General features: G+C 43.9%; 1 protein-coding gene across 1 annotated transcript in view; it reads left to right on the forward strand.

Annotated features, from left to right (window-relative positions):
* Window positions 1–1,046,367: 1,046,367 nt before the first annotated feature.
* SEMA3A (semaphorin 3A) overlaps window positions 1,046,368–1,153,433 on the forward strand; it is a 535,542-nt gene continuing 428,476 nt past the window's right edge. Inside the window, exon 1 of the mRNA XM_086919769.1 lies at window positions 1,046,368–1,046,815. Within this exon, the coding sequence (XP_086775895.1) occupies window positions 1,046,698–1,046,815 (118 nt within the window). The 5' untranslated portion in view covers window positions 1,046,368–1,046,697. The remainder of the gene's footprint in view (window positions 1,046,816–1,153,433) is intronic.

The raw sequence follows: 1,153,433 nt of genomic DNA on the forward strand, positions 1-1,153,433 counted from the left end.
GTTCATGTTCCTTTTTAAAAACAAAAAATATTGCATATTTCTACAAAGAATTACATATGTTGTGATGTTTGTCATTGCTTTTGTCCTGTACTAACCTTTTATTTGCCTATTTTCATAATGTATTATACACTGTACAGTGTGTAGTTACATTGCCTACATATACTCCTTCTTTCTGTGTTTGCAAGTGTCGCCCCCAAAACATGTCTGGGGTGGGAGACAGCTTGTCTTTGCGTATTCTCTCTAGACAGCTATGCACTAAGGAAGGTAAGGTGTATCTGAGTGCCCATCTGAATCCTGATGGCTCATTCTGGGCAGGATGGGAGCGAGGAACTGACACTTACACCTGAATAGGCAGTTTCCTCTCCCTACAAAATGTGTTTATTGCCCCTTGTTGTGAGTCTAGACCCAGGGCTAAGAAGAAAGGACCTCTATGCACTTCAGAGAATCTTTTTTGAAGGGTACCTCTCTTCAAAGGCACAAGTGGGTATAATTACTGGGTCTCTGACCCCATCAAATCAAAACTCTTGTTATTGTTATTTAAATGTTATAAGGCACAGAGCTATCCAAGGCGTTCCCGGCGTCACCTATTAGGAACAGAAACGAAAAAAGGAAAAAGTTCTACATATTAATCAGCCAGGTTTTTAAGCACTTACGAAAATTCTCATATATAGTTACGATCCGAAGTGACATAGGAAGGGAGTTTCCACAAGGAGGGACCTAGACAGAAAAATGACGAACCGCCAATTTGTGACAGTCTGGTCATAGGCACCGTAAATTTAGAGTGGCAGAACGTAAAGATCATTAAGGAAGGTAGGGGTGAACTAAGGCATTAAAGTATTGGGGTGCCTTACCAAATTGGATTTTAAACATATAGCTCAGGGCTTTGAACTTAATACGATTCTCAACCCTGAGCCAATGAAGATCTCAAAGAGAGCCTGAGATGGAGACTGTTTTTGGAACCTTGCAAAGTAACCTAGCCGCCGCATTCTGCACCAACTGTAGTTTATTTAACACATCCTGGTTGACTCCTAGATACATAATGTTGCCGTAGTCCAGTCTTGAGGTAACAAGAGCTTAGACCACAGTTCATTGCGTAGACAAAGGCAACATCCAAAGGATTGTCCTGAGCCATTTGAGAATAGTAAAGCAGGTCGAAGACACTTTCACCGCTTGTTGCCTCATTGATAGCTGGTCATCGATTATAGGTCTGAATCTGATGATTAGGCTGGGGCAAGGCACCTATTTCAGGCGGCCAGTGTTGAGGTCCCCGCAGGTCTTTATTCTTGCCCAGTATCATCACCTCTGTCTTTTCACTGTTGAGTTTAAGCAGGTTGGCTTGCATCCAGCCTGCTATATTCTATTCCTCAGCTCAGACTGAACTCTTCTGTGTCTGTAAAGAAAAACTGCTGTTCTGGTACAAGGATCGCCACTCTGCTGGAAGAACTGCTTTTCTGCTGTGTTGCCCTGCTGCCCTCTGACCCTGCTGAGGAAGAGCTAGACTCTGTATTAAACCCAGAGTGATCTCCAAAGGCTTGTTGACTTGCCTCCTGTTTTTGAGTCAGGGATATCAACGTTTCACCACCTGCTACTGTGATTGGTCCATTGGAAGCAGACCCAGGTGCTTCTTCCAGGTCAGCCAATGCAGCTCCTGTCTGTGAGAAGCAGGACCACTATATTGTCACTGTTGCGGGAGCAGAATCGGCACTATGGAACCAGCATATTGGTTTAAAGACCCACTTATCAGAACCAACGCATCGCTGCTGCTTAAGTGTTAGAAGAATGACGCATCCCCTCGACTGCATGGAGAAACATTGCACATTGTCTACAGAACCAACGCCTCTTGGGTCAGTGCATCACCTTTGCAACCAATGCATACCCACCACTGCATGAAGAAAATTGATGCATCACCCCAAATGCGGGATCGACACAGACACATTGCTCAGCTGCACCCTGAATCTCACTGTTGCAACCAGGAACAAGGTACTCAGCTCAGCTCAGCGGTCCTCGTGTGGTTCCTGTGTTCGGCCCCTGCTCCATCACTCTCAGCCTAAACTCAGCCTAAACTCTTGGCTATGCCCTGGTCCAGTGCGACCAGATAAACCCCTAGGGGCTTCTCGCTCATAAACACTTTTTTACTTCTAATCTTATCTGAACTTCTACTCATTTGTTTTTGGCCATTTTGGTCTTTTTTTATTTATTTAAATCATAATCTATTTTTCTAATTTGGTATTGAGTCTTTTTTGTGGTGTTTTCATTGTGTTACTGTGTGTTGAGTTGCACTTTACACATTGCCTCTTAAGTTAAGCCTGCCTGCTCTGTGCCAAGCTACCAGAGGGTGAGCACAGAGTTATTTAAAGTGTGTTTCTGACTTACCCTGACGAGGATTGGGGTGCCTGCTTAAATAGGGTGTATACCTCTGCCAAACAGAAACCCAATTTCTAACACGCTTCTTTTAGGATTTGCATACTAAGTAATTCAGACACATATACTTCCAGCATACAGTAGTCCAGTGACAATAGGATCTAATGTATTAGTAAGTATTTGGTATCATTACCAGGGGTTTTCTTATGCAGCTAAGCCTTTGTATTTACCTTCAGTAATGATGCAGAGATATAGCAAATGTATTATTTGAATTAGAATTATCTGCTCCTTGTCTCAGGAAGTAGAATAAATCGCTTTCTATGAATTCAACACTGGAATCTTTATTAGAGTTAATAGTTTTTTAACTTGAAGTCTGTGGTTAAAACTTGACTGCTTTTTCAGCTTGGATTTCTCCTAAACGTCTCAGAACAAGGATAACCTAAATCAGCTTTATCGCTGGCATTCCAAGAATGCGCCCTTTGCCGTGGTTTTCAATACCAGGCCAACAGCTGCACAACCACTGCCAAGAACTCCCTAGAGTACACTGCATAGAGGCAGGGTATGACCGTATTTATACCAACACCACCCAAGATGCCCACTATGTTTCAACTTCTCACAAGTTCTTGTCATCCTTGGGAGAGTCAAGTTGATACAATGTCATGTTTACCTAGCGTCTGCTTACTTTTATTTTTTGCAAAGCCAGTAGGCACTCACTAAATCTTGTGCCCTTTTAAAAAATAAACATGTGTGTGGATAATAACCTTTCTCCATTATTTATTGTTTAAACGGGGTGGAAGGAGGGCCCAGTTTAGGGGGAGGGTTTCCTGATATGCACAACAAGGGTGGAGATGGTCCATTAGGCAGGCCATCACTTTACACAGGAGCTTTATCAACTTCTTTATTCTCATTCTCGTCTGAGGTCATCAGTGCTTGACGGGATTCTTTTGATGCTCTGAAGGCTTTCACGTAGTCTTTCCTCTTGAATGGATGACACTGCTACTTGCAGATGGCCTTCATTTCTACCAAACTTAGGGCCCGATTAGGATCGCGGGCGGACTTGAGTCCGTCCGCGACCCCTGAGGGAGGGAACGTCTGCAGGGACTGCGGCGTTCCCTCCGAGCAGATTAGGATGTGACCGCCAGGGTGGCGGTCACATCCACTATCTTCAACATTGCGGCGGGTGCAGCTTCAAGCTGCACCCGCCGCAAGGTTAAAAATGCTTGCATCGCATTAGCATGCACAAAGCAGCAGGCACTGCGCGGTGCCTGCTGCTTTGTGCACTCAAATGCCGGGGGGTACCATAGGTACCCCCCATGTGCACCCCCACCCCCCTTCACCCAGGGGGCCCGCAACGGGCCCCCGAAGTGAAAGTCTGTATGCTTTTCCACGGCAGGGAAGCCGCCGCGGAAAAGCATGTCTTTCCCACCATCCTAATATGGCTGGCGGTGTCTGATAGACACCGCCACCATATTAGAGCTTTTCCGCTGCGGTCGGAAGGCGACCGCGGCGGAAAAGTGGCGGACGGACTTCTCGTCCCCCCCAGCCATCCTAATCTGGCAGGGGGACATTGAAGGCTCCGCTGCGGAGAATCCTCATCCTCCGGGCCTTTGGTGGCTTTCGCCGGCCCGGAGGATGCGGATTCTCCACGATCCTAATGAAGGCCTAAGTTCTGCCAGGGCTTGTTCACAAACTGAGGCTTTCTATTGCACTTTAGTTTTACTCAGTGATGTTTTGCCTTAAAATTATTTTAAAAATCCTTATCTGAGTTTAATAATTTTGCTTTTATTTTGCTCATTACATATTTCTCTAATGTTCTAAATTGGTTTGGGCATTTTAGTAGGTTCTTTTTTTCACTTTAAAATAATTGCTACTACTTGAACTTCAAAGGCATTTCTCGCTAGGAAGTGCTGCTGCTTGTGTCATGGCAATAATGGGCTGAGCTAGATTCTCTGAAGACTATGTGTAGTACAATACAATGCAACAGCATTTGTATAGCGCGCTACATACCCGTGAGGGTCTCAAGGCGCTAGGGGAGGGGGGGTGTAGCAGGGATTTCTGCTCATGTACAGAACTCTGCATAGAGTCTTGGAACCTCAGTGAATTAGGGTGTGCCAAAGTTCACCTCAGCCTCCAAAATCCCCTACCAGACTAGCTATCAGTGTCTCATTGGTACTTACAAAACCTGAATGATTTAGACAACCCAGAACATGGACTTAGAACACCTCAGGTAACGTGGAACACATGAACACTCTTTCGGTATACTAACATATCAATCCAGAACGAGGAGTCAATGAGGACACGTGCGAGTTTGAAATGTTCATTTCTAATGCAGTGTTCTCAAACGCAGTATCTTAGCTAATACCAGCAAACATATTATAAAGATCAAGGTTAACAGCATAGTTACTATTACATAAAATACAAAGGGTGAAAGCATGTTAAAATGCTAAAGGAAAGAGGTCTAAATAGAACCTCGGTTTACCCTTCCTAGCTACTATATTATATTATATCTACAGAAGGTCTCTTTGGGTGTAGAAGGGCGGGCCCATACCTTTGGGTTCAGTGGAAATGGATCACATCATCTCCTGCACCAACCCTCTGCATACGGATATTCATCAAGTGTGACTCCTGGCTTGTGCAGTGCATTTTTATTTGTGCCTAAAACCAAAGTTGGCCACAGCTGCATCCATATTATGTCTACTCTGTGCACTAATCCAAACAATAAGCGCTGTGTTGAAATAACCTTGAAGGCCTCAGCACTCACTGTACAGACATAGATTACCAAGCAAGACTGATATTATAAGCAAACATGTTATTCTCGTGTAAAGCAAAATACTAACTAGGCGAAAAGCATTAATATAAAAATGTGTCGTGTGCAGAGGCATCAAGAAAGGAAAAATGGCATTTAACTTCTAACCAGCACATGCTAACTTAACACAGTGCAAAGGTGAAACCAGTACACAAGACACCCTCCTTTTGATCCGAGCACTGATAGGACAAGAATGAAGGGACAAATTTAGGAACGCAGAGTTCAAGTTCGATAGTTCAAACCCAAGTCTTTAATTTGGCACTTAAAAAATCTAAGAGGAAAAAAAATGAAATAGACGTGAAAAAACACAGCATTGGACTTTGATAAAGTCAATAGGCAAGCCTTTCAAAAACAGTCTGAGAGGCCAAAACAATTAAATCCAACGAGATATTTTAGGTTAAAAAACCGAGACTGCAAACACAATTCATCATAATAATGAATATGCAAAATATGCAGCAACAGCCTCCAACAGGAAGTCACTATTATCATCCGAAAATAGATCATCCATCAAATTTAACAAAGGGAAAGAACATACATGCTCTTCGATGACCGGAGCCTCTTGCACCATCAGAGGACAACTCAGTGGAATCTCGAGGAAACTACGAGCCAAGAAATCTTGCGCCGCTGCGAACACATTCCAACGACCCAATATACCATGCATCGCTGCAAAGGCCATAATCCCTCTATCAGAACAAAGCAATTCATGAGTAACTAAGGGACTCATAAGTTGATTATAATCCGCATTGGGCGACACCTTATTGCAGAGACACAAATCAAGGGCCCATTCGAAGTCGCAACTCAGGCAATGGAAAACAGGCTGAACGCATGTAGAAGGAAAGTCGAAATGATAATCCATAAGCTGCACTCAGTGTAGCAAGAAGCAGCGCACCATAGTACTCAAGCATCCGGGTGGGAAGGTGCCCTAGCCGAGACAGCCCGTCTTGCAACACAGGATGTGCATCCATTTTGAAATAGACAGAACAGCAATAGCACTCCAGCAGCAAGAGCCAGTAGCAAGGGAAATCCACCAAACAGGCTGGAGAAAATAGAATGGAAGAAAGCTGGAAGGACTCCGAAAATCTTTTGGAAGGTAGTCACTAAGCCACTGCTTACAACTTTAAAAAAGTGAGCTAGCCCCAAAGTGGAGGACGCATTGAAGATAGTATGAATTAATTCACCGAAGTGCAAGGGCAAATCAGTATTTAACAAGGCATGCACTTCTGTGCTGGTGTTTGCCATGTGAAGGACACATGTTTCATGAGCAGATGTGAGGGCAACTTCTTTCTGGGACAATAAAGCTCTTAGGTGACTCATATTGTTGAACTCTGCTTTCAAGTTCGGAATCTTAGGCCAGATGGAAACATCAAGTTTCCCATGCAGAGGTGGAGACATTACATTCTTGCAACAAACTACACGTTCACTGACTGTAACGACATAAGCAATCCCTTTTATTAACCCACAACAATCCTCATTGTTCAAAAGTAAATAACTCCCGTTAGCCAGCAACGTGAATGTGGGAACTATTGCAGGCACGGGTGTACCTTTCAAAACACAGGCTAAATTAGGCTCGTTTTGGTTGCAAGAGCCATGTAATTGGATATGTCGACACATTAAGGAACGATCCAGTGTTTCAGTGCATTCTTAACAATTCAAATAAACTTCTCTTCGCTCCCTAAGACATTTATATGTAAAAGGAAGAGTCCAGGCTTTTTGGAGATAAGAACTTCGCAGAGGCTCGTATCTGCCAATGGCAAAGTACTTCACACAATTTGTAAATGCAAATAAAGGAAAGGGGAGAGTTATTAAACCATGAATAAGCCACGTAGCAGCATTGGGTTCCGCCACATAAAACGGTAAAGGCTATAACTTCTCAATGTGTAACATGGAAAAAGAAGCATCCTTCATTGATAGTAAGCATTGCTTGTCAGTCAAATTAAAAGGGGCAAATAAGGATGACGTATTCATGTAATGCCACGGCACTTTTCCCGCCTTAAAGGTCTGCAATGTCCATGCAAATTGCATAATGGAACGCAACTGAATCTGACCGTGGTACAAAGCGGACACTTCATCCTGCACAATATCTACAACAGATGACACAATACTATCTAATGTGTAAATGCGAGAAAAGAGCGTGTTAATGCTGTTATCTACAACTGCTAGCATTTTTTCTAAATGAGCTTGAACTATAGCCCTAAGGCGAATAGCCACCTCAACCTGGGATGCCTTCCAGATTTCGTTGTAAACAGCATATATCCATCTTTTGGATCTACCTTTAGCCGGGCCTTTAATAAATTCATTCAAATCAACATCATCAGTCTGTTTAGACAAATGCAGTTTAACTGACGCCAAGGTAGAATATCTGAGCCAGTTCTGACACAATTTTCCTACAGAATAGGTAGTCACAGAATGGCTACTTTCAAAACGGGGATCTACCCTGACCTGTGTAAAGCCTTGAGCTAAACCCAGAAAACGATGCTGGCATGAATCAGCACTTCTGTGCCAGAGCAACTAGCCTTCGGGATCCAAACTGGATATGTTAAAGAAGGAATTCAACAATAGAGTTTGTAACTCTCTCATGCGAAATTTAGTAAAATTACCCCAATCGGAATATTCCTCTAAATCAGGCAAAGAAGGAGCATTTAATCTTTTAGAAGTAGCCAATCCAAAGCATGTCGTTTGTGAAATAGTAGAATTCAAAAACAACATATGGTTCGGGATGAGGCATGCACACTGCAAAGCCTCAGTGCCTTGCACTTGCCAGCTTTTAGACCCCCAAAATTATTTAAGGTCAATTGTATCCTTCCACAACTCGTAGCCCCTAACGGCCAACTGGTCTAGAAAGGACTTCGAATACAATAATTTAGTATCAGTAAGTCTAACTTTGGAAATGGACTTTTCAGCTTTTTTAAAATAAAAGGCATTAGGATTAGATTGATTAAAATCTGTAAAGTAAGTGAACCTTTTCAAAAAGGTAGCAGAACTGCCTTGTATAGGAGCTGGACAGTGTTCACACTGGGTGTAAATTACAGTCAGCCTCCTGGTATTAGCTTTATGTAGGTAGTGATTGCCAAAATGTTGATAACAATACAAATCACCGTAATTAGCAGACTCCAGGTACAAATCTTCAGCATCAAAGGCAGCATAATATTTCAAATCAGAAAACAATGATACAACGGCCTGAACATCCCAATCATCAGATTGTATATTTTGTTTAACTACATCCCCCATAGACACTCTAAGCACATTAGGCACATTTATAACCTCAGTGGGCCCATGAATTTGAAATCGAACAGCATCCCATACATTCCCATCTAAGACAGGCCAGGCAGTGATGTTAACAAAAGTCAGGTCTCTCTGCACTCTGTATGATGAAGAATGGGGAGCCAAAGTTCCATTGATATGTCTAATGCAAGTTCTCTCCTCGACATAGTGTCCATTTATGAGATGGAAAAAATAAAACACAAAACCAATTGTCATAAAAAGATAAATCAAAAAAAGCACCATCCAAATATAAGTCCAAGGGGGAATCAAAAAATGTTTTACAAACAGTCTTGCCAAAACTGAAATCTTCGAGGGCTTTTTAGATGTGTGGGAAACAGTGTCAAATGAAAATCAGGATTTTGTAGCCAAGCGAGTTTGCAAATCAGGCATCGATAAGTCAGTTGGGTAGGTATAGTTAGTTTCATTATGTTGAGTACCAGGCAATATACTTAATAAAGGACTGGAAATTGCAGGCAACTCGAGAGCAACTTCAGGCACAGGCTTGGAAACCGGGGCCAAAACAAAATTTCTCAAAATTGAATTGAAGGACATGAGACTGCCGGTGTCATACTAAGAAGAATCGGCCACTCTGTGTATCTTGACATTGTCAATGGAGATATGCCTGTTCTCCTTTCGACCTGGAAGTGGTGGTAAAATGACTGTTCTTGTGCCCTTCACACCAAGCACTGTAACCGGAGCTCGATAATAGGGACCAAATTGTTTCTTGGTCTCGATCTTCTCACGAACCAGTTTTCCAACTTGGGGTAGCCAGCCAACTACCGGGATCTGCAACGCATCATCGGAGGTGGAGGGCAAATGTTCCTTTGCAAGACTGTTTCTTGTCTTTTGTAGATCCTGTAAAACATTGCATTGTTTATCTATGTCAAAGGAGGCAGCTTGAGCCACCGAGTCTAGACCGTCAAGGTCCGGTACATACATCTTGTTAGAAAAATGCATTTTGCATAGGGTCCGCCCACCCAGAGACCTTCTAGGGAGATTATTAAGAGCACACTGCACGCCATTGCGATGGGCCAGCCAGTTCCTGCCAGTGCCTATAACTCGAGCCGTCAAAGACTGCTTTAAATCTCGGTTCATCAGTTCCACAGCACTATTATCCTCAGGTCTGTATGGAGACGAAAACTTGACTTGGACCCCCAACGAAGTCATGGCATCCTTATACGCCTTAGAAGCGAAAGCCGGACCCTGATCCGAATGGAAGGTACCACAGGCAAAAATCCTACAAAGATAAGCAAGTCTCTTATGACAGTCCATGAATCAGTGCTGCGGTGAGGCCAGACCCACACAAAGCGTGTGCAGGAATCAACTGCTACTAAGATGTACTTATACGCAGTATCAAAAGAAAAGGGAACGCAGTGATCTAAATAAACACATCCAAGGGGTTTATTAGAAATGGTCAACTGTGTCTGGGGTGGACGTGCAGCAGTTGAAGGTTTAATCTGCTGGCAAATGTCACATTGAAGGACATAATCACGTGTCTGTTTGTACAGCCCCCGCCACCAGAAACGTTGTTGTAACTGAGGTACAGTAGCCGAAGCGCTCGCATGCACAGACGCAACACCTGCATGGGCTGCGGTAATCAGAGTAGGCCTGCGGTCCGCGTTGGGAAGTAACCTCTCACCAACGTCAGGAATTTTCACATAAGGAACTTTATCAGGACTTAAGTGGTATGAATACTTCGAAGGGAATCCTTTTGGATATTTACCTCCTTTCTCAGTTGCAGAAACAGCTGCCAAGATATCATCATCAATCTTAATTTTGGAATGTGTAACTGCTGCAACCAAATATGTTGATACCGCTGATTTTGCTGCCTCATTTGTAGGCGAATTGCCAACAGCGTGGACTCACACGTGCTGATGACCGAGAGTATGAATCACAAACACGAGGAGCAACTGCTCTTTAAGCTCAGCCACTCGGACCAAGATCATTTTATGTTTTATTGTGCTACCCTTGAAATCACGAAAATCATTCTGAATCCAAAAGAACAGGTTTTCATTGTAAGACTGGACACAGTAGTAAGAATCACTCACAATAAGAGTTGTCACACCAGGATCAGCGTACTCCAATGCAAGCATCAGAGCACAAAGCTCTGCCAATTTGTGCGGTGCAGTCCCCAAGAGTCTGCGTGTGCACGACTATGGACTTGAACTCATCATTCACCATGACACCCACCACAATAGTGCAAGTGGAAACGTATGCGTGTTTAGACCCATGCGCAACCTGCGCAGAGCCATTAGTGTATATGATGCAATGAAAGTCCTCCAAAGGCCGCATAGCCAAAGGGGCAGGATGAAGAAATTCATACTGCAAAAACTCCTGTGACTGTAAGGAGGCATCAAAAATAAACGTGACATCCGGAGACGTCAATGATGCAGCCCATTGTATCCACCGAGGGTGCAAAGCCTTAGAATTTGGTACACTGGCTTTCGTCACTGCCTCTGAAGCAGGAAACGGAGTTATAACCAACATGCGTTTTCCCTGGGACAGCGCACGTTCCTTGAGAATCGCCATTTGCACTGCTGTCAAAACTTTTTCCACAGAGGAAAACTGCATTTCAGCCGAAGTGTACAAGTGTGACTTGTAAGCAATAGGTACTGTGTCTCCTTCGTTAAAAGTAAGGTACGTGAAACCCACCACCCAAGGGATGATTCTAATCACCAGGTTGGTGTGGTTTTCAAGGGTCAATAAGAATTTAGATTCTAGAAGATCAGCCTGCAAAGATTGCAAAATAGCTAAATGTTCCGGCAGCCAGCAAGATTTGGTAAAAGTTGGTTGTATCAAAGCATACAAAGGCTTGATACGCTGGGCATATTCGGGAATATAAGTACGCCCGAAATTCAAAAATCCAAGCAAGGACTGTAATTTCTTCAGAGTTGTAGGAGCGCGCAGTTCTGCGCATTTCTCCAAGAAGTGAGGAGCCAATCCTCTATCTTCATTGTTGAGCTCGTAGCCCAGGAACAACACTGTGTACTCTTCAATTTGGGACTTTGCAGAGTTGAATTTGTAACCGAAGTCCGCAAAGTTACAAATGATGCGGTCAACGCGACACAGATGCGCCCAAAGGTCGTCGTCTGTAAGATATATGTCATCCACATACGAACACGCATCAGTGTCTGTCCGCTCTAAAAGAGAGACTATACGGGCAGCAAACATGCCAGGACTATTCTTATAGCCCAAAGGTAAACGAGTCGAGTGGCGTTGTTTGCCGCCACAGGTAAAACTGGTCCAATGGAAACTCAGTCCGTCCAAATTGTGGGCAAAAAAAACTTTGGATATGTCAAGTGTAGTTTTAAAACGTTTACGCACCAGACCATCCACAAGAGCAGAGCCATGGGTAATCTGTACTGCAAAGGTACGGCAATGCAAGTTCAAATGCCGGTAATGCAATACCAAACGGTACAAACCGTCAGGCTTGGTCACAGTAAAAAGAGGGTTATTCATCGGTGACACACAAGTTTCAATCATACCTTGATATTCCAATTGTTCAAGGACTTCCCCGACGGAAGCCTTAGCTTCTTGTCAGATGGGATATTGAGGTTGAGGCTGTGGCATAGACCGTAAAGGAATCTCGTGGTGCGGAGAAAATTTATCTCAACCACACTGTGTACGGTACAAAGCCGGCACAAGAGCCTTAGCCCACTCTTCTGCCAAATTCAGCGCATGCTCTTTCGAGACCATGCGCGAGAAACTAGGGAGGATCACCTCCTCCCCTCTCGGAGCTGCGAGCACAAAAGGTGGGGCCCAGTCAGCCTCCGCTAGCAAAATGTCATATGTAGTCATAAGATTTTCCCAAAATAGCCCCTTGATTGTACGTTGTATGTCACCTTCAATTAAAATGACTATTTCATAAAGTCTATCAGGGGGAGCTACACTAGTATCAGCTGTCTCCACAACAACATATCGATCAGTCGCTGTCATCTTCAGTAGCGGACACAGGGCCTCTCGCACTATGGTAGTCTCCGCCGCGCTGTCCAGCAAGGTCAGAGCCCATGTCTGATTCCGAAGCTGCGTTCTCACTATCTGTGGCATATCTTGCTGTTAAAGCGGCAACTTTCTTTTTCTGTAACTGGGGTCTCTTCAGTGTTGAATCGTCTTGCTTACCTTTACCGTCTTTCGGGCGGGGCTGGTCGCATCCCTGCTGGTCACCCCGACCTCTGCCGCCACCTCCACCACCGGTCGATGAGGCCGATGAGTCCTGAAAAGAACGAGGAGAGCGTTGTTCAGACACAGAAAACGATCAGGTGATTTTATCGTCCCGCGATCAGGAAAGTCATAAGTACGTTCTGTAGGTGCAGGCACTGGTGATGCAGGACGAGACTCCTGTTTCTGTTGTTGTTGTTTACCCTGTTTTTGTTATTTCAGCCAATTTTGTTTTTTGGTCTTGTGCTGTTCATCATTCTCTGACTTCGGCCCTTGGGGTTGCTTTTTCTCCTTAGTGGAAAATGGCTTGACACCCAAGTTACTGCGGCCCACGGTCTTATAAGCCGCCACAATAATCCTCTGTAACTGTCGGGGTTTGTCGGCATCGGGAACTGCTTGCAATGCATTGGACACCTGAAAGTTCACCGCATCCCCCTTGACATTCGCAAGTATGAGATCGGAAACTACATCAAAGGAGCCGCATAGGCACATACCCAATCCAACCGCTGCCTCAGGTCCGTGCTCATCCTGAACACGTTGAATGACCGTCGGAAGGACAGTCATGGACGGAGTGCCGAAGCACCTCGCATAAACTGCCGCAAAGATCTTCCCCCACGACCCACAGTCACCAATTTTAGGGGTCAAGTCATTAGGTATGCTAATTGTCAGAATCCTGTGTTTTTCACCAGGAGTCGTGTTAGGAAATACCGCTTCCAGCTGGTCAAACTTCTCAGCAAGCCAGAAAGGAAATTCATCCTTATACTGGGGGCGCTTGCCCATCACAGCGTTGACCATTACAGAACTAAGCTTCATTCCACCCTATCCAGCAGGCAGCGCCGCACCACCCGGGGCCCTGCCCGGGAGATTGTGAGTAATGTATTGCACTAACAACCTAATCACGCTAATCTCAACTACATGTAGTCATCCTAAATCAGCAACGGAACACGCTCCGTGCTCAGGATGAGGTGTAAATCCAGCCAAAACAGGCAAAGTCGCACCTGGAATAGACAAGGGTCCTAACCTCAGAGCTGTTAAAGAGTGGGGTAGGACACCATTAAACCAAACAGTTTCGGTGCTGCCAAGCATCAATCGGAACTTCATGTGTCCTATATAGAGCATAATATCAAACAAAAAGGAGGGAAGAGGATAGAGAGTCCATTCGTTTCCCCTTAACTAGTAACTGATAATCAAAAGAGAACGGACACTGGTATCTGCAAAAAACCATTAGTTTTTATCGAAAACCCTCATAGACATCCTGGAGTTGTTATAGCGGTATATCTTTTCATCCGCCCCATCAGGAGTCTTGGCATCGTCATAGGGTCAACGATTGACGTGCAGTATGCCTGCCTCACCCGAGGCTACTTCTGGTGAATGCAGAAGTGTCCAGAAATGAAAAAAGGATATCTAAAAAATAATGACTCAGCCCGAGGAACTTGGTTCTAAAAAATAATGACTCAGCCCGAGGAACTTGGATCTAAAAAATAATGACTCAGCCAGAGGAACTATATATATATATATATAGAGCATAGTCATGCGGCACAGCAGTGGGAGTGTACGTGTCGAACACATTGGTATTTGCGTTCACAGCAGGGAAGGTCACCCACGAGTAACAAATCTCGTATAGGTAAGCCACCTCTGCACTCACCACCAAAATCACGGCCATCCCATCCACGGGGACAGCATAATTCTGCAAGTGATTGGGCACCGCAATGTGACTATGTTGCGGAATGTCCACCGCGGCCATAGTGACACAGAAAGAAAAAGGTACAATGAAAAGTACGTAGCACAACTGGGTAGTAATTCAAGGAAACCGTTTTGAAAGAATCAATCTTGAAAATACCTATATTAATATAAGCAGGTTTGTCCAACACCACTGTTTTCCGGAAACAATAGCGAAGGGTGTTAAGGACCGATATAAGCACTACTCAAGTGTCATGTAATAAGACCACCAACGATCGGGCGCCATGTAGCAGGGATTTCTGCTCATATACAGAACTGTGCATAGAGACTTGGAACCTCAGTGAATTAGGGTGTGCCAAAACTCACCTCAGCATCCAAAATCACCTACCAGACTAGTTATCAGTGTCTCATTGGTACTTACAAAACCCCAATGATTTAGACAACCGAGAACATGGACTTAGAACACCTCAGGCAACGTGGAACACATACACACTCTTTCGGTATACTAACATATCAATCCAGAACAAGGAGTCAATGAGGACTCGTGCAAGTTTGAAATGTTCATTTCTAATGCAGTGTTCTCAAACGAAGTATCTTAGCTAATACAAGCAAACATATTATAAAGATCAAGGTTAACAGCATAGTTACTATTCCATAAAATACAAAGGGTGAAAGCATGTTAAAATGCTAAAGGAAACAGGTCTAAATAGAACCTCTCTCTTTGGGTTTAGAAGTGAGGCCCATAGATTTGGGTTCAGTGGAAATGGATCACATCATCTCCTGAACCAACACTCTGCATACGGATATTCATCAAGTGTGTCTCCTGCCTTGTGCAGTATATTATTACTCATGCCTAAAACCAAAGTTGGCCACAGCTGCATCCATATTATGTCTACTCTGTGCGCTGATCAATCCAAACAATAAGCGCTGTGTTGAAATAACCTTTAAGGCCTCGGCACTCACTGTACAGACATAGCTTACCAAGCAAGACTGATATTATAAGCAAACATGTTATTCTTGTGTAAAGCAAAATACCTAACTAGGCGAAAAGCATTAATAACAAAATGTGTCGCGTGCAGAGGCAGCAGGAAAGGAAACATGGTGTTTAACTTCTAACCAGCACATGCTAACTTAACACAGTGCAAAGGTGAAACCAATACACAAGACAGGGGGTCTGCTACTGATCGAAGAGCCAGGTCTTGAGAAGTCTTGTGAAGGCCAGCGGGTCCTGGGTCTGTCGTAGGTCGGTAAGGAGAGTGTTCCAGGTATTGGCGGCGAGGTAGGAGAAGGATCTGCCACCGGCGGTGGTTTTCCGGATGCGAGGAACTGTGGCGAGGACGAGGCTGGCCGAGCGGAGCCTGCGGGTGGGGGTGTAGAAGCGGAGTCGGTCGCTGGGGTATGCTGGTCCGGCGTTGTGGAGGGCCTTTTATGCATGGGTGAGGAGTTTGAAGGTGATCGTCTTGTTAACGGGGAGCCAGTGCAAATCTCTCAGGTGGGGGGTGATGTGGCTGTGTCGTGGGATGTTGAGGATCAGTCGAGCCGCGTTGTTCTGGATGCGTTGGAGCCGTCTCAGGAGCTTGGTTGTTGTTCCTGCGTAGAGGGCGTTCCCGTAGTCAGTCTGCTGGTGACGAGGGCGTGGGTGACGGTCTTTCTCGTGTCGGAGGGGATCCATTTGAAGATTCTGCTGAGCATTCGGAGGGTGTTGAAGCAGGACGAGGAGACTGCGTTGACTTGCTTGGTCATGGCAAGGGCGGAGTTGAGGATGATCCCTAGGTTGTGTGCATGGTCGGTGGGTTCTGGGGCTGTTCCCAGTGATGTAGGCCACCAGAAGTCGTCCCAGGCTGAGGGGGTGGAGCCGAGGATGAGGACCTCCGTCTTGTCTGAGTTCAGCTTCAGTCTGTTGTGCTTCATCCATTCGGCGACGGCCCTCATTCCTTTGTGGAGGTTGGCTTTGGCGGTGTGGGGGTCTTCGGTGAGGGATATAATCAGCTGAGTGTTGGCGTGTAGGAGATGATGTTGAGGTTATTTTGTCGTGCGACTGGGGCGAGTAGTGCTATGTATCTGTTGAACAGTGTCGGGCTGAGTCCCTTGAGTAAATCTCTCAAGACAGCAGGAGTCCGCAGGTGAGTTTTTTCACTACATACAGAGCTGCAAACACTCAGGAGTTCCCCTACCACCAGCACCAGTTTAAATGACAAATCTCATATTATTACATTCTTAACCCCACATCATCGCTTTCTACCAAAGGAATCTTAATTGCACTATATTCTAATGTAAGCTAAACTGTACAAGCTAATCAGCAAGATATAACACATCTTCCCTTCTCTCAACAATAGCCAAAACCAATACTCAAAGACACCAGACTAGGGGAAATGAGAAGTACCATGCCAAAGAATCTTACCAAACAAAGACAAACCAAACAGATAATACAAAAGCTGCTCTCTAATACTACCAAAATAAACATAAAACGTTAAGCCTACCAATATGCATTAAAGTGAAAAAATATGCATTCAAGTGAGTGCATTTCTTGTACTTCTACGTAGCACAGCTCTCTGGGAGACTATTCCAGAAACATATTGATCACCTACTTAGCTGATGACTATCCTGAACACAATCAAGAGTGTCAGTGGGCACAGATCTGTCAGCGGGGACACATCAATTTTGACGATCATGTTCAAAATTGCTCTCTCGCCCCTTTCCCACCTTAACAATTTGTGCTAGATTCCACCAGAGTCTACCATTTACTTTAATCCCATTTCCACAGATTTTAACCACTCTCATCAGATTACTGAACTTACTTCTCTTTTTTTGCACAAGAACAACAGACTTGATTCAAACCAAATCACCGACTTTCACCTTGACAAGTTAAACACATTTCTTTTTGTCATATTCATCTTTCTGCTTCTCTTGTGTACGACTAACATTCTTTTTAACCATACCCATCAATTGCTCCGCATCTGACTCATTTTTAAGCCATTTAGTCATCTAGACTAGTTGAAAACTAGTGTTGGCTTTTCTGCCCCTCAAAAGTTCAAGAATAGAAACCTTTGAGTAGAGTGGGGTGTTGTTCTGTAGAACCATAACATACTTCACAACATCGTGGTTCCGACTTTTTGCCCACTTGATACTCACCTACCACTCAATTCATCCTCTACACACATCCATTTGTATGCAGGTGATATAAGCAGCTTTTCAGGTGTTAATCCCCCCATAACTCAAAGAAAACCTGAAGCTCTTTTCTAATAAATTTGGTACCATTGTCAAAGAGGAGAAATTCAGGAAACCATCCCTCACGTAGATTTATTTAAGAAATTCTACAAAAGCACCTGCATTCAGCTCTTTAGCCATCTTGAGTTCAAGCCATTTTGAACAATAATTCACAAGGAGATATTTGGCACCACACAGCAAGGGGCCATGGAGAAGACATCTTCAAGGTTTTGTCAGCCGATTTACACACATAACAATTTTCTACCACCTCATCCACTTCAATGTCCATTCTTGCGTATCTCTTGTACTCCTCCCACTACCTTTGGCTTCCAATTTTGTTTAAAGGTCATTAGCCCTCTCAGAACCCACTTAACCCTCACATCCTCACTTTCACCAATAACTGTATTGTGGGATGGCCAGTTTTATAAGGATTTATAAGCATTCATATAACCTGAACATGTGTGTGCATGTGCAGCAGCCAACTTGGAATACGTTTTCTTGTGTTTAAAAAAACAATTGTTTAAAGACAGCCAATGCGCATGCTGAGTGGCCATCATTTCAGGATGGCCACCAAGCTTGTGTGCACATATATAGCAGCTAGCTGAGTGCACAAAAAACCAAGCATTAGCAAAGCCAATACATTTACAGCTGTGATGACATTTTGATTTTTGATTTCCAGCATACATTATTTCTATAGTAATGAATAGTCATGGATATAGGATTATTGGTAGCCATTCAGAATATTGTTGTTGCATCCTGTTCTTCCTTCAAGTGCATTCTTAAACAATATTCCCATTCTATCTGACAGCTGCCCCTACCTTTCAGCTGCAGCAACTCTTAGCCACCTTTTTGCCTGCTGAGTATCCAACATATAAACATATCTCGAGAACTCTATCAACTAATGAACCACTTAAAAAATGCAAATGAAAACAAATGTTCATTAATGTTACACATCAAGGTGAATACTCACTGTAAGAAATGTGGTTATTGGTTGAGAGGGGTGAAATTACTACTCAAATAATAATTACAGTCCTTGCCAGGGTGAACCACAAAAGTCATACATTAAACCTGTGCTTACCCCTTTCATAGCTTGCACAAAAGCAGACAAGCTTAATTAATACTAACAGTAATGAAGTGAAAACACAACATAAGAAAAATAGAGTAAACATTAATAAATAAAATGCCACCAAAACAACAAAATTCCAATAAGTAGAAACAGAGTTATGAATTTTTAAAGATTCTGGTAAAAATAGCCCCAAGAAGCACAAAGTACCCCCATGGTTAACTGGTCATGTTTTACCAGGTCAAATTCAGAAGTTCAGGTTGACCACGATAGAACACGGGTTACATTCCTGGACTAGGTTCAACCCAGTGAATATTTTACCGTTTCACATAATAAGTTTAATAATGTAACCCAGTATTAGTCAGTGAACATTATTTTAGGAGTGTTATTACTGTCATGACATGTAAAACATAAGTACACATGTCCTACTTTTTAATGCCAAGCCCCCTGCCCTTTGAGCTGTTTAGGGCCTACCTTAGAGGTAACTTATCTGTATTAAAATGGACGGTTTTGCCTGGGCTAGAGGATTATATTGCCAGGTGAAAATGACAGTTCAAAACCGCATTACAGACTGCAGTAGCAGGCCTCAAACAAGCTTTACAGTGCTACTCTAGTGGGTGGCACAATGAGTGCTGCAATTCACTTGTATCATTTAATATGATACATGTAGTTTCATATACATAGGTCTTAGAGCCTGATTTGGATCTTGGTGGATAGGACAGTTATCCTATCAGCCAAAATCTAAATCCCATTATGTCCTATGGGATTTAGATTTCGGCGGATGAACTATCCTTCACCGTTGTAATGGAGTAACCCATTCGCCGAGATATAAATCAGGCCCTCTGTCTCTTTAAATTAAATCCAATTCAATCAGGTGTGTGCCAGTTTTACCATGTTTGGAAGGGAGAGCCCAAGAGCTTTACCACTTGTTGGCAGGAATAAAGTGCACTGAGTCCTAATGCCAACAGCAAAATAAAAGTTGTGAAGGAAAAAATCTGGGGATTTCCACACTAATGAGGCCAGATCTAACACACACCCTACTGGAGCAACGCCGGTCTTTTGCACACTTCCATCAGCCAATAACTCAATGGAACCTTGCCTGACAGCATTTCATATCTCACACTGATAGTACTACAGCATTTCTCCATTGTGCTTGCGCAAAACACATCTACAAAACAGTTTCTCTTGGCAATCCTTCCTTTCAAGTAGCTCTCACATCATAATTTCTTAAACTTTATTTGTCTCCATAATTGCTGTTGATAGAGTGGAGGAGGGGAAACATTTAAATATTATGGTTTAACCTTTTCTTAGTAATAATTTCAGGGTTAAACCCCATTTCCGCGCTGACTTCAAAGTAAAACTCAGTTCAGGTGATGGATCTTTGCCACTGTGTTTTTAATTAGGAGCTATTTCATCATAATACGTTAAGTAACATTAACAGTTCATCATGAATGAGAGTTTAAATTAGTTTTAAAAGTGTATTTCTTATTAAGACTTAGTAAGATTCTTTGTATTCTTATTATCAGATTAGTCAATAAATTCAAGCAAGTTTGCAGAAATCTCTTACAAATATTGTTAGAACAAATCATCAAATAGCACATCAAGTGCATTCCATAAAGGAAAAATGTCCATATTCTAAAGAGCAGGACCAGAATTTAGAGTTAGTAGAGCTCATGAGGACTTCATATTCATAGGAAAAGAATAAGATACCAAGAGCATAAGGCTCAGAATCCAATTAAAGCAGCTTCACTTCCCATTAAGGGTAAGTCATGAAACTCAGCCAAAACTCAATAATTTGAGCAAAGACATACTGTTGCAGTAGCAATCTGTCAAAATCAAGCATCAAATAATAAGCCAAGGAAGAAAAGAAGCAGCAGTTCCCTCGCCAACCTTGGACTGAGACAACTCCTTACAACGCCCACCCACTCCGCCGGCCACACGCTCGACCCCATCTTCTCCTCAAGACCGCACGTCTCCGTCAGCCACACCACTGAACTCCTCTGGACCGACCACCGCTGCATCCACTTGAGCTTCCAGAAACCCACCGCATCCAACAGATCCCCCGCCGCTGCTGGAGCAAAATCACCGAAGACCATTTACAAGCAAACCTTGCTCTCAGCCCACCCAACATCGCTGCCCACAACCTCAGACACTGGATCGAGGACTGCGCCAACACCCTCGCCCTGCTGAAGAAACCACCCCACAGAGACACCAGCAAGAGGGCCAGCTGGTTCACCCCAGAACTCCTAGATTCCAAGCAAGCCTGCCAGAAACTAGAGAAGAAATGGCACAGTGAACGTACTCTGGACAGCCACGCAGCACACAAGGACACCATCCGCAACCACCACCACCTCATCAGGGCTGCCAAGAAGACCTCCTTCACAGACCGCCTCGAAAACAACACACACAACAGCAAGGAGCTCTTCAACATCGTGAAGGAACTCTCCAACCCCAGCTCCAACACCAACGACATCCCGCCGTTGCAAGCCCTGTGCGACTCCCTCGCCACCTTCTTCCACCGTAGGATAGCAGACATCCACGACATCTTCAACACCCCAACAGACAGCAACACAACAGACCCTCCGTACACCATCGACCACATCCCCTTATAAGCCTGGACCAGCGTGAGCGTCGATGACACCATCAAGGCCATGAGCACAATCCACTCCGGCTTACAGTCAGACCCATTCCCGCACCACATCTTCAACAAAGCAAGCAGCTCCATCGCACCCCACCTACGCAACATCATCAATCTCTCCCTTGAGACCGCGACCTTCCCAGAGAGCTGGAAACACGCCAAGATCAATGCCCTACTCAAAAAACCCAAGGCAGACCCAAGAGACCTCAAGAACTTCCGACCCATCTCTCTGCTCCCCTTCCCGGCTAAGGTCATTGAGAAAATCATTAACAGACAGCTAACCCGATACCTCGAAGAGAACAGAATCCTGGACCCTTCCCAGTCAGGGTTCTGCAGCAACCACAGCACCAAGACCGCCCTCATCGCCACCACCGACAACATCAGGACCCTGCTAGACAACGGGGAGACTGCAGTACTGATCCTCCTACACCTCTCCGCCGCCTTCGACACCGTCTGCCACCGCACACTAGGAACATGCTTCCACGCCTCAGGGATCCGAGACAAGGCTCTGGAATGGACCACCTCCTTCCTCTCAGGCAGAACCCGGAGCGTCTGCCTCCCCCCGTTCCGTTCCGAAGCCTCCGAGATCATCAGCGACGTACCTCAAGGATCCTCCTTCAGCCCGACACTGTTCAACATTTACATGGCTCCCCTCGCACACGTCGCCCGACAGCACGACCTCAACATAATCTCCTACGCCGACGACACTCAACTGATCTTCTTCCTCACCAAGGATCCATTCACCTCCAAAGACAACCTCCATGAAGGAATGAAGGCCGTTGAATGAAGATCAGCCGTCTGAAGCTGAACTCGGACAAGACGGAGGTCCTCAACCTCGGCTCCAACCCGTCAGCCTGGGACGACTCCTGGTGGCCAATGGCACTGGGGGCAGCCCCCACTATGCACGCAACCTGGGAATCATCCTTGACTCAACGCTCTCAATGACCAAGCAAGTCAATGCCGTCTTTTCCTCCTGCTTCAACACCCTCCGCATGCTCCGGAAGATCTACAGATGGATCCCGTCAGATACAAGAAAGACATTCACCCTGGCCCTCGTCAGCAGCAGACTCGACTATAGAAACGCCCTCTACGCGGGAGCCCCAACCAAGCTCATAAATCGACTACAACGCATCCAAAACACCTCGGCATGACTGATCCTCAATGTACCACGCCACGGCCACATCACCCCTCACCTGAGAAACCTACACTGGCTCCCCATCAACAAGAGGATATCCTTCAAGCTCCTCATCGACGCACACAAGGCACTCCACAAGACCGCACAGCATAACAGACAGCTCTCCTTCTACACCCCCAACCGCCAGCTACGTTCCACGACCTCTCACTCGCCACCTTCCCACGCATCCGAAGAACAACCACCGCAGGAGATCGTTCTCCCACCTCGCCGCCAAGACATGGAACACCCTCCCACTGAGCCTACGACAGGCCCAAGACCAGCTGCCCTCCAGGAGGATACTAAAGACCTGGCTGTTCGATCAGTAGTGACCCCCACCTCCCCTCACCTCGCGGGTATGTAGTGCACTTAACAAATGAATGATTGATTGATTGATTGAGCAGTTACCAAAACTGTCAAAAAGGACAAGGGCATGAGTCTCTGGAAATTGCTGTGTGGGAGAAGTATGCAGAATAAAGTCTGCAAATATTGGCTCTGACTCTTACTAGGAACATGCATTAATATAAAAGGCAAAAATAATGTTCTAAAATGTGTAGCAGGTCTCTCCTCTTTATATCCAATCAGGCAACAGCATTAATTTAAGAGTGAGTTCAGCTCTTCCTTTCCCATGAAACAGTATGCAGCTTGCAAAGTTGAAACACAAAGTTTCTTACATACATCTTACGTACATACCTTATTAATTCACAGACTTGAATTCCCATGGGCATTGAACACAGTTTATACAGTACTGTTTAATAATGCATTTCATATAACAAGTACAAGGAGCAGAGTTTTAAAATGTGCAACTAGTACACTCAAGTATTATGTGAAATATGGGGAACATAGGAAGTTTAATTATCACAATCAGATGTTTCTTAGCAAAATTTTATACATTTGCTAACGCAGAACATTTTGCAATTGTGACAATATTTCTAAGCATGACACCTTAAGGCCGGGTCTCTAAACTCCTTTGTGCATATTTCATTTCTAGTTAAAAGAAAACTCACATTTAAGCATTTCTGAGGCCTATACAAATAACTATCTCTTGGACATTTAAAATGTGTGTCATTTTTTTTTAGGTCGAGCCTAGCGCAGCCTGCTAGCGCTGCTTAGGAGATTACCTCTTGGAATTGGTCTTTACTTTTTCAAAAACTTGTGCATGTACTGCATTGTTTCCAATGAGCACTCATGCATGTACACCATCCACCTTAAGGGAGCGAACGGAGGCGCCATCTGTTTCGAATTATCGCGCCCACACTTGTTTATATTTGCCTGCCTCGTGGTCGTGTTAATTGGAAAGAAATGTTGGTCGCGTTCACTTTTGCGGCCACGCGTTTACTCTGCTTTGATAGTTTGTTTGTTGTTTTTGAGATGCAGTTGGGTGGTTACTGCTTAGCTCCACATTGCTAGTTAGGGGTGTGGATTTGAACCCAATGATAATCTTCCTCACCCCCACTATGTTAAATCCAAGAATAAGAGTGCCCACACCTTTAGACACTCTATAATAAAGTTTACGTCTTGTATTGTAGTGTGTAAAATAAAAATCGTGATAGCCTTATTACTCAAGGATTCCACACGTGTACCACGTTCTTTGTTTCTAAATTGCTGTTTATACCTAGCTGTCATTTTGTGGGGTAGGTGCATGTTGTAATTCAGATCCGTCCCCCTCCCACAAACCAAATGTGTTACTTTATGTTTGAATCTCCAAACGGCTGCCGACTCAGGCGTTGATGCTTTCAATGACTTTGATTGAGGAAGACAGCATAAGATTGCTTTGCCGAATTTTTGGCGTTTTTAAACTACCCGATTTGTATATTTCATTTTGTATGATTTTGCATTTCCCCTGTTTTTAAAATTCTTGACCACATACCCGCATGATAATATAGCTGCTCTGAAGCTAAAACGCACCGCTATTTTGCGGGTTACACTTCACTCCAGTTACACTCTGAAGCCAGGTGGCGGCCATCTTACTACAGGCGAGGCACGCCGGAAGGCGATCCGGACGCTCTAGGAGTCACAAGGACTCCGCCCGCCCATTTAAAGGAGGGCAAATCCAGTGTTCTGGTTACTTTGATTGAGGAAGACAGCATAAGATTGCTTTGCCGAATTTTAGGCGTTTTTAAACTACCCGATTTGTATATTTCATTTTGTATGATTTTGCATTTCCCCTGTTTTTAAAATTCTTGACCACATACCCGCACGATAATATAGCTGCTCTGAAGCTAAAACGCACCGCTATTTTGCGGGTTACACTTCACTCCAGTTACACTCTGAAGCTAGGCGACGGCCATCTTACTACAGGCGAGGCATGCCGGAAGGCGATCCGGACGCTCTAGGCGTCACAAGGGCTCCGCCCGCGCATTTAAAAGAGGCCATGGTGACGCGCAGCGGTCACGCGCAGCGGGATCGCCGGGCCAACGCCAGAGTTCAGCCCGTCTGCGCCCGTCCGCACGGGCTGCAGGGCGGGCTGAGTAAGGGGAATCTAGAGCTTTCCTCTAAGGTAACTCACTCATATACCATCCAAGATTTCCTTGCTATGAAACCTAGCTCGCTCTCCTGCCATCATAGACATACCCCAGAAGCTCTTCGGGAAGGATATTTATGTGGTACATGCAGGTTTAACTTATCCACTATCCCCGAATTTAATAACAATGTTCAGTCTCCTCGCCAACTGCTTAATGAGGCCACTGCTGAGAAAGGCTATTTGATCAACGCCCGTTCCATCATCAAAATAACATCTACTTTCACGATTTCGTGACAGCTAGGAATCCAGCATGGGTTTTTATAACGGAGACTTGGGCCACAGACACATCGGGACATGACCTCCTCCTAGCCATCCCAGAGAACTATGCCCTACAGCGATTAGACAGAGTTAAACGTAGAGGTGGTGGCTTAGCTATCCTTCACCGGTCTCATCTCACTTGTAGAACTAATGCTTTGTCAAAACTATCAGACCCCTTTGAGGCCCTTCATTTCTGTATTTCATCATCACCATCCTCGTCATTCTCAGGGATTCTGATGTATAGGCCCCCTGGGCTGAGATCACAGTTCAGCAGTGACCTGTTTAGATTATTAGAGCCTTACGCAGGCAAACCGCACTTCACCACACTAGCGGACCTTAACTTTCATCTAGAGGACATCACATCTAAATATACTATACCCTTGATTGATCCTCTAGATGCTTGCGGTTTCACACAGCTGGTCAGGGAACCCACACAAAGAGCAGGCCATACGCTGGACGCAAATATTTCTAATGACTCCCGGATCATGACAGGCCCACCGGAACAGCTAGTTTGGACTGACCACTTAGCAGTACCTATCGTACTTACCACCTCTAGTATAGATTTTCCCATGAAGGAGTATTCTTCAAGAGAATGTAAGCGAAATTACAAAAATATCTCTAATGACTCCCTGGCCTCGTTTTTCGGAACCCTTTCCCTGACTTCAGACCCAGAGAAGGCAGCCTCGGAACTAGCCAACTGCATTTCTGGGGCTGTGGATATTTTAGCTCCTGCCACCCCTAGGTATGCTGCGAGGCGTAAACCCTCTGCCCCGTGGTTTGGGGAGCAACTTAGGCTGATGAGACAAGGATGTAGAAGACAGGAAAGACAGTGGAGGAGGACATGGGACACTAAGGATAGAGAGCTGTACAAAAGTTCCCTAAAGATATATAAGGCCTCAGTTATCAAAACCAAACAAGACCACTTCTCCAACATTACTACATCCTTGACATCATCTAGGGAACTTTTCAAAATCGTAGATTCCCTCTGCTCATTACAGACACCTGATCCTATATTAGGCTCTCAGGAGCTCTGTGACAACATCTCAAGCTTCTTTCACACGAAAATTGTAGACATTTCCATGCAATTGGAAATACAGAGGAAGCGTCTGGGAACACATATAGCCATGGATTTGTCAATTTTAGAAACATGGTCAAAGGATCCTGACAAGACCCTTACCAAATTCCCTCCTGTCACTCTGGAAAATCTTAACCTCCTGCTGAATAGGACGAAGTCCTCCTCTCCCCTGGATCCATGTCCGCTTAAAACTCTGAAGGAATGCAGGGACACCTTCCTTCCCTACATCTTGGAGGTTATGAATAGTGCTTTAGAGCACGGTGTATTTCCCTCGGCTTGGAAGAGGGCCATCGTCAGTCCATTTCTGAAGAAACCCTCTTTGGATCCTGCAGTGCTAAAAAACTTTAGACCTATTTCTCTACTACCTGCCCCAGCCAAAATGCTTGAGATGCACCTGAACCATCATCTGTCTGCCTTCCTGGACTCCTCTGGATTCCTTGATCAGACTCAACATGGTTTCAGAAAACTACACAGCACAGAGTCTGCACTCACTGTTGTGACCAACAACATCAGGATGAATGTAGACCAAGGACAGACCACGATGTTGGTCTTATTGGATCTGACCGCTGCATTTGACACCCTTTCTCTCTCAGTCTTAACATCTCGACTGAGGGAGTTGGGGGTGGAGGGGCCCGCCCTTAACCTTCTATCCTCCTTGCTAGAGCTTAGGGAGCAGAGGGTCCAAATGGGCAAATACCTCTCCCCTGTAAAGTCCTTGCAATGTGGGGTGCCACAAGGGTCGGCTCTAAGTCTGACCCTATTCAACATCTATGTGGCCCCACTTGCTAGACTAGTCAGATCTCGTGGGATGGAGGTAGTGTCGTATGCAGACGACACTCAGATCATGGTGTCCCTGTCACGGTCTGTCAGCACCACAGCGTTCAGCTTCAGGAGTTGCATGCAATCGGTTGCCGATTGAATGGCGACAAGACCGAGGTGCTGATATTCGGAAAGGACAGGGACGCCTGGTCGAGTGAATGGTGGCCGCCATCACTGGGAACCTGTCCGACCCCTTCACAATCGGCAAGAAACCTGGGGGTCATCTTTGACATTGAGTTGGCCATGAACCTACAGATCAATAGAACTGTAGCTACCTGCTGGGGAGTTCTAAAAATCCTTCGCAGAATAGCTCACTACTTATCCCCGAAGGCAAGAAAACAAACAGTGGTAGCATTGGTTGGATCTCGCATAGATTATTGCAATGCGCTATACACTGAGATTAACAAGGGATTGGTACATCGCCTGCAAGTAACACAGAATGCAGCAGCGAGATTTGTTCTGGACCTTCCTTGCTCCGCCTCCGCCACATTAGCCAGGAAGAATCTTCATTGGCTACCCATTGAGCAACGCATCTCTTTTAAAATTACTTGCCTAGTCCATAAGGCTCTTACAGCAGGACCGGCCGACGGACTGGGATCTCTGCTTTTTAACTATGTACCCAGCAGATGTCTCAGATCTTCTCAACAGAACCTCCTTGTTATCCCCCGCACTAAAAAGACAAGATGGGGGGTAGAGCCTTTGCATCAGTGGCCCCTCGACTATGGAATGCTCTCCCCTGCGAGCTCAAGGCCCTTTCATCCTTGCCCCTCTTTAAGAGAGCTCTCAAGACCTGGTATTTTGGGAAAGCCTATTATTAAGCATTGCATGGTTATTCAATATATTATGTTAGGCGCCTTGATGCCCATTGGGCTGAGTTCTGCGCGTTATAAATTTATTTTCATTTCATTTCATTTCAATCAAATGGAAGGAGGGTAGAAGCACTCCAGTTGTCGGTGGGAAACTCCTCTCTCTTGGGCATGCTGCATACATTGTTAGCATCACCAGTAAAAGTGCCGTTTGAAATGCACACTTTGTAAAGACATGTTTGGCCCGCCTAGTCTCCAAGCTTCTACTGAGCGAGCTAGGTCAGCTGACGTCACTCAGCTGTGATGAAGCTTGCACGTCCGACGCCTGAATACAGACCAAAGGCATTAACCACACGCCTGACCCCGGCACGTCACGTTTCGCAGTAGATGGAGCCCAATATACCCTCCGTCAAAAATTAGGGATATTGCGAAAGTAGGACCAGAAGTGTTTATTTAATTGGTGTTAAAATTGAGAATAGGGATGCTGAGGTACTAACTGGTCCCAGTTCATGGGTCACGCTTGCAACCTGTCCTGCCCTTGGAGCTAACAATGGCATGCTGAATCTTTCAAGTACGGGATCAAAGATCCCAGCAGGCAAAACATTGGTGATGTAATAACCAGGACTGCCTGATGGTGTCTCACATACTCCCAGGCCACTTCACATTTGGTGGTACCTAATTGCTACCCAAACGAATGGTATGTAATATTCCATCCTGCTGAGAGAGCATAAACGTAATCTGGTTCCCGTTCGTGTTCAGCCCCAAACATTTTAATTCAAAATCTGCAAATAAGGCCTCAAACTTTAACCTATTTTATTTTTTTGTAGAAAAAAATCTGTTTATTAGGTTTTATGCAACAGAGAAGTAGCAAATCCATAACTGAGAACCAGGTGGTACCCCACCATTACGTTATCATAGTCAGTTATCATAGTCAGTCACTGACTGACAGACTGACTTTCTCTCACTCTCTCACTGACTGACTAATTGACTGACTCTCACTGACTTTGACAGACTGTCTCACTCTCTCTCTCACTGACTGACTCTCTCTCCCACTGACTAACTCTCTCTCTCTATCTGACTGACTGGCTGACTCTCTCATAGACTCACTGACTGACTCTCTCACTCTCTAACTGACTGACTGACTCTCAATACCTCTCACTGACTGACTGACTCTCTCACTCTCTCACTGACTGACTGACAGACTGACTGACTCTCACTGACTCTCTGACTGACTCTCCCACTTTCTCTCTCACTGACTCTCTCTCTCTCTCATTGACTCTCTCTCTCACTGACTGACTCTCTCTCTCTCTCTCTCACTAACCAACTCTCTCTCACTGACTGACTGACTCTATCATTGACTGACTTGTAGTATCGGGTTCCCAAGGCCTACATGCTCCGAAGATAACCCACTTACATTGAAAGAACTGTTGGCACGGAAACTCAAAAATTCAAAGAACAAGTTTATTGAGACCCCATGGGGTGGTGGTACATTCCTACAGCACCCTTCTGTAATGCAAGAAGTATCACACCGAACATCGGTGTGACTCGCTTTTTATACAATTTGCAGGTAATAAAACAATAGGCGGTACAAAGTTACAGAGCGTTATGTACATATATGGTCATTTTTGGAACACAGCCAGCTCATTGGAGGGGTTACAACTCCGCTGGTCAGTTTGGCGGCACATTCCTGAGGGGTGAATGGTCAGTGGTGACTGCGCATGTACAGGCTTGACCAGTACTAAAAATAGCCTGTTGCTGGGCAAACTCGAGTGGTCAGTGGCACGGACTAAAGGGCACGCTGGCCACGAGGCCGCTTATGATCTAAGATGGCCGCCGTAACACACAAAATGGCGTTTCCAAGTATAGCCAAGTTAAGCGGGAAAATGTGTAGCACAGCTAAGCGCTAACTCAGCCATCGTCAAATTACGACAGACGACCCTTTTAGCGTTTAGCTGAAGCTACCTCATAGTGAACATAATCAGGGTGTTCATCTTCAATATCAATTAGCATTATTTGAGTTACTTCTTTATGAAGCATCATTTTGTCATGAGCAAGAGCTCGTCTTGATGGTATGCAAGCCGATAAGCACATAGAACATAAAGCGGGGCCACATTGAATACATAAGCATACACAAAACAGTATCCCCACAATGATGCATAAAATCGTTAGCAGTTTCCAACCCCAAGTGGTAAGCATTGACCAGAACCACCCTGAAAGAGTCCAAGTTCCATTGTCCGGGTGTATTTCAGCAGCTATCTTATGCAATTTTGAAATGGCATCATAAACAGATGGTGAATTGTCAGGTACATATACACAGCAGCTGCTTCCGATAATTCTACATGCCCCCCCACGGTCAGCTAGAACCACATCTAGAACCATTCGGTTCTGGAGCGTAGCAATCCTAGAAATCTGAAGTTCTTCGGTAATATTCCCTAATGCAATAGCAGTATCATTTGCTACAGCCTCAACAACACGGGTCAGTCGTCGTATCTTTTGACTATTCAAAGCAGCCCCAACAAAGGAAAACAGTCCCAAATTGAAGTCCACATACTGTTGCAAAGCAGTGTCCGTCTGGTCGATGTCGTCCAGAACAACAGCACGTTTAACACGATTCAACACGAAGTCATGATAAAGAATATAGTCATTATGATACATTGGTGGGGCAATGAATACAGGGGGCAATGCAAAAGATACATAGCAAGTGCCTAACCATCCCAACGGGAGCTGATGATAACCCTTCGTTCCACAAATAAAATACGTATTACGAGATGCTACAAACGATATGCCATTTGGGCTGTCAAACGTGAGTGTAGTATTGCATTCGCTTTTCCCAACCGAGATTGTACCTTTATTGCGTATACACAAATCAGCTTTAGTGGCAATAACATTAATAACATGTGAGCTAGAGACATTAATGTTACGTTGGTTGCTGTAAACACGTGGGGCAGACACGTTATCGGGGCGGTACTCCTCCCATTCAAATCAAGTACCCTCAGCTCGTGGGTACCCATCCCGGTCATGGTAACACATTTTATTCAAACAGAAAAGCACCCCCCCTTTTGTTGGCCATCTCAAAGTGAAGAGGAGAGTATACCAGGCATTGCAAGATCCATTGTGTGAAAACGGGAGTGGAATGAGTGGAGTGCCCCCTTTCTTCTGGTGCCCGGGCAACATCCCACACACCCAGCAATTAGACGTGTTTGTCATGTTATGTGTATGATGCAGGATCTGAATAAAGCTATTGTTCAAATAAGTCTGTCGGTGCCGTTCTTCATGGTAAGGCAAAGTGAAGTGAAAATGTTCAGATGGAGCCGGGGTAGTCTGCAGCAAATGTACACGTGCAGGCACCACAAGTTCAACTACCCAAGCTATCACTGCTATTACCACAATCGTCAAGACGAAAAGGATGGCACCAAGTATTCTTTTGTCCCGTGATGCAGAAGACGCCATAGTTCAATTATTTTTCAAAGTCTTAAGTAGTTCGAAAAGTTCACAAAGTCTCAAATGTACATGTGTGTGTATTACATCTAAAAAAGAAAAATACGGTGCTGAGCTCCGAGGTAGCCGTTGTTTTCTTCTCCGGGGTCAAGACGGGTGTCGCTACTCTTGGCAGAACTGATCCCCCCCCTTGAGATTCCCGGCTTCCATTTCACAAACCCCAGAGCGGTAACCAACCAGTCTCGAAAACCAAAAAATCTTCTTATCGTGGCCGCATATTATAGCGCTCTCGTCCAGAAACAGTGTGGTCCGGGAAGGCTCCCTCAACTTCGGCCGATGTCACAGCTGGGCTCTTTTCTTTCTCCAGAATCTCTTGGAAGTCGGTCAACACAGCAGGATTCACCAGATCAGGAGAGACACGACGGCAGTGTGTTGAATGTATACACCGCTTCCTATTGGTCACTCGTACAGCTGTTCGAGTTGCCAGGAGGACCTGCTCGGGGCCTCGCCACCTCGGTTCCAAGCTGTTCGCCCTCTCAAACAATTTAATCATAACGTGGTCTCCAGGGCGAAGATCATGGCCCTCTCCAGTAGAGTTGTCAGGGAGCGCTTCTCGAACCTGTTGATGAATAGAAAGCAAATCATTTGTTAATCGTGCCAAATAATCGTTCATCATTATACAAGGCACATCATGTATCAATCGCGGCTTAGGCACCCTCCAAATATTCATAGGCCTTCCAAACACCACTTCATATGGTGTGAGGCCTGTTCGAGAGTGGGGCACTGATCTGAGAGAAAGCAATGCTAGCGGTAAGGCATCCGGCCATTTCAATGACGTGGACGCCACAATCTTAGCCAGTTTTAGTTTCAACGTGGCATTATACCGCTCAACAAGACCTGCTGACTGAGGGTGGAACACAGCATGAAACTTCTGCTGAATCCCCAAGCCTTTCAACACATACTCCACGATTTTCCCGACAAAATGAGGCCCATTATCGCTCCACAAAAATTTGCAAACTCCAAATCGAGGGAAGTACTCCTTGAGCAAAACCTTAGCTGTTGTCAAAGCTGTATTATCTTTCGTGGGGAAGGCCTCAACCCATTTGCTAAAAGCACACACCACCACTAAGACATACTTAAGGTTATTGCAGTGCTCAAGCTGGATGTAATCCATTTGAAGTACCTCGAATGGTGCAGAAGGTGGAACGAACCCTCCTTTCGGAGTATGGGTCCCCTTTCCAGGATTGTGCTGCAAACATATCAGGCAGGTCTGAACTACTCTCTTGGCGGTATTAGCAATCTCGGGATGCTCCCAAACTCGTGTTAATAGTCGAGTGATTGCAAGAGCCCCCACGTGCGCCAACCCATGTGTCATCTGGACCATCGCTTGCAAGTAAGCTGCAGGCAATTTCCATTTCTCCATGTCCTTGCTTCTCCAACACCCTTCATCATCTAGCACCCCATCTGCTGCCCATGCCGCAAGTTCTGATTCAGTAGCTGATTTCTGAATATCTAATATCTCCGCTCTAGCATCATTCCATCGCTCAGCTTGGGATTGTGTCACGTACATGGGGGAGTCAGCTCGGGACATAGCCGTTTGTCTCGCTATACGGCCGCAAAGGCATTTCCCTGACCCACTTTATCGATGATCTTTTTATGGGCACTACATTTTATTATCGCTACTTTCTTTGGACAAAGCAACGCGTTTAGGAGGTCACGCACTAGTTCTCCGTGCATAATGTGTACTCCATGAGAAGTGAAAAACCCACGTTCTCTCCAGAGTAGCCCAAAGTCATGTGCTACTCCGAAGGCGTACCGGTTGTCTGTGTATATGTTCACACATAGGCCAGCACTCAGTTCGCAGGCTCTTGTCAAAGCTATCAGCTCTGCTGCTTGAGCCGATTTCTGTGGTATTCTAGCTGTTTCCACCACTGTCTTAAGTGTCGTGATCGCATAGGCTGCGGAGGTCGTGCCATCTGGCAGCCTCAAACACGATCCATCAACCCACAGTTCCCCATCCACATCTGGAAGTGGCATATCCTGTAAGTCGACACGACCCTTTGTCTGTTCCTCGGTCAGGAAAACACAGTCATGATGTTTTTCTTCCTGACCCTCCTCAACCGGATAGGGCAATAAAGTGGCAGGGTTCAGAGTAGCACATCTTTTCAGTGTGATATGTGGCGCCAACAGTGTAAGCTCATATCCTGTTAACCGTGCACTCGTGAGATATTGGGTCTTTGTTTGGTTTAGCAGGGCATCAACTGCGTGGGGAACTAGCACCAACAATTTGTGCGATAACACTATTCCCTCACTCTGCCTTATAGCTACTGCTGTTGCTGCCACTGCTCGAAAACACCCAGGTAACCCTCGTGCTACAGGATCAAGAATGGCTGAAAAATACGCACATGGCCTCTGCTTGTCCCCGTGTGTCTGCACTAACACTGATAAAGCGCACCCATCTTTCTCGTGTACGTACAATGTGAAAATCTTCGTGTAATCTGGTGTACCTAATACGGGGGCAGAGCAAAGAGCCTGTCTCAATTGTTCAAAAGCATTTTGACATTCATCTGTCCATTCAAGGGGCATTGGCGTAGCTTTGGACAGTAACGCTAGCAAGGGTTTTATAATGTGCGAAAACCCCATGATCCACTGCCTACAAAAGGACGTTAACCCTATGAAGGCGCGTACATCTCTCTGTGTGCGGGGGACTGGTGTATCTAAAATCACCTGAATTCGATCTGATGTTAATGCACGCCCCTCCTTAGACAAAAGATGACCGAGGTAGGTCACCTTGGGTCTACAGTATTGAAGCTTTTTCTTAGAAACCTTGTGATTATTCTGTGCCAGAAAAGAAAGCAGCGCAATCGTACTCTCCTCACATTGTGCATAAGAATCTGCAGCAAGCAGAAGGTCATCCACATATTGGATAAGGACAACCCCCGACTGTAACTCAAAGGAATCAAGCTGTCTTTTTAAAGCCTGGCTGTAGATACTCGGGCTCTCAGTGTAGCCTTGAGGAACACGACAAAATCTATACGATTTATTATTTAACGTGAAGCCAAACAGATATCTGCTATCAGGATGGACAGGGATGGAAAAGAACGCATTTTTCAAGTCAATTACACTAAAGGTCGTTGCCGTTGGTGGTACCAGTGTAAGCAAGGTCGTAATGTCGGACACCACCGGGTATTGGGGAATGACAATTTTGTTAATTTCTCTCAAGTCAATAATAAACCGATAGACCTTGTCGTCAGTATCTCTCTTAAGGATCGGAAGAATAGGGCTGTTACAAACATTATAAGGAACCTCTTCCACCACTCCTGCAGTTATCAAATCTTGAACAATATGAGTCAGGGCAATTTCACCTTCCCTTGAAATCTTATACTGTGGCACCCGTGGCAGAGAGGCCCCCTCCTTAACAGTGATATGAATAGGTGGAATACGCATCTCCCCCACATCCGTGTCTGAGGTCGCCCATAACGTGTGCGGGAGAGAGGCCAAAGCTGGAATGTCTAGTATAGTATAAAACCTATTTGGGTCAGGATAATTGTCATTCAGGATAACCCGCACTCCCTCAGGAGCGCACCGTATCGTTGCTCGAAAATATTTAAGCAAATCAATGCCCAGGATATTATCTGGTGTATAGGGCGATAGCAAAAATTGACCAAAACTAAAAAATTTGTCAAGACAAAGTGCAAGGGGTTTTGACAATGGGCTAGGGGAGGGTGTGCCATCGAACCCTACACATGTTATCATTTCGCCAGACAGGGGAGCCCTCGGAACCAATTTTTTTGACAAAGCGCTACGAGTAGCTCCGGTGTCGACTAGAAATTGATCAGTAGAACCCAAAATGCCCGCTGTTACATATGGACCCTCCTGATCTACCGGCACTTCAATTGGTTCCGTACCCCATCCTACGCAGTCCTATGCATGCACATAATCCTGGTGCTCCACATTCTCACCCTCCGATATCTGATATTGGTTTCGTCTATCAAAAGTATTTCGTTCATCCTGGCCACGGCCCCTCTCCTCAGCCTTTCCACGATCACCTCCACCACCTCTCGCCCCCGTATAACTGCCCCGCGACCTACCGCCTCCTCGACCACGCTGGCTACGTTGTTCACGAAGTACCGGACAATTTTCAGCCCAATGCCCAAACTCTTTACAATAAGCACATTGATCCTCCGCTATATCCGTACGACCATACGACGTATTGCCTCCACCTCGTCTACCTCTATCATTCCCTCTACCCTGTGTTCCACGAACCTGTGCCAACATCACCTTCGTTTTCAATTCTTTCGCTTTTTTATCAACACTTTCTTTAGCCTCCAACTCCTGCCGCTCATAATACTGAGCCATAGTCAACAAAGACGCAGGGGTCGCCGTGGCCCAGGAATTTTCACTCGATTTCAATCGCTTTGCAATCTCCGGTAGGAGATTAGCCACATACTTATCTACAAACAAATGCCGACCTGTATCATCTGTTAAAGATTGACCACTGTAATCATGAAACGCCTCTTCGAAGCGTGTAAAGAAATCTGAAACCGTTTCATCTGGTTTTTGTTTGCATGAAGCTAACATGGTCCAATCGATCTTTTTAGAAGGTACAAGCGTTTTTAATTTATTTAAAATAGCCGCCGGGAGGTCTAAAATCAACTGGCAAGGCTTACATGCCGGTTCCCTATCTAAATCAGCTGCATTTATTTCTTTCCATGTTCCCCCAAGTATTGTTTCATCATTATTTTTACGAATTTGTCTCCACATGTCAAGCGGAAGTATTAACCCAAAAAACAGATCTATGTCGACAAGAGTCATCACACAAGACGAAATAGCCCCTTCCACCCCTTCATAGAACGCTGCCGGATTTTTACGAAGGTCAGGTAAAGAATTTTTCAACGCCATAACATCCGCTCTATTCCAAGGCGTATACACCCAGTTATATATAAAGTACCCCTTCGCATCCTTTGACATTTTATCATCATCTGTACCTTCCCCTTTTGGTGGAACATACAAAGGTGTGGCTTCACGCATAGGCATAACATGCATCGCAGAACTCTTATCTGAACCCCGGAGAGAACACTCCTTAGATTGCCCATTAGACTCCGGCCCGGACTCCTTATTCTTTTTCCGCTCGTCCCGCAATCTGGTAGTCTCATCTCGCAGCTGGATCAGTTGCTTGTAAAGGGCATCGACATCTGCAAGATCAAATAAACCTTTATCCAGATTCTCACGATGAACTGACACAGCCTTAGGTTCTAACGTATCTAAAAATTGACGATATGCGGTAACAACTTCATCTGCCAAAGTAGCCAAAAAATACAGTAATTATTGGTCTGTCCAATTACCCCTTTCAGTAACAACTTCAGACTGAGAAACAAAATTCGTATTCACTCTACGAGCCCAACTACGTAAATGTGCAGATCTCTCCGCAGAAAACCTGACACCAGATACACCCTTCTTTCCTGGCTTATCCTGTCCTTCGTCATCCGATTCTGTAGTTGGAGCCGTAGGCGAAACGTACGGAGGCGGTGATCGATCTAGCAATGAAAAATCATCAATTTCATTATTAAGGGCAGGATAAAGCGGTCGTCGAATAGGGAATTGACCAGTTGTTTGCAATTTACGTTCCCGTTCCTCCCTCTCTTTCTTTTCCTGGGCCTCCTTTTCCTCAAGCTGTAAAGCCTTATCTCGAGCAGCCTTGCGCTGCTCTTTGTCCGCCAAGGCAACTTCACGTTTCATTCGCTCACGCACCGCTTCCTCCCACATTCGTACACAATCAAACATATTTTGTCTAGACCTTTGTTGAAACAAACATTGCTCCACAAACTGTACTTTACGCAAATCGAACGACCCATGTAGAGGCCATTGCAATTCAGGATCCGATTTAGTGTACTTATTCCATAATTTACTGTACATTATAGGGGGAAGGCCAAATTTGATATACATTTCCCGATTTGGTGTTCCTTCTGGGGGAGCCGGTTGTGCTTCCGCTAACCTAATTGTGGTACCATTTCCAAGACAGTACATCCCTCGGAGTGTGCTTAAAACAGGCATGTTCAAAAAGTATCACGAAAGCGCGATACCGTATAAAATGGCACTTACAGTACTTCACACAAATGTGCCGCTCAAAGGGAAAAAACAAAATTAGAGAAACATTTCTACATGCCTGCCTATGTGAAGTGCACTACACATATAGATTCAAAGTTCACAAATTCACAAATGTTAGCTAACTCAAATCAAAGTCATAGGTCATAGAACTTCGGCAAGCGTCCGAGGACTACCTTACCGATCACAAATCATAGAACTTCAGTAAGCGTCCGCAGACTACCTTACCGATCACAAATCTTACCCAAAGCCTCAAAGGTCCAGATTCCAACTGCCAAGGTCTTTTAATCGAATCAGCCAAACGGCACTTTATCCAGCAACGCAGACGATCGAAAACTCAGTCGGAGACCGGCGCCACCTGGAAGGTCAGATCAGAAGGAAAGGAAAAAACACCGCGGGTGCCAAGACTCGGGTCACTCGGTGGCAGCGTACGCGTCCATGGCGAGTTTCCAAACCTTCGTCACGACCTCTCCTTCGGGCATCCGAGTCGCCAATGAGTCCCTTCGTGGTCGCCAATTTGTAGTATCGGGTTCCCAAGGCCTACATGCTCCGAAGATAACCCACTTACATTGAAAGAACTGTTGGCACGGAAACTGAAAAATTCAAAGAACAAGTTTATTAAGACCCCATGGGGTGGTGGTACATTCCTACAGCACCCTTCGGTAATGCAAGAAGTATCACACCGAACATCGGTGTGACTTGCTTTTTATACAATTTGCAGGTAATAAAACAATAGGCGGTACAAAGTTACAGAGCGTTATGTACATATATGGTCATTTTTGGAACACAGCCAGCTCATTGGAGGGGTTACAACTCCGCTGGTCAGTTTGGCGGCACATTCCTGAGGGGTGACTGGTCAGTGGGGACTGCGCATGTACAGGCTTGACCAGTACTAAAAATAGCCTGTTGCTGGGCAAACTCGAGTGGTCAGTGGCACGGACAACGGACTAAAGGGCACGCTGGCCACGAGGCCGCTTATGATCTAAGATGGCCGCCGTAACACACAAAATGGCGTTTCCAAGTATAGCCAAGTTAAGCGGGAAAACGTGTAGCACAGCTAAGCGCTAACTCAGCCATCGTCAAATTACGACAGACTGACTGACTCTCTCACTGACTCTCTGACTGACTGACTCTCTCTCTCTCTCTCACACTAACTGACTAACTAACTGACTCTCTTACTGATTGACTGACTCTCTCACTGACTGTTGTACAGGTACTATTTCCCAACCTTCCTTCTTCTGTTATTGATGCCCCCTCCCCAAAAACAGAAAAATACTATCGCTAGCAACCATTGGGACAGGCAGATAGAAGTTGCCAGCTTTGAAAGGGCAAAAAAACCTCTACACATTATTTATTAATAATAAGTTTTTTAATAATGTTGTTTAGTTGTACATAATTCTTTCTTGTTCATATATAAGGTAATAAAAATGCTTGTGACACTTCTTTATTATAACTTTTCAGCATTCTGCAGACTTCTGTACAGCACAGCTTAAAGACATAGGCAAAGTCAATATCTCCGGCTAAACACTTATAAGGTCCCAAAGGCCTATTGGCTATGCCAATGCTTGATAAACTTTATGTTAATCATTACACATATGATGGTATTCTAAATAATTTGCATCTTAATTAATTAGCTTCTTCACTGTCTGTGAAAATGTCCTGTGGACCCAACGCACAGTATTAGAGTATTTGGAGCCTCGGAATAGGGAAATCGGAAAAAGAATCAAGAGAAAATATATGTGGTTAATTTATGAAATTCTTCTTGAGCTGAATAATTTTGCTAAATATCAGCTACAGAGCTTCCCTTATTCACCTCACACACGTCAGCATTATTCATTACCCATGAAAACTTTAAAGCCAACAAAGCTTGCATACATGTACATATTTATAACAGATTGTATATTAATGCCTGCATTTACATTTAAATTTCATCACACAAAACACTAAGGTTACGTTTTGGATCGCTTACCCTTAAATTTACTTTCCATATCTGCAGAGTGAGTGTGAGCTTTTAAACATCTCCCAACGCCACGGAGAACTGAGGAACAGAATACCCCAAATACCAATGTGTTCTTTGCTATTCAAATGTTTACAGAAGTACCTCAGCAAAATATTAACAATTGTGTCGTGAACAAGCTTATCTACAATGGTATTAAAGCGTTACTTCCTGCTCCTCCCTCACCTGCGCAGTCTCTCTCATCCTCTAGGACATTCTACTCTTTTCTGACCTCTCAACCTTTTCAGTTACGATTGAAAGGTTCCTGTTGATACAAGTACGAGTTTATTCTCGGGTTTTTACCTGTTCTTCCCTCTAGGTGAAGCCTTTATACATATATTTGTGACCGTGTCACTTCTCTCTCTTCATATTTGCTTCATTCTATGCAGATAATTCTGTAGCGTGCTGTATGTTGTTCAAAGCTTAAATCACAGGATTAAGTGAGAAAAGATGATACAGCTGAAGTTGCAAAGCATCTTCCCTTCTAAAAAATGTGTGCAAACTACAGGTCACTTTGAATCCTGAAAATGTTAAGTCAGGTGTTAACCAAGGCATCAAAGCTAGGTGTAGTTGGGAATTATCTGATACGCTAAATTTTCACACTTCAATGAGGAATACGTAATTTTGGCCACCAGATTTCCTTTCTCCAAAGTCCTGTTGGTGGGATATCCTAACCAGGAAATATTTAGAACAACTACAACAACCCTTCTGTATGCACTTAACAGTGCATGGGTTGAGATAAGCAGGGTGGGTGTGGTTGGAAAGAGGAGGAAGAGTTCCTCTTCAGCAGCTGGAGGACAACGCTTTGGAAAGCATCATAGAGTTTGTGAGATGCTCTCTGCTCATAGGTGGGCGAGTCTTACACAGCTGATGCATTTATAAAAATAGCAAAGATGCAGGTTGCAAGTTGACGGACTTATATACCCAACATCTATTTGCATTCTATAAAACGTGCACCTTTCAGTTTTTTAGTGGCAATAATTTACATTTACAACTCTTGCTACATCACAGAAATAGCCACACAGGCATATACCAGCAATCTGGTACAAAACTAAAAATCTCTGGAGACAATTTGAAAAAATACATTCTTACAATGTGAAGCATTCCTTGCAACTGTTTGTATTTGTATTTTTACTGATACATCTTCTGATGAGACAAGTAATTTAATCAAGTGTCAAAGGGAAACATCTTTTAGAGCTTTAGAAACTAGGGGGCAGATGTAGGAAATTTTAAAATCTGAATTACCGAATCTGTAAAATTCGGTATTTTCCGATACTGTAAATACTGAATAGCTATTTCCCATTGATTCCTATGGGCTTTGAAGCCCATAGGAATCAATGGAAAATACCGATTCTGTATTTACAGAATCGGTAAATACTGAATCCTGCAAGGGTGCAAGGGGTGTAACTTTGACACCCTCTACCACCCAAAGTACAGCCTTGTGTGCAATGTTCACACATACATGCCCTAAGGGCATGTCTGTGTGTCACAATGCACAGGTGTGCATGCACAGATGTGCATGCATACCTGAATTCGGTATTTTACCACACAATAGGATTGTGTGGTAAAATACTGACTCGTAAGGGCCTGTGACACTGTAAACTGTGCTACCTACATTTGTAATTACAGAATAGGTATATTTACCGATTCGGTAATTTACCGAATCGGTAATTTTACCGATTCGGTAAATATACAGATTCTGTATTTTTCAGCCCCCTACATCTGTAAACCCTAATACCGGTCGGAAACGGCCGAAATCGGCCGTTTCCGACCGGTATTAGGGCTCCTATATCTGGCCCCTTATCATCAGTTGAATTGCAATTATCACTAGATCACCCTTATCATGGACCCCCAACTTTGTAGCCATTGCACAAGTCTAGTCGAAATATGACCCTTATAAGGATGATAGTGATGATAGTGATGAGAGGAGCAAAATAATTCCAGTCAGTAAGTGTTGGAACTGGCCCTTCTTGCAGGGTCATCCCCAAACTTTTTGCTTCTTCCTCCCTTATTTTTCCTGACCCGTGGCTGTTGGCAATAGGACTCTGCGCACTTTACCACTGCTGATCAGTGTTAAAGTGCATATGCTCTCTGTGTAAATTGTTATTATGATTGGATAAACATGATTGGCATATTTGTATCACCATGAAGTCACTAGTAAAGTGCACTGGGTGTGCCAGGGCTGGTGATGACAAATGCTACTAGTGGGCCTGCAGCACTGATTGTGCCACCCACATGAGTAACCCTAAAATGGTGTCTCAGGCCTGCCACTGCGGTGCCTGCGTGCAGTTTAGAACTGCCATGTCCTCCTGGTCAGTGTCCCCACTGACCGGGCCTAACCCTTCCCTTTTTGTGCACATCAGTCACCCCTATGGAAGGCCCAAGGTACCCCTCTGGGCAGGGTGCAGTGTATGTGAAAGGTAGAGCATGTACTGGTGCAGGTAACATGCTCTGGTAGTGAATTACAACCATTTTCGTTTTTCACTATTGTAAGGCTATCTTGCTCCATAGGTTAACATGGGGGATGCTGGCTACAGTGGTTAACAGCATTTCTTCCCATAGGAACAAGATAGGACATTAGTATCTAGTATCCCTGAACTCAGAATTTAATAACACATCTTTTAGGAAAGGTGGTTTTTAAATCCTGTATTTGAGAACAGCACTTTTAAAAAGTTGCTGTTCTCTTGTCTGACCCTTCTGTGTGCCTGGGCCTGGTTGTGTATTGACTGTCTGGTTTGTGAGTGACAGGGGCTGGGGAATTCCCCAGAGGGCTGGATGAGTCAGCACTAGGCTGAATGAATGCAATTGCAACCTGAGTGGTGGGAGGAGTTAGCACCTGGGCTGAATAGGGCTGTGCCTGCCTGCCACAGTGCTGGCTCCACCTCCTGCTGGGCGGCTGAGGACCCTGCCCCTCACTCTGAAAGGAAAGATGCAGCCAGCAAAACAAAGTACTCAGGATCCACCCAGAACTGGTTCAGACCAGGCTCAGGGCCCACATGCACAGAGAGAACGAAGACTTTAGGGGTATAAGTACAGGACCCCTGACAACAGAAAATTAGATCATCCTGGAATCAAGAAAGAACCTCTGCCAAGGAGAAAGCTGACTCTGAAGAAGGAAGACTGTCCTGCTGTTGCTCTGCTGGACTGACCTGCTGTTGCTTTGCTACCAAGGAGAGGGGAAGGACTTTGCTGTGACCTGTGTCCCCTGTCTTGAAGGAATCTCCAAGGGCCTGAGAAGAGCTGGTTCCCTGTTTTTGAAGTCCCAGGAACAAAAGGACTTCACCCCCAGTTTCCCTGAACTCTGCTGAGAGAGTTCTGTCCTTCCTAGAGTGCTTGATCCAGTTGTGGGGCCTCTGGAAGTTGTACCTGAGCTGGGAAGCTTGAAACTAAGCTTGAGAGACTTTTGAATCTGAAAAGTGTTGCATCGCTCGCTTGCGGAGAGCATCCCCGACAGTGCGAGAAGTTTCCCGCTGCTACGAAGGTCGAGACCGGCGCAGCGCCTGACGCCGCTGCCAGAGCCGTCGCATCCTTCGTTTGCGGGACGCACCAGACCGGTGCGGGAGAATCGAACATCGCTGCGAGTGTCGCCGCAGAGCCTGTCGTCGCTGGGTGAGATCACCGCACCGCTAACTTGCGGACCGCATCACGTCGCTGCGAGCATCGTTGCAGAACCATCGCATCTAGGAGCTGCGAGAGAGAGGATCACCGCTGGACCGCGCATCGTCGCCCCGAGATCGTCGCCGCCCCTACGAGATCATCGCATCGTGCCTTTGCGAGAACAGACTTCCTACGGAACCTACGCACCGGAATCCACGCAAGCGGCCTTCCTCCCCATACAGACCGATTTGTCGCAACACGCCCGCTGCTGCAGCGGGGCTGTCGCATCGCCTCCCCAGGGTCTCAGGAGTAACGCATCGCTTGTTTTCCACCGCACCAGCTTCCTGCTTGTGGAACTTTGTTGCATCTAAAAGGTACTGTGAGTAAACGTGACGCAACTGTGAACTTTTCACGCATCTGTGGATTATTTTAACGCAACTCAAAGAACTTTGATTACAACCTGAAGAACTCTTTTGAAACCATATTCTTGAACTGTGTATGTTGGATTTTTGTCGTTTTGGTCTTGTGTAGTTTAGAATAAATACCTTTATTTTCCTAAACTGTTGTGGAATCAGTTTGTGGTGTTTTCACTGTGTTACTGTGAGTGTTGGTACAAATACTTTACGCATTGCCTCTGGTTAGCCTAGACTGCTCAGGCCAAGCTACCTAGAGGGCGAGCAGGGGTTATCTAAGAGGGTTATCTCCTTGCCCTGACTAGAAGCAAGGGTCCCTATTTGGACAGTGGTACCTACCTCTGCCAACTAGAGACCCCCAGTTCTAACGGTAAGGATGGAAAACTCAGCCATATTTCAAGACACTCTTATTTACAGACTTATTTCAGAATTATATAAATAGTTAACGCAAAGAAGAGATCTATATGGATTGATACTTTGCAGGTGGTGGAGGTATGCACGGAACGCCAGTCAAATGTGCATGTGAGTGGTTAGATGAGTGCAATATTAGATAAAGTAAATCATGCTAAGTTGTTACCTTTTCTGAACCCAGGCCAGAGAGCTTGCGAATAACCAGTGACCCACAAACTTCTGCATTTGGTGCATATTTAGATATCATTCTGTGTGACAACAACAAGAGATTTGACAGCCCAAAATGCTACAGCTTCATAGTACTACAACTAGTATTGAAGCTCACTCTATCCAACAACTCACCTCGGGACATTCCCATGTAACAGGCCATTCACAAGTTGTGATCTCCCTTAACCTAGTGTCAGTCAGCATTAAAGGTTTTACCTTGTAGCAATCCTTTCTTTAACCCCTTTGATGCGGATGACTAAGCCAGCTCGTCATGGGCATTACCTGTGCTGCGCGCATGACGAGCCGGCTTTGTCACGAAAGCCGCGATTTTTAAATTTCAGCGCGCAGCGGGAAAACCCGCTAGCGCGCATGCGGTTAATCTAAAATATCTCAACAAGATCTTTAAACAACTCCCGTTTGTACTCAATTGCAAATACATAGTATAGTATTTATTTAATCGATCAAAAACATGATCATACACAAAGCATAAAAACACAACACATATTATTAAATCACAGTACATAATTATATACAAATAGTAGGAAGAAAATTAAACAACAAGCATCAGACAGTGTCTAGAGGATAATATATCAAAATATGTCACTCATTCAAGGATTAAAAAGAGAAAAAAAGAATGAATTAAAATGGGTAAGATCAAATATAGATTGCAAAGAGCTAACATTTTGGGCGTCCGTCTGAGGATGGTAGCTTGTGGACATGGCGGATGTGACGTGTAATGAGCAGCACCATGTTTTCCAGAATCTTGCAGTGAACTGCGATCCCCTATCTGACACTATCACACTTGACAGACCGTGTAAAAGCACCACCTCCTTCAGTAACACACAGGCCAGCCTCCCTGCCGATGGCACTCCCTTACAGGCTATGAAGTGTCCCATCTTGGTGAGGTTTTCAACCACCAACAGTATAGCCGTTTTTCCTTGATCCACAGGCAGCCCCACTATGAAATGCAAGGAAATGTTCTCCCATGGCCTCGTGGGCATTGGAAGGGGCTGTAGCATCCCCTGCGGATTACATTGATCGGTTTTCATGGTGGCGCACACATCGCAGGAAGCGACCAATCCAATCACGTCTTTTCGTAAACCAGGCCACCAGAACTGTCTCAAGAGGTAAGCGCCTGTTTTCTCTGACTCGAGATGGCCCGCACTCGGCGACTCGTGGCACCAATGGAATGCCTGTTTCCGAGGTTGGGGGGTGGGCAGCAGTATGCAGTTCCCTTTCATAGGGATGCCATCCTTTACTTGCCACTCCGGGTGGTGTCGTAGCCATGTTTTCCAGTCCTGCGTGAGAACACCCTTCTGTACCATCCTCAAGAAGTTGCTGGGCTGCATCGCCCCTACTGCTCTCCCAGGTTGGATGATTGAGGCCACCGGTGCAGGGAGCGACGTTGGGCCTGATGACTGGCAGGAAAGAGCATCCGATTTGCGGTTCTCCGCACCAGGTCTATAGGTAATGACGAAGTCGATCCCGAGAAGAAAAGCATCCACCTCATCTGCCTTGGGGAGAGGTGTCTGGCCACAGTCATGAATTGGAAGTTCCTGTGGTGCGTGAAAACAGAAACTTAGCCCCCATCAAGAGATGTCTCCACTCCGAGAATGCGTCCTTGATCGCCAGCAGCTCCTTCTCGGCGTTATGGTAATTCCTTTCAGCCTCGTTTAGCTTCCTGGACATGAAGGCCACCGGATGGAGCACACCAGATTCCGGGTGCCGTTGTGACAGCGCCACTTCTGAAGCATCCGCTTTGACTATAAACGGAAGATCTGTATTCGGGTGAGCCAACACAGGAGCTGTTCCAAAAGCCTTTTTCAGGGCAGAAAAGGCGTCCCCCGCCTCAGGGGTTCATACAAATGCCTGTGACTTCTTCAGGAGGTGCTTAATAGGGGCCACCAGTCCCGAAAACCCATCAATAAAATGCCTGTAAAAATTCACAAAGCCGATTAAGCTTTGCACCTCCTTGACGTTCCGAGGTGGCTGCCAGTCTGTTATCACCTTGACCTTTCTGTCCGCCATCGTCTGACCATTAGGGCTCAACATGACTCCCAGAAACTCCACGGTCGTGACATGAAAGTCACACTTGCTGAGCTTGCAGAACAGCTGGTTCTCTCGTAGGATCTGTAACACTGTAGAAACATGGTGTATGTGCTCTTCCTCGTCACTGGAATACACCAGGATATCGTCTATATTGACTCAGCATAGATATCCAGGAGCTCGTGCAGCACATCGTTCAAAAAGAACTGGCACGCCGCAGGGGCGTTACAGAGCCCGAATGGCATCACCATGTATTCGTACAACCCAAACCTTGTCTTAAACGCCGTCTTCCACTCGTCCCCAGACCTCATGCGCACTAGGTAGTATGCCCCCTTTAAGTTGAGTTTGGTGTAAATCCTGGCCATTTTCACCTGCTCCAACAACATGTTGATGAGGGGCAGTGGGTATCGGCTTTTTACTGTTATGGCATTGAGGGTCCTAAAGTCCACACAAGCGTGGAGTTCCCCATTGGCCTTGAGGATGAAGAACAGGGGAGAGGCGGCCGGGGGCTTGAAAGGGCGTATGAATCCAAGAATCAGCATCTTGTCTAGATATGAATGCAAATGCAGGTTCTCAGGTTCCGATAATGCATACAGTCGTCCGCTTGGCACACTCACGCCCAGAACAAGGTCGATCTGGCAGTCGTATACCCAATGTGGGGGCAGCACTTCGGCCTGTGTGTTGTCGAACACATCAGCGTATGCCTGGTATGCTTCGGGTAGGTGTACGTTTTTCTCTGCCGCAGTGCCGATAGCATGTGGCCTGTCGCATGCCGACCCTAGCTGTGTAGCCGACACCCCACAATGGCATAGGCAGTAAGCAGAGTCCATGTTTACTTCGTGAGACGCCCAATTGATCGAGGGATTGTGTTGCTGGAGCCAGGGTAACCCCAATATGAATCCATACTGGGGGGCTATGATGATGTTGAAGTCTATGGCCTCCTGGTGCTCCTTTCCGTACCTTGCCTGTACCTCCCCAGTGTGTTGTTTAATGGGCCCTGAGGCCAACCTTCGCCCATCCACAGCAAAGACGTCTTCGGAAACTTCCTTGGTAGTAAGGCCAATGTGCAGGCTCCGCGCTTTCTCATCATCCATAAAGAGTCCTGTGGCTCCAGAGTCCATCATGGCTTCCACCGGAACCCATGCATCCCTTACTTTAAGGAATATGGTTATGAACAAATGTCTCTGGTTTGGAGGCATCATCAACTGTAAGGAAGGGATAAAACAAATACTCCAAGAATCCCCTTCTTTCTTCCTGGAGTCCATCAGTTTTCTGCAAGGCCATCGACGGCTGCAGTCGTCATCTTTGGGTTCCGAAAACGTCACATCTTCGGCTTGACTGGACACTACCTTACAAAGTGGCCCTTCTTGCCACAATATAGGCAAAGACCCTGTTTGCGGCGTGATTCTCTTTCCTCCGTACGTGTGGTAGTCGGGGTATCCATGGTCTCTGATGGCCCGTGTACCGGTAGGGGTTTGTTCTTTTTCTTGTGATCCCCCCGGCATTCACCCAGTCTGTGGTCTAGGCGAAGGACCAAGCTGATGAGGTCCTCACAGGTGGCCGGTTGAGGGTCGATTTGGGCTATCACATCTTTCAATTCCTCACTGAGGCCTTGATGGAAGAGTGCTGCCCTCTTTGCTGTGGGCCACTATGTCTCTGACACCAGTCGTCGAAACAAATTTATGTACTGTACAAGCCCAGAGTTGCCTTGACGTAACTCCAACAGCTCTCTGTCTGCCGTGTAAGAATCTGCCCTCCTGTCAAACACCTTTATGAACTCTTCTTGGAAAGAATCCCAATCGTGTATGAGAGGGTCGTCTCTGCCCACTAACGGCACTGCCCATTGAGCTGCATTTCCTGCCAGATAGGAAATCAGAACGGCGACTCTCACCTGGTTGGTGGGGAATGATCTGGGTTTGCATGAAAAGTGCAGGGCTACTTGGGTTAAGAACACTTGAACGGTGCTTGGATCACCGCTGTATCTTTCAGGCATAGCAAGTGGTATAGATACCGGCATCTCAACCACCACAGCAGCCAGCTGCACCACCGCGGGTGTTCCTGCATCAAACGGGTTCCTCTGTAAGTTCTCCATCCTAGCCCGTATGTCCCCGATTTCCAACCTGGAGGCCGCTGGTTCGGTCTGGACAGCAAGCAGGGTTGCTAATACATCGTCCATGTTGGCCATGGAGTCCAATCCAACCGGGAGGCTGATTAAGAAAGAACAATGTTGAATATTTTGTAACCCCTGACTGCCCTCGGGATTGGATTGTGGTTGTATCACAAGACCTCAGATCCGTAACACCGAAAATAAGGCAACACCAGACCATATGTATTTACACTGTTTTATGGAATACCACAGTGCGATCCAAGTACAGTGCGGTAATGTCCAGTACAAACTAGAAAGGGTTATCACCACCCAAGATCTCGCTTATACGTTCACACCGTCCTCCGCATGAGCGCCGTTCCAGACACTCCCCAATGGAGGGCACTGTGCTAAGTAGTGGCCGACAGTGCCACTCGAAGGAACTACGATGAACACCGTTACACCGTCCCCCGCAAGAATGCCGGTCCCGGCACTTGCCAATGGGGGGCACGGAGATACCTTGGGTACCTTCACCAATTGGTACCTTAATCCGATTCCTGTTGAGGAACCAATTGCGGTGTCTCACAAATGAGCTTAAAGTCTTATGGATGGTTTCCGGGAAATCAGGCAAAGACACACACTGAAAAAAGGTGTCCCTCGTTAGTACCCCTTTATGGTAAAGTTCTCAAGCACACCCCTGGAAGACGTGGTGTGACAAGAAGTCGCGTAGGAGCAGCCGCTCGACTCACGTAAGGGTTCCCGTGATTCCCGGCAAGGCAATGAACTAGAGCCACAATTACACTCCCCAGGGAGTGCACACACCTGGCAGGTCGGTAAGAAGCTGCAACTCTAGCCGCTCAGAGACCCGGTCTCGGCACGATAATCAGGAATGCAGAAAGGAACGCTGTTCCTTACCTCACAGTGTCTCCCCAGTCTTCGGCACAGCTCGTAATTATACGACGTTTGTTTCTGGCGCCGCCATGGCTTCATACGCCTCTGGGGTTAGCGCATGCGCCGCGCACGGCCTCACGGGATTTGGAGTTCTTCCCGGGCCCGTTACTGGGAGTTGCGGTTCCGTTTGTCTTCTTTTACGGTACGTGTGTTTTCCTGCTGCTTGCTGCCCAGTAACACGTATCGGAACATGACACAAAGCAATGCCGGCTCTCGAAGGACGCGGGGAGCCGTCTGGGATCGTGGGGGCATTGGGGCTAATACAAAAACTGTTCTTTTTGAGAACTAACTTTACTAGTGAAAAAAAGAGCTACGTTTCTATGATAGTATGTGAAACTTTCCGGTATTTTTTGGGACCAGTTGTACTCTCTGTGCATGCGCAGCCTCGTTTTCAAGCCCATGTTTCTTTCTTTTTCTTCAAGTTCGCAAGCAAAGGTGTCCTCATTTCAGGTATTACATTTGCCGCTTTCTTTTCATGGGCCATGTGTGTCATTCGCTGCTATACTTTTGTCATATATTAATAATTATTTTCTATCTATATTTATTTGAAACGTATTACAGAGGCGCCAAACGTTGATTACATACTCCGTGCACCGCCATTTTAGTAGTTGTCCTCCATTATTTTTATTATACCTGTTACTTTAATTTTACCCTCTGCCTATCTTCCTTGTGATCGATGAGATTTCCTGCCACAACCATCCTCATTGTTTGTCCTTGGCCTCCGATGTTATCCAACTTGGTCACACGCATACCTAAAATCTAATTTGAAGCACGTAAGGTACAGCCATTACAACGCGTGTCCATCACCACAAAACCATTATCATGCTTATGCCTTTATCATGCATGGTAAATGATTACTAGTTGTAAAAGCATGCGTGGTAAAGCCATGTGCGTGCTAATGAATTTGTGGTGACGATCACGCTTGGTTATGACCGTGTTGTAATGGCTGTTTTCCCCCAGGACACTGCAGGAACCGGGTCTGGGTGTCCAGGGCATCAGGTGGTGGGCCATGCAGCCTCCATCACACTATGTAGAATTCTCCGGGGGGGTGGTTGTTTACGTGGTTTGAGGGGCATCATTGAGGCCCACACAGTTAATTTTGTAGGGGGGTAGGTTTGCACGCGAAAATATCGCAAGAGGTTTGTAAATGTGGTACACATTGTATTACTTTGATTTCCTTTTTATGTTGTAGTCCTTTCAGAAAAAATATAATTTATTGTACAGCCAGTACTTTTCAACTCTACTGTCAAACATCCTACTAAAGTATTTCAAAATATAAATATTATTTTTGTTGTGGACCGCCCCCCCCCAAAAAAAACAAGTATATAGTTTTTTTTATTAACAACAATAACTGTAAACGTAACTTAAGGATAATGTAATAAGCAACTAGAAAAATAACTTTAATAAAACAGTATTATAAACAAATTGTGATGTGGACTCCAAAAGACGTTGGGTAGGTAATCTGCAAAACAAAAAAGAAAAAAAGAGTTTAAAGTTATGTAGATGTGACTTACTTAGGTGAAGCATTACAAATGAAGGTAACACTACGATTTTATGTTTACAGTGTGCCTAGTACATTTCACTTCTGTTATAGTCCAGCGTTCAAGTGGTGTCTATATGGAAGTGCCTACTGCGTTACTGACACAAAAGTGGCACAACTGGATTTTAAATACGCCAACTTATTTCTAATGCATTGCAAAGGAGGCATTGTATATCTAGGCCGCTGTGCTTACCTTGTATAAACATTGCGGACAACAGATTTCACAACTTCAATTGAACTCTGCTTCTACACATCAAAGTAGACAGCAGTGTCTTTAACTTTAAAAGAGAAAGAGAAATGATGTCACAGAGTGAGAGAGAGACAGAGAGAAAAAGTCAGACGCAGATTTACAAGCTCCTTGCGCCACTTTTCCCATGGAAAATATGACACAAACGTGGCGCAATAAGCTTGTAGATCTGTTTCTCAGACTGTTGTAACCTTCATGTTGTCACTGCTCGGTGGTAATTATACATTTCTACACAGTCAAGCTGCTTCACACTATTGACTCTCTCCTTTTACAGATAATTTGTTGATGTTTCGGAAACAAGTTTGTTTGCTCACCTAGTGCCATAGACATGATTAAAAGAGGGTTGAAGCAAGCTTCAATGTAGTCAAAAGAGTTCACCACTTTAACTCGGGTATGGTTTTATACGGCACAGTGGAGACAGCAGCGTCCATAACTGTAAAAAAAAAAACGATATGAGAGACAGTAAGAAAGAGAGAGATAAAAGGATGTTAAAACGTGGAAGAGACACAGACGATGGGTGGGGGGCTGAAGCCCCGTTAGCCTAATGGGTATTGCGCGCCTGCTGCATATTACATATTCTCTCCTTTGACAGATAACTTGTCATTGTTTCAGAAACAAGCTTTACGTTCAACCATATACGATCAATTAGAATAGAGGCCTGGGAAGGCCATGTGAGGCAGTAATAAATATTAAAAGTCACGGGAGGATTAGGAGGGAGCAAATACGAAGAAGCACAAAGCACGTTGCGCACAAAAATAAAGTAAAACAGAGCTGGGAGGGGCATGTGACTTAGTAAAAAAATATTACTATTATGAACGCACAATTTATAACAATACAGGCTAAATCACGTGACACACAGTTCAAAAATACGACACAGAAATTCATGCATGCACAATTTATTTAAAAAAAGGCCTACGTGGGCCTTGTGACACCGTTGGAAATATTACGATCAGCATTGTACGATCAATAAGAATAGAGGCCTGGGAAGGACACGTGAGGCAGCAATAAATATTAAAAGTCATGGGAGGATTAGGAGGGAGAAAATACGAAGAAGCACAAAGCATGTTGCACACAAAAATAAGTAAAACAAAGCTGGGAGGGGCACGTGACGCAGTAAAAAAATAATACTATTATGAACGCACAATTTATAATAATACAGGCTAAATCACGTGACACAGTTCAAAAATACGACACAGAAAGTCATGTACGCAGAATTTATTTAAAAAAGGCCTACAAGGGCTCCGTGACGCAGTTGGAAATATTCCGATCAGCAATATACGATCAATAAGAATAGAGGCCTGGGAAGAGGTAGCAATAAATATTAAAAGTCACAGAAGGATTAGGAGGGAACAAATACTATGAAGCGCACAAAGCATGTTGGGCATAAAAATTAAGCAAAACAGAGCTGAAAGGGCCACGTGTTGCACTAAAAAAAATACTATCATGCAGGTACAATTTACAGCGGAGGCTGATGTTGTGACGGCTTTTCTTACCTTTGCTTTTGTCGCCTCTTGTCTTGTCTTCAAAGGCTGGAGCTTTGGCTGTCCTGGGGTGGGTTGGGCGCCGGCGCCATCGCGCCTATGGTGGCCTGGCTGGGCGGCAGCAGCAGTGACACCACGTCGAGTGTCACGAGTCCTCCTCCGCTCGAGCAAACAATTCGTAGTACAATCGCCGACAACAGTCTGTCTGTCACCGCAGCACAGGCAGGCAAAGTAGACCGTGCTCACGTCAGTGCCCGCATTATATGGGAACCGCGGGGCAGACCAATCGAAGCCCAGGGGCGTCATTTGTAACGTTTTCGTGCTCTACAAGAATGACGGACCTCGGGGACCTCTCATTGGCTAATGTAGTGGCTTCCAGGCTTAGTAATAGCAAAAAAGCTAGGTGGTGACCTCTGGGGAGTGTGGGCGGGCGTGTACCGCGCATGTGCAAGTGTGAGTGTGTGCACCAACAATTAATAGCAGAGAGAGAGAGGGTGGGGTTGTCATGTGCGCGGAGGCTGGCCCAGAATCGTATCTCCAATGAGTGACCACTTGTACTCATTCTCGTAGCGCACCCTGTGCTATGATTTGACACTGAAAGGGTATTCGACCATACTTTCTATTGCTAATCATACTCAGGGCATATCCGTGCATACGCTACGAATACGCTCTGACATTACGCATCGCATCAAAGCTTCCATGTGACATCATGTACGGCATCCTGTATGCGAAAGGCACCAATGTTTCTAGTTGTTTAAAAACATATATTTAGGTATTTAATGTACATACTAAGGGAAGACATTATCTGGGGTAATTATGAAAATAGTTTTTTTAAACTTATAACAATCGTATATTACTTTAAAAAACAATTACACAAATCGCGGTAGAACGTCATGCGTACTCGTATTATAAGAGCACCGTAAGCACGACATAAGCGTACGCAAAGCTATGTGACTGTAAAAGAAGAGATTTGAGATTTGATTGGTTCATAACACTTCCTATTGCATAGGTGTATCAGTACATATGAGGAGTGAGTACATGTGTGAGTGACTATATAGAACTGTTGGTGAATGAGTGGATGTGTATGTAGATATTGGAATTACTGAATAGGTTGTTCTAACTGGTATTGGTATCTCCATTTTTTTGAAAATTTTTGTTTCTGTTTTTGAATGTGTGTATCAAAGGTTATATGACACTGAGAGGCGGTCTGCTACTCTTTCACAAGGATGATGTCATCAGTGATGTCATCTGTGATGTCATTTGAGGTGTCATCAGTGATGTCATGAGTGATGTCACTGACCATGTCATGAGTGATGTGATATGTGACATCATCAGCAGTGCATTGCGGGCGGGCGAGTTATAGTTAGCTGAACTAACTATAACGGGGGGATTTCATAGGTTTTGTATGAGTGAAATGTCCAGCTAACTATAACATGTGTGAAACCTATGTTTTTTTAATGAATTTGCAAGGTTTTTTAAATGCTAATTCCTAACTATAACGTGTGTGAAACCTATGGTTTTATCAGTGAATATATATATATATCAATGAAAAAATCACCCAGATCATTCGCCTGCTCGCAGCGCCAATTCACACCGCTTCAGCTACAAAGGAGTCACATACCACTGGAACTGCAGGCAAATCAAAATGTTATTTTTGCTTCCTAGTTATGCGTTTTGGGCACCACTTGCCCTTGGTCACACAATCAGAAAGCTAGAAACGCCATTTTTTTATGTGCAATGCTAACACCACTTGATGGGACACCATACATAGAAATAGAAAAAATATACATATACATGTGTGAGTATGCATCCACATTGAACACAAAGTCTTTCTTTTTTATCAAGCAACTTCACTTGCTTATTTTCTTTACATGTTGTTTTTTAATTCTCTTTTTCAAGCTACTATTCTTTCATTTTTTATTTATTTTAGTTGCTGCTGTGTCCATTTAAGGGACTAGTGCTGTCGTCCTCATTGATTTCATAATCCATTTTATGGTAATAGATCCAGGATATATTCACTCTTCCCGTATTAGTACATCAGTGATTTAATTTTCTTATAAAGTGCCAGAAGTTCAAAATACAGTATACATATATAATTAAACATATAAATATATAAATATATTAAAATGTCATATTTAATTCATACATAAATGTGCAAAATAATGCTATTGCACTATTGATTCAGAACTTCCTCTGGCTAAATAAATCCTGCTTAAATGCATTATTCCATACAGTCTCTCCTGGCTTCTGCTCCACCATTCTTTTTTTATAAATGTATGGGAGGACCCCACAGCATCATACTATAGAAAAATGCTCACAATAATACCAAAGTGCCCAATGCATAATAAACTGCAATGCCTGCTAATGCCAAAGTGGTTTATCTTTCACCAAATAAAAAAAAAATGTTGTTAAAAGACGTTTACATTATATAGGTCATCAGTAATAGAGTATACACAAGCATGAATACAATCCAAACCTGACTGTACCTCCATACTAAAAGCCACTGCTCAACAACATTTCTTATTTTCATACAGGCACATAAATATAGCACCAGGGGTCCATCATATCTATCTTATCTTAGCAACGGAAGAGATGGATCAACTATAAAAAATTATGCAAATCTTCTGTATTGTTCATCCCATGCGGATGCTTAGTGTCAAGTTCTGAAATCATTCTGGATTCCAACTGCCTAAGGGCATTTTCACAATCCCCTCCATGTCTAGATTTGGGAATGGCAGCTGCCATAAAATAACTTAAACAACTTAAGTCATTGTTATGTGTGTGTTTGAAATGGCGACCTACCGGATACGTAGGGTCGCTGTTAACAATGGCACGCAAATGTTGCAATATCCTGACATGCACCTGCAGCTTGGTCCTACCACATATTGGAGTTTGCAGGTGCATGTCAGGATATATACTGCAAATTCTGTTCTACAGGAGAAGTTGCCCCTGATAGCTATTTTCTATGGACAAAATGGTGATGTGCAATGTCTGGTATTACACTTCATAAAGCCATTCTTAGGCTGCAACCACATTTTGGATGCTGGTAATTCTGGGCAAGCCTTCCCTATTTGCGTGTGCATTGAAATGCCCTTCCTATAAGTGACCATAAGTTGAGGTGGGAATCTGGTGGACAGGACACCATCAATTGGCCAATGACGTTTGACGATGGCACGCACTTTTCTCTCTTGTTTACTGAAGGCAGTATTCAGTCTCGGGGCAGAATCATCGCTACTAATCTTATCTGGGTTGTTACTGAGCAATGATTCCCTAGATCTGTCATTGGTCTTATTCATGGCAGCCTTAAGGATCTTTTCGCTATCGCCTCTTTGTCTGAATCTATGATATGCCTCCTCAGTGCATCTGTTCAGATCCTCATTAATATTACATATCCTTTTCAGACGTAAGAATTCTCCATTTGGAATGTTGTCAATCATATGTTTAGAATGAGCACTGCCGGCATGCAAAGTTAAATTGCCCGCAGTGTACTTTCTATATAAGGTGGTACACAATTTTCCTTCCTTTTGATAGACCTTAACGTCCAAAAAATCAATACAGCTTTTAATGATGTTAGAAGTAATTTTGAGATTAGCAGTATTGATGTTGATCTGTTTGATAAATTCAGATGCCCTTGATTGGTTGCCTTGCCACACAATAAAAACGTCATAAATATATCTTATCCAATATAAAACATGTTCATTAAAAGCAGTAGCATGTATCACCTTGAGGACCTTCTTCTCCCACCAGCCAACATGCGAGCATGCATAGCTGGGGAAGAAGCAAGCCCCCAAAGCAACACCACGTTTCTGCATATAGATATCATTGCCAAATAAAAAATAGTTGTTATGCAGACACCATGAAATTAAACTTAAAAGCATTTTATTGTGCTGATAAAATTCAATAGGTCTAAAATCCAAGAAGTACTGTATGGCCTTTAAGCCCTTGGAATGTTCTATACTGGTGTATAAGGATTCAATGTCTAATGTAATAAAAAGTAAATTATCCGATCATTCAAACCCTTGAACCTTTCTTAAAAAGTCACCAGTGTCCTTTACATAACTAGGCAATCCGTTGACAAAATCTTGAAGAAAGAAGTCCACATATTGTGTGATAGTTTCACTTACACTGTTTATGGCCGATATAATGGGCCTCCCTGGAGCCGGTGTGGTCTTTTTATGAACTTTGGGGATGAAATATAATTTGGCTACTACCGGATTCTCTATGTTCATAAATTTAAATTCCCCCATTGAAATCACCCCTTCTCTCTTCCAGACCATCAACTCTTTTTTTTAGATTCTGTCTAGCCATATTGTATTTAGTATGTGTGGACTTCTCGTAGCATTCAATATCTTGCAAATGTCTATTGGCTTCCACAATATAATCCTTTTGGGGCCAATTGACCATGTTTCCACATTTATCTGATTTTGTTACAATATTCTCATGTTTGCTGCCTAGCTTTTTGATCAACTTGGCATATTCAATCTCTTTCTTGCTTTTATACCGCTTTTTATGCCTAGTACAGTGATACAGTTTTTTAATGTCTTCAATGACAACCTCATGATAAATATCTATTGCGTCTTTTGGCATAATGGATATGAATTTGGATTTGGATCTGAAAGGACTAATGCCAGCTCCCAGCTGGGTAATATTTTCGGTCAGCAGACCTTCCTGCAAGGAGCAAAGCTCTCCTGCCGAATCAGTCCCCATAGTAGTTTCCTTATTCATGTGTTGCAAATCACGCAATAGTATTGCAACTGAAGCGTCCAATTGGATGGTAGTCCCTCTTCCCCTGATTCCTCTTTCCTCATTAGTCATTTCCATCTCTTTCAGCCCCTCTTTGACACCAAAAAATGTTTTTAATTTCAGCTTTCTAATAAAACAAAAGACGTCCACCCTAGTTTGAGAATGATTAAAATCGCTTACCAGGCAAAATGAAAGTCCCAAGCTGAGTAGTTGTACCTCCGCTTGTGATAATGTGAAATTGTAAAGGATGATAATAGTATTGTCTGTATTCTTTACTTTTTCTGCCAGTATGTCTTTTTCAATAACAGTCTTTCGTTTCTTGCGCCGCTCCCCTCTTCTTGCGTTTTTCCTTGCTCTGCTTTGTTGTGTGGATTTCGCGGTCTCAGGGTTTGGCGTCGGTCGAATGCAAAAAAATCAATCTCCCCTCCTAAACTCAAGGCTTTATTTTTCTGACCGGGGATTCCCATGCTGGCTATGCTCTTGCAATCAGATGACATCTCACTGGTTAGGGAGTCAATATCTGCTGCCAGGTTTCCTCTCATAGTTCCCCTGGACATTTGTGGTAGACTTGTGCCCTGGGAGCCCTGAGAACTCTTCTCAAACATAGCTTTTTTCGCTGTTTCATATTTGCGAGTGAAAGTAAAAATGCGACCTTCATCATAGTCGCATTTGTCCCTTGAAAATGTCTGCGCTTTTCAAATTTAGATTTTTTCTTCTTGTTTAGCCAGTCTATCTTGAATAACTTGTTCAGTTTTAGTAATAAAATCACTCTGTTCCAGTTTGCTTAAGGATTCATTAATATCCGCAATCTCTTCAAGCAAGGCTTGCCGATTTATCTCAGCATATTTCACCAAAAATGCACTAAATTCATCGATGCGGCCAAATTGCTCTCTCCCCATTCTTGCAACATGCTCAGATTAGGGCTCTCAAAACTTGGGGCTAAAAGGATTCGTAAACCCCTCGGAATGCGGCCCACTTCAATGTATTTTGACAGCGCCTTATGGTCCCACCATTTCAAGGTTTCCGACTTCATACATTTTTCTATCCTCTTTAGTAAGTTTCTTGCATCCATTTCACTATTGGTGTCTGTGCTCCTTGCACCTTCCCGTTCCGCTGTTTTCACTGGCAAATCATTAAATAATGCCAGAACCAATCCAACCATGGGTACCTTTCCCATATTCCGTTCAGCAATTTCCGGTTTTCCTGCTGCACAGGGGGTTGCCATCAAACTTACAGTTCTCGAAAACACACCACGCTGGGTGAGGGCGGCAGCTGCTTGTCAGGGAGTGGGTTTGTTGAGGAAGCAACCACCTTTGGTCAATTGATGAAAAAATCACCCAGATCCTTTGTCCGCTCGCAGCGCCAATTCACACCGCTCCTGCTACAAAGGAATCACGAACCACTGGAACTGCAGGCAAATCAAAATTTTATTTTTGCTTCCTAGTTACGCGTTCGGGCACCACTTGCCCTTGGACACACAATCAGAAAGCTAGAAACACCATTTTTTATGTGCAATGCTAACACCCCTTGATGGGACACCATACATAGAAATAGAAAAAATATACATATACATGAACACAAAGTCTTTCTTTTTTATCAAGCAACTTCACTTCCCTATTTTCTTTACATGTTGTTTAATTCTCTTTTTCAAGCTACTATCCTTTCTTTTTTTATTTATTTTAGTTGCTGCTGTGTCCATTTAAGGGATTAATGCTGTGGTCCTCATTTATTTCATATTCCATTTAATGGTGATAGATCCAGGATATATTCCACATATATATATATAGTTTCCCCTACAGAAGAGCCTGCACACAGGTTAGTCGATCTGTCAGGATTTAATGAAGGCTGCCACATGAACAGATGAAACACACAGAGCAAGTGTCTTCAGCCTCAAGCCGACACATTTCAGGCTTGCACCCTTTGTCATCGGCTTGCTGTTCATAGGATATGCACGGCAGTTAGTGCACTTGTTGACTTTTAAATACCTGGCCCCAGTGGGTGTAACCGTTTGCACAGCATCATGGTATTCGTAGTGTCAATTTAATAAAACTCCAGTGAGTTGCTTTGCATTCCCTTTTTAAAAACAAAATCCATCCCCAGTGGTTGAGGTGTCATTCCTCCGTTTCATGCTGACAGCTCAATGCCTACATTCCCGATCACGTGCTGAATGCTAGTGGTTGTCAACATTCACAACCAGGAACTGTTGGCAGCCGTTTTGTGCCTCGCTAGAAGCAAGGCTGAAGAAGTCAGTGGAACAAGTGTGTAAAACGTAGAAAGGGGGTAGGGTAGAAATAGTTTGTCCCTCTAGACCTGCTTAGGCACCCAGGGACATTGCTGGAGCCGGTCCTGGGGGGTGGCGGTCCCCACGTCCCTCGAGGGCTCCAGGCGGAGGGTCATGCAGCCTCCCTTCCACAATATACAAAGCCCTGGGGGTGGTGGTTCCCTGGGCTTGAGGGGGGCCGTTGAGGCCCCACCATTTCTAATTTTTCAGGGTGGGCCTTGGAGCCCCCAACCATTTATTTTATAGCCCCGGGGTGGCTCTCACACTTGCATAGTGTTGTACATTGATTCTTCATGTAATGTGGTTGTCTGTAGTCTTAGTCCTTTCTTAGTGTTCTCTCATTCTCTGTCTACCACAATGCCTATGTATGTTCTTTCTTCCAAGGTTGTGTACTCAGTTGTGTCCTCCAATAAATCTACATGTAATCAACTAGAAGTATCCTGTCATCTATAACCATCCTATTTACAGCACATAGCAAATAGCAATGTTGAGAAAATCTTCCGGTAAGATAACAAAGGATTTTGAAGTCCATTTTTGGCATTTTTGTTGTAGTTTGCACCCATTAAAGTGGCGACAATTTTAACTTCGTCTTTGTAAATATGCCACTCAGTTTTCTAATGTCGACATTCGCGTCTCCCATTTAAAAAGGCACAAAGTATTTATTAAAGTGCTTTGTGAATTGTGAAGCAAGACTGTCTATTTGTGATTGTTAAAGAATTGAATGAGTAGTGTACTTCTTTTGCTCGTAATGTACATATTTACAAGTTCATTGCGTTAATATTGCATCACTTTTAAAGTGGGAAAAGTGAGGCGAAAGTGGTGCATGGGGGATGTAAATCTGGAACACAGTGTTCTGTAGAGGATCCTGGGTAAATATAACTGTTTCTATACAGCCAGTTCCTTTCAACCGCACCCCCAAACTGGTTACTGCCTGTTACCATAGTAACAGTTCATGGAACACTTAAGTGAGCACAGAGGTTAGAAGTTCACCACACTATGTTGCTAATCGAAACAGTTACTGTGCTGGAGTTTTAAACGTTTTCCATAGGAACCGCTAGTCGTAGCTATAGACTCTGGTAAAGAGCTGGAAGAGTTAGCCTCAGTATTATACTTGTAGTTATAAATATCATTTTTATTTTTAAATGTTTTCTAACTGTATTATTATCACACTAAATAATAGTGAAATGTTGTCAGAAAAAGAATACGTATATACTTTTTTAATTAACTTTAATTGAAACAGCAATAAATAAGTGGAAACGTAACTTCACGTTGAAGATAACAATATAATGAATAACTAGAAAGATAACTTTAACAAAACAATTCAACAAACAAAATGTGATATGGACTCCAATAGAAGTAGTGTAGGTAATCTGCAAAAGGAAAATGAAAATAAGTGTTCAAAATAAGATCCATGTGACTAAATGAGGTCAAACATTACAAGTTAAGGTAATACTTGGCAATATTTTTATATTTACACGTCTGCAGTGTGCTTGATACATTCCACCTCTCTTATAGGCCCGCGCTCAAGAGGTGTCTGTACGGAAGTACCTACTGCTTCAGATTTACAGTATGGACCAACAGGTCTTTAAAATGATTCAGAGATGAGCTAGAATTAGGTGAGAGATCAAGTCATTATGCATTCTTTGGGGCTCATTAACAAGCTGCTTGCGTCACCTTTGCATTACTTTTCTCATGTTAAAAGTGATGGAAAAGTGGCGCAAGGGGCTTGTAAATAAGCCCCTTTATTACTAACACATTTAATCAAAGGCATTGTGTATCTAGGACGCTCTGTTTACCTTGTGTAAACACTGTGACCAACAGAGTTCACAACTTGAACTCAGCTTTGGTTCTACACTGGAGAGTAATAAATTCAGCCTTGATTTTTTATATCGGCAGAGTGGACAGCACCATTCATAACTTTAAAAGAGAAACAATGTGAGAGAGATTGAGAGAGAAAAAGAGAGAAAGAACGGCATTAAAACGTAAGAGATAGAAAGTTATAGATGGATCAGCTAACACATGAGAAAATATTCATAGCTCATCTTTTGCCATTTTGCCATCGTTGAGTGTCCAAGCATGTGGTGGTTCATAGTGCACCCTCCTGTCTAGTGATCTGAAAGATAGTATATAGAGTTAGCAATAGCATAGTACATACAACTGCACAAGTATATGTTTGCTTTGTTTATTTGTACACTAAGGATAATGTATTTCATGAGCTTTCACTGTAAGGAGGTGTCTGTGCACTGTTTTTCTTCCAAAGTCCTATATCCCATGCACTCCAGTGCATAGCAGTGAGTTCTCAATATTGCGTACCTATACGTTTGCATCCCATTTACTCGCAGAGTCCGGAGGTGAATGCTTTTTCTTGCAAACTCAGAGGCAGGTTTACAAGCTTCTTGAGCCACTTTTCCCATGGTGCAAGGGGCTTATAAGTCTGCCCCTCAGACTGTTGTAACCTATATATTCTCACAGCTCGGAGGTAATTGTGCATTCCTACGCAGTGAAGCTGCTGCACATTACCCATTCTCTCCGTCCACAGATGACTTGTCGTTGTTTTGAAAACAAGCCTCTTTGCTCACCTTGTGGCATTGGCGTGATTCAAAGAGGGTGCACCACGTGTCGAAGCAGCCTTCTCAGACATTGCTACAATGGTCACGCATCATCGCAAAATGCACGAACGTAGAGCTTTTGAGGTGTTTAGGGGGATGACGCCAATTTGTGAAACACAACCTGTAAGATAAAAAGGAAGTTAACATTGCGTGAGAGAGTGATTGCAAAGAATATTCGCAGCTCACCTTTTTGTCACCAGTGTTTTTTTCACCACGTGCCAGGACATAATACACCCTGAAGCTCTATATCTAAAAGATAGTAAAAGAAAGAAGTTATGATTGGTATTTGTTACTATCTTAGGGGCTTATTAGGATAGCGGATTTCCCGCATCCTCTGGGTCGGCGGAATCCACTGCCAGCCCGGAGGATGCAGAAAAACCGCTGTGAACCCACCAAAGACCCACCGCCACATTAGAATGGCTGGTGGGTCCTGGTTTCAGTCCGCTGCTTTTCCGCCGCGGTTGGCTTACAACCGCGGCGGAAAAGCTCTAATAGGGAGGCTTTGTCTCTTAGACACCGCCAGCCATATTAGGATGGGTTTCAAAACATGCTCTTCCGCGGCGGGTTTTCCGCCGTGGAAAAGCATGGGGAACTTCTCTGCAGGGGCCTGTTGCTGGGCCCCTGGGTGAAGAGGGCTTGGGGGGTGCACATGGGGGGTACCTATGGTATGCACGGTGCCTGCCGCTTTCTGCATACAAATGCAATGTATGCATTTTTACCATTGCGGCGGGTGCAACTTGAAGCTGCACCCGCCGCAATGGTAAAAATAGAGGATGTGACTGCCAGGGTGGTGGTCACATCCTAATTGCACAGGAGGGATCTCTGCAGGCCATGTGGAGGTTCCCTCCTACTCTGGGGTCGCGGACGGACGCAAGTCCGTCCGCGATCCTAATGGGCCCCTAAATGTGGAGTTGAATTACATCGCCTTTTCAGAAACCTTCCCTCCCGCATTTAAAAAGAACTATTTGTACAGGTCTAACTTGTTTAATAGGCTTAGATTTTTTTTAAATGACTATAGTAGCAATGTTTTTATGTTGTAGTGAAAGCATGTGGTGCGAAGTGAAGCACGTGGTTTCGATCATCACGAGCGTCAGACATTTGACGGATTATAAAAACGTTCCTGCTATTAGAAAAAAATATAAATGCAATAAGATACGGTATATAGGACTGCGTACGCCTAAATCGCTGCATCGCCTTTTTGTATCCAGTCTGCTGCACCCCATCAACTTCCTTCGCTGCGCACCTGGGCCTCACTGATCACCTTTTAGTGGACAAGATACCCTCTACATCATGCAGTCCCGCTCTGCCAAGAAAAAGTAAGACATATGGTGCCGAGTCCTGATATCGCTATGGGTATGGACATACTCATTCTCCCATCATCATCGCAGGTTCCTCACCCCCTCAGTCCTTGCGGTACTACTAACTCAGTGACAAAAGAGGCCCCACACGTAGTAGTGGGCCCTTGTAGTCGGTGGTTCGGGCCTACATGAGGCACCTGAACCACTAGGACAGGCCATCACAGCGCTTGGGATGGGAGCAACTCTAAAATAGCGTAGAGCACATGCGCCCCGTCTTTTTTAATGGTAGGGTCACGTGTGTAGTGACGCATGTGCTGGATGGGTATGGTGTGGGTGTATACCAGCTATGAGGGAGTGTGTGTGTCGTTCTGACAACTAGACCTGGAAGTAAGAAATCACTACAATGGAAATCTGGGTCAAGTGGCATTTGTATTTTTTCCTGGAAGCGTAAGCGGAGTGGGCTGGATAGATGTATGGCAGTGCTGCGCGAGGCTCTGAACCATGATTATGTAGTTATGGGCGTGGTTCCGTTGTTATATTAATAACAAATCAAGTCATTCGGGTGTCCGTTTTGTAGTGCTGACGTCACTCGGGTCTTAAACGCAAATGTATCATTATGTCTGTAAATTTCCCACATGGCCAATATGAAAGGTACGGGGTATCACTGACTCTATATTCATTCATAGTTGCACACATAAGAGATGGTGGACATGACAAATTTCTGTGATTATGAATGTTTGTTGTACATTCAGTAGAGTGTTGTAGCTGTAGTAATACAGGGCTGTAAAAGGTTTAAGTTGCAGTTTTTGGCACATGAAGGCAGCTAATATATATACGTATGTGGTCATTCAGGTATACTGTCGAACTTGGTGCTGGAAATCAGTGTTCGAGGCTTGGAATTGCGTCTACATCCTGTTATTGTAGACTAATGCCGTAATCTATGCGTGCATGAAAATGTACTGTAAATACGGTGCTCATTTATATTGCTGATATAGTTTTGGGTTGATTTTGCGCTATATAAATATGTTAAAAAAAAAAGGAATAGTCCACACTTACTATCACAGGGAAGATGGTTGCATACGCTATGTATAGCACAATATAATGTAGTAGAGCATAGAAGCAGCATTTTAGAAACATAATAAATATGCAGACACAGAAGATAGTTGAAGTGGGTACGGGCACATGCGCGCGACTCCATTTTATTACGTTGCTGTTGGTAACAAGTAGAATAGCAATCATCATATTATACACAGATATTCAATCATAAACGGTTTATGACCTTTGCTGTACTAAGGTAGGAGCCCTGTATGTGAAATAACCCACAGAAGATTCTATCGTAAAGTGTTCATGAGTACTGGTACACTGAGGTTGGGGCGGTTTATGTAGAGCCTGCGATGATGCGTGGTTCAAGCAGAACGAACTGATAAGAATGTCTTTTGGCAAGTGAATTTTGCCTTAATAAGGCTACCTGACGATTATTTATGGTATACTGAGCTAGTGGTACGTGTGGTGCTCAGTGTGTGCTCACCCTGTGATGATGCACGGTTCGAGTGGTCTGTACTCAAAATATTGAGTGTTGCATACTGGTCTGCATGAATTTTGAGGTTAAAAAAAACTATCATCAATGGTTATCAATTGCTCTGCAAACTATGTCTACTGATTGCTCTCCATAGGAAATTAAATGATTGCATTTCACGCAGTGCATTCTAACTTTCTCAAAATGAGGACGTATGTCTGGTTGCGATGTTGAAGGTGATATCCCAGAGGTACTTGGTATTGCTGGTGGTGCAGGTATATTTTGGCGCTGTGTTCTACTTTCTTTGTAAACATTGTTCACAGGATGTAGGGATTAGAGGTGCTTGTGCATACTAGTAGTGCCACAGGAATATTTTTTGTCTGTGTTTTAAATAAATCAAGGCTAAATTCCTTACTGTCTGTAGTGTAGATATAAAACTGAATTCGAGTTGTGAATCCTACTGTTTGCAGTGTACATCAAAGCTACTATTCAGCACAGTTATATAAAAATACTTTGTTTTCACTTATTTTAACAAAATCTGAATACATACAGTATAATTGACTCTGCATTAAATACATCAAGGCTGAATTTCATACTGTCTATAGTGTAGATGAAAAGCTGAATTAAAGTTGTAAACCCTGTTGTCCCCAGTGTAGACCTTAGGGTGAACTGCATTATCTGTAATCATGATTGAAGTGGAAGATATATGCAGCGTAAATTTTATTATTCAACTAAATCTAAAAGTGATATAAAATAATTTTTTAAGGAAGCATACTAAAGGGATATTGTGTAGGATTTGATAGGTGTTATACTTAGTTTGGTTTGCACTGAGTTAGTGGTATCTGAAACAACAAGGTTCTTTGAAGTCTGCGATGATGCGCGGTCCGGGCTGATACTAATGTTTTTTGTCTTGTAAATTCTGCCTTAGTAAGGGAACGTGATAATGATTTTTGGTGCGCTGAGTTACTAGTACCTTTGGTGCTTAGCGTATACATATCCTGCAATGATGCGTGGTTGGGTGGTAAGTAATTGGACTAATGTGTTTTCTCGATTGAATTTTGCATCAATTCCATTTAAAAGGGACAGTATGTCTCACTGTGACATAAAACCGTTCACTCTTTTTTGCAATTGTTTATAGTGCAGTGAGTTAGTAGTATCTTTGGTACTGATCTTGTACATATCCTGTGATAATCAATCAATCAATCAATCAATCAATCAAAGCATTTATATAGCCCAGTACTCACCCGGAGGGTCTCAAGGCGCTAGGGGGGGGGGGTCCGCTACTGCTCGAACAGCCAGGTCTTGAGCTGCTTCCTGAAGGAGAGGTGGTCCTGGGTCAGGCGGAGGTGGGTCGGGAGGGAGTTCCAAGTCTTGGCGGACAGGTAGGAGAAGGACCTTCCTCCTATGGTGGTGGCTCTTCGGATGCGGGGGACGGCGGCGAGGGCGTGGCCGGTCGATCGAAGCTGGCGTGTGGGAGCGTAGAAGTTGAGGCGGCTGTTGAGGTATCCTGGGCCTTGGTTGTGTAGGGCTTTGTGTGCGTGGGTGAGGAGACGGAAGGTGATTCTCTTGTTGACCGGGAGCCAGTGCAGATCTCTCAGGTGACCGGAGATGTGGTTGCGACGCGGGATGTCCAGGATGAGTCGTGCTGAGGTGTTCTGAATCCGCTGGAGAATCTCTTCTGGAGTTTGGCGGTGGTTCCGGCTTAGAGGGAGTTGCCGTAGTCCAGACGGCTGGTGACGAGGGCCTGGGTGACCATCTTCCTGGTCTCGTTGGGGATCCATCGGAAGATCTTACGTAGCATGCGCAGGATGTTGAAGCACGACGAGGAGACGGCGTTGACTTGTCTGGTCATAGAGAGGGAGGAGTCCAGGATGAAGCCCAGGTTGCGTGCGTGGTCTGTTGGTTTGGGTGCGCTGCCCAGGGCGGGGGGCCACCAGGAGTCGTCCCAGGCGGAGGGTGCAGGTCCCAAGATGAGGACTTCCGTCTTGTCCGAGTTCAGTTTCAGGCGGCTGTTCATCATCCACTTGGCTACTTCTGTCATCCCTTCGTGTAGGTTGGCTCTGGCGGTGGTGGGGTCGTTGGTGAGGGAGAGGATCAGCTGGGTGTTGTCAGCGTAGGAGAGGATGTTGAGGTTGTGTTGGCGTGCGATGGCTTCGAGGGGGCTCATGTAGACGTTGAAGAGGGTTGGGCTGAGCAAGGAGCCTTGAGGAACGCCGCAGATGACTTCGGTGGCTTCTGATCTGAACGGGGGGAGGCGGACTCGCTGTGTCCTTCCGGCGAGGAATGAAATGATCCATTCCAGTGCCTTCTCCTGGATTCCGACGTTGCTGAGGCGCTGCACTAGGGTGGGTGGTAGACAGTGTCGAAGGCTGCGGAGAGGTCTAGGAGGATGAGGGCCGCTGTTTCTCCGTTGTCGAGCAGGGCTCGGATGTCATCGGTGGCTGCGATCAGGGCAGTCTCGGTGCTGTGGTTGGCCCAGAAGCCGGATTGCGAAGGGTCGAGGGATCCGTTTGACTCGAGGAAGGCGGCCATCTGCTTGTTGACGGTCTTCTCGATGACTTTTGCAGGAAACGGGAGCAGCGAGATGGGGCGGTAGTTCTTGAGGTCGGTGGGGTCGGCTGATGGCTTCTTTAGTAGAGCGCTGAGTTCGGCGTGCTTCCAGCTCTCTGGGAAGGTAGCAGTGTCGAAGGAGGTGTTGATGATGTCCCGCAGGTGGGGTGCGATGACAGCGTCGGCCTTGTTGAAGACGTTGTGAGGGCAGGGGTCGGTCGGAGATCCGGAGTGGATGGAGTTCATCGTGCGGATGGTGTCTTCGGTGCTGATCGGGATCCAGGCGCGGAGGGTGGTGGTGGGGGGCGGTGGTTCGGTCGTGGCATGCATTGGTTGAGTGCTGAAGCTGTTGTGTATGTCCGCGATCTTGTTGTGGAAGTAGGAGGCGAGGGAGTTGCAGAGGTCTTGCAAAGGGGTGATGTCGTTGGGTCCTGCGTTGGGGTTGGAGAGCTCTTTAACGATGTTGAAGAATTCCTTGCTGTTGTGTGCGTTGTTGTCCAGTCGTTCCTTGAATGCAGTTTTCTTGGTGGCGCGGATCAGTTGGTGGTGTTTTCGGGTGGCGAGCTTGAGGGCAGTCATGTTGTTCGGTGTTGGGTCTCTGCGCCAGGCTTTCTCGAGTGCTCGGCAGTTCTTCTTGGAGCTCTTGAGTTCGTCGGTGAACCATGGGGCTTTCTTGCTGCCGGGTCTTCTAGGCGGGGTCTTCAGAGGGGCGAGGTCGTCGGCGCAGTTGCTGATCCACTTCGCGAGGTTGGTGGCCGCCTGGCTTGGGTTTGTTGCGCTGGTGGGAGGGTTCATGCTCAGGGAGGTCGCGAGCTGGTCGGCTGTGATCTTGTTCCAGCTTCTGTGTGCAACCGGTAGCTGGTGGTGGTGGATCGTGGTCCTTCTGAAGCTGAAGTGGACGCAGCTGTGGTCCGTCCAGTGGAGTCCGCTGGCGTGGCTGAAGGTGAGGTCCTTGCTGGATGAGAACACGTGGTCGAGTGTGTGTCCGGCGTAGTGGGTGGGGGTGGTCACCAGCTGCTTGAGACTGAGGTTGGTGAGGTTGTCCAGCAGAGTGGTGGTGTTGCGGTCGTTGTTGTTCTCCAGGTGGAAGTTGAGGTCCCCGAGGAGGATGTAGTCAGCGGAGAGGAGGGCGTGCGGGCTGATGAAGTCGGCGATGTCTTCGCTGAATTGTGTGCGTGGTCCTGGGGGTCTGTAGATGAGGGTGCCTCTGAGGGTGGTCTTAGGGTTGATGTGGATCTGGAAGTGCAGGTGTTTGGCGGGTGCGAGGGTGTCGTCGGTGTTGGTCGTGATGCGGATGGTGTTCCTGTGGATGATGGCGATGCCTCCTCCTGTCTGGCTGACGCGGTCCTTCCGGATGATCTTGTAGCCGTCCGGGATGGCGATGGCAATGTCGGGCGCTGAGGAGGCGTTCATCCAGGTTTCCGTGAGGAAGGCGACGTCTGGGGCTGTGGTGTCGAGCAGGTTCCAGATCTCGACGGCGTGTCTGTGGATGGAGCGGGTGTTGAGCAGGATGCACTTGAGGTGGTTGCTGCTGGTGCTCGGCTTGGTCGGAGCTGGTGTAGTGCAGGTCTGGATGCAGGTGAACTTGCAGGAGTGGCAGCAGAAGGGTCCGTGGGTGCGTCTCGGGGTGGCTTGGTAGCAGCCCAGGATTCGATCGGCGTTGAGTGCGTAGAGTTTGGCGGCGTCGTAGGTCTGGCGGGTGGGCTGGGGTCTGCTAGAGCCAGGGGTCCTGGCACTGGGCGCGGTCCAGGCGCAGACGGGCGCAGACGGGCTTACCGTTGGCGCGCCTTTGGCGCACAAACGGCGCGCCCGCTGCGCGTACGCGCGGTCCCCATATATGGCGAAGTGGGAGGGAGGGAGGAGCAGCTGGGAGGCGGGGAGGGCACAGAAGGGAAAGGGGGCGTGGCCGCAAGCACGGCGGCGGGAAGCGGGGTGGGCAAATGCAGAATGACACGACACTGGGGGTACAGAAGGTAAATGGGAAACAAGAAGGGGATGAGAGGTTAAACAATAGACAGGGGAAAATAAACTGTTAAAAATACGGCACAAATGATGAGAGAGACAGCACAATGATGAAATACGGCACCAGTGGGGAAAGTAAACAAAACAGCACAACCAGTTAAAAATACGGCACAAATGATGAGAGAGACAGCACAGTGATGAAATACGGCACCAGTGGGGAAAGTAAACAAAACAGCACAACCACTTGAGGCGAGGGTCGGGAACAGCGAGGCAGAGAGGCGGGTGAGCGAGGACAGCGAGGTTGGCTCTGCGAGCAGCAGAGGGGCAGGGAGCACACACGCAGCAGCTGGTGGCTGTGTGGCGCGGGGGTGTCCTGAGACAGGTCACACTCACCTGCGCTGCGCGGTCGCCATATATGGCCAAGTGGGAGGGAGGGAGGGAGGAGCAGCTGGGAGGCGGGAGCGGGGAGGGCACAGAATAATGTGTAATACAGAGGGGCCAAACTGGGAGCAATGATTTTTGCCTCGTGAATTCTGCCTTAATAAGGCTACAGAGAGATGACTTGTGGTGCAGTGAGTTAGTGGTACCGAAAGAACTCAGCGTGTGCGTACCCTGTGATGATTTGAGGTTCGGGGGGGTCGCAGTGGTATAATATCTCTTTTTTTTTTTTTTTTTACTAGTATTTTTAACCCCGAAGGACTAGCTGTAGGGGGTGATAGGGAAACCCTGGCTTTTATCCCCATACCTCTTAATATCACAGTCTCTGAGGTGGATGCTGCCATCCGGGTCAGTAAGGGGGGAAAGGCGCCGGGCCCTGATGGGGTACCCGTTGACCTTTATAAAGCCGAGGTTTCCATATGGAGCCCATTGTTAACAAAGGTTTTTAATGCTGCTGCAATGATTGCGGCCCCACAGACTTGGGGGGAATCAATCATTATCCCGGTGTATAAAAAAGGGGAGAGGGGTGAGGCAAAAAACCACCGCCCGATTTCTCTCCTCACTGCTTCCCTAAAAATTATGAGTAGGGTATTACTGAGTCGCCTGGAGGAATGGGTAGAAGATAAAGGGATCCTTGCGGATTCTCAGTACGGATTCCGCAAGGGGTTAGGCACCATAGAACAGTGCATTAATTTAGACCTTATTATATGCAAATATACACGGGCTAAACAAGGCTCGTTGTTCCTTTGCTTTGCCGACCTGACCAGTGCCTTTGACTTGGTTGACCATGGCCTTCTGTGGTCAACCTTGTTGGACATGGGTGCTCCACAGGATATTATCTATTTCTTGGCCCAACTTTATAGGAATCTGACGGCTAAGATACGATACGGGCAATCGGGGGAGTGTACATCCAGTATTAAAGTAGGTTCTGGAATTAGGCAGGGATGCGTCCTTGCACCTCTTCTTTTCTCCCTTTTTATTAATGCAATCGAGTCGGAACTACGGCCCATCAGTGCAGATGCACCGACTGCTGGCGGCTTTTCCATCCCAATATTGCTTTACGCGGATGACGCGGTTCTGCTCTCACAAACCCCTCTAGGGTTGCAAAAACTTATGAATAAATTTGCAGATTTTATTAATGGGAGAAAACTAAAAATTAATAATTCAAAAACTTTTATAATGCCCTGTGGGAAGAAAATTAAAAACTTAAGGCCCTTCACAGTTATGGACCAAACTATAAAAGTGGTGGACAAATTCTGTTATCTGGGTATCACTTTTAACAGTGGGGGGATGTGGACACCTGAAATGATTAATGTAAGAGCCAAAATGGCCAAGTGTTCTTTTGGCATATTTAGGTTTGCATCCAAGTTAGGCTCAAGACGGATACCAGACATGTTGTACCTATATCGCCATAAATGTGTTGCTCTGGCCCTATATGGCTCAGGAGTGTGGGGCCATTGTAATAACAACATGCTCCAGGTTGAGGAAAACAAATTTGTCAAAAAACTCCTGTGTTTACCATCTTCTGCCTCAACAAAGCTGATCCATCAGGAGGTTGGTCTAGAACATCTATCTGACTTGATCAGATTAAGACCCCTGTTAGTATGGAGATCTATATGGGCTAAGGAACAGACTGGTTTTACAAGAAAGATTATTTTAGATTGTCTTCACATGGACAAATGTTCCCGCATCCCCTGGCTTAACTATATTATCCGAACATTTAATGATGTTTTTAATCTCACGGTGCGTGATAACCCTTCTTGTGTTTTAGATATCCCGAAGAGTGAGATTAAACATGAATTTCTGAGGGTTAGCATGGTGAAGCGTAACGCAGCTACTGCTCAGTTCTCCTCACATGTTTTTTACGACAGATACACTAAGGAAGAAATGGGGCTTTCAGGATACCTTAAATTGGTTACTATCCGATCCCACCAATATGTATTGACAAGATTACGGATGGGGATTGTTCATTTGCTTGTTGCGTATCCTGTAATGAAGACCTATACTACTGCCCCCTGTCCGTGTGATGGGACCACAAAGCAAAGTACGGAGCATTTTTTATTGTTATGCCCTCTTTATCTCCACCTTCGAAAAGTATATCTGAAACCGCTTTTCAAAAAATATAATGTATCCACTATTGTATCGGCCATGGGGCTTTTATTTGGACTTAATTCACAGGACATCTGTTTTTTTACTGCTGTATATATTTTAAAATCGATAAGCTTGAGGAAAAGCACCCTTTTTTGATATGTGATTAACTTAAAACCTGCTGTACCCTCATGTTTTATTACTTATGTATGTATGTACTTTTATGATTATTAATCAATGATCGAATAAAGTTTTTGAATTGAATATCTCTTGTCTACTGGAATGCGTCATGTACAATCATCTTTCTACCGGAATGGTGAGCCTTCACAATGTAGATCGAAGGCAATAGTTATCACTGACATCAAGACATTCTTTATGCCGTATCTTTTAACAAAATCTGAGGACATAAAGTACAATTAACTCTACCTTAAAAAACAAGGATAAATTTCATGCTGTTTGTAGTATAGATTGAAAGCTGAATTCAAAATGTGAACCCTGCTGTCCATACTGTAGATCCAAGGCAGAAATATCGGCAAATGATTTTTGTCACTTATTTTAACAAAATCAGAACACATACAGTACAATTGTCTCTGCATTAAATAAATCAAGGTTTAATTCCCTACTGTCCGTAGTATACATGCAAAGTTGACTTCAAGTTGTGAACCCTGTTGCCTGCAGTGTAGATCGAAGGCAGTAGTCGACACAAATATAAATGAATGCTATTTTGTCACAGTTAACAGAATCTGGGGACACAGTACAATTGTCTCTGCCTTAAAGAAATCAAGACTGAATTCAATGTTGTCTCTTGTGCTGATGAGCCACTGGTATCAATTCGTAAACTCTGTTGAACGCAGTGTACATTTGAAAATAGTACTCAGTACAATCATTGAGGAATGTTTTTTGTGGCATCCTTTAACAAAATTGTCTCTGCGTTACATATATCAATGATAACTTGACTGCTGTCCGTAGTGTAGATGAAAAGCTTAATTCAAGATTTGAACCCTGCAGTTCGCAATGTAGATCTTAGGTTGCACTGCATTCGCTGTAATGTACTCTATACATTGACTGTTGCATACAAGACTTATGAAATGTTATCAAGTGGTGAACTCTATTGATCGTACTGTACATTTGAAAGCAGTACTCATTACAGTCATTGAGGAATATTTTTTGTCGCATCATTTAACAAAATTGTCTCTGCCTTATATAAATCAAGGCTAACTTAAATGCTGTCCGTAGAGTAGATGGAAATCTAAATTCAAGTTGTGAACCGTGTTGTACGCAGTGTGGATTAAAGGCAGTAGTTTACACAGACATCGAGGAATGTTTTTTGTCACTTAATTAAACAAAATCTGAACACGTATAGTAAAATTGTCTCTGCATTAAATAAACCAAGGCTGAATTTCTTACTGTTGATAGTTTAACAAAATATGAGGTTGAGGCTGAATTCAATGTTGTCTGTAGTGCTTCTGCAGCACTGGTATCAATTTGTAAACTCTACTGACCGCACTGTAGATCAAAAGCAGAAGTCTTTTAGTCTCCTAATTTCCTCTCTTGCGAAGTTTGCCGGATGTTTTGTCTGAACATAGCTATTCATAATTTCTGTTCCACAAGAGTATTTTTTGTAGGGTCACCCCTGCACAGGATCGCCTTGCAGATTTTGAAAGTGACTTTAGTGGCATTAACCTTCTTCTGCATCTGAGGAAAAGTAAAAAAGTTCCAGACAATTGATGTATAGTTCTCTGGTTGGGGAGGTGCAGGCACAGATTCTTCATTTCCAGATTATTCTGAATTAGAAGATGCTTCATTAGTAGCTATTTCTCCAACTTTGTTGAGAAACAGGTGTGCAAAATTGAGAAAGAGCAGATCTTGCTAGTAGATGTCTTCTCCTCAGAAAGTTCTAACAAGAGTGATTGAAATGGGTGGGGTACTTCATTACCTACAATAGGAAGTGTAATGAACCAATCAAATCTATTTTTTTCTTGTCACATTGTGTCTGCGAATGATACACACACGCAGGTGGCACCTAACTAAGCATGGGCGAATTTTGCGAATTTGCGATCCGCAAATTTGCGGATTTGCGAATTCGCGATCCGCAAAATTCGCGAATTTGTGGATTTTTGGTTTTTTTGCGTGTTCGCGGGGTTTTTTGCATGTTCGCAGGGTTTTTTGCGTGTTCGCGGGGATTTTTGCATCTTCGCGAGCCGCTTGCATAGCGAAATTACCCATGCAGTCGTTTATGGGAGAGGGAGAGAGAGATAGATAGATAGATAGACAGATAGATAGAAAGAGAGAGAAAGAGAGGGAAAGAGAGAGGGAGAGAGAGAATGAGAGAAAGAAAGAGAGGCCGGATCTCTGAAGGGCCAGATTCCTGAGTTGCCCCTACAGAACATACAGCTTTTTATTTTTAGCAAAATGCACATGAAAATTGTGCTGTAAAGGTCTCTTTTAGTTTAACCCCTCCTGACAACTCAAAATGGGTGTATTTGCCATCCTCTCCCTTCTTCCTGTTTTTTTTTATATCTGTAACTGCTTCCTGATGAGGTGTAATTCCTTGGACAGGTGCCTCGTTGCCTACTTGTAACTATTCTCTGACCCTGCTTCAAGGATCAGAGCAGGGTCAGAGAATAGTTGCAAGTAGGCAACGAGGCGCCAGGAAGCAATTAGCAGCAGCTGTCCAAGTTGAAGTTAATTTGTTTGTAACCCTTTTGTAAAAGGTTACAAAGAAATTAGGTTCAACTTTTGCACCTGCTGCTGTAACCCTTGCTTGGCTGAAAATTCGTCCCCGCTGATTCGCGGATTTTACCGCGATTTTGCGAGATTCGCGGATCGCGAAATTGAGGAAAATCCGCAAATTCGCCCGCAAAATGGATTTTACGCCCACCCTTACACCTAACTCGCACAAGGCGCGACTTCGCAAAATTGCATTTAAAAGAAATGTAACTTTATTGAAGGTTAAAGAATATTATTTTTATAATTAGCTCAGCTAATGTCTTGCCTTAATATTTATATTAAATACATATATATAGGTTTTTTAACATTAAAAAATTCGGCGGGAGTCCCGCACCTACGTCGTCCCTCGCATATGACATCACGCGCAGCTGCGCAACCGTCACGTCAAGTAATACGTACATCTCGCATATGCACCACGAGTCATGTAACAGTCGCATAGCGTCCGCCTTCGGAAAGTTGTACACGGCGCACAACATACTTGGACCCTACACTTAGATCCTAAAATGGCGAATATGTTCCACGCAGTGTAAGAGAAGGGTACGCTTTGGGTGCGCAACTGTCAAAAAAAAGAAAAATATAAGTATATTTAAAATATAAAATATTTTTAAAAATATGTATATATTTTTTTTAATATTTTTAAAAAATATGTCTAGAGTAATTTAAAAAAATCTAAAAATAAGTAGATTAAAAAAGTGTACTTAAAGAATATAAAAAAATAGAACAAGGAATATATTTAAAAATGATCATTTAAAAAACCTTAGAAATTCACTGAAAAAAACATTGTTTTCAGACATGTTTTTATTAGGAATTAACATTTAAAAAACCTTTGAAATTCACAGAAAAAACCAAAGGTTTGAGGCTTGTTATAGTTAGGGATTATCATTTCAAAAACCATAGAAATTCACTGAAAAAACCATAGGTTTCAGGGGTGTTATAGTTAGCTGGACGTTTCACTCATAGTGTATATATGTGTTTGTTAGTGAGTGAAAGACTGTCTCACTAGTGTCTTTATGAGTAACGACATATGTTTTAATCTAGTATATGTGAATATTGATGTATATAAGTGAGTATATGTGAGAGTAAGAGATTGTAAGAGTTCCTGTTTAAATAAGTATGTGTTTCTATAAGTGATTGTTTAAGAGAATAAATATGTGTAATTTTCAATAGAAGTAAGGTGGAAGTGTGTGTATAACTCTATATTCAAATAAATGGATGTTCAATAGTTTATTTGCACGTGTGAGTATGTGTGTGAGTAACTTTTGGATGACTGTCGGTGTGTAACAGGATGTATAGGTGTATCACTTCATATGATGAGTGAGTATATGTATGAGTGACTATATAGAACTGTTGGTGAATGAATGGATGTGTATATAGATGGTAGCATTACTGAATTACTTGTTGTAACTGATATGGGTATCTCCATTTTTTTTTAAATTTCAGTTTCTATTTTTGAATATGTGTTTCAAGGGTTACATTACAGTGAAAGGAGGTCTGTCACTATGTCACAAGGATGGTGTCATCAGTGATGTCATGAGTGATGTCACTGACCATGTCATGAGTGATGTAATATATGACGTCATCAGCAGTGCATTGCACGCGCAAGTTATAGTGAGTCCAACTAACTATAACGTGGAATTTCATTGGTTTTATATCAGTAAAATTTCCAGCTAACTATAACATGTGTCAAACCTATGGTTTTTTCAGTGAATTTCATAGGTTTTTTAAATGCTACTTCCTAACTATAACGTGTGTAAAACCTATGGTTTTTTCTGTGAATTTCATTGGTTTTTAAAATGCTAATTCAGAAAAATGTCGTGTATGCAACCTATACTTTTGTCAATAAAGTTCTGGCAATATTTTTTTCGAAAACAAGCCGTTTTCTTCACTGTTCAAGTTGCATAGAGACTCCTTGTAAAGCGATACAGAATTCGAAAGTCTGTACCTTGCCTTTTTTTTAAACACATTAAAATTTGTCTGTAAATAAAAATAGCCTTACTAAACTTTCGTGCGCAACCCGGTGTGCGCACTCTCGGCAACAGTTGTCAATAAAATGGATATCGCATTTCCAGGCTTTCGTGCGCGACCGAGTGCGTGCACCTGCCTATATATTTTGTGAAAACTTTGCAATTTGAACTTATTGAATTTCTTCATACACCCCTCAAAGAACTTATAGTACGTCAAAGAGACTGTACCTAGACTTCTTTTTTATTCTTATGAAACTTTTCAGTAAATGGAGCCGAATGTCTTTTTAAACTTTCGTGCGTTACCGGATGTACACACCTTGGTATTTTTTTTAGAAATATAAAACGTTTCATACTTTAACAATTGTGTGCTTAAATCCAGCTCAGAAGATATACAAAATCAGGATGGTAGTTGGTTCAACCCGGACCGTTTATTAGAGATAGATCGTCCGACTCCACCGGAGGACACCCCTAATAAAAAGGACATATATATAAAATGCGGACTAGCCGCTGTATCGTGCTAGCAAACTATAACATATAAATAGTTAGAAAAAACAAAAGGAATCGAGCAAAATCAGTAGGCCACTGATGGGATCTTTTTTTGACCTCGCTAAAATAGAAAAATTAGGAACAACCCCTCATGAGAAATATGAAACTACTGAGAGGAACCGAGCTCGACGCCATGATGGCTGCAAGACAGCTCGGCTCCGCCGCCCACCCCACCCAAAATAACGACAAATATTATAAAGATATACAACACACCAGCAAAGTAACAGGGTAAAACGTTTTATTAAATAACTATTTACATGGCAGCCTGCTGCAACATGAAAACAACACTTTCAATTGGTTCTTAATAGTTTCAATTCTGGAATTTACACGCAGCACTCCACCCACTTCCCTCACTATCTTTTCTACTCTCAAGAGAGAACAACGTCCTACATCTTTCGGAAGACTTTGGTGAAATGGCTACCGTATCTCATTCATCTTCCGAATCTGACCAAAATGATCGACTACCTTTAATAAGAAAAAATAAATCTGGCAATTTTTCACTTATCCTGAAGATCAAAAGAAAGTGAATGCACCAAAAGTAACCTGCACGATATGTGACTTGGTTCTCTCAAGAAGAAATCCAGCAAAAAAATATTCCTTTTCCATACATACCATGGTGCGGCATGTCAAACAAGTGCACCCTCTGCAATTTGCAGAGGCAACGACAAGAGCCCTGGCCACGCTATTACCATTAGAGGTGGCCAGCACATCTTCTGATCGACGACCTGTATCTCCATCGAGTGCAGAGATGGACTTCAGATATTTAACTATATATGGTCTATAACCTATGGTTTTTCAGTGATTTTCTTTGGTTTTTTAATAGCAAATATCAAAAGCTTTTTTGTGGAAAATGACTAAAATTAGGTATACATAAGCGGCGTTCATTTATGTTCACCACAGCCATTGTTAAAAGTAAAGTGAAAGTCGCGAAACAGTGGCCACGCCATCTAGTCCCTTTTAGGCCCCATCATGCACGTAAGTAACAGCCATTTTCTGTGTCATGGCCTCTCTGCCCACTGCCAATAGCCTATGATTGTTCGAAATTGGTTTTCTTTGGGTCATTCTCTGTTCACAAATAAGCACTACTCTGTTTAGTTTTTGCAGATAGTGAAGGATAGGTAGTGCACACTTTTGTCCCCTTTGTAACCCGTCATGCCTATCTCTGCCCCGTTTGTTGGTAGTTGGTTCAACCCGGACCGTTTATTACAGGTAGATCGTCCGACTCCACCGGAGGACCCCCCTAATAAAAAGGACATATATATAAAATGCGGACTATCCGCTGTATCGTGCTAGCAAACTATAACATATAAATCGTTAGAAAAAACATGAAACTAGTGAGAGGAACCGAGCTCGACGCCATGATGGCTGCAAGACAGCTCGGCTCCGCCGCCCACCCCGCCCAAAATAACGACAAACACTATGCAAATATTATAAATATATACAACACACCAGCAAAGTAACAGGATAAAACGTTTTATTGAATAACTATTTACATGGCAGCCTGCTGCAACATGAAAACAACACTTCTAATTGCTTCTTAGTAGTTTCAATTCTGAAATTGAACACCCAGTACATCCAGAGGTGATGTCCGACAAGTTGTGTGGGGGGATGCCTTGCTAATGCCGCCACCCCCACCACCTTCTGTAGGAAGGACTCTGGATATGCTTGGTCCCTGAGAGGCTTCGATGTCCCTGCCTTGCACAAATGTCATAGGTTCTGGATGTTGAGTGCCATACTTCAGGGTCTGACAAGTTGTGTGGGGGGATGCCTTGCTAATGCCGCCACCCCCACCACCTTCTGTAGGAAGGACTCTGGATATGCTTGGTCCCTGAGAGGCTTCGATGTCCCTGCCTTGCACAAATGTCATAAGTTCTGGATGTTGAGTGCCATACTTCAGGGTCCAAGAAACGCAGACTCGGAGGGGGCGCTTGGCTCCTGCCCCCTCCCCAAGTCTTGTTCCCCTGGTATGGCCTGAGATCGCCCCCGACATAGGCGGCCGGCTTCCGGGGTCAGGCGGAACTTCTTGCCTTTTGATGCCTCTTCCATTCTGGACCTTGTCCCACAATCCGTTTGACCTGAAGACACGTCCTGCGGTGCCCTGGTCCGACCATCACATATACCTGCGCCAGGAGACGGCGTGGGGTGCACTGGAAGGGAGAGGCGGCGCGAACGAGCCTCTTCCACCTCACCAGGTGGAGGTTTCTTAGCTACACCCCAGCGCTTCACTCGGCCAGCTGAGTTGCGCCTGCTCCTGCGGCACAGTGCCTCGCTCGGCCAGCTGAATTACGCCTGCTCTTGCTATTACACCGTCTCACCCGCCATCCGGCTGAATTGCACCCACTCTTCCGATACAGCGACAGGCGGCTGCCACAGAGCTCAGGAAATGGCGGTCGGCTCCACAGACTTGGGCCTGGCCTGCAAGGATGGCTCTGGGCAACCCTGGAACTCGGACGCTTGACTGCTAGGGCATGAGCCCCATTCCCAAAAGCGTCCCCTCAGCCTTGAAGATTCTACAAGAGTCACCGAGGCCCCAGACTCCTGCAGACTTCCGGTGGGGAGCGACTGCCATGATTGCTCGCGGAATGGCCACGACGTAGCCACGGGGTGCTCTCAAGCTGACGCCAGCTTCAGTCTGAAACATCCAGAAACACTGTAGACTACCAATTCGATCAGTTCCGGTGGAGCCCCAACGACGTATCGTGTTGTTGCGTAATCCGTCATATGACGCGCCGCGTTAGCGCACCCGGAAGTGCTCCGGTGCGCGAGGCGCGAAGCACAGCTTCCCGGAAGCAATCCGGGGCGGGGCGCGGAGCGCATAACGTAAGCATTTACATTTCAATTGGTTCTCCCTCACAATATTTTCAATGTCACATAAAAGTCACCCATCACCCACTGCCATCTCTGGCTGTTTCCATGGTAACACCTCATTCTGCACCTGGCTGAAGGCACAGGTCAAAAGTTCATATCTCAACGTTCTACAGCAAAGTAACAACACTGTTTTCCCTCCAGAAACACCTGCCAATCCACAGCTCTGTTACATGTCTTTTTTTTTCACACCCAATAGTACTTTTCGTTTAACATAAACATTAACATGCAACGTACTGTTCAATCTCCACTTCTTACAATCAACCAATCATTTTTATTTTTTAAACCACACCCAGCCTCTTCCTTTTTCTTTATTTAGAATTTCAACTTCTAACTACCATTCCACTTCCAGAACCGATCGGAGGACGACTACAAATCCCTTGAAAATGAAGGTCTGGCTAATAGGACACAGTTATATTCACTGGAGTGAAAAATATGCAGTAAGCAGACGAATTTGCAACCTCGGCTTACCAAATGTACACATAACATGGATTGCCAAAAGAGGATTGAAATGTCACCAATTGATTCCATTGGTGAAAACTTTTATGCATCTCCCAGAACCAGACCTTATAATTGTGCACTGTGGTGGGAACGATCTAGGCACAATCACTGGGGTAGGTCTGGAAATGCTTTTAAAAGACACCTTTCGACAATTGATGACACTTTTTCCTCGATCTGCCTTAGTATATTCCAATATATGCCAAAGACAGAAATGGAATTGGTCCAATCAACATTGTGCACAATTTGAGAAAGCAAGGAGACATGTAAATAAATCTATTTCTGCATTCCTCAGAGATTATAGCATGGGTTCTATTTACCACAACAACTTGCGATACCACATGCAAGACGTCTATAGGAGAGACGGTGTTCATTTCACGAATGAGGGAAACAGAATCTTCCTCTGCAACATCAGGCTCTGCATCGGTACTTACTTATAAATGCAGAAAACACTCAATTAACACAATGGCTCTTTTCAGAGCCACCTTATATCTAAGCACTCAAACTTCTGATTTATCTCCATTTTCACACTCTTGTAAAAAGGTGTGCGCGACCGAGTGCGCGCACCACGCAACTTTAAAAAAAAATATATATATATATTTTCGCCTTTAAGGGCCTTACTGCACACCCTGAGAAAACCTACGCAGCAAAACAATCTCTACCTTCTCCCCTTTCCATGTTCCAACGCTTTGAAATCAACAATATATTTACTCGCAATGACAAAATGGCGGTCAACACTTCCTGATTTCCTTCGAATCGAACGTTAACAGACGTCACGCAGCAAAATTCCGCTCGCGCGCACAGCCGCTTGAGTGCGCGCACCCGTACGCGCGTATAGATATATAATTGACTTTAACTTTAATTTCCTCAGCAACTACTGAACGGATTTACACCATTCCAAAAAAAGCGTAATCTGCGAGCCGGACTGTACAGTTTTGCCAAATTTCTTATAAATCCATTCACCCGTTCGTCCTGTAGCCGAGTCTAAAGGTCCTATGGAAAATAACATGGAGAAAACACGTTTTGGGACCCCCCTTTTATCTCAGCCCCCACTTGACCAATCCCCCCCAAACTTTTAGGGAAGGAGCGCAGCGGACCGAGCCATCTTCTTTGAGAAATTCGCTAAGATTCTTCAACCAGGGCCAAAGTTATTCCAAATCGAATGTTGAGGATTTCCTATGGAAACTAGGTCCTAACTATAACTACCTACTGGCGACCGCCAGTAGGTACTATATATATATATATATATATATATATATATATATATATATATATATATTATTCCGAGTTTGCTTCAAAGACGAGTTCCGCACTCCGAAGCAGGGTAGGTAACAGCCTTTATTAATGAGCAAGCAGCTTTTCTCCTCTCGTTACAGAAGTCCTTTAGCCTGACGCGTTTCGGGGAATTCGTTCCCCTTCCTCTGAGGCTTGCGTGAGTAGCTTCAATGTATGGGTATCTGCCAAGTCCCCTGCGCGCTCTTTATATATATATATATATATAGTACCTACTGGACACTAAGTCCATAGGAAATCCGCAACATTCTATTGGGAATAACTTTGTCACCGGTTGTTGAATCTTCGCGAATTTCTAAAAGAAGGTGGCCCGCTCCGCTCCGCTACTTCCCTGAAAGTTTTGGGGGGATTGGTCAAGTGGGGGCTGAGAAAAAAGGGGGGTCCCAAAATGTGTTTTCCCCATGTTATTTTCCATAGGACGATTAGACACGGCTACAGCTCGAATCGCTGAACGGAATTACAAGAAATTTGGCAAAATGGTAGAGTCTGATTCGCAGATCACACTTTTGCTGAAATGGTGTAAATCCTTCCAGTAGTTCCTGAGAAAATCAGAAGGAAATAAATATATATATCTATAAGCGTGCACCGTGCGCGCACGGTGCGCGAATCGGGAGTGCGCGAGCTGAATTCTGATTTGTTGTTAGATGTCTGTCAACATTCTAATCGGTGGAAACCGTAAAGTGATGGCCGCCATTTTGTGTCCGAGGCATAAGAGAGCCAACATAAAAGTGGAAAACGTGAAAAGGGGGCAGGGTAGAGACTTCCTGGCCCCCTAGGCCTTCTCAGGGGGTCCCTGTAGGACCCCAAAGGGCAAAAACAACGTGAATTTAAATTGCGAGGTGCGCGCACGATGCATGCACCCTCGAAGCAGAAGAGAGCTCAAAACAAAAGTTGAGAACGTGAAAAGGGGGCAGGATAGAGACTCCCTGACCCCCTAGGACTTCTCAGGGGGTCCCTGAAGGAATCCGAAGGGCAAAAAAACCTTTTTTTTTTTAAATCACGGGTTGCGCGCACGGTGATTGCACCCTTTTGCCGCCATTTTGTCACTCCGAGGTAGAAGAGAGCCAAAAAAATAAAAGTGGAGAATGTGAAAAGGAGGCAGGGTAGAGACTCCCTGACCCCCTATGCCTTCTCAGGGGGTCCACGAAGGACCCCGAAGGGCAAAAAAAACATTGAAAAAAAAAATTTGCGAGGTGCGTGCACGTTAGAAAAAAAAAGTTAAATAACAAATTTGAGTGCTTATATGTTGATTGAAGATGTAGACTATACTGTTCAACTTTAACCAAATCATAAAAAGTAGCTGTGCCGTTGCATTTTACAGAATACAGTCAATGTATTATAACATATAAAGGTAGTTTGTTGAAAAATAAATAAATAGAAAATAAAAAAATTGATACAGAAATTAGCATTTTAAAAACATTTGAAATTCACTTAAAAAAACCATAGGTTTCACACATGTCATAGTTAGGAATTAGCATTTAAAAAACCGTGCAAATTCACTGAAAAAACCATAGGTTTCACACACGTCAAAGGTAGAAATTAGCATTTAAAAAACCTTGCAAATTCACTGAAAAAACATAGGTTTCACACACGTTATAGTTAGGAATTAGCAATTAAAATCCCAGCCCTCCTCAGTGATCTGTGAGAGTACTGCTCCCACACCATGCTCTGAAGCGTCTGTCTGCACTATGAACTCACTGGAGAAATCAGGTGCCTTGAGCACCGGTGCTGTGCACATGGCAGTCTTCAGGGTATCAAAAGCAGTCTGGCAGGTTTCGGTCCAGTTCACTTTTCTGGGCTGCTTCTTTGAAGTCAGCTCTGTCAAGGTGGCAATGATGGTGCCATATCCCTTGACAAACAGTCTTTAATACCCTGTGAGACCTAAAAAGGCTCTCACCTCTGTTTGGGTCTTGGGGGGCTCCCAAGCCAGAAGGGTATCAATCTTTGCCTGTAGAGGCGTTACCTGGCCGCTCCCCAACTGGTGTCCCAAATACACCACAGATCCCTGCCCTATCTGGCACTTGCTGGCCACAGAGGTGTTGCAAATGTTCCTCCCACATGGAGCTGAACACAGCAATGTCATCCAGGTATGCGGCACTGAATTCCTCCAGCCCGGTCAGTACCTGGTTAACCAGTATCTGGAAGTGATAGGGGCATTCTTCAACCCAAAGGGCATGACTTGAAACTGGAAGTGCTCCTCTGGTGTGAGAATGCTGACCTCTCCTTGGCCCCATCAGTTAAGGCAATCTGCCAGTACCCAGATGTTAAATCAAACGTACTGAGGTACTGGGCAATTCCCAACCGATCCACGAGCTCATCAGCTCTGGGGATGGGGTGTGCGCCAGTCTCCGTGACCGCATTGAGCCCACGGTAGTCCACGCAAAACTTGTGATATGGAGTGGCACTGGGCGCAGCCGCTTTTGGCACTAAGACCACTGGGCTAGCCCAGGGGCTGCTGGAGGGCTCAATCACCCCTAGCGCCAACATCTTGGAAACCTCTTCCATAATGCTGGCCCTGACCTTGTCAGCTACCCTGTAAAATTTCTGTTTCACAGGCAAACTATCTCCAGTGTCCACATCATGGACGCACCAATTGGTGATACCTGGGGTCAGGAAGATCAGGGAGGCAAACTGACCCAGCACTTGGCGACAGTCCCTCTGCTGTACTGGGGTCCGGGTGGGTGAGAGGACCACACCATCAACTGACCCGTCTTGCTCCTTAGCTGCCAGGAGGTCAGGAAGAGGATCACTATCCTCCTCCCCTCCAACATCTGTAGTCATGAGCATTGTCACTTCAGACCTCTCAAAGTAGAGTTTGAGGTGGTTCACATGCAAGACTCTCAGGGGTTGCCTGGGGGTCTTCAAGTAAACCAGGTAGGTTACTTCACTCTTTCGCTCCACCACCTCATATGGCCCAGTCCACTTGTCTTTGAGCGCACAAGGCTCCACTGGCGCCATCACCCACACTTTCTGCCCAGGTTGAAATTCGACCAGAGTGGTATTTTGGTCGTACCATCTTTTCATTTCTTCCTGGCTAGCTTCCAGGTTCTCCTGAGCGAGCTTCCTGCAGCGTTGTGTCTGGTTGCAAATGGCCAACACATAGCTGAACACATCCTGGGGGGTTTTCCCACAGGATTTCTCCCACCCCTTCTTCACCAGTGTGAGAGGTCCTCTAACAGGGTTGCCATATAGGAGTTCAAAGGGACTGAACCCTAAGGACTTCTGAGGCACCTCCCTGTAGGCAAACAACAGGCATGGTAACAAAACATCCCACTTCCATCTCATGGGCTCTGCTAGGCCCATAATCATACCTTTCAGGGTGCGGTTGAACCTTTCAACTAACCCATTTCCTTGAGGGTGGGAGTAGTGAACTTATAAGTTACCCCACACTCCTCCCACAGAGACTTCATGTACCTAGAGAGGAAGTTGGTACCCCGGTCGGAGACCACCTCTCTGGGGAACCCCACACAGGAAAAGATCCCAACCAATGCACGGCCCACCACTGGTGCTGTAATTGTCCTGAGAGGGACTGCTTCCGGGTATCGGGTGGCATGGTCCACCAAGACCAGTATAAACCTGGTTCCTAAGGCTGTCTTGGGGTCCAGGGGCCCCACGATGTCGATGCCCACCCGCTCGAAAGGGGTGCTCACCACAGGAAAGGGTTGGAGGGGTGCCTTGCACTTCACTCCAGTCTTGCTACTGGCCTGACATGTTTGGCAAGACCTACAAAAGGAACCAACGTGCTTCCTCATCTGGGGCCAGTGGAAGTGGGTGACAAGCCGGTTTTGGGTCTTGGCTTGCCCCAGATATCCTGCGAGAGGCACGTCATGAGACACAACCATTAGGGAGTTCCTGAAGCGCGTGGGTGCCACCAGCACACAGGCTGCACCGGGCTCAGCAAACTTAGGCTCTCTATATAACAAGTCATCTTCCCAGTAGATAAAGTGATCTCTGGCCGCTCCACCTGCTGCCTGGTCTACAGCCTGTTGCCGCATACCCACGAGAGAAGGGCACTCTTTCTGCTCCTTGCAGAATTCCTCCCTGGAGGGCCCACCTTCTTGCTGCCAATGGGTCAGCTCAGGTAGGTCGCCCAGTTTGGCCACCTGTTCCCCTGGTCCCAGTGCATCCCCCTCAGGGTCTGCTTCCTCCTGGACCGTGGGAACGGCTGGGGTTGGTTTCCCACGCCCTCTTTCCTTTCCTCTCCAGGCAGGTCTATGGGCCACTGTTTCAGGCTCCAGTTCTGCTGAATCACCCCTACTCGCTGCCATAGCACGAGTGGTCACACAGATCCACGCAGGCAACCCCAACATTTCCAAATGAGTTCTGTGTTCTACATCCTTCCATGGAGAACTCTCCAGGTCATTACCTAGCAGACAATCTACAGGCAAGGCATCACTGTCAACAACTTCCAAAAGACCAGAGACTCCCCCCCATTCAAAGGGAATACGTGACACTTTGCAGAGGCGCACTGAACTGTCAGCTGCAACTACGGGGCAGAGTACATTGGGAATACACTGCTCTTCAGACACCCACTGACACCTCACAGATGTCATGCTGGCTCCTGTGTCTCTTAGAGCCTCTATCTCCCTCCCATTGACGGTCACCTTCTGCCCATATTTCTTAGTGTTCAGGGGCAGTAAGGTTACCGAAACCATGTCTTGGTCTCCTAAAGAGACAAGGGACATAACTGCTAGCCCCTCCTCCCCACTAGAAATCAATCCCCCCCCAAAGCTACACTTGCAAACCCTGGGGCTGGAGCACCAGTGGGTGCTAGGGGTCTCTTGGGGCAATGGTTGACAACATGTCCCACCTCATTGAGGTGAAAGCAGGTAGGGAGACCTCTGTTATCCCTGGGGTGTCTGTTGTCCCGCCTGCCCCTAGGGGGCCATGGCTGTCTAGGTCTGGGGGGTTGGGATTCCTTCGCCTAGAACTATTTTGGGGCCCTTGCGAGTACTCCTTTTGGTTACCCTTGTCCCCCCCACTCTTCTGCTGGGAACCCTGCCCACCTTTGGCTATGGTACCCACAATTCCTCTGTGGACCCTGGTACTGGTCCAGTGGTCCGCCTCCTTAGCAAGCTTAATGGGGTCAGTCTAAAAGATGTTGGTGCAGCTCTGGAACACAAAGACTATTCAAGTGCTCCCACCTAATTAAATGCAGTAACCCCTTGTAATCAGTTACTTTTCTGCCCTTCATCCAACCTTCCAGTGCATGCGAGTACAAATTCACACACTCCATCCAAGTCTCAGATTCCCTCTTCTTAGAGTTTCTAAACTGCAGTCTGTACTGCTCTGGAGTATGTTCATACCTGAGACATAGGGCCTCCTTCATATTGGGGTAGGCCATGGCACCTGCCAATTCTAAGGGCTCTAGAGCACTCCTCCCAGAAGCCTCAAAATGTTTCCACTGGCCCGCCCCCCAATGCTGTTCAGGCACACCATTCATTCTCAACGCAATCTCATAAGAAGTAAACCAGGCATAAATATCCTCACTCCTATTGTAATTCTGTACCAGATCCTTGGGAATATATACCTTATCCCCATGCACCGGCTGTGCGCTGCCACCATTTGAACTGGCATTCACCTCCTTGGCTTTAAGATCCAGTTCTCTCATGCTCAACTCATGAGCCAAACACAATTTCTTTTCCTCCAGGTCACGGGCATTTTTATTTTCCTCCGCCGCCCTTTCTTTCTCCATTTCTAATTGCTTCATGTTCAACTTCAGGACTTTCATGTCATGTTCTCTCACTCTTTAGTTCTCCTCTAACTCTTCCTGGGTGAAACACCTACTGGAATGGATATTGCCAGCCCTTGAGCCTACTCTGCTCACAGACAGATCTGTGATTTGAAAACCATTCCCTGTATTCGCATCATTTCCCTCTTGTGCCTCCCAATTGGCCTCCAAGATTTTCTGCAACTCATCTTTTCTGGCGTAGCTCTTTATGGGGCACTCAAACTTTTTGCAGAAGTACTTAAGCTGTGAAGCCTTGTATGAGTACAAATCCTCAATGACAAACTCCAATTCTACTTCTGCTTCCTCACTTTCCATTCACAGACATGATGCTTTGAAGAATAACTCAAAAATAGAACCAAAAATTAAAAAAAACAGTAGTATGCAGTGGCGTAGTGGTCTGCACTCACAAGTGATGTACACCAATCACTGTGGGTCTAGTGCAAATACAATTTCAAATCCCCACCGCTGACTAACAATGTTAGAACTGGGGGTCTCTAGTTGGCAGAGGTAGGTACCACTGTCCAAATAGGGACCTTGCTTCTAGTCAGGGTAAGGAGGAAACCCTCTGCGATAACCCCTGCTCACCCTCTAGGTAGCTTGGCACGATCAGTCAAGGCTAATCAGAAGGCAATATGTAAAGTATTTGAACCAACACTCACAGTAACACAGTGAAAACACCACAAACTGACTCCACAACAGTTGTAGAAAAATAAAGGTATTTAATATAAACTACACAAGACCAAAACAACAAAAATCCAACATACACAGTTCAGGAATATGGTTGCAAAAGAGTTCTCTAGGTTGCGATAAAATAATCCACAGTTGCTTGAAAAGTTCACAGTTGCAACACGTTTAGCCAACAGTACCTTTAGTTGCGACAAAGTTCCAAAAGCAGAAGCTGGTGCGGTGGAAAACAAGCAATGCGTTGCTCCTGAGACCTTGGGGAAGTGATGTGACAACCCCGCTGCGGCAGCAGGTGTGTTGCGATGAATCCCGTCCGTATGGGGAGGAAGGCCACTTGTATGGATTCCGGTGCATAGGTTCTGTAGGAAGTTTGTTCTCGTAAAGGCACGATGCGACGATGCGCGATACAGCGGCGATCTCTCTCTTGCATCTCCTCGATGCGATGGCTCTGCTATGATGTTCGCAGCGATGTGATGTGGTCCGCAAGCAAGCGGTGCGGCGATCTCACCCAGCGACATCAGGCTCTGCGACGACACTCGCAGCGATGATAGTCTTCCCGCACCGGTCTGGTGCGTACCGCAAACGAAGGATGCGACGGCTCTGGCAGCGGCAACAGGCGCTGCAACGATATCGGCCTTCGTACCGGTGGGAATTTCCTCGCACTGTCGGGGATGCACTCCGCAGCGAGCAATGCGATAACTTTTCTGTAGCAAAGTCTTTAAAGCATGATTTCCAGCTTCCCAACACAGGTACAACTTCCAGAGGCACCACACATGGGCCACGCACTCCTGGAAGGACACAACTCTCTCAATAGAGCTCAGGGAAAGCTGGGAGTGAGGTCCTTTTGTTCCTGGGACTTCAAAAACAGGGAGTCAGCTCTTCTCAGGCCCTTGGAGATTCCTTCAAGCAAGGGGACACAGCACAAAGCAAAGACCTTCCCCTCTCCTTGGCAGCAAAGCAACAGCAGGGCAATCCAGCATAGCAACAGCATGACAATCTTCCTTCTTCAGTTTCAGCTTTCTCATTGGCAGAGGTTCCTTCTTGATTCCAGGAAGATCTAATTTTCAGTAGTCAGGGGTCCTATACTTATACCCCTAAAAGTTTTTGTTCCCTTTGTGCACGAGGGCTCTGAGCCAGTTCTGGGTGTTTTTTGAGCACCTTGCTTTCCTGGCTTCTCCTTTCCTCTCAGAGTGAGAGACAGGGTCGTCAGCCGCCCAGCAGGAGGTGGAGCCAGCATTGTGGAAGGCAGGCACAGCCCTATTCAGGCCCAGGTGCTATCTCCACCCATCACTCAAGTTGCAAATGCAGTCATTCATCCTAGGGCTGACTCAGCCAGCCTCCTGGGGAATCCCCAGGCCCTGTCACTCTAAAACCAGATAGTCAATACACAAACAGGCCAAGGCACATAGAAAAGGCAGACAAGAGAACAGCAACTTTCTAAAAGTACTGTTCTCAAACACAGGATTTAAAAACAACCTTTCCTAAAAGGTGTGTTATTAAATTCTGAGTTCAGGGATACTAGACGTGTATGTCCTTTCTTGTTCATATGGGAAGATATGCTGGTAGCCACTGTAGCCAGCATCCCCATGATAGCCTATGGAGCAAGATATCCTTGCCACAGTGAAAAAGGAAAATGGCTGTAATTCACTACTAGAGCATGTTACCTGCACAAGTACATGCTCTACCTTTCACATACACTGCACCCTGCCCAAGGGGGTACCTTGGGCCTTCCATAGGGGTGACAAATGTGCACAAAAAGGGAAGGGTTAGGCCTGGTCAGTGGGGACACTGACCAGGAGGACATGGCAGTTCACAGACTGCACACAGGCCCTGTGGTGGCAGGCCTGAGACACCATTTTGGGGCTACTCCTGTGGGTGGCACAGTCAGTGCTGCAGGCCCACTAGTAGCATTTGTCATCACCAGCCCTGGCACACCCAGTGCACTTTCCTTGGGACTTCTTGGTGATACAAATATGCCAATCATGTATATCCAATCATAATAACAATTTACACAGGGAGCACTTACACTCTGACACTGATCAGTAGTGGCAGAGTGTCCAAAGCATCTAAACCAGAAAAAATGAAATACAGCACAGCATCTAAAATACAGGAGGTATAGGCCAAAAAGACAGGGAAAACCACGGCAAAGATGCCAGGTCTAACACGATCCATGAAGAAAATAATCAGGGCACATTGCATAAATAGCTGCTGAATTTTGAGACAGGGGAAGAGAGGCATGTTTTGGGACTATTACAAAGTAGGGCACCTTGAAGGCAGAACCCACTGCACATTCTATAGCAGATATTCACTGAAGGAAACCTAACAGGAAATCAAAGGCAGAAACTAAAGAAAATCGCATTTCAAGAACATGGAATCTGAATCAATTGCAATGGTTTTCGGTGAGCTTTTACACTGTTTCACGACTGAACATGAACCAGGCACTGCAACACAGGAATTACATTGAAACCTAAATTCTCATAGCCATTTAAATTAACAATTGAATATTATTCACGTATCAATCATCAATTATATAAATTTTAAAAGACTTACAGCCTGATTCATCATAGTGCCGTTTTGCGAGTTTGAAATAGCGAATCATAAGGAATCGCTATTCCAGACTCGCAAAATGGCATTCATGTAGGAATCGCAAAAACAAAAGCGATTCCTACATATTCCTTATTTGCGATTAGCAAATTGCTAATCGCAAATAAGGAATAACTCCCCATTCATTCCTATGGGCCAAAAGGCCCGTAGGAATGAATGGGGAGTATTCCTTATTTGCGATTAGCAATTTGCTAATCGCAAATAAGATAGCGATTTAAAGGGTGCCAGGGTTGTCCAAAGGACACCCTGTAGCACCCCTTAAAAGTAAATACGAACAGTCCAAAGGACATGTGTGTTTGGAACATGCAACTTAGAAAAATGCTTTTAAAAGTATTTTTCTAAGTTTTCGCTATTAACCACGAGGTTTGACCTCGCGGTAAATAGCGGGCCGAAATTGCGAATTCGCAATTTAAAAATGGATGATGAATTGCATTTAAGGAATCTCAAATAGAGATTCCTTAAATGTAATTCCTCGCAATTTTGCGAATTCGCTATTACCGATTTTCGCATTTGGGATGATGAATCCCAAATGCAAAAATCGCGCTCGCAATGGGCCAGATTCTGAGAATCTGGCCCTTTGCGAGCGCAAATCAGCTTGATGAATCAGGCTGTTACTCCTTTCTTCCTTGATTAGCTTCACTGAGTCTGTCTTGGGCACAGGTGGCAAGTAAATAAATACCACTTTAAAATGCATGCTCTAAGGTAATCATCAAAAAGATTTATGAGGTGGTTCCTCCCGGGCTGCTATTCAAAGTCATGAAGGATCACCTCTAGGCACTTTGGGCCTCATTTACTTTATTTTGGCGCTCGGCAGAGCAGCAAGCCTTTCTACTGTGTTGCCATCCGTAAAAAAAAGAGCAGGAATGCGCCATATCTACGAGATATTGCGCATTCCTGTCCTTCTCCCCTATGCAAAAACAGCAGCAGTGCGCCAACACAGTCACTTTTGCGTCATATTGCAATGTTGCGTGGATGATTGTCGTTGTGCAGGAAGGGACACCTTACCTGCACGTAAACAATCATTAATGGTATGTTCCTCTTTCTCTATTTTCTACAGAAGGCAATGCAGAGACAAAGAGGAAAAAATTCGAAAAGTATTTCTCCTTGTTGTGCCACTTCTGTGCCTCCCCTTGGGAGGATTAGCATACTAACGCATTCCCAACTTTACAAATGGTAGTAAATTTGGGAATGTATCACGTTCCATGGATGTTGTGTGGGGACATCCACAGCAACACCAATGAACACCCCTTTCAGAGTAATGCTTGAAAGAGGCCCATATTTACAAGGTCATGAAATGTCACGCAGGGTGACTTTGCGTGGCCTTGTAAATATGGCCAAGCCCATTGCACGGCTGGTGAGTCAAAAAATGTGACGCACTGGTGGCGCAGTGGGCTTCTAAATGAGACTCATTGGGTGCAGTGCCCAGTTACATTACCTTGAGTGGGATAGTTCACCACAGCACTAATAGTAAATCAGTCTGCATCCTTATCGGAAAGTGTGTGTCCTTCGAGCACAGACTATTCCAGTGCTCCAAGCACATGCTTTAAAAGCTGTCCAGTTTCCTTTCTTCTTCCATTTTATGACAGGGGGAGCAAACATGTAAGTCAATAGAGGAAGTGCCAAGTTCACAGTGCCATAGTGCTCGACTGCTTCACGTGGCATGATGGAAGCCAAGCATGGCACATTTTTCAAGAAGGATGTGACCTTCTTAAAGTTTTTTAGATCAATACTAGGACTCCAGCACTGCCCAATAAAAGCTACTAGGAAATTAACACAGGGCCGGCTTTAGCGCTGGTCGCGCCAGGTGGGAGAATCATTTTTGGCGCCCGACATCCCATGACCGCCTTGTCAATGTTCTCACTACTACCAGGCATAAGTGCCCCTCATCTCTCCAATCCTAAGTTATTGCTAAACAAGTGCACCCTTCCGATGAGTTAGCCGCTCTATCCACAGGTCAGTGCCCAGTGCTGCCGCACCAGTCGCACTACCCTGTATTAACCCCTCACTTTCAAATAATGCCTAGTGCGGCTAGTCAGGTTTTCAAGGGTCCTTTTGTGGCCCTTTTACATTGTATAAGAGACTGTGAAGTACTCACTGCGCCATGTCAAGAAATCTCCACCGTCCTTTGCCAGAGACACACCGATAGACTTGAGGGACAGTCACCTGTGCTTCAAGTCATTTTTAGAAATCTGCTGATTACGAAAGGTATCCAATGTGAACAAAGCTGACAACTAAAGCACATCTCGGAGACAGGCTCCACCACACTGCAGTACAATACAGCAAGTGGCGAGAGAATGTCATCTTTATAATCAGATATCGTGGTCAGAAGCATGTGGCAACTCTCGTTTCAAAACGTGCCGAGCGACTGCAGAGAGTAAAAGTTTACCGAAGGCAATGTCAGTCAGTTTGGGTATAAAAAGCAAGGATCAAACGTGTTTGCATTACAGAAAACTGGGAGGGACACTTTTACAGGCTGATGTAGACTTGCATAGATGTGTTTGGCAAATGTTTAGTTAGAGAATGTCTGGCATGGGAATTTGTAGCAATAAATATTATTCCATCTGGCAGGGAAGTGTTGCTGTCACAAGAGCAGATGGTAAAACGCCCTCAAAAATTGATAATTTCATGTTGACAATCTTGATACTCGATTAATCACTTTTGATTTTTATTAACTCTAACTGTGCTAATGATCATCGGCAGCATAAATGAACTACCGGTTAAAAGACATGACATCTCAGACTATTTTTCAGAAAAAGAAAAAACAATGGTAAAATGCGGATGCTAAAACGATTATTGTGGAAATGATTATTAAAATATTACAGGAAGCCTGAGGATTATTGGGTAATCCTGCACCCGCCTGTAATGACATGACCGTCCCCTATTACACTTTTTAGACATCGCACTTAGGCATCAGTTTGACACTAAATAGTGTAGAGGTATTTGTAACTTGAAGGTTACTGTTTTAGACTCTCGCTGGTGGCTGCACAGGGCCGATGAGACATCTTTGGTGAGCTTGCACCATGCCTGATTTAGCTGTTCTTCTTCTTGGGTCCTAATCCTAAATCTCACCTCTTGGAAGGAACTAACATAATTTTAAGGTCCAGTGGATTTCCCCATTTCCTGCTACAGGAAAAATGATTGGAAACACTTTTCAGGATACCGGCCACTAAAGTGGTTCAATTTGAAGTGTATGCTTCTGGACACTAGCTATCAGACTCCTGATGGATGCAGATCGCTAGATGTCTAAACTGGAACGCACCGAACGTGGCACCCGAGAGTTCCATCTTGAATTTGAGAGGAACCCTTTTTGTGGTGTTTTCTTGCCTAAGATTTTTGGACTGTTTTGCCTCTACACTCAGTAGCAGGGACTAAAATCCTGTATACAGTCACAGTATCTAGAGCAGATGGCATAAAAATCATGTCCATACTCTGCACTTTGCATCTTTTCTTCTGACACATGGCCACATGGCACAATTGACTGAGAATAGTTTACAAACATTGTAGCAGACCAGGTGAATGTTAAAGGCTTAAGAGAATACCTCAACATGGCACAAAGGATTACATTGACTCTAGGGCTCGAGGTTATTCCAACAAGCAGTGACTGGTGAGTGGTAGGGGAAAACTACAAACACATGTATTGTACTGTGCATTACTTATGGTGCCATGCTGTATCTGAATTTCGAAACCTTCTCCTACAGCAAGCCTCAGCTGACCGATTGTGCTATCCCTTTAGGATCAGGGTCCAAAGAGAAGGATTTTGTAACCAGCAGCAAAGCACAAGTATTTAACACCAGTGTTACATAACATTGTTCAACTCGGATACTGTCTGGTAACCAATGATAGGGTTGGGACGGGACCCCAGAAAAAGGATCTTAAAGGCACCACAAAAAGCAATAAAGCAAATGAGGATGAAAACCTTTTGGAAGCAATCTGCAGTCTCGTTTTACGTTTGTCTGGGGCCTACAAGTAGAGCACATGTCAGAATATGATAGAGGTATGTATTTACACATGTTGTCTGGAAGTGGGCTTTTTTCCTTCAACAATCATTGATGATCTATTCGTGCTCGTACTTGTATGATCAGTGTCTCCCTATATGGTCAATTCATGTATGTGAGGCAGGCAAAGGAGCAATCAAGCTATGTCCATTCATCCTGAGAACCATCCCACTTTTTCACTTTTTACATGAAACATACCAATCTGTGGTTTTACTCTATGCTTACGATAACCTTTGCCACCTACAGATTAAAATCAGAATTATATTTGGTATATGCCGAACATCTCTTTGAGCGCTGTTTGTCTGGTGAGCCTGAGTAAACGTTTGGAAAGGCTTACTTGACTTCTGAGGACCAAAGTAATAGAGTAGATAGCTGCTATTTTCCTGAGGCGGAAGCCGGGAAAAGTCAGGAGCTGATTTTTAAATCCTATTTTAACATTGTGTTATTTTGCATGTGCTTACCCACCGCATTGCCGCATCTCTCCCCCGCAGCTGACTAGGCGCTGTCGCGGGGTACACGCAGGTAAAGCCGCCATCTTGGGGAAAGTCTCCGAGCGCCGGTCCAGTTGCTTGGCCCCTCCCGCCCTCACCAGCACATAAGTCGCGCCAGGACACACGCTCGCTGAGTAGATGGCTGCTATTTTCCTGAGGCGGAAGCCGGGAAAAGTCAGGAGCTGATTTTTAAATCCTATTTTAACATTGTGTTATTTTGCATGTGCTTACCCACCGCATTGCCGCATCTCTCCCCCCGCAGCAAACTAGGCGCTGTCGCGGGGTACACGCAGGTAAAGCCGCCATCTTGTGGGAAGTCACCGAGTGCCAGTCCAGTTGCTTGGCCCCTCTCGCCCTCACCAGCATATAATGGCTATCCTTATCCGGCCACGCAGCCAAAGGAAAGCCCGTCTGCTCCTGTCCACGACCATCACCCGCCCGGGGCCAGAGATGCTGCCCGACTTAACACCACTTGTAGGATCACATATAGCCAGATGGAGATATTCGCCCTTAGACCTGCTTGGTGCCCGCACACATTGCTCCATACATCTGAAAATTTGAGTATGGATTCCTTATGCAAGTTCTGTGTGGTTTCTCCTGGGATAAAAACATCAGGAGGGATAGACACCCTCCATCATACATCCCTCCTCTATCCCTTGGCCCTGGGGTGACTATATCCCTAAAAGCCGGATTAATAAACTGCAGGTCATTGGCAAAAGACTCATTAGACATCTTCCAGTCCCTTAAGGACAATGATTGGGACCTCCTATTCCTGACAGAAACTTGGCTTAGTGAGGGGACAAACTCCATTCCAGAAGGCTAGAGTATATTGTGTGCCAATCGACAAAACAGCAAACATGGGGGAGGGGTGGCCATTATTTATAAAACTAAATGGACAATTACTTCGCCCCATTATGAACAAATTAATTTTATCGAGTGCCTCCCTTTCTGCATCAAACTATCTGCGTCTATTTCGTGTGCTGGCCTTTTGATTTATCGCCCCCCTAACTCCAGCCCCTCCTATTTACCAGTCCTTACGGATTACATCATCCAAGCATGCACGCGGTATGCTAATTTCACGATTTTAGAGGATTTGAATCTTCATGTGGATGATGTCACTTGCTCCCTAAGCTCGAATTTTATATCCACATTAGCAGGCTGTGATTTTATCCAACTAGTAGCTCTCCCCAAACACAAAGCCGGTCACACGCTAGACCTTATCTGCTCTAACCTTTCCGACATTTTGGTCAAGTTTCCCATACCAGTAATATGGTCTGATCACTAATTTATTCCCTTTGTTGTTCACATGATCCATCATGATAGACCCTTTTTAACCCCTAAGGAATTTGGCAGAAATTGGAGTAAAATCTCCCCGGAATCCCTACACAATTATCTAAAAGATTCCAATCCGCCCTTGGCCTCTGACCTTGACTCAAGTATCTCCAACCTTAACAAGTGGGTGAGCAAAGCTATTGACTCATTAGCCCCTCTTAGACCGATTAAAACCTTCAGGTCCTCTCCCGCAGCCCCCTGGTATTCGGAGGAGCTGAGACAAAAAAAGTCCGCCTGTAAAATACTGGAAGGCTGCTGGAGACTGACTTTTTCGGCAGAAAGTAAATTTAAGTACCGGACAGCTATTAAAGAATACCGTAAACTGATTATAAAACACAAAAGAAGCTTCTATCAGATAGAATTGACAAAGCTGGTAATTCCTCCGAGAGATATTCAATATTGTTAAATCTTTTACTGATCCGCAGGCTTTGAATCGGAGTCAGCCTGTGTCTCAGTCCCTCTGCACCCAACTCTCCGAGTTCTTTGAAGAGAAAATTGCTCTTATCTATGCCTCCTTCCCCAAAATGGACTGCTCTGATATTGGGGAAGAACTGTTAACTAATCATACCTCTCCATCAGTTCTCGCGGAATTCTCAGAAATATCAGAAGATCTCTCCCTTCAGGAATTACTTAAATGCAAATCCGGTTCTCCCAGTGACCCTTGGTCAGCAAAACAATATAAAGCACTAGCAGCACTCCCCAATCTCCATCTCAATTCCATATGGAACGCCTCCCAGAGATCGGGTGTTAGACCTGGCACCTTGGCGTGAGCTTCCCTTCCACTTTTTTCTGGTGTGCCTCCGATGTTTTGCTGGTTTTCCGATACTCAGGGCACTGCGCCACGGCTGACCCGTGCCGCAGTGCAAGTGCTCCCTACTGTAAATTGTACATGTGATTGATGTCCATGATTGGTGCATTGGATTTACTGTTAGTCCCTAGTAAAGCGCACTAGGAGTGCCAGGGCTTGTGAATGCCAATACTGCTAGTGGGCCTGCAGCGCTGGTTGCGCCACCCACAGAAGCAGCCTTAAGATGTGTCTAGGGTCTGCCATTGCAGAACCTGCGTGCAGTCTCGTACTGTCATGCCGGCTGGGCAAGTGCACCCACCTGCCCGGCCCTGAACCTTCCCTTGACTTCATATTAGTCACCCCTATGGTAGGCCTGAGGGCAGGGTGCATTGTAAGTGTAAGGTAGGACAAGCCCTGATGTGTGTGGCATGTCCTAGTAGTGAATTACAACTAAACTCGTATTTCACTATTGAAGGCTACCTGCTTCCGTTAGGCCAGAATGGGCTGCTGGAATTGTTACACTCTATAATCCCAGCAGGCTCAGGGAGCATGGTAGAGAGTCGTGTTTAGTATGCCTGAACTCAGAATAATAAAGTATTTCTTTTAGTAAAGTTTATTTTAATATCCTGTGTTTGCAAATGCTACTTTTAGAAAGTTAGCATTTGCTTGCCTAACCATTTCAGCCCGCCTCTGCTGGTATGTGTATCGGACTGTCTGGGATGTGTGAGTGACAGGGCTGGGGGATGACAGGTGGTGAATGCGTAGATTGCACCTTAGTGGGAGGTAGGAGTGGCTCTTGACTATGAATCTTGCTGTGCTCTGCCACCACAATGCTGGCTCCACCCTCCTGGGGAGCGACTGATGACTCAGCCGACACCTGGCCCAGGAAGGGCGAAGCCCCATCAACAAGGTACTCTGGCTGCCCCTGTCCGCACAATGCTGGCTCCACCTCCTGTGGGGCGTCTGATGCGCCTGCCCCTCACACTGAAAGCAGAAGCCGGATTACACCCACCAGAGTATTCAAGGACTGAAAGTGGCTATGCAAAGGCCCCCCTGGCCTGCGAGAACAAAAGAAATGCAGTATAAAAGACGGAGCCTTGCTCCTTGTAAATTAGATCCTGTTTGGGCTACAGAAGGAACTCTACCCGACGAGAAGGGCCGGGAATAACAAGGAAGAGTTCTGTCTCTTGCCTGTGTCTGGTGCCTTGCTGCAGAAGGAGAGGAAAAGAAAAGACTACAAGAAGACTTTTGCTTTATGAAACTTTGTGCCAAACTCTGCTGAAAGATCTCCAAGGGCTTGCTGCTGAACTTGCCCCCTGACCAGCGCCCCAGGACCAGTGGGCGCTACATCCTGAAGAACGCGACTGTGTGTGCTGCTTATCGCTGCAGTACTGACAGAGGGGTTTGGGAGCGCTGGGCAAGCCTGCCACGCTCCCCGTAATCCAAGGCATTGACATCCCCCCGAGCACCGTGACCGGGGCCCAAAGCAACAGCGAGAGCAACGTGAGGTCCAGCCGCCGCTGGCCCGAACACCGTGACCGCACCTGCACTGGGAGCCCGAGATCAAAGTGAAGGAGGACCCGTCCGGTCCAAGCTCCCGAATTGACTGCGCTTCTAGCCATCAATCCACCTGCGGAAACGGACAGCCGCCCTGTGATAACCCCCCCTCTGGCCGGTATCCTGCCCGACAGCTCAGCTGTGAGCGCACAGCTGCAACCGGCACTTTGGCTGGGTACGTCCTGCACTTGGGGACCGTACTGCCACTTGCCGCCACCACACAGCCACCGCCTCCAGGGTCGGAGCGAACGACGAAGGAAGGACCCTGCCGCCACTGAACACCGCCGCCCCGGATGACCCGTGACGTGCCCGGCTGAGAGCCGCAGTGAACAGCGACCCCGGAAAAGCAACGCGACGTGGGACAGCTCCCTTGGAAGCCGCCCGCTCCACAAGAATTTGAAAGGTACTGTGTTGTGTCCTCACGGTGCGAGCGTCCTGCAACTCGAGCTCGCACCGCGCCATCTGCTCCCAACACGAGCCGCCTCTGGAACCGAGGCTCGCACAGCTCCTGGTCCTCGAGGCCCGATCTCCCCTCGGAAGCGAGCGGAGACAGCGGAAAGCGCATTGAGGCGCTACGAGACACTGAACCTTGTCGAACCTGGGCAGAAGGCCCAAAAGATTACTTATTGCTAGAAAGAACTGTGGCAACCTGAACTTGATTAAACTGGAACCGCTATTGAAAGTTTGATAACTGTATTTACAAGCCTGCTTGAAATTTATATAAAGATATATATTTTTACAAATACAGTTTGGTGTCATTGTGTGGTGGGTTGGTTGTGATGGTGTGATGTTGCAAATGTTTAACCCGATGTGCCCCAAAGATTAGCCTAAGACTGCTTAAGCCACACTACCTAGAGGGTAAGCAGAGGTTGTCTGGAAGGTAACCCTCAGCCCTGACAAGGAAGAGAGAGTCCCTGCTTGTCGCTAGTGCTACACTGCGCCAACTAGAGCCTCCCCCTTCCTACATTGGACGCAGCGGTGAGGATTTTTCGAATTTACATTTGCAGTGTCTATACCTTAACTTCTGACCATTGCACAGTGATCTCAGTCCAGTTACTTGGCCACAGGTTTGGTTGTAATTTTGCCGAGAAACAATCCCTAGCGAAGAAACCATGCCGGGCACGAAGAGCCTGGATGGAGCGGAGTCCACGACCTCGGAGATGTTGGAGGTGGAATGGGATGCAGCAAAGCTGGACAAATACTCAAAGAATGAGCTGAAGTTTTTTTGCAAAAAACTCAAGGTTCCGCACGCCGGTTGCAAGAACAAGCCAGAGCTCTACAAGGCCCTGAAAGCCTGGATAGAGTCCAGAAAGGTCCCGGAGGATCAAGATGCCCTCCCGGAGCAAGATGCAACTGAGGAGAAGAATGCACCTGTGGATCTGGTGGATCTCGAAAGGCAAGACAGCGTGCACAGCTTTGGTAAAGGCCTGTCGCCAGAGGAGCTGGCAGACAGGAAGGAAACGAGGGATCATGAAAGGAAGCTGGCAGAATTAAAAATCCAACTGGAGCTTGAAACCAAAAGAATGGCGCTGGAAGAGCGAAAGCACCAAATGGATTACGAATTGAAAATGAGGGAGATGAGTCTAAAGGAGAGAAACTTGGATCATCCTCCCTCTGGTGGCAGCACAACGCCGGTGCAGGTAGAGTCAAGAGTGCACATCCCCAAAGATGTAGTTAAAGAGTTCTTTAAGGGGGATGACATAGGACAGTGGTTTAGGGCATACGAGGTAGCCATGTCCTCCCACCGGGTCCCTGACAAGGATTGGGGAGCGGGGTTGTGGGGAAGGTTTCTTAGCGAAGGGCGAGATACCCTGCTAGATTTGCCCGTTGAAAACCAGAGATCCTATTCCCACATGAAAGAAGCTTTAATGAACAGGTACGGGCTTACCCCTGAAATGTATAGACAGAAGTTTAGGGGATGTACTAAGCGGCCTGGGAATACGTATGTGGAGTATGTGACTTACTTTTGCAGAGCACTGGATGGTTGGGTGAAGGGTAGCAAAGTGAATGATTTTCAAGGTCTCTTTGATTTAATTGCATGGGAGCACTTGTCTGATCACTGTTTTCCTGAGTTACGCCAACACCTGATCGATAGCAAGCCGTCCAACCCGAGGAAGCTTGCTGAGGAGGCGGACCGCTGGCTCAGCACCAGGGTCCACAAGGGTCCAGTGGGAGACTCCACCAAGAGTGGGCAGGGTCCCCAGCAGAAGAGTGGGGGGGACAAGGGAAAACAGAAAGGGTTCCAAAAAGGCCCCCAAAGTAATCCCCAAGGGGACCAGCAGAAAGGTTCTCAGCCTCCCCCACCCCCAAAGCAGAATGGGGCCCCGACAGGTAAACCTGTTCCAAAGGGGCCCTTCAATTGTTTCAAATGTGGTGAGCCGGGGCACATATCCAGTGACCCCAAGTGTCGCCTGTTTGGAAAACCTGCACCCACTGGTGCTCCGCCCCGTCAAGTGACTAGCGTTCACTTAGGAGAAGAAGTGATGGTCCCGGGGGGTGGAGATCCCGTTCAGATGACCCTAGTCTCACTAGGAGACAGTGAGATGATCCCTACGAACTACCTGCCCTCTAACACTAAGAAATATGGGCAGGTGGTGATCATCAATGGTAAGGAAGCTGAGGCTCTTAGAGATACAGGAGCCAGCGTGACTGCAGTGAGGCAGCACCTGGTGTCTCAAGAGCAGGTTGTACCCCATGCCTACTGTAGGGTTATCAATGCTGATAATTCAGAGAGTCAGTGTCCGATGGCTCAAGTTCCCTTCGAGTGGGGGGGGTCTCTGGTACTCTGCAGGTCTGTGTGAGGAAAACCATGCCTGTTGACTGTTTGCTAGGGAATGACTTGGAGCACTCCCCTTGGGAAAAGGTGGAGAAGACGACTCACCTGCTGATGGTGGGTCTGCCTGACTGGGCGTGCGTGACCACCCGGTCGATGGCAGCCAGTAAGGGTGATCAAGAGGTCCTGGGGCCTGAAGGAGAGGCCCAGGAACCGGCCTTAGGGAGAAGGCGCAGGGGGCACGGGAAACCGGCCCCTGAAGTTCCCACGGTCCAGGAGGAAGCAGACCCTGAGGGGGATGCCCTGGAGCCTACAGGGGAACAGATTGCTGAACTGGGGGACCTGCCTGAGCTGACCCATTGGCAGCAAGAAGGAGGACCCTCCAGGGAGGAATTCTGCAGGGAGCAGAAAGAATGCCTTCTCTCGTGGGTATGCGGCAGCAGGCTGCAGACCAGGCCAATGGTGTTCAGGCCAAAACACATTATGTGTACTGGGAGAACAACCTCCTGTATTCAGAGCCTAAGGCTGCTGAACCTGGGTCAGCCCGTGTGCTGGTGGTACCCCAGAAGTTCAGAGCCTTCCTACTGGGTCTGGCTCACGATGTGCCTTTAGCAGGACATTTGGGGATGGACAAGACCTATGACAGGCTTGTCACCCACTTTTACTGGCCCCAAATGCAGAAGAGCTCAGACGCTCATTGTAGGACCTGTCCAACTTGCCAGGCAAGTGGGAAGAGCGGAGGGAAGAACAAGGCTCCCCTCCAACCCTTCCCTGTGGTCGGTACGCCATTCCAGCGAGTGGGTATTGACATTGTTGGGCCTCTGGACCCCAAGACAGCCATGGGCAACAGGTTCATCCTGGTCTTGGTGGATCATGCCACCCGGTACCCTGAAGCCATCCCTCTGAGGACAGTGACGGCCCCCGTGGTGGGGCGTGCACTGATGGGAATTTTCTCACGAGTAGGATTCCCTCTAGAGGTGGTGAGCGACCGGGGGACCAACTTCATATCCAAGTATATGAAGTCCCTTTGGCAAGAGTGTGGTGTTACGTACAAGTTCACCACGCCTTACCACCCCCAAGGAAACGGGTTGGTTGAAAGATTCAACCGAACCCTGAAAGGCATGATCATGGGCCTGGAAGGTCCAATGAGGCGTAAGTGGGACGTCCTCTTACCATGCCTGCTCTTTGCATATCGCGAGGTACCACAGAAGTCCCTTGGGTTCAGCCCCTTTGAACTGCTGTACGGTCACCCCGTGAGAGGACCACTGAGTTTGGTAAAGGAAGGCTGGGAGCAATCTCCCAGGAAACCTCCCCAGAATGTATATAGCTACATGCTGGCCTTCAGAAACCAAACCAGGCGCTTCAGACAACTTGCCGAGGCAAATCTGGAAGCAAGCCAGGAGGAGATGAAGCGGTGGTACGACCAGAATGCCACTCTGGTCGAGCTTCAGCCTGGATAAGAGGTGTATGTCCTGGCCCCAGTGGAACCCTGTGCCCTTCAGGATAAGTGGACAGGTCCATTTGAGGTTGTGGAGCGCAAGAGCCCAGTGACATACTTGGTGGACATGAAGACGCCCAGGAACCCGTTGAGGGTCCTACATGTCAACCGCCTCAAGCCCCACTTGAGAAGGTCCGAAGTGGGCATGTTGTTGGCAACTGATGATGGAATGGAGGAGGAGTCGGAGCCTCTTCCTGACCTCTTAGTGGCCTGTGAGAAAGATGGGTCAGTGGATGGAGTTAACCTCTCACCCACCCTGACCCCCGAACAACAGGAAGACTGCCGCCAGTTGCTGGTGCAGTTTCCAGATCTGTTCTCCCTGGTTCCGAGTGTCACAGATTGGTGCGTCCATGATGTGGACACTGGAGACAGCTTACCTGTGAAGCATAAGGCTTACAGAGTGACTGACAGGGTCAGGGCCTGCATTAAGGAGGAGGTCTCCAAGATGCTTGCCCTTGGGGTGGTTGAGTCTTCCAGCAGTCCTTGGTCCAGCCCCGTGGTCTTGGTCCCAAAGGCTGTTGTGCCGGGATCCACGCCCGAACTCCGGTTCTGTGTGGACTACAGAGGACTCAATTCAGTCACGAAGACTGACGCGCACCCCATCCCCAGAGCTGATGAGCTCATTGATTGGCTAGGGGCTGCCCGGTTCCTCAGCACGTTTGATTTAACGTCTGGGTACTGGCAGATCGCCTTGACCGATGGGGCAAAGGAGAGGTCAGCATTCTCTACACCAGATGGGCATTTCCAGTTCCGGGTTATGCCATTTGGAATGAAGAATGCCCCCGCCACCTTTCAGAGATTGGTTAATCAGGTGTTGGCTGGGCTGGATGAGTTCAGTGCAGCCTACCTGGATGACATCGCAGTGTTCAGTGGCACCTGGCCAGAACACCTGCGACACCTCTGGGAAGTGTTGATGGCCCTGCGCAGAGCAGGCCTCACAATCAAGGCAAGCAAGTGCCAGATTGGGCAGGGTTCAGTGGTGTACTTGGGACACCAAGTGGGGAGTGGCAAGGTGGCACCATTGCAACCCAAAATCGAGACCATCCTGGCTTGGGAACTAGGGGTGGGCGGCCAGCTACGCTCCGTGCACGGAGTGTGCGTAGTGCCGCCTACTCCGCATTTTGCGGAGCTGGCGGAGCCAGGCGGCACTACGCACGCTCCGCAGACGGAGCGTAGCTGGCCGCCACCCGCCTCCCTCCCGCCCTCCCTAAATACTTTAAAATAAAGGAATGCAATAATTTTAAAAGCACTTACCTTGCCGCCGCTGGCCGCCGCGTTCCCCGGGGCTCGTTATCTTCCGTCTTCCGTCTTTTTTCAGTAATGCGCATGCGCGGGCGGCCGCGCATGCGCATTTTCACGAGAAAATGCGCATGCGCGGCCGCCCGCGCATGCGCATTACTGAAGAAGACGGAAGATAGCGAGCCCCGGGGACGCGGCGGGCAGCGGCGGCAAGGTAAGTGCTTTTTAAATTATTGCATTCCTTTATTTTAAAGTATTTAGGGAGGGCGGGAGGGAGGCGGGTGGCGGGGCTGGCGGCCAGTGGTTTTGCGGAGTGGGGCTACGCGGAGTGCGGAGGTGGGCGTAGTTTCTCGCCCACTTCGCGTAGCTCCGTGAAGCCCCACTCCGCCAACTCCGCCCAGGGCTATTGGGAACCCCCCAAGACCCAGACTGCAGTGAGAGCCTTCCTGGGGCTCACTGGGTATTACAGGAGGTTTGTCAAGGGCTATGGCACGATTGTGACCCCCTTGACAGAGCTGACTTCGAAGAAGCAGCCCAGGAATGCGATTTGGACTGACACCTGTCAGAAGGCTTTTGACACCCTGAAGACTGCCATGTGCACGGCGCCCGTGCTCCTTTCTCCTGATTTCTCCAAGGAATTCATAGTGCAAACAGACGCTTCAGAGCATGGTGTAGGGGCTGTTCTTTCACAGATGACTGAGGAGGGCTTTGACCAACCCGTAGCCTTCATCAGTAGGAGGTTACTTCCACGGGAAAGTAGTTGGAGTGCAATAGAGCGTGAAGCATTTGCTGTGGTCTGGGCGCTGAAGAAGCTCAGACCCTACTTGTTTGGGTCTCACTTCCGAGTTCAGACGGACCACAGGCCCCTCAGATGGTTGATGCAGATGAGGGGTGAGAACCCGAAACTGTTGAGGTGGTCCATTTCTCTACAGAGTATGGACTTTACGGTGGAACACCGCCCTGGCACCGATCACGCCAACGCTGACGGTCTGTCCAGATTTTTCCACCTTAGTGATGTGGAACTCCATGGGGAAGGGTAGTTCCCCCCACATTTCAGCTGGAGGGGACACATGTTAGACCTGGCACCTTGGCGTGAGCTTCCCTTCCACTTTTTTCTGGTGTGCCTCCGATGTTTTGCTGGTTTTCCGATACTCAGGGCACTGCGCCACGGCTGACCCGTGCCGCAGTGCAAGTGCTCCCTACTGTAAATTGTACATGTGATTGATGTCCATGATTGGTGCATTGGATTTACTGTTAGTCCCTAGTAAAGCGCACTAGGAGTGCCAGGGCTTGTGAATGCCAATACTGCTAGTGGGCCTGCAGAGCTGGTTGCGCCACCCACAGAAGCAGCCTTAAGATGTGTCTAGGGTCTGCCATTGCAGAACCTGCGTGCAGTCTCGTACTGTCATGCCGGCTGGGCAAGTGCACCCACCTGCCCGCCCCTGAACCTTCCCTTGACTTCATATTAGTCACCCCTATGGTAGGCCTGAGGGCAGGGTGCATTGTAAGTGTAAGGTAGGACAAACCCTGATGTGTGTGGCATGTCCTAGTAGTGAATTACAACTAAACTCGTATTTCACTATTGAAGGCTACCTGCTTCCGTTAGGCCAGAATGGGCTGCTGGAATTGTTACACTCTATAATCCCAGCAGGCTCAGGGAGCATGGTAGAGAGTCGTGTTTAGTATGCCTGAACTCAGAATAACAAAGTATTTCTTTTAGTAAAGTTTATTTTAATATCCTGTGTTTGCAAATGCTACTTTTAGAAAGTTAGCATTTGCTTGCCTAATCATTTCAGCCCGCCTCTGCTGGTATGTGTATCGGACTGTCTGGGATGTGTGAGTGACAGGGCTGGGGGATGACAGGTGGTGAATGCGTAGATTGCACCTTAGTGGGAGGTAGGAGTGGCTCTTGACTCTGAATCTTGCTGTGCTCTGCCACCACAATGCTGGCTCCACCCTCCTGGGGAGCGACTGATGACTCAGCCGACACCTGGCCCAGGAAGGGCGAAGCCCCATCAACAAGGTACTCTGGCTGCCCCTGTCCGCACAATGCTGGCTCCACCTCCTGTGGGGCGTCTGATGCGCCTGCCCCTCACACTGAAAGCAGAAGCCGGATTACACCCACCGGAGTACTCAAGGACTGAAAGTGGCTATGCAAAGGCCCCCCTGGCCTGCGAGAACAAAATAAATGCAGTATAAAAGACGGAGCCTTGCTCCTTGTAAATTAGATCCTGTTTGGGCTACAGAAGGAACTCTACCTGACGAGAAGGACCGGGAAGGACAAGGAAGAGTGCTGTCTCTTGCCTGTGTCTGGTGCCTTGCTGCAGAAGGAGAGGAAAAGAAAAGACTACAAGAAGACTTTTGCTTTATGAAACTTTGTGCCAAACTCTGCTGAAAGATCTCCAAGGGCTTGCTGCTGAACTTGCCCCCTGACCAGCGCCCCAGGACCAGTGGGCGCTACATCCTGAAGAACCCGACTGTGTGTGCTGCTTTTCGCTGCAGTACTGACAGAGGGGTTTGGGAGCGCTGGGCAAGCCTGCCACGCTCCCCGTAATCCAAGGCATTGACATCCCCCCGAGCACCGTGACCGGGGCCCAAAGCAACAGCGAGAGCAACGTGAGGTCCAGCCGCCGCTGGCCCGAACACCGTGACCGCACCTGCACCGGGAGCCCGAGAGCAAAGTGAAGGAGGACCCGTCCGGTCCAAGCTCCCGAATTGACTGCGCTTCTAGCCGTCAATCCACCTGCGAAGACGGACAGCCGCCCTGTGATAACCCCCCCTCTGGCCGGTATCCTGCCTGACAGCTCAGCTGTGAGCGCACAGCTGCAACCGGCACTTTGGCTGGGTACGTCCTGCACTTGGGGACCGTACTGCCACTTGCCGCCACCACACAGCCACCGCCTCCAGGGTCAGAGCGAACGACGAAGGAAGGACCCTGCCGCCACTGAACACCGCCGCCCCGGATGACCCGTGACCTGCCCGGCTGAGAGCCGCAGTGAACAGCGACCCCGGAAAAGCAACGCAACGTGGGACAGCTCCCCTGGAAGCCGCCCGCTCCACAAGAATTTGAAAGGTACTGTGTTGTGTCCTCACGGTGCGAGCGTCCTGCAACTCGAGCTCGCACCGCGCCATCTGCTCCCAACACGAGCCGCCTCTGGAACCGAGGCTCGCACAGCTCCTGGTCCTCGAGGCCCGATCTCCCCTCGGAAGCGAGCGGAGACAGCGGAAAGCGCATTGAGGCGCTACGAGACACTGAACCTTGTCGAACCTGGGCAGAAGACCCAAAAGATTGCTTATTGCTAGAAAGAACTGTGGCAACCTGAACTTGAGTAAACTGGAACCGCTATTGAAGGTTTGATAACTGTATTTACAAGCCTGCTTGAAATTTATATAAAGATATATATTTTTACAAATACAGTTTGGTGTCATTGTGTGGTGGGTTGGTTGTGATGGTGTGATGTTGCAAATGTTTAACCCGATGTGCCCCAAAGATTAGCTTAAGACTGCTTAAGCCACACTACCTAGAGGGTAAGCAGAGGTTGTCTGGAAGGTAACCCTCAACCCTGACAAGGAAGAGAGAGTCCCTGCTTGTCGCTAGTGCTACACTGCGCCAACTAGAGCCTCCCCCTTCCTACATCGGGCATTTATCCAGAGGCTTGGAAACACGCATTTCTAGTCCCTATACTCAAAAAAGCTAATGGGGATCCAGAGACCCCAGGAAATTATAGGTCGATCTCCCTTCTTCCCGCTCCGGCCAAGATCTTGGAAAAGCTGGCCCACCAACAACTTGCCAGCTTTATAGAGTCCAAGGGTCTTCTTCACGATTCTCAGCATGGATTTCGCTCTGGCTACAGTACAGAGTCGGCCCTGATTGAAATGGCCGATTCAGTGCGGTGGACACTGGACCGGGGATCGAGGGCGGTGTTAGTGCTGCTGGATCTTTTGGCAGCATTTGACACCGTCTCTCACACGATCCTCCTGAAACGGCTGAGATCCATTGGAATTCAGGGTACGGTCCGCAATTGGATTGCTTCATTTCTCTCTGACCGTAAACAACAGGTTCACACTCCTCCTTACACCTCTTCAATTGGGCCACTCAAATGGGGTGTCTCTCAAGGCTCCTCGTTGAGCCCACTTCTTTTCAATGTTTATTTTACCCCTTTGGCCGAAATGAGATCTCAGTCGGGCAATAAAATCACATCATATGCTGACGATATCCAGCTTCTTTTCTCCTACAATGAGCTATCACCCACCACTTTTGATCCCTTAAAAACATGCCTTAGAAATATTGCGAAGTGAATGGATCGCAATTTTCTCAGACTCAACGCTGGAAAAACCAAGGTCCTCCTTTTCAACCAACCTTCTCCTCTAGCCCCTAATCTCTGGTGGCCGGAAGACTTGAGCCTTGCCCCTCTCCCCAAGGACTCGGTTAGAAACCTGGGAGTCATTTGGGACAACCGCTTGTCCTTTGCTAATCAAGTTCAATCAGTCTCCGCTGCTTGCTTTTGCAAAATTAAAATGATAAAAAAGTTTATCAACTACCTGCCCAGCAATACCCGCAAAACCATAGTCCAAGCGCTCATAACATCGCATTTAAACTATGCAAATGGACTCTACCTGGGTCTGACAGCAGGACTGTGCCACAGACTCCAGATAGTTCAAAATGCCGCTGCCGTCTGGTCGGTGGCATTTCACTTAGACAACACATTTCTCCATACCTGCGGAAACTGCACTGGCTCCCCATTTCTAAAAGGATCGAGTTCAAAGCCATGGCCCTGGCCTTTCGTACTACTAAGTGCTTAGGACCAGCCTATCTCATTTCCAGTCTTCGCCCATATGGTCATTCCAGAGCTCTCCGCTCTAACACCAAACTGTTACTAGTTACTCCTAAATTTAAAAAAGCGCGATCTGGAGGTAAAACTTTTGAAGTGTGTGCCACCCATCGCTGGAACAACCTTCCGCTTCACCTCCGCATGATTCAGTCAGAACTTTAATTTCGCAGATCCCTCAAAACCTTTCTTTTCTGCTGGGAAGCTCTTGCTCTGGAACTACAGCTGTCTGCTCATTAGCGCCGGGACACTCCGTTGGGGTAGTTGCACGCTTTATAAAATACACAAATAAATAAATAAATAACGTAACTGGTCTAATTTGGTAAATATCCTGTTGCTTGCAGGAGACACTATTACAAGCACATATTCTGGACAGTTTTTATAGTTTGGATAATGGTGAAGCACAGGTACTGCGATTTAGATTGCAGCACAGCTGTTGATATTGCATGATAGCAAGTAAAATAATTGACAGCATCATTATTGGCACAGAGATACAGTAGGAGAATGAAGACAGACTAAGAATTCAAAATGTCTTTCCTTCTACAAATGCATTCCATGCCATGCCTTTAGTATTGATGTCACAACAATTGTTAAAGCTGATATCATTGGCATGGTTTCCCACCCAATTTCTTGTCTTCCAACCTCCTGTTTTGCTGACTTCATTTTGCTAACTTTAGCACTCAGCACAGTTTAGGACTCAGCACACTTTACCACTGCTAAACAGTGCTACAGTGCTTGTGTTTTTTGTTTGCCTTAAGCATGGTAGAATTAACTTATACCAAACAGGCATGTTTATTTTACTTGTAAGTCCCTAGTACAGTGGTACTACCTTTACCCAGGGCCTGTAAATGAAATGCTACTAGTGGCCTGCATAACTGATAGTGCCACCCATTTAAGTAGCCCTTTAAACATGTCTGAGGTCTGACACTGCAGCTTCTGTGTACAGTTTTGAACTACGATTTCAACCTGGTAACATAAACCTTCTGTCAGGCCCAACCCTTATTTTTTAATACAAATAAGTCACCACCTGAACAGCCCAGAGTGCAGGCTGTAGTACATTTTAAATGTTGGATATGTACTTTTAAGCTTTGCATGTCCTGAAATTGAAATACTTCTTCATTTGTTTTTCACTACTGCAAAACCTACCTGTCTCATAGAAAAACAGTGGGTTTCCTTATTACATTTAATGAGAGATAGCTTTCAATTGGGAGCAGGTAGAGGGATTGAGTTTGTTGTCCAAATAATTCTTATTGAAAGCCCTTCTTTAATGTTACAGTCAAATTTTTAATCACGATTCTGAAAATGCCACTTTTAGAAAGTTGTTTGCTGCAGACTGTTCTGAGGTCACATGACTAGGTGCCGCTGGCAGTTGGTCTTTGTGCATTCCACACAGACTGTGAGATAAAGGGAAGCAAGGTTTTAGCAGGATGGGCCACTTTGAGTTGATGAGGGGAAGGAACTGTCACTTACCATCCTTGTCTATCCCACATTAATGTACAAGGATGGTAACTATGAAAATAGAGTGCGACAAAAAGAAGAAAAGGTGAAACCATAGCAGTGCTGTGTTAAGACGAGAACCCTCACTTACCCTAGGATAAAATGCTTCATCATAGGGTCCCCTCTTTACCCTGGGACCGCTAGGTACCCAGTCTGTGCTACAACTCTCCCGTAGGAGAGGAGCAGGAGTTTGTTTTGTCATCCAAACTATGAGTTTCCTCTATCATATAGGGGAGAAAGTGGCAGAGTGCAAAATAACATACTAATGTGTGAGTTTAAAACTATCTCTTGGTGTGTGAGGACAATGTTTATTCTGGTACCCTATTTGAATACACTTAAAAACAAGCTAAGTGAGACAGGGATATGGATATCCTATAATCTGGTCAACATATTTCTGCCTATATAGACAAAGAGGTTCATGGCATTCTTCAGGGCCAAAACTATAAGTCACTCTGCTTAAAAGGAAATTGAAAAAATGAAATCCATATTTTCATTAGTATGGGTCACAATTATGGTACTGACATCTAGTAAGGTCCAGAAGATGCTCTGAATATACAAACAAAAACAAATCAAAACACAATATACAATCACAGTACGCCCTTTTCTTTACCATCACCAAAACTGCAAACAGAATGTGACGCAGTTGTTTGTCAATAACCAACTACATCAATCCTTACCATTTGCAAACTATGGGCCAGATGAAGGTAACTTCCATTTAGTGAGGCCTTAATAGCGATTATTACTGAATCGCTATTAAGGACTCGCTAAATGGAATGTAGTTAGGAATTGCTAAAATATTGGCGATTCCTTAACATTCCTTAATAACGAATCGGTAATTTTGATTTGTTATTAAGGAATACCTAGCCATTCATCCCTATGGGCAAGGAGGCCCATAGGAATGAATGGGAAGAGATTCACTATTAGCGATTCTGTATTATGAATCGTTAATAGCGGGAGGTATTTCAAGGGTGCCAGGGTGTCAAAAGGACACCCTGTTGCACCCTTGAAATGTGAATGTGCACATGTGGCGCACATAAGTGCCCAAAGGGCATGGATGTGTGCCACATGGCACATTAAAGAAAGCAAAACAGTGCTATTTTTAAGGATATCGCTACTTACCACCAACTTCAAGTTGGTGGTAAATAGCGATTCCTTAAGGCTCAGGTGCACTGTTTTTAGTGCTACTTACATTGCATTTAAAGAATCGGTATTTCTGATTCCTTAAATGCAAGAGCAAAATAAGGAATCTATATTTTGCAATTCCTTATTTTGCATGTAGGTTTAAAGTCACCTACATCGCACATGGCTAAATACCAGTCGGTAATGCAGAAATGTAATGAATTTCGGCGTTACCGACCGGTATTTAGCCACCTACATCTGGCCCTATATGATATGCAACACCTTCATTAGTCCCTTCATGGCTGGTTTGAGCTATATGGGTATACAAAAGATGGTGGCAAGATTGATTTAGATACAACTAAACAGTTCATTATTTATTTTTAATACACCAATTGCTTAACTCACACAGAACCACTAATGAATAGCGAACGGGGGCCATATCTTATCCAAGCATGTAAACACATGTTGAGGAAAACATATGTAACTGTCAAACTCCTGAGATAACATGCCGTTAGCTGGTAATATATGTAATGGGAAAGTGAGTGAAAAATATGCTGGTACTTTCTTCAAACTATCTCTGAGAGCATATCGTGGTATCCACTAGATCGTATTCCGACACACAACATTCATTAAATTATGTTCATAGAGATAAGACTGACATAAATACTACTTCTGGCAATGTACTGAAAGAGGAGGTGTCTATAGGGTCGGCCAACAGGAGACACAGTGTGTCTCCGAAGACTGCTTATAATCATTTCAGAGTCAATGTAGTTTAAAACCAGGTGGTAATGAACCTTTTTGTCTCAGCATCAGCCCAGCTTAAAAAGAAGACTACACATGCATCAGGAGAGCTTTTTGCCTCTCCGATCTCGACTGCGGTGTCTATGAAGGGTCGGCCAGGAAGAACTTGCAGAAGACGCTCCACTATAGGCACATTGGGGCGATAGTGAACTGCGCATCACCACCTCAACCCCGAAGCGGGAATTCTGGGAACTGTAGTACTGAAGTCACAGAGACGATTTTATTCAATTTTGTGGGGAGCGAGCTCAGATATAAAAGGCACACTTATATTTGAGTAGTGGCGGAACTTGTGGTGAAAGAATAATTCCTCAAACTGTTTTCTATAAATGGAGAACCTTTATTGATATAAAATCACAATTGCTTAATTGTGTAACATATCTAAAAAATGTGTCTCTCATCTCTCAGGAACACCTTTCATAGGGTCACTGCCCCTATTTTTATAGTACATTTACTTTTGTCTGCAGTACAGGGCTTTAGGGGAACCAGATGCAACTGGTTCAGGGGGATTTGGAGCACTCTGTTGACAGGGCTCCTCTTCTCTGTTAGGTGGGGGCTCGTTATAAGACACACCACAGGGGAGCGGAGCCAGCATTCACTAGGGCAGGCACCATCCTATTCAGGAACCAGGGACTTCTCCTACCACCACTCCAAATGCAGACGTCCCATTCAGCCTAGCTCACCCTGCTCCTCCTGGAGCCACACACGCCTCATCAGCCCCTGTCACGCAAAAGCCAGACATGCAATTCACATCAGGCAGGCAGACACATAGCACACAGAAATGCCAACTTCTAATAGTGGCATTTCTAAAATAGCTATAATAAATATGCGCACACCATTGAGTAGCATTTATTATTACTATTTCAAACATACCAAACTTGACCACACTGCTCCTCTCATATCAGGAATTTCCACTGAAACACTTATCAGGGAATCCCCAATGCATTCCTATGGGAGGGCAGCCCCACAGTAGTGAGAAACCAAAATGGCTGATTGTCACTACCAGGGCATATCACACACTTAAGGTACATGTCCTATCTTTTACCTACAATACACCTTGCCCATAGAGCTAGCTAGGGCCTACCTTAGGGGTGACTGACATTCAGTAAAAGGGTGGTCACGGACATGGTGCGCACTTTAGGTGACACCTCACAGAGGCAGTAACACTACGTGCACAGGCCTTGCAATGGCAGAGGCCTGAAATAGGTTTGCAAGGCTACTTTGGTGGGTTTTGCAATCAGCGCTGCAAGCCCACCAGTAACATTTAATTTACCAGCCCTGGGTATATGAGATACCTCTTTACAAGGGACTGACAAGTAAATTAAATAGGCCAAACAGATGTAGACCAATCTTACCATATTTAACACAGAGAGCATACCCAGTTTACACTGAACAGCAGTGCTAAAATGCCCAGAGTCCTAAAACAACCAACACCATGTCCGAAAAAAAGGTTAGGAGAAGGCAAAACGTTTAGGGATGACCCTGCAAACAGGGCCAAGTCCAACAGTCTGTATCAAAAAAGTTAAAAGACATACATTATGTTCATAATGTTTTTAATTATTCATTTTTTACATAAATGTTGTACATTTCATTAATAGAGAGAATGTCTTTATAAACATTTTTATCCACATGAAAATGTATTTTATATATCCCCTTAAATTAAACCACATACACATACTAGCCTCTCACATACACATGCATACTCACTCACATCACACAATGCATCATACTCCCCCTAGAATGCATACACACAGTGGTCACACAGAGGACAAAGATGTTTCGGTCTTTGTGACCGTGTAATGGGCTGGGTATTTCACAGACAGGTCAACGTACGCTTCAGTGGTATTTGTAAATTCGTCACCACCTTCTTCACGACCGCCAATGTTACAGAATAAAGGCAAGTGGTTGGGGGTATGTCATCTAAGCAAGACAGTGGGTTGGCCAACCACTACAAGATTAATTACTCAGTGTGGCGAAGTGACGCAAATCTTATTCGGACCTCTCTCCCAGGTATAGCGCGCAAGTCTTTACTCTGCACTGGTATATATGGTGTCACACTGCATCCATTTGCGTCTGAACCAGTTTGATATTTAAAAGGTTTATTGGGACACTGACAGGTTGTGTACTACATCACCAAGACCTGTATACTTTATTCTACTATCTTGTACTGTGTGGAATTATGCTGAAGTAGTCTGTGATGGAGAATGATGATATATGCGTAGTTGCCTGAATATCCAATCCGCCTCCATTGAGGTTCAGCGTGTCAACAGGTGGGGACTGCTCTCTACGCCTTACAAACAAAGGGGTGTGTATTATTTAAGGGAGGTCATGTGTTAACGTAATGAACTTGAGGACAAAGATGTATTCCAGGATCAAAATCGTCCATGTCGAGAATGGATAGTAGCTGATTGGTATCTTGTAGATACGAAGGCATCTCTGCTACAAGAGGTCAGAGAAAGCAGTCTACAAACTAAGAGAGAGGTTCAAGTATTGAACCTATCCCAGAGATGATAGGTCTCACCAGTGGTGGGCTATGGGTTTTGTAGCTTTTGGGGAGAATATAGAGCGCTGGTATTCTTGGATGGTTTTGAAGAAAAAACTCAGCCTCCCCCTTCGTAATACAACCTGATTTCTCTCTGTAGTCTCATTGCCAGATCTCATTGACTGGTTCAATAATATTTGGTATTATTCAATTGTCTCAGACATTCTCTGTAGTAAACTTCTGTGTCTAAGATAACGGTTACCCCTCCTTTTTCCGATGGTTTTATAGTAGCTGCTTTCTCCTACCTCTCATAGAAGAGATGGCGTTATATCTACAGGATACAAGCAGGTACTATCCTTTCTCAACACAGTCATTATTGATCCTGGAATAAAACGTTTGGTGACATACGACGTGGAATTGCTATACACTAATATTCCAAGAGAAGATTCATTACACACAATAAATCATCTACTAGGACAACACCCTCAACAGGATCAGACACCAACCACGTTCATCATGAAATGTGATACCTTAGCAGTGAAAGAAACTGTCTTTACATTTGAAGGCCAGCTATACTGACAAGTGACTGGTACATCTATGGGCAGCACCTGTACTCCCAGCATGGCAGACCTGTACATGCATGGGTTTGAGACTACAAGCATGTATTCTGCAACCAATCCTTTCCAGATGAACCTGAGATTATGGAAAAGATATATTGATGATATATTTGGCATCTGGAGGAGTGATCGCATGTCTCTAGACACTCTCTCGACATGACTGAACAACCAGGATCCTGATCTACACAGAGCTTTATCAGAAACCAATGGCATGCAACTCTCTATTAAGCTACTCAAGCTTCCCCCCATGGGCTTTACTTAACAATCTTTTGGTGGGTCAGTTCCCCAGGTTGACAAGAAATTGCACAGAAATGGAGAAATATAAATAACCTGCTGCAAACCTGAATAAATATTTGCGGATATGCCAGTTCACTATAGATTTGATTAACCAATCCTCCAAAAGGGTACGTAATAATAAAAGAGACGCCCTTTTGTAGACATACCCCAAAGCCAAAACATTAAAGATGGTTTGTGGAAGCACATATAGTCAGTGGGCAGGCACTGTAAAGAGGGCTGCAAATAGAAACTGGCACATCCTTAGTAAAGGAGACAAGGTTTTGGAGAAACCTTTGTTTGCTTCGAAACAGAGCAGTAACCTAAAGGAAATTTTAGTCCATACAAGACCTCGTTGTGGGATAGTACAGGCGGCCCAACATTCACTTTGGGGAGGACCCCCGATCACAGGACACTTCCCTTGCAGGTCTTGTTCCGTGTGTACTTTCACATATTAGACAAAAAGTTTGATCTGGGGCTTAAAACACCATGGCTCTTAACACAGGACACAAACTGTAATTCGTGGGGTGTCATCTACCTGAGTAAATGCCCCTGTGCACTCATGTATGTGGGCATGACCACACGCAAAGTGACAAATAGGATTGCTGAACATTACAGTACTATTAGGTGTAAAAAAATCAAACACCAAACTAACCAGACACTTTCTTGAGGTAGGCCACTTTGAGAATCATCTGACCTGGGTGATACTGGATAAACCTAACTATGATAAGCAAATGGGCCTTCTAGATAATATCCTTTTACGGAGATAACAACGTTGGCTACTCCGAAAAGGTATCACAAGACGGTGCTGAATGATGAGATTCCTTGCTGTTCACTATGAGCTGATCATGAAATAAGACCCCTTATGGTGACATCTGTTTCCGCAGACACAAGACCTCTGAATAATTTTATTTCCATATACCTACATGTAAAATTGAACTGACAGGTACCCATATGAGAAAATCTATATGGGATACATCATGATATGACATAAGCCATATTCTGTCTTTTTGTCCATTCCTGAATGTTGAGTCCAGCGTATTAGGCATCTATATCTGACAGTAGAGACTGGATTGTAAGTAGGTCACAAAAAAGACAAATATCTGACATATCTGTTTTTTAAGAATGCAAACGCTGAGTACTATTTTCTTCTCTAAATACCTATTTATAACATTGTCCTGACATCTTAATGGGATATACAATGATGAAACACATGCAATACTCTTTCTCCCCCGTCAGGCAGACTCTGGTCCTGTTATCTGTGAGATGATGTGTAAGAATTATTTTGTCTGTCTTTCATGTTTCTGTCTTTCATCAATTCTTAAACGTTGACTTTAAAATGCACTGAGCTCTGATACAAGTGAATCAATTTTAAGAGGGTCACCTAAAAGACACATCAGGTCCTCATTATGAGAGACACTTTTTTGAGATATGTTACACAACTAAGCATTTATGATTTTTTACCGATAAAGGTTCACGGTTTTAATCAAACGCTCCTCTGAGGCGTGTGTAGTCTTCTTTTTAAGGTGGGTTGATGCTGAGACAAATTGTTGCCACATGGTTTTTAACTACATTGACTTTGAAACGATTTTGAGCAGTCTTCAGAGCCACACTGTGTCTTGTGTTGACCAACCCTATAGACCCGCCCATTTCTTCACGGTTAGGTGAACATATACCCATACCTCCTCTTTCAGTACATTGCCAGAAGTATCATTTATGTCGATCTTATCTCTATTAACATAATTTAATTAATGTTGTGTGGCGGAATACTATCTAGTGGATACCACAATAAGAGATAGTTTGAAGAAAGTACCAGCTTATTTTTCACTCACTTTCCCATTACATATATTGCCAGCTAACAGCAAGTACTCTCGGGAGTTCAACAGTTGCATATGTTTTCCTAAACATACATTTACATGCTTGCATAAGATACGTTCTGCGTTCTCTATTCATTAGAGGTTTTGTGTGAGTTAACCAATTGGTGTATTAGAAAAAAATAAGGAACTCTTTAGTTGCCTAGGTTGTTTTTTGTCAAATGCCTTGTTTTCCCTGACCTAGGAACTATCGTATCTATGTTTTCAGGGGGTCCTTGCTAAATACACGCCATCTAAATGACTCTTGCCAACACCTTTTGCATACCCCCATAGCTCGAACCTGCCATGAAGGGAGTGATGAAGGTGTTGCATATCTTATAGTTTGCAAATGATAAGCATTGATGCAGTTAGTTATTTACAAACAACTGCATCACATTCTGTTTGCAGTGTTGGCGATGGACACTGGTGTGGTGAAGAAAAGGGAGTACTGTGAGTGTATACTGTGTTTTGATTTGTTTTTGTTTGTACCTTCACAGAATCTTAGTTTGGATGACAAAAAAAACCTACCGCTCCTCTCCTACAGGAGAGTTGTAGCCCACACTGGGTACCTTGTGGTCCCAGTGTGAAGAGGGGACCCTATGTTGAAGCATGTCACCCTAGGGTGAGTGAGGGTTCTCATCTTAACACAGCAGTGCTTTTGGTTTCACCTTTTCTTCTTTTTGCTGCACTCTCTTTTCATAGTTACCATCCTTGTACATTAATGTGAGATAGATTGTGTGAGGTAGTACATTGGGTGGTGATAAATACTCGAATAAGACCCTTCTTTGTGAGATACCTACCATCCTTACACATCACAAAAGCTCTGCCTAAGCTGTCTCACAAAGTGTTTGACACTGGTCTTTTGTGAACATGACAAGCAGGAACATGTGCCGCGAGGAAGAGAATGCCTAACACCACAAGGGAGTGGAAACCTTCAGAAGCTTCTCCACTTCAATGTGAGCATGAGGTATAAATATTGGACCCTTAGACCCAGCTAATTATTACACATTTGGACCTGTATGGAAACTAAAAATAAGGACTGCTGTGCTGCTCTGCAAAAAGGATCACCACTTTGCTTTTTAATGCTGCCTGCTGCCTTAATGAAGGACTGGACCTGCACCTTGAACCCAGCACCACCAGAGTTACGCCTAGGACTAGGTGGTGAGCCTCCTGAACAGAGCCTCAGGGACATAAACCTCCAACCACTTTGAACCTAGCACCTGGACTCTGCCTGCTGTGAGTCCTGCACTTCCAGTAGATCCAACACAGAGTGACACATTGCCAGCTTAAAAACTGCATCGGAATGACTTTTATAATGCTATGCCCCACAGAAGCTCCGCATCAGAACCGATGTGCAAGGCATACTCCACGCAGGACTTTGCATCGCAGCCTACAGCTTTATCTGAACCTCAAGACAGACCTTTGTAGTGCAAGTCTCTTGCTGACGGAACCCTCGACAACATATGTGGACTTCTCATTGCAAGACCTGCAGCTTGCTCACAATCAGCTGCTGTGTGAACCCTCGTCGATGCAGGACTTCCCTTCACAAGCCCATCATCAACGGCATCTTCGATGATGATGCAGAACCTTACATCACATCCTCGCAGCTTCCCAGAACTGCTGCTGCATGACGCATCTCCACAACAGAACCTGGCATTACCTCGACTGAGTGATGCACCCTCGACGTGGAACTTTGCAATGGTCCGCAACAAGGATTTGAGGTACTTTGTTCAGCAGTCCTAATGTGGTTCCTTGCAACTTGGTCTGCTCCAACACAGTCAGCCATGACTTGTGACTCTGTCTTGTTCAGGCACAGCCAGCTATCCACAGCTGGTGCTTTGAGCTTTTTGGTGATATATTCACAGAAATATTTAAAATTGCATATCTCCGGTTTCAGTCTGATTGGATTTTGTCATTTTAGTCCTAAATTATTTATTAAACTTAACTGTATTTTTCTAACCTGGGGTAGAATTTTTATTATGTTGTGTTTCACTTTATTACTCGTTGAAGTGCTGCATAAATAACTTACACATTGTCTTTAAGTTAAGCCTGACTGCTCTGTGCCAATCTACAAGAGGGTTGAGCACAAGCTTCACCCTGACAAGGATTGTGGTTTCTGCTTGAGTAGAGTTTCACCTCCCTCAACTAGCAACCCCAATTTCTTACAGTGGGTACTGTTTCTAGCATCTGTCGTCAGATGGGCTCCGTTGTTAAGCCAACAGTTCTGCTCTGATCCCAGGCCCTACAGTGGGCAAAAAAATACAAAGATTCTCCCAGCAATTAATGAATATATATTGTTTGGTTAAAATAGTATGTAAAAAGCATACTTTATAAAACTATCGAAAGGTAATACAATGGTTTTTAATTTCAGAAAATCTCCAAGACAACTCTACTTAAAAAAATATTGAAGAAATAGAAATACATTTGTTATTTTTGCATTAAACATATGTGCTGTATTCCATCTTTACCCAAACTAGAATTTTTGTTTCAAATAGCAGAATTGGTTTGAGAAGGGTAGTGTTTGTCATATTTGTTATGAACAAAATCCTCTAGCAAACAGAAACCTACATCCTACAAAGAATGATTCTTAAACATTCTATATCACAATAATGCTGGCCACATTTGAAATTCTACACCAAAAAAGGGTGCTACATCTAGGTCAATGTTTAAAAAGAGCATTATCTTAGTGTATGAAGCTGAGTTATTGTGTGGGTGGGCCACTTCCCACTTCAACAATTAATCACAACTCTTGTCAGGGAGAATCCCTTAAAGTCATTAAATTAACCTGTGGTCAACCCCTTGGTAGCTATTGCACAGAGTGCAAAAACTTAACTTAGGTCAATGTGTAAAACATTTATGTAGTGCAGTACCAAAACAGTGATAAAGTCAAAATGCAAAACAATAAAAAAAACATATTGAAGTAGAATAATTTAGTAAATAGAATGACATCCGAATACCCAATATTCAGAAATATTGACTTGGAATTATGATTTATGTTAATTTTTAGTAGGATTAATGACAAAAACTGTTAGGTTTTAATGATAGTCTATGGTGGCGGTTTACCAGGATCTATGCACAATTTCAGACTGACTGCGATGGAGTGTGGAAAACATCAATGAGGTCCATCCAGTTCATAGATTATACTTTCTGGCTTGGTTTTTTAAATCCCAATAACACACAGGAGCACTCTTCTAAAGATGCCCAGGATCACAGGAGAGACACTCAGAGACTCACAGGGTATCAAGCAGAGGACAGCAGCAGGGTCCAGTCTAGGTCTAGTTGCTAGTGGTCAGATGGTTACTTTTAGGAAAAGGCTATGTGTCGCCTCTCTGTATCCACGGTAACAAGACATAATATCGAAGTAAACATATAGAATGGACATAATATCGAATAAAAAATATAGAATGGACAAAATATCAAACGGACACAATATAGTGGTTAATAATATCAAATTGAAGGTAAGGAATATCGATCGTCAAAATATCGAAGTCAAAATATCAAAGTATATAATAGAGGCATTAAAATATATCGAATTTTTAATAATATCGAATTTTTTAAAGTGTTTTGTATGATAGTGTATATGTGAAAAGTGTATATTATTTTTGTAATGATGTTTATTTTTTTTAAAGTAATGAATTTTATGTTATTTAATTTTAGAGTAATTTAATTCTGTAGTGCCTTGTGAGTTTATAGGGGAATAGGGTGGGAAGCAATTTAATTGTATTAAATTAAATATTAATTTCTAGCAATTATTAATGTTTTTTAATTTAATTTTGCTTTTTAGCTCTGTAGCTGTTTGTGGGTTTATAGGGGAATAGGGTGGGAAGTAATTTAATTGTAATTAATTAAACATTTTTATTTATTCATTGTATTAATTTTGAATTATTGTTAAATATTTTTTAATTGGTAATTAATTTTTATTAATTGGTAATCCATTTGTATTAATTGATTCATTGATAATTATGTTAATTGTATGAATTTATTTTCCGAAGGGGGTTGTGGGTTTATAGGGGAATAGGGTGGGAAGTAATTCAATTGTAATTAAGTAAATATTTTGTATTTATTTATTGGTATTGATTTTTTGTTCGTTGTTAATACATTTTTAATTGGTAATTAATTTTTATTAATTGGTAGTTCATTTTTATTCATTAATTATTTGATAATTATGACAATTTTATTAATTTATTTTCCGTAGCAGGTTGTGGGTTTATAGAGGAATAGGCTAAGAAGTAATGTAATTGTAATTAATTACATATTAAAAATATTTTTTATGTATTGATAATTAATTTACTGTTAACTAATTATTAGTTGGTATTAATTTTTAATAATAATTCGTTTTTGTTATTAAAAAATAATTTGTTTTTAATTAATTATGAATAGGTAATTGATTTTTAATAACTAATATGTATTTGTATTTCTAATTAACTAATTATTACATACTATTAAATTGGTAATTCATTTTAAGTAATGCAATGCTTTATAGGTATTGATATTTCATTTTTTTTTATAATATATTAAATCATTACTTTCCCTACTGTTAAACTCACTGGAGTGGGAATAGTAATTTTTACTCCTACGCTATCCAACACTTTCCCTACTGTTGCACTCTCTGGAGTGGGAGTAGTAATTTTTACTCCTACGCTATCCAGCGCTTTCCCTACTTTTGCACTCACTGGAGTGGCAATAGTAATTTTTACCCCTATGCTATCCAATGCTTTCCCTACTGTTGCACTCACTGGAGTGGGAATAGTAATTTTTACCCCTCCGCTATCCAACGCTTTCCCTACTGTTGCACTCACTGGAGTGGGAATAGTAATTTTTACCCTTACACTATCCAATGCTTTCCCTACTGTGTCACTCACTGGAGTGGGAATAGTAATTTTTACCCCTACGCTATCCAACGCTTTCCCTACTGTTGCACTCTATGGAGTGGGAATAGTAATTTTTACCCTTACGCTATCCAACGCTTTCCCTACTGTTGTACTCCTTGGAGTGGGAATAGTAATTCTTACCCTCCCCCTATCTAACGCTTTCCCTACTGTTGCACTCACTGGAGTGGGAATAGTAATTTTTACCATCCCACTATCCAACGCTTTCCCTACTGTTGCACTCTCTGGAGTGGGAATAGTAATTTTTACCCAGACGCTATTCAACGCTTTCCCTACTGTTGCACTCACTGGGGAGGGAATAGTAATTTTTACCCCTATGCTATCCAACGCTTTCCCTACTGTTGCACTCTCTGGAGTGGGAATAGTAATTTTTACCGTCCCGCAAAAAATTGTGCATTCCCTACTGTTGCACTCACTGGAGTGGGAATAGTAATTTTTACCCCTACACTATCCAAAGCTTTCTCTACTGTTGCACTCACTGGAGTGGTAATAGTAAATGTTACCCTCCCGCTATCCTACGGTAAAAATATTGTATATTTTTTATGAATATTACATTCATATAAATATATGTATTAAAAAATCTAATTGTATGTTTTTTTTACTTACATTAATTAGTTATTAATTTTTAGGTTATTTCAGTATTTTAAGTATGTTTAAGTTAATTATATTTATTATTTCATTAATTTTCAATTACTTTGAAGACATTAAAAAAATCGATATTTTGACTAACTATATTTTTTACAACGATATTTTTATTTAATATTTTTGTACTTACCTGTTTAGAGATAGGAATTCGATATTTTTGCATTCTATATTTTTTCCTCGATATTTTGGTAATTCTATATTTGTGTAATTGATATTATGTCAGTGATCCGTATCCACACAGGTGGTCAACCAACGGACCCTTGGAGTCCACTTTCTTGTCCTAGGGTACAAGCAAGAGCAATTTCAGTTCTTCAGGGCTCCTCTGAGGTCACAGATGGCAGGTCCAGTTCTCTTCTGATTTTCTACAGGTCCAGAAAGTGTTCTGAAGTGGATCCTTGAAGGATGTCACATGTATCCCAATAGTCAGCTATGGGTTGTGGAGGACATATGGGCACACCCTAACCAGTGGAGTAAAAGTTATTGGGACAACCCTCCCTATTTGTTCAGTAGTTCTTGTTTGCCTTGCTGCAAACAGGTCCAAAATGCTATTTGTCAGGACAAATCCAAAATGATTAAATTCTTCAACCACACTCAACTTTGGCTCTGAGGACCGGGTGTGTGTTGTGAGTGGATTATAGAAATTCCAGTTTCCACCCACACAAAACAATGAAATCCAGTTTGAGACAGGCACTCTACCCACAACAAACCCAGAGACAGACGTCTGGTAGGACAGAAGCAGGGATAACACAAGATTTGTCTAGGGATCCTAATCGCTCCATTTTAAGTATGCCACACATGATACATGAGGCTCAATAGACCTGTCAAGCACTATTTGGCACTGTAGTGCCAACAGGATGCCCACAGCACCCATTCTGCATTTTCTGTGGTGTTCAGAGGAGTCATCGCTGCTCATTCAGGTCAGCCTATTTTTAGCTCCTGGGAGTCATTTCACACCTTTTTCATACCAATTTAAGATTGAGCACAGTTGAGAGCTGGCAGAGACTAATGTTAAATAGACATCTGACAGTTCAGGCATCTAAAGGATAACTTTCTAAAAGTTACTTTTAATTAATATTTATTAAAAATCCAACTTAAGTGTTATATTGAATATTTAATAGCTATTAAAATATTGGTTTAATTATTTTTCTAGCTGGTCCCATTCCCAAGACACAACATTAGTATTTTAATCTGTACTCTGGGATAGGTAAGTGCATAGGTAGCCCACCCTCTTCAACTTGTTCATGGAGTCATTAACAGTAATTCTGAGCTCTTCCAACATCCACTATCACATGTATGCCAAAGACATCCAATTTTACCTGTGAGTCTCCTCCCCTGAAGATATCAAAGCCCTCAATGTAACCCTACAAAAAACGAAACATTGACTGACATGCAAACACCACAAAAAAAGAAACACTCTCAAAACAGAATCCCTCCTAATCCCCTCACCCAAACAGTCACCTGTCATTAACAAATGGATGAAGCAACTAACAGCCTTTAACTGCCTGACGCAGGTCATTAACTCAGCGAGATCATTGGAAATAACTCTTGACAAGAACCTTAACATGCAGAAGCACATTAGTGCTGGCACCAAAGGAACAAACCACCAAATTAACATCCTAAGACAATTAATACCTTTCTTACCTCCAAGGACTTTAACTCTACTTATTCAAAAGATTGACTATGGAAGTCCTACCCTACCTGGCTTGCCCAAATCCAAAACAGCCCCCTTAAGGGCCTTCCTCAACTCCGCTGCAAGGCTAATCACTGGATCGAAAAGAAACAACCACATCACTCCTGACTTAAAAGTACTCAACTGGCTTCCCTACGAAGCATGAATTCAACTAAAAATTGCATGTATGACCCACAAAGTCCTACACTTCAACACGCCTAGCTACCTTGCTCAGAAGCTTGAGCTCTTGGGTGGCTCCAGATCTTCTGGAAGTGACAGCACTTTACTGCTAAAAGTACAGAGAATTGCTAAAAAGAAAACCTACAAAGGTTCTTTTCTGGAATCGCCCGAGAGTTTGGAACTCTCTTCCCCCAGAAACCAGACTGAATCTCTCAAAGGCATCTTCAAGGAAGAAGTTCAACTACTACTCATGAACAAATGTATACCTTAGTTCATGGAACACATGTGTCTGAGCTTTTCAGGACTAAAGATTACTGCTCCCCTATCATACTATAGCCCTTGATCTATCCGTCTCATCACTGAGGAGATCCCACCGTCATCTGGGATCTGCCATATCTTGCACTGGATCTCAACTATTTAATATTGATATTATGTTCTCTGCTCATTAACATGTGTAAAGCGCTCCGATACCCATGAGAGACTTGTTTGCGCTATATAAAACCTTCAAATAAATACATGAAGTACCAATCAGGAGCATGCCAATACGACCATGTTCAAGGCGAGCACAGGCACCTTACCACTGGTTAGGAGGGGTAAAGTGCACATAGTTCGTAAGCCAGTGAAATAAAAGGGGAAAACACTGGGGCAACATAAAGTCAAAGATCGTCATTCCCTACACTTATTTAAAATATTTTCAATAATTCTATACATGCTTTAATAAAACAATCAGATCACACGCATATCAATATGGGAAATTAGAGTACTGGGCATTAAAATGATGGTACATTGTGTTAGATATGCTATATGATATTTAAACATTAGAATGATAGAGTTCCATACTTTTCTGAATTTTCAGCTGCAAGTGTAAATACCTTTACATATTTTTTTCAAATGTAAGTAACTAGAATACATTGTTGCAACATAGTGTATTAAAGATTGTATCATTCTTATATAAGAAAAGGTTTACATGTGTCATGTGTTTATTTCTCCGGAACATCCTGAATGTTCACATGGCATACAAATTAACTAAATGTTAAATTCTCCATTTCACACGTACATTTTACTATACACTTTCACAAGGGCTGTTACACCCACACCTAGGATCTAGGAGCGCCCAAGGTTTAACTACTTGATTGCTTTGACCGGCAACATTCATTTATTGGCTGACTGAAGACTGGAGACACATGGTTCCAGAACCCTTCTCGAGACCGCATCCGCTGCTTGGTTTATATTACTAAATATACATTCTGAATCTTCCCTAACCGCACTGGCGCAAGAATCTAACTCACACAAGTGGCTTGTCCAACATGAACTATCATCATCTTGGAGTCCTGCTACCCGGTCTCAGCCCTCCGGTATGTCATCCCTCATACCTGCACCCAGACCTTTATTTAAATGGTCCCACGCCGATCATTTTCTATCTTGCCTCCATAAGCAGCTTGGCCATTAACCAAGACAATTAAGTCATATGTAAACAGAAATGCTTATTAAAATGTCCTGAAGAGGATTCCAGTATTTTCTTAAGGGATCGAGAAGCCGTTGATACCTTGCACACCATATACACATGTTTCAAATGTTCTAATTTTTGTGTAATGGTGTCTACTGTGTATTCTGTTTGTTCTCTGAGAAATGTACTCAAAACACATTTTCCCTTGCCTGAACCCTTCACTTTATTTTGTACGTCTTTCTTGCTAAAGGTGGATACAGGCTTGTGTCCCACTGAAAACTGCTTCTTGTTTACTCTTTGTATATATTGAATTGATTGCACATTAAATATCTGTCCGGCTGGACAGATTTCTATAATATAGTTATGATTGGGTCTATATGTATTGTCTTTCAACAATTTTTTGTTTAGGGACCGCTGTCTTTAGAAAAAAAATAATGCAAGGCTTAACAACAGCAAAAATCATGTTTCATCCATATGGTTAGAGCAAAAGTTATCCAGCATCATCACTCAATACAAATATAACTTAGGTGCTTCAGATTTCAACTACCATTAATGCAGACCAGGGCTGAAGGTTGAATTTGAAACAAAACAAGTTGGACATAGTGGTAAGCAAGGATAGCTGTCAGACGTTCATGCATTAACTCAAACAATTTTGAGTTTTATGCTTGAACTAAAAACATCAACTGTTGTTTTTGCATTTGTCACACCGAGTGGGGTGGGTATGCTCAGACGTGAGTCCCATGCTCTCCACACCTCTGGAGTCAAGCTATCCTGGCTGATGACGGCTGATAGCCAGAAACCAGTACTAGGATGCCTGATTCCGGTCCAGGAAAGACATGGCTTGGCAGTTCGGACTGGACTGTTCCCATGAGGCACAGGGTCAAGGCTGATTTGCTTAGGGCCATGTCTGAACTAGGGTTGTGTGTAGTGAAAAAAAGCGATGGATTTAGGCCCAGATCTCTGTACTGGGGTGAATGTATGACATTGTTCTGCATTCTGTCCATCAACTGTTGTTTTTGCATTTGTCACCCCGAGTGGGATGGGTATGCTCAGACGTGAGTCTTATGCTCTCCACACCACTGAAGTCAAGCAATCCTGGCTGATGACTGCTGATAGCCAGAAACCGGTCATAGGATGCCTGATTCTGGTCCAGGAAAGACATGGCTTGGCAGTTCGGGCTGGACTATTCCCATGAGGCACAGGGTCTAGGCTGATTTGCACATGGCCATGTCTGAACTGGGGTGGTGTTTAGTGCAAAAAAATGATGGCTTTAGGCCCAGATCTCTGTACCGGGGTGAATGTATGATATTGTTCTGCATTCTGTCCATCAACTGTTGTTTTTGCATTTGTCACCCCGAGTGGGATGGGTATGCTCAGACGTGAGTCTCATGCTCTCCACACCACTGGAGCCAAGCTATCCTGGCTGATGACGGCTGATAGCCAGAAACCGGTCCTAGGATGCCTGATTCCGGTCCAGGAAAGACATGGCTTGGCAGTTCGGAGTGGACTGTTCCCATGAGGCACAGGGTCAAGGCTGATTTGCATATGGCCATGTCTGAACTGGGGTGGTGTGGAGTGCAAACAAACGATGGATTTAGCCCCAGATCTCTGTACTGGGGTGAATGTATGACATTGTTCTGCATTCTGTCAATCAACTGTTGCTTTTGCATTTGTCACCCCGAGTGGGATAGGTATGTTCAGACGTGAGTCCCATGCTCTCCACACCACTGGAGTCAAGCTATCCTGGAGATCTGGTCCTAAATCCATCGTTTTTTTGCAATCCACACCACCCCAGCTCAGACATCGCCATATGCAAATCAGTCTGACCCTGTGCCTTATGGGAACAGTCCAGCCTGAACTGCCAAGCCATGCCTTCCCTGGACCGGAAACAAGCATCCTGGGACCGGTTTCTGGCTGATCAGCCGTCATCAGCCAGGCTAGCTTGAATCCAGTGGCAAAGTGAGAAAGGGACCCACGTCTGGGCATACCCTACCAACTTAGGGTGAACAAAGCAAAACCAAATGGGATGATGGAGGGAGTGTTAAACATTGCAAGCACTCACTGCAGCACACATATAAACTGCAAAACACTATGAGTGATCATTTATGTGCAAGAAGGTGTCCTTTCATGCACATAAACAATCATCAAAGAAATGATGATTTCAAACTTCTATGTGTGCTGCACAATGCAGCACATATAGTAGTTACAAATCTCCATTTGTATGTTGAAGTGCAGGAAGGGACACCTTCCCGTACATAAACAAACTTTCCCTCCATCGCAGGTTCCCTTGCACTATGGTTTAAGGATGCCTGTGTTGGCGCTAGGCAGCCTAATTTAGCTCCAGAACATGGAGAAAGTCAGTGGTGCACCTTATATTTGTAAATACAGTGCAGCCCTGCGTGTTCAGAATTGTGGAGGGTGGAGTTAGCAGGTTTTGCTTAATAACATGCTCCGTCACTCTTATTTACATATCCCCCTAACTGTCCTAGAAAGGGTGTAACAACTAAGTGCTCATGTAGGCTCATACCTTTCTGACTGTGAGATAATTATATTTCACATATGCTTTTGGCCCACCTATGAACTATTTGCAGCAGATCGAAGGATGTGCATCTGTAATATCAGTGCCACTGTGACCAGTGCCTTTTGTAATTTTCATTTTTTTTAAATTTTACATGCCTTCTGATTTGCCCTGAACATCCAATTCTACTCCTTATGATTTAATCTAGCCATTCAAAGAAAGTGACAGAGATGAAAAAATGGATTCCATGCTTAGGGGTTTAATTACAGTTTCTGAGAGTCCTCTTAAAATTCCCAGTTCATACGCTCTATTTAGAGCCGCTGATGACAACTTTAGACCAATGGCACCATGAACTTTGGTTATTGGTCTACCTCAGACTGTCTGTCCAATATTGGGCTGATGTTCCCATATGCTGTTTTTTCTGTTCAGGGATAGGAGGAAAAATCTGGCAGTCAAAAACTGAAAAACACAACATGATCCCCACATGCAGGTAGAAAACTGCCACCAGGTCAGGAGCATTTGTTTTTTATTTTCCAAAAACAAATTACACATGAAGAGAAAGGAAGCCTATGGTGGCTGACCAAAAGACAGCAAACATGGAAGTGCCAATGAAGCCAAGCCAGCATTGGGCTGACTTAAGTCTACTGATAGAAAACAAAATGTCTCGAAGAGACAGTGCATGAGTTGTCTAGGGAAGAACTAAAAAAAAGAGCCATGAGCTGGAATGTACTCTGCGGGTGTGTTATCAAAGGGGTTACTCAACCCCTCTTTAAAAAATTTATGATTTATATCTTATAAATTGTGGCTAATCTCTAGTTAATTCATATTCCAACAAATTCATTAAAACCATTTATATTGAGTGCTATTTGTCGACGTTTGTCAGCAATAAGATTTATTTATGAAATATGCCTTGGCACACACACTTTTAAAGTGCCTCTAAAGAGCTGAAATGATGATTTTATCAGTAAAGATCTTTCAAGACTAGTGACTAATTTCTTATTGTAGGAAATATGCTATTAGCTAAACCATTGAACACAAGCTAAGGAGCCGTTCTGCAGAGTTGTTTATTTCAATAATGCGTCATTAGAATCTTTACTTATTCGATGACAGCATGCAGGAAAGCGAGGGGTGGTGCCTTTGCATCAAAGTGAAGGAACGTGTTCTGGAAATTAAATCCACATTTAAAGTTGTTTATGGAAAACCTAAGACCATATCAGGCTCAATGCATTCTGTCAAAACACAGTTTGAAGTAGGCCTGCAAATGGATTGCGCACTTTCAACAGCTTCATTTTCATTGGTATGTGGAAAAACTTCACATTAAATATAACTGGTCATAAGTGATATAAGAGAATTTCTTATAAAAGAAACAGAGCATTATTCTAAACATCTACTCCACACACAAAGTACATACCGAATTGTAATTAAAAACAATGAAACAATGACAATGTGTCAGTACAGATATAGTCAGAAATGTCGATGTTATAAATAACAAAGTGCAAGATTTCCTTCAGAAGATTCCCTTTTGTTTCCTGGAATTTGATAGAATGAGTCACCTAAGACATATTTGTGAAATTCTTAACTGTGGTTCTGCCCTCGAATATTCTCTGCCTGAATACACAATCAAAGTGTATCATTTGTGTACCTCGAGTAGACAGCTCCCAATGGGAAGTCAACAGTCTTTAATTTGTTTAAAGTTAGGCTTCTTCGCTCACAACAGAGCGGAGATCAAACCAATGTCCTCTGGTTCAGTACTCCACATATATTACCTGTCTCCAGCATCAGTCTTGTCGACACAAGATAATGAGGGGACCTGTGTGACATGGATGTCAATTAGGGGTAGCAAGGTGTAGCAACTGCTTCTCCTAGCATGCTTTGTTGCTCATTGTGATTGCCTTTGCTACACCTTGACTTCAGGGCCACAAAAGTAAGCATCAGTAACAGAAGATAAACAGAGCTCTATTAGCCATTTTTCGGTATCGATGAGCCAGCGCATGCGCTGCATTGCGAGACATTTAGTTGGAGCTTTTAAAAGTCCTACCACAGCTCTTTGTGTGGCATTCTGCGTGCATTTACGCGCACAGGCACGAGCAGAGACGCCATATGGCTTTCCTCTTGCTCAACCAAGCGCGGCCAATGCTTGTTTTCTTACTGATTGTGAATAGCTTCATCAATAAATTAGATCATCCAAAGTATTATTAAACAAAATAAAGTATTACTAATGATAGCAACGGTGCTATCTTTAATCAGTGTATTTTATCAAACGGCTTTTAACAAACCAGGTAGGACAAGCGCTGTTTACTATGTGATTTCCATACGCATCTCCTTATACTTTGTTTAAAAAGCATCTTACACGTGGGAACGGCTAATTAGCAGAAGGCTAACAGCTTGTCGATTCATCCCCAGTCGCTTCCATCACAATACCCAACATGCTTTGCTAACATTTAGCTTGCATGTGTGAGTCCTTGGACTGTACCACAATTCCTAAACTCCGGGGAGGTCACGTCAATTTCAAACATCGCTTGTTTCTCTTGCTTCGAACCATCACAGCTTGTAAAACAAAAAAACGTGATTAAGAGCATTCTTCCATTTCAAAGCCAATTAGATAATGTGTTCTCATTCCACACAAAGTCGAGATTCTTTCAATTGCCCAGCCCGAATCCCTAGCAACCAGAAACAAAACTTTTTGAGTGACATCAGAGCGTCAGGGTAACTAAAGGAGAGGGGGTGGCTGCACCAAGTGAGCTCCCGGAATAGATCACATATCCCTTTATAGGTATCGCACTCGTCTTTATATTTGATTTTCAAAGTGAGTTATTTTTCTATTTACAGTGCTATAAATTACACTTTTTCAGTGTCTGACATGAGATAAAGTGTTCACAAATGATCGAATGGTGACAAATGAAGTTTTCAGCTCCCAGCCCACAACTAACCGCCCCCTCCTCTCCCAGTACTGGGTCCTATGATTTCAATGCCTGTTGATTGCAGCGCCTATTATCTTCAGTTTCAGTGGTGACTAGTGTCTTTATGGTATTCTTTGGTGTCCTTGGTTTATAGCCCTTTGGTTTCCAGTAGCTGTAGTTTTTTGGCTGTGGTTGTCAGTTTGTAGTTTTCAGTGTCTGAACCCTCATGTATATTTCCCTTCCTTTGGCGGTAGGTTGTGGTGTCTTTGCTTTTCAATGGTTTCTAGGGGTTTGCGATGTTCATACTTTTTTTTCCAACTAATGGGAGATGATGTGGCGTAATGTCCAGAGTTGCCGACCTTGGAGCTGGGGATTCAAGTTCGAGTCTCAACATTCTGCAATTCTGCCTCAACTCAGGAGATATGCTTCCTTCTTTTGACGCCTCAAACGCGGCGCTTACGCTCCTCCGGTATATGTGTAACCTGGTCATGTGATCTTGAAGAGCTTCTGGGAGATAGTCATGTATCGAATGCACTCGTATATCTGAGGATTTACCATTACTTTATACCAATATTTTAGTTCATATGTTGCTATAACATTCCATGGTACAATTTTCTTTTTTTCCAAGTTGGAATATTTGGTACAGCCGTGATGTTTTGCCAATCACTATGATTTCTGGGAACAATGATCATGTGCTGTGTTACACAGTTGTGACACTTTTAAAAAGAGCTTGGTCTTTATTGTACTTGTTTTTTTCAGTTTGGGATTCCATCTCATTGGTCATCTTTGTCTATTCTAGTTTTGTGCAGAGGGATATTTGCGACATATGGACTATGGACTGATAGATCCTAGCCTAAATTAAATGTTGGTGAGAATTTGGTCACTTCCTCATATGTTATTTTTTACCGACATATCAGTGTCATTATGTTCCTTACAGTGTTGCATCAAGATGGCATTCAGAATCTTTTTGCAAATAGTGCTCTGGGACTCATACAATAAATAGCACTCCCTTTCCCTACCACCCCGCCCTCTTCGTTGATGTCATCCATCTCGCCCCCCACACCAATCAACATTACTACAACAAGCATTGGCATAGCCAACAGGTCTCGCCTTTGGAACCTTATAAGCATTTAGCCATGCAACAGTTGATGTTGTTGCACCAAGGATATTGTGTTGGATAACCAAACACTTATACGGTCTCAAAGGCGAAACCTATTGGCTATGCCAATGCTTGTTATCTTTTGGAATTATGTACTTCCCTTAGGTCACTGGCAAAAAATAAAAAGTTGCGGAGAGGCTAATTAATGGTTGGGAAAAGTGTTTTCCCCTTAATATCATCAGAGGTCAAACATTGCCTTATGTTACTGCCGCTATCCCTGTTATTTTGATGACTCAACGCTCATAATGTGTGTGAGACCTACAATGTGCCCTTCTTTGAAGGATTTGTTAAATTATTCTCAATTCTCAAAGATTCTTTATTTCGGCTTTGTTGCCATAAAAGAAACGATCCATATACATTACAATAAAAGAGAACGAGGTAAGACAATACAGCATGGAACTTAAAAAACCATTGGCTAAAAACAATTCATTTCATATTAGAGACAATCAATACACAAACAACAATAAAATTCCGAAGTGGGCCCCTCACTGGTAGCTAAAATATTTGTCAATTCTATCTCTGGAGTTGATCCCGTTTACAGTTGATATCCCAGTTTTTTCCTTTGGAAAAAAATACAATGTAAAAATCTACTAACACTAAATATTATAGGTTGAGTTGTGTTAGTTGAAAGAATTCTCAAAGCCTGTGTACATGATCTCACGCCTAACACTAGGCATATTGGTTTTATCCATCTTTTCCTGGCCTGTGCATATACTGGACAGAAAAAGAGGATATGTTGCTCATTTTCTTTCTGGTGGCTTCCACACATGGGGCAAAGTTCATCTGTCACTGAGGTTGAAATATTTGGGCCACTGGCCCAACGAGCCAAAGTTGACCTTATTTGGAGATTACCATATCTAAATTTTAAAAATAAGGTTTTGGCGAGTGGGGGCTCTATTTCATCCAAAAAAGTCTCCAAAAATGGTTCATCCTTAAAAGTGAGGAACTTTGTTACTAAGGTCCCACCAGTTGGAGCACTTTTGATCATGTTAACAATAAAGGTCCAGAAGGCCCTTTTTTAATATTTGTTTCGAGTTGGATGGTAATTGGTCCGGGTTCTCCCAGAAATGTTTCAGACCTAATTTAATAAACCAAGTTTTAACATGTTTGAACCACGGGATAACTTTAAGGTTATCAAGCTCCATAATTTCTTTTAGCCCGTCCCTATAATCTTGTAATTCGGGTACCCGCCATAGCCTAACCCACAGCAGCAATGGGCGTATTATGATGTGGTGGTCCGTCCTTTTGAGGTTTAGGTCAAGTTGAAGGGGCACTAGAGGAGTGTCCAGAGTTGCCGACCTTGGAGCTGGGGATTCAAGTTCGAGTCTCAACATTCTGCAATTCTGCCTCAACTCAGGAGATATGCTTCCTTCTTTTGACGCCTCAAACGCGGCGCTTAAGCTCCTCCGGTATATGTGTAACCTGGTCATGTGATCTTGAAGAGCTTCTGGGAGATAGTCATGTATCGAATGCACTCGTATATCTGAGGATTTACCATTACTTTATACCAATATTTTAGTTCATATGTTGCTATAACATTCCATGGTACAATTTTCTTTTTTTCCAAGTTAGAATATTTGGTACAGCCGTGATGTTTTGCCAATCACTATGATTTCTGGGAACAATGATCATGTGCTGTGTTACACAGTTGTGACACTTTTAAAAAGAGCTTGGTCTTTATTGTACTTGTTTTTTTCAGTTTGGGATTCCATCTCATTGGTCATCTTTGTCTATTCTAGTTTTGTGCAGAGGGATATTTGCGACATATGGACTATGGACTGATAGATCCTAGCCTAAATTAAATGTTGGTGAGAATTTGGTCACTTCCTCATATGTTATTTTTTACCGACATTTCAGTGTCATTATGTTCCTTACAGTGTTGCATCAAGATGGCATTCAGAATCTTTTTGCAAATAGTGCTCTGGGACTCATACAATAAATAGCACTCCCTATCCCTACCACCCCGCCCTCTTCGTTGATGTCATCCATCTCGCCCCCCACACCAATCAACATTACTACAACAAGCATTGGCATAGCCAACAGGTCTCGCCTTTGGAACCTTATAAGCATTTAGCCATGCAACAGTTGATGTTGTTGCACCAAGGATATTGTGTTGGATAACCAAACACTTATAAGGTCTCAAAGGCGAAACCTATTGGCTATGCCAATGCTTGTTATCTTTTGGAATTATGTACTTCCCTTAGGTCACTGGCAAAAAATAAAAAGTTGCGGAGAGGCTAATTAATGGTTGGGAAAAGTGTTTTCCCCTTAATATCATCAGAGGTCAAACATTGCCTTATGTTACTGCCGCTATCCCTGTTATTTTGATGACTCAACGCTCATAATGTGTGTGAGACCTACAATGTGCCCTTCTTTGAAGGATTTGTTAAATTATTCTCAATTCTCAAAGATTCTTTATTTCGGCTTTGTTGCCATAAAAGAAACGATCCATATACATTACAATAAAAGAGAACGAGGTAAGACAATACAGCATGGAACTTAAAAAACCATTGGCTAAAAACAATTCATTTCATATTAGAGACAATCAATACACAAACAACAATAAAATTCCGAAGTGGGCCCCTCACTGGTAGCTAAAATATTTGTCAATTCTATCTCTGGAGTTGATCCCGTTTACAGTTGATATCCCAGTTTTTTCCTTTGGAAAAAAATACAATGTAAAAATCTACTAACACTAAATATTATAGGTTGAGTTGTGTTAGTTGAAAGAATTCTCAAAGCCTGTGTACATGATCTCACGCCTAACACTAGGCATATTGGTTTTATCCATCTTTTCCTGGCCTGTGCATATACTGGACAGAAAAAGAGGATATGTTGCTCATTTTCTTTCTGGTGGCTTCCACACATGGGGCAAAGTTCATCTGTCACTGAGGTTGAAATATTTGGGCCACTGGCCCAACGAGCCAAAGTTGACCTTATTTGGAGATTACCATATCTAAATTTTAAAAATAAGGTTTTGGCGAGTGGGGGCTCTATTTCATCCAAAAAAGTCTCAAAAAATGGTTCATCCTTAAAAGTGAGGAACTTTGTTACTAAGGTCCCACCAGTTGGAGCACTTTTGATCATGTTAACAATAAAGGTCCAGAAGGCCCTTTTTTAATATTTGTTTCGAGTTTGATGGTAATTGGTCCGGGTTCTCCCAGAAATGTTTCAAACCTAATTTAATAAACCAAGTTTTAACATGTTTGAACCACGGGATAACTTTAAGGTTATCAAGCTCCATAATTTCTTTTAGCCCGTCCCTATAATCTTGTAATTCGGGTGCCCGCCATAGCCTAACCCACAGCAGCAATGGGCGTATTATGATGTGGTGGTCCGTCCTTTTGAGGTTTAGGTCAAGTTGAAGGGGCACTAGAGTAGTGTCCAGAGTTGCCGACCTTGGAGCTGGGGATTCAAGTTCGAGTCTCAACATTCTGCAATTCTGCCTCAACTCAGGAGATATGCTTCCTTCTTTTGACGCCTCAAACGCGGCGCTTACGCTCCTCCGGTATATGTGTAACCTGGTCATGTGATCTTGAAGAGCTTCTGGGAGATAGTCATGTATCGAATGCACTCGTATATCTGAGGATTTACCATTACTTTATACCAATATTTTAGTTCATATGTTGCTATAACATTCCATGGTACAATTTTCTTTTTTTCCAAGTTGGAATATTTGGTACAGCCGTGATGTTTTGCCAATCACTATGATTTCTGGGAACAATGATCATGTGCTGTGTTACACAGTTGTGACACTTTTAAAAAGAGCTTGGTCTTAATTGTACTTGTTTTTTTCAGTTTTTGGATTCCATCTCATTGGTCATCTTTGTCTATTCTAGTTTTGTGCAGAGGGAGATTTGCGACATATGGACTATGGACTGATAGATCCTAGCCTAAATTAAATGTTGGTGAGAATTTGGTCACTTCCTCATATGTTATTTTTTACCAACATTTCAGTGTCATTATGTTCCTTACAGTGTTGCATCAAGATGGCATTCAGAATCTTTTTGCAAATAGTGCTCTGGGACTCATACAATAAATAGCACTCCCTATCTCTACCACCCCTCCCTCTTCGTTGATGTCATCCATCTCGCCCCCCACACCAATCAACATTACTACAACAAGCATTGGCATAGCCAACAGGTCTCGCCTGTGGAACCTTATAAGCATTTAGCCATGCAACAGTTGATGTTGTTGCACCAAGGATATTGTGTTGAATAACCAAACACTTATAAGGTCTCAAAGGAGAGACCTATTGGCTATGCCAATGCTTGTTATTTTTTGGAATTATGTACTTCCCTTAGGTCACTGGCAAAAAATAAAAAGTTGCGGAGAAGCTAATTAATGGTTGGGGAAAGTGTTTTCCCCTTAATATCATCAGAGGTCAAACATTGCCTTATGTTACTGCCGCTATCCCTGTTATTTTGACGACTCAATGCTCATAATGTGTGTGAGACCTACAATGTGCCCTTCTTTGAAGGATTTGTTAAATTATTCTCAATTCTCAAAGATTCTTTATTTCGGCTTTGTTGCCATAAAAGAAACGATCCACATACATTACAATAAAAGAGAACGAGGTAAGACAATACAGCATGGAACTTAAAAAACCATTGGCTAAAAACAATTCATTTCATATTAGAGACAATCAATACACAAACAAAAATAAAATTCTGAAGTGGGCCCCCCACTGGTAGCTAAAAAATGTGTCAATTCTATCTCTGGAGTTGATCCCGTTTACAGTTGATATCCCAGTTTTTTCCTTTGGAAAAAAATACAATGTAAAAATCTACTAACACTAAATATTATAGGTTGAGTTGTGTTAGTTGAAAGAATTCTCAAAGCCTGTGTACATGATCTCACGCCTAACACTAGGCATATTGGTTTTATCCATCTTTTCCTGGCCTGTGCATATACTGGACAGAAAAAGAGGATATGTTGCTCATTTTCTTTCTGGTGGCTTCCACACATGGGGCAAAGTTCATCTGTCACTGAGGTTGAAATATTTGGGCCACTGGCCCAACGAGCCAAAGTTGACCTTCTTTGGAGATTACCATATCTACATTTTAAAAATAAGGTTTTGACGAGTGGGGGCTCTATTTCATCCAAAAAAGTCTCAAAAAATGGTTCATCCTTAAAAGTGAGGAACTTTGTTACTAAGGTCCCACCAGTTGGAGCACTTTTGATCATGTTAACAATAAAGGTCCAGAAGGCCCTTTTTTTAATATTTGTTTCGAGTTGGATGGTAATTGGTCCGGGTTCTCCCAGAAATGTTTCAGACCTAAGTTAATAAACTAAGTTTTAACATGTTTGAACCACGGGATAACTTTAAGGTTATCAAGCTCCATAATTTCTTTTAGCCCGTCCCTATAATCTTGTAATTCGGGTACCCGCCATAGCCTAACCCACAGCAGCAATGGGCGTATTATGATGTGGTGGTCCGTCCTTTTGAGGTTTAGGTCAAGTTGAAGGGGCACTAGAGGAGTGCCTCTCGGGACCCTTACCAAACTTCTCATAAAATTATTGTCCAGGACACTGAAAGTGCTCTTGGACCCAGGGCCCCAAATTTCTGCACCATAAAGCACTGCTGGCTGTACTTTGAATTTGTAGAGTTCAACCGCCGAAGACACGGCTTTGCTAGTGCTCAAGCTTTGTTCCCTAAGGATGGGTTTTACATTCTGGGAAAATGTCATCTTACTTTTCTCCATTTGAGCTTTCCAGGAAAATTTGGAGTCCAGTGTTACCCCTAAATATGCAAAATGGGGGACCGATTTTAATTTTACTCCTTTTAAGGTTAAGCAGCCTTTGTCTGATTTAGTGGAATTTAGGGCCATACATTTGGTCTTTTTCCCGTTTATCTCTAGTCCCTTCTTGCTACAATATTCGCTGAAGGAATTCAATAGTGCCTGGAGACCTCTTTTAGTTTGGGAAATCAAGATAGTGTCATCAGCAAATAATAGGGAGGTTACCTTTTCGCCGTTCAGTTTAGGGGAATCATTTTCGCATCCCTCGAGGTATGAGGGGATGTCATTCACAAAAAGAGAAAAGAGTGTAGTGGCCAATACGCACCCTTGGTGAACACCACGCTCAATGGGAATTTTTGGGGTTAGTTCTCCGTTTTGGCCCCAACGAATTCTCGCAAAATTACCTCTATGAAGCTCTTTAATCTGAACTATTAAATTGTTGGGCATCCCTACTGCACTCAATACTTCCCATAGTAACTTGCGAGGCACTAAATCGAATGCTGCCCTTAAATCGACAAAGGCGACATATAATTGGCCCTTTTTGATCTTTACGTATTTCCAGTAAAGGCAGCAAAATCTGAAGATCTGGTCTATTGTGCTGACTTTGGATCTAAATCCAGCTTGATATCTGGTTAAAATTGCATTTTCATCCAGCCAATCACTGACACAAAATAAAATGTGTCGTGCATAAATTTTCTGGAATATATCCATTAAGCTGATTGGCCGATAATTAGAGGGGTCCATCCTGTCTCCTTTTTTGAAAATTAAAACAATTTCGGCTGCCTTCCAACTTTCTGGAAAGTCTGGGTTATGGGATAGCTTATTGCACAGGTAGTTAATATAAGGTACCCATACTTTTAGATCGTGTTTGTATAAGTCTCCCAGAATCTTGTCTAACCCTGGGGCTTTACCAGATTTTATTTGGCTTATTGCCAACTCTGTTTCACCTAAAGTAAAATCCAGATAATCTGTTGGAAGTACGTTGCTTGGGGCATTCGTATCAATGTGGAGATCTTCGTATTTTTTATACAGGCTAGTGAAGTGGTTAACCCAGGTTTGTTCGTCCAAATAGACGTACTTAACCACTCTCCCTACATGATTTCCATTGGCTACTAGCCTCCAAAAGGCTATGTTGTCACGTGATTTGGCGGCCAGCAGCATATCGGCCCATTTTTCTTCTTCCCAAGCTATTTTTGAAGCCTTTTGTACCGATTTATAATTGTTCCTAGCTGTTTTAATATCTAAGGGTGCCTTAGATTTGATCGCTAATAAAAGTGCCCTTTTGGACTCCCTATAGGCTCTGTCGTACCAGGGTTTGCTGTGGGACAGATTGTGTATCTTTTGCTGACTTTTCTTAGGCATTTTGGTAACTAGAAGTTTAAGAGCATCAAAAAATTTTTGGTGTAATGTCTTAAAATGAGTGTTATTTTCCTCGTCTGATAGCCAGTCTAAATATGGACCAAATGTACATGCGAAAAGTGTGTATATTTCTGCAACAATTTCGCCATGGTCCATTATAAATGGCCATTTAATTGATCGCCTATTATTGCTAATATGGATCTCATTGTTGTCGCCATTATTTTCTTCTAAGGGCGTAGAAGAAGCTATAACCTCTAACAGTGAGGCTTCCATTTTGAGATCTAAAGGAAAATGGTCACTTTCTAGCCTCTCTATTACCTCAATGTCAAGAAGATATGGCCAAGTTGATATGGAAGCAATAACAAAATCTATATTACTTTTGCAATTCCTCCTACAAAAGGTAGGCTTCTTCAAACTATCAGACGGTAACCGTCCATTACAGGCCCTAAGGCAGTGTTCTGTACATATTTTGGTCATTTGGAGGGCCAGAGTTGAGCATTTAACTGATTTGACATTATCCATAGCAGGGATTCTGTTAGCCTGGTCTTCCTCTTCGAAAATATTGCTAAGGCCCATGACTGGCTCATAATTACAATTTAAATCGCCGGCCACAATAATAAAATTCTCCCTGGTATCCAAGTGACTTAGAAAGGAATCTAGTTTGGATAGTGTTGGTGATTCTCTTGATGTGGGTGATGGCCTATTATAAATATTTATTAAAAATAGGTTTTTCCCTTCTCGTGCAGTAATTTTTAATGCTAATATGTCTAGGGAATTTGCATCCACCACCTCAATGTTCACCCTTAGATATACTTTCACCCAGTTTAATAAACCACCCGAGGGCCTTCCACTCCTAGATGGAATCGCACCAATTCCATAGGTTTTATACCCTAATCTATGTGGTGTATCCACTGCCCAGGTCTCCTGTAACATGCAGAAGTCGAAGGAATCGATATAGTTAGCCCATTCTGGGTCCCTCAAATTTTTTGTGACTCCAGCTATGTTCCAGGAGACCAATTTAAATGACTGCCTTGTTACAGCTGCCATTTCCAGAAGTACCTTTTGTGCCTCCCTGCAACTAGGGAGAACCACAAGTTGTACAGCCGAAGAGCCTTCTGAACTACTCAGATTGTCCTGAGATGGCACCAAGACATTTGGGTGTATATCACTCTCATCTAAGATAAATCTATCCCTGGTTGTTAATACAGCCACAGGTGAGGACCCTATGTTCCCCAAAACTTCAATTTCATTGACAGTGCCCCCAACACTCAGAAATCTTGTTCCACTTTCCACCCCCCCCACCCCACCCAACACTGGAAGTTCTTAATCCACTTCCCTCACCCCCCAGTGTCTTATGGCATCAATCACAATCATCTAGACCACTAAATATATCAAATCTATTGGTGGTCTCTAGAGGTGTGAATGGGGTAAGTAATGCGAGTCCCTTGCATTCTGTCTGATTGGCGGGTACAGTGTGTGTTGAGTGTTCCCAGCACTCTGTATGATCGAAGGATAGCAACTAGGGTGGGTTTGTGATGCTATATGCTGGGGTGGTTGGTGCTGAGGGGGAAATACCACTGACCTAGGATAGAAATACGTCGGTGGTCTAGGGATTATGCAGTTGTTAGTAATGCCTGGCGGCCAATTTAATATACATTGGACAGCATTAGGATCCCTGAAATTCACAACCACCACATCACCCTCGATGTCTTTGGGTCTAGCCCCCAGCCATTGAAGACGGCGAACATGAACCATTTCGCCACTAATATGATTTGCAATTGGCCTGTATAGACTTAGCCAGTGCATAATCTTATTCTTCAATTGGGCAAAACCCTCCCGCTTATTTGGTTGCAACACAGGGACCCCTGTTAGGACTACCACAAAGGGCACTGCCTCTGGTGGTAGTTCAGGTAATGGAGTCCGTTTGGGTCTCCCCCAGATGGACTTGGGACCCCCGCCTCTATTATTGGTCTCTCCTGGGATGTGTTTGCCATAGCATTGGAAGATTTACTAACTAAGGTAACTGGTATCTGATCTGGTTTATTTTGTGGTTGTTTGGGTGGTGGGATAAATTGGGAAGTCGTTTTGTTCCCTATATGCTTTGAAGTGGAGGGATTCGTTAATGGGGTAGAAATTGGGGCAGAGACTGGTACAGCTGGAATAGATTCAGGTAGTAGCGTGGTGTTATGCAGTACGTTGCTAGGGGCTACAATGGTATCAGCATCCTTACTTCCCAGTGCCCGCTCAATTTTGCTCAATCTAAGTTCCACTTCGATCAGCCTCTATAAAATTGACGCAGAATAGGTTTCAATTAGGCTTTCTAGAGTATCTAATGTAACAAGATCTAGGTTTACTTGGGGCACTTTGTCAGCCATAGTAGTATCCGAACTGACCTCTTTGTCTATAAACATATTAGGTAAAAGCGATGATGTAGTGTTTGAACCTTCTATAGCTACTGATGGGTTGTCAGGGTTGTTAGCAAAAGTCTTCGTCTTTTTCCCAAAATCTGAGTGACTTAACTTTGGTTGTTGCGAATCCCCCCTTTTTCGCCGTTTCTTACAAGGAGGAGGGCCATGTATCCTGGATACAGGCATGTTTTTTTTACCCTATTTTGCGTTGTTTTGGCTAATATATGGACTGGTGCCTTCGTTAAATTAGGAGTACTCATATGACTTATTGGGAGGGGCTATTCATAGCCAACTCGGGGGAAGTGGTTAGTATAGGCGTAATGTCGTTCGCTCCTGGAGGCTGGGTATCCAGTATATGTACAGTTACATTGGCTATCTGGGTATTCTCATTGATGGAAGAAGTAGGTAGAAGTAATGGTGACGCTGCCTGATTTTTCATGCTTTCCACAGAGCGACGGCGTTCGGCTCGACTCTCTGCCAAAGCAATTTCCATGGGGATGTCAGGGATGGCTTTAGTGAAATAGTTAACGAGCGTTTTGTTTAACAAACCTCCCTGTTTGTCAGACATGGTCAACTCAAGCCAAACAATGTATGGAAATACAAAACAACAGTTCAAGATTGTCCAAACAGGCCTATCTATTATCATATACAAAAGTGGGGAAATAACAAAGTACCAGGGGGCTGGTCCGGTCCGGTCTCCTCGGTTCTCTGAGGGCCTCAGAGGGCCCGCCCTTTGCCCGGGCTTCGCTCCGCGCTTTGCCCCGCGCGCGTCCCGCTAGCGCGTCAATGTCTATCTCTAAATAGCGGGAGGGACGGGAAGAGGACCAGCTGCGGCGAGTTAGGTAACGCAGCGCCCGCTGGTCCTCGCAGTCCCTGATGCAGTGGAAGTCCCTTGGCGGTCACCTCTTGGGTCAGGCAATCCAGCACAGTGAATGCCTCAAGCGGCGCCCGCGAAGCGGGGGCCGCGAGGCGTGGGGCGTGAGGCAGCAAAATGCTAATAAAAGCACCCGGTGGCGATCGGTAGAGTCTCTGTGAGCAGGCACACGGAGTACGCCCAGCCCTCCACTCTTCAAATCCAGGCGGGAGGGGGCGGGAAGAGGACCAGCTGCGGCGAGTTAGGTAACGCAGCGCCCGCTGGTCCTCGCAGTCCCTGATGCAGTGGAAGTCCCGCGGCAGTCACCTCTTGGGTCAGGCAATCCGGAAATCCAGCACAGTGAATGCCTCGAGCGGCTCCTGCGAAGTGGGGGCCGCGAGGCGTGGGGCGTGAGGCAGCAAAATGCTAATAAAAGCACCCGGTGGCTATCGGTAGAGTCTCTGTGAGTTTTTCAAGGAATGTGCCATTCTAGCATACATATACTTGTGCGCCAGACTGTTTATTTTAAAATAATGCATTTGTCTGATTAGATCAGCTAAAGCCTTTATTGAGAAGAGAAAGTACCTTGTAATATGTGGCCTCATTAATACTATGGTGGACAGTCTGCCGTTCTGCCTTTGAGACAAAGTAAAAACCTCCATCCTCCATGTCAGAGGGACTGCCCACCAAATGTATAAATGACCGCCAAGCAGACGGTCATTTATAAATCATTGACAGGAACCACTACCACAGCAGTTCCTGTGAATGCAATCTGCTGTTTGGTGCATGATGCAACCCTGTACCAAGTAATATTCTTTCTTTACTTTCAAAAAGAGAATTCTAAAATGAAATTTCCTTTTTTAAAATAAAAAGGCAATGCTCCCCTTGTCATGTTTGAGAGCATTATTTGTTTTTTACTGTCCGTTTCTGCCAGGGTTTGCCTAGTGGTGACGGACAGTACAGAAATGGCTATATGTCCGCCCATTCTGATTAGGTGGGTGGACATGTGCCATTTCTCCGACGGCCCATACCCCCTCAGGCGGTCAGAGAAGTTTGGCTTATGGCAGTGAGGCAATAGTCACCATCATAGCCAAACTCGAGGGAGTGGACCTCACATACTGCCAACATATAAATGAGGCCCTTCTTCTGGTTTGAATTCTCCCAAGAATACTTAAATATTTGTAGAGAAGGATTGGTTATCGGAATATTGAGTGAAAAATACTGTGCAATAAAAGTATTGTAGTCAAGTATCGACAACTGCAGTACTGTGAATGTAAGTATAGTTTTACTATTCCTAACTCCACATCTACATACCTTGAAGATATGCACATTATCAAGGTACATATAAATGGAGCTAAGTATAATAAATGTACATTAATCTAAACACTTGCTATCATGATATTGTGGTAGTCTATATTTTAGCTATCAAATTTGTTTAGCATAGTGCGTTTGATGTTTTTTTCTAAATTGTATCAAAACACAAACATTTATATATTCAAATCATGGCTTGGTTTACAGAGTGCAACGAATATGAAAGATAATTCCAAACCTAGGAAAGAGGGGAGACTTTTGAAAAAGATCATGGTGTGTAAATGCTTCCTAAGCATGTGATGCAGTCCATGTGATTTTGTTTCTACACTGCAACAATTGTTAGTAACATGTTTTATTGTGACATCCCATTGAATTCTCCCAAAATCACAGTACTCTTTTTAGAATGTATCAGGAAGGGAAACTGTAATTTAAAACGTTGTGTCAAAAATTCAGATCAGAACAGCTCAGGGCAGATAAGGCTTAAGTGTATTTAGTGGCTTTTTTGACAAGTATCACTATTTAGCGCTTGACTCCTAGGGCAACAAAGCACAGCAGTCCAAGGCTTTACGCAGGGAGGTGCTGTAGGCTAGCGTCTTCAACATAAACAACACTTAATAAATCATTATACTTTCAGTGCAAAAAAAATTACACACACTACTAAATACTACACATAAATGTATGAATATATTTAGGATAGCAAGTGGAAAAGCCTCGAGTAACACCTTATAAAAGGCAACACAATCATAAGAAGGCACACACTAAAGAGCTACCCCAGATCATGTAACCTCCTTCAGTGTAGCCCCTTGGGATGACCAGTCTTTTCTATTACTGCCTGTTGGCCCAACTCCTGGTAAATTGGTAATCAATGACTGGTTCTCAGGGGGTGGACAGCTCACAACCCTGAGGTTCTCCAGGATCATGGCGATGCTATATGGCTCCCTGATCCCTAATGCCATTCCAGTAGTGACCCTAATGGTTTTCCTAGTGTTGAGGTCCACACTCCAACAAACACACTCGGGTGATAACTTTACACTCCTTGTGGCATGGTATCTGGTTAACACAATTGGGCGATATTTGAACAGGAGCTTACATACACATTTTTCAAGAGTTTCTATTAACTCCACACAATTTTATAGATATTTACAACTTATGCATGGACTTACTTCCCATATCCACAATGATACTTCCATCCTAGAGTTCAGCCACTTTTAAACCAAACTCCTGATGGGTGCATTAGGAAGGAAGAGGAGTCGTGACTCAGATCTTTCTTAGTCTTATTATAAATTAACCTAACACACTAGATCACCCTAGGATGTTGTGGCTGTGCCCTTTAAAGATGATGATTGGTGCAATGCCATTGTGGCCCTTAGGGTCATAAACATCCCATCCAGATTGAGATTAAGTCAAAGGTACTACCTATGTTGTCCTTACCTTACCCCAGCCAGACTGTGCTGCGCTGGTTTCCTCCTGATCACTGATTTCCCAGCGGACTTTTACCATATGGTGTGGTCTTGTACAGCAATACACAAATACTGGACAGACATAGTGACTAAGCTTAGTGTTGTGCTCAGTTGGGAGGTCCCACACACATCTTTGGTTCTCCTCCTTGGGGTTGTGGAGGGCTCTGGGGGTACCCGAAATGATAGAGTATTTTTAGGCACAGCTACTATTGTAGCAAAAAAAGATACAGCAGCTAAATGGAAAAGTACCACACCTACCACCATGGACCAGTGGTGTAAACAACTGGATTGGTGTGCGATGCAGCAGAAACCTGAATATGAGGCAAAAGGTTGCCCGACCAAACAAAAACGAGTATTGGGAAAATTGGCTGGATCAACCGGGTTGATAGGAGTGACACAGTGACTGTTATGTCTCCTAATTGTCATCTGTAACTTTCCCAAAATTATAAATGATGCTGTTTGCTTGTCACATGCCCTATCTGATTTTGTAGTGTACCCTGTCAAACATCTGAGAGCTGTACTACTGTTAATAAAATCATTAAAGTTGGTTATCAAAAAAAGTGTACTCCCTTTGCTGGAGAAACCTCTAACAGTCTGCTCACCAGTAAACTTTAAGCCCTAATACCCTGCCTAGGTGCTTAACATTATCCAAATTGGGCATACTGGCTTTGTCTTGAAGTCACCACAGTAATAAAGGTCAATTTATAAGATTAAAACCCAATGCCAACAATGCTAACCCATTTCAGGATGGTGTAATTATTCAGCAACATTTAATATGTGCATTATCAATATTCATACTGTTATCATCAATAAAGATTACAGAGTTCAATAATGCGTGGAGTATTGTTTTCCTCTCATTTTAAACCAGATTTTATTTTAGCTAAAAATCAGCTACAAAGCAACCTGAGTTCCCTGGAACAAGACTACCTACATGCTAGCGTCCTAGAACTAACCATCAAATGCCAGGAAACTGTCTCACAGGGTCATGGTGTTCCCTATCCTTGTTCAGTTTGTGAGCACCAGCTGTTTTCCTTACAGTGCCCAAAGTTATCTTATCATGTTGGAGATACCCATATTGTCCAGAGGGACTATTTCTCAAATTAAGCAAATATTTATACAGTCCCTGAGCCGTAAGAAGATATGATTTCTGATGAGCTTAGGTGCAGCAACACTATCAAGTGGCTGTGAAGGTTTTCTCTTTTTCTTCGAAACACATGAGCAACATTGGCCATCTTCATGTCCAGCGACAAAGTCAAGTGTAACCACATCTAACAGCTCACCATGACTGACTACTACAGTGTCCTCTTCACCAACTCAGGACCTACTAACACTGGCACCATGCCCACTGGCTCCATGAGCAAAGACTGCAAAAAGATATCAAAATACCAGTGAAACAATGCTCTCAACTCCCACCTCCCACAAAATCCAACCCGGAGCAGGCTGTGAAGAATGTCTCACAGTGGATCACAGAATGCTCTGACACTCCCTTTGCTGGAGAAACCTCTAACAGTCTGCTCACCAGTACACTTTAAGCCCTAATAGCCTGCCTAGGTGCTTAACATTATCCAAATTGGGCATACTGGCTTTGTCTTGAAGTCACCACAGTAATAAAGGTCAATTTATAAGATTAAAACCCAATGCCAACAATGCTAACCCATTTCAGGTTGGTGTAATTATTCAGCAACATTTAATATGTGCATTATCAATATTCATACTGTTATCATTAATAAAGATTTCAGAGTTCAATAATGCGTGGAGTATTGTTTTCCTCTCATTTTAAACCAGATTTTATTTTAGCTAAAAATCAGCTACAAAGCAACCTGAGCTCCCTGGAACAAGACTACCTACATGCTTGAGTCCTAGAACTAAACATGAAATGCCAGGAAACTGTCTCACAGGGTCATGGTGTTCCCTATTCTTGTTCAGTTTGTGAGCACCAGCTGTTTTTGTGACAGTGCCCAAAGTCATCTTATCATGTTGGGGATACTCATATTGTCCAGAGGGACTACTTCTCAAATTAAGCAAATATTTATACAGTCCCTGGGCCATAAGAAGATATGATTTCTGATCAGCTTAGGTGTAGCAGCACTATCAAGTGGCTGTGAAGGTTTTCTCTTTTTCTTCGAAACACATGAGCAACATTGGCCATCTTCATGTCCAGCGACAAAGTCAAGTGTAACCACGTCTAACAGCTCACCAGGACTGACTACTACAGTGTCCTCTTCACCATCTCAGGACCTACTAACACTGGCACCATGCCCACTGGCTCCACGTGCAAAGACTGCAAAAAGATTTCAAAATACCAGTGAAACAATGCTCTCAACTCCCACCTCCCACAAAATCCAACCCAGAGCAGGCTGTGAAGAATGTCTCACAGTGGATCACAGAATGCTCTGACACAATCGCCCCCGCCCAGTCAGCCAAATCCAAAGTCTGCCAGAAGAGCCTGCTGGTTCCCCGCAGAGCTGAAATCCACCAAATGCAACTGCAGTCATCTAGAAAGAAATAGAGACCATTATACCTTCAAGACGGCACTCAACTAATACCACCACCTCTTGAAAGAAACAAAGAAGAACGCCCTATCAGACTGCGTAGAAGGCACCAAAAATTGCATTAAGGAGGTCTTAAGCCATCGTGAAGTCGTCAACCCCACAGCCACCAAGAATTGCATTCATCCCTCCCAAGGGCTGTAAAACACACTGGTGGACTTCCTCCATGACAAGATCTCATTCATCTATGAAAACCTCAAACCCCCACCACTCACATCATTAGCCTTCTCACACCAACGAACATAAACCCTGAACTCCTTCTCACCCAGTGGGACCATCTCGCAAATCAAGCCACAGTCTTCAACATCAATCCGTGCACGCAGGAGCATCCACAAAACCCTGTTCCCACCACATCTTCAGCCTCAGGAGAAAGGCGATTGGTGACAGGCACATGAAAGCCCTGAAAACCTTCATCACCTCAGCCTCTTTTCCTGATGACTGGAAACACTCTGAAGTGAGGCATCTCCTGAAGAAACCATCCGCCGACCCAGCAGAACTGAAGAACTACCAGCCCATGTCCCTGCTCCAATTTCTAATGAAGGTTCTCGAAAAGGCAATCAACCAGCAACTCACCGAACACCTGGAACACAACAAAATCCTTGTCCCATCTCAATCCGGATTCCGAGCTATCCACACCACGAGACAGCTCTGATTAGAGTCACCGATGACATCAGGGCCCTCCTGGACCACATTATTAACAGCAGCCTTCATCCTCCAGGACCTGTCAGCTGCCTTCAACAGCGTCTCCCATCACATCTTTGGCAACAGACTCTACGAAATTGGAATCCACTGAGACACCCTCAAATGGATCGCCTAATATGTCACCAGAAATACACGAGAAGATGTCTCCTACCATTCACCTCGGAACCCAAGAAGATCATCTGCGGTATCCCCCAAGGATCGTCCTCCAGCCCCACCCCTTTTCAACATGTACAATATCCCCCCGGCCAACACTGTCAGATCACATTCAACATCATCTAATATGCCAATAACACCCAGCTCATCCTCTCGCTATCAGAAGACCCCTCCACCACTAGAGCCAACGCTCATAGATGTATGATGAATGTTGCCGATTGGATGAAGAACAACTGTCTCTGGCTCAACACGGATAAGACGGTAGCCTTCATCTTTGGAAAATCTGTGGTAACAACATCTCGCGATGGAACGATGCATGATGGTCTGTTAAACTCAGCCTATCCCCTGCTCCAACAGACCATGCATGCAACCTCGACTTCGTCTTGGACAGCAAACTTTCTATGAAGAAATAGGCAAACACAGTCTCACCCACCTGCTTTCACATGCTATGCATGCCCCAAGATTTTCAGGTAGCTCCCAGTCAACACCAGAAGGCCCATCCTGCAGGCCCTTGTCACCTGCAGGCTGTACTACAGGAGCACACTCTACACAGGAATAACCGCACACCTCCTGCAGAGACTACGGACAATACAAAACTCTGCAGCAAAACTTATCCTGAGCCTCTCCAGAAGGACACACATAACACCACACCTCAAGAAGCTACACGGGCTATGGATGCAGAAGCAATGACAGTTCAAGGTGTTGACCCACACATACAAAGCCCCGCACAATGAAGGACCAGCAGACATCAAACTCATGACCTTCCACCAACCATCCAGACACCTATAATCCACCTCCTTCTTCCTCACAGACACCTCCCAGATCTACTGAAACAACAGCAGAGGATACTCCTTCTCACAGCTGGTACATTATACATCCTTGATAGTTTGATTGAATAATTGCACAATCAAGCACCTGGCATTTTAATAGTGGGTTTGGGGATAGCCACAAGAAAGTGCAATGTGCAAAGACGGAATCTAGTCATAAGGAAACGCGCTTGAACATGCATAGTAAAAGACAAATAAAATTGCTGTTGACTTTGAAACACACGATCTGGTATTCCACAATCCTGATTATACATACCTAATTTATTGCGATATGCATTTTTTATAACCAATTTCATGTTGGATTGGATACTATAGGTATTATCATAGTATTTTTCTAAGGCTATTTTATAAAAAGTATCTTTAACATAACGAAGCCGGGGAGTGATATTGCGTTATCAAGATTCATACAATCTCTAAGGATACCCCTCGAAAATATTAAGTCCTCTGAAGTCTAGATTTTCCCCCATAAAATCAATAGAGCAACATTTATGATTTATCCTATTTTTTTCATAATCCAAATCCACTTCAGAGTGACAGAAAAGTGTTGAAGAACTACTAGGAATCATCAGTTATCTTAATGTGTTTTCTAAAATCTGAATCCGCCCCAAAGGTAGCTACTGGCAGGCATTTTAATTTGTGTAAAGTTATCATTTCTGCATCCAGCTTATGTCCGCACTTGCAAGCAAAGCAAAAAAGCCCCTCTATTATTCTACTGGTATGTTGAACCCTAGCCACAATTAGATGGTTCTAATTTCATTTATTATTTAAAAAATCCCCAGATAGGTAAAATTTGGCACCTTATCAATGATTTCTTCCTTCACTATAAATGTTCTTGTTTTTCTTTGATTGGGAACGCATACCATGATAAATGATTTGCTAAAATTTACATTTAGGTCCAATGCCATCATACATTCAGTAAAAGCATTCAAACATTTTTAAGCCTATTGGCAGTCAAGGTCATCAAAACTGTATTGTCAGCATATGACGGCAATGGAACCTGTTTGCCTTCTATGCTCGGGAAGTCCATTTGCTGTTCTGACATTATTAAATCCATTTGTATATATTATGAATAAAAAAGGGGCCAACATGCAACCCTGGTGTACCCCCTCAGTAGAAACGATGGACCTAATCTCTCTTCCAGGACCAAAACGAATAGCTAAAGAGGTAGACGCGTGTAGCCCATGCAACAGGGTAATGAGGGGTTCTTCGAAACCCATATATTCCATAAGTATCCACAACTTCTCCCGGCTCACTGTATCGAAAGCACTGGACAAGTCCATGAAGGCCAGGTGTATCGACCCCCCCCCCACGGCCCTCATGTACTTGCCCATGATCGTAGACAAGTTGAGGCACTGTTCATTTGTTCCCAACCCCTCCTGAAGCCATATTGAGTATTCAATAGGAGTCCAGAGGCATTGGCCCATCACTCCAGACGTGCAAGGATTACCCTCCCATAACCGATCACTTAGCGAAATTGGCCTATAGCATGTGGGATCGTCCTGTAACCTTTTTTAAAGACCGGGACCACTACTGCATTTTTCCATGAATATGGAATACGACCCACTATTACTGCTTTAAAAACATTAAGCATCAGGGGGCAGCAGAGATGAGGCCTGCTTTTAAAATAAATCCAGGGGCACGCCATCTGGTCCTGGGGCTTTCTAGGAAATACCCTTTGCTAGGTCATCCTCAACCTTGCTTAAAGACAGAGATGAACTAAGATGTTATGAGGTTTGTGAGTTAATGACTCTCTCATCCCTTTGCTCTTGTATTGAGACAACATTTAGGTTAAATATACTCAGAAAAGGAGACTCGCAAGCTTCCCCCATTATAATTGAGTCCATGTTCCTTGTGTCATTAGAAAAAAGAGGACGATTTATGACTTCGCAGAAACTCTTGGCGTCTTTAAGAGTGCTCGCTCTTTCAAAGTCTTCCCAGGCCAGTCTTCTTGGTTCATCCTTCCTACGTTTAATCACGCTTTTATAGGTCTGCCTAAGAGTCTTGATCAAAACCCTTTCACGGGGACTGCATGCAGATCTTTCTTCAGATTTTTTTGCGCTGTGGAACATTCAGCATTAAACCATTTTATTTCCGTTGAATCCTGTCTCCTCACTGATTTAGTCAGGTTTTAACCACATCTTCACAAATTGATTCAAAACATTGTATTATAGCATTTGGATGGGAGTCCTAAGCTAAGCATGTCATGATTTGACTTAAATTTGCTTTGATGATGACCTCCTCGAATTTGGTAGGATTTATTGTGCTCAACTTTAACCTTACCCCCTGAATGGGATCATACTTTAAAGGGTGATCATCACCCCTACCCTTCTGTGCAATAACATGCATGGAAGCAGTAAGGGGATTATGATCGCTAGCAGGGTTCAGTTCGACCACAAAACTATCTACAAGACATGGATACTTACTGGATATCAACATAAAATCGATTGTGCTGGCTCTACTACCACCCTGAAAGGTTGGAAACTGGGCAGAAGAAATACTCACCAAGGTATCAATCATACATAAATCATTTACTACAATGATGGAATTCAGTGCTTCGCCCTGTGGGGTGTGCTTAATGTGAGACAAAGGTTGATCTGCATTGTCTACAATCCCATATATTTTGTGCATTCTGTGCTGACATAGTGTACAGTTAAAATCACCTACCCAAATTATGCACAATGGGAAAAATCTCGCCAAAACTTTATCAATTACAACTTTAAGGGTGTTACTAACCCTGCAATTTTGTGGGTAAAAACTATTGTAGCACCAGTGAACCAATAAAAGTGTGGTGTCAATCAGATTAGAGATCAGAATAAGCTGGTACCAGGGAGAGTCTGTTATATTCTCTATCTTTAGTGAATCATATTAGACAGAAATCAAGGTAACTAATCCTCCATTTGCCCTGCCTGTGGGTGATTATTTTGTCTGGACATTAAATGAACAATATCCTTCTATAGTGACATCATCCCTGCTCCAGGTTTCCTGGGCACAGATAATTTCAAACGTCTTCAGGTATTGTACCCAAGCCTCATCTGATAGTTTTGGGGAAATGCCCACAATGTTCCATGAGAAGATGAGCCTGAGTGGGCGGGTATTGGGATTCTAAACCATTGAGACTTCTCCATCAGCATTACTAGTGACTTGCTCTGTGGGCATAATATCTAAATCCAGTCCTACATTTCCTGCACTATCATTATGTGGGTGAAGAAGCGAATATAAGCTGTTTCTATGATCTGGTATAAAAGGAGAGACAACTATACTATCTATCTTATTAGGGACAATCCCCGGGGCATTGTTTCAAATAACCTTTTTCCCTGATTTTATTAAATTTTGAGTTAGTTAATATATGTCTGCAAGACTCCTTAAAAGCTAAAAATGATTTGGGTGGAACCAAGGAGGAGGCTGGGGGTGCGGGTTCGCCCATGCACATGTATTATCCTCCGCTGTGTGCCATGAGGGTCTAGGTGGCTGATTGAAAAACCCCAAGGGTAAAATGGAAATCCCCCTCTCAGTTACAAAGTAATCATCCATCTTATCTAATATTGTCCTGACCAAGTCTGGGGATCTAAAAAATAATGCAATACAATCTCCAGAGAATGTCTTGATAGATTTCCCCACCCACCCACCCACCCAGTCCAGCACGCCATCTTAAATTCACAAAATAGACGTTTGTTATTAAAACCTGTCCTTGCACTCAAAAAATTTAGAGATTTGTTTCTCAATCAATCAATCAATCAATCACAGCATTTATATAGCGCACTACACACCCAAAGGGTCTCAAGGCGCTAGGGAGGGGGGGTCCGCTACTGCTCGAACAGCTAGGTCTTGAGTTGCTTCCTGAAGGCGAGGTGGTCCTGGGTCCGGCGGAGGTGGGTCGGGAGGGAGTTCCATGTCTTGGCGGCGAGGTAGGAAAAGGACCGTCCTCCTGTGGTGGCTCTTCGGATGCGGGGGACGGCGGCGAGGGCGTGGCCGGTCGATCGAAGCTGGCGTTTGGGAGCGTAGAAGTTGAGGCAGCTGTTGAGGTATCCCGGGACTTGGTTGTGTAGGGCTTTGTGTGCGTGGGTGAGGAGTCGGAAGGTGATTCTCTTGTTGACCGGGAGCCAGTGCAGGTCTCTCAGGTGTCCGGAGATGTGGCTGCGCCGGGGGATGTCCAGGATGAGACGTGCTGAGGCGTTCTGGATCCGCTGAAGTCTCTTCTGGAGCTTGGCGGTGGTTCCGGCGTAGAGGGAGTTGCCGTAGTCCGGTTGCTGGTGACGAGGGCCTGGGTGACCGTCTTCCTGGTCTCGGTGGGGATCCACCGGAAGATCTTACGTAGCACACGCAGGATGTTGAAGCACGACGAGGAGACGGTGTTGACTTGTCTGGTCATGGAGAGGGAGGAGTCCAGGATGAAGCCCAGGTTGCGTGCGTGGTCTGTAGGTTGGGGTGCGCTGCCCAGGGCGGGGGGCCACCAGGAGTCGTCCCAGGCGGAGGGTGTGGATCCCAGGATGAGGACTTCCGTCTTGTCCGAGTTCAGTTTCAGGCGGCTGTTCTTCATCCATTCGGCTACCTCTTTCATCCCTTCGTGTAGGTTGTCTCTGGCGGTGGCGGGGTCGTTGGTGAGGGAGAGGATCAGCTGGGTGTCGTCGGCGTAGGAGATGATGTTGAGGTTGTGCTGGCGTGCGATGTCTGCGAGGGGGTCCATGTAGACGTTGAAGAGGGTTGGACTGAGCGAGGAGCCCTGAGGGACGCCGCAGATGACTTCGGTGGCTTCCGATCTGAACGGAGGGAGGCGGACTCTCTGTGTTCTCCCGGCGAGGAAGGAGATGATCCACTCCAGTGCCTTCTCCTGGACTCCGACGTTGCTGAGGCGCTGTACTAGGGTACGGTAGCAGACAGTGTCGAAGGCTGCGGAGAGGTCTAGGAGGATGAGGGCCGCTGTTTCTCCGTTGTCGAGCAGGGCACGGATGTCATCGGTGGCTGCGATCAGGGCGGTCTCGGTGCTGTGGTTTGCCCGGAAGCCAGACTGCGAGGGGTCGAGGGATCCGTTCGTCTCGAGGAAGGCGGCCAGCTGCTTGTTGACGGTCTTCTCGATGACTTTTGCAGGAAACGGGAGCAGCGAGATGGGGCGGTAGTTCTTAAGGTCGGTGGGGTCGGCTGATGGCTTCTTGAGTAGGGCGCTGAGTTCGGCGTGCTTCCAGCTCTCCGGGAAGATAGCGGTGTCGAAGGAGGTGTTGATGATGTCCCGCAGGTGGGGTGCGATGACAGCGTCGGCCTTGTTGAAGACGTGGTGAGGGCAGGAGTCGGTCGGAGATCCGGAGTGGATGGAGTTCATCGTGCGGATGGTGTTTTCGGTGGTGATCGGAGTCCAGGCGCGGAGGGTGGTGGTGGGGGGTGGGGGTTCGGTCGTGGCGTGCGTCGATTGAGTGCTGAAGCTGTTGTGTATGTCTGCGATCTTGTTGTGGAAGTAGGAGGCGAGGGAGTTGCAGAGGTCTTGCGAAGGGGTGATGTCGTTGTTTCCGGCGTTGGGGTTGGAGAGCTCTTTGATGATGTTGAAGAGTTCCTTGCTGTTGTGTGCGTTGTTGTCCAGTCGTTCCTTGAATGCGGTTTGTTTGGTGGCGCGGATGAGTGCTTTCGGGGTGGCGAGCTTGAGGGCAGCCATGTTGTCCGGAGTTGGGTCTCTGCGCCAGGTTCTCTCGAGGGCTCGGCAGTTCTTCTTGGAGTTCTTGAGTTCGTCGGTGAACCATGGGGCTTTCTTGCTGCCGGGTCTGCTAGGCGGGGTCCTCAGGGGGGTGAGGTCGTCAGCGCAGTCGCTGATCCACTTGGTGAGGTTGGTGGCCTCCTGGTTAGGGTTCGGTGTGCTGGTGGGAGGGTTCTTGCTCAGGGAGGTCGTGAGTTGGTCGGCTGTGATCTTGTTCCAGCTTCTGCGTGCAACCTGTTGCTGGTGGTGATGGACCGTGGTCCTTCTGAAGCTGAAGTGGACGCAGCTGTGATCCGTCCAGTGGAGTCCGGTGGCGTGGCTGAAGGCGATGTCCTTGCTGGATGAGAAGACGGGGTCGAGTATGTGTCCGGCGTAATGGGTGGGGGTGGTGACCAGCTGCTTGAGTCCCAGGTTTGCGAGGTTGTCCAGCAGGGTGGTGGTGTTGCGGTCGTTGTTGTTCTCCAGGTGGAAGTTGAGGTCCCCGAGGAGGATGTAGTCAGCAGAGCAGAGGGCGTGCGGGCTGATGACGTCGACGATGTCTTCGCTGAATTGTGTGCGTGGTCCCGGGGGTCTGTAGATGAGGGTGCCTCTGAGGGTGGTCTTGGGGTTGATGTGGACCTGGAAGTGAAGGTGCTCGGCGGGTGCGAGGGTGTCGTCGGTGTTGGTCGAGATGCGGATGGTGTTCCTGTGGATGATGGCGATGCCTCCTCCTGTGTTGTTGATGCGGTCCCTTCAGATGATCTTGTAGCCGTCTGGGATGGTGATGGCGATGTCGGGCGCTGAAGAGGCGTTCATCCAGGTTTCGGTGAGGAAGGCGACGTCCGGTGAAGTGGTGTCGAGCAGGTTCCAGAGCTCGATGGCGTGTCTGTGGACGGTCGGGTGTTGATCAGGATGCATTTCAGGTGGCTGTGGCTGTTGCTCGTCTTGGTCTTGGTCGGTTCTGGTGTAGTGGAGGTCTGGATGCAGGTGAACTTGCAGGAGTTGCAGCAGAAGGGTCCGTGGGTGCGTCTCGGGGTGGCTCGGTAGCACCCCGGGATTCTTCCGGCGTTGAGTGCGTGGAGTTCGGTGGCGTTGTAGGTCCGGCGGGTGGGCTGGTTTCTGCCGGGGCCAGGGGTCCTGGTGCTGGGCGCGGTCCAGGCGCGGACGGGCGCAGACGGGCTTGCCTTTGGCGCACCTTCGGCGCTCAATCGGTGCTCCCGCTGCGCGCGTCCGCTGCGCGGTCGCTGAGGGGGCGATATAAGAGGGGGACGGGAGGGGGGGTCAGCTGGGCTGGGCTAGCGTCTGGGCCAATGGGCCGGTGGTGGGCGGGGCACAGGGGGCTAGCAGCGGGAAAAGTGGCGAGCGGCCGGCTCAGTAGTGGCTGGGCCGCTGGGGGGGCGACGGCATCAAGGAGGCTGGCAAGGAGGCAAGGAGGCTGGCGATCAGCAGGCGTGGGGAGCAAGGGGGTGACCCGGCCTTGAGAAAGGCACAGCGGTCACTCCCGCAGTCAACCAGGCTCTCCCCTTAAGAGGGGGACGGGAGGGCGGGTCAGCTGGGCTGGGCTAGCGTCTGGGCCAATGGGCCGGTGGTGGGCGGGGCCACAGGGGGCTAGTGGCGGGAAAAGTGGCGAGCGGCCGGCTCAGCAGTGGCTGGGCCGCTCGGGGGGCTGGGGGGGCGACGGCGTCAAGGAGGCTGGCAAGGATCAAGGAGGCTGGCGATCAGCAGGCGTGGGGAGCAAGGGGGTGACCCGGCCTTGAGAAAGGCACAGCGGTCACTCAGTGTTGACCAGTGCTGCATGTCACCGGACAGCAATGACGGAACATTAACCAGCACTACAATATATGGTGTTGCTTCTGGAGGTAGGTGCAGGTTGGAATGTGGGCCACTGGGTGGTCATTGATTAAAAAACTAACCTTCTTAAAATGCCTGTATTTTGGAGTCCCTCATCATGGTCATTACTTGCATTATCAGTTCAAGCACTTCTTGGGGCATGTGCGGTCTGGGCATTCCTGTGAGACAGACCTTCTGTCTGCTGTGGAGTCTCAATGCCATTCGAAGGTGGGCATGCTACCCTTAGGAGAGGCAGACCATCCTGAATTGCAGGTCTTACAAACTGTTCAGGGACCTGCACATCCCCTTTCACAGCTGCCCTATTTTGCCCAGGATCTACAGAGGTTAAGTAAGCTCTAGGTGCTGGTTATTCTAGATACTCTAGCCTGGTCTCGATTTCTGTTAACTATTGCAGTATCAGGACTAGATAAACTGAGATCACAAGTTCCAGTTTTTTCAACAAAGCTTCCCTCTACTGACTTGGTAACGCCACCAATGATATCCCATCATCTGGTCTAGTGCTTGAATAGCCCCTTGATTAAGCTCTTTGTCAGCAGTTTTACTCCTACGACGCGAAGGTTTAGAAAGAAGATAACTTTGTTTCTTTTGTTTGTTTGGCACCTGCCCCTTCCTTCCGGTGCAAAACTACTCCCATGATTAATCTTCGCTTTATGACCCTGTGTAACAACATTTGGCCTAACTAAAGTATCAGATTGTTCAGTTATATCAGAGGCATTAATGATTTCAAGGCCTGGGGAATGCAACTCACTAATTTATGACAAGCTAACTTCCAGACCCGTTTGTGAAGCAACGATGATAACAGCAGTTCGGTTATGAGGGCTTTGTGGCTCCAGGGGCAATCTGCGCTCAGTGAGTTCAAATTCATAAATGAGAGCTGATTCAGCCATCCGTAAAAAGGCGTCCAATGTCCCCACAATCCCTTGTCCAGTTCCAGATTTTGGCCTGTTCTTTATGTCCCCCTTCCTCAATACAGAGTCAGTACCAGCAATAATAATGTCACTGTACCTTCTTGAGTCTGGACTGATTGAGACCAGAGCGAAGTTAATAACGTGGCCCAGGCAGGCCTCCTTCGGCCTCTGACGGGCACGAGCTGGCCTGCCCTTGGACCAGGCACGGCCCGGGCATGGCCTATGCACCGGGAGCCCTTGTCCTCTCTTAAGCGCCTCCTGGCAGGAGAAACGGCTTGCGCGGTGTGGGCACTGCCAGGACTGCTGGGGGATGTAGTCCCAAGGTCTTGCCTGCAATTTTTCTCAGTTTAGGAGTCCTAAAGTTAGGAGTCCTAACTTTACTACTCCTAAACTGAGAAAAATCCTAACTTTAAGACTTTCGTTATTCACAAAATGCATTTAGGAGTCCTAAAGTTAGGACTCCTAACTTCTGTGAATACCGAAGTGAGTAAAAGCCTTCTGTGAATACCAAAATGGTAGTAAGTTTAGGATTTTGTCTTAAGTTAGTTCTGTGAATCGGGCCCACAGAGTCTACACAACACTGCAAGCTTCAGCAAGGCACAAGTGGCAGTAGCGGCAGTTGTACAGTCTATCGGGGTGCCATGCTGCGGGAACCCTTGCCCCCTCTTAAGCGCCTCCTGGCGCGAGTAATGGCATGCGTGCCGCTAGTGCTGCTGGGAGATGTAGTCCCAAGGTCTTGCCTGCAATGGTGGTAGAGTGCACGCAACCCCGCAAGCTTCAGAAGGGTACAAGTGGCAGGAATCAGGTAGGTGGTGGCCGTTGTACAGTCTATCAGGCTCCCTGCAGCCTGTGTCCTGCCTTCACACAAAGGACTGCATACCCCCTGTAGTTAGGCGAGTAACTGCGTGCGCGGCATGTGCTTTGCTAGTACTGCTGGGGGATGTAGTCCCAAGGTATTGCCTGCAACGGTGGCAGAGTCCACACAACCCCACAAGCTTCAGTCTATCAGGCTCCCTGCAGCCTGTGTCCTGCCTTCCCACAAAGGACTGCATACCCCCTGTAGTTAGGCAGAAGTCAGGACAGGGGAGGCAGGAAACCTGGGCACTCCCAAAGGGTTCTCTAGAAGCTTCTCTCACTTCACAGAAGGCACCAGACAAACATATTGGACCTCAGACACTAACTCTTCAGTACACTTCTGGATCTGTGAAAGACTCTGCCATGAAGAACTGCTGTGCTGCTGAAAGGACCGCCACTCTGCCCTAACGTCCTGCTTGATTACTACCTTGCTGACTTCCTGCCTTGCTGCCATCCTGCCTGAGTGAGAGTAACTAAATCTGCAACTCTGAACCCAGGACCAACAGAGTAACTCCAAGGGCTAGTTGGCTGGTCTCCTGATCAGAGCCACAGGGACAGAACAGGCCTGAACAGGCCTGAACAGCCTTAAACCCTGCTGCTGGACTCTGCCAGCTGCAAGCCCTGTCCTCCCAAGTGCTGCCACCCCAGTTCTGGGCCCTTGGAATTGGGCCTGAAGGTGTCCTGTCAGCCCACCTGTTGTCCCAACAGAACAAGCTTATCTCCTCCACTACGAAGTGCATCTCCTGCAGAACCAGCATGTCACCTGTGCTGCCCGATGAGTCACCATCTTCGAATGCAGGACTTCGCAGTGCAGCCCATCGGAAATGCCGCTGTGCGGCACATCTCCATGCAGGGACCTGTATCATCCATCGCAGCTCCTCGGGTCTGCCGCTGCACGACACATCTGCATGCAAAGACTTTCCATCACCTACTGAAGCTCATCTGAATGGGCACTGTGCAACCCTTCTGCTCTCCCGGACCTCCCATTGCATTTACTTAAAGACCCATACTAAATGCAGAACTCCACATCGCTTTGCAAACAGGATTAAAGTACTTTGTTTAACTTGCCTAACTGGGTCCCTGTATCTTGCTTGCGCACCATCACAGCTGGGCTGAGCTTGTGACTTTGTCCAGGTCTAGCACAACCATATAACCATAGTGGGTGATTTGTGTTGGTTGGTGCTAGTTTACCTACATCCTTTTAAACTGCATATCTCTGGTTCAACTAATTGGATGTTGTCATTTTGGTATTAATTTCTTGATTAATTGTTACACTATTTTTAGGTTTTGCCTAATCTCTTGTATTTAATATATAGGGGGTTCTTATCATTTCCTATGGCCAAATTACTGTGTTCATTTTCTTTTGTGTGGAACTTTTTTTGAAACTTTCTCTCACTGCACGCATTCACGATACTTCTACTAAAGCAGTTCACACTGGTTTAGCCTCATTCACTGTCAAGATAAGATCTCTTCCCACGGAAAAGGAAGACACCATCCAACTGTATGCTGGAATGCTTGCTTTTTATCACTTAGTTGTGTAAATCAGGAGCTTTATACAACAAACGTTTTCCTATTCATGCCTCAGTACCTTTCTTTTCCTATTCATTCCTCTGTACTTTTTTTGCACTTTTTAGGCATAATCAGATTGATTTTTTTCACCATACTCTATTTGGTCATTATGATCAAATTCTAAATGTTCTAATAAACATTGAACGTTAAAAATAAAGTTAATATACAAGATCTATGCTATATTTTACTAGTAAATAGGCAGCTACAAGTGTGGTTACCTTGCAGACAACAGGGTCATGATTTGAATGGTGCAACAGGTGCAATAGCAGCGGGCCCAAAAGTTGTCAGAATTCCTCTAAAGCCATAATATTGCTATATTTGACTACTAAGCAGGCAGTCACAATTACTTTGCAGTTAAAAGGGACTTGATTTGAATGGTGCAGCAGGTGCATTGGCACTGGGGCCAAAAGCTCCATGGAACCCACTAATTATTGCTAGAATTTTAAACTAAACAGGCAGTTACAAGTGCAGTTACCTTGCAGACAACAGGGTCATGATTTTAATGGTGCAGCAGGTGCAGTGATACCAGGACAAAAAGCTCTAGGCACCCCACTAGAAACCTAAAATTGTTATATTCTACTACTAAATAGGCACTCACAAGAGCAGTTACACTATGGTCATGATTTGAATGGTGCAGCATGTGCAGTTGCATCTGGCCCAAAAGTTGTCAGAGCTCCTCTTAACAGATAATATTCCTGTTACATCAAATAATTCTATTTCCCTCTTTCATTTCATTTTTCTAAGTTTTGATATTACTTACCTGCACTTTACCACTAGTAACTGCACAATATATTGCCTTTTTGTAGATAAACAAGTCATAACACTTTAACAGACTTTCTGTAACTTATATTGTACAATTACTCAACAAGCTACAATTTACAACACAAAACGTCTTATTATTAATCAAAAAGGAGAAACCTAATTCATTTACCAATGCTTACTCTTAATTGATGTGGGATTGTGCTTGTGTTGTGTTTCACTTTATTACTGTTTGAAGTGATGCCTAAATAGTTTACACATTGCCACTAAGTTTAGTCTGACTGCACTGTGCCAAGCTACCAGATGAACTCAGGTTAATTTGGGGTTTGCTTGTAACTTCACTCTGACAAGGACTGTTCTTTTTGCTTGAGTAGGGTTTCAATTGCCTCAACCAGTAACACATTTTCTTACACATCGCATCTCTCATTCATTAGTAGAAATTAAAGAAATTGTCACAAAGCAGACACATATAAAAACACAACATGTTACTATTATAGAGGCCGCTTTTTTCTATGATCTGCACAAAATGAAGCAATCTGTAAAACAAAAGCAACATGTACTGTATATAATAGTAAAAAGCAACCTACAAAAAAGGCAAAATATCATAGACTCTATTTATCCTCCTCATCTATATTATCATCACCAGCACAGAAACTAGGCACCTCCATTCCATATTCTAATTCCAATAGCTGTCATTAGTGGCTCCGGCGCCCATATTCGGGCTGTGTGCCAGGTACTTTCTGTTAATTCAGGTTAATGAAGTCGTTTTCTCCATGAATGACAAGAACAAGCATGCCTTACAGTCATTTTAGTTGGCACCAGCTGCTGAGAAAAGTCGCTCAAACTACACCATTGTTTGCCGGCAAAGGACATCTTGTACTACATTGCATACAACAGAGGTATTCAAACTTTTTTGATCTGAGTCTTCATACCTAAAATGTTTTGAAGTAGGGCCTCCCTCTAAAACTTTATGGAAAGACTTGGGGGAGCAGTAGGGGCAGGGCTGAGCACAGGGGATGGCGTTTATAAGATCATTTTAGGTTGTAGCTCCTCCTCCACTCTAAATATGAGACCTATAAAAGAGCAAATAAAAAAAAGAAATAGAGAAAAACACACTACTACCATTCATTGGGGTCTTGTGAGCCCATCACACTCCTGGGTTCCAATGCAACTGGTTCTTCAGCACTAACCATAACTGTGGCCCTGAGTAGCAGTCTATTCCCTCTGCCTCTTTCACCCCTTCTGCACCAAGACAAGCCATCACTCTAATCTTGGAACAGACTCTCTGTCCGTTTACGAAAAATGTCCTCCCACGTGCCGCCCGCTATGGTGGGCAGGACTTGCAGAGTTTCACTCCATGGAATTGTGCACAGTTACATGAAAACTCTGTTAGATTACACAGAGATCTGAGAACTGGTTGACACTGGCACGTTGCACTGCTCGTGCTGATTTTTACTGCTGGGAGCATGTTCCATGCTGGAAAATCAGTTTGATCAACACCAGGGGGCCACCAGAGAGCACTGCTTCCTTGGGACCGCTCAAGTAGATTTTCTACTCCAACTGCAGCTTTCTCACCCTCAATGGTCGCGGCCACCACGTTTAAAAAATCTTGTCTGTACCCATCTAGCACCCGAAAATTGCTCTAGGGAACACCAATTCTTGCTTCCCGTGTTACCATTGGTGAACTGTGCGGGAGAAAATCTCTGCCACATGTCGGTTGGCCATAACTCCTCATTACAAGCGTGGAGTGGCCAAAAGTCTGCGAACTCCGCCAGCGGAGAGGAATTTATCACTCACCACTATTGCCTGCCTTTTTGCAGCAAGGGTGTCCTCCGCTCTAATTTTCCTCCTTGCCTGTGTTGTAAAATGAAACAGTCATAATTTTGATGCAGTGGGCCTTTCCCATTTGAGAGCCTCAGTGCCACTGCACACCTTGATCACTTGCAGCACGACTGATACATACTCTTATGTCCACACCACTGTGTCATCACTCCTATATTTGAGGGCTCTATAACCCTTTGTGTGAAAAAAGGAGAAAAATACCTATTGACTACACATTAAGGGTAATCTGGGTATCATGCTAACAAGGAAAATGGCTCCCCCCTTTGTGCACATCAATAATTGGAGTCATAATCATCATCACAATTCTTTATTGGGCTTTATAAGAAAAAGCCATAAAAGTTAAACAACATCATAACACAATTTTTAAAATACACTTAATATCATTAAAAATATTAATTAATCCAATAGAATACAGTAAGGTTAGAATATCTATATCTGACACATGATTATAGAGAGTAAATAGGGCACAAAACACAATTCATATCATCCAAAAGTAATAAATTGATGAACTAGAATACAGTAGAGTTAAAATATCTACATCTGACACAAAATTTTGGAGGATAAATTGGGCACTAGCAGACATTATACAAAATATAAAGACAAGAAATAGAGATATCAGGCCATAAAATGACTATCAGTTCGCCATACAGATTCTGGATTGCAAGGCAGACTTTAAAAAGCCTACTACAAATGGTATACAATCTGGTTTCAACAATTGTAGATAAAATAGGGCAGGGGGTAAGTGAATACAATTCAGCCTCTTTAAAAGTGGAATTAAAAAGTATCCACAAGGAACAATATAAAAATTACAAAAAAACATAAAGTGCAGCAAATCCTGTGGAGACACTCTGTCGCAGCCACAGGGTGCTAGCACCTGTCCCCTACAGCTCCCCTTTGGAACAGCTAAAAGCAAATGAAAGTAATCCAAACGAAACCTGACAAATAAAAAACGTTCGTGTGTAGATAAAGGCCACAAAAGATACGGTTCCATAGAGGGAATGGTTTTGAGCATCTCATATTTACGAACACTATGTTTCCCCAGTTCAATGGGATCTCTATCCAGCTTTTTAAGTGTCATAAAGGTCTTCTTGACATAACCCACATCCTCTTGGGTAATAAGAATTGGTTTTAAAAATTAAACAGGCTGCCCCAACTCATCAAAACAGCCCTTAGTATATTTTAGCCACTGAATTCATAGCATGACATCCCGACTTAGAACATCCTTTAGAATCTGATGGTTAGGAGCTAGACCATCCTTCAACCAGCATTTGAGCCAGAGCAACAGGGGGTGCATAGCCAGATTATCACTGATATAAGGCAACCCCACTTCTTCGTAGACCACCAGGTTGGATGTGCCCCTTGACACTCCAAGGAGGCGTTTAAAAAAATTGTTCTCCACCACCTGCATGGCATCCGTCGCAGCATAGCCACATAGTCCACTCCCATAGCTCGCAATGGCAATACCTTTTGACTGGTATAACTTCAACATTGCCCCCATTGGGCGCTTACCCATTTTGGTGGCAAAGTTGAAAATTGCTGTATTGCCCCTTGTAACCTCCCCCTTAGTCCGATGGATAAGCGGCCCCCAATTCAATTTATCATCCAGCAAGACACCCAAATAAGAAAATGCCGTTGTCAGGGGCACCTTTTCTTTACCCACTTTAAATGGATACTCCTTCTTCGGGCACATCCCCACCTGCATGATGTAAGATTTAGAGTTATTCATTTCTAGGTCGCAGTCCACCATAAAGCTCTGAAAGGTGTCAAGAAGGGTCTGCAAGCCCTTTGCTGTTCTAGCAATAAGGACAGCGTCATCCGCGTAAAGAAAGACGGGCAAACCCCGACGACCCATACAAGGAAAGTCAACCCCTGTTTTTACCAGCGTCTTGTGCAAGTCATTTATATATAAATTAAATAAAAACGAGGCCAAAATGCAGCCCTGCCACACACCCCTCTCGATGTTAAAATCCCTGGAGAAACGGAGGCATATCTGATGTTAGCCTTACTAACCCTATGCAGATCCTCGAGGAATACAACCAAGCTATCCTCCACCCCCAAGGCCCTCATGGATTGCCACAATTTACCCAGATTGACACAGTCAAAAGCGGAGGATAAATCCATGAAGGCCATATAGAGCATACCCTGACGGGCGATTGTGTACTTCCCCAGGATCAAGTATAGATTAAGGCATTGGGCTACAGTGGAATGCCCCGAGCGGAACCTGTATTGAATATCTGCGAGCATCGCGTTTTCCCCCGTCCAGGAGGTTAATCTTTTCAAGATTACCCCACCAATGACCTTTACCACAGAATCAAGGAGGGAGATCGGTCTATAGCACAAAGTGCTATTACGGTCTCCCTTCCTGAAGACCGGTACAATTGTTACTACTTGCTAGAGTACTAGGCTCCAGTAGTTCTCGCCAGGTTTCCTCCTTCAATTCTCTCTTCCAAGAAGCAAGTGCCTGCTTATATACGAGACGTTGGGCACTAATCAGCGGTTGGTCACTCGTTATGGTTTTTAAGGCTTCCTTTAAAAATCTTGCAGCCTTAGAATATGAGGCGTCAAACCATCTAGGTTCAGAAGGCAACGATTTATGGGAAGGGGCACTTGACAAAATCCCTACCTTAGAAATATTACCATCAAAAGCGTTAATGACTCCCCCTAGACAAGTGTTGGGAGACACACAAGATGCAATCTCAACTGCGTATTTAGATTTCACCTCACTGTAAAATAAATCTGGGGCAACCTTTGAGCACTTTAATCTACGCCTACCATCTGTGGAACTCATCCTACCCGTCACCGGAACCCTGTCTTGGCTCAAAAACAGCCCCCCTCCCAGAAATGCAAAGGTGGGATTATGGTCACTGAATGCACTGTCTAAAATTGCAAACCTCTGTAAGTTATTCTGTAGACCAGCTGAAATCAAAAGATGGTCAATAAAAGAGCCCTTATATCTACCTTTGAACGAGGGTACCAGCTGTTTACTAAGCAGAGCAGAAAATTCCATTGAGGGAAGCAGGTCAAAATTATTAAGCAAAGTGCTAAGGGCATCCCCCTGTGCAGAGTGCTCAAAATGAAAGCCCCTCATCCTTGCACACCCCAGCTCTTTCATGCGGATGATTGCCGGGTCACCACAAGGGTGGATGTTAAAATCTCCCATTACCATAAGGCTGTTTGTGGCTGGACCACACATCTGGGCATTTTTACACTCCCCCTGTAGGGCCGTGGTATTATAGAAAGTAATAATTCCCAGGCTATTCTTTACTCTCTTCAGGATGATTGCTTGGATATCTTTGTTATAAAAAGGGAATTGCTGGATCTTGCAGGTCTCTGCCAATGCTATAAATATGGCCAAGCCACCACTAGCTCTACCGTGCACTGATGGTAATGCAGGGACAAAAAAGGCTTTATAACCTTCCAACGATAGGTTGCAGTCAACCAGCCAAGTCTCCTGTAGCCAAACCACAGAAAACTGCCTGATTAACTGCAACCACATAGGGTCCTGAATTTTCCCTGCTAGGCCTGTGATATTCCACAACAGAATATTATATGTTTCCAGATTAGGCTGCTTTGCGGGGGGCTCCCACCAATAGTGAGACCTGCTGCCTAGTTCTATACCTCCCTAGCTCCTCCATACCACCAGGCACAGAATTTTGTGTGGTTGGACAAAGGTCCTCCTGCCGTTGGGATAATTCTCCTGCTGCCTCAGGCCTCAAATGTAGTCAGTCACACTCTTCTAACCTAGAGAGGGCTGAAAATCTATTTGAGAGCTCCAGCCCGGGTACCGACTGGTGCCCATCAGGTCGCCCTACACCTCCAATTTGTAAAGAAGGCCCTGCCCCCCACACCACTGAAGATCGTTGAGCCGGTCCATTAAAAGGCAAATTTGTATTCAACCGACTTCTGGGGTCCACTTTATAGAAGAAACCCAGAGGGAGAGCCTTTATACCATAATCTCTATGGGTGGAGTTAAGGTAAATTCCTGTAGGATTCTATCCAAAAGGTGACTGCTATTATAATTCACAATGATACAGTTTCCCCCTTAGTTTTTCCTTGATGTCCCTATCCACCCCACTCGTCGCACCATAATGATGTTACATATCACCATTGGTTCCATTGAGGTATTACTTGATATCCATTGGGTTACCTTGTTTCTAAGCTGAGTAAAATGTTCCTGTGATCCGTGAGGAAGTGGCGGGACATTTGTCAGAATCCCTACCAGGGGCGTAGATTAAGGTGGAAGGTCGACAACTGCTAAGTTCTGAATGTCAGAAATGAGGGATCCCTAGTGATCAGCCAGGGCTCTACCTGTCCTCTGAAGATCCTGACCCTGCCAAGTAATTGGTTGATCCCCAATGGTATCTAATCTAGCACTTACACGGTCAGCTAACCTACGTAAATCATCTGCAACCACATTGACGCTACAGTGTTGAGTACTATTGGGGGGTGGCAGACTGCTGCTTCTACAGGTGGAGGAATAGGACATGGCGTCATAGAGACTAAATTCAGATTTGAAGGCACTGGATTGGGGATATGTGAGGACTCTAAATGCTTATATTGTTCTGCCAAGATCTTCTCGATGCGATTCAGTTTGTCTACAATGGGACCCAGTCTATCATCCAACATACAGCTTATGGTAGATTTAAAGGCTGTCCTGATTAACTGTAATACCCTTTAAATAAGCACCTGCCTTATTTATGAGGACCGATTTAGAGGGTACATTTAATTTGATTTTTTTGGCCTGCCAATCCAATGGCTTAGACTTCCTTTTAGCACTCCCGTTAGACCTGAGGGCCCCCTTAATATTTCCTAAGGGGCCCGCATTACCGGGTGCTTCGAGAGGCACGTCAAAGTGCCATCAGGGCCCTCAGAACCCAGCGGGGGAGGTGATGCACCACTCGCTTTGTTTGCAATAATTACAGTGGGAAAAGGTACTCTACGAGGACAACCCTGCATATGTGATTGAACTTCAATTATCTGGGTGTTATCACTCAACCCAGGGGATGATAGGGTACTCAGGGAATCAATCTCATTCTCCCTTAATGAAGTAACGGCCCCCCCATAAGAGACAGTGCATGTTTAGAAGGCAATCTAGACAAATGCCTATTTACTAGTTCAATTTCCCTATCGATGACAGAAGCAGCTCTTATCACAAAGTCATCCATAGTTGTAACATTAGCCCTAGTGACAACCCTCGCCCCCTCTTGGCATTCTTAAGTCTTCCTTCTCCCCATAATGCACCCGCGGGGTATACCTCCTTTCACCTGCTGAAGATGAAAGCCCAAACAATAATACACTCAACACTAATACAATGCCAGACTACCTAAAATGTAAGCCTAAATCCACTAAATGGGCTGCAATACACCTCTGCAGACAATCCACTCAACAGATCAGCAAATCAAGAGTCCAGACCACTAAAAGTCTCACTATAAGATGTTACAAGAGGGAATCAAGAGGGGGGGCCCAGCCCAACCTTGACGGGCAAGGACGGGCCCGCCCTTGGCCCGGGCTTCACCCGGGCACCGCCCACCCCGCGGGAGCCCTGGCCCCCTTTTCTGCACCTCCTGGCTCTGCAGACGGCGGTACGCGGCTTGTGCGCCAAAAATGCTGCCGGTAAGTAAAGTCCTCCCCGGCTTATAGCGGAAATAACAGGGATCGGGCGACTTCACGGCCCTCGCAGCAGTGTCCCCGGGCGGTAAGGCTGACAGCAGACCGGTAAAGAATACAGGCTCCCCAATAATAATTGGAGTCAATTTAAGTGATCCCCAACACCTTTGCCCCAGTGCCAACGCACCTGCTGCATTAATTGCAGTGATAGCCCTTTAAAAAAAACTCACCCATTTCTTTGGGGCATCTCTTTGCTGAAGTGGGGAAGCTGTCTGTCTATTTGTAAACATCACAAAATTAGACCCCACATAGCGCCCCCTTCTCTGGGCCATCTCCTTGAAGCTAGCCACGAATCTTGCCACTTTTTGCTTTCTCCAGGCCCAATATTCTCAGTGCCGTGTGTCAGGATGACCAGGGCTCTGAATTTGACCATTTTGCCCTCCTCTCTGCTACCCCCACAACTCATCTGAAAGGAACACTTTATGTCAACAAAGGTCGAAGTTGGCTTGGTGTATAGGACAAAGGTGCCTTTGTGTTTTTATTAGTACAAAAGCAGCTCCAATAGTTTTCGTTAAAGAACAACCATCCCTGAGTTGTTAATGGGGAGCTGGAGAGTGAAAGGGGTTGGCCTAAAGTGATTTAGTTTATAGAGTCACTTGAAGCATGACAATGACAAATATGCATTATTTTTTAAAGGTAATGTGAGGGTGCTGGATTTTGGAAACTGTCCTTTCAATTGAGCTATAAACATGTCTGCACTGGGTAAAGTGTGATTAGATATTGCTAATATGCATTCTTCGAAAGCACCTGTTTTATCATATACACTAAATCATTGTGTGGCAGCCTATCTTATACTGTTTGTAATACATTACACAATAAATACACTAGTCACTATCAGTGCTTAATTTGTAAAATATGAAGTGCAGGTGCTCAAATGTTTGTTGGCGACCACACCTACTTTTCTCCAGCTCCACCCATTTTCGCCACTGGCTCCGCCCACTTTATTAGCTCCCCACATCCTCAACTGGCACTGCTAAAAGTCAGATGTAATATGAGGTACAAACACCTGTAAGTAACAATTCAGGGAAAGGGTGGAAACACTAACAGGACTATTGCACCGACGAGAGGGTAAAATAAAAACTTGTGTGCACTAGAGTAAGTAGTGATGCCGAGGCATATACATGTATTAAGTAGAAGGGCGGGGGGCTGCTGTAGTAAATACATAATATTACACTAAGAGACATCAGGTGAAGTACAACAAAAGGGAAATAAGGACATGCTAAAAAACTGTGGACCAACAGCACCATTGAAACGTACCAGAACATTAAGCATACTGTCTCAAGAGTGCAGTAACCATTACTTCCCCATCCCAGGTTTCACAGCAGACCTGTCCCTCACCACCCAGACAAATGAGTAACTTACTAATGTGTTAATGATCGGCAAATTGCTGCTCCGAATGTACAATGTGGCCGGTGTCTTCCTCCAACCCCCACCCCCAGCACACACTGTGTCCCGGGACTGTCCTCTAAAAGCAATTGTACTTCACTGTACTCTGCTAAAGAGGGCTGAGCGGGTTCTGACACAGCTGCGGCTTGCCCCCGTGCTGCATAATGGAATGCAGATAGCCAGGAATGAGGTGCATCGGCAGAGCTATCATTTGGACTTAAGACAGGAATATCCAGGGCAAGACACCAGGAAGACATGGTTAAGGCGACTAGGCAGAGCGCTGCACGTGCAATTTATACACTATGAGAGTTATAGAGCACATGGTAGAAAGTTTGTTTTCATGGGTCTTTGTATTGGACTTTTGAGCATGTAGTTGTATGGCTTTTCATGGGGCACAATTTTAGGTATGCTGTGTATGTTTTTGATTCATTTGGCAGCATGGAGTTCTTTGCACAGTAATCAATGATTTTGCATGGAGCACATTAGGTTTTCACTAATCACGAGTTTGTCATTTTATTCATTTTTAACTTTGGCGAAGGTCTGTAAGTGATTACGTTTGGGATTGCACATTATCCACGGGGTGATTTAGGGCCTAATTGCGCATTAGCGGAAGACACAGGTTATCTGGGTACTGATATGCTTTTTTTTATACATTACAGTTACCTCTGACTTTAGTAATGGAATAAACCGAGGGCCTCTGGGGCAGGGTGGAGGTACATTGGTGGGTCTAAGCTTGGACACTAAAATAACGCGGCAGAGCAGACAAGAAGTGGGGGGCACAGGCAGCTCTGTGTGTAGTTTCCTGATTAGAAAAGGGTGCCTGGGGGCAAAGATTGAGGTGCATTGGAGCAAATTGGTCGCAAGTGGCAATTTAACGGTGACCGTGAAAGGAGCCTGTGAGCACTGTGTGTACGGCCAGCACTGCGTTAGAGGGGGTGGGGAAGAGGGTCGTTGTAAAGGTGCATTATTACCCACGCTGAGTGTAGTCTCCAGTGCGCTGGTAGGAAGGATCCCTGTGATCGGTGATTGGTAGAGCTGTGTATGGATAGAAACCTCTGCACTCACCATCAGTAGTTGCCCCCAATGGCCTCCATCGTCCAGCGTGAAGCTGATTCTCATACCACTGCCGCAGAGTAGGGAAGCAGCACCCTCGGGATGTTAAGCCTGGAGGCCCAACATTGCCAGGAAGAGCAGCGGGAGCAGTAACATTGGAAAACAGCGATGTGGAGTGCTGCGTGGCGGGCCATACTGCTCTCAGTGACGGAGACACACAGAGAGAGCCCAGGAGCCCCTCAGCCACCCAGAGAAGCAGCAAACTGTTCAACCTCAAACCCACGATCTTGTGGAGCTGTGTGATCTGTGCAGCCGAGTCTTGAAAAGGCACAGGAAACAGGATATAGAAGGTGCTGCACCTTGCACTTGCCCTGCTTCTTACAGTGGTTGCTCCCGGGGCTTGCAAGGGCAGTCCGGTGGCACCGTGGCAGACAGGGTTCAGGATTAGAGGTGCAGGCCGGGGGCCACGGTATAATTTATTTTCAAATGTTCCCTCTAGAAATAAAAATGCCCGCCTATTTCGGCTATCGGATTGACGCCAGGATCACTGTAGGGGCAGGAAGCAGAAGTGGAGAGGCGGGCGGGCGGAAGTTAGAGAATGGGGGAGGTGCCTTTTCCAGAACGCTGACCTGCTCCGGGGGCTGCGCAGCTTTTCAAGCAGGAGGGAAAGGGACGTGATTAGAGCCAGCAGCCAGGGAGAACAATGTATATTCCATAATTAGCCTTAGGCAGGAGCATTGATATGCACTGCTCAGCTGTGTGCTCCCGGGTAGTCCCAGTGGCGGAATGTGCCTCATAATAAAGCATGCACAGATGCCGCATCCAAATTGAATTTTTTTACGCCGTTTTCCCGTGTGAACATAAAGAGGTCAAAATGGAGTGTAGACCCGGCCCTAAGAAATAAGTGCCGGTGCTAAGCACCGGAAAGCCCCGGCACAAATTAAGCACTGGTCACTATCGTGCCCTGCACCAACCAGGATCTGCTGTGCTCACATTAACCAACACGTGTTTCATAATGTAAACAAGAGCCTCTCCGGCCAATTAGTTAAAATTGCGTTGAAGTTGTGTGCATTATTTTATATTTAGTTGCAATAAATGTTTAAAACAACAAAATATTTATTATATATATGTATATTTTATTATTTTCATTTCAAAGAGTTTTATTGAGCTTTGCTTAAAACAACAATAAACTAAAGAAAGGCTAGAACAAAGATAATACAGAGGGGACGTACTTCATATGAATTGTCTGATAAGATGCACAAATACAAGTACACCAAAAAGAAAAATACACAGGGAAAAAGTGAAGGCTGCAGCGAGGCAGTGGGGAAGGAATATAGTAGAACATAGTCAGTATCAGTGATTTTGATATGACATAGTACTGAGACAATGTCCCCGTCGTTAAAAGTATAAATGCTATATTTGGTTATGTTGAGAGTTCCGCGAGTCTATTTATTTTCCCCATTGAGGCACAATGTTATGCATCTATTTGAACCAATGATATGCAGCAAATACCTTTATGATGTACACTATAAAGTTAAATTATTTATTATAATTGAAACCGCACATTTAGGGGTCGATTCCGATTCGGGTAAAAACTGTCAGTACGATTTGTATCCGGAGCCCTTTCCGTACCAATCGAACACATCCGTCCGAGACGTGTAGTACGATCTGTATTCCGTAAATCCGTCCAAATCGTCGCGATCCGCATGTATTGCAAGGCTAAAGCCGTGAACCGTACGACTCGTACACATGCCGTACGACTCGTACACATGCCGTACGACCCGACAAGTACGATCCTGACTGGGGTATGAGGACGCGATTCGTAAGGTCCACGTCAGGTAAGGGAGAGTCGTACGGAAAAGTACACAAACACATACACACCGTACGGTCCGTACACCCCATGATCGCAGGGGTACGGTGAGTACCCCTGCAATCATGGGGTGTACGTACCATACCCCATGTACGATGGGTGTACGCACCGTACCCCATGTACGATGGGTGTACCCATCGTTCATGGGGTACGGTGCGTACACCCAATGTACATGGGGTTCAGTGCATACACCCCAGGATCGCAGGGGTACGCACCGAATCCCTGCGATCAAGGGGGGTACGCACCGTACCCAGGGGGGCCATTCCGTACCTGTTTCGGCGCGAACTCTGCTTTTACGGCTGTTTTCAGCTCCCGTAGAAAAAGGGTTGTACAGTGCGTACCAGACACATATCCTATTTGCTGTGTCGTAAAAAACAGCCACGAACTGTACAGATGTTGCGTACAGCGGGTTCCGAGGGAGAATCGTATGGAGATTAGAGTTGTACTGTCTCTGTACGACTCGTACGGAGTACGGCTCCTGGTACGAATCGTACTTTGTCGTACGTACGTGAGACGTTGCAGGGTACGATTCGTACAGGAAAAACACTCCGAACGGCTATTCGTAGCGGTTTTTCCTGAATCGGAATCGCCCCCAAAGTGCAACAGTAAAGTGATAAACTGTAAAAATGCCCATAGCTGAAATGATAACGTACTAAAATGCATGTACAAACTGTTATGTGACATTTAAAAGCAAATGAGTTGTCTATTACTTGTGCTAAATGAAAATCAAATAAAAAGAATTTACAAAAAATGTTTGAGAATGTACAACAATTACATAGGAAAGCAGTTACAGGCATTGTATAAAAACAACATATACAGACAATCGCTCATAAATTGAGGTGGCGCAAGATCGCAGAGGCACAGAGGGTAAGAACGCACAGTTTTGAGGCCATTAAGGAGACGTTAGTGAGCATGTGATTGACAAGTGAACGTGGCAGTAGGCAGTATATTAGGGATGAGGATTCATGGTGTTTTATTGGTAGAGAAGAAAGTGCTGAGTTTCCCCCATCGGACTCGGTGCTGTGACTTCCAGGGGGAGTGCTATGAGGTGATATTGCTAGCGCCTCTAATATGGCCAATCCAGTTCAGCCAGCATTTGAATGCGGTAGCTGCAGTATTTTTCCAATTGGTAAGGATGGATCTGCAAGCTGTCACCAATAAAATAACCCCAAAATAATAGTTTGGAATTCACGTTTAATCAAAAGCAAACAGTGATGAGAGAAACCTGAACACTCTGTCAGAAAATGTCTTGATAGAGCTGCAGGAAAAGTATGAGTATTTTTGTTATATTCTCAGTATTACATTTACATGTAATCAGCCTAGGTCCTCCTAGATGCTCAGTCAGAGTGAGAGATGGTAACGGAATGTTTGTGTGACTGTGATGAATGGAATGCCTGGGTGCCTGTGTGGATGAGTGGTAACAGTAGGAGATGGGCTGAGAAGCTAGGCAGGCTGCTCCTGGTGGGGCTGGTACATGGCTAGTACCTAACTAGAGTTGGCTGAACTATGATTTATACTACCCTGACATAGAACCAAAAAAAGAAGAGTTCAAATATACAACATTGCTACCAGTGTCTCTATGTGCAGGGTACAACATTATGTTGGCGATGAGCGGACCTGGATTCAATCAATCAATCAATCAATCAATCAAAGACACTTATAGAGCGCAATACTTACCCGTAGGGTCTCAAGGCGCTGGGGGGAGGGGGGTGCCGTTACTGCTCGAACAGCCAGGTCTTCAACTTCTTCCTGAAGGAGAGGTGGTCTTGGGTCAGGCGCAGGTCGGTCGGGAGGGAGTTCCAGGTCTTGGCGGCGAGGTAGGAGAAGGACCTTCCTCCTGTTGTCGCTCTTCGGATACGGGGGACGGCGGCGAGGGCGTGGTTGGCTGATCGAGGTGGCGTTTGGGAGCGTAGAAGTTGATTCGGTTGTTGAGGTAGCTCGGGCCTTGGTCGTATAGGGCTTTGTGTGCGTGGGTGAGGAGGCGGAAGGTGATTCTTTTGTTGACGGGGAGCCAATGCAGGTCTCTCAGATGTCCGGAGATGTGGCTGGTTCGTGGGATGTCGAGGATGAGTCTGGGTGAGGCGTTCTGGGTCCGCTGGAGTCTCTTCTGGAGCTTGGCGGTGGTACCGGCGTAGAGGGCGTTGCCGTAGTCCAGTCGACTGGTGACGAGGGCCTGGGTGACGGTCTTCCTGGTCTCGATTCAAGCGTCTTTAAGGATGTAACAGAAACTAAGGACTACAGAGACCAAAAGAAACTTGAGAACCGTGACAGAAGAAATTATCCGTAACAAAGAAAAGAGCGTCTTGTTTGGAGCAACAGGCAAGCCAGCCCCACCAGTGTCCATGTCATCGGACAGCCCCACCAGCGTATGTGTCCAGCCTGAACTTGCTCCATAGATTTGATCACAGGTATGGTCTGCTATGTTAGTGTATGTCTGGACAAAGTTTCACCCTACCATATCCTTTTGTATATGCTGCATGGATGTTTCTATAGCGTGAAGGAATTGTGGCTGCACAGTTGTGGGATATGGACTAACTCAGTGAAGGTAATTCACAGGTGTCAAACAGGAGCAGTGTGGTTCTGCAAACATTGGTGCTTTGGTGGCGCATAGGAAGTACAAGTATGGTCAATGAACACTGTGGAAGTCCACAACCAAATGGATTTACACGTCTGGTGCTTGTGCTATGCTAATTCTACATTTATGTGCTCGGAGCGTGAGGAATGCTTTGGTCTGCATTTCGTGACTAGCGATGGTGGTTCCTGTCAACTCTGCACCTGCTGTGCACGTCTGCTTGATTTTATGGTGAGACACTGCACTCCTAGATGCACAATTAAGTACTCTATTTACATGATGCCGGTGGGAGTCCCTATGCATATGATATGTCTCTTCTACGTGCTGTGCTGCTGGATACCGGAGTGAATGCCCTCATGCTTATTTTGAACTTGTGAGGTGAGCCTTTCTATTGTTGTTACTCTTCTCAGGTAGCATTTTACAATTACAATTCAACCGCCTCTTAGTGGTTTGAAAATGAAGGCGCGTGCCATTCCCAGCTCACGTGCAGCCTTACCTGCACCCTCTGTCTCCTGGTATCTTCGTGACGTTCCACCATGTTTACTTTGTTCTGCTGCCTCAAGAAGCCAGATGCACAGATGTGCCATGAGCCATCCGGCAAAAGGTCTGTAAATGTGCTGCCATCTTGTGGTTGGCGGCGGCTATGTTCTTTCCACTTTGCTGGTTCCGGATCGAGTTCCGACGAGTTACCAACCATGCTGCTTCGCTCTGCCAACCATGCTGTTTTGTGAAATGGAATTAAGTTTGACTGAAAGAAGAAGCTTGGAGCTGAGGCGAGTTGCGGTGAGTTGCGGCGCAGGAGTTCTCACCTCTGTCAGCTGTGTAGCAGATTCTGCGTAGGAGCGTGTCCACGCATCGTCATGTTGTGAAATCTTTTGGTATTGCTGTTCTTTTTGAGCAAGCATCACTGCCTGTTATTCATGTCAGGGTCCCCTGACATTGTCATCTTAGCCTGGACTATTTCCCTGCATTTCGCTTTTTTTTTTAACAGTTTATACAAGTGAACACTACACCTGTTAATCGATGGTTGTGTACATTTCATCCTTGTCATGTCAGTTTCGGCTTCTTGATCTCATAACCATTGGACTTTACATATGCCGCTTTTATTGCCATGGCATACCTTACGATCAATTTTGTTTTGTTTCTTTTTGCCATTAGTACTCACTTTTAGGAGTGTAATTTTGCTAATGTATCTCCTGCTTTCGAATTGCTTATTATGTTATTGGGGTTTATAGCAGGTCATGGGTGGGTAGCACAAATTATTGGTCGCATGTGGGTTAGGGTTTTGCCATTTTACAGCAAGCAGTAAGAGTATATATTCTTGTGAAAGGATATTACGATGTGTTATTTTGTTCAGTTAGTACACTCCATATCCATTGTGTGGATGTGAAACTATTGTAGGGTGCACTGGATCAGTTTGTGCATAGAGTAACATAGCTGGTGAGTGACCGCTCACCGGCGTGGGGCACAGTTCACTAGTTATGGGAATAGTAATTGTATCAACCATGCAATGTTATTGTATGTCTTTATGCCATAGTTTTATGCTTATCATAGGATGGGTCATCTATGTGTTTTAGTTGGTGGTCATTGAAGGACTGGGTTTTTCTAAGACCCAGCGGTGCCAGGGATAACACCTAAAACCTTTGTGGGTAACCTGTTCCGGCGTACAAATGACAGAGACACGGGACACTTCCTTCGGCGTCAAAGATTCGAGGTTTATTACTGCAGGGAACACAGAAGTCACAAGAAGTACAACACGTGTAGGTTCTAGGAGACTGCTTCAAATTGTATCTGTGGATCGCTCTTTTTATACAGTTTTTCGTCATAGGATAACCTGATGGACAAAAGATTACAACCTGTTCCCACAGTAAATGTCATAGGGGGTCGTTTTCATGTATTCAGGGCCCGGAACATAATTACAGTAGCATTTGGCAGTTCCCAACTGTAAAAGTACATCTTCCCACCATTAGTACATTCCGTTCAGCTATAAACGAATCAAGGAAGAGACAGAAACAGGTGCAGAGGAAGACGAGGATAGCGAACAGATCGAAGAGAGTGTAAAAGGGGTGGTATCAGGAAACACGATTGCAGGGATCAAAGGAGACGTGCCTAATGAATGCACAACTGAGACAATAGACCGGCACGGCAAGATGAGCCTCGAGCGAGGCCATCTGCCTTATAGTGTCATCTCCCTCATCATAAAGACACCCTCAAAGGAACACGTGTCTTCCGCAAGAGTTTGGGAATTCCAGGGTCACGAAGCGGACAGCGTCCGTTCGCTGGCTACTTGAGGGCAAGAAACAAAAATGGATGCCGTATCTAAAATGGAACCCGTGGGTTCAGATGAAGAAACCCACGAAACAAACGAGCGGTTTAGGCTAGCACAGCGAAAACGCGTACACCCACTAAACTCGTCATTTGCGGTTCATAGATACCAGACTCGACCATATTCGGGCGAGTCGAAAACACCACTTACAATTGCCACGGAACCTCAGACGCTCCTTTTGCCCTCATGTAGGGAAGCACTAGTCGGAATCAGAATCGATTTCGATATTCATCAAACCATTCAGATGCTGCTGCAACATAATTCTATCCATCAGCGTTCCTTTGGTAACAGGCGGCCGTCTTACACACGTCGTAGCACAAAGGCCACATAAGGCAGGACCACACTGCACACAAAGACAACACGTGAACAGGAATGCTACAACAACCCCAATGATCATCAGAATCTTCCAACCCCAAGTCGACATTAGGCCCCAAAACCACCCTAGTAGCGTCCAATCCCCTACGTCCACGTGTATGGACTCGGAGATCTTATGCAACTTCGAGATGGCTTGATATACAGTCGGAGCGTTGTCAGGAATGAAAATACAACAGCTCGAATGGATCACCTTACATACTCCACCTCTGTCTGCTAAGACGACGTCTAAAACCATACGATTTTGTAACGTCATAAGCCTGTCCGCCTGAAGCTCTGCTGTGATATTGCCGAGGGCACTCGCAGTGATATTAGCGGTCGATTCCACCACTCGAGTCAATTGTCTCAGGTTCCTACTATTGATCATAGGTCCCCAAAACGGCAAGAAACCCTTGAAGAAGTCTCCTGCTTCTTGACCGGCAGTGTCCTCTTTGCTAATCACGCCTCTCACAACTCTGGTCTTGTGATAATCTGAGGCAACAGTAAAAGTCGGTGCCAACAAATTTGCAATATAACAGGTGCCCGAGAAGTCAAGGGGCAACCATGTATATGCACGGTCGTAACAGACAAAGTACGTACCCTTGGCAGTCAGGAGAACAGGGGAAGAGAGCATTGGTAAAACATACGTTTCAGTGCAAGCACTCTCCCCAAGGTGAGCTCTCGGGCTTCGGCCACGACCTTTCAAACAAAAATTACCAAGGTGGGGTACGATCCATATTGGAGATGAACTTTTGAGCTGTCTATCACCCACTAGCACACTATACTCAGCCTCACTCAGATCCCTATAGGCTTGCACCTCTTCCTCTGGGATAAGCGATGAATCATAGATATCCCTATCTAAATCAGCAATCGCTATTCCCAAAGACTTATGGTACGGGCCGGGACCAAAGTGTGGAGAACGTGGCTCTCGATTGGGGTAAGAATCTAGTGCGCTTCGAAACATTGTTTGGAATGCTCGAGCTGAACCCTGGGAACTGTAAGGAAGGACCAAGTACGGAATTCCCTTATCGGTGGTATGTGGCATTAACCCACACACCCAACAATTGGTAGTGTTCATCACCAACTGATGCTGATGAAGGAGCTGAACGAAAGAATTGTTCATAAATTCCGCACGTCTAACCTGCTCGTGTTGGGGTAGAATGTGGAAGGAGTGAGGAGAAACAGTGGAGATAGGTTTAGGTTCAGAAGAAGGGGTAGGTGAGGCAGAAGGCAACAATGACTGTATCATGTAATACACCCCACCCACCAATAACGAAGAAACAGTTAGGAATAGAAGGAACACCTGAAACATGAAGCATTTGGTACGGGCAATTCTATGCAGTTCAAATCTTTGAGCTTGAGCCTTTTCCACTTCCGACAGCTTCGAGAAAGCCATCCTCTAAAACCGTCCGCAACGTTCTTGACACACTTCGTTCTGTGTAGCAATAGTCAATCCCCAGGAGTTCCTAGGAATCGACGGTCTCCAACCTAGTGTCAGGACCTACTAACCAGAAGGAAGTACCCGCACGGCCCTACGGTCCACCCGGATGTAAGGTACTTTAATTAAACAGTATATACAAAATCTCCTAGCTGTGGAAACAAATACATATATTCAGAAAAAGACTCAAAATGTACGAAAATTACAATTAATCAAAAAATGTTCGGAGTGAAAGGTGATAATGGGGTAACGTGAATGTCAGGGGAGAAAGCAAAAATATTTTATATTTGTCTCTGGTGTTGGAACGGAGAAAATATCTGCTTCTCCCAGGACGAGTCTGATCTTCAAACAGTTGGTCAGATGATGAAACAAAATCCTGTCGAGCAGACAATTGTTCAGATCTTGAGTCCTCCGATGACAAATGTTCAACAATATCGTCCGGCTGCACTGAGGTATCTCCGACAGGCTGAGCGTCGCTGAATGGGACAAAGTTCGGTACAACCTCAGCTTCAGACGAGGCGATGCCCTTCCTCACCCACGAGTCCGCTGGCAAAGGTATAGGTACCTTCTTGATGTGGGTGGCGTGCACCCAGTGCTTGCGACCCTCCAAACGAACAGCCTGAATCTTCGCGAGTTTTAATTTGAGAGTGCCATTGTACCCCTCAACCAAACCTGCTGACTGGGGATGATTGGCGCTGTGGAATTTTTGTGTAATTCCAAGGCCCTTACACACACTCTTCATCACACTCCCCACAAACTCACTTCCGTTATCAGACCATACAATCCGTGGCATTCCATACCGAGGAAAGTATTCCTTCAGCAGGACTTTCGGAGTGGACAGGGCAGTATTGTCTTTAAGAGGGTAGGCTTCGATCCATCGGGAAAATGCGCAAACCACAACTAAAATGTATTTTAGGTTATTGCATCGCTCCATATGGATGAAGTCTAATTGGATCACCTCAAAGGGACATGAAGGAGGAGCAAAATGGCCAGGGGGTGTAGGAGTTCCCTTACCAGGATTGTACATCATACATATCATGCAATTCTTAACCAATCTCTCAGCACATTTAGCAATACCATCATTCTTCCATGCAGGGGACAACAACTTACAAATACCTTTCGCACTAATATGTGACAAGCCGTGTGCCATCGTCACAACAGCTAGCACATACGCATCTGGCAACATCCACCTCTTATTCTCGGACAAATTAATCCAACAGCCATTCGCATCCAGCTTTCCCGTACTCTCTTTCCACTTGGTCTTTTCAGTCTCGGTGGCCTCATTCTGAATCGCTTTCACACTCTCAATAGTGTCTTCGCACATACCAGCTTCTGCAGGCCACCTTACCGAACTCGCCACATACATTCTAGTTGTAAGGTTCCTTGCAGTCTCCATAGCAATCTCATCAGCGAACGCATTGCCACGACCAACATCATCCGTCACCTTACGGTGTGCACTACATTTAACGATTGCCACCTGCTTGGGCAATGTAAGTGCATCCGAATGATCATTCACAAGCTGTCCATGCTGAATCTTCGTACCATCCGATGTCATTAAACCTCTCTCTCGCCACAAATGTCCAAAACTGTGCGCAACACCAAACGCATACTGGCTGTCTGTAAACACATTCACCCGTTTCCCTTTCGAGAAAACACACGCTCTGGTCAAGGCAATCAGCTCTGCCGCCTGTGCAGAATTCTGATTTAATCTCGCAGTCTCCACAACCGTACTCAACGTCACCACAGCATACGCAGTCGTCACATCACCATTCGGCAACTTAAAACATGAACCATCCGCATACAAAGTACCATCGGGGTCTTCCAAAGGAGTGTTCTTTAGGTCAACACGACCTTTTGTTTCCTCCTCAGTTCGTAAGTAACAGTCATGCGGTGCTACCTCGTCTGATTCCATATTGATTGGCAACAAAGTCGCCGGGTTTAGGACATTGCAGCGCTTTATTTGAATGTGACTTGCCAGAAGCGTCAACTCATAACCAGACAACATTGCACTCGTCAGATGTTGAGTTTTCGTACGATTCAAGAGAGTGTCAACTGCATGCGGAACCATCACCGTAAGCATATTATCCATGACCAATCCTGCAGATTGTCGGATGGACACCGCAGCTGCCGCTGTTGCTCTCAAACAACTCGGCAATGCTCTAGCTACTGGGTCCAAGGTCGAGGAAAAATATGCACATGGACGCTGCTTACCACCGAATTGTTGCGTCAAGACACTCAACGCACAACCTTCCCTCTCGTGAACGTATAGTGTAAACGGCTTACTGTAATCAGGAGTACCTAGCACAGGAGCCGAACACAACGCATCACGCAGTTCAGAAAAACTTTTCTGACATTCTTCCGTCGATGGTAAAGGAGTTGGAACATCCTTGCACGTAAGAGCCACCAATGGTTTCGCTAGCAATGAAAAATTTGGAATCCATTGCCTGCAGTATGACGTGATACCTAAAAAGGCACGCACATCTCTCTGAGTTGTTGGCACAGTCATTCGAGCAATCGCCGCAATTCTCTCTGGGGTCAACCTTCTTCCCTCCTTTGACAATAAGTGACCTAGATAGGTTACTTCTTGGCAACAATATTGCAGTTTAGAAGGTGCCACCTTGTGATGTAAGTCACAGAGATGCTGCAACAACGACACCGTAGCAATTTTGCAAATGTCCTGTGTGTCCGCAGCCACCAATAAGTCATCTACATATTGGATCAAGGCCGCACCAGCCGGCAACACAAACGCGTCAAGTTGGCTCTTCAAGGCTTGGCTATATATCGATGGACTCTCACAGTAGCCCTGAGGAGCGCGTTTGAACCTAAAGCTGCAGCCACCTAGAGAGAAACCGAAAAGGTCACTACTCTCTTCAGCAATCGGAATGCTAAAGAAAGCATTCTTCAGATCGATCACCGAGAACCAGGATGCAGATGTTGGAATCAGAGTCAGTAAAGCCGTAATGTTGGGCACCACAGGGAACCGAGGAATCACAATTTTATTCACCTCCCGTAAATCGATGACAAAACGATAAACAGGAGGCTTAGATGGATCAGTGCACTTCAGAATGGGCAGCACAGGGCTATTACACACGTTTCCCCGAGTCTCCTCAATAACATCTTTTTCGATCAAATCGTAGATGATTGCTAACAGCGCTCGCTCACCATCAAGGGAGATACGATACTGGGGAATACGTGGTAAACGCACATTGGATTTCAGGTGAACAACATAAGGGGAGATGTCAAGCAGGCCCACGTCATTGGGACCTGTTGCCCACAAAGATGCAGGAAGAGAACTCAATTCCGGTGGGAGCTTATCGATGGACAAGTACATAGGAGAGATAACTCTCTCACCCAATGTAAGCTTTACTCCCGCAGGAGAACAATACAGAGTCGCATACAGACGTTTCAGCAAATCCAGGCCCAAAAGATTTTCACCACAACCAGTAGTCAAAATTAAAGGAGCTTGCAGCTCACGAGGCCCAATTGTAAGGGGCAAAGGGCGTGAAACCGGATTGCTAACAGGGGCGCCAGAGAATCCAACGGAAACATTTGTTAAGCCAGACAAAGCTGCGCCAGGGAGTTTCGAATGCATGATGGAACTTTTCGCTGCACCAGTGTCCAACAGAAAAGGCTCAACTACGCCCGAGGTGGCAACTGCGACGTAAGGCCCTCTCTGATCAACCGGAACTGATACTACTCCCTCTCCTTGTCTATGGCTGTCCTAGTAATTACCGTCGTCAGTACCCTGATCGACGTAATAATCATCCACATTGTACTGTGCGGATCTACCTGATGATGATCCACGCTGATCGAAACAATTATTAGAATCAGAGGAGTTATTAGAACGATCATTTTGATTTTGCGTGACACCACGACCTCTACCTCGTGAAACCTGCTGAGGACCACTACGACCTCCTCTAGATGAATTACCATTATTTCGATCACGCAAAACTGGACAATCGAATTTCAAATGACCCTCGTTTCTACAGTAGGCACACTGATTGTACCCAAGCATAGATCTCTGCGAAGAGGAGTCATTCCGCGATTGTGACCTATTTGACTGAGACTGCGATCGATTCCGCTGCTGCGAATCATTCTGATTCGAACACGGAGGATACGCTTGTTGCAACAATACTTTCGTTTTCAGCTCTTTCGTCTTTTTGTCCGCACAATCATTTTCCTCTTTCTCTCTATTCTCATAATATTGGGCCTTAGCCAATATCTGAGCAGAGGTGGAAACAGCCCACGCACTCTCTGAATTCTTTAATTTGTTGCTTAGGTCCGGCAACAAATTCGACACAAATTTGTCCACGAACAACCTCTGACCTCCCTCAGTGCCCATATCTTGACCACTGTGATCGATAAATGCCTCCTCAAATCTTGTAAAGAAATCGGAGACACTTTCGTCCTTCTTTTGCTTGCAAGCGGACAATTTGTCCCAGTTAACTTTCATAGCTGGCATAAGCGTTTTCATAAGGGTGATTATTCTCTGAGGAAGATCGGTAATGAGCTGTTCAGGCTTAGCCCCACCAACTTGCAAGGCATCCGCGACTCCAAGTGCAGCCCAGTCACCACCTAATTCTGCTGCATGATCTTGCTGACGAATCTTTGCCCATACCGGTTGCGGTACAACATTGCCGAACAGCATATCAATGTCGGCAAGATTCATTATCGTAGCATCCACTAGCTGCGACAATTCTTTATAGTACCCTGCAGGATTTTTGCGAGGGTCAGGCAAAGATTGCTTCACCTGTAAGACTTCCGATCGTTTCCACGGAAGATGTATCCACACTCTCTGGAAATGTGGCAAGACAGCAGGATTACCACCAGGATTACCTGGCATCCACACTGGTGGAACTTCGCGCATGGGATACTGACCAGGCGCTGCTATCAATTCCTCAGTTTCGTCCTTAAACAATGCACGAGGCGTCATAGTGGGACGAAAAGACAGTAGCTGTTCGACTGCACGTCGAACATTGCTACCCACAAGTATTCCGCTCGCAAACTGAAGCTGAAGGTCAGTCAGAGCAGCCAATACATCGTCAGGTGCATCAACCGATATCACATCGCGTAAGGACTTGCACATTTCTTCAAACACAAACCTCTGAGTTGGCTCATTGAATTGAGAAAACGTATCAACCACCACACGTGGAGGGTTACTAAGGGGATATCTAATCCAATTTGTCACCATGTTATATAGCGTATCACGTTCCCTACCACCAGGAAGCTGACTTCGTCTTTGAGGAGCATCAGAACCCACGGACCCAAGTACTGGTCCAAGAGAAGAGAAAAAGTTGGCAGCAATATGAGGAATACGCCGCCCAACAGACGAGGAAGAAGAGAGAAGCAAGGGGGTAACAATAGAAGAGTCAGAAACAGAAGGAACAGCAGGAGTAACCACAAGAGTATAAGTAGCGGGAACAAAAGTATGAGAAGGTATAGACGGAGGAGCAGTAGGAACAGGAGCAGGTAGAGGAACAGGAGCAGGCTCAGGAACAGGAGCAGGTTGAGGAACAGGAGGGACCACAGGAACTGTGGTATCCTGTGCATACGGGGGTGGCGACTTCAGTAGATAAGACAACAAAGGGTCCTCTACTGCATCCTCTCCCTTCTTATCCGTACCGTCGGTAAAATGGGGTAACATTTATCCACTGTCATACGCTGCAATCTATCAAAAACTTCCTTTTCCTTCTCCTCCTTATCTCGCTGAAACTGCTCTGCATTTCTCATTGTTGCAACGATACCTTCTCTCTTATTACGTTTAAGCTGCTTGATTTCTTTCTGCTTGGCTTCTTTACGCCACAACCGAAAGGAATCAAACATGGCCGGCCTCGCTTTTCTTTGGAAGAATTTAGCTTCAAGATTATCTAAAATCGGGGCCTCGAAACTACCATGAGGTGGCCAACTAAGGACACCGTCTTTTTTGGTGTAACGAACCCAACACTCATTGAATGTGATTGGACCCAAACCATGTCGACTATATAATTCGTAAGTTGGAGTTCCAACCGGAGGTATCGGACACGAGTCCTCCAGTCGGGAATCCGTACCACAACCTCTAAAGCAACTGAACAAAGTACTACGGCCAGGCATCGTGCACACTAACCGAGTTTCACAAACGTCAAGGGTTATAGAATTACAATGTCCCTGCAAAAGATCAAAAAACCTCGGTTTTTGGCGACTGCAGACGTCAAATAGCACAACAAAGAACAAAATTCCAAGAACCACAAATGCAATGGAACCATGCAACAACTAAGCACCCACAACAACAAAGGACTCTGGGAGCAACCCACAAATACTTAACTCAAAGATCAATGGCGTCACCAGGAAGGCCCGTCAATCGTCACGCTGTACCAAGGTCTACGCCAGGCGCCAAAACAGGTCTACAGTCTGGGCAGCAGTCCGTCGCAGCCATCAGGAGGCGGGGATCTTCGCTGGAAAAGTCGTCGGGCCACTTGTTTCGACAACAGGATCGATGAAGCGGGGTGCACCTTCCCTCGGAGATTTCACACGAAGTTCCTCACGATCGTCGGGCTTTGGACCGGTACCGCTGATGCAGCCCCACGTGGGGCGCCAACTGAAGGACTGGGTTTTTCTAAGACCCAGCGGTGCTATGGATAACACCTAAAACCTTTGTGGGTAACCTGTTCCGGTGTACAAATGACAGAGACACGGGACACTTCCTTCGGCGTCAAAGATTCGAGGTTTATTACTGCAGGGAACACAGAAGTCACAAGAAGTACAACACGTGTAGGTTCTAGGAGACTGCTTCAAATTGTATCTGTGGATCGCTCTTTTTATACAGTTTTTCGTCATAGGATAACCTGATGGACAAAAGATTACAACCCGTTCCCACAGTAAATGTCATAGGGAGTCGCTTTCATGTATTCAGGGCCCGGAACATAATTACAGTAGCATTTGGCAGTTCCCAACTGTAAAAGTACATCTTCCCACCATTAGTACATTCCGTTCAGCTATAAACGAATCAAGGAAGAGACAGAAACAGGTGCAGAGGAAGACGAGGATAGCGAACAGATCGAAGAGAGTGCAAAAGGGGTGGTATCAGGAAACACGATTGCAGGGATCAAAGGAGACGTGCCTAATGAATGCACAACTGAGACAATAGACCGGCATGGCAAGATGAGCCTCGAGCGAGGCCATCTGCCTTATAGTGTCATCTCCCTCATCATAAAGACACCCTCAAAGGAACATGTGTCTTCCGCAAGAGTTTGGGAATTTCAGGGTCACCAAGCGAACAGCGTCCGTTCGCTGGCTACTTGAGGGCAAGAAACAAAAATGGATGCCGTATCTAAAATGGAACCCGTGGGTTCAGATGAAGAAACCCACGAAACAAACGAGCGGTTTAGGCTAGCACAGCGAAAATGCGTACACCCACTAAACTCGTCATTTGCGGTTCATAGATACCAGACTCGACAATATTCGGGCGAGTCGAAAACACCACTTACAATTGCCACGGAACCTCAGAAGTGATCCCTTAAAGGAGGGATGGTTTTGGGGCTATGGAATTAGTCCTATCACAGTTTTATCACTATTTACAGGGACTGGGCTGGGTTTGAGTCCCACTTAGTAATATTTACATGAGGTTGGGCATAGGTTAGTTCCCATACTTTATTGCTATTTAGTTTTACCCTTACACAGGGTTAAGAAATGGGTTTAGACCCCATTCATGTTGTGCGCAGTACTAATGTACAACCCACCATAGGGTGTGTGTTTTGGGTGCAAGCCCCTCACACAGTTTCATGGGTCGTTGACCCATATCTTGTTAGTTCCCTTGCAGTTGAGGAATGGCGTTGCGGGGTGTGTTACCCTTTGTGTCACTCCACATATCTTTTTTGGGATTGGTTGTGGGGTGTGTTATTCTATCTTACAAAGTATTACAATTTGTACTTGAATATCTACAAGTTTACGGTTCATAATGTTTTAATTTTTCATGGGGGAGGATGGGGGATCATGTTTCGCGCAGTACTAATGTACAACCCACCATAGGGTGTGTGTTTTGGGTGCTAGCCCCTCACACAGTTTCATGGGTCGTTGACCCATATCTTGTTAGTTCCCTTGCAGTTGGGGAATGGCGTTGCGGGGTGTGTTACCCTTTGTGTCACTCCACATATCTTTTTTGGGATTGGTTGTGGGGTGTGTTATTCTATCTTACAAAGTATTACAATTTGTACTTGAATATCTACAAGTTTACGGTTAATAATGTTTTAAGTTTTCATGGGGGAGGATGGGGGATTTTGATGCTCATATTTTTGATGCCTTATTTTGCCCATCTTTTCTTGATTTGTACTGTTCACTCTCTTGTGATGTTTTGCTTTAAGTGTTGCATCCCTGAGTTCCGAACATTATCGCTTTATTGTGCATAGTTCTCTCTTTTAGTATTGTTGTTTGTTTTTTATTTAAAGGAAATGGATAATGTTATATCCTCCGTATTACATTTACATGTAATCAGCCTAGGTCCTCCTAGCTGCTAAACCAGAGTGAGAAATGGTAGCGGAATGTTGGTGTGACTGTGATGAATGGAATGCCTGGGTGCCTGTGTGGATGGGTGGTGACAGTTGGAGATGGGCTGAGAATCTAAGCAGGCTGCTCCTGGTGTGGCTGGTAGATGGCTTGTACCTGACCAGAGCTGGCTGGACTATGATTGATACTACCCTGACATGGAACCAATAAAGAAGGCTTGAAATATATAACATGGCTACTAGTGTCTCTATGTGCAGAGTACAACAATTCTGTTGCTTTTAACCATGTTTTTGACCTTGCTACTACAGGGCACAGGAACAGATTTGTCATACATTTGTTAAGCACTTCAACCACTTCATACAAATCAAGATGGCCTGGAAACAAAAAAATAAACAAAGTCTAACTTTCAGGCCATCTTCATATACAAGTACTTATAGAGGCATGTGTGCTCCCCTGGGAACGCAGCCACAAGCATGCAGGAGGGTGTGACCCCCCCATATTTGAAGACCTCTGGCATTCAAGCTGAAAAACAAATTATTTTATTTTGTTTGCTAATAAACAAAGTTGTTGTGTTTTTTATCCAGTGTCCTATGTCTATGTTTTACACTTGCAGCATGAAAGTTTCTCAAAAGTTGCAAATTCTGAATGGTTGAAGGAACTAAAAACCCCATATCAATCCTGAAATGATGTGCATTGGATTCACTAGATGATTCAGAAAAGGGGGTGGTGATGAACAGAGTGTCTGAATTAAGCAGACCACTCTTACCCAGTCCAAAGATCAGGGCTTGATCCATCACCGTTATTTAGCTCACTGCACCATCCCAGCTCAGAACCTGGCTATATGCAAATCAGTCTGTCCCTGGCCCAGTGCATCATGGGAACAGGGCAGACTAAACTACCAAGCCAATTCTTCCCCAGAAAGGAGACAAGCTACCGGGGACCGGTTTCTGGCATTTCAGCCGTCGTCGGCCCGGCTTGCTTGAATCCTGGTGGTGCAGTGAGCAAGGGACTCATGTCTGAATATACCCTGCCACACCTATAGTGGCCAAAAACGATTCAGAAAAGGGGGTGGTGATGAACAGAGTTTCTGAATTAAGCAGACCACTCTTACCCAGTCCAAAGATCAGGGCTTGATCCATCACCGTTATTTAGCTCACTGCACAATCCCAGCTCAGAACCTGGCTATATGCAAATCAGTCTGTCCCTGGCCCAGTGCATCATGGGAACAGGGCAGACTAAACTACCAAGCCAATTTTTCACCAGAAAGGAGACAAGCTACCGGGGACAGGTTTCTGGCATTTCAGCCGTCATCGGCCCGGCTTGCTTGAATCCTGATGGTGCAGTGAGCAAGGGACTCATGTCTGAGTATACCCTGCCACACCTATAGTGGCCAAAACGATTCAGAAAAGGGGGTGGTGATGAACAGAGTGTCTGAATTAAGCAGACCACTCTTACCCAGTCCAAAGATCAGGGCTTGATCCATCACCATTATTTAGCTCACTGCACCATCCCAGCTCAGAACCTGGCTATATGCAAATCAGTCTGTTCCTGGCCCAGTGCATCATGGGAACAGGGCAGACTAAACTACTAAGCCAATTCTTCACCAGAAAGGAGACAAGCTACCGGGGACCGGTTTCTGGCATTTCAGCCATCGTCGGCCCGGCTTGCTTGAATCCTGATTGTGCAGTGAGCAAGGGACTCATGTCTGAGTATACCCTGCCACACCTATAGTGGCCAAAAACGATTCAGAAAAGGGGGTGGTGATGAACAGAGTGTCTGAATTAAGCAGACCACTCTTACCCAGTCCAAAGATCAGGGCTTGATCCATTAGAGACATGTATGTCCAGCCATGACATTGTACTTCCCACAAAGGCCATTTCCCTGTTACAAACCACAAAATAGAGAAGTGGAATGGAAAGATTGTTGTGCAATTACCTGGTAGGTGGTGCTTTCATTTCTGTGTGTGCAAGTTCACTGAAAGCATTCATATGTAGTGAGCAGTGATATGCTTTGTTGATAAATTATTTCAGATTCAGGCTCAAACCTAATTTAAAATCCATTCTTTCCATGTCAGGGTAAGCTGTCTCATTTAGCCCATACTTACTTGTGGATAAAGATGATGTCAATTCAAGAAGTTTTAAAGCAATCGAGATTCAATAGCTCGCAGCAGCACGGATCTTGTCATTAGAGTTTGGAAATATTGCATTATCTTTGGAAGTAGATGAAAGACAGAACTATGTATAGAAAAGTATTCTAGAACCATGCTAGTGTTTAAGGATTGAACATCGATTCCTCCACAATGAGGGAGGTGCTTCGCCTCACTGGCTCAGCCTGCAACTGAAAAATAATATTTTTCAGCTGCTGGCTGAGCCAGCGTGTGTGGGGAAAGGTTGGGCCAGGCCATGGAAGTGGGGTGGAGTAGTAGAAGCTCTGCTAACTGTCCGTGTCTGTTTTGTCAGCCTTCTTAGGCCGGTCAAACAGACATGCGCAGTTAGAGTTCTCCAACGCAGCTGTATTACACAGCCAGGTTGGAGAAATAGCCCAGACTCCCTGTACCTGAGCGAGCATTAAACAAGCCCACTCAGGCGAATCTTTGCACTGCTCTCATGCAGCATGGGGATTGCACAGGGAGTCTCTGATGCTGTCCAAGGGGTTGCTGGGACCAGGAAGCAGAGAAGCTCCGAGGCGCAATGTGGCAGATGCATCATCAGGTAAGCTTTTTTTTCATGTTTTATTGTTCCACCGCTTGCACTCCCAAACTCCCCCCTGCTCACCCCTCCATGCTCACCCCCTCCATAGACCTCCATCTGCCGCACCACTGTTTAAATGTGTCAGCCGCCACTGGGATTTAAATTATATTTGAACACTAATTTCAGTAGGTATCCATTGGGGATTTTCAAGCTTTTATATTTGCTCTTGTTTTCATGAGGGGAGCGAAATAGGGTCTCATTTTTGCACAGAATTTGATAAGCATTCTTGATGGGACACGCAGAGTATTAACTTCAGCGGGGAAGTGATTGCTTGTTGTAAGATGATCTCCATAATTCTAATATGCATTTCTTATGTTACAGTTTATGAACTTGCCATATAGAAAGTAATTAAAACCTCCCAACATATTTCTATAATACTGAAGCTAATTTTGTACATTAAAGAATGCATCATAGTTAAAAATAATGCACGCAAATGTTACAACCTTTTAAATTGTGTTTCATTCCTAGGAAGACATCGAGTTTCACCAGACCACAGAATGTAATAAGAATTGCTCACATCTTTAGATATCAAAACCAACGCGCACTGCAACCCATGTCCAGATTTGCTAACAGCCAGAGTGGCGATATCTGTGTTATATGTTTTTCTCTTTAATCGAATTCCTCTTTTTACAGCCCTACTTCTAATCAACATATCTTCAGTGTATGTTGTGCAGTGGGCTTAGGGACGTATGGAAGCACATACCACTGCTTTTGAAACTGGGTTGCAAGGTTAGTGCACTTTGTCAGAAAGATGACACCCCTGAACACTCCTCTTTTTAATCTGTATTGCAATCACTCATTTCCTATTGTTATATTGTGCTTTAAAGTTTAAATCAGCCTGGTGAACTGGGCTGGAAAATTCATAGTTTTTAATGCAGAGATCAAGTATTCCCAGTTCCCCAGGTGGAAGGCTTTTCTGGCATGCAGAAGTAACACAGCTAGTGTGGCCTTGGTGCACTCCCAATAATTTAATCCTTCAAAAAGGTAATTAGCAATCAAAGACCTGTGAAAGCCCTGTCAAATCCGAGTGAACAATGTTGTACATCATTTGGTTATAATAGCAAAGGTGCACCACAACATTTGACATATGATTAGATAATTTCAAGACGTCACAAAAACATGAAGTTCCTCAGATTGTTTTCCTTTATTTCAAAAGAATCAGGTGAAGCACCATACAGCCGACGCGTTTCGTCCCAACTAGGGACTTCTTCAGGGCTTCTGCTAGTAGTGAAAGCTTCTAGAAGACATGGAAGATGAAGTTCTAAAGTGTAAACATCGCAATCTAACTAGTGTCCATGATAGCCATTAATGCAAGTTGTAACGTAATCTTATAATTCTGAGGGAGGTTTTGAGCCTCCTTCAAATATATGAAAACATGATTCCCTTCTTTCCAGAATATGCAGCTTTGCTTGTTGCAGAATTTTAGCTTGATCACTTGCAGTTCTAGAATTAATTAATGTTATTCCCTCTAAAAACAGTCTCAAAAGACAAATCCAGAGACATATAATTGGCAAGTGGCAACATGGTTCATATAGCTTGGATTTTTACCTCAACTTGATCCATGAATCTGGAATATTAAAATAAGGCAATAATTGTACATGGGGTCTTTGTGTCGGGCTTCTCAAAAGGCACTTGGTATGCCCTGTTCATTGTCAATTCCCATCCACGTTCACAATAATCAGAAAGCACTGATTGATTTACTAAAGTATATTTATATACTAAGACTCAACTTGGCTCCCTCCAGTACACCCATGAACCTGAAATTTAAAAAAGTATTTCTTTTTATCTGGAGCTTGTTCACTTGTTTATCCAAGGCATTCTGCCTTGTCTGTGAGTGTACTGTGGTTTGGGCAACCAAATCTTTTTCTACACTTCATAAGTTCTTTTGAAGTCTAACTAACCTTACTTCAGTCTCTCTGAAATGGCATCCGACCTTGTAAAGCTCATTTTCGTAGGCTCTTTTTCTGTCTAATATCCAAATCTAAATGATCATCATCATTATTTATCATTATGAATTTGTTAAGTGCGGCTAATCAACCATCAGGGTATCCTGGCGCTGAGAGTACTGCTGCTGAGGCTCAGTTAAACATCCAAGTCTTGAGTCCTTTTCTGAATTCCAGTAGAGAGGATGAGGTCCTGAGGGTAAGAGGGTAAGAGAAAGGGCATTCCAGGACTTGGCCATGGGCTAGGAAAAGGAGCGTCCTCCATTGTTGCTGCAGTGGGTGTTGTCGAGGCAGAGGGAGGCAGAACGCTGGCTTCTGGAGGAATGGTGAAAGCTCAGTTGTAGGTTGATGTACTCTGGTCCTTGGTTGTGAAGGTCTTTGAAGGCATGGGTCAGCATCTTGAACTCGCATCTCTTCTGAAAGGTGGAGTTAGTGGAGCTTCTTGAAGCGGGTGTGATGTGGGTCCGCTTTGGAAGTTCGAGGAGGAGTTTGGCTGCTGTGTTCTGCAGTCTCTTGAGGTGTGAGGTCATTGCTGCATACAGTGCATTGCTGTACACCAGTTGGCTGGTGACCAGGGCCTGTGTGATGGTGCACCTGGTGTCACTGGGGAACCATCTAAAAATCTTGTAGAGCATGTGGAGGGTAAGGAAGCAGGTGGCTTAGACAACACTGATTTGTTTTTTCATAGTGAGCTTGCTGTCCAGATTGATGCAGATGTTGGGGGCATGATCAGTGGGTGTTGTTGCCGGTCCGCATTTGCGGGGCCACCAGATATCATTCGATGGAAAGGCTTTTACAAAGATCAGCACTTCCGTCTTGTCTGTGTTGAGTTGTAAGCTGAGTTCCTCATCCATTTATCAATGTTTGTCATGCAGCTGCAGACGTTTTTAATTGTTGTGGATGGGTCTTCTGATAGGGCGATAATGAGCTGTGTATCATCAACATAGGAGATGCTGTTGAGGTGTTGAACTGGATCAGGCTGAGGGATGAGCCATGAGGGTCGCCGAAGATGTTCTTACGTTCTGATGTAAAGAGTGAAAGGCGTACTCTCTGTGTTCTGCCTCTGAGGAAGGAGGTGATCCATTTCAGGGCATTGCCTTGGATTCCGAAGTTGTGGAGCCTTGGTATCCCGGTGTGTGCTGTGATACAGTGCTGAATGCTGCTTTGAGGTCGAGGAGCATCAGGACTCTGTTTTACCTTGGTTGAGGATGGACCTGATGTCATCTGTGGCTGCAATCAGGGCAGTTTCAGTGCTGTTGTTGGGAAGGTGGCTGCGGTGATAGATGTGTTGAGGATGGAGGTGAGCTCATTGCTGATCATCTGGCTCCAGAGGTTGAAAATGTGGTGGGGGCAAAGGTCTGTGAGTGGTCTTGAGTGAATAGAGGTCATGATGACAGGGGTGTCTTGCGTGTGGAACTGGTCCCAGGTGGTAAGCATATGGCCGTTGTTGGACTTGGCCCTTTTTGTAGGGACATCCCTAAACTTTGTGCCTTTCTCAGAGCTTTTTTCTGACATAGTGTTGGTGGTTTTAGGACTCTGGGCACTTTAACACTGCTGTCCAGTGTAAAGTGCATGTGCTTTGATGCGGTCGGGCCAGGGCAATTCTTTTCATCTTTTGTAGGTGTTGGTGATATTGTTTGAGGGCTACTTTGAAGGCTGTTCAGTCTGTTGTATAAATGCTAGTGCACCATTTCCATTTGAGTCATTTGTAGGTGGGTTTCATGGTTCTTACTCCCATTGTTCACCAATTTGTTTTGAGTATCTTTTGGGATTCAGGGGGTGACTCTGTTGTTGCAGTCCAAGATCCAGGTGGAGAAGGTCTTGACTGCCTGTTCGAGGCTTACTGCGATGTGAGGGTGAGAAGTTTTGAGGGCATCAGTACATTGGCTTTCTGAGATCTTCTTCCAGCTGAAGTGCGGCATGCTGGATTGCGTGAGGGCGGTGCTAAACGGTCTCGAGATTTTGAAGTGACCGATCGTATGCTCAGTTCAGTTGAGCTTGGTGAAATGGCTATATTTGGTTCTGTCGATGGCCATGAAGATCCGGTCCAGTGTGTGTCCGATGATGTAGGTGAGGCTTATGTTGCTCCTAAAGTCACTGAGGAGAATGTAGTTTTCTGAGCCAATGGCAAGTGGGGAATGAATTCTGGAAGAAAGTTGCAGAAGCCGGGGCATGGTCCTCAGAGTCTGTAGGCAAGGTTGCCTCTGATGGTGGTTTTGCTGTCAGTTTGGATCTGGAAGTGAGGTATCTCATGATCGGGATGACGGCATCTGGGGTGGTGACGCAGTGGATGAACTATTTGTGATTGAGGTGATTCAAACTCTGTGCTTGTTGGTGCGGTCTTGGTGGCTCTCTTGTAGCCATTGGGCATGGCTCCAGAGATGTCAGAAGACGCAGCCATGTTGAGTAGTGTTGAGGTATATCTCGGTAAGGAAAATGATGTGAGGTAGCTGATGGTATCCCAAATTTCAGTGGTGTGCTTCCAGAGGGATTGTGTGTTGAGCAGGAGGCAGTGGAGATAGTTTGGGGTTGGTTGAGGTGGGTGTAGTGGTTGTCCCCAATCATTCAGAAGACTTGGTGGTGCAAGAGAGGAGACAGTGCCGGCAGGAGTAAGGTCCCATCATGGATCAGTGAGAGTTGCAGCCAACAGTTGTTGTTTTGTGGAGTGCTGGGTTCAGGGCTTCGAGCTTGGTGATGGTGTATCTCGGGTGACAGTAGGGCCAGGGGTCCTGGCGATGATGGGCATGGTCCAGGAACAGACAGGCGCAGATGGGCTTGTCTTTGGCATGACAGTGGCACGTCCGCGGTGTGTCCATGCAATGACATTCCTAAATAGTCCTGGGTGGGAGGGGCGAGCAAGAGGTGGTAACCAGAGGATGGGAACGAGAAACGGCATGAGCAGCAAAACAATGGCTGTTTCAGGTCCAGCTTTCAGTCATCAAAGCTTTCAGTCTCTCAACATTTTTTCATTTCAGCTAATATAACCTTTACAAAACCTAACAATAATGCATACCATTTTATTAAATTATGTAGCATAACATATTTAGATTATTTTTAAATCACAGACTATATACAGTCCAATAATTATAATTAAAAGTGAAAGATTGCAAAGATTTTAAATCAAAAGACATAAATACTGCCCTTTAATAAATGGCAGCAGCTCTTAAATTAATCCAAACTGAAACCAGACTAGAAAATGTATTTCCGTTAGACTATGAATCATGGTTCTGTTTCCTGAGACATCTTAGGGCTCTATTACATGCCTCGTGGTCTATGTACTGCCAGACTCTCAGGGACACAGAGGTGGCAGTCTTCTGACTGCCCCATTATGCCCAGGCTGGTCAGAGATCCCTGGTGGTTGTGAGGTAGTATTGAGGCAGCATTATGCTTGGCGGGGCCTCTGTGGCCACACCAAGCATATTACGAGTTTCCTCACCGGCACACTTGGGAACGCCAAAGAATCGCAGACCAGACAGGAGATAACTCTTGATCTGGCGGGCAGTTCCTACATGGGTTTGGTGGTGCGGGAGCGGGCTGCCCCGATCCAGCATCACCAAACTCTTAATAAGGCCCTTAATCACAGTCCGAGCCTTCAGTTTTGGCTTTGTTAATTCCATAGCATCGCTTTCCTGCATGATCAAATTATGGAATACAAAAATATACATTATTTTTGCACATAGGATGGAATCCTTTTATTAAAATTTTCATTACATCCAACATTCCCTAGTCCAGCCTGCCTAAATTCATCAGAATTTTCGCAGCCGGTATGCTCATTACCAAGATGTCTTGCACAACCGCCCTAGTCAGATCTGCCACACAATTACCCGAATCTGAAGATCTTGTGTTATCTTATCCCCTAAAAAAAAAAAATCCAATTACTGGTGTAGAGAGAGCACAGGCATCGACTGAGTGAGGCAAACAACAAGTAAAGGTTAGATGTCCCAGTCAGTTTAAATTAGAACCGCTGGCAAACAACAAGTGATGTAACCGACACAACCGCGATGCGTCTTCTCTTGCTGCAGAAGGCTCATCGGAGTCATGTCGGTAACAAGTGAGGCTTAGAACCCTAAAAAGAAATTATTTTTTTCCCCTTCAAAGAAGTAGATTTAGCATACCTCTAAGCACTTGTTCCATATGTAGCCTATAAACACTGATATACTTTAAATGCACTCAGCCACAAGTTCTTATAAAACTTAACAAGGCCCACTTATTTTATCTTTTTATTAATTTTTTTGTTCAACACTTTTATTGGATATTGAGTCCAACAGTACAGCCGCATAAAGGGTATAGTGGGTAAAACTTGACCACTGTCCCACCAAGAACAGAACAAAACAAAACAAAACAAAGGACCACTGCAGCAAGTGTAACAGTGGTCCAGTCTGTACATATTTTAAGAAAAACAGGCATCTCAGCAGTGAAGCTTATCAAGGGTTCTGGGCATTACAGCATTTTATAGCACAGATGACGGACTGTGGAAAAATTGAAAGATCAGATAGATAGTCTGGGCATAGCAAGGGGAGGGGGACAGAGGTTTAGGTTTCTGGTGGTGAGGGGGAGGGAGAGAAAGAGAGGAAGTGCCTAGTCATCCTCATGGCCTGCTGTATGATATAGATTTGAGGAGAGGCAGCAGGTGGGAAGGGGAGTAGTAAAATAGCAAGGGGCTTGGAGAGGTCTTACACAGAGTAGGGGTGGGGCCCATTAAATGTAGCCAAATTAGTTGATATTGTTCATCTCAAGGGCCTCTAGTTTAAGATAACGTCAGATTTTACTCCAAGATATGACAAATAACGAAGCCTCTTTTATGTCACAGCTTTCATCTTAAATGATCTCAATTTAATTTTCCTTGGACCAACTGACATTATTTTCTATTTATGAATATTTAGTTTTCAGTTCTAGATGCTTGGTCACCACATGTTGATAGTCCAATCACACTCCAAGATATTAGGACAGCATTGCCAGCATAAAAACAAAAGGTGAGGCTGTCATCATTAATTGTATGTGCATCAGCTTGTACAAAAAGAAGTAGTCCCTCCCGACCACTAATCTAAAAAGTAGAAAAGGATCAAGAACACGTTCTTGACAGATATCTTTAACAGTTTCAAAAGTAGGTGTGCATTCCCCCTATAAGTCAAATATGTACAGCCAACCCTAATGAACCATGCAATTGTCGTAGAAAAGTTAGAAGCCTTCCATCAACCAAATTCATAGACATTTTCAGCCATAGTTTTTGGTTGTCAGCCTGACTGAAAGTAGTTGACGGTCCATAAATGCTAGGTGAGGCTAATTTATTCATCTAGGCACATTTGCCAATTAAGAGGTAAAAGGGAGGTACTCTTCTTTTGTTCCAAAACATTCAGAGAAGCCCACTTGTACCCTTTACAGCACAGTTCTGCCCCAGATGACCAGTCTTTTAATCTTGCCAGTAGTAGTCCTCCAAAAACTTTAGGAAAGGTATTTACATTGGCACCCTTCTAGTATATAGGTAGGTTTATGGAAATTCTCAAAATGTTGGCCCAAGGGCTACAGAAAGCATTTAGGAATCTGGTCAAAGTTGGACCTAGAGAGAACTTTCTAAAACCAAATTTACCCCAGTATTATCTGGTCCAGCATTATCATCGGGAAACCCTCTCTGTCACTAAATAATGGAAAGGAGTTATTTTGTAAGGCCAAAAGTAGAAGCAGAGTTCTGCAGTACAATTATTCTCTTTTCCTCACAGTTTTTTTCCTTGAATGGCTCTTTCTCTGCCTTCTGAGCTTTGCTCTCCTTTCACACATTTTTAAACTAACTCTATATCCTCTGTCACTGTTTAATGAATGGTCCCTCGTCTTCTTTTCCCCTGATTCTCCACTGTCTTATTTTATGTATCTTGACATTTAGCCATGTAACTTGGGTGGAGGAAGAGATAACCAAATTAATCCAATTCTTTAGTACTGTATTTGTATTCTGATTCCTGAGATATAGATTGACGAAGGAAGGACTGGACCCTCACTGCTATTGTTATGATAGTGCTCCACCTATAATGTTAAAAGGGGGACCCGAGCGTGTGGCCAATGTGGAGGAAAAATAGGACGTGTTGTCCTTCTACATCGTATCAAATATGTGATGGCAGTGCCTTTATGGGCAGTGCTGAAGGCCATGAGAGCCAGAGAAGACACAGGATCCTCCTTGGGATCTCATGGGGCGTGAATGTCAGCCGAGCTGTTTCACAGCATGACAGAAAATATCTGTGATGAAAATAGAGGATGAATGCAGCAAGATAGAAGCAGGAATGCACAGAAGTCGTGACCCAGCACCCATCTGTAAATTCAGCCTGGCCCCAAGATGGCAAGGTAGTATGGAGAACTGACCCAAGACGTGGGCAAAGATGCATTCCCAGTGGACACTTGGGGTCACTGACCACGGGGAGGTCACTAGGTCTTTTATCTTCCCATGAACTGACAGTGAGATAGTTCAGTGCTCCTGTATAAGCCTGACCCAGAGTATAATGACATGGAGCTTTGACAGTTCTATGTAGAAAATAATATTTTTACCATAAATACTGGGCAAGATACCTTGTTAAAAATGGTAATGAGAGATCTTGTGTGATCTCTCATGGGAGGGGTAATACTGGTAGGTAACATATACATTTGACGTGAGTCTCCCAGATAGACAGGAGTGAGATAGGCAAAGCCACCACTGGCACAATGTGTAAGAGCTTGAAAGGTAATAAGGGAGAAATGGAGAGCCCTTCTTTCAGAAGCTAGGGACTACACATTTTACTCACTTGAGCACTTGTATTACTCACAGATAGCAATGCGAGGTTCTCTTCTCCTTCTTTGTTGAGAAGGTGGAAAACATCTATAAGACCTTCCCACAAGCTACTACGTGTCCTGACTTCAAGTCCAAATCTCTTTCGCCGCGCATTTTGGCTGCTCTCCCGCCGATCTCTCAGGATGAGTTGTATGTGCTCTGTAGCAAGGTCAAGTCCGGCACTCCGGCTGAGCAACTTGTAAAATCACTCTGTGCTCCTTTGGCCTGTGGGCCAGCTGATTAATCTGTCCTTATCCATGGCAGTTGTCCCCAGGACTTGGAAGCAAGCTAGAGTGATCCCATCGTTAAAAAAAAAACCAACCTTGACATAGTTAAGCCAAAAAAACTTTCGTCCCATCTCTCTTCTGCCTTAGGTCTCCAAGATCTCTGAGGCCTATATTAACTCCATTCTATCTGATCAAAAATCAAATCAAATTGATTCATTTGGTTTAGCTCTCTACTGAGATCAACAAAAAGAATGATCAAAGAATAAGATTATATTTTATAGTCAGCAGAATTGTGAACAGTTCTCCTAATACAATTTTAAAAATGTTTTTAGAAATGTAAACAGATTATGGCATACAAATTCATTGGGAGGTGATTTTAAAATGGAAATCAAACTCTGTACACTTGTAGAGTTACACTTTGTTGGAACTGCTTTTAAAAATCGCTTTCTGGCGGAGACTACAGTAGGGTTAGGACAAACAGACAAAATATGTATCAAATATTGAACTCCTCCTTTACAGAGGTCACATAAGCTACTGGCATTATTGTTAATTGTCCATTTACAGATAAAAAATTTGTGAGGAAGGATCCCAAACCGAGGGTAAAATCATACAACGCCAGGCACCGTGTCTCAGAGCAGAGGAAAGATATTGTTGCTTTAGTTTGAATTCCATTGACTCAGCATACAACTTATAACATTGCAGTTTTGTACAATTCTGGAGATCGAGATCGTACCTGATCCTTGGAGTCAAATGTTTTAAAAAGAGTTTCAAATGTGCCGGGGTCAAGGTTTTCAGTAGAGTAACTGTACATTCTGACAACTTCAGTGCAAATATGAAATTTCAATAGAAGACGTATTTAAAAGAATCTTCATCAAAAAAGTCCAGTTTTAGTAAATCTCTTAAGGAGCCTTGTTCAGCATGTAAGATGTTATATGCCCATCGAATGATAATAGTGATTCCTCTAGCGAATGTACTAGTTAGGGAAAACTCAAGGCACAGGGCTTGCACGGGTACAGCTTGAGACATTTTGGTTAATTTCCGAAGAATCTTGCTTTCTTTGAGTTGTATTGGGTGCCATTGATTTATAGGAATATGCTCGAGAGGAGGGAGGGATCTTGATACTAAAAACCTGTAAAAGGGTTGAAAAGTGCCTATGCCCGGTAGAAGAGTATAATCTTTGAAGCGCCCCAGCATGAACATCAGCTATGTAGGCCAGGTGCTGGAGATGGGAATTAAACTTTAGGGTTTGAGTAAAAATACGATCTAAATAAATTTATTCATGTACTATTTCTAACGATTGTTCTCCTATAGTCCAGTTATAGTTTACGTATCTCTCACTTTCTCGGAAAGGAACTATTATTGTTTTTATTGTATTAGGGACCAAAAATGTTGTTCTGTATATGATTTGAGTGCTTGCAAGTTCCTTTGGAGGCCAAACGGAGTAAGATCGAGGATAATCACGTCATCTGCATACATCAGAGTATGAATTTTATGTAGTGATATTTTCGGAGGGAAATTAGGTATCTGCATAAAACAATCTGGGAGGTCACTAAGGTAGAGGGAAAATAATAGAGGAGCTAAAAGACACCTTTGTCTTAGGCCATTCAATGTTTTATTTGAGATGTGAGGCCCGTTCTCATTCCCCAATAATACTTGGCACCAAGTTTTGGAGTGGAGTGACCCAATTTTTTTAGCTTGTACCACAGTGTTGGTCTGTCCACTCTATCGAATGCTGTTGAAAAATCAACAAAGACAGAGTAGACTACCTGTGATTTCGAGACCACATATTTATCAATTATTGATTGTAACTTGGTGATGTTATCAGTTACAGAATGATTTTTTGCTAAACCCAGCTTGGTTAAATGGAATTGATCCAGTTGATTAGGGCCAATCCTTTAGATGCTCCAATACACTGGCCGTGAAGATATTTCCTGTCGCATTGAGCAGAGCGATCTGATGGTAGTTGCCGGGGGACAGTCGGGAGCCCTTCTTGATGATTTGGGAATTTCACCAGTGGTGAAGCTATGGGAAAAGAGGGGAGATAAAAACAAAATCCACTCTGTTGGGTTCTTATGGAGCACCTTTATTGACATGTGATCTGGGCCCATTGCTGCAGATGTTCTTGCATTTCTTATATGAAGAGCAATTTGAAATGGTGAAGGTGCAGGGATCATCAAGAGTAGTAACCTGTATCTTACCCGATGGTCGTATCATGATTTCTTTCCTCTCGTTTATTTTGTATAAATTTACTAAATACACTTCCCTTTCCCTTGGGGGGACTGGTGTGGCTTGCAAAGGTTTTTTTGTGGCAGTTTCTCTTGCAATAAGGGTCCAGTATTCACGTATATTTTTTGTTTAGCCACTATCTGAATGTCCATCCATGTTTTATCCTGTTGTACTTTTCTTTGTTTATCTTTCACCCTCCATTTGCAACTTGTGAGTATTTTAATTTCCTGTTGTCTACTATCGGAGAAACATAAGAATTGTGCCCGAATTAATTTGTTAAGTAATATTACATTTTTGTCAGGATTTTTCTTTTTGGGATTTCTTGATTGGGAACCTCAGGGATTAAAGGATTCTTGCAGGTATTTCACTAGTTTCTTCAAAGCAACTTCAAAATGTGTTATTGGGTCTGCGAAATGCATACTCCCAAATATTTGCGTAAGTGCCTTTGTTATATTGTTATTGTCGAGTGCTCTCATATTCCAAGTAATTCGTCCTTGGACTTGATTCACGAGTGCAGGATTTTGTGGATACATGTTAAAACCCGCAGAGCTAGACCTCACAATTAGGCCAGTTGTAAGATTAAGAATTGTGTGATTGCTTCATTGATTGACGTTGATGCTTAGGTGTTCTATCTTCCTAAACAAGTCCTGGCTACATATCATGTAGTCTAATATTGAGGAATTAAATATACCTGTTCTTGTACTTGTTGCCGGTATGTCTCCTTCTACATTACTGTTTAAGATAACTCAACTGAAAGCTGGTAGCTAGGAAAGTATTAGTTTACCCCGTTTATCTGCTTTGATCCCTGGAGGAAAAACTGGTGTTGAGATTAACTGGGCCTCATTGGGTAGTCCACATTCCCATTTCTCCAGCAAGTCATTGGAGATTTTCCGGTTAAAGTCTTCCATTAGGAAGACTGACGAGAATCCTAAGGATTCTACCACTTCTTCCAATTCCTCAAATATTTAGAACAAAAGGAAAACAAACTTGGAGCTGGGGGGATATATACGTTGTAAATGAGTAGGTCATTTGGAGTATCTGCTAGCTCCTTCCGGCACTTAACCTTTATTCATTGGCTGTTTGGTGTTTTCGTAAGGATGATTTCCTTTTCCCATAAGAAATCTTCGCTTAGAAGTACTGCTAATCCGCCCTTAGCATGTCCCCGGCTGACTGGTTCTGCTGGAATATCATATACAATATAATTGTCTAAATGAAAAGTTGTAGTTGACCATGTTTCCTGAAGTGCCACAATCCCTGGGTCATCTTCTATAATCTTTGGAAATTTCTCCTGGGTTTTCCCCGCAATGTACCAGGAGATAATGCTCAGGCCTTGGTTAAAAAGGGAGTATTTGTGCCCTTCCCTGTGTTTTACCAATTAATTTCTCTGCAATCCAAGACCTTTGCTGTCCATCTGGTATTATCTCCTCTTTAGGGATAGGTTTGTTCCAGATCCTTCTTTCACCATTCCTGATTGATATTGTTAGATTTTCATTTGTGGTGTTAATCAAGTAAGTGTGGCTTGTGGAAGTGGCTAGTTTTTCTTATCAGTCCTTTCTTTGGGATTATTTCGATTGTGGTATCCCTTTTGGTCAGCTACTATAACATCATATCCATTTCTAAACAGAATTTCTCTTTCCTTTAGAATAATACCCGGAATCACCGGAGACCAAAACTCCACAACGGCTACCGTTAGTTTGGGTTTTAAAGGAAAGACTACTAGTTTCATCTCTGCACTTGAAAAGGAGTGAATCTTTTGTATAAGGTTTGTAATTCTTTCCCGGTTAAGTGTATCATTCCTTGATGGGAATTGATCAGTGAACTCCAGGGTACGTGGGAGAATCTACTCTTCGTAAGGGGTCCATAGCTTTTCTATTGGTTGGGTGGATGCTGGTTGGGATTTTTTTTTTACAGCTTAAGGTAGTTGAGAAAGTAACAGCCAAAGGATTTAGAGCGTTATCGGTCTCTTTTAATTGTGTGTCAATGCGCTCCGTAATATGCTGATTTGAATTATTTTCCAAAAATGTATCCTGTTCAGATGATTGGAGTTCGGGAGATGAAGGTTTTGGAAACTTTAGCACTCAAAATTTTTGTTTCATGAATCTCCTTGTTATTCTTTTCTTCTGTCTTTTCTTTTTGTATTTAGTAATTCTCCTTTCCTTTTTGGATGAAAGGGTATCCGAGAGGAGTAAGGCTGGAGATTCTGATAATTTTCTTCTGTTTTTAGTTTCAGTTGTCAAGGATTTATTAGTTTGATCGACTGTGAATTTGGAATTGATCTGATTAAACATTGGAAAATATGCTATGATCGGGTTTTGAGACTTTATCCTTATCTGGTTCCTTGAAAAGTTTGTTAAGTGAAAACGTTTGAGTGTTCTCCAACATTTCTGTGTTACTTTATGTTTGTTCCTCCCCATTTGGGTTGATGTATGCTTCATCTTTGATAGTCTTTCTTCGTTTAAAAGAATATCTTTGTGATTAGGAAGATGGTCCTCAGTTTTCCCATTCCTTTTTGGGGTGGTGACTGGCAGATACATTGCTGTTTCCTTTTTTTGTCAACAAGATATTGCAACATACCTATTTGTGTCTCCAGCATCTGATCGGAGTTATCCATCATGTTCCCCAGAAGGTTGAGAATCTATTCCAAAATGTTTTGCAGGGAAAATAAAGAATGTGATACCGGTGTATGACCATTTGAAGATTGTAAATGCATTGTGGAGAGAAATTCTGGTGATGGGGAAAAATTCCCTAGTGGAATTAAATTTGCATTTTTCCGTGGGTACTATTTGTAATTGTCAAGTGATCCTTCACCTCTCTAGGCATTTGGGTCAAGAGAGGGACATTGATGTCAGGTAAAGTAAAGTCTGTAGCAGGAACTTGTTGTGAATTGTGTTCTAAGGGAGGTGATGATGTTTTTCCCTGGTCCTGCAATACTTCTAAAGTTACCGGACCTTGAGCGGTGGAGTTACTGTATTTACTGTCTTTATGCCCCTTGCGTTTTTTTTTTATCTTCACCAAGGTCAGTCAGGGTCGCTTTATTGAAGTTTCCGACTTTCAGAGCACTTCCTTGGTTGTTGGGCTCGATCCTTTGTACTTTGTGATTTATTTTTGGGAGGAATTCAGGGGCATATTATCAAGGGGGTTTATCTCTGCTTTATTGGCTTTAAAAGCCAAGAAAGCAGAGATAAAATGATCTCCCTATTACCTAGCTGTCTCTAACACCAGTTAGTGACAGCTAGTAGGAGATAGCGACCATCTTGGGTCCCACTTTGCATGTCAGTGATATTTATCACTAATGACATGCAAAGTGGGCGTGCCAAGATGTTAGCGACTGGAAACAGTCGCTAACATCGTTATCTCCTATTACCAACATTTGGAGATATTCGCGCTAAGCGCGAATATCTCCAAAAGCTAACACCTGCCCTGAGCAGTTTTTAGCCATGTTATCCAATGGGAGGTGGATAACATGGCTAAGAGCATTAGCTCGCTAATGCATGAATATCTCTGACTTTTCAGCGATATTCATTCATTGCGGCCAATTTTTATCACATTTGCGATAAACCTTGGTAATACCATTTTTTATTTGCGATAAAAATCGCTGCAGCTTAGCGGTACATTTTTGTCTCTAACCAAGCAATAGCGATAATTATTGCTATTGCTTGGTAATATGCCCCTCAGTTATTTCAGAAGTCCCCGCCATGTGTCCCTCATGGACCTTCTTGCTTGCATTTTTGCGTATGTCTGGCTGTGTTCCGATTCTTTTCATAAAGATCGTATGAGAGCTTAATTTTTTATAGGCCAGTGTAGGGTAGATGATTACAATAATTACTTGTGGGGGGCTTTAGATATTTAGCAATATTTTTGGGAGGTCTTTATGATAATAGTGAGTGGTGTGGTTAAGATGAAGGTTGGACTTGGCCGTGAAAACCCAGGGGAAGGTAATTAGCGGGTGGTAGCAACAAAATGGTCTGGGATAGCAAACAACTTCACTGCTTGCTCACCTGGCTCTCAAGCAATAGGGTGTGCTTATTTGCTACTTCTGGCCGTCCAAAACCTTCCAGAATCAGGCCACCACAGCAGTACTAGCACAGCTTTCTCGCTTCCTCGCCGACCGAACCTGTGGTGAGCAAGGATGATACCACGAAGAGATAACAGGAGCTGGGATCCAATCAGTGCTCCCCGCTGCACAGTAAATCAGGAGGCCTCACCGTACAGCCTGCTGTATCCTGCACACCACCCCCTTGCACCTCCTCAGCTGCCCTCGGGACCCTGGCATTCCAGTCCCAGTCCCTGGCCCAGGGTCGCCTCTTCCTTCCCAGGTGTCCCACAATGAGTGACCCCAGGAGACCTGCAAAGAATGGCCCCAGTCCCCGGGAGGTTCCTGACGTCTTTCAAATGTCCTCAGATGTCCTCGGTAGATTAGTAGAGTATAATGTGCGGTAACAGCTCCTGCCACATTAAGGAAGCATTCAGGCTCCCAAACTGGCTCCCAAACTGGCTCCCAAACTGCACCAGGTGATGGCCTCACAGCTCGTGCCAAACTGGAGGCCAAGCCGCAGGTTCGAGCGTACTCAGCTGGCTCGCCGCACTAGAGTCACTCGCGGCCCCTGCCGCGGTACAGAGAGACACAGGGAGGCCGGTAGCCTCAGAGAGTTGTGGTCCGATTGAGGGGGGGTCAAGTGGGGGCCAGGCCTGTCCGCTCCAGCTGCAGCTCGGTGCTAGATGCCCAAAACGCCAACGGGGCCCAAGACACCGACGGGCTCTCGCAGCTCACTCTCTGCTCACCTTCTCTGCTCTCTGCTCCGCTTCAGTCCTCTCCTCGCAAAACATGGCACTGGAATTGTAAAGCGCGCCAATCTCCATTCTATCTAGATTTATGGAGGATAATACTATACTAGACACCCATCCAGAATGGTTTTTGTTCTCACCCCAGCACTGAGACTGCTCTCCTAGCTGTGACCGAACACCTGAGCAGGGCTCTAGATGAGAGCCTCACTTCGCCACTGATCTTATTAGATCTCAGTGCCATGTTTGACATGGTCTCTCACAAGATCCTGTTACAGCCATTGGAGGAAGGGGGCATTGTGGATTCTGTCCTGGAATGGTTTGCCTCTTTTCTTGCTGAGAGGACCTTCCAGGTAACAGCTCCCCCATTTGCTTCCATGTTCCATACTTCAAATCATCTGGTGCCACAGGGCTCAGCTTTGAGCCGTACGCTTTTCAATCTTTATGTTTCACCTTTGGCAGCGGTGGCCAAGAGCAGAGGGCTCACAGTGATATCATACGCAGATGACACTCAGTTGGAAGTTGCACTCACGGATGACTACACACAGGACTCTTGTAAGTTCCGGAGCGATCACGAGGCTGTCGCTGAGTGGATGACTGTCAAATGTCTCCAGCTCAATGCCAGCAAGTCGGAGGTCTTGCTGGTAGGGAGAGATCCTAAGCTGTGGAGTGAACGATGGTGGCCGGCCACCCTGGGATGTGCACCCAGGTGGTAAAAGGTCACAGTGTCTGGGTGGACTCTGCCCTTGCCTTTCAGACTCAAACCAAGAAAGTGGCAGGGTCCTGCTTTGGCATATTGCATGGGCTTAAACCGCTGCTGGGGTTTTTCGACCCCTCCATTAGGCAGGTTATTGTGCAGGCTTCCATCCTGTTGCAATTGGACTACGCTAGGTCACTTTATCTGGGGACTAATAAAACTGAAACTCAGAGACTGCAGAGGGTTCAAAATGCTGCAGCCAGAACTCTTCTTGGCTTGCCTAGAATGTGTTCTATGATGAACGCCATCTGTCAGCTAAACTGGCTGCTTGTGGCCAAACATGTAGAGTTTAAGTCCCTCTGCATTGCTTTTAAAATTTTAAAGCTCTCTTCACCAGGCAACCCGGCTAATTTACTTGCACCTTACATTCGTGCCTGCCAACTTCGGTCTATAAGGCAGCATCTGGTGGTTGCTCTTCTGATGAGGAGGGTGTGCGCAGGTGGATGTTCCTTTTGTACTTTGGCAGCCAAACTCTGGAACACGCTACCTTTGCATATTCATGGCATGGATAATTATTTGTCATTCCGTAAGGCAATCAAAACGTACCTCATTCCTCTGCCCTAGGCTTTCCTTTTGGTAGCTTTGCAGTTTTCTGCTGTCAGTGCTGGGATGCCCCTTTGCTGGGGCAGCTGTGCGCTTTAGAAAATGATGTAACATAACATAACATAGCATAGATTATATATTTATGACGTAGAGTTACTGCACAGAGTGGAAGTGGCTTCAATAGCAGAAATTTCACTCTAAGACCACGCGCTTAGCAAAACACAGTGGTCGGGGGGGCCACCAATGGGTATTGTAAACCTGGAAAATGCACATGGGAATATCTACAGAACCTGAGGTTAGAAATGAAATGGGTAAGGAAATAGAGGATTTCTTTAAGCATCACAAAGAGGGTGACACCTCCCTAGCAACTGGTGAGTTACTTTTAAGGTGATAGTAAGGGTATTATAATAGCTGTAATGACGAGATATGTTAAAGGAAAATGACTAGTGGAGACTAGACTCAGACTAGACTGCACTCAGAGATGAGATCATGATCCTAGAAAAGGCTAACAAAGCTAATCAGAGCAATCTCAATGACCTGGTCAGTGAAGTGCTTCACTTCCCACGCATCTCTGCCAAAGTAGCTGCTGCCCATGACTCTTGCTGGTCAGAGTTCGAGGCCCTCCTACACCTGCAGGCACTATCCTACGCCTCACCCCTAGTTGTCCAGTGGGGAGCTTCTATGCTCTGCCCTCTATCTCTCTGCCTTCTGATCTTTTTTTCTTTTTCCTTCTCTTGACTTTTTTCCTGTTTTACTGTTTTATTTCTTCTCTGTTGCCTCTCTTGCCTCTCTTGTGCCTTTTTCCCCATGCCCCTGCTGCTGCTCAACCCTGTGGCCCTACTGATTCCTGCTTTTCACTTTCCCCCTCCCAGATGTATAGCCCTCCCCCTCAAACTACCTATGGTGGCCACTCTGCAAGGAAAGGAGCAATCTCACTGACCTTGTCAGTGAAGTGCTTCACTTCCAAGACAGCTCAGCCGTAGTAGCTGCTGCCCCTGACCCTTGCTGGTCAGAGTTCGAGGCCCTCCTCCAGCATCAGGCCCTAGCCTGTGCTTTATCACTGAATGTCCAGTGGGGAGATCCCTTGCTCTGCCTCTGCTCTGTCCTCTGCCTTCTGATCTCTTTTTGAACTTTTTCCTTATCTGTTTCACTTTTTATTTTTTTCACATTTCCTGCACTTTTTCTGCTCTCTTGCCTCTTGTGCACCTTTTCCAGTGCCTCGGCTCATCCTAGTGGCCCTGTCCCCCCTCCAGTGCCACTTCTTGCATCACTGTCTCCCAGCTCTCCAGACCTTCCCCTCACACTACTTATGGTGGCCGCTACATAGGGAAAGAAGCAATTTCACTGACCTTGTCAGTGAAGTGCTTCACTTCCCATGCAGCTTCACCGACGTAGCTGCTGGCTCTGACCCTTGCTTTTGGTCCTATTTTCCCCATGCCCCTGCCGCTGCTCACACCCATATCCCACCCTCTTCAGTGCTGGCTCCTGCTTCCTGATTTCCAGCATATCAGCTGTCTAGCTATCCCCCACACACTACTTATATTGGCCACTGCGTGGCTCCGCAGCAGGCATGCTGCTGGCACTCCAAAGGGATGCCAAAGGAAACCTAAACCTGTTTGCACCTGTCCATGCATGGACCATCCCAGCACCATGGACCTCCATTCTTGGACCATTCACCACACCAGACACCAGCACTCTCCATGTTCTCTACACTGGAGCCCACACTGCATGCTGCTGGGCATGGTTGATGGACACCCAAAGCCCTCTTTCATTCCGGAATTGCAGCCACACATTCAAATGCCACTGCACACCAGCTCCCCACCTCATGGCCGACAGAAGCCAGACTTGCTTGCCTCAACTGCATCCTGCCGGAGACACAATACCTCCACAAACCCACAGTGGAGATCCGGGACCTGCTTGGATCCATCAAACCCAACATCGCTTTCCTCACGGAAAACTGGATGAACTGCACATCCACCCAGGATATCGCCAACACCATCCCGGACGACTACAAGATCATCCACAAAGACTGTGACAAAAAACCGGGGGGAAGCATCACCATCGTATACAAAAGCACCCTCTGCCTCACCACCTGTGTGGATGACCTCTCAGCCAAGATGGAGCACCTCCACTTCGGGACCAACCTGAACACCACACTCTGCAGCACCCTCATCGAAAGATGCCGTCAACCCCGCCCACCCTTCAGCAATTCGATCATCGACTTCCCCGCACCCCACACTCTTACCTCCACAGATTACACCCTCCTCAGTGACCTCAACTTTCCCCTGGAGAACCCTGATGTCAAAAACACCTTGTCCCTGTTGGAGAACCTCACCACCATCAGACTCAATCTATTGGTAACCTTAACAACCCACTCAGCAGGACACATGTTGGACCCCTCTACTTCTCAAGTGACAATAACACATTCAGCCACACCAAAAAGCTCCATTGGACCCACCACCGCTGTGCCCACTTTGCCTTCACCCAGGCCACATCACACCACCACACCCACCGCCACCCTGGTAGAAGTTGGAACAAGGTCACTGAAGAACTGTTCACCGCCACCCTCAGCGAAATCCCTTCACTGACACCCACAGATGCCAACACCACAGCACTCAACCTCCACCATTGGATCTCCAACTGTGATGACTTTCTGCCCCCCATGAAAAGAGCCCCAAGCAAACGACACTCCAAGAAAGCCAGCTGATTCTCTCCTGCCCTTCATGAGTCCAGATGTACCTGTAAATGTAAATGGAAATGTATTGGCATTTATATAGCGCACTACTTACCCTTAGGGTCCCAAGGCGCTTCGACCGCTGCGAAACCCTTCCTGGCTTCCCTGAGAGATGGTCCCTTAATGGGTATCTCCAGGGGGAGACCAGGCATCCCCGGCGGTCTGGTGGGGCCGTTAGTGAAGATGAGGCAAGCTAATGCCCAGAGTTGCCGAGTGTGATCGCTGATCGGAGTGGGCACCGAGGCGAGAGAATTATCGAGTCCGCTGACCCTGGTCCAGAAACCTGCCGCGCCGGGAATCGAACCCTGGTCCCGGGCCGTCCTCTGCTCTCGGGTCTGCCGCCTCTAACCAGTGAGCCACACTACTTCACTACCTGTAGACATCTATAGAAGAAATGGAGGAGCAGCAAGACCCTGGAAGACCACTAAGCCTTCAAGTTCAATGTCACTGCAACACCACACCAGAACAACGAAGAACGCAGCCCTACAAGAAAGGATCAACACCAATGCACTCAACGCGAATAACTTTTCATCATTGTCACCAGACACAGCACAGAGATAGCAGACATCCCCCTTCCAAGACCTCTGCAACAACCTCAGCATCTACTTCCACTACAAGATCAGGGAGATATACTACAGCTTTGACAGTCTGGATACCCAAGACCCTCCCACTCTACCTGCAACCACCACACCCAATGACACCTGACCCCAACAGACCCTACTCAGTTGGACCCCCTCACATAGGATGACTATCTCAAGATCATGAAGAGCCTCCACTATGGAGCACTCTTGAACCCCTTCCCACATCACATCTTTAACAGAGCAGGCATCACCATTACCCCCAAGCTTTGGTGCACCATCAACTGCTCCATGAACTCCTCCACCTTTCCGGAAGACTGGAAACATGCAGAGATGAACCCCTTGCTGAAGAAACCCTCTGCCGACCCGACAGGCCTAAAAAACGTCAGACCTTGCTTCTCCCCTTCCCAGCCAAGGTCATTGAGAAGATCATTAAAGTCCAACTTTCCAAGTTCATAAAAGCAAACTACTTCTTGGACCTCTCTCAATCAGCTTCCAAAGCAACCATAACGCCGAGATCACCCTCTTCAATGCCACAGATGACACCTATGCTCTCCTCGACTGAGGTAAAATGGCAGCCCTCATCCTCCTGGACCTCTTGCCTGCCTTCAATACGTCTCTCACGGCACCCTATGCACAAGACTCCACAATGCCAGCATTCGTGACAAAGCCCTGGAATGGATCCGCTCCTTTCTCACTGGCTGAACACAGAAAGTCAAATTACCTCCATTCCTCTTAAAAACCCACAGAAATCAGCTTCAGAGTGCCTCAGGGCTCCTCCCTGAGCCCGCTGCTTTTCAACATCTACATGGCCCCGTTTGCAGCCATTGCAGGAACCATGGACTCAACATCTTCTCCTACGCTGATTCTCTCCCTCACGAATGAACCAACAGTTGCCAAGAACAACTTCCACAATGGGATGTAGGATGTCGCTGCCTGGATGAAGAACAGCTGCCTCAAGCTCAACTCAGAGAAGACCGATGTCCTCATCATAGGCTCCACCACCTCCACGTCCACCTAGGACAACCCCAGGTGGCTTTGTTTCTTTCTGCACATCTCTTGCTTCTTTCACTATCCCACGTGACTCTTTCTATACCCCTCTTCCCTCTTTTGTATCCCTCTTGCCTCTTTCTGCACCTCTCTTCCTTCTTTCTGCACTTTTCTTTCTTTCTGCACCTCTTGCTTCTTTGTGCATCCCTGATGCCTCTTTCTGCATCCCTCTTCCCTCTTTTTGCACCCCTCTTTCCTCTTTCTGCACCTCTGTTGCTTCTTTCTGCACGTCTCTTGCTTCTTTCTATACCTCTCTTGCTTCTTGCTGCACCCCTATTCCCTCATTCTGCACCCCTCTTGTCTCTTTCTGCACCCCTGTTGCTTCTTTCTGTACTCCTCTTGCTTCTTTCTGCACCCCTCTTGCCTCTTTCTGCACCTCTGTTCCTTCTTGCTGCACTTCTTTTGTTTCTTTCTGTACCCCTATGCCTCTTTCTTCACCCCTCTTTCTGCACCCCTGTTGCCTCTTTCTGCACCTCTGTTTGCTCTTTCGCATTATTTAGCTTCTTTCTGCATGTCTCTTGCTTCTTTCCACATCCCTTGTGCCTCTAACTGTACCACTCTTCCCTCTTTTTGTACCCCTCTTGCCTCTTTCAGCACCTCTGTTGCTTCTTTCTGCACCACTTGTGCTTTTTTCTGCACTCATCTTCCTTCTTTCTGCACCTCTAATCCTTCTTTCTGTATTTATCTTGCCTGCTTCTGTACCCCTCTTCCCCATTTCTATATCTATTCTGTACTTCTCTTGTCTCTTTCCCTATCCTTCTTCCCATTTTCTGTACCTCTGTTGCTTCTTTCAGCGCCTCTCTTGCTACTTTCTCCACCCCTCATGACTCTTTCAAACCCCTCTTCCTGCAGCCCTCTTGCCTCTTTCGGCACCTTTGTTCCTTCTCTCTGCACTTCCTCTCTTTCTTTCTGTACCTCTCACTTCTTTCTGCACCACTTTTGGCTCTTTCTGCACCCCTCTTTCTTCTTTCTGCAGCTCTTTTGCTTCTTTCTGCACCCCTTCACTCTTTTTCCAGCCATATACCCCCTTTCTTCACCCTTGTTGCCTCTTTCTGTTGCACTTCAGTTCTTTCTTTCTGCACTTCATTTGTTTCTTACTTCGCATCGCTTGCTTCTTTCTGCACCACATGTGCATCTTTCTGCACCCCTTTTCCCTAATTTTCTACCCCTCTGGCCTCTTTCTGTATCTCTGTTGCTTCTTTCTGTACTCCACCTGCTTCTTTCTGCACCCCTCTTGCCTCTTTCTGCACCTGTTCCTTCTTACTGCACTTCTTTTGTTTCTTTCTGCAGCTCTCATGCTTCTTTCTGCACCCCCTTGCCTCTTTCTCCACCCCTCTTCTCTCTAACTCCACCCCTGTTGCCTCTTTCTGCACCTATGTTCCTTCTTTCTTTACTTCTTTTGTTTCTTTCTGCATGTTCCTTGCTTTTCTCCACACCCCTCTTCCCTCTTTTTGCACCCCTCTTGCCTCTTTTTGAACCTCTGTTGCTTCTTTATGTACTCCTCTTGCTTCTTTCTATATCTCTCTTGCTTCTTTCTGCACCGCTGGCTCTTCTTTCTGCACCTCTCTTCCCTCTTTCTGCACTCCTCTTGCTTCTTTCTGCAATCCTCTTGCCTCTTTCACACCCCTCTTCCATCTTTCTGCTTCCTTGTTGTCTCTTCTGCACCTCTGTACCTTCTTTCAGCACTTCTTTTCTTTCTTTGTATACCTCTCGCTTCTTTCTACACCCCTCTTGCTTCTTTCTGCACATCTGTTCCTTCTTTCTGCACTTCGTTTGTTTCTTTCTGCACATCTCTTGCTTCCTGCTGCACCCCTATTGCCACTTTCTCCACCCCTGTTCCCCGTTTTTGCATCTCCGTTGCTTCTTTCTGCACGTTCCTGGCCCCTTTATATACCCCCTTGCTGATTTCTCCACCCCTCTTCCCCCCTTCTTCACCCACGTTGCCTCTTTCTGCACCACTGTTCCTTCTTTCTGCACTTATTTGTTTCTTTCTGCACATCACTTGCTTCTTTCTGCAGCTCTCTTGCTTCTCTCTGTACCCCCTTGCCTCTTTCTCTACCGTTTTTCTTCACCCCTGTTGCCTCTTTTTGCACCTCTGTTCCTTTTTTCTGATCTTCTTTTTCTTGCTGCATTTCTCTTGCTTCTTTCTGCACCCTTTGTGCCTCTTTCTACACCCCTCTTCCTTCACTCTTTATGCATGCCTCTTACCTCTTCCTGCACCTCTGGAGCTTATTTCTATACCACGTGTGCTTCTTTCTGCACCCCTCTTCCCTATTTCTGCACCCCTCCTCCCACTTTCTGCACCTCTCTTGATTCTTTCTACACCCTTCTTAACACTTTCTCTGCCCCTTTTCTCCCTTTTGCATCACTATTGCTTCGTTATGCACTTCTCTTGCCTCTTTCTCCATCCCTCATCCCTCTGTCTGTACCTTCATTGCTTCTTTCTCTACTTCTCTTGCTTTTCTCTGAACCTCTGGCCCTTCTTTCTGTACACTAGTGCCTCTTTTTGCACCCCTATTCCCTCTTTCTTCACCCCTGTTGCCTCTTTCTGCTCCTCTGTTCCTTCTTTCTTGCTTCTTTTTGCACCTCTCTTGCTTCTTTCTGCACCATTTGTGCTTCTTTCTGTACCCCTCTTCCCTCTTTTTGCACCCCTCTTGCCTCTTTCTGTACCTCTGTGCCATCTTTCTGCACTTATTTTGTTTCTTTCTACACCTATCTTGCTTCTTGCTGCACCCCTCTTGCCACTTTCTCTACCCCTGTTCCCCGTTTGTGCCTGTTTCTGCACCCACTTGCTGCTTTCTTTACCCCTCTTCCCTCCTTCTTCACCCACGGTGCCTCTTTCTGCACCTCTGTTCCTTCTTTCTGCACTTCTTTTGTTTCTTTCTGCACATCTCTTGCTTCCTGCTGCACCCCTATTGCCACTTTCTCCACCCCTGTTCCCCGTTTTGCATCTCCGTTGCTTCTTTCTGCACGTTCCTTGCCCCTTTATATACCCCCTTGCTGATTTCTCCACCCCTCTTCCCCCCTTCTTCACCCACGTTGCCTCTTTCTGCACCTCTGTTCCTTCTTTCTGCACTTTTTTTGTTTCTTTCTGCACACCTCTTGCTTCTTTCTGCACCCCTCGAGCCTCTTTATGCACCCTCTTCCCTCTTTTTTTATACCCCTCTTGCCTCTTTCTGCACCTCTGTTGCTTCTTTCTACACTTCTCCTGCTTCATTCTGAACTTCTGTCCCTTCTTCCTGCAACCATTGTGCCTCTTTCTGTACCCCTTTTCCTTCTTTCTGCTCTGCTCTTGCCTCTTTTTGCACCTCGGTTCCTTCTTTCTGCACTTCTTTTGTTACTTTCCCCAACTCTCTTGCTTCTTTCTGTATCCCTCTTGCCTCTTTCTCTATCCCACTTACCCCTTTCTGCATCTCTGTTGCTTCTTTCTGTACTTCTTGTGTTTCCTTCGTCACAATACTTGCTTCTTTCTGCACCCCTTGCGCCTCTTTCTGCAACCCTCGTCCCTCTTTTTTCACTCCTCTGCCTCTTTCTGCACCTCTCTTGCGTCTTTCTGTACTTCTTTTGTTTCTTTCTATACCTCTTTTGCCTCTTTCTCCACCCCTCTTGCCTCTTTGTCTAGCCCTCTTCCCCCTTTTTTCATCTCTGTTGCTTGTTTCTGCACTTCGCTTGCCTCTTCCTCCACCCCTCATCCGTCTTTCTGCACCTCTGTTGCATCTTTCTAAACTTCTGTTGCTTATTTCTGCACCTGTCTGCTTCTTTCTGCACCCCTTTTCTCTCTTTCAACACCCCTCTTGCCTCTTTCTACATCTCTGTTCCTTCTTTCTGGACTTCTTTTGTTTCTTTCTGCATATCTCTTACTTCTTTCTGTACTTCTCTTGCCTCTTTCTGTACTCAAATGGGAAGTGCAAGCTGTCAAGTGTAAAGGTCTGCGTGCTCTTGTGAGTGAAGGTATATGCCTACTTGTATATGTCTTTTCACATGTGTTATGCATCTGAAGATGGTAGCTTAAAAGGTAGGTAGCTTCTTCTCTAGGTGGTTAAATGTTCTCAGTTCTGCTCTGTCATTCAGTTGCACTGGCAGACGTGTTATGTATATAGGTGTTATAGAGCCTCTCAAATATACTATTGAATTCCCATGTGCCCTGTATTATGAGCAGAAAGAAATACATACACCTTTTTGTACACATATTTACAGAGTATGCTTTTGGAAACACAGGTATTCAAGTATTTCTATGTTTAACGTCACTCTGTAAAAGCAGAGACATGCATGCATACCTTCACAATCTTGGTCAGACTTACAACAATGATATGCTTAGGAATGCTGTTTTATATTTGGTAGGTATGCCTAACATTCTGAGCAGTCGATTAATAGTCAACCTCCAAGAGAAAAGTGATGTTTAAGACATCTTTTGAGAAGGATAAGTGATTAGGCTACTTTGTATGAGTCTGTTATAAGGTACAGTCAAATTAGGCCTCTTTCTGCACCTCTTTTGGTTCTTTCTGCACTTCTCTTGCTTCTTTCTGCGCCTTTCTTCATCTTTCTGCACATGTCCTACCTATGTAGGCACATTTGTAAATTAACATTTAAAAAACCGTAGAAATTCACAGAAAAGAGTTAGTCCTTCTAAGTCAGACACAGCTACATGCTGCAAGCTTAAATGGGACTACTTCGCTGCCAGTCAGATCTATGAGGATGATGATGAGGCACAAGTCTTAGCCCAAGGGGGGCCTGCTAACCTTGTGAGCTCTGCTAACAAACCTACCGTTCCATCATCACTTGATCTAGTGTATTCCACCTTGAAACAGATGCCGGGTGAGGCCAGGCAGGAGAGCCGCAGGGCTCATCAAGCCACTAGGAAATTGCAGGGGTCCCTTCGGAAGGTAAACAAACTATGCACTGACATCGCAGAAAGGGTAACGAACATGAAAGAGAGAACTGCATCTTTGGAAGAGGAGGTGGGAAAGTTGCAACTACACAGGGAGACACGGGACAAGCAAGCAAAGGATGTGCTTTGGAAATTGGAAGTCGTTGAGAACCGGCAGCAGAGGAACAACATGAGACTGCTGGGCCTTAAGGAAAACATTGAAGGGGATAACATAATGTCTTTCGTCGTGAGTCTCTTGAAAGGAGCATTCCCTGATCTCACCCATTGGAATTGAAATTGGGATATGGAGGTCCAATGGGAACATCAATTTCCAATGACACAGAGAAAGAGCAATGCAATGGATCAATCGACACTTCCCAGGGCAGTCCTAGTTTTTATAGGCAACTTTCTTCTACGACAGGCCATAATGGACAGAGCAAGGCCGGATGCAAAGCGCACATTTGAGGGGCACACATTCTTTGCTAGGCCTGACTTTTGCCATATCACAGTAGAAAGAAGATAGAGGCTCCAATAAATGATAACTCCCGTTCAGGAGATTGGCTGCAAAGCATTCCTGCTATACCATGCTCAGCTTAAAGTCATCTTGAATGGGAAGGTGCTAATGTTTACCTCTGAAACTAAAGCACAGGAGTATTTACAGGAGATGAGAGAAGCTAAAGGAAGGTCTGGACCTGGGTCTGCATGGCCTCCTCACGGGGAACTACTCTTGCCTGAGACTTTTTTGCAAACAAGAGCGGCTTAACTTTCCAGAACAGCCTGTACCTTAAATATGCATCAGTACTACTTCATAACTGGTGTATCTATGGGATTGGGCGACCTCTATGACATCTCTAGTGGTGAAAATCTGCCGCTACACATAGGTGATAGCTGACCTATTTGCTCGTAAGGGGGGTGGGGGTGGGAGGGTATGGAGGGGGCAGGGGGTGGAAGCGGGACGGTGAGAACAGGGAGGGGCGAGAGGGGAAGCACAGCACTTGAGGAATATCTTGATAAATGGGCAAACTAAAAGTAGCAATTTGATTTAAAAAAAATAATTGGTGTCTTACCTCAAGAATCTATTAAAGTTAGGATAATGAATGGCAAAATGCGCTCATGTACGTAATAAGTATTCAAATTCTTTCAATGAATGTCTGTGGCTTAAATGACCAGGGCAAGAGAAAAAGAGCTGCAATAGTCTTGAAAACTTTTAGGGCTGATATTATATGTCTCCAGGAGACGCACATAGAGGGCACCAGAGGGTGTATTATGGAACAGCTGGGTTAGAAGCTCATTTTTAATACTAAGCAGGGGCCAGAACAAGAGGGGTTGCCATTCTTTCAAGGCATGGGGACATATTTTTCAAGAGAAGCAAATCTGACTGGTGGGGCTGCTGGGTTTTGATTGAATGCACATTTCAAGGTGGTGCACCTTTGTTGCAAGGATATCTGTGTCATGTGGAGTTTGGTTTTGTGCAGGAAGACACACCTTCCTGCACAAAAAGAATCAGTGAAGGCATTTTTCTCCTTCAATGTATGATGTGCAATGCAGTATATATTGAACAAAAATGAGGAGAAATGAAAACAATTCTCCTTGTTGAGCCTTGCTACTCCAATTGGAGAATGGTGCAGCATTCACACACATGTCCAGATGTATGGTTTCTGATATATCTGGAGATGTGTGTTGTTTTATGAGTGGTCTGTGCAAACACACACAGCAACACCTATAGAACGCCCCTTCAACGCAAAGTGGTGTGTATGAAGAGGTTGTATTTACGTAGAGAAGAAAAGGTACACAGAGTGCCTTTTCCTCTTTTTGTAAATATGAAAGAGTGTGTTGCGCTATCACTATGCTACAAGAAGTGACATATTGTTGGCACAGGATGCTTCTAAATTTGCCCCATAAGTGCTTCGGTATTGGCAGACTGTTCAATAAGAACATATTGCTAGTTCATTGTTTGAGAGTGACAGGAGGTAAGTACAGATTTATCTCTCCAAAGATGCTCAAAGAAGAATGATTGAAATGATTGCGGTCCTTTAATAGGTACAGTGGGAAATATTATGAACCAATCAAACCTTTTTTTATCAGGTCACATGATATCCTATGACAGGGAATTTCCAAAACTACATAGGTATAAACTGGGTGTTTTGAAGACTGTAATAATACTTGCAGATGCGCTTGTATAGTATATAAGGAAATTAACTTATACTAGGGTTAATGGCTAGGCCAATCCTTAACTATATGACTAATAAGTAAAGTAATTTCAGTACAGCAAAGAGAGAACAAGATACATTTATAAGTACTTAGGTTTTGGCAAAGTGATAGGACATTTTTATAGAGTGGTGAAGAGAAGGGATGGGGCCTGATGTGACATGTGCAAACACACTCTGTAACGTGTTTTAAGTTGAGGAATTTAGTCTCTTTTAATTCTGAAAGTCCCTGAGTCGTACTAGCCCACAATGTCTCTCCATTGAACACCATACAGCTAGTTTGCAGAGAGGTGCTCCGAAGTTATGTCCTATTTTATACCTCTCTGGAATGCAACTCTATGGCACTTTTTGCTCATATCTGGTGGGTTAGTTGGCCCCCAGGGACACTCAGTATTCAAGGTAACTTTATCCCATAACTTAAAACGCCCAGAAAGCATCTTTCAACACATATCTACTCCGTCCATCCCCCCTTTCTTCACCAGTGTTGAAACATAGCCCATTGTGCATATTAATATTTAGTTAATCTTACCTTCACAGTAATAGAAATAAAATAATGCTACTCATTTTTTTCAGTTGTTTTTTATAATTAAAATTTCTGAAAATTTCATATTTTAGAATTAGGATCTGTGAAAGAGAAGAAAAATACAGTTATAATATATAATATTATATTTTTTACAACACAACATAATTTTAACATTTTATGAATAATTTGCTTAGCCTTTTTTGCTGTTCTCATAATATATTGAATTTCACATCAAACAGTGATTTCAATCTTACTCATGATTGTTTAAAAAAAAAACCTATGTGTAACATATTTATAATATACCCAACTATTTCTGAACATTCCACAAAAACTACATCCTCAACAACAAACCATATAATACAAATCACACATATATAAAATGCTTTCTTCTAAGAGAAATTTCTAACTTGTATATGAAAGAACTCAAATAATAATACGATGAACAATTATTTGTAATTGTCATACACTGTAAATAATGTTCTTTAAAAATATATGCTGACAATGTGCAAGAAAAAGTCCTTTATTTAAATATTTGATTTTCCTTTAGGCCAAAAAGTATTCTTGAAATCCTTTATATTGAAATTGTCCAATAGTACTCATATTAATACATATTAATAAATTCCTCAGAGGGCGAATTATGTTCCTAAAACTTTGGCTTTAAAATATTAGGTAGGATTTTGGTAATTCGCTGGGCAAACTTTGTTTAAAAGCCAATTGAGCATCATTACAATCTGTCCATCCTTTATCGCATAGGCAGTATAATGTCCACATGTTGTAGAAGGACCATAATGGAAAATTATTGCTACTGCTACAAACGTTCTTCCTGATATTGATAGTTGACTTGGTACAAAATGTTTTATTAAAGTTTCCAATTTTCTTCCATCAGCTGTACAACGTTGCATCATTAAAATTATATATTGTCCGTATCTTTGTATAAATAATGTTGATACGATTTCTGATTTGCATTGGCTACTCTCCATGTTTTGATTTGCAGCTTTAACTAGTTTGTTGAAAGACACTGATTTACAGTCTGATAATGTCAAATATATAAATCTTTCAGTGTCTATGTTTGTGCTACATGTATATATACACAATTTTCACATTGATGTTCCCATTTAAAACAAGGCCAAAAAGATTTTCAATTTCTATGCCTTTATTTTCCAATATGGTAAGCATATACATTAGAAACTTGTGTCCATCTTGTTGGATATTCTGCGTAAATTTTGTAGAACTAGAACATATATCCAAAAGATTATGAATATCAGAAACGCTTTGCATTTTACTTTTATCAGTTGTCAATTTTTCATAAACAGAACGCAACAAGGAACAAAACCTTTTTTCCTGATTCTCCATAATTTACTGTTGCAAACGTTCAAGAAAAAAAACAACATTGACCACTACATCAGCATAGCAGTTGATACCTGAACTATTTTCAAACTGATAACCAATAATCTCTTCAACATTGTCCTTTTTCTTTTTGCTTGCAATCACAACATTATCTTGTTTTTTTTCCTTCTATATAACTTCACTATAGATATTCTCATATCTTCTTTTTAGACCTACTATACGCTTTTCAAATACAGGATGTTTACCTAAATTAGGAGCATATGCTCTTCTTAACCAATTATGCTCTTTTACACAGTTTGCATCTGCAGTAACCTTTGTTTCATCAAAATCAATCAAAAACAAACCAGATAAAGTTCTGATTGTGACAAAGCAACATATGCCATACCCTCTTTAAACACGGTACTTCCAATGTTCACCAAAGCACTGTCAACACTTAAACCTTGAGATTTATGAATAGTCACTGCATATGCCAGAGAAAAGTGGAAACTGTTTTCTACGGACATATAAATCTTTAACAAGCAAAAAACGGACTGAACAACGACCAATTTGTTTTACTTCTTCAATCTGATCAAATTACACTTTTTAAATTCCATTCCATCTTTATTCTGATAATTAACAAAATCCACAACTTTACTCATTGCCTTATTACCTAAACCTTTTTCTACATCCAAATTACGCCCTAAAATTACCTGACAGTTTATACATACAAACCAGCAGTTTTAGATAACGTTTTTTCTAAAGAATCCAATTTTTTTTAAATATTTCTGTCAAAATAATAGTGATTCCTTCATGCTCTATTTTATCAATGGCTTCTATTTTTATTATTTCTTCATTTTCTAGCATCAAAAGTTGATCATTGAATATAGAACGCGCACGTAGTGTTTACATTAAGCAGATTATAGATTTATTTTCGGCAATTTTCATATATATTTTCACAGGAACTATATTTTCATTTGGAATCAAATTGGAAAGTAATCGACTTTGCAAAGCTTGTTTGCCATGTTCTGTCAGTGCTCCAATTCTCATATCTTGAAGAATAGTTCCATAATCAACATCATTTGCCTGTTGCATATTTGTAATGAGTTCTTTGTATTCAAAATATGACCAAATATTAACGTTTCCAACACTACCCAAAGACTTTCTGGTGTCTTCATGCGCAAGTGTTTTAAATGACGGTTGTCCTTTTATGGAAGTAAGTTGCAGTAGATCTCCAAAAACTATGACATGCTTTCCTCTAAATACCACGTCTTACTCTGATTTAAGAATTTGCTGCATTCTTAAATGCACAAAAGCAAGCATTAAGTTTGAGACCATGCTTACCTCATCAGTAATCAGAAGTTTCATTGTCTTTAGCACTCTTGAAACTTCATAACAAGCTATTGATATTCCAATTTGTTTAAATGATCCACATGTAGCATAAGCAAACAATGCAATGTAATTCCTTTAATGTTGTGTGCTGCCAACCCAGTTGGAGCAGTTACAACACAAGACAAATGTGAGTCAGTTGTTTTCCGTAGATAACTGGTGATTACTTAAATTAAGAAATATTTCATGTTCCAGCTTGACCACTCACATACATTCGGATAGGTTGAAATGATGTGCATGTGCGTTCTTTCTTTTCATGAAGAAATCCATGGTCAATCTGTTGTCTCACTTGCTGTTATATTTCTTTCTGTTCAACATTTAGTTTTTTTTCCAAGTTTTCTAAGTCCATAATATCTTCTTGAGCTTGATCCATTGCTGTTTCCACCTCATTCATGGTGATTGCTGCCTCATTTTCAACAATTGATTGTCCTAGTGGATCTTGACTCAGTGGAGCAAAACTTTGATTGTCTTGAGTATTGTCTCTATCAATCTCAGTTGCAATAGTAGCTTCTTGATCAATTTCATTGTTCAACATTTTCACATAATTTGCAAGAACATTCTATGGTATTTACAAGCTTTGAAGGATCCTTCATAGCTCTGAAAATCCCCAAGTAATTCCAATTCTGGACGCCACGGTTTAAACAGTTGTAAAAGTGCTAAATAGTAAAATTCCCTTTTATCAGGAGTGTCGCAATTCAGTTTTCTGTGATTAATCAAATGTCCTTTCCTTTTTTTAACCAAACATCCTTCTGAACCAGTCACTGAATATTTTCCATCATTGATGCTTTCTGTAGAATTCCATTTAAAAGTGTAGTTTTGCAGCACTTCATAGAGACATATGTTCTCAAGATGATGAATTCTATTTGGAAAATATGTGTCCTACATGCTTGTTTTCACAATATCTGTACTTTCCGGATCTTTTTCAGCTAAGTATTCGATTTCTTGAACAGATTGAAGAACTCGATTTCGCATTGCAGCAAGACCTAGACTCACCCAAATGATTCTTCTAGATTTTGAGTATAAACTTGTAGATGATAACAGATCTGAGCATTCATATGCTCCAATTTCCTCATGGGATAACATCTTCAAACTGAAACTGTATCATTTCTTACTTAGACTCTTCTTGTGAGAAATCTCTTCCCACATTTCTTTCAATTCCATCTTTTCAGATTTTGTAATGTAGGATGTTACATACCGAGCAACAGCAATATAATTATCCGCAACATTCTGAATATCCATGTAAGCATTCCACATTGAGAGAATACCCAGATTATAATCATTTATGTATTTTGATTCTTCACTTCTTCTCAAATTGTATGTATTTTTGGAGACTTTCTAGTGATGGTATGTCTCATAGCTGACATAAAACTCTTTACTCTTCCTTTGGATATTATAGGACGTGGAAATCCAAAACGACATTTGGTATAAAACTTTTCCTTAGACTTGTACTTTTGTCTATCGTATTTTCTACATCAATGGCTTTGGAATCATAAGACTTTTTGTCTTAAGTTGTTTTCTTCTGTTCTTTTGGGTATAGCACATGTGGCATAGTCTTCAATAAAAGACAAAACAGTATCATCGGTATCAGTTTCGAATTTTGGGGCATCCTTGATCCATATCAGCATATTTATATGAGAAGTACCTCTAGCTTGATACTCCTTTCTCTAAAATAAATCCACAACTTCTCCAAGAGGAGGATTCTTTTTATTGCAGATAAAAGACATCATAGCTTCAATCTATGATTGAAATACCTGCATACATTAACAGGATCCAAAGAGCACCATTCTCCAGGTGTCTTGTATTCAATATTTTTTATATTCAAATTTGCCTCTCGAAGAAATTCAAGTAAATCATTAGGCCTGGGTGGTAAATTCATTTCCGCTCGCAGAATTTGGGTAATTTTGCGTACCACAGAGAACGCGAAATTGCCCAAAATTATTCGCAACATTTTTTGCTTGTTTGCGTTCTCAAAATGCGTGTTTGCAAGATATTTCCCCCCGAGCATGCAAACAGCAATTGCGAACAGGAAAAAAGCATTGTGAACAAGCAGTTCCGCATGTTCGCGGAATTTCTGCGTGTTCGCTGAGATTTTTTACAGTTTCGCGGAGATTTGCGTAACGCAGTTACGCAAATTCTCCCCACCCATATCAATCATCCCAAGCGTACTCAGCACAGCTTAGGGTATGGAACCACGTAGGAGTTCCTAAGTTCCTTAGCATAAATTTAAGTTCTCCATGATGATGGTACCAATACTCATTAGTGCCACGCTGACATGCCATCAGATTAATCAGCTGCGATTCTAAATTATCATCTCTCTGATGTACTTGATCCATAAATTCCTTTGCAGAAACATTTTGAAGATGTACTACTGTTTTCAATATGTGATTGACTGCATATGAAAGTGCAGACAAGTCACTCTCAAACAAAGGTGAAATATATATGGGATACATTGTCGAAATATTGGATCTTCTGCATTCAATCATGTTGTCCGATATTCAGATGCAGGAATATTCACAGTTGTTCATCATATCGCCCACCTTTTCCAGTTGGAAACAGCTGCAGAAAACAACAAGCTTCCAAGCTTTTTTCCCATATAATCATGGGACTTCCCTTTGCTTTTTTCATTTGGAATAACTCAATAGTATTCCCCATCACTTCTTTTGAATGAAGTGGATGTACACTATAATGTTCATAGATTTCTTCACTTTTAGACATGTCCACTTTTTCAATTTGTCCACTTGACGTTTCAGTATCTTCTGCTAAAAGTATTTCTTCTTCTCCCACATACACATTTTTATAGTACTCATTGTTTTTTATCAGTTACAATGTTGCCGTTTGCACTTTCCTAACATCCACTAATTCTTGCCAGATTTTCTTACTCTTAGTAGGAACGCCATTAACTAGAATAACTAGTGGTTCATTTTCTATACTCTCTACACCAATAGTTTCAATATTTTTCTCTAAATCTAGAGGTAAATATACAACTCTTCCTTTTAATCCTCTCTGTAAATCTGAAGGAGGCAATTTACCTGTTTAAGGCTCCATATAAACAATAGCTTGAAATGGGTGCACACATTGAATGAGAATAGACTCGAAGGTATTTAAAGCTATCAGTTCTGGAGGAATAGTTACCAACTCTAGATTATTATGGACAGCTCTAGTGGGTATTTTATTCTCATCTAATTTATTATAACAATATTTACAAATACGCTGATCAGAACCCAAATCGAAACAATTCTCTACCAACAAATAAGTTACAAATTCCTTCCACTTATCATTATTTTCTCTTTCACTTTTTAAATACAGATCAAAAGTCCTAGTATGATTTTTATAGTGAGTTTGCCAACAACAAATACAAGAACAATTTGGCCTTTCACCTGAAGCACCTTAAACTTTGTAATTTGTTCCTCAAAATTTTTTGTAGTACTATGTTGCAACATTTTCTTCAACATTTTCTTCTATTAATGTGTAAGTTTTTGCACTCTCTTGTTCAGGACCAAAGTAACAAAACTCAGTTTCATCACAAACCTTCTTCACATCTGATATTGACCCACGCATAAGAGCACTGTTCAACTCATTTAATTTTAGTACTGGACTATTTGCATAATACAATCTTCTGACTAACTTCCGCATTTGAGAATGATGTACTGCTAAAATCCTGAAATGATGAAAAACACTTTGACATACTTTCCTAGAAAGACCAGCCAGAGAATGACCTTGTAAACAAGTATTTTTTCTTACTCTGCAAGGGTCTAGTCCTTGCAACATCTTAATCTTTTGTTTAACACTTTTTTTAGTATACTCTCGTAAGAAATTGCGTAAAATATCAATAGATTCCTGTCGTACACTACAAATACTAATGCAATCCCAAGTATACACTAGGGGGCAGATTTACATGCCCCTTGCTCCTCTTTTGCGTCGCTGTTGCATCACTTTTGTGATGCAGCAGCGGTGCAAAATATGCGCCATGGTGTGGGGTATTAACATTGTGACGCATCTCCCAGATGCGTCACGTTGTAAAGCCCTGTGCCATAAGGAGGTGTTCCTGCACAGGGGGGGGGGGGGGGGGGCAGGGACGCCTCCTAAAAGAAGCTGAGTGAAATCTAAAAAATTTCACTCAGTCACTTTTAGGCCAATGCTGCGATAAAACCCTGTGCCTTTTTGAAGCAGGCATGAGGCGTGAGGCAGCATTGAAAGAATAGCCCCCCCCCACCAGAGCATTACTGGAGCTGCGTTGTGCTTGCGATGCAACTTCAGCAATGCGCCGCTTTTACGGCACAGATGCGTGACGCATCTGTGCCATTTTGGCCCCATGGTGCGCCGCATTGTAAATGCGGAGCATCATGGGTGGCGGAACTGCAGCGGAACTGCAGCGCACAATTACTGGCGCATCCCTGCTAATTTGCAGGGATGCGCCAGTAATTGTAAATCTGCCGCTGGGCCTTTAGGACGTCTCCCTAGAACTTCATCAGCTATCACTTCTTCTGCATTTCTGGGAACCCTCTTCTCTTTCTCAATTGGAGAACCATTTCTGACCTCATAAGCTCGACCACTGGTTTCAACTGCATGCAATAAATTATTGGTCTGAAAATAACTCTCTTCATTAAAAAAGGCTCTGTACTTGAACTGTTTTTCCATCCACCCAAAAAAAATCAAAAAAATTGTTTCTGTTAATTACTCTTTTCTTTTTACTTTTGGCCTTCATAAAATGGATTGGTTTATCTAGTGCTGGAATTCTGTTTAAAACTACAATGAATAATTTCCTTTTAATTCAAAAGCTTTTTGAACAATGGATTCAATATGCCTCTTTTTTTTATAAAATAGTGCTTTTTTATATTTTTTCACATCTTTTAACAAGAAATGCGACTCTATGATAAAAAATCATTTTCCTGATTTCTTTATACTGATTTTGCCTTCTTTTACCATTCATTGTATCTTTTGAATGTAATTTTCCATTTACTCCTTTCTGTTTACTCATATTCTTTGTTCTGGTCGAAGCATTGTTTGTACTTTGTACAATCTGCACACTATTTCTAGGCTTTGAATTTTTTTTACGGAATTCTTTTGTTGTCTTACTGGAAGTCTTTTTCTCTTTACCCACATGATGTTGGTCATCCAATACTTGTTCTGCTGTTTTGTTCAAATAAATGTCCTTTTGCTGTCATTTTCTCTTTCTTGATTTTTCAGGCATGATAACTTTATTTTAATGATGATAAACAATATCTGTAAAAAATAATTATAATTAAATTAATTTTAATAAATTCATAAATTATACCTTTCTATTACTATACAAACACATTGCTCGTGTTAAGGCTTAACTCACTGTATAAGTAGTTGGGTAGCAAAACAATCATTAGAGTACTGCAGGGAGAGTGCCTGGGTGAATTTATAAGTGTTTCACTTTTGGCGCAGTTAATGGATTACTACATAGATGTGAATGGGTCACTACAACAGTGCCAGGACAGTTACAGGATGTTTATTGGAGTGTATGAATACTGCCTGGGGAAATGAAGGTGTGCAAGATAAGTGTGTAGGTGATTAAAGTACTGCATGCATATTTGATAAATATTTGGAGCAGTCCATGTGCTAAAGCCTGAATCACTGCATGAGTTAAATGATTAGAGTACTGCAAGGAGAATGCCTGGGTGAATTTATAAGCAATTGGGGTTTGGCAGAGTGAATGCATTAATACATGGTGCTAAATGGGTCAATACAGGATTGCAAGGGGAGTGACAGGGTGTTTCCTGGAGTGTAAGGAGACTGACTGTGGAATTAAAGGCCTCAAACACAAGTACGTAGATGGTTAGAGGACTACATGCATAATGGCTAGTTTGAAGCACTCTATGTGGTACTAACTGAATGATTAGAGTACTGTAAGGAGAGTGCCTAGGTGAACTTATAAGTGATTGGGTTTTGGCGCAGTGAATGGATCAGTACATGGTGCTGAATGGGTTACTAGAGGAGTGCAAATGGAGTAACAGGGTGTTTGCAGGAGTGTATGGATACTGACTGGGTAATTGAAGGTGTGAAAGACAAGTGTGTAGGTGTTTAGAGGATTGTATGCATAGTTGATAGGCTTTTGAAGCAGTCCATGTTGTAAGGCATGGGTCTCTCACATGGGTTGGCCAACTTGACAACATGACAGGTTTTAAAGCAGGAAATGCTTCTCTCACAATGGTTGCCCAAATGCACACAGACTCACAGTGTGATTCTAGACAAGCAACACAGTTCCTTGGACTTTCCCAACACACATTTACTAGTCTGGAAGGGGTACGATGACTCCATACAATATACATATTTCAGACCTGGACTCTAGTGTGAAAACCTGACTCATTTTGGGAATGCATAAGCAAAGACTGGCTTCTAATACTACTAAAACTCTACAACATAACAGGTTTTAAAGCAGTTATCTGTCAGCAAAGACATGAAGTTACCAAAAGCTTCTCTCACAATGGTTGCCCAAATGCAATGTGATTCTAGACAAGCAACACTACTGCCTGGACTTTAGCAAGAGAAACACATTAGTCATATTAAAAACAAAGGCACCACATACAACCCCTCACAAATTAATAACTCACCTTTCAAACTGATTTGTAGATTAAGAAGTATGTCAGTCACATAGCAGATTTTCTTATACAGAATGTCTGCACTCCACTGCTCTTAGCAAAACCAAAAATGGCAAACTTTCCCTCTCATTCTGCACACATATACAAGTAAAAAGCAAATCACATTGCTTCCCACATTTATTCAAAAGCTAACACACATTTCTATTGGTTACACGTTTCAAACCTTTCCAATTGACATAACTTTGAACCCTACCCCCAATCTGCTTACTGCCTGTTACCACAGAATTATGCACCCTACTTTTCAGTCTATAATGTTCTCAAACAGCCAATCATTTCTCTTCTTTCTTCAAAACTGCATCTTATCCACCATTTTAGAAAAATCTTAGGGGCGATAATTATTGCTATGCATGGTTAGCGGCTAAAATTATATCGCCGCGCTCCGAAGATTTTTACTGCTGAGATACCTTGATATTATCAAGGTTTATCTCAAAAGCGGTAAAAATCCTGCGAAATGCATGAATATCGCTGAAAAATCAGCGATATTCATGCATTATCGTGACAATGCTTTTAGCCATGTTATCCACCTTCCATTGGATAACATGGCTAAGAACTGCTCTGGCCAGGTGTTAACTTTTGGAGATATTCGCGCTTAGCGCGAATATTTCCAAAAGTAACATCTTGGCACGCCCACTTTGCGATAAATATTGCTGACATGCAAAGTGGGCCCCAAGATTATCGCTATCTCCTACCAGCTGTCGCTAACTGGTGTTAGCGACAGCTAGGTAATAGGGCGATAAAATTATCGCCGCTTTAGCGGGAAAAAGTCCCGCTAAGGCGGCAATAATGGCCCTTGGAAATATGCCCCTTAGTTTTTAAACTGCCATTTCACATACAGACACCTTCTGAGTGCATCCAGACCTCCCTTCAAGATGCTTAGAGAGTAGATTGTGGGACACATCTATATTTTCTGGAGCCAAAGGTATGCAGAAAACAGAGGTATTGACAAAGACCTAACTTTGTCAAATGTAGACATTAAATGGATTGGCCAGGGAGGATTAAAGTGGCACCAATTGATGCCATTGGCTAAATCCTTTTTACATCTCTAACACATTGACCTCCTATTTGTGCACTGTGGTGGCAACGACCTAGGCACTTTGACTGGGGTAGGGCTGGAAATGCTTATGAAGGAAACCTTTGGAGAATTGATGTCCTTTTTCCCTCAAACTGCCTTTGTCTTTTCTAACATAGGTCAGAGACAGAAATGGAACTGGTCCATCAATGTTGTCCACAGATTGAGAAAGCTAGAAAACATGTCAATAAAGCTGTGTCTGCTCATCTCAGAGATTATTGAATGGGATCCATTTACAACAACAATCTGCGTTTCAATATGGACGGCATCTATAGGAGAGATGGTATACATTTTACTGATGAGGTTAACAGAGTCTTCCTCAACAACTTTAGACTCTGCATTGGTACTTACTTGTAGGTACCAAAATCTCCCAATAAACACACACAACAGCTCTTTTTAGAGCCACCCAAGATCTAAACACATAAGCTTGATATATATCTAAAAAATATAACTTTTTTTTGCATGGAGTCGCACACCCAACGCGTTAGGAGTCGCACACCCAACGCGTTAGGAGTCGCACACCCAACGCGTAAGGAGTCGTGCACCCAACGCGTTAGGAATCATGCTCCCAATGTGTGCACACCAGGGGGCTGTGCTGAGCGCCGCGCTGGTTGCGCAACTCCTAATTTTACCGTAGAAAAAACGTAGCACCTACCACTAATTTTTATTCTCCCCAGGGACCCCATCCCCTGGGAGAATAAATACAATAAATACATAATAATAAATACATATATACAACATTGGGGACCGTGGAGAGAGCCCCAATGCCCCCACTGTCCCAGCCGGCTCTCCGCCTCCTTCAGGAGCTGCCATTGCTTTTCCACATGGGGAGCTGCTAACATGCAGCTCCCCTTCTGGAAAAGCAATCGGGTTTGCATTTTGAAAGAGAGAGCAGGTTTCCCATCAACATCCAAACCAAGTTTGCTATGACAGGGCGGCAGCCTCGGCTCCCACCTTGCCATAGCAAACAGCAGTGTCCCGGGGGTGGGCCCCCCTGGGACACTGCAGGAGATGGCCCTAGGGGCTGGTGGTCCCCATATCCATGACAGGCTTCAGGAGGGGGGCAGCGCGCCACCCCTCCCTTCACTTACAAAGCCCCAGGGGTGGTGGCAGTCCCAGGGGCATGTGGAGAGGCTCAAGACCCCCACACAGCTTTATTTTATTATTTTTAAAAGCCCCGGGGTGGTGGTACCCGCGACTGGGTGGGCCCCTCTGAACAGCCTAATGCAAGGGATGACACAGAAGCAGATGATAATAATAAAATAAGTGTACATAATAATGAATGTCAAATGCAAGAAAAAATCACTGAATAAGCACTGCCAAATTCAAGAAATAAGCACTGTCAAATGCAAGAATAAAATATAAAGAGCATGTACACACTGCATTAAAACATACAAAATATATACAGAAAGCAATAAAACTCATGAAATATATATAGTGAAAAAAGGTAATACATCACCGAACAAGAATCTTTCAATATTCTGCCCAGCACAACCGGGTAGCCCTTGATGGTAAAGCAGAAGTCTCAATCAGGAACCACCCAAAGATTTCCCTGTGACAATGCGTCCACTCTACAGGCAACCAACTGTCTCAGAGCCAAAATTCTCTATTCATCAATACCTTTACTAACATGGAGAACGACTTTTAGAAACTCCCCCTCCCTTTATCTATTGCAAAACCAAGGCTGATCGTACCCAGCTGTGTCTAGTCCCATCACTAAAGCTGGCGAGGCTCCAGAGCTTGGCCTGAGACAGAGAAGTACATTCCTCTCTAATGCTTTCAAGTGCACATCCCAAACATTCTGTTCCAAGCATGGCTGTTATGACAACATCCCACTCAGAAGCTGCGAGAAGGCACAAAATAAAACCATGCAAAAGCACAAACTGATTGTTGTACATTCAACAGGCAATACTCAATCTCACATTGCATAATTGCATGTAGCACTACCATTACACAGCACTCCTCTCTTCTCTATTTCAATGCAACACACAACAGCACTGCTTTCATCTATCCAATAATCCAACATGCATCAAACCACATCACGCCATTTGACAATATTTAATAATTATTAGACCAATTACAGTAACAAAACACACCACATCATCTTGTACAAAGTTAAAAAAAAATATTATTTTTTTGTTTATATAAATAGAGCTTTCATATGCTATGTAACCCCATGCATTTCTGTCCTAAGGCTCCACATTGGTCTAACTGTCTTTCATGTCAGAATACATGTCAATAATTAGGTGTCACTCCCAAAGCCTTGCTCCATTATCAACTAAACTATTCCTTTTCAAATGCCTTCTAGCTTTCTCTACCAATACCATTCCTGTGATCCCCCTGTGTGCCCTATTCATGGAGATGATGTAAGTATGTTTTGGGTGATGCCATTTTGAGAATCACCATGGGCCAGGTTGTTGCTGATATGGGGAAGTCTGCGTCATTTGTTGCTGGTAATTGGTTGCAAATGGATGGGTTACTACTATTTGTGAGGGAAAGACTTGGCTGGCTCTTGCAAGGATCGTAGCAGGCCACATCTGAACTGGTGCAGTAATTGCAACATGCTACTCTGAAGGCTAGGAAAAGCAATGTGTCATGTCTGAAACTTAATAGCAGCTAACCTAGGAGCAAGAGGAAGGGTATTGTTGAGGCCAAAAGTTCAGCTGAGCCTAGTCATGGGGTGCAAGGATTGATACTGGGGAAGGCATAACACATCCTCTGATTGGGTGCTATTTGTAGCTGCTGTGGATAGGGCAATGTGTCCAAGCGCTTTGTTCAGCTTCACCTGTGAGGGCTGTGTTTGGAACTGCTGGTGCCCATAAAGTGATAGTGATCAGGACCTGCACTAATGCAAATCAGACCATTTCTGGTTCTCAGGTTTCACATGACTGTCAAGTATGTGTTTTAAAACCCATATGCTACCCACAGCACCCTACCACAACATGTAAAACCAATACCACAGCATTACACACCCAAATACGGTTATAGTCTGTATATTGTTGCTCCCTTTCATAGTAGTGCAATGTCATATATCAAATGTTAAAACTAATGGTGGGAATTAGCGTTTTTAGTGCAAGCTTCAAGTAGTTATATTTGCACAATTTTAGAAAAACAAGTGACATTTCTAATGTGGCTAGTGCTTCATTCAAATAATTTATAAAAACTCTTAAATAGTTACTATTCATTATTCATCAAGGTATACAATTTGTCTTAAAGGCCCTGTTCTTGAATGCAAAAAATTAAACTCCCACTGACTTACTACACCACAAAATGAGGTGAAATGCTCAGGATCCCAAGTTCTAACCGTAACACTTGACCTGGTATATTAGATGAAACATTACAAAAACTTGAACTGAGCTATATTCCCTCCATTATCTGCACTAAGTGCCAATATTTGTATGGAACATATTCTATCCCGTAGGACAGAGTTGTTGGAATTTTGGCCATGTAAGTTGATATCTGATGTTTGAAATGTCTGTGTTAGATCATTTATTCATGGCAAATTCCCGTTGGAGCAATGGTGTCATTTCAGTGCGAGCGAATGAGAATTCTAACAGTGTTTGTTGGGAGCTGCAACACAGTCTGAGTAGAGCAACGCTGCATCTCCTGAGGCTCTATCTTATTACTCTGTCCAATCTAATTTAATTGAAGAAAACTTGTTGAACTGTCTCCCTAGCATTGACATTGTGATATCATAGTTTTGACAAAAAGCTTATGTAAAACAGAACACAGACAGGGCTGTTAGGAGGTGAATATGGTAGCTTACAAGGATCAGTGAAATGTCAACAGACTTCATGTAAGACAATGACAGAAGGGAATCAGAAACAGAGCACTCCATCAGTTCTACAATGTTATCTGGAAAGCCAATAGATGAACTCACTACAAATCAAGCTGTTAAAACACTGAAATAGACTTCAGCTTAGTGAGAATGTGGGAAGACCCAATGAGAGAAGGGATTCAAAGAAAACTCTAAGAGGAAGGTACAATTAGCAGTGTGGCTACCTTACTTTTGTGCCCAGTCGAACAAAACCGTGCCTCTTGTTCAGGTGTTTTAGGGTTTAATATAAAGGTGTTTAGGGACCTTGACCTTCCACAGCTTGTGAGATTTTAATGGATATGTGATTAAAATATTACCTCTGCTTTTGACCTCTGGACTTTTATTGATAAACTGATAAGCTTCTAAATCGCACAGTTATAACAAGGTACCTTGGCACTGAACCAGCTACAGAAATCAGAGACAAACATATAATGATAGTAATATGGAAAATCTATTAGTTTTTAATTGCTTATGAAAGCTTCGTTGATTAAGGTTTGGCCAGAGCTTAAATAGAAGGCTGGTCCAAAGTAAGACTTTTATTTTAGTGAGAGAGATCAGCCAACCAGTCAAGAATGCTTATAACGAGAGATGATCAACCTACCGAAGTCAGCAGACTAGATGGAACCTACTGCGAGAATCTGCAGGAAAGATGTATGGACCCACTACCATACACAGTTCTGTCAGTCACGCATATGGTTTGCACAGAATTCTTTTGACCACTGTCAGACTGTGCAGTGTACAAAGTCATCAGTCATGCATTCTCCTCCCGTTTGTTAAAGATGAAGTAGAGCAGTAGAATTCTAAACAATCTGAATGCAGCCAATAAGATGTTTCTGAAGAGCAAGGTGTAAGGTATTCCCTTAATCGAAGCAGGAAGATATTACTACCTGGATTACCAGTTTGTGTCCGGGGGGAGGTCACCAAGCCAAGTGACAAGTAGATGGAAGGCCTGCGAAAACCAGAACCTGTTTTATGTGAGATAAGTCCAAGTGCACTAGACGACATCTACTCTGCCATCATACAGGATCTATAAGCGGCAGAATATACGGCCTTTAGACCTGCTAGTCATAGTTGGGCTTCATTGGAGTAGGCAGGGAAAACAAAAATCTAGAGATGGTTTAAACTGTCAATGGGTATGACATTGGAGTTAAAATTCTGTGGCCGAGAACACCTTCAATCAACTTAACTCTGATATAAAGATACATAGGGATATGTAAAAAGGTGTTCATTCAGTCTACTACTTGCCAAGTGGTGCAAAGACTGTACAGCCTTTGCACTAAAGTGGAATAAGTAATGATGTCAAATTCCTCTATCAAATCCAAAAGGATAGGGGGCATGGCCCAGTCCTCTTGCAGAATGAATCAGATGTCATCAAGTGTAGCTCCCACAAAATGAAAATAAGTGAGCATTTTATTAATACTTCTGTGAACTTTGATGGTGGAGGTAGAAGAACAATAGGCCTATAAATTGTAACTACAGAGGGCTGCTATCTTTTTTTTCAGAAAAGTTAAGGCAATGGCTTGTATCAGTGGTAAAAGAACCATTGCATCTTTGAGAAAGCAGTTGTGGTAGTGATAAAAAAACAATATCCACTGTCTAACTCACATTCTTGAACTGAGTGACACCTTTTCAATGTAAAGAAGAGAAAACTACTTTAAACAGTTGAGGTAGTATCTCTTGAGAAAGTATAACTCATAGAACTGGCTGAAAATGAATCACCAAGGTCAGTCATTCATCAACCTCATTTGGTTAAATACCATAAATGTTACAATACAAAAAATCTGAGGAATTCATATACTTAATTGTTTAAATACAGACAAGAATAAAAATTGAAACAGTCAAATAAATTCATATGTTCATCTGACTGTTAGTGGTGTACAGATTAAATTCAATACTGAAGAGCTAATTTCTTGCGCATCAATACGCTGTAGGCATAGCGTGCTTATCTTGTGAGATCTAATGGCAGAGGTCAGCAGGATAGGCAATATAAATTGTTTTCGTTGGGTACAATATAAAGTGCAGAACAGTGTAGAGTCAATTTTGTTTGCTGAGACGGATTGTCACAAGGGCACTTAGGCAAATTGGCAGTCCAACCCTCTTGAAAAGGAAACGCTACCAAGAAGAAAAAAATCGGCAAAATCACGAAAGATAATTATATTGAGGATTACTTAGAAAAGGTAAATATGGTTCAATGGAGGGGTATTAAATAGGCTGGCATATTTGACTGTGGAAGACAAGTAATATGATTGGTTAATTCTTCTTAGTACAATAATTTGAAAACAGAGTTTGAATTCTGGGTTTACTATGCTTATCAATGATCTCTGTCTTTGAATAATATTATGGAACCTTCAACTCTGACATTGTCTTCTTGATGTAAGTTAACAATGGAATATCTCAGGAATTTTTTTGTTTTAGACAATCCTTCGAAACTTGTCAAAAAAAGGATGCCTCTTGGGAAAGACAAATCTTGATCCATAAAAACAATCGGTCTTCTCACATAATGTCTGATAAATATTTTACCTGTAGCTCAGTTTGGCAAAGGTATGTGGTGGTGCTCTTTGGAACAGAACAGAGTTGTTGTAGTAAAGCATTTTCTACTTTTTGGACAGCTTCTATATTAGCATATCCCCACACACACCTTATAGAATTCATCCGGTAAACATTAAGGGCCATATTATCAAGGGCTGGCAATAGAATTATCGCCACTTTAGCGTCCGTTTTCAGGCAAAAAAACTCAATAATTGTATCCCATTATTAACAAGGACACGTTAACAGCGCGTGTTTCCTTGATTTAGCTCCCGTATTTGTCACGTCTCGCATCGCATCGATAATGAGATGCAAAGTAGGCGTGGGTGTCAAAACAACACAGGAAAATATCGCTAAGGCAGCTTTACTATATTAACAACGATGCGTAGTGATAATTATAATCACGCTAACTCTACCTTAACGCAGGAATTTAACGTCTGCTAAATTCCTGACTAAGGCATACCTAACATGGGAGGTGGATTATGAGGCTAAGGCCACAGAACCTTGTCACCAAGCTTATCACCGTTTTAAATGGGACATTGCTGGTTTTTCAGGGATGTTTGGCCACTTTCCCACTATCGCTGGAATATTTATAGCCATAGCGCTAAGCGTTGATAATAAAGCACCAATTTGGCGATATCTTCCAGCGTTCGCTGGCGATAATAAGAAGTGGGCTAGGCGCGTTCAGCGATATTTTTCACTGGGGCTTGATACTATGCCCCTTACTCTTTTACATTTGTAACATCTCATTCAGTGGCCAATGTCCAAGCTTGCTAGCCAAGGGAAAGATAGCTTCTGTCACACTTGAAAATTGCTGAAATCTTGTGGTTATCAGATGGCCCCAGTACAATGAGCTGTTTAATGTAATATCCAGGTAATTAAAAGTCATAAGCTTAGCAACCTCCTCGCTATTAACAACATTTCATTCGGATTTCACATTACATGGTGCACACATTGTGAACAATTTACTAAAATTAACTTTTAAATCTAAATTACTAAATAATAAAAGCATCTAAAATGATCTGGAGAGTATTTACAGGCATCAATAAAACCACATCATTGGCATAAAGGCAGGATGAAATAGGATGTATCGCCACCTGGAGAACGTCCACTCTGTGTTCCAAAAGAAAGGACTACATTCTATTTATACACAGCAAAAATAAAAAGGGAGCTAAAATGCAGCCCTGCCATACATCACACCTTGTACTCATTGAAGATTTGCCTTCTCTGTTTGGGCCATGTCTTATTCTGAGTGAAGTAACAATATGAAGTTTTTTAAGAAAGCTGACCAAAGGTTGCTCAATCCCCAAAACTTCTAGAATTCCCCATAATTTAGATCGGTTAAAGTTGTCGAAAGCACAGATGAGGTCCATAAAAGCCATATGTATGGCTCCTCCACTGGCATTGACGTACTTCCCTATTATTAATGAGAGGTTTAACCTGTTGACCGCAGCGCGAATTCAGACGATGTGTGGGTGAAATAATGGGTGGGCGTGGTTCGGACGGCCCTGGCCGTCCTCCACATACGGCCACTGTGACGTCGGACGGCCGGGAGACGTCCAGCTTACCAAAAGGGTTAAAGACTGTTCTATGGTCCCAATAATTAGATTTTTTAGAGTAAAGGAGTTAGGTCCTTAGAGTGTGGGAATGGCTGAATCTTATATATACGTTTCTTTAAAAAAATGCCAACCCACTTTGTTTGGTTTGCTCTGAATTATAAGCAACAGATCAATATTAATTTTGATGTGTAAGGTATATTTATTTTTACCTTCTCTTTAGATTCTCTTTTTTGAAAAAATCATTGGTTTCTATGTCAGAAAAACAACACAACATATATAACAAAATTATAAATCAACTTATACACAACATTTACCCAAAAACATTATTACATACATATATACATTCACTATACACAACATAACTTATGCAAATCTATTTTTGACTGTTCCAAAGGCAAATATCAGCTCCTCGCCTTATTAACCATCAGTGATTTACAATGAAAGGAACAGTAGTGAACAAAGTCACGATCAACCGGAGATAGCACACAACATTAATTCTGTGAGTCAATGGTTATAAATATTTTTAAATTTTATCTCCGTTCTGCCGACGCGTTTCGAACACCATACAACAGTTATGGGTTCTCCTCAGGGCCTTGTCACTTCTATCTGCATGTGTGTAGAAAAAAGAAAAACACCAAACAATGTTTCAGTGTCAGTTCCTCTAGCCTCATATTTTTGCAGTGCTTACATTATACTGCATATAGGGTCCATGTTACCTTTCATGTAGCTGTAGTTGTCCTATGTCAGATTCTAAGTCTTTAGAGCTGCAATCTAAAGGCTATTAATGAATCCTATTAGAGCCAGACTCAATTTTAACCTTTAGGTTACTTAACAAAAACACTGCAAGACATACCTTTTTGTATCTTTTTGTGTCCGTGTCTGGGCGTCTCCCTATGGCTCGGAAACAATTGTCACCTACGGGCAATGCAGGGTTGGTTTACTAATTGTGGGCTTGTGTTACCTCTCAAACGTGTAAAACAACTTTTAGCTATCTTCATACCTTATTGGGTCCACCGATAACTTTGGGAGCGTCTCACTCCATGTTCGCTTTATTTTGTATGCGCGGGCAATCTGTCAAAAAATGACATTGAACAGATTCTAAGTTTACTTGTTTATATTAAGGGAGGGCTATGTCAGGTTCACCGCACGTCCGTACTGACCTTGTTTACAACGGTCCTCTGGACTCTCGTTATGCGCGCCGCGTTGTTCCTTTCGGATTACTCTCCAGTGGATACACTGTTGCGAATACAAAGCGGAGCGCGGGTTAGGTTCCCATTGAATGCTCAAATCCCTTCGCGTGCAGCCCATTTCTCAATCAGGCTCTCCTTACCTCTTTACACCTTGCTGTAGCTCTTCCTCACTTCGCTATGGAAGGCGGCGGCCATGTAACCTGGTTACTTATGGCGTTCATGTGACCTTTGTAATTCTGGGATTTGTAGTTTTACGTTTATGGTCGCTGTGGCGACATATGTGCAATGTTATTTCGATTTAAGTTGCATGGATTAGAAAATAATTGTATTTATTGTATTGCCCGAGGGTTAAGAAGTTTGTATATACACATTGCCTCACTATTCGTTTGCCATTCCTACTTTTAGGACTACCAGTCTCTCGTGGAGCCCTATGAAAATTCTCACATTTTATATTACAATCTTGATACCTCAGAAAGAGTGTTCAATCCGTTTTGCGTGCTGTTAAATTTGAGAATCAGGTATGCCTCTTTTCTAAGCAATGTATCTTCAATATCAATGGGACCTTTACTTCCTGATGGCACTATGGTACACAGTACAGTCCATTTGAAATCCATTTCGCTGTGATTTGAATCCAAGAAGTGTTGGACCATTGGTGCACTCAGCACCTTCTTTTTAAGTCTTGACCTGTGTTGGGTGATCCTGCTGTTAACCTGCTGTGTAGTTTTGCCTATGTAAATTTTTTGGCAGGCACAGACTACTGCATAGACTACATTACGTGTCCTGCAGTTTGAGAATCCATTGTTTCTCCACTTTACGCCCCTATGTTCAAATTCAGTCCCCTCTATTGTTGAATCGCATGAAATGCAATTACCACATTTGTTGTGACCCTTGATTGGTTTAAGACCCCATCTCGAGAGTAAGTCACTTTTTGGTTTAGGGGTTAGTACATCCGCTCTAATTACACATTGGCCAATGCTCCTATTTTTCTTATAAGCGAATATAGGCCGTGGGAACGCACATTCTAGTTCCTCCAACAAATGCCAATTCTTAAGGACCATTTGTCGTACTCTGTGTGTGTCAGGTCCAAACGTGGTTACACATACCAACCTATCCAGGTCGCGTTTTACCTTTCGTTCAAGTAAACACTCCCGTGGGGTGTAGTGTGCCCTCTTCTTAGAATAACTTAACAGTTTTTTAGGGTACCCTCGATTCTTCATCTCCTCGCAAAACCTTGTTGCATGTTTTTCATATTCAGTCACCTCAGAGCAGTTCCTTCGAATCCGAAGTAGCTGCCCATACGGTAAATTGTCCTTTAAACTTCTGGGATGTGCACTGTCTTGCAGTGTTTTTGTTAAGTAACCTAAAGGTTAAAATTGAGTCTGGCTCTAATAGGATTCATTAATATCCTTTAGATTGCAGCTCTAAAGACTTAGAATCTGACATAGGACAACTACAGCTACATGAAAGGTAACATGGACCCTATATGCAGTATAATGTAAGCACTGCAAAAATATGAGGCTAGAGGAACTGACACTGAAACATTGTTTGGTGTTTTTCTTTTTTCTACACACATGCAGATAGAAGTGACAAGGCCCTGAGGAGAACCCATAACTGTTGTATGGTGTTCGAAACGCGTCGGCAGAACGGAGATAAAATTTAAAAATATTTATAACCATTGACTCACAGAATTAATGTTGTGTGCTATCGCCGGTTGATCGTGACTTTGTTCACTACTGTTCCTTTCATTGTAAATCACTGATGGTTAATAAGGCGAGGAGCTGATATTTGCCTTTGGAACAGTCAAAAATAGATTTGCATAAGTTATGTTGTGTATAGTGAATGTATATATGTATGTGATAATGTTTTTTGGTAAATGTTGTGTATAAGTTGATTTATAATTTTGTTATATATGTTGTGTTGTTTTTCTGACATAGAAACCAATGATTTTTTCAAAAAAGAGAATCTAAAGAGAAGGTCAAAATAAATATACCTAACACATCAAAATTAATATTGATCTGTTCCCAATAATTTGATGGCATCCATATTGAACATCAGACGAGATGGATATTTTTTCAGCCCAATCCTCTAATCTAGTTAAAAGAATTCCTCCCAATATTTTTGAAGTTGAGTCAAGGAAAGAGAGATTGGAAGGTAGCATTTTGATTTGGTCCTAATATCTTTCTTATAAATAGGAACTATAACTGCCTATCTTCATGACCCAATGGGATTACCTTGGATCACAGTTCTTGCTAAATTTGTGGAGAAGTGTGGCTCACTGGTTAGAGCAGGCAGACCCTGAAGCAGAGGTCAGACCCGGGACCAGGGTTCAATTCTCGACGCGGCAGGGTCTTGAGCTCAAATGTCCATGGACTCGATAATTCTCGCTTCGGTGCCTGACCTAATCATGGGTTCACACTCTGCAACTCTGGGCATTAGGCTTGCTTAATCTCCACAACGGCCCCCCGTGGCGGGATGCCTGGCTTTCACCTTGGGGATGCCCTGTAGGGGCTATCTCACAGGGAAAAGCCAGGACGGGTTCCCAAGGCAAGCGCGGAGATACCCCTTCGGGGGTCGATTCAGGCGCTATATAAGAAACATAATAATAATAATATTAACTGGCGTCCTTAAAGAGACATTCAACTTAAATATGTCCACCGGTACCCCATCAGGCCTTGGGGATTTTCTTGGGGAGATGTCATATTTGCTCAGGTAATTTCAGTGACTTTAATAGAACTACTGTAATTGTAAATAACCTGGGAATTAATATTCAAACCATCTTCAACTAGATGGTCCTCCTTGCAATCCGGGTGAAAAAGCTCAGCAAATATGATTCTCCTAGAATATTATTCACAACTTTAGAGTTGGTGTAGCCCGCAAAATAAGGGTGTTTTATTATAACCCAGAATCTCCTGGGGCCCTTGAATGCTTCTAGATCAGCCCATACAGATTCCTAATCTCATGTTTGCAAGATTCTATGATGTTTTGGAAGCTAGGTAGAGTTTCCTAATAAGAGTGATATCATACAGAGTCTGTTTATGCGCCACTAATAGTTGTTTATGGGTGGTCAAGCATGTTGCATTAAACCAGCTATGTTCAGGTGTCTACTTAATACATTTCAGATCAGTAAGGATATCTCTACAAATCGCTATAGTAGAATCTAATAATGGAGCTAATATCGGCTTCTGTTGACAAACAGGTGATAATGGTAACAGAGGGGGCATTTGTTTTCTCCCATTTGATCCTCATGTCCTTATTTTCCCTATGATCCAGCTTACTCAATGCAATCACACTCAGAATAAAATGGAAATCCAGATACACATAGAATGCATTATGGATACTCAAATAATTAACAATAATGTTAAAGTCATTAAATAAAACTCGCTGATCCAAGTAGAGTCACTAGCTAACACTAAATTATTTTTTCAAATAGCCGGTTTAGGGCTTTCCCAGAAGAGCAGTGTATGAAATGGGACTTATTTTCTCTCTATGCATCCATAACACCACATACTGTGTTTCTATTACCATTGCAAAGAACAAGGTTAAAGTCTCCTGCCCATACCATTGATAACTGCTTTTGGTGTTGACTGGTAACCTTGATTAAGGTGTTTCCTAGCAAATATGTAATATCTGTTGACTGATTATCAAAAAAGTTATTAAAAATAATAAGCCATACATCAAACATTCTAGGAACAGGAAAGAGTAAAACTTGAAAACCAAGCAGAACAGGAGATAATTATGAACACTAAAGCATGCCCGCCTTTATGCCTGCCTGGTGTCAAAATGTGCTAAAACCTATAACATAGAAGTAATCTAAGGATCATGTCTCTTGACAGCAAATTATTTCATAATTTATTATAAAGTCCAGCCATTCTAGGATAGACAATTTGAAAAAAATGCCAGTTATATTCTAAGAGAAAACATGTCCTTTTTACCATGATTGATATCTGCTTCTTTGAGTTGGTCTACCTACCATCTGTAACTGGTGTAAGGGCGCGGTTCACACTAGAAATATCAGTCTGTAAGAAGTTTAAAGTAATAGAAGAGACGTGACTTCCCAGTCAAACAAAGTCATTTATGGGTTCCAAAGGAGTGATCTTATTTTATATATTCAGATTGAAACCCAAAGGTTATAGGGGCCCATCCAATTGACTTCTGATTATATCACAATCAGTGATATGGAGATGAGGTGGTGGTCTGTAAAAAAAGCCAAGTGGGTGAGCAGAAACTCTGTTAGATACGTCAGTCATTGCAACAATGTTTTGGCAACTGTTGGCCTTCTGAAATTAATGACCACACAATCCCACGAAGATTTTTTGGGCTCCTGATCCACCCAACATACTCTTCTGGTAGAAAATATTTCAATATGTAAATCACTATGCCAGCCCATATTTGTCCCTAGCCAATGAGCGTTCTCGAGGATAAGGTCTAGACCATCTTCTATCTGTATAGATTTTAAAGGGGGACTAATTCAAGTGTAATTACATAGGGAGTATATTCTGGTGGGAGTTCTAGATGAATGCCTCCTTTCCCTTGGGTTGCCTGTTTTATTTGTTAGCTGAGGGGTAAATTGCTACTTTTTCTATTTCCTTCTCAGGTAGAATAGCAGTTGAGTATGTAGGCCTCCAATAATCTGCTGGTCATGAGAATCCAAAAAGAACAATTGATTGACAGATTGCAGAACAATGTCATACATTCACCCCAGTACAGAGATCTGGGCTTAAATCCATCATTTTAATGCTCACCATGCCATTCCAGTTTGGACCCAGCCATATTCAAATCAGTATTGACCCTGCGCCCAATGGCAACAGCCCAGCCCGAACTGCCAGGCCAGGTCCTCCCTTGACTGGAAACAAGCATCCTAGGACCGGTTTCGGGCTTTCAGCCCTCATCAGCCAAGATAGCTTGATTTCAAGAAACCCAAGCGTTTGTAGCACAGCTCAGTTGAAGTTGAGGTATCAGTAGAAAGATATCACAGGTTGAAAATGTCCCTTACTTCCACAAAAGTAGGTTTAGTGATATCAGAGGCTACTTAGAGGACTGCGTTAAACTATTTTTGCTTACAAATGTGAGTCGTGTGAGGCCACCACTTGTGTGTGCCCCCACAGTGTAAAATCATGATCCACTACATCTGAGACTGTGTGGCATAACTAGCACAAATGTTTGAATATTGGCAAGGCCTTTGGTCAATTATTGAATATGTAGGTACTGCTGAATCTTTTGCTTAGGTGGTATTTCCCATCTGTACATCTGCAGTCACTTTCTTTTGCTTCTATTTTGACTTGTGCTGTTGTCAGAGATTCCTAATTCATATTCTACAAGACCTTCCATACTCAGAACCTGAAAGGGTCTACAGTGACAGAACAGTGCCCAGCAAGGTAGTTTTGAGACAAAATGCTTCCCATTGTGAAAGCTAAAGATGCACTTTATTATAGTGTGCTTCCATTACTCCTTCTGATCTTCATCTGTTTTTCTCTCTTTCTCTTCCCCTTTTTCATTATCTTCCCTTGTCTGTTTTGGTCCCATCTTCCTACTGTCACACATTTAGCTCTTTCATTGTCTACTCAGCCCACCTCCACACACTTTTTTCAACTCCCTTACCTTCCTTCCTTACACTTACTCTGTGAAACACTTCTCTCATTTTCCCGCTCATTTCTTGCAGGCGCTGCCCATCCCCAGCCAAAGTGACAGGGCAGGCTTGAGGAGGGAGCTGGGGGAGCAGGTGAGGGGGGGGGGGGAGGCAGCGCAAACAAAATAAAAAAATATAAACCTACCTGATTGCTGCTGCAGTCTCCGCAGTCTGCTGCATCCCACACTTCCTGATTCTGACACAGGCTCCTAGACTGCACTGCAGCCAATCATGATGCTGCAGGAAAGCAGCATCATGACTGGTCAGAGCGCTACAACTTTGCACTCCCAGTCAGACTGGGAGCCTCTGCCTGCTTTCTCAAGCCCCAGCTGCCTTGCTTAACCGCTCATGAAGTGTCTAGCAGGCCTGAAATGGCCGCCCAAAAACCTCATTGGCAGCGCACTTCCACACCACAGTATTATCCCCCTGGACCCTCCCCAAGACTTGTCAGAGTCCTGGGGGCGAATCCAGGGGGGTTCAAAATATGAAAATAAAATGGGTTACAACTGTCTTATTATCGTTTTATTTGCGGCTGGTGGCGGGTGTGGCGCTCCTCCGCCCTTATGAAGGGGCCACAGATGCTTTCTCATTTACTTCTATTTCTCAAACACCTCCTTTCTTACTTACTAGAAACTGGAGGCTCTCCACTGTTTCTGCCTATCCAATTAATTTGTGTTAATGTGAAAAAAACAAAAACTATGATATTTGGGGGAAAAACTTTCCAATTTCTCATCGTACAAAACAGAAATTACAGTTGAAAGAGTAAATTCCTATAAATACTTAGGTTTAACTTTTTTGTTAATCTTATTGGTGTGATAAGCTAGCTGGCCTTGAGATTAGTCCCAATTAGTTTTTTATGGAGTGTTAATAAAATCCAGTCTTGCCTATTGAGGATACTTAATGGTCCAACTTCTCAATGCTTATAAAGTAAAAATACCTTCAGTTGCATTGTACAAGACAATAGTCCCAAAACTGCACCCCACAGCTTCCTGTTCCAAAGTAGAAAGTTGATACCTAAAATGTCTTTAAAAGGCCACACATAGGGGGCATATTATCAAGCAGAACGTTAAAATTATCGCCGTATTAGCGGCAGAAAACTGCTGCTAATGTGGCGATAATGGGCTTGATAATATGGCCTTGTGAATTCCAATAGAAACCCATTTGCTGGTGTGAACATGGGCTTCTTTTGGAATTCTCCAGGGCATATTATCAAGCCTGTTATTACCGCTTTAGCAGCAGTTTTCTGCTGTTTCTAATTTTAACGCCCTGCTTGATAATATGCCCCATAGTTCCATGCTAACCATCTGTAGACCTTTATCTATATACCTTTTTTATACATCTTCAAGTTTTTGCTGTTATCATTTCCCGCACACTCCTCCCACTAACCCACTGTCTCACACATACTCCCCTCACACCTACCTCTTAATAAACAGACACACCCTTTCATCTCTAACATTTATCTTTCTCTCATAACTGTTCTCATGAACTCTGTTCTTCCCCATGTCTCACAGCCCTTAGCCCCACTCACACACTGCCTTCACCCTTCCATTACTCTTAATTTTCGCATTTCATCTTTCTCAAATGCAGTATCACTCTTACTGTATCATTTACTTAAACATCCACATTCCAAGGATGATTACGATGGCTGTTTCATATTTTGCATATCACCAGAGCAAGTGTTGAATGCTAATTTTACATCCTTGCACTGAAGAAAACAAATATCCAATCCACAATTAGAAAATATCAACCTGGTGGCCTACCTGATGCTGTCTGTGGAGAAAATCCTGCATAAGACTGTATATTTCAATCAATGTACTGTTGATTTCAAGATCACTGGCTATTTAGCTGTAGCATACCCCAAAAAACAACATAAGATTTGAAGCATTTAGAAACTTATGGACCCTGTGTTGGTTCTTTAATTTTCCAGTTGCAGAAGGGTTTTCCTCATATGGCTGTAACAAATTAGGTTGGTATGATTTTGGAGAAGATCAGCCACCTCCAATAAACTATCCTAGAGTCAAGCATTCACCTAACAACTGCTACAGAAAGGTTTTGAATGGCAGTACACCACACAACTCCAGCCTGTTAGTCCTTCAGAACCATCACAGTATTTGCCTTGATGAACCTTGGATGGCTGCTATGAATGGAAATGTACTCATTCACTTTAAAGGGAAGGCTTAGATAGGACTGTTGCACTCTATGTGATGCCATCATGCATTGCTAGGCTAATTAGTTCCCCCACTCTTTTTAATTCTCGGCTAGGCAGCACATGCGCTATCTTAAAGAGACTGTTGTATTCAATAACCCTGGGCATAGTTTGCTTAGTAGCACTACACGTAGCTGCACATAGTATACTTTGAACTACACGTAGTACTGGGTAGCGTAGCTGACAACACTGTGTACTTGTCTGCACTGTGAAATATTTGCAAATGGCATCTTGCACAGTGTCAGTTATTATAAAATAAATATCTCTGGGGCATATTACCAAGAAGCTCATTAAAATTATCGCAGTTTTAGCGGAAGGAAACTGCCGCTAAAACGGCGATAATGGGCTTGCTAATATGCATTATAGAATTCCAATAGAAACCCTGGTTAGATGTCCTGCACATCTAACCTGGGCTTCCATTGGAATTCTATAACGCAGCCCTTTATCGCTGTTTTAGCAGCCGTTTCCTGCCGCTAAAACGGCGATAATTTTAACAAGCTTCTTGCTAATATGCCTCTCTATCTTTATATACTAATTGGCATATGGTACTTTCAAAAAAGTGAAACTGAAAAATCAGCAAGCAGTGAGAGAGGTGATGATTTTGGGATCCTCCCTAACCTAGGGAGAGAAGCAAGCAGATGCCTTAAAAACTAAAAGCACATCTTATTGAATGATTCGGTGGTGGCCCCATCCTCTTAGGACCACCCCAAGCACAGTTATTGGCAAAAAACAATCCCAACCAAAGGCCCCGTAAAGCAGTATGGGATGAGATTAGTAGTGGACTGTAAATATAGTAGTGTCCAATATCAAAATAATTCTATAAAGAATGGCAGTTCAACTAGTCGTTACTAGATGTTCCTCACGAGTCAAATGCAAATGCTTGATGAAAGGATTTCAATGTTTTGGCATTTGACTTGTGAGGGACATCTAGTAACGACTAGTAGAAATGCAGCTTGATCTAAGAATAATTTCAATGCTTTCACATTTGACTCATGAGGGACATCTAGTAACGACTAGTTGAACTGCCGCTCTTTATAGAATTATTTTGATATTGGATACTATAAAAATTCACTGCCCACTGCTAATCTCATCACATAATGCTTTGCAGGGCCTTTGGTTGGGATTGTTTTTTTGCCAATAACTGTGCTTGGGGTGGTCCTAAGAGGATGGGACCACCACCGAAGTTCAACACAATGTGCTTTTTGTTTATGCTCTTTGTGCTTCAAGGCATCTGCTTGGTCCTCCCCCTAGGTTAGGGGGACCCCAAAATCATCACCTCTTTCATTGCCTAATGTTTTCAATGAAAAACTTCACTTTTGTGAATTGGTTATATGCTCTTTAGCATGTAAAATTGCTTTATCAAAGCATCTGAGGATGTTGTTGATTTAGCTGCTACGCTACGTGATTAAGCATAGTTTTTGTACTGTGCTACGCACAATTTGCAGAGCGAGAATTTGTACAAACTATGTATGCTCCATTAGCGTAGCATAGTGTTATGTCCAGGGTTAGCATTCAGTATGTGTTCTTCAGCCCACGCCGCCAAGCGGCTTCCCGTTTGCTGGCTACATCGTGACTCTCAAATTCTTCCTCCCATTTGTCCTTGGCATTTATTCATCATGCCTCTTCCTGTGTTTAGACCACCCCGAGAGCATGAACCAATTACTACTATCAATCCACAGCTCCCATTTTAGAAACTGTTTTGGAAAAGGTTTTTCTTTGCTTTTGTGCACTTCACACAAGTGCTCATGTTTTCACTTACTCCAAGCTCCGTTTCTGTAAATATCCCTGTAAATCTTGCGCTTATTTCGTCACATTTGATGTGCATTCAAAGACCAATATCAAATGGCAGATGCTGTTTTCTAAGGGAGTCTGTTTACTTTTCTTCATCTAACTTCAAAGCAAGAGGTATTTAAAACAAGCATTTACAATGCAATGGTCTCGGCATTGTTAAAGTTAGAGCTATTGGCATTGCTCATGACATTTTTATTTATGTCTTAGTTTTTAAAACATATTAATAAATGGCATTGTCAATTACAATGCCAATAGCTTAATCTCTTGCAAATGTGAGACCTATTGCATTTGCAACCACACACAGAGCCACACGCACAAAGCCACCCACACACACATACAGAGACACACACACAAAGCCACCCACATACACACAGAGCCACCCACACAGTGCCCCCTACACACACAGAGCCACCCACAAAGAGAGCCACTTACAAAAAAAGCTACCCACACAGAGCCCCCCACACACACACAGAGCCCCCCCCACACACACACACAGAGCCCCCCCCCCACACACACACAGAGCCCCCCACACACACAGAGAGCCCCCCACACACACAGAGAGCCCCCCCACACACACACAGAGCCCCCCCACAGACACACACAGCCACACACACACGCACAGCCCCACACACACACACACAGAGAGCCACACATAGAGAGCCCCACACACATACACACACACAGAGCCACACAGACAGCGCCACACACACAGAGCCACACACACACACACAGAGCCACACACACACAGAGCCACACACACACACACACAGAGCCACACACACACACACACACAGAGCCACACACACACACAGAGAGCCCCACACACACACTCTCACACAGAGAGCCCCACACACACTCTCTCACACAGAGAGCCACACACACACACGCAGAGCCACACACACACACAGAACCACACACTCACACAGAACCACACACACACTCACACAGAGAGCCACACTCACACAGAGAGCCACACACACACACTCACACAGAGAGCCACACACACACTCACACAGGGAGCCACACACACACTCACACAGAGAGCCACACACACACTCACAGAGAGCCACACACCACCTGACTTCTTAGTTATTCCTGTGTGTGCCATGGCTCAAAATGTGTGCCAATCTGTCCAGAACGGCCCCATCCTGCGTGCCATTTTCTAAGCATAGAACGATGTCTCCTGTTATTCCTAATATAGAGATTGTGTTAAATACCTCCATAATCCCCCTGTCCCCCTCTGTCCTGGTTCTTGGTGGTAAGGATGCTGTCAGGCAGGCCTTGTTTCCCTGCCCAGGCCAGGTCTGGCATTATGGGGTTTTGATCCCTAAAAGGATTCCAGGCTAGTCTTAGATTTGACTGAAGAGGCAGAGGTGGGGGTGGGGGTGGGGGGAGGGTGATAGAAGGGTCAGATCAATGGACAAGTGACAGGCCTTATCGATAAAGGAGAGATAGGCGTCAACCCCTCCCCCCTCTGTTCTATTCACCAGTCATGCACAACAGACGGCACACGCACATACAACAATTTCAGTACCACAGCTGCACATAGACACACCCATGCACTCATGGGCAAACTGCCACAGACACACATGTACATACATTCAGAGATGCATACACAGGCACGCAAAGAAAACACGCAGAGACACACTGTGACGCAAACAGACACACACATACATTAGCTGGCTTATACTCACAACTACATGGCCAAATGCACTCACAAGCATGTACAGAGGCATGCAGGCACATGACCATAGGCGCACACAGAAACACATACATAGACACGTCATTACATACACAGACACGTGACCACATACACACAGAAACACATATAGAAATACACACAGATGTACACACACTTGAATAGGCACTGCCACCTACACAAGAGTGCAGGCACGCAGACATACTTCCATACGTAGATAGACGCAAACAGACACAGGTTTTAGACACAAAAGCAGACAAGCAACTCGGAGCACAACAGACACAGGCACAAAAGTGCACATGGAATGGAAGCCCACAAATACAGTAAATGACAACAAGCACACATACACACACACACATACACCCACACACATACACATTACTGTTGTCAAATCAGATTTACAGCCACACACGCACATCATTTTACACAATTTACACGAAGTTGTACCAAGAGACAGGCACATCCCTAAACACATACGCAATACACATTGACAGAGCCACGCACACACAGACAGAGCCACAGAAAAACCAGGATGACAAGCAGGGAACAGAGGCACAGAAAAACCGGGATGACAAGCAGGGGAACAGAGGCACAGAAAAACCGGGATGACAAGCAGGAACAGAGGCACATAAAAACCGGGTGAACAGAGGCACATAAAAACCGGGATGACAATCAGGGAACAGAGGCACAGAAAAACCGGGATGACAAGCAGGAACAGAGGCACAGAAAAACCGGGGGAACAGAGGCACATAAAAACCAGGAGGACAAGCAGGGAACAGAGGCACAGAAAAACTGGGATGACAAGCAGGGAACAGAGGCACAGAAAAACCGGGGGAACAGAGGCACAAAAACCGGGTTGACAAGCAGTGGCACTATTGTGTGCGAGGGTGAACACCTGTACAGAGCAACACAGCAAAGTGAGTGGCCTCTAGGCGCTTATGAACGGGGCAAATACAGTCCGGTCTATTTTTATGCTTACAACACTTTCAGTCTGTGCTGTGCGATCAGCTGTTTGCAGATCCTAGTGATCTGCTCAGGATCACACAATTCTGTCAAGAAGATAGGGCAGTTAGGATCATAACTCCGCTCTGATCAGTTTTAAAGGGACAAACTTAGCCACTAGCCTGTCCAGTACTGCTTCTCCGTTGATGCGATGGGGTAGTTGTTGGCAAGCAGCATAGATTCGAGCCAGGTCATCCAGGTGAGATGCTACCTGTAATTACACGGTCTCTTCGCAACCGGATGGGATCTTTACAGAAGCACCCATGGGGCTAGGGGGTCCTCTCTCTTGCCCTGACACGTACCCCCGGAGTAGGCGGCACTCTGCACATGGAGGATGAGAGGCAGAGCCTGCCAGGGTTCAGATTTCACCAGCCCCTGGCTCACTCCTGAGACCTCTGAACCCCTTGGCTCCTCCCACCACGGGGGTGGCCGCTGGAGGGTCTCTGGTTACTGTCTGCTGAGGTGGCAGGGAGTGATGTGGAAGAGGGACTATATGCAGGGCGGAGCCTTCTGTTTCAAGCCTGGCAGGGCCAACTCAGCCTGCATTGGAGAAAGTCTGCACCGAGTCACAACTATTTCTTTGTGGCGTTTGGGTACGTGGGAGCAGGGGCGGAGATAATACAATTTGTAACCTGTAATTGTATCCTCTTGTAACGCTACTGTTCCCATTGCGAAGCGCTCTGACACCTTTGGGTAAAGTCCGCGCTATATAAAAACGCATAAAATAAAAAAAATAAAAAAAATGCAAGTACTGGAAACCCCAATTAACAACAATTTGCACGTCTCCATTCTTCGCTTCCAAGACGGCTCCCTGAAGAGGAAGGGAAAAGATTGCTGTGGCAGCCCCACCACCGCCTGAACTCTATTAACCACGAGAGGAATAATACACCAGCATAAACTGAGCCTCAAACCCCACTGAAGGGGCAAAAATGCATTAGCATTTCAATGAACAGGGGTGCACAGGGAGAGCGCAACCCCACCCACTGGATTTCCCACCAGCATCATTTCATTGTACTGTTAATGACGTGTTTCAGTTAGTGACCCATGTAACAGAGCACCTAGACTTTGCTGTTAATAAAATACTTTCTTGTAGCTGCTGACCCTGATCTCAGTTCCCCTTTAAAGAAAGAATGACGCCACAGATGGTTTGAGACCCCACCAGCCAGCATCGAAAATAGCGCACTTATGGATCCTCGCTGTGATGTATTTCGGTTGATTGGACGGTTAAAGGTACAATCTAGTTAATAAAGTTAGACAAGACGTCAACACGCACCTGTGGATCAGACACAGGGGACATTTGGGGATCCTGGCTGCTGACGTGGCAGAGCTAAGGGAGCAGGGCTGGGACTCCTATTTATGGACTGCCCCTAAAGGTACGATCTAGTGGTCAATAATGTTAAAGCTCGTAGTGCAGCCGTACATCAAACAAGGGGATATTTGCAGATCTTCATTCCTGGTGAAGCATAATTTGAGAGGGGGGGAGGGATGCACTCACATTTACTTGATGGCCCTTTTAAAGGTGCAATCTAGGGCATGAACACAGATCTTTAGGTCTCCAGACGCAATCAGAAGTCGAACAAAAGGACATTCTAAGGACCCTTGCTGCAAGGCAGGGATAAGAGGGCACCACTTTCGTCTCGCTGATTTAAATGCCCTGTTCCTCCTCCTTCATAACGAGACAGCGGGCAGTTTTAGACTGCCAAGCTCACAAAGGCATATTTTACATTACCCAAATCATCAAGCTGAACTAGAGAATAAGTGAAGGGACAGGGATGAACTTGGCGTCTGGGATCTGACTAATCATCTGCCCCCCCCATGCTGGTCAGCAGGATCCTTTTCACCCTGTGGGCACATCCCCGAGCCCCGCCATGTAAACATTCTGCTCAGAGCCTCTCCCCAGCATGTGTGCACCCTGACCCTTGCCCCCACCCCGCGTAAACATCCCGCCATGCACCCATCCTCACTCAGTACTTCTCCACAACTGTTCCCCCTGGCCTGCCAGCTTTTGTCTTTACGAAGGATCCCTCAGTATTTCACACGGTCCCACTTGGCGCAGAGCACAAGCCCGAGCCTTCCCCTCCTGCCTATGTCTCCGCTGGTCTCGGATCTGCACAGAAGCCGTAGAACCGGTTCCGAGACTCTCCCAGAGCACGTCTGAATCTGTAGCTCTTGGGCAAGGAAAGGGAGCCAGCCCCACAGGCGTACAAAGAAAGCTCGGATACGGCTTCACCGCAGCTGGAACAACCCCAAAAGGCAGAGAGAAAGCACAGACTCCATGGCCACGAGATGCAAGCGGGCAAAAAGCAGGCACAGAAGAAAATCAGCAGATACAGCAAGCAGCTGAGGTCGGAAGAGCCTCAGCAGGCAGAGAAAGAATACAGCAGGCGCAGGCGCGATCAGGCATAAATATTACGCAGCAGACAGACGTGCTCCGGACCTCTCAGAGAAGGGTGGCGGCCTGAAACGGCTGCTGCAAAGCTCCTCCGGGTCCTGGAGGGAAGCACTTCCGGGTGGCCGCGGGCAGAGCGGCGGCCCCTTCAGGTCACTGCAGGTGGTGCGTCAGAGCGCTTCACAATAGGAACAGGAATTATCCATGAGAAGATTAGGATACGAGTGAACACGTTACAAAAGCAGACGACAAGTTCCATGAGGCAAAAGTGACAATTGTGAGCAAACAAAATACAAGAGGTAGCAAAAGGTACATTACAGGAGGAAAAGACTCGGACCTCGGCGAGAGGGAGGGTGTAACGTCCACCACTAGAAAAGGGGCGGGGCTTAAAAAAGAGAGAAAAACGCCCCCGAATCGCGTCAAGGCGGGGCCTGAACTGAGTGATGCCCCTCTCCTCCAATGGCTGGCCAGCATTTACGAGGCCAGCCAATGGAAAAGAGGGGCGAGTTCAAGCCCCCATACTGCAGACATAAAATCTCGGACTCCGCCCACTGCGTGGGACGCTAGTCCGAGACCTAAAAAATAGTATTTCCCGGTGTTGCTTGCACATTCAACGGCATCTGGTTGGGGACAAGAGATGTCAGAGCGCAAAGGGGAGTGGGACACCTTCCTGTACATAAACAAACATTTTCTTTAAATGTCATTTTGTAACTTACATGTGTCCTCCACAAAGCAGCACACATGTAAGGTACAAGCAGGAATTTTAGGTTTGTTTATGTGCAGGAAGGGACACCTTCCTGTACATAAACAAACATCACTGCTTGCAGGCACCCTTGCATTCTGGTGCAAGGCCCTTGCACTCTGGTGCAAGGGTGCCTGTTTTTTTGCTAAGTTGTGAAACATAGCGTCATCGCAGGGTGTAACGCGAGGCTGCGCCATATCCTTGAATATAGGATGCAGCCTCGCGTTTCCAAAGTGGCGGAGAGAGGCGTTAAGCCAAGAAGTCTAACGCCTCTCTCTGCCACTTCCTATGAATCTTCTAGCACCTGTTAAAAACAATATCTTTTTTTTAATGAATTCCAAACAAGGTGTAGAAACCTTCTAAATGCTTGATTGGCGCCCAGTATAACCAGGGCTGACTGTTGTAGCTTCCAGAGTTAAATGTAATACTTCTGAGCTGTTCACGTTATTTTTTTATTTTCGTTGGTATTTATTGTCTTGTACACAAAATTCAGGATTACATTTCCAAATCATGCAGCTTTTTGAAAATAACATTCAGAAGGTTATAACTGTGTACTCAAGCGTTACCATTTTTCAAGCACCTTGTATGGGTAGATTATAAGATTGAAGATGCCTGACTGAGGTAAACGTGGATTTATTATTACTTCTGCTGTTTTCATATTTACCATACAAAATAGTCAATGTCAGGTGTGCTAAAGTGTTATGTTGCTTGCCTCGCCTCCATGCTGTCTTGATTGTCCCACCCCTGCTACCAGATAAAAATGCGTTTTGACACGGCCAGTGGCGGCCAAATCATTGAGCTTTTTTCAAGGACTTTCAGCCATGCTGAACAGCATCCGTGCTTCTATACAATACGGCTAAAAGACATTGACAACGCAAATAACTCATGCATTGTCGAGACCTACAGGCTTTGCCAATGCTTGATTAAGGATTGTTCCTTGGGTGGCATGTCCAGCGGGATCTGCAATGTGGCATTTGTTGGTAGGCCAACTGCAAGCCGAGGCAGGGGTGTAGTGAAGGGGCGCGGTGGGTGTGGGCCGCCCCGGTTGTTATCACTGAGGGGGGTGACAAAGTGGCAAAAATATGTGTTTTAAAAATATATGTTTGCCATTTTGTCACCCCCCTCAGTGATGGCACTTGTCAACCCTGCCTTGGCAAAATGGCAAAAATATGTTTTAAACACATATTTTTACCATTTTGTCAAGATAGGGGTGAAAAGAAATTTCCCACACCGGATACCACGTGACCTTGCTACCCACGAGGCTGAGGAGGGGTCTCGGTGAATTTCAGAGGTAATCACTTTACTATAATACAAACATGAGCATTTCTGGAATTGTCCATGAGAAAGAGAGGACCAACTGGAGAAACAGATCGGCAGTGTCTTTTCGGATGGATAGTGTTTCTGTGATTGTAAAAACAAAATAAAATTATAATTAGATAAACAGGCATTCTGAAATAAATATTGTGTCTTCGTTTACTATTTATGCTAAAAAAGAGGTTCCAAAACCTTAGTCCGAAAACAGACAAACAATAAAAATGTGTAAAATAGTTTCACATACTCTTTTCCCATTCACAGAGAAAAAGGTATGTTTTCGATGAAAAAAACGTGCAAGTGCTGCTATCGCTGGGCGCTTGAAGTAGGAGAAATGCATAAACATCTGAAATGCGACCTCCGGGAACACAGTTTCCAAATACAGGATATGAGGACTCGAATCCAGCGGCATAATTCTTTTTTCCACGTAAGTGCATAAATATAGGGCATAGATTATAGTTGACTAGAGGGACAATTATGTCCAGTTTTGCTACTCAATCTTCAGCTGGTAATTTCATCAACCTATTCCTTGTCGACAGCGGACAAAATGTGTTTTTTAGTTTAAATGGAAAAACGTAGCACACAAGAAAAGACGAGGAAAGTTCCTGAAAGTGTCACATGCTGGAGCCTAATTGAGGTAATAAATCGTGCAATTAGAGGTGTGTGGCAGAGACAATCATTCCCATGCTTCCTGACCCCTGGATATGACCTGTCAGATTGGACCACATTTCTCAATTTTCCTTACCACATATGTTAAACCAATAGCGTTAAACCACCTAGAAACCAAACCAAACTCCTGCCGTTCAGTTTCGCCATCCCATTATGTCTACAGGATAAATGAGAAGCTGATGCTTAGAAATCTCTTTAGCAAGAAAGTTACATTTTTGGTGTGAAGCTGCTGCCATTAAGCCGCCTTTAAAGTGAAAACTGTGAAAACTGTGAAATCCCCAAATATGTCAAATGCAAAAAAGTAATGCATGTAAGGTTTGCAAATGCAATAAATTGTCGATGTGATAAAATAATTGTGCTGTTGGTCTTTAACTTAAAAACGATCCCAATTGCTGTAAACATCTGCTGTTAGTGTGCCATAACAACTCATACCCTCACTGCCACTTCAGAAACCTGGAGGTGTTATGTGGTCACACTAGGCAGGAGAGAGAACTCCACAATGTTACATGCTCACCTTTTAAGTTGACATCTTTTCATGAACACTGACATTTGATACACATTTTCTTGTGTGCTTATATGGGATTAGGTTCCATGATATATTGTTGCTTACATTTACACATATTCCTAAACATATTATCCTTGAACATTCTGTACGAAAGTTTAAGTTCACTACATAAAATGTTGTTGTTTGTTATTATTCGCTCTTCAACAGCTTTGTCAGGATAGAATCAATAATGTTAGCCTGATTGGGACTTAGGCTTGGCAACATGGCTGAAAAAAAATCACTCCTTTGTTTAGCTAGAGGAGCATTTCTCTGACACTTCGGAGCTAGCTTACTATCAATCATATCAATCATGTAGTCTGCTGCTAAGGATATTGTTTTAATGTTTTGCAAAATTGCCTGAGAAAAGTATCAAAAACATTATTGAATTGACTTTTTAGAATATTTTTTGTTAACTGAAATCTTAGCAATTTCAAAGTCAATTACCTTTTCTCAGGTATTTTGTAATTGTGTGTTACCTTTACACCTGTTACAAATCTGTGTAGGTAGAAGACTGCTTATTTGGTAGGAAAAGTGCACAGTAATAGCATGGTGAATGGTTTGGTTTAGAGTGAATAGTGCAATTTGAGTAAATGGACAAAGTGTTGTTTTAAATAGCCCATCCATCATTCAAAATGTACTACTTTCTAATGTGATTATATTATGGAGATTTCCAAATATTAGTAATCTTTTGAGGGTTGTGGATAGGATAAAGTATAAGTCGTTCAGGACTGAAAAATCGAGTTGGATATCCATGTATGTCTATGTCACTATGCTTTTTGGTTTGGGGAGGATGAACTTTATTTTCTGAATACTATTTTTTTTCAATTAGAGTTGGCAGGCATGTTTCTGGCAATATATATATGGATGTTTCTTCATACTTCCACATGCACCATAGGGCCCATTGAATGTAGTAATAAGTGGAGTTTTATTTTTGAACACTTTAACTGCAACTTGAGTAGCAGAGGCAGACTGGTAATGCCCTGAGGTTCTTTCAGTATAGTTCTCCAAAGTAATCACTCTACCCTTGCAGTAGGTAGAGAAACAGTTCACACATCTCCAAGAGCCCTGGGTTCAGTATGTCTCTCATTATAATAAAGAGACCCCCATGCTTGAGTAAGTATTTCCCCCTCTTGGGATGCACAAAATAGACCCGAGGAACTTTATTGTTTTTTTAATTCTGTATATGAAATATATGAAAGCATTTTATATTGCACAATTAATAATAATGTGTTGTATTCTGACTGTTTACTGCTATAGCTTACTGTCTTTTGGATTTGAACGTTTTTTTAAATTATTTTTTTTTCTTGGGTTTGATGGAATCTGTTAAAAATGAGTTTGTAAATAAAAAAAAACCGAAAACTAGGAATTTTCATCTTTGATTTCCTTCTTTTTTTGTTGTATTTTGAAATTTTGAAAATTGAGAATTGTTATTAACATACATGTGAGAGAGATTAAAGGAGTTATCAATTTGGTGAATTAGTTGTTATGGTCTTAGTTATCAGTTCAGTTTTTTACAAATATTTATTTTATTTTAATTCTTTTCAAGTTATCAATTCTCATGGGGTTTAAAGTGGTCTACTTATGGTGTAGTTGTTCTTCAAAGGAAGTAATCTTACTCAGAACTTCTTTTTCAATCTGCAAAAATATATTAAAAAAAATTAGAGAAAATATTTGTACATTATAAATTGGGTTTCCTAATCTCATTCCCCTCAAAATGTTTACTTTTTATTAGATTTTTTTCTAGAGGAAAATAAAAATGTTAATTTTCCTAATTGTTGGTTTTCAGATGTATTTATTTACGTAGGGTTTGTAGAATGTTTTGAGAAGTTTACTTTCGTTAGAAGTTACAGAACAATTTCCCCTATAGATTTGAGAGAAAATAGAAGAGAACCAAAAAGATAAATTATTTGTGACTAATGTGTGTTGGGAATTATGTTATCTACATATACATCGCTTATTATGTGTTTTCATTTATTTATACTTGTATCTATGTGAGTGGTTGGGTAGATGACATTATTTAATTTCAAGCTCCCATTACTCTGTCACCTGTGCTATCACCTCAGAGTTTGCCTAGCAAGTGACCACCACCTGAAGGATGCTTTCCTATATGTTTCTATCATGTGTAACCATTATTATTTTAAAATATGATTCATATTATGTATTTTTATTCTATCAATACACGGCTATGGCTTTTTTTATTAATTGTTATAATTGATATTTTGACCATAATTTCTGTGAGTATGCTGGCGCTTTTTTTGACAACGTTTTCACATTGTTTAAATACATTGTTAATATACTTTTCTTATATTCTGTTGCATTCTTTTATTCACAAAAATACAATTTTATATAAATTGTAAAACATATATTGTAAAAGCATATGTTGTAGGGGTAGATTCATTATGGTTATCAGAGCACATTAACACATTATAAAGGCATGTATGATAGTATATATATATATATATAATTTCTAAAATACCACAATGTAATGTCATGCGTGGTAATGAGCAATATTCAATATCAGGCAAATTAGAAGGTAACTTTGAAGAACTCATGTAAGAGGTAGGCCTGGCTGTGAAGTTCTGCTCTTCTCACTGAGTTTCTCCCACTCCACACTCAGTGTAGCACAAGGAGTTCTGGAAAACTCAGAAGAGCAGAGTTTTTTTCGAGCTCCCGCTCCCCAACATTAAGTTGGTGAGCTAGGAAATTCTTACTCCAAACCACCTCCTGGTGAGAATTCTCAACACGGGCGGTCGTGGATGTTTGCTACAGCTCACATTAAGAAACCTTCCATTTGCAGTGAAGAAGCTGCTGCTCGAGTAGAACATCTTATAACATCTACTCGAGCAGCAGAAATAAGCCGCACCCTATCGCGCTGCATGTGGTGCAGTTCGTGCTGATTTTACAGATGGGGACAAACACCTGTGCTAAAAATCAGAGTGAATGGCACAAAGTAATGCACTCTGCCATTTTCAGAACTCCGGGTAGCGCAGCAAAGTTTTTTGGTCACTAGAGGCAAGAGGCAGTGAAGGGTACCATGACTTCATAACCAAACAAAGCTGTAAACCACCCACTCTCCCACCCGCTATAGGCACACAACATCCATAACATTCACCACTGATTACCCTTTCCATCTCCACCAGTAAAGTGTTTATTTATGGAAGAAAAGTCAAATAAATCCACCATTCATATGAGATTAACTTTATGGCAAGAATAATAAATGTTTATCATATATCTTAAGAACTTAACCTCATTGTTTTATATTTGTTTTAAATTACGTTCTTTTCGTGCACTGCGCCGCAGGTCTTAACACTCACAGCTCTGTAACTACCTTGTGTGCCAAATAATTGTAAGGGCAACTGTTCTTGGTTAAACTGTGCATTTTGCGTTTCTTGAAGGGTGACACAGGGGGTATTCAGGACGCTTACCTTGTTCCTTAGTTTGGGGCCTCAGCATCTCTTGCGTCTTCTCCCCGGTCCACCACATCTTTTGCTGATTGTGGGGAGGGAGCGCTGACGCAATATTTTCCCCCCACTTCTGGTGGGACAATAACGGCCGCCATTTTGTTAAAGAGACGGTCTAGTCTCTCGCCACATCACCCAATAGCATTGCATAAATGGAGGGAACAGCGCTAACGTGCAGCGGGCATGCCAGCGGCACGCCGAAGGCGCCCCAAAGGCAAGCCCGTCTGCGCCCGTCAGTTTCCGACACTCCACCAGTGCCAGTCATGCTGCCAGTTTTCAACCAGGTATAACATTTTCAGCAAATTCTTTGCATGAATTATATACCAATAAACATTGTGAACACTATACAGAAGTACAACAAAATCAGAGGATTGATAACATGCCGGGAATGTCAGTTACGTGTACTAGGGGGGCCAATGAATTCACGATCTTTAGGTAGACATGCCTTTGATATTAAAGAACTGATCATGGATAACGGTTTAGACTTCTTATGCGTTACTGAATCCTGGCTAAAAGAAGGCTCAAACCCGGATATTGTGGTTGCTCTGCCGCCCAACTTCACAATATGTAGCTAAGACAGCGAGGACAATAGGGGAGGGGGAGTAGCCATCTTACATAGAGAGAAGAGACCCTACAATGGAACACTTACACAGGCTTAGAGGAGCAGAAAACATGGGCTTTTGCTGTGCTATTAATAAGTCCTTCTCCTTCTCTGGGGCCTTAATATATCGCCCTCCAGGCAACAGTAATTCCTTCTTGGACTCGTTAGGGGATGCTCTCCGTAAAGCATTGCTTAGATACTCAAATTTCCAGCTGCTTGGACATGTTAATCTGCATCTGGAATGCAGTGACACTCCAGGGGTTACATCCTTCCTAGAAATGGTCACTTTGCTGGGCATGAAACAAGTGGTTCAGGGACCAACACATAGAGCAGGACATACGTTGGATGCTGTCTGTACCAACCTCCTCTCACTCCAGACTGGACATCCAATCCCACAGGTCTGCTCTGACCACTATTTTATTCCATTAGCCTTTCCAATCCTTAACAAAGATTGTGTGGCTACGAAGATTAACATAGGGGCACCAAGGCGGAAATGGCATCTATTAGCCACTATTAGCCACTAATCCTTCCTTACCATAAATCGCCCAAGACACTGTTACAATACTAACGGGGGAACCAGGAGAGGACTCTCGCCGGTTCCATAGTTGGATCAAGTATATAAGCGATGAATTAGCTCCAACTGAGAGCACGGTAAGAATGAATAAAAGAAAATTCATAACGATCCATGGTTTTCAAAAGAACTTGAGGGACTTCATTTGCATTGTAAACAGCTAGAACACAGATGGAGAAAGGGATATGAAGTATCCAACTTACAGGCCTTTAAAACCTTCAGGAAACGATACCATTCAGCTACTAAATTAGCAAAAAAAGAATACTTCCATAGTAATATAGCTCTGGCAGAGCATAATCAAAAGAATTCTTCAAAATTGTAAAATCCTTCAAAATCCTTCACAGATCCCAAAGATTTACATGTAGAAATCCCCCTCTCAGAAGTTAGGCAACAAAATCGCATTATAATTTGAAGACAAGATCAAGGCCATTCAAATGAATCTTGAGACCCATAGACCCCATTAGGATGGCGGGTGGACTTTGCCCGCCCACCATCCCATCGTGGAAAGGGACCGCCTACCAAAAGGGCGGGGTTCCCATGGGGGAAATTAGGATGGGCTCGCCACAGTGGCGGGCGCATCCTGTATTTTTAAAATTGTGGCGGGTGGTGCTAAAAGCACCGCCCGCCGCAATGATAAAAATACCTGCCATGTTGTTCTTTGAAATGCTGGGGGGTACAATAGGTACCCCCCTTTGTGCACCCCCTAACCCCCGGGAGTCCCTGGGGGCCTGCAACGGGCCCCCAAAGCAGACTCCGCATGCATTTCCACGGCGGCAATGCCGCCAGGGAAAGGCATTTTGAAAATGCCCATTGTAATATGGCTGGCGGTGTCTGATAGACACGCCACCATAGAGAACCCTTTTCTGCCCAGTCGCAAGGCGACCAGGGCGGAAAAGCAGAGGACGGTCTTTCCGTCCACAGTGGACCCCCAGCCATACTAATATGGCGGGGGGTCATTCCGGCAAGGATGGTGGGCGGATTGCGCCCGCCAGGCTGGCAGTGGCTACCGCCGGCCTGGCGGGGGCAATCCGCCCGCCATCATAATGGGAGCCATAGTCTCTTGGAGCACATTGAGGGACAGGTGCCAGAATATAGAGAGGGCAGGCCTGGCCTCCAAGCCTTTCAAAATGCCATGCTTTCCGAGACCAACGAGTGGATATTGGCCTGTAAATCGGGCTCCACATTGGATACTTGCTCCCCGATCCTCCTACATCATATCATCAATATTGTGATTCCGGTGATTAAAAATATTGTAAATTCTTCACTATCCACCGGCATTGTACCAGATGAATGGAAATTTGCCAGAGTGAAGCCACTGAAGAAAAAATCGAATGTAGATTCCTCTAATCTCTCTAATTATAGGCCTATATCCCTGTTACCAATCTTAGGTAAGATCACATAGAGAACAGTGTATAAAGAACTCTCTAGTTTCTCGGAGTCAACATGGATTTTCCATCCACACCAATCAGGCTTCCGACCAAAACACTCGACTGAATCGGCGTTACTCGAGTTATCGGACACCCGGAAATTTATAACGGACAACGGCAAGAAGGCAGTCTTGATCCTTTTGGACCTGTCTGCCGCATTTGATTTAATCTCGCATCACATCCTGCTAGCCAGATTGAGATCTTGTGTCATTTTTGATTCGGCATTGCCATGGATTACATCCTTCCCGTCAAATAGGAAGCAGGTCATCTTGTTGGGATCTTTTCTCTCACCAGCATGTACCGTTTCTACGGGGGTCCCACAGGGGGCTTCGCTTAGTCCACTTTTATTTAACATTTATTTGGCGCCACTTATCTTGTTGATTTCGTCTTACAGGATTGAAATTACATTTTATGCTGATGACACTCAGCTGATCCTGACATTAGATAATAATTCTACCGATGCTGAAGAACATTTTAAAGCTTGTTTTACAACAGTCATCAAATGGATGAAAAAGTAATCATCTTTGCTGTAACACTGACAAGACAGAAATGCTACCTATTGGAAAAAACAATGTCTTTCCATCCAAAGGATTGGTGGCCAGATAACACTACAGCCCCCGCATCAAAGGTGGAGGTTGCAAAAAATCTGGGTGTTTGGTTCGACTCTTCCCTCTCTTTTAAACCCCATGTCCTGAAGGTGACTGGAACTTGTTTTGGTCTTATAAAAACCCTGAAAAAGTTTTTCAATCTGATCCCACTCACCGTTCGGAAAACAGTCGTAGTGGCTCTCATATTATCACGGCTGGACTACTGTAATAGTCTTCTCGCTGGTATTAATAAAACTACCATGAGGAGACCACAGAATGCAGCAGCCAGATTGGTCCTAGGGCTTACTCGTAGAGCGTCGGCCTCGGACGCCCTGAAGACCCTTCACTGGCTCCCAGTTCATAAAAGAATTCTGTTTAAACTACTGTTGAAGACTTTCAGAGCATACCTCCACCTGGGTCCGGTACATCTTTCAGCAAGATTCAAACCATACACTACTGCAAGAACATTAGGATGAGGTGCTGCAAGATTGCTCAAAGTGCCAGGCTTCAAATTAACAACCAGAGGTGGGAAATCAACTACGGTACTGGGAGCAAAGTCTTAGAATTGCATGCCAAAGGAACTCAGAGTAATCAAACAGGAGGGGCAGTTTAGAAAGGCTTTAAAGACATGGATCTTTTGAACATCTGATGCCTGCTGCCTGGACCTAATTTAGGTCCTAATCTATACAACTGATCCTTGTCATTTACAGCACCAGGAGACTCCGTTAGGAGTGACAGTTGCGGTATATAAGCATCACTTTTCATTTCATTTCATTATCTTTAATAAAAATTTAAAGAAACCTGGGTTCAGTCCATAGTATATGACAAAGCTTTTGTGAATTCCGTTAAGGATAAACCAAATGGCTTTATTTATTTTTCTGACAAATGAACAATGAAAACTAGGACATGATGATGCTGAAGTTGAACATTTGCTAACGTTAAGATAGTTGGTAATTCATATTGATTGTCCTGCCACCCAATATCCAATTTCTAAACACATTCTTTGTCATAGCATTTTGCTGGAAGTGTAACTGCTTTCAGAAATTTTCTGCAATAGACTGCATCACGCAGCAGAATTATACTAGTTGACACCAGTGATGACCTCAGTTCTTTTCTCCTACCGTCAGTCACAAGGGCACAAAGCATAGGCTCCCCACTCAATATAGACACAGCTCTCATGCTATGCCAAGCATGAAAGCAGTTTGGGGTTTGGCCTAAGTTGGCTGGTCTGACTATCGCTCAGGCACAGGAACCCTGAGGCTTTTCTCCAAACTGGCTGTCAAGACAGCTGTGTTGGAGAAAACTAAGATGGCCAGACGAACCGACATGCACAATTTAGTAAACAGCGTTTTATTTGCATGCTGAACAACGACTGGGTTGTTATTTTGCACATTGTTACAAAGCAAGTCGGAAGAACGACTTGCATTGGGGGAAGAAGGTGTTGGATTTAAAATCCAACACCTTCCCTAGTGTCCGCACAGACTGCAGTTGGAATAGTAAATTATACTATTCCAACATTCAGCACCCCCTAAAAGCAAGTCGTTGTTCTGACTTGCGTAATAATGGTATGTAAAATAACAATGCGGTCATTGTAACAAATGCGTTGCTATGGCATGCTTTGTAAACGCATGCAAAAAAGGCCTTTATTTGTGCACTTTACAGTGCACATCACGCCTTTTAACTGCCATGGCCTGGCGCCGGCCAACCGAAGACTCCCTGGCTTAGTCAGTCAGTGGAAAATAAAATGATATTGTTGTTTTATTATCATTTAATTTTTCACTGACTGACTCTCACAGAGGAGAAGCCACTGGTTACACATCTACTCTCAGAATAATAGGTCTGTTCACCCTCCAGACACATGTAGACATTTAACACTATTTTCTTTCGGCTTAATTATTACAACTTTGAGTTAATTATGCAAAACGCGTCATCTGTAAGCACAAATGAAAGAGCCTATAAAGGTGAAAGTAAATAATAAAGAACATTGTAGATTCCACTATTTGGGAAGGAGAGTCCTGATTTTATAAAAGTCAAAGGAGGGATGAATTATGCAGTCTCTTTTTTTACTATTGAATTTAAACAGCATATAAGCACGACTGCAAATCATAAACAAAGAAATACACTATAAATAGTGTCATTGCACAAATCACTTTCTTATTTCTTGATGTCCGAACATTTTTTCATATTCCATGTGTAAATCTAAATAATGAGAACGACAACAGAAATCTGAGAAGCAACCACATAAGTTCCTCCTTCCTTCTGACGGTTTTTAAACGTTTGCTCCATAGGCCTAGCATTGTCTATCCAAAGAGAATGTGCCACCTCAGCTCTTCATCAGATTAGCTTTGGTTTGTGGTAGAAAGAAGGAATACAATATATGCATTACCAACAAACCCATGGGTGTGTAAATAATGGTGGAATAGTTCTCAACTCACTTGTAAGAAAATCAGGACTGTACTTCCCAATTCACTTAGAGGATCTGCAATTCATTACAAGACTGGAGGCTTATGTTATGCATTTTCAGAACATATTCCCAACTCTTTCTGCAGCATGCTCAATTCACAGAAGAATGTTTTACATGTTGACACCCAAAACAAATTGACTGCTTTCAGGAGGTCCTCTAGACTTGCCCCAGCCCAAAGGCTTTTCAAGCCAATGCCCCTCCAATTGAGTTTGCTCCAAAATGACATGTATCTGCTCCCACCAAAGTCATCACACTCTGAACCCATCCAGAAACAGCCTTTAACGGCTTCTGCACAGATATTACTAACTTTGTGGAGGAGGTTCTCAAGGTTTTAGTTACCTTCAAATATCGTTAGAGACACTATACGACACACAATGTAGACTGAACCCATAAGGCAGGAAACAAAACTAAAGTGGTAGCATTCTTAGTATGCCTCCTGATGTCAAACTGAACCCCACCTGGAGAAAATTGTGTTGTAAAGATATCCAAAGCCCTGAAAAATGAACCCCTCTTTAAGGACACTAAACATGATAGATTCTAAATTGGCTGATGGAAATTTCACTGACAATTATCCATTATCTTCCTATGTCTGTAGACTTCCCATCAACTTTTTCATGACTAGGAGACACCCACTGTCCTATATGACCTCTGCACAGTTGCTAGGAATGCCAACAAGTTCAAAACCTCCATGATAGCTACTAAAAATAGGAACCGGACTGCAATCCACATACCAGCCATTGCACACTATTCATGCTGATTAGTAAGCTTTAACTGTGCCCCTAGCCAAGAATGCCTGAATATACCCAGAAGCAGACTCTGAAAGTCCTGGCTAGTCCATTGCCACCCTGAAAGGCACCATGCTACCAACATCAACTTACCCTGAACCAGAAGGCTGTAACTCCCACTACAAGGGCTCATCAATAACTAGCTGCCTGCCTGCAAACTTGGACCAGACATCAGGAGATCAAGGCAAATGAAAGAAAAGCATTGTGATTTCCCTCAGACCAATGTTAGAGAAAAGCATCTGTCATTAAAGCCTCTGGATCCAGTCTCCAACTAGGAAACCTTTCGCCTTGAGTTGTTAGTCTGGAAGTAAAGTGAGTAATATCTAGCAGTCCCCAGAGTCTGTTCATAACTTTGAACACATGTCCGTCATACTTCCATTTGCTTCTGTTACCCAAGTTTCTGAAACAACAGACTTTTACTTTGGTGGCTTACCACCAAAGTAAGATACTACCAAAGGTGCCTCTTACTTAAGACAGAACTCTATAGGACGACTCTACCAGATATTTTAACCTCATTCCTCCCAATACTACTTTATGTACACTACCCTGGTTAAGCACAACTCACCATGCTCTGCTCTTTAAAAAGGTCTGGATTTCAAAGTACCCTGCAAGGAACTGTAAACAATGTATGTGCAATTGCTTCTCTCTTGCTGACCATTCCACCCCAGTTGAGAAGATGCCACACCTTGCCTCCCATCAGTAGAGACGTGCATGTCGCTCAAAGACAAGGTTTGGGAATGTGTGGAAGATGGCTCTTCCATTCCCGGCCTCAAAATGGTTTAACCACCAAACTACCTCCACTCTTACATCCTGGACTAAAGGAGCCATCTCTGAATAACTCAGGCCATTCTCATCATGTCTCATTTTTAATCTCTGTAGTAAGAAGATTTTAAAATATCTCCTCAGTAGATGCAGACAGGAGACCCAATCGCCTAGGCAGTTGCTTGAGGAATAGCTGCATCCTAGTAAATGCCACTCTTAGCTCCTTCTTGATCATTTTTTACTTTGCCTCTACAAGTAAAATAACAGGGAAAAAACTATTGTTTTAGTCCAATCAAACCCCTAAAATCCATTCTTCATGAGGCATCTAAGTCTGATTTTTCAACATCTATTTTAACTCCAGTGTTTGCCACCTCTTCTTGTACCTGGCTCACTAACAGTTGTGTTGGCCCAGAAATATCATAGATCTTATATAACACTATTCTTACCTCTTGAGATCAGAAAGCGGTCACCACGGCTTTGGGAGTTTGGTGAAACATTATAGGGCAGAAGACAGGCTTAATGAGAAGGACCTGAACCAGCACATTTTCCCTAGCCAATAAAACTGAAAAAAGTGTCTGAGTTCCACACAGATTGGGATTATCAAATAAACATCTTTCAGGTCTAAGTGCATCATCCAATCTCCTGGAACTATGATCTCCTAAAGACTGATGTTTGTTTCCATACTGACATGCCTGTCACACAAAAAATATTCAGGTCTTTCAGATTTATAACTGGTCTGAACATTTTTTGTTTTTGTTTTGAACAAGAATAATATTTTACCTCATTTGCCAACAAGTCCTGGATGTTTTGAGACCTTTCAAGAATTGGATTTGGGAGCTTGCATCAAACAGGAATTGCATAAAAAATCTATTCTAAACCCCCACATTGTTTGCAGGTTTCATTGATTTTTTTACATGGATTCCGAGTAGAAACATGGCTAGCCTGCCCTCTACCTTCTCAGAGGGTAGGAAAAGAACTCATACTGCAGGTGCCCCATCCCTGTGTTTGTCCCACATGGATACAAAATTGACCACCCCTTCTTCTATGAGGGAAGAACATTGGTCTTGTGAATCTGTGCTAACTGCTGAAGTAGTAGAAGGGCCTGAGGTGTCCTGCACAGCCAGCAAAGTGGCTGCTGTACCCGCTGTACCTGCTGGCCTTGCAGGAAACCTGCCGGAAGAAAGACCTGTACATGAACTCATCTCTGAATGATGACCTCACACATTTCATCCAACATCATAACTTGCCAGTTCCCCCTGTTTAGGGTCTATTCTAAACAACACCTCTTTCCTTCTCTCATAAGACACACCAGAATGCATGTTGCCCAGAATGAAAATTGCCCTCCAAGCCCACCTAGATGCCCCCTATTGGTGCCCAACCAAGCATAATAATGTTTTCAGCGGTCCTGAAGTGTCCAAACGCTTGTCCTTGCAAAATGTCCAGGCCCTGTCAACTCCCCTCCTAGGATCCTTGCTAAAACTGGAAACAAAGTTACAACTTTTAGGTCAATACCAGGGATAGCAGCTGCCTTATCTGAGATAAAGGGCCTAGAACACTCTGCGTTCATTGTGGCTCTGGTTGCCTACTCCATGGTAGTTCTAATTCTTGTCTTAACAGACTGATCTAAAATGGAGGTGTAAACCACCACAAAGAATTTGGGTGCTGTCGCAGGCCAGGGGCAAACATAGGAGCGACCTCGGAATGCTAAAAGCACAGTTTACTGCTTTGCTGCTTGCTATATTTTCGTCATCCTGGTCATCATAATTAGTATCATAGTATAAATCATCCTCTAAATATATCAGAAATGTCCTTGAATTGTCTCATATTACAACCAACCATATATTAATCCCAATCATACCAAAGGTATATATATATCAATATCATTATGTCTAAATTATCCCCGGTCATAGCAGATTCACTTTCAGAGGTATGTAATATCTCATTAGCGAGTGCGACTTTCCCACGCAAATAGAAGAATGCAGGCATTAAGTCTCTGCTTAAAAAGACCTAAGCAGATCCTCCAGACTCACAGAATTACAGGCCAATCTCTCTTCTCCCCTGTTGCTCCAAAATCATGGAGACAATCATTAACTGACATCTATCTAATTATTAAGAATACAACAAAGTATTAGATCTATCCCAGTCCGGGTTCTGTTCATCCTATACCACTGAGGCCGCTCTACTAGAGGTTACGGACACGCTTAGAATGTCACTGGACAAGGACTCTTCAGTCATGTTACTACTGCTTGACCTGTCGGCAGTCTTTGACATCATCTCTCATCATATCCCGTAGAACAGGCTTCAACAGATTGGTGTCAGAGGCCTGGCCTTTGACTGGATTCAGAGTTACTTGTCCGACAGAACACAATGCGATCAGTTGGACACATTTGTTTCACAGATAACTGTAGTGGACATGGGGGTTCCACGAGGCTCTATATTAAGCCCTATGCTGTTTAATCTTTATGTTACCCCCTTGGAATCTATAATCGGAAATTACGGGTTTGAAACTATATCCTACGCTGATGATGCGCAGCTGATAGTACACATAGAGAACAACCCAAACCAAAGCTAAGTTTATTACTTGTATGACGAGCATTGCCAGCTGGATGTGGAAGAACTTCCTGCAACTTAACTCCTCTAAAACGGAGATTTTGTTGTTTGGCAAGGCAGAAGAGCTGTGAAACACTGATTAGTGGCTGTCAGAATCAGGAGAAGCTCCGGCCCCTAAAGGGTGGGCTTAAAACCTAGGGGTCAGAATAGACCATAAGCTTTCAATGGAAGAACAGGTGAAAACTCTTGCAGGTACCTGTTATGGGACCATGCAGCTACTCAGTAAGATCTTTCCCTAGATTCCTTTGAACGTCTTTGCATCTGAACATCAGATCAAGCTGCAAATGAAGAATTAATCTGTAATCTTGAACGAGGGATTAGCGAACATTGAAAAATCCATGGAGATCCTTCAATTCGAATTGTCTGAAAACAAAAATAAAGTAAATCAAGAAAGGAGCACAGTATCCTTCAAAAGGAAGCACAATAAGATATGGATAACATAAGATAATAAAAGGCATAAAAAGCATTGTAAACCAAATTAATCCTCATTTTCCCTCCAGGGAGGGACGGTTGGGATAATGTTAGCCTCCGTGTCTTTAATAAAATCCAGATTCGCTGGTCATGTTAATAGGAGAATCGCAATTCCTGAGAAGATGGATCCCTTCCATCTTGAAGTGACGATAAACAAGGTATTTGTTCACCTCCCAAAGGTTTATCACTGGTCGCCAACCTTTGTCCTTCTTCTCGACTAAGAAGAGGGTACTAACAAATTTTCTTTGCGACAAAGGTACCTCGATAATGGCACCCTTCTTGAGCATAGAGGAAACCTCCTCCTTGACAATTGCTAGATATTCTAAAGGAAGGTGTAGAGGTCTGGGTGTAATGGTCCGGCAAGGAGTATCTACAAAGTCTATCTTGAAGCCCCGGACTGTCTCTAGAACCCATGGGTCCTGTGTAAATTTCTTCCAAACGTGAAAAAAATAGTTTGAGTCTCCCCCCGACCCTCGGAGGGGAAAGAGAAGTAAAGGCACTTACTTTGAGAGTTGTTGTTTGATGCTCCACGGGAGGAGAAGCCTCTGCCACGCGAACCTCGTCCTCTCTGAGGGTAAAATTGTTTGTTGGAGGGGTAGAAGCCTCTACCAGTGGCACCTCTTCCTCTACCAGATGAGAAGGGCCGAAAGTTTCCACGGCCGGAAGAGCGGCCCCTTCTTCCGGCCTGGCCAAAAATATTTGTTGGGAAGACTCTTCTCATGTTGTTCTGGGCCTTATCTAGAGCGGTGAAGGATGCAACATATTTACCGTTTGTTTTGATCATGTCTCCTCCAAAGAGGAGACCTTTAGGCTTATTGGAGGGCTCTTTCTCTGCGAGGTCACCAAGTTTGGGGTTGATCCTGTTGAGCATAGTTTTTCTTCTTTCCATATTAAGCCCAGAATTAGCATTGCCTAGGAGTACAATCGCCCTCTGGCTCCATCCTCTTATTAGATCAATGTCAAGGGGAGTATTTGAAATATGTGATTCCTCTGCTAGGTCGAGGATTCTGGTAAGTGGGCCGAGGATATCCAGAAGGCTATCTTGACATGCCTTAAGGGCCCTTTCGAGACCTTTCCTGGGATCTTTACCCAGTTTAAATAAGAACTTAATGAGGTCTGGATCTAGATTAGGGGTCTGGCAGACCTTATCATCAATACATGGTCTAGGGCATTCGGACCGCATGGTATTGCGTGTATCTCTCCCGAGAGAGTTCCTTAGCCATTTGGTAACAGACTTCGCGACATGGTCGTGAGGGAACCATCTAGAGCTGTTAGGATGGGAAATGTTGTTGGGGAGAACATCTCGCCGCCTAGAGGATCAAGAATTGCGTCTTTTGTGGAAGGGGAAGAATCAGCCTCAGAAAGTGCATTTAGGTCCATTTCGTCTAAGTCGTTATCGCTAAGGTCAAATACAAACTCGTCGTAAGGCTCATCATAAACTTCTTCTACGTCAGAGTTAGAGTCTGAGTCAACACAAGCACTGTCACCAATTGTGCCGCTGTGGTCACCCGCCAAAACTGTGCCGTCAGAGACACCCATCCTGATTGTGCCGCGAGGGGCACCATCACCTTTTGAGGCGCTATGGCCTCCCAAACTGCGTGAGGTGCTAGGACCTCCCATGTCAACTGGGTTAGTAATACCACCAGTAGTTCTTACATTGTGCTTGACTTTCTTGTGAGCTTTGGAGAAAGAGGGTTAATGAGGGGTGTTGCCATCATTAATCAGCGCTCTTTTGTGGGACATGACCTCTTTGAGAGTATCTATCAAGCATGACCTCATCTCTTTTTTTAGAAATTTTTTAAAAGAGTCACTAGTGTGGCTAGGGGAGCTAGCAACTGCGTCGTCGGACTCCGTGTCAGACATAATGTCAATATATGTCTTTTAAATATAGGGAGGAATTAATAATTGATTTTATAAATGTTGAAAGGGTATAACTGATTTTTTGTTATATAATGTCTCAAATAGTTATTAAATGTATTCTAAAATGATATTCATCAAATATATCATCTCATGCTAATATATCATCTTGTGCTAATTATAATTCTATAATTAAATCTTGTCCCCTTTTTAAAAAAAATATTTTTTATCTAAATAAGAATGCTAAGGTTTGAAAAATCTATTATACCAGTTATGCCTCCGTTTTGCCCTTATGTGCTGTTTTTGCCAAGGCTATAGAGGGAGTCGAAAGAAACAGCTGATTATCGTGTCGGAAATGCTCTCCTGAGCAACCGACACGCTCGTGCCACAGAAAACCTCGAGGGAAAGAGGAATGACCCTTAGAAGGCAGGGCGTGCTGCGCCGCCGCCGCCGAGGGTCATTCCTCTAAATGCGCGCGATAGTTATGCGCTCGTGGTTGAGGGCGAGTGCTTCAAGCGCGAGTAAGTTAGAAAACATAAAAATACAGTCAATCCTAAAGGAAAATGCCCGAGCGCCTCGATTTCGAAGTATGCGTGATACTGGCATTTACATGGAACGCGCATTTACATGGACCGCGGGAGGTGAAAAACATGATAAAAGGAGAGTCCTTGAAATCGGACATGGGTGAAGAAAGGTGAGGGGAAGACAACCATAAATTGGAAGTCTTAAGGGAAGGGGTTACGGCGAGGGTAACGAAAAGGCATGAAATGGAAGGGTTAAGCCAAACAGCAGAGGGTCGTAAGCATGGCATTTACATGGCATTAACAAGATAGTAAACAACCTCTTAAAACGTCTATAAATATCTAAATCATATCTAGCTTAACATCAATATTCTAGCTTATCAAGATATATGTTCTAAACAATATCAGTAAATCAAACTCAAAGAGGAGTAAGCAAGACAACTTATCTGTTTGAGAACCGCATTTAAAAGAGGCAGATCTTCTATGGCACATGCCTTTTATTGATACTATGATGTCACTTTGTTCTTGTTCTTAGTCTTTGTGATGTAAGCGTCTGTTTGTGAGCTGCATTAAAGGATTAATGCATAATGTTAGCTTCCATGTCTTGTAATGAAATCCAGTTACAAAGTAACTCTCCCAACAAATGTGTTTTCCCCAAATGCTAAGATTCAGCATATACAGAAGCAATCCGCACAGAAGCAACTAACCTCAATAGTACGAACAGAGGAAAAGTCTCATGACATGGCCCTATTTATAGTGTATTGTTGTATGTTTTTAATGTTTACACCTCATGTCTAAGGAGAGCAGGATTGAGGTGTTTGTAGTTGTTTTTAAATGCTGAATAAAATAAGCAGTTAAAAAAAAGCCTTCATAATATGAGCTTCCTGTTTTGTAATAAAATCCACTTGTATGTCACATTTTCCAGAGACTTAAATTCAGAGTTAAGGTTGAGAACATACCTTTCCCTATAGGAGGAGTGAGGTTGCTTATTGGGAAAAAATTAAACACCTACAAAATAGAGCGTTTGTGATAATATCAGACAACTACATTGGTTTCTTATACAAACAAATGCTGGAGTACATGTATACATTAGGGACCAATGCTTATGAAGGGCTGTGTCTCTTTTCCACCATGCAATGGGGTGCAAAACTGATGAAACCCTTGAGAATGGATTTATCAAGCCATGCGAGGCCAGCCAGGCTGGATCTGACTGACTTGATAAATCCAGAGAAGAACAATGCAGCACAAATCACTGCATTACATTGCTCTGCCCCAGGGAGGAATTCAATGGGCGGTGCGTGGGTGTTCCCATGCAAAATCCATGGATTGACACATTCCCAGTAGCAGACCTGGGGAAATGCCAAAATTGTGACTGCTCCCTAGTGAGGTGTAACAAGGAGAAATATGTTTGTTTCTCCCTCTCCTGCATCCTGCAGCACACACAGAAAAAAGAAAATGCCTCAGGGAAATAGTTTTGTGCATGAAGGGGCCCCTTCCTGTACAAAGATAACCCTGCTAACAATGCAGGTACCCTTTCACCATGGTGTACCAGAGCTGGGAGAAGTCAGAAATGCATTGTATAATGTCAATTAAGGTGAATTCATGCCTTTTCCCTATCATGCAGCTCAGCAATGTGACTTCCTGCATTGCGTGATATGATGATAAATATGCCCCCTGCATGGGGAAAACTCCAAACCCTGGAAGATTTTTTACAAAGGCACAATGTTTCCCTAGTGCAGAAAATAGAAAATGTTAAGATGCATTTTTACTGTTAACTCATGAGTAGTCTACCAGTGAACAATCTAGAGGCTTTCACTTTAGTATAATGATAATAATCTATAATTTCATAGAATTCTGGATAGCCTTGGGGATTTCTTTTACGAAATCCCCTGATAAAGTAACTTTCTGAAAGCGTGGGCATAAGCCTTTAAGACTATTCAGTGGCTGATGTGGCCAGTGATGGGGGATACCTAGTAGAATGTCTTTGAAAACAAACAAAAGCAGCCAGAACACACATATTTGAAAGGCTCCTTATTGTTGAATGCCCTTTCAAACTAGTTCAAGTTTTCAGGGGTTGCTGCACCATCTCCTGCACCCTTAGTTCCAAGTACCACTGAGTCTGGGAGCTGTTGTGGTTCCGCAGGTGCAACCGATGTGGTAATAGAAATAACTTTGGCGGCTTGCTCTACATCCTCTTGGCATGATATTAAGCTTCACTAAAAATGAATTTCCAAATCTTTCAGGTAATCTGTAGTATGTGTTACATTTCAGCAAATATATAGTCAATCAATTTGAGGCACTCTTTTGAGAAGATAATTGAATCCGATGGTTTTATGGAGTCCAACATGCACACTAGTGAGATGCACAGAGGAATTGATATACTCACCAGTCAGCAGATAAAGTATGTTGTAATTTAAGCGTTGTGGTTATAAAGGAAAATGTGCACAGCAATGTTAGATGATAAGATCAGAGAAGCTAAAACAGCACCATTGTTTAACCCCCCCAATCTTTTAAGGAGCCTGCCAAACCTTACAACCATTCTTTCACTGTTTGCAAATTTACTGCCCGCTATAACGTGTCACTATATTCCTTCAGGCTTTATTGCATTATTTTTTGACAATATGGAACTGTTCGGACTGACACATTTTGGTCTCGTCCTCTTTCACCAGTGTGCCTTGACTTTAGTACATCATTTATATCACCTGCCTCACTATGTACAAATGGATGTATGACGTTACAACGCATACTTTTACCACGCATACCATTACATCGCGGTATTTACAACGAATACCGTTACAACGCATAGCGCTTAGAGGTGCTGGATAGTGGTAAGTATAATTTTATATTCCAACTCCAGTCCCCGTGGACACTAGGGAAGGTGTTGGATATAAAATTATACTTATTCCCTATCCTAGAGCGCCCCCCAGCGCAATGCGTTGTAATGGTATGCGTGGTAATGCCTGCGTTGTAATGGTAGTGCGTTGTAAAAACTTCGTTGTAACAGTTGTATACCTGTACAAATAGTTATCTAGGGGGCAGCAAAATAAAGGATTTTAACAGAATCCAATATTATCAAATTAAATATAACCAGCAAATTAAAATAAGGGCGTCTTGTTCCTGTCGAGTTGGACGTGCACTTTGGGGCAGATTTACAAGCCCCTTGCGCCTCATTTACGCCGCCGTTGTGTCACGTTTGTAACACAACAGCGGCGCAAATCCTGCTCCATGGTGTGGGGGTACTTACAACGTGACGCATCTGGGAGATGCGTCACGTTGTAAAGCCCTGCGCCACATGTAGGTGTTCCTGTGCGGGGGGGGCGTTCCGGCGCAGGAACGCCTCCTAAAAGTGGCTGAGTGAAATCTACAAGATTTCATTCAGTCACTTTTCGGTCCATGCTGCATCAAAACCCTGCGCCTGCCTGAAGCAGGCGTAAGGATTGACGCAGCATTAACTAGATAGGGCCCCTAGAGCATTGCTGGAGCTGCGTCGCGCTTGCGACGCAACTCCAGCAATGCGTCACTTTTACGGCACAGATGCGTCACGCATCTTTTCCGTTTTTGCACCATGGTGTGCCACATTGTAAATGTGGCGCATCCATGATGGCGGAGTTGTGGCGCACAATAACTGGCGCATCCCTGCTGATTTGCAGGGATGCGCCAGTTATTGTAAATATGCCCCTTTGTGTTTAGGGCATGCAGTAGTGTTTGCCTATCAGCCATGTCAAACAAGTATATCTCTGAGTGGTCATTCTTTAGATAATGCTTGCCAGCATTGCTGGAAGCCTTGTAAGTGTTGGTGGTAGCTGAATCTGCAGCATGACTTGGAACACGTACTCATGTTTAGTGCACTGTTACCAAACATGAGGCTTGAACAGGTTTCTCTGAAGCTAGCACTAAGATTTGTCAATATTCTTCTAAGAGCTAGATGTGACATAGTTAGTAGAACTCAATTAGCCTCCATTTATTATCTGGACAAAATCAACTAAAGTACATTTAATGTACCATGAAACTGTGTCGCTGCCATCACTATTAGATTAGAGCACATGTATTATACAGAAAAATATAACATTTTGCAGCTGAAGTTGTCGGGGACCCTTTGACAGGTCACCTTCCCGAAGTACCATTATCTTGTGTATAAAGTACAGGCAGACACGATGAGCTCATTAGGTCACTTCCGCAATGTATTTTCAAACAGCAACTTCAGTGATGCAAATTGCACAAGCGCAACGTGCTGCCCTTTTATAAGTGACATGTCTATATCTAATTCAGGGTTTCAGTTGTCTTCCAAGTAGACACAACTGCTGCTTGGTTGCTGGTGCTAATCACCAATTGCAATATATATATATATATATATATATATATATATATATATATATATATATATATATATATATATATATATATATATATATATATATGTGTGTGTTTGTATATATATATACACAGATATAGATAGATATTTTGATATGTATATATATAAATATTTTTTCTGTGTGCGTATTTTTTTACATATTTACATATTTCTGTGTGTGTGGATATATATACAAATAAATCGAGAAGAATGCTCTTCCAGATTTTATTTTTTTTACATTTTCCACAAAGTCCATTAATACATTTTGGAATACTCAGGGGTATATTTTAGACCCTTTCACTGAGAAAGTCATGTTTATTTTTGGAGAATGTGTACATAACTAATACAAGTTAAAAATATGTATTCAACAACATAGGTATACTGTGTGCATTACTTTTATTTGCACATACATATATGCCTCTTGCATGCATACCGCGGAAAATCTCTGCTAATGTTTAGACATCGAAATGTATACCTTAAAGGGATTATGCAAAAAGTAGCAGATACATTACTCACACGAGTTTATCTCAATGTCTAAATTAAGGAAACAACATGCTTTTCAATGGATCGTGTGATAAAGTTAATTTCCACAGCCAGGGGACAAAAGTTAAGCCTAAGACTTCAATTGTTCCCTAAGTATTGTAATTCGGATCTGGCCTGTGGTGGTTTTCGAGAAAAGCCAAAACGCTGCCTAATGCGGGCTGCATTATCAGCAGAAAAATGCTGGATTAGTGTTTCCATCGTTCTTTCTTCCTTCTTATTGCTTTTTGGGTCAATTTAGAGAGAAACAATGCCTTTGCGGCTGAAGCAATGAAGCATCTGATTAGTGGAAATCAAAGCATTAGCATTTAAATCCTACTAGGATGCTCAAGATCATCTCCTGGAGGGATTAGCGCTGTAAATCAGGTACGCATTCCTTTACTAAACCCTCTGAAAGCTAATGCGTTCTATTTCCCTCTCGTCTACTTGTGTCCTAACATCTGAATCCTTCTCTGCCCCTGTTTACTGATGGTAGTGGAGCTCCATGCAGAACACGGCTTACTTTTAAGCAAGGGACTTAAATGTTTTTTTGTTGTTCTCTGTTGTTTACTTTTTATTTGTTTGTAAAACATATAACTTGTTAAATTATATTGCATAATTTCAAGACATTTTGGAAAGTTTATATGACACAAAATTAAGGAATTTCTTGATTTTACTGCTGTACTTCAAATTTTTCCCAGGTTCAATTGTAATGGGCTCTTAAAATGCTTAAGTATAGATTCAGAATAAATTGTAAAAGTAAGGGTTCACTAACTACTGAACTTTAAAGTTACCAAGAAAAAGCTTGGTTACCCACATGTCCCAGAATATTTGGGGGTGGGGGTGGATCATGGTGAAATCGCAGATCATAGTCATCTGGAATAAAATACAGATAAATGAACAGGCTAGTGCGGAACCTTCGAATGCCCAATTTCCAAATATATTTGCCCCTATCCATGACACAAGTTCACAAAGCTATTTTGACAAATTGCCGGCTTTGTGACTGCAAAGTGAACGTTATCATTCATAAAATGTATATCTGCACTTGTAAATAGATTTGCTCATATGTAAAATTACAATAGTATGGTATAATTATACACAAGAGTAAGTTATCTCATAAGGATGGGTTGAGAATGTTCCAGGTTAGGGGCACCTGCAAAAGTTGGGCATTGACATGTTTGTGCGTATTCACACAAATTTAACAGGTAGCTTTCAACCCTGCAAAGGGGGCGAGATCTATTCCAGCTAGAGTAAATCTGGTATCACCATGGGAAAGATGAAGCACCTAATTATTGGGAAATTCCACCTACAAAAACTCCAGGAATAAATTGAAAATGCAAGTCTAGCCCAACCTTGCGAGGCGTCATAAAAAAGAAGGCATTCCCATCATCTTCGGACAAACTCAAGCCCGAAACGAAGCTCAGACAGCTGAGAGAGGGCAGATGGACTTAAGGGCACATGCATCAGGCATTTTACCAGTCGCAAATCGGCCGATTTCCGATGCATGTACCTTTTTGCATTCACAATATAGGCAATCGCAATTTTTTTGCAATTACCTACATTTCAAATGCATTTAGGGAATCGCAATTTGCGGGTCCCTATTTGAGATGCATGTAGCATTTCCTAAATGCGACTGTGCATTTAGGAAATGCTAATTACCATCTACTTCAAGTTGATGGTAATTTGTTCATGCATTGAAAATGCACAAAAATTCATTTTTCAATGCGCTATGTAGAGGACAGATGCCCTTACCTTTTTTGGGGGTGCTTCATGGGGACCATAGGCCCCCAGCCACCCTTGGATTTACATTCACAAATTGCGATTACCAGTTTGGTAATCGCAAATTGCTAATGCATTTCCACTCATTCCTATGGGCCTCTAGGCCCATAAGACTGAATGGGAATGCATTCCCTAATAGCGATTCACAATTTGCGAATAGCTATTAGGGAATGTTAAGGATTTGTAAGATTATTTTTTAATCCTTCAATCATAGGCATTTGCAATTACCAAATAGTGAATACTTAAAATTCGCTATTTGGACACCGCAAATGATTACCTTGAATTCATGTGCTCTAAGAGTAATGAAGATTCTAGGTAAGCAATCAGGCATTCCCTCTAGTTCCCTCATTTCAGTTATTACCTGTTAGAAATACCAAATCCTTAAACCGAAGGGACAGAAATGGAAATTCACCATAAGTCATGAACACAGCAACCTAAGAGACTTGAAGTGTAAAACAGAAAAGACGTCTGAATAGAAGGCACTTACATAAAGGTCAACCATCAACCTTGAAGTTTATCCTGAAATAGGGCAGGGAAGGAAGCCTCAAATGATTGCAATACTGTTCTCAGTGTGAGTAACCCTCTAGTGTAGTCCATACACAAAACAAACCATCAGAAACTGCCTCTAAACATGCTCTAATAGAAGGACTTCAGCCAAGAACAAATTAGGGCAATGGAGAAACAAGCAACCAAAGGTAGTAGATAATCAATGATCACCAAATGCCTTCATAAAAAAAGGATAAAAAAGGAAGACTGGTCAAGGCCCTGAATGCCTAAATGCTGTTATAGACCAGCACAGCTCTTATAAGGTGATACAACATTCAGAGGTAATGTAGGCAAGAGACAATGGATCAGAATAATAACAACTTGGATCGCAGGGATCCTACGACCAATAGGTAGAGCAGCAGTGTCATTAAAAGTGAAAAATCTGAAATGATGTACCAGTAGCAGAAAGCAACTAGCCGTCACAATAGAAAGCCAGTGAAAAATTATGTCAAACCAAGAGAATATTTGTTCCTGCATCGAGAGGACTATCAGCAACCCCTGTGTTCAACAATGTCAATCTTCATCTTGAGACCCTACAGTCAGAGGCTAGGGCTCTTCCTGAGTATCGGTTCATCAAAACACTAATCAAAACCATCATCCTGGTCATGGATACACCTGAAAATATCGGGAGACATAGACAGTAAATCAGGACCCAGCCAACTATATATGCTTAGTAGATAACCTGGTAACATGGTCTCAAAGAATCAAGAGCCCTGATTCTCATAGATTGCTAATGAATAGAGACCTGAGAAATCACAAATACAGTTAAGACCGGAAGAATCCCAAAATGAAAGTAGAACACACTCAAGCCAGAGAAAGAGGAAAATAAATGACTGCACCTGCAATAGAAGAGCAACCTACATGTCCGTAACAGTGAACAATTTAGTCCTACTAAGTCAAAGATCAAATCAGTAGGCAACAGAAAAGATTCCACTAATCTTCCAAGCCTAGGCCAGAGATGACCTAGGACAAACTGTCAGGTAAGGAAAGTGACCAACCATGCCAGTTGATGAGAGCCCAAAAACAGACCCCGTGTAGCTTCAAAGAGCCTCACTGAGCAGAATGCACCACTTGTGAACAAGGATAGAAAACAAGCAGAAGCAACAGTCCAACGGTAGGAGAAGAGAGTTGCCCACAAGATTGATGAGTCTTATTCTCACTTATATTTGCTGTTGTAGTAGTGATGAAACAACATGAACTTCGAGCAAATTGACTGCAAACAGCCCCCTACAATAAGAAAATTATTCATAAGACCCCACTGGAACTAGAGGAACAATAAACAGAAAGTGGTTCACTCAGTGTTCTGCTTCCCCTGATGAAGAAAAATAAAGCCACTACATGTACAAAAATCTGAAGGCCAGAAACAAAGCTGCCCTCAGGCAAATATAGCGAGTGAGAACTTGAAGGTGGCTGACAACTCAGAAAGATATAAACATCCATGACAGAGGTCATAACAGTAATTACAAAACTACCCTCCAGCCAGACTGAAGGGCCATGCTCAGAAAGACAAGGACAAAAGCCACCACCTGTAAGAGTCATGGTGCATGGTATTAAAGAGTAGGCTGAACCACAGGCACTAATAACAATGGTACAGATTAAGCTTCTGCCAATGGGAAGACAGTGAAGTATAAGAGCCTTCAGATGAAAAAAGAAGAATTCATTTTCTGAAGATAAAGGAACAATGCATCCTAACACAGTAGCTTACCCCTAGAAATAACGAACAAGGGCCCTATTATGCACCCAATTGATTACTGATAATCAGAAGGAAGGGCAAGGACTGAGACAGCCTCACTAGATTGATTGTACCATTCTGCCATCCAAAACTCAAGGCTAAGGTTGATCTAATCAAGAAGGAAAGAGCAGAAGGATTTTGTTGAGTTACTCTCTTTACCCACTGAGATATAAACACTCTGCCGGACGGTCACCACTAGCAACACTGAAAAATATAGTGTGCAGCTTATATTTCTGGGAATGCATCCAAGAGTCAATGAACTCCTCCATAAATGAAGAAGTAACAGACACTGCTACAATTAACAAGGCTAGCCCTACAAGAAAGAGACCCACAGGGCATAGACCCAATCTTGAAAGAGACTGTAGAAGTAGGCAAGTCAGGACACAATTGGATCCCAAGAAACAATGGAAATGGAAATCTAGCAGATATATTCTTCAAATATCATGCGATTCAAAACTTGTCAAGAGAACCGCATAACCTTGGGTAGAGAGTCAGAGACCTTATCAAATAGGCTATGAGTGATGATCCAGAAACCGTTGAAAAGAATGCACAAAGTTGTAGCAGGTAAAACAAGGACTAGCCCTCTATACATGTAAACCAGTGATATTCAAAGTACGGCCCAGGGGCCACTTGCGACCCTCCTAAGTTTTACATGCATCCCCCTGGTCAATAGCAGCACGGGGCTGCTGTTTACTGAACTCAGCACTTCAATAAATAGGCAATCCTTTATTGAAACATACATTGAAGTTAAAGAAAGGAAGTAACTAGGTTGTTTTGCACTGCTTATCTTCAGAAACACCTTTATATTTAGGTCTCGTCTAGCGTTGCAGCGCAGGCACAGCTCGCTTTGCGAGGCATGCTGTATTAGGATATTTTTTTGAAGTGGTGTGGAAGCCCCGCCCATATTTTTCATTGGCTGGCGTCATCGTCCATGGGAAATGTTGGTTTCTGATTGATGATGAGGTTTCTTAGTACCTCCTTGTTACTGCCCTGTCTCCTTTTGGGAACACCCAACAGGACTGGATCGTTTACTTTCGGTGTTATACTGTCTCCTTCAATTAGTGAGTAAGCCCTTTTTTTTTTCATTCCCGCAATGGCAACAGTTTGTTATTTATTGAGATTAACCTGCTGCAAGCACGACGACGTGCTTTGCTTACATGCTGCTCTATGGAATCTCCCCGCCCGGTGACAGGGCCGCGATGAGTGACACTGGCAGCTGCATGCTACACACAGGCCAGATATCAACAGAACTTGCAGAATTTTTCTCATGTCAAAGAAGGCATGGTACCATTTGCAACCGCCCGACCTCACATCCGCGTTGACAGTTTACCCACGGTCGGCTTCAGGCGTGCGTCATGACACTTAAAGTCAGGCCGACTACATGTGCCTTCAGTGGTACACCACACACGTGATCTACAGAGGGGAGGTAATAATAAATTTTTTTATAAGATACATTTTTATAGCCAGGTATTCCTCCATGTTATTAAAATAGTCACATGGACTGCTCCCCAATAAACTGACCCCACAAGTGGAAAATCCCTGCTGATTTTAGGAAAGCAGGCCGCCGTCACATACCGAGCAGAAGGAGCAACTGATATATACTCTAGCTCCAAGAATAAATGACGAGGACGGATAGGCACTAGACAACTGGAGTCTGAAAAGGAAGCACAGCAACACAGGGTTGTAGGACGGCTTGGTGGGTTATGTCGCTGCTGATGAGATGCACACAGCGTCTGCAGGTCCACTCCCTTGTTTCTTCCTTATGTGGCAGATGAAATGAGTACCGCTCATCATACTCTGATAGAGTCACTGGAAGAATCCTGTCTGAAAATGTGAGCACAGGGATACAGAATCGTAGGATAGATCGATAGATTAAAAGTCCCTGCTGGGAAGATGTGCACAACATCTGTAGGTCCATTCTTTGTTTCATCCATATGTGGTAGACAAAATGATTACTACTGAACAGAAGAGTCGTGTGAATAACCGTTTAGTATATCAAAGCAGCACACCAGTGACAGTACTTGCTGTCTAATCACACATTAAGCTGCCTTTTAAAATGAGGATTCCAATACATTGGTGAAAAGGGTCATAATGAAGAGAAGAACTTCAAATGCCGAGGCTAGATTTGTGCTAGATGGTACAATGCAGACAGCATCTGATGTGTCACTGGTTGCCAGAAAACACACTAGACTTCTTTCATGCCACTTTAGTAAGGAGGGAATTCTAGTCTGTGCTTTTAGCATTACCAAGCTTTTCCTACGAATTTCCAGCCAAACATCAAGTTTAAGTTTAAAAAAATCTTTAATAATGAGTCAATTTTGAAAATAACCTATTTTCTAGTATGTAAGAAACAGATCACACCAATCACATCCCAGAACATACCACAGACTATGTCACAGAGAATTAAACATGGAAAGAGACCTTTACACAAAGAGCTCGTTTAAAAGAACAGATCTGCAGCATTAGTAAGCAAATATAAAGTAACAAAGTAATTATGACTGTCAACACTATTGTCATGCTTACCTTCACAACCAGCATGGGAGACAACCCTTCCCAACAAATTGATACATGTTAACATTACTTTAAAACAGGCTTTTTTCACTGTCAATGTTGAGTAAGTATGGGCAAAATTTGCGAATTTGCGTTCCGCGAATTCGTGCGAAATCGAATTCGCAATCCGTAAAATCTGCGAATTTGTGCGAATTTGCAGATTTTTGTTTTTTGCGTGTTCGCAGGGGTTTTTGCATGTTCGCTGGGTTTTTTGCGTGTTTGCGGGGCTTTTTGCAGGTTCAGGTGCCGCTTGCATGGCGAAGTTACCCATGCGGTTGTGTATGGGCACAGCACCCTCTGGTTCACCACTGCCACCCTCTAGTTCACCACTGCCACCCTCTGGTTCACCCCTGCCACCCTCTGGCTCACCCCTGCCACCCTCTGGTTCACCACCGCCACCCTCTGGTTTAGCACTGCCACTCTCTGGTTCACCCCTGCCAACCTCTAGTTCAGCACTGCCACCCTCTGGTTCACCACTGCCACCCTCTGGTTCACCACTGTCACCCTCTGGTTCAGCACTGCCACCCTCTGGTTCACCACTGACACCCTCTGGTTCACCCCTGCCACCCTCTGGCTCACCACTGCCACCCTCTGGTTCATCACAGCACCCTCTGGTTCACCCCTGCCACCCTCTGGTTCAGCACTGTCACCCTCTGGTTCACCACTACCACCCTCTGGTTCACGACTGCCACCCTCTGGTTCATCACAGCACCTCTGGTTCACCACTGCCACCCTATGGTTAACCACTGTCACCCTCTGGTTCAGCACTGCCACCCTCTGGTTCACCACAGCCACTCTCTGGTTCACCACTGCCACCCTCTGGTTCACCCATGCCACCCTCTGGTTCATCACTGCCACCCTCTGGTTCACCCCTGCCACCATCTGGTTCATCACTGCCACCCTCTGGTTCAACCCTGCCACCCTCTGGTTCACCCCTGCCACCCTCAGGTTCAGCACTGCCACCCTCTGGTTCAGCACTGTCACCCTCTGGTTCACCCCTGCCACCCTCTGGTTCATCACTGTCACCCTCTGGTTCATCACTGCCACCCTCTGGTTCACCACTGCCACCCTCTACCGAGATCTTTTGTGACGCAGCGGCAGCACAAAAGATGCGCCATGGTGCTGGGTATTAACAACGTGATGATTCTGAGAGATGCGTCACGTTGTAAAGCCCTGTGCCATCAGGAGGCGTTCCAGCGCAGGGGAGGGTGTTGCTGCACAGGAACGCCTCCTAAAAGTGGCTGAGTGAAATCTACAAGATTTCACTCAGTCACTTTTAGGCCAATGCTTTGTCAAAACCCTGCACCTGCTTGAAGCAGGTGCAAGGCTTGATGCAGCTTTGGGGAGATAGGGCCCCCCTGAGCAATTGAGACGCAGCTCCAGCAATGTGCTGCTTTTACGGCACAGATGCGTGACGCATCTGTGCTGTTTTTGCCACATGGTGCGCCGCATTGCAAATGCGGCGCACCATGTGTGGCGGAGCTGCGGCGCACAATAACTGGCGCATCCCTGGGGATGCACCAGTTATTGTAAATCTGCCCCTATACATTTAGCCAATGAGGGAGCACTTACTGATTAGACAGTAGAAAGTACTCCAGTTGAGTAGAGGTATTGCACAAAAAGGTGGCATCTTCGTGGACAAACACACAGGGCGGGATTCATGTTAGACTCGTTTTTTGTGCCCTTCTGCCCTCTGTTAGACTCGTTTTTCCCTTGTTTTTCTGCCCTTCTGCCCTTTGTTAGACTCGTTTTTCCCTTGTTTTTCTGCCCTTCTGCCCCTGTTAGACTCGTTTTTTGTGCCCTTCTGCCCTCTGTTAGACTCGTTTTTGTGCCTTTCTGCCCCATTAGACTCGTTTTTTGTGCCCTTCTGCCCTCTGTTAGACTTGTTTTTCCCATGTTTTTCTGCCCTTCTGTCCTCTGTTAGACTGTTTTTTTTGTGCCCTTCTGCCCTCTGTTAGACTAGTTTTTCCCTTGTTTTTCTGCTCTTCTGCCCTTTGTTAGACTGCTTTTTGTGCCTTTCTGCCCTCTGCATCACCACATCATCACTCAGCGCTACCCCAACATCACTCAGCACCACCACATTATCACTCAGCACCACCAAATTATCACTCAGCACCGCCACAGCACCACTCAGCACCACCACAGCATCACTCAGCACCACCTCAGCACCACCACAGCATCACTCAGCACCACCACAGCACCACTCAACACCACCACAGCACCACTCAGTGCCACCACAGCATCACTCAGCACCACCACAGCATCACTTAGCACTGCCATATTATCACTCAGCACCACCACAGCACCACTCAGCTCCACCACAGCATCATTCAGCACCACCACAGCACCACTCAGCACCACCACAGCATCACTCAGCACCACCACAGCACCACTCAGCACTGCCACATTATCACTCAGCACCACCACAGCACCACTCAGCACCACCACAGCATCACTCAGCACCACCACAGCACCACTCAGTGCCACCACAGCATCACTCAGCACCACCACAGCATCACTCAGCACTGCCATATTATCACTCAGCACCACCACAGCACCACTCAGCACTACCACAGCACCACTGAGCAACACCACAGCACCCCTCAGTGCCAGCACAGCATCACTCAGCGCCACCACAGCATCACTCGGCGCCACCACATTATCCCTCAGCACCACTTCGCACCACCACAGCATCACTCAGCAACACCAGAGCATCACTCAGCACCACCACAGCACCAATCAGCACCACCACAGCACCACTCAGCGCCACCACAGCATCACTCAGCACCACCACAGCATCACTCAGCACCACCACATTATCACTCAGCACCACCACAGCACCACTCAGCATCACCACAGCATCACTCAGCACCACCACAGCACCACTCAGCACCACCCCAGCATCACTCAGCACCATGCCAGTATCACTCAGCACCACCACAGCACCACTCAGCATCACCACAGCACCACTCAGCACCACCACAGCACCACTCAGCACCACCCCAGCATCAATCTGCACAACCATTCAACAACAACTGGTTCAAATATGTTCTCTCAATGTTTCAAACTTTATTACAAATGTCACAAAAAGATGTTAATATTTCACTTCTGTTCTTGGATTTTCGTCACAATAAAATACACTGAACATAATCTTCACAAAAGTTATTTACAAAAGTTTAAGCTATTGCCATTATAAATTAAAATCACTTTTATTTAAGTATTAATTATATAAAAAAATTTAAAGCCATTGTAATTTGTAATATCAAAACAGCTAAGTCACGTAAATACAAAACATGTTGCATTACAAATGCTATAGATGTCACATTTGCGAAAGTTATAACTATTGTAAATGACAAAGCTATTAATTTAGCTATTTTCAAAACCAACACAAAATATTGTCATTTACAAGACCAATAGCTCAAACTTTTCTAATGCGAGACCTATTTCATTGCAAATGCTTGTTTTTATATCTGTCTCTGCTTCCTGTTCAGGTTTAATTTTCGTGACAGGCGCCTCATTGCCTACTAGTAACTATTCTCTGACCCTGCTTCAAGGGTCAGAGCAGGGCCAGAGAATAGTTGCAAGTAGGCAACGAGGCGCCAGGAAGCACTTACAGGCTTACAGCAGCTTGTGCTCAAGTTGAAGTTAATTTCTTTGTAACCCTTTTGTAAAAGGTTACAAAAAATTAGCTTCAACTTTTGCACCTGCTGCTGTTACCCTGTAAGTGCTTGCTGAAAATTCATCCCCGCTGATTCGCAGATTTTACCGCGATTTCGCGAGATACGCGGATCGCGAAATCGCGGACAATCCACAAATTCCGAGGGCGGAACGAATTTTCAGCCCATGCTTAATTTTGAGTGGCTTTCCACAGCTAGTTCTGGCCACTCTTACCTAATCACTTTTTTGGCTCAGTGCTTCGTGATTAGCAGGCTCTAATGTAAGAACAAGATGGAGCACATCTAAAAACCTGGTCTTGTGGTGGGGAGACATCAAAGTCAAGCACAAGGAAGAAGAGATAAGCAAGGAGTTTTAATAGATGAACAGAGCCATAAGTCACCGTCCATGTTTCAATGGGAAGAAAAAAGCCACTAATAACAGCCAATGTCCATTTGTGCATGGGGCCTTAGCTCGACTACAGAACCATGGCCTTTAATAGTCACGAGTAGCAATGGGATGAAAGGTCATTGCCTTATACGAAGACAGGATTCTACTCAGGATCTGTTTCAAGGCCCTTAAGACAGACACTTGTTTCCATGAAACATTGGTTTATTCTGTGGTTCATCACTGAAGAGGCAGCACTCAACCCAGTCCTGACCAGTGGTGGCTCCTCCACTAAGGCGGAGGAGCGCCGTCTCACTACTTTTCGCAGTGAATGCGCACTTTGCTTGTTTTTCACCCTGGCAGAATTACAGCCTGAGTGGAAAACATGACCAGGCTCTTTTTTCCCTGGCTGAGCGCTGAACCATGGCACTCAGACCCCTCAGAATGCTACAGTGCAACGTTGTGATTAGTTAGGGGGAGCCTGAGAACCCGGGTCCTTCCTGCTTCCTGTTTCAAGAAAAGAAGCCAGGGAGAGGGCAGAGGACCTAGTAAAAGTGACGCTGTTTAACCTCTCTCCCTCTTCCCTCCTCCATGCTCCACTGCTGTTTCCCCGGACCAGGGACCACTGGTTCTCACAGAAAAAGCACACAGAACAAGCATTTGCAATGCAATAGGGCTCACATGTACGCGAGTTTAAGCTATTGGCATGGTAAATGACAATGCCTTTTATTTATGTTTTAAAAACGAAAACAAAAATAAAAGGTATTGTTATTTACAATGTCAATGGCTCAGTCTTGCATAAATGTGGGACCTATTGCATTGCAATTGCTTGTTAAAGACAATTTGCAGAAAGTGCAAAAGTACTATAAGGTCTCTTAACAAAATAAGAAAAGTGAATTTTACTAACGTGCTGAACCATTTCACCTTAGTAAATCAGATTATATCAGTGCATTGAGAAGTATTTTTTTAAGTGATAGATTTTAAACATAAATTCAGAAAAATGTATTCTTTCCCACACTGTGGCAACAATTCCAGTAGTGACCTAAAAGGCAAGTCAGTAGTTATGTGCACTCGGGTTTCCTGTAATACATACTGGCCTCAAAGAACAAGGTGGAATTCAAAGTAAAGGCAGGCACATTAAAGCCTTTCCTTTATTGTCACTCTTGTTTTTAAATATACCAACTAAAGGTCAGAAAAAATAGTGGTTCATCTACTTTTCTACTCCTATCATTTTCCATCTCCTTTATCATTTACATACACCCAAAGTGTTCCTGTGTATCTTGTAGGTCGTAGCATGCCTCGTTCCGCAACGCAACGGGAACGGGATGAACCTGATGATGAGGCATGCCACCAAGGGATAGCCCTGGTGGGTGAGGCTTGTATAAGAAAACCTATTTTCTTTAGGAGGTTTAGTCATTTTGAAACAATTGGACTCTCTGTTTTTTTCATTTACGCACCAACCATAACAAAGCATTGTATATTATTATGTTTGATTCCTGTACGTAATGCCTCAGGCCTGGGCTCTTTTATGCCTGCCAGTTCAAGGTAAATGAGAGCAAAAGAGCATAACTCGTTTTGTTGTGCCCTGTTAAGCATATAGGCTTTACCCATGATAGAGTGCAGGTTCACCAGCCCAGAAATTTACCATACTCACTTGGGCCCATAAAACATACACACTTTGACAGGTAAACCTACGCTATACCAGTGATTTAATTTTAACTTTTTTAGGACCTATACCATTGACTTACCAACTCTTGTCAACGGTACCTAGAGTCCTTAAGGATCAAGGGAGTTAGAATAATAGGTAGAAAACAAACATTTGCACTCATAAATAACCACAGACTTGGGAAAAGTATAAACACTTTATCTATATAAATTCTTTAAATGTCAAGGTCCATACCAAATTAATCATAGCTTGAACAATTAGAAAGAAAAATATCAAAGCAAAATGATATGAAATTATCATGAAACGTTCTTTAAGCATTGAATTATAGGAAGGGTAGGAAGAGGGAAACATCACAATGACATACCCATGCAACCTTATATTTACCTAGAATGATGTGAACACCAACCCTGGCCACTCGCTTGGATAAAGGACAGGAAACCTGGTAATGTAGATGCCAACAGGAAAGAACAGGTGCAGACCAGAATCAGGATAAGTACGGATCAAGTTGAATCAGGACAGGACCACCGTAGGTCAGGACCGGCACCCACAGCTGAAGTGCAACACCAGCGTCACACCCCTTTCTGCAGCTAACTGTCGGACCCCGATTTGGTTTGCAAATATTCTCCCTCAGGAGCCGCAATTGGGTTATAGAATTCATTCCCAGAACCCCGATTGGGTTATCGAATCTTCTGACAGAGTGCTCCGCCAGAACCTCTGCTCCCGAATCTTCTGACAGAGTGCTCCACCAGCAATTCTGCTCTTGATCGCCTATTGAGTGCGTTGAGTCAGTGACAGGTCAGCTATTCGGACAAGTCGGACAAACTAACTAGCTAAATCAACCTTAGATATACCATTTTCCAGGGCAATGTACCACCCTCCATGTTGCAAATGTGTGAATTCCCTCAAGTTGATATGTCAAAAGACGAGGAGAGGTCATCACACCATGCCAGTTATGAGGTCACCTGCTTCAATATTGAAATTAGCGTTCCCGCCCATAATTTTATTTTCCCATGCACTTTTATTCCACTTGACAATGAATGTATCAATATCAATAACAGTGTATTAAAGTTAGTACAATCCAGCTACCTCTTGTGGGGTTGAGAGTTCATGCTCCCAGGCGCATCTTCTAGTGAGTCAAGACTTGGCCGGGTTTCAATGTCAATGATTCAGAGATTGAGTTTCTCTGCACAGGTGCAGTTCCTACAAATATGGAGTTCAGAAGTACATGTCAGGCTCAATAGTACATGCAAAGAAGAAACGAAACAGTTTTTAGAACAAGAAATAAATGAATGCACTGCATACCACTTATCTCTACTCTATTCCCTTTATTTTATTTTAACTATGGCATTAGTCATTAAGTAGAATGAACAACTTTGTAAAAGTAATAGTTCAATAGTTAGCACGCTAACATACAGAGTAGCCATCTTAGTTCTAGCGCACAGAAGCAAGAATTTCCCAACAAGCAGAGAGAATACGTCATGTCACGTTAGTGTGACAGACGCATGCGCAGAAAAGTTCCCGCGTGGCTGCGGCCATTTTAATGCTTTCAAGTTACGGTTTGTAAAAGCACATATGAGAGCTTCCCCAGCTTACTAGAAATGTTCTGTTTTGCATTGTTAATAGGACGAAACATATTGATTAGTATATTACACATTATTTTGAGAGGGCTGAGTACAAGCAAGGCGCTTTACCTGCAGAACCTTGCTCCATTACCCAATAGCTGAAGATTTATTGCCAGCAGTTCATCCAGCCATCCTGCTAGGCAGGCACTCAGACACTGATCCATTCTTACATTTAGCCAACCCCACAACTACTAAAACAAGTTTGTCAATCATTGAAGAAATACTTTCAGATATAAAGTTTCAGACATGTATCAACTTTGTCAAGACTTATTATTGTAGAATTTAGGCAAATTTCCTATTCATTAGGAGCTATCATAATTGTGTACTCTCGTACAATTTGATACCAGATGATTGTAAAAATAGATTGCTTTTAACAAAAGTGTTTTTTTGTTTTAAGTGACTCAACAGAAATACAGATTCACCTCTCTTAATTTTTCCCTCACGGACAAGCACAGCTTTATTGGCAATCACATTGATTACAAATAATTATATTTTGAAATAAAAGTAATTCAGTACATTAGCAATCTGTAACCATACAATCCATGCACATTACAATGATATAAAATGTCTTTTCAATTATAATATAACAAAACTAGCACAAAAGCATTTTAGATCTTGCCTACAGATAGCTATAGCTGTTAGCCAAATACCTTGCATTATATGTACACATAGATATATACCAACATACGCATGTATACATACATACATAGAGAACAAAGGGTAATCTTTAAGTCAGCTCCATTGAGCTATTAGCAGGTGGAATTTAAAAAAAAGCTTCCACTGGCTGTGTGCGCTTTCCTAAAAGCCAGGGCATTACAGAGACTTTACATGGGGGTGTTCAGTAGCCACTAACAGTATCCTCTCCTCTGTGATTCTGAGCCTCTGTTGTTGTCTATTTGCCCAACCCTCCAGTGCAGAAAGTGAACCCCTCCATTATCTGGCAGAGCCTCACTCCTATTTTGGCTGTGCATATGAATGCTTCATGGCTAGTATCTTGTAATGGAATTTCAAAAAATACCACAACTCCATTACAAGACCACTGTGCATTTACATGCATAAACAATGGCCATCTCGAAATGGAGGTTCAAAAAAATCATTTAAAAACTCCATTACAAAATGGCAGCAGTGAATGCGCTCACATTCATGGAAGCCATCTTACAATGGAGTTTCTTAAAGTTTTTACCATTCAATTATAAGATGGCTTCCATGTATACATGTGCATTCAAAGCAGCATCTGTCAGAAGGGGGAAACTATTGGCAAAGCCAATAGGATGATGCCCAGTAGCAAAGGTGAGTGCTTTTGACTTTTGCCAGGTTTAGGGCCCTATTTTGAGTTTGGCTGTTCCATTAACCGCGGTGTCGGCGGAGAAGGTCCGAGCACGATGAGCTTGGCAGTGTGACCGCCGGATTACGAGTTGAGAGGATCTACCTTGTGAAGATCACCACTGGACCGAGAATACCGCAGGCAGACCGCATACGGGGAAAGGCAGCCGCCATAGGGAAGTACAGTTCCACGAACAGACTATGCTGGTTTGATTATCAGCTTCAAGGTGGCACCCACCACTCATCAGAACCATTAATGCACTTTATAACAAACTATTTGCCTCATACATCACTGCATCTCTCTGTAAATTGCTGCTATTATTTCACCTGAGGCTTGAGCCGGGTGCTTGAAACTCCTACTGGTTTTAAAAATTCGGTTTTATTTTATCCTCTGTGTCCTTTCCCTCCCCCTGGCATCAGCGCGCTACGCTTCACCTTCCGAGGCGCTAGAATCACGCACCGATTTTGGGGTGCGGATTCCTCGCCCTCAAGTATTTTTTAAATTCTAATTTGCATTTGGCAGATTACTTGCCTCTGCACGCACTTACTGGCCGAGTTAGGGCCGGCATTACTGAGGGACTGGGACGAGTACTCAGTGGCGGCCATCTTTGTGAGGGCTTTCCTCCTTTGCCCCTCAGGCGCCATATAAAAACATACAGCGATGGCTCCGCGCAGCGGACGCGTACAGCGGGCGCGCCGGTTGCGCGCTGGAGTCAAGCCAGAGTCCTGCCTGTCTGCGCCCGTCCGCGAACGGACGGGGCAAGGGGCAGGACTCCCTGATCCAGCCAACAGTGAGTCACTGCAAAATAAGTCTAATCATCAACTATGTTATACTAAATCAGAGTTGCTGTCACTCAATCAGAAATCGGCCCTCAGCTGTTCCCAAACATTCCCGGCTAATTCACTACCCCCTACTGTAAAACGTGTAATTCTACACTATCACTGTTCAGAGGAGAGACTAAGGAAATAGCTAAATTAAAGCTGCTATTACTGAATTGTAGGTCCATGAGGAAGCATAAAGTCGAGATTTACGACTTACTGCAAAATAGGCAAACGGACGCCCTGTTTCTCACCGAAACATGGTTGGATGAAACATCCTCCCCGGAGGTTCTTGAAGCTATCCCCCCGGGGTACAGTCTACTAAGATTAGACAGACAAAAGCAACGTGGTGGGGGATTAGCTATAATCTACAAACAAGAACTAGACTGTGCACTTACTAAAGCTACCATACCTAATACAGAGTGCGGTATGTTCACCCTTAAAATACACCCCAAAAACACGGTTAACGGTCTACTGATATATCGCCCCCCAGGCAGTGCAGCTAACTTCGCAAACCAACTCCTGGACCTAGTACATCAACCTGTTATCAGACACAAAAAATTCCTGGTCTTGGGAGATCTTAATCTCCATTGTGAAGACAAAAAGTGTAAAGAGGCACAAATCGTGATAACAGCACTAAACTCTGTCGGGCTTAGGCTACTATCTACTGCTTCCACACATCAGATGGGCCATACATTGGACCCCATTTTTTCTAATTGGGAAGGTGTTGTGGTCCTACTCCCGGTCCAGTTGGTCTGGTCAGACCACTGCATCGTCCCGTTCGAAATAGAAGACACCCCCCCCGCCAACTAAATCTAATAGAGCCTTACCTATTAAGCGCAGGGTCTGGAAGAAATTCTCCCATGAACTATTCGAACGCGCCTTACTTAACCATTCCATGCCCCAATGTAACACACTTCAGGAAACATGGAACAGTTATGAGAATTGGATGGCCAATGCTCTGGATGAAGTAGCACCATGGGTGTCTAAACCCCCGACCAGGCAATCCAAAACAGCTTCGTGGTTCTCTGAAAAACTTAGATTGGCTAAAGCCAAATGTAAAACGCTAGAGTGGAGGTGGAGGCTGAATTATGCCCCTGAACTCAAAGAAGATTATAAAATAGAGATAAAAAAATACCACAGACTATTAAGGTCAGAAAAGGGCATCTATTTTAAAAATAGAATCGAATCAGCAGACAACCCCACCAAAGAACTTTTTGGTATCTACAGAGAACTCACGACCCCATCCAGGCTTGAGGCTCAAGACGTCTACTCTAATGAGTTATGCGATCTTGTAGCCGATTATTTTGTGGATAAGGTGGACAAAATTCATGACACATTTACAGCTAGTAACAACCTGCTAACCAGTCCTGGGACTAATGTAGCTGTTTCCACACAAAAATCGCAGCTATCATGCTTTACAACGCCAGAAAGAAATGAACTTCTAGGTATTGTCAAAAGCATACAATCCGGATCTCCATCTGACACATGCCCAGTGGCGCGGTGTAAAGGTGTTATGGAGAGCATGCTAATCGACCATATTAGCCACATGATCACTCTGTCCTTTCAAGAGTGTCATGTACTGGAAGCATGGAAGACTGCCCAGGTCATTCCCCTAAAGAAAAAACCCAACATCCCCATCTCACAACTGCAAAACCTTCGCCCCATCTCCCTTCTTCCCTTCTGTGCAAAGATTGTGGAGAAAATTACTAATAAACAGCTTATGGAACATCTAGAAGAAGAAACCCATCTCCACTCATCCCAATCTGGATTCAGAACTGGCTACTCGACGGAGTCAGCCGTTCTATATTCCACTGAGCGCATAAGGCAGATAGCGGAGGAAGGCGAGACAGCAGCATTAGTTTTATTAGATCTGAGTGCAGCGTTTGACACCGTGCTGCACTCCACGCTGATGTCTCGCCTGACGGAGATAGGGGTGACGGGGTCAGCGCTAGCCTGGCTGAAGTCTTATCTAGCCGATAGAAGCTTTCAGCTACATTGTCCTCCCTTCAGATCGTCCCCACGCAAGGTAAGCCATGGGGTTCCTCAGGGCTCAAGTTTGAGCCCCACCTTGTTTAACATCTACATGGAACCCCTGGCTCGCGTGGTGGAGGCGTTTGAGGTGGACATTGTTAGCTACGCTGACGACACCCAGTTGGTGTTTAAACTCACACCCGACCGTAGTCAAGATGCCATCAACTTCTCGAACTGTATGTCAGCAGTGGCAGTTTGGATGAATGACAACTGCCTACGCCTTAATGGCGAAAAGACAGAGTTGTTGGTGGTCGGGAGAGAAAACATCTTCATGGTCAAGGCTATGGTGGCCCAGTGAACTTGGGGACCCCCCCATTCCGAGGGAGTCGGTACGTAACCTTGGTGTTATGTTGGACACTGACCTCTCGTACAAGATCCACGTTAATAAAGTCACAGGGAGATGCTTTGGCCTACTCAAGGTTCTTCGTAAGGTCTTAGACCTCCTACCTGCAGTAACCAGAAAAACCATTGTTCACACCTTAGTGACTCCACACCTTGATTACGACAACGCCATGCTGTTAGGGCTAAGCCAAAAAGCACTTCATCAACTTCAATGCGTGCAGAATGCTGCCGCACGTTTAGTGCTTGGCCTCCCGCGCAGAGCATCAGGAAAGTCTGCCTTGGCTAAACTCCACTGGCTTCCCGTCAGGGAGCGTATTAAATTTAAAGCCCTCTGCTACGCGCATCGCATAGCCCAGAACAAAGGTCCGGATTACCTCAAGAACCTCCTGGCCATACATCGCCCTACTCGCAATCTAAGATCTTCTGGTGCGATGCTGTTTAAAACACCTCGTATTCTTAGGGCCAGAATGGGCGGACGCTCATTTAGGCACTTAGCCCCCAAATACTGGAATGCTCTACCACTGAATATGAGGATGGAGCCATCCGAAATAGGATTCCGGAGGAAATTAAAAACACTCCTCTTCCCCATTTCATAATCCCGTTCTCTCAGGTCCTCTGTTGAATTTATCAGTGATTAGCGCGGGGACACACTGTTCTATGTGTAGCCAGGCGCTCTATAAATGTTGCATTATTATTATTATTATTAATGGTAGGGAAAGTCACAGGGGAGCACCCTGTCAAGTCAGAGTAATAGGTGATATGTTAGGCTGCCTGGATGCTTCAGGCAGCTGTTTCAATCACTCATAGCGGTAACTGCATGATTATCATTCAGGGAATTAATGTGTAAATCAAGAATACCACCCCCTCGGATTCCCGGCCGCATCACTCTCAACTGCTGGAATCAGTTTGCACTACTTTCCTGGAAGAATGTGAGCAGCCAATGCGCGGGCAGGAGGGACATGCTGGGCATACACACAGAAAGACCCATTCCAGCATGGCAACGCGCTTCACTCTTGATTTACACATTGACTTACTGACCGAAAATCATTGCGGCTACCACTTAGAGCATTCAGGCAGCCCTCCCTTATCAAAATTATAAGATTGCTGCCATTTAGGGGTGGACGAGTGGAGCAACTCCACCCGCTCATGGAATTCCAAGAAATTCCAGTGAGGTTTTAGGCAACTCCACGGAATTCCATGTAGTTCAACTCTGCAAGCTCCACCCACCCCTGATTACAAGACCACTGTGCATTTACATGCATAAACAATGGCCATCTCGAAATGGAGGTTCAAAAAAATCATTTAAAAACTCCATTACAAAATGGCAGCAGTGAATGCGCTCACATTCATGGAAGCCATCTTACAATGGAGTTTCTTAAAGTTTTTACCATTCAATTATAAGATGGCTTCCATGTATACATGTGCATTCAAAGCAGCATCTGTCAGAAGGGGGAAACTATTGGCAAAGCCAATAGGATGATGCCCAGTAGCAAAGGTGAGTGCTTTTGACTTTTGCCAGGTTTAGGGCCCTATTTTGAGTTTGGCTGTTCCATTAACCGCGGTGTCGGCGGAGAAGGCGGAGAAGATCCCTTTCTCCATGTCCCCTTCACAGCAGGATCTTCACTCTGAGGATTACCACCCTGTGTGCAGCGATTAACAGGTGAGTCCTTTTGGAACCATATACCCATTGCCAGGACTGCACATATTTGGGCTGAACCCCGGTAATGGGTATATGCTATTGTTTCACATATATTATGCTTATGTGTGCATCGGACACATATGCAAACGAAATGCACACACAGGTATCAATATATTCATTAATAGCACTCACCATTCCTGCAAGATCCCCGCCTCCACAATGCCGGCCCCATGGTCGACTCGTAATACGGCAGTCTTTGGACCGCCAGCGCCGTGGGCTTCTGGCTGGGGCTGATGCAGTCCTACGGCGGTCAGACTGCCAGACTCATAATGAGGACCTTAGTCTATTTGCAAAGACTAAGTAGTATGGAACTGTGTGTGACTGTGGTAGATTTTGTGTGCTATGCCCTGTGGATAAGAAATAGATATGGAACAATGTAACTGATTCTGTTTTTTGATTTTTAGATACTCTATTTTATTTCATTGTCTAATTTATAAGATTTATTTTTTAGATATTTTGCGGATTGAAAAGCTTTTTGATCCATGTCTATGTGATTATTTTAACAAACTGAATAAAGTTTACTGGCTGATTGACTGGCTTTACCAGTACTTGGAGTATTAGTTCTCCACTGGGAATATTTCTTCTTGTTCCAGGTACAACCTTCTTATTGCTATACTAAAAACAGTGGCGCCTCTCCATTCTCTGGTTTTCATTTGCATGCTTTTTAAAACCCAGTTTTAAACCATGTCCAAGAATGCATATTCTTCAATTTTGGCTTCAAATAATTATGCTGACACACTGATCTGAATGCAATGTAACACCACTGCTATCTTGAGCAATGGACACCACACACTTGTGTGAATTAACTACTTTCACAATCTCTCATCAAAAGAACAACGTGTATGTTCTTTTTTGTATGCAGCAATAAACTTAAGGATAGTTGTGATATACATATATCAGAAGCCCAGACAATCTTTTCAGCGTTTTAGTTACTTAGTTTCATACACTGGCAAAATAAAATATGATACGCCCTATTTAAAACAGGATTTGACTTTCTTGCTCATCAAATGAACTTTTTGGACAATAAATCTCAATCATTTTCTTAATGTGATTGTAAGTGTGTCACCTTCATATTTGTGTTACCACCTCTTCACCATGTTAATTCCTTCTACCCCTACAACCTTAATCTATGGGCAAACATAAGAATAGACCTGGGTGTAAACCTTCTGCGGTTTCAAGCTTAACTCAGTTCACAGGTTATCTTCTCAGTCCTGTGGTTTTCATAATTACTATTTCATTCAGGTTGGATTTGGAAAAAAGCTTTGTGTACAAAGCAGTGAAATTAACCTGAATTCCACGAAGATCAAGCATTGGCAAAGTCAATGGGTCTAGCCTTTGACACCAGGCCACAGAACTACTGATTTTGCCAATGGTTTGATTATTTAGCCATCCTTTTGGCAGTCTCTATCTGCACACATGACGGTCATCTTGGAATCGTTTTGCTAAATGCTAAATGAACAATATTCCAAAACTGCCTCTGTGAAAGTGCATGCATGCACGTGTGTGCAAACACACCAAACATCCTGGAATGTTTTTTCTTATGCCTTAATAAATTCTAATAAGGCTGTGCAATAAGGCATGTCTACATACCAGTGGCTGTAGTGCCCTGTGGAACACCATCTAGTGTTTGCAAATATGGTGCTTCCATCAGCCAATCCTTGAGGGCTGGCTTGCACACTCACCCCACACTCCTCCATCACAGGTGTCACCAGTCCGGTGACCCTGCTAATAAAAGAGACGGGGTGACGTGCCCAGGACCACATTCAGACAGTGTGACTATGTGTCTGTGTGGTTATTAGCGCTGCATGAGTGCCTAGGACCCTAACTATTACAGTGGACATCTTGGAATAAAGTGTTTAAGGCAACAGATGAAGCCTTCTGAATTATCAATCATGGAAATATGCATACACGTGTATGCAAATACATGGTTGACCATTGTGGAATGCAATGAAAACAGTCAGAGATGGCTGCCCATCAACACAGCAGTCGTCGGAACTCAGAGCACACTGGGGGCAAGTGGGTGGTGAAAGCACAACTATTTAAATAAAGAAAGTAAGGGGCATAAAATGGGAGGTTAGAACAAGGTCAGTAAGGTGAGAATGGGGGAGAGAAAATAGTTCCTCGTTCAATCAAAATACAGTGAGTCCGAAATGCTCTTGGATCAAGACAAATACAAGAGTAGAGACAAAAGCCATTGAATCAGGGGCAGGAATCTGAAATATACCAGAAAGTCGTTGAATGAAGAAAAAGGGGCAGATACAAAGCCCACTCTAAGGGGCAGATTTTCAAAAAATACATGCAATGCAGCGCAGCACCCAAAGAGGCTGGGCTGCATTGCATGACAGGGAGGGAGCTATATCTAAAGAGAAATTGCTCTCTCGTGCCCTCTCTCTAGCAGAGGCACTGATTTCTGCGGCCGAGCGCCAAACACATACCTAAGCGCCATAGCGCTAGTGTGTGTGCATGAGTCTAGCATATGTTTTGTACAGAAAAGCTACTTTTTTCCCAGAGTTTTATATAGTGGGAACTTGACCCAAGTAGGGTATTAGAGCGCTTTACATAGCACCAGTTGCATTACATGAGGACACATTCATTTTGTTAGGCACGGGGAGATTAAGTGATTTGCCCAGAAACACAGGACGTTCAGCATCATTGCAGAGACTCGAACCCAGGTCCCCAGATTCGAGGTCGACTGCCCTAGCCGGTAGAGCAACTCCTACCCTTCCTGTTCAAAATACCAGGCTTATAAACACTTTAAAACTTTTCCCACTTTGCGTGTGTGCTGCACACTAAAATTATTTTTCCTGTTAGCTCCTCCTTTGAAGTGGCATTATATTTTTGCGCTAAACCCGTCTACAATTGTTTGTTGACAGGTTTTTGTGTCAAAAGCCAAGGTTGATTGCATGGGAACGCCCATGTACCACCCATGTCACGCCTCCTTGGCACTAGGTTATGCAAACCAGTGCTTTGCACTACTTTTAGAGTACTGTCCAGCACAAAACAAGTTTTTCTCATGCAAGTCAATTCCTGCAAAAACATTTTGTGCTGGTTAGCGTCACTTTTGTTTGAAAATCTACCCCTATGTTTTTTTTGGGTATTATAGGTCTGTCTTTAGACAAGACCAAATACCACCCAACAATCGTTGTGGCACCGTTTTTTCCATAGAAACTTGCAACGTTTTGATGTGGACATATAAACTGACCTGCTTTGAAGTGCGAATGGTATTATCCATCTCTTTCTGAGTGCTTGATTCTAACATGCAAATTGTAATGTGGCAATAATAATGTGCTCATGATCCATTATTGATGGTTGAAGCAGAACTATCGAGGTGACTTGTTGACTAAAAGTTGTTGTAATTGAAAAACACCTTTTTAGGTCTCGTCCTTTCCTATTCCGCAGGAATAGGAAAAGAGCCCTAATGCATTCAAATCATTTCTTAAGGCCAAGGGCTCTCAGAGGATTTTGGGAAGTGCACGCCGCCTCGTGCACGAGCTTGCCTGAGCCTTCTGCCTTTCAGCCTGCCAGTTCTCCTCCCCTAATTATTCACTTCACGAGGTTGCCTGATCGTCCCCCTGCCACAGGCCGTGCCTCCCTTCAGCATTTCTCCATGGCCGCAAGGCCACATCAAAGGCTTCCGCTGCCCCTCGATTAATTGGATTCACGCCCGCCATACAACATACAACCAAACATACAACCACATCAGTGCACACTTTCACCAGTCACACACACACCACCAGCCGTCGGTGCACGCTTTCACCAGGCACACACCACCAGCGCCAGTGCACACTTTCACCAGGCACACACACCACCAGCCGTCACTGCATGCATCCGCCAGGCACACACACCACCAGTCGGAAGTGCACACTTCCAACCCAGCACCACTCAGCACCACCACAGCACCACTCAGCACCACTACAGCATCACTACAGCATCACTCAGAGGCACCACAACATCAATATGCGCTACCAGAGCATCACTGAACGCCACAGCATCACTCGGCACACCCACAACATCATTCTGAGCCAACAAAGCATCAATATGTGCAACAATTCAACAACAACTGATTCAAATATGTTCTCTCAATTTTTCAAAATTTATTAAAAATGTCACCAAAAAAATGTAATCTTTCACTTCTGTTCTTGTATTTTAATCACTATAAAAAGAATAAACATAATCTTCCACAAAATTATTTGCAAAAGTTTAAGCTATTGCCATTATATATTACAATATCTTTAATTTAACTAATAAATATTGGAAAAAAAAACATTGCTAATTTGAATATTAATACATCTAAGTCATGTAAAGACAACACATTGCATTACAAATGCTATAGGTGTCACATTTCCACAAGTTAACACTATTAGCATTGTAAACGACAAAGTTATTAATTTCCAAATTTTCAAAACAAAAACATAAATAATAAATTTGTCATTTACATTACTAATCCCTCAAACTTTACTAATGCGAGCCCTATTGCATTGCAAATGCTTGTTTCATCCTGGCACTGTGTTTTGTTAGGCCATACTAACTAGGATGCTACGAGGCAGTTGAATAGGATGCTGCTGCTGCTGCTGCTTGCTGATCCGTTCGCGGAGGCTCCTTGCTTTGCAATCACTGTTACATGCCATACATCATGAGTGAGTGAGCACGAAGCATTGCAGCTACTCCGGTCCAGTAGCAATTGTCTAGTTTGCAGCAGAGCTCAGTTTCGGTCTGCGAGCCAGCTGTGTTTGATTTTACAGAGGCTAAAGGAAAGCATACTATTTTGTGTGCTGCCCTGCTTTCTGTACACGAGGGATGTAAACAATCAATTCATACTTAGGCTGAGCGCAGCACTGAGTCACACTAGCTCGCTGGCCCTTTGATTTTATAAGATTACTCTTTACAAGATGTTTTTGTGACATTTATAGCCTTGTTATGTGCAAGTGATGGGGCATCACTCAAGTTTAGCCCACACTCTCGAATTGATTCAGCATAAGAAGAATTACAGAACTGCAGACTCAAATTGAAGCTACTTCTTATCCAATACGTTATCAAATTAATAGGATGTCTTCCTTGAAATGTATTTTTGTAAAAAGAGACTGACATATTTTTTCTTTTTTCGGCCTGTAAATCTGACAGTTTGCATAATAATTGTTTCCTTAAACTCCAATCATGACAAGGAAGCAAACCGAATCACTGGTGTTTTTTTAACGTTTCACTTTTTTGTTTATTAGATAATCATATCCAGACTGGAAAAGTGAACCCTTACAGCTGTCCCTTGGAAATAATAGCATTTCGGCCAAACGTGACACTGGGAGGGATTGTCCCTGCCAGAGTTAGATCCCACTGCTGCCATAAAAAGCAAAAGAACTGTCCCAGGGTTGTTTTATCACCTGAATCAGTGGTAAATGGTGCTTTACCAATAGAACTTAAGAGGAATGTATTGCTTTTCTCTGGATATATTGCATTTTTTCCAAGCACAACACAATAACATAAAACCAGGAGCCAAAACAACAAACCAATCAAAAATAGAACGCTTCTAAACAAACACAGATTAACACAGTATTTATACAATGCACAAAAGCTGCACAAAATAATAAATATCTCGAACAACACAACAAAGATCACCACAATAAATGCAGTATAGCAAATATTACCAAATATTCTTGAAACACATCACCATGATAGATCTGCTTTCATGCAATGGTGATAAAAGTGTTTTTGCACCAAGCATTGCTTTACTTAGAACTAAGGCAATGTAATAGCGACAGTTAAAAAGTTTTATGACCCGGCTACCCTTTTGACCCACCCTTCGCCGACCCCGGAGAACGGAAATGTATTTTCACGAAGTAGAATCAGCCAATAACGTCGAAATTGAAGCTTGGCAAGTGCCTTGCTTTGTTTGCTCCCATGATTGGTTTACATGGCCCCATACTCTTGTAATATTAGACTCAAATAAGATTAGAAGGTAAGAAGTTCCAAGACATACTTGTATTGCAATTAATAAGTTGATTTAAATGGAGACAGAAAACTCAACAGAAGCCCCTTTCTTTTCAACTTCGGCTCAAATCGTTCTGCGCTCCATCCTTAAAAATGACAAATGGGAAACCCTCAGGATTCAAGGGGGCTTTGGGCGGTGTGGCCTTCGTCCAATATAATACATCAAATAAAATGTTAATGAAATGTTAGATGGAGTGTTTTCCTAGGGCTACTTTAGTCTTGGGTGAGCGTTTCTCGACTGTCAGCTATGAATAACTGGTAGTTAAAAGCTCAGTGTGGAAATCTGACCAATCTCTTTCCTGCTGCTTTAGGAGGGCACCTAGTGTTAGCATAAACTAACTTCCTTCAAGTGACCTTGGGAGAATGTATCGATTCGCCAACTGTGGTTGTTTGATGGTGCTTTGCTTTGTCTTTCTGACTGATGCACACATACAAAGACCTATCAAAAGTCCGCTGAGAAATGGCAAAAATATAAAAGTCCACAAATATAAGCACGCACAGGGAGGAAACGCATACTACATGTACACTTCATTATTAATTTTAAAAAAAAATGAAATAGGATAAAAGAACATTTTTTGCAATTTATAGGGATAATAAGGAAAGCAGCAAACATGTAAATCCAAAAGGAGCTCCCCACCAAATACAATATTTCTACTCATTGCTCAAAGTCAAACTACATTGTATGTCCCTACAAAGAACAGTAAGGATTAAAATATATACGGGAATAATTCCAAAAGACAATCTGAGAGAGGCTTGTTTCTGCATGAGAAGAAACAGGTATTTTGGCCACAGAAATACCAACGAGTTGATACCGGTAAAAGGAAGTGTTCACCTGTTAACAAGCACAGTTTTGAAAAAAACAAGTTACAGGCAAGCACTGGCATACCAAAAGATAAATAACACATACAACTACCGCAAATCAGTAAACCAAACGCTGCATCAAGTGCCAATGGCATGTTTAAACAATATATAAACCCTGAAGATTAATGCCTAAAAAATGGCAGGTTCAAGAATAATAATAGCAGAGAGCAACAATGCTCTGAGAATCTACTGCTGGGTGTAGTACCCTAAACATTGACTCAAAAATATCCAGTGACCATATTTCGTGGTGAAAATACCGTGACTAAAAAAGAACTATTGTGAATAAAAATATGAACGGTATCAATATATATTTTTTCTTTTTTATAATAATATACATTTATACAATATGGTTTATTATAATATTGTTGTAATGCTGTTTTACTGTATTATATTTTATTCCAATATTAATATTCATATGAAATCTATTTGTAATTATTTTTAAATGTTTGGGGGTTGTCAGATTTTTGGGGGATTGATTGGGAAGTTTGTTTTATTATTTTACTTTTTTAGTACAGTTTATTTTGGGTTTTGGTGTTTTATTGTGGCTTAGTGCAGAGAATTTTAAAATTATATATTAATTCATGCTAATTGATTTATATGTAAATGTTTTAATTGTTGTTTATTTTGTCTAGCTGTTAAGATGCGTTTGTGATTGTTTATATTATTTATTAATTGTAATATTGCGCCGGGTTTTTTTGGGGGGGATTGGGTCTGTGGTGTTTAAATAAAATATATGTACATTGATTGTTATCAATGTATTATTAATCATGTTTTATTTGTAATTTTATTTATATATGTTTAATTTATAAATATATGTTTGTATAGAGGTATTTGAGAATTATTATTTTTACAGTGTATATTCATTATTGAAAATAATGTAATATTTTCAATTTGAAATGGCTGTTTTGTTTTTTTGTTTACATGTTTTATTATTTTATAATTATTTACATTAATTTTTGGATGCAGGGCTTATTGGGGATGGATGTGTAGGGCTTTATTTTAAATAGGCAAATTCTATGTATATAATAATAATACTTGTTTTTCTACTGTAAGAGATTTACATTTTTTTATGTTTCTGTGCTTTTTGGGAGAAATTTGAGAAATACAGTTTATTTAAAATGAATTCATTTAAAGAATCGAAATATTTTTTGTGCAGTTCTGGTATATTTGTTTTTTAAATTAAATGTTTCATATGTTTATGATTTGTAAAGGGTTTATTTAAATGTATGACCTATTTTCAATGTGCATCTCTATTTCTAGTATAGTGAATTTGAACCTCACTCCTTCCTAATCTATGCTCTTTCCCCAATTTTTGTTAGACTTGATTTACAATATGAAATGTGGTCCTCTTACCCAATTGATGCTCTTTCCCCAGTGTTAGAGTGTAGTTAGAAATCTAAATCAGACCCCCTACAGCTTATGCACTTTCCCAGTGTTTGTCGGACCGGAACTATAATAAATACATTTAGTCCTATGTTTATTAGAGTGGTTTTAAACCGTAAACCCACCCCCCTCTTAGGGGTATATTCACAAGAATGTGTGTTAAACAACACCAAAAAATGCTAACGCAACTTTACATATCACAGCCTATTGCGGGAAAATAACCAAGTGTCAAAGTGGAATTCACAACACGGCGGTACCATGTGATAGTCCGCCGAAAACGCGCCAATGTCCACGATACAACCACCGCGATGGAGATAAAAATACAAACTTCAACGTGAAAAGAAATGCGATGGGCCAAAGCGCGATGAGGAAATCAGCGATAAACAGCACCAGGCCTGCAATACACACAAGGCAGGTGGGAAAAATCACAATAAAATTAGAAAAAACACTCAAACGCAAACTGAGCAACACCCAAGAACCATGGATTCAGCTGGACCAGGCGCAGAGGACGAGCGCAACCCCACAAGCACCCCGACAACTAGCCTGGGACCTCGGGGACAGGGAAGGGCAAGGACAAGAAGAAGAAAAAGACGAAGTTCAGTCCAAAGGAAAACAGGATCCTGGCCACGGAGGTGATGGAACACCATCAAAAACTGTTTGACACTAGCAACGTGTCAATGGGCACCAAAAATGGGATATGGTGGAACATCGTGGACAAGGTGAATGCCTTCGGATGGCAAAAGAGGTCAATGGATGAGGTCAAAAGGTGATGAATTGACATCAAGCGCAAGACCAAGGAGAAAATCGCAGCTAACCAGAAGGCAGCAATGCAGACTGGAGGTGAGATCCCAGCGCCACAGCTTGTGCTGGAAGACATGGAGTAGCTGGTGTTGACAGTCATCAGTGTGGAGACTGTGGCCGGAATCGGGGGACCGGACACTGCTCGACAGGACACAACACAACGGCAACATGGTGAGTGACCACCAGGTACTATGGACACAAGTGGAGATGGCCACAATGGCACACATGCACAATCAAACAGAGCACAGTGCACACCCACAATGACTCTGGGTCATGGCCCTGATCTAAGGACTGTCACACTGTTCAATGCCATGCTGTCTGAATGTCAACATGTACCATGTGACTTCATACATGTGGACACATTATAATACACCATCTCCCCTTCCCATTGCAAAGGCACAATCAACACCTCCTGCACAGCAGTCCCAGCCACTCTTCACTGATGATGAGAAGGACATCATCCACAACTCACCTCCAGGATCAGGGCAGCCCAGCTGCATCGTGGAGACCTGACCCACTACCCAAACCACCCAGCAGGAGGCATCCACAGCCCGGCAGTCTCCTAAGACCCCCGGGAACAACACATGGCCTTCCAACACTGTGTGCTGGAGGGCCAGAGGGAGACGTCTGAGAAGGTGCGGGTGGGGTTCGATCTTATGCTACCAAACTGGACGTCATCCATGGGTGTCTAGGTCCCATCAGGGACCAGCGTCAGTCCCTAACGGACACCCATGGCCCACTCTATGGTCTCCAACGAGCCCTGACTGACAATGCTGGAGTCATGATGCAGAGAGAAGAACAATTGTCCACTCAGACTGGCTCCAGCGAACCCAGCCATGAGCTAGCTCACATGCGGAGGCTCATGGAGGACATGGTGCTCAGGGAGGACATGGTGCAGATGGAGGTGGAAAGGATGGCAGCCACCGCTGAACATTAGCGAAATGTAGCTGGGATCTTCCTTGCCCTACAGATCCTCATCATGGCATTGCTGCCACAAGGCGTGGCACTGATGAATGCTGATGCCCCCACACTGTCCACATCTCCTCCCCCTGGTGCGTGAGTGAGTCACATTGCGGCAGGCATATCCACTCCGGCCCCTGATGTGTTACTGCCACACAGTGTGGCCGACAATGCTCCGCTGGCCCCTGATGTGTCAGTGGCACACAGTGCCGCAGTCAGTACTGCAACACCCACAGGATGAGGAAGTGGATGGGATTGTGCCAGAAGGAGGCCCTAGCATTCATTTCTGCCACCTGGCCTAATTCTGCTTGGTGCCTCACAATTCCCCATGACCTTCCACTGACACCTGATACACTCCGCTGCACTCACCTTGGACCATGACATGGACTGCCATATCCTGTAGATGACCAATGACATGGCGACCAGACTGCGGACTGTACCCTTCCTCTTCTGCAGCACTTGTCATCCCTGGATGGACTCTGGCTGGCCCTCCACGAGCCCATATTGTGTACTGTGCTTGGCATGGCCCTGTACCGCTCCAGCTGCAATAAAAATTGAGTAACGCACTTCTGTGTCAAGTCTTTCATCATTCATTTTTGAATGTGTGAATGAATGTAAATGTAAATGTAAATGTACATGTATTTATATAGCGCAAATCACTGACCGTGGTCGGTATCTAAGCGCTTGCTTAGGGAACCCGTCCTGGTATTCCCCTGTGAGATAACCCGGGCAGGGTATCCACAAGGTGAAAGCCAGGCATCCCGCCGCGAGGGGCCGCTGTGGAGATTAAGCAAGCTATTGCCCAGAGTCGCAGAGTAGGGACAGTGATTTCCCTTACGTCAATGATGCTCATCTAGTGGGATGCCAGTCACAGTGTGCTACATTGCCTATTGTGTGCCGTGGACACTACAAAAGGGACACACGCATCAGTCACTTCCTTTTCTGGATATGGACTGAACCACGCCCAGAGCCCCCGTGTCATTGTTGCAAGCCCTGCGCTGGTACGCCAGTCCATTCTGCTTACACTCCGAGTGAGGGCCCACATAGCTACCTGTCACAGGCGTGGTCGCTGGTGGTCTGCAGGTCACTGGTCTAGTTGTCAGCATTTAATGGCCACCCCCTGAGGGCAGGTATGCACACACACCATACCACACCCATGTAGTAACTGAGTCCAGATGTGTAGAGGATCTTCAGATATTTATTTGTAGGTAGTTACAGCTAATGAAGTTAAGTCGAGGCAAAACCCCACCTGGAGCAGCCAGCATGCAGCTCAGCCCTTTTCAACTGACATCTCTGGTTCCCAACATTCTATAACACATCATCCAATAAAGCATTCCAATGGCAGGACAAGAGTTTAAATGAATACAATCAAGGCCAGGATACTACAACCCATCCGGCACAGGCATCACAGGCCATGTGACCCCGCAAATATAAGGGACCGACAACGTCACATTCCCCTCTGCCAGTGGTGACTGGATGATATACGCTCCATGGTTCTCAATCATAAAGGGCCCATGAGTTGTTGCGCACAGGGTTAGTGGGCCCGAAGCATTGCGGCTGTCACGGGCCTACCACCACGTGGCACTGACTGGTGTTGCACAGGGTTAGTGGCACCCAAAGCCTTGTGGCCATCACAGGCCTACCACCACGTGGCGCTGACTGGTGTTACACAGGGTTAGTGGCACTCAAAGCCTTGCAGCAATTTGCGGGCCTACCACCACAGAGTGCTGACTGGCGTTGCACAGGGTTAGTGGCACCGAAATAGCTGAGCGGGTGCGCAGCCTGCGTTGAAGATGTGTGCACTGATTTGGTCTTTGCCATTGATGACTCGGGACTCATCGTTATGTGCGGGACCTGCTGGGCCGCGGAGCAGGCCCGCATGATGTGGACCATGCCATGGTGGTGGAACCAGGACCTGGTGCTTGCACAGGCATGTGGTATGCCTACTTGTGGACACACCGGTTGCAGCAGGTGTACAAGGGGGCCTGTGTGCAGGGGCGGCGGTGTGTCTATCTCTCTCTCCCTTTCTTTCCTTTCCTTCTCTCTCTATCTCTCCCTTCCTTGCCTTCTCTCTATTTCACTCTCTCTCCCATCCCTCTCTCTCGCTCTCTCTCTCCCTTCCTTTCCTTCTCTCTCTCTCACTCTCTCTCCCATCCCTCTCTCTCGCTCTCTCTCTCCCTTCCTTTCCTTCTCTCTCTCTCACTCTCTCTCCCTTCTCTCTCTCTTTCTCTCTCTCTCTCTCTCTCCCTTCTTTTCCTTCTGTCTCTTTCTCTCTCTGGCTTACTTTCCTTCTCTGTTTCACTGTGTCTCGCTCCTTCGATGTGCACATAACACACGTCCTAATTTTGTCCTTTATTTTCCAGTCTGTGATGTCGAGATTGTCCTTGACGGACCTGACAGGAGTCTTCCACATTGGCGTTTCGTGTTGTATTTTAATAAAGTTTTTGGTTGTTACTTCAGTGCTGTGTGACTGTTTCTAGTTCTTCTGGCCACAGATGTGTGTATTTATTTTGGCAATGTGCGGCATCATGGTTTTTTTTGGGACTCTTGTTTCGTGCATGATATGTGTATGTCTGGGAGGGCGGGGCTGGGGTGGTGGCGGGGGATGTTATGGGTATCGGAGCTGCATGATCATTGTCTCCATGCCATCTGTTGGTCTTTAGGTGTGGCTCTTGGCAGGGGTGCCATTAAAGTAATGGGGTAACCCAGTAACCCTCAGAACAAGGGTGGGTAATTAAACAACAACAATGGTTCTGTTGGGGACACAATTACATTGAAAAATGTATTGAATAAATAAAAGGAAACAATATATCCAATGAAGGATATATCAGAAAAATCGACACTGACCACTGACCGCTGATTATGTGAATCTATGGTGGGTCTTCATCAGGACTGGAATGTAATAGGACAGCCTCGATCAATATAGGTGTGTCATTCATCAGTTCTTTAACTTGAGGAGGAGATTGTCAGCCGATTCCGTCTGATCAATTTCAAGAATTCCTGGCTAGTAATGTGCATGCGTGGTCTCCGGCGCATGTGCAGTTCCCAGAAGAAGGGGCGATGGACATGGATGCGCTCCAGATAAGGTAAGTTTTATTTTAAATGTTATTTTAAGGCTTTTAATGTTATTTATTACTGCGGGCGGGAGGCGGACAGGAGGTGGGAGGGGGGCGGCGGGCGGACATCACGTAACAGAACTATGCTGAGAGTGCAGAGATTGGTTCAATCTCTGTGCCTCTCAGCATAAGTCCCTCACGCGACTTCCGCCCACCCCTGGCTCTTGGCTGGGCTCCCTTTCATGCTGCGTGTAGTCGTCCTGCTTAGAACCAGCAAAAGGCAGGTGTTAAATCCCTGGTGCTATCGCAGCTTATCGCCTGTTTTTGTTGCGCTTGGCAGATCTGGCAGTTCATTGTTAAAGTGGTGGTGTGTTTTTTTTGTATGTTTTTGCAAGGGAATGCCTACTCTGCATTTCATTAGGGGTTAGTTGGTGGTGTCCACTGTGGGGATACATTTTGGGGCAGTTATCTCGGGAATACTGGCAATGTCTGCAGTTTGCACCAGCTGTGAATGGGGTGTTAAATCTATCTCCACATTTGTTGCGTTACGGTGGGGATAAATCAGAGATAAGTCCTTGTGAATATTCCCCTAAGTGTATGCACTTTTCAAAATATTTTTGAACATGAGTTAGAAAAGTAAATCTGATGTTGCCCAATATGTGTTTTTTACCCAGTGTTTGTTAGACTGATATACGAATAGTAAATCTGACCCCATAATGTATACATTTCCCAAAAGTTTTTTTTAACATGGAATAGTAATCCGAGCAACCAATGTATGCATTTTCCTCATTATTTGTTAGACTGGATTTATATTAGTAAATCAACCCCTTTAAGGTACACCTTTTCCCTGATGTTTGTTAGACCGAAGTTAGAATAGTATATTGACATTTATGTATTTTCACCAATGTTAAACATATATATGTATGTATATACTAATTCTATATTGCAAACATCACCAAAAGGCATACAGAGTGCTGTACATTGTCATGGATTGTAGTTAGAACAGTGTGTATCAGCTATTTGTTTTTTGTTTATATTTTAATGAATTTAGATTGGAGTTAGGTTACCACATGGCACTGTATTCTGGATGTGTTTCAAGATGTTTTGAGAATCTGTAAATTAAAAGTATATATTTTTTGTAATTATCTTTTTTTTATTATTTTCTATTATGTTTTGTATTTTATATTTATTTATTAGCTTTTTTACCTTTTATAGTATTTTTAAAGATATACATTTTTATTACATGTCCATATTGTTTAATATTAAAATTACATTAACATAAAATACGTTTAAAAATGTTTACATTAATAATGATATATGCTTATGTTTTAAGGTATTCTTCATATAAATCAGTAATAATATTTTTCAAGAATGATTTTATTTGTATAATAAACATATTTTAATTTACAATTTGATAATAAAATGCATTTATTATTTATTGATTTTTTAAATTTATTTTTAAAATATTTTTGTAACTTTATATATCAGTGTTCATGTTTTGATGCTACATAGGTATTTTTTAATACAGTATTTACAAAAAATATTTTCACTTTTTATTAACTAAATGCTTACTATTATGAAGTCAATATTTTGATTTTCGATTTTGCGGTCAATAATTTTGTACTTTACAATATATGAATTTAAAGTAGGTGTTTTGTGGTTTATATTTTGACCATTACATGTTTGTACTTCAGTATTTTTGTGTGGGATATTTTGTCATGAAGCATTTACTTTGAACATCTGTAGTTTTGAGCCAAGAACGTGGGAAGGCTAAATTATGAAGGTAGTACACCATATGACTAAGCATAGTCTCTTTGAATCTGTATTGAGGTTTAGATTCATGTAATATGTACTGCAACTGAGGCAGTTGCATGGAGGCAGTATGCACCTGGATGAATCAGTCTTACCTAAAGCTTAACGGCGATAAGACTGAGCTAATGGTGCTAGGAAACTCCCCCCAAAAATCTATTGACTCTCTGTGGCCACCAGCACTAGGCCCAGCCCCCCCAGCCAGGGATACCATCAAGAGCCTGGGCATCTGGCTGGATAGTGCATTAACTTTCGGCCACCAGGCAACCAAACTAGCAGCCACCTGCATGAGCATTATGAGGCTCATTCGAAAGATCTTACCACTTCTCCCCTTCAAAGCCAGACAGATCATGGTCCAGGGTCTTATCCTCTCCCGACTGGATTTTGGTAATGCCCTATACCTGGGTTCTCCCGCATCCACCTTGAAAAAACTGCAGGTTATCCAAAACTGTGCTGCCCGCACTCTCCTGCGCATTCCCCGCCGGCAATCAGTGAAAAATGAATTAAGAACACTCCACTGGCTGCCAGTAAAAGATAGAGTCAACTTTAAAAGCCTATGCATCGCTCACCGTGCCTACTGGAGGAAAGGAGCAATCCTCAACCACACACTGATCACACCCTACCATCCCAATAGACAGCTGAGATCGACCCTTGCTTTCCAAGTCGTTATGCCTAGATACAAAAAAGAAAGAAGTGGAGGCAGAATGTTCTCTACTAACGCGGCAAGGCTGTGGAATTCTCTTCCACTTTCGATCCGTTCAGAACCAAACATCCTGCCCTTTCGAAGAAAATTAAAGACCTTTTTCTTCAGCAGATAACCCCGACCTGCCCCACCCACCTGTACTCGGTTACTTAGCGCTAGGACGCCTGCGGGTAGCTATCGCGCTTTACAAAAACCTACTCCATTCCATTCCAACTACTGAGCATACTTGAGTGTGTTATTCAGATCGAGAGCACTAACTGCTAAATGCAAGCTTATATGTGTTACTTGATGCTGACAAATAATCCCAAACTCAGAGGCAATGCCTCCTTTCTCCACCACTCTGCAAACGCACCTCCTGGTTCACTGCTGCTTGTGGGATAAAGTACACTTTAGTCCTGAAGCCCTCAGGAGGCATGGGGACCTCATCAACCCACCAGCAGTGCGCCGAGAGGCGTGTTTGCAGAGTGGTGGAAAAATGGGCGTGGTCTCTGACCACCTGTCAGCAATCCCACTGTGTGGGGCTTACTAGAGGTAACAGGTGGGCTAGTTGGCCCCTAAGAACCATCAGCAGCGAAGGGGATTTCATCCCTCACTCAAAAGCGTGCCTGGGGTGAGTTTGCTGAGTAGTGGAGCAGGGGGCGGGCCTCTGTCGAACTGCTGGCTTCATTTTTAAAAAACAAATTATTTTAGGAAGTGGGGCTGTGCGGCCCCCGCTTCCCTTGATCCTTTTTGGGTCCCAGGGACACATCCCCGGGGTCCTGGCCCATTTGTTTTTTATAAAATAAATAGAGAGGGGGTGTGCGTTCCTCTTCCCTAGGATGCCAACCACTGGGGCCCTGCCTTTTTTAATGTATTTCTTTTAAAGTGAAGCGGCGCCCCTCCCGGGCCAATTTTGGCCCAGTGGACCCTATCCCCCAGGGCATGGCCATCTCCTTAGGACCATGGCTGTGCCAGAAGGCCCACACTGTCCCGGTTGACTCCCGCCTCCTGCAGGAGTCAGCATTGATTTTTTCCCCCAGGGAGCTTCTAAGATGCAGCAGGGTATTATGAAAGCAGTGCACATTCAACCTGATGAGTGAACAGGGCAATTGTTCAGTGTAACTTAACTGGAGAGACTGTTACATTGAAGGTCTATGAAATGTGTCAGCAGTTATGGGTGCTGAAAAAAATGCCTGAATATGAATCTCTATAGGTGTTTTCAGAGGAATCAGAATCCACATTGAGGTTACATAGACATGTGGGCAAATATGGCATGGACCATTGACCCAGTGTATTTTTTTAGGATTGAGCCATGTTATTGGGCTATTGTATGACCACTGAAGCACCCACTATGAATTCACCGGATATAGTTGAAGGGATACTATGGGCCAATATAATTAATAAAACGAATTTCGTAGCATGCCCTGCATCGCAAAATGTGATGCAGGGCGCGCTACAAAATTTGTTTTATTATTTAAATTGTTTACTTACCTTCAATTATCCATACTCCAGTTTTTAGCACCACCCACCCTGCCCCTCCCCCACCCCGCCTCTCCGCCCCACCGAAACTCCTTTCACAGCCCATGGCTGCCAGATAGTTCAAGCTTTTTGGCCAGGTAAACAGTTGTAATATATGGCTTTATGTGTCAAACAAGCTAACTTGAGAGGTATACTAGCTTCAATAGACAGCCAATTTAGTTGCAGAAGGTCAGGGGTGATGTGGTCATGCTTTCTGGACCCTGTGATGAGCCTTGATGATGCGTTAATAATGGCTCTCGGTGGGGCCAAACTAGCTTTAGGGAGCCCAGCAAGGGTCACCAAACTATATTTGAGAGATAACCAGGGATTGTACTGCAGGCTGGATGTCCTCAGGCGGAAGGAAAGGCTTGATTTTCTTACGGGTGTTGAGTTGAAAATTGGCTACCCTAATAGTTGCACTGATGTGAGTTTGCAAATGTAGGTATTTGTCCAAGGTAATGCCTAACGATTTAGGGGAGTCAACAGCATGAGGGAAGCAGTTAAGAGCAGTGAGTTGTTTAAGGCAGTCCAGGGTAGGTGCAGAGTGGTTGCGGGGAGAATCAGAAGTAATTCTATTTTTGAGAGTAACTAACAAAAGATGTCTCTGCTCTAGCCATTGTTGAGTTTATGAGAGTGCATCATTTGAAGTTTTTATGTCCTCTGGAGAGGAGATCTTCAAGTGCAGTTGCATGTCATCTGCATACATGTGGTAATGATTGTTAGAACGGTTCATAATGTCGGTAAGTGGTTCCAAAAAATGGTTGAAGAGAGTGGGCGAGAGTGCGGATCCTCAAGGAACTCCAATCATGACAGGGGTACTGGTTGCAAGGGAATGGTTAACTTTCATTCTTTGTGTGCAGTCATGTAAAAAAGAGGTAAACCAATTGAAGACCGGGCCTGAGAGACCCATCCTATGTTGAATAAGAGCAATCAAGTTTTCATGGTTGATGGTGTCAAATGCTGAGGACAGGTCAAAAAGGATCAGAAGACAAGGGACATTTTGATCAAGGGATCTCAGGGTGTCATCCACAATGTGAGTTAGTGCTGTTTCAGTACTGTGCCCCAGTTTGAAACCCGACAGGTAGAGGTCAAGGAGTTTACATTTCTCTATGTTGTTCCAGAGCTGCTTATGGTCGCATTGCTCGAGCAATTTAGCTAGAGTCATGATGCTGGTGATAGGCCAAAATTGTTTGGGATCAGATAAATCAGTGTTGGGCTTCTTAGGGATAGGAGTGACTTGACCAATATGCAGGAGAGATTCATGAATGAACCGGGACCAAAGAGGGAATATGGCCAAATTGAGATCTTTAAAAAAAAAACTTTGGACTCAAAAGGGATAAAAGAACAGTATTCTGCAAAACTATTTCATTCTAAGGAAACCGTGACATGTGAATGTAGTGCAATTTAAAAAGCCTGATTGTAAATGTTTCAATATTATAGCACAAAAGACATTTGAAGGTATCTGAAAATATTTCAACTCCAGAGACAAATGTGACAATATTTTTTGAACAGCAATAGAAGCATACACAAATGTTATAACTCACTGGGTGGAGGGATAACTATTTTCAAACCCTGGAGCAAATCGAATTTATACTTTAGGCTTACAGAGCAGCATATATTTTCATCAGTAGCAGCCTCCCAAGCCAGGCGCAGATGACCACATTGGAAGGTAGGTGTGACCTACAGGCCAGTTTTCAGCAGTGGGCACAGTTCATCATTGTAGCATCAGGGCCGATTAGTGCTTTTGTCTCAGCAGCAGCAACACAAGTCTATTGGTCACACAGGAGGATGACAATTAAACAAAAATGCTTGGCAATTCAATTACTTATGTAGTTCATAGCAAGAACTGCTTAGGAAGAGCAGGGAACCACCATTATTACGGGTCAGAGTTGACTTTGCCTCCCTTTAGTTGTCTGCTTCCTCTAGTTATTCCTCATATCTGCAACTCATTAGGTGTCTCCAGGATAGTCTCTCCTTCTGCAGGGCCAGGTACACTTCTTCCACCCCTCAACATAAAGACAGGCTTCAAGGCTCTAAATAGACCCCAGGTTCCTCCAGAATTAAACTCAGATTCAGTTGATGTTCCCTCCCCCCTTGGAGACTGGCTGTTATGCAGTCACATCTATATGGCTTCTAGTCCTGTCCATTTAGCTTCAATTAACTACTTATAGCTGAAGCCTGCGAAAACCTTTAGAGATGGATTTTATGATTGGTGAATTATGTGATGGATTGTAGGGGGGCATTGGGGAATATATAACTACATTCACAGAAAAAAACATAGGTTTTATGGAACTTATCGTTGGACATTTCACTTCATAGAATTCGGCCGTTACAGTTAGTTGAGCTAACTATAACTTGTTTACCCACAATGACACCACATATTACATCATTCATGACATGGTCAGTGACTTCCCTGATGACATCTCAAATGACATCACTGATGACATCACTGATTACATCATCCACGTGAAAATCGGATGCACCTCCTCACACTCTAATATAACCTTTGATACACCCACTATAAAATACAAACTACCATTATCGAAACCATCGACACACCAATACCAGTTACTACATACACACTCACTGATTCCTGGGTCTACATACACATCCACTAATTCTCCCATATAATCACTCATATATGCAGTCACTCATCAATACAACACTATCATATGCACTTATACACCTCTACAGACACTTACACACCACTACTCATCCAGAGTTACTCACACACCTAGTCAGTCATGCAAAGAATAAATCACTGATACAAGTGCACACGCATCCCTACAACCACTATCACAATCACTGACTCTCACATATAGTCATCTATATTCACCAGCTCTCACATACACTGCCTTTTACATATGTAGTTACTTGGACATGTACCACTGAGACATTCATTCACTCACCAACACACCCATACATACACTCACCCACCCATACAGCCCTTCACAGATGCACTCTTGAACCCATAAACCCAGTGACTCAACCACTCAAACATCTATGCATAGAGTCACACACCTCCCACCCACTCACATACACACTCAGGCACCCATACAAATACTCATGCAACCAATCGATAACGCATATAGACACTCATTAAGCTACTGACCAACCCATGAAGCAGCCTATACAACAACAGACAGACTGATACAGGTATTCACACAGTTTAGCTACTAACCCATGAATACAGTAAGACACATGTAATCACTCACTTAAACAGTCAGCCACACACCTTCTAAATCCTCCATCCAGAGACTTATACACCCACTTATTCTTCAATACACCTTGGCATATATATAATACATATTTAAACATTATAGGAACACACAGTCACTGGATGATTTCATCAGTGATTTCATTTGAGATCTCATCAGTGATGTCACTGACCATGTCATGAATGATGTAATATGTGACGTCATCAGTGCATTGCAGAGGCGCGAGTTATAGTTAGCTGAACTAACTATAACAGCAGAATTTCTATGGTTTTGTAAGAGAGAAAGGTCCAGCAATAGATAACGTCCCTGAAACCTATGGTTTTTTTCAGTGAATTTCTAAGGTTTTTTAAATGCTAATTTCTAACTATAGTGTACCTGAAAGCTATGTTTTTTTAGTGAATATATATATATATATATATTTACGCACTGATGATGATTGTGTATTTGTCCAGCTTTATGATAATTCCCCCATTGTCTTCCTTTTTACTGTGTATGTACTTATATTTCTTTCAACTCATGCGCAATAAAGTTTGACTTGACCTGCAGTCACACAACATTCCATTGAGTACTCTGCAGAGCACTTCTTTTCTTGGTCATTAAGAAGTTTTAGCTTGAACATAGGTGGGTGGGATCCTAGTTTTATTCTGATTTTCAAAAGAGGTGGTGTGGATTTACTGTCTAAGACTTCTGAGACAGTTTTAGTTCTCTCTCAAATGTATTTTGACTCTGTTCCTCAGACAGAGCCTTTGTGAAAATTGATAGCTAGCACCAAAGAATATCCAAAACAAGGGAACAATGCAGTGTGAGATCTCTGCACCAGGCTGTCATTAGCCTTATAGACTTAAGGACAGAAAAAAGGGCGCAAGCTGCCCTTCCTCACTTTGAGAAACAGAAACTGCAGTCCCACCTCTGATCCATTCCATCTACCAAATGGCAGTACACAGGAAGTAATAGTAAGCAGCCCTTTGCTGACAAGACCCCCATTGAACTTCTGTGGGCAGCCCTGTCTCTATCCCCTCCCACCTAAATGCCTGGAACTCCACTTTCCACCAACAGAAATGCAGTAAATACACTTCTAATCTCTGCTAAAGCAGCATCCACCAGCCATCTTGAACCATGCGCAACCAGAGCTATCTGAAATGAATCCCACTGGTCCCAGCACTCAGTCACTCACTACACTCTGAGTCCTACTATTATTCATGTGCTAAATACACATTACAGATATAAACACTTGACATGAACATGGAATCTCAGTACAGACATCTGGGGTTCACATAACACTGAACATTTACACAAGGGTGGTCTTTAAACAGCACTTTGCTTGACAAAGTGAATTAGGCCCTACAAATGGTTAGATGGACTCATCTGTTTTCCATGCAGTAGACATTTTTATCCAAACACTTGCTAATTAACATTCTGAATCCTCTGTTCAAGATAGACACAGCCAGGCCTGCCTAACTGTATGAAAATAACAACCTCATTAAGCATTGTTTGGAAACAATATTGAAACAACTAATTAGGGATGTATTCAAGTTACTTAAAATTTCCAGTATGTTTCAACTGGGAAAGCTAATTTATGATTTAATTACTTATCAATATCTGATAGATTCCCTGGTCTTTAGGATATTGTCTGTCCAGCACGGCCCCACTGGTGCTGGCAGCACTCAGTACCAAGACAGGCAAATGATGTATTGGAAAAGTTATTTTACTTTTTAAGTCTTCCTCAAAGGTAGCAGAAAAAAAGGCATTCTGGTTTATTTAGTTTTTTCACATTCACACAGCTGTCTTGTGACAGAGACTGTTATCACAACACAACTGATACATACACACCAATGCTTATATCAGTCTGTAGGGTTTAGCTGTATGAGTCATCTAAGAGGGTTGTCCATAAACATTTCAACCTTGAAAAGTAGTTCCTCAAACACATACTGTTTTCCTAAAGGGCCCAATAAGTACTCTCTCTATTTGTTCAATCCAATCTCTGATTTGTTCATTGCTTTCTGGGATGCTCCTGTCCATCCCTATCGTGCTCACTACTTTTTCAATTTTTTTTATTTTTAAGAACTGGCACCCACACAGTGCTCTTGGGCACCTCTCTACCTTTTTCCTGCTTCTGTGAACCTATTTTTTTGAAAATGTTTAATTCCCTGTGCTAAAATGGCCATCAGCATCACAATACCTCCATGTGTCATGATGCATGCAAGCGCAAGGCATGATTCCATGAATTGTTGAAAATCATCCAGTATGGCCACAATATGTAGCCATGCGCAACCATGCATCCAAACTGTAAAAAATGTGTTATTAATTTCAAAGTATATGCATCATTCACAAGTAATAAGTCTGCAACTTACTTTTTACTAGGAACCTCCTTGGAGAACTTAACTCTCTCAGGGAATCAAACCTGAGTGGTCCAAGGCCTAATCGAGGAGGTGGTGGTGGCTAGTAAACCATTTCATTTGTACGTAATAACAAATTATTGTCCAGTCAGTGACATTTCTTACAAAATAGAAAAGTACTTTTATTAAACATACATTAATAAATAGTGCACATTAATTTCAAATACATACAATCTGGTAGATGGAAATATCTTGGTAACTCCCGTATAACATGTTACACCCCTAGTGGGACCTGCACCCTATCACCAAAATATCTCCAACTATTCTAGATACAATATCACAATATAAGATATGTCATTATCAATATGGCAGGCCTACTTGCTTTGTCAGGATATCATGACATTAGTAAAAGCAACCTTATGTTATAATTCACCATTGCAACACTAACAAATTTGATACTGTTTCTGGTCATTTTCATTTTTCTACATTGTCAATAAAATATTATACTGTAAAACATGTGCCCTAGATTCTTTATATAGAACTGCTATTTTTACGGTGCTCCTACTGCAGCTTTAGGCTCAAACAACATGGGTACCCATACTCAGGACCTTATGAGCAAATACTCCAAGAGTTCATGATATACATAGCAAGCCTCTCCCGGGGTCATAGATTCAATTCCCCTGGGAGACTTAGGGCAAGTTTTCAGAAAACATTTCTGGGTGGCTGGTGCACTTCCTGAAGCCACCACAAAACACACAACATCAATCATTGGTGGTTCCCCTGCGCTTTCTGAGACACTTCCAGCAGAGATATGAAAATGTAAAGGCCCTTTCCAGGCTTTTGGGCCTGTATCATGATTATGGACTTTGCAGCTTTCTGCCAGAGAACAGAGAGGCTTTTAGTTGGGAATCAGCTTTGCGCAGCATTTTTCAATTTTTTGTGCTCCGATCCTACTGAGGCACCCACATGCCTCTTTTTATTATTTTTCGCTGAGGCAGTGTGGGAAACACATTCATGCACCGCACGGCCAGCTCCCCATTTGGTCGACACTGTTGTATTGCCAGGATGGCAACTTGCAAGATTCTCTTCCTCCACCCATATAGAAGGCGGGCAGGAATGCCTCGAGGGTACGCCTGTCCACCTTTAGGCATGGAGACAAAGGGGGCATGGGGTCTCTTGGGACACTGTGAATTTCATTGGACCCTGGGAAATTGAGACCCAGGGGCCAGCAAACACACAACACTCCTCAGGTCCAATTGTCACCTGGCTACTTGAAAGAAACCTGTGTGTCACAATAGTCAAACGTCAGTCTGCAGAAGTGCCAAGGGAACCATCCAGGGCCCCTTGGCCAGGTCCATTATCCAAGCTGTTTTGCTGCAGGGGGCACAGTAGGCTAGTGCCATTAGTCCCGGAGAGACCCAACCTTTCCTGAGGGCTAGGCAGAGTTAATCCTTTAGTTCAACTTTTCAGTGGCATCAAGTGAAGCCTCCTTCCGTTTGGACATTCTGTCAACATCATCACTATGAGGTCCAGTGAATTATTTCTTGTGCAGGAGTTTTTAAGTGGGGATGGAAAGCTCTAGAAGCAAGGAACCCTTGGCCAATCCTAGGGTTCCAAACCAGCATCCGTCCCGCTCCAGCCCTCCTGAACAGTATTCTGTAACATTTCATGATGGTAACTTAAAAATGGCTATAAAAAGATCTTCCCTGGTAGCATAACAGCCTCAGCTCTCTTTCCAGTTGGCTACGGAGGTCTGTTATTCCTCCTTTGTTTATGTGGGATCAAGCGTGTCCCTGTCAGGTGCAGTGTGAAGAGTTAATTAGCAGAATGAGAATTTCTTCCCCATCCCTTACTTTCCGAGGAACTGGGTCAAGCACTATTATTGGCTCTATTGTGTCTGGAGGCCTTTGAACCTCATGAGGCCAGCATAGTAATTAAATTGGCCCAATATGGGGGACGTAGGCCTGGAATCTCATTATAGCCCAGCCAGTGAAATATGGCAATTCTAAAAGTGTCTTAACCAGTGTAGTTATAATGGAAGTGACTGTAGATCGGCACTCAAATGCATTTTTACATTCAATGGTGCGTCAATGACCATATGCACATTATATAGTAATATTAGTGATGACCCAGAAGTATTGAACTATATATCTAATGAGCTTGTTCATTGGTCTCTCCCAGTGATAATTTAAGGTGATTTTAACTTGAATTTACCAAGTGATTGGTCAGCAGACTCAGGGTTTCAATATAAAGGCAGGAAGCCAAGAGTCTTTCAGGCTTTTACAAATCTATGTCAAACCCATGGTTTGATTGATTGTTGGCAAGCAGAGCATAAAAATGATCCAGGCTTTACCCACTATTCCTATCCACATGCCAGACATGCAAGATTAGACTACATCTTGATCTCTAATATGTTAAAAGCTAAAAGTACAATAGAAAAGCTACCAAGAATACTCTCTGATCACAACCCTTTTGTCTTAACTATTGAATCTGGATTAATGAAACCTCAGGTGAAAACTTGGACATTTGAAAGGGCCTTATTGGTCAATGAGAAATACTGTGATTATATGCGGGTTTGGATCCCTAGATTTTGGATGATAAAATAGGTAGTGCGCCAATTGACATGGTCTGGGATGCCGTAAAAGCCGGGATCAGAGGGGACACTTTACGATTCTCATTAAATGCCAATAAAAAAGCCAAACAAGAGATGCAGGCACTCCTGAATAATATAGTTACAGCAGAGGAAAGACTTATAAAAGCTGTTCAGGAGGTAAGGGAAAGCGAAAATGAATTCAGGCAGGTTGCAATAGCCAAAAATAGTATTATTGATATTTTAACAACAAGTGCTATAGACAGAGCCACCATGCACAAAGAAAATTTTTACGAACTGAGCGAACATGTGGGACATCAGCTTGAGGTATGAACTGGAGAAGAAAGGACATCTAATTTTGTCAAGGCAATGCGTGATCCAGAACTCGGGGTAAGGACAGATCCCGAAGCAATAAGAATTGCATTTCAAAAATACTATCAGGATTTGTATAGGGGTATAGATATACAGCAAAGCTCAATCGATGGATATATAGATCAAGACAATTTTTGTAGATTAGAGACTGAAGATCAAGAATGTATGGATAGCATCCCGCACTGGGAATAAATCTCTCTCTCAATTAATAGCCTTGTCCCAGGTAAAGTGGTGGGTATGGATGGAATTCCCCCAGAGTTTTTTGTTAAATTCTCCCCTCAGCTAAAAAATGTACTTACAGATTTGATCACACATGTATTTCATGGTGGACGTCCTCCGGGATCATGGTCCATGGCCAAATCGTTATTTTCCTAAAAAAAACACCCTATGGAACTTGGATCTTGTAGCCCTATAACATTAATTACCGGGGATTATAAAATTTATGCTAAGATATTAGCTGCCCGTTTGGCTTCAAGGATACATAAAATTGTATCTGAGTGACAGCAAGGGTTTATCACAGAAAAAGCTACAACGGATCACATTCAAAGGGTGATCTCATTGTTTGATTGGTCCGAGGTTGCAGGAGACCCTATGGCAGTTATATTATTAGATGCTGAAAAGGCTTTCAATAGGGTCTCCTGGAAATATCTCTGGATAGTTATGGCAAGGAGTGGTATTGGGGAGCAATTTATCAAAGCAGCACAAATGTTATATCGGGATCCATCTGCTGTGGTAATGGTCAATGGGTCAGTATCCAAACCACTGGGTATAATGCGAGGGACAAGACAGGGGTGCCCATGTTATTCACGGTATATATTGATCCCTTCATTAGGAGACTAGACAATAATATACTAATTCCACCCTTATGGATGAGGGACCAAGCTACAAAAACATTGGCGTACGCGGATAACATCGCGCTGGTAACTAGTGACACTATGGGTGCAATTGGTATAATCAAAGAAATGGCAAAAAACTTTGGTGAGGCATCTGGATACAAATTAAATCAAGACAAAACTCAGATTATCCCCAATAGTTAAGTTGAGATAAGAGACGTACGGGTAACAGAGAACGCAACATATCTAGGTGTTAATATAACGGCCAAATTGGAGAATTTAATTGACAACAATATCGTACCATTAATACAACGCACAATAAAGGATATGATACGATCAAATAATCTACATCTATTAGGGGAAGATGTAATCTGATTCAAATGCTCTTCTTACCTAGATTTTTATATTTTTTTAGGTCAATTTGTTTGGAATTCCCGCCCCAATTGTTTAAAGATATAGATAGTATGTTTTCTAGATTTATATAGGGATACAAGAGGTCACGAAGAGCATTACGATTTATAACATTGCCTAAGGACAGAGGGAGAATGGCATTGCCAAACACCAAATTATATTATTGGTCTACCATAATGAAATTTTGTGTCCATTTATTATTTAAGACAGATGTTAGCAATGGAGATATTATTCCAGCGCCACAAGAATTACTATTAGGTGATGAATCCAGAGGGTGTCTATGACGACATCTAAATGATAGCTACTTTAAGAAGGTAAAATTCAAATCCATGTTTGGTATTTATAAAGCTTGGAATAATACACGCAAATTATTGGGGTTTGGACGTTTATCTTATTATACCCTAATTCTTAAAAACAATAATCTCCCAGGGATTTTTACCGATACCTGTATTGAGAGATGGGTACAGGGAGGGATTACACATTTAGGTTGCTTTTTTTCTATTGCAGGATTGAAATCTTTCGAAGAACTTTGCTCTGAATATAAACTGGATCATCTGGATTTTTTAAAATATTTACAAATACTGGATTTTCTTTTAAAGAAAGGAGGTGGGGGAACAATATATTCAAGCAGTTCAGGTAATGGAGAACCTGTCTGACAAAACAAATATAAAAATTGGAGAAATCTATGAATTACTAAATGTAAGGTACCCAGACGATCTTGATAAATAGACCATAAAATGGCAGGTCAAACTTGGGGTTACAGCTGAAACAGCATTCCTTTGAATTATATCAATCCTACCTCATGTCCACAAAATTGCAAGCTCAATATTACAAAACCTTTTTTTATTATATTACACTCCATATAAAATTGCCAAATGGGGGACAGCAAAAGGAACATCATGTCCCAGATGTGATTTATTCGAAGCTGACAGCGTACATATTTTTGCCTTATGTGATGTATTAACGAAATTAGTGAAGGATATTTCAGCATTTTTATCTGAAGTATTAGAGACAAGAGTAGAAATCTCTGCCGATGAAATAATGCTAGGTGTTGCTCATACAAATCGACCTAAATACATGCAAGGGTTGTGGACATGGCGGTTTTTAGACTATGTATAGCATCAGCGTGATTGGATCCAAATCCACCGGTGTTTCAACAATGGCGATCTCGACTGCTGGCTACTTGTAGTTTAGAAGTAGCCATATACAAAAGAAAGGGCCGTAATAAATGAAAAAAAGGGACTTGCAATCTGGGACTCTTTAATACAATGGATACAAATTCATACAGAAACTGGTTAATGTGTATTAAGTGTCCATTATGATCTGGATTGTGATTTTGTTTTAGTCCCCTTTTTTTACAATGTATGGCATGAATTCTTCTCTATCTTTGAGATTGCTGTTATACTAAAACTGCTAAAATGTAATTATTGTATATACAGGGCAGGTCTGAGGAAGGGGTGGGGGAGTGGGGTTATCAAGTGGGGGGTGTATTTGTGCAAAAATATAAAACCTAATAAAGATTTTTTTTTAAAGAAATTAATTTCATGTAATACATTTTTGGGAGAAAATTACACATATTGCACAAGGAAACAATTTTGCACATTGAAATGCTACAGTCCATTTTCTTTACGGTGAGAAATTGGATTGTTTTTTGAGTGGGGTTTTTAACCTTGCTCAAGCAACAGTCACAGTCCCGGTCAGGGTGAAAAACAAAAGTCACTGAATCAACTTGTGCTTAACCCTCTGGTAGCTTAGCACAAATCAGACAGGGTCAACCTAAAGGCAATTGTTAAAATATTTATGTCGGACACAAACAACAATAAAGTAAAAACACATCATAACAAAAATCCCACGCCAATTTAGAAGAATAAAGTAAATTATTATAAAATATTTGACAAGAAAACAACAAAAGTCCAGTTAGTAGAACCAGAGTCATGGATTTTTAAAGTTTAATGAATAAAAGCTCTTAAAAGATGAAAGCACCAACCGCAGACATCTAGTTGCGCGAGAAGAGGTCAAAGTCGAAAAATACGGCTGACTGGGATGAAGCACGACTCATATACAAAAACTGTATTGGGACCAGTCGGTGCTAACCGTTGGACTTGGAAGAAATTTCAAATAAAAATATTCTGAGAAGGTAAAGTTCATCAGGACAAGGGACCAGGCCTTGTCCAATGAGTTTTACAGTTTGTCTTAGACACTTTTTTGGAAGTTTTTGGGAAGTTTAAAATCTCCAGCAGAATGAGGCTGAAGGCAGTAGCTGAATAGAATGCCATGAGGCAGGATACCCCTTTGTTGAAGGACCACGGAACAGGATTTGCTACTGCAGAGAAAAAAGTAGCGGGAGCTGCAGCAAAGTCAGTCTGACCTTGGAGGCACCTTGGGCCGATACACAAGGAAGTTGGTCCATGTCTCCTCTTGGTTCGCAGAGCAATTTGGCAAAAACATATTGGTTGTAAGATGGCACCTTTAGCACCACCACCAAGTATTCAGGGCTGACGGGGCACCACTTGGAGTGTTAGGACTCACTCTGGCTGAGCCCTGGTGTGGGTTGAAGATAGTTGGAGCCTTTCATGTCCCTGAAGCTCTGATAAGGAAGTCAGCCAACTAATTCTTGGAGTCACTCTGGCAGTCCTGTGTTCAAGTGATGAAACAGGGCTGAAGAAGCAGGACAGGGCTCTGTAGGCTTAAGGCAGGCTCAAGGCAGCAAAGCAGTCCTTTCAGGTGCTGCAAAGCATCCTTGTGGGGTACACAGCATGCCACAGCAGCCGGTAGACCTCTGAGAGTCCTTCTACCGGTAGCAAAAGTGAACTGAAGAGTGGGTCTGAGGGTCCTAATCTAATACCTGGTGCCCTCTTGAAATTAGATGTTTCTAGAGAATTCTCTTTGAAGTGCTTGAAGTTTCCAGACTCCTCTGTTTCAGCTCCAAGCTGGCTGCATGATCAGTGCAGGGGTGACAAGTTCCTTGTATAAAGGCTGAGCACAGCCTATTCAGTTGCAAGTGGGGCTGTGCCCAGCTCCATCCACCATCCCTTCAGTTGAAGGCCCATACAGGCACAGCTAATCCCTCTATTGTGCGGTTGTGTGGGAGGAATAAACAAAGTCCAACTGCCAACTACACCCAGTCATGTGACCCAGGAACAGGCTGCAGGTACCAAATAGTTAGGGTAGGAAAAGATCAACTTTCTAAAAGTGGCATTTTCAAAGTTGTAACTTAAAATCCAACTTTCCCAATAAAGAGGATTTTGAATTACAATTTCCCAGACACCAAACATGAAATGCTCACATGTTCCCAATCAAATGTTAGCACGTATTCAATGTAACAAGGTAAATTATCCTATGGGAGAGGTAGGCATTAAAGTAGTGATAAACAAATTCAGGAGCTTTCTTACATGTCATACCTTTAAATTACAATGCACCCTGCCCTATGGGCTACCTAGGGCCTATATTAAGGGAGATCCATGCAATATAAGGGGAGTTTAATGCTTGATAGGGGCTTACATCGCAAGTTAAATAGGCAGTTTAATACCTGCATTCAGGCAGCAGTGGCAGACCTGGGATATGTATAAAGGACTACTTAAGTATGTAGCACAATAAGTGCTGCAGGCCCTCTTGTAGCATTTAAATACAGGCCTTGTAACATACCACTCTATAAGGGACTTATAAGTAAATTAAATATGCCAATCAATGTTAAACCAATGTTACCATGTTTAAAGGAGATAGCACAAGCACTTTAGCAGTGGTTAGCAGTGGTAAGTGGCACCGCGTCGTAAGGCCAACAAAAACGAAATCAGCAAAAATAGGAAGGGTGAAGGCAAAAGGTTTGGGGGTGACCCTGAAGAGAGGACACGTCCAATACTTATGCCTTACGCCATATCAGTTGGAGAAATGACAGGGCAGATTACATCAGAAGGTGAAACACATAGCAAATCATGTTTGAGGTGAGAAGCACTGATAAAAATCCATAATCAGTACTACTGGGAGATTAAGCAGGACTACTTGCATATGAGAATTTACAATTAAATCCAGACTCAATGACTGAGGAGCACTGACCACCTTATGTAAAGTCAGGGATACATTGGGAAACAACTTTAAGCATTACCAAGGCTGCCGCTTTATACACATTGACTTCATCAATCAGTCAGGACAAATGCTGATGAAAATGTACACTGTACCAGTAGAAAATATATGAAGCCTGGAACAACATACTTGGTGGCCCCAATGTATATGTAAAGAAGCATTAGCAAATGTGCATGCCCATTTGGCTTTGCCCTGTTCGTTTTTAAAGCTTTGCCACAATAAAAAATCATATTCCATCAACATGGCATTTATTGTTGAAAAGAAAAGGGCAGTGTTGTCCTCAGTAATACCAGACAAATGCAGATGGACCAACCAATACTAACGTAGTATTTTTAGAAAAAAATCGAGAACTAACACAAACTTCTCAGGGAAAATAAAGCAGTTAATGCTATTTAAATAATATTAAAGCGATTGCCGCAACTCCTTCCGAAATATGTGTTTTCAGAGTTTAAAACCACTTCCCAGCAGTATGACCAAGATTAACCAATCACGGGGTACAGTAGCATGTCGAAAGCCGGAGAATCAGCTGGAGAGCAAATGCTCTAACTTGGGCCTTCTTTTAGAGTCATACAAGGCTAGATGGATCGGCCAAAAAGAAATGTGACCAACCCTATTGTCTCCATTACCTCATAGCAAAGTGAAGGCCTTGTGAACACTGTTCTCGCCTGGGTTGAAGAGGCGGAGGTTTCCAGAGACCTTGGCCAAACCCTGACCCCCATGCAGTCACAACATTCATCCTTTCACCGTGCATAGCAGGGTCACACTGAGACTATTTGAATTTTGACCAGGTGGAGAATTGCATTTATAAATGCAGGACGCAACACGGTTGCAAATGCTCTATATGACTCTGACACTAATTGGCTCCGCTTTGCTTGGTACTAGCCTGCTCTGATTGTAACAAAACAGGATGAGGCCTAGCTCAGGTCCTATTCTGGCAGTGGTTCTGGATAACCTTTATCTTCGATCAGTGTACATTCTCAACAGCTTATAATTCCTTCTTTTACTTGTGCCAATGCATTTCTGTGCCCAGAATTCAGATTTTAAATATAAACTAAATAAATCTGAATTAAAATTATAAGCAATAAATATGATGTAATTCACTTCTCAGTTCATACTGCAATAGGACATAAAATCGGGTTAAAACTGCAACAGTGATGCGGAATGACAGCAGAATCTGATGATCGCAATCGGAACACCCTGGATTGTCGTTATATGATTTATACAGAGTAAATCAAAAGAACACAAGTTCATTGTAGTGCGAAAAAATGAATTTTGTGCACAATAGGTTTAATAAATAGTGGACCTTTACTTTTCATAATATTAGATTTAAAACTGTTTTAGAGAGTTAACTGAAACCATTCCTTTTCGGGGCTGCCGCTTATTTAAAACCACAAAAGAGGGAAAGAAGGGGGAAGAGAAAGGCGGAAAACCGCGCCAGATGGAGAACGCTTGGGTGAAAAAGAATCTTCAAGAGTTTACATACGGTCGCAGGGAGTGTCTGGTGGTGGGTTGAAGAGTCATGAGTGAGAATCTAGACTCATCAGCCTTGGCCACGGGCTTCAGGACACAAATGCGGCCCACACCACTTATTCTTTTGCAAATTAAAATCTGGCAATAGGAAATCGCATTTCAAAGTGCTTTTTTTACATGTTGGTAGGCTTGTGATGAAAGGTGACTTCCATCTAGGAAGTAAACCTCTAGTGAGTGGGAAAAGGCCCTGGCATTCTTTAAGTTACAAGAAGCAAGTGTCTGAAAGGAATTGCATTCCATTGCTCATACTGTACATGAACTGCAGCTGACCTTCCCATCACACAAGGGTGCCTGATGGCTGCTAGTACCAACGCATTCTGCCAGAGTTGTTAGCTACGGGTCATTTACAAAGAAAGCAGTGGTCTAATGTCGATGAGTGTCTGCTCTGGCATTTATTTCTTTAGTTTGAATAATGATAAGATAATTTGTACCGGACATACTGTATACGTGTAACAGTTCCAACCGAAAAAACAATAGATAGCGTATAAGGTCCTGTAGAGTTACAGAGACAGGGAACCTGCTGGCTCACTGTTTGTAAGTTCTAGCTTTAGCCGAGGCATTTTTCTAATATGTTAAAAAAAATGTATACATGTGAATACATACATAGAGAGCCTTTCAAGCAGCCTTCTTCATTCGCCTATCTTATGCGTATGTCATTCACATTTTGTTTCTGCCACAAAAACATACTGCATAGAGCAATGGTTCAGCCTACTTTAGCCTTTAGGTCCCCTCTTTTTGATCGATAGAATTTCGCCTGCACACAATGAGCAAATCTGTCTTAAAAGAGTACTCATTCATCTTTTGCCAGGTCCCGGCTAGAATGTAAAAAATTTCAGTCCTAAATCTAAAATCTAACGAAAGCAAGGCACAATCTTAACTGTCCCTGTGATCCGTACTTAAATATGGAAAGTGCTAACAGCGGGACCTGGACCCCTACTGAGTTATTGCACTATTTCACAAAATAATGCTGATGCCCAACAATAGTTATGTTTCAAGAAAAAAGCTGCAATGTTTTTTCTCAAATTCCTCTATTTCCTAACACTAAGGGGCATATTATCAAGCCTGTGCGCTAAAATTATCGCCGCTTTATCGGCCGAAAACGGCCGATAAAGCGGCGATAATGGGCTTGATAATATGCTCTATGGAATTCCAATCGAAGCACATGTTAGATGTGAAGACATCTAACATGGGCTTCGATTGGAATTCCACAGAGCATATTATCAAGCCCATTATCGCCGCTTTATCGGCCGTTTTCGGCCGATAAAGCGGCGATAATTTTAGCGCACAGGCTTGATAATATGCCCCTAAGGTCCTTATTTCAGTGGCGGTTGGACAAGCTGTAGCCCGCTGGACAAGCTGTAGCCCGCCGTTCAACTCGGGGAGGTGTACGACCGACTGTCGGAGGTCCCACTTTCCCGATTACAATGGTCGGAAACCTGCTCTTTTCCATTGCGACTTGTGCTGCTGCCCTAGAAAAGGACTGCAACACAACCCACAGTGTTAAATAGCAGTTCTCAAACATCCATGCACCATGCCAGGCACCATGTAATATGGTGCCCCACTGTAACAGGTTTCGGCGAAATGTTGGGAAGCCATTGATTGGTGAACAATTAATGAAAATCAGCATCTATACATCTGTATGTTTAACGTAGTGCAATTTACTGATCTAACATGGGTTTCTAAATCCTTATACTTAGAGCATCCAAATGGATTGCTTAATTACTAGCAACATAGATATCCATGAATACACATTTTCAAATGAGACTGTTATTTTTCGTTTCCAGGTAATTAATTGTTTCATGGTTCCTGTAGAATACATTTGGCACCATTAAAAATGCATTTTAAACAGTTATTCTTTGTGATGATCCATTATATTTGTAACAAATGTAGTGCCACTGTGTAGTCAGACATATACTTTGTAGAATAAAATTAACTGGAGTGAATATTTGTAAAGTGACTCATAAGGTAAGAGATAGCTAATTTGGCAGACCTGTGTTGGGACATATCCGCCTGGAATTTTCTTGTTAATAAGTACAATTATGCCCTTTCATTTAATCTAAAAATTGAAAGAGCTATGGAAATCAAAATAATCCTGATGTAGATATGGATTTTTATTTTGATTTTTTTTAACACAATTTTTTATTGAGTTCCATTTTGTGAATATGCATACACACTCAGTAAGAGAACGAGTACATGGCATTGTAACATCTCGGTATAGCTTGAAAAACAAGTATAGCTGTCTCTGTCCGCACAGGGCGATCAGAACAAGAGGCGAAACTCAGGTTTTCTTCATAAGTGAACCACAGAACATAATAGAGGCAAAAAAAAGAAATCCCACACAGAAACACCACCCCTCCCCACCCTGGTCAATTAGTCCACACATTACAATAAGGTTTAGGAAAAGGAAAAGCTGGGGTGGATGTGTACACCGTCGCAATTATAAAAGGAGTTTAAAGTGAGAATCAAGTTCCAACAGGTGGAGCAGGCAATAACATACAATCCTGGGCATCAGCAACAAATCATAATAAATTACTACACTGTGTCAACCGATTCAGATACAGGGGAGGGGGGTGCAGATGATGCTATGGGCTCAGGGGGCGACATCGGGGGGTGAGTTTAACAAAGGGCCTTAAGCGCCTCTATCATTTGGTCCCAATCCATAGCAATGGGGGTTTTGCGATGGCCTCCATATTCTTCCTGTCTAATGACAGAGCTTTCTGCTGCGCCCCACCTGATCAACTCCGCCTGCCAAACCGCTGCTGTAGGGGGGTGGGCAGATTTCCACCTCATGGTGATGGCCCGTTTCGCAAGCAGCATGGCTAGGTCCTCAAATTTATATAAATATATTTATATTACACTTTCAATGTCTTGGGGCGTTTATGCAGACCTAGCAGACAGCTATCCACAGACGTCCAGTCGGCTGTGCCCGTAGCCTCATTGACCCTGTAAGCTATTGTTTGGCAATAAGTTTGCAAGTGTGGACAAGACCACAGCATGTGGATGAGATCAGCATCTGCCTCTTGACATCTAGGGCAGGAAAGTTGGGCATCTGGGTAGAAACAGTTCAGTTGATGTGGGGTCAGATAAGCCCTGTGTAAGATCATGTGTTGTATATATTTAAGTTTTAGCCTTCCGGGAGACTTTCTTGAGGAACTCCAATATAGTCGCCCAGTCCCTGTCCATGAGGTCTTATCCAAGTCCTGCCTCCCATTTCGCCCGGAGCGGGGCCAGTGACGTCCCTTAGTGAGCGCGTATCCCCCTATAAAGCCACCGGGTAAGATGTCGACCAGCACCCATCAAGTATGTAGCGTACACAAGTTCATTTTTCGGGGTTCAACCCCATCAGGGGACTAGTGGCGCTTGATGTAGTGAGTAATGGTGGTGTGAAGGAGGAACAGTGTCGAAGGGACCCCCTGTGCACGAGTAAAATTGTAATGGTCCGCCAAAGTGCCGTCTACAAACGTGCTCCTACTGTGGATATCCCTTCCTGCTCCCAAGAGGACACAGTCCGCTTCATTAATAAGTCATGTGCGCCAGGGATCCCAAGGAAGGGAATGTTTGGAGAGTAAGGGAGGGTTCGTCGTGTGTAGTTAAGGGACTTTTTCCAGTATGCCAGCACGGTTCTAAGCAAGGGGGGGGCGTTGATGGGTATTCAGCCCACGGCAGAAGTAAAGCATTTAATGTGCCCTGAGCAAGGAGGCGACCGGTCTATCCAATCTCATGAGTGCTCTTTCCAGCAAGCCAATAGGACAACCACTGTAGTTGACCGGCCATACAGTATGCCCAAAAGTCTGGCGCTCCCAGGCCTTCCTCAGCAGGTCTAAGCTGCAACTTCGCCAGTCCCACTCTTCTACGTCCCTTCCTCCAAATAAGGTCTAACATTAGGGAGTCCAATGTCTTAAATATGTTGGGTGGGATAATAAGTGGTATGTTAGTAAAAAAATATAAAAGGCGAGGGAGCATCACCATTTTGGAGATGGCTATCCTGCCCATCAGAAAACAGTGGCAATGAAGTCCAGGAGGAGATCTGGCTCTGGAGAGACTGTATTGTCTTCTGTAGATTACCCTCAATCAGGTCCTGGGGAGTTCGATAAATTTGAATACCTAGGTATTTGAAAGTGTCTGGGGCAGTCGTCAACAGGAGATTGCTAAAGGGTATCGGGTCAGGGGCCTCCCTATGTCGCATAAAGAAAGCATGGGATTTCTGGGCATTAATCGTCAAACCCGATATCAGTCCAAAATTCTTAAGGAGAGTCGGCACGGGTTCCAGACTGGATGTGAGGTCTTTAAAATAGAGGATAATGTCATCTGCATGTGCCGACAAAATATGTGTTGTGTTAGACACGGGTATCCCCAGTCCCACGGCCTCCTTTCGGATCTTGAGAAGAAAGGGTTCCATCGCCAGGACAAATAATGTTGGTGACAGGGGCAGCCCTGTCGCCCGCCCCAGGCTACAGGGTAAGCAGCCGAGATGGATGTGCCTGTCCGAGCCCTGGCCGTGTTTGATAGAGGAGTACAGTAGTTTGACCCATCGTCGGTACCCCAGTAGTTTGCCAAATCTCTTAAGTGAGGACAACATATACGTCCAGTCCAGGGTGTCAAATGCTTGTCGCATATCTAGAGAGATGCATCCAGCTGTGTCGGTTTGAGTGGCAGTGGGTTCCATTAGGTAGTGGAGGCGCCTTATATTGAGAGAAGTGCTACTGCCCGGGACGAAACCGCACTGGTCCATGTGAATAAGTTTGGGGAGATAAGGAAGCAGACGCTGTGCTTGTATTTTACTGAATATTTTATACTCTGTAGCTAACATGGAGAGAGGGCGATATCCCGATATGTCTTGAGTGTCTCTGTTGGGCTTCAGGAGGGAAACAACCAGTGCTTGCATAGTTGTTACAGGAAGTGTGCGTTTTTCTAGTGCTGTCTTGTAAAGAGTCAACAGTCGTCAAGTGAGTTGTTCAGCATCAGTCAAATAAAACTCCACTGGGAGTCCGTCCAGCCCTGGTTGCTTATTCTTGGGGAGGCTCTTAAGGGTTCCCATTATTTCTGCTCTAGTGATAGGGGCCTCCAAGTCCGATTGTGCATCTTTCGTCAGTTCGGGGAAGGTGAGATCGTCCAGGAAATTAGTCAAGAGATCCTGGGGCATAGCGGGCGGGGCAGAGTAGAGGGACATATAATAGGTGCAGAACGCCATGTTAATATCAGCCTGAGTATTAACCACAGAGCCATCTGGGAGGAATACCCCCAATATAGGGTGTGAGGGTGGGGTATCGCGGATGAGACGGGCCAGATGAGTCCTTATCTTGTCAGCCTCTTTATGACTACATTGGGTGTACGTACTGTAATCTATTAGACAGAGTCGTTCAAGGAGCTCTGCATATTGAATCCAAGGGTCCTGCAGTGGTACCTGCCGGGTAGTGTCAGCAAGAGCCTTAGTTTCCAGTGTGTTCAGGGAGTCCTCGACGGAGACGAGCCTCTGATGTAGCTTGTGCCGGGCCCCAACAGTAGTCCCTATGGCCACCCCCTTAATAACTGACTTAAACGCATCCAATTCAACTAGACAGGAGGATGCCGAACCTGTATTTTCTGTGAAGTAATTGGCAATAGCGGAACCCAGAGTGTCCCTGAACACCCCATCTTCTAGTGTGAGCGGCCATAGTCTCCAAGTCGGGACTGGGGAGGAGGGCCCTCCTCCATTCGAGCAGTACCTCCAGTGGATTGTGGTCAGATAACGTTTTCCCGAGGGTCGTGGATTCAAGCACCTGGGATGATAGGGGCAGGGAGCAGAAAACCCTGTCTATTCACGTATGCAGTAGGTGCGGGGGGGGGAGTAAAATGAATATTCGCGGTCAGACGGGTTTTGTGTGCGCCATATGTCAGTGATCCCCAAACCCACCGCCCAGGCATGTAGGAACTCCTCTGTCCTAGTAGGAACTGCGCCCTGCACTGGGAGGGGGGGGGGGGGGGGGTGAGAGCGGTCTAATTGCTTGCCTAGAACAAAATTAAAATCCCTCCCAGGAACCCAGGGGCACTGTACCCAGTCTATTGAAACCGCATTGAGGCCAGTCAGATAAGCAGTCTGTTCATAGTTTGGGGCATACAGGCTGCCTAAAATAATTGGGGTTCTGTCCAGCCTGCCCCGCAGGAGAACGTAGCACCCTGCAGTGTCCACCCTCCGTTCCAGCAGCTCAAATGGCACCCCATTCCTCACCCAAATAAGCGACCCATGTGCAAAGGCAGAATAGGATGTATTATATATTAGTGCTTTCCATTTCCACTGCAGTTTAGCAACCTCCGAGTCAGTCATGTGCATTTCCTGGAGAAAGGCTATGTGGGCCTTGTGCCTGTTCAGTTGAGCATAGATGCGATGTCGCTTATGTACAGAGCCCATTCCCCGCACATTCCATGTCAGTATTTTATACTTAGCAAGAACAGCCATGCATCAACATTTCTAGAAAGAAGAGCGACCCAGGATGACATTGTGTACACCACCTAATAAAGAATAGTGTGTGGACCAGGAACCAAAATAGGCAACCCCTGAAGAAACAATCCCCAATATTAGGGCCAGCCATTGAACTGTGCTGGTCCAAACTCTGATTAACAAACATTGAATCCAAACGGTTATACCATGCAGTGAATGCAACTGAAGGGGGTGTGGACCCAGCACCAAACACTCGCCCCATGAACACTCCCAAGAGCATCTTCCCGCTGGGACCGTGTAGGATGATGAACTGTGAGGTATATCGAACCTGGGAGGAAAAAGGTTAATTACGTGGAAAACTGTTTCCACACCACACAAGTAATATCAAAATCTCGCTGAGTCCAAGTCATAGTTACGAGGGTGTCGCAGAGGACATGCGTCCACCTCAGCCAAACAGGTCCTTGACCACCTGGGGAGTGATCGTGGGGAACAAAGGGTCGTTGGTGCCAGAGTCCGAAGGCGTCACGTCATCCTCTGATTGATCCAGAGAGGAAGAGATCTGTATAGGGTCCCGCATGGCAGCGGCCACTTCCCGCGCCGAGTCCTGCTCTATCATGGCCTGTTCCAGGCAGATGGGAGAGATTGCAGGGTACTGTCAAGACGGGGTCCGAGACAGTTGGACTGCGCCTACGCCCCACGCACCACCCGGTCGATGCCATCCAGAGACTGAGTGGGCATTGTGTGCTCAAGCCAGTCGTTTGCCGCTTCGGGGCAAACAAAGAAATGGGTCTTCTGATTGTAGATGATTTTTAACCATGCGGGGAACAGCAGTACGTATTTCAAATTGAGGGCTTGGAGCCTCTTCTAGATGGGCTGGTAGGATGCCCTCTGGTGCTGCACCTGCACAGTGTAATCTGGATACAGTGAAATTCTGGCATTTTCAAACAGTATCAGGCATTATCTTGTGATTTCTGCAAGAGGAAATCGCTGTCTCTGTAATTGAGGATGTGGGCAATAACTGGTCTGGGTGGCCGGCCGGCAGTCGGCTTCCCCATAGGAATACGGTGCGCCCGCTCCATGCAGAAGAAGACAGAAAGACCCTTCAGTGGCCACCTTCTCTCGGAGCCACTGCTCAACAAAGTGCGTCGCATCAGCACCTATGGAGCGCTCTGTCCCTGTCCAGCAGGATGGTCATTTGTTTATTCAAGTGCTCAAGCTGAGCGGCATGATCTTTTTGTTGAGGCACCAGGTCAGACAGTGTGCGGGTGTGATCCTTAACAGTAGCTGCAAGGTTGCCATGATTTGCTCGCTGGAGGTTAAGGCCCATTGTTAGGTGCACATCTGGTGCTCAATGGCTTGGCGCGAGTCCCGTATCTCCTGCAGAAGCAGGTCCAATTTATTAGGGGGGGGGCGACAGAGCAGTCGGCGAGACACAGCTGATCGAAGAGGTCTGGGAGGCCGACTCCGCCGTTCCCCGAGATGGGTCATCCGCGCTGTGCCCCTCCAGTTGTTTCCCCCTCCGGGGCCCCATGGCAATGTGCACAGTGACGAGAAATGGGATTGGAAGGGCCACTAGTCACCCACAGCAGTCATCGCCCCCAACACACCGCCAGGGCCACACACCACCGGGCAGAAGTGGCTCACATGGAAGCACTCCGTAGACCACAGGCAGGGGGGGAGGATATTCCCACCAGGGGCAGGAGCAAATGCCTGAGAGAGCGCGGGCGGTACTCACTGCGATCAGTTCCACTCTAGAAGTCAAAGCCCCCTCCACGGGACAAGCAGGGGGCACAAATCCCAGTCAGGGCCGCAGAACCACAGAGCCAGTCCACTGCACCCCAGTTCCGCCTCCAGTCGGAGGGCCTCCTCGTCACTCAGGGTCACAGGGGCGCTCCAGCGCACCCTGAAGCAGCTCCAGCAACTCAATCACGGGGGCAGCAGCAGGGCATCAGCCGAGACATCCCAAACAGCGCCGCCAATTTCAGCACTGCAGATGCACACTCAGCCAGCAGCCAACTAGGAACCCAGGACATGGCATCCCATGAAGGGCAGGCATGGGGCCTCACAGCAAGGCAGGCCGCGCCGCCGCCCCCCCCTCTCGGAAAGTTTGCCTTGGGGCAGGCAGCACTCTACAGGGTGGTAGGCTGCTGCATGAAAGTCAGTCTAGGGGCCGGGGCTCTCCTCCCCCGAGCTCACGGTCCAGCGGTGGTCCGCCTCCCTCACCTTGGTAATGCGGCGCTGGTCACGGGCCAACTTGCGCCATCTCCAGCCGCACAGCAGCAGCCGGTCCCCGGGTGCGGGCTTTCAGCGGCCCTCCCCTCTGATGACTCAGAGCCACAGAGCGCCGGGGACGCTCAAGGACGAAGATTCCAGCAGTCCCGGGGTTCCACAGCCCTGTCGACACAGGCACGCAGTCCCGGTGAATTCCACAGACAGGCGGACAGTTTTCTATGCAGAATGGTGCCCAGGGTCAGCAGAAAGGCAGGGTGAGCAAAGTCCCGGCAGGGAGCCCCACTACAATGCGGCCGCCATGCTCGGCACCTAGCCACGCCCCCCTGATGATGTAGATATGGATAACAAAATTAACCAAACTAAATCATAAAAGGCATTCTTCTGGTAGATGGGTCGAAAGTTTTATGACTGAAAAGTGCTTACAATTGGTGGCTTGGGAAGAAAAAGCTTTATTGCATATTCATTGCTGCTATCAATTACGTGACCACATTTTTTTTAGCACATACAATATGAAGCATATTTCAGTTAAACATTTGTAACCAGAGAACAGAGCGAATAATCCTGATGTTTATTCCCAGATAGAGAGCTTGTACTTGTTTGTTACACTGTAGTTTTTTAGTGTGTTTCAAGTGATCCATTGAAACATGGATCTTAAGTATAAAGAGGTCAAACATTGAATGGCGACTGTTGACTAAACACAGGCAATGAAATACCACATATAAGCGTGGCAACCACAAATTACATCTAGTTTCCATCCTTGAGAAAAAATTTGATTTTCAGGAGCAATTTGCTTCTGGCAGGTTAGATTTTATCATGAGAAAGAGGAGATTTGATTGGCAAGTAGACTGCCTCTTAATCTTGCATTCAGAGACGTGGAGCTTGACTTTAAGGAGTGGTTTGATATGGACAGGTTATTTCTGGCATAAAAAGTAGCTATAGTGGTACACAGGATCTCTTAGGAGGATTGTGGAAGTGCCTTTTGAAGTCATATTCATGGTGATTGGAAGGACAACAAACTGGCTTTAGAGAAGGGGAAGAGGTTGAGGTATCTCACTATGAATGAAATGAAATGAAATGAAAATGGGTTTTCTAAAGTGCGAATAGCTGCCCGGAGGCGTCCGAGCGCTATGACTGAAAGGTGTTCTTACAGTTGGGCGGATGGCACAGAGATTGTGAGGACCTACTTATTGAACAAAAAAGTTTTCAAATGTTTCTTGAAGGAAGTTAGGTCTGAATTGGACCTTAGGTGGAGGGGTAGAGTGTTCCACAGCTTGGCAACATTGAAGGTACAAGAACGGCCTCCCGATCTGGTCCTTTTAACCTTAGGCACGACAGCAAGAAACGCGTTGGCGGAACGTAGCTGTCTGTTGGGGAGGTAGGGGGTAATCAAGGGACGATTGATTGCTGGACCAGTTTCCCAGAATGATTAATGGGCAATGCAGAGGGACTTCAATCAATCAATCAATGACATTTATAGAGCGCGCTACATACCCGTAGGGTCTCAAGGCGCTGGGGGTGGGGGGGGTGCCGCTACTGCTCGAACAGCCAGGTCTTCAGCTTCTTCCTGAAGGAGAGGTGGTCTTGGGTCAGGCGCAGGTCGGTCGGGAGGGAGTTCCAGGTCTTGGCGGCCAGGTAGGATAAGGACCTTCCTCCTGTAGTCGCTCTTCGGATGCGGGGGACGGCGGCGAGGGCGTGGTTGGCTGATCGGAGGTGGCGTTTGGGAGCGTAGAAGTTGACTCGGCTGTTGAGGTAGCTCAGGCCTTGGTCGTGTAGGGCTTTGTGTGCGTGGGTGAGGAGGCGGAAGGTGATTCTTTTGTTGACGGGGAGCCAGTGAAGGTCTCTCAGATGTCCGGAGATGTGGCTGGTTCGTGGGATGTCGAGGATGAGTCTGGCTGAGGCGTTCTGGATCCGCTGGAGTCTCTTCTGGATCTTGGCGGTGGTACCGGCGTAGAGGGCGTTGCCGTAGTCCAGTCGGCTGGTGACGAGGGCCTGGGTGACGGTCTTCCTGGTCTCGGTGGGGATCCACCAGAAGATCTTCCGTAGCATGCGTAGGATGTTGAAGCACGCAGAGGAGACGTTGTTGACTTGCCTGGTCATGGAGAGGGAGGAGTCCAGGATGAAGCCCAGGTTGCGTGCATGGTCTGTCAGTTTGGGTGCGGTGCCCAGGGCGGGAGGCCACCAGGAGTCGTCCCAGGCGGAGGGTGAGGAGCCCAGGATGAGGACCTCCGTCTTGTCCGAGTTCAGTTTCAGGCGGCTGGTCGTCATCCACTCGGCTACCTCTTTCATCCCTTCGTGCAGGTTGGCTCTGGCGGCGGCGGGGTCGTTGGTCAGGGAGAGGATCAGCTGGGTGTCGTCGGCGTAGGAGATTATGTTGAGGTTGTGCTGGCGTGCGATGGCCGCGAGGGGGCTCATGTAGACGTTGAAGAGGGTGGGGCTCAGAGAGGATCCTTGAGGGACGCCGCAGATGACTTCGGTGGCCTCTGACTTGTATGGTGGTAGGCAGACTCTCTGTGTTCTTCCGTCGAGGAAGGAGATGATCCATTCCACCGCCTTGTCCTGGATTCCGACGTTGCTGAGGCGCTGTACTAGGGTGCGGTGGCAGACAGTGTCGAATGCCGCGGAGAGGTCTAGGAGGATGAGGGCCGCTGTTTCTCCGTTGTCCATCAGGGCTCGGATGTCATCGGTGGCGGCGATGAGGGCGGTCGCGGTGCTGTGATTGGCTCGGAAGCCGGACTGTGAGGGGTCGAGGGATCCATTCGTCTCGAGGAAGGCGGCCATCTGCTTGTTGACAGTCTTCTCGATGACTTTGGCTGGAAACGGGAGGAGCGAGATGGGGCGGTAATTCTTGAGTTCGGTGGGGTCCGCTGTGGGTTTCTTGAGTAGAGCGCTGAGTTCGGCGTGCTTCCAGCTCTCAGGGAAGGTGGCGGTGTCGAAGGATGTGTTGATGATGTCTCGCAGGTGGGGTGCGATGACAGCGTCAGCCTTGTTGAAGACGTGGTGAGGGCAGGGGTCGGTCGGTGATCCGGAGTGGATGGAGTTCATCGTGCGGATGGTGTCTTCGGTGCTGATCGGGGTCCAGGCGTGGAGGGTGGTGGTGGGGGGTGGTTGTTCGGTCTTGGTGTGCGTTGGTTGGTTGTTGAAGCTGTTGTGTATGTCCGCGATCTTGTTGTGGAAGTATGAAGTGAGGGAGTTGCAGAGGTCTTGCGATGGGGTGATGTCGTTGTTTCCTGCGCTGGGGTTGGATAGCTCTTTCACGATGTTGAAGAGTTCCTTGCAGTTGTGTGCGTTGTTGTCCAGCCGGTTCTTGAATGCAGTTTTCTTGGCGGCGCGGATCAGCTGGTGGTGCTTCCGGGTGGCAAGCTTGAAGGAGGTCCTGTTGTCCGGTGTAGGTTCCCTTCTCCAGACTTTCTCGAGGGCTCGGCAGTTCTTCTTGGAGCTCTTGAGTTCGTCGGTGAACCATGGGGCTTTCTTGCTGCCGGGTCTGCTGGGCGGGGTCCTCAGTGGGGCGAGCTCGTCCGCGCAGTTGCTGATCCACTTCGTGAGGTTGTCGGCGGCCTGGCTGGGGTTCGCTGAGCTGGCAGGAGGGTGCTGGCTCAGGGAGGTGGCGAGCTGGTCTGCTGTGATCTTGTTCCAGCTTCTGCGGGCAGCCTGTTGCTGGTGGTGGTGGGTCGTCGTTCTCTTGAAGGTGAAGTGGACGCAGCTGTGGTCCGTCCATTGAAGCTCTGTGGCGTGGCTGAAGTCGATGTCTGTGCTGGAAGAGAAGACAGGGAGCCAGTGCAGTGTTATTAGTCCAGGTTTTGCAGAGAGCCTACGGGGAATTTGAAGTAGGGTCCGGGACGCACAATTTTGAATCACTTGTAATTTCCGCAGTGTGAAGTCAAGGGCTCCCAGATAGAGTGCGTTTCCGAAGTCCAGCCTAGAATGGATCAATCCCTGTACGACAATTTGTTTGGCTTTGAATGGTAACAGGGAGAGAATCCTCCTTAACATTCTAAGAAGGCCAAAACAGGTGGCAGATAGCTTGACAGCCTGGTAGTCTAACGTTAAGGACCTATCCAGCCAAATGCCCAGGCTCCTAATGGCATTCTTGGGAGCTGGAGGGGGGCCCAGACAGGCTGGCCAAAATGGGCCCACCGAGGATGGAGCCGAGCGTCCCAACAGCATGACCTCTGTCTTGTCCCCTTTAAGTTTGAGACAAGACAGGGTCATCCAGCTGTTCACTTCACTCAGGCAACCCGCCAGATCCACCATGGCCGCAGAGCCCTCAGTCCGCGTCAGAGAGACCACCAGCTGGGTATCGTCGGCATAGGTAATGATCTTAATCCTGTATGGACGGACGATCCCCGCCAGCGGCCTCATATAGACTTTAAACAAAGTCGGGCTAAGCGAGGAGCCCTGCGGGACTCCACAGCCCAAAGGTCTGCTAGTGGAGATGGTGTTACCCTCAAAGACCTGAAAAGTTCTATCGCTCAGGAATGACCTGAGCCATTTCAACGCTCCTCCCTGAATCCCGATGTCATAGAGACGCTGCAATAGGATTTAATGATTTAGAGTGTCAAAAGCGGCACTCAGATTTAGGAGGATGACTGCCACCGATCCTCCCTGATCTAAGATACCCCTTGTTTCCTCCAGAACTGCCAACAAGGCAGATTCCGTCCCATGTTTGGGGCGGAAACCCGTTTGTGAAGGGTGAAGCAACTGATTATTTTCTAGAAAATCAGTCAGGGGACTGTTAATGTATTTCTCCAGTATCTTGCTGACCCAAGGGAGCAGGGAAATGAGACGGTAATTACTGAAGTTGTTAATGTCCATGTTGGGTTTCTTCACAAGTGCCCTCACCCTAGCCTCTTTCCAAGCTGGTGGGACCATTTTAATGGAGATTGAGGCATTAAGTACCTCCAACAAAACAGGAAGGATAGTGTGGCTAACAGCCTTTAAAGAGCTCGGAGGAGCAGGATCACTAGGGGAGCCTGACTTAACCTGCGCCATTAAAGTGGCCAGTAGGTCCGAATGTAGCAAAGGGAATTCCTTCAGCACATGAGATAGATTGCCTGTTGTGTCCTGCTTGGGATACACCAAGATGTCTACTGAGACGTTTGGAATGATGGCTGAGAAGGATGAGTAGATGAGATCCACTTTGTTATGAAAATAGTCCGCTAGATCATTACATCGGGCTTGTAAGTCATCACTATTTACAGGGGGCTGGGAAAGTTTGGTGAGGCTTTTTACAATCCGATAGATCTCCTTAGATTTGGAACTGATTTCGGAAATCTTTTGTGTATAGTACAAGGCTTGTGCTTTCTTTATTTCCTTCTTGTAATCCCTGATGGATTTTCTATACAGGGTTTTATCTAGGTCAGTATAACCCAGACGCCATTTCCTCTCTAGCCTTTTGCACTTGCGTTTAATATCCCTAAGCTCCTCAGAATACCAGGGGGCCGAGGTCCTAGTTCTCTTTGCCAGGGTTGTCTCAGCTGGGAGTATGATGTTCAATGCTTTTGTTATCCAGTTAATAAATTCATCATTAGCTATCAAGGGGTCTACGTTAATAGATGGTGTTGTGGCTTGTAGCTCGTAGCCCACTTGTCTAATGAGAGTTTGGACCAGTTTTGTGCGTCCCGTAACCCAGGCATCAGAGCAGGGGGTTTATGAGTGTTCCAAGTTAGAGGGACTAACCAATGGTCCGTCCGCGGGAGCGCAATGGGGAGTTCTGCCTTCAGATCGGGGCAGTTACTAAATTCAGGATCCAGCAAATGCCCTTTAATATGTGTGGGTAGTAGGACAAGCTGAGCTAACTGTACTGCGGACAAATCGCAATTAGCTCTTGGGCCGTATAGTCCCCAATATCAGTTTCAGTTTTTAACGTCTTTATTTTGAAGTTTTTCTTCATAAAAGACAAGCATATAAAATACATACACAAAACACACAACTAATATGTACAGATTTATACAAACAATTAAAAATTTTTCTTCAAGAATCTTGTTTAAAAAACAATTAAATAGCATAGAAAGACGTTTATGTCAATGTTAATACAGATATAAAGAGTCAATTCAGGAATGATTCCCAAGAAAAATAGGTTAACAAGTTTGACACTCAGCTATTGGCTCTTCATAATTACATATAATACAATTTAAAAGAGACATATGCCCAATCTATAGGAGCCTTTTCCTCGCTTAAGAACATACTACGAAAAACCACATTACTGACTGGGTTAAAATGTAAACTTGACCCTTAATAACAGCTATTCAAACATTGCAGTATTTATAAAATAAGTCATATCTATGGAGGGCTGGTGAGCTAATACCACCCCTTTCTAGCAAATAATTGTATGCTGCTGTAGATCTTGGTAAGGGGATGTGTGGGGTACACGGATAAAAATCATACAAATCCCAAATGGAGATGGGGCCGTCACCTTCGTGGGGCTGGGAGGATCGTAAGTAGGGGACGATGTTCCTATTCCTAAATTTAACAAGGATTAGGTCCCCAGGAATGTCCTTAGGTAGTGACCCTAACCAGCCCACCCTTCTAACACTCAGGATACCACCATCCATATTGGGTGGCAGAGGTCTATTTTTAGCTAACCAGAAAATGACCTTGTATAATAGGTCCTGATATCTCTCTGGTTTCCTGTGAGCGGGAGCTGGTACTCCTGAAAGAACAAGCACAAAGGGGGCGGCTTCCGGAGGTAGGTCTATACATGCTGTTCTGTTTGGCTCTGCTCTAATAGCAGAGTAATTTGTTAACAAAGGGTTAGGGGCAATTTTAGTGACCAGTGGGGGTTGACTCTTAGGAGGCTGTGTTTCAATCGGGACATTTTTTGTATTAAACAAAGGTTTGTGCGCGGTTTTAGTAGCAGTTGGAGGTAACATGCTGGGAGCTGAAACAGTTTTTGTTGTGTCAGTTAACATAGGCACTTCAGGTGCGGTTAGTGGAATGGAGCAATTGGGTGTTGCCATCTTTATAACAGGTGAAGAGTTGGCTTTAATAGCAGACTCTATACTTGTCAGCCTATCCCTTAAAGCGGTAATTCGTTCTAGCAAGGGTGCTATTACAGAATTTAACAACAGTTCGAGCTGGGGCAGTAATTGCAATTGAGGCGATGATACTTTATCATCCAAACATTCACCGACCCCCCTGGGTGTGATGGAGTTTATAACAGGCGATGGGGATCGATACAGCGTTTTTGTATTTTGGGTTGGAGTTCGTAATCATTTGCCCCTTCATGTTTCCTTTTCACACTTTGGCCCAGCGACAGAGCAGTAGCCTGGATGTTATCCTCATTGGGTGGTAGGGAAAGTTCACAAGGTCTGTTAGGGGGAGTGTTAATGCTAAGGCCTTTTACGGGGGAAGGGGATATTACTGGAATAAACTTAGTCCCGCACAGAGCATTTAGTTCCTCCCAGTAGGACAAGTTTGGCAAACTAACGGGGGTATGTGACGGGGATAGCATTTGGCGACGATCATCAATATCTATTTTGCAGAAAGTGGTAGGTGATGCATAGCTCAGAATAAGCTTTTCCATTCTCTGGCTGTAGTATAGAAAGTTAGTATGCCCCTTATGTATCACTAACAGTAGAGTATGTTCAAAAATAGTGACAGTGAAGGGGAAGCCAAGAAGTCCATGAATAGTCTTGTGAATGGTATACAGTACTATACCTTCTTTAGCTGTGAAGCCAAGAGAGGTGGCCCGTCCCGGCCACCTCGTGCCTCTGAGGGCCACAGAGGGCCCGCCCTTTGCCCGGGCTTAGCCCGGCTCACGCCCGCGCGCGTCCCGCGACGCGGAGGGAGCGTCCCTTGATGTAGCGCCTCCGGGCGCGCTCTGGCCGGATGCAGGAAGTGGCAGGAAGTTGCCGCTATGCTCCCTGGGAGCTTTAGTCTCTAGCCGCGTGTAGGACAGCGGTGGCGGCGAGACGCAGCGTTAGGGCCCCAGGAGCTAGCTGGCGAGTGTCAGGTAGGTTTAGTCCCTCTGAGCCCTGTGCCCCGGCGTTTCGGTCCCCCGCTCCACCGAGGGAGCGTCCCTTGATGTAGCGCCTCCGGGCGCGCTCTGGCCGGATGCAGAAAGTGGCAGGAAGTTGCCGCTATGCTCCCTAAGAGCTGTAGTCTCTAGCCGCGTGTAGGAAAGCGGTGGCGGCGAGACGCAGCGTTAGGGCCCCAGGAGCTAGCTGGCGAGTGTCAGGTAGGTTTAGTCCCTCTGAGCCCTGTGCCCCGGCGTTTCGGTCCCCGGCTCCACCGAGGGAGCGTCCCGTGATGTAGCGCCTCCGGGCGCGCTCTAGCCGGATGCAGGAAGTGGCAGGAAGTTGCCGCTATGCTCCCTGGGAGCTGTAGTCTCTAGCCGCGTGTAGGACAGCGGTGGCGGCGAGACGCAGCGTTAGGGCCCCAGGAGCTAGCTGGCGAGTGTCAGGTAGGTTTAGTCCCTCTGAGCCCTGTGCCCCGGCGTTTCGGTCCCCCGCTCCACAGAGGGAGCGTCCCTTGATGTAGCGCCTCCGGGCGCGCTCTGGCCGGATGCAGAAAGTGGCAGGAAGTTGCCGCTATGCTCCCTGGGAGCTGTAGTCTCTATCCGCATGTAGGACAGCGGTGGCAGCGAGACGCAGCGTTAGGGCCCCTGGAGCTAGCTGTCGATTGTCAGGTAGGTTTAGTCCCTCTGAGCCCTGTGCCCCGGCGTTTCCGTCCCCAATATCATCAAAATGCATGTTTAAGTCACCCAGCAGTGTGAAATTAGCAGAGGTGGCAGCAAGGTCTGCGACTACTGAGGGCAAGGAATATAAGAACCATCTAACCGATCCTGGGGGGCGGTAGATCAATGCTCCAGAGAAACTAATGTTTGGCGAAAGCTCCAAACTGAAGGACATACTTTCACAGTCCAAAAAAGGGTTTGGAGAGCGGCGGCAGGAATAACAATCTTTTAATATTATTGCTAATCCGCCGCCTTTCCCAGATGAGCGGTCTGTCCTTGCTATTTGATATCCCTGTGGCAGTGCTTGTATTATATCGGGCTCCGAGGACGGGGTTAACCATGTCTCAGTGAGAAAGAATATATCCGGGTTAAGCTCATCAAATAGCAGGGATAATTCTGTTTGGTGCTTAGGTAAGGACCTACAATTGAGAAGAAACATCCTAAAGGTATGCTGGGTCTTAGTGGTGGAAATGACTGTGAGGTAGGTGTTACAGTGCTGACATTGGGGGGGCAGGTTTAGAGGGTAATAAGAATGGTTGAAGAACGTCCTTGGCAGTAAGTGTGAAATAACTTCAGCAGAGTGCTTGTTGAAATACAGTGCACAGATTCAGATGTCATCAGTGATGCCATCAGTAATGTCATTTGGGATGTCACAAGTGATGTTTAACAGAACAACAAGCGGTCCTGAGCATACAAGAATGAGAGAAAACAATTGGTATTTATAGATCACAATGGAATTCTATAAAGTTCAGTATTCCTAGACCAGCCGGCCAGGGAATGTTTAATAGTTTAATGAGTTTAAGATCTCCAGAGTACAACAATTAACCCGAAAGTAAGGGTTAAATTGGGACACAATCCTGTGCCAAACAGAGAGGAGAAAGTGAGAGAATAGAGATAAGAGAAGGGAAAAGTTATCAGGCAAACAAAGTGAGCTTGCAGGTCACTGATATTAGTTATACATTAGCAGTGTATCCTGGAGTAAATCATACAAACAATAATATAAGGGAAGTACACGTATGAATTACTCTATGGTCGACGTTTCGATCCCCAGCTCGGGTATCACGGGATCATCATCAGGACAAGAAAATTAATTTTGCCTGAACACAGTTTTTTATAACACCCGGTTGGCTGTGTGAAGAGAGATAAACTTCAAGGGGAAGGCCTTTCTGGATGCCACACGCAATTCGTTCTTTGCGTGTGTGCCGCTCCTTTGGGTGTGGTCGGGTTGAGAATTCAATTTGGGCGCTGATTTTGAATTAAGAGTGAAGCCCAGCCTTTTGGGTTGCGAGATAATGCAGCACAAAGGAGGCGAAGATTTTTGGGGGTTACTGAAGCCCGAAATCAGCGATTCTTGCAGATGGTCAGTAGAGGGCATCTGATCTATTGCGCGTTTCTAGCATCAAGGTGAGGAGGGTTTCTAGAAGTCCGTTTCAGTTACTATGACTGCAATGTACTCGGAGCCCAAGTTCCCGAGCGTTCCAGTGTGAGCAGCTCCAACGACCGGCGCTTGCGGAGACTTGGCAGATCCTAAACGCGGACCAGTTATTCGTCTGGCCGCAACCCTCCCACACGGCGATCTTTCAAGACGCTGGAGGACGGCGATCTTGCCCCACAAGTTACCGAGATTAGCGGGAACTTGGGCTCCGAGTACATTGCAGTCATAGTAACTGAAACGGACTTCTAGAAACCCTCCTCACCTTGATGCTAGAAACGCGCAATAGATCAGATGCCCTCTACTGACCATCTGCAAGAATCGCTGATTTCGGGCTTCAGTAACCCCCAAAAATCTTCGCCTCCTTTGTGCTGCATTATCTCGCAACCCAAAAGGCTGGGCTTCACTCTTAATTCAAAATCAGCGCCCAAATTGAATTCTCAACCCGACCACACCCAAAGGAGCGGCACACACGCAAAGAACGAATTGCGTGTGGCATCCAGAAAGGCCTTCCCCTTGAAGTTTATCTCTCTTCACACAGCCAACCGGGTGTTATAAAAAACTGTGTTCAGGCAAAATTAATTTTCTTGTCCTGATGATGATCCCGTGATACCCGAGCTGGGGATCGAAACGTCGACCATAGAGTAATTCATACGTGTACTTCCCTTATATTATTGTTTGTATGATTTACTCCAGGATACACTGCTAATGTATAACTAATATCAGTGACCTGCAAGCTCACTTTGTTTGCCTGATAACTTTTCCCTTCTCTTATCTCTATTCTCTCACTTTCTCCTCTCTGTTTGGCACAGGATTGTGTCCCAATTTAACCCTTACTTTCGGGTTAATTGTTGTACTCTGGAGATCTTAAACTCATTAAACTATTAAACATTCCCTGGCCGGCTGGTCTAGGAATACTGAACCTTACAGAATTCCATTGTGATCTATAAATACCAATTGTTTTCTCTCATTCTTGTATGCTCAGGACCGCTTGTTGTTCTGTTAAATACTTGCCACCCATGGTCCCGAGCTATCTAATGGGTTCCCCTTGTCCTTTCTTGATGTCACAAGTGATGTTATCAGTGATGTCACTGAACATGCCCTGAGTGATGTAATATGCCAGGTTATAAGCAGTGCGGTGCAAGGGCGTGAGTTATATTTAACTCAGGTAACTATAACTTCTGAATTTCTCTGCTTTTGAACGAGTGAAATATCAGTCTAACTATAACGTCATTGTAACCTTTGTTTTTTTCAGTTAATATATATATATATATATATATATAGATATATATATATGGAGAGAGAGAGAGAGAGAGAGAGAGAGAGAGAGAGATAGGGCTACGGGTTCTGCAAAGTATAACAGCACCTTATGGGCAGATATAAAAGTGAAAGCAGACATTCAATTGGCTACAATTGGCTACACTACTAAAACAAACTGCTAAAAACAAGGCCACATTCTTTAGAAACAGCCTCAAATGCTTTGTCTAACAACTGAATTATTAATGGCTAACAGTCAGATTGCAGGAAATGCCATCCAAAGCATTATAGCCTAATATAACACTGGAGACTAGCAGACAACAATCACTTCAGCAGCACCACAATAAGCAAAGCCAACCAAAGGAACCACTGGTGTGGCAGTTTTTCAAAATTCCAGTTGTTGAAATAAAAATCAGTGTTCAGGAGGTGATGTGCACTTTGTGCGTCAAGCGCCACAAAGGAAAGACTGGACAGTATTCTATGGGACCACTGGAATGTGGAAGTACGTGTGGAATATGCACTCAGACAGCTTAGCGTATTCAGAGATAAATAAGTGAGCAAAAGATAGAGAGCCAGCATCTCCAGAGGATGTGCTGCAACAGGAAGAGCAAGTAACAAATGAGAACATGCACCATTTCAGTATATTCTGCAAACACAGGCATAACGCTGTGGCCTGAGGTGAAGTGAGTAAAAGAATTTATAGATGGGCCGTGGCAGTTCATCTGCAAATAGAACACAAAGGCTTATGTTAAAATTAAAATAAAAGGAATAATATAAAAGCATAAAAGAAAGTTTAAATACTCAAAAAGTTGTAAAAAAAATGCACAAAGCACAAAAAAATTAAAACAATATCAAAACATTTACCAAAGCAGTAGCTGAAAACTGTAAAAAATTATAAAATGTAAAACAATTTAAAAACAATACAAAGTAGTTCATGGTAACAGTTCGTTATGTTTAACATTCAACGAACACATGACCTATATCTACATTATGAAACATACACAACATAGATATGTTGTACTTACTTATCTTTCCAGAAGCAACACGTCACTCTGTCAGGACTCCGCTGCCAAAAGACTGCCATTCCATCGTGGAGATCACAATATGACAGGTGGGAGACCGCCAACTCGGAGGTATGGGGGTATAGCGGTTAGGCTGCCAAACTCGCCATCAGGCCCTTACCTTATGTTTAAAGAAAACCCTAGAAATTCACTAAAACTCTAAGGTTAAAGTGGCGTTATAGCCAGATATAGTAATACGTTCTTACACTTAAGGTAACAAGAAATTCACTGAAAAATCAACGTTGAAAGTGAGTTAGTTTGGTAATTTGATTTTAGCTCAAATTAAAAGAAATCCCTTGAAATTCACTGAAAAAAATCGAAGGTTAAAGCTTTTTTTATAATTCTGTGTTGGGATATGGTAGGTGAAAACCCCCAAAAAACTGCAATTTATCAGTTATATTTTACTGAGCTGAATATAACTCAGGCTTCCACCATGCCTTGCTTATGTCCTCAGATATTAAATCACTTGTGCATGTAAAATGACATCCTTGATGGCATCTCGAATAGTAACACTGCCCAATAACCAGTGATGGCCCTAAAGCGTAGAGAGGAGGCAGCACACATCCGGATGAGTGCAGTTACGTACTGCGCAAAGTCACAAGACATCCTTTATCAGCTCAATTGAATGGTTGGGCCAATTTGCGAAGTGGGTGAGTCTGGTGTCTTATGAAAGAGCATGGAATGTTGTACTGTGTAATAAAGGGTGTCTGTGCAGCAACCTATGGCTACCTTACTGTAATATAGTGACCAAGGCTAATACACAGCGCCGCTGCATGGCAATCTCTCCACAAACACGACCATTAGAAACAGGTTCCATATGGCTATTTTCTCCTGATCTGTCACCGTTTTCTGATTTCAACTGATGGATTGAAATTTCCAATGCTAAACACTGATCACAAGATCACTGTTATTTTCTAAACTTTCGTTGCTGCATATATTACAGCTAATGAAGTTCTTTCACTCCGTGTCTTGGATGACAACACTTGCATGGTATCACAATGTTGCCAAAGCTCTTTATGTTTTGGCCTATTTACACATATAAAACGATGTAATACAAATGCCACGCAGTTAAAACTTTTTTAATCTGTTAAAAGAACGTGATAAACCAATAGTTTACAGTGTTCCTGTTTATGATAGCATTTTATTTTAAGATGAAACGGACTTCTTGAAGCTATGTTGTCTGTAAAAACCGCACGCACATTTTATTCAAAAAATAATTTTCATGTCAGACAACATTCTTCTCCCATTCAATTTGAACACATAGTTTATATTCTTATTCAGACATTTTTTAGGAATGTGTTTTGGTAGATTCTCTTCTCACAAATGAAGAAACACTTTCTTCGTTCATGATTAGATTTCTCATTTAAAAAAGTGTAAAATAATTACAGGAACTGAATAGCGGGAGTCTCGTGACGAAAGCCGCAGTGCAGTGCTGAATTAAAAAAAAAACCTAGCCGATTCCTAATATTTTGCAGGGACTCACACAGTAGTCTTTGCGCCTAAATGGAGGTTAATTGGACAAGCCAAAATGGAAACAATTACACACTTGCTCAATTATGTTTAGATTACCTCCCAGTCTTCAACGTAAAAAAAAACGTCGCTAGGGACTTCATAATCATGACATGACAGTGTTTGTCTGATCAGCACTCACTGAGCTGCAGTTGATTACCTCCGGGACAGACTTGCTCCAGAACCAACTGCTCTCCAGCTGCAAGCGGGAAATTGCGTTTAGAGCGGCAAAGTCTTCTTGTGCAAGAAAAGAGCAAGGGATGTATTGGGTTGGTTTTTCCTCTGTGAAATCTCCTCCTAGAATATTCCCATTGGATGTCATCATAAGATGATCACTGTTTTTTTCTGTTTTGCTTCTGAATTTATCAAAAACCACTTTGCATGAGTGAAAACGTGGTCATCCATTTTCCATAATATTATTTGAAGTGCATGTACATTGAGCATTTTTGTACAGTTTATTGATGTTGCTTATCACTATGCTTTAAGCACTGGAGATGCATTTAACTGCAAGGAAAGTATACTTCTTCCTGACTCAGTTTAATGGAAATGTGACATAAATTGATTAAGACTGTTTGCTTAATGAGATGACTGGTTAACAAAGTTAGGATTAAGAATCACAGAGTAGAACTGTCAAAAGCTTTGGAACTGGTGCCTATGGATTACTATAGTATAATTTAAACATCCCCGCACCCCAAGAACCTCATTGCTCCGGCTATACGGACAATTAAAGCATGCCTTTACAAGTGCAACCACATGAGACCCTCCTTAAAAGTACTCCATTCGCTCCCAGTTGATCAGATGATGAAATTCAAGATCCTTTACACCCTCCTTTAAGTCTACTGGGGCAAAGACCCTTACAATTTACAGAAATGGGTATCTCAATATGCTCCACCTAGGAGCCTTCACTCTGCATCCGCTCATGTGATCAGCCAATTTTCTGTTAAGAGGATGAAACATGGCAGAAAATCACATTTGCTCAAACCTGATTTTAGAACTGTACAATACAACAAACAGATGATTAGGACATTCTTAAAAACTGGACTATTTAATATTGCCTTCATGTGAACTTTTTATAGACTTGTTTAAGGGGGCCACAAGTGAAGAACATAAGACTCTGGTTACAACCCAACCAATGAAACTCCTAATACATTCTTAGGGCTCTGATTTAAACAGGTTTTACTTGTAGCTCTGAACTTTCTATCTATCTCAATATTTATAGAGTACAGCTATTAAATATACTGTCTAAGAACACCTACATAAAAGAGAAATACAACAGTTTGTAAGAAGACTCTATGAGAAATTCAGAGAGCCGTTGCTTTCATTTGGGAGCCAGTGAAGCCCTGTGGGTAGATAGGAAACAGAGGATTGTCAAAGAAGGCTGGCAAGAAGGAGAGTGGTCTGTGAGGAAAATGAGTAGTCTCACAAACAAGGAATTGCTATAACCAAGGTGAGGCATAATGATCAATCAATCAATCAAACAGGATTTTGTAAAGTACAACACTTTCACACCCAGGCGTATCTGGGTGCTGTGTCGCAGACGAAGAGCGAGGTCTTGAGTCTCTTTCTGAATCTGTCTATAAGGGGGCTGTACAGAGAAGGAGGGGAAGGTCATTCTGGGTCCTGGCAGCCATGTAGGAGAAGGACGGCCACCACTGTGGCTGTGACAGATGCAGGGGGTGTACGAGTGAAGAGGAGTGCAGTTGTCTAGAAGGTTGATGGAAAATCAGTTGATGGAAAATCAGTTGATGGTTGATGAAGGCAGGTAATTGGTCGTGGAGGGCTTTGTAGGCATGAGTGAGGATCTATAACTGGCATCTCTACTGAACGTGGAGCTAGTGGAGATCTCTCAGGTGGGAGGCAATGTGGGTTCATTTGGGGAGGTCCACGATGAGTCTGGCTATAGTGTTCTCTATGATCTGGAGTCTTCTGAGGAGCTGGGCGAATATGCCTGCATAGAGGGTGTTGCTGTAATCAAGGGGGCTGATGACGAGGGACAGAATGACGGTGTTTCTGGTGTTGGTTGGGATCCATCTGAAGATTCTGCAGAGCATGTTAAGTGTGTGGAAGCAGGAGGAGGTGACTGGGATGACTTGTCATTTCATGGTCAGTTAGCTGTCGAGGATGATTGCGAGGTTAGGTGCATGGTCGGCCTGTGTTGGTGTAGGTCCGATTTCTGCATGCCACCAGCTGTGATCCCATGCGGAGGCTTTCTTCCCAATGAACAGTACTTCAGTTTTGTCAGAGTTGAGCTAGAGGCAGTTGTCTCTCATCGATTTGGCTACATTGGTCATGGCATCGCTGAAGTTGGTGTTTGCGTTGGAGGGGTCCTCAGTGAGCGAGAAAATCAGTTGAGTGTCATCTGCATAGATTAAATGGTGTACAGGGTGGGCAGAGGGATGATCCTTGGTGTATGCCTCATATGATTTCTTTGAGTGTGGAGGTAAAGGAGGAAATTAGGTGCTCTGTGTGGAAGGAGGATAACCACTTAAGGCCATCTTGCTCAATGCCTATGTTTTAGAGTCTGTTGATGAGGGTGTTATGGGAGACAATGTCGTCACTGCAAAGAGGGTGAGGATGATCAAGGCCACAGTTTCTCCAAGGTCAAGGAGTGTTCTGATTTCATCTATGGCTGTGATCAGCGTGATCTCAGTGCTGCGGTTGGCATGAAATACTGAATGTGAGGCATCCAGTAGGTGATTTTTTCCCAGGAATTTGGTGAACTGCTTTTTGATGGTTTTCACTAGTACTTAGGCCTAGTAGGGGAGCAGGGAGATCAGACAATACATTTTTAGATCGCTGGGGTTGGTGGAGGTGTCCTTTAGAATGGGGTCTGACGTCTGCATATTTCCATCTGTCTGGGAAGGTTGTTATGGAAATGGAGGTGTTGAGGATGCTGGTGAATTGCATGCTCATTGGGTTTGTTGCAAGGTTGTAGAGGTGGTAGGGGCAGGGGTAGATGGGTGCCCTGGAGTGGATGGAAGACATGAAGGCTGAGGTGGGTAGGGCAGTGAGCTTAGACCAGATGGTTAACTGATGATGGCTTGGTGGTTAAGATCGTTGGGGTTGAGGTTGGAGGGTTGAAGTTCGAAAATGTTGTAGATGTTGGCGATCTCGTTCTGAAAGTCATTCGAGAGGGTATCGCAGAGTTCTTGGGAGGGGGGATGGTGTTCTTTATAGCTGTCAGGTGGACACATTCTTTGACTATTTTAAAGAGTTCCTTTGTGTAGTTGGCTGCAAAGTCGATGCAGGTAGTGATGGATGTTTTTTTGTTTTTTTTGATGTGCCTGTGATAGTTGCTGAGGGTTGTATTGTGAGCTGCTCTGTCAATGGGGTTACTCGTGGTGTGCAATTGTTTCTCCTGTTGCTGGCAGTTGCTCTCAGTAGTGAGGTGACTCAGGAGGTGCTGTTGATGATCCAGGTGGAGAAGGTCTGTACGGCGTGGTTGAGGTCTGTTGAGGCCTTGGGTTGGGAGGAGGTGAGGGCCTTTGACCACTGAGTTTCTGTGACCATGCTCCAGCTGCCGTGGGAGGAGATCTGATGCCTGGTGATGGTGTGCTGGGCATCAGTGATGGTGAAAGGAATGATGATGTGGTCTGTTCAGGTGAGTTCTGTGGTGTGGCTATATTTGATTCTGTCACTGGAGTTGAAGATGGGGTCGAGAGTGTGTCCTGCTTCATGCGTGGGTTGGGTGACCAGCTGTGTGAGGCCGATGTTGTTCAGGTACTCCAGGAGGGTGATGGAGTTGCCATTGGTGGGTAGTAAATTTGGATGTTCAGGTCACCGAGTAGGACGCAGTGGTGAGAGTCGTTTGCTTTTGCGTGGTCACTCCTATTTTTTCTGAATTTCATTCTGTTATTCACTAGACTCTAGACACGGGGGACTCACTTCTGTCCAGTGCCCAGTGCATCTGATCTGACCCCTGAATCATGTAAATTAACAAATGTCTGATTGGAATGAATAGCATTTCTAAAAGGACAAAGTATATGCTGAAGACATATATCCATGACAAGTAGAGGAAAGTTAAGAATGTGAGAAACCCCTCTCACTACATATCATCATACATAGTAATTTGTGCCAAGACAAAGTAGGGTAGGAGCTGAAGGATATTTGTTTCTAATGTCTTTTTTTCTTAATTTTACATAATTGATTTGTATTTATCTTATCATATCTAAGTTGTTTTATATCATTAAATAACAGTATGATTCTTATGACATTTTGGAAGTTTATCTCATCATCATTCTCTAAATATTGGTCTCCATTTCTTTCCTTTTAACTGATGCAGGAGTACCTCTCTTTTTGCAAATGGAGAGTAATTAATAGAAAGAGAATTATTTATTCAGGTGAATGGCAGTTCACCACATGTAATCAAGTCACTAATCTGTTAGGTCCAGTCAAACGTATTAGGAATTTAAAACTGACCACAACGCTAGGTATGGCACAGAATGGACAGGCTTAACTTAAGAGAATGTGGGAAGAATTAGAAGTACTAAAACAGTTACAAAGTCAAAGAGACAACACAATAATAATAATCCCTCTTCAATTTGCAAATGCAGATGCAAAATTAATGAGGAAAATGAAACCAAAACCAGATAAATCCAATGAGAGATATGAATTTGTAAATCTTTAAATAAAAATTGGATCCGAAAGGCACTAAGTGCCAATGACAGTGTATGGAAGCGGTATACCGGGATCTAGAAGTGATTTCACAATGTTCACGATGGAGCCCTCCTCGGATACACCGAGTGGTTTGGTCCTGGTGAAAGTCTTATAATTAAAAGGTTTTCAAGTTCCACTTCTGAGAGGGACTTTTTTACTTTTTGGAAGAAAAGGGTTGACATTTCTGCTAATTCCCAATGCGGAATGGGACTTTATTAATTTTATATAAGAAAAATTATACCTGCTTTGCCTGCTGCTCAAATTGTAGCCATGTAATTGAAGGCCAAATAGCTGAAGCAAACTAGTCCCACCGAAGCTTTTTATCTTTGTAGATTTCTCACTGAAAATTTTAAAAAATCCCAACGCAGTATGGAACTTAGTATTTTTTTTGGAGGTGCAGGGACCTTTTATTGTGGCAAAGCTGAAATTAAATCCGAAGCTGTGGAACTGCCTGTTGAATACTTTTCCTCATGGGTCCGGCTAAAGTTCTGAAGGATAATGTATCAAAAGTTTCCAAACTTTTTTCTGCTACCCAACCAACCACAAGACCTCAGGGAAGCACTTAGACACTCTCCGGGTTTTAGGCAGAGCATAACCGCAGGGCCCACACCAGGTAGAGCTGCTAATGGTCAGCAGAGTACTTCAGTAAAAAGGCCTCTTACAGGTTATTGTGCTCTGTAGTTTAACAGGAGGCCAACCAACTGGTACGTTCTCCTAGGTATAAGTGGAAGCATGTCCAGCCCTTCAGGTAAGCTCAGAGGCCTAAAAAACAGATGCTGTCATTCTGTTCTTTAACAGGTCCAGACAGTATTCTACGGATGGTGCCTTACGGAGGTACATTTATGCCCGGCACCAGCTAGTGGGTTGAGATGGCTCATCCTTATCCAATGTGGCAAAAGTTCCCAGGGGCAACCCAATTCACCGCCTGCCACAATGCTAAAAATGCACGTATGCATTTGCATAAACAAAGCGGCAGGCACTGCGCAGTGCCTGCCGCTTAGTTTATGCAAATGCAGGGGGGTCCAAAAGTGAAGACCGCATGCCTTAGGCATCTGGAACAGCCCATGTTAATATGGCTGGCGGTGTCTATTAGACACCGCCACCATATTGGACTTTTTCCGCCCCGGTCGCCTTAAGCGGCGGACAATCTTTTCGTCCACCGGCATCCCCCGCCGCCATCCTAATATGGCGGGGGTCCTTAAGGTGTGGATGGCGGGCGGATTGCCCCCGCCATGTCGGCGGTGGCTACCGCCAACCTGGCGTTTGGCAATCTGCCTGCCATCCTAATGGGCCCCTAAGTGTCTGATCGCGATGTCGGGTGGAAATCCCCCTCCTAACAGTCAGAATCTCCGTGCGGTTTTTCTGAATCGGTCCGAACAGGCTCTCGGAGTATTTCTGTCGGTCTGAACCGCATTGTGCACCTCTATGGGCAGCGTTTCTGACTGACGAATTACGATATTAGTTTCCAACAACCTTTCCGAATCGGACTTCCAGACACAAAAAGGCTGTCAGAAAATGACTTTTGGAGCCCTTGGCAGGGCCCGCTAGGCCCGCAGCCTCCGGGTGATGGCCAAGGAGACACCCAAGGGACCCCCCTGTAATACACTGGACTGTGGGGCAGTTACTGTGAGGTGCCTGCAAAAAGGTGCAGGGTTTTTCACAAACACCCCATTTCCTGTAGAAGTCTGTTTAAGGGCTGGTTGTCGGGCAGAACACAGGCTCCCATAAGGAACAATGGGACTGAACAGTATACGTTCCCATCATAATCAGTCAGTCAAAATCGTCCACCGCAAGTCAGTCGGTTCCGATTTCCGAGACGGTGTGTGGAGAGGCTTTCTGAGCGACATCGTAATGAGGCCCTGAGTGTGGTCGGTTACTTACACCACTTGGCTTAAGATTGAAGGGGCTTTAGATTCATTGTGCAGCCATGACATAACTATGTAGCTTTATCTTCTTTATTTAGTAGAAATTGGTAACCTATAAACAACCAGCAGTGCTGTGACACTATACTGCCATCTATCTGCTTGGATCCAAAATCTCAGAGCTATATACACTTAACGCTGTTGTTCGGATATGTATAGGTGTAACCTTAAGGGTTCACAAGGAGGGAAGGAGCCAACACTGAAGTGCGGTATATCTATTTATTGTGTGGTTTCAACAAAGGCAAAGAAAGTCCAAGTTACAAATAGTATCGAAAGTCCTCGTGGAAGGGGGATTCGGCTTCCTTTCTCGAGCTGGTGTAGTCCTTCTCTTCGGCCCGTCTTGCCCGAACCCAAAAACAAAAGGAAAGGAAACGAAGCCGTTAGTTCACAGCTCGATATTTTTTTTAAGGCTTGGGAAAGGGGGTGAGGGTAACACTTGTGAGGAAGGCAAAGACCGTCACCAGATGCTTGAGGTCGAGTTCACCTGAAAGGTGCAGTGTGCTGTGCTCAATAGATCGCAGTGCCCATCCAAGTCCCTCCCTCCTCCCTCGGTTACCCGGTCCCTGCACTTTTAAAAGTCAGTAGAGTACGCAATTGTTCCCATACCTGGTGTAGCCACGCGTCTTCCTGCGCATGGCTGGGCAATGAGTGGGGACGGTGGCCTCCTGGCTTCTCCTAGGATAATGCCTCTGGATTGTTCTCTCGGTCCAGATGTCGGATACCGGTTTCCCCGCCTTCCGCTTCTTCTTCGGTCGTTGATTCACTTGTGGATCTCCTTCCTCCAGCGTCCTTAAAAAATGCGGTTCCCCTGTTGCCTTTTGGTCCTCCGTCGTCCTCCACGTCCTCGTCTCCAGGGTGGTTGGCTTCCCGTCGGCTTCGGCTTCTCTGCTCCAACTCGCGCTGCGCCATCCACATCTCCGCGTCTTCCGTCTCCGCCTTTGTGCTCCCTGGGCCCAAATCTGATAGGCTTGCGGACTCCGTCATCATAGGGGCGGAGTTCCAAACCGGGAAGTCCAGGCTGTCCTTAAAGGGCCTGGACCAGTCCTGCAAGGGAGATTGAGAGTCTGTTACGGGGCAGGTTTCGACCCCGTGACACTAGTGTACACAGTTGACTAATGTATGTATTGACAATTTGCTTCCCCTTTTGGTAGCCTTCTGTGAACAATATTTTAGAAGCTGGTTAATGAAGCATTTTCTGTGCTAAACAAGAAATACGGTTTTTACAAGAAAGTTCCTACATCCAGCACGCCACTATTTCCCAGCTAGGATTGCATTATATAACTATTTTGCTGCTACATACATATACACATCAATGATTACTCACGTTATTAAAGGTAAGACCCTGCACCCAGAGTATACTAGGAACATCTAAGGTCTAAGCCCTGTGGGCTCTGGAAGGACAAAACCTCTGTGCATGATGCGGCCAATGCTCTGGCTTTGTAGCAATAGTCCACTCAGCACGACCTCAATGATAACGGAGTTACTGGCAATTAAGGTTGTTTAAACAATTCTGATAAAACATTCATTAATGGAAATTGTGGATATGTTCTATGATTTGCAATTACTATGGTTCAGGATCCTAATTACCAGTGAGTGCAATTCCTGCACTATTTGTCTGTATCTATTACTTACAAGGATGTGTATTTACTGACAGTGAGCTTTATTCTTAGAGCTAAATGTTGATCTCCTACATAAGGTAAAAAACAAAGTCATATGTAATATCATTAGGAATGTCATCTATGGTGTAATTTTTACTACCCTTTCTCATTTCAATCAAAGTCCTTCTGCTCCTTTATCTAGAGTTTTTAAATCTAATTTTGGCTAATTAATGACCTTAGCAGAGGGTTATACTCCACAAGTGGAAACTCCAACACAAAGCTAAAATAATTATTGGATGTCCTCTTCTATCTGGATATGGCCATAACTCAACCACAAACTATAAACATTCCTCAACTAAGACTGATGAAGCACAGTTTATAGTTGGAGGTACGGTCAAAAATCAAGCAAGCTGTAGTGCAATATATACCCTCAAAATCATATATTCACCAGAGCTGGCCCAAATCAAGATAGACTGACGATCTCTCTGTCTCAAAGAAAAGGGAAATTTACAGTAAACTGATCAAAATGGAAGGAAATCTTTCTAGGCAAAATCAAAGGCGAGTGAAAAGTTTAAAATAAAACTTAAGTCACACACCACATGATAGAAGAAAATGGAAATAGCAGTCACTGTTTTCATTTAAAGCGTAGCAGAAAAAGATTTTAGCTAACACTAGAAGAGCGAACCTCTTCTTAGTAGAACAACTTAAAAATACAACAAATAGGCACTAGCCAAGAAATTGAAAGGATGAACATGAAATGGAGTATGGCAAAAGAACTGTAATCATTGTTGTAGTGTCTTGCAAACTAAAGATGAAAGACTCGTTTTGACTCCAGATGGACTCCATAAAACTGTGATGTAAGTGTTAAAGCAGAAGGAAGTGAAGGCTAGTTTCGAATGTTGAGTTTACAGTTACACAAAGAAGAATAAAGATGTATATTATTTAGGGCCTGATTATGAGTCTGGCGGTCTTGTAACTGCAAGACTCATAGTGGGGCAAGAGAAGCAGTCCACTGTTTTGCCGATGACAACTTTGTAATTCGTATTGGCAGTGGTGCAGGAGCACAACAACGCATTATGCTGAGCAGTGTCTGGCTCAGTCCTGCCAGCATATTTAGAGTGCTTGGACTGCCAGCCTTTTCATGGGGGAGCCCTCCATGAAAAGGCTGAAGGTGCAGAAACAAAGGGGGCCCTGTACGCCCCCCATGTCCCCCCTGCCATGGGGATCCATTCAGGGGGCACAACATGTGCCCCCCTGTCTGTATTTCCCCCAGTTCCAGTGCTGCATGGAGTTAACGTCCATGCCGTGCTGGAAATGTTTTGACATTTCCATTGCCGTACCTGTTTTCAAGGCACCACCAAGGCCAAAGGACAACCGACTATATTACCAGTGGTGCTTTTACAACTTTAAATACCCTAGTGGCCCATGAGTGAGTTTGGCAGAGCAGAGTCAGCGTTGAGCCAGCGCTGTTGCGCCAAACTCGTAATTAATCAGGCCCTAATTTCCTTGTGTGGCATTGTCCTTTGTGGGCAACCAGGGTGGGAAGGATACTACATCTTGCAACGAGTTAGGTGATAAGTAACCCGAAGATCGACAGTGCTCTCCCAGAGAGATTGCCATGGTCCAAGCAAACTGTTTGTGCGTGCCACATGTGTTACAATTCAAGTAAGGAACTAAAGCTTAGCACATGTGTAGTCAAAGCCCAACTCTACAAATCATTGCAAAGAAATCTTTATATAGATGACCGAGAATCTGCATGGAATCTTATCTTCAGGAGGCCAAAAGTCCACTCAATGACTCGCCAGCTCCTACAAGTGCAGGGATGACTGGGTTACAAATTGGTGTCAGTAACAAAAGCTGGTTGGGGTACCCAGAGTCTCCTTCATTGAACACAGAAAAAAGAATTAGTTGTTGGTTCACAGAGCATTATCTGACATACAATCAACACACAACACAACAAACACATGCCATATCATCTACCAATAAGCCAGGCACAGTCAGGTTGTAGCTGAGACATCAAAAAGGGATGACGCTGTTCCTCATGATATATGCATCATATACCGATCCAGGAAAATGTGCATAGATATGGGAGATGGACATGTCAGCCAAACATACCACCTGGACATTGATGGAGTGGTAATGTTTGTGGTTGTGATACACCAGCTCATTTGCCTGTGGTGGTACCAATGCAACGTCGGTGCCATCAATAGAGCCGTTGATATGGGGTATTCGTCCCAATGCCTTGAATTCAACCTTGATTTCTGACAACTCTCCAAGTGTTGGGAACTTAATGTAGTGGTCCAGGTAACAGAGCAATACCACCAAAATATCACAAAGAACACGGCTGAATATGGTTTGTGACATTCCACCAGAAGTTGCCACTGTGTATTGAAATGAACCAGTGGGAAAGAAATGTAAAGCTGCCATAACCTTCAGTTGGGCGTCAGTGCAGTCGGATATGTACGACCAGCCTGCAGATGAAGTGACAACTGCGCTGACAAATGTTCAATTATTGGCCTGGTGAATCAGTTCTTCCTGATGGTGTCACATTCTTCCATGGTCTGTAGGTCTGGAATGGGCCTGTACACTGGAAGTCGTCTGCGATACCTATGTGTAGAGTGTAAACACAGTTGGTGTCAGGTCACAATGTATAAAGCAACATGCATTGAGACAAACAGAACATGAAATGTGAAAATAAATAAAGCTACAGAACATTTGAATTACAGATTTCAATTAAAAAGGATGGCCTTAGATACATATCACAGCATTAGTACCCTTCTCAGACATGGTACCAAGGTATGGTGACACAACTATTAGAGTGGTGCAGTTTACAAATCACTAGTGTCTGACATCACATACTCAACAGTTTCACAGAAAAACATTACATATGTATGTTTTTGTGAACAATTACAAGTTTATAGGAAGACAGAATAGGGATTTGTAATGCAAGAGATGTGTGGCCCCTGATTTACAAAACATGTCACATACTCAATCATGACACACAAGATGATGGACAGAATATTGCACAGTGGCAACACATTCACCCCCAGTCACAGATCTGGGTTTAATCCATCGTTACTTTGCTTACTAAGCCACCCCAGTTCAGACATGGCCATATGCAAATCAGTCTTGATCCTGTGCCTCATGGGAACAGTCCAGCCCAAACTGCCAAGCCATGTCTTCCCTGGACCGGAATCAAGCATCCTAGGACTGGTTTCTGGCTTTCAGCTGTCTTCAGCCAGGATAGCTTGACTCCAGTGGCTTAGTGAGCACTAGACCCACGTCTGGGCATACCCTTCCCACATAGGGTGAACAGCAAAACACACAAGATGATGGACAGAATGTTGCACAATGGCAAAACATTCGCCCCCAGTCACAGATCAGGGTTTAATCCATCGTTATTTTGCTCAACAAGCCACCCCAGTTCAGACATGGCCATATGCAAATTAGTCTTGACCCTGTGCGTAATGGGAACAGTCCAGCCCAAACTGCCCAACCATGTCTTCCCTGGACTGGAATCAAGCATCCTAGGACCGGTTTCTGGCTATAAGCCATCTTCAGCAAGGATAGCTTGACTCCAGTGGCTTAGGGAGTACGGTACCCACGTCTGGGCATACCCTTCCCACATGGGGTGAAAAGCAAAACACACAAGATGATGGACATAATGTTGCACAATGGCAAAACATTCACCCCCAGTCACAGATCTGAGTTTAATCCATCGTTATTTTGCTCACCAGGCCACCCCAGTTCATAAATGGCCATATGCAAATCAGTCTTGACCCTGTGCCTCATGGGAACAGTCCAGCCCGAACTGCCAAGCCATGTCTTCCCTGGACCGGAATCAAGCATCCCACCACGTCAAAGGGTGGACATTGTCATTTAGTTATGTCTACATTAAACATACTATCACATACTATGCTCAATTTTGATGATGCAAATATATCTAACAACACCATACACTAAAGTCTTGGGCACACAGATAGACTTGCAATTCACATTATATAAACAATCTGAAGATGCAGAATAATGTCACTGTCTACTCATCCAAAGGTAAAAGCTTTACCCATTACTTACACAACAGACATCTACAGCCTGAAATGACAACAATTGCATAATGGGTCATACAATCCACAAATGGGGTGACATGGCAAGAATGCACATGTACATCCACACAAAATGAATAGCCTCTGTGACCAATACCATGCGGATACGTGGATTTCTCTTCTAACATGCTTGTATTTGCCCATAAAACAATGTGTCATGTGTCCTTCAAAGTTAGCTCCTCAGGGGAGTGTGCCTTATCCATTTAAAGGTCACTTTTATTATTTAAAAAGTGCATCCAAACATGTACTGGACAAAAATACAACAATCACAGAAGTGATTATTCAAAGGATGCAGTTATCGCATCAGAACTGATTTGGTCACAGTCATTGGCTGTTGGTTGTTGTGTTGAGCTAAGCAGTTGAGTATTCAAAGAATGCGGTATCCACATCGGAACTGATTTGGTCACAGCCATTGGCTGTTGGTTGTTGTGTTGAGCGATGAGGTTGAGTATTCCAAGGATGCAGTATCCACAGCATGCCCCAATTTGGTCACAAACATTGGCTTTTGGTTGTTATGTTGAGCAACGCACATTTGGCCTCGTGTCTTCATCACGTGGAAACCGACTCTGTTACCTCCCATCACCAATGTATTAAAGCGATGATGAGTTTTTGAATGTCGCTATCGGTGTGTTGTTTGCAAACAATGTGATGCATTGGAATGATTTGGAAAATGCGAACAACACTGACCTATCACTTTTGATGCATGTGTGTTGTGCTCAATAGATCGCAGTGCCCATCCAAGTCCCTCCCTCCTTCCTCGGTTACCCGGTCCCTGCACTTTTAAAAGTCAGTAGAGTACGCAATCGTTCCCATACCTGGTGTAGCCATGCGTCTTCCTGCGCATGGCTGGGCAATGAGTGGGGATGGTGGCCTCCTGGCTTCTCCTGGGCTAATGCCTCTGGAATGTTCTCTCGGTCCAGATGTCGGATACCGGTTTCCACGCCTTCCGCTTCTTCTTGGGTCGTTGTGTTCACTTGCGGATCTCCCTCCACCGGCGTCCTCAAAAAATGCGGTTCCCCTGTTGCCTCTCGGTCCTCCGTCGTCCTCCACGTCTACGTCTCCAGGGTGGTTGGCTTCCCGTCGGCTTTGGCTTCTCTGCTCCAACTCGCGCCGCGCCATCCACATCTCCGCGTCTTCCGTCTCCGCCTTTGTGCTCCCTGGGCCCGAATCTGATAGGCTTGCGGACTCCGACATCATAGGGGCGGAGTTCCAAACCGGGAAGTCCAGGCTGTCCTTAAAGGGCCCGGACCAGTCCTGCAAGGGAGATTGAGAGTCCGTTACGGGGCAGGTTTCGACCCCGTGACACTAGGGTACACAGTTGACTAATGTATGTATTGACAATTTGCTTCCCCTTTTGGTAGCCTACTGTGAACAATATTTTAGAAACTGGTTAATGAAGCATTTTCTGTGCTAAACAAGAAATAAGGTTTTTACAAGAAAGTTCCTACATCCAGCACGCCACTACTTCCCTGCTAGGATTGCATTATATAACTGTTTTGCTGCTACATACATATATACATCAATGATTACTCACGTTATTAAAGGTAAGACCCTGCACCCAGAGTATACTAGGAACATCTAAGGTCTAAGCCCTGTGGGCTCTGGAAGGACAAAACCTCTGTGCATGATGCGGCCAATGCTCTGGCTTTGTAGCAATAGTCCACTCAGCACGACCTCAATGATAACGGAGTTACTGGCAATAAAGGTTGTTTAAACAATTCTGATAAAACATTCATTAATGGAAATTGTGGATATGTTCTATGATTTGCAATTACTATGGTTCAGGATCCTAATTACCAGTGAGTGCAATTCCTGCACTATTTGTCTGTATCTATTACTTACAAGGATGTGTATTTACTGACAGTGAGCTTTATTCTTAGAGCTAAATGTTGATCTCCTACATAAGGTAAAAAACAAAGTCATATGTAATATCATTAGGAATGTCATCTATGGTGTCATTTTTGCTACCCTTTCTCATTTCAATCAAAGTCCTTCTGCTCCTTTATCTAGAGTTTTTAAATCTAATGTTGGCTAATTAATGACCTAAGCAGAGGGTTATACCCCACAAGTGGAAACTCCAACACAAAGCCAAAATAATTATTGGATGTCCTCTTCTATCTGGATATGGCCATAACTCAACCACAAACTATAAACATTCCTCAACTAAGACTGATGAAGCACAGTTCATAGTTGGAGGTACTGTCAAAAATCAAGCAAGCTGTAGTGCAATATATACCCTCAAAATCATATATTCACCAGAGCTGGCCCAAATCAAGATAGACTGACGATCTCTCTGTCTCAAGGAACAGGGAAATTTACAGTAAACTGATCAAAATGAAAGGAAATCTTTCTAGCCAAAATCAAAGGCGAGTGAAAAGTTGGAAAATAAAACTTAAGTCACAAACCACATGATAGAAGAAAATGGAAATAGCAGTCACTGTTTTCATTTAAAGCATAGCAGAAAAAGATGTTAGCTAACACTAGAAGAGCAAACCTCTTCTTAGTAGAACAACTTAAAAATACAACAAATAGGCAATAGCCAAGAAATTGAAAGGATGAATATGAAATGGAGTATGGCAAAAGAACTGTAATCATTGTTGTAGTGTCTTGCAAACTAAAGATGAAAGACTTGTTTTGACTCCAGATGGACTCCGTAAAACTGTGATGTAAGTGTTAAAGCGGAATGAAGTGAAGGCTAGTTTCGAATGTTGAGTTTACAGTTACACAAAGAAGAAAAAAGACGTATATTATTTAGGGCCTGATTATGAGTCTGGCGGTGTTGTAACTGCAAGACTCATAGTGGGGCAAGAGGGGCAGTCCATTGTTTTGCCGATTACAACTTTGTAATTCGTAATGGCAGTGGTGCAGGAGCACAACAACGCATTATGCTGAGCAGTGTCTGGCTCAGTCCTGCCAGCATATTTTGAGTTCTTGGACTGCCAGCCTTTTCATGGGGGAGCCCCTCCATGAAAAGGCTGAAGGAGCAGAAACAAAGGGGGCCCTGTACGTCCCCCATGTCCCCCCTGCCATGGGGATACATTCAGGGGGCACAAGATGTGCCCCCCAGTTCCAGTGCTGCATGGAGTTAATGTCCATGCCGTGCTGGAAATGTTTTGACATTTCCATCGCCGTACCTGTTTTCAAGGCACCACCATGGGAAAGGTCAAAGGACCAGCGACTATATTACCAGTGGTGCTTTTACAACTTTAAATACCCTAGTGGCCCATGAGTGAGTTTGGCAGAGCAGAGTCAGCGTTGAGCCAGCGCTGTTGCGCCAAACTCGTAATTAATCAGGCCCTAATTTCCTTGTGTGGCATTGTCCTTTGTGGGCAACCAGGCTGGGAAGGATACTACATCTTGCAACGAGTTAGGTCATAAGTAACCCGAAAATCGACAGTGCTCTCTCAGAGAGATTGCCATGGTCCAAGCAAACTGTTTGTGTGTGCCACATGTGTTACAATTCAAGTAAGGAACTAACGCTTAGCACGTGTGTAGTGAAAGCCCAACTCTACAAATCATTGCAAAGAAATCTTTATATAGATGACCGAGAATCTGCGTGGAATCTTATCTTCAGGAGGCCAAAAGTCCACTAAATGACTCGCCAGCTCCTACAAGTGCAGGGATGACTGGGCTACAAATTGGTGTCAGTAACAAAAGCTGGTTGGGGTACCCAAAGTATCCTTCATTGAACACAGAAAAAAGAATTAGTTGTTGGTTCACAGAGCATTATCTGACATACAATCAACACACAACACAACAAACAAATGCCATATCATCTACCAATAAGCCAGGCACAGTCAGGTTGTAGCTGAGACATCAAAAAGGGATGACACTGTTCCTCATGATATATGCATCATATACCGACCCAGGAAAATGTGCATAGACATGGGAGATGGACATGTCAGCCAAACATACCACCTGGACATTGATGGAGTGGTAATGTTTGTGGTTGTGATACACCACCTGTTTGCCTGTGGTGGTTCCAATGCAACGTCGATGCCATCAATAGAGCCGTTGATATGGGGTATTCGTCCCAATGCCTTGAATTCCCACTTGATTTCTGACAACTCTCCAAGTGTTGGGAACTTAATGTAGTGGTCCAGGTAACAGAGCAATACCACCAAAATATCACAAAGAACACGGCTGAATATGGTTTGTGATTCAGAAAAGGGGGTGGTGATGAACAGAGTGTCTGAATTAAGCAGACCACTCTTACCCAGTCCAAAGATCAGGGCTTGATCCATCACCATTATTTATCTCACTGCCCCATCCCAGCTCAGAACTTGGCTATATGCAAATTAGTCTGACCCTGGCCCAGTGCATCATGGGAACAGGGCAGACCAAACTACCAAGCCAATTCTTATACTGGGAAGGAAACAAGCTACCGGGGACCGGTTTCTGGCATTTCAGCCGTCTTCGGCCCTGCTTGCTTGAATCCTGATGGAGCAGTGAGAAAGGGACTCATGTCTGAGTATACCCTGCCACAACTATAGTGGCCAAAAACGATTCAGAAAAGGGGGTGGTGATGAACAGAGTGTCTGAATTAAGCAGACCACTCTTACCCAGTCCAAAGATCAGGGCTTGATCCATCACCATTATTTATCTCACTGCCCCATCCCAGCTCAGAACTTGGCTATATGCAAATTAGTCTGACCCTGGCCCAGTGCATCATGGGAACAGGGCAGACCAAACTACCAAGCCAATTCTTATACTGGGAAGGAAACAAGCTACCGGGGACCGGTTTCTGGCATTTCAGCCGTCTTCGGCCCGGCTTGCTTGAATCCTGATGGAGCAGTGAGAAAGGGACTCATGTCTGAGTATACCCTGCCACAACTATAGTGGCCAAAAACGATTCAGAAAAGGGGGTGGTGATGAACAGAGTGTCTGAATTAAGCAGACCACTCTTACCCAGTCCAAAGATCAGGGCTTGATCCATCACCATTATTTATCTCACTGCCCCATCCCAGCTCAGAACTTGGCTATATGCAAATTAGTCTGACCCTGGCCCAGTGCATCATGGGAACAGGGCAGACCAAACTACCAAGCCACTTCTTGTACTGGGAAGGAAACAAGCTACCAGGGACCGGTTTCTGGCATTTCAGCCGTCTTCGGCCCGGCTTGCTTGAATCCTGATGGAGCAGTGAGAAAGGGACTCATGTCTGAGTACACCCTGCCACAACTATAGTGGCCAAAAACGATTCAGAAAAGGGGGTGGTGATGAACAGAGTGTCTGAATTAAGCAGACCACTCTTACCCAGTCCAAAGATCAGGGCTTGATCCATCACCATTATTTATCTCACTGCCCCATCCCAGCTCAGAACTTGGCTATATGCAAATTAGTCTGACCCTGGCCCAGTGCATCATGGGAACAGGGCAGACCAAACTACCAAGCCAATTCTTATACTGGGAAGGAAACAAGCTACCGGGGACCGGTTTCTGGCATTTCAGCCGTCTTCGGCCCGGCTTGCTTGAATCCTGATGGAGCAGTGAGAAAGGGACTCATGTCTGAGTATACCCTGCCACAACTATAGTGGCCAAAACGATTCAGAAAAGGGGGTGGTGATGAACAGAGTGTCTGAATTAAGCAGACCACTCTTACCCAGTCCAAAGATCAGGGCTTGATCCATCACCAATTTTTATCTCACTGCCCCATCCCAGCTCAGAACTTGGCTATATGCAAATTAGTCTGACCCTGGCCCAGTGCATCATGGGAACAGGGCAGACCAAACTACCAAGCCAATTCTTATACTGGGAAGAAAACAAGCTACCGGGGACCTTTCTGAATCATTTTTGTCCACCACAAGCGTGGAAGGGTATACTCAGATGTGAGTCCCTAGCTCATTGCACCATCAGGATTCAAGCAAGCCGGGCCGAAGACGGCTGAAATGCCAGAAACCGGTCCCCGGTAGCTTGTTTCCTTCCCAGTATAAGAATTGGCTTGGTAGTTTGGTCTGCTCTGTTCCCATGATGCACTGGGCCAGGGTCAGATTAATTTGCATATAGCCAAGTTCTGAGCTGGGATGGTGCAGTGAGCTGAAAAACAGTGATGGATCAAACCCTGATCTTTGGACTGGGTAAGAGTGGTCTGCTTAATTCAGACACTCTGTTCATCACCACCCCCTTTTCTGAATCATTTTTGTCCACCATAAGCGTGGAAGGGTATACTCAGATGTGAGTCCCTAGCTCATTGCACCATCAGGATTCAAGCAAGCCGGGCCGAAGACGGCTGAAATGCCAGAAACCGGTCCCCGGTAGCTTGTTTCCTTCCCAGTATAAGAATTGGCTTGGTAGTTTGGTCTGCCCTGTTCCCATGATGCACTGGGCCAGGGTCAGATTAATTTGCATATAGCCAAGTTCTGAGCTGGGATGGTGCAGTGAGCTGAAAAACGGTGATGGATCAAGCCCTGATCTTTGGACTGGGTAAGAGTGGTCTGCTTAATTCAGACACTCTGTTCATCACCACCCCCTTTTCTGAATCATTTTTGTCCACCATAAGCGTGGAAGGGTATACTCAGATGTGAGTCCCTAGCTCATTGCACCATCAGGATTCAAGCAAGCCGGGCCGAAGACGGCTGAAATGCCAGAAACCGGTCCCCGGTAGCTTGTTTCCTTCCCAGTATAAGAATTGGCTTGGTAGTTTGGTCTGCCCTGTTCCCATGATGCACTGGGCCAGGGTCAGATTAATTTGCATATAGCCAAGTTCTGAGCTGGGATGGTGCAGTGAGCTGAAAAACGGTGATGGATCAAGCCCTGATCTTTGGACTGGGTAAGAGTGGTCTGCTTAATTCAGACACTCTGTTCATCACCACCCCCTTTTCTGAATCATTTTTGTCCACCATAAGCGTGGAAGGGTATACTCAGATGTGAGTCCCTAGCTCATTGCACCATCAGGATTCAAGCAAGCCGGGCCGAAGACGGCTGAAATGCCAGAAACCGGTCCCCGGTAGCTTGTTTCCTTCCCAGTATAAGAATTGGCTTGGTAGTTTGGTCTGCCCTGTTCCCATGATGCACTGGGCCAGGGTCAGATTAATTTGCATATAGCCAAGTTCTGAGCTGGGATGGTGCAGTGAGCTGAAAAACGGTGATAGATCAAGTCCTGATCTTTGGACTGGGTAAGAGTGGTCTGCTTAATTCAGACACTCTGTTCATCACCACCCCTTTTTCTGAATGAATATGGTTTGTGACATTCCACCAGAGGTTGCCACTGTGTATTGAAATGAACCAGTGGGAAAGAAATGTAAAGCTGCTATAACCTTCAGTTGGGCGTCAGTGCAGTCAGATATGTACGAACAACCTGCAGATGAAGTGACAACTGCGCTGACAAATGTTCAATTATTGGCCTGATGAATCAGTTCTTCCTGATGGTGTCACATTCTTCCATGGTCTGTAGGTCTGGAAGGGGCCTGTACACTGGAAGTCGTCTGCGATACCTATGTGTAGAGTGTAAACACAGTTGGTGTCAGGTCACAATGTATAAAGCAACATGCATTGAGACAAACAGAACATGAAATGTGAAAACAAATAAAGCTTCAGAACATTTGAATTACAGATTTCAATTAAAAAGGATGGCCTTAGATACATATCACAGCATTAGTACCCTTCTCAGACATGGTACCAAGGTATGGTGACACAACTATTAGAGTGGTGCAGTTTACAAATCACTAGTGTCTGACATCACATACTCAACAGTTTCACAGAAAAACATTACATATGTATGTTTTTGTGAACAATTACAAGTTTATAGGAAGACAGAATAGGGATTTGTAATGCAAGAGATGTGTGGCTCCTGATTTACAAAGCATGTCACATACTCAATCATGACACACAAGAAGATGGACAGAATATTGCACAGTGGCAACACATTCACCCCCAGTCACAGATCTGGGTTTAATCCATTGTTACTTTGCTTACCAAGCCACCCCAGTTCAGACATGGCCATATGCAAATCAGTCTTGACCCTGTGCCTCATGGGAACAGTCCAGCCCAAACTGCCAAGCCATGTCTTCCCTGGACCGGAATCAAGCATCCTAGGACTGGTTTCTGGCTATCAGCTGTCTTCAGCCAGGATAGCTTGACTCCAGTGGCTTAGTGAGCACTAGACCCACGTCTGGGCATACCCTTCCCACATAGGAAGAACAGCAAAGCACACAAGATGATGGACAGAATGTTGCACAACGGCAAAACATTCACCCCCAGTCACAGATCTGGGTTTAATCCATCGTTATTTTGCTCAACAAGCCACCCCAGTTCAGACATGGCCATATGCAAATTAGTCTTGACCCTGTGCGTAATGGGAACAGTCCAGCCCAAACTGCCCAACCATGTCTTCCCTGGACTGGAATCAAGCATCCTAGGACTGGTTCCTGGCTATAAGCCATCTTCAGCAAGGATAGCTTGACTCCAGTGGCTTAGGGAGCATGGGACCCACGTCTGGGCATACCCTTCCCACATAGGAAGAACAGCAAAGCACACAAGATGATGGACATAATGTTGCACAATGGCAAAACATTCACCCCCAGTCACAGATCTGAGTTTAATCCATCGTTATTTTGCTCACCAGGCCACCCCAGTTCATACATGGCCATATGCAAATCAGTCTTGACCCTGTGCCTCATGGGAACAGCCCAGCCCGAACTGCCAAGCCATGTCTTCCCTGGACCGGAATCAAGCATCCCACCACGTCAAAGGGTGGACATTGTCATTTAGTTATGTCTACATTACACATACTATCACATAATATGCTCAATTTTGATGATGCAAATATATCTAACAACACCATACACTAAAGTCTTGGGCACACAGATAGACTTGTAATTCACATTATACAAACAATCTGAAGTAGCAGAATAATGTCATTGTCTACTCATCCAAAGGTAAAAGCTTTACCCATTACTTACACAACAGACATCTACAGCCTGAAATGACAACAATTGCACAATCGGTCATACAATCCACAAATGCGGTGACATGGCAAGAATGCACATGTACATCCACACAAAATGAATAGCCTCTGTGACCAATACCATGCGGATACGTGGATTTCTCTTCTAACATGCTTCTATTTGCCCATAAAACAGTGTGTCATGTGTCCTTCAAAGTTATCTCCTCAGGGGAGTGTGCCTTATCCATTTAAAGTTTTTCGTATGACGGAGTTAGGTCCTTAGGTAATGGGAAAGGCTGGACCTTAATTACAATTTAAACAGGAAAAGAGTGCCCCCCCACTTCTTTTTTAGAAAAAGCTCTTAGTTATAAGCAACACATCCACTTTAGTTAGATATGTTAGGTATATTTATTTGTACCTTGATTTCACCAATTATTTGGAAAGTTCTTAAATTTACATGTCAGAAAAAGAACACCACAAATATGACATATACATGTACCAACTTAAACATAACATTTAGCACAAAAAAGAACAAATCAACAAGTACATACACTGTACACAACAAAGCATTTACGTCTGTGTTCAGACTGTTCCACGAGAAGAATCACAGTTACTAGTCTCAATAACCATCAATGAAAATTATGGAAACAGTAGTGGACAAAATCACAAATGAAAGGAGATATCACGACACATTGGTTGTACCAGTCACTACACAAAGAAAGTTGTTGGTCGTGTTAATTGTTGTTATTGGTGCTGCTAATTTTTATCCCCTTTCTTGCCGACGCGTTTCGAACTTCATACATCAATTATGAGTTCTCTTCAGGGCCTTGTCATTACTATCTGCATGTGTGTGAAGGAAAAGAAAAACACTATTTAAGTGTCAAATCCTATAGCCTCATCTTATAAGACCACTTTGGATCTTCTGCATTTAAAATAATGTTACCTGAATGGTAGCCGTGTTTATCCTATGTCTTGTTCTGGATAATGGGAGCTGCAGTCTACAAGACGTTAAAAATTCAATTTAGAGTCAAGTTCAGTAATGGCCCTACAGTCACTTCAGTCAAAAACATTGCAGGACATACCTTTAGTTTTCTTTGGGGGTACGGAAGGGCGTCTCCCTATGGCGCGGTGAAGCTTCAGTGACCTGGGGGAGGGCGAGGAGGAAATCAATACCGGTGGGTTTGAATCCTTTCAGACCCCATACAATAGGTTAATGTGCCGCCCCTACCTTGTAAGGTGCCCCGCGGGCTTCGGGAGTGGCTCACTCCATGACACACAATTTTTCCGGTTCTTCGTTGCTAATTAGAAGTACCGCTTAGCCACTCTCATTCAACCCTCCGATCTCCTGTGCTGTTAAAAAATAGACCGGTTTGTGTTTTAGTTTCTCAGTTCATCAACCCGTTTTCGTATGTACACTTAGACCCTCCGCTCACCTTGCTCAATGCGGCTCGCTTCCCAAATGATTCACTGTCGAGGGCGGCGGTCGGGTTGCCTGGATACTAAATGCGGTCACATGACCGTGGGTTTTCTGGGATTTGTAGTTGGAAACACGCGCGTACCTGTCTAATGGCCCACACGTGTCAGGAGCTTTGGTGTTCCGCTCCCTTCTCCCCATGTTGCACCCTTCAGTCAAGGGGGACTGTCAAGCCCTCGTGGAGTCCCATACAACCTTTACTCATAGTCTAGACACCTCGGAGAGGGTGTTCAATCCGTTTTGTGCACTATTGAATTTAAGAATCAGGTATGCTTCTTTTCTGAGCAGAGTATCCTCAATATCAATCAGGCCCTTGTTTTCTGTTGGCACTATTGTACACAGTACAGTCCACTTGAAATCCATTTCACTATGATCTGAATCAAGAAAGTGTTGGACCATAGGAGCGCTCACCACCTTCTTTTTAATTCGTGACCTGTGTTGGGTGATCCGACTATTGACCTGTTGTGTCGTTTTCCCTATATATAGTTTTTGGCAGGCACAAGTGATTGCATATACCACATTTCGTGTCTTGCAATTAGAGAATCCATTGTTTTTACATTTGACTCCCCTGTGTTCAAATTCAGACCCTTCGATTGTGGATTCACATGATATACAATTTCCACATCTGTGGTGCCCTACTATTGGCTTAAGGCCCCATATCGAGATAAGATCACTTTTAGGCTTGGGGGTTAATACATCTGCCCTAATTACATTTTGGCCAATGCTCTTGTTTTTCTTATAGGCGAACAACGGTCGCGGGAAAGGACATTCAAGTTCCTCTAACAAATGCCAATTTTTCAGTACCATTTGCCTTACTCTGTGTGTGTCTGGCCCGAAGGTTGTCACACATACCAGCCGGTCCAGTTCTGGTTTCACTGTTCGCTCAAGTAAGCACTCTCTGGGAGTATGGTGTGCCCTCTTCTTTGAATTACTCAGCAATTTTTTAGGGTACCCTCGATTCTTCATCTCTTCGCAAAACCTGGTTGCATGTTTCTCATACTCTGCCACTTCCGAGCAATTTCTTCGAATCCGAAGTAATTGCCCGTAGGGCAAGTTGTCCCTCAGGCTTCTTGGATGAGCACTTCGGTGGTGAAGGATGGTGTTTTTATCCGTCTTTTTTCGGAAAAGGGTAGATTTCAGATGCCCATCTGTGCATATTATTTCAAGGTCTAGAAATGTCATCATTTGGTTGCTGGACTCCAATGAAAACTTAATATCACGGTGTCTCTCATTGATCCACAAGTGGAAGGCAGTCAACTCGGTGCGGCTCCCCTGCCACAGGAGCCACACGTCGTCGATGTATCTCCACCATTGTTTGATATGTTTGTTGAAGGGATTGTCGGAGTAGATGAATCTATTCTCGTACTCCGCCATGTAGAGTATGGCCATCTCCGGCGCATATGGACAGCCCATGGCCGTACCTTTTACCTGCATAAAGAATTGGTCATTAAACCTGAAATAGTTCTTTTTAAGCGTGATTTCTGCTAATTTCAAAATGAACGAGGTTGGGACCTGGTGGGGCCTATCTCTCTTTTCGAGATATAGTTCCAATACTTCTAGTGCCTCATCTTGGGGAATTTGGTTGTACAAGGACGTGACGTCCATTGTCACCATCAGTTCTGTTAGTGGGTCGAATTGCATTCCAACAATTTTCACCAAGAAGTCAGTGGTGTCCTTCAAGTATGATTTGACACCACTAACAAAGGGCTTCAAAAAGAAATCAATGTATTTTGAGAGTGATTCCAAACAAGATTCACACCCGGAAACGAATGGTCGTCCTGGGGGCTCTTCCGGGTTCTTGTGGATTTTGGGCAAAAAGTAAAGAATGGGAGTTCTTGGAAATTTCTTTATCAAGAACTCACTCTCTTTTTGTCCCACGAATCCCTCATCCACACCACTCTTTATTATTTCACAGATTTGTCCCTGAATGGCCGGAACCGGGTCTTCGGGGAGTTCTCTGTACCATTCTGTGTTATTAACCTGTGTCAACCCTTCTTTCAGGTAGTTATCCTTAGAACAGATCACCACTGCTCCGCCTTTATCCGCGGGTTTAATCACGACCGACGGGTCATTTGTAAGATTTTTGATTGCTAACCGTTGGCCTTTGGTGATGTTTGGTTTAACATATTTTTTGCTCTTTTCTAATTTATTGATTGATGATAACATGATCTGTTCAAACGCCACAACCTGCTTCGGGATATTTTGATACGGGATAAAAGTTGATTTGTTCCTTAACCCTGTTACTTCCGTGTCGCGAGCAGGTGGTTTGTTTGCAAAAAAGGCTCGTAGGCGAATTTTTCTGCAGAACGCAATGGTTTCCATTTTAAGTCTAGTGAAATCCGTTCGCTGACTTGGGACAAATTTTAAACCTAGGTTGAGGACAGATTCCTCATCCCTGGTTAATATTTTGGTGGAAAGATTCACTATTGTCGACGGTGTGGGCTCTAGGATTTCTAGAAGTTTCTGCGCGTGCGCATTTCCCATTGGGGTTTGAACCGGGTTTTTGCCTGTTGGCCTTTCTCTAAAAAAGGCCCCTTCTTGTTTGGATTGTTCCCTCTGTCCTCGGGACCAGATGAGTTTGAGGAGGACGATGTGTCAGAAAAAGTTTTGAATCGATTTCTGGATCGTCCCTGAAAGTTGTATAGGGCTCCACGTGACTCTGTCTGAGTATAATAGTCCTCCTTGAGGAATGGGTAGGCCCTCTCTAGTGTAAAAGATTTGGAGTCCCTCTCGTATTGGGCAGATTTGGAATTAATGGTGATGTCTCTGAAAGTTTGGATATCTTTTTCAATCTTTTCGAGCAATGTCTTTGCGTCAGTGACCGCCGGGCTTTCCTGAAGACTCTTTGTTAGAACTTCAATTTCTTCCAGCTCCTTCACGCATAGTCGTTGGGCTGTTTCGATAGTGTGGACCATCAGGTCCCGGCTACATTTAGTGTTTATGCAGCTAAAGCCTTTTTTGTACTCACTATCCTCCGTAAATATCACAGGGACATGTTTAACCTGAAGCCCCCATGGGATGGTGCCACCCCTGAGGTGCTTCAGGAGGAAATGTCCGTGGAGTTCTGTTCGAATGTGTTTTTTCTTGAGTCTAATAAGTTTATCCGACTCGTTCTGCTGTTGTGCGGAGTTGCTTAGAGTGATGTTGTCAAAAGCGGATGAAGCACATAAGTTCTGAATATGTGCTTCTGAAAAGGATAAAGTTTCTTTCTCTGCCATTAGCTCGGGAGGATCTGGAGACCCCCCCGCGATTATAATGATTAGTAGTTAGGGCTCAACTTGCAATGCCCGTGTTCTACTCTCGCGAGTGCGCACCCGCCCTCAACTTTTTCGTATGAAGGAGTTAGGTCCTTAGGTAATGGGAAAGGCTGGACCTTAATTACAATTTAAACATGAAAAGAGTGCCCCCCCACTTCTTTTTTAGAAAAAGCTCTTAGTTATAAGCAACACATCCACTTTAGTTAGATATGTTAGGTATATTTATTTGTACCTTGATTTCACCAATTATTTGGAAAGTTCTTAAATTTACATGTCAGAAAAAGAACACCACAAATATGACATATACATGTACCAACTTAAACATAACATTTAGCACAAAAAAGAACAAATCAACAAGTACATACACTGTACACAACAAAGCATTTACGTCTGTGTTCAGACTGTTCCACGAGAAGAATCACAGTTACTAGTCTCAATAACCATCAATGAAAATTATGGAAACAGTAGTGGACAAAATCATAAATGAAAGGAGATATCACGACACATTGGTTGTACCAGTCACTACACAAAGAAAGTTGTTGGTCGTGTTAATTGTTGTTATTGGTGCTGCTAATTTTTATCCCCTTTCTTGCCGACGCGTTTCGAACTTCATACATCAATTATGAGTTCTCTTCAGGGCCTTGTCATTACTATCTGCATGTGTGTGAAGGAAAAGAAAAACACTATTTAAGTGTCAAATCCTATAGCCTCATCTTATAAGACCACTTTGGATCTTCTGCATTTAAAATCATGTTACCTGAATGGTAGCCGTGTTTATCCTATGTCTTGTTCTGGATAATGGGAGCTGCAGTCTACAAGACGTTAAAAATTCAATTTAGAGTCAAGTTCAGTAATGGCCCTACAGTCACTTCAGTCAAAAACATTGCAGGACATACCTTTAGTTTTCTTTGGGGGTACGGAAGGGCGTCTCCCTATGGCGCGGTGAAGCTTCAGTGACCTGGGGGAGGGCGAGGAGGAAATCAATACCGGCGGGTTTGAATCCTTTTAGACCCCATACAATAGGTTAATGTGCCGCCCCTACCTTGTAAGGTGCCCCGCGGGCTTCGGGAGCGGCTCACTCCATGACACACAATTTTTCCGGTTCTTCGTTGCTAATTAGAAGTACCGCGTAGTCGTATTCGTTTCCGGGTGCGAATCTTGTTTGGAATCACTCTCAAAATACATTGATTTCTTTTTGAAGCCCTTTGTTAGTGGTGTCAAATCATAATTGAAGGACACCACTGACTTCTTGGTAAAAATTGAGGGAATGCAATTCGACCCACTAACAGAACTGATGGTGACAATGGACGTCACGTCCTTGTACACCCAAATTCCCCAAGATGAGGCACTAGAAGTATTGGAACTATATCTCGAAAAGAGAGATAGGCCCCACCAGGTCCCAACCTCGTTCATTTTGAAATTAGCAGAAATCACGCTTAAAAAGAACTATTTCAGGTTAAATGACCAATTCTTTATGCAGGTCAAAGGTACGGCCATGGGCTGTCCATATGCGCCGGAGATGGCCATACTCTACATGGCGGAGTACGAGAATAGATTCATCTACTCCGACAATCCCTTCAACAAACATATCAAACAATGTTGGAGATACATCGACGACGTGTGGCTCCTGTGGCAGGGGAGCCGCACCGAGTTGACTGCCTTCCACTTGTGGATCAATGAGAGACACCGTGATATTAAGTTTTCATTGGAGTCTAGCAACCAAAAGATGACATTTCTAGACCTTGAAATAATATGCACAGATGGGCATCTGAAATCTACCCTTTTCCAAAAAAAGACGGATAAAAACACCATCCTTCACCACCGAAGTGCTCATCCAAGAAGCCTGAGGGACAACTTGCCCTACGGTCAATTACTTCGGATTCGAAGAAATTGCTCGGAAGTGGCAGAGTATGAGAAACATGCAACCAGGTTTTGCGAAGAGATGAAGAATCGAGGGTACCCCAAAAAATTGCTGAGTAATTCAAAGAAGAGGGCACACCATACTCCCAGAGAGTGCTTACTTGAGCGAACAGTGAAACCAGAACTGGACCGGCTGGTATGTGTGACAACCTTCGGGCCAGACACACACAGAGTAAGGCAAATGGTACGGAAAAATTGGCATTTGTTAGAGGAACTTGAATGTCCTTTCCCGCGACCGTTGTTCGCCTGTAAGAAAAACAAGAGCATTGGCCAAAATGTAATTAGGGCAGATGTATTAACCCCCAAGCCTAAAAGTGATCTTATCTCGATATGGGGCCTTAAGCCAATAGTAGGGCACCACAGATGTGGAAATTGTATATCATGTGAATCCACAATCGAAGGGTCTGAATTTGAACACACTAAACAATGGATTCTCTAATTGCAAGACACGAAATGTGGTATATGCAATCACTTGTGCCTGCCAAAAACTATATATAGGGAAAACGACACAACAGGTCAATAGTCGGATCACCCAACACAGGTCACAAATTAAAAAGAAGGTGGTGAGCGCTCCTATGGTCCAACACTTTCTTGATTCAGATCATAGTGAAATGGATTTCAAGTGGACTGTACTGTGTACAATAGTGCCAACAGGAAACAAGGGCCTGATTGATATTGAGGATACTCTGCTCAGAAAAGAGGCATACCTGATTCTTAAATTCAATAGTGCACAAAACGGATTGAACACCCTCTCCGAGGTGTCTAGACTATGAGTAAAGGTTGTATGGGACTCCACGGGGGCTTGACAGTCCCCCTTGGCTGAAGGGTGCAACATGGGGAGAAGCGAGTGGAACACCAAAGCTCCTGACACGTGTGGGCCATTAGACAGGTACGCGCGTATTTCCAACTACAAATCCCAGAAAACCCACGGTCATGTGACCGCATTTAGTATCCAGGCAACCCGACCGCCGCCCTCGACAGTGAATCATTTGGGAAGCGAGCCGCATTGAGCAAGGTGAGCGGAGGGTCTAAGTGTACATACGAAAATGGGTTGATGAACTGAGAAACTAAAACACAAACCGGTCTATTTTTTAACAGCGCAGGAGATCGGAGGGTTGAATGAGAGTGACTACGCGGTACTTCTAATTAGCAACGAAGAACCGGAAAAATTGTGTGTCATGGAGTGAGCCGCTCCCGAAGCCCGCGGGGCACCTTACAAGGTAGGGGCGGCACATTAACCTATTGTATGGGGTCTGAAAGGATTCAAACCCACCGGTATTGATTTCCTCCTCGCCCTCCCCCAGGTCACTGAAGCTTCACCGCGCCATAGGGAGATGCCCTTCCGTACCCCCAAAGAAAACTAAAGGTATGTCCTGCAATGTTTTTGACTGAAGTGACTGTAGGGCCATTACTGAACTTGACTCTAAATTGAATTTTTAACGTCTTGTAGACTGCAGCTCCCATTATCCAGAACAAGACATAGGATAAACACGGCTACCATTCAGGTAACATGATTTTAAATGCAGAAGATCCAAAGTGGTCTTATAAGATGAGGCTATAGGATTTGACACTTAAATAGTGTTTTTCTTTTCCTTCACACACATGCAGATAGTAATGACAAGGCCCTGAAGAGAACTCATAATTGATGTATGAAGTTCGAAACGCGTCGGCAAGAAAGGGGATAAAAATTAGCAGCACCAATAACAACAATTAACACGACCAACAACTTTCTTTGTGTAGTGACTGGTACAACCAATGTGTCGTGATATCTCCTTTCATTTGTGATTTTGTCCACTCCTGTTTCCATAATTTTCATTGATGGTTATTGAGACTAGTAACTGTGATTCTTCTCGTGGAACAGTCTGAACACAGACATAAATGCTTTGTTGTGTACAGTGTATGTACTTGTTGATTTGTTCTTTTTTGTGCTAAATGTTATGTTTAAGTTGGTACATGTATATGTCATATTTGTGGTGGTCTTTTTCTGACATCTAAATTTAAGAACTTTTCAAATAATTGGTGAAATCAAGGTACAAATAAATATACCTAACATATCTAACTAAAGTGGATGTGTTGCTTATAACTAAGAGCTTTTTCTAAAAAAGAAGTTGGGGGGGCACTCTTTTCATGTTTAAATTATCCATTTAAAGGTCACTTTTATTATTTAAAAAGTGCATCCAAACATGTACTGGACAAAAATACAACAATCACAGAAGTGATTATTCAAAGGATGCAGTTATCGCATCAGAACCGATTCGGTCACAGTCATTGGCTGTTGGTTGTTGTGTTGAGCGACGCAGTTGAGTATTCAAAGAATGCGGTATCCACATCGGAACTGATTTGGTCACAGCCATTGGCTGTTGGTTGTTGTGTTGAGCGATGAGGTTGAGTATTCCAAGGATGCAGTGTCCACAACATGCACCAATTCGGTCACAAACATTGGCTTTTGGTTGTTATGTTGAGCAACGCACATTTGGCCTCATGTCTTCATCACGTGGAAACCGACTCTGTTACCTCCCATCACCAATGTATTAAAGCGATGATGAGTTTTTGAATGTCGCTGTAGGTGTGTTGTTTGCAAACAATGTGATGCATTTGAACGATTCGGAAAATGCGAACAACACTGACCTATCACTTTTGATGCATGGATTTGAGACTGCTGCTGCTGTTTAGATATAAGGCTGCCTGTTTCCTAATGACTTTACTTGGGTGCACTGCCTGCATCATTCCTGCACATCCCCATCTCTCTGCTACGGTTACCACATCCAGTGGTAGCTACTATGGCACAAACACAGGTAAGGGCCACAGCTTTCTCAGAGGAGGGGGAGAACCAGACCCTGCTGGACATACTCCTGCCACAGCACAGCCAGCTGTAAGGCAAACTGGAGGAGCAGAGGAGTCATGATTACATTGCATTGCCATTGGACATGTGCAATGATCATGCTTTACTGGCATTAGGATTCTTGTTTGCTCAAATTTAATTTGGGTTTTTGAAAGCTTAATTGTGTGTAGGGAACTGTTGTGGGCAGGTACACTGCTAAAGAAGTGCGTGTACTAGGGCAAACATGTCATCACTGTTCTCATGGGACAGAGTTAACATTGAACAGAAGACTACTGCAAATGATGCCATATGCCTACCCCCTTGACATGTTTGCCAATCTGACCTAGACCTACTCAGAAACATGTTGCATGTGAACTAAGGGACTGTCCCCAAGTCAAATGTACAGGTCAACCCCAATGTAGAAGTAGGCCTCGGCAAGGCCTACCGGTGCTAGGGGTTTGCCCTTCTCTGCACACAAGTCCTCAAACCAATAAATAGAAGTTGGCACAGAAGCTGAAATATCAAGAAAATAGTTTAATAAACCTCATGAGGTGGAACTACATTCACACAACACCCTTCGGCAGTGTATGAAGTAGCACAAGGAGTCGAAGAACCATGGGTCTTTTATACCCACACAGGAGCTCAAAAGGAGGCTGTAAAAGTTCACATAGCAAGAGTTATACACATAAATGGTCATACAGAGAATGCACAGTCAACAAACAAGGAGGGGCAATGAATTGCTGACTTCAGTTAAAACTGCCTGAGAGTAACAGACTAGAGCGTGTGCATGGGCAGCTACAGACTCTTCTGAGCATGTGCAGAGTAGCAGGGGCTAAGTACAGCCAGTTCTTGAGCAAAGCACAAGGGCAAGCAACAGTGAAGAAGGAAGGAGCACATGGCGAACACATGGTCAGACAAGATGGCTGTCGGAAACAAGATGGCTTCAGCCAAATGCTAACAGCGATCTCTGCCAAATTTCCACACCATGAGGAGGTGAAGATGTGGAGTACCATCGCCAAGAAGGTGCCTGACGTGGGAGTTGCATATCGGTGCGTCTGTCATTGCCACAAGAGGTGGCAGGACATTCGTGGCAGGGCCAAAAAGATAGCCGAGGTCCAGCTGGGCCTCTCCCATCCTGGTAAGAGGGGCGAGTGCCGAACACTGATGCCTCATGTACTCCACATCCTAGCCGTGATCTTCCCTGACCTGGATGGGTGGTTGAAGGCCAAGCAGCAGCAAGGAGGGGGTGAGTGTGTGCCTTGTCACACTTCTATATTTAAGCATGCATGTTGTAATATCTTAGCCTGATAACACTTTTACGGGTTGTAAGTAAGCCAAACCCACTGTTACTTTCAAAATATGCTTATACAGAAGGATCTTTAGATGGCTGGTTATGCCCATTTCCTGAGGGACATGTGGGTAAGTTATGTTCAGGGTAGCGACAGTAGAGCCATGCACATGTGTTCACCAAAAATTCAGAAAACATGTGCATGTGGATGAGCTTCAGCAGTAACGCCATAGCTTGACATGTGTCTTCACATTGACTGATGGGTGAGCCTGATCTCAGTTTGGTTTTAACAATCATTGAAGTATTATGGAAAGGCCATGCTATACATTCTGGCAGAATGTGTTGTCTATGTTCAGGCCTAGATGAGTTTGGATTGGTGGGTGTGACAATGTGTAGTGATGAAGTCCATAGCCAAGTTGTAGTTTCATGTAGATTTATTAGTTACAGTTACAAGTAGTTGAGTTGTAGAGATGCAGCCCCACCAGGAGCTGATGCGGATCGGTTAGCAACTCGGACGCTGATGCGGATCGGTTAGCAACAGCGGTGCTCCCCTCACGCCATTGAGTGACGTGATTGTTCCTGACAAACGCCCGAATTTTTCTTCTGGTGCACAAAACGACACTATTGGAGATATTTACATCATCTGTAGACATTAGGTTATTGCAGTGCAAAACCTTATGACTTCCGGCTGGAGGTCCTGGATTAATATGTGCAGCGCATGGTCCTGAAGATGGTCCTATGGATTGTTATAACCAACTAAGGACCGAAACGTCGACGCTTGGCAACGGTTTGCTCATTTTTGTATCAACATTTGATTGCTAAATGACTGTATTGTGATAAGTACCGTTCTGGTCATGGTATCTATTTTTCCATGTGTATAGCAAAAGTTGCCTTATACTACTGAGAATCATTCCTGTCAACATAGTAGTATTTCTGTTGCCATATTTTAGACTTGTGTATGAAAAAAGAAAAAAAGAAGAAAAAAGACAAAAAGAATATTTAGAATAATAAAAAACTGTTTAAATCTGTTTTCCTTGCTTCTGTTTAATGATTGACCACTTTTGTGGCAACATTGAAATTTATTGAATATTGTTTAAACAATTCCTACAGGGACATTTGTGTAGATTGTTACTGATAATACCCAGTCCCTTTGGGAATATTGGGTGGCTCTGTTTTGTGTGAACAGCCCCACCAGGAGCAGCCTGCCTGCTGCTCAGCCCATCTTCGAAATTGTCAACACTCACACCAGGCACCCAAGCATTCCACTCATGTCCATCACACCAACATTCCATATAGAACACTCAAACTGGCTAAGCAGCTAGGAACCAGGCAACAGGGAACATAATAACCACGACAGGAAGATACAACATTATCTTCTCCTCTTAAAATTGAAATTAATTAAACCCTACTAAAATGAAAAGAACTATACACAACAATGTACAAATTAAGTTAATAGTCCATAACCCAGGAATGAATGGTAAAACCCACATCAGGAGAGGGAACAAGACTAGAAATGAAGGAAAGGAGAATGAGAAAATGCACATGAAATATCACACATCCTCCTCCTTTAATATTAAAACATAAGAAACATGTTTGATAACGTTAAGCTCACTAACACAAAGTGAGATAACACCACATGAAAAGACACATGAAACACTGTGAAAAGAAACACAGTAGAAACACACTCCGAGAACTCTAACACTTTGAAGAGAAAAAAATGTGTAACACACCCCCAGGACTCTAACACTATGGGTGGACTACACCCATGAATAATTTCCTTATAAAAGTAACAAAATTACACCAACTGTGAAGAAGGGACTGCAACTCATGTGACAATCCCTCATGTAAGGGACCATGCATACAAAAATGGGACTATGACCCATAACGCGAACTGTAAAGATTGGACTGACACCCATTAAGACAACAAACACTAGTGCAGCACAAGGTGAATTACACACATGACCAGCAAACAGCACAAGGTTACTTACACACACTATATGACAAATGTGAAGCACAGGGTGACTTACACACATTATGGACATGCCTACAATGTGTTAAATGGGACTATCCCCCATAAACTGTCATTTGTTATTGGGTGCAAAGTGGATACGTGTATGTAAAGGGTATGCATCATTTGGGTAATTTAGGGTGCTGAACAGTGACATATAAGGTGTACTATAGTTGATGCATGTTTTTTTCCAATATGTGGCAGCATCTATTTCAGAAATGAGAATCTGAAGAACTTAAACAGAGTATGGTGGTTGTCTGTTCATATGCAAATGACTGAGGACATATACATTGAGCAATGTAAGTAAAGTGTTGTGAGATATGTTGATATGTTAAGTGAGCATGTTGGGGTGAACTATGATGCTGCACGTTGTTAAATGAGTGCATTCTAAGACCTTATTGAGTCTGCAACTGGGTATGAAAGTGGTCCATTTGATATGTAAAATTTGACATTTTCTGATGAGGTGATGAGTACAGTACATTTTGTGCATGTCATGTATGTGAGAGGTGCTGTGTACATAGTGATAAAGAGTGTTGCTGTGAATGTAGATGTGGATGTAAGAAGGGCAGCGCCAGTGAGAGATATTGAGATGTATTTTTTAAGTGTTTGAGTACAAGGTAGGAGCTTGTGGGGCAGCCATGCTTTTTCACAAAAATGCACCAGATGGGGCCTATGTTGCGCTTGTGTATGTATGACAGTTTTGAGAGATGAGCATGTACTATGAGCTACCCTTTGTAGAGGTTGTTACTGATTCCTCATTCTTCATCTTCGATGCTGTGTTTGAGCATCATTATTCGATTTACTGAATCATCAAAGAAAAAGTAAAACAAAACATTACTTTTTTAAAACAAAGAACAAATAGAAAATATATATCAGAACAAACAGATTTCTTCTTCCAGCTTGAAAACAGTATCTAAAAACTCACTTTTTTTAGCAGCAAAGGGAAACATTTTAAAGTGCACAGTGCCTAGCAAGGGATACCTAAAGTGCAATGTTATAATTTAGCAACACAAGATAAATGTTAGCATTAAAAAGAACCTTGAATCTTATCTCATTTACAACAATAAAGCCCAATTTTTAGGCTTACAATTTCAGTTTCCTTAAAAAGTAAATGATTGTTAAAAAGTCATCTAAAAAAATATATTTACTACTTTTGTATACAAATTCAAGGATATAAAATTACATTCCTTATAAAAAACCTGTGCATCACAGTTTGACAAATACGATGCTTATCAAAACCTTAAACATCGTTTTATTCTAAAAAAGTTGGCAGCCAATAGAAACCTACTTATTCCACATACGACCAGTCTCGAGGTATCCGTTGTGAGAATGTGCAGCATCTCAATATATTTCCTGATACAGAGGCTCCTACCCAAGGGTTTAATCCATTTCTTTCTGGGAATTTCATATAATTTACAAAAAAACAAAATAGCAATATCCTCATCTCTTCCCAGGGAACACTCTGTGCATATAGAGTCTTCTACCTCGGCACTGTTTGGCAACCACCTGGATGTAAATGTCTTGATTTAGAGTGTGTCGTATCTAAATTTTATATACAGCATTTTAGCAAGCAAAGGCTCCACCTCATCTAAAAAAGGTTTGAAGGAAGGGCTAATTTTAAGGCTCAGGTACTGAGTTGTGAGTGATCCATGACTAGAGTTTGCTGTAGCACTCAGCTCTATTAAGTTCCAAAAGATGCTTTTACATTCCATTTTGGAATCAGGGGTGAGCAAGTCCGGATATTTCCAGTACCTGCTCAGACCCAAGTCTAACAACCATCTACGAATATGGACCAACAAGGAAACGTACCAAAAGTGTCCAGGCTAATCAGTTCTCGTAAAGCATGCCTGTAGACGTGCAATTCCTCTGTGGTCCACATTCTGATCCAATATGAAAGGGTCATCCAAATAGCCCTATGCTCTATGCGTTTGATGCCTAAATCCAACATAAGGGGGATCACCAGTGTATTTTGCGAGAGTGCAGTAAACCTTCTCATAATGTTATTTTCTCCTATGGTTATTGGTGATAAATCCCCCCTCCCCATAACTCTGAACCATATAATGCACCTGCCTGTGCTTTAGATTAATATACTTGAAGTGCAGGTGTAATCGCCTTTGACGTGGTAGAAAAGAGTTTCTTTATAATTGGGGACGCGTTTTGAGTAAGAATCAATTTAGATTTCATAATCTGGAGATTCCAAGAAAGTTTGGAGTCACCAGTAATCCCAAGATATATGAAATTTGGTACACGCTCCAAAATTATGCCATTTAGCTGCAGTTTATTTGTAAAAGAATTATGGGGTCTAATGGTCATATATTTTGTTTTTATCGGATTGATTTCTATCTTGGATACTGCCCTGGGATGAAGGTGGAGATCGCTTATATTGTACTGACTTGATGCAGAAACTTTGGATGACAGTCCACTGCTTAGAGGGCTATTGCCTCCCAAGTGATATGTCAAGGATGTGTGTTGTTGGGTCACCTGGGTTTAGACTACTCCTGAAACGCATCCCCACACTTCCCAGGAGACTACACACACATGTGTACTGATGCCACTCAGACTTGGAATGTCTTAGGTAGGGGGACACCACGGGAGATGGACTCATTGTAATGATCATTATCACAAAACACACATGTGACACGGGAACATTATACCCAGTTCCATAAGTGTTTTCCATGTCAATGTGTTTTACCACCTGAAACCTGGTTTGTCAAGTGTAGCCCTTGTGTGGGTCCATATGATGTTCCATTTACCACATTGAAAGCTGACACAGAGTCAGAGGGCAATAGATCTTTGTAGAGTTTTGCTTTGATGTTTTTCAATAGAAAAAGTCCAGTGTTTCATGACCAAATATGGACAGAGCAAGATACATTCTGCACATATCCCTCATCATCACAAGGTATACCCATATCATTTGGCTTGAGGATGTCAATTGTGACCAAGAGCCACAGGTTAAGCCCCCCCCCCCCCCCTGGCATCCTCAACAATGGTGGCAGCTTAGCTAGGCTTACACAATGTGCTGTGCACTGGTCCTTCAACACTGTCAGTGGAGCCTATGTCCTGAGACTCATGTGTACTCCTACTACTCTGCAGTACACAATCTGCACATTTATAATTGGAACTATTTTTTAGCAGCACACACTACAGCCTGAGTAGGTAGATGCTGAATTGGTGTGAATGACATTCTCGGGAGATGACGCTAGACACATACAGATTAGGTGTTGTGTGCTGTGAACCCAGGTGAAAGTAGCCTATATTGTTGTCGGCCCATGCATATTTCGCATTCCTGCTGAATTTTGCCTCAAAATAATTCACTGATGACAGTGACACAATAACTTCTATATTGTTTGAGTGGCAATCACTGAAATCATTACTGTGTGGCTGTGGCTGTTGACTTGTATGTTGTCTGGGTATATTTCCTCAGGGCTTTGTTGTAGACAGAGGCATCACTATGTCATCAATAGACTGTGGTAGAGTTGCAGGCTGCGATTTTAGTCATACTGACAGATGCTCATACACCACACCAATCTGATTGAGCAACTGGGTTACTTTTACTTTGCCACATGACAAGCTGTGATGAACACAGAGTGGGATAAGGCAGGACAACTTGCATCCTGCTATCTCTGTTGCCTGCCAGCAGATGTTGCTGATTATGGATCACCTTCCACAGATGCACAGTTATGAGGCAAACATCCAAGAATTGTTCACATTGTATTGTTTTGGCCTATACATTCTCTCCTACTCTGAACACATGGTCGAAGTTTCCTGATTCATGACTGGATTGAAGCAAACTGAATTTGATCAGGAAGCGCGGTGGCAGTGATCAACACCCCGTTGAGATACTCAGAGTGATTCTGCACACAGCCATGTTGGCCACTCATGCCTTGAACGGGCCACCCGCCCAATCTCGATGATGTCTATGAACTTTTACTTTGACACAGGTGACTATATCACTTTGGGCCACCTTGGGTGATTGGAGATACTCACAATCCATGTGGCAATTTCTAAAACAGTGCTCTGATGGATGGCCTCAGTGAACAGTGGTGTGTGAATGGCCCGTTTCCGCAAGGGGTGTGTTGACCTGGCCTGGAAAAGCATAGTGTGCCCCAAGATAGTTGTGTCCTTTATGTATTTGAGTGCGGTGTGTGTGTGCTATCTGACCTGTGTGCTTGTTTGTGATTGAATGGAAGTGCATGCAGTGATCAACACCACGTTGACTGGTACAAGAGATGCTCAGAGTGATTCTGCACACTGCCATGTTGACCACTCAATCGTTGGACAGCCACCCGCCCAATCTTGATTATGCCTATGAGCTTTTACTTGGAAACAGGTAACTGTATCTCTTTGTGCCACCTTGAGTGATTAGAGAGACTCAAAATCCATGTGGCAATTTCTTCACTGTACATTGCTAAAATAGTACCCTTATGGGTGGCCTCAGTGAACAGTGGTGTTTGAATGGCCCGTGTCCACAAGGCGCATGTTGACCTGGCCGGCAAAGCATAGTGTGCCCCAAGATAACTGTGTCCTAATAATATCAACACTTGATTATGCGGCTCATATAAAACCTTTGACTATTCTTAGGAAGAAGAATGTATCCTTCAAATGGAACTCCAGTAGTCATTTGAATGGATTGCAAAACAGTCGCCTAGTTCTAAGATTTTGAGACCATTTAATCCAGAGCTCAAGTGCAGTGTTACTGTTGACATACGCAATCAGGGTCTGGGGGGCAGTACAAACCCAAATAGATTGTGAGGTAGAGAATACTATTTGTTATGCGTCAAGAGTTCTGATGGAGTCTGAAACTCATTACTCAACAATTTAGAAATAACTGCTTGCATTCTGGTGGGTGATACAAAGATTCAATCCACATATTTGGGGAACCAAATGTTTGATTGGTACCAATCATAATCCACTTGTTGCAATCTTGGCTGGTGAAAAAATCAAAGAGCAAACCCCCTAGAATTGCGAGATTGATCACAAAACTATGTCAATATCAGTTTGAGATATTACACATTCAGGGGGCCAGAAACATCCGAGCAGATTTTTTGTCTAGCTTGCCTCTACTGATGATATTTCGAATAAGGGGGACAACGGGTTAGATGAAGATTGTTTGAAAGTCACGATGAATTTAGAAGAGCTGTGTGCATTGTCTGAAGAGGAGTGGAAATCAGAAATTAGTCAAGATGAAGTGATAAAAGTGGTTATATCTTATGTGAGCACAGGTTGACCCGCAGAGAAGTCTCTAGAGAATCAGTGTCAACCTTACTGGAAAATTCATGATGAGCTCGCCATTGAAAATGTCCTTTTAATGAGAGGTGATAAGTTAGTATCACAGGAGGGTGTCAGACATGAGCTAATTTTGACAGTCCATGAAGGGCACTTGCGGAAGATAGTCACCAAACGCAGGATTGGACAGACATTGTAGTTAAGCATGGGCGGAAAATCCGTTCCGCTCGCGGATTTTGCGGATTTTCGGTAAATCCGCGAACGCTCGCAAATTTACCGAAAATCCGCAAATTCGCACACAGCGGATATTTTTTCTTGGTGATACAATTTTGCGGCGTGCGGTGTAAGTTCGCAATTGCGAACATGTAGGTGCGGCGGGCAGCAACAATCTCGCACTCGCGAAAATACACATATTGCAATTCTGCACAAGAAATCTACTAGCAAGCAGCATAGACCTTCTGAAAATGATGATTTTTATCAGAATAACTCCTCAGGTTGACATTTGCCTGCACTTTTTTGGATTTGAGGCCTTTTGATTTTCTTTGGATAACTTTTGAATTAGAAATCAACTTTCTCATATAAGCTTGTTTGGGGCATTACAGTTGCTGTAATGCTGTTCTGCAGAAAAACTAGTTTTGCAAAAGTGAAAGCATTCAGCAGGTTCAAAAGTTCAAACTCATCATTAGTAACCATTCCCTGTAGTGCTTCCTGACAAGGGCCCCTCCAGAGTTCAGTTGCTAGTTGCAACAATTGTATGTCCCTGCTCTGACCCTCACAGCAGGCTCATAGAATAGCTACAAGTAGGCCACAAAGGTCCTGGAAAAAAAAATTGCACTGCAACAGAAAGCAAATTACAGATAAGGAAGCAGGTGCCAGACTGGAATTTTAAAACAGTGACACATTAATAAATCAACCCCAAATTAATTCATGTCAGTTGAAGCAGGCAGGTGTGCTTGCTTTTTCCCCCCATAATCTACAGTGATGATGAACCAGAGGGTGGCATTGATGTACCAGAGGGTGGCATGGGTGAAACAGAGGGTGGCAGGGGTGAAACAGAGGGTGCTGGGAACCTGTGATGATGAACCAGACGTAGAAACAACATAATCGCGACCGTTGCGAGCCGAGATGTAAGTTCGCAATTGCGAACTGGTACAAAACCCTCGCGAACTGGCAGAAATCCTTGCGAACTGGCAGGAATCCTTGCGAACACAAAAAAAAATCTGCAAATTCGCGACAATTCGCGGATTTTGCGGATTGCGAGTTCGCAAATTCGCAAAATTCCCGAATGCCAGATTCGCAAAATTCACCCATGCTTAATTGTAGTGTCCATCCATGTGCTGGTATTGAAGAAAGCATAGTCGTGAGAAAGCCTACTCTTCAGCAAATTGATTGCCCCTCTAGAATTTGGTACAGATTTTGTTGGCATGTTTTATTGTTTGCCTAATCTGTTATGCTATGCGATGGTGGTGCTTGACCTCTACGACAAATGGCCAGAAGTAAAGTTTGTGACAGAACCCAATGCTGAAGCTATTATAGAAATCCTAAAATAAATCTTTCTCAGAGAAGTTTTTCCCAAATCCCTGATATCAGATAATGGATTCCAATTTGTAAATGGAGAGGTGGATGCTTTTCTAAAATTTGGTGATGTTAAGCATCTAATAACATCAATTTATCGTCCCCAAACTAATGGACAGGAGGAATTAAAAAATAAGGTGTTGCCTCAGTGTGTCCAATGGGCTATTGACAACAACTGTGTTGTTTTGAATGCTGTTCTCTCTATGCTTTGGTTTAATTTCACAAATCCACACTCAACTACTCAGGTCTCCTCTTTTGAGCATTTGAGACGGTGGAAGCCAGTCACCAAGGTTTGGCCCAAACGTGATGAGCAGATGGGACAAATTCTGTGTTCAGCTGGATGAACATGATGCTAGGGTCAAGAGATATTTTGCTGAAGCTGAAGCCAAGTTTAAACAAAAGAAATCTTTTGGAACGCAACCATGTCAGCAAGGTGGAAGTAGAGGCTGGAGATATAATGTTGATCAAAAAGGGAGTCTATATCAAAAAACGTTGTAAGATGTTTAGTGATCCTGTGGTAGTGGTGGATAAAGTGTTTGGCAATGCAGTCAGAGTCAACGGTTCCAACTGGTGGTACTTAGGAAGAGTCCTCAAGTATGGTAGTAGGGTTGACCAAGAGGGTTGTTTGGTCTCCAAGGAGCGGTGAGCTGAATCAGTCGTATAGGGTGAAGGTTCCATAGGAAGCAGCCACGCTAGGCGGGTTCCTCTTAGATTCAGAAAGCAACCTGTAGTTTATCATCATGAATGATCCTGTTATAGCAGGGAAAGTGTGTCACCTGTCCTGTAATACTTTCACCTTTGAACTTTTGACGTTTATGGACATTTCACAGAAGTATATTTTTATTTGAATACATTTTATTCTTTTATTGTATGTGACTTTATGTTGTTTTTTGTAAGTGGAAAAGTAATGTAATATTCAGTGAAATTAAAGTGATGCAATATCAATGTGTAAAGTATCATAATGGTTGGTACATGGATTGTGGGCAGAATGTGGGGGTTTGCAATAATTGATTTCAATATGAAGGTCTTCACGTTCCAGCGCTGACTGAACCTTTCTGTAGTAACTCCTGTAGTCTTATTAAATGTACCTTTTATAATAGTCCTCTTTTTCTCACCTCTTTATAGTGGACCACTACACTGAGGCAAAAAATCGGGGTTTGAAATACACTCCTTAACATTTTTAGCAAACATTGCCCCACCCTAAGTCCACAAATACAAAACTGTTGAATGGCGAAGGTTGGGACAAGTGGTTGTCCCTGTTGTAAAGCAGCCTCTTGTTTAAGGATAAGGTTATCATTATGTGCAGCCCAGTTAAAAGAGACATGCAGTAACTCCTGTTAGCGCACATATCACAATTATGAGTTTTGTGATAATATGGGCAAGATGAACCTACCCATATTTATCAAGAAACCATGCCCTGTCCTTCCAAGTACATGCATATTGTGATTTGTTAAGATCAGCATGTTATCACCCCAAAACTTGCTTTTATAGCACCCAATAAATTCTGACTCAGTGGAGTTGGATTTTTTCAGTCTGATAAATATCTCACCAATTACCAATCCACTCCTAATGAAGGCCTAAGTGTTTTAGAGAAGAGTCCTAAATTACCTTTTCTCCCTCTGACACATTCGAGAGAGGAAAAAGACAAAACGGCTCACAGTTTATTATGACGGAAAGAAACCCAGGAAGAAGCAGCAAGTATGGGAGCCCTACACCAGCGGGTCAAAACAGCCTTATTTTTTAATGCAGCAGCAAGCTGAACTTGTAGCAGAGAATGGTTAGTCATAAGCATTTATATTAGTTTTTAGGATGCGAAAATGTTTGCATTGCATTTTTAATCAGCTGTCTTATTTGCGACCATGCTATTACAGTGACTGTAATAAAAGTAGTGTAATTGAATGTGCTATATACTGTACTACATAAGGTACAGTACGTTACAAACACAAAAACATAATACATTTTGGTCACTATTTTTCTGTTTCCAAACAAGGAAAGTTATGTTTGAGGATAACTAGAGCTCTATTTGAAATAGATGATGCCGGGCCTGATTTTTGTGTGACCCACACATCCAGGGGCATAAGCTATGGCTGTAAATAGAGTACCACTTTTTTCAAGTACCTTAGCCTATGTTCCAAATGCTATCTACCCATTTATTTAACAAGCACTACGAATATCATTTTACAACTGGGGAATTGTCATGTACGCGGACTCATATTTCTGAAATCTAAATACAAAAATAGATAAGAAAAAGATAAAATAATATACCTGCAAATAGCACGTTCTTTCAATAACCATTTCAGCTTAAAAGTGATCAGGGTTTCTCTGCTAGGATATATTCGTGCCCTTATTTGAAAAACATGGAAGGCCCAAGATGTCCTTCTTGTCTTCTGAAACGTCCTATGCTCAAATTCTACAATCAAGGAGAAATAGAGAGAGACATGGATGGTAATTCCAAGGATGTTTATGGAAAGGAATGCTGGACTTATTTTGTAATATTTTATGGAAAGTCTGTTCATAGGAAAGCAGAGTTACCGTTCAGTTGATTCACCGGTACCGAGATAAGACCTGGTTGTTTGAATAATCAACGTCCACGCAGTAGCGAACAGCGCGAGAGCCTCGAGACCCTCAGTGGTAATATGTCGTGCTCTATAAATGTTTGATTTATTGAATGATTGATTGATTGATTGGTATGACTGCACTGTGAAAGTATATCATCCCTATGTTTGGGAAGGATGCACAAAACATTTTATTATATATTTCTACAAGCCAAGGACTCATTCATCATTTTAGTTCATACCTCCTTATGAGCTTGTTGAACTGATCATTTAAGTGTTCATGTGGTCGCAGCAACAGTTTGATTCTACATATGGTGATGATGCCTGGTAGATGCATAAGGATGTTCTGTCTGGGCAGATTAGTATGTAGAAGGTGATAGATGGTCACCCATGGGCTTTTGGGGCTGTAAACGGCACTTAAGGCTGCACCGTGGCCTTTGTAGATTTGGTGATGTGACACGTCTTTGTTATTGTATGTTGGGAATTTGAAGTTCTTCCTCGATGTATGCTGATCGTGCCTAGCTTTTAGATACTATGTTTGGCTATTATGGGCTATGTTTATAGATTTGTTGATATAATCGTGAATTTGATACGTAATTAAGCATTTGAGTTTGCAATTGGGCTTTTTGGGCTGAAAATGACTATGCAGGACTGTAAATGGGCTTTTGCAGCTATGCCTAGAACATAGTTGCTTTAACTATGTGTTTGAGGCTGTTATTAGGCAAATGATGACTGTTTATTATCGTGGCAGAAGGGGGGCTTGGGGGAGGGCAGCCGACCCCTGGGAGGTCTCCTCCCCCGGGCGGTTTGGGAGATCTGGGTGGGGCCCTCTTTCTAGCAGATTCCATTTGGGCTTCTTTTGGGCTATTTTTGGTTGGATTAGGAGCCCAGCCTATAAATGGGCGGGGCTCCTTTTTCCGGGCACCATTTTGGGCTTAGGTGACCTGGTGGCCGGTTTATTCCTAGCTAGTTTTTGTCAGAGTTTTTTGGTAGTTCTTCTCTTCCCTCTTGTAGTGATCTCTTTTGATTATTATGGCTGGAGAGGATTATCGTGTACTTGAAGCTATCCGTCTTCTCAGCGAGGCGGGTCGTTTGGACCTGGTGATAGGTGACCGGGTACAGGCTGAGCCTCCGCGTCCCCAGCGGGAGGCTTCAGCGAGGGTGTCGGCTGCGGTGGCAGCGTGTTTCTCCCCAAAACGTCGGAGACAGGACGGGGTAAGTGAACGGGGTCGCTCTAGGACTAGGAGGGCGGGTGTGAGGTCTCGCCGTGGGAGTGACTCAGGGTCTTCGGATCCGTCTAGTAATTGGACCACTCGTTGGGAGGTGTGGTTTTGGAGGGTGAATTTCACACTGTGCCAGCGGAGGTTTCAACGGTCGGTATTCGCGATAGGGCGGCCTCTGCTCCTGTTTTGCGAGGCCGTCGTGCTTCTAGACAGCGTGGTTGCACGCGTCGCTCTGCTTCGGCCTCCGCGGTGGCGGTTACTGACGTTACTGGTGGGGGGGGGGGGGCGGAGACCATTTTGGATTTTGAAAATGTGGGGCCGCGACCGTTACAGGGCGGTCAGGTGCAGGTTGTGTCCGAGGTTGTCGCTCCCCAGAGCGTTATTCGTCAGCACGTAGTTACGGCTCCTGTGGCGGTTGACTCGGGTACAGTGGGTGCTTCTATTGCACAGCCTTTATCGTTGCAGCCTGGTATTGTTATTTCGGAGAGTTCTGGTTTGGTTGTGAGTAGTGCGACGGTTAGGGACCAAAGTAGTCCTTTATTGTTTTCTCCTTCGGTTTCTAACAGGGGGGAAGCGGTTTCTGTTTGTAGTGGTTCTCTGGGCAAGGGGGAATGGGCACAGATGGGGATGGTGGAGGGAGCTGGGCGTGAAGATGGGTCGTTTCATGGAGGGGATCCTTTTGGCGTGGGTCTTCCTGCTGTGAGTTTCCATCCGTTAGGGGTTTTGGAAGGTTTCCCTTCTGGGGGGAGGGGTGTGGTGATGCCTCTTTTCAGCAGGGTTCTGGTGAGGGTGGTTCTTTTCATGGGCTGTCTGGGGATTTTCAGTTTCCTGGACTCAATGTGGATAGGAGGGTTGCAGCAAGGGGTTCCTTGGAGGAAGCGAGGGTTCAAGATTCGTCAGTTCCGAGCCCTGCGTCGCAGATTATACAAGCATTGTTGGATGTTAGTTCGGATGAAGAAGTGTGCGAGCCATCTCCTAGGCTAAGTGATGCTTTAAAAAGAAAAGGCGCAGGTGGTTCTGTGGTTTTTACAGAAGCTGGTCAGGGTTTTGGTGGTCGAGTTGGTGGTTTGACTTCTGTTCCTAGAGTTGTGTTTAGTAAGGGACCCGGCACACCAGTCCGGCCTTTTTCGTTGCAGGTTGGAGTTCGCCCGGGAGCAGCAGACTTGGCAGGGCGGCAGGCAACCCAATCACGCCGAGGAGAAGTGTGGGTGGAGCCTGGCGCGGCACGTCCCATACCAACGAGGGATCCCGTCGCGGCCATCCCACGCAGGTTCAGCACGACCTCGATGGCCCCAAAGAGGGATTTCGACATAGGCGGTGTAAGCAGGTCAAGCGCGACCTTACCAGCCTCAACGATGGAGCACAGCGCTTTTCATGGGAGCGGGTCATGCACGACCTCTCTTGTGCCCCGTGGTGGTCGTAATTCTGCATTAATTTTTCCAGGAAATCAGCAGGTTGTAAGTGGTAATAGCGGAGGAGCGTACCGATGGGTACAGTCAGCCTCCCCGCCAAGGTCAAGTGTGAGGGCTGGTAAGGCCCATGGTCGGTCTAAAATGGTTGAGACAGTTCAGAAATCAGTGGTTGTATCTACCCCTTCCCAGTTGGAAGAATCATTCATTTTGGATTATGACGAGGACAGCCCTGAGGAGGGCGAGGTACGGGAAGTGGTGTCTGGGGGGGGGCATTCTAATGTCTCTCACAGTGTGTTGCAGGCACCAGTGGTGCGGAGTCGTACAGAGTCGTCAAGGCCACGAGTGCTCGGCCCCTCGGTGAGGGCTCCTCGGAGGGCGGACGACGGTTCCCATACAGAGTGGAGGACGGAATCCAGTCAGCCTCCTTTATTACACCCAGGTGAGACTGTGGTACATTCTGTGCGGCCAAACATGGTCTCTATTGGCATTGTTGTGGACTTGGTCTCTAGTGAAAGTGATGGTAAACTATATAAAGGTCGTGTGGTTAGAGACCAAGGTGTGGGCACAAACGGTGATGATATAAGTACAAGCTCTAAAGTGGATAGTGGCACTTCCACTGTTGGTTTGGGCACTTCTAAAAATGTGTTACACAGTAAAGAGCTAAAAATTAAAAAGTTGCCGTATATGGGGGTTACTAAGCCCCTGGGGGCTCATTTGATGCTCAGCACAAAAGAACGTATTTGGAACGGTGAGTATGTGGAACTGCTAAAATTGTTACACAGGGAGGTTCGAGCCAAGGAAGGCTCTAAGGAGGAAGAGTATGAATTGGCTAAGCGCCCTAAAGTACCGTTAAATATTGAGAATTGGACGGCGGCCTTTTTAATATATGCCAGCGTCTATTGTGAGAAGTTTCCTGAGCGCTGCGTATCATTATTTAAGTATATGGATGTCATTCGAAAGGCTCAAATTACAAGAAATGATTTCGCATGGGCTCAGTATGATGAGGAGTTTAGGGCGCGCATGGCTTGGGACCCCGAGGCGAAATGGGGTGAGTTGGACACTGACCTTTGGCAGCATACCATGGGTTCGTCTGCTAGTGGTAGAACTATTTTCACAGCTAGTGGTCTTCCTTTAGTTTATCGCCCCTTTCAGGCTCGTCCCACCCGGGGAGGGGTGGGAGCCAGTTCTACCACGCAGTCAACTACAGGCACGTGCTGGGATTTTAACAAAGGGGTGTGTAACAGAGAATTCTGTAAGTTTCGGCACGAATGTTCCCAATGTGGCAGAAAAAATCATCCTTTGTCCAGATGTTGGGGTCCCAGGCCTTCCTGAGGTCCCCAAGTTTCACAGCAGAGTACAGGGGCTTTTGTCGCGCCACAGCAACCCCCAGCTCCCAGGGGAGGGAAGTCATCAGCCGGTGCTGGGCCCAAAGGCTCGTACACCGGTTAATGTCGTTAATTTGGCTGCCGCTTTACGGGACTACGAGCCCGCGGAGCTGCGGTCGTTTTTGTTATCTGGCTTTCAAGTTGGTTTTCGGTTAGGTTATGAGGGACCTCGTTTGAGACGTTGGTCGAAAAATTTGAAGTCGGCAAGCGAACATCCTGCTATTGTGCAGGCAAAGTTGGACAAGGAAGTGAGCGAGGGTAGAATGGCAGGTCCCTTTGATGATTGGCCTTTGGTGAATTTGATTGTGTCCCCTATTGGAGTGGTCCCCAAGAAGGAGCCTGGGCAGTTTCGGCTCATCCAGCATTTGTCCTGGCCGGAGGGTGAGTCTGTGAATGATTTTATTGACAATGACGCTGCCTCTGTGTCTTACTCTTCTGTTGATGTGGCTATGCAACTTGTTGTAACGGCAGGCCCTGATGCTTTAATGGCAAAATGTGATATTAAATCTGCATTTCGACTGCTTCCAGTCCATCCTGAAGACTGGTGTCTTCTGGGCATCCATTTCCTTGGTAAATGGTACGTGGACAAAGCACTGCCAATGGGTTGCTCTATGTCCTGCGCGTTGTTTGAAAACTTTAGTACGTTTCTGCAATGGTTTTTTACTCAACGAAGTGGACATGAGTTGGTCACGCACTACTTGGATGACTTCTTCTTTGTGGGTGCAGCAAATTCACTGGTCTGCCATAATGCTCTCACAACGTTTCAGTCCTTGATGAGTCATTTGGGTGTACCATTGGTTCCCGAAAAGACCATGGGTCCTTGCGCGACCATGTCTTTTTTGGGAATTGAACTTGACTCGCATTTGATGCAAGCTCGTCTTCCCATTGACAAGAGACAGAAAATGCTGGATTTGGTGGGAGCAATGTTGGGCAAAGAAAAAGTGTTGGTGAAGGAGATTCAGGTTCTGCTGGGGCACCTTAACTTTGCTTGCAGGGTGGTCAGGGCGGGCAGGACTTTCTCTAGGAGGTTGGGTAGAGCTCTGTCTGGTCATTCACTACCTCATCATCGAGTGAGGCTGTCAGCGGGGGTCAAGGAGGACTTACATTCTTTCAACGGTGTGCCTTTATGTCGGGAGGTGGACTGGTGTTGGGATGTGCAAATATTCTCTGATGCTGCAGGCAGTGAGGGTTTTGGACTTTACTGGCAGGGAAAATGGTGTGCCCAGCAGTGGCCGGAACACTGGAAGAACAGAGGCAGGAGTATTGCCTTTTTGGAATTGTTCCCTGTCGTGGTGGCTGTTACTTTGTGGGGTCAGGCTTTGGCCCACAAAAGGGTGCTTTTTCGCATTGACAATATGGCTGTGGTTCAAGTGATTAATAAACAGTCGGCCAGGGATCCTCAAATCCTAAAACTCCTTAGAGTGTTTGTGTTGGGATGTCTGAAGTATGATATTTGCTTTCGAGCCCTGCATGTTCCTGGCGTGGACAATGACATTGCGGATGCTTTGTCTCGTTCACAGTGGGAGAGATTCCGTGGGCTTGCTTTGGAGGCAGACGAGGAGCCGACTCCCATGCCGGACCATCTGTGGACGGTAGGCAACACCGGGTTATTCAATTGGTTTTAGGTTACCTGGCTCCTTCCACAAAATTGGCGTATGAGTTGGCCTGGAACGAGTTTTTGGCGTCGGGTGCCTGTAAGAGAGAGATGGCTTGGCAAAGGTCTGAAGATGTGGTTCAGTTTATTTTGCGTCTTATGGACAGGGATTTATCCAGAGTTACCATTACTGGCAAGCTGGCAGGTGTTTCATTTATGGGGAAGCTGTTGTGGGGATATGCTCCGTCGGCTGGGGAGTTGGGTAGGAGAATGTTGGAAGGGTGGTCACAGGAGCGGGGATCTGTTCGAACCCTTCGGTCCCCTTTATCGTGGCAAAAACTGTTTCAGGTGATTTCTGTACTGCCAGTTGTATGTACTGATAGAGTCGAAGCTTGTTTGTTTGCCACTTTGATGGTGTGGATGTTTTTTGGTGCGTTTCGGGTGTCTGAGCTGCTGGGAAATAAATCTGCTCGAAGTCTACTGTGGGGGGACGTGCAGCTGTCGGTCAGGGGAGTCCATGTTTGGCTCTCTCATTCGAAAACGGATCAGAGAAGTACTGGCAAGGGGGTTTGGTTGGAGGCGGTTTCCCCTCCGGAGACGTGCCCTTTACGTTGGGCCCACTGCTGGAAGGAGCTGTCGGGTGGGGTTTTGGATCACCCGGTTTTTTGTCATATGAATGGTTCCTTGGTGTCTAACTATCAATTGCGCATGGTACTGCGTAAAGCGCTGCGTCATATTGGCTTGGACGATACGCTGTATGGAACACACTCATTCAGGATTGGGGCGGCCACAGAAGCTTTTAATAGGGGTTGGTAGAGGGAAGATATCATGGGACTGGGGCGCTGGACTTCTAACTGCTTTCAGCGCTATGTCAGGAGCGAATCTAGTGGAGCGCATGCGTCCTCTTCTGTTTTGCCTGTCTGATACTGTTTTCTATTTCAGGTTCCGTGGCTGGTCCTCGCGCTGCTTTTCTAACGGTGTGGATCGTGGGCCATTCGTTCGTTAAACGGGCCCAAGTTCAAGCTCGACAAAGTTATTTTGGAACATCGGTAGGTTTTAATGAACGTTTGTTTAACATTGTGTGGAAAGGTAAAGGGGGCATGTTGTGGAAATAATTAATTCCTGCTCTCAATTCTTGGTTGGTAGGTGGGGTTTGTCCTGATGTGCTGGTTCTCCACCTGGGTGAAAATGATTTGGGTTCAGTGAAGGGTGTCGTTCTTCTCCGGGCAATGAAGAAAGATCTGTCTTTGGTGCATAAGCAGTGGTTGGGGTGTCATGTTTTATGGACGGAGTTGGTCCCCAGGAGGGTTTGGAGGAACGCTGTGAAGCCGAAGGCGGTTGTCAAATCCCGTAGAAAGCTTAACTTAGAAGTTTCTAGGTTCTGTAGAGACCTGGGTTTTGGGCGTATCGTCCACAGCGATATTAAGTATGATGCGGTTGAATTTTTTAGGGGTGATGGTGTTCATTTGTCCCGGATGGGGATGGATTTGTACCTCCTGGAGCTGCGCGAGGTCTTGTCTCGCTGTTTGGCGGTTCAGCACTTTGTAGGTGAATAGTGCGTTTCTTCGTTGTTTTGCTGTTTTTTCCTTTCCCCCCCTCCCCTTGGTTCCCCCCCCGTTTCGTGTTTGTGGTTGGGGGCAGAAAGGTGGGGCTCTTTCCCTACTCGGTCTTTCTCCCCACTGCTTTCTGGGTGGCGGTTTATTCTGTAATTGTCAGTTTTGGGCCAGGTTTAGACCCGTTAGTTGTGAAGTGGGACTTTGTTGGGGGAAGTTTTATACAGATTGAGGTTGTGTTCAGAGAATATGGGTCGGGGTATATGGTTCAGTTGGTTTATAATTGGGATTTGGTAATTAGGATTTTGGTAATGTGATGTTATAATGTTATTGGGGTTTTGTATGGTTTATTATGTGTTTGGGTATATACGTGTGGGGGCGGGTGTGATGGAGGGTGAGGGGTGGGGGCGGGGTTTTGGGGATTTGAAATAAAACGAACAAACTTGGTTATGGTTTTAGATTGTTAGGCGGTTGCCGAGGTTTGTGGTATTTGTAAATGTGCACCTGTTCCAATAAAGCGGCCTTTTTTACACTTCATTGTTTGTCTTGGTCTGCTCACTCTCCCCCACCCCTCTCTCCCAAGGGGGGCTTGGGGGAGGGCAGCCGACCCCTGGGAGTTCTCCTCCCCCGGGCGGTTTGGGAGATCTGGGTGGGGCCCTCTTTCTAGCAGATTCCATTTGGGCTTCTTTTGGGCTATTTTTGGTTGGATTAGGAGCCCAGCCTATAAATGGGCGGGGCTCCTTTTTCCGGGCACCATTTTGGGCTTAGGTGACCTGGTGGCCGGTTTATTCCTAGCTAGTTTTTGTCCCTCCCTCCCTCCCCTTTTTTCTGGGCTCTTTTCTGCCTTTCTCTTCATTTAATTATTTATTTGGCGGCTGATTGTAACAGGTGGGCATAGGGTTTTAGCTTTGTTTCTTTGTCGCTTGGGACAGGTGCATGGCGGTTTATTCTGTAATTGTCAGTTTTGGGCCAAGTTTGGACCCGTTACTTGTGAAGTGGGATTTTGTTGGGGGAAGTTTTATACAGATTGAGGTTGTGTTCAGAGAATATGGGTCGGGGGATATGGTTCAGTTGGTTTATAATTGGGATTTGGTAATTAGGATTTTGGTAATGTGATGTTATAATGTTATTGGGGTTTTGTATGGTTTATTATGTGTTTGGGTATGTACGGGTGGGGGCGGGTGTGATGGAGGGTGAGGGGTGTTGGCGGGGTTTTGGGGATTTGAAATAAAACAAACAAACTTGGTTATGGTTTTAGATTGTTAGGCGGTTGCCGAGGTTTGTGGTATTTGTAAATGTGCACCTGTTCCAATAAAGCGGCCTTTTTCACACTTCATTGGTTGTCTTGGTCTGCTCACTCTCCCCCACCCCTCTCTCCCAATCTTCATACATTTTTGCTGAGTTGTCAATGTATTCAGGGTCAAAGTAAAAATAACACTTTCTGCACTGTCATCAAGATCAAAGGTTAAATGATATAATTTGAAAGGATATCACTGTTTGTCATGTGTGTGTAAAGGTATTCAAACGTGGAAGAGTAACTTTACTTGTAGTAAATTTACATATATAGATTTACCTTTGTGATTAGGCCCCAAGAATGAAGAAATAAAAATGGGGACTCTGATCCCTAAGGCAATTTAGTGATCCAAGGGCAATCCACAATGGGCAGTAACAGTTAATTCTATTTCCCTCTTCAGTGTGATCACCCAGAAAGTACTCAAAACAGACCAAAGGGGCCCACAGAGCAACACAAACCCACGGTCCGGAGTCCCTGCTTAGTCTCATCAGTAGTTGTGCTCCCAGCCTGCACACCATGTTGTGCTCATGTCAGCATCGGAAGTCCTCATCAGGATGATGGAAGTTATTCCAATGTGTCTCAGTAGTATGAACCATAAGGTGGCATATGACTGGCTTTAGCAGGTGTGATACTGCTCACTAGCATTGGTGTGTTACACAGCACGGTCCTTGTTTAGAGTACCAGATCTGACCAGGTCACTCTGATGCTTCTTTCGGTGTGGCGATTCTCACCCCCTTATGTGCATCATAGTGTCTTTTGAAGTTGGTTGATGAGTTCAGGAGGGATAGCGCAGTATGGCAGGTAGGAGGGGTCAGTAGCGATCGAGTGGCATCAATGCCACTGCAGCTTATTGAGAGAGCAGTGTTTCTTATCATACTCTTTCATTGGGTTGCCAGTCTATGCAGGGAGTTCTTTTTTCTTTTTTTGGTCGAGCATTTGAGACCTCTTTTATATACTTTATTAGAAACGTATATGTGTATGTACTTTATGGGCTTAGGAGATTAGCCCTTGGACTTGTCTACTTCTGCTTAGGCGCTTTTTCTTCAGTTCAGCTGCCTATATTTAACTGTCTTGATAAAAAATTACCCGTAGAGGTCAGTAAAATACCAGCATTTATTTCTGCTTGTTCAACTAGAAAACGACCGGTAGAGGTCAGTAAAATACCAGCATTTATTTCTGCTTGTTCAACTAGAAAACGACCAGCAGAGGACAGTAACATACCAGAATCACTTTAGCATTCTCTAGATTCCAGTCTATAGAAATTGTCTTCCACGAGCACCTGTAGATAATAATATTTTTTTCAAATCTTGTATTTTCAGAGATATGACCAGTGAAGGCCCTGATTTTATATTAATACAGAGCTTTGGACTATACCATTTCCTGCTGAAAGGCAATATTTCTCTTCATGTGTTCCCATACCTGGCGTGTCACGCAGTTTGGTGCTTACTTTCCCTCCACGTTAAAGAACAGTAGATGTTTCAGCACCCAGGCTAATGTGCCGCTAAATACATATAGGTCCCAAATGCAAGACTGATTGCATTGCAAATGTTGGTTTTGTTTGCTCGTGACTATTCTGAAAATGCATGAAACATTTTATGTTGAGTACATTATTGGTAAGGCAATTAATTACTTGACAACCATTATGTACTTTCTCACACAAATGCAGCATGTATACCTGGTGGAGCTGTAGAAAAATACATTAATTTGCATTTATTATTTTATTTTAATGGAAAGTAAACATTACCATCTTGGACTTGTTTCCATCAAGTCCTTTATCAAAGAACCAAACATCTGCTCGAGCATTCATAATGTTCTTGAAACTTACTGATATTTAGCATTTCAATTTTGTAATGTTACATTTTTATTTATCTACATGTATTATGATGTTAAATAATTGGTTTTATGTAAAAAGTGACTCAAGATTTAAGTCAGCATCATACCAATAGTATAACATACAGTGAAAAATATAACTGACCATTCTGTCATTGAATATAATGACGTCAGAAAATTACAAGTAGATGCTGCTTAATGAATCTAAGTAACTCTAAAGACAGAGGGGAATTTTTCATGTTTGACTCAGGATCCTTAACTCAAAAAACATTTCAAGTTTGACAATTATACTCAGTGGAAATAGTGAACTTTTTGATTCTATTAAAGTGCTCTCTGCTTCTCCTTATCGAAGTGGAATCTAACATGTTATTTGGATAATACAATATACGAATGTCTAAAGTTTCCACTGCGTGGTAGATATATGATATAGCCCTAAGAGAAAAGATGTACACAAGAGCCATGCTGAGATTCTTTCAGGGACACTTCTGAGGTTTTTTATTTAAAGTGTATAGTGTTTTGCATAATATACACGCTTGTCGTTCCTGGTAACTTGATTTTATCAGCGGAAAAAAATGCATATTCTTTGTCTCCACACGGATATGCAGTTTTAGTTTATTATACCAAGTACTATAAAACGTAGTACTTTAGTACTGTAGAAATACGTCTGGTACCTAAAATGCAAGCAGAACTGAGATTTGCCATTAGACGTCCTGTTAATCTGTTGGTATATTTTGGCACTTTTTCTCCGTTTGTCATAAACAAATTGGCACCAAGTTTATTGGCACTGGCGCATATGCTCAGGCTGTGGTTACTTCAGATATGCTGTATTAACATTTCATTGTAACAATTAAGCTACAATTCTGCAGACTGGCTCCACTGTAACCTAAATATCTGTCCTTTCAGCATTTTCTTTACAAATGTTGAGTTCACATAAAGTTAAGCTCTTAGGTTTTCGTGGGATATCAGACTAATATTTACAACCTGAATTGCAAAGGGTTTCTCAAGTTTGTTCTATGTGGATTCAGAGAGCATGGGTAATGAGGCATGTTAAAGAAGCATCTTGTTGACATGTTTCAAGGCAATTTAGGGCATATTGTTTCAATGCATTGACTGAAACACATGAATATGAGGTAGAAGGATGGGAAAGAAGTCGGCAAAATATGAGCTCCCTTTCTAAGTAAAATTATATTTTGCAGTGTAAAAAGCACCACGTGCAAACCACTGCACTGGAATGACTGCACACGCACACTCTCAGTCCTGATGTCGGCACAGGCCCTGAGAGACCTTAAATCCATTTATTTACCTCCTCCAGCCACGATCAGCCTTGGGAGGGACATGAGTGGATACTTTATAATGTAGAGGATGGGTGGCTCTCAACAGCCCCCCCATTCTTTATTAAATCCCAACACTTAGCAACTCACTCGGGCTGTATCTTACATACAAAGTCTCTAAGCCTTTGAATGCGTGCAGGGTTCAGCCAGAGGCCATACTTCTGGCTACGGGAGAAGTTTCAGGGTCCCTGCCCGGTGAGCCGTCGTTTGTTGCACCTCCCTCCAGGGATTCTCTGGTACCTTATATTGACCACTTTCCAGGTCTCAGGTTTGTATAGGGTTCTGAACGACCATCCAGGAGCATGTCTTTGATGACCAATGCAACTCCCACCTGCAGCGAGAGGTGTTGTGCTCTCCTGCATGCACTCGCCTTTTTATTGGTGGTTTCTCGTCTGGTTTGGGTGGCTTCGCTATCTAGATCTGCTGGGTGCCACTCTGGAATAGCTGGGATGCCGTCCCTTGTGGCCTCCGGAAATAGTAGTTGGGCAGGTGCACAGTTGGTGGTGCTGTGGGAGGCCTCAGCATCCCCCCTGTCCAACTCCTATCCTTAGAGTGCAGTTCAAGGTCCACATGAACCTCTCCACTTCTCCATTTGCCAGGGTCCACTGTGGGGTGATGGCAAGTGGAGTGAGTTACTCTTGAAACTCATGCCCTCGGAAGGTCGGTCCATTGTCCGAATTCACTTCCTCCAGGAGGCCCAGCATTGCAAATGCCTTGTCTAAAACCACCTTAACATGAGAAAAAGCAGGAGATGGCACAACCTCCACCATGGGAAACTTAGTATTTGAGTCCCTCATCACCACTGTGACCAGGTCATCAGCAAAACTCATGAAATCAATGCTGATTTTTGTCCCAGGCTCAAGGCTCAGATCTTTTGCCAGTACTGGCACTGACAGCAGGTCCCCACCCATTATGGCCCAGAAGTGGCAGCTATGCACAACCTCATCTACAAGGGTATCAATGCCTGGGAAACATACCTTACTGCAGAGCCGGACCTTTGTCTTCACAGTTCCTTGATGCCCTTGTTGAGCCAAGTGATCACCCTGCTCCACAGGGGTCTTGAGAACTACAATGATCTGACCACGTAACAGGAGTCCGTACTGGCCTTCACATAGTTCATGCTGGACTCTCCACAGCTTTTGTCATACTAGTTGATCTTCCGAGGTTAGTGATCAGGATTCATCAGGAAACATTGCCATTTCCTCTGAGCCAATGCCTCTTTGGCTCGTTCTAGATTTTCGACATGTCTTATCATTTTGCTGTGTTCCTCTAATGTCAGTGCCTTGGGACAGGTATTCTGAAAGATCATCTGGATAAATTCCTCACTCCACTTGTCTTACTTGAGCGACTTTGGGGTTCCCTCTAGCTCGGGGTGGTGTGAAAGGTAGTTGGGCTGGTTCTTGGCCCCTGGACAATAGATGATTTCAAACATGTATGCTTGCAATTGTATCAGCCATCTCTCAAACCTGGGGGTAGCCAGCCGAGTTGTGCCAGTGAACAGCGGGAGAAAAGGCTTGTGATACCTAACTATCTTGAATTTCTTGGCCACAGAGGTAGAGGTGGAAATGTTGGCAGGCCTATTTTATAGCCAAATCTTCTCGCTTGATTTGCACATACCTCATTTCCATTTCAGCGAGGGCTCTGCTGGCATATTCTACTGGTGCCCACTTTTTGTTGATGACTTCCTGTATGAGCACCGTCCCCATGAAGCTCGTTTCGACAATCAGCACTGTCCTCCTCTGCGGCTGGAAGTACGTCATGGTGACTTTGTCCATGAGGGCATTCTATATCGCTTTCAACACCTTGTTAGCTTCGTGACTTCAGTCCCAGGATGCACTTTCCTGTGTGAGGGCATGTAGTGGTTCAGACAGAGTGGCAAAATTAGGGATAAAGCCTCCACAATAGGTGGCTATCACAAGGAAGCTACAGACTTCTGTCGGGTTCCTGGGAACAGGCCCATTCTGGATGGCCCGGCCTTCTTTGGATCCACACGTAGACCATCCCTGGAGAATGTATATCCCAAAAAACTTGATGGAGTCCTGATAGAAGGAGCATTTGTTTTTGTTGAGTGTCAAACCACTGTCCACCAGGCATTGCAGTGTGTCCCTCAGACGATAAAGGTGCTCCTCGAGGCTGTTTGAGAAAATTAGGATGTCATTAATTAGGTTGATGATTCTGAACACCTAGCCTAGCCTGAGCCACGCCACGCCACGCCCACGCCAGACCGAAGCAGTCGAGCAGGAAGCAGAAGCCGAGCGGGAGAGCTAGCTACGGAGCTACGGAGAGAGCGCTGAGTCTGTGTCCGCTGGACATCCACCGCAGTACAACCACCGCAGGACGACCGCTTTCATCCACCAGCGGTAAGCGGCAAGCGGGAAGCGGGAAAAGAGCGTACCGCCACAAATCCCGTCCCCCGCCTGGGTACACAGTGGAGCCCGCGGGGGGGAGGAGACGCGAGCCCGTGAGCCGCCAAGAGTCACGAAAGGCACAAGAGGGGCATAAGTGAAGTAGCAGCGGAGGAGACCATCGTCCGCGAGACCTACTCAGCCAGCTACCATTTAGCGCAAGCTACCTTTTAGCGCTAACGTCCAGTCAGCGCCAGCACTCCTTAGTACCCTTTAGACCCTAAGCAGACTTGGACATTTAGCTGGAGCAGCAACCAGCAGAGTCTGCAGGGGCAACAGGGAAATAGGAGTCCACAATATTGCAAGGGAGGCGCCTAAAGGCATCAAGGCATCAAGGAAAAGCATAATAATTTAAAGCATAGGTCCAAAGAAGCCTGGAGCTACTGTGAAGCAGGAGATCTACTAAAATACGATAGAAAGGGCAATTGTGGCAAGGACAGCGGAAGGAAAGCTGGCGGAAGGCACCTAAGGCAGAACAGAGGTAAGTGATTAACTTGTAACAAAGAAAATTAATAATTAAGTGTTACACCTTCATCTGCACAACAGCCCTTGTACCTAGCAATGGTCCCCAAAAGAGGGACAAACTCACGTACAGGGGACGAACAAGGGAGGAGTAAATTAATGGAGGGCTCAAAATCTCTGGAAGAGAGCCAAGAAAGTCAAGTATCATCCTTGGACAATAGTAAGGGTAAAAGAAAGAAAAGAAAAGTTAAAAAAGCAGCGAAGAATGCACAGAAGGCAAAAAGAGGTGGCAATCAAACGAATAATAAACAGAAAGAGAACACGGGAGTGGCAAAGTCCATAAAGGAGTTTGTGGGTAAACATTATAAATCATTGAACCCAGCGATAACATCGGAAATAGATGAAGAAATAGTGGAAATTGTCGGAGAAATCGATGGAAACCCTGGCAAACCGGACGAAAGTCGAAGACAGCTAGAAACAGGAGGAAACCACGAAGAAGTGAGCCAGGATAGCAAAGAGGAGGGGGAGAACCACAATACTATAAATCTAACTCTTCAAAGCTTAAATCACCAAATCCCGGCGCCTCGACTATCATCATCTCCCAAACTATTCTCTCAGCTGTCACCAGGAAACGAAGATCTTAGAGGAAATGAAGATCAGAACCAGAGTGTTATCTGGGGAGGCGCGCCAGATCAACTCCAGCAGCTCTATCAATTGCAAAAATCATCAATGCATCAAGAGAGCAAAAGGTCTAGCAACCCAGTAAACCCTGTCAGAAACACAATACAGGATTCAGTGATCTCGGAAACGCCTACATCTTCACTGATAGAGGTGATCTTGTTACTCCAGAAGGCATTACAAGGAATCCTGGAAGTGAGCCTCTCAAATAATGGACTGATGAAAGCTCAGAAACAACATCTAAAGAAAATAGAAGAAGAACTAGGAGAAATAAAGAGCAAAATGCCAATCAAGGAAATGACAATGGATCTGACCCTCTCAAGGGAGAAAAGTGACATGGTAATAATAGAAGAAGAAAGTAGAGTATCTCTGGGAAGAGACCCCCAACCCACAAAACAAACAACAAAGGAGGCAGAAGAGTCTGCAGATAATGTATATATATCAAGAAGACCTATGTTGATAAAAAGGCGCGGGGGTATGTCACACGTGGGGCCACGATCAGGACTGGAAAAAACAGGCAATTGAATCAAGTAGGGAAGAGAAAAGGGAAGGAAACAGAGACGGGGGTGATACAGTCAGGCTTGAATGCATCAGCACCAACCTTTACAACAATTAGACCCACGCAAGTAGAGGCAAAAGCCCCAAAGACCCCAAGGACCCCGAGAGTACCAAGGAAAATGCAGAGATGCAAGGAGGCAATCGAGACCCTCCCTTCGACCCGTACGACGAAACAGAAAGTAAGGCAAAGGGACGAACGAGTTACAGAACAAAGGACAGTAAGACCTCAGATACATGAAGAACCCAATACGAGAAGGAACGGACGGCAAACAGGGAGACCAACAGCCTATCAACAGGCGTTGGTAACAATCACGAATCTTTCTGAGAGAGATAAGAACAATTGGTTATTTCTGGACCCAATACCACCTGGGAGGAAAGAGAAGCCGACAGGAAATCCAAGACCCCTAAATAGGGCACGGATTCTGTCCGCATTTGAAAAATGCGACAGCCTGAGAGGGATTGGTACTAAAGATCTACAGCATGTTGGCTTTGTAGAAAACAGGTATGGAAAGGAGATAACAAAAATTACCCTACATTCAGGCCTGGTAAAAAGGGCAATCCAGAAAGCCTCAATTGAGATAACTCAACAGGGAATAAGGATTATCCCAGAGAGGGAAATAAAAACCTCCAAAGATAATAACTTCTTAAATCACCATGCCGGGCTTCAGAAGAGACAAGTGATTCTCGGTAGAGGAACGGAAACGGATTTAAGCCGCCTGAACGTCGTAATAGATAACACAAGGAACGACTCTTCATGGGGCAACTGGTCGTCACATAGTAATCCAATGGGAGAAGGTAACTCAAGTAATTTGCTGGATATGGAGGAAGTAGGCACTTTGAGTGACGTTGAATAGGATGGAGGGGGGTCGCAAGATTTAGGTCTCTTAACCTGGAATATAAATGGGTTAGGCAATGAGCAAAAACGCGAGTATATAAAGGAAGTCATAAATAAAGTAGACATTGCCTGCCTGCAAGAGACCTGGTTATGCGACAATACCCCTACATTTGACGGATACGCCCAGATACAGCAGTCAGCCATAAAGAAAAACCATGGACGGCCCTCGGGGGGGCTGCTGACTTTGATATCAACAAAAGTTATGAGAGATTTTGAAATGTTGAATACAAAATGCAAATGGGTACAAGCATGCAGAATTGAACTTATGAAGGTGGATCAGAAATATAAAATGTTGATTTTAATGAATGTATACATGCAGTGGGATAACGGGGAGGAATATGAAAGGGAAATGAAGTGTTTTAAAGAGGATGTAGACAGTACTCTAGAAAAATATCCCGCAGAGACAATAATGATAATGGGGGATTTTAACCATAAACTAAATCCAAAAAAAGCAGATCTATGGAATAGGGAACAGTTAGAGGTGTATGGAATAAACCCGGCTAAGTTCCCAGTTGGGGAAATCTCGAAACAAGATGTTGGTCTTGTATACACCCTAGGAGGTAGGGGCTTTCATTGCGTAAATGGGAGAATGGAGACAGACTCCCCAGCAGGAAAGACATTCATCCAAGGGCAACAGAAATGCCCAATTGATTATATATTCTTGCAGGCCCGGAATTTCACCCAGATCAGGAATTTTAGTTTAGAACAAAAAGATGTGAGTGATCACAAACTCCTGTATATAACAATGGCAGGGGGAAGTGAACTACAGAGAGAAAGGGTGATCACCCAGGAGGTCGAGTATCCCAAATGGGTGACGACACACCTAACTGAGGAATATATGGAAAAATTGAAGGCTATGCAAATAAAAATAGTACCGGAAAATTGTGAGAATAAGAAATTGGAATGGTTCATAGGGAAATTAGAAGAGGTGGTTCAATGCCTAAAGATAAAGCTAAAAGGGAACCATCCCACAATGGTTAAACAAATAAATCGATGTAAAGGGTTTTCTGTGGTGTGCCAAAATAAGAAAAAGGAGATACGCGCAATACAAAGAAGACAAAAAAAGAACTTTACATCAGAGAGACAGGACCAGCTAGCCAAGCTGAAAAAAGAATTTAAGATAATGGTAACCAATGCAAAAAGGGTATATAAAGAAAAGTGCTGGCTAGAATTACTAGAAGCCATAGAGAATAAAAATCTAAGGCAATTTTGGAGATTAGTAAAGTCGGTAGCGGGAACACCAGATGGAGAATTGAACTGTGTGGTGAGTGAGGCCGCATGGGAAGGGTACATAGGGGAACTATATGGGGTAAGGACTTCTAGAGAGGAGGTGGAGCCTAAAGTATGGCAAGAAATCTCAGATGACCTATTACTACAATTTAATGAAGACTATGTTGAGCGCACAATAAGAGAACTCAAGTTAACTTAGGCAGCAGGTCCGGACAATCTTCCTGCTATAATTTTGAAATCCGAGGTAAAATGGTGGGCAAGATTTCTTGCCAAGATGTTCCAGGTAGTCCTAAAAGAAGGGGTAATGCCGCCAACCTGGAAGGGGGCAATAATTAGGCCAATTCACAAGAAAGGGAGCAAAGAAGAGCCACAAAACTATCGGCTAATCAATCTGCTAGATATAGGCGAGAAAGTGTTCTCTAAAATTTTGCTGAAACAATTGAATGCATGGGTAGATGAGTTTCAAATAATACCCACAGAACAGGGGGGATTTAGAGCAGGCCACTCTACAATAGACCACGGATTTGCACTATGGGCGATGGCGATGAAGTCGACGGAACAGAATGGCAAATTATGCTGCTGTTTTGTCGACTTCAGAGCAGCCTTTGATTCGGTGGACCGGGCCTGCCTATGGGAGTTATTAGAGAGGCTGAAGATTCCCAATGATCTACTCTCTATAATAAAAGAACTCCACAGGGAAAACTGGGGGCAAGTAATTAAGGATAAGGTGGGTTCCTTAACACCAAAAATACCCATAGCGAATGGATTAAGACAAGGCTGTGTGTTGGCCCCACAGCTCTTTTCGATCTTCCTGTCAGATCTCCCGGCACATCTAGAGGTAGAGGGCAGTGCCAGCCCTAAAATGGATGGCAATAAAATACCCTGCCTATTGTACGCAGACGATCTGGTGATAGTAGACCAGACCGAGAGGGGCCTACAAAGGAAGCTTAACGCCTTCAAAACCTACTGTGCCAGTAAATTCCTAACAATCAATTTAGATAAAACTAAAACCCTATGCTTTGGGAAAAAGATAAGCAAATTTACTTGGTATATAGGTGATCTCAAACTGGAGACTGTTAATGAATATCGATATCTGGGTTTGTGGTTCGATAGAGCTTTAAATTGGAACTCTCATCTGGATACCCAAAAAGCTAAGGCACTCTCCTCCATATGTGGTCTAAAAAGGTTTAATGGGGTATATGGAGAGATGTCACACCGACCTATGCTGAGAGCTTTCGAAGCAATGATACCTTCTCAAATTTTATATGGCGTAGAGATCCTTTATTTGAGCGGTAAGGGGTCCTGGGACGTGATAGAGGGGAATTGCTTAAAAAGACTCTTATCCCTTCCTCAATCTTCGATGATACAAGCCATCAGGTTAGAAATAGCCTCAAAATCCTGGAAAATACAAACCCAGATGGCTGTGATTAGATTCTGGAAGAGATTGGAAGACCCCAAAAGCCAAAAAGTAGCATATTGGTGTCGCAATGAAATACTGAGAAGCGAGCTAAAATGGGCAAAAGTCTGTAGGGACAAATTGAAAGGAATCTGCAACTCACTTGAGATCGATTGGGACCAGGAAATGCTGCAGGTCCTAAGTACCAAAGGGGAGCTGAAGGAAAGGGGGAAGGAAGTCTCTAAAGCGATTGATATAGGCTATCTAACAAACAAAAAATCAGTGGCGCATATGCTAAATGCCTGGCCCAACGAAAATTGGTTCCCCTACCTTGATAGACTTCCTAACCGCGGGTTCAGGCAAGAGATCCTGAGGTGTCGAATTGGGATTAACCCGTGGATAATAAATAAAGAGCTCAAAGTCAAAATACTAGACCAAGAAGGCCGTTGCAAGTGTAAGTTGAGAACAAAGGGAGACTGGCCGCATATTATGTTGGACTGCCTGTTTCTCCTAGAGCAGAGAAAATTATGGCTGCGCCCAGTTTTCCTAAAATATGGAATTAAAACAAGGACGCAGGCAGCCAGCCTCCTAACAGAAATACCCTTCATTGATATCGCAATTGCCCTAGGGAAATTTTTAAAGGTGAACCAGAGTGTACTGAGAACCATGGGAAAAATGTAGTACTGTAGGAAGTTTTACTGACTGAAACTGTTACGATGGTAAGAAAAGTGAATAGGTTTTTAATTTTTATAACATGTTTTAAGGCATTTGTAATTTTTACTGGTGATTAGTATTTTATAGTTGGATTTTGTATTTTTGAAAATGAAATGTAGAATTGTTTTAAAGAATAACTTTTTAAAAAATAACTATAGGTATTTAATGTATACACCCCCCTTATTGCGTTATGCTCACTGCTTGTTTGTTTAAAGACTACGGTCATAATAAACATATTTTTGACTTGATTCTGAACAGTTCCTTAATGGCATTCTGGAAAACCTCAGCTGCGGAGGATATGGCAAAACTCTGTCTCTTGTAGCATCTGAGCCCGATGTGCGTGGAGAATTTTGTGATGTATTGACTTTCAGGGGGAAGATGCAGATGGTGATAACTAGTGTTAAGTTTGAGTTTTAAGAACCACATGGCCCTGTTTAAATGGGCTATGATATCATCGATCGTAAGCATTGTATGGTGCTACCGCCTGATTGCATGGTTTGGGAATCGTATGTCCACACTTAGCCGTATTGAGCCAGGTTGCTTCAGCTTGGATGCAATGACCAGTGGCAACACCTAAGGGGTAGGGCCAGTCACCTTTTCAATAACTGCAAGGTCTTTGAGTGCTTGCTTTTCTCTTTCTAATTGAGGCCTCAGATGGAATGGGACCCTTCGATGTCTCATGGCGGTGAGCTTGATGGATGTGTTGATGTGCAGCTTGCCCTGTTTGTGTTTCAGTTTGCAAAATCCCATGAACAGGTGACAGAATTCCACGAGTAGAGAGTCAGCGTGGGGCTTGTATACCTGGTTTGCGAAGAATACCAACTCAAGGTCTTCGGCTGTATGGCAGCTCAACAGTGTGCCTTTTCTTCCTTCCTTGAAGTAGAACCTTGCTCTTCTGTCCTGCTTGTCACTCTTGACTTCCACTTGTATTATCCCATGAAGTGGTAATGCCTCTGTGCCCCCATTTGTGACTATCTTTGGTCTTGTGCGGGAGAGTTGAGTGCATGGCCAAGCTTCTCGTACTGTTCAGAGTCAATCACATTTACAGATGCTCCGATGTCAATGAGTGCTCTCACTGTCATGTCTGCGATCTTTATTGAGCATATTGGGGGTGGCCGCAGGTTGTGGTATGCCTACTCCGCAAATCACACTATGAAAACCTCCTCATCGTCTTTGATTTCATTTGGGACAAGCTTATAACTGCTTGCTGCTTCCTGGTTTTGTCGGTCATCCAGGCACAGTTGTCGGAGTGCTGCAGCTGCATTCCTGGGCTTGTTAGTGAGAGGACGAGACCTCACACTGCAGCATACTTTCGTGAAGTGATTCAGCTTACTGCACTTGGAGCACATCGTTCCCTTGCAAAGCATAGGTTAGGCATGGAGTGCTCTAGTCCAGTTGCCACAAGTTCCTCCTTGTTTCAAAGAGCCTGTGTGTTGCATGGGCCCTGGTCGAAGCTGAATGGCATCAATCCTTTCTGTTTTAACACCAAACGCTTTCTATGGACTGGGTGTTGCAGGAGGTTTGTTGAGGGCTGCCTCCATCTCCTCAGGCCGTGAGTTTGACAGTTCGTGAGATTGTGCCAAGATGGGGATCTCATCAAGTGAAATCCCTGGCTGTCTCAGGATGAGCTGATGGAGTAACATGGACCAGCACCCCTAAATTATCTGTGCCCTGATCTCTTCCTGCTGTTTGTGGAAGGTGCACATGCTCGCCAGCTTCCTCAACCATGCAAAGAACATGTCTATGGATTCAGTGTCTGCCTGCATGGTCTGCCATGGTTTAAAGCCCTCAAAATCGGGGTTGATTTGAGGGTCAAAATGCCTGTTTAGCACCTTACTGCTGCATTCCAAAGAGTTTGTTCTGCTTAGCCCCACTGTAGTGCATAGATAGAGATCTTTTGACTGTGCCATCTGCTTCTCTCATGCCACGGAAGTAGTGTATTACCCGCACTGGTCATGAACACGATCTAGGCACTGCTGCGGCCAAATCACTGGAAGGTGGTAGTGGCATCACAGATGTGAAGGCACAGTAACTTGGGATTGAGTGAACAGCCACCGTCTGTGTCTCAGGGTCGCTCATGTCTGCTATTTAGAGCTTCTGCTGCCACAAATGACGTGTTGGTTGTCCTCCCGCAGTGGATATTGGTATACTCTCTCTCTCTGACTGTGGAGGGCTTATGGGAGGCACGATGTAGCCGATGATCCTTCAGTGAAGGAGTGTATAGTTCTGAATATTAACTTTGTCTGCCTTTCATTTTCCTTAGTTATTTAGCTTATGCTTCTTCTTGACATTTTTTGTTTTATTGCTTCCTGTAAATTTCCACTTCTCGACACCCACGCAGGGAGGTGTGGGTCAGGAACTGACAAGCCTCATTCTTCACATTGTTAATGTGAGGCCATGTTCGTAGGCACACTGTAATTTATTTTTTCTTGAGGCCCTGCAGGACTGGAGCTAGAGTCACATCTCCTTCTCTGCCCACCACTTTTTAGACCTATTCCATGGGCCGCAACCTCTAGGCATTCCTCCAGCAGATCACTGGGGCTAACATGATAAGGTCCATTGTACACCTGCGAGACCATGGAGGGCACCATTGAAGGTGCAGTAGGGCCCCCGCTTGTAGGGCGTTGCTAGGGATGTGACGGAAGACAGGTGAAGTCATCCACTGAGGGGAGCAGGGCAGACACTCACCCAATGTCACTACTCCGTTGCTGCCATGGAGGTCGGTGCCTCCGATTAATGGGCTACAACCAGATCACCACATGCCCAGCAGGGGACGCAGGTCCGTACAGGTGTTGTCCCCAGTGTACCCGGCAGTTAGGCCTCTCTGCCTCGTGAGGGCCAGCAAGCCGCTAAGCTGGAATGACTGCAAATGCACACCCAGTCTTGTTGTTGGCGAAAGCCCGAGTGACCTTAGCCCATTTGTTTAACTCCTCTGGCCGCACCCAGCCCTGGGAGTGACGTGAGTGGATACTTTGTAATGTAGAGGCTGGATGGCTCTCTACAGTCACCATTTAGCTACTTCTCTGAAATTTCAGACTCTCATGTGATAAAAGAATTCAGGAAATTCAGGCAGCAGTAGCAGGCTGCTCATTAAGTAGGTGCAGTATTGAGCTAATGGACTATGTTATGTTATGTTAATTCGATTTTTTGAGCTCAGCGATTACTCTAGGGTGTCCTGGCGCTATGTCTGCCAAACCGTAACGGAGAGAGCGTCATTGGGAAAACAACCAGGTCTTCAGTCCCTTCCTAAAATATAGGAAATACGTAGCATTCCTCAGGTGGAATGGCAGATCATTCTTAGATGTACATGTAATACAACTCCTACCTTCCCAACTGGTCTTTTTAAAAGTGGGGGTTTGGTCCTTTTTTGCTCCAGTAGACCAAAGGGTCCTACCGGGAACATACCACTTGAACTTATTCTTCAAGTGGTCAGGGCTTGTACTATTAAGGGGCTTAAAAGCTGTAAATAAGGTCTTAAAGCGTATCCTTTGCTTCATTGGAAGCCAGTGTAGCCTGGTTAGTTCTTTTTTTGCTGAGACAAATTTGGGGGGGGGGTGAGAGTAGCCTGGCTGCTGCATTTTGAGCTATCTGAAGCCTGTTGATGAGTTGTTTTTGGGCATTCAGATAGATACCATTGCAATAGTCCAGTCATGACATTACAAGTACCGTGACCACTGTCTTGAAATTTCCTTCTGAAAGGTAAGGTTTAATTTTCCTTAGCATTCGTAATATCAGGAAGCAAGCAGCACTTGTGTGATCACTAAATGTCAGTCTGCTGTCAAATGTTACCCCCAAATTATTGGCTTTCAAAGTCGGGGAAGGGCAGTTGCCCAGATCTGCTGGCCACCGGTCAGGTGTCCAAACATGGGGATTATTTCCAAAAACCATGATCTCGGTTTTGGTGGAATTTAATTTTATTTACAAACAACAAGAGAGAGAGGGAGAGTCACGAACACTCTTAGTCCCCAAATTATAATATGTAACAACAACAAAAGAGTGTTCCTGTTCTGGTTAAGGTGGAAAAAGGCACAGAGCACAAGGAAACAACAAAGCCCAATAGGTTTGTTAGGAAAGCCCTCACTCACCGACCTGGTCGGTGACTTGCTTCATCATCGGGCCCCACCGGGTGTGACCGAATGCCACCCCGGTGTGCTTCGACGCCAGAATTACTGCGGAGCTGGTTTTTGTGATGGGAGGGCTATGTGAAGAAGTACGTGAATAGTGTCAAGTGGTGAGGTTAAAATTGCCTTGTATGTGTCAAAAATTTAATTTTAATCAAAGACCATCAAGGACAAGGTTAAAAAATGTGTAGGTGAGTAGGGCCAACTAATTGGATGGTCTTACTCCCACTAGCATTACGTGAAGATGTGAATGGTCAACATGGACATGTTTCAGCCGGTGTGGTATCATTAACCTGGCATTCGTCAGGACCTATGGTGTTAAACCTCGGCGGTATGGGCACTCTAAGGCCCACCCTACCAGAGGACTTGAAAGTTAAAAGTCTGTGAAGTGCAAAAAACAGGGGGCGGGCTTCACCACCCGAAGGTAGGACGCACACACCTCCAGCCTCTAAAGTTTAGAGACTAAAAATAAAAGGCACTTCACCAGGGATGAAAATCCACCCCATAGACCGCGGGAGGGAGGGGACGGCGCATTTGGCACATCGCCCACGGCGTCCGTCTCCTGCAGATCAGCCTAATCGCCCTCAGGACCGGGTCTCGTCGAATTTAATTTTAAACAATTCAATACAATTCTTCCTTCTATCTCCTTCATGCAGTCATGAAAGCGCTCTTCCGTTTCTTTTTCATCACCGTTGTTAAATGATAACACTATTTGGGTGTCATCTGCATACGAGGTTAACTGTAAGCCATAAGATTTTATTAGGACTGCCAACGATGTCATATAAATGTTGAAAAGCGTTCAACTAGTGAGGACCCCTGGGGGACCCCGCAAGGAAGGCAGAATGGATGGGATTTATTATTGTCCAAGTCGACAGTCTGTGATCTATCGGAAAGAAAGGATTGCAGTAGTTTCCATGCCACACCTAGTACTCCTACCTCCGACAATCGGCCCATCAAAACCATGTGATAAACCGTGTTGATGGCTGCTGATAGATCTAACAAGATCAGTACAGCCTTCCCTCCACCATCCAAAGCCTATCTTACTTCGTCTAAAGATTTAATTAGGGCCAGTACCATGTTCAGCTCCGAAACCATATGGTGTTGGATCAAGTAAATGATTGGTTTGGAGATAAGAGTTAAGCTGGATATTCATTGCCTTCTCAATGATTTTTGCTGGCAGTTGCATCCGCAAAATTAGCCTATAACTGCTGGGGTCTGTGGGGTCCATTGTTGTTTTTTTCAGTAGAGGAAGAATAGAAGCCCTCTTCCACTCCTTTGGGATACATCCGGAAGCAAAGCTATTATTGATCAGGGGTGTGAGGCGGATCCTATAATTTCCGGAGTGGTGTCAGAAAAATATCAGGCGATAAGGCTTTACTGCTACTGGAGTCAACGCATGATACAGTTTCACTAGGCTGAATTACTGCCTGGTAAATTTGGGTATGGTATTTGAACATCCAGGAAATCCAAATGCTGGAAAACCGACCTGCTCATGACCAGGCAGAGTGGAATTCCATTCTGTAATTCTGCTCTGCTTGACGTATAGTCAGGGCCCTAGTCTGCCCAGTTTCTACTTACAAATACAGCAAGCATAGCATAATCATCATCTTTGCTGTGGTTTAAATAATATGGTTCTGTTTTGCTTTGCTGTAAGAAAATGCACTAATGTGCTTTTCACCTATATGCTTTTGCTGAAATGAATTACTTGGGGCAATTGAATGCGCGAGATGCAGCTTGTATATTTAAATTTTTGCTTCCCGAAATTATTGTTTCCTGTTCTTTGCTTCTCCTGGTCTCTTTTTACTTCCCAGGTTTTATAATATTTTTGTCTTATTTTACTTTCTGTTTTTCTTTTTCTCACTACTTTTTTTTAGTTGTTTCTCTTTTCTATTCCCTCTTTTGATTTGATTCTCTGTACCCCTCTTTACTGCTACCTTCCACATAGTTGATTTTGCCTGCTATTTTCTTTTGTATTTGTAACTATTTACATTGTTTTTACCAAGTATTATCTCAGGAATAAAAAAATCTGGAATTTTGAAAGTATTACTGCATTTGGATGCCTCTTTTCTTGCTGATGGCAAACGAGTAGCATTGTCAAAGACTGGCTAAATCAAGCTTTCTATTGCTGCCTTAGTAATTGCTTAAAGGAAAGTGTGACTTCTGCGAGTTGCCTCAGTGTCACTCTTCACTTAAAATACACATGAAAGAGTCACATTTCTCCTTAAATTGGGGTGGGTACAACTTGCATAATTTGCTGTAGTGTAATTATGTGAAGGTATGGCAAAATACACGAGATTACACAGACTTCCACAAGGAGTGTAACTGCTAGTGCGAGAAATCCAAAGATGCAGTTTGTACTAAGAAAACAATGCTAAATGCAATAGAAAATGAAGAGAAGCACCTAATTCTCTCAAGCTTACTAAGGTCATTATTCCTGCATTCTAGCGGTAGGATTGTTGCACTAAATTACTCATATTTATATATCAATGAGAGAGATAGGGCTCGAATAAACACTCCTGTACCCCATAAAGTATATCAGAAACAACAAAGGAGTGCTTATGTGTAACTTAACATCAAAAACAAAAACAAAATAAAGTGACAGATTGTTCCCAGACCCCTACCTGGATCAGGCAGAACTGTGATTTAGCATGTCCAGTCCTAATAGTCAGGAGGCAACAACCCTGTGGACAAGAATGACTGAATCCAACAAGGCAAGGCAAGTAACCTTTTGTTTAGAAGGACCCTCACTCACCACTAGTTGGTGACATGCTTCATCATTGGGTCCCCGCTGGGGTGGCCGAATGCCACCCCAGCGTGCTACAACGCCTGAGTTACAGCGGAGCGGGTTGATGGTTAGTGTACTAGTGATTTAACTCAAATGAATGTGCAAAATATGTGAGTGCAAGGCTAAAAAATACAAGGTTAGAACCCAAACAAAATATTTAATGCGGGCCAACCCGTATTAGGGTTAAAAACGTGAAAGTCGGACAACCAATGGTTCTATATTAGGAGACCTGTGTCCTTAATTGCAATATCTGGTCAACATGTTTCTGCTGTCAAAAAGCGGGATCGCACAGCATTCGTCAGGACCACACCTAAATGGCACTCCGGTGGTATGTACTCGCTAAGGTACACCCTCCCGTGAGGCACTTAATGTCAAAAGTATAAAAATCTAATAGTGAAAAGGTAGTTACTCACGGACATTACCCGTGCCGGCGCACTGTGGAGTACAGTAGCAAAGATACCTGTAGGGGGAAGAAAAAGAACAAACTGACACTTAAAACACAAACAACAATAAATCATGTAATCCATATGAGTCACATGTCATGCGACAACAGTAAGGCTCGACAATGCCTCTGTGTCATTGACCCCATCGTGTAGTTACAAGGTCATGGTACCCTTTAAGTGAGGAAATAAATTGTGCCTTGTTTAGATTAGTTATCAATCAAGGACTGTTAAAACATGCGTTCCCCGAGATGCAGCAAATGTGATTATATCTGCATGTACAGATTTCCACCGATTGAGTGGTTGGGAACTCCTTGCTGGTACCTAGCCTGAATTAGAGCTGGGTAAGGCAAGGAAACCGTTATATCAATTTGGAAGACTTACGAGAAGTTAATAAGGACCTCAGGGCATGTATGAGCACCAAATGGCACCTTTACAAATGCCAAAAAGTGCATTTGTAAAAGAATTCACAAATTACCACCAACTACAAGTTGGTGGTAATTTGCGATTTCTTAGTGTGAAATCACAAAACATTATTGTTTCTTACATAGCATTTAAGGAATCGCTTTTTGCGATTCCTTAAATGCTTGCGCAAAATTAAGGAATCGCAAATTTTGCGATTCCTTAATTTTGCGATGCGATTTTTTCATACATAGCATTTACCGATTTTTTCGTCGCAAGCGCTGTTTTTTTTTCAAATCGCAGCGTTTGCGACAAAAAAACGGATGATACATCTGCCCCTGCATGACCAGAAATGTGCATGCACTTTTGTCAGCAAAATCTTACAGGTGTACAATATTCTCACACTTATATATATATATTGTTTTTATTTATTTATTTATGTATTTATTTATAAAGTTTTATATAGCGCTAGCTTGACCTGTGGGTATCAGAGCGCTCTACATACACAAAGGAAAAGAACAATTGCATAACACCCAAGACATAAAGATGCCTGAAGGTAAAAATAAAGACAAAATACTTAAGTATACAATGAGGGGAGAAAGACACAGGTGGTTGGTGTCTGTCTGCATGAAGACACTAAGATATACTTCTCAGACAGCTTTGTTTAATGTCTTTGACATGTGAATATTATTTTTTATGGGTGTATGGGCTTGCAATGTTGTTATATATTTATGCGGCACATGGGTGTTTTAGTGCAGCTAATTTTCTGGAAACTACCTATCTTCACCAATATTTTGTGACATCATTATGCCCTCACATTAAGCTTCTCACTTACAATAGGCTTGTTTTCGAATCTTATCGTTTTTTGCAATTATGCATCCAATTCTGCTGTGATTCTGTATGCCCTATTTTACTCATATGACCCACTGTCTAAATAATAGAGTAATTTCCGTTATTGAAGAACCACAGAGTTCCAATAAGTACGCAAACTCAAGCTAATGTTTGATTTATAGCAAACATTTATATAACATGTTTTGCTAATAAACAGGTATTAAGACTATGGCTAAAATAGCAGAGAATATACGTTATTACTTAAGGAATAACAATGAGCTCGCAGAGATTTGTAAAAGTTATCTATTTATCTCCCTGATTGTCCTAATGACATATAAAATTATGAACACAGGATAATGTTCAAGATTTGTGCAGCCAATGGAGACTGGCAGTGGAGGTGTGGGGACCAGAATAGTCAATACATTTACTGAGATTAAGAAGGCAAAAAATATATTCAAAGCATAAATGCATTTTATCACCTGAAATAGCCTATAGAAAATACAAGCAGAGTGGCATTTTATAGGTATAAGCAGAAGAATGCAGAGCAACAACAAAACAAAAACTGTACAGCAGAGACATGAGCCACTGCATTGCTAATGAGTCTTCTTAAAGAGGGAAATCTAAGAGGCCGCATTCAATGTCCGACAGACCTGAGTCTTCCCAACTTCGACCTGGAACAGGGACCGACCAACCTCCTGTCGGCGGTCTGAAACCAGCAATTAATATGCGACATGACACTGTTCTGTCGCAATCCTATACTTTAAAATAGGAGCATGCATTCTGACCTGAATGCATGCTCTCATTGTAAAGAGCTGAGGTGCAGTTCATCCTAGCATCCCAGGGCAGGCACCTGCCACCGGATGCAGGGATCAATAGGGGTGCACCATAGGTGCCTCCCTAGGCCACCATTACAATCCACTTTCTTAATGGCAGACCGGCTCTCCGAGCCCATCGTAAGCCATTCGGAAATTCTGTTTGGATTAATTTTCAACCGACTCCATCAAAATGGGTCGCTCAGAAATTAATTCAAACAGGAGATTACAATGCCATAGGAACGGATCCAAGCGAGGGGCGGAGCTGTTTCCTATGGCACCGTCATTGGCCCTTAAGAGTTAAAGACCTAGGACCTAATGGGTAATAGTTGCATTTGTTTATTGAATGCTCCTTATTACAGTACATAGAGTAGTAATAAAAGAGTTACCTCAAAACGGACAGAAAAACACCTCTATTGCTCAGAATTTAATTGGAAGAGATATTTGCTAAATTCTCTCAGTGCCATCAACAATACAATGAAAACCACTGACCTTGTTACCAGAAGAGTCATCCTTCCCCTTTCTCTTTCAATAGGCTCAAAAGATGTATGTCAGTCAACACTGGTGAATGAAACACTGTTTCCTGTACAACAGACATATTTCACAGTTTTCTTTAACACCATCCCTGCTGATGGAATTCTCCTCCTGTGCTGGGCCCCTATGAAAACGGGCGTGGCCGTGACGGAACCATTCCGTCGTCAGCACAGCCCAACCGTGACTGATAATGGAATGGTTCCGTCACAAGCATCGAAGGGGTTAACAGGCAGATCAGTACCCATATAACCTCTTTCCTTTTGTTTCCCATGTCTATTGCCGCTCATGTATCACCTCCTACCTTATCTGCACTCAGCTACTCAACTCGAACATCTGATGCATGTGAAGTTTGCTGAGCGGCGTCATGTTTAAAGTGTCCACTTAGCAAATCCTTAGTTGCACATAGAGCCCTCAAAGCTGGAGTTAGTTTTTTGTGTGTACAAAAAGTAAAGCTTTTTCCATGTACATGGGGCTTATTTAACATTTTCAGTGTTTCTGGTGGCATCAGAGCGTTTTATTTTATACACTAAGGCATGTTGGACAGCAGCTCGCGCTGCTGTGCAACATTTCTTAAATAACATTGACAAAGCCCATAGATCTCATATGGGAAACACCTACTGGGTTTACCAATACCTGTTGTTTTTGTGTCATTCTTTACTTTTTCTAGCAAAAGCTATACGAGGCATTGGTTTGACAAATGGAGCTGCTAAGGTCACTATTCTTTTGGGCACTTTTGTTGCTTTGTCCTGGTGCGAACAGATCCCGAAGCACAGCAGTGCGCACTATTGAATGAACTATTGCTTTGTCCTGGTCTAAAGTTTTATTTTCAGACAGTAAACAGTGGCATGCCCGCACCACCAAATATGCATTTGCTTTGCTGTATTTAGAGTCGAGCTAGTTCTGGGTTTCCGAAGTCCCAGCAAACACAAGGAGATGATGGACGGAGCGCTGAAAGTTTTCAGACACTCACCCCCAGTCACAGATCTGGGTTGAATCCATCATCGTTCCTTAGCTCACTTCTCCACCCCACTTCAGACACAGCTGTATGCTAATCAGTCTTGACCTTGTGCCTCATGGGAACCGTGCAGCCCGAACTGCCAAGCTTTGTCATACCCTGGACAGGAAACAAGCATCCTGGGACCGGTTTCGGGCTAACAGACCTCATCAGCCAGGCCAGCTTGAATCCAGTGGTAAAGTGAGCAAAGGACCCACGTCTGGGCATACCCTGCCAACTTAGGGCGAACAAAGCAAACACAAGGAGATGATGGACTGAGCGCTGAAAGTTTTCAGACACTCACCCTCAGTCACAGATCTGGGTTGAATCCATCATCGTTCTTTAGCTCACTTCGCCACCCCACTTCAGACACAGCTATATGCAAATCAGTTTTGACCCTGTGCCTCATGGGAACAGTCCAGCCTGAACTGCCAAGCCATGTCTTCCCTCGACCGGAAACAAGCATCCTGGGACCGGTTTCGGGCTAACAGCCTTCATCAGCCCGGCTTGCTTGAATCCAGTGGCAAAGTGAGCAAGGAGCCCAAGTCTGGGCATACCCTGCAAACTTAGGGCGAACAAAGCAAACACAACGAGATGATGGATGGAGTGCTGAAACTTTTCAGACACTCACCCACAGTTACAGATCTGGGTTGAATCTATCATCATTCTTTAGCTCACTTCTCCACCCCAGTTCAGACACATCTATATGCAAATCAGTCTTGATCCGGTGCCTCATGGGAACAGTCCAGCCTGAACTGCCAAGCACGTCTTCCGTGGACCGGAAACAAGCATCCTGGGACCGTTTTCTTGATAACAGCCCTCATCAGCCAGGCTAGCTTGAAACCAGTGGCAAAGTGAACAAGGGACCCACGTCTGGGCATACCCTGTCAACTTAGGGCGAACAAAGCAAAAACAAGGAGATGATGGAATGAGCGCTAAACATGTTCAGACACTCCCCACCAGTCACATATCTGTTCTGGGGTGAATGTATGACATTGTTCTGCATTCTGTCCATCAACTTTTGTTTTTGCATTCATCACCCTGAGCTGGACGGGTATGCTCAGACGTGAGTCCTGTGCTCTCCATACCACTGGAATCAAGCTATCCTGGCTGATGAGGGCTGAAAGCCCGAAACCAGTCCTAGGATGCTTGTTTCTAGTTCAGAGAGAACCTGGCATGGCAGTTCGGGCCGGACTGTTCCCATGGGGCACTGGGTCAAGACTGATTTACATATGGCTGGGTTCAAACTGGAATGGCATGGTGAGCAAATAAACAATGGATTCAGACCCAGATCTCTGTACTGGGGTAAATGTATGACATTGTTCTGCATTCTGTCCATCAACTGTTGTTTTTGCATTTGTCACCCCGAGTTGGACGAGTATTCTCAGGCGTGAGTCCTGTGCTCTCCACGCCACTGGAATCAAGCTATCCTGGCTGATGAGGGATGAAAGCCCGAAACCGGTCCTAGGATGCTTATTTTCAGTCCAGGGAGGACCTGGCTTGGAAGTTCGGGATGGACTGTTCCCATGGGGCACAGGGCCAAGACTGATTTGCATATGCCTGGGTTCAAACTGGAATGGTGAGCATGAAAACGATGGATTTAGGCCCAAATCTCTGTACTGTGGTGAATGTATGACATTGTTCAGCATTCTGGCCATCAACTAATGTTTTTGTATTTCCGATGTCCCAGCCAGTCTATTTAATGTCAGCTCATTTTGTTTTCTGCTGAGCAGGTGGTCAGAAGTATTTTTTATAATGGAACTCTAGGTCCACTTCTAAAAAAATTAGAAATGTCAAAGCCTTTTTTTTCAGTAAGCCATGTTCTTTGTTGTTAAGAATCTGACAGTGTTTCAAAGAGGCAGAGACCAAATTTCAGGGGTTCGGAATGTCCGTACAGGCACTTCTCCATTCCAATTGGCTCTGTCACTAACATTTTACTGTTCCTCTTCATACCCTATCCTACATCCCAAGATAAGTAGCTGTACATTATCATTCGCAAATTGCACCCAACAAGCCCTGTCCTATTCTCTTTTCCCAGGAGGAGATATTTGCACCTTGACAAAAAGCCACCTTCTACCACAGAAGGGAGAGAGAGATGAGGTGTACTGAATTAATTAATGTACAGGATCTTTGTCAGAGACATACTATTCATTGTTAAATCTATATTCACCACTGAATTAGATTTGTGCTAAATATTATAACAGTGCATGATTTCAGTAGCTGTTTCTTAAACATAAATCTTCATAAATAGGTTTTACAAGCAGGATTTAACTAGGGGTGGGCGGATCTCACACAGTTTCACTATGCGGAATTCTGTTTAGTTGCGTGAAAACTAGTCAAGATTCCTTGAACTGGCAAAAATCCGCACCTCATGTTCTTTTTTAGCACCAGAAGCTTGTTCCACGTAGACAAGTCCCACGAGGTATACCAGAGGGCATTGCATCTCGAGTTGGTTATGCTTCTGATCGAGTAGACTTTCTACTCGAGCCCCAGCTTTCCCACAGTGAATGGTCACGACCACCTGCATTGGAAAAATATCACCAGGTGCCCCTCTAGCGCCCTAAAATCAAGCTGAGGATGGCAATGGTCACTCACACTCTACACATGAGAAAAAGTCTGTCACATGGCTTTTGGCGTAATTGGGCTGGAACTCCAAACTTAATACGTAACGCCAGAAGAGCAGATTATATCACTCATGCCTACCTTTACCACAGAGAAATGGCTACCAGGTACGATTCAGTGTACGATTCAGTGAAAAGAGAGCTTTTGAAATATTTCATTGCATGGGCATTCCAATCTAAATTTTAGGTTTCTCCTACCTTTGGACACTTTTTACCCTGACCTTATGGACTTCAAAGTAATATCCATCTAGATAACTTAGATAAATGTCAAAATCCTGATCATGTCCTTTGTAACCGTACTCACAACTATGCAGGCAATAAAAGCAGTCCTGAAAACATACACTTATAGTCATTCATGTGATGTGGTTGGTTTAATTTTATACTGCAGTCCAAATGTGAGAAGCTAGCGCAAACATGAGACAAGTCAGTTTGGTTGAATTATTCTAGTACTATTTTTGGGTGGGGGAGCAGAGCACAGACACTGGGTATTAATTAAATTTCTCATTGTCTAGAGCCAAAAAATGTCAGCACATTTCGTCTGATAAACATTAAAAATCTGGTGAGACCACTCAAAAAGATGCTCTTTCTTGCAAATATGTATGTGCTATTTTATTACAGTTGGAGTAGACAAGGTCAACACACTAAGGGGCCGATTATGATGGCGGACGGACCTGAGTCCGTCCGCCACCATAGAGTAGGAGGGACCGTCCGCAGGGGCTGCGGAGGTCCCTCCGTGCAGATTAGGATGTGACCGCCAGGGTGGCGGTCACATCCTCAATCTTTAACATTGCGGCGGGTGCAGCTTGAAGCTGCACCTGCCGCAATGTTAAAAAAGCATGCACAGCATTTGCGTGCACAAAGCGGCAGGCACCGTGCAGTGCCTGCTGCTTTGTGCACGCAAATGCAGGGGGGTACCATAGGTACCCCCCATGTGCACCCCCCAAACCCCCTTCACCTAGGGGGCCCGCAACGGGCCCCCGCAGTGAAGTTCCGTATACTTTTCCACGGCGGAAAACCCGCCGCGGAAAAGCATATTGTACTGCCCATCCTAATAGGTGGACGGTGTCTGGAAGACACCGTCACCATATTAAAGCTTTTCCGCCGCGGTTGTAAGCCGACCGCGGCGGAAAAGCTGCGGACGGAAAGAAGGACCCACCAGCCATCCTAATGTGGCGGTGGGTCCTTGGTCAGTCCGCTGCGGTTTTTCCGCATCCTCGGGGCCGGCGGTGGCTCCCGCCGGCCCCGAGGATGTGGAAAAACCGCAATCCTAATGACCCCCATAGTATGGATTGCAACAGTAACTAGTGATGGATAAAGGTCCCGAAAATGTACCTATATTTTAGCTTTGTCCTGTTCCAGACTTCATTCTAGTATGTCAAAATCATGAGTCTGAAGTTGGGTGGCTCTTGCTGGCCAGCTTCCCATATTTTTATTAAATATTTCAAGCATGTTGGCTCTCTAGCAGGACTGCGTCTAAGTGTTTATAATATTTTAGAAATATTTCATGATTTGCTTTTATGCCTCTGCTTTTCACTGCATCTGCATCAGTAATTGTGCATTGCATTAAAAAGATGTAATGAGCTTTTGGGGGCCTACATCCTGCAAATAGACTCAAAAATGTTAGTTAAATTATCACTCCCCACCACCTGACCCCAAAACACAGGCAGGTTCAGACACACCAGTTTCACTTAAAAACGTGAGCAATTGCTGTTGGTTTTTATCTGGATGGTTAACTTGAGCTCAATTGAGCAGTGGAAAAGGGGGAAGGAGAGAATGGATACAGTGGGCCTATGAAACTGCCACATTATGCGGCATAAACTGGATGTCAGTAACTGCTAAGTGCCTTTATCTTTAGCTAAGTATCCTTGGCTTTGCAGTTTGCCACAAAGGAAGATAACAATGATCACTACCCTCAGCTGAAAGTTGAATCATTTTAATAACACTGCTGCAACTCCATTGGAATGTTGGCGCTCCAGGCTTCTACCGACCATTAGAAGCCCGGAGCACTACATTCTTTTCAAAGGAGCTCCCAACAAGCCTATATTCTAATACTACTTCTTTTACTACTACTACTACTACTACATTTGATACTCTACTAAAAAAAGGTGCTAATTTTTATTAGTAATAATAATATTTACACAAGCAACTGTCATACCAATACTGGTAACAATAATCTATAACATTTATAACTTTGAAATGATGCACACAAATACATTGATTTTGCGTTTATAAAATGCCTGTGAGCAATATTTTAACATAATGGATGATATGCTTTTAATGTGATCATTCATGTTGCTGTCTCACTTCCACTGCACCACTCAGGAAAGGTGCTAATGTAGAATAAACTTTATAATTCTATAAACTCACCAGTGTGCACAGCGATATAGTTGTTCGCAATCATTAATGTTTGTACAGCTGCCTGTAGCCTGAACTCAAATTCTGCATTAGCGGTTTGCCCTTCCCTGGCTAACCAAGAAGATACTAAAAAATGTCTTTTGCCATTTGGTACACCCACATTTAGTCTCTACTCTTTTAAAGAATACTATCCACAAACTCTTTAAACCATCTATCTAGCATCTGTTTTTACATACCCCATAATTTACTTCCCTTCCACATATTTATTCCAGTCCTTTCATATAGACTCATCCTTTATTTTCACTTGTTTCTTTCCTTCAAATCACGGTTTTAAATCACATTTCAATTATATTGTATTTGCAATAGGTTCATTTCCTAAAGCTTTTGCAAGTCGCAACACACATAATTATGTAAAAATGTCCATCACATTCACAAAAGTACATGGCAAGCAGGAATAGTCTTTGAAGTGTTATGGTGTGCATAGTGTAAATAAGTCGGGCATGAAGAGAAGTAAAAGTGTTTCAGAATAGTGACTAGAAACAACAAGCATTTGCAATGCAATAGGTCTCGCATTAGGAAAGTTTGAGCTATTGGTATTGTAAATGACATTTTTTTTATTTATGTGTTGGTTTTGAAAATAGCGAAATTAATAGCTTTGTCATTTACAATGCCAATAGTTTTAACTTGCAAATGTGACACCTATAGCATTTGTAATGCAATATGTGTTGTATTTACGTGACTTAGATGTATTGATATTACAAATAACAATGGCTTTTAATTTTTTTTATAATTAATACTTAAAAGTTATTGTAATTTATAATGGCAATAGCTTAAACTTTTGTAAATAACTTTTGTGAAGATTATGTTCAGTGTATTTTATTGTGCCAAAAATCCAAGAACAGAAGTGAAATATGAACATATTTTTGTGACATTTGTAATAAAACTTGAAACATTGAGAGAACATATTTGTTTTTTTAAACACATTTTATTTGTCAAAACGCTCATATATTGCATAGCTCCGGAATCCGGAGTCAGCTGCAAACATTAATGGAACGACAAAAGCATCTTAGACTTTTACAGAAAAAACAAACGCCAACCCCCCCAACCCCTCCCCCCGTTTGCGCTACTGCCGCCACTGATTTACAATAGAATATCTGAAAAAGACATGCCAAGTCTATCGAAACACTCCGCAGTCATTGCCAATGATCCATCTGTCAAATTGTCGGGAGGGCGGCCCTCTCATGTGTAGGGTCCAAGTCCAGCCCACGGTAGTCGGCTCACCTCTTCCAGATCAAAAAAAAAAATTGTGGGGGCACCCACTGGCCATGAATATAGGTTGCTCAAGACCCATGCAAAAGTCCAGGCGGTCAATGGTGGAGCTTGAGGTGCCTTCCAAGCTTTGGCAATGTCTTGTTTGGCCAAACACTACCTCTTTAGCACTAATTTAAGACATTTTGACTCTACCCTACTTTCTAATGTAGCGCATTTGCCTATGCATCACTTGCTTAGCTAAGCACTTGATTGTCAGGAGCAAAAATGCCTCTCTCTTCTATTGGCATGTGTGTCAAATTGATTACTTCAAGAACAATGAAGTCTTATGCTATCTATTTTCCCATAGTATGGAAAGCAGTTGTGCAAGTGATCAAAGCTTGGGGGACAGATATGTACTATTGGTCATGACCACTCTTTGTAGTGCTGTCCAATGCATGGGGTTGCTCCTATGCAAGACCCTCCATTGTTTGGTACCACCTCAGGTATAGTGCTATGGGCAATCTTTTTGATCCAAGTAGGCAGAGATCAGAATCCTGCTCTAATGTGAGTGGGATGATTCACCACTGGCAAACCCATCCTGAGTCAAACATGCCTATGCCTTGGTTTCTCCAGAAGCATAAGATTGATGCGTAGTACCAACTAATGTTTGCTTCTTTCTCTGCCATATGCTGATAGCAAAGTTTAGTTATGCCCACTAGTGAGATAAAACTATCTCAGACAGCTGTGCTAAAAATTGTGATAAATATAAAGCCTATGTGCAGTTAACACAATCAAGTTATATAAGTCTACACACTAACCTTTGAGAGTAAAAAAGGAATACATGTTGATTGAGCACTGGAGGCATACATGAACTGGAAGAAATGTACACACACATATCTGGTCAATTGAGGTCATTGCTGGAAGTTGGGCCAGTTGTTCAGATAAGGGCATGAGTTGCGTTCAAGCCAAAATGGAATTAGTTAGCAAGTGAGAGGGGTATCCTGCCTTAATTGCACGAAAGGTACGTCTCTATACCCTGGACGTGCTCGACAAAAATGCCAGAGGTAGGTGTTCTGTAATGGGCGTCACATAATTTGACCCCAATGACAAAACAGAAGGTGCCTCAAATGTCAAAAGTGTCAAAAAGTGAATACTAATTCTACCACAGAAATTGCACACAAGATGATGCTTACTTGACACATAATTTAGCAAATCACATCGCATAATTTGGGCCTCCATTGCCTCATAATGTCAATGGCCTGCATAGAGGGCATTAAAACCTCATGTAAGCAAACAGAAAATATCACACATAAGCAAAGCGAATGTATGGCACTATAAGGGAACACTATTGCAAATGAAACTAATAAATAAAATAAAGCGGCCCTCCCGAAGTACGTGCTAAAGTGCCAGGTCACCCAAAATTAATGCAGCCCAGGAGATCGGGTCACACCAATTAAACAATACTGCACAAATCGCAAAGCTCTTACTCGTGAAAGCCTTTCAAGTGGCCATCGAACTGTCATTTTATTTTGAAAAATGAATGTAGGTTTGGCGTTTTTGTGTACGTTTACCCAAAATTACAATATTACTGGAGATGGGCAAGGTGTTGACCTAACGGCTAGGGCGCACGACCTCGGACCTGGGGATCGGGGTTCGAGTCTCTGTAACGACGCCAAACATGCTGTGATTCAGAGCAAATCACTTATGTCCCTGTGCCTAACAAATACAAGTCAATGTTAACTAGAAATAAAAACTTTCCTTCAATAAAAAAAGCTATCCACCCTGAGCTAAATAGGTTCAGTTCGGGTTTAAGTACATTAATATTAGCCTTTAATGTGGGGACTGAATACATAGAGGAGAAATGAGTAACCCAACCTCTAGCGAAAGTAGCGTTTTAATAATGCGATCACTAGACTAAACCAGGGAGGTGTTGTTTTTGCACTGAGCATCCGAATACAGAATTAATGAGTAAAAGGCTTTGTGAATCGGGCTCAGAGAAATTAGAGAAAGTTCTTCTGTTTACAAGCAAAGTATGCAGAGGCAATTGTTAGTGTACACTGATGTGTTTTAAGCCAGGCCCTTAATTACACTGGCCACGCCCCTTTGAGAGGTCCCCCTATTTTTTTCATCCCACTTAAAGCCCTACTCCTGAGGGTATTCATACTTAAGGTATGATTTGGTGAACTTGGATTGCCCCAGAGATAGGGAAAATCAGTGCTTAGTCAGTTAGTATAGTGTATGGTAGAGTCACCGTCATTCTGTTACAGACTATGTGGGTTGACAAAAAGTGCCATGGGAAAAACAATCAAAACTGTGTTGCTGTAAGGGCGGACGTAACTTACCCAAGCGTGTTGTAGTCTGCTGAAGGAACGGACGCAAAACAGAGAGTAAAAAGTCTAATATGGTCCTTACCCTATAATTAACAGTAAGGGATTGTACAGGTAGGTGTACAGTGAATTGTGGCGATCTAACCTGAAGGTGCAGAGAACACGCACAAAAAGTGCTGCGAGATAGAGAAGAAAGGTAGGGAGTGCAAAACGAAACTTGAAAATCTAATGTTGTCAGAGAGATTGTAACTCCTAATGCATCCTGTCTGCGTGAGTGCTTTCTTTACAGAAGTGCTTCCGAATGTCGTGAAAATGAAATTGTTTCAAACAGTAGATATTAAAATTAAAACTGGGAAATAGTGGTGGCAGGGCGGCCTTCATGTAAGGATGGTTGGTGTAGTGCATCCTTGAGATTTTGGTGTGCGATGAAGTTAGCCTAGACTGGGCCCGAGAAAAACTTCCTGTTGTGGTTTGTATCTATCCAAGATACGGGAACGGTCTCTGCGGTTGTATTTATAAAGTAGTGAACACGTCTCATGGTGCATATAAATAATAATGTCTACGATCAAACCCAGAAACGAGGGGCCTGGCATGGTATGAAAGAAGTCATATTTGAGACAAAGGGAGTTGCTGTGTGTGAAAGTCGTGTTGGAGACGGGGGATTGGGTGAGACCGAGTGGTTGTATGGGTGTAGCATGAATCATGACACAGGAGTTGGCCAGGTGCGTCATCGGTCATGAGTGAAGGGCTGGCTGTGACAGGAGTCGTGGCACAGGAGCTGGCTGAGTGTGGCAAAAGTCACGACAGAGGGGCTATTTGGTATTGGAAGACGTGATGAGGGGTGGGGTGTGGCACAAGGCATGAGAGGGGCTGTGGTGTGGCAGGTGCAATGAAACAGAGGGGCTATCTGTGCATGGCAAAAGTCATGAGAGGGCAGGCATGGTGTAGTTGGAGTCATGACAAAGACGGGCTGCGCATGTCTTGGGTGAGGAGGATAGTATGCAGGCTCGTGGGGTGGATGAGCTGGTGGGGGGGTGGATGAGCTTGCGCGCGGGGGGGGTGGATGAGCTGGCGTGCGGGGGGGTGGATGAGCTGGCGCGCGGGGGGGGTGGATGAGCTGGCGCGGGGGAGGGGGTGGATGAGCTGGCGCGGGGAGGTGGATGAGCTGGCAGGGGGGGTGGATGAGCTGGCGGGGGGGTGGTGGATGAGCTGGCACGGGGGGTTGGAGGTGGATGAGCAGGCGCGGGGAGGCATTCACAACTTTCAAAAAATACTTATAAGGTCCCAAAAGCGAGACCTATTGGCTATGCCAATACGTGTTCTTTATGCTCCTGAGTGTAAGCATAACACCCTGTTAAACACAATAAACAACAAACAAAAAAATTGCACATCCTGGCAACTAGAAGCATGACCTCAAGTTGCTTCTCCAGCTGTTAAAACTAAGCTCTGCACTTCGGTGCAACATGCATCATGCATGTTAAATGCCCCATCCCGGCACATATTCACACACCCACTTCCCTTCCTGAAACACTGAGCCAAGTGATGCATATTCTGACCAATGACTGAAGGGTTTATGTAAGGGCACCAATAATTGGATAGAGCTTACTATCCAAGAGTAGGAAAGTTGCCATAAAGGTAACATTTATCCTAGCCCTCACCTTGTCTGAATTAGTGTGTAGATTCCATGGAAAATGAAAATAAGAAAGAAAGATAGCTCTGGACAGCCAAGATGTATCTTGCATCACAGCATCGAGTGTGTATGTAGTGCTGGCAGAAAGCTTGTGTGTACAGTCCATGCAAGTGCTGTTATGTGCCTCCGACAGGTAAATACCTGGTTTTGATTTGGAACTCCCGCTGCAGTGGAGGAACAGAGTGGTGAGATTTATGGGTATGAATGATGAGGCATCCTGTGATTCTAGGAAAATCACTTAATCTCTCGGCCTTAAAAATGTGAAATGCTGTTCGGTGCTGGGATGAAAGGGCTCCGTGTCCGGTGTCAATGCTCCCCCCCCATCGGGGGCTCCCGGAAGCAGAGGCATGCAGGTATCACAGGCAGAGCTCAGGTTGTGCGTGCTGCGGACAGTGCACGTGCTGCCAGAGAAACGGCATTCATGGAAGCACTGCACAGGAGACTGTATTCAATATAATGCTAGTGAGGGAGGCAGCAGAAGGGTGCCATACTTCTAAAACAAAAGGCGCATGGCCACCGCGCTGGAACAAGAAGTGTGGCGGCCATGCCGCTTTCTTTTAGCAACAGGGCGCCCGCTTCACGGATACAGAGCAATGGAGAACAAACGGAACAGAGGCCCGGCGAAACAAACAGGCATGCAGGGGCAGCTGAGGGGGAGGGGGAGGGGGCGGCAACATGTGAGGAGGTGGCAGCTACGGGCACCGAAGGGCAAACCGTATCACACGCTGAGCCAGGGACACAATGTTCAGGAACTTAAAAAAACAAGCCGTGAGCGTGCACTCTCCCGAACTTCCGGTCTCGGGATGTGCACGCTCACGGCAGTCGTGGGGCGGGACTTCCGTCTTTTGGAGAAGCCCGCGCCCACTCTCACAAAGTGGATGGTAGCAGAAGTCAAGAGAGGCGGCTCAGGCGGTAAGTGGGGCTTGGGGAGCTTGGCACCTGTGTGTCAGCGTGTGTGTATGCAGTGTGTGTGTGTGCGCATGCGTGTATGCAGTGTGTGTGCGCGTGTGACTGGAGAGGCATGGCTGACCCTGGCAATCGGCTTCTGGAGATGTGCACGGCTCGGGGGGGCGGGGCATGCGCGTCCACGCTGTGAAATCGCCGCGCGTGCCCCTGCCAACGTCCCTTGAGAGCCGACTTAATCACAATAGGTCTCCAGCGAGACCTAATCAACGTATATGTGGCCGCGTCCAAAAAACACAACTTTAAAGATTTGTTAAGAAAGCCCTTTCCCTAATTGTCAGTGCGCCGAATTTACACTAGAATAGACTCTCTCTAAGAAGGGCAAAAATATTGCAGACTGCACCAATGATTCTTGTGTTTACAGAATATATATAGGATGGTGCAGCACGTACTGGAAACTGTTGCTTTCAAAGAATTAATTTTAAAGCTGTTAGATTTCAACATGAATGTAATGTATTTAAATATAAAATACCAAATAAAATCATCTCATTATTTCTACATATGTGAGTGTCTAGAAATGTTTCTTACAATATTACTTTTGCCACACCCTTGAAAATCTGTCACGTTTTCAACTTTCAGTCATGATACTATGGTACATACCCACAAAGAGCACATTCTGCAATCTTTTCCTAAATTCGGCCTGCGTAAAGCAAAAGTTTGCTATGTTTAAAATGATCTCTCACTTTAACTGAAAGATATAATAAACATGATTACACTTTACTGTTCACCTAAGAGAACTGTACTGGTAATTCATCTGGCATTAGTGCTCTTTATAAAAGAACTAGCTTACCTGTCTCGCGTTGCTGCGATCTCAGAAGAAAGGAAATTCAAGGAAACTCGTTATGATAACATTAAATGTACATTGTGTCATTGTTATTGAAACTTATTCATTTTATTTTTAAAAACATTTCTAAGTGTGGCTTGAGCAGTGCGTCCCCGATTTGCTTCCAATCTTGATTCTGGTTACTTGTTTGTTTGAGAAGAACGGGCTTGAGCAGTGCGTACTCGATCGGCTTCCAATCTTGATTCGCGTTGCTAGTTCATTTGAGAATTACGGGTTTGAGCAGTTTGTATTCGAACAGCTTGTAATCTTGCTTCCCGTTGCTCGTCTGTTTCTGAAGCTCGAAATGCCTTTTTCTTTTGTGCTTTGATGTAGAATGACCAATCGATTTCCATTTGGGGGTCATAACTGTCGACGATGCTCGCAAATTCGAAAGATTATGAGGGCCCTGGGGGGCGATTTTTTAAAAAACTATTTGACAGTAGCCTTCGCGGGAGTGTACTCAACAACTTTCCAAAGTTTAATGGTGATTGGATGAATGGTGTAGTAATGCATAAAGGACAAACAGCCAGACAGACATACTTTCGTTTTTATATATATAGACTATTTGTACGTAATATGTAATCCAGTCCTTAATTTGTAAAAGACATTTTAAAATTAAGGTCCGATTACAATGAGGCCTGAGTCTCCAGGGCTGCATCATAATGGACTGCATGGATTTCGTTCCACCCGCCTCATTATGATGGAGGCTGTTGAAAAGTAAACCGGTTGGTCATTCCAGCTGGCTTACGACTGGCTCAGAGAGCCCGTCAGCCAGTCAGAAGACGGTCAGTAATCTCAAGGGCTGGTCTTTCCACCCATGAGATTACGAAGCATGGTTTTCATGCTTTCCTGTCCAACATGGAAACCATGTCAGAAAGCATGTTTGGGGCCCCCCAGTAAGGCCTCCTTTGGTGCTCGTCCTCCAGTTGGAGGCAGTGAAGGCACCTATGGTGCACCCCTGATGATCCCTGCACCTTGTGGCAGGCACCATGAAGTGCCTGGCATGCTGTGCAGGGATGTACTGCACCTCCCTTTTCTCAATGGGAGCCTTTGTTGCAGCCGGTTTATGGCTGTAATACGAGCTCCCATTGAGAAAAGGGAGCATGTGACTGTGAGAAGTTGGCCTGGTATGTGATGCTCACTAATTCCAGTGATCACCTTGTACCATGCCAAGCAACCCTTATGATGATCGGTTGTAAGTCAACCTTATAGACCAGTTATCCTAGTGGTAACATGGACAAAGCAGTCTTAGGCTAAACTCTGAAAGGCATGTGAAGCCAGCTGTATTACCATACACAACCCCCTTGAATATCAAATGAAAGGACGCCACACAGATATATATTGAAAATATATATATATATTTATTAACTACAAATATCCCCTGAACTCTTTATGAGCACAGAAGCACAAGCGTTAAACAAAACACAGTTTGAAATACACAAAAGTTGCACAATATGGATGAGCCCTAGGGGCCACCTAAACCAGATACTAAGAAAGTGGTATAAGAGATACCAGTTGAAAAGGAAACAGGCCTAGGGCCTTGGGAATCGCTGGAGCTGTTTGGGACTAGCAGTGACTAAGTCAGGAAAGGCCCGCGGGACTCGGGTGCAGTGTTTAAAGTGCACGCACTCACCAATACAAAGTCTATGGTGAGTAAAAGTTACAAAGTTAGATAGTTAGCAACCTTCCGAGTGACCTAGAAAGCTGGAACTTGAGACACAGGCCCTAGAGGTGTGTACCAAGGTGGGAACACTGGCGTTGCTGAGTTACCTCACCCACAGGAAGCGGGTGCATAGGGTCGAATTAGTGTCGGGTTTCGTCACGCTGGTCGATGGTGCTTGGAGATGAAGATGCTGCAGGCGGCTCGATGTGAAGAGTTCCGGTGGATCCAAGGGTGGATCTGAAGTTGTGAAGACCTGAAAGCAGAGGGGACAATGTTCAAAGTCACTAGCCAGTGACTACCGTGGAACCAGGTTGGAACCAGGCGATGTCGGGAGCAAACAGGCGTTGAGGTGTAGCTTCTCTCTGCAGCCACGTGGACAACAGGGGTTGAGGACGTCCAGGAGTCGATCACGAGCTGTCCCACACAGGGTTCTCGCTGTTGGCGGTGTCGGCAACTTGATTGGAGCAAACAGGCCTTGGCTAATTCAAGCCACGCAGGAATAAAAAAAGGCTCATCACTCGGACCAGCAAGGTCAGAGCGGGTGCTCCCTTTTACAGGAGCGAGGACAAGTCTGAAGCAACCAGACCCGCAGTGTAGTTTGTCGGTTTCGTCGCCAAGATGGCCGCTGACCACGTGGCTAGTGGCCGGGATGGCGCATCGAGAGGCACAATGCAAAAGGGCCCCACACAGATCGTGGAGATGCTGGGGGGCTGATCTTCGGTAAAAGGGCTGCTCGGTGGTGGGGGTTCTCAGTCCCCAAAGCACAACGTCGAGGGTGCTTCTGTTGCTGCGCAGTCAGCTCTTCGGCTGTCTTCTAAGAGGTCCGGTCCCACGTCTCTCGGTGCCTCCATGGGTCCCTTCTTTGCAGGGACTGTGGATCGGGCTGCGAGAAGCTCGGGAGTCTGGGTCTTGTCAGGCTCTGGGCTCGGGCTCCGGCAGGAGGCGGCGGCAAAGCAGACGTCGAGTTGCTGGTTGGTACCTGTGTTCACAGGGTGGCCACTCCTAGGCCACAAGGGAGATGCTCTTCAGTCATCTGTGCAGCAGAATGTCGTAGTCCAGCCATCTTCTTCGTTTAAATTTGATTCAGGATGATCTGAGGTGCTATGGCACTGCTCCCACTCTTATTCCCAATCTGAGGGGTGGATCACCTGCTAGGTCCCTCCTCTGGGTGGGACCAGGAAGGGGGGCGGTTGCACCCCCTTTCCTTTGTCCAGCTCCTCACCAGGCCTGGGTCTGGAAAGTCCCAGGACCGGTTTGGACTGGCTTATGCACGGGGACACCTTGTGTTCACCGGGCATGTCTCAATCTATTCAGCCCTGTCCTACCCAATACACAAAATCCTGTCTGGGGTGGTGCTCGCACCTCCCAAGGCAGGAAACCCTTTGTCCAAGCCTCCCTCGCTGGAAGGACTCCCAGCAGCAGGAGGTCAGACTTGTGTCTGTGGTGGCAGCGTCCATTTTGTGACGCTGAGGCTCTGGTTAACTTTAACCGGGGTTAAGGCTACACACATGTCGTGTCCCTCTAGAAGGGTGGAATGCTATCCCCGTCGACAGAACTGTCGAGGGGATAGTATTCCAAATCGTATGACACCTTACTCGACATGTTTTGATAAAGCCAAACCAAAGTTAGCATATAACCGCGAGGATTATAATGCACTTAAGAGTATATGGTATGGCAATATCCCGGAACAGCTAAGGGAGTGGTTCCCGACAGCTGCAGACAGGCTCAGCTCATGCTAGAGCACCATATCACATATTTCCAAGCACTCTGCCTCCAGGATTCATGAGGCCTTCCATAGGAGTGGCTGATAGGAACATATGTGTCCAGTTAAGGTTAGATATAGGGGTACTATATCTAAGTAAGAGGTGATTACACTAACTTACCCCAGCAGAGTGATCAGCCAGTTGTGTCAAATATGGAGGCCAGGCCAGGGGTGGCACAATACCTGCTGCAGCCCCTGGTAGGCCTTGGAAACACCTATGCCCTGGGTACCTAGGGTACACTGTTACAGGGGCCAATAAGGTGAACCAGTTCTAATTCGTAATGCACCTAGGGTGCATTGGCAGTAATTCAGAGAGAGAACAGCAGGCTGTGGGTCTGATTAGCAGGCCCACAGCCACATTAAGTCATAAACCAGTGAAGCAAAATGCAAAACTTTGGGGTGACCATAGGATAGCAGACCCTACTCTCCTACGCAACCCCCCCAAACGCAGGGACATTAGACTAACCTTGACCAGTTGTGTCTTCATGTTCTAAGTGGAAGTACCTGGAGAGACCATCTGCGTTGCCATGGTCAGTCCCTGGGCGGTGCTCCTCTGTAAAGTCCATCCCCTGTAGGGAAATGGACCCCCTGAGTAGTTTGGGGTTTTCACCCTTCATCTGATTAAGCCATAAGACGGGCTTATGGTCGGTCTGAATCTTGAAGTGAGTGCCAAACAAGTATGGTCTCAACTTCTTCAGGGCCCACACCACAGCAAAGGCCTCCCTCTCAATAGCTGACCAACCTTTTTCTCTGGGGGTCAGCCTTCTGCCAATAAAAACAATGGGCTGGTCTTGACCATCTACATTAAGCTGTGAAAGCACTGCTCCCACTCCCAACTCAGAAGCATCTGTTTGGACAATGAACTCTCTTGAGTAGTCAGGACTCTTCAGGATAGGTGCAGAGCACATGGCCTTCTTCAGGTCGTCAAATGCCTTTTGACAGTTTACTGTCCACTGAACCTTTTTGGGCATCTTCTTGGATGTCAGATCATTAGGAGGAGTCATAATGGACCCATAGTTCTTAACAAACTTCCTGTCGTACCCAGTCAGGCCCAAGAAAGCTCTGACCTGAGTCTGGGTAGTTAGAGGGGACCAGTCCTTGATGGTCTGGATCTTACTCTCCAGTGGTTGAACTTGGCCTCCACCTACAAGGTGGCCCAGGTATACAACCTTACTCTGCCCTATCTGGCACTTTGTTGCCTTGATAGTGAGGCCTGCCTTTTGCAGAGCCTCAAGCACTTCCTTCAGGTGGACCAGGTGATCCTCCCAGGTGGAGCTAAAGACAGCAATATCATCCAGATATGCTGCGCAAAAGTCATCCAACCCAGTAAGGACTTGATTCACCAACCTTTGGAAGGTGGCAGGTGCATTTTTCAAACTAAAAAGGGCATCACCACAAATTGATAATGCCCACTAGGAGTTGAAAATGCAGTCTTGGCTTTAGACTCCTCAGCTAACCTGATTTGCCATTAGCCAGCTGTCAAGTCAAATGTGCTCAAATATTTGGCAGAAGCCAACTTGTCAATGAGCTCATCTGCCCTTGGAATAGGGTGTGCATCTGTCCTGGTGACAGCATTGAGTCCTCTGTAATCCACACAGAACCTCATCTCTCTCTTGCCATCTTTGGTGTGAGGTTTGGGGACCAGAACCACTGGGCTAGCCCAGGGGCTCTCTGAAGGCTCAATGACACCTAATTCCAGCATCTTTTGCATCTCAGTCTTTATACAGTCCCTGACATGGTCAGGTTGCCTGTAAATTTTGCTTTTTACAGGAAGACTGTCACCAGTGTCCACCACATGGGTACACCAGTTAGTCTGACTGGGTATCAAGGAGAACATATGCCTGTATGCCTGCAGAACTTGTCTACAGTCATTTTGCTGAAGTTCAGTGAGGCTGCCATCTAAGGCCACACCATCAACTGAGCCATCCTCAGGGTTCTGAGTGAGCAGGTCTGGGAGAGGGTCACTCTCTTCCTCCTGTCCCTCATCTGTAGCCATGAGCAAGCCCATGTCTTCCCTGTTGACATATGCCTTTAGTCTGTTGACATGGAGCACCCTGTGGGGGCTCCTGGGAGTTCCTAGGTCCACCAAGTAGGTAACCTCTCCCTTTTTCTCCAGAATTGTATGGGGTCCAGACCATTTATCTTGGAGTGCTGCTGGGGCCACTGGCTCCAACACCCATACCTTCTGTCCTGGCTGAAACTCAACCAAGACAGCCTTTTGGTTATGCCAAGCTTTCTGTAATGCTTGGCTAGCCTCAAGGTTTTTGGATGCCTTTTCCATGTACTCAGCCATCCTGGAGCGGAGACCAAGTACATAGTCCACTATGTCCTGCTTAGGCTTTTTGAGAGGTAACTCCCATCCTTCCTTCACTAGACATAGGGGTCCTCTTACAGGGTGCCCAAACAACAATTCAAAGGGGCTGAAGCCAACCCCCTTTTGAGGGACCTCTCTGTAAGCAAACAAAAGGCAGGGTAGAAGGATGTCCCATCTTCGCCTGAGCTTCTCAGGTAATCCTTTGATCATACCCTTTAGGGTCTTGTTAAACCTTTCAACAAGCCTATTACACTGTGGATGGTAAGGAGTAGTGAACTTGTAGTTGACACCACATTCCTTCCACATAGCTGTCAAATATCCTGACATGAAGTTGGCACCTCTGTCAGATATTACCTCCTTAGGGAACCCCACTCTGGAGAAGATTCCAAGTAAGGCCCTGGCCACAACAGGAGCTGTTGTGGTCCTAAGTGGAATTGCCTCTGGGTACCTGGTGACATGGTCCACCACCACCAGTATGAATCTGTGCCCAGATGCTGTAGGGGTATCCATTGGACCTACAATATCAATCCCCACTCTTTCAAAGGGAACCCCCACCACAGGTTGTGGTATCAGGGAGTTCTTTGTGGTGCTACCTGTTTTACCACTGGCTTGGCAGGTTACACAGGAGCGACAACACTCCTTGGTGTCTTCAGACATGTGAGGCCAGTGAAAGTGAGGGACAAGCCTGCCCCAAGTCTTATTCTGGCCTAGGTGTCCTGCTAAAGGAATATCATGGGCCAAGGTAAGTAGGAAGCCCCTAAATTGCAGAGGTATAACCAACCTCCTGGTTGCACCAGGCTTGAGGTCTCTACCCTCTGAATAAAGGAGTCCATCATCCCAATATACTTTATGGGCACCTTGAGCATTCCCAGCAGCCTCAGCAGCAGCCTGCTGACTGAGGGGTTCAAGAGAAGGACAGGTTAACTGAGCCTGCCCCAAGTCTGCCTAGAAGGTCCCCCTGTCCCCAGAAACTCAACCTGGTCAGGTTCAAGTTCTTTAGAGACAGTTCCTTCAGGGGTCTCAAGACCAGCTTCCTGTGAAGCCTGATCCTCACTTGTAGGCAGTTGGGAAGGCACAGCCTTTTACCCTCCTGTTCTTCTTCTTGGAAGGTGCTTGGTCCATTGTTCCAGGATCCAAGACCTGAGGTTCAGAGAGGCACTTTTTGGCCCGTGACCTGGTCACAGCAAGGACATGTGATGATATCCCTAACCTCTCTGCATGAGTCCTGTACTCAACTTCTGACCATAGAGAGCTCTCCAGGTCATTACCCAACAAACATTCAACTGGGAGATCAGCACTAACCACAACTCTTTTTAGGCCAGTTACCCCTCCCCAGGAAAAGTTAACAATTGCCACACTATGGGTAGTGGTGACATTGCTGGCATTGGTCACCAGGTAATTATCACCTGGCATGTATTGTCCAGGGTCCACAAAGTTAGTCACCATAGTGACACTGGCACATGTGTCCCTGTATGCTTGAGCCACTTTGTCATTAATCAAAGGTGTCTGTCTGTATTTGCCCAGATTACTGGGACTTATGGTAGGGGCCAAATCTATGTCCCCCTCACAAATCAGAACAGCCTGTGTAAGGGTTCTGACTAGGTCAGAATCTCCTTCAGTTCCCAAGGTGATACCCACTACCCCTTTGGTTTGTGGACCAACACCGCCAGCTGTACTAGTGGGTGCAGGTGCCTTAGGGGCTGCAGTGTTGGGGGCTCCACCCTTTTTACACTCACTTGTCCAGTGAGAGGTGTTTTTACAAGTTATACACCAGGGTTTTCTTTGACCTTCTTTCTTCTTCTTTTTAGAAGTTTGGGACCCACCCTCTGCATTAGTTTGAGGCCCTGTTGAAGACTTATGGTCTTTAGCTTTCTGCTCCCCACCCTTCTGGTCTGTTTTCTTCTGGTCACCACCCTGGTTCTGGTTCTTTTGATTAACTCGGGTTCTAACCCATTTATCTACCCTCTTTCCCAATTCTTGGGGAGAGGTCAAAACTGAGTCAACCAAATGTTGATGCAACTGCTGGTTCTGACAATTATTTAAAATGTGTTCTCTCATAAGCAAATTGTACAATCCTTCATAGTCTGTAACCTTGCTTCCCAGCAACCATCCCTCCAGAGCCTTAGTGTCACAGTCAACAAATTCAGACCAGTCCTGAGTCTGTGTCTTCTGGGTGTCTCTGAACATTAACCTGTACTGTTCAGTGGTTAAGCCTAACCCATCAATCAGAGCACTCTTCAGGAACAGGTAGTTTCTAGAATCCCCATCACTAACTGTGAGGAGTCTGTCTCTGCCTCTACCTTCAAAGGAGAGCCACAAGATTGCTGCCCACTGCTCCTGAGGGATCAGCTGTACCTTGCAGGCTCTCTCAAGTGCAGTCATCCATTGTCGATATCATCCCCAGCTTTGTAGGGGGGCACAATCTTACTCAGGTTTCTGTTATCAAAAGACCTGTCTTTATCCTTGTGGATAATGCTGCCACCAGTGGGTTCTATTACCCCACTCTCACTAGGCTGTCTTGCTCTAGCAAGTTTCTCTTGGGCCAGGGCAACTTCTAATTCTTGTCTCTGGATCCTAAGTTCAGCCTCTCTCATTTTGGCCTCATGTTCCCTTCTCTGAGGGCTAATCATCTCCCTTCTGGAGTGACCATGAGAACCTCTAGAAGCCTGAGAGGTATTGGAGTCACCTCAGTTATTCCTCCTCCTACGCTCCCGGTTAAGTCCACTTGGGTGTCTGGGCAAGGTCAGCCTTGCTTCAGTCCCAAATACACTTAAGTTAGCCTGGTTAAGCCTATTTATTTATTTATTTATTTTATTTTATTCGATTTATATAGCGCGTTATAACCCAGGGGTCTCTAAGCGCTTGTCAGGTAAGCACAGCAGAAATTCCTAAAGAGAGCCCAACCAGGAATTATAGCCCAACCCAGGCCTTCTGGAAAAGAACCGTTTTCAGCTTCTTCCGGAAGGACATCAAATTTGATTCCTTCCGCAGATCCGCCGATAGATTATTCCAGACTGCTGGGAGAGTATTGGAGATGGCGTGGCCACCCACTGTAGCCAATCTGAAGCGTGGTTGGGTAAGAAAAGTTGCTTCAGCAGATCTTAACAACCTACCCGGTTTGTATGGAGTCAGGCGGGTTGTGGTGGGTCTTAATATATCTTGGCGCCTTTCCATAGAGCGATTTATGTGCGATGCAGAGCCCTACTGACTAGCACCTGGCTATTTCTGCCATCATCAGAATCACTGCTCCCCCCTTCTGTCTCCTCTTCTTCTTCCTCCTCTACATCTACCTGAGGAGCTCCAGTGACATGGTCATCCTCATCTATCTGGACTATAGGGACAAGGGCATCAGAATTGTCATCTTCAGAAGGAGAGCCTCCTTCAGCATTCCCTGTGGGGTCTGCTTTAGAAGTCTTTAGAGTCTCAGACTGGTCTAATATCTCTCTAAGGTGGTCTGTAGTAGGGGATGGTCCTGTCTTCAGACCCCTTAAGGCACAAAGCTGCCTTAGTTCCTTAAAAGAAAAGATAGCAAATTTGGATGGTGCCCTTGGAGGGTCACTCTCAACAGGAGTAAGTCCACTGGACCCCTCTGCTCCAGACATTGCTCTAGTGTGGTGGATATGTTGCAATCTACCTACACTGGTGTTTACCTACTAAACCTATCTAGTAGTTGTAGTCAGGGTGTGCTACTCCCTATCCTCTACAACAACTAAGTTCAGTAGAACTTAAGTATACTAGTCTTGTTTTATATGTACCTAACAGGTACCTGTATGATCTTTCAAATGATAATCTCAAAGATTGTAATGGTAAAACAACAGCAAGCTCAGATCCCAATCCGCTGCTCACCAATGTGAGAAGTTGGACTGGTATGTGATGCTCACTAATTATAGTGATCACCTTGTACCATGCCAAGCAACCCGAATGATGATCAGTTGTAAGTCAACCTTATAGACCAGTTATCCTAGTGGTAACATGGACAAAGCAGTCTTAGGCTAAACTCTGAAAGGCATGTGAAGCCAGCTGTATTACCATACACAACCCCCTTGAATACCAAATGAAAGGACACCACATGTAAATGTAAATGTAAATGTACAGGAATTTATATAGCACAAATTACCGAGCGGTTTCTAAGCGCTTGCTTAGGGAACCCGTCCTGGTATTCCCCTGTGAGATGTAAATGTAAATGTAAATGTGTTTCGATTTATATAGCGCACTTTAACCCAGGGGTCCCAAGGCGCTTGCTTAGGGAACCCGTCCTGGTATTTCCCTGTGAGATATCCCGGCCGGGTATCCACAAGGTGAAAGCCAGGCATCCCGCCGCGAGGGGCCGTAGTGGAGATTAAGCAAGCTATTGCCCAGAGTCACAGAGTGTGACCCCGTGAGTCGAGTAGGCACCGGAGCGAGAATTGTCGACTCCGTGGAATTTTTGAGCCCAAGACCCGCCGAGACGGGGAATCAAACCCTGGTCCACAGCCGATCTCAGCTTCCGGGTCTGCCGCCTCTAACCACTGAGCCACCGCTTCTCCTCCCCGGCAGGGTATCCGCAAGGTGAAAGCCAGGCATCCCGCCATGAGGGGCCGTTGTGGAGATTAAGCAAGCTATTTCCCAGAGTCACAGAGTGTGAACCCATGAATTGAGTAAGCACCGGAGCGAGAATTGTCAAGTCCATGGACATTTTAGGACTCAAGACCCCGCCAAGCCGGGAATTGAACCCTGGTCCCGGGCTAACCTCTGCTTCCAGGTTTGCCTCCTCTAATCAGTGAGCCACACTTCTCCACAACACACAGATATATATTGAAAATATATATATATATTTATTAACTACAAATATCCCCTGAACTCTTTATGAGCACAGAAGCACAAGCGTTAAACAAAACACAGTTTAAAATACACAAAAGTTGCACAATATGGATGAGCCCTAGGGGCCACCTAAACCATATACTAAGAAAGTGGTATAAGAGATACCAATCGAAAAGGAAACAGGCCTAGGGCTTTGGGAATCGCTGGAGCTGTTCGGGACTAGCAGTGACTAAGTCGGGAAAGGCCCGCGGGATTCATTTGCAGTGTTTAAAGTGCACGCACTCACCAATACAAAGTCTATGGTGCATAAAAGTTACAAAGTTAGATAGTTAGGAACCTTCCGAGTGAGCTAGAAAGCTGAAACTTGAGACCCAAGGCAGGAAACCCTTTGTCCAAGCCTCCCTCTCTGGAAGGACTCCCAGCAGCAGGAGGTCAGACTTGTGTCTGTGGTGGCAGCGTCCATTTTGTGACGCTGAGGCTCTGGTTAACTTTAACCGGGGTTAAGGCTACACACATGTCGTGTCCCTGGGTGGAATGCTATCCCTGTCAACAGAACTGTCGAGAGGATAGTATTCCAAATCGTATGACACCTTTCTCCACATGTTTTGATAAAGCCAAACCAAAGTTAGCATATAACTGCGAGGATTATAATGCACTTAAGAGTATATGGTATGGCAATATCCCGGAACAGCTAAGGGAGTGGTTCCCGACAGCTGCAGACAGGAGCAGCTCATGCTAGATCACCATCTCACATATTTCCAAGCACTCTGCCTCCAGGATTGATGAGGCCTTCCATAGGAGTGGCTGATAGGAACATATGTGTCCAGTTAAGGTTAGATATAGGGGTACTATATCTAAGTAAGAGGTGATTACACCAACTTACCCCAGCTGAGTGATCAGCCAGTTGTGTCAAATATGGAGGCCAGGCCAGGGGTGGCACAATACATGCTGCAGCCCCTGGTAGGCCTTGGAAACACCTATGCCCTGGGTACCAAGGGTACACTGTTACAGGGGCCAATAAGGTGAACCAGTTCCAATTCGTATTGCACCTAGGGTGCATTGGCAGTAATTTAGAGAGAGAACAGCAGGCTGTGGGTCTGATTAGCAGGCCCACAGCCACATTAAGTCATAAACCAGTGAAGCAAAAAGCAAAAATTTGGGGTGACCCTAGGATAGCAGACCCTACTCTCCTACAGTGACCAGTTGCATTGTAATGGGTCAGTCATGGCTGCCAACTGAGTGTCGGTCAGTCCCAGGACAGAGTCTGTATCGGGCAGAGGCAATTCCGCCCAACATTGAAATCAGCCCCTAAGTGTTGGGGCCCAAGTATTTCTCAGGAGTTCTCTGCACTTGGCACCACCCCAGCTCCTGGCACTTCTGCCAAATACCAGTGACAGCAGTACCTATGTATTTTAAAACACAAATAGATACTAGGCGCCAACATGTAGTGCATGTATTCTTGTTGTTGTTTCCAAAACTGTGCCAGTGCTAAGCACCAGCAAACACCAGGACACATTAAGCACCTGGGGAGCTCAGAAATAAAGTTCATTTAACGGTTTGACTGTCCTGGTCACCTCTGCCAGTGTTCCACAAAAGTGCTTGGCGGTAATGTCTTGACTGGTGAAGGCTGCTAATGCAACCCTCTTACTAAAGAAACAATGGGTCCCCTGATTTCACTGAAAACACAGAAAATTCTCAAAGACACCTGCTGGTGCTGCTTACATGCAATGAATATATAAAGCATGGTGGGAGAATAAGTCTAACCACTGACAATCGCTTAGGGTAGCATTTCAACCCATGGTTTTTTTTCCCATCATCCCAGTTTCGGCTCAGTCATGTGTAAATCAGTTCTAACCCTGAACAGATAGGAACAGCCTAGCCCAACTACCAGGCCAGGTCCTCTGTGAATGGGAGCACAAGCAGGCCAAAACCAGCTTTGCCTTGATTGGGGCTCACCAGTGGCATAGTGAGCACAGGACTTGTGTCTGGGCATTCCCTTGCCATATAAGGCATTACATCAAAGACACAAAAGGTGATTGGAGGAATGTTTGCGGTAAGTCTAACCACTCTGAGTTTGACTTACAGGCAATGAGCATAGTACTAGCAAACTACTGGTATCTTCTTTGGTGATGTGCACCCTGTTATCCCAGCAACGTAATGTTTCTAAAATACATGTAGTTTGCAATCCCTATATAAAACATAGCTCCATTTTTCTTATTGCAGTTTTAACATCACTAATCTCTTGCATTACGAATTTGATTAAGGTAGTTAGCTGTAATACTATATGAAATTAGAGATAAAATTCCACAATACCTGCTGACAGCAACATTACAAGTGCTGTTGAAACAATGGAAAAGATAAATATTATTTCGCATCTTCTGATGTGTTTCCCTGAAAGGAACAGTCATGAAAAGAAAGGAGCTATTTATACCAGCATTCTTATGACTGGTGTGGCTACAATGGTTGTGTACGCATTGCAGCAGTCTCTCTGCATGGTACCACAAACTTCAGCTGTTTTTTAAATTGACATGTTAAATCTTGTTAAAATGACATAAAATGTTTTCGCAATAAATTGCAAGCTGCATACTAGTGTGTTTAGCAGAGGGATGTGCATTCATTCTACTTTTTCAGGGTTATACTTTTTCATAAGAAAGCGCAACTCGGGGACATAGGGTTTGAAGGGGTGGGTTATAGATGTACATGTTGTGCATTAAAAGGAAAGAGCCCCTCTCTTGGAAATTTCAATTACCTAATAAATAAACGAATTTATGACTTACAAGATCGTTATAAGGTAGCAGAGGTTACCTTATCCCACATGAAATATAATGCAATGTTTAAAACCTGTATTTCATAAACATCACATTCTGTAGAAAGCACAAGTCCATTAGTCACCAGGTTATGTTTTGGGCTTTAGAGATAAGCACACAGATTTTTTTGGCAAAAGACAATAAAACATTAAAATGTCTAAATTTACGCAGCAGCCGTCAAGGTTTTTCCCTACTGGCCGGACTAAAATGTATAATTATATAATTATTCTCTTGCTTTAAATCCACACGCATATTATTGTGAATAAATTAGAAACAGAGGTCCTCTTACAATTAAAGTGCTGGGTTACCCATAATTTAAGAGGTTATAAAGGATGTAAATCAAAAGACGGGTTAGTGAAATCTTAAAACTCCTCCTCTCTCACTGGGTGGCACCCTAAAAAAAACATAAGTTCCCAGAACCACATGAAGTGCGCGTTCAAATAATCATTATGGTTGAAGAATATGCCATGCTTTAAAATAGAGAGAAGTACATCTACATTGAGCATTGACTGCAAGTCAAGTACAATATACATACACAAAACTGCAGTCCTGCTAAATATTTTAAAGCTTGTGAGTGGGTCTGTGTTTTTATATTTTAATTAAGGTTTACAGAGATAACTGATTTAAAACTTTGCTTTTTAAATAGTGACTTTAGCAATCGGAAGGATGTTTCATCTATTTTATTGGATCTCCAAGTATAGTTCTCAGGCTACACACTGGCTGCTCCACGCTGCTGATAGAAGGGCCACCAGAGCCAGGCGAGAGATCGGAACTCTGGGACCACAATTAGAGAGCGAGAAAAGCACAAAATATATTTGGCAAGTCTCGATTATTTTGGTAAACTATAACAATAAATAGAAACTACAAAACTAAATAAAAAATATATTTACTGGATGATCTTTCACTTGTAAAAGAATACTTGTAATTGCAAGGATGCTTGTGTTGGATGACATCACAATATTGTAACTGAAATGTTGTGTAAATTATGCAGAATTCCAACTGGTATCTCAGTTCAAAAGTTGCAGACAAGGGCAAGTCTCTGCTTCCGAAGAGAGGTATCAGGAGGAGGCTGGCTCAATGTTTGTCCACTGTATAGCTTTTAACCATCACCTTTCACACTCACCAACACTGAACACTCAGCAAGTATACCAGCTTCTCAGTAATCTGGAGTCGAAGCACACCCGGGACACATTCGGTGTCACTGTGGTGGGCTCGATGATGAAGCATGCCACCAACTAGGTTGGTGGGTGAGGGCTTCATGACCAAACGAAATGGTTTACCTACATTTGTACCCATTGAGTCTCCTTTCACAACCTAGCGAGTCCTCCTTGATAATCTACAGAGAATAGCCATTGGCATTTTCAGTCCACTTGACAATGAACATCACCTACTTGTAATTATGGATGAGTATTCACAATTAGTATAAATTGAAGATATTTCTAGTAGACAAGAACGAGCCACTGAAAGGCTAGATGGCATCTTTGTGACATGAGATGTTTCATCCATAGTGAAGTCAGAAAAATGGCCCGCCATTCCATATTCGAGAGATTAAAGATTTCATGGAGCATTTGAATATAAAGCATCAAAAGATAACACCACTGTGGCCCAGGCCAGCAAACTTGTCGAGCAGTTTATGAGTACACTAAAGAAATTATTTCAGAGTGCCAGTCTTGAGAAGCCCGATTTGAAAACTGTGTTGAATTCTGCCTTGAGAGCTTATCATTCGACACCCCATTCGATCACAGGTAAAAGTCCTGAGACATTGATGTATGGGACAGCAATGAACACCAAGTTGCCTCAATGGACCAATCAGAGAAAGCAAGATGATAAAGCAACTCACGAGAAAGACATGGTGAATAAACAAAAGATTAAAATATTTGCTGTCCAAAAATACATGTGAAGAACATCCTCTTTAGGAGATTAAGTGCTTGTACAACAGATGCAGAGAAAAAAATCTAATGCTCCATTCGATGCAGAACCATTTCAAGTGGTGTCTGCCAAGGGACACAAGGTGAATGCCCAGTATACAGGAAAGTCCATTACCAGAGAATGCTCTTACTTTAGTCCTTTAACTAATTGCTCATCAGGTCTAATTGTTGTAGGGTAGACTGGGTCTAAATCATCAGTGAGTGCTGTTACTTCTACACTGCTGATCAAGATAATGGACATTGGTGATGACAGTTCCAAGTTTCCGAGAGCAAGTTCAGGTCAAACAAATAAAGCACCAAAAACCTTGATTGAAGAGATTTAATTGTACATGTATGTTTATCAATTTATGTTTAAAAAAATAATTATATATATATATATCACACAGCTCCAAAACACCAACCAATTGCACACGCGAGTGGGTGCACACAAAAACGGGGGTGTACCCGTGTTTAAATATGCGCTCCAAGTATCCCAGGAAAATCACTCCAAAAAGGAAAGTAGCACACGCAGGGGAGGTTTCCACAGATATTTAATGGAAAAACCAACAGCAACGACGCGTTTCGCCTTGGGGCTTCGTCAAGTTGTGCAGAGAGCCGAGACGTGCGTCAAATTTAAAAGGACACCATGCGAACTCATAGAAATCAAGGTAGGACTAAGCAGTGTTGTTGTGGTCGCCATATTGGAATGGTGTAAAACACAATGCTATACTGGCAATTCAAATGCATTTCAACATAAATACACTTGTGGAAATAAATGCCTTTCTGGAAATCAACAATTGCAAATACAATAACCATAAATTACGTTAATCGAAGTGCATAGTCACAACTTGTAGAAACAAATATTGCCCTGGATGGGCATGGGGTTAAACTCTACGAGCCTTAACGCGCTGAATAGCAATTATACAAAAAGGGAATAGCTGGCGCGGCAGAATGTCAACAGATCACATGCGCCTTGCTCCTCAATGATGGAGTGGATAACTAGACTATATATATAATATAAAATGTTAATGTGGAGTTACACCTCACTATTATCACGCCCTGTATGGGCATACATGTAGATATATAGAGTTAACGCATGGATACCAAATTCTATACAAATATGTAAATATAAAACCATTAAAAGAATATGCAAATTCATCATAATACACATATCCTAATAAGGAAAGGCACAGTCAGGAGAAATATGAGGAAAAGTTGAAAAATATGTTGGTAATACAGAAAATCAGTACCCATCCAGTTAACCTAAATGGACTGATAATTCCTCATGCATGTTGAGGCCATACGGGTGCTTACTCTGTAGATCTATAATGTACCTAGATTCGAGTCGTCTAAGTTTAAGCAAGCGATCCCCGCCTCTGATACTCAATGGCACACTATCAATACATGTAAATGCTAACAGGTCCCTGTTGCTTTTATGCATTTTGGCAAAATGCCTGGCCACCGGGTAGGTGTCATCCTTCTTAGCAATCGCACGCATATGTTCTAATATGCGTAGTTTTACTGCATTAGTCGTGCTGCCAATATAATTTAGGCCGCATGGGCATGTTAAGCAGTAAATGGCATAAGGCGTAGAACAGGTTAAAAATTCTTTTAGGAGTGGTGACACCCGGTATCTTGTAGGTGAGCGTCCGCTTACTATATTTACAAGCCTTGCAGCGGCCACAAGGATAGAAGCCATTGAGAGCTGGCAATTTGGGGGTTATTTCAGGGGCAGAATAGTGACTAGAAACCAGATGATCCCGCAATGATCTTGCTTTTCTAAATGTAACAAGGGGGTTCGTTGGTAAGTCTGATTTGATAGTATTGTCAGACAGTAAAATATTCCAATTTTTTCTAAGGATTTGCTTTATCTGGCCAGCATTATTAGAGAAAGTTGTAATGAGTCGAAAGCTACCATTGTTAGATCTGTTTTTCTTTTTAGACTTTAGTAGTTCTTTACGCTTCATTTTCTTAACTCTCTCATAGGCCTTCAGAAGCACATTGTCACCATAATGGACATTGGTGATGACAGTTCCCAGTTTCCGAGAGCAAGTTCAGGTCGAACAAATAAAGCACCAAAAACCTTGATTGAAGAGATTTAATTGTACATGTATGTTTATCAATTTATGTTTCAAAAAATAATTATATATATATATATATATATATATATATATATATATATATATATATATATATATATATATATATATATATATATATATATATATATATATTACCTACTGGCAGTCGCCAGTAGGTATATATAGTTAGGATTTTTTTCCTATGGGATTTCTGAAAATTCTATGTCGAATAACTTTAGCGTTTGTGGACGGAATTGGCTGCAATTTTCAGTAAAATGGCACATTTTGTTTCTGAGCAGCCCTTGAAAATTTGGGGGGGTTTCGTCAAGGGGAGGCCGAGAAAAAAGGGGGGTCCCAAAACACATTTTTCCCATTCATTTTTCCATAGGGCGGTTGGAATCACTTTTAGCTCGAACGGCTGAATGGATTTACACGAAACTTGGCAAAATTGTAGATATGGTTTGCCCGACGTGCCTTTGCTATGTCTTAAAATATGTGCTCCAGTGGATTTTGAGAAATTAACATTTAAAAAAACAGATATATCTGTGACAGCGTCCCGGTTAGCGCCCCGGGTCGCGTACCTGAAGCGTAACAGAACTTCGCGAGGAGAAGCGGATTGGCTCCCGGGTGACTGTCAAAATTCTAAACAGTCCGGAGCGGCCGCCATCTTGTGTCTCGGTAGGATCGAGACACAAGATGTGGCAAAAACAAAGGGGGAAATGAGCATAAGGGGGCAGAGTACCTCCTCCCTGACCCCCTAGGTTTGATGAGGGGGCTTTAAAAGGGCCCCGCGGGGAAAAAATAAATAATTTTTATTATCGTTTTTTTGCGGGGGGAGCGCTCAGTATGCGCACCGGGAAGCGGTCTGGGGAGCGTAATATTGGGAAAATAGAATGAAAGAATGTTCAAATAATGTATGTATATTGATTGTTCTTTTTGTTGTATTTTAAAAAAAAAAAATTTTAAGTACCAACATGTAGGTACCAATCCAGAGTCTAAAAATAAAAATACACTGTTTCCTTTGTAGATATCTTGCATGTTGTTTCAGAAGTTATTGTGGTATATGGAATTCATAGCATAGTCTGTCAGGAAAGCTGAAACACCATGGAGGCAGGAGATGATAAAGAGATGTTAAATACACATTGGAGATAATATAGTGGGAGAAAAGAAGTAACTATGAGCAAACTTACTATGTTACACAAAAAAGTTGCACAGTATATTTAAAGTCTGATTTTACATTATAATCAATTTGGTACTAGTTTAAAAAATACATATAAAAATGAATAATGTCTCAAACAATTTTTGAATTATTAAATATAAATGTATTTCTCTGATTCATTTTCAAAATTTAAAAGAACTTCTAATATTTGATTGTCAGAAATGTCCTCATTTTCAATCAGGAAATCTACTGATTCTACACATTGAAGAAGTTCATAGTCCCGTGATTCATCAAAGAATTCAGAGTCATTGGGTTCAATATCTGTATCTTTGTTGCTTTCCAGAACAATTTCGATGGTATTTTTTTGCTCTCCTTCCATTTTTGTGCTGTAATTTGAATTTAAAAAAAATATATCAGTACAGATAGGGCACTGTTGGGTTTAAGTTCAGACAGGTTGTTTGGTTTTTTTAACAGTGATTTTATCTTTGGGCAGTGTATGGTATCAGACTGGAAGTAGAAATATAAAAAAATGTTTCTGATAAAGCCTAAGTAAATTCATAATTATACAAGACAAGCCTAACTCCATCCATAACTAAAACAGAGAAGACTATCTTATTCTATAACTATTACAGAGGGATAGTATATAACTATCAGAAAATGTTTTCCTAATTAACATAAAGTGCACAACATACTTCAGTTTTTAAAATAACATCTTACCTTTCAAAAAGAAGTTTAAGTTCTCAGTTGAAATGCACTTGAAATGTACTTCAGGAAGTAGTAGTCAAAATGGCTGTGTTTCGCTCTCTTTCTTTATATATATTCAGGTACATAACCAATCAAATGTCATGAAATAATAGAAGATAATGAAAGTAGCATTTTAATTTGTTGTCAATTCTAACACTTCATAAGTGTTTTTGTTAGGTAATTTACCTCAGGATATTTAGTCAGGCTTACAGCATAATTTTCTCAATGGAATTCCATCAAATTTGGGTAAATGGTAGAGACTGCTATGTAGTAGGGCCTATTCTATTTTTGATGAAAGTGTCTCTAGCGTTTTTTTTTTGAAAATTACTTTCCCACCTTTTTTTATCGAGCGCTCATCGGTGCGCTGCCCGGTACGCGAACCGGCAGCGTTACGGGAGTCCTCCATTTTGTGTATCGGTAGAATTGAGACACAAGATGGAGGACAATGTTCGGAATGGGTAGAAGGGGGCACAGTAGACACTCTGTGACCCTCTAGGTTTTCTGAGGGGGGCTTAGGACGCTGATATATGCAAAAATAAAAAAATAAAAATTGAAAAATTTTGCGGGGGAAGCGCCCAGTACGCGCACCGGTATGCGAACCGGGGAGCGTATTTTGGTGAAAAAAAAAAAGTTAGAAAAAGATAAACGTTTTGAATGATCAGAGGTAGGGTAGCTCTGAAAAGAGCTATTGGGTTCTGTGGCTAATTTAGGTACCTACAAGTAGGTTCCAATGCACAGTTTTAAATTCAGGAGGAATATTCTATGCATGTTGTAACGCAAGTTATTGTTGTATATTAAACCCATTCTAAAGTCTCTCATGTAAGCAGAAACAGATTTATTCACATGTTTCCGTGCTTTCTCAAATTGTGGAAAAAATTGGTTGGACCACTTCCATTTCTGTCTTTGGCATATATTGGAATTTACCAAGGCAGTTTGGGGAAAAAGTGTCATCAATTGAAGAAAGGTGTCCTTTAAAAGCATTTCCGGACCAACCCCAGTCATAGTCCCAAAATCATTTCCACCACAGTGCACTATTAAGAGGTCAGGGTTTGGCAGATGCATAAAAAATATATATTTAAAACATATAAAATATATTTTTCCTTTAAAAGAATAATACATTTTACAGCTTTTTATATTTGCTATAAAAAAACATTGAAATTCACTGAAAAAACCATAGGTTATAGACCATATATAGTTAGAAATGTCACTGACCATGTCATGAATGATGTAATATGTGACATCATCAGCAGTGGATTGCGGGTGCACGATATATAGTTAGTGCAACTAACTATATATGCGAATTTCAATGGTTTTGTGTGAGTAAAATAAGGTTTTGTAAATGCTAATCCCTAACTATATATGGTCTATAACCTATGGTTTTTTTCAGTGAATATATATATATATATATTCAATGAAAAAACCATTGGTTTTAGGCCATATATAGTTAGGGATTTGCATTTACAAAACCTTATTTTACTCGCATAAAACCATTGAAATTCCATATATAGTTATAAGCGCTAACTATATATCGCGCACCCGCAATCCACTGCTGATGATGTCACATATTACATCATTCATGACATGGTTAGTGACATCACTGATGACATCACTGATGACATCTCAAATGACATCACTGATGACATCACTGATGACAACATCCAGTGACTGTATGTTTCTGTAAAGTTAAAATATCTCTTACATATTGAAGAATGAGTGGATATATAAGTGTCTGGATTAAGGATTTAGTAGGTGCATGACTGACTGTATGAGTGAGTGATTAAATGTGTCTCACTGAGTGCATGGGTTAGTGACTAAACTGTCTTAATTTGTGCATCATTATGTCTGTTGTTCTGTAAACTGTTGCATGTGTTGATAAGTAGCTATATGAGTAACTATATGGGTTATTGATTGGTTGCCCAAGTATTTGTATGGGATACTGAGTGTGTGTGTGGGTGGCTGGGAGGTGTGTGACTCTGTGCATAGATGTGTGAGCAGTTGATTTACTAGATGTATGGTTTCAAAAGTGCATGTGGAAACAGCTGTATGGGCGGTTGACTGTGTGCATGAGTGTATTGGTGAGTGAATGGATATCTCAGTGCTACATGTCAAAGTAAGTACATATGTAAAACACAGTACATGTGAGAGTTGACATATATAAATAACTGTGCATAAGAGCCAGTGAATGTGTGAGTGGCTGTATGGATCATTGTGAACTTGTATCAGGGATTGTATAATAGAGTAAATATGTGTTAGTATATGTTTGAATAAGTAAAGTTTGTATAACTGTATAGTTGAGGAAATGGAGGTGTGATTGATTCTTTGCATGACTGACTAGGTGTGTGAGTAACTCCATGGATGAGTGACAGTCTGTGAGTGTCTGTTTACACTGATTGTATCTAAGGTTATATTAGAGTCTGAAGAGGTTCATCGTATTATCACATGAATGATATCATCAGTGATGTTATCAGTCATGTCAAATGAGATGTTTTCAGTGATGTCATCAGTGATGTCATTTGAGATGTCATCAGTGATGTCATCAGTGATGTCACTAACCATGTCATGAATGATGTAATATGTGACATCATCAGCAGTGGATTGCGGGTGCGCGATATATAGTTAGCGCTTATAACTATATATGGAATTTCAATGGTTTTATGCGAGTAAAATAAGGTTTTGTAAATGCAAATCCCTAACTATATATGGCCTAAAAGCAATGGTTTTTTCATTGAATTTTCAAGGTTTTGTAAATGCAAATTCCTAACTTTATATCCACCATAACCTATGGTTTTTTCTGTGAATTTCATTGGTTTTTTAATAGCAAATATGAAAAGCTTTAAAATGTCAAGTACGTGATAGATAAAAACATTTTCGTATTTATGCACGCTGATGTGCTTTGAACGCTGCACCCCCCCCCCCTCCCCTCTTTTGTCTTAGTAGTACTCTCTCTTTGCAGATACTGAAGGGTAGTTAACGCAGGCCTTTACCCCCGTTGTAATCCGTCGTGCCTGCTTGTCTCTCCATTTGATTGATTGTTGTCCAAGCATTTACTGTTTTAGAATTGGTTCTCTTTGGATCATTCTCTATTTACAAACAAGCACAAAGTCGCAATACTCTGTTTAGTCTTTGCAGATAGTGAAAAATCGTGTAAAAAAATAAAAGTAATCGAGCAAAATCAGTAGGCCACTAATTGGATCTCTTTTTGACCTCGCTAAAATAGAAATATTAGGAACAACCCTTCATGAGAAATACGAAAATAGTGAGATGAACTGAGCTCCACACCATGAGGGCTGCAAGACAGCTCGGCTCCATCACCCATCCCGCACAAAATAACGACAAACCCTATGCAAATATTAAAAATATAGACAACACACCAGCAAAGAAACAGGGTAAAACATTTTATTAAAAAACTATTTACATAACGTTGGTTTATAAGATGATGTCAGTAGTGGACCGATGTGTGAATAGGTCGAAAGCAGCACAAGGCTCCAAGATCCGGATGGCAACCTCCTGGATGTTGGGTGCCATAGTTCAGAGTTCTGAGTTTGAGCCTTTTTCAATGCCTGTGCTTTGTTGAATCAAAATGGCGGCTTGACACAAAGCTGACTCAAGCGTTGCTACTGATGCTATGCAGACCAAAACTGGTTTTCAGTTTGTACATTTTTCTAGATTTTTCAATCCAAGTTTGGTTGACTTTGTAGAACGATGGCTTCAAATTTTCAACATACGGTGTGGTGGCGCTGACTGGGAGGGGGCGCTTCGCTCCTGCCCCCTCCCCAAGTAAGATTTTCATACGTGAAAGTACGTTAATGGTTTTGGTCCCTGAGTTGCTTCGATGTCACTGCCATTCTCAAATGGCATAAGTTCTGGATGTTGGGTGCCATAGTTAAGAGTTCTGAGCAGTGCTTGTAACACTGTCTGAAGCTTATTTCCACCTACTGCAGCTTCACTATTCTCAAAGTAAGTGAGTGTCATTTGTGGACCTGACTGCATTAGAAAACAATGTGATATGTTACCTTCCTAAACAGCTTGACGGAGGCCCCTTAGGGGCGGTGTGATGGCCATGGACTCGGAGAAGACGCTTGGCTCCGACACCCTCCCCAAGTCTTATAGCACTGGTGTAGCCTGAGATCGCCCCCGACATAGGCAGCCGGCTCCCGGGGTCCGACAGAACTTTTTGCCTTTTGATGACTCTTCAATTCTGAACCTTGTCCCACAATCCGTTTGACCTGAAGACACGCTGTAGTGGGGCGCCCCTTTACCGTTTCAGTTGCCATTCCGCCCGCTTTTGCTACACTGTGCCTCTTCCGCCATTCAGCTGTTTACCGCCCGCTCTTGCGACTACAGCGTCTCGCTCATCATGTAGTTGAGTTGCTCCCACTCTTGCGGTGCAGCGATAGGCGGCTGCCACAGGACTCTCAAAATGGCGGCCGGCTCTTCGGTTTTGGGCCTGGTCCACTAAAATGGCCCTGGGACACCTTTGAACTCGGACGCTTCCCTGATAGGGCTTGGGTCCCATTCTCGAAAAGCGTCCCCTCAGCCGTGAAGATTCTACAAAAGTCTTGGGGGCCTCCGACTCCCGCAGGCTTCTGGTGGGGAGCGGCTGCCATGATTGCTCGTGGAATGGCCACGACGGAGCTACGAGATGGTAGTGGTCTCATGCTGACGCCAGCTTTAGTCTGAAACATCCAGAAACACTGTAGACTACCAATTCGATCAGTTCCGGTAGCGCCCCAACATGACCCGGAAGAGAAGAACTTGCCCTCCCCTCTTTGACTGATGGTTCTTGTTGCCTGTCCCCTCTGTTGTCATTTAACAGAACTTTTTGGACTGCTGAAAGGGGTTGTGTTCCGAACGCTGGTTGGTGGAGACATTTTGACTATATTCTTGACCTACGTTGTCGCGTAATGCGTTATATGACACGCCGCGTTAGCGCACCCGGAAGTGATCCGAGGCGCAGCGCGTAACGTAAGCATAACAGGTCATGTGACTTGTTAATAAAACTTTTCATTGGTTCATTTTACTTTTGTTAATTTAATGGTGAAAAACTTGATCATATGACCTAAAAATTACGCTTTTTATTGTTTTCGAACAATATTTTTTTTTCAAACATATGTTATAATATTCCAGGCTAATGTACTTTCCCGGAAAATTTACAACTGTCTTGCAAGTAAAATATATTTCTTTTTCGAGAAAAAGGGCGTTTCTTCCTTCCATGACGGAGCCGTTGAGTAAAAGAGATTCGGCCTGCTGTCTTAGTCGCCGATACGCCTGATTATCAGATTCTTATCGATCACTTTATGTTGCAGACATGAAAAACACAACTGCCCTTGACCATTTATCTTTACTGCGTTCCTACATATTATACCTTTTATCCGTCATGTAATTGGACTGCTTTATTTCACTTGCCTTTTACTGATTCGAAAACAGTGACTAAAAGTAAAAACTTTACCAATGTAAATACCACTACCGTGTTTTGTTTTAAAAACCTTTATTGTGAAAATGTCAGTATACAAATACGGGCCTATAACCACGTGGGCCGGCCACGGAGCAAACTGAAATCGTATATGATGAGGAGACATTTACACTGTAGAAGAACGTAACGAGCGGGCCATTAGGTTGCAAGAACAAAGGTGTCTAACAGTTGCGGAATCGGTGGACGTACATTTTGTAATTAAAATACAACAGGGCATGAGGAGGAGCTTTGCGGGCAACCAAGATGGCCGCGTAAGCTCGGAGCTCCGCGGACCTTCCGATCCTCCGCAACTATCCTGCCCGAAATCCTGATCCACGAGGGTGGATACTCGTTGCTGAGGGCCCACTGAGGCGAGCACCGTTTTCAGAATCCAAATCGGTGTCTCCTACGCGGAGCTACGTCGAGTGGGACTCCGTGCCAGCTCAGTGCCATTGTCTCTACGGACTCCGCCGCTACGCTTTGCCGATCTGCGGAGTGCCTGCCTGCCTTCGCCAGCGGAGAAGTGTGCTGGACAGCGGTGCTATTTGGACTGCGGAGCTAACCTGGGACGGTATTCCATTGTCCCCCCGGACAAATCTCCGACTCTCTGGGCTTGGACTTGCCTGGCATAGCCCTTTGTTCTCTTGGACCTAACATGGCGGGCAGGGGGGACCTCAACAAGCCGTCTAACAGAGGAGTGCGCAGTAAGTCGCAACAGCAGCAGAATCGGATTGAGCGCTATACTCAGCCGAAGACACCGCCTGTTACTGGACCCTCTGCCAAAGGCATCCCACATTCGGGCTCGCCGGACGGCTCTGAGCCCACTTTGAGCGACATTCTGGGAGCCATTACGAACTTCCGGGCGGACATGCAGCAACAGCATGAAGTCCTCACGCACAAGGTGGATGGCATGGCCGTTGATCTGTCCCTTATCAGAGCCGACTTGGGCAAAACCAATGATCGGGTTAAGAATCTGGACATCAAGACAACCAGTCTTACGGGAGACGTCTCGGACTTGCAAACTGAAGTCCGGAACCTGCAGAGGACAGCGGAGCAATTCGCGAGGCGGCTGGATGACTTTGAAAGCCGGGCCAGGCGGCAGAACATCCGCATTGTCGGTGTACCGGAGGGTTCGGAGGAGGCGGCGACGGACCTCCTCGTTGAAGACCTGATCAGGACTCATCTTGCCCCGCCTGGCCTCAGCAACTTTTTCTCGGTGGAGCGTGCCCACCGAGTACCGGGTGGCCCGCCGAAGACGGGCGTGGCACCTAGACCCATCGTGGCCCGGCTGCTTAATATCCGCGACAGGGATGCTGTCCTGCAGGCCTCCAGGCGACATGGACCACTTAAATTTCAAAATGCTGATGTCCATTTCTATCCAGATTTCACCAGGACGGTTCAGCGACAGCGCCAAAGCTATGCTGGGGTGAAGCGACGACTACGGGACCTAGGCTTCAAGTACTCTATGATGTTCCCTGCTAAGCTCCGGATCGAACACGAAGGTCGTGCCCTGTTCTTTGACTTCGCTGAGAACGTTAGTGAATGGCTGGACACTCTATCACCGCACCGAGAAGCACAGGAGGACCATGAGGGTGGCGCTGCTGGCGGCTCGGACCTATGAGACTTGGTTCTGTAGTGGGTGACTAATTGGCTATCTTGCTTGCCTCAGTGTCCTATCAAATGTAGCTTTGAGATGCCGTACTATCTTTCCTGTCAGTACATGGAGGGTGGCGGGAGGTGTTCGCGGAGATTCCTCACTCCTCTGGGTGTCTTTTTGTAGAGTAGTTATGGGGCGACAGGCACACTGCTGGTTGGGGGGGCTTTTTAGTCACATGCAGGGGTGCAGGGTGGGGGGTACAACTTTGCGAGTTTTATTGTTTGTTTGTTCTATCTCTTTCTCTTCCTTGAGGCAATGGACTGTATGTTTTAATGTGCAATTGACGTTTGAGTTGGATGGAGTCGGATGGGGCGGGTTGTTCGGGGATGGGGGGTAGGAAATTGAAAGTGCTTAGCTGGAATGTCAATGGATTAGGTGATCGGGTTAAGAGAGGGGTGGTGATTCAGCTGATAAAAAGGAACATGCCTGATGTTGTACTATTACAAGAAACGCACTTAGTGGGGAACTCTTGTAGGGCCCTGAATCGTAAGGGTTACAAGATGGTTGCCCACTCTGGGTTCTCCTCGGGCTCCCGGGGGCGGGCATCCTTGTACGTGCGTCCCTTCCTCTTGAAATAGACGTCACGCTCCTAGATGATAGGGGACGCTACGCAGCTGTGGCGGGGAGATGGGAGGGGCGTTCCTTGGCCCTGCTTTCGGTTTATGTTCCCCCTGGCCTCCAATCTAGCACCTTCCAGGACCTTGGTGGCGCCATTTTGTCCCTGCCTTCGGGCCTGTTGATCCTGGGGGGTGATTTCAATTCAGTCTGCTCTGGCACTCTAGGTCGCCAGCCGCCGAGAGACCTCCTGGGTTCCCAAACGTGGCTGCCGACCTTCCTTGACTCTATGGGTCTGGTGGATTGTTGGCGGTTATTGCATCCTGCGCTTCGCCAGTTTTCATTCCTTTCCGGTGCCCATGGAAGTCTGTCCCGCCTGGATTATGTCTTCACCCTGGCCGCGCAGTCGCCTGCCGTCTCTGAGGCGCGTTTTCTGGCAAGGGGCGTCTCCGATCACTCGCCGCTGTGGATCTCCTTTGATTTCGGTGTCATTCTGTCCAGCCGCCCGGCAGCGGTAAATCCCTGGTATTTCCACAACCATAACACGCGAGCACTCCTGGCCAAGGCCATTGGCCTATATTTTACTGAAAATACTGGATCCGTGGGCTCTGCGGTCACCCTGTGGGAGGCCTTCAAAACGGTGTTGCGGGGTGAAGCCCTGGCTCTCATCGCGGCGGCTACACGAACTCGCGATGCTGATCTTATGCATGTGGAGGAGGAGGTCTTGGATCTCGAGTCCCGTTTGGGGCCCGAGCCCGACCCTTCTCTCCTGCACGAACTCTCTCTGAAACAATCGGAGTACCACGATCTCGCCACGAACGCAGCCCTGATCTTGGCGAAGGAGCAGCAAGGCCGCATCTATGGCCGGACGTGATCTCCCCTCATTTGAGAGATATGTTCCTCCGTGCCCGCGAGGATGGTGTCTTTCCCTTGGACCAGCGACTGGCCACTATAGTGGTTATCCATAAGGACGGCAAGCCGCGAGATGTTTGTAGGTCCTATCGCCCCATCTCTCTCCTCAACGCCGAACCCAAGATCCTGGCCAAACTGCTGGCTAATCGGTTGGTCGGGGTTATAAGCGACCTGGTGCACCCGGACCAGTCTGGTTTTATTCCCCGCCGCAATACTGCCCTTAACCTGAGACGCCTGCACGGGGTTATGGCCAGGGTTCACGCCATTACGGAACCAGCGGTACTGGCCTCCCTTGATGCCACGATGGCCTTTGATTCCCTGGAATGGAACTATTTGTGGGCGGTGCTGACAAAACTTGGGTTTGGACCGGGTTTCCTGTGCTGGGTGCAACTTCTTTATGCTAGCCCTCTGGCTGCTGTCACGGGTAACGGTCGCATGTCTGCTCCCTTTGCGCTCCAACGCGGCACCAGACAGGGCTGCCCCTTGTCTCCGCTCCTGTTTGCGCTGGCTCTAGAGCCTCTTGCGGCTATGTTACGCTCGCACCCTGACTTGCATGGGATCTCCTGGTCCCCGGACTTTGAGGACAGGGTCTCCCTGTACGCAGACGACATCCTGCTCTACCTCACCTCCCCCTGCAAGTCGCTTATTGTGGCGTGTGATGTGCTCAGGTTGTTTGGGCGCTACTCCGGCCTGATCATTAACTGGGCCAAATCCTCCCTCTACATCCTCAAGGGTGACACGCCGCGCCTCCCCAGAGGTTGCAACATACAACTGGCCGGACAAGGCTTTAAGTACTTGGGGATTTACATCTCGCACAACCCTAAGGCAAGGTACGACCACAACTTACTCCCCCCGCTCCACCGACTGCGGAGGGATGTGGAGAGTTGGCGTAAACTTCCTCTCTCTCTACTGGGCCGGGCGGCGTTATTTAAAATGATGTCCCTGCCCAGGTTCCTGTATGCCTTGCAGAATACCCAGGACCTTGTTCCGGCCCGCTACTTCAGGGAGGTTGAGAGCCTGCAGCGTGCCCTCCTTTGGGATGGTCGACCTCGTGTCGCTGTCCAGAAGCTTACCATGCCATGGTACGACGGGGGCATTGCGTTACCAGACGTGCGGAGGTACTACTGGGCCTCTCAACTTACCGCTATCAACCATGGTTTTTACGGTCCCGTGGACAGCCCCGGCTATGCCATGGACCGATGGCTCTTGCACGGGGGCAATTACTACCGCGCCCTCTATTCTAGATCCTTTGATCGGAACCTCACGGGTCCGACCAAGGCGGCGGTCCACACGTGGCGAACGGTTAATAAGATACAGGGCTGGCAGGGCAGACTGACAAAATTCACCCCTCTCTTCGATTCCGACATTTTGGGCAAGCTCTGGCACACCAAGGGCTTTGACAGGTGGGACCTCATAGGGATCTCGAGGGTTGAAGACATGCTTTCCAGGGGGGAGGTCAAGACTTTCCCGCAGCTGCAGGCGGAATACCAATTGAATGGAACGGAGTTCTTCCGCTACGCCCAGCTGCAACACGCAATAGCCGCCGCCAGGCCGGAGGAGGGTGACATCCCCGAGAGCTCTCCTTTGGAGGACAGAGTGCTGGACGGGCATATGCCGGATAGCGCCATCTCTCTGTCCTACAAAAAGCTGATAAACGTTCAGGTGGACCTCCTCCAGCGCTTGCGAGAGCAGTGGGTGGCCGATTGGCTGGAACTGGACGACGAGGACTGGCAGAGTGCTGTGTCCTCCCCCAAGGAGGTCGCCATTTCCTCACGTCTGCGGCTGGTCCAGTTCAAAATCCTTCACCGGGTGTACGTCACCGGCCCCAGGCTTGTGCGCATGGGCTTCTCGCCAGATGGCCTTTGTCGTCGTGGCTGCGGAGCCCTTGCCACTTATCTGCATATATTGTGGGAGTGTCCCGTTATTGCCTCTTACTGGGAGAGGGTACATAGAGTGATGCGGGAGGTGACTGGAGTGGAGTTGGCTGCGGAGGCGCGTAGGTGCCTCCTCAATGTCTGGGAGCCAAATGACTATAACATGGCGCAGACCCGGTGGGCTACACTGGGCAATATGGTTGCTAAACGGGACATAGCGCAGAAATGGGGATCCAACGTGGCCCCCCTGGTGGTACAATGGAAGGCCAACATGGATTGGTGCATGTTGCGTGAAAAGACTGTGTACACTGCCAGGGGGCGACCTCAGACATGGAATAAGGTGTGGGGGGCTTGGAACGCTTACAGAGGTGATTTGTGTCTGCCACCTGAACCGATGCCCCGTGATGAACGCTTATCGCCGTAGAAGTTGACAACAACTATGCTACTCTTGTTCTGATTCTCCTGTTCTTCCTCCCCCCCCCCCTCTTTTTCTACATTCTGCTTCAGTTCTTTTCTACAACTTCTCTAGCCTCTGCCGCCTCCTACTAACTCATAGTCATTTTTCCTTCCATTGCCTTTTCTGCGCCCTCGGGCGCTTCTGTTCACGTTTCTGTGTGTAAATAAAACAAAAAACAACCTGCATTGTTCTGACATGAATCGCTTGGCACTTTGACCGTTCCGATACTTTGCTGCCTTGCCTCCGGGATGTTAGGCTGAATAGCTGTGTGCTTTGTTACAATAAAAGTTTTAAAAATTTAAAAAAAATAAATAAAAATACAACAGGGCCACTTACAATAACATTTTCTAGATATACATTTGCGGGCAAGGAGTTACGAGTCCCATTTATACCGGCGCCATTTTGGGCGAGGCCGGGCAGGTCCAAGATATAGTCAAAATGTCTCCACCAACCATCGGCCAGACCAGAACCCCTTTCGGCCCTTTATGCTACAAGATGGTGTCTTCCATTCAGAAAATATTGTTGGCAGCATTTTGAAAGGAAACAGAAACAGCCGTTCTCCTAGTGAGTTTCACATTGTTACATTTAGGAAGAATGTTGAAGAGTAGTATGTGGAAAATCTGAAGCCATTTTTCTACAAACTCTCAATCAGACTTGGATGGAAAAAAAAAACATGAAGAATGTACAAACTGAAAACCAATTTTTGTCTGTATAGCATCAACAGTAACGCTTGAGTCAGCTTTGTGTCAAGCCGCCATTTTCATTCAATCAATAGCGTCCCCCTGCACACATTCAGGGACCTGGTCGTGTCTTCAGATGAAACGGATTGTAGGAAAAGAAGCAGAAAGGAAAAGGAAAAATGTTCCGCCGGACCTCGGGAGCCGGCCGCCTATGTCATGTGCGACCTTTGGCCACACCAGGGCAATAGTGAAGCTGCAGCAGGTGCAAATAAGCTTCAGACAGTCTTACAAGCACTGCTCAGAACTCTCAACTGAGGCACTCAACATCCAGGACTTGCCATTCGGATCTTGGCGCCTTGTGCTGGTTCCGACCTATTCACACATCGGTCCACTACTGACATCACCTCATAAGCCAACGGGGCACCCTACACTGACTTTCGGCGCAGCATTGTAGGATGGCCACACCAGTGCGGCAACTTGCTGGACACGACCTCGGTGCCATCCGGATCTCGGCGCGTTCGAGTCACTGTACCGCAAGAGTGACCGGAACTCAGCTGAACACGCCGTCTTTCGGCGCAGCATTGTAGGATGGCCACACCAGTGCAGCAATTTGCTGGACACCACCTTGGGCAATAGTGAAGCTGCAAAAGGTGCAAATAAGCTTCAGACAGTCTTCAACTTACTCTGATTCTTATAATAAACTTCAGATAGTCTTACAGGCACTGCTCAGAACTCTCAACTATGGCACTCAACATCCAGAACTTGCCATTCGGATCTTGGCGCCTTGTGCTGGTTCCAACCTATTCACACATCGGTCCACTACTGACATCACCTCATAAGCCAACGGGGCACCCCACGCCGACTTTCGGCGCAGCATTGTAGGATGGCCACACCAGTGCGGCAACTTGCTGGACACAACATCGGGGCCATCCAGATCTCGGCGCGTTCGACTCACTGTACCGCAAGAGTGACCGCAACTCAGCTGGACACGCCATCTTTCAGCGCAGCATTGTAGGATGGCCACACCAGTGCGGCAATTTGCTGGACACCACCTCGGTGCCATCCGGATCTCGGCGCGTTCGAGTCACTGTACCGCAACAGTGACCGCAACTCAGCTGGACACGCCGTCTTTCGGCGCAGCATTGTAGGATGGCCACACCAGTGCGGCAATTTGCTGGACACCACCTCGGTGCCATCCGGATCTCGGCGCGTTCGAGTCACTGTACCGCAACAGTGACCGCAACTCAGCTGGACACGCCGTCTTTCGGCGCAGCATTGTAGGATGGCCACACCAGTGCGGCAATTTGCTGGACACCACCTCGGTGCCATCCGGATCTCGGCGCGTTGTGCTGCCTTTGGCCTATTCGCACATCGGTCTGCTACTGACGCCGCCTCACGTGCCAACGGATTTTCTACGCTTTTTGTAGCCCTATGCCGCATAACAGGTCATGTGACTTGTTTATAAAACTTTTCATTGGTTCATTTTACTTTTGGTTTCCTAAAGATGGAAGTCTTGGTCATATGACCTAAAAATAACACTTTTCATTGGTTTAGAACATTTTTTTTTCCCAAACGATGAAAGCCCCACCTTGTTTCTGGATCATTCAGACTGAAGCTGGCGTCAGCATGAGAGCACCACCATCTCGTGGCTCCGTCGTGGTCATTCCGCGAGCAATCATGGCAGCCGCTCCCCACCGGAAGCCTGCGGGAGTCGGGGGCCCCCAAGACTTTTGTAGAATCTTCACGGCTGAGGGGACGCTTTTCGAGAATGGAGCCCAAGCCCTAACAGGCAAGCGTCCGAGTTCCAAGGTGTCCCAGGGCCATTTCAGTGGACCAGGCCCAAAACCGAGGAGCCGTCCGCCATTTTAAGAGCCATGTGGCAGCCGCCTATCGCTGCACTGCAAGAGTGGGAGCAACTCAACAACATGGTGAGCGAGACGCTGTAGCCGCAAGAGCGGGCGCAACTCAGCTAGATGGCCGCCACCTGGGGAGGCCCGTTCACGCCGCCTCCCCCACGCCCCCCCCCCCCCCCCCGGGCCGCCGCACGCCAATTTTCGGAGCAGCATTGTAGGATACCAAAACCAGTGCGGCAGTTTACTGGACATCACCTGGGTGCCTGTCGTACATGTTGTGTCAGCCATGGGACACTGGACACAGTCCCATCAACATCTCAACGCGTTCTGCTGCCTTGGGACTATTCGCACAACAGACCGCTACTGACGAGGCCTCCCCCCGCACCACCCGGGACGCCCCACGCTGTTTTTCTGTGCTGCATTGTAGGATCCCAAAACCAGTGCGGCACCCAGGCGACATCACCTGGGTGCCGTCCAGAACTCTGCACGTTGTGCTGCCTTGGGACTATTCGCACAAAAGACAGCTTCTAACCATTGTTGCTTTTTGAGTTGAAAAATGTTTAAATGTTTTTAGTTTTTGTTCCGTTCATTATAGTTAAAAGTTAATAAAGTTTTATAATCTTACTTTGTTGGAGTGTTATCTATTTTTTTTAAAACAGGTGAATAGGGCCTTGAATCGGGTTATTGTCATGTGTGGGCTTTGGAAGTGTGCTGCTGCAGGATCGGACATTTCAAACTCAAATGCACGTTCTTTTTCTTACCTTTCCGAAGCATGGAGCGCAATAGCAGGCAGAGAAAGGGTTATGCAAGTGTTGAACACTACCTGACCTGGCAAGTTGCTGGCAGTGCCCCCCGCCCACTCCTGAAAGAGGGCACACACACACCGCCGCCCCGAGTACTTCACAAATCTTTAAAAGACCATGCGCTTGTTCATGAGGCTTAAATGGTTTATCACCTCTTCTAGAACCCCTGCATCGACCCTCTGACGTTTCCTGGAAAAATTACCATGTAACACAATACCAAGCCCTGTCAGCTGAAACCCCCAAGGAATCGTGGGGCATATTATCAAGGGGGTTTATCTCCGCTTTTTTGGCTTTAAAAGCCATGAAAGCGGAGATAAAATTATCTCCCTATTACCAAGCTGTCGCTAACACCAGTTAGTGACAGCTAAAAGGAGATAGCGACCATCTTGGGCCCCGCTTTGCATGTCAGTGATACTTATCACTAATAACATGCAAAGTGGCGTGCCAACATGTTAGCAACTGGAAACAGTCCCTAACATCGCTTTCTCCTATTACCAACTTTTGAAGATATTCGCGCTAAGCGCGAATATCTCCAAAATCTGACACCTGCCCTGAGCAGTTCTTAGCCATGTTATCCAATGGGAGGTGGATAACATGGCTAAGAGCATTTGCTCGATAATACATGAATATCGCTGACTTTTCTGCGATAATAGCAAGGTTTATCTGCGATAAAAATCGCCGATGTGCGGCGATAATTTTTGTCTCTAAACAAGTTAGAGACAAAAATTATCGCTAGTTGTTCGTAATATGCCCCCGGGTTTTTGCTTGCAGAAATCGGGAGGCGGGAGACTAGCACTGAAATCAGTAGTCACACGCCTGAATCGGGAGGGTTGGCATGTCTGAATTCTCTACAGCTGGGGCCATAAACTACATCCGCAGGGGTAGGTGATAGCCTGGGACCAGCCTGGCATCTAAAATGGCTGCCGTGCACGACAAAATTGTGGCATTGGAAAAAAGGCAAGATGGCGCAGCCGCTGGAAGAGATGTATCAACATATATCAGCCTCCTCAGCCACCCTCAGGAAACATAGGGGATTAGGATACGTCTCCCGCACCCCCTTATACCTAGTAATTTAATTAACGAAGCACAAAATGGCGAATTCCCGTTTCGCTACCAGTTTGCGGCCCAGTTTGCGGCCCGTGAAGCGCTTCTACCGTGAAAAATCATTTTTTTTTTCTTTTCCCCACGGGACCCTTTAATAACCCCAACAACATTCCTAGGGGGTCAAGAGGGGGATACCTTGCCCCCTTTCATTAAATTCCCCCTTCGTTTTTCACCTCTTCTTCTCTCTCGATCCTACCGAGAGACAAGATGGCGGCCGCTCCGGACTGTCACGCAGCACAAAAAAAAAAAGCTCACGCACAGCCGCTGGAAGAGATGTATCAACATATATCAGCCTCCTCAGCCACCCTCAGGAAACATAGGGGATTAGGATACGTCTCCCGCACCCCCTTATACCTAGTAATTTAATTAACGAAGCAAAAAATGGCGAATTCCCGTTTCGCTACCAGTTTGCGGCCCAGTTCGCGGCCCGTGAAGCGCTTCTACCGTGAAAAATCATTTTTTTTTTCTTTTCCCCACGGGACCCTTTAATAACCCCAACAACATTCCTAGGGGGTCAAGAGGGGGATACCTTGCCCCCTTTCATTAAATTCCCCCTTCGTTTTTCACCTCTTCTTCTCTCTCGATCCTACCGAGAGACAAGATGGCGGCCGCTCCGGACTGTCACGCAGCAAAAAAAAAAAAAGCTCACGCACAGCCGCTGGAAGAGATGTATCAACATATATCAGCCTCCTCAGCCACCCTCAGGAAACATAGGGGATTAGGATACGTCTCCCGCACCCCCTTATACCTAGTAATTTAATTAACGAAGCACAAAATGGCGAATTCCCGTTTCGCTACCAGTTTGCGGCCCAGTTCGCGGCCCGTGAAGCGCTTCTACCGTGAAAAATCATTTTTTTTTTCTTTTCCCCACGGGACCCTTTAATAACCCCAACAACATTCCTAGGGGGTCAAGAGGGGGATACCTTGCCCCCTTTCATTAAATTCCCCCTTCGTTTTTCACCTCTTCTTCTCTCTCGATCCTACCGAGAGACAAGATGGCGGCGGCTCCGGACTGTTTAGAATGTTGACAGACACCGGAGAGCCAATCAGCTTTCTGCGCGCAAAGTTCCGAAACGCGAAAAGTAAGCGGACCGGATCGCTGCCCGGAGCGCTGTTACAGATATATATCTTGATTTAAACGTTAATTTCTCAAAATCCACTGAAGCACATATATTGAGACCTAGCAAAGGCACATCGGGCTAACAGTCCCTACAATTTTGCCAAGTTTCGTGCAAATCCATTCAGCCGTTCGAGCTAAAAGTGAGTCCAACCGCCCTATGGAAAACTCAATGTAAAAAACGCGTTTTGGGACCCCCCTTTTTTCTCAGCCCCCCTTGACGAAACCCCACCAAATTTTCAGGGGCTGCTCAGAAACAAAAATAGGGAATTAATCCTAACTATATATACCTACTGGCGATAGTAGGATTAATTCCCTATGGGATTTTTGAAAATTCTATGTCTAATAACTTTGGCGTTTGTGGACGGAATCGGCTGAAATTTTCAGGAAAATGGCGCTCCGGGCACTCCGGGCAGCGATCCGCTCCGGTTACTTTTCGCGTTTCGGAACTTTGCGCGCAGAAAGCTGATTGGCTCTCCGGTGTCTGTCAACATTCTAAACAGTCCGGAGCGGCCGCCATCTTGTCTCTCGGTAGGATCGAGAGAGAAGAAGAGGTGGAAAACGAAGGGGGAATTTAATGAAAGGGGGCAAGGTATCCCCCTCTTGACCCCCTAGGAATGTTGTTGGGGTTATTAAAGGGTCCCGTGGGGAAAAGAAAAAAAAATGATTTTTCACGGTAGAAGCGCTTCACGGGCCGCGAACTGGGCCGCAAACTGGTAGCGAAACGGGAATTCGCCATTTTGTGCTTCGTTAATTAAATTACTAGGTATAAGGGGGTGCGGGAGACGTATCCTAATCCCCTATGTTTCCTGAGGGTGGCTGAGGAGGCTGATATATGTTGATACATCTCTTCCAGCGGCTGTGCGTGAGCTTTTTTTTTTTTTGCTGCGTGACAGTCCGGAGCGGCCACCATCTTGTCTCTCGGTAGGATCGAGAGAGAAGAAGAGGTGAAAAACGAAGGGGGAATTTAATGAAAGGGGGCAAGGTATCCCCCTCTTGACCCCCTAGGAATGTTGTTGGGGTTATTAAAGGGTCCCGTGGGGAAAAGAAAAAAAAAATGATTTTTCACGGTAGAAGCGCTTCACGGGCCGCGAACTGGGCCGCAAACTGGTAGCGAAACGGGAATTCGCCATTTTGTGCTTCGTTAATTAAATTACTAGGTATAAGGGGGTGCGGGAGACGTATCCTAATCCCCTATGTTTCCTGAGGGTGGCTGAGGAGGCTGATATATGTTGATACATCTCTTCCAGCGGCTGCGCCATCTTGCCTTTTTTCCAATGCCACAATTTTGTCGTGCACGGCAGCCATTTTAGATGCCAGGCTGGTCCCAGGCTATCACCTACCCCTGCGGATGTAGTTTATGGCCCCAGCTGTAGAGAATTCAGACATGCCAACCCTCCCGATTCAGGCGTGTGACTACTGATTTCAGTGCTAGTCTCCCGCCTCCCGATTTCTGCAAGCAAAAACCCGGGGGCATATTACGAACAACTAGCGATAATTTTTGTCTCTAACTTGTTTAGAGACAAAAATTATCGCCGCACATCGGCGATTTTTATCGCAGATAAACCTTGCTATTATCGCAGAAAAGTCAGCGATATTCATGTATTATCGAGCAAATGCTCTTAGCCATGTTATCCACCTCCCATTGGATAACATGGCTAAGAACTGCTCAGGGCAGGTGTTAGATTTTGGAGATATTTGCGCTTAGCGCGAATATCTCCAAAAGTTGGTAATAGGAGAAAGCGATGTTAGGGACTGTTTCCAGTTGCTAACATGTTGGCACGCCACTTTGCATGTTATTAGTGATAAGTATCACTGACATGCAAAGCGGGGCCCAAGATGGTCGCTATCTCCTTTTAGCTGTCACTAACTGGTGTTAGCGACAGCTTGGTAATAGGGAGATAATTTTATCTCCGCTTTCATGGCTTTTAAAGCCAAAAAAGCGGAGATAAACCCCCTTGATAATATGCCCCACGATTCCTTGGGGGTTTCAGCTGACAGGGCTTGGTATTGTGTTACATGGTAATTTTTCCAGGAAACGTCAGAGGGTCGATGCAGGGGTTCTAGAAGAGGTGATAAACCATTTAAGCCTCATGAACAAGCGCATGGTCTTTTAAAGATTTGTGAAGTACTCGGGGCGGCGGTGTGTGTGTGCCCTCTTTCAGGAGCGGGCGGGGGGGCACTGCCAGCAACTTGCCAGGTCAGGTAGTGTTCAACACGTGCATAACCCTTTCTCTGCCTGCTATTGCGCTCCATGCTTCGGAAAGGTAAGAAAAAGAACGTGCATTTGAGTTTGAAATGTCCGATCCTGCAGCAGCACACTTCCAAAGCCCACACATGACAATAACCCGATTCAAGGCCCTATTCACCCGTTTTTAAAAAAATAGATAACACTCCAACAAAGTAAGATTATAAAACTTTATTAACTTTTAACTATAATGAACGGAACAAAAACTAAAAAACATTTAAACATTTTTCAACTCAAAAAGCAACAATGGTTAGAAGCTGTCTTTTGTGCGAATAGTCCCAAGGCAGCACAACGTGCAGAGTTCTGGACGGCACCCAGGTGATGTCGCCTGGGTGCCGCACTGGTTTTGGGATCCTACAATGCAGCACAGAAAAACAGCGTGGGGCGTCCCGGGTGGTGCGGGGGGAGGCCTCGTCAGTAGCGGTCTGTTGTGCGAATAGTCCCAAGGCAGCAGAACGCGTTGAGATGTTGATGGGACTGTGTCCAGTGTCCCATGGCTGACACAACATGTACGACAGGCACCCAGGTGATGTCCAGTAAACTGCCGCACTGGTTTTGGTATCCTACAATGCTGCTCCGAAAATTGGCGTGCGGCGGCCCGGGGGGGGGGGCGTGGGGGAGGCGGCGTGAACGGGCCTCCCCAGGTGGCGGCCATCTAGCTGAGTTGCGCCCGCTCTTGCGGCTACAGCGTCTCGCTCACCATGTTGTTGAGTTGCTCCCACTCTTGCAGTGCAGCGATAGGCGGCTGCCACATGGCTCTTAAAATGGCGGACGGCTCCTCGGTTTTGGGCCTGGTCCACTGAAATGGCCCTGGGACACCTTGGAACTCGGACGCTTGCCTGTTAGGGCTTGGGCTCCATTCTCGAAAAGCGTCCCCTCAGCCGTGAAGATTCTACAAAAGTCTTGGGGGCCCCCGACTCCCGCAGGCTTCCGGTGGGGAGCGGCTGCCATGATTGCTCGCGGAATGACCACGACGGAGCCACGAGATGGTGGTGCTCTCATGCTGACACCAGCTTCAGTCTGAATGATCCAGAAACAAGGTGGGGCTTTCATCGTTTGGGAAAAAAAAATGTTCTAAACCAATGAAAAGTGTTATTTTTAGGTCATATGACCAAGACTTCCATCTTTAGGAAACCAAAAGTAAAATGAACCAATGAAAAGTTTTATAAACAAGTCACATGACCTGTTATGCGGCATAGGGCTACAAAAAGCGTAGAAAATCCGTTGGCACGTGAGGCGGCGTCAGTAGCGGACCGATGTGCGAATAGGCCGAAGGCAGCACAACGCGCCGAGATCCGGATGGCACCGAGGTGGTGTCCAGCAAATTTCCGCACTGGTGTGGCCATCCTACAATGCTGCGCCGAAAGACGGCATGTCCAGCTGAGTTGCGGTCACTGTTGCGGTACAGTGACTCGAACGCGCCGAGATCCGGATGGCACCGAGGTGGTGTCCAGCAAATTGCCGCACTGGTGTGGCCATCCTACAATGCTGCGCCGAAAGACGGCGTGTCCAGCTGAGTTGCGGTCACTGTTGCGGTACAGTGACTCGAACGCGCCGAGATCCGGATGGCACCGAGGTGGTGTCCAGCAAATTGCCGCACTGGTGTGGCCATCCTACAATGCTGCGCCGAAAGTCGGCGTGGGGTGCCCCGTTGGCTTATGAGGTGATGTCAGTAGTGGACCGATGTGTGAATAGTTTGGAACCAGCACAAGGCGCCAAGATCCAAATGGCAAGTTCTGGATGTTGAGTGCCATAGTTGAGAGTTCTGAGCAGTGCTTGTAAGACTATCTGAAGTTTATTATAAGAATCAGAGTAAGTTGAAGACTGTCTGAAGCTTATTTGCACCTTTTGCAGCTTCACTATTGCCCAAGGTGGTGTCCAGCAAATTGCTGCACTGGTGTGGCCATCCTACAATGCTGCGCCGAAAGACGGCGTGTTCAGCTGAGTTCCGGTCACTCTTGCGGTACAGTGACTCGAACGCGCCGAGATCCGGATGGCACCGAGGTCGTGTCCAGCAAGTTGCCGCACTGGTGTGGCCATCCTACAATGCTGCGCCGAAAGTCAGTGTAGGGTGCCCCGTTGGCTTATGAGGTGATGTCAGTAGTGGACCGATGTGTGAATAGGTCGGAACCAGCAAAAGGCGCCAAGATCCGAATGGCAAGTCCTGGATGTTGAGTGCCTCAGTTGAGAGTTCTGAGCAGTGCTTGTAAGACTGTCTGAAGCTTATTTGCACCTGCTGCAGCTTCACTATTGCCCTGGTGTGGCCAAAGGTCGCACATGACATAGGCGGCCGGCTCCCGAGGTCCGGCGGAACTTTTTTCCTTTTCCTTTCTGCTTCTTTTCCTACAATCCGTTTCATCTGAAGACACGACCAGGTCCCTGAATGTGTGCAGGGGGACGCTATTGATTGAATGAAAATGGCGGCTTGACACAAAGCTGACTCAAGCGTTACTGTTAATGCTATACAGACAAAAATTGGTTTTCAGTTTGTACATTCTTCATGTTTTTTTTTTCCATCCAAGTCTGATTGAGAGTTTGTAGAAAAATGGCTTCAGATTTTCCACATACTACTCTTCAACATTCTTCCTAAATGTAACAATGTGAAACTCACTAGGAGAACGGCTGTTTCTGTTTCTTTTCAAAATGCTGCCAACAATATTTTCTGAATGGAAGACACCATCTTGTAGCATAAAGGGCCGAAAGGGGTTCTGGTCTGGCCGATGGTTGGTGGAGACATTTTGACTATATCTTGGACCTGCCCGGCCTCGCCCAAAATGGCGCCGGTATAAATGGGACTCGTAACTCCTTGCCCGCAAATGTATATCTAGAAAATGTTATTGTAAGTGGCCCTGTCGTATTTTAATTACAAAATGTACGTCCGCAACTGTTAGACACCTTTGTTCTTGCAACCTAATGGCCCGCTCGTTACGTTCTTCTACAGTGTAAATGTCTCCTCATCATATACGATTTCAGTTTGCTCCGTGGCCGGCCCACGTGGTTATAGGCCCGTATTTGTATACTGACATTTTCACAATAAAGGTTTTTAAAACAAAACACGGTAGTAGTATTTACATTGGTAAAGTTTTTACTTTTAGTCACTGTTTTCGAATCAGTAAAAGGCAAGTGAAATAAAGCAGTCCAATTACATGACGGATAAAAGGTATAATATGTAGGAACGCAGTAAAGATAAATGGTCAAGGGCAGTTGTGTTTTTCATGTCTGCAACATAAAGTGATCGATAAGAATCTGATAATCAGGCGTATCGGCGACTAAGACAGCAGGCCGAATCTCTTTTACTCAACGGCTCCGTCATGGAAGGAAGAAACGCCCTTTTTCTCGAAAAAGAAATATATTTTACTTGCAAGACAGTTGTAAATTTTCCGGGAAAGTACATTAGCCTGGAATATTATAACATATGTTTGAAAAAAATATTGTTCGAAAACAATAAAAAGCGTAATTTTTAGGTCATATGATCAAGCTTTTCATCATTAAATTAACAAAAGTAAAATGAACCAATGAAAAGTTTTATTAACAAGTCACATGACCTGTTATGCTTACGTTACGCGCTGCGCGCCGCGCCTCGGATCACTTCCGGGTGCGCTAACGCGGCGTGTCATATAACGCATTACGCGACAACGTAGGTCAAGAATATAGTCAAAATGTCTCCACCAACCAGCGTTCGGAACACAACCCCCTTTCAGCAGTCCAAAAAGTTCTGTTAAATGACAACAGAGGGGACAGGCAACAAGAACCATCAGTCAAAGAGGGGAGGGCAAGTTCTTCTCTTCCGGGTCATGTTGGGGCGCTACCGGAACTGATCGAATTGGTAGTCTACAGTGTTTCTGGATGTTTCAGACTAAAGCTGGCGTCAGCATGAGACCACTACCATCTCGTAGCTCCGTCGTGGCCATTCCACGAGCAATCATGGCAGCCGCTCCCCACCAGAAGCCTGCGGGAGTCGGAGGCCCCCAAGACTTTTGTAGAATCTTCACGGCTGAGGGGACGCTTTTCGAGAATGGGACCCAAGCCCTATCAGGGAAGCGTCCGAGTTCAAAGGTGTCCCAGGGCCATTTTAGTGGACCAGGCCCAAAACCGAAGAGCCAGCCGCCATTTTGAGAGTCCTGTGGCAGCCGCCTATCGCTGCACCGCAAGAGCGGGAGCAACTCAACTACATGATGAGCGAGACGCTGTAGTCGCAAGAGCGGGCGGTAAACAGCTGAATGGCGGAAGAGGCACAGTGTAGCAAAAGCGGGCGGAATGGCAACTGAAACGGTAAAGGGGCGCCCCACTACAGCGTGTCTTCAGGTCAAACGGATTGTGGGACAAGGTTCAGAATTGAAGAGTCATCAAAAGGCAAAAAGTTCTGCCGGACCCCGGGAGCCGGCCGCCTATGTCGGGGGCGATCTCAGGCTACACCAGTGCTATAAGACTTGGGGAGGGTGTCGGAGCCAAGCGTCTTCTCCGAGTCCATGGCCATCACACCGCCCCTAAGGGGCCTCCGTCAAGCTGTTTAGGAAGGTAACATATCACATTGTTTTCTAATGCAGTCAGGTCCACAAACGACACTCACTTACTTTGAGAATAGTGAAGCTGCAGTAGGTGGAAATAAGCTTCAGACAGTGTTACAAGCACTGCTCAGAACTCTTAACTATGGCACCCAACATCCAGAACTTATGCCATTTGAGAATGGCAGTGACATCGAAGCAACTCAGGGACCAAAACCATTAACGTACTTTCACGTATGAAAATCTTACTTGGGGAGGGGGCAGGAGCGAAGCGCCCCCTCCCAGTCAGCGCCACCACACCGTATGTTGAAAATTTGAAGCCATCGTTCTACAAAGTCAACCAAACTTGGATTGAAAAATCTAGAAAAATGTACAAACTGAAAACCAGTTTTGGTCTGCATAGCATCAGTAGCAACGCTTGAGTCAGCTTTGTGTCAAGCCGCCATTTTGATTCAACAAAGCACAGGCATTGAAAAAGGCTCAAACTCAGAACTCTGAACTATGGCACCCAACATCCAGGAGGTTGCCATCCGGATCTTGGAGCCTTGTGCTGCTTTCGACCTATTCACACATCGGTCCACTACTGACATCATCTTATAAACCAACGTTATGTAAATAGTTTTTTAATAAAATGTTTTACCCTGTTTCTTTGCTGGTGTGTTGTCTATATTTTTAATATTTGCATAGGGTTTGTCGTTATTTTGTGCGGGATGGGTGATGGAGCCGAGCTGTCTTGCAGCCCTCATGGTGTGGAGCTCAGTTCATCTCACTATTTTCGTATTTCTCATGAAGGGTTGTTCCTAATATTTCTATTTTAGCGAGGTCAAAAAGAGATCCAATTAGTGGCCTACTGATTTTGCTCGATTACTTTTATTTTTTTACACGATTTTTCACTATCTGCAAAGACTAAACAGAGTATTGCGACTTTGTGCTTGTTTGTAAATAGAGAATTATCCAAAGAGAACCAATTCTAAAACAGTAAATGCTTGGACAGCAATCAATCAAATGGAGAGACAAGCAGGCACGACGGATTACAACGGGGGTAAAGGCCTGCGTTAACTACCCTTCAGTATCTGCAAAGAGAGAGTACTACTAAGACAAAAGAGGGGAGGGGGGGGGGTGCAGCGTTCAAAGCACATCAGCGTGCATAAATACGAAAATGTTTTTATCTATCACGTACTTGACATTTTAAAGCTTTGCATATTTGCTATTAAAAAACCAATGAAATTCACAGAAAAAACCATAGGTTATAGTGGATATATAGTTAGGAATTTGCATTTACAAAACCTTGAAAATTCAATGAAAAAACCATTGGTTTTAGGCCATATATAGTTAGGGATTTGCATTTACAAAACCTTATTTTACTCGCATAAAACCATTGAAATTCCATATATAGTTATAAGCGCTAACTATATATCGCGCACCCGCAATCCACTGCTGATGATGTCACATATTACATCATTCATGACATGGTTAGTGACATCACTGATGACATCACTGATGACATCTCAAATGACATCACTGATGACATCACTGAAAACATCTCATTTGACATGACTGATAACATCACTGATGATATCATTCATGTGATAATACGATGAACCTCTTCAGACTCTAATATAACCTTAGATACAATCAGTGTAAACAGACACTCACAGACTGTCACTCATCCATGGAGTTACTCACACACCTAGTCAGTCATGCAAAGAATCAATCACACCTCCATTTCCTCAACTATACAGTTATACAAACTTTACTTATTCAAACATATACTAACACATATTTACTCTATTATACAATCCCTGATACAAGCTCACAATGATCCATACAGCCACTCACACATTCACTGGCTCTTATGCACAGTTATTTATATATGTCAACTCTCACATGTACTGTGTTTTACATATGTACTTACTTTGACATGTAGCACTGAGATATCCATTCACTCACCAATACACTCATGCACACAGTCAACCGCCCATACAGCTGTTTCCACATGCACTTTTGAAACCATACATCTAGTGAATCAACTGCTCACACATCTATGCACAGAGTCACACACCTCCCAGCCACCCACACACACACTCAGTATCCCATACAAATACTTGGGCAACCAATCAATAACCCATATAGTTACTCATATAGCTACTTATCAACACATGCAACAGTTTACAGAACAACAGACATAATGATGCACAAATTAAGACAGTTTAGTCACTAACCCATGCACTCAGTGAGACACATTTAATCACTCACTCATACAGTCAGTCATGCACCTACTAAATCCTTCATCCAGACACTTATATATCCACTCATTCTTCAATATGTAAGAGATATTTTAACTTTACAGAAACATACAGTCACTGGATGTTGTCATCAGTGATGTCATCAGTGATGTCATTTGAGATGTCATCAGTGATGTCATCAGTGATGTCACTAACCATGTCATGAATGATGTAATATGTGACATCATCAGCAGTGGATTGCGGGTGCGCGATATATAGTTAGCGCTTATAACTATATATGGAATTTCAATGGTTTTATGCGAGTAAAATAAGGTTTTGTAAATGCAAATCCCTAACTATATATGGCCTAAAACCAATGGTTTTTTCATTGAATATATATATATATATATATATATATATATATATATATATATATATATATATATATATATATATATATAACAGGGAGGGAGTGAGGCGTCTTGCTAGTTTGGAATGATGGAACTCTTTTGGCTCCTGAGAGACTCCATAGAACTGTGATGTAAATGTTAGACCAGATGCATTGAATCCTGGTCTAGAATGTGAGGTTCACAGTTACACGCAGATGAATAAAGACGTGTAAAACTAAGCTGCATGTGTGATGTAGTTCTTGACTGGTATGCGTCTGGAAGGACGCTACACCTCCTAGGTCCTGGACCCTTGGTGTGACATCAGTTGAGGTCCTCCTGGCAGGAAAAGGAAGAATACCTCAAATCTTGCCCACTATGCCGACCACCAATGTGAAACTCTGGTGAATCTGACTCTTTTTGCTACAGCTACTGCCAGCAATGACCAGCAATGCAAAATCTGCACTTCGCGGTGTCATGGCTCTACAACAATGACCATGCATGAGGCTCCACCTGTTCCTTAAGACCTCCTCCACCACAACTTCCACTCTTATCGTGTGTTTTCACTTTATAACTGTTTGTGTGTTGCATAAATACTAACACATTGCTTCTAAGTTAAGTTTGACTGCTTTTGTGCCAAGCTACCAGAGGGTTAAGCACAGGTTAATTTAGTGACTTTGTAGTTCATCCTGACAAGGATTTTGGCTATTGCTTGAGAAGGGATCACATCCTTCTTAGCCCACAGCCCAGTTTCTCACAAGGATGTTTCGCTTTTTTCTCATCTTCCAAGGCAACTGTGCTTTGATGTCATTACTACTCCATAATCTACAGGGCATCTCTCATCTGTTCTCCTTATTTGATGTGATGGAGAACAGTGCCACTCAGAAGGAATAGTGACACTCACAACAGGTCACACACTCAAGAAAGTTCCATCTATGAATCGTCATTGATACAGGAACTGGATCTATGAAGCGAGCATATGTTCCCTCATTCAGTTCCCACGATGACTCCTGTGCAGCAGCTTATTCTCTGGAATACAATGTTTCACCTTTGAAGCACGGTCATGCCAAACACTATCTTTTTGATTTATCCACACCACTGTTCTGTGCACAATCCATCATTCACCACACGGCTAGGTAGACATTGTGCAAAATACTCCTTCATTAAAAAGAAAACCTCACCATTATGTGCAGATGTTTCATTTTATGTATGTGGAACATTAGACCTGGTGGCAAAATAAATGCTCAAGCTTGTTGGGTCCAACAATGAAACCCTTCATCCTTGAATATGTAACAGCTTTTGAAGCTTTAATTTCCAGTGGAAAGTCTGATCAAAAGCCATTCATGGCCAGGTGCTTTATTGTACCTCATTTGGCAGCAGGATTGATCAAAATGAGCAAAGATCTATGAAATGATAAGATGTTTCATAAGGTTTTTGTCCTCTAAGGCATGTGGAGATCATGGGACTCCCATGGTTACTCTGTAAAAATGTTTGCGATCTCACAACTCCTAGATTTAAAGAAGTGGTCCATGGTCGTGCTTCAGTTATTGTCATGTGAGCCAACTTGTATGTGTGACCCTTCAGTGCCATCATCCTCTTTGAATGAATGATCTGTGTCATAGCATTACTTCTTCAATTTGTTCAAAGTTGTTGCAGTGTAAAAGAACTTGATTACAAATAATCGTGTGGGCTTGATTCTCTTATACTATTTGCTATCCCAACTGAAGTTTGGAATCAACCTGATGATAACATATGCTCTTGAAGTGTTCAGGTGCTGCATGACCCTTCTTGAATTTTGATCTAGGAATGGGATCAATCTAAGCAAAAGGACTCCCCTCACTGATGAATCTTGCTGTCTCTGCAAGGGAAAGGAAGGGATTTGCTCCTATATTCGCCGATACTATATACTGATAGCTATGTTAAACTTTCAATTCATAATGGTTTAGCAACCCGTTGCTCACATTTCGAAGTTTACTGCATTTAAGTATAGCGTTTTCTAATGTTTTCATTCTGCTGTATGATAAGGCTCCATTGGAAGTGAAAAATGCGTGTTACAATTTTATAATCAGTGCCGATGCATTAGCGTATTTAATTTCCCTTCTCACACGCAGTATGGTGGTTATCCTCTCTTAAAAACTCACTCGCTTTCCTTGCTTCTGGACTAACAACTGATTTTTGTTTTTCAAAAATCTTAATGTGCATTTATTTTAATATAAACCATATCATACACAGAAGAGTTAGAGTTCTACAAACATCCTGGCAGTCTTCAAGCATTTGATGTATACATTAGTATATTATACAAAATGGTCAGCTCAGGCTGAGTTGACCGGTTAAGGGAAATCATTGTTACAATATTAATATGCAGTAGTTCTCTTGGGGTTTATGTGAGCAGCAGATGTAAGTACATTAGAATGACTGCATATGGGTCTAATCCTGCCAAAGAGTAGTAGTTTGTCCATATGCCCATCTGGCTTTTCCTCTTACTTTCAAGCCTCATTGTCCATGCCATGAATGCAGCTTCAGGCAAATGTAACACAATAGTCAACCAAACAACAAAAGAAACAACATCAGTCCGTCACGCCTAGTTAATTTTAAGCAAGTGATGTAAGCTGCTCACTGTGTGGTGGCTAACGGCTTATCTCCCATCCCTTCCTCGCGGTGCCGGGGAGGATGTGTCGCTGGGCCCCTCCCTATGGACCTACAACTGATGAATAGAAATTATTCTACTGCTATGTTTCATAAATGGTTTACTTTAAAATTCATTGTAATGGAAATGTAATCAGATGTACTTCTTACCTAAATTAAATTCACTGACTGTAGTGATTAACATATTCATTTGAAACTCATTAATAAGTATTCTTTGTCTATTGGATTTCCAGTTTCAGTCTTTCTTCTTACAAGTTAAATTTTATTGTGTGGTCATTAAAGAAGATCAAGTATTTCCTTCATTGAAACAACATTAGTAAATCTAATTGGTGTCTCCTTTTAAAAACAAGCGGAATGCTATTGGCTTTGCCAGAGCTTATCTACCCTTGCATTTTGGTGATGCTCTTTAACATTGGCAAAAAGAAAAAAAATATCATTGATATTGCTGATGCTGTTAAGTATGGGCCAAAAAAATGATGTATTAGGAGGCATGGATCTTCACACATTTAAGGATGTGTCATAAAGCTACAACTGCACTGTGAGATTACATTGACATGCACGTGCATCAGTATGAATACATATGAATACTATATGATGCAGTGGATATTTTTTTTAATTTATCATTCCAAGATTGTGAACACTGATCTTTGAGACTCTGAAGCTGGTGGTCCTGTGGCCGGCAGTTACTGATGGAAAGGTTGTCATGCCGGAGTCAGCTGATATGCCATCAACATGTAAGTTTACTTTTGGGGTTTTGATGAAGGCAGTGTATTAGTTAGGGGCTTGTTTTTTTCAACTATGTGAGAAAATCAACATTGAGTAAAATTCCCAAATTCAAGTGTTCATTTTGTCCCTCTGATTGATACATATATTGTGTGAAACATAGTGTAGACGGTATAAAATACCTATAGCTGAGGTCCTGTGAAGCCTTGGTTACATTCAAGGGTTAGCTTACAGCAGGGTCAGGCTGGCCTGCAAAGTTAGGGCGAACAAAGAAAACACAAGGAGATGATAGACAGAGCTCTGAAACTTTTCAGATACTCATCCCCAGTCACAGATATGGTTTGAATCCATCACTGTTCTTTAGCTCACTGCACCACCCCAGTTCAGACACAGTTTGTTGGCAGGGTATGCCCAGACTTGGGACCTTGCTCACTTTGCCACTAGATTCAAGAGAGCCTGGCTGATGAGGGTTATTAGCCCGAAACTGGTCCCAGGATGCTTGTTTCCAGGTCAGGGAAGACATGGCTTGGCAGTTCGGGCTGGGCTGTTCCCATGAGGCAACGGATCAAGACTGCTTTGCATATAGCTGTGTCTGAACTGGGGTGGTGAAGTGAGTTAAAGAACGAAGATGGATTCAACCCAGATCTGTGACTGGGGGTGAGTGTCTGAAAAGTTACTGTGCTCTGTCCATCATATCCTTGTGTTTGCTTTGTTCGACCTAAGTTGGCAGGGTATGCCCAGACGTGACTCCCTTGCTCACTTTGTCACTGGCTTCAAGAGAGCCTGGCTGATGAGGACTGTTAGCCGGAATCGGTCCCAGGATGCTTTTTCCGGTCCAGGGAAGACATGGCTTGGCAGTTCGGGCTTGACTGTTCCTATGAGGCACAGGATCAAGACTGATCTGAATATAGCTGTGTCTGAACTGGGATGGCGAAGTGAGCTAAAGAACAATGATGGATTCAACCCAGATCTGTGGCTGGAGGTGAGTGTCAGCACTCCATCCATCCTCTCCTTGTGTTTGCTTTCAGCAGAAGAGCTCACGCACCAGGAGGTGAAGTATTTATTTGCCCTGAGGCTCTTAACAGGAGGCAAGAATGCACATGCCCCTGAAAAACATTGTAAGCAGGATACAGAAAGCAAGGTCCAGTCCTTTCACACCCAGGACAAACGCAGCAAGCAGCAGGTCCGGACAGCAAAGCAGAGTGGTAGTCCCTCCTACAGCATCTAATTCCTCTTCCTGGCAGAATGTCCTTAATTCAGAAGTGTTCTGAAGTTGGGGTGTTAGAGTCCAATACTTATACCCCTTTCTGTCTTTGAAGAAGGCAAACTTCAAAGGAAAGTCTTTGTAGTGCACAAGACCCTGACTTTCCAGACGCACTACAGTGGTGTATAGACAGCTTTTGGTGAGGACAGAAACAGCCCTAATCAGGTGACATTGACAACTCCTCCGATCAGTCTATCTCAAGAAGGCTCATCAGCCTGGTGATAGCCCATCAGGATATACTGTAGTGACGGTCTAGTCTTCCTTGTGAGGGCCGAAACCGGAAGGGAGTTGGCAGGAACCGGAAGGCGGCCATTTTGGTTAGGCGCCGAGCCGAATCGAAGGAAAGCGCACCGCCCCGACGCTCCGGGTTAATGAACGTATTAAACTCACCTGTGGCTCTGTTCTTAGTTGATATTGAAGGACCCTCCTACAATGGCGACGAGGCGGGACACGGCAAGGCGATAAGAGAATTACAAAAAATAAATAAAAAATGAATATACGCCGATTAGAGCCCAAAACACACGAGAATACATAGGAAGGGGAGCAAGCCACCACAGAGAAGTCAGGCGCAACCTTGGAGCGCAGCAGAGGGCGGAAAAAGCGGCACATAAGGCCAGAGTGCAGCAGAGCTGACACGCCTCACACCAGCGGGGTAGGCACAGGAATGGACCACCAGCAGTAACAAGGTTGGCCACGCCGGGAGAAAGGCAGCACCAAGGAAAAGCACGTGACATGCGCAAAGGCACCGGTGGGACAGTGACTAAGCCCAACCCAGAATACAAGGAGGGAAGGAGGTGCAGACGCACAGGAACATCTGCCACCGACATACCGTCACAAAAAGCTGGCGGATCGGCTAGCATACGGTGAGGAGCCGAGCAGAAGGGACAGGGCCGATCAGCGAGCAATCCTGGACGCCAGGGGTGCAGCGGGAGGTGTAAATAGCGGACAAGACCAAGGGGAAGACATGGACGCCAGGCAAGCACCAGGCAGCCCACCCAACCACAACGTTCCCGCCCAGGAGGTCCCGAGTGGAAATGAGAAAATGGCGACACCGTCCACTTCCCTCGCAAATATGATGCCTTTCCTCCCAAAGAGAGGAGAACCCACGATGCCGTGGGAGGACTGGAAGAGATACTTCCTGAATTACTTGGAGGCTTTGGAGGAAGAGAGCGATGCGGAATACTCGAGCCCGAGGAGGAAAAAAATTCTCCTACACAATCTAGGACCAGAGGGCTTGAGGGTGTTTGACAACTTGGTAAAAGCTACAAGAGATCCAACAGACACAAATGTGTTCCGGCATGCTATAGAGGACTTGGACACGCACTACAGGTCAGTGGTATGTGTGGCCATAGACCAATCCAATTTCTTCCAGAGAAAGCAGAAAAGTGGAGAGACCATAGATGAATATGTCGCGGCTTTACAAAAACTGGCCCTAACCTGCAAATTTGGCAACCTGCATGACGAACTGGTAAGGGATCAAATTATCATGCATACGTCCAACACGACGATACAAGAGAAGCTATGGGTGAATGTCGATGCCCCATCAAAGAAGTGTGGGCTTTGGTCAAGAAAGCAGAAATGTCTAAAAGATGTGCGCAAGCAGCCAGAAAAGAGGCCGGGAGCACTCAAACGGTGTGCAGAGTGATAGTGCAGAACAAGGGAGTCAAAGCCAAGCAACAAGGGCCACCTAGGTACCAATACACCAAGCGAGGCCAGCACAACACGGGTGCATCGCAGAAGACGAATGGAGAGAGATGGACAAGTTGCTACAGATGCGGTAGCACCTCACACCTAGGCAATGACAAAGTGTGCCCAGCATTTAGAGCAAAATGTGCGTTCTGCAGCGTGTTTGGACATTATGAAAAAGTGTGCAGGCGGAAGCCCAAAGGGGCGGCAGTCAGATATATCGACCAGGGCAGCCTCGAAGAGGAAGAGGCTCATGCTGAAGAAGAATACCTGGAAGAGGTCTTATTTATTTATTTATTTATTTAAGAAGCTTATAAAGCACGCAGTGAAATACATGTCATTCATGAGGTGGAACTACCAGGTGCAAGTCCATCATAACCCGGAAATATAGAGAGCCTCAAAGGATAAATAATCTTAAAGATTAGTAAACAGCCAGGTCTTGAGTTTCCGTCGGAATACTTGCTCTGACTCAATGAACCTGAGGTCCAGAGGGAGGCTATTCCAATACTTGGCCGCGGCCACTCCGAACGTTGTGCCCCCACTCCTGGCGCGACGAAATCTGGGTGCCACCAAAAGACGAAGGCTGTTTGATCTCAAGGATCTGATGGATACAGAAAGTTTGAATCTTTTACTCATGTAAGCCGGGCAAATTCCATTAATAGCACGAAAGGCAAGGATCAGAATTTTAAATTGAATGCGACGGGAGATGGGGAGCCAATGTAATTCTTTCCGGTAGGCTGCTACAGAGTTACGAACAGGGATATTTTCAATGAGTCTAGCCGCCGCATTCTGAACAACTTGCAGCCTTTCAATAAGGTAGAGGGGGGCGCCGGCATACAAGCTGTTGGCATAGTCTAGATGTGCCGTGATAAGAGCATGGACAATCGTTTTTTGGGACACCAAAGGGAGATAGGGAAAGATCTTCCTAATCATGCGCAGTTCCTCCAACTAAATACTGGAGGAATAGAGAAGGTGATGTTGATGGACTCGGAACGAGAACAAGAAGGAGAGGCATGGAAGAGGGAATACCCCCACATTGTTCAGCGGGAGGATTGGTGATCTGGCCAAATTCAAGCATATGATACGACTGAAGGAAGGAGCCACGCCTGTGAGCCACAAGGTTCGAAACATTCCGTTTTGCTGCAGAGAGGCTGTACAAGAGGAGCTGGACAGATTGGAGAAAGGAGGCGTGATCGAAGCAATGGAAAGTGCAGAGTGGTTGTCGCCCTTAGTGGTAGCGCAGAAGCCCAATGGCAAGGTGAGGCTGCGCGTGGACCTCAGAACATTCTTGTCGACAAATTCCCGCTTCCATGAATAAACGAGACAAAAGGCATAAAATGGTTCTCAGCGGTGGACCGGTCCTCGGCATACCATCAAGTAGCACTCCATCCCAAGTGCAATCACCTTACATCCTTCATAACACCTTTTGGGTGTTATAAATTTCTGAGAATGCTGTTCGGATTGGCAGCGGCGGTGTTTCAAAAACTAATGCACCAGCTGTTTAAGAATGTGGAAGGGGTTCAATACTTCCAATATGACATTCTCATAATGGGAAAATCGAAGCCAGAACACAATGAGAAACTACATGCGGTACTAAGGGTGTTACAAAACAACGGTCTCACCGCGGAGTGGGCGAAGTGCAAATTTGGGATGCCGTCAGTGACGTACCTGGGGCATGAAATAATCGAGAAAGGGATTGAACCTAAGAGAGAAAACATGGAGGCGATAAGGAAAGCGCTGGCCCCTGGGAAGAAAGAAGATGTCAGGTCATTCCTTGGTATGGCGGAATTCTATAGTAAGTTCATCCCGAATTTTGCCACCAAGACACACCACATGCGTCAGCTACTGAAGGAGAGAAACGGATTCAAGTGGGGCAGAGAGGAACAAGAAGAATTTGAGGCCCTGAAGAAGGAAATAAGCGAGGCTATACCACTCAAGGGCTTTGACCAAGAAGCAAAATCCATACTCACCACGGATGCCAGCGACCGTGGCCTAGGAGAGGTATTGATGTAAAGGTCAGACAGTGGGGAAGTATCCACAATCTGTTTCGCATCCAGAACTTTGGCACCGAATGAAGAAAGCTTCAGTGTTATCGAGAAAGAAATGCTGGCGGTGGTATGGGCGATGGAACGTTTCCGACAGTTCCTATGGGGAGCGATGTTCTTGGTTTGCACAGACCATAAGCCTTTGATAAAAGTGCTGACATCAAGCGGTCATGCGCATGCCACCCCGAGGATAGCGAAGATGACATTGAGACTCCTGGATTACGTGTATGAGGTGGAGTACCTGCCAGGACCCAGGAACAAAGTCGCAGACTTTTTGAGCAGAGCAGCCGCCAAAGAGAAGGCAAAAGAACAAGAAACCCCGGGATGGGAGGGGTACATGGTGGCGACCATGCAAGATGTGGAGCAGGCGATCAGTGAACAGGAGTGGGCCGAAGCGTACAGGCAAGATGAGGACATGGAGGCAATAAAGGGATACGTGACACATGGGTGGCCAGAGAAAAGGCACTTAGACGAGAAATTAAAGAAGTACTGGGAGGTGAGAGAAGAACTGTCCCTAGGAGAGAACTCCATGTTCCTACTGAGAGGAGACAAAATCATTCCTCCCCAAGGACTGGTAGGACACCTGTTGGCGATATTACTTGAAGGACACCAAGGGATAACGAGGACAAAGGCCTTGACAAGACAAGCGTATTGATGGCCTGCTATTGATGCCCAAGTGGGGAGCTATGTGATAGATTACGATTCGTGCTCCAAAGCAGACAAAACACAAACCCTCGTGAGACCACAACTGAGCAAATTTCCCGTACCCAGCAGCCAGTGCGAAATGGTGCCCATAGACATAATAGGACCCATTTTGAACATTGAGGGAGTACAGAAATATGCCATAGTGTTGGTGGACAGGTACTCTAAGTGGCCTGAGGTGGGAGTGAGAGAAACAGTGGACACTGAAATGGCACTGGCGTTCCTGAACGTGATCTTCGTGAAGGAAGGAATCCCCAAGATCATTACATGTGATAACGGGCGACAGTTCATCTCAGCCAAATGGGAAGCATTCATGTCTAGAAATGGGATTGAAGTCAAACACACGCCCATATACCATCCGGCAGGCAATGGACTGGCCGAACGATTCAACCGTGTCATAATGGGAACTATTCCAGTGGCCATAAGCGATGGGCAGGATTGGGAAAAGGAGCTACCCAGGATGCTGTGGGCATACCGCATCACACCTGGAAGTACAGGCTACAGTCCATTCAAAATTTTGAGGGGAAGAGAGCCGTTCACTAAGGACAACATTGCGTGGAGACAAATGGTAGTGCAAAGCAAATGGTCTCCTGCGAATGTAAAAAGGAATCTGGAAAGAGCACAAGAGACATATACAGAGCACTACAACAAGCGACGAAATGTGCATGCAGTGTCTCTGGAAAAAGGAGACTGGGTGAAAGTGAAAGTAGCCACATTAAGAAGGTAAAGAGAAAGCAAATTCACGCCACCCCTTCAAGTCCTGGAGCCGTATGCCAGGTCTGCGTTGTTGAGCGACGGCAAAGTATTGTCACAAGACAGGATGGCGAAGTGCAACAAAATCCTGAGATGGGAAACAGAAAGTGAGACAGGATTGGAAGGGGAAGCACTGAGAAGTGAAGTCAGTGGAAGGATACAAGAGCAAGTCGGAAGAAAGGAAGAGCAAGTAGAGGATACAGGGAACGGGGAAGGTGGAATCAGTGAGGAAGGAGCAACTGGAGGTGATACAACAGCGAAGGGACAAGAGGAAGGAAGGAACAAAGAGAGACAGGATGGTACAGGAAGTGAGATGAGTGACAGGCGAGAGCAGCACACATCCGAGAGTATCCCAGGAGGCAGAAAGGAAGCAGAGGGAGTGAGAACGCGAGCAGGACGTGTTGTGAGAATACCCAAGAAGTTCGAGAACTTTACCATGAACATCCACTAAGACTTTATTGTGCCAGTTAAAGTAGTTTGTTTATGTTTAAAAAGGGGGAGATATGTAGTGATGGTCTAGTCTTCCTTGTGAGGGCCAGAACCGGAAGGGTGTTGGCAGGAACCGGAAGACGGCCATTTTGGTTAGGCGCCGAGCCGGATCGAAGGAAAGCGCGCTGCCCCGGCGCTCCGGGTTAATAAACGTATTAAACTCACCTGTGGCACACTTCATCTCCCTTTGTGTGACTGTCTAGAGTGAATTCACAAGAGCAAAACGGTCATCCCAACTCCAACGTGGATCCGACAGATAGGCAGAGGCACAGAATGGTTAAGCAAGAAAATGTCCACTTTCTAAGTGTCAGTTTCAATATGCAATTTAAAAACTAACTACACCAAATGTACATTTAAATTGTGATTTTAGAGACCCCAAAGTCCAAATCTATATTATCTTCCAATGGAAAATTATTCTTAAAAGATATTTTGAGTCAATACCCATGTTACCCTAGGGGAGAGATAGTCCTTGCAATAGTGAAAAACGAAATTAGCAATATTTCACAATTAAGACATGTAAAACACACAAACACATGTCCTACCTTTTAAATTCACTCCACCCCGACCATGGGGTAGCCTTGGGCCTACCTTAGAGGTGCCTTACATGTAATCAAAGGGAATGTTTAAAACTGCACAAACAGACACTGCAGTGGCAGGTCTGAGACATGCTTACAAGGCTACTCATGTGGGTGGGACAATTAGAGCTGCAGACCCACCAGTAGCATCTGATTTACAGGACCTGGGCACACCTGGAGCACTTTACTAGGGACTTACTAGTATATTGAAATTACCAATCTAATTTAACCAATCACCAATACAATTTACACAGGGAGTATATGCACTGTAACACTGGTTAGCAGTGGTAAAGTGCCCAGAGTCCGAAACGAAACCAGTAAAAACAGGTCAGCTAAAATAGTAGAAAGAGGATTAAAAGTTCAGGAATGACCCTGTTAAAAGGGCCTGGTCCAACAGCTGGCATGTTTAATCACCCCAAGCACGATAAAGCGAGTGACTTCTCTGCGGGTCAAATGTTAGCATATATGCCTTTCTGTTCATATATATTTTGATTCCAGGTCCCAAAAAAATGAATTGTCATTGCATTCTGTTGTGTGACTAATTGGGGTGAACGTCTCTTGATTAATAACTCATAAACCAGCTTTTACTGATACATAAATTCTTTAATCCATATTCATCTTCGTGTTTCAAGATAATAGCTCTTTTTTGCACAAATATCCATTCAACCACATATTTATCCAATGGTATTATACTCCTCAGTGCATTTCAATGTAATCACCTCTTCCCGAGGAGAATCAAAGCCAACTAATTGTATGCATTTTCGGAAAACAGAACAGAGTTCAGCAATTATCATTTGAGAAGCTTAATCAAAAATAAAAAAATATACAATTGCCATACCGGTCCATCACTTTTGCCCCCCAAATCTATGTTAATGTAGATTACTGTGGAGAGCAATTTATTTATTTATTTGAGAAATTTATATAGCGCTAGCAAGACCTGAAGGTATCAGAGAGCTTTACAACAGTAAATGTTCATAACATAGATAACAAGTATAGTATTATTATTTTCATTATTATTAATATTCGTATGAGTTCTACACAGCGCCAGCCAGACCCGAAGTCACCAAAGCACCCCACATGCCGTGTGACAACGTCCACGAGAGGCACAGTTGAACAGCACAGCATTAATTTTAAATGGCTGCACTTTCTATGCTACACCCAAGTTTTATAATAGATATTACCGTGTTTCATTGCAATTGTGCATGCTGGAACAAGTGATTTTGAGCCATCAACCAATGCTGTTTAACTTTATTTGTCACTCAATTGAATTTTCGTAATTTCTCCTATTCATAGCAAAACAATCACCTTGTTTGAAGCACTGCTTGAATGCTTGAATGCTTGTATATCAGAGGAGGGCTTATTTTAGAATATTGCTTCCCAGAATAAAGTTTTGTATATGAATACCTAGACAATATAGGGGTGAAATTGGAGTTCGGGGAATGGGAGAGAAATTTGGCGAATACCAAAACTCTGGCTAGCAATATTCGGCTTATAGTTTATCCATTTTACCTTCCTCTATCTGTCTGTAGGGTCCATCCACGTGGTTTGGACTCGCTCCGCAGTTGATGCTTATTGGGAGCAGGTTACCAGTCACTTAGGTGGGACCTTAGCCTGGAAGTTGGTATGCAAGCCAGAGGTATGTCTGTTAGGAAGGGACCCTAAATCTAAACCTAAAAAAGCGAGCAGCAGATTTTTTTTGCCCTGGCATTGACCCTGGCTAAAAGACTAAGGGGCAGATTTATGTCGGACTTGCGCCACGTTTACGCCGCCGTTGTGTCACGCAATGGCGCTGAAATGTGGCGCATTCATGCGACCTATTTACAACGTGACGCATCTAGGCAGATGCGTCACGTTGTAAAGCCCTGCGCCACATGAAACCTGTGTCAGGTTTCATGTGAGCGTTCTGTCGCAGGGTGGGCGTTCCCACGTATGAAAGCCCCGTAAAACTGACGCAGTGAAATCTACAAGATTTCACTGAGTCAGTTTTACGACACTGCTGGGTCAAATCCTTACGCCTGCTTGAAGCACCACGTTATGTATGGGTGGCCTCTGTACATTGCAGGAGTTGTGTCGCACTTGCGACGCTACTCCAGCAATGCGCCGCCCGTACACCACAAGATGCGTCACGCATCTGCCCTTCCTTACACCATGGTGCGCATCTGTGGTGCCGCAAGTAGGGAATTGCGTGACGCATCAGTTCTGGCACATCCCTGCAGATTTGCAGAGATGCGCCAGAACTCATAAATCTGCCCCTAATTGCTACAGCTTGGGAGGCTGTTGGAGATCCTGGGGCAGATTTATGAGGCCGTTGCGCCTCTTTGCGCCGCAATTGCGTCACTTTATTTGACGCAACTGTGGCGCAAACAATGCGTCCTATTTACAACGTGACGCATCTAGGAGATGCGTCACGTTGTAAAGCACTGCGTCATAAGGAGCCGTTCCTGCGCACGGGGGGCGCTCCTGTGCAGGAACGCCTCCTGAAAGTGGCTGAGTGAAATCTATGAGATTTCACTCAGTCACTTTCAGGGCAATGCTGCGTCAAAACCCTGCGCCTGCTTGAAGCAGGCGTAGATCTTGACGCAGCATTGTGCACATGGTGTACCCCCGAGTCTTGCTGGAGCTGCGTCGCGCTTGTGACGCAACTCCAGCAATGCGCCACATTTCCGGCACAGATGCGTCACGCATCTGTGCCGTTTTTGCACCATGGTGCGCCGCATTATAAATGCGGCGCACCATGGGTGGCGGAGCTGTGGCGCACTGTGGCGCATGTTAACTGGCGCCTCCCTGGGGATGCGCCAGTTAACATAAATCTGCCCCCCTGTGTATATCCAGTGGAGGAAAGATATAATTCACTGGCCTAGGTCTGAGGAGGATGCAGTGTGAGGAAGAATGTGGATTGTGTTGGTCATCTATGGCCGCTTTATGGGGGTGGCCCAGACTATTGAGGACTATGGTGTATCAGATGGAATACTGCAATGGAGTTTGAACGCAGGATCGGATCTCAACCAAAGTTAAGAGGTTTCAGTGCTTAATTGATGCTGGTGGTTTTTGGTGCTTGTCAACACTGGCACTTAGGACAGTCTTCCACGTTATGGAGCTGTCTGCCTAATGTATAGATGCCAACTGTTGTTTATTGAATGAATATACATAAAAATGGCAAATGCTTGCTGCCCAAGTAAATCTTATAGTTTTTGGGGCAAAGAATTGTCTGAATTGTCACACTTGTAGAATTGTGAGGGTCAGTAGTTGTGTTGGTATGACACTGACAGCGCCTGCAGGTGCAATGGGAGGTGCATGATGCACTGGCCTTCTGAAGAGGCCCTGACATTTTTGTTTTGTACAAATAAGGCATTCCATATATTAGAATTGATTGAAGTTAGAACCTGGAGTTAGGTTGTGGTAACTGCTGTGTGTCTGCATCAGACGGCGACCTCCTTGGCCATTCCAAGGTGTGCATCTCCTGTCTGACTGATATTACCTTCAGAATGCCCTGTTTTGAAAGATGGGTGCTCCTCGCAGCTGTGGTTTCCTGCTGTCATTTGCCTCGTGTGGATTCTTTTAACCAGGAGCTAAACGGGACTTCGCTCTGATTTATGGTGTCTTCTGACTCCTGACTTGTGTTTTTGCTGATTTGGGGCCAACACCTGCAGCAACTTTCTATCTGCCAGAGAAGTGGGACTGTGAGGACCAGCAGTCTGTGTGCATTTTCATCCAGCGCACCTGGGTCCTCTTCCTGCCCCCTTGACCTGTGGCTCTTAACGGCTCACGGCCCCCACTTCGCGGGAGCCGCTCGCAGCCATGGTTTCCTGCTGTCATTTGTCTTGTGTGGATTCTTTTAACGAGGAGCTAAACGGGACTTTGCTCTGATTTATGGTGTCTTCTGACTCCTGACTTGTGTTTTTGCCGATTTGGGGCCAACACCTGCAGCAACTTTCTATCTGCCAGAGGAGTGGGACTGCGAGGACCAGCAGTCTGTGCGCATTTTCATCCAGCGCACCTGGGCCATCTTCCCGTCCCCTTACTTCCTATATAACATTGGACATTCCCGCGTAGGGCAAGTCGCGCGTGGGACGACGACCGGGGTGAAGCCCGGGCAAAGGGCGGTCCGTCTGTGGCCGTCCGAGGACGGTAGAGGCCGGGCCGGGCCCCGTTTGTTTAAAGTTTGGGTAGGCATTGTGTTTTGTAGTTAAATGTATATTGTGTTATTGTTTATTCCCGGTATTATGGTTCTCCGCTCAGGAAAGGGTAGAAAGGTGACACTTATGACCGCTGACGAGGCAGTCACTGGGACGATGGACTAATTTTTAACGCATGCAACAGCAATCCTAGAGAAAGAAATAGCCCTTACAGAAAAAAGACTTTCCTTAGATTTAGGAACAGGAAAGCGTTTGTCATTGGGCGTCATAGGGGCTGTTGCTTCTCCTGACTCAGATTTACCTGATTTAACAGCTGCCCAATGTCCCGGATCTGGCTCTATATTGGTAGAGCCAGACACAGTAGATATAGTAGAGGCTACCATAAATTCCACTACGATTAGTGGACTCTCTGGGTCCCCTTCTTTACATAGCATCTCCTTACCTTTCCCTCCAACACTTAGTCCCCTTGTAAAAACCCCGAATTTGGTTTGAAAAGATAATAACAAATCTAGGCCCAAAACAAACAATAATAATGGCAAAAGGAAAAGAGGGGTCGGTCCCCAGAAGGGGGACATGGCCAAAATCCCTAAATCAATTCGCCCAGTACTAGTACTGAACACCCAGTATGATAGCCCACCTACGGGGCTTCCCATACAAATCAATCCCGCCCCAGATTTTAGTGCAAATGGTGAGCTTCTGGGTAAAATGGAAATCTTATTGAAATCTTTAATGCTACCCCTATTAGAACGAACTAGAATGATTAACAACAAATTAGACCAGTTGGAAAATTTGGTGAAAGCAAACTCTAGTACTCTGGATAAGTTAGTGGCAGTTAGGAAGCCCAATAAGGTACCGTCGATTGTCAGTCAGACCCAGAGGACTCGCAGTGATGCACATGTAGCCCTACCTGTTCCAGTTGATAAACCTGTACATATAATCCCAGCTGCCGCTGTGCCCCAGCTTTGTAGTGATACAGCTGCTGGGCTTCCAGCAGCAGCTCAGGTTAATTCTACGAAGTCAGATGACTCACATAAAGAAAAGGTGCAAGCAGATAACAACATGAAGGGGAGACTATTAACACCGGATCTGCCCCCAGAAGCTAACTCCTTAGTGGTCATCCTAGCGGGAGTCCCAGTCTTGAGAGAGCATGCGAAGGAACCTTTTACTGCTCTTAAAAATAAGGTAACTAGCTGGCTTAACCTAAATAGACCTCTGCCCCCTCAAAGTTCAAGTGAGATTGTAATGGTAAGGAGGGTCCCTTATATAGGTAGAACGACTAATAGTATAAGAGGGGATTGTATAGTGGTCACCTTTAGAGACCCTAGAACTGTCTCCCATATATGTGCATGGCCCAACCAAGTGTTGGATGCAACTATCCAGACATTACCATTCACTTACATTTATCCACCATACTGTGTAGGGTAAGTCAAGGGGAGGTCTAATGAATGGACAAGAGTAGAAAGGAGGGGCAGGAATAGGGGGACATGGGGTATATCCTGGATACTTTTTTCAATTATAACCGTTTCAACTGCCTAGAGGCAGTAGATTGACTGTACCATCCTATTTATGAAATAGGAAATTCCAAGGACCAGGAGGGAGCAGAAGCAGTACCCCTGGACCCTTTAGAGTTGCTAGACTGTGTGCAACCTAATACCTTTGAGGATTGCGGCCCTGTCGGTGATAAGGGCATAGGGTTGCACGAAAATGTGGACCAGGGAGAGACAAATAGACATGCCATTCCCATATGCAGGGATGTAGTAGTCTGACCCCCAATTTAGTATATATAGGGGTCGTAGATGTTATATCCAGGGATAGGGGTGCTATCCCTGAGTTAGGGACAGAAAAAGGTAGACGAGGGTACAATGTAGATAGCTGGAATATTGCGGGCTGGAACAGCAAACTGGGCGCTCTGGGATGGATAGAATTTGTGGAAAAATATGACATTTTATGCCTCCAAGAGACGTGGAGTGTGGACGATATCAGTTATGAGGGATATGTCTCCTTTAACCTACCAGCACAGGGTTCGAATATGGGTAGAGCCAAAGGTGGTCTATTCATTTTGCTTTCTGTTAATTTCCCAGTGCAAGTTATAAGATATGTAATGGTTGGAAGTCATTCCCAATTGTTATGGTTGTGACATAAGAATGGCCGTAACGTTTTGCTGATTAACTACTATAATAATCTGCCTGATTGTTTGCGATTGACTGCAATTACCAAAGTAGAGAAGGCCCTGGATAGGATCTGTCGGGTTAATCGTGTTAATTTTGTATTTATTTGGGGTGGGGATTTTAATATTTCTTTGTGTCCCTTATCACTAACTAAGGTGTGCGGGATAAAGGATGATAGAGAAGAGGGTTGTACCCATTTTATACATAGTACCTATGGAGAGTCACTGAACTCTGCCCTGGCAAAATACGACTTGGTTGTGTTACAAACTGCAAGGGATAGAGATGGAAACCCCATCCCTACCTTTACAGGGAGGAATGCTGCCACGGTCATTGACCACTTGCTGGTCTCAGATGATATTTGCAAGTATTGTGACACTCCGGTCGTATTGGATCTTGCGATCAGCGACCATAATTGTGTCACAGTAATATTACTTATCTGGGGTAATAAAGTACTAGCAGCTAAAACTGTCGTTACTGATGTTGTCCCATGTTGACCAAATGGCCAAAGGATAAAGTGGAAGGGAGATAACTCGGAAAAGCTGCTGGTTAAAATTGTGGTGGCTTGTTTGCCCGAATTGCATCTCTGTTTGGATGGGATTACCGATCCTTGGGGCATATTGACTAGCTTTAATAGGGTTAATGCTATAATTGAAAACTCTATGACCACCTCTAAGCATACTAATTGGAAACCAAGGATAGGTTGGCTTGACTCCCTGTGTACAGAGTAAATGTAAATGTAATGTAAATTGATACTTGTATAGCACACTACTCACCGGCAAGGGTCTCAAGGCGCTTGTACGCATACTGCTGTGGAACCCATCCTGACTTTCCCTGTGAGGCATCCAGTCCTGGGCACCCCCAGGGTGAAGGCCAGGCATCCTTAGCATTGTGGGGGCTGTTGTGGAGATTAAGCAAGCTATTGCCCAGAGTTGCAGAGTGGGACTCTATGATTAGAATAGGCACCGAGGCGAGAATTATCAGGTCCGTGGAATTTTTGAGCCCAAGACCCGCCGAGGAGGGGAATTGAACCCTAGTTCCGGGCTAGACCTCTGCATCAAGGTCTGCCGCTCTAACCATTGAGCCACACTTCTCCACCACTGCAGAAGCTCAAGAAGGCTCTATCTAGTAGGCCCAGGGATAGGTCGATTATTATAAACATTAGGGCCGCTTATAAGGGGCAGTTAAAACGTCGGAAGCTGGAATTGCAGGAGGAAGCATTGGATAATTTGACCAGGGCTGTTGAACTATCGGACAGCAAACTTTTCTGGGATATGGTTAATTGCCCTTTCCTTAAGAGTGATAACACCGCAGTCCTCACTGCTCAAGTTACTGAGGATTGCTGGGTTTCACACTTTGCTAGCATTTTTGACCCAGAGAGGGTGGTGGATTCGCCAATGGGAGAGGCAGACCCATGGCCAATTGTCCCCCTAAGCATTACTGTACCAGAGGTAGATCTTGCCATCAGGTGTAGTAAGGGAGCGAAAGCTCCCGGCCCTGATGGGGTGCCCATCGACCTGTACAAGGCAGACACCACATTGTGGGGCCCTGTCCTGACTAAGGTTTTTAAAACGGCAGTTATGGAAAGCACCCTGCATACTTGGGGTGAATCTGTAATTATTCCGATATATAAAAAGGGGGATAGGTAGGATGCAAAAAACTACCGCCCTATCTCCCTTTTAGATTCATCACTCAAAACTATGAGTCGGGTGCTGTTGGCCAGGTTAGAAGAGTGGGCCGAGGGTAGTGGTATCCTTGCGCGGTCCCAATTTGGATTCCGAAAGGGTTTGGGAACCGTAGAACAATTTATAAATGTAGATCTTCTATTAGGGAACATTACTCGTGCTAAGCAGGGCTCGCTCTGTCTCTGCTTCGCAGACCTAAGCAGCGCGTTTGATCTTGTTGATCACGCGCTGCTATGGTCAACCCTATTAGAACAAGGTGCTCCTGCAGGGATCATTTATTTCCTGGCCAGATTATATTCTAAACTATCTGAGTTAAGATATAAGATATGGCCAAGGCGGGGAATGCACTGATTGTATTAGTGTTAACTTAGGTATAAGACAAGGCTGTGTCCTTGCGCCCCTTCTTTTCTCCCTTTTTATCAATGCAATAGACACTGAGCTTAAGCAGGCTAATTCCGATGCCCCTCTAGTAGTTGGTCAGGCTGTTCCCGTTTTGCTCTATGCCGATGATTCAGTGCTTCTATTTAGAACCCCTCGCGGCTTGCAGAGATTGATGGATAAGTTTGCGGGTTTCATCAAGGAAAGAAAATTAAAAATTAATAATACTAAAACATTCATCATGCCATGTGGAAAGAAAATGAGGAAGTTGAAACCTTTCCATATAGAGGGACAAAAAATAGAAATTGTAAACAAATGTTGTTATCTGGGTATAACATTTAGTAGTAATGGTATGTGGTCTCAGGAGATATCCAATGTAAAAGCTAAGATGTCTATAAGTGGCTATGGAGTTTTTAAATTTGCAAATAAGCTTGGGGACCATCTTATTTATGATATGCTACACATATATCGCTGTAGATGTGTTGCAATTGCGCTCTACGGATCTGGTGTTTGGGGGTACTGTCGCCATGGGGATTTGCAAATGGAAGAAAACTGCTTTATAAAAAAATTGTTATGTTTGCCTATGTCAGCTTCCACTTTGATAACACACCAGGAATTGGGCCTGGAGTTTTTATCAGATTTAATTGGTCTAAGACCATTGATGGTGTGGAGAGCAATCTGGAAGAAGAAAGAAACTAGTTTCACAAGGAGTATTATTAGTGATTGTCTTCACCTAGATAAAAGCTCACTGATCCCATGGATTATTTACGTTGTGACAACTGCCAGGGATTTATTTTACTTAAACCTCCTGGATGACCCTGAGAGTTTTTCTGACATCCCAAAGAAATACCCTAAGTGTCTTTATTTGCATAAGAAAGCCCAAGCGCGTAGAGACGCTACTATGCTGTTAACTACCCCTCAGTACTACTACTACTACAACAGGGGCACATCTGGCTTTTCCAAATATTTAAAGGTAGTCACCAGACCATCTCACCGATTTGTTCTTATTAGACTAAGACTTGGAATCATTCACCATTTGGTGGTGTTTCCCCATATGAAAAATCGTCCCTCTATACCTTGTCCATGTGACAGGGTCACTAAACAGAGTACTGTTCACTTTTTACTTTTGTGTGATCTTTATAATCACCTTCGTATTGCCTATTTAAAACCTTTATTTATAAAAAAGGCAATAAGAATGGTAAAATCGGCAATGAGGTTGCTGTTCTCTTTAGATGATCCTGATATTTGTTTTTATACAGCTATGTATATCCTGAAATCTATGGCTGCAAGGAAAATTATGGTTTTTTAATCATTCTGTTCTATTTAGCTATCGAGATGCATCAAGTCCGTTACCATCTTAACTTTTTAACAATTTATTCTGTCAATTTTTATGTGGTAATTGTATCAGAGCTTAATAATATGAATGTATATGTATATATCTTGTACGCTTTTATAATTGTTCTTTTTAAATAATCGAATAAAGCTTTGAAACTGAACTGAATGATGAGTTTGTAAATGTTATGTATCTTGCCTAAAATGACTCATAGGTGCGGATATTCTGTAAAATCTGTATCACTATGTCGATAATGGTTACTGATGTATCCTGTAAATGTGTAAATGGCTTCGGTTCATACTTACTTTATTAAACAGTTTATAAAAAACTTAAGTAATACATCAATATTGGTTGTAGCACCTCATATTTGCAAAGCTTGACATAGGAGCTCATTTAAAGTGTGGCGGTGGTACCCCATGGCGCCTGCCCCTCTGTACGAAGAACAGCAATTCATACTTAAAGATCCTTGCAATGTCGGTGGGTATGAGGTGGCAGAAGCCCTTTGCTAAACTGGAATGCTGTCTGTCCGTCATGTCACGAGGCCTGTTAGCACTATTTTTTTGTTTTATGGAAACTTTCCCCCATAGGGAGAGGTTAATCTGTGGTTGGAGAAATCAACGGCGATGGGTAGCAGGAATGTGTCTCTCTGTGCTTCAGGGTCCTTTGTTTGCTATCCCTGTATGCACCCTTGGTGCCTCTTAAGGTAGTCACAAACAGGAACAAGAGGCTCAGAAGGCCCACCCTTACTAGGTCTAGAGTTCCGATACTTTGAAGCTAGTGGCCCTATGGCATACTGGTTACAGACAGAGGTACATCATGTCGGTGTGGGCTGAAGTGCCATTGCGGAAAGCGTGGGCACTAAAAATGTACACTTTTACATTTTGTAAAATGTTATAGTAATAAAGCGTTTAGAGTGAAATATTACACTTTTAGAGAGAAAAATGGGTTACCAGAATCACATGCAACATATTTTTACATGGATTCACACTTCTTCTAAAAACTTTTTTGAGATGACGCCAGGACAATGGATCAAGTAGAAAATGTCTGTATTCAGAATACTTTTGAGTGAATACATCACACATGCAAACATTACACAGAATGCAATACTGAAAAATGCATTCCCCATAAAGAAAATACTGTAAATACATGAATTTCAGTGGTGTAATTAAAATTCTGCCCAGACCTACTGCCATAGTTTATAATTTGTAACATGATGGAGCAGGGTTTTCATGAAATAAAACCTGCTCAGATTGAACTCCTCATTGTGTGAATTATTAATAAAACTGAGTGAAAATGAACTGCTTAAAACAAAAAAGGGGTAAAAGTGAAATCTGCACCAGCACATGCTGGGGAAAGTTAGTGTAGGCTACAAATGTACATGATTAATGCACAAAAATAACAGTCAAAAGTCAAGGATTTCTTTTCACTGACTGAAAATAATGTGCACACCGTTAGAAAAGCAAAACAAAAATGTTCCTAGAGCATTTTAATAGTGGAGGTTTATAAAATAATGATAATCACACTTTTAGTTGTTTGTCCTAGAGCGCATTTTACTGCTCTGCAGAGAAGGCCTAAGAGTCTTTTTAGGTTTAATTTGCTTATTAGAATGTAGAAAGGAAAAATATGTAATTTGTCCTTTGTGAGTTCCTAATGGTGGCCAACGTTGTGTAGAGGAAACAAATTAAAACTATGAATGGAACTTCCTTGCTGAGTGGAGTATGTGGACACATCTGTGAGAAGGAGCAATGTACAAGCCGTGGAAGAGTGATAACTGTATTTCCTATGCTGAAAAGCTGATAACGTGAGCTGACAAATACAAAGGAACTGTTGAAAAGTTAGGCACATCAAGAGTGGAGTGACTAGACACCCCCTGTTTTTAACCAATGAAAATGAGGTTTCCATGTGTGATGATACATGAGGGGTTGGATCATTAGGGAATTTAGGGTATAACTATTAGTAAAAAGAGGGTGGGGGCTAGAGCGCGTTTGCCTACTTTGTGAGAGGAGAGAGCTGTGTTGCTGTTTCCTAAATTAATTGGCTGGTTGTTGTTCTGCTGATCCTGACTCTTTGATCTTTGCACCTCAATTCTTCTTGGGGAAGGTCAGCTTGCACTCATCTCCAGAGGGTGGCTTCCCTGATTTCTAAATTTTTGCGTGATTGGTTAGTATGATATTCTGAATTTGCATAAATTATTTTTGCAAATGTCTTTAACCTTTTGTCTCCGTGCCTATCCACTCACTCATTGTGATGATATTTGGGATGTACAATTGAGTTTTGTTATCATTGTTGTTTCCTTGTGTGATAATCTATGATTCAAGCTGTATTGTACTTGATGAGCAATTCACATATTTAGATAAAGCATTTTGACTTCTAAAGAGTGTCTGTCTTCATTAGTTTCATTTAGTTATTGTGAATGATTATTTGTTTATGATGATACTCCTTTAGAATTCTGAATAATATTTGCCAATCCCTAACCACTACCAAAGGTTCATTCCAGAAAGGAAGAGGATAAAATAAGTAACGAGCAAATTGGTAAGATAGGTTTAAGCTCACCCAGCATGAAAGGGACTGGTAGGTATTTAAAAAATTGGGTCCAGATGATAGAAATCTGTTTGTCTCTAATCGCAACATGGTTTTTCCATTGCTGTCATGCATATGTTTCAACCGTGGCCAGAGCATTACATATGACTTTGTAGTAGCTTATGCCTTGGCTGCTTGGAATGTTACTTGGTTAATGACCTCACTTCGTGAGTGTTCCATACTGAGCGTTGCGGCTGATGTTAGTTGGTGGTTGTCGACGCCCCTGCTACTCCGCCTGTGATGGTCCAGCAAGAATAAATCTACAAAAAATCACTTACTAGCCTCCAATGTCTTCATTACAACATCTCTTTTTTGTTGACAAGTGCTGGGCCATCAACAAGGACGAACTGCGTGCCTGTGACCTGTGAGACTCCCGTTCCCAAGCCGGGTGGGATTCCGGTTCAGGATTGTCTCCAAGAGGGGGCATGTTTGTTGGTGTATCTCTCTGAACCTGTGTGGAGCAACAGCAGAAATTCTCAATCCGCACTGTGGGCAGAGTGAAATTGCAAAGTTGGTGTGCGACATGAAACGCTTGAAGGGCATTGCGTTTCACCATCAATGAAGCGGAGGCGTATTTGATGACTTTGCTTTGACGTGCTGATGGAATGCACACAGTTTCCAAGTTGTAACGCAAGCTTAGCGTTTCAAAGCGTCAGTATCCTGCGTGCTTCAGGAAGTACGAAACACTACTTATTTCTATTGTTTAGGTGCAACAAGAAACCTATGTCACAAACCCTTTTCTTTCTTCAGGTGAAGTCAGGTCAGCGGGGAGCAGCGTCACAAAGTCCGCTTTTCAGATCGAAAGTGGGGTTGTGTTACAGATTTTCCGCCCAATTCATCAAACAAAATTGCGCTCGCAAAGGGCCAGATTCTGAGAATCTGGCACTTTGCGAGTGCGATTTTTGCATTTGGGATTCAGCATCCCAAATGCAAAAATCGCTAATTGCGATCTCGCAATTTTGCGAGGAATTACATTTAAGGAATCTCTATTTGAGATTCCTTAAATGCAATTCATCATCCAATTTTTTTTTTGCGAATTCGCAATTTCTGGCCGGAATTTACCGCGAGGTCAGACCTCGTGGTAAATTGCGAAAACTCAAACAAATGCATTTAAATGCATTTTTCTGAGTTGCATGTTACACACACACATGTCCTTTGGACATGTGTGTGTGCAACACCTGTGTAAAATTTCATTTGAGGGGTGCTACAGGGTGTCCTTTGGACCCCTGGCACCCTTCAAATCGCTATCTTATTTGCGATTAGCAAATTGCAAATCGCAAATAAGGAATACTCCCCATTCATTCCTATGGGCCTTTTGGCCCATAGGAATGAATGGCGAGTTATTCCTTATTTGCGATTAGCAATTTGCTAATCGCAAATAAGGAATATGTAGGAATCGCATTTCTTTATGCAATTTCTACATGAATGCCGTTTTGTGAGTCCTTAATAGCGATTCGATATGAATCGCTATTAGGGGCTCGCAAAACGGGAGAATGATGAATCAGGCTGTTTGTTCTTTGAGGGAGTTGTCATTACAGTGTTTTTTGTTGATCATCCTCACATTGATCATCTGTTATGGGGTAGAGAGGACTCATTCTCACAACAGTAAGAACGGCATCTTCTCCAATCAACTTGCTTATTTTGGCAGTGCAATCTTGAGCTGGGAATTTCTTTTTATGACAGCGTTCACAACATTTTTGTTGTATTTTGTTTTTGTTATTTCCTCTAACTACGCTCAATGTGCTGCTCACAGTTAACCCTGTACAGACTTAAAATTCGAGTCTTTATCACATCTTTTTTGTAATTGTTGAAGTATGCAGGCTGAATCACTCCCTCCACCATTTTTGGAAACACCTGGTGATCCACCCATCAAATGGAAACAATGGCTTGATGAGTTAGAGACATATTTAGGTGCAATTTGGAGCAAATCGATTCAGATCTGGGCGAAGAAAATATCTTTTATTTTATTCCTTAGGTTTTGAAGGAAGGGCAATTTTGAAACATCTGCCCCCACCTGTCACTGAAGGAGAAGATGTTCTTGATGAGTACCAAGACACTGTGAAAAGACTTCAAACCAGTTTTGATGTCCAGCCTACCTTAGGTGTATTGTGACACAAGTTTTTTTTTGTTGCATGTTCAGAATACTGGTGAAGATGTTGACACTCATATATCTGCTCTGAAGAGGATAGTCTCTGAGTGTCAATTCTAAAATTTTGCAGATCAGTTGCTGCATGACCAATTTATTCGTCATTGCACAGATAACATGATCAAACTAAAACTTCTTTTGATGGGTAATCCAACTTTGGAGGAAACTATTAAGTTGGCCAAAAGCATTGAAACGTCTCAGTTGTCAGCAAAGGAACTAGAGACCAAAAATGGTGAAGCAGTTTCAGCTGTCAAGGTTAAGAATTATAAGGATACTAAAGACAGTAAGCACTTCAACAGGTCACCTTCTGATTTTGGTGAAAATCAAAATGTATTCTTTTCTCAACAAAACATCTCTTTTAGGTGTGGGTACAGGTCACACATGAAAGGTAACAAATGCCCGGCTAAGTTTGTGACTTGAAGAATTTGTAACAAACCGGGTCACTTCGCAAAGGTTTGTCAAGCTGGTAGAAGCAAGCAATCTTTGTCTGTCAAATGTGTTGTGGATGAAAATATGTATTGTGACAGTGATGAGTCCATCACTAAAGATGTTAGAGTCATGGGCTTGGTGGTACAAGGTCACAAAATCAAGTTGGGAAATCCTGAACTATGGGTGGACCCCTATGTCGAGGTCCAGGTTGAGGATAAGGTTTTGAAACTTTTAGCAGACTCTGGTGCTCGCATTTCAATGATCACACATGAGCATTTTGACAAAACTTAGCCCACTAGATTTCTCTTATCTCCTGATTGTAAAGCAGTTTCTTATGACAGACAGGAGATAAATTTGACCAGATACATCGAGGACATTATGGAGTTTAGGGGAAGGAAAATTGCAGGGAAGGTGTATGTTGCACATAAGGGATTAAACATCCTGGCCTGGTTTCACCAATGGTTATTCAGCATGGTTCTTAGGCCTGGGACCAGTGAGCAAGATCTTTTTGTAACAGCCAATTTGGATCTTGAAGAAATTATTAATCAATTATTAATCAATTTCCTCATGTATTTTCTGGTGAATTTGGAAAGGTTAGAGACTACCAGCATAAAATGATCGTGAAAGATAGTGCAAGACCCATTAGGCATAAGCTTAGGAATGATCCTTTTAGTACTAGGTAAGATTTGGAGAAGGATCTTAAGGACATATTTATCAATATCCCATTTTGTGAATCTCAAATTGCGAAAATTTGCGATTCGCAGTCTCAGAATTTTTTTAAAAAATCGCTAAAGTTTTGCAATTTCATAAACTTCGCAAAAAATTCTCAGAATATTGATTTGCGATTCCTTAATAGCCAAATTCGCAAATTGAGAAATCGCAAAACCGGGAATCTGCAATACAGGTGCAGCTTGATGACATCACAACCAGGAAGTGGGAGTGATTAGCTGCACCTGTTTTCCTGAGCCACAGTTAGAGGCAGTTTGGAGTGTGTTTGGAGGCTGCACAGCACATCAAGAACCCCAATGGAGTCTCAGAGGCCACAGGAGGGCAATCAGGGTGAGAAGAGGGAAAGGAAACATAAATTCTCAGAGAAAGAGCAGGAGGTCCTCATAGAGGAGATGGTCTGCAGCCATAAGCTCCTTTTTGGTAAGAAAGCCCTGAAAGTACCAGAAGCAAGAAAAAGGAAGATGTGGCTGCAAATGCAGGAGCAAGTGAATGCTGTGGGTGTGACCAATCGTACCATCGAAGAACTGCGCAAGAGTTGGTACGATATGTGCCAAAGGTTTAAGGAGAGGGTGGCAGCCAGACTAAAGGAGTCACAGAAGACCGGGGGAGGAACATCCACAGCAGTACAGTCAACACCCCATGAAGACTTGGTGGAGTCCACTCTCCTGCCTGAGAGTGTAAGTGGTGTGGCTGACATTGACAGCTCCGACCCTGCATCAAGCAGTCAAGGTAAGATGCATGGCAAATAATTTTTGCACACCTCCCCATAGAATGCACACTGTGTAGAATGTGTAAAATAAAGACAACACTTGTTACTCCGGTCCACTCCTTACAACACACACAGCAATGCATCATGGGAGTTGTAGTTGGATGTAGGATAGTTTTGAGACATAGGAAATCATGCCTAAAATGTGGGTTACAGTTAAGGCAAAAAGACAGTGTCAGGAGTCAGACAACTTAAAAGTTTTAAACTTTATTGAGTCCAAAATGCAGACAAAACACAAACTCATGTGTCCCCCTTTACCTCCACAGCACAATCCAGGGCACTTGAGGACAATGCAGAGGGAGAAGACATACCGATTCATTTGGAGCACTCCGATGTTGGGGACTCAAGTGACGACTCACATCAGACAACCATTATGCACAAGAAGCGCAGATATGTGCCCCCACTGGCTCCATTGGAGGACGACTTAGATGCCACAGGGGAAGCAAGTGAGGATAGAGTGGCAAGGCAGGGAGTGTCTGACAGTCGTGGACATAAAAGACCACAAAACAGTGTGGCAGCAATTGAGGCTCTGAGGTTAAGTCCCAGGTTGCCATATTAGTTAAATTGCCTGAACATACAAATGCACAGGTACGTTGGGACAAACCAGGCGAGGTTACTGAAAAATTCGAGGTAAACAAAGGGGTCCGACAGGGGTGTGTGCTGGCCCCCACCCTGTTTTCTATATTTATTAACTGGGTTGTCCAGTACTTTACCAACTACCCATCGGATGCGCCAATATTGGCCGGCATGAAGGTGCCCCTCTTCATGTTTGCGGACGACACCTTAATAATATCAAAAACAAGACAGGGATTACAACTGGCCCTGTCACGGTTTGAGGTGTTCTGCCGCGAGCATGAGTTGGTTGTCAATGTAGGGAAAACCAAGTTCATGGTGCTCCACGGGGCTAAGCCAGTAAAAGCATGTGTCCTTATGTATGGTGAACCCCTGGAGCAGACCGATGTTTTCACCTACCTGGGTGTCACCTTTAATGATAAACTGAGCTGGAAGCCCCAAATAGATATCTTGGCATTAAAACATGCTCAGTTAGCTGGTGCCTTTCTTAAGGAATATAGGGGCATATTACCAACAACTAGCGATAATTTTTGTCTCTAACTTGTTTAGAGACAAAAATTATCGCCGCACATCGGCGATTTGTATCGCAGATAAACCTTGCTATTAGCAAGGTTTATCGCAAATGCGATAAGAAACGGCCGCAATGCATGAATATCGCTGAAAAGTCAGCGATATTCATGCATTTTCGAGCAAATGCTCTTAGCCATGTTATCCACCTCCCATTGGATAACATGGCTAAGAACTGCTCAGGGCAGGTGTTAGCTTTTGGAGATATTCGCTCTTAGCGCGAATATCTCCAAAAGTTGGTAATAGGAGATAGCGATGTTAGGGACTGTTTCCAGTCGCTAACATCTTGGCACGCCCACTTTGCATGTCATTAGTGATAAATATCACTGACATGCAAAGCGGGGCCCAAGATGGTCGCTATCTCCTATTAGCTGTCACTAACTGGTGTTAGCGACAGCTTGGTAATAGGGAGATAATTTTATCTCCGCTTTCTTGGCTTTTAAAGCCAAAAAAGCAGAGATAAACGCCCTTGATAATATGCCCCCTAGTTTGTCCCTCTCTAGGCCTATTGCTCCGATTGTCAATATTTACACGTCTAAAATCTGTCCAGCAATTCTTTATGGAGCCGAACTCTGGGGTTTCACTAACCTATCCCCCCTCTCCACAGCCCAGAATAAATTCATGAGATCCATAGTGGGTCTACCCCAATCTACTCCTAGAATCCCACTGCTCTACGATATTGGCTGTCATGCATTGGAAGATGTTGCCCGCTACAGACCATTGGCAATCTGGAGACGGCTCTGGACAACTCCAGAGCTCCATTTATATGCCAGGGCCATGCTGGCAGTTAGGGGGCTAAGCCGCTCTCATGAGATCCCATGGTTTTCTGGTATCAAATCTCTGCTAATTGACATGGGGATGAAGAATCTTTGGGATCATCCCGAAACTGCAGAATTTCCATCTAAAAAGTTGTTTAAAGCAGCATACTGGGAGTTGATCAAAGTGAAGCAATTGTCCAGCCATGTTATCCCATCATTGTCAAGAGATTACCTTGATATTAGGGATGAATCCCCATTTGCAGGCCTATTGGGATCTAGTAATGAAACGTTTAGATCGTAAATTATACCATCAGTTCAGGGTTGGTACCTTGCCGTTGCGGTGTCTTACTAGCAAGTGGGATACTGCCACTAGTAATAAGTGCCAGTACTGTAAAGATCAGATAGAAGATATAGACCACTTCTTATTTGTTTGCCCGGTTTACCACAAGCCGAGAAGTACATGGCTGAAACCCGTGTGTAAGCTTATGGGTACTAGTTCAGCTATGGTGGCAAAGAGATTATTAAAAACCGACCCCACACATTATGTAGTCATAGGAATTGCTAAGTTCCTGAGTTGGGCAAAAACGGGAGGGCAAAGTAACCATGTAAGGTCCCCGATTCCACACCTACATTTCATTTTATAATGTGGTCTTTTAAATAGCTTTCAGCTATGACATTAATGTATTTTCTAAGTCTTTTTGCTGGGATAAAAACATTTATTACATTTTTAATTGATTTTAATAATGTTAAATGTTACTGTATATGTATGTATTTATTAATAAGATGGAGTAGTAAGTGTTAATTTATATTTTTACAACTTTGGTTTACAATTAATGGATGACACATGTAATAATGTATTTTTTGTATTTTTTGATAATCATGTCTTTAATGATGAAGAATCGCAATAAAAGACTTATGCGAGCGGTCTCCCATCTTAAATATTGGTGAAATCTCTGCTCCGGACCAGGATGGAGGCATCAGGGCACCTTGGGCAATGGCATTGGCTAAGAACTTAATGTATTGGACCCATAACTCTAAATCCTGCTTGAATAAATCTGCAGGAATGCAGTCAGGGCCTAGGCGCTTTTCCACTCGGAATTGTTTTCAGGGCAGATTCCACCTCTCCATTTGTAAACACCAGTGGACTGTCAATTCGGATAGGCAGGGCAACTTCTGTGATGCAATGCGGTGCCCTAAACCTTGCCTCGAAAAAGGAAACCCAATGCTGCGGCTCAACGTGATTTCCCAGGATTTTAGCCCGCGGGCTGTTCTCCCACTTAAGTAGTTCCCAGAATTTAACCATGTTTCTCCCCTGGCAAGCATTTAGAAAAACCTTCCAATGGTCCTCGTCCCATTCTCTCTTGTCTTACCACTGATTTATAATTGGATCTACACTGCTTGATTGAGTCTTGAGACCTTGATTTTATTGCTTCAACCAGACCCTTATGGGCAGTTCTGCACATATTATTGTACCATGATCTTGGTTTCGGCAAATTGATCTTTTTACGCAGATTATTTTGAACAAAAAACCCTTTCAGCCCACTAAATAAAATAGTATGGACTACCAGTATGGTGACCTTAAGCACTTCCTGGGAGTCGAAGGCCACAAGTTTGTCCAAGTACTTTGAGACCATGTCCCTAATCTGTTTCACATCTCTATCATTAGCAGCTATCCGCGGCCAACGGACCCTTCTTAAATCATTAGAAGTAGTTAGAAAATTGGGACAACCAGCATCTTCCAAAGTGGGAGAACAGTAAAAGCTTTTATCATCTAATTTACAAACCAAGGGATTTGGTCACTTTCTGGTCTACTCTGTACTACCATATCCAAGACTAGCGTCCAAAGGTCCACACTGACAAAAATATAGTCAATTCGGCTTTTTGACCTACCATTGTCAAAGGTCACTACACCATGTAGTGGACTTTGTCCTGCCATTAACCACCCTCAGGCCCTGTTCCTAGCACAGCCCCTTTAATTGGAGGGCAGCGTCAGACCATTTCCTTATGGGAATGAGGTCCAAGGGGGGAATCCCCCATACTGCATCTACATCTTCGCTAATCCTTCCGTCTTCTGGGCCCAGGTGCTCGAAGGTTATATTGAAATCACCAGCAATGATCTGTCTACTTGTGCTAGCATCCTGAATCAGGTGGTTTTCTAGGGTTGCAATGACACTCTTACCCTGCCACCAGGTTGTCCCCTCGAGTACACATTATAAATGTTTATGTCAAGGCCTTTTTTAGAACTAACACTTAAGGCCAAGATATCTGGGATATCAATACAAACCTCATCAATCCTTACACCCTCAGATTGGCGAACCCAATAAGTCAAACCTCCTATGGGTCTTCCTCTTTCGCCACTTATAGCTGCTTTAGAGAAGTTTAAGTAGCCTACATGAAAGACTCCTTCTACAGACCATGTCTCCTGGAATGCCCAAACGTCCGTGCCCTCTATAAACTTGCACCATTCCGGTAACACAGATTTCGCTTCAAGGCCTGCAATATTTCAGGAAGATAATGTCAGGGCCTGGTTCGAGAGGACTGGGCCACTATTCCCAACAGAGGTCTGTATCTTATTTGTGTTAGGTTCCCTAGTTAGCAGGTTGTCTGGGGTGCATGTAATTGTATGAGATTGAGTATCAAGGTTAATAGGATCAGCCCACTGTACACTTCCTGTGCTTGAACACCCTAAACCACTTATCAATGTTTCCTTGGAGGAGAGACACCAACTTTCCTGTCTACTAGTGATATTGCTTAGAGGATTCTCTAGTACCATCATATTGATCTGTATATCTATTGTCAGCTTATCAGTGACACTCCCTCCCAGTCAGTCTATATCTTGAAGGGTTGACAACAATTCAAAACGGTTGCTAGTCTGGATAAGAAAGTCTAGCCTATTAAAGGGCCCTTGTTGGGCCCGTACAATCCTATTATTGGGTATGGTCCAGCGATTATAGAAAAACCCGAGTGGGAGTAATCTGATTTCCTCTGCAGCAGGTGGAAACTGCCCAGGCAACTCAAGAATATGGCGAACTAAGAGGGGGGACCTAAGGCTTAGAACCACACAGTCACCAACCAGCGATTTGTGCGGCGAATGGCATACCCAGTTAATACGGCGGACCATTTTAAATTTGTCAAAGAGTTCATGGCGAATCCTAGTCTTCTTACTTAAAAAATGTAAGGTCTTGTTTTTGAGTGTTGACCAATGCTCGTGTGTACCTGGCGGGAGTGGAGGTACGTTCGCTAGGATGACCGTGTAGGGGGTGGCTTCTGGCGGGAGGGGAAGGCTTGGTAACATTCCCTTCTAGATCTCGCTCAGCTTGTCGTCTATTGTCAATAAACATAACCCCAGACTGCTGGGTCGAGGGAGGTACATTACCCTTTTTAGCGCTGGTATGGGAAGGGAAGACTGAGCTCGTCAATGATGCTACCCGCTCAGCACTAAATTGAGCATTTTGGAAGCCTACTCCCTGAGTATCATGTACTACCCCATGAGGACTATGTTGTGCCCCCACGATTGCGTGCACGGAAGGTTGCTCCCTATCCTTTTGGGCACTATAAGCTAAGCATTGTTCGATCTTGTTTAGCCTGAGTCGAGTCGCTTAAGTATAGGGTCAATAAGAACAGCCAACTGTTTCCCCAATAAGGAGCATAATTAATCCTGGTTGAGCACAATTTTTGGTTGCCCTACAAAATTAGGACCCGAAGTATTTTACCCCGAGTTTCCAAACACATACACTCCACTAGATTACGTAATGGCAGACTGAGTGGATTGTTTGGTTGTACCCCGGCCTTTCCTTTTTTTGTAGGTGGTTACATTCCTGTCCCCCCTGGACCTTTCCTTCCCCTAGTTGTTACCATAGCGAGCTATTTGAACTGTCGTTGATTAGCAAGGGACTCAGGGTGTGGGCGTGGGCATAACACTTGTTAAGTTGGGTGGGGTTGTGTCACTAGATGTTCCTAGCTCTTCAGTCGTCTGTACCAGAGGTAACTGGGCACTAGGCAAAGAGCCACACCTCGAGGGTAAGGGTTCAAGGGAGAGCCTACACTCCGTTGCCTGTATTTCATGAATTAGAACAGACTCAGCCCTGTTAAGAAAAGCCTCTAAGGAGCCCACCACCCTGTCCCCCACCTTCCTTTTACGCATAGTGGTAACCTATGTGCCTCAGCCCAATTCCAGCAAACTCCCCGTTCAACTACAAGCCCCAAGTACACCAGTCCACAACTTACAGTTCGGGGTAGATGGAGGAAATTGAATAAAAGTCAGGGGTGTGGCCAAGTCCAGCCTCCTCCGGGCTCTGATGGGCGTGGACGGGCCTGCCCTTGGCCCATGCACGTCCCGTGCCGCGGGAGCCCAAGCGTCCCTTTAAGCGCCTCCTTGCGCGCTGGTCTGCGTGCGCGGCGTGTGCGGCGCAGGGGACACTGGGAGGTGTAGTTTGACTCGCCTCCGGCGTCAACTTCTGCGAAAATGGCCCCCAGTGACTCTCGGTGGTGGCGGCTAGGTCGTGGGCTTGTCTGTTATGCCCCAACAGGTAAGGACCATCTGTTGACTCTTGGCAGTGGCGGCAAAGCAGCAGTGAGCTCCCGCATTGCAGGAGCCCAAGCGCCCCTTTAAGCTCCTCCTGGCGCACTGGTCTGCGTGCGCGGCGTGTGCGTGCAGCGGATGCTGGGAGGTGTAGTTTGCCTCCCCTCCGGCATCAACCTGTGCGAAAATGGCCCCCAGTGACTCTCGGTGGTGGCAGCTAGGTTGTGAGCTTGTCCTTTATGCCCCAACAGGTAAGGATCGTCTGTTGACTCTTGGCAGTGGCGGCAAAGCAGCAGTGAGCTCCCCTTGTTACATTTCATTGCGATTTCTCATTTTGCGATATCCTGTTTGCGACTTTCGCTCACTAAGAAATCGCAGGGATATTCACAGATTTCATGTTATTGCAACGTAATAAATCGCTATTTCTGCGATTTCTTATTTTGCCATCCGATTGTGCCACATACATCTGAAAAAGCGCATTTTTAATCGCAAGCGCTATTTTATTAGATTCCCAGCGTTTGCAACTAAAATTTGATTGATACATATGCCCTTTAATTTCCTGTGTGCAAAGGGAATAATAGAACCTGTTGACGCCGCCCGGTGGCTTTCTCCTTTAGTTGCTGCCCGTAAACAGAATGGAGAGTTGAGAGTATGTGTCGATCTCTGCTACTTAAACAAGGATTCCCATCCCCTCCCTAACATCAACAAACTTCTGGCAGGTTTGAAGAACGCTAGGATTTTTTCAAAACTAGACTTGGCATCTGCTTACCACCAGGTAGATTTAGCTCCTAAATCCAGACATCTCACTGCGTTTGTCTCCCCTTTTAGGACTTACCAATATGTTTGAATGTGATTTGGTCTTTTGGTTTTTGCACCCAACAGAGCTGCCCATGTTGCAATTCTTCAAGAGGTGCTGTCTAGGTTTTAATCCAATGGTGTGATGCTGCATAGGGACAAGTGTGTCCTTATTACGAGGGAAGTTGAGTACTTTAGGCACCTAGTCAATCAATGAACAGGGCATTCTGCTGAAGTCTAGTCTCGTAGATTCTATTATCAAGTCCAAAGCACCTTCTGATAAGGTTAGCCTCAAGTCATTTCTAGGGTTTTGTGAATTTTATTCGGGTTTTGTTCAAACTTTTGCAAGCAAGATGAGGCGTATGAGTGGAGTGATGAGTTCCAGAATGTGTTTGATTGGGTCAAACAGAAGCTGATTTTGCCTAAAGTCTTAAAGCACAGTGATCCAGAACTTCTTTGCAACTTGACTTTAGATGCTAGTAATGTAGGTGTAGGCGCTGTTTTGAGCCAAACCAAAGGTGAAGAGGTCAGAACCATTGGTTTTGCTTGAGAGTGATTTCTCCTGCTGACAAGAAGTATTCAGTCATCGAGACGTTGATTTTGCCTAAAGTCTTAAAGCACAATGATCCAGAACTTCTTTGCAACTTCATAAGTCGAGACGTTGTTGTTGGCTTGTTGGTAGGTGGTGATGAAATGTCAAAATGTTATTTGAGGAAAAGGTTTGGTCTCCAAACAGACCACAAGCCTTTAATATTTATATTGAGTGGGAAAAATGTCAAGGGTTTTACTCCTTATATTGCTCGCTTGTCATCTAAACTTCTCAAGGTTGATTTTTTGGGTGAGTACATTCCTGGGAGTAAGAATGGTTGTGCGGACTACCTTTCACGTTCCTCTGATATTGTGGAAGATAAGTCTGTTATGGGTGAGGAGGACAAGAAAGAGTTCATTGTTGTGGCTGTTGATATCTCACTGTTGTGTGGGATTTCAGAGAGTGAATGGCAACAGGCTCTCAGTACTGATGTCTCATTGTTGACGGTCTTGAAGTATGTGGAGACGGGATGGCCAAGGGAGAGGAATCTGAGTTTTGAACTGAAAACCTATGTTCAGGTGGCAGATGAATTATCCATTGAGGATAGTTTGTTGTTGTGAGCTGAAAAGTTGGTTCCTCCTGTGTGTTTGAGAACTGGTATCATTGTGCATGCTCATGAGGGTCATTTTGGAGCCACCATGACAAAGAAGAGGGTGAGACTTTCTTTTTGGTGGCCCTCCATGGACAGAGATGTGGATGAAGTGGTCAAGTCATGGGTGATTTGTTCCAGTTGTGACAAGACTGCTAAGTTGCCCACTCTTCTCCTTTCTCCCATTGAATTGCCATTCGCACCTTGGGTTAAGTTGGGCTTGGACATTGTTGGTCCTTTTTATTGCGCTTGATCCTTCTTCAAGGTGTGAGATGGTCATGATAGACTATTACTCCAAGTGGCCAGAGATCAGGTTTGTGCAGGAGGTAACTTCACGGACTGTTGTTGAGTTTTTAAAGGATGTCTTTTTGAAGGAGGGTTTTCCAGAGACTCCTGTGACTGACAATAGCACTCAGTTTGTCACGAGTGAGGTTGAGGATTTTCTACACTCCAATGGAATCAAGCATCTCAAGAGTTCCCTGTATCACCCCCGAACCAATGGCTTAGTTGAACGTATGAACAGAGTGCTGGGGGAATGCATACAGAGGGCTATTGCTAATAAGTATGGGGTTGCTAACTTTGTCAAGAGCATGCTTTCTATCGCATCACCCCTCATTCGACCACTGGAGTTTCACCCTTTGAGTTGTTTCAAAGTTGTAGAGCTTCTACAACCTTTTATCCAAGTTGGATGAGTTAATGGGTCAAAGGTGGGCAGTGGTCTGATGTCTGTGTAAGGAGTCATGTTAGTCTGAACCAAGAGAAACAAAACAAATACTTTAATTCAAAGAAGAATGTCAAAGAGTTTGAGGTGATTGTAGGTGATCATGTTCGTGTGAAGAAACCTGTCCATGCGAGGAAGGATTGTTCCAAGTTTGGTCCTTCTATTAAGATGGTGCAGGTTACGGGAGATTCTGTGAAACTTGTGAATGGCTAGTTGTGGAATAAGTGCTTGTTGGTGAAGTCCAGTGTTCTCAATGAAGGATCTTGTGGGTTTGGTGAAAGGAGTTCCTCATGTGTGAGTCAGTTTGAATCGAGACATAGTTCTAGGGTCAGAAGAATTCCTTCACGTTATAGGGACTGATTTATTTCGTTTGGATCACTGAAAAAATATCGAGGGTCAAAATATCGACTTGCAAAAATATCGTGGACAAAATATCGACAGTCAAAATATCGAGTTTGTATCTACAAACAGGTAAGTACAAAAATATCGAGTACAAAATATTGTTTACAATAATATAGTTATAAAAAATATCGACTTTGTTAAAAACAGTGTTTAATTAAATTAATATTAAAATGTAATTACTAAAATATACTTAAAAATACTTAAATTAAATTATAATAATTAAATAATAAATGAACTTAATAAAAATAATTTTTTACAATCTTATTTGTAAAAACATATATATATAATAACATACTATAATTAAATAGGATACTATTATATTACCGTACAATACCAGAAGTGTAAAAATACTATTCCCACTCCAAAGAGTATCGACGGTCACATTATCGACTTGCAAAAATATCGTTTAAAAACTGAAAACTGACCCTGAACCCTAAAAATACCCCTTTACCCAAAAACCCAAAACTGACCCTGAACCCTAAAAATACCCCTTTACCCAAAAACTGAAAACTGACCCTGAACCCTAAAAATGCCCCTTTACCCAAAAACTGAAAACTGTCCCTGAACCCTAAAAATACCCCTTTACCCAAGAACTGAAAACTGACCCTGAACCCTAAAAATACCCCTTTACCCATGAACTGAAAACTGACCCTGAACCCTAAAAATACCCCTTTACCCTAAAACTGAAAACTGACCCTGAACCCTAAAAATGCCCCTTTACCCAAAAACTGAAAACTGACCCTGAACCCTAAAAATACCCCTTTACCCTAAAACTGAAAACTGACCCAAAACCCTTAAAATGCCCCTTTACCCAAAAACTGAAAACTGACCCTGAACCCTAAAAATACCCCATTACCCTAAAACTGAAAACTGACCCTGAACCCTAAAAATGCTCCTTTACCCAAAATGTATCAATATTATTTAATTACCAATTAATTATTAATTAACAATAACAATAAAGTAAATATATTAGCACATTAGCTGTAATTATTTTAATAATTAATATTATTTTTTCCCAATTAATTACTTAACAATAACACAAAATTATATATTAAAAATGTACTCTAATTAATGTAATTAACTAATTACAATTAATTAATTACCAATTCATTACTAACACAAAATATGTACAAAATTATATTAATTAATTAACTAATTAATATTAATTAATTATCAATTAATTATTAATTAAAAATATTAAAAAACATATATTAAATAATTAATTATTATTAAATTACTTCCCACCCTATTCCCCTATAAACCCACAACCCGCTACAGAATTACATTACGCAATTATTATAAAAACAAAATTCATTTAATAAAATATTTTATAACATTAATACACACTTTTCACACATATTATTACATAAAAATACACTATAAAATATTATATATTATAAAAAATTCGATATTTTTGCTATCTATATTTTATACAGTCGATATTACTTCACTTACCTGAAAAACGATATTTTTGTAGTCGATATTATGTCCAGTCGATATTTTGTCCAGTCTATATTTAAAACTCGATATTATGTCCAGTCGATATTTTGGAGTCGATATTTTGTCTGTACACCATTGCATTTGAATCCAAAAGATTCAAATTGAAGTAGCCAAAACCTAGGAATTGCTAAATTACCATTTAGTGTGCTATTTACTCCCAGAGACTCGTTTTCTGATATGATAGAAGCATGATATCAATTTCTTTTAAGTTATCGCTCCAAACAACTCACATTTTCAGTATGTGGCAAACCAGTTTGTATTATTATTAGACAAAAAGTCTTTGCTCGTGATGGGTTTTAATGTTTATGATGAGGTGATGAAATAGTGGGATTAGTATTCCTGTGTGCACACAGGAATACTGAGACATATTTTCTGAGACACATACACTGCTGATTGAGTTGAGGGAGAATTTGTGAAGCGCTACTTTGCCCAGGGGCGTCAAGGCGCTAGAAATGGAATGAAGAGCTGTATGGTGGAAAGGCGGAAGGGAAGGTCAGTGGTAGGCCTGCCTGAAGAGCCAAATCTTCAGAGACTTTCGGAAGAGGGGGTGGGAGGTGAGTTCCTTAATCTCAGCCGGAAGAGTATTCCAAATTTTAGGAGCACAGGAGCTGAAAGCTCTGTCGCCCCATCTGGCTTTGCTGGTTTTAGGAACAGACAAAAGATGTTTATTGGCTGAACGAAGTGCCCTGCCGGGGACATACGGGGTTACCAGGGGTTTAATGTCTTCAGAGCCAAGCCCCTGCAAAGCACGATGGGTGAGACATAAAACCTTGAACTCTATTCTGGCCTGGATAGGAAGCCAGTAAAGGTCCTTCCTAATAAGAGTGGCTGATGGCAACAATATTTGTTTAGACTAGCCATGCTTTTAGAAAAGAAGATTTTATTTATTAAGTCTTGGCATGAGAGATCATGCAGTCATGTCATGGGAAGATTATTTGAAGAACAGTTCACGAAGTCTGTCGTAATCAAGACATCGGAGGCAGGTAAATCGTTTTTGTAGATGTATTCTTGCTGGACCATCACAAACAGAGCAGCAAGGGGGGCGTCAACCACCAACTGACATCAGACCCAATGCACGGTATGGAACACTCACGCAGTGAGGTTCCGAACCGAGGAACTTTCCAACCAGCCAAGGCATAAGCTACTACATGGGACCTCCTTTTAAATACAAAGGAAAAAGAAAAAAGGTAGACCCTCGAAGAAAGATAACAAAATAACAAATATAGGAAATATAGCCCCAACAGGAGAAAAACAAGTGAAATATACAATACAAATCAGATAAGAAAATACCTGTAAAAACGCAAGAGAATTAAATGCAAAAATTCCACCGAACACATTGCAAGGTGAAACAACAGCACCTGTAAAAAGATAGAGCATAAAAACGAAATGGTGCACAGACAAAATATCGACTCCAAAATATCGACTGGACATAATATCGAGTTTTAAATATAGACTGGACAAAATATCGACTGGACATAATATCGACTACAAAAATATCGTTTTTCAGGTAAGTGAAGTAATATCGACTGTATAAAATATAGATAGCAAAAATATCGAATTTTTAATAATATATAATATTTTATAGTGTATTTTTATGTAATAATATGTGTGAAAAGTGTGTATTAATGTTATAAAATATTTTATTAAATGAATTTTGTTTTTATAATAATTGCGTAATGTAATTCTCTAGCGGGTTGTGGGTTTATAGGGGAATAGGGTGGGAAGTAATTTAATAATAATTAATTAATTAATATATGTTTGTTAATATTTTTAATTAATAATTAATTGATAATTAATTAATATTAATTAGTTAATTAATTAATATAATTGTGTACATATTTTGTATTAGTAATTAATTGGTAATTAATTAATTGTAATTAGTTAATTACATTAATTAGAGTACATTTTTAATATATATAATTTTGTGTTATTGTTAAGTAATTAAATGGGAAAAAATAATATTAATTATTAAAATAATTACAGCTAATGTGCTAATATATTTACTTTATTGTTATTGTTAATTAATAATTAATTGGTAATTAAATAATATTGATACATTTTGGGTAAAGGAGCATTTTTAGGGTTCAGGGTCAGTTTTCAGTTTTAGGGTAATGGGGTATTTTTAGGGTTCAGGGTCAGTTTTCAGTTTTTGGGTAAAGGGGCATTTTTAGGGTTTTGGGTCAGTTTTCAGTTTTAGGGTAAAGGCGTATTTTTAGGGTTCAGGGCCAGTTTTCCGTTTTTGGGTAAAGCGGCATTTTTAGGGTTCAGGGTCAGTTTTCAGTTTTAGGGTAAAGGGGTATTTTTAGGGTTCAGGGTCAGTTTTCAGTTCATGGGTAAAGGGGTATTTTTAGGGTTCAGGGTCAGTTTTCAGTTCTTGGGTAAAGGGGTATTTTTAGGGTTCAGGGTCAGTTTTCAGTTTTTGGGTAAAGGTGCATTTTTAGGGTTCAGGGTCAGTTTTCAGTTTTTGGGTAAAGGGGTATTTTTAGGGTTCTGGGTCAGTTTTGGGTTTTTGGGTAAAGTGGTATTTTTAGGGTTCAGGGTCAGTTTTCAGTTTTTAAACGATATTTTTGCAAGTCGATAATGTGACCGTCGATACTCTTTGGAGTGGGAATAGTATTTTTTACACTTCTGGTATTGTACGGTAATATAATAGTATCCTATTTAATTATAGTATGTTATTATATATATATGTTTTTACAAATATGATTGTAAAAAATTATTTTTATTAAGTTCATTTATTATTTAATTATTATAATTTAATTTAAGTATTTTTAAGTATATTTTAGTAATTAAATGTTAATAATAATTTAATTAAACACTGTTTTTAACAAAGTCGATATTTTTTATAACTATATTATTGTAAACGATATTTTGTACTCGATATTTTTGTACTTACCTGTTTGTAGATACAAACTCGATATTTTGACTGTCGATATTTTGTCCACGATATTTTTGCAAGTCGATATTTTGACCCTCGATATTTTTTCAGTGATCCAAATGGAATATCATCTTCAAGTGGGGCAGCAGGTCAACATCCTGGATAAATAATTCACAATCGCAGGCCTCCAAAAAGATTGAGAAGTCAGGATATATCAATGTATTGTCCTTTTTTCTATAGCCTGTTTATTTGCAAACAGCGTGGGCCCCAGAATATTGTTTCCAAAATATTATTGGACAAAAACATTGTGTCTTGAATAATATTTATTAAAATAGTGTACCATTGGAGTTAGTAATAATACATGTACACTCAATGAGTACTTTTGTAAACAATATTTTGGGCACACTAATTATGTCAAAGATTATTATTAATGATACTCTGACTTAAAACCCGAAACAAACACACAGTAAAGTACTACCATGAAATCACTGCTTACAATGTCAAAATCTCCAACTTTCTTGTACATTTACATACTTCTAAGTTGATTATGAAATAACATGAGGAGATTTGCAAACTTTTATTGTTTTGACTTATACTGGGTGCTCCCTTGTGTCTGGACCAAGCAATATTTATCTGATGGGCTCTAACTAGAATGAAACAAGTGTCAGGCGTAGCTTTTATTCATTCCAGGTTGGCTTGTATGGTATTTTACCACCCCAAAGCTGTGTTATAAGCCTGAAAAATGTTTCTTGATGTATTGATCCATATGCCGATGACATCATCCAATGAGTGTGACTGTTTGCTATACACTTATCATACTGCAAGGTATTCAATAAGGTACATCTGGAATTTTCCATAGCCTGTTTAGTGATGAGTGTAAACCTATGCAACCTTCTTTACCTCCTTATGTGTCTCAATTATTTTACGTTCTGAGTTCATCAAACAGGAAATAATAATCCTTTCTGGGGGATTAAACTTGAAAAGACATATCTCAATAGCTACCAGAAAATCTATTAGATCTTACTGGATTGGTGGTGTTGATGGGCTTCCAGGAATCCAGAAAGACCAAGAAAGTAGGTTATTATAATGCAGAGCTTAGATACAGTATTTTTAGCATAAAAAGAGCAACCCATGCCCTATACCCTTCATGGGGAGAGGAGTTGGCCTAACGGCTAGGGCGGTCGACCTTGAATCTGGAGAACTGGGTTTGAGTCTCGGCAATGACGCTGAACATCCTGTGATTCTGGGCAAATCACTTAATCTCCCCAAGCCTAACAAAAATTAAAGTGACCTCATGTAATGCAACTGGTGCTATGTAAAACATTCTGATACCCAAATCGGTTCATGTTCGAGCTATATAAAATTCTGGAAAAAAAAAAAAGAAAACAGATAATGTTTATGATTATGTGAACTTGCACTGGAATAGTCTGACTTCATTGGCGATAATCCTTTCCATTACTTTGCTGAATAAGGGAAATTAGATATGAACCTCACGTTAGAGAGACCTGCAGGAGACAGGGTCCCTTTTGTGATCATGATGATTAATTTAGAATATACATTAATATAATTAATATAAATAAATATTTCTTTACCTAGCAGATCGGTAAACCAACAAAACCTAGTTTGAAGTTTAATGTGGTAGGTAAGAGGTACCATGGTAAAAATAAAGCCTCCTATCATTCATATCAAACCAGAGCAGACAATTCTAACGACAGTTATTTATGTTACTGTCAGCTGGTTGAACTCAGAATCAATGTACCTTGTGTGATTTTACAAAAACAGAGTGATTTAGTTAGGCTGATTATGGAGAGGTCATTGTGGGCTTATTGGGAACAGCGTTGGGTTTTGCGCTCCCGAAAATGAGGAAATTTACCTGACTGGGCCTAATATTGCTAATCAGGGCTGAGATTGGCACCCCACTTGACACGACTGCTACTTCTTCTATACCTATGAAGACTATTCCAGCTTACTATTTTACCTTACATGTTCACTTTTAATGCAGGGAGGACAGACGAAAATTCAGGTAAGAGTGGAAGTGACCAGTTACAGATAACATGGAGGTGCACATTTAGCTGCAGGACATAAAATGAGACTACCTGCAATAGAATTTTTTGTATTGTGTTGTGGAAAAAATGGGAGAATCTGCGAGAGAGAGTCCAAGAAATAAGGCAGAGTAAGTAAACCATAGCAGTAGCTCTAAGAGTCAGCGTAGTTCTTGAATCAGTGAAATTCCTGACCGCAGATACAAGCCACTAACATTAGGAGGCAAACATATCAGCAGGGGTGTAGTGAACTGAACAAATACCGATAGGTTCTTGTATCAATAAAAAAAATACATAATGATGCTTTGAGACTTTAGATAAATATGTGCTCACAAGCTTTAAAAGACATAACAGAACGTTAAAAGTATATTTTTCTTATAAATGCATCACAGGAGAGCTCTTTGTGATGCTTATTGTAACTTAATAATGTGTCCTCCATATTGTTAAGTTTACTTGTAATTTGCAGAAGCTCCATTAATTCTCTTCCCATTTGGAATTCCATGGATCTCTGAGCAGATAGTGAGCAATCTCTGTTCTCACCGTGCAAAATGTGGCCTATATTAGAACACCATTAGAACTATTTGTACTGTTCATTTGCTTTCCCTGACGTTTGTTGATAAGCAATGCATGCCAACGACTTAGATAAAGAGGAATTCATTTTACAAACATACTGATCATACTGTGTGTTTTTAAGAAGGTACAACTTCAAAGTAAAAAACTAAAATAATGAGTGACCACAAATCACTTAACATTGATATAACCTCTGATGCAATTAACATTGTAACTTTTTTTAATATAAAAAAACATAATCCTAGAAGAAAGAATTGTCTCTTTTATATGAAAAGCCATAAAACTGTTAGTTATGTGCCTGATCGATTTTTATTGACATCATTCATTGTGCTTGGCATTCTTAAGCCACTTTGGGCCTTTGATATATGTATTGTGCACATATTTTCATTGCTTCCCATATTTCCCATCAATTTAATAAAATATTTTTTTTGGGGGGGGAGAAGCATTTGAATGGGTGTTTGTGGTTTCATTTGGGGAATTAAATACTATGAGTTAACTTTCAGTTTGTTGTGGACTTTCTCATAAATCATTCAATATTTCCCTATAGAGTATGGAAAGGCGGGATTTTTTCTCTAGAATCCCATCACAGGTCGACTAGACCTTTTTACCTGTCATAGAGTGTAGAAGGCAATCTATCTAAACAGTCAACAATAAATTTCAACAATTCCCATTGTTTTCCCCAAAGAACCACTGACTAAGGATCAAGTTCAAAGTTTTATTACAGAGCCAAAGACAATTGGATGTATAAACATCTCAGCAAAAGGTTCAGAAGATAAACTGGCACTAATACAAACATAATCCTACAGAAGAATCTTAGTCGGCTCAGAAACAATACCAAAATTAATTCCAGAATCATCAGGCTAACAAGAATTGCTATGACCTGAGTTTTAGTATGCATTTGAAAAAGGAATAAATTCAGATTAATCTGTCCCTACACTATACTAAGTGACATCCCTACTCAACAAGGTTCCCTCCTAACAAAGGTGTCGGCCGTGGTGACTTCCAAAGAAGTACAGTCACTTTGTTCGGACTTAGTCTCAGAACTGCTCCCTCATAGCAAAGCTCTCTGCCTGATCAACTGCTTCCTCTCGCCCTCATGCGCATCTCCCCTCTCTTACCCTCGGGGTGCTGTCCCTAATACAAAACCCCACAATACAGACGACACGCCCTAAGGTACGCCCCTCTCGAAGGTGTTGATTTTCAGAAGTTTCCACTATGGCATCTCTCCATCCTTGTCAGTTGAAACGTCCTTGGGTCCCAGACTCTTCTTCTCTTGAAGTTGCTTCCCTAAATTCCTCAGTCACTCCTCCATGTCTGGGTATACCATCCTAACACTCATACACAATGGGCCCTTCTTCTACAATCTCTACTTAGTCTTGCACCTGCAAAGGAACGCATGTGAATCGGCTCACAATTTCATAATGTTGCAATTGACTTTAACTAAAAGCAGCTTTCTCAAAAACATTTCTATAGTTTATTGTCAAGCAAAGCATTTTCAATCAGGCCTACACGATTTTCGTGACTAGGGCTCTGCACGTTTATGTGTATCACATCCTAACACAAGCAATACATTTCGTTCTTTAGGCCTTCATCCTTAAAGCAAAAATACATTTTCTAACTTAAGCCATTCTATCACGTTATAAGGATACAATAGTGAATTTTAATAAGGCAGCTAATACAATGATGATCTATTGAACATCTCTTAATCAGAATAATACTTCACTGCAAACGACATTACTAGGTTAATATGGATTAATGCTTTTCAAAACACTTTACGTTGCTCTATGCGTTTTCTAACAAGTTAATTCTTAGCCCTACGTTACATTTAAACACGATAAATCCTCTATATATATGTGGGTTCTGACTACTGGTGAATATGATGCACCCCGACAACTTTTTCTCCATCTTAGCGCTCTCTCAGTTACTATTGGCTTCTATAACAATAATGGACCACAGTTAAATACCACTGACTGCATTTTGTGCCATGATCATGAACAAACGTAATTGCATAGAGGCAAAAGATCCTAGAACAGTGTGATCTGTTGATCACATATATTTATATTATATTCCATGGGAAATTGATGGATGTTATACTGATGCTGCTGGTCGAAGTGTCAATATAACAATCCTGTGTAATATTTAATTAAGTAAAATGTCTTCAAACCGAGGGTTACAGATATGAGGCAGACTTACATCAATCTATTTTCATAAACACGAAAAGCACAACATGAAAACTCTGGTGTCCCAAACTGCTCAGAGATGTTATATCGGCTTAATCCAATTAGATGGTACTTGTGGGTGTTAGCAAATATTATGGAACATCCAGGTTTTTAGATTTGTTTATGTATGTAGTCTGAAATTGGTTTTTGTGAAAAATAGAGTGGTTGCTTTAAAGCTGCTCCAGGTTTTCACTGGGCAGGCGGCACCCACCTGCACATTCAAAGGGGATTAGAGATCCCCTTGCAGGGGGGTTCAGTCAGTGACTGCACCTGCCTGAAACAGGATGTCTGGGGGGCACCATAGAACTCGCTTTCCTCCTCCAGAGCGTTGCTCTCAGGGGGCGCACTGGGAGTGTGTCACCTTTTAGTTGGAGCACTGTCAGTGCGCCTCCCGACTGGAATGGAATGGAATGGAAAGAGGATTTATATAGCGCGATGGCTCCCCAGGGGCGTCCCAGCGCTGCATGCGCTGCATAGGAAAGAGACCTAAAGCCATCAATTCCCTTTTTGAGGCAAACTCGTGCATGCGTTCCATTGCCATCAGGCAGCGTGTGCACGTGGGGCGATTGCCTCGGGCACACGTGCCATAATACTATATGGCGCTGCGGGCGGCAGTGCCATATGGTATTGATTGTCGCTGCTGGCTCCCGCGAGGCAATCGGCAGGCCCCCTCCCCCTGCTGTTGCTGTGGTTAGGGTACGTGTGGTTTTGTTCTGCTCATGCGTTGTGTGTGTACCTGAAGTCCTTCCCTCTACTGTGTGTGTGACAAGTGCTATTTTTGTGCATCTTCGGTTGTGTACGGCGAATTAGATGTTGCTGTGGGAATGTGTGGTTATTGTGCTGTGCATAGAGCTTGGAATGCCAGATGGAAAGGCCCAGATTCTACCTATTTTGTGCCATGTGATGAGCATGTGCGATGAGAGGACTCCCGGAATTGGTGACATCAGTCCCATGAACCACCGCCCTGGCACTGCTCCTGCTACAGTGAGGAGGGCTGTGTGCTAGTGCTTTACGCCCTGCCACCCTGGCACTGTCTCTCTTCTCAGGGAGGGAGCTGTGCATGCTCCCTCTGAGCCTCTGTACCCTGACACTGCTCCTGGGCCTCTCTACCCTGGCACTGCTCCCTCTGAGCCTATCTACTCTGGCACTGCTCCCTCTGGGTCTCTCTACCCTGGTACTGCTCCCTCTGGGCCTCGCTACCCTGGCACTGCTACCTCTGGGCTTCTCTTCTCTGGAACTGCTCCTACTGGGTCGCTCTACCCTGGCACTGCTCCCTCTACGCTTTTCTACCCTGTCACTGCTCCTACTGGGCCTCCCCACCCTGGCACTGCTCTTCCTACACGAGGCAGGGGTAGGGCTGGCTCTGCTGCCATCACCACGCTCCTGCCACAGAGAAGGGAGGTGGGCGGGTGTAGTGTGCACATGCTCCCCTGCCTCCCTGGCAGTGTTCATACCACAGTGAGTAGCTAGAGGTGTTAGCTGCGCAACTCACCCCTCACGTCCATTAAGAGGAGGAGCGATGGTGGTCTCTACACAGGCTGTGCCGCCCTGGCACTGGTCCTATTAAAGGGAAAGGGGGTCCCTATGAGCACAGGCCCCCCAAACGCTGGCACTGCCACCGCTACATGGAGAAGGGCGAAGTAATGGGTGGAAGTAATAGGTGGTGCTGAGGGATGCACAGGCTCTGCCTACCTAGATCACCGGGATGCTCCAAATAAGTGTTCAATTTGTTCATTCATACTTGTCACTGCTCCAGCCACAGGGAGGTGAGAGGAGGGTGAGTGCAGGCTGGGCAGACTGCTGCCCTGGCACTGCTCGGGCTACACGGAGGAGGGGTGGGGACTAGTGCCACTCCTACACTTCCTCGGCTATGGAGAGCAGGGATGCGTGCTCTGTATCTGTTACTCTGGCGCTAAGTTTTCCTACTACAGGAAAGAGGGGGAGTGCTAACTGTACAGGCTGTGCAACCCTGGCATTGCTCCTGCTACAGGGACGGGGCTGGGCAGGTTCTGCAGCGAGGAGAAGGGATGAGTGCTAACTGCAAAGGCCCCTTGGCCCTGGCACTGCTCATGCTACCTGAAAGAGGGCGAGGATTGGTTACTGGCACCACAGGCGCTGCGATGCTGGCACTTTTTTTCTTCAGAGGGAAGGGAAGATTTTTTCAGTACGACTCCTGTAACAAGGATGATGGCTTTGCCAGCTTAGCACTTCTCCTACTACAGGGAGGCCTACTAGCTGCACAGGAGTCTACCACTGTGGCATCACTGGTACAGGAAGGAGGCAGCGTGGTATACAGCGGAGGCTTGCTCGCCTCCTGGCACTGTTGCCATCTCATGAAGGAGGCTTGGGAGCAGTCTTCATGTGACTTTTCTGCCCTGGCACTGCTCCTGGCTTGTGGAGTCGCAATGGATTGTGGAGGCATTTGTCCCGCTACCCTCACGCTATCCTTGCCACATCGAAGAGGGGAAAGAGGGCTGCCAGCTGCACTGCTGCTGGGGGACAGGTGGTAGCTGTACTGGGTCTACAACAAGGAGGAGTGAGTGGGTGCTTGTTCAGCTGCAGTCCTAACCCCAGCCTCGAATTGCTACTGCCACAGGGAGAAGAGAAGGACTCTACACATAATAAATACCAGAGACCCAACTCTGTTTCAGATGTCTTCATTCTTCCTACTTGGTGCATTTGAGCCCTCCTCGGGTAGGCTCTCACCCAACCATCTGCCTTTCATCACAGCCTCTATCTTCAGATTCCACCCTGAGGAACCAGCTCTTTGGAGAAGAACCATGGCTACTTCTAATGGGGTTTGCTGCTAGCCTGGTTTGGAATTTATATTTGCGATAGGCTTGAGCTAAGGTTCTCACCTTTCTCAGAAAGAAATAACTGCCATTGGTTCGAGTTTTAAGGTTCTAGATGGGACGGAAATGTACAATAAATCCACTACATTTTTTTAGCAGTGCAATGCGGCCTCTATTTACTGCAAAAAGTATTTAGGAATAATTTAGACAAATCCATAAACCTTTGATGTGGGTTTCTCTTATATTTGTTTCCTTCAATCAAGCTCATAATGCAAAGGGGAATACCTGATTCTGGAAATGTTCTCATTTTTGTTTTTACTTGTTTTGGCATGAAATTATCGATTGGGCCAGTATGGCCGGTTATGTGTCAAACCTAGCCAGGGCAAACATTGGAGAGGAGTTGGCCTAACGGCTAGGGCGGTCGACCTCGGATCTGGGGTACCGGGTTCAAGTCTCTGCAATGATGCTGAATATCCGGTGATTCTGGGCAAATCACTTAATCTCTACTGCCTAACTAAACAAGCATTGGCATAGCCCATAGGTCTCGCTTTTGGGACCTTATAAGTATTTATTTATGCTGTACAATATCATTGGTGCAACAACATCACCTGTTGCATGCCTAAACACTTATAAGATCCCAAAAGCGAGACCTATTGGCTATGCCAATGCTTGTTTGCATTTGTTACCACGTTGTAATAGGGCACGGTGCAACGGCAAAGAGATTCCCTTATTTTCATGTGGCATGCCCCCATGCAAATGAGTTGACACCCCCTGCAGATAGCCATGGAGCTTTATGTACACCAGAGATATCGATATTACAGAAGGAGCCGCATAAGCGTCTGTGGCCCATATTGTAATACCAACGTTCCCTGGGGGCGTGCAATGCGGGCGCAAACGCCCTTTGTGCCCCTGGGGCACCTATATAATACAGCCCCCAGTGTGCACATTAAAGCGTCACAAATGGAATAACTTAAATTAACTTGTGTTGGAAAATATTGTTAAACTTCAAGATGTATACTATTTACCCAGTGAGGATACAGAATTTTTGTGGATTTTCTTTTAACAAAAGTGCCTTTTCCTTTCAAGATCTCCTGAAATCACCCAACCAGCTAAAACCCAAATATGAAAAATGTTATGTAACTTCATCTTATGGCCTATGGGCCATATGTATCATTCCAAATTGTGATCGCAAATGCCGAAATTCGAAGAATTTTGGTGTTTGCGATCGCAATTGGGCTTAATGGTATGTATTAAAGAAAAACTGCCTCGCAAAATAAGGAATCATATTTTGCAATTGCATTTAAGGAATCACACGTTGCGATTCCTTAAATGCAATGTACGAGGCACAGAAAAAGTGCAATTTGGCCTTAAGGAAAAGCAAATTAACACCAACTTCAAGTTGGTTGTAATTCGCGATTTGCAATTTGCGTTTCGCAATTAAGGAATATGTAGGATTCGCAAAATTATTTGCAAATCCTACATATATAGGGTTTTGCGATTCTTAAATAGCGATTCACAAAAAATTGCAAAAGAACATTGTGATACATATGGCCCTATATCTCTTTGCCTCACAGGTGATAGTGCCGTTCACAAGTACACATAACATAACTGTGAGAAATTAGGTTACTGAGCGTGGGGGGTGAAACCCTACTCAAACAGCAACCACAATTCTTGTGAAGGTGAAACACAAGCAAGCACCAAATTAACCTGTGTATAACCCTCTGGTAGCTTGGCACAAAAGCTACCTTAAAGGCAAGTGTAAAGTAATTATGCAGTACACATACAGTAATAAAGTGAAAACACAAGACAAGAAAAATTCTACACCAGTTTAAAAAATAGGGTAACATTTCATAAATTATTTGAGACCAAAACAGCAAAAATCCAATCAGTAGAATCGGAGATATGTAATTTTAAATATTTAGATATAAATAGCACAAAGCGCCATCTATGGTTGTCTGGTCGTGCCCGACCTTGACAAATTCAAAAGTTAAGACCAATGATGATGGAGTACAGGCCGTGTACAGGGACCAGCTTAGGCCCGCTGAGCAACCTATGTTTTGGTGCACGGTCTGCACAGTGTTGCTTAGCGAGGCTTTGTGTCGCCTGGTGTGGGATCCAATGAAGCTGTGAGGTTTTGCGTGGTTCTACATTGCTCTACATCAGTTCTGGTGAAGCTGGCAGCTGTGTGGAAAGGTTTTGTGTCACTCTGCGTAGTTTCTGATGAGGCTGGCAGCTGTGTGGCAAGGCTTTGCAGGGCTTTGCATTGTATAATGTCACATCAGAGTTTGTGGGGACCACAGCTTTGCTGGCAAGGCACCACTAAACCCATTTACAAGGGTCTCGGACAGGAGGGACATCATTTGGGGGTCAGGACTCACAGTAGGCAGGGTCTGGTGCATTAGTCAAGATGAAGGAATGAATGAATGTAGAGATTTGCAAAGCGTACGTCTACTCCCAGAAGTGGGAGTGGGAAAAAATGCTACAGTACACCCCAACAGGCACATCTTACTGTCACACTGGGTAAAGCCAGGAATTCAGGGCCATATTATCAAGACTGGGCGATAAAATTACTGCTGCTTTATCGGCAGGAAACTGACGCTAAAGTGGTGATAATGGGCTTGATAATATGCCCTTGTGAATTCCCATAGAAACCCAGGTTAGACATCTAACCTGGGCTTCTATGGGAATTCTCTCATCAGTCCTCATCAGCCAGGATAGCTTGACTCCAGTGGCGTAAAGTGCACGAGACCCACGTCTAGGCCTACCCGTCCCATTTGGGGTGGTGAATGCAAAAAGAACAATTGATGGACAGAATGCAGAATAATGTCATACATTCACCCCAGTACAGAGATCTGGGCCCAAATCCATTGTTTTTTCTTGCTCACCATGCCATTCCCGTTTGTACCTAGCAATAGGCAAATCAGTCTTGACCCTGCGCCCAATGGGAACAGCCCTTCACGACCCTTCCAGGCCAGGTCCTCCCTGGACTGGAAACAAGCATCATAGGACCTATTTCTGGCTTTCTTCCCTCATCAGCCAGGATCGCTTGACTCCAGTGGCATGGAGAGCACGGGACCCACGTCTGGGCATACCTGTCCCACTCGGGGTGACAAATGCAAAAAGAACAATTGATGAACAGAATGCAGAACAACATCATATAGTCACTCCAGTACAGAGATCTGGGCCCAAATCCATCATTTTTTTGATCATCGTGCCATTCTAGTTTGGACTCAGCCATATGCAAATCAGTTGTGACCCTGCGCCCAATGGGAACAGTCCAGCCCAAACTGCCAGGTCAGGTACTCCCTGGACTGGAAACAAGCATCCTAGGACCGGTTTAAGGCTTTCAGCCCTCATCAGCCAGGATAGATTGAATCCAGTGGCTTGGAGAGCACAGGACCCACGTCCGGGCATACCCGTCTCACTCGGGGTGACAAATGCAAAAAGAACAATTGATGGACAGAATGCAGAACAATGTCATACATTCACCCCAGTGCAGAGATCTGGGTCCAAATCCATTGGTGTTTTTGCTCACCATGCCATTACAATTTGGACCCAGCCATATGCAAATCAGTCTTGACCCTGCACCCAATGGGAACAGTCCAACCCGAACATCCAGGCCAGGTCCTCCCTGGACTGGAAACAAGCATCCTAAGACCATTTTCTGGCTTTCAGCCCTCATCAGCCAGGATAGCTTGACTGCATTCTGTCCTTCAATTGTGTGTCTTTAACTTTCTTAAAGTGGCATTTCAAAATTCTGACTTAAAAATTAATTTTACCATCAAAGGTTTTAAATTCTTCAGACACCAACCACTAAAGGTTTTAAATTCTTTAGACACCAATCTTGACCCTCCTACCTGCTTCCAATTGAAAGTTATCACATTAAATGTAATAAGAATTTATCCTGTGGAAGTGTTATGCCACTTGTTCAGCTCACACCTTGCCCAATTGCCTTGGACGAATGGGATGTGTTACCTCCCTGCAGCAGCAGCCTTCTAGAGCCACCTGCGGGCCAGCACGTCTCTTCCCTTACCTTGCACTTGGTCTACCTGTGCGTCCTTGGTGGGGGGAAGCCTGAAAAATGCAACTTCCCTTGCCTCAAAGTTGAATATCTAGGGTTTGAACTGAATAGCGAAGGAATATCAGTAGAACCCAAAAAGGAAACAGCAATATAGACTAGCCATTACCTTCGAACATCAAGGATACTAAGCAGTTCCTCACTTTTGCCAACTTTTACCACCATTTAATTGACAATTTCGCCCTCCTCATAAGACAAATACTATTAAGGGAGATGCTGCATCAAGGATTTCATTGGGATTTGCAGGCTGACAACACCTTTAGGAAATTAAAAGAAACCTGTAACCAAGCTCCCACTCTTAGGAATTGTGACCCAACACAGATTTTTATCATTGAAACTGATACTCTGATACTCTACTGCAGCTTCAACAAGATGATGGATTACAACATCCAATCTGCTATCTCTCCAAGAACCTTATCAGACTCTGAAAGGAACTTCTCAGTTATGGAAAGAGAACTTCTCGCCATGAAATTAGACTGCTCTGAATGGAGGCATCTGTTAATGGGGACTCGAGAACCGTTTGAAATTCAAACAGACCACAGGAACTTACAGTGTCTCTTAAATATGCAGTGTGAAACAGCTGGCAAGCCTAAATCCTTAATTTTTAGTCAGGATACACCAGAAACAGTGCCAGTACTGATTGCTATTCAAAACCTTTTTGTCCAAAATGTATAGACCATGCACATTTGGAAGCTCATTAGTAGCTTTTTTATTTTTTCAAAAATGGTATATTTTATTTTCATAGAGGATTTAATACAAATTTTAACTTTATAAAAAGACAACAACAACAAATTAAATACATTGGGGACAAGGGGACTGCTAGAAAATCACACAATCACTCATACATTCAATCACAATTCCTGTTACACCACATACCACTCACATCCAACCTACAAGGTACACACACAACAAAGGTAATTTAAATAAACCAATGGAAGAGCGCATGGTCTGCCAAAACTGTCAAATTAACAACAACCTTCCATCATATGTATAACACATGTAAATCAGTACAACTAAACAATTCTGAACACAAAGTTCTCTACTAAATTCTGTGCGGAAATGTCACAACTCATTAGAAAGCAAACTAGTTTGGCAGAACTGATGGTCTACGCGTTTCGAATCCCTAAAGTCTTGGGATTCTCTTCAGGCCCACACAAATCTGCAAAGACAAAGAACAAAATCCACTTCAGTGCAGAGTACAGAGCAAAAACATTTTCACATTTGACTACCCTTGTTCTTTGAAGTTTGTGCTAACTTTCACTTTAGGCAAACATTGGTACAATATCACAGTATTTATTACATACACTGATCCATATAAAAATGTTACTACACTTCAAAAATTCAAATGTAAATCACAATATACAACATATTTCACCTCAATGCATTTTTGCATTTGCCTAATGAGTCATCAGCTGGGCCTGATTTGGAGTTTCCCTGATGAGATGCTTCAATATATATGTAATGGAACATTCCATCTGCCAAATCCCTTTCAGTATCTCATTTTTAGCCATCATTCATTTATCATCTGACATACCAAAGGACGTTGAGAAATGGTTTGGGGTGTGTGTTATTTTGTCACCAGTGTGTACACATTCCTGTCTGTGTTCCAACTAAAATTGTATGCTTATCAGAATTATTTGCCCAAAGACATACTGGCATACACATACATTTGTGAAGGAGTAAGACATCATGCAAATCTGTCTCTTTTAACATGTATGAAACAGGATTTAAGATGCAAGACTCTATTGGGATATGCTGTAATTAAAAATGCAGCCACTAATTCTGATGTGACATCTCATTTTGACTCACATGCTCACTCTTGCTTGTGCAGAATCCCAACTTACCAATGTGACTTTTGGTGCATCCACTGTAACATTGGTGCATATTATGCTTTGTTACATGTAATAGTGCTACCATTACATCAGTAACAACAGTGAAGGAGCATCACACATGACACAATAAACTCTATTGGCCTGTTTAGTACAATTGTCCCACATGACATTGTATAACCTGATGCATATGTCTAGTTTAGGCATCCATGTGTCTGCTCACAGCAGTCTTTTGGTAGTGAAGATCCTTCCCAACAAATTCATAGACAAAGCACATCATCATACACATTGTGTAAAACGTACACCTTCAATCAGTCTTCTTATGCATTGGACATGGGTCACCCTTAATGTTGATGTTAAAAAGTATGGCTGTGACAAAAAAATAACCATTTAACATGTGAAGCTCAAATAAGAACTGGGCCATTATTCTAACTGAGCACTGCTCATTGTCATGCCCTGCTATCAACAGCCTGATGATTATGATGTCAAATAAACACAGCGTTCCCTTAACTTTTATGTGGAAAAAGGATTTGGTGCTCACCTAATAACTGACCTGAAGGCTGTGTGCTTCTCTGAAGGGGCCTGAGAGTTACTCGTAGCTCCCAATCAACTATTTGAAGCCCCTAATCTAGGGTGAGTGATTAGTGGGACGATACACATAGATAACATATTTTTCATTTGGTTTGTGAAGCAAACATATATGTACAGTTGCAAAGACTATATAACATGTTTTCTAATTTACATAATGTGAAATTTCTACATTTCACATGTAATTAAAACATATACGTAGATATTGCTCTACATACACAACAAAAAGAATCGAGGGCTTTAAATACACAAAACATACTAATGTTGGTATTGTTTAACATTGCAAAGTGCTTACAAATCCCCAACATCATTGTCCGATGTATGGAACATAATATATAACACTTCACATCAATCACTACACTTCACTCGGGAACTCAAAGGGACATTGTACCCTGTGTTAATGGAAAAAATCACAGTTAGACATATTCACATAAATATTTCAAGCATGTACCTGTTCCTCTGGTGAGTCATAGAGCTGGCCATAGAGGAAGAGGACCTCCTTTGCCAGCAACATAAGCTTCTCTGGTGATACGTGATCTTCAGCGGAGACGGACACAGCCGTTGGCCTTTGCACATTGCTTTCACACTTGTTAGCCTATGGCTGTGGCCGTCATTCAGTTGAACACCCACTACATAGTCAACTTCCGCCGTGGAAATCTGATTAAAAATATCCTGATGGCAAGGTCAGATGGCCACCATTTTAGAAGGTCAAATAGTGTACTTGTGATTGTGACTGTAAGTGCATCACCACCACTCCAAATGGTGCCTACTTTGTTTACATAGTCAAAGTTTGAAGGACACCCATGTTATTTTAAAAAAATGTATATGTAGTGTGTTATTGTGGTTAAATGCCATATTTGCACGGTGATGTGTGCCCCTCCGTTGACAGAATTTAGGCTGATTTTTTTTTTAAAGGATGTGTAAACAATCCATCTGTAGTGTATTATTTACACATTCCTTCACATTTAAAATATTTACAGCTTCAAAATCAAAATTTGCGAAGTAAAAATGACTCCAAAAAAAGTTAGCTTAAAAGATGTTGTGAAACCATATATTTTTTTGCACATTACATGTGTGTTAATTATTTTTGAAAAATCCGTGGACAATTTTTTTAAAATGTTCACAAGTCTCCCAATGGAGACATTTGAACCCTAGGAGAGTGAGGAGACAACATACTCAAGTAGGGCAGCTTGGTTTGAAGGAGGAAATGCTGGTGAGGCCAAGAAGAGGGCAGTGAGCCACCATGGGAGGTCAAGCACTCACTAGGGCCTGGTAGACCAAGGACTCAAATAGGTCTCTCCTGATGTCTACTAGACCCCACCGCGCTCCACCCGCAGTCATGGGGATTCAATGGATTCTCACCTTGGCAGGCCCAAAATGCCATAAAGGGTCCACGCCAGTCCACTTGTAGGCCAGTCGACCCATGCCGCTTCAAGTAGATGCTGCGAGGGCCATGGCCAGGCTATCCCTACACTTCAGGCTCATTCAATGATGGTGGGGACCCAGCAAGTAAGCAGGATGGGCGTGGATGGGGAGGTCAGGCTGTTGCCCTCATTCCCCCATTATCCAGCGATGGGCCGACGGGCCAAGTCCCAGCTCTGCAGCGCCCTCTGACATGGCCACACCCTCAGCAAGGTCAGGCTGGGCTCGCTAATTACCAGCACCGCCCCTCACACAGAGCTGGCTACCATAAGTGGTGATGTGGCCAACCAGTCGGGCCGGGGATGGGTGTGTCAACAGTTCCCTTACCCTTTAGTCAGGACTGAGACACTTATGCTTGAGGTGCATGATGATGCCCTCCCCATCTTTGACTGTGAAAACTCGTATGGGCTCATTTTATTTGAACTCTCATTGTTATTTGCCATAATTGTTCAGGGATCCTGGGCTCTTTTGAATGTTTTTTCAACATACATGGGAATAAGTGATAAGGTATTTGGTTTAGTTTTTGGTCTTCTAGATTGCTTTCTTACGATCTCCCCTATTTCCTATGCTTTACAGAGTCCACCAGGGTTAAATTAGTTTTACCTCTCCCGTTAACACTGACATGAGACTCCATGTATGTCACAGTGGAGTTCACTCCCTTTTCTGACTCTCCACCACTTTGGTATTCTGTCAAACTACTCAATTTATTTTTTGACATATGACTTAGTATCAGAACTTTAATTAAACTACAGAACGAAAACCGCTCACTTACAAACTTTCCATCTCAAAATAACGTTTTCTCTGCACCACTAAGATTGTGGCGCTTTCTTCTACAGATGCTGGCTGCCTCTGAGTCTTCTTTAATCCACACCTCTGCTAAAACATGCCTCTTTGTTTCATTCTGATTACCCCCAAGTAATTATTGTGTCCTCTTCCTACGACCCTTCTTACATCATATTACCAGATCTGTAGGTCTCGCCAAGACCAATTTCTTCCAATACTTATGCATACACATGAACATATGCATATACTAATACCTATACATAAACATAGATTGGGCTTTGGATTTGTCCTTTTCTTATGATGTTGAATAGATGTGTTGTCTTTCTCAGTCTTTCCATCGTTGTGCCTATTCTTGTGTTTATACTGTACATTAGCATTTGATTCTCACAGCGTTTGGATTAGATCTTTTGTATCCTTCCACTGCCTATTCAAGTTCATTAATTTTTGTGTTTTACTTTACCTTCAGCACTCTATCAAAATTCCTGTTCTTTCTTGCTGTCTCCCCCAATTTTATCTTCTCACTGTGTTCTGTTAAGTCCATCCACCATCGCCGTGCTCGACAATTTTACCCAGGCTGCTCTCCGTCTAGCTTCCCATAATGAATATATTTATTTATGAGGGCCCAGAGCTGTAAAGGAATGCCAGCTGCTTGTATCCTTATTAGCGCTCAGGGCGCACTTTCTCTTTTTAATTAATATTTTAATTAACCGTTCTAACATGGCTCTTTTCCATGTTTGAATGGCAAGTTAAAAATTGAAGTTTGTGTAATGATGCTTGTCCGCATCATAATTATACATGCGAGTGCATGAGTGGCCATCTTGGAATGGGTTTTGTTTAAAAATCTATTTCAAAATTGCAAACCAACTGTGTGCGTTCCTCTTGACACATGCGTGTAATCAACAAAAAGCAGTGGCAAAACCAATAGCTTGGCTGATCTGCTATCTATTGGCTTTGCATATGCTTGTTATAAATCGATGTTCATGTCCTTTTTTTTACTAGCACAAAAGCGGTTCTCTTGTTCTCTTCTTTATTATTAAGCAAAGTGATCCATAAAACTTTCAATACTGAAAATAAAAAATGATGTCCTTTTATTACTTCAAACTTGCCTGTAGGTGGTCTCAGAAAAATGCATACTGCGTCTTGGGGAAATCCCTCCTGTTAATGTATGCTTCACTGCGGCTCAAAGCAAAAATAACTACTTGCGTGCTTGGCATCAAAGAAGGGGTCATTTAAAAAAAATATGGTTCAGCTCTTACTCCATCACCCCTTCATGATCCTATGGGAATGTTCAATTTGTTTTTCTTTACTTCCTGCGCCTAAAATAAATGTATCCTTTCCACTGCATTGCATAGATATCACCGAACCAAAGGTTAAATGCAGGTGTTTCTAAAAATGTGAATGCACTTGTAAACTGTGTTTTTGGCACTGCATTTTCTTTCGAGTTGAAAAAACACAGACCACACCAAGGAAAATTTAAGAATGTGGATGACCACCGTTTTTGTTGGGCCACAAGCTCACCGCATGGCACATTCTCATCCGAGTCCAATGTAAGTGCAGAGAGGCATAATATGGCTATTTCCTGGCCCTCGCCCCACCAACCATTCGGTACTACAGGAATGAGTCAGCTCTCTTGCAATCACGCTTTTTCTTATTTCTTAAGTGGATAATGCTCCAGTGGGTTTTCTCTAATACCACTTCAGAGAGGCGTCCTGAGGCAATCGGCTCGTGTGTGAATTCTCCACAGCATTCATCAGCGAGAGAGCTGGTTCATGGCCAAGATCTTTTCAAATAGTAACCTGTGAAGTTAATTCTATAAACGCTCATTTATCATTCACAAATTAACCTTTAAACCGGATGGCAGCTGCTATTGCCATTGTCTTTTTCCTGTGTCTCTCTCAGTAATCTCCAACCTTAGGCAAACATTGGGAATCTGGCTGAGGGAATTCAGATGCACTGCGAATATTTCTAAAATGAATAAATGCACAAGAGAATGTACTTACTTTGCTTACCTAATACGTGAGCTTAATTCTTAGCAGAGCAATGCTGTTATAGTAATTGTGTTGCAATATATTAATTTGCTGAAATTAGCAACGGCCCGATTTTTTATCCTTTAAACCATGTGCTGCGTGCTTTATTTCTCCTCGGTTTTTTATTGATTTATGTTTTTATTAAGAGCAGACTTTCTGTCGCAGCACTAATGTGGTTAAGTGATAGAGAAGATGGCGAGCTGTACTTTTTGTACTGTATCCGGATTTAGTAGATAGGTGCTGCTTTGCAGTATTATAAACAGTTCGTTTTACTTTAAAAGATTGCTTCCTGCAAATGATCGACCTTGCGTAGGCTGCTTCTTAAACGTTGGCTATATCGTGTAAAGTATTTTCCTCACTAAGGGGCCCATTAGGATGACGGAGCATCCTGTCATGTGGAGGGGCCACCCGCCCTAAGGGTGGGGGTCCCGTTGGGGGTATTAAGATGCGCCCGCCACAGTGGCAGGCGCATCCTGTATCTTTAGCATTGCGGCTGGCGGTGCTGAATGCACCGCCCGCCGCAATGCTAAAGATACATGTAGTGCATTACAAAGCACAAATTGACAGGCACCACGCGGTGCCTGCCACGTTGTACTTTGCAATGCTGGGGTTACCATAGGTACCCCCATGTGCACCCCCCATCCCCCCGGAGTCCCTGGGGGCCCGCAACGGGCCCCCGCAGGTGTCTCCGCATGCCTTTCCATGGCGGCATTGCCGCCATGGAAAGGCATTTGAAAATGCCCATGCTAATATGGCTGGCGGTGTCTCAAAGACACCGCCACCATATGAAACCTTTTCCACCCCGGCCGCAAGGCGACTGGGACAGAAAAGTGGCAGACGGTCTATCCTTCCGCCGCGGTCACCCTGCCATGCTAATATGGGGGGGGGGGTGTTTTCGGGTAGCATGGCGGGCGGATCTCCCCCGCCAGGCTGTCGGTGGCTACCACCAGCCTGGCGGGGGCAATCCTCCCGCCATCCTAATGGTCCCCTTAGTATGAGCAAACAGCATCTTTATAGTCGTATCTCCCTCAGAACAGCATTTCTTAACTTTTTTAATTCTGTGGACCCCCCATTGATTTTCTATTGAAAGCTGGGGACCGTGGTCTAAGCCATATCTACACAAAACTACAGGAACAAGCATATAACAGACTCGCATGTCCTCCACTCAAATTAAGTTGTACCTCCCTAATGTAATACTATACTCATATTTCCCCATACTAATGCACCACTGATCACATGGTGTTCCAATGTAGCATGCTACTTGCCAAAAACTGATTTGACGCCTTGTCAGGGATAGTCAGCGCTATATAAATACAACTACAATTACAATACATTAAACAAATATTTATATGATGTTAATTTTCTTTCATTCACAAACAGAAAAATAAAAAATTTGATTTCTTATTTTTTGGAACGAAAGGATAGAGTTTTCAAAATGTGGTTTTATGTTTTTTAAAAACTGCAAGCAGATTCCAGACCCTGTTCAACAGTTTGGCGCAGACCCATTGTGAAGCCAGGAGCAGCGTCGTCAACACCGCAATTCAACCATATAACACAATGCGTGAATGCATCTTGATCACCTTCTTCCAGGCCGTGGTCCAGATTGCGAAAGCCTGCTGGGAGTTGTATTGTCTTTAGCATGGAATCCAGCCCGATGGCCAGAAGCCCAGCGATAAAACCATCGGCAGGGATAATGATTCCTTCAACCAGGTACTCTTAAGAAAGCTCTACCTTAAGACTGTCTTGAATTCTACTCCTCGAGCCCTGCAACCTTGCTGTTCAAGAGAGCCATGACGACCAAGTTACATCAATGGACCAACAGAAGATCAAGCACTGACAGTAAAACGTATTTAAGACTTGGATTGTAAAATGAAAATGAAGGCCTATGGTGACAAGCGCTGTCATCCAAAAGACATTTCTTTCCCTAGAGGAGATTGAGTGCTTGTCCTTCCGTTTGGAAGACAAAAATCTGATGCTCCTTTCGATGCTGAGTCATTTCATGCTGTGATCAGCGAAGGACACAAGGTAACTGACCTGGGAAGTCCACCACACGAGATTCCTCGCCTTTCTGGCATGTGGCTTCTCGCCAGTCAGGCACTGATGTCAATGTACAGAAAAATGAAACACCATGACTACTGTTGTTCCTACATCACCAAAGCAGATCTCGGGCGCTTCTACTGCCTGTCCCCAGTTTCCAAACACATGGACGGTACGTACGTGTGATCAGAGCGCCTCTAGACTGTGATTGTGCATACATTTGTAAAATTTTAAAAAGTTTTATTTAACAGAGGGGGAGATGTAGTGTTTTGTGAGTTAGCAATCACAGAACACTTTTGGCTCCTGATGAACAGGCATGGGAGAGGATATGGTGCAGCGGCAAGATCAGACAACTCAGGAGCTGGGGAGGGTTTGTGGCTCGGCTTCGGCTCAACGTCCTGTGATTCTGGGCAAATCAGTTAATTTCCCCATGCCCATGGACAGCACTAAGATACCCTCACAGGTGATAAGCCAGCTATATAAATCTACAAAATCTACAAATCTTAAAAATCATGGACTCCTTGGAACTGTGATGTAAGTGTTAGAGTGTAATGAAGTGAATGTAGGTACAGAATGCCCAGTTTGTGGTTACACACTGATGAATAAAGACATGTAATACTAAGCTACATGCGTGACATAGTCATTGGCAAGTACCCAGGCTGAGGAGAACACTACAGACGGCTGCAGTTGTGTTTTTGAATCTGTAAGGGAAGAAGATTACTTCTACCTAGTAGGAAGGAATTTGTAGCTATTTACTTTAATACATTTTAGAATACAGATTATTGCAGATAACTAGACATCAAACGCCAGACTGGTTATGAAATTTGTGCTGCATACATAAGTCAATATTGATCAAATTTCTCTTTGAATAGTCAGTGTATTGCTCCAGTTATTTTATCAGGATATTCAAAATAATTGGTATATCCTCCATTTACATTCCTATCAAAGTGAGAGGGTTATCCTGTCTTTTTTCATCCCTTGAACATGGTGGGTGATGGATAGTGGACACCTGGAATTCATTAGATTTGTTAAAAGGATTCTCACACACAGGTACCACCGATGTAATGCTTCATCATTGGATCCTTACCCACCGCACAAAGGGTGAGTGGGTGGGTGGGCTCAACGCAATTTGTAAGCAGAGCAAATACCATAAGAGGATCGCTAATTAAAGTTTCCTACAGGGTTATCAAATCTATTGTTTATTATAAGAACCTTTATCAAGGTTTAAAAACAGGTTTACAAATGGATGTCTTTAGGGTATGTTATGACACAGACATCAGATGTCAACATGTTGTAGCTCTATCTATTGCCCCTCAGGGTCATTGGGCCAAAATATCTTATAATCCTTTTTCTCAGACTTTTTACCAATGTACAATATAGTATAGTGTTGCAAAATTATCAGATACATGCATACATATATATGCAAACTATCATATGGGAATTGTCCCTATGTATGTACTGCCCAAGCCTAATTCATGGCTCCATAAGGTCTCAGGGGAGGGTGGACTTTGTAGTCACACTTTCGTCAAGAGTTCACGCCCTGCACAATACCTATTTTGTGTCCGCCAAGCCTTGTCTCTTGAGATATGGAGCCATGAATTAGACTTGGGCAGTACATAAATAACATGAGCTTGCTCATAAACCTTTTCTTTAAATGGTAAGTCTTTCAGACTAATATGGCTTACCTTCAAACAATGTGAGATCAATGCTATTTTTGGCGTACACACCATCTTAGGTAAAACCGCGCTTATATCGATAATGCTGCCTGTAACCATTTGAGCAACTTCTGAGACCCCCCTCAAAACCTTGTTGCATGCCTCTTGCAAAGACGTATTTGACTCACTTTCTAGGACCCTCACCTGAAAGTCCAGTCCTAACAACCTATTTCTGTCAATATATAATACAAGCACTAAGACTCTGAATTTGACAGTTTGCTATCCTTTTTAAAAAAAAATCTCCCATGAAAATCATGGAGTGGTATATAAGCACGAATTGTAGTACTTGTTGCTCAAATGTGAATTTACCTTGAAAAAACCAAAGACTAGAGGTGTTTGGCAAAACACAGGAACATTTGGTTTAATCAAACTCTTTGGCCAGGAGAACAGTTACAGAGTTGGGTTCTGAGTACTGTCTCAAGGGTACAATGGATCTGAGGTCCATTTTATACATTTCTTGAAGCATCATAAAACAATCAGAAATACTTTTTAGGAAGAGGAATGCAGGCCTAGTCCTGGAGTCATAAATGACTTCTACCTGATAACAAATGCTGGTGGGTCTGGGCCTTGGATGGACACAATGAGGGACAATGGTTAACAAGTCTAGATGTCCAGCATGGGGATGGCATGATCACTGCATGTGCGATGTGTGCTGTTGCCTCAGTCCTCGGCCACAAGGCTTGCCTGACCATGTATGTCTGACTTGTAGTTGATGGAGAGGTCATAGGAGGTGATTTTGACAACAGTGATGCAATCTCATTTTTATATTCACCTGTATCATTGTGTATATTGAGATCTACTTTTTTCTATATCAAAACATAAAACAAGGATGCATATGCTACATATTAATTATTATGCTTGATTTTCTTCATTTTTTGCTTTTCATTTTGACTTGTATTTAATGTTCACCTGCTTTTAACTTTTGCGTCTATTTTGATATTATTCTTTATGTGACATACATATGTACATGAATGTTATTCCTTTCATTCTATGAATAGTTATACTAATAATATTGAGGGGCGAAATACGTGTCGTCTGTTTTAAAATCTTTGCTGCCTGGCAATTAAATAGAATTTCATTTGTGTTCAAATGCGTTAATATAAACATATGTGACTATTAGAATGCAATCTCTGACCACTATTTTACTCAAGGAATATCAAACCGAATGTTTATTATTATTATTGAGAATTGTATACTCTACCTTCATTAAATATGTCTTGGTAATTGTCTGCTTGCTATCCAAACGGGTGGAATTACTTCCTGTAATGAGAGCAGATAGCCTTACAGTTGCTACTAAGGTTGTTGAGTGAAAACTCAGACTCCCAACTTCTATTGTAGCCAATCATGGTGCACACTTCAAGAATGAAGTATTACAAATAATCTGTATATCTTTTGAGATCATGCAGCGATTTCATTGTAATTGTTCTACCACAATCTTCAGGTTTAGTGGAACTTACCAACGGCACACTCAAGAATAAACTGGTCAAGGTTTGTGCCTCAACTGGTCTGCCGGGACCTGATGCTCTTCCTTTTGTTTTGATGAATATGAGAAGTACTCCAGACCGAAAGACGGGTTTGACTCCCCATAAAATTCTGATGGGCAGTGCAAGAAACATGCAGCACTAGTGTCAATAACTGATGGCATCACTCTGGATTTTTGCTAAGGCCCGGCTGATATGGTAAAATCCGTCTCCCATCAAATTAATGTATCAACTAAAGACTACAGAGATACACCCTGCCTGCATGCAGGAGATTAGGTTGTTGTACAAAAACACATTTGTAAGGGCTGTCTGGACTAAAGATGGGGAGGCCCTTTCCAGGTCGTATTACCACAAATAATGCTGTCAAGGGTGCAAGTGTGTCTCAGTGGATCCATGCTGTTCACACAACAAGAGTAAAGGTAGCTGAAGCAGTGGATGAGGTGAATGATCGCCAACCTCGAACTGAAGCAACTCGAGACCGCGACCTTCCCAGAGATCTGGAAACACGCCAAGATCAACACCCTACTCAAAAAACCTAAGGGCAGACCCAAGAGACCTCAAGAACTTCCGACCGATCTCTCTGCTCCCCTTCCCGGCCAAGGTCACAGAGAAAACCGTCAACTGACAGCTAACCCAATACCTCAAAGAAAACAGAATCCTGGACCCTTCCCAGTCTGGGTTACGCAGCAACCACAGCACCGAGACTGCTCTCAGCGCCGCCGCCGATGACATCAGGACCCTGCTGCACAACAGCGAGACTGCAGCACTCATCCTCCTAGACCTCTCTGCCGCCTTTGACACCGTCTGCCACTGCACACTACATGCATGCCTCCATGCCGTAGGGATCCAAGACAAGGCTCTGGATTGGATCACCTCCTTCCCCTCCGGCAGAACCCAGAGCGTCCGCCTCTATCATTCTGTTCCAAAGCCTCCAAGATCATCTGCAGTGTACCCCAGGGATCCTCCCTCAGCCCGACGCTGTTCAACATTTACATGGCCCGCTCGCACACGTAGCCTGACAGCACGACCTCAACATAATCTCCTAGGCCGACGACACTCAGCTGATCCTCTCCCTCACCAAGAATCCCATCACAGCCAAAGCGACACCTGGTGGCCCACCGCCCTCGGAAACCCGCCAACCCCCACAGACCACGTACGCAACCTGGGAATCATCCTGGACTCCAAGCTCAAAATGGACCGCCAGATCAACTCTGTCTCATCTTCCTGCTTCCTCACCCGCCGCCTCCATCGTAAGACCTTCAAATGGATCCCCGTCGAACACCGAAAGACAGTCACTCACGCCCTGGTCACCAGCAGACTTGACTACGGCAACGCACTCTACGCCGGAATAAACAAAAACCTCATCGGCAAGCTACAGAACATCCAGAACGCTGCCGCAAGACTGGTCCTCAACCTGCCAAAACACTGCCACATCTCCCAGCACCTGCGCACACTCCACTGGCTCCCCGTCGAGGCGAGAATCACCTTTAAGATGCTCACCCACGCACACAAGGCCCTCCACGGCACCGGACCAGCATACCTGAACAGCCGGCTCAAATTCCACGCACCCCAAAGGACCCTACGATCAGCCCAGCTCTCCTGCGCCGAGGTCCCCCACACCAGAAAGACCAGATCGGGAGGCCGCTCCTTCTCCTTCCTCGCGGCCAAAGCATGGAACGTCCGTCCGCTCCACCTCAGACAGATAACATCGCTCCCCATCTTCGCAAGAAAACTCAAAACCTGGCTCTTCGACAGACCCCCTCCTTGATGGAATGGAACCTGCACCCCCCTCACCCCTAGCGCCTTGAGACCCTTACGGGTGAGTAGTTGCGCTTTAACAAACTCCTGATTGATTGATTGAAAGCCAACCTCCACGAAGGAATGAAGGCCGTCGCAGACTGGATGAAGACAAGCCGTCTGAAGCTGAACTCGGACAATACGGAGGTCCTCATCCTCTGCTCCAACCCTTCAGCCTGGGACAACTCCTGGGGGCCGATGGCACTGGCAGCAGCCCCAACACCCACCGACCACGCACGCAACCTGGGAAGCATCCTCGACTCAACGCTCTCAATGACCAAGCAAGTCAATGACGTTTCCTCCTTCTGCTTCAACACCCTCTGCATGCTCCGCAAGATCTATAGATGGATCCCAACATATACAAGGAAGAAGGTCACCCAGGCCCTTGTCAGCAGCGGACATGACTACGGAAACGCTCTCTGCGCAGGAGCCCCAGCCAAGCTCATCAAACGACTACAATGCATCCAAAATGCCTAGGCACGACTGACCCTCAACGTACCACGCCCCAGCCACATCACCCCCACCTGAGAAACCTGCAGTGGCTCCCCATCAACAAGTGGATATCCTTCAAGCTCCTCTCCCACACACACTAGACACTCCGCAAGACTGGCCCAGCCTACCTCAACAGACAGCTCTCCTTCTACATCCCCAGCAGCCAGCTACGCTCCGCCGACCTCTCACTCGCCACCGTCCCGCGCATTCGAAGAACAACCACTGGTGGGAGATCCTTCTCCCACCTCGCCGCGAAGAGATGGAACACCCTCCCACTGTGCCTACGACAGACCCAAGACCTACTAACCTTCAGGAGGATACTCAAGACCTGGCTGTTCGTTGCACAAACTCTCTCCTGAGGCGGAAGCCGGGAGATTTTACGCTCATTTAAATTTGTTATTCATTGTGATACTTGTGATTTTTAAAACTTGTACTACCTGCCGCTACGTGCACTCTACCGCCCAGCTGACTGATAGCTGACGCGGACCAGGGTTGCCATAGCAACGCCGCTCTTGGACAACTGCCACGCCCACTTGCGCTGGCCACGCCCCTAGCCACTCAGCTTAAAAGCGCGCGCTGAAAACAATCGCGTGTTGCACAAACTCTCTCCTGAGGCGGAAGCCGGGAGATTTTACGCTCATTTAAATTTGTTATTCATTGTGATACTTGTGATTTTTAAAACTTGTACTACCTGCCGCTACGTGCACTCTACCGCCCAGCTGACTGATGGCTGACGCGGACCAGGGTTGCCATAGCAACGCCGCTCTTGGACAACTGCCACGCCCACTTGCACTGGCCACGCCCCTAGCCACTCAGCTTAAAAGCGCGCGCTGAAAACAATCGCGTGTTGCACAAACTCTCTCCTGAGGCGGAAGCCGGGAGATTTTACGCTCATTTAAACTTGTTATTCATTGTGATACTTGTGATTTTTAAAACTTGTACTACCTGCCGCTACGTGCACTCTACCGCCCAGCTGACTGATAGCTGACGCGGACCAGGGTTGCCATAGCAACGCCGCTCTTGGACAACTGCCACGCCCACTTGCGCTGGCCACGCCCCTAGCCACTCAGCTTAAAAGCGCGCGCTGAAAGCAATTGCGTGTTGCACAAACTCTCTCCTGAGGCGGAAGCCGGGAGATTTTACGCTCATTTAAATTTGTTATTCATTGTGATACTTGTGATTTTTAAAACCTGTACTACCTGCCGCTACGTGCACTCTACCGCCCAGCTGACTGATAGCTGACGCGGACCAGGGTTGCCATAGCAACGCCGCTCTTGGACAACTGCCACGCCCACTTGCGTTGGCCACGCCCCAGACCTCCCCTATGTACAATGCACCGGATCCGGAAGCGCAGCGGGCGCGACGAATGCGCGCCGAAGGCGCGCATAAGGCAAGCTCGTCTGCGCTCGTCCGCGCCGAGACCGGGCACAGGGCCACCTCCCCTGACCCACCACTCCCCCATCCCGCCATCAGCTCCGTACCAATAACTTACACCTCGGACCAACTGCTCAGCATCAAGCAAACAATCAGGTTCCCTCACTCCTTACCTAAATTCAACTATAACAATCCTAGGATCGGACCTCTTAAGTGTCCCACCTGTACTGAGACTCCATCTACTCCTCTCCCTACACCTCCCTCACTAGTGACAGCAGCACTTATAAATGTAAGATCCCTGCCGAAACACAAATTTGAAATCGCTGATTTCATAGAATCGCAACAGATAGATATTTTATTCATCACCGAGACGTGGGGAGACGAGGCCTCTGGTCCGGACTTCAGAGACGCCACACCTAACAATTATTGTGTGTGTAAGTTAGACAGACCGATAAGGAAGGGTGGAGGAGTCGCGATCATCTACAAAAACCACCTCAAAATAACCACAGTAGACACAACCTACCCTGAATGCAAGGCCCTTCTCTTTTCGATAGGCTTATCCAGTAAAGCCACATTCAAAGGTATGTTGATCTACCGCCCGTCAGGATCCAGAGCCAAATTCCTAGCACGCTTGGATCACATAATCGAGACATCAATTGGAACACCACAGTTCACCATCTTAGGTGATCTCAATTTTCATCTTGAAGTTTTAGAAGACCCAGACACTATAACGCTACTGGGAGATTTAGAGACAGCCGGTCTCACACAAATTGTTAAAAAACCCACGCACAAAGCAGGACATACGTTGGATGGATTATTCACCAACAACCCTGAAATCTCCATCACCGAGGTCATTCCTTTAATCTGGACAGATCACTCAGCAATATGCTTCTCTATTCCCACAAAACCCACTTCCCCTCACTTGTCTCTTCCCCCTCCCACCAAATTCAGAGACTGGAAAAACTTAAATCTCGAACGTCTCACTCAGATGATACAGGACAGCCCATTACCTAACGAGCATAATCCCATAGCAGCCTCAGATACTTACATGGAGAATCTGATCGAAGCCTGCAATAAATTAGCACCGTCCAAAACTTCCCATCGGAGTAGAAAACTTCCTTCAGCCCCTTGGTTTTCTGGGCCGCTTAGACTCCAGCGCCAGCACTGCAGAAACCTTGAACGGCAGTGGCGCCGTAACTTTAATACGCCCGACAAGATTATTTACAAAAGCGCCCTCTCTAACTACAAAAAACTCATAAAAACAGAGAAAACCACGTATTACACAAACCAAATTAATCAGGCTAAAAATTCCTCAGGGAAACTTTTCCAAGTAGTAACATACCTGTCTAACCCACCTGCTCCCCAGTCAGAAGGATCTCAAGCCCTCTCTGATTCATTGGCAAATTTCTTCGAGGACAAGTTCAGAGCCATTTTCAACACATTCACACCTGATGTAGTGCGCACTCCCCCTCACTCGATCGCTGATACTGGCCCCATATTCGCAGCTTTCGAACCTACCACCTGCGAATTCACCCTACCCCTGATCGCTCGAACCAAATCCGGTTCTCCTCTAGACCCTTGCCCTCCAAGCATCCTCAACCTCATTCCGGAAGTTATTGCTCCACCTCTAACCACCATCTGCAATGCAATGTTTGCATATGGTGTCTACCCCCCGGTATGGAAAAAAGCAATAATTAAACCGCTACTCAAAAAACCCAGCCTAGACCCTCTCCTGCCTGCTAGCTACAGGCCCATCGCCTGCCTCCCATTCCCTGCAAAGATCTTTGAAAAGATCATGAACACCCAGCTGTCAAATTACATTCACCACAACAATCTACTGGATGACACCCAATTTGGGTTTCGACAAGGACACGGAACGGAGACGGCACTGCTAAAAGCAGCAGATGAGATTAGGTCCACGATGGATAACGGAGGAGCCGCAGTACTGATACTCCTCGATCTATCTGCGGCCTTCGACACGGTCGACCATGCCACCTTGATCGATCGTGTCGAGGCCATAGGAATCACAGACAAAGCTAAAAACCTCCTGGCCTCATTTCTGTCAAACCGTCCGCAAACTGTAAAACTAGGCAATTTCACATCCCAGACCTTCTCCCTGCCATGTGGAGTACCGCAGGGATCCTCGCTAAGTCCGACACTATTCAACATCTATGTGTCGGACCTGGCGAGGGTCATAAAATCCTGAGGAATCTCCCTCACTACCTATGCCGACGACACCCAATTGGTGCTGTCGATATACAACGATGGAATCTTGGTGGCAGCCAATTTCCAAACGGGAATGAAGGCAATAAGCTCCTGGATGTCATCCAACTGTCTTAAACTCAATTCTGATAAGACAGAAGTGATGACATTTGGGAGGCTACAACCTACCTGGTCCCCACAATGGTGGCCCCACCAGATGGGACAACCCCCAGAACCTGTAACGAAGGTACGCAACCTGGGCGTTATCTTCGATAACAAGCTGTCATTTCAGCAACATGCCAACGCAGTGGTTTCTTCTTCCTTCCACATACTAAAAAGGATAAAAAAAATAATTCCATACCTTCCTCCACATGCAGGCAAAACCCTAGTCAGTACTTTAGTATTCTCTAAAACTGACTACTGCAACGCATTGCTTCTCAATGCACAACAAAAGGTCCTCAATAAACTGCAAACAGTGCATAATGCAGCAGCCAGGACACTGCTATCCATCCCTAAATTTGCATCGGTCTCCCCCTACATCCGACAGCTACACTGGCTACCGGTGAGGAGCAGTATCAAATTTAAAGCATTATGCATAGCATATAAGGCTATCCACGATCACGGACCTCTATTCCTAAGAAGAGCCTTCCGACCGCTTGAACACACAAGAGCCCTGCGGTCATCCTCAGCGCACTTACTCATGGTTCCCCGTACAAGAAGGGCCAACTGGGGCGACAAACGCTTTTCCGTGGCAACCGCCATACTGTGGAACACACTTCCTCTACACATCAAGTGTGCTCCGACCCTTCTCAACTTCAGAAAAAACTAAAGACATGGTTGTTCCCTGCCTAAACCTCCCTTCCCCCCCCCTGAGAGTTCTGCAACTACAGCGCTGAGACACCCATGGGTATTTGCGCGCTCTAAAAATCGCCAAAATAAATAAATAAATAAATAAATAGTAGCAGCTCCCCGGCGCCTTGAGACCCTTGTGGGTATGTAGTGTGCTTTACAAATGATTGATTGATTGATTGAATGATCAAAGTATGTAGTCTGCTCTTCAAGCTTAGAGACAAGTTCAAGTCCACAGCCTGAATTTTGTGGAGGTGAAGATACCACAGGAACTAATGAAATTAAAGTGAGGAGCAAACGTGAACACATATTGCAGGTGAGCAAAGGTTCAGATGAAGAACATGAAATTCCTGAAGACCAGTACCAGAGTGATCAGAAGAAGAGCTACCATCATTCAAAAAAGCATAGCAAGAGTGGCTGGAAGACAAAATAGTCTCAGATCAAGGCAGTGACACGTTGCAGTCGGAAATTAGAGTAAAAACGACTCTTTTCAGAAGAAAACTGTGGAAAAAGCATCACAGAGACAAGTTTGATTAAAGAGCAAGCTCAAGTACAAGTCATAGCTCAGGAAGGGGCTCAAGCCATAGCCAAGAAGAAAACAAACATTGTTAATCTCCAATCAGAAAAAGAGAAAGCTGATGGCATTCCAAGAAAGAGAACATGTAAACAAAAGCCCCATGAGCCATAAAGAGACTTAAAAGACTTTGAGAGACACTTAAATATAGAAATGACTAGGAGTGAACCACCAGATGCTAAAAGATCAAGTAAAAGGTGAGTTCCAATTCGAAAATATGCCTTGCTTGAGTAGGTGTATTTAGCTACAATATCAGAAAAAGCAGACAAAATTGACGAGGGTTATTTCAGAATAAGTAAAAGTCAATATCGTTTTGAGAGTGGTTCAGACACAGAGACTAAACCTGAAGAAGAGCCACACTGAAAAGTTAAAATATAGACTTTATTTATTGAGTACTAGTAAAGAAGATCCATTAAAGAATCTAAATAAAAATACTTTTGTCAGAAACTGGTATAGCAACTTTACGACAGATTTGTTCTGAATTTTTGAGATATGAACATTTATAAATAAAACACAAATGCTGATTATTGTTTACTTCCTTGTTGTTATTATTGTTTTACTGAAATGATAAGACAATAAGAGTATATTATTGGTTTAAAGCAAATTTTGCTTACATTTTGATTTTTTTGCCACTATCATTTTTTTCTTTGGATCTCAAACGAGAATATGGAAAACAGCAGGTGTAAAATTGTAGGGATGATGGTTCTAATTACAAACTTATTAGTATTTTGTGACCTGTTGGTGAGGTTGTTGATTCCTGTGGGAAGTGTTTCAAGTTATATGAACAGCTATGTAGAAGAACAAACTAATCATGAAAAGTAAAACAAATTTATTCCAGTACATGAATAATATTTAGCTAATGGTTTTAAGGATAATGTAAATTCTAAAAGAGAATGTAGCTATCATGAAGATTACCAGGTGCTACATATGCACTTACCTTCCCACCTCAGCTAGGGAGGGTTCAACATACTTTTGAGATTTGATACTCATTTCCTATACAATATTTGTAGCTATTTTTAATCATGAGGAATTTCTTTCGCCTCTTTTTTTTTTAAATAATTTTTATTGAGAGAATAAAGACACAATTAAGCAGTACATAAACAGGAAAGAGATGTAAGTAATAACAAAGGCAACAAAGAATAATACAATCCTTTGGAACAGAATAATACATAATAATATTGGCAAATATATCAGAAAAAGGGATATTTTAAGGGGAGAAGAATAATAGGGGTAAAGAGTTACATCAACATAATAGAAGAATGTGTTCCATAAGAATAAAAAATGTTTTGTTTGTGTGTTTTGTTATATAGAAAGAGAGTAGAAAGAAAGGAGCAAAAGAAAGGAAGAAAGAGGGGGGAAAGAGAGGAAAAAGAGAGAGGGGATAAATGAATAGAGTAAATATGAGTGTTATAAGAGGAATGAGTGTGAGGATATAAATGTAGTAAAAGGTAACCATAATAAATCAGATTTAATCTTTAGAGAAATAGAGGAATGGGAGACAGAGGCAATTCTGTGCTCATCACAAATCAAATTCCACCAGAGCAAAAAGGATAGTTTAAAGTTATCTTTCCAACATGTTAATATAACTTTAAAGGCGCTAGCAATAAAATGGTTTTGGAGGGGAGGTGGTAGAAATCAGCAGATATGGTATCAAGAAAATTATTGTGAATAGCAAATGGATCATCACAAGAAAAAATCAATGGACATTTCGTCCATGTAGCTTTCCAAAAGTCATATACCTTGGGACAATAGTAAAGTAAATGCATTAACAAAACTTCAGAAGAAAGACAGGACCAACATAAGGGAGAAATAGAATGGTCAATTTTTGTGTAGAAAGAGGGGAGTAATTACAACTCTGTTATAAATAAAATATAGGGATTGTGTAATATTGGCAGCTTTAGAAGTTTTGGAAATCTTTTGCCACATTCTGTCCCATTGAGAAACAGCAAGTGATTGAGATTTACTCAGAGTACTGATAGGTGAGGATAACGTTTTGCATATTAAAGAAGCACTGGGAATGGGGTCAACAGGAACTTGAAATAAGAGTGTAATAGGAGTAAATGAAGTAGGAGTTGGTTTGGAGTTAACATTTTGTAAAAAGGTTTGGAGAACAGGAGATAGTGTATTATATTGATGAATACAGGAGTCAGGAATGTTACATTTCTCTTGTAATTGGGGAAAGGGTACAATCGACTGATGTAAGAAATGTCCTTCTCCTTCCAGTGCTTGTAGTAGAAAGATTTGTGGCAAAATGTAATATATTTATTAAACCATATAGAAGAGTATAGAAAGAATTGATAAGAATCAAAACCTTGGAAAAAAAGGTATGTAATAGATGGTGAGAATATTTTAAGATGGAATATTTGGAAATGAAAGTACAATTGGTCATAAACACAATATCCTAAACAGAAAAATATTTTTTAACACTGACATTCAACAGCAACCCATGCTGGCATAGAGGAATCTTGATAATCTTTAGACATAGCACACAATTGACGAATTAAAAATGCAGTGTGATATAATCTGAAGTCAGGAAAGCAGACACCAACCTCTGATTTTGGATGAATTAGCTTAGATAGAGCAATATTAGTGCGCTTGTTATGCCACAAAAATTTGGTACAATTAGAAATAATCTGAGAAAAATAGTAATTAGGAATCTTAAAGGGTAACATTGAGAGTGTGAAAAGAACCTGGGGAACAATTATCATTTTAATCATATCCAGCCTGCTCCACCAAGACAGCAATTTGGTGAGCTGGAGTTTTACGGCAGAAAAATATCAGGACTATTCGAAGAAAACCATGTTCCTAAATTCTAATTTGTTGGGGACACCAAGTGAAGTTGGTTGAATCAAACATGTAACGATAAAATGATGAATTTAAAGGTAATATTTCAGTTTTGGAAAAATTTATTTCATAACCAGAAACAGTTGAAAATAAAGCAATTTCTTGTATAAAATGGGGAAGGGAATTGCAGGGATTGGACAAGTAAATAAGGATATCATCTACATAAGCAGAAAGTTTAATTTAATGAGAGTTAAGGTTAAAACCAGTAATGTCAGGGTTGTGTCTGATACGTTCAAGAAAGGGTTCTAAACAGAGGCGAAAAAGTAATGGGGAAAAGGGGCAACCTTGACAGGTAGCTCTTTGTAATTGGAAATATGAAGAAAAAAGACCATTGGCAAACACACAAGCATGCGGGCAGTATATAATAATTTGATATAAGAAATAAACTTTTGATCAAGACCAAACCATTTAGGAGTACAAATCATATATTGCCAATTAATGCGCTCACAAGCTTTTTCAGCATCAAGTGAGAGGGCAGCTAAAGGGGAAGAGTACTTCTTTCCAAGGGCAAGACTATTTGAAAACATTCTACCATTATTAGAGGCAAGTTGGCCTTTAATAAAGCCAGCTTGATCTGTTTTAATGAGACATGGGATAATGTTCTCTAAGCGGGAAGCTAAAATCTTTGCAAACATTTTACAATCATAATTAATCAGTGAGATGGGTGGAAAATTTTACAGAAAGAGGAGTCTTTGTCTGGTTTGGGATTAACTACAATCAGACCTTCTAAAAAAGAACTGCATGCTTTGGAATTGGAAAGGTATGAGTTAAAAAGGTCCAATAGTTTTGGGACAAACATTTTTGAAAAAGTTGAGTGTAGTTCAACAGAGAAACCATTAGGTCCTGGGGCCTTGAACTTTTTTAAAGATTTAAGAACATTGATTATCTCTTGAAGTGAGATATCATTTTCAAGAGGTAAAAAAGTATCAGAAAGGGAGGAGGTTTAGAATTACTTTGGGAGAAAGTCTCAAAATCTTTTTCAGGTGGAATTGTATTTTCTGTATTTAAAAGTCCATTGTAGGATTGAAATGTATCTACAATGTCAGAAGTTTGTTGGTTGTTTCTGAATGTATAGGTCCAATATGTTTCCTTATTGATTTGATTTTTAATAGTTGGCTAGCATTTTACCCGCCTTATTTTGGCCTCCATGATATTTAGATTTAATCTTAAGGAGAATGACACAAGCATCAACAGTGGCAATTTAATTAACGTTAGATTGGCCTTAATCAATTCATACAAAGTGGAAGAGGATTTAGAGGAAAAGTAAGTGTGATCTATGGTTTTAATCTTTTCAAGTGTTTCATGGAAGTTACATTTTCATTTAGATTTTCTATCAGAGAAAGGATCTAACCAATTATTAAAATCGCCACCAATGATTATATTGGGGTTAGAGATAGAGGATAATTTCAATTTAATACATAGCCAAAATTGTGGATCGTGTTGAGTGCACAGCAGGGAGCACAAGATCTGATTGGCCAGAAAAGAACAAACAGCAAGCATTCAACCTAACCAGCAACTGGAACAATATTACACGGCTCCATAGGCTGCCCAAAAATGAATAGTCCATCACTCATGTAGGAGGGGGCAACTGCTCCTGATTGACTAAGGGGAGCAGTATTAGAGATTGGTCCTGGCTCCTACTGGCCTTTAATTCTAGCTCCTAATACCAGGCCCTTAACAAGTAATCAGTCAATGCCACTAAAGGTTAGATCCTCTATAAACATTGGCCTCATCCAGCCCAGAAGCCCCTCAAAGAAGAACCAAATGATCAACATCCTGACTTGGAATGTAGCAGGGATTAACAAGATTCTGCAAAGTCCATCTGCACCTACATTCCTTACAGGCGCAGATTTAATGTGTGCCAAGAAACATGGGCACCTTCAGCCACACCAATACGGGTCTATGCTGATTACTTCAAACCTGCATTAAAACGTAATATTTTTGGGAGACCCTCGGGATATCTCTATATACCTCAAACATGCTCTAAAAGTACTCTTCACAGTGATAAAGAACCCCTCAGACACATTTTTGGCTGGCACTCTGAAAGGTTTGAATACGTATGATGACCCATTATCAATAATTTTAATCAATGTTTATTATAACCCCCACAGGCTGGATTCGAAGGACAAACTTATTCGGTTAATAAACAAGATTGAAACCCTGCTATTGCAGTTTGCAGGCATGGACTCCATCATCCTTGGGGACTTTAACATGCATGACATAGGGCATAACATTCCAGACATTCAACCCAGGTGGAGTAACAGAAGTTTTAACGCCCTCATGCAGGCATATAACCTGGCAACGTCCCACTCCCTAATCACAAAACTCATCTCAGGGGCACTCATAGCACCCACTTATAATAATCGGACCACAATAGACTACATCTTACTGAGTGAGAGACAACAAAGACATATGTCAAATTACGCAGTTCAACCATGGAATGAAAGTAACCACGCCGTATTAACCCTACAATTATCCATCACAGCGAAAACCCGCCACACTCTTCGATGTGTAGGGGCGACAAAGGGGGAAGACATTTAAAGAGTCCTTAGAAGAATCAAACATGGAAAGGCTAGCAGACCGGTCTCAATAACAAGGGCCTCTTAGGTGAAATGGGCACACATGCCTATGATTTAGCATCTCTGCTTCGGGGGTGCATTACACACAGAATCAACGTAAACCCCGCACACACAATGGGATTTCAACCAGCAATTAAGGAATGCACCAAAAACGAAACTCCAAACATAGGGCCTATCATGCTACCTGCCAAAAAGGAACTTACATTAGCGGCCGAAAGCCACTCACTACTGGTTTGACAGGCAAAACGTGAACTTACAGAGGCGAAATGGCTAGAGATATTTGAGTTGCTGGCACCAAGTAAATCCCAAAAATGTTGGCAATATCTAAATAAGCTAATTCATGATACCTCTAATAGAGAGAACTCACTAGGTGCAAGCACCTGGATAGCCCTTGTTAAAATCCTTTACACAGATGTCCCGAACGTAAATCCATCATGCAGGGCCATAATATTAGGGGAGAAATATGGCAACATCACAACAAAATTTATGGAATCTCTGGTCAAATTTACCTCTCCAGACAAACAAGCATTTCAAACCCACTTGAAAACAATACGCCATAATGGCGCATCTGGCCCTAACAGCCTGCCTGGCTCCCCCTTTATGGAGGACATCGACTTTTGGGCTGACAATTTGGCTCACCTGTATGCTGAATCAGGTTTTAGGAGGCCGTCCCAGACTCCTGGAGGGGGTCACTGCTGAATCCAATATACAAAAAAGGGCCAAGTACTGACCCCAGAAATTATTGTATAATTACATTTTTGGACATTGAGGGCAAGGCTTATGCAACCACTTTTTTGGCCGAACTAGCGGATTGGGTCAGCAAAGAAAATCTCCTCCCCTTCTACCAGATGGGGTTCCGAACAGGAGGCTCTACCATAGATAACATCATTGCCCTATCATACCTAGTACACCAAGCAGTGGCTCACCGCACCCTGCCGCTTTTTGCTTGTTTCATTTATTACACCGTAGCAGTCGACGGGGTAGACCACAACATCCTACATTGCCAAAATTGTAGATCGGGTTTGACAGGGCCAAAAATGTTGAAGAAAGTGACTTGTTTTTTAAAACTAATAGCATCAACCAAAGCCCATCGTTCATTGAAATCACATTCAGTTGAAAGTATTTGTGCATTAATGGATTTATTAAATAAAATGGCAACGCCACCATGGCAGTCCACAACGAGGGAGAAAACAATTTGGTTAACCCATTGATTTTTGAGCTCAAGAGACTCCACATCATTACAATGAGTCTCCTGTAGAAAGGCAAGTTAAGTTTGGATAAATGAGACAATACCTTGTGACGTTTGACAGGATGACTTAGACCACGTACATTCCACGAGACAGCATTAAACACGTTGAAGGGTGAGGGGGAACATATGAAAACAGGGACAGTAAGCTTCATGACTGAGGTGCCGGGTTTTTTGGAACCCGGTGGTGCCAGGGGATAACACCCGAAGACCTCTGAGTTCTCCCTGTTCCGGACCACAGAAACCAAGAGTCTTCTAGGTGAAGTCAGAGATCGAGTTTTATTGGTTGCAACCAAGTAACATGTGTCCTAGAAGCACAACAGCACGGGTCGTAAGTTCTCAGGAGACTGTTCGTTTTTACAGAACCAGCCTTCCCTCTTTATACAGAAATAACAGCTGCAGGCAAGAATTCTTGAGTTTATGATATGGTTATACACATATTTCTAAAATAATACAAAGAGCGAAGTCATCCTGGTCAACACATATTTTAGATGTCCAGATCGTGATGGATGACCCAGCTCAGCCCAGAACTACCATCAGATATCGACAAAACCCCAATAAAACAGGGCACCTCCTCGTCGTAAAACTGGCCATAAACAAGGAACGTGGACAGGTGTATGTGTGTAGAAAACATGGTCTGTATGTAGTGAATGGTTTATGGCATGTTATGCATTGATGCTATCTTATTCGGCCACTGGGCGAGGAGCTGCCCAAACAGGTTTGGCTGGAGGCAGTGGAGTCAGTTTGGCCAGGTCATGGGGAAGTCAGCTAAGGTGGACGTGTCCTTTTAGATCAAGCTCTGCCTTAATCAATTGACTTATATGAGGGCAAGTCATAAGATGGATGCCGTTCACAAAATGGAGTCCGAGGGTTCGGAACGGAAACCATGATTTAAGGGTGTTAGCATCGCTCAATCATGACGCAAATGCACAGGGATAATGTCCTAATCATTACCGGTCTGCCGATACCAAATTCGTCATGGTACGACGATATTTTGTGACACGAGTGTTGGACCTTGGTACCGGTATTACAGCAGGGTCCAGAATTTCAGAACCACACACCCTCCTTTTGCCCTCATATTTAGGCAATAACTCATGCTAATCTGAGTCCAAATCTGTATTAATGAATTCATGGAGATGCTGCTGTAGCATCATTCTGTTGCTTAATTCGTCCCTTGACACAGGCTTCCTTACACATGAAGTAGCACAGAGGCCACATATTGCAGGAGCGCACTGCACAAACAGGCAGAACATAAACAGAATGGCTAAGATCATCCCAATGAAGATCAGAGTTTTCCATCCCCAGCCAGATAACAGTTCCCAGAACCACCCTAGCAGGGACCAATCCCCTTTATCCACATGAAGGGAATCAGAGATTTTGTGCAGTTTGGAGAGGGCCTGGTACACTGTCGGAGCGTTATCAGGGATGAAAATGCAGCAACTGGATTGGATCACCCTACATACACCACCACGGTCTGCAAGTATGACATCTAGGGCAACCCGGTTCTGAAGAGTCCTAAGCCGGTCCGACTGGAGCTCAGCTGTCAAATTACTGAGGGCACCGGCCGTTTCGGTCACGGCGGATTCGACTACCCTTGTTAACTGGCGAATGTTCCTGCTGTTCACCATAGGCCCCCAAAAGGGCAGAAAACCCTTTGCGAAGTCCCCAAACTCTTGACCCGCAGTGTCGTCTTGACTCACGACACCCCTAACTGTCCTTGTCCGATGGTAATCTGCCCCGGCCGTATAGGTGGGTGGCAGCAGAAACAAGATAAAGCATGCGCCCGAGAAGTCAGGGGGCAACCAAGTGTATGCTTTGTCATGGCAGATGAAATACGTACCCTTAGCTGCCAAGAATGGAGGGGAAGTTCGGGATGCAAACACGTACATTTCTGTGCATACGCTCTTCCCCAACTATGCTTTGGGATCCCTGCCAATACCTTGCAGACATAGGTGACCTCGGTGGGGTACTACCCAAACCGGGGAGGATCTCTTTGTTTTCTGGCTCTCACTTAAGGAAATCCCATACTTAGTGAGGTTCCACCTACTGTACGGGGTAAACTCATCTTTGGGAGTTGCTCTAACCGTGTCAATATCTCTACTCATATTTCTGAATCCTGCCACTAGTGCCTTATTGTTTGAATGTTTCCCTGGAACGTACGGTTCACGGGAAAACAGGAACATGGTCTAGAAAGCCCACAGAGAACTGAAATAACTAAACGGCAGGACAAAATACGGGATACCCTTTTCTGTAGTGTGTGGCATGATTCCGCATATCCAACAGTTCGTAGTGTTCATGACAGATTGGTGCTGGTGTAGTAGTTGGACAAATGAATTATTTACAAATTCTAGTCTTCTGGCGGACTCGTGTTCAGGTAGGGGATGAATGGAGTGTGTAGGAACAGTAGGAGGAGGTGTGAGCTGAGTGTTGTGTATGAATGGCACTCGAAAAATGAACAGAGCATAGCCAGTTAAAAACATTATTATACTACACAACATTGAGATGCTTAATACTAGAGATCGTCTTCTTGCCATTACAGTGTATATTTTCTTTTCAAAGTTCATGGGTCTAGCAGGTCTCTCCACCCTCGGAAACTCCATCCTCTAGTTGCTGCCCGCGGTGGGAGTTTGATTCTGCCAGGGAGTGCGTTCTGTTCAGTCCGGGGTAATTCCCTCAGACCAACCAGAACCGTTGACCTAAACGTCTCCAGCTGCACTCTCCAGACTTCAACCGCGGCCCTAGCAGCAGAACCGGATGGCGGTTCGAAAATCAAAAATGAGCAAGTTCCCTGGGCGAGAGAGCTGTAAAATCAAAAATAGTTCTTAGGGGAAAGAAAGTCGCATAAATTCGCTTTTATTAGTCCCTTTTTCTCGACCTCAGATTATATCGTTGTTTCCCAGGTACGGTGTGGTCTTCGAACAATGTTTCAGGTTCTGTAGTGTCCAACTGCATTGACGGAGGCACAAATCCTTGCAAAATACGATCACTCTCCTTTTCTGTACCAGTTCCTTTCAGTCGTGCATCGCTGAAGAGTGCAAAGCGAGGTACAGCTTCGGTCTCAGAGTCAGCGATTCTGTCCTGGACCCACCGGTCATATGGAAGAGGCAGAGGGACCCGTTTACAGTGGGTCCCGTGGATCCAGTTTTTCCTTCCTTCCACCCGAACTGCTGATCTTGTGGAAAGAAGGACGAGGTACGGTCCGGTCCACCTGGGCTGTTCGTTGTTCGTGCGCTGAAAATTCCGCACTAGCACCCAGGTGCCGGGTTCAATGGAGTGACCTGGATCGTCAGAGGCTGGCGGAGAGGAACTGTGAACCTGTTGGTGTAAAACACGCAATTTAGTTGTCAATTCGTGTAAATAGTCAAGTAGTACAGGATGCTCTACTTCGCTTAGCCTTTTTGGTCTTGGCACACCCCAGATGTTAGCTGGGCGGCCAAACACTATTTCGTGAGGGCTGAGTCCTAATCTAGAATGGACAATCATTCTGGTAGACAGGAGTGCTAAAGGTAGGGCGTCAGGCCATTTAAGGCCTGTGCTGGCTTGGATCTTGGCTAATTTCAGTTTTAACGTGCCGTTGTAGCATTCTACTAATCCTGCTGATTGGGGGTAATTTGCAGCGTGGAACTTCTGGTGGATGCCTAGACATTCGCACACTCTCCTCATCACCCGTCCCACGAATTCACTTCCATTATCCCTCCAGACCATTCTAGGCATTCCAAACCTAGGGAAGAATTCCTTGACGAGGGCTTTGGTAGTTGACAAGGCAGTGTTGTCCTTAAGGGGATACGCTTCCACCCACCTGGAGAAGGCGCAAACAACAACAAGCACGTATTTCAGATTGTTGCACCTCTCCATGTAAATGAAATCGAGCTGCAAAACCTCAAACGGGTACGTTGGAGGCGCAAAATGACCAACTGGAGTCGGGGTTCCCCTACCAGGATTGTACTTCAAACACACCATGCAATTCCTGACCAAATTCTCCGCACATTTTGGGATACCACTATTCTGCCATACTGGGGTCAACAGTTTGCAGATTCCCTTTGCACTAATGTGAGCCATTCCATGGGCCATTGTCACCACTGCAAGTACATATGCATCGGGTAACAACCATCGCTGATGTTCTGACAATTCGACCCAACAACCATTCGCGTCTCAACCTACCCTTGCTTTCTCTCCATTCATTCACCTCTTTTTCAGTGGCATCAGCTTGTATGGACTTCACACTTTCAATAGTGTCCTCACACATACCTACATCGGTAATCCATCTTGCCGGACCTACAACATACATTCGACTCATTGTGTTCCTTGCAGTCTCTTTCGCAACTTCGTCTGCAAATGCATTCCCGCGACCAACATCATCTTGAATCTTTCTGTGTGCACTGCATTTCACAATCGCAACCTGTAGGGGCAAGGTCAGTGACTCGAGGAGGTCGTTCACCAGCTGACCATGTTGGATTTTTGCACCGTGTGATGTCAGGAACCCATGTTCACTCCACAATCTTCCAAAACTGTGAGCCACGCCGAAGGCGTATTGGCTATCAGTATACACATTCACTCGCTTTCCTTTTGCCAACACACATGCTCTTGTAAGTGCCACTAACTCTGCTGCTTGTGCAGAATTATGGGGGATGCGAGCTGTCTCTACAATCGTGTGCAATGTTGTCACAGCATATGCTGCAGTTGTATCACCATTTGGCAACTTGAAACATGAACCATCAACCCATAAAGTGTCATTACATTCAGGAAGGGGAGTGTCCTGCAAATCTTCTCTCCCTTTTGTCTCTTCTTCTGTCCTAAAACAGCAATCATGCATTTCGACCTTATCTGTCTCTGTTGGAATGGGCAATAGCGTGGCGGGGTTGAGTGTATCGCACCTTTTTATGTGAACGTGACTCGCTAATAGTGTCAGTTCATAGCTTGACAGTCGAGCACTAGTTAAGTGCTGCGTCTTCGTTCTGTTTAGTAAAATGTCTACCGCATGTGGGACCATAACAGTCAGAGCATTATTCATTAGTAACCCAGCAGGCTGTAGAATACAGACAGCTGCTGCAGCAGTGGCCCTCAAGCAACTTGGTAATGCCCTAGCTACAGGATCTAGAGTCGCTGAGAAATACGCACATGGGCGCTGTTTGTCCCCAAAGTGTTGCGTCAGGACTGATAATGCGCAACCGTCCTTCTCATGGACATATAATGTAAAGGGCTTACTGTAGTCGGGGTTGCCCAACACAGGAGCCGAACATAATGCATCACGCAACTCGTGGAAACTTGTCTGACAATCTTCAGACCAAGGCATAGGAATGGGTGTGTCTTTACGGATTAGTGTCAGCAAAGGTTTGGCCAATAGTGAGAAGTTCGGTATCCATTGTCTACAGTACGATGTAATGCCCAAGAAAGCCCGAACTTCTCTTTGTGTCCTTGGGGCACTTAATCTTGCGATTGCCTGTATTCTTTCTGGGGTCAGTCTCCTTCCCTCCTTCGATAAGATGTGACCTAGGTAGGTCACTTCTTGTCGGCAAAATTGTAATTTTGAAAGAGAGACTTTATGCTTCATGTCACATAAATGACGCAACAACGACAGTGTGGCTTGCTTGCAAATCTCTTCAGTATCTGCAGCGATCAGCAAATCGTCTACATACTGAATCAGAGTCGCACCATCAGGTAGAACAATCATATCAAGTTGTGTTTTCAGAGCCTGACTGAATATGGATGGACTCTCACAGTAGCCCTGAGGAGCGTGTTTGAAGCGGAAGCTTCGTCCTCCTAAATTGAAGCCAAAAATGTCACTGCTCTCCTCGGCAATCGGGATGCTGAAGAAGGCGTTCTTCAGGTCAATCACCGAAAACCAAGTGGCTGAAGCTGGAACCATTGTCAATAAGGCAGTAATGTCGGGGACGACTGGAAACTGCGGTACAACTATCTTATTCACTTCTCTGAGATCAATCTCAAATCTGTACACAGAGGGCTGTGAAGGATCAGCACGCTTTAAGACAGGAAAAATAGGACTGTTACAAATGTTGCCTGTTGTCTCCTCAATGACATCTTTCTCGATCAGATCGTAAACGATCGCTAACAACGCCTTTTCACATTCGCTAGAGATCTTGTATTGGGGGATACATGGCAACCTAACATTGGCTTTCAATGTTATGACATACGGTGCTATCTCCAAACGACCTACATCATTGGAACCGGTAGCCCAAAGTATATCTGGAAGAGATGACAATTCCGTTGGAATATCTTCCTTTGACAAATACATTGGGGAAATCACTTTCTTACCAAGGGTAAGTTGTACTCCCGAAGGAGAACAGTACAAAGTCGCATATAATCTTTTTAACAAATCCAAACCTAACAAATTTTCGCCACAACCTGTTGTAAGGATGAGGGGTGCTTCTAATTCGCATGGGCCAACAGAAAGGGGCATAGGACTAGAGATCGGGTTCATAACGGGGGTGCCAGAAAAACCCACTGAAACATTCATTTCGCCAGACAAAGGTGCGCCAGGAAGTTTTGAGGGCATAATAGAACTTTTTGTAGCACCAGTATCCAGCAGAAATGGCTCTGACACTCCGGATGTAATCACCTCGACATAAGGTCCATTCTGATCTACTGGAACTGAAACAACTCCCTCTCGTTGTCCATGGCTGTCCTAGCAATTATTACCCTCATTCTCGTTTTCTGCGTAATAGTCATCAGCATAGTACTGAGCTGACCTAGAGGACGCATTATTCTGCTGGTCAAAGCTATTCATAGAAGTCTGAGGTGGAAAAGAAGTGTTATTCTGGGGGAAATTTCCACGGCCCCTACCCCTAGGAGCCTGTTGAACACCTCTACCTCTTGCACCGGAAACACCATTTAAACGTCGCGCCAGACTGGACAATTATTTTTGAAATGACCCTCTTCTTTGCAATAGGCACACTGATTCGGGCCGTACGGCAAACGCTGATGGGAAAATTCGTTGCCCTGCGGATTTCTCGAATACTGCTGTGGTTGCTGATAATTGGGCTGACTCGGAGTGCGAGGCGGATAGGCTTGCTGGAGAAGAACTTTAGTTTTTAAATCTTTAGTCTTTTTGTCTGCCTTATCTAGCTCGTCTTTGCGCCTATTTTCGTAGTACTGGGCTGTGGCTAAAATCTGCGCTGACGTGGAAACAGCCCAAGCACTCTCTGAATCTTTCAATTTATTGCACAGTTCAGGAAGCAAATTATGCACAAATTTGTCTACGAACAATCTTTGGCCACCTTCGGTAGCCATATCCTGACCGCTATGATCGACGAAAGTCTCTTCAAATCTCGTGAAAAAGTCAGACACATTCTCATCTCTCTTTTGCTTGCACGCAGACAACTTATCCCAATTCACTCGCAATTCGGGCATTAAAGTTTTCATGTACGCGATAATTCTACCAGGAAGTTCGGCTACTAAAGGCTCAGGTTTAGAACCACCAACTTGTCTAGCATCTGTAGCAGTAATATTAGCCCATGTGTCACCTAGTTCTTGATCATGATCTGTATGACGAATTTTACTCCATAAAGGCTGTGGGACGACGTTCCCAAACAACATGTCTATATCCGCTAAAATCATTATACATGAGCTGGCAGTCTGTGATAACTCCTTATAATACCCTGCGGGATTTTTACGTGGATCAGGTAATGTCTGCTTGAGTGCTAAAACTTCAGATCTTTTCCAGGGGACATGTACCCATACACGCTGGAAATGCGGTGGAACGGGTGGATGTGCATTCGCATCACCTTCCCTCCAAACTGGAGGAACCTCTCTCATTGGGTACTGTCGCGCCTTTTTTCTACCTGACACGTCATCTTCATACAATGATCTAGAGACATTTCCCTTACTCCTATAGGATAATAACAGATCTATTGCTTTTTCAACATCGGCACCTACAATCATGCCTTTATAGAACTTAAAGCGCATACGAAATAATTTCTGCATTTTGCGCTTTGGATCGTTTGTCTCCAAATCTTCACAAAGATATACACACATCTCTTCGAATACATATCTCTGAGTCGGTGCATCCCATTGTCGGAAAACTTCCATAACAGACTGAACATCATATCTAACAGTGTCAGTAATCCATTTGCGTGCTAACTCATTCAGCACTCCTCGTTCCTCGTAATCAGGCAGTTGACTACGCAACTGTCTACGGCCTATTTTAGGGGTCGTTTTAGGCGACCCAAAGAAAGGTGAGAACAGACCAGTGACAGTACTTGCTACTCTCTGTCGGACAGAAGGAGAAGCTTTCGGAGAGGCAGATGTGCCAGAAAAGACAGGCTGATGTAAAGAGGAATTCGAAGCAGTAGCAGAAGTAGTATCAGGATGAACAGTTGGAGCAGTAGGCAAAGTCGTAAAAGAAGTAGATGGAGTATGTAGTAAAGGCGGCGGCCCTTGAGAAGGCTGCGCCGGAGAAGTAGGAACCAGCTGAAGAGGAGCTGGCGCTTGTGCAAGAGCTGCATTTCGTGCGCCGGGGCGCGGTATAACAATACGCTTCGGGAGTCCAACAATACTCGATGTATATGGGGGTGGTGAATTCAATAAATGGGACATTAATGGATCTTTCTCGGATGTTCCCTTTGAATCTTGTCCTTCATGGGGCAACATTGGGTAGCATTTATCCGCTGCTAGTCTCTTGCTTCTGAGTATTTGTTCACTTTCCTGCTCTTCCTCATTATCCCTGTATGCAATGGCAGCTTGCACCATTAACATACCTCTTTTATTCTTCTTTGCTAGTTTCATTTCTTTCTGTTTGGCTTCTTTGCGCCATAAGCGAAAAGAGTCAAACATCGCCGGCCGGGCTTTCTTCCTGAACAATTTGACCTCGAGGTTGTCTAAAACTTCGGAGTCAAAACTACCATATTGGGGCCATTTTAAAACACCATCCTTGCGAGTGTATCTTATCCATACCTCATTATATGTGATAGGGCCTACTCCGTGCTTGATAAATAACTCATATGTTGGAGTTCCAATCGGAGGAATCTGACACGAGTCCTCTAATCGGGGGTCCAAGACAAAACAAGTTTCCAAGTCTGCTGAGACCAGGCATCTTCGCTCACTAGTCTAGCTTCAAAGTTCAAGGGATTATCTAACTATGATATTTTCGTGAATACACAAATCCCTCGGTTTTGGCACTTGCAAGTTCCAAACAAGGTGTACCTCAAGGATACCAAAGACTAAGAACCAAACTAAGGACTGGGAGACGCTCCACTTATACTTAACTGAAGTATTGAAGATCGGTGACGTCACTAGAAGACTCGTCTATCGTTTCGCTCTACCAAGGATCACTGGGTCCAAAACAGGGCGATAGTCAGGGCAGCAGTCCTTCGTAGCCGTCGGGACACAGGGAACCTCGCAGCAAAGACCTTCGGAACCACGTCGACATACAGGGGTCGCTGAAGTGGCTGGCCGTCCTCTGGAATTTTCACACGAAGCTCCTTACGAACATCTGGCTTGGACCGTCACCGCTTGATACCGCCCCGAGTTGGGCGCCAACTGAGGTACCGGGTTTTCTGGAACCCGGTGGTGCCAGGGGATAACACCCGAAGACCTCTGAGTTCTCCCTGTTCCGGACCACAGAAACCAAGAGTCTTCTAGGTGAAGTCAGAGATCAAGTTTTATTGGTTGCAACCAAGTAAAATGTGTCCTAGAAGCACGACAGCACGGGTCGTAAGTTCTCAGGAGACTGTTCGTTTTTACAGAACCAGCCTTCCCTCTTTATACAGAAATAACAGCTGCAGGCAAGAATTCTTGAGTTTATGACATGGTTATACACATATTTCTACAATAATACAAAGAGCGAAGTCATGCTGGTCAACACATATTTTAGATGTCCGGATCGTGATGGATGACCCAGCTCGGCCCAGAACTACCATCAGATATCGACAAAACCCCAATAAAACAGGGCACCTCCTCGTCGTAAAACTGGCCATAAACAAGGAACGTGGACAGGTGTATGTGTGTAGAAAACATGGTCTGTATGTAGTGAATGGTTTATGGCATGTTATGCATTGATGCTATCTTATTCGGCCACTGGGCGAGGAGCTGCCCAAACAGGTTTGGCTGGAGGCAGTGGAGTCAGTTTGGCCAGGTCATGGGGAAGTCAGCTAAGGTGGACGTGTCCTTTTAGATCAAGCTCGGCCTTAATCAATTGACTTATATGAGGGCAAGTCATAAGATGGATACCGTTCACAAAATGGAGTCCGAGGGTTCGGAACGGAAACCATGATTTAAGGGTGTTAGCATCGCTCAATCATGACGCAAATGCACAGGGATAATGTCCAAATCATTACCGGTCTGCCGATACCAAATTCGTCATGGTACGACGATATTTTGTGACACGAGTGTTGGACCTTGGTACCGGTATTACAGCAGGGTCCAGAATTTCAGAACCACAATGACCAATACAAAAGAAAGAGAAACAACATTTATCAAATGTTAATGAAACAATACAAACAAAAAATATCAAAATTGGAGAAAAAATAGAAGTCAAGATAAACACTCATATAGGTAGAAAGATAATAATAAGAAAAAAACATGATGAGAAATAGCCCAGATATAAAAAGAGAGGTGAAGGGATAGGGAGGAGAAGTAGGGAAAGATAGAGAAACAGAATAAGTAAACAGATCAAAGAAAATAATACAGATCTGAAGCGAGATAAGCAACAGGTATGAGAGGAGCATGGTAACACCGAAAACAAGGACAGCAGTAGGAATGAAAAGGCAATAAAAAGCATCTTAAAAAGTAAAGAAAATAACAAAAATGAGAAAATAAGGAATGAAGAAAAAGAGCAAAGAAATAAGATTAATTTAAGTAATATAAGACATACAGAGAATAAAGGATAAATGAGTACTAGAGGAATATAAAAAAGAAGACAAGAGTGAGAAATAGAGAAACAAGATCAATATATATTTAGAAGAGCAATATCAACCAATTAACTGAGAAAAAATTAAGCGCTAGTTTCCATGTTACGAGAAGAAATGCTGTTCAGAAAGAGTCTCAGTTTCTCAGGATCATCAAAAGAGCGTGACCTTCCTTCATGAGTAATTTTGCAAAGACAAGGATGAAGAATGCCACATTGAAGGTTCAAATTTCTCGTTTGGGGGCGAAGAGCCAGGAATGTTTTACAAAGAGCATTTGTTGCCTTGGAGACATCCCGTGAAATGAAAGTATTATGTCCTGACCAAGTGAGACGTTGTTTGAGTTTAACAGCCTTCAGAGCATGCAAGAGTTCAGTAAATTCCAGGAAGAGCATTATAATGCCATGTGGCTTATTTGAGTTAGGGTGAAGAGGACCCAAGCGATGCGCACGTTGTATGTTGAGTGGTGAAGATGATTGAAGGTCTAAGAGAACAGAGAGCAACTTCGGTGTGAAGTTTAGGCTTGTAGATCTCTTGCTCTAGTAGAGGATTTTTTGTAGAAATATCTTGAAAGTCTCCAACACGGTTCTCAAGCTCCAACACTTTTCCCTCCATGACAATCCAGCGGTCTTCAATTTGCTTTAATTTTTCATTGGTAGCGGACATAAAAGTCTGAAGACCGCTTACTTCCTCAAGAATAGAGTCAAGAACAGGAATTTGTGAGAAGAGAATGGTAGAAGGTGGATCATTCTTGTGTCTTTTGGGCTTGGCACCTGAAGATGATGGTTTAGAAGAGGTGTGAGGATCACATGCCATCTTGAATTGTTGAAGAGAGCTGTGTGTAGTAATAAGATAAGGGCAAATCCTGCCCATACATCAAAAGAGAAAAGGGCAGGAACTGTCTCCTTGGTTTGTATAGGAGATGCCACCAGAGAGAATGAATAAATGCCTGCAAAAAGTGGTCACATGGAAGGCCTCTTCCTTGGATATTTAGTGACCCTTCTCCGGTATACGGCTAAAAAGTACCTCACCAACTGTTTTCTCCTTATGATGTGGAGATCCCGTCATAACTGTGTTCCCTTCCACTTGCTCCGAAGACTCTTCCCGATCATGTTTCTCCTCATGCCCCCTTCAGATGCACCTCAAAGGTGAATGTGTAGCATTACTTTCTACTGGCACGCTGACGGCTCAAACTTCTTGAAAAGGCTCTGATGGAAAGGGTTTTAAATGCCCCCTCTGAGGTACTTCGCACATGCATCACCCTACTTCCTGTTGGGTCATTGATGGTCCGGACTTCCCTATTGCATGCTGCCCCTGCTATCTATTCAATGGAAAAGGCACAGCTGACAGGTAAAAAAAAGAAAAAAGAAACGGAACGCGAGCGCCATGATTCAAAATGGTAGTCACTCGCGATTCAATGTGGAAAAAATCACCGCCGCAGCTCCCGGGCTCCAGAATAGTGTTGAAGTAAAAACAAAGTGTCATAAACACTCACCGTCTCTTTATAAATTCAAGGCTGTAGACTTAAATAAATGAAAGGCTCCGCATCCGGACAGAGCTCCCATTATGGCCGCCATCTTGTCTCAGCATCAAAGCCACGCCCCCAAATTTCTTACTCCTTATCTAACTGATTTTAATATATCTTTGGAGCATTTGTTTACTGATGAGACTGATAAAGTATGGCGAGTATCTGAGGGTGGTTGCACAAAACAAACATAATACTTATTTGAATAAAGAATTTCTATGTTTATTGAGCAATGAAGAACAAGATTTTATTAGAGAATATAATTAGAGAGGAGAAAAAATTGTGAGATAATTAGAAGAACAAAAGATTACTTTAATAGAAATAAAAGCAGAGGAATTTAGATTCTCAGGTATACATCCCAGGTTGAAAAGAAAGAAAAGGTAAGATGTGAATAGTAAGGCATAATCCTAGGGAAGAACAGAAAGTAGAATTTGCAGGTGAAAGCATGTGTGATATGAGGTTAGTGGAGATCTTTTTTCCGGAGAACCTATTATAAGGGGAATCTAATATGTTTGTGGAAGGACTGCTTATTTTAACCTACCAAGAAATTGGGTTGGTTCATGTACTCTTGCTATAGTTTTCTCTAGAATGTGTCTTAGATCAGTTACATGAAGATAATGGCATGAAAAAAGTAAAACACAGTTTTGGACAGGTGATTTTCAATATTTTAGGAGCAATAGTTCCTTCAATATGTGTTGCCAAAAATGATGTGATAATTAGACAAGTGTCTACATTATTAGATAGACTTTCCATAGATACAGCAGGAACTTTTAATTTAATGAATGAGATATTGTAGCAAATATAGCAATGGTTATACCGAACCATCATGCCATGGAAATTCTTTTAGCAAAAGAAGGCAGAGTTTGTGTAAGGCAAGGTGTATTACTTACATTCCTGGTTATAGTGGAGTGATTGATTTTTTTATTATTAACATAACTAACATAACTAATTTGACTCGTAAGATGAGAACATTGACAGAACCACGAGTATGAGAGAGAGTACAATCCTCGGTAAGAGTAGCTTTGGTAAAATAGGCAAATGGTTACGTAATATCAGTGGTGTGTTCATAATAATAATAATAAGGATGATTTGTGCAATTACTATATTGCTCTTAGTAAAATTGTTAGTGTGTAATCAGTAGATATAATATTAGTACTAAGAGCTACAATACATCAAGAAAAAGAAAAAGGTCCATGGGTGTGGAAATAGAAGACTACAAGCATCGAACGTATCAAAAATTTAGGCCATTGGAGGAGAATGCAAGATTATCTAAGAAGATGAGGGTTTCAACAAACTAATGGCTAATTAATATATTAAAAAATAATCAGAGGGGGAAGCTGCTGAAGGTTTTTCCGATGTGCAGTTTTTCGGTGCCAAATTATTTGCGTATGTTAGTAATTTTAATGATGCATGTGACCCTAACCGATTAACCTAATGATCTTGCACTGAAAGAACAGGTTTGCTTTGGTTGTAACAATGAAAATGATAAGTTTAAAATGCTGCCGCAGTTCACTACACTTATACTTCACTTTCCAAAGGAAAGAACAAAACTAATTTTTGTAAAAAGAATGGTATAATCAGACAGAGAGATTTAATAGGCAGTTGAGAGGATTCAGTTGGTGAGTCCATAGATTTTTTTTTATATACCTCCAATAGAAATGGTTGAAATATTACGGAAAAAAATGTGTACATTATTTAGTATTGTACAACACTTCTAAATTATTCTTTCAATCAAATTTGAACAAAAGGTACTTTAATATATGATGCTCATTGCATTTGATTACTTCTTGGATATAAAATATTTCTGTAAAGGCTAAATAGCTAATTATATTGTTTCATGCTAATTTATGATGATCTCTAAGAATGTAGGGTAAAAATCTATTATCATCGTTACCAATGTAGTTTAATATGAAAGAGCTAGATTTTTTTTCGACAGACACTTTACAATTTACATGCTGAGCTCTTGGTATAAATCCTTTTTTAAATTAAGGAAAAGTTGCTAGCTTTTACTTTATGTAGCTTTATAAAGTGTGCTGTCAACTTGGATAATTCAAGTCATTTACTTGATGGCACTCCTCATAAGTATATTAAAAAAAAATGGCAGGATGCTCTGGTCTTTTCAGACACAGCAGCATGCTTTTCCGTTTGATGTTGAGACGTGAAAGATTTCCTTATGAATTCATTCCATCAAAGCTCAGAAAAAGTTGTCAGTTGTCAGTTGTAGTCAGTTAACCTCTTGAGATAGATTACACGCTGTGTACAAAAGCATTGTCAAAAAATGCAACTGTATCTGCAGCTCTTTTTTGGTCTCTGCTTTGAATATAGTTGAAATGGGCTGTGGCTCAGCCTCTTCCTCATGACTGGATGGTTTTGATGTCCATTGCAGTTGTGTGCATCTGATTTTATGGTTGTCCTCCCTTTTGGCCCATTTTTAGCATTCTGGCAAAATTACTGTCATGGACGATGTGGTGCCCAATTTGATTATTTAGGTATCAGATATTTTTTGAATAGTGGATTTTTAGAGTGCAGTAGTTAATTCTAGCAAATTGTTGTACAGCTATTTGTGAGGGCGCTTAAACCTGCAAGATTGTGGTCCTTTGTAGGAAGGTACAGCGATGTGTAATTCAGGACCAGGACGAGGCGTCTTAAGATGGCACTGATGTTGGGAGTTGTGAGGCTCTTTCATGTGTACTTGCCTAATCATGTATTCCGGGATTGATGTGAATATCTCTATACGTTAAATGTTTGCGTCTGGGGGGGCATATAGTCTAAATATCTACATTTTTAGAAATCAGCGATAATTGCTGGTTTATCATGTCAATTTCCTCGGTAGGACCATGGTTAAGTATATCAATTACACACTGTGCAGGAGATTAACTACTAGGATGAGCATCTTCAAAATGGTTCCTATATTTGTAGGAAGAAGGATCCTTGTTGGGTATGTCATTAGTCACATGCTGAAGATCTAGGGTGAGCCTCCACAGGTGTTAGAAATTGATGGTATTCAGTATACCCAATGTATATAGCCAACACTTTGCCTGTGTGGACCATTTTACTTTGAGCCATATTGAGGAGAAATCTATCATCTTTTGCTGAGCTGATTTTTTTTTCCCCTTTTGGACATTTAATTATAGCATGATGAATGGATGGCATGCATTCTTTGGTCGAGATGCTTGGTGTGTTGGTAATTTTATACGAGTACCATGGAGGTTGAACGATGCATGAGGTTTTAAGGCGATGACTGTTTTATATTATTTTTGTTGTTTTACATGGTTGGTATTAAATATGTTAGATTGTCCTTTTCCATACATGATTTTTGCAAACAGTGGGAGATAGAACCATTTGCATTGTCCTGAAGAAGGTGGTATTTAACCAATATTTCTAATTTAAATTCCTTTACGTGTGTATATATGTATATATATATATATATATATATATATATATATATATATATATATATATTCACAGAAAAAACCATAGGTTATAGTGGATATATAGTTAGAAATTTGCATTTAGAAAACCTTGAAAATTCAATGAAAAAACCATTGGTTTTAGGCCATATATAGTTAGGAATTAGCATTTACAAAACCTTATTTTACTCGCATAAAACCATTGAAATTCCATATATAGTTAGAAGCGCTAACTATATATCGCGCACCCGCAATCCACTGCTGATGATGTCACATATTACATCATTCATGACATGGTCAGTGACATCACTGATGACATCACTGATGACATCTCAAATGACATCACTGATGACATCACTGATGACAACACCCAGTGACTGTATGTTTCTGTAAAGTTAAAATATGTTTCACATATTGAAGAATGAGTGGATGTATAAGTGTCTGGATGAAGAATTTAGTAGGTGCATGACTGACTGTATGAGTGAGTGATTAAATGTGTCTCACTGAGTGCATGGGTTAGTGACTAAACTGTCTTAATTTGTGCATCAGTATGTTTGTTGTTGTGTAAGCTGCTGCATGTGTTGATCAGTAGCTATAAGAGTGGCCATATGGGTTATTGATTGGTTGCCCAAGTATTTGAATGGGAGGCTGAGTGTGTGTGTGGGTGGCTGGGAGGTGCGTGACTCTGTGCATAGATGTGTAAGCAGTTGATTCACTAGGAGTATGAGTTCAAGAGTGCATGTGGAAACAGCTATATGGGCGGTTGACTATGCATGGGTGTGTTGGTGAGTGAATGGATTTCTCATTGCTACATGAGCAAGTAAGTACGTATGTAAAACACAATACATGTGAGAGTTGAGATATATAAATAACTGAACATAAGAGCCAGTGAATGTGTGAGTGGCTGTATCGATCACTGTGAGCTTGTATCAGGGATTATATAAGAGAATAAATATGTGTTATTATATGTTTGAATAAGTAAGATGTGTATAACTTTATAGTTGAGGAAATGGAGGTGTGATTGATTCTTTGCATGACTGAGTAGGTGTGTGAGTAACTCCATGGATGAGTGACAGTCTGTGAGTGTCTGTTTATACTGAGTGTATGTAAGGTTATATTAGAGTCTGAAGAGGTTCATTGTATTATCACATAAGTGATGTGATCAGTGATGACAAATGAGATGTCATCAGTGATGTCATTTGAGTTGTCATCAGTGATGTCATCAGTGATGTCATTTGAGATGTCATCAGTGATGTCATTTGAGTTGTCATCAGTGATGTCATTTGAGATGTCATCAGTGATGTCATCAGTGATGTCACTGACCATGTCATGAATGATGTAATATGTGACATCATCAGCAGTGGATTGCGGGTGCGCGATATATAGTTAGCGCTTCTAACTATATATGGAATTTCAATGGTTTTATGCGAGTAAAATAAGGTTTTGTAAATGCTAATTCCTAACTATATATGGCCTAAAACCAATGGTTTTTTCATTGAATTTTCAAGGTTTTCTAAATGCAAATTTCTAACTATATATCCACTATAACCTATGGTTTTTTCTGTGAATTTCATTGGTTTTTTAATAGCAAATATGAAAAGCTTTAAAATGTCAAGTACGTGATAGATAAAAACATTTTCGTATTTATGCACGCTGATGTGCTTTGAACGCTGCACCCCCCCCCCCTCCCCTCTTTTGTCTTAGTAGTACTCTCTCTTTGCAGATACTGAAGGGTAGTTAACGCAGGCCTTTACCCCCGTTGTAATCCGTCGTGCCTCCTTGTCTCTCCATTTGATTGATTGTTGTCCAAGCATTTACTGTTTTAGAATTGGTTCTCTTTGGATCATTCTCTATTTACAAACAAGCACAAAGTCGCAATACTCTGTTTAGTCTTTGCAGATAGTGAAAAATCGTGTAAAATAATAAAAGTAATCGAGCAAAATCAGTAGGCCACTAATTAGATCTCTTTTTGACCTCGCTAAAATAGAAATATTAGGAACAACCCTTCATGAGAAATACGAAAATAGTGAGATGAACTGAGCTCCACACCATGAGGACTGCAAGACAGCTCGGCTCCATCACCCATACCGCACAAAATAACGACAAACCCTATGCAAATATTAAAAATATAGACAACACACCAGCAAAGAAACAGGGTAAAACATTTTATTAAAAAACTATTTACATAACGTTGTTTTATAAGATGATGTCAGTAGTGGACCGATGTGTGAATAGATCGAAAACAGCACAAGGCTCCAAGATCCAGATGGCAAGCTCCTGGATGTTGGGTGCCATAGTTTAGAGTTCTGAATTTCAGCCTTTTTCAATGCCTGTGCTTTGTTGAATCAAAATGGCGGCTTGACACAAAGCTGACTCAAGCGTTGCTACTGATGCTATGCAGACCAAAACTGGTTTTCAGTTTGTACATTTTTCTAGATTTTTCAATCCAAGTTTGGTTGACTTTGTAGAACGATGGCTTCAGATTTTCAACATACGGTGTGGTGGCGCTGACTGGGAGGGGGCGCTTCGCTCCTGCCCCCTCCCCAAGTAAGATTTTCATACGTGAAAGTACGTTAATGGTTTTGGTCCCTGAGATGCTTCGATGTCACTACCATTCTCAAATAGCATAAGTTCTGGATGTTGGGTGCCATAGTTAAGAGTTCTGAGCACTGCTTGTAACACTGTCTGAAGCTTATTTCCACCTACTGCAGCTTCACTATTCTCAAAGTAAGTGAGTGTCGTTTGTGGACCTGACTGCATTAGAAAACAATGTGATATGTTACCTTCCTAAACAGCTTGACGGAGGCCCCTGAGGGGCGGTGTGATGGCCATGGACTCGGAGAAGACGCTTGGCTCCGACACCCTCCCCAAGTCTTATAGCACTGGTGTAGCCTGAGATCGCCCCCGACATAGGCGGCCGGCTCCCGGGGTCCGGCTGAACTTTTTGCCTTTTGATGACTCTTCAATTCTGGACCTTGTCCCACAATCCGTTTGACCTGAAGACAAGCTGTAGTGGGGCGCCCCTTTATCGTTTTAGTTGCCATTCCGCCCGCTTTTGCTACACTGTGCCTCTTCCGCCATTCAGCTGTTTACCGCCCGCTCTTGCGACTACAGCGTCTCGCTCACCATGTAGTTTAGATGCGCCCGCTCTTGCGGTGCAGCGATAGGCGGCTGCCACAGGACTCTCAAAATGGCGGCCGGCTCTTCGGTTTTGGGCCTGGTCCACTAAAATGGCCCTGGGACACCTTGGAACTCGGACGCTTGTCTGCTAGGGCTTGGGTCCCATTCTCGAAAAGCGTCCCCTCAGCCGTGAAGATTCTACAAAAGTCTTGGGGGCCTCCGACTCCCGCAGGCTTCTGGTGGGGAGCGGCTGCCATGATTGCTCGTGGAATGGCCACGACGGAGCTACGAGATGGTAGTGGTCTCATGCTGACGCCAGCTTTAGTCTGAAACATCCAGAAACACTATAGACTACCAATTCGATCAGTTCCGGTAGCGCCCCAACATGACCCGGAAGAGAAGAACTTGCCCTCCCCTCTTTGACTGATGGTTCTTGTTGCCTGTCCCCTCTGTTGTCATTTAACAGAACTTTTTGGACTGCTGAAAGGGGTTGTGTTGTGAACGCTGGTTGGTGGAGACATTTTGACTATATTCTTGACCTACGTTGTCGCGTAATGCGTTTTATGACACGCCGCGTTAGCGCACCCGGAAGTGATCCGAGGCGCGACACGCAGCGCGTAACGTAAGCATAACAGGTCATGTGACTTGTTAATAAAACTTTTCATTGGTTCATTTTACTTTTGTTAATTTAATGATGAAAAGCTTGGTCATATGACCTAAAAATTACGCTTTTTATTATTTTCGAACAATATTTTTTTTTCAAGCATATGTTATAATATTCCAGGCTAATGTACTCTTCCGGAAAATTTACAACTGTCTTGCAAGTAAAATATATTCCTTTTTCGAGAAAAAGGGCGTTTCTTCCTTCCATGACGGAGCCGTTGAGTAAAAGAGATTCGGCCTGCTGTCTTAGTCGCCGATACGCCTGATTATCAGATTCTTATCGATCACTTTATGTTGCAGGAGTGGAAAACACAACTGCCCTTGACCATTTATCTTTACTGCGTTCCTACATATTATACCTTTTTTCCGTCATGTAATTGGACTGCTTTATTTCACTTGCCTTTTACTGATTCGAAAACAGTCACTAAAAGTAAAAACTTTACAAATGTAAATACTACTACCGAGTTTTGTTTTAAAAACCTTTATTGTGAAAATGTCAGTATACAAATACGGGCCTATAACCACGTGGGCCGGCCACGGAGCAAACTGAAATCGTATATGATGAGGAGACATTTACACTGTAGAAGAACGTAACGAGCGGGCCATTATTTGACAAGAACAAAGGTGTCTAACAGTTGCGGAATCGGTGGACGTACATTTTGTAATTAAAATACGACAGGGCCACTTACAATAACATTTTCTAGATATACATTTGCGGGCAAGGAGTTACGAGTCCCATTTATACCGGCGCCATTTTGGGCGAGGCCGGGCAGGTCCAAGATATAGTCAAAATGTCTCCACCAACCATCGGCCAGACCAGAACCCCTTTCGGCCCTTTATGCTACAAGATGGTGTCTTCCATTCAGAAAATATTGGTGGCAGCATTTTGAAAGGAAACAGAAACAGCCGTTCTCGAGTTTCACATTGTTACATTTAGGAAGAATGTTGAAGAGTAGTATGTGGTAAATCTGAAGCCATTTTTCTACAAACTCTCAATCAGACTTGAATGGAAAAAAAAAACCTGAAGAATGTACAAACTGAAAACCAATTTTTGTCTGTATAGCACCAACAGTAACGCTTGAGTCAGCTTTGTGTCAAGCCGCCATTTTCATTCAATCAATAGCGTCCGCCTTCACACATTCAGGGACCTGGTCGTGTCTTCAGATGAAACGCATTGTAGGAAAAGAAGCAGAAAAGAAAAGGCAAAAAGTTCCGCCGGACCTAGTGAAGCTGCAGCAGGTGCAAATAAGCTTCAGACAGTCTTACAAGCACTGCTCAGAACTCTCAACTGAGGCACTCAACATCCAGGACTTGCCATTCGGATCTTAGCGCCTTGTATTTTTGTTTTGTTCTTGATGGAGGGGAAACAACAAAAAACAGGCATTGAAAACGGCTCAACTGGAGCAAAAAAAAAATTACTTCTTGGGTGCATTAGGGCATTTATGATTTTCGAATGCCGTATTCATCAGGTTGATGCTCATGTTGCCATAGGACAGCATAGCATTCACCTTCTTTGATCCAGGAGGGATGGAGAAAAACTGCCAGAAGAAACTTGAAACTTGGCCATCCAGATCTCGGCGCGTTCGACTCACTGTACCGCAACAGTGACCGCAACTCAGCTGGACACGCCGTCTTTCGGCGCAGCATTATAGGATGGCCACACCAGTGCGGCAATTTGCTAGACACCACCTCGGTGCCATCCGGATCTCGGCGCGTTCGAGTCACTGTACCGCAACAGTGACCGCAATTCAGCTGGACACGCCGTCTTTCGGCGCAGCATTGTAGGATGGCCACACCAGTGCGGCAATTTGCTGGACACCACCTCGGTGCCATCCGGATCTCGGCGCGTTCGAGTCACTGTACCGCAACAGTGACCGCAACTCAGGTGGACACGCCGTCTTTCGGCGCAGCATTGTAGGATGGCCACACCAGTGCGGCAATTTGCTGGACACCACCTCGGTGCCATCCGGATCTCGGCGCGTTCGAGTCACTGTACCGCAACAGTGACCGCAACTCAGCTGGACACGCCGTCTTTCGGCGCAGCATTGTAGGATGGCCACACCAGTGCGGCAATTTGCTGGACACCACCTCGGTGCCATCCGGATCTCGACGCGTTGTGCTGCCTTCGGCCTATTCGCACATCGGTCCGCTACTGACGCCGCCTCACGTGCCAACGGATTTTCTACGCTTTTTGTAGCCCTATGCCGCAGAACAGGTCATGTGACTTGTTTATAAAACTTTTCATTGGTTCATTTTACTTTTGGTTTCCTAAAGATGGAAGGCTTGGTCATATGACGTAAAAATAACACTTTTCATTGGTTTAGAACATTTTTTTTTCCAAACGATGAAAGCCCCACCTTGTTTCTGGATCATTCAGACTGAAGCTGGCGTCAGCATGAGAGCACCACCATCTCGTGGCTCCGTCGTGGTCATTCCGCGAGCAATCATGGCAGCCGCTCCCCACCGGAAGACTGCGGGAGTCGGGGGCCCCCAAGACTTTTATACAATCTTCACGGCTGAGGGGACGCTTTTCGAGAATGGAGCCCAAGCCCTAGCAGGCAAGCGTCCGAGTTCCAAGGTGTCCCAGGGCCATTTCAGTGGACCAGGCCCAAAACCGAGGAGCCGTCCGCCATTTTGACAGCCATGTGGCAGCCGCCTATCGCTGCACTGCAAGAGTGGGAGCAACTCCACAACATGGTGAGCGAGACGCTGTGGCCGCAAGAGCGAGCGCAACTCAGCTAGATGGCCGCCACCTGGGGAGGCCCGTTCATGCCGCCTCCCCCCCCGCCGCACGCCAATTTTCGGAGCAGCATTGTAGGATACCAAAACCAGTGCGGCAGTTTACTGGACATCACCTGGGTGCCTGTGGTACATGTTGTGTCAGCCATGTGACACTGGACACAGACCGCTACTGACGAGGCCTCCCCCCGCACCACCCGGGACGCCCCACGCTGTTTTTCTGTGCTGCATTGTAGGATCCCTAAACCAGTGCGGCACCCAGGCGACATCACCTGGGTGCCGTCCAGAACTCTGCACGTTGTGCTGCCTTGGGACTATTCGCACAACAGACCGCTACTGACGAGGCCTCCCCCCGCCCCACCCGGGACGCCCCACGCCAATTTTCGGAGCAGCATTGTAGGATCCCTAAACCAGTGCGGCACCCAGGCGACATCACCTGGGTGCCGTCCAGAACTCTGCACGTTGTGCTGCCTTGGGACTATTCGCACAAAAGACAGCTTCTAACCATTGTTGCTTTTTGTGTTAAGAAATGTTTAAATGTTTTTAGTTTTTGTTCTGTTCATTATCGTTAAAAGTTAATAAAGTTTTATAACCTTAATTTGTTGGAGTGTTATCTATTTTTTGAAAAACGGGTGAATGGGGCCTTGAATCGGGTTATTGTCATGTGTGGGCTTTGGAAGTGTGCTGCTGCAGGATCGGACATTTCAAACTCAAATGCACGTTCTTTTTCTTACCTTTCCGAAGCATGGAGCGCAATAGCAGGCAGAGAAAGGGTGATGCACGTGTTGAACACTACCTGACCTGGCAAGTTGCTGGCAGTGCCCCCCCGCCCGCTCCTGAAAGAGGGCACACACACACCGCCGCCCCGAGTACTTCACAAATCTTTAAAAGACCATGCGCTTGTTCATGAGGCTTAAATGGTTTATCACCTCTTCTAGAACCCCTGCATCGACCCTCTGACGTTTCATGGAAAAATTACCATGTAACACAATAGCAAGCCCTGTCGGCTGAAACCCCCAAGGAATCGTGGGGCATATTATCAAGGGGGTTTATCTCCGCTTTTTTGGCTTTAAAAGCCATGAAAGCGGAGATAAAATTATCTCCCTATTACCAAGCTGTCGCTAACACCAGTTAGTGACAGCTAAAAGGAGATAGCGACCATCTTGGGCCCCGCTTTGCATGTCAGTGATATTTATCACTAATGACATGCAAAGTGGCGTGCCAAGATGTTAGCGACTGGAAACAGTCCCTAACATCGCTACCTTCTATTACCAACTTTTGGAGATATTCGCGCTAAGCGCGAATATCTCCAAAATCTAACACCTGCCCTGAGCAGTTCTTAGCCATGTTATCCAATGGGAGGTGGATAACATGGCTAAGAGCATTAGGTCAATAATACATGAATATCGCTGACTTTTCTGCGATAATAGCAAGGTTTATCTGCGATAAAAATCGCCGATGTGCGGCGATAATTTTTGTCTCTAAACAAGTTAGAGACAAAAATTATCGCTAGTTGTTCGTAATATGCCCCCGGGTTTTTGCTTGCAGAAATCGGGAGGCGGGAGACTAGCACTGAAATCAGTAGTCACACGCCTAAATCAGGAGGATTGGCATGTCTGAATTCTCTACAGCTGGGGCCATAAACTACATCCGCAGGGTTAGGTGATATCCTGGGACCAGCCTGGCATCTAAAATGGCTGCCGTGCACGACAAAATTGTGCCATTCGAAAAAAAGGCAAGATGGCGCAGCCGCTGGAAGAGATGTATCAACATATATCAGCCTCCTCAGCCACCCTCAGGAAACATAGGGGATTAGGATACGTCTCCCGCACCCCCTTATACCTAGTAATTTAATTAACGAAGCACAAAATGGCGAATTCCCGTTTCGCTACCAGTTTGCGGCCCAGTTCGCGGCCCGTAAAGCGCTTCTACCGTGAAAAATCATTTTTTTTTTTATTTTCCCCACGGGACCCTTTAATAACCCCAACAACATTCCTAGGGGGTGAAGAGGGGGATACCTTGCCCCCTTTCATTAAATTCCCCCTTAGTTTTTCACCTTTTCTTCTCTCTCGATCCTACCGAGAGACAAGATGGCGGCCGCTCCGGACTGTCACGCAGCAAAAAAAAAAAAAAGCTCACGCACAGCCGCTGGAAGAGATGTATCAACATATATCAGCCTCCTCAGCCACCCTCAGGAAACATAGGGGATTAGGATACGTCTCCCGCACCCACTTATAACTAATAATTTAATTAACGAAGCTCAAAATGGCGAATTCCCGTTTCGCTACCAGTTCGCGGCCGCGCTTCTACCGTGAAAAATCATTTTTTTTTTATTTTCCCCACGGGACCCTTTAATAACCCCAACAACATTCCTAGGGGGTCAAGAGGGGGATACCTTGCCCCCTTTCATTAAATTCCCCTTTCGTTTTCCACCTCTTCTTCTCTCTCAATCCTACCGAGAGACAAGATGGCGTCCGCTCCGGACTGTTTAGAATGTTGACAGACACCGGAGAGCCAATCAGCTTTCTGCGCGCAAAGTTCCGATAAGCGAAAAGTAAGCGGACCGGATCGCTGCCCAGAGCGCTGTTACAGATATATATCTTGGTTTGAACGTTAATTTCTCAAAAACTACTGGAGCACATATATTGAGACCTAGCAAAGGCACATCGGGCTAACAGTCCCTACAATTTTGCCAAGTTTCGTGCAAATCCATTCAGCCGTTCGAGCTAAAAGTGAGTCCAACCGCCCTATGGAAATTAACATGGGAAAAACGCGTTTTGGGACCCCCCTTTTTTCTCAGCCCCCCCTTGACGAAACCCCCCCAAATTTTCAGGGGCTGCTCAGAATCAAAATGTGCCATTTTCCTGAAAATTTCAGCCGATTCCGTCCACAAACGCCAAAGTTATTAGACATAGAATTTTCAAAAGTCCCATAGAGAAAAAATTCTAACTATATATACCTACTGGCGATAGCCAGTAGGTAATATATATATATATATATATATATATACATATATATATATATATATATATATAATCCACAAGTGACCTTGCTACTGGAGTCTGTGTCCCGTTGACAAGTGGCAAGTTAGAACCGAGCAGGTCTTCCGGCGTATATATTTCCACAGAATTCTTCTAACAGAAGGACTTGCACTCGAAGTTGGATACCACAAAGTGTTTATTTGCCGTGACGCGTTTCGTCAGTTGCCTGACTTGATCACACTACATATATATATATATATATATATATATATATATATATATATATATATATATATATATATATATATATATATATATATATATATATATATATATATATATATATATATATATATATATATTTATATATTTATATATATGTATATATATAATATATATATATATATATATATATATATATGTATATATATATATATATATATATATATATATATATATATATATATATATATATATATATATATATATATATATATATATATATATATATATATATATATATATATATATATATATACAAACCAAAGAAAACTCCTTCTGGACCCCTATATATATATATATATATATATCCAAAGCAAATATCCACTCCTCTCTGATGTACCCCCAGCCGGCGGCACTCCAAAGGAAGGAAACGGACTCCAAATTGCGTGGTAAAAAGCAGGTCTTTATTTCTTTTAAGATGTCAGATAACGTCAGACGCGTTTCGAATAACTCCATATTCTTTCTCAATGAAGCCACCCGCCTTCCCGCCCGCCTTATTAATTGTATTTAAAGCTGGAAATAAAGTTAAATAAAACGTACCTTATTATTGAACTGCAAACTACCCGATCGCGGCTTCTTTGAAACTGCACATGCGCTGGAGCCTGCGCATGCGCTTTCCTGGCGTGGAATGCGCATGTGCAGTTTCCCCCGCATGTGCAGTTTCAAAGAAGAATCAGCGATCGGGAAGTTTGCAGTTCAATAATAAGGTACGTTTTGTTTACCTTTATTTCCAGCTTTAAATATAATTAATAAGGCGGGCCGGAAGCGGAAGGCGGGCGAGCGGCCAACTTCAGTTCCGCCCGGGATTGTGCGGAAACATATCGCACATTCCGTGGGCGGAACTTAAATGTCCACCCACCCCTATAATAAACCCTGTCTGGTCTCTATCGATCACTTCTTGTGCTAAAGGGATAAAATGCTGTGCCCTCACTTTCATTAACATTTTATAGTCTGTGTTAAGTAGACTAATTGGCCTATAGGCATTACTATCTCTAGGATTATTTCCTTTTTTCACTAAGCTCACTATAATAGATTCTTTAAAAGTGGAGGGAATACATCCACCTGCCTTTACATAATTAAAAAGCTTGATCAAAAAGGGTGTTAATTCTTTAACAAAAATCTTGTAAAATTAATTTGGTATCCCATCATTCCCGAAAGCTTTTGCTCCCGCTATTGTATCCAGGACAGACCTTGATTTTTATTCCTGATATATCATGTTGATGTTTCTCGACCTGGATAGTTGACAGGAGCGGAAGATTTACACCCTCAAAATAGTGCTGTATTGCCTCTTGGCTGACCCATACTTAGTAGCATATAGCTGGTCATAATGCTCCACAAATACTTGGGCAATCCTCTCCTTATCCATCACTGTAGCTCTGGTCCTGGGATCTATAACGTTGGTAATTAAGGCAGCTTCTTGTTTGGCCGTAGTTGACCAAGCTAACAGTTTGCCAACCATTTGGTTTTCTTTATATGTTTGCTGTAAGAATGTCCTGGAGCTATTAATTTCTTCCAGAAAAAGAAAATCTCTTAGTTCTTTTTTAGCTTTTTCAAGCTGACTTACAGCTAGCCCCTCACCCCGTAAAGAGGCATTCTTCTGCATTAGGGCTATATAGACTGCCTGTTGGAGGCTGACTATTTGATTTCTTCGTTTGCTAGATTGATTGGCAATGAAAGCAGTGAGAGGCACCACTTGGGGGCCAAGAGCTTGCTGCAGCTGGGTCCCGGAGCTGGTTGTGGAGCCTTTTATGTACCTGAGACTCAGATCAGGAGGCCAGAAGACTAGCCCTTTGAGTCACTCAGGGGTCTTGGGTTCAAGATGAAGTTGCAGGTCCAGTTCTTCTTCCCCAGGCAAAAGGGCAGCAGGCAGGAGGTCAGCACAGAAGTGCAACGGTTTCTTTGGAGCAGCAGACCAGAAGAATGGCAGTCCTTGTAGTAGCACAGCAGTCCTTCTTCCTGGCAGAGTATCCACAGGTCCGGAAGTGTACTGAAGAGTTGGTGTGTGAAGTCCCGTATTCTTACTCAGTTGTGTCTCTGAAGTGGGGTAGAAGCTTCTAGAGGTTTCCCTTTGATGTTCCCAGGCATCCTGCCTTCGCTGTCATGGCTCCAGACTAACCACAGGGGATATGCAGCCCTTTGTATGGAGGCAGAACACAGCCTGTTCAGGTGCAAGTCGGACTGTGTCAAGCTCCTCCCTCCAATCCTGTCAGTGATGGCCCATCCAGGCATTCCTACGCTACTTATTGTGACTGGCTGTCTAGGGGGAAAAACAAAGCTCAGCTGTCAACTACACCCAGTTATGTAAACAGAGACAGACTTTAGGCATTAAATAGCTGAAGTAAAAAAATAGCAATATTTTAAAAGTCACCAGAAGTTAGGATTCTAAATTGTGATTCAGAAGATACCAAACATGAACTGATTATCCCTTCCGATTTGGAAATTACACTTCCGAAATGTAATAAAGTGGAGGGAGCATGGTTAGTGCAAGATGGCAGTCGCATAACTTGGTGAATCCGCACCAGCCTGAAAATAATCCTGCAGTCTCCCCCCTACTGAGTATCATTAGCCCTGAGGCAGCAGTTGAAGTTCACCAGGCAGCTCTTTGAGGGTTCCTCTATGGTTAGGCGAAACTGAGTATCTGTCAGACTTTATGATTGCTCTGTGGGCTATGTACATGAAGAAGATGGTGGTTGAACCAAGACAATTCAGATAAAGTGGATGTCAAGTGCCGCCGGAGCTGCACTGAGCAACGATATATGTGACCTGTCCTGATTTGTACAGTGATTGAACCACACAGCGGCAACCATTGCTTTTGTGGCATCATTCAGGCAAGTGAGGTGTTTTACTGTATGGCTGAACTGCGCAGCTGCAACCGTTAATAAATAGCGTGACAATCCTTGCTGCCTGGCGGCCATCCACTACTCTTGTCACTTCTGCTGTACCATGAGATGTTTTGCTGTACTGCCCTGAACTGTAGAGTGACTGAACTGTGGAGCCCTTTGCTTCTTCCACACCATTTGTACAAGTGAGGTGTTTTACTGTATGGTCGTGCATTGCAGCTGAACTTCACCACAGCAGCCGTTTTTAAATAATGCAATGATACTGCAGCATTCCAGATGCAGGCACCTGCTTCGCTCGTCGGTCCTGCCACACCATTTGTACAAGTGAGAATGTACTGCCCTGAATTGTAGAACAGCTAAACTGCTGTTACTTAAGACCATTAGAGTGGCAGTACTGTGCAGTGGGTGCCTTTGCTTAAGATCATTATGATTCTACTTGTTGCTTAGCAGCTGCCTCCTTTGCTTATTGCTCTCTTCTCCCACACTAAGTACACACACAAAGGACACTCTTTAACAGCTTCCATTGCTTAAACTGTTATGATCCTGCTTGCTGACTTGCAGCCACCTGCTTTGCTCACAACTTGCTGCTTCTCCATCACCAAATGGATGCACTAAGTTCATTCGTGGAGAAAGTATGGACTTTTTACCTCATTACCTGTGCATCTGTGATGGTGCAAGTATTATGACAACCTGTCTGTACTCCTGAAGAACTACCCGCATCTGCTGCAACATTAATATTTTGTGCCGTAGCCTGCTGCTTTTAGGCATGGGCTGCTTTTACTGTGACATCTGCACAACTGTTGTGTTTTGTATGGCTATTTCTTTCTGCTGCACCTACACAAATGCTAAAAGCAATAGTACTGCACTCCAATGTGTAACCTCCCTGTACCCCTGTCTAACTATCTCATTTCCAATTAAAAAGTGAGGTGTTTCACAGTCCTATTCTATTACAAATAATTACTCAGTGAACCTTTATAATCTTGCATGCTATCCAGTGGTTGCCTGCTTCACTATCTATTCACTATTTCTGCTGCAACTTATGGTTATTTTACTGTGATAACTATTCAACAGCCGGTGGTGTTTTTACTGTGACAAGTATTTAGCAGCTGTTGCTCGCAGCTGGCTACTCATAGCACACCTTTTACTGTGACATTTAGCCCGCTTACATAGATGCTACAAGTAAACACTTGTGCCAATATTGCGGCGTGAGCAGCCTCCCTGTACTCCCTGCAATGCTTCATGACCACTCACCTCTTGCCACTAGGAGTCAGCAAAGCTAGGCTGTGTATGGATGGGTGTGCTATGTGCATGCTGAAGTGAACATTAATCAATCTCATCTCACTGAGGCAGCATAACTATTCTGCATATTATTTAATTTACTGCCATAAAGTGAAAAAGTGTAAACTTACTGCATGCAGCCTATCTCCTGTTCTGTGAACTTGCTTTGGATAACCTTCCCGTATACATAGCCTACGCTGCCTACGTGCTGCATTGTAAGTCTCTATATATTAGCTGGAGTGGGTTCTGTCCTCCTCTGGATTGAACATTTTCTTCCAGCCTACTGTAAATGGGAATTATGGCTGCCATACGGAAGGCAAAGGCTAAATCATAGGGATCCCATTTAATCCCAAAAGATTCACATCAGGAGTTGTCTGGCTCAGAGTTGCCTCCTGACCCTACTCCATCCAGCCTGCATTGCACCCTGGACAAGATTCTAGGGGCCATTGAAGAATTGAAGTCCACCCTTCAACGGTAAATCGGGAAGGTATCAGTCGAAAAAAGGCCTACTTCATGCTGACCATCACAAGTTGACTGCTATGGTGAAAGGCAATGATTCCACCTTAGTATGTCTGCACCCCTCAAATCAAGCCACGAAAGCCCAAATCACTCACATTATGGATCTAGTAATGCGACTGGAATATCGGGCTGAAGATGTGAGGGGTGCAGTATTTGGAACAATGTGCGAATAATAGGCCTTCCTGAGGGAACTGAAGGGTCAGACATGGTGACATATTTGGAGCCCTGGTTAAAGTCAATGGGGGCCCTGACTTGGCTCACACCCTTTTTTGCCCTGGAAAAATCACAATGAGTGCCAGCTTGACTGCCGGCCGTGGGTCACCAGCACAGCTCCATAATTGCTAAATTATTACACTGCAAAGACAGAGATGTGCAGCTGCAGTAGGTGCAGGAGGTGGGCCCTTTCTGGGTGGGGAATGGACAGGTCACATTGTGACAAGTTTTCACTGCGGCAGTGCAAGTTAAACAAGCCTCTTTCCTAGAAGTATAATGCTTCCGCAAAGAAGGGATTCAGTACTCTCTCATAAGCCCTGCTAGACTGAAAATAATGCTGGGTGGTTGCTCCCACCTCTGCCAGAATACAGATCAGGGTTGGGCCTGGTTGGAGGTACACTGCTCAGGATCTCGCAAAACCAGCGCACCTGAAGGAAGGATGGCCCTACACTGCAGAAAAAGCCGCAGTTCAAGGAGACACTTGAGAGCAAGAGGTCCTTTAATGGTACCTACCCAGTCTCAATCAGAAATTAAATGAGGGCAACGTTGCAGGCAGCAGCATCACTGATTAAAGCATTGGCATCCGACATATAGATTATCTGTCACTCAGACCACCATGAAGATACCTCCAACTCAGATTCGCTACAAATATCAAATGTTGGGCTTCCAGATGAGACAAAATTATTTGATTAATATTCTTTTTTCACAAGTGGATTTCATTAAAATTACTACTCGGGCAGATGCAGCTGCGCATAGGAAACCTATCTTTATTGCTGCTTTATGGGAATAATGGTAATAATGGGAATGAGAAGAACTTCAAAGACTCTTCTAAGCCTAAATGCTTTAGATGTGAGAGTTTTTCTCATTTTTCCAATTACCCCCAATGTTCTGCCAGAGAATGCATTTGTATGAAGTGTGGAGTCAAAAGGCATTATACTCGTGTGTGCAAGTCAACTCAAAATTCGGAAGTTGTGCACACTCTGATTATGAGTATATGTGATGCTAATGGGGAGATTGATGCAGATAAATTGTCTATGCCTTAGTGTGACATTCTTGTCAATGACTTTAATTTTGTAACGTTATTATGGCGGTGATGCTATGTTTTACTTACTTATTGACCTGCATAGTTTGCGTAGTCTGCCCTTGCTGGTCTTCTCTGGGGATGGGGAGTTGGTAAGATGGTTTTTTGTTATTGTCCTATGCTGTTGTTGCATTGTGTGCGGGGATTGTTGATGTGGGGGTGATAGGGGAGAGGTCTTTTGTGGGATTGCTGTATAGCTGGCTCTAAAGCTAAAACAGATGGCAACTACATGCTAATGACATGGAACATACGTGACAGGGGTTCTGCAACCAAATGTCATAAAATATTGGTGTACCTTTAAAGAAATGGGGTCCGATGTAGGTAGGCATTTACCTTTTCCAATGTAGGGGGCCTATTTTTTACCGATTGGGTAAATTTACCAAATCGGTAAATTTACCGATTTGGTATAATACCGATTTGGTCCAGATGTAGCTGGCACTTCAAAGAGTGCCACAGGCCCTTCAGGAGTCTGTATTTTCCACCCAGTCCTATTGGGTGGTAAAATACCGAATTCAGGTGTACATGCACTTCTGTGCATGTGACACACAGACATGCCCATAGGGAATGTCTGTGTGCCACATGGCACACAAGCCTGGAATTGGGGTGCTACAGGGTGTCAAAGTGACACCCCATTCCCCGTTGCAGGAATCGGTATTTCCCATTGATTCCTATGGGCTTCAGCCCATAGGAATCAATGGGAAATACTGATTCGGTAATTACCTACATCTGCCTCCTTCCAATTTACCTACTCTTAAATACCGAATCGGTATGATTCGGTATTTAAGAGTAGGTAAATCCGAATTACCTACATCGGGCCCATGGTGTGCATATCGTTGTGCTTCAGGATTCGCACCTCACAATGGCTGAAGCTGATCGCCTATGCCAGCGATTGCATGGTTAGCTTCATGCTACTACATTCTCGGCCTTTGTAAGGGGGCTGCAGCTCTGGGTGTGAGTGGGAGTTCCTTCTGAGACAACCATAATTGAAATACATAAGGAGGGCGTAGTAATTTACTTATGCTTGATTTAGAATACTATTGTAGAATTCATGACATCACAGCATGTTAAAGCTTTGCTTAGCATTTGGACTGAGACTGCTGATCCATCTGGACCATTGATGCTGAGCTGATACATCTATCAAATAATCCATTTCATTTCTACATGTCTTCTGGGGAATTTATCTTTGTTACACTGGCGACGAGGGACCCTGCTTGATTGGGGACAAGCATTCCCAGCATCAACTCCCCTACTATTTTTTTTTTTATGGACTGTCCTTTGAGCATTGTAAAGCTCTCAATACTCGGAATTCACCTTAAAGAACTGGGGTCTATTTTGGATTGTGGATCCTGTTACTATTTTTTAAATGTTTCTTTCAAATTTGGGACCCAATGCTCGACTCGCGATCTTAATTTTTTTGGATGCTGTTTTGACTTGGCTCGTCTTGGAGGAAACAGTCTTGCCTTGGCTCATCTTGGAGGAAACATACAATTAGCTACAGAACCACCTTCAGCACATTTGGATTTCTTCGTTTGGTGAGGTAATCGTACTACTGTGCATTGAGTAAGTGGATGACCGTTGCATTGCCGGTGTGGGTGGTGTCTTTTCAATGAGTATCGTTTAACTTACCGGAGTGTTATTTACTCGCGATCTCGCTCCATTTTGCAGAGTGAAGGCGTCATAGCTGAACTCGACGCACTCCTTCAAAGATCGCAAGTTCTTGCAAGAAGCATCATTGGAACCACCGCAGCACGTCATTATGCAAGGTCACGCAACGTGACCTTGCATGTCAGCCATTTTTTTTAGTTTGTTTATTTCTCTTCAACATCATCTCATACGGAGACCTCATAGATAATATAATTTTGAAGTCTTGTTTTTTCTTTCTTTGTGTATGCACAACAGATGGTGAGTATCAAATGACTTGGTTTAAATGACAGACTACATCGCGAGTATAATACTGAAGTCTCGTTTTCTCCGCGAATACACAACAGTTTAAAATGACTTTAAGTGATAAGTATTGGATATTCACATCTGACTATGTTAGACTGTAATGACTTGTGGATAGTTTCAATACTATTTCACACTACATATTTTGAGATTTCACATCTGACTACATTACACTGCAACTGACCCATAGTTGTTATATTTTAATATACTAACTCTTGATGTTAGCTGAACTGCAGTGACTGATAGGAGACTACACTGACAAGAGACTTTTAATTACTTTGATAGTAGACAATGGTGACCTCATTCTTTATTTTAATTTATTGTTATTTTCTCATGTTGTAAATTAACTGCGTCTGTCGTTGTATTTAGTTTTTTGGGGTATTTACTTCACATTTTGATTCAGTGTGGCTTCTTCAACAAGCATGTCGCAACCTCCAGCCTTTCTTTCAGAAAAAGGAGAGCCAATCCTTCCATGGAAGAGGTGGAGGAATCTGTTTGATTCATACATACTAGCTATTGTTGGAGAAAAGTTCTCAGCTTTTAGAAAACAAGCTATCCTTTTGCATAACCTGGGGATTGAGGGACGGAATGTTTATGACAGCATAGATCTTATTACAGTTGGTAATGGAGAGGGTGAACCTAATGATGTATATGAGATGTCCATGCTGATGCTAGAAAGGTATTTTGGTCCTCGCATCAATGTAGTCTTGGAGAGGCATACATTCTTTACTAGAACTCAAGGAATGAATGAATCGGTGAAGAGTTATGTCGCCTCTCTTAAAACTCTGGGCAGGACATGTGAGTTTGGGGATCTTTCTGATTCGTTAGCTAGAGATCAGTTAGTGCGATGCACTAAAAGCACCCGAGTGCGTGAAGAATTATTGTCGAAAAATCCTACATTAGTTGAAGCAGTTGCAATTGTTGAAGGAATGGAGAATACCTCTTCCTGGGTTAAAGAGATGAAGAAAAGTCACGAGGATAAGAAAGAATCTTCAATTAATGTGCATGCTCTCACTGAGAGTGAGAGTTGTCAAGAAGGTATAGCTAAAATTTCTCCTATTGAAAAATAAAAAAAAACAGATAAAGACCCACGCATGCGTATTTCCAAGGCTCCACCTGTCAAACCTGACCGTGAATCTCGTTACAATTCCACCTTCTCTGGGAATAATAGGAATGAGAAGAACTTCAAAGACTCTTCTAAGCCTAAATGCTTTAGATGTGAGAGATGTTCTCATTTTTCAAATTACCCCCAATGTCATGCGAGAGAATCCATTTGTATGAAGTGTGGAGTCAAAGGGCATTATACTCGTGTGTGCAAGTCAACTCAATATTCGAAAGTTGTGCGCACTGTGATTATGAGTATATGTAATGCTAATGGGGAGATTGATGCAGATAAAGTGTCTATGCCTGAGTGTGACATTCTTGTCAATGACTTTAATTTTGTCGTCCTGGCTGACTCTGGGTCTCTCTCCATTCACCATGATATGTAACAAGCAGTGGAATGAGATAGTAGGTGTAGATAGTACAGCTTTGATTCCTCCTTACATAAATCCAGTCAGCTATGGGGGTGCAAAAATAATGTGCTGGGCTACATTGAACCCCTATGCCCCTGATCTTGGGATCATGTTAAACCTTGGTGCCAAGGATCCCAAGGATCAAGGTATGCTGGTGGATTGTGATAGTGACAAGAATGTACTAGGTGATGAAAGTAGCCTGTACTTCAAAACATTTCCAGAAGTTTTTACTGATAACTTGGGTTGTCTTAAGGGATTTGAGCACCGTATAATTCTTAAGAAAAAGGCTGTACCCTGTGTGCACAAGGTAAGGAAGGTACCCAACATGATGATGAAGCCACTTAAAGTTGAATTGAAGAAGCTATTGATGTTGGGAATAATTAACCCCTTAGATGCTTGTGACAAGTTCAACTCATCATGGGTGTTACCTGCGCTGTGCTTATGACGAGTTGACCTTGTCACAAACAATGGGATTTTGAAAATGGCAGCACACAGTGGGAATATACAGTAGCAATGATGTAGTTAAAGAAATAGAAGCGTCAGAATGGTTGGCCCTGATTGTTTTGGCCCCGAAGGATGGTGGTACCAATGTTAGGATATGTGTTGACTTGAGGAGTTTGAATGAATGGATTTGGGTTGACCCCCCAACCCTTACCCAACATTTCAGAGTCACTTAGTACTCTCAAGGGTGTCCGTGTGTTTAGCGTGTTGGACTTGTCGTCTGCGTACCACCAGATTCCCCTGCATAAAGAGTCAAGGCATCTTACCTCTTTTGTGACACCTCTGGGAGCATACTGTTTTTTGAGGATGCCATTTGGATTCGCGTCAGCAGCAGCATGCTTTCACAGGGTCATGAAGAAGGTTTTGGAAGGCATAAATAACATAATGTTTTTTCAGGACGACATTTTGATCTATGGTGAGGACAAGGAGAAACACAGAAATACTTTAATAAAAGTTTTGGAAAAATTGAGAGACAAAGGTTTAACTGTAAAAAAGAAAAATGTTGTATTGGTGTGGAAACTGTGTCATATTTGGGTCATGTGATTTCTGGTGAAGGGATTCAATCGAAGCTAGAGTTTGCACAGAGTGTGATAAATGCCCCCAGATCAACTGACTAAGAACAAGTAAGGTCATTCCTTGGACTTGCAGAATTGTAATCAAAGTTTGTGCGTGGATTTGCCGACGTGACTGAACCTATTAGGGCTTTATTAAAGAAAGTTTCCCATTTCTCTTGGTCGGAAGATTGTCAGGGCGCTTTTGATAATATCAAAAGTGAAATTGGTAAGATGCCTACCTTAGGACATTTTGATGTTAACAAAAGAACGGTGTTGACTACTGACGCTAGCCTTAAAGGACTGGGTGCTGTGCTCTCTCAGATAGTAGACGGTGAAGAGAGAACAGTTGCGTTTGCGTTTGCATCAAGAGCACTCAGAGATGCTGAAAATAATTATTCCTGTGTGGAGAGAGAAGCCTTGGGTGTGTAATGGGCAATACAGCATTTCAAATTTTATCTTTGGGGAATTCCTTTTCTGGTTAGGTCAGACCATAGTTCTTTAGTCCAGATTTTTCTTGTCGACACAGTGATCATATTACACCAAGGATTTAGCAATGGAGTGAAGGTTTGCAAGAGTACAATGTCAGAGTACAATATATATCTGGCTCCAATAACAAGTCTGCTGATTGTCTCTCTTGATTACCTGTGGAAGAAGCATCAATGGTGAGTGAGATAGAGAGTGAGTACTAAATAGGTGAGTCCAGTGTGTACTGATTGGCTAAGTCCACTTTGTCAAAGGATGAATGGTCTGATGCTGTGAACAAAGATAATGTTTTGATGTCATTAAGATCATGAATCAGTCAAGGTTGGCCAGCGTACAAGATCCTTTATAAGGACATGAAAGCATATTGGACTTTGAGAGATGAACCCTCATCTATTTGTGGGAACCATATGAGAGGTGAAAGGTTGATTCTCCCTACAAAATTTAGGAACCAGATTATCAATACTGCCCATGAAGGTCATCTTGGAAGGAGCATCACTAAGGCCCACATGAGAGAAAGATATTGGTGGCCTGGCATGGATCACATGATTGAGGAAGTGGTGAGAGACTGTAGAACTTGTGCTGAAAGTGACAAATCCTATATTGTTAGTCATGTGCCTTTGTCCCCGGTTGAAGTGCTGGATCTTGTTTGGTCTAAATTGGGATTAGTAGTAACAATATGAGAGTGAGGGAAAGGAACACCCTCAGTCCCCCGGGCAATCTCAATCAAACAACATGAGGGTGTCAAAAAAGAAGAAAATAAGCACAAAACCAGAGAAGAATTTTTTCCTATAGGATTCAAATTGGAAATCACTAGGAATATTCTTAGAAGCCCTCACTCACCACCCTGGGTGGTGACATGCTTCATCATCGGGCCCACCAGGAGAAGCTGAGTGCCTCCCTCAGAGAGGTGTTTGCTTCAGAAGGGCTTCTAGCCACTGCTAATGATGTACAATTTGCATTGCATGAAATGGGTGATTTCCTTAAGGACAATAATATTATTCATCAGAAGACTGTGTTGTACTCACCACAAGCCAACGGCTTAAATGAGAGAATGAACAGACTTGTCAAAGATTATGTGCAGCGTGCTATTAACTCAAATCCTCTTTTTTCAACATTCTGAGAGATACATGGTGGACGCACCGTACCACACCGAATGCCATTACTGAAAGATCTCCTTTTGAAGCTATAAGGGGTAGAAAGTCTGTTTCAAAATTGAATCCTAGCTGGTTCCCTGAATGTTCTAGTTCTGTCTCAAGAAGAGAGGCGTTCCAGGATATCAGATTATCAACGCAAGTACAAAGTTGGCTATGATTCCAGGACGCATGTGAAAAATAAGAAGTGGAAAGTTGGAGGCAGGGTTTTAGTGAAAAATCCTAAACATACATTGAAGGGTATGAGTACTTTTATTGGTCCTTTTACGATTTGGTCTATTAGGAAGAATGTAGTAAAAGTCAATACAGGGTGCACGTGCAGAATGTCAAGGTTGGTAAAGTGTTTGAAGCAACCAAGCAACAACAGGAAAAGTACCATGCAAGAAACCATACCAGCTGAAACTAATACCACTGAGAGTCTAAAGAGATTCCCTCAAAGATCTCGGAATTTGCCAATTGAATTTAGAGATTATGATTTAAGTTGATCATTATATTTCCATCCCTTATTTCATTCCGTTTGATTTATCTGTATTAAATTTTAAGTAAGGGAGATGTGTTGTAATTTACTTATGCATGATTTAGAATACTATTGTAGAATTCATGACAGCACATAATGTTAAAGCTGTGCTTGGCATTTGGACTGAGACTGCTGATCCATCTGGACCGTTGATGCAGAGCTGAACATCTATCAAATAAACCATTTAATTTCTACATGTCTTCTGGGGAATTTATTTTTTTGTTACACAAGGGCAATATGTTACACACGGTCAATATGTATTGGTGGAGGGCCGACTTTGTGAGAGACCCCTGTTGCTGATGAGTATTTACGTGCTAAATCATGACCAGAGCCCAGACCGCATTTCTTCACACCCTGTTGGCATGATTAGCTCATTGATGGGGAAGGTGCTATATCTCTTTGGTGGTGATATTATTTGTTTTTAGACACACCCATGGACCTATCCACTCCTCCACTCCTGGGTACCAGAGCCCATAAAATACATTCTTGTTTAGACTCTTGAATTACTCATTGTGAAATGCAAGACCCCTGGTGTACACTGCATCTGTTTGACAGGGATTACTCCTTGTCCTCAAGTCTATATCAGGTCCGTTGAAGAACTGGTCACTTTTCATGCTCCAAGTCCATTAATAGCTGTATATATACACAGCAAAATTGGATCAGAACCTTTCAGACCACGGTCCTCTCCTTTTCACACTGCATCCAGGGAATAAATGCCCACTCATACCTTCATGGCAACACATTCAGATGAAGATTCCGTGAAGGATGTTGTTTTTTGCGACTTCTTAGAATCCAAGACCACAGAATCCATTACTATACCCAGGTCAGCATCAAGTTGTGGTCTTGAATGAAACTCTTTTGAGGTCATGATGAGGGGAAAGTATGTGGGGCAATCATTGGTTATCTGACGTGACTTGGAGAGAGACCTCCAGAGGTTGGAGGTTGAGCTCCGGAGGGTGGTAGTCCAGGAGCACTTCCGCAGATGCTGGAAAAATAAGAACAGTATAATGTGGATCTGGAATGGCTATGAATCCATGATTATAAGAACTATTTAAATTGGGTACATGATGTGGAAGGGAAGTCAGGGCGGCTCCTTGCCTGGTTGGTCCATGCCAAGAGTAGGGGCGCCCAAATTCCTCACCTGGTTTCAACAGGTAGAACTGTCATCTTCCTGCCAAAATTAAACAAATTATTAAGGTTGGGCGTAGTTCGCGAAGTAGCGCTACGCGAAGTGCACTTCGCACTACGCGAACTTCGCGTAGCACTATGCGAGCTGCGTGGAAGCATGTTCGCACTGTGCAAGATGTGTTTTCAATGATTGCACAGTGCGGACAAGCATCCGGCACTGTGCAATCATTGAAAACGGCATCTTGCACAGTGCGAGCTGTAGTTTTCTGCTGCTCGAGTAGATTATTACTCGAGCTGCAGCTTTCTCAACGCGAACTGGTAGTTTCTCAATGAGAGCGGTCGCGAGCATGCGCAACCACTCACAGTAAGAAACCTTACCTCCTCGCGTTGAGAATCTCGCCGGGATGTAATTTTGCTTGCTCGCGGTCGCGAACATGACGTTCAGGACCGCGAACAAGCAAAAAATGAGCGCTGCACTACGCTACGCTGCACTACGCGTGTTCGCACTGTGCTACGTACAGCTCGCGTAGTGCGAAGTTGCCCAAACTTCGCAAACTCCGCGAGCGTAGCGTAGTGCTTCGCCCAGGCCTACAAATTATGCATTCAGGTCTTACTATGTGTGCCTCTATCGTCTGCCAATTTGGTCTGTCCCACAGGTGGAACAAGAACTACCAGGTGCTTTAGTGTCTGACGTGTAGGTGAGAAATGCCACTAAAGTTATGCTGATAGGTAAGACGCCTGGCACAGATGGGCTCCCCTTGGAGTTTTACAAGGTGTTCGCATGTGAACTGGTGTCTAAGTTGTCAAAGATATATGCAGAGGCTTATGGGACGGGCATTGTCCCTGCTATGATGAGGGAAGCACTGGTGGTGCCCCAGCCCAAATCTAAATAGCAGAATGTGGGGCACCTGGACTTTCGCCTTTTGTCTGTGTTGAACTTTGATTTCAAGATTTTCAGTAAGATATTAGCATCCTGGCTATTACCTCACATGCAGGCCCTGATCCATGAAGATCAAAATGTTTTTATACCAAGCCGTATCCCATCTCACAATTTCCGTAGACTTTACTCAATATTGTATGCCCATGTCAAGCCACCTGACCCTGCTGCAGTGCTGTCAGTGGATCTAGCGAAGGTCTTTGACACAGTATGTTAGGACTTATTGGAGGCTACTATGTATCGCATGAGACTCTGTTCTAATTGGGTGGTGTAGGTTAGAGTGCTCTACACTCACTCAATGGCTAAGGCTAAAACTGGGTGCACGGTTTCGAAAGCCTGCGAAACAATTAGGGGAATAGGGTTTGCCCGTGTCATCACTCTTGTTCACCCTGGCTGTGGGGACACTGGCAGAAAGTTTTAGAACAGGATTGGGGCATTAAACTTGATGACTTGGTCCATGTTATTTCATTATTTACAGATGACCTACGTATTTACCTCTGAGATGCCATAAATGATATTCCCCAGGCTTTGAGGCTCCTCTAGGAATTTTTGAAGGTGCTCGGGCCTCCAGGTAAACTGCAGTAAAACATGTTTGTTTCCAATGGTTGTTGGACTGGATCATCTGATTCCTTGTCCCCCTGACATAATTTGGGCTCCTTTAACCTTTAAATATTTTAGCATCCAGGTCTACCATCCCCCATATGATCTCAGTGATGGGAACTTGGGTGGGGGCATCTGAAGTCCTGTGTCTCCTTTTGTCGCACCCTCAAACTACAAACAATGACTTCTTTACTTATTTCTCAACCTCCCTGTGAAAATCCCGGTGTCCTGATTTTGACGTCTTGACGCACTCCTGCAAGGACTGATTTGGGATGGCGGGCTCCACAGAGTTGCATTAGCTAACCTCTACCAACCTCCACCTGGTAGTGGCCTGGGAGTACCATATTATTTTAATTGTACTTTCTTGCATCCCAGTTTCAGTGGACAACAAAATGGTTTCATGGAATGAATTTATAAACTCTGTTGATTGGGAACCGGACCCAACAAGGGGCTCCTACTGATGAAGCTGTTTTGCCTGGCACTTCCGATTCCTCATCTGGATATCCTTTTTTCTACTGCCCTGTGCTGCGGGTGGCATGGTCTGTGGTGTACCGGTGTGGTGAACCCCTATGCCCCTGATCTCCGGTTGGTGGGCCTCCCCCACAGTGACCCGCTGACTTTCTTTAGTGCAAGGTAAATTAACTCCTAGACTGAGGCAGTGTTGATGTTTCTGGGAGACTGCTTCCAGACAAATGTCTTATTTCCCTTTGGACAACTGATGGAGCAGGGAGGTGCCCCAGTGGGACAACGTCTTCTCTACAAATCACATATTCATGCCTTACAGGACCTGTGGAGGGCCTATCCTAGTCTCATGTAAGCACATGCATCAATCTTTTCTGCGAGCGCAAACGGTGCAATTCGCAAAAATCGTCCGTTTGCTCCCGCAGAAATGGCTTCTGCGATGCATCAAACAGTCAAGCTCTCCCAATTTAAGAAATTGCGATTCCTTAAATGCAATGCATGATTAAATCATAAATAGCGATTTTGCTAATAGGGGCCGCAAATTACCACCAATGTGAACTTGATGGTAATTTGCAAAAAGTTTTAAAAATGCACTAAAGTGCATTTTTCAAAGTTGTAGATTACACACATGCCCCTGGGGCATGTGTGTGCGCAACATGTGTGCACTGATCAATTTCAGGGTGCAACAGGGTGTCCTTTTGCCACCCTTGCACGCTTGAAATTGCATGCGCAATTTGCAAGTACCTATTGAGTTTTCGCAAATTGCACATGCAATTTCCCATTCATTCCTGGTCTCCCGCAATACACGCCTTATATACATACAACTTTTTTACACTTATAAGCCGTACCTTACTCCTAATTGGATACATACTATCTATGGTGGGGAGCATAGAGGTTGCCCTCGCTGTGCGATGTTGAATGCTGACTTTGGGCACATGATTTGGGATTGTCCTGGGATTGCAGGGTTCTGGGGGGAGGTAATTCTGTGTCTAATTAAGACCCTGTCTAGGTCACTCTCTAATACACCTGCTGTTTGTTTTCTTAGCATCTTTTTCAGGCCAGGTCCCATGAAAGTGAGGAACAGATTTTTGGACTTGGCAGTGGCTCTGGCCAAGTGAAGAGTGGCCATGGCCTGGAAACTGACCAGTGGGTCTAATCTGGAAACATAAGTGTCTGATGTCACAAGTTGAACGGTGATGGATTAAACCCAGATCTCTTGACTGGGTGTGAGTGTTTGATTGATTCAGATGCTCCGTCCATCACCACCCCCTTTTGTACCGCTTTTGGCCGCCATTAGTGTGGCTGGGTATGCTCAGACGTGAGTCCCTTGCTCACTTTGCCACTGGATTTAAGCAAGCCGGGCTGAAGACGGCTGGAATGCCAGAAACCGGTCCTCGGAAGCTTGTTTCCGGTCCAGGGAAGACATGGCTTGGCAGTTCGGGCTGGACTGTTCCCATGAGGCACAGGGTCAGACTGATTTGCATATAGCCATGTCTGAACTGGGGTGGCAGAGTGGGCTAAAGAATGGTGATGGATTAAACCCAGTCTCTTGACTGGGTGTGAGTGTTTGATTGATTCAGATGCTCCGTCCATCACCACCCCCTTTTGTACCACATTTGGCCGCCATAAGTGTGGCAGGGAATGCTCAGACGTGAGTCTCTTGCTCACTTTGCCCCTGGATTCAAGCAAGCCGGGCTGAAGATGGCTGGAATGCCAGAAACCGGTCCTTGGAAGCTTGTTTCCGGTCCAGGGAAGACATGGCTTGGCAGTTCGGGCTGGACTGTTCCCATGAGGCACAGGGTCAGATTGATTTGCATATAGCCATGTCTGAACTGGGGTGGCAGAGTGGGTTAAAGAACGGTGATGGATTAAACTCAGATCTCTTGACTTGGTGTGAGTGTTTGATTGATTCAGATGCTCCGTCCATCACCACCCCCTTTTGTACTGATGTCACAAGTTGGGCAAGGGCTGAGGAATGGGTTGTTTAAAGAGCCAAACTCTGATTGGACTGGGGGTGTACAGGTCCTGGAGCTGCGGTAGGCAGAGTGAATTGTCTTCCTCTGGCCCCTTCTTCCCCCCTCACTTCTCTAAAACTGATGCTGTTCTTACATCTTTACATCTTCTGATAAGCCTAAAAAATACATGGACACGGTTATAGTTTATTTTTTAAATGTGTATTACTTTTATCTTATGGTATCTAATGCTTCTGAAGGTGGGACCATATCCCCATCCCATGTAGGTGTTCGCCTGCACCTCCTTGTACGGCATGGACTGATAATTGTAATCCCAAGAAACTGACCTAGTGTTAATATTAATCTATACTGTTGTAATATTTGTAATGCCAATAAACAAAAGTATTAGTAGTATGTAATGTAATAAGGCATCTCCATGAGAGAGATAGGCGTTGCAGAAGTGAAACCAATGTAAGACTTTTTCCCTACCAGGAGATGTAAGACGTAAAGGTACATATACTACATTTTCGAAGCATTGCACTCTGCCCTTTGGGCTATCCAGAGCCTACCCTAGGTGTGACTTATATGAATTTTAACAGAACGTGTGGGCCTGGCAAACATTTTATTTTGCTTGGTCAAAATAGAAGTTTTAAACTGCACACACAGGCTCTGAAATGGCAGGCCTGAGACATGTTTAAAGAACTACCTAAGTGGGAGGCACAATCAGTGCTGCAGGCCCACTAGTAACCTGAGTGCATATCATACCACTTTACTAGGGAAGTATAAGTAAACTAAATATGCCAATTAGGGATAAGCCAATATTACCATGTTTTAAGGACTGAGCACATGCACTTTAACACTAATTCGGAGTGATAAGGGGTGCAGAGTGATAATGCTAGCAAAATCGATATAAGAAAAAATGGAGGAGTAAGCCAAAAAGCATGAGGGGAAGACCAATACAAGGTTGACAGGTCTAACAGTATGTTTTTATTTGCTGTGATGTTTGCAAGTCTGTTTATTTTGTGCTTGTGTATGATGTTTGGATGGGTGAGGCCTACATTGCCATCATGGTGTATGAGGAAGTCTTATTATAACGTTTTCTGTCAATGTTTGTTCAATGCATGTGATGTAAGTTTAAGGGTCGGTATGTTACGCATGTGTAATGTATGTTTATGGATGTATGTATGAAAGCATAGTTGTCTTTGATATTTTGTTTAAGAATATATTTTTTGAGTGTATGATATGTGTTAGTGTGAGTGAGATGATACTAGTAAAAGTGAGCATGATTTATGAGTGTTTTAGCATTTGTAGGTTTGTGAGTCTGTGAGTCGTTGCAGATTGTGTATGATTGGGTGAATGAGTGCTGGTGAACTAATGTTTATTATGAGATTGTGACTATATGCTGTTATTTCTGGTTATTTTTGCAAATCTGTTTATTTTGTGCTTCTGTGTGTTTTATGCATGGGTGAGGTCTATATTTGTCATCAGAGTGTATTAGGTAGTCTTAATATAACGTTATGTGCCAGTGTTTGTTCTATGCATGTTTTGTAAATTTAAGGGTCGGTATCTTGTGTGTGTGCTGGGTATGTTTATAGATATATGCATGAAAGTGTAGATGTCTGTGATTTTTTGTTTAAGGGTGTAGTTGTTGAGTGTATGATATATGCTAGTGTGTGTTTCAGATTGTAAGTGTGTGATAGTACTAGTGAATGTGAGAATGCTTCATGAGTTGTGAGTTTGAGCTTGTATATGTTTGTGAGTTTGTAGGTTTCATTTATATTTTGGTGGTCTGCCATTCTCCTGCAGGGTAACAGAGATACCCTATCATCCTGACTGAGGTGCCTACCAGCAAATTTTGAAATATCTGTCAACCCGGCAGACATTACAAACATTGAAAGGAGCCACCGTCAATGTGGTTCCTGCCATTGCATTGTATCTTTGCTGGACAGCTCTATCAAAAATGACGGAGCTGTATGTAAAAGTTGCGGTTATTCTTTTTTTTTCTAAAAGAAAATGTCAAAATTGATTTTTGTTTTGAAAATAAAAAAATAATACCACCCTTGCCAAAGACATTTCCTCCCATGGCGAAAAGGGCATTGAGAACTTTTCCATGCCCCTTACTGCCAAGGGCTTCCTGGCAGTGACAGGGACTAACAAATGTCTGTATATCCACCCATTTAAATTTGGTGAGTGGACAAATAGCCAAATCTACAATGGCCCTTACTCTATCATGACCTTGGAGACATTTGACTACAATGAAGATGGAATAGTCTCTGCCATTATCAAACTATTGTGCCCCCACACTTAAATTCGGCAGGTGGAACATAGTCTCAGCAGGGAGGGAACTCCGCTGCGCTTGCAATAGAGCTTCCACTCTGCCATGTTATGAATTGGGCCCTCTATTTTTGCAGGGCATGTGTGACTGTGTGAAAGTGTTTGTATGTTTTTTTGTTTGCTAGTCAATTTTTTTTTATATTAGTGTGCTTTTGTTTTGAAGGGTGAGTGTTTACAATAGTGATCATGTTAAATAAGGTAGTCTTATTATAACCGTAGGTGCATTTAACATGTAGGCATGGGGGCTAGAGGCGATGTGAATATCTATTTAAACGACATTGCCCATGTTTCATTTGCAAAGAAACCTACATTGCATATCAATAGTAGTTTCAGCTGGTTGTACCATAACATTTACCAAGTGACTGAGTTATTTAAATAAAAACAGGGTAATAGAGTATGATGTTCTTGTGTTTTCACAACAAGAAAGGGTATTGACTCCAAAAATTAACCTAATAAATTAGTATTGACCAGTAGAACCAATAGAAGCACAACATTTCACCAGTTTATTCTTGGGAGTTCCATTTGTCCTTTCTACAGCTCCTGAAGATTGTGGAGAAAACCTCTGGTTGTACTCAAACACTGTGCAGATTATTTGCAATATCTCAGTCTTGAAATGAGTAACACAATCTGTTTCAATAGAAGTAGGAAGGCCAAACGGTAGCACCAGCACTTCAAACAACAATTGGCAACTGTAAGGCTATGTGATCTTCAAGTTAGTTAGGCCTTAACACATTTACAAAAAAAGCAGACAACTACCAGGAAAACTTTAAACCTTTGAAATTTGACATCTCCATAAAGTCTGCCTGGAGTTTTGTAAATGGGCCCTCTGATTTGCAAATATGGTTCCTGATTGTTAAAGTCTTCTTTCTCTGATTATTTAAATGGCACACCATGCAACTTCCACAAACATCCTCAGAAACATTTCTGAATCCTGTATTCTCCCATTGCTTTTTGAATATTTGCACTCATCTTTTTCTCTCTCTAATAATTTCTTCTGTGATACAATTGTTCCCATTTCCTTTTCTCTTTATCTGGGGCTGCCTCTTGTGGATCTCTCAATTCAAAGGCATTTGGATTGAACTAATAAAGAAATAACTTACATGTTCTGCATGTTGTGCTGTATTTGTTCTTGTTTATCATTTTCACCCTCATGCACAACTGTATTATCCTCTAATGATATTCGGCCTGCAAATCTATTTCCAAGTGTGACCGACCAAGTCCTTTCCAGGCTAATGGACAAACCACTTGAACACAGCAATTTACTCTGACTTCTCTATTGCTATCAACAATCCAATATGTATGCACTACAGTTGACCAAAGTCATACACAACCACAATACCATACTGGCTATCTGTATAAAGTGTCACATTCAAATTATCTGACAAGCAGGAAGCTCCTGTCAATGTCACTAATTCTGTAATTTGTCCTGAAGTTATGTTTGACAGAGAAGATGCTTCCCATTTCTCAGATATGGAACATACTGCATAGGCAGCTTTTGATACTGCACATTGGTCTCTCAAACAAAAAACATCAACAAACAATGTCAGATCAGCCATTTTCAAAGGTGGCAATTTAAGACTGGGTATGGTGTTGTACATAATTCTGTATTTCAGTTTAGCTGCGGTCAGGTTCATCATCACATTCATCATGGACCCTGTCTTTACGGGTCTTTTCTGGAATTGGAAGCAGAGTTGCAGCTTTTAAGGAATTACAACTTCTAATATATATGTTTTCTACTGCAAGTAGAACTTGCGCATAACAAGCCAGCCTGCTGTTTATTATATACTGTGCATTTGGCCTAGTCAAAAGAATTTCCACTGAGTGTTTGACATATGCAATTTAAGTATGATGAGTCATTCCTTCACTTTGTTAAATAGCAATGCAAACAGCTGCAACCAATTTCAAACAACTTGGAAGTCTTACTGCTACTAGATCTAATACAGCTGACAAGAAAACCACTGGGTTCATGAGACCCCCATGCTTCTTTGTGAGGATGAAAAGTGCACATCCACTTCTCTCATGATAAAATAGTAAAAACATTAAACTGTAATCAGGCATCCTGAATGTGGGTGCATGACACAAACGTGCTTTTAATTTCTTAAATGCATCGGAGCAATCTTTGTCAAATGGTATCATATCTTGAATTTCTCTGTATATCAGTCTTACTAAATGTTTTGCAGTCAGGGAAAAGTTACAAGGACTACCAAGTACCTCTTGGAGGATTCCTTGCTGAATTAATCTTTCAATCACTGCTTTAATTCCCTTCTCTATTTCTTTGATGAGTCTGTATTGCCTAGTTCTAGGGAATACTGCATCTGGTTTTACCTTTATTTTGACTGACTTTGCACTTTTCATCAATCCAATCTTCTTTTTAGTAAAGTCCCATACCTCATTTATGACAGTACATCACAAATCCAGGTTGAGACAGGTCTTCTTTAGTTAAAACTGGGAACAACTGAGCCCTTCAATCTGGTGAATTGATTTTAAACATTGGGTCCTAATTTTCTCAACACTATCTGGTGCAGAGTAAATCACAGGACTTGAATCACAAAAAAGTAACTGGTGCTTGTTCTCAATCTGGCCAATCTTAACTGGGACATCTGCTGTAACCTGGTTAACAATTTTTTTATTATCAATTCCTACAATTTGTACTTCTCTTCCCAAAAGGGGTAAGTTTGGGACTTCCACGGAACAAACTGTAGAATGCCTAACCCCTGCATCATTCGAAACAGAAAATGAGATAATTACAATAGTCTTTGTGACCTTGGAACATTTAGTGCCTGATTTAGATATTGACAGACTGGTTACTCCATCACAATGGGAACGGATATCCCATTTTCCAAAGTTTAAACCCCATGGGACATTATGGGATTTAGATTTTGATGGCCTTTTGTGATGGAGTAACCCATGCACCAATATATAAATCAGGCTCTCAGTTCCAGGGTCGCACAACTCAGAAAACACTGCAATGCTTTATTTCTCAGGCTCGGAGGAGACGTGTCTGCTGATTCAGTCAAATTAAAATATTGTTCTGAACCTTTGGCACAGTGTGATAAGCTTTTCAATTTATTTTAAAAACAGCATCCATACTGAAGACGGTGAGAGGTGCACTTCTGGTCAGAATCACCATTGAATGCTGATAGTGAGTTGTGACTGAGATGCAGATAATCTGTCCTCGAATTTCATCCTAAGAAGGAAGATAGCTGTGCAAGAAGTGTGCAGACATTAGCTCTTGAAACAGAGTGCATTCCGTAATTCACTAAGGCCTGCTTCCCGACAGTCCCAAGGTATGTGGTTGGGTCATTTCAATAGGCCTTTCAGATGGATGCTCTCTTTAACATTAGTAATAGATTAATGTTGGTAACATTATGAACAATAAACATGGTTGAAATGAAATTGTTTATGTCTTCACCATTATAATAATGTTAATTACAATGATGTGTCATCTTTTTTATAATTGTAGTTCATATTTTATTTACAAAGATTACAGCTTTTCAATAAACATATGATAATGCATACTGTATCTCTTTTTGTGACTCTTTCGGCATGCATAAGTGACACACGAAAGGGTAGATCTGTTTCTGCATAGTCCTTGACAATGTTAGAGCCATGCTCTAGGTTACTGACAACAGCTATAACTTGGTGGGTTAACGAGTTTAGATGCAGGAGTGTGAGCTAGCCAAACAGACTAACATTTACTGATGATATATTAAGACGCAAGCTCAGTATTTTGAAGTTGTGTTATTCTAAATGCACAGTCATACTGGATCGGTAGGAACCATATAACAGGATGGCCATTGGCTTCATCCTCAATACATGGGCCATTTAGGTCTACCTCTAGGACTGCTCCAACTAGACAATCCTACTCCCCTACACCCCCCTCCAGGCACTGTTATTGTGAACTGCTCCCTGACAAATCATCATGCAAAGTCAATGGAATCTACTGGGTCCCTGCACTACAGGGCATCTCGTTTTTCATGTTTTGCTGTATTACTACGGCTGAAGGCTTTGACATTTGCAATGACTTCTGTCTCTGTACACCCAGCTCAGAACATAATACATTCTGGATCATCACTTTGTTCTGTTTCACTTCCCCTTTTATTTATGAAGATGTAAAGTACTCCAAACAGAGAGGCAGGATTATCACACCATGAAATTATCAAGGGTAGAACAATGAGGCTTGCACATGTAGCTTCAAATGCATTAGTTTCAAAACTGATGATATTGCTCTGGATTATTGCAAAGGTATGACTGAAGTGTCTAATGAGGTGAATGTAGTCACAGAAGACTGCAGAGATACTCCCTGCCACAATATAAAAGCAGGGGGCTGGAATCTTGTTGGTGAACATGTCCACAAGGGGTGTTAAGGTCAACAGTGGGGTGGACCTTTCCACGATATTCTGACCACCAATAGTACATTTAAGCGTGCAGGTTTACCTCAATGCATCCATGCTGCCCACATGAAGAGAGCGGGAGTAGTTGAGACCATGGAAGAGGCAGATAATGATGATCAATGTGTACAGACTGTTGAAGTGACAATGTAAGTGATCGTCCAGGGGACGTTCACAGTGTGTCTCCAGAGAAGGGTGATGAAACCCATGGTGAGGAAATTTCTTTTGTAACTGGTGAAGCTCAAGTTGAAAATCTAATTTAAAGAAAAATCTAAAGCAACCATTCAAGTAAGTGAGAGTTCAGTGAAGAGCTTGAAACTCCAAAAGTCCTTTTATAAAATGATCAGAGAGAATGGCTGTTGCCACACAAAGAGAAAAGCATGGGTGGCATCAGGAAGAAGTAGACTTTGATCAAAATTATAAGATTGACAAGTTGCAACTACATTTAGACTGGAAAGACTCCTTTTGGAAGAAGAAAATTCACTAAAGAAAGAGCAGACAAAAGAAAACTTGAACAAAATTCAACATCAAGTGAAAGCCAAAGTTCTGAGAGAAACAAACCAAGACACAAAGACTGTCAATGTGAGAGTACAGGGCCTCACAAAAATTAATGTGTCCATCTGAAATGAAACTGGTGCTCATGCCAAGCACTTTGATACCTGATATCTTCGGGTCTAGTTTGCGCTCTAAAAAACTCTATAAGAAAAAGTGGAAGACATTCCCGGAAAATTAACTTAGAAGCAGAAACATGGTGAGCCAGAGTCAGAGAAGAGAAAGCAGTCAGCCTTGAAGACTGATGAGAGTGAAATATCATCAGGTAAAAGATCCGAAAGAAGGACATTCCTAATTAAAAGTATGTGTTGGACCCGGCCCGTTTTTGCTTTTTCGTAGCCTGTTTATGGAACCTGGTGTTGGTGATTTTAGGCCTCTGCGCACTTTTTCACTGTGGTACAGTGTAAAGTGCTGGAGCTCTCTGTGTATGTATGGTGAGTGAGCTGCCCTCCCATAGGAATGAATGGGGAATATGTATGCCCATGGTAGTTCCTGATGTGTGGGGAGTGCAGGGGCGAGTTTGGTATGTATGAACTCGTGAGAATGAATGCTGCAAAATGATATATGCGGCATGACTGTGTCTAGTCTAGAAGTACTACTTTTGAAAGTTGGCATCATTTGTGTAAGTTGGTGCTGGCGTGTGATTGGCTGGTGAGCCTGGCCCAGAGTGCCTGGGCCTGCTTGTGGATTGACTGTCTGGTTTGAGGATGACAGGGGCTGGAGAGCCCAGGAGGTTGTCTGAAGTCAGCCCATGGATGAAAGGCAGCATCTGCTGCCAGGGAAGTGGGAGGAGATGGCACCGGATAGTGAAGGGCTGTGCCTGCCTAACTACAAAGCTGGCTCCACCTCCCGCTGGGCGACTGTCACCTCTGTCCCTGATACTGAAGGGACTTCCCTATAACCAGTTCTAGCTGGTTCTCACACTGCCTGCTTCAAAGGACTTCAAAGGACTTCAAAGGCTTTTGGCTGTATAAGAAGGGGCTGTGTCCCCTTCCAAAATGTTCTTGTTTCTGACTTGAATTTACCAGGGGCGGGCGCTGCCCAGCCCCTGGATGCCTGGAGGACTACTGGGGGGACCCCTCTGCCTTGCCTGGGCTGAGGGGGGGACTTTGCTGGACTTTCTGCCCCCCTAAGCACCTTGAAGTGCTTTTTCTCTGCTAGCCCTGGGAGCGCTGGATTTGTCATTATAGCGCCTGAAGGCGCTGTGATTTTCCCCTAGGACCTTTTGGGCATTTTCTTCTGACTGCTGGGCAGAGCACTGTGGTTTTCCCTCGTGGGGAAGCGCTCCTGTCCTTGGTGTGCTCGAGTGCTGCTGCGCACTCTATTGAGAGAGCCCACCTCGCTTATTGTGATTTTAATTGGCCGGGGCCACCCGGCATTGGCACCGCGGCGTTGCTGCCACCTTTATCTTTTAAAAATTACGTTCCGCGAGGGAGCCCACTCCTCGGGAAAATCTCTGCCCGCCTGCCTGTCTGGAAACAGGCCGCCGCGCTGCCCGCGATGACCCGGATGTAGTGGGGCCGGCCAACCAATCGTAGCGCGGCCCCGGGAGAAGGAACCGGAAGTCCGGCCCTCGGCATTGCAGCGCGAGGGGAGAGACCGGAGTGGCGGCGGAGAAGAAGCATGACGGCCGGCTTGTAGGGCTCCCATGATGCAAGGGAGCCCTACTGCATCTAGAAGAGAAGCACCGCCGAGGTATGGAGCGGAGGGGGCGCGGGGCACATTGTCGGTGCCCGCCCCCGCCACCACACAAGACGTCGGCGAGGCTCTCCTGAGTCCGAGAGCCCCGCCTGCCGCTGCAGGAAGAGAGAGAGAAACCGGCAGCAACGAGAGCCCCGGTGAGTGAAGCTCCGTGAGGGGGCGGCTGGTTCCAAGTGGTAGCCAGGGGGGAGGACGCAGCATTAGAGCGGCCCCGTGGCAGCGGGCCACTCTCCCTTTTGCCCGCATGTCATTTAAGAGCCGCAGAGGCTCCCCTTGGGCATTTTTGAGTTCAGAGTCCTCCGTGGGGGACTCCAACGGCGGAGCATTTTGTTTAGAAAGCCCAGAGAGGCCCAGGGGCCATTTGTGTGATGTCGAGCCCCAGAGGGGGGCTCCAACGGCCCCGCCGTCATATTTCTTTGAAAAACCTGTTAGGCTCAAGGGGCATTGTTGTGGCCAGAGCCTGAGAGCTCCAACGCTGGGGGCATGTGTTATGCAGAGCCTGTGTGGCTCCAACCCTGGCGCAGTTTGTTCCTGGGGCTAGTGAGAGCCCCCAGCCGCAGTGTTGATGATTTCTCCAGCTGCCCAGCAATTATTGGGCAGCTGCACCATTTAGGCCTTCTCTGTGAGTACACAGCTGCCCAGCACTTTGTGGGCAGCTGCCACGTTTAGGCTTTTTGTATTTTGAAACTGGCGCTGCATGGCAGCGCACCCTGACTTTGGACTCAGGGCATCTTTGCCCCACAAGGCCAGTTGGCCTAGGGACTGCCACAGGTGGTGGCTTATGTAGTGTTGGCGCAATGTGATTTCTATGCTTTTTAATAGTTATTGCTAATGTGAGTTTTTGCGCTATTGATTTATTATGCACCTCTGAATGTGTTATTGCATCATGTGTCTTTTCTTTCCCTTATTACTCCTCTGAATGTAGGTTGGTGCATCATTAGTAATGTGTTCTTTCTTAGACCCCTAAACGCTGTGTGATACATAGGTGGTTGTCTTTATTACTCCTCTGAATGTAGGTTTATTGCATCATGAGTAATGTATTCTTTCTTAGACCCCTAAATGCTGTGTGATACTTAGGTGGTTCTTCTTTTTTAGTTCAGGTTGTCCTAGTAAGGTCCTGGTTCCTGTTACCAGTGGTTACTGGTTGTTATCTTTGATTTTTTTTTACATTTATTCTTTATTCTAGAAGTGATTTTATATTCTACATTTTATCTAGAAGTGCTATATCTGATTCTGACAGGTGCCCATGTGGCCCTGTCTTGTGTACATAATCCTGTGAATATTGCCCGTGCCAGTTGACACCATGTATATGTGTGATTTTATCTGATGTGTTTTTACAATACAAAAGTTATTTTTATAATAACCTTGTGTTATAGCAGTAAGGCTGAACTCGGAGGCAATATGTAAAGCATTTGCGCCAGTCCACATACCGGGTAAGCCATTACATGGTTTTCCTAACGAGCGTCTTGAACCTCTAAGTTGCCATACATTTCTTGATCGCGCTTTCCAACCCCTTCTTTACCCACAGCTTTCCAAGTAATTTGATCACTATCTGCTGCTACCACGTACGGCAACAAATTACGCCTGTGGAGTAAGTTGATTAACATGCCCACATTTTGATAACTACTTCCCACTGATACTGTCATTTGATTGCTCCCCCTCAGTTACCGTCCTCTGGATTCTTTCCAAGTGTCGGACTACGTATGACCTCTACTTATCTCAGGTCATATTCAGGTACCTTTGTGGATTTCATGTACTAGTGTTACACCTGACGCCGCCATCCCCGGGCTGGCATTTAGCTCCACTCGCTTTGGTACACCATTGTGACCGCCTTTTGTCCTTTATGACCATTTTTGGATCACGCCCAATTAATTGAACCCTATTATCCACCCTGCCTAGGTACAAATGCATGTTGATTAGTTCACTACGGGTATACTGCCCTTAACTATTTAAATGAATACCAATGAACCTTTCTTAGAATAATTGTCTTGCCTCCCCAAGTGTGCGCCAACTAATTATTTTAGTAATCTCCCACTGCCTTAAAAATGCTATTTCTGTATTACACCTAAATAGGTTGCCTGCCCCCCTGTCCAGTCCTGATGAAGACCCCCATCAAGGGTACAATCATCCCTGCAATTAGAGGGTCGAAACGTCGACAACTGCCCATTGATCCATCAACTTCACGCCACTACTAATTTCATTGATTTTTAAATGTGAAGTATGATTTTCCGAACCATTGTTATGAACTTTATGTCTTTCTTAATGTAGTTGATTCAAGAATACAGTTTTGTTTCAATTCATTGATTTTACTGTCACTCCCGTTACTTCACCACCTGATCCCCACTTGATCACTCACCCCCATTCCCCCCGCCCCGGGGCACTGTACAAACGATTGTACCGATTGATTTATTCTTGTGTATATTTGACATACTGAGTCTCGTTGTGATTAAAACAATGTAGACCCAATTAATTTATTTATTATTTGGTTTAATTGTACTAAATTAATTCACACACACACTGGGACCCCTTCCTCTCAGTACTTGCTGCACCCAGGTCCCAGTGACTATGTTTGGGTAAACCCCCCCTTATATACCCAGATGTCTTGCAGAGGCATTAGGGAGTGGTTCCAAAAGGAGTGGCTTGTGTATCTGATGATCCTGTGAAGGGGAAGAGGTTCATGTGTAACCCAGCTAGGTCCCAGTAGTATGGTAGGAGTGTAGGGGCTCACGCCCTGTCTCAGTGGAGGCGGAGTGAGTGTGGGACGGTGTGTCCCACGTTGGCCTGAAACCCTATCTCAAGGCCTGGAGGGTTCCCTAAGGGAGCGCCAGGTCAGGGGCTTACGCTGTACATAGGTCATTTGAGGAGGATCTTCCTGTGTCTAGAGGACGGGGAGTGTCTGTAACCAGAACTCCGGCGGTCCAAGTGTTGGGCAGTACCGCTCCTAAGTGGAGGGTGCAGACGTCCTGGTTCGCTGAGCATTTGACCATCTAGAATGCTTGACCATTTGTGGGGCCTCTGGAGGTCGTTCCCCGAGGAGGGGGGTAAACCAAGTTGGGGTGTGGCCTGACCTGAAAGGAGTACTGGAGGAGAGTGTGTCGCTGATAGGCCGCTGGCGTGTGCTCTGTCTAGCCTGGGACATACTGAGAATCACCCTGTGATAGGGAGTACTGGAGGAGTGTGTGTCGCTGATACGCCACTGGCATGTGCTCTGTCTAGCCTGAGACATACTGAAACTGGAAGGGGGTGCAGAGGGACGGTGTCCTTACTTCTGACCCCGGTGTAACCTGAGGGTTTAGATCTTAGGTTGGGAGATTAGGAAACTACTAGGTCAAGAGGAATCTCTACCAAAGTGGATCAGCTGAAGAGACTGAGGGGGCAGCCCTTGCTGTGTGATCTGGGGCTCACCTGCAGTTTGTTGTTTCCACTAAGGTAGAGGAAAGGGAACTTTGCTGCGTGCTGTGTCCCCCCACCTGCTTCAAGAGGGACTGTGCTGTGTGCTTTGTACCTCAGAAGTGGAATAGTTTCCAGGTGGTAGACCAGTGATGGATTGAGATCCTGATCTGGTAGGAGAATTGTGTTCTGGTGAATGCTTCTCTGTGAGGGTGCGGAAACCCAGAAGTAGAGGTAGGGTGGGGCATTCTTGCCCGTGACCTCTGGTCAGCCTGAGGGTATGGTCCCTAGGTTGTTGGATCAGTGGTAGTTGTAGCTACACTGAGAGAGAGAGTGGAGAATGGCTATTGTGTGCCAGGGGTTACTACCCCCCACTCTGTGGATTAGTTAGGACCTGTGATTTGGATGGCCTATGGCCTGGTCTTGGCTGTGGATGACTAAGGAGTACCAGTGGGGTATCCTAGTTGTGTCAGAGAGTTATTGTTTGGAGGAAACCATGTAGGTTCAGAGTGGCGAACAACCGGAGGGTGTCCCTGCCGTGCGGGTCCATGTCCGTGTTTTGTCGCCCAAAGCAAGGAAGCCTATCAGTGGAGTGATTGGTCTACTCCGCGTTTTGGCTGGAAGAGGGTTGTGTTGGACCCAGTCCGTTGGGCAGGTTCACCCCTAGACTTTTTGCTTTTTCCTAGCCTGTTTATGGAACCTGGTGTTGGTGATTTTAGGCCTCTGCGCACTTTTTCACTGTTGTACAGTGTAAAGTGCTGGAGCTCTCTGTGTATGTATGGTGAGTGACCTGCCCTCCCATAGGAATGAATGGGGAATATGTATGCCCATGGTAGTTCCTGATGTTTGGGGAGTGCAGGGGCGAGTTTGGTATGTATGAACTTGTGCGAATGAATGCTGCAAAATGATATATGCGGCATGACTGTGTCTAGTCTAGAAGTACTACTTTTAGAAGTTGGCATAATTTGTGTAAGTTGGTGCTGGCGTGTGATTGGCTGGTGAGCCTGGCCCAGAGTGCCTGGGCCTGCTTGTGGATTGACTGTCTGGTTTGAGGATGACAGGGGCTGCAGAGCCCAGGAGGTTGTCTGAAGTCAGCCCATGGATGAAAGGCAGCATCTGATGGCATCTGATAGTGAAGGGCTGTGCCTGCCTAACTACAAAGCTGTGTTTATGATTTCTCCAGCTGCCCAGCAATTAGTGGGCTGCTGCACCGTTTAGTCCTTCTCTGTGAGTACACAGCTGCCCAGCACTTTGTGGGCAGCTGCCACGTTTACGCTTTTTGTATTTTGAAACTGGCGCTGCATGGCAGCGCACCCTGACTTTGGATTCAGGGCATCTTTGCCCCACAAGGCCAGTTGGCCTGGGGACTGCCACAGGTAGTGGCTTATGTAGTGTTGGCGCAATGTGATTTCTATGCTTTTTAATAGTTATTGCTAATGTGAGTTTTTGCGCTATTGATTTATTATGCACCTCTGAATGTGTTATTGCATCATGTGTCTTTTCTTTCCCTTATTACTCCTCTGAATGTAGGTTGGTGCATCATGAGTAATGTGTTCTTTCTTAGACCCCTAAACGCTGTGTGATACTTAGGTGGTTGTCTTTATTACTCCTCTGAATGTAGGTTATTGCATCATGGGTAATGTGTTCTTTTCCTAGACCCCTAAACTCTGAGTGATACTTAGGTGGTTGTCTTTTCTACTCCTCTGAATGTAGGTTTATTGCATCATGAGTAATGTATTCTTTCTTAGACCCCTAAATGCTGTGTGATACTAAGGTGGTTCTTCTTTTTTAGTACAGGTGGTCCTAGTAAGGTCCTGGTTCCTGTTACCAGTGGTTACTGGTTGTTATCTTTGATTATTATTTTTTGTTACATTTATTCTTTATTCTAGATGTGATTTTATATTCTACATTTTATCTAGAAGTGCTATATCTGATTCTGACAGGCGCCCAAGTGGCCCTGTCTTGTGTACATAATCCCTGTGAATATTGCCCGTGCCAGTTGGCACCATGTATATGTGTGATTTTATCTGATGTGTTTTTACAATACAAAAGTTATTTTTATAATAACCTTGTGTGGAGTCTCTTTTGTGGTGTGCCTAGTATGTTGTTGCTGTTGTGCGCTGGCGCAAATGCTTTACACATTGCCTCCGAGTTTAGCCTTACTGCTTGTGCCAAGCTACCAAGGGGGTGAGCAGGGGTTATCTTGGCATGTGACTTCCTTGCCCTGACTAGAAGGGTGGTTTCTGCCTGGCTTTGGCGTCAGCCTTAGCCTACCAGAAATAGCCAGTTCTAACAGTATGTATCACTAGTTTGTGTATATTTGGCTACAATACAAGAGGATTATACAGATGAAGATCAGTATTTGCCTACTGAACAGGTGACATGTTTATTCTGAAAATTACAAATATCTAGAGTCTGACAGAGGGACACCACCTTGCTAGTGAAATAGAGATTTTGAAATATTGTGTTTTGACAAAAATCAAAGACAGAGGAAATGCTTTTTAAAGTTTGAGAATATCTTATTTACATGCAGAGACAATTCCAATAGCTGATTTGATGGAGCGGAATCAGATTTCGAAATAGTTTTTTTTCACATTAATGAGAACTGAGACTTGAAGCTAAAAATAATTGAGAACATACCTCGCTATTTTTGCTTTAATTATTTACTGCCTGTCCTATAAAATAAGATGAAAAAATAATTAGATATTTGTTATCAAGAATTTTTTTTTTGCTTTTGTTTTTCCTTTTTTGGTGCTTAGCATGAAGATGGGACATAGCCCTTGCTGTGAAATGTTAGCGATGACAGTCATAACTTTATTATTATTGATACTAGTTTGCCTGTTGGTGTACTTACTGACTCCTGTGTGAAATGTGTCAAAACATATAACTAGTAATGCTGCATTTAGAATTCGCCATAAGGGATTAGAAGACAAGATATCCATACATGAAAAGAATTTAGTCAATGGCTTTAGAGATAATCTCCACTCAGAATACCTTGAAATTGTGTGAGTTTATGACTGTTTTGTGTGCACTTTTCTTCCTAAATTGGCTGGGGAAGGGACCACTTATGAACAACTTGAGCATTACTACTCACTCTCTTGCAAAGTGTTTGTTGTTCTCTTTAATTATGAGGAGTTTCTTCCTCCATTCCTGACTAATTTTAATGTGGCACTGGAGAATTTATCTATTACTGAATATGATAAAGAGACAAAATATGGTAAATATTTAAAAGGTATTGAAAAAATCAGAGCTGAACCTAATATGAATGTTGATGCTTATTCATGTTTATTAAGTAAGGAAGAGTGTGGTTTTATTATGGAATTTAATGAGAGAGGCATAAAATTGATAGGGCCTTCAGAAGACCATAAGACTGCTCTAGAACTGAACAGGGAAGAAGAAGAATTTAAGTTTATAGCCAAGACTGAGAATGGAGTAAGAAAGAAAAGATTAAATATGTATGGTAAGGTGGAGTCCTATGGAAGTAGGTAAGACAGAATTTGTTGGTGAAACATGTGACAAAGGTATACATTTAGAGGAGTTTTTCTAACAGGGAAAGAAAATATTATGAGGGAATTAATTATTTCTGAGAAAAGGCTGCTTATTCAAATTCGCCAAGGAACTGGGTAGGTTTGTGCTATACAGCTTTAGTTTTTCCTAAAATCTATCATGTGGAGGAATTGACTAATGAACACAATTTACGGAGAATGAAGAGATGTTTTGGTCAAGTGGTTTTGGACATATTGGGTTCAATTATTCCTCTTATGGGAATAGCCATGAATTATGTAAAGATTGGACGTTTGTCTAAAGTTGTAGTTAGACTTGCAAAAGATACAGCATGGCCCTTCGGGCTGGCGAGTGTAGAGATGTTGACAATAAGACCAATGCTAATGCAAAACCACCTTACCTTAGACATTATTTTGGTAAAATAGGGTGGCGTCTGTAAAATTATTAGGCAGAGAAGTATTGTCCGTATGTCCCTGATTATAGAGGATTGATTGACTTATACATTAGTAACATAACTAATCTGACACATAAAATGAGGTCATTAGAAGAGCCAAGTGTCTGGGAAACTGTAGGTTTTAGAATAAAAAAGATACTGAGTAGTTTTAGGAGAATAGGTGAGTGGCTAAGTAATGCTGGTAATGGAGTTCTACAACATGTTTTAGCACAAATAATAATAATGTTAGTTTGTACAATTTCTATATTGGTTCTTTAAAAACTAATAAAGTGTACAATGAAAGGATATGGTAATAAGAAGGGAGAGAAACAAAATTATACAAAATCACAGTAAAGGAGGAAACTATTAGGAAATGGATGAATATCAGGATTGAGAGTGCCAATAGATGAGATGAATGGAGGAGGATGTTCAGAGAACCGAAAAGCTGACGATTTCAAAGCCTAAAACTTAGTTATTGAAGTTATAAATGGGGTTTTAGTGATTATTATAATACTCAGAAGGGGGAAGTGTTGTAGTGTTATTCAAAATATGCAAAATGTGTAAATGTTGAGTGAACTTTATTTTTGACAATTAGTCAAACCTGAGTCTGCATTAAGTTATATGTATTTGTACATTTTTATATGTTAGGCATAAACCAAAAAATGATATTAAACTTTATATTTACTGAAGGTAATTATGAAATCACCCACAATACTTTATATTTCCATGGGTGTGACTACATGTACTACAGTTTTTGGGGGAAAATCTGTCACAGACTTTTCTCTACCTACCGGAAAATAAAAATAGTCTCCTGATTTAAAATATTTTAGGTGGCATATTTAATGCACAAACCTTAAATATGATCTTGGACATCAAACTATGCATTTACAGAAGTTAAATCTAAGCATAGTAGATGAAAATATTTGTATGCCCTCTAGTTAGATGTACATTATTTCGGTTCTACTTTCTGCTCTAACAACATTACATTTTTGATGTGAAAAGGGTCATGTGGACTGATATTATGACAGTCAGTAATGGAAACTTTATCCAGTCTATGAATTACATTCATGCTTTACAAATCATTTGAAAACAGGAACACAATTGGGTTCTGGCAGGAATATGTCTTAAATATTTTATTCCCAAGCATGTTTTAAAATAACACATATAGTTCAATAATGTAACTATTGAGGTAAGAGACTGTTACCATTTGTCCCTCTAGCTGGTGCAATGGGAAACTAAAATTGTAACAACTATACACTCTTCAAACTCCAACGTGACAATTATTTTTAACCATGGTGACAATGGATGAGACTCAACCTATACAAATCTTTATGCCTTTTTAGGAAGTTTTAAGATTACTAAAATCAAACTCTTTATTCTGGCTCACACTTCCAGTCCAGAAAAGGAGGACATTTCAAAAACATCTGTCATCCGCACAGATGTTCTTAGAATATGACTTTCCTTGTCCTGTGTCATTGTATTCTGCACAATTTATCTATAATTCGGCATCTGGTTCAAAGTCTCCTTTTGATTATCCTGAATATTAGCATAACTAAAACTTTAAATAAGCTTGTTTTGGGTAATTTTGGTGGACTATTCCCCAATATTGATTGGATTTGAGGAGAAACATATTTGGTTTCATTAGTTATGGAATGAGTAGTGAACCTATGTATAATGTTGTGCCTTTTTCTGTGTGATTTGTATATCCATATAGTGGTCTTCTGCATAGCTAGGTGGTTGACAGACAGGACAGTAGTCTATATTGTTTGATTTATATTATTAGAGAACGTGGGGGCGTATTTGCACCCTACTCCGGACGCACAGCTTTAGGAGCATAACAAAGATGCCAAGAGTTGATCCAATTTATCAGTGTTGTTTATTTCCATTTTTGTCTTTCCATGTTTAACATTAATCATGGTTGTTCAGTCACATGTGGGAAGCACTATGTTAACATAAAATCCTTAACGCTTTAGACATGCCTTGACGAGCCTTGTTCTATTGCATGGAATGCTACATATATTCTCCTTGATTAAATCATTTTTCACCCAATGCATTTCGTGCCTTTCGTGGCACTTCGTCAGGGGTTAAACTACAAATTTAAAAACACAATTATTAGGCTACATCTTGAAATGGTTTGTGTTCATCATATTAACATCCTATGCACTACATTTCAACAGTAAATGTTTGAGGCTAAAGTTCACCCCGTGATAGACGTTTTGCCCGCAGAATTCATAATGATTGATAATATGAGTTAAACTCCCCTAATTTCATTACATGCTTGTTATCAAATGACTCCCGAAAATGCCTTCAAACTAATCGCATCAAACAATATAAAAGCTCCCTTATCTATCCCTTAAACTCCACATTGCAAAAAAAGTTACACAAGCCCATACCTCAAGTGTTTCAATGACTGCCTCTTCTCATTTCCAACGGCATGCTGAATGTTCAGCCCTCGCCTTCAACTATAAACACCTGTGTTGTGTTCTAAGATCCTCCTATTTTTATCAAGTCCCACCCCTTCAGTGATCAAACTACAAAACCCACAATGCACTGTTATTGTGAAAATACTGCTGCTGCCCATATACACCCTACAAAATCTCGTGTCGTACCCTTAATTTGACATTATCGAAAAATATATATGTGAAGTACCTATGTCCTGGATGTTAAATTATGTAATTCACCGCCAACTCATAAATGTTCTTTGTTTAACGTTCGTCACATCAAGCATCAAGTAGTAACTAACTGCATTCTATTATTCGTACAAAGGTAAAACATCACATCATTCCAATATCACCATCAATACAACTGATGTTAATCCACATTATGTTTTAAAAAACGTAGTCCATGTTAATCTTTCAAATGGAGGCTGTAAAAGTCATCCCACAAGTGACGAAATCCTTTGGTTGGTATGTGTGTCTTATTCCATGGGTGCTACTCGTCGAGTGGACAGAATAACTTTGGTTCACAAAAAACGGTGGTGACAGAGTGCACACCTTCTTTTCCATGTTTCAAGAGCGTTCATGTTTATATTATTACCATACAGGGATTGAGGTACATGTGTATACTGGCGAGCCTTTATTGAATAGATTTTCACATGCTAAAATATAACTGATGTGTAATGGAATAGATGCTTTATCGAAGGGCAAGGGCTGGGACATGGCCAGCAGTGTTCTGATTTGCGATGTTTACTAGCTAGGTTGGGTGTGGTCTTGGAGCACCCTTTGTTTTTTATGTTTCCATTTTTTTATTTAATAAAGTACAGCATGATACTGTAATATCACAGGTTTTGAAACAATCGGAGGTTCACTGCCCTGGCGATGTTCTGAAAACTTCTTGCTTCTTGCTCTCACCAAACATTTTCAATTTATGAGGTAAGAAGAAAAAGTAGCAGGATGACAACAGCAAAACAAACAACCTTATTAAATCCATATAATCATTAAGACAGATATTTCTTACTGCTGTCCAAGGATCTTGATCAGTGAAGCAGACCAGAGTCTCTGTTATGTTACGAGTAGTTGTAAAGCGTATTATCACCAGCGAGTGTGTCCTGTTGCATGCTTTGCCATGCTTGGGGTATAATTGTCAATTGAAAATGAAAAGTTCAAAATGAGAGGAGTCCTGCTGAGTGGAGGTGTCTAGGTGGTTGCGGGAAGGAGATGTGACTGTTCAGGTAAGTGGGATCTAAGATGTGTAGTGCCTTGAATGTATGTGTGAGAAGTTTGAAACATGGGGTTCCCTGAAGTGTGGTGTGGTGGGGTGTGAGTTCTATGTGGGAGGATAATAATGAGGTTGGCTGCTGAGTTCTGGATGGTTTGTAGTATTCTGGTGAATAGCTTGGTGATCCTGGTGTAGAGTGTGTTCCCATAGTCCAATTTGCTGGTGACTTTGCCATGAGGGACCATTTTACTGGTGTTGTTTGGAAGCCACTTAATCTCTTCCTCAGTCTCTCCAGGATGTGGAAGCTGGGTGCAATGACACCGTTGGCTTGGGGATCATGTCCAGTTTGCTGTTGATGATGATTTCAAGTTTCCTGTGAGGGTGCAGGGTGTGTCTGAGTTCGGACAGTCTGCACTTTGCTAGGGACTTTGTGGTGATACAAATATGCCAATCATGTATATCCAATCATGATAACAATTTCCACAGAGAGCATATGCACTTTAGCACTGATCAGCAGTGGTAAAGTGCGCAGAGTCCTATTGCCAACAGCCACGGGTCAGGAAAAATAAGGGAGGTAGAAGCCAAAAGTTTGAGGATGACCCTGCAAGAAGGGCCAGTTCCAACAGTCTTCAAACATCAATTTTCTTGAATCCATGTAAAAATCAACAAGCAGATTCTCTCTGTGTTGCACCACCTCTTGCTCCTGGTTACTTACTCTTACAGAACCCTCTATAGCTAAAAGTTAAGTTTAACTCTAGCAGAGCATGCTTCCTCTGTAAGGTTACTTGGCAGAGGTCAAGGAAATATTAGGTCCTATAGTTGCAATTCACACAATTCTTACCACAAAAAGGATTTAAGGAGCCTGTTTCTGTCCCCCAGGGCACTTTCAGGGCCTACTTGGTCATGTAACTAACTGTACTCTCCATAAAGGAGTTTTTTTCTTGGGTAATGAAAAAGACGTAACTGCAAGGTCCTCTCAATTTCCTAGTAAATCCTTCAATAGGGTGTCAACAAACATAAAGTAACCCGGTGATCCTCTATGAACATTCTCCAATGTTTCCAATTGCAAATCCATATTGGTAATGGCATTTATAGTAATCTCCAGGAAGATCAACACATTCTCCATAGTTGTGCATTAGATCTAACAATGTGTTTGTGTTCTCCAATGTCCTGTGAGTTGTGTTCCATCAAAATAACTTACCTGATCAGGGTCTCCAATTTGGATTCCAATGATTGAATTACTACTTCGATCTCACCAGCTGTGGCAGACACATAAAAATGAATATAGTGTAGCGATTTCATCAATAATAACTCTTTTCCGGAGAGATGCATTTTATAGGCAAGGTCTCCTGATTGAGAGCTCTGCATAACATATTTAGGAGTGTGGGTGTCCCATTTTTTAAGGTATCAGCCCCGGTATGTTTGTTCTTCTTTTTTGGTGACATGATGAGCCATTTGTCAGCTGCCACTCCAAGTAGTACCACTGTGCTCAGCTGTAGGTACCCCTCAAGACAATTCAGGGTCTGCTTCCCTCTACTTTTTTATTGGACTCATTCAAATGATATTTACCTTCTCGTGCTGCTTGTCACTAGAATACAGGAACTGCATAACACCCCCACCTCCGGACCCTGGGTACCATACAGCTACCACCAGCTTACTGGCTACCTCTTTCACTGTTGGTGCAGCATGGTTTTGTAACTGGAGATTGAGTGTTCCATGGCACACCTTGGCTTCCCCTTTTGGTTCCGATGTTCTACCCTCACTGTTTCCACAATGCTGGAATTCCTCTAGTGTGTTGGAGTTGAAGGCTCATGGCTCACGGACTTTCTGCTGCCATCCTGAAGACCCACTGTTCTTGAGAGTGGTGGAGAAGAATGTGTAGCTCCACATTTTTCACACAGTCCAACTAAGAATTCACTACTTTAGCCTGAACCTGCTGCCTTCATGTTTCTGGTGAAATGCAAGCCAGCCACAAGGACGGGAGACTCATATTCTGTAGGATTGTGTCAGGAATACATCAGAGAGTTCATACCGCAATCATTTACAATAGGAGGTCAAACCTGTAGTAAATAACCCAGCCTAATAGTCATCTCAAGGCAGGGTAAATAGCACTGTTCTTGTTACATTTGGAGCTTTGAAAACAAAGAGAGATAATAAGAAACAATATGATCGTTCACTTCCCTAGAAAGTAACATTTTACACTTCAGGCGGCAACACACATTTTGGAAAGGTTGCAATCATTTTTAGAAGATGTTATCTCACAGTATAAAGAAATTAAATATACAAAAAAACTTTAACTGAGTGGGTATGGAAGATCCTTGACACATACTTAAGTATTTATAACATTTTGTGAACAGTTATGTGGATGGATATAAATTCTCTGAGCAATATTCTGTTTTCAAATTGAAACAAGATAGGAAAACTAAGATCCACATTTATTATGGAAATTGCAGCGGTGATGACATTACTTCAATAGACAAGTTTCAACAGCCTAGGGCATTTTCAAATTAAAGCAATAAACATTTTGGTGTTGATTTGGGTTCAATTGTGAAAGTGTAGGGAATGAAATCATGCATGTCTTTACTGCAGTCATGCCCTAGTCTGCCTGTGCTGTATATTCTCCACTGTCATCACTATTTCACTATTTCCCAATTGGACAGGTGTCAAGTACACTGCTATGTACTTTATTTTGCATGAGTATTTCATTTTAAAGCCATGCTAAGCACTTTAGTTTTTCTGCACTGTAAACAAGTCTGTTTAATGAATTATCAGTGTTTGGTATTTTTTATTAAAATACTAGCTTACCCGTCGCTCGTTGCTGCAATCTCAGAAGAAAAGAAATGTAAGGAAACTTGTTATGATAACATTCAATTTACATTGTGTCATTTTAATAGAAACTCATTCATTTTATTATGGAAAACATTTTAAAGTGTTGTTTCAATTCTGTTTATTTATTCGAGTGCTTGTGGATACACATTTTTTTTGTTTTTCCATCTGGTGCGTACACAAATAAATCAGAAGGTTTTCCGACGCGTGAGCTGGCCACATACAGTTTTCCATGTGAGAAGCACGGATTCTCCGAATCTAGTCCACACACTTGAAGCGATTGTCCTTTGTTGATGGTCATTGCAAAAGCGAATCGCACCTGAAACTGTAAACGTTCAGTATTGGAAAGATTATGAGGGGGGCCAATATTTAACAAATGTTTCTTTTCTTTTTTTTCTTTTTTTTTTGCCGGAAACCTTTGTGGGAGTGTACTCAACAACTTTTAACAATGTTTTATTAATTTTTTAATTTTTTTGTCAGAAACAACTTCCCAAAGTTTCATGTTGATCGGATGAATGGTGTAGTAATACATAAAGGACAAACAGACAGACTTACTTTCGTTTTTATATATATAGAATAGATGCACAGCTCAGCAATCAAGTAAGGGCCTCAGTTTCCTGCTGTAATTTTTTCCTGCCAAAATGTCTGGTATTTTTGTTTGTACAATGGCTACTAACTAATAATATGCTGCTGAGCAATTAAAAACCTCCATTCCCTGCTTCTCTTGTTTACCACCAGTGTTTGGTATTTTGTTTGGTTTGTATGACTGCTCACTAATTAAGGGCCTCTGTTTCCCACCCTGAGACTGTCTTCTGATTGCAGGCAGCACTCTCCATGTGCATGAAGGACTATAAATACCACATTGAAAGTATGGCCACACGCTTAGGTTTGTCAGTCTGTCTAAAGAGAGAGGTGGATCCCTTGTGATCACTGCCCGTGGGGTCCGAAGCCCGTGCTTCTGACAAAAGCATGCAAACTCTCTCTCGTGGATGCTGGTGGCTTGCAACCTCTCATGGAATCCTAATCCCTTCAAGATGATTTTCTACCACCTTGTACCTCGGAACTTGGTTATTGAGTGGGCACTGCAGGACCACCCTCGCCTTGACTACAACTATCATTCTCTCACTCGCACTTAATGCTCCCGCTACTTGGCCCATTGCAAGGTCATCAGGGATACTCTTTTTGGTTTCTCCTTTCTTCATGGATACCCTTACAGTTTGAATATAAATGAGGATGTTTTAGCAGGCGAAAAAGAAAAAAGGAGTACAAGAAGAATATGTTTTCTTTCTTTAACAATTTTGTGATATTTTGTCAAGGTCTTGCAACCAAAAGAAATCTCTAAATGAACCGTTTTTGAAAAAGAGCAATTATTATGCAAAGTCTAATTTTAATTAATGAGTAAAATCAATGGTGTGCTCCGCAAGTGAGTTAGGGAGGTAAATCACAGATTCCTGAAGCATGGAGGCAAGAAAAGCATGCTCAAGCTGTACGTAAATCATTCATGTATAGTTGCCTAAGGCAATTGATTTATTTTGTCACAGAGTACCTCTCCTGGCAGAGTTGACATTTCACTAGAACTTGAAGGCTCCTGTTCAAAAGGAGAAACCCATACCTATTGGTCTTTCTACAGGAGCTCCAGGTACACTAGAACCATCACTTTCACTCAACCTCTCTTCCCCTAGGGTCAGTCATTGGTGTTAGTTGTCTCTTCTGATACTAATGATTAGCCTAAGGGGAAGTGGTGGAGGATCTTCATTTCTGTAGAAGTCCTGGGAATTCAAGTTACTGTCTTTTGTGTGACAACTACAAGAATGCATTGAATATTGGTGCTTCCCACATATCAAATAAAAAATGCTTCAAAAAGTACATAATGCTGCAGTATGACTCATCTTCTGTCTATCAAATTGACAGTATGTCATAAAACAACTCTGAAACTTTCAGTGCCTCTCTTTACAGGTCATAATTACATTAGAAATGTGTGTCTTTCCTGTAAAAAGGTTAGAAGGCAAAGCTTTCAGGCACCTCCATAAGATTATAGCATGATCCCACTGATCTGTCCATTCCAAACTCTCACTGATCCCCCTGCTATAGTAATGTAAAACAGATACTTCTCAGTCCTCCACTATTGGAATTTTTTCCCTTTGCAATATCAGTGAAACAATTTAACTTCATGGAAACACACCTGTTGCAAATGGGATACAGATGATGTTGAGATATCCAAGCATGCACATTCGCACATGCAACGGGCGCCAAGGATGATTAGTGTGGATGGTGCTTGTGGAGAGTGAATGGGTATGTAAGGAAGTGTTTGATTGCAGGGGGATTAAATATTATTATTTTTTTGCTTGAGGTTGTTTATTATTCACAATTGAATTTTTAGGTCTATTACATGTATTTATGGGTTTCCTTTGAGATAAACAAAATTCCAAAATAATTTGTGGTATTGAAATAAAAGCTATTTATGAACTTATGATGGCATTGCTTTACAGTGTGTGCGCCTTTTTCAATAAGATTTAGATTGTGAATCAGTATTGGCATTTATCTTGTTATTTTGTCTAAAGTGCTCAGCCATACTGATTGTGAGCCATACCCTTTATTGTTATACAGTTCTGACAACTAGACCTGCAAGTAAGAAATCACTACAATGGAAATCTGGGCCATGTAGCGTTGTTGTGTTTTCCTGGTAGCGTAAGGGGAATGGGCTTGATTGACGTATGCCAGTGCTGCGTGAGGCTGTGAACGATGACTCCAGAGCTATGAGCATGGTTCCGTCTTGAGATATATAAGAAATCAACTGATTTGGGTGTCCGTGTTGTAGTGCTGCCATCACCCGGGTCTTAAACGCAAATGTGGCACTATTTCTGTAAAGTCACACAACATGGCAACATGGAAGGTACGGCTATCACTGACCTTATATTCATCCATAGTTGCACACATAAAAGATGGTGGACATGACGAATTTCTGCGAATATGAATGTTTTTGTACATTCAGTGGAGTGTTGTAGCTGTAGTAATACAGGGCTGTGAAAGCTTTAGGTTACAGATTTTGGCACATGAATGGCAGAATATATATATATACATACGTATGTGGTCATTCAGGTATACTCTCGAACTTGGTGCTGGAAATCAGTGTTCGAGGCGCATCCACATCCTGTTATTGTAAAGAAATGACGTCATTTACGCGTGCCTGAAAATGTACTGTAAATATGGTGCTCATGTAAATTGCTGATATAGTTTTGGGTCGACTTTGCGCTATATAAATATGCTAAAAAACAAACAAACAAGAAATAGAACACACTTATAAATTGACTATACACTTTCTTTGCAGTATTGTAATGATTCACTTTGCACGTTTGTATTTGTAGAATGACAGAGAGAAAGTTATATAATCAAAGTTTTTGTTACTGGCAGAGGTAAGATGGTTGCATACGCTGTTTACAGCACAATATAATGTGGTAGGTCGCAGGAGCAGCATTTTATAAACATAATAAGTACACAGACACAGATAGATAGTTGAAGTGGGTATGGATACGTGTGCTCGACTCCATGTTATTACGTTGCTGTTGGTAACAAGTAGAATAGTAATCATGATATCATACACAGATATTCAATCATAAACGGTTTATGACTTCTGCTGTACAAAGGTAGGAGCACTATATGTGAAATAACACAAAGAAGATTCTATCATAAAGCGTTCATGAGTTGTGGTGCACTAAGGCAGGGTCGGTTTGTGTGGAGCCTGCGATGATGCGTGGTTCAGGCAGAGCGCACTGGTAAGAATGTCTTTTGGCTACTGAATTGTGCCTTAATAAGACCACATGGCAATTATTTATGGTGCACTAAGTTAGTGGTACGTCTTGTGCTCAGCGTGTGCTCACCCTGCAATGATGCAGGGTTGGTGGAGCGGTCTGTACTCAAAGCATTGACTGTTGCATACTGGACTGCATGAACTTTGAGGGGGAAAAAAAATACCATTGATGGTTATCTATTGCTCTGCAAACTAGGTGTACTGATGGCTCATCATAACAAATTAAACAATTGCATTTCACGCAGTGCATTCTAACTTTCTCAAAATGGGGACGTATGTCTGGTGGCAATGTTAAAGGTGATGCCCCAGAGGTTCTTGGATTTGCAAGTGGTGGAGGTACATTTTGGCGTAGTGTTCAACATTCTTTGTGAGCATAGTTCACAGGGTGCAGGGATTAAAAGTACTTGTGCATATGAGCAGTGCCACAGGAGTAATTTTTGTCTCTGCCTTAAATAAATCAAGGCTGAATTCCCTACTGTCTGTAGTGTAGATCCAAAGCTGAATTTAAGTTGTAAACCCTGGTGTCCGCAGTGTAGATCTTAGGCTGGACTACATTATCTGTAATCACGATTGAAATAAAAGATGAAACATGTATGGAATACATTGTCAAAATGTGTATGTTTCAGGGACATCAGAGTTTAAGTTGTGACCTATGCTGTCCGCAGTGTGGACTGCCATTGTGTGTGCCTTTGCACTTGCAGCGTGAATTTTGTTTTTCAACTAAACCTAGAAGTGATATAAAAGATGTTTTTGAAGGAAGGCTACTAAAGGGATATTGTGTAGGTTTGAGGGACATTATACTTTGTTTGGTACTGCACTCTGCAAATAATGAATGAAGAGTCAGTTGAATTCTGCCTGAATACGGGCACGTGGCAATGAATTATGGTGCAATGAGTTAACAGTACCTTTGGGACTGAGCGTGTACGTAAGCTGCGATGATGCTTGGTCCGGCCAGGCTGCACTGGGGGTAATGTTTTTTGACTACCGAATTCTACCTTAATAAAGCCATGTGGCGATTTTTTATGGTGAACTGAGTTAGTAGTACGTCTGGTGGTTAGCGAGTGCTCACCCTGCAATGATGCTTGGTCTGAAAGGGCTGCACTCAAAGCATTGAATGTTGCAAACTGGATTGCATGTACTTTGAGGGAAAAAAAAATAAACTACCATCGATGGTTATCAATTGTTCTGCAAACGAGGTCTACTTACTGCTCCCTATAACAAATTAAACAATTGCACTTCACGCAGTGCATTCTAACTTTCTCCAAATGGGTACGTATGTCTGGTGGCGATGTTGCAGATTGGGAGCATTTGGTTTTCTTAACCGATTATATTCTCTTACACAATTTGCATTGGTACTATCTTGAATTGTGAGCCCTACTGTTCGCAGTATAGACCGAAGGCAGTGGTCAGAAAGGGCTCTAAGCCATGTGGCATTGATTTGAGCTGTATAGAGTTAGTGGTAGGTGTGGCTCTCAGCGTCTATGCTGCCAGCGATGATGCGTGGTGTTGGCCAGCCACACCGGGAGCAATGTTTTTTGCCTACTGAATTCTTCCTTAATAAGACCACGGGGAGATGACTTGTGGTGCAGTGAGTTAGTGGTACCTGAACCAATATTGATGGAGGTGATGAATGATTCCCCAAAACATAACATACAGAAAACCCAATTCTTTGAAAGACAGGCTATGTAAAAATGAAGTTGTACAACTGAAGTCTAATCTGAGGGATATCCAGGGTTTTTATGTTTGCATGTCATGTAAAGCGTGTAAATATAGTTAGCATGTTAAAACTGTGTATTATAGTATTGAGAAACATTTAACGTGCCTTTCTGATGATTGTGTTTATGTTTTAGTATGCCCATGTGCTAGGAAGTATGTGGGCAGCACTATGTTTGCTGCCAAAGAACGCATCCTTGAACACATGAGGGTGATACAAAACAAGGATAAGCTGTGCTCTATAGCAAGACATTTCAAAGAAGTGCACAAAAGTAATCGAAATCTATTATGCTTCTTTGTAATTGACAATGTACCACTATCTAACAGGGGCGGCAATAGAATCCATAAACTGTGCCAGCTGAAATTTAAATATATCTTAGAACTAGATACAAAAATCCCTGGTGGACTTAATTCCGAAGAGGAACTGGTCTGGTTCCTGGGAGAATGAATCCTTTGCTTTAGGCTTAAAGCTTGGATTCTCCTGATGACATAATTGTATGAATCGATGATTTCTCTTAGCCTTTAAAAATGTACTGTTTCCGCTGATTTTAACTTTTTTAATTGACTGTCAATATATTTACTGAGAGAATAAGTTACAGCAGTCTGTCTGAGGCAAATATTAAATTTGTTTCCTCTTGTAGGTGGTGTCCAAATCAGCGAGTGGGCAGCAAGTATGAACACTGATGTCTAAAAACAGATGTATTAGCATTTATGAAATTGGAATATTCCCACTTGGTATCTACTGTAGAAGTTGCATGCAATACAATACAATAGAAGCCCACTTGGGAAGAATGTTATATGGGAGCCTTTAGCTATCAGAAAATTGAAGATTATGTATATTTTATTGGGTCTTTAGAATTATGAAAAAATGGTGCTATAAGATGAATTTTTCTCTGTATTATCATCTGTTGATGAAAACTTTATTGAAATGTCCTATACAGCTTAGAAGCCTGCATGGGAATACCATGATATGAATTTTGTAGTTGCCTTCCATCAAGAGCCCCATCAGTGCCTAGTCTGAAGACTTTTCACTGGCTCCCTATTAAGAAGGGATGCCATTTCAAAATCCTCTGTCTCTCCAATAAGAGCATGTATGGAACTGGGCCAAGTTATTTTGCTAAGACACTTAGCTGGTATCAGCCAAATAGGATGCCTTGGTCAAGTACTAAATGTCTCCACATCCCTCGCAGAATCTTCACCGCCAGCAATGGCGGTCAATCCTTCTCCTTTCTCGCACCTGCTTTCTGGAACAAGCTACCATCACATCTCCTTCCCATCACCGACCATAAGCTTTTCCTTAAGGAACTAAAAACCTGGTTATTCGACCAACTATAATGCCAGCATTCCCTATTGTCAGTCCTCACAGAGTCTTCACCAGTGCCATGAGACCCCATGGTGATTTAATACATTCCTCTGACTTGACTTGGCTTGACTCCTGAGGGACTTTGGGGGCCAACAAGCCCTCCTGGTACCTCCTGTAAGTCTTACGCAGCGGAATTCCTGAGCACTGGTTGGAGGGCCAGCACCCTTTCTCCACCCCTCTGCAAACGTGACTGCTAGCTAAAGAAGCATTTGTAATGTAATAGGTTTCACACTTGCGAGAGTTAGAGCTATTGGCATTGTAAATGTTGAAGTGTTTTTAAAAAAATATATATATATAATATATTACCTACTGGCGGTCGCCAGTAGGTATACATAGTTAGGATTTTTTCTCTATGGGACTTTTGAAAATTCTATGTCTAATAACTTTGGCGTTTGTGGACGGAATCGGCTGAAAAATTCAGGAAAATGGCACATTTTGTTTCTGAGCAGCCCCTGAAAAATTTGGGGGGGTTTCGTCAAGGGGGGGCCGAGAAAAAAGGGGGTCCCAAAACGCGTTTTTAACATTGAGTTTTCCATAGGGCGTTTGGCCTCACTTTTAGCTCGAACAGCAGAATGGATTTGCACGAAACTTGGCAAAATTGTAGGGACTGTTAGCCCGATGTGCCTTTGCTGGGTCTCAATATATGTGCTCCAGTGGATTTTGAGAAATTAACGTTTTAAAAAACAGATATATCTGTGACAGCGTCCCGGATAGCGCTCCGGTTCGCGAACTTTTCGCGTAACGGAGCTTTGCGAAGAGAAGCTGATTGGCTCTCCGGTGTCTGTCAACATTCTAAACAGTCCGGAGCGGCCGCCATCTTGTCTCTCTGTAGGATCGAGAGACAAGAGGAGGAGAAAAACGAAGGGGGAATTTAATGAAAGGGGGCAAGGTAGACCCTTCTTGACCCCCTAGGAATGATGTTGGGGTTATTAAAGGGTCCCGTGGGGCAAATAAAAAAATATTGATTTTTTGCGGTAGAAGCGCTTTCCGTTTCGCGAACCGGGTAGTGAACCGGAACGCAAAACGGGAATTCGCCATTTTGTGTTTTGTTTTAATTAAATTACAAGATGGAGGAAAAACAATGTGAGAAATGGGTATAAGGGGTTACGGGAGACGTATCCTGACCCCCTATGTTTTCTGAGGGTGGCTGAGGATGCTCATATATGTTGATACTTGTCTTCCAGCGGCTGCGCGTGAGCGTTTTTTTTTTTTTGCTGCGTGACGTCTGTTAACGTTCGATTCGAAGGAAATCAGGAAGTGTTGACCGCCATTTTGACACTGCGAGTAAATATATTGTTAAAAATAATTGTTATAAATTAATCCGTATTGATAAACATTGTCTGCGCTATCTTGCTTTTTTTCCAATGGCACACTTTTGTCGTGCACGGCAGCCATTTTAGATGCCTTGACCAGACCCACTCTCTGCACGCCGCCGATCGTGACGTCTGTTAACGTTCGATTCGAAGGAAATCAGGAAGTGTTGACCGCCATTTTGACACTGCGAGTAAATATATTGTTAAAAATAATTGTTATAAATTAAGTCGTATTGATAAACATTGTCTGCGCCATCTTGCTTTTTTTCCAATGCCACACTTTTGTTGTGCACGGCAGCCATTTTAGATGCCTTGAGCAGACCAACTCTCTGCACGCCGCCGATCCTCAGCATGGCTCCCCACCCTCGCAAGCATCTCCCCCATGCACTGGTCACCCCCGCTCTCTGTCTTATGCATGGGCCATAAACCTCCCCCCATCTGTGCTGCTCTTCCCTGAGAATCACACCCTGTGCCCGCCAGACACCTCCCTTTCACCCTATTCACTACCGCACCCTCTGACACTCCTCTTCCTCTGTGTCTGATTGTCCAGGCCGGTCCCAGGCTATCACCTAGCCCTGCGGATGTAGTTTATGGCCTCAACTGTAAAGAATCACCCCTCTTCAAAGGAGTTACAGTAGATCAAGGCCCCCACTGTAGAGTGCTGCTCAGCCTGTGCGCGTGTGTATGAATGTTGATTGCATGAATGTTCGAATGGTGTGTTGAATGTCAGTTGATGTTGGGGCTGAGTTACTTTACACCCACCTGATGAGATCCGTCACACCACACGCGTTCCTTCTATCTGATAACGATCCTGTATTGTGATTGGGGAGGGGATTCTCACTGTGAGGGTGTGTGGGACCGAGCCTGAAGCGGAAGATTCCAGGGATGTCTTTTTGTACATCAAAGTCTTCACAATTATGTGTCACATTAAAAATATATAGCACTCCAACAAAGTAGTAGGATTATAACACTTTAATAACTTATAAATATATACAACGCAACAAAAACAGTAAACACGTTAAAAAAAATTTTTTTAAACAGAAGCAACAATGGTGAGTAGCGGTCTGTTGTGCGAATAGTCCGAAGGCAGCACAACGTGCTGAGTTCTGGACGGCACCCAGGTGCCGCACTGGTTTTGGTATCCTACAATGCTGCTCCGAAAAATGGCGTGGGGCGCCCCGGGGGGGGGGGGGGCGGCGTGAACGGGCCTCCCCAGGTGGAGGCTCGTCTGCTGTAGTGGGGCGCCCCTTTAGCGTTTCACTTACCATTCAGCGGTTTTCCGCCCGCTTTTGCTGCACTGTGCCTCGTCAGTAGCGGTCTGTTGTGCAAATAGTCCCAAGGCAGCAGAACGCGCTGAGATCTGGACGGCACCCAGGTGCTGTTCTTTACTTGCCGCACTGGTTTTGGCATCCTACAATGCTGCTCCGAAAAACGTCGTGGGGCGCTCCGGGGGGGCGGCGTGAACGGGCCTCCCCAGGTGGAGGCTCGTCTGCTGTAGTGGGACGCCCCTTTAGCGTTTCACTTGCCATTCAGCGGTTATCCGCCTGCTTTTGCTGCACTGTGCCTCATCCGCCATTCAGCTGTTTACCGCTCGCTCTTGCGGCTACAGCGTCTTGCTCACCATCTAGTTGCCACAGGACTCTCAAAATGGCGGCCGGCTCTTCGGATTTGGGCCTGGTCCACTAAAATGGCCCTGGGACACCTTGGAACTCGGACGCTTGTCTGCTAGGGCTTGGGCCCCATTCTCGAAAGCGTCCCCTCAGCCTTGAAGATTCTACAAAAGTCTTGGGGGCCCCCGACTCCCGCAGGCTTCCGGTGGGGAGCGGCTGCCTTGATTGCTTGCGGAATGGCCACGACGGAGCTACGAGATGGTGGTGCTCTCATGCTGACGCCAGCTTCAGTCTGAAACATCCAGAAACACTGTAGACTATCAATTCGATGAGTTCCGGTGGAGCCCCAACGTGACCCGGTAGGGAAGAACTTGCCCTCCCCTTTTTTGAGTGATGGTTCTTGTTGCCTGTCCCCTCTGTTGTCATCTAACGGAACCTTTTTGGATTGCCGAGTGAGAAAAAAAAGGTGGGGCTTTCATCGTTCGGGAAAAAAAAATGTTTTAATCCAATGAAAAGTGTTATTTTTAGGTCATATGATCAAGCATTTCATCATTAGGAAACCAAAAGTAAAATGAACCAATGAAAAGTTTTATAAACAAGTCACATGACCTGTTATGCGGCTTTGGGCTATAAAAAGCCTACAAAATCAGTTGGCCTGTGAGGCCGCATCAGTAGCGGACCGATGTGCGAATAGGCCGAAGGCAGCACAACGCGCCGAGATCCGGATGGCACCGAGGTGGTGTCCAGCAAGTTGCCGCACTGGTGTGGCCATCCTACAATGCTGCGCCGAAAGACGGCGTGTCCAGCTGAGTTGCGGTCACTCTTGCTGCTACAGTACGCCGAAGGCAGCACAACGCGCCGAGATCCGGATGGCACCGAGGTGGTGTCCAGCAAGTTGCCGCACTGGTTCGAATCAGTAAAAGGCAAGTGAAATAAAGCAGTCCAATTACATGACTGTTAAAAGGTATAATATGCAGGAACGCAGTAAAGATAAATGGTCAAGGGCTGTTGTGTTTTCTACTCCTGCAACATAAAGTGATCAATAAGAATCTGATATTCATGCCTATCAGCGACTAAGACAGCAGGCCGAGCCTCTTTTGCTCAACAGCTCCCTCATGGGACGAAGAAACGCCCTTTTTCTCGAAAAAGGAATATTTTACTTGCAGGACAGTTGTAAATTTCCCGGGAAAATACATTAGCCTGGAACATTGTTAGTGATAAACTGTAAATGCATCTGGGTCCTTTGCTTTACAAGTCAGAGTGAGAAAAAAAAAGGTGGGGCTTTCATCATTTGGGGAAAAAAAATGTTCGAAAGCAATGAAAAGCGTTATTTTTAGGTCATATGACCAAGCCTTTCATCATTAGAATAACAAAAGTAAAATGAACCAATGAAAAGTTTTATTAACAAGTCACATGACCTGTTATGCTTACGTTACGCGCTGCGCGCCGCGCTCTGGATCGTTTCCGGGAAGCTGCGCCTTGCGCACCGGAGCACTTCCGGGTGCGCTAACGCGGCGCGTCATATGACGCATTACGCGACAACGCAGGTCCAGAATATAGTCAAAATGTCTCCACCAACCAGCGGTCGGAATACAACCCCTTTCAGCAGTCCAAAAAGTTCTGTTAAATGACAAGAGAAGGGACAGGCAACAAGAACAATCAGTCAAAGAGGGGAGGGCATGATGTGATGTCACTGACCATGTCATGAATGATGTAATATGTGACATCATCAGCAGTGGATTGCGGGTGCGCGATATATAGTTAGTGCAACTAACTATATATGCGAATTTCAATGGTTTTGTGCGAGTAAATTAAGGTTTTGTAAATGCTAATCCCTAACTATATATGGTCTATAACCTATGGTTTTTTCAGTGAATTTTCAAGGTTTTGTAAATGCTAATTCCTAACTATATATAGTCTATAACCTATGTTTTTTTCAGTGAATATATATATATATATGTGTGTGTATATATATATATACATTGTATATATATATATATATATATATAGGTAACTGGACATAATATCGACTACATAATATCGAATGGACAAAATATCGACGGAAAAATATCGACATTAACTAAATATCGACTATAGGAATATCGTTGGACAAAATATCGACTGTAAAAATGGCCCAAAAATATCGAATACAAAAATATCGACTCAAAAATATCGAGTAGACAAAATATCGAAATATAGTGAAAGTAAAAAATATCGAGAAAATGTTAGAAAATATTGATTTTATAAAATAATATATATATAATATATAAATAAATAGTAGTTAATGTTTAGGAGCGGGTTGTGGGTTTATAGGGGAATAGGGTGGGAAGTAATTTAATAATAATTAATTATTTAATATATGTTTGGTAATTGTTTTAATTGGTAATTAATTAATATTAATTAGTTAATTGTTTAATTGATTATTTAGCATATAAATTAATTGATTAATTGATTAATTAATTATTAATAATTATAGTAAAAGTAAAAAATTTAGAGAAAATGTTAGAAAATATAGATTTTATAAAATAATATATATATAATATATAAATAAATAGTAGTTAATGTTTAGGAGCGGGTTGTGGGTTTATAGGGGAATAGGGTGGGAAGTAATTTAATAATAATTAATGATTTAATATATGTTTGGTAATTGTTTTAATTGGTAACTAATTAATATTAATTAGTTAATTGTTTAATTGATTATTTGCCATATAATTTAATTGATTAATTGAGTCATTATTTATTAATAATTATTATTTTTAAAAATTGATTTGTATATGAATTTAATTGATATTTTGGTTATTAATTATTAATAATTAGTGATTTATTTTATTAAGAATTAGCATATTATTTACATTTATAAATTGCTAACATTAATTATAATTAGTTAATGATTCAATTAATATATTGCATATATTTTAAATATCTTAATTGGTAATTAATTTATAATAATGACTTAATTACATTAATTGGATACATTGAAATGTAATGTGTTAATTTATGTTGATGTTAATTAATTAATTCGAATAAAGCAATATTAATTAATCAAAATTATTAATATAGCTAAAGTGATAATATATTTTATTATTGTTTTTGTAATACATTTTTTTTTATATTATATATTCATATTTCTTGTTGTGTTTATTATTATTTATAGTGTTCTGGCTCAGTTTCATAGTTTTTGTTATAGGTTAATTTTTTAGGGTTCAGGGTCAGTTTTAAGTTTGTGGGTAAAGGGGTATTTGTAGGGTTCAGGGTCAGTTTTCAGTTTGTGGGGAAAGGAGTATTTGTAGGGTTCAGGGTCAGTTTTCAGTTTGTGGGTAAAGGGGTATTTGTAGGGTTCAGGGTCAGTTTTCAGTTTGTGGGTAAAGGGGTATTTGTAGGGTTCTGGGTCAGTTTTCAGTTTGTGGGGAAAGGAGTATTTGTAGAGTTCAGGGTCAGTTTTCAGTTTGTGGGTAAAGGGGTATTTGTAGGGTTCAGGGTCACTGTTCAGTTTGTGAGTAAAGGAGTTTTTTTGAGGTTCAGGGTCAGTTTTCAGTTTGTGGGTGAAGGGGTATTTGTAGGGTTCAGGGTCAGTTTTCAGTTTGTGGGGAAAGGAGTATTTGTAGGGTTCAGGGTCAGTTTTCAGTTTGTGGGTAAAGGAGTTTTTTTGATGTTCAGGGTCAGTTTTCAGTTTGTGGGTGAAGGGGTATTTGTAGTGTTCAGGGTCAGTTTTCAGTTTGTGGGTAAAGGGGTATTTGTAGGGTTCAGGGACAGTTTTCAGTTTGTGGGGAAAGGAGTATTTGTAGGGTTCAGGGTCAGTTTTCAGTTTGTGGGTGAAGGGGTATTTGTAGGGTTCAGGGTCAGTTTTCAGTTTGTGGGTAAAGGGGTATTTGTAGGGTTCAGGGTCAGTTTTCAGTTTGTGGGGAAAGGAATATTTGTAGGGTTCAGGGTCAGTTTTCAGTTTGTGGGTAGAGGAGTTTTTTTGAGGTTCTGGGTCAGTTTTCAGTTTGTGGGTGAAGGGGTATTTGTAGGGTTCTGGGTCAGTTTTCAGTTTGTGGGGAAAGGAGTCTTTGTAGGGTTCAGGGTCAGTTTTTAGTTTGTGGGTAAAGGGGTATTTGTAGGGTTCAGGGTCAGTTTTCAGTTTGTGGGTAAGGGGTATTTGTAGGGTTCAGGGTCAGTTTTCAGTTTGTTGATAAAGGGGTATTTGTAGGGTTCAGGGTCACTTTTGGCCTTTAGGGTGAAGGGGTCTTTTTAGTGTTTTGGGACAGTTTTGGGTATTTTAGAGTGCTGATGTATAGTGTAATTTAACACTGATATATTAAATCTATTACACGAAAATAGCTATTATTATAACTTTACATTAGTACGCTTTATTTTGATCAAAAAAATATATGTATTAGCATGTTTTCAGAAAGTAGCTAGAGTGGAGTTGGAATTCTAATTATTAATTGGTTGGTGTCCAGCACCATCAGTAATATTACCTACACTGGAGTTGGATTAATAAAAAAACATTGGTCAGTCTCCACCACATTTTATGGTAGTACCTTGAGTGTAGTAGGAATAGTAAATAATTTTTTGCTAGTGTCTTGCAGTTTCTATGATATTAGATTGACTGGAGTAGTAATAATACATATAAAATTGGTCAGTGTGCAGCACATTTGTATACATTTGTTCATTACTGTATTTTAATATTAAAAATTAATGCAACATAGATGTTTTCAAATAACTTTATTAAACAATTTTTTGATTTTTTATTGTGTACTACAATACAATCACAAAGAAATATGACATCAAATTTTTTTAACTTTTATTATTCACAGAATAACATTTTTACATTTATATACATGTTGTCAATGTGAAAAAAAAATTTGATTACTACATTCTTTCTGTAAATTTTACATATTCCCATCAGTCACTTACAATTTAAAGTATTTATATAGAAATACATAAAACAATGATTTGTTATACATTTTTACATTAATATTTAATATTTTTAATATTAAATATTAATATAATAAAATATATATAATACATTTTTCTTTTTAACAAGTAACATGACTATTATTACATTTGTTAGGATAACTTGAAATCAATAAAAAAAAATCTTTGGTGTATATTTCACAAAATGTTGTTTTTACATAAAACATATAAATGGATTTGGTTGTAAAGTTTATAATTGTATAGGGAAACAATATGTTTAATTATAATATCTGGTATTGACCAAATATTACTAAAGCAATTATATACTTTTGTTATAGTTAGACATAATTATAAAACTGTTTGTAATAATTAATAAAAAAGATAATTATTTTATTAATTATTATTAATATTAATTAATAAACATAAACATTTTTTATTATTAACAAAAATATATACATTCACAGATAAAATAGATACTTTTTTTTCAGGCCATTCTTTATATACAAAATGGTTCAAATTGTTATATTAATAACAATAAATAAGTTATATTATTTATCATTATTAATTATTAGCATAAACATTTATAATGTTTTATTAAAATTATACACAAAATTATTCATATAAATATACACCATAAGAAATTATTTACATCTTTTATTCAAAGTCTTACATAATTATTTAATATTATTAATATATAATAAATATTATATATTAATTTCTATTAAATATATTTATTTTTGTTAATAAAGGAAAATTGTCATGAGTATAGTGTATTAATTTGTTACTTTATACATGTGTATGTATTATATATTTTCCATATTACATTGTTTATTCTATTATCCTTTTACACAAATGGGTTAAGGGGACTACTTTTTTACCGCGTAAGGTTATTGCGCTCCATTCAGGACTGGAGAAGCTCGCGGTTGGGAGTTGCTTCGCGTGGAGAGAGGTAAGGTTATTTTTAACTACTAATTATAAGTAAGTGGTAATGTTTGAGGGTATAATCGAACTCTGTAGTGTTTTTTGGTGTATGTATTAATAGTTTAAGTAGCGTTTTGGTGAAAAGTCTCCGTTATGGATGTGTCGTGCTTTTTTTACTTCAAGTCTAATTGTAAGTGTTCGGAAATGTCTTCTTACATGGTTAATGTTAATGGTTAGTATATTTACAAATGTGAAGGGGGTATTTGTGGGTGGCTTTCGTTATGTATGTTATTTTACAGGTTTCGGTTCCTCGCATGAAAACTACATGGAAGGAAGCGTGTTTTTTAACGGAGAAACAAACGTTTTAGTTATTATGCTTATATTTAGACATTCTTTCTCCTATTTTTCGTGTTTGCCAGGAGCGGTTTTTACACTTTTTAAACCTTTTTCGGGTTTTTTTGAGGGTTTCGATTCGGATTGATACATTGATATGCGTAACCGATTTTTAAAATAGTGTGTATATAACTTAAAATCCTAAAGTGTCCACACTACTGTTTTCGGGATTTCCTGGAGCGTTTTTTTACGTTTTACTTTTTATTTTCGGGTTTTTGAGGGTTTCCCATATTGGAATAGTAAGATATTGGATTGGATTGTATGGATTGATTTTTCCTTGATTGCGTCTCTCAAGTCCAAAAATTGTAAGTATTTATTTTACAATTTTGATTGGGTGGGAAATGTCGATTTTTCATGTTATGTGTATGTTATAAAAAATTATAAACATTGCATATTTGTTACGAATTTTTTAAAATAAATTTAAAATGTTTGTCAAACAAATATGTTTTATTTATAATTTATTATATATGTGTATGAAATGTAATTTAATTTAATATTGTAAGAAGACATTCGTATATTTACTTTACATTTATTTAGAGGAGACTTTTTGCTATTATTGCCAGGTATTCTAATCCTCTAGTTGTAGGGTATAATGTGACTTGACTTTGAAGTAGTCGGAACATTTGTTGGGTTTGTTTAGTGAGTTTTGGACCTATTTGTGACACTGATTGTTCCATTCTTAGTTCCTGATAGCTTTGTTCTTTTTTCAAAGCTTCAAGAAGGTTTTGGAATGTGGGTTTGCCTCGGTTTGTAGTTGCTTGGAAAGCATTATGCCACCCTTCAACACTGTTGTTGGTTTTAGCCTCTTGGTTTAAAGTACTGAGGTAGACATTCCACCAAGGGATTTGGAATTTGGGCTGGCGTCGATGTCCTGATCTGTGCAACCTTCCCACCCAAGTGTCTTCAAAATAGTCTAGCAATGGTGTTAGTTTGTCCTCATTCCTCTTATAGTATGCGCTGTCAATTAATAAATTGTAATGTTCAGCAACATCTGTAACAGGGACGTAGGCCAGGGCTATTAACTTTTTAACTTGATAGGCAAAGGTGCTATCTGTAGAGTATAGTATACTTAAAGTAGATTTTTGGAGATGCCTCCATATACTCTGATTAAAATGATAATAGCAACCCTGGATTGCTGTGTGGGGAAATGTTCTCAAAATGCTATTAATCATAGCTAATTCGAAATCAATAATTATTTTTTCAGGAAAATAATTATTGATTTCCGTTTTGAGAACATTTAAAATTTCGGTGTAAGTTGTTTGCTGTTTGTTGGGTAGCAAACAGTAAATGAAAGGTATGTTAGAATGATGGTATAAACCGTGGATGGAATACAGTTGGTAAAAAGGTTTTGGGCAGGGTTTAAATGTTCCATCCATCATCCATTGGGGACACTGTTGGATTTTTCGTAAATTACTTGCAGTTGCAAACATAATTATTCTGTTTGTACTGCTTTCATTATCAAAAAGAATAAATGTATCCTTATTGTGTGTGATGGCCATTTCGGGAGAAATAATAATTTCATCAAAACAAGTTGGGTTGGGTTGGGTTGTGCTAGTGAGGCGTTTAGTGCGTGCAATTGTGCGTTTCAGGGAGTCAATAGAGGGTAGTTGACCTGAAGCATGGGCAGGGATTTTTACCAGTTCTTCTTTCAGGATTTGTGTGGTGGGTTTGTCACTTTGTGTGCTAGCACTTTTAATACTTTCTAAAGCATCTCTAATTTCAATTTCTGTGACATTTGGGGGATGATTATGTTCTCTAGTAAATAGCACATTACTTTCCTCAGTAGTGGCCCTCCCATAACATTTGTTGGAGTAATATTTTGTACACTTCCAAAAAACCTTTCTACCACTTTGTCTCTCCTGATTGTACACATAACCCATGTAGCATAATAGTAATTTATTTTTCTGAGACATGACAAATTCTGCACCTTCAGTCATTTTGATTTACTTGTTCTAGGAAAGAGTAGAAAGAAACAAAATCAGAACCCATTTTTTTACTTTTGTGGTGCTAACATCATTATTGATGCATTTATACTTACAGTTAATCAAAGTAGTAGTCACAGAAGCAGAAATGTCTTTTCAATGATGTTCTTGTATGTATGTCTTTATTTGCTGTTGGTATGAAAATATAGAAAAACAACGTTAATGTTTACATATAACAAACGTATTTCCTACTCAAAAGCAGTTGTCATTTTTGCCTACTAGTGCATTTGATGTAAACATTACATATACTTACTTGTTTAAATAGTAGTATAGTAGTAATTGCTGGAGTATATCAATTTAGTACAGGTATGATCTGTAGAGTAGATAGAATAAATAAAAGCAAAATATTATTATTTTAATACTGAACCGTTTGGAAATGTAATAAATTTAAACGTATACTAACTTCTAAATATGTCGTTTTCTTTGTTGTAGGTAGAATAGCTGTATGATGTATTCTGAATATCTGTAGAGGAAATATAAAATAGATAACATGTTGTTAAGGACATAGTCTGTGTTATTTTCGGCAGTTTTAGAGAAATGACATGTATACTTACATTTTTTACAAGGCTATTCTTGTATATTGGTATAATGTTTTCATATGATATGTAGAATAGATGTATGATGTTTTCTGAATATCTGTAGAGGCAATTCAAAATATATAACATGGTGTTAAGAATATAGTTTGCGTTTTTTGTGCCCACTTTTTAGCAAATTACAATTATACTTACATTTTTCTGAAGGGTATTCTTGTGTTTTGGTATAGTTGATGTTGGATTTTTCTAATGATCTATAGGGAAGATGTAAAAACCAAGATATGTTGTTTAAAAATGTGCATTAATGAAATTGGCAGTTTTATAACAAACACATCTATACTTACATGTGTAATTAGTGTAGTTTTATCGTTTTTCCTGTAGAAATAGCACAATTTCTGGATATCTGTAAATATAATGTTTTTTAAAATTAAATACTCTTGTAAATTAGTGTTTAAAAACAGCAGTTGTTGTGTAACAGAGAATTATTATATACTTACTATCTGATTTTGCACGTGAAGAAATATGACCATTTAATAGGAATTGTGTTGGAGTAGTTTCTATCAGAAAAGTAGGAAGAAATGAAAATAAAATAAGTGTAAGACTTAGGAGATGTAAGGAAAATAGTGCACTTCTAATTTAGTTATCTACAAAAATGCTGTGTTACTTACTTGATTAATTAGCTAGTGAGCTGGATCTTTAAAGATGTTTATTCTGCAACAAAATCTTCAAAGTGTTGGCATCTACTTTCCAGAGAGGTAGCAGCAACAAATGGTAGAATGCATGTATCCCTTTTATAGTATATGTGTTATGTGTGCTTTGATTTGATTGGTTGTAGGATGTAAGGAAGCATAGTATAGGCTAGTTTGAATTTTTTTAAGTTAATTGGAGTGTTTGTTGATGTGAGAATGGTGGTATGTGGTCTTTCCCGCATTAAAGCAGGTTCGTGTTTAAATGCAATATATTTATATGTGAAAATAAGTAATGAAAATGTTAGTTAAATGCAAAGAATAGTAGAAAATGATAAAATGCATGTAATAGAATGTATAGCAAATGTGGATTAATAGTAATTTTATGTAAGTAACAGGTATTATATGTGAAATGTATTTTTTTGTGAGAAATGACTTTTATTGATGATAAAGATGGTATTTTAGAAAGAAAAGTGTACAAACATGAACTCGATATTTTTTTTTTAACGATATTGTGGTAGTCTATATTTTTGTAGTCGATATTTTTGTAGTGTTAAGGCTAATTTCATGTCCAACGATATATTTGTAGTCGATATTTACTTAAGCAATATTTATGTATTCGATATAGTTAGTACTCGATATTTTTTACTCGATATTTTTGTATTTTGTGTAATAAGTATAGTAAGTCGATATTTTTGTCGTCGATAATTTGTCAACGATATTTTGGTAAGTCGATAATGTGTCCGTCGATAATATTTCAGTGATCCATATATATATATACAAATAAACAATTAATCTAAATTTCAGCTAGGGGCACTGTCAAGAAGAGCTCAAAGACAATAGTTTAAGAAGTGGAATTTGATAAAGAGTGGGACATGGAATACATTTTTACAAATATAACTTGTGACAAGTGTCTCTAATCTTATACCGACTAGCCTTCGCCCCATAATGTATATGATGAACAATGCTATTAGATGATGGTATTAGAAGATCTAAAGAAGAGCAGGCTTCTTTTGGGGACTTTCCATTACAGATGTCATTTTATTCAAAAAGCTTTAGCAGGCTTTATTGAATGCAATTAAAACCGCTAAACTAGGTGTCACATTAAATGCCAGGATGAAGAATGCTAATTTGATCTGGAAGAAAGCAACACATATATTGGCTAGTCATTGTACAAAGGAACAAAATAAAATTATATTTTGGAAATCATGAATTGAGGATTTGGGGCCATATGTATGAAGCAGAAATTAGCTCGCAAATGATACGAATCGCTAAAAATAGCGTTTGCGAACCTAAACATCGCTAATCCCAATGTATGAAGTACAAAATGCATGCAAAAGAAGGAATCGCTATTTAGCGAGTTCCAAACCGTGCGAAAGTGGTAAATAGCGAATTCCATAGTGATTTCCAAATTTGCGCAGAAACCGGTTAGCGAAAATCACAAATCTGGGAATCGCAATTAAGAATTCGCAATGGAATGTATCAACCAATCGCAAATTGCGAAATAAGGGAATTCGCAAATTAAGGAATCGCAATTACCATCAAGTGGGAGCAGGTGGTAACCGGGTGCAACGTATAAAATGAAGCCCAGAATGCAACGCAATCTTATCCACAATGTCTGGGCTGTACATGATAGTGAGGAGGCGAAGATTGAGAGCCGTGGCGCAGAGGAGGAGACGGCAGGAGAGGATATTCCGGTTGCGCACCACCATCTTCCAGCGCACTGAGGAGGACATCTGGACCTGTACACATGGAAGCTGGCGTAGCTGCTGCTGCAGCTGGGCGACAGAGGCATGATGAGATCATGCGCAACTACTTCTAGGTGAGGAATAATGATACCATGACATCTTAAGCCTTTGCTAATGTGTTTAATTCCCAATAGCAACAATGTCACACATCAAAAGTAACAGAAAGGAACTCTCCCCCAATCCAATGCACATGTTGAATTCACAGTGCAACAATTGTAGTCTATTCACAGTAAATGCAACACTGTTGCTGGCCCTATGTCTCCCCTGTGTGAAATAGTCATTTTGCAGCAGTTCCTATTGGTGTGTGGCAGGCCTGGTGCTCCTGCCACCACGGCGCCTCTCAACAGTGGGTGGTGGGATGTTGGAGCTCCGCACTGACTGTGAGTCCTCCTCACTGGGGGTCAGCACCCCTGGACCAGCAGTACGCAGTGCGCGCAGTTCATCCTGGCTAGCAGTTGACTGAACTACCACAGTGGCAATATCCTGGATTCCGTGAGAGAACTCAGGCTGGGTCTCTATGGCACGCCTTGCCAGCATATTGGTGGAGGAGGCCAGGCGGTTATTAGTGCGAGTGTAGTGGTCCAGGCGGGCCATTTCTTTGTGCCTGGCTGCGCGTTCTGCTCGCAACTCGGCAGTCAGCTCCTGCACAGCCCCCCTGATTTCCTGGAGTATTCCCCAGTTTCCTGCCCTAATCTCCCGCTGAATGGCCTTCATATGTTTCACTTGCAGGCGGTGTACCTGGAGCATGTGCATTTCGAGGCCAGAAAACACAGATTCATTCTGGTGCTCACTGGAGCCGAATCCTGTGCTCTGTGGGCGTGGCTCCTGCTGCTGGGTAACTGGTGCTTTAGACTGCGCTGTCACATTGTCCTCATCCTTATCTTCCATTATCCTCAATGGCCTCACGATCCTCCTTCTGTGTCCCTGTGGTTGGGTGAAAGGACTGTCCTCCCCATCTGTATCCTGGCCCTGGCTACCTTCTCCAGAGGCTTGGGGTCCTGTGTCACTTGCACTGGCTGTTGCCTTTCCACTTGCAGGTGCTGTGGATAGAACAGCACACAATAATATTTTGTTCCTGTCATGTGATGTTCAAATAAATTCTTTCTCAGTGTTCCCTGACTTTACTTGTGTCATTCAACTTTCCTGACCTGCACATGTGAAATTTGCTTTAGTTGGATGCTACTTCAAACATTACTGACTATTGTGACTACATCTCCCATAATGCATTGTTGTGAGTGCCTGTGTACTTGCTCAGGGCTGACATGTGGTTCCCCTTATCCCTAGGTCGTTGAAGGGGTGGTTTAGGATGGGGAAGGCATGCTCCTTACCTGGTCTTGCAGCTGGTTGGGCTGAGCTGTCTAGCAGGGACACACCCGCAACACTCTGTGGAGGCAGTGTGCCCTCTACCAGTTCCTCCAGTGGCGTTGAGTCTGTGACATTGGAGGTTCCCCCACCGGTGAGCTGGGACTGCTCCGGCCTGGCAGCCAACTTCTCCTTGGAGCGCTGGAGCAGGTCGTACCAGCGCTTCCGCAACACTTCTATTGTCCGGTGTGTCACTCCAAGGGCATTTACTTTGGCTTGGATGGCTTCCCAAATCCTTCTCTTCCTGGCTTCAGGCACCTTGTGCGAACTCCTCCTAAATAATGCCTCATGGTTTGGCACCATTTCTGTGATGAGGGTTTCTAGTTCTGCCTCAGAGAACTTGAGCGTTCTCTTCCTGCTGCTTCCCCCTCTTGCTGCTCCTGCTGGGTTGCTGGAACATCCTGATTTCCTCCTTCTGCCATGGCTCCTGAGTAGCAAACAACAGTCACACCCTCTCTCAGTAGCAATACTGAAGCACCATGGGAAATCACTCACTTCCTGGATGGTGATGTCATCATAAAGCATCAGGATTGCTATTGGATGTTTTCCAGAAAATCGCAAAATTGTGATTTTTCCCGTTGGAACATCGGAATTTTGTGATTTTCGGGCAGGGATCTCGCAATTTTGAGAATTACAGACTGCGATCTCGCAAATTTGCAATTTTTTAAGATTAAGGAATCGCTATTGGCCATCGCGCAATTATTTAGCGATTACGGCCGAATCGCTAAATATTTGCGATTGTGTTGATACATGCCGATTAGCGATTCTGAGTTTGCGATTCAGTAAAATCGCAAATCGGTTTCTTGATACATATGGTCCTTGATGCTCAATTAGTCATATGCATAATGCAGAAGTATTATTATTTTTATTTAACCAAATTCTGTCTTGTTCAAGCCTAAATCTTCAGAGACCTGTAATAATTTGCAATTAATTACATTGTTTGATGATAAGGTATAATGGGAAAAACATGCCACTTTCTGAGACGCCAAAGGTGTTTGTTTGTGTAATATGGATACATGTTATGACATGTCAGTGAGCTACATATACTGCATAAATAGATTGGTAATTCTTCACAGGAAGGTTACACAAATAGCAGGACCAACTGAATAATATATTGCAGTTTCATTTAGATTGACAATGGTGGAGAAAACTGGATATGAAGTAACACAGCTTGATAAACAACTCTCAATAATTTCCCTAAAAAGTATATAAAAGTATGCGTTGGTTTTGTGTTTTTGTATGTTATGGAGAAAGGAAACTTAAGAAAGGCTACACTTCGTCAAAAAACTGTGGGGCAGATTTATGATAACTGGCGCATCCCCAGGGATGCGCCAATTATTTTGCGCCGCTGCTCCGCCACCCATGGTGCGCCGCATTTACAATGCGGCGCACCATGGGGCAAAAACGGCACAGATGCGTGACGCATCTGTGCCGTAAAGGTGGCGCATTGCTGGAGTTGCATCGCGAGCGCGACACAGCTCCAGCAAGGCTCGGGGGTGCCTCATCTTTACAATGCTGTGTCAAGACCTACGCCTGCTTCAAGCAGGCGCAGGGTTTTGACGCAGCATTGGCCTGAAAGTGACTGAGTGAAATCTTATAGATTTCACTCAGCCACTTTTGTGAGGCGCACCTGCCCCGGAACGCCCACCCTGCGTCGGAACGCCCACAAGTGGCGCAGGGCTTTACAACGTGACGCATCTGCCTAGATGCGTCACATTGTAAATGGGTCGTAGGGATGCGCCACGTTTACGCCGCTGTTGCGTGACGCAAACGTGGCGCATTCCCAACATAAATCTACCCCTGTAATTTTGTTGTTACCCTGATAACCATTACACGCTCGTAGATTAGGGACACTTAAAATAACGACTGTGAGTAGGCTTGATAGATAATTCATTACATGTTTCAAAATGTGTATTAAGAAATATTAGATGTGCCTTTTAAATTACATATGTTTCACTTGGCTTGTGAAGGCTGTTTCACTGCTATCCATTTATTGAGACATTCATTTAATTGGAACTTCTGCAATTACACGGCTTGAAAGTATGAAGCCTCAGATTCCAAAGTTTCAAGTCTACATCGGCTTTGGCTGCAGTGGTAAAGTTAGGCTTAACTTTTTCAGCAATTCTTGTGAGGCTTATTAAAACGACAGTTACTGTGGACATAAAACGTCCTTGTGTAGCAAAAGAATTTTCCTATATAATTGGACACACTTCAAAGGTTCATGAACAGCACACATTAATATTTTGTTCCTGTCATGTGATGTTCAAATAAATTCTTTCTCAGTGTTCCCTGACTTTACTTGTGTCATTCAACTTTCCTGACCTGCACATGTGAAATTTGCTTTAGTTGGATGCTACTTCAAACATTACTGACTATTGTGACTACATCTCCCATAATGCATTGTTGTGAGTGCCTGTGTACTTGCTCAGGGCTGACATGTGGTTCCCCTTATCCCTAGGTCGCTGAAGGGGTGGTTTAGGGTGGGGAAGGCATGCTCCTTACCTGGTCTTGCAGCTGGTTGGGCTGAGCTGTCTAGCAGGGACACACCCGCAACACTCTGTGGAGGCAGTGTGCCCTCTACCAGTTCCTCCAGTGGCATTGAGTCTGTGACATTGGAGGTTCCCCCACCGGTGAGCTGGGACTGCTCCAGCCTGGCAGCCAACTTCTCCTTGGAGCGCTGGAGCAGGTCGTACCAGCGCTTCCGCAACACTTCTATTGTCCGGTGTGTCACTCCAAGGGCATTTACTTTGGCTTGGATGGCTTCCCAAATCCTTCTCTTCCTGGCTTCAGGCACCTTGTGCGAACTCCTCCTAAATAATGCCTCATGGTTTGGCACCATTTCTGTGATGAGGGTTTCTAGTTCTGCCTCAGAGAACTTGAGCGTTCTCTTCCTGCTGCTTCCCCCTCTTGCTGCTCCTGCTGGGTTGCTGGAACATCCTGATTTCCTCCTTCTGCCATGGCTCCTGAGTAGCAAACAACAGTCACACCCTCTCTCAGTAGCAATACTGAAGCACCATGAGAAATCACTCACTTCCTGGATGGTGATGTCATCATAAAGCATCAGGATTGCTATTGGATGTTTTCCAGAAAATCGCAAAATTGTGATTTTTCCCGTTGGAACATCGCAATTTTGTTATTTTCGGGCAGGGATCTCGCAATTTTGAGAATTACAGACTGCGATCTCGCAAATTTGCAATTTTTTAAGATTAAGGAATCGCTATTGGCCATCGCGCAATTATTTAGCGATTACGGCCGAATCGCTAAATATTTGCGATTGTGTTGATACATGCCGATTAGCGATTCTGAATTTGCGATACGGTAAAATCGCAAATCGGTTTCTTGATACATATGGTCCTTGATGCTCAATTAGTCATATGCATAATGCAGAAGTATTATTATTTTTATTTAACCAAATTCTGTCTTGTTCAAGCCTAAATCTTCAGAGACCTGTAATAATTTGCAATTAATTACATTGTTTGATGATAGGGTATAATGGGAAAAACATGCCACTTTCTGAGACGCCAAAGGTGTTTGTTTGTGTAATATGGATACATGTTATGACATGTCAGTGAGCTACATGTACTGCATAAATAGATTGGTAATTCTTCACAGGAAGGTTACACAAATAGCAGGACCAACTGAATAATATATTGCAGTTTCATTTAGATTGACAATGGTGGAGAAAACTGGATATGAAGTAACACAGCTTGATAAACAACTCTCAATAATTTCCCTAAAAAGTATATAAAAGTATGCGTTGGTTTTGTGTTTTTGTATGTTATGGAGAAAGGAAACTTAAGAAAGGCTACACTTCGTCAAAAAACTGTGGGGCAGATTTATGATAACTGGCGCATCCCCAGGGATGCGCCAATTATTTTGCGCCGCTGCTCCGCCACCCATGGTGCGCCGCATTTACAATGCGGCGCACCATGGGGCAAAAACGGCACAGATGCGTGACGCATCTGTGCCATAAAGGTGGCGCATTGCTGGAGTTGCATCGCGAGCGCGACACAGCTCCAGCAAGGCTCGGGGGTGCCTCATCTTTACAATGCTGTGTCAAGACCTACGCCTGCTTCAAGCAGGCGCAGGGTTTTGACGCAGCATTGGCCTGAAAGTGACTAGGTGAAATCTTATAGATTTCACTCAGCCACTTTTGCGAGGCGCACCTGCCCCGGAACGCCCACCCTGCGTCGGAACGCCCACAAGTGGCGCAGGGCTTTACAACGTGACGCATCTGCCTAGATGCGTCACGTTGTAAATGGGTCGTAGGGATGCGCCACGTTTACGCCGCTGTTGCGTGACGCAAACGTGGCGCATTCCCAACATAAATCTACCCCTGTAATTTTGTTGTTACCCTGATAACCATTACACGCTCGTAGATTAGGGACACTTAAAATAACGACTGTGAGTAGGCTTGATAGATAATTCATTACATGTTTCAAAATGTGTATTAGGAAATATTAGATGTGCCTTTTAAATTACATATGTTTCACTTGGCTTGTGAAGGCTGTTTCACTGCTATCCATTTATTGAGACATTCATTTAATTGGAACTTCTGCAATTACACGGCTTGAAAGTATGAAGCCTCAGATTCCAAAGTTTCAAGTCTACATCGGCTTTGGGTGCAGTGGTAAAGTTAGGCTTAACTTTTTCAGCAATTCTTGTGAGGCTTATTAAAACGACAGTTACTGTGGACATAAAACGTCCTCGTGTAGCAAAAGAATTTTCCTAGATAATTGGACACACTTCAAAGGTTCATGAAACCACAAACTATTTTATTCATTTTTTTTCTTTTCTTGTGTATTAGACAGTTATTGTGAAACAGTTCAGCTTTGTAGTGTTCCATGAGAACGTTATAGATAAATTAGCTAATGCTACGTTTATTACTGGGAAAATGTGAGGAGGGATTGGAAGATAAAATTAATGGCCACATTTATTTTGACGGAAACAACCTGAGACTCTACATCCCCCTTGCGATTTTGCTCTTTGTCTTTGTTCAAAGACAGAAAATATCAGTGCGCCCTGCCAAAACACTGGCTTAAAATCTAGTTTATAACTTCTAAATGTCACTACTGCTCCTAACTGAAGCACGTTTATTTCTGTAAACAAAATAAGTTGAACAGACAAAATATGATAATTCAAATCAGTAGACGCCGTGGGGCAACAATAACTTGCTCCATGATGCAAATGCAACAAAGCTGAACTACCCCCCCCCCCCCCCCCCCCGGTACTTCGTCCCCAAAGAGCCATTTGCTACCCACTAAGTACAGAAACCAGATGAAGGACAACTGTTAAGTAGGAGTGTGGTGTTATGTGGAGATGTGGACAATTGATTGATTTGCAAGTTCACCATGTTTTTTTAAACTTCCCAAACATCAACAAGTGCAAGATTTCCAAAGACAGCTACATTTGGGGGCCTGTTATCAAGGCCTGGCGATAACTATCGCTAACGCCAGTTAACGGGAGTTTTGTTATCGTTGTCTATCCCTGAAATTTATCACCTTGTTAGCGACGTATTACCAACACGTCGATAACAGGTGATAGTTTCAGCAAACGGCTGCGAAAACTGCACTAACTTATGCGCAATGGAGATAGGGCCATATTATCAAGAAAGGGCAATACATTATTGCCGCTTTTATCGGCAGGAAACTGCTGCTTAAGCGGCGAAAATGGGCTTGATAATATGCCCTTGTGAATTCCCATAGAAGCCCAGGTTAACCCCAGAACCGAGGCTTCTATGGGAATTCACAGGGCATATTATCAAGCCCATTATCGCTGCTTTAGCGGCAGTTTCCGGCCAATTAAAGCGGCGATAATGTATCGCCCTTTCATGATAATATGGCCCATAGTTATTTAGGCATTAGCAGGTGATACCTAGCGATGACTGCATTTTAACCTTGAGAAGAACAACTGTATTGTAGTGTTTGAATGCACTAAAAGCTTTCCAAGCATGATCTGCAGTTTTTAACATGTCTCTCCTAAAAAACAAACGTATATAAATGAAAATCTGGTATACCAACATCAATCATAAATACAACGACAAATGACAAATCATTAGAGCACTTTGCCAATTGAGTAAGCAATGTAAAAACAACACATACCATAGCAGTGTCACTCATCGTGAACAAAATTAGGCCTAACAACATGGGAGCTACTAAAACAAAATGAATAACATACACACAAAATTAAAATACAAAAAAAACAGAGCAACAAGAAGTTGATAATTTTAGGAGTTCTATAAAGCTTTGTTATTTAGGATCCTGTCAACTTCTGAGTACAAGCATACATTATAGTAGAGGGTAAGGATGTTAGTACAGCGGTTTTGGGGGTATGAGTAATCAGTAGTGAGCCTGGTACAAGCTGGTAAACGCGAGTCCTTGGTTAAGGATTCCGAATTTACATAAAAAGGCTCAGTGGGGGCATTGGTTTGTGAGGCTAATGAAGTATGTAACTGGCAGGTAGAGGCCTTTCTGAAAGTGACACAAGTCAAGTCAAGTCAAAAGATTTGTATAGCGCGCTACATACCTAGAGGGTCTCAAGGCGCCTGAAGAAGGGTGGGGAGTTATTTGTCGAATATCCACGTTTTGAGTTGCTTTCTGAATGCTAGGTGGTTCTGAGTAAGGTGAAGGTGAGTGGGAAGTGAGTTCCAAGTTTTAGCTGCTAGGTAGGAGAAGGATCTACCTCCCATGGTGGTTTTGTTGATGCGAGGTACAGTGGCAAGGGCTTGGTTGGAGGATCGTAGCTGGCGTGAGGGGGTGTAGAAGGATAGTCGTGTGTTGAGGCATTCGGGTCCGATTTCGTAGAGCGCTTTGTGTGCGTGGGTTAGGAGCCGGAAAGTGATCCTCTTATTGACGGGGAGCCAGTGGAGGTTTTTCAGGTGATCAGAGATGTGTTCTTTACGCGGGATGTCTAATATGAGCCTGGCTGAGGCGTTCTGGATGCGTTGTAGTTTCTTCTGGAGTTTTGCGGTGGTGCCGGCGTAGAGGGTGTTTCCGTAGTCCAGTCGGCTCGTGATCAGAGCGTGGGTGACTGTTTTTCTAGTTTCGGTAGGGATCCAGCGAAATGTTTTTTTGAGCATGCGAAGAATGTTGAAGCAAGATGAAGAAACGGCGTTGACTTGTCTGTTCATCAAGAGTGAGGAATCCAGGATGACGCCCAGGTTCCGTGCGTGGTCCGTCGGGATGGGTGCTTTTCCAAGGGCCTCTGGCCACCAAGAGTCGTCCCAGGCGGAGGGGGAGGTACCTAGGATGAGGACTTCTGTTTTGTCTGAGTTCAGTTTCAGACGGCTGTGCTTCATCCATTCGGCTACTTCTTTCATTCCTTCGTGTAGGTTGGTTTTGGCCGTGTTAGGGTCTCTGGTGAGTGATAGGATCAGTTGAGTGTCGTCGGCGTAGGAGATGATGTTGAGGTTATGTTGGCATGCGATGGCCGCGAGGGGGCTCATGTAAATGTTGAAGAGGGTGGGACTGAGTGAGGACCCTTGAGGTACTCCGCAGATGACTTCAGTAGCCTCTGACTTGAATCGTGGAAGGCGGACTCTCTGGGTTCTTCCGGAGAGAAACGAGGTGATCCATTCCAGTGCTTTTCCTTGGATTCCAATGTTTTTGAGGCGCTGTAGAAGGGTGCTATGGCAGACTGTGTCGAAGGCTGCGTAGAGGTCGAGGAGGATGAGGGCGACTGTGTCTCCATTGTCCAGTAGAGTTCGAATGTCGTCTGTTGCTGCGATGAGGGCGGTTTCGGTGCTGTGCTTAGCTCGGAAGCCGGACTGTGAGGAGTCGAGGGATTTGTTGGTTTCGAGGAATGCGGCGAGCTGGTTGTTGACAGCTTTCTCGATGACTTTGGCCGGGAATGGAAGGAGTGAGATAGGGCGATAGTTTTTGAGTTCGGTGGGGTCAGCTGTGGGTTTCTTCAGGAGGGCGCTGAGTTCGGCATGTTTCCAGCTTTCCGGGAAGGTTGCGGAGTTGAGGGAGCAGTTGATGACGTCTCGGAGGTGCGGTGCAATAATGGAGTCTGCTTTGTTAAAGATGTGGTGAGGGCAAGGGTCTGTGGGGGATCCTGAGTGGATAGAATTCATCAAACGGATGGTGTCCTCAGTTGAGATTGTCTTCCAGTCCTTGAGGATGTTCAGGGGGGGTGGGGGTCCTGCAGGGGATTGGGTGGGTTGGTCTCCGGGTTGGTTGTCGAAGCTGTTGTGGATGTCTGCAATTTTGTTGTGGAAGAATGAGGCTAGGGAGTTGCAAAGGGCTTGAGAGGGGGTGATCTCGTTGGAGTTGGCTGAGGGGTTGGTAAATTCCTTGACGATGTTGAATAATTCCTTGCTGTTGTGGGCGTTGTTATCTAGACGGTCCTTGAAGGCTGCTTTCTTGGCATTTCGGATTAGTTGGTGGTGTATGCGGGTGGCGTTTTTGAAGGCGTCCTTGGTGCTGGTGGTTGGGTCTTTTTTCCAAGCCTTCTCGAGGGAGCGACAGAGTTTCTTGGATTTCTTAAGGTCGTCGTTGAACCAGGAGGCCTTCTTGCTGCCTAGTTTGATTTGTCAATTTTTCAGTGGTGCTAGGATGTCCGCGCTGTTGGATAACCATTGGGTGAGGTTGGTGGCTGCTTGGTCTGGGTTTGAGGAGTGGGCGGGGGGCTTTTGAAGAAGCGATGAGGAGATCTGGTCGATGGTGATTTTGTTCCAGTTTCTTTGCAGAGTGGGTTGGGGGTGGTTGTTGGATGTGGGCTTGTTGTAGGTGAAGTGAACGCAGCTGTGGTCAGTCCAAAGGAGAGCTGTGGTGTGGCTGAAGGAAACATGCTTGCTGGAGGTGAAGATAGGGTCGAGTGTGTGACCTGCGATGTGGGTGGGGGTAGTGACAAGTTGTTTAAGTCCGAGGTTTGCGAGGTTGTCCAAAAGGGTGGTGGTGTTGCGGTCGTTGTTCTTTTCAAGGTGAAAGTTGAGGTCTCCCAAAAGGATGTAGTCCTTGCAGGGGAGCGCGTGTGGAGTGATGAAGTCCGTGATGTCTTCACTAAATTGTGCGCGGGGTCCTGGTGGCCTGTAAAGGAGGGTGCCTCTGAGTGTGGTCTTGGGGTCGATGTGGATCTGGAAGTGAAGGTGTTCAGAGTTGGCGAGATTGACGTCTGAGCTGGTTGAGATGCGGATAGATTTCTTGTGGACGATAGCGATGCCTCCTCCTGTGTGGCCGGTACGGTCCTTGCGAATGATCTTATAGCCTTCCGGGATGGCATTGGTGATGTCCGGGGCTGAAGAGGCATTCATCCATGTTTCTGTTAGGAAGGCGACGTCCGGAGAGATGGTGTCTAGTAGATTCCAGAGGTCAATGGCGTGCCTGTGGACCGAACGGGTGTTGAGCAGGATGCATTGTAGGTGGTTGGGGTCGGATATCTGTTGTGTGTTCGTAGATGAGGAGTTGTTCTTGGTGCCGTCGAACTTGCAGGAGTAGCAGGAAAAGGGTCCATGGGTGTGTCGAGGAGCAGCTTGGGCGCAGTTAAGGGAGCGGCCGGGGTTGAGGGCTAGGAGGGTGGTGGCATCGTAAGTAATGCGGGAGGGGTGGACTTTGCAAGGACCAGGGGCTCTGGCGCTGGGCGCGGTCCAGGCGCGGACGAGCGTAGACGGGCTTACCTTTGGCGCACTATCGGCGCGACTGGGGCGCGGTCGCTGCGCGTGGACGCTGCGCGTTAATGCAGCGGTCATATATGGATGGTGGAGGGGGAGGGGCGAGGGCGGCTCAGCTGGGAGGCGGGGCGGGCTACAGAGGACGACAACAACAAACAAAATGGCAGCGGAGGGGTGAGCACAGCAGAGCGCTTGGGGAAAACGCGCAATCAGAGTGAAAGTTACAATTGCTATTCAAAAGTGCATACAAAGCAAAGCGGCAAGCAAGGCAGACTGCAGGCAATAATTAAGAGGCAGTTATGATCAGAAACGCAGCACAACGATACCAAATGTCGCCAGGGACACTGGGGAGCGACCACTCAGCCCAAAAGCGAAGAGCGAGTCACAGCGCTTTCAGGTAAGGGAGCGCTGTTTGTAGTCTGTGGGAGGGCGGCTCAGCTGGGAGGCGGGGCGGGCTACAGAGGACGACAACAACAAACAAAATGGCAGCGGAGGGGTGAGCACAGCAGAGTGCTTGGGGAAAACGCGCAATCAGAGTGAAAGTTACAATTGCTATTCAAAAGTGCATACAAAGCAAAGCGGCAAGCAAGGCAGACTGCAGTCAATAATTAAGAGGCAGTTATGATCAGAAACGCAGCACAACGATACCAAATGTCGCCAGGGACACTGGGGAGCGCCCACTCAGCCCAAAAGCGAAGAGCTACCTGCAGCTTCTGTGTTTTTGACGGTCAGGGCCACATGACAAAGGCCCACCAATGGCCTTTACACTTACAGTAATTAGAGGTTTCCTCAGTCGGGCAAGTTCTTGCTCAAGTAGTTGTCATGACGTTAGCATCTGAAAAAGACAGGGCTTTAGTTGTTGCACTAAATTTCCTTCCCCTTCAGGGTACAACAATAGCAAGTATTTTCCAATAAGATTCAAGTGCATTCTTCTTCAGGTACCATTTAGTTTATTGGTAACCAACACCCCGTAGTCATCTCACTGTCTCCAGGATGCATGCTAAGGATTTGACGTACCCAAAAGATAGGTCACATAAAGACATCCTGTGGGCTCACAGAGCTGAGAAAACAGACAGGGTCTCACCAGCCCATCAGTTACTATTATATGGACATTGGACAGTCGGGATGCTGTGTCAGACCTGCCAGAGATCACAGCAGAGTTAATATTGGTGGTTGTCTCAACTAGCTCTGAAAGTCACTACAAAACACAATAATGATGTATCTTCACTTCTATATTGTCTGCTAACCTTCTGTATAACAATTGCAAGCTTTTTTTTCCCAAAAATTATTGAACCATCATCAAAGGTGAAAAAACTGAACCCAAAGAAAGTACCTGATAATATCAAACAGCCTAATGAGATTCTACAGTATTCGCTGCCATTCTGAAATAATGTACCCAAACAGCGAATACTTCTCTCTTACTGTGCACAGCCCTTGCTTTCTCACCTCTGACGACCATTGGAGTGTGCCTTTAACACAGCAGTTTGCTCTCTAGCAACTGCATATAACACAGGCTACCTCAACTATTTAACAATTTTCAAATAAATATGTGACTAGACAGTTTGGGGGATATTATAAAGGACTGGCGTTAACTATCGCTTACGTAAGTTAGCAGCAGTTTATCTTATCGCCATCTATCCATGGAAGTTATCGCCTTGTAAGCGACGTGTTACCAACACTTCGCTAACAGGCGATAGCTTCAGGGTTCAGTGGCGCAAACTGCAGCTAACTTCAGCGTGATGGCAATAGGAAAACAGGCGATAACGGGCGGAATCAAGCAATAAGCCATTATCGATTAAAAAGAACGCTAGGCAGCAAGTGTGGACTTACAAAAAATAGCTCACCCCCCATAGAAAAGATGATAAAAAAAAAGTTCAATGCTGATTTGAGCAGCCCGGGAGAAGTGCAGCACACATCAACAACTACCTCAAGCCACCCGATAATCCAGGATGGCCCAGATGAGAGCCTGAATGCCTCACTGGACCTGAGTCTGGTACCTGGATTCCATCGCTGGGCCTGCGTCTGGAGCCTGGATGAGTCGCTGGACCTGCGACTGGAGCCTGGAGTGGGATGTGGAGGAGCCATGGAGTCGATGAGCCATGGCGAGAGACATTGAGGCGCGACGATCACCCGTACCTGGTGGTGTAGACTGGCAGATCACATGGAGACATGTTGCTGAGCTGTGTGAGAGGCGCTCATGCGCACTAACATAGTGAGGGCCGCATTGCATAATACAATCCACCACTACACCAGGGTGCATGGAGGGGATTACCAACGGTGTGTGCCGACTCCCTGCCTCATAGGCCAGATGGTATTGGCAGTACACTGTGGAGGGTGAGTCCCCTGTGCTACGCCTAACTTGTGTGATCTGAGCACTGCAACTACACACCTAAGGGGGCCTTGCTGCATCAAGTGCATTTGCAGCTCCACCAGCAGACTAGGCGGTGACTGCTGTACCCAGGTGATTTAAATCACTCCTGGCTGAGGCTCCTGCTGGCTGAATCACAGATTTAGAGAGAGTGCAGTGGATTCAGTGGATTGTGCCATGGTGTCAATGTCCAGGTAAGGAGAAGGTGGCACGTGTGCCACAGGAGGGCCAGGGATGGATGACGCACCTCCAGTGGAAGCTCTTCCACTATGGTTGAAGAACGTTGCCCCACTGCCTCAAGCAGTGCAGAAGAGAACAATTATCACATGATGACAACTCAATCAGTCAATCAATCAGGGGAATTATAAGTGCACTACTCACCCATGAGGGTCTCATGGCGCTGAAGGGGGGGGCGCAGATCTGTTAGCCGAAGAGCCAGGTCTTGAGGGTCTTCCTGAGGGTGTTCAGGGAGGGGGCACGTCTGATGTCTGCCGGTAGCTCCTTCCAGGTCTTTGATGCAATGTAGGAGAAGGATCTCCCACCTGCTATGGCTCTGTGGATGCACAGGGTTTCTACCAGTCCCAGGTTTCTTTTGGGTAGGGGCAAGTGGATTTTGTTGTTGAGGTATTTGGGTCTGTTGTTGTGTAGTCATTTGTAGGCGTGAGTGAGAATATTGAAAGTGACTCTTTTCTCCACAGGGAGCCAGTGGAGTGTACGTAGGTGTTGGCTGATGTGTTTGTGCCGGGGGATGCTGAAGACTTGCGGTGATGTTCTGTAATGTCTGGAGTTTGAGGAGTAGGGACTTGTAAATACTGGCTTAGAGTGAGTTTCCATAGTCCAGTCTGATGGTGATGAGTGCATGGGTGACTGTCTTCCCTGACTCCGGGGTGATCCATTTGAAGGTCTTGTGGAGAATGCGGAGGGTGTTGAAGCAGCTGGAAGTGATGGCGTAGACCTGTCGGTTCATGGTGAGGGATGAGTCTAGTATGATGATGAGGTTTTTGGTATGGTCTGAGGTGGTAGGTGGGCTTCCAAGGGCAGCAGCCACCAAGTGTTGTCCTATGCTAAAGGGGTGATTCCCAGGATGAGAACTTCTGTCTTCTTGGCGTTGAGCTTCAGGCAGTTGTTGGTCATCCAGACTGTGACATTGTTCATTCCTTTCTGGAAGTTGAGTCTGGTGGTGGTGGGGTCTTTAGTGAGGGAGAGGATGAGCTGGGTGTTATCAGCATAGGATACGATGTTGAGGCTGTGTTGTCGGACAATGGTGGCGAGGGGGCCATGTAAATGTTGAAGAGGGTCGAGCTCAGAGATGACCCCTGTTGGACTCTGCAGGTGATTTACGTGAGATTGGAGAGGAAGGGTGGCTGTCTGATTCCTTTGACTTCTTCCGGTGAGGAATGATCAGATCCAGTCTAGGGCTTTTCCTTGTATGCTGGAGTTGTGTAATCTGGCGACTTGTGTACGGTGGGAGATGGTGTCGAAGGCCGCCGAAAGGTCAAGTAGGATGAGGGCTGCGGAGTGGCCTTGCTCCAGGAGTGTGCGGATGACATCTGTGGTGGTGAGTAGGATGCCTCTTTGCAGTGGTTGCTGAGCAATCCAGATTGAGGCGGGTCAAGGATGGCGTTGTCTTCAATGAATCATGTCAGTTCCCGGTTGACTGTTTACTCTGCAACTTTGGCCCCGAAAGGGAGGAGCAAGATGGGCCGCTATTTCTTGAGGTTGGTGGGGTCCGCTTTGTTTTTTTTAGCAGGGGCCAGACTTATGCATGCTTCCAGTCATCTGGGTAGGTGCCTGTTCTGAAGGGGGTGTTGATGGTGCATTGCAGTTCGTGTGCGATGGTGGCCGTGGTCTGTGGTAGATGTGAGGAGGGCATAGGTTGGTGGGGGCCCTCGAGTGGATGCCTTTCATGGTCGAGGCGGTGACTTCGGCTGTGACTGGCATCCAGGTGGAGATGGTAGCCTGGCCGGTGTGTCTGGGGGGCCGGCTGTGGCATCTGCTAGATGTTTGGCAAAGTTGTCATAGAGTTTTTTGATCTTGAGGAGGAAGTAGGTTCCACGCTTATCACAGAGGTCTTGGTATAGTGTGATGTCTGTGGCTTCGCTGCATGGGTTGGTGAATTCATGAATGACACTGAAGAGTTGCTTGGAGTTGGTGGAGTTGTGTAATATTTTGTTGTGGATGTAGCTCCTTTTGGTGGTCCTGATTTGGTTGTGGTAGTCGGTCATGGCGTCCTTGTAGGTGGTGTTTATTTCCGTTGTCTTGGTGTTTCTCCAGTTCTTCTGCAGGTGTCTGCAGGTGCGTCTTGCTTCTTGGAGATCAGTTGTGAACCAAGCGGCTTTACAGGTGTGCTCTGCGTCGGGGTCGAGTAGCGGGGCGAGCTCGCATGCGCAGGTGGAGATCCAAGTGTGGAGTTCTTTGGCTACGACGTTGGCATCGGGTGCCCAGGTATGGTTGTCTTGCGTGAGGGTAGAGTTGAGTTGCTCGTTGGTAACCTTGCTCCAGTTCCTCCGTGGTGTACGTGGGGCTAGTTTGGGTGTCTTGCGTTTGTCAACAGCTAAGTGTATGCAGTGGTGGCTGGTCCATGGCGGTTGCGTTGTGTGGCTGAAGTGAATAGTATTTCCTATGTGTAAAGATGGGGTCGAGGGTGTTGCCTGCTCTGTGGGTCGATGTGGTGACGAGTTGTTTAAATCCGATGATGGTGAGGTTGTCACGAAGGATGGTGGAGTTGGGGTAGCTGGGTTTGTCAAGGTGGAAGTTCAGGGAGAGAGAGAATGTCGAGTAGGTTTCAGGTTTACACGCCATGTTTGTGCACGGAGAGCAGGATGATAGGATGCATCTTAGGGTGTCGTCGGTGCTGGCGTCAGCTGTGTTGGAGTCCGGGGTGGTGGTTAAGGTCTGGCGGTAGTGGAGGCAGGAGAACTGGGAATGGGTCGTGTTTGGCGAAGCCTGTTGACAGTCTCTGACTTTTCCGGTGTTGAGTCCGTTGAGGGTGGCTATGCTAAGGCAGTGGATGGCCCGAGATCCAGGTTTTCTGGTGCTGGTCGCGGTCCAGTCAAGGATGGGTGCAGACGGGTTTGGCTTAGGCGCACCTTCTGCGCACCAGCAGCGCACGTCTGCTGTGCAACCGCGCAGTGTTCACCATTTTGTAGGGGAGAGGGGAGGAACGATCAGCTGGGAGGCAGGAATGGGTGAGGACAGGGGTGCGGGCCACAGGGGTAGCAGCAGCACGAATCGGGAAGTGTAGGATCAGAGAAGCCAAAAAAAACGGATTAAAAGTTAAAAACAAGGGATAACTAACTGATGTAATAATGCTATGTATGCTCAGGGGGTGGGAGGGTGGGTAGTAGTGCTCCAAACACAGAGCAGGGAATGGGCAGATTGGCATGCCCACTCAAGTGCGTAAAGACTGTTTGGTCTGACCACTTAGGTCGCCCAAAGCAGTCATGTGCACTTCACTGTTCGCAATGCAGGCTGCATTACAGCCTGCATGGAGGACATGCCCACCCCTCCGTCCCCTGGCTGCATGACTTGTCCTGTTGCCAATTACCAATCCCACTGCTGCATTGCAGCATTGTGATTGACTCGAGGGAGTGAGCCTAGCTGCCTACCTCCTTTTCCTGGAAGCAGATGCAGGACAGCAGAAGCTACAAAGACACGGGACACGGCTTTGAGGTAAGACTTCCCTCAATACATTTTTAACAACACCCATCCCTGCATCCACGCACCATCCAGTGTACTTTCCGGTGTTTACCACCTAACAGCTGTCCAGCCCCCAGCACTTCTCAATGGTGGCCGCTGTGCACCCTTGCAGATCGGGCATACCACTTGTGTGCCAAAGGCACATATGTAGTTGTGACACATGCCATAACATCGCATTCCATTCCAATGCATACTAATACTAGGCACATTACAACACTAGAGTCTGTGTTGCACAGCGGAGATATAAAGATCCCACTTCAGTGAGTGCAACCCAAAACTAACCTTTGCACCAGAAACCCAACCATGAAGCCTGGAATTCTGTTTTGAGCCCCCAGAACACACCCAAAAATCTCATTTGAGACAAATGCACATCCCATTTTTCATATTTTACCCCAAGGAACAGCCCATTTTTCATATTTTCCCCAAGCACACCTCATTTTTCATATATTACCCCCCAAAAAAATCATAGTTTACCCCAAAACACACCCCATTGTTCATATTTTACCCAAAACATACCCCCATTTCATATTTTACCCCAAAAAACAACTCATTTTTCATATTTTAGAACAAAACACACCCCAATTTTAAATCTTTACATCCAAAACCCATACCCACCAGAAAAACTTTAATTTACCCCATTACTGACCTCACAATGCGGTGCTTTCAAATGGGATGTTAGGACACCTGGGTTGTCAGATTTGCATTGTTAATAATGTACTGCCTGCGTTGTAATGGTTGTCTCCCATGCCAAAGGCAACCATATACTACTATGTTTGCGTCTGTCTGCCCCTGGACTGTGCTTAGCATCAAGGAGCATTCCTCTTGGACACTCCACCGATAAAATGACAGCAGCCTCCTCGCCATCAACACTGGACACCACCTCGCCTGCCAGGACCAACCTCTGCTCCAGACTGGACATCGCCATCACTGATGACAGCAGTATTCATCCGCAAGGAGCACCCCGACCATCAGGAAGGAGGCGTTGCCATCACCTACAGAAGCACACTCCGATTGACCACGCAGTCTAATGACCCAAGGGTTACCATGGACTATGTCAAGTCCAAGATCTGGACCAGGCTCAAGAACATCCTCTGCAGGACCCTCATGTGTAGGCCCCCCGGGCCATGGCCCCCCATTCTCCAATACCATTGTAGACCTCATTGCACCCCAGGAACTCCCATCCACCGACGACATCCTACTCTGTGAACTCAATTCAACCTGGACAACCCCAGTGACCAGGACACCACCCCCTCATGGAGAAGGTCCCCTACATCAGACGCAAGCAGCAAATCACCGCACCAAGCCACATAGAAGGCAGGACACTTGGTCGAGCATGTCAACTCCATCAGCGGGAACTTCAACTGCAGCCACAACACCGGACTCTCCTGGACTGACCATCATTGGTAATATCACATCTTCACCTTGCCCACCGGATGCCACCACCATTATCGCACCCCCTCGCAGCTGGATCAAGGCCACCGAAAAACAACTCCCTCTGCACCAACACTCCACCAATGCTTCCAAACAATGACACTGCAGGATGCAACCACCACCGATGGATCTCCAACAGCGGCAACATTCGGGCACCCCTCATGAACAGCACTGTATCAGTACCTTACGCCTGCCTGATGGCAGGCGTGGGGGTGAAGCAGTGCCACAGGGTTAGGCTGGCCTCATGCATTGCTGGAGTTGCATCATGGTTGTGACATGACTGCAGCAATGCGTGACTTTAGCACAGGCAGATACAACAGGATTCCTGACGTATCTGTCATTTCTTGTGTCATGGAGCACTGTCCAGTGATTTCAGTGCATCTATGCTGTCGCAAGAAGGGCGTAGTGAGACGTGTTGCAATGCTGTCTTGTCACAGCGCAGCAACACTTTTCATGACTGTGGCACAGGAATGCGCACCATCTTATTGATTGTGCGCATTCCTGCACTGTAGTTTTGCCTCAGGGCAGCGCTGCAACATTGCTTGCAAAGCTGGCCAGCGCTTAAACCTGCAGAGATATGGGCCCAAGTTTTATCACCATTTTTAAGACCAGCTATTTTCTGGTCCTAAGTTACTGGCTCTAACTGCAGTTAGAGCCAGTTTTTTGGCTCTTCAGAATTTCAAGAAGTCCCTTGATAATATGGAGTAGTGGTGTTTGCGTGCCTTTTTGCACAGGAACGCCTACTTTGCATGTCATTAGCAGTAAATATCGCTAACATGCTTGGCGATTAAAAAAAAGTCGCTATCGCCCAAAAACTCGCGCTAAGGCCCGTTAGCTGAAGCTTGCTAATACTGTGATAAATATATCACTGCGTTAGCGGCAGAAAAGTGCAGCTAGCACAGCAATAATGGACTTGATAATATGTCCCTTGGTGTTCACTGTCATCAGCAGTTGGTACGCTGCTGAGCAGTCCCGCTCCAAGTGTCTGCGCCCTGCAATATCATTGTCTTTTTCCCGTCCACTTGCATAGACCACTCCGATGTGAGCCCCTTGACTCCTCCTCCTTGGCCAAATTTCTCTGTATGAGATCCACATGCTCTAAACCCCATTCCATAACTCCAAATTCCCCCACACACAAACTCACTAGCTCCCTACCCTAGCATGTAACAGTCTGGGACAAGCCAAGGTGAGGGACGGGTAGAGGTCTCACAACTGCGGTGCACAGACATAATATCGACTCCAAAATATCGACTGGACATAATATCGAGTTTTAAATATAGACTGGACAAAATATCGACAGGACAGAATATAGATGACCAAAATATCGTTTTTAAGGTAAGTGATATAATATCGACTGTTAAAAATATAGTAAGTTAAAATATTGAAGTATATAATATAGATAGTAAAAAATATCGATTTTTTAATAATATCTATTTTTTTATAGTGTTTTTTTATGGTATAATATGTGTGAAAAGTGTGTATTTATGTTATAATTAATTATTATTATTGATTTTTGTTTTTATAAATATTGTGTAATTTAATTCTGTAGCGGGTTGTGGGTTTATAGGGGAATAGGGTGGGAAGTATTTTAATTATAATTAATTAAATATTTAAATTTGTTTATTGATAGTGAATTTAAATAAATTGTTAATTAATTTATAATAGTTAATTAATTACATTTTAATTGGTAATTAATTTTAATTAATTGATTAATTGGTAATTATGTAAATTTTACTAATTTATTTTCTGTAGCGGGTTGTGAGTTTATATGGGAATTGGGTGGGAAGTGATTAAATTATAATTAATTAATTAATTACATTTATTTATATTTATTTAATTTCAACTAATTGTTAAATACTTTTTCATTATTAAATAATTAATTGTAAATATTTTTATTAATTAGTATTAATAGGTGATCAATTGAAATAATTATTGTTAATTAGTCATTTTAATTGATATAAATTATTATATTGTATACAATTTTTATTTAGTTTTAATTAATTATTAATAGATATTTATTTATATATGTTTTAATTATTTATGAAGTATTTACTTTGCCTAATGTTGTATTCTCTGGAGTGGGAATAGTAATTTTAACCCCTACGCTATCCAACGTTTTCCCTACTGTTGCACCCACTGGAGTGGGAATAGTAATTTTAACCCCTACGCTATCCAACACTTTCCCTACTGTTGCACCCACTGGAGTGGGAATAGTAATTTTAACCCCTACGCTATCCAACGCTTTCCCTCCTGTCGCACTCTTTGGAGTGGGAATAGTCATTTTAACCCTTACGCTATCCAACGCTGTCCCTACTGTTGCACCCACTGGAGTGGGTATAGTAATTGTTACCCCTACGCTATCCAATGCTTTCCCTACTGTTGCACTCTTTGGAGTGGGAATAGTAATTTTAACTCCTACGCTATCCAACGCTGGAGTGGGAATAGTAATTTTTACCCCTACGCTATCCAACGCTTTCCCTACTGTTGCACTCTTTGGAGTGGGAATAGTAATTTTAACCCCTACGATATCCAATGCTTTCCCTACTGTTGCACCCACTGGAGTGGGAATAGTAATTTAAACCCCTATGCTATCCAACCCTTTCCCTACTGTTGCACTCACTGGAGTGGGAATAGTAATTTTAACCCCTACTCTAGCCAACGCTTTCCCTACAGTTGCACCCACTGGAGTGGGAATAGTAATTTTAACCCCTACGCTATCCAACCCTTTCCCTACTGTTGCACTCACTGGAGTGGGAATAGTAACTTTAACCCCTACGCTATCCAATGCTTTCCCTACTGTTGCACCCACGGAGTGGGAATAGTAATTTTAACCCCTACGCTATCCAATGCTTTCCCTACGCTTGCACTTTTTGGAGTGGGAATAGTATTTTTTACACTTCTGCTATCGTACGGTAATATTATAGTATATTATTTAATTATATTATGTTACTATATATATATGTTTTAACAAATATGATTTTAAAAATTTATTTTTATTAATTTCATTTATTATTTAATTATTATAAGTTAATTTAAGTATTTTTAAGTATATTTTAGTAATTAAATTTTAATATTAATTTAATTTAACACTGTTTTTAATAAAGTCGATTTTTTTTAAAACTATATTTTTGTAAACAATATTTTGTACTCGATATTTTTGTACTTACCTGTTTGTAGATACAAACTCGATATTCTGTCTGTCGATATTTTGTCAACGATATTTTTGCAAGTCGATATTCTGTCCCTCGATATTTTTTCAGTGATCCCACAACTGCACAGCACCACTTACAAAACAGGATTACCATATTTTTTCTTTACTTTCCAGCACTTCATTGATCAAATGCCAGTAAAAGGCGGTAACCTACCAAGTCACACAAAATATACAGAGGGCCAATCTGCCCAATGCCTGGATCGAATCTGAGGGGGAGGGGAATCATGAAAGCAGTGACTGACTCATGATGTTCAATTTGCAGTGCAGCAGTTGGAAAGGTTGGTGTTTTATGGGACATCACAGTGTGTAATGAATATTAATGAATTCTTAAAGGAAATGGTCGTACAGAGACCTAATGACCCTTTTCGGGAGCCACCACTATGTTTGATGAAGATCTGCTATGCCAAATGACTGGTAAAAAAACACCACACTTCTCACTTGAATGTAAGCTGTCCATTGTGCTTGGGACACACATAGTCTGCTGTGTTCAGCCTAGGCATGTACATGCTGGTACTTGTTCTGACCAGGAAGACAAAACCATCTGTATAAGGTGCAACATAGCACATTGTGTATAATAAACATCACATTTTAACTGCAAAAAAACATGGTCATAGAAAATAAAGTAGATATGAAGCACATCACCACACTTTGCCCTAAATAAAATTGCTAAAACACCTAAAATCCCTCTCCCAAAATAGCGTAAAGTTTTTATGACAGGCATGGTGACATATGGCCGAGATACCCGCCACCCCCTCTCAACACAATCCCCAAGAATTGGGAAACCGGAAACAGTTCTTGAATTTTTGGAAGGCGGGAAGGGAGTAAACCCTTCCCGGCCGTATTTATTAAAATATGAAACAAAATTAAAACATTAAAATAACAGTTTCATATTATGTACAATTTCATTTCCATATTACGATGTTTGGCTAACCTTAACAGATCTCTAATACAGAGGTTCTCCTAGCCGAACTAACATCCTACAAAACATTTGACTTGAAATTGTACATCCTAACGTTAAGGGCCAACGGCAAGGTCGTAACCGGTGTCAGATCCCTAACCCAGACATACCCCCCTCACTTGTGAGAGGAGCGACCGCACCGAGGCGTACCTCAAGTGCATCTACCAATTTCCCTTTGTACTTGACGGGGGCCCCAATAGACTCGACGCCATTTAACGGTCGTTCGAGGACTCGTGTGAGGTGTCTAAAAGGTAGCGTAAACCCCCTCCCGCACCCCACACAACTTACCCATCTGCCGTCGCAGATGTCCTGGCCCCGGGAAATTCTCCAGGAGGGGCCGTAGCCCCTCCTATCCAGGAAGGGGCCTTGACCACCTTTCCTTTCCTTCCGGCGGCCTCTCCTTAGACAGGACCGCCTCCCCGTTGAGGGGCCAATTGGCCACCTCCCCCACGCGCTCCCATCCGTAATGGGTGACGCCCCCTCATAGGGATCTTCCAATTACTGCTCACCGATCATGACCTTACCGCCCGACCAAAATAAATACGACAATTCTATCTAATTTACTAAACAATAAAACGAACATGACTTATTACGAGCATGAATACTGATCGACATTAGTGCAACATTACTTTATTTGCAAAACAAACTGAAAATAACCAATCTTTATTGCATATTCCAAATTTCACGACGATCATTACAACCTGCAAGAAACAGTGTTACCAGATCAAATCTTTACTCAACACAACTAGCTGTCCTCAGGGGCTGGTGGGTGGGTCAAAATTGGCTCTTCGTTCCGTCTCGAGCTCACGTGCAGCGGGGAGGTGCAGCTTCAGAGCACAGGAACAAGAGGATGCTTTCTTGGCTTCTGCTCCTTTTATCCGTCTTCAGGGTGGGCGTAAACCCGCCCCCGCCTGCCTCCGAGGGCGTGGCCGGCCGCGTTGGTGTCTAGGCCAGCCCACTCTAGGGCGGGAAAAAGGCGCGCCCCGGCTACGCCGCTTCGGGCATACCAGCCGAGACACGCCTCCCGCACAAGATGGCTTCCCGGGGGGATCGTGGTACTCCACCATACGTTCGGGGGGACCGAATGGTCGCCCCTTTCCATATGGCCGAGATACCCGCCACCCCCTCTCAACACAATCCCCAAGAATTGGGAAACCGGAAACAGTTCTTGAATTTTTGGAAGGCGGGAAGGGAGTAAACCCTTCCCGGCCGTATTTATTAAAATATGAAACAAAATTAAAACATTAAAATAACAGTTTCATATTATGTACAATTTCATTTCCATATTACGATGTTTGGCTAACCTTAACAGATCTCTAATACAGAGGTTCTCCTAGCCGAACTAACATCCTACAAAACATTTGACTTGAAATTGTACATCCTAACGTTAAGGGCCAACGGCAAGGTCGTAACCGGTGTCAGATCCCTAACCCAGACATACCCCCCTCACTTGTGAGAGGAGCGACCGCACCGAGGCGTACCTCAAGTGCATCTACCAATTTCCCTTTGTACTTGACGGGGGCCCCAATAGACTCGACGCCATTTAACGGTCGTTCGAGGACTCGTGTGAGGTGTCTAAAAGGTAGCGTAAACCCCCTCCCGCACCCCACACAACTTACCCATCTGCCGTCGCAGATGTCCTGGCCCCGGGAAATTCTCCAGGAGGGGCCGTAGCCCCTCCTATCCAGGAAGGGGCCTTGACCACCTTTCCTTTCCTTCCGGCGGCCTCTCCTTAGACAGGACCGCCTCCCCGTTGAGGGGCCAATTGGCCACCTCCCCCACGCGCTCCCATCCGTAATGGGTGACGCCCCCTCATAGGGATCTTCCAATTACTGCTCACCGATCATGACCTTACCGCCACAGGCCGGATAGTTGACCGGCTATCCGGACCCCCCACAAAACACTCCTACCTAAAGGTCATGCTGCAAACCCTTCAACCAGGCTAAGAAGTCTCCTATGAGTAACTCGTTCCCCACCCGGGACAAATGAACACCGTCCCCCAAATACATACTGTCCCCTTTAATACAACCATGCGAAACAGAATGTAGTGTACTTGAACGAAACAATCTACTCATTTTATTATTAATTTTCCTTACTGAATGATTCAGCGCTGAAACAGAAATAGCCCCCCGCCACACTTTCCGTGGGATCATATGGGACCATGCAATTGTGCACCCTGGAACTCTTCTTGCCAACCAACTTACCGTGGAAAGCATCGCCTCAAGAAGAAGTCGTCTACCAGTTGTCACCAAATCATTGCCCCCAAGATGTACTATGATTACAGACGGCGGTGACCTTGTCCGCCCTAACAAACCCTCGAAAAATGCTTGAAACTGGTCAATACAGAGACCGCCCTTTCCGTAGAAGGACATACTGTACCCGTATTCCCCAGCCACGTGAATCATGTCACCTGCTTTGAATACGTCCGCGGCACGCCTCACGTATGAGTGGCCCACGACCCACACCTCCTTTTTCACAGCCGGTAGTGTCTGACCGCTGGCCCCCCGGTGTCGGGTCGACTGAACAGTCCGCCCCGCCTCGTAGGCTTGCGCAACTGATAACAAAACAAAAACAAGAAGCGTGAGTACATCGTTACAGCTTCACAACATGTGCAACCGTACATACCTCTTATAACAGTTCGAGGACCAACGCCCCACACGTTTTATTTGATCAACATTCAGACCCCTGGCTGTAGCTTCCGTAGCAGCCCCTATCCGAAAGGAATGGGTCCCAAAATCGCCAGGGTTCAAGCCCGCGGCAGAAATCGACATCGCAAGCACCCGCTGAAACTGAAACCTCGTCAGTGGGGTGGCGTCAGCGTGTCTTAACAATGTCCCCCCCCATGCTGCCACCCTCTGCGCTAAATATGCTTCTACGCACCCAACAGGGCACATGGCCGACCCGGGGATTTTCTGGATGACAACACAGTCCCCGATTGCATCCTGATCGGATTTGGACTTTACAAAAGAGACCGTCATTGTCTCCCCTCTGACCTGAATGTGTTCCCGGCACAGTCCCCCCATCGTATCCTGCTTGTTCTTTGCCACTAATTCGCTTACCCGCATAGCCCCATGGAATGCTAATGCAAATGCGGCTCGGAACAACACTGCTTCGTACTGGGATGAACATGTTACCGGTAGCACTGAAAATAACAGGGCCAACCTATCCAAACCTATCGGGTGCCTATCGTCTACTTTGCGACCCTCAAGGCGTTGCCACCCACGTAGCGCTTTCTGCACAACGAAAGACGCTGTCGGGTCCTGGATCCCATGAGCCCTTGCCATGAAGGAAATGGCGGCCCGATGCCTCTGGGCCGTAGCCACTGACTTGCCTGCGTGACGTAAAGAGAGCAGGAATCCCACTACAGACTCTTCCAGACCCCAAAGCCCCCTCCCGGCAGTACCCAAAAAGGCCCAATAGGAACGGAACGCCCCTTCATATGCCTTCCTCGTCCTGGGTGCTAAACTCTCTCCCACGAGGTCTTGTAGTTCGGGGCACCGAGAGACCAGAGAGCTTCGGGAAAGGGTGCCGCCACCGGGTCCGCTGTGGGCAGAAAACCCCAGAAGGCCTGCATACGGAAACGAGAGAGCGCATCAGCCGCTTGGTTCAACACCCCCGGCACGTGCCGCGCCCTAAACAGTACATTTAGTTGCATGCACAATAACACAATTTCCTTGAGTAGTCTCAGAATCAATTTGCAACGTGCTGCCTGACTATTGATACATTCAACCACGGTCATGTTATCAGACCAGAAAACCACAGAGTGACCCCTAAACCCTTCTGGCCATGTTTTCAAGGCCACCAGAATAGGGAACAGTTCGAGGAAGGCAATGTTACTCGTCAACCCGCACTCGTGCCACCATGACGGCCATTTTTGCGCCGACCATTGTGTACCCAATATGGCGCCAAAACCCACACTCCCCGCCGAGTCTGTCCATAGTCCCAACTCCTCGGAAGACACTGCTGGTTTATTCCAGACAATTCGACCATTGAAATCCGCCAGGAATGCAATCCAAATGCGCATGTCCTGACGAACCTCTGCCGAGAGTCTCGTACGATGATGCCCTTCCTTCAAGCCGACCATGGACTGTGCAATCGAGCGGGAAAAGGGGCGCGCCATCGGCATTACTCTTAGGGCAAAATTCAACTGACCCACCACCTGTTGCAATTGATGCAAGTTTACTTTCGTTGAACGAATACATGTCTCAAGGGATAACCTGAATTTTAACACCTTTTCTTTAGGTAAACGAAAACAACCTTCCACTGAGTCGAGCTCGATCCCCAGAAACTCGATCAAGGTCGAGGGACCGACAGTCTTACCTGGCGCTAATGGCACACCAAATTGATTCATTAGGACACAAAATTCATGTAAGGCCTGTCCACACTCAGAATCCCCGGCTGCCCCCAGAAACAGAAAGTCATCGAGATAGTGCATAACATGTTGAAAACCTGTCTTCCTCGTGAATACCCATTGCAGAAAACAACTGAATTTCTCGAAATAGGCACATGAAATCGAGCATCCCATTGGCATACATTTATCCATGTAATAGCGACCCTGAAACTGGAAACCAAGGAGACGCTGATCGTCTGGGTGTACCGGGAGCAACCGGAACGCTGACTCGATGTCCGATTTGGCCATCAGCGTCCCGGGCCCCAGGCGATTCAACATGGCGACGGCCTCATCGAAAGATGCGTACCGCACCGAACATACTTCCGGATCTATCGCATCATTTACGGAAAGACCATGTGGGGCTGACAAATTGTGTATCAGCCGAAACTCCCCCGGGTCCTTCTTGGGAACCACCCCTAGAGGAGAACACACAAAATTAGCAACTGGCGGAAAATCGAATGGACCGGCGACACGACCTCGAGTCACCTCTTTCTTAATCTTTACCTGAACCACCGCCGTGTGCTGTAAGACCGACATTTGAATCTTACAGTCCGGTACCCCCTGAAAATCCCCCACTGGGATGCGGAAACCATATGAAAACCCGTTCCGCAACACCCCAGCGGAAGCATAATCTGGGTATTCGCTGAGCCAAGGAATCATTGCCATGGTATCAATCGGGGTCGGTAAAGGCGCCCCTCGGACTATATTAGACCTGTTTGGCGCCTCCTTTACCACCGTTATCACCCATTTTGGCTCTGCACATGGACTCAGGATGGGATGGCTGCCCGCATCCCCCACACTCATGTCTGAATTTGCATGACCCCTGGGGCCTGGTACATTTGCCCCTGTTAAAATTCCAACATATCCCCCTTTTACCTGTGTTGCCACTCGGCTTCGTGTGGGACTCGTTACCTGAACTTGTCCGAAAGGGCGTCCCAGAGTTTTGGCGGGAGGATTCCCCCACGTTACTCCCTACTAATGGCACCTTCAACATCCCTGTACTCTCCATTTTTTGCCAAGACACAGAGTCGTAACAGTCCCAGGACAGCAACGGGTTATGTTCCTTAGCTTTTCTAAACAGATTATCATAGCAGAACCACTGATTACCCCCATATGCCACAGAATACTCCATAATACGTGACTGATAGATGGGTAACTCGGTCAACAACTCAGGTCTGCGTTCCCCCATGATGGAAGTAAAAATTCCCCACGCTCTGCCCCAAGTACCGATGGTCTCATCCACCTTAAAGGCGGCCATTTTAGCGCGCCAAACACTCGGATGCATGAGCTCCTTTTGACTCTTTACATGCTCGATCTCGTAATGGTCGGTAAGCAATGAAAACATGTTTACATATTTGTCCGCCCAAATCAACTCCTTGACTTCTAGTGGGACGTGCTGGGCAATCTTCTCCTTTCGAGAAGGTGCGGAGTCCCCCCCTGCAATCGGCAATGGCCGCTTACCTGAAGTAGACCCCACGCTTGTCGCCGAACTTGGGCCTGCTGTACTTCCAACCGCTGGGACCTGCGGGAGAACAGGAGATGGAGCTTTCGCAACCTCCCTCGATTCCCGCAGTTGTCTCATCACTGCCCGGGCGTCGTCAGCCGTGGCGCCCTCGCTATCGTTCCCCAACCACGCTGCCAATTGCGCCGCCAACTCGGGGGGCATATCCTCCCTGTTCGCAGGGGTGACCACTACAGGGATTGGGTTCCCCTCCTTTGGCGCCGGGGTTGGCTCCTCTCGTGGCGCTTCGGGAACCGGGGTCTCCCCCCCAAGTGCTCCCCTTCTAGGCCTCTTGCTCTTTCCACCGGGAATTGTTCCCGGTAAAGGCCGTTTCGGTCCTCCCTCCCCGTCCTTGGCCTCAACCTTTCTCTTCAGATCGGCTATCTCCTTCATGAGCATACGGAGCATCTCATCGGTACCGACCCGCTTTCCGACCTTCTTGGGCATTTTTAGACGGGATATCTGTAAGACAAAAAGAGGGATTACAACGCTCAAAATTGGCTCTTCGTTCCGTCTCGAGCTCACGTGCAGCGGGGAGGTGCAGCTTCAGAGCACAGGAACAAGAGGATGCTTTCTTGGCTTCTGCTCCTTTTATCCGTCTTCAGGGTGGGCGTAAACCCGCCCCCGCCTGCCTCCGAGGGCGTGGCCGGCCGCGTTGGTGTCTAGGCCAGCCCACTCTAGGGCGGGAAAAAGGCACGCCCCGGCTACGCCGCTTCGGGCATACCAGCCGAGACACGCCTCCCGCACAAGATGGCTTCCCGGGGGGATCGTGGTACTCCACCATACGTTCGGGGGGACCGAATGGTCGCCCCTTTCCAGTTGTACGCCTTTCCCGGCCATTCCACCTTATTGCTGCACTCATATCTCAGTCGCTTTCAGCCTGTAACCGAGCACAAATTGTAAAATGGTTCCAAAACAAAAATAATTTGTATTTTAATCAGTGTCAATTTATTGCAATATTGGTGATGACTTTAAAAATATGCTACACTAGGGTGGGCACCAACATTTATTGAGACAAGCGGCATAATAGTGACTGATATCAATGAGATCTAGTGTGATTGCTGAGACACCAGTAAGCAAAAACATACATCGATGATAACAGTGTGTGAGCTATAGGCCAACATCCTTATGGGTAATGGCATGCAGTGGTTTATTTGGAAGAAGGTATATAATTTTCTTTCTAAAAAAAAAAAGAAAAAGAGAGGAAACTATTTTTTCGAAGCTGGTCGAAGCCCTTCATGAATAATAATGAATGCATTGCAAAGCTATAGCTTCTGTATTTGGAATGTCAAAACCTTGCTTTTGAGGTCAGATAGACACGTATAAAGTTATTATAATATTGCAGGTTGTGACTAAGGCTTAGGTAATGAGTGGCACTTCCGAAATGCACTTCTTTTGACTTAACTAGAAACATCATGGTCAATTTAATTTCCTTTTTGCCCGTCGGATAAGAACTCACCTCTGTGCTTGGTATCATATTAAGGGCTGCAGAGGGCCTCCATAACAAATGTCGTTGGCTCTGTTTCCTCAATTTTCAAGCCTATGGCCCTGGAGATAAACAGTTTGCTAATATGGGCTTCATTCAGCACAGGGCAGCTGCAATATGCTGAGCACAGGAATTTCCAGCTTCATTCTCATATATAAATGTGTTCCATTCCCCTGCGTCGCATAGGTATTATATTGCACTGTACTGCATTCATCCATCTTTAACAGAGGCCACTCACGACCAATAATTTTTTTAGCAAGTCGAATTGCGGTATTAATTTACACGTGAGTATTACATGGATTTATATCACTATATATTACAACCAACATAGATCAAACATAGTTAAAATTCAAGACAGCAGAGATACTTCAGTAAATAAACAAATCTGGGTAGCAGGGGAAAGGTAGAGGTAGTCATTGCATCATGCAAAAAGAGCGTTTCATTTTAACAACACAAAGACTCCTTCCCAGATCCTATTGCCATTGTTTCTGGATAAGGTGGCCCCCCTATTTTATGGTACGCACTATTTCATGTAAGAAGTGTGACTCACATGCCTTATGATACTTTTTTGAGCCAGGACCATATTAACAGTCATTTTGTCATTCAGTATACAAACTATGATAATAAAGTATTTATTCTAAGGATTCATATTGCATCACCAAGCTGCTTTCCACCATGTAGCCATAATAGTTATACGAAGGATACAATGGACTTTCCTGTGTTGTTCAGATAGGGGTTTGTTAGAACTGGGATTTCTGGTTGGCTAAGGCTTGTGCCAAAGCCAGGCAGAAACCACCACTCTAGTCAAAAGGTTCAAGGTTCAAAATAAGCTTTATTCGATATTCAACAGAGAAATATCATATAAGCGTACATTATTATACGGTATTTTAAAAACAAGATAATAGAAAGAGAAAAACATAGGATTTCAATTTAAAATTCATCAATTACTTTAGGAATTGGTAAGAACACACTGTTTAAGGAATCAATTAAAAACAGCATTTAAAAGCAACATTTAAAAAAACGACAGTTGTTATCACCCATATCCTTCTAGGGATTTCCTAAATTTGCACCAAGTGTTATTGTTCATTACTCCGGGGCCCGGGTAAAAATCAAACAAGTCCCAAGTAGAAATAGGGCCATCTCCAGGTTTTGGTTGAGAAAGTCTTAAATAGGGGACAATGTTCCTGTGTTTAAATCTGATTAATATCAGGTCTCCCGAAATGTTTTTAGGCAATCTGCCTAACCACCCCACCCTCCTGACGCTCAAGATTCCGCCATCTAAGGCGGGCGGCAGCGGTCTGTTGTTGTTAAGCCAAAAGATGGTCTTATTTAGCAGTTCCTCGCTTGTTTCGTGATTGCCCTGACCAAGTTCAGGCACCACGGAAAGAACGGACACGTAGGGGGCGGCTTCAGGGGGTAAATTAATTCGATGCCTTCTTATCTGAGGATATCTAGAGGCTTTAAAAGGGGCACTGGTAGGCTTAGGGATGTTATTTCGGCCCCTTGGGAAGGGTATGCTCAGGGCAGAATCAATTGTACGTGCTTTCCTGTGTTCAATGGAAATAGGCTTGTCAGGGTTTGTTGAGAGCGTGGAACGTGGGGAAACAGCGGATTTTACAGTAGGTGGGTAAGTCCTTTTTACTATTTGTTCAACACTGGTCAACCTGTCTCCCAACTCCTTGATTTTAGTGACCAGGGGTAACAAAGCAGCATTCAACAATCGCTCGAATTGGGCCAATAGGGTCGATTGAAGGGGGGGAACAGGATTATTTAATGTAGTCCCTGCTTTATATGGCGTTAAAACAGTTGGATTGGCAGGGAAGGATAAGGGGCTACAACACATTAGATCGACATTTAATGGAGTTTCCTCATTGTTCAACAGGATCAAATCAGGGGATACAGGTACAGCCTGGGTGGTACAATTTATGAGGTCAGTGTCCTTCCCCGCTCTGGGGGGGTTAATATATCAGGGACATAGTTTGTGCCGCACACGGCATTAAGCTCTTCCCAAATAGACATCATGGGAGAGCTACGTAGGGCCCGATTATGACACAGGACAATTGAGCATAGATATGTATAGGGTATAATGTCTCTGTACCTCTTATGTTAGGACCAAGTGGGGTGGCCCGCCCCGTCCTCCTCAGGTCCTCTGAGGGCCACAGAGGGCCCGCCCTTTGCCCGGGCTTAGCCCGGCGCTGCCCGCGCGCGTCCCGCGTGGCGGGAAGAGCTGGTCAATTATATCTGCTCCCGGTGAGTGATTCCAGGTGAGGGTGGGAGGGGCGGCAGTCCGTGCGCGGCCCCCGCAGCAACCTTGGAGCTATGGGCGCTCTCTCCTGCCCAGCGATGCGTCTCCCGTGGAGCGGGAGATGCGAGAAGTCTTTAAACCCCCCAACAGCAAGTGATTTCAGGTGAGGGTGGGAGGGGCGGCAGTCCGTGAGCGGCCCCCGCAGCAACCTTGGAGCTATGGGTGCTCTCTCCTGCCCAGCGATGCGTCTCACGCGGAGCGGGAGATGCAAGAAGTCTTTAAACCCCCCAACAGCAAGTGATTTCAGGTGAGGGTGGGAGGGGCGGCAGGCGTGCGCGGCCCCCGCAGCAACCTTGGAGCTATGGGCGCTCTCTCCTGCCCAGCGATGCGTCTCCCGCGGAGCGGGAGATGCGAGAAGTCTTTAAACCCCCCAACAGCAAGTGATTTCAGGTGAGGGTGGGAAGGGCGGCAGTCCGTGCGCGGCCCCCGCAGCAACCTTGGAGCTATGGGCGCTCTCTCCTGCCCAGCGATGCGTCTCCCGCGGAGCGGGAGATGCGAGAAGTCTTTAAACCCCCCAACAGCAAGTGATTTCAGGTGAGGGTGGGAGGGGCGGCAGTCCGTGCGCGGCCCCCGCAGCAACCTTGGAGCTATGGGCGCTCTCTCCTGCCCAGCGATGCGTCTCCCGCGGAGCGGGAGATGCGAGAAGTTTTTAAACCCCCCAACAGCAAGTGATTTCAGGTGAGGGTGGGAGGGGCGGCAGTCCGTGCGCGGCCCCCGCAGCAACCTTGGAGCTATGGGCGCTCTCTCCTGCCCAGCGATGCGTCTCCCGCGGAGCGGGAGATGCGAGAAGTCTTTAAACCCCCCAACAGCAAGTGATTTCAGGTGAGGGTGGGAGGGGCGGCAGTCCGTGCGCGGCCCCCGCAGCAACCTTGGAGCTATGGGCGCTCTCTCCTGCCCAGCGATGCGTCTCCCGCGGAGCGGGAGATGCGAGAAGTCTTTAAACCCCCCAACAGCAAGTGATTTCAGGTGAGGGTGGGAGGGGCGGCAGTCCGTGTGCGGCCCCCGCAGCAACCTTGGAGCTATGGGCGCTCTCTCCTGCCCAGCGATGCGTCTCCCGCGGAGCGGGAGATGCGAGAAGTCTTTAAACCCCCCAACAGCAAGTGATTTCAGGTGAGGGTGGGAGGGGCGGCAGTCCGTGCGCGGCCCCCGCAGCAACCTTGGAGCTATGGGCGCTCTCTCCTGCCCAGCGATGCGTCTACCGCGGAGCGGGAGATGCGAGAAGTCTTTAAACCCCCCAACAGCAAGCGATTTCAGGTGAGGGTGGGAGGGGCGGCAGTCCGTGCGCGGCCCCCGCAGCAACCTTGGAGCTATGGGCGCTCTCTCCTGCCCAGCGATGTGTCTCCCCCCCACTCTAGTCAGGGCAAGGGAGTTACACGCCAAAGATATCCCCTGCTCACCCCCTTGGTAGCTTGGCACGAGCAGTTAGGCTTATCCCGGAGGCATTTGCGCACGCACACAGCAATAACATCTCAGACACACTACAAAAGGAACTCCACACAAAGTTATATAACAATAGCTTTTGTATTCTCATAACAAATCAGATAGTAACCACACAATATACATTGTGCCAACTGGTATGGGCAATATTCACAAGGGATTATTTACACAGGACAGGGTCAAGTGGGCCACTGTCAGGATCAACACTTAGCAGAAATTGGTACAAGTAAAAATAGATCATAAACCTACAACCAGTAACTACTGGTAGTCACTGTACTCCACCTCAACCTGCAACATAAACTACATTATGTACAGTCACATCAGGCTTGAATTACATCCTGCGCCAACCTCACCAGCATAAACACATTATGCCATCCCTCACTAGTCTAAACACATTAGACCCTACCTCCTAAGTATAACTTACATTTAGGGGCGTAAAGCACAGAGTGAAGACAATCTCACTGACACAAACCTACATAGGTAAAACAACCTCAATCATAAACCACAGTTTTAGAGGTAGCAGATACAGGGTACACAAAACATACTATACACAGTACATTTCCTAGCACCACAATCATGAGCACATAATCATATTAGGGCCTTGCGCCCTATCCATATACCAGCTCCCTGGCCAACTGGCCATCACCAGAAGGGACTCAAATGCCCTGTGTCTAGAATGTCAGGGCACACTGCCAACACAGCGTCAGTCAGGGGTGCGCCATCTGCGCAAACCTAAATGTTGCAGCTACCCACTACTTGCTGGGCAGCTGAGAACAATTACTGGGAGGCCTAAACGCTGCAGCTGGCACTACGTGCTGTGCAGCTGTGGAAGGCCTGTCACCTCTGTGCCACTTCTGTCCCTCCCAGGGACTGTCATTGGAAATGCGCCTAAATGGTGCAGCTGCCCACTACTGGCTGGGCAGCTGAAAAGGAAAACTGCGTCATGGGCCCTCACTGGCCCTGTGAAACAACTGTGCCACAGGGTGGAGCCCTCTAGGCTCTAGGACTACTACTGCGTACAAGGGAGCCCTCTAGGCTCTGAAATAACAAGGCCACTGTTGGAGCCACCCAGGCTCTGAAAATAAGGGGGGCTAGGCGTTGGAGCCACCTAGGCTCTAGACATCAACATGCCTATTGTTGGAGCCCGCAGGCTCTACAAATAACTTTGCCCCCAGGGAGCACACTGGCTCCTAAAGCATTGGGCACCAAATAGAGGGCACGCACGGGCCCCCAAGTACTGTGGGTGCACTGGCGCAAAGAATACTATTGCTCCTTTGTCGGAGCCCTGCACTGGCTTTTCAAAATAAACAGGGCACCCTATGGGGGGAGCGACCCGCTCTCTGGTGAGGCCGCCTAGGAGAAAATGACAATGGGGGAAGGCGCAGCCAGCACTGGCCCCCCGGGGCCTTTTAGCACGAAGAGGCCCCTCGGTTGGGTGCCTGCAGCGGCAGGTACGCTCTGCAAGGCCGAAAAAGTAGACACCCTCGAGCCCTCGCTTACCGGATCACTCTGCTGCGTCTCTGGCCTCACCCGGTCAGTGCAGGTCTTCCGGTCGGAACGGAGCTCGTGCAGCTCCCCCGTTCCACATGCAGCGGGGGCAGGCACCGACAATGTGCCTCATGCCCCCTCCGCCATTGATCCCTCAATGTGGCACCTTGCGGGCTTCTCTCCCGGCGGCGGCGTGCGCAGGACTTCCTTCTCAAAACCGGAAGTCCCGCCCGCAGTCAGGCACCTCGCCGCCTGACATCCGCCCTGATCGGGACTCGGGCCGCTGCAGTGATCTTCTTTCTCACAAAACAAGGGGTAGGCTTCCTTTGCAAGCAAGAATGAATGTAGGAGTGGGGTGGGCACCCACGCTAGAGATCAATGAGCGTCGTGGGTACCCGTAATATCAATAATTAAAGAAGGGGGTTGGGCACCCACAGAGGAGCAATTTCAGGGCAATCCCTACGCCGGGGATTCCCTCAGGATAAAAATGCAGCACAATCTGCCACGCTCCAGGACTCCTTCTGGAGCCGAATCTCGGCGCTCCCAGGGCACACAAAGGTTTTCAAAGGTCCTCAAAGATAAAGAAGGAATCCTGGGGCAAAGCAGAAGGGTCCAAAGGGACTAAAGTCTCCCAGGCATCCAGGGGCTGGGCAGAGCCCAGGGAGGCAAGCCTTCCCCTGGGCCCCAGCAGCAGCAAGCCCCAGGTAGGTTCAAGTTGAGCACAAGAACATTTTCATGGGGTCACAGCCCCTCTTTTATACACAAAATCCCTTTGTTTCCAAAGGTGCAGGCAAAGGGCGAACCAGATGCAACTGGTTCTTGAGCACTTTGCTTTGCTCAGCCCCTCTGCCTATTCACAGGGTCGGTCAGGGACATCAGACACACCACAGGGGTGGAGCTAGCATTGTGGAGGGAAGGCCCAGACCTATTCAGGTCCCAGGTGCACTCCTCCCTCCCATCAACATGCAGATCTCTCCATTCACCACCGGGGCAGACCCATCCTGACTCCTGGAGCCAGGCACACCAGCCAGCTCCAGCCAATCACAAGCCAGACAGTCAATTCACATTCACTGCACAAACATGCCAACTTCTTGAAGTGGCACTTCCACACTAGACACAATAAATCCGCGCACATTATCGCGCAGCATTTAATCTCACTAGTTCGCATATACCAAACTCGACCCTGCACTCCCCACACATAAGGAACTACCATGGACACACATATCCTGATGCATTCCTATGGAAGGGCAGGCCACTCTCACCACACATACACAGAGAGCGCACACAATTTATACTGGACCACAGGGGAAAGTGCGCAGGGGCCTAAAATCACCAACACCAGGTTGCAGAAACAGGCTAGGCAAATGCAAAAAGTTTCGGGGTGAGCCTGCACAAAAGGGCCAAGTCCAACAGGGTTGATTTACACCTCTCATGCCAGTCATCGCTGTAGAGCCGGATTAGCAGTATGTGCAGGGTGCCGGGGTCTGTGGATTCAACAAATCCAGCTCTATGGAGTCCAGATATATGGTTTTATGCATTGCTTCTTGGCCCTATAGCGAATGTTTCGCTGGACAGTTCTACTTTCAGTCGCTTACTGAAAAGTAAACAGTTTGAGCATTTGTTGAACTGTTCTTCTCCTGAGGCAGTAAAGGCAAGTTCCTCTCTGAATTCATCCTTGCTTTAGAATGCTTGTCAATGCTATCATACACTTTTGAATTTGATTTTGGTTTCTACTAGGAGCCAATGGAGGGCCTTACAGCAGGACTGCTGTAGTTCTGAATTTACCTTGAAATGGCTAGCCTTGCTGACTAATTTGCACTCTTTGCAACTAGTTAATTAGTTTCTTTTACAGGCCCACACATTGCTTTCATCTGTTCCGAGGCAATATCAGAACCTGCATCCTCATTTATAACATTATAGCATGGGTTTGTGGCTCTTTCCGGATATGGAGGCCAATCAAATGTGATCCTGTTGATAATTGCTCCACCAGAATGAAGAATATCTGTTTTGGTGGTTTAAGCACAAAAATCGTTCCTGTTGCAGTGAAATATGTGGGTCAAATAATCTGTGATTGTTTAATATTTCCGTTGCTTGCAGTTGGTATTTTTTAATTTCATATCAAGAGCTTTGTATTGCATCAATCAAGGTGCCCTGACTGTCATTTCAACCTGCTTTTAGTACACACAAGATGTTCTTTTTGTTAATGCCATTGAGTGCTCTTTAGGGTGCCTTGCAAAGGAGCACTGGTTAAATACAGGGACCAGATTCATCCTGCTAAAGAGTTACTTTCCCAAGTACACGCCAGAGCTGTTGTTAGCATTGGTCATTGTGTGCGCGAGGAGTAGGTTGTGCCTTGCGGACAGTCACTGTTGTAGTGCAAAGAATCAGTTGTCGCTGCAGCTTCACACTGGCGGTTGTCATGAGCTGTCACTATCAGTGCACAGTGCAGGTCTCACACTTTTATTCATGGTGCCTGGGTGGTGGATTTGCCCTTTGTTTATCCTTCTCACTTTCCTGAGTTTGGCTCCAAACTGCTTCCAAACTGACTCCAAACTGACTCAGTAATAAAGGGAAGGCAGACCTAGGTGTGAGGTGCAATTCTCAGTGGCAGGGCAGTCAGCCCTTAGTAGTCAGGTAAGAGGTGGGCAAGTCATGAGACTAGCCCTTTGAAGCTCAGGAAGGTTGATTACAACCCCAGGACATCCTGCTCAGGAAAACAACACCCTGTCCCACACCCAAGGCCCTTTTGTCTCCATATCTGGAAGGAATACTCAGAACACCACAGGAGAACCATTCAGTATCATGTTACCCTAGACACTGGTGGAGAGGCACATTTTGTTTAGTCAGAACAATGCCAAGCATCGAAAAGTGGCAATAGTAACTTAAAATCCAATATTACACTTAAAGAGGATTTTAAATTCCAATTAATCAATTTGAGTGTAAACACCATTCCTTGATTTGGTCAAAACCTGAGATTAACACTTATTAAGTGTATTAAGCTAGCCGAGTTTTAATTTATGGGAGAGTAAGCCTTTCAGCAGTGAAACATGTCTTTAAGAGTTTTTTTCTGCTGGGACATGTACAACTTAAATTCACATGCCAATTTTTTTAAAATACTGTGCACCCTGTTCTATGAGTCTCTTGGGCCTAACTAATGGCTGACTTCTAAGTATTAAAAAGAATAGTTTAGGCCAGGTTAAATGTTTGTTTTTTCAGGTGGAAATTTCAGTTCAAAACTGCATTGTAGACTGGTTTTAAAAGGCTACATTAGTTGGTGGCATGAGTGCTGCAACCTTATAGTAGAACTTAATTTGCAGGCCCCGGGGGACATGTAGTACCAGATACAAGTAGATTAATTGCACCAATTGGGTGTAGGCCAATCTGCCATATTTTCAACCGAGAGCACAAATATTTTACCACTGTTTAGCAGGGAAAAAGTGCAACACATACTAAAAGCCAACAATAATTAGTTCAGCAGGGGAAGGCATAGGAAGGCATAAGTCTGCACAAAGGGCAAGGTCCAACAGTCATGTAACATGTGATAACATATATGTGAGGGGACCTGATTCGTCTACATTTGGTGATGATATCTGATGTTTTAAGGATTCAGAAATAACCTCAGAAGTATAGCAGGAAATGTATGTCCGTCAAGTAGATAGTCCTCCATATGTAATTATGTTGCACATATGTTTCTTCACATATAACTTCTTTTTCATGTGAATAAACCCCTGTCTAGCAAATTTGTGAGTTCCAGTACTACACTATGTACTCTATTCCTATTATTTTAAAAGGAACATATTTGTTTCTAAAGAGGTATATCCCCTACGGGAGGTAAGTGAATACCACAAAACATTCAAGTTTTTAATCTGCCATTCTGTTTGAAGTGCCACATTTATAAGTGCACTCGCAGAGCATAAAAATACACCAGTCCTGATTTTGTGAACAAGGTTCAGAACTAAACGTTAATGTAATGCAACATGGATCTAAGTTACACTGTGATCCCCAAACCATTTTTTAAGTTGATTTGACTGGGGTAAGAATGATTTAGCATTCACCTGGTTTTTGGTAGGATGTAGGCACTGACCATTGTCTAGAAAACTATTGCCTGCTTCAAAGATTGAGTGCTGTTTCTGTACGGATCTATGCATTCATGAATTGCACAATGTTGGGGATGTTTTAAGTAGCAGCTGGTCATGACTCTATCAGTAACTCAGTTGTTTTGGTATTCTTTGATAACTTAAAAATCTTTCTTGCTTACTTTGGTTTGAAATTCAGTAGCAGTACTTAAATGCATCATACAAAAGTAGGGGGAGATTTGGGTTATTGGTATGTATTTTTGGATTACATTTTCAGTACTAGAAAATGTCAATAGTGCCCTGCAAAGTCATTGAAATCTCCTTGAAACACGTTTAAGAGATTTTGTAATTGTTAGTTTATAGAAAATGTTGCTTTTCCTGAATTTGTTTTCTAAAACTTTGATTCAGTCTGTATAATACTCTTTATTTGGACTGTAGACTTCTTTGCAGTAAACTCTCCTGTGTACCTTTTATGATCACCAAACACACTCTAAGGTTCAGTCAGACCTTTTCAGTTTGGCTAGTTGTAAATCACTGCATATGTTAATTTCTTGTCCAAGGTTGTTGTATACGTCAGTTTTCCAAGAGCGGTATCTGTGATATATTTCCTTCATTTTATGAAGATGACATAGATCTTATGACAGAGTGAATGAAGAGTCTTAGTGCATCATCGATTATATTAAAAATGTTGGTAGAGCATACAAAATAACTAATACAGAGATTATTAAGTGGAATAAAACTGCTGATCATAATAACAAGAAACTTCAAATAACAACCAAAAAGAAATAACAAATCTAAATGGAATTAAGAGTGAAAATATCTTCTAAATTGCACATGGATGAAAATGATTACTGTCATGATGTCAGTCAGTCAGTAATTCTTTATTCGATGATTAAAAAGCATCATAAAAGTACAAATATATTTACAAGGTTAAAATATAGAATTAAATTACATCTGAGAGTCATCTCGAATTACCAATACAAACAGATAAAAATACGTACTTAAAAACCACATGATTAGCTGACTCCTCTTGTGTTTCTTAACCTCACAGCAAGCCTCAAAAACTTCATAATACAAAAGAGTGTCCATGGGTCATTAGCTATTTGCAGGTAGAGTAAAGCCCCTTTGGCGTGCCTAAACTTTTCTTTTTTTTAAATTTCCACCAAATATTTACGCTGGGGGTGCTTAAAAAAAGGGCACAGAAGTACAAAATGAAGGGTGTCCTGCGGAGACCTATTGTCGCAGCCGCAGGCACCCTTCTGCACAATTGTTAGTGTGAAACTGTGAAACTTACAGATTCCGCCAATAAATGTGGTAATAGGTTAAACCTAAGGTGGGTCATTTGGAATCTATCCTGTGCATTATGTACCAAGTACAGGTATGTCATGATGTAATACTAGAAAAAGAAGGTGCTCTAAAATATATATCTTTCTTCACTTAAAAAAACCCCAGTTAATTTACAGTTATAGTTGCAAGTTAAATGGAAAAAAAACAATCAAATTCACAATTTATGGTTATGTACGCAGCACATAACTCGCACACCAGTCTTGCAAACCATAACTCGCACACCAAATGCTTACATTACCCTTAATGTGACAGATCAAATGGCACTGTTGTAAATAATATCACAGATAAGATTTCATATCATATTACCTTAACACTATGCTAGAGATGACTATGAATGTAGGGTTATTTATGGGTTGATTATGTGATGTTACCTAATTATGGGGTCGCTTATGATTGTGGTGAATCCGCATCCTCCGGGCCGGTGGAAGCCACCGCCGGCCCGGAGGATGCAGATTCACCACCACCGAGGATGCAGATTCAAGAAAACAATCAAATTCACAATTTATGGTTATGTACGCAGCACATAACTCGCACACCAGTCTTGCAAACCATAACTCGCACACCAAATGCTTACATTACCCTTAATGTTACAGATCAAATGGCACTGTTGTAAATAATATCACAGATAAGATTTCATATCATATTACCTTAACACTATGCTAGAGATGACTATGAATGTAGGGTTATTTATGGGTTGATTATGTGATGTTACCTAATTATGGGGTCGCTTATGATTGTGGTGAATCCGCATCCTCCGGGCCGGTGGAAGCCACCGCCGGCCCGGAGGATGCAGATTCACCGCCGCGGACCCTGAAAACACCCCCGCCAGATCATGATGGCGGTGGGATCAGTGGCGCCGCTGATCCGTGGGGTGTTGACCGCAATTTGGTGGCGGTGTCTGCAAGACACCGCCAGCCAAATTACGATGTGTGTGCAAACATGCTTTTCCACTGCGGATTTTCCGCCATGGAAAAGCCTGTGGAGATTTGCTACTGGGGGCCCTTGCGGGCCCCCAGGGTGTTGGGGGTGGGGGGTGCACATGGGGGGTACCAAATACCCCCTTGCATTGGCATGTACAAAGTGGCAGGCACCGCGCATTGCCTGCCGCTTTGTGCATGCAAATGTAAAGCATGCATATTTAACTTTGTGGCGGGTACTGCTTAAAGCAGCACCCGCCGCAATGTTAAATATACAGGATGTGACCGCCAGGGTGGTGGTCACATCCTAATTCCGATGGAGGGAACGCCGCTGCCCCTGCGAACGGTCCCTCCACCTCGGGGGTGGCGGACGGACGCAGGTCCGTCTGCCATCCTAATCGACACCGACAGAACGCGGTAAACTCCTGAGGCGGAAAGCCGGGAGCACCGTTAGCCTGCTATTTTTAAAACTGTATGTTATTTTAGAATTTGATCTTTGAGTTATTGTGCACTTAACCTCCCTCTCCTCCTCACATTGCTCTTTTCACCCTTGCAGCCGATTAGGCGCTGTCACGGGGACTGTGAGGTTAGCCGCCATCTTGGAGGTACCCCAGGGTTGACGCTGCAGTCTTCCTGACACTAGCATTTCAGTCCGCATAAAAGACGCGCGTCCTGTCTCGTGCGCAATACCGTCAGAACGCTGTAAACTCCTGAGGCAGAAAGCCGGGAGCATAGTTAGCCTGCTATTTTTAAAACTGTATGTTATTTTAGAATTTGATCTTTGAGTTATTGTACACTTACCCTCCCTCTCCTCCTCACGTTGCTCTTTTCACCCGTGCAGCCGATTCGGCGCTGTCACGGGGACTGTGAGGTTAGCCGCCATCTTGGGGGTAGCCCAGGGTTGACGCTGCAGTCTTCCTGACACTAGCATTTCAGTCAACATATAATGAGTTCCCTCTCCCGGCCGCGCAGCGGATGTGCCTAAGGCAAGCCTGTCTGCGCCCATCCACCCCAGGCCGGGCCCAGGGGCCAGCCCCCCTGCTCCATTACTATCATATTCCACAAACACCTTGGTGTATCTTCGTGGTTTAGCTTGCCTACTGTGCCCAGCCTTCACTAGTCATCTAAAACAATTAGGCATCTTTCAACCTCCCTTCACCCCCCTGAGACCCCTGCCCCTAGTACGTCACCGGCAACCGCAACCCAAGCCTGTACCGGCCGAAATCCAAAGATTAAACATTTTCTATCTCAACACTAGATCCCTAGTAAAACATCAACTTGATATCTTTCTTCTTCTTGAATGCCAAAAACCTGACATCCTTTTCCTTACGGAAACTTGGCTCAATATTGATTCATCCCCAGATATTCTAGCAGCCCTCCCGAATAATTATTCCATCTTACAGGTAGACCGTGACCAAGGGAAAGTAGGGGGTGGAGTAGCCACCATCATCAACAAGAATCATGCATTTTCCAAAATGACGTCTCTTGACCTTCCCGCAGCCGACAAATTTGATCATCAGGCTCAACTCTAGGTCGAGTCCACTCTTATGTGTATTGATATATAGACCCCCCCAGAGTATGCCCCTCTTTCCTTTCTCTCTGTGCGACCAGTTGGCCATCTTGGTCACCGATTATACGAAAATCTTATTAATCGGTGTCTTCAATTACTGGTTTAACAGCGAGCTCGGTGACCCTTTGGTGAGTGAGCTTACGGAGCTCCTTACAGGGCTTAATTTTAGCCATCACATCAATACCGCCACTCATATTAAGGGGCATACACTGGACCAGATTTGGAGTACAGACCTCAGCATCTCCCCCCCGCCGTTTCCCCCTGCATTTGGTCTGATAATTTTCTGATCCAATTTAACATCTCTATCCCTAAGCCTAAAATAAATGTAGACACCAAGGAGGGCTTCATCAGAAAATGGGGCTCCCTGGATACTCCAGCCTTCCTGTGAACTCTAGAGACCTCCATACCTGTCCATAACACTGATCTTAATCAGGCTGTGGCTGACATTTCCAACTGGCTTGAAATAGCAAGCGATATACATGCCCCGCTGAAAAAACTTAAAACTATTCGTCAATCTGATGCTCACAAATGGTTCTCCCCTGATCTCAGGGTGAAAAAACGAATCGTCCGTCAAAAGGAGCGAGAATGGAGAAGAACCTACGACACTCCTGACAAGGCCTGTTACTTGGCTGTTCGTACTGACTACATGAAGGCTATCTTTCTAGCTAAAGCGGCCTTCTTTTCCAGCATTATTGAGAAATCTAATAACAATACTAAGGATGTCTTCTCCATCGTTAATAAGCTCTCGAACCCCGGAAGAACCCAGCCCAAGCCCGTGGTCACTCAGGATCTTTGTAACCCTCTCAACCAATACTTTCTGGACAAAATTGTTACTATTAAATCCAGTATTCCCATCACTACCCCCGCCCTTACTGACCCGTCACCTGTCATCAGCACCTTTTCCCTTGATCACTTCCCCCTTTTAGATGCACCGTCCCTACTCACCCTCTTGAACAGGGTTAAGTCTGGATCCCCGCGAGACTGCTGCCCTCCCCATATCTTAAAAAACGTACTTGCTGCTTTTCCCTCTCCTATTTTACGATTCCTCAACACTTCTTTAATTCAAGGTACGGTACCTAACTCTTTCAAGGAGGCAGTCGTGGTGCCCCTCCTAAAAAAATCAGGAGCTGAGCCTAATACCTTATCAAATTATAGGCCAATTTCCCTTCTTCCGTATTTAGCCAAAGTACTGGAAGCCCACGTAACTCTACAGCTCTCCAGTTTTATTGAACAATCCGACTTCTTTGATTCCTCTCAAGCCGGTTTTCGACCGGCCCATTCCACCGAGTCAGTCATCACGGCGGTCCTAGACTCCCTGCGCCATAGCGCAGATATGGGAATCCCTCAGGCCCTGGTCCTACTTGATTTGTCGGCCGCGTTTGACACGGTCGACTATGACATCCTTCTCGTCCGTGTCAGACTAGCCGGCATCTGTGGCCCTGCCCACGACTGGATCAGATCCTTTCTTAGTGATCGATAGCAGGCAGTCGGTTTGCCTCCCTTTTCTTCCCCGAGACTCCACACCACTTGTGGGGTCCCTCAGGGCTCCTCCTTGTTGCCCATTTTATTTAATATTTATATGCTCCCCCTGCTTCAATCACTTAGAACCTTCAGAGTCACTACTTTTAATTATGCAGATGATCTGCAACTCACTTTTACAAATGATAATTCCCCAGACTATATCCACCAATTCCAGAACACCATGCTCCATATACTTCATTGGATGGATAGTAATCAATTAAAGTTAAATCCTGACAAGACAGAACTGGTTCTCTTTGGCAAAAGCCAGATACTTTGGGGCCCACATTATTGGCCATCTGAACTCGCCCCCCCTACTCCATCCAGCTCGGTCAAAAGTTTGGGGGTGCTTATTGATAAAGACCTATCATTTATCTACCTCTTTTATTTTATTTACTTTTTCCCTATTTTTTATTTAACTTTCCTGTCCAGGACCATGGCAAAGGGAGCCGGGAAGAACACCAAGGGCAAGGGTCCCGCACCCCGTACCCGGCTCCCTTGCAGGCGATTAAGGGGGGAGGATGTATTGGGCCGGGAGATTTTCAGCGCGGTGGAGGTGGCTGCACTTATCTTTTATGTTCAGCGCCACCTCCCGAAGACCGTGGCGGCAGGGGGCAGGCCCGGTTCAGGGTATGGCCTCCGGGAGCGTTGCCAGCTCTGGGATAAGGTGTGCCGGGACATGCGTAGGGAGTCGGGGGTCCGGCGCACCTACCATCAGGCGACGCACTGGTGGGCTGACCTCCTTGACCGGGAGCAGGACCTGCTCCACCTGCTAGGCGTGGAGATCCCTGGCCTTGGTGAGTAGCTATTTAATAACTACTTTGTTTTCTTTTGCTCTGTGTTATATTGCTAATATATGTTTTTTCCAAAGAGCAGGAATGCTGCAGATTCGATTACATTGCAGGTAAATTAATATTTAAATAGCTTCTGTGATTGCAGTTGCTCGCCTGCTCAGTGGCGTTGCTACTATGCTTACTTGTTTGCAACTTTGAGCTCATTTGAGCAGAACTGCGTAATGCTGGAGAGACTAGAGACTTAAGTCTAGTCCTTCCTTTGTACTCCTGCTGCCACTAAGAAGAGATAGTGGTGGATTGATAGGTTGAGTATATTAAGACTTGTTATTTAGTAGTAGAACATTTTTAGCGGTCTGCAATCATGAAGACGGACTGTGTCTGTCACGTCGCATGCTGCTGAGTGCTGGCAGTCGTAGTAGAACCTTTTTGTTGTTGGTTTAGTTAGTGATTTACATAACTTTCCAAGTAGATGGTCTGCGAATCCAGCAATACTGTACTATCTATCCTTGTTGACCAGATCAGATAGGTCAATCAATACATGTAGTGCAATTGTTGGTAATTTGTTTCCCCGAGATAATTTTAGATTGTGGTCAAAGAAATAAAATATATAAAAAAAACAATCATCCATGTGTGTGTTTATTTCATGATCATCAGCACCACCCAGGGGCAAGAAGACCACACCTGAGACACTGGCGGAACAAGGTAGGCAGGATCGGTCCTCAGTAGGCTCTTCTGCTGACCCAGTAAGTTGTTCTGTTGTTAATATTAATAATTATACTTCCCTTACGTTTACAGCTCCTATTCATTCCAAACTGTTTCCTAATTCTATTTTTTACAAAATAATCTTTGATCTTCTTGTAGACTGTTTCTACATTCTTATCCTGCCTCTACCATCACTCTCTGTGCTACTACTATTTACTATTATTGTGAGTCGGTCTGTATAGGTAGCTAAGCTTGCCCAGTCGGCAAACGGTGTTAAACAAAACTCTGATCCAGCAATAGCTCTAGAGGTACTGAGTGCAGTCCTCTGGGTTGCCCTTGCTGTCTATTCCAGTCTTCTTAATGATAGTGCTTTGACAATTTCCAACAACAAAATGTCAATGTCCACCAAGAACAAGCTAGTAGCTTTTTTATTTGATAGTAGCACATACCATACCGCTAGTGTTTCAGGGACTATTCTGCACATACAGAAGTATGGACAAGAGAAATAAGACATTGCTGATGATAGGTGCAGTTTGACTTTCCACATACCTCAGTCAGAACATAAGTTGAACCCCCAATCCCCTGACTGACTATGTAGTGTGTCTGACCAATGATTATACGACCCAGAAGAACAGAAGAAGACTACAGAGTCCCGACCTATCAGAGTCACGGAAGCATGCTTGCAAAGTGCAGTAGTGCAACTGCAAACCCTTCCACTCACTCACTCGTGAACAAAAACCACACAGTCTTTTTTAGTTTTAAAGTTTTATTTTCAAATAAGAAATAAAAAAAGATTTCTTTATTTTTAATAGCGCAGTATTCCCAGCGAGCAGTGGTGATAGATGACGTTAAAGTTTAAACACCCTTCCCTAGTATATACTTCAACACATTTAATTATTAATAGTAACTGTGCGGGACTCGGGAGCCCTCACTTTGTTGGAACTTCAAGTCCTCCTGGTGGTGATGAGGAGTAGGTGGTTCTGTCTGTAATTAGAAAAATGTTGCACGTTAAAAAGCAAGCATTCATCAGTTGTGCCAAAAAGTGTTGCATGTTATGGCTAAGCATATAAGTTAACACCCTCCCCAAAACTGTGACTTTTTTTCAGCCCCAATAATTAAAAATTTATAACATTTTCTCTTCCATTACGAGACAAAATAGGGAGTGGTGTATGGCATCAAAATATATTACATGTTTTTTCTAGGCGTCATCACAACATCGGATGCGGCACTTCCCACCACCAGTGCCGGGACAAGCAGCACGGAGGGGTCCACTCCAGGGGCGGATGCGGTGGTGCTACAAGTGCCACCAGGAGGAGCTGCTGCGGGGGATGCCTTAGCAGCGGCGGACGGTGGTAAGTTATTATAATCCTTACTTATTGACATTTTAGAGTAGGCACGCAAAGGGGTGTATGATGTACTGTACAGCAGACAGTACACTAGTAGAAGTACACTGTACTGTTATGAACAGTTACTAATTTAAAACAACATTTTTGCCAATCATGGAGAAGACAGTCACCCTTGACTTAGCCATAGCAATAGTGGAGATAGTTCTTGAGTAAGCAATGGCCCCCTCGGTTTGACTTCAACTCAGCTGTGAAACTTTTATCGTGAAGCCAAGTCAGATCAGATGAACTTGAGGGATGTGATGAACTAAAATGGAAAGAAGGCACTGCTGGGAGTCATATCCACCCACCCCCATACTGTTGGGCACTGCTGGGAGTCCTGTGCACCCACCCCCATACTGCTGGGCACAGCTGGGAGTCATGTGCACCCACCCCTCATATGTCTGGGCACTGCTGGGAGTCATATTCACCCACCCCTCATATTTCTGGCCACTGCTGGGAATCATATCCACCCACACCCATACTGTTGGGCTCTGCTGGGAGTCCTATGCACCCACCCCCATATTGTTGGGCACTGCTAGAAGTCCTGTGTACCCACCCCCATACTGTTGGACACTGCTAGGAGTCCTGTGCACCCACCCCCATACTGTTGGGCACTGCTGGGAGTCCTGTGCACCCAGCCCTCATATGTCTGGGCACTGCTGGGAGTCATATCCACCGACCCACATACTGTTGGGCACTGCTGGGAGTCCTATGCACCCACCCCTCATATGTCTGGGCACTGCTGAGAGTCATATCTACCCACCCCATACTGTTGGCCACATGGTGTGGATGGTGTGTATGTGCCTCGTATAACTATTGTGATGGTGCCGTATGCGAGCTCGTTACACGCACCGTACCCCTAGATTCTTGGTGTGTGTGCACATCGTCTCACTATTGTAATCGTGCCATACGTGAGCGCACTGTACCCCAACATTCCTGGCGTGTGTGCTAAAACGCACGCGACCACGTACGCGCCCGCGCACAATGCGAGAATGCAACTAGCGCCCAGAAAAAGAAATACACAACGCAAACAAGATGGACATGGCCATCTACGACCGCATGGGTAACTTCGTGTTCGGCGCGCTGAAAGCAGCCCATGAACACGCAAAGCACCCCGTGAAAAAATCCACAAATTTGCGGATTATGCGGACCGCAAATTCGCTTTCGCACTAATTCACGTACCGCGAATTCGCAAATTTTCCCCATACTTAGTTAACTCATTGCATGACTGTTATTTTCTTCAGAGGAATGACACTGGCCATGGATATTGGCTAAAGCAGCATGGCCCGCAATACATACTTGATCCGTTTGTGTAGAAAATGTGTTCACCACAGTAAAATGTGCCTCATCACTGTCACCGCAGATCTCTTGCCACTTTGCATGCATCATCTATGGCATAATTGACAAAGATTGTGCATATGGGAGTATGTGTACTGTGGCAACATGCACGCAGTATATCATGGCTAATGATCCCTGTTGTGCATGTAGTACATGGTTGTGTATGTATTTGTGCAGGTTGCTACCCACAACGGGCAGGTAGCACCTGCTGACGCTGTGTGTGCTGGGTGCAGCTTGGCCTTTTGATGCGTGATCCTGTGCCTGTCATTTTTGGTGTTTGTTCTTCCATTTTCATTCAGTGACCCATGAGTAACCAGATACTCATTCCTTTCCATACACCTGTTACATTGTGCCTTTCTAACCTCCTTGTCTTTGTGTGCTAGTTTTTGCATGGTGTCTCACCCCTCCCGCCATCAGGTGTTCACTCATTCCTGCTGCTGCCTCCCCTGCGGCACCTTACCACCGAGTGCCCTGATTCTGCAACTCACACGCCTCCTAGATGCTCCTCCCTCCCTCCACCCATTCTTAATGCAGGCAGCAGCTTGTCTGTGCCACTGTTGCGCCACCTCCGTGCCAAAGGCAGGACTGTCAGCTCCTACAACGTGCACAGTGCAAGACCCTCTGGACCTTGCATGACCCACGTAACATAACAGACTCATGCTCCAGTCAACCGCCAAACAATGAACACCTGACAATCAACCACCTGCTATCAGGCAACACCTAAGCGCACACACTACTGCTTCACATGCTGTGTGTGCAACTCCTACTGTCAACACTGCGCTGCCCCGCCTAACAGACCATATCCATACAACCAGGTCATGTGCCTCCTTCTGCACACCCGCTCCATCCACCAGCACGCCATTGGACTCTGTTACCTCATCAACACAACAGCCCCACACATCGCCTTCATTACAGTAACCTGGTTAAACGCATCCTCAGCACAGTCTAACTATCATCTACAGATCTCCAGACCTACACCCACAGTTCCGCAAAGACATCTACAATAATAATAATAATAGGCATTTATTGAGCACACAGTTACCCCAACGGGGAGTCCTAGCTCTGTAGTGGGCAGAAAATAAGGCAGCACACAGAGCAGCAACTAATCAAGCCGGCTAAATAACCGGTCTTAAGGGCTTTAAGAAACTTACATTCAGACTGAATCAGACGCAGCGGAAGAGGTAGCTTAGACCAACATTGGGTGGTTCATACCTGAAAGGTTGAACCTCCTGATCTAGGTTTTGCGCACCGAGGAGTAATGAGCAAGCGCTTGTCATTGGACTGTAAAGATCGTGATTGACAATAGGGCCGGAGTCTCCTCCTAAGGTAGACAGGACCATGGCCTTTTCCTGCCCTGAAGGCGAGGGTCAGCGCCTTGAATCCTAATCGTTTAGCCATGGGCAGCCAATGAAGTATTTGAAGATACGGGGAGATATGTTGTCAAAGTGGGACTCCACATACCAGGCGTGCAGCCGATTTTTGGACCGTCTGCAGTATACGGAGAAAGCCTAATGAGAGGCCCACGTATGTGCCATTTCTGTAGTCTAAATGGGAGGTAATCAGTGCGTGAACCACCGTTTTCCAAGTTGCGTTGGGCAGATAGTTAATAAATCTCTTGATGATTTTAATCTTGCCAAAACAAGTGGCAGCCACCGCTTGTACCTGTGTGGCAAAGGATAGCTGATTGTCCCATCTAACTCCCATATTCCTGACCGAGTCCTTGGGTGCCGTAGCAATGCCCAGTTCCTCTGGCCACCACTGATTGGAAGAGAGGGGAGAAGGTTGGTTAAAAAATAGGATATCGGTCTTATCTGGATTAAGTTTCAAGAAATTGCGGTCCATCCAGGCCGCAATATTCTTGAGACAATTTTTCAGTGGGTCAAAGTCGCGGCAGACACAGCATTAAAGGTGAATAGAAGCTGAGTATCATCAGCATATGAAATGATTTTGACTTCAGACATGGCAATCGATTCAGGTAGCGGGGTAAAGTAAATATTAAAATGCAGAGCGCTCAGAGCAGAGCCCTGCGGCACGCCCCACTTCAGTGGTTTGACTAGGGAGATGAACGGATAGGTCCAGACCTGCTGTGTACGGTCAGATAGAAAGGATGATATTTAGTTCTGCACTGAGCCCCCCACGCCTATTTTCTTAAGGCGGTTCAGAAGAATGGGATGGGCGACGGTGTCAAATGATGCAGACAAGTCTACCAGCACCAACACCGCCTTGGAACCTCCGTCGACCATACAGCATATAGAGTCTGCCATTTCAATGAGGGCCGACTCTGTACTATAGCCTGGACGGAAGCTGGATTGGGAGTCATGAAGGAGGATATTATCTTCAACAAAGGTCATCAGTTGCTGACAGATAACTTTGTCTAAAATATTGGCAGGTGCTGGTAAAAGAGAGATAGGTCTATAACTGCACAGAGATTCAGGATCTGCGTTGGCTTTCTTTAAGATGGGCAGGAGGAACACGTGTTTCCACGCATCCAGATAAGAGCCCAATCTGAGGGAAAGTTTCCAGATGGCATTTAAATGGTGATTGTGAATTTTAGCAAGGATGTTGTAATGCTTGGCGGGCAAGGGGTCACTAGGGAAACTGGATTTACACTTCTGCAATTCGAGAAGAGAGGCTGGCTCCGAAATTGTGGTAAAATCTGAGAGCACAGAGCTGGGAACCGGCTTTACCTCCATCCTTCATTGGTACATCAACATTTGCATCCAATTGTCCGACAAGCAACACACTGCACCACACTCCACTACAGATCCACCAAAGATGCTTGACCTAAGTCACCATAGATGAGCTGTGTAGCACCCTCACCCAGGACACTCCAACCAAGGGCACCGCCACACCCTGCAACCGCACACACTGGATCAGCAACTGATCCAACACTCTTGCCATATTGGCGGACTTTCCTGTGCGGCACAACAACAGTTAAGCCACCTGGGACAAGGCAGACCTACTGGACTCATACAGGTGTAGCCGGACTCTTGTGCAAACCTTGCAAGACAAACAACCATCAGTTACCTTTCAGCCCTGGAATCCACAACACACAGACATCACCATATCATCAGCATGGGCAAGAGGACATCTTTCAGGTATGGCCTATGCACCAACACACACAACATGAAGGACCTCATCGGCATCGTGAGTGAACTATCTGACAACAGCTCTACATCCAAAAGACATCCCACCCTTGCAAGGCCAAGGGGATGCCTTGCAACATTCTACCACTGCAAGCTCATGGACGTGCATGACAGCCTAGCCCCACAGAGGCAGTCAGCGCTATTATCTACAGAACATACTTCCCCCCTCAGGTCCTGGACTCCCGTCAGCAGCAAAGACACCACCCGGCTCATGTACACCATCCACTCCGGCTCTCCATCAGGACCCTACCCACACTACATCTCAATCACAGCATACACCATCTTTGAAGCCCACCTCCGGCAAGTCATGAATGTCTCCTTTGAGTATGCCACTTTCCATGGGAGCTGGAGGCATGCAGAGACCCAGGCCCTTCTTTAACAACGGACGGCAGTACCGCAGGATCTCCTGGAACATCACCCTGCTTCCCTATCCAGCAAATGTCATCAAGAAGACAGTCAACAAGCAACTGACCATCTCCCTCCAAACAAACATCTCCAGGCAACCCGCCCCAGTCCATCTTCCACAGTAATCACCGCACTGCAACAGCCTTCATTGCCACCACCAAAGACATCTTGGACCCTGCTCAACAATGGTCAGACCACCACCCTTCACCCCATCGACCTCTTAACAGCATACTACACCATGTGCTACCACACTGTCAGATCACACATCTCTAACACTGGGATCCAGAGGAAGGCCCAGGATGGAATCGCCAAGTACCTCACCAGCAAGGCCCAGGGAGTCCGCCTCCCCCTTCAGCACGTAGTACACTGTGGTCATCGGGCACATGCCCCAGGGCTCATCTCTCAGCGTGACATTCTACAATGTCTCTATGACACCCCTCTCCACCATCACATGCGCACACGACCTCATCATCATGTCCTATGCCATTGACACCCAGCTGCTCCTCCCCTCACCAAAGACCCAGCCACTCCCAGATCCAACCTTCAAGAAGGCATGAGTTGTGTTGACAAATAGATGAATATCAGCCACCTGAGGCTGGATTTGGACAAGACTGAGCTCATCATCTGAGGAATGTCCCCTTACGGCTGGGACAACTCCTTGTATCACACCAGCCTGGGCAGCGCACAAGCACACAGTGGCCACAAACGCAAGCAGGTGTTCATCGTGCACTCCTCGCTCACAATAACCATCCAACTCAACACCATCTCTACCTCATGCTGCAAGTCCCTCTGCATGCTGCAAATGATCTTCAGATAGATCCACTCCTAGTGATGACAGACAGTCAATCAGGTCCACAACACCAGCCAGCTCAACTACGGCAATGCCTTCTACTCAGGAACAGCAGCCAGACTCCAAGAGGACTTGTGCACATCCAGGGTGCATCCGCACACCTCATTCTCAACATCCCCTGCCACAGGCACATGACCTCCCCCTTGCACCCTTCTAGCGCTCCCCCTTGCACCCTTCTCCCCACTGCCTCGCACCCTTATCCCCACAGCCTTGCACACTTCTCCCCACTGCCTTGCACGCTTCTGGCCCTCTGCCTTGCACCCTTCTCCCCACTGCCTTGCCCCCTTCTCCCCACTGCCTTGAACCCTTCTAGCCCTCTGCCTTGCACACTTCTTGCACTCCCCCTTGCACCCTCCTGGCCATCCCCCTTGCCCCCTTCTCCCCACTGCCTTGCACCCTTCTCACCACTGCCTTGCACCCTACTGGCCCTCTGCCTTGCACCCTTATCCCCACTGCCTTGCACACTTCTCCCCGCTGTCTTGCACCCTCCTCACCCTCTGCTTGCACCCTTCTTGCCCTCTGCCTTGCACCCTTCTCGCACTCCCCCTTGCACCCTTCTGGCCCTCCCCCTTGCACCCTCCTGGCCCTTCCCCTTGCCCCCTTCTCCCCACTGCCTTGCACCCTTCTCACCACTGATTGGCAACCTTCTTACCCACTGCCCTGCACCCTTCTGGCCCTCTGCCTTGCACCCTTATCCCCACTGCCTTGCACACTTCTCCCCACTGCTTTGCACCCTTCTGGCCCTCTGCTTTGCACCCTTCTCTCCACTGCCTTGCCCCCTTCTCCCCACTGCCTTGCACCCTTCTCTCCCTCTGCCTTGCACCCTTCTCGCACTCCCCCTTGCACCCGCCTGGCCCTCCTCCTTGCCCCCTTCTCTCCACTGCCTTGCACCCTTCTCACCACTGCCTTGCACCCTCCTGGCCCTCTGCCTTACACCCTTATTCCCACTGCCTTGCACACTTCTCCGCACTGCCTTGCACACTTCTCACCCTCTGCCTTGCACCCTTCTCTTCACTACCTTGTACCCTTCTCCCCTGTGCCTTGCAGCCTTCAGGCCCCCTGCCTTGCACCCTTATCCCCACTGCCTTGCACACTTCTCCCCACTGCCTTGCACCCTTCTGACCTTCTGCCTTGCACCCTTCTCCCCTCTGCCTTGCCCCCTTCTCCCCACTGCCTTGCACCCTTTTTTCGCAGCCTTGCACCCTTCTTGCACTCCCCCTTGCACCCTCCTGGCCCTCCTCATTTCCCCCTTCTCGCCACTGTCTTGCACCCTTCTCTCCACTGCCTTGTACCCTCCTGGCCCTCTGCCTTGCACCCTTATTCCCACTGCCTTGCACATGTCTCCCAACTGCCTTGCATACTTCTCGCCCTCTGCCTTGCACCCTTCTCGCTCTCTGCCTTGCACCCTTCTCGCACTCCCCCTTGCACCCTCCTGGCCCTCCCCTTTTCCCCTTCTCCCTATTGCCTTGCACCCTTCTCACCACTGCCTTGCACCCTCTTGGCCCTCTGCCTTGCACCCTTATCCCCACTGCCTTGCACCCTTCTCCCCACTGCCTTGCCCCCTTCTCCCAACTGCCTTGTGCCCTTCTCGTGCTCTGCCTTGCACCCTTCTCGCACTCCCCCTTGCACCCTCCTGGCCCTCCCCCTTGCCTCCTTCTCCCCACTGCCTTGCACCCTTCTCACCACTGCCTTGCACCCTCCTGGCCCTATGCTCGCACCCTAAACCCCACTGCCTTACACACTTCTATCCACTGCCTTGCACACTTCTCGCCCTCTGCCTTGCACCCTTCTGGCCCTCTGCCTTGCACCCTTCTCCCCACTGCCTTACACACTTCTACCCAGTGCCTTGCACACTTCTCGCCCTCTGCCTTGCACCCTTCTGGCCCTCTGCCTTGCACCCTTATCCCCACTGCCTTGCACACTTCTCCCCACTGCCTTGCACCCTTCTAGCCCTCTGCCTTGCCCCCTTCTCCCCACTGCCTTGCCCCCTTCTTCCCACTGCCTTGCACCCTTCTCGCCCTCTGCCTTGCACCCTTCTCTCACTCCCCCTTGCAACCTCGTGGCCCTCCCCCTTGCCTCTTTCTCCCCACTGCCTTGCACCCTTCTCACCACTGCCCTGCACCCTCCTGGCCCTCTGCCTCGCACCCTTAACCCCACTGCCTTGTACACTTCTCCCCACTGCCTTGCACCCTTCTCGCCCTCTGCCTTGCACCCTTCTCGCACTCCCCCTTGCACCCTTCTGGCCCTCACCCTTGCACCCTTCTCCCCACTGCCTTGCACCCTTCTCCCCTCTGCCTTGCACACTTCTTGGCAACCCCCTTGCACCCTTCCCACCCAATGGAGGGTGCTGCCACCTGGAACAATGGCACCATTTCAAAAGCATGTTGGACTAGGGCCGGCCCTGACTGGGCCCACACCAGACACACTGGCGATCCGGGGGGGGGGGGCAAGAATCACCCTTACCCCTCCTGCAGACGCCCATGCAATTGGGTCTGATTTGGAGTCCCACAATGCATTTTGTGACACTCACCCTCCCAGCATACCGGACGTCCATTCTTGGGTCTGTGCTTCCTGTAGCATGGGACATAGCATGGCCTTGGTTTGTCAATGGGGCATACATATGTTAGTGGCATTAGCGTTGTTTTTGCCTGTAGTTGTGGGTGGTGGGCGCTTGAGGGTTGTTGCAGGCATTTTTTGTACTTGGGGTGTGGATGTCACTACCCCCATGTTACATGAGTTGTTTGTGGCTCTACGACTCCTTCAATACCATGTACTCCCTCTGGTGGTAGCAGGGCCATGACCTTCTCCTCCCAGGGATGGTTCTGTACTGGTCTGCGGGGACCACCACCTCCAGTGAGTTGGCTCTGTGCATAGCCTTCGTCCACCTTCCGCTTGAACATCCACCGCAGATGGTACCACCAGGCCTGGCACTCCCTCCTGGTACGTCTGATGGGTGCAACAGCATTGACCCTATTGACTATCCTCTCCCACAGGCGTGTTTTCTCAGCTATGCTGGTCTGTCTGCCCAATGCGCCAAACAGCTGTGGCCCGACTCTGATGACCTCATTAACAAGGATCTCCATCTCCTCCTTTGTGAACTTTGGATTCTTCTGTGCGGACATGGTGTGGGGTGACGGGGTGTATGGGTCTGAATGTGAATGGGGGTGTGTGGGTCTGAATGTGATTGGGGGTATGTGTGAAGGTGGATGTGTGCAGTTGTTGCTGTGTTGTCAGTGTCTCTTGCTAATTGTGTATGTTGCAAAAGATCATGGTTTGTGTGTGTGGGCCCTTTTTATTGGTCCATTTGTGGGTGTGGCTTAGTTTGAAATTTTGGTGGGTGTGTTATAAGGGGTGGTTCTGAGTTAGGACCTTTGTTTGCCTGTTTGGATCTGGCCAGGAAATTCATTTTCATGGTTGGCACACAGGAGACATGTTTTGTGGTGTAGTGTGAGTCGTTTTCACCCTCCTTGTGCTGTTTTTCAGTGTCTGCGTGGTTTAGTACAGCTCATTTACTTGTATTTACTTCTGTTAATTTGTGTGCGCAACGCGACGTTCACGCAGTACGAGTAATTTTCTACCTCCTTGTGCTGTTTTTAGGGGTTTGTGTGCGCTTCGTTCAGGGGGGTTCGTCTCATATTTACATTTGTGGCTCGCTCATATGCGACATTTTAACTGGCTTTGCGTGCGCTTCGTTCAGGGGGGTTTGTCTCGTATTTGATTTTGTGGCTCACTCATACGTGATGTTTTTACGGGGTTCGCGTGCACTTCGTTCGGGAGGGTTCGTCTCGCATTTGATTTCATGGCTCGCTCATACGCAACGTTTTCCATAAACTGAAACGCTACGTTTCCCGTACGAATTGCATTTGGATTCACCGGTCTGGATCGTACTTGTCGGGTCGAACAGCATGTTTACGATTTGTACGGTTCACTTTCAGGTTCCGTATCATACGGATTTTTACTTGATTTTCGTACGGTTCGCAAAGATTCGGACGTATTTTCTGCCTACAGATCGTACTACGCCATTCGGACGGATTTGTACGATTTGTACGGAAACAGCTACGAATACGAATCGTCGTACGGATTTCTTTCCCGAATCGGAATCGGCCCCTTATGTATTACCTTTAATTGTTAACATTTAGAGATAAATCTAAATGCATTTTTAACCCCTTCACTGCGGCGGCTATTCCGCTGCAGTGCTAAGGGGGCGGGGCGGCCGCGCGGCGGGCGCATGCTGGTGAAGGAACCGCTCCATCACCAGCCGCGGTTGCGCTGTGCTCATGACGGAGCTGTTCCGTCACGGCCCCGCCCGCTCAATGGAATGCTCAGCGCAGGCGTGGAATCCGTGCCGCGCAGGCGTGCCGAGCGGGCCGTGACGGAACCGCTCCGTCATCAGCACAGAGCGACCGCGGCTGATGACGGAGTTGTTCCGTCACCAGCAGGGGAGGGGTTAAGTTAAATTTACTATTTAATTTATTTTACATTATTTTTATATATATAATAAAAACAATGTTTTATACATCGATATTTTTTACAACAATATTTTTTTTCGATATATTTGTACTTACCATAATGAAGATAGGCGGCCGATATTTTTGACAACAATATTTATGTCCCAATATTTCTGAAGGTCTATATTGTCGATATTCTGTCAGTGATCCAGTGTAACCTAAGGGTAAAAAAGAACGTACCTCCTACTTGCATAGCACTTGACTTTCGTATGAAGACCCAAATCTCCTACTACAACACTTCCCCTTTCACTTTCTCATAGTTGCGATTTACTAAAGTATGTGAGTGCTTCACTGTATTGGACACTGTGGGCGAAATCTGTACCAAACTACAATTTTTCCACAGTTAGGCCTATAAACTAGGTTGACACAACAATATTATAGTAAATCAATATCCCAAATGCATGACTGACATTCATTTCCACATGTCTACACTCCTTCCTGCTCTTCAAGATTTGTTATTTTCCTCGTACTCAGTTCCTAATTACCTATGGGCCTTAGAATCATCCTTATGTGCCAAGTTAATTTATTTCCTAGCTGGTTGGAAGATCAGAGGCCTCCACATACAACAGAGCTAGTATTCAGGCCTGCCTCCGGAAGAGGAAAAAGTAGACAGTGAATCTGCATCTGATAAGTATTTTTCACACTGCACTTGGCTTGGGAAGACTAAACTCCACAGGAACCTAGGAGGATAGCAAGACAACTGGAGCCAGTCACATATGAGGCTGCCCTTTGAAAGTTTTGAGTTAATGGACCAGGTAGACACGGCAGAGAGGTGTGAGGCATAGGCTTTCCAAGAAGGTCAAATCACTTGACGGTGCCACCTTAGAAATTCCATAAATGTGTGCAGAAGGGTTGGGGCAGGGGTGGAGGGATGACGTTTCACCCTAGGATTGGACAGTGGTGCCAAGCTTCTTGAATATTCCAGCATACTTAAAAACTACTGCACAGGAGGGACTTTGGGAACAGTCTAGACCTGGAGGAAGCAGCACTCGAGGAATACCCAGCTAGAAGAAAAAAAATCCCTGACTCCTGAAGAGGTGAATTCCAGGACTTTTGATTTGTTTTATCTATGTGAAGTGGTGCTTGCCACCTACACCCTCTTTGAGACAGTAGGTAGGGATAGACCTGCTATTAGGGAGCCTGGATGATCCCCCTGGATATATTCTATGCTGGTCTTGTAATAGTGTAAAGTCTAAAAGGAGGGTGACCCATGACTCCCACTGACAAAGGTGCCCTGCAAGAGGCCAGAGGAAGCCATGGGAACTGAAGTTTGCAATCAGGGAGGGCACTCTGCCCTGGCGCTCTGTTGTGCTGCTGAAGAAGACCAAGGACAGGAACGATCAGACTTCCCAAGAACAGCGGAATTTAGAGGTCAGAAAGCCTAAAAAAATGTGCTACCATCAGCAAAATGCAACTTTCTCAATGGGGCCGATGAATACAGGATTCTAGGGCCATGAGAATAAAGAAAAAAAACAAAGAAAAGCATTTTGTTGCATCGCATACTCACTAACATCACCTAAGGACAAAACTGCACCCCACTGGTGTTGCCTAATTTACACACATAACATGCAGTGTCCAGCAGAGCAGGGGCCCACTGTGCATCTTTTAACATGCCAGAGGGCCACTCCAAAGCAGTTGTGGGCTCCATTAAGACTCAGTAAAACCAATCGAGAAAATACTAAATGGCACCATACGTTTCCCGGCTAGTAAAACGAGTGAGCTTGGGAGGCTTTTTCACACTTATCTAGCACACCTGGAGTTGGGATTCCCCAGGTTTATCTTAATATTTTTTAGGATAAGAACATGAATGGGAGATGGTATACAATTCAAAGATTAAATATGATTGTATTATGTTAATTTCAATTGTTTTTCATATTGATGTTTCTTTTTTTATTTTTGATTTTATTAGAGCATGTTCGAAAAATACAAGGTCAAACACATGTTGAATTACAAATATTAGTAAGCAACAAAAAAAAGAAAAAAGAAACTCTAAGAATTTCATAATATAGAATTAACATAGGATACACGAGAATTGTGGCAGTCCTATAAACAACTAACATCAGTATTTTGAAAAAACAAGAAAAAAAGAAAGGAGAATTAAAGAAAAAAAAAAGTTATAACATTTCAATCCTCAGAGTTTTTATAATCATGTTTCCCATGGCAAGTTTGCGAAAGTAACTTATAGTTTTAGTCCCTCTGTCGCTCATACCACCTAGCCACTGATGACCAAATCAATTCCCCATATATTCTGGATTTTTTCCCTCTAACTTTGTAGATGGCCGTTTCTTGTTTATATGTAGCCTGTTAAGCCATCCCTGAAATGCTGGGGCCTCAGAATCCTTCCAATAAGTTGCTAAAATGATTCTATATATGACAGTGCCTATATAAGTTGTATAGATTTCTCGGTTATTGAATTCTAAGGAACTATCATAGCCAAGTAGGAAGAGAGTTGATGAGGTTTTGATTTCGTGACCGAATATCTCGGTCCAAAATTTTATGATGCTTTCCTTAATTAGATCTAATTTAGGGCACTCACAAAACATATGTAACAGGTTTGCAGGACTAAGTGCACATCTCGGGCATTTATCGTGGTCAATCTTACCCCAAGAAAATAATTTAGATGGTGTGTAATATAGGTTGTATACTGTTTTATAGATCTGAGTTTTCAGATTGCTGGCTAGTATGGCTTTGGAAGAGAGCTGCAGAATCATGTCAATATCGACATTTGGATTATTTAGTTTATTCGCCCAGCTAGTTTCTATTTTTTCTATGTCATCAGGGTGATTATTCAAAAGGATCTCATATATGTTGCTGATTCTAGTTGATGTTTTTTGTATCAAGTCTATGAATGGTATCGTTTTTAGTTCTATGTTTGTGATGTGTTGTTTTAGTGATGTGTATATTTGAATGAATTTCAAATATTCGGTGGGGAGAACTTGATATTTAGCAATCAATTCATCAAATGTTATTCTTCCATCTTGGTTTAGAAAGTCCTCAATAGTTACTAGACCTAGATTCTCCCATTGTTTAGTTATATTATCATTGAGGTATTGAGGTATTACTGAGCTGTGCCATAGGGGTGTATATTTTGTGTATTTAGGAATTAGAAACATTTTAAACATTTTAGTACTGCAGATCCAAGTTTTAAAAGCATCAGTTATAATTTTAAATGTTATCTTTTTGAAATATGAGGGCTCAATTTGTCTTAATAATAATCCTCTAGCTGTGCTACCTAGTGTTATTTCATATATAGAGGGTATATCATGTGGTGGTCTATTTTGATCATTACGTCTAGTTGTTGTTAGGAATGTCATTTGTTGTAGTATAGCTGCCCACATATAGTAAGTTATGTTTGGCATCGCTAGGCCACCTCTCGAAGTTGATAGTGTTAATTTAGGTAATGCTCTTCTTATCTTCCCATAACTCCAAATAAAGGATGATATTGATGTTTCTTGAGTTAATTGTTTGTTTTCTTTATGAATTATGTCTCTTGTTGCTATTGCTTTGCTATGAAATTGTGTAGCATTGCTGGAGAACTTGGACATTAGAGGAACTCGCTTGGAAATGTATTAATAATTTCCATGCAATGATGAATAACATTTGTAGATTTTCAATATTGTATGCACCTTTTATCTTTTTCTAATTTTATATCTGTGTGTTTGTATAGTTCTGTAATGTATTTTGAAAGTTTTCTTTACTGAAATAAACAATTTTTATTCACAATTTATTTCTCTATTGCAATTCTTCATGTGTACAATGTATTTGCGTTCATAATGGAAGACTCATTGTGAAAACTAACAAAGCACACAATTTGTACTGGTAATGGATGACTCCTTTATCAATAACAAGTGCAAGTCTATACCCTTAAACAGTGTAGTGCAGGAATACTTCTGTGACCCCAAAGGAATCTTTTGTAAGGATTTTGAGGATTCAAAGGCATCTTTTGTAAGGATTTTAAGGATTCCAACCTGCTCAATAGGAAATCCAGCTACATCAACTATGTATCATGTCGCCTAACAAAGATGTTTTGGACCTCTTTTGCTTTTACTCAGCGGTTTAGTATAGCGTATCTGTCTAAGATACATACCATCTGTCCAGGTGTCACCCATACTCTGAGCACCTCTCCATACTCTTCTATTTGAATTTGGTTGTATCAGAAAATAGAATTCATAACATATTGCAATTCACAAAATGTTACAATTAATCTTCCATGGTAATGTTGGAGATTACCTTTGTCTTTGATAAATCACCGATTCTATCAGAAGAATGTTACTGCTAACCTTTAATATGGCTTTTTTTAAAGCAAACGATAGTATGGTTTTTCATCCAGCAATTACACTGTGTTATGTAAAGCAATGATCATTTGAACTTTGAAATATTTTGAACAGGCACTTTAGGTAAGTTTTAGATTTAGCAGGAATAGTTAGGGTACTGTTTGTTAAAAATGTTAAACATTAGTTCTTAACTCATTATAAAGTTTAAAAATAAGCTAAGATCTATTTACCATATCCAACTATAACATGAACTATACTAATAAAAAGGTATCAGTGATTTTACATAACCGCACATCTTATATTACTCAGTTTTTTTGTTTCTATTATTCAATATACAATGTGAATCAAACACAGGCCCTGCAGCGGACGCATTAGTCCACTGAGCCGCCAGACCCGGCATACACGCATCTATCTATCTATCTATCTGCCTATCTATCTATCTATCTATCTATCTATCTATCTATCTATCTATCTATCTATCTATCTATCTATCTATCTATCTATCTATCTATCTATCTATCTATCTATTTATCTCTATCTTTCTCTATCTATTTATCTCTATCTATCTATCTATCTATCTATCTATCTATCTATCTATCTATCTATCTATCTATCTATCTATCTATCTATCTATCTATCTATATCCATCTAGCAATTTATATACATCCATCTATCTATCTATCTATCTATCTATCTGTCTATCTATCTATCTATCTATCTATCTATCTGTCTATCTATCTATCTATCTATCTATCTATCTATCTATCTATCTATCTATCTATCTATCTATCTATCAATCTATCTATCTATCTCTATCTATCTATCTCTATGTACCTATATCTATCTATTTCTCTCTATCTATCTATCTATCTCTATCTATTTGTCTCTATCTATTTATCTCTATCTATCTCTCTATCTATCTATATCCATCTTCCATCTCTATCTATCTCTATATCTCTATCTATTTATCTCTATCTATCTCTATATCTCTATCTATCTATTTATCTCTGTACATCTATCTAGCTCTATATCTCTATCTATGTATGTATCTCTATCCATCTATCTATCTATCTGTCTCTCTATCTATCTATCTATCTATCTATCTATCTATCTATCTATCTATCTATCTATCTATCTATCTATCTATCTATCTATCTATCTATCTATCTATCTATCTATCTATCTATCTATCTATCTATCTATCTATCTATCTATCTATCTATCTATCTATCTATCTATCTATCTATCTATCTATCTATCTATCTATCTATCTATCTATCTCTCTATCCATCTCTATGTCTCTATCTGTCTCTATCTATCTATCTATCTATCTATCTATCTATCTATCTATCTATCTATCTATCTGTCTCTATCCATCTATCGCTCTGACTCTATCCATCTATCTGTCCGTCTCTATCTATCTTTCTGTCTCTATCTGTCTCTATCTGTCTATCTATCTGTCTCTATCTATCTATATAACTATCTCTATCTATCTATCTGTCTATCTATCTCTATCTGTCTGTCTATCTCTGTCTCTCTGTCTGTCTCTATCTGTCTCTATCTATCTATCTGTCTCTATCTATATGTCATGAAAATAACAAAGGAGGGGAGAGAGAGTTATCCTACGGATTCGTTCTCCCTAATTGAATATGTATAAACAATAAGAATCCACCTGTAAATGGAGAGTGTTCCCTACTGTGGTGGGGAGCACCCAGTGTTTGTAAAATACCCCTCACACACCAAAAGGACCCTTGGTGTCATGCTTCATCATTGAGGTCTTCGCACCCCTCTACGGGATGCGGCATGCTACTACCTACGACTACCCGGGAGCTCTTACTTAGATGGCTATGTGTGGTGCGTGTGAGGGTTTCAAAATTATGTGCGTGAGTGGTGAGGTTATAAAGTGAGTGATGATTAAAAAGGACCTGGTTCGTGGGGTAGACAAAAAAAATTGTAATGGGCCCCAGGGCAGGAACTGTTAAAAAGGTGAAAATGGAGGTGTTTATGCAATGCAATGTGCATCACCTCCTGTGTGTGTCAACATGTTTTGGAGTCGGAACTCCTTCTTCAGGACAGGGTACACAAATCCCCACCTTACTCATGTTTCTCTACTTAAAATTCTGTTTATTAACAAAAAGTGCAATGTGGTGCAGGCTATAATGTACCTACAACATATATGCCGATGGTTTCTGCTATTTGCAAAACCTGAAAAGGAAGGGGAGAAAAGGTATTCTGGTAATCCACTCCTTATCATTTGTGAAGTACAGTGACCTATGGAAAATATATATATATAATTATATATAGTGTGGGGTCCGTTCACTAGACACATGTCCGTTGATAAGTCAGATAAACAATCATTGTATAGTCCACAAAAAGAGAATTGGTCAACCAGTGCCATAGAAACAAAGGAGCAAAGTTCCTGTAAATCTTACAGTTCTTGGAAGACTAACTAAAATATTTTGGGAGTACGTAGGGACATCAGTGCACAAGACTAATACAAAGACCAAAGCCCATCTAACCTTCAAATATATTACTGTCAGTACATCTAAAAAAAATATGTACGTGTGCATATGGCTTAGAAGAACTCTGTCTTAATTTAAATCCTTTATTTGTTCAGTACTTTATTTCTAATGAACATTGTAATGACTAGAAATATATCTCATGCAATCACAAATACTGTGAGTACCAGTCTCTTGGTAACACAAATATTTTTTACAAAAAAACATACTACTCATTCTTGCACACACATGCCACACATTCTTCTGTACAAGCACTCATCCACGTATACATTCAAAGCTTCCTATCCATGTTTGAAGGATCTTTATACCGCATTAGTATCGCTATAACCTAATACATTCATATATTTTAAACTTTGGCACCTACATAGGAATCTCATATTTCACTAATTGTATAATATCGTTATCAATTCAGTAGTCACAAAAAAAGTGTTTTTTTCCTATAATGTAGTTGAATCCATTAGAAATTCTATTTTTTGGAAACAATGCAGTTTGTCCGTTCAATTTTTATTTTTGTTAATTGTGGCTTTACATAATGCAGTCAACGTGCGTTTCAGTGTGAAACGCCTTCAGCAGAAGCACCATATTCTCAGACCCTACTTTAAATCCAAGTGACCTGCAAAAAGGCAATTCAAAGTCTGGCTGAGCCACACCAATACAATTGAATTTCATATTACCCATGAAATTAAAAAGGCAAACGCCACCGGGAAAGATCCTCCACCAAAAATGGTGAAACCATATCCCATGTATAGAGTACAAATAAATATAGGAACTCCACAGTGAGCTAAAACAGTGGCATATCTCATGTAGTGACTTGTGTGTACTGAACCTAACACCGGAGAAGAGAATAATGGTAGGGAAAAATTCCTATGCAAGCCTACCAGAGAGAAATGGATGCTGTTGAGCAAAGTCTCCATTGTTCAATTGTTCAAACCACTAATCGGTCAATGATAGGATTTTCAAACAGGTTCCAGGTGTGCCAGGGGTCAACTGTGATCTGCAGAACATACCAAAAGAAAGGAAGCATATTCTCTCAAATGTAGCTCAATCAGAAGAACACTCAATCTAAAAAAATAATAAACGCTTCTTCTGGAAGATTCTACCTGTTTTCCTGTCAAATGCCTGTGAGAGAACTCAGATAGTTGCTAACGTTATTGAATAGAAAGCCTCAACTTTAGGAGCTTCAATGTAGAATTCTACAATGAACCGTGAGAAATAAAGTATTACTGTAATAGTGCAGCCAACAGTGATATTAGGGGTGACTGTTTCTAGTGTATCCTTGAGGCAGGATGACTCCCGTACAAGAATGGGCACCCATTTAGCTAATATATATAAAAAAAACTTTACGGGCATTCTATCTTCACCCTATGTCTAATTCATAATGCTTAAGCACAAAGATATACAGCTAAAGGAAAATGATTCCAGCCATACCATACTGACAGTTCTTGACTAGATTTAATTCAAATTCAATATATTGCGAGTTTACAAATGATGACAGAAAGTAGATGACAAAAAAAACTCACTCAAACTAGTATACAGGTAAGAACCTCTATCTGCTGTGCACAGAGCCCTTGGGAAGATTCTAATCAGACTTAATCTGCAAATCTTCCCTCTTAAAGTTATACAGACTGCAGAGTGTGCTATACACAACATGTATCCATGGGTTTATGGTCCACAATTAGTATATTCAGGGCTGAAATGAAACCTCACAGTGCTCCCACGGACTAGTAATTTTCTCATGGCGCTATCTTGTATGTTTTGAGTACAGTTGGTATAGCACGAACATCCTACAATGGAACGTGTGGAGGGGTCCCTAAAAGGCACTCACTATCTCCGCAAGACAAGAGCTCCTCTCGCCTTGTTTCATCTGAACGTTTGTGGTCGTAATTTCATAAATTGTGAAGCTGGAAAGGACTAGCCCCTTGAGCCTCTTTTTAAATACCGGAAATACAATGATTTCCTGCGAGGTTGCACATTAATCTGGGCTGCAAAGTGTCAGCCAACTTAATATAGTATACGGTAGGTTTGTGACTAAACAACAACTTCCACCTTCAAATAGTTTATCTATACATTCTGACTATCAATGCAGTTGTAATTGGCCTCCTACCGTACATACCCGAAATATATTAGTTCTCTCAATGTCATCCCTATATTAGAAACCTTATGGATAAGGGTCTTCAATAGAGTGACCAGAATAAAGAATGAAGCTAAACAGAGGGTCTAGTCAACAAAACAGTGGCCATTTTGTCACGATATAAACTAAATCTGCTTGTAACCATAGAAACTCATTTAGGTCTTCACAACGATGGTACACTTTGCAAAATATGGACGAAAGATACTGATTGCTCTAAGGGCTCCTATTGAACTCATTATTACAAGAGGGGACATGAGTATTGGATGTTAAAAGAGAGGTCCCAACATTAAACAAGGGGTAAGGTGGGGGTGTGGCCATGGCAGTGACCAAGATGGCCTCTTGCATGTGAAGCTCCGGTGGTTGTGGCCCACTAATTATGTATGGGTTGTCTCTTAATGGCATCTAAATGCACCCACGGCATGGGATTGTGTCATTGACGGTAGTGGGTCTTTGAGAGCTGCATTCCTAGCTGCATTTGCATGCTCAATATCCTTGAGAGGGCATCAAGCCGACAGGCACGGCCCCAGAGGCCCCTCAGCACCAGGGGCCATGGGCGAGTCTAAGGCTGGGACTACCAAGTCCCGCCAGTGCCTCGGATCCCCTGCATCTATTAGCTCTGGGCAGGCGTTGTTTCCTGCATATGTCCTCAATGCCTGCGGACCATGAGCAGGTTCACCAGAGACCTCCCGCATCAATCTCCTGGCTAGTGCAGCACTTCACTGGCTTGAACCCGCGGCTCTCTGCCTACAATGCCCGGTGAATACGCAGTGCTCCTTCCGTGGCTGGGCCTCCTCTGAGGGTATCACCAACAGGGTCATATTCCGCGTCTCATGTACCCAGCTGCCTCGCTGCTGCTCCCCCAGCGCCCTCATGAAAACCTGATTGAGGCCTGGGGCAGGGGTATGGGGGACTGAAAGCCCTGCCACGATACAGGTCATGGAAAACAAATTCTTAAAGCGTGTATTATTAATTCCATCGGGTTCACCGAATAGTTTCTGTCATGACGAAATGGGAATGAGTTATGTGAGTGATATCATTCGCCTCTCGCCCTTATTATTATGGGGCAAAATATGGTTATCTGAGGACCTCCAGCTTTCCAGAGATATTCTCCAAGACTGTAAGAGCCTTGATAATGCAAAGCAGATCCCTTGGTTGTCATATGTCAGTGACATGTTACATAAAATAGGCCTGGGTCAAGTTTATGACAATCCTGAAAATATCCAGGGAGACATTAAAGCCCAAATTAAAACAAGTTATTGGAAATCTTCACACACATTTTCCTTGGTCAGGTCAACAGGATGTGTGGTTAAATTACAGCACCAGTTCTACTTAACTTTTACAACCCATGTGCAATGGCGGTTTTATCTTACAAGGTTCAGGCTAAACATTCTGCACTTTCTTTTCGCCTTTCCTAAACAAGGGGGTTGGTGTGAGAGGCTGCCCCCTTGTCCTTGTAATAACAAAGTTAGTCAGAGTACCATACATGTTGTCCTCTTTTGTTCTTTATATAAGGAACCAAGGACCAGATTTATTAAGCCCATTTTGAAGGGGCGGCAACCATGTAATTATAAAGAAGGTTATGACTACTTGTTATCATTATCATCTTCTGGAGTATGTTGCGTCATGTTAGACTTTATACGAGTGTCACTCCTGATTAGGAAACGGTATGGCTAACTCGGCCTTAGACCTGTACATCGTTGTGGGAACTTGTATTTACTTGCTGCTGTATGATGGCCATTCAATTATAAATACTCTGTGAAATAGCACTTGCTGACTTAAGGTGATCAGTACGGGTTCTATTGTCTGTATGTTTCATCCTGATAAATGACTTTTGGAATATATCAACTTATGTTTTAATTTTCTTAATGTGTAATTTTAGATGGTTCATTTTAAAATTAAAATTGTAATCATGTTTTGTAATTTAAAATGTATACTTTTATGATTCTCTGTTTGAATCGAATAAAGTTTTTGAACCGAACCGATTGAGGCCTGCATCTGTTGCCTAGCTGTGCTCAACTGCTCCCAGGGAGGCGCGCGCTGATCTACTTCCTCAATTGCAGCCACGGACCCGGAATGCAGGCTCCGGACCCTCCTTGCTGCATGTGCAACTGCAGCCATTTCCACAAATACCCCCACTGGGCCTCCACAGCCCCCATGTCCTAAGGGTTGATACTGTGTTGGGAGACATACAATGACAGTTACCTACTTCTGAGGCCCAGTGTGTTCTGCCTCTTGGTGTGGGCAGTGCCCGAGATATTCCTGCTTGATCCCAGACCTCCTGGCTCTTAGTAGGTGGCTGCACCTGCTGGGCTTTAATCATTTTAACTTGCCTATTGGTCTCTACTGCACCTATGCGACCTAGTGCTTAATAACCCATATCTACAGATCCTTACATGGACCTCACTGGCTTTCCTTACCCATGGTGCCACGTCAGAGTTTCTTGGAATCCTGGTTTAGCCTGTAGGGACCTCACAATCAGACCAGCGGGCATTAACATGCCTATTAACCTACTCTCCTTACACCTTCTTTCCTCCCCATCTCTACTGTTAAGGGTTGGCCAAGGAGACCTGAAACAACATAATTAGGTCTTTGAGCAATCCAAAAACTCCTCATTGTCAGGGAAGCTACTCTGACAATGATGAGCCGATGGACAGAGAGGCAAACACCAATATTGCATGTGAGGCTGTTGCCATAATGGCAGAGCTTAGGGCTAGGTGCCGTTCAATCGTCACCCGTTTCAATAGCCTCGCCAGTTGCATTGATCACATGGGCAAACCCCTATACCACCAAACAACCTGGCCCGATGTGGCAGAGGAACGAATCTCAAGCCTAGAAGATGGTGGTACATCTGGGCGGAAGCATCTGGAAAAGCTGGAATGTCTTCTAAAAACTGTGGAATTTGCATACTGGGAATTGCTGGGTAAAAGAACTTTGGGCTGCCCAATGCTTATGTGGAACAGTTCCTCAGATATTTTCAACTGCAGTAGCTTCACATCAACATTTGCGGTGGAGCATGCGCTCCACACCCTTGGCCTGCCTTCTCCAGTGGGAGTTTCTCCGTTGCCCCTCCTCGCATGCCATCTCAACTATTGGGATAGGGACACTGTTCTTCGATTGGCAAGTGACCATCGCACCTTACAAGGCCAAGGCTCCTCTATTTCGTTCTTCTCAGAATTGACCGTCCCTGTCCAGGAGGTAAGCGGACGTCAAGAACATCCTACGTAAATTGGGCCTTAAATATGCAATGCTTTACCCGGTAAGACTGCAGGCTGAGGTCAATGGCAAAGGTCTCTTCTCTGATTCACTGGCAAAGGTGATAGACGTTTGCAAACAACATACCACATCAGGGTTCACAATCTGATGCACAACTCCAAATCGGCCCTTTGCCTTCTGCAGGGTGAGACCCCCCCACTGACTGACACTGCGTCTCACATTGCCTCTTCTTTGGGCTTGACGCCCCACAGATGGCCACCTTTTCTGGTGCTACCATCATGAGAAAGTCTCACCTTCGACATCCTATCTATATCATTGATGCATATGATCAATGGCATTGTTATTGTTTTCATTGTGATCCACATATTTTTGCAGGAAACTCGGACTATGCAGTCCGCACTGACCAAGGCGTTGCCTCCTCCCCGTGGTGTACACTGAATTAAGTGTTAGGATAAAGGGCCCCTTGCTACAAATGGGAAGTTTCCCTAGGCAGGGAAATAATACATAATGTAGATTCCTAGGGCAACTTCAGCAACAACAAGATTAAAAAACAGTAGGTAAATACCAGGAGAGACAAGTGTAATGACCCTTGACCCTGCTTCCAGGCAGGTCTTTCCCCGCGCCGCGTAGCTCCACCCGGACTGAGACCGTGCCCCAGACCAGCTGCTGACCAGTTCGAGGCACACCTCCACCCGCAGGTTACCACCTGTGCCTCATCCCTGGTGGCAAGTGGTAGGCCTTAGGTTTGCTTTTTGTCCGCTTCCATACTTGCTTGCCTGCTTTATTGTGCTTGTTTCCTTAATATTGTATTTTTGTATTTGTCTTTGCCCGCTTTATTATGCTTGTTTCCTTAATATTGTATTGCTGTATTTGTCTTTGCCCGCTTTAATGTGCTTGTTTCCTTAATATTGTATTCTTGTATTTGACCTGCGGCCTCGTGGTCCCTTGTGCCCGTTTGCCTTCTGTCCCCCTCTCTGGTCTCGCTTTCCGCCGCTGTGTCCCCTGCGGCCCGCCCATCCCGTCTTGTCGATTTTATTGTGCTTTTTTCTGTGCCATATTCTTGGTTCTGTGCCCTCTTGTTGCCTGAATATTGTATTATTGTATCTGTCCTGCTGCCTCGTTTTCCCTTTTGTCAGTTTGCCTTCTGTCTCCCTCGCCGGTCCTGTTTCCTGCTGCTGCGTCCCCTGTGGCCCCGCCCCCCACTCCCATTCATCCCTTCCCACCTCTCAGCTGCTCCTCCCTACCACCTCCCCTTCTTATGGTGGCCGCTGCGTGGTGAAGGGAGCGACCCTTGACCCTGCTTCCAGGCAGGTTGCTACCCACGCCGCGTAGCTCCACCGGACTGCGCTCGTGCCCCAGACCAGCTGCTGACCAGTTCGAGGCCCACCTCCATCCGCAAGTTACAACCTGCGCCTCATCCCTGCTGGCCAGTGGTAGGCCTTAGGTTTGCTTTTTGTCCGCTTCTATACTTGCTATTGTGCTTATTTTCTTAATAATGTATTGTTGTATTTGTCTTTGCCCACTATATTGTGCTTGTTTCCTTAATAATGTATTGTTGTATTTCACCTGCTGCCTCGTGGTCCCTTGTGCCCGTTTGCCTTCTGTCTCCCTCGCCGGTCCCGCTTCCCGCTGCTGCGTCCCCTGCGGCCAGCCCTCCGGCTCCCATTCGTCCGCTCCCCCCTCCCAGCTGCTCCTCCCTTCCACCTCCCCTTCTTATGACGGCCGCTCCGCAGCGGGCCGCAAAAGGCGCACCTAAGGTAAGCCCGCCTGTGCCCATCCGTGCCTGGATCGCGTCCAGTGACAGAATCCCTGTCCCCCGCAAACACCACGATGCCCGACTCCGCTACGATGCCAGCACACTACACGCACTCAACTCCGGACGAGAACACACCTGCAACCGCGCCACCCCGCAGCGCACCCAAGGCCCCTTCGCCTGCCAGAACTGCAGCTTCACCAGCATCCGCCCCGCCACACCTCGACCCAGGAAAGAACCTTACCACCTCAGATGCATCCTCCTCAACACCCGCTCCGTCCGCAAACATGCAGTTGAACTCTGGGACCTTCTCGACTCGTCCTCCCCAGACATCGCCTTCCTGACAGAGACCTGGCTGAACCCCACCTCAGCACCTGACATCGCCATAGCCATCCCCGAAAGCTACAAGATCACCCGCAGGGACCGTACCGACGGAGTAGGAGGAGGAATTGCCATTGTCCACAAGAACACCCTCAGAGTCTCAACCAACACGGACGACACCCTCAGCATCGCCAAACACATGCACTTCCAGATCCACACCGATCCCAACACCACCCTCAGAGGAACCCTTGTCTACATACCCCCCGGACCCCGACCACAGGTCAGCAACTCCATCGTCTACTTCGTCAGCACACATGCCCTGGCCTCCACGGACTACAACCTCGCCAACCTTGAACTCAGAGAGCTCACGACAACACCCACCCATGCCCTCTGGCCACACGCTTGACCCCATCTTCACCGCAAGCCCCGTCTCCTTCAACCACACCACCGAACCTCATTGGACCGACCATCGCTGCATCCATTTCACCTTCTGGAAACCCACCACGCACCACCGCACCCAACAGATCCCCCACCGCTGCTGGAGCAAAGCCACCGAAGACCAGCTAACCACCGCCCTCACCCAGAGTCCACCCGCCAACCCCACCGAACCTGACACCACTGCCCACAACCTCAGACAGTGGGTTGACGACTGCGCCAACACCCTCGCCCCGCTCAAGAAACCCTCCAACAGCCTCATCAGCAAGAAAGCCACCTGGTTCACCAAAGACATCCAGGCCTACAAACGAACATGTCAAAAACTGGAGAAGAACTGGCTCCGCGAACGAACACTGGACAACACACCCCACAAGAATGCCACCCGCAGACACCATCACCTCATCAGATCCGCAAAAAGGGCCTCATTCAAAGACCGCCTAGATAACAACACACATAACACCAAAGAGCTCTTAAACATCACGAAGGAACTCTCCAACCCCAGCTCCAACACCAAGGACATCCCACCGTCACAAGACCTGTGCGACTCACTGGTCACCCCAACAACCACCAAGAACCCTGCCTCCAGGACCACCATCTGCACCAACCGCCTGCTCTCCTGGACCAGCATCAACGACAAGAACATCAGCAAGATCATGAACACCATCCACTCCGGATCACCGCTAGACCCATGCCCTCACCATACATCTTCAACAAAGCCAGCACAACCATCGCACCCCAATCCTCGGAAAGTAATCAACATCTCCTTCGAGACCGCAACCTTCCCACGCCAAGATCAACACCTTACTCAAGAAATCCAAGGCGGACCCCAAGGACCTCATGAATTTCCGACCAAAAACCCTGCTTCCGTTCCCAGCGAAGGTCATCGAGAACACCCTCAACAAACAACTGACCCGCTACCTTGAGGAGAACAGCATCCTGGACCAGTCCCTGTCTGGGTTCCGCAGCAAACATAGCACCGAAACCACCCTCATCACCGCCACAGATGACATCAGGACCCTGCTAGACAACGGAAAAACAGCGGCCCTCATCCTCCTGGACCTGTCAGCCGCCTTCGACATGGTCTGCCACCGCACACTACGATCACACCTACACGATGCCAGGATCCAAGAGAAGGCCCTGGACTGGACCACATCCTTCCTCTCTGGCTGAACTCAGAGCATCCGCCTCTCCCCTTTCCGCTTCAATGCCACTGAGATCATCTGCGGCGTACCCCAGGGCTCATCCCTCAGCCCGACGCTGTTCAACATCTACATGGCATGCTATTGTAAATAAGATACGCTTTGGCAATAGGGTGTCCAAATAGCCACAGATAATGGAAAAGTCAGTAACAGCATCCAATTTCCAGCGAATCACACGCTGGCAGTCCCTTAATTTAGATGACAATTGAAAACCAAACAAACTTCAAACGCTCTGGTCTGCAGGCTGTCCTGTTGACTAAGGACACTGGTGGGGCTTACCAGAGCGTAGTTCCTTGAAATCTTCTTCTTTGAAGGTGTAGTTCATAAGTTTCCCCAATTAATCAAGTCCTTAGTTGTGGGTAATACAGGGTAATCCAGGGTAATGTAGGGTAATCCTTCACCAACACGTAGTTCTTTTTACCTCGTCACCAGTATTGTAAATAAGATAGTCCTTAGAGACCAGATGATGAGTAGATAAATTCTTAGATTTATTGATAAGATAATAACATCAATATCCATATGAAGATGGTAAGTCCATATGATGCCCCACCAGGAGCAGCCTCTGCCCTGCTCAGCCTGCACACACCAACTGACACTCCACAGCTCACCAAGCACCCAACATTCCACGACATCATCATACATCCAACATTCTAGACATCTTCAGACACACCAACATTCACACTGGCTGAGCAGTAGAGAAGGGAACCATAGAGAAGGGAAATGCAGCAGTAGATTATAACACATGCCTCGCCCGCGTCGCCCAACATCACGACCTCAACATCATCTCCTATGCTGAAGACACCCAGCAGATCCTCTCCCTCACCAAAGACCCTCACACCGCCAAAACCAACCTGCACGAAGGAATGAAGGTCGTCACCGAATAGATAAGAAACAGCCGTCTGAAGCTAAACTCGGACAAGATGAAGGTTCCCATCCTCTTTCCACCCCTTCAGCCTGGGGCGACTCCTGTGGCCAACAACACTGGGAACAGCCCCGACACCCAACGGCCATGCACGCAACCTAGTGGTCATCCTAAACTTCACCCTCTCCATGACTAAGCAGGTCAACACCGTCTCCTCATCCTGCTTCAACACCCTCTGAATGCCCTGCATGATCATCAAATGGATCCCCAGGAAAACGAGAAGTACAGTCACCCAGGCCCATGACACCATTAGGTTGGACTACCGAAATGTCCTCTACACGGTACTTAAGCCAAACTCCTGCGTCGGCTGCAATGCATCCAGAATGCCTCTACATGTCTGATCCTCGACATCCCCCGCCGCAGCGACATCACACCCCACCTGAGAGACCTGCACTGGCTCCCTGTCAACAAGAGGATAACCTTCAATTTCATCATCCACGCACACAAAGCAATCCACCGGACCAGCATACCTTAACAGACGACTCAGGTTCTTCACCCCCTCCCGCCAGCTCCGCTCCATCGGCCTTGCCCTCGCCAGAGTCCCCCGCATCCGAAGAACGACGGCTGGCAGTAGATCTTTCTCCCACCTCACCGCCAGGACCTGGAACACCCTCCCCACCCTCCTACGGCAAACCCAAGACCTACTGGCCTTCAGAAGACTCCTCAAGACCCAGCTCTTCGAACAGTAGCAGCACCCCCCTCCCCCAGCACCTTGAGTCCTCACGGGTATGTAGTGCACTTTAAAAGTGACTTGATTGATTGATTGATTAATTTATTGATAATGGAAAAGTACAAAAATAATTGTTCTGGTTTTTCTTCATCGCTTTCCTCTAATCTTCTTTTGTTCATTCTGTTTGAACAATTTTTATAAGGGTGTTGGGTGTTAAATACCGAACTTTTAATATCCAATTTCTTTTAAATTGTACTACTTAGCCTTAGTACTTTGGGACATTGTGAAAATCAATATCAAGCAGGAGAAACAGTAGATACCATTGGTATGTTTATGTTTACCTGTGCACCTGTAACTGAGGTGGCTTTTCCTGAAGAAGGCATTCCTATGCCGATACATGCGTAGAAACCACCCTGGAACTGCAGTTGCTTCACGACACAGATACATTCTTTGTATTAAAAGCATAAAGACAAGGCCCATCTTTAAAAAATGTTAAAAATAATAATTTGTTGTTACTAAGATCAAATGTTTCATAACATGTACAGAATATTTTGATAGACAAGCTCTTAAATATTGAGTACACCTCTACATGTATATATTCCGATTGTTGAGTGTGTATGATTAGTTGGATGTGGCATGTATGTGGGTTGCTTATATTTTAATATTGGAAAAAAGAAAATATTATTATTAATAAACAATACTTTTTGTACTTTTTCACTACACTTGTCTCTCCTGGTATTTACCTGCTGTTTTTGAATATTGTTGTTGCTGAAGTTGCCCTAGGAATCTACATTATGTACACCAAATTATTATACTGGGTTGTTTCCTTTCTTATTCCTCATGTTAGGGATTCGCTGAATGATTTATCATACACAGTGGGAGGGGACGGAGTTCTGGATTTATTGTGTTTTTTGTGGACTTTACATTGTACATTGCATATTCTTTGTTTTTGTTTAGCGACACATTGCACTTTCTCATATATTCTTGTAGACTCAATGCAGACTCATGATTACAGTAAAAGGGTGGCAGATGTATCCTTCCTCACATGCAATATTATCTGAATTAATAACCCACGTATGGGTGTGCGGGTCTTTTCCAATTTTTCCAGGCACGGGCCACAATAGCTTTCCTCCAGGAGACCCTTCTCCTGCCTCGGAATATTCCGACTTTGCATCCTCCTGGGGTACACACAGATATTTCTCTAGTTGCTATTCTAGGGGGGTTTATATCCTTATACATAAGAGCATACCTTTCTAACTCCTCACCATCCACACAGACCCATGTCATGTTAACTGGTATACTGGGGAACAAACATTTGAACAAGATTAGTCAATTTGGAATTACTTCCGCCCCATCCTTTGGACTTGTTATGGTTATTATTAGGTAATTTCTATCCAAGAATGCTGCACTGCCCACAATATTTTGGAGTGACAAATAGCCATGCCATTGGACTACATTGAACCACATCGACAGTCCTGCCAAGTACCACTCATCAGGCATTAAACTAAAGCATTTCAGTTTGGTGCTCCACATTATTGCACCGAAATGCATTGGCATGCATATTTATTGTGTCTCTGTCACTGAATGTCGTCTCAAGTCAGCAGCTGGCAGTGCACAGTTGTGGCGTACACTGCAGGAGATGTGCTCCTGCAGGCTTTGAGCATCCCACTGTGAATTGGAGGCAGTGCTGGCAGGCTCACACACCTGCAGACCAGTGCTACAAATGTGTCATTCATAATTGTGATCTTCCCCAATGCCGCCCTCTGACTGACATCCTGACTGTGACATCATCCAGTAGTGTCTAATGACAGGTACCGAGACAGCCCGAACAGTCAGATGCCCGGATCTGAGAGGGACATCACGTCCTGATTAAAGGAGCAGGGACTTCAATTTGAGGAAGGTGATTTTGGGCTGGCAGGTTTTGGGGCAGCACCGCCGTGTAGCTCACTCAGCTATTACTAATTTTACCCTCGGCTGCCCTCGAATTATTATAGCCCACTCGAAGGAGACTAACTAAGTCAGTGACCCGAGTTGCAGGGCCAAGCTGTCGCCAAGAGAGTCTAACTGGACGGCCCCGCTCGGGAACTGGATCGTTGCTGGGCCGCAAACCACAATTGCCACCTCCCATGTGTCTCGCGGCCTTGCCTGTTCGAATTCAGACTGCCTGCAGCCAACCCTTGCAGGCCAGGGCACCACCCACCTGCACCACAGTCCAGACTGACACAGACTCATCTGAGGCTGGGCGCGGCCGAAGACCGGAAATGCCAGCCATTGTGAGTTTCTTATGTGTTTGTTTGTAAGAGAGTATAAGAGGCCAGGTAGCGCTGCTGTGCTCCTGCACTAGGGCAGAGCCCGAGAGCTGATGGAGTGTGACGGGAGTGGGGGGGCTCACAGAGCCTTACACTGTTACCGAACCAGGCTGGGCTTCCGCATGAGTCACTAATGCAATTAAATATTAAAACGTCCGGTGACCGCAAATAGTCTGTCATGGTGTCACCACATGTCATGGTGTCGCCCGGTGCTGTCCGCACCCACCGCACCCTCCTAGTGACGCCGCTGAGTATAAAGCCAATGCCAGCGTGCGATCACATCAGGCAGCTGCAGCCAGTGCCTGCCGGTGTTAAAGTTGTTACTCTAGGAGGGTGGCACAGGTGGAGGAATCAGATCGACCGCCGTGATTGGTTTCAGGAATAAGTTATGACTAGGTAGAACTACTATGAAGAATGTTGTGAAAAATTGTGTTACTTTTCTCTGTAACTGACAGTCCCGCCCGAGAAATGGAGCCAGTTCATGCTGTTGTTGGGGCCTCTCTGACATCGGCCGTACCAGTGCCCTGTTAGACTGGGTTCCTCACATGATGTCAGAGGCCCCGTATCTTGATGCTCTCCTGATTTTGCCAGCAAGGAGGAGGGTCCCATCACAAAGGCTGGCAATCTGTGTTTTGTATTTGTGCGGGCCCGCCCGCCTGGCAACACTAGGTACCAGAGTAGTGTGTTGTTGGGACCTCACACATCCTGTTTGGGCCGTCTCCCACGAGGCGGAGAGACCCTGGATGGAGTGATGCTCTAAGCAGCATCTTTAATTACGCGGAGGAGCCAGGGTGCCCAGTCCCAGTCACCAAAGACTAGAAAGAAGGTGTCTCCCGACCTGCCCAGCAACACAGAGGACCAGGTAGGTCCATGATGTGTTTGTGTCTCAGTTGGGGCCTCACACATCACGTTTGGGCCAGGTCCCATGTTATTAATATGGTTACTTCGTCTTCATTGCTTGATTTTGCTCATGAAAAAGTGTCACTCATTGTCGTTGAAATGTCACTCATAGTTACACTGAAATTATGAAAATGTCACACATAGCAATTTGAAACCGTGGCAGCTATGCATTGACTCACTAAATGGTTTTTTGTAATTGTTATTTCGCTGTCCCATTATCTTGTGTCTAGAGTGGGACAGAGACAGTAAAAGCTGCAATTTTGCATTGCGTCTTCCCAATCCAAAGCTCTGACAGCATCAGATTGATACTGCTGATACTTACTCACTGTCATAATCAATGACTTTGTATACCCAAAGGAGACTGCTTATACTAATCAACTTCTTAACCTTTAATTTAAAAGTGATTATAAATATAAGCCACATACTTTTTTTTTATTTTACAGAGATTTATATAGAGCAAAATTGACCCGAATTGGGTTATCAGAGTGCTTTATATAGCACACAATCATATTTTTGTTAGGCACAGGAAGATTAAGTGATTTGCCCAGAATCACAGGATGTTCAGTATCATTGCTGAGACTCGAGCCCAGTTCCGCAGATTCGAAGTCGACCACTCCAGCCGTTCGGCCAACTCCTCTCCCTAACATACATATCATATGTAACTTGCACCATTATGTCCCTAGGGCCTCCCAAAATATTTTCGTTAGTCTTACTTATATATTTTGCATGAACCTTACTTCTAGATCCTATACATAACCTGCCCAATTTATCTTTGTTGGACAATACAATGACTATATATCGGACTTATTCACTCCTATAGCCACGGATACTCTTACCATTTTCTCTATTGCACAATGTTGCAAACTAATGAACAACGATATTCCCAAATTCTATTATAACTCTTTTTTTCTAAAATGAGGACTCATTGCCTCTGCTCTTATACAACAACCAGAGTGACCCACTCTTTGGGGGAATTGTCACTTCCCCTGATCCCATTAACACTGTTGGACTACTCCAAGCACCCTGGCGCCTTATTACCTTACGATTGGAGTGCTGGCAGGAGTGAGTGTGTGTGTGAGTGAGTGAGAGAGTGAGTGTGAGTGAGAGAGTGAGGGTGTGTGTGAGTGAGTGTGTGTGTGAGTGAGTATGCGAGTGAATGAGTGAGTGAGAGTGTGTCTGAGTGAGTACTTTGCACCATAGCACAACTCTAAATGAAATCACTAAAATAATGCGTTTTCTGCTTTTACACCGCACCATTCCCTTAAACAACACCCTGCAGCTTTATAGATAGGCCGGTGCAGCATAGTTTTCATTGAATCCGTTAATAGCATGAAAACGGCGATCACGCTAAGAAAGCGATTCGAAGCCTTACTAGCGATAGAAGGCACTATCAGATAATCATAACACACTGCAGCTACCTACAGCTCCTCCAGCCTGAACGGAGTGATCTCTCCCGTATGTTTTACATAGTTCTTCATACAGCCTGTCAGATTTCTAAGCACTGTCGGCTTCTGTCAATAAGAAAAGAGGGGAAAGGAGTGATTTGCCCAGGATCACCGCATTAAAGTACTTAGTCACACATGCAGAGCTCTCTGACATCTTTGTTGATCACAGTGCTCTCCGAAAAGGAGCCTCGCACCCAGCGCTTAAATTGCATATTACCGCGCTGCCAGTAAAGCAGTCTAGCCTGTCCACAGGGCTGGGAACTCTTTATTATGGTTACCCAGCAAAGTCAACATTGTTTTAGCCAAAATCCAATTGAACTCCCTTTGGTAGCCGCGCCGGCCGCTCTCAGCCACGTGTGGACATCCGGTTCGTCGGAGTCTGTGAGGGGTGGGTCTAATTTTGCCTGGTGTATTTAAAATAATCAACACAGATCTCTACCCCTTGCATACGCTACATGGCATCTGGTACGGAGAGCGTACAAGGTGACCAGATCTATGCAATATGTATGAAAGCAACGTAAGATGGAGGGAGCACCATCTCAGCAGGATCGGACAGGGTGCCGTGTCGAAGCAGCACGACAATTACATGCACCAGCCTTCAATGCACCACTTGAGGCACAGAAGCGCCAAGCACCCCCAGCGAGCGCCGGGAAGCTGGTGCGCTTCTCTGCACTTGGGACGGCAGGCCAGGGGTGCGCAACTCACCGGGAGATCCCTCGGCGGGGTCGGGTCATCGATGACTCGGTCTCCTCTCCCCGCAATCTTCTTTGGACGAGGCTCCGGCAGCTTCTGAGAAACGACCCGGGTGACGAGGACCAATCAGGTCGCGGCTCTCTCGGCAAGCCCCCAGTGACGTCAGCGGGGTCTTCCCGACGGCAGCCAACCACAGCGCGTCCTCGCTATGACGCGTCGCCGGGAGAACCAATCACTGCCCACTGGGTGGTTCAACTAAAAACCCATGGCGGTTTCACGAAGAACAACGAAAGCCTACAGCATCCATCGTACATGCCAAGGAAAACGTTACAGCGGGAAATCGAGTGAATTTTTTAAATTTTTTTTAAAGAAGCAATGATTAGCAAGCGTTCGTAGGAAAATGCAGCACCTCTTTAGTTATAGAGGAAATTATTGCACCTATGTTGGGCGATGACGCGCTTGCCTCGCTATGGAAAGACACGGACAGCGGTGGGGGAGGGGGGCGGGAAAGGAACGGACAGCGGGAGGGGGGACAGGAAAGGAACCACTCACCTGGACTTCCTCGGCCGGCGGTCGGCCGCCAAATGGCCCAAACAAACCTCGATGAGCCAAAAAAAAAATCCCCGCCCACCGCTGCATGACGTGGCCAAAAGAGAAAAATTCTCGGGAACGCCCCCGAATCTGGTCAGGCCTTGACGGACAGATCCGGCACCCAATGACTAGCCTCCATTTATGGAGCTAGCCAATGGGAGCCGGGGGACATTCCTGATGTCCTTATTGTAATCAATGGATTTCCTCTACGCCGAAAAGCTGCGCAGAGCGCAGCCTTCGGCAGGCGAAACCCAAAAATACACTGTGTAACGGAGGCGGGTCTTGAAGGGGGTGAGGCCTCTTGCCGAGAAGTACCTAAAAGGCGTATTAGACCCCCGCCACGACCCAAAACCTCTCCTCCAAACAAAAGAAAATAAGCTTGCTGAGGCTGGTGCCGATGTCTTGGGGTGTTTTCAAACTCTTTAATGGATGTCGGCAGTTCAAAGCCTCAGAAACCGAGCTGGAAATCCACTTTCTCCAGTGGGTTTCAGTTTGTTTTCCCTGCCACCCTGTGGCATTAGCTCCTCACTGGGTGACCGTGTGAAAGGAGCCGACATTGTGTGTCACACGGTGGCACCGTGTGAGTTGCCAGGTCTTCTGCTGCACAACTTTGTTAAAAGAAATTGGTAGAGCAAAAAGCTCTCCCATAGGCGAGACCTATTGGCTTCAACAATGCTTGTTCTAGAAAGCATTCTTGTTTCAGCTTGATTTAAGATGTGGTAGGCGTCTATTATTTGACCCACTGTACTGATGTTTTTCCTCAGCAATTAACACTAATCACTGTCCTTTGGTGCTAAACGGGGAGGAGGATGAGATGTGCCCTAGTGGCTGAATTGCAGTGTGTGTAGAGGCTGTGTGTACATGGCGCCTGACAACTGCCTTGTCTCTTGGGTTACTTATGGCATCTTTGTGTGGGAACGTCAAGAATGTTTTTTTAATTCATGTTATGAAACTGTCACTTCTAACAAGTGCCAATAAATACACTGATACAACCTAATATACTAAACTGAAACGGGCTGACTTGTTAAAGGAATACACTTTTAAAGCTCTTTATCATATTTTCCAGGGTTTTTGTTGCATCGTTTGCGTTCCAAATATGTTGATGGCTCGAGTTGTGCTCTGGCTCCTAGAGCCAAGTCAGAGCCCTGGCCCGGCTCTCCCCGTGTGCTCTCATTATTCATCTGCGGACTTGTACTAATAAGTACTGGCGCGTACATGGCATGTACCAAACTGGCCTGTCGTGTCCATAGCAGAGCGGAATGGATGATTCACACTGATGAATGCCTGGAGGGGCTCTAGCTGTTATGGGGGAGGGTGGAGTGGGAGGGGGGAAGAGAAGCTGTACTCGCCGTTGGATGAGGAGCACACGAAATGTAGACATGAAGTAGCAGGTATCATTCGTGGTTAAATGTCGTCTATCACAATCATAAAGAGCTTCCGGGTCAAGCTGTGCTGAGTGTAGGTGTGCAAAACTCTGAGGTGACTGAACTGTATTGAGTTTTCATCCATTATCGCCGAATGTAGCATCATTGGTGTGTTGTGATGTCACAACTAATGGATAAAGGACTGTATCGCATGATGATATGATGGTATTGTGTTCGTGTGGCTGCGCCTTCTCTTTTGCTTCTAAGCGCCCGCTGATTGACAGAGAGGTCGCACAATCACTCAGCGAGCAGGATACCGGTGAAAGGTACTCACCCCTCACATCCTGAACACCGGCAGTCTCGAGCTTGCCAACATGACGAGATGACGTATCAGTCAGTCAATACGTATCAGGACTTCGTGCACCACACCAAACTATTCCCATAGAAGTTGTTTCCTACAAACGCACAACTTGAAACCATAGCTGCAGCCACCTGCAGTCACTCCTGACAGGGCCTCCCTGGTTACAGTGACGCGTTGTAAAAGCCCTAAATAACATAATAAAGGAAATAACATAGCACCTACTCTGTAGGTACTAAGACACAATTCAATTAGTGAAGCACTTTACATAAATGACTGTGTAATATCATTATGGGGTGCTCCCGAAGCAGAGGGCTTGGGCGAGGTCACCCCGGCTTCAAGCAGCGATTATTCCATTAAGTCCAGACCGCAGGCCCATCTGCGCCATCAGGCCTGGGTGTGTGATTCCATGGCTGTCTGCGGGGGCGGGGGAGGGGCTGCATTAGCACTCGGTGTGTGGTTCCATGAGGGGAGCTTCCAGGTCACTTGTCTGCATTACAGTAATGGCTGCTGAGCCTGGCTGGGTGTGTTGTTAGCTGAGACCCTCCCTTCCCCCCCAAACACAACTTACAATACAATATCAGGCCCGGGAGTTCTTGGGCCTGGGGTGTCTTCCCTGCACGGTACACTAGTGCCATTACTATGTCCCATTCGTTCTGTCTTATTTTGTATTTCCCGCCTCGTTTCTTTCATTCTGTACCTGTGTCTAGCAATCTAATGTTCTCTCTTCTCTTTATCTCTCTCTCCCTCTTCCTCCCTATTGCTCCCTCACTATTTCTCAGTCTCTTTCTCTCCCATCCTGTCCATCCTGTTGTGTCTGGCTCGGGCGCTCTAGTTATTGCACCTTCTCTCTCTTTCGCCCCTCTCAGCCTCTTTGCATCTGTCTCTGGATCCCTCTCTTCTCCATCACCCGTCTTCTCTCTCTGCCACGGTCCCCACCTAACTTGCTCTAGTTCCCTCTTCCGCCCTCCTTCTTTCATGCCTCTCCGGTCACCTCTGGCCCTCTCCCTCCTGTATCTTGCTATTTGTTTCTCTCCTCTCCCGTCTCCCTAATTAACTCTCGCTCTGTTTGTCTCTCTTACTCTGTCCCGTCTTGTTATTATTCCGTTCTCCCTCTTTCTCTGCTGTCTCCAGAGTTCTCCTTCATTTTTGTCTCCCTTGTCCCTCTCGCTGGTATTGTTCCCTAATTCTCTCCCGTTCTCTGCCTGTCTTGTGTGTCGTTTCCTTCTGTTTGTTTGAATCCAGCTCTCTGCCTTTCTGACTCTCTCGCTCTGCCTGTCGCAGCCCCTGCTCGCGTTTCTGTTTTCCTGTCTCTCGGAGCTGCCACTGAGTCCCCCCGCAGCCTTCATTCATTCACTCCGCTTTCTGCTTCTTTCAATGACATCATTCCAGTTTCTCTCTTTGTTCACCCCCCAACCCTCGCCCGTGGCCCCTCCCTTCCCGAGCAATGGACCTAGATGACTTTGAGAGGGTTGAGCCCTGGGGGAGCCTCATCCTATTAGAGGGGGGGTGTGGGGGGGGGTGGGGGGAGGTGGACAGGAGTCTGGTCGGGGGACGGGCGAGGCGCGTGCTGTCTGAGGGGAAGCAGGGGCACGCGGGACTGGTGCCATCATCTCCGCCTTGATTTATCCAAATGTGGCGCCGGAGCCGCAGGTGTGATCCTGTTAATTACACAGAGTTTATCTTCCAAACCCGCGCAGGGGGTGTGGGGACGGAAGTGGGGAACGAGAGCGAGATGGGGCAATGTTATCGGAGGGGAAGAAAATCTGTCAGTGGAACTAGGAAGGGGACCAGGGATGGATTTTGGAAAGGGAAGGAAGAGATGGGCGGGAAAGGAGAAAGGCGGGGGGAGGAGGAGGAAGGGGGCGGCGATGGGAAAGAGCGAAAGTCGGGCTGGTGATGTGATGATACGTGGGAGAGATGAGAAGGGCTAAAGCCTAGCAGAGAGATATTTGGGGGAGGATTCAGAAGGAGGATGGGTCACTGGCCCTGTATGGAGGCAGAAAGGTATGCAGAAATAGGTAGAAGGAGACATGGAAGGTGGGAGAGACAGTGCGGCGAGGAAGGAAGGGTATTGGGAGAATAGGGTGGAATTCATTTGGAGTGCATGGTGTCAAAGTGAAACAAGCACCTACGAGGACACGGGGGGCGGGAGAGGACACGAACGGCGGGAGAGGACACGGACGGCGGGAGGGAGGTGGGAAACGTGCACAGGACAGCGAGGGGAGGGGGGACGGCGGGAGGAGGGACACGGAGGAAGGCAGGACAGCAGCAAGCACGGCCCGGCCGGACCAGATTCGGGGGCGTTCCCGGCTTTTGGCTGACGTAGCATGACGTAGCCAAAAGCCAAAAATTCTCGGGAACGCCCCCGAATCTAGCCCGGCCATGACGGACGCCTCTCTGTTCCAATGGCTAGCCTCCATTTATGGAGCTAGCCAATGAAACAGAGGGCGTATTCCAAGAGTCCCTTACTGAAGACTAGAGATTTCTCTGGGGGCGGAGCTTACGCTCCGTTCCCCAGGCGAAACCTAAAAAGGGGATGAAATTTGTTTGTACACTCATTCTGCACATTGCGCAGTCATATCGCAGGCATGTGCCCACATATTCCTTCCGGTCACGTGCAAGGCACCCAAGGTGGAAGGACCATTCCCTCCTACCTGCTTTTAATACTATCTCATAAATTGTCCCTTTATTTAAGAGAGAGGATACAATATCTCGGTCCGTAGCGGTTCTTCTGCTAAGGTGGAGGAGTGTCACCCTACTGCTTCAACTACAAGCTCAATATTAAAAATAAAAGGATAATAACACTCCATTATTATCATTTTTTTGTGTATTGAGCTTCCAGTTGAAGCTGCGTGGCTGGGATGCGCTCGCCGCGTCACAGGGAGCAGGAGTTGTGGCTGCACCATAAGCTCGCATGACAGTTTGGCCGGCCCTTTTGGGCTGGCAAAACCATCACGTGCACTTTGCATGTTCTCCACCAAGGCTGAATTACAGCATGGGTGGAGAACATGCCCAGGCTCCCATTCCCCATCTGAGCGCAGAACCAAGGCGCTCAGACCAGTCACAACGGGGCATTGCAGCGCTGTGATTGGCTGGGAGCTTGGGTGCATACTTCCTGGTTCTAGGATTGAGGAGAGGCAGCGGCTGTGACCGGTGCGACCAGCAGGTACGTTTCTTTTTTCTTATTTCTTTTTTTTATTCTCACCATCCTCCTGCCTTCACGCCACTGTTCTCTACCAGCCATCACTGACTTCGGTTTAACTCTCCACTCAGAAATGGTGAATAGCATATGAGTGGAAAATTGCACCTAATTGTAGGAGTGGATACTACAAGTTAGTAAGTATTCACATTTATATTTACCCTTGTGGATGGGGTGCCATTGAATGTTAACTTCCTCAAGAAGGACAGACATTTTCTAAACAGTTCAGTTTCTTGGCGTTTGAATTTTGTATGATAAAATAAAGCATCACTTTCACGCAATGTGCTTTCCTTAATTAGACAGAACAATAAACATTTCTCAATTTTGTTTAATAAGTTATTTTTTTCCTACTTGTAAGCATACAGCCGAATGTAAGGTCTTATTGTTTACTTGTTATTTTCTAAATGGAACAATATTCCAATCAGCACCAAGAGCAAAACATATGTATTTCTAGTGATCAAAAACAGACTCCTGAACTGTGTGTGCTAGGTTGTATAAACGCCACAGTGCTGTTTGGAAATCAGATCCAGAATGAGTAAGGCCTTTTGTCTAACTTCTCTGCTTGGAAATTGTGTTTTTTTCTCTCCTAGTAGATCTAAGGCAAGGGTCAACTCTGTGACATGCTTTGCATAATCTGATCAAAAGCTTTACACTTCTGCAACTCATTAGGTACAGATGAAACATTCCCTTTTTCCGCCTAGATTTCCTGATCTGACCTCACCCCATTTGTTAATCTAAAAGAAACATTTGTTTAATAACACAATTGTTTTCCTTTTGAGTAGAAAACGATAGGCTTGATCCTTATCCTTTTCACTTCTTCTACATTTAAAGGTGAAATTCAAAAGACACATGTGACTGGAGCTGCTTGAATGCGTGCTTCTATGTAGAATATCTGGTTTGGCAAAAACTTCAGTGTTGTGAGGTCAGGTTGAAGACTATAAATAAGTTAGAAAAGTATTTGCCATCAACAACTAACCAGATTTCATTTTAAACAGCTGATTTTTTAAACGTGAAGTGCTGTTTCTATTTTTCCTTTTTTTGGTATGCACATTTGTTTTTTTCTATACGAAGTGGCTCCATGACGAGCCACTGAGTGCAGAGAAATGAAGCGGCAGCGAAGTTTAATTGGTGAGTCTGAGCCATCAGAGCATAGGGCGTGAGATGGGGGGAAGTTCTCTATGGATTCCTCCCTTTTTAGAATGACATCAGAACCTCTTTGAGCATGCTGCAATCTCGCCCATACCCCTCCCATTTCGATTTTTTTGTATTTTGAAATGAAACTCAGTGGCATTCCTAAACTGTTTCTTTCTGTACATATTCCTTTACTTGCAGTTCTTACTCATTTGTCGGGTGAGCACACATAACTCTTGTAGATAGCACTCAGTAGAACCCCGTGTACAATGCGGAAGTCAGTATACTAATGTAACCTTCGTAATGCTCCCCTTGCTGTCACCAGAGGATGGAAATGTAACAGAGGAAGAGATGGTACAATGGGCTGGGACAGATTTCACCGATACTTTTACAGGAACTTCGTGCAGAAGACCAGCACAAATCGTAAGTAGGAAGTTTCAGTAGAACACTCATCAACTGCTATATTGGCTTTACTGCATGCCTCACACTGTGACCCAGATTATTGATATTTTTCTGGTCCAATAAAAAGCCGCTGTAGGGTCTCAGAGTGCACAATGTGAGAGAGAGGTCTGCCCCGGTTTACAGTGTCTGCATTGCTGACAATTGGAAAATCAGTTTTTGTGGAGTAGGAGCTGTTTGTAAAACAAAGTGGGGCTTATTTACAAGTCCAATTGGGCCACTTTTTGCGTCATTTTTAATAAGGGAAAAGTGACGCAAAAGTGGCACAAGGGGCTTGTGAATAAGCCCATGTTACTTTAAACACTCTGGCCTCGAGTGCCATAAAGGTGTAGGTGGTATTAATTATACCAGCTAAAAACTGATATCATGGGGGCGGAATTCAACAGGTAAGAAAAAGGACACCAATTACAAGTAGAATCCTTTAAAAGAGCCATAATATGTAGAATTTGTTTCTTTCTACGTCAAAATTCAGATACCCCACTATTTACTGGAACTATTCACTCGTCACATTTCTGCAGGTTTTGCCTGCCAAAATGTATCGGTTGCAGGAGGGTTCTTCATCATATCTATGCAATAAGCAACACTCCACTTGACCGAGCATATACACAGAGATTGTAATTTAATGATGGCTCCATGCTGCTCAGGGTACACACTGTAATTTTAAGCTCTATATTATATCTTAGTAAAACTAGGCAGTTTAAGACAAATGTATAGTGCACACCTGAATGGGAATTTGTGTCCAGGAATCCACCCTTCCTAAACTACCAATACTATAGACATTGGTCAGTCATTCAGGTTGAAAGCACTTATGATTAGACATCATTGGGGACTAATATGCAGGAATCAATTGTGGAAGAGGTGTGGCGCAGCAGCCAATGTGCCTGACTCCGGACTACAGGGTTTATGGTTTGATCCCTGGCGCTACTCTAGCTGAAAGTATGTTGTGGAAGTCCTGCGTGGCAATATCTGCTGTGAAGCTCTCTCATATAGCTGGGGCACTGATTAAAGAACATAGATCTTCTGAGAGAAAACCAGTGGCAGCACGTCTACAGATATACAAATCCAAAGTGGTGCGCGCAGCCCTTTATGGTGCAGAGCTGTGGGGGCTTCAAAAGGTTGGACAATCTCTCCAGAGCTGAGAAGAAACTTCTGAGGAGTATAGTACACCTTCCACAGAGTACTTCTCTTCATCCCTTAAGGCTTGACTTGGTCAGGAAAACAATTGTTGATAAGCATGTGCTATAACCACTGTTGTTTTGGCAGAGGAATTGATCCACCCCAGAATTAACCTCTTATGCAAGCCCTAAATGAAGTTATCCCCCTAGACAAGCAGAACAAGTTAGGGTGGCTAAAGAATATAAAATATCTATTAGCCAATATAGGGCTAGAGGAGCGCTGGAAAAATAGGGATCCCACGTCATTCCCCACTAAAGACCAAATAAAAATGCACTATTGGGGTTGGGTCGCCCAATTAGCAGCTACTTAGTGTAATGAGGGCTGGCTAAGTTCGGAATTTACTGATTTTAAATCTGTTGCTTTCCTAGAACCCAACTTAGACATAATCCAGACATCATTGGACAGAAAACTATATATGCTGTACTGGTTCAGCATGCTTCCCCTTCATGTACATAATAGTTCAAGGCACAATTTCCCAGCGACTTCACGGTTCTGCCCTTTTTTCACTGCTACTTCAGAAATACCAGCGCACGTCTTACTTGTCTGCCCTGCTTATTCTTGTTATTATTATATTTAGATCTAATCCTAGACAGGTGATAGCCTGTACAATAGCAAAGTTCCTGGGCCATATGTGGTGCATAAGGAGGAAGCTGTTACATATAGGAGGAGATTGATAACCATGCACTTTATCTGTTTATATCAATTCAAAGCATCAGCTGTGTAGTATTTTATGATGAACTTATTCAGGTTTGAGTTGGTTGTATCTCAAAAGTCTTTTGACAACATAGCGGACAACAAACCAAGGGGCATATTAGCAAGCTGCAGCGATAATTATCGATGAACGCGCTTAGCGTGTTTTTTACTATCACCGGAAATTATCGCCAGGCTTGGACTGGATCAACAACACTTAGCGCTGTATCAACAATGTTTTGCGCTTTGGCGATAATATTTCCAGCGATAGCCGGCAATATGGGGCAACATAGCTGGAAAACCAGCGATAATCCAGCAAAAATGGAGATAAGTTTGATGATAGGGCCCTGTGGCCTCAACCCTAGTTACCACCTCCCATAGTAAACATAGTGTAGTCAATAAAATACCAGACATTAGAATCCAGCATTAAGGGGTGCCTAGAGTGAAATTTTAATATCGCTTTGCGGGTCCGGGGCATGTTGTGAATATCGCAAAGCTGGTTTAGCGAAGTTTACCGGTGCAGTTTAGTCAGGCACGCCTACTTTGCATCTCATTAGCGATGTGAAGTTAGGGGTGCTGGAAACGGGTGCTAAGTCAGCAAAACACGTGCTAGTGTGTCCTTGTTGATAAATCGATAAAATTATCGCTGCTTTTTGCCCGAAAACGGACTATAAAGTGGCGATAATTTGATCGTCAGCACTTGCTAATATGCCCCTAAGCTCTTACCTTTGGCTTGATGATCAGGATCTGATTTTATTATTTTATTCTCTTCCAACTTTTTATGTATGGAATTAATTGTACATTGTATTTCCACAATTTCGTTATGAATTTAAGCTTTATTTTAATCCCTTTCAACCTGTAGAGTAAAATTGCACATCAGACTTTTATGGTCATATGACCGAATACAGTTTGATGACTGACTGATTGACACCAGGGTAGTAATCAAGAAGATCCCGGTTTTCAGTTTGCTTCTGAAGAGTTTCTCTAATGATGCCTCTATCAAATCCTGGGGGAGATAGTTCCACATTTTTAAAGGCAGAAAGGAGAAGGAATGAGCCCTAAATCTGGCTTTAAGTGCCCGTGGCATTCTGGCTAGTTTAGCTGAAGATTATCTGAGATCGTGACAGGGGACGTTCAGTTGGATCATTGAGAATAGATATTTAGGACCTTGCTGGTGAAGAATGCGATGACAAAAGCACATGGCTTTGAACTTGATTCTTTTAGTCATTGGGAGCCAGTTAAGTTGATTAAGAGCTTCCAAGGTGGAAGATCTTCTAGGAAGATTGAGAATTAACCGAGCTGTGGCATTTTGTACTCTTTGAAGCAGGTTCAGTCTACCCGTAGTAGCCCCAGATACAGGGCATTGCATTAGTCCAGCTGGAAAGCAACGAGACTTCATCAGGAATACATCTAATATTTTCCAAAGGGTCTTTAAGGTACCAAAGCCCTTGCCCACAGTGCTTCTGATCTGATCCTCAAAAGTGAGTTTGGAGTCAAACCAAATTCCCAGATTTTTGACTCTATGTTTAGGTTAAGTGGGCTATCCAAGGGGGCCGGGCCACCAGGCTGAGGTCCCCATTGAGGGAGCTCTGCCTACCATCAGAAGTTCAGTGTCATTAGAGTTCAGTTTCAGACAGGTGTCATCCATCCAAGTGGCGACCTCTGCCCGACAGGATCTGAATTGATTTGATGAGATATAGTTGCATTCCAGGAGGGTGACAATTAGTTGGGTGTCCACCAATTGAACCTTATATCTGGCAATAATTTAAGCTAGTGGGTGAATGTAAATATTGAACAGGGTCAAGCTCAAGATGGAGCCGTGGGAAACTCCTTGAGACAAGATAAAAACCTTGAAGATGCAGGGTTTTTGAGTGACCTGTAAGGTTCAATCCTGGAGAAAAGACTTAAACCATTTGAGTGCCTTCCCAACAATCCCGCACTCCTGCAGCCTTTGAATTAAAAGGTAATGGGCTACGGTGTCGAAGGCTGCACTTAGGGCCAGTAGTATGAGGGCAGAGGTCTGACCTTTGTAAGTATTTTGCCTGAGGATTTCCCCAGAAAGCTGTAGAGCCGACTTTGTAGAGTGGTTTACCCTTAAGCCAGATTGAGAGCAGTGAAGCACTTCTTTAGATTCAATGAAAGTAATCAGCAAATTATTCACGTTTCTCTAGAATTTTCACACAAAAAGGCAGAAGAAATATAGCCCGGAGATTCTGTAAGAAGGAGGGATCCAGTGTGAGGTTTTCACAGAATGGGAGCACCATGGCATGTTTCCATTTCTTGGGAACTGAGCTTAAGATAATAAACATGGTGATCAGTTTCATGAAATGGTGAAGGATGGCTGTAGAGAACAATGCACAGAATTTTAGGCGGGGCAGGATCAAGAGGAGATCCTGACTTAATTGTCAGGAAGAGAGAATGTAGTTCATCAAGAGAAGGGATGTCAAGACCAACCATACCACCAGGGTAATCCAAGGCTGAAGGAAAACCTGCTTTTTGGGCTGCAATAGGAAAAGTATCATAAATCTTAGCAACGTTTGAGGAGAAAAAAGAGGAAATGTTATTGCAATTTTCCATGGACTGAGTTGCAGTGGTAGTCACTCGTTCAAGAGAACTGAAATCCTTCTTCAACCCAATGCAAACTTTCCTATAAAGCTTCCCTTTTTTAGTTTTTCTTCATAGTGTTCTTGTCCTTGTATTCCTGTTTGACAATGCAAGTAGACTGCATCTGGGTCCCCACTTTTAATACTGGGAAAGCTGCAAAGAATTCCATACACAGCATCTAGACAATTACTATATCATTGAATGGTTCTGGTCTTGGAGAAGGTGTTTGATTCTTTGAACTGAATGTAATTTTTGTGTCTGCTTGGCTGCTCGGGATTTGGCAGACATATGATTAATATGATCAAACTCTTCTACATTGCCCCAATGGGGAGGGTTCGCACTTGGAGCCTTGTCTTGAACACCATCGCTATCCTCAAAGGCACTGAGTAGGGTTGTCCACTGTTCCCACTCCTTTTTGCTCTGGAGCCGGTGACTGTTAAGCTGCATGAGGGGGCTAGGTTGGGAATCCCTATCGGGGACCAGACATATTCCATATCACTTTACGAGGACATGTTGCTATACTTAAAAGATGCAACTGGTGATTATGCTGAAATTGCATTGGGCCTCAGCCTCTTCACCTTGCGTCTGGCCTTCGGATCAACTGGGGAAAATGATGCTTGCTTCTCCTTTATCCCGGTGCTCCAGAGTTTAGATTAGATATTGGGGTGGGGCATTCACCTGCCAACTCCGGACATTCATGTACCTGAGAATTCAGCTTTACAATGATGCTGCCGACTTACATGATGGCGGAATTACCAGAGCAGCCTCATTTATCTAGAGTTGAATGGAATTTGACAGGCACTCCCGCTCTTGGGGCAACTCAAATAGCTCTGGTCACAATGGTCTTACTGTTGCATCTTCTTTATTATTGTACTCATCTCTGACTTTTCTTTTAGTTTAGAAAGCTTTATTGAATATGATAAGCATAGTAAAACATCAGTACAGAAAAATATGGCATTGAAAGGAATTTAGAATTATATTAAAACAAACATGTACACAATTCAATCCCAAAAAGGGATATAGAAACCATACCAATAAGAAAAAGCGTTTAAGAATTTCTTTTGGGAAGGAGGGGAGACAGAGCGAGAGAGAGAGAAAGAGAGAGAAGGGGAGGAGAAAGAACGGGCAACATACAATAAAGATTCAATAATGAATATTTACAAACCATTAAAAGTAAAAAAGATAATTGGTAATAACAATGGGATATTGAAAGGAGAAAGGATAAAATTCAAGGAACATGTCTAGAAAGAAAATTGGTTAAAGATAACCATAACAAGTCTGTATTGATTAATAGAGGTACTGAAGTGGCAAAATCACGGTCAAGTCTATGGTGATGACATAGCAGATTCCACCAGGCATTGTATGAAATTTATGAAGTATCCTTCCAATTGATTGTGATGATCTGAAAAGAAATAGCTATATACAAATCTATAAACTTGCGTTCATTACATTGAACATTCCATAGAGGTGAGGAGCCACCCCAAAAAATATGAACAATCTCAAAAGGAAAGTCTGTGCCTAAAATACCGTTTAGTTTAGACCAGATGTGAGACCAAAGAGATTGAGCAATGGGCAGTGAAAAACATATGAAGGAAATCACTATCAATGTGTGAGCAGGACCAACATTTCTTGGATTCAAGTAATCTGAATTTATGGAGATCGGAGGTTATAAAAAAAAGAATAAAGTCTGTGTGGTACTTGCAGAATGGGAAGCAGTGTGTATTTTAGACCATATAGAATCCCAAACCTGAAAGGAAAATTCCTGAGCTAAGTCTTTTCCCCCTAAGAGTTCTAGTTTAGACTTGGACCTATCGACAGACGAATGGGAAAGTAGTTTGTAGATGGCAGCAGCTTTAAGAGGAGTAGAAACGTCTGGTGAAGGGGAGAGAGTTGAAGCGGGGATGGGCAATGGGTTGTTTTGAGAGGATAGAGGCTTGGGTATTTTTCAGCAAGGGGTATAGGGAAAAATATGTATTTGAGATATCAAATTAATCACGAATGTCTGAGAAATCCCTCGGGGAATTGTCTTTAAGTAAATGGTCATAAGTGATGCTACATTTATCAATCCATTCCTTCCAGAATAGTGCTCTATTATTAATCTTTAAGATTTTATTATACCAATTCGGAGTTTGGGAGTCAATCAATATGTAAGAGAAAGGAACGAGACAATGAAAGAGCAAGTGTTTTGAAATGTTTAAAAATGGGGGTGGTAAAACGCTTCGGAGGCTGGGATAAGTGATTGGCTGTAAGAAATGAGAAGGGTGAGAGTTGCGTGAGCTCAATTGAACTCCAAGCTGTTAAAGGAGGATAAGAAGAGTCTGATAAAAAAGGCCAAATTTGTTTTAACGTAAAAGCGGAGTGATATCGGTTGACGTTAGGAAAGTTGTCTCCACCCAGATCTTTGGGTTGTTGAAGAAGGGAAAGAGAAATCCTAGCTTTGCGATTGTTCCATAAAACGTTTGTTAGGATGCGATTAATAGTTCTGAAGAAAGAGAGCGGGAGAGAGATGGGGAACATCTAGAGATAAACGTTGACGATGGGGACTTGCTAGTCTTCCCCACCAGGATAGGAAAAGAGGGAACCAACCTTCAATGAGTGTGGAAAACCTTTTCAGTATGTCGCATGGTTGATTTGAATAGTTTCTCTAATACTGTTCACATAAAGGACAACTAAACACTTGATATTCCTGGGATTCCATTCAAAGCCGGAACCACGAAACATATGGGAGAGGCAAAATTTGTTTAGAGGTAAAACTTCTGATTCATCAATATTCAATTTGTAGCAAGAGACTAAGGAATAGTCTTTTTTTTTTATCCTCATTTGCATACTTGGCTCCAATCTGTCAAGACAGAAAACTACAGCAGAGCAGAAAATCAGGCAGTGCCTCTGTACTGACTCAGCATCAGCTGGCAGGGATAGCGTAGGAGGGATAGTGGACAAAATCCCTTCAGTATCAGCTAGCAGGCTGTGAGACTCTAGCATGCGGGCTGTTCTGTTGGACAATTATGCCCGGGATACCAGGGCCCTTGAAGCAACGCCACTACTGTGGCGGAGCGAGAAGGTGAGCCATGTCAGCATTAATCATCGGACCTGGGGAAAAAAAAAAAACCCAGACGTCAACATGACCTCTCCAGCTGCTTCCAAAAGGCTCTTTTCACCTGATTTCCTCCCCTTGCCAAGTCATGTTTTGAGATCTGAAGGATTGAAGAACGCCATTCATAAAAGGTGGGTGGCAAAGCGTCTTTCCAGTGTCTACAAATTTCCACCAGAATGGAATAGAACACTAAGTTGGAGGCAGCGTTAGGAGTTTTTCCACTCAGGCCAAAAATAACTAAGCTCAAATCGATGATTACCTGAGAATCCAGAATCAAAGACAATTCACTACTTATGGAAGCCCAAAATGGGATAATTTGTGGGCATTCAAAAAACATGTGAATGTCAGACGCTGCCACCAAGCCACATCTTGGGCAAGAGACAGGCCCTGTCTGGGAAAATGTTGACAGTCTCTGCGGGGAGTAGTAAGCTCTATGTATAGTGAATTCGTGGTTCCTTCGTAGCCAAGCAGGCTTAACCAGATCCCACAATACGCTGCATGAGGTTAACCAAAGTTCTTCCACATCTTCTCCTGGCATAGATTCCGCCCACAATTGCGTTGGAAGACAGAATTTACCATCTGATTCCTCTATGATCATATTGTACCAAAGCGAGATCTCTTTTTTTATAGGGGGTTTGTCAAGCAGGCACGCCTCTAGTTCACTCACTCCTCCTATAGGAAGCCTGCTGTTACGTGAAGGCAGTGTATTTTGTGCCTGAGCCCAGCTTGAAATTTGTAGATATTTAAATCTTGAAAATCTCGGCCCGACTTTGTTAGTCAAGTAGTTCCATGGAAGCAGAGATCCATCAAAAAATAAGTCTCCCCATGATGTAATTCCTGCCTCTTTAAGTGGTAGGGCTAATGCGTCTTCCGCCCAGGCAGGGGGTGCAGGTAAATCCCATATTGGAGCTCTGCTTGAAAAATATCCTAGATTAATCGAGTATCTCACTCTATACCATGTATTGGCCATCCCCTGTAGTATCTTCAGCTTTATTTTTTTTTAAAATTTGGGATCTCCAAACTTAAATAGGAAACTGGCCTGCCCAACACCCTCACATCTCAGCAAAGTGGAAAACATAAGGGCTAGGCCTGCATCAGTTGGTGTTTTATACAGCGTGCGTGCATGCGTTAGCTGGAATGCCCATGCATAAGCCTGAAGGTCTGGGCCCGCCAGCCTACCCTTCTCCCTCCGACGCCTTATCTTTTTCCAAGCTATTCTTGGATTCTTATTATTCCAGATGAAAGAGGATATCTCGCTCTGCAGTTTTATAATTAATTTTGGGTCAAAAAACAGCGGTATTGAATTAAATAAAAAAGAAATCTTTGGCAGTATGGACATTTTAACTAGATTTACCTTCCCCAAGATGGTGAGAGGGAGATGTGCCCATGCTTTCATCAGTTTTCGGCACTGGTCTGCCACTTTTTCAAGATTTAGAGAGGCTATCGTATTTATATTTTTGTCTATGACTATCCCCAAATATCTCAAGTTGACCCTCGATGTTGCACTATGTGTATTTAGGTTAATGTTCCATGACATTGATTCTGTTTTTGAGGCATTCACCTCATATCCTGACACCTTTCCAAACTCCAGGGCAAGATCTATAACCACTGGAAACGCAGTATTAATATCTGGTGTAAAAATCATGATGTCATCTGCGTAAAGGGCAACTTTTTTGATCCAATCACAGTAAACAAATGGTTTGATTTGTGGGTTTTCTCTCAGTTTCTGTGCGAACGGCTCTATATATAAATCGAATAATAGGGGGGACAGGGGACAACCCTGTCTTGTGCCCCTCGTTACCCTGAATGACTCAGACAAACCCCCATTGATCAGCATAGAGGCCGAAGGGCTTCCATACAGCAGTTTTATTGCTCTGCGGAATTTGTCCCCCACATTGAACCTCAACAAGGCCTCCGACAGGTATTGCCAATTTACCCTGTCGAAGGCCTTGGTGGCGTCCAAGGTGAGGACCGAGAGGGGCAGAGTCTCCTTAGTCGACAAATCTATAGCTCCCAACAGTTCATATGTGAGCTCAAACAGCTGCCTCCCCCTTAAGAAACCTTTTTGATTAGGATTCAGTTTTTCAGGAGCTACCTGACCGAGCCTTTTAGCCAATATTACCGCAAAGATCTTGTAATCGGCATTTAAGATAGATATTGGCCGATACGAACCACAGTCAGATGGGGGCTTTCCTGGCTTCAGAATTAGTGTTATCGAGGCGTTGTCCCAAGATGCCTTGGGGGCCTCTCCTTCTCTCAAGATCTTATTGAACAATTCAACCAGAACAGGAGACACCTCCAATAGCAGGTTTTTATAGATTTCTGACGGTAAGCCGTCTGTTCCTGCAGCCTTACCTCCCTTGGCTCCCTGTATAGCCTGCTCTACCTCATCTTTAGTTATTTCCTTGTCTAAAAATGTACTCTGTTCATCCGTCAAAGATGGTAAAGAGAGATCTTGTAACCAATTAACAGCATCTTCAGAGGTGACATTTAGGTCTTCCTGATATATTGCTTGGAAGAAATCTTTAAAGACTTCCCTAATGTCAGCATCTTTTTTAAAGGTGCCACAGTCAGTTGTCACTGAATCGATATGATTTCGCACTCGATCCGATTTTAATTTCCAGGCCAGGAGCCTACCAGCCCCTCTCCGTATTGGAAATGAGCTAGTTTACTCGCCTCCCATCTCTGCATGATTCGTTTATCTAATACTGATGTCAATGCATTCTTTAATTCCACCATTTTAGCATATTTCTGGGATAAATCATGATTGCTGTCATCGCTACGATTTTCGATGTCTGCCTGGGTAGCTGTAATATTCTCTTCGATAGAAGACACCTCTTCCAAATACTGCCTTCTTCGGTATATGGTTTTATTCTTAATGATCCCTCTTAATGTACACTTAAAGGCATCCCAAATAACACCCAAAGATGCTGAGCCTGAGTTAATTTCAAAAAAAGCCTGTGCTTCTAATTGTATATGCTCTATATCTTCCAATGAAGTAAGGAGAGATCGATCAAAAGACCACGTCCTTGTAGGGGGTTTGTCTCCCTACTCAAGTGCCAATTTCATGGCTGAATGGTCGGAGAGATGCGACGGAAGATAGTCTACGTTTTTGACTGAGTTAGCCAACTCTCGGCTAATTAGAATGAAGTCTATCCTCGACCGATGTTGGTATTTAAGATTCCTGAAAGAAAATCCCTGCCTCTGTCCCTCTCTTACCCTCCAGATATCAACATAGCCATATTGATTCATGCACCCGAAGGAATATTCCTGTAATAAAGAGACAAGTGAAGGTAAAGAGGTAGACGGGTTAGAGATGTAGAGTAGGATATCATAAGCATAAGCGGTACATTTAATATCAATATTCTGACATTTGAAGCCTGTATAGGATGGTGAACATCTATTTTTTTTCTAAGAAAGTTTCTAAAGCGAGAAAAAAAAAGAAGAGGGGAAAGGTGACAACCTTGTCTGGTGCTTCTATGGAGAGAAAAGTATTTAGACTGAGAGCCATTAACCCAAATCGAAGTAGAGGGGGCAGAGTGTATCAATTGAATATGTTGAATAATATGGGGAGTAAAACCATGCCATCTCAATGCTCCAAACATAAAGTCCCAGCTTACCCTATCAAACGCTTTCTCAGCATCTAATGTGATAGCTGCGATTGATGAATCCATCTTTGAAGCAAGGTTCTCGAGCTGTCAGTAATTGATCTACCCTTAACAAACCCAGATTGATAGATGCTGATGAGGTCAGGGATAACTTTATTAATACGAATGGCTAGAATTTTGGCATACATTTTACAATCTGTATTGATTAAGGAGATAGACCTATAATTTTTACAACGGGAGGGATATTTTTCCTTTTTATGGCTTAAGCAGAGCATTGCCTGGGTAAAAGATCCACTGGACTTTCTATATTAAGAAAGTAATTGATCAATGAGAGTAAATGAGATATTACATTTCTTTCAAAATGGAGATAAAATTGAACATTGAAGCCATCCGGACCAGGAGTTTTATCTTTGGGTAGTAAAGTAATATCTAGGGATGAAAGATCTGTAGAATCATCAGGAGGTTTGAGAATAGTTTGAAAGAAGGAATCAATTTGTGCGGAAGAAGTCTGGACTCTGGAGTGTATAGAGAACTGTAATATTGGAAAAAACAATAGAACATTTTTTCGGCTGTGGATTGACGAACCCCTTGATTATCAGTAATAGCTATAATTCTGGATTTTTGCTTCTTAATTTTAAAATAATTTGCAAGGGATTTGCCTGCCTTGTTCCATCCACCATACATTTTTGCATTGAATTTGAAAAGATTATTACTGGCGAAGTCCAATGATTGTTTGTTTTATTGTATTTTAGCTTAAATAATAGAAGATAGTGTATCAGTGGAGTTTGTGGTGAAATATTGATGTTCAAGATCTTACACCTGTTTAAGGATAAGAGAAGTAGTTGTTCACCATGGATCAAGAAACTAATACCATACACATAACACCCGTGGGAGCACACCATGCACACACCTAGGTGATATTGGCCAAGTTAGGGCTCAAGGGCAGCTGGAAAAAATTCCCATCAGAAGCCACACTGTACCGCCCTCTTTAACATCACTTGGGTTCTCCTTGCCCAGGAGACAAAACAAAATGGCCGGTCAGATCTTACCGTGCCCGATGTTGGATGAAAAAACATGTGAGAGGGAAGTAATAATGTTCTGAGTGTTGGCAAATGAAAAAAGCAGTGTAAGGTGAGGAGTGAAATAGTGAAGGGTTATAAAATTAGGTGAACTGGGTAGAAATGAACAATTTATTAGTGTCTCCCAGTCCCTAACGCTAAAAGACAAGTGCAAGTGCGGGTTTGAAATAATATCCGCAGTCAGTAGTGGTCAACATGTTTCTGCATATCAGGAAAAGGTTTTATGCATTCTTCAGGACCTGTAATTTCAAAACTACTGCTTTTCGTGAAAAAAATATTTAAAAGATATCACCTGTAGATTCAGGTCATGTGCTCAACCACATACCAAAGTTGGTGGTTGAGGCGCTTCACCCCACCTGCCTGCTGCTCAGGTATGAGGAGCACCGCTCCATCCGTCGATGTCTCCCGACAGTCGTCCGAGCTGTCTGGCCCCCCAGATTACAGGTCCTGAAGAATGCATGAAAACCTTTTCCTGATATGCAGAAACATGTTGACCACTACTGACTGCGGATATTATTTCAAACCCGCACTTGCACTTGTCTTTTAGCGTTAGGGACTGGGAGACACTAATAAATTGTTCATTTCTACCCAGTTCACCTAATTTTATAACCCTTCACTATTTCACTCCTCACTTTACACTGCTTTTTTCATTTGCCAACACTCAGAACATTATTACTGGAAGACACTAATAAATTGTTCCAAAAAGCTAAATCATTGCCATTTGGGCCATAAACATTGAAAAAGGAAAGTTGTGTATTATTAACAATAGTATTTAAAAACAACCATCGACCATTGTTATCGTGAAACTCATTTTGTAGCTGGACATTTAACGACTTATGAAACAAGATAACAATGCCATTTTTGTTATTCACTGCCGGGGAGCAAAAGACTTCTCCTACCCATTGTTTACGCAGTGAAGACAAATCTTGCAATTTGAGTTGCGTTTCTTGCAACAATGCAATTTGACATTTCAATCGTGCTAAATGAGATTACACATGCTGTTTTTTAACAGGATTACGAATACCTTTAACATTCCAAGAGATAACTCGAAGACCATTCATGCATAGGGTTTGAGTAAAGGTAGTCTTGAAATTAAAGAGAAGTCAGTGAATGGAAAGAGTAGCGAATAAGAAAGTGAAAAAAGGATGAAAAGATGAAGATAGCAAAGGACATCAGAAGGAGAAGAAATTGTGCCAAATGGCCACCACATGAGCAGGGTAAGAGAGCAATAAAGAACCATAAATTGAAATGAAAGAGAAGAAGATTTAGAAGGAAATAGAAAAGGAGAACGTTGCCAGAAAAACAATGGAGGAGGGGGAAAAAGTCACCTGGGAGGAGATAAAAAAGAAGAGATGACAGAACGCAGAGTAGCTTTAGCCATGACACTCCAAAAAACAAGGAACATTAATGTGGGGGCGGAGGGGGGCAGCAGATACCAGGACGCCACTCCACTGAGAAGAAACACCGAGAGGAGATAAAACTAACATACCAAGACAATAAAGAGAGAAGGGAGAGAAACTCCAAAATTAAAAAAGGATAGACGAACGAAACACGAAGGAAGGGAACTTACCAAACAATAGGGAACAAAACAACAGGATGAATCAGACGTGATAGACAAACCGGTAATGCGGGGATGAATCTTCAACAACAGATTTGCACAGGGGATCCTAAAAGATATAAGTAAGACATAATCAAGGTGAATAACATATCCTACAATGTATATTGAACCTAAGGGAGAAAAGCGAACATAGATGCCAAATAACAAAACAGTCAATGATTGCTAAGTTCCACGAGTTCTCCTCGATGAGTATGGATGAACTCCCGAAGGTCTGCTGGATCCTCAAAGGAAAATGTTCTGTCTTTGTATGTCACTTTGAAGAAGCAGGGGTGTATAAGGCCATAACGAGCGTTCATGGATTTCAAGGCTGGTCTGAGATCAAGAAATTCCTTGCGTCTGCTGGCTGTTGGTTTAGAAACATCTTGACTAAAGAAAGTCTTATGACTGGATCATAACATCTGTTTATGCTTTTTGGCAGCATTGAGGATCGCCATAAGGTCAGAATACAGCAGGAAATAAGCAATGATGCCTCTTGGTTTGGTAGAAGAGGAAACATTCTGAGGCCCCAGTCTATGTGCTCTTTGGATATTAAAATACGTTGATTTTGGAAGACCAACAATCTGCAGGACTTGAGATTTCAGGAAAGAGATCATGTCAGAACCTTCGGAGCCTTCTGGAATTCCATAAATGCGTAGGTAGTAACACCGGTTGCGATTTTCTAAATCCTCTGTAGTCTTCTTAAGTTTGGTAACTTCTTTGGTGAGGCTGTCGACTCTAGCAATGATATCTTGTGCATCACTTATCTTCTGCTCGACATCAGAAAGTCTTAATTCAAGACTGGACCATTTCTTCTCTATTCTTTGAAGAGTAGTGGTGGTATCCGACAATAAGGGGTGAATAAGGTGTAATTCATCCATAATATCCTCCAGCGTGAGGGGCAGAGGTGATTTAGGTGGAGAACAGGGGTCCTTCTTAATTCGCTTGCCGGTGTTAACTGTTGAGTTTTTACAACCTCCAGAAGAAAGCCCTGCGGCACCATGAGGCTTAGAAGACTGCAGATGATCCGTATTCAGACGAGTGAGGCGAGTTTGAAACGGAACTCATGAAATGCCAGGAAAAGACAGCAGAGTCACCTTAGGTATAGTTAATGGAGAGTAAAGGCAAGAGAGCAAGGAGCCAGCAATCCAAACAAATATTGCAGAAAAAAACCGCCACATTATGAAAGGTAGTAAGAGACGAAGCAGCCAGCAGTCGTATAAATGGTTTGAAATACTAATGCAGTAGAAAATGAGTAGTGATGACCAATATATTGTAGACCTAGACTGTGAACGCACTAAATTGCTTTGAAGAGTCCAGGCAGACAAGGATTGCGTTAAGTGATGTTGCTATGACAAGATGAAAATGCACCAACTGACAGGAAATGAGGTAGTGAGAGAGGCAATGCTGCCATTGTACTGAGGAGAGATAATTCCAAATGTTGAGGAGAAAAACAGTTCTTTAAAATGCTGAAAAAATGTCTTCCTACATTGACATAAAAAATGATAATGTAGAAGACGTGCCAGGAAGCTCAGTATTTAAGCGCAAAAGGGAGCAGCATGAAGATTAATTAAGTGCTAAAATGGGAGTGCGCAAAACGGCAGCTGCCATTGCTGAAGGCATTGAAGAGAGGCAACAGGTATCACCAAGAAAAAGGAATTAAATGCTGATATATTCAGTCGGAAACTTGACCAAGTGCTCCTGGCAGTTTCCGACGTGCTGGCGCCCCTTCTCGAACATCAGCGTTGCGGTAGAAGGGTCCCTTCAGCGGAAAACGTAGTTTGGTGCTGCAGAGCCTCTCAGGTCGCAGCCATCTTGTCGCCGTCGCCGCGCACCTCCCTCATCCCCCACTTTTGTTAGATGCAAACCTGCTTTGTTCGCTAGACGTCCTACACATTTGGTGGAGCTGCCGCAGCTAAGTTGCATTTACGAAGATGAAGCTGCCCACGGACAAAGGAAGGCTTAGATCCCCAAGTTTCAAACATCATTATCTGGCAGCACAGCTACAGTGGGTTAGTCACTGGTTGGCTGATCGTTTACTAGAGGACACTGACTCTGCTTCCGAGCGCCCCTTCTGGAGTAAGTCTAACCCTTACAGTTCAAAGCCCCTCCTTCCTCTCCCACACTAGTTTGGGTGTTATACTGCTGCTTTCACAGAAGCCTGAGCATCACAGCTTGCAGCACTCCCTATGCGTCTTCTGTTCCATTGCTTGGTCTCCTGTGTACTAGACATTCTTTTGCATTCTCTGAACTGCGCCAATGGCATTCAGCCGGCATAATTATTATCAGTGACCTATTCTACGATGGTGTCCTAAGGACATTTGATGATCTGGTGGAGCAATGTGCAGTCCACAGAGGGCAATTGCTAACATATCAGGATTTGACACTGGCTGGAACAGGAAACAATGTTTATAACGCTGTTGGTACAACGCAGTGCCGTTACAACAATGTCAGTACAACGACTGTGTTGTTATCATGCATACCATTACAACGCAAGTCATTACAATGACTTGCTGTAGGGGACTTCAGGTGTTGGATTTTAAATCCAACACCTTCCCTACTGTTGCACAGACTGGAGTTGGAATAGTAAATTATACTTTTCCAAATTCCAGCACCCCCTACAGCAATTTGTTGTACTGACTTAGGTTGTAATGGTACACGTGGTAACAACATAGTCATTGTACTGACCGCGTTGTAAAGTCATGCGCTGTAAACACACGTGAGTAACGTCATGTATTCGCTGGAACATCACTACATCAGAACCTGGCATGCACTCAGTGGTGCAATACCTCAGCGTAAAAGGAACTTATCAGCTGGCTCACCAAGGCTGTAGACAAACATAGCCACATCCCCTTACTGCTTTCTGGACCTGTAAGAGCCATACTCATTACAGGCAAAGACTGAGAGTGAGTACTGGCTTACCTGGCTAAAGTGTCTAGGAATGCAAGATTCAGGTAATCCAGTTCTTTGATCTCCACAGGGCATACCTTTTCCCAGCTAAGATTAACAATCTTATCCCAGATGCCGGAGCTCAGTGTCCACACTGCCAGGCACCTGGTGCTGACTTTTTACTCAGTACTGGTCAGCCATCACCGCAGACTTGGGCCTAGCTCGCCGGGGTTCTAAGCATGCCTGACCAGGGACAAGACAAGTTCATATTTCTTCTGACAAAGCACTTTGTAACTTGTTGATGGAGGGCCCCTCATCCTTCCTCGGTGGAGAATGGAAAGGGGCGACCACTCGGTCCCCCCGAACGTATGGCAGAGTACCTCGATCCCCCCGGAAAGCCATTTTGGGCGGGAGGCGCATCTCGGCTGGTATGCCCGAAGCGGCGTAGCCGGGGCGCGCTCTTTCCCGCCCTAGAGTGGGCTGGCCTAGACACTGACGCGGCTGGCCACGCCCTCGGGGCAGGCAGGGGCGGGTTTACGCCCGCCCTGAAGACGTATAAAAAGGGACGCAAGACCAGAAGACATCCTCTTGTTCCTGTGCTCTGAAGCTGCACCCCCTCGCTGCACGTGAGCTCGAGACGGAACGAAGAGCCAATTTTGAGCGTTGTAATCTTTCTTTTGTCTTACAGATACTCTGTCGGAGAAATGCCCAAGAAAGGCGGGAAGAGAATGACGACCGAACAGATGGTTCGGGTTCTCATGAAGGAGATGACTGAGCTGAAGAAACGGGTGGCGGAGAGAGACGGGGAAGGGGGGCCGGAGCGTCCGTCGGCTGGAGCAGCTCCAGGAGGAAGAGCCAAGAGGCCAAGGAGGGGACCAGCTGGGGGAGACGCCCCGGTTCCCTGTACCCCGCTCGAAGCGCCAACCCCAGTACCGTCGGAGGGGAATCCGATTCCTGTAGTGGTCACCCCGGTGTCCAAGGAGGATATGCCGCCCGAGCTGGCAGCACAACTTGCAGCGTGGTTGGGCGACAGTAGTGAGGGCGCCACGGCTGCCGAGGCCCAGGCGCTGATGAAGCAATTGCGAGAGAAACGGGATGCAGCCAAGGTGTCCGCGCCGGCTGCAGTAGTCGACAAGCCACAAGGGACGATTGCGACCGCAGATGCAGCGTCCGGTGCAGGTAAGCGGCCATTGCCGATTGCGAGGGATGAGTCAGCACCCTCTCGTAGAGAAAGGTTGGGTCAACATGTGCCTTTGGCAATTAAGGAGAAGATTTGGGCGGGGGAATATGTGAACATCTTCTCGTTGCTTGTTGATCATTATGAGGTGGAGCATGTTAAGGGTCAGAAAGATCTTATGCATCCGAGTGTTTGGCGGGCAAAAATGGCCGCCTTTAAAGTAAATGAGACTATCGGCAATTGGGGCAATGCATGGGGAATTTTTACGTCGATCTTGGGGGAACGTAGGCCCGAGTTGCTTTCCGAGTTGCCGACCTATCAGTCACGAATCATGGGGTACTCGACATCACACCAGGGTAACCATTGGTTCTGCTACGATAATCTTTTTAGAAAGGCAAAAGAGCATAATAAAAGCTTAACCTGGGATTGTTATGATTCTTTGACATGGGATAAAATGAAGGAGACAGGTATGTTGAAAATGCCATTGGTAGGAAGTAATGTTGGCGAATCCTCCCGCCAATATGGGGGGACGCCCTTTCGGTCAGGTACGAGTACCGACGATTACTCGAGACCTGCCGGCAATACAGGAAAAAGGGGGTTCTGCTTCAATTTCAACAGAGGTAAATGTACCAGGCCCCAGGGGTCGTGTAAATTTAAACATGAATGTAGTGGGTGCGGGTCGTCCCATCCTGAGTCCACGTGCAGAGCCAAAACGGGTGATAACGGGGGAGAGGAGGCGCCAAACAGGTCTAACCTAGTCCGAGGGGCGCCTTTACCTACCCCGATTGATACCTTGGCGATGATTCCCTGGCTCAGTGAATACCCGGATCGTACTTCTGCTGGGGTGCTGCGGAACGGATTTTCGTATGGTTTCCGCATCCCGGTAGGGGACTTTCAGGGTGTGGAGAAGTGTAAAAATCAACTTTCCGTCCTGCAGCATACGACCGTGGTTCAGGATAAGATCCGGAAAGAGGTTACTCGAGGTCGGGTCGCCGGCCCGTTTAGTGTACCCCCGGTACAGAATTTTGTTTGTTCTCCTTTAGGGGTGGTCCCCAAGAAGGACCCAGGTGAGTTCCGACTGATTCATAATTTGTCAGCTCCACGTGGTCTTTCTGTAAACGATGCAATAGATCCGGAAGTGTGTTCGGTGCGGTACGCATCCTTCGATGAGGCCGTAGCCATTTTGAATCGCCTGGGGCCCGGGGCGCTGATGGCGAAGTCAGATATCGAGTCAGCGTTCCGGTTGCTCCCGGTACACCCAGATGACCAGCGTCTCCTAGGTTTCATGTTTCAGGGTTATTATTACATGGATAGGTGTATGCCGATGGGGTGCTCTATATCTTGTGCCTATTTCGAGAAATTCAGTAGTTTTCTACAATGGGTCTTCACAGAGAAGACGGGTTTCCAACATGTAATGCATTACCTTGATGATTTTCTGTTCCTTGGGGCAGCCGGGGATCTCGAATGTGGCCGGGCCTTGGCCGAATTTTGTGTATTAATGAAGCAGTTTGGTGTGCCATTGGCACCAGGTAAGACGGTGGGTCCTGCGACTTGCCTCGAGTTTCTGGGGATCAAGTTAGACTCCAGAGAGGGTTGTTTTCGTTTGCCAAATGACAAAGTGTGGAAGTTCAGGGCAGCCCTGCAAGTGTGTCTAAATGGATCTAAAGTTACCCTGCATCAATTACAGCAGTTGGTGGGACAGTTGAATTTTGCCCTGAGAGTTATACCGATGGCCCGCCCCTTTTCTCGTTCAATTGCCCAAGCTATGGTCGGCCTAAAGGAGGGCCATCATCACACGAGATTATCGGCTGAGGTCCGCCAGGACGTGCGTATTTGGTTAGCATTTCTGGCGGACTTTAATGGTCGAGTCATCTGGAATAAACCAGCCATGTCCTCTGAAGAGCTGGGGCTATGGACAGATTCAGCAGGTAGTATAGGTTTTGGTGCCATCTTCGGCACAAAATGGTCGGCACAAAGGTGGCCGACATGGTGGCATGACAATGGTCTGACAAGTAATATTGCTTTCCTGGAACTTTTCCCCATTTTGGTGGCCCTGAGAACCTGGCCAGAAGGGTTCAAAGATCACTCTGTGATATTTTGGTCTGACAATATGACCGTGGTCGAGTGCATCAATAGTCAGGCGTCACTTATGATTTGGGCTAAGGTGGAGAATATTTCTCTCATGGCCAAGGAAGTGAGGGGTCTCCATAAGTATCCCAGTTCCCAGATATAGGATGAACTATTGCTTGGATCACTGCGAATGTATCACAACCTCCCTTACCCTGAAGCCCCCCACACACCACGCCAATTGCTGCTTACTGATCTCCTAAGCTCAACAGTGTCACGCAGTCCACCCAAAACTGCCTGCACTTCTTTCCCTACCAACAAGGAAGAACCACAGGCAGATTTAAGTCCTGTGTGCGGGCCCTCCCAACATTCACACACCTGCATCCTCCTAGGATCTCGCATTTCTAAGCCAGTTGATGCATTGCACCACTTATAATAGGAACATCGTATATTTCACCTTACCTAGCAATGTGTTATTCCGAATGATGGACTTGCTGCTTAATGCTTAACTATTCTTTTTTTCTCTTCTTTGCATCATAATATTTCTGACCTTTTCTCTTCCATTTCTCCTGCTGCAATCGCTCCCATCTAGATTTTTCTCCAAAGCTAATGACGTAGGTGATCAAACATGATGCTGGCAAAATTGCATTATTAATTTTGTAATTTTCTGTCTATAATATTTCAATAAAAGTCTATTACTAACTCATAATGAACAAAATCACATAACACCTGCCTGCAAGTTATTAACTAGCTACCAATAGTCAGACAACTACTCTTCAATGCAGTTTGTATTGCCCACAGGGTGGTCTACAGTAAGGCTGATCGTCGCACCATAAACAAAGAAACATGTTGTTGGAATCTTTCTCTGAACTTGCAGGAAGATTTTGGAATTCTCTTTCAGCAAAGACAAGACTTGGAATTCAGTAAACAAGAGAGGAGGTGTCTCAATTCAATCTGATCATGAAAGGTCACACACATCACACATTTCACATGGAGAGAATCGATTAAACAGAGCTAAGGGTCATTCTGACCTGGAAATGGTACTAATTAACACAAAGATGGTAGGCACAGGCACATGGATAATTACATCCTACTTTCCTTTACTTCCGTCCATGCATAGTATGTGCTTGCAGCTCATTGCATTTTTACCCATCTATACACTAGCACCTAACTATCACTCTGCAGTACAAGCCATCGGGCAGCAATAAAATCATAAAAAAAGCCCAATAATGGACATCACAAAGCCCATTAAAAACCTTCCCACACAGGTCATACTATCAACATACATTCTTAAATACAAACACAGATGGTGGAAGCCAGAACAACCAGGGGTAGATATGGTTGAGTATTGTCTCCCTGAAAAGGTTCCTGCAAATGACATGCGCCTGCTTAAATGGCTGCAGGTCATGATCAACCAAAATGCTGTGGATAATATTAACAAGGAGGTTGACAAAGCCATATTGGACCTAGATCGTGCAAATAGATCCGGTAAATATCTGGATTGCGTAACCAAAATGCATGATAGTCTTTTTGCTGGTATTAAGGCCCACTTTTTCAAGCCGGCAAAAAGCAATAAGGTTATTGCCCATAAACCCCTTAGGTGGTATATTGATGACTGTAGATCTGCTAGAGCTTCACTAGGTATTGCTATCAGGAGGGGGGAATTGGATGCTGTCCGCTCAGCTAGACAGGAGTACAAAAGGTGTATATACGAGGCCAAGAAATTGTGGGATGAACTCCGATGGCAGGACCTCAAGGAGGCAAGTGATTGCAAGGATACAAGGCTTTTTTGGAATATTATGAATTGGGGGAGGGGGGGCAGTCTGATCCGCCCAAAAACCATGTTTCCCAGGAAGGTTGGGTAAACTATTTCAGACCGCAATATGCACGTAACCCTCTAGACAATGTTATGGAAGATTTTAGACCTGTCCTATATATAGATACACCTTTTAATGATAATGATGTTTTAGTGGCTCTCAATGCAGTGGCTGGTGGTAGTGCGCCAGGACCGGATGGGGTCCCAGGCGACATCTTTATCCATGATAAAGTACGCTGGGGCAAGTATATTATGTTATTGGCTAACACTGTGGCACAGGGTGCACCGGTCCCGGTATCATGGAAAGGGGCGGTGATAATCCCAGTGTTCAAAAAAGGTGATAAAACGCAGCCGGGAAATTATAGGCCTTTAAGCCTGATAGATACTATTCAAAAGGTGATTGGGAGGATGACCTTGAATAAGATACTATATTGGGTCGAAGAAAATAATATATTGTCCCCTTTCCAAGCGGGATTTCGGAAATTCACAAGTACGATCGATCAGGTACTCCGTTTCACCCTACTTCATTGGAAGACTGAGGCATTGGGCAAAGGCAGCCTTTATGCTGCCTTTGTTGACCTACGTGCAGCCTTTGACCTTGTCCCTTGGTTACAGCTGTGTGCAGTTTTAAGAAAATTAGGCCTACCTGAAGAAATTTTAACGTTGGTGATGAGGCTTCACGAGGTTAATTATGCCAAGATACAGTGGGGTGGAAAAGGGAAAGGTCACTCCTGAAATCCCGGTAGAGCATGGTGTGTGCCAAGGCTGCGCAATAGCCCCTACGCTCTTCTCATTGTACATTAATGGAGTAGTCCACCTCATGGCACTAGTAAACTCAGATACCCCCACCCTAGCCAGGGTAAAGATCCCGATTTTAATGTTTGTGGATGATACGCTTATTTTATCCAAAACTCCGAGTGGCCTACAGCGTGCCCTTGTAATGTTTTGAGGAGTTTTGTTCTGACCATGGTTTGGACGTTAACGTGGCAAAAACTAAACTCATTGTTTTTAATCTGCATCTTAGTTTTAGAGGGAAGTTCTTTATGAATGTCAACCATTGGAAATCGTCAAGGCTTTTACTTATTTTGGGATTCATATAGCAAAAGATAACAAATGGGACCAACACATAGATATGGCCGCCCTAAAACATCGTCAATATGCGGGGGCTCTAAACTTGGAGCACAAAAAATCTCTAACAAAACCGATAAAGTCAGTACTCCAAGTTTATGAAGCCAAAGCTCTCAGCTCTGCGCTTTATGGCGCAGAGCTATGGGGGTTTGAAAAATTGATGCCATTAACACTCTCAGAAAATACGTTTTTCCGCAGCATCACCGGTCTTCACCAGAGTACCCCATTGAAGCCACTAAGATATCATCTGGGTAGGAAGGCCATTGTGGATGTAGCAAAGCTTCGCCCTATTTTATATTGGCGTAGGCTTTGGACTACACCGGAGCTCTCTCATTATGCTGAAGGGTTCATGGATGTTATAAAATCCGATGACTTCCACAAAGATAGTTGACTAAGGGAACTTAGAAACACTCTGGTGGGTTTGGGCATGCAAATACTGTGGGAAAATCCAGCGGTAGCTTTGTTTCCATCTAAAAATGCCTTAAAGGAGACGTATTGGGAGCAGGTTGCATACCGCACTTGGAGTGGCACTGGCTCTTCCACTTTGGCAGGGGGGTTCCTTGAGGCAAAGCTTACCCCCAGGTTAGAATTATATTGGGATGACATCACGAAACCCGGAGACAAGAAGCTCTATTTCCAGCTTAGAGCTGGATCTTTGTCTCTGAAGTCATTGACTGGTAGGTGGGCTAGTGCGGTTGTATGACATTACAATGCATTCTAATACATCGCATGCCATTACATTGCGGTTTTTACAACGCAAGTCGTTACGACTTGCGTTGGAGGGCACCGGACTTAGGAGTAGTATAATTTACTATTCCAACTCCAGTCTACATACAGTAGGGAAGGTGTTGGATAGTAAATTATACTATTCCTTGTCCTAGAGTGCCATCCAGCGCAAGTCATTGTAACGACTTGCGTTCTAAAAACCGCCATGTAATGGCATCACAATGTAATGACCGCGTTGTAAATGACGTTTCCCGCTAGTGCAAGAAGTAACATCTGTCCTGCCTGTGGGTGTCATAAGGAAACTACTGCTTTCTATTTGTTTGTCCCGAATATGTAATCCCAAGGCGTGTTTGGCTAACCCCAATGTGTAAATTATTGGGTACAAAAAGTAGTGCTGAAGCATTAAGAATTATATGCACTAGCACTTTATCTCAATAGCAGTTGCTAAATATTTGGGATGGGCGTGGGTCTTAAGGTGTTAACCTGAGTTCTGATTATTCTCTATGTGCCTGTCTTATTTCTATGAAAAATGATATTTGCCTAGCATGACCATTTAATAAGCTTGACCACAACTTGTTTTAATAGTTTTCTTGTATATAGCTTTCAAGATGATTTTTACCTCTTTTAGTGTTTTCAGATCCTGTTTTTATTGTAAATCTTTATGTATATATAAATAGCAAATTGTCATTACACACATATTTGTATAGAATGTAGAACTTTTAGTCTTACGCTTTTATGAGTACATCTCAAATAAAGCAAATTTTTTGACTTTACTATACTTACTAGAGCAAAACTCCTAGGTTGCTTGTGTTCCAGTTCAGGGAGAACCAGGTCGGGCAGTTTGGGTTGGACTGTTCCCACTAGAGTAGGGTCAAGACTGATTTGCATATGGCTTGCCCCAAACTGAAGAGGCACGGTGGGCTGAATAGCGATGGATTGGGATGCGGCCCAGTAATTACCAGGCGGGTGATGTGGGTGATGTAAGAGAGGGAGACTGTAGTTTTACATGATGTGTGTGGTGATATGGGTGCCATTGGCAAGGATAAAAGAAAACTTATGTATCAATATTACACCCAATTCTTAAATAAAAGCAAAAAAAGGATACGGTTTTTCATGGATGCATGTGTGGCCAAGCATGAAGCCTTTCCTTTACGTTATAGCACGTTAATTAAGTCACATGGTAGGGTCAAAAACCGGAGTGGCAATGATTCCTTTACTGGTGTATCATGCTGGGACTTAACATTGTTTTGAAGGAATCTGCTAGAATTGCATAGAACCAATGAAGTACTGTAAAACAGCTCTCAATTTTGATTATAAAGATTTTATCTTTAAACTACACATAACATTTTTAATACTTATAGCCCTTTTTTGGCTAAGCTTTAAGGTGATTACTGCCTTAAAAAAGATGCTCTAGTTTGTTGGGCATGATAGAGGTTTATCCTGACAGACGGGGATGGCTACTGAGGTTATCCAGGGATAGTGGTCTTTGGGTATTAGTCAGTGTAGAACATCTTAATGTTGCTGTCACCCTTCCTGTAGGGTAACCCAGAATTGTATTGCCTTTTTACTTAACCCTATTTTTGTTGACTGCAGAATTCTGTGCACTTCACCCCTATTAACCAGTGGTAAAGTGTATGTGCTCTCCATTTTAAGCATATTAAAATTGATATACGCCTGATTGCCACATTTAGTTTACTTGTAAATCCCTGGCATATTGTTCTACATGTACCCAGGGCTTGTAAAGTCAATGCTACCCATCAGCTGCAGCACTCATTGTGCTACCCTCTACAGTCGCACTGCAAAACATGTCTCAGGGCTTGCTAATGCAGCCTGGCTTAGTAGCTTTAAACCTGCTATTTCGACATTGGAAAATAACCCTGTTGTCAGGTCGAAATCTTCCCTTTTAATACTTATAAGTTATCACTAAAGTAGTTCTTAAATACCCATAACTAAGAGCACAGGATATTTGAAAGTATGCCACTTATATGTAATGTTTTACATGTGATGGCAGTGAAAACCCTCCAAAGTAATTTTTCACTGTGGCTAACTCTCCCGTAGGTCACCACTGATTTACACAAATATATTTATTAAGCACTAAATTCAGTTTGGAAATAGCTAGAAAAATGTAAAATCGAACCTAATAATCCATTTAGATTTTAGATTACCATTTTGATAAAGGACACTTCCGGAAAGATCCTATTTTCCAGCCCAAATCCAAATATCTTTCCAGCTAGTGTCAGCTGTCGCTTGGCCCCTGATGTATCCCCTGTGGTGAGATGTGCATTGCTTTCAGAAAGTGGAAAAAGAGTTCTGGATGCATGGGGGGGGCTGCGCTTCCTTCACAGGATGTGTGGGGCTGTGTCCAGCCCCTTCTTGAACTTCAAAGGGCACATGAAGCCCACACCTAGGCCTGCCTTTCTTTCGTCTCTCTAGTCAGACTGGATCCAAACCCAGGGCGAGGGGAGGAACTGACCAGAATTGGTTTAGGAGGTGGACAAAGGATTTCCCTTTAGGCACAGGCTGGCACTGGGCTTAAATGTGGACCACATAGACCTCTCCTCAAAACATTCCTGGACCTGTGAAGATCAGAAGAAGGTCTGTCCTGTTGTCCGAAACCTGAAGGAAGACTTGGCCAGCTTGCCTTGAACCCAGAACTCAAGATGTGTCTCCAAGGGCCAGCTGGCTGTCCTCCTGTTTGAACTACAGGGACACAACCAGCTTTCAGAGGCTTATCTCCCTGCAACTGCCCATCTGACCAGTTCCAACTGTACTAGCCCTGGACCCTACTGCTTGCCTCTGTTGGAGTAAGTCCAAACCCCAAGTGTTTGCCACAAGTCCTAGACCTATGGCTGGTGTTTGAGTGTACTTCTCCTGTCCATAAACTACAAGAAGTGGTGGGACTTAGAAACTTTTTGCTAGCTTTCTCCCTGGAGAATTGATGGAGACTGCCCCCGTTGGGGCCGCCGTCACCGAATTGAAGGTCAGCCTCAACTTGCTGGTTTACCCCACTGAAGGAGATATCACTTCCAGAAAAATGTCCAAGTCTAAACATAGAGGGCTTCCCCAAGACTGAAGACAAGCTGAAGCTGATCGATGTTGTAGCCTTCCTGAGCATGGACTCTGGACTTTGATGCTCAGAAGTTTTCAACATTTATTGAGGGACACACCCGGTACCCCGCCATCGTTGAGCAGATCAGATCCAGTGTGCAGCTTTCCCCACCGACTCGGCGAAAACCATTTTTTTCTCCGTAAACATTTCTAAGTAAGAAACTAAACTTTCCAATGGGATGAACTTGGTACTCTGTACCCAACAGGCAATCCATCAAAGTCAGCCTTATCTTTCGACTTAGACCTAGGCTAGCATGAACAAATAACCATGGATGGCGCTTTGTGCCTTTTGGTGCTATTTTTGATTCAGAGTTTAAAAACTCATATCTCTTGTTCCACCTATTGGATTTTGGCTATTCAGTGTCATTTTATTAATTACAATTCACTGTATTTTCTAAATTGGTTTGTGTTTTTTCTTGCATTTTATTTTCACTTTATCACTCTTTGAGTACTGCATAAATAGTTTGCACACTGCCTCTAAGTTATTTCGGACTGGTTTGCACCAAGGTACTAGAGGATTAAGCACAGGTTTATTTAAGGACTTTTATGGTTCATGCTGGAAAGGATTGTGATTACTATTTGAGGGGGTAATCTGCCCCCTCAACTAATACTCCAGGTTCTTTGGATTTTTGACAGGTATTCTTTGGGGTCAAAAATACACAGGTTGTTTAAGGTTTGCTGGAATAATTACTTTACGGCAGCTCAACAACTATCTTGCTCAAACAAGCAAAGCCATTTGAGAAGGAGAATGGGAAATGGAGTGTAAGAGTTGACTTCCTTTATAGATATGCCTGTCGTTTTGAATGGAACATGTTTCTTTGTTGATAAGGGAGCTATGACAGCTTTGGTTTTGAATCCGAGGGAACACTCTTAAACTTGGAACAAAAGCAGTCATAACTGTCTTTCAAGGAACCTGTACGAAAATCTTATACAAAAAATCTCTACACAGAAATTTTGTATTTTCCGCGTCAGATCTCAAATTAAAACTAAGGTTGGTAGATTTATCACAGCCTCAACGCTCGAGTTACAATAGTAAAATCATCTTGCCAACACCTAAACTGCTCAAAAAACCAAACAAGCATCATTAACTATAACATAATATTAAATATATTATGTCTTAAATGTATATCTAAATTATGTTTTACTCATTAGCCATGATGAAAAGATGAAGGGATAAAGAGCCCACTTACCTTGCACTTGACTGTAAGATTATCTAAGTGATAAATAATAACTCCTCATTTTCCATGACCATAGCCAGAAAGCTAAATACAGACCGTTAAAGCACGGCCTCATGTCCCTTCTGAATGTTTGGGTTTCAAGCAGCAGGTGCCAGAAAAGTTACCACAGGGATAGCTGGCTTATGGCGGCAAAGCATTCATAGTGTGTCGCTTTTGATCCTTCAATGTTGGCTGTTCCTATTTTTGTGAAACACAATTCACCAAAATGTTACCTTTCATTCCCACAACACACCATTCCCTTGTAGTCGGAGCTCTGTTCAACTCTTGCGTAGACTATTGCAACTCCCTACGTTTCTGCATATCGTCCTCTCCAGCAGCAGAGTTCAGGAAGCTCAAAACCCTGCTGAACACCTCCTCTAGTGGACTAAGAAAACCTCACACATCACCTGAGAAATCTCTTCTTGCTGTCAGTGAAATAGATAATCAATTTCAAATCCCATTCCTTTAAATGCTTTGATGGCTCAGGTAACAGCTATCTACATAACACAGTAAAAAAATGCATCCATTCCATGCACCTCCATTCCAACAACTTAACCTTTTCACTGCCTTTAAATTAAATATAAAATTGGAGGAGACATGTTTGGAACAACCCTCCACAACACTTATGAAACTCAAACGACCTCCTGGCATTCTGAAATCAGTCAAAAACCTACCCGTCCTAATCTGTGAACCCCACCTCTCTGATGTGCCTCTCCTCCCCCCTTTGTAGCACCTAGAATCAGTTCAGATCTTTAGTGGATAGCATAAAACCTTACAAATAATAAATAAATGACATAAATATTATGAACTTGTATTTATAGAATGTAGTTTTGCCAGCTTTTCTGCATCACTAGAAGATGGCTTTAATTTTGAGCATAAGGGGATTTTTTTAAATTTAATTATTGATCATCTTGTAGAAGGATACATCAGTTCAAGCCAAGTAGTACAATCTTCGTTTAACTATTAACTGTGATTAGTTTAGACATTAATGTCAAATTTGAACCGTCAGATCAAATGCAAAGTATTTTGTATGAAGAAGATCAAGCTCAAGCCATCCCCCAAATCCAAGGCCCTTGTTTAAAGTCAATGTTGAAAGTTGTTTTGAAGCTCATAGACATTTCATTGTGTTGCCACAATTGGAGCTTGTAATGGTTGATCACCTCCACATCTATCATTGAAACCTACTTTACAAAAGGGAAATTGATCAAGTAATATAGATGAAGCTCTATTGGATTTATACTCCTGGCTCAATCTCATTGACAAGGAAGTATTAGAATGATTCGAAAGTGACATCTTCGACTATTACTGACTCTCCAAGGCAAGCCTGACCCCCGAGGCCATCATTCTAAAGTACAATTAGGGGATGTTACTGTTAACAACAACAGGAGGAGCGTAAAATGGGCAGCAATAGCCTCTAGTGAGGCGACCAATGCTCAACTCTATCAGCATCTGAGTGTAATTATATTAGAAATGGCTGACCACAATCATTCCCCCCAGTCCATTATGAAGTTACACAATTAGGGGCAGAATAGGATTGCGGTTTTTCCGCATCCTCCGGGCCGGCGGAAGCCACCGCCGGCCCGGAGGATGCGGAAAAACCGCAGCGGACCCACCAAAGACCCACCGCCACATTAGGATGGCTGGTGGGTCCTGGTTTCTGTCCGCAGCTTTTCCGCCGTGGTTGGCTTACAACCGCGGCGGAAAAGCCCTAATATGGTGGCGGTGTCTCTCGGACACCGCCAGCCATATTAGGATGCCCAAAAAGAAATGCTTTTCCACGGCGGGTTTTCCTCCGTGGAAAAGCATACGGAGCTTCACTGCGGGGACCCGTTGCGGGTCCCCTGGGTGAAGAGGGGGTGGGGGTGCACATGTACCCCCCTGCATTTGTATGCAGTAATCAGCAGGCACCGCGTGGTGCCTGCCGCTTTCTGCATACAAATGCAATGTATGCATTTTTAACATTGCGGCGGGTGCAGCTTGAAGCCGCACCCGCCGCAATGTTAAAAATAGAGGATGTGACCGCCAGGGTGGCGGTCACATCCTAATTGGACAGGAGTGAACTCCGAAGGCCATGCAAAGGTTCCCTCCTCCTCGATGGTCGCAGACGGACTCAAGTCCGTCCGCGATCATAATGAGCCCCTAAGTGTCTTATGGTCTTTAAAACTCTTTGTTCAATAAACCTGCCACGAGGCAGATTTCAATATGTGATATCCAATAGAGCCTGTAGAACAGCTAAGTCTAACTTAATCAAACCCATTAAAAGTAACATTGTAAGTCATATTAAGACAGCTAGAAACAAATATAAGAAAGCCCAGAGGTAGGCTCAAGTCTCTTGGGACACAATCCTTTGGGTGAACTAATGGATACTGTCAAAGACGGGAGCCAAGTTGCCTTTTGGCATTTGATTAGTTATGGTGGCAAATTTAACAAGATGAGAGCAGGAAATAATATTCTCCCGAATTATTGATTAGTTTAATTGACATATATGAAAGAATATTCTGTGGGTAAATACTGAACCACATACTGTCGTGGACTGAGGAACACAAAAATTGTTCTCAGTTGCAAGAAGGGTTCTGATCGAACACATGTACTCTAAATCAGGTTTTGTAGATTTCATTTCCTAAGGTGGAAAATGGTAGATATCAATCAAGGAAGACTTTATGTCGCATTTGTCGAACTGAAGGCAGCCTTTGACATGGTACTCAGAAACAAACTTTGGGTTTCCTTGAAAAGTATGAGGATACCACTTTCCTAATTGGATATAATTTTATGTTTCCACACTAATAATTATGCACAGATCAAAAGTGGAGTAAATGGGGAACCTACATATCCAATAAAGGTAGGCAAAGGGGTGAGGCAAGGCTGTGTCCTTGCCCCAACACTATTCTTGCTGTTTATCACTGGCTGTGTGGATTTTCTTACGGACTGTGAGAAGGATTCACCAGTGTTGCGGGGCACACAAATTCTGGCTCTATTATTTGCTGATTATACTTTGTTGGGATTGAAAATCCCCAAGGGCATTGCTACCCTCCTTGCTAGATTGAACCTTTTGTGCATTACCCATGGCCTGGAAAGTAATGCTTAGAAGATCAAATACATGGCCATCCATCTGCACAAGCACTTTAGAGGAAGGGGTTAGTCTTGAAGGAGACAATCTTGAAAGAATTATAGAATTTTGATTTTTTGTGAATTTGTCTATCTAGTACAAACTCATGGGCCAACCAGATAGCGAAAAAGTACCCTTACCCTCAATTAAATGGCAACATCAATCTTGGGCTTTGCTTAAAAATATCCTTCCATCCTGTATTCCATTACTCGAAATATGGAGAGCCCAAGCAGTAGCTGCCGCAATCTATGGCACCGATCTTTGGGCCAATAGCAATGTCTATCCATTGGGATGATAGAGTGCGCGGGACCACTAGCTCAATTTACCATACTCGACTGGGCCCATAAAACATTCACACCTTGAATTAGCAGTCCTGCCTGTGATTTTCTAACTAATCACCTATCAGTACTTTGAGTCTTTTTAGGACTTATACCTGTTAACCATGACTTACCAATCCTCGTCACCTTTGCTTTAAGTCCTAGGGGGGCGAAAAGGAAGTTAGCATAAACAGGCAATATTTAAACACATTTACTTTTCCTGTAATATGCACAGACTCAGGGAAAGTTTTAAAAGCTTTATCTATGCAAGATTTTCTGAGTCAAAAAGAAAGAGGCCACAAAAGCGTGACCATAAATTCTACAAGCAAGAATATAATCAATAGGACATAAAGTTTGTAAGAAATCACAGCAACATATTTAAACATCGGTACCTGGGAAGGGTGTGAAAGGGCAATAGCTTAAAGACATACCACATGGATTATATTTACCTAGAATGGTGCAATGACCAATCCTGGTCACGGGCTGGGGCAAATAAGGACAAGGCTTCCGACTAATCAGGTGCCCGCGGGATAAGACACGTGCAGATCAGGACAGGTGACCTCAGCTAAGTGCAACGCCAGCATCGCTCCCCTCTCTCTCAGCAAGCAAATTAGTACCCCGACTGGGTAATCGATAATTTTCCCCAACACCTCGATTCTTCTGACAGAGTGCTTCGCCAGCACCGCTGCTCTCGCGTTTAGTCAGTGACAGGTCAGCTACTTGGACAAGTCGGACAATTTCTCTTTCTAAACCTACCTTAGTTATACCATTTCGAGGGCAATATACCAACCCTAAATAAAGCAAATCTATGTGTTCCCCTTCAGTGATTGGTCAGAGAGACGAGGAGAAGTCATTAAACCATACTAAGATGAGGTAATTTCATTATTGGTTTCAGTTGATTCCGTTTACCGCCCATAATTTATTTTCCCATGCACTTTTATTCCACCCAGCAATACTGTTCAACAAATGTGATACATTTTATATAGCTTCAGTTCCTCCTGAGGTCAGAAGGGTATTTTCTCATAGACATTGTGGGTAAGATGATTCTTGGCTGTGGTTCAATGCCAATGCTTCAGCATCTTCGGAGCTAGAGTGCGCACACGCAGCTTTGTCCAAGATAGAGTTCGCACCATTATTCAGGCCCAAGTACGTGCTATCAGCAAAGTCAAATAGAAACATATTAGAATACAAAAATAAATGAATGCACTGTATACCACCTATCTCTGCTCTACCCCTATTACTTTATTTTAACTTTTGCATTAATAGTGAAGCAGAACGAAAAAGCTTAGTACAAGCAGCAGCATAAGCATTAGCATGTGAGGTTTAAAGCGCCCATTTCTTGCATTAATGCGCCGAAGCGTACGTCACACCATGTAGATGTGGCGGACGCATGTGCAGTTAAGTTCCCACGTTGTTGGCGGCCATATTAAGACACTCGGGTTAATGTTAGTAAAAGCACATAGACAAGCTTCCCTTAGTTACTAGAAATGTTGTGTAATGCAAATATTAGTAAACAAAACATGTTGAGTAATATATTATACGTTATTTCGAGAGGGTTGAATACAAGCAAGTTTCTGTACGTGTTAAACCTTGCTCTATCAGGTGGTTGCAGAAAATAACTTCCTTGGGGGCAATACTCAAACTCCTGCACCTCACTTATCTTTAACCCCTTCGAAGCTCATGACGAGCTCAGCTCGTCATGAGGTACACCTCTCGTACACTCATGACGAGCTGAGCTCGTCATGAACAATGGGTTTTTCACAAAATCAGCGTAGAGCAGGAAAATGAGCTGCACCGATGGTGTTAAGATGGATTTGGAAATGCATTTGATAGTCGCCCTAGCCAAACTTAAGCCAATTCTTTACTGGGTAAGGCTCTGGTCAACAGAAAACTGGAACCGTACAGGGCTGAACTAAGGGAAATTCTGGGCACCACTAGAGGAGTGACTAAAATATATCAAAGAGACACTAACTGGATTGGATTTTGATTAGCCTATTTAGCCAAACATCTCTTATTACTTCTTCCTCGACCAACTTGGTCAAGACCGCTTTTTGGTTGGAAGAAGAATAGAAACGTACACAGCTGCCAAACGTGGGTGCAAAGTCAAATAGATTTTTAGAGGTTAAGCCAGCCTCAAGGTTTGAGTCCTTCCTTGATGAAATAGACCTTCCCTTCACAAAGTCCTTATATATAAGATTCAGGCTGGGAACTCTACCATTTGCTTTGGTCACCTGCAACTGGAGGGGCTCTAATGCAGGTACCAAAGTTTGTGAGGTCTGTAGAAGCACTGAGGACACTCATTCCCACCTTCTGTTTTTCTGCCCCTTTTATACCAGCCAACACATATGATCGGTAGAGCCCTTCTGTCAAAATCTGGGTATCCAGCAATATAAGATAGTACTTAGAACATGTAAGTTGGATATTGCTTCTCTATTGTTTTCTCATTGCAAAATACCTGGAATGTATCAGGCGTGTTAGGTCTAAAATTATTTCCAATATGGCTAAGCTTTAGTATCCGTGTTGCAATACCCTGAAGGCTGGGTTTTACGTGATGTCCTCTTCCCTTGTGTGTCTTCCAACAATGTCCTGATGCAGGAAACTGCACTACCCAATCATGGTGCTGCTTTCACATCCTGAAAGCAGTGCCAGGATTGGATAAGTAGGTTCTCCCGCTACTAGAAGCACTGGAAGGCTGAGCTTTCTCTAACCCAGCTGTCAAAGACTTAGTTTGGGATAGGTTGATGAAAGATAAAATGGTAATAAATCAACTTTATTACTGTTTTTGTTCAGCTCTGTGGCTTGGGTCCTCTGCGGAGGGTCCTCTGCTGCTCAAATGGAGGAGCCTCCCCTGGGTGGTATTCTAATAGGATGTCCTTTGTTATTGCATGCTAGTGAACTTCTATGTTTTTTAATGCAAAGTAAGATGTTCATCGCTGTGGCCAGTGTGGGGTTTGATGGTGGATCTGGCCTGGGGCAAAGTCCTGCACCCAACCCCCTCTCGCATACAGAGATGACTATGTGCACAATTTAAAGGGTGTCATTTTAAGTTAGGAAAACATACTGGCTTTGTCAAAAAATCATCAATAACTTTAATCAAATGGAAAGGAGGACACTTACTGGAGAATAATAGGAGGCGGATAAAATGGGAAAAACTCACCTCTAGTGGGGAAAAGCTTGCATCACTCTATGCTGGGATTACTCCAATCCTTGAAGAGGCTTTCGACCTGTGGAATCTAAACTCTCCAACAAGCAGAAGTGAGGACATAGCGCAAGTACATGCTCATTTAATAAAGAAGCTAGAAACTGATCTTTTTAGCACGGGCCGACCTAGAACACAGGGACAAACCAAGAATACCTGGTATAACAGCACCTGTCGCCGGGCAAAACGAGACCTCCTATTCACCATAAAAGAAGGAGGTTCTAGGGAGGAGATCCGCTCTAAAAGAAGTGCGTACAAATCACTCATAGCTAACGCTAGAATAGAGTGGGACGTACAGCACTGGGAGAATCTATCGGAGTCCCTAGCTAAAAGGGACTCCCGTAGATTCTGGAGAATAATCAATCATGGGAGCAGGGATCTCCCCTCTGCAATTGAACCCAACATAGCGGCCAATGTATGGCAGGATCACTTCCAACAACTATATGCCCCTGCACATGATGAGTTAGCAACACCAACATCCAATAGCCTCATCACATACACATCTCCCCCTTTCACCATAAAAGATGTTAAAGTGGCTATAACGGGTCTTGCTCCTGGAAAGGCCCCGGGTTTGGATGGGGTGCCGGGTGATCTTTTCAGACAGGAACCTGGGATCTGGGCACCCTACTTGATGGTTTTATTCAATGCAATGCTGGGGGGAATGAAAATTCCAGATACTTGGCTGGGAGCAGAGGTGGTTCCGATATACAAAAAGGGACCGCCTCTGCTCCCCGCTAACTATCGCCCAATCAGCCTCATTGATGTAACCCAAAAGTTGTTTGGGAGACTAATCCTGGATAGGCTTCAGCGATGGATGGACGAAACTGATATTTTAAGCCCTCTCCAAGCAGGTTTTAGGGAGGGAGTGTCAACCGTGGATCAAATACTCAGACTAAACATCTTATACTGGAAGACAGCTTTTTTGGAAGGGGGGTCATTGTATGCTGTCTTCGTGGACCTCCGTGCCGCCTTCGACTTGGTCCCACGGGCCAAGCTGTGGGCGGTACTGGAGGACATGGGCGTCCCCGGAGACATTCTCCAGATTCTTATTAGGCTACACACAGATAATTACGCCCGTGTAAGATATGGAAAGGGCGGCAGGCTGATAGATAAGTTTCCTGTCCAACGTGGGGTAAGACAGGGCTCTGTGTTGGCGCCGACCCTGTTTTGTCTATTCACGAACGGGGTGATAGATCACCTGTGTAGAATCCCTAACATTGATGCCCCGCAACTGAACAGCAGCAGGGTGCCAGCGATTATGTTCGCGGACGACACCCTGCTGTTGTCAAAAACACCTATGGGGCTACAGAGGGTTCTGGACGGATTTTTGGAGTTTTGTAATGAAAGGGGATTAGAAATAAACCCCTCGAAGACCAAATTTATGATCCTTAGCCAAAAACCCAAGAATAGCCCAGATCCCCGCTTGGGATCTACACCCCTAGAGAGAGTCCAAGTGATCGAGTACCTAGGCATAACCCTTAATCAAAACCTAACCTGGTTGCCACACAAAACAAAGGCAACCACAAAACTTATCCAGAGGGCTGGTGCTATTACAAAAATTGCAAAAAAATCCTCCCTTCGCCCATTGGCACCTGCAATAAACATTTATAAAGCCCAAGCACGTGGAGGCATCACCTATGGGGCTGAGCTATGGGGACATACACCACTACAGTCTATACAGGTCGCAGAGAACAATTTTATCAGACAATTGGCGGCCCTTCCTTTGAGTACCCCCTTGCTCCCCCTGAGAATGGACTTAGCACTGCGCCCTATCACCGAAGAACTAAGCCTCAAACCCCTGACTTATTGGAGGCGGCTGTGGAGCAGCCAGGATTTGGGCCATTATAGAAGCGAATTACAGGAGCTCCTTAGATCAATTCAAGTGTCCAAAATTCCATGGCTCAAGTATATCAGGGACACGTGTACGACCCTTGGAGTTCCAGCCTCCCGAGGAAAGAACTCTCCAAATTGTTCTATAGCTTCATGCTACAAAGGTCTTTGAGCCTGATCCGGGAAGGCTCTCTAACTGACAGTTTCACTAAAGTAAAAGACTCTTACAGACCTGAATATGTCTTGGACGCCATGTCCCCAGTGCACGTTAGGAAAATCTTCCTGCAGTGGAGATACGGCTCTCTCCCTTTAAGGTCCTTCACTAAAACTTGGAACGGGAATCTAGATTTGAGCAATTGTCCTGCGTGCAATTACAAGCTGGAAAGCGACCTACACGTGGTCTTATTTTGCAAAGCCTACAGCAAAATCAGGAGCTATTGGCTGGTCCCCTATCTAAGGAACCTGGGCTTTCGGACTTACGCCCCAGCCTATAGAGTGCTCAAAACTGACCTTGCAGCCCCAACTGTCTTTGTAATGGCGAAATTCCTGATGGCAATGTGGAGATCAAGGACAAGAATTATAAGGGACTCCAATGCATCACGATCCATAAGTTCTTAATCTAATCTAAAAATGCACAGTGTAATCATGAACTTTGATTTCTCGAATTTTAAAAATTTCCGTATCCATTTTAAAATCTTCTTAATGATTTAATGTTGTTTACTTGTATATCTTTTATGATCTCAATGATCGAAATAAAGATTTTTGAATTGAATTGAATTAATCAAATGTGTATATTATAAATTCACACATTGTAATGATTAATAACGTGATTGTCACAAAATATTTTAGTAAAAGCCTTTACCAAAAAACATTAACATGTCTTTGAGTCTATTTTTTTTTACATTTTTACCAATTTTCAAGACACAAAGTGCCACTGTAGAACCAACCACTAGAGATAGTGAGCTCCAGCTGAAGAGCATAAAGCTCCAGCTCGGAGTACTATCTAGTAAGCTCTCCTGGACACATGGATGTATTGACTTGAGAGACTTACTGTTTTTAATGTTACTGGGTGGCTGCTGCACTTCCTGCAGACTGCCCACAACATTAATAAATGTTGTTTGGTGCCTGCCTCTTCTATGGGCACCACCAGATAGACAATATGTACTTGAAAAAAGGCATTATGGGGCACACCTGGTGAAGAGTTGTGAATAATTAATGAGAGGCTCTTCCTGCTCATTTATCAATTATTGTTCCCCTTTTATTTTTTTTTAATTATTATTGTGGCTGTCACACCTTTTTGCTGTTGGGGTCCACAGGGATCTCCGCTGCCCCATCAACTTTCCTTCCAGCAACCATTGGCTTTCCCCTCCGAGCAACGGCTGGCCCTGAAAAGCCCATCCCCTGGGGCAAATCATTTTATTTTATGTGGAGTGGGCCTAAGGTGGGTGCCCGTCCCACCCAGGGCACCCACAAGTATTTGAACGTTGGTAGCTGCAGAGGGATGTTCATGGCCCTGTGGCCCTGCCGGCTCCCCAGCATTTACCCATCCTGGGTACAGACAGAGCAGGCTTTGCTCCCACCTGGGGTGAGCAGGTTTTGTCCTCTACTCCTGCCAGGCTGGAAAAATCTCTGTTTCCCTGTATGCAAGAGAGCAGACAATGAAAAAATGTGTGCTTCCAACTAGCAGTAGCATTTCTTAAGCTTCTGTCAGGAGGGTGCACACTAGTCTTCCCTGTCTGCAAGATCAAAAGAAACAGTGTCCCAGGGGTGGGCTCCCGGGGACACAACTATTTATCCAGCTCTGGGGGAGGGGGCAACATAACTCCATCCCCTTAATTTGAACTTGAACCCCAGCGCTGGGACCAGGAAGGCTCTGTAAGGGGGAGCCGGGCAATTTTATATATCGGCCTCAAGAGATGGGATCTCTGCAGCCTCAAGGATACTAAGGATGGGGGAGCCGCTTGCATCTACCACAAATATGTGATATCATTTTTTAAATAATTTATTGCCCTGATTTTGGGCTGGGTGATATCTGGGTAACTGGGTAGTTATAGTTAGGTCAGCATTAACATAGAAAAAGCCCGTTTTTGTTTTGATAATAACTTTGGCACCATTTGACGAATTCTAAAAATGTGCTCTTTTTTGCCAAGTTGGGGTATGGAAAATATTGGAATATTTACTTGTACTTTTAAGACTTTCGTTTTTTTTCCTATTAATTGCCAGACCGCTCCTTGTGGAATAAGCACTAGTAAAACCAAACTGGCACCATAGGCCAAACTTTGTTCTGCTCATGAGAACTAGGTTATCTGCATACAATAAGTTCGATTGGTTGAGGCCCCCCAAATTGGGAGAATGAGAATTTACTCTGTTTAGGAAAGGGAGTGAGGTCAGAAATAAACAAATTAAATAAGGTTGGGCCAGGACATAGCCCTGCTTCAGTCCTTGCATTGTTTTGATTTCTCTTAGTACATGGGAGCAATACCCTATATTTATTCTAACCCAGGTTTCAGAATTTAATAGCTCCAAGGCCCTTAAAAGCCGGGTTGGAATGTTTTAGTTAGCCAATTTCCTCCACAGCTTACCCCGGTCTACACTGTCAAAGGCTGCCACCCCCACCGCCGGCCACACCCTGGACCCCATCTTCTCCACTAGCACCTATGTCGCCTTCAACCACACCACCGAACCCCACTGGACCGACCACCGCTGCATCCACTTCACCTACAAGAAACCAACCACACACCACCACACCCAACAGCTACCAAACAGCTACCCCACCGCTGCTGGAGTAAAGTCACTGAAGATCAACTGACACCCACCCTTGCCCAGAACCCACCAACCGACCCCACCAACCCAGACGCCGCCGCCCGCAACCTCAGACAGTGGATCGATGCCTGCGCCAACACCCTGGCACCACTCAAGAAACCCTCCATCAACCACGCCAGCAGCAAAGCCACCTAGTTCACCGACGATCTCCAGACCTCCAAACGCGCCTGCCGGAAACTGGAGAAGAAATGGCTCCACGAACGCACACCAGACAGCCAGGCAGCCCACAAGGATGCCATCCGCAAACATCACTACCTCATCAGACTTGCCACGAGATCGTCCACCAAAAACCGCCTGGATAACAACGCACACAACAGCAAAGAGCTCTTCAGCATCGTAAAGGAACTCTCCAACCACAGCGCCAACGCCAATGATATCCCGCCCTCACAAGAACTGTGCGACTCACTGGCCTCCTTCTTCCACTGAAAGATCGCTGACATCCACAACACCTTCGACACCACAACAAAGCCTGACACCACCCCTACGAACACCACCCGTACCATCCGTCTGACCTCCTGGACCAACGTCAGCGACAACGAGACCAACAAGGTCATGAACTCCATCCACTCTGGATCTCCGTCAGACCCATGCCCACAACACATGTTTAACAAAGCTGACGTAGCCATCGCACCCCATCTATGAAAAATCATCAACATCTCCTTCGAAACAGCGACATTCCCAGAAAGCTGGAAGCATGCCGAAATCAACACCCTCCTCAAGAAGCCCAAGGCGGATCCCAAGGACCTCAAGAACTTCCGGCCCATCTCCCTGCTCCCATTCACCTCGAAGACAACAACATCCTGGACCCGTCCCAGTCCGGATTCAGACAAAACCATAGCACCGAGACAGCCCTCATCGCCGCAACAGGCGACATCAGATGCCAACTGGATGACGACGAAACATCAGCCCTCATCCTCCTGGACAAGTCAGCCGCCTTCGACATGGTCTGCCACCGCACACTAAAGACACACCTCCAAGAAGCCGGAATCCAAGAGAAGGCCCTCAACTTGACCTCGTCCTTCCTCTCCGACAGAAAACAGAGAGTCCGCCTCCCACCCTTCCAATCCAAAGCCACAGACATCATCTACGGTGTCCCCCAGGGCTCATCCCTCAGCCCGACGCTGTTCAACATATACATGGCCCCCCTCGCATGCGTCTCCCGCCAGCACAACCTCAACATCATCACCTACGCCAACGACACCCAGCTCATCCTCTCCCTCGCCAAGGACGTGCACACCACCAAAACCAACCGCCACGTGGGAATGAGAGCCATCGCAGACTGGATGAGAAGCAGCCGTCTGAAACTGAACTCGGACAAGATGGAGGTCCTCATCCTCTGACCAACCCCCTCAGCCTGGGACAACTCGTGGTGGCCGACCATGCTGGGAACAGCTCTGACACCGACCGACCACGCACGCAACCTAGGGTTCATCCTCGACTCCTCCCTCTCCATGTCAAAACAGGTCAACCCCGTCTCCACCTCCTGCTACAACACCCTCCGCATGCTCTGAAGGATCTACCAGTGGCTCCCAACCGAAACAAGAAGCAGAGTGACACAAGCCCTCGTCAGCAGCAGCCTAGACTACGGCAACGCACTCTGTGCAGGAATCCTAGCCAAACACCTGCGCCGACTACAACGCATCCAAAATGCCTCAACCCGACTGATCCTCAATGTGCCCCGCCACAGCCACATCACCTCCACCTGAGAGACCTACACTGGCTCCCGGTCGACAAGAGGATCACCTTCAAGCTCCTCACCCACACACACAAAGCCCTCCACAACGCCGGACCAGCCTACCTGAACAGCAGATTCAGCTTTCACACCCCCAACCGCCAACTCCGCTCCGCAAGCCTTGCCCTCGCCACTGTCCCCCGCATCCAATGAAAGACCTCCGGCGGCAGATCCTTCTCCTACCTTACCGCCAAAACCTGGAACAGCCTCCCGACCCACCTACGGCAGACCCAGGATCTACCCACCTTCAGAAGGCTCCTCAAGACCTGGCTCTTCGAGCAGTAGAGGAACCCCCCTACCCCTCAGCGCCTCGAGACCCTCACGGGTAAGTAGCGCACTTTACAAGTTCCTTGAATCCTGGCACTCCCTGTAGAGCTGCTATTTTGCCCTTTTTAATTGTGCCCTCGTGGCCATGAGGACACTCAGGATAGCATGATCCGATGGGGATCTTTTCAGTGCCCATCAGAGGCGATTTGCTTTCCTTTTGATAATCCTAATCATAGGGAGCACCTCACCCCCAACAAGGGGTGATCCTTGCTCTCACACTTTTCGCTGTTAGAGGTAACCGGCTTAACTGGTTTTGCATTTTGATCTCCATATTTTTGGGTGCTGCCTCTGTTTAGGGGCCCCTAGCGATGTATTCTGGGTGGAGCAATGTGTATGGAGATTTTTGTATGTCTCTCAAAGCTTTCTTGGGTATTACTTGTTGCACCTTTGTTCATTGCCATCTGTTCTCCCAGCCAGGGGTGGATGCTGTTTCACTTGTGATCTAGGAGTCCTTCTCCAGTGGATGGGGCAGCCTGTGCCAATGATAAGAGGCAACCCCTGTTTCCACTTCAGCATTGTTAGATCTGGAACTAATGTTTAGTAGGGACCACGTGGTGGTGCTGTCCTGTGTGGTGGTTGGCTCATTTGAGCTGATAGCCTGTGCTTCTATTTGTGCATCTATGTCATGTGCCACCAAGTGATTTACCGTATTGTATTGTAATTGTATTGTAACTGCATTTATATAGCGCTTCCTACCCCTGACGAGGCGTCAAAACACTTTTTCGGCGAGGTGCACGCTACTCTGGGACCCATAGAGGATTAGTGTTGAATTAGTATAGTGAAACATGCTATTATATTTTAGTGGTGGATTGATTAGTCAGTTAATTGGATTTGGAATGATAGCAGAAGGATAGTGGAGGACAAAGTTTTGTATTTATATAGCGCTTGTTGACGCACACTATTCAGGAAGCCTACAAAGGATTAGTGGTGAATTAATATGGTGAAATATGAAGTAATTTCAGAGGTGGATATTAGTCAGTTACTTGGATTGAGAAGGATAGTGGAATGATAAAGGGGAAGAAAGATTTGCATTCATATAGCACTTGTTACCCCTGATGGGTGTTGAAGCGCTTTTCTGTCGAGTAGCACGCCACTCCGGAACCCATAAAGGATTACTGTTGAAAATTAGTATAGTAAAAAAATATGATGTAATTTGAGTAGTGGATATGTTATTCAGTTATTTGGGTAGTATATTAGTATAGTTTAATATGGAATTTGAGAAGTGAACATGTTAGTCTGTTAATTTTGATTGAAAAGGATAGTGGAGGGATAAAAGAGTGAAGGTCTTAGCAGTAGGATGAGGCTTTTGGATGAGTAAAAAGGAGTTTTGGAGGGGAGGACTCAGGGGGAAGAGTTTAGAAAGATTTGTTTTAGGGGATCCGATGATGTCAGGAGGGCTAGAGTAGGAGAGAGTCTAGAAAGGGTTATTTTGGCAATCCTAGTAGTGGTGTGGGGTTTGGGATAAATGAGAGGATGTAGAGGATATATTGACAGATGTATAGGATGAGAGATAGGGTAGTGCATTTGAAGGAGTAGTAGAAGAAGTTTGAGATGAGTCAGAAGGTTTGGCTAGAAGATATATTGAGCGAAGTATAGGCTGAGAAATAGGGTAGTGCAGTGGAAATGCTAAATTAGATGAAAGTGATAAATATATAGATCCATAATTACATTGAAAGTATATAAATATATAAAGGAGGTAAGTATATGTAGATTAAAGATATTGATAGAGGCACAGGATGAGAAATAGGGTAGTGCATTGGATATGCTTTTTTGGGAGAAAAGTAACAGACACACAGATCCAAGTACATGGAAGTTACATAGATGCACAATGGAAGTATGTACATGTAGACCAAAGATAATTTTTATTTATTTATTATTCTTTTTTTTCTCTCAACAGCATAATTATTTTACATGTTTATACAAAGTAATACACAAAGATAGATACATATCTATAGTGAAAAAAATGCTTGTATACAGAGGGATATGCTGTAAATTTCTGTTTGCGTATGGTGCTTATGTGGGGAAGAGCCAAATCTTGAGTAGTTTTGTGAAGATAAGGTGGTTGTCGGTGGACCTTATGTTGGGGGTAAAGAGTTCCATAGTTTGGCTGCTTGAACAGAGAAGAATGTGCCACCCATGTTTTTTTTCTTGTATGGTAGGATTTTGAGGTGAGATGCTCCATTAGAGCGGAGATTCCTTTGTTGAATGTGTTTGGTGATTTTATTCCTGATGAAGAGTGGTCCCATTCCATGTATTGCATTGTGAGTGATACAAATCAGCTTGAACGTGGATCTTCTGGCAACCGGTAACCAATGCAGGGCTTTCAAGGCAGGGGAGATGTGGTCTCACAGTTTGATATGCAAGAGTAGTCTGGCCGCCGAGTTTTGAATCCATTGTAGTCTTTTCATGGTCATTAACACCTTGGCTGCTAGTGGTTTTCCCTTCCTGCGCTGACATTCCTTGAATCTCTCTATTTATGACGAGCTCAGCTTGTCATAAGCACAGCTCAACTGTGCCTCATGACGAGCTGAGCTCGTCATGAGCATGGAAGGGGTTAAAGGTGATCCGTGCTAGAGACTATTGGCTTAATCAAGTTTGGACAGAACAAGGGAGATGGTAGCTTGGACCTTGTGTGGAAATCCCAAATGAGGGAAAATTTGTTGCAGCGTTTTTATAGTAGCAAAGCTTGATCTTGCTAGTTTATCCACTTGGGCATTCATTGACAGCTTGGAGTCCATGGTCATTCCGAGGTTTTTTACTTCCCGATACTTTAGGCAGTGATCCCAGTTCATCAGGCCATGCGGCAAGTGGGTTGTAATGTTTCCAATTGCCACACGTGAGTATTTCTGTTTTTGAAGCATTCAATTTGAGATGGCTCCAGGTCATCTACTGATCCACAGCTCTGAGACAGCTGAAAATTGGTGATTTTGCAATGTCTTTGGGGCATTCCAGTTGAAGGAGTATTTGCGTGTCATCTGCATAGTTATAGCATGTAAGGTGAAATGTATTGATCAGTACTGGTAATGACTTCATGTAGATGTTGAAAAGCAAGGGCGAGATGATAGAACCTTGAGGGACCCCTGCTTTTGTGGAGTGCGGTTTGGACGAGAAAGGTGGGGTATTGATGACATTAGTTCTGTTTCGAAGGTAGGAACCGATCCAGTCTAGAGCAGTTCCCTCTGTGCCAGCTTAATAGAGTCTTTGTTTCAGAGTGTCATGGTCAACCTTGTCAAAGGCAGCTGAGAGGTCCAAGAGGAGTAGCGCAGCAACCCCGTTGCGGTCAACTGTATTCCTTAGGTCATCCCAGATGGCAAGGAGGGCAAATTCAGTGCCTCTTCCCGGACGGAATCCCGTTTGGAAGTCTGAAAGTATGTGATTCTCTTCAATGAATTGTGACATCTGGGCGAACGCTGCTCTTTCTATCAGTTTGCCCAGGAACGGTCCATTTGTAATGGGTCTGTAGTTGTCAGGGTTCAGCGGGTCCAAGCTTGTTTTCTTCATTAAAGGGCGTATGTATGACTTTTTGAGTTCTTCTGGAAATATTCCAGTAGTTAAGGAATCGTAGATGATTCTTCTTACTGGAGTGGCAGCAGAGGTTGTTAAAAGAATTGTCTTGAAAGTTTGTGGTGGACAGGGGTCAGAACGGCTGCCGGCAGGCCAAATTGCTTTGACCAGGTCCATAAATTCATTGTGTGAGATGTGAACGGAGAACAGTTAGGCTTGATTAGAGCATTCTTGGATTGTTGTTTTGTACAAGGGTTAGTGCTGGTGCTTTGTTTTTGTTTTAAGTACGATTTCAACGTGTCTGATTTGTCCGTGTAATGATTTGCCACTTTGTCTGTGAAATCTTGAGTAACAGGATGAGTTCCTTCTAGGCAATTTGGTTTGCGAAATTCATTGAGTATTTTATATAATTCTTTATTTGTACATTTAGTGTTTTGAATTCTGTCTGAATAGTACCTTTTCTTAGCTTTTTTGATAGCAGACTTGTATAATCTGTTAATTTTCTGTATGTGAAGTTTGTCTTGTTTGGGGTATGTTTTTAGCCAGGTACGTTGCAGCTTTCTAATTTGTTGTTTTATGTTTTTTATTTCTATGTTTCTCCAAGGCGCTTTTTTTCTTTTGTTCTGTTGTGTGGTTTTGAGTGGTATTAGGATGTCAAAAGCTTTCTGTAGCCACTCATATAGAATTTGAACAGAATCTATGATTCCAGATTTGTACTAGATGTTAGTTGTGTTTCTTTTTTTTTTATTGAGAATTGACACTATATAAAAACACAGCAAAACAGATATACAATTATGATACATCTATAAAAATTTACAAAATTCATATATCAAAACATCCCGTTAATACATAGATACAGCCTTTAAATTCAAATTTGTTGTTGCCTAACTTTATAAAGGTATATAAAATAATTAATCCATATAAAAAGGTTAAAAAAAAAAGATTGAATAATACCTATTTACATATATATATACCGCTGTTTAAAAAGATTTGGCAACATACAAACTGAGCAGTAATAAATTACATAAAAGCACCATTGATAGACCGACCCTCCCTCCATGCCTTCACAGGTGCCCACATTTCAAGGCCAAAATCCCGCAATTTTTTACCTTTATAAGAATACAGAGAAGATTCTATGTTATGTATGGTGAGAAATCTGGCCATCCACATCGAGAAAGTGGGGGGAGAGGGATCCTTCCAAGCAGCTGAGATCCGGATTCTTAAAATGGCTGCTGCTAAGAAAATTAAAGCCTCTGCCTCTCTCCTTCCACTCAGCCCTAGTTTACTATCGATCCCGAGTATCATAACTGTTGGGGATAGGCTGATGTTAGAGCCTAGCAGCCCCTCCAGGAATTTCTCTATCTCCATTTTAATTATAGTTAGTTTTTCACAGAGAGAGAACATATGAACCAAATCGGCCGAGTCCTGCTGACATCTGGGACATTTACTGTCTTCTCTTATCCCCCATTCATGTAGCTTATCGGGAGTATAGTAAAGGTTGAACATAGTCATAAAATGTTGGGCCTTCAGGTTAGAGGACCTAAGTACCTGCCTATCCAGAGCTAGGGCCTTATCAAAGTCTGCATCTGGGTCCTGTAGTTTCATTGCCCAGGCTGCCTCGTGTTTCAAAGTGTTCCAAATTGAGTTTGTTCCACGGCTGATAGGTGGATGGATGCAAGGTAGTTTTAGGTGAGTCGCTTAGCGTTGTTTTATGTTGGAAGGCAAGCAAGTGGTGGTCTGACCATGTGACTGGAGTTATAGTTTGAAAGGTAACTAGTTCAGTATTAGCAAAAATGACATCTAGGATATGTCCAGCGGTGTGTGTTGGATTGTGGACAATCTGATGCAGGTTCAATGCGTCTAGGGCGGTGATTGTAGTTTTTGGATGGGTCATATTAGGTTTATCAAACCAAATGTTAAGATCACCAGAACGCATAGGTTGGAGTGTATTGTTATCAGGTTTGAAACTGTGTCTAGAAGTGCATCTGGGAATGTTGCCTTGCTAGGTGGAGGTCTGTAAAGGAGCAGGAAGTTACAGGAGGAAGACGGCGTAGAATTGCATCTTGTTAGAAGAGCCTCACAATTCTTTATGGAGATGTTGTCGATTTTAGTGATATGTATTGTTTACCTGAATACAACAGCTAGACCACCTCCTTTTTTGGCTATGCGATTTTGAGTGAATATTTGATAGCCTAGAGGAATGGCTTCATGCAGGACTGGAGCCCTATCTTCTACCAACCACGATTTATTTCTGAATAGTATGTCTGGTTTTGCATCGGTGAGAAGGTCGTAGATGTGATGCTTGTTTTTAGAGAGGGATCAAGCATTTATTAGTAGACAGGTTAGTGAGTGACCTTTGGTGATAGTGGGACTTTGTTTGGTAGGAGAGTGATCAGTATTGTGTGGGTTTGTAGCAGGTGTGTTTTTAGTGCTGGTATTAGCTGTATTAGGATAGCAATTGTGTAGCTGTTCTGTGTCGAGTTCCTCATCCCGCATGCTAAGAAGGCATTTTGATGTGTCTGCATGTGTATGTGTTGGAGATGGTGTTTGAGAGTGAGTTGGAGTGCTCTATTGCTTTTGTGGTGTAACATTGTTGTGAAGTAGACACGGGGAAGCAAAGTTGTGAGGTGTGGCATGTTGCTTATATTTTTTGTGTGTGTTTAAGGCGGAAGGTGTATGAGTCAGGGGAGGTGGTGCAGCATGTGGGTCATGTAGTAATTTACTAAATTATCCAATGGAAGAGAGGCGGTTAGAAGAGAGGTGCTTTATTGCTGCAGACCAATGCCTTGTTCTCATTTGGAGCCTGTCTTTAATCATATCCTTTAGGTCGATGAACAGATTTGACATCATCTCTGGGAGTGTTGACAGTTTACCTAGGACAGGGCAACAGCCATATCCCTGCCATAATCCCTTTGTATCTGCCTGTGCTCTCTTTATCAAGTTATTTATGTTTGCAATTCTCTCATTGATGTCTGCAACATACATTGTAATAGTGTTCAGGAGGCTGATTTGTATATCCATTTTGTTTGCCTGATAGTTTAACACCTCTACTGAACTCTGCAGGATTCTTAACTTTGATGACCAAAGTTCCTCTTGTGGGTACTGGCTTCCTTTTGGATAGGGGCTCGAGATTGTCGGGGCCTCATTTCCATAGGAAGCAAGCATCCTTTCCCACTCCTTTGAGTAACGTTATGAGACATTATTCTCAGCATCTTGTGAGTCTTCATAGTTTGGACCAGCGAGATCTTCAGATTTTTCCTGAGGCGAGTTGTGACCCTGCTGGCACGTCCCTTTAGAAGGTGTCACGACTACAAGACAGCCCAGTAAAATTAGTCTGTTATTGAGGGTTTTCATTCCTCCACTATTGCATGTTGCAGTCACCAATATTTGACACTTCTTTTCTTCCTCCTTGAATTGATTTATTAAATGGAGCTCCTCTACCCACCTCACCCTCCCAGCAAAGAGAGTGTTGTAGAGGGGAAACATCCTTTGCAACGCAGTAATTACAACGCTCTACCTTTACAACTCAGCTGTTACTACGCAACTGCCTTCACATTGCATGCCATTACAACACATGCTATTACAACGCATGCCATTACAATGCATACCATTACAACGGATGCCATTACAATGCATTGTACATTAAGTAATGGAGATTTTTTAGTTTTTGGGTGGGTATTGGTTTTGGGGTACATGGGAATAGTAATTTTTACCCCTACACTATCCAACACTTACCCTACTGTTGCCTTAAAGGTATTATGCATTGTAATGGTATACATCGTAATGATATGCATTGTAATGGAATGCGTTGTAATGGTAGTTTTGAAAAATGTGTTGTAATTGCATGCGTTGTAAAATCATGCGATGTAATGGTAGTTGCGATGTAAAAACTGCATTGGAAAAACATGTGTTGTAATTGTTAGTGTTGTAACATCATATATTTGTTGTAGAGTGCCTCTCGCTGACAGGTGATTCTGTTTTTATAACTTTTTCTTCTATCAGCTCTTGCTGTTCCAGGTACAGAGAGATAGATTTAATGCTTGAATTAACTCCAGATACTGGCTCCTCGTCCTTTCCATTGAGAGACAATTTGTGTCTGAGGACTCCTGGACATCATTAATGGTTTTAGACCCATTGCAGGTCACAAACCCCTCTACTGTTCGAGGGGAAGCCGATCCTCTAGGAAATTTATAAACCATCATAGTGGGGCTTAAGGGAACAGGAAGCTCTTTGATGTTAGAGTTGGTCAAGAATAAGGCCCCTCAGGCATCCTTCAGGAAGGTGAATTTGGATGTTATTTTATGTTGAAAAAGTCCCTTAAGCCACTTGGGCACCATATATTGCGTTAATGTACTTTACTAATTAGTTCTTGCAGTATTGTTCCATAACTTTACATTTTGAGGATGTACACCCAAGGACAGATTACTAACATGCCTAGGCACAAATCAGTACAGCAGCCCACAACCCAGCTGCACACAGATAGAGGTACTCACACACGCAGGCTCACACTGATACAGCCACCGACATACCTAGACACACATTGTTACAGACACTGACACACCCAACTACACAACAATACAGGCAGTGACATATCCAGCCAAACACTAATGCATCCAACAACACACTCAGGCATAGAGTGAACTATATATATACACTGATACACTCCAGGACATACCAATGCAGACACTGACTCGCCCAGGCATACAACAATGAGAAAATTAAGACAGGCAGGATAACATAAATACATTGAATAAAAACAGACACTTAAGACACTGACCATACAGCAATGCAGATACAGCCAGCCAAACATTAATGAATGCAATAATACATGCAGGCATATACTGAGACATCCATGGGCATACAAAAGCAAACACTGAGAAGCTCAGGCCATCAGCAATGCAGACACTAAAAAACCCAGCTAAACAGTAATGCATGTACTAACACGTACTATGCACGTGATCTGGAGACGGCTACGGGCAGACTGCTGATTTATCAACTGACAGGCATCATTTGTCTACATCCTCTGTCTACCGCGAACCCTCCCACCTCTCACGGCCCCCGCTCCGCGGGCGCCGTTCGCAGAGGTAGACTTTGGTGAAACCTCACCCAGGAGAAAAGAAGTAGCACGAACTTGGGACTGCGAGGACCAGCATCCACGGCGGCAGTTGATGAGCCGCAGCTGGTCCTCTTCCCGTGCCTGCTAATCTTGTGTTTAAAAGCGGAGTGGGATTTCATTCCTCCGTTTATGCACGTGATCTGGAGACGGCTACGGGCAGGCTGCTGATTTATCAACTCACAGGCATCATTCGTCTACATCCTCTGTGCTACCGCGAACCCTCCCACCTCTCTCGGCCCACGCTCCGCGGGCGCCATTCTCAGAGGGAGACATTGGTGAAACCTCACCCAGGAGAAAAGAAGTAGCACGAACTTGGGACTGCGAGGACCAGCATCCACGGCGGCAGTTGATGAGCCGCAGCTGGTCCTCTTCCCGACCCCGCCCTACTAATATGCGCCCCAGGCACGCGCACGAGGTACGCGCGCGGGTCGGAGCACGGGGCGAAGCCCGGGCAAAGGGCGAGCCCTCTGAGGCCCTCAGAGGCACGAGAAGGCCAGGACAGGCCAGTACCCTCACATCTTCCTCCCCAGCGGGATACACAGTATTTACAGATTAATCGTACATAGCCTTCTTGTCCCTCCCCATTCCCGGTATCCAGACGGGGGTCAGCTGGTGGTGGTTTATGAGCCGCCGCGGAATCGCCCAGGTCCTTGGAAAGGGGGCAGCCGCTCTGAGGAGGTCGTAATATAGTTGTGTCTCCTAACAAAGCTTCTATAGGGGAATTAGGGTCGCTCTCGACTCGGGAGTCTACGGGCTAGGAAGGGGACGTCTTCTACTCTCCCTACGTCCTCTATGAACAAAGAATAAGGGGGATTGTGTTCCTTAAATGTGTTGCGTTGATAAAGTTTGATTGTTCTCTCTCTCCTCCCGTTTTTATTTTGACTGTATGTTTAAAAGGGCAGTTCTGTCTTCTTGTATGTAAAAAAGTAGATATCCTTAGTTATCTCCCATTACCTTCATTGAGTGAGAAGATGACCAAAAAATTAAGATCTGGAAGAATATTAGTAGGGAGGTCATGCTCAAAAACCAAATCCAACCCCCTTCGAAATAAGACTAACCATGTAGCCCATTTGAAAGGCACTTGTCAGCTTTTTAACCTCTGGGAAAGGGGTAAGAATAAAGCCTTAATGGCGGATACTTTATCTGAGGATATTAAGGCTCTTGAGGCAAATCACTCAGATATGTTATCTAATACAAAGGGGATGGTGTCTATAAACAAAAAGGAAAAAGAGGACAAATGTTTAGTCGCAGCAAGAGTAGAACTTGCACCCCTAGAGAATAGTTTCTCGCCTCCTCTTTTCTCCACAAGGGAAAAAACATTGATCTAGTCCCAGAAGTTATTATAAAAACAAGGAAAGAGATAGAACACGACATTTTGCAAAACATGAAAATTCCACAAGTCAACCACAACCACCCCTCACTGAATGCCTCACCATTGAGAGGTTCACTTAATAATGGCCTATCTCCCATGATCTTAGATAAGGAACTCTGTCGAAGATACATAGATACCGATCTAGATAAGGTTCAGATTGACCTAAAAACACCGGCAACATCCAACCATGCAGGCCTCCATCTTTACAGTAGTACCCCCTCTAAGGCCTCATACTCAAACACAACAATGAGCCCCAACTTAAATCTAACTGGGATAAACACATTTCAACCTCATGGGATGGACAAACCTATTTCAGACTCTCTTTCCTCATTAGAACATCTATTGTCGTCTATTTTATTATTACTAGAAAAATTTGTGGGGGGCTCCGACTGTGTACTAGAAACAGTGACCCAAATCTTGAAAGTCTTGTTGGGCAATCGACATGAGAAGGATATTTACCATGTCGTAGTCCCTAAGGATCAGATTCCTATAGCACAAGATGACGTAGTTCCAAAGGATCTGACTCCTATAGCTCAAGATGAGTCAAAAATAGTAAAGGAGGAAGCTAATTCAAGCTCTATTCTTCCAACTCCTATTTCGAGAGCTCCTTCGTTAAATTGTTCAATAGATACTGATTCTGAAATAAAGATCCCAGGGGAGTCCTCCCCAAAAACCGGAAATGAACTCTTTCCGATTTTCAAAAGGCAACAAGGAGAGGGAGATAGGGAGGCAGTTATTTCAGAGGAGAATAGTAACAAAGGGAACCTAGAGAAACCAAAAAAGAATGGGAGGAATAAGAGGAAATTAATAAGACGGAGAGAAAAAAATAGGCGGAGGAAAGTCCTTTTTGGAAAACATCCAAACACCTCCATGAATAAAGAGGTACTTCAAACACCCCAGGCGGTCGCTGAAAATGAAAATAAATCTGAAAATAAGAATGCAATGGAAAGCATTATTCTCCCGCCCCCGGCTGTACCAGTAGTTACTCCCTTCCCTTTTCCCCCTATAACAAAAGCCACAAATCACTTCTGTCATTCTGTTGATTTTAACAGGGAGGTAGTTGGAACTATTAGCTCGATACCTTTGGAACATGAGCACAACCCTTCTGGACATGTAAATCCAACCCTCAATCCGCTGGCAACATCCTTCGCTGGAGTAGTCACTCGAGGCACTTCACTAAAAGAACCTAAAGAGAAAAGTATTGACACCCTGTGGTTAGAATTTTCCCCCCTTTTTGATGCTGAATGCACCCTGAATAGATCTATTTTACTCAAATACTTCCAAGAATCGGCTAACTTGACACTTATACAATCAGCTGATTTAGACAGGGTATTAATATCAAAGACCAAGATAGGGATGATAACCAGGGTGAAATTCCAGTCTAAACTACTAGCAAATTTAATTTTGCAACGATCTGAAGATCTCCAGAGTAGAGGGATCAACGTAATCCCCTTGGTAGGGTACACTGGGCAAGATAGAGTTTCTAAACCTTTAATCCCTTCAAGGCCCCCTTTTTCAATGTTGCAAGCAGCAACTGGTAGCACAAAACAGGCCGGTGATCTTGCGGATTTAAAAATATGCAAGTCTAAGGACCTCCATTTAGTGTCCTACGTTAATCCGCCTCTACTATCTCGGCAACTTGATTCCGGAGATAAAAGTCATCGATGGAACTGGCTACCTGGAGTTCTTGCAAGAAAACCCCCAAACAACCAAACGTCTAATTCGCATTTTTAGCGACAAGATGTCAATAATATCTTGGAATGCGGCTGGCTTAAAAAATAGTCCGGACAAAATGCAATTTCTCCTGTCTCTAGAGGCAAATATAATATGCCTCCAGGAGACATGGTGCCCGGATAAAATTCAGGTGGGGAAAGATTATTTTGTATTGGAAGGCAGCGCTACCATTAATAAAAAAGGACACGCCAGTGGGGGGATAGCTTGTCTCTTATCTAACCAATTAAAATGGAATTACGCCCACTATTTGGACCCCTGCAATCTCTTCCAAGCAGTAACACTATTCAGTCGTGGCAATACTGGATTTCTTCAACCCCTAGCTTTGATTAATGCCTATGTTCCACCGGAAGCTGGCTTTAATGTAACTTTGAAAAAGTTTTTTTTATATCTTCAGAGTATCAGGGAGAAAGACCCCACGATTGCTATAATTCTAGTAGGGGATTTAAATTGTAAAATCTCCAATTTAAGTATGAACTTATTTCGTGATAAATTCAAAGAAGAATCCCTCCATATCCCTCCGGCATCATTCCCCGAAAATATTAAAACAAATAAACGAGGGAAGTTACTTTTAAAAGAGCTGGTAGATATGGATGGAATTATTGCGAATGGGAGACTTCCCTCGGATTCCCCTGCAAATTTTACGCATAAATCCTACCAGGGTGAATCGATTTTGGATTACGTAATAGTGGGGACTCACTCTTTTGAGCTATTGAAGGATCTCAGCATTATTGAAACGTCTCTCAGCGACCACAAAATACTTCTTATCTCTGTGAATGTAAATCCTCCTAAATGTGACCAGTGGTCTCTCAATAGTGAGTGGGTAAACTTTGGCGTTAAATCAGGAAGGTGCCACTGGAACGCAAGAGCACAACGCAATTTGGAGGAAATGCTTGATGTTGCAATAAACGATCTCCCTTCTTGGTATGGCTTGGAAATTGAAAATTTCTCTTTGTTCATGAAGGCAGTAATAGCGAGGGCTAAAAACTCTAATAAGAACAAGCTTGTTAGAATACCCCTAAGCCCCCTGAGATTGCTTAATATAGAAATTAACAAATTAGTAAGGGCTCAATATTTAGTTAAGTCTGTTGATGTAGCACGAACAATATCACTGTTAAAAAGGAAAAGGAGAAGGTTATTGACCTCAATTCGTAAAGAAAAAGAGGATACCATTTGGATAAAAATAAGAGAAGCCTCCTTTCACGGTGAAATGAGACAGTTTTGGTCCCTTATAGGTGAGGGGTGTGGATTGAGAACAAGACCACTCCCCATCCCAATTGAGGAACAAATATGGGTGGACTTTGTTTCTACCCTCTATGCTAGTAACAGTTCTGTGGCCTTTCAAGCATGCCCAAAGGAGGCTAGTCTGCCCTTGGTATTATTTTCTGAAAAAGATATAGACCTAGCCATTAGAGAAATGCGGCGCTCTGGGGCAATGGGTCCCGATGAATTCCCTATTTCCATATTAAAGCAAAGTAGGGCCAAATGGAGTAAATTACTCTGTCCCGTGTTCAATATTTGTCAATTGAGAGGTAAGGTTTTACCATCCTGGAAGGGAAGTATCCTGGTTCCACTATTTAAGAAAGGTGATCGCTTGTCCCCCCAAAACTATCGCCAGATTGCATTGTTGGATGCAATCGGCAAGGTTTTTACAAGATGTTTGTTGAAGCAAATAAATGATTGGGTGGATCGATCAAATATACTTCCTCTCGAACAGACTGGTTTTAGGAAGAACCACGGTACTATGGATAATTTAACAGCCCTCCAGGTAATAACTGATAAATATATTAGAGCCAGAAAAGGGAGAGTATATGTGGCTTTTATAGATTTTTCCACAGCCTTTGATAAGGTCGATCGTCCATTGCTGTGGAAGAAACTATCAGCTCTAGGTATGCCACCTGGGCTTCTAGACTTGGTACAGGACTTACATGACAATACTTGGTGCAGAGTACTGCTGGGGGGAGAAAGGGGCCTATCCCAACCCATCCCATCTGCCAATGGTCTCAAACAGGGCTGTCTATTGGCTCCCCTCTTGTTTTCTCTTTATGTCAATGACCTTCCCCGCACTATATCTCTCTGTGAAGGAATTGCTCCGAGCCTGGGAGACACACATATTTCCTGTTTGATGTATGCAGATGACATACTAGTCCTAGACCTTACTCTGAAAGGCCTTAATAATCGTCTGCATGCCCTACACTTATTCTCCGAAGCACACTATCTGAAAATAAATATTTCTAAGAGCAAGGTAATGTGTATGGAGGGGATAAAAAAACTGAAATTGGGTCACATTAGCTGGGAGCTGGGAGGTCAAAAATTGGAAAGTGTACAATCATATGTATTTTTAGGCAAAATAGTTAGTAGCAATCTAAGTAATAAACTCCATATAGATAATAGTTCCCGCAAAGCAAAGTCGCAGGGAAATGGTCTAAGAGCCTTATATAAAGCAACCGGTAAGAGACATTTCGTGCACCTCTTAGAGGCGTCCGGGCAAAAATCCCTGCAACCTTACTTTACGGTATAGAACTCATTGATTTAGGTGAATGGGGTTTTTTGGACACCATTGAGGGCTCCCTTTTGAGAAATTTAACATCAATCAATAACAACTGCACTGTACCATCCCTCCGACTAGAATTTGGTTTAGGAAGTAGTTGGGTACAGGGCTTGGCAGGAGTGATTCGCTGGGTTGCGTGTTTTATCAAGGGAAATCCGGCCACACTAAGATCTCTCATCAAAAAAGAGCTAATGGGACCTCTAAAAGAGTATTCGTTACTCATAAAGAACTTCAGGAAGGCTATTACATTCTTAGATTTGGAGGAATCAATCCTTTTTGACCTTTCTGTGCAACAGCTAAAAACTACATTAAAACAGGCGAAATGGAAGTTAAGCTTCGAGAGGGATCGTAACTCTATTATTGTAAAGAAGGGGGTCACTCAAGTTGTTAATTCATATCTATTTAGACAACTACAACCTTATGCCTCTTGGAACATGCCCCATGGTCTGCGCCGTTTCTGTCTACAGTGAAGAATCATCGCTGTTATTGGTTTTTTGCATTCAAAGACTACAAAATGTTTGTTGAAGAGTGAAGCTAGTTGCTTCTTTGTATTTACCCATCCTTACTGTTTTCACTGCCTTCTTTGCTTAAAAAAAACTAAAACACCGTTAAAGAAACAGTTTAAGAAAAAAACTGTACTTGTTAGAACCACCATCTACACATAGATGCTACCTCTGTGTCAGGGGCTCTATTGGTGTGCCAGTGGGAGTATCAGTGTGTGCATGAGTGTATGCCTAGCTATGTTAGTGTATGTGGTAGTGTATGCATTAGTGAGTGCCTGGGTGGGTGGGTTAGCATAGGCATCAGATGTGCCTCGATATGTTAGCATATGCCTCAGTGTGAGCCTGAGTGAATTTTTGGGTGCATTACTGTTAGGCTGGGTGTGTCAGTGTAAGCATTGCTGTATGCCTGGGTTTGTCAGTGTCTGCATAGGTATGTCCCTGGCTGTGTCAGTGTATGCATTAATGTATGAATTGGTACGTTGTTGTATGCATTAATGCTTGTCTGGCTGTGTCAGTGTCTGAATTGCTCTATGCCTGGGTGTGTCATTGTCTGTAATACTATGCTCCTTGGTGCACCAGTGTATGCTTCAGTGTATGTCTGGGTGTGTTATTGGATGCATTAATGTTTGACTGTCTGTGTCAGTGCCTGCACCACTGTATGCCTGGGTATGTTATTGTGTTCATTGAAAAGTCATTGGGTGTGTCAGTTTCTGCATCAGTGAGTGCCCGGGTGTGTTAGTATTTTTTTATTTTTTTTTATTTATTTATTGAATATATGATTTGGAACTCCATAGAGATCCACATAAAACAAAATGACAATAAAACAGTATGAAGTTAAAACAACATAAGGCCGACTTACTATATACATAGTGTGACAAATTTTCATATAAATCAATCAATACAATTCTAAAAAGCATTTAAAAAATTTAAAAATTCTATTACAAAAAATTTCATTGGGGGACAAAAGATAGCATCAATGAAAGACCTTGCCGATAAGATGCCCAATTGTATGCATACTGGTCTCACCCACGTACGACGATAAGCCATTAGGGCAGGGCAAACAAACAAAACATGTACCGTATCTTGGACCGAATTATTACAAAAACTACATATGTTGGAAATAACGTACCATTTGGCCAATAACTTATTCAAAGGAAGGAGGCCCAAGAATGCACACACAGAAGATATTTTTACAGTGACAGTAATATTGCTTTTTTTGCAGTGAGTAACCATGTCAGTTAGTTCCTCACAGGCAGCTGGTATTGTTAGGACTGCAACTGAAGAGGGCTCTCCCAGGATTGCTGTAGAGTTTTTTTGTCCTCATATGCATTCTTTCTCTCAAATCATCTGGTTATACACCCTCTCATTAATTGTTTTAGGTACTTCCACATAGAACTTGTCCCATGTAAATTTTTCTTTGCAGTGCCTCTGGGTCACTGCTTGCCACAAATTGTTCACTTGACATATTTTGCTGATACCTTCTTTTTCACAGAAGTTATAGGAAAGTTCTTCCACACATCACGTTCCTTTCTGCAAGGTGGCGTATCTTTTTCATCTTCAATAGGAGCTGCTAATTTATTAATTACTGCTCGTTGAAGGAGAGTCCCATAATGCCATGCAAGGGCAATTTACATTTTCTTTTACATTGTTGGTTTCCTCACAAAGGGCAGTGGCACCACCAATATATTTTTATTTTGTGGGGGACTGCAATGAGTGTAGCAGCCCCCAGCAAAATAAAAAAAAACATCAAGTCTCCTGAATCATTAAATCATAGGCCTAAGTAGAACGTATCATATTGTATTTAACTACTAAAAGCTGGAGCTTGGTGCTCTTCAGCTGGACTGTAAGGCCTTATTGTGGCTGTTCTTATGTTTGTATTTTGTGGGTTGAAATTCCTTAAAAGAAAGACTCAGAGATATGTTGGTTGTGTTTAAAAAAATATGTCTTTGGGTCTTTCCTTTAACTTTTTTCACCCCATAAAATGCAATATTAAAAACTATGTTAGACTAAGAATCAGTGATATCACCCTACAACACCAGCTAGGGTTAATAACTCTGCTAGAGAAAGAGATCTTTGAGGTGAGCTGATTCAGCATGGTGGTGTAGTGTGCTCAAAATATAGGAGATGTTCTCCAACTAAACTAGGGAACTACATAGAGTTCCCTGCTTCCATTTTCACATAGTATATGCGGCAATCTGTCAATAAAGTTTATTCAGTTTGTATTTACAAAACCATAAAAGTGACACAAATACATACATAAAAACAATTAATAATTGACATAATAAAAAGAGAAACTAGCTCCATTTCAACAAAGTATAACAACTGTAAACATATCTTAGTAAATGGGCTATATATCCATAAAGCACCTAGATCTCAAAGATGCTTTTAAAAACTCTACAATAAAAAGAGATACAGTAATTCGACAACAATTGAAGATACATGAGTGCTGGTCTGACTTGGTTAAAATTCAATTTCTTTAAAATAGGAACTAAAAAATGCCTCCTGGGGACTGCATACAGGCTACAAAAAACATGAAGTGCAGCAAGTCCTGTGGAGACTTTCCGTCGCAGCCACAGGAAGCTAGCACTTGGCCTCTTGAAGCTCCCTTGGGCCTTGCCAACAAGAAATGGAAAAGATTCATCCGGAACCTTGTCAAAAGATATTCCTCATGTGTCGTATATGAACCCATAAGATACTGCTCTGGCAGAGGTTTTATTTTTAGAGGGAGGTATGTCCAGACACTCGTTTTTCGCGCCTCTTCTGCCTCCCGGTCTAATCGCCTTAGATTCAGAAAGGCTGTCTTAGTTAATTACACATCCTTTTTTTCAATGGTATCTGGCTTGGAGAATAAAACAGCCCACCCAATCTGTTCAAACCCTCTTTTAATATAGTTAAGCCAGACGATACGAGCTATTTTATCTAAGGGCAGACACTCTTTTAAAATCACTTTGGTAAGGATTTCATCTTCATTTAGCCAGAACTTTAACCAAAAGGTCGGAGGGCGCAGAGCAAGAGTGTCACTCAGGTATGAAATCCCCAGTTCCTCGTGTACAACCATGTTAGAGGTTCCTTATGGGACACACAATAATCTTTTTTAAAAACCATTTTCCTCGACCTGGAGGGGTTCTGTAACTGAATGCCCCCAGATCTCGCTACCATAAGTGGCTATGGCTAAACTTTTAGCTTGGTAAACTTGTAACATGGCTCCTGTCGGTTTCTTCCCCAATTTAGAGGCAAAATTAAAAATTGCGGTATTAACCTTGGCCAGATTCCCTTTTTTCCTCTGAATCAAGGGGTCCCATTTTAGTTGATCGTCAAATAAGACCCCAAGATAAGAAAAAACACTTGTGCAAGGTATTTTATCATTACTGGATCTAAACTGAAAACTTATTTTCGTGTGTTTCCCTACTTTCATGACATAGGACTTCAAATTATTAATAGTCAGGTCCTGATCTGTCATAAATCCCAGGAAAGTAGTCAAAAGGGTTTGTAAACCCAATTCAGTTCTGGAAATTAGGATGGCGTCATCTGCGTAAAACAACACAGGAATGCCTCGCAGTCCTACATAAGGGAAATCAGCTCCGGGTGCCAGCAGCACTCTTTCTAATTCATTAATGTAAAAATTAAATAAAAACAGCGCCAGAATACAGCCTTGCCGGACGCCTTTCTTAATCTCAATATCCTTAGTGACACGCAAATCCTGTGAGAACCTGACATTGGCTTTATTCGATGAGTGCAGGTCTTCAAGAAAGTTAACAATGCTGTCTTCCACCCCCATTGGCTCCATGAACTGCCACAGCTGTGCCCTGTTGACACAGTCAAAAGCAGATGACAGATCCATGAAGGCAAGGTGGATGGATCGGGAACGCGCAAAAGTGTATTTACTTAATATCATGTACAGATTGAGACACTGGACAATAGTTGAATGCCCCCGCCGAAAGCCGTACTGGGCGTCCTACATAATCCTATTCTCATCTGCCCGTGTGGTTAATCTTTGTAAAAGGACCCTACCCACCACTTTGACCACTGAGTCGAAAAGTGAAATGGGTCTATAGCAGTGAGTGCTATTTTTATTGCCCTTTTTAAAAACAGGTACTATAGTGGAAGAAGCCCAGGACTGAGCCACAGCATTAAATAGAGACTCTAAAATTGGGGCCCAGAACAAGAGGTCTGACTTTAATAGATCAGAGGGGATCCCCTCTGGGTCGGTGCTTTGTTGATAGTTAGCCCAGAAATCCCTTCCAAGATCTCACTCCTATCAAAGCTGATCACAGCATCCTTCCTGTTCCAGGGTTCACTACAGTTAAGATCAAGCGGTCAATGAAACATGGTTTTGAAGGGGAGTACCCCCTCCTCCTCTGTTATGTGAGCCACCATGCCCCCCCCCCTTCTTTGTCAAACAAGGGCCCATTCACAACGCTCCAGAACCTCGAGCTGTTCCTCAAGGTGCTGGAGTCAATCAACTCATTCCATGCATCTTCTTTCAGGGCTTCCTTACGTTTGGCCAGGGCTAACTTATATTCTGAGCGACATGCTCGGACCTCAAGTTGATTTCTTGGTTTGGCTGACAGTGCTACCCTGAGCCGCTTAGCTGATTTGGATCAGTGGGAGTCAAATCATCTAGGGCCCTGTGCAGTGGTGGCACGAGCCGGGATACTTAACAGTTTCCCTACTTTTTGTGCTAATACTTCATACGCCCCAAGAATCTCGTTAGAAGTAGACCACACAGATGTACATGATTCCAGTTCGAGGGTACAATATAATTTCACGCTGTTATAAAAACTATCAGGAGATACTTAGGACCACTTTAGTCTGCGCTTTCCATCCGTCGGTTTAAAAGCACCTCTGTTGGGGGCCTTACCTATTTTTATCGCTAAAGGGCCCGAAATAATAACTGTTACGGGGTTACGGTCACTGAATTTGCTTTCTAAAATGTTAAAATCATTAAAAAAGGATTGCAACGACGCAGAAATTAGAATAAAATCAATGAATGATCCTCTTCTGTTTCCTTTAAACGTTGGTACAGGGAACTTGGTGAATGGGTCAGTTAAGGACATCATAAACACCATATCTAACAAAAAACCAAAAAAACTATGTGTATCCTCATGTAACGTAACTGGTGCTATGTAAAGCGCTCTGATACCCGATTCGTTCAGGTCAAGTTTGCGCTATATAAAACTCAGCAAAAAAAAAAAATATATATATATATATATATATATATATATATATATATATATATATATATATATATATATATATATATATAATTCATTCAGCATATTATTCAGCAGTTCCCCTTGAAGGTGGTGTTCAAAGTGAAAACCCGACACCCGAGGGCATCCCAACTCTAAAATGCAGGATGTTGAAGGATTGCCACAGGGCTGTATATTAAAATCACCAGAGACCAGAAGGTTATAGGATCCAAATCTTTTTTATAAAACCTCCCAAATTAGTGATATTACACTCCTCTTGCGGGTAAGCCGCTGAATTATAAAAACTGAGAATACCCCATCTAGAATCCCCCCTAGTTGCAGACAATGCCAAAATTCCCCGATATGGAGATGGGATCACCTGCATCTTGCAGTCAACGGCCACGGAAATATAAGTAACTAAACCACCCCTTGGTCTTCCACTCACCGATAGGGTGGCCGGGACAAAAAATGCCTTATAGCCTTCTTGGAAAAGATTGCAATCCACCGACCATGTTTCTTGTAGACTAATTACGGCGTATTGCTTCACATAGCGGACCCACCATGGGTCTTGGAATTTGTTAGCCAGCCCCGCTATATTCCAAGATAAAAAATTGTTGGGCCTTACATCTACAAGCTTCACTGCCTTAACACTCCAAATCTGGGGTGATCTAGCTGGTTTAGGTCCAGTCGGTACAGAAGCCTGCAGTCAATAACAATTCTCCAACCCAGATAGGGCAACAAATCTGTTGTCTAGCACCAATGGTTGGGTGCTATATAGCTGTCCATCTGATTCAGGAGCATAATGGGCTGGGGCAGGAGGTAGTTGCCAGGGAGCTTGTTTATTTAACCAACCTCTGCCCTATGACCATACTCTGACATTTCCCTAAGGGGATCTGGCTTGTAAAAAGAACCCAGGGGTAATGCCTTAATAGCAGATCCAGTTAGTGGGGTGAGACTGAGATGTTTTTGGATACACGATGGCCCAATGGGGTATTATGTGAGAACCAATGGGTTAGTTTGTTTCTTAGCTGCGCAAAATCTTCCTTTGCCCCAGTGGGAAGGAGAGGTATATTCCCCAGTACCACTACATATGGGTGGATTCAGGTGGAAGGACTATGTTCGGAAGGCTCAATGATTGGTGGTCCCTACCCTCCGGGCCCCTTTCCCTTTGGCACCCAGGTAATCATGCTCTACTGAGGGGCTGGCAGGGGATAGCCCTGGTATCTGGGCCTCGAGGCCTATGCTAACAAGGCTAATCTTGTCTTGCGCCTCGCTGTTAACTATAGGCCTTACCATAGACCTACCCTCCCGCACATCTCTTTTACCCCTCATAACTGTGTCAACTCGGTTGATGAATGGACTCACTGCCGGGATGACTGAAGGATTATAGCGAATGGTCCCCTCTAATTGAGCTGACATGGCTTCCATCATACTTATTTTTTTGAACATGGGGTCTAATAGGGTGGATAACATGGTTTCTAATCTTATCCAAAAATGTCCCTCCTCAGAACTATCAATTGGTTGCCCTGCCATGGTCTGATTCATAGCAGTTAAGTTACCCTCATTATCATCACTTTGTGGGAAAACAGATAAAACAGACCCTCCAAGATTTCCCTGGGCAGATTTTAATGTTGTACCCCCTCGGCCCTTTCTTTTTGCAGTGGACGAATCATTATTACAGACTGATTTAAGCTTGGCCGGCTGCCCTCTGGTAGTCACCTTAATTTTCACAGGAGTGGGTTCATGCTCCTTAGAGGGATAAGAACCAGTATTTATCAATATTTCTGAGGGAGCAGGTGGAGATGGAATCCGCCTAACTGTGGGAACGTCGTGGTTTAATGCCAACGAAGAGTCAGGAAAGACAGGGGTTAGAGAAAGTCTACCTAACGGGGATTGTGAGTCAAGAGATAACCTTCGTTCTGTCATTTGTATTTCATGAATGAGGGCAGATTCTGCCCTCAGAATTAAGGCATCTAATGTGCCGACCACACTATTCCCCGTTTTTACTTTCTGTTTACTCATTACTGGTGATCTTTGGGCACCCTATAATAGATACACCAATCCCTCAAGAAATACAGATCTGCAAAATTTGCTTAATGTAACGTTCACCGTGCAAAGTGCAACCAACAAGGTGCAAATATACAATTCAAGGCTAAAACACAATATACTAAAATGACTTCGAACAAGAACTCCTCAAAGTCAGTGATGCAATCCTCAAAAGTGCAAAGTGCATATGTAAAATAGACAAGAGCAACTAATAAAAAGGGATGTATGTCGTTACAACGCATACTTTTACAACGCATACCTTTAGAACGCATTTTTACACCGCAACATCCATTACAGCGCATTCCATTACACCGCATGCCATTACAACGAATTATTTGAAACTACCTTTACAACGCATTCCACTACAACGCATACTACATTTACAACGCATACCATTACAACGCATACCATTACATTGCATGTATGGTAAGTATTGGATAGTGTAGGGGTAAAAATTACTATTCTAACTCCAGGGGGTGCAGCAGTAGGGTAAGTGTTGGATAGTGTAGGTATGCATTGTAATGGTATGCGTTGTAATGACTGTGTTGTAATGACATGCGTTGTAGTGGTATACGTTGTAGTGACATGTGTTGTAATGGTTGTGTTGTAATGGTATGCGTTGTAATGGATGTTGCATTGTAAAAGTTTTGTTGTAAAGGTAGTGCCTTGTAAATTTTGCGTTGTAAGTGTTGTTTCCCAATAAAAAGCAGTTAATCGGAGGAATAACCTTAAAGTGCACAGCGCGAAGTCCAAGCACTCAGGACAAATATTGCCCAATAAAGTTTACAAGGGCGAGTTTAGTATGGAGTAGGCAGTTCACAAATCACCAGGCATGGCGAGTTGGAATGGTTTAGATTTACAGCACTCCAAATAGCACCTCTACTGCCCGGCAATAAAAATCAAATAGCACGGAACAGTAACAATAATATCTCAATAATAAATGAAGGGGGTGACCCTGCCCTGCCTCTTCCTGGCGTTGCGGGGCGCCCTTGAGGTTTAAATGGCGCCGCCGGTACCGCATCACAGGCTCGGAGGGCTGCTGGAATATGTAGTCCGAAAAGACCAGGCGGAGCCGTTTCCCTCACGGCATGTTTCTGGTGTGCCTTGCCGCTCTCCTCACGGCGTCTGACAGCAGCAAGTGGGAAGAAGGTAACCCGTTCCCCTCACTGCGTTTGCGGGACCCGCGTTGTGGGGGGCACGTGAGGTTTAAATGGCGCTGCCAGTACCTTGTCACAGGCTCAGAGGGCTGCTGGGATATGTCGTCCGAAAAGACCAGACGGAGCCGTTCCCCTCACTGCGTATTCCTGGTGCGCCTTGCCGTTCCCCTCATGGCGTCTGGCAGCTGCAAGTGAGAAGAAGGTAAGCTGTTCCCTCACAGCATTCACGGGAAGGACGCCTGAGGTTTAAATGGCGCCGCCGGTACCGCGTCACAGGCTCGGAGGGCTGCTGAGATATGTAGTCTGAAAAAACCAGGCGGAGCCGTTCTCCTCACGGCGTGTTCCTGGTGCGCCTTGCCGTTCTCCTCACGGCGTCTGGCACCAGGAAGTGGGAAGAAGGTAACCCTTTCCCCTCACGGCGTTCGCGGGACTTTAAGCCTGAAAGGTATTGTCTTGATAAGATATATAAGGAATACATACAGAAACATACATACTGCAGGTGTTGTGTTCAAGTGATAGTTTTATGAGCATTGCTTGAGAGTCATCATGGGAAAGGTGTTCTATGTTATTTGTTCCATGTAAATGATCTTATGTGCCAGTTTAAGTGATGCTCTTTATGAGGACTGCTGTCACAATATTCATAGCCACAGCAGCCAGCTATCCTGTGTATTGAGGCATGATATGGTGTTTAACAAATGTAACATGGAAATTCGGTGATCTCCCAGGCTGCTTGTAGCTCACCCGATAAAATATTTCTGTGTGCAGTCATAATCTGCCTCAGCTGTAAAAAAATGTTTTTTTGGGCTACAAAATTTAGATCTTTCCTCAGAATTTCCTAGTACCAAAACTTCATCCATTTAACCATAATAAAATCCAAATCAATACATTTTCAATTGCTTACCTCAAAGATTCTTGAACGTGTAACACCCGCAAAAGCATAACCCAGAGAGGTTCCATTCTTAGATGCATGTAAAGATGTGAAGTAGGCTGACTCACTACTTCATGTTCGTAAAGTAACCTTTCCAAAGTGAGAAACTCAGGGGTGCTTACAGAAGCAGGTAGGTAGTCTGCTTCCTCCTGTCATCTGCTCTTTGAGGCCCCCATAAAGTTCTGCTTCTGCTTTCACCCCTCCTCTTCAAATGATACTGTTGTAAGGAATACAACATAAGTCTTATGAGTTGAATCGAAAAGGAGTTTATTTGTAAAATAAGTACAAAAAGTATTAACCCACAGGAAAGGAAAGATCCAGATGCGATGCTGTCGAGTCCGATGTTCAAATCATAATGACCCGACTGCAACGCATCTGGAATAGAACATAGAATATAGAATACAGGGCTACCGAATATACACGAGCAATTCAAGATATACAGATACAACACATACCCTGCAATGGACTTCGCCCTGCCCATGGTCTGTGTCCTGCCAGAATCACAGCGTGCCAAGGGCCGGCGTAACAAAGGCACGCGCATCCCCTGCGGTGCGGGGGTGGAGAGGGCAGGCTTAGTGTAGAGATAAGGGGTTCCGAAGGAAGTAACACTAAGAGCCAAGTGATCCGGCTAGAGTATTTATTTAGGCAGTACAGAGAGCCGTCCGACCGACCCGAGGCACAGGAAGCAAGTGTCACCGTCCCCACGCGACACGCAGAGCGCTTTTGCCGGCACACAGGTGACATCACATTAAGAAGCATTCCACTGGCATCACCACACTTAGCTATACCCGAGGGGGCCCCCTCAGCCCCTGCTGATGTGAGTGTCAGGGGCCCCATCAGCATATCTTGCAAGGGGCCCTCTCACATTTCTTACACCACTGCACCCTGCTTTGCCTTCCTCCGAGCCTCCACTCCGCAAATGAATTGCCAATGAGAAAGCTATGGGGCATATTACCAAGGGCCTTATCGCCGCTTTAGCAGGAATTTTTCCCGCTAAAGAAGCGATAATGTTATCAACCTATTACCTAGCTGTCGCTAACACCAGTTAGCGACAGCTAGTAGGAGATAGCGATCATCTTGGGGCCCACTTTGCATGTCAGCGATATTTATCGCTAATGACATGCAAAGTGGGCGTGCCAAGATGTTAGCGACTGTAACATCGCTATCTCCTATTACCTACAAAGGCGTACTTTTGGAGATATTCGCGCAAAGCGCGAATATCTCCAAAAGCTAACGCCTGCCCAGAGCAGTTCTTAGCCATGTTATCCAATGGTAGGTGGATAACATGGCTAAGAGCATTAGCTCGGTAATGCATGAATATCGCTGACTTTTCAGCGATATTCATGCATTTCGGCCGATTTTTATCGCTTTAGAGATAAACCTTGATAATAGCAAGGTTTATCTGCGTTAAAAATCGGCGGAGCTACGCGATAATAATATTGCCGCTAACCGTGTTAAGCAATAATCATTGCTTAATCTTGGTAATATGCCCCTATGTCTGCACTTAATAAGAAAACAATGTGTGCTCTTCGTGTAGAATTGTAATGTCTGTTACTTAACAATCATTGGGGCATATTACCAAGATTAAGCAATTATTATCGTTTAACACGGTTAGCGGCAATATTATTATCACCGAGCTCCGCCGATTTTTATCGCAGATAAACCTTGCTATTATCAAGGTTTATCTCTAAAGCGATAAAAATCGGCCGAAATGCATGAATATCGCTGAAAAGTCAGCGATATTCATGCATTACCGAGCTAATGCTCTTAGCCATGTTATCCACCTACCATTGGATAACATGGCTAAGAACTGCTCTGGGCAGGCGTTAGCTTTTGGAGATATTCGCGCTTTGCGCAAATATCTCCAAAAGTACGCCTTTGTAGGTAATAGGAGATAGCGATGTTACAGTCGCTAACATCTTGGCACGCCCACTTTGCATGTCATTAGCGATAAATATCGCTGACATGCAAAGTGGGCCCCAAGGTGATCGCTATCTCCTACTAGCTGTCGCTAACTGGTGTTAGCGATAGCTAGGTAATAGGCCGATAAAATTATCGCGGCTTTAGCTGGAAAAATTCCTGCTAAAGCGGCGATAAGGCCCTTGGTAATATGCCCCATTGTCCCTTAAAAACGAAGGTATGCACCCCAAACGTTCTCTGCAGTAATGTCGACATAGAGCAGTCAGACACGTAATGTGGGTCTGCAAACAACCAGCAATAAAAAAACGATATTAACATGACCATGTGAGGAAAGGTACCAGCGCGTTTCATAAACTGCTGCTTTGAAGTATTCTATCCTCCCACTGCCAAGGGATGTTTTACAAGGTTGCAGCGTCGGTATTTAAATTATAATACTCGCCATCACATAACGCCCTGAAGAAAAGCAGCATAGTGGTGTTAAAAATAACAGGACTGTTTACTTTCCAGGCAGGCACATAAATACCGGCTCTTTAATCGAGCTTATTAATTATGGCGGAATCATGTAATCCTCAACTCAGCCAGCCCTTCCAGAAAGCCACACAGACAGACTAGAGCCGTCCAACTTGTATCGCCTTGGAAGAAAATATAAACTGCAGAAAGAAACTCCCCATTACTTTATATTAAATATGGACCTGGAGATGTGAAAGTAATGACGGCCCATTGTATCTTATTTAATGTCACAATTTCTTCCATCAGTTGCCGGCAGGAAGTAGTGCGCGCTCATCCATGAAATTGGGCGTCCGGCAGCAATAATGTGACTGATGAGTGGAATGTATGGCTTGGATCCTCACCTCTTTTGCCCCCACACACAGGTGAGGGAAGGCACGGTAATCGTTTTCGAAGAGGATAGGCTTGGAGCCTTACATCCAGTTTTATTCAGGTCGCTTTTGTACCGAAGTGCCGGTTGTGATCGCATGCACATCTGGGGTCGTATGATCGAATCATGTCATTATCTGCGCGTGACAGTGCAGTAGGTGTCTGTGCGCTGCTTTTTGGCTTCCTGAAAACATACAGTAACTTACAATATTTTAATATAATGCATATTTTGCTGACTGCGAAGCTCGTTGACACAGGGCAGTCATTTCCTATGTGTTTCTTTGAACTGCTAATATAAAAACATCTATCAACTCGGAGATATTTCACGTTAAGGTAAGGTCATAAACCCTGTCTGCGCTTCCGCAGCATACACATCGGCTTCATGATAGGACCCCCAGAAGCTCCACACGTCTTTGAATAGACCAACAACGAGCTGGCGCTTTAGACGAGACGCCTTTAGCACTTACGAGCTGGGCCCAAGGGCAAAGTGCAGAACTCCAGAGGGGAGAGAGCTGGAACTGCCTGCATCAGTCTCACTACTGCCCAACGGTCCAAAGAAAAGGGTCTTTTAATACTTTTACTGAAGGCTGCTGCCACTTTTTTCTGATTTTTGTTTATTTTTCTTCTTATGGCCTCCGTAATCTTCCCCCTCACATCTTCTTCCAAATGTTCATTAATAAAAGTACGAGTTGGGACGGGTGCCAAATTTGATTTTGCACAAGGTGATGTCCGAGCAAAGTCCAGCTCTGAGTCTCAGCTCTCTCCACAAGTCATTCTTTTCATGTATTCACCTATGACTTTTTTTATTAGATGAGATTATTCTTTTGACAAATGTCTTGGTCATGGCTCCCTTATTTCTGACCCTGAGATGTGTGTTCACATTAAAGATGGCGAGATTCTCCCGTTTATGTTATTAGCCGGACTAGATGTACACATTTAAGATCTCTCGTTAAACATATAACTGTACATCCATATTTTTTTATATTAAACTGTGTAAGGCAGTAAATCCTCTTTCTGGGTTAAACGTATCACAAAGAGCGGGACATTGTTAGACTTTGTCAATGATGGAAACAGCAGACACACTACCGGCTCTAAATGATTGATTCATACCAAGCGCCATAATTGTGCCTAATAAACTTGAATGGTTTACCACCATTGGAAAATGTGAGGCAAATAGGAATGACAGCTGTAAGTGCGCTGCGAGCATGATTCTATAATAGTTCTCAGATGCCTGAATGAGGTAGTTTTCGATTATTTTCTTTAGTCAGCGTTGGTGCTTTCTTGAGCAAGGCATAGTATATTTAAAGTATGTTTAAAGAAATAAACAACATTCTTCTGGCCCCCTAGCACAAATGCCCCTAAAGTTAGTTCACTTACATACTGGAGAACAAAACAAGAGTCTAAATCTGGACATCATATGCTGCAATCAATTTCTGGATTTATTGATTATTTATTATTTTATTGCACCTATTCATACACTTATGCAAGATATGACTATGGACATATTCTTGTTTTTAATTTGTTTACTAAATGTTATTGCTATTGTTTTTAAAATATGTATGCAATTCACAGAAAGGTTATCAATATATGTGAGTAAAAATAATTCCTTTCAATGTGAAAGTAATTGCCTTGACCTTTTTTTTCAGGTAGTCCGCTCCCCATGCTGCACAGCACCACCTGTGTGCCTGTGTCCGCTAGTCCGCTGTAACTGCTGTAGGAAGTTCGAGGCCCACCTCCACCCGCAGCCTACCATGTGCGCCTAATCCCTGGTGGCCAGTGGTAGGCCGTAAGCTCTCTGATCCTGTATTGTGTTAGTTGATTTGTTTGCCTTTATTTCTGTTTTGCAAAGTTATTTTGCTTTTCTCCCTTTTTGCCTTCTGTATCCCGCTCTACCGTTTTCCCACCGCTGCATCACCTGTGGCCCCACCCCCCTGCTTGCCTATTTGCTGCCCTGCTCCCGCCTCCCAGCTGCTCCTCCCTCCCACATCCCCCTATATGGCAGCCGCTACACGGCTGTGCAGTGGGCGTGCCGCTGGTGCGCCGAAGGCGCCAAAGGCAAGCCCATCTGCGCCTGTCCGCGCCTGGACCGCACCCAGTGCCAAACCCCTGGCCCCCGTGAATGCCACAACACCCATCTCCGCTACGATGCCAGCACCCTCCACGCACTCAACACCGGACGATCACACACCTGCTTCCTGGTCGCTCGAAGCAAACCCAAGGACCCTTCTCCTGCCGGAGCTGCAGCTTCACCAGCCTCCGAGCCCCCAAACCACTCACTGAGAAAGGACGCAACCACCTAAGATGCTTCCTACTCAACACCCGCTCTGCCAGGAAACACTCCATTGAACTCTGGGACTTACTCGACACCACCTCCCCAGACGTCTCCTTCCTGACAGAGACCTGGTTGAACGCCGCCTCAGCACCCGACATCGCCATAGCCATCCTTAATGACTACAAGAGGACCCGCAGGGGCCGCACCAACGGAACAGGAGGAGGAACGCCATCATCCACAGGAACACCCTCATATTCTCGACCAGCACCGACGGTACCCTCATCACCGCCGAACACCTGCACTTCCAGATCCACACTGATTCCAACACCACCCACAGAGGAACCCTGATCTACAGATCCCCTGGTCCACGGCCACATTTCAGCGATGCAATCACCGACTTTGTCAGTACGCACACCCTCGCCTCCACAGACTACATCCTCCTAGGGGACCTGAGCTTTTACCTCGAGAACAACAACAACACCAACTCCACCTCCTTGATTGACAACCTCACCAACCTCGGACTCAGACAGCTCGTCACAACACCCACCCACTCTGCTGGCCACACTCTTGACCCCATCTTCTCCGCAAGCTCCCACGCCTCCTCCAGCCCCACCACCGAATCCCACTGGACTGACCATCGCTGTATCCACTTCACCTTCTGGAAACCTAACACGCACCACCGCACTCAACACATCCCTCGCCGATGCTGGAGCAAAGTCACTGAAGACCAGCTAAACACCACCCTCGCCCAAAGCCCAACGCCGCCAGCGAACTAAGATAGTGGATCCACGACTGCGCCAACACCCTCGGACCGCTCAAGAAACCCTCCAACGGGCACACCAAGAAAGCCAGTTGGTTCACCATAGACCTCCAGGCATTCAAGCAAACCTGATGAAAACTAGAGAAGCATTGGCACCCCGAACAGACACCGGACAGCCACGCAGCACACAAGAACGCCATTGTGAGAAGTTGGCCTGGTATATAATGCTCACTAGTTCTAGTGATCACTTTGTACCATGCCAAGCAACCCTTATGATGATGGTTGTAATTCAACCTTGTAGACCAGTTATCCTAGTGGTAACATGGACAAAGCAGTCTTAGGCTAAACTCTGAAAGGCATGTGAAGCCAGCTGTTATACCATACACAACCCCCTTGAATACCAAATGAAAGGGACACCACACAGATATATATTGAAAATATATATTGATTTATTAACTATTAAAATCCCCTGGACTCTTTATGAGCACAGAAGCACAAGCGTTAAATCACAAGACAGTTTAAAATACACAAAAGTTGCACAATATGGATGAGCCCTAGGGGCCACCTAAACCATATACTAAATAAGTGGTATAAGAGATACCAGGAGGAAAGTGAAGAGGCCTAGGGCCTTGGGAATCGCTGGAGCTATTCGAGACTGGAGTTAACTAAGTCGGGAGAGGCCCACGGGACTCGGGTGCAGTGTTCAAAGTGCACGCACTTTACAATACAAAGTCTATGGTGCGTAAAAAGCACAAAGTTAGAAAGTTAGGAACCTTCCGAGTGACCTACGGAGCTGAAACTTAAAACACAGGCCCTTGGGATGTGTACCAGTGCAGGAGCACCGGCGGAGCTGAGTTACCTCACCCACAGGAAGCGGGTGCACAGGGTCGAAGATGTGTCGGGTTTCGTCACGCTGGCCGATGGTGCTTGGAGCTGAAGATGCTGCAGGCGGCTCGATGAGAAGAGTTCCGGTGGATCCAAGGGTGGATCTAAAGAGTTGAAGACCTGAAAGCAGAGGGGACAGTGTTCAAAGTCACTAGCCAGTGACTACCGTGGAACCAGATTGGAACCAGGCGATGTCGGGTGCAAACAGGCGTTGTCGGGTAGCTTCTTTCTGCAGCCACGTGGATACCCGGGGTCGAGGACGTCCAGGAGTCGGTCACGAGCTGTCCCACGTAGGCTTCTCGCTGTTGGCGGTGTCGGCGACCTGATCGGAGCAAACAGGCCTTGGCAAATGCAAGCCACGCAGAAGTTGAAAGATGCTGTTCACTCGGACCAGCAAGGTCAGAGCGGGTGCTCCTTTTCACAGGAGCTTGGGTAGGTCTGGAGCAACCAGACCTGCTGTTTAAATCTTCGGGTTCGTCGCCAAGATGGCCGCTGGCCGCGTGGCTAGTGGCCGGGATGGCGCGTCGAGTGGCACAGTGCAAAAGGGCCCCACGCAGATCGTGGAGATGCTGGGGGGCTGATCTTCAGTGCAAGGGCTGCTCGGTGGTGGGGGTTCTCAGTCCCCAAAGCACAACGTCGAGGATGCCTCAGAAGCTGCGCAGTCAGCTTTACGAGTGTCTTCCAAGAGGTCCGGTCCCACGTCACTCGGTGCCTCCACGGGTCCCTTCTTTGCAGGGACTGTGGATCGGGCTCTGAGAGGTCTGGGAATCTGGTTCTTGTCGGGCTCTGGGCTCGGGCTCCGGCGGGAGGCGGCGGCAAAGCAGACGTCGAGTTGCTGGTTGGTGCCTGTGTTCACAGGGTGGTCACTCCTTGGCCACAAGGGAGATTCTTCTTCGGTCTTCTGTGCAGCAGAATGTCGAAGTCCAGTCTTCTTCTTAGTTTTAAGTTGATTTCGGGATGATCTGCTGTGCAATGGCACTGCTCCCCCTCTTATTCCAATCTAGGGGGTGGATCACCTACTAGGTCCCTCCTCTGGGAGGAACCAGGAAGGGGGGCGGTTACACCCCCTTTCCTTTGTCCAGCTCCGCGCCAGGACTGGGGCTGGAAGGCCCCAGAACCGGTTTGGGCTGGCCTATGCACGGGGACACCTTGTGTGCCCCGGGCATGTCTGATTCTATTCAGCCCTGTCCTACCCAATACACAAAATCCTGTCTGGGGTGGTGCTCGCACCTCCCAAGGCAGGAAACCCTTTGTCCAGGCCACCATCTGCCGAGTTTCGGTCAGCAGCAGGAGGCCAGACTTGTGTCTGTGGTGGCAGCGTCCATTTTGTGAAGCTGAGGCTCTGTTTAACTTTAACCGGGGTTAGGGTTACACACATGTCGTATCCCTCTAGAAGGGTGGAATGCTATCCCCGTCGCCAGAATTGGCGAGGGGATAGTATTCCAATTCGTATGACACCTTACTCGACATGTTTTGATAAAGCCAAACCAAAGATAGCATTTAACCGCGAGGATTATAATGCACTTAAGAGTATATGGTATGGCAATATCCCGGAACAGCTTAGGGAGTGGTTCCCGACAGCTGCAGACAGGCTCAGCTCATGCCAGAGCACCATCTCACATATTTCCAAGCACTCTGCCTCCAGGATTGATGAGGCCTTCCATAGGAGTGGCTGATAGGAACATATGTGTCCAGTTTAGGGTTAGGCACAGACATACTGTACCTAAGTAAGAGGTGGTTACACCGACTTACCCCAGCTGAGTGATCAGCCAGTTGTGTCAAATATGGAGGCCAGGCCAGGGGTGGCACAATACGTGCTGCAGCCCCTGGTAGGCCTTGGATACACCTATGCCCTGAGCACCTAGGGTGCACTATTACAGGGGCTCATAAGGTGAACCAGTTCCAATTCGTAATGCACCTAGAGTGCATTGGCAGTAATTTAGAGAGAGAACAGCAGGCTGTGGGTCTGATTAGCAGGCCCACAGCCACATTAAGTCAGAAACCAGTGAAGCAAAAAGCAAAAATTTGGGGTGACCATAGGATAGCAGACCCTACTCTCCTACATAACCCCCCCCCAAACGCAGGGACATTAGACTAACCTTGACCAGTTGTGTCTTCATGTTCTAAGTGGAAGTACCTGGAGAGACCATCTGCGTTGCCATGGTCAGTCCCTGGGCGGTGCTCCACTGTAAAGTCCATCCCCTGTAGGGAAATGGACCACCTGAGTAGTTTGGGGTTTTCACCCTTCATCTGATTAAGCCATAGGAGGGGCTTATGGTCGGTCTGAATCTTGAAGTGAGTGCCAAATAAGTATGGTCTCAACTTCTTCAGGGCCCACACCACAGCAAAGGCCTCCCTCTCTATAGCTGACCAACGTTTCTCTCTGGGGGTCAGCCTTCTGCTAATGAAAGCAATGGGCTGGTCCTGGCCATCTACATTAAGCTGTGAAAGCACTGCTCCCACTCCCAACTCAGAAGCATCTGTTTGGACAATGAACTCTCTTGAGTAGTCAGGACTCTTCAGGATAGGTGCAGAGCACATGGCCTTCTTCAGGTCATCAAATGCCTTTTGACAGATTTCTGTCCACTGAACCTTTTTGGGCATCTTCTTGGATGTCAGATCATTAAGAGGAGTCACAATGGACCCATAGTTCTTAACAAACTTCCTGTAGTACCCAGTCAGGCCCAAGAAAGCTCTGACCTGAGTCTGGGTAGTTGGAGGGGACCAGTCCTTGATGGTCTGGATCTTACTCTCCAGTGGTTGAACTTGGCCTCCACCTACAAGGTGGCCCAGGTATACAACCTTGCTCTGCCCTATCTGGCACTTTGTTGCCTTGATAGTGAGGCCTGCCTTCTGCAGAGCCTCAAGCACTTCCTTCAGGTGGATCAGGTGATCCTCCCAGGTGGAGCTAAAGACAGCAATATCGTCCAGATAAGCTGCACAAAAGTCATCCAACCCAGTGAGGACTTGGTTCACCAACCTTTGGAAGGTGGCAGGTGCATTTTTCAAACCAAAGGGCATCACCACAAACTGATAATGCCCACTAGGGGTAGAAAATGCTGTCTTGGCTTTAGACTCCTCAGCTAACCTGATTTGCCAGTAGCCAGCTGTTAAGTCAAATGTGCTCAAATATTTGGCAGAAGCCAACTTGTCAATGAGCTCATCTGCCCTTGGAATAGGGTGTGCATCTGTCCTGGTGACAGCATTGAGTCCTCTGTAATCCACACAGAACCTCATCTCTCTCTTGCCATCTTTGGTGTGAGGTTTGGGGACCAGAACCACTGGGCTAGCCCAGGGGCTCTCTGAAGGCTCAATGACACCTAATTCCAGCATCTTTTGCACCTCAGTCTTTATACAGTCCCTGACGTGGTCAGGTTGCCTGTAAATTTTGCTTTTTACAGGAAGACTGTCACCAGTGTCCACCACATGTGTACACCAGTTAGTCTGACTGGGTGTCAATGAGAACATATGCCTGTATGCCTGTAGAACTTGTCTGCAGTCATGTTGCTGATGTTCAGTGAGGCTGCCACCTAAGGCCACACCATCAACTGAGCCATCCTCAGGGTTCTGAGTGAGCAGGTCTGGGAGAGGGTCACTCTCTTCCTCCTGTCCCTCATCTGTAGCCATGAGCAAGCCCATGTCTGCCCTGCTGACATATGCCTTCAATCTGTTCACATGGAGCACCCTGTGGGGGCTCCTGGGAGTTCCTAGGTCCACCAAGTAGGTAACCTCTCCCTTCTTTTCCAGAATTGTATGGGGTCCAGACCACTTGTCTTGGAGTGCTGCTGGGGCCACTGGCTCCAACACCCATACCTTCTGTCCAGGCTGAAATTCAACAAGGACAGCCTTTTGGTCATGCCAAGCTTTTTGTAATTCTTGGCTAGCCTCAAGGTTTTTGGATGCCTTCTCCATGTACTCTGCCATCCTGGAGCGGAGACCAAGTACATAGTCCACTATGTCCTGTTTAGGCTTTTTGAGAGGTAACTCCCATCCTTCCTTCACAAGACACAGGGGTCCTCTTACAGGGTGCCCAAACAACAATTCAAAGGGGCTGAAGCCAACCCCCTTTTGAGGGACCTCTCTGTAAGCGAACAAAAGGCAGGGCAGAAGGATGTCCCATCTTCGCCTGAGCTTTTCAGGTAATCCTTTAATCATGCCCTTTAGGGTCTTGTTAAATCTCTCAACAAGCCCATTGCATTGTGGGTGATAAGGGGTGGTGAACTTGTAGTTGACACCACATTCCTTCCACATAGCTGTCAAATATCCAGACATGAAGTTGGTACCTCTATCTGATATTACCTCCTTAGGAAACCCCACTCTGGAGAAAACTCCAAGTAAGGCCCTGGCCACAACAGGAGCTGTTGTGGTCCTAAGGGGAATTGCCTCTGGGTACCTGGTGGCATGATCCACTACCACCAGTATGAATCTGTGCCCAGATGCTGTAGGGGGATCCATTGGTCCAACAATATCAATCCCCACTCTTTCAAAGGGAACCCCCACCACAGGTAGTGGTATCAGGGGGGCCTTTGTTGTTCCACCTGCTTTACCACTGGCTTGGCAGGTTTCACAGGAGCGACAAAACTCCTTGGTGTCTTCAGACATGTGAGGCCAGTGAAAGTGAGGGACAAGCCTGTCCCAAGTCTTGTTCTGGCCTAGGTGTCCTGCTAAAGGAATATCATGAGCCAAGGTGAGTAGGAAGCCCCTAAATTGCAGAGGTATAACCAACCTCCTGGTAGCACCAGGCTTGGGGTCTCTAGCCTCTGAATAAAGGAGTCCATCGTCCCAATATACTTTATGGGCACCTTGAGCATTCCCAGCAGCCTCAGCAGCAGCCTGCTGTCTGAGGGGTTCAAGAGAAGGACAGGTTAACTGAGCCTGCCCCAAGTCTGCCCTAGAAGGTCCCCCTGTCCCCAGAAACTCAACCTGATCAGGTTCAAGTTCTTCAGGGACAGTTCCTTCAGGGGTCTCAAGATCAGTTTCCTGTGAAGCCTGATCCTCACTTGTAGGCAGTTGGGAAGGCGCAGCCTTAACCCTCCTGTTCTTCTTCTTGGGAGGTACTTGGTCCATTGTTCCAGGATCCAAGACCTGAGGTTCAGAGAGGCACTTTTTGGCCTGTGACCTGGTCACAGCAAGGACATGTGATGATATCCCTAACATCTCTGCATGAGTCCTGTACTCAACTTCTGACCATAGAGAGTTCTCCAGGTCATTGCCCAACAAACATTCTACTGGGAGATCAGCACTAACCACAACTTTCTTTAGGCCAGTTACCCCTCCCCAGGAAAAGTTAACAAGTGCCACACTATGTGTAGTAGTGACATTGCTGGCATTGGTCACCAGGTAATCATCGCCTGGCAGGTATTGTCCAGGGTCCACAAAGTTAGGTGTCACCATAGTGACACTGGCACATGTGTCCCTGTAAGCTTGAGCCACTTTGTTGTTAATCAAAGGTGTCTGTCTGTATTTGCCCAGGTTACTGGGACTTATGTCAGGGGTCAAATCTATGTCCCCTTCACAAACCAGAACAGCCTGTGTAAGAGTTCTGACTAGGTCAGAATCTCCTTCAGTTCCCAAAGTGATTCCCACTAAACCCTTGGCTTGAGGACCAACACTGCTAACTGTACTAGTGGGTGCAGGTGCCTTAGGGGCTGCAGTGCTGGGGGCTCCACCCTTTTTACACTCACTTGTCCAGTGAGAGGTGTTCTTACAAGTTTTACACCAGGGTTTCTTCTGACCTTCTTTCTTCTTCTTCTTGGAAGTTTGGGACCCACCCTCTGTCTCAGTTTGGGGCCCTGTTGAAGACTTCTGGTCTTTAGTTTTCTGCTCCCCACCCTTCTGGTCTGTTTTCTTCTGGTCACCACCCTGGTTCTGGTTCTGGTTCTTTTGCTTAACTCTGGTTCTTACCCATTTATCTGCCCTCTTTCCCAATTCTTGGGGAGAGGTCAAATCTGAGTCAACCAAATGTTGATGCAACTGCTGGTTCTGACAATTATTTAAAATTTGTTCTCTCATCAGCAAATTATACAATCCTTCATAGTCTGTAACCTTGCTTCCCAGCAACCATCCCTCCAGAGCCTTAGTGGCACACTCAACAAATTCAGACCAGTCCTGAGTCTGTGTCTTCTGGGTATCTCTGAACATTAACCTGTACTGTTCAGTGGTTAAGCCTAACCCATCAATCAGAGCACTCTTCAGGACCAGGTAGTTTCTAGAATCCCCATCACTAACTGTGAGGAGTCTGTCTCGGCCTCTACCTTCAAAGGAGAGCCACAAGATTGCTGCCCACTGCTCCTGAGGGATCTGCTGTACTCTGCAGGCTCTCTCCATTGCAGTAATCCATTTATGGATGTCATCCCCAGCTTTGTAGGGGGGCACAATCTTACTCAGGTTTCTATTATCAAAAGACCTGTCTTTATCCTTGTGGATATTGCTGCCACCAGTGGGTTCTATTACCCCACTCTCTCTAGGCTGTCTTGCTCTAGCAAGTTTCTCTTGGGCCAGGGCAATCTCTAACTCTTGTCTCTGGACTCTCAATTCAGCCTCTCTAATTTGAGATTCTCTCAATTTGGTCTCATGTTCCCTTCTCTGAGGGCTAGTCATCCTCCTTCTGGAGTGACCATGAGAACCTCTAGAAGCATAGGAGTTGTCAGAGTCACCTGAGTGAATCCTTCTCCTCCTAGGCTCCTGGTTAAGTCCACCTGGGGGTCTGAATGGGTTGTTACCTGATTCATTCCCAAGTTGACTTAAGTTAGCCTGGTTCAGTCTACTGACCAGCACCTGACTATCTCTGTCATCATCTGACTCACTGCTTTCCACCTCCTCCCCCTCTTCTTCTTCCTCTTCCTCTACATCTACTTGAGGAGCTCCAGTGATGGAGGCATCCTCATCTACTAGGATGATAGGGGCAGGGGGGTCTACAGTGTCATCCTCTGAAGGATGGCCTCCTTCAGCATTCCCTGTGGGGTTTGCTTTAGAGGTCTTTAGAGCTTCAGACTGATCCAAAAGCTCTCTTAGGTGGTCTGCAGTAGGGGAAGGCCCTGTCTTCAGACCCCTTAAGACACAAAGCTGTCTTAATTCCTTAAAGGGAAAAATAGCAAATTTGGATGGTGCCCTTGGAGGGTCACTCTCAACAGAGACATTCCCAGTGGAACCCTCTGCTCCAGACATTGCTCTAGTGTGGGTGGATGTGTTGCAATCTACCTACACTGGTGTTTACCTACTAAACCTATCTAGTAGTTGTAGCTAGGGTGTGCTACTCCCTTTGCTCTACAACAACTAAGTTCAGTAGAACTTAAGTATACTAGTCTTGTTTTATATGTACCTAGCAGGTACCTGTATGATCTTTCAAATGATAATCTCAAAGATTGTAATGGTAAAACAACAGCAAGCTCAGATCCCAATCCGCTGCTCACCAATGTGAGAAGTTGGCCTGGTATATAATGCTCACTAGTTCTAGTGATCACTTTGTACCATGCCAAGCAACCCTTATGATGATGGTTGTAATTCAACCTTGTAGACCAGTTATCCTAGTGGTAACGTGGACAAAGCAGTCTTAGGCTAAACTCTGAAAGGCATGTGAAGCCAGCTGTTATACCATACACAACCCCCTTGAATACCAAATGAAAGGGACACCACACAGATATATATTGAAAATATATATTGATTTATTAACTATTAAAATCCCCTGGACTCTTTATGAGCACAGAAGCACAAGCGTTAAATCACAAGACAGTTTAAAATACACAAAAGTTGCACAATATGGATGAGCCCTAGGGGCCACCTAAACCATATACTAAATAAGTGGTATAAGAGATACCAGGAGGAAAGTGAAGAGGCCTAGGGCCTTGGGAATCGCTGGAGCTATTCGAGACTGGAGTTAACTAAGTCGGGAGAGGCCCACGGGACTCGGGTGCAGTGTTCAAAGTGCACGCACTTTACAATACAAAGTCTATGGTGCGTAAAAAGCACAAAGTTAGAAAGTTAGGAACCTTCCGAGTGACCTACGGAGCTGAAACTTAAAACACAGGCCCTTGGGATGTGTACCAGTGCAGGAGCACCGGCGGAGCTGAGTTACCTCACCCACAGGAAGCGGGTGCACAGGGTCGAAGATGTGTCGGGTTTCGTCACGCTGGCCGATGGTGCTTGGAGCTGAAGATGCTGCAGGCGGCTCGATGAGAAGAGTTCCGGTGGATCCAAGGGTGGATCTAAAGAGTTGAAGACCTGAAAGCAGAGGGGACAGTGTTCAAAGTCACTAGCCAGTGACTACCGTGGAACCAGATTGGAACCAGGCGATGTCGGGTGCAAACAGGCGTTGTCGGGTAGCTTCTTTCTGCAGCCACGTGGATACCCGGGGTCGAGGACGTCCAGGAGTCGGTCACGAGCTGTCCCACGTAGGCTTCTCGCTGTTGGCGGTGTCGGCGACCTGATCGGAGCAAACAGGCCTTGGCAAATGCAAGCCACGCAGAAGTTGAAAGATGCTGTTCACTCGGACCAGCAAGGTCAGAGCGGGTGCTCCTTTTCACAGGAGCTTGGGTAGGTCTGGAGCAACCAGACCTGCTGTTTAAATCTTCGGGTTCGTCGCCAAGATGGCCGCTGGCCGCGTGGCTAGTGGCCGGGATGGCGCGTCGAGTGGCACAGTGCAAAAGGGCCCCACGCAGATCGTGGAGATGCTGGGGGGCTGATCTTCAGTGCAAGGGCTGCTCGGTGGTGGGGGTTCTCAGTCCCCAAAGCACAACGTCGAGGATGCCTCAGAAGCTGCGCAGTCAGCTTTACGAGTGTCTTCCAAGAGGTCCGGTCCCACGTCACTCGGTGCCTCCACGGGTCCCTTCTTTGCAGGGACTGTGGATCGGGCTCTGAGAGGTCTGGGAATCTGGTTCTTGTCGGGCTCTGGGCTCGGGCTCCGGCGGGAGGCGGCGGCAAAGCAGACGTCGAGTTGCTGGTTGGTGCCTGTGTTCACAGGGTGGTCACTCCTTGGCCACAAGGGAGATTCTTCTTCGGTCTTCTGTGCAGCAGAATGTCGAAGTCCAGTCTTCTTCTTAGTTTTAAGTTGATTTCGGGATGATCTGCTGTGCAATGGCACTGCTCCCCCTCTTATTCCAATCTAGGGGGTGGATCACCTACTAGGTCCCTCCTCTGGGAGGAACCAGGAAGGGGGGCGGTTACACCCCCTTTCCTTTGTCCAGCTCCGCGCCAGGACTGGGGCTGGAAGGCCCCAGAACCGGTTTGGGCTGGCCTATGCACGGGGACACCTTGTGTGCCCCGGGCATGTCTGATTCTATTCAGCCCTGTCCTACCCAATACACAAAATCCTGTCTGGGGTGGTGCTCGCACCTCCCAAGGCAGGAAACCCTTTGTCCAGGCCACCATCTGCCGAGTTTCGGTCAGCAGCAGGAGGCCAGACTTGTGTCTGTGGTGGCAGCGTCCATTTTGTGAAGCTGAGGCTCTGTTTAACTTTAACCGGGGTTAGGGTTACACACATGTCGTATCCCTCTAGAAGGGTGGAATGCTATCCCCGTCGCCAGAATTGGCGAGGGGATAGTATTCCAATTCGTATGACACCTTACTCGACATGTTTTGATAAAGCCAAACCAAAGATAGCATTTAACCGCGAGGATTATAATGCACTTAAGAGTATATGGTATGGCAATATCCCGGAACAGCTTAGGGAGTGGTTCCCGACAGCTGCAGACAGGCTCAGCTCATGCCAGAGCACCATCTCACATATTTCCAAGCACTCTGCCTCCAGGATTGATGAGGCCTTCCATAGGAGTGGCTGATAGGAACATATGTGTCCAGTTTAGGGTTAGGCACAGACATACTGTACCTAAGTAAGAGGTGGTTACACCGACTTACCCCAGCTGAGTGATCAGCCAGTTGTGTCAAATATGGAGGCCAGGCCAGGGGTGGCACAATACGTGCTGCAGCCCCTGGTAGGCCTTGGATACACCTATGCCCTGAGCACCTAGGGTGCACTATTACAGGGGCTCATAAGGTGAACCAGTTCCAATTCGTAATGCACCTAGAGTGCATTGGCAGTAATTTAGAGAGAGAACAGCAGGCTGTGGGTCTGATTAGCAGGCCCACAGCCACATTAAGTCAGAAACCAGTGAAGCAAAAAGCAAAAATTTGGGGTGACCATAGGATAGCAGACCCTACTCTCCTACAGCCATCCACAGACACCATCACCTCATTAGATCCGCCAAAAGGGCCTCCTTCAAAGACCGCCTACACTACACACACACAACAGCAAAGAGCTCTGCAACATCGTGAAGGAGCTCTCCAACCCCAGTTCCAACACCAACGACATCCCACCTTCACAAGACCTGTGCCACGCCCTCACCACCTTCTTCCACAGCATGATCTCAGACATCCACGACAGCTTCAACACCCTAACCGCCCCGACAGTCACCGAGACCTCCGACCTCATGGACACCATCCTCACCAATTCCCTGCTCACCAGGACCAACAAAAACGACGATGACACCATCAAAATCATGAACACCATCCACTCATGCTCTCAGTTAGACCCATGCCCACACAACATCTTCAACAAATTCAGCTCCACTATCGCACCCACATCTCCGCAAGGCCATCTACATCTCCTTCGAGACCTCGACCTTGCCAGAAAGCTGGAAGCACGCCGGAATCAACGCCTTACTAAATAAAAACAAGGTGGATCCCAAGGACCTCAAGAACTTCCAACCCACCTCCCTGCTCCCGTTCCCAGCAAAGGTCATCGAGAAGATGTCAACAGACAACCGACCTGCTACCTCGAGGAGAACAGCATCCTGGATCCGTCCCAGTCCGGGTTCCGCAGCAACCACAGCACCGAAACTGTCCTCATCGCTGCCACTGTTGACATCAGGATCCTACTGGACAACGTGGAAACCGCGGCCCTCATTCTCCTGGACCTGTCAGCCACCTTCGACACTGTCTGCCACCGCACCCTACGCACACGCCTCCACAACCCTGGGATCCGAGACAAAGCACTCGACTGGACCACCTTCTTCCCCTCCGGCAGTACCCAGAGCATCTGCGTCCCCCTTTTCGACCCAAAGCCACTGAGATCACCTGCGGCATACCCCAATGATCATCCCTCAGCCTGACATTGTTCAACATCTACATGACACCACTGGCTCACGTCAACCGACTGCACAACCTCAACATCATCTCCTACGCCGACGACACCCAGCTGATCCTCTCCCTCACCAAGGACCCCCTCACTGCCAAAACCAACCTCCATGAAGGAATGAAAGCTGTCGCTGAGTGGATGAAGATCAGCTGCCTGAAGCTGAACTCAGAAAAGACGTAAGTCTTCATTTTCGGCTCCACTTCCTTGGCGTGGGACGACTCCTGGTGGCTGACCGCACTGGGAGAAGCACCAACACCCACCACCCACCGACCACGCACGCAACCTAGGGTTCATCATCGACTCAACACTCTCCATGACCAAGCAAGTTAACGCTGTCTCGTCCTCCTGCTTCAACACCCTGTCCATGCTCTGCAAGATCTACAGATGGATCCCCACTGAAACAAGAAGAACGGTCACAAAGGCCCTCGTCAGCAGCAGACTGGACCACAATAACGCTTCCTATGCAGAAGCCTTGGCCAAACTCCTGAAGCGACTACAACGCATACAAAATGCCTCCGCACGCTTGATCCTCGACATCCCTCACCGCAGCCACATCACACCCCTCTTAAAAGACCTGCACTGGCTTCCCGTCAACAAGAGGATCACCTTCAAGCTCCTCACCCACGCACACAAAGCACTCCACAACACCGGACCGACATACCTCAACAGACGACTCACCTTCTACACCCCGAACCGCCAGCTCTGCTCTGCTCCGCCGACCTCGCCCTCGCCACCCTCCCCACATCTGAAGAGCGACCACCGGCAGCAGATCGTTCTCCCACCTCGCCACCAAAACTTGGAACACCCTCCCTTCCTCCTATGGCAGACCCAGGACCAACTCACCTTCAGAAAGCTACTCAAGACCTGGCTATTCGAGCAGTAGCAGCACCCCTCCCCCCAGTGCCTTGAGACCCTCACAGGTCAGTAGAGCACTATACAAATGTTACGATTGATTGATTGATTGATTGATTGATTGATTGATTGATTGGTAATTGGTTGTGTTTTTGCCCGGTCACTGGAATACACTGCGACAGAAACTGGCATGACAACTCAGTGAGTTACACACTTACAGAGAATTTCAAATCACAGCAAGGAATAATCATTTGACTGTTTCAGAAGCTTGCTCAAAGGTAGGGTCCAGATGGTTCCCAATGGCTCTTTCCAATATAAAACTCCTTCCTTGGGCAAGGGGGTTCCTCAGGGATCCTCCTTGAGTCCCACGCTCATTTACATCTATGTAGCTCCAATTGCCCAATTTGTCAAGTCCTGTGGTTTTGAGATACTTACTTATGCAAATGACATGCAATTAGTCCTCTCCTTTGGGTAGGACATTGAGAATGTCAAATAGCGATTAGCCGCCTGCATAACACCATAACAAAAATTGCCACTTGGATAACTCAAAACCTTCTTCAGTTAAATAGAGAAGAAACAGAGATTATTTTATTTGGCAAAGCTCAGCTCCATTGGAAAGTGGACCGGTGGCCAGCTGTCCTTGGCTCTGATCTCCCAGAAAAACAGCCAGGAACCTAGGTTTACTTTTGGAAGACAAGCTATCTATGAAAGAGCAGATTATGTCCACTTGTGGCACTTGTTCTAGAACAATGCACTTCCTCACGAGAGTCTTTCAGTGGCTTCCGGTGAGCTCTCAACAGACTCTCACCCAGGCGCTGATAATCAGTCATCTTGACTATGGTAATGCTCTCATCGTAGAATCCAACGAATTCCTTCTATGCAAAATACAGGGTATCCAAAACACTGAAGCTCGCCTGGTCAATAAACTGCCTCCATGTATGCCTTCAGTCCCTATACTTAGAGGCCTACACTCACTCCCCATTAGGAAATGAGCCCTGTTTAAACTACTCTGTCTGACATACACATCATTGCCAGGCAAAGGCCCTAAATACCTGCCAGATAGACTTATCCTCATCACCATGACAGAAACCTAACCCAAAATCAGGTTTTCTTATGCTCTCGACACATCCAAACATCAGAATTCGGTTGCCATGAGTGTTCTTATCCTGCTATCTACCATTGGAACATGCTCCATTTGTTCATTCTTGCATGTACCGATTTCTCTGGCTTCAAAAAGCATCTCAAGACCTGATTGTTCTGATTTGCTGCTACTGAATGTGTTCTGTACACCTCAGCACCGAGATGCCCCTCCGAGGGGAGTCCTTTGTGCTATATCAAGAACCCTTTAACATAACATAACGTCAGTCTTCCATCCTTCCAAGATGGGTACATAACGTACCATTAAATGTTAGCACCATTTAGTACAGCTCCTAGAGATGTGCTTTGTGTTAAATACCCTGTACCTGTAAAGCACAGGGTCAACTAAACATTTTTTGTTTAAAAGTAAATCGTATTTGTTAAGCGCAAACTACTCACCCTCATGGGTCTCAAGGAGCTGGGGGCCATCGTAGAAAATAAGCAAGTTATTGCACAGAGACAAATGGTGCTAAATTGAACTGCCATCAGAGGCAGGGATCGAACCATGAACCTTGTGCTCCAAAGCCAGCTGCCCTGGCTGCTGCACCACTCTTCTCCACTAGAATAATATATTGCCTCTGAATAGCAAATGTTTATTGTTGCTCATCTCAATGATACTCATTGTATCGACCATAGAAGACTGAAAGAGATGAGTGGACCCATGGGGATATGGAGATATGACCACAAGGTCAAGCACAGGTTGCTGTAGGATGCATTAGTCTAGGTAGGAACCAGTCCTGGATAAATCCTTGTTGCTACCCTTTCATCTGCAAATTACACCAGTCTTTCATTCTGTATTATGTCTCATTTAGTGACTGTTATGTACTACCCAGTTACGCTGTTTTTGACATCCTGCATAACAACAACAGGAAGCAAAATATGTTTTTCACTCATGTCATAAAATATTTCTATGCTGCTCTGACAGTTTTCTCTCAGAGAATGTCAGTGCTGACTCTCTGCTCTGATGGAGAGCAGGGAGCACTGCTTTGGGACAGGGAAGGCATGCAGGGTGGTGGGGTACGAGGCAGGAAGTCAAGTATTATTTTTTACAATTGGGACAGGTAGGAGAGGCATGTTTTTATTTCTGCTCTCATTACTCCTCTACCTCAGCATAGCCCTTTAAAGTATGGACAGATAATATGCGAACCATGCATAAAGGTAAACTATAGATTGGTAAAAAGTAAACACCTCAGATGTATATCACCTCAGGGTTCAGAGTGACAACATAGATAACTCAAACTTTTCTCAAGCTGTCTATTTGATGTAATTCAGAACCCCTTGATGAAAAGCATCCTCTTTCACTTTTCACCCATGTACAATCCTATAGTTATGTAGGGCTATTCCTGAGATATGCTATCAGGAGCACCAGATGCTAAATCTGGTTAGTCACTCTTTTGATGTAGCAACAGTAGAAAACAAATTTGCTTCCAAATATTGCTACTGTTGGTGCTTTGCAGCAATAAATTCAAAGGGATGATTTGCAGGATCAGGGCTGTGGGAGTACCGGAATAGGATCTCTATTGAAAATAAAGAAAACCTTTTCAGGACAATATTCAAAGACAAAACCATAAAGGTTTTAGTCAAAATTAAGAATCGTTACAAAAGGCAAAACGTAGTTAATTCATCATATTTAAAATTAACACAAAAAAAACCAACAACTGAGAGTCGTTTTACCATAAGGGAATTCATCATAATCAAAATATAGTTCAGTAGTGCACTAGCATAAATCTCAGTTCCTAAGTCAAAGGAAAGCAGACAGTCTAATGTGGAGACCATAAGTTCGAAGCAAAAGTCTAATTAGAAGTCAGATTGCAGCCTCACATGGAAACTGCTGGTATGGAAGCAAAAAAACCCTCTGGACATAAATCAAATAACATTCTCGACTTGTAGAAGAGAGGAAAAGGTCTTAACATATCCTAGAAAATGCAAATTTTTCTACTTTCAGAGAAGTGGAACACAATACTCTTGCCATTGCATGAAATGCATTTCGTCCATACACATGGACTTGTATGGAAGAATACTTTATTGTGTGATTAATAAAAATCATTACAATGGTGAATATGCATCACTGATAAAAAGGTGCATGTCAAATATTTGCTATAATATTTGCACGTAGAACAGAAGACAGGTGTTATCTAAGTCCTTTGTTTTTGCTTACATTATTTCCTATTGGTTTTATAGAATCCACCCAAATGCGTCCTTTTAGTGCATTTGTACCGTCACATCAAATTGGAAAATGTGAAGTTCATCAATGAATAATTAAAAGACCTGGTAGTCTATATTTGTTCATGATAGTAAAATATTAACTTCATCTAAACAATAAGACTTTTTAAGAAATCATTGAGAAACAATTAAGAGACGTGGTTGTTCATTCTAATTTGGCACCTGCTGAGGCCACAGGACCAGACATTAGTCATTAAAAGTTGATGACTGATACCACTAATAGTGCAATTCTATTTATAAGGTAAAATCCCTACATACAATAATTTAAAGGTTCCAGGGACGCGCAAGAAAGCAAATAGTCCATGTGCAAAAAGCTGTAATCCACTGCTATTGGGTGGTACGGTGAAGTGAGTAAATCAACAAAATAACATCGGACTTATTCCTCCCTATTATGATTATAAGTCTTTTTACTGTTCTTGTGACGAACTTGGTGAACCGGATGTTAAGCATGTGGGTTATCCAGATTCATTGATGCAAGGATAGATTGTCGACAAGTGCGGATGCCAAATTTGTGCCATTCGCTCTTTAGCAAGATCTTTCGATCGTCAAGGAGTGCAGGACAAAGAAATACCACATGCTTGATTGTTTCCTTGCTACTCCCACACCCCCTGCACATTATGTTGGTATTTGTGCGCCGCCACCTTGGCAAATGATACAGGAATGGCCATCCACCCACTCTCAGGGCCAAAAATCTTTTTATCCATGCACTGAATAGGTGCATGATAAATGGGATTCCATGGTCCCTGGCTTAAACCCTGATACAATTGTCCAGGCGTGCTTACGTTGTACCAGTTGGGCTCTGTCCGAGTGGAAAGACCAGAGGCGGACGTTTCTTTTGATGTGGATTTTAAGTGCCTGCTGTGGTGGATTAGAGCTCTGGATTTCTTCTGCGTCCAGGAGTTTTAAAGAGTTTCGTAAATAACACTGGTATGATCTACCAAGCTGACCGCCTGAGATTTCCTGCCACAAAAGGGCCTTCAGGCTTCCTTCTCTGGAGGTACGCAACTTGTTGCACAGTCTGATGAATGCTCCAGCCCCTACCGCTTGGTGATCTTGGAGACCAAAATCAAGATGTATTTGAGCGGGGGATGAAGTTTTTGGAAGGCTCATCACTTGTCTGAAGATTCTTGTGATTGTTTTGTTCACATGGCTGTTGTCTTTCCTTTGCATGATCTCTCTGCTGTAGGTGAGGAAGTTGAGGATTTTTGCCTTCATGACACTTATAAGTGGGGTCAGGCTTGGGCCAGACAATTGCCTTGCGAGGGTCTTAAATGCACCTGGATCGTCAAAGCTTTGGCTTCTACCTCTTCTCTATATTTGGAGAATGAAACCCCTCTATCAATGTTGACCCCCAGATACTTATATGAAGCAGCCCTATCAATGCTTTTACCCTTGTACAGCCAACCGCCACCTTGGTATTTCCTTCACCCAAAAGTAATTGGCCTTGTCTTTGATAGATTCAGTTCCAGTTCGTTTTCGACGGTGTAAAGAGACAACCAATCGAGTAGTCTTTGCAAGCCGACCCTGGTGTGGTTGAGCAGGACAAGGTCATACGCATGCAATAAATTACTGACTCTTACCCCAGTGAGTTTTGGAGGATGAGAGTTGACTTCATGGAGTGACTCCAACAGATCGGAAATGAAGAGATTGAAAAGAAGGGGCGCCAGCACACAACCTTGTTTTACTCCATGAGATGTTTGTATTTTCCTTGAGATATACGATCCGTCCCCAAGTTTTATGCAGATCCATGTGTTAGTGTGTAGCACAATTATGGCTCGTAGGAGCACTGTTGAAATCCACCATTTCCGCAGTTTGAGTCATAATCGGCTTCGGGGTACGCGGTCAAAAGCGGCCATAAAGTTAACGAAACAGGCATGCATTAGCATTCCTGAAGCTGCCACTTTGTCTAACAGGACATATATTGCAAGCAGGTTGGTTATGGTGCCCAATGTTTGCACGAATCCTGTCTGGTTGAAGGGCATTAGATGTCTTTTTGTAGCCCAAGACTCCAGATCTTGAAGGAGCAGTTTGGCGTAGTATTTTGATTCCACATCCAATAGAGTAATCATCCTGTAGTTTTTCGGTTCTGATCTCTTGCCACCTTTGTAAATTGGGTGTATAATGGCACCATGCCAAGATTCCAGTAATGCCTGGTCAGTCCAGCAATAAGAATAAAAGGGTGCCAGTTGATTGGCCCAGAACATTGTGTCCTGTTTATACAGAGCCTAAGATAGAACATTTGGCCCAGGAGCTCCATCTGAGTGACCCTCAGTAATAATTTGTGCTGTTCTTTTCATAAGAATTTCTAGTGTTGTGAGTGCCCATTGAGGCGGTTCTTCATGCTGGAGCAGCGATTTGGTATCAGTTGCCGATGGCGTCCTTATTTTTATTCAGCAGGTTTCTCGAGTGTCCCAACATATGTTGTACCTAGCAGTTGGCGAAAATTGAGTTGCGGGCCATAGCTGGAGGTTTGGCCAGTGGACCTTCTTCCTTTTCTGTTTCTTCAAAATGGGTTGTTAGATAGGATACCCATTTGGCTTAAGAGATATTAGCGCTTCTTTGTCCTCCTAGATTATGTGTTTTTGAATTAACAAGCGACCAGAAAGATTTTGGGTTGTGATTTTTACTTGCATGTATCAATTTTAACTAGAACTGCTCAGAAAGCTTGTTTTTCTCAAGAAATATTGCTTGTCGGTCTTCCCCCGGGTGCCTTCGTACTTGTCTTAGCACACTATTGCGTATTGATTTGAATTTCCTTATTTCAGCTGTTATCATTGTTGAATTACCTTTTTTTGGTTTTTGGTATGGTACGTGGGAAGTTTTTAGGCAGTTCCCAGGAGACAAGCTGTAGTAGGTGGGAATACATTGATGCTCCTTGAGTCTTGCAGGGCTCTGTATTTGGTCATTATTGTTAGTATAATTGGATCCGACCATTTCAACCTTTTGAGGTTTTCAGTGTAATTTCCTCCTGAAGTCAGGCTTCTCATGGCATGACGTGCTATGGGAAATGACATGGTAAACACTTGAGGACGATGATCGCTGTCACCTCGTGCAGCTATGGTAGAATTTTTGATCAAAGGAAGAATTTCATTGTTGCATATGGTGTAGTCTAGAAAGGAATGAGTACCATCATTAGATCTTGTCCAGTTTGGTGGATTATCCAAAGGGAAGCGACCCTTCAGAATAGTGTAGCCCAGAACACTAAGTTGTAGCACCATATATTCACTGAGTTTGCTATGTTTGTTACCGGTGGGTTTTGTTTGTTCCAAAATATCTGTCCACGGAGCGTCATACTCTTCAGGAAGTTCTTGAAAGAGGTTTGTATTAAAGTCGCCAGATACTAAACAGGCTGTAATTCTGTGATTACTTTGTAGTTAACACAATATCTGAATTAGGTGATTGAACTTGGGGTTTTTCTCCATAACGCTTGGTGAAATATAGACATTGATCAGAATCAGTTGCTCAGTCTGTTTGGGATTATCAATCCAGTCTTCCTCGAATGTCAGTTGAACTGTATTAACATTTAACTTGGCTGAAATAAAGATTGAGAGACCGCTGCTGGGTCGGCCAGACTTTTGCAGCCTCTGAGCGGGGGTTCTATATTCCAAATATCCTTCTATTGGAAGACTAACCAGGGACCATGATTCCTGCAATAATATAACCTTGTGGTGTTTTAAAAACGTTATCATGTCGGGAGATTGAAGTTTCGGGGTAAGGCCATTGATATTTCACAAACATACTGAGAAACCGAGTTGAATATCAGTTCAATTGTGATTTACCCCATCCAGGACCGGTGGCAGCCATGCCCAGCCAATCGCTGTGGTTTTGGGCTCCCATTTTTCAGGGCGGGTAGCCCTTCCGGGGAATCAGCCTTTAGCTGATCTTGGTATTGAAAAGGATGGTGGTCCAGGTTTATCTACTGAGGGGATTTTGCAAGAGGTATTATAGGGCAGCACTACAAAAGATACATGACATAACCAATAACATTGCTGAAATTGTGCAACATAAAAAGGTTACTTTAGTGGAAACCTACATTATTAAGAAATAATAATCCCCTTTACAAACAATGAAAATGACATTGCGCTATTAAAGCAAACTAAACAACAACCAATAGAAAATTAACTCTTTCGCTGCGGCGGCTATTCCGCCGCAGCGCTAACAGGGCGGGGCGGCCACGCGGCGGCCGCATGCTGGTGACAGAACCGCTCCGTCACTAGCCGCGGTTGAGCTGTGCTCGTGACGGAGCGGTTCTGTCATGGCCCGCCCCGCTCAATAGAACGCGCCGCGCAGGCGCGGCGGCCGGGCCATGACGGAACCGCTCCATCATCAGCACAGCCCAACCGTAGCTGATGACGGAGCGGTTCCGTCATCAGCATCGAACGGGTTAATAGAAGCACATTTGTGGCACAAGGCAACAGCAGACTTTATTATTACAACATATGATAATAACGGATATATGTCGTTACAACGCGCATGTTACAACGACCTACCATTACAACGCGGTTGTAACAACGCAAGTCATTACGACTTGCGTTGGGGGGGCGCTAATTTAAAACATTTAAATTACTATTCCAACACCAGTCCCCGTGGATAGCAGGGAAGGTGTTGGGATAGTAAATTAAATGATTTACTATCCTCGAGCGCCCCCCAGCGCAATGCGTTGTAACAACTTTCGTTGTTACAACCGCGTGGTAATAGTAGGTCGTGGTAACGCGCGCGTTGTAAACGTTGCGCACCGATAATATCTCATCATGGCTCCCCCCTAAGGCACATTGATTGAAAGAATACAAGAAAATAACATCATGAAATAAATCCCTATTCAACTATTTTATGAAAAGGGAAAACACTACCCTCTGGGTGAGTAGTGCGCTATATAAAATCCTGAACTTGAACTTGAACTTAAATGAGAAAGAATAAACATATAGGAATTCTTTAAAAGTCACGTTTTCTTCATCTGTCCATGCACACAGGCCAAACCCAGCAAACTAATTGTACAGCCTACTTATTCTAACACATGTAGATAAGCATTATTTTCTAATTAATACAAAACTGTGTCACTGTCTCATAAAGCAATTCCAGGTGAGGCTGACAGATCTCTCTCCGAACCTTGCATTGCAGTGCGTGTTCAGTCACCTGATGGAGAACAGAGAGCAGAGAGCAGAGAGTCGGGCAGGAAAAGGAAAGGAAGGCAGAGAGAGAGAGGTGAAGATGCGAGGGAGGAAACCAGTTATTATGTTCATATATTTGGAAGGGGACGAGGGAGATTGAATAGGTGGTGGTGTGTGTGTGGGTGGTCGGACAGTACATGCATTTGTTTTCAAATATTTCAGGAGTACAATATTAATATTGATGGTGGCGAGGGAGATATTCTTTATATTTTAGGGTGTGTGATGGTGAGAAGGTTTTGAGGTGGGAGGCAGCACATGAGGTATAACTTGGACTTGGTGCTGAGGCAGAGGAAATGTTGTGCATGTCTCCACTTTGACTCATCTATACCTGAGTAGCTATTGAACTGGGGAGCAAATGATTTATGTGGGGCACACACAGTGACGTAGCTAGTCTTATGGCTGCCTGTGGCGGTCCATGCTTTTGCCACCCCACGGCGACCCCATAGAAGAGCAGGGGGTGCTGGTGAGATTCGGCTTCGATTGATGCCCCTCGACAGCCGAAATGTAGAGGGGTGGCGATGGCAGGTAGGAGCGGCAGGAGGCCGCCGCCCCCATAACTCGTGCCGCCCGGGACGGTCAGCCTGACCTCCCCTAGCTACGACACTGGGCATAAAGAAAATAAAGTTGCCAATGCTAGTTAATGAATAACAGGGCTGCTTTTCACCTCAGGATTCAGAGTCACAAATCACATACACCTTGAGACTTACTCTTGTTGTCTATTCGACGTCAGTCAGAATCCCTCGATGAAAAAATATCCATGTTATTGATGTTGTACCCGCATATAGTTTAAAATTATAGCTGGGAAGATGTGAATAAAGGATCTAGTTTCTGAGGGATATGAATGACACCATACATGTCTTGAGATTCACTCTTGTTGGCTAACTGATGTCACTCGGTACTAATTAGACAAAAAGAACCCCTTTGTCCTCCATCACCCATCTATAATTCTATATATTTCAATTTCAATATAGGCAACTCTAACACAATGTGCGCTTTGTCAGAGAGAATGTTATTAGGAAATGTTTTCTTGTTCTACAACACGAAGCATGCCAAGTCAAAAGTATTCATTGTACTGACTGGCACGTGCCCATCTGGAAATCCTGGGAAAAAAATATACATTGCACTGACTGGCACACGCACATCTGGAAATTCTTGGCCAAAGTATATATTGGGCTGACTCGAGCATGCACTTTGTGGGTTTGACAGGAGTTCTTTTCAAAGAGTTACAGGATGTTGGTGACTGGATGTAACTGTTGCTGGTTACTTTATTTCCAAGGATTTTAGCATTTGCCATTTTCCGTGAACCTTTTGTTTGCAATGATACTTTTGATCTATTATTGGTTTTGCCCTGGCTTGTCGTTTTTCTATCCAATTTTTTTCTTTTCCCATGATTATGAAGAAAAAAGCAACAGTATTTAATATTTTTTACTTGCCTAGGTTTGTGACTGTTCTGTGCTTGATATTTTAATTACGGAACCCTACTCAGATTAATTCTTGCTTTATGACTGCACTCGCTTTAGCCAACTATTTTAATTTAATCTCATACCCTGTTAAAGAGTGAAAATAACTTTAATATTGTTTGCGAATGACTCATTAAACAATTTAGCAAACTGACACCCAAGAGCTTTTACAGGCAGAGATTGTGAAGAAGAATCAAGTAATTAGGTGCATCGCATAATTTGTGACAATTATGCAGGATACATCTGACTAATTGATAATAGACTTCTTTTCTTGAACGTTATTTCTCATAATTTCAAAGCAACTGAAGGCAGCAAAAGATGCACAACAGAAAGGACTGTAAAGTTCTTGGATCATGTGGAAGTGAACAGTAGAAGTAGTATTGTAGCTCGAGCAAAGTCAACAGTGATAGGCCAAGCGCCATCACTTTCTCATTGATGCATAGTGTCATATCTGGAACCGAAAGAGGGGAGGCTTTAGTCATGGTGGGACAATTCAAATTAGATGGCCACTTGTAATGAGAGCTCAAGTATCCATGTGAAGCATAAACCTTACAAAAGTCTTGTCCTTTTTAAACAAGCTGAGGGGCAAAGCAGTGTCAGATCTTTTTCTCTCACAATAGATGTGATTTGGTTAATTCCTTTCCCTCTGGGATTCCCTTCCGCTCAAGATGACGTTCTGTGTTCAGGAAGGACACTGATTACTCACATTAGACCTGCTGTTGTTCACGGACTGGCTATGACTGTGCTGTTTCTGCTCCTTTTCCATGCATTCTTCAAGAAATGGGAAGAAATAGCATTTACATTGTTTTCTTTTATTTAATTTAAACTTACAGCTTGTATATACGTCATAATTCTTGATCCTGTTTTGTACTAAAAGTCATTCTAAGTTCATAGGAAGAGAAAACATGTTTTAAATATCTTTCTGAAAGAGGGATTGTTGTTCAGAATTCTGATCTCTGGCAGAAAAGCATTCCATAATATTGCCCTGAACATGTTTTTCCAATTGAGGGGTGAGGAGGAGACTATTCACTTGGACGTTTTCAGGCCTCGCCCAGCGCAGCGCGCATGCGCTGCCCTAGGAGAGGGCCTCTTGGAATCTCTTCAGACTTCCAAGAGACTTCTCTGTGTGGGTCTGTCTCCTCCCACACACACCATTGGCCTTTGCGTGTGGCTTTCAATAATGAAGGCGTGCAAATGGACAAAGACGGGTGCATGTCCCGGCTTGCCTCAAAACTTTCACTCCCAAGACATACAGGTCTCAGGAATGAGCAGTTGCGCACATTGTGCAAGCTGCATTCCTCCCTGATTGTTATCTTGGCTTTCGAGGCCACGCTTGTTAAACATATAAAGACACAGTTCAACTTGTTCACACCACTCTAGACTTGTTGTTTCATCCAATCTTCTCTCTTTTAGCAAGTACCCATTCGCACTTTTAACAACATTACAGAAAACAATAGGAACTGCTCCAACACTACAGACTTCTTGGCGCACGCTCTGGTCTTTCTTTCAGCAACAAGGTGTGTGCACATTTTAAAGAGCTTCCAATAAACTCTTCACACTAGCTTCACAATGGCGCTGTTGTCTACCTAACCTCCCTATTGACAAAAACGGCACAGGTATTTTATTTTAGCATCCGGCTGTGTGCCACCTGTTCTCAACAGAAACTTAAAATCTGGGTTGCTGTAACACTATGTGTACCCTGAAATTCAGCCCGATATTAACGGACAAAACATATTAGTACCAATATACATACATCTAGAACAGTTAGTTAGTTATCTTGAGGCTGTTTATGTAATGCTCGTAGGGGATTATGTTTCATTTGCACACTTTTAATAATGATAACATCAAACTGTAGCAAAGGCCTGCATATTTTCCTCTTTAGTAGTGCGCCATCGTGCATTGGACACTTAAAGTACTTATGTAGTGGTTAATTTTCAGTACCAACAAAAGTAAATATTTAAACTAAAGACTAATTTGCTGTCTTTGCACCTACAATAATAAAGTTATTTTAAAAGTGCTTGCTGCTAGTTCTTCTGTATCCTGCTGCTATTAAAAACAGATTAGCAGTGAGCAGTTTATAAAGCAATAGTCAATCATATACATTTACGCAGAAGAACAGGGTGGCGTTACTTTCATTGTTGCTGTGACATAAGCACTAACTGCAGTCTGTATTTACTGTATATTTACGCATCTTTGTATACATTTACTGTTGCAGAACACAAAGTAGTAAAGAAGCATTAGAAAAAGTAATTATCATAATTATGTGTGCAAAAAAACCCATTCAATTACAGTCTTGTCTATTATTACAATACATGCCACTATACTCTATACCACCCAATTCTATACTAATAGTGCTCTTTACTACTATTTACACACTAAACTCCACTATACGACAAGACCTATTGGCATTGCCAATGCTTGTTTTTAAAGCAGCTCTAAGAGCCCCTGGCACCATGAATACTATAAGGGCTTGCTGCTAGGATTATACTTGTACTTTGCACTTCATGCACTTTTGTCGGTGGACTGTGATTTTAATTCTCTGTATATTTGTATTCATGTACTGTGTTTTAACTTTTTTATACTATATGTATTTTATTGCACTGTATTGTACTTTCATGGATACAATTTGTATTCAAATAAAGCATTTGCATTGAATTGAATATATTGCTGTATTCGGCTCAGTATAGTCATCCTGCCCTAAAGTGAAACTCATCCTATAATAGATCACATATATACTATAAACAAAGTAGAACCAAAAGATAACCTCTTCGGAGTTTATTGATTTTCTTGACAGGCTGCTATCCATCCAATATATTTGGAACAGTTCTGTTTCCGTCTCTGATGTACCTGTTTACCCATTGATACAGCATGATTGTTTTTTACCACTCCAAATTCTGAGTGCTCTGCAAGTGAATCATTGGTTCAGTTACTTTGTGAGCTCAAGTAAGGTTTCTGCAATGAATTCCATTGCGTTTGATGAAAGACAATAACAAATGAGGTTGGACGTGATTGTACACTATCTGATTTCATCGATATCAATGATTCTCTTTTATCTTCTTCCCCGCAAATAGGGCAGTCAAAAATACACCCTGCATAAATATGTTGAGGTCTTTCAGCATATACTGCAGCCCAAGCTTATATCACTTTTTTATGAAACAGAAAAATATACAGCTTAATCTTTTATTTATGTGACTTGATAATTATATTCAATTGTTGGAAGGTTTCCTTCCAGCAAGAGCATCCCAAATGTAGTTATCGTCACCTGCTAAATGTCACAGACTGTTCTATGCAAGTGAGTAACCATCTTTCTACAGATTAGACTGATTTTGGGTGGGACAGGGTCCTTGCTTCCAAGCATAAACAATAGGCAATCATATATGAGAACGGATTTACATCATTGCTTTTAATATTCAGCTTCATCCTTATTCCATTAAAGGGTTAAACAAGCATTGGCATAGTCAATAGGTCTCGCCTTTGGGACCTTATAAGTGTTTAGCCATGCATCGGTTGGTGTTGTTGCACCAAGGATATTGTTCTGCAGAACTAAATACTTATAAGGCCCTAAAAGCGAAACCTATTGGCTATGCCAATGCTTGTTTAGCAAATGTATGTGAGCATTTAGCTTTGAAATACACCATTTTATCCCATGTTATTCACTTCACTTACTCACTGCATCTCGGTGCAGCGCAAGCATTGCACCTCACCCCTTTCAAAGATCTTCAGCCGCCACTGCACTAGGGCACCTGCAAGGAGACCAATGTTGTTTGGGGAATTCGGGGAAAGAGAGAGAACACCATTCAAGTCCTATAGAGCAAGTGGAGAAGTGTGGCTCACTGGTTAGAAGCGGCAGACCCTGATGCAGAGGTCTGACCCAGGACCAGGGTTCAATTCCCGACGCGGCAGGGTCTTGAGCTCAATGTCCACGGACTCGATAATTCTCGCCTCGGTGCCTACTCTAATCATGGGATCCACTCTACAACTCTGGGCAATAGCTTGCTTAATGTCCACAACGGCGCTGGAATGCCTGGCTTCACCTTGGGGGTGCCCAGTAGGGAGCAGCTCACAGGGAAAGCCAGGAAGGGTTCCACAGCGGTATACAGCGCCAGGATGCCTGAAATATGATAGTGCGCTTTACAAGTATACATACATTTACATATAGCAATGTGTCAAATGAACCACAGAATCAAGTATGCTCTGAATTTTCCAATCAAATGCATTGGCCTTCTGGGGTGCTTGTCTTTTCCAGGACATTGCGGATACCAGGGGGTTTGACTAACATTTCTGCCTACAACTGTTGTTCGACAATGGAGTAAGTGCGAGTGGAGCAAATCATTAGCACAACCAATCACTTAAACTTCACAATTGTCCGAAGAAGCATCTACACATTATGAAATGCTAGTACTGACCAAATATTTCTATTATAAAAGCTACAAAGTCTTTCTTGTGTTAACAAATATCCATCTTTATGTCTTTCTATAGTACAGAATGCAAGGAATGCACTGCTGAAGTTCAGTGGCTGCAACTTCAAAATGCTTTGAGCATTTCTAGTTAATGTGCCAAAATACTACACTCAGATGATGCTCTTTCTTGCATCAATTTACACATAGAAAACGAATTTGTCCTCAAACAACTTCTGTCCAAAAACGACATCAGAATTTGGGGTCATTCCTATTTTTAACCCTTCCACTTGGGGCTAATTCCCATGGGGTGCAGGGGGGGGGGACCCACGTGCGGCACCATGGTGCTTGTGACGCGCCCAGATCCTCATGCTGCATAGTGGAGCTGTGCTCATGATGAGCCCAGCTCGTCACAACACCGCCCACTTCTTCAGAACGCCCGCACAGGCGGGGATTTAGCCCAGCGTGGGCCGTCCGCGGCAGTTTTGACGAGCTCAGCTCGTCATGAGCACAGCTCCACTGTGCCTCTTGACGAGCTGAGCTCGTCATAAGCATGCAAGGGGTTAATACAGGAAACAACGTCATTCACTTTAGAGCGATTCCAATCTGGAGCCTTCAGTCCTCAATAAAGGCAGCTTGAAAACCAAGGATCAAAGTTTATATGTGGGAGACTGGGAGTTACATAGGATTGTTTAAGATTATGATTACAGCCAGCAAAATCATACACTGCAAACACATTGTTTTCATTTGTTTTGCAATACAATTAACTAAAACCTATGGTGAGAGTCCTTCATAGACTTTCAAGGGGGGCTTTCCCTATAGATTAGAGGAAATCCCAGCCTATATTCAATGTATAGAATTATTTGAAACCCACTCCTGCAGGTACATTGTTTTGGCAAGCTGTGTGTCAAAGGTGGATAAATGCCTTACCTAAGGACTTTCTCTGTTCAAATAAAAGCTAAATGATTATTATTTTCACTCTGAGCCTAACAAGCAAACAGCGATAAAGCCAAGAGGTCCAACTTTTACCATGTACATGGAGAACTTTATTTAAATGCTTAAGGGAGAAGGGAGCAACATATATGGGCTTATTTATGTTGACATTGTTATAACTGAAGCACTGGGTTCCTCGTTAAGTATGTTTTTATTGTAACCTGTGATGCGATACCTGTGAAAATGTACAGACATACATATAAACTGACTAAAAATAAAACATAAATATGTACAAATACGTAAAAAGGATGTTCAGGAATTGTTGTGTTGTACATTAGAAGCTGTTTGCTTACTTATACTAATGCTCAATTCACACACATACAAGGAATCTGGTGCTGTTGCTGAACATTATGCACCAGTTCGGAGAGCATGAAAAACAGGCTTGTGGCGTGGTCCACCTTCATGGGCATGTGGACGCAATCCTCTCAGGCTCCGCTCTCCATTGCACTTATCTGTCACATGCAGGCTTGTAGGAGACCCAAAATGTGTGAAAACTGAGAGGACAAGAGGCGGGGACATTGAGGGCAGCTCAGATGACTGGGACTACCCGTTCAATTAACAGCGGCCTCAACAAAGAGGATACTTGGAGGATATCTGTGACCCGCCGATGATCGCTGCAGTCGAGATGCTGGGGAGGGGGGACTGAAGCCGCCCACAGAAGCTGGATAGCTCCACATACACGACTGCCTAACCCCAACATGGCATGGCACCAACCATGACACTCCTGAGGAGGTGAGAAACAGGAGCCTGCACCTTTCTTGGCTTGCAATGTGACGTTTGCAGCTCAGTCTTTGTCAGACTCCACCACTCAGTAATAGTAAGAGGCCACAAACTCTCCGGGCTTCATTTAATCATCAGATTCCTTGCATGGGAGAAAAAATCCTGGTTTCCACTGAGTTTGACGTGATGGAAGTTGTCTCAAGATGGATCGGCAGGGGTGCCAACAGGGGTGCCACTTCGCACCCTCTTTCCACCCTTGATTGGGGTAAATTTCCTCCAGAGATGAAAATGACCTGACTCCTATTCCTTATCCCAATACCTTTAAAAAGGTCTTGGTGGATTTTAGGAGCTTTGGGACCCCCGGTCCAACCTTCTGTCCACTCCACCGAAAGCGGTTTAATTAAAACAAAGAAGCAGACTTCCTGGCCTTCTTTCAATTGATTGAGGGTCAGTGACAAGGGCAGCATCTTGCCCCAGGGGTCATAGTTGGACCTGAGCCCAGTTTCATCTATTGGATTGGATGCTGCTCCTCAGCAGAAGCCTCCAGACGTCATGAGAGGATTCAGGCACAGCGCTTGGCTTCAACATCAAATGACTCAAGGCACTAGCTAGAGGCTGACCCTGGATTACTTCTTCTAGGACAGGAGGCAGCTTGTGCTTGCATTTCAAGGGCAGGTGTGAGCAGAGGCGATAAGCCAGTCTGACCATTCGTCTGGGTCAGTCTTGAACAGTGGTCGAAGTGGGCAGGATCGGAAGGGCACAGCGTGACCCTACTACTTGTATTAAAAAGATTTTAGTTCCCCTACTTTTTCATTTCAAAACTGTGTCCCAAGATCGCAGAAATAGCAAAGGCAGTCAGAAAAGGCTCTGCTTTCGAGGATGTTCTGGGACGGGCAGAGAAGGTAAAGGACTCTGTCTCTTCCTTACTGCCCAGAGAAGACACGGACAATGTCCTCTTCTTTTCTGTGCTGGCATCTGCCACCCCCCCTCTTCCTATTATTCCCTCTCTTTCTGTCTTGCTCCTCACTTACTAAAAACCGTAACTTGAAGAAATGGTTCACAACCTCTCTTTCCTTCTTTCATTCAGTTGCTTCCCTGTGAAATGTATCCAAAAAAGACAAGCATGCGTGCCTTGTGCGAGGAGAGGAGGAGGCAGCAGGGGGAGGGGAGATAGAAGGGGGCAGGCGCCTGTTTCCCTGGCGGGAGCAAGCTTTGAAACCATCTGTTATTTACAAACAGAAGGTTTTAAAGCTCCCTCCCGCAAGGGAATCGCCAAACGTGCATGCACGTTTTTGGGGCCAAAGCAGAATCGATCACTAAAGGTCTCCTATGTGCGCTGCATAGGTGAGACCAAAAAAAGAAGGCAGGAGGCAGCCATACTGAGTATTATGACTCAATGGAGGTCAGGGGATTATTGACCATTCACCACTAGAGAACGGTTACATGTGAATTCATACAAAAATGGTTTACTGGAATACCATTACTGAGAAACCAGTTCTCAACAGTTAAGGTGAAAATTGCAGGACGAATGTCATTTACATTTACATCTCTTACTTTTTTTAAAGTTGTAAAAACTCTTTATTGAGGGAATCATGAATGATACATGATTTAAGCACAGATAATCTCTGTGCCAGCAAATCAAACATGACCAAAACAAAGAAAACCACGAGTCATGGTAGAACAATGTGAAAGTCACTGGTAGATTTGAGGGGTAGCCAGGAGAGATACAAGCGCTGGTAAAACCCAGGAGAGACCCACCATACCAGAGAAATACCAGGGAAGAGGTGAGGTCACCATGGGAAGCGAAGGGACAGGAGCTGGGGAGGGGAAGTGGGGGTAGAAGGATATCAGTCACCCATGGGAGTGATCACAAAAGGATACATGGGGAGGGGGGTAAAAAAGGGAAGGGGAAGGTGGCATAGACTAGAATGGAGTATCAGTCCAAAGTTCCGTAGTGTGTCTAAAGGGGAGGTAGTGGTGATCTATGTTCTCTGTAGGATGAGCACATTAACATGCTCACGCTACTCTTTGCTAGGCCTCAGGGTCTCTGAGGACTGCATATAAAGAGAAAAACTTCGTGAGCTTTTCAAATTATTAGCTCTAAATGAAGCTTTTTCTTCAGGTGTGCAACAGAGAGTCCTGCTGTTCTAGGGGCAGCACACTTTCTCCACCCCAACAACTTTGATGGGGGCCTGTGGAATGGGAAAGTGTGACGTCGGGAGCAGGCGGCTGTTTGTAGTAACACCTACTCCCATGTTGGTTTTAAGCACTTTGTTATGTAGATGCACTTAACAGCTTTAGAAACCCTTTAAAACCCTGAATATAATCCATGTCAGCGATACAGTCAGTTATAGATCTTGCATGTTTTACGTCATCGTTTTTACTGTAATAGTTTTCCTTTTTTTCAGCTGTTGCGTTTTATTCTCATGCAACAGTTTAGTCTTGTTTAGAACAAAGTGTTTGAGGTGCTAGAGCCACCTATTCTTTTTATTCTTTCACCCTACGGTTGTGTCTCTCACTAGGAAACGACCGCCTTTCTTCCATGGAAAGATGAGTGACTTCTAATCTGCAATATACACATATATAATTGTTTTGCTGTTTGATTAATTTGTTTTCCACCCTTTCGGACAGGCTTGAAAACAGATGTGTGTGTACTTTAAATGGTGCAAAAGAGAGTGTCCATTGGTGTTCGAGTTTCTGACACTATAATTTACAAATATGAGTTCTCTTCGCATTTTTTACATAATGTTAGACTGTTCATTCCTTAAGAACATAAAGACACACCATTGTTGTGTTTGAAAAGGGAACTTTATTACCACTAGTCTGCAAATAGATCTTTATGGTTTTCTTGGGACCTAATGACTTTGTAAATCTGCTCCTATGCTATATTAATAATTGACGAACAAGCAGATGTTTAGACATGTAATGCCTGGCTGGTGGCATTCCTAAAATGTTGTAATCTGTGAAGGTGTTGAAGTTTGTTTCTACATGTGAAAGTGTGGTGTGAATCCTTGGCAATACTCTACTCATGTTCAAGTCACAACAGTATGTTCCCAAGAATGCAATTGTGTGTGTTTGTGCCGTTTGTGCCAGTTGTGAGTAGTTTGCCTAGTAATGTTGTGTAACATGCATTTACTACAAAGTAAGCATACAACAAGTATCCGGATGTAACAAAAACACTAGAGCTAGCTGACTCATTTAAATTTGATATAAGCATGCGTGCTGAAGTGAGTGGATTACAAAGGCTTCATATGGTTTCTGCTGCAGCTGCCATGTTGATAGTAATACAGACTATGCAGCGCATACTATAAATTGGAATGTGGTTTGGTGCAAACAAGTGATGTTACCATCACCAAACCCAGGGCACTAATTTTAACTCCATTAGGACAAAATGCAGAGTCGTCCTGATACTTTAATAAACCTTGGGGTTAGAGTTTATGTGCATGTCTCAGCAGGAGGTATTTTTCTTAGTGGGGCTATCTTCTGAGGTAACAGTACTAAGCCCAACTCATCCTGGAAGTGCAAGTGTGCAGCCACCTTTCACCTGCCAGGCCAAGTCCTAGGATTCACCCTTCCTGCCCCATGATCCGTGTTTCCCAGGGGATTGTATTTCAAGGAACTTGAATACTACACCATGTGAGATCGTGAATACCCAAGCAGAGTTTACAAAAGTGCAAATACACCATGCCAGCAGCCCCACTCTATTGGCTCTGATGTTCAACTAGTGTAAGTGTTCTCCCCGTAACCAATAAAAAGGTGAGGAGGGGTCAGCTACTGTTCAGAAGTAACATAGGGAAGCTTTTCACAGGACAGTTGGTGAAGCAGAACATCTTTCAATCTCCACTTGCAGTGCACAGGTACCACATTTACTGCACAGGTCCATGTAAATAATTTCGCTCCTAGGAGTAGAATTTAAATCTGTCACGCCAAACCTCATGTCTTGTCCTCGGAATGCAATACTCCTTTCCCCACATGAGCATTGTACTAGGTTGGGACTTCTGCTGTCTTTCTCAAGCTGCCCTTGAGAAATATCCTTTCTCTAAAGCAATGTTTCTCACAGCAGGAAGCACTGGCTCCAAGCTGGAGCACCGAGGGGGCAAAAAAGTGTAAGATCTCAGCACCTGGCTGTTGTAATCTGGAACCTAGCTGCAATCTGGGACAGACAAACTAGAAACCTCCTCACATTAAACTGCATCCCTTCCTTCTGACATCCTCTGAATGTCAGCGCTCAGGTAGGCTAATATGAATCTCCGTGTTATTGAATTTTTTAGGGTAGCCCGGTACCTCCCTCTTTACTTCACTGTACTGGTCTCGTCGCTCTAGTTACAATGAAATGCACTTCCACTGTCTGGGAACCTATTCTCACCTCCATTCTGTGCCACTCTAAACCAGGGGCATCAAAATAATTTAGGTTCATACATAAACATTTCTGAAGCTAATGTTAAGGGTACACTTCAATACACATAGCTCCAGCATTTGCAGAATCTCCTTTCGATGTTTGTGTTACTTAACCTGTATACTCTCTCACATTGCTTTTGTCATGAGGGTGCAGCATAATTCTAGCATAACCTGAAGTGCTATAAAACTCCTTTACAGCCTTTACTTTATGATTCAATTCCTAGAGCTGATCAGCTGTTTCATGTTCAAGCAACGGTCTAGGATTAGTCTATCAGCAGGCTAACTGTTCGCCCGATTCAACGGCCTATCAAAATGACTAAATATAGCATTATCTCACATGCAAATAATGATGTTTCTTTCTACTGTTTTAGTTCCTAGGAGTGCATGTATCTCAAAAGTCAACTCTTTGCACCTAAAACTCTGCATGAACATTTCGACCTTCATTTAAAACTTCTAATTTTCATCTCACTTTTTATCCCTTTGAATGACCCCCTCCTTGCTTTTCATATCTGCATGCCTCCTCTCTGAGTACAGCCTACTCTAAGTCATGTGCATATTTATCTTAATTTCAATTATTGTATCCATGTAAATTGCCCACACCTCATCTCAAAGATCACATTCTGCCTTTCTTGGAAAGTGAGACCATGCAACCTAGCAACACCTGATCTCCTCTCGCTCATCTAATCCCACTGACCATCTGCATTAACTCACATAGTCCCTGCTAATCATCGTACCTACCTGATACTAATATGAATCCAACTCAAACACATTGGAGCGGACATGAAGATTGGGAATGGAAAACAAGACTAAACTATGTACCAACAATAACCGATAACCACTGGATTAGCCACTTACCTTCAGTTTCAGAGCTGTGCGCTGCTTGGTGTAAAGCACTTCAGCACCTTTTTAGGACTAGTGAAAACTATGTAAATTTAATTGCAATACAATACTTACAAAGCAATCTATTAACTTTCTGTAGTGTTTACCTCTGGCCCTTTCTTCCCCTACTTAGTCATCAATAGATGGCTGCTGAAAGGCTTAGAGTCAGGCAAGGGGCCATCCCTGTGGTGTAATCTTGGGTTTAAGGGTGATTGATATCACTTCTGGCAAATATCAATGCTCACTTGTTTGCTTAGTGAGTTTTCACGTTTGACTCACTTGGCCTTGGCAGCAGTACACAGACACCATTCACTGTGGCACTCAGGGAAAAATATTAGAGGGAACATTTGTAGTGACACAAGTAAATCTCAGCGGGACAAAGCTGGAGGGCATAATGAGGGCCTGAAAAGAAGCAAGTGGTGAATGTATGGGCTAAGGAAGCAGGTCAAGGCAGTTGCGAGGGGAGAGGGTGTGGCAGCTCAAGGATGCCGAGGCCAGCAGCAAACAAAGCACAGCAAACCTAAGAGGGAAGCGGGGCTAGACAGGGAGGGGGGTGATAGCTAGGGACCTTAAAGAAAGGACTCCCAAGTGTCCAATACATTTTCATAATGGTCAGAAAATCTGGAAATAATCCACACAGAAATGGCCACCTGGAACAACTCACATAACCAGTCCTCCGGTGTAGGGCAGGTGGCTATCCATCAAAGCCTCAGGATGCATATATTGGTGGTGGCCAGGGCAGAGGCTAGTCACCTACATTGTTGGTTCATGATGGCTGGGCATTGGGCAAAGTCATGTTTCAGTGTCCCAACGAGCAGCACACCAGCCTGGATAATGTCAGTGATGGAGGACCAATTGGTTGCAAGAGCAGGGAAGTCCCAAAGAAGGTAAACAATGTCTACTGCTGTGGAGCCACACCTCTAGCACAATGCAGATGGAAGAAGAGAAGGCCTACGGAGCCAGTGTGGTGACCATTGCCAACGATGCAGGAGTTTGGAGTCACTGAATTTGAGGCGGGACTCCTTAAGGTATCGATCATGGCTTACAAGCATGTCACCTCAATCTGTATCTGAGTATTGGTGATGCAGTGTGGACATTTACTACTCCAGAGGGAGTAGGACAGCAGAGCAGCGTTAAGACAGTCCACCAGAATCAAGTATAACCCGGATATAACCCCACTGGAGGCGCCCCATTTTTTACAAGTAGTCCATAAGGGGTGAGAAGGACAGGTCCAGAGAAGGGGGATGAAAGCAGTGCTGGGGGCATTGGTAATTCCAAAAATGTCCAACCAGGAGACCATATTGTTCCAAGGATTTTGCAAACGACTTGTAGGCTCCATTTGCAACCAGGTTGGAAAGCTGTTGCGGCCCCTTGGACATTGGGGTTCAGAATCCCAATCAATCAATCAATCAATCATTTGTAAAGCACACTACTTACCCGCGAGGGTCTCAAGGGGCTGGGTGGGGCGCTACTGATCGAACAGCCAGGTCTTGAGTATCCTCCTGAAGGTCAGCAGGTCTTGGGTCTGTCGTATGCTCAGTGGGAGGGTGTTCCATGTTTTGGCGGCAAGGTGGGAGGAGGATCTCCCACCGGTGGTTGTTCTTCGGATGCATGGGACGGTGGCGAGTGAGAGGTCAGCAGAGCTTAGTTGGCGGTTGGGGATGTAGAAGGAGAGCCGTCTGTTGAGGTAGGCTGGGCCGGTCTTGTAGAGTGCCTTGTGTGCGTGGGTGAGGAGCTTGAAGGACATCCTCTTGTTGATTGGGAGCCAGTGCAGGTTTCTCAGGTGGGGGGAGGTGATGTGGTCATGGCGTGGTACATCGAGGATCAGTCGTGCTGAGGCTTTTTGGATGTGTTGTAGTCGTTTGATGAGCTTGATCGGGGCTCCCGCGTAGAGGGGGTTTCCGTAGTCGAGTCTGCTCCTGACGAGGCCCTGGGTGACTGTCTTTCTTGTATCTGTCTGGATTCATCTGTAGATCTTGTGGAGCATGCGGAGGGTGTTGAAGGAGGAGGAGAAGACGGCATTGACTTGCTTGGTCATTGAGAGCGTTGAGTCGAGGATGATTCCCAGATTCCGTGCGTGGTCGGTGGGTGTCGGGGCTGCCCTCAGTGCTGTCGGCCGCCAGGAGTCGTCCCAGGTGGAAGGGTTGGAGCCGAGGATGAGGACCTCCGTCTTGTCCGAGTTCAGCTTCAGACAGCTGGTCTTCATCGAGTTGGCGCCGGCCTTTATTCCTTTGTGGAGGTTGGCTTTGGCGGTGATGGGGTCCTTGGTGAGGGAGAGGATCAGCTGAGTGTCGTCGGCGTAGGAGATTAGGTTGAGGTCATGCTGTCGGGCTACGTGTGCGAGCGGGGCCATGTTGAAATGCCTCTGAAGGGAGGCATTGCACCGCAGGAAGGGTCTGTATGTAGACAGTAGGGTGAATAACCAGCAGCTGGGGTGCCTATTGTAAGGCCTGACTTCATGATATTCAAAAGCACATACATTCCAAACGCTGAAGGCAGCTGAAACAAAGCCCACTATCTCTTTCTGAACTTCATGTTCTTCTTTGCAGAATTGATGAACTGATGTCTTCCAGACAGCTAACACTATCTGTAACCAGCCCTAATTAGAATATATAGGTTATGCAATATTTTTTGGAGGGTGGCTTCTTTAAAATAAATTGCTGATGCAAACAAGTGTGCCACTGTACAATTGATACTTTATGCAGACTTCTCATTTGGTGTTCATTTTCCAGTAAATGTAGGGAGATGGTTGGCGATCAAAGCCTTCAAGGGGACATTCTATCATGGCCATGCCACCTGCTCCTGAATATAATGTGTGTGACTTTAGAACATGTACCACCAGGGTCACGAAAATTGCAGAATTCATCAAAATAAGGCACGTCCTATTGAAAGCACAAATGTGAAATAGCAACAATAAAACGATAGCAAACTGCATCCATAACACATTTGAAGTGCGTGGTAGAAGTCTTCAATTCATGTAATTTGAGAATTAGCAATGTAGTTAAATGCAAACACTGATCTTGGTACACCACTCTTGCTGTCTTGTTACGAAAGAGTAACATTGTCATCTCATTTTGGTATGTAGCACCCACTTAGGCTAATGCAGCTAATGATAGAGAAGTGAGAATATCTATAATCAGATGTTGCCATGCTGCAGACCTTGCTAAAACTACACCATAAAGAATAAGTCACATTACCCAACGCAAACAAGTGAAAGATTACGCTTCCCGCTCAACCTGTCAAACAATTTACATAAAGAAAACATTGATACAGTACAGAAATCTGAACATTCAGCTAATATAATTGGCTTGGAGGACCATAGCTGACTGTCTTCAGGAAAATATTGTCTGTAAAACAGCAGGTTTGAAGTTTGAATGAGGACTTTAGTGTCATGTAGCAGTAATATGGATGTTAACGGTGAAGGTAATGGCTAATGGTGTTATGGCAAACCTACAGACTGAAATCTGGGTGTTTTAGAAGTCACATTCTTGCCACTTGTTTGTGAATAAGCATGAATATATTGCGTTGTTCCTCCTCAAATTAAAACCACCAGGTCCCAAGGCATTATGTGTGATTTAAGGTGTAGATCACTTCTATCACGTGCCCACTCCCTGTGGAGACACTTAGAACTGTTTACCAAAGACTGAAATAGCTATTTTCAATTATGCAGTATAAATACGTCTTTACCCCAGCATATTGTCTCGTTATTAATTTCAAAATCTGAATATCATGTTGCTTAAATACTGGTTGAGCCTTTTGTCACCTATGTTTATACCCAATCAGATCTCAGAGTTTACTTTTATCTCTAGCAAACCTAAAACAAATGTCAAAGACAGGCTAAACTTTACTACCTGCATTCATCCCAACATTGTTTACCAAGACAGCATCTTATGGATTTGCTATGCCTTTATGACAACATTCTGAATTGCCACTCTTCCTAAGAAAGCCTTCTTCTGACTATGTCACCTCAGAAAGATTAGACCTATAGCACTGTCTAATGACTTAAGTCCAGTACAAGAGTACAGTGACACTTAGGGACTGATTACGATCACTACTATTATTTATTTGTTTATTTATTTATTGAGCTTGTAGAGTGTGACAGCTCCCCACAAAGGGGTTTCCCGGCGCTGGGCGTTCAGAGAACTGGTAGCCTAGGTACTACAGATAGACAGAGTTATTGGTTGAACAGCAAGGTCTTAAGGGCTCTGCGAAAGCGTAGGTAGATGGTTTCTTTGCGGATGTCAGGGGGGAGAGAATTCCACAGTGTGGGGCCAAGGTAAGAGAAAGAACTGCCACCCATCCTGGTAAGTTTAATTCTGGGTACAGTAAAGTTTCCGTAAGATGTAGATAAGAGGAGGCGAGAGGGAGTGTAGGGACGTACACGGGATTGTAGGTATTGTGGGGCTGTGCCCATTTTGTTTTTGAACATATAGCTCAGAGTTTTGAATTTGATACGACTCTCTACCCTGAGCCAATGTAGGTCGCGAAGATGTCCGGACATGTGGGCGGTTTAGGGAATTTTGCACAGTAGTCTTGCGGCAGAGTTTTGCACAAGTTGTAGTCGTCTAGTCACTGCCTTGTTAGCGCCCAAGTAAAGGACATTGCCGTAGTCCAGCCGGAATGTAATAAGGGCATGGACTGCAGATTTTTGGGTATCACTAGGCAGCATCCAGATGATTTTCCTGAGCCAACGCAAGATTGTAAAGCAGAATGCTGAGACCTTGACTACCTGTTGGTGCATGGTCAAGGCATCATCAATCGTAATTCCCAAATTACGGATGTGTCTGGAGGACAGCGGGAGAGGACCCATCTCAGCAGGCCAGTGAGACGGGGTCCATAGCTCTTTCTTTTTCCCGAGAATTAAGACCTCGGTCTTACCGCCATTTAGTTTTAGGAGGTTGCTATTCATCCAAGTGGAGATTTTCCCTAAACCTGATTGAAGAAGGGAGGTGGATCCGGGATCACTATTAGAAAGGGAAAAGGTGATATGGGAGTCATCTGCGTAAGTGAATAGGGTTAGACCGGCTTGTTCAGCAATGTAAGCTAGAGGCCTGATGTACAAGCTAAAAAGCAAAGGACTGAGCACTGAACCCTGGGGTACCCCATATGGTGAAGAGTGAAAGTTGGAGTTGGATGTGGTAGAGAAAATTTGAAATGTACGGTGGGCAAGGAATGAGGAGATCCATTTCAGTGCTGGGCCACGAATGCCCCGCAAGTTTAGTGTATTGATGAGTATGGTGTGTGAGATCGTATCGAACGCTGCACTGAGGTCGAGCAGTATCAGCACCACTGTGTCTCCTCTATCAAGATGTTGGCACAGGTTCTCTGTTACTCCCAGTAATGTAGTTTCAGTGGAGAATCCAGTTCTAAAGCCAGACTGAGAGGGATGAAGAATTTGATTGGATTCAATATACTGAGAGAGGTGTAAGTGAATTTGTCTCTCAAGAATCTTGGAGAAAGCTGGTAGAAGAGAGATTGGGCGATAGTTGGACAAATCGCTTAGGTCAGCTTAAGGCTTTTTCAGGAGAGGTGTCACCGTGGTGTGCTTCCAATGAGCCGGGACTGTGGATTCAAGCAAGGAAGTGTTAAGGGTGTTTAGTATCAGGGTTAAATGGGGGTTGTGAAGTTGTTTTAGTATAGGGATGGGAAGAGGGTCCTTGGGCGAGCCAGATTTTAATTTCCCTAGAATGTTTTTCAGGAAGTCCAGATTGAGAAGTGGCCAGGAGTCCATGTGGGGGTAAGTGTGAGGAGAGTCGGTTGTAGATGGGCAGGTAGTGGCGAGAGATGTGGGAGAGTGTGGTTGCGGGGTCCGATCGGAGTGTGATTTGGCTATGTCAAGGTAGACAGTTTAAATTTTCTTCAGGAAGAACTGTGCAAGCTCTTCTTACTGGTTGCTGTTCAGGGGCGGTGGTTTTGCAGTGGTCTCGGAGCCAGCCAGCTCTTTGACCAGTCTGAAGAGTGTTTTGGAACAGTTTGTCGCATCAGAAATAGTTTTAGAGACAAAGCTGGCCCTAGCAGTAGCACATAGATTGTGGTAGGATTTTTTTGCCATCTTGTAGGCCTCTTTGGAGTCAGGGGAATAGTCAGGGGAATAGTCTTTGGAGTCCGGGGAATAGTCTTTCTTCCATTTCCGATCCTACTGAATCGTTCCCGGAATGCTTTCAAGACGACAATTTGGATGTATCTGGATGCTTCCGGATACGATTCGGTCAGACTCCCATTGGGTTCAATGGGAGCTGGTGCCCTGAAGGAGAACACAGCACAGAACTCCCATTGTAGTAAGGGGTGGCTGGGGACAACCTTGCAAAATAAACCTTTTTTCCAGGCCTAAACCTTCCTTTTCAATACATACACACCCATATAGTAGTCCTTAAACAGCCCATAGGGCAGGGTGCAGTGTATTTACAAAGGTGGACATGTACTTTTATGTTTTACAACTCCTAAGTTTGTTTTTCACTGCTGCAAGGCTTACCTCTCCCAGAACATAACATGGACATGGGGCTACCTTTTTATCTTTTATAAGTGATATCTTTCAATTCAGAGCAAGGGTGAATGTCAAGTTTGGTCGCTAAAGACTTGTAATTTAAAACCTTCTTTAATTGTTGTTGTATTTTGAGTCACAATTCTGAAAATGCTACTTTTAGAAAGTTGGGATTTTCTTGTCCCAACCATTTGGTACCTGCAGCCTGTAGCCTGGGTCACCTCTGACTTGATGGTGATGGAGGTGTCACCTACCACAATTGCATATCACAAAGACTCTGCTTCAGCACACTCACAAAGGGTTTCACACAAGCCTTTTGTGCCCTCCCCCCCAGACATGCTGGGCCCAGGGGGGGGAATTCCAGATACATCTGTGGGGAGAGGACTTAAGCACATTCCTCCACTTCAAAGTAGGCACCAAGTATAAATATTGGACCCTCAGACCTAACTCTTTAGTATACATCGGGACATATAATAGGCTTAGAAGAAGGGCTAGACTGATACTCTGCCACGCTGATAATCTACTGCCCTGCTACCTGAGAGAGAAGGCCTAGACCTGCATTTTGAAATCAGGAACACCAGAGTGACTCCAGGGGCTAATTGGCTGGCTTCCTGATCAGAGCTCCAGGGACAGAAAAGGCTCCAACTACCTTTATCTCTGCACCTGGACTCTGCTTGCTGTAAATTCTACCCCCAAAGTGGTGCCACCTTAGTTCTGGACCCTTGGAAGTGGGTGTGAAGATGCTGTGGTCCAAACAGAGCCTACACAGTGTGTCACACCATCTTGCAGCTTTGCATTGGAACCGCTGATGTGTGACCATCCAGCTTCTCACAACTGCCACTGCGCAATGCATCCTCAACACAAGGCCTCACATCGCAGGCCCACAGCTCCTCAGAACTGCTGCTGCGCAATGTATCCTCAATGCAGGACCTCACATTGCAGCAATGTAGCTCCTTGGAATCACCACTGCATGACATATCCTTGACACAGAACCTCGCTTTGCTGCCCGCAGCTCCTCAGAACTACTTGTGTGTGTTGCATCCTCGACACAGGACCTCATAATGCTCTGAATTGATTGTACTTTTTTCAGCAGACCTAACTTGGTCACTGTATCCAGCCTGCACTACATCTCAGTCGGGCTGAACTTGTGACTTTGTCCCTGATGGGCTAACCATATAACCACAGTTGGTGCTTTGTGCTTTTAAGGACACTTTTTTACCTAAATCTTTAAAATTGTATATCTCTGTTTCTCCTGGTTGGATTTTTGTCATTCTGATGTCAAATAAGTTACTAAAATGTACTCTATTTTGCTAAATTAGTGTGGGAGTTTCCTTGTGTTGTGCGTTCACTATATTTCTGTTTAAGTGCTGCATAAATACTTTACAAATTACCTCTAAGTTAAGCCTGACTGCTTTTGTGCCAAGCTGCCAAAAGGTTAAACACAGGTTAATTTGGGGTCAACTTGTGTTTCACCCTGACCATAAATGTAGTTGCTGCTTCAGTATGCCTTCACCCCCCTTAATCAGCAACCTGAGTGATGAGTGGTCAGCTGGTGAATGCCAAGTTGAATCTATGCTGATATCTATGGATACATTGGGTATGTTTCTTCTGATATGTGCTAAATTCTAAATAGTTATTTTAATAGGACAATCAGCAATCTGTTCTTTTAGGGGGGACCCTCGTTCCATGGATAATTTATTGACAGCTCACTGATGGTCGGTCTGCATATGGTTTGATTACCCACGGCCACGGCCATCTTAGGCTTTAGAGATGCATTCATAGGTTTCATTGCCTTCAAAGTTGTTATTTCTTTCCACAGCAAAACATTTCTAAACTGAAATAGATGAGAAGTTCCTTTCAATGAGGCATGGGACTGAGAAGATTGAATTTTCAAGCGGTAAGTGTTTGTGAGAAGAAAACGAGATATTGGCAGGTTAGAACATGTATCACCAGAGTCACCCCTTGTTTTAGAGATTATTTTGCCTAAAAAGAGAACCTAAATCCATTACATGTAATTTGTGTACGTATCAACTGTGCTTGGGTTAGGGCAAACAATGTTACTTTAGTAATACTGGAGCAACAAGCACAAACTGAAACATATTGATGGTTACCTTGTTGTTGGTTTTGCAACTTCATACGTTTCTTCCAGTTGACACTATCCATATGATTCTAGTTAGATGTTCACATGGGCTGATGTAGAAAATATTTGCTCACAGACCCTGTATTGTTTGGACCCTCAAGATCTAACAGATCATATATCTAAAAATGACTTACAGTAATACCTGTTATTAGTACTGCTTAGAAACGTTGGAAGTGTGGTGAATGACATTCTTCCACTCACAAGGACACTCCAGTAATAAATAACAAGGAGGGATGCCCTACTTCCTCAAGACTACACAATGGGGAACATATCTAATATTGCCTCTGTTTTATAGTTCACAGAACTAGATTAGCAATTTCAGTTATCCCTTAAACTGAGCAAAAAGGGTAATGTAGCTGGTAAACAACAAGCATAAAGGTAAATATGGCAGGGATGTGCCAGATAAACATTTCATATGGCATGCAGCCCTATATGAAAACATACGAATTCATTATTAGCATTAGCAGTAAAGGTGGCATTAAGAAGAAGGAGAAAAATAATTCTGCTCTAGTTACTATTGTGAGTAATATGTCTTGTAAAGATATCTGGATTTTCGTGAATCTGACAATTCTGAGCTCTATCTCTTTCCTGAGGTTCGGTGAGCTTCTCTCGTGGTAACACATGCACATTCTTCTTCTGCTTGCTGCCTTGCTATGCTTCTGAACATTATCGCTTGTATGGTTCATTTCTTAGTTCTGCCCTTGATCCCCAGACCCATTATCACTCCATCTCTGTGGTGAATTCTGCGGGTGATATATGGCCATCTGGTAACCAGCTGGTGACAGGCGTACAGACTCGGGCAGCAGGGGGCAAGGAAGGTTCATGGGAGGCTCCTCTCACATCCTCGTGTGCCCCCTTACACGAGGCACTTTTCTCATCACAAAAATGTGCCTTAGCAGTTCAGGATGCTCGGAATATTGACGGTATTACCGCTTTGCCAGAGAACTTGTATCACCACAACACTGGCTCACAGAATCGGTGTGTCCTCTCATTCAGAAAAAAATCGAAAAGAGAAAAACTGAAAATTTACTGTAGAATCTACAAATGTATTTCTGCTTCAAACACGCAAGCTGTGGTTAAATCTGAGAAAAATAAACCTTTGTTTGTTCAGGGGTGGGCACCAAAAAGCTCGCGTTGTTCAAAAAGATGAGAGCTGGGAAAAGAAAGATAAGCACGAGAGAATGGAAAACACCGCACAGATGTTAAGGTGCACCTGGCAATATGTGTGTTAGCACCAAAGCTGCCCATATTGGGTTGTCCTCCAAATTGAGCTGCTCTGATTTCGCTTGTTATGTTATGTGTATTTGTAAAGCTCAATATTACCCAGGAGGGTGTCCTGGCGCTGAACATGTCATGTATAAATGAACATCCTAAAACCAGATTGATGTATTCCTCTAAAAAAATAATTCAAAGAACAATTAAGCATTTGCTAATAATTAAGGACTTCTCAGTGAAGTTTATTTGATGTTCATATCTAATATGAAATCAGGACACAAAATATTAACATACTCGTCTGTAAGCAATATGAAAGAAAATTAAACAAAGCTAAACATTTAACAAAAAGCTAACTATAAGTGAAAAAAAAGGATTCTGAAGTTTGGCTTATGGCACATCAAACACTTCATTTAGACTATGCCGGGTGACTTGCAATATTACCACGACTTTGGTAATTGCATTACAGCAACAGATCATTATGACATTACTGTAAATTTAGAAAACACTATGAATAAAGTCTTCTATTTGGTCTTCCCCATTAACTGTTGCACAGTTAGCAGCAGCAAGTTGACAATGCTAATGATCATGGATGTTACGTGCAGTGAGGTGGTATTAATAAACATTTTGATGTGGTATTACCACTTTAGAACAAGTGTTTTAAATGCATACAAAATCACTTTCTAGATATTAAATACAATTTATCCACCCCAAAAGAACTTTCAGTCTCTGATTATGAGTGTCCTGGGGAGGGAATCAATACTTAATGCACTTCATCAAAGCCAGAATTCAGAATTAATGCTGAGTGATAAATAGAACCGATCCTTTTCCCTAGTCATGGTATTAACCTGTGAGGTTTGGAGTTTACCGTATTAAAATCTGCATGCCCTGGTAAATGTTATGCATTTTTCCCATGATAAATGTATTGCACCCATGAAATACAGGGTACGATAAAGGTTGCACAACTCATAATTCTAACCCCTATGCAAACATCAGTTTGCCTACGGTATAGAGTTTTCCAGCTGAGTCGTACTCTGGGCTTAACGTTATTATCATCATCTCAGGAGTTATGTTATGTACCAGTAAACTCATTCAAGTTGCTCAAAGCAGCCAAAAGCTCTGCACCAAAATGCAACAGATTATCGAGAATAATCTGGGGGTCATATGTGTTACATTTAATTCTGTGCATTTTTGATGATTCCTAAATTAACCTTCAGGGTACAAATCAGAGTGAGCTGTATTTTTCAGTGCCACGAGGTACCATTCTGACCAGTAACCCCCCTTTAGGTCTCCTACACCCCTCCCATATCATACTTTCACTGATACATTGAATGTTGGCCCCCAGCCGGTTTGTTTGTCTTTCCCTTTGACTGTTTTGTCCCCCTGAAGTACTTTCTTGCTTGCGGTCGGCCTTACCCGATCTGCATTCCTCACTCCCCTTTTACCTTTCCCCCTCTACCTTTCATGCCCCATTGGACGTGTGTCTTAACTATGTTATGCGCTAGTAACTCATGTTATTTTGTAATCACTGTTTTTCTCCTATGTTATACTTGGCTCCTGAAACTGATTTAACTTGTGTAACTTGTATCGCACGGATCCTCATGTTAAGCGCTCTGATACCTCCGGGTCTAGCCAGCGCAATATATTGCTCTGCAAATAAATAAAATAAATAAATAAACAGTATCTCTGGGAGGAAGAATTGTCTGGTTCATTTTAGAGCATCTCATAATAAGGTTCTAAATGTTCATAATTTTGCTTAACTTCTTATCTATGTATTTATTTGGAAACTAAGGGTATGATATACAAAACATTTAATTCTCAAAATCACAGAGCTTGCAAATGCAAAATGGCTTTTGTGTTCCATTCCAAAATGCATGAAAGGGATGTCCCCTCCTCAATCAGATTTGCAATGGTATGTATCAATGGATTGTGACTGCAATTGTGGTCACAAGCTATTGCTCAGTCGCCAACACCACAAAGGAGGAGGTAACTGAGTCACAAAATAACAGGATACTTTTACAATAACTGGCGCATCCCCAGGGATGCGCCAGTTATTGTGCGCCGCAGCTCCGCCACCCATGGTGCGCCACATTTCCAATGCGGCGCACCATGGGGCAAAAACGGCACAGATGGGTGATGCATCTGTGCCGTAAAGGCGGAGCATTGCTGGAGTTGCGTCGCAAGCGCGACACAGCTCCAGCAATGCTCTGGGAGGCCCTATCTGTCCAATGCTGCATCAAGCCGTACGCCTACTTCAAGCAGGCGCAGAGTTTTGACGCAGCATTGGCCTAAAAGTGACTGAGTGAAATCTTGTAGATTTCACTCAAACACATTTAGGAGGCGTTCCTGCGCAGGAACGTCCCCCACTGCGCTGGAACGCCTCCTTATGGTGCAGGGCTTTACAACGTGACGCATCTCCCAGATGCGTCACGTTGTAAATACCCCGCACCATGGCGCATCTTTTGCGCTTCTGCTGCGTCACAAAAGTGATGCAACGGCGGCGTAAAAGAGGCACAAGGGGCTTGTAAATCTGCCCCTTTGTGTCTCCTGTTGAGCGACATTGGAGAGAGAGAAGGAGGCAGCCCAGACAACGGCTGCCTCCTCTTCTTCATATATTTCCAAACAGTAACCTTTTTTTTGCAAAAGCAACAGTTTCTATAAAAATCACAGAAGTGACTTTAAAGAAAAATAAGAAACTACTAAAGGTATGATGATTGCAGAAGAAAAGTCCAATTTCGGTCCTTGCCTAAACCCTAGAAACTGCTGGTGAGCTAATGTTTTTGGATGATGAAGCCTCACCCACATTTTGCATCATGCTTCACTCTGCAACCTCACCCTCACTGAGAGGGAGTTCTTCATTAAGCTTATAATGGATAAAGTCAGGATCCAGATGATTGTAAGACTCCCTTGAGGTAAAACTAAAGGAAATACATGTATTTTCAAAGTACCCCAAGTGGTGGTTAAAATTACATGACTTTGGGTACAATAGCCCTTTCATCCTCTAGAAAGGTGATATGTTTCTGTCTGCACAGGTGCACGAGAACTGGTCAGGGCTATTTATCAGGGCATAAAGAGGATACCTTGCTTGTTCAGTCACACGTAGTGAAAGGAATTTTCATACCTTTACAAGAGTTCAATTCAGGAACCCTAACTCTGATATTCTATGGCTGAATGGTCTGGTTGGAGAGTAGAAACCCCAGCAATCAAAAGCTTTTCAAGGAGATTTTTGGTCCTTTGTACCTACTTCCTTCTCCAAAGCGGTCAGCCATAATAAGGCCATTACTGTTTGAGTACAGCATAAATACTTTACAAATTGACTCTAGGTTAAGCTTGACTGCTTTGTGCCACATCACCAGAGGGTTAAGCATAGGTTTATTTAGTGATTTTAGTGGTTCACGCTGACAAGGATTTTGATCATTATTTGAGTTGGTTTCTCACTCTCTCAATATTTTTATTTTATTTTTTACATTATCTATTATTCTCAGGTAAATCATGATTTAAACCACAGAACTGAGATGACGACTGTTTCGCTGGTATAGCCTATCACTGATAACCATGATACATAATTACTGGGGACACCTGCCCAGCAGTTGATGTGGTAGGTTTTGGGACTCTACTTTCCACTCAAATGGGAAGCAAAGTTAATATGCTGGGTTGGTTTATCCCAATCTTATGGTAAACATGTCATTTAATTCAGACTGGAACCTCAAAGTCAATTTATATTTGTAAGTTTGTTGTTTTGCATCCCAGTTATCAAATCTGTCACAAGCCTTTGATTGACTTACGGGAAATCCACCAATGTGAAGATGAAATTCAGCTTTACTTTTTTACCGATGACACTCTTAATCTTTAACACCATCATAGCTTTGAATGTTTGTTAAAGAAAATGCTTGAATATTAAATTCGTTATTAATTTTGTTATTTAGGACAATGAAACTATAATTATACACAGCTGATATGCATCAATTTGTGCATGGAGAATGTCAAATGTATGAAAAAGAATTGAAGCAACATTTGATTATTTATCCACACGAAGGGAAGCGTATGACATGAAGGCAGAAAAATTATGAAATTTCAACTGCAGTTGATGCCTCAGTGATGAATTGGGGATTTTTTAAACTACAGAAGAGAGGAACTTTTTCTTCCCCTCATTTTTTCAATGCTATTGGGCATGGTACTTCCTTTTCTAAAATTCTGTTTAGCAAATTATAGTCACTTTGAAAAATGAGTGTGTGAATATAAAGAGTTTTATTTTAAAATGGTCAGATACATTTAGGCCCTAGATGCTAGTGCTTCCTTTTCCAGTAGTAAATCATTAAAAGGTGTGGTGCACTTGTTACAGCAATAAAGGTATTTCTCACTACTGATAGTACATTGTAAAGCTTTAAAATGACCAGAAACATATAACTTACTTGAGAGAAGAGTCTGATGGATTAATAATCACTTTCTGATTCTTCAATGAAGATGATGCATGTGTGGATGCAACACTGACAAAGGCTTTAAACTTCCATCAAATGTTTATTGGAGTGAGACAATAAGTGATCCCGAAAAGTTTAGCACAGTTCTTTGAATTATCGGAGACCCCCCTTTGAAAGTAACCCGTAAAATTAAATGATGTTCTACATCCAGTGGAATTATTTGCTCTCATAGGAGGAAAATATCCTTTCTTGGTTATGTTTGCAGACAAGATATAGGGCCAGATTTAAACATTGGCGGAAAAGGAACTCTGTCGTACCAGCCATGAAGTTTATTCCCCACCAACATTATGTGGTCCTCCCGCTAGATTTTGAATAACGCAGACCATAGTTTGACAATGGTGGAAACTACCCCATCCTCACCATAGTCAAACTTCTCCTTCAGCCTGAGATTAGGCTATATGTCCGCCCACTTAATTTAGATGGGCGGACAAATAGCTGTTTTGCAATGCCATTCACCACCAATAAAAACCTGGCAATAAGGGGCACTGAAAAGTGCTCAATGCACACCTCATAACAAAGGAAAACATAGATGTGGGGGTCAGTGGGGGGGCAGGGTGCATTGTTTTTTTTATTTTCAAGAAGAAAATCCTTCTTTGGGATTTTCTTTTTAAAAATAAATTAAATTTGTAACTTTGCGATATGGCTCTATCATGTATGACGGAACCGTCTAGTAAAGTTACTGTACATTGGCATGAACAGCCTTGGCAGTGATTACTGTCAATGCTTAAAATGTCCACTGGGCAGACAGACATTTCACAATTTAGCAGTTGACACCTCGGCTGAGTGACAGAAGTATTTACTCCTTTGCCCAGGCAAATGGCAGGCCTACCGTCCAAATATAAATGAGAACCTTAGATCTCTGGTTTGATTTAAAACATGTAACGCTCTTTTACTCATATGACTCAAAGGTGTGAATCCGTTATGTAAATTTTAAATGCTACATAGGTAAGGGGAGCCCATCTTGTCTGAAGATTCAAGGGACATATTATCAAGAACGCCGATAACATTATCGCCGATTTAGCGGAAGGAAACTGCCGATAAAGCGGCGTTAAGGAGCTTGATAATATGCCCTTGAGAATTCCAATAGTAGCCCAGGTTTGGGTGTGAAGGACATCAAATCTGGGCTTCTATTGGAATTCTCAAGGACATATTATCAAGCCCCTTATCGCCGCTTTAGTGGCAGTTTCCTGCCACTAAATCGGCGATAATGTTATCGCCGTTCTTGATAATGTGGCCCTAAGTGATTTTTCTGTCAGCAATTAAATAAATTCTCATCAATGACAATATGTTCAGGAATGAATAGGCTGATGAAGTGCAGTGGGCACTCTTAAATAAACCAATAAAATGATGGAGTAAATTAGCTGAAAATAAACCAACAATTAGAATTTAGTATCCAGCAATGAAATAGGGATATGAAATAGATAGTAATTCTTAAATAGGCAGTGACATTAGACATAGAATTGGACTTTAAGCTTCGCAAACTGTTGATATCATTTTTGTCTTAAGCTACATTTGAACAAGAAGAGAAAGGAGGAATATGAAAGCAATTATATGTTAATATTTTTGTGATTATATACTTATGATATGAAGAATCAACAGTTGCTGAAAGAAATAGCTAAAAAGAATATATATTGCCTTTGGAGAAGAGGTGTTGAAGTCGTTAATGGATATAGGCCCTGATTTACAAACACTTTGCTTCATGTTTGTATTACTTTTTTGTGCAAACCCATTGCAAAGTGTTGTGGTGGGATTTACAATCCAACATAAATTGGAATTTGTGTTGCCTCATAACCCAAAGTAAAACAAAGCTGTGCAATGTGCTGCCTTATGTTATTTATCATAAAGAGAGAGTTCCTAATGTAGTCCGTGGATGTATCCATGTAACTATCCATTAGTTTGACTCAAATCCCCATCTACAAGGAATTGTAGACTAGGATTTGCGCACACCTTTTCTGTCTCCTCATGCGTTTTTCTCACTTTGTATTTTTGCTACTTGTACAGGACAGATACAAAGTAGGGAACTCCTTAAAGAATAGTTTTTCTACTAGAAGGGATCCCACCCAGCACAAAACCAATGTTTCAACAATGCAGACCCTTTACACTAGTGCAAGACTGTCTGCATTGGCAGGTGCAGCTAATCGTGCATCAACGCAGTGAGAGAGCAGAAAGCACCACAATTTAGTAGATATGGTGTTGCGCTGCTTTCTCACAGTGCCCCATCTTAAGAAATATTGCTATGTTTTGCTCTCTCCCATTCACAGGATGCAGCACAGAAACTTTACTTGCTGCAATGCCTTGTGTTAGTTCTCTTTAAATCTGGGCCACAATTTGAGTACATGCACAAGGCAGGATCATTAAATTAATGTACTGATGGGGCACTTTCAATGGTCATTTCTGGTGTGTAGACCTTATGTGTTGATATTCACTCTTGACAGGATGCATAGGTTGTGTCAGATTTAATACTTTTAATTGTAAAGGACAGTACGTTGACATCTTGCATGAATATTTGTGCTATCCTTATGGTATTATTTTTTTTAAATTCCATTAAAGCCCATCTGCATTGTACTGTGAGATTCCTAGCAAACATCTTTAAAATGTAGTACCTGCACAATGAGCTTTGCAGTGCATCAAATGCATGTAAAATTTAAAGCATACTAAATAATTAAGACCAGTATGGAATGAAAGAGCTGTAATTAAAACACCAATGAAAACACCATGAATTAGTAAGTGAAATCACATCCAGCTATTTATGTATACCAGTTGTGTCAGGGTTTTTAGTGTAAGGACCCGTCTAATATGGAACAAAGATACATTTTACAGTCACGTCTGAACCTCTTTCTCACCCTTCTTCAGCTTCCCCATTTGTTATTTGTTTACTTCATTTCTGTTACTTCCAGAGACATATGCACAAGCAACTTTATGTAAGAAAAACAGCACTCTGCATTTTAGCAGAAGCCCGCTAGTGTTTTGCATCTTTACCAAGACTTCTTGTGTTTTGCCTTTATGTTCTACGTTCATGTACAACTTACTTTTTGTAAAACGCAACAGACTGGAAGGGACCCATATTCTTCTGCTACTGTTAATAATCAGATTGGCCAGTGAGAATAAAAAGGTAGGATTCTGTTACATGCAAACGCAGACAGAAGGTGTATTTCACGCGAATGAGTAATGAAGTTCCCAGTCATTTGCGCCTTAAGCAATTCAACTTCTTCCAAGTCAGAACTTGTCTGTGTACTAGGACCAGCCATTGTCTCCTTGAAAGGTTGGTGTCTTCGGCCCAAAAAAAACAATTGCTTCACTGACTTTTTTTGACTGCTCAAAGTAAGGCTTGAGTTCAGACGTGGTTTTCTAAAAACCGCGAGACTATTTACATAAAACAAGCCCACAAATGCAAACGGAATTGAAATTGCCTAGTCTAATTAAATCAGTACATTTTTAGAAGCTATGCAATTTAATACCTATTTTCTGTACGTTTAGTACACCTACTGTTCCCTAAACTAAATCTGCAAAATCACTCCCGCCTCCATAGTCCCTCTCTGCATGCGGTCTCCATGTGATTTCCAAGGATGCCTGAGTGAAATATCCTGACACCACCTCAGATTTACTGCACCGCAGATGACTTGTCCTGGGAGGCGTCTGGCTATGCTCAACTTGGATTTGAAACACTCGCTCACATCCCCAAATACTTGAAAGTCCATCGTGACATATGGTAAATTGGTTATCCAGATAACCAGGAGGCTGTCTCCATATTAACTGCAGAATCTCGTTAGCACTCCAAAGAGTAGAAAGGGAGAAAATAAGAAAGAATGATGGCTTTTCTCCTCAATTAAAGGTTCATTGTCATACATTTTATTCATTTTTCAGAAAAAGAGACCTTGAGTAGCTTTGTACGGGTTAATGCTGTATCTAGGACTTCAGTTCGTAATTGTTAGTTCGTACTTTGTATTTTGGCTTGGCTAGTATATAAAAGGTCGCATTGCTCTTTACTGGAAGATTTAGCATCAGAAACCGCACACAAACTATGGGTACTGAGGTGAAAATCCTCTATATGAATTCTGAATCATGACTTTCTGAATTCATCAAGTGATATATGACCTGACATCAGGCCCAGCTAACTGTTCTGAATGTGAAAGTGTTGGCTTCTTTGGGGAACCCGGGCTAATGTCCGAGATAATGCCTTTGTCTAAAGTCAGTGTTACTTGGAACATTGGTTTGTCAGCCAAAGGGGGTGTCTCTCAAAAATGTTTAACAACCACAGGCACATCTTTCCTCAACTGTGACTAGACAGTGCGATTCAACTAACCTGCTTTGAAGTTGATGAAGACCAGTTAAGGCCTTTGCCAAGCAACCTCAGAGGTTGGACAAATAAGAACGAGCATGGAAAGTAACAATTATTGGGAGGTAAATTGCAAAAGAATGCATCTCTTTAACATTCTGCAGGGGGTGTTAATAATGTATGCTGCATATTGCAGAAGATCAGTTTTCGCTTCTACATCTTCATCATATTTTTGATGTCAAAAAGTATGCTTGTAGAGTTTAGCGCAGAACTCAACAGTAGTTTAACTTTTCAAAAATGTGTGGCATGTTTTTTAAGTGTTTATATTTTGTAAATATGATTAACATTTCTGTATAGTTAGCATCTTATAAAATAGGGGCATATTTACAAAGAGGTGATGGAGGACTGCGATAGCCTTTTTGGCTTATGGCCCCGCTCCGCCACTTCTGAAACGCAGGGCAGCACCATATTCAACAATATGATGCAGCCCTGCATTTCCCCTGCATTGGCGTTAATTACAGGTGCCGAGAGCCAAAGCATGTACCCTTGCTCCATAGTGCAAGGGTGCCTGCATTGTGAGAAATGATTGTTTATCTGCATCTGCAGGAAGGTGTCCCTTCCTGTACATAAACAATCTTAAATGGCGATTTGTAACTTCTCTGTGTGCTGCTTTGTGCAGCGCACATAGAAGTTGCAACTCATCATTTTTAAAATGATTATTTATGTACAGGAAGGGACACATTCCTGTACATAAACAATCAGGCATGGTTTTTCGCTGTTTTTAAGTGTGCTGCACAATGCAGCATACATAAATGCACAAAAATTGGGAGAAATAAAGTATTTCTCATCGTTGCGACCAGAGCCGGTCCTAGGCCTTCTGAGGCCCCGGGCGAAAGGGAAGATGTGAGGCCCCTCCAATTGCATATTGCGTCGCAAGAAGTGACATCACAGAAAGTGACTTCGCAGGACTTTTGATCTTAGTTATTTGGCATCAGTGAAGCAAACTAATGTGGATATCAGTAACATGGACAAAAAGTAGAGGGAATGGAAAACAGGTGAGTAAATATCCATGAGTTTAACACTTGCCGGCTCCTTGAATGATTAGTTGGACATGCCCCCAAATTCCCGCCAAGATCACTCCGCTCGGCTGCGGCACACAATCTGGTAGTCCCTGAATTTAAAAAGTCTCAATGGGGTGTAAGAAACTTTGTAGGCAGAACATCACGACTCTGGAACTCCCTTCCACTTTCACCTGAACGGATAGCATTCAGAAAAGCCTTAACACTTCTTGGATTTTCAATCAGTAGCTTCCTTTCTTCACTGCTTACCAATTTAGATGGTTACCTGTTTGCTCAGAGTCCAGCGCCTAGACACCTCAGGGTATTAGTACGCTCTATAAGTCTCACTTTCATATTATTTCATTTCATTTAGTCTGTTTAGTGAATCACCATTTCAAGGGCTGGCCTCACATTTGTCTAAATGACGGGGATCACACACTTTCAGGGACACAATCTTCCCTGTTCACAGAAGAGTGACAGAACTGAAGTGGATGTACACTTCAACAACTTGGCTCATTTAGTAATGTGCATTTGTACATTTATTTATTTTTTCTACCTGTCGAGAAACCTCTTCCATTCCCTGCATCTTAAGTGCAATAATTTATGATGATTCTTTGAGTCACAACGTGGATTTTTGAACTGGTATAACCAAATACAGTCAAATTGGCTAGCTGTTCTTTTAATCGTGTGTGCATTAGGTGCTTTATTTATTATTATTGTTATGAATATTATTCTGCAAAGTTTTACAATATTGGTGATGAAATCGTATTTCAATAGAGGCTAACTGCCGATGAGCGGTGCAGCTTTGCACCCGTGCACAGAATTACGCCATAGTGCAAAGGTCCTGAACACTGCACGGTTTGTACTGGAAGCAAACCCTTCCAGTACACATTTCTATGTAAAACACCCGTAGAAGGGTCCAATGCACTGGAAGTGCTCGGTGCACCGCAGCAGGCGTGCAGTGTGTGGGATTCGGAGGGGGTGAGAGGGCGGGGGCGTGGGGGGAGGAGCGGCATTATTTCCACTAGGCGCGGTGATTCATTCCCATACACACCTCTTTGACACCAAGCAGCACCAAGTAGATTTGCCTCTGTGAAAAGGCCACCTTTCCAAAGCAAAACACCTTTTGTGCGTAAAAGTGAATCCCTGTCGCCACTTTGCACTGCTATGCACCACTTCCATGACGCTTGTACTGGCACAAAAGCATTAGTAAATCTGGCCGTACATAGCTATGTAGGGGACAAGTAGTTCTATAATATTGCTCATTATTAATACCGCGCCTCTCTGCTGAGAATCAATCAATCAATCAATCATTGAATTTATATAGCGCACTACTTACCCAGAGGGTCTCAAGGCGCTGAGAAAGTCCAGAAGTGTTGATGCTTTGACGTAATTATATTCTGGCACTGACTGAGAAATGCAAACACACAAGGCAAAACCTTTTGTTTGACAAAGTGTAAATAATGTGTGAAAACGGTACAACAGTACAGTATTCTAGAAGATGCAATACAGCCAGAAAGAACAGGAAAACTAGTTCATGGTTTTCACACTGCCTCCTGGCAGGCTAATGAAACCGCAGCCAATCCTTTTGCAGCAGTCAGGGCACTCCATTCTGTTAAACGCACTTCACTCACACATGCAGCAGTGGGGGGCAGAGTTTTTGCTTTGGCAAAAAGAAGAGCCTCCACTCCTCAGGGCCTATCAATTACTCGAGTGGATTATGTAGATTCCACCCAATTGAATGGCTTACTTATATGCATTTCTCCTCTTTAGGAGATTTGGTACATTGTTTGGGACAACTAAAATTTGTTGTCTTTTGGAAAACAACAGAGAGGAATTGGGCTGTGCCTGCCTGGAGATGTGCCAATTCGGAATCTTCTTCGATGATCAATACAAGACGGGATCCCGTTTACATCACCGTCTTGGATGAGGATTGGACTGCTGGTAGGAGGGGAATTGATTCCAAGTTCAATGCCTCTGGTCTTCCGCCCTGGGTACCATTATTGGCTGCAGCTTGCACACCGCTACACGGGGAACCAGATACGTGTGTGCTCCATTGACACCGGGACCTGCAGCTTGCACACGCTACACGGGGAACCAGATATGTGTGTGCTTCAGTGACATCGGTACCTGTAGCTTGCACACCGCTACATGAGGAACCAGATGCGTGTGCTCTAGTGGCATTGGTACCTGCAGCTTTCACACCGCTAACATGAGGAACCAAAGCGTGTGTGCTCTAGTGACATCATTGCTTTTAGCTTGCACACCGCTACATGAGGAAACGGATGCGTGCATGCTCCAGCGGCTTCAGTGCTTGTAGCTTGCACTCCACAACATGAGGAAACAGATATGCGTGTGCTCCAGTAGCATTGGTGCCTGCAGCTTGCATACCTCTACATGAGGAACCAGATGCATGTGTGCATCTTTCACAGGTAAGTGCCATTGCTGCATGAAAGGAAAGGTTAAATGCTGGGTTAGTCTGGGTTAGTGCGCAGACAGTGATGGACTAGTTCCCTTCTTCCCTGCCTCTTACTGCCTGCGGCCCTGCGCGAGCGTGAGAGTGCTGTGCGCAGCACTTTTCCCATCCACTCCCGCAACTGTGGGGCCGGCGCCGCGGCGGGGCCCCCTGAGCGCGAGGCCCTGGGCAGCTGCCCATACCGCCCATGGCTAGGACCGGCCCTGGTTGCGACCTGTTAAGACCAGATTTTCCCAGGTCTTAATTTTGCACTGCCCCATATTGACGCTACTCTTGTAAGTATGGAGCAATGTCAAAATCAATCGGTGTTGCAGGAGGCAGAACGCCCACCACAACACCCATTGCCCACCCCCTTTCTCGCTAAGTATAGATTGAAAAGGTGTCATATCTATAAGGCAGCGTTAAGCGGCTTAACACTGTCTTGTAAATAAGGAGAAGCCCATATCGCCACCGCAACAACAACAAAAGTGAAGTTCTGGCAGCGATAGGGGCTTGCAAATATGCCCCATAGTGTTCAGCAGCAACGATTATACAACATGTAGAGCTGGAAGAATTCGGCCATTTCCCTCAATTACAAACTCAAATCTGCACCTCTAATCAAGTATGAGCATTGCAGAAAGGAATGTGTGAAGCTGTGAATTTCCATGACCCACACCTTCGAAAACATTTCTAAAATGTCACAAGCTTTGTGGATTGTGATGATTTAAGTGACTTAAAAAAGGACAGTATCATTGGCCCTTCATGGCAATGGAAGCTGTGCCTGCTGAGCAGAGGGCTGTGCAGGTGGCAAGCAGACCTCCAAACCAAGAAATAAAATCCTGACTCCCTTTCCCTGCCTCGTGAATTTCCCCCTGCGGCCCTCTAGAGAATAGCCACTAAGCACCTTTTCCCTCTTGCACACACACTTCACACTGCTACTACCACCATTGCAGGCAGCCTCTGTGTTTTTGATTGCGGGGGCAGATTTACAAGCCCCTTGTGACACTTTTGTCCGCAGTTGCATCACTTTGTTACACAACGGCGGCATAAAAAATGCAGCTGTTGTACAATGTGATGTATCTAGGAAGATGTGTCACGTTGTAAAGCCCTGCGTCACATTATACCTGCATCAAGTATAAAGTGGGTGTTCCCACGCAACAAAGCCTCGTAATAGTGACGCAGTGAAATCTACATGATTTCACTGCCCCACTTTTAGGACGCCACTGTGTCAAAACCCTACGCCTGCTTGGAGAAGATGTAAGGAGTGACGCAGCACAATAAGTATAGGCCTCAACATGCATTGCTGGAATTGCACCCTGCTTGCGACAAGACTCCAGCAATGTGTGACTTTTGGGCCAACAGATGCATCAAAATTTCTGACACATCTGTCAATCCTTGCGCCATGGTGCGCCATATTGCAAATATGGTGCAGCCATGGTGGCGCAAGGGTATCGCAGACTGGTGCAGGGAAACTGACGCATCTCTACAGATGCTTCAGTTTCTTGTAAATCTGCTGCAGGATTTCTTGCTCAGGGAACTGACTGTGGCAGGAAATCCTGATTTGTAGTAAGTGGGCCCAGTGGGATTCAATTCACCTGACGTGGAAACTTTATCTGACTTTGCAGGAGGAGGGAAACCTCCTTTCCGGCCATAATTGCAGATACATCTTTATTTATTACATTTTCATCTTATTAACAGTTGTAAAACACTTCATCGCTGTTGCATTTCTATAATGTACAGAAATAGCATTTGGAGTTACTGTTCACATACGTACTAGCCTTGTTCTGTATTAAGTTATACTTCTGCTCAAAGAATTTGCTAAGACAATGGCTGAGCAGTGCCATTTTTTGTGCACTGTGTTGTGAATGACATTGTGCCTTGATGGGCATCTTATGGACTGTAGTGTGGGGTGAAGCAAGTCAATGGTGTCAAGGGACTGCAGTGCCTGATATATTTGTTGGTACTATGGCTCACAGATATCACACTGACCAGTGGTTAATAGAAGGCTAACAGGTATCTCAGTAGTTACTCACTCCTCCCACTGTGATCTTTGAAGTATTTAGGATGATATCTACATGTATGAAGTGAAAATGTACATTAGCTACATCAGATTAAAATAGATTGCAATCTAAATATTGACTTAAAATGCAAGACATCATTATAAAGTGGAATTTTCATTCCAAGTATAGCTGCCATTTCTAACCAGACCTCACATCCTGCATTAGCAGCAAGTCTATCCTCACCTTCTTGGTCGCCATTTTTTGTCTCAATTGCAGATCCAATGGCTGGGAAGGTCAGGCAAAGGCAACTAATGAAGGCTTGTGGAAAAGATAAACAGGGAGATGGGAGAAGCGGGTTGTGAAGCGTGCTGGAATGCTAATGAAGTAAAAAGAATGTACAAGGAGCACAGGTTTCATTAATTTGCAGATACTATTCAAATCTGGAATTCCGCGTATAGGCATCTCATAGCCTGCATCATTTATAAAGATATATGGTTCGGGGAAGGCCTGGGGTGCACTGTATCATGCAATTTGATTGACTCTGTGCATCTTTTTCATTTTGAAACAATAAGGTTCAAGGAAGCAATGCAAATGTTAGACCGGTAAAATGAAAAACAACAATGCTCATTTGTAGATGTGTTACAGTAACTAAAGAGTTCATGAAGTTTATGTCCTTCCTATCACAGAGCACACCCCCGAAGCCATCGTCATTGAAATTTGTAAGAATGAACAATTCATTGGTAAAAACGGTAGGTACAATACCATGCACCACAGATGCATAGACGCGGATACAACGTCGTTACTTCTTCTATGCAACAGCACTGCATTTAATGCATCAGCCTGGTCTGGAAAAGGAATACATTAAACAAGTGCTCTTTACCCAGGGGAGAAATGTATTAAAAACAGTGTTTAGATTTTTTAGAAGAAGCAGCTCTCTGTACTACAAATAGAACTTTTACAAGATCTGTTTTAAGATGTTTAATAAATCCCTTTATGCAGTATCCCCCCACACTTTTGACCAGGTCAGAAGCCTCCTTTTTAATGCTAGTAGTCTAAACATGTTTCTTCTAAGTTTGACATGTCCTGACAGAAAAACCTCAGAATTGTCTTTTTCACTGGAGTGAGACTGGTGGTCTCATTGACTAAAATGGAATTGCAGTTATGCGCTAACCTCAATTTAGGACCACTCAACAAATCACCAAAATGCTGCCTCAACGTTCTGGTAGTCATTGGTGATTAACTGCAGAAGTTGCCACCTGAGGCAGCCTGCAGCCATCCTCCTAGGAAGTGTGAAACACTCCCAGGAAGTGGAACAAAAGGCCTGCAGGAGGGAGGAGGTGTTGCCTTGTTCTGAGAGGATGGCCCAAGTACAATGGGTGTAGATGGCCCAAATTTAAAGGGGCCACTGTCCCTGAGAAGCAAAGGTAAATCACACCTTAGCTTGCCTGCTTCTTTGTGTAGGTAGACAGGCTAGCATTTCCTCGAGAGGGGGGAAATGCATTGAAGTTACTGTTTTGCAGGATGGCCGGTTAGGTATACTGAACACACCTCAGGGGTGTACCAGTAACTCTGACCAAGTAAAAAAGTGTCCAAGAGTCCCAACATCTTGGATGGGGGCAGGGAGATGCACTGTGGAATTGACTAGTGCCAACTCTACAGGAAAAGATGATAGAAGGGCTAGAGAGGCCCTATGTGAAGTGTAGCCACATTGGCTGTGGATTCCTCCACACCCACAAATTTGACATTGTCATAAAACTAGCACTCCCGGCTTCCAGCGTCAGAACACTGCTGGACTTGGAAAGGACAAATGAAGGATCGCACCAGCTGACAGCTGAACCTTTTGACCTCAGAAAGAAAGGGTGCACCAAGGAAGACTGCACCTGCTGCACCTGCTGAACTAGAACCGTACTTTAAAAAGAGAAGAACTACTCCTATTGTCAACTTTGTGGAGAGAGACCCTAAGGGCTGAAGATGCTCCCACTTGTGGCAAAGACCAGTAAGTGGACTGAAAGTGCTTATTGGCTAGCCTCCTGTTAAGCTTCTAGGACACAAAAGTGAAAGAATCCAGCTCCTGCAAAGGGCCCAGCTGACCAGCAGCCAATGGACTTGATTTGGTCTCCCCTGGCTTAGCCCCCCTGAGATTGAATCATAGCCCCCAAGAAGTGCCTCTCAGGTCCTGAACCCTGGACTGGTGCTAGAGTGTACTCTTTCTCCCCACAGAACTGCAACTTCAAGTCAAAGACAAAAGACTATGATTTTGGGGCACAGAATCTGAGGCTCGTAGAATACCACTTCTTGATTCTATGTGGGTAGGTTTGAACACAGTCGAGAAACAAGACTTCACCAGACCACTGCACTTTGCCTGTTCATCATTGTCAAGCACAACACACACCTCAAGAGGAGTAGGACCCAACCAAGTTCACTGTCAATGAGAAAAAAAGGCAGAAATGTTTGAAAGAGCAAAGGTAAAATTTTGACCAGGACCAAAGCAGAGGAAGCGTGGTACACTGAATTCCATTGCAGTAGGCCTGAAGCTTTGACTTTACCCCAGGCCCTCATGTTTGATGCTCATAGATGACTACTAAGAGTGAAAAGCAGTGATTTACAAACTTGTTAAAACGTTTTGGAGTGATTTATAAAATCTTGCTGAAATCATTAGTCGAGTTCCCTTTGTCTGGGTTTTTTCATGTAAGTGCCTATTTGAAGATAACAATTTATACTATTTGTATGAATTGGAGTAGGATTTTTAGTGTGTCCTGTTTCTCACTTTTTACTGCTTTGGTACTGATCAGTGCTTTACACTTGTTTTCCTCTGGGTTATGCATGACTGCGCTGTGCCATAGCTACCCAGGACTGATCTAAAGTTTGATTTAAAGAAACTTGACTGGTCCTGATAAATAATGGTGAGAATATTACGTGGTGAGGCCACTCAGTCTCTTCAACTAAAAATACACTTCCTCACACACAGTTATTTAAGCAGTACCTCAATAGTAATGTATCAATTGTGACTTATTTTGGACATATCTAAAGATGACTCAGTGTTCTTTTACAATAATGGACCTAAAAACGAAAATTCAAAACTGGCTCAAAGTGTTAAACTTAACCTGGAACTATTTAGCACTCATAATTGTAAGGTGTGCCTTGTGTGGAAATTAAAAATGGTGATTAGTGTATGGACTTGTATGTGTTCAGTCTCAATTGATATATACTGTGTTTCATTGGCAATTGCATGTTGTAAACAAAACTTATAATGCATGCAAAGAGACGTGCCAATATGATTTCTTTATTGTAAACTCTACTTAATCTAAAGATTGTACATAGGGAAAACTGGTAATGTTTTGACATTTTCACATATTGCCAAGATAATCCAATGCCCACAGTGAATTCATTCTGTACTGTGTGTGCCGTGGATTTCGACTGATCCAGGTCAAAGCGACTTGAGCCTTTTCTGAAACAATCAACTCCTAGTTGATAGCCTTTTCAATGATTTTAACACTAACAGAAAGAAGTGAAATCAGCCAGTAACTGGTCAATTGTCCGAGTTAGCTGATATTATTTTGAGTAGGGAATACTCATGGGCTTCTTAATTTCTGTAGTGGCTTTGCATTGACCCTGCCATGTTTGTCAGAAAGATTGTAAGCAATATCAAGTTTGTGACAGACAGGATGCTACAAGGTATAAAGCTGGCTATGAAAAGTGGGCCCCATACCTTAGCTTCTCAGTAACTCTAGATGCAAGGCTGAACTCCTTGATGGATTGACCCCTCGTGGTTTTAAGTCTTAAAACCAAGGTAACCCAAAAAACTATCACCAAAATGGGAACTGGGTCTCACTAATATCAAAGATATTAAAACAAACCATTTAAAACTGAGGTCAGAGCTAGTCCAAAAATACATTCTAAGAATGTCATCTCTGGAACATAAAGACTAATTGTTGTGACGCCTCTCATGGGTCGGATTTAAACAGCTGGGCTCCAAGATACAGTGATTTTGTCCCTTGAGATAGCCTAAACACAGGCTGCATCAATAAGATTCTTGCTCTTCCTTTTCATGATCAGGTTACTGCTCCTCTCCTCACACCAGGGCACCCAGCTTTTATTTTTAAAGGCTATGTAAGAGTAGCAAGTACTACTTAAGAATTCAAGCCTGTTTCTGACTCTGAAGAAACAGCAGCAATCCGAGTCCTGTTTCTAACAAATGTGTGTCTTGGATATTGCACTAGTAAATTTCTGTTGTGCAGATGGAGTACAAATACTGTCTTGCATGGAGATTGTATTTATCACACCCTTGGGTCACTAGAGGAAGGCATTACTCAACCAATTATAAGCTTGTTTAAACATTGTATGTGTCCTCACAAATATTGTAGGGTACATCATCTTGGGCTTACTACTGGCTAGATCATATATACTAGACTAGTATACTTTGGAGAGACTATATTTTAAGCCTACATGATGACTGCATGGATTGCTTAACTAGTGGACCTCCACACAGGCTTTAGTCACCCATGTCTCGCTGTTTGCTATAGTAGGAGACTATGAAGGTGCATTCCAATTTTTTTTCTGACAGCTTCAGTTATCCAATAATACAGGTCACAGATTGGTCCTATGTTCATTCAAGTTTGTATTTGTGTGGTTACAAATTGAATGCATTATTTTGCTCAATAAAATTAAAGAGTAGAGCAATCCATCTATTATTAAATCCGAATGGCAAAATGGTTGCGTTATTACACAAATACCAACACGTGTTTTGTGATTCTATAACATTGCTTCTTGTCCAGCCAAAAAGATACAAGTCAGAGAGAGCATTTTCTCTGAAAGCATCATAGTGGGTAACTTGGTTATAGCAAAATGCTGAATTGTCATTTTTAATATGGAAATGCTGCTACCCCCTATAGGCGACCACCGAGTTACATGCTGACTACTCAGTAGTGTTAACTTCTTAATGGAGCTTCTAAATATAATACTTAAACATATCAATAAAAAATCATTCCATTAAACCTGACTTTATTCCGAAGTTCACTTTAATGTACCTTTTGCACAAATGGCACTTTAGAAAGTTACTACTTTGTTGCCCAAAGTTTCCATTGAATGTTTTTGGTTGCACACAAGAAGCTGTCCTTGAGACAACCTTCTGCACTCCTGGGTAGAGGTGTGAACGACTTTCAGGGTAAAATTCAAATGGCCTTCTGAGGAAAGAGATGTGACCTTCTCCCGTGAGAATGACCTAACAAGGTGTGAGCCCAAAAGCCAATTATCAACGGGAAAGCTGCCTTTGATGGGGATATGGTAGACACACAAGAGGGACTGCACTTTTGTTTTAGCAGACAGGCTGGCATCATAGTCAGAGGGAGAAGCTGTTGTCAAACTGTTTTCCATGGTCATGAATCATCCAGTTAGCCACACCTCTGGGATTGGCTATGGAGCTCTACATACCAAGAAAAGGGTTCTGTGGTGTTGGTATTGATCAGAATAGTGCATTCTTGGCTAGCCAGATGCCACACTTTGCAGGAAGTTGTGATTAGGCAGAAGGTGGCCTGATACACCATTGGCTAATAGTTGCAACATTCACAAGGACTTAAAATGTGTCTAAAAGTGGCAACCCAGCACCCAGACCTCATATTACATCTGTACTGTATAGAGGACCGAAGAAGGTCTGCCCTGCTATTTACTAGACCCAGCAAAGAGACGAGACACTGCACCAAAATCAGGACTGAACTTGCTGCATCGTAGGCTTGCAACGAATGGACTGTGCCTGTGGTATCTAGCAAAGAGACAGAGAATGTGACTTCAAGAGCCAGTTAGCTGACTCCCTGTTACAGCCACAGGGCCATACAAGCTAAAACGCACCCACGGGCCCTTCTCCTGCCACTCCTGCAGCTTCACCTGCAACAGACCCCCCGGACCCTCTTCTGCGACTCTGTCGCCGACCTTGCCAGTAACCACGCGCTCGCCTCCACCGACTACATCCTCCTTGGGGACCTGAACTTCCACCTCGAGGACAACGACGACAACTCCATTGCCCTAATCGCCAACCTCGCCAACCTCGGCCTCCGAAAACTTGTCACCAATCCCACCCCCGCCGCCGGCCACACACTCGACCCCGTCTTCTCCACAAGCACCCACATCGCCTTCACCACACCACCGAACGCCACTGGACTGACCCTCGATGCATCCACTTCACCTTCAAGAGCAAAGTCACAGAGGACCTGTTAACCTCCACCCTCACCCAGGACCCACCCACCCACCGACCCAACCAACACAGACGCCCCCGCCCGAGACTTCAGACAGTGGATCGATGACTGCGCCAACACCCTCGCCCCGTTCAAGAAACCCTCCGTCAACCCCCCCAGCAAGAAAGCCGCCTGGTTGACCGAAGAACTCCAGATCTCCAAACAAAGATGCCGGAAGCTGGAGAAGAAATGTCTTCACAGCCATGCCCCAGACAGCCATGCAGCCCACAAGGACGCCATTCGCTGACATCACCACCTCATCAGAACAGCCAAGAGATTGTCCTTCAAAACCAGACTGCAAAGAACTTTTCAACATAGTGAAGGAACTCTCCAACCCCAGCGCCAACACCTATGACATCCCACCCTCGCAAGACATGTTTGACTCATTTGCCACCTTCTTCCATCGCAATATCACCGACATCCATGACAGCTTCAACTCCTCATCAGCCTGGCCACTACAAACCACACCCCGAACGCCACCTGCACCAACCCGCTGACCTCCTGGTCCCACGCCAACGATGAAGAGACACGCAAGGTCATGAACTCCATCATCTCAGGATCTCCATCAGACCCCTGCCCACACCACGTTTTCAACAAAGCAGACGCAACCATCGCACTCCAATTGCAGAAGATCATCAACATCTCCTTCGACACAGCAACATTCCCGGAATGCTGGAAGCACGCCGAAATCAACACCCTCCTCAAGAAGCCCAAGGCGGACCCCAAAGACCTCAGGAACTTCCGGCCCATCTCCCTGCTCCCCTTCTGAGTGAAGGTCATCGAGAAAATCGCCAACATGCAGCTGACCCGCCACCTCGAGGACAACACCATTCTTGACCCATCCTAGTCCGGATTCAGACGCAACCACAGCACCGAGTCTGCCCTCATCGCCACCACAGACGACATCAGGCGCCAGCTAGACAACTGAAAAACTTCAGCCCTTATCCTCCTGGACTTGTCAGCCACCTTCGACAAGGTCTGCCATCGCACACTAAGAACACACCTCCAAGAAGCCGGTACCCAGAAGAAGGCCCTGGACTGGACCACGTCCTTCCTCTCTGGCAGAACCCAGAGAGTCCGCCTCCCGCCCTTCCGCTCCGAAGCCACCAACATTATCTGCGGCGTACCCCAGGGCTCATCCCTCAGCCCGACCCTACGTCTACATGGCCCACCTCGCACAAGTGGCCTGCCAATATGACCTGAACATCATGTTCTACGCCAACGACACCCAGCTCATCCTCTCCCTCACCAAGGACCCGCACACCGCCAGAACCAACCTCCACGAAGGGATGAACACCGTCGCCGAGTGGATGAGGAGCAGCTGCCTGAAACTGAACTCGAACAAGACGGAGGTCCTCATCCTAGGCCTCCCCCCTCTGCGTGGGACAACTCCTGGTGGCCGACCACACTGGGAGCAGCTCCAACACCCAAGGACCACGCACGCAACCTTGGGATCATTCTCGACTCCTCCCTCTCCATGTCAAAGCATGTCAACGCCATAGCCTCCTCCTGCTACAACACCCTCCGCATGCTTCGCAGGATCTACAAATAGATACCGACCAAAACCAGAAGAACGGTAACCCAAGCAGCCCTCGTCAGCAGCAGGCTGGACTACGGCAACGCACTCAATGCTGGAATTCCGGCCAAGCACCTGCGACGACTACAACGCATCCAGAATGCCTCAGCCCGACTGATCCTCAAATTCCCCCGCCGCAGCCACATCACCTCTCACCTCAGAGGCCTGCACTGGCTCCCCCTCAACAAAAGGATCACCTTCAAACTCCTCACCCACACACACAAACCACTCCACAACACCAGACCAGCCTCCCTGAACGACAGACTCAACTTCTACACCCCCTCCCGACAGCTCCGCTCCACCAGCCTTGCCGTCGCCGCCGTCCCGCACATCCAACCAACGACCTCTGGTGGCAGATACTTCTCTTTCCTCGCCGCCAAGACCTGGAACACCCTCCCCACCCATCTATGGCAGACCCAAGACCTGATCACCTTCAGAAGGCTCCTCAAGACCTGGCTCTTTGAGCAGTAGCAGCACCGCCCTCCCGCCCCCACCCTCAGCACCTTGAGACTCTCACGGGTAAGTAGCACACTTTATAGGTTCACTGATTGATTGATTGATTGATTGATTGATTGATTGATTGATTAAAAAAGCCTCCTCCCTTGAAAGCCCAGAACCAAGAAGCCTGATCGCCCCTAGATGCCGAGGTGTGGCATGGCAGACCGAGTTCTGATCCTCAAAACTAGCACTCGAGTTTGATGAATCCTGAAGAGATATCAGAGTCATCAGAGTACATGTTGGTCACCCAGCATTAAAGTTACTGCATGTTAAATAGAGCCACTGATTTTGCTGTAACTGGGACCCGAGACAACTCGTTTTGTGCTAAACTTCACTTTGTGGCACATTGACCATTGAGGTCAAAATCTCCCCTCCCTGTTCGTGGACCAAGGAGTGTCCTGGCCACAGGAAGACCGCGACACCAGTTTAACATCCTCACCATGATTGAGCATCGTCAGCATCCTGCATCAGGACCACTCCAATGATTCCTATGGCGGTTTGCCCATAGACCATGGCACTGCACTGGAGACTATTTTCTTTGCAAGGTAAGCTTTTGACTGGACCTTATTGATCCCTGTGACTGGTTCCCTGATGTAATTTTCAAGTTACATGTTATTGCTAACCCTAAACCATCAGTTGTGGTAGATAACAGTGATTTATTATGGTAAGTGAAAAACAGTGATTTATTGTTTCTTTGAAAAATCATATCTTTGCAACCCTCTGGTGGATTCTTGTCAATGATCTGTTTTTTTAAAGATAAAAATACAACCTGCTTTTAAATTGTGGTCAGATTTGTATTACGTTGTGCCTTCTTCTTATTCAACTGTTATGGTACTTCTTAATGCTTCACACTTGTTTCTTTGATAAAGCCTGACGAGCGTTTGTTTTGCAAAGTAACCTGTCCGTATCTAATACAGATTTGTGACTTTCTTACATGGTTAGGTCACACAACTACACCATGTAATAAATAACTTTCTAGCAATAAGCTATTTGTTACTATTTTTGCATAGAATATACATTCAAAACATTTCTGTATGTCCAACTCTCTAAACTCGTTAAAAACTCTGAATCTTGCAGAATCTGAAACACAATGATGAACTATGAAACATATGGCAAAGGTGCTCAAAACTAGAATGTGTGTCTTACTATTGACAACTAACTACTTTCTGTATTATAAAATATGGCTTGGTGATTTCAATCAAATGACAGGTTTATTAACTGCAATATAAATAACACACAATAAAATTCAACTAACAACAAGTAATCACTTTCCCAAACTGCCTGCATTCAATAAGAGTGAAATGTTCTCAAAGTCTGTGAAGGGGTGAGGATTCTTTCGGTTCCTTATGCTATACAGCAAAGTGTGCAAATATACAAGTTCAAGATCCTCAAAGGATAGTACTTGAAACAGAAATGTGCTCACAGCCAAAGTATCACAAAATGTCTTAAAGATTTCTCATAACTCTGGCAACTATGTAAAATGATTGTAATGGAATGATGTGCACTATTTTAAAATTTAAGTGAACTTCAATCAATCCATAGAAAATAGTATGATAGACTGTAGAAAGTCTCTGAAAATCTGTCCTGAACTAGGGATGTTAAATTTTATATGTCAATCTCTGAGTCTTCCTAAGCAGCTTTCTTTGAAATATACTATGTCGTATGATCAGAAATTGCTTTCTCAATATACCACCATAGTTATTTCCTCTTCCTGGTTGGACTACCAACAACGTTTGTACCATCACAATAAATGTGACATACATTTGTTAATATTGCTTACAAACCTAACGGTTTCCACTCAAATGCGTATTGTTACTGAGTTCAGAGCTGTCATTAAAAAAGTTGAGTTGGAATTGTAGGGTACAAATGTGAGAGAAAACTGCTTGAGGAGTTGGCAATGTTGATAAATATTTTTTACATTCAATGTTTTTTAAACGAGGTCCTCATGGGATCATGTGAGAAATTAATACAAAATCAGGGTTACTGTACTATAACACCCTAAAGCTGATTTTAAGCCATGAAGAGAACCTATGTCCATTACCCAAAGTAAATCAGTGTCAAAACTATGGCTCAATCTAGGGCATGAAAATGAGCCATCTGACTCAGGAATGGAGCCAAACCATAGACAGCATTGTTGTGTATTACTACAGGTTCTTTCTCTGTGATTCATGTGTATGACTCATCTTTGTACGTGTTATACAGCTGAAATTGCACCTGTGAGAGCTGGATGTATGTTTAGCACGTAATCAAGGAAAACTGTTACCATGCTAATAAGGATGCTGTACGGATGGCTCACTTACTTAAAAATATTTTAATTATCTATACTTTGCGTGTTTTAAAATGTATTACAACAATCATTAGTGTTTAATGAGTGCATTTTGATATAGTCATATTCCAGTAATGAATTAGTAATTTTTATAAATATCTGTTTCTATTTTTTAAAATTATTTGTTTGATGTTTTTTTGAGTAAACAGATTGATGATGTATGTGTATCACATTGATTCGAATCCACTACGAAGCAGTTATTAGACAAATGATAAAATAAGAGTTTAAAATCATGATAAATACTCATTTACCTGGAGATATGATTATGTTACAAGGACTTTTTTCAAGTTGACTATTAAGAAATGTGATTGTCTCCTAATGAAATACTTGACGGCCATGGTAAAAAGCCGAAATAAAGTTAGCAGATATTATGTAATGAAATGAATTTTACTATGTCTAATACAGGAGGCCTCCTCCATGTATTTAACAATATGGACAATGTGAAGCTAAATCGAATACAGATATTTCTACGTTCCTATTTTTTCTCAGATTGCTACAAGTGTAGTTCTCACTACTTCGTGAAACAAACTTTCCACTTCAAAAATGTAGGGTATAGATTTCTCACTGTCATGTAGGTCCTTGTGGGAACTCTCCGAAGTATTGGATGGCTCTAACTAGACTGATGTAGTGGGTCCTGCTGCTATGTGCTATGTGGTATGACATTGATAGTTTCTTGGAAAACGTTCCCAAAGACTAAGGTTATGTCCATGTCTTTTTGAAAACGTGCACTTTAAGATGCGATGTTCCTTCGGGTTCCCCATAATTACCTTAATTACTGGCACAATTGCATTTGTGATCTGGCACATTCTCATGGCATGCACATTTAGATCATGCAGTAAAAACCTTTGGTTCTCTTACTCGTTGTGTTGACCAAGTAGACGTTTTGATGCAATCTGTCTGACTGAAATCTAAGGGAATAAACAAAACATATCTTCGTCTAAGACAATGAAAGGGCTTTGTGAAAACCATCCTCTTCCTTGACCAATCTCTGTTCTTTCCAACAGTGATAAACACGTAATACTTGTTATCAATATGGTATGCTACGAGTGGACTGCTTCCGTCCCTCTTATTTTAAGTACAAAGAACATTGGTATTTTTTATACTATTACATCTATTCATAGCTACTGTAATGTGCACGATGCTGTGCTTCCCACCTTCATACTTCACAGATTGTAAGTAACAGAAGCTCTGCACTCTGATTAATCTGTAGCTTAAGAGAATGATATTACATCTCAGCAATTTATTGTTTGTCTGCTGATAAAGCAGGCATCAAATGAAACTACCTGTCAGCGAGAGAGGAGTAAGTCATTGATATGCACCGGATATAGGTGGTCATGGTGGGGGTCGATTTAACCCCCTGGAGTGAAAGGAGAGCTATACACCTGTGTGGACTGAAAACAACCAACTATGGTAGATAATGTCAGTCAGTCCACAGCAGTCCTGGTACAGGTTCTCTGTAATCTGCCTGTAATATATGGCTAAATGTTTAATACATTCTCCCCTGCGTTGTATATAATATGTGTTGTGTTTGTCTGTGAATGCAACACTTAATTTAAGAGGCTTGTGAACATATTGTTCCAACAAGCCAATTCCATAGAGTCAAACGATATGAGGCATTGTGAGACAATTTAAAAAAATACATCACTTCCACCACCAAGCACCATCAAATAAGTTTTGTTGAAGCTTTCAGCAAAAAGTTCACTCATGTACCACAAATGTGATTATAATGTTTTAATCCAATTGCTTAAACAAGTTGAGGATTCCTATTTTTAAGCACAACTTTGCAGAAGTGTTGAAGCTTCTGTGGGTTAATTCAATAATTCATTATTATTTCAGTGAGAATGAGAAGAAAATGCAACTGTCAAACTCTTATAGGAAAACGGAGGTATATTAAGGATGGCACAAGGGGGTTTAGATTAGTTCTACTCGGCTAACATGACTCAATATCATACAACTGTCGCCCAGCTTAATGCTTTGTGAGTTTCCCATAAGACAAAGAATATTGGTTTGTGCAAAGCAAATAACCCATAGATTCACATCTTAGCTATGCCATATTGTCCTGCATCTATAAAGTATTAATGTGCTTAAATGCAAAAACTTAATATATGCTCCCAGCCACACAGTACTTTTCATGCTATCACTGAATATCTAGTTTTCATGGTTTAGAAACGGTAGGTGATTTGGTAAAATTGTGTATAGCCCTTCAGGTAATCTGGCCTGTGTTTACGTACTTGTATGGCCATAGGATGTGAATTTGTCAATTCTGAACTCTTGAGAAAGCAATTGTGTTAATTAGAGCAAATTGTTATGTTGACTTTTGGTAATTTGGAAAGCTGCCAAGACGCACAAGCACTAAGACCACCAAGCCACTTGACGTAACTTGTTATAAATGTCATCGGTTAATAATTCACTTTGGTCAGGTCATGCTAGAGATTCAGTGAGCCTGGGTATCGTATACTTGAGGTTTCCTGGTAAAGCATCAGGATAATTATAAGATGGAAATGATAAAGTGGGCTAGATCTGAAGTGATGCACTTGGACCAATATGTTTCCAATTATAGGACAAAACCTTGGAACAAGTCACATAAATGCCAACTAACATGAACGATGAAGGCAAATCGCAGACCAAAGTTTAAAAACAGGACTACAGTAGAGGAGCAGATGATTCCAATTAAATGGAAGGCTATGTTTGAAAATATAAAGATGGTTCAGAGGACAATAAAACAGATGGAAGGTAGATATATTGTGGAAAAAGAAAACAAGAAATACTGTTGCTGAAAGAGGAACTCTTCTTTAAAAAAATGTTTTGTGCTATGGAGGTCAATAACCTGAAGACTTTAGAGAATAACAAATCATCCCGTGTGCCAGGTTAAAGGAAGTATGGAGTCAATACAGTGCTGATCCTTGCCATTCATACTTCTCATACACTGTTAGATTGGCAGTTCCATAGTCAGCATAATGTCAAATCCTATTTTTTTATTTTTGCTACCACCAAAAACAAGTGTTTTGATCAAAATGATTAACCGTTTACATATTTACAGTGTGCTAGAGTGTGACATCACACGGAAATCCCACTGAGCATGTTCCCCTGTTTGCTTTCTCTGGAGACGGATCCTTCCTTCTAGATAGCACAAGTCTGCTACCTCCAGGTTGGCAAACGCCTGCCACTGCACTCACGTGATCATGGTATTAGATACGAGCCAACCATCTGCCATGCATGGCTTCGGTTACTGCTTCACAACTCTTACCTCATTTTCACTCCTCATTAAACTCACTGTGACACTGCAGCAACCCTCACAATCCTATCCTCATTTGTAAGTACTTCTTAAAACCAATACAACTCAAAGCTGGTGGGGTCCAGTTATGCCCCCCTTGTCCTGTGGATGCCAAATAATGGTCAGAACTAATTTCAGGCCAGCTTCCCTTGGAATGCAAGCACTTCATGGCATCTGCATAATATATCATTCACATTCCCTTTGGCCTGTTCGTGTCTCAATGCATTGTGCAGAACCAAATGCCCACTCCCCTTGGTTTGTAAAGACTTTAAAGTGGCAATGCTCCACCTACTCCTATGTGATCCTGTATTATATGATTTGTCTCTTCAGTTAAATCTGCATAGACCCCATTATTAACCGCCACCAAGTAATTTCCACTGTCTTTGTCTCAAAACTGACATTGCGTCATAGGCAATTCCAGGTATGAGTATCTGAAATGGTCACCCACCAGTGAACAGTGGCTCCAAAACTATAGCTGCCACACATGCTGCAGCCAGGGCAAAGGAACTGCCACCTATTCGGCATTTCATTAGAAGTTCTAATTTTTACATTCAAAGTAAACAAAGTATGCATTAAGGGCCAGATGTAGGTGGCCATTTACCGTCCGGTAACGGCCAATTTCGGCCGTTACCGACCGGTAAATGGGTCTTTGGGATGTAGGGGGCCAATTTTACTGAATCTGTAAATTTACCGAATCAGTAAATTTACCGATTCGGTAAAATACTGATTCGGTATTTTTACCGATTCGGTAACTTCTAGATGTAGGTGGGACTCTTCTGATTCCCAAAGGCCTTTCAGATTCGGTATTTTACCACCCAATCCAATTGGGTGGTAAAATACCGAATCCAGGTGTGCATGCACATGTGTGCATGCACACCTATGCCATGTGACAGACAGACATGCCCTTAGGGCATGTCTGTGTGCCACATGGCACACATGCCTGTATTTGGGGTGCTAGAGGGTGTCAAAGTGACACCCCCTGCATCCTTGCTAAAATCAGAATTTACCGAATCAGTAAATACCGATTGGGTAATGCCCATTGATTCCTATGGGCTTCAATGCCCATAGGAATCAATGGGCATTACCGAATCGGTATTTACAGAATCGGTAAATACCGAATCTCAACGATTCGGTATTTAGCGATTCTGTAATACCTACACCCCCCCCCCCTCTATTTAACCACTTCTTAAATACCGAATCTGTAAAATTCGGTATTTAAGAAGTGGTAAAATAAAATTACCTACATCTAGGCCTTAAAGGTTATTACCATTGAAACAAAATGTGCATGCTTACCTAATTTGCTGTGGCTCATGGCAAGTGTTCACTAGCCACAGAGCTTCATTGATTAGCCAGTGAGCAAAGGCAGTGAGGAATAAGCCATTCCGCATGCTGGGGAGGAGCCTGCAGTCTCCTAAAATAATTACTGCTGCACACGATTAGGTGTATCTCAAAGTCTGCTCACAATGTTTCAAGTATTTGTGCAGCACTTAAATTACAGTAACATAGCGAAAATACCACAAAAATACTCCACACTAGTTTAGAAAATTAGACAATGTTTATCTGAGTAAGACAAGACCAAGAAAAAAAAAATCCAATACGGAGAGCTCGTTATATGAATTTTTGAAGATGAAATCCAAAAATAGTGCTTAGAAGTCAATAGCGATAAAATGTTTTCTGAGGTCACACTAGACCCGGGTAGATGGAAAGTTCAGGGTGAATGCATTGGAGGGGAGGCCGGCTGCAGGACCAACCAGAAAAGCACCCTGGGTAGAGTGAGCATTGACGGCTTGATGCATCAGTTCTGATTCATGCAGTCTGTCAAAGTCAAGCCTTGCAGTAGGGTCCCGCTTCATCATCAATCCCCTTATGTAACAAGCTTCTGATTTAACAAATCATCCAGAGCTATAATTACAATAACAAATTAAAATGCACACAAAACCATAAATTCATCAATTTTGTCGAAGCAATTTGAGATGTGATATAAGCAGCTTGCTTCAACTAAATGTGCAAGTATGCAGATATTTGACCAATTTCACCATTGTAATGGAATACTGATAAGACAGTTTGGCCCAACTGTACCCTTAAATACTCTAAAAACGTTAACTTCACACAGCATCTTAAAATTCAATATATAATATAAGTACAAGGTATACACAGAGACCTAACGGGAACAGTTTTTGTTGTACATACTACATTTATATGTGCTCACAAGATAATTGAGACTGCAAACGCAAAAACATCCTGCAACAATGTCTTTTAAAATAAATAGTGTATTGAGCTCAGATGGACCCCAGGGGAAAAAATAAAAGCAGTACCCTAAAAGATGCCAAATGCATTCATTATGCGATGCAGTTTATGTAGCAGCATACATGATATCAAAAGTACAGGTGCGTCAGTGCTACACCAATTCCATTAATCCTTTGATCCTTTAGGGAGCCAACTAACTAGGGAGTTGTAAATTCACATTGTACCATTAGATTCCATAACAACATCAAATATTTAATACAAGGACCCTGCCATTCTAATTTTAATATTCAGTGAATATTTTCCAACAAGGACCCTCTTCAGCATACCAGAGTCTACTTCTTCAAATTAAATCTTATCGAAAATATATTTAAAAAAATATAATCTCGGGCCTCCTCTGCTGTGGCGATGTTATATTTTAAATAGAATGGCCTCAATAAACTACGTTGTAATGGGTGAAATAGGGGGTAGACAAATAAGACATGGTTTAAATCCTGTACCAAGCTTTCACATAGATGACAAAGTCTGTCCTACCTGGCTAATCCTTCCCATGTCCCTGTTAAAATTTGCAGGCGCAGCAGATTCATCTTTAACAAAAGGATAGGTCTGCGCACTCCGTGAGCGAGATTCCATACAACAAACAGTTGAGGTTGTTTATAAATACTACTCCCAGCTATTGTATCATTACCAGAATGACCTAAGCACAAGGCAGTACTTCTTTTACGTCTGACTTCATTAATGGTCTTTTTAATTCACATTTTCAAAGCTTGTTTTGGTAAAGAGCCTACGCTACTCAGCCCAATGCCACATAAAAGTGCAACTTTCACATGATTCTTAAAAGCAACGCTCTTCCCCTTCAGGCTTGAAAATATATCCTGCCTTAGTTAATAAAGGGTTTTCAGCGCTGTTCTGTAAGACATTACTCCATCTGAAACATGCAGTCATTGGGGACACATACATCGAGAGGAGCCTGAATTCAAGCCTGATTGCCGCTATAGGCGCTGCTCTATTCAAATTACAGATCTGGTGCCAAATACGCCCCAACCTTCTAAAAAATAAAACACTGCTATTCGTACGCTAATTCACAAGCTGGCGGGATTTTAATTTTGTGTACTGATGTGCAAAGTGTCTTAGTTTGCAACATTTGTAGAGTCTACCAAATGCGCAGGCCTGAGATATTGCCTTACTTCGGCATTGGTCAATATGATCACTGCTCGAACATCTGCTTGTAAAAATTCTTCCAGTAACAGGTACAAATTCACTACATCAATTTTGCCTTTCCCCACAGACCAGTACATATTTTTCCTAACTCTACACCCCGATATCTAAAAATCATGATTTTACTTTTTGCTATGATTATTTTTTTTAAATAATCATCGCATAGCGTGCCAACTCATTAAGAGGCCTTTGGAGTCCTACCGGGGTTAGATCCATCATGATACCATCATCCGCATGAAGCAGACAACTCTGTTTCATTGTTCCTAATTTTGGGGTGTCCCCTATACACAGCCCCCAACTTACTTGGCAAGTCATTGATATAAAGAGAGAAGAGGCAAAGGGCTAGTAGGCACTCTTACTTCAACCTATTATGAGTCTCTACTTTATTTGACAGACCCTGATTAACCCCATCAAAACCTGGGTCCAAGTTGAGGAGTGCAATGCTGTAATCAGTCTCAGCAAATGCCTAGGGATCCCCATTCCATCCAATTTCCTCCCCAGCATTCCCCGGTCTACCCGGTCGAAAGCTGTGGGGAAATCTATAAAGGTAGTATACAGGGCCAGTTCCTTACCCATTGGGTATTTTTCAGTCAGGATTTGCAAGGCGGTAATAATATCTAATGTGCCGCTATGCTTACGAAAGCCTGCTTGCTCTGCCGGGACAAAATTATTTCCAAAAGCCCATCCTGAGGATGGAGAAGGATGCTATTAGCAAACTATTTTCAGTTGCATCTAACAGTGCGATTTGCCTAAAACTGGCAGTGGGCGTTCTGGGACCCTTTTTGTATAATGGAACCCCCTTAGTGTTGGATAACGCTCCAACAATGTTTGGAAAAAGGGGACCCCTATATAATATAGTAGCACTTGCTATACATAGGGAAGAAACAGAGTTAGGAAAGGCCTATAGCAAAGTGACAGACATTGATTAAATAGTACAATTTGCGTTTTTTTGTAAATAAAAACCTAGACTGAAACAGTATATTAAAGTCCACTTGTGTACAGAAACCAATGAGCAAAATTATTTCTGGTAGAGCTTTATTGTTTATTGTTGTTGACTATTTTTCTTTTGTTTTCTACTATTTTTTGTATATATAGTTTTTATAAGTGATTATGTGTTTAAATTTTATATAGTCTTGAATTAAAAAATACAAAAAAGAGAATACAAAATCAATAGACATGAAACATATATACAGTGATGAAGGCAAAGCAGTAGACACCACTACGCGCGTTTCGGCTCTTGAGCCTTCTTCAGGTGGCCGTCTATTGTTCTATAAGCAATAAAAAGATATATGGATGAGATTTACAAACACAAACATATTATGTGCAATATATAAAAGAAGACATATATACAAATTATTTACATTTCTTACAGTTTTATAATAGCGACAACCTTATTATATACAGTGGACTTAGGGCAGACATACATGTTATTTACAGTTATAGCAAATCATTGAGGGCAGTATAGATGTGTCATCATAGTGGTAGAGATTCTTTTCATTTACAATTGTATTACTTCAAGGTATAGTGGTTTTACAGGGATGTAACATTTCTTATATACACGGCAAATGTTATATATTTCAGTATTGACATGTTTATACATTTTAGAGCATGTTAATAGTTAGCTCTATTACTTGTTGATTACCTTGGATCTTTTTTTAGTTTACATTAGTCGATAGACATTACTTGATTATACATTTCAGATCATATAGATGGTTAAACTTTACCTGTAGTGAAGCAAATTTTATACATGACATTATTAACATGTTTATACACTTCAGAGCATCTTTATGGTTAGCCCTTTACCTGTTGATTACCTTAAATCTTTTTTAGTTGACATTGATTGATAAACATTATTTAATTCTACATTTCAGATCATATAGATGGTAAAGCTTTACCTATTGGTCGTCATAAAATTGTTTTAATTGACACCAAAATGATAAACATTATTTGAGTATATTAATCTTGAACTTCAATTCATAAATTGCATTTCATAACAGACAAAATGTTGATAAGTCAAGTGTACAGGTTACTTTCTTAAAGCGATACATATATTGACCATATAGTTTTCAAAAATAAGCCACCTGTATAATGTGGAGTATACGTTTATGGGGGTAGGATATACTTTGTTAGAAAAGGTGGGAATAGACAAAGCAGAGAAAGCTGTGGTTTTAGATAATATCCTATATGACCTGTAGTTTAAAGTGCTACTACATTGTTAAGAGAGGGAACAATGTTGTTAAACTAAATGATAGCATAGCAATGACCGAGGTTCACAGAATTTATATAAAACGGGGGGAACTTAGTTTAAACAAAGATGATATAAATATATGAAGATGTACTTACAGAGTTTCAAAGAGTCCAGGACTCACAGTTAGGTGTGGCGTGGATATAAAAGGTCAGTCGGTAAAAGCAGCTTCTTAAGATCTGGAGGTGTGATATAATTAACATCGATAATGAAAATAGTCATAATACGTATGATAACAGGATTAAGATAGCTTGAGAAATATTGGATCCTGTAAATGAAGGAAGATTTAAACTGTACATAGGATGAGCTGCTTAATAAGTCAGCTGTAGGTGTAAACATAGCAGACTGGTAGGTAGTATTATCACTGTTAACCCTGTTGGTGTATAGATGACTATGAACTATGAACATGGATAGGGTCATACAGTAATAGGAGTAAGAAACATAATAAAATTACCTTGAGATGTGGAACGATGTAGTCCTATAACTTGTCATATGATGTTATGACATCAGAGAAAAGGAGGTGGTATAACAGTATAGTGGAGGTAGCTTAGATTCAGATTGTTATTTGTGTTGACATTTGTAGAACCTAAAATAAAATAAGATATCATGGACCAGATATAGAGGGTCATTAGGATCGCGGACGGACTTGAGTCCGTCCGCGACCCCAGAGCATGAGGGAACGTCCGCATGGGCTGCGGCGTTCCCTCTGTGCAGATTAGGATGTGACCGCCAGGGTGGCGGTCACATCCTCTATTTTTAACATTGCTGCGGGTGGAGCTTCAAGCTGCACCCGCAGCAATGTTAAAAATGCATGCACAGCATTTGCGTGCACAAAGCGGCAGGCACCGCGCGGTGCCTGCTGCATTGTGCACGCAAATGCAGGGGGGTACCATAGGTACCCCCCATGTGCACCCCCCACCCCCCACTACACCTAGGGGGCCCGCAATGGGCCCCTGCAGTGCAGTTACACATGCTTTTCCACGGCGGAAAAGCCGCCGCGGAAAAGCATGTTCCCAAGCACATCCTAATCTGGCTGACGGTGTCTAAGAGACACCTTCACCATTTTAGTGCTTTTCCGCCGCGGTTGTAATCCAGCCGCAGCGGAAAAGCTGCGGACCTAAACCATGACCCACCAGCCATCCTAATGTGGCGGTGGGTCCTGGTGGGTCCGCAGAGGATTTTCCGCATCCTCCGGCCCGGCGGTGGCTTCCGCCGGCCCGGAGGATGCGGAAAATCCTCCATCCTAATGACCCCCATAGTTTACATGTATAATTGACTCTCCATATAAGTGAAAGAGTGCATTATCGATATATAGTTACCTCCACGAGGATAACTTCCAGTGAATAGATGGTAAGGTGATGAGAGCAATAGTGAAGGAAGCGAGTATTTTATCTAGGGATGTAAGATAAGAGGGTTTAGTATATAATGATGCAATTTATTGCATCTATAGCGCGATTAATTATGATGTCTAATGTTACCTCCACAGGTTGATAACGATGTATGATTGTTAGCGCGAATATTTTGTATCCATCTAAGGCAGAGGTCTTCAAACTTTTGTAGGTTGAGCCCCCCCAGCTGAATTTTTTTAGATGTTGGCCCCCCCCCCCCCACCATCTGACAGAAATTTCTGGACTCGACCGCCAAGCGCACATTCCGGGCATATTCAGCAAATAACATTCAATGCAATAAGTTTTTTATGGTTGTTGCATGAAGCAAACATTTCTATACAAATAGTAATAGACTCTCTCACATCAATTACATTAAAAAGAAATTAAACAAAACGGTATTTACAAGAATTTGTTTAGGAATTATTCCAGTCCATCAGGGAAAAAACCGAACTGTCTCTATCAAGGGCCCCCTGGAAGGCTGAATTGTAGTGCATTTAGATGTCTCCTTTTGTAATTTAGGACGAAAACCTTAATGGGGCACGACATGCCCATACTTGTGTACAGGGGTGAGTGAGGCGACCATATGAAATTGGGTGCGCATGTTAGTGCAGAGTAGGACAAATAAATGTATGGTTAGTGGTGGGCTTATTCGAGTGAGATTGCAGATTTAACAGAGCGGGGGACAGGTGAGTGAAGTGTCACGAGTGCAGGTTGAGTAGTGTGCTCGTGTGACTGCAGGGTGAGGTACAGGGTGAACAGCGCAAGTTCATTGTGAGTGCAGAGTGATCACTGTGAGTGGAGGGTAAGGGGGTGAACGGTGTGAAAACATGGTGATCAGTGTGAGTGCAAGGTGAGAAGGTGAGTGGGTGAATAGTGTGAGTGCATGGTGATCAGTGTGAGCGCATTGTGATCACTGTGAGTGCAGAGTGATCACTGTGAGTGGAGGGTAAGTGGGTGAATGGTGTGAGTGCATCGGGGTCAGTGTGAGTGCTGGGTGAGAGTGAAAGTGAAGGGCGAGAATGAGGAGTGAGTGGTCTGAATGCAGGGTGCATTCCTAGACACTTCAAGTAACTCGGCATGTTATTGACAGCAGTGTTGGGTTTCAAATGTGTTAAACTATTGCTATTATGGCAGTAACCAGGGATCAGGGTGGAGGAAAGAAATAATGTGCTCATGCCTCAACAAACTTCCAGTCTTATGATTAGGGTTGCCAGCTCATTATTTTGATGTCACAGATGTTATAAAAATAATCAGTCACCTAAAGATGTACAAGCTACACTAAGTGGGGTTGTTAGTGCCGGTTTTATTCTCCCTGCAGATTACATCTAGCAATGTCTACTCCCACAACATTAAGCACATTTGATCTGCAAATGAGATAAAAGAACCATCTGTAGTTGTAACAGTAGGTGGCTTTGTACTGACCCCATTTGTGCTGCAGAGAAGACAGCACAGCAGTTAGAAAGGAATAGATTTTGACTTTTTTCTCCAGCTTATTTGCAGAGTTTTTTTGAAGGAGCTGCTTATCCGGTCATTTTACCTGAAAACTTAACGTTACCTCACACTCATCAGGATTTCTTTTTTTACAGTTTTTAACTTTTATTTAGTAGGAGCTTGACCCAAAGGGGTCTTATGGCTTTTTACATGAGCGCCAGTTATGTTACACAAGCACATTTGTATTTTTTTTTTTAGGCAGCGTTGACTAAGTGATTAGCCCAGAATCACAGAATGCTAATTAAGCTGACCCCATGACCCTAACTAGGCTCTCCAGTTCCACAGTCTTTTCATCACACCTTTATTAAAATTTCCAAAATGTACAGCTTTTTGTGTGGCGCGATATAAAGATGAAAAACGGTTTCAAGCCTGATAAACTTCACTAAACCAAGACGTCCAGAATGCAGGTTTGGACATTTCTCACCTCAGACAAACCTGTTCTACTTAGTGAGGCCCATTCCTACTTGTATGATAATGTTTCCAGTGCCTTTCATGCTTCATAAGTGAAACTGAACTCCCCTCAATGTGCTGTGATTCTTGCACTGTCTGTCCCGCTGTATGTTCCGTTTCTTTATGTGACGCAGCTCCCACATTTATTTGCCTCCGTTATTTATGGTGTTCAGGCAGCTTGCAGTGCAGTATCAGATGAATTCTCAAATATGCAAGCTGCCACTAAGTATGAAAGAGCCCGTCCTGGGATGGCCGTAAACACAATAACTCAAGCCTAAATTGACGCCACAGACTGACGTAATAGCTTGGTCTGTGGCGCCTTTCGCATGCTTCCTAAACCCACCCTTTCACAGATCGTCACAGGGTGAGGTGTGGTATGTGAGAAAGTGTCACTCGTATTTATTGATATGTCACTCCAAATAACACTGACATTATGAAAATGTCACACATAGCATTCTGACGCCTTGGCAGCTATGGATAGATAAGGAGCTACAGTATAACAATTACGTACCCAGCATTATCTCGCACATTCCCTGTACCCCAGGTTGTAATTATTCCCAGTAAAAGAACTGTGTTCCCAGAAGCACCTCACACGTACCTTGTTCTCCTGGGCACAGTCAGTCAAGCAGAACAGTTTGTAGTGAAAGCTGCGATCCCAGCAGTGCCTCACACATACCTTGTACTCTTGGGCAGCCTCCTCTACAGTTTTGTTTCTGCTGCTTTGCATCTGGCGCAGCCGCCTCTAAAATTGTGCCGCCCGGGGCGGACTGACCCCCCCCTCCCCCCGCACCCCCCTAGCTACGCTTGCCTCCCACTGCACATCGAGCATGTCACCTACAAATTAACCCCCTCCTGGGAGACTTAGCAACACAAAAGATGCAATCGAACTCCCCTCCCTCCCCCTTTCAAATACCGGAGTCCTCCAAGTAGACAGGGAACAAAGGTCAGAGTGGAGTTCGCACTCCCCCTAGGAAGGTGTCGCGCCCCCCCTGGGAAGGTGTCGCGCCCCCCCAGTGGGGCGCGCCCCACAGATTGAAGAACACTGATCTAAGGGATGAATAGCGAAATAAAATTAAGTAGTAAACATATTAGTGCAGGGAAATCGAAAGAAATTCAATTTTACTTAAACAACAAGTTGGAAATTTACCTAAAGATAAAGTAGAAAAGATGTCCCAGGAGCGGAAGATACTATGGAGGATGATCTGGTCATAGCATTGCCTGAGAATAACGTATATAAAGATGAGAGTTGCCGTATCTCTATATTGTGTTTAGCTTAGCAGAATTTAAACCGCCAAATAAAACATACTTATTAACAGGAATATCTTTCACATTTGAATGGGGAAGAGGATAAGCATATCGATGTAGCTATGCTGAGAAATATCTTGCATTTATAAAAAAGAGAGAGAGTTTCCATATCTCTATATAATGTTTAGCTAAGCATAATTAGTCGGCCGAAACAAACATAATTATTAACGGGAAAATATTGCACATATGATTGAGGAAGAAGATAAGCCTATAGATATAACTGTGCTGTGAAATAGCGCCTTTGGTGTAACATAAGTATATATAAAGAACCGAGCTAGACTAAGCATGACTTCTAAACTTTCATATTGAGCAGACTCACCCGTGAGGTTTGATGAAGATAGTGACGCTCCTGGTAGATATGGACTTGTAGCAGTACTCGACCGCCAAAAGACCGCACACCGGTATGCTAGAATTCAAGCAACCGTGTGATAGGAAGCAGCCACTTTATATAGTGGTAGATGATTGGACGCGAATACTAGGAGTAAAAATCAAGGAAGTACTTATTCGTGCTAGGTCATAGTGATTAAAATAGAAGAAGGACTTGTAAAGTAAAATCAAATAGAATAAAGAAAGGACTGTTCTATGTCTAACATGAGGCGATATCAATGATAGACATAAGATGCAGGGTTAGGTTAGAAATAAGACTAATGTGTGGCAGAAACAATACTAATAAACGATCCTAGTGGAGAATTGAAAAGATACGAAGATGAATGAAACTTGATTTCTAGAATTACAAAGATGGCAGATGACTTTACTGAGCAGAAAAAGTAGTGATTCTTGACAATAAATAGCATAACATAAATTATTCAAGAAACAATAATACCTGTAGGTGCTATTTTGAGTAATAAAATTAAATAAACAAATGAATACTATAGAGGCGCTACCCTAGTTCTTAAGTAGGGTAGAAAATAGAGGAACTATTGTAATAGTCTTAATATCTTTGGGTCATGATGGGAGGAATCTGATAATTAAAGGGCGAAAAAAGTAGGTAGGGTAGCAAAACGTTAATACTAAACAGGGGAAGAGTACCTCCTCATATATAAAGGTGGCTTATTTCACATTTATTTATTTTATTTTTATTTATTTAATTTATATGGCGCGTTATAACCACCGGGGTCTCTAAGCGCTGTTTGTCCAGATTTACATAGTGAGGAATTGCATTCACTTGATCCCACCTGTGCGCCTAGGGTCTGCTCCATGCTTGCTTAAACAGAACAGTTTTTAATTTTTTCCTGAAGGATAGTAAATTGCTTTCCTTCCTGAGTTCTGGAGCCAATTTGTTCCATAAGGCTGGGAGTGTGTTGGAAAATGCACGACCCCCCACCGTGGTCAATTTGAAGCGGGGTTGGGACAAAAGGGTAGCGTCCGACGACCGCAAAGTCCTGCCCGGTGTATAGGGGGATAGTCGGGATTTCAAATATTTTGGTGCTTTGCCATACATAGCCTTGTGGACGATGCACAGTCCTTTACAGACAATCCTCTGACGAATTGGGAGCCAATGTAGCTCCTGCATCAGGGGAGAAGAATGGGCAGTCCTGGGTTTTTTATAGATCAGCCTAGCTGCATCATTCATAACCCCCTGTAGTTTGTCCAGCAGCCGCTGGGGCAAACCTATGTATAGGGAGTTCCCGTAGTCTAGACTAGCCAGAATTGTGGCTGAGACTACGTGTCTCAAGGTAGAGAATGACAGTAAGGCAGAAATCTTCCTTAGTTGTCTTAGAAGGCCTATACAAGTACCCACTACCGTGGTAACTTGTTTTTCCATGGATAGTTTGTCATCCACATAAAGGCCTAGGCTTTTGACTGCGGACGCTGGTTTCGGTGGTACACCCAGCTCCATAGGCCAAAATTTCTCACTCCAAGGGTTGCCCGAGATGGAGATGGGCAACACTTCCGTCTTATCCGGGTTGACTTTCAAGGAGTTCTCGGACATCCAATTGACCGTGGCTTTAAGTATGTCCTGCAGCCTGGTGGATGCTCCCAGGCCATCATCCAGCCGAATGATTATCTGGGTATCATCGGCGTAGTTGTACACTAGGCAGTCCATCCTGTTTAGGAGAGCGATTAATGGCTGCAGGTAGATATTAAAAAGTAGGGGTGACAAGGCAGAGCCCTGTGGGACCCCGCAGGTGATCGGAGCAGAGGTGGAAAGTAAATCTCCCAACTGTACTCGTTGCGTCCTGCCCTGCAAGAATGATGTAAGCCATGCATGTGCTGTACCCATGATACCAAAGGATCTCAACCGCGACAAAATCTGTTCATGACACACGGTATCAAACGCCGCGGAGAGATCCAGTAGTATCAGGGCGCTCGGTGTTTTTACATCAGCCCGAGTTCTCAGCTCATCTAGGATAGATAGCATAACTAGTTCCGTGCTATGATTAGCACGGAACCCTGCCTGATTGGTCTCCAGCAGGTTGTTACTCTCTAGATGGCCCGAGAGTAGAGCTAACACATGCTGCTCAATCACTTTAGCCAAGAAAGGCAACTGGGAGATGGGCCGGAAGTTTTTCAAACACTTCGTGTCCGAACCGGGTTTCTTCAGTAAGGGAATCAGGCGAGCCTCTTTGAAAGCTAGAGGGATCTGTCCTGTACGAAGAGAGGTGTTCAATAGATGCAGGACCTCTTCCTCGATCCCTGGTACTGCCAACTTGAATATATCAGGAGGGCATGGATCCACCAAGGAACCTGATTTAACTCGATCTATGATTTTAATTAGTTCCTGTTTAGAAATTGGGGAGAACTCAGCTAATGGTGAGATATTTAGCGGGACAGTAAGGTCCGGTGGGCAGGGACATTCGAGGGGTGTATTTGCGGCAATTTCGCCCAGAATACCGGATATCTTCTTTACGAAGAAGTCCTGGAACCTCTGACAGTCCTCCTGGGTGAACTCGGGACTTTGCTCTTTATTTATCCTGAGCTCCGCCAGGACCTGAAAGATTTACTTTTGCGGATTTCTTGCTGCAGCTATTCTTTCCTCGAGGAACACAGCCTTCCTAGTTTGTATGGCTAGTTTATAATTAGCTAAGGATGAGATGTATTCTTGCTTGGCAATGGCGTCATATTTTTTACGCCATGCCCGTTCTTTCTTCCTCACCCCAAGTTTCATCTCCCTTAGGGCATCATTGTACCAAGGAGCCCCAGCTCCTCTCGCCATGTGTCATATAGTCAACTCTTTTATCAAGCTTTAAATATATATCTTTCAGAGTGTGTATCAAATAATCGCTTGGTCCCAAGGAATTTCGGAATTAAGCCCATTATTTACCGTGTCAAACATGAAAATATGATATACTTCCCGTTTTTTTCTAATTTTATCACTGCAGAGCCCTGCAGTTGGTACAATTTTTTTTTTTAGATTGTACCAACTGCAGGGCACTGCAGTGATAAAATTAGAAAAAAACGGGAAGTATATGATAGTCACGGTAAATAATGGGCTTAATTCCGAAATTCCTTGGGACCAAGCGATTATTTGATACACACTCCGAAAGATATATATTTAAAGCTTGATAAAAGAGTTGACTATATGACACATGTGAAATAAGCCACCTTTATATATGAGGAGGTACTATTCCCCTGTTTAGTATTAACGTTTTGCTACCCTACCTACTTTTTTTGCCCTTTAATTATCAGATTCCTCCCGTCATGACCCAAAGATATTACGACTATTACAATAGTTCCTCTATTTTCTACCCTACTTAAGAACTAGGGTAGCGCCTCTATAGTATTCTTTTGTTTATTTAATTTTATTACTCAAAATAGCACCTACAGGTATTATTGTTTCTTGAATAATTTATGTTCTGCTATTTATTGTCAAGAATCACTACTATTTCTGCTCAGTAAAGTCATCTGCCATCTTTGTAATTCTAGAAATCAAGTTTCATTCATCTTCGTATCTTTTCAATTCTCCACTAGGATCGTTTATTAGTATTGTTTCTGCCACACATTAGTCTTTTTTCTAACCTAACCCTGCATCTTATGTCTATCATTGATATCGCCTCATGTTAGACATAGAACAGTCCTTTCTTTATTCTATTTGATTTTACTTTACAAGTCCTTCTTCTATTTTAATCACTATGACCTAGCACGAATAAGTACTTCCTTGATTTCTACTCCTAGTATTCGCGTCCAATCATCTACCACTATATAAAGTGGCTGCTTCCTATCACACGGTTGCTTGCATTCTAGCATACCGGTGTGCGGTCTTTTGGCGGTCGAGTACTGCTACAAGTCCCTGTCTACCAGGAGCGTCACTATCTTCATCAAACCTCACGGGTGAGTCTGCTCAATATGAAAGTTTAGAAGTCATGCTTAGTCTAGCTCGGTTCTTTATATATACTTATGTTACACCAAATGCGCTATTTCACAGCACAGTTATATCTATAGGCTTATCTTCTTCCTCAATCATATGTGCAATATTTTCCCGTTAATAATTATGTTTGTTTCGGCCGACTAGTTATGCTTAGCTAAACATTATATAGAGATATGGAAACTCTCTCTCTTTTTTATAAATGCAAGATGTTTCTCAGCATAGCTACATCGATATGCTTATCCTCTTCCCCATTCAAATGTGAAAGATATTCCTGTTAATAAGTATGTTTTATTTGGCGGTTTAAATTCTGCTAAGCTAAACACAATATAGAGATACGGCAACTCTCATCTTTATATACGTTATTCTCAGGCAATGCTATGACCAGATCATCCTCCATAGTATCTTCCGCTCCTGGGATATCTTTTCTACTTTATCTTTAGGTAAATTTCCAACTTGTTGTTTAAGTAAAATTGAATTTCTTTGGATTTCCCTGCACTAATATGTTTACTACTTAATTTTATTTCGCTATTCATCCCTTAGATGGATACAAAATATTCGCGCTAACATTCATACATCGTTATCAACCTGTGGAGGTAACATTAGACATCATAATTAATCGCGCTATAGATGCAATAAATTGCATCATTATATACTAAACCCTCTTATCTTACATCCCTAGATAAAATACTCGCTTCCTTCACTATTGCTCTCATCACCTTACCATCTATTCACTGGAAGTTATCCTCGTGGAGGTAACTATATATCGATAATGCACTCTTTCACTTATATGGAGAGTCAATTATACATGTAAACTATATCTGGTCCATGATATCTTATTTTATTTTAGGTTCTACAAATGTCAACACAAATAACGATCTGAATCTAAGCTACCTCCATTATACTGTTATACCACCTCCTTTTCTCTGATGTCATAACATCATATGACAAGTTATAGGACTACATCGTTCCACATCTCAAGGTAATTTTATTATGTTTCTTACTCCTATTACTGTATGACCCTATCCATGTTCATAGTTCATAGTCATCTATACACCAACAGGGTTAACGGTGAGAATACTACCTACCAGTCTGCTATGTTTACACCTACAGCTGACTTATTAAGCAGCTCATCCTATGTACAGTTTAAATCCTCCTTCATTTACAGGATCCAATATTTCTCAAGCTATCTTAATCCTGTTATCATACGTATTATGACTATTTTCATTATCGTTGTTAATTATATCACACCTCCAGATCTTAAGAAGCTGCTTTTACCGACTGACCTTTTATATCCACGCCACACCTAACTGTGAGTCCTGGACTCTTTGAAACTCTGTAAGTACATCTTCATATATTTATATCATCTTTGTTTAAACTAAGTTCCCCCCGTTTTATATAAATTCTGTGAACCTCGGTCATTGCTATGCTATCATTTAGTTTAACAACATTGTTCTCTCTCTTAACAATGTAGTAACACTTTAAACTACAGGTCATATAGGATATTATCTAAAACCACAGCTTTCTCTGCTTTGTCTATTCCCACCTTTTCTAACAAAGTCTATCCTACCCCCATAAAAGTATACTCCACATTATACAGGTGGCTTATTTTTGAAAACTATATGGTTAATATATGTATCGCTTTAAGAAAGTAACCTGTACACTTGACTTATCAACATTTTGTCTGTTATGAAATGCAATTTATGAATTGAAGTTCAAGATTAATATACTCAAATAATGTTTATCATTTTGATGTCAATTAAAACAATTTTATGACGACCAATAGGTAAAGCTTTACCATCTATATGATGTGAAATGTAGAATTAAATAATGTTTATCAATCAATGTCAACTAAAAAAGATTTAAGGTAATCAACAGGTAAAGGGCTAACCATCAAGATGCTCTGAAGTGTATAAACAGGTTAATAATGTCATGTATAAAATTTGCTTCACTACAGGTAAAGTTTAACCATCTATATGATCTGAAATGTATAATCAAATAATGTCTATCGACTAATGTAAACTAAAAAAGATCCAAGGTAATCAACAAGTAATAGAGCTAACTATTAACATGCTCTAAAATGTATAAACATGTCAATACTGAAATATATAACATTTGCCGTGTATATAAGAAATGTTACATCCCTGTAAAACCACTATACCTTGAAGTAATACAATTGTAAATGAAAAGAATCTCTACCACTATGATGACACATCTATACTGCCCTCAATGATTTGCTATAACTGTAAATAACATGTATGTCTGCCCTAAGTCCACTGTATATAATAAGGTTGTCGCTATTATAAAACTGTAAGAAATGTAAATAATTTGTTTATATGTCTTCTTTTATATATTGCACATAATATGTTTGTGTTTGTAAATCTCATCCATATATCTTTTTATTGCTTATAGAACAATAGACGGCCACCTGAAGAAGGCTCAAGAGCCGAAACGCGCGTAGTGGTGTCTACTGCTTTGCCTTCATCACTGTATATATGTTTCATGTCTATTGATTTTGTATTCTCTTTTTTGTATTTTTTAATTCAAGACTATATAAAATCTAAACACATAATCACTTATAAAAACTATATATACAAAAAATAGTAGAAAACAAAAGAAAAATAGTCAACAACAATAAACAATAAAGCTCTATCAGAAATTATTTTGCTCATTGGTTTCTGTACACAAGTGGACTTTAATATACTGTTTCAGTCTAGGTTTTTATTTACAAAAAACCGCAAATTGTACTATTTAATCAATGTCTGTCACTTTGCTATAGACCTTTCCTAACTCTCTAACGCTCCACCAATGTCCTGGAAATCCTTCCAATGGGACTCACATGGGACAAAAAAACTGGCTCCTTAAATTGAAAAATACCAATCCCATTTTTTCTAAAAAAAGATCTTCAGTAGCCAATACTAACATTGCAATTATTCCAGAACATTAAAGTCACACAGGCAAGTGGGAGTTCACTTCTTAGTTCTAAAAATACCTGCTCAATATCTTTACTTATAACCAATCTCAAATCTTCGATTGTACATAAAAGCTGCAAAAGAAAACTTCTATTAAGGGGGCCTAGTTCTCTATCAAATAATGACGCAAAGACCAAGGTGTTCACCCTCATGTCCTGGCCTTTGTACAACACATACCCTATCACTCAGCCTTGACTCAGACACCGGCTCTGACATTTGTCCTAAAGGAGAAGTAAAGGTAGAGGCTCCCTCATAAAACCTACCATTGTTGGGCTCTAACCATACAGGGAGAGTATGCCCACCAGTAGGGTTTGAGTGGAAGCTATCCCCTACCTGCCCTACCTCTGACAGAGCATAGTTTGCTTTTACTACTTTATTCTGCGAGTCTGGGTATATCTTTATTTTATGAAGCTCAGAATCCTGATTTGTCATTATTTTATGATTCTCCCATTTAGAACACAATCTCCCCTACTATTTCCCCTTGCCCCCAACACCATATGCCCTTCTTCTGTTCCTAAACCCCTCCCTACAAGTTCATCTTTCATAATAGTAAGTGAAGGGAAAGGATTTACCTCTGGGTACCTGGGATTCTGACCAACCGTGAACCCGGTGGGGCTTGGAATCATTATCTTTCTGCAGCAAGGGGGAATAAATGGGCTCCTCAAATGGAGTCGGAAACCGCAGTTTATTTTTGCTTACATTTTATTATACGCCTGGTCCTGTTATTCTTCTTCCTCAGTGTTTTTGAGTCATTAGCATCTGCCTGAGGGACACCCTCCCCAGGTGAACAACTTCTAGCTCAACCATGGGTTGTTTAACAACCGGATCATTTGTTGTTCAAACTGTATGGGACAACATCCTGGTGTTCCCTTTTTTTTAAATTGACTAAACCGGCGGGTTATTCTTAGATACTAATGCATTTACATTTTCCTCTATGATGACATGCAGTTGAACCTCTGATTCATAATGTTCTGGGTTGCTACAAGACAAATCAACAAGCACAGAGCTATCTCTGGGCTGCACTGAGGAAGTAGCCCCCAAACCTTCCCAATTCCCCAACTGGGTTCCCATGTCAATCCCCTTTGTATTAGTCTGATATTTCACATCAATACATTTTCCTTCTTTTCCTAGACAAGAACTGGCAGAATGAAGCAGCTGTGCAACCTTTAAAATCAGAGATAGTAAGCCCAGCAAATGATCAGAATGGGCAGTGGATTTCTCAAGCAAGGTTAAAATTGATGGAAGAATCCTCTCTAATGCATAAAATACATCCAAATTTGCCCTCCCTTCCCTATCTTCATTAGCACTCTCATTCAGTGTGTGCCAGAGATCTTGTGCCCTTTCATTTGATGTTGCTTACAAATTCGATAATCCAAAAGATCGCACCAGTAAAACTATCAAAGGAGTGCTACTATACACGGCTGGCATGCAAGGGCAGCTACCAAGATAGTTGGGCAACAGTCTCAGAGCCAACTCTGGAACACCAGGCATGCATTGCATTTTTAGTTTTGCCTTTATTTCTTGATTTTTTTCCATATGTATAGCAATGTCCAGGAATGTAATTTCCTCCAAATCCTCATGGTCAAAACTTCAGTTATCAATCTGGGTCATTTGTGTGCCCCCTTTAACTGGTCAGGGACCTGGTGGTTGCTCTATGACTTTCAAGGGGCTAGTTATAGCAGCCAAGATCGTATGTTCCATGGTAACCACAGATTCAGTTGATGGTTTTACATCAGCAGCAACATTTGCCTCATGATTTACCTTGTCATTGTCCAAGTCCATATCCATTTCCATTTCGGTCTTACCGACTTCTGTAAATAAGACACATTCATCCATTCCAGTTCTGGTTGTTTCAGCTTCTGATGTTAAAATACAATCATCAGTGGCCTGACTTAGAGGACTTGGTACAGGACAGTTTCAGGTGATGCAAGACTGTCGAATCTGGAAGAGCGGTACATATGCTTACTATGTTCACATTAGCAACACCTCGAGCCATCCCTGATTCCTTATTCCTTAACGTTGAATTCCTCAAATCCTTTGTGAACATGGAAAACACTGAGGGATGAGATTTCAGGTGGAACAGGCAGGCTCAGGGCTTCTTTCGCCTGATGGTCTTTATCAGTGTTGGAGAACTGAAGTGGTTAGTGGTTACTGCTGATGAGCCAGGGAGAGATCCTTGCGATTCTGTGAGGGCCCCTCAGGGCGCGATTAAACAACCAGAACATAAACACCTGGATGGCATCCTATTAATCCACCTAAGATTACACATCTCTTACTGGGAATATCTCTTTTGCTTTCCTTACTGTTTCGGGGATTTTCTGGGGTTGCACGTGGGGGTGGTCAGTTATCAAATTATTTTTGCCAATAGACTGGTACACCTCTTCAGACTGCAGGTAAAGAAGAGGGGCACGAGCATGCAGATCTAATTGATGTCTACTTCCCTGCTGGGCCTTACAAAACTGGACCCCATGACAGCAGCTGGAGCCTTATTCCTTGCTTTTCTCTTTTGCACCACTGAGGATAGGTTGACTATGGCTTAAATGTATGTCACTTGCTACTGGACTGCAGGGTTGTGTGGTGGGGGTCGAGACGACCAAGGCTGGGAGCTCTCCTGACTTCACAAGCTGCAACCAGACCTGGCTGGACCGCCTCCGTGGAGCAGAGCTCTATCTGTTCTGCAAATACTAAATGGCAGCTACCTTGCCTGCTAAATAAACCCTACTTCCAACCCCTATTTCCACTCGTCTTGAGGCCCTCTGAAAACTGCCGTCCTGCCTGCCCCCTCCTGATAAAGACCCCGTAGCAAGGTTACAACTAATTCCTGCAACTACTAGAGGGTCGAAACGTCGACAGCTTTGATGATTATCAGCTTCACCCCATCATTAAGTCATTCAATGTAATATGTGGAGTATGATCTTTATCTAATGATGTACTGAACTTACAGTCTTTTTTTTGTCTATGTTTGAATTTGATACATAGTACAGTGAGGCCATTTGGCTGTTTCTTATTGTCACTATCCTATACCCACACTACCTGCACTATATCACCCCCCTCCCTTCCTGGGGCACTATGAATTTTGTGAATGTTTATCTAAACTAAGGATGACTAACGTATGCCTACATTGTGAATAAACAACAGTGTAGGTGAATCAAGTGTTTCTTTATCTATTGGTATTCAACGGTTCGAATTTATTGTTGATTGCTGGGACCCACCTTTCTCAGTACTGATATTACCCAGGTCCCAGTGACTACGTTTGGGTGAACACTTTGCTATATCCTATCCCGCCCTGCCAGCCCCAGCTGCCCCAACTGCCAATGGCAGTGTTCAGCAAGGCAGTCGCGGTGTCAGCAATTACGTTGTGCAGCCTATCCAGTGGTAAATTTTTCCTGAGGGACCGACTGTCCAGTTTGTGGGACAGGACTGTCCAGATGAGAGAAAAAGCGTCCCTGAAGCTCTCCCTCACTCGGCCCCCACCTCACCGTCAGCCATCATCGTTCCATGCCCCTGCACTCGTGCTGCGGTGTCGACTTCCCGCACTGTCTGCGTTCTACATTGTGGTGCAAAGAGTGTGTGGCTGCAGCTGCAATCTTTGTCAGTGGCTCAGCGGCTAGGCGGCTCAGATAGGGGCATGGGCCTAAGCTCCCCCCTGAGCCACAGCAACTCTGACATCTCCTTGCAGCAGTTCCACTTACCTCCAAATTGGCCGTTGACTTTGGAAGTGCATCACGACCGTCACTTCTGTACTCTAATCTCAGGAGAGCTTGACTCCAGTGGCATGGAGAACACAGGACCCACGTCTGGGCATATCCGTCCCACTCGGAGTGACAAATGCAAAAATAACGATTCATGGACAGAATGCAGAACAATACCATACATTCACACCAGTACAGAGATCTGGGCCTAAATCCATTGTTTTCTTGCTCCCCATGCCATTCCAGTTTGAACTAAGTTGGCAGGGTATGCTCAGAAGTGTGTCCCTTGCTCACTTTCCCATTGGATTCAAGCTAGCCTGGCTGAGGAGGGGTGCTACCCCGAAACCAGTCCCAGGATGCTTATTTTTGTTCCAGGTAAGACCTGCCTTGGCAGTTCAGCCTGGACTATCCCCATGAGACACAGGGTTCAAGACTGAGTTGCATACAGCTGGGTCTGAAATGGGGATGGTGTAGTGAGCTAAAGAACAGTGATGTATTCAAACCAGAACTGTGGCTGGGGGTGAGTGCCTGAAAAGATCCAGTGCTCCATCCATCATCTCCTTGTGTTTTCTTTGTTCCCCCTAAGATGGCAGAGTATGCACAGACCTTGGTCCCTTGCTCACATTGCCACTAGATTCAAGCTAGCCTGACTGATGAGGGCTGTTACCCTGAAACCGGTCCCAGAATGCATGTTTCCGGTCCAGGGAAGACCTGGCTTGGCAGTTCGGGCTGGACACCCATGAGGCACATGGTCAAGACTGATTTGCATAAAGCTGGCTCTAAACTGGGGTGGGGGAGTGAGCTAAAGAACAATGATGGATTCATTCCAGATCTGTGACTGGGGATGAGTGTCTCAAAAGTTTCAGTGCTCCATCCATCATCTCCTTGTGTTTGCTTTGTTTGCTGTACGTTAGCAGGGTATGTCCAGTTGTGGGTCCCTTGTTCACTTTGCCACTGGATCCAACCTAGACGATACAAAAAACAATGGTCCTAGAACCTTAATCACAATAAAGATTCAATCAAGTCACATATTTAAAGTATTTCCTTAAATTTAAAAGGAGTATGGAGCATAAATAAATATGCAAGGCTCCTCAATGCCTGAGTCAAATTATGTAAACTTTAAATGAACGTAAAGATAAACAGAACACAGACCATAAATTCAATTCTTCTAGTAATTTAATACTCATCAATAAAGAAGTCAAGTAATATTCATGAGATATAAGCAAAAAGGAGGTTGCTCCAAAGGGGAGCGTGCTGGTAGGGAAGGGAAGCTCAGTGTTGGTCAGTGACACAAAGGATTTCAGTGGCACAGAAGGGAGAGAAAACTTCATGTTATTTACATAAACAGTATGAACGGTTGACATTCACCGTCATATGTGGCCTAGCTTTTCATATATTACAGTTCAAAATTATATACATTGAAACAGAAATTAATTCAAACTTGCATGATAAGGAACAGGTAAAGGTAAGTCTAGGCCTATCCAAGTGCGTCGACGTTTCGATCCGACTTAGGGCGCAAGGGAAATTAGCAGGCTCGGCTGTGCGGATCTTCTTTAGGACAGTTGTAGTGGGGAGCAACCAGGGTAGCGGTGGCTTAGTCACCTAATGGGTATAAGGGAATTGATCAGGTCTGTGACTGGGTATCAAAAAGCCACATCAAGCACATGTGCGCATAAGTTAAAAAGGCTTACCCTCCGCGTGTTGCGAGGAGCCCAGGCAATGTAGACATGTCATGGCGGTTCCAAACTGTGTTTTAATCCAAAGGAAAATTGCTGGGGAGAAGAAGGTATTGCATTAGGGGCCTAAAGTGACTGGAAGGTGTGAATACCACGAGTTAATCATGTGATGGCTGTGGAGCAAGACATACCTAATTACAGTTAGAGCATGTAGCGCGGATAAGGATATGAAGCACCGTCGTAGTCCGTGCCAATTAATCCACGAAATTGGATTGGCGTTCTGGAACTACAAAAGGAGGGAGCGCTCAGTGCTAAGTTCAAAGTACAAACAGCATACGGGCACTAAGGGTTAAGCCACGTGTTAAGAGGACTGATTACCTGAAGTGAAGCAGAAGCACATCCATTCAGTCTCCCTGCAGCCACATAAAATGAACGGCGGCCTCACTCGCCGCTTAATTTAAATGCCGTAACCGCGGGGAAACGTGCGCGGCGGGCCAGTGTAGAAAGACAAGATCAGGCCAAGCGCCGTAAGGGTGGTGGAAATTGTCTCGTGTGATGAGGATCACAAGGGTAAAGAATATCAAGGGTCAAGTTCGACCTATTACTAAATCATAGCGAATTGGGCTCAAAATGGGAAAACAAATTATCGCAACCATGTCAGCTTCGTTAAATTTGTCATGCTCTATATACAGTCATGCATTCACTAATTAAAATTCAAAAGCAAAGCAAAAAGTGTACACAGTATATACAGTGACGATGTGGTTACAGAGTAACAGAATAAACCGTTTTAACATTGAGTCAGGGCAAGACATGTACAAATGGCATTTGATATACATTAAACCCTCTACAATAATTGCCCTAAAATCTTGGTATATGAGGTCAAATCACATATGTAGTGCAACAAATCGGTAATTGTGGGGCATATAAGGTACAATATAGTCACTAATCAGCTAAGGCACAGTAGCATTGGATCAAAGTACAGTGTTGGTATGTGTGAGAGAACCCCGTGTGGGTCAGGTGTTATGCATAACAGACACTTGTCTGTTAATCTCTTCGGATTCGTTCAAACCCCGTGCAATTGTGTCAAGGGCATGTATCCACCTGCATTCGCGTTTGCTGAGTACACTGGGAAAATCACCACCTCGTAGATTGGGTCTGACCTTTTCTATAACCCCCCAACTGAGGCTTTCCGGTGTATGTTCAAAGATGGAGAAGTGATCTACCCCTGGTACTTGGCATCTGATGCGGCTGCAATGTTGTAATATGCGGCACTTTATTTTTTGTATGGTTTGTCCTATGTACAATAAACTACAAGGGCAGATGATGGCATAGATAACTCCAGAGGAGTTGCAGTTGCTGAGATCCTTGAGTTCATAGGTCTTACCATTATGTGTGAAATCCATCATCTCCCAAGTCATTTGGCATGCTTTGCACGAGCCACATTTATAGTGGCCCTTGACTTGAGGGAGTTCCCAAAGTGTGCTTTGTCCAGGGATGCACGGTAGGGGTAGTAGAGATTTTACTATGTGAAATGACTGGATTCAACCTAGCCTGGCTGATGAGGGCTGTTACCCAAAAACCGGTCCCAGGATGGTTGTTTCCGATCCAGGGAAGACGTGGATGGCAGTTTGGGCTGGGCTGTTCCCATGAGGCACAGGGTCAAGACTGATTTGCATATAGCTGGGTCTGAACTAGGGTGGCAAAGTGAGCTAAAGAACGATGATGGATTCAATCCAGATCAGTGCTTTGTCCATCATCTACTTGTGTTTGCCCTACGTTGGCAGGGTATGGACACATGTGGGTCCCTTGCTCACATTGCCACTGGATTCATGGTAGCCGGGCTGATGAGGGGCGTTACCCCAAAACTGGTCCCAGGATGCTTATTTCTGGTCCAGGGTAGACCTGGCTTGGCAGTTCGGTCTGGGCTATTCCCATGAGGCACAGGATTAAGACTGATTTGCATATAGCTGGGTCTGAACTGGGGTGACAAAGTGAGCTAAAGAACGATGATGGATCAAACCCAGATCTGTGACTGGGAGTGAGTGTCTGAAAAGTTTCATCGCTCTGTTCATCATCCTTGTGTTTGCTTTGTTTGCCCTAAGTTGCCAGGGTATGCCCAGGCGTGGGTCCCTTGTCACTTTGACACTTGATTCAAGCTAGCCTGTCTAATGAGGAGTGTAACCCCGAAACTAGTCCCAGGATGCTCGTTTCCAGTCGAGTGAAGACCTGGCCTGGCAGTTTGGGCTGGACTGCTCCCATAAGGTGCAGGGTCAAGGCTGATTTGCCTATAGCTAGGTCTGCACTGGGGTGACGAAGTGAGCTAAAGAATGATGTTGGATTCAACCCAGATCTGTGACTGGGGGTGAGTGTCTGAAAAGTTTCAGCACTCCGTCCACCATTTCCTTGTATTAACTTTCTAAAAGTGGCATTTTCACACTTACAATTTGAAATCCATCTACACCATGAGTGGATATTTTAAATTGTGGGTCCAGAGACACCAAACTCCAAATCTATTTCTTTTCCCAATTAGAAATAACACTTAAAAGTTGTTTAAGGCATTACCAATGTTAACCCACGGGAAAGATAGGCCTTGCAGAAGTGAAAAACAAATGTCGCCGTTTTTCACTACCAGGACAGGTAAAACCTAATAGTATATGTCCTATCTTTCAAATATTCTGCACCATGCCCATATGGCTGCCTAGGGCCTACCTGAGGGTGATTTAAATGTAATAAAAGGGAAGATTTGGACCTGGCAAGTAGGTTACCTTGCCAGGTAGCCATGGCAGTTTACACTGCAAATACATGCTTGGCAGTGGCAGGCCTGAGCCATGTTTAAAGGGCTACTGAAGTGGGTTGCACAAGCAGTGCCACAGGCCCAGTAGTAGCATTAGTAGCATTTTCTTTACTGACCCTGGGCACATAGCACTTTTCTAGGGAATTATAGGTAATTAAATATGCCAATTATGGAAAAGCCAATGTTACCATGTTTTAAGTACAGAGCATATGCACTATTGCAATGGTTAGCAGTGGTAACTTGACCTACAGCCATAAAAAATGAAGTCAGCAAAACAGGAGGTCAGAAGCCAAAAAGTCAGGGAAAACCATGCCAAGGATGGAAGGTCAAACAGTAAGCCATGCTGTTTGGTGAGGGGAAGCCAGCTGTCTCTTAAAATAATTACTGCTGATTATGATTAGTGGTATCTCAAAGTCTACTCGAATAACACACAATGGGCCATATTATCAAGAAAGGGCGATACATTATCACTGCTTTAATCGGAAGGAAACTGCCTTTAAAGCATCGGTAAAGGCGCTTGATAATATGCCCTTGTGAATTCCCATAGAAGCACATGTCTGGTGTTAACCTGGGCTTCTATGAGAATTCACAAGGGCATATTATCAAACCCATTATCGCCGCTTAAGCTGCAGTTTCCTTCCGATAAAAGCGGTGATGATGGGGGAGGAGCCAAGATGGCCGACAGGACGGACGTGTAGGCTCCCAGCTCCGCGAGCCTCCTACTCCCGCACCGATATCCTGCCACTGATCCTGAGTTATTGATGCGGCGCCACGACCGCATGCACGCGCTGGTCACAACCGCGTTCCTCCGAGGCTTCTATCAGCCGTGTGGACGGAGATACGGGCGTGTGAGCCATTTGCCAGTGCACCCCCAGGACCCAGCTCTGATGGCCGCCGAGGGATGCTGATGTACCGGGTAGACGACTACTGGCAGCGCCGCTGCTTGCAGCAGAGTTACCGCCGGCGGGGAGAGACGGTGAGGTCATTTTCTGAACCCTTGGCTCCCCGGACCTGGATGCGGTGGGCACTGGCGAGACGGTACCCCTACCCCCCCTCGTACTGTATTGCGGTGCAACTGGAGGGCTGACTCAGCTCAGGCGGGCGGGACCGCCTGCGTCGGGAGCTGCCTCTGGACCAGCGACGAGGGGTCGTTTACAGATTGTTCTTTTGCCCTGCGAGCCGCCCCCCTGCCGGCGCCCCTGCCTGATGTGTCCCGATTTCTGATCGTCCCTCTCTCCCATTGTCACCGGATTGCCGATGTAAAGATGGCGGTCTCTGAGGAAGGAGAGATGGCTGCTTCTCTGTCCCCTGGACATTCTGTTGCGCCTGCTCTAACTCACTCCTGTAAACCGGAGATGCGGACCCAACAGCCGTCTTGTGTGGGATTACAGCGGGCCCCCACCTGTATGGAGATCCTTGCAGCTATCACGGATCTCAGATCTACGTGTCGGCAAATTATTAAGGACTTGTGCCGCAAAATGGACGAGGCGATTCTAGCGCCGAGACACCGGTGGCGCTCTGATTCTTTGCTGCCTACAATTGTCTTTGGCCCGGATACTATGTTGCAGCAGGCACCTGCATTGTCGCTGGCGATTTCTGGCAATAGTACTGTCGGCTTGCCCACCGACATGGATGTTGCTACAATGTCTCTCTCCACTCCGCACTCCGAGGTTCAGCCTCCACCATCATTGCTCCTGCTTGGACCGCAGACCCCCTGGCTGCCCTGCTTCTTTACAGTTCTTGCCTCTGAAGCCTCCTCCTTTCCCCAGTCGGTGGTACTTTCTCCTGTTAGGGCTGGGAAGCCAGCCTTTTTTGCCAATCGACTCTTTGTGGACTGGGGACACTCGTCTCTTCCTTCCATGCTTTCTCTTTGTTGGGGACGGCCATCTTGTCCCTTTGTTCTGCCATCGGACTGTTTCCTGCAGTCGCCATTTTTGGGAGGCTTGCAACGCTCGGGCCAGGGGTGATGGATCCTTGCTCTGGTTTTGCTTCCATGGCTGACGGATATCGGGACTCTCAAACTACTTTGGAACTTTTGATTGTTTTTTTGTCTTGCCCTACATAGGGCTGTGATTGATGGGCACAGCTGCTGATTCCTATTTAGGCGATGGGGGGTTTAGTGTGCGGGCGGTCCTGGGGCAAGTGGAGAAGGGGGGGTCCCTACTATGCTTTCTTACTTGGCTGGCTGCGCTCTGGACTGTATTGTTCTTAATGTACTGGGTGGCTGCACGCTTGTTATAATTGCTCGCTTCGAGCTACAGCTGGACTGATCCCTTGTGGGTTGTGGTGTTTGGGTTGGGGGTAGGGTGTGGGCTGGGAGCCCGGGTTACAGTGTTTCTGGCCCTCCCCCGGGCTTTCTTCTCCGGGGGGTTGTCTTCCCCCCGTCTTTCCCTTATGTGGGTACTCTTGGGGCGACAGGCACGTTAGTAGGGGGGGGTGGGCCATAGCCTCTTCGACGTGCAGGGTGGTGGGGTGGGGCTTTATTCTTTTCTCTTTTCGTTTCTATGGCCTTCTTTTTATCTTTATTCTTATTTCTCTTTTTCTTCCTATGTATCTTGGGTCAGACGGGAGGTTGGGTTTGGTTCTTTAGGAAACGTCTATTTTCTCTGTGTTTTGCGTCTACGTCCTTACCATTTGGTTCATTGATTCTATGATATAGATACCGATTCTCATGCATAGTCATTGAATGATTACAGAACTTGCTCTTCCTTCCCTTTTTCCACTATCGATTGAGGGCGCATATCCTGTCACGAATCTGGACATGTAATGACTGCCTTTTTTATACGTCATTGGATCCGTTATTTCTGCTATATGATGGTCCCTTCTATATCCTGTCATACCGTAGGCAAGCTAGATGTAATTCCTGATTTATACACTGAATGGGCGGGCGCTATTTGGGGCGGCATCTACCTCTGTGATTATATATCCCTATTGTGAATGTTTACGCCAGTATTTTAATAGAGATGAATCACTGTTGAACATCCTTCATGTTGTTCGCCCACTCAGCTACCCTGTCTGACTTTAGGATGATCCGTCAAAATTATAAAATGAAACCCTCGTTATCCTTTTCCTTGGGCTCCTTGCAAATCCTTCGTTGTGTTCTTGTTCATATCTGCTGCAATGCAAGGTACCTCGGGATGATTGTATATTGTCATAGCGGCCGGCCCGCAGTGGTTGTAGGCTGACGCTGTGTACTATGTTTTCGGAAAATAAAGGTTTTCAAAAAAAAAAAAAAAAAAAAAAAAAAAAAAAACGGTGATGATATATATTGCCCATTCTTGATAATATGGCCCAATGTTTATCCAAAACTGAAGACTTCAAAAGTCACTACATCTTGGACTCATCAAAAGGAGAAGAACTGAGTAGAGATTCACAAGTTCTATTGGAGATATTCCTGCAGGAGCAAGTATTTACAAACGTATGCTGATGGCATTCTGAACCCGTAGGCACCACACTGGGGTCAAACAAACAACCCCTTGAATCACATAAAATGACATATAAGAGAGGTTGAGGATCTAATTGTGTTGTCTTTATTCGTGTTTACAAAGACTCTTCTCTTTTGCAAATTTTACTCTCTGATGCTGCAAACCTTAGTAAAATTCAGGCACATGATGGGCAGTGAACAGTGTACATGAGACATTTGCTGAGGGATTGTTCTCATGGAAATTCTATTTGGCTCTGTCGCTATAGAAATTCATTAAATCCAAGAGCAAGAAAGGCATTGAACAATGTAAAAGTAGCCTTATGGAAGTCAAATAATGTAAACGACCCATCCCTTCTCAAGCAAAAGAGGCAAGGAGGCAGCCACTCTCTATGGTACAGTTTCAAATGCCAGGGCAGGAATGGATAGGGTAGTTGGAGCTAGATGTAATTACACCGAATTATTGAAAGTGTTTCAAGTAGTTGTAGGAGGGCATGATATAAATAGAAATACTTTAGGAATGGTTCGATTCGGAGCATAGAGGAAGTACTCCAGGAGTCTAAAGTGAAAGCACATTTCTACAGTTGTCTAATGAAGGAATTCGGAAAGGTCACACATATCCCCATATGGTAAAATAGTAGAAACAGACGTGGGTTCGAAGAGGTTCATGACAATTAAAACATCATCTTTGCGTTCTCGTTAGTGTGAACAGACAGTGTTAACAAAGACACCTTAGTACAGAAAAACATAAAAGTAATAGGAAACTGAAGCAACAATCTTTAAGAAAGGGCTTCTGGAACTAGTAAGCATAACAGGAGTGCATTTCAGGGGATTCTTGGCAGAGGGATTGGAAAAGAGCATAGAGAAAATTGTAGAGGCCAGTTGGGACAATATGATTCCATTTAGACGATTTGGCACTCAAAACCTTGCCAACGCATTCATAACCTGATGACTAGGAACAAAACTGCTATACTAAATATAAAATGGAAATAAATCATGATTAAGAGATTAATAACTTCCTGACAGATTCCAGCTGGACCCCGAACAATACTAATAGAAGCTGGGAAACAACCGAACCTTGTTGAGTCCCGCAAGCAACGTTATCTTTTGGAAGAAGCAGAAATACATCCTTCTGAAGAAAATCAAACTGTGCGGAAGCTTGGAATTTTTGTTGGAGCATTAGCTGAATTACAAATTATTTGGCAAGATAAATATACTAGAGGAATCTGTCAAATATACCTGTAGGAGTCATTTTGTGCCATGCTTACTTTTGCCTGTCTTTTTGGTTGAAAATGCTGTGTTACCTATAAGAAAATATTGCTCTCAGTATGTGTAAGATTTTTACATTTAGCTTTTCTCTTAGGATAAATCATTTACATAAAACAGCATGAAACACCGTTAAGAGCTAAATGAAGACACAGAACTAGATTAGAGACTGACAAAACATAATATAAACCAACAATATACATACCTAGACTATATTATGGCACAAGCTGTAAAATCAACAAAACGTACATGGAACACAATGAACACTATCTATAGTGGAAATATGTCCACTTCCGCATAATATATTTACCCATGACACTTCATCTTTCATCTCGTTCTTACACACCGTTCTAAATACATTTTAGGTTTCGGAGATGGAGGGAAAATTGGGCCCTTTCAAGACTGGAAGATTCCACCAATGTCCCCTTTTTCACTCTCAGTGCACTACCACACACTTTGTCCAATACTTCTGTCTCACTGCCCTTAGGACTGCTCTTGGGGACACGTCCCATTCTTGAAAAGATAGCACGTCAATTCGTTTTCCTATTCGTGAGAAATTGGATTAGAGTTTGACTGGGGTGTGAATCCTGCTCAAGCAACAGCCACAGTCCCTTGAAGGGTGAACCACAAAAAGTCAAATTAACCTATGTTTAACTCTTGGAAGCTTGGCACAAAAACCAGCCAGGCTTAATTTAGAGGCAATGTGTAACATATTTATACAGCACACAAACAGCAATGAAGTGAAAATACAACACCAGAAAAATAGAGGGAATTTGATTAAATTATTTGACACCAAAATGACAAAAATCGAATCAGTAGAACCGAAGAATAAACTGTAAAAAAAAGCGCCATAAAACATAAAGCGGTGACTGAGGATATTATGCTGAATCGGTTCAAAATCAAAAGCTCAAGCTGACCGCAATGGAGCACAGGTCAGATACAGTCCCAGATTACGCCCATTAAAGGCTTACCTTCTTAAGTTTTGTTTCAAGATTCCAGTTCACATTGTATGAGATTGCTGGGACCAAGGAAAGCATCATGGGCGGCAGTCGACGGGGTGTATAGCACAGTAGTAGTTCTTCCAGAGCAGCAGTCCAGCAGAGTTACAGTCCTTGGAGCAGCACAGCAGTCTTTCATCCTGGCAGAGTACCCACAGGCCAGAAGTGCACTGTGAGTTGGGTACTGGGTTCCTTCTTTTATACCCTGGTGCCCTTGTTCGGGAAGGTGAGAGCAGTTTCTAGACAGTGCCTTTAAATTGCATGGGCTTCCCTGCCGCCACCCCACCCCCTTGTTCCAAGCCAGCTGAATTGACAATTCAGGTTTATTAGGCCCTTTGTGTGAAAGTAAAGCACAGGCTATTCAGTTCTTAGTGGACTGTGCTCAGCTCCGACCCTCTAATTCTGCCAACAGATGGCCCATCCAGGCATACCAAATTCCTCTACTGTGTAGCTGTCTGGGAGCAATTCACAAAGTCTAACTGTCAGCTACACCCAGTCATGTGATCCAAGATGAGCTGCAGGCAGAAAAGGGATAAGGGTAGGAAATGCCAATTGTCCAACCTTTTACTTACAGAACACCCTGCCCTTGTGGACTACCTAAGGCATACTTTAGTGGTGACCTATATGTAATAAAAGGGCAGTTTAACCGGTTCCATGCCATGGACCTAACCATTATGTTCATTGCTGCAGCGCTGGTGTGCCATGGACATAACTGTTACATCCATGGGACACAAATGCAGAATCCCTCTGCTGTTTTCAGCAGAGGGGTTTCCTTTTTTTTGGCCTCGGGTGGAGGGGAAGAGCTTCCCCAAGCTCCTGAGGCATTTTTTTTTGTAATGAAGAACGCACGCATGGCGCACTGACATCATTACATATGAAACTGAAACTGAAAAGAGCCGATTGACTAATTTCAGTTTCAGTGTTTCGGTGCTCGTGGGGCTTTCTCAGCCCTCGAGCACTGAATCACATGAGAGAGGTGCCATTGGAAAGAGGAGAATCTCCCCTTTCCAATGACACCCCTCCCTATTGAAACCCTGCTTCTGGATCGCTCCAGGAGGGCGATCCCCAAGCAGGGATCCACCCAATAGACACCAGGGAGAGGGAAGCAGCCCCTGGGTCAAGGGCTTTTCTCCCTCAATAGTAAATTGGACAAACACAGTTTTTCTGCCCCTCCAAGAGGCAGATGGGGCAGTAGCCTCCAATTTTTCCTCACCCCTCAGGGGGGCAGATAGCACACTAGACTCCAGTGATTCTTTTTTTAAGGTTTAGGGGTGGAGGCTCCTCAAAATGGGCACAATAAAGACCCCACCCCTCCCAAAAACTAGCAACAGTCCTTCTTCCCCCTTCGGTGGAGAAGGGGGCAATAGCCCCTGGACCGCCCCCCGGGGGAAAATGCCCACTCGGCATCAGGGATTCTTTATTATAATAGAGGGTTGGGGGCTGCCCACAATGCCCCCACCCCAACAAAAAAGGGACAGTCTTTCTGCCACCCCCTGGAGGCATATGGGGTTATTAACCCCGATCTGCCACCTATGGAGGCAGAAAACCCTCTAAACACCAGATATTGTTTTATTTTTATACTTAGGGGTAGGGACTTCCCTAAATGTGCACAATAATGCCCCACCCCTCCCAATATAATCTGCCACAGTCTTTCTGCCCCCCAGGGGTGCAGATGGGGACAAAAGCCCAGGATCTGACCCTCTGGCGGAAAGCCCACTAGGGACCAGGGATGGTTTTTCAATGATAAAGGGGTTGTTGCAGGGATTCTGCACATACACTGATCTATGCGCAGGACTATAGGACCTCGGTGTATAGGAGTTAAGCCTTACTACCACCTTAGTGTCCATGTGCCCAGGACTGGCTAGCTATAGTGCCTCACTCGCCCTCGTACAAACAAATGATTAGACACCCCAGAACGCAACACTCCAGAATCTCTCAGGAATTGCTGTAACAAAATACAGATTTTCGCTCACTCTCTTGTACTTGTCCACAATAGGATTTGGTATGCCTGGTGTGGAGAAGTGTGGCTCAGGGGTTAGAGGCGGCAGATCCGGAAGCTGAGATCGGCCCTGGACCAGGGTTCAATTTCCCGCCTCGGCGGGTCTTGGGCTAAAAATTCCACGGACTCGATAATTCTCGCTCTGGTGCCTTCTCGACTCATGGGTTCACACTCTGCGACTCTGGGCAATAGCTTGCTTAATCTCCACAACGGCCTGTCGCGGCGGGATGCCTGGCTTTCACCTTGTGGATACCCTGCCGGGGATATCTCACAGGGGAATACCAGGACGGGTTCCCTAAGCAAGCACTGGGAAACCCACTGCGGGTAGCTGTGCGCTATATAAGCTCAAAACATTTACATATTTAGGATCTGACAGGGACACAAAGATAGTTTAAAATATGTATTTTTAGTAACGTGCTCTAAAATGCAGTATACTTGCCACAACAAGCAGAAAGATGCATAACACTAATATCGTTAGCATTGCAGTAAGGCCATAAATCATGAAAGGAGACCTCAATATCCAAAGAATATAGAGAAAGGACTACAGTGCCTATGCTCCCTCCCCTTAGTAAGAAGAAGTAATATTATATAACAGAAGATTTCTGGGCTTTGTCAGCAGACTCCTTACCTCAGGCCATAGATTGTATTTCTTCATCAGCAGAATAGAATAGAATAATCATTTCATGTGACACCATTCTGTCCCCACTAATTACGGAAAGAGGAAAGTCTTCAACTGCTTCCTGAATCTAAAATGATCGAGTTCAAGACAAATGAAATCTGGAAGCTGATTCCAAAACTTAGCTGCATTATAGGAAAACAGCCAACCTTCAGACCGGACCCGTTTAATCCTCGGGACTACAAGCAGTCGCTTATCAATAGATCTTAATTGTCACCTGGCGCAATAAAGTTGCACCATGGGCTGAATAAAAGAGTGGCCCTTACCAGAGATGGACTTATGAACAATGCACATGGCTTTGAACCGAATTCTTTCTTGAACAGGGAGCCAGTGCAACAGACCAAGCGCCAACTTTACAGACTTCCGTTTAGGGATGTTCAGCAGGAGACGGGCCGCACAGTTCTGGGCAATCTGTAATCTCTTAATGGTTCCCTGTGGCGCCCCCAAGTAGACTGCATAGGCATATTCTAATCGAGACAGGACGAGGGCCTGGACCAACATCCGCCTTGCATCAAATGGGAGCAAAAAAGGACCTTACGTATCCATCTAAGAAGACAATAACATGTCCCTGCCACTTCACATGCTTGGGCAGAGAGGTTCAGATTGCAATCCAACCAAACGCCCAAGCTCTTAATTTGTTTCTTTGGGAAAGGCAAAGCACCAAGACAGCTTGGTCACAGGTGCGTGCTGCTCTTCTCCCTGGAAAAGTCCCTCTCCAAGTGATAGGAAGTGAAACATCCTTCCGCTGGATGGTTTTAGGCAAACTATTCAGTATCGGCCGAATGGCGCTACTCTTGACATGTTTAATGGAAATGTAGAGATTCTCCTTGCGCCCAGGAAGTGGAGGCAAAATCACAGTTTGAGTGCACTTTAATCCAAGAACTGGGACTAATGCATGGTAGGAGGGACCAAACTCTCTTTTGTTTTCTATCTTCTCCCGGACCAGTTATCCAACTTTAGGAAGCCATCCTGTGAAAGGGATCAACACTGCTGTGTCTTCAGACAAGTGCAAATCAGCTTTAGCAAGAGTGTCTCGAGTCTTTTGTAGATCCTGTAACATAGCACAGTGGTTATCTACGTCAAATGCTGTGGCTGCCGCCACAACATCTAGACCATCAAGGACTGGGACAAACATTTTGATGCCAATGAGCATTTCGTACGGGGTCCGCCCACTCAGAGACCTTTTTGGGAGATTATTTAGTGCACGTTGAACCCCATATAAATGAGTCAGCCAACCCAAGCCAGTACCTAAGACTCTAGCTGTCAAAGATTGCTTTAAGTCACAGTTCATTAGCTCCAATATCGAATTGCCCTCAGGCCTGTATTGAGACAAAAATTGCAATAGCACCCCCAGTGACCTCATCGCATCCTTGTAAGCCTTAAAGGCGAACACAGGACCTTGGTCAGAATGGAACGTACCACAAGGTAATGTTCCAATAAAGACACGCAAATCTCTAATGACATGTCGAGCGTAAGCACTATCTTACGGCCAAACCGAAAGGAAACTAGTGCAGGAATCCACTACACCAAAATAAAATATATTTATAGGAAGTGTCTGACGTCAAAGGACAGCAGTGATCAAGATAAATACATCCAAATGGTTGATTTGAGATGTATACCTGAGAGTGAGGTGGATTCACAATCGTTGATGGTTTAACTCTTGAGAAATGTCACAAGAAAGAACATAATTACGAGTCTGTCTATACAGACCATGCCACCAGTAATGCTGCTGCAAAAGAGACACTGTCGCTGAAACTCCAGCATGTGGAGAAGCCATGCCTTCATGCACGGCAATACTCAAAGGAAGCCTGCGGTCCTCATTGGGACTCAGCCGACCTCCAATAGATGGAATGGAAGCAAAGGGAACTTGCTCCAGTGATAAACGATAAGAATACTTAGAAGGGAAACCTAGTGGGATCGCAGTCCCATCCCTCGTATCTGCTATAGCTACCAGAATTTCATTATCAATTTTATTCATGGACCTTGTAACTACTGCTACTGAACACGTGACAACTGCAGATTTGGCTGCCTCATTAGCCAAAGAATTACCAACAGCATGTGGTCCCACAGGGTGATGGCCAACATGTGTGAGTGGCAAGCTTTCTTTAAGAGACGCCGCTCGAACCGAAAGAATCTTATGCTTGATTGCGCTACCTTTATAGTCCCAATAATCGTTTTGGGACGAGAAGAATAGGTTGTCTTTAAAGGATTGTACACAATAGAAAGAATCAAACACTATAAGAGTAGGTACATCTGGATCAGTGAATTCCAGAGCTAATACTAATCCCCGCAGCTCAGCCAACTGAGTTGTGCAGTCACCAAGAGACTGTATGTGGACTAAGGAAGACTTAAACTCACAGTCAACCATAGAACCTGCCACAATAGCACAGGCAGCCGAGTAAGCATGTTTGGTACCAACGGCCGGCTGCGCAGGTCCGTCGGTATAAACAATACACTTGTACTGGTCAAGAGGAAGTAAAAACTGTAGCACAGGATGAACTTGTTCATACTGTAAAAAGTCCTGCGTCTTCAAGGACGGGTCAAAGTTAAAAGTGGCATCAGCTGATGTCAAAGAACCTGCCAACTGAATCCATACCAGGTACAATCCATATGACTAAGTTAGTCATGTTGTCACAAGTTAAGAAGTTGGTCACAAGCAGATCAGACTGCAAAGACTGGAGAATTTCTCTGTGTTCCGGAAGCCAGCTGGAAGACGACAAAGAGGGTTGTATCAATGCGTAAAGCGGTTTTGTACACTGATCATAATCAGGAATGTAAGTCCTCCTGAAATTTAAAAAAAACAGCAAAGATTGTAACTTCTTAAGAGTAGAAAGAGGCTGTAATTAAGCACACTTCTCCAGAAAGTGCGGGGCTCAGCCCCTCCCTTCATTATTGAGTTTGTAACCCAAAAAGAGAACTGCCATATAATCGATGTGAGACTTTTTTTTGTCCTCATTCGGCCAACTCTCTTGCTGAAATTACTCTTATCGCAATTGCAAGACATGGAGACGAGCTTTACCACACCAGGATACTGCTGTTTCCACTTCCATCCCTTCTCAAATAGGCCTGAACCAAAGGGAGCCAGGACCGACATCAATTTTGGCTTAATAATCGGACCTACTGTGGCGCTGGCTCCACTCCACCAACAATATCCATACTTTCACCCGACTACTAGGGTTGCAGGCCATATCCAATTGACCTGTAGAGATTATACTTTTAAGACAATCAGAAAAACAGGGTGGACATCCGGATTTCCAAAGTCTACATATCTCCCATCTCGCAAGGAGAGTTGCATAGTAGATACATTTGATGCTAACAGTATTTATTCGAGCTGGACCATCTTGATAAAGCCCCAAAAATATAAGTTTAGGGTTTACCTTGATTTGTCGACCCGTTACCTCCACAAGGAAATCCCATATTTTAGCCCAGTAACACACTATCTTTGGATACGTCATAAACATATTAATATCATCTGCCGAAGTGAGCATACAACTTGGGCATTCATACGGGTTTCCTGTAGCTCTTGACAACGTGGCTGGGTACCAATAAACTCTAAAAGTAGTGAAAAGATGGTTACGCTTAAGTGCAGCAGTTTTCAACACTGCTCGTAAACTATAGAAAGAGACAAGCCAGACCTGCTCAATATTTCCACCCAAAGCTTAGAAATATCCGAAATAGAGTCATCACCAGCCTCCACCAAGGTCCAATACCACAAGGAGACTTCCTTATTCAGGGTACCTGCTCTCATTGCCTGATCCAGCCAGGAGGCCTCTTCCTCCTCTACCCAGTCCTGTGTAGCCCACCAAGAGCAGATTTGATAATATTAAACCTTGTTAATTGCCCCTAGTACAGTTACTCAGCACTTCCCAACCCACTAGGCTTGGTGCCATTTTGAGATCTCCCCAATACAGTAACCCTGCAGATTTTAGTGGCTGACTAAGCTGATCTCTCAAACATTTGGGGGTTTCCGGCAAATCCGAGATCGGGGCCCAAGACAAATAGTAAGGTACTCCTAGTTTTTTCTGAAAGTACATCCAAGTTCTTTGGGCCCCCTTTAAAATCTTCAGTATCACCTTTTTAAAGTACTTCGGGTCTCCATATTTGCAAAGGAAATGTCTCTGCCCTTGACTTACTTCTCTTAACATTGCCCCATAAAGTAGTCCCAGGGGAGACCGATCAACTTTATTGATGAGCATACGAAAATTCTTGAAATGAAATGCATGACAATATGCAAGGAGAGTTTCTAACAGAAGGGGGGAGAGAGAGAGTCAGTGGATTCGGTCTCCCTAGTCATGTGAATAAACAAAGTAGAATCCACTCAGGGTGGCGGTGATCTCTAAAGTGATGGAGAACACACAGTGTTGTTTAAATGCCCCTCACACAGCAACAGGCCCCTTGGTGTCATGTTTCATCATCGGGGCCTTCGCACCCCTCTACGGGATGCGGCGTGCTGCGACTCGCGAATACGCAGGAGCACTAGAAAGTGAACTATGTGAGGGGGTGTGTTACTAAGGAGTGAGTGAGGTGAGGTGAAAAAAGTGAATAGTTAAAAAATACCTGGCGCGTGGGTAAAAAATAATTTTATTAAATCCCCGGCTGGTATTATTAAAAGAAGTGCAGGATGGGGTTGTTAGAATATGTATTAGGGTATTACAACCACAACAAAGGTGTCAACATGTTTCGGAGCGCGGGGGCTCCTTCTTCAGGACAAGGATAAGCACTTACCCTCCCCTTACTCACATGTAAATGTAAAAGTGTAAAAAAAGGATTACAACAATGTGTAATATACCTAACAATGTTATATATGTAGGTGGATGTAGTTGCGCCCAATTGGCGATAGATGAAAACCTGTGGAAAGAAAGCACAATAAACACACTGGTCTACAGTGCACAGACCGAAGGAGAAGAAAATGCTTCTCTTAGTACAACAAGGTAGACCCAAAAAAATAAGGGTCAGAGAACCCTGTGAAGAAAAAAGAAATATATATATGGACAAACACAGCACTTACAGACATACATTCATAACATACAGACATACATTCATAACATAGAAATACTCTCTGCTCAGATGGAAAGAGAGGGAGAAAACAGGTAATGTAAGGCTTACTTATAGTTCTTAAATGCAAGACCTCATGAGCCTATGCGTGTTATTGGGGGATCCTTCCTTACTGCTCAGTAAAGTACCCTAAAAGACATTGATATATGGGATTCAGTTTGTTATAGGCACCACAATCTAAATGCGCCAGAATAATGCTCCTTTTCATGACCCAACTCACGGTTACTGCAATGGCTAGTTGCCTGCCTTCCCTCAACGCGGCTCCGATGAAGTGAGCGTTGGTCGCGTCAGTTACTCATTTATACTCTCCCGGTAGGTAATTGGATGTGGTAGATTGAATAATGAGGCCCGGGGAATGCCCAAATACGGAGTCTGTAATGCCCGTGAATCCGGTGCTCCGCGATCGGCTTGCGCTACAATAACGCACATGCGTACCCCTGTTTGGCACAGTGGTGAAGGCGCATGCGTGGCAAAAGACGCAACCGCGCATGCGCGAGGCAGGGGCACTTCGCCGCAAGGGACAAAACGCATGCGGGAGAAGAAATATACAGCGAGCATGCGCGCTGGAGTTGACAACAGGCACATCAAGTGCAGGGGCACTGTTATAGGACAAACTTGCCATCTATCAAGTAGCGCTATCAATATAAATAGCTGGTGTAATAGGGAAATGTGGGAATTATTCTAACCTTGGCCCAATAGGTACTATAGAACGAACAGATGGTAGGAAACTAGCTCAGTGGAGACATTTATATCTTAATGGAACACCAATGATGTTTCATAAATAGCCCCATTAACTGTAACCTTCCCATAACAGGCTGAGATGTAGAGTTCAGAGCGGGACGACCTAGTACAGTTTTATCTTAGGAGATTCCAAGGAATGGAGTCATTGAGCCCAGTGGTATCGGTTCCAAGACGGAACACCCACCGCTGTTCTTTTTCCAGAAGACCTACTTCCGAGGACAGTTGTTCAATTACTGTCCACTGTAACTCGTTGACACAGTGTTGGTGTTCAATGAAGTGGGCTGACATTTTTGTTGTGAGTTTTTTGCACCTGATGTTGCTTTTGTGCTCATTGAGTCTCACTTTCACTGGTCTCGTTGTCATTCCCACATATTCTTTTCCACAAGGACACGTGATCAAATATACAACATTCTTGCTGTTGCAATTAGTAAATGCACATTGTTCCCAGTTTGTCCCATTTGAAAAAGTCAGAGTTAGGCTATTTCTGGTGAGGTGGCAATTATTACAGTTGCCACACGGGTGGTGGCCATGTATCCCCTGCAGTCTTGGCTGATCAGTTCTTGTCGGGCTTGGTCTCGTGTGGACAAGCATGTCTCTCAAGTTCCTACCCCTTCTGTGTGCAAACAGAGGTTTCTCCAGTGATAGACTGCCACTTGTCAGTATACGCCAATGCTTATTGACCAGTTTTGTGACTTGGTTGGTTACTGGGCTGTATGTGGTGACACAAACTGTTCTCTCCCCTTGATTGTCACTCCGTGGATTATCCTCCAGCAGGGCCTCACGGTTGTTATTTCTAGCTCTTTTCATAGCTTTTTGGATCACCGCGTCCGGATACTTTCTCTGTCTCAGTTTCATGCTGAGATTTTTAGCCTGAGTTTTATATTTGGCAATGTCACTACAGTTCCGACGTAAGCGAAGGAACTGTCCATAAGGTAAGTTCTCCCTCAGATAACGCGGGTGGAAGCTGTCAAATCTGAGGAGACAATTCCTGGCCGTCGGTTTGAAGTGGGTCTCTGTCTTCAGGACGCCTGCCTCATGATAAATATTCAAGTCCAGGAACACCATGGTATTGTTTGACACTTGGTGGGTAAATCTGAGAAATGCATTCTGGTTGTTAAGCCAATGTACGAACTCAGATACCGAGTTCTCATCTCCTTCCCAGATAACCAAAATGTCGTCAATATACCTTCGCCAAGTGCGGATCCTCGCCCTTTAAGGAATGTTCGGATGGAGGATCTTTGAGGATTCCAGATGATGGACATATAGTCCGGCTAGGCTCGGGGCAAAAGTACTGCCCATACTGGTCCCATGTCTCTGCCAAAAGAGGGTGCCCTCATACTCGAAAAAGTTTTTTGTGAGAGCCAGTGAAATACACTCTAACACTACACTGCGAGGGGTGTGGTATTCCCAATTGGTAGAGTGGAGTACTTCCTCAATAATTTGTAAAGTCTCATCATGTGGGAGGCTCGTGTAGAGGCTCTCCACATCCAGGCTTAGGAGCATCTGAGAGGTAGGATCGAAAGTCTGGTTTTGTAACAGCTGTAATACTGCTTTTGTATCTCTGAGATACGTGTCAGTGGCTTGTACGAGAGGTCTCAGAAAGGCATCTGCAAACTTTGAAAATGGTTCCAAGATAGATGAAATACCAGAGACAATGGGGCGTCCTGGTGGGTTTTCTAGGTTCTTATGCACTTTCGGTATGGTATAGAAATATGGAATGCGTGGATTTTTCTGAATCAAGAACTCAGACTCTTTTTTGGTTATCCAATCGTGTGCAAGAGCCTCTTCAACCATGCCACCTATTCGTACTCGTAGCGACTCAGTGGGGTCTTCAGTTAGGATTTGGTAATTCCTACTGTCGGAGAGAAGTCTTCTGCATTCTCTGTCATAGGCTAGGGTGGTTTGAACAACCACTGCTCCCCCCTTGTCAGCGGGTTTGATGGTAAGGTTTTTATTCAACCTCAGTTCTTTGATTGCCTCATTCTCCATTCTGGTCATATTCTGAAATACCCTGTGCTTGTTTTCCAAACATTTCAGTTCCTGCATTATAGCTTTTTCAAAGGCCAATACCTCGACCGGGAGTTGGTGATCCAGCGGTGTGAAGGTTGACCTAGGTTTTAAACCTGTGTCTGAGGTCTGTATAGGTGGTTCCTTATCTTTGAAAAAAGCCCTCAACTTGATGGTTCTGATGAAGTCCTGCATTTCCTTATGCAGTAAAAAAATGTCTGGTTTGTTGGTGGGGACATATCCCAAGCCTTTGTTGAGTACCTTTCTTTGCAAATCGGTAAGGGGCCATGGGGTTATATTAATAACTAGGTCCCCCTGTTGCTCGTAGAAGCTTGATTCGCCGTCATGCTTCTCGTCAACCCCCGTGGGTCTGCCTCCTCTGTGGGCTGCCAATTGACGTTGTTGCCCTTCTTGTTCCTCCCCCTGCGGGATCCCTGACCCCAGGATAAAAAAGGCTGTGCATTCTGGGGTGCATTGGTTTGGTCTGGAACCCATTGGGGATGCATTTGTCCCATTTGTGGAGGGACAAACTGGTACTGTGGGAATTGAAAAGGGGTCTGGTAAGGATTGAATTGAGGTCCTTGAAAACCTCGCCAGCCTCTCTGGTGCGGGAATTGAGGTCTTTGTTGTCGAAACCCTCCTCTTTGTTTCCTTTGTGGAAAGCCTCCTGACCTTGTACTTGAGTTACTACCATCAGAGTTCACACTGTCCGTGTCACTTGTATTGTCTTTCATTACATAGTCTGCTCGTGTGTATGGGTAGGCTCTTTCAGGGGTAAATCGATCTTTATCTTTTTTCAATTTGTTAAATTTGCTTTGTTTCAAGGTTGCCTCAAACTCTTTCATTTGCTGGTTCATCTCCTCCAAGCCTTTCTTTATGTCTGCTGGTGAAATGAAAGCTTTTAACTGAACTTCTAGTTTTTGGATCTCTACTTTTAATTCCAAAGATTTTCTTGCGGCAGTTTGGACTATGAGCACCAGCCAATCCCTGGTGCAGTGCCATGAAATGAGTGACCATGCTTTTTTAAAAACAAGGTCATCTTGGAAAATGAATGGTTCAGTTTTAACCAATAAACCCTGCGGGGCCATTTTGTTTCTTAAGTATTCCCTCATCAGTAGGCCATGTAGAGCTGTCCTGATTTGTGTTTTACGGGCATTCATCAGTTCATCCCAGTCTGCTACAGCTGGGCCTGGATCAGTGTTGATGAGGCCTTCAAAGGGATTGACGTCTGCTAGAATTCGGTCAATGTCATCCTCACTGAGGGTCAATCCATGTTCGTCCTCCATGATGCTAATGACGAGAGTAGGAAGGTTCAAGATAATATGATGTTTTGTATAAGTAAGTGTCTGTATAAATCCAAAGGTGGATAAATAACAATGGGAAGGGGCTCCCACAGCTGTACGCTGTCTCTTAACAAAGTTTCTAACAGAAGGGGGGAGAGAGAGAGTCAGTGGATTCGGTCTCCCTAGTCATGCGAATAAACAAAGTAGAATCCACTCAGGGTGGCGGTGATCCCTAAAGTGATGGGGAACACACAGTGTTGTTTAAATGTCCCTCACACAGCAACAGGCCCCTTGGTGTCATGCTTCATCATCGGGGCCTTCGCACCCCTCTACGGGATGCGGTGTGCTGCGACTCGCGAATACGCAGGAGCACTAGAAAGTGAACTATGTGAGGGGGTGTGTTACTAAGGAGTGAGTGAGGTGAGGTGAAAAAAGTGAATAGTTAAAAAATACCTGGCGCGTGGGTAAAAAATAATTTTATTAAATCCCCGGATGGTATTATTAAAAGAAGTGCAGGATGGGGTTGTTAGAATACGTATTAGGGTATTACAACCACAACAAAGGTGTCAACATGTTTCGGAGCGCGGGGGCTCCTTCTTCAGGACAAGGATAAGCACTTACCCTCCCCTTACTCACATGTAAATGTAAAAGTGTAAAAAAAGGATTACAACAATGTGTAATATACCTAACAATGTTATATATGTAGGTGGATGTAGTTGCGCCCAATTGGCGATAGATGAAAACCTGTGGAAAGAAAGCACAATAAACACACTGGTCTACAGTGCACAGACCGAAGGAGAAGAAAATGCTTCTCTTAGTACAACAAGGTAGACCCAAAAAAATAAGGGTCAGAGAACCCTGTGAAGAAAAAAGAAATATATATATGGACAAACACAGCACTTACAGACATACATTCATAACATAGAAATACTCTCTGCTCAGATGGAAAGAGAGGGAGAAAACAGGTAATGTAAGGCGTACTTATAGTTCTCAAATGCAAGACCTCATGAGCCTATGCGTGTTATTGGGGGATCCTTCCTTACTGCTCAGTAAAGTACCCTAAAAGACATTGATATATGGGATTCAGTTTGTTATAGGCACCACAATCTAAATGCGCCAGAATAATGCTCCTTTTCATGACCCAACTCACGGTTACTGCAATGGCTAGTTGCCTGCCTTCCCTCAACGCGGCTCTGATGAAGTGAGCGTTGGTCGCGTCAGTTACTCATTTATACTCTCCCGGTAGGTAATTGGATGAGGTAGATTGAATAATGAGGCCCAGGGAATGCCCAAATACGGAGTCTGTAATGCCCGTGAATCCGGTGCTGTGCGATCGGCTTGCGCTACAATAACGCGCATGTGTACCCCTGTTTTGCACAGTGGTGAAGGCGCATGCATGGCAAAAGACGCAACCGCGCATGCGCGAGGCAGGGGCACTTCGCCGCAAGGGACAAAACGCATGCGGGAGAAGAAATATACAGCGAGCATGCGCGCTGGAGTTGACAACAGGCACATCAAGTGCAGGGGCACTGTTATAGGACAAACTTGCCATCTATCAAGTAGCGCTATCAATATAAATAGCTGGTGTAATAGGGAAATGTGGGAATTATTCTAACCTTGGCCCAATAGGTACTATAGAACGAACAGATGGTAGGAAACTAGCTCAGTGGAGACATTTATATCTTAATGGAACACCAATGATGTTTCATAAATAGCCCCATTAACTGTAACCTTCCCATAACAGGCTGAGATGTAGAGTTCAGAGCGGGACAACCTAGTACAGTTTTATCTTAGGAGATTCCAAGGAATGGAGTCATTGAGCCCAGTGGTATCGGTTTCAAGACGGAACACCCACCGCTGTTCTTTTTCCAGAAGACCTACTTCCGAGGACAGTTGTTCAATTACTGTCCACTGTAACTCGTTGACACAGTGTTGGTGTTCAATGAAGTGGGCTGACATTTTTGTTGTGAGTTTTTTGCACCTGATGTTGCTTTTGTGCTCATTGAGTCTCACTTTCACTGGTCTCGTTGTCATTCCCACATATTCTTTTCCACAAGGACACGTGATCAAATATACAACATTCTTGCTGTTGCAATTAGTAAATGCACGTTGTTCCCAGTTTGTCCCATTTGAAAAAGTCAGAGTTAAGCTCTTTCTGGTGAGGTGGCAATTATTACAGTTGCCACACGGGTGGTGGCCATGTATCCCCTGCAGTCTTGGCTGATCAGTTTTTGTCGGGCTTGGTCTCGTGTGGACAAGCATGTCTCTCAAGTTCCTACCCCTTCTGTGTGCAAACAGAGGTTTCTCCAAAAAACTCACAACAAAAATGTCAGCCCACTTCATTGAACACCAACACTGTGTCAACGAGTTACAGTGGACAGTAATTGAACAACTGTCCTCGGAAGTAGGTCTTCTGGAAAAAGAACAGCGGTGGGTGTTCCGTCTTGGAACCGATACCACTGGGCTCAATGACTCCATTCCTTGGAATCTCCTAAGATAAAACTGTACTAGGTCGTCCCGCTCTGAACTCTACATCTCAGCCTGTTATGGGAAGGTTACAGTTAATGGGGCTATTTATGAAACATCATTGGTGTTCCATTAAGATATAAATGTCTCCACTGAGCTAGTTTCCTACCATCTGTTCGTTCTATAGTACCTATTGGGCCAAGGTTAGAATAATTCCCACATTTCCCTGTTACACCAGCTATTTATATTGATAGCGCTACTTGATAGATGGCAAGTTTGTCCTATAACAGTGTCCCTGCACTTGATGTGCCTGTTGTCAACTCCAGCGCGCATGCTCGCTGTATATTTCTTCTCCCGTATGCGTTTTGTACCTTGCGGCGAAGTGCCCCTGCCTCGCGCATGCGCGGTTGCGTCTTTTGCCACGCATGCGCCTTCACCACTGTGCAAAACAGGGGTACGCATGCTCGTTATTGTAGCGCAAGCCGATCGCGCAGCACCGGATTCACGGGCATTACAGACTCCGTATTTCGGCATTCCCCGGGCCTCATTATTCAATCTACCTCATCCAATTACCTACCGGGAGAGTATAAATGAGTAACTGACGCGACCAACGCTCACTTCATCGGAGCCGCGTTGAGGGAAGGCAGGCAACTAGCCATTGCAGTAACCGTGAGTTGGGTCATGAAAAGGAGCATTATTCTGGCGCATTTAGATTGTGGTGCCTATAACAACCTGAATCCCATATATCAATGTCTTTTAGGGTACTTTACTGAGCAGTAAGGAAGGATACCCCAATAACACGCATAGGCTCATGAGGTCTTGCATTTGAGAACTATAAGTAAGCCTTACATTACCTGTTTTCTCCCTCTCTTTCCATCTGAGCAGAGAGTATTTCTATGTTATGAATGTATGTCTGTAAGTGCTGTGTTTGTCCATATATATATTTCTTTTTTCTTCACAGGGTTCTCTGACCCTTATTTTTTTGGGTCTACCTTGTTGTACTAAGAGAAGCATTTTCTTCTCCTTCGGTCTGTGCACTGTAGACCAGTGTGTTTATTGTGCTTTCTTTCCACAGGTTTTCATCTATCGCCAATTGGGCGCAACTACATCCACCTACATATATAACATTGTTAGGTATATTACACATTGTTGTAATCCTTTTTTTACACTTTTACATTTACATGTGAGTAAGGGGAGGGTAAGTGCTTATCCTTGTCCTGAAGAAGGAGCCCCCGCGCTCCGAAACATGTTGACACCTTTGTTGTGGTTGTAATACCCTAATACGTATTCTAACAACCCCATCCTGCACTTCTTTTAATAATACCAGCCGGGGATTTAATAAAATTATTTTTTACCCACGCGCCAGGTATTTTTTAACTATTCACTTTTTTCACCTAACCTCACTCACTCCTTAGTAACACACCCCCTCACATAGTTCACTTTCTAGTGCTCCTGCGTATTCGCGAGTCGCAGCACGCCGCATCCCGTAGAGGGGTGCGAAGGCCCCGATGATGAAGCATGACACCAAGGGGCCTGTTGGTGTGTGAGGGGCATTTAAACAACACTGTGTGTTCCCCATCACTTTAGGGATCACCGCCACCCTGAGTGGATTCTACTTTGTTTATTCGTATTAATATGCAAGGAGATCCTGAAGAGCCACCCCCCCCTGCTCCAGCCTCCTCAACTTTTTCCAGGATATCCTGAGCCCCTTCGAAGACCAAATAAAATTGCCACTCTTCCCCTGAAGCTTAGTTATATATCTTCATTATAAAAAGCTAAAGGGATTGAATTAAAGAGAAAATTGATTGTTAATAAGATTGACGCAGCCATAAATATTTAAGGCTAAATTAGCCCACCTGACCAAAGACACCCTACCTCTTGACTGACATTTTTCCAGTTGGTTCTGGGCACGTCTTCCAGCTTCTGCGTTATTAGAATACCCAAATAGTCAATTCGCACCTTTGCCCCCAAACTATATCTGGCCTGCTTCCATTCCATGGTTTCGGTTTTTCTACTATTCACCTCATAACCCAAAATCACCCAAAGCTTTGTGCCTCAGCCATTAAGCTAAGAATTGCCACCTCTGGATTAGTAGAGTAGAGGATGCGATCGTCAGCATACAGAGCCACTGCCAGCAGACCAGCGGTTTTAAAGTGAAGGGTAGAAGGATCTGCCCTAATCCGGGATGCAAACGGCTCTATATACAAATTAAACCAGAGCGGGGACAGGGGACACCCCTGTATCGTGCCTCTAGTGATGTCAAACCACTCTGACAGCACCCCATTCACCAACACCCTAGCTCTAGGCAGGTGGTACAGATTTTGGACAGCCCTCACAGTATTCTGCGGAAACCCAAAGTTCTTTAAAGCATCCCAAAGGTAGGCCCAGTATACTTGGTCAAAAGCCGTTGCAGCATCTACAGCTACTGCTGTCACAGGTAAATTCTGGGCTTACGCCAAATCTATAATCCCCAGCATCAAAATTGTAAGCTCATTTAGCTGCCTACCTGTAATAAAACCTCTTTGGCCTGATGGATAACTCCCTTAATGACCTGGACTACCCTAGAGGCTACTATCCCTGAAAATATCTTGTAGTCAGAATTTAAAAGTTAAATTGGCCTATATGAGACTACTTTCAACGGATCTTTATTTATTTTCAAAATGAATATTACAGTGGCCTCAGCCCACAACCACGGGATAATTTTGCCATCCATATAAATTACATTAAATAGGACTTTTATGACTGGGGCTATATTATCATGTAGTTGAGAAGAAATCTCGACTGGAAGGCCATCTGGACCAGCTGCCTTACCCCCTGCCATCTTCCTAATTTGTGCCTTGACCTCCTCCTCCGTAATCTCTGCCTCTAGGAGCCTCTTTTGCTTCTTAGCTCCGTCTTATCTAACCAGGCTTCTATGCTCTCTTTCCTGTGAAATATATCTTTTCTATATAAACTACTCATATATATCCGGGCCTCAGCAAATATTTCCATATTTGTGTTCAACACAGCTCCCGATTCTGAATCTCTCAGGTTTCGAATTAAATTCCTAGCCTTATCTATTTTTGCTTTCCAGGCCAAAAGCGAGCTGCACCACTCTCCATGTGAGATATTTTGCAGCTTACTTACTTTCCTCCTGTCTAATAGTCTTTTATACAATTGCCCTTGATATTCTGCTAGTAAATGCTCTAGTTCTTTGCTAAGGGCAGGAACTCTACAGGAGCCCTCCAATGATGCCTTCTGTAGATCCCATTCCTTAGCCTTAATCTCTTTGATTCGATCCTCATCCTCCTGCTTCAGGGCAATCAACTTACCCACCATTATCAAACTGACTATTGCCCTTAGATATACTTTGAATGCATCCCACACAGTTTGTACTTTAGCTGAACCCTTGTTAGCATGAAAAAAGACAACTGTCTTATCCACTATGTTTGATACCACCCTCTAATCTAGTAGGATGGTCCAGGGTCCACCTTTTCACACCAGATTTTGGTGGTGTCTTAGGGACAGGAGAACTGCTGAATGATCTGAGAGAATGGCAGGAACATGTTTAACCTCTTCCACATCATCTAATAATTCCTGGTTTACCAAACAATAGTTGGTGCAGGCATGGTGCCCATACTTTTTTACTATAGAAAGTAAAGTCCCTTACCCCCAATCTTGCTACGCCAAATGTCAACCAAATTGAGCTTGAGCATCATATTTTTCAGGATTGCAGAAGTTCTTGGGGTCTAACATATTTAACTTTTGAGGTTCTATCTACATTCTTATTTTGGACTATGTTAAAATCCCCACCAGGTATTACTGGGCGGTGGCTTCCAGAAGACACGATTCCAACTTCATTAAGGCTTCGGAGAATCGTTGTTTGGGCCGTAATAGATAGCATATACTACTGACGTCCACTGTATCATCAGGTTAGCCACCAACCATCTCCTGTGAGGTTCGATTCATATTTTGCCGGCTTTCTACCAGAATTATTTCTAATGGTTAAGGCAACACCTCTAGTGCAGCCTCTCTGGTCCGAGCAGACTACTTCCTGAACCAGACCCAATTTATTAAAGGATTACCTGCACTCCTCACATTCCAAGTGAGTCTCCTGAAGCAAGATATTATTTGCCTCGCTATTCTTCAGAAATTCAATCACCCGAGCCAGCTTCTTCCTGGACCTCAAACCATTAACATTCCAAGAAATCAGATGGACAACATGTGATTTACTCATCTTCAAATATACACCCTATACTCCCATACACTTCAGCATCCTATAGTATTGGAGAGTCCTAGCCTGATGCCATCCTGAAATAACTAAGACAATAACCAAACAAGAATATGGCAAAACTAGGACATATTTTTCTTTTTTTTTCCCATGCTCCTACCACCCTGTGCACCCCACCTCCCGCCCACCTTGAGGAACCCCCTTTCCTATCCCTGGGAGATAGTATCTGTCCTTCACAACACTCCAGGCAAAGAGAGGAAATCCGAATTATAATCAAAGAGAAAAGAAAGCATAACTACGTATTAAGGTTATTTAGCTGCATCTTTGCAATTTCATCTTAACAGGCTGAGACAAAACCCTCCAAGCCTCTCCTGATCTTAACCCTCCATCTGGGTCAAAAAAGTATCCACCTCCTCTGGTTATTGATGTTGTGCATTTTGTTGTGCCACATTATTTTCAGCATTGCAGGGAACTTTACATGGACCTGGGCGGCCTTACTCTCCAACCACTTCCACCACAAAATTCTAGACATACACAACAGCTTCACACCACCGGCACCCACTCTCATCCCCACCGACATGATCTATGACACAACACCCCCCACCTCAACCATCTGCACATCTGAAACTCTAAAAACGACAAAGAAACCGAAACAACCATGAACTCCATCCACTCGGGATTCCCCACGGACCCATGCCCCTATCACATTTTTAACAAGGCCAGTCCAATCATCGCTCCCCATCTCCGCTCCGTTATCAACAGCTCCTTCGACACCGTCACCTGCCCGGACTCCTGGAAACACGCCAAAGTAACCGCACTCCTCATAAAACCCAAAACAGACCTGGATGACATCACAAACTACCACCCCATTTCTCTACTCCCTTTCCCCGCAGAGGTAGCTGAGAACCTAGTGAACGCCTGCCTGTCTCACTTCCTCAAGGAAAACAATGCACTCAACACCTCCCAGTCTGGATTTTGCAAGAACCACAGCACTGAGACCGCCCTCATCGCCTGCACTGACAACATCAGAACCAGAGTTGACATGGTTGAGACCGTCGCACTCATCCTCCTGGACCTCTCCGCAGCCTTGGACACTGTCTGCCACCAAATCCTCCGAACACGCTTCTTCAACGCAGGTATCCGACACAAGGCCCTGGACTGGCTCACCTCCTTCCTTGCCAAAAGAACCCAGAAAGTTCACCTCCCCCGTTCCTGTCCCCAGCAACCAAGCTCATCTGCAGGGTCTCCCAAGGATCCCCCCTCTGCCCCACCGTCTTCAACATTTACATGACCCCACTCGCCAACATCCTCCACCCACACGGAATCACCATCATATCCTATGCAGACGACACCCAGCTCGTCATCTCCCTTACCAGGAACCCCACAACCACCAAGACAAACCTCGACCCAAAACTCATCGCCACCGCCAACTGGATGACAGCAAACTACCTCAAACTCAACTCCAACAAAACCGAAATCATCATCTTCGGACCCAACAGGACAGTATGGGATGACTCCTGGTGGCCCACCGCCCTAGGAACACCCCCCATCACCATCCACCCACGCACGCAACCTCTGCATCATCCTAGACTCCTCTCTCTCCATGACCCAGCAAATCAACTCTATAACTTCCTTGTGAGACCTTCAAATGGATCCCCATAGGAACCAGGAAAACCGTCACCCATGCACTCATCAGCAGCAGACTAGACTACGGAAATGCCCAGTATGCTGGCACCACAATCAAGCTCCAACAGAATTCCCAGCGGATCCAGAATTCAGCCGCCCGGCTCATCCTCATCCTCCCACTCCATGAACACATCTTCGCCCACCTCAGGCTCCTTCACTGGTTACCCATCAGAAAAAGGATCTCCTTCAAAATCCTCCTCCACACCCATCAATCACTCCACAACAATGGACCAGTCTACCTCAACGAAAAAGTGAACTTCCATACACCCAATCGTCTCCTCCGTTCAGCTGACCTCGCCCTCTGTCGCACCACCTCCGGAGGGAGATCCTTCTCCTACCTTGCCACCGAGACCTGAAACTCCCGCCCCACCAAACAACGCAAGACCCAGGACCTCCTGACCTTCAGAAAACTCCTCAAGACATGCCTTTTTGAACAGTAACTCATCACATCCCTCACACCCTCCCCCCCTTAACGCCTTGAGACCCTTCCGGCTGAGCAGCACGCTTAATAAATTTGTTGAATGATTGATTGATTGAGACTTGACAAAATTAAATGCGTACTTTAAGTCTGCAAATGACAGTATGATGCGGTCAACATGCACCAGATGCGGTATCAATTCATCATTTGTCAAATAAATGTCTTTGACATAAGAGAAAGCATCAGGATCAATGTCGTGTAAAAGTGACACAACACACGCAGCAAAACGCACCAGGGCTATTCTTATAGGCCATGGGCAAACCTGTAAATCTTTTCTGATTGCCGACTACAGTAAATGTAGTCCAGTCACGGCTCTCAAGAGCCAAATTGTGACTGTAAAATCCATTGGAAATATCCAATGTGGTTTTATACTTTTTTTCAGACAATGTTATTTATTAATGCAGAGCTGTGAGTGTTCTGTACGGCAAAGATACGAACATGATCAAATATCTGTAATCCAAAACTATGCGATATGAACCATCCGGTTTCCATATCGGAAAAGAGGATTATTCATGTATGAAACACAGGGTTAAAATACACCCTGATATTACAAATGGGCCAAAATGTCACTAATGCCTTCTACTTGATAAGATATTGTGCCTGTGGCTGTGGCATTGATCGCAAAGGGATCTCATGTGCCGGTGAATCTCTATCCCAGCCCACCTGATTAGGATTTAGAGCCAGTGCAAGAGCTAAAGTCCATTCCAATGCGAAAACCTGTTTAGCCTTTTCAGATACGTAACACAAAAAACTCAGAAGTATCACATCCCTACCTTGGGAAGATGCCAAAACAAATGGAGGAGGCCCATCCGCCTCCACCAGCAAAATGTTGTATGACGATGTAAGGTTATCCCAAAAGATACCCTTAATTGTATGTTGTATATCACCTTAGAATTGGAGGACTATCTCACAAAGTTTATCAAGGGGTGCAACTTTTTTATCAGCTGTTTCCACTGTTATGTCAGTTGCTCTCACCTCCAGACAAGGAAGATGTACCTCCCATACTATGGTAACTTCCGCCATGCTGTTGAGGAGTGTCACAGCCCATCTCCAATTGAGGAGTATTGTGCGCACCATCTGCAGCATACTTCGCTGTCAAAGTGGGAACTTTTTTCTTTAGAAACGGTGCACAACAGGGAAGTTGTTCCTCCGGTTTGGCTTTTATGTCAAGCTGGCATGGCAGATCATGTTGTTGTTGCGTGGTCTCGCCTTGTCTACAATCTTGTCTCTCCCCTCCACCGAATTGTTGAACTGACAAGTCCTGCAAGGAATGAGGAGAGCGATGATCAGGAACTTGAAACCTCTCAGGTGTCTTAATTTTAGAGCGGTCACTTAAAACATTCCTATGCTTGGAAGCATCAGGTGTCAGTGAATCAGCTTCTGCTGTTGCTGTTGTTGTTGTTTATTCTTGTTCCAATTCATTTTAGGAACGAATGGACACCCCTCCTTTTCAGAAGGGGGTTTATTATGTGGCTGAGTAAAAGGTTTAACCACCAAATTATTACGCCCTAATGATTTATACACTTTAGCTATAATCGTCATCAGTTTGTGCTGTTTATCTACGTCAGCTACTGCCTCAAGGCACTGACTCACCTGCAAACTAACTGCTTCTCCCTTGACGTTAGCCAATATGATACCAGAGACTAAAGGGAATACCCCAAACAGTCTAATTCCCAGCTCCAGGGCAACCTCCGCCCCTTGTTCATCCTCAACTTTCTTAAGAACTGTCGAAAGCACCGTCATGGAGGGAGTGCCAAAGCATAGGGAATACACCGCCGCCAACACCTTCCACCAAGCGGTGCAGTCTGTTAAATTGGGAATAAGACCTTTTGGTAAGCTCATCGTAAGTATCTTGTGTTTATCAACAGGTGTAGTATTGGGAAATACAGCTTCAAGTTGCTCAAATTTCTCTGCCAACAAGAACGGTAAACAATCCCTATTTTAAGGATTTTTGCCCATCACTGAATTAATCATGGTAGGGCTCATTACCATGCCACCTGGCTGCTGTGGAGGGGTTCTATATGGAGCCGCTTGAACAGTGCAAGACATATATTGTATCACCCTTCTGTGAACATGGACTAAAGATTCAGACAATTGACACAGCTCTGCGTGTGCAACACCACAATAATTTGGTGTAAATCCCGCCAAAACGGGCCATGTGGCTCCGGCGACCGATAAATGGCCTAAACTGACCATTGTAATAGGGTGAGGTAGGGCGGCGCCATTAAAACCAGATGGTGTGCTCCCACGCTGTCAATGGAACATCAAGTAACCAATAAGGTTATTATTCCCGGGGAACAGCAGCAAGTTCATATTCATGAAAGAAATGATCATTCCCATCCACTGCCAGAAACTTTACCCAGGAGTGAAAAAGTTTGAAGCGAAAAGCAGCTTTCGCTTCAAACACAAAGATTACATTTGCTCCGGCAACCAGGAACCCCTGTTGAGCCAAATTAGCAGTTAGTGCTGCACGATTATGAGCAGCAATACCAATAGTCATTGTCTAAAGAGAGTGGAAACAAGGAAAATGGTGGCTCAACACTGGATATCAGAGAAGGAAACCTAAACCTTTTAAAATCCAAGCTTGAAAAACCTATAATCTCAAATATATGAGGTAAATCCCTTGCACTACGGACATCTCCGGTAATTGGTGAGAGGGCATTGTGGACAAGCGCTACTCAGGGGTCTCGCGAATAAGTACCAGACCAAATGTTGGGCTCCATGCTGCGGGGATTCTGCACATACACAGAACTATACGCAGGATTATGGAACCTCAGTGTACAGGGGCTAAGTCTTCCTACCTCCTTAGTGTCCACAAGCCCAGGACTGACTAGCTATAGTGTCTCATTTGCTCGATTAGACACCCCAGAACACAACAATCCTGGATCTCTCAGGAATCGCAGCAACAAGACACACCTTTTCGCTCACACTCTCGTACTTGTTCACAATAAGATCTGACAGAGACACAAAGATGGTTTAAAATATTTATTTTATCTAACGTGCTCTAAGATGCAGTATACGTGCCACAACAACCATAAAGATGCATAACACCAATGAAAGGAGATTTCATTGTACCAAGACTATGGAGAAAGGACTACAGGGCCTATGCACCATCCCCTTGGTAAGAATAAGTATTCTTATATAATAGAAGTTCTCTGGGCTTTGTCAGCAGACCCCATATCTCAGGCCATAGATCGTATTCTACATCACATTGCGTGTTGCTCTACTCCCCAAGTGTGTTTCTCCCAAAAATGCATCGCCATAATATCAAAGTACAAGTCTCCAGCAAAAACAGCTGCCCTGGCATGTTTTGTCTAGGTGCTAGGGCCTGACCAGAACAGAATAACACGTGGCAGTGTGTATCTATGACAAAGAAACCTGTATTTACGAAAGGGGGCACCTGCATTTTTGGTCCCGGGATAGACAGCTACCTAAGGAAACCTACCAAACTCAGACATTTCTGAAAACTAGACACCGGGGGAGTCCAGGGAGGTGTAGCTTGCATGGATCCCCTAATGTTTTGCTACTCAGAAACCCCTGCAAACCTCAAATTTAGCTTAAAAAATCCAATTTTTCTCACATTTTGTATGGTAAAATTGTGAGATCAACAGGCTGACACAAGTTTCCTACCACCCAGCATTCCTCCCAGGTCTCTCGATACAAATGGGATGTCACAAGTATGGGTGGGCCAAGTACCCATGACGTGGAAGGGGCCAAAACGTATTGTGGAGACATCAACATTTTGCATCACAAAACAACCTGGTTTTGCAAAGGGGGCATCTGTGTTTCTGGTCCCGGACTAGGCGGCTATCTAGAGAAACCTACCAAACTCTTACATCTCTCAAAACTAGACACAAGGGGGAGTCCAGTGAGGTGTAGCTTACATGGTTAATCCAATGTTTTCTTACTCAGAATCTTCTGCAAACCTCAAATATAGCTAATTTAAAATCACGTTTTCCTTCCACTTATATCTAGGATCACCGCACCAGCACACATTTCCTACCACCCAACCTTACCCTTTGTCTCCGGAGTAAAATGATACCTCACTTGTGTCTGTGGGTTGAGGGCCTGTGACTGGGAATGGCGAAAAACATAGATATTGAGGGGATTGCACAGCGAGCTCTAAGCGCTCTATTTTTTTTTATCTATGTTTTTAGGCCATTCTGCGTTGGACACCCAAAAAAGTGTTATTTTTATTGGGAGATCAAGGGGCAACGCTGGGTGGTAGGAAATTTGTGTTGGCACTGTGATCCCAGCCATAAATGGCTGAATTTTGACTGTGTGAATAGTTTCTTACGGGAATGGATTTCTCACAGACAGCAGTTTTTGCTGTTTACTTTTGGTACAAAAATTACATTCAAACAGGTTGTGAATCTGTTGATCAATAAGCTCACCAAACAGGCACTTCGCAATTAGGTGATGAGCTGAAATATACAAGTGCAAAATTTGTGTCTCAGACAATGTTGGGGAATACATCAAAATGCCCTTGGAGTTTCTTAACTGCTTCTTGATATTCATCATGGGATTCTTGAAGATCCAGAGAGAGCACACGAAAATGTTTGAAGATTACGCTCTCTTCAAATCTCAACAATAGGAACAAGAGATGTTTTCCCTTTCAGCCCTGAATGACAGTGCATCAATGACATGAAGGTATGTCTCAAATGAGTCGACCCAATTTTTCCACTGGATGGACAGTTCTTCTGGGCACTCAATAATGGTAGGGGAGAGCTAACTGACTGCATAATGAGACGATCAAGATTGTGAACTCTTGATGGATAAAGAAAGTTTGGCTTACTGAATCTTGAGCCTTCTTGCCTCAGTCCAACAATGAACATGGAACATGAGAACATTAGTAATGGCTGAGAGCATATAAAATAAATAATGCTACTGAGCAGCAGTATCATATAATTTTCTTGTTCTTTCTTTAGTGCTTACAGCTAAGTCCAATGCATAAAAGCAATACTTGGTTCCAAAAGGACGAGTAGCATCTCGTTTAAAGATATGACAATGGAGACACATTTTAATGAACAGAAGGTTGTTTTCAGAGATAATTTTATCCCCACACAAACACAAAAAAATCCACCTTTTAGCTCTGACGAATGCAGCAGGCTAGCACATGTCTGTAGAGAATCTGACCCTGCACAAAAAAATTGTGGATGAATTTTGATGGGATGAGACATATTAAAGGTGTGCGCATCACTGGATTGACAACCAGAATGCTCCTAAATAGACCTCCATTTTGCTTCCGGTAGGCATAGCTGTCTCTTTGTAGCACATCCTATTACTAATGCAACGTTGTTTGAGTCTTGTGGAAGATCACACATTTGTTTCTTACCACTGACATGAAGAGGTACATTAAATTGACTGTTAAAATGTACATCGCGTTTCTCTGTCATAGTGGCTGATTGTTGCAACGCACTTTGCATTTTAATGGTGAGCCACCCAAAATGAGCCAAAACTGTGGAAATGAAATGATCAGACAGACAAGGCAATTAAAAGTACATAGGGCCATATTTATCAACATTTTGTGTTGCCCTTGCGCCACGCAAGGTAACGCAGGGTGACACAAAACCTAGATGAGATTTACCAACCCACGTAGGTGTGCACCTGCGTGGCTTGGTAAATCTGGAATAGCTAAAGACAGCTCAAGTCTCTGCCTTGGGTTACTCTGCCACAGGGAGGCATTCCATGGGTGCGGCGTGGGTGTTCCCATGTATTTACAAATAGGTTTTTGTGCATTTCCAGATTTACCATGAGTGGTAGAAATGGGAATACATCACAATAATACATCTACCCAGAGGTGGTGTAACACAGAGACATTTCTTTATTTTGTTTTTCTTCTTTCTATAGAGAAAGGAGCTTCAACAGTTTGTTTTCATGCAGTAAGGTGCCCTTCAACTGCAAAAACCATGGTGCCAGGGTGCCTGCATTGGGTGATGTGCAGCACATTTTGCACCAGTGCAAGAAAAGAACAAGAATGTGGCATATAATGTTAAAAATGGTGAACGCCTGCCTTCTCTCTGTCATGCAATGCAGTGCAGCAAGGTGTCATATTTCGACCCCAAAGTGTATTTCGGCAAGGCAGGAGGCAGATGAATGTCTTAGTTGGAAGTTGCCCAAGAAGGTCCTCATCATGTGAGCCAAACAACGGCTTCCACCGATAGGTCTAGCTAGTGTAACCATGAATGAGAATTTTCTATTTGGGATACTGCAAACAATCCCAAACTGCACCATCCTCCAAAAGTCTAAGATGGGTATACCCTGTCACCCTTGAGCAGAGTCTGTGTTGCCACCCAGGGGTGTGCCTAGAGAAATGAGTTGCCTTCTCCTTTTTGGTCACTCAGAATTGGTTCTGGTGGTATCTTACCACCCAATGGGTACGGAGCAACTTAGGGGATACAGGTTTGCCTTCCCCAGGTCCCACCTTGCATTTACTGGTGGAAAAATGGCTCTTTATAAGTAATTGAAGTTCCTGGTTCTGCCCTAGCTGGTTTTTCTGCAATGGGAAGAAAATCACCTCCCAACACCCAGGCTATTGTCTCTGCTCTGGGAGTAATTTTAATGCATCATTAAGACCAATCATTGACACACTAGCAAAAAGTTAATTTCTCTACATTTATTAGAAATCTCACTTTACTGTTCAATTCAAGTTTTAATAAATGTAAAAATGTTCTTTGAATTACTTTTGTAGCTGTTTCAAATAAGTTTATAATCTTTACTTTAACATTTTGAAGGATTCAGTGACTACCCTTTGGGTCAAAATGACTTTTAGAGGATAGACACTGGAAGAGCATGCCAATTGTAATTTCCACGTTCCACTTTTAAATATCAGGCACCGTACCTTGTGGGCAACAAGGTGTACTAAGGTGTGACCTATTATTATTTAAAATAATGGTTTCCTGCTTGTCAAAAATAGTTATTTTGAGAGGTTTGCTTTCAACTATATTAAAAAGAAATATGGTTGTCTGGATGAAAAATTTAGACCTAAAAGTATTCATAGCTACAGTAATGGAAATCTTGTTATCAGAAATGCATCTTACAAAGTTAGCACACTGTACTTAGTTAAAATATTTTCTAAACAATCTCTCCATTATACTGTCCATATTACTTTTTCTCTGGAATATAGTTGAAACAACACAATTACAAATCTAATAATCAAAGTCATTAAACATTTATTTTACTTATAATGTGAGTTAAAAATATGTAACGATATTTCTTTCAAAGTAATTGAGGGAAACATACAGACCTAGTGCATATTTTAACCGCATCGCTGCAGCAGTTATTTTTCCGCTGCGCGGCATTTTTTAAAATACCGCGTTACATGACGAGCTCAGCTCGTCATCCGCACACGGCCACCGAGGCTGTTGACGAGCTGAGCTCGTCATCAGCAGCGAAGGGGTTAAGGAGGCTGCAAACACATTGAAGTTGTCCGATTGCTTAGTTTTACTTGAAACCTTCATATTATCTTGGAATTTATTAGCTTCCTTTGCTTTTTTTTGTTATTTTATCAAATAATTTATGGGGTGAACTTATTTGATACATGGTTAATGTTCTACGGGCGAAGAGATGTAGGCCTCTTCAGGACAGTACAAGGTAGTGTATATACTTTCACAGAAGTGAAAAACATACATAGATTGTATGATGTGTAATCAACAATATTTCTACAGTATATCATATCAAATACCAATCATTCCAAGTCGATAATGTAATATATATATAATGATATACAGCCAAGAAATTTGACTCCCTATGCATTTAAAAAATAGAGGGGGGGGTGAAGTAACTGCTTTAATACATAACATTGATGAAGCAAGTCATCTTCAAATTCCAATTAAAATTACTTCAGTGACTGTTGATCAAAACTCCATGACAACAGACAGAGCATTTTATAAATGGATGTAAACCAGCCTAAACTGCTTAATCCTAAAACTGCTTAATTAAACTAATTGGCCAACTCATAATGGGTAATGCCCACAAGTAGCAAATGCTGTAAAAAACATTGGAGTTGCCGATATTCTATAATTAGGGCTCCCGGTTTTATAGGATTTATGTTTTTGACATTTCCATCTGTTTCTATCCGTATTTACTTTTAGATCATTTTATCTGTATTTATCCATATTTATTTTGAAACCTGTGAACAAATTAAGAAGAAATTAGTGTATTGTCACACTTATTTACTCAATAAATATACACCAATACGTGGTCACCTGATAGGTTTCAATGACATGACTATCCCTAAATGATAAATGAGTATACTGGTATGAAAACATGTATATGTCTACAGCTGTTTAAGCCTTATTAAGAAACGTTATTGCTTTTTTGACAGCTTTACCTGTCAATCTCCAAAGCTATTGGCCTTACAATCATAACTGACATAATTTAGACTCACTCAAAAAGCAACTGAATTTCTGTCTTTCTCCATATTTAAAAGTAAACACGAACAAGAAAATAATTTTCTCTCTGTATTTATCTGTAAAAATCATCAGGTCATGAAATTCCTCATTATGCCACATTTACAATAAACAATGGCTCATAATGATTCAATTACATCTACTGCTGTACCGCACAAAGGCTGTGCTATAGATACAAAAAACAAACGTTGTGGAGTGTCAAGGGGAATATATTTAATGACCTGTCTGCTCGCACCCCTATTATCAGAATACAAAACACATAATAGAGCAGAACAGGTCCGGACATGGTGTGTAACTGAACCAGTGACTATGAAACAACAGGATGCATGAGCGAACCAATGCTGTTGGAAAATATTGGAAACCACATGGCTGGTACAAGACCCATCAGACCACCCTTGCGGTGGAGTTAACGTCACGTGGGAATTGCTGATCAAACCAAACCACATCAAGCCATTCAATGCCGGTGTGGGAATGGATGTCAGAGATCCAGCCATGATGTTTACCATGGAGTGGACTTAATAATGTGCAGTGCTTAGGTGGTAGTGATGAATAAAATTGGCTACACAGATACTGACGGAACGTGTATACAGAAATCTATGTGTCAAGGTTTAAAAACACGCCTGGTAGTAAGACTACCTCATGGCGCTGTGCAGATTGGTCGACATGTTTCAGCTTGCGGGGAATTACCCCAGCTTTCTTCAGGACCTTAAGTATAAACTAGCTACTGCAACTATGACTACTAGGTGGTTTATTAGGTGAAAAACGACAATAAGTATTACTAATAGATAGATTCATAGATACATATCTACCAGGAACCTCAGTGCTTGAACGTCCACTGGCGGGAAAGAATCATGTCTTCTTCCTATCAAAAAACAAAGATAATTGTACAACAACACTAGTTCACGCATACATCACCATTAACGTCCAGAGAGACCGTAAAGAAAAACACACCTGCATGAATAATTGACATTCTGCATGTATAAAAGCATAATAGCTTAATTACTTAGAGGCATTTCCTCCCAGTGATACTCACCCAGCCTTGTGTGGGTGAAGACCTCACCTCACCCGGCAACCGCTCGGGAGTATGAGGCCCCGCTCTACGGTGTAGAAAAAAGGGAACAGTGAGAAACTCTACCATGCCCAAGCCAATTGTTCTAAACACATAACCCAAAGAACGTATGGAGGAGCCCGTCTGTCAAGGCAACAACCACACACACCATCCTGTATGACACATAGCATGTTTAATATCTAACCTCACATGACAAAGTCTGGATACTTAAGAGTGCAGGTAAATAAAAGTGCCTCTAGGTAGTCTTATGTAAGGTTTTCATTCAGTTATATAGACCATGGGATACTATACAACCCAATCAGAGGAAGGGCATAGGTGGGAGGAATAATTGACTGTCAAAAAATGCTAGACAACAGAGTCACCTCTCGTAACAAAACGTGTCAAGACTAAAGACCCATCCAAGCCACCTCTGATAGTGTGTAGTCAGCACAAGCTGACTGGTATTGCTGAATCTAACGAGACTGCTGAAACGAGGAGAGTCCAAATGGCCACTCACCTGTCCGTCGGTGCCCCTGGTCGTTAGCCGAGCGGCAGTGGAGGTGATTGTGGAACCGCCCTTCATGCTTAAGTAACCGCCGATAGATAGGCAGTGAGGTAAAAGGGGCGTTCACTGTACCGAACTCACGGAACAGACGCGGAAGCAGACACTACTATGTCGCGCATGCGCAATTATTAGGACAATCCCGGTGTAGGTTAAGACACAGTTCATTGTTTTTGAAAAAGGAGTTTGTATGATACAATGCTGATGTAAATAAAATATTGTGCGCCTGCTACTAGAATGGTACCTATATTCGAACTAGTATCTGCCTCTGAGCTCGCGCGCATAAACAAAACGGGAGACACTAATCCCATGAGCATGCACCCGGCGGAAAGCGCTTTACTTGAGCTTGTAGTACACAGCAAAAAGTGTGTTAGCGAATACGAGTCACCAATCACCTACAGAACAGGTGGTCTTGTTACAGCATAAAAACTTAAAAATGCTGTTAACTCTCGTCGCGGCAATGTCTACATTGCGTCCAGAACAAGTTTATTTATTTTGCTCAGAATGCATATTCTGCAAAGATTTTCCAAACCACACCAAAATACATATGGAGAGAAAAGTACAAATTATCCTAAAATAAGGTCATTATTAGTCTAGTGGGCGTGTGGACCAACCAAGATTCACTCTGTGATGGAGCGTCACTCAACCTCATGAGGAGTTATATATAAACAGTAGATATCATGAAGTTAATGCACATGTACAAAGTACTGTGGACGTTATTAAAGTGTCTTAAAAGAGGGATAGCGGTTGTGACCGGGCAGACAAGGGCGACACACACAATTAATTTGGGTGAGCTATAAAGGTGCAAATAAAATGTGTTCGCAACCAAATTACATAGACCCGCAACTGAAAAGTTGCTCTAAATACAAAAAACAAACGTTGTGGAGGGTCAAGGGGAACATATGTAATGACCTGTCTGCTCGCACCCCTATTATCAGAATACAAAACACATAATAGAGCAGAACAGGTCCGGAGATGGTGTGTAACTGAACCAGTGACTATGAAACAACAGGATGCATGCGCGAACCAATGCTGTTGGAAAATATTGGAAACCACATGGCTGGTACAAGACCCATCAGACCACCCTTGCGGTGGAGTTAACGTCACGTGGGAATTGCTGATCAAACCAAACCACATCAAGCCATTCAATGCCGGTGTGGGAATGGATGTCAGAGATCCAGCCATGATGTTTACCATGGAGTGGACATAATAATGTGCAGTGCTTAGGTGGTAGTGATGAATAAAATTGGCTACACAGATACTGACGGAACGTGTATACAGAAATCTATGTGTCAAGGTTTAAAAACACGCCTGATAGTAAGACTACCTCATGGCGCTGTGCAGATTGGTCGACATGTTTCAGCTTGCGGGGAATTACCCCAGCTTTCTTCAGGACCTTAAGTATAAACTAGCTACTGCAACTATGACTACTAGGTGGTATATTAGGTGAAAAACAACAATAAGTATTACTAATAGATAGATTCATAGATACATATCTACCAGGAACCTCAGTGCTTGAACGTCCACTGGCGGGAAAGAAGCATGTCTTCTTCCTATCAAAAAACAAAGATAATTGTACAACAACACTAGTTCACGCATACATCACCATTAACGTCCAGAGAGACCGTAAAGAAAAACACACCTGCATGAATAATTGACATTCTGCGTGTATAAAAGCATAATAGCTTAATCACTTAGAGGCATTTCCTCCCAGTGATACTCACCCAGCCTTTTGTGGGTGAAGACCTCACCTCACCCGGCAACCGCTCGGGAGTATGAGGCCCCGCTCTACGGTGTAGAAAAAAGGGAACAGTGAGAAACTCTACCATGCCCAAGCCAATTGTTCTACACACATAACCCAAAGAACGTATGGAGGAGCCCGTCTGTCAAGGCAACAACCACACACACCATCCTGTATGACACATAGCATGTTTAATATCTAACCTCACATGACAAAGTCTTGATACTTAAGAGTGCAGGTAAATAAAAGTGCCTCTAGGTAGTCTTATGTAAGGTTTTCATTCAGTTATATAGACCATGGGATACTATACAACCCAATCAGAGGAAGGGCATAGGTGGGAGGAATAATTGACTGTCAAAAAATGCTAGACAACAGAGTCACCTCTCGTAACAAAACGTGTCAAGACTAAAGACCCATCCAAGCCACCTCTGAGCGGTTGCCGGGTGAGGTGAGGTCTTCACCCACACAAGGCTGGGTGAGTATCACTGGGAGGAAATGCCTCTAAGTGATTAAGCTATTATGCTTTTATACATGCAGAATGTCAATTATTCATGCAGGTGTGTTTTTCTTTACGGTCTCTCTGGACGTTAATGGTGATGTATGCGTGAACTAGTGTTGTTGTACAATTATCTTTGTTTTTTGATAGGAAGAAGACATGCTTCTTTCCCGCCAGTGGACGTTCAAGCACTGAGGTTCCTGGTAGATATGTATCTATGAATCTATCTATTAGTAATACTTATTGTTGTTTTTCACCTAATATACCACCTAGTAGTCATAGTTGCAGTAGCTAGTTTATACTTAAGGTCCTGAAGAAAGCTGGGGTAATTCCCCACAAGCTGAAACATGTCGACCAATCTGCACAGCGCCATGAGTTAGTCTTACTACCAGGCGTGTTTTTAAACCTTGACACATAGATTTCTGTATACACGTTCCGTCAGTATCTGTGTAGCCAATTTTATTCATCACTACCACCTAAGCACTGCACATTATTAAGTCCACTCCATGGTAAACATCATGGCTGGATCTCTGACATCCATTCCCACACCGGCATTGAATGGCTTGATGTGGTTTGGTTTGATCAGCAATTCCCACGTGACGTTAACTCCACCGCAAGGGTGGTCTGATGGGTCTTGTACCAGCCATGTGGTTTCCAATATTTTCCAACAGCATTGGTTCGCTCATGCATCCTGTTGTTTCATAGTCACTGGTTCAGTTACACACCATCTCCGGACCCGTTCTGCTCTATTATGTGTTTTGTATTCTGATAATAGGGGTGCGAGCAGACAGGTCATTAAATATATTCCCCTTGACCCTCCACAACGTTTGTTTTTTGTATTTAGAGCAACTTTTCAGTTGCGGGTCTATGTAATTTGGTTGCGAACAAATTTTATTTGCACCTTTATAGCTCACCCAAATTAATTGTGTGTGTCGCCCTTGTCTGCCCGGTCACACCCGCTATCCCTCTTTTAAGACACTTTAATAACGTCCACAGTACTTTGTACATGTGCATTAACTTCATGATATCTACTGTTTATATATAACTCCTCATGAGGTTGAGTGACGCTCCATCACAGAGTGAATCTTGGTTGGTCCACACGCCCACTAGACTAATAATGACCTTATTTTGGGATAATTTGTACTTTTCTCTCCATATGTATTTCGGTGTGGTTTGGAAAATCTTTGCAGAATATGCATTCTGAGTAAAATAAATAAACTTGTTCTGGACGCAATGTAGACATTGCCGCGACGAGAGTTAACAGCATTTTTAAGTTTTTATGCTGTAACAAGACCGCCTGTTCTGTAGGTGATTGGTGACTCGTATTCGCTAACACACTTTTTGCTGTGTACTACAAGCTCAAGTAAAGCGCTTTCCGCCGGGCGCATGCTCATGGGATTAGTGTCTCCCATTTTGTTTATGCGCGCGAGCTCAGAGGCAGATACTAGTTCGAATATAGGTACCATTCTATTAGCAGGCGCAGAATATTTTATTTACATCAGCGTTGTATCATACAAACTCCTTTTTCAAAAACAATGAACTGTGTCTAAACCTACACCGGGATTGTCCTAATAATTGCGCATGGGCAACATAGTAGTGTCTGCTTCCGCGTCTGTTCCGTGAGTTCGGTACAGTGAACGCCCCTTTTACCTCACTGCCTACCTATCGGCGGTTACTTAAGCATGAAGGGCGGTTCCACAATCACCTCCACTGCCGCTCGGCTAACGACCAGGGGCACCGACGGACAGGTGAGTGGCCATTTGGACTCTCCTCGTTTCAGCAGTCTCGTTAGATTCGGCAATACCTGTCAGCTTGTGCTGACTACACACTATCAGAGGTGGCTTGGATGGGTCTTTAGTCTTGACACGTTTTGTTATGAGAGGTGACTCTGTTGTCTAGCATTTTTTGACAGTCAATTATTCCTCCCACCTATGCCCTTCCTCTGATTGGGTTGTATAGTATCCCATGGTCTATATAACTGAATGAAAACCTTACATAAGACTACCTAGAGGCAATTTTATTTACCTGCACTCCTAAGTATCCAGACTTTGTCATGTGAGGTTAGATATTAAACATGCTATGTGTCGTACAGGATGGTGTGTGTGGTTGTTGCCTTGACAGACGGGCTCCTCCATACCTTCTTTGGGTTATGTGTGTAGAACAATTGGCTTGGGCATGGTAGAGTTTCTCACTGTTCCCTTTTTTCTACACCGTAGAGCGGGCCCTCATACTCCCGAGCGGTTGCCGGGTGAGGTGAGGTCTTCACCCACACAAGGCTGGGTGAGTATCACTGGGAGGAAATGCCTCTAAGTGATTAAGCTATTATGCTTTTATACATGCAGAATGTCAATTATTCATGCAGGTGTGTTTTTCTTTACGGTCTCTCTGGACGTTAATGGTGATGTATGCGTGAACTAGTGTTGTTGTACAATTATCTTTGTTTTTTGATAGGAAGAAGACATGCTTCTTTCCCGCCAGTGGACGTTCAAGCACTGAGGTTCCTGGTAGATATGTATCTATGAATCTATCTATTAGTAATACTTATTGTCGTTTTTCACCTAGTATACCACCTAGTAGATATAGTTGCAGTAGCTAGTTTATACTTAAGGTCCTGAAGAAAGCTGGGGTAATTCCCCGCAAGCTGAAACATGTCGACCAATCTGCACAGCGCCATGAGGTAGTCTTACTACCAGGCGTGTTTTTAAACCTTGACACATAGATTTCTGTATACACGTTCCGTCAGTATCTGTGTTGCCAATTTTATTCATCACTACCACCTAAGCACTGCACATTATTAAGTCCACTCCATGGTAAACATCATGGCTGGATCTCTGACATCCATTCCCACACCGGCATTGAATGGCTTGATGTGGTTTGGTTTGATCAGCAATTCCCACGTGACGTTAACTCCACCGCAAGGGTGGTCTGATGGGTCTTGTACCAGCCATGTGGTTTCCAATATTTTCCAACAGCATTGGTTCGCTCATGCATCCTGTTGTTTCATAGTCACTGGTTCAGTTACACACCATCTCCGGACCTGTTCTGCTCTATTATGTGTTTTGTGCTATAGATAGCAAATGTGGTGCAGCAGTTCACTATGTCCGGGTGCAGAATACTCTTTTATTAATCCCCATAACTCATCATTATCATTGAGGCCATTTGTAGTTATCTGCAGTTTTTACGATGCATTTCACTTTACTGATCCTTCCGTGGAATGTAAACATCAGATACTATACTTCACTGAAGTAGCTTTCAAAAGTGGATGGATCTGAACCAAAAAATCAGATTTTTTGAACCAAGGACAAGATGAATGAGAATAGGGCAATCACCTGGAGGAGGACCATGACCAAGAGGAGAGGAGAGACAAGGAGAGCCAGGACTAGGATAATCCGGACTAGAAAGACTAGGGGCATCCAGAGCCAGGCGGACGGCATCCATGACAAGGGAAAACAGGGCAAAGAGGGCCAGGAGGATCGTGTCAGGAGGACCCCACCCTCTGGAATCAGCAATAGGAGAATCAGGACTGGGAGGGGCAACAGACCCTGAAGGATCTAGAGCAAGATCAGTTTTGGGAGGAAAACTAAGGCCAAGAATACGATCACCAAGAGAAGTAACCAACTGGAGCACCAGGACCAATGGGTCAGTTTGTGGCGCAGGCTCATTATGCAAAGGGCCAGGAGAACCACGAAGTTCCAGGACCATGAGGATCAGGACCAGTGAGGGTTAGACACTTGAGGTGGAGTCAGTGTTTTGATCTTTGTGTATCTGGGCCCAACTGGTACAGAGGATGTACCTTCTGTACTGGATAATTTAAAACAACGTACTTACTTGCCATTTTGGTCCTCCGATGGACCTTTTCCAGCACACCTAGGGGAAAGAGAGCTAACATATCGTTGTCCAATCGATATCAATTAAAACTGCAACCAAAATAATACACAATAAGGTCAAGGAATCAGTACCCAAATTCAAGGGTGTTTATTACAAATGAGTAATCAGATTCAGGTATTTCGCTGTTAAGATCAGACTATATAGGTACAGTTTGGCAGCTGGGAGGCCTAGCCTCCTATAGAAATGTAGGTGAACAAGAATAAGACATGCCAGCAGCTCTGTATCCACAATACAAAACAAAACATAAGCATTTGATATGTTCAATACAAGAAAGCTTGATCTTATCTAGGCATTAGCAATCTAATCTCTCAGATAAAGATTTAACGCACACAAATGCTCCTAGTGCAAATTAACATGAAACAATAGGAATCAGGCAAAAGAGTACGATCAGTAGTAGCAATAACATTGCAGAAACTCAGTCAAGAGTCTTCAATAGGACAAGCGAAAAGTGTTGATTTAAGCCACACTTTAAGGAAGGTGACAGGACATGGGAAAAAGTATCTAAAAGTCCACTTTAGAGGACATGCAGAAAGAGGCTCAAGTAGGAAAGACCAGCATACAGTCTGAAAGAAACTCCAAAGTCGTCTGACTCTCTCTGCTTGTCTGCGAGTCTCTGAGCTTTGTGTCTTTCATTCAAGGCAAACAACATGTTCGAATCAATAGCATCTATCGGCAGCTCTTAGGTTGCATCCTCAGTAGATGTCCATTGTATTTGTTTCAATATCAGTATCAATTCACATGGTGAACACTCTGTAACAGTCCAGAAAAATCCCACACTGCACATGGGAGCAATGGTGCTGAGACCTTCATTTTTCATTATTTTGTGTCCTTCAAATGTGTATAAAACCCCTGGTTTGGGGGTGAGCCAGAGACTTTCCTGTTACCACCAGATATGCTGTCTGCTTCTTTTGTGATTCTGATATAGCCTTATAGTCCACCGTATCGGCTATACCGGCCATTAAAGACCCGCTCTAGCATTAAAGGCTCGAGCCTTCGGCTCGTGCCTTTAACTGGGGGGGGAGAAACTTTAAATGCCAGTATAGCCCCGCTACGAAGGGCTGTACGGGTATTAGAACATTATGCCACTAGAGGGCAGAATGTTCTAAGAAATAAAACAAAGACCTCTCGGAGCAGGAGCAGGTTTAAATCCCCTCGGGCTCTGAGAGGCATTTGTTCCCAGCAACAGCTGTGAACAAAAGCAACATTGGAATGTTGCTCTGTGGGATTTTACCTGCCTGTAGAAGCCCAGACCACTCCATTGTATTCGGGACTCTGTCCAATTATTAGAGATTTTCCTTTTTTCCTTCAGAGACTATGATCATTTGTCTCATGAGTTTGCTATGCTTTATGGGTTTTAAAGTAATTTTGATTTTTGATAATGTGCTCTGCTTTCATGACTTCGTCAGATTTACCTTTTATTATGTAAGCTTAATTTGAGAGATCTTGTAATAAAACCGTTTAACTTTTCCTCTGATCTAGAACTCAGTTGTTGATTGATCTCAGTTAATCATTACTCTGCGTGTTGTATGTTGAGCCTGATGTTGAGGAAGGTGGTGGTTCTTATCAGAAGATCAAGAATGTTGACGCAGAACCACCTGAGGTAAATCTTGGGGTGATCTAAATTTTGGGATGTCTTGAGATTTAGGTTTCGGGGCCCTGCTTCCACAAATGTGGTTACAGAGAATGGTTGCCTAAGAGCACATCCTCTTTACTGGGGGAACCCCCTAGAACTAATCCTAAATGTTTCTCAGTCTGAGGGAGGAAGGAGCTTTTGGACCTTTGCCAAAATGTTCGATGCTGAATGTAGTTAGTGATTCAAAAGCTGTGACAGGAATGGTTTTGGAGCTTCCATTAGAAGAAGTTCAAGGAGGGAATTTAGTGCATGTGCTGTGGTCAAGAACTGATTTGTATGCTTTTACTGATAACTTTCTGAAATTGCAAGACGAGCCAGGAAAATTAACACATGTTTCTCATTGGTTGAGACTGTGGTTCCCAGTGATTTATTGGCACAGTGTAAATCCAAAGTTGGATGGCAAACACAAGAATTAGCTAGAATTAGTCCACAAAATGTTCCCGGTGCAGAGGTAATGGACAATTATAAGGCTACAATGGAATATTTGAAAAAACAAGTTCCAGAAAAGGACATAAACTGATTAAATGTTTGAGGAACCTCACATGAGCAAGGAGTCCGTGAATGTCTATTATGAGAGACTCAGACGAATTAATGAGTAAAATTTATAATGCGCAGACAATAACCCGAAGGTATCAAGGCACCTAACAGAACAATTCAAAAAGAAATTTGCTACATCGCTACAGGTACGCTTGCGTAAAAAGGTGAGTTTTCAGGGCCCTTTTGAAAGCGCTGAAGGGTGGGCAGTGATCTTATTTCCAGGGGAAGAGCATTCCACCACGTAGGGGCCAGGGTGGAAAAGGCCCTGCCACCCCATTTCGCTCTCCTGAAACGGGGGGTCGCTAGCAGGAGTCTGCCGGAGGACCGTAGATTCCTAGTGGGAGAATAGCGGGACAGGATAGAACCTAGACCAGAGGGGCTATTTCTGGCAAAAGCCTTGTATGTCAGGCATACGATCTTAAAATGGATCCGTGCCTCGACAGGGAGCCAGTGTAGAAGCTTTCTAGCAGCTGTGGCTGAGGAGCGCTTGGGAAGGTCCAGGACGAACCTGGCAGTGGCATTTTGGACTACCTGCAAGCGCTGCAGAAGGCTCTTTTTCAGGCCCGCATACAGCGCATTGCAGTAGTCTATTCTTGAGCCTATAAGGGCAACTGCTAGTTGTTTCCTGGCCTGAGGGGAGAGGTAGTTCCTGATCCTTCTCAGGATATGGATAATGCCCCAGCAGGTAGAGATGGTACGGCTGACCTGCTTGCTCATGTCAAGGGCAGGGTCTATCATGACCCCCAGATTTTTGGCGGAGGCAGTGGGGGTGGGAAAGGCTCCTATTGAGTCTGGCCACCAGCTGGAAGACCATATTTCCTCTTTCCCTCCGAACACCATCACCTCTGTCTTCTCTCCATTTAGTTTAAGCGAGTTTGTGACCGCCTCCATACAGGATCTAAAATTGGAGGCAGTCGGGGCGCTAGCATGGGAGAGAGAGACAAGGATCTGGGTGTCGTCTGCATAGGAAACTATCTCCATCCCATAAGATCTAAGAAGCCTGGCAAGTGGGGTCACATAAATGTTAAATAGGGTCGGACTTAAAGCCGACCCCTGAGGGACCCCACATTGCACAGGGAGGGATGGAGATAGATACTCCCCCAGCTTCACTCTTAGTACTCGGTGGGTGAGAAAAGACGTGAGAAGATCCAGGGCTGCTCCACGCACCCCAATCTCCCTCAGCCGAGTTGTTAGTACTGAGGGAGAGAGGATATCGAAAGCCGCTGTCAGATCTAGGAGGATCAAGAGGGTGGTCTGGCCCTCATCAACCCGTGTGCGTATGTTATCCAACACAATGGTGAGGGCTGACTCAGTGCTGTGATCCCTCCTGAAGCCGTGTTGGGAGAAATCGAGGCATTCCGAGCTTTCAATGAAAGCGGCAAGGTGCGAGTTGAGGTGCGCCTCTAGCATCTTTGCTGGGGCAGGGAGTAGGGAGATTGGCCGGAAATTTTTTAAGACCGATGGATCCAGGGAGGCCTTTTTTAGGAGGGGTTTTACGACCGCTCTTTTCCACTGAGTGGGAAAAACCCCATCTCTCATGGCTCTGTTCATGATGTCCACCAGAGGAGGCAGGAGGGTTTCCCTGCACTGTTTAAGGATCCTTAGGGGACGTACATCCAGAGGAGAGCCAGACTTGGTCTTATTGAGTAGACAATCAAGCGTGTCCACGGAGAGAGGGGGAAAAGAGTCTAAGGTACTCGAGAGAGTTGATACTGTCGGGGCGGGGTCTATAGGCCCTAGAGAGGGGGGCCCACTCATAAACGATTTTTGTAGTTCCGGAGCTGAGTATATATCAGATATTTTGGTCTGAAAGAAAGAGGCGATGTTATTGCAGAGCTCTTGGGACGCCATTACAGGATCAGGGGATTGAAGGGTTATGAGGGAATCTACAACCCTAAAGAGCTCTTTAGGGGAGGACAATGAGGTGGTCAGAGTCGTGAAGTGTTCTTGTTTGGCTTTGACAATTTCGGCCTTGTATTTTCTAAGCAAGATCTTATGAGCTTCCTTATCTTTTAGGTTCCATCCTGTATGCCAGAGGCGCTCCTGTCTCCTGACCTCCTGTCTGAGGAGTCTCAGATGTTCCGAGAACCAAGGAGCTGAGGGCCTTTGTCTGGTACGTCGGCAGAGTTGTAGGGGGGCTAGTTCGTCTAGAGCTTCTGTCAGGGTACTATCAAACTGCGTTGCGGCTGAGGGGGCACTTTCTTCCTGAGAGGGGCACCATTTAGATGCCCACTTGGAGAGGGAGCTATTCGAAATGGCTTTGTAGTTCCTACGAAGTTCCTGTTTGCTCGGTATGTTAGGGGGCAAAGGTGTACTGGGATACCAAAGTAGGAAAGGGACGGCCATTTGATCAGACCAAGACAGATGGATGGATTCCTCAATCGATATTCTCTCATCGTTGGTAAAAATGCCGTCGAGCGTATGACCAGCTCGGTGAGTGGTGCCTTTAACCAACTGGTTAAAGCCGCAGGCTGACATAGTATCCAGCAGTGAAATGGTATCTTTATTGCCGGACCTTTCTAAATGAAAATTAAAGTCTCCTAGTATGGTGAAATCTTTTCGGCCGAAGAAGGGTTCAAGGACTTGAAACAGCTGTTGTCCGAAATTGGTACGGGGGCCTGGGGGGCGGTATACCAAAATACCATTTAGGAGGGTTCTGTGGCCACTTTTTATGGCAAAGGAGAGGGCCTGAAAGCTGTCTTTAGGGTCCGTGATGGCGACAGTGTGACAGTGGAGATAGTCCCTACATAGAATGGCGAGTCCTTTGCCCACCCGACCAGATCTGTCGTAACGGGACAGGCAATAACCTTCAGTTATTGCTTCGATGAGATCCGGACCAGAGGATTCCTTGGCCCAAGTTTCGGTGATGAAGACCATAGAGGGCTTTCTAAGGGAAACAAATTCTCTAAATATAACATTATTTTTGATAAGTGAGCGGGCATTCAGAAGGACACCCCTTTCTGTCTCGAACGGATTTGCCGAATTAGTATTAAGTGCTTTGGGTCGGAACCTAGGTGGAAAAGGGATAGGGCTAGCCGCGTTAAGAGTCCTGCAGCTACAGGTGAATGGGCGTAGCAGGTCCTCAGGGGAGTAGGTGTGCGAGCATATGCGACTCGGGGGTTTAAATGCGAGCAGAGTCTGAGGGGCATATTTCAGATATGGGGGGTTGGAGGTAGCTTGGCCAGACGTCCAGCTGTCCAGCCCGTCCTCAGCGCGGACGGGCGCAGACGGGCTGGACTCTGGCGTGACTTCGGCGGTCATCCGGCGCGTCCGCAACGCGTCCGCTACGCGGAGTATGTCCGTCCCTATTTGTAGGCAGCTAGAGCGCGTCAGGGCGGACCCACATCCAATATGGCCGCTGTCACACCCTCGCCTCCCCGGGACCAACTCTTAGCGTCAACACTCAGCTGAGAGTGGCCCAGGCGGTAGAGGGAGGTAGGAGGAGTCGATTCGCAGTTAAAACGCTTTTTTAAATCAAGCGAAAAGTATTACACGAGTAACAATTAAAACAATCCTAAAATGCCTTTTTAGTCAAGCGTAGGTCTGCTGGCAGTATAGGGAAAAAGACAGAGCGAGAGAACCTCCGGCTTCCGCCTCAGAGGGTGAAGAGTAGAGTTCAGACAGGTCTTAAAAAAACACAGCGTAGTGGAAAATCCCAAGAAAGATCAGGTCAGTGGATTTGTAGATGCAATTGTGCAATTGAGGTCAGCTATTAGTAATCACATTCAACAGAGTGAATTGTGTTGGCAGTAAAAAAGGATAGATGAGACCTTGAAGCTGACAAAGTATAGTAGTGATTATTTTTAAGCAAAACAGGAAAAGCTTAAATAAAAGTTGAAGATTGCTCAGACAAAACAATTTGAGAAAGAGTCCCAAAATCAAATGGGTAAAAATATGTATTTTGTAAACTGTGGGACAAATCAAACTCAAGCATTGAGGATGATAAATGGAGTGATGCAGAAAAGTGGTGGGGTAAGAATGATGAATAACGATGGTATGAATATTAGTGATGAGATGATGAAAAAGAACACAGCTTGTCACATCTGCAAAATATTTGGGCTTTGGAAGAGGGTATGTCAATAGAATCCTAACATAAGTTAAGGAGAAGATGTTCCACAAATGCAGAGGAATATGATGATCCCTAATGTACACAATTTGGAGCAAAATTTACAGAATTTGTAATCATTTTGAGTACTGATGCCTTCAGCCCCAGTGCTACAGTAAATCATGAGAAACAAGATGCCATACAGTGCATGATATTGGCAGGATCCATTAATTCTGACTGATAAATTGCCAGAGAGTAGTTCACAATGACAGTGCCTAAGGGGGCTAAGGATTGCATGAATGGAGCGGTCTTAATGGTAGACCAAAGACTCCTATAAGTTGACTGAGAAGTCAATGGCAATCTTGGTTAGTTTCTGATTGATTCATATGGGATTATCGGATCTACAAGTTTGTTCTGTAGAAGTCCCAAACCTACCCCTCTCAGCAAGAGAAGCCCAATTTGTAGAGATCAGTAATAAACAACTTGTGGACAAGGTTACAGAAGATGTTCTAGTTAAAATTTGTCAGATGGAGAACAAAGACCAAATTATTTTGTGTGATTCAAGTCCTGTGAACTTATTGGGAAGGGAGTTGCTGTGCAAAATGAAATTTGTGATCTATTGCACAATGGATAGTGTTACAATTGACACACAGGATGAGAATTTTGTGATTAAGATTAATCCACAAGACACTAGGGGCATATTGACAAGCCCCTATCGCCACAGGACCATCACTTTTAGTAACGTTCCTGTGGCGATATGTGCTTTGCCTTATTTACAAGGCAATGCTAAGCCACCTAACGCTGCCTTGTAAATAAGGCCCTCTTTCATGCTATACTTAGTTTAAAAGGGGTGGGCAATAGGTGTTATTGTGGGCATTCCACTATAAAAGCAACCTTTGATTTTGGCGCTGCCGCAAATTTACAAGGGCGCCTTAAATGTGAGGCAGCACCAAAATTCAGACCATTGAAAACCTGGTTCAATTAAGAAAAATGTTTAACTTCTCCTAATTTTTGCTCTTTCCACGTGTGCTGCGTTGTGCAGCACATATAGAAGCAGCAAAAGGACTTTGATTGTTTATGTGCAGGCAGTGGAGAATCATGCAAGATCTCTGCAAGATTAACAAGATAGCTATTCTATGTTGTCCAGCGGTAGTGAATCCAGCAGTGATTTTATTCCAGATTCTATCAGACGCAGAATGGTATACAGTCATTGACTTATACCAAGCACTCTTCTCTATTCCTCATCATAAGAACCACAGTTCCTCTTCACATTTCCATTTTTGAATAAAGTTTTTCTGTGGTGTAGAATCCCACTAGGGTATACTGAAAGTCCTTCACTTTTCTCTCAAATATTGAAGTAAGATTTTAAAAGTTTGAGGTTATTGTGCAATTCATTGTTGGTCCAATATATTGATGACCTGCTGATTGCATTGAAAACAAAACAAGATTGTAAACAAGATACAACTGATCTATTTAACTATTCAACTGAGAGTGGATTACCAAACAAACAAGCATTGGCATAGCCAACAGGTCTCGCCTTTGGGACCTCATGTGTTTAGCCCGAACTTTTGGCTATGTTGTAGAGCATTGTGGCTGCTGTGCATTATGATGAAAACTTATAATAAAAAGTGTTAGGCATTTTTGTTACCTTTATACATACAAAGACAACATTATATACAACTAAAAAACCTGATTATAAAAAGATTTTAACATAAAAATTGTCTTCTGCTTCTTTTGTGCTTGCACTGCTGGCAACTTCTTCCTGCCTCTTCTCATGCTTGTTTGTTATAATTTTTAAGTTATGGGGGATCGGGAAATAAAAAACGGGGGAGTGGATGTTTGAAAACAGTAATTTAATTAGAACATGAGCAGCGGACAGACACTAGGGGAGAATCAACAGATGCCAGATTCCAAGAGCAGACTGATGTGATGCTTAGGTGGTGCGCTGATGCAAAATGGTGGTGATGAATGATGTTTGGTGCTCAGGTGGTGACTCTATATGGTGTGGATTGGAGATATGTTGTGGATTGTGGAGTTTGGTGTGTAATTATGTGGTGTGTATTGGAAATGTGTGGAGTTGAATTGTGTGGCCTGGAACTGTGGTGTTCTGTGAAATTATGCTTAGTGAAATTGTGTCATGGTGTGGAGTGCGTTTAGCATTAAGTGCAGTGTAATTGTGTGGCATATAATTATGTGGCACTGAGTGGTATTGTGTGGAGTGTATGTTGTATTCAATAGAGTGTAATTATGTGGTGTGTAATTATGTGGCAATGAGTGGTATTTGGAGTGTATGTTGCATTGAGTACAGTGTAATTATGGAACATATAATTATGTGACACTGAGTGGTATTGTGTAGAGTGTATGTTGCATTCAGTAGAGTGTAATTATGTGGCGTGTAATATGTGGCACTGAGTGGTGTTTGGAGTGTATGTTGCATTGAGTGCAGTGTAATTATGTAGCATATAATTATGTATTTCAAAACACTGTATGCTACAAGGGATTTGTTTCAAGGAAAAGTTCAAACTTAGTTAGGAGTCGTACATTTGTATCAAACTCCGGTGTATCAACATAATATCACACTCAATGGAAAAGTATTAATCGATGGAAGGAAGTACACGGAGATATCAAGATGCGTTTATAAAATTTGTTTATATATTTTTGATAATGAAAAAATCAATTAGTATCTTGGGAGACAAAAACATAGAAGTGAATCTAAGCAAAAAGCTAGGAACAGAGGTATAAATGATAATAACACTTCGGTTCGCAGATAAACCATCAACTCCTGATACAAATACAAGACGACCAAGTATAATTAATAAACAAAGGTCGTCGGTTGGTGACAATGCAACGTGTTGGAGATGATGGAGTTGTCGACGTTTCGGTCTTTTAAGCGGTCGTCATGAAGACCATCTTCAGGACAGAGTATTTCATTGCTGTGATCAACTCCCTAAATTCAAATAATGAATAAAAAACGTATAAAAATCACATACATTAAATAAACTTATTAATAAAACGATAATCTCCAGTGTTAAGTGACCATTAGATAATAAGCATATTGTCCCTTCCTGACAATGGCTACATATATCATATGGCACATGTTTAAAACAATTTGACATTTCTTGGCACAATTTTAAACATGTGCCACATGATACGACCTTTGTTTATTAATTATACTTGGTTGTCTTGTATTTGTATCAGGAGTTGATGGTTTAGCTGCGAACCGAAGTGTTATTATCATTTATACCTCTGTTCCTAGCTTTTTGCTTAGATTCACTTCTATGTTTTTGTCTCCCAAGATACTAATTGATTTTTTCATTATCAAAAATATATAAACAAATTTTATAAACGCATCTTGATATCTCCGTGTACTTCCTTCCATCGATTAATTCTTTTCTATTGAGTGTGATATTATGTTGATACACCGGAGTTTGATACAAATGTACGACTCCTAACTAAGTTTGAACTTTTCCTTGAAACAAATCCCTTGTAGCATACAGTGTTTTGAAATACTCATTTGCCCAAGCCTACAAGGGTCTATTGGGTTTCCCCTGTTCTTAAGCAGCATATAATTATGTGGCACTGAGTGGTAGTTTGTTAAGTGTATGTTGCATTCAGTAGGGTGCCATTACGTGGTGTGTAATTATGTGGCAATATGTGGTATTTGGAGTGTATGTTGCATTGAGTACAGTGTAATTATGGAACATATAATTATGTGGCACTGAGTGGTACTTGGAATGTCTGTTGCAATGAGTGCAGTGTAATTATGTAGCATATAAGCATGTGGCACTGTGTGGTATTATGTGGAGTGTATTTATGTTGCATTGAGTAGAATGTAAGTATGATGCGTGTAATTATATGGCACAGAGTGGTATTGTGTGGAGTGTATTTACGTTGCATTGAGAAGAGTGTAATTATGTGGCGTGTAATTATGTGGCACTGAGTGGTAATACTGGGAGTGTATGTTGTATTCAGTAGTGTAATTATGTGGCGTGTAATTATGTGGCACTGAGTGGTATTTGGAGAGTATGTTGCGTTGAGTGCAGTGTAATTATGTAGCAAATAATTATGTGGCACTGAGTGGTATTTGGAGTGTTTGTTGCGTTGAGTGCAGTGTAATTATGTAGCATATAATTATGTGTCAATGTGGTGTGGGCCCTGTCTATTGGTGCCGGGAGCATGCGGTTTGCCCACGGGGGAAGTCCATGAGAGAGGACCACGACTTTAAGAGAGACCTACCAATGGGAAATGGTCTGCTTTGGAGTGATGGGCATGAGATGGACCCTTAAAAAGCAGAGGAGACCTGGAACATGGCTAGCTAAATGAGGCCAGGATGGTGAAATAGTTTTTGCCCCTTTAAAGGCCCTTTAGAGATGACTACACGAGCCCCAGCTGCTGAGGAACAGGTACCTAGAGGTGCATATGGAACCATAAACATTTTGAAACAAGACCCTTCTTTGCACTTGAGGAGCACAGTCATTAAGGGATCGGCAGTAATACGTCCATGAATAGAGAAGACTGACTTGTGCTTCTTGAGGGGTGCAGCTGAGCAGCGAATAGATTCTGTGGATTATTTTAAAGGATTTGGTGGCTGCTGAAGGTGGTTAGCAAGGAGGCCTCTAATGCGCACAAGGTAGCATCATACTAGCGACACACCACTTTGCACTGTGTTAAACCACTTTGCAAAATCAGAACTGGTCTGCCGACCATAGGTGGTACCATTTGAAAGCTCCAGGAGAGTTGCTGTGAGGGTTTCACTCACCCTCCTGCCCGTGTCCAAGCTTTTTTGTAGGTGGACAACAGGCCTATAGGCAGACCACATGGTAGAAAGGCAGGGCTGGCATCCGATGACTGAAGGGACCCTTTAGCAAAGTAGTTGCTTGACAAATGGGTGTTGCACCAACAATTATGGCATGGAAAAAAAGCAAGGAGTCCTCTTTGAAAGAGAGGCTCACTCTGGTTGACCCCCAAAAATCTGAATTGTATACAAAAACTAGTGCACCTGGCCACATGGAGGAAATTGAACATGCTGGGAGGTCCCTGGAAGCCGAGGCCTTTGTAATGTGCTCCTTTATGGAGAAGTCATGCCAAGGCATTCGAGAGGACATAGCGTGATTGAGGGATGACGTCTCAGAGGACCTACTTGACATCACGCAAGGCGTGATGGCACTAGACCATAAAGTAGAATCCCTAGAAGAGTCACTCTCAAAGCAAAAGAGGATGAGCTAAAAGCCCTAGGCCAGGAAATCATCACGCGAAAAGACCGGGATTTAGACTTGCAGGCACACTTAGCGGACCACAAAAATCACTTGAGATGACAAAGTATCCGAAACAGAAAAGCGAAAAAGAACGCAGAGGGTGGGGACATAGAGGCCTAAATTCACAGACTGTTCTCATTTGTTCAACCAGATCTTCCAGAGGGGGGCATCATTCTGGACAGGACACATAGTGGGATCCCAGTCTTGCATGGGAAAAAACTCAGACATTTTGAAATGTGTTCATCACTTCCTTCAAATAGAATCCATTATGGTGACGGCAAGAGTAATGGTCCCATTACATTTGAAGGACATGTGATCAGTATTTACCAGGACATGTCAACCATTACTCTCCAGAAGCAGCGAGAATTTACACCGGTTACTACACTTCTGCAGAATAAGGGGGACAAATATTGGTGAAAAGTATTCACCTGGGAGAGGAACTGACACCAGGTGAGATCCCCAAACAGATGCGCAGCATTCTGCATACATGGGCCTCATTCTCCGCTGCCATCAACTCCACTACCCAAATACAGTGAATTATACTGCACAGATGGAATACAGTTCAACATAATATGAGCAAATAGACACCTTCAGCGAACTTGATGGCATCACGGAGGAGGGCGGTATTTTCGCAGCTTCAAAAGGTAGGTTCCTTGCTGCCATCCCAAGAAAAATGAAGATGTCTGACGGACATGAGCCTGGGTAACTGGCCATTGGGTTTACTCAGGAGGTTGGGGGAGGAGTTTCAGTATCTTACTGAGGTCAAGTCAAGCCAGGGGATGATGCAGGACTGAGGCACTAGACCTTTCCGGGGAAGGGGACCACAATGGCATATGGAATTTGGATGGTTGGTGATTATTTCTTATGTCTTTATAAAGCAGTGTTTGCCTCTGCTGCCCACTTCATCCCGATAGGTGGGTCAGGAAGAGATGTTTACATATTATTTCTGTTTTTCAATTTCAAAAATGGATGGGAAGGGAGGGAGGGTTGCCTTTCCATCTGGAGCGGGGTGGAGGCATCTATTACCAGGGTTAATATTAATACCCAAGTGCATCTTTCTGAGCACATTAGTAAATATCTAAGGCCACTTGTGTAACCCACCTGATACAACCCTGCAACCTTATGACTATAAAAAATTGTATCTGCTTGAAATAATAAGTCTACATGTAGCAGTCCTTAATAAGCCAGTAAAAAGGCTTGCAGTGCTCTCATCCTTGAGAGATACCAAAGTGACATTTGTCTTTTGAGGGAGACCCTTTTAATTAGGGACTGGCCCGTTTACCTATAAGATGGTTCCCAAGACAATACCTATCCTCCTACTGGAAGAAAAGGGAAGAATGGCCACCTTGCTTGCTAATGCTTTCAGATGAGACATTATAGAACTGTTACCTAATCTGGTGGGCGGTCTCTCACCATTAAAATTAACTGGGAGCACTAAGCTTTTACTGTGGCTTCCATATACACTTCAAAAGAGGGTCAACAAAAGTTCCTGTGGTCAGTGTTGCCCAAGATCATACAATCTCTAGAGAAAGATCTAATAATAGGGAGTGGCCTCAGTCTGGTCATGGACAGTAAACTGGACCGTTCAGTCATGAGAGGAGGACACGTTGATGAGTTTCCTATGGCTCGGGGACATTGGCCTGATGGATATATGGAGATCTGTGCATATGGACAGGAGAGATGTTTCCTTCTTTTCAGTGGTGCATAAATCATACGCTGGACTGGATAACTTTCTGGGATTTCACTCCCACCTAATGGATATTATAGAAATTGTGGAAATCTGGCTCAGGGCAATCTCAGACCAAGTTTGGATTTATGTTGTTGTTCAAATGTCCAGTGCTCGGTCAATATTGGGGAGGTAGCGACTTAGAGATAGCCTCTTATTTTGAGATGTGAATACATTCCAAAACATGGCGGCATTGACGAAGTTCCTTAAAGAGAATGATACAAAGAGGACAAAGATACATACACTCTAGGACACTTTGAAGGAGTTTGTTTGAGGGCTGTTTATATCCCTGTTGGCTGTGTCCAATAGAGATAGGAAAAAATGAGAGGAGCTTAAAGAACAAGTCAGTGAACTAGAGGAGGTTCATAAGTGGACCAGAGCACAACAAATCTGCCACCAATTAGAAGGGACCCGTGCCCAGCTAAAAACCTTAGACTCTGACAGAGCTGTGTAAACTCTCCTCATACTAAAACAATTCTTTTGTAAAAGGGGACTAAAGCAAGGAGGCTGCTTGGCTATAAGCTGAGGACCGGATTAACAAGGGAAAGAGTGCATTACAACTAGGGCAGAAGTATTGACCAACACGGATACCGAAATAAAACAGGCATTTAAGGGACTTTCATAACGAGTTGTACACAGTGTAGTAGGGGAATGCAGAGATGGCAGAGGAGTCTGAAGCGTTCCGTTAATGCATCTTACCAAAGGTCGACGTTGCCTCATTAGACAAACCCATCACTATAAAGTGTAAACTGGCTTTTCCAAATTTCAACATCATAACGCCCCCGGTCCCTATGGATTTACAAGAATATTTGATAAAACTTTCTGACATGTATTGGCTCCAGTTTTCACCTGCCTGTAAAGATTATTTCAGTAATCAGGACCAATAGCTAACTGTATGAGGAAGGTGTCAATGGTCATAACCTAACAACAACAAAAGGTTTCACTTTGTTTTCCTCTTTCCGGTCAATATCCCTATTAAATACAGATGTGAAGCTCTTCACTGGAAATCTTGCTAGTATGTTAGTCCCTCACATGCAAAGCCTTATTGAGTCTGAGTCAGGTGGTATTTATTACAGGGGCGAACTCCTCAGAGAATAGTGAAAAAATTCTCCATGTAGTAGACAATGTTTGAAGGACAATTATGGTAGTTGTATCAGTCAATACTGAGAAAGCATTCAATAGAGTGCATTGGCCATTTCTCATGAAGTCTATGGGAGCGTTTAGATATGTTCCATATCTAGATACTCAGTGGGTATAGGGATCTACTGGCAAAAGTCTCTCTCTGTCAAAGTAGTGGTCTCTGCCCTTATTCAAATTGGGAGGAGCACTCCCTGCAGGAACAGAGTCAACAACTCTTCTGTTCTCCTGCTAGGTGACTTTAATTACTGGCCTGGCGACCCCAGGGAGGACTTAGCGTCCAAGGACTTCACGGCCACTCTCTTATGTCTCAACCTCAAGTCCCATGTATTGATCCCTACTCACAATCTTGGACATATTCTGGACCAAGTCTGGTCATCCCAGGACATAGTTTCCCCCCCCAGCATCCTCCCTTGTACCTGGTCCGACCATTCCCTCGTTTCCTTCACCATCAACATTGGTTCCCCTCACAAACCCCCTCGTCCCAAGAATGTTTTTTCACGTAGCTGGAATCGCGCTGACTTGCTTTCCCTTTCTCATTCCCTTGCTTCTTCCCCTCCCGATCTTAATGGCATTTCCCTTGACTCACAGGCCGCTGCAGTTGGCAACTGGTCGTCTTCCGCTTGCGATCTAGTAGCCCCTCTCAAGTTAGTTAAGTCCATTCGTCCTCACGAGGCTCACCGTTGGTTTAACTCTGAGCTTAAGGCCCTCAAATTGGAACTTAGACGCTCTGAGCGCCTTTGGCGCCGTAGCTACTGCCCCGACCTCAAGGCCAAACACAAATCTCTTCTTAAAGAGTACAAGAAAGCCATTCTGGCGACAAAGACCAAGTATTTCTCCGAACAAGTAATCCTTTCGGCCAATAAATCTAAAGAGATTTTCTCCTTGGTCAACAATTTGGCCACCTCTGATCGTGCTTGTCCTAACTTTATTCCCTCCCAGGCCCTCTGCTCCTCTCTAAACGACTTCTTCATCGAGAAGATCGTTAAAATTAAATCCAACATTTCTATCATTCCTTTTACTCCACTTCCCCCTGTCCCCTCTGTGTCTAAATCTTTCTTTTCCTCTTTCCCGCCCCTCTCCCTGGATTCCTTCTTAGCTCTGTTTACAAAAATCAAGTCTGGCTCTCCCACTGACTGTGCCCCTGCTCGCATTCTTAAAACTCTCTTCTCTTCTTGCCCTGCTACCCCCCTTTCCCTCCTCAATGCTTCTCTTTCTACTGGACTGGTTCCTTCTTCATTTAAATCTGCCATTGTTTCCCCCATTCTTAAAAAACCTGGTCTTGATTCTTCTCTCCCTTCTAACTTCAGGCCCATCTCTCTTCTTCCCTATCTTGCCAAAATTCTGGAATCCTATGTCACCTCCTGTCTCTCTACTTATGTCGAACAGAACCAACTCCTTGCTTCTCACCAAGCAGGTTTCCGCTCGGGTCATTCGACCGAAACTGTGGTGCTCGCCGTTCTCGACGAGCTGAAAGCCAAGGCTGACACCAACTCTCCCCAAGCTTTGGTTCTCCTCGACCTGTCCGCTGCGTTTGACACGGTCGACCATAACATTCTTTTGGACCGTGTCAGTGCAGCGGGCATACGAGGCCCCGCCCTTTCCTGGATCACGTCCTTTTTAACAGGACTTTCACAAGCTGTCCACCTCCCTGGCTTCTCTGCTCTTCCCCTCCCGGTGCCCTGTGGGGTTCCCCAAGGTTCCTCCCTCTCTCCTCTTCTTTTCAATCTTTACATTCATCCACTTATTTCTTCTCTTCTTGAGCTGGGGGTCTCTGTGTATAACTACGCAGATGACCTCCAGCTCGTCTTTGATCTTTCTTCTTCTTCTCACTCCCTATCTTTTTTTCGCTCCACCATGGTCTTTATCTCTGGGTGGATGAGCGCCAATCACCTCAAGCTCAATCCAGATAAGACTGAGCTTGTCCTGACTGGCAGCTCATCCAGCCCCTGGTCTTCTGCCTTTTGGCCCCCTACTCTTGGCCCCCCTCCCACCCCGGTTCCCTCCGTTAAGACATTGGGCATTAAGGTCAGTCAGGACCTGTCCATGCATGGCCAGGCCAGTGCCGTAGTGTCCTCCTGCTTCCTTTCCCTTCGGCTGATCCGGAAAATTTCTCGCTTCTTTTCTCTTGACTCCCTTAAAATCATCATTTCTGCCCTTATCACTTCCCGCCTTGATTATGGTAATAGCTTGTTCGCAGGTATCCCTGCCTACGAAACCCGCCGCCTTCAAGCAATCCAAAATCAGGCTGCCCGTCTCATCTTTCACTTGCCCAAAACCCATCACATCACTCCTGTCCTCAAATCCCTCTACTGGTTACCCATCTTGCAGAGATCCTTGTTCAAACTAGGTTGCCTTGTTTATCGGGCCCTTGATCACTCTGCACCGGCTTTCATCAATTCTCTGATTTCCCTCCACACCCCTGCCCGCACTCTCCGCTCATCTTCCTCTGCCCTCCTCACTGTTCCCCGTTTCCACAAAACTAGCACTGGTGGAACTAGATTCTCTGTTCTTGCACCCCGGTTTTGGAATTCCCTTCCTCTCTCTATGCGCTCTATCCCTATCTTTTCACACTTCCGTAAAGCGCTCAAAACTTTTCTGTTTGCCCTGGCCTACCCCCGCTAAACCTCCTGGCCCTGTCTGTTCTGTTCCCTAGAGCTCTCAGCGCCAGGAAGCCGTTTTGGCCATCGTGCGCTCTACAAATAATTTCATTCATTCACTAGGCAGGGTAACTCTATATTTCCCCATCTCTTTGCTTTACACATGGTGGCCACTAGCAAATAGAGTGAGAGCTCAGAAAGCAATCAAGGGTGTACGGGTGGAAAAGGACATACACAAATTGTACATGTACACAGACTATGTGCAGCTTGTCTTAGTGGACCAGACCTTTTCACTGCTGACCCTCTTAGAAGAATTAGGGAGGTTTGGCCTCGCCTCAGAAGTTCAAAATTAATCTGCAGAAGGCTCAGATCCTAAATCTGTCTGCCCCGCCAGATCAGAAATTCCTCATACAATCGAGGTTCGTTTGAAATAGACTGATGAGCATATGCCTTATCAAGGAGTGAAAATCTTTCCCTCGCTGGAGAACATAGAATATAAAAACGATGGTGATATTATGCACTTCCTAAAGTTAGACTTCCAGAGGTGCAATATGGTAGGTTTGTCCTAGCTAGAGAAAATTACTGCTGCCAAAATGATTCCTTCCTCTGATTTTTCAACATTGTGAAAATTCTACAGCCACCCATGGGCTCTCTGTGGAAATCCAATACTTGTGGAGGGAAGACACCCAAACTTGCCGCACAAACAGTATTCTGACTATTAGGGTAGGAAAGACTCGGAATGCTCCATATATTGAACTATTATCACGCAGCACAGCTGTAATATATGGTTTAATGCAGCATGCCAGAAAATGAGAAGTTTTGGTGTTTTATAGACTAACTAAATGCTGGTAATCACATATGGTAAGCAGCCTGCCTGCATAAAAAAACACAGATTTTAGCAGTGTATGTTCCTCTCCTGTTACAAGGACAACGCTATCTTCATTGGAACACAGTGATGATCAATAAAAGTCTGGCAATTAACCCATTCCCAGTTATTTTGTTCAAAGGTTATCCAGACTTTATTCCAGTTATAGACTGGGGGCAATAGGGAGTATGGCAGGAGACAGATTGCATGAGGATGGGGGATTTCTATGATAATAATGGCCTATGGCCGTATAACATCTACCAGAATACCAGCATTGGCTAATTGTCTAACCTTGGACTATAGAATGCAGATTTTGCATAGCAAAGAATGAGGACTCACCATCTAATTTGTATCTGTCCTAACTTGCACAATCTTCGATCAATGTTCTTAAAATATACTTTTAATGACAGAGGCATCCGATCATGAAAAGAAGCTAAAATAGCAAGCCTCAAGCCAGACGACCCGCAATTAAATTGCAAAGTGGAGAAATTCCTGACAGTCGCTTCTATCTGATACATTTTTAAGTAATTGTATGTTACAATTCTGGAGAGTGTATTGGTTAATGTCAGTCATTTGGGCGATCAACCGAGGTGGTAGCCCTTTTAATCCGATAGGACTTCGCTTTTAGAAATACTCCTTTTTAACCATTACATATGAAGGAAGAAAGAATGGGTGCGTCATTACGCATAGTCGCACTTTCATTTTTAACCTATTTTTATTCTAATTTTAGAATGCGGGGAGCGAAAAACACTGCACCAGCACTTGGTCCTAGGGGCACCTTTACTGAGCTGCAGTTCCATAAAAATTTAGACTTTTCTTACAGCTTGTTTTGGAGTTTGAAAAAATCCATGACCTCTGGCTTATTTTCAGCAGTTTTCATTGCTCTAGCTATGATCAAGAAATCTTCAAGTTTGCTTGACTTGTCCAAGCAAGTCTGCCCAACGTGACTGATTCACACCTAGCTGGCAATTATCTAACAGTGAATATCTTCTTCGTGATTACATTCATCAAAGTCCATCAGCACCATCTCAGACCCAAATTGTTGGTTTCGAGCAGGCTGAAGACCAGAGGCAGCAATTTTCCAAGAGGGGAGAGGCTAGGGCTGATAAAGGTGCTTATAGTGTAACCTGAGCGATTGCCTCACTCTTGAAGCTGAGGTTTTCTTCATCTGAGGACGACATGGTGACGAGAAGCGAATTTCAGTGTCAGTAAACCAACACAGAAGCAAGCAGCTGCAGCACGTGATGGCAGGAAACGACCTCGGCGCCAATGTAGAATCTTGGCAAGATCAAGTGTACTCAGCAGATAGAGAACTTCATGAGCAGTATTTTTTATTTGTTCTCAAAATGGCGAGGGTACTTTTAAAGCTAAAGAAACAGGAGATTCTGGAAGCCCTTGTAGCAGGGATTCTGCTCATACACAGAACTGTGCATAGAAACTATGGGGCAGATTTACAATTACAGGGGCATCCCTGCATAACGGCAGGGATGCGCCAGTAATTGTGCGCCGCAGCTCCGCCACCCTTGATGCGCCGCATTTACAATGCGGCGCACCATGGGGCAAAACGGCACAGATGCGGTACGTATCTGTGCCGTAAAAGCGGCACATTGCTGGAGTTGCATCGCAAGCGCGACACAGCTCCAGCAATGATCAAGGGGGCCCTATGGGCACAATGCTGTGTCAATCCTTACAAATGCTTCAAGCACGCGCAGGGGTTTGACACAGCATGGGCCCAAAAGTGACTGAGTGAAATCTTGTAGATTTCACTCAGCCACTTTTGATAGGCGTTCCTGTGCCGGAACGCCTCCCCCTGCGATGGAACGCCTCTTCGGGCGCAGGGCTTTTACAATGTGATGCATCTGGGAGATCCGTCACGTTGAAATTTCCTGCACCATGGCGCAACTTTTGCGCCGCCGCTGTGACACAAAAGTGACGCAACTGCGGCGTAAAAGAGGCGCAAGGGGCTTGTAAATCTGCCCCTTGGAACCTCCGTGAATTAGGCTGTACCAAAACTCACCTTAGTAGCCAAAATCCCCTACCAGACTAGCAATCAGTGTCTCATGTCTTCCATAACCCAAATGATTTGACAACCCAGAACATGGAACTTAGAATACCTCAGGCAATGTGGAACACATGAACATTCTTTCGTTATACTCTCATACAGTCCAAAACGGGGAGTAAATTAAGACACGTGCAAGTTTGAAATATTTATTTCTAATGCCGTATTCTCAGGAGCAGTATCTTAGCTAATACAAGCAGACATATTATAAGCAACAAGATTATCAGCATAGTTACTATTCCATAAAATACAAAGGGAGAAAGCATGTTAAAATACTAAATGAAAAAAGGCTAGATTACACCTAGAAATCACCCTCCCTTGCTAGTAGGTTATATTATATCTACAGAAGGTCTCTTGTGATTACAAGGGCGGCCCCATACCTCTGGTCCTAGTAGAAATGGATCACATCATTTCTACACCAGCCCTCTGCATGCAAATGTTCTCCAAGTGTGTGTGAGCATGCCTGTGCAGTGCATTAATAAACGCGCCAAAACCAGAGGTAGCCACAGCTGCATATATGTTATGTCTAGGACGTGCGCTGATCAGACTGAACAACAACCACTGTGTTTAAACAACCTTGAAGGCCTCGACACTCACTATTCAGACAAAGCTTACCAAGGAAGGCTGCTACTATAGGAAAAGATATTATTCTCGTGTGAAGCAAAACAGTCTGCTAGACTCTAAACATTTATAATAATGTGTGCCGTGTGCAAAAGCAGCAGAAAGGAAAAATGGCATCTAAACTTATAATAAGCTCATGCTAACATAACACAGTGTAAATGCAAGGCTCATCCCCATGACACCCTTAAGCTACTGCCTTCAGATCCTTTTCTGAGCATCCGTTGCCTCTTGCCTGGTGGTCCTTAATAACCCGCCCATTCCTATGCTCCCTCCTACCCTCCCACCACAGTTAAATCTCAGGCAAAAGCCAGCAGGACATTAGACCCTAGGCGGTCTCTTGAACTGGACTCATTCTTGCAGGTCCTTTTAATATCCGCTTTCTCCCTTTGTCTTCCTTTTTTTCTCCCTTTTCCCGGCTCTGTGTCAAAGTGTGATGAAGAAAAATAAGGGTTGGCGCTCGAGCCCACAGGGGAATAGCTACACATGCACGCGTTGCCATTGAAGGCAATGGAACGCGTGACTGTTATGGCTTAAAAAGGGGATCGGTGGTATTAGGTCTCCTCCTAAGCAGCGCATGCGTGCGGTGTAGGCGAGACCTAAAAAGCGGTAATGTAAAAAAGAAGTGCAAGTAAAGTCTCTCAAGAACCCATTTTTGCAATTCTGAAAATGAGTCCCATGACTACCCAGAGGGAGGTTTATATGTTTCTTGGAATTGTTGGTTACTGTTGTCAGTGGATGCCAACCTATTCCTTGATACAAAACCTTTAGTAAGGTTGACCTGCAGTGATGTTCAATATCCGATGCCATTTGACGAAAAATGCCATGATGCATTTGGCAAACTGAGAGGGATTCTGTGTTGTGCAACCACAGTTGGCATAGCAGATTACAGTTTAATTTCTTATCTCTTCTGACGTGAAAAAGGTAGTTTTCCCTGTTGTTTCTCACACACAAACATGGAAATCTCATGAGCCCAGTGGTCTACTTGCCAGTTATGTTGGATGCATTAACTGCAAGTCTTCCAGGTCTTCTGAAAATGGTTGCAGCATGTGTGTTGGCATTGTGATGTGAAGGAATTAAGATGGGACATAATTTACTTGTTTATGTTCCACACTGTTCTTTTGACAATAACAAGCACAGCATGTGACGAACAGCAGGTTGACTCGTTATGTGCAGGTAATACTTTCTGCTGAGAACATCTCTTTTGAGAGGTGTAATGTATTAAGTCCTGCATCACTGCTTCCTGTTTTAGACCGGGAAGGCAAGGAAAATGATGATGAATTTCAGAGGCCTGATTATAACTGTTTAGAGGTGACAGAAATATGCACAAATCCAAGACCAGGCATTAAAGAGGCACCCTTTGAAGTGGCTGATCTGACTTTATTTGTTGATGGTTCTTTTTCTAAGGGATAAATATGGTGCAATAAAGTCTGCCTACGCAATATGCCCCGTTCTGAAACATTGGAAGCATCTTCTCTGCCAATAGTAACTTCAGTACAAGTTGCACAATGAGTTGCCTTGACAAGAGCTTGTTATTTGTCCGAAAATTTGGATGTGTCAATTTATATAGGCAGCCAATATGGATTCGGGGCTGCGCATGAATTTAGGCAGCTCTTCATCACAAAGACGTCCCATGACATCTTCAGGAGCACCGATAAACAACAGTGCTTATTACATTATGGTTTTATTGAATGCAATATTAAAACCAAAATAAATTGCAGCAGTCAAGTGTGTTGCCCATCAAACTGGAAAGGACATAGTCAAACTTGGCAATAAATACAGGGATCAAATGTCATGTTGTGCATGGCAAAATGAGACAGTTGTTTGAGAAATTAAGAATTATGAAAATCTAAGTATAAATTCAGTTCAGAAAGCAGATGAACATGTAACCTTTTTCTTTATGACTTCTATTCAGACTTCATTGAGTGAGTTTATTGATCTTCTGGAAGAGTGTATTGTATTGTATGATAATTGCATTTTTATAGCGCTTACTTCCCCTGTTGAGGCATCAAAGCATTCAAGCAGCATGCTACTCCAGATCCCATAAAGGATTAGTTTGAACTAGTATAGAGAAAAATGAAAGTTATTTGAGTAGTGTATATGTTAGTCAGATATTTGGATTGAGAAGGATAGTGGAGGGATAGAAGAGGGAAAAAGGTTTGCATTTATATAGCGCTTGCTACCCCTGATGGTGTGTTAAAGCGTTCTTTCGGTGAGTAGCACACTACTCTAGAACCCATAAAGGATTAGTGGTGAAATAATATAGTGAAATATGAAAGTAATTTGAGTGGTGGGTGTGTTAGTTATTTGGATTGAGAAGTATAGAGGAGGGATAGGGGAGGGAAAAATATTTGCATTTATATTATACTTGCTACCCCTGATGAGGTGTTGAAGTGCTGTTTTGGAAAGTAGCATGCTACTCCGGGACCCATAAAAGATTAGTAGTGAATTGGTATAGTGAAATATGAAATTAATTTGAGTGGTGGACATGTTAGTCTGTTATTTGGATTGAAAAGAATAGTGGCTGGCTGTTTTGGAGCTCATAGCAGAAGGAGGAGGCTTGAGATGAGTAAAAGGGAGGGTGAGAGTTCTAGCGCTACATTGCTCACTGCTGCAATTGCATTGCTCTCATTGCATTTAGAAATTGTTGTGCTTGTTTATTATCGTAGCGCTGCTTTGCCCATCATTATACTGCTCGCATTCCATTTAGAAACTGTTGTGCTTGTTTATTTTCGTAGCGCTGCCTTGCTCATCATTGTACTGCTCGCATTGCATTTGGAAATTGTTGTGCTTGTTTATTATCGTAGCACTGCTTTGCCCATCATTATACTGCTCGCATTGCATTTGGAAATTGTTGTGCTTGTTTATTATCGTAGCGCTGCCTTGCCCATCATTGTACTGCTCGCATTGCATTTAATAGTTTCTCTGTGCCTGACTATCATCGTAGCGCTCTATTGCCCATTACTATCACTGCTTTACTCGCACTGATCGGTAAATTAACTAGTGACTGATTGTGCCGGTGCCACTACTGCCCATAGCTATACTCCTCACTGTGCCCCAATCTCGTCCTGTTTCGCTTTTGTTTTTTGCTGCCTTTTGTTGTTGTTGTGCCTCCTGGCCCGTCTCTCCACCCCGCTCCCACCTCCCAGCTGCTCCTCCCTCGTTCCGCCCCCCTCCACTATCCACTTATGTCAGAGCAACATACGCGCAATGTCCACGCGCAGAGGACGCGCCCTATGCGTGCCGAAGGCACGCCAAAGGTAAGACCGTCTACGCCCGTCCGCACCTGGACCGTGCCCAGCGCCAGACCCCCTGGTCCCCGCAAAATCCACTCCACCCGCTTAACATACGACGCCGCAACCCTCTCTGCACTTAACCCCGGCCGACTCCCAAACTGCTATCAAGCCGCCCCAGGACACACCCATGGACCCTTCACCTGCCACTCCTGCAAGTTCGCCTGCATCAGGACCCATACCAAATCCACAAACTCCAAACAAAGCTCCGACACTAACCACCTGAAGTGCATCCTGCTCAACACCCGCTCGGTTCACAGACACGCCATTGAACTTTGGAACCTACTCGACACCACATCACCGGACGTCGCCTTTCTTACAGAAACCTGGATGAATGCCTCATCAGCACCTGACATCGCCATAGCCATCCGGGACGGCTACAAGATCATCCGAAAGGACCGCATCAACCAAACAGGAGGTGGCATTGCCATCGTCCATAAGAACACCACCCGAATCACGACCTGTTCCGACGATAACCTCGCAGCTGCCGAACACCTTCACTTCCAGATCCACACCGACCCCAAGACCCCACTCAGAGGCACTCTCATCTACAGGCCACCAGGGCCCCGCACACAATTCAGCGAAGACATCACTGACTTCATCAGCCCACACGCCCTCCCCTCCGAGGACTACATTCTATTGGGAGACTGCAACTTCCACCTGAAAAAGAACAACAGCAACACCACCACCCTTCTGGACAACCTCGCCAATCTCAGACTCAAACAACTTGTTGACACCCCCACCCACTATGCCGGGCACACGCTCGACCCAATCTTCACTTCCAGCAAGCACATCTCCTTCAATCACACCACAGCTCTCCATTGGACGGACCACAGCTGCTTTCACTTCAACTACAAAAAGACTACGACCCACAACCACCCACAACCAATTCCCCGCAGAAACTGGAACAAAATTACCACCGACCAGCTCTTCACAGCGCTCCACCAAAACCCTCCTGCCAAATCATCAGACCCAAACCAAGCAGCCACCAACGTCACACAATGGATCACCCAGACCGCTGACGAATTAGCACCCCTGAAAAACCATCAAATCAAGCAAGGTAACAAAAAAGCCCCCTGGTTCAATGATGACCTTAAGAAATCCAAGAAGATCTGTCGCACCCTCGAGAAAGCCTGGCGAAAAAACCCAACCACTGACAACCTGGCCACCTTCAAGAACGCCACCCGCAAACACCACCAGCTGATCTGATCCACCAAGAAATCAGCATTCAAGGATCGACTCGACAACAACGCCCACAACAGCAAGGAACTATTCAACATTGTCAAAGAGTTTACCAACCCCAACGCCAGCAGCAACGACATCACTCCCTCCCAAGACCTCTGCGACTCTCTAGCCTCGTTCTTCCACAACAAAATCGCTGACATATATAACAGCTTTGGAGACCAGTCCACCCCACCCACCTCTGAACTTAACCCCCCCTCCAACAACCTTTGCGCCTGAAACCCAATCACCACTGAAGACACCATCCGCCTGATAAACTCCATCCACTCAGGATCACCAACCGACCCATGTCCCCACCACATTTTCAACAAAGCAGACTCCATTATCGCACCCCATGTCAGAGATGTCATCAACTGCTCCCTCAGCTCTGCTACTTTCCCGGAAAGCTGGAAACATGCCGAACTCAGCGCCCTCCTGAAGAAACCCACAACAGACCCCACTGAACTTCAGAACTACCGCCCCATTTAGCTCCTCCCATTCCCTGCCAAAGTCATTGAGAAAGCCGTCAACAGTCAGCTCACCGCCTTCCTCGAATCCAACAAATCCCTCGACCCTTCACAGTCCGGCTTCCGAGCCAAACACAGCACCGAGGCCGCCCTCATCGCAGCAACAGACGACATTCGAACTCTACTGGACAACGGAGAAACAGCTGCCCTCATCCTACTTGACCTCTCCGCAGCCTTCGACATAGTCTGTCATAGCACCCTTATACAACGCCTCAGCAATGTCGGAATACAAGAAATAGCACTAGACTGTATCATCTCGTTCCTCGCCGGAAGAACCCAGAGAGGCCTGTTATGTGTTTATCTGGGTTCCTGATTGATACTGTGACCTTATGCCCCTATTCGGCTATAAATCCATTTATTCCCTATATTGGCATAACCGTTCAAGTGCGATTTTCTGAAAAGTCATTTCTGGCCTCACACGAACAGAGCCACATTCCAGCATAACTCTCTGCCACTTCCTTTGCGACCAATTAGTGCAATGACAGAGCAGAAGTCACTATCTGATATTCCTAGATTAACACTCCGAGTTCTTCAACAAGATAAAAACTCAGCAAACCTGGAAATCCCCGCTTGCTTTGTTTTGATTAGTAATGGAACTCTAATGAGCAACTGATAACTATCACTTCCTAGTGACATCTTTAATTGACGTCTTATGTCCAGCAAACTTGCGTCAAACCCGGCACCTGTCAGGTATAAATATTACCAACGTTGCCTTAAGCAATAGCTCGTTGCTCGTAGCCTGCTGTCCCTGTGGTGGTGAAGCTGCTGATACCATTATCGCTGCTAAAGCGCGAACGATGGTGCAGTACGCTTAGGAGCTGAACAGCAGTCCCTCTGCGAAGACATCCAGCAGATTCCAGCTGCCCGCGGACGCTGTCCCCCCTCCTTCCTCGACGCGCTGAAGAAGAGCCGCTGCCTTTCTCGTGCAGAGAAATCCAGCTCCGGCGTTTCCGGTCTACCCTTGCGGGTGACTGGGATATCGAGAGTGACCCCTGAAGGAGATACCAATCCTCCATCATTCTATTCAGAGGTATGGTGTTGACTAAACCCTTAGACGAGAATTCTTGAAACAAACCTTGGCAAAACCAACTTAACTTAAAGCTACTTACTTACTCCCCTTCCACGTGTTAGGCTTAGGTCAGGCACACTGGGGTAGGCTTAGTTAGAAGCACCAGTTGAGTATGTTAGCCTAATGTATATATGACTGTATATATGTTTTATTACTTTTAAACCATTGTATGGCTAAGAAACCATATCAATGCTTTTACAGTTCTATTTCGCAATCCTTATCTTACTGTACGTACTTTTTATAATAACAATTCTTGCAATTGTGGCAATACATTTCTCTTGTACGAGAAGAAAGACTGTTCAATAAATGTTAACCCTTTATTGACAAACGCCCGTCTCTCTATTCTCTACATCTCGTGAAAGTAAACTGCACTAGACTGACTGAGTAAAATACATGTCTATTGTTTCACACGACCCTAGAGATTGACTCTTGATCTGAGGAGCAAAGTTGTCATGTTGCACGGTTGTTGGAAAGCTGAATCCCTTCTTGTCTGTGCCAAGGAAGCTGATCACTTCCTATGCAGAGAAGAAAGTTTCCAGTGACCTCTGAGCTAGTTGGTAACACACCCAATTAAGTTTAGCATAGTCAGTGGAGGCCTGGAATATCCGCAGTTCCACGTCGATACTACTGTTTATGTTATTCCAATGCGCAGGGCCTAGTGGGAAACTAGGAACTACACTACATGGCGCCCAACGTTTGGTAAGGCGATAAACTAACGCAAGACAGTAGAGTAACTCAGTCGTGCATATTTCACACAGACCCCTTTCTCCCGTAAATACTCCAATAGATGTCTGGAGTGGGTGAAAGGTTAAAATCCGCCCAACCTTAGTAGGAAGAGATTCCTATGTAAAGCTCTGGTTTATTCAACGTTGAAGGATACAGTGTTCCAAAATATTGTGCACCTAATCTTTGTCTCCTTGGAGACCTACTCTGCAAACCTTGCATTTTAACAATGCCAGAAAATAATGGAACCACTGGGGCCGCAGCAGAAGCGACTCAGCAAGGTCCCGAACACACAGACCCGGATGCTATCGACATCCCGGTCCACTTAAGAAGATCTATAACTTTAAAACTTATAGAAAACGGACTGACACCACAAGGTGGTACAGTAATTTTCGTGATAGAGGCTCACGAATATCGGCAGACAGAAGTATTCTATTCATGGATAAATTTTCCAGCGGTAAACGCTAGAACAAAAGAGTTTCACTATTACAAAATAGAGAAACCTCCGGAAGAGTACGCTCCTTTCGAGGAGATTGAAATTCCACTTAAATTTCAAGAGCACCTGCTCTGGTTTAATGGCGCCCTAAAACACAATGATCACATTACCAGGCTCGGTCCTCTAGGTAGACCAGGAGCCAGGTGGCCGGTTCTAGCCAGCTACACACCACATCCTGACATTGTAAAAATGTCTAAGGAGGAGCTGTTAGTACAGCTCAAAACACAAATTAAAATACATAGACAATTAGTCCAATATGTAATGCGGACTGCAACAGTCCAACCAGCTGTTAATGTACCACAACTGACCCCTCATCAGGGGAACATAAATAAAAATTACACCACAGAACATACAGTCATGTCTTGGTAAAACACCTGTTAAACGGGAACAAATTCCTTTCTGGTTAGCACAGAAAATCACTCAAATAGAGGCAGTATTTCCTGATACTACCCCTATTGAGAAACACAGAATCTTGACCATCTGCCTTCCTATGGGAATCGCACCACACGTGGAGGACTGTGACACTTGGGGTACAGTCTTTGCTTCCATTTACACAAAAACACACAGTGTTCCGTCTATGGCGGTAATACCAGAAGTGCTAAAACAGATTCAAAATGAATTCGGTCCAGAGCCCGCTTTAAATCTAGGTATGAAATTACTGAAAGACTTCAAGCAGGTCTCGGCTATATTATTAGCCAACATTAAAGGAGAAGCAGCATCTGTGGCGATTCGCCAGAAGTTGAAGGAAACAGATATAAAAGATCCTGTTGAGCTTGCAAAAATCATAGAAAAATGCTATGAAGAATTAGGTAGAGACAGCTTGGGTGGGAAACCGGTAAAGCCCCAACTGCTCGAAAATCCTGAAAAATTATTTATTAAAAATAATTTAAACACTCCTAAAAAGAGCTGGGATGGAAATAAACAATCCACTCCAAAGGAAAAAGTTTTCCAGTCCAGAGGAAGGTCTCCTCGAGGGAGGGAAAGAACTCCGACTCGAGAACGCCAGTCTCCCCAGAGGGAGCCCTCTGAGAAAAGATATAACCTTAGAAATAGGGATAATCTGAAAAAACCTGATAGATATCAAAGTATTGATACACGTCCCTCTCGATCTCTTCCACAGAATTCGGAAAGAAGAGGACGGTCAGACCCAGGAGAGCACACCAAGTCCAAAGACAAGGAACCTGCTCAGAGTAAAAAATCTCAATTTCAGAAAAAGAAGGTAGCCAGTATTAGAGTAATCAACCATGCCGAGAATACTGAGGACACAGTTGAAAAACGGGGAGTGGGCATTGACAATGTTGGACAGTGCAGCAGAAATCAGTATAGCGCGCAGGATCTTGATGAGTCATCTGGAGACAGTGGACACGAATGAATACATTCAGGTTGAAACTGCCGACGCCAGACTTAGCGAGCCCCATAAAATATACGAAATAACATTGCGTATAGAGGGTGATAAGACTAGGAAAATTAAGGGTCTATTTTGGGATAAGCTCTCAAAAGGCTATGATATTCTGTTAGCTGAAAAAGATTGGCCCCCAGAGTTTGTCAGGGAGTGCCCTCGTGGCGAAGAAGTGATTATGCCTTCCTTCTCGAATCACATTCCGATTCACAAAAAATATACATATGCAAGGAAATGGGCAGTGGCCCAGGCACCTGCATTATATAAAAATCATGTAGGATGGGATGAGGATTCACCTCCTCACAAAATCCAATTAAAAAGTGAACCAACTGCCCAACGGCAGTATCCCATAAAGCAAGAAGCTAAAAAACAAGTCAGGGAGATCTTAGATCAACTTGAGAACCAGGGGGTGATTGAAACATGCACCTCTCAAATGAACAATCCTTTGTTTCCTGTCTCCAAGCCAGACAATTCATATCGTCTAGTTTTGGACTACAGACATCTTAATACATGTTGCAAAACTTTTGCAGTACAAAATTCGCATAGTGCAGCCCTAATGAATAACATAGTTAGGAAAAAATACAAAACGACATTAGACATATCTAATGGTTTCTTTTGTCAAAACATTGCACCGGAAAGCAGATATTTGACCGCTTTCTCCGCATTTGGGTCACAGAAAAAATTCTGTCGACTCCCACAGGGGTTCAAGAACAGCCCAGGACTATTCTCAGCTAGGGTAACAGAGTTACTACAAATCTATGATGATGAGGCATTATCTTACGTAGATGATATCTATCTCACAGACGACGACTTGGATACTCATTTGAAAAGAGTGAACACCATTATACTTGGGTTCGCAGCAGAGGGTTACAAATTCAACTTTAAAAAGTCTCGAATTGCCCATCTGACAGTACTGTTTTTAGGGTACGAATTATCAAGTGAAGGAAAAAGCCTAGCGGACAACTTCTTAGAGAAGTGCGCTGTACTCCAAGCTCCAAAAACGCTGAAGAATTTACAATCCATTCTAGGTTTTCTGAATTTCGGAAGAACTTACATACTAAATTACGCAGTGAGGGTTAAACCTCTCTACGAACTAATTAAACCTGATTTTAAACAAATCAATTGGACTCAAAAACACACAGAAATTTTGAGATCACTGCAAACAGACATGTTAGCAAAAACAAAATTAGATACACGTGACAACACACGTGATCTTGTAATCCGAGTCATCCCAGGAAGATGCGGATTCACATACCTAACCTCTAATGAGGGAGAAAAGGTACCAATTTCAATTAAATCTCACTTGTACACACAAGCAGAAAAAACATTCAGTCCCACAGAAAGAACTGTGAAAGCAGTGCAAATCGCATTAGCGAATGAACGAGAACTAGCACACGGCAAACGGATTAATATCCTCACAGCGGAATCCGCCTTCGAGGCGCTATTCAGCCCAGTAAACCTGCCTACAGTGTCACTGGATCCGAAATGGATACAGTGTATAGATTCTCTAGGAGCGGAAGATGTGAAATACTATTTCGCCCCGCAATTTGAAGAACTGAATGATTTAGAATATGAAGAAGAATATCCTCTGCCAATCGAAATTCTGCCTCTCCCACAGTACGCCTGTATAATCTATACAGATAGTTTTGTACAGCATTTCAACGTAGAGAGAAAATCCTACGATGCAGCATGTGCGATCATTAAAGGTCGTTGGCTGTGCGGTAAATTCAGACCGAAAGTAACAAAAACTGAATCAGTAAAGTACTGTTCGGTTCAGAGAACTGAAATCAGATGTTTAAAGATGGCGCTCGAAAATGCAGAACGTGAATTCCCGACACTTATCGTGTGCGATTCTTATTTTTGCGTCAACTCTTACAACAATAAACTGCAGAGTTGGATCGAAAACGACTACAAAGATGACACAGGTGCCACAATAAAGCATAAAATGCTCTGGAAACAAGTAGCTCTTTTACACAAAGAACTACAAAAGACTCACGTGATTCACGCACAGAGTCTTCGACGTGATGGCGTTCACGTTGCAGGGAATTCATTGGCTAATACAGCCACAGCGGAAGCAACTAACCCGGCTTCCGTAGCCACAAAAAAGCGTACAGATAAATACATAGACGGAGAAACCATGCTGGCAGTAAAAACGACCGTAAAAGGCGACTGTGCAGCACTACCCGTAAACTATCCACTCAATTATGCATACATAATCGATGCAAACTCCGTTCCTTTTGCTCGAATCCCTGGAGTGGGGGACAGAGTAATTCCAAACAGGAGCAGGAGGGGCTTCCTCTTACTGGAAGCACACATGGGGTTGGGTCTGAGACACCAAACAATCAAGGCTTCTCTGAAAGAATTACAATCAGAGTACTGGTGGCCAGGAATGAGTATAGACATTCAATGTTTTGCTCAAAATTGTAAAGACTGCAACAGAGATCGCAGTAATGAACAGGCCAGTGTAGTTTCAGGATCCCTTCTAGACAGCATAAGGCGGTCTATCTGCGCAATCAAAGAAGAGAAGCGCGTCCCAGTGTACACCATTAAGACGAAAAGCACTTAAAAAAATGAGGCCCCAGCGCTCGGCTGACGCTAGAACGGTTATAAAAGATTTGCGAGTCTTTATGGGCACATACGCAATTACCACGTTCTATTCTGACCAGGGTCCTGCTTTCAGCTCTCGAGCCTATAAGGAGGCCATGGCTAGCATGGGAATTGGGTTGCGGTATTCTTGTCCGTCGCACAAGTGTGGTAGAAAGAAAAAACCGGGACATAAAGCAATCCATAACAGCGAAGGTATTAGGTTCAGGCGCTGGGTGGGTCAAACATTTAATAAGTGTCCAGACTAGTCTTAACAACATGCCAAGAAATTCTCTAAAAGGTTTCAGCCCATACGAACTATTGTTCGGAATTAGAATGCGTATTCAGGACCTCGATAGTCAGATGTCAGTGGTACAAGAAGAAACAACGCACTTTGATGTAAAGGATCGTTTGGCTGTTTTACATGAACTGAATGAAACAAGAAAATCATTAAGCAACATAAAGTTAAAGCAACAGCCAAGTACCACTGACGAGGCACCACCAGCAACAGCCCCAGCAAGGCCTGTCTGGATTCCAAAGATTGGGGATCTAGTCAGAGAAAAGATCGCGGTTAAGAAGGAATTTGGGCCTTCTTACAGAAAAGCAGTACCTGTCTTGGCAGTCACCGGAACAAGATCAGTTGTGCTACCGCCCCTTGCTGGTAAAAAGGAGAACAGAGTCGTGTCTATCGATCTGGTAAAACCACAAGCATGTGGCCTATAATCAACAGTAGGCCCAGTGGACTCCCAAGAAACAACAGAATACCCAAACTTGCAACAATCCAAGAGGTTCAAACTGAAAGACTCATCACATTCGATCAGCCTGCAGTGCACAATGAAGGACTATGCAATAATGCCATGGAACTCGTGCCTCTTGAAACACAGATTGAAACAGTTCGTCAAGAAACAACACCAGTCTACAATGATGTGGCATCAGAAAGTGCTACCGAAAGACAGATTGAAAGAACAATCCCATCAATTGACAGAACTGCCTCTGGTTATTTCATCAACTTCGACAACTTCTCTGAAGATCAAAACGACCCCGAAGTGATGCCAGAAACAAAAAAGTATTCTAAAGAAAATACAACAGGACTCCTTCAACAAATCATAGAATTATATTTGGATTCACCGTTGATTGAGCATTGGATTATCTCAGGGGTATTCATACTCCTACTATGCCTAATTTTAGTTTTAATTTTAGGAAAGTTCATTACAATTGAATGGACACAGCAAGTCAGAACATCAACCTAGTCCTGAAACCACACAGATCATCCCACGTGAAGAAAAGAGAACTGTCAACAGTAAATGTCACAGCAATTCCAATACCTGGTGGGGTAGTATGGGAGAAAACAGACTATGAGATATATGGTCCGGTCGAAATCCTGAAGTATCCTCATCAACTAAAGGTTTCCTTAAGTGACTTTGTGACACCTAGTACATTCTCTGATGATTGGGACTTTAACAGTATTAATGACATGATGTCTGATTTAGTAATGTCAGCTAGATTCACAGATCATGATTATTTACAAGGTTCATCTAGTTATGAGCAGTTATTCTGTTACACACACTATGGTGATCATTACTTGCATAAATCTGCACAGCCTAGAAATGTTTTTATGTATAATCAATGGGAACATTGTGCTACACCACCTAAAAGCAGTTCTAAAGCTTTTTTTGAGAAATTCAAATACTTCTCAGGGTTTAACACCAGTGATGCAGAAACGTTTTATTACAAACTGTTAGATAAAACAGGAATGAAAACAATGCTGACAAATTCTAAATTGATATATTCAGAAGCATTTTATGACAAAATGATGACATTTGGTTTTGATTATTGGAAAAATAATATTGAAACGAAAACAATTTGGGGTACAAAAGATTGGCAGGTGCAAGGCATTGAAGCACTATTTAGAACCTGCATGATACCAGAACAAATGTTATTTTTAAATGACACAATACACCAAACGTCTTGTCTTGGCCTAGCTAAGATCAAAGACCTTAAAACACCGTCTATACCAAAGCCAATACCTGAGAATGCAACCGCAGATATTGAGTTAGACGTGTCACAAATTTTACATTTTAACAGAACACATCCTGATTGGAAAAAGTGGTTAATCTGGCCTACTGACACAAATAGCTGTCAAGATAGATTCCTGAATAAAACACAGGGGTTACAAATGACCAGATTAGACTCGAGATACTCCCAGAGACTACATCCAGGGATAATAACAACATACAGTGTAGGGAAACTCTGCCTTGAATGGCTAACATCATCCACACTGGCTGAAATTAAGCAACACTTGTCTTTAATAAAAGATGGTGCTGATTTGCGCGATTTCATTCTTGGACCACGCAAACAGCGTCAAAAGCGTTTCATAGCGACCAGTATCTATGCTGCTTACAACGAGGCTTGGAAAGTAAAGCAAATTGAAACTGCTGAGAAAATACGAGAAATTGATTGTATTAATTTGGAGAAATCACTTTCTGTAGTAGACAATGGGTTAATGACTCTGTCTTCCAGAATATATTCGTTGGACAATATTGTATCCTCTGCCTTTGATGTGATAGATAGAGATTTGCTAATGTTACAACATGGCCAGTCTCAATTACGTTCTATTATAGAATTAGGCTGGACGCTGCAAAATCTTCGTTCATGCTATGTGCCTTGGCGTTTAATCAACACAACGTCATTATTTTCCAGTTTTAACCTTACTGATAAACAGATCAGTTTGGCACAGAAAGGAGCAGACTATACAATCCTGAGCTTTGAAAAACTCGAGAGATTACCATTGACAATGTCAGAGAGTCCTGTCATTGAATGGATAATACACGGAATTATCACAATTCCGATAACAACTTTCCGATTTAAAAAGTGCCTTGAGTACATACCTGCTGGCCAATATGAACAATTGGGTAAAGGATATGTAAAATCTGAATGAAAATTGCCATACACTCATTCTTGCTATAGTGACAGCGTCAAAAATGTATTTCTTAGTGGTGACAACTGTAAACATTCACTAAGCGGTATACTTTTGTGTCAGGGTATTAATTTACACGGAGCATGTGATGGAAATTCTAACAACCTTTCAGGCCACCAGCTAGTCACACCTGCAACTCAGATAGAGCCCTTCTTTATGCAACTTTCGAACAGGAGTTACATTCTTAGAACGGATCACAGATGTTGTGGCCTCGTGCCAGGGAAAAGTTATTAATTTTTGAATGATTTCTATGCTTCAAAAAACGTACAGTACCTCAATTTCATGTATTTCAAGTACGCCTATTTCGAATGCATTCATGTATTTTGGGGTGGGCAATGTTACACATGCATCTAATTGCTTTAGATTTAGTAATTTTGATGGACATGAATACGTGGAGTGGGTGTTATGTGTTTATCTAGGTTCCTGATCGATACTGTGACCTTATGCCCCTATTCGGCTATAAATCCATTTATTCCCTATATTGGCATAACCGTTCAAGTGCGATTTTCTGAAAAGTCATCTCTGGCCTCACACGAACAGAGCCACTTTCCAGCATAACTCTCTGCCACTTCCTTTGCGACCAATTAGTGCAATGACAGAGCAGAAGTCACTATCTGATATTCCTAGATTAACACTCCGAGTTCTTCAACAAGATAAAAACTCAGCAAACCTGGAAATCCCCGCTTGCTTTGTTTTGATTAGTAATGGAACTCTAATGAGCAACTGATAACTATCTCTTCCTAGTGACATCTTTAATTGACGTCTTATGTCCAGCAAACTTGCGTCAAACCCGGCACCTGTCAGGTATAAATATTACCAACGTTGCCTTAAGCAATAGCTCGTTGCTCGTAGCCTGCTGTCCCTGTGGTGGTGAAGCTGCTGATACCATTATCGCTGCTAAAGCGCGAACGATGGTGCAGTACGCTTAGGAGCTGAACAGCCGTCCCTCTGCGAAGACATCCAGCAGATTCCAGCTGCCCGCGGACGCTGTCCCCCCTCCTTCCTCGACGCGCTGAAGAAGAGCCGCTGCCTTTCTCGTGCAGAGAAATCCAGCTCCGGCGTTTCCGGTCTACCCTTGCGGGTGACTGGGATATCGAGAGTGACCCCTGAAGGAGATACCAATCCTCCATCATTCTATTCAGAGGTATGGTGTTGACTAAACCCTTAGACGAGAATTCTTGAAACAAACCTTGGCAAAACCAATTTAACTTAAAGCTACTTACTTACTCCCCTTCCACGTGTTAGGCTTAGGTCAGGCACACTGGGGTAGGCTTAGTTAGAAGCACCAGTTGAGTATGTTAGCCTAATGTATATATGACTGTATATATGTTTTATTACTTTTAAACCATTGTATGGCTAAGAAACCATATCAATGCTTTTACAGTTCTATTTCGCAATCCTTATCTTACTGTACGTACTTTTTATAATAACAATTCTTGCAATTGTGGCAATACATTTCTCTTGTACGAGAAGAAAGACTGTTCAATAAATGTTAACCCTTTATTGACAAACGCCCGTCTCTCTATTCTCTACATCTCTTGAAAGTAAACTGCACTAGACTGACTGAGTAAAATACATGTCTATTGTTTCACACGACCCTAGAGATTGACTCTTGATCTGAGGAGCAAAGTTGTCATGTTGCACGGTTGTTGGAAAGCTGAATCCCTTCTTGTCTGTGCCAAGGAAGCTGATCACTTCCTATGCAGAGAAGAAAGTTTCCAGTGACCTCTGAGCTAGTTGGTAACACACCCAATTAAGTTTAGCATAGTCAGTGGAGGCCTGGAATATCCGCAGTTCCACGTCGATACTACTGTTAATGTTATTCCAATGCGCAGGGCCTAGTGGGAAACTAGGAACTACACTACAGTCCGCCTCCGCCCTTTCAGATCAGAGGCCACCGAAGTCATCTGCGGCGTACCGCAAGGATCATCACTCAGTCCCACCCTCTTCAACGTATACATGAGTCCCCTCGCATCCATCGTGCGCCAACACAACCTCAACATCATCTCCTACACAGACGACACCCAGCTGATCCTCTCCCTCACCAAAGACCCAAACACCGCCAAAACCAACCTACACGAAGGGATGAAAGAAGTAGCCGAGTGGATGAAGAACAGAAGTTTAAAACGGAACTCGGATAAAACGGAAGTCCTCATCTTACGATCATCCCCCTCCGCCTGGGATGACTCATGGTGGCCACCGGCCCTGGAAATTGCACCCAGACCAACGGACCACGCACGTAACCTGGGCTTCATCCTGGATTCCTCCCTCTCGATGACCAGGCAAGTCAACGCCGTCTCATCATCATGCTTCAACATCCTACGTATGCTCAAAAAAATCTTCAGTTGGATCCCCACCGAAACAAGAAAGACGGGCACCCATGTACTGGTCACAAGCCGACTGGACTACGGAAACACCCTTTACGCCGGAACCACAGCCAAACTACAGAAAAAACTCCAACGCATCCAAAACGCCTCAGCCAGACTCATCCTAGACATCCCCCGCCAAGCTCACATTTCCGGTCACCTGAAAGACCTCCACTGGCTCCCCGTCAACAAGAGAATAACGTTCCGTCTACGCACCCACGCACACAAAGCCCTCTACGACCTAGGACCCGAATACCTCAATACGCGCCTGTCCTTTTACACCCCCACCCGCCAACTACGATCGTCCAATCAAGCCCTCGCCGCAATTCCACGCATCCAATGATCCACCATGGGGGGAAGATCCTTCTCCTACTTAGCGGCCAAGACCTGGAATTCTCTCCCCACCCACCTCCCCCTTACACAGAACCACCTCTCCTTCAGAAAACAACTAAAAACTTTGATATTCGATAAGTAATGTGCCCCCCTCCCTCAAGCGCCTTGAGACCCTCTGGGTGAGTAGTGCGCTATACAAATTTTAAACTTGAACTTGAACTTGAAGAGTCCAGAAAGTGATTATTTGGGGGATCATAGTAGGGGTATTGGTTTGAGATGAATGAGAGAGTCGAGGTAGAGGATATATTGATAGAGGTATAGGGTAAGAATCAGGGTAGTGCATTGGAAATAATACTAGAACCATATTTGAGCTGAGTCAGAGAGTTGAGGTATAGGATATATTAAGAGCAGTATAGGGTGAGAAATAGGTTAGTGCATTGGATAGGCTGAATTAAAGAAAAGTAATAAATATATAGATCCATGAGTACATGGAAGGTATATAGGTGCATAAAGGAAGGTAGTGTAAATAGATTAAAGATGCATTAAATAAACTCTGTCTTTCAAGTGTTGTTGTACTTTAAATTCATTTTAGTTATATATTTTTTTCTAATTCAATGCTGAAGCAATTGTAGATAAATAGTTACAATAAAAGATTTACTTATTTATGCATTCACTTATATACATGATAAAACATAGAATAATGTAACTATCAGTAATATGTATATTTGTTAAGTAGAACTAATGAATATCTATATTTGTTTAAAACATAATTGATCTACACATTTATACAAAGCAATATATACGTATATATCTATAGTACAAATAAATGCTTGTATACAGAGGGATATGCTGTATATTTATGTTCACATATGGTGGTTATGCAGGGAACAACCAATTTTTGAGTCGTTTTTTGAAGATAAGGTGGTTATCCATGGACCTTATGTTGGGGGGTAAAGAGTACCATAGTTCGGCTGCTTGAAAAGAGAAGGATGTGCCACGCATGTTTTTTTTCTTGTACGTTAGGATTTTGATATGAGGTGCCACTCTAGAGCAGATGTTCATCTGTTGAATGTATTTGGTGATTTTACTCGTGTTGAAGAGCTGTCCTGTTCCATGTATCGCTTTGTCGGTGATACAAAGCAGTTTGAACGTGGATCTTGTGGCAACTGGTAACCAATGCAGGGCAGGGAAGGGCAGGGGTGAGATATGGTTTTGCTGTTTTATATATAAGGGTAGTCTGGCAGCCAAGATCTGAATCTGTAGTAGTCTTTTCATGGTCGTTAAAGATGATCCCTGGTAGGGTCTATTGGTGTAATCAAGTTTGGACAGTACAAGGGAGATGGTAGCCTACTAGCCTGGACCTTGTGTGGAAATCCCAAATGGGGGATGATTTGCCACAATTTGTATAGTAACAAAGCTTGATCTTGCTAGTTTGCTCACTTGGACATTCATTGATAGCTTGGAGTCCATGGTAATTCCAAGGTTTCTTACTTACTTTGATACTTTAGGTGGTGTGTCCAGATCATCAGGCCACGCAGCAAGTGAGTCATAATATTTTCAATCGCCACACATGAGTATTTCCGTTTTGGAAGCATTCAATTTTACTTGGCTCCACGTGATTCTTTTTAAATTGACGTTTTCCAATGTGTTTGGGACACTGCAGTTAAAGGAGTATTTGCATGTCATTTGCATAGTTATAGCATGTGAGGTGAAATTAATTGATCAGTGTCAGTAATTACTTCATGTAGATTTTGAAAAGCATGGGCAAGATGATATAGCCTTGAGGGACCCCTGCTTTTGTGAAGTATGGTTTGGACGAGAAGGGGGGGGTGGAGAACATTAGTTCTGTTGCAAAAATAGGATGGGTACCAGTCTAGAGCAGTTCCCTCTATGCCGCCTTTGTAGCGTCTTTATGTCAATGTGTCATTGTTAACCGTGTCATAGGTAGCCGAGAGGTCCAAGAGAAGTAGTGCAGCAAACTCATTGCAGTCTACTGTGTGCTTGAGGTCATCCCAGATGGCAACTAGGGCAGATTCTGTGCCTCTTCCTGGATTCAGTCACATGTGGGAGTCTGAAAGTATGGCATTATCTTCAATGAATTGTGATAATTGGGTGAATGCTGCTCTTTCTATCAGTTTGCCCAGGAAAGGTCAATTTGTAATCAGTCAGTAATTGTCAGGGTTTAGCAGGTCCAAGTTTGTTTTCTTCAGCAATGGGCATATGTAGGACTTTTTTAGTTATTCGGGAAATATTTTGGTAGTTAAGGAATTGTTGATGATTCTTCTTACTGGAGTGGCAGACGATGTTGTTAGAAGAATTGCTTTGAAGGTTTGTGGTGGACAGGGGTCAGAGGGGCTGCTGACAGGCCTGCTTGCTTTGACTAGGTCCGTAAATTCATCATATGAAATATGTTCGAAGGATTAGAGTATTCTTGGATTGTTGTTTTGGAATAGGGTGAGCGGTAGTAGTGCTTTGTGTTTGTTTTAGGTATGAGTACAACGAGTCTGCTTTGGCTGTGTAATGATTTGCTAGTTTGTCTGTGAAATCTTGAGTAACGAGATTACCTCCTTCTAGGCAATTTGGTTTACGAAATTCATTGAGAATTTTATAGAATTCTTTAATTGCACATTTACCATTTTGAATTCTGTCTGAATAGTATCTTTTCTTAGCTTTTTTCATAGTTGATCTGTTAATTTTCTGTAGGCAAAGTTTGCCTTGATTGGTGTTTGTTTTTAGCCAGACACCTTGGAGCTTTCTAATTTGATGTTTTGTCTCACTATGGGCCAGATGCATCAAAGGGTTTTGCCCATTCTGTGTCTATGGGAAAATGTGTTGATGCATATGGCCCTATTTCTCCAAGGTGTTTGTTTTCTTTTGTTTTACTGTGTGGTTTTTAGTGGTATCAGAATATCAAAAACTTCCTGTAGCCACTCATATAGTTTGTTTTTTAACATCATTTATTGAGTCTAGATCTTTGCTGGTTATTAGTTGGTTTCTAAGTGTTCCAAATTGAGTTTGTTCCGCGGTCAATAGGTGGATGCACGTAAGTGGTTTCAGGTGCGTTGTTTGGTGTTATTTTATTTTGGCAAGCATATAGTGGTCTGACCATGAGACCAGAGTCATTGTTTGAAAGCTAGTTCTGTATTTGCCAAAATGACATCTAGGATGTGTTCAGCGATGTATGTGGGTTTGTGGACAATCTCAGGTTTAGTGCATCTAGGCCAGCAATGATTGTTTTCGAATGGGGCGTATTGGGTTTAAAACCATGTCTAGAAGTGTGTCTGGGAATGTTGCATTGATAGGTGGAGGTCTGTACACAATTTAGAAGTGGGGAATCCAGGATTAATCCCAGGTTTTCTGGTTTCACATTGTGCAATTCAGCCCCTTGATATTTACTCTTCACTTCCTCTACACCTACTGTAACACCTTCCCCCGTCCACTCAAAATACCTTATCTCCCAACCGCCACCCTGCTGGCATCAATGTGCTGGCATCAATGTGGCTCTCTGCCATATCACAGACCAAACCTTTGATTGCAAGTACCCATGTACCTGCAAGATACATGAAGCCAAGCAGATTTAACACATGCATATATGGGAGTTGTGTCTAAGCTAGGAACCTCTAAATCAGCTCCAAAATATCTGTTGTCCTCTGAGGAGAAGAGTCCTTCATGCAGGTCATATCAAGAACCACGCCTATGTATGTTAACCTCTGCATTGGAATGAGTTAAGACACTTGTGCACTAATAGTAAAGCCGAAATTGTTGGGGAGAGCCACTGAATGTGTTACCTGGCAAGTGCTAAGGACTCCGATTTTGCAAGGAATGGAAACACATCAACTCTTGAATGACACAGTGAAGTAGCTACAACCGCAAGAAGTTTTGTACAGATTTGTGATACAGTTGTCAGGTTGACCAATAAAATTGTGACCAGTTCTGGGATCACGCAGTGAGTCTCATTTCAGTGAGCTATTGCCACTTAGTGAGCCCTGTACACATCACCTTGGAGATATGTACCTCGCTGAGGTTCCAGTGATACCACACTTAACTAGACTATAGTAGCACACTTATGTTGTACTTTAGCAACCGAAGCCCACTATATTCATCTTCAGTGAGGGCACCTCTGCCACACCCTGGGTTCTCTCTCTAATCGCAACTAATGCCTATACATCTGTGTATCTGTCTAATTTGAAGTGTTTATATTTTGTTATATCGTATCAATATGTAGTGACAACTGTAATTATAATGGCCGTTGTGAATCTATACTCCCACCCTGAGGAAGGCCTTGTCACGGATTCAGGCCTTGGTTCTTAACTTCACCTTAAATATAACAGGTTTTAACACACCAGCTTATCTTTACTACAGTTCCGGAAATCTGTAGACATGGCTGGAAATATACTGTTTCGCTTTTACTGGTGGTATTATTGTATGTAAATAAATGTATTGTTTACTGTTGGTATTATTGTATGTATCAATTGCATTGTTGCGCATCCGGGCACACTCATGTTTTCAAGTACCACGCCCGTACATCACTACTCTGAATATTCACATCCCCTGGTTGTAGTCTGTCAACCATGGCAACCCTATTCGCCATACATATGTCAGCGCACGCGGACGAGATAACAAGTTATTTAACGTCCTCATGTTCACCGCACTTCCCTGTCTTCCATCACAGAGGCAGCATACGGACGTTTGCCTTTGCAGTGCGACTCAATGTAACATTCCTTAGGCACTAGAGGATGTTTTGCACTGATCACCGGTTGATTCAGTAAGCTCAGGGGCCCCTCTCCTTATCTCATTTCGTCCTGTAATTGATTGAAAGCACGGCGGGCTGCTCCATCTACTGACTCCTTGGAAGTTAAATCATATGAGCATGATTAAGGTAGGTTTAGCATTAACTAAGCCTGTTAACATTGTGTGTGTCACCATGGGACGCCAGTCGAATTTTAGATTACTGACCCCACCCTTCGTCACATTTATTCCTGCTCGGGTTCAGGTGCATTAAGAGGCTGAACCCCTTTGAAGACTGAAGTATATCACCATATACAGGCTGCTACACCCCGCACAGCAAGGCGGGTAAGTATAATTAGATGCACAGGCATCACTCACCTTGAGTAGTGGCCCTTCAGTAGTGCAACCATCTGACCTCCACATTTACCCTATAGGTTGTGACCAGACCACATACCCACCCAGGTTGCCAGCCCTCATCCACCCCAGTCCTGAAGAAGACCCGCAAGGCCGAGGATTAAAATCACCCACACGGCCATAAGATGGGTTGAAACGTCGACGCCCCACAAATAGGCTTGGACCCCAGATACACCTCTATCGTGCCACATGAGAATAATACTCTATGTAACTGTGAATTGTTTATAAAACGGAATATACTTACTGTGATTGTGGCCAGGCCTAGTAGGACGGTGATTTACATCCAGTCCACAATACTGAATGTACAAAGCTTTTCCTTGTCACCTAATTGAATTCCTTTCACCACCCTTTACACTTGAGCATCTTTCCTTGATGCACGTTCCCTCTGGAGCAACCTCTCTTTTTAACTGAGGCTCTTATTTTGTCAGAATTGTTTGACATCTGCTCGCCAATTGACATGAAAATAAATGCATGTTGGATGAGGTTCTATTGTGTTGCACTTTTTTCCTATATTTTGTGAATAAATGTATTGAGTACTGTGAGCCTATAAATTAGTTCTCTGAGGGTCAGAAATGTATTGATATGCCAAATAGGAACTTTTGATTCGACCCTCTTGCCATCAGAAGATGATGTGATGAAATAGGGGTTGTCAAGCAGTTTTATGGCAGCAGAGAAAGCAAAGGATGACGGAGAATGGATCTTCTGCTATTTCAGCGGATGAGGATGTCAACTAGACACACTGCTGCCCCAAAAAGACCAGTACCTTTGTTTGAGGAGACTGGAAAGGCAGGGAAGGTTGTCTCTTTGCAACTGCAATGCCTTGGAATAGCCTCTAAATTTCCTGTACTGCTGGTGTAATTGTCTTGCTGGGGACAATTGGTCCAGAGAGCATGCTGTAGGTCAACAGTTTTTTCAGTGTTTCAGGAAGGAGTTGACCTTCTCTCCAAACAGTTGCTCACCCTAGAAAAAGCATTTACATGAAGGCTGCTGAGACATCTCCTGAGAAGCTAGTGGAACACATCAAGGCATGCCAGAACAGTGGGACAGCCATACACATGGATCGAGCAACGGTGTCCACTTAATCCAGACATTCAAGCTATCATTTTTCATGTGGTGTGGTAGGTTGAGGAATGTTTTGCCATTTCCCACACGATGTGAATGTATCAATATGGTGTTCACTGTTTAGTGGCAAGAATGCCAGCGAATAACACTTTACTCCACCGATAGTCCAGTTTTGTCAACTCTCAATATGGTAGTGCCATGGAAAAGGCATTTGGGTTAAGTTTTGAGGAAGAAGCTTGGACTACCAAACTTTCCATCAAAGGGTTAGATAACTAGAATTGTGGGACACTTGCACAGGTCTTTGTAATCTGGCTATTTGCCCCTGGGCTGCATGCTCAAAAGGAGTTTCTACCATGTAGTCATTACAGGTTATAAAAGGTCTTCATTAAACAGGAGCAACAGTTCCATCACTGATTCCAAAGGTGCTGTTCCTTGCTGTACAGAAGTAGTGAAGAGTTTTACTCAGATGGAGGACCAGGCGTAAGTGATGTCCCCTTAGGCTGAAATATCCAGGGCACTTACACTTTGTAAATCAAGACTTAAGACAACATCAATATTATTGGGGACGGGGGCATACGCCTTATCATCCTGTGTGGCTATAATACTCTTTTGGCACTTCAATAGCAATGAATGCAAAACTTAAACATTATTCCATACTGGTGATTCACTGTGCCATAGCAAGCTGTTCTGCCAGAAGTCTGTCACCTTTCCCTTTCATCCTTCAAATAACCTCAGCGAACTTTGAGAGCAGCACCATAGTCTGCTCTGAGGTCAGCGTCTATATTGGAACCAAGGAAGGCACCAAAAGTAAGGGATAAGAAGCCTTGGCAAAATTTGACTACTTCTTATGTTCCAGAGCTCATGCCTATGGAGCCACAGTCTTGTAAGAAGTCTTGTCAGAGCCTCTTAAATCACCAAGTACACAGAACCAAGCTAACCCATGGGAGGTAGCCTTGAGGGTATAGCAGTTTATCTGAATAAATCTGTCATCGCCCACCTGAAGACCTAGACTATTGGAAGTGTCAGAAAATAAAAGAGGGAGCTTTGCTCTTAACTTTTCAGCACCAAGATTAAGTCCAATAACAAGGAAGAGGCTGGTGTCAATACTCCGAACATCTCAGAACAGTTCGAGAAATTAGAGGATTTCACTTTCTTAATGTTTTTTCTGAGATTTTTTGTGATAAGAACATTTTGGAGATAATTTCCTGTCAGGAGACTTACCTGAAGGTAAAGAGGGTCTCTGCAGTGCCATGTTTCAAGTCTAAACACCACATGCAGATGTCATGTGGATCCAACAAAGACATCAGTAAAGCACCTATAGAGCTTTGTACCTACATCAATAATAGATACTTTGATGTGAATTTTGGTTTGATAAATAATTGTATGGTCATGATGTTTATATTTTATGTCATAAAAGTTTGTGATTTTTGTAGTAATTGTTTTAGGCTGCATTGTTTCATTTGTGAGTGACTTGATGGCCATTTCCTTCAGACACTGTTTGTGCAGTGTAAATTAAAGATAAAGAAAAAAAAAATACAAATGGTGTCTCACAAGAGACTTCTAGTGTGGCAGAATGTAATCATTTTGTAGTATCTACCGAGATGGCTGACTCTGCATTGAGATCTTATTGAATTGCTAAAGTGGGAGTGGAGTACAAACCATACAATTACACTGCTTAGGTGATACACTTTTTCCAGTGACCAGCAATCAGAAATCACTTGGTCTATGATAAACTTAGTTTAATCCAAAAGTCTTCATCCTGTGCTTAGAAATGCATGGAGATGATGGAGGACCAGAAAAGCCTGTTCCCATATTCATTTCCAACCCAAGAGTAAAGTACCAGGTTTTATTGCATCTTCTAGTACAGTGTTTCCCAAACTGTGGTCCGCGGACCCCCAGGGGTCCGTGACACATTCACAGGGGGTCCGTAGGCAACAGTTTTAAAAGCACAGAAACATTTCTTGTATCATTAGCAGCTTTCCAGCAACAATAAAAGTGTCAAGAGAATGCCAGTGATTAATGTACCTGCTGGAGCTGAGGAGAGTTTTCTTCAGTTGCAGCTTTGATTGAACTAATGTAGCACAGAGGGTTAATGTGCCTATTGCAAAGAACATGTATCATGCATCTTAAAAAGCAGTATTTTATGTGCATAGGTTTGTGGTTACTGCTTTTGTCACAGAGAATATTTTGTTACAGTGTACTTCATAAGTGACAATCGTAATCTAGCAGAGGGACCTATAAACTGTTATCAAAGAGCTGCTTGCAAACTGCATGGTACCAGTTAATAACTTATATTTTTTCCCAGGTATTCATTATCCTGATGCTGCTAAAAAGATTTATTTGGGTGGAAATACATTTTTAATGTTAAAGTCAGTGCTAGCCACTGTGTTATGTTCTGAATCCTGAGTTTGTTCTTTTCCAGAGCAGGCACTCTTTGAACATTTTATATACGCACAAGTGGAGAAGTGTGGCTCAATGGTTAGAGCGGCAGACCCTGATGCAGAGGTCTAGCCCGGGACCAGGGTTCAATTTCCCGCCTCGGCGGGTCTTGGGCTCAAAAATTCCACGGACCTGATCATTCTCGCCTCGGTGCCTATTCCAATCATGGAGTCCCACTCTGCAACTCTGGGCAATAGCTTGCCTAATCTCCACAACGGCCCCCACAACGCTAAGGATGCCTGGCCTCCACCATGGGGGTGCCCATGAGTGGACGCCTCACAGGGAAAGCGAGGATGAGTTCCACAGCGGTATTCGTACAAGCGCCTTGAGACCCTTGCGGGTGAGTAGTGCGTTATACAGGTATCAATTTACAAGTATCAATTTACAATTTACACTGATTTACATGTATGATTCAAAGTCTCTATATGTGTGTGATGTAAAGTGCTCGGACATCCTACAATGGTATGAGAGATGCTATAAAACAAATAAAATACATGTGACAGAGGGGCTTTTACTTCAATATAAAATACTAAGCGCCAGATGTACGATCTGTTTTTAGATGCGCAAACCGGTTCGCGAACCCGTTTATGCATGCAAAAACCTGTTGAGCCTTGTACATAGCCTATTTCGTGAGTCGCAATTTGTTTGCGACTCGCTAAATACGTTTTGCAACTTACTATTTGGAAGGGGCATTCCCTTCCAAACCTCTTCCCCTTGGCAAATGCACGCAAAATTATTTTTTAAGGGCAGGCAGTGGTCCCAGGGACCTCTGCCTGCCCTTAGAAAATTAAACGAAAATGTTTCATTTTCTTTTTTTTCTTTAAATGCATGGTAAACAGGCTGCATTTTTTTAAACTGCTTTATTTAAAAGCAGTCCGAGACATGGTGGCCTGCAGAGCCCAGCAGGCCACCATCCCTGGGAGAGCTGGCATTCCTAATCGGCTTGAAAATTGCGAGAGGCTCATTAATATTAATGACCCTCGCAATTTGCAACCCCATTGGGAATCCCAAACAGTGTTAAACACACTGTTGTACATTTCATTTAGCAACTCACAATTTGCCACTCACAATGTGTCGCCAATTGCGAGGCGCTAAAGAAATGGTCGTACATCTGGCCCCAATATCCTTAGTACTTTGAGTATTTGTTTTGTATGCACACGTGTGTATTTTTTTCGAATTACTGTTTTAATTTTGAAATTTAACTCATACAAATTGCTTGGGGGTCCCCGGCTTCCAGTGGTGACTCAATGGGGGTCCTCAGTGGTCAAAAGTTTGGGAACCACTGTTCTAGTACACAGCCCCACTGGTCGCAAACGGCTTGGTAAAGGAAATTGTCATTGGGTAGCCAGTCACAATAGTGTTCCATTTGCCCAACATATGAGTTCTTGTAGAACTGGGGCATGCATGACATGTTACTGACCTGATATCCGACTAAGGAAATTGTTGGAGACCCAAAGGCCTCTTTTGGAAAAGGTTCTCTAGTACCAGAATGTGGTGAGCAACAAATGATCAAATGAGACAAAACAGCAAAAGCTTTCGGCATCACCAACAATAATCTTATCTGGCAAACGAGTAATGTCTAAGAATATTGCAGTTCATCAGCGATAATACTGTGTTTTTTGTTGATTAATAAAGGTATGCTTATGATGGAGACAAATTTTCTGGAAGTCGTCAAATTGTCTAACTCTCTTCTTTAAAAACACATTTGGATAATACTCTGTAAAATCTCCTCTGTAATCGAAATGGTGTTAAGTTGCACGGGTTATTACTTCAGCTCCTCACATATAATTTCCTTAATTACAACATACACCTGACTTAGCCTATGATATGTAGAAACACTGGGTGATTTCAGCACAAAAGGGTCAGTTCCGCCTTCATTACTCCCTGATTGCAGTATGCTGCCTCTATCTGTGGCAATATCTGCTTACCCATGGCAACCTGGTGCCCACTTCTCAGACTCAACAATGTGATTATGGAGTTTGAGTTTTGAGTACATTTGGCTCTTGATTCCACCTGTGATTTCCACTGTATGTACAGATTTTATCAAGCATCAGTGACGAGAGTAGAATAACAACTCGTTTATCGTTTATTGAAGGGATACCACTTACTTTAGTATAGAGAATGCCTTAAAAAAATGCCCAATTTAACAAACAGGTGCTGAATTGTATTCACAGCTAAATTAATGTAACAATTAGAGAATAGCAGACCTGTACAGTCAGGGTTGGATTGGGATTAAAAATCGGCCCGGGCACGCATAAAAATTCGGTCCACATTTGCATAATGCCTTCCCTCAAATCGCTGCTTTCAGCGTAATTTTACATAAGGGGTTTGGGGGGCGGTAAAAAAAATGCATGCATCAGTTTACACTAGTGAAACACACCTTAAAACAAGTGAGGCCCCTTCTGCTCATGCCCCCTGCCTCGCTCTGTATGCCTACATTAATGGGAGGCTCAGCGAAAGAAAAGGGGTGACACCTCTACCTGTTGCTGCTATACGGGAGATAATTAGTGCCCATCTCCCTCCAGAAAGGCCACTCAGACACCCACTGGGCTGCTGGCGGTATAGTCAAATAACAGAGACGCCGCCCAAATCGGCCCCCAGGCTGCTCAAAAGCAGCCCTCAGCTGGAACTCGGACCCCGGCCCCTCAGGCATTGCCCGAATTCCCCCTTACTAATCTGACGCTGTGTACAGTCCCACCAATATCTTTGATAATTACATGGTGCCTCGTAGTAGTGATCAGTTTAAAATTATGGGAACTGTTCCAAACCAGATGATAACAAAGACTTCTGCAAACTGTGGACCACCTTCTTCCTTGCTGTTTGCTGAACCTCCCTACAGCATTAGCGCTTGGGTCACGCACAAGACCAGGGTCCCCAAAAATCCCAGTCACAGAACAAATATGCAGTTGCTCAAGAAGGAAAAACAAGCTGCACCAAATACCCTGGTTAAGAAAAACCAGACGAGAATAAAAGGTCGCAGAGAAGAAAAATGAGCCCACCATAATGGACCCTAAAAGGCATATAATGTAGTCCAAGAAGGACTGATCTAATAGCAAACAAATAGACTACGTAAATAGTACACATACAAGCTATACATTAGCAAACCAATACTTCACATAGAGTAAGACATATACCATAAATGGTATGAACTCTTGAGACTAAGCTCCTCATCAGAGTAGAATAAAAGAAAATAGTCAAATACAGAGGCAAACACTCTCTCAGCAAGAAAGAAGTAGTGATTAATAGTTCAACATCACAAAGCACAACAACATCAGAGGCAGGAAATAAACAGTTACCCAACTTAAAGATCCACGCCGGTGGCTGTATAAAAGGGAAGCAAAAGACCTGAAAGGCCATTCTACAAGCAACCAGCTATGATGCGTTATAACTCTGTATCTGCACAGCTGTCATACAAACACCATCAAGGGTCATACTGACCCAAATGGACACATGGGTCAGAATCGAACTAGGCGCTGGAAGACATCTCTCAAACAAAATTACCACAAGAAAGGGCTTAAAGCAAGGATGTGTCCTGGCCCCTATACTCTTTAGCCTCTTCCTTGCGGACTTGCTGGCAGAACTGGATGCCTGCTCCTTACACTCCCCGAAGCTAGGCACCATGGTACTGACAAATTTACTTTACGCGATGACCTAGTGCTGATTAGCAGAACACCGATAGGACTTCAGCACCTTTTAGATGCCACCCATGATTTCTCTCATCGGAACACATTAAAAATACATTTAAAAATGTCGAAAGTTATGAGTGCAAACCACCATAAAGTAAAATCCCAGCTGGTACATGGAAGGCAAACGCATGGACCAAGTAACTTCCTACAAATATTTGGGTGTACTTTTAGATAAAAACAGTTCTTTTAAACCACATCTTGAAGCCTTACGAAGGAAGGGAGAAATGACCTGCTCGGCATTGAAGTCCCTGAAGAAATTACTGCCGGATTTAACTTTAGACTCCCTTTTAAAAGTCCTACGAGCAAAACTACAGCCAGTCATCACCTACGGGAGCGAATCCATGACAGGAAGAGATCCTGTCACTCTTGACAGCATAATCGCTACCTCCTACCGGGAGATATTCCAGATCCCAAAATATGTCTCACCTGCTCAAATAAGGCTGGAATTTGGAATCCAGGAACAGGAAATAGAAAGACAGGGAGCTTTCTTAAAGAGTTGGCACAAAATTAGAGCTGGTGAGACAGGGTCCTTGAACAGTCAACTTTGGCTAGAGCTGTCGCGCACAGGAAAATTGCCAGCTAACGTCTACCTTCAGAACTCCCTGCAGGCCCTCGGTCTGGCAGACGCTTGGAATACTTCAATAAGCTATCCAGTCTTCAAAAAAATAGTAACAAAATCAACTAAGATCATATCGGCTATTGAGGACAAGAAATCGGTATCCAAGAGAGCTCATTGCTGGCTCGTGCTTAACAACTATGAAGTTCTAAAACCTCAGCCCTACCTCAAGGTTGGAACCAAGCTGGCGATCAAAGAAAAACATTTAAAGCTACGGTTGGGTGTTGGCCCGATCAACCCGTTTATGTCACCGTGGGTTCACTCTTGCCGTTTGTGTGCAAATGACACTGAGACTTTGATTCATATTATATGCATATGCAAGAAGTTAGATGACATATGGAAATGGCTGTTAAAAGCACTATTTAAGTTGCATGGAGTAAGGTCCTGCAGGCAGGCAGTGATGCTGTCTTTTAATCCCTCCCTAGTGCAGCTAAACTGTCGCCTAACAATTTCTTTTGTTCTGATAGCACTGAGACTGAAAAACTCTTCCTTTTCACAGTAGAGACATACTAAAGACTACAGTAGATACTGAACTGGACCACTCTATCGGTTACAAATCATCCAGCTTAATTAATAACTTTAAACAGGCCTGCAAACCTGAGCCAGCAGTGCTAGCACAATAGGATTAATTTTACGTCTCTATATTCTAAAACAAAGGTTTTTTATCTTGTATCTATTTTTTAACAGTTTTATCTAATGCTATTCTTTTTTATATCAGCCTGTAATGTTATGAATGCAACAGTTTTAATTAATCATGCATAATAAATACTTACTTACTTACTTACGAGGAGCCACGACTCCCGCAACAAAGCATGTCTGCAAAGAGCAGCAGAATGGGCCATGGCTCCACCAATAGATTCAGTGGTGTAAAAATCATACAGACTGAGTCAACTCCGGCACAAAGGAGGGAAGCCTCCTTCGGATAACTCCATCCATGCAAATTGAAAAGGGAAGGAGGTTCCGGCTAGCCCGAAACCTGCATAGGGCCACATCTGCTTGGACTCCAAAAATATGATCCCCATCAAATGGTATGTCAATCAAGACAGATTGGACAGCTTCCGCAAATCCAGATGCCCAGAACCATGCATGTCGGTGCAATGTCACAGCAGATGCCATGTTCTGCCCAATGAAGTCAGTGTAATCCATTCCACACTTGATGAGCAGTCTGGCTGCTTGACTGCCATTTGAAATCAACTGATGCAACTCACCTCAGTTAGAATTGGGGAACAAAGGTAGAAGTTGGCCCAAAGACTCCCACAAGGTAGAGAGAAAACACCTGAGGATGCAGGCCGTATTAATGGAGAGTAAAGCCTCACTAGCTGAGGAAAAAATCCACTTCCCACAGAAATCCTGTTCCCTGGAGTCTTCATCAAGGGGGGAATGAAGGATGTTTCCATCTCAGGGGACACCCTAATGGCCGAGACCACGAATTGTGGATGGGTCTGCTGTCGAACAAAGCAAGCAGGGTCACCAGGAGCAGGGCGGTATGTGTGAGCAATACTGCGGTCCTCTGGGAAACCTGACTCAGGTTTTGCCCATGGTCCCAATAAAATGTCAGTGAGGGCCTTACAAAAAGGGAGCACAGGTCAACCCTCGACTGACCAGGATGAAGGACCTCCGCAGTAGACAGAAGGTGATGCAAGACATCTGCAAATCTCCTGAAATAGCCAGCTCCGCAATCCGGGTGTCCAGCCCAGAAGGGGCCACTGGCTACTCCAATGGTGTCATTTCCTCATGAGCTTCCACAACAGGTCCTGTGGATCCACCACAGAAATGACTGGTGCCCCAAACGGCTCAATAAATGATGTTGAGTGGTGTTAGAAATGGTTCTTTTTACAGGGTTATCCCCAAACTTTTTGCTTCTTCCTCCCCTATTTTTCCTGACCCGTGGGTGTTGGCAATAGGACTCTGGGCACTTTACCACTGCTGATCAGTGCTAAAGTGCCTATACTCTCTGGGTAAATTGTTATTGTCATTGGTTGGCATATTTGAATTACCAAGAAGTCCCTAGAAAAGTGCACTGAGTATGCCAGGGCTGGTGATAACAAATGCTACTAGTAGGCCTGCAGCACTGATTGTGCCACCCACATGAGTAGCCCTAAAATGGTGTTTCAGGCCTGCCTACGCAGTGCCTGTGTGCAGTCAGTGAACTGCCATGTCCTCCTGGTCAGTGTCCCCACTGGCCAGGCCTAACCCTTCCCTTCCTGTACACATTGGTCACCCCTATTGAAGGCCCAAGGTACTCCCTTGGGCAAGGTGCATTGTATTTGAAAGGTAGAGCATGTTCTTGTGCAGGTGACCGTGACATGCTCTGGTAGTAAATTACAGCCATTTTCGTAAGGCTATCTTCCCCAATAGGCTATCATGGGGAATGCTGGCTACAGTGGCTACCAGCATATCTTCCCATAGGAGCAAGATAGGACATAAAGTCTGGTATCCCTGAACTCAGAATTTAATAACACATCTTTTAGGAAAGGTTGTTTTTAAATCCTGTGTTTGAGAACAGCACTTTTAGAAAGTTGCTGTTCTCTTGTCTGACCTTTCTGTGTGCCTTGGCCTGTTTGTGAATTGACTGTCTGGTTTGTGAGTGACTGGGGGTGGGTGGCTCCCAGAGTCTGAGTGGGCCACCTGGGCTGACTAGCTCCATCTGCATCTAGAGTGGTGGGAGGGGTAGCACCTGGGCCTGATTAGGGCTATGCCTGCTTTCCACAATGATGGCTCTACCTTCTGCTGGGCAGCTGACAACCCTGCCCCTCTCTCTGAAAGGAAAGGAGAGGCCAGAAAAACTAAGTGCTCAAGGAACTCTCAGAACTGGTTCAGACCGGGTTCAGAGCCCCCCTGCACAAAGGGATCAAAGACTTTTAGAGGTATATGTACAGGACCCCTTTCAAAATTAGATCATCCTGGAAATAAGAAGGAACCTCTGCCAAGGAGAAAGCTGGAAGACTGAAGAAGAAGGACTGCCCTGCTGTGTGATGCTGGACTGGCCTGCAGTTTCTTGGCTGCCTAGGAGAGGGGAAGGACTTTGTTGTTGCTTTGTCCCCTTACTTGAAGGAATCTCCAAGGGCCTGTTGTGTGCTGGCTTCCTGTTTTGAAGTCCCACGAACAAAAGGACTTCACCCCCCAGCTTCCCTGAGCTCTGCTGAGAGAGCTCTGTCCTTCCTAGAGTGCTTGGGGCAGTTGTGGTGCCTCTGGAAGTTGTACCTGTGTTGGGAAGCTGGAAACCAAGATTTGAGAGACTTTGCTACAGAAAAGTTATCGCATCACTCGCTTGCGGAGCGCATCCCTGACAGTGCGAGGAAATTCCCGCCGCTACGAAGGCCGAGATCATCGCTGCGCCTGTTGCCGCTGCCGGAGACGCCGCATCCTTTGTTTGCGGGAAGATTACCATCGCTGCGAGCATCGTCGCAGAGCCTGTCATTGCTGGGTGAGACCACCGCACCGCTTACCTGCGGACCTCATCATGTCGCTGCGGACATCGTCGCAGAGCCATCGCATCGAGGATCTGCGAGAAAAAGATCCCTGCTGGATCGCGCATAGTCGCAGCCCCTACAGATCATCGGATCGTGCCTTTGCAAGAACAAATGTCCTATAGAACCTATGCACCGGAATCCATACAAGTCATCGCTTTTCTGCCCATACAGACCGGATTCGTCGCAACACACCTTCTGCTGCAGCTGGGCTGTCGCCAATGCCTGTCCATGGTCTCTGGAGCAACGCATCACTTGTTTTCCACTGCACCAGCTTCTGCTTTGGAACTTTAAAAGGTACTGTTGGCAAAACGTGACGCAACAGTGAACTTTTTACGCAACTGTGGATTCTTTTTATCGCAACTTTAAGAACTCTTTCTCAACCATATTCTTGAACTGTGTATATTGTATTTTTGTAGTTTTGGTCTTGTGTAGTTTAGAATAAATACCTATATTTTTCTAAACTGTTGTGGAGTCCGTTTGTGGTGTTTTCACTGTGTTACTGTGAGTGCTGGTACAAATACTTTACACATTGCCTTCGATAAGCCTTGACTGCTCATGCCAAGCTACCCAGAGGGTGAGCAGAGGTTATCTAAGAGGGTTCCCTCCTTACCCTGACTAGAAGCAAGGGTCTCTATTTGGACAGTGGTACCTACCTCTGCCAAAAAGAGACTCCCAGTTCTAACATGTGTCGTCAAGGTGACGTTGTTCCAACGTCAACCTGGGAAGGAGGGGAGACGTCAGCCAGCATTTGCAAATGGAGTCGCGGTGAAGCTGGCTCTACAGTACACACCAACTCCAGCTTGGAGTCTACCAGCGCCGCAGCAACAGGCACCGTAACAGCGACAGATGCCATGTCAGAGTTAACCTGCGCCATTTGTGGCCCTGAAGGACCATGCACCGGCACCTCAGAGTCCTAGGCTGGAACTGCTGTGAGGGGTGAACCTGCCAGCGATGATGCAGTTAAAGTGCCTATCACCTGCTTGGGGCCTACAGGCACTCCAGAGGGAGACGAGGCCCTCAGACCAGAAGGAGAGCTTTGTAGTACTCCTGCATCTGCTTCCAGGTCCCCCGGGCTCCAGGGAAAACCGGGAGGCAAGGAGTGATGCGCAAGTCAGATTCTCAGCACTAGGGCGAGAGACACCTTTGCGATCCACATCGTGAGTCAAAGACACCATACAGGGCCAGACCTTTGACCTCTTGCGGTACAGCTTACCTTGTGATGTTGGCAAAGACTGGGAACTTTGCCGTTGACCACGGGGTGAAGAGCGGCACTCCCGGAAATGACCTCTGGCCTAGGAGGAACACCGACAATGTGAGTTGGAAGTCCATGACAACTGCTCCATCAGAAGCTTAATTCCTTGCTCCTGCAGTGCCTTCAGCTACAACCACTGAAAGGCATCACACTCGTCGGCATTGTGGTGCTCACCCAGGCACAACAAACGGATAGAATGTGGGCCCGTACCCAACTTTTTGCAAGCACAGGACCCACAAAACTTAAACCCAGAGGGCAAAGATCACACTGTTTCAGATTAAATAAATTTGTCACAGCATGCTGAAAAACGGGCAGAGATACGCTTCTCTGGATCCATGTTGCAGCGCAGAAAAAGAAGAAACTGAAGTCTGCATGCTGGAAGGGACTTATATGGCTAAACTGAAGTCATATCAAGAGACAATGTCATCACAGAGCCGAACGACGACGTCGCCCGGTGCGCAGTATTACTACTGAAAAATGTCTGGATCCAGATTGGTGCCTGAGGAGAATTCAAAAGTTAAGAAATAAGTGGCTAGATGTATTTGTGGCAGTTACACAGACATCAATTCCCAAAATAACCAAGCACATTGCAAATCTTTCATTTCTTTTTACATTTATTTTCCTTCTATATATTTTACCTTAGTCTGATTGTTTGCTATAATTCCCCTTGTAATTGGGCCTCTTATCTTTCCCCCTCTTAACCTTCTATTCCAAATTATTTCTCCTAACTTTTCTTTGCTCTTATATTTTAAATCTGAAGTCTATATCCTCTGTTCTACTCCTCTGTCTTGTAGCCTATTTTCAAGAAGGTCTAGCATTGTGGGCTCTGTCCGCTTTTGTAATAATTCAGCCCAGTCTACTAGATCTTCTGTTGACCTGTCATTCCCTCTAGCATGTTGAATTTGTGTCTCCTCTACTAAAGCCCATTCTTCAATGTACCTAACCCACTTGGTATACTGTAGGATTGCCACTAATGCATTGTGATCCTTCTTTTTGCTAATACTGTTCCTAGCATTACTTTATGTCTCAGTTTCCACTTATATCCTTATATTTCTTTACTATTATTCCAAACAGGTTTAGTTTTGGAGTAAGATCCACTTGACTCTCTGTGATCTTCTTTAGTTTTGCCAGTATTTCTGACAAGAATGTCTGACTATGATCACATTTCCATTCCAGATGCCAGAATTTTGCAACTGGTGTTCTGAATCTAGGGCATATCACAGACTTTTCTGCATATGTTTTATATAGGGCCTGGTTTAGGTCTTAGTGGACAGGCCACTCCGTCACAATGGCGATGGACATCCCCTCAGCCAAAACACAATCCCATTATGTCCTATGGAATCTATATTACGGCAGACGGGCCATCAGTCACGTCCTCTGAGATCCAAATCAGGCCCATATTCTCCCTGATGTTAAATAAGTTCTATGCAAGTTAGTAAATTGTATCACCTAAAAATACCACTGCTTGATATTGTTTTTCCTGGTGTACACATTTTATCCCATTATCTTTTAATATGGGTTTCATACAGTAACAGTAGCTTGAATCTTAGTGGGTGGTATGTTAGCACAAAATATCATTCTCATTCCCTAAATTTATAACTAATTTGGTCTAGAACTCATCTGAAAACTATATAGCTTCTACTCACTAAACTCTTTGTTGTTCCCACAGTTAGATTTTCTTTGATGATCTGGTCACTCAGTGGTGTAGGGTTAATGGTGGAGCATGCCAACCCATTACTGACAATCTGTCAAGAGTACAGGACTTTCCCTCATACGTGCTTCTGAACTCTTCTGAACAAATTCATAAAGTGAATTATAATATGAAAAGGTTGGCTCCTGACCTGCTTGAAAAGAGCAATGGATTTAGAAAAATTATCGATCTGGGGGTTGCCACAAGGGTCAACCACTGTTAATTAATACAGTACAGCTATGAATGTACACCCTGAAATACATTCCTCAGACCATGCAAAATATGTATATACACTGCACCCCCGCGTATTTTAGTTGAGTAAGTTCGTTGTTTACATATATTTCTCATAGTTAAGTGCATACATGAATCAACAGTTAAAGATATTACCACACAGAGTTCATGAAACGTTGCACAAAGGAAAGGGGGAAGTGGTGCTCGTGCTAAAGAGAAAGGAGTGAAGATCAGAAGGTTTGAAGTAATACACTGTTGCTTATTTCAGAAGGACACTGGTCTATGCAAGAAACAGTATTATCAAGCCTGTCCACGATATTTATTCAGCATCTATTAACATTATTTGTGAGTGCATAAATGCAACATCCGATTGTGGGGGACAACTGGTGGTACAGGACCTTGCTGGGGGGGATGCATTGACGTTTTGACATGTAATGCATAGAGGGAGTCTTGCAGCCTCCGTTAGCGGGTCTTCTTGCGATGATGCTCCAGATGGTGAAGAAGAAAGATGAGAGTGATTAAGTTATAAAAGAAACTATGAGGACTTGTATACTGAAAACAAACATATTCTGCCTGACTGTATGTTGCTCTCCATCTCTAGTTACTTGCACCAAAATTCGCATGCAGCTAGGGACAGTTTGATACAGATGTTTATAAAGTACTGGAAAAGTGCAAAAATCAGGAGAGTTGCGGCAGACATTTGCTCTAGGTGCTTAGCATTTCAACTGAAGGCTCAGGGTAAAGGTACCACAGCCACAGTGAGTTATTTGGAAAGTCAGAAGGCCCATTTATGAGACTTTAAGCAGATTTTGTGGAGATTCCCTATTACAGAGTATTGAAATATTTCTTGGTAATAGTATCCTTATTCTATAAATGGGTGAAAGCATATCCCATTGGGAGATCAGATAGCCTTAGAGATGCTGAGTAGTTTTTGAGGGAGTTAATTCCACGTTTTATCATTCCAACTTCTATTGAAACAGATCATGGAATTCATTTTAAAAACAAAGTCTTGCAAATCATTTGTGAAGCTCTTAAAATTAACCAGAAATGTCATTGCAGTTATCATCCTTGTACCTTGTAGAAAGAACAAAAAGAAATCTTAAACATGAACTGTCAATTTCTTAACTGGTCTTACATGGCCAGATGCCATTTCTCTTGTTTTGATGAACATGTTACGTACTCCAGATAAACAGACTGGATTATGCCTTCATGAGCTGGTGATGGTAAGGGTTACGAGAACTGCACATGTGCTATCATCTTCATTAGCTTCTATAACAGATTAGAACATTGGAATGTTGGGAGCTCCATTGAAAAAAATGGAGTGCTCTGGGCTTATAATGGCTGGTATAAGCCTGGAGCTCCAACATTCCAATGTTTCTTTGTTCACGCTCTGGCTGTGAACAAAGGCTTCAGGGAGCCTGAGGGGATTCCAATCCCCTCACGCTTCCAAAAGGCTTTGTTATTTTGTTAGAACATTCTGTCCTCTAGTGACAGAATGTTTTAATAGCCTTATAGCCCTTCGTAGATGGGCTATACCGCTATTAAAGTCCCTCTCCCTTGTTAAAGGCCCTCGCCTTCGGCTCGGGGCCTTTAACGCTGGAGAGGGCCTTTAATAGCCGGTAAAGCCCTCTACGGCGGGCTATAAGGCTATATTACATAATTTTGAATTATTGTAAGAATGTGGCTGATGTAATAAGATCTGTCACTCATCAAGTGAACGTGGCAACAGAAGACCAAAAGAATATCCAGTGTCATGATCTCAGTCCTGGAGATTGGGTAGTAATGCAAAGAACTGGTTGAGTGCGTTACCGTGTGTGTAAACGCATCCTTGTGATAGGGCACACCTTTTGGGTTCATCAAACACACGACAGACTCCGTGTAGTTTTGAAGTGATACGTTTTTAATTTTGTTGATTAAAGTTTATCATCAATGTTCACATATTTTTGTTTGATCAACATTTTTTATCCATGTTTAACCGTGTGAATTCATTAGGATTGAGACTGCATTTTGTTACACAACACAACTGCTCCGATGCATTTCGGGCTAGGTTAGCCCTTTCTCAAGGAGCGCTGAAACATAATAATACACGCTTTTAAAAAAAAGTAACACTGACATCAAAAGTAAATATAAACCTACATGCCATTTATAACCAAGTGTAGGTTCGATGAGTAAACATGCTGCCCTTATCACTTATGGATGTGTTAAAAAAGTGACCTTATAGACCACGGGGGGTAGGGGTATTAAGTGAAAGGAGTGGCGTTTTGTTTGGTGATAATTCGTTGTGAGGAGTGAAACAGAGCTTACATCAATGGAGATTGACTGCTGAGTTGGAGACCTGTGGGAGAAAAATGAGGATGTGGGTGAGCGTTTCAAACCAGACGGTGAAACGGCGCTTTTACACCCGTCGGGGCCCCGACTTACTTGTGAGAGTTGTGGCATTTGCGTAACGCTTCTGGTGAAACTCCGTCATCCAGAGCGGTGACCGGGATTTGGTGCGGAGTATTCCGCGAAGTGAGCTTCTGGTTTAGCGTAGCGAAGTTAGGTCATGTGACTGAGTTAAGTGACTCAGTGAGGAGGCATGGAAGACTAGTGGTGACGCTCGGGTGGAAGGGCCTTGTTGGGATAGGAGGATGATCATGAAAGGGTGGAATGGGAATCAAAGAGAGGGTAGAGAACGAAACGGTTATTTATAAGGCATATGTTTGTAGGGCATTCACCTAAAATTGGAAACAAATTACATGAACCATACATTAAGAAATCATGTATGAACAGAAATCAACTTTCAAGTTACCGCTGTCAAGGGGTCAATGTGCAAGAAAGAACAGGTACCATATGGGTACTACAAAAAGGCGCTTAATTCAAAACGGTCATTCAGACCGTGCGGTTTCATCGCTTTAAGCCTGTAAATCCAGGCAAGTTCTCTTTGGAGAAGCAGTTTATTATTGTCTTTTCCTTCTTTTTTTTTAATGATTTCGAGGACCATGTACTTCAGTTGGGCCACGTTGTGATTAAAGTCATTAAAGTGAGTGGCAACGCTGGACTTTTGATTTTTAGTACGAATGTTCGATTTATGTTCGTTAAGGCAAACTTTTATTTTTCTGGTGGTCTTGCCCACATAGATCATGCCACTGGGGCATTTGAGGAGGTAAATGAGATTAGAGGAATCGCATGTGGCGTCAACGTTCAGTTTGATTTTAAAACCTTTCATCAGATGGTTTATGTAGTTTCCAAGGATGACATTATTACAACTGTTGCAGTTATGGCACGGACGTGTGCCGGTGTGTGGTTTTTGTTCACCTGGAGGTTTGGATAAAAGTTCTTTGAGGTTTTCTGTTCGTGTATAAGCAATGGGGAATTGTGCAGCACCCACATATGCGAATGTGTACATGGGCGAATTCGAATCTAGACACATTTACACCGACACCAACTGGACAGACAATCTTCTACTATATGTTCGTTATATTGACGATTTATTTTTCATTTGGAAGAACACCAGACACCCTTGAGCAGGCCTTGACTGCCCTAAACACCAAGGATAATCGCATAATACTAACATGGAACATCAACGAGAAAGAAATCACATTCCTAGATGTCATGATAAGAATCACTGAGACAGGAATAGAAACGGACCTGTTCCCCAAAGTAACCGACCGTAACAACACCCTTCATTATACCAGTTTTCATCAGGATTCCTTAAAAAGGCACTTACCATTCAGCCAAATGCTAAGAGTTAAACGAATAGTATCAGATCCAGATGTATGCTCCAGTCAAATTACACAAATGGCCAAACGTTTCCAAAACAGAGGATATCCACAAGAAACCATTGACATGGCTATCACTAACGTATCTAAAATTACACGAGAGGAAGCCCTCAAAGGATCCACAACTATGAAAGACAACAAAGGAACTGTTTTAGTGTCAAAATTTTCTACAGTCAGCAAAACTTTCAAAACCATCATCTTGAAACACTGGCGCATTTTATCATCTGAGCCTGATTTTGGTAATCTCTTCAAAGAATCCCCAATATTTGCTTATACACGAACAGAAAACCTCAAAAAACTTTTATCCAAACCTCCAGGTGAACAAAAACCACACACCAGCACACGTCCGTGCCATAACTGCAACAGTTGTAATAATGTCATCCTTGGAAACTACATAAACCATCCGATGAAAGGTTTTAAAATCAAACTGAACGTTGACGCCACATGCAATTCCTCTAATCTCATTTACCTCCTCAAATGCCCCAGTGGCATGATCTATGTGGGCAAGACCACCAGAAAAATACAAGTTCGCCTTAACGAACATAAATCGAACATTCGTACTAAAAATCAAAAGTCCAGAGTTGCCACTTACTTTAATGACTTTAATCACAACGTGGCCCAACTGAAGTACATGGTCCTCGAAATCATTCAAAAAAAAAGAAGGAAAAGAAAATAATAAACTGCTTTTTCAAAGAGAACTTGCCTGGATTTACAGGCTTAAAGCGATGAAACTGCACGGTCTGAATGACCATTTTGAATTAAGCGCCTTTTTGTAGTACCCATGTGGTACCTGTTCTTTCTTGCACATTGACCCCTTGACAGCGGTAACTTGAAAGTTGATTTCTGTTCATACATGATTTCTTAATGTATGGTTCATGTAATTTGTTTCCAATTTTAGGTGACTGCCCTACAAACATATACCTTATGAATAACCGTTTCGTTCTCTACCCTCTCTTTGATTCTCATTCCACCCTTTCATGATCATCCTCCTATCCAAACATGGCCGTTCCACCCGAGCGTCACCACTAGTCCTTCTTCCATGCCTCCTCACTGAGTCACTTGACTCAGTCACATGACCTAACTTCGCTACGCTAAACCAGAAGCTCACTTCGCGGAATACTCCGCACCAAATCCCGGTCACCGCTCTGGATGACGGAGTTTCACCAGAAGCGTTACGCAAACGCCACAACTCTCACAAGTAAGTCGGGGCCCCGACGGGTGTAAAAGCGCTGTTTCACCGTCTGGTTTGAAACGCTCACCCACATCCTCATTTTTCTCCTACAGGTCTCCAACTCAGCAGTCAATCTCCATTGATGTAAGCTCTGTTTCACTCCTCACAACGAATTTTCACCAAACAAAATGCCACTCCTTTCACTTAATACCCCTACCCCCCGTGGTCTATAAGGTCATTTTTTAACACATCCATAAGTGATAAGGGCAGCGTGTTTACTCATCGAACCTACACTTGGTTATAAATGGCATGTACGTTTATATTTACTTTTGATGTCAGTGTTACTTTTTTTTTTAAAGCGTGTATTATTATGTTTCAGCGCTCCTTGAGAAAGGGCTAACCTAGCCCGAAATGCATCGGAGCAGTTGTGTTGTGTAACAAAATGCAGTCTCAATCCTAATGAATTCACACGGTTAAACATGGATAAAAAATGTTGATCAAACAAAAATATGTGAACATTGATGATAAACTTTAATCAACAAAATTAAAAACGTATCACTTCAAAACTACACGGAGTCTGTCGTGTGTTTGACGAACCCAAAAGGTGTGCCCTATCACAAGGATGCGTTTACGCACACAGTAACGCACTCAACCAATTATTAGTTTCCTGATGTATGGGACGGATACGTCACTTGTTGGAGCACCCTCAAACTCAGTGAATCCTCAACGTAAAAACTTTCCAAACTTCTCAAACAAAAACCATTTTCATAAAATCCACGCAGTGCGCCTGGCCTTCAACTCAGTAGTAATGCAAAGACACATCCGGAGTAGTTGCCTTGAAGAACACCTGAAAAGACTTTACCAGGTAATCCTGAAAATGAACACTATGGTTAGATGTACAGGAGTACCGCACTAGATCAACGCTGCTAACACAGAAAGTGAAAGCAGCTGAAGCAGTAGCTAACACAGTGGGTTCAGAGTTGGTGAAAATGTTGAAACTGGTAAACGTATATGTAGGTAATAAAAGCGGTGAAGTGAGAAAGCTTGAATTTCATGTTAACAAAAGTTTTAATGGAAAACCTAGAAATTCTGAAGTCCAGTTTCAAAACAGGGATCAAAGTGAAGAGCTGTTTCAGTGCAAATGTCAAAAGAATTAGTGATGTCAAGAAGTAGTCTTTGATCCAATCAAAGAGAAGTTGCAGCTGAATATCAAAGTTACAAAGACCCCAGAGGAAGAAAGAGATTTGCAGTGAACAGAACAGAAAACGATAACGATAATCAAAGCTATAAAAATAATGGAACCATGGCAAAGACTGTTGCTAAAGAGACAAATCAATCAATCAATCAATCAGAGTACTTGTAGAGCGTGCTTCTTACCCGTGAGGGTCTCAAGGTGCTGAGGGGAGAGGGGGTTGCTGCTACTGCTCGAAGAGCCAGGGCTTGAGGAGTCTTCTGAAGGCGAGTAGGTCTTGGGTCTGCCATATGTGGGTAGGGAGGGTGTTCCAGGTCTTGGCGGCGAGGTAGGAAAAGGATCTGCAACCGGAGGTCGTTCGTAGGATGCGGGGGACAGCGGCGAGGGCGAGGCTGGCGAAGCAGAGCTGGCAGGTGTGGGTGTAGAAGCTGAGTCTGCTGTTAGGCTGGTAGGCTGGTTCGGCCATGTGGAGTGCTTTTTGTGCGTGGGTGAGGAGCTTGAAGGTGATCCTCTGGTCAACGGGGAGCCAGTGTAGGTCTCTCAGGTGGGGGGTGATGTGGCTGCTGCGGGAAACGTTGACGATCAGTCGGGCGGAGGCGTTTTGGATGCGTTGTAGTCGTCGTAGGTGTTTGGCTGGGATTCCTGCGTAGAGTGCGTAGCAGTAGTCCAGTTTGCTGCTGATGAGGGCCTGTGTCACGGTTCTTCTTGTTTCGGTTGGGATTCACTTGTAGATCCTACGGAGCATTCGGAGGGTGTTGTAGCAGGAGGAGGAGGAGGCGTTGACCTGCTTAGCAATGGAGAGGGAGGAGTCGAGGATGAATCCTAGTTTGCGTGCATGGTCGGTGGGTGTTGGTGCTGTTCCCAATGAGGTCGGACACCAGGAGTCGTCCCAGTCTGAGGGGGTGGGTCCGAGGATGAGTACCTCTGTCTTGTTCGAGTTCAGCTTCAGGCGGTTGCTTCTCATCCAGTCGGCGACGGCGTTGATTCCCTCGAGGAGGTTGGTTTTGACGGTGTGTGGGCCCTCGGTGAGGGAGAGGATGAGCTGGGTGTCATCGGCTTAGGAGATGAGGTTGAGGTTGTGATGGTGGGCCACTTGTGCGAGAGGAAGGGTGGGAGGTGGACGCTCTGGGTTCTGCCAGAAAGGAAGGACGTGGTCCAGTCATGGGCCTTCTCTTTGATTCCGGCTTCTCGGAGGCGTGTCTTTAGAGTGGGATTGCAGACCGTGTCAGAGGTGGCTGACAGGTCCAGCAGGATGAGGGCTGATGTTTCGCTGTTGTCTAGCTGGCACCTGGTGTCGTCTGTGGCGGCGATGAGGGCTGTTTTGGTGCTGTGGTTTTGTCTGAATCCGGACTGGGACGTGTCCAAGATGTTGTTGTCTTCCAGGTGGCGGGTCAATTTCCTGTTAATGATTTTCTTGATGACCTTTGCTAGGAATGGGAGCAGGGAGATGGGCCTGAAGTTCTTGAGGTCCTTGGGGTCCGCCTTGGGCTTCTTGAGGAGGACGTTGATTTCAGTGTGCTTCCAGATTTCCGGGAATGTCGCTGTTTCAAAGGAGATGTTGATGACCTTCATTAGTTGGGGAGCGATGGCTGCATCTGCTTTGTTGAATACGTGGTGTGGGCACAGGTCTGACGGAGATCCTGAGTGGATGGAGTACATGCCCTTGCGTGTCTCCTCATCGTTGACGTTGGACCCGGAGGTCAGGCGGATGGCGCTGGTGGTGTTCACAGGGGAGGTGGAGTCTTGGTTAGTCGGGGCGGTTCTGGTGTTGAAGCTGTCGTGGATGTCAGCGATCTTGCGGTGGAAGAAGATGGCTAGTGAGTCTCACAGTTCTTGTGAGGGCGGGATGTTGTTGGCGTTAGCGCTGGGGTTGGAGAGTTTGTTACGATGCTGAAGAGTTCTTTGCTGTTTTGTGCGTTGTTGTCCAAGAGGTCTTTAAAGGAGGATCTCTTGGCTAATCTGATGAGGTGGTGATGTCTGCGGGTGGCGTCCTTGTGGGCTGCGTGGTTGTCCGGTGTGCATTCGTGGAGCCATTTTTTCTCCAGTTTCTGGCATGCGCATTTGGAGGTCTGGAGCTCGTCGGTGAACCAGGTGGCTCTCTTGCTTGTATGGCTGTTGGAGGGTTTCTTGTGCAGGACGATGGTGTTAGCGAAGTCGTCGATTCACTGTCTGAGGTTGCTGGCTGCAGCGTCTGGGTTGGTGGGGTTGGTTGGTGGGTTCTGGGCGAGGGTGATGATCAGCCGGTCTTCGGTGACTTTGCTCCAGCAGCGGCGAGGCAGCTGTTGGTTGCGGTGGTGCGTGATTGGTTTCTTGAAGGTGAAATGAATGCAGCGGTGGTTGGTCCAGTGGAGTTCGGTGGTGTGGTCGAAAGCGACGTGGGTGCCTGTGGAGAAGATGGGGTCTAGCGTGTGGCCGCCGGTGTGGGTGGGTGTGGTGACGAGTTGTTTGAGGCCGAGGTTGGCAAGGTTGTAGATCAGGGTGGCCGAGTTGGCGTTGTTGTTGTTCTCGTGGTGGAAGTTCAGGTCCCCAAGAAGGATGTAGTCTGTGGAGGCGAGCGCGTGGGTGCTGGCGAGGTCGGCAATGGAGTCGCTGAACTGAGCCCGGGGTCCGGGGGGGTCTGTAGATGAGTGTTCCTCTGAGGGTGGTGTTGGGGTCGGTGTGGATCCGGAAGTATAGGTGTTAGGCGGTGTTGTGGGTGTCGTCTGCGTGGGTCGCATGCTTGAGGGTGGACTTGTGGACGATGGCTATTCCTCCTCCGATTACGTTGGCGCGATCCCTGCGGGTGATCTTGTAGCCGTCACTACAAAAGCAGAGGAAGACATTTTGAGAAAGAGAACCTGCAGGAGAAAACACGGTGAACCAGTTGAGAGATTTGAGAGAGAAATCAAGGCAGAGATTAGTGGTAGTGAAAGGCCACTGGCCAAAAGATCAATGAGAAGAGGATTGCCAAATAAAAATTATACTTCCGCTGAATGGGTATATCTAGCCACCGTAAATGAAAAAAAAGATGCAAAATTAGTCAATGCAGACCCAGTGGTGTACAATTACAGAACTGAGTCTGAGAGTGAGATGAACTCAGAAGAAGAACCACCTTGAATGAGAAAAAAAACTTTTGAATAAACTGAGAAAATAGATGAAAAGACAGAAGGAGAATTTGAGTAAATTAGGAAATGTACTGAACAAAGACATATTAACTTTTTGAGAAATGTTGCTTTAATCTTGGATCTGGAAGAATAATAATTTTTTACTTTTGATTTGATTATTATTTTAACAAAATTAGAAGAAAATGAACAAAATATTATTGTTTTACTTAAAGAAATTGCTTTTTTTATTTTCAGTCTACCTGAGAATTTTCTGCTTCAGTTACAAGATGGAGTACAGCAATTGTTATAAAATTGTAGCGATTATGATCCTGATTGTAGTTGAACTGTTGTTGTGCTTTCTATTTCTCACTGAAATAGGTTTCAACTACAAATAAAGAGGCAGATAACCAAGGTAGAATGAGACATGATAGTTTTAAACATAAAGAATTAAGTAGTAGTCATTTTCAAGAGAATAGTTAAACTACAATGCTAAAGGATTACATAGACATAACCATGATTGAAAACTTTTTCAATTGCACTTTACTGCATACTTCTGTTGGAAACAGTGTAATCTACTTGCAACTCTGGTGTAATATGCACTGTCCTGGATTAGATGCACTTGTATGCTACTTGGTTAATTTTAATGTTTAGTTTCAGTAGCTCACAATTAATTGAGAAAGGCATGAATGAGATTGATGATGCAATGGGAATAAAGAAGAGCTAAAAGAAATGTTGGTTCATAGTTTTACATATATTTGCAACTATTCCTTTAGTATGTGTTGCAATCAATGATGTGAAGATTAGATGTTTTCATCTTTAGCAGATAGAATGACAGATGATGTGTCCGAAGCTTTCAGAAAGGTTAGTGAAGAAATGCTTGCAATTAGGGCTATGGTTATCCAGAACAGGCTAGCATTAGATATCATTTTTGTAAAGGAAGGAGGAGTTTGCAAAGTAATTAAGGCAAACAGTTGTGGCAACTATGTGCTTGAAAATAGAGGAGTTATAAAGTCTCCTACTGCTAATTTAACTAATATTTCTAACATCATTAATTCAATTGGAGAACCCAGATTATGGTGACGTGTTGGTTCCTGGTTTAGAAGTGTAGGAATAGGTTTTGTATGGGTTTGTGAAGGGTTAGATGAACTCAGAGGTAATATTGCTAGTATTATTTGAACACCTTTAACAATAACTATGTTTTGTGTAATAATTCTGTTTCATTTGATTAATTTTAAGTGTGTGATTACCAATCTTAGCTTACGAAGATGGCGCTGTTTTGATGGCCCGAATGGGGATGGGGCACCGGCGTTTGATATTGGCTTATTCATCCTTTATGCACTCACTGGGCCTACAGGTCAACCATTCTAAAGTATTCATAAATGTGGATGGGGCAGGGAAATGGGAAAAAACACCCTTCTTTACGGAATCAGGGAAAATGTAAGTAGTGGAGTCTTTTGCCTATCTGGGTGTACTCTTTGACAAAAACCAACTGTGGTCTAGTTTGGTGGAGGGAAGAGCAATGGCATGGAGAGAAGCCTAATGGCATTAAAATCTTTCTCAAAAAGATTAGGAGCAAAACCCCTAATTCCTATGAAAAAGATTTACCACGCCAAAACTAGGGCTGCAGTCCTTTTTGGGAAGTGTATGGGGGCTGGCACCTATTGACTCCCACTAGTCCATAGAAAATACATTTTTGAAAGCATTCACCTCTCAGTCCTCCTCCTACTACGTCATACACTTAGAACTGGCCTTACCCAGGAAATTACAAAAGCAAACTGAGATCTGGAACAGGGAAGAACAAGTAAACACAAATGATAGAGAAGTTCAAGTTATCAACATTAGTTGCAAGTCTCTTACACCAGATGTGGTTTCTCTTCTAGGTAAAAGTCTTAGTTATAATCCTTATGCATCAGGAGACATATGTAAATTGAAAGTGGATTTGTTTAAATTTGTGCGTAATCTCAAAATTAAAAAACATTTTGCCTGTATCAAGTCCTTGAATAAAGACATCAGAAACATTCCAACAGAATTTGGGTCCAATGTTCTAACAATCAATGATGTTTATGCTACTCATTTATTGCTTTCCATCACAGATAATGAACAGACACCCTATGACATGGAAGTGTTATTGGAAGAACAAAATATAAAATCGGATTTTAGCTTAGTGGTTTAAAATCTAAGTCTAAGTGGGTACCCACTCTCCCGGGGGGCAATGCCATTGACAAATTCTATAAACAAGTGCTTGCTGACATTGAAGAGATGGATCAAAAACGCAACAAACAATCCTTCAGATTCAAAGACAATCTCACACAGGGTGAACGAACAGCTTTAAAAACCCTTAGCAATGATTCAGATATTCTAATCAGAGAAGCCGGTAAAGGCGGAAACGTTGTTGTTATGAATGTTGAAGATTACAATAATGAGATTCTTACCCAACTGAATGACCAGACTTGCTATGAGCGTCTGATGTATAACCCAATAGGACAACTCTTACTTGAAACTAATAAGAGACTTGACACCTGGCACAAAGCAGGACAGCTGAATGATGACAAATTCTTGTATCTCAAGATTTCTAAACCCACTTATCCTTGGCTTTATACTCTGCCTAAAGTTCATAAACACTTGCCCTTTCCGCCCGGAAGACCTATAGTCTCAGGGGTGGGGGGACCAACAGAACGAATAGCAGAATATATTGATCTGTTTTTGGTGCCCTTGGTACAAAACCAAACCAACATACATACAAGACACCAAGCATATTCTCAGTTTACTTGAAGATTTGGAGTGGCAATCGGGCACTATTCTAGCTGCGTTAGATATAGTGTACTTATACACGAGCATTGATCTTGACTTGGGCATGCGTGTCATCACGCGACTCCTTCAAACAGACCAGCCTCTCAATACCAGCTTACTAACATGCTAGTTTCTATGATGGAACTGGTATTATAAAACAATGTTTTCATGTTTGATATGAACTGGTACAAACAAATAAGGGGAGTAGCAATGGGGTCGAAACTTTCCCCTTCTTTTGCCAACTTGTTTATGGGATCATTGGAGGCGGACCTCATTCATTTAAATTCTTTATTTCGGCTAAAATGCCATAAAAGACAGTGTATACATTACATTGCATTTCATTAAAAGTTATTAAAACGTATTATCACTAAGATACAAAAATACAATACATACGAAGTACAATACAGTACAATACAATACAAGTCGGAGGATAAATTGAGCGGAAACATACATTCTTAGAACATGGGGTAGACCATCATGTCAATCCCAAGCAATCAGTTCAGTTACAATTGTAGCCCTATTTTTTTCCTTTGATAAAAGATGGAGAGTAAAAATCTACTAACACTAAATATTATGTTCTGAGATGTATTTGTTGTTAGGATTCTCAGAGCCTGCGAGCATGACCTCAGGCCTAAAAGTAGGCATATTGGTTTAATCCACTTCTTTCTCGCCTGTAGATAGAAGGGACAGAAAAATAGAATATGCTGTTCATTTTCAGTCTGGTTGAGGTCACACATAGGGCAAGTTTCATTCAATACTGCGGATTCTGAATCGCGGTTCCTAGCCCATCTTGCCAACGTGGTTTTAATTAATAAATTCCCATACCGAAATTTTAAAAACAAAGTTTTGGCAAGAGGCGGCTCTATCTCGTCCATAAATATCTCATAGAGCGGTTCATCCTTAAAGTTTAGGAATTTTGCAACCAAGGTACCATTGGTCATATTATTTACAGTCCTACTTAACATAAAAGCCCAGAAGGCCCTTTTTAGGATTATTTTGGGGTTTGCAGGTAATTGCTCTGGATTCTCCCAAAAATGTTGCAATCCTATATTGTTCAACCATGTCTTGATATGCCTTAGCCATGGGGTATTGCTTTGGCTATCCAAAATCATAATCTCCTTCAACCCGTCTCGGTAATCTTGGAGTTCGGGTACCTGCCATAGTCTTACCCACAGCATTAGAGGTCGGATCAACACATGGTAATCTGTCCTTTTGAAATTTAAGTCAAGCTCCAGGGGAACTAGTGGGGTGCCTCTAGGGACCCTTACAAGGCTACGCATAAAATTATTATCCAAAACCCCAAAAATCTCCCTGGACCCAGTACCCCATATTTCGGCACCGTAAAGGACAGATGCTTAGACCTTAAATTTAAATAATTCCATCACTGGGGACACCGCTTTACTTGTGCTCATGCTATGCTCCCTAAGAATTGGTTTTACATTCTGGGCATAGATTAATTTGCTTTTATCAATTTGGGCTTTCCAAGTAAATTTAGAATCGATAGTCACCCCTAGGTAGGAGAAATAAGGCACTGATTCCAACTTGATTCCATTTAATGTTAGACAGCCCTTATCCGGTTTAATTGGATTTAGGGCCATACATTTGGTCTTCTTGCCATTGATCTCCAACCCTTTTTGGCTACAGTATTCATTGAAAGTATTCAATAAAGTCTGTAAGCCATTTTTCGTTTGGGATATCAAAATCGTATCGTCAGCAAATAGCAAGGATGTCACCTTTTCGCCATTCAGTTTGGGAGAGTCATTTTTACATCTACCTAAAAAGGAAGGGATGTCATTTACAAAAAGGGAAAATAACGTCGGGGCCAGGACACAACCCCGACGTACTCCACGTTCGATGGGTATTTTATGAGTTAATTCACCGTTAGGGCCCCATCTTACTCTTGCAAAGTTCCCTTCATGTAACTCTTTGATCTGAACGACAAGATTATTTGGGATACCTGCTGCACTCAAGGTTTCCCATAAGAGATTACGAGGCACCAAATCAAAAGCGGCCCTTAGATCTACAAATGCAACATAAAGATGGGACCTCTTAATCACTACGTACTTCCAATAGAGGCAGCAGAATCTAAAGATTTGGTCTATTGTGCTGACCTTCGGTCTAAAACCGGCTTGGAATTTAGTTAAAAAATCATTTTCATCTAGCCAATTACTCACGCGTAATAAGATATGTGAGTAAATTTTCTGTAAAATGTCCATTAGACTTATTGGCCGATAATTACACGGGTCCATCCGATCTCCTTTTTTAAAAATTAAGACGATTTCCGCTCCCTTCCAACTTTCAGGAAATTCTAATGTACGTGAAAATGTATTGCAGAGATAATTAATATAAGGTGCCCATACTCCTAGATCGTGCTTGTATAGGTGCCCCGGGATTTTGTCCAAGCCTGGAGCTTTCCCGGATTTAATTTGTGATATTGCTAACTCTGTTTCTCCTAAAGTGAAGTCCAAATGGTTTACTTGAGGTTCTAATTTTTCTGGGCTTGTATTCATGTGTGGGTCCTCGTATTTCTTATATAGGTTTGTAAAATGTGTGACCCAAGTTTGTTCATCCAAAAAGACATCTTTAGTTACCCTACCTGCATGGTTCCCATTTGCGACCAGCCTCCAGAAGGCCACATTGTCGCGTGACCTGGCAGCTAGCAACAAATCAGCCCATTTGTCTTCCTCCCATGCTATCTTTGCGGCTCTCTGGACAGATTTGTACTTACTCCTAGCTCTTTTAACATCTGTTGGTAATTTACTCTTTATTGCCATTAGCAATTCCCTTTTTGACTCTTTACAGGATCTGTCATACCATGGCTTGCTGTGGGACAGATTCTGGGTATTCTGCTGTTTTTTTTTTGGCATCTTAGTAACTAGTAGCCTCAGGTCTGCAAAGAATTTTTGATGAGTTTGGAGAAATGAAGTTTTACTTCCATCATCGCCTATTGCAGCTAGGTAAGGGCCAAAAGTACCTGCCAAAAGTGAATATATTTCACTTAGAATGTCACTGTGATCCAAAATAAATGGCCATTTTAGTGATCTTCTATTATTACTGATATGGATCTCAGAATTAACAGCATCACTTTCCTCAAGTATAGGGTGCTGGGCCATATCGTTGAGCAAATAAGCGTCCAACGTCAAATTTAAGGGATAGTGATCGCTTTCGAACCATTCCCTTACTTCTAGGTCCAAAAGATGTGGCCAGAGGGAGACAGAAGCAATCACAAAATCTAAGTTATTTTTGTAGTTGTTCCTGGTGAATGTTGGTTTTTTAGAGCTGTCGGAGCGTAACCGTCCGTTACAGGCCCTAAGTGAGTGAACCGTACATAGATTAATCAATTGCAAGCCCAATGTTGTACACTTAACCGGTTTTACATTCTCCAGGATAGGGATTTTGTTTGCTTGGTCTTCCTCATCAAAAATTTCACTAAGACCCAAAACTGGCTCGAAATTGCAATTTAGGTCACCAGCCAAAATAACAAAATCCTCCCTGGGATCTAGTCTAATCAGAAGACAATCTAAGTTAGCAATGGTCAGTGATTCTCTTGAGGAGGGTAAAGGCCTGTTATAAACATTTATAAAAAATAAGTTCTTCCCATTATAAGCTGTGATCTTTAAAGCTAGTATATCTGCAGAGTTAGTGGGTATCTCCTCAATGTCTACCCTTAAATTAATTTTCACCCATATCAGAAGTCCCCCTGATGGCCTACCACATCTAGAGGGTATCGCACCATTCCCATATGTCTTGTAACCCACCCTATGTGGCGTCTCCACTGCCCAAGTTTCCTGAAAAAGGCAGAGATCAAAGGAATCTATGTAGTTTGCACACTCAGGGTCCCTTAGGTGTTTTTCTACACCAGCTATCTTCCAACAGATCATTTTAGTTGGGGTTTCGGTAATAACTGGTCTCTCAATAGTAACCCTAAGCATCTCCTCGTGCACAGGTTGAGTCGCCAAGGGTATTACCTCTAAATGTGAATTGGTATGCGGGACGGTTGTCTGCAACACCTGCTCCTCTAGATTTTTTACACCATGGGGTACAAAGCATTATCAAAGACAAATCTTCCCACACAAGGGGACACAGTGTTGGTCAGTACATCATTAACATCGTCAACAAATGGTACAGCATTGGCCATTGCGTTCGAGCTGTTAGTGCTCATATCCCCAAAGCTCGATGTATCTAGCCCCACACACCCCCACACCTCATGGCATCAATCACAATCTTCCAAACCGCTGAAGATGTCATACCTATTAAAGGTTTCTAGCGGTGTAAAGGGTTTAAGGTTGTCCATCCTACCTTTCATGGTATTGTGTGTCTTGGCCGATACATAATTCCATCCCAACGGGTCTGGTGCTCTCACAGGGCATGGGATGTAATGCATATTATTTACATTCTGTAAGAGGGGGGGAGGAGGGTAAGAGGGATAATAGTTGCTCCCAACGTTCTGTACCATGGGATGATTACTAGGTTGAATTACAGGTATGTGCTGTAATGGTTGGTACTGCGGCGGATGGTGCTGTGGTGGAAACACCACTGACCTCGGGTAAAAATAAGTCAGCGGTTTGGGGATGATTATATTTTTCGCATTACATGTCTGCCAATTCAAAATGAATTGGACAGCGTTTGGGTCCCTAAAGTTCACCACCACAACATCACCCTCAATATCTTTGGGTCTGCCCCCCAACCAATGTAGGCGACGTACATGGACAATTTCGCCATTAACATGATTTGCAATTGGCCTATATAAGCTGAGCCAATGCATAATCTTATTTTTTAGTTGGGCAAAACCCTCCCTTTTATTTGGTCCTAGCACAGGCACCCCTGTTAAAACTACCACAAAGGGTACTGCCTCAGGTGGGAGCTCAGGCAGAGGGGTCCGTCTTGCTTTCCCCCAAGCATGTCTATTTTCCCCCACCTCACTTGTCGATTAGGCCAGAGGTCGATTGGGTGTGTTACCAGTGTTTGTATTTAAAACATTAGAAGATAATTGAACAGGATTTTTTTGATTGGGAAGTTTGGGGGGTGGGTGAGTTTGTGCAGTCGCCATCGACGTGTTCCCCATAGATTTAGAGGTGGATGCAATTGACGGGGGAATAACGATGTGACTGGGGGTAGTTTTAGGTGGTTGAGCTGGAGCTGGTATATTTAGGGCATTAACTGGAGTTACATTAGTAACATTACTCAAGCCGATGTTAGTTACAACATCCTTATTCCCCAGTACACGCTCAATTTTGCACAACCTACATTCCACCTCCATCAACCTTTCCAATATACTTGCAGAATACGATTTAATCAAGCTCTCTATATCTGATAGTGACACTGAATCCTTGCTCACAGTAGGTGTATTTAAAACCTCACTCATGTCCATAGTGTTCTCATTGCCCTCATTGGCTGCCGGGATAATTGGCAAGATGGAGGGAGTTAATGATGTAATGCCCCCCTCGCTTCCTATATCCTGAGCGCATGGATCTTTAGCTACGTTGCATATTTTTCTGCCAAAGTCACGACAGCTCAATTTTGGTTGTAGAGGATCTCCCCTTTTCCGCTGTTTTTTACTCGGTGGTGGACCATAAGTTTTTTCAAGGGGAGTCAGTTTTTTTCCCTTAGTATGGAGTGTTTTCGCTATAGGCAAGACTTCCCCTTTTGATGTACTTTGGTTATTAGCGTGCAGAGATGGCCCACTCACATCTGGCGTAGGTAGAGAGTTTTGTGTAAGGACAACTACGTTAGCTTCCAAGGACTGGCTTTCCAACAAGATAGACGACTCATTTACTGTTAGGTCAATATCAGTGTCAATAGAGCCAGTGGCAGCACGAGGGGGCAGAGGAGTTAACCCATTTTTTATGCTTTCCACGGAGCGACGACGGTCCGCCCGTCGCTCCGCCAGGGCCAACTCCCTTGCGATATCAGGGGATGATTTAGAAAAATAGTTGTCCAAAGTACCATTCAGCATCACTCCCTGTTTATCAGGTACAGGCTGTTCCAAGTCAAGCGAAGACATTTGTGAAACCCAAGTGCAAGAACAAGGCAATCGTAGATAATGCAGGGAAATGGCAGAGCAAACAGTACCTGTAGAGCCAAGATTTGAGGCCAGTCCAGTCTCCTCGGTTCTCGGAGGGTCTCAGAGGGTCCGCCCTTAGTCCGGGCTTTGTCCCGGGTGATGTCCCGCACACGCGTCCCGCTGACGCGTAATGACTCCAAGTCTTATGCTGACTGCGTGTAAAGTGGGCGGGGACACGGGAAGAGGCGGCAGGTGTGCTCGATGGAACACGCACAGCCTGCTGGGCCTCGCAGTCCCGTCCTCCTGCACACAGCTCCCCCGCGCTTACTCCAATGCCCAACGGGGCTCCAGGGACACAGTCTCAAATGTCCTACGGGGCTCCTGGCAGCATGCAGCAATTCACGATCACAATCTCCTCAGGCGAGCGGCTCCCGCGAAGCGGGGACCGCGAGGAGTTTTCAGCGTTCCAACAGGGGGGGAGGCGGACCTAATATGGGGTGTCAATGGTGCTAATTGGATCGACTCAATAATATTTTGGGGCTGTTACATCGACGATTGCCTCCTATTATGGTCTGGCTCGCAACACCAATTAGATGGTTTTTACAGTTTTCTCACTGCCAACACATGGGGGATGCAATTTACTATGGAATCTAGTCCAACACGAATTGAATTCCTGGACTTTGAATTTTACATTAACAACAATAAATTGCACAGCAGACTTTATAGGAAAACAACTGCCTGTAATTCAATACTCCATGCAGATAGCTCACATCCTGCTCACCAGATTAATTCAATTCCTTATGGTGAATCTTAAGAGCAAACAGAAATTGCAGTGAAGATTCGGAATTTTTTGCTAACATTTCAGACATGAAACAGCGATTTTCAAAGAGAGGTTATCATCCTAACTCTCTTTACAAAGCAGAACGCAAAATTGCCAAGGTACTGAGGAAAGACACACTCACCATGCAAACTAATCAGCCATTAGTCAAACAGACAGCCAGAATGGTCACAGAATTCAATGACTTTCACGATCCCCTAAGAAAGAGCTTCAAAAAACACTGGGGTAAGAGTGATTGTCAAAGCCCTGAAGAAGTCGCGGAGCAATTCTCCATTGTGTGACGAAACACGTGTCGGCTGGCTTGTCCTACGTTGCTTTTTTCATCTCAAAAGGATTAAAAGAATTAACTAGATCAATTCAAGACCCTTTTTCCTTCCGTTTTTAAAACATTTTTTGTATTGTAATTACATATTGTATCTACACGTTTATTACTCTTTATGTGTGCCTAGGTATTTGTGTTCATACCAGGATTAGATGTTTGCAATATGTAGAGAAGGATTTGATGGATATTTCCTTGAACCAACTTTTTAATGACCCACCTAGCTGTATGACCATATCGAGACCTAGACTGATTGACACCTATATATCATGGGCTCGCTATCAGAGGAGGGAAAGGAATTAGCAAACAAGGTCAGCTCTCGTCTATGAATGAATTCCATCTGTGTATGGAGGAGGTTATCTCTATCTGGCAGAGGTTACTATCCCACACCATAAATTTATTTTATTGAGATTCCGTCTTAACTTTATCCCATTGATGTTAGGTTACCCTGGCAACAAATTTAAACACTCAGGTCTTTCTGCGTGTCCTTGTGGTCGCTATTCCCCCCAAAGTGATCTTCATGTTCTATTTTTCTGCGGGTTCTATCGTCAGGAAAGGCAGAATTGTATTGTTCGGACTTGTAAAGCTCATCATTTTATGTCTTACTGTGTAGCATTGTACTTTTCTAAATCACTTCCAAACTCTTTGGTATGCTTCTCTTTGGCATCTTTCTTATGGGCATGCATGAAAACAAGAGACAAGTGGACTGGTAGCCTACTTAATTCTACCTTTATCAATTGTTTTACTTGGTGCCAAAGATGATGTATATATGGATGTAGTAGCCGGTACAATATAATGTTTGGGATCATTTCTTTAATTGAACCATTATTATCCAATGAAATTTGATGTAGTTTTAGGATCTTATGCTTTTTTATGATCCAATAAAGATTCGAATTGACTTGAAGTGTATAATTTAAAGAGAAGAAATCAATCAATAAAAATGAAACTGGGATGCTTGAAAGAGAATGCTTACCCACAGATGAAGATGGCAGAAACAAAATTCTCAAAAGCAACTAAGACAATATTAATGAACTAACTGATTTTGAAATTAATAATGATTATTAAGTGAGGTTTAGTCTTTATAAAAATAATTAGAGGGGGAAGACTGTTACAGATATTGTTTTTAATGTGCAATTTTAAGTGATAATTATTTTTGAATATTAATGAGTATATGATGAATTTAAACAAAATGTAATCAGAGATTTAGATGTGTACCTATTAACGTGTTTAGCAATTGTTGGACTTAGCTCTTTCTCCAGGTTCATACCCATATTTTATGCCCTTTACCCTCCTGTTTTCCGAACCCCTTTTTGTTGGCATTTAAGACTCTGCCTACTTTCCCACTGCTAAACAGTTCTCAAGTGCGTGTGCTCTCTCCTTTAAACATGGCAAAATTTGCTTTCACCCTATTTGCACATTTAATTTACTTGTAAGTTCCTGTACAGTGGTATTACATATACCCTGGGCCTGTGAAGTAAATGCTACTATGGGCAGGCAGTACTCATTGTGCCACCCACTTAAGTAGCACTTTAAACATGTCCCAAGTCTACCATTGCAGCCTGCATGCAGCTTTAAGCTGGTAATTCAATTTGGCAATATATTTCCCATGCCAAGCCTTGAACTCCACTTTTATTGCAGACAAACCACCCATAAGGTAAGTCCTAGGTAGCCCATAGGGTTGAATACATTGTAATTAAAAGGTTGGATGCATACTTTTAAATTTTGCATGTCCTGGTAATGAAAAACTCCAAAATATGTTTTCCTCTACTGTGAGACCTACCTCTCCCTTAGGATGAAATTGGGTTGTCTTATTACATTTAATACGTGCTAAATTTTGATTTGGAAAAGGTAGACATTTTGCATGTTTTTTGTCTGAGAAATTGTAATTAAATATCCTCTTTAATTGTAAGTTGGATGTTAAGTTACAAGTTTGAAAATACCACTTTTTGAAAGTCCACAAAACATCACAAATGCTAAAACTTATATCACTTCAAACATTCATTCAAATCTGTGAATCAATTCCTAAGATCACTGTTTATCAAAAAACATTTTTGGGAATGACATTAAAAAAGACAAACATTTAAATATTTCTCATTATACAGCAAACAATCCACAAACTTAAACAACAGTTGTTTGGGCTGTGTGTGTGAATCAATAAACACCAATATGAAAATATGTACAAGTAAAACATACAAAAAACCAAAACACAATTAGATGCAAATATTTCTCAAGCCCAGGTTCTGCTAATTACAAGGGCCCAAGCCTAATACTGTACATACTGAGCTCAGGGATTAAATCAAATACAATTGAAGATTTTGTTGATTCCGAGCTCCAGTAATGCCTACTTTGAAAAACACTTGTTTGGTAGATGAAAACAGTGACTGTTTACATCAATTGTTTTAAAACGTTGGATTCTTGCATACAAAAGGGGTTAGAAATGTTGCTTTAGAATTCTTAATTTATTAATTTGTAATTGGTTAATGTTGTGCTATCTATAATCATGCCTCGCTGAGGCAGTTGTTTTTCAATATTCTGTGTGCTTCCAATGTGTATAAAAACTCCTGGTTTTGGGCGTGTACTTGAAACTTTCTTTTTTCCACCAGAGATGCTGTCAGCTTCCTTTGCGATAATGAGTATTAGAACTTAGAGACTTTTTGAGTTCTTCCCAGGACTCTGTCCGATTTATTAAAGACTTTAATTTTTTTTTCCAAAGACTCTATTTATGTAAACAATTTGCTGGATGAGCGGTGGGGCGGGAGTTGGGTGAAGGGGGGCTTAGGGATTGTGGGTGGGAAATTTTTTTAAAAAAAATTTAAAATGTAAACTTACCTGCTGCAGGCCGCGTCGCGCTGAAGGACTGGGTTATTTAAGACCCAGCGGTGCCAGGGAACAACACCTGAAACCTTCGTGGGTAACCTGCTCTGGCGTACAAGTGACAGAGACACGGGACACTTCCTTCGGCGTCAAAGATTCGAGCTTTATTTACTGCAGGGAACACAGAAGTCACGGCAAGTACAACATGTGCTACTTGTGGAGACTGCTTCAAATTGGTTCTGTGGATCGCTTCTTTTATACATAATTTACCCATAAGGTTACATAGGACACAAAAGTTTATGACCCGGTTCCCACAATTATCCCCCAGAGGGGTCACTTTGATATACACAAGGTCCGGAACATAAGTGCGGAAACATTTGGCGGTTCCCAACTGTAAAAACCCATCTTCCCACCATTAGTGCATTCCAATCAACAGTAAAACAGATCGAAATAGGAACAAGGACAGGTGCAAAGGAAGATGGGGACAGTGGGAAGATCGGAAAGGGTGTAAAAGGGGAGGTATCGGGAAACACGAGATACAGGCATCTAAAGGACGTGCCAAATGAGATGCACGGCTGAGACAATAAGCCGGCCGCTCGAGATGAGCCTCGAGCGGCGCCATCTGCCTTACAGTATCATCCCCCTCATCATAAAGACACTTACAAAGAACATGTGTCTTCCGCAAATATCTTGGGAGTCCCAGGGTCGCGAGGCGGACAACTCCCAGGGTCGCGAGGCGGACAACGTCCGTTCGCTGGCTACTTGAGGGCAAGAGACAAAATGGATGCCGTATCTAAGATGGAACCCGTGGGTACAGATAGAATAATCCATATAACAGACGAACGGTTTAGGTTAGCACAGCGAAACTGTGTACACCCACTGAACTCGTCATTTGCGGTTCATAGATACCAGACTCGACTATATTCGTGCGAGTCGAAAACACCACTTACAATTGTCACGGAACCTCAGACGCTCCTTTTGCCCTCATGTAGGCAAGCACTAGTCGGAATCATACTCGATATTCATCAGACCATCTAGATGTTGCTGTAACATAGCTCTGTCCAATCGAGCTTCTTTGGTAACAGGCGGCTGTCTTATACACGTTGTAGCGCAGAGGCCACATAAGGCAGGACCACACTGCACGCAAAGGCAGCACGTGAACAGGAACGCCACAACAACTCCGATAATCATCAGAATCTTCCAACCCCAAGTCGACATCAGGCCCCAAAACCACCCAAGTAGCGTCCAACCCCCGACGTCCACTTGTATGGACTCAGAGATTTTATGCAACTTTGAGATGGCTTGATAGACAGTCGGAGCGTTATCAGGAATGAAAATACAGCAGCTCTAATGGATCACCTTGCATACCCCACCTCGATCTGCTAAGATCACGTCTAAAACCATACGGTTTTGTAACGTCATAAGTCTATCCGCCTGAAGTTCTGTGGTGATATTACCAAGGGCACTGGCAGTAATATTAGCTGTCGATTCCACCACTCGAGTCAACTGTCTCAGGTTTCTACTATTAACTATAGGCCCCCAAAACGGGAGGAAACCCTTGAAAAAGTCTCCTGCCTCCTGACCGGCAGTGTCCTCTTCGCTAATTACGCCTCTCACAACTCTAGTCTTGTGATAATCTGCATCTACAGTAAACGTCGGAGGCAACAAATTTGCGATAAAACATGAGCCCACAAAGTCGAAGGGCAACCATGCATACGCACGATCATGGCAGATAAAGTATGTACCCTTGGCAGCCAGAAACACAGGGGACGAGACCATCGGCAATATGTAATTTTCAGTGCAAGCACTCTCTCCAAGTCGGGCTTTCGATCTTCGGCCACGACCTATGAGACAAAAATTACCAATGTGGGGCACGACCCATATCGGAGGCGAGCTTTTAAGCTGTTTTTCACTAGTGAACACACTATACTCGCCTCTACTCAAGACCCTATAGGCTTGTACCTCTTCTTCGGGAATAAGCGAGGGATCATAGATATCGCTATCTAAATCCTCTATTGCTATAGACAAAGGCTTCTGATACGAGCCAGGGCCAGAGTAGGGAGAACGTGGTTCTCGAATGGGGTGGAAACCTAGTGCGCTTCGGAACATTGTTTGGAATGCTCGAGCAGAACCCTGGGAACTATACAGTAAAACCAAATATGGAATTCCCTTATCTGTGGTATGTGGCATTAACCCACACACCCAACAATTGGTAGTGTTAACCACTAACTGGTGCTGGTGAAGGAGCTGAATAAAGGAATTGTTGCGGAATTCTGCACGTCTAGCCTGCTCGTGTTCGGGTAAGATATGGAAGGAATGAGGAGATACAGTAGAGGTGAATTTAGAGTCAGAAGTAGGAATAGGTGTAGGTATGGCAGAAAGTAAGAAGTACGACATCATATAGTACACCCCACCCGCCAAAAATGCAGAAACAATCAAAAACAATACAAATATCTGAAACATAAAACATTTTGTACGACTAAGTCGCTGCAGCTCAAATCTTTGTGCCTGTGCTCTTTCCACATCCATCAGCTTTATAAACGCCATCCCCTATGACCGTCCGCAACGTTTCTTGACGCACTTCGTTCTGTGTAGCAGTAGTCAATTCCCAGGAGTTCCCAGGAACCGACGGTCTTTAACCTAGCGTCAAGACCTACTAACCAGAAAGAAGTACGCGGGCGGCCCTACGGCCTTTATTTATAATCAATATCTCTCAGCTGTGGAAGCAAAAATACGTAGGGAAAAAAAAACTTTCAATATGTACAAGAATAATTACAATGATACAGGTGTTTAGACTGATGGTGGAAAACGGGATAATGCAGTTGTCAAGGGACAAAACAGGATCTTTTTATTAGTCTTTAGTGCGGGATCACAAAAAGTATCGGGTTTTCCCAGGACGTGTCTGCTCGTCAAACAAAGGATCCGTTGAAGAGACAGCGTCCTGCTGATCAGTCGAATATTCTGGTCTTGAGTCTTTTGATGACAAATGTTCAACAGTGTCTTTCTGCTGCACCGAGGATTCTCCAACAGGCTGCGCGTCGCTGAAAGGAACAAACGCCGACAACCCTTCGGTTTCAGTTGATGCAATGCCTCTCCTCACCCACGAGTCTGCCGGCAACGGAATAGGGACTTTCTTCGTATGGGTGGCGTGCACCCAGTTTTTCCGCCCCTCAAGACGAACAGCAGTTCTCGTGGCAAGGAGGACCTGGTAGGGTCCGGTGAACCTGGGCTCCAAATTCTTCTTCCGAGAAAAATTCCTGGTGACCACCCAGTCTCCAGGCTGGAGCTGGTGTCCTGGACCCTCAGTCTGCATCGGCAGTGCTTCGTAAACCTGTTGGTGAATTAACCTCAGTTTAGCAGTCAAGTCATGTAAGTAATCGATCAACATTGGATACTCAAGATCACAGAACACACCCGGCCTAGGGACCCCCCAAACATTCGCAGGACGACCGAACACTATTTCATAGGGACTAAGCCCTACTCGGGAGTGTACAGTCGCCCTAGTTGACAGTAATGCTAAGGGTAAAGCGTCAGGCCACGAGAGACCAGTCGTAGCCTGAATCTTTGCTAGCTTTAGTTTAAGGGTGCCGTTATACCCCTCAACCAAACCAGCTGACTGGGGATGATTGGCGCTGTGGAATTTCTGATTAATTCCAAGGCCCTTACACACACTCTTCATCACACTCCCCACAAACTCACTTCCGTTATCTGACCACACAACTCTAGGCATTCCGTACCGAGGAAAGTATTCCTTCAGTAGGACTTTCGCAGTAGACAAAGCAGTATTGTCTTTAAGAGGATAGGCCTCGATCCATCGGGAGAACGCGCAAACCACAACTAAAACGTATTTCAGGTTATTGCATCGCTCCATATGGATAAAGTCCAATTGAATCACCTCAAAGGGACATGAGGGGGGAGCAAAACTGCCAGGAGGAGTTGGGGTTCCCTTACCAGGATTGTATAACATACATACCATACAGTTCTTAACCAATCGTTCAGCACATTTCATGATACCATCATTCTTCCACACAGGAGACAACAACTTGCAAATACCTTTCACGCTAATATGTGCTAACCCATGTGCCATTGTCACAACGGCCAGCACATACGCATCTGGTAACATCCATCTTTTCTGCTCCGACAAATCAATCCAACAACCATTCGCATCCAACTTTCCCGTACTTTCATTCCACTTCTTCTTTTCAGTCTCAGTGGCCTCGCTTTGTATTGTCTTCACGCTCTCAATAGTGTCTTCACACATACTCGACTCTGTAGGCCACCTAACTGAATTTGTCACATACATTCGAGTGCTAAGGTTCCGGGCAGTCTCCTTAGCAGTCTCATCCGCAAACGAATTACCACGACCAACATCATCCGTCACCTTACGATGTGCACTACATTTAACAATCGCTACCTGCTTAGGCAACGTAAGTGCATCCAAAAGATCATTCACAAGCTGGCCATGCTGAATCTTCGTACCATGCGATGTCAGAAAACCTCTTTCTCTCCACAATCGTCCGAAGCTATGGGCGACGCCAAAAGCATATTGGCTGTCGGTAAACACATTCACACGTTTCCCTTTTGCTAACACACACGCTCTAGTGAGAGCGATCAGCTCTGCAGCTTGGGCAGAATTCTGATTTAACCTCGCAGTCTCAACAACAGTATTCAACGTTACAACAGCATAAGCAGTAGTCACATCGCCATTCGGCAACTTAAAACATGAACCATCCACATACAGCGTTCCATCTGGGTCTTCCAATGGGGTGTTTTTAAGGTCCACTCGACCTTTTGTTTCCTCTTCTGTCCTCAAATAACAATCCTGTTCTGTTATTTTATCTGACTCTGAGCTAATTGGTAACAAAGTTGCCGGGTTCAGAACATTACAACGTTTTATCTGAATATGACTTGCCAAAAGCGTCAACTCGTATCCGGACAACCTCGCACTTGTCAAGTGCTGAGTTTTCGTACGATTTAAAAGAGTGTCGACTGCATGCGGAACCATCACCGTAAGCATATTATCCATGACCAATCCTGCTGATTGTCGGATGGACACCGCCGCTGCCGCTGTTGCTCTCAAACAACTCGGCAATGCTCTAGCTACCGGGTCCAAGGTCGAGGAAAAATATGCACATGGACGTTGCTTACCACCAAAAGGTTGCGTTAAGACGCTCAAAGCACAACCTTCCCTCTCGTGAACATATAACGTGAATGGCTTACTGTAGTCAGGAGTACCTAACACAGGAGCCGAACACAGTGAGTCACGCAGTTCAGAAAAACTTTTCTGACATTCTTCCGTCCATGGTAAAGGAGTAGAAACATCCTTGCACGTAAGAGCCACCAATGGTTTTGCTAGCAATGAAAAATTTGGAATCCATTGCCTACAGTACGACGTGATACCTAGAAAGCACGCACATCTCTTTGTGTTGTTGGCACAGTCATTCGCGCAATTGCTGCAATTCTTTCTGGGGTCAACCGCCTTCCCTCCTTTGACAATAAGTGACCTAGATAGGTTACTTCTTGACAACAATATTGGAGTTTAGAAGGTGACACCTTGTGATTTAACTCGCAGAGATGTTGCAGCAACGACACCGTAGCAATTTTGCAAATGTCCTGAGTATCTGCAGCTACCAATAAGTCATCGACATATTGGATTAAGGCCGCACCAGCCGGCAACGTAAACGCATCCAGTTGACCCTTCAAGGCTTGACTGTAAATCGATGGACTCTCACAGTAGCCTTGAGGAGCGCGTTTAAACCGGAAGCTGCGCCCACCAAGAGAGAAACCGAAAAGGTCTCTGCTCTCCTCTGCGATCGGGATGCTGAAGAACGCATTCTTCAGATCAATCACCGAAAACCAAGACGCAGATGCTGGAATCAGAGTCAGTAGCGCCGTGATGTCAGGCACAACAGGGAACTGAGGAATCACAATTTTATTAACCTCCCGTAAATCGATGACAAAATGATAAACAGGTGGTTTCGAAGGATCAGTACGTTTTAGAATAGGTAGTACAGGGCTGTTGCACACGTTTCCCCGAGTCTCTTCAATAACGTCTTTGTCGATCAAATCATAGATGATCGCCAACAGTGCTCGTTCACCATCAAGAGAAATACGATACTGGGGAATACGTGGCAATCGCACATTGGATTTCAACTGAACAACATAAGGGGAGATGTCAAGCAGGCCCACATCATTGGGACCTGTTGCCCACAAAGATGCAGGAAGGGAACTCAATTCCGGTGGAAGCTTATCAAGGGACAAGTACATGGGAGAGACAACCTTCTCTCCCAACGTAAGCTTTACACCCGCAGGAGAACAATATAGAGTTGCATACAAACGTTTTAGCAAATCCAGACCCAGGAGATTTTCACCACAACCAGTAGTCAAAATCAACGGAGCTTCAAGCTCACGTGGCCCAATTGTAAGAGGCAAAGGGCGTGAAACTGGATTGCTAACGGGGGCGCCAGAAAATCCAACGGAAACATTTGTTAAGCCAGACAAAGGTGCGCCAGGGAGTTTCGAATGCATAATGGAACTTTTCGCTGCACCAGTGTCCAACAGAAAAGGCTCAACGACGCCCGATGTAGCAACTGCGACGTAAGGCCCTCTCTGATCAACCGGAACTGATACCACTCCCTCTCCTTGTCTATGGCTGTCCTAGTAATTACTGTCGTCAGTTCCCTGATCGACGTAATAATCATCTACATTGTACTGCGCGGATCGTCCTTGCGATGATCCACGCTGATCAAAACAGTTATTAGAATTCGATTGGTTATCTGAACGATCATTTTGCACACCGCGACCCCTACCGCGTGATGTCTGTTGAGAACCACCACGACCTCCTCTAGATGAATTACCACTATTACGGTCGTTCAAAACAGGACAATTGAATTTTATATGACCCTCCTGTCTACAATAGGCACACTGATTGTACCCTAAAGAGGATCTTTGAGAAGAGGAGTCATTTCTAGATTGCGGTCGGTTAGATTGTGACTGCGATCTATTTTGTTGCGAAGCATTCTGATTCGAACGCGGAGGATACGCTTGCTGTAACAACACTTTGGTTTTAAGCTCTTTCGTCTTTTTATCAGCGTGGTCATTCTCTTCTTTCTCTCTATTCTCATAATATTGTGCTGTGGCCAATATCTGAGCTGAGGTTGAAACGGCCCATGCACTTTCTGAATTCTTCAATTTATTGCTCAAATCGGGCAATAAGTTAGAAACAAATTTATCCACAATCAACCGTTGGCCACCCTCAGTACCCATATCCTGACCACTATGGTCGATGAATGCCTCCTCGAATCTCGTAAAGAAGTCGGAGACACTCTCGTCCTTCTTCTGTTTGCAAGCCGACAATTTGTCCCAATTTACCCTCATAGCTGGCATAAGAGTTTTCATTAACGTAATTATTCTCTGAGGAAGAGCAGCAATCAACTGCTCGGGTTTAGCACCACCAGTTTGTAACCCATCAGCCGCTATAAGGGCAGCCCAATCACCGCCTAATTCGTTCGGATGGTTCTCCTGACGAATCTTAGCCCATACCGGTTGCGGTACGACATTGCCGAACAGCATATCGATATCAGCAAGATTCATTATCGTAGCATCTACGAGCTGCGATAATTCCTTGTAGTACCCTGTAGGATTTTTGCGAGGGTCAGGCAAAGATTGCTTCACCTGCAACACTTCTGATCGTTTCCATGGGAGATGTATCCACACTCTCTGGAAATAGGGTGGAATAATGGGGTTGGCATTAGGATCGCCTGGCATCCATACTGGCGGAACTTCCCGCATGGGAAACTGACCAGACGCATCGAACTGCCTCTCAACGTCCTCAACAAACAGGGCTTGAGGTATAGGAGTGGGACGAAAAGATAGCAACCGCTCAACAGCACGTCGAACGTTAGTATCCACTATCAGTCCATTCGAGAACTGAAGCTGTAGATCAGACAAAGCGGACAGCACCTCATCAGGTGCATCGGCAGATATCTGATCACGAAGGACCTTACACATTTCTTCGAACACGTATCTTTGGGTTGGTATATTAAATTGACAGAACGTATCGAGTACAATACGTGGTGGATTTCTAAGAGGATGTGTCATCCAACCCATCGCCATATTATATAGCGAAGCGCGTTCCCTGTTACCAGGAAGCTGACTACGTCTCTGAGGACCATCTGAACCAGCGGACCCAAGAACAGGCCTGAGAGAATGAAAGAAGTTAGCCGCAACAGGAGAAGTATGACTACGAACAGAGGGAGAAGTATAGGACACAGGACTAACAAGGGAAGAGGTAGAAACAGAGGCAACGACAGGAGTTAACAAAGCAGGAGCAGTAGCGGAAGCAGGAGTATGTGGAAGTGGAGGAGCAGTAGGGATAGCAACAGCCAAAGGAGCAGGAACAGTCGGAAAGACGGGTGCAGGTTGAGGAACAGGCTGAGGAATAGGTGGTGGAACAGGTACAGGGGGAACCACTGGAGCAGCAGTACCCTGTACATACGGAGGTGGCGATTTCAGAAGATAAGACATTAAAGGATCCTCAACTGGTTCTTCCTTCTTATCCGACTCCGTAGGCAAAGCAGGATAGCATTTATCTATGGACATATACGCTGCAGCCTATCGAACACTTCCTTTTCCTTATCCTCCTTATCACGCTGAAACTGCTCTGCTTTCTTTACAATGGTAGCAACACCATCTCTCTGATTTCGTTTAGTCTGTCTGATTTCTTTCTGTCGGGCTTCTTTACGCCACAACCGAAAGGCATCAAACATGGCCGGCCTTGACTTTTTCGCAAATAATTTAGCCTCTAGATTATCTAAGATTGGAGTCTCAAAACTACCATGAGGTGGCCAACTAAGGACATCATCCTTCTTAGTATACCGAATCCAATAATCATTAAAAGTAATCGGGCCCAATCCGTGCTTACTGTACAGTTCATAAGTGGGAGTTCCAACCGGAGGTATCGGACACGAGTCCTCCAGTCGGGAATCCGTGCCACAACGCCTGAAACAACTAAACAAAGTACTACGACCAGGCATCTTGCACACTAGCCGAGTTTCACAAACTTCAAGGGTTACGGGATTTACCAAGTCCCAGCAAAGAGCGAAAACCCTCGGTTTTTGGCGTCTGCAGTCGTCAAATATCACAACAAAGTACCAAGAACCACAAATGCAATGGAACCATGCAACAACTAAGAACCACAACCAAGAACTCTGGGAGCGACCCACAAATACTTAACTCAAAGATCGATGGCGTCACCAGGAAGGCCCGTCAATCGTCTCGCTATACCAAGGTCTACGCCAGGTGCCAAAACAGGTCTACAGTCAGGGCAGCAGTCCGTCGCAGCCGTCAGGAGGCGGGAATCTTCGCGGGAAAAGTCTTCGGGCCACTTATTTCGACAACAGGATCGATGAAGCGGAGTGCACCTTCCCTCGGAGATTTCACACGAAGTTCCTCACGATCGTCAGGCTTGGACCGGTACCACTGATGCAGACCCACGGTGGGCGCCAACTGAAGGACTGGGTTATTTAAGACCCAGCGGTGCCAGGGAACAACACCTGAAACCTTCGTGGGTAACCTGCTCCGGCGTACAAGTGACAGAGACACGGGACACTTCCTTCGGCGTCAAAGATTCGAGCTTTATTTACTGCAGGGAACACAGAAGTCACGGCAAGTACAACATGTGCTACTTGTGGAGACTGCTTCAAATTGGTTCTGTGGATCGCTCCTTTTATACATAATTTACCCATAAGGTTACATAGGACACAAAAGTTTATGACCCGGTTCCCACAATTATCCCCCAGAGGGGTCACTTTGGTCACTTTGATATACACAAGGTCCGGAACATAAGTGCGGAAACATTTGGCGGTTCCCAACTGTAAAAACCCATCTTCCCACCATTAGTGCATTCCAATCAGCAGTAAAACAGATCGAAATAGGAACAAGGACAGGTGCAAAGGAAGATGGGGACAGTGGGAAGATCGGAAAGGGTGTAAAAGGGGAGGTATCGGGAAACACGAGATACAGGCATCTAAAGGACGTGCCAAATGAGATGCACGGCTGAGACAATAAGCCGGCCGCTCGAGATGAGCCTCGAGTGGCGCCATCTGCCTTACAGTATCATCCCCCTCATCATAAAGACACTTACAAAGAACATGTGTCTTCCGCAAATATCTTGGGAGTCCCAGGGTCGCGAGGCGGACAACGTCCGTTCGCTGGCTACTTGAGGGCAAGAGACAAAATGGATGCCGTATCTAAGATGGAACCCGTGGGTACAGATAGAATAATCCATATAACAGATGAACGGTTTAGGTTAGCACAGCGAAACTGTGTACACCCACTGAACTCGTCATTTGCGGTTCATAGATACCAGACTCGACTATATTCGTGCGAGTCGAAAACACCACTTACAATTGTCACGGAACCTCAGCGCTCTTTGCTCCTCTTCTCCAGGGGGCACAGTCTTCCAGAATGCCCTGCAGCCAATCATGAAGCTGCTCTCACACATGAAAACAGCTTGAGGATTGGTCTGAGTGCCCTTGATTTGCGCTCTATTACTGACTGGGAGCCTGTACCTGCTCTCTCCAACCTAGCTGCGTTTCTGGGTTGGAGAGAGCTTTTACTGCACATAATGGTTTGGCTGGCCTGCACCTACCACTCCCCTCAGTGCCTTTCACCCCCCCCCCCCCCCCCCCCCCCCCACCAGGACTTACCCCCAAGACTCGGCAGGAAAGGAAAAATTAAATATTGTATTGTATTGTAATTGCATTTATATAGCGCTTACAACCCCTGATGAGGCGTTGAAGTGCGTCTTCGGCGAGTAGCACGCTACCCCGGGACCCATAGAGGATTAGTGTTGAATTAGTATAGTGAAATATGCAAGTAAATTTGAAATGTGTTTATTATCATTTTATTTTTCCCTTCCTGACATTTTTGGGTGAGTGATAGTCTTCCTCCATAGAGGAGTAGCCGTCACTAGCTACATTTATGTTGAGCCAGACGTTGAGGAGGGTGGGGGACTCTTATTGCAAAAGCAAGAGTGTTGAAGCGGAGCCACCTGAGATACATTTTGGGGTGTCTTAAGATTTTGGGATCAGGGTTCTGCAACCACAGGGTTCTCCTGTATTGTGGAACGGTAGACGTGAAAAAAGAAATAGACCTTGTTAAAGAAATGTACATTTGTGCAACTGGTTAATCAGCAAATCTAAAGGCTGCTTGGGAGCCAGTCAATAGTTTTAATTAGAGGAGTTGTTTGGTCTTTCATAGAGATAAAGAAGGAGAGCTTTTGAGGTGTAATGTAAGGGTGCTACTAATTGTAAAATAATGACTTGCATGACTTGCATATTCACAGTGCTTTCAGTTGCATTCTGGGACCTTGTAGTGCTATAAATATGCTCAATATTTCCCACTGGACCGATCAAGATTCAGTTCTGTGACTGGTTACACACACACAGACAATCTGCAGTGATTGTATTAATTGAGCTTTCATAAGGTAAAGGAGTGCATATCCCCACTGATTATTTTAATTAGCATTTATTTTTCATTTAAGGTGTGTGTTAGTTGTCATGAACATTTACCTGAACGTGAAAGTCCAACAAAATATTTTTAGAATATGTTGCTCTTCTGAGCCATGTCTCTGGCTCTCCCCCATGCTCACTGACCTCACCCTCTTTGAACTTAGGATCGCAGTGCTAATACTTGTTTATGCACATCAACCGCTGCTGAGAAGTAGCAAAACAATCCTAGTAGTGGTGGGACAGGTAAGGTAGAAGGCAGAAGACCAGATGGAGGAGCAGGAGGAGGCCACTTTGATTCTAGGGCATAAGTAAAAGGAGACATACTTATTCAGCAAGGCCGCGCCTCTTACTAATGACTCATAGTTACTCTTTCCAGATCACCATCCCTTTAGGAATCTCATGTTTAGCCACCTTAGATGCGTGCTGAAATCTATAAACTATCTTAAAATACAATCTGTGTTGGGTCCAATTAAGTAAACCAGAACAGATTTACTATCATATTTTTCCTTGTTGCCCCTTCGTTATGGGCAGCGTTTCTAAAAAATAAAGACGATGCTGACTGCCACTGGCTCCTGATGCCATCTTTCATCTCCATCCCCTATACCTCCTCCCCTTCTGCCACACCCAATTTATGTCATCCCATGGTAAACTTTTTTCCAACGCCAGAGCTGAAATTAAATATATTTTTTTTAAACTAAAAACATTTCAGTACCATGATATTTTGCGGAAATGACTCTTGTCACGATTTAAATGTTGCCACATGTATCAATAAAAAGCAGTGATAAGTTATGAGATCGGGAGGAGGACTTAAAGGTGCAGATGCATTTGAACTCAAATTTGTCTGTGGATAACATTGTACTCGCAAGGGTCTTCCCTGGTCCTTGCGGTTTTCACGGTACAGTTCATTACACTGGCCCTTCGGGTTCTCACTCTAAAGTTAATTGGCTATAAGTTCACAAGACTGTGAGCACTGAGACACTCGGCTCAAGTGACACAATGGGGGGTGTTTGCATACACTGTCTTGAGTTCTTAAACAAAACAACTGTAAGTGAACTGCTTACATACTGACAAAAACACTGTTTTAATTGCTACAATTAGACTGTACTTAAGAATGTAATGCCTCTACTCGCCGTGGCTATTGTTTTTCTCACACGGCTACGTCTCGCATTGTTATTCATTTAATTGCTTTTAATTTGTTTGGGGGAGTAAAGAAGAGGAGCGCCTACTCTGTGGAAGGCGGAATTTCAAACGCCTGAAGTTGCAAAGAAGCTCCTCCTCTGAGCCGCGCAGTGGTGTGACTCTGAAATCCACTTTTCTTTGTTATGGTGACTTCACTCCGCTGCCATAAAGCGCGCGGGCGACCCAGAGTGAAAGCCGACAGGAAATGGCGGTGGTCTCGGCAGATGTTACAAGCCTGGGCCAATCTGCGAGGGCGCGTGACGCAGCTGCAGCACACCTCAGTCGTAAAACACTAGAGATGGGCCTGTGCCTAGGAGAGGCAGACTACCCTATTTGAGGTGTTTTATCGCATTCGTGAGAAGGAAATAAGTTGGGTTCTGTGCGAGTTCGTGCATTGTCGATATACCTATTACTGCAGCGACAGTGATGCACAGGCCAATAAGCGAGGTGAGAAACTGGAGGACAGAATTTCTTCCAATTTAAGGAGAAATTGCTCCTGTGCAATTTAAATAGAAACGAATCTATGAGCAAGATCACGGTCCGATAATTGAATATTGAAAACCACGCGAAAAGTAGTACATTGACATAACCCGCCAGACAACTTCCCTTCAGCAAATTCTTCCACTTTCGCATTAAGCTTGTTTTCTCGAAGCACCGCCGAGCCCAACTGCCTGTGTAGTGTTCAGTAAATGTAGGCAAGACTAAACTGTTGTAGAAGTTCCTTATGTAAATCTTCATCTGAATACTTTTCCAGATGAAGTGCGTTTGCCTCATGTTTGGAAGGCGGTGAATAAAAAGAATGCCTGGGTTATATTCCCGGAGCTCCTGTCCTCGACACATGGAGATGTCGCGTCTGGCTGTGCCTTGGTGGCTTTCTTACCTGTGGCCGACCACCTGTTGCAGACACAAACATTTGTGCAGCAGGTGCAGTAGGCCACTTTATCATACTGTCGTCACTGTCACCCTCAAAGTGCATGCACCCTTTAATTCACACCTAGCCGTTACCTACCAGTAAATCTCCGGATTATACTTTAAGGAGGTTTCTACAGAACTCCGCAACATCCTCCCCTAGAAAAAAAAACGTTAACGTAACTGGCGCACTGAGTGCAGTTTAAGATTAATGCGATGTAAACGGCCACCAAGCGTTTCCGGCCGGGGTCTGCGGCTCCCTGTCAGATGTTACATAGTCCCTCCCGGACGTGTCACCCTCGGGGTGGCCGAGAAGTGCCTCCGGCTGGTGCGGCCCCGGCCTCTGCTCCAGGCAGCGAGGCCTCCAGCCCCTCGTGCGCGCGTCCGGGGCAGCCGGCCTCGGAAGTGCGGCATCCATGTTATTGGTGGGTTTTATGTGAGAACAAATGCCGAGTTTAATAACCCCAGACCCAGCGGCACAATGCTGGGTCAAGCGCCGGGCTCTGAACAGTTTGATGAGGGACAAAACCAGCACCTTCCAGTGGGGCCTTCGGGTTAAGCAGCCCTGAAAGCGGCGGTGGCGCAGCGGCAGCCAACCTTTCACGGCACTCGACCCTCTTCAGTGAAGTGCGCATTATCATAAATTGAGAAGTTTCCGCTGCTCCCCAAATCCGTCTGTCGGTTCAGATCTGGGATGTGGAACAAAACCGCCCGTTGTGATGAAGATAAAGCCTGTTTCCCTTTCATCGCGCAGTCTGGGCTCTTCAGAGGCGGTTCAGAGGCTGCGAGGGGACGCACCGCTCCTGCCTGGCCAGCAGCCTGTTTAGGGGGGCAGATTTCCTATGTTTACCACAGCATTTGCATCGACGCCTGGAACTAAAACCCTCCGCCTTTCAACTCGAGAAACCGCTGTTGCACAGATCTCTGACACGCTGCAGAGTGGCTTCAACTCCGTGTTTACGCTTGTTTTTCCAAACAAACTGAACGGCTCTTGTTTTTTTAGTCATATGATCGCCCTAAAATGCACAATAGAATGATAATAGATAACAACACATACCTAGTTGTGGCAGTCGTTTGTTTTGTCCCCCTCAAGGGCTAGGAAGGGAATCCGACAGAATGATAAAACACAATAGAAGGCCGAAGTATTTGTAAATGTCACTAGAAGCCTAGGTCGTCTTATTTAAGGCCCTGGTACACCCGTTATACTTTGTCTGCATTTTAATTACATATTCTTTTTACAAAGGAAATGGAATACTGTAAGTAGTGCTGTTGAATGATGTTATGTGCCATTATATACTACACTAATTTCTAAGCTTCCCATTGGGTGAAATATCACAGTCATAATGCATAAGACCAGTCTTAGTCTCTATGAAAACAACTCAATTATGAGATTTGAATCAACTTCTCTTTGCGAAGCTAACGTAGTCACGTACATAATATATGTATTGCATGTGCTGGGTAAGAAACTGCTGTTACCTCACAGGCCTGCTATGAACGGCACATTCCCCACAATGTGAGCATGTGCGCTTGGGGGACAGTGCGAGTCCGTGCAGTCAGTCTTACTGTCCCACTCGAACTGCTCCGAGGCAATCAGACAGCGCCCGAGGGGCCGGTGTGTTCGGTCAGTGTGTTGGCCGTTTATTGGAGGTTTGTGAGCCTGTTTTATTGTCTGGGGGCGTTTTTACTGTTAATTTACCTATTACCATAAACATTGCCTATAGCAGGCGCAAATACATTCAGTCTGCTGTACTTTGCAACACATCTATGTAACGTGTCCGTACAAGTTCAAATCTGCCTTATTTGCAAAAGGGGGACTCTTTTTCAGCTAACTGATTGGCTCATGGGGTCCGTTTTATGTTGGTGCAGGGGTTTATTTTCTGTCCCAGTCCAACCCGGCTGGAGGTTATGGGTTCTGTTTTCTAAGATGCTTTGGTGGGCATGCCAGGCTGCACGAGTCGGGCATAGCACAGTGCGCAATAATATCCTGTCTGCACTTTTGAGTGCGTTTGCAAACCCCAAGGAAGCCTTTGAATGATGTTTGAAGCCCCCTGGGGACCCACTCTCCTATGGAGCTTTTGCCGATGTTCACTCGCGGTTGCGGTGCACTCTCGTGCCACACCGGGGAACCTCGTGCAAGGTTTGAAAATAATAACTTGGGTGCTCGCTGCCTTGAAGCAAATTAAGCAATGAGCAATGCAGGACTGCGCGAGGACGTGAGATCTTTATATGTAGGGAGCAGGACTCGTGCTCCGAGAAGCATGTGCTGCGTTTGAAAGATGTCTATAAAACAGCCCAGTGTGTGTCTGTAAAGGTGGATTTATGGCCCCGGGCGAGCGTCCCCTCCTCTCCTCCCGTAAACGCTTCCTGCATGTGCTGCGTGTGTTGGGTGAGGCAGGAGGGGGCGCAGCGCAGTGTGCGCTGCCTGCTCCCCATTGTCAGGCAGCGCCGGGAGTGTGGAGAGACCTGCTGCTGCCTGCTGTTGTCCTCTGTTATCTCTCAGCGTGCTGCGTGGAGGGGAGCGTCGGCGCTGCTGCTCCTCTCCGCCCCCTCCCCCGGCTCCCCGCGCTGTGCTGTGTTTTCAGCCGGCAGCAGTCAGGGCGCAGGATCAGTGCTTGCCTCCAGCGAGTGTCACAGCGCAGCGCGGCCAGAAGCTCTGCTCTAGGCACAGTACGCAGCCATTGCCGCACGTGCGCTGTCGGGCCCGGCGCGGTAGCCGTATCCCCTCCTTTTGTAGTGCTGGAGTGCCTTTCTTCTGTGATTTCGTTCTTACTCTCTTGGACATGCTGTTGTTTCACTGAGCTCTTAATGGCCTGAGTGTTCTGCATGGACTGACCCGATTCACCTGTTACCTGCAGCTCTGCAGAAGTTTGGACTTGTGAGGACCCGACGTGGCCCCGAGATCCGCGGGCCCCTCTCCAGGATGGACTGGCTCCGGAGCCTGGCGCTCGCCGTCCTGGGACTCGGAGCGCTGCTGCCTGGGCGCGGGAGCTGTCAGAGTGCGAAGAACAACGTCCCACGGCTGAAGCTGTCCTACAAAGGTGAGCCTCGCTTCCCTACTTCTTTCTAAAGCGCTGCGGAGATGCTGGGATTGCTGTGTCGCGCAGCCTCCTTCACACTTCACTTTAGTTGTCCTAAGTGTTACTGACCCCACGTGTGATCCTCTGAATGAAAGCACTAACGTGGAGATAAATTAAGGCACGCGTTTAGTCTTCTCCTTTCTGGTGTTGTAATCCTTTTACTATTGTGTACGGTTATTGACTTTACATGTACATTCAGTTTACCTCAGGTTTGCCTCCTAGCGAGGTAGGAACTGAGTGCTCACGTCTGGGAAGGTGATCCACGTGTGTGTCCCTTGCCCTCCTATAAGCTTAGAAGCCGTCTTTTTGGGTAAGAAGCCACCCGTAGACAATGCCAACTGCAAAGGAATGCTCAGAATACGAGACAGGGTAGAACGAATGCTGCCACACCAAAAACCCAAAGAAAACCCTGTATCCCGGTGATTTGCAGCTGTGCATCTTTTTACAAGGCAGTGGTGTCGCACAGGATTGTAAACGAGGGGCGACCAAACGTACTGACATAACTATGACAACCACCAAAGAGGATGACACGAGTCTGACCACGAGGCATTTGGAGGGAGCAGCCCTCGGCTCGCGGGATAAATCACACGAGGGACTTTTTTTTAAACTAGAGCCATTCGTGTGTTTGAGCCTGGTAATGTAGACGGGAGACCCCAGCCTCCACCCGCTCTTGCAGCTGAGGAGCCCGAGGCTGCGAGGAAGGAATCCCCTCTTAGCTCCTCCGTGTAACCTAAACAGGTCCCGGGCAGACGGGGATATTGTATTTAGTCTGAGGCGACAGAGTGCTTCGAGCTATAGCGCCTGGGGAATAGAGCGCGAGGCGGGCGGGCGGGGCCAGCATTCTCGCAGGCACTAGCAGTGTCACTGGAGGCACGGTGTGTGAACACAATTGAAACTTCACACTACAGAGGAAGGTTCCTTACTTACTGCAAGAGATGTGGGAGAACCCCACAGGGATGCCAGGCCCGGTGTCAACTAAAGGGGCGCAGAGGTACTAATGGCGCAGGGAAGAGGCGTCCACAGACGCGGGGCACCCGGGGTCTGTGATTGACGGCAGCGGGTTGGTGTTTCAAGTGTCTGGGAATGGTTCAGCACCACTCACATACTTTGGGGCATATTAGCAAGAAGCTCGTTAAAATTATCGCCGTTTAAGCGGCAGTTTCCTGCCGCTATAACGGCAATAATTTTAACGAGCTTGTTGCTAATATGCGCCAGTGTTTTTTAATTTGACGTTAAATTGTGTAGAGCGAATAATTTCTATAGTATATAGTGAAGGCTTTATCTAGCGGTACATACCGCAGCTCAGTCGCTTCTAAGCACCCACAGACAGCTGTTATTAGGCAAATGACATAGCCGGCTGGACCCCCTGCTCATGTGTTGTCCACTTCACGAATGGAAGTGAAAATATCTGGCCTGTGGAAGTGCTTAGGTGAATGGTCAGATGGAGGGCCTGAGGGGGGAGGAGCGTGAATACTTGAATGTAATTATCACTTAGGAAGCCATCAATGTTTTGTTTATGGCCAAAGCAACCTCTGTATATTGGGGGGGGGGGGCACCCCTCTTTAAAGGATCTTCTTAGAAGTGATCCATAATGAAGGGATCATGAAGGAAAGGACCCTTGAAGGAGTCCCGATAGAAGGGGTCCATCCGGAATAGTGCACGGACCCCATATAGAGCGGAGCCGCTGTTGAAAGGACCCCGGTAGGGGGGGCCCCACGAAGAAGAATTACCTCTTGAGGTGAAAAGTGAGCAGGAGTCCGTGAATCTACAGCCTTCTCCCACGTTAGAATCGGCGCCAGCACGGATTCCACGGGCAGCCTGCTTTGCTTGCCTCAAGCCCGCCCGCTTTCAGGCGCTCGCTCTTCAACTCGCTTCCCTGCTTCGAAATTACCATATTTGCAGAAAAGGTGATGGCGCAAGTGTCAAAAACACATCTGCGCTGACAGAATGTTTTTTTTTCTTTTCACACTCGGTGCAGAGAACGAACCGCACACAAATGAAAAGCGTGCGAGTTGTGGCTTCGCTTTACACTCCGCGCTCATCTTCTTGACAAACACTTCTCCCGAGAGGGAAAGCGTTCTGCTTTAATCCTGGTCTGTTTTTCATTTACATATCTGTGGCAATTCAAGCAGTAACTGCTACAGCGAGGCACTCATGTGCAAGACACGCGCTTGGCTGGCTTTTGGAAGTTTTACGAAAAAATAGGATTTGTAGTTTATTCAATTTTTAGCAAAGCTAAATGGCCTTCTTTTCGGAAAAAAACATGTTGTTTACGTATATTCATCCCTTTACGGGATATTCTGAAGGCATCCAAAACAAGGGAAAATCAGTAAGGAGAAGTGGAAGAAATATTGCTGAAAACTAGTCAATAATGTGGGCTGTAGTGTCTCAGATTGAAAAATTTGGCAAGCCATATCATTTAAAATTACTGAACACAAAGTCAGTCAATGAAGCCAATTATTGGCCTTCGCCTGGCTAATGGCCCCGCACCTCAGGGCGCTCCTGAGGAGGTATAGGCAGGGACATTGGAATTATGCGGCACTGTAGGGCCAAATTATGTGGCAGGGTTGTTTAAATTATGTGGGAAAAAAAGACAAATTGTGCAGAATAATGCAACACTTTTTGTGATAGTATTACTTCGTTTGTAATTTTTGCTCATGTAGCACTGTCTGGGCAAAGATTTATTCCGGTTACTAACAATTTAACCCAGAAATACAGGAATAAGCAGTTGACAAATGACCAGTCTGCAAAGACTTACCACTATGTCGGAAGCTTGTTGCCACACTTTTAGTAACTTTTGGCCTGTTTGTACCAGAATCTTTTCTTTGTTAAAATCTGCAAATTATTCAGCAGATGATGGATTTTTGAGGCAAATGTGGCAAATCCACAATTATGCGAAAGACGCAGCAGCTGCATAGTCACATAATTCCATTGGCCCTGGGCATAGGTTAATACTTAACATTTTATTGAAAATATAGTTATTCCTTCTAAAAAGGCACTTGCCTATTGTGGCAGATGGGGCCTAGAGCCATGACTGACATCCACTGACTACAGTCTGAGGAACATGATTGTCTACCCCCAATCTCAGTATTCCAGTTAGTGTGCACATTGCTTTTATTTGTTGCTCCTGTAGCACCAGCATTCAGCAGTACACTGTTTCACAGTGCTTGGCACACAGAGGCAGCTTTTTGGATGGGAAGCAATGAGGAAAAAACACACCCACAGCATCTTACTGGTCTGTTAAAGTGGAGTTCCGTTCTTCTCCTCTCCTCTCCTCTCCTCTCCTCTCCTCTCCTCTCCTCTCCTCTCCTCTCCTCTCCTCTCCTCTCCTCTCCTCTCCTCTCCTCTCCCTTGTCGTTGTCTTTTCTTTGTTTTATTCCATCTATGGTTATTTTTCTTAGATTTTCTTACTTCTACTATGTTACCTAGTAGTCACTATCGAATTGTTGTGCATACAAGTTGTGGTACAGTTAGTGAATATTCTTGATTATGGGTTATATATAGAGTTATGGATAAAGTTAAACACTCCTAGATCTTCTGCGGTAGGATGGTGGTTAGTCGCGAGTGTGCTTCTATTCGTGAGTGCGGCCAGTAGCATATTTTCTGTGACTTGCCTTCAGTAAGGAAGAGTTCGACGGTAGGCAGCTCATGCATGCCTTCCGTGGAGAGCTCACTTTTTATCTGTACTCAGAAGAGGTGATAGGTTGATTGTGGCACCAGTGACCAGGAGTCGTGTTTGTGAATTGACATAGAGCCAGTCATGTGGGAGGTTTTATGGGTGCACTTGGGCGATCTTTCTCCCAGGATAGTCTGGCCTGCTTTGTCACAGCTCTTCAGGCATGATGCATTTGACCTTCCATTCCACTGGGAGCCAGTGAAGTCGTTTTAATGTAGTTTGGACACATACATAAATTAGCAGGCTGATTTGCAAACATCTAAATGGCACCCAAAACATAAACGTGATTAAAAAAAGGAATGTGAGAAAATGTTCCTTGGGGGACATATCTGTAGGCACGTGTGAACTGCTGCAGGATGGGTCTCTCTTTCAATAAGAATAACAGGCAGCAATGTACACACTAAGGCCACAGAGACTCATTTAGCCCGCAGCACCCTAAAGATCTGTATCTGCAGAGAGGTCAAGACTAGTAGCTAAAATAAATTGCAAGGGTGGACAAAGACGAGCAAAGTAAAGGGGAAAAAAGTAGAAAAAAATACATGGAATCTGTTTCATGGCATAATTCGCACAGGCCCTGAAAACTCAGCTGTTACAATTTCCAACCAATGAACAGAGAGCTGGCCCAGTTGTCAACAGTTTCACTCTCAAGTAAAATCGGCATTTCCAGTCCACCCCTTACTAATTGAATGTCAAACATGGTTGGAAAAGAGGTCTTACATCATTTCTCGCGTGATTCATGAAGGGTTAAATCCCTGCCAGCCCTAATTTCCTCTGGTCACTTGCTTTCAAAGGCTTGCTCCCAGCCCTGCCATTTCTCAGGCTGCCAGGCGGGAGGTATGGCTGGTGAAAGTTAATAGGCATGCTTGCCTTTCCTCGGCCTCCTGTCACTCTGCCTGCGAGTACCAGCCAGCCCCTGGGCTGACTTAGGGTAGAGGGGCAGGGGGCACATGTTTGCACGTCTCTGCTTTTACTAGCGTCACCCTGTAGTGGAGCCCGCGCACACAGGCCTTCTTTGTGCCTCTCGTAAAATAGCATGATGCAAAAATGCCCAACCTGGGTCCCCACGGTTAGAGAGACTCATTGTTCCGAGCAGTGAGCATGGACGCCAGCCAGAGCCGGGAAGCTGAGCTTTCGCACACAATACCTGTTCAGTCTGCTCCATGAATCCTGTCTGCGGATTGTTGTTTCCATGGATGTGGGGATCAGGTAATGGCGGGAGTGTTTACCCATTGTGTTTCCAAGGCCTCCACCACCGCTAAAGGCACAGTCTGCACAAAGCATGTTAGAGCACCACATTCAAGTTCTTGCAAGGAAGATGACAAACGAGGGTGATTCTGGCAGGGGCATCCACTGTGGACCACCACCCACGAGCACGACGCATCTCCAAAACACATGTGCACAATTTGATCAAAAAAATGCACACAGATGGACTTGCTTACGCATCACCTGTCCTAATGCCCACTAACAAGACATTAATATTAATGTATAATTATTTATGTACTATCCTGTTGTGTAGCACACTTAGATTCAAAGTTTTTGCTGAGTAATACATTTTGCGGTGACTCGGACAAGCATACAGCTAGAAAACTCATCGAAAAGTTTTATCAGAGGAATTCATTGTAGTCAAGACCTCTGTGTATTCTAGGCTCTATTTCTGTTTAGTATGACACTCTAATGTAAGACATCATCTCTGGGCATGTATGGTCTTGATTGTTTCTGTACTGTCATATCTTTGATTTGCACGGTTTATTCAGCTATTCCTCCTCATCAAGTAGACATCTTGTTTGTGAAACTGTCTTTATTGAACATCCATTTTGTTGGGCCAAGAAAAGCTACAATGACGGTCAGTGCTACAAGGGTGACGAAGAAAGGCAGGAACCCATTATTCCAGGTTACCTGCTCCTTCTGAGAAATGCTCTTACAAACACTATTGCTTCTTCTCTGACAAGAACTGGTAGAGGTACTTCAAGTGTGACAGGTTACACCCACATCCACCATGTCTGCTCGTGTCTGCGAATGATAAATAGAGAGGACATGTCTGAAACGCATGCAAGATGAAAATCACCCGAGTTCCTGCTGTGGAAAGGTAATTGGGCCCAGAGGAGAGGACGCAGTTCGAAGTACCACTGGTGTGGGCTGGGTATATATGGACAGCCACAGGAGACAGCGTGGGCCATAAGCAATTAGAACTTTGATGTCACATTTCTCTAACATGCTTGAAAAACAAAAGGCCAAGAGGATGAGGAAGAGAATAGGGCATTCAGGAGGAAGGAGTGCAAAAGCAAGCATACCATGGAAGGACTAAAACTGAGCATTCCACAGCAACATGGCAGACAGTGGATCTTCCCTGCCACACAATACATGCAACCGACTGACTATTTCAAACACTAACAACCACCAACCTCTCAAAAAGGGGTTAGCTTTCAACAACATGTACAAAATTCAGAAAAGGCGTAGATGACAACTGCGTGTGAAACAAAGTGTAAGAGCACATATGGAAGAGGGGACTAGTAAGGAGGGTGCATAATGAAGCAACAGGCAGGACACTAGCAGCCAGGATGGCTAGTGGCTCTACATCCCGTCAGTATCTGTTCAATGCACCCATAAGGATGTCTTATCTCTGTTACTGCACTGACGCTTTTTGATCCAGTGAGCTCTATGACGTGCTGTAAATATAATTACAGCAATAACTTGGCACTTAACTTTGCAGCTTGTCAGACAGTTTCACGAACAAATTACACATAATTATTTAATAATTACACAAGCAGCTCGTCATTGCTTCCTTTTTAAGGATGAAAGGGTGCATAACCCCCAGGATAAAAATCTGAGCTCCTTAGATCTGCAGGGATCACGCCACCTGGCTTCTGCCAGCTCTTCTATTTTCATATTGTTCCCAACTTTTCACATTTGTCTTCAAACTGTGCAGTTATGCGGTTCTCAGACACATAGCAGAGTCGATTATTCGGCCCCTGTTGTTCTCATCGGAGACATGCTCCAGCATGCTGCCAAGCCTCAGGTTTGCTTCAGAATGCCACACAAATCCCGGGGTCTTTGAGGTGAGCCCGGGAGCTGATCAAGGCGGGCTTGTAGTCCAAAGACACTGTAGCTGTAGATGTTTCTGCAAATGGCGTTTTTTGTCCCAGTCGACCTCTCTAATTCATTAGAAGAACGGATATGATGAAGTGGTACATAAATTGAGTCCAGGCATGTTTTCTGTTGTAATTGGAACTAGATGCCATAATAATTTATAAAACCTTGTTACCAATGTTGCACACTATCTGCTCAAGCACTGATACACTTTATAGGGTGAGGTTTCCAAAACTAAGGCGTCTCATCTCAAGCCACGGTTCCCTTTGAGTCGGCAGTGCCTGTTCTGTTAAATCCCAAGCGAGGAATGTGTGTTGTTGCTCCACTCAGCAGTATTGGGAATCAGATCTGTTGCACATTCAAGGGCACCAGCCTCTTGGCTTCAGACCAGAGCAGATTAAACAGCGTTTTCTTCTTTTTATGGACATATTTATTGCCATTAATTAGCAACACAAAGCCAGCTTAGCCAAACATATTTTAACGAAAAAAGCTGTCTTGGGCTCAGACGTGTGTTTTTTCTCTGTATTAAAATGCACAGGGTTTGCTGGCCAGTGTTCAGTGCATTCTGCTAGCCTTTTGCCTTTGAACTTGGAAAGAGAATAGATTTTCAACAGGCACACACATGCCTCACATGACTAACACACTCTTTTAAAAAAAAAAGCAAGACGAGTTTGTGTTGCTGTTATTGTGCACAATCCTACATTGAAGGCTCAAACAAGCGAGCCAAGACCAAACACTGTATGCCTACCCAACCATTGGAGACCAGCTGGCAAAACAACACATTTCATCTTTGGTAGACACTTTGGCCGTATGATGCGTCCATATTATGATATCAGTGGTGTCAGTAATACTTGGAATTCAGAACAACCAGGAAACAAATTATCCACTATAGACTACTTTTAGAATGGCAAATAATTTGAATAAATTGTATTCCGCTGTTATTTTCTGAAAACATACTCTAGGTTTGAAGTGGAGAATTTGTCCCTGGTAAAACCACATGCAGTACTGCTTCTTGTGATATCATTATGCGCCTTGTAAAACTGATTTAGTCAGAAAGTCCTGTTTCTGCTCTAAGTAAGAGGCTGTAAATAAAGACAACAAAAGTGCATGCAGCATCAATGGTTGGAACAAATGACCTCTCATTAATTGGGAGTTTTTAATTTTAAGCAAAAATGCTTCAATTAATAAACATTTTAATACACCTATAGTGTTGTAACCTGAGCAATGCACTGTGAAATGATCAGAACTAAATCTGCAATGGAGATTCTTGGTGTCTGGAAAATCAAGTGATTTGGAATAGTATTCCATGCAAAATCCTTTCCCAAAGATTCGGCAACTATTTCTGGGAATCTGTCTGGCCTTTGCCCAAAAGTAAAATGCCTGGAAAGAAAGATGTAAATAAGAGCTGCGAATTGAGTCCAATTGATACTACTGGGCAGGCCTCTTCGATTTTCTCAATTTACTAAACCTGTACACTGTGTGCTCTATTCATTTTTTTGAAGAAAACAATTCAACATGCAATTTTGTATCTACATGTCTTATGGCATTAACAAGAAAAATCAGGAAGGAAGCTCAAGTGAGACTGATAGATCAAATGGGCTGATAGTGGGAGAGAAACAGTTCCTGCTAAATACAATGCCATAAACTAAACCGAGAAAAGTGGTGGAAGTGATTTAGAAGAGCTTATTCGGGTTGCTTTTGTTTTATTAGACAATCGATGTTTTCAATTTAATTATCTCTTTTTGTCTAATGTTTTTCATCTCTTCACTGTGTTGAATTCTTTTTGTTGTCTGAATTATATCCCAACACATCTGGCGTGAAGCCAGTTACCTAAAAGGAGAGTCACAGGCACATCACAGAGTCTTAATGAACATATGCCGAGTGGGATACCGGATATAGGGTTCTGTTCAACCTCAGATAGATTGCATGAATCCTCCATCATTTCGATTTGTTCTTCACTGGAGCCTCTTTAACACAGGTTTTAAAGTATCTATATTAGGTTGAAGTATGCTGGCAGTCTCGTCACAGGCATCAAAATAGTTCGGGGAAGACTACATTGTTCAAGTGTGAAAGCCAAAATCCATTTTAAGATTGTTTGTCACACCAAAAATGACAAATGTGGAGTGGCTGCATAACCTATACAACTCCCTATACTTGTTTCTTAGGTCGACCCTAGGGAGAGCACATGTGTTGTTTCTCGACATGCTGTATCTCCTCTGAGGGATTTTGCACACCTATCAAAATAAAAGCGGGACACATGCAACCAATGCAACAAAAAAAAGTCCACATTTCAGAAGGGCACACAAAAAACGGAATGGAAATTGATAGTCATGCCAAAAGCCTAGTCGTGGAATTCATGTCTGCCAAAGCCCTGCCTCCCCGTCCCCTCCCGCTGGCTGCTTCCAGTTTGATATTCCTCGTTTACTTTCACCTTTTGTGAGTTCACCCATAAGTGGTGTGGAGTAGTTAATTTTTTAGGCTTTTAGTGTGATTCTTTACCACTGTGTTTTACTCCAGTGAACCTTCCTTCATCAGCTCAAAGGTCCCAAAATGTGGAGTGAGATACGAGCCCCAGCAAGCAAGTCACCCATCACTGCTAACATGCTTGGAGTCTTTAGGTCAATTTAACATCTTTGATGAGTAATCAGTGTAAAGGTTGGTGTGGAACAGCCTTAAATAAAAGCAATTGTAACTTTGATGAGAATTTTCTTTTGAAATGGTTGAAGTTACCGGGGATGCGCAGAGAGAAGTGTGGGCAAGAATGCTGCTCTTCAGTGGCTTTTGGGAGCTGCATCAGATCTTAGTTATGTCGTGATTCGTTTGAGAGCTTGTGTCCCAAACTTGCCATCCACTTACATCAATAGTATTAACAGTAGCCTGCTTCATCCAATATAATCTGTGTTGGAGGTAATAAAAGGTTTATGACAAGACAATGTTTGCTTTCAAATGTGGCCACTGCTTTAAATAGCCAAAAGGTGATGTGTCAGTATCTCCATGAGTGCCATCTCCAAGAAGTCTGATATCTGAACTAAATGTACCTCCTACTTTCATCCCCACAATCACCGATTCCACCCCCATTATACTCAGGATCATGTTTCCCACACATTTTTCATGCACTTCGACCACTGCTCTCTATCAACAAAAAAGTGCATTAAACATTCAAAGCCCAAAGAGAAGGTTCTTACTCACCCACACTAACTGCTTCTGTGTCTCCACACAACCTCCTGTCTCTTTCTTCTGCCCCATCCATTCCTGTTCCTCCCCCCACTCACAGCAGCCTGTGCTGTTTTATTTGGGCTTTTTCATTACAGCTTTGGTGCATGGGAAAAAGTTCACACGCGGACATGGTCAGATCAGACAAAGTTTATCACAGCGCAATCAGAGGAACATTTTAAAATGAAAAATAAACACCAGACAGTGTTCAGATTGTAGCATCGTAAACCCCATCTGATCACACCTCCTATAGTGGTCGGCTATTAAAAGGGCTAAATTATACTTTATTTTTGGTCACATTTCCTAACCTCTCGCAATTAACTTCCGATGAAAGTCCCACCTCGAAACAATGCGAGCATGTGACTCGGACACGTTTTGTGTTAGCCTGCATGGCAGCGATTCCCTGTAACTTGAATGGCTGCTTAGCTTCTCCCAAGTGTGCTGTGTGTGGTGCGCAGGGCTGGACTGGGAACCAAAGCCGGCTCTTGCAAAGTGCTCGGCCGGTCCCACCGCCCCCTCCCCCCGGGGGTTGTGGGTGCCCTGTAATAAAAATGGCCCCCAGGGGCCCCAAACTGGCCCCCCACTCGTGCGGCACACCTGGGGATTGCCGGGTGCCCGCTACGGCCAGTCCAGCCCTGGTGCCGCGAGTACCCCTTCACCTCCGAACCATCAGCTGTCATGCATCTCTGACCTGTGCTTAAGCAATGGCATGCATCAGAGCTACTTCTCACATACTCAAAGGTCCCTGGTAGGCAAGATCTTGTAAGTACATGCCAACATATTGCTTCTTCTCCAACCAAAGATATCAATTTCTAACTGACAAGAGTCCATACTATAAGCAACAAGTTCAGACAGCGCTGGCTTTTTAACAATACATTGCATTCTGGGACTTGTAGTATTGCTTTTAACATTGTTGTACACAGTATAAAAATCATAACATGCTAAATGTTGGTTGGTTGAGCCCTAGCTCATTGAAGATCTGTTGTGTGACATGGATCGACTTGACAACTATTGTGCCATGCCTTCAAATCTGTATGAAGGTGTAGTAAAAGGGTTAAACAGCTAGGTGCAGTACTTGTCGAGTGATTTGTCTCATGAGTTCCCTTCTTGTTAATTTAAATAATAGGTCGGGATGCAGGGGGAGTGAGACTTGTTACAAAGTCCTGTACTTTGCCAAAAGCTGGTTGTTTCTGTGGTGTGCTGCTTTTGACAAGTTAGTGTTGAATGTCCACACAGTTTCATGCCACACAATTCAACTCTACACATTTCCAATCCACACCACATAATTTGACACCAATCCACATAATTCAACTCAATAATAGGATTGCACAACACACCACATGCATCCAATCTACACCACAAAGTTCCATGTCATGCCACAAAATTCAACAGCACACCATGTAATTAAATTTCACTACATACCACTCCACAACACAAAATACAATTCCACATATTTATACTACATAACACACAATCCCATTCCGCATAATTCCAGTACAATAAATATCATAATATTACAATCCACATATTTCCACTGCACACCATGCCACATAATTTCATTACACAAATCCACTCCACACCACACAATTCCACACCACACAATTCCTCTACTAACAATTTCAATCCATCTCACATAATTTCACTACACATCACATCCGTACAACCCATAACACATGTGAAAAACATTGTCATTTACAATGCCATTAGCACTAACTAAAGCCAACGTGAAGCCTATTGTATTTCCAATGCTTGTTTTAAAGGGTCGTTCATTTGTTCATGTTTTCTTGGTTATATATAAGGTAACAAAAATGCTTATAACACTTTTATATTATAGCTTTTCAATATGCTGCACAACAGCCACACTGCTCTACAATATAGCTTAAAGACTTTGGCAAAACCAATAGCTCTGGCTAACACTTATAAAATCTCAAAGACTCGACCTATTGGCTATGCCAATGCTTTGACATCGAGATAGAGGTCCACCAATATAAGAAGTCTCCCAACCTTCTGCTCCTCAATAAAGTTCTGAAGTGCAACCTGTTCATGGAACCAGTTCACTCCATAGGCCTGGCTGTTCTCTACGCCATATGCTGACATACAAATAGTGGCTGTTTAGCCTTCAGTGTGCAAATTACGTAATATCGAAATTAATGTAACGATAATGTATATTTCCTATCTGAAGACCAAATAATGTAATTGTATGAAATTAAGATACATGTGTCTCGCTATGCAAAAAAAATTGAAAGAGTTTCCCCATAACACAATTTATAATTGCCGTTAAGCAAACCATGTCAATTTCTATTTCATTAGTGCACCATAGTAATACAATTCTGCAAGTAGATGAATACCTGTTTCTTTATATTGCGACTGAATTTTAATGTACTAGAAAGCTAATGTGTTATAGTACAGATACATATATAGTAATTGTCCATAATGAACTTCCTCAGCTGAGTAAATGAAGACGCAGTACTCCTTCTATATATGAGTGTGAAGTTTACTTCTCCATCTTTGGCAGCAGCAAAAAAGGTCTACACATATCTGCTAAACCGCCTTGAGCACTACTTAACCACTTCATTTGCAAAGCACAATCTTAAAAATCAAAATACATACTGATTAAAAAGATCATGTGCAAGAGCAAAATTGTGAACACAGAAGAGATATTATTGCGAAGCCATAATGTAGATAATCACTCATAATCTTAATAAACGAAATACAATGAACATCCCAATGTTTGCAGGAAGGATCACGTTCCAGTGGGCAAAAGTCATGTAATTTCATGTCACAAACAACACAATCTTACCTTCACTAGCGCATTCTTCAAAAAGCGCGACTCAAATAATCAAAATCCGATTTCAATCACATCATTAATCAATTGTAATGGAAATATCCAGTTTATAGTGAATTATCCACAAACACCCCTGAAAGTACTATATAAAAAATGTAGGTTAAAGTTGTGTGAGTACATAAATGAAAACACACTAAAGAGGAAGCAAGAATTGTCATATTTCAGTGAATAATAATCTACAGTATGTGCTGCCATGTCTTTGCAGGTACATAAAACTACTGATAAGGAGTGACCATTGTTGCAGTCACCTTGGATCTCCAAGGTGTAGTGACCGTTTTTCTCTCATATTGAGTCCATTCAGTTCATACGTGTGTTGACGACGATGTACAAACGTAATACATAAACCTCATCTGGTGATACCGCTGTAATATTGTCATGACTCTAACCAATCTCTTTTCTCCCTCCTTCGTGGAACTTTGCCTGGGATCTCATTGAGAATGCTTTACATATGCCCATTCCACAAATTGTCTTTTAAACCAGACAGACTGTAATTAAAAGGGTATGCCCAAATGACCCTCCTATGCCTGGGCATAGAACATCTACGATTTGTAACAGTAAAGAGTATGGAGGGATCAATCAATTTCTTATTTTGATTCAAGGCATCATCAATTACCCTGATACTTACAATATTTTGTACATCTAAATATGTATGATTCTATTGGAAATACGTGTTGTGTAACGAGACTAGGTACAAAAAATCAAATACTCATACATTAAACATAATATATACAAGACATAAACAAATACATAATTATCACATATAGACCATAATCACATGTATAATGCAATACATATACACAGTATATACAACATTTACAAAGACCCTAATTATAACTTAAAATAATGTACACTCCTTATTACTGTTACACGTTTTAAACCAGACAGAACATGTTGAGCTGCACAGGCATGCTCAACTTCTGCAATTTCACCCTTTTCTATGGCAAAGTTCATCATCATTGTGCCAAGCTGAATAATATCAGTCTGCAACAAATGTTGCCCCTTCAAATTATATTTCACTATCTTTTAACTCGGTGGGAACTATATGACCTTATTTTCTATGAATATCAAACTCTCTTTAGTAATCTTCCATAATTTCGACAGGGGTTTTTCCTCACAACAGATTGTGCCGGGTGTGAAGCTAACTACCAGTCACACTACAATTCCCATGATTTCTAACTGCTGTGACGACAGAGTGATGTCAGTACCATGCGCCCCTGTTTAAGGGTGCTTCACCAGGCAAAACACTTTTTGTCCTCGTTCCTGTAATCGCACCATAACAGAATGGCTGCAACGGATCAAGTTATGTTCTACACACTGCGGGATACTCTACCCAGGAGTGTTGTTTTCAAATTTATCTTCATATTTCGAGACAGGCTGCTATAAAATCACGTTAATTTATATTCCGAGGCCACTGCCTGCAATATAATCTCCAAAAGGGACTATGAGCAGCACCGGCATCATGGGCTTACTGACCTCCCAAGAGGTCCTACGATTAAACATACGTTTGGCCACTTTCCACTGCATCTGCACCATATGTCACATAATTTGTGAAATTACCAACCTTAAATTTCAATGGCATATTTTGGCCTTCGTACTGTGTGTGTCTCAGCCACACATACCGATTTGAGGATGTAGAACCTACTTTTGTTTTGTCCTGCCCCTAAGGGATGCTATCTACATGGTTTACTATGTTCTTCATTGTGCGCCTGCTTTTCTCATCCCTTGATCTAAAACAGGTCCAGTTGCCAGTGAATGAACCCCACTCATGCTACCAGTAGTTGTATTTTCCTATACTCTTTGTCTTTAACGAATCATGTTTGCAGAATGATTTTTTTCATGGTCCTGAAGAATGCCCAGATAACTTCTTATGGGGTTCGATATAAGCAGAAACATGCTGGACTTCTTTAATGGCTTGAATTACATCCTCACTTTGAACCACTTTCCTTTGGGGACAACAATACATTCTTACATAGATCCACCAAGTTATTGTGTTAACTGTCTTACTTATCCTCAAGAGGTTGTTTTAACTATCTTTCTTATCCTGTTCACACACAACCCATACCGACAACCTCATATGGTCTCATAATGATGAAACCATCACCCCAGGTGCTCCTTGGCCATACCATGGTTGGCTGTAGCCCACGTCAATACTCTGCAGGTAGTGATAAGACGAGGGACCCTATGATGAAATATGCCATCTTAGGGTGGGTCAGTGGCTTCATCCTTTAAACTGAACAGTCTGTTCACAGGCACACAAATAAAATAATTGTCCTTGCCTTAGCCTGATGCCTCCTTTCATTACTTAGACCACTTGTACTTCTTGTGTTTTTTTATACATACGGGGGTTTGTGCTATGTGATCTTTTAGCCCCCGTTGTTCCCTCTAGTGAAAGTACAGCTCAGTACACAAACTGCAAGGTCAGTCCTGCTATTCAAACAGTTTGTAATTTTCCTAGTCCCTGATGTTAAAAGACTGTTTTATGTCAAGCACCAGATGCCTAATTAGTAGTCCTTACGTTCGTGGCATCTACTAAAGCCCAAAGGCTGTGTTAGCCACATCAAAAAAATATTTTTTGCATCCAAATAAAAGAAGAAGCTAATTGATCACGGAGTGCCTTTGGGTATGTAATCAAAGGTCTCCCATTCCTAACCTTTGGTCACTAAGTCTAACTTGAGAACATTTCAATATTCGCTTAAAAACTTACAGATAAAATAATATTTTCTAATTAATTCAATTAGCCAGTGCAGTCATTATTTTAGTTTCAATGCCAAATAAGGTCTCTTCCATGGATTTCAAAATCACTTAGCTAGCCCCATTATCGTATTACTTCACCCTTGAGCTTTGAATCTTACTTCAATGGTCTTGCATGCTTACTCAAAGGATCCTATTATGTTCATGTTGCACTTTTGCTTGTAGCATTTTCCCATACGGTATGATGTTTTTCTTTAAACAGTGAAAGTTTTTAGAACGTGGGCTATCATTATCAGCTAATTCATTTCTATGCAACATGGTATTAATGGTAACAGTAAGCTTAATGTCAAAGTAATTTATCTCACTATCATTTATGATACTTGTCAACTTCAATTTAAATTTGTGTTGAGGACGTCTATAAATTTAACAGCCTCATTTTATGTGCCTATCTGAATAAAAAAAAACAGGTTGTACATATATTGCAATGAAATTATAACATGCTTTGCTGCTGCCCAGACCACCTTGTGTTGCCACCAACCCGTGAAAGAATTTGCAAAGTTGGGGGGAAAAGAACAGTTGGTAGCCCAAACAGTGAACTGGAGAGTGACCTGCTGATGTTAGTGGTGCTAGTGCTAGACAAATAGGAGTGAATTTCCAAACTCAATCAGAGAGTCCACCAGTGGTTGATATGCCACAACTTTGTCTTTGGGTTGGAACAAATTACTAATTTGTTTAAGTGTGAGAGTTAAAAATCTTGGCATTATAGAATTTGGATTGTAGTGAATGCTAAATGTTTGATGTACATTTTGTTACAATTTATCTCCAAGATGATTTTATTCACAGCATTAGGGGACACACAAATATTTCTGTCTCCATAGGAGGAACAGTGTTGGCTAAGGTTTCAAAAAGCAACCTACATTCAGGGTGTTATATGAAAAAGAAACTTGATTGAACTTGTGCCTTCTTTTTCGTCTATACATCCTATGTTACTATTTAATTTAAAAGAAGGCAGGTGTAGTTTGTGATACAGAAAAAGTGAATAAATGTCCCACGGCATAACATGTGTTGTTGTAAGAAATTCGTAATGCAAAATCCATGCAACATCTCTTTTGCTCTGTATATGTCACTATGCCCAGTAGGATTAGAAATATATATGCTTTATAATGTGCACCATTACGTTTATGCTTTGAACTTCCCCTGATCAGGGACATCGTGTGTGATAGTGTACTTTAAAAATGCACGTAATGAACCTATGTGTCAAATAGGTACTATTTGTGCTAGGGTACAAATACGTTTTATCTGTTTCTTCTTGGAATGCGATTTTCCTAAAACGTCCATATATTTGTTTCCTTCTTCAGAGAAATAGTGTGCATGTGCACAATGGCACACAATGGATTATTTTACTTCATGAATGTCATGTGGGTGCATTATTTAGTCATATTTCCCCGACAACGTCTAAGTATGGAGAACACGCAGTTTCCCACATTATCTTTTAAGGCGCTTCAGTGCTTAATTTATATAAGACTGAGTGCTGGTACCTGAAGCTCTGTTCAGAAGCCAGTGGCCAGAGCCATTAACTGCCAGTGCACCAAATACCAAGGCTGCTAGTCTTAAATCCACCGCAGCCTCTTTAATCCACTAACAGACACTCCCTGTCCCTTTATCTCACTCTTAGCTCTTCCTGCTTTCTCCATTAATGCTTTTTTTCCGTCTTCCTTTTCCTTAATCTTTTCTCTTTGCTTTTTTTTTCTCTCTCTTACTCTCAGTAATGTTTGTTTCAGAAAAATACCTGCGGGTCCCCAAAAATGAACACCTGAGCACTGGTGGCCCCCACCGTCAACCATCAGCTCAAATTAAGCACTGAGAAGCTAGTGTCTTTTTCAGTAGAATTTGAGTGACCAGTGATGTTAAGAAACATTTTGTGTGATGTGTGACGAGCTGGAGGAACAGCAGGGGATGGGTGTCAGTTTGTTGATTGATTGGCAAGAGAAGAAAGGCCACTCATTCGGTAGAAGCAGCCAATGAGAGAGAATGTGTCTCAGCCCCTCGCATCCTTGGCAAACAAGCCCTTACTTTAGCGAAACCGATTTATTTCTCTAAGGGCACATTATTGACATCTGTGTTTTCTAAATTTAATTTCTATTTTACTCCAAAATGCAGAAGCAGACAGCGAAATTCATTACGAAAAAGCGTTTTGTAACGTACTGTAACCTTGCTCATCAGTGTGTGTATATATATATATATATATATATATATATATATATATATACATATTCCAGCTCCAATCGACCCTTGCTCCAGAGACGATACGCACTCACCGGGGTATGTTCACAAAAATGTATTACGGCTTCTCTGACAGTACAAACAGACGCGTTTCGGACCTCTAGTCCTTCGTCAGTGTTAGTGTGTGCCGTGTTACCCAGCACCATATATACAGTTCACTTCCTGTCAGATGAAAGGAAAAAAGGACAAAGCATGCAAATATTTACAACAGGGCAGCCATTACTAAGTGGGTTCGTATACTTCACATAGTGACATATTTACAATGTGTTTTGGCCCTTATGTTATTCTTATGCCAATTTCACTGTATTACCGTGAATAATAGTAATCTCGCTGTGTATCAGCATGTCATGGCATTTCTGCCCTATTTACAAAATATTTACACTATATACAATGTAAACACCATCCTGTACGATACAATAATCATCCAGTTGCACTGTGGGTTATAACCCAGGTCGGTGAAAATAAATCTAATCTCACCGCGTATCGGCGTATCACCGACTAGGGCAAGGTCGGCAAAATCAAAATCAAAATCCAACAGAACTTCATGACATGATATTTCATATTTACAATGTCTATGATATTCCCAAATCAACACATTAATTCTTCCAATAGAGAATGCCAAGGGGATACACCCAAAGTATAATACAATGGAATAAAGATAGAACAAATTGCAATAAATTGCACTCTCAAAATTAAGCCGTGGATCCGCTTTACCAAAAATTCATTGATTCACAAAAAACCAAATCCCAATTTGAGAAAGACTGTCATATGTCAGAACCAAGCCTGGTTCCAACCAAATTTGGATAATCAGCAACCCAATCATCCTCAAACAAATATGAATCAATATACAACAGGAGAGAGGCAAAGTAAAGTCTACTTGTATCCGTATCCGATCAGCAAAACTACATATCACAAGAGAAGGTAGATAAGGGAGAGAAAAAAGGGAGAGAAAATTGAGAAAAAAGAGAGAGAAAAAAGGAAAGTTCTTAAGCAACAGTGGAAAATGTAGGAGGAAAAAAGTGAAAAAGATTGAGTTCAAACTTCAGCAATGAAGTTAAATGATTAGAGCCAATATAAGGACAAACGATCTGCAAGTAATACAGTTCTTAATTCATGAGAATCTACTTGCATTGGTCTATTGACAAAATCATACCCCAACATGCTAGGTATTCATTTTCCTAGGTGTACCCCAAGTTCCTCTCCAATATTCAGCCCACCCGGCTGTTTCGTCTGCATGTCAATTATATGTTGTGACTCTAGTCTGCGTAGACGTGTTAATCTGTCCCCTCCTCTAGGGTTAAATGGTACGTGGTCCAAACCAAAAAATTGGAGTAGCTCCCGATTACTCGGGTGAACTTGGGCAAAATGTCTGGCCACTGGATAGGATACATCCTTATTCATTATGGCCCGTTGATGTTCTAAGACTCGCATTTTCACCCCATTAATTGTACTCCCTATATATTTGTGACCACAGGGACATATAAGGCAGTACACCACATATGGTGTCGTGCAGGTGATGAAATGTTTGATCTTTCTCGGTTGGGCTAAACCCGGAATGGAATAAGAGAGTACCCTCCGGCTATGCTCACATGCGCGGCATTTGCCACAAGGGAAAAACCCCGCCATGTCTTTCAGCGTGCCCTGTCCAGTTGCTTTCATAGATGTTAAGTGACTATGGACTACCATATCTTTTATGGATCGTGATTTATGGAACGTGATGAGTGGTCTCTCAGGAACATCACATCCAATCACTGGATCAGTGCGTAGTATGTGCCAACTTTTCGAGAGTATCCCTCTCAGAACATTGGCCCCCCTCTGAGAATGTTGTAATCATCCTGAATTTATTAACATTCTCATTGTCTTCAGTTCTTTTGGGGTTGCATGCCAGCAGTTGTTGTCTGGGAATCCTTGTCACTTTTCTGAGAGTTCGATCCAGCATATCTGGATCATATCCTCTCATAAGAAACCTTTGCACGCTCTCATTGGCTGCTGTCCTGAAGTCTACATCTCGGGAGCAATTTCTTTTTAACCTCAGCATTTCACCATAAGGTATGCTTTTTACTAAGCTAGGTGGATGACTACTTTTAGCATGGAGTATGCTGTTCCCTGCCGTGGGGTTCCTGTAAAGGGCAGTTTGCAATTTGTCCTCACTTACAAAGACTTTCAGATCTAGATAATGGACTTCTTCACTGCTGATATCAGCAGTGAATATCAGATGTAAATCATTTTTGTTCAGATCCCTGACAAAATTATTTGCTTCTGCGGAGGAGCCCCTCCACACCTCAAACAAGTCATCAATATAACTACGCCACATCATAATATTTTCTGCCCATTTGCTATTTTCACCGGCAAGGGCCATCTGCTCCTCCCACCAGCCCACGAATAAATTTGCGTAGCTGGGGGCGAAGCAGGTTCCCATCGCCGTCCCAGAGATTTGTTTAAAAAGGGTGTTTTGAAACAAAAAGATGTTGTTTTGTAAACAGAACTCTAGCATCTCAATTAACATTATACCATGCTCTCTATACTTTCCAGGTCTCATGTCAAGAAAGTATTTAACAGCCTTGACCCCCACATCGTGTTTTATGCAGGTGTACAAACTAGTGATGTCTAGAGTAATGAGCAAAAAAGAACTGTCCCATGTGATGTCTGCAATCTGTTCAATGAAATGTTTTGTATCTCTTACATACGAATTTAGTTTCACCACAAATTCTGCCAGGAAAGAGTCAATATAGATTGATAGGTTCTCCGTCAATCCACCTTTGGATGACACGATGGGTCGTCCCGGAGGATTTGTTAAGTCTTTGTGTACTTTTGGAAGCTGATATATATATATACTTTAGTGTTGGAGTTATAAACGTAAATGACAGAATGTTTGAAAATCACAGAACACTTAAGATTAGAACAGAGACCCCTTTTTTTCTGGGGGCGTTTTCTACCCACATTCGAGAGTTCATTAAAAAATTCACTCCTTCGTGTTTTAAAAGAAAATGTTCTCCCCTTGTTTTTGGTGATCAAATGCCCCTATTAACTCATTGTTAGCATACACTGAAGGGATTTACGTTTTTTACCAGCACATTTTGAACCACCTTTTTATCCTTTTCTTGAGTTTTCTTGCCTTAACCTAACGTATCATACATTTATCGTAGCAACAGCTGCAGAAAAAGATATGATAAATGTCTTAAAAGTGTGATAAGAGGAGCCTTTTATGAATGAATGATAGATCTGTGTCATGTAATTCCTTTCTATATGAAAATAAAATATTGAATAGATCATCTTTCTCCACACTATTAGCATTTCTATTTTACCCGTAAGTGGTCTTTCTATTTTACCTGTTGAACTCTCATGCTCTCTACATAATAGTCCCTCTGATCTCCTTCCATAGTTCTTTTTACCCGAATGAGCAGACTGTGTATCTTTCCAAAGTAATTCTTGTCTTCCAACATCATCATTCTGTGTAGCACTCAGCTGCTGGCTGAGAGATGGTCTGAATCTTGTGGCCTCAAGTTTTAAGGAGATTTGGCATTCGAGGCTTCTTAGTCTGCCAGAGATGGAGAGACGCTTGGATAGATGAGTGGTGTTTGTTTTTGGTAACAACGCAGTAAGCTACAAAGCACTGTTTAACATTTTTTGCCTGTGTTTAATGGTAGCCCAGAGTAGAGTGACCTGATTTTGAGGGGAAAAAATAACATTTCACAAAAAAAGAAAAAGGACTCCAATTTTACATCAACCAATGGGCACATAATGATAGTGCTCATCACAATAGAAACACAAAAACAAAGAATCAGGGAAAAAGTAAAATGCTAATTTTAAACAGAATAATACCTGTTAATTTAACTGTTTTCTATAACAGCTGCTAACTATTCATTCTTTGAAACACTTATAAATGTGCCTCCCACTGTTTTCAGTCTACCCTCTCTAAAAACTGGGGTATGAACTAAATTTTTTGACATCTACCAGGCCAGCTAGCGAAAACCTGGGACTCTACAGGCAAATCGGAGACACATGGTCACTCTAGTCCAAAGAGTTCATGAACTATTGGTGTGATGTGCCAAAATGTCCTTGCAGCAGTTAACAGTTTGGCCACTGACTCAAGTACCGCTTGAGCTGAGTGAGATATATTCCAGGGTCAACTGCTAGGATCGCATTACCCAAGTCAAGGTGGAGCAACATGATCTTGAACTGACTTTTTATGGTGGTCTTTAAATGTAAGCTGTTTCACTTATTTGACATGGTAAGGATAGACATTTGCATTTTGACAGCTTGATAATATGTTGTATAAAAGTTGGGGTGCATTCTTGGGTGAAGCCAATGGATTTTAGAATGGAAGAAAGTGACAGAGTATCCCCAGAGTTTCAATGAGTCAATTATTTTAAGGTTAAAGTTACACTCATATTAAGCTGCAGAGAGTTTTAACTCTGTGCTTAGTTCACTAAAACAATTGTAACTTATCACTCTTTTATGTTACAGACTAAGGGCCTCATTACAAGTGGCCTGAAAAAATGAAATTCCTGTTCCTGTTCACTTTTTTGCCCTAGAATTGTAAATACAAGTGGTGCGATTTTTGTTGCACGCTAGTGATTACCAAGTACAATTCAGATTGCAGTCTGTTACATTTTAGCAGGTCAAACCCGATGGAATGAAACAAGGGAAAAAGGTTCAGTATTTACCAGAAATGCAGATTTGGGTGCCTTATTCACCTAAATCAACATTATTCCCCCACAACTCCAATATGTGATCATTATTGCAAAAATGATTGCATCTGATATCTTTTGAACATCTTAGGCCCATAATCTCTTCTTAAATTACATCTATTGGGATTATTCTCTATTTTCCTTTACCACATAGATGTATCTTGTGACTGCCATAAGAAACATACCTAAGTGTATGGGATTCTCGAGACAAGACATGATTATTTTAATATATATACATTTGTATATTTCATGAATACATGTGAAATACATCAGTTTAGGAAAAGGGAATGTAAACATTCTTAAACTAATTTAAAAAATCTTTTAATCTTTCACTTAAAATACTTTTGCCTAACATGTCCATCCTTCTTTCTTGTCCTATGTGAAAATTGGGGTAATGCAGCATTTTCTTCAACAAATACATTTTGATCCTTCAGTTATAATTTACGTTTGCAGATAATTTTCGAATGCACTTAAACAGTTTGTGGATATGAACAAAGATTCATTATTTGCCTGCGTACCACATTTGTATGGCATTTCACTACTCATGCTCCTAACACTCCCCCCGGGATGTACACATATTCAACTTAAGAGGAAATCTAAGAATGCTTAAGTTACCCAGATTTAAGAAAAATAACCACACATAACTAACTGACTTACACCCGTTTGTGAATATATATTGGAACTTATCTAAGAGAAAACTCCACCTATTTACGAGTGCAAGTCAATTGTAAATCGAGCCTCCACTTTGTTGTGAGGAAAATAACTTTTCTGACATCCAATTGTGGAAGGTATTTTAGGGGTGAGTAGAGTGGACTTGTTCTTGATTGTCAATGTTTTAAGGTAAATGTGTAAGTCATTATCTTATTGTTGGATGGATATCAAGTATTCATTTGGTGATTTGGGTGAAAATTACAGGAAATGATGTTCCCTACTCAATTTGTACAAGTACTTTTTTTTTGTTCCTCTGCTTCCTTTTATTAGAAAGGTCTTCCAGCACAGCTCTATTTAGAGATAGTTAATCGCACTTGGTCTCCCCATTATCTATATGCCAGCCCTCAGAATTAACCAAGCACTGCTACACTGCTACTAATGCCTGAACATGCAAGACTAGGAAAGGGTGACACATAACAACTGTCTGCTTTCATATCACATCCCAAAAACACAGCAGTGGACATGGGAGCACTCACTACAGAGACAAAGGTAAATGCTGCCCCAATTCTCAGTTGACTGTGTAAGAAATATTCTGTATGAGACCCTCAAAGAAGACTACATTTTCAGAAGAAAATGTGAATGGTACCAATCTGCTGGTGTCATTCAGCTTCTGCTGGGTTTGGCGCATTCGGGGATATGTGCTGTGTTGGAGAGTGCACTTCAGCAGGTGTTCATCTCACCACACTTTTTTATACAACAAAATTGTCTGCTTTAGCTGAAATATTTCTGCCATTCTTGTAAACACCTCTTCGAATTTCACTACCGTACCCAATACCACGTTCAACCAATTTTGGAAAAGACAACCGGAGCAGTTCAAGGAGCATGCCTGGGAGAACAGCTATGAGCTTGAATTAAAACATACAGAACAGTGGTATTGATGCAAATTTTGGGATGTTCATGGGTGGCCCCAAGCAGTTAAGCCTTAAGAAATGACATGTAGGAAATGCATGATGGCCATGCAGGGGGATCAAGCTTGAAAACTGTATTAAATGAACAATATTTTATTTTTTATTTCGGAGTTTTGTGAAGCACTGCAGCATGTCATAAAGATGCAGAAAGGATCAGTATTCTCAGCAGTAGTCAAACATGTGGCATTATAGTGGTGCATATCCACCAAGCAAGTCTCAGAAATATTCAAAGCACCACTACATTGTAATCTCAGAATTATGACAAAGTACAAAAAGGTGAGATTTATGGCATGTAAATAAATGCATGATGATTGAGCAGTGGGCATCTAGGGGGTTTATCTGACTTTAAAATTGAAACTTCATTGATTAGTTCCTTGAAAAGCATATCAGTCTATGCTCTTCTAAAAATGGCCTGTTTTCTAGGTACAGTGAGTTCCTTTCAGACAGGAACACCCAAAATAGCATTTTTCTTTGAGTGCTGCGATTCAGATAACAAACTTTTAAAACAAATTTGTTACAATATACTTTCCAAAGGCTTTAACCTCCCAGAAAAAAGGCACTCTTTGCTTTCAGAAGCATTGTACTAATTATAATGTTTTTCAGCTGGATAAGATCTGGGTTTCTCAAAGCATGACAAGTAAACTGTGCACTGTTTGTTTGCGGTGTGCACTAGACCACTTTAAACGAGTGCCTGGGAATGCTGATTCAAAGCTAAACTTAAGCCAACAGTTGTACTAACCCATCAGATCTACTGGTGCGCTTTTCATTTCTTTAGGAAAGAACAGAGTTTTTCTTCTGTGCTGCAGAAACTTAGCTCTTGTCACTGCCTTCTTAAGGATTTCATCGTTTACTGAAGTAATGCTCCGAAGCATCAACAGTGAGGGTGGAAGAGATTTGGGCCCAGGAGCTCTCTTTTCAAGCATTAATTATATCTTGAATTCAAGATGAGCCCCCGAGTTGTGACACGGTTTTGATCTCAGCATTAAGCCTCAACCTTTGGGATACAGATGACCAGCGCCAGTGTTTGAGGATGTTCTTGACGGCTGAATGGAGCCGAGGGCAGGTTAAGGTCAACCTAAGCTGGTTCTTAAAGGTAACACGTTGTAAAGGAGTTAATTAAAGTATCAAGTCACCCTGAGCTGGGAAATGTGGAAATGTTTTAGATATTTTTGTCAGCCTATTTTTTCAGTATGGATTTAAGACATCGTCACTTTACATTTGCATTCCTTGCAATTTGAAAAAAATACTGATCAAGTGATGGGAAGGCACTTCTACATTTGGTGCATTGAATTTAAAGGTACATTAATAATCCAAACCGGTCACTGCATTAAACATATTTAATATTGTTTCATGAGTGTCATACGAGCAGAGGCTGAAAACAAAACCCTTTCTTTGTTACTGTCAGTCATAGTCTGCACAATTGTTAAGTAGTGACACTCAATCTCTTCCCTACATCCAGGAATACACAGCCAGGACAATTCTGGATAACACTATGTTAACATAACAATACACACCTAACATGATAGAGAGGAACAAACGTTTACCCTCACTTTATTCTTAAAAAATGTGTTGGGTCATAGAAACAGCCACCATCTAAGAAATTGGGAAAATTGTCACAATAACAGCAACTATCATGTCTTACCCCATGAGCTCCTCTAATAGCAAACTAACTTAATGGACGTAGAAATACAATTCAGTACTAACTAGTATCCAAGGATGTGTGAAATAACTGCAAACATGTATCAGCAGTTTATGGATTGTAGACAACGTCGATCAATTTCTGATTTTATAACAATTGCAAACTGCTGATACCAGTTAGAATTCTCTTCCATATAGAAAAACAACGAAGGAAGGAAGAACTGGTAATACATATCTAGTGACTGCTGTTACATATGCAGACACATTATTAAAAGAGAGTTTGACTATGTCTTGATGCCATAATTTTATGAAGGCAAATGACATGCAAAGGAAACGTTATCTAATGACCAGTTCGTAATTACTTTAAATTAATTCACTGATTCACGTGCACCTGCAGAATGTCTGCTTAAAAAAAAAGATATTCGTCTCTTTTTCCATGTGGTCATTGGCAACTTCCAGCCAAACAAAACAAAGCATTTTGGTCAAATTCGTGTGAAAAAGAGCAAGTTGTATATTGTTCAGCTGACGTCCAATAGGAACACGTAGCAGGGCACAAAAAAGCACAGAAATACATTTTGTTAAGAGAAAGATGTAAAATGTGAGTGAGGCTCTGTGAGTCAGAACAGAGGAAAGAGGATGAGATCTATGGCTGTTGCTCAATTTCGCGGCATGGAATGATAGTCACATACTTTTAATGGAATAGTCTAAATCTACCCCAGACCTCTTATGCAGTGGAGTTTGTGAATCTCACAGAACAGAATCGATGCTGGCAGAAACCTTGTCCCCTCCACACTACGCTAAAAAGCTGGCATAGTCAGACCTGTGAAGCACTGGAGGGATTTCCCGAATGCCATGACAATGGCACGTTCTCTCAAGACCCATATAGAACGTTTGCTATTGGCCTTCTCAAAGCAAGTGCTGCTCTGCTGGCAACTTTCACACCGGACTTGATATGCGAGCATTTGCAGTCCTCCTAACTTCCAATCTGATCTACCTTTAGACCTTCCAACTAATAGTTCAAGTGGTAAAAATTTAACCTAAATTAATATTTAATTGGACTTGCTGTGGGGTTTCTTATAATTACTAGAATGCTCCAGTTCTTACCCTATGGGTATAACACAAGCAGTAGATGTCTGCTCTTTATTTTTCTTTTCTTCACAAAAATTTCTTTTCCTGACTTTGCTTACCATGAATATATTTCACTCTCTGTAAAAAGGATGAGACTGTTTGTAAACCATTCTTGCCAAGGTTAACATGCTTGCCTTCCCTGGCCATAGGTGAGCCTTGATCTTAGAGGCAGGGATCACCTAATATTGAAGCAGGTCAGTGACATTCTAGGCATTGCACCACCTCAAGTTGGCAAGAAGGCGGCAAGGAAACAGTCCTCTATCCTATATAATTTAGATGTTTCTTAATCTTTGGCGAATGTCTCAAAAGGCACTTTGGATTACAACAGGCACTGGACCTTCAGTCGACCCTTAGAGAGTCTGGGTTCTAAAGAAACTGCCGACCTTTAGACTCTAGTATGCGGGGAAGCTCTGCTTATATACTCTACACTCTCACCTGGATTATCCACTACATTTCCCAAAACATCCTTTCTCCTTCTTTAATACCTTTCTGGGACTGATTTTGCTCTCAGGGCGATAAGTAAAGTGCTCCAACTCTCCGATGTTTCATTCCTTGAGGTGCCATCCAAAGGAAAACTAAATCACACACAAGTTATATAACTTTATTGAGATGTGTAAAATAAAATATAGCTTAACAAATTAGTTGTGGAAGTAAAATCCTAAAACAATTTCAACCATCTAAAATATTTGTTGGTATGAAGGCCGCAAGCAATCTCTCAATCTCTGGATATACCTTTGCATATACATTTTTTATGTACATTAGAAGCTGATTTCACATTTTGAGGCAGAGTCGTACATTTTGTATACACAGTAAAAAGAGTTTAAGAATTAAAGACATTCAATCCTAGTTGCTAAAGATTAACTCTAACTCAAGCTCTGAGTCAGAGCACGTTAGTTTGGTAGCTATTGGAAAGACTATTAGAAAGCTCTCATTGAATTAATAAAGGTAGACTATAATTATAATAACTCAGTCTTTTGGTTATAAATTCCAAATTGGCTTATTTAATAAAATACACGATGTACCATCCCCCGAAAATGATCTACAAACTATATTTCTTTAGTTGTATGGTTTAAAGAAATTAGAAGACAGACACAAGGGAAACAATAATACAGGTGAATAGACAAACCATTTCTGTTATCTGTATCAGCAAAGATTACAAAAAATTCCATTTATTTTAGAAGGACTTTTGTGAGATACAATATTATTTACTATATCTTGAAGATTAGTCAGTGGAGTATTGTGGTATGACCATCACCCATTTTTACATTATTTTATTCAGCATAACTATTTGAGTGGTGTTCTTTCGATACCTAATGTTAGCAAACGCTCCTCAGAACATTTATGATTACGTTTGTTCCATTCCTACCCTGTATATGATTTCTCTCCATCCTGCTGTAAAGAGCTCCGATACCTCCGGGTCTGGCCAGCGCTATAGAAAACTTCTTAAATAAATTAAAAATTAAAAATAAATAGTTGCACATTTATAGCCGATGTGCTGTGACTTGATTGAAACATATTATTATGTTAAAAGTAATAGATCTACCTTCATGGCATAGTAAAACCAGGCCTATAGCTATCAGTAGTAAAGCAGGTGCAATACCACTGGGGCCAGAGTTGTGAAGGCCCCCCTGCACCTCACTCATAGCTGTGTATTATTAACCAGCTGAGTTAGTGGGCGAACATTTCCTTGCTTGCAATATAGCCCATCCCGCCCTGCTATGCAACTGTACACAGGCTAAGTCTGGCAAAACTTGCAGTTAGCTCTGACTATTTGCACACTATGGTTATCCCAATGTGACTCTGAAATGTAATAAATGGATGGTAATCAGACATTTTACTGATTAAAACCTAATCTCCTGATTGTGAGGAATAATTAACATTTAGCATTATCACCTCTGATTTAACATCCATCATTAAATGAGAGAATATAATTATGAAATACTTGCATTATTTCTCTGCAGATATCTGTTCGGAAAAACATCTTGCATTCTTTGGGATTACTGCATATTGACTCAATGGAGGAAATGTTCCTGCCTGATTGATGCTGTTAAAAATTCAGTCTCTGATGGCTTAAAAAGTCCACGATGACAACAAAGAATGTAAAATACTAACCGTTTAGGAATGTGAAGAATACTGTGAAACAGCTGACTTCTGGCTGGGTCAGTGGTTAGAGCTCTTCACATTTTAAACATTATCCAACCTCTACCTCTCCACTGTAATACTTACGCTGGAGTGACGGGCACAGTTTACAGAGGTGATGCTTGACGTTTACACAGAGAGTGTATCCTGTGTATGAAGAGACAGAGTTCAACCTTATGAGCCACAGTTCATTGCAGTTTTGACAGAGTTTGAGAGAAACTCAACTAAAGAGCAGAAATAAAACTGCAGGTGACACTGATCCTTGGATACTTCTCTAATGCAGTTAGACTGCTTTCTTTGCATTGGCGTCCACTCTACACCAGAGGCTATGGAACCGCGGCAAAAATTACATAATTTTGTGCTGGAACGCTCCGAATTATACAAAAACATAGAAAAAAATATTCTCACAGTTACATAGAGAACCGGCAAGGATATACCGAAAGCACAACGATACAAAACCAAATGAAACTTGGTTTAAGGCAAAACTCTGCTCGAGTTGGATCAGTTGCTACTTGGCAGGAAAGAGCTAGGATTATGATCCAGAAGACAAGTGTGACAAAATACCCTCAAAGGGGTTTTTGGGGCAAGTTGTTGTAGCACAGGAACATCATTTTAAAAATACCCAAACTCTTAAAGTGCAGCTTCAGCTGGCCAACCCAATGTAAGGCTTGAGACTATGATGACAATTTTGAAGAAGACCCTCGAAAGGAGAGGGATACTTTACAAAAGTGGAAAGCGTTCCTATATGATTTTAGCATCTAGTTTAATGCTACTTAAATATGGAGTAAACCTTGTTAAACTCAGAGATGTCTCACATACCGCTCACATTCCAAGTATTCTGGACGCAACTAAAGTGTAATTTATTTTTTCACAATGTGGGCTCTATTGACTGTATTGACTAAGAGCCTAATTATGTGCCTGGCGGTCTGAGGACCGCCAGACTCGGGGTGGCACAGTGGTGGCGGTCCAGCCACTGCCGCACCAGTGGTGCGACCACTCTTTTATGAGTTGGGCGGTTGTACTGTAATTGGACTCCACCGCTCTGTGCTGGTACTGCATTGGTCAGGGTCAATGTAAGGTGCAGGTGGTTCCTCTGCGGCACTGCCATGCATATAACAAATTTCAGGTCCGCAAGCATTTTCATAGAAGTCTTTCCTCCATTAAAAGGCTGGCAGTGCTGAAACAAAGAGGGTCCTAGAGGGTACCCTGTGCCCCCTCAGCCTGGGGATGCATGACCCCTGTGTGCATGCGCCCCAGTTCCTCCATGCTGTGCAAGAACCTGTGTGACGTTCCCATTGTAGTGCCTTTTTCAAAGGCACCGCTGGCTTTGGAAGAGGCACTGCAGCGGGTGCCGCCACACCACCCGCAAACCAGGCCACAAAATTACTTATAATCTGGCAGGCGGACGGGCAGCAGCGACTTGGCATTGTGTGGTGCAGAGGTGGCAGACTGCCAAAAGCCGTAATCGGGCCCTGAGAGCTGAATTCTATGTCAGTGGGTATCAAAAACAGAATAATAATAACTTGATCCTTAAAAAGCAGTTGCTATCATAGATTTGATATTTTGTAGCCATAAAAAACAAGTTTCATAATATCAATTTAATGCCATTGATTTCATCAACCTCTGAAGAATAAAAAATAAGTTAGTATTGAAAAGTGTGAGTCATGAATAGAAATACAGTGTTTGATGGGACACTTTACTGTGTATTATTAAAGTAGGCAAAGGGCAGTCACGTTGGGATTACTTTTGTGAAACAGAAAACAACTCAGATCAGTGGCCAGGTCCCAAGTCAGGGTGGGTGGAAGGTTTCATTTCACCCGTGGAATTGGAGGAGTTTGATGTTTGAGTTTGATGCCTCAACATTACTCTTGTAAAACAGAGTTGTGGCCAAATTCTGCCATTTGGTGAATTTCTTTTCAGCGATGCTCCAAAATGCGAGACGATGTGTTGTCCCCATTGCCTTTTCTAACATAAGTGGTCATGGGCAGTCGCTAGCAGTCATGTTCGAAGGGCTGCTTCTCAAGTAGATTTGCTGCAGCTCAAGTAGATTTTCTCGAGTGGCAGCAAAATCAGCTTGAATATCTGTGTGCTCTTGTGCAGTGCATGGTGCCATTCACACTGATTTTTCAGTGCTGCTCATGCTACTGGTGCTAAACTGCACAATATATACATTTTCTGCCATTTGGCGGAACTCCGCGGAATCTTTCCAATATATTATGTAACTCCAGGGAATTCTATGGAGAGAAAGTCTGCGAGTTCCACCCACCCCTTTTCTAAAGCTCTCCGTGTCTGTTGAGAATGCCTTTCAATCTGTAAATTAGATTCTCGCATGTGTAATCCTGGAAATATAAAGGAAAAAAATTACAAAGGTTCTGTGACAAGTTGGCCAATATGAAATGAAATACCAGTATTTGTAAAGCGTACAGCTACCTCCGAAGTGGTGTCCCGGCTTTGGGGGCCCTCGGGACGATTAAGCAAGCAATTGCCCAGAGTCACATGGTGCTGGGCTAACCTGCCGCCGGCACCGGGTATCGAACCATGAATCCCGTAGTCCGGTGTCAGGCACCCTGGCTGCTATGCCACACCTCTTCCAAAACACATTCAATATTCGCTTCATCTCTAGAGCCAGAACAAAGCCTGATATCCCCTTTACCTCCAGAGTTATAGATACTGGAGACACTAGTAACTCTGGGGGAAATGTGTTAGTCCCTAAAGTCCCCTTTGAAAAGGGGGGTTGCCAGGGAAATACTTCACTAGATACTTCCTTTGGTTATTCCCTATTTCAACGATACAAAATGAGACCCAGTCCAATGGCGTATGCATATATCAGTGACTCAAGGGGGGTCAAAAAAGCCCTACTCCCCACTACTCTCTTATCCACATTATAATGAGGTAATGCACTGTACTCCGCCGTATTTAAAATACCTGTTCTCCTGGGCAACACAACAGAACACCCACTCAGAGTGACCCAAAGTATACTAGTTCACAGTAGTCCACACCAGACATTGGACCTTACTCTAAATAGAGGAAAAAATGTGCGAGAAGCAAATGACCCCTCACGGAAACACCACCATCGGGGTAACTGGTATGCAATTTCCAGACAGGCCCCTGTCTCATCATCGGTGGTCACTTGCTTCTCAAAGAAAAATAAGATGAAAGAAAAGAAGTGTCCAAAACAAACAACATATAAAGTGACAAAGTGAAGTGCAGAGAAATCTGCTGGTGACAAACACACATAAAGATAACTGAGTGCCTAAAAACACACACAGTACACCAATCCCTTAGCCAATTTTATTCGTAGGGTGGTGCTCGTGTGCTATTGATTATTAAAAAGGCTGGTAGCTAATCATGCATACTATTACCTACAGTGCCGACATGTTTCACTGCTGTATTGCGTAGAGCAGTTTCATCAGGACTGCACTCAAGTGCTGCCACTTCACTCTTTTTGGACACTAGTTCTGTAAAGTGCTACCAAGGAATTTCACCCAAATATTTCATTACTTTGAGCAGCTGAAGAGCTTTGGTGAAACCCTCCTAACATGTGGTGCCCCTGTGGGACTTGAGATCCTGGTGAGCTGGCGTGGACTAGAAGTTGATACATATTAGTGCCCTAGTAGAAAATTAGGAGCTGAACAGCCTATCAAAAAACTTCCTTTATGATAAGATTATGAACTACAACAGACCTGCCCTGGGGACGGGGTTTGAGGACTTCTAGCACACTGCCTCTCCTGTGTGGGCTCTGCTCTGTTCTGTCAGTGTGGCCATACTTCATTGTTTCACTTCCCCCTCTCACCAACTATTATGGTAGGCAAAAGGGGTGAATTCAGCTCACTTGGGTTGAATTACAAATGCAACTTCTCTGACACACACAACAATGGCTTTCTACCGTCCTGGTAAGAAAACACCACTGTCTTTTCTCATAGCCACAGTGTTGAGGCTTCTGTCTTTAGGAGCTGAAGAATATGAGCCCAACTGCTGGAGAGAACTAGAGTAAAATTACCAAACTGCTTAGTTTGTTATATTTTTTGTAGTGCTCTGAGTCGCTTGGACTTTATTTAACCTTCATGTATGAATGGATAGAGCTCTCACGCCTGTTTGTGAATAGAAAAGTTGTTTCTTTAACTAGCTAATGAGAGCTGCACAATGGCCTAACTGGTTTTTTAAGCTTACAACAATGAGGTAGATTCACACCTGTGGCATGGGTCTCCTGCTAGTGGATGCTAATAGTCTTATTTCCACACCTGCATGGCATTAACCGCTATTAATCACTCCTCCTCATTTTGAGCACTTGCCTGTGGCTTGGTCGCATTATTGCATGTGCAGATAAATAACACCTACTATTGGCCATAGGAGCGGATAGTAACAGTTAGACACCGAATGGAGAACCACAATTAATATTAGAGTTATTAGACCCCAGATGTATTGGCCTGGGGTCCATCTTACTATAGATCTGCAAATTGGACCAAGTACAACCTTTCCGTACTTGAAATACAAGACAGAAACAGTAAGCTGCCAAAGGCTTCTCAGGAAGGTAGTGTGGGGCAAGAGCTTTAGTTTTGTGTGAGGTCCTGTTACTTGTTGAAGTTGTCGCAATCAGCCAGCACTGGCAGGCACTTTTCTAGCTAGTACTCTCAGCAGTGTCTCGGCTGACACATGACCTCCGTGGTGGTTTAACTTGGACTAGAGCCGCATTGAGGGAGCAGCCTGGCAGGACTGCTCAGGAGGCACCCAGACAGGCTTATGTAGCTTCTTGGCCAAGATCCAGTGGGTCCTTGTTGTGTAGTTGTGGTCTCTGGCTATGGTTCACACAGTGGTTGTTCTTCTTTGGGTAGTTGCTGCAGCGAGGCCAGGTTCACAAAGGAGTTGTGCTTCTTTAGGTAGTTGTGACCTCTAGTTTGGGAGCAGCTCATGCTTATTGGTGACATCATGTCAAGTTTTGGAATATGTGGGAGTTGAAGAATGGACCAAGACACCAGCGTGCTAATCCCCCAAACTGCAGGATTGGCACTGATCAGGAATTTACTACTCTGGCCTGTGCAATGTCTCCAGAGGAAAATGTGAAAGAGAGTATGTAAAAGAGAGACAAATACAGGAGTCATATCAGCCTTCGGGGACTTCAGTAGCTATAATCTCACATAAGCTTTCTCAAGTGAAGCTGATTTTTTTGGGGATATCTTATCCTCAGGGTCATGTGTTCTAGCTTTGTGAATGTTGATGCATTCACAGTTGTTGGCAAAAGTAAGTGCAGTCTGCACAGTGTTAATTGTAATGCACATAAACAACATAATAAACAACTATATAAACATGAGAAGAGTGAAGGGTCTATGGAAAGATCAGAATCCTTTTTAGGAAACACTCTCACCCAATACTCCACTGTACTAGCCTATGATGAAACTTAGAAAGTACGAGGAATCCAACTTTGGGGAGAATCACTATTAACTGGCAGCGTAAGGCCAACAAGGTTGGAAGCAGCTCATAGAGAAGCACATTTGACAGGAGGCAGAAGAATCCCTGAACAGTCCGGGAAACAGGGACTGGGAGGAAGTGAACAACCAAAAGGTTCCAGTGATTCTGAGCAGTGATAGTTGTGCTGCATCTGTCTCTTTCAGCTGCCTCTACCTAAACAGGCTTCAAAATAGAAACCTGCCTTCTGGTTGACCGGTACTTATCCAATCACTGGGGACCCTTTCTATCTGTTTAAAAAGGTACAACTCTTCTACATAGTCCCAGCCACCATAAATGGGTCCCTGCTATCTTCCAAACTACTTATCTCTGTTTCCCTGTTCTCCTGATCCTTAGACAGATTCTGACAGTATCCCGTCCCACCTCCCCAGTGTGAGGACTTTCCAGTAACTCTTTGACTAAACATATTATTTTATGTTAGTTGTTGATTTGCATAGTGCAATAATCACCTGAGAGGGTATTCAGGTGTTTGGGCAGGTGTGTATGTGAAGAACCAGGTCTCCAGCTTCTTGCGGAACTCAAGATATGAGGAGGGGTCTCTGATGTCTTGTCAAATAGTAACACTTGATAAGCTGCACTATTTTTGATGATACACGCTGTCTTTTCATTAATTCCATGAACCAGCAGGCAAGAGAATTGTGGACCAACTGAATCAGGTGGAGGGCTTTCTAGGAAGTTATAGATATTTACATTTGCTCAATGGATAAATATGATTAACCCGTTGTTTTTTTTAAATAGTGTCAGAGGAAAACCAGATAAGCTGGAGATTTTATAGGCAGCAGTTACATCTCTGAGAAATTTAAATAAGTATGAGTATTGTATTGTAGTGTTCGTATTTGTGAATACTGTGGTTGCTTACATTAAATTCTGCGTGCCTTGGTATTGTGTTGTTATTTGACTTGTCTGGAATCCTAATGGCTTGAGTGCTGGGCTAGTTCTGGAATGTGCAGCCTGGAGTCTGAGCTGGGGAGAGGATGTGGCCTTATGGCTAGAGCAGTCGACCTCAAAGCTGGAGAACTGGGTTTGAGTCTTGTCAGAGATGCTCAACATTCTGTGATTCTGGGCAAATCACTCAATCACCCCGTGTCAAAAAATAATAATAATGTGTCCTTCTTTTTTTTGATCAAATGTATTTTTATTGAGTTCCACAAAGCAATACCATACATCAACAGAAACGATTTGAGCGAAGCTACAATGCAGGTGCCCAAGCACTAGGCGTGTCCTATAACTGTCCGGCCAGTGGGGGCTACCCAGTGCCCGTGCAGGCTCGTATGGCGGTTGTCGAACCCAGCATTAGTTGCAAGAACTCTTTTTCACCCGCCTCCCCATAACCGCGCTGCCCCCCTCAACCCCAACCGCTACCAACCCCCGACCCACATCAACCCTCCCTTGCCCTCCCCCCTCGGTGGGTTCCTAACCATGCCTGGTGGTAGTTGGACGGGGACCATGCTAAACCTTATGTTCCGCTTTGGTTGTCTCATCGTGGAATTCCTCCGCCAATTTCAAAACCCTAAGATATTTCGGACAGGTGAGCTCCGTGAATTCTTGAGAGAGTAGGGAGATGAGTGGTTGCCATATTTCTCTAAACGTGTCCGATGTCTGCGAAAGCGAGGCCTGTATTCTTTCCATCCCCATGATATACCACAACCTGTGTAGCCACCCCGTGTGTGTGGGTTTTCTCAGGGTGCCCCACAACGACAAGATATGTTGGGTCGCCGCCCCCATTGCCAATCCCATCTGCCTCCCCCGCACTGATTTAAGAGGGAACATAAGCTTGTTGGGAAGCCCCAGAATCGCATAACCCGGGAAGCGGGGAATGTCGGTCTCAAAGTGGGTGTCAATGTCTTTAAGCACCGCCTCCCAGTACTCCAGAACTTCAGTACACTCCAGAGTATGTGTAGCATGGTCCCTGTGTGTCCGCACCCTCTCCAGCATTTGGGGTCTTTGCTCGGGTTCCCCAAGTGTAGGCGTTCTGGGGTCAGGTGCCAGTAGTAGGCGACTGTCACCGCCGCCTCTCTGCTAGCCGTGTTCCTAGCCGTGTGGTGGGCCCGATAGTATATGTCCCGCCATTCTTTATCAGATAGGGTTCCCCCCAGCTCCCTCTCCCAGCGTTTCTGGCCAGCGGATCTCTCTGTAGGAGGTGGCGGGGAAAGCAGGAGATATAGTTCTGTGATGGACCCAGAGTCCGAAGTTTTAGTCATGATCCATCTCTCGTATGGGGTAAGTGGGCGACTGGCTAGAGGCGCCACGTCAGGGTGTGTCAACCAGTGCCTAAATTGGAAGTATTGGTATCGGTGCGGCTTGTCGAGGGTGTAATCCGCCGTTACTATGTCCCACGTCAGGAAGCCTTCCGTGTCGAACAGGTGACCCGCAGAGCGGCATTCAGATGGTCTCCATTGGGGAAACGAGCCCGGCGGCATCCCCGGGGGGAAAGCTGGGTTGTCCAACAGGGGTGTCATAGGGGAGGGGAAGGTCGTGAGGCCCTTCGGGACCGCGGTAGCGTCCCACACTTGCATGAGAGTCCTGGTGATTGGGGATTTCTTAAGGTATGCAGGCCTGTCAGGCCGCGCCAGAAATGGGACCTTCCAAGGGGCAGGCCCGCCATGGCCCTGTCCTGGAATAACCAGTGTTTTTCGGAAGTGGGCCTGGACCACTCTAGCAGATACCTGAGTTGTGCCGCTTGGAAATAGCGCCGCAAGTCCGGAATGCCCAGGCCCCCCTCAGCTGTCACCCAGGTTACCAGGTCGCGCCGCAGCCTGGGCCTCTTGCCCGCCCACACATAGTGGTTCAGGGTGTCCTGTAGTTTCTTAAGCATCCCTAATGGGGGAGTGACCGGGATAGTTTGGAATAGGTAGAGGATCTTAGGTAGAAGAGACATTTTGATGGCTGCTAAGCGTCCCAACCACGAGAGTGGCTGCTGTTTCCATCTCGCGATGTCCCCTTGAACCCGTGATAGGAGTTTAGTGTAGTTGAGGTCGACCATCTGGGCGGGCGCCGGCGTCAAGTCTTTCCCCAGGTACGGTAGTGTGGTGCTGACCTCTAGCCCCTCCATGTGAAGCGACTCTCTGTTAGCCAATCTGGTGTTGCTGCCTAGTGGGAGGACGACCGATTTCTGTACATTCATTTTAAAGCCTGACACTTCTGCGAACGCGTTCATTTCTGACAAGAAGGCCGGGATGGAGACCCTAGGGCAATCCACCGCGATCAGGATGTCGTCCGCGTATAGACTCATAGTCTGCTCCACCCCCCCGAATGTGACTCCAGTGATAGTTCTATTGTCACGAACCCGCAGAGCGAATGGCTCAATGTAAAGAGCGAACAGGAGCGGCGAGAGCGGGCAGCCCTGCCGTGTGCCTCTTTGGATGTCGAATGGCCTGGAACTAATCCCATTCACTTTGATTGTCGCCCGAGGTGTCGCGTAGCAACCTGCCACCCAGGAACGGAAGCGGGAACCCATCCCAAATTTCGCCAGCGTGCTGTCTAAAAATCGCCAGTCCACCCTGTCGAACGCCTTCTCGGCGTCAACCGAGAGTAGTGCTGCATCGGAGGCGTTAAAGTTGGCCTTGTCTATGACATGCATTATGCGTTTAGTGTTGTCTGCCCACTGCCGGGTGGGGACAAAGCCCGCCTGGTCCGGTTCGATAATGCCTGGCAGGCACGGGCCCAGGCGTGAAGCCAAGATACCCGTAAAGAGCTTTAGGTCGATATTGAGTAGCGATATCGGCCTGTACGCTGCACACCGCGTGGGGTCCTTGCCCGGTTTCGGCAGGACCACGACCTCCGCCTCCAGCATCTCCGCCTGGATCGAACCTGGGCCCCCGAAGGAGTTAAATAACTTTGTAAGGATTGGCGCTAGGAGGTGGCAAAAGGACTTGTAGAAGCCCGCAGAGAAGCCGTCCGGGCCCGGAGCCTTCAGGGGCTTAAGTCGGGCAATGGCCGATATAACCTCTTCTAGGCGAATGGGGGTATCTAGAGCGCTGGCGTTCGCTTCATTGATAGCAGTGACTTCCATGGTCTCGAGGTAGGCCCTCCCCACCCACTCCTCGATGGTCGGATCCGCGGCGTAGAGTTGTGCGTAGAAGGCCCGAAACGCCTCGGCTATGTTGTTATCCTCCCGGACTTCGCCACCGTCGTCTCCACGTATAATGGGGATCTTAGAACGGACAGTTTTAGCTTTAAGTTTGCTGGCTAGGAGGCGACCAGTCTTGTCCCCTCCTACATAGTACGTATGGCGAAGGCGGAGTGCCGCATATTCCGCCCTGTCTAAGTCCAGGCTCGCAAGTTGAACCCTGGCCACTTTCAGTTTGCGCCATATTCGGGGGGCGCCCGTCTGGCAGTGGACCCTCTCCAGCTCCAGCACCTCTTCCTCTAGATCTCGCCTCCGTTCCTTGCGCTCCTTATTATCCGCCGCCGCAATCGCTATGATATTGCCCCTAATAACCGCCTTGAGCGCCCCCACAACGTCGAGTGGGCCACCTCCCCGGTGTCGTTTGCCTCCAGGTAGTTAGTGATAGTCTGGGACATCTGCTGTATAACCCCTTTTTCGAGAGAGTAAGCTTTCTCTGAACCGCCACCTGCCCCTATGTGGGGGAGTGCGCGGAACCGTCAACTGAAGGGTCACCGCCTCGTGGTCCGACAATGCCGCTGGTGTAATGTCAATGTCTTGAAGTAGGGGGATTAGGTCTGTAGAGCCCAGGAAGTGGTCTATCCTGGCGTAGGTGCGGTGCACTGATGAATAAAATGTGTATTCTGGAGCAGTGTGGTGCATTTCCCGCCAGGTATCAATCAATCCCCTGTCTTTCAACCATTGTTTCCCTGCCGCAGAGAGCGCCCCTGAGTCCCCAAACCTCTTCCCGGACCTATCCATCTCGTTGTCCATGACTAGATTTATGTCCCCACCTATCAAGACGTGTCTCAGGTCTCCGACAGCGCCTCAGACAGCGCCTCTTTAAGGAAGGCCTCCTGTCTGGTGTTGGGTGCGTAGATAGAACCTAGTGTGAAGGAAAAGGTGCCTACGTGGACGGTGTGCGCTAAGAGTCTACCCTTGATTTCAGCCACCTTGCTCCCCACTCGCCCCCTGAAATGCCTGGCTACCAGTATGGCCACTCCTGCTTTTTTCTCGGTAGTCACGGAGTAAAATTGATGTGGGAAGGCTCTGGCTTTCATGCGGTGCCAATCTTTCGCTAACAAGTGTGTCTCTTGCAACAAGCAGAGTTCCGCCCCAGAGTGCTCGAGAAATGAAAGAACCGCCCTCCGTTTGATGGGATTATTAAGTCCCTTCACATTAAGGGACAGAATACGGATGCCGTCAGCGGCCATGAGAGTGTGTATGTGCTGCCTGCTGTGGACCTAGCCCCGTGCCACCCCCCCTGTGGTTGCCTGCCATCAATGCGATTCGAACACACCGAGTACCCAACCCCAACCTGTCCCACCCCACCCTTCCCCCCTGAACACCAACCAACAAACCCCAACAATGAAACATAGTCCAGGGCCTATCCGGCAACAGTCCAGGCCCTTGGTGAAGTCTCTGGAAGCGGGAAGACGTGTCAGTGGCAGACCTGGAGCCCCCCGTCCCGCCCCCCCACGGCATGTGCTGAGTGAAGTTCTACCCCTGCGCTCATGTCTCTTCAGGGACCCGCCGTGGTGTCAGTGGAAACTTTCTGGATCGCTGCAGCATGCTCGTTCGCTACCGTTTCCAGGTCTGGCCTGAACCCCTTCTTTGGCGTGCGATGACCTCTCATCGTCTGCCAGCCATCCGCCTGTGAGTGGGAAGAGCGTGATTGGGAGGGCCTGAAGTCCGAGTTGTCCTCCGGTCCACCCTCCTCCATTGGAAGGCCCAGCACGGCGCAGGTATCTCGCAGGGACCTTAGCTGATGAAGTGTTCCATTCCATTTAAAGATTAGTCTAAAGGGGTGGCCCCACGAGTAGGGGACCCCTTTATCTCGCAGGTAAGTAGTCGCCACCTTGAACGCCCGTCGCTTCGGTAGAGTGATCGTGGATAAGTCCTGGAAGAGTTCGACGGTGTGCTCCCTAAAGCGGAGAGGTTGTTTCTGGCGTGCTGCCTTCAGGATGCGTTCTTTGAGGGGGTAATCAGGCAAGAAGGCCAGGATGTCCAGAGGAGGGGCCGGTGCCCTGCGTGCTAGGCCCACTCCGTGGGCCCTGTCGATTCTGATGACAAAGTCTTCGTGTTCGCCTAAGACGTCGCGGAACAGATCTTGCAGGTATGCGGTGATGTCTCACCCTTATGACTTAAGTGGCACGTTCCGTACCCTGATGTTGTTTCTCCTGGAACGGTTTTCCAGGTCCTCAGCGTAGGCCTGGAGGTCAGTTTGCTGGTCGTGCAATCGGGGGATTTCCTGCTGTAACTGTTCCACTTCTGCGCTCCGAGCCTGGTCAGAGGTCTCCACAGCTGCCACCCGTTCACCCATATCATCCACATCGCGGCGGAGCTCTTTGTATTCCCCCGCCATATCCTGCCTGAGGGTTTGGATGTCTTCTTTGAGAGATGAGAACAGTGCCTCCATGAATGATTTTGTGGCCGGGGCGTCCCCGTCATCGCGCTCATTGTCCTTGGGCTGATTCGCCGCCACCTGCTTGTCCGGGCTTTTGTCCCCCTTGGAAGCCCCCTTCGCCCGCATGTCGGGGATGGTGCGCCCCCCCCTGCGGTTAGTAGAGGACATGCCCCTTTCAGTTCTGGGGGTACCCTCGCAGTGTTTGTGTCTTCCGCTGGACCCCTCATCGCCGCCAAGCGAGCTCTTCACCTCCGTTCCGCCTCGTCCCACAGCCAGCGCTGTTGGAGGCTTCCTCGCGCGGGCTCCCGGCCGGTACCGCACGCCCCTCCTGGGCCCGCTGCAGCACCCTCGCCGGCCCCCCGTAAGGGCCCGGTGTCGCCTCTGGTGTCCTCGGTGTGCCTGCTTTCTTGGGCGTGAGAGACCCCATCGTGCGTGTGTCGTGCACCGGCCCCCTCTAGGAATCTGAAGCCGGCCTCGTGTAGTTATCCGGGGCTGCCCCGTACATGTGACCCAAGCCGGACTCACTTGCTGCTTGGAAGCTCACTGCGGTACTGTCCCTGGACCCCTGTGGGGCCTCGATGCACTTGCCGCTGCTTCCCGGGTATCTGAGGGGGGGAGATGGAGGCCCACCGCCCACTTCTGGGCCTAGTGGAAAATGGCCGCCCCCCGGCCTGGAAAGCGGCCTTCCCAACTCCGGCTCCCTCGCTGCGCCCGTGTGCGGATTCTGCCCTCCACTCCCCTGCACTGCTGGAGCCGTCTGCGGAAGCGCCGGGGGCTCGAGCACCTGCCCCCCGAGAATCAGCGCCTCCCGCCTTCGCCGCCCCGCTCCTCACCTCTCCGCCGAGGATCGCCGAATTCCGGGAGAAGACCCAAGCCGGGGCCTCTCGTAGTGCGTCAGGCCGCTCCTGCACCCACCCTCGCCAGGCACCTCCCGGGGCCGACTCGGGTCCGCCGCCGCGGGCCGCCGCAGCCAATGCTGCACCTCCGAGTGGCCCCCGCTGCAATCGGACGCTCGATGGTGCTCCGGTGAGCTCAGGCCCTATGTCTCACGTTCGGCTTGTCCGCCCTCTCCGGCGCCACCGGGTCTGGAGCGGCGGCGCGCTAATGGCGGAGACGTTCGCCCGGGTCTCCGGCGTTACAGACGCGGTCAAACGGCACCGCCCTGGGCTCCCCGGCTGCAGGGTGTCTTAATCGCTGAAATTGGGGCGATTGCTGCTGCGTGGCTATGGCTATGGGGGATTGGGACGAGGAGCTCCGTGGATTCGCGTCCTTTCAGGCCGCCATCTTGGTAATAATGTGTCCTTCTGAAACGCAACTGGTGCTCATGTAAAACTCTCTGATTATCGTTTTGAGATTGTACCATATAAAACTCGAAGAAAAAAACAGTCAGTTGCCCGGTCATCTCAGGACCTGTCCGGAGGTCAGAGTGGTCGTGGGTCCTTCACGATTAAAGAAGAGCTGCATCTTTTGTCCTTAACTTCCTCTCCTGAAGTCTTATTGGGGTCCTGGCTGATTATTGCTCACACCTGTATATGGATCCTACATACATGTCTTTATCTTACTTGGTGTACCGTAAACTTTTCTACCCTGGAATTACTAACACATTAATTGTATATGGTGCTAGTTTAAAAAAAAAAAAATCTGTTTTAGTACATTAACTTTGTCATATTCTGAAGGTGGGCGACCATCGAGCACGTTTTAAGAATCCTCCTTCAAACTGATGTTGCCCGATCTTCCCTAAAAGCAGAACACCAAGAAATACTGAAAAACAGTAACCAAAACAGATCCGAGTAATGTGATTTTTATGTTTTTCTCAATGCTCGCCTCTTAAGCCAATCTCGCATTGTGTAAGTAAAACTGCTTCATTAATCCAGAGACTTGCCATCTGTGTCATGTGCATGAAAAACCTCCATTGTGGAAACCACCAGGACTCGGTGTTTTCAAGTGAAGCACTGTAAAAAGACACAGTCCGAGCTGGGAAAGAAAGGTTTCAGAGGTGATAATGACCACAACAGACGCTTGGAGGAAACTGCTGGAAGATGAAACTCCTTTGAAACGCGGCCCTAACAGCATGAACAAATGTCGGAGGCTGGGCTGACAAAAGCGGAATTATTTCTCAGTCCGCGTGACCCTCATTAATTCAGGCTCAGCCTACTTTATATTCTGCCAAACATGTGGGAGCAGTCAGCATATGTAAATGATATCGCAAGGTGAAGTATAGCGCTTAGCTCAGGAACACATGACGTGGGTATGGGGTGATATCGAAACCACTCCACATAATGCAGAGATTCTTTAAATAGCAGCATCTCATTCACAGGGCCAAATGCTGAATGGGATTTTTTCTTCAAGAGATGCAATGCATCGCTCCAGAATATAGCAGCATTGGTAGCACTTACATACTTGGAAAAGGCGGGGTATTTCTAAAGGTTTAGTGAAAGTATCTAATTTGTATGAAGTATACATTAATACATATGGATGGGCAGAACTTTAGCTTTTCTACTGATTTATACCTGTTTGCATCCAAATCTTCATAAGATATTCATTGTGTAATCTGTATTTTTATATACAATACACCCTAATACCAATTTCTACATCACGACACATGATTACACTGCCCATTTCTAAAATTTTAAAATGCATTCAACCTTTTGGCATTATTTCATTTTAAAGCAATATTTTCACATGCATGTCTGCCCTTCCTACTACAGTGTTAGGTAACCTTTCATCTCCTTACGCAGTACCTACTCAAGTTCCACTCAGGTATAGGTTAGGTACCTGAAAAGTGTAGTAATTGCACAGTTATTCCTTTGTAAATCACTTGAAACTAAGAAGCCCAATTCGCAAACTGCATTTTGGTTCCTGAAAAGTAATACTACAGTATCACTCCTCACATATTACAAAATGCAGTTCACAAATATAAGGCTGGAGACTATCACCTTTCCTATCTTTTCTGTTGGAAGTCATACAAATAATTGGTATTGTTCAAGTTCATTAATGTTACAAATATTTATTGCATCAAATACTTTCTTTTTCACTATTAATTGAATATTGTGACAATCTTACTGTGTTGAGACTGTACGATGGGCATATAAGACAACTAAAGTAGTAGAAGTATACAGCATGTATGGCATAAATAATTATCTGGTGTTTGTTGCCTAAAGCAAAGTGATACATTTTTCTCTGTGAGAAATTGTGAAATGTAAAGGTAATATATGTGCAGCCTGAAGGGAGACTCTTTGATATTCAAGACAGAGGTGGAAAGAGAATCACTTCCATATGCAGCATGCTGAATTCATCATAAAACAGTAACAGAACACTTAAAAGGAGTGGAGGAGACTGCCTATAAAACGAGGAATGGTCATTTATTATAGGATTCAGCACAAATATCCAAATATAAAACAATTGAAATTGTTAGTGGAAATGGTTTCATGGATTATAATGGCTCAGTATTAAGGAAGTGCCAGATGCTATCAACTTGTATGCCCAGTCACAGAACAATGTACGCTTATTCTGGAGGACATGACTGACATGGATTTTTAATAGGTAGCTTGGATCTGGTTTCATTAAACTGAATATTTTAAGGAATTCAAAAACAAAAATAAAAATGAGTGCTGTGGAGGCCGACAATTGTTGTATGGTTCACTTGCTCCATGGGTAAATAGCCAAGTTAAAGCATACTTGTCATCGTGTTCTGGAGAGGAGTGTGCATTCAGTGTGTGACAGGTTTAGTTTTTACAGACTTGATGCACTGCATATTACCATGAAATATTATCATGAAATTGGTTTGGGCTTCACTTTTGCTTACTCAGTTATGTGAGAGCAATTTATGTATTCCATAGAAGGAGTTTGCCACATAACTGTTGTCTTTAGTGTCCTCTTACTAAGGTTATATTTGTGAGTATTTATCATGTTGCATGACCAAGAAACCTTATTTACAGATTTTCTTACAAAGTGGTGAACGTTATGAGTTGAACATTTGCATGGAGCAACTCATCACCTATGTGTGCCCACCCATCAGTGACTTGTTGGCCAAAGAGAGTTCTCAAATGTTTCCAGGAAGGTTTTGAACGGTTAAAGAGGAGTACTTCAAGATGTCTGTTTTGTTTTAAGAGAAAATTGATTATACTACTGTCAATGTGGTAGAATGTAGGTAGTATCATTTGTTGAAGGTAGTGAACTTAACGGTGGGTGAATAATGAACGTATTGGTACATCTTTGTATTTCTGAATAGCTATGCAGATGTGTTACTATACATTTTTTGTGCATTCTGTAATACATTTGTTAACCTGGTCATGAATATGTTTATTTTGCTAAGAGAGCTAGCTACATTCATAAAAGAAGTCCTGGTGGCTGCGGCTTGGCAATAAAAACCACACTATGACATTGCTAGCGCAGGCTACGTCATAATACTTGTTTTTCTTTTGCTAGCCGGAGGGAGGATGCAACTAGGATTCAACACATACAACAAAGGATATGGGGGGGAAAAGTGCTATTACATGGTCAGCGGTGTCAGGGTCATAACACCTTTTTTTATTATGAAAGCTAAGGGGGAAAGATTGATGATGGGAGGAAGGCGGGATGAGAGAAGAAGCAACAACACAGACCAAGGAAGGATGGGAAGGGAGAGATGGAGAGACAACAGGAAGGTGGGCAGGAAGGACGAGGGCACAGTAGCAAACAATGAGAGGGCTTGTGAGAGGGAAGTTTAAACAAGGGCAGGTTGGTGGGAAGAAGCAACAAAAAAAGAGGGAGGATTAAAGGGAAGAAGTAAAAATACGGGCAAATGGATTAGAAGCAGTATCAAGCAACAACTCAGACACCAGGAGAGTGGGTGGGGATAAATAGCAAGAGCATTGAAGGAGGGCAGGTGGGTAGATGCCAGAAGCAACAACTCAGACAACAAGACAACAGTAGGGCAGAAGGGAAGGAAAGGGGGTGGGTGGGGGCACGCAGAAACAACACAGAAGGAAGGTTTGCAGGCAGAAACACCACAGAGGTAGAGAGAGAGGACAGGCCAGTGAGGACAAGCAGCAGCACCACATATGGACGGAGGTCTGGTAGGCGAAGGCAGCATCACCTCAGAGGGGGAAGGGCATATGGGGGTAAGCACAAAACCACAGAAAAAGCAAGGTGGGGGTGGCAAGCATCAACATGGATGATGGGAAGAAGGACTGATGGGGCAAGCAACACAGAAGAGGAAGGGCGAGTGAGGGGGGACAAGCAACAGGACTAAGGGAGAGAGGGCAGGTGACGGGTGAGAGGTACACTAGGTAATCTGGTAAAGTGCTTAAAAATAAAGAATGAGTAGTGAAAGTACATTAGTAATGCATCTATGCTTGAGGGGAGGGCCAAACACTCAAAGAGGAAGGGAGCCTACAGCAGATAACCAAAAAGAAGCAAGCAAATGAGAGTGACAATGAAGCCAAGCAATGGAAATGAATGGGTGGCCAATAAGAGCACTGTGACTCTGAAATGCTTCTGAGTAGGACAAACACCAAAGAATAGAGTGGAAAGTAATTATTTCAAGAGCTGACAAATGAAATAAACAACAAAGAGATCCAATCATTAGCAAGAGGCTGACCTAAAAACCTCTCTAATTACATGTAGCTCATTGAATGCAAATGGTCTGTGTTAGACCTGGCCCTTTTGACAGGTTGATCCCCAATCTTTTTGCTTTTTGCCTCCTATTTTTCTGACCCTGTTTTTGTTGGCTATAGGATTCTGGGCACTTTACCCCTTCTGATCAGTGCTAAAGTGCATATTCTCTCTGTATAAATTGTGATATGATTGGTTATCCATGATTGGCATATTTGATATACTGCTAAGTCCCTAGTGAAGTGCACGGTGTGTGCCAAGGCCTGTAAATCAAATTCTACTACTGGGCTTGCAGCACTCATTGTACCACCCACATGAATAGCCCTGCAAATGTGTCCCAGACAACTGTAGTGTCTGCACATGCAGTTGTAAACTGCCATGTTATCATCTAAATCTGCCCTTTCCTTACATGTAAGGCTCCCCTAGAGTAGGCCCAAGGTACCCCCATGGGCAGAGTGCAGTGTATGTGAAAGGGAGGACATGTACTGGTGTGTGTGACATGTCCTGATAGTGAAATACTGTGTATTTTGGTTTTCATTATTGAAAGGCTATCTGTCCCAGAGGCTTATCATTGGGGTTGCACTGTAACATTTTTAAATGTGTAGCTTTCCATAGGGACAAGCTAGAAAATGTAGTTTAGGCTCTCTGAACTCAGAATTTATTAATGCACCTTTTGGTAAAGGTGGTTGTTAAATTCTGTGTTTGAAAATGCCACTTTTAGAAGTCGGCATTTTCTTACTTTACTATTCTGTGTGCCTCTGGCTGTTTATGCATTCAGCGTCTGTTGTTGGAGTGAAAGGAGCTGGGGATGTGCATTCACTTTAGACAGTCACTGAGGGGGGTTGAGGTATGCCCTGCCTTGCCTGGGTGACTCATCGCAGGGCTGATTCGACCTTGTCTGCATTTAGAGTGGTGGGAGGAGTTTCACTTGCACTTGAATAGGCTGTTGTCTCCTTTTTCACAATGCTGTCCCCCCCCCCCATGGTCATGCTGCACCAGGGTGGACAGGACTGTTTTGGACTGGGTTCAGAGACCTTTACACCAAAGATAACAATGACAAAATGGAGTATAAGTATTGGACCTAAAACCCCAGGACTTTGGATTACTTCCAGGAACAAGAGGACCCTGTGAAGAAGAAGAGCGGAAAGACTGTGTAAGGAGAGCTGCCTTTTCAGAGTGAGGGGTGGGTTGGCCTGCAGTTGCTGCTTCTGTCTGTAGTGGAGGAAAAGGACTGACTCTTTTTACCCTGCTGTGTTATCCTACTTGGGAGGCAATCTCCAAGGGCTTGTGTGTGATGGACTCCTGTTTTGGGAGACTCAGGGACATCAGTGTCTTCTGGGTGTGTCTTCCTGGTGCTGTACTACATAGAAACGTCTTGGTGCCTTACTTAGTTGAAGTTTCTTTGTTTTGGGAAATTTCTTTACTGGAAATTCTTTGGGGGTTACTGGAACTTCCTGGTACTTTATTATGCTGGAGATTTTGTGGTTAACTTCTCGCTGCTGGAAAGTACAGGGGGCTTTAAATTGAAGAGAGCCCCTGTGTACTGGACTTCCCAAACCAGGCTTTCCCTGAGCAGTGGGCTCGCCAGACATCTTTGAGCTGAGCCCTTCCCACCTCTGTCCTGTTCAGTGATCCGAGGATTGGTAATTAAAGGTTGCAGTAGCAACGAGGAAGCCGTGAGGGAAATCTGCCCAGTACAGAGTAGAACCAGTGTCATCCAGGATGTTCGTGCCCACCCTTCCGGGCCAGGAATTGGAATTAAGGAGAAACTCACGCTGTAGGCACCACAGCATGGTGGAATTCTTCCTCAGGAAGCGCGGCAGTGGAGGAATTGATTCCAGTGCAGCCCAGGTCAGAACTTGAAGAAGAAAGCACAGGAGCTCTGCCGACTCCTACCGAGGGAAGGGCTCAGCCCCAGCAGGCGTTCATATCCCAGTGCTGCCCGCCTCGGAAGGAAGGCGCTGAAAGGGCTGGGAAGGAACTGACAAAGGAGAATCCCTACTGAGGAGAAAGGAAGGCTGCCAGCAGTGTGGTAAGCCCGGGAGCTCTGTGAGGGATCCCCACGTGATTACATCCTCGGGACATTCTAGTGGTAGGGGGATTCTAGGTGCGGCCACTCCCCTGTGGACTACACAAGACTGAGAGAGGTCTCTGCCTTGTGGTGCTTCCACTGCAGCACCTCAGTGCAAACGCAGGCAGCTGCTTACTGGCATACCTGCTAGATGGGCTTAGCTAGCAGGTCGGAGTGGCAACCCTCAAGGAAGGTCCTGATCCTGCTCCTGGGCAAATTACTCATGAGTCACACATGCAGCTTATATAAGGAGTGTCGAAGTGCTGGTGCTGTGTATTGGAAGATACAACCTGGTGATTTGTGCTCAACGATATTTGGGTGACCTGATGCGCACCATGATAATGGTTGTACTTTTTTGGGACAAGTGCTGCCTAAAGTATGTACTTTGGTGCACTGTGATGTTATTTCCTCATGAGAAGGAGAACATTGGGTTATGTGATTTGGGGTCACATGTGCATTACATATAACACCAAGAGCTGGATGGCCTAATGTTGTGGGTTATGCCAGTTACACCTGGTCATGATAGGGGGTGAGTACCCCTCTCAGAAACTGCACCATGTGTATAGTGAGGGTGCACTAACTGTGGTGTTTTCACTATTTTTATGATTTGTGCCACCTATAAGTATTTATCCAGTGCACTAACTGTTATGTTTAAGAAAATTGCCTTATGGCAAAATTATCTATGTGTTGTTCATGCATTTTGATGACAAGTGCTTAGTGGCAGAGTGATTTATGTGATTCTTGGTCCTATGTATAATACGAAGGATATTTTTATAGAACCTTGTGTCTTTTTGTGGTGTGTCTAGTCTGTCACTGGTGTGTGTGTGTGTTGTGCAAACGCTTTACACTTATCTGGGATAACCCTGACTGCTCTGCCAAGCTACCAAGGGGGTGAGAAGGGGTTATCTTGTGTGTGTAATTCCCTTACCCTGACTAGAGTGGTGGGTTCTGCCTGGCTTATGTGCATACCCTAGCTAACCAGAAACAACATTTCTATCAGGCTGTTTACTTTTTTTTTAGTTCAAAATATTTTATAGAGAGTACATTTTTCCATGTACAAAAACAAAACAGTCGTCATACTTTGTACTGTTCTTACAATGTTGCGGCCTGGTGGGGGCCTCGAGAGAGAGAAGAAAGGAAGAGAGAAAGAAAAGGAGGGGGGGGTCACTGCTCCAGATAGGCGTCGAGAGCTTCCCACATGTGGTCTTTGGCAGTATGATTCGCCGTCATTTGCTTGGCAGTGATGTTGTCTGCCCCCCGGAGGAAGGTTACCCAGTTGAACCAGCATTTGAAGGTGGCTTTGCTGGTGTCCTTCCAGTTACCCAAGATCGTTTTCACCGCAGCCATCAGGAGTACATCGACCAGGTCTCGTACTTCTTTGGACTGGAGTTCTGTTGCTAGGAAGGCAGTGGCTATCCCCGCTAGTCCTCTTTGTGTCTTGCTTCCCGTGACTGTGTCTATGACGTTATAGACCTTGTTCCAGAAGGTTTTGACTCTGGGGCACTCGTATATCATGTGGGATAGATCTCCTGTTGCCTTCTGGCAATTCCAGCATGTGTTGCTCTCGCTAGCTCCCACTTTCCCTAGTTTCGCTGGTGTCCAGTGCAGCCTGTGGAGTAACCAGTATTTGGTTTGTGCTAGTTGTGGCGTGATTTTGTTTATGGACGCTGACGTCCATAGTTTGGCTCTCTCTTCCTTATTTAGCGGTCTTTGTATGGTCTCCTCCCAAAAGGCCAGTGTCTTATTGTTTAGAGTTGTGGTGCGCGGTGTGATTAACTTGTAAATTTGCGCTGTTTGGTGGCCTGTCTTGTTTAAGTTTTGTGCGTACTGTATGATGGTGGGTTTAAGTTTTGAGAGGCTTGCTTTGGTGACTGCTGCTTTGATTTTTAGGAATTCGTAGAACTCCTTGTCTGGTAGGGAGGTTGTCTGCTGTAGTGCCTTGTAGGTGAGTGGGTTGTTCCCTGCTTCTAGTTGTGACGGCGTTGTGATGCCTCTGCTATACCATTCCTTGCTGTCTAGCGTTTTGCCCTTGTATGTGACTTTGGTATTGTGCCACAGTGACTCCCATTTGGTGCCTTTGATACTTACTGCCATTTCCTTGTCTACTCTCAGCAGCGCTGTCTTTGTGTTGCGTATAATTGCGTTTTTGGCCTCTGGGTGATTGTGCGCCGTAAGGGCAATAATTGGGTCTGCACCTCCTAGAATACCCCTTTCCAGATCCAGCCATACCGGCATGTATTCTGGTGTGGGGGCTATCCAGTGTATTCCCTGTTTGGCAAGGCATGCCGTTTGGAAGGCCTTGTAGTTTGTGAGGTTCAGTCCGCCCTGTTCTTTTTTGAGTCTGAGTTTCGCTAAGCTGATTCTTGGTTTTTTACCTCCCCAGAGGAACATGTTGATGTTTTTGTCTATGTGTTTGTGGAAATCGGTTGTGAGTGTGAGAGGCAGCATGGAGAGCAGGTAGTTTAGCATGGGGGTGACCATCATCTTTATTGTCTCAATTCTTCCCCACCAGCTTATGAATTTGGGGCCCCACGTGTCTAGCTTGGACTTAAATTTTTTTAACATCGCCTCCTCATTGTGGTCTAGCGTTGATCTTAGGTCTCTTCCGAGGAGGAGGCTTAGGTATTTCAGGGGTTTCGTTTGCCATGCCAGGCCGGACGTGCCCAGGACAGCTTTGGTGGTGTGGCAGTTCATAGGTTTGCATTCGGATTTCTCCCTATTGAGTTTGTAGCCTGAGACATGTGCATACTCCTCTATTGTTTGCACGAGTGCCTCAATTGACTCTTGTGGGTTGTTTGTGGTGATCAGAATGTCATCCGCGTATGCAGCTAGCTTGAATGCTTGACCTTCTATCTGCACCCCCGTGATCCGGGGGTTTGACCTAATCATGTGGAGGAGTGGTTCTAGGGCCAGCAGGAATAACCCGGGTGAGAGGGGGCAGCCCTGCCTTGTCCCTCTGCCTAGTGTGAGTGTATCCAATGTAGCTGCGTTTACCACCACTCGAGCCCAGGGGTTTTTGTACAGGGACATGACCATGCCCCTGTACTTCTCGCCAAGTCCAAACTTGAGCATGCATTGGTTAAGGAAGGGCCATGAGACTCTATCGAAGGCTTTTTCTGCATCCAATGCGATCATGACAGCCTTTTCCGCGCTGTTGGCCGTGCGGTTAATTAAATGGCATAGCAGTCTGGTGTTGTCTTGCGAGAGTCTGTTTTTCAGGTAGCCCACCTGAGATTTGTGTATGAGAGAGGGGAGATATGCATTTAGTCTCGCTACCATGATTTTAGCGTAGATTTTGCAGTCCACGTTGATTAAGGAAATTGGCCTGTAGTTGTGTGGGAACTGGGGATCTTTCCCTTCTTTGGGGATAACAATAATATTTGCCTCTGCCATTGAGTCTGTCATATTGCCTTTTTCCGCACACGCTTGGAATACTCTGACTAGCGTGTCTTTGAGTAACGGTTGGAATTGTTTATAGAAGGTGGCTGTGAAGCCGTCTGGTCCTGGGGCCTTGTTTGGTTTTAGTGAGTCTATGGCCATCCCTACTTCCGCTTTGGTTATGTTTTGATCTAGGGCCTCTCTTTGTTCGTCGCTTATTCTGGGTAAATCGAGCTTCTCTAGCAGGCTTGCCCCGCCGTCTGCCTCCAGCGATGTGTCCGCAGTGTATAGGTCTTTGTAGAACTTCCTGAATGTTTCGAGGATTTGTTTATTCGCTGTGTGTGTCTTGTTATCTGCGTCTGTGATTGCCGCGACTGAGTGTTGCCTTTGCTTGGCTTTCAGGTACCCTGCCAAGGCTTTCCCTGCTTTATTAGCCGAGCAAAAGTTTATGGATTTATATTTGTTGATCCATGTGGAGGCTCTCTCACTTAGGATTCTGTTTAGTTCGTATTTTTTCTTTGTTAGTGTTGTGAGTGTATTCCTGTCCATTAAGTTAGCCGTGTGATTCCTTTCTAACTCCTTAATCTGCTCCTCCAGCTCTTTAATGTTTTTGTTCCTGCCCCTGTTCATGCGTGCTTTAATACTCAGGAGTTTCCCTCTTATTGTTGCTTTAAGGGCGTCCCATAGTGTTGCTGCCTCTGTGTCTGCTGTGTCGTTATACTGGAGATATTCTTTGATCGCTACCTCTATTTCGGTAATGTTGGCGGGGTACTCGAGTATGTCACTGTTGAGGCGCCACATTCTGCTTGGTGTTTCGTTATGTTTGCCACTTAAGGAGAGGGATATGTGTGCATGATCCGAGACTGTTATGGGTCCTATTTCAGTTGTGTCTGTCAGGTGTGTGTGTGTGTCGGACATGAGTATGTAGTCTATCCTGCTGTATGAGTTGTGGGGGTTCGAGTAGAAGGGGTATTCTCTGGCGCTAGGGTTTTGTAGCCTCCACGGGTCCGCTAGTGCGAGTTTGGTGCACAGGTTTTTGAGTGTGTTCTGTTCTTGTGAGGTGTGGCTGGGTCTGTGTGGATGTCTGTCTATGGCATTATCCATTGCCTGGTTCATGTCTCCTGCTGTGATTAGTAGTTCGCCCAGTGGGATCCTACTTAGTTCACTCTCTAGGTCCTCCCAGAATTTTTTGTCCACCGCGTTTGGCCCGTAGATGTTTGCTATGTGTATTGTTTCGTCGCCTCTTTTGATGGATGTAAGCAGCCTTCTCCCTTTAGTGTCTGCGACATTGTTGTGAACCTGGAACTTCCCTTTCTTACTGATTATGGTGATGACTCCTCCCTTTTTGTTGACTGCCGGTGAGCATAACACCTCGCTTATCCAGTTGGCTTTAAGCATGTTAGCGTCTTCTAAGGACACTCTAGTTTCTTGGAGGACGTATATAAGTATGGGCGGAAAATCCGTTCAGCTCGCGGATTTTGCGGATTTTCGGTAAATTCGCAATCCGCGAGATTCGCGAATTTCCCGCAAAATCCGCAAATCCGCGAGCAGCGGATTTTATGGCTTGCTCGCACTGTTCGCGTGAGTTCGCGGCCTCCCAGTTCAACTTCGCGCCCCGCGAATAAGCGCTAAATTGCAGAAATACGATCTTAGCAAAACTGAAACTACTTACCAGGTTCAAAAGTTCAAGCTCATCATTAGTAGCCATTTCCTGTAGTGCTTCCTGAGGGGCCCCTCCAGAGTTCAGTTGCCTACTTGCAACTATTATGTGACCCTGCTCTGACCCTCAGAATAGTTACACATATGCCACAAAGGTCCTGAATTACAGCTAAGGGAGACAAGCAGGAGCCAGGCTGGAAGTTCAAATCCAGTGACACATTAATCAGCCCCTAATTCATTATTGTCAGTTGGGGCAGGGCAGGTGTTGTAACTAATTTTGCAACAATGAAAGCACTTAGCAAGTGCAAAAGATCACTAATCAGGAAGCACTAAGGAAGCAGGTGCCAGCTAAAAAAATATTCTGTGACACATTAATCAGCCCCAAATTAATTCAGGTCACTTGAGGCAGGGAAGGTGTGCTTTGCTTTGCCACAATAATGTACACTGGACAACCAGAGGGTGCTGTGATGAAACAGAGGGTGGCATGGGTGGGCCAGAGGGTGACATGAGTAGTCAGAGAGTGGCAGTGGTGACAGAGGGTGGCAGTGATGAAGAAGAGTGTCCCAAACAGGCTGGACACGTAGAAACAACAAGTTCGCAAAACTTGCGACCCGACAGGTAAGTTCGCGTTTGCGAAATTGTACAAAACCCTCGCGAACTGGCAGAAACCCGCGCGAACACACAAAAAAAAAATCCGCAAATTCGCGAGAATTCGCAGATTTTGCGTATTGCGAGTTCGCAAATCCGCAAAATTCACGAACGCAAGATTCGCAAAATTCGCCCATGCTTAGACGTATACATCTGCCTTCAGTCTGTTTAGGTAGTCTAGTGTTTTCCGCCGCTTGACGGGGTGGTTGAGGCCCTTGACGTTAAGTGACACTATTTTTATGTCCGAGGCTATCTGTGCTTGGCCCTTAGTGTATTGTGTAGTCATGGTGTGATAGTTCTATCGCTGTACCTTAGAGAGGGATCTGCGTTGCTTCTCTTTGTTCTATGCTTGTTTGCTAACCGCCACCAGTCATTGGTGCCCCCCTGGGGTGTGGGATGGGATGAGGGGGTATGTGTGGATATAGGAAAGAAGAGAAAAGAAAATGAGTGGTTCCACCAGGCTAAGATTGTCCGTGCTACATGGCCTCCCCCCCGGCCCTCTCCCCCCCTGCCCTCCCCCCTGTCAACGTACTGTAAACGTGCAACAGCAACGGTTCCCGCCCTCCGCCCCCCCGGGTACATTAAAGCAAAGAAAAGACCATCTCTTCCTCCCTCCCGTGCTGCGCATTTTAGACAAAGGATATTGGTCTTAAAGTGTCCAAGGTCCTATGTTCCCATTGTTGAGGTAGTTCCTTCTTCCTCTGAGGTAGGTGTTGTCTTGCAAGGTAGGAAAGTTCTGTGATCTTAAAGTGTCCAAGGTTCCTATGTTCCCATTGTTGAGATAGTTCCTTTTTCCGATGAGGTAGGTGTTGTCTTGCGAGGTAGGAGAGTTCGTTTGTGATCTACTGATCGGGTCGTTCTATCTTCGGCCTGCTGCAGCGTTTTCTCCTGTGTCAGAGCCATCCGATGACGCTCTTCTCTTTGCTGTGCCTGGGCAGTTGTGCTCCATCTCTTCCTGGATCGGCTCTTGCAGGTACCTTCGTAGCTCTGCCGGATCCTCGAACAGGCGTGTTCCTCTCTTGTCTGTTATTTTCATCTTGGCCGGTCCCGCAAAAGTGCCTGTTATCCCGGCTTTCTTCAGGTTGTCTTTCAATGCCAGGAAGCCTTTCCTTGCTTCCACTGTGCCTTTAGAGAGGTCTTGGGTTATGATTATTTTCTTGCCTTTCCAGCTGAGTGTTTGGCCCTTTCGCGCGAAGGCAAAAATCGCATCTGTGTGGTTTGCTCTCAGGGGTTTGCATATGATTGTTCTAGGCCCTTTCATGTGTTGTTGTCTTATGGCCGGCACTCTGTAGGCCTTGTCGATCTCGAAGGTTCTTTCAAAGTTTAGACCAGCTATTTTAGGTATCAGTGCCTCAAGCAGTGCTGCGCAGGAGCCTGCCTCCTCTTCCTCCTCCTCCGGTACTCCCAGGATCCTGATGTTGCCTTTGCGGTTCTTGTCTTCCTGTTCAGCAAGTAGCCTTTGCATATCACTGGAGATTTTTGAGATATATTGTACGTCCTTGTCCATGGTGTTAGATTTGTCTTCTATGTCGCTGATTCTTCTTTCGGCTTCCCCTACTCTGCTTGTTATTTTGTTCTGATCCGCCCTATGGCTGTGAGCTCTAACTGCACATTGTCCATGGATTTCCGGGTCGCTTTGGCGAGGTCGTTGGATTCGGTTATTTTTTTTAAGAGCAGGTCCATTGCTGTCTCCGTGTTTTGCAAGCCTTTCAATTTCACAGGTGAGTCCAGATCTTTCCTGATTTTTTTTTGTGTCGCTGTTTGACATTCTATCGAAACCTCTTCTTTCTTGATATATTGACCTCCTGTCTTTCTTTTGCTGGTCTGCCTGTTGTGTCTCTTGTGATAGGCTGTTTCTTGTGTCTTTGTCTGCCTTAGTGGCTCCGAAGGCAAACCTGCTTGGCCACCTTATGGACCTTGTCCTGGTTTTCCCGGACGCCAGGGCTCTGTGTTGGACGTCTAGTATCCCCTCTGTATGACGCTGCTAGCGGTCGCGCTTGTGTATTGGTGCAGGTCAGGGTGCGTGTCCTGCGCAGGACTGACTGTTTGCCTGCCTGCGGGTTTTCCGTTGGGTTTGCCCGCACTTAACTGTGCCTTGCCTTCTCTCTGCGCAGCCCGTGTGGGGGGGGGGGTTTGGTGCCCTCCTGGCTCTTCTCTTGTCTTCCTACAGACCTGAGTGGCTTGTGCCGCTACTTTGCTTACTGGCGGTGTTGTGCTCTTGTTTCCCGCTCTTCTGCCGCTCTACTGCTGCTGTTCGTGGGGTAGGTTAGTTGTTCTCCCCTTTAAGATGGCCGCCACAGCTGTCTGCTCCTTCCCTGGCAGGTCCACGCTTCTCCTTTGTTCGGTTAGGGGTAGTGCTGCCAGCTGGCTGCTTCTTATTTTCGTCTACCCCTCTCTACGTCGCTATGTATTGCCTACTCGGTATTTGTCGCCAGGTATGGTGGGGTCACCCTCTGAGATGGCCGCCTTGTTTGCCTGTTCTGTTGTTGAGTGGTTCTGCCTCCCCTCTAAGATGGTCGCCACCGATATCCCCCTTACTCGGCAGGACGGTGCTTGCTCTTTAGGCCCCCAGCTCCTTTCTTCTTCACAGCTTCCCCTTATGCCCTTTGTCTTATATGCGCCGGAGTTGTTGGGGCCGGGCGAGGGTGACGTGTTGTGGTCGATTGGCTTGGCGGTATGCTGGCTGTTATTGTGCCCCCACTAAGATGGCCGCCGTATATTCTGCCCTGCTCCGGATATTCCCCTTTCACCTCCCGCTCAGCTGCGCTTTTCTATTTTTTATTCTTTTGTCTGCGGGGGTGAAGCGGACTTACTTCTGTTCGCCGCCGTGTCCGTAGTCGGCTGCCGTGGAGCTCACCGCGCACGCTTCCCACTGCTGCCCAGCGACGGAGTGCGCAAGATGGCCGCTGCGGGGTCTGCTTTCAGTACCGTTACTTCTCCGCTGTGCTCCGGCTTCTTACTTGCACTTGGCTTGCCTTCCGCATAGCCCTGCTTGTCTTGGCTACGCTGTTGCTCGACGTTCCTCCTAGTGCCGGGCTCGTTCAGTGACGGCTACGGAGTGATCAGTGAGCTTCGTCCCGCTTACTGCTCCGCCCCCCTTCTTCTCACTGGCGCGCTGCCTTGAGGGAATCGGCTTGTTATCTGCTTCATATAAGTGTTCCGCTCCTCCGCGCTTCCTCTCCGGCTGCTCCTTATGTTCCTACACCTCTTACATCCACAAAGTGGTAGTTGTAGGTCTTTTCGCCGTTCCTTATCGCCGTTCTTTCCCCGGGGTCACGGAGCTCTCGAACTTAGGCAACCGCCTGCGTTGCCATCCAAGCCACGCCCCCATCAGGCTGTTTACTGACAGCTAAAGCTCTCTGTAGCTACGACCTAACATGGCAGGCTGGAACATAGTCCTTGACATTTCATTGCCCCAAGGCATGAGCATATTAAATACAAATGGACGTTAGACACTGAATTCTCCTGTGGGGTATCTTCATGCTAATGTTGCTTTTAGTCCACAGTTGTTTTCTATGACTCTTATTTTATAAAGGATGATGTGGTGATTTAACTTGCACAGGTGTGTGACACATTCCGGAGTATGTTGTCTCCACCTATATAATCCTTTGTGTCCTTCTTCTCCTCTCTAATTTACATCAGCTACATCTGCATCTGTCATGCATGGGATATAGACTCTCATCAATGAGTGTGCATTATGAGTGTACATCATCATTAAAAATCCTAAAATCTTGTATGAATTCTCATATATCAAATACTGTGACTGCTTAATATTAAGCTACTTAGTTCGGTATGGCATTTTTGTCATTTAGTTCCATTACGAGACAGCACTAAGTGGAGCCTTGTGACATATACAATTACTTCACAATTCCTGTTCATTATCTGATGCCTCCCTGGCATGCACCCTTTAAGTTTATTTCTCTGCTTTGGTCAAATCTGCTGTTTCCAAATGGTGTCACACTCTCATACAAATTTACAATTGTTCTATTTTTGTTAAATCTATGCAAATTAACTGAGATGGGTTGCCTCAATGTTTTTTTTAATGAAAAGAGAGCCATGTCATCTGTTAATTGACAGACACATGGTGGGAGTGAGAGTGGACACCCACTTAATGAACAGTAATAACGTTCAGTAGATGAGCAGCAGAATTGATCTCAGGAATATTACTGTCCATTTTTTACTATAAGATAATCATGATCCTGTGCTTTTGCAAATGAATCTTTTCAGAACAGTGATTTTGAACAGCACAGTGATTGCAAACAATAATTGATTCTTGTTTTTATACGTTTGAAATTGTTAGAATTATGGGTATTAGTAAGATATTGTTCATTTTCAAATTAACATTCATGGATGGATCTGCTGACTTTATTGTGATGTGATTGTGGTAACTGTGCCATACCGTACCTGGTGTCAGCCTCTCCACAACCTCCAATGAGGTACTTCTGGATTGCTCTACCTAGCTAACCCCAAAGGGTGAAGAAGAATTTGGAGACCCAGCTCTCCATTCCATCTCTGAAAAAGAATCCAGCATCGCTGTCAGTGGATACCAAATGCAGTCTCGCCTTTTAATACTGCCATGTGGTCGATAGTGCATCAAAGAACTGAGACAAAAACATGACACACACCGTTGTATTAACTCTAACTGGCTACGTTTAAATTTATTTATATCCCTTGACAGCAAGTTTGGTGGAAATCTGATTTATATTTTTAAAAAAGACAAGAAATACATTGTGCTTTTAATGGCTCTATGTTTTAAACAAAGGAAAATACTACTTCTCTTTTACAGTGGTTTGTAAGAGACATTCATATGTAGTATTATATAGACTAGGTGGTACAAAGGCACACAGTAAGGTACCAATTGATAAAGACAGCCGTACTCGCATGTTACAGTTTTACAATCTTCATCCAGCAATAGATCACTCATAATCCGAAATGAAATCAATGTGTTTGGTTTTTAATCTTTGGAGCTATAACCGGCAACGTTTTATTTAAAAATAATTTCAGGTCTGGTTCATTTTTAAATGCTGAATTTTATAGACAGCTGTGCAAAGGCTGAAAGTCAAATCCTTTCATTTTTGGTTTCCTGTTAGATTTGAAATGACCTCCTTCGGCTTGGAGGCTTTCTTCAGCTGAGAAGCTGCATATTTATAGCATTGCTCGAATGAAATGTTTCCCCTCCCTGAAAGGGGTTTGAAAGATCAAGGCTTGCTGCCCCTCGGTGAACATTTGCCAAACCATGCTAGCTGTGCTGGTTCTGTGGGCTGAACTCCTTTGGAAAGAAGTCATAAAAATGAAGTGTGTTGTGAGACTGGCCATCTGCAGTGCCTGATCTACATGTGTGAGTCAGGAGGGCCTGGATGAGCGGGAGGTAATGAGGTGTTCCTCTCCTACCTTGGTAACAGAGACCCCCGCAGAATTCCCAAACCGGACAGCTACAAAAAAGTAAAAGCAGCAGTCAGTCCACCCGTGCCGTTCAGAGTTCAATCTTCATGACAAGGGTAATAGTGCAGAATGTTAAGGAATCAGGTTCAACCTGTTAAAAAAAATACAGGTTATTTATTGCTGAAAAATTCCAAAAGCAGTTCATGGGTAGCTTAAAAGAAAGTCCTTGATCATTGCACACTCAATATAGTAAAATTACAGATTGCACTAGCAGAACCTAAATACACAAATTTCCTTCACTACTTCTACATTTTAATGGAACTGACTTTGAACAATGGTTGGCAAAATGGAGCATTCAGGTTGTGGAATGCTGTGACATCATAACTGTGAACAGAACAGTTTATTAGACACTACTGTGATTGCACAGTATTGTACAATGGCTTCTCTACCTGCCTCTCACTGTAAGAATGACATGTCTTGACCTACATCTTCATCTGATGTGCATGGTGCTTTCTTGCTTCCCCTTTTATCACTATCCCTTAGTAACTTTGCTAAAAGGAAACACAAATCTGTGTTATGGCAAATAATGCAACGTATTCTGTGATACAAATCTCAAGATCATTCATCAATTAAAAGTAAGATGATTTTAGAGGTTATGACCTTTTGCATATTTGACAACTACTTCTTCTCTAATTCATGAGGTAGTGTGTCTGTAAAATTAATGTATTAGAATTGATAAGCACACTTAACAAAACAAGGTTAAATTCTTAAATTGAGGACAGAATTATGGCTATGGGGTGATCATGCTTCACTGGTTAAATAGTACTCTCTAATGTGTATATGAGTTCCAAAAGCAGATGAGGTAAAAGAGAATGCCTACCATCAAAAGCACAAGTAGAAGGGGAAAAAGGAATAGTGACTTGCCCAAAGAGCTAAAAAAGAAACGCCTAGGTCATTTTTGTATATAGGCCGCCTTTTCCGATCTTCCTCATGCTGATGAATGTTTTAGAGACAAGTGGATGTAAACATTTGGCATCACTTGGTGAAATTAGTCACCAGTGGGCATGAAAAATTACCCACAATTCTAATTCACACACAGGATGCCTTCCATTGTATGAAGAGTATGAAAAGGTAGTTCATAAATAAATCGCGACTATTTACATGCAAGTTTCTTTAAAGTTAACTGCAGGTCAATTATTTTTACTATTATCATCAAATGATCCATTTTAATTTCAGCAGGGTATCCATATTATTTATTTTGTGCAATACTATAATCCATACTCCGTATTCCTACCAATTGTAGAGACTACTGTAAGACACAGGGGCCAGAAGAGGCAACTACAGAGTCCCCCTCGTTTGTTTTATGACATTATTTATTCACTGCAAATTAACCTACTTAAAATCTGAGCAAACATGAACGTTTTATGGTTGCTGCAAACTTTAGATCAAAACGTTTTTGCTAGGATGACACAAGGATGGTGTGATAGTAGACATTATAATTATAGTCAACCATAAACTATGTATTTAGGGCAAAAGGCAACGCTTTCATTTGTGTTCTACTTAACTGGTAGCCAATGTTAGTTGCACTAATTTTGAGTATTATGCCTTTGCCTTCTAGTATTAAAATTGTGACTTGACAGCGCAACCGTCCCCGTACAATTATGTGAGCATCACGAGAAAGGAGCTTTAGCTCCACCCACATGTTGGGAGCCAGGAGTACATGTTTCTATTGGGCATAGGTCGTGTATTTCCAAAACATTGCTTGTCCTCCACACAGCTGTTGTATTTTTGTTTATTTATCCAGCAGACTAGGGTTGAACTTCCAGGGACACACACATGCCACTACAATTTTTTTAAACTGTCTTAGATAACTAGATAATTTATAGTGATTTTCTCTGGTAGCAGCACAGATGGGAGGAGGGCAGTCATTAACCTAGATTGATTTTTAGGTCTGGCACAACACTGCATTCATAAGCTATACCTATTGGCATTGCCAGTTCTTGTTTGTTTGAGTAACTTGACTTCTTAGACAGGAAGTAGAGTCCTTTGATTAGGAATCATTTGTTCCTTAAAAGGTAGGTAGGAGTTACTAATTAACAGCTATTATTCTCCCCAGAGACAAAATTCCATACATTCTATACTATCATCTGAAATTCAAAGTCAGAGAGAAGTAAGGTTGTTATCTTTAATGACTCTAGGTTTCCATGAACTCCTTTGGCTTTCCAATATGGCTGAAAATTAGTAAACTAAAATAATGTCATGAAGATGTAAAAAAAATTATCTAATGTTGATGGCACATTGAAAGTCAAACAGTCTGGACTAAAATTCACAAATTATTGTACCTCTCAATTGTCAGCATGCTTTGCTTCATACTTGACATCTATGAATAACTATTTAATTGTATTTTAAGTCTCTCTTTAGAGATCTAGAAATTATTTGCAATAGTTGAATATGTAGTCCCTAGTTTTCTTCTCTGGGCATAAGAAAGTGCATGTTATTTTTCTTCTGATGTCACTAATTCATGTTTTGTGGCTATAGCAATGTTTCATGCAGCGTTTAGGAAAATGTTCCTAGGATTTGCCTTATGCAAGCGATATAGTATGAAATGCAATGATAGCTTACTGACACTGAATACGATATGTATATAGATGAATTATATATTGTCTTCTCTATGAGCACTTCAGACATGATATTATTTGATTTGTTGAGACAATATCATCCATACAACATTCAATCATCTCACACAACTTCAAGCATTGCACTCATACGTCATCCCAGTCTTTCTCACCAGCTCAGCCTCATGCAGATTGATAAACAGTTGATAATTCATAACCTTCAGAAAACCTGGCATGTAGAGCCATTGACAGGTACCTCTAACATGCATTGCAAAAATACCCAGATACCTAACATAATGATATGGTAACGCATAAAGGATATTAAATGGGACACAGACTTGAAAGAAATAATAATATGCAATGTGGACACATTCATTGATGATCTCATATTCTATAAATTAAATATATAAAGAGGGAAAGAAGGCTGCAGAAAACTCTGATGAAAAACGCCATAGCCACAAAAGGCTAAAGAATTAGGTTGAAATTTATTGGCTGGCTTCGAAAAGCTTAGGTTCTAAAACGAGCTTCATCAGTGCAGACACTCTGAGAAGGGCCTTTCACTGACCCACTTAACCCCAAATGTTAGTTTACATTCTATTCATGTCCTGCTAAATATTTAAATTATTGATTTTGTCTTAGATGACTTGCCACTTTTTAGTTTGCAAAAATATTTAGCTATCCGCTTTAGGCAAGCTCATCTTGTTGTGAGCTAATTAGTTTCTCTACATCAATGGCATCCAATTTCCATTAAAAACCATTTAAGTGGAATATGCACAGGCCAGCGATAACTCTTTCAGTCAATGATTGCAGATTCCGATGAGCACTTCAGACGTGATATTGTTTGATTGGGTGAGACAATATCATCCATACAACATTCCATCACTCATACGTCGACCCAGTCTTTCTCACCAGCCCACCCTCATGCAGATTGATGAACAGTTGATAATTCATAACCTTCAGAAATCCTGGCATGTAGAGTCATTGACAGGCACCTCTAACATGCATTGCAAAAATACCCAGATACCTAACAGAATGATATGGTAACGCATAAAGGATATTAAATGGGACACAGACTTGAAAAAAAAAAGATAATATGCAATATTGACACATTCATTAATGATCTCATATTCTATCAATGAAATCTATAAAGATGGAAAGAAAGCTGTAGAATACTCTCAGATGAACAAAGCCATAGCCACAAAAGGCTAAAGGAATAGCTTGAAATGTAATGGCTGACTTCGAAAGGCTTAGGTTCTAAAACGATCTTCACCAGTGCAGACACTCTGGGAAGGGCCTTTCATTGACCCATTTAACCCCAAATGTTAGTTTACATTCTATTCATGTCCTGCTAAATATTAAAATTATTGATTTTGTCCTAGATGACTTGCCACTTTTTAGTTTGCTAAATGTTTAGCTATTCGTTTTCGGCAAGCTCATCTTGTGAGCTTATTAGTTTCTGTGCATCAATGGCATCAAATTTCTATTAAAACCCGTTCTGTCAATGATTGCAGATTCATATGCAGCCACCACTTCATTAGGGTTGACAACAATGTACATCATCAGTGTACGTCAATGTGTAATGAAATTCACATTTTCCCATTCTAAGTAACCATCTTATTTTCTCAAGACTTTGTTTATAAGGCAAGTGCTTGAGAAACAGCAGACAATTTAGAACAGAAAACAAACCTGGCTTCCAGTAGGACCTCTCCAATATCCTCCTGAAAGTGCAATTAGGTTGTTGGCAATGCAAGCAAACACCCTCGAAGTCACAGCAATTAAACATGTTTTTCAGCAATTCAGCTAACTGGACCACTTTAAATCTTTCATAAACTCCACAGTGGCATCCAATTTTGCCCCTTAAGTTCATAGTGTCAGTGCATAGTTAAAAATTAATCCTTAAAGGGTGTTGCTCCAATGTCAGTAATGTTCCAGTGCCCGGCCCAGTCCTTAAAAATGGCATCCATTCGCTTCACAATCTCCATTTTAAGAAATTCTGTTGAAACAGGCTTTCATTATTTAATCGAGATTGCATCTATTTATGGCAATGCTTCTTTTGCGAATGGCCCACTCAGCAAAGTCAGGTTGGTAAGTTTACTTCTCGAAATGTTCCCACCAATTTAGCATATTCTGTCTGTCAAAGCTCCCACCTAAGACCCTGCACTTTGTGCAAAATAATGCCAGTTGCTACTCCATTAGTTCATTGCTGACCCGGGTTAGAAGTTAACCGTTTGTGGGTGGTTTTTGTGGCCATCTGAGTGAAGTATGAAGCCTTCTGCTTGTGCAAATGTACTTCACAGCAGACATGAAAACGTTAAACAGCAACTCACGTGCAGCCATTCCCTGGGCAAATCTATTGAACCCGTGAGCGTCGCAGGCTTCCAGGCGCATGATTAATGCATGGTTAATTAATACGTGATTAAAAAGAATCCATTTCATGACCAAGATGTGCACTTAAGTCTCGAGTGCAGTGTCTGATGATAGCATGACTCCTGATTTAGGGCCAGCTTTCTTACCTTTACTATTTCGCAACGCTTCAGGCTTCCTGTTCTCTTTTGTTGTGTTGTTAGACTAGGTTTTGCAACATTTGGCACCATCACTCGCATTTTTCACATCATGGCTCATCTTTATATTTACACGTGTGCTGAAGGATAATTTTCCTACCCATGAGTTGGAACAAGGTCCAGGAAGCTTTGGAAGCGCTCTCCCGCCCAAAGATCATCTGAATAAAATAGCTTCCCCGGCTCCTGCTGAATTCAGGAATATTCTGCAAGGCTGCTTTAGCGAACCTTCAAATGATGACAGTATTGAGCAGCGATGGTTCCCCTCCGATGTGCGCACTGACATCCCTTTCAATAATTCCTCCTTCCTTCCTCCCCGGTGACATCAAGGATGCGATTCATCAAGGTTCGTCGTGAAAACAAAAGAGGGCTGACACTTTTTAAAGAGCACATGCGAGGTGCTAACAGTGCCGAAAGTGATTAATAATGACAGGAAATGCCCGCCGCGTTATCGATGTGAGTACGTGTCCCTTTTATTTTCGCTGCATTGTGAGCTAGGTAAATAGCGCCTTCCTGGTGATCGCTTTGTTAGCTGTGTTTCCAGCTGTGATTTAAGTAGATGTTACAGAATGGCAGCTGTAACAGCATGAAGAAGATGCTATCCATTAAACGGAGCACCACCTTGGCTTCACATAAAAGCTGAGCTTCGCCTGAGAGCTCAACCCCATTCTTTCTTCCGAAGTTGTGCACTTCCTTCAAAACGGGCAGAGTTTAGCAGCGCCTGATTGGCGGGCAGGCATTTTAGCATTATCCAAATGTGCCCGAATAGTTTGGCTGACTGCAGTGGTTCCTGTAGTGCACACCTGAGCCAAATGATTTATGGCGGAAATGTTTCGACATACCTCCTGCACCCCGGGCCCAGTTCAGGTGCAACATTCCTTGCAAAACTAAGGTACTTGTCTTTAGGCACGCTGTGTGCGTTTTGAATTAATGTATGTGTTCCAGTATCCTTGTAACCCTTTTATGCCTCTCCCTTCCTGTGCTTTATTAAAGTGAAATCCCGTTTCAAGGAGCAGGCTGGAGGCATTGGCAACCACCTGGGACATCAGGTATCTTAATTCTATACAGTGATGTGAATTCGAAGCTTTAAAGAAGTCAAGGGCATGCCCCTGAGGCAGAAGGGCAGCCTGGAGAAGCCTGGTGTAGTACAGGCCCACCGTTGCACATCACCACTACACAGCCCTCCAGTGTGCCGAACTTATGGCACAATGCTGAGTTCTGTGTCTGATCACGAATTGTTGCTGTTGAAGCCATGCATCATTGCTGGTACTCATATTCCTCCAGTTATTCACCCTGTTCCTCCCCTGATACACACACTTGGGTAACATGTTGAAGTAAACTCTAGACTACTTCCCCCAGATCGTACTACTAGGCTACATCATCTGCTTTTGCATTAGTGTGAAACACAGGGGTATTATTATTATTATTATTATTATTATTATTATTATTATTATTATTATTAATAATAATAATAATAATAATAATCTCAACCTGTTTCCATATAACACCTTTTACCACTTTTTATGTTCTTTATAAGCCATGGGAAGCAACATAATTGCTGTTATCAAAATGAATGTTACATAACTTGCTGACCTTGGAACGACGAAAGGACGAGTTTGTCACACTTGATGACAACGTTTGCCTGACATAAATAATTAATTGTATTTTGTAGCTTTAGGTGGTAGTCAAAGTAAGCCATTGAACGAGCACCAACTTCCAGTTTAATGAATAGTGAATTATTTTTATTTTATTTAAAGTTCTGTACCAACATTCACTTACAAAATAAAGAATCACAGACTTATAGAAAATATGGGTGTAGACGGAAAGACCCACTTCTTTCCAGTTAATACACTGATCTGAGCATTTGGCTGTTTGCTGGCTGGAAAGTTAAGCTCTCCGGAATACATTATTAAATTAGATTGTAACCTTTCACTATATTATTTGATCATCTTGACAGGAAACCGCATTCCCGTTTCCTGCCTAGCATCAGGGCTCCAACAATAAAGTAGATAGGGTTGAAGGCTGCGAGATAAATTTGGGAGCAGTCTTGTTTTACGTATATGCAGAAGTGTGCATTTGACAGCTCATTGCTGGTACAAGTCCTTTTCGTTACTTTTATGACTTTTAAATACTGATGTTAAGGCAAAACTAGTACTTTGAGATAGTGGAATTATGTCCCATCGTGTCTCTTGTCTTAGTTAATTTATAGAGCGCTCCCATCTACCTTATAATGCATCTCTTGGCACTGTGCTTTGAATATTACTTTTACATTATCATCAATTTCATCAAATGCAATACAGTATTGGTTAAATGATTGATTAAAATGCAAACACATCTTCTAACACATGCGTTCAAGCTGTCACCTGTTAGGTTCTGTCTCTCAGGGAATAATCTATTACATAATTACAGGTGAAATTTGTGTAAAACGTCCTTTCATCTGCATACACAGAGAGTTAAATAGCAGTAGGTTCTAGCACAATGCTTTTCCATTTTTCTCCTTAACTCTTTCAAATAAAAAACACAGTGACCAGGAGCGTATCTTATGTGTATGCAGTAATGACATAAATTTAGACAAATACCTATTGAAAGCAACCATTTTATTCTAATGCATGTGACAAATGTATGACACTCCATGTCCTTAGAGGAAAACATAGTGAAGGACTACAATAGCGTTACGCAGAAGATTATGCAGCAGCAGCTCCTTTGCAATGGCAGAGGAGCATCGCCCGACTGTCTCAGACCCAGCAGCTGAAAAATAAAATTATATTTTATTTTCATTATGTTTTTGGTAACTACCTGATCCAAGCATGTGCAGGGAGGGGCGGGGGGCTGGACCACGGCAGGGAGGAGGAGTGGAGGGAAATTTTAAGGGTTTAGGTCAGTTTGGCTGGCTGTCATTGCCCAGCCAAACAGACATGCACAGTTAGTTTTCTCCAATACAGCTGTGTTCCACAGCCCGGTGGAGGTAGGGCACAGACTCCCAGTGCCTGAGCGAGTGTTAAACCAACCAGCTCAAGCCAATCCCTGTACTGCTCTCATGCTTCGTAATCACATGAGAGCAGCTTGGGGATTGGATGGTGAGTCTGTGATGGTGTCCCAGGGACTGCTGGGATGAGAGCAGAGGAGCACCGAGGTGTAAGGTGGCCAGGAGCATCAGGTAAGTCTTGTTTATGCGTAATTACACCCGCTACCCCCCAACACCTTTGGTGCCCCACCACTTTTCATTGGCAGCAGCCGCAACTGAGATTATGATTGTGTAGCTGCAATAAGTAGTCAATAATTGAACGTGGCAGTCTGTGGTAGAGAACTGGTTGAATCTTGTAAAGGAATGGCAGTAGCCGACACATGTAGCCTGTCACTTGACTCTACAATTATTTATTTGGGGATATCTAGAGGATAATAGAAAATATGTTCATCAATCTATTGTTGATAGATTTTACCCCTTCCTTCTTCCTAGAACAGACTTACCTTAAACATGCACAGACCCAGACCCAAACATCCTCCTGCTGTCACTTAGCCCTCACTTTGTATACAGTGTTAGAGTACAATCGGCTGTAAGTTGCCACACTTTATACAATGTTTAACAGTTGTATTAAGGGTGTTTTGCTAGAAAAATGTTGCTAGAAATCCATTCCACCGAGGCAGGGATGTCTATTTTCAGTTAGGGCAGTACCATACAAATAATCCCCACCAGTAAGGTAATTCCCCTAATTTCTGCAGTGCCAGTAAATCTCACTGGCATTGGTCAGTTTGTGATTGGTCTAATCTTAGGCAATGTTCTAACATGGCATAAATAGGTATCTCTGAGAGCCAGCAATGAAAGTGGCTCTATCTTGGGTTTCAACCAATGTTCGCATAAAGGTCCTGCAAGGTCTTTTACCCTTTGCCGAGCTTTCTGCTGTGATCTAGTGGGAAACTGGGAGGAATCACACTGTTGGGTGGCAAAGGGAGCCAATGTGCTGGTGGGACTACTTGACTGGGCAGAGTTTGAGTACTTATTTGTACTGCATCTTTGGCAATATTTACCAACAAGATATGACACAAGTGTGGTGATCCATCAGAAATAGTGTAACATTTATAATCATTCCTGTTATCTCTAATTTGTTATGATCTGGAACTTTTCGATAACTAAGAGTTTTTGGCCCATATAAACTCAATAATCACTATATCAGGTCCTCCGATATATCTTTGGTAGAGTTAATAGAGACTCGATAATAAAAGACGGATGCAATTTCCTTTTTGAGGACTTATAATGAAGGAAAAGTCTAACTAACACTATAGTCACAATATTGAAAATATGTCAAATAACTCACCATTCAAGACAAAATCTGAATACTTATCAAGTTACTTTATTCTAAATATATCAAATATGATTGATCAATACACAAATACATACGAATTACACATTTTCATTATTTTGTCATTTTAGGTAAATTCACAATAAGGAAAACATAGTTGATGACAAATATATCATAAAATCATTAACAGATGTTACAGGGAGAAAGAGAGATAAAAGAAATAGATTTCTTTTCAATATCGGTTTGCAATTTAGAATTTCATATAAACCTAGTTCAGAGAATACTAATGCACAGCGTGCAAAAGTCAGAGAAAGCTAACCCTTCAGCTAAAAAGGTACAGCTTGAGCATAGTCATCAGCTGATGAAGTGCAAGATAATCAGGATAGTCTCGCTCAGGAATTGCAAGGATAATAGCCAGCCAAAGTAGCATAGAGAGTACAGTAGCAAAGTTTCTCTTCTCATAGAAAAAGATACTAAGTTATTTTCTCATGGTAATAATTATACTCCAAATGTTTTAAAAATCCAGCCCCACTAATGTTACAATATCACTGTGCCACCCGATTTTACAGATTTTGCTGTTTTGATATGTGATTGAGGTCAGCAAAATTTAAAAAGCAATGTATTTTGTGAATGTTTTGCACAGGTTGCCTAATGGACAGATTGAAAGGATATTATGAGACCATTTTTAAGACCACTGCATACGTGTTAACATACCTGATTCAGGCTGGAGATGCACGATTTATAAGCCCCAAATGGCTTTATTTTGGGTGTCTCCCATCTAAAAACGTCTCCTCTTTAATGTAAGACAATCAGGAAAGTCAGTTCTCCAAGTTCTTTTTCAAAATCTTTCTCTTAAAAAGTTAAGTATGCCACTGTGAGAGGTTGTTTGTGGCTGCTCTAAGCAGTGTGGTCTAAAAATTATATATTTGCAATACTTTGAAACAAATGGCATGAGTGGGCAGTTGACTCAGTCTAAAAAATCAAAAAGAACTGATGGCAAAATACATCAACTGAATTTTTATTGAAAAAATATTTAATCTTAAAATACTTAAAAAGTGAGAACTTTTACCAAAAAAAGGCATCCTGGCGCTAGTGATCAGAGACCAGATCCAGACACATGCAGAGACATAGATATTATTAAGCCAGGTTTTTCTAAAGGCATAAAGGTGCAGATGGAATGGAGAAAAATTGGTAGTCTGTTGCAGAGACTGACCACCTGTACAGAAAGGAATTTTCTACTAATGCAGACTCTGTTAAACTTAGGAACCTTCAGAAGATTAGCATTAGATGAGTATAAAGATCTAGGTGGAGTGCAACATTATAGTTTATGTTGAAGTGGGTGTGGCCTGAGGGGATGTAAAACTTTGTGCACTATGCACAGCAATTTGAACTGAATTATATTGGCGACTGGGTGCCTATGAAGAGATCCCAGAGCAGCTGAAGTACAGGAGTAACATAGCAAACAAAGCATACATTTTTCTGACACAGCCTGCATATGATACATGCGCCGAAGGCCTTAAGAATTGTGATGGAAAAATAATGGCTGAGACAAGGCAAAAATTAATTTGAATCCCTCTTTTGATATGGTGATATACTAAATAAAAATGTTAGTCATGACCCACCTAATTGTTGTGGATTGAATAGGGCCAAAGAGGCTCCGACCTGGAAGAAATGTGGTCACAAGTACCAAGGATTGAGTATTGTAAAGTTGCAACAATAAAAGTGGAGATGTGGCTGCACTAATAAAGTTAGGCAGTGGCTGAAACTGGTTACTTTATGGCTCTGCCTATAACCAGAAAAGAACATATACTTTCCTTTCTGATAATATTTACAAATCATGTAAATGTGAAGTTTTTGCTATTTTTTAAACAAGAACTTACTTTCTTTTCTTAAATGTGTCAGGCACAATAGGACATTATAACATTTCTGATTGGTCATCATTCTTGATTTTATTAAATGAAATCAATCATGACTTCTGATTGATGCCTTGTCGGTCAAAACAGATGCAGTCAAAGATTATAGGTCCTGATAAGAAACGTATCATATACCACTACTATGGGCACTAAGCATCAGCAAGAGGTAATGAATGCAATCCAGCCAGCTCGCGACAGCGGCGGAAAAAGCGGCGGACGGTATCCCCTCCGCCACGGTCCCCCCCACCATTGTAATATGGGTGGGGGAAGAAAGGTGGCGGATGGGCAAGGATGGAGGACGAATCGCCACCGCCTGCATGGCGGTGGCGATCCGTCCGCCATCCTAATGGACCCCTAGGTTTTGTTATTCAACTCTCACCCTCCAGGGTTACCCCTTAGTGGCATGCTTCATCATTGGGTCCATCCCGTTCCGCTGGCCAACGGGGCATGCTGCAACCTACGTGTTACGTGGGAGCATTTATTGCTGTATATTAACTGATGTGAAATGATGAAACAAATAATGAAAATATGCAAGCGAGGGGGAGTCTTATGTGGAAAGGGAGAATAAAAATACCTACCTACTAGGTGAAGTGCATTCAGGCCTCTAGTCGGTATGGTTAAAAAGGGGGGCAGGTAGAAAGTACAGGTAATGATGTGCCTGCCTTTCTAGAAGGTCAACATGTTTTAAGCTGTACCCCAAAGCTTTTCTGCAGGACCAAGGATCTAATTCCCTGATACCACTCCTGTTGTACTATGTTAGCTTTACACACTTTGCATGCTATAAATAAACAAGCATTTACAATGCAATGGTTTCGCCTTTGGAAAAGTTAGAGTTATTGGCATTGTAAATGACAAAATTTGTATTTATGTGTTGGTTTTGAAAACAGATAAATAAATGGCATTGTCATTTACATTGCCATTAGCTTAATCTCTGCAGTCACTCTGCACTCTCTAGCACTCCCTTGCACTCCCTACTCACTCTGCACTCTCTAGCACTCCCTAGAACTCCCAACTCACTCTGCACTCTCTAGCACTCCCTAGCACTCCCTACTCACTCTGCACTCTCTAGCACTCCCTAGCACTCCCTACTCACTCTGCACTCTGCACTCCCTATGCACTCTGCACTCTGCACTCTGCATTCCCTATGCACTCTGCACTCCCTATGCACTCAGCACTCCCTATGCACTCTGCACTCCCTATGCACTCTGCACTCTGCACTGAGTCTGAGTTAAAACACCCCGTCATTTCTGCAAGACAAAATAAAATAAACCCCGCCCACGGCCGCATGACGTTGCGGAGGGAAGAAATCACGGAAACGCCCACGAATCTGGTCCGGCCATGATGGACAGATCTCTGTTCCAATGGCTAGCCTCCATTTATGGAGCTAGCCAATGGAAACAGAGGCGGGGACCAAAGCACTCTACTCTTCTCATAAGGTTTTCCCTGCAGTTGCGCAGTGCACAGCTCGCCAGGCAAAACCTAAAAATGGGAACAGTGACAGGCAGGATAGCCAGTACAGATAGAACAGTTAAGCATACGTTCTGCATACGCCACACCACTTTCAAATTCCACCAGCCGCCACTGTGTATGAATAAACCTTGAGCAAACTATTTTCCAACAAAATGTGTGTGTCGTGATTTTTGACTGCAGTTTGTACTAAGTACTTTACTATGCTTGGGGGGAGGGTTGCCATTATCGGCACTATGACCATCTTGTAATGTTTGGTGGAAAATCACGGGGTTCCAATAGGATATCCCTGGGGGCACAGAGCCATCTGGGAAAACTAGACAGGGCACACGCATAATCCCTACCTAGACTCAGCTGAGAGTGGGCACCGGGCATACAGTGGTCTCTCTTCCTGCTGGCAGCAAGCACACCCTGTTTGACTTTCTTTCCGCCACAGGAGACAGGCAGCACTCGTGTTTCCTCGATGCCAGGGCAAGAACAGACACACCAACACCACCCCAGGGAGAGGAAATGTGAGCCAGGCACACTCTAGCCCATTCCAGGAAACAGCTGAGCCAGGCGCACTCTCACCCACCCCAGAGAGCAAAGAAGAGCCGAGCCAGTCACACTGTCACCATGAGGGTAGCAACAAGCACACACTATTCTCTGCTCTGTACAGCCCATGGAGAAGCTGAGCCTGGCACTCTCACCCACCCAGGAAGCAGCTGATCCAGAAACACTCTCCCCAGTCCTGGAGCAGGAAGCAGCTGAGCCCGGCACTCTCACCCACCCAGGACACTACTGAGCCCGGCACTCTCACCCACCCAGGACACTGCTGAGCCAGGCACTCTCACCCACCCAGGAAGCAGCTGAGCCCGGCACTCTCACCCACCCAGGACACTGCTGAGCCCGGCACTCTCACCCACCCAGGACACTGCTGAGCCCGGCACTCTCACCCACCCAGGACACTGCTGAACCCGGCACTCTCACCCACCCAGGACACTGCTGAGCCCGGCACTCTCACCCACTCAGGACACTGCTGAGCCCAGCACTCTCACCCACCCAGGACACTGCTGAGCCAGGCGCGCTCTCACCCACCCCAGAGAGCAAAGAAGAGCCGAGCCAGTCACACTGTCACCATCAGGATAGCAACAAGCACACACTCTGCCCTGTACAGCCCATGGAGAAGCTGAGTCCGGCACTCACATCCACCCAGGAAGCATCTGAGCCAGAAACACTCTCCCCAGTCCTGGAGCAGGAAGCAGCTGAGCCCGACACTCTCACCCACCCAGGACACTGCTGAGCCCGGCACTCTCACCCACCCAGGAAGCAGCTGAGCCAGAAACACTCTCCCCAGTCCTGGAGCAGGAAGCAGCTGAGCCGGCGCTCTCACCCACCTTAGGGACGCAGGCCCAGTAGTAGCAGAGGTAGGCAGTGCTGACACCCAGGATCAGGGGCACGGGCCTGCCCCAGGTGGGCAGCAGGGCATCGTGCACGATCTGCGTGTACCCAAGCATCCTCCGCTCTCAGCGCCTCCCGCGAGCAGCGCACACTTCAGCCCGCAACGGTCTCTGCCCACTGCAGCTGCCTGACGTGCCCGCGATAGATGCCACCAGTGGGAGGTTCCACCAGAAGCGCCAAGAAATCCCGTCACAACTTCAATGCGCCGCGCCAGTCCTCGGGGCTTCAAGTGCGGGAGATCAAGGCGCTCTCTCGGCGGATGCAGGCATCCTCGCAGGCAGCTCTGCCCGAAGCAGCGCCCATGTTTGTGAGGGGCAGGGAGCCTGCCATGGCACTGCCCTCACAGACTGCACGCCCTCTCACCCTGAAACACTCCCTGCAACTGCAGTGCAACGCCCAGCACAAGCCAAGCTTTCACGTCTCCGAGGTTCAGGCACGAGCAGCTCATCCTGGCCAGGAGGCAGCAGTGCATTCTGGGACATGTGTCCTGTTCATAATATTATATAATATTATATAAAATCAGGCCTACAAATGTATCTCAGAATGAAAAACGATTTTTGAGACTGTTTAAACTGCTAAAGCCTAAAACTGGAGAATCTGAGAACTCTCAGATGAAAGAGATAGTCTTACATTTTAGGTTACATTTGATGTATAAACTTAAGATTCAAAGACCATTCTCAACAGGGAAATATGGAATCCGCTCATGGCAATTAAAATATTTAATATTTACAGAGTGTGTGTGTGTATAGGAGCTTACACTTTAAATAAGCCAGGCTGCAGAGCAGCACCGCCAACACCCAGAGAAGCAGGTCGGGCCACGGGATTGCCAGCAGCCGCCGCTGCCCCCAGGACAGAACCACATCGCTGCCGGCGGCTGAGATCCCCGGGGCTCCTGTACTCCCGAGCCTCCTGCACGCACGGGTCCTTCCACAGGACACGGCAGAGTGAGCTCCGCTCCGAGGGGAGCCGACCCTCGCTGCCCCTTCGAGAGGTCCAAAGGGGAGAACTCTCTGACCACCTTCAAGACGAACGGACAAGTACAACCACGCCCAGGGAAGAAAACGCGGGAACGCCCCCGAATCTGGTCCGGCCTTGACGGACAGATCCGGCTTCCAATGGCTAGCCTCCATTTATGGAGCTAGCCAATGGGAACCGGGGGACGTTCCTATATCCCATATTGTTCAAATGGGGGTTGTAGGGTGCACACCTTTTTCTTATGGTTTGTTTAAAGATTGCATTTTTATCCGTAATTATCCTGGTTTGCGTGCTCGTCGGTGAGGTGCCATACCCAAATGGCACCCGTATAAATGACAACCAGGATAGAAGGGGCAACATCTACTTTTACTGAAACTAAGATGGTGACGGATTAGCGCGAGCGTTTGAAGCAGCGCACCCTGATGAAGGGCACTTGGGGCCCGAAATGCATTGGTCTTTTATAATAAACGCTGCTTTGGATGAACCCTTGCACTTGTCATGTTTGAGCAAGAGGTCCGGATGGGCACAGCTTTTACATTAGAAACTTGAAAATGGCACAAGCATCCCGCGATTGGCAAAAAAATGTTGAATTAAAGGAAAAACATACAGAGAATGGTTTACGTGGTCAAACATTGGTTTAGAAACGGATAAAGAATAAAAACTGTCTGCCAGAGTGGCGCAATACAGCAGTGCGGTCGGTTTGGGGCAAGATGTTGCCCCTTCTATCCTGGTTGCCTATATCCCATATTGTAATCATTAGGATTTCGCCTGGGCGAACTGCTTGCGCAGTAACGCCAGGAAAAACCTAATAAATAAATAATGATATAAAAATATACAGTACCTACTTAATATTACTGCTTGTAAATCTGTAATTACATAATGGGAGACTTAGTCTGCCAAGAAATATGGCAGTGTTCCTTTTAAAACACTACATATGCCATTTAACAGTGAGCACTTTTCTCATTGTGAACACCTCCTTATGACCAAATTAGTGAAAAGAAATAAGTTTATACTTTTAGGTGAGCACTAATGGTGACACCAAGTGAGCCTTGTGATGAAACAAACACAGAGCACAGTATACATATAAAAACACACCACATACATAAATGTTGGCCAAAATCTTCGATCATGGGTCCTTCGGTTGAGAGTTGAGGCTGTTGTCACAGTCTATAAAGTTAAAACAATAAGGTGGGACATCCCAATATTTCACAAAAGTTGTTGAATATGCAACTTTAAATCAGAGTTCTGAGAAGCTATGCCATACTTACTATGCCACGGCTAATCCTCTGTAAAATGACCTAGGATTTCTACCCGGGGCCCACATTTTACCATCGTTAGTGACCCAGGGTTATTTTATGCCAGAGATGCGAAACAAGCCGACGTAGCCTCCTCGCTACTCAGAGAGATCAGACTTTAACCTGTGGTCTGAAATGGTGCCTGCTAATAGAATGGCATCCGGGTTCCATAGATGTGCATGGGCTACTAGCCGATGTGCCAACTTTTGAAAATTATGGTCTGTCCGCAGACCAAAACACAATGTTTACTCGTGAAAAGATGGCCAATTGGTGAAATTAATCCAGTATTTAAATAAGAAAACTCCTTAAATATTTTCATTTAAAATTGGGGCGCATTACAAAAGTGAAGTACTAAAAGAAAAATGTTCACTCATAAGAACCTGACATAATGGTGTAATAGGGCTAGGATTTAAAAATAAGAACTAGTTATGTTTTTATATTGCCTATCAAGTGGATACAATAAATGGTATATAATTAATTCCATTGTAGCCAGTGTGAAAACAGGTGGAGGAGAAAACATTTAGTATTTTCACCAGATGTCCCTTGGATAAAATGAGAGGGGTAAAATATGTTTCTAAGCTGTGCACACCCAGAAGAGGGGAGTTCAGTTAAAAGCTAAACAATGTTTTGTTATTAATGTTCTACATTGCCTCTGGAGTTAGAACCATTGCCAGTCTCTCTACTGTGTCTGTCTGGCTTGCTGTCAAGGAAGACAGATGATGTTGTAAATTGGCCCCATGGAATATTGTCATTCAGGACCTCTATATGGCTTTTGAGTCTAAACACCCAGCGTTGCTCTTTTTCAAACAGTTTGGACTGGGTCATTTAAATGTTCCAGAATCACCCATCAGTAATCCTGTGCTGTGTGTCTTTTTTCGATGTAGTGTGTCGACATTTTTGTAGTTGCATGGCCCCATCTCAGGTTGCTGCGATGTTTGTAGATCATTGATTTTATCTTACGGGTCACCATCCCTACATAGTGCAAATTGCAGGGGCATGTTTTTAAGTATACCACCAGTTGTGTGTTAAAATTTGTGAATTTTCTCAGTTGCCATGTCATGTATTTATTGAAGGAAACTGTGTATGTAACCTTAGTTAAATGGCAGACACTGCATCCCCAGATTGGTAGCTGCCCATGACAGGTGGTATTGTAACCTTTGATAGTGCTCTATCTGGGGGTCTTCTTTGGGGGCAGTGTGTACATATCTCATAGACTTTACCCTTGTCTTTGGGAGAACATAGGTTTGAGGAACACCAAAGCACCACTATTTTGAACATTCACAGCAAGAACTGTGAATAGAAACTGAAGTTAGGCCGTGGTTCTCTCCAGCATGACTGAAATGCAATACGGCCAAGACAGGGAGATCCAAGAACTGAGCAGCATTCCCCCTCCCTCTTCCAATGCTCAAAGGACTCTGAGCTGGGAAGATCGAGGGGGAGACTTGTTGTGCCTGCAGCACAGCCTCTGATTTTCTCTTTCCCCTGCCCACTCCATTTACTTTTGAGAGACAGGGAAAGAGAAAGTCAGAGGCTGGTTATTAGAACTTTGTAATGTTGAGTGCAGCGTGCCTATACCAGTTAATATATGCCACTGCTGCTACATTGTCTTAAATGGAGTGCTCAACATTCCAATGTTTTACCATCAGACATGCATGATGGAGACAGGGTGTATGTATCAAAATATGTAAAAAGCTTGAGGGCTGTTTACAACAAGAGTGCGGCAGAAGTCTGATGGTGATGGGCACTAGGAGTTTCTGGCTTATGTAGTTCAAAGTGTTTCATTTGTAAACAAATTAGACCTGTAATACATCTGACTGCACTGATAGATTTGTGGCTCTTGATCAGCCATGGCCCAAGGAGGGAGTTTCGGTGGGGCGGAGAGGCGGGCGGTGGTGGGTGCTAAAAACTGGAGTATGGATAATTGAAGGTAAATAAACAATTTAATAAATAAAACAAATTGCGTAGCGCGCCCTGCATCGCAAAATTCGTTTTATTAATTAAATTGTTTACTTACCTTCAATTATCCATACTCCAGTTTTTAGCACCCCCGCCCCGCCTCTCCACCCCACCGAAACTCCCTCCACGGGCCCTGGCTGCTCTTGATATTTTTTTCAGAAATATATTAAGAACTGCACATTATTAAACCCTGCAAATAGACCAATAGGCAGAGAGTGAGTCATACACAGAGATCGTCAATCATGCATGCATACAGCAACAGATGAACAGGCACTTATGTTCACAAGGTAAAAGGTATAACAGACACCAGTGCAGACAGGCCAATTTCCATGGAGACAATAATAAACAGACTAGTAGTTATACCTACACCAATTTACATAAGCCATCTATAACTGTGAATATAGCCAAGGACACCGCTTAACATCCATACAGTCACTCACATACTCAAAGGTACATAACACCGAACATCTACATTTATTTACACAGCTACAATCATAGCTACAATTACAAAAAAACATACATACAATAATATATTGTAGTACAATGTTGCCCTGCCTCAAATCTGATGTTATGTTTGTCACAAAACTGCATATTTTCTTCCTTGTTACAACAGAACAAATGCAAATGTATAGGTTTGACATGTAATGGCGCTGGTGCCATTCACGACATACATATTGAATTGTAAACATGCTGTAAGTGGCTTACATTTAGCCTCCATCTGACATTGAATTTATTTGCTTTGGGGCCTTCAGTCAAGGCCTTCAGTCACTGGTTTGTGAAATTGTCAGCACATGTTGGATCAGTTCAGTGGAGTATTTTATTCTCACCTTTTTTATATTGGTTGTATGGTTCTATACTGTCACCTTTTTTGGACTATATACTCTATCATCACATATTTAATTATTTACCTTATCCATGCATGTTATTCACAAGTCAGTATTTTATTTAATTGTTTGACACAGCAGGAAGTATTTTTTATTGTACTCGATTATGAATGCCATAATTATTGGCTTTGACAATGCTTTTTTCACTATGTACTTGTGCCTCTTTGCAGCGAGTAGGAAAATATGTATGGCGAGATTTTGTTTTGTTTGAGGGTAAACCCCTCCAGTAAGTGGATCCCTTCCTTAGATGCTCACATTTACCATTGTGCCTGACAATTTTCTGACCAAAACAGTTTTAAGAGCTTGGGTAGTCTAAACTGTGTTTCACTCTAAGCATGGAGCTGGCAGGCAGTTTTTTTTCCAGATGGCACATACAACCATGACCATTGCCAGGACATTGTTTCCATGCGACTTTAAGGAAATTCCTACACATAAAGAAGCAAGTACCAATATGTGTCTGCCATTTGTGTCTGCCTTTACATTACTAAATAGGGCACTGTTATGTTTATTCGAGAATATCAGAAATGGTGCATATTGCAAAATGCTCTCATCCTGTATAGGCAGAGCTCACCTCATTCTGCTCACTACAGTCTAAAAGAAGTCTATATTTGTCTTTAACTTAAACTCAGAAAGAGAGAAAAACTGGCTTTTGTGAAGAACTTTAGTTTCAACTGGCGAAAGGTTTTCCCCTAATGCATGTTTTCTCAATGGACCTATGCATACTATTTTTGTTACTGAAATATGTGGGGAAATGCATTTCTGTGATACGTTTACTATCTCCATCCCCTCCAAAGGTGTTTGGTGTAAGTGGTGAGGCGGGAGAACTGCGGCTTTTTAGTCATTTCTAACTAATAGTTTTATTGTCTGTTACGATCGCCCATGTAGAACTTCTGTAACTGTGTTCAGCTCCTAAAACCTTCAGTTGTGTTTATAGAGAGAATATACGAGTAACATTACTATTGTTTATCTCACAAAGATTTACGAGTAACTTTAAGACATAAACCCATGGCAGCAGCTTTGAAAAGCGAGTAAGAGAATTGTACACCTGCACAAACTGTGTGGCAGCTGAGGAAGGCAAGCCATTGTTTGCAAAGTGCCTCTAAAAAGTATATTTCTCATGACCATCTATACATTTACATAGATGAACTGCAACACGAACACCAGGTCCTCGGATATTAGTTGTATGGGAAGAGGGCCTGCAGTATCCCTAGGAAAATCTTTGAACATTGTTGAATCTTTTAGCTAATAAAAAGTATATTTACATACAGATTAAAAACGAGCTTGGAGAAATCGTTGAATTTTCACACAAAAACGCCTCGTGAATTTTTAGGAACCTACATTTTAATGGAAGAACATGTCTTTCCTTTCTACCATTAATCTTGTGCAAATGTTTGGCAAATGGTGGCTTTCAACATTCATACGTTCAGTATCTTTAAACATGAGTGATTACAAACCCGGCCTGCAATGTTGTGAATTTTGCGGAATCGTTTTTCTCTGTTCGAGCCCCCAGTTAGTCATGCAGTGTGTTCCTCGTTCACAACAACTTTAAAAATATGCGCGTGATAAATATGTTTGTCTAATTGTCATTGGCTTTGTGGAAAGAGAATTAGCAGACATGAACGATCATTTTCTGTTCTGGCCCTACTGTTGACTTTTGCATTGACACATTCAACTTTCCACTCTATTCACTTGTGATTTATCACTCTCACGCATGGGCCTGTTTACCATCTCTCATGTAACACCATTCCACAGATTCTATTCACACTTACAGTTATATTTTTCCTTTAAAGTTGTTACAAATTAAAAATGTATTCTACGTGCCATTTCTAATAGTAGTTTATAAGGAGTACCTTTATAATCTTGCTTTATTAAAAATAAAAAATAAAACATCCGCAAACAATTGTGTAAATGTCTGTCTTTATGTACAGCCTAGATTACAGTAACAAATCTATATAAAGCCATGTTAAACTACCTCATAAAAAAGACAGAAATTCTCAAAGGGTCCAGTTGAGATTTTTGCAGCTTTCCAGGAACACGCACAGGCATAAGTATTTGAACATATCCAAAAGTAAGAGATGCACATTCCACTTGTTTACTTATAAACCATAATTAAAGAAGCAGATGCGAACTTTTTTTCTCCACATGTAACTCATTTCCTTTGAAGAATCGTCTAAACCCCCACCAATCATGGGGGATTCTCTACTCACCCAGGACATTGACGTCTCCTGCCCTTGACCGGAATAAATCTCTGACCTCAACCAGGGAAGAAATGTGTCAGTCAATTGTTTGGCAAAGGAAACCAACTCCCAAATTTGTGGGTGTTTCTCAACTTAAGCAGCCATGATACTATCCACAACCCAAAATTGTCAGCAGGTTTGCTGATACATAAAATCACATCATACTGGTCTTATATTAACTTTGAGCACATGTATATTCAAGTGAAAATTAATATTTTCTCAGTAACAAATTTGTGTATACGCTTGTTTGTGAAGCTATTTGCGCTACTGAAACAAAACATGCAAATGTCAATTGACCCCGCAGTAACTGAACTGAGACAACATTTTGTCATTGTATCCGATATTCTACATTTCAATGGAAAATGAGATTGAAAAATAATTAATAAAATAACTGAAAAATACATATTTCTTGAATCAGGGCTACAAGGTGAAATTCGGGTCAATATTATGGCCTTTGAAAAATACATAATTCGGTTTTAGTACCATGGTACGATATGTGGTCATAGTTAATATTACCATCAGTATTAGGTGCCAGCATAAATGCAAGGGGGAGGGTCATTAAGCCTGTATGGTTATAAGGAAGTAATAGAACATGTATATGGCACACTCCACAACCTTTGTTGACTCGAGTAATTGATGGGCAGCGTAAGAGTTATGGTGGACACTGGGTAGTTTTCAAAAAAGTATAGGGGAAGTGGTAGATAAAGTTCAAACCTGAACGTTGTGAGTACCAAGGTTTGCAGAGGCTCTATTTAATCACATTTTTCTCTATTCGACTGCTTGCCTTTCCTTGTGTGATCAATTAAAAATATATAAGCAACTGAATGCATCTTTCATGATTAAGTAACAGCAGCATTAACAAAGTGAAAATTATTCAATTGTACAAACTGTGAATAAAAAGTAGAAAAGTAAAAAGATGGTTATGTTTGTAAAATGTAGTTTAGTAGAAAGAAAGTAATGTCATGCCTGACCCTATGCCTTTACAAGCACACTACCACATTTCACTTGATATGTGCAAACATCTCAATCATGTAAACAACGTTTGAGTTTTAATTGATAGAAAAGAAGGTGACTGTTTATGATGGATATGTTTGTAATATTTCCGAAAGCCTATGGGCCTAGAAAGTAGTTCTTCCATTGTACTTTCTGCACCGTGGGTATATTCAGGGTAGTGTCCCTCTTTATATGCTTTGGTACCCAATGCACTGTGATCGGGGTGCCGGGTTCCCTGGGCTCGTGCATTTTGTCTGTAAAAGGACCGGAGGGTGCATTCTATCACTATGATTTGTGAATGGTAGTTCATGGGTAGTTCCTCTCAACCGAGTCTCAAATGCGTTTAGGGTGTGCCCCAGTTTACCTTCCAGGCTGCAGACACAATAATCAAGAATTCCTTTTGTGTCTTTTAATAATAGTGCCAGGATAAACACATCTAACATGCTAGGCTGCCAGTCAGTGCCTATTTATTCTACTGCATTAAGAAAATACATACATTTTAGGGCTGCGAATTAACTCATCTACCGAGAAGGAGATCGCCAGAATTCATAATTGAAGATATTGCAAGCCTGTTGCATATGGCAGCTTATTTGACTATTTAAAATGGTTTCTCAAACTGTTTCTATCTGTCAGTTCTTTATTGTGAATAAAGAGCTGCACATTTTGACTTTGCATATCTGCACATCACATATTTGCACATTCAGTTACTGCTCTGAAACGCCTGGGAGAAGTTTGGAAAGTTTATTTGCTTTCACCTGGGTGGCCAACTCTTGCACAGCAATTACGTTTAGGGCTATTGCTGCTTTGGCTAAGCATGGACTACATGATAGCTAAACTGCCATTTTTCTCCCTTTCCACTCAGACGTGATTCTCAGCCATTTTTGTTCAGCACTCTTGTGGTTGGGAATGTGCAGAGAGAAGGTGGGCACATAGGTTGGCCCACTGCAAATCCATGCAGTAGGCATGCGCAGTGGGCAAGCCGGCAGTGCGCCAGAGTCAAGCTGTTATAGCCAGTGTGCGTCCATCTGCGAAGCAGTCATGCATAACTCTGGTCATGCTACCAGTTTTATATGCAAAAGGTTTGTGGAGTTAACAGTAAAAACGTCTACATACTTTGTGTATTCTGTGGCTATGCTAAAGGAGATTGGAGACACAATGTGTCTATCTGTAAGATCCATTTTGGCATTTTGAAATCATCAATCTGCTATTAATGATCCACATTTTAGTCAGCACCAGCCCAATAACAGGTCACGCATGAAACTTAAAACTAGTTCACTATTTAAATGTACACTCGTTAAAGCTCGTTCATTGGCCAAACATGCTACTGAAACCATGAGTTGCTTGGGGCCCAGCAATGTAGGGTGTTATTTATATTCTAACAGAGTCTTGGGCAAATAAACCATTTGGCCCTGACTTTACTTTACCTCTCCAGCAAGTTATAAAGTTGCACACCATTATAAAAAGGTGGCAGTACACTGCATCACACCCAGCACTCAGTTCTCCCCTGTACATCATCGTAAATACATGGTTACACGCCTTACTAGCGGTGTTGGGGCTGGAGATGGCCTAGATATAAGTGTACAGTTCTAAAACAAGGCAAACTAGGCCCTCTCTCTGGGACAGAATTAATGGGGTTATTGATCTCAACCTCTCCTGTTCGCTCTATTTCTGGCGTTCTTTGTAACAGTCCACATTGACCATATTTAGGTTTTGTCTACTGTTTTGCAGACTTTTGGTGAATCATCCCTCAGTAATCGTACTGGGTAATTTTAACCTCTGGGGGAATGCAGAACTTACCTCTGCAGCCCAGACACTTAACCAATGTATAAGGAGTTTTACAGCTGGTCCTACTCATCGTGCTGGCTACACCTTAGAGCTTATTTGTTCAACACCCAATCAGGCCTCTTTTCTCTGTCATTTATGTTTGGTCTGATTACATGCTAATTGAATTTGTGTTTACGTTAAAACATATAGAACAATGTAGTGGGAGTGATTTACACACCCACTCAAGTCTATGCATCTTCTGGCAATGTTACCCAGGGCTTTGACTTTGGACAACCTGAATAATACTCTTGATGTAGTAGAGGAAGACTACACACACACTATGTTCAGTGGATCAATAATACTCTTAAGTCTTACCTGTCTTGGTCTACTTGCTCCGCCAGACCGGATACTCCATCTGTCGCTTAGTACGAATTCTCACGGAAGCAAGCAATGTTCATGTGCAAACACGCAGAGCGTAAATGGTGGTAGCGTTATAAGTCATTAAATAGCTTAAGCTGGAGGGCTGTTAATGATTATATATATATATATATATATATATATATATATATATATATATATATATATATATATATATATACAGGAACACTCCAATCTTCCACTTCAAGAAAGGCACTGACTCCGTGAAATTGTAATTCCAAATAGGTTTATTCACTTATAGGCTGCTTTCAGCAAAATGTTTGAACAATTACAATATAACAATGATTAAACAGGTGCTCATACAGGTTCCCAACTGACAATACAAAAAGAACAATTGACAGTGTAAATAATAAAATATACAAAAAGACAACTGATGCAGACAATTGCAAAAACTGGATTGACAATAGATGCTTCCTCTTTAATGTGTGCCAATGATGAGAGTCAATGGCGTTTCAACCAAAATGAGTTTGTGTGGTCACCCTCAGGACAAAAAAGACATAGTTCAGAAGATCCAGTATGTAATTTCTGAAATAAGGGCTATATGGGTATAATGATAACAAAAAAATAAGTATACGCATTGCCCAAAACCAAAAACGCTTGTTATGCACATTTGAGACAAAATAGTTGCAGAAAAATTATAAATTGAAAGGAAAAGGTGATTAAAATCCCTAAGAAGGAAAAATGAAGAAATAAAGTAAGTGCATTAGCAAAGCCCTACGTGGAAAAAAAAACGAATATGACTCGCTACTACGCGGGTCATTACATCGCGTGCCTTCACAACGCGGTCGTTACAGCGACCGCGTTGTTACCATGCAATGCCATTATTACGCAAGTTAATACATCGACTTGCAGTAGATGGCACGCTCACATTAGAAATGTATAATGTACTATTCCAACTCCAGCCTACACAACAGTAGGGAAGGTGTTGGAATAGTAAACTATACTATTCCTTATGTTAGTGTACCATCTACTCCAAGTCGATATAATGACTTGCGTAGTAATGGCATTGCGTGGAAACAACGCTGTAGTTATAATGACTGCGTTGTAATGGCATCATGGTGGAATGACCACGATGAAAAGGTCGTTTCCCCAAAAAAACATGTAGATAGTAATTACTGAATAAATTAGTTGGAACAAATAATCAAGAAATTAATATCATGCCAGTTAAATTCAGGCTTAGTGATTATAAGCAACTGATCAAAATATTAAGAAACAAACCTCATCAAAGAGGCCTTTGCTAGATGTATATTGCCGCTGTCCTTCCCAGGTGTTGCTCAGTCCTTTGTTCATGCTCTGTCTATTTGTAGAAATTGTCCAATTTCTTTCAAGAAAAAAGTTCTCGGCAAGGTTTGTTGACCCCTCTATGCATTTGAGCTCTTCAATTGGTGTATAATCCGACGCTCATATATTCTACTTATTTTATATTGTCTAAATTTGGACTGACAACCGCAGAACATTTTCACATAATGGAAACTTATGCTAACTCAAGCTCCTCCATTGACCCTCTGCATCCTGCAATCTGGAAGACTGCTGCTTCTATATTTTTTGCACTTTGCAACACATTAGAAATATCTCCATTTTTTTAAGAACTGTTCCAGCTAAGTGGAAAATCGCTAAGGCTGTTTATGAAAGAACTGTGGGCTTATCTGGCTGTTTCAGGTACGTTCTGGACAATGTCTTTACTCTGCTTCCCTAATAAGATCATGGAGAAAGTTTTTAATAAATAACTTGCACCATTTCTTTGGAACAACAATATCCTTGATGAAGTCCAATCTGATTTCCATCCATCCCATTTGACACAGAGAGCATAGATGGGAATAATGGACCTCCTGCCAATGCTGATGGATGAGGACTTATTGGTGTCCTTGGTATTGTTAGACCTATTTAGCTGCATTTGACATGGATCCCACTTGTGGTTATTGCAAGATTAAGAGAGCTCAGAGTGGGAGGCATGGCTTAGAAATGGCCTCATGTATATTTACCGGTCATTACTAATAGAGTTCACCTTTTCAATCATAGACCGTAAAATTAGCACAGGGTGTGCCTCAGTGGTCAACCTTGAGTCTGACCATCTTCAATGTATATATTCACCCTTAGGCAAAGCTGATTTGTTCCTTCAATTTCTTATTTATATGTTATGCAGACACCAAACAGCTCATCATTGCATGTGATGATCGTAGTGTCGCAGACAGGTTTGAGGCTTGCACGAAGACAGAGTTTTACTGACTGGCAAATTGCTCAAATTGAACTCAGACAAAAAACAAAGAGTATGTTGACATCCCACCTGAACCCCAGATCTGTGTTTCTATGTGATCCATGATATTGGGCCCTTCCCCCATGTAAATCTAGTAAATCAGGAACCTCAGCCTAGATATAGACAATAATTTCAATTGGTCTTGAAGGCAGACAAGTTGGCAGGGCAGAAAGTGTGCTTCGAATGGAATAAGCAGTCTTCTGAACTGTTTATGGAGCAAATGAGACTGTTGCTGGTGCAGGTATCTCTGAATAAGACAGATATTATGTAGTTCTGTGACCAGTTTTATAACCATAAATGCAAGAGGCTAAGGCCCAGATTTATAAAATACACAAAACGCAGAACAGCACCCATAAATGCTGCACTGCATTGCATGAGAGGAACAGAGAAGATACGTGTCATATGTACAGAGACACTCTCCTCCACTCTCCCTAGCACAATGCACAGTCAGGCTACCAAGCACCACTCACACACCTTTGCGCCATAGTGAAAGGGTGTAGGTGTCAGTCTAGCATAGGTTTTGTATACGGAGCGTACACTTCCAGTACAAAATACTATGCATAGATTCACTTTAAAATGTTTCTCCCATTGGAAGTGTGCTGTACACTATCGCACACATGCAAAGTGGGATGAGTTAGGAGCAATATAAGCATTTCTTCTTTTCAATGCCTTCTTCAAATCAGAGTTATTTTTTGGCACAAAACCCCATCCACTAAAGTTAGTAGATATGGTTTTGCATCAAAAAGCATGGGTGGTTGCATGGCAGTGCCGGTCTACCACCCATGTAACCCTCCCCGATGCTAAGCAAGGCAAAGTATCTCTTTGCACTGCTTTGGGTTACTTTTAGGCAACTTTCCCGACAAAAACAAGTTTTGTGCTGGAAACTAAATACCCCAAAAACATTTTGCACAAAATGTTTGACACAAACACCGCACAAAATGTTTCTAATTCTGGGCCTAAGTATGCAGTGGCAGGCAGATGTGTGGGTCGAATGAGAGTAGACCAATAGATGGGTGGTGGTTGTAAAAGTAAGAGACTTAAATGTGTTGGAGTTTGGAAGATCAAGAGTGTATCACATCCTAAAGGAGGGTAAAGGTTGTAAGATGAGGGTTGAAAGGACCTTCACAAATGCAAATTTTGTTCAAACCAAAAATATGTTTTGCGCCAGAAAAATAATATAATAATTTATTGAACTGCACATTATAAATCACTTAAAGTTTGAACTAAACAGTATGCTTCGTCTGATAATTTCTACATTAGAAAGAAGAAACTCATGTCATGATGACCTGCAGACTTTGCCATATTCAGTAAACAGTGCACAGGTTCAAAACATATGGGTTACAAACTGGGCTGTTTTCCGAGGGCCTAGAACAAAGTCTTTGCTTCACAATTATTAGGTACCTGTATTTTACTTGGTATGTAATTTATGTAGTATGTTCTTGCTCTTTTTCCTGGCTAAAGTCTCAAACATATATAACATCAGATTCTTAGGGGCTTATTACGATGGCGGATGGACTCCAATCTGTCCGCCATTGTCTAGGGAAGTGTGACCGCCTGCCTACAAGGTGACGGTCCCACCGGGGGTATTAGGATGCGACCGCCGCGGTGGCGGTTGCACTCACCATACTTTGCATTGCAGCAGGTGCTGCTGGCTGCAGCTCCTGTCGCAATGCAAAAACAGCACTGTTTACATTTCCCTTCACTACGTGGCAGGCACCATGTGGTACCTGCCACATGGTGCAGGGAAATGTTGGGTGGTATCATAGGTGTCTCCACCCTCAAAAGGTAAGGCCCTGGTGAAGGGGGCCGTCTACGGACCCCCGATGTCTAGCCCCGCCAGCCTTTTCATGGCAGATGAACCGCCATTGAAAGGCTGGCGGGGATAGACATCCTAATGTGAACGGCGGTGCCTAACAGGCATCGCTGTAATTCTGGGCTATGTGAGCGGTCCGACTGGCAGTCGGAAAATGACCGCCTGTTGGAACCGTGGCGGTCAGACTTTCTGACTGCCACTTTTATCGCCCGTACTAGTAGTCTGGTGGGCAGACAACCACAGTACAATGGCTGTGAACCCACCACCGGTAGCCTGCCAGTGGTGTGTCAGCCGCCATCATAATCAGCCCTATAGTTAGGATATGTGTTTATTTATTGTTAAATTCTTAAGTGCTCCAAGTCACGTACAAACCTCTATGAGAAGGGGGAATCGTTAATTTAGTTCTTCAGCTGCTTTTTACGTTGAAATCCAACTCCTGTTTATCAAGCGTGGACATGCTGGGGGGGTTATTTTGCATCTCTTCTGCAGGAAACTTGATTGTACAAGTATTCTACATGGCCCTATAGTTATATCAGCCATAGTTCTCAGGCCGGCCTTTGTTTATTATGTAAAGCAGGAGAGAGACAAGAGGTTGTTTTTCGGGTCTCTTGTGAACCAGTAATAGTCATATTGTTGTACCAATCATTGCGCTACAGGTCTCTCTTGAACCTGTAATATTTATACTGCTTTATCAATTATGTGACCAAAAGGTTTCATGTTTAAAGTCCCAAGACCACTAGACTTCTACCTTCAGGGCTTTTTTGCTAAATGTTGTTCCTGTGGTAGATAAAACATCTGAGGTTGTTATTTTGTTTGCAAAGGAAATTCACTTTGTTCAGTACTTGTGTCATGGTCAGCCTTTTGAGTGTACATATTTGTTCCATTATATGTCATTACAATCACATGAGTGTAGTTGTTATGTTCCCTGACTCTCTTTAACCATTTTCCTAATCATAATGTGTGGTTTTACTGATGTAATCAATTATGCAGTAGGCCATCAAGGCTACGTTCAAACTCAGCTAATGGGGGGCCTGAGCATGAGTATGCTTTGGCTAAGCTTGTGAAGGTGGTGTACAATATTTTGACTGACACATTCACTTGTGCAGTGAACTCTGGAGTTGGGTTGAAAATAGCCTCAAAATGTATTGATTTGTTTGCAAATATGTGGGGTATTGCCAAGCACTGTTGACCACTGGATTGATATGGTAACCCAGCACTTCATTCTTATTTTTCATTGAGGCACAAGCTACTTTCATTAGTCCCTCCTAAACATTTTGGCGGCAGGTTACAATGTTTTGGTGGTATTCCTATCCATTCCCAAGATTTAGCATGAGAAAATGGTTGGCCATGCATGTCTGAGGAGAATCTTGTAAAAGCCAATCACATTAGCCTGTAGGTGCAAGCATGCTTTAAATAGCCATGTAGAGAGGGCTGTTGCTTTGGGGACCCCATAAAGGATTAGCTAAACGATTGCAGTAATAAGACCTAACATTGTATAATCAACAACATTGTGCATACATTACATCACTGTGCTTACTTCGACAATTCGTGTATTCACATTAATTTCCTTCCATGTCGTGCGCATATATTGTGTGTATTTAGTATATTCCAAATACTGCTTTCACATAATTTAACATGTATTAAATGTTCCTATAATACTGTTTTCTTGTACTGTAAATATTTATTGTGTCTGCAAGAACCCTTCCTATAACAGAATAAATGTAGAAATTAGTGCACTTTCCCTTTGTTTCTGCACTACTTACACATGTTTGAAATAGTTTGATATATATTATTTAGATGTTACTAAATTACACAGATAGGAGCATGCGATTTAACCTGTTCTGTACCACTAAAATTACTTCTTTTGAGTTTTTACCTCATTGTCAAGGCACATTCTTGCACACTCCTTTCACTCTCACACTTTTCCACATCCACATTCATGTGAATGTGTATATGCATAATATCTGCATTTCCTCCGTACAGCAGAAATACATGCAATGGTCATTGTATTTTCCAGACAAAACCAAGCGTACATGGGAAAAATTGCTGTAGTTTTTTCATGTACCCAGACTAAAGTCTTAAAAAGATGGACAATTGAGCACATTTTCTTTGAACACTAAAATGTTTCTAAAACAAAATGCTGCATGTTATCATGTGTTGTGCATAGTGCACATCTTGCGCTGATGTTTGGCACTTAAACATTAGGCAGACGCTATTTGTTTTTCTGAATGCTGTGTATTGCCCCTGTGCCACACTGCATCTTTTTTTATGATCAAATTGATAACAAATTTGTGATAAAATGGATTATTAATATACTGGAGTTTCAGCCTTTTGTGAGTTTTGCATTTAAAAAAAAAGAGTTGAAAATTACGTTTTTTTTCGTGTTTATTTATTTAAGGAAACATCCTTTGGCATACAACTCACAAACTCTATCGAACTGTGACATTGTACTCCTGGCAAAAGTGCAGTGTGGGAAAAGATGTTTGTATTTGCCCAGCAGGTCTAGTGCACTGAGGCCAAATTTCTTTCTGCTGCAATACTTTCAGTTTTAATCGGTGTGGGTGGTGTGCCTTGCTGGACAGACTAGAAAATATTGTTCACTTTCATGTGAAACAACGCACTCATTTTTTTTGCCGTTAATCATTAATCTTAATTACTTGGGATCGATGCCAAGCATCAACTGCAGCCAGGCATGTGTTTTAATTGCCCCTGGTTTCACCTAGTTCCTTCCATCTTCCATAGTCTTCCGGTGTAGGTATCAAAAGGGAGCTGGAATAGTTCACCAAAAAAGACATCAATATAGTATAAAGCAGTGTACCAAGGAGTAAGTATGGAGGTACTCAACAAAGAAAGACTATTTTAGAAAAACTCATTGGGATTGATAGCTATCAGCTAACTCTAACCTGTCAAATAGTCAACAGTGTTGAAGGTTGATAATAGGTCACGTAGAATCACCGTGCTAGTACTGATTCCATCAACAACCTCTGTAGGCTACCACATCAGGTTCAATAGTACTCCCAGGGTGGACACTGCCATATGGTCTTGCTTCCAATAAAGACATGCTCTGGCCTAATATTACTTTCGTGTTAAGATTAGAGGGAAAAAGACACAGAAAGAAAGTGAAAACAATTGCTAGATCTCATTTATCTAAGGAGGACCTCTTCAATTGTAAGCATTGAGACCACCAATGTCTAAACGGACGTTTAAGAATTGGCTATTTGTGCACCAAATGTCTCCCAATTAATGGTACAACAACCTGTTAAGTTTAGATCAACAACCTTGTGGTGAACCAGGCAGGTGGCAAATGGTGACCACATTAGCAATGTCTTGAAAATAAATTCAAAGAAGCACAATTGTTTAGCTGTCAGGAGCAGATGCTGTTGGGAACAAGATCAGTGAAAGAAGAGCAACATTCTTCTGAGGATTCAATCGTGGACCCCAAAGTTAGAGGAGAACTGTGTTAGTGTAACACCAGTGTTTTGTATGTTTTTTATATACATTTGTAGCTTCCAGAAAATATCAAGACTAATATTTCTGCAAGGGCATTTCAATATGAGTTGATTCAGGGGGTTTTGATAGCATGCGGATCTTGGGAGATCAGTTTATTGGGATGTTTTTGAGTTGAGGAGAACATGTTTCAGTGGAAAATGTAATGAAAGGCAATTAATATACAGTGACAATAATAGAATATAATTACATTTTGGTCAGTTCGGTCATGTTTTGTGGATTGTTGTAAGACGAGGACCAATAATATGTTCTAACAATTTCTCTGTGTTTGACATACAATGTGATATGTGCAAATATTGCAAGAGGGCATAGAATCATATAAGTTTCAGATCTGAAAATCATCACCATTCATGCTAATCTGACTAGAAGAATACCAGAAGATCTTTAACTGGGCAGGATTAAAAATGGTTCCCAGGAAGAAAGGCTTTCCGTAGTTAGCCTCTGGCCCACCTGCTGCTCGGCTGCTAAATAGTTTAACAGTCTCCTCTGGGCATGAAAGGTTCCTGGTGCCAACCAAATTTAACAGGAACTGATTTTTTCTCTCTGAAACAGACAGATCTACTAGACAGTTGAAGAGTGTAGCAGGGAGTTGCTTTGAATGGGAAGGGGCTGGGCACCGGGATGAAAGTTTACTTTTTTAGGGTTTCCAAAGTCACACTAGGTTTAGGGTATATTTTGAAGAAAGAGGTGGGAGGATATTTTTTTGGGACACAATGCCAAGTGGCAAGACAGCAGGTAATGGGTATGCTTTGGGGGTGGGGTAAGACACTGTGCATAAAGTGTTTTTCAGTGTGGGACAGGACATGTGATAGAGGTTGTTTTTAGAGATGGAGGAGCAGGGGACCAGAGACACCGCCAAACCTAAACCAGAAACACGACCATTCACAGGCCTCTATGCTACAAATAAATGTTAGTGTGCACTCCTGTAGCTACACCATATAGTTTTGCTTATTATGGATGCTGCACAATTTTGCAATCCATGTTGCTATTCCCTGGGAATGGCTCTTCAATAAACTGTGAGCGTTCATTTACTAACAATGGGGGCGTGGGAGCATTTGACTATCATGAGGCATGAAGACAGGAGAGCATTAAATTCATGTTTTAGATTAGAAATCATTGTGTTTGCAACAGGGATGTTATGAAATGGTGTTCAATCTAATAACTTGCTCGATTAAATATGCACAGTTCAAAATTGATAGTTGTGCTAGATTTGAAATTTGACTATCTGCACTGCTGATTTGAAATATATTCCACCATGTATATAATCTGAAATTGCTTTTAGAGTGATTCCTTTTTGAGAATGTACACGTTTGTGATTCTTCTGATATTTTCAAACAATAGATGTTATAGTCCTGGGTGCACGAGGGAATGAATAGATTTACTTTGAATAGTTATTACTTTTTCGAATCCCATTAACTTGTCGCTATTGGTACATAACTGCATTAGTACGCTCAGTATATCCAACTAAGTTAGATGAACTACATTGCCAAACAACTACATCTTTGAAATCACTGCATCTGCTAGCATACGTTTGAGACCGAGACATGACACATAATGCATAGACATCAGTGTCACAATACCCTGTCCTAGAAATGTATCTGGCACAGGGCTCTTTTTGCTCTGCGTCAGTGCGGGACAGCACAGATATATAGTACAGAAGGTTTCATGCCCTTCTATATTACTGAATGCAGTGATAGGCATGGTATTCCTGGGCACCACTAAATAAGAGTTGCCTATGGAGAGGTCTGCAGTCTCTGGTTTGGGTATTATGACAAATGAAGAATTAACAATTGCAGTCCATGCCAAGGCATTGAAGATCACCTTTAGGGTGGTCTACAAGTGTGATCTCAATTGTGTACTTTCTTGGTCAGCAAAGAAGATCTTATGAACTCTGTGGGCACACCACAGCGAGGTGTTTATTGACAGCTGGGTCCAGAACGATGCACAGAGCAGCAACTTGGATAGCTGTTGTATGCATTTAGGGCAGCACATTCCTTTGGAAAAGAGACCTTTTAGAAGTGGCGTAGCTGGGGGGAAGGGGGATGGTCTGCCCAGGGCAGCACTGTTTTTGGCGGCGGCTGGAGTTGTGTCGGCCCGAAAACTAGTCTGTCGGACACCAGTCACTCTCCCCGAACAAGTTTTCTGTCGGCTGCAAGCTCCCCCTCTTACCGGAACCCAGGCAGCAAACTTAGGGGCCGCCCCGGGTGGTAGTACATCTAGTTATGCCACTGATTATTAACCGTGGATATATTGGTGACACTGAGGCCTCAGGGCTCTCATCATAAACTGTGGCAGCAGCAGCCAAGTATGAAGGCAGGCACAACTCCAGGATATGTGAGTTTGCCCCATTCATCATCTGACACACTACCTCGCGGCAAATGCATTGCAAAGAATTGTAGTGCTCCCAGATCATTAAACATGCTCTAAATCCAACACATTACTGTAGAAGGACCGATGTGTCCACGGGGTACTCTTGGAAATATATCCAATCGTTCTCTATATGTTGCCTTCTTTGCCACCCACTGTGAAACAAATATGAAATCATTCAAGATATGCTCTCAGGAAAATAATATTATACAGTACTTCTCCCTACATGAATCAGCATCACTAACCCATGAACTTGAAATTTAATAATCTATTTCACTCTACACACTTATCAAAAGAGCATTCTGCCAATATTTGTGGTGAAGGGGATTTACAATGCAAGTTACAAATGTGTCTCACGACTGGTTGGATTCTCAAAGCTTTGCAAGGGAGTTTTTCAAGCCAGTTCCATTGTTCTTGCAAGGCCCTGCACTCCTTTTATTATTTAGAACCCATACCCTGCCACACAAAACTCAAGTTTAAATAGCAGCAGGTCTAACATGTGCAGTTAATTGCTTAGTTCAACAAGATACTTGTGCGTTGTTGTGCACACTTCTCAGAAGCTACGTCTGTCAGAAAGAATTGAGTCCAAGTGCTGTAAAGGAAAATGCTAAAGCTATGAAACTATGGCGAACCACTTATTATTTTACAAATAAATTGCCCTGTTATTTTGTGCAATTTTACTTGCTGCTAAGTGTAGTCATTACAAGAAGAAACAGCACAGTTGAATTAAAGTTTCTACACATGAAGCACTCTGCTTGTCCAAGCAACATACTACTCACTGCCATTGCTACATCCTTAATTACTGTGTGATTTCTATGCATTAGTAACAAATCATGAAAAATTAGCAATAGTTAAATATTTAATGCTGACCGGTCAGTACAGTCTGGCTGAATTACTTTCACTATCAATACAAGTGAGGCGTATTAGAAGCCTGTTTTCAAAAATGTGCATCGGGTGCCCTGTTCGGGTTTGTACCACAATTCCCTCTCAGTTGGGTGCACCAAGAACAGACCAGGACAGGGCACCTGATTATGGAAAGAAATCTGCTGTTACCAGTGCAGGGGCAAACTCTGACAGTCTGTGCCTTGTACAGCACATTAGTGAAAGATGGTGCAGCAGTTTGAAACTGAAACCACGGTCCCTTCTTTCATTGCCATCGGACCAGACATCAGTAGCAGCTGGCAGTGAATGAGGGTGGAGGGGCAGAGGGAGGAGGTGTGGTGGGGACATGTTTCTCCTCCGTTTCTCCAGCGAGCTCCGGAACCAGGAAGCACCCAGGCTCCCCATAGCCAATGACAATGCTGCAATGGGTACTGGGGGCCTGGGCATGCTCTCCACAAGGCGGTGTAATGTAGCCTGGTGGGGAATTTGAAAAGTGTGCATGACGGGCCAGCCTGAGATGGTCGGCCAAGCAGTCAAGCACACTTGGAGTGTGCAAAGCACTCCTTCCCCTGAGCCACCAGCCCATCCCACCCTAACCAAGCTACGAACCTGTGAAAAATAAAATGATTATAACCGTTATAATAATTTTATTTTTCCTGCTCAAAGAGCAGTAGGGTGAAGCACCTCCGACTTAGCAGAGGAGCCTCCCCTGCCTGACATCATTTTTAAGTGGGGTTAGATATCCCCCCATTGGTGGGTGCAGTGTTTGAATGCACCCTCCTGTGGGTTGATGCCCGGGGGTTCCTGGGTTCACTATCCCTCCCACAAAGGGTGCCTTTGGAGAGCACTAAGTATAATAATAATATTAACCTTGAATTTGTAAAGCGCACAGCTACCTCCGAAGTGGTTTCCCAGCGCTGTGGGCCCTCGGGAAGATTAAGCAAGCTATTGCCCATAGTCACATGGTGCTGGGCAGACCTGCCGCCGGTGCCAGGGATCGAACCATGAACCCTGTTGTCTGGAGTCAGGCACCCTGGCCGCTGCGCCACACCTCTTCCACAAGTATAGACAATTGAATATGTGTGCCTCTCAAAGGATCGCACCCGCAGATAGTGTGTTCCATATAGCAGATGGTGCCACATAATTACTTCGTGCCCTTGCTATAATACAATAGTGCCCAGGGCTGCAAATAGTGATCGCAAGCATCCTTTTTTTAGGTCTCGCCTAGCGATGCCGGGCATACACTGCTCGCCTTTGCGAGACCTATAGTCGTCGGTTTCTAGGCCGAAGGGGGACAGGAGATGTGCAAGCGTACCGACAGGAGATGTGCACTCTGTACATGTGCACATCTCCTGTCCCCACGTAAGACTTGCGTTTTAACACAGCATGTGCATGGCGCGCTTTCACTTTCTGTGCTGAAGGGGAGGCATGATAGTCCACTACTTACGCATGCACATCTCCTGTCCCCGCGTAGGGCCAGACACACATCTACCCACCAAATCGTTTAATCATGAGCCAGAGCCTCAGGTACCTACCACTTTATTTTCTCAAGAATAGAGGGCTGTTGGGAAGTCAGCGATTGAAGGTGGTTACCTCTTTCTTACAGTGTAATTCACATTGCGCAGCCCTTCGGATGTAGCCTCAGCCAAGACCGAACAAAGCAGGCATATAAATATTGATGGGGCCTCAGTGATCGCGAGGGGGGGCTCAGGACCCATGTATGCCCCATATATGTAGGAGGCCGGGCGCAGTGATAGGCACTCAAACGCTCTCCTCTCCAGCTCGATCTAGCATCTGCAGCACTCTTACCCGGCTATAGATAGATGTCAGCGCGGCCGGTTTTGGGCCTAACATCCTAACGCTCTCCCAAAAGCGCCGCTGAGCCGGGCGCCACCGCCCCCTTGCGGTGTCAGTCATGCAGAGAGGGCAATTAGGTGAGCACAATCTTCTGCACTGGTGTCCAGTGGCGTCCACTGTCCCAGCCACGTTCCTGCAGTTTCTCCTGTCTGGTCCAGGCTGCAAATGTCCTAGGTGCGTAGCCACCCGTACTCCTCTGTCCGCTCCTGCGGGCGTCAAGAGCGACTAGTGCCAGGGCCCCCACAACTGCTTGGTGGCATAGCAGGGCAGTCAGTACAGTGCGCCTTGCAGGTCTGGCTTTTCACGGCATACGTGGCCGCACTCCAGCAGCATGCCACACTTGACGTAGAGAGGCTGTGTTTTGCGTACTCGTCACAGCGAGTTGTGTATACTGGCACTTACGAGCCGACAAACCTGACAAAAAGGGTCACAGAATTGCTCCCTTGCTGCACAATGTGCGGTGTAAGCTGGGACTTTGGAGCCAGGAGCTCAGGGCAAATGCCCGGGCATGTCAAGCGACCAGCATGATCACAGGTGAGCCGAGCTGCAGTTTGCATTTAAGCAAACTATACCTGGGCTTGTACAAGATGAGGGGACTCCACGGATAAGGCAGTGGAAGAGACAATGCTATCATACCACCTGTGTATCTCGTGCCATTTCATAACAAGACACCCACGAAGCAAATTCCCGGTCTGCTCCCATCAAACAAGCATGGGCGACTCGAAAATAATCTGGAAACTTTAGCCGTCGCCCACAGTGTGCCGGAGAGCACACAAGGAGAGAGAGGGCAATATACGATTCTTATTTGTAGAGCGAATTTACCACAGTGCTTCACATAAAACATTTGCATACAATTGTGCATCACTGGTTCAAACTCCTTTTATCGACATCCAGGATAGCCTACCATTACACTAATCTGGAGATCTCATGCATATCTCAAAATCTAGCTCTCAACTCACTTAGCGCTCAATGTGGAAAGGGTGCTGAAGTACATCACCGCCCCTGCGCACGTCTTATTCCAAAATCCAGTCATACTTCAGTGTAAAGATGGTGGAGTACCATTAAGCATTTGAGAAAAGTGACAAAAGTCCCTCCCTTGTAAACTGAGTATAAGCAGTTTGAAGTGTGCGCGTTCAAAGTGTATGTTCAGCGCTTATGTATGACAAGAGGCGCCCTCCCCTATTAGAAAGAAGCTTTTTACACCTCAACAGCACGCCTGATGATCACACCTACTACAGGGTCGTGTTAGGGTTCAACATCTTGAAGGGACGCATTGCAACCACCCCCCCTTTTTAATATCTTTACTTTTATTTTCACTTCAAAGGCGAGGCAGTACAATGACAGAGGCCTCGGGACATGGATATGGCATTATTGTATAGGATAACCCGACACAAGAAGATAAGCAAAAATCCAAGCCTTTGCGTTTCCCCAGTCAGTGAATGCAAAAATCAAACATTCTTATTAGTGAAAAAGCAAACCCACATAACACCTTTAAAAGGAAAGAAGCAAAGAGTCGCTGTTGTACGCACCCCCCACATCTCCCATCTCCCTCTATAGCAAGCATTTTCAATGCAGTATTTCTCGCATTTACGCGAGTTTGAGCTATTGACATTGCAAATGACAATACCTTTTTTTTTTGTTTTCGTTTTTAAAACATGAACAAAAGGCATTGTCATTTACAATGCCAATAGCTCAAACCTGCGTAAATGCGAGACCTATTGCATTGCAATTGCTTGTTTATTCTGGGCCACAATGTGCAATATGGACCCTGTTTCACAGGCAGACTATCAGCAGTACGTAATTGAGCACATGGACTTTTCCATCACTAGGCACAGTGCACGTGCCTTATAAAATAGGGACAAATTTTCGAAAAATGTCAACATTTAAATACAAATCAGTATTCCTACTTCTACAACTGTTGGTTAATTTTCAGGAACACTGAAAATATATTAACAATGCCCTTGACTGATCAATTAGATCATTTAATTTCTTTTTCAAGGTTAGAATTCAAGTCCAAATTACTGAAAAAAAAGCATTAGAGAATACCAGGCTTGCCAGCTCCTGGTTCATTTATTGGGTCAGGGCCGTGATTTATGTTGACACGTTGTGCTACTCCTTCAGCTAATAGGCATCACCATTGTTTACTTTCTTGCTTTGAAGTCCTTTATCCACATCCTGATCTTGTCAGGCCACTGATTTCTGGTAAGATATACTGAGTGCAGTTTTTACGGATATAGTGTGAGCGTGGTAAAACGAGGAATGTGGCTCTTCGTGTGAAATCATGCTTTGGTGTTTTTGCTCCTGCTAGACACTGGAGAGGCGCTGCAGCTGGCCTTCTGTAAGACTGAGTGCACAGGTACTGTTTAAACACAGGCTTCCCCTGAAGAGAATGCTCCCGTTTATAATGGGGCTTTCCTTGAAAGGAAGCAGGCTTTACATGGGGATACAGCTCTATTCTGTATTCGGGATGGAGGAAGGTGTGTCAGAGACAGACAGTTTCATAAATGATAGTAGAAATATCATACTTGCTTCTTTATGCCCTATGTAATCTTTTTTGACCAAACATTGCAACAGAAAGGCAAAGATATGAGATAAGTAAATATTTATGGACCCCTATTTTCATGTGCATTGTGGATCAGGTTTTTATGCATTTGTTAAGTGACAACATTAATAACATGTGCTTCTATAACACTTACAGATGTTCAAATCTTTGAGCCTTGTGTTGCACTCAGGATTATTTTCACATACTTTTAGTGTTGGCTGAATTCCATGGCATTGAGGGCAAAACAGTATTCAAATAAATCAGTTTATGTGGCAGTTTATATATGTACTATTTAAGCTTACTACATTTGTCTATCATTACAAAATGGATCCCAATTCTTTAGAAAATATCCCTTTTTATAGCATGAATAAATCACGCATTCCAAATACCATTCCACAAGAATTGAATCATGCAAATCATACGCATTGTTGCACTGATCCGGGCACTATTTTATATGCGTATAACTCATGTAACAAAAGGTGGATTCTGTTTATTCTGTATGTGAAGGGTATGCTTTCATACACAATAGAGCCTAGTGTTGGTTTTATCTCTTTGAAAAATGTGGTGTCGCATCGTACAAATAAATCTGCTCGCTTCTCGTTTTAACTGTCTACCAAAGGTGTTAGCACTATGCATGGAAGAGATCAGTGTATGCAGAGTGGCCATTGGGCCAAGTTCCAATTTGATAAAACTGAGGTGCCAATTGTGAGATTGTCTGAGAAATATTGATCAATTCCTGTCTCTAGTTAATAAAGGTTTCAAATTTGACAGGAATCTTAGTTTGGCTCTCTGTATATCTGTATTGTACTTTTTGTTGCATCTTCTCTGAACAAGACAATCCCTCCTTTTATATCCAAGGGGATTACGTGCTTTGCCATTTTTACCATTATTGGCTCTCAGGATGATTTCAGCAGTGTTTTCTACCTGGGTATGCCTAAATAATCTCTCCCCACCTGGAAAGTGATTCAGAATCTACTTATATAGGAGCAAGATATTTTCAAATTGTTGCAGGAAACACAATAACATGTTAAAGCACCTAGGGTTATTTGAAGATGTCTTCTTCACTACAGCAGGACTCCGAGATCTTCTGCTCATAAACTTCGAAAAATCTACTATGTTAATGGAACAAAACAAGGTGGCAGAAGCTTCTATATTCTTGTCCCCTTGTGGAATTCTCTCTCCATGCCAGATGTGCTGACATGTTGCAAACTGATGAAAACCTGACTATGTACCTTGGCATGCAAATGAAGTAAGCTAGCACAATTGGATTTCTCTCTTTCTTCCCCATCATCAAGAAGCCTTAACAGTGAAGAATGTTCTCAATAACAAACCTAATATTATAGCATAACAAACCATGACGACATGACATAACATTATGTCTAGGCAGGTGTGGGCTGTATTTTATTATTTTTGTGCGTAGAAGTTTGGTACATGCATATTTTTCATTGGTTCCCAACAGCAAGTGCTAGAGTTAACTTACAAATTAAAACCCAATCACCATTTTTCCCTAAAATGAGGCAAAAATCCAGCTATAAGTAAATTCAGTGACGAGCCATTTCCTTCAGGCTACTAGCTGTGCAACAAGGCTATGAAAGATATAAAACTACCTTGCTCTAATTTTCCTGGCAGTCCTAAGAGGGCTGTAAAACAGTGAACCTTATAATATTGCTTTGTAAACTAAGATGATTCTTCTCAACTGAAGCAAGAAAGGTTGGGCTGTGTTATTGGGTCAATGGAATCATCCTGATGCAATGTTTACTATCTAGTCTAGTGAAAGTCTTTCTATTATCCATGCTAATAAACTTTTACTTGTAATCTCTAACGCGGATGTGAATGAACATTGAGTGCATTTACAAATGTAGGCAAACCAACATCCAAATGTTTATTTAACTAGAAAGGAACTCAGGAAACTAGGTTAAAATCACTGCAGGGATTTGTACGGGCTTGTAATCCAATTTAGGATCCCGATACTGCGATGGGGACAAACTATGAAGTATTTCCTTTTTTAAATTATATACAACACCTAACTCATGTTAATACCCTCCATTAATCCTGTGTTAAGAATTTCCATTCTGTGTTTCTTAAAATAGATCACAGAGTGAAGCTGGCAAGGCCGCTCATGTATGCGGCGCCAGACTCCTGTGATGTAACTTACCCATGGCTCATCAAAGATGTTTGTGGCAGTGTGCAGGGACAGCAGAATAAGGAAGACAGAATGATACAGGACTTAATTAAAAAACAATTTCCTGAAACCAGCCCTCTATACTCTTCATTGACTTTACCTGGAATTTGTATCCAAATGAAAATCACCTTTGTATTGCGCAAAACATATTGGTCCAGGCCACTGCAGGAACTATTCTTCCCTCCCCGGACCTCAATTGCACAGCATTCAGTAGCATACAGCCATATGCAAGTGGTAAGTTCTTGAGTTAACTCATGAATTGCTTTCAGATCTCCATCTTATCCTACCCAAAGGAGGTAAAAAGTCGACTAAAAGAAAATTCAGAGATTGCATATCAGAACAACTGACCAAGTTTTAAGAGGCACAGTCATGAAGTAAGAAGATTCATGGGGCTTCAGAACTTCAAATTATTTAGCTCCATCAACACGAGGTCCGAAATAATGCAACCACTTGCACCTCGGGAGACTTGTGAAAATGAAACTTTCAGTGAATGCTTCGCAACCTCCATCCTTGCATTCATTTTGGCTCTCATTTACTGATCTAGCAGGCAGACTAGCCACAGACTATTTCACTTCCAAATTAGCTGCAATCCTCAGTGCTGTGACGTCGCTACAAGTTAACAATCTATGGCAAGCAAACCTCTTCACAATGGAATGCACGTTAAGTTTACAGATAAATGTTTAGAAGCCACAAAGAGATGCCTGGAAATGTTTCAATTGGGTTAAAATGGGTCTCTTTTCATGTTTTTAAATCTGCTAAGTAGAGCACAATGGCAGTTCATTGCTTTCATCTCTAAATGTTTACATTTCTTTTGCAAAGTGATAAAGGCAAGACACAATGCACATGTTGAAGTACCTTTCATTTCACTGCAGTCCCAGTAAAAAACGTCAATTATAGCAAGATCTCCTTCTGCAAAGTATTCATTGTGAATCCCATAAAAGGCAGTGTGGTGAGCTTCATTTGAAACAAGAAACCCTGTTGAATTGATCCCTTTGAAGGAGTTGGACTCAGTAAGGAGGGCCACTCACTCTAGTTAATTTGAACACTGCCCAGATCAAGCAGACTTTATTTGATTTGGCGGAAAGAAACATTCACTGTTGCTAATTTTGATAAATATGAGTCCGTTTTATTTGGAGCTTCCAAACTATATTCATGACATGTACAGAATGGATTGCAAAGTAAAACCAAACTCGGAAATGTTCAGATGAATGCCACAGAGCTACAAACCCTGCCATAGCAGTGTTATTTTCTTTCAACTCATAAACTAAATGTGATGAAAGAAATGTGCAAATGCACTTTAATCAGTTACTTTCTCTTAGGGAATCAACATTTGGCTGGGTTAAAACTATATGAGTTACATCTAGAAGCAAGCAATATTATTGGCAAAATGAAAGTAACTAATGGAGATCAGTTTACAGTAACTCCTATTTCCTGAAACTATAAAAAAAAAGACTTCGGAGGAAAGTCACCATTGTACATGTATAAATAAAAACATACACAGCTGAACTGTCAAGATCACAGACCCTGTCTGACCAGGCAGTGTGACTACAGCCGGAAACCCTTTACACCAGGGGTCTCCAAACCGGTCCTGGAGGGCCGGATCCATGCCAAATTTTTAAAATTACTACATGTATCTCAATGGGGATATCCAAAAAATCTGGCATGGATCTGGCCCTCCAGGACCGGTTTGGAGACCCCTGCTTTACACCATCAGAAGGATTTGTATGGATCGCCATGTTATCCAGTCAACCTCCTTCCCTCCCCAAAAACTGTCTCAGACAACTTCAAGTATGATCTACAATTGCCTCTGTTGGCTGGTTTGAAGCAGGTGTAAAAGTAACCCCAGACTACAGTGGTACTGGCTCTTTTGTCTCAACCCTAGTGCCTCAGGGATTGGATTTTTAACGCAATCATACACATTAGGCATTCAATACAGTTGGACTGTGACCCCTACACAACCCACTGAGTTGTAGAGGTGTAAGTGCTTTCTGGTCACGATCACTCCCACTAGATGAATTCAGGGACACAGTGGAACTTCAACCCTTCTTTTGTAACTGAACATCACACTCAAAACAGCACTAAAGAACGGGATGCACTTTAAAATGTTTATTATCACCAACAAGTGGACTTCTATATTAATAGCCATTTATTTAAAAGTTATTTAAAATAATAAAAATAAAATAATAAAAACCGAATTAAAAAAAAATATTTATACCAAACTTCTTTTTAAACTTAAACATTATTTCATGCTTCATTTCGAAAAAAATTCACCATATTTTTACCACAATAGTCACACAATACTTTTGAATCATATTTAGGAGGAAAATCTCCAGCCTGACCGATTATATAGCAACAGTGTACTATCATTTGCCTGACTATCAACACGTAGGTCTGCTGCTTCACCTAATATTAGATTCAACTTAGGAAAATGCCCATACCTTTGAAAATGTTGTGAAGGAGTTCCTATGAGTGGACATGACTGTCCAAAGTATGTGTTCTAAGTGCAAAGATGTAAATAGTGAATTACTGAGATTATGTCTAATTTATTTAATATAGCTTTATAAGAAATATATATTGAAATTAATGGAGGATAGTTTCACTTGGGCAATGGAAATAGGGAACCAACTAATAACTGCAGTCACAATGTTGTGCGTCACTAAAATACATCTCCGGGGCATGTGCAGAGTGGATGGCTTCCCATCACATTAAGGGCCACCTTGCTGCACTGCATTGAAGGGAAGGATTGCGCCATAATTATCATTATACAGCTTATTCCTGTACTTTCCTAGAGCTGGAGCATTTTGCGCTGCCTTGCACCAACGCAGGCACCCTTGTGTCATGTTACAAGGGTGCCTACATTGTAGGCAGGAATGTTTTGGTGCAGGAAAGGACACTTTCCTGCACAAAAACAGCAGGAAGGGATATCTTCCTACACAAACAAATCCTGAGACATTTTTCTTTTTATACATGTGCTGCAGAATGCAGCACACACAGAAAGAGGAAAAAACAGGAAGAAAATAAAGATATTTCCCTTCCTTGCGCCTCACCTGGGGCGGTGTAGCATTTTTATGCATTCCTAGGCCTACCACTATTGGTAAATCTGGAAATATCCACTCTCCACCCATGGAATACCTCCCTACTGCAGAATAAAGCAAGGCAGAGATTTGCACTGCCTTGCGTTTACTTTACATTTATCAAGCTGTGCAGGGCTAAACAAGGGGACCTTGCATGACTTGATAAATCTCACTTAGGTTTTGCATCATCATTGTGGCCCCTTTAATGGTGCAAGGGAGACGCAATAACTTGATAAATAAGGGCCTATGCTTTTAGGACTTCATGGTGACTGGTTATGGTGGCTTAAACAGGTTAATGCATGCTTCTCTCACAAATTTGTAACACAAATCCAGCTTAAGGAAGCAGGACATCCTGGGTAGCTTTGTATACCTGGAAATTAGGGCAGCAAGTTCACTTATTTGATGATTCATGACACAGCATGGAAACATAGACCCTTTAAAAGAGATATCCCATAGAGATGGGTATCTGTGGTACGTGTGTTATGGGTGGATGACTGGCTTTTCCTGGGGGATCATGGGTAAGAGTTTGAGATATTTCCATGCCCTGAGTGAGTGGCTTTGAACACTGACATAGTGCACTATGAACCTGGATGGTCTCAAGGTGGTGATAGTTAATTAGTGCATTTAGAGTATATATGCCTTGAGCAGACGTTTGAAGGTTCATGAGTCGGCAAAGAAATGTTCATTGTCAGGAAGACAATTAATGTAGCTTGAATAGAGAAGTTGCACCTGCCTATTACTATAAGAAAGTATGAGTGTTTGGCCCCCCGTAGGTGCTCCATGCTGCAGCGAGGTTGCACGAGGTAGAGCTAGAGCCTGGGAGATGCAGAATAGCTGCATAATGTGTTGGAGGGAACGCAGAACCAAAGAACAGGTGTACTTACATGTCCGATTTAACCTTCAAAAATGTGTGAAACTTCTTGAATAAGAATTGCCCTTTGTTGTCAACCTTCAGGGCACCTGTAGGGCAATGCGACCGGTGCAGCCGCACTGGAGGCTGACCTGGGCGTTAACCTCAGGGGGGGCACTGTGTTTACAAATAAATTATGACTTAAAAGCACCTGCTTCAGAGTTACTTGTGCATCCATTTTTAAGGCAGCATTACAAATGTCAAGATATCATTTGTGATAACGTTCCTGCTAGAAAGAGAGAGATCAGAGTTGTGTCTAGCAGCAGTTTTCACTTGCCACAAAGTAGCACGAAGCTTTAATATGCCTGCTGCAAAGAACTCATACCTTGCAGATCACAGATCTGTATTTTGATAGCTGAGTGCCACAGAGATCCTTTTGTCACTGCAGTTCATAAAATACAACCCTAATATAGTACAGTGACTGTTATGAACTGTCATCAAAGAGCTGCTTGCAAACTGCATAAAATAGGTTAGGATGTTATGTTTTTCCCTCCAGTCTTTAAGTGTCTGTTCCTAAAGTTGCTGAATATGTTTGTTTGGGTAGGTAAACTTTCTTATTAGCCAGTGTTTTAAAACTAGTTAAATGTATGTGAGAGAGTCTCTACGGAGAGATGAGGGGCATTTTTGCCCTGTGGTCATG

The sequence above is a fragment of the Lissotriton vulgaris genome, chromosome 1_1 (genome assembly GCF_964263255.1).
Source record: "Lissotriton vulgaris chromosome 1_1, aLisVul1.2, whole genome shotgun sequence".
Classification (NCBI taxonomy): Eukaryota; Metazoa; Chordata; class Amphibia; order Caudata; family Salamandridae; genus Lissotriton; species Lissotriton vulgaris.